Source organism: Neopsephotus bourkii, unplaced genomic scaffold (assembly GCF_033783945.1).
Source record: "Neopsephotus bourkii isolate Nb327-2 ecotype Australia unplaced genomic scaffold, CSIRO-AGI_Nbou_v1 NB_1542, whole genome shotgun sequence".
NCBI classification, from domain to species: domain Eukaryota; kingdom Metazoa; phylum Chordata; class Aves; order Psittaciformes; family Psittacidae; genus Neopsephotus; species Neopsephotus bourkii.
Genome location: NW_026902018.1, coordinates 6,266,766 through 7,326,806, shown reverse-complemented (window position 1 = coordinate 7,326,806; position 1,060,041 = coordinate 6,266,766). Strand labels below are relative to the sequence as shown.

General features: G+C 41.7%; 19 protein-coding genes, 2 long non-coding RNA genes and 1 other non-coding gene across 61 annotated transcripts; 9 read left to right on the top strand and 13 right to left on the bottom strand.

The window, feature by feature from the left end:
• Nucleotides 1-13,351: 13,351 nt before the first annotated feature.
• LOC133221729 (small ribosomal subunit protein eS4) lies at nt 13,352-17,492 on the top strand. Its single transcript, XM_061370889.1, has 6 exons — nt 13,352-13,511; nt 14,048-14,228; nt 14,670-14,767; nt 15,806-15,977; nt 16,606-16,763; nt 17,331-17,492. Exons 1-6 carry the CDS (start codon nt 13,485-13,487, stop codon nt 17,430-17,432), a joined length of 738 nt encoding a protein of 245 aa, XP_061226873.1. The 5' UTR covers nt 13,352-13,484; the 3' UTR covers nt 17,433-17,492.
• A 16,533-nt stretch (nt 17,493-34,025) lies between these two features.
• On the top strand, nt 34,026-57,538 carry CHFR (checkpoint with forkhead and ring finger domains). Its single transcript, XM_061370888.1, has 18 exons — nt 34,026-34,166; nt 34,625-34,769; nt 36,843-36,942; nt 43,486-43,595; nt 44,507-44,566; nt 44,720-44,932; nt 45,893-46,108; nt 46,701-46,857; nt 47,144-47,298; nt 47,850-48,012; nt 48,922-49,064; nt 49,513-49,632; nt 49,897-49,980; nt 50,698-50,768; nt 51,700-51,787; nt 51,957-52,064; nt 53,144-53,216; nt 55,155-57,538. The coding sequence occupies exons 2-18, from the start codon at nt 34,637-34,639 to the stop codon at nt 55,195-55,197; spliced, it is 2,037 nt and encodes a 678-aa protein (XP_061226872.1). The 5' UTR covers nt 34,026-34,166; nt 34,625-34,636; the 3' UTR covers nt 55,198-57,538.
• A 3,914-nt stretch (nt 57,539-61,452) lies between these two features.
• LOC133221727 (uncharacterized) lies at nt 61,453-96,487 on the bottom strand. The gene is made up of 7 exons (XM_061370886.1): nt 96,286-96,487; nt 77,330-78,318; nt 71,388-71,439; nt 71,185-71,287; nt 69,780-69,943; nt 65,016-65,261; nt 61,453-64,392 (listed from the first exon to the last, which is right to left on the bottom strand). The coding sequence occupies exons 1-7, from the start codon at nt 96,361-96,363 to the stop codon at nt 63,658-63,660; spliced, it is 2,367 nt and encodes a 788-aa protein (XP_061226870.1). The 5' UTR covers nt 96,364-96,487; the 3' UTR covers nt 61,453-63,657.
• A 7,106-nt stretch (nt 96,488-103,593) lies between these two features.
• On the top strand, nt 103,594-132,098 carry GOLGA3 (golgin A3). 4 transcript variants are annotated; one of them, XM_061370883.1, is made up of 25 exons: nt 103,594-103,913; nt 105,778-106,130; nt 110,077-110,358; nt 111,232-111,344; nt 111,851-112,542; nt 113,749-113,860; nt 115,051-115,357; nt 115,953-116,155; nt 116,530-116,667; nt 117,645-117,806; nt 118,565-118,933; nt 120,064-120,141; nt 121,140-121,403; nt 121,931-122,025; nt 122,677-122,893; nt 123,658-123,801; nt 124,362-124,559; nt 125,118-125,234; nt 125,688-125,827; nt 126,616-126,748; nt 126,982-127,104; nt 127,576-127,740; nt 128,726-128,889; nt 129,834-130,077; nt 130,761-132,098. In XM_061370883.1, the coding sequence occupies exons 2-24, from the start codon at nt 106,001-106,003 to the stop codon at nt 130,039-130,041; spliced, it is 4,554 nt and encodes a 1,517-aa protein (XP_061226867.1). In that variant the 5' UTR covers nt 103,594-103,913; nt 105,778-106,000; the 3' UTR covers nt 130,042-130,077; nt 130,761-132,098. The 4 variants fall into 4 exon arrangements, with proteins under 4 accessions (XP_061226867.1, XP_061226866.1, XP_061226868.1 ...); XM_061370882.1 differs by having other exon boundaries at nt 129,834-132,098; XM_061370884.1 differs by having other exon boundaries at nt 103,595-103,913; nt 110,077-110,235; nt 129,834-132,098.
• Nucleotides 132,099-135,095: 2,997 nt separating this feature from the next.
• Nucleotides 135,096-154,179, top strand: ANKLE2 (ankyrin repeat and LEM domain containing 2). 3 transcript variants are annotated; one of them, XM_061370879.1, is made up of 13 exons: nt 135,096-135,236; nt 139,325-139,810; nt 140,833-141,024; nt 142,283-142,476; nt 143,288-143,476; nt 143,758-143,880; nt 144,260-144,326; nt 144,983-145,164; nt 146,159-146,265; nt 147,108-147,301; nt 148,198-148,921; nt 149,506-149,637; nt 151,466-154,179. In XM_061370879.1, the coding sequence occupies exons 2-13, from the start codon at nt 139,336-139,338 to the stop codon at nt 151,701-151,703; spliced, it is 2,817 nt and encodes a 938-aa protein (XP_061226863.1). In that variant the 5' UTR covers nt 135,096-135,236; nt 139,325-139,335; the 3' UTR covers nt 151,704-154,179. The 3 variants fall into 3 exon arrangements, with proteins under 3 accessions (XP_061226863.1, XP_061226860.1, XP_061226861.1); XM_061370876.1 differs by lacking the exon at nt 135,096-135,236 and adding an exon at nt 135,243-135,541; XM_061370877.1 differs by lacking the exons at nt 135,096-135,236; nt 146,159-146,265 and adding an exon at nt 135,243-135,541 and having other exon boundaries at nt 147,187-147,301.
• A 967-nt stretch (nt 154,180-155,146) lies between these two features.
• PGAM5 (PGAM family member 5, mitochondrial serine/threonine protein phosphatase) lies at nt 155,147-165,504 on the bottom strand. Of its 2 annotated transcripts, none has more exons than XM_061370881.1 (6): nt 165,148-165,504; nt 160,960-161,138; nt 159,503-159,628; nt 158,919-159,007; nt 158,568-158,698; nt 155,147-156,860 (listed from the first exon to the last, which is right to left on the bottom strand). In XM_061370881.1, exons 1-6 carry the CDS (start codon nt 165,429-165,431, stop codon nt 156,710-156,712), a joined length of 960 nt encoding a protein of 319 aa, XP_061226865.1. In that variant the 5' UTR covers nt 165,432-165,504; the 3' UTR covers nt 155,147-156,709. The 2 variants fall into 2 exon arrangements, with proteins under 2 accessions (XP_061226865.1, XP_061226864.1); XM_061370880.1 differs by having other exon boundaries at nt 158,568-158,701; nt 165,148-165,503.
• Nucleotides 165,505-179,976: 14,472 nt separating this feature from the next.
• ZDHHC8 (zinc finger DHHC-type palmitoyltransferase 8) lies at nt 179,977-297,477 on the bottom strand. 3 transcript variants are annotated; one of them, XM_061370851.1, is made up of 11 exons: nt 297,242-297,477; nt 206,811-206,932; nt 202,473-202,630; nt 199,109-199,281; nt 198,333-198,435; nt 195,047-195,138; nt 193,231-193,363; nt 192,257-192,374; nt 191,448-191,557; nt 187,443-188,479; nt 179,977-184,799 (listed from the first exon to the last, which is right to left on the bottom strand). In XM_061370851.1, exons 1-11 carry the CDS (start codon nt 297,343-297,345, stop codon nt 184,628-184,630), a joined length of 2,322 nt encoding a protein of 773 aa, XP_061226835.1. In that variant the 5' UTR covers nt 297,346-297,477; the 3' UTR covers nt 179,977-184,627. The 3 variants fall into 3 exon arrangements, with proteins under 3 accessions (XP_061226835.1, XP_061226836.1, XP_061226837.1); XM_061370852.1 differs by lacking the exon at nt 297,242-297,477 and adding an exon at nt 211,430-211,520; XM_061370853.1 differs by lacking the exon at nt 297,242-297,477 and adding an exon at nt 203,252-203,519 and having other exon boundaries at nt 206,811-206,910.
• LOC133221722 (uncharacterized) lies at nt 230,258-279,932 on the bottom strand. 3 transcript variants are annotated; one of them, XR_009728054.1, is made up of 3 exons: nt 279,069-279,932; nt 235,092-235,119; nt 230,258-234,563 (listed from the first exon to the last, which is right to left on the bottom strand). It is a non-coding gene; the product is annotated as an uncharacterized LOC133221722 (long non-coding RNA). The 3 variants fall into 3 exon arrangements; XR_009728056.1 differs by lacking the exon at nt 279,069-279,932 and adding an exon at nt 276,166-276,899; XR_009728055.1 differs by lacking the exon at nt 279,069-279,932 and adding an exon at nt 235,209-236,415.
• LOC133221723 (uncharacterized) lies at nt 292,194-297,036 on the top strand. 2 transcript variants are annotated; one of them, XR_009728058.1, is made up of 3 exons: nt 292,194-292,397; nt 294,761-294,871; nt 296,807-297,036. It is a non-coding gene; the product is annotated as an uncharacterized LOC133221723 (long non-coding RNA). The 2 variants fall into 2 exon arrangements; XR_009728057.1 differs by lacking the exon at nt 292,194-292,397 and having other exon boundaries at nt 293,217-294,871.
• A 7,485-nt stretch (nt 297,478-304,962) lies between the features above and the next one.
• RANBP1 (RAN binding protein 1) lies at nt 304,963-387,926 on the bottom strand. 2 transcript variants are annotated; one of them, XM_061370875.1, is made up of 7 exons: nt 387,922-387,926; nt 315,740-315,777; nt 313,609-313,745; nt 311,649-311,806; nt 309,648-309,776; nt 307,680-307,745; nt 304,963-306,783 (listed from the first exon to the last, which is right to left on the bottom strand). In XM_061370875.1, the coding sequence occupies exons 2-7, from the start codon at nt 315,752-315,754 to the stop codon at nt 306,659-306,661; spliced, it is 630 nt and encodes a 209-aa protein (XP_061226859.1). In that variant the 5' UTR covers nt 315,755-315,777; nt 387,922-387,926; the 3' UTR covers nt 304,963-306,658. The 2 variants fall into 2 exon arrangements, with proteins under 2 accessions (XP_061226859.1, XP_061226858.1); XM_061370874.1 differs by lacking the exon at nt 387,922-387,926 and having other exon boundaries at nt 315,740-315,890.
• Nucleotides 307,465-307,597, bottom strand: LOC133221758 (small nucleolar RNA SNORA77). Its single transcript, XR_009728063.1, has one exon. It is a non-coding gene; the product is annotated as a small nucleolar RNA SNORA77 (small nucleolar RNA).
• TRMT2A (tRNA methyltransferase 2 homolog A) lies at nt 316,250-324,084 on the top strand. Its single transcript, XM_061370854.1, has 11 exons — nt 316,250-317,123; nt 317,811-317,919; nt 318,376-318,557; nt 319,430-319,544; nt 319,791-319,906; nt 320,515-320,626; nt 321,632-321,754; nt 322,355-322,430; nt 322,939-323,055; nt 323,282-323,378; nt 323,697-324,084. The coding sequence occupies exons 1-11, from the start codon at nt 316,513-316,515 to the stop codon at nt 323,983-323,985; spliced, it is 1,947 nt and encodes a 648-aa protein (XP_061226838.1). The 5' UTR covers nt 316,250-316,512; the 3' UTR covers nt 323,986-324,084.
• On the bottom strand, nt 325,002-346,193 carry DGCR8 (DGCR8 microprocessor complex subunit). Its single transcript, XM_061370850.1, has 15 exons — nt 346,054-346,193; nt 339,621-340,621; nt 339,014-339,176; nt 337,991-338,133; nt 336,934-337,216; nt 335,138-335,335; nt 334,459-334,560; nt 333,196-333,294; nt 331,916-331,998; nt 331,156-331,256; nt 330,608-330,714; nt 330,267-330,394; nt 329,732-329,845; nt 327,795-329,361; nt 325,002-327,226 (listed from the first exon to the last, which is right to left on the bottom strand). Exons 2-14 carry the CDS (start codon nt 340,341-340,343, stop codon nt 329,278-329,280), a joined length of 2,328 nt encoding a protein of 775 aa, XP_061226834.1. The 5' UTR covers nt 340,344-340,621; nt 346,054-346,193; the 3' UTR covers nt 325,002-327,226; nt 327,795-329,277.
• Nucleotides 351,467-387,645, bottom strand: TANGO2 (transport and golgi organization 2 homolog). Of its 3 annotated transcripts, none has more exons than XM_061370837.1 (9): nt 380,562-380,683; nt 375,630-375,718; nt 373,547-373,666; nt 372,427-372,541; nt 363,352-363,422; nt 361,738-361,891; nt 358,886-358,990; nt 357,009-357,144; nt 351,467-352,771 (listed from the first exon to the last, which is right to left on the bottom strand). In XM_061370837.1, exons 1-8 carry the CDS (start codon nt 380,615-380,617, stop codon nt 357,024-357,026), a joined length of 831 nt encoding a protein of 276 aa, XP_061226821.1. In that variant the 5' UTR covers nt 380,618-380,683; the 3' UTR covers nt 351,467-352,771; nt 357,009-357,023. The 3 variants fall into 3 exon arrangements, with proteins under 3 accessions (XP_061226821.1, XP_061226820.1, XP_061226822.1); XM_061370836.1 differs by lacking the exon at nt 351,467-352,771 and adding an exon at nt 387,583-387,645 and having other exon boundaries at nt 356,528-357,144; XM_061370838.1 differs by lacking the exons at nt 351,467-352,771; nt 361,738-361,891 and having other exon boundaries at nt 356,528-357,144.
• A 27-nt stretch (nt 387,927-387,953) lies between the features above and the next one.
• ARVCF (ARVCF delta catenin family member) lies at nt 387,954-665,885 on the top strand. 10 transcript variants are annotated; one of them, XM_061370839.1, is made up of 24 exons: nt 387,954-388,048; nt 388,502-388,855; nt 409,051-409,117; nt 486,523-486,588; nt 495,205-495,306; nt 500,024-500,268; nt 564,082-564,114; nt 572,428-572,586; nt 581,723-582,330; nt 591,212-591,711; nt 600,328-600,511; nt 614,001-614,118; nt 615,416-615,587; nt 617,822-617,839; nt 622,179-622,250; nt 647,278-647,405; nt 648,320-648,470; nt 649,819-650,011; nt 651,228-651,339; nt 652,025-652,115; nt 653,280-653,333; nt 657,674-657,765; nt 659,135-659,248; nt 660,641-665,885. In XM_061370839.1, exons 6-23 carry the CDS (start codon nt 500,053-500,055, stop codon nt 659,234-659,236), a joined length of 3,003 nt encoding a protein of 1,000 aa, XP_061226823.1. In that variant the 5' UTR covers nt 387,954-388,048; nt 388,502-388,855; nt 409,051-409,117; nt 486,523-486,588; nt 495,205-495,306; nt 500,024-500,052; the 3' UTR covers nt 659,237-659,248; nt 660,641-665,885. The 10 variants fall into 10 exon arrangements, with proteins under 10 accessions (XP_061226823.1, XP_061226825.1, XP_061226829.1 ...); XM_061370841.1 differs by lacking the exon at nt 409,051-409,117; XM_061370840.1 differs by lacking the exons at nt 387,954-388,048; nt 388,502-388,855; nt 409,051-409,117 and adding an exon at nt 391,618-392,245.
• Nucleotides 665,886-669,741: 3,856 nt separating this feature from the next.
• COMT (catechol-O-methyltransferase) lies at nt 669,742-695,325 on the bottom strand. 3 transcript variants are annotated; one of them, XM_061370870.1, is made up of 5 exons: nt 695,194-695,325; nt 676,379-676,661; nt 674,450-674,643; nt 673,367-673,498; nt 669,742-671,011 (listed from the first exon to the last, which is right to left on the bottom strand). In XM_061370870.1, the coding sequence occupies exons 2-5, from the start codon at nt 676,659-676,661 to the stop codon at nt 670,832-670,834; spliced, it is 789 nt and encodes a 262-aa protein (XP_061226854.1). In that variant the 5' UTR covers nt 695,194-695,325; the 3' UTR covers nt 669,742-670,831. The 3 variants fall into 3 exon arrangements, with proteins under 3 accessions (XP_061226854.1, XP_061226856.1, XP_061226857.1); XM_061370872.1 differs by lacking the exon at nt 695,194-695,325 and adding an exon at nt 687,278-687,391; XM_061370873.1 differs by lacking the exon at nt 695,194-695,325 and adding an exon at nt 686,407-686,868.
• On the top strand, nt 694,000-726,477 carry TXNRD2 (thioredoxin reductase 2). Of its 3 annotated transcripts, none has more exons than XM_061370862.1 (17): nt 694,000-694,150; nt 695,249-695,314; nt 696,013-696,069; nt 696,712-696,856; nt 697,167-697,241; nt 697,986-698,064; nt 699,073-699,135; nt 699,646-699,716; nt 703,586-703,605; nt 703,986-704,077; nt 706,483-706,657; nt 715,236-715,372; nt 720,702-720,797; nt 721,044-721,136; nt 722,369-722,440; nt 723,805-723,902; nt 726,157-726,477. In XM_061370862.1, exons 1-17 carry the CDS (start codon nt 694,072-694,074, stop codon nt 726,278-726,280), a joined length of 1,542 nt encoding a protein of 513 aa, XP_061226846.1. In that variant the 5' UTR covers nt 694,000-694,071; the 3' UTR covers nt 726,281-726,477. The 3 variants fall into 3 exon arrangements, with proteins under 3 accessions (XP_061226846.1, XP_061226845.1, XP_061226847.1); XM_061370861.1 differs by having other exon boundaries at nt 697,149-697,241; XM_061370863.1 differs by having other exon boundaries at nt 697,149-697,241; nt 724,872-726,298.
• A 14-nt stretch (nt 726,478-726,491) lies between these two features.
• Nucleotides 726,492-793,580, top strand: GNB1L (G protein subunit beta 1 like). Of its 6 annotated transcripts, none has more exons than XM_061370867.1 (9): nt 726,492-730,106; nt 736,692-736,894; nt 738,626-738,826; nt 776,691-776,818; nt 777,054-777,179; nt 779,187-779,349; nt 783,034-783,132; nt 788,017-788,232; nt 792,769-793,580. In XM_061370867.1, exons 4-9 carry the CDS (start codon nt 776,703-776,705, stop codon nt 793,033-793,035), a joined length of 987 nt encoding a protein of 328 aa, XP_061226851.1. In that variant the 5' UTR covers nt 726,492-730,106; nt 736,692-736,894; nt 738,626-738,826; nt 776,691-776,702; the 3' UTR covers nt 793,036-793,580. The 6 variants fall into 6 exon arrangements, with proteins under 6 accessions (XP_061226851.1, XP_061226850.1, XP_061226852.1 ...); XM_061370866.1 differs by lacking the exon at nt 726,492-730,106 and adding an exon at nt 732,003-732,202; XM_061370868.1 differs by lacking the exon at nt 726,492-730,106 and having other exon boundaries at nt 735,775-736,894; nt 738,702-738,826.
• Nucleotides 793,581-805,120: 11,540 nt separating this feature from the next.
• Nucleotides 805,121-968,663, bottom strand: TBX1 (T-box transcription factor 1). Of its 5 annotated transcripts, XM_061370858.1 has the most exons (10): nt 968,567-968,663; nt 932,736-933,029; nt 816,826-816,954; nt 815,210-815,675; nt 811,840-811,941; nt 810,350-810,521; nt 810,018-810,173; nt 808,750-808,817; nt 808,445-808,545; nt 805,121-807,684 (listed from the first exon to the last, which is right to left on the bottom strand). In XM_061370858.1, exons 3-10 carry the CDS (start codon nt 816,857-816,859, stop codon nt 807,242-807,244), a joined length of 1,542 nt encoding a protein of 513 aa, XP_061226842.1. In that variant the 5' UTR covers nt 816,860-816,954; nt 932,736-933,029; nt 968,567-968,663; the 3' UTR covers nt 805,121-807,241. The 5 variants fall into 5 exon arrangements, with proteins under 5 accessions (XP_061226842.1, XP_061226843.1, XP_061226844.1 ...); XM_061370859.1 differs by lacking the exon at nt 968,567-968,663 and having other exon boundaries at nt 932,736-933,068; XM_061370860.1 differs by lacking the exons at nt 932,736-933,029; nt 968,567-968,663 and adding an exon at nt 818,822-819,261.
• Nucleotides 968,664-969,163: 500 nt separating this feature from the next.
• On the bottom strand, nt 969,164-972,113 carry GP1BB (glycoprotein Ib platelet subunit beta). Its single transcript, XM_061370835.1, has one exon. The coding sequence runs from the start codon at nt 970,674-970,676 to the stop codon at nt 970,065-970,067; it is 612 nt and encodes a 203-aa protein (XP_061226819.1). The 5' UTR covers nt 970,677-972,113; the 3' UTR covers nt 969,164-970,064.
• Nucleotides 972,114-973,247: 1,134 nt separating this feature from the next.
• On the bottom strand, nt 973,248-1,029,182 carry SEPTIN5 (septin 5). Of its 3 annotated transcripts, none has more exons than XM_061370832.1 (11): nt 1,029,085-1,029,182; nt 984,047-984,143; nt 983,452-983,538; nt 982,775-982,898; nt 982,467-982,601; nt 981,687-981,804; nt 981,228-981,329; nt 980,244-980,340; nt 978,861-978,996; nt 976,928-977,030; nt 973,248-976,589 (listed from the first exon to the last, which is right to left on the bottom strand). In XM_061370832.1, exons 1-11 carry the CDS (start codon nt 1,029,115-1,029,117, stop codon nt 976,533-976,535), a joined length of 1,089 nt encoding a protein of 362 aa, XP_061226816.1. In that variant the 5' UTR covers nt 1,029,118-1,029,182; the 3' UTR covers nt 973,248-976,532. The 3 variants fall into 3 exon arrangements, with proteins under 3 accessions (XP_061226816.1, XP_061226814.1, XP_061226815.1); XM_061370830.1 differs by lacking the exon at nt 1,029,085-1,029,182 and adding an exon at nt 988,385-988,703; XM_061370831.1 differs by lacking the exon at nt 1,029,085-1,029,182 and adding an exon at nt 988,254-988,322.
• Nucleotides 1,021,612-1,058,074, bottom strand: LOC133221708 (septin-2). Of its 2 annotated transcripts, none has more exons than XM_061370834.1 (13): nt 1,057,925-1,058,074; nt 1,052,412-1,052,463; nt 1,051,200-1,051,299; nt 1,049,633-1,049,719; nt 1,048,907-1,049,030; nt 1,044,061-1,044,195; nt 1,043,486-1,043,603; nt 1,038,310-1,038,411; nt 1,037,361-1,037,506; nt 1,036,245-1,036,328; nt 1,035,650-1,035,707; nt 1,029,085-1,029,178; nt 1,021,612-1,022,125 (listed from the first exon to the last, which is right to left on the bottom strand). In XM_061370834.1, the coding sequence occupies exons 2-12, from the start codon at nt 1,052,436-1,052,438 to the stop codon at nt 1,029,110-1,029,112; spliced, it is 1,050 nt and encodes a 349-aa protein (XP_061226818.1). In that variant the 5' UTR covers nt 1,052,439-1,052,463; nt 1,057,925-1,058,074; the 3' UTR covers nt 1,021,612-1,022,125; nt 1,029,085-1,029,109. The 2 variants fall into 2 exon arrangements, with proteins under 2 accessions (XP_061226818.1, XP_061226817.1); XM_061370833.1 differs by having other exon boundaries at nt 1,021,612-1,022,128; nt 1,057,925-1,058,073.
• Between the last annotated feature and the right edge of the window lie 1,967 nt (nt 1,058,075-1,060,041).

Genomic DNA, 1,060,041 nt, shown 5'->3' with positions numbered 1-1,060,041 from the left:
CGGAGACTTGCTCAGATGTAAGAATGCAGTGTTTGAGTATCTTCAGTATCTCTCCCTTCTTACTAAAATCATCCAGCAATCTGCAAATTCAACCCAACTTGCCAGTAGTCATCTGACTGTGCATCCACTTTCACATCTATCTACATCAGTCTTACATGGCCCCAGGGAAGACAATTTTTTTTCTCAGTTAATAGCTAGCATACTAGCCTAGCTATTTTTCCAGCTTTCAACTAATAGAAGTGCAGTGAAATCATGAATTCTTTTGATTTTTGTCAGGACTGTGTTTCTGCTGGCAGAAATGTGACAATTAGAAGGAACAAATGCCCGGAACTCTGTGACTGATGCTTCCAGAAGCATTATCGTTTGCTCATTATTGACAGCAGGCTGAGCCTGCTGTGATACAATCCCAGGAAGTTGGTTATCATTCCACATATAACTAGTGTTGAATTGTATCAAAAGCAGAAATCGAATGATAGCATGCTGTATAAAAACATTATTTGTGTTTAGAAAGTTCATGTTGCTGTGGACAGCTTAATGCACTGCTATGCTTTTTCTGTATTTCATTAAAACCCCTCTGGAGTGTCATTGTTTCTTGTTCAGATACGAGTGGAAACTCCAAAACAAGTTTCTGGTTGCATTTGTGTCTTTGAAAGAAAAGACAATTGTTTTTAAGAAAGCCTGAAAGGCTAGAGATGACTGTTGAAGTAGTTACTGTAATGTCATTGCTTAGATCAAAGTGAGAATATTTGGTTACGTAGAATAGTAATGTACCAATTTTTAAAGTACCAGTTCTGTGTAATTCCAGTGCATACATCCCCAAGGAACAATATTTACATACCAAAAGTAGTATTTGTAGGAAAAGTGCAGCACTCCCTTATTTGAGCAACATTTGATGAAATTAGAGAACACTGAGGTTTGCTGTTATCCCTGTGCAACAGTCAATTTCTGTTTTCTAGTACAGTGGTCTAAATTACAGGAGCAAAAGGAGAAACTGGGCGAATGTCACTTTTGAAAACACTAATAGGGTCTAAGTTGGGTTTTGAGTACAAGAAAGACAGCGGAAGTGGGGAATTTGGTGAATTCTGTACCCAACATTGACTTCCCCCCCACCACCACCCTTTTTTCCTCTAAGAGAAACATATCACAAGAATATTAATAGATGCATTCATGACTACGTGGAACCATCATAACTAACTGAGAGGGAAAAGCATATGCCAGTTTACTGAGTACCTTTGTATTTTAATTTCCTGCAATTTGTTTTCTAAATACTGTGATTCTGCACACACACCCTACCCCCTCGAATTACTGCCCTTGGAATCATGTGTTGGTCTGAAAAACTTATCTTTCACTTTGAGGATACAAATGTCACTAGAGAGAGCCTGAAAATACAGCCCCTACTTGGTTTTCTGTTTATTAAAGAAGAAAAACATCTAAAAGCATGTAGCATTCAATTATTAGGATTTCTGTATATTTCTGTTGGCCTTGCTGCTCTTTAAGATACTTCACTCTACCTTACTCTGCAAGTCTGGTCCTATCTGTGAACACTCAGAACAGTTCCTTTTCAGATGAATGTCAGAGTTGGATGCAGAGGCAGAAATTTTCAAAGACCTGCAGGATGTAGGACCTGCAGGAGTACCCACTAGATGACAGACGTTAATGATTCAATAATTGTCTCATAAGCTTTCCCTAGTTAAAAATTATCTGTTCAGAATGTTACTGCTACACAAAGGACTGCATCTTCTATTGCTACCCCCATACAGAGCCCCACTGAGTGCTATGGACTTTTCATTAAACTCTCTCAATTATTTTAAATTTTTTTCATAAATTATGAGCTTTTTGTAGCATATGAAAAATACCTACAGATTTGCAAAATATACAAGATTTTAGAAGGGTTGATGGGTTTATTCTGTTTTTTTTTTAATTATTTTTTAATGTGCAATTCTGAGTTTAGAGCAGCAGGTCTGTAACCTGATCCCAAATGGGAGATATCTATGGTAGTGCTTTAACAAGATGGGTTTTTATGTAGGAGTCTGGGGTGTGTGAAATCTGGCAAATACAGGAGGTGTTCTTTGTCTGTGCATTTTTATGCATGAAAAAGCCATTAATTGCTGCAGTTATCTACCCTGTGTGGAGTGTCCATTTTGTTTTGTACAGGGGAAGAAGAAAAAGCTGTTGGGATATGAATGTTCTCTGTGAAATGTAGGAAACAATGTTTATGTGATTTAAAGGGAAGGAGAAAAATTTAGTAGTCTCTGGCCCTTTGATAGACAATTGATGATTGAACTCAGAATCAATGGGCTGTATTTTTGGTGATGGACATAGCTCTCATACTGTGTTCTGGTTTAAGAGTCTCTGAAATTACAAGCCTGTTAGGCACAGGGCCAAAAGCATAGCACTGGTTAACAGACTGAACTATATACATAATGTATGAAATCATAACAACTTCTTAAGACAAAGTACTAAAACCTCCAGGAAGTCATTTATTAGCCAAGTAACATTTTGTAGAGATTTATTTTAAAATTTTAATAGTTTTTGTAGTGAGTTTATTTCTGTGTGGTAGAAAGGTTCCAAGAATGGGAAGCAGACTGATATAGTTTTAAAATTTTGTTCACCTCTTTGGCACAAGAGACATGTAAGTATTCTCTAGGCAAATTCATGCATGCTTTAAAGTGGGAATATGTTCAAAGATACGTGGAAAGTTGCATTATCGTGCAGTGCATTCCTTGGATGATACATCAAATTTACCTATTGGTATCATAAGCACACCGGTTCAGAAATGGAACACTTTTAATGCTGAGCCATATCACTCAGCAAATAAATTATTTTGACCAAAAAGTCATGTTCTTTCTCAGTCAATGAATCTCATGTTTGCATGTCCTGATAATACAGTTCCAACTTTGCTTCATAGTCTTTCAGCAGGTCATAGGAATTATCCAGAATTGTTGTTTTTCATATCAGATAGTAGCAGGATAGATTTCTTTGTCATTGAGAAAAGCTATTAAAAAGGTCATAACGGTGTTTCTCTAGTAGGTTCATCTGTTTTTTCAGCTCAATTGAGGCTTACCTTTCCTTCCTACATAAGAAAGACGTGTCAGAACTGCAAGACTGACTATTCCACATACACAGCCAAGCAGCATTACTTGTCTGATCTCTGAAAAACAGCAAAGAGAGAAAAAAATCCAAACAAACCTGAGCCAGAAACCCCACCTCAGGAGCACACCAGTACATTTCTTCATCTCTGTTTGAATGTAGTCACGTGACAATTTTTGAAATTGTACATATGCTGTTAGTTTTACTGTTCTTTGTATTTGTGGAAGGAACTGGTAGAGTAGAAATACATAATTCCTACGTTTGACAGTTACAGCAGGTGGCTGCAGCAGCTGTTCTAACAGGGAGGAAGGATGGCTAGTGGTTAATTTGTATTCCATGTCATGAATGTGGGCCTGCAGCTGGTGGTGTTCCCCAGGGGTCAGTACTGGGCCCAGTCTTGTTCAGCTTACTCATCAACAACCCAGGTGAAGAGCCAGAGTGTACCCACGGCAAGTCTGATGGTGGTACAAAGCTGGGAGGAGTAGCTGATAGTCCAGCCTGTGCTGCCATTCAGTGAGGCCTGGCCAGGCTGGAGAGTTGGGCAGAGAGGAGCCCAGTGAATTTCAACAAAGGCAAGTGCAAGATCCTGCACGTGGGGAGGAACAGCCCTGTGCACCAATGGGCTAGGGGCTGACCTGCTGGAAAACAGCTCTGCAGAGGACCTGGGAGTCCTGGTGGACAGCAAGATAACTGTGAGTCAGCAGCTGTCTGTCCCTGTGGCCAGGAAGGCAAATGGCATCCTAGGGTGCATCAGGAAGAGTGTGGCCAGCAGGTCAAGGGAGGTGATTCTCCCTCTCTGCTCCGCCCGTGTGAGGCTCCATTTGGAGCACTGTGTCCAGTTCTGGGCTCCCCAGCTCAAGAAAGACAAGGAACTACTGGAGAGGGTCCAGTGAAGAGTTACGATGATGATTAGGGGACTGGAGCTTTTCTCTTATGAGGAAAGGCTGAGAGAGTTGGACCTGTTTAGCCTGCAGAGGAGATGACTGAGAGGGGATCTTTTCTGGTCCTATCCCCATACAGTTTGACTGCTTTAAAAATGGCCAATATTCTGGAATTAAAATTTTGAAACTGGCTCTGCTGCTTAATGGTTTGCGTAAAAGAGAGCAGAAGTGCCTGTTCTGATGTGGGTACAGTATGAACACACTAAAAAATGTCATTTTAATTCTGCGATTGCATAATGAGGATACGTGAAAGACAGAGAGAAACCAGATAGGAATCAAATTTTGAGTAACAGATCTCTTGTTTTCTTATTCTACTAAAGACATAAACAATACCAGTTCTGTTACTGTCTTACGGATGTAGGTTGGTGCTAGCAAGATGCTGTATGCCTGTTATGAACAATGGAAGGTAAAGGGAGGCAAGTAAATTTTTCATGACACATGAGAGGATTGGTAAAAGTTTAGGAGATGCAGCATCTGGAATGAACTGTCTGGGAGAAACAATGCTTCCTGAATTTTGTATCCTTTAAGGAAATACCTGCTCTGGGGTAGCACCACTGAAGAATTTTAAGTCCTTACGTGAGCAATCTTTGTCCCCAGCTCAGTGTCACAGAGGTAAACAGAAGTGTAGTTCCGCAGCTCTGAGACACTGTAGTATTCTACGTTCAAAGTACATTCAAGGCTCTGCCCTTTTTCTGTGCCTAGTAATAGCACTATATGTATGTATCAGGGAGCATGCAGCCTAATCAGGAATAGGCCAGCAGTGGTGCATCTGAACTTTAATAAATCTGGGCTGCATTCTTGCCAGCCCTTCCTTCCGTCGCTTTGTCATGCCTGCAGGAAGAACTGGCCAAAGGATGTCCTGGCACACTGTGATGGCACAGTGATGTGACAGACACTTCTGTGATCCTAGAATACATAATTGGTTTCTAATTTGGTTTATACCGTGGTTTAAGAAAAGAAGTGGGATACATAAACTGTTTCATAGGCTATGATACTTTGTCCAGTAACTTCTGACCAAAGCTCAAAATCTTATGTTTGGCTTACACACATCTTATATGCAGGTACCCTATCTCTGCTGAGTGATGGGAACCCACCACCGGCTGCGTAGTTTGTTCCAGTGGTGATTTGTTTCTATTATGAAATCCTTGTATTTGATTTATAATAGCAGGTTGTATCTCTTGATTTTACTATGTTCTGCAGCTAATCTCCTGAAAATGATAGACAGACAACTATACCATAATAAGAAGACCTAATGTTTTGTGGTATCCTCATCTGAAAAAAACAGTGCAGAAAACTAATGACATATTAGACAACTTTACGAAAAGAACTATATTTACACAGAGCTTGAGCCTGGAAAAATAAAACCTAAAAATGAGAGGAAAACAAACAAACAAACAAAAAACCCACCAAAAAAACCCAAAACCAAACTCCAACCCAAACAAATAAAAAACCCCCAAACAAACAAACCACCAAAACAACACAATACAAAAGACAAAGCCAGGTGGCACTTAATACCAAAATATTGTCTGTCACAAGAAAACTGTATGTATACATATTGATAAGATTTTATAATTTTTAGCTTCATTTTATTTCTGATTTTACTAGATTCTCCGTTTTGTTTTTGCTGAATGGTTTATTTCTCTTCCTTTGTCTGGTATTTTTTGAAGGCAGGTTGCTGTGGTACTGGCAAGACTTGTAGTGGTATTGTAATTAGAAGCACAACAAAATAATTATTAGCAGAGGATTTCCATGGAAACTTTAATTCTAGGAAGCAAAGCTCAAAAGCAACAATATGTAGGCCCAACAGCTAATTTGTATGTGGAATTTCAAATACAGAAATGGATTTTGCAAAACAAGTGGTGCTCAATTTTCTTATTTTTGTCTGTCTTCCTATCCAGTTTTCACAGTCCTCATACTTTTATTTTAATTGTTCTAGCTTTGGAAAAATAGAACCTTATAGCAACTAAAAAACCTCAGTGATCTGCAATACAGAGGTTGAATTTGGTGTGCCATAAAACTGAAGCAAAAGTAATGGGCACCACAGAGATGTATCCCTGGAAGCTGAGAATCACAGACAGCTGAGCCCTGTGTTCTTGACCAGCATGAAAGAAATAATTTGAAAAAGTGTGTTTTCATAGTTCATGCTGGAGTTAAAAATGGGACCACTAATCACAGTGTCTGGGTCTGTGGTCACCCATTTGGGCGCCAAGAAATTCGGAAGAGCTGTCCATTAAGGTTGTCAGCATTTTCCTGGCATCAAGAAGGCCTTCTGCCCAAGGGCTTGATAAAATGGATGTTGGTCAAAACTGCAGCATGTACTGTGTAAAGAGGAAAATAGTGAAGAAAACTGACTGCAGTCACAACAGATTTTGACAACATTCAGTCCTTTTCTTACACTTACACTGCCATGCAAGGAAAACTGGCACAGGATTTCAGCTGTGTCTAAGTCCAGAGGTGGAAATGTGTTTAGTGGAAAGCAGGTACTAGCTGTCCATGATATAAAAATACTAGAGGTTTAGACATAAGTGAGAGTAACTTTGGACTGTTTTGCCTGTCTTCTCTGGAGAGACTTGAGCCTGTAAGTAAAACAGACTTCTCAGACAGAGTGATATCCAGCAGAATCTCTTACAATGCAAAAGGAGGAACAAAGCTAGGTATAAAAATACTAGAGGTTTAGACATAAGTGAGAGTAACTTTGGACTGTTTTGCCTGTCTTCTCTGGAGAGACTTGAGCCTGTAAATAAAACAAACTTCTCAGACAGTGATATCCATCAGAATCTCTTACAATGCAAAAGGAGGAACAAAGCTAGGTATGAATGCCATTATTAAGGCAGAGAAGTAAAAAAAAATTAAGAACTGCATATGCAATTTGTATTTTATAGTGTGTCAATCAGTAGTCAGTATTATCAGTATCCTGCAGCTGTGGACAGCGTTGTCATACTCCAGCTTCCTGAGGCTGATAAAAATCATCATTTTTGGCTCATACTACAAGTGAATTACAACCCCAGATATCAGATAGTAAGGAAGGGCTTTGGTAAGATCAGATCAATAAAATTCTTTCACACCTTGTTCTTCTTTGCCATTTTTCAGGAAACATGCTGGAAAACACTGTGTTTTTAGTTTGCTTGTCCATAAAGCTGTGGCATGTCTCCATCATTCTGAATTTAGTTAATCGTTGTGTATCTTCCCATTCCTTACCTCCAGTCTCTCAGGGTTGGCTTTTTGCTCCCCTTTCCCTAATTTAAGTGGCAGCATCCAGTTTGCTTCTTGAGACTGACTGGCTTCTATCCAGTATGTATGTGGTTGATGGCAGCAATGGAAAAATATTCTCAGCTTTCAGCGTGGCAAAAAAAAAAAAAAATGTTTTGTCACTGACTTTTAAAGATACTGCCTTACTTTTTAAAGATTTCATTCTTTTCAGACTTTTGTCAGACAATCTATTGTTACTGTGATCTATGAAGCATGCTACATTATTTGCTGAATTTCTGAATCACTCGTATTTTCAGCAGTTAACTAAAGTAGTCCATATGTTCTGCCCTATCATATTAAACAGAAATGTTTTGAAATACCTCTATTTTGTCTGTCCAAAATAGCACCACTACTGAGATTGGCCCCTGTGGAAACAATCAGCTGCATATTGATTACCTGCAGTAGCTGGTGCAAGAAAATGTGTCATAAACACTCATCTATTTAAAATTAAACAACATTCCCTGTTTAGTATGTGCAAGAACAGGGGTGTTTTTTTTTGTTTTTGGTTTTTTTTACATTAAAGCTCACAGTCTGCTGCCCACACTCACTGTGGTTCATCTCACAAATATCACCAAATGTGCAGAACTGCATTGGAAGTAAACGAGTGATTGATGCAGGCCTGCAGAGGCTGATGAAATGTGTCATCATTGCTGATGTCTTATGCACTTTCCACATTTCTTTGGAAGATGCTCAGAATGGAGAATCTGTTGATATGAGTTATTTGGTGAGTACTTTTGGGAACAATTAACTCAGCATTAAAAGTGCTTCAATATGTTATGTGGCTTTGCATCACTGGTGGTTTGAAACTGCCATCTTGAGGACATATGCAGTGTACATAGTATATGAATAAATCAAAGTGGAAACTGTTAGAAAATATTGTGCAGTTTCCTGTAAATCATGGAGACAGCCTAAATCCCAGACTAATTGATAATAGTAGTTGCCCAAGACCATGTCCTGATGGGTTTTTGAGTATTTCCAGGGAGGGAGACTTTAAAGTCTCCTGGGCAACCTGTGAAAAAGTGTTTCCTGATGTTCAGAAGGGGCCTCCTGATGTTTCAGTGTGTGCTCATTGCACTCTCAGCCTTTCCTTATACCAGAACCCTAATAATCTTCATGGCCCTTCTTAGGACTCTATCCAGCATGTCCATGTCTCTCTGGCACTGAGGAATGTGACACTGGGCACAGTACTGCAGGTGTAGCCTCACCTGTGCTGAGCAGAGCAAAAGGGTCACCTCGCTTGTACTGCTGGCACTACTTTCTTTGCTTGATGCAACCTGAGACACCATGAACCTTGTTTGCCTCAAGGGCAAACACTACTAACTCCTGTTCAACTAGGTGCCCACGTGTCCCCTGGGTCCTTTTTGGCAAAGTTTCTCTTAAGGCACTCATTTAATGATGTGTGACTTCAGAAGTGACCCCTCAAGTGGCTCAGTCTAGATAGATATTTGCTTATTAGTTGCAAAGAAAGTTAAAATTTTATTAGTTATGACAGAATGAAGTATAACAAGAAGTGGTTGGGGGCTAACAGTAAATGGTTGGGGTTGTGCCATCATTTATACTTGAAAAATAGCTCAAATTATGTGGATACTGAAGGATTTCAGTAATCTCGAGTTCTCTATGTCTATGAATGTATGCATAGATTATGTATGTATATATATGTATAAAGCTGCTAAAAGAACATTGCATTTACATAAGAAAGTTACCTGAAGATAATGCTGTAAATAAGGATTATTTTTATAGCCTTTGTATTTTCGTGTTATGGAATAATCTTTAGCTAGATACTATGCTTGCTTGTTTTTCTAAGACTTAGTTTGAAATTTTAGGTTGTCCACACAAGAAGCCTACCAGTTCCTTTCAGCCAGTCCTAGAGAAAAGGAAGCGTGTGGCCCTAAACCCTTAGCAAGTGTAGATACATGAAATTAAAAAAACCCCAACAAAACAGAAACCAATGCTAAACCCCACCTGTTATTTAGATTTGAATATTAGTCTTTCCAGAAACCCAGGAATCTCATGTCCAATGTCTTCTCAAGTAAGAAAAGTTACTTGTGTCAAGGGCCGTCATCGTATATCCAGACTACCTTGTTTGTGGTAATTATTTTTTAATGCCAGTTTGTAACATTGAAGAGGAACCAGACCCATTCTCAGGATGCGGCTCAGTGTGTCTCCAGACCATGCCCCTGTTACTTGGCAGATCCTTTCATTTGACCCAGTGAATTTATAGCCCTCATTGCAGATGAGGTAGTTAGTTCCATTCTTTCTTTCATTGTTTGGATGATCTAGCCAGCCACTAGAGATCACTAGTAAAAGAGACATACCTGGTTAAAGTATTTTGGATTTTGATTAGCAAATCTCCATGACAATAATTCAAATGGCATTTTAGTGGCAACTCATAGAAAGAAAAAGGTTTTTAGGCTAACTGAAAGACAATACTACCTGATTTATTTTCTTTTTTAAGTCCAAGTAAGACTGATGAAGCATAGAAAATAAAGATACAGGTTCTACACAGTGGTTTAGTAGTGGAAGAAATGGAAAGAATACATTTTGTGCAAAGGTTTCCTGGTTTATGGACAATTCCCTTCAATAAGAGTGTTTATGGAAGCATGAACCTACAATTGAACAAAGCCTCCTCAAACAGTGTTATCTATTTAGATGCCTGGTAGAAAGAATAGAACTGTAGAGATGGATGCTTTGTGGGAATGTTGTATCACCTGGCTCCCAGTTCTTAACAGCAACTTGTGATTCTGATGAGATAGTCTGGTGGAACTTCCCACTTGAAGGCTTCTCATTGTCAGGACATCAGTCAGAGTCATATAGCAAGACTGTCTCTTTCACCAGAGGATTAGCAGGATCTTTATAAGGAAAGAACATGGGTAGGAAGGAAACCGTGCTTTTCCCCATAGAATAAATTGTTCAGTAAGAACTTAGACACTTTGTGTCTAAGTAAAGAGAGAAGTTCTGTTTTCAACGGCCCCTTGGGAGATGGAGAAAGAGAGATGCATATGTAACATTGCTTACAGACCTGTAGTGCCTTCTGCTGCTTATCTGAGTGCTTAGTTATGTAAACACAGAGCTGGAAGAGATCTGTGAAGTCCTACAGCTTGCCTCCATCTGGTGATTGTTTTCCTTTTCATATGCATCATTTAAACTTAGCAGTAGTGTTTGATCAATTACTTAAAATTAGGTCCAACTAATTATGTAGCTATGATTTCACATAGTTTTAGATGCTTGCTGGCAAAATGGTGACAAAGAAGTACCTCAGAGGGAGCTAGCTAAACCAAACATTACAACCAACACAAATCCTAATCCTTTGTGTCTCTAAATTTATCATGTCTGTGCAGCACTGCTTTTAGTTTTCACTCTGCTAAATCACAAACTTGCTGAAGTAGGAGCAGTGAGGCTTTTCAGTATGATCTGAATCCTGGAGTACAGCTACACTGTGCTTGATACAGAGGTAGGCTGGTAGCCGGTGGGTATTTTGCTTCGTGTTTCTGGCCCATCTCCTAAACCTGATGTCAGGAGGAACACGGACCGATGTAATGTTGTAGGCTAGATACAGCAGCCTAATCACTTTCATTAAATGAAAGCAGCAGTTCTTTTACACACAGCCACACATACACACTCATTTTTTTTTAAAGGACAATTATTCAATTGTGATTTAATGAATTCTTTTTAATTGCTTGCATGATATTTGATGGAAACATTGCTAATATTCTGGAACAAGATAGCTGACCCTGGTTATTGCTATACTTCTGTAACACTGTAGTCTGGTGATGCTGTGTTCAGCTGACCATAGTAGATAAAATTTTGAAAGTGTAGGCTGTGAAACAGGAGTTCTGACTCTTGATGGAACAAAGTGCAGAATGCTCCATTATGGTTCTGTCTTCAATCAACTAGGTACCCAATTGAGTAGAGGAGGATATGCTTCTCTTACTCCCTTCTCTTCCCCTAGTACAGGTTGCTTAGCGCAGACTTCATTTGCTAGTCTGTAAATCGCAAACTGTTTTGAATTTATAAAGAAAATGTAATAGTAAATCAGGGAAATTTCTTACCATTAGCTCCAAACTCAACTGCTGGGGCCTTGCACGAACTAACATGGTGGTTTTATTCTTGAAGGTATACTCACCCTCTGTATTGCCATTCATTACCCCAGAGAGACCCTCTGTGTGATTCATAAACTTCTCTGGGAGCAGAACTGTCAGGGTCAGAAATCCTCCACTTTCCCTTATTTCCACTCCAGACCCAGAAGAGAATGTCACTGTGATGTTCTGATCAGCTGTAGAATGGAGAAAGAGACCTAAAACAATGAAAGGAAGAGGGGAAAAAAATAGCTAATCATCCATAATGAACAGATTGTTGTGCTTATTAATTAGGATTATTTATATTTGAGGGAATTGCTAAGCATATAAGTCACATACATAAAAAAACACAGTTTAAGTCTCCTACCAGTGTAGTATATTGAAAGCAGAATGATTTATGATACAAAAATTCTGGAAATTCTAAATTCTTCATCCCAGTGTAATGTCTGAGCTCGTTCTTGTCCATTTAGTTCTGTGAGTAAGGCCTGGGAAAATCAAATATAATTTCAGAAAGAGCATGACAGAAAAACGAACCAGAATGAACAAAATTTGACCTTCAGAATGAACTGCCCTCGGCCCGGCATCGTCGACTGGACCCGGTGGGCGAGGAAATGCTCGGTTGACAGATGCTGGAGCTTGGCCTTGACGGGTTGGAGGAGCTGCCGGAGCTGTGGCTCGGCCACCGCGAGTTCGACTTCCCCGCGGACCTACCGGCAGGCTGCTGAGGCTGGAGGGCGGCGGGGGCTGCGGCGTCGCCCTTTCCTGGACCCGCAGCCCAGTGCTGCGCAGCGAGGACCCCGGCTGCTGAACGGGGGGCGAGGGCCAGCTCTGCGGGCGGGGCGGGGACCCCTCGGAGCCGGGCAGACGGTGGGAGGTGGCCGCCCTCGGGGCTGGAGGAGAGGTGGGGCGGTGCTGCCCGCCCCCATCTCGGAGCCACCTCCCTGCGCCGGGCAGGTGGAGGGCTCAGGCTGCTGTCCTGTAAAATCCCCGGCTGTGCGCCTTTCTCTCTCCACCTCAGCGCTGGGGCAGGGGCGGGACGACAAGAGGGGACCCTCTGGGAAGCCGCCCAGGGCGTGAGGAGGGTCTGGCCGCCGCACCTCCCATGCCTCCTCCAGGCTTCACGGTTGCTCCGGCTCTGCCACCTGCGCAGTGTCCCCATTGCATGACCTCCGAGGATGGGAACTCTGTCCCGCCTGCCCCTTGCTGCGGGAGCGATGCTGCGGAGACCCGCCGGGGGCCGCCCGGTACGGGGCCCGTCAGCTCTGTTGTCTGTCGGGACGCGGTAGGCTGACGGTGCCCCGGAGACCCAGAGGGGACACGCCAGCCTCCCCGGGGAGCCCAGCTGGGAACCGCTGGCTCCGAGCTGCCTTCGAGAGCGAGTGCTGGGGCCTACAGTCGAATTCGGGAGTGTCGCTGGGCGTCCAAGCTGCACCTAGGGAGGGGACGTTGGGATCCAGGGAGAGCAGTGGCCCGGCATTCACGTGTGCCCCCTTCCCGGGGCAGCCGGAGTACCTGGAGATTCCGAGCCTCCGCCGTCCCGGAGTGGGGGAATGTGCCACCCTCGCACGCTCTGCTAAACGGCAGGGCCACAACGTCACCCTCCCCATATCAACCTCCTCGCCGTGCCCCACGGGCACAGCCACAGACACCCGCCGCCCGGAGCGGAGTGCCGCCGCCGAGGCCGCTTGCAGCGGAGAAGGGACGGAGAAAACTCCACATCACTGGCGGAGCTACCAGTGACCCTGCCTCGCCTCCTGTGGGCAGCTCTAGACCTCCGGGCCGGCAGGGGGCGCACTGCGGTGCTGCTGCTGCTTCCGTGCATATTAGCAGCAGATCGGAAGTGGTAGTTCTTTTCCGTCGGAGCGCAGCCATGGTGAGTACGCGGCGCGGCCGCCTCTTGTCTCCATCCATTGCCATCCACCGCCCGCCGCGGGCTGCCCCCGCCTCCGCAGGGTCGAGAGACGTGGGAGGGAGCCCGATGCAAGGGCCGGGGTGGGGGCGGAAGCTCGGGGGGCCGGGGAAGGGCGGCTGGGGTGGCCTAATCTGATAGCGGCCCATAACGCGTCCCGTCCTGTAGGCTCGCGGCCCCAAGAAGCACCTGAAGCGTGTGGCTGCGCCGAAGCACTGGATGCTGGACAAGCTGACGGGTGTCTTCGTGAGTGCGGGTCGGAGTTGGGGCTGGGTCGCTCTCGGCATCGGTCTTTAGCGCTCTCTGCGGGCCCAGACTTCTTTACAGTTTCGCCAAGGATACGCTCAGGCGCGGTGTTTGGAGGGTGGCGGTTAGCTGGGCAGTTGGGGAGCGCAGGGGAGACGGGGGTGCTTGCTGTTAGGAGCTTTGCAAAGAGCTTTTGTGTTTCTGCCTTTTGCAGGATATGGGGAAGTGGTGCAGTTGGCTACTCTCTTTTTAACCGGCTGATTGTTTTGGTTTTCCTTCACTGGGGTGGGTTAGTAGATGGTTGTACTGTACTGGGGCAGTGTTTACTGAAGCCGGCCAGACCTGGGGGGAGAGGTGCTGTGGATACCAAGGAAGGATGCCTGCAGCCTATCACTGCTTTTTTGGCAGTTAGACTTCAAGCACCTGTCCACAGATGCTGCTGCAAGAGCTGTCAGGACAGTAATATTCTTCCTCATGGGAGCAGTTGATGTTGCTGATGTGCTTGAGCAGCCAGCAGAAAGCTTCTGTTTGTGCAGGCACCCCGTCCATCGACAGGCCCTCACAAGTTGAGGGAGTGCCTTCCACTCATCATCTTCCTGCGGAACAGGCTGAAATATGCTCTGACAGGAGACGAGGTCAAGAAGATCTGCATGCAGAGGTTCATCAAAATAGATGGCAAAGTCCGCACAGACATCACCTACCCTGCAGGCTTCATGGGTGAGCAGGAAGGGCCAGGGAAAGTACCTCAGGCAGCTCTGCTGCACTGGTGAGGGATGTTTTGTTTGGCTGGCACAATATGGGGGGAAAGATGCATTCCTGATGGGATCAAAGAAAAGGTAAGTATAAGCAGTTGTTAATTATTTTGGGGTTGTGCAGTTAATACGCGTGATATCTGTAGCCTGTAAGTGCTTGCTTGCATATGTGTAAATTGCTGTTCAGACTTAAGCATTTGGCAGTTTTTGCTTATTTGCACTCTATTACATGAAAAGATGTGGGATTCTGGTCAAAAGGAGATGGCAACCTCATCATTCCCACCTGAAGCTTTGTTCAGCAGTTCCTAGTTTGTTTTAAACGCGAGCTTAGTGCTGAGTTACAATGTATTGTAAGTCATATTGTAGCTAGTAACAATTGCTATTTTATGTCGTTTTCTCAAATCAGATGTCATCAGCATTGAGAAGACGGGTGAGCATTTTCGCTTGGTGTATGATACCAAGGGCCGGTTTGCTGTTCACCGCATCACAGCTGAAGAGGCCAAGGTGAGGGGTTTCAGCTTGGCATAAATGTTGGCCCAGTTGGGTTTGATTGGGATGGGGTTTCCTTTTTGGCATGTCCTGAATGGGAGGTGCTGGCTTTCTTCTCTGAGAGCTGAGTGTGTATGCCACCCTTGGGAAAATCAGGGCCTTCAGGGTTAGAGTATAAAACCTTTGACAGGGGGAAATATTTTGGTGACATGAAAGCAACTTCAGGTGACTTCAGGTGCACTGTCTGGTGCTTAAAATGGTATCTGTTGGTATGGGTTAGGTTACTTTCACAGGGAGCTTTGGGGTGGCAGTGGCTCTAGTGTGGTGGGCCTTAGCATAGGACTCTGCAAGCTAAGTGTGGTCTGAAACATGGTACTGCCTGTTGTGCAAAAGCCTTGAACTTCTTCCCAGGTCTGTTATGGGAATGTTTGCAAAACCGCCTTTGGCCCTCAGTGTTTGAGGGCAATTCCCACATGTATTTCGTCAACCTAAGTGTGTTGAGGTTCCTGAAGTGCAGGTCTGTGCTCCTCTGCACATGTTCTCCTTAAGGGCAGGCTGTGTAAGCAGAGTGATGCTGGGGTAAGAACTGGCCGTGGGGACTCTACCCACCCCCCTTCCTCCTCATGGAATGTTTTTACCTATGGCTACCACTTTTTGTTGACCCTGGAGTGCCACAGTGGCTGTGAAGGAATCAGGGTGGGGAAGCAGAGGTGCTCTGGAGGAGGGACAAAGATATCTCTTTGATCCTGAAAGAAGGCAGCCTCTGCCACCTAACCACAGGCTTCAGGGCAACCTGGGGGAACTGCCCTGATGGAGGCTTTCCTGGGGAATTGAAGCCATAGCCTGTGGTGAGACTGAGGAGGAGGTGTTCCTTGGCAGGGCTGGAGCACAAGGCACTTCTGTTGCAAGGTTTCTGTTGCAAACCTTGGAGCACCCACGTGTTTTGCTTTAGGTCTGAGGCCTGCCGTGGCTGGCGACTCTGAGGGGCAGGAGTCCCCTGGTCCATGGTTCTGCTTGTCAGCCTAGTTGAGCAGTGTTGGATTTTGTTTGCAGTACAAGCTGTGTAAGGTGAGGAAGATATTTGTAGGCACCAAAGGAATTCCTCATCTGGTCACTCACGATGCCCGCACTATCCGCTATCCGGACCCCCTCATCAAAGTGAATGATACAGTCCAAATTGACCTGGAGACAGGCAAGATCACAGATTTCATCAAGTTTGACACAGGTAGGTCTTGCATCTCATGTAAAACGCTGTATTTTTCCCCACTCTGGAGAGCAGCGTGGAAGTTCAGTATAAATGTCAGCCACCTTTACACTAAAGTAGAAAGGCAGTTGTAGCAGCCTTGGGAAAGGGGTAGTTTCCCTGGAGCATCTCCACCTGGAAGAGAGATTCCTCCTATGTGCTGGCGGTGAGAATTCCTTGGCGTAGGGGCTTGGGAGTGATTCCAAGAGCAAGCAGGCACCAGGTAGAAGCAGCAAGCTGGTGGAGAAGTTGCTTCAGCCTGGCTCTCATGGGGCTGTGAATGGAAATCTCTGGGAAGCTGTAAGGAGATTCCTACTGTGGGAAGTTTCATTTGCGGAGCCATGAGTAGTGCCAGGACAAGTAGTATGGGAATGCTTCTTTGGTGCTGCTGCAGCCTAGAAGGTGGTGGGGAATATTTGGTATGGGCATCAAAGCCAGATTGCTGTTTGGCTTCTCAAGTGCTGCCAGGACTCCTATGGGATGTAGGTGTCACCAGGTGCTCTGATGGCCACTCTGCCCCTGTCGTTTTCCAGCACTGCTCCTCAATGAGCCCAAGTGGAAGGGCATTGCCACGGCACCTGGTACCAGCTCTTGGTTTTGTTCACCCCAGGTAACCTCTGTATGGTGACCGGTGGTGCCAATTTGGGCCGTATTGGGGTGATCACCAACCGGGAGAGACACCCTGGGTCGTTTGATGTGGTTCACGTGAAGGACGCCAATGGCAACAGCTTTGCCACCAGACTATCGAACATCTTCGTTATTGGCAAAGTAAGCCTGCTATGGACGCAAGGCGGGTGGGTTCTCTTCTGTTGTTGGGGGCTGCTGGCTGAAGCAGAGAGGCCTTGAGGTCTTCTGCAGGCAAGTGCCTTCCCATACTGTGACGTTCCCTTTGGTTCTGCCTGCTCTTGGGAAGCATCTGTAAATGCAGGAATGAGGACATTTACAGGAAACAGCTCTGTGGGTTTTTAAACTTTGTGCGAGTTGGGAGCTGAGCAGTGCTCAGATCATCATGTGACCTGGGCAGCCCCTCCAGCTGAGGGTGCCCTCTGCCCCCAGTGCCTCTGCTGTCCTGCCATCCCTGTACAGGTTGGAAGGGCATGGTGATTCTGTTTTGGCTGAAGTGCATTCTTCATGGGTGTGAGTGAAAGCGGATGATGTAGGCCCATACACCTTTGGCATCTTCCTTAAGAGTCTTCTGTTGGGCCAATACCAGAGGCATGTGTATGTGGCCCAGCATGGGCAGAGGCTTCTCCTGCTTTTTCCACTTGGAGGGAGAGCTCTGTTGTCCCTGTCCCAGTTTCTTGAGGTGAGCTGGCTTCTTTTCCTTTCCTGTAGGGCAACAAGCCATGGATCTCCCTGCCCCGTGGAAAGGGCATCCGCCTGACCATTGCTGAAGAGAGAGACAAGAGATTGGCAGCCAAACAGAGCAGCAGCTGAGCTCCAGTTGGGGCTGGCAGTGATCCTTTCACTGTATGAATTAAAGTGTTTACCAACTGGCTGTGTGACTGGTGGGGGAGCATCGCAGGGCTTGGAGGAGCTGTGCTGTGCCAGTGTGGAGCCACGCTCTTGCTCTCTAAAATGGCCTGAGAGACTTGTAGCAGTCAGAGCAACTGCAATAGCCCTTTTCCGGAAAGGCAAGGAGGAACCGTGGGACAACCTCCAGGGTGATCTGTCCTCGGAAGGTGTTGGCTCAAACACTTATGGATGTCATTCCCAGGGGCAAGTGGTGCCAGGCAGACTTGAAGCCGCCTGGGGTTGTCCGTAGGAGTGGGAGTCTGGGGGCGGCCATATTGGTGGGGTGCCATTGGCGCCACGGAGGAGGCGCCATCTTGAGTGCGGCTCCTGGGGGCGGCCATATTGGTGAGGCGCCATTGTGTCCCCGCCATTCCTCCGTATTGAGCCCAGCCCCTCCCTCTTGCCGACTCATGCTCTCACCCCTCATGGCGGCCGCGTTGCCGTAGTAACAGCCGCGCCAGGGTCGCCGACGATGTTCGTTCCAAGACGGCGCTGGCGAGCGTGGTGCAGGCGGAGGCTCAGCTCCCGTCCCGGTCCCTCCTGCCGGAGCTCGCAGCGCCCCGGGACCCGGCCGGGCCCCTCCCCTGGCAACGCCGCCCCCCCTCCTCCGGGAGCTGCCACCGCTGCCACCCGGGCTCGGCATCCACCTCCTGCACGGCACCACCCCCCTGGCCTCCAAGGTAGGAGCGCTGGTGAGCAGAGACACATGGGGACCCATAGAGAGACATTGAGGGGGGCGGGGCTGCGACCCATAGACATTGGGGGGTGTGCTGGAACCCATAGAAACTCCATAGGGACCCCATAGGAGCCCATAAAGAGCTATTTTGGGGCAGCTGGGACCCATAGCCACTGGGGAGGGCTGGGGCACATAGAGACCCTATAGACCCCCATAACCCACCAGAGACGCCCCATAAATTCCCGTATTTCCCCATAACCCTCCATAGACACCCGTAAGCCCCCATTTTTACCAGATAACCATCCATAGACCTCTGTATCTCCTCTAATCCCCCCATAGACCCCCACAGACCCCATTATGGGTCTCCAGACCCTGAAATCCCCCATAGATCCCCCCATATCCCCCCCTATAGGCCTCATAGGATCCCATTTAGGGACTCCAGACTTCCATATCCCTCCATAGACACCCTATATCTCCCCGTATTTCCCCACTGAACCCCATGTAGGGACTCTGGTCCTCCATTTCCCCCCCCATATCCTCCCATATTTCCCCCTAGAACCCCTTGTAGTGGACTCCAGACCCCCAAATCCCTACAAAGAACCCCATAATGGGACTGCAGACATCCATAAACCCCCACACAGGAGCAGGAAAATTTTATCACTGAAAAAATTTATTCTTTCAACAAAATTACTGAATCAGTGAAGAAACGGGGCTGTGGTGGAGACACTTCCACAGGGTGTGGGTAGAACGGGGGGGGGTTGGAGCACCACGGCTCATGCGCGGATCCCGGGCTGCAGTACCGAACTGTGGACACAGGATGGCAGCAGCGAGAGCGCCGGGCGCCGCACCGCCCCCCCAGCCCACCACAGTGTGATCGTTACGGGATCGCTATGGGGTCCGTCTGAGTCTCTACCGACTGCTGTGCATCTCTGCCACAGCTCCTTAATGCAAGGCTGCTTTCATCACGTTGACAACTGCTTCATAAGGAATATCTGAAAGCAAAATTGAAAAATCATTACTGAGTTGCTAAATAACAACTCAATTAATAATCACACAACTTTTTAAAGACTATTGATGAGCCCAGAACTTGTAGGCTCTATCCCAAGAAAATGCAAAAGCTTTGCCTCTAATCATAGTACACTATAGATGCACTATAGATGCACTACAGATGGTCCACCTGGCCCAACTACACAGCACGAGGAGAGCAACTCCAAGGCAAACACACCCAGAAAAGGTTCTGTCAGTTTTTCTTAAGAAAAAAGGGTTTTTCTTAAGAAAGGTCACAAGATTATGGGTAATTAAGATGTCCAGATACAAACTCTCAAAAATGTTATTTTATACTCAGAAAAGGAAGTATTAACCTTTTCTGGGCAGAAAGGCTGCAGAAGACAGCCAGTGTTGGCAGTTCCTGGTGGTGACCAGACTGATGCTTTCCTACCAGTGCTGCATGAAGAACTGAGGGTGTGTTTGGGCACACAACAGCTTGGGCACAAATGTAATGCTGCCACATTGTGATTACTACGGATGAGATTTCCTGTCCTGGATTGTCTCCGATGGATATTGTAGGTCCCAGAAACAAGCAGGTTAGGCTGGGCAGCGATTCCCCATCCACAGGAATATGTGCGGTAGCCAGCTAGTGCTGGCCTCTAGCACTAGCTGCTAGCTGAAGCTTTTATTTCCAGAGATGGATAAAATCCAGTTTGGGAAACAAGACAGTTGTTGGCGACACAGGCCAATGGCAGCCACTGAGGAGCATTTCTTTCCGCATTTTGTCTAGGAGACTGCCTGAGGTCTTGAGAGGGTTATGGGGAGGGATGTTCAGTGATGCTCAGCCTGCCCAGGGGTACCCACGGCCCCGGGCTGCCCGAAGGCTGTCTTCCCACAGCTGCTGAAGACCCACATTGCCATCTAGTGCCGAGGAGCACAAGCACAGGCGCAGGGATTGCATCCGGCTCCAGCACCGGGCCCGGGAGCCGAGCGGGGGCTCCCCGTACAGGTCGTGGGGCCCCGCTCGCTCTAGAACCGGTAATTCCCTTCCCTTCGGATGCTGAAGGCGGGGGAGAAAATCCTACACTGTTCTGCTAAAACCCAGCTTTGCCATAGATCCTGCTTTGCCCCACAGATGCTAAAGGACTGAGGAAACAAGCAAGTAGCTTTGCTTAAGCTCAAAACGTTATAGCTACTAATGACCTCATCCTAAAAATGCTGCAAGTTTCAGCAGTGATTGAATATCTAATACTTATATATTTCCATAGAGGTTTGCACGCTGGTATACCTCCTGCCTACTTAACCTCAGCCTGGCTGCTGAGGCCCTGCTTTGCCTCAGATGCTAAGCAGGTCAGGCTGGGGTGCAGGCTTAGGTGCCCACGGGAGCATCAAGATGCTGCAGAGAGCTTTGGCTATGTATTAATAAACCATGGCAGCTCTGGTGAGAATCGGGGTGTAAACCTTCTCGTCCTGGCCATGCCCAGCTCTGTAGCTCAGCTCTGCCAGCTGTGGTTTGCCTGCAGGGAGAGGGGAAGGGGCAGAAGCAAGGCAGAGCAGGTTGGGTCCTGCCTGTGCTCCTGCTGCAGATGCTGCATGTCAGTCCTGGCAGTGTGCTGCAGCTCCTGTGTGGTCTGGAACAACTGCTGCTTCCCACCCAGAGGTGATCACATTACAGTAGTAAATGCCTACCTCCAAAATAATAGATTGTAATTACAGTATTTTCTGTGGCATCCTTTCATGCCAAGCACGTTTGTATACACAGAGGGATGTATTAAATATTTTTCATGGGACTTCCCACCGTAAGAGATTGAACTGTTAAGTGTTATTATTGCATGCTACAAGAATACCTAGAAGCCTCAGGTGAGACAAGGGCTTCACTGTGCTCAATAGAGTATACACGTTTAATAAAACAAAGTCTTGTCTGTGCAGAGCTGGCAATCTAATTGGGATGAGACAGAGGAGTGAGCAAGCAAAACAATTTCCTCCACATCATAAAGCAGTGCAGTAACTGACCCAGGTGTCCTTAGTTTCAGTTCACCAGCCAGCCTTTTCAATTAAATGTTGTACATGGTGGAGTTAGTTTATTTTTCAGACTGTAGTTATGCCCTTGTAACAAAGGACTCTCAGAAAAAACAGCTCCTTCATGGTTTCATGGACTTATTTATAGAAGAGAGATCCTGGCCACTCACCTTCCCTTCTCATGCCTAAGTGAGAACTTTGCAAAAGAACTTGGCAAAGACACAGAGGTGGATTCATTAGTGGATCCTGGAAATGGTACCAAGCAACTCGATGAGAGAGGGCAGTTGTTAAACTTTGGCAGTGAAGTGGCAATCTATGACCAGCAAGAGCTTGTGGCTTTCCAGCAGTGTAGGTACAACTGAGCTTTGCTATGGCAAAGATGAGGCACAAAGGAAGGTCAGCTTGCTCATGCCACAGGAAAGGTGGCTGGAAGGGGTAAATCTTTGGTCTTCTGCCAAAAGACCTCATAAAGAAAAAGCTACACAGAAACACCAACTGATTGCAATCTGCTCTTCAGCTGTCACTCAACTGTACACGCACTGAAGGTTACTCATCAGGCAATGGGGAGCACATGTGCTGCTTTGGGAGCTGAAAGTTTGCATGTGTTCAGAAGACTGGAAGATCATTTCACCCACAGGCCATTAAACTGCTGCTGCCTGGCACAACCATATCCACTGGATGAAACTGAGGCCCTGTAAGCAGAACAACCTTTTACACAGGCAAGCAAAACTTGAGAGACCCAGTCACTGTAAATCTTGCTTCCCCTAATACCAGTATCTCAGTGAAATCTGTTTATTTTAGGACTACTGTATCATAGCAGATCCCAGAGCTGCATTTTCTCTTGGAAAGAGGCAAGGTTTTATGTAAAAATATTAACTTTTCATGATATTTAGTCTCAATTTCTGTACAAGCTTTTGAACTCTGTCCTTCTGGGGCAGATAGGGACCAGCTTCTCCCTCAGTATAATTCTGCCTAAGACCATGCATTTACACTGGGAGTCAATTTTGTCCATACGGCTTGTGATTCTCAGGCAGAGGCTTATTGACAAGCACTTGCTGAAGATATTTGCATTCAGCAGGCTCATAAGCCACTGAACATCTTTCTCTTGTTAGCAGCCTCCTCAGCGTTTGCCCTGTAGGCAATAAGCTACAGGACAAGTTTCCCAGCACCTACACTACTGTAGGATAATTCTTTAACTAAATGGAGAGCAAAGCCCAAGGCCCTGGGAATTCGCTTTTGTACAAGAATCTTTTGTGTGCATACAGTGGAAACCAGAGGATTATGGAGTCAAATCATGAGAATTCAGGTCAAGTGAGATTCAGGCGGGGAGGGAAAAGATGACAGAAGCACCAGTGGGAAGGTAGTGATCCCAGGGGAAGTAACGTGACGCTTGCAGATAAGCCTGTTCTGCTGTCATGATTTAGTTTTACACATCAGTATTAAAATTTCTGAGCATTGCTAAAGATCAGCTCTCCCTTTACTGGATGAGGTTCTTTTGCATTGGATTTTTTTTTCTCCTCTAGCAGCTGCGTTATATTGGAGTATCCCTGTGTCTCAGGTATTTTTGTGTGCCATGTCTCCCTTTTCTAGCTCTTTATTATTTTTTTGCAATCTGAGAGTTGGTGTATTTAAATCTCCTTCCTCCATTCAGCTCCTGGTTATTTTTCTCATTCTTGCACACTTAGCCTGGATCAAGGATTTCAAAGATCCTCCAGATATACAAAGCAATTCATTTATCTCCCCTGGACATTTGCTTAATGGAAGGAAGGAAATGTCATTAAAGAAAAGCACTATGAAAAATGTGATGCTGCTTTTTTTCTTTCTGGCAAGGGAATGTTCTGGATATCCAGACCAACACCCAGAAACTGTATTCAAATGCCTGCCTGCTCTTCCTACAATGTAGAAAGACCCAGCTGAATCCAATCAGCTGTTTAATGTGACCTTGGCTGATGAAGGCTGCTGGGCAGTGACTGCTGAGGAAATAGTGGAATAGAAGGTGTTAAATTAGACAGGGGTGTAAGCAAAGGAGAAAACAGCATCAAGGAAAATTCATAAGTCTTCTGCAAAACTGAGCAGCTGTACTGCTTACCTGAACATGAGGATTTTCCTTATCTTTTTAAGATGGGCAATATGGCTAAAAGGTTGTGTTTTACCTGTGGCATAAAATCCTGTCTCAATGGCTGTATATGAGACTTGGAACAAAACATCCTCTCTGCTGCCTTTGTGAAATCTAGCATGCTAAGTAAGACAGGACAAAGCCACTGCACAAAGCAGCTCCATTTTCCACTTTGCAGTGGCGGTGGGCACAAGAGTCTGTAGGTATTTAGACCACAAAAGTGCTGCAGTCTGCAAAATGCAGGGTTTGGTTTTGTTTTGTTGGTTTGTTTGCTGTGGGTTTGGGTTGGTTGGGGCTTTTTTTGGTTGGTTGGTTGGGTTTTGTCACAGCATTTTACCACTTCTAGGAAAAGAGTATATGAATCTGCCTGGACAGGAACTCTTCATTTTAAGAGTCACATGTGATTTTAATTATTAATTTGTCTTACTTGGTGTACCATACATTTACTCACTGTCATGTTTTTTCATAGGTGTCATGTCCTAAGTTAGCCCCACACACAGGCTGTGTCACTTAAGAAGAAGAGATAAACATTTAGCTTCCCTGTCATCCTCTGCAAGAGAATATAAACTTGAAGCCTATCACAGGCAAAACCAGAAATTACCTTGTTAGTGCTTGTTTTGGTTGAAAGAATGATCAACTTGTAGTCTAATAAGAAACATATATTATTATCCTGAGGAATGACACAATCTTGATTGTTGCAAAGTCATAGATGTGTGTGGAAAGACCAGAACTAAGGTTGTTCAAGGAATCATAATTCAGTCTTCCTCAGTGTGTGTTACAAAAGCCCTGAGCTGTGTGCCTACATCCTGGTTTTCCTAATACCTTTGAGATATTCTGTGTTCGTGTTCTTTTCCTTTGTGTCACATTTTTAGTTGGTTAGCTCATATGTTCCAGATGAGCACAGACTGCATGGTGGGCTAGGGAGGGGGCAGTTTGGACATCGTATTTTTGAAGTGTGGTACAGAGTACAAATGTTATGGGATGTATTAGCTTGGTCTACAGGGAACTACATCCTGTATTGGATGAAATGGTTTGACCTCTCCTATTGAAATGCTAATGTTTGTCCATTTCCTCCAGCAGAGTGAGTCTCATTATTTCTCACTGTAGCCTACATTTACCCTTCCTCCAGTCTACACCATCCTGGCCTCAGAGTTTCTGCTTTTCAAATACGCACTTAAAATCTGTCTGCTATGTGATCATTTTATAAGGTGATATCATGAAGTATGTGTTCCAGCTGTGTTAGTGACCCTGCCCCTGCCTATAAACCAAGGAGGCTGGCTAAGCACACTCTTGCCCTCCCACTTAATGTGACTCAAGATAAGAAGATGCAGTGATCCAGGGTGCAAAAGTGAAAGAGAGTGAAAAATCCAGATTAGACCCTGGGGAAAAAAAACCACAAATAACCTCTAAGTGAAACTGACTTTTTATCTCCTTGTGTCTTCATGTTGACACTACATTAGGAAGGCTGACATCAGATATCCCCAGAGGCCCAAATCCAATTTTGAATCAAATGTAGAAGACCAGCTTGTAAAGGCCAAGAACCAATTGCTTCTGCCAGAAGAAAAATTAGCACAGGAACAAGCTTATTTTCAGAGAATCTACTGAAATAACTACCTGATGCCTTAATAAGGATTGTCCTTGTCTGATTTTTTTTTTTTCCCCAACTTACTGAAAGTTCAGGCTTTGAAATGACCAATCTGTGTAAGGAACACATCCATCTCCAGATTTGTTGTATACAGTAATCTGTAGTCAAGGTTACTTTAGTTAGCACTGAGATGGGTTGCCCTTTTTATCTTCTGGGCCTGTTTTAACACTAATCCCCAAACAAATACTTACAAAAGCTAAACAGATAGGTGTCTGTCCTACTTGCTTCCATTTACATGTGAGAAGCTGCAGAGATTTTGTGCCTCTTAGCTGTCATGCTATTTCTTAGTGCCAAGTTCTCATATTGCTTCACTTCCAGGCCATTTGCTCTTGCAGAAGATTTAGGTCAGTGGTTTTTCAACCTATTCTGATTTGCGGACCCCTAAAAATTTTTCCAGCAGTAGTGCAGACTCCTTTAGGAATTTCACATATGTCAATTGCTGTCTGGCACATATGAATTTGCTTTTTTCTCAATCACTTTTTGCAGACTCTTCAGAAGTTTTCCATGGGCTTGCCAGGCTCTACAGACCATAAACTGGAAACCAGTGATTTAAGTGAGCTCTTGAACCATTACTCCTCCATGTATACATTGCTGTAAAAGATGAGAATGACATAAAGTGACTAACATCAAGGCCAATGTTTCAGGGTACTACTGACTTTCAGTACTTTAACAGTCTGTCAAACTTGAATGCAGGGTGTTTAAGCAACCAACATTCACATATGAAAAAATACATGGTGATGATATACCAACATGCACGCTGTCCTGCTGTCTTATTGGCTTCGAATGCTGAGCTGTGGGTGTTCCAACACCCCCATAAATCATAATCAGTTGCCTCCAGAGCTTTAGCTATCAAATGCTACATGCTTTTTGGCTTCTCTAAGCCTAGCCCAAATAATGGTCTACAGCATGATTTCTTCAGATTGAGAGCAGGTTTAGGAGGAAATGTGGAATAAAGTCCATTCATAAATCAGCTTTCTCCTGGCACTGTTTTATGCACAATACCATGAGAACTAATACTCCTTTAGAACCCACCAAATCCTCTCTCCTGGCTGACAGAATGGTATTAGTAAGCAACACCATCCCTACCATAGTAGGCTGAGCTTGCTAGCCTTTCTAGCCCTACTATTTATACAGCATCAGAGTACTATATCTTCTCCCACTCATCACTTTGCTATTGGTGAACAACATCCAACAGCTTAGAATTGAGGAAAGAGTGCTGTTAATTATTTACACTGCTTTAGTAGCTGTATGCCCCGGTATTGACCATGTCTCTGCTACATGCCATTCAGCACATGTGAAACAGGAGGAGGGTCTATACGCCAAAGATCACCCAAGTCAAGCATGCAACAGGAGGTAACAAGTGGCTATCAGTGATAGGTGGATGGGACAGTACATAAGATAGTGTACTAGCCTACGGTTTTGGCATGCCATCTAGTCAGTTAGTGATAGGTGATTCGTAGGTATCAGCAGAAAAAAGCTTTGAAGGATGATAATTTCTGTAGCTGTTACAGAACATTTCTATACTGGAGGAATGGCTGTTTTGGGGGAAAAAAGCTTATGGTAGTTGTGATAAAATGTAACAGAGTTGATAAAGACTGGCAATGTGGCTGATTGGAGGTAAGCTCTGACTCCTAAAAGTGAATTTAAGATGATAGGCTGAATGGGCATAAGGTCAAAACAGGTCTTGGAAATGAATCAAATAGCTTTTCCCTTACTGCAATAGAGAATGGTGAGTCAAAGCAGGAATGTACATATAAAGTGATCTGGTCAAAGCAGGGCACTGGCTAGGAAAAAGAATGAGGTGAGACATCAAAGAACAGAAACAGAGGAGAGAATAATGCAGCAGTGGCAATGCAAAGTGAAGAAAACCTAGTTAAGAGTTCCAGCATGGATGGCAAGAAAATATTATGTATCTTTTTTGTCACATGGGAAAAAACTATAATTGTGTACATTTTTTTACCAGGAAGGCCCTGAACAAGGTCCAAGATGAAGATGACATCCGACTTGCATTTCTTCTTTAGTTGGCATCTGTTTTAAACCTACTATTCCCTAGCCTGAGACTGATCTCAAGGTCACTGTTTTGATTCTACTCTTATCCCTCCCGCCAAGAGGTTTATAGAGCTTGGTGATCTTTATAATGAAAGTATAGTGCCCATCAGCTGATACTTCCAGATTTTCAGTTTTCTTTTTGGCCTCCTAAGGCTTTAATATGAAAACTTATATCTCACTGTCCATCAGAGCTACTGCTCCTGAATTATTCCTCTTAATATCCATGGCAGGGATGTTTAATAAATCAAATAAAAAAATAAAAAATGCTGTCCTATACCCCAGAGTTGATGGATCTGAATCCCTGCGAATGATAAGACAGACAAGATGTTATGGGACCTTTTGTTTTTGTACAGGATGTAGAAGACAGCCTCTTCCCTTTCTCAGGAGGCAATAACTAAACCAGGTTAATGAGCAAGCCTGCATCTCCAAAGGTAATGCAAAATAAAAATACCAACATGACTCCAGACTATGCCATTGAGAGAAAACAAGGAACAAGATAAAATATTCCATTAATCCCATTCTCTAGCCATTAGATGATGCAATTTAGGGCATGCTATCATTTACAAAAACAATGACTAGGCTTCTAGGTATGTACTGCAGGTGATATCTAATTCTTATCTACTTGTCTCTGGCTCAGTACCTACATCAATCAATTTAGAGATCATTACACTGTACAATATGTAAAATAAAAATAAACCTCCTTAAACATCTTGACTGTATGTTGCTCAGCCTGCTGCTCTATCCGGCTGTGATTTAAAGACCTACGTACCTCAACAGCTTGGGAGGAGGAACTGTACTCAGCCTGTCATTCCTGTTTCCTTCAGTTTCCTCTTCTGCCTCTACGTTCCCCTTCTCCATATACATCTTGAAAAGGGGATTTGTCCCCCTTGTACCATGGCCAGCACTTCCTGGGGTTGTTGTACAGCAATCACACAATGCATTACAAGGACGTTCACCTGAGAGGGGATCTGCAAGGCAGAGTACCTGGATGGGTGAGCTGCTTATCCCAAACTCCATCAAAGTGTGCTCTCCTTCCCCCAGAAGAGCTGATAACTTTCAGCACCTGCTTCCCAGGAAGAAGACTAGGAAAGCTGTAGCAATTGCTACAGCTCCCTACATATTCACAGAAATCACTTCCAGCATTCAGGCGTTTGGTGCATGAATTCATTGTGCTTCCACTGCAGTACAGAGTTTTGTCTGGTCTAGACAAGTGATCATATTTTCAGCTGATGCAAAGTTGCTTCTCAGTGAGTGCCATGGTACTGCACAGGTACGTGTAGCTGAGAATTTAGTGAGGTGATTTTTTGGTGTAATGAGCATCTCTTCTGCATACAATGTTAACTGACAGCCCCAGATATGAGATTGCTTAATAATGGATTAATACAATATTTAAGGGTTTGGGGTTTTTTTTCCATTCTGAAGATGTCCATGCTTATATGTTTCAGATTAATTATGTTGGTTTTCTCTGCTAGCATTGGCTTTTGATGCTAATCTCAAAGTAAGAAAAGTAAACTTACATTTTCAATTGAGAGGACCATGTAAGTATAAATTAGGGATTTTTGTCTTTTACTATTGGAGCATTATAGAGGTTTTCTACTTAAATAATTATCCAGCAGAGATTTCACTGTCAAGTAGAAGATAACCAGGCACTCTTTCAGTAATATTTCTAATGTGGTAGGTGAAAATCCAGAATAGCTGGACTGTGTGATTATTGTAACTGCTGTGTTGGTATATGAAAAATGTGAGCAGTGAAATGTGGAAAAGGTATATATTTTATTATATTACTTCTCAATGATTCTCTCTTGCTCCTTTGCCTGGAAACAGTGATTAGATTGATTTTTCTCATGTAGCAAATAGACTTTCCTAAGAGTAAAGTGGTCACTTGTTCAGAGCAAGGTGTCTGGTTTAAGTGATGGCTCCCTATTTTCTGAGCCAGTGAAACTTCTCCTCTGCTATACTGACATTTACAGCCATCCTACATGGGGCTGACATTCCCTGCAGACCTGTAGAAAACCTGATGACACTCCTGATCATTTTTCCTTCAGCTTTTCCACATCAATTTAGTTTTGTGCAGGTTTCTGCCCTTATTCATAAGCCAGTTGAAGCTACATAGAGCTGTCACTGCACTTCTAAATTCCTCCCTCCCCAAGGTCTCTTTCTTTCAAAGGCTGAGATGAATGTATGTCTCCACTCAGCCACTCTTAAAGCTCTCTTCCGAGAGATGTGTCCTAGCTGAACTTAGCAGAGAATGTATATGACATCAGTTGTAGGACCAGTCAGTACTGTTCCTAACTGCAAAGAGAGACACTCACAAATGAAGAGCTGAGAAATTTCACTCTAAACACTGGTGCCTTTGGCTCAGGCTGGAGGGGTGCATCACTCAAGGTACAGTGAAATGTACAGTTATGTCCCTGGTGTGGATAATTTATATATTTTTAGTTTCCAGTGCTGTTAATTTGGCACCCCCTGGAGGAAATATGTTTGAAAACACTTACAGGAAGGAAATACTTTAAAAATCCCCTTTGATAAAATTGATTCTTTAACTAGACTGTAAATTTTCCCAGTTATCTATGGAGAAGGGAGTCTGCAGAAATATTCATGTAATTTTTCTGTAGGCAGTTTTTCATCCTGAGATAATACATGCAATTTTTTTCTTCCTCAAACTAAACACGTTAATCTAAGACTGTGACTGAAGAAGTGCTGGAGAATTTCTCGAACATCATGAATTAAAGGATCAAAAAGAAAACTTGGATTGTCACCTATAAATGACAAGAAGAACCATTAAAGGAATCTGTTCGAACCTGGTCCACACCATGTAAGAATCAGTATACATCCTCACTCTCATGGCTAGGGTGGGCTTATGCCAGGTAAAATGTGGGAAGACCTTACTGTAGGGCTGTGCCTAGATCTACAAACCAAACCAGTGTCTTAGAAAACCTAAGGCTATTAGAAATACTTCAATTTGCTAATTAAGTGGAATTGCTTTCTTTGTTAGACAGAAATGGCCATCTGCTGGGCTTGCAAGCTAGCTACAGAGTTTGATGCTCAGAAACTAAAAAATGCCAGTCAAAAATTTAAACCGCTTTGCCCATCCACGTTGCAAGAAAAGAAGGATGTAAATAATGCCAAAATGTGTATTTTAGACAGCTTTAAAATTCTACTTGAATGTAACAAAATAATTCAATGTTAGCGATTTCCAAAAAGAAATGTCAACAGCTGTTTTAATTATTGTCATTTGATAGCTTTCTTTCGGAAATACCTGGCTGCATTTACAATGTGGTTTCAAAGAGAACTGGGCATGTTGTCTGCCAGTGCTGCATCCAGAGAAGCTAACCTGTGAAGTCTCAGTAATAATTGCATTATTTTTGATCTCTGTCAGCTGAGCACAGAGCAATCTCTTCTTTAGTCCTTCTGGCCTAGCCACAAAGCTCAATCGTGGTCCTTGCTGAAAGGAACTTTTTCCTGGGAACTGCTTTGTTTCATTAGCTCCAGCATGCATGCTTTTTGTGCGTTGGTTTTGTTTGTTTTCCCAGAAGGTCCTCTGAATTTCCCAGGAGTCCTTCCTTTTGACCTAAACTCATTGCTGCGTAACCTCGTAACTCATGGGTAATTCAAAGGCTTTGCAGTGGGCTAATATGGAGAGAGAGTCACACCACAAGAACTAGTTTCTTCTAGATCAAAAACTTCCCAGACACTAGCAGTGGTCAGAAATGGATGTCTAGATAAACAACATAAGAAAAAGGACATAAATGATTCTTTTCCTGTTCCCTTCTCATATGGCATCTCTGTCTGTCTTCCTTTCTCTAGGAGATAATAAGGAAGAGATCAGGGGCTGGCTGCTTGACTCAGAAAACCCTTCATGTTAATAGTGCATTCTCACTTACAGCATGGCAGGAACACAGATTATCTGCAGGACTCGGCTAGCAGTTACTTGGAAATGCCTGCCTAAAAGGCTGTCCTTTCTATGTTTTCTTTTACACTACAAAGCTGTTTTTCCTAACCCACAGACAAACAGCCAGGAGTAGGAAACCACAACTGAAGATGGCTGTATGATAACATTACTCTTTCTGGCTTAGGATGATGTCTACATAGTGTATTTTCCATGCAGAACACATAATTATTAGTTTAATCATGAAAGATGCTTTCCATGTTGTGTTTGCCAGATCTGATGTTAAGAATTTAATATTGCTTTCAGCAGAGGGGAAAAAAATTGCAGAGAAAATTAAACAGCATCAGTCTTTCTGAATGTTATCTATCACAGGTCTCCATCACAGGGTGATAGAGAGCTCCAGACATTAAAGCAATACAAATACAAAACAATCAAAACTTTGCAGTAGAATTTGAGTAGCTGCCTGTAGGTCCTTCTCAACTGGACTGATTTCTGTGTTGTTCTTTATCAGTAACTCCAGAATTTCTTTTGCTAGAACCAGTATCAGAAGTGGCAGTTTGTGGCTTGTATCCATCTATGCATCTTGGAGTATTTTGAAACTGCTGGTACGTGCAGTAGTTGGTAGGAAAAATAAATACATAAATAATATTTGTAGATCCCCCCCCCCCCGAATCTAATATATGTATATCTACACAACTGAGAACATGAAAAACTGATTCCATCTAGAATGACCTGGATTCCAGAAAGAAAGACAAGGGGGAGGTATATTACTAAAGAAACATTAACTGATGGAACAGATGGGAAAGATGGCCTTTAGAAAAAGATCCTGTCCATTCTGCCCAGCTCAGGAGGATGACCAGTATAAAATAGGCCTGTTGAGGGATGGCTTATTTGGAATGTCACATAAAACTATCCTGAGCTGGGAGGGAAGTGTCATCAGTGTATACTGAAAGCAGTTACAGCAGTTTGCTGTTCAGCTGCACATAGCAGCAGAGCAGTACATCTCTAATTATTATTTGTCTGTCTGGCTAAGCAGCGCAGCATTTAAAACCTAATTTGTTGTATAATTTAATTTTAATTGAGTCTCCTATCCACACAGGACTTGTTAAGCTAGCTGTATGTTTCACTTGCTGTCTTTTTACATGGATACTATGGGAGAGCTGCAAGAACTGAACCAATCGTTTGCTTGCACTGTGCTATCACCAAGGTGCAGTAATTCCTTGGTGTGATTGCAGAGGGATCTCTTGGCAGGAATATTTGGAAAATAGGTTTTCTCAGTGCCACAATATAACAAAACAACTTCCTCCCTCAGCTAATGTTACTGTTTACACAAAAGATTTGGTTGTTAGGCTTTAAGTTGCCTCCCCCATGTGTTTCTATTTTCCTCTGAGCTCAGAGATAACAAGTCACTGTGAGCAGTAATAAAAATGAAGCACCATGACAATGCTTTTGAGTGATTGTAACTTCCACTGATGTGCCTCTCTTCAGATATGTAAAAGACACTAGTCCTCAGTGAGGACAAAGTTGAAAGCAAGCAGGGTTTTTTACAGACAAATCCTTTTGGAGGAACGCAGAGAGGCCTCAAAGAACCAATTCTTTTCAGTAGCATTATTACAAAGGGAGGAGTTACAGACTAAGGTCAATAATGAAAAGCCCTTAATTATGTGCATCAATTTTGACTTGCATGAGTACCTGCATTTTCTTCTACACCAGGGCACATGCGACTGAGGTATCAGTTTCAACTGGAGATCCAAACCACTTTTGTATTTGATCAATTTTGCTTATATCAGACATCCCATGCAGCTCTCTGGTATTGCTGTTAGGTTCATGTGGCCAAGGGGATCTACAGGGCTTCCAGGAAAGGTTAAGAGAAAAGCTAACTCTGAGAGCTCAAGGCTGTGAACCAAGTAGGAGTATCAAAGCAAAGGATTGCACATGTTTTTGTTTTCAGTGTTCTGTTTCTGTTTTCATTCCTTCTGATTGCCGTGGATTCCATCAAGGGTCAGATCAAGGGAAGGAAGTCTGCCACAAAATAAGTCTTGCAGCAGATCGTGAGGAAGAGACTTGAACTGTTGGGACAGGTCTGGCAGAGGAAAGGCAGCTGCGGCTGGAAACCACCCAGGCCCAGCCGGGCAGGTGGGCAGGAGGGGTGACTGTCAGAGGTCTGGAGGCTGGTGGGTGAAGGCAGCGCAGACACTGTGATGGGAGAGATGGTGCCACCCCATGGGACCTCAGGACCTAAGGTGAGAGCGGGATGTGAGTGAGTGACAGGGTGATTTGTTTTGCATCATTTTAGCTCTCTGAGATGGCTCCCAGTGGGATGGAGAAGGTGGGAAGACAAAGCAGGGACCTGGGGAAATGAGGATGAGCATGATGAGCACTCAGACTGGCTAGAGCGGTGGGGCAGGGAGCATGGGCCCTGCAGGCCCTGCTGGTACAGGGCCACAGGAAGCGTGGCTGCAATTGGGGAATCAATGAGATCTTCCACTTTAGCTTTTATTTAGATGGTTTTGTCGCTGGTTGGGGGTTGGGTGGTTTTTTTTTGTTTGGTGGTTGGTGGTTTTTAGCTAGATTCCACTTACTTTAGAAGAGGAAATGAGGTGGTTGTTGGGGCAACAAAGAGCAAAGGGACAATCTTAAGGTGCAGAAAGCTCCACTTAATGTTTTTGCCCCGTCTGTATCAGGTTTTGGGTTCTAATAGTCTCCTGACTGAAACTGGGGCTGCCCCTCAGGGTGCGAACTGCCATTGACAGGCACTTACCCTGCCTCAGTGTGAACTTTCTTTCTCAAGCATGCCCCTGAAACAGCAGGTATGTTTATTTAGCCGCTGCCAGCAAACTTACGACTCTTCAATATCGAAGTGTTAAACTTCAATTATTTTTCCCTGTATGTGACCAATTAAACGACCCCAGCTGGCTGCCCTTACAACTCTCTGAGGCGCTCGGTCCGCCCGCAACAAAGATGGCGCCGAGCACCTTGCCGCGCTGCCAGCCAGCCCTCACTCAAGATGCCCACTGAGGCGTCTCCGTCGCCCAAGCCCCGCTATAGCCCTTCTCGTCCCTACGCAGGCCTGCACGCCCCGGCCTCGCTGGAAAACCCGGCGCTCTAGCTCGCCGGGCTCGGTGGTTTCCGCCGGAAGGTCCGCCCCTGCCCGCGGTGCGTTCCGAGCGGCCGCTGCGCGCCGCCTCCAATGGCAGGGCTGGCCCTGCCCAGCCCGGATCAGCTGATGGTGGCAATGTCTGTTGACAGGAGCCGCCTCGGCTGCGGGACTGGGTGTAAGGGCTGGCGCCGAGGGGAGGGGGCGCGGGGCTCGAGGGGCGGGCGGAGGCGGCCGGGGAGTGTGTGTGGGGGCGCGGCACCCCCTGCCCTCCCCTCGCCGCCCTGAGAGAAGTGAGAGGGGGCGAGGAAGGGAAGGGGGAGGCCGATCCCCCTCAGGCGGGGAGCGGCCCTGTGGGGTGGGAGCGAAGGGAAGGGGGTGGTCTGGCTGCGGGGGGGCCGAGTGGCCTGGGGGGAGGGCTTTCCTGCGGCACACAAAAGGCAGCGGGCAGGGCAGAGCAGAGCTGGGGGAGCCCCCGGGGGTCTGAGGGGCTGTGAGGCGGTGGCGCTGAGGGCCCGGTCTCCGGCAGGGGGAGGGGGCTGCGGTGCGGCTGCTGGCCCCGAGCGAGCCCTCTCCCCCCCAGCCCGGGTGCTGTGTGACGGTGGGGTTGGGGTTCGCTTTGTTTGTTTTTGTCAGATGTGAATCCAAATGGAGCACTCGGAAGGAAGCGAGCAGAGCCAGCAGCAGCAGCCCTGGGGGAAGCTGATCCGGCTGGGTGCTGATGAGGCAGAGCCGCACGTCTTGCTGCTGAAAAGAGAATGGACAATTGGTCGGAAGAAAGGTGGGACAGGGACACGCTGGTTAGGCGACGTTCGGGGGACGGCAGAGACCTCTCCCCTGGCCTTTCAAGCATCAGAAGGGTTGAAGCTAGTTGGGTTTGGTGCTTTCAGCTGTTGGAGGTGCTTGTCAGGCTGTTTCATAATCCTAATTCATCTCTTGGCTCCGTGTGAAGACAAAGTTTTACACTGACCTTTTCATTTTACCGACTTTGGACGTGTGCACGCTTAAATGCAAGTGTGCCTTCTAGTTTGTCTGTGACAGTCTGTACAGATAAGAAACAGCGATTGTTGATTCAGAAGAGTTTCTGGGTGTCAGTCCTGTTTACGTTCTCATTTTGTTTCTGTGGTTAAAATAAATGGAAACTGCAATGCAAAATGCTTGTGCTTCACAGAAAAGAAAACGCCCACATAAAAGCCCTTAATTCTTCAGGCCATGTGAAGACTGCCAACAAGTACCGAAAGTTTCTCTGAGAGTGAATGCTAAAGCTTTATTCCCAGAGTCCAGGGCTTTTGCTATTTGCCTGCATTTTAAAGTGTTTCATGCTTACTGTATTTTAAACAGTCATTGCAGTGTTTTGATTCTTTTACTCTGCCCTGACAGATTTTTTTTTAGTTTCCTGTTCATCAGTTCAAGCTATTTGACTGACCAGTCACATTTGTATAGTGTTGAACAAACACTAGATGCTGTAGCTGTATGAGAAATACAGATAATTTCTCACACATTATTTCCTAATGTTTCCTAATAATTGTAGAAAAAATGTTTTGCATATTCACATTTGGTAAGGTACGTTTAGTTTGCTTATCATTATCTAAGCTGTAGGTAAATTCTTCAAATTGAGGTGTAGTTGAGGGTTATCTTGCAGGAAACAGATTTTTACATGTTCTATTGCTTCTGTAACTGTTTGCTAATGGATTAATGAGTGGTTACAAGGATACCAACCTTGGGGTCATAAATATTGCTTAGAAAATCTTCAGAAGCTTAGAAAAGCTTCAGGAGCCTGTTGAGAGCACTTTGCCCTTCCTGCTCCCATGTGAAAGTCTAAGTAAGTCTGTAGAATAGAACAGAAATGTTGGCATGCTCCTTAACAAAATTTAGTCTACTCGCTTTCAGTGGGCTTCCTAGCATCACAGGTTGTGTGGCAGCAGTTAACTCTGTAGTTGTTGATTGTTCCTTGAATACTAGGAGTAGACAAGTGATAAACTGTCATCAGCGTGTGCAGTGTTTTCCTTCTGGATACATTCTTGCAGGCTGAGATGGAGTGTACCCACAGTGTGAATAGATGGAAGTAAATCATGTTCTGTTAATTGTAACTTTTGTGTAAGCAAGTACTTCGAGTCATTTGTGCAAGGGGTTGGTGGAGATTCTTGAGCATTGCCTTGAATAGGCAAGTAAGTGAAGTGGAAATACTAGATTTTAAATTGAGTGGTACTCAAGTACCATGAGTTTGTAGTAGTCCTGCAAGGAGCAGGAAGTTGTCATCGCATTTCTGCATCTTAGTCCTGGGTTTTTAGTCTCCCTTCAGCTTTATTAACATTATCTTGCTGTCAACAGTTTTCCTATTTAAAAACAAGCAAAAGAAAAACACTTAACATAGAATAGTGATGTGTTTATCAGCTGTTGGTTCCAACTACTTTCCCACAATATGCGTACCAGAATGAAGCAGAAATTAAATCCAATGAAACAGTCTTAAAATGATGTAGAAAAGAAGCGAGGTGCTCTGTGATGTATGCCTCTAGAATTGAACATTTGAAATATATGTGAATTTGTCCCTGTTCCACTCTAGAACAAAGTAGTTGTGACTTGATTTCCATCTGTAAGGGCTAGCACTGGTGAGAAAAGGGAACTAAACCGTCTTGAAATGGTTGCAATAAGCCTATATCACCTGGGGCTATCTCACTGCTTATATTTATGTATCACATATTACACTGTGTTGCTGCCTATATGCCACTAGAAGTTTTGAACTATTGCAGATGTACATGAGTCAGTTTGCTGTGCATTTATAGCTGTGTAGAATGCTGATCTGCCTGTGTAATGTGTATTTTTAAGCACACTGGAAAATCTGTTTTTTTTTAAGGTTGTGACTTATCTTTTCCTGGCAACAAGTTGGTGTCTGGAGATCACTGTAAAATTGTAGTGGATGAAGAATCTGGTCAAGTGTCATTGGAAGATACAAGGTTGGTTCTTCTGTGAACTTCTGCTCTTATCTTCTTTTTAGTCTATGCAGTAAGATCTTGTGTATTGTTCAAGACATCAATAGTAAATCCTTTTTTGTTTTTTTATTTTTTCCCGACTTTTACATCTAGGTTTGGGGTGTTTTTTTTGTTCTTTCTAAATATATTTTTCTTTACAGAGGAATTCATAGTCTACTGGATGAAAAATACTGCTGATGTGATAGTTCAGTAGCATATTTCTTTAGACTTGTAGACAAAAAATGATGCCAGCTTTCTTAAAAACTAAGCATGAGCGTGCCTCATCTCAGGTTTTTGTGTAGGGAAGAAGATACCTGCAGTGAGGATCTCAAAGCATAAAATAGATGTGGAGTAAAAATCTGTCCTTGTTATACATTCTTCTGGTATTCAAAATATCTGTAGTCTATATAGCGTAAGTACTGTAGCATTCTAGCAGTTGTGGTGGGCATTTTAGATGAAGATTAGAGCCTGTTCAATCTAATTTAATAATAAAAGATGTTTGCTGGGTTTCTACTATTGATATTTCTGGTTTGTTTCTTTTGTTCAACCAGAATGATTATTTTCTTTTCTGGGTGTTTCTGTGTCAAGTTAGGGGTGTGAGAACTAAAGCCCTTAACATGGAAAGATATAAGGACATACTTCACTGAAACTACTGTTAAAAAGCTAAGCTAATTTAGTGAAACTGCTTTTGGTATATAACATCAGTTACATACTTCTTCACATACTGAATTTCAGTGAACTTGCTATACTGGTGAGGCTATTCCCTGTAGCGTTCTAAGGCTACTGTGGGAGTACGAATAGCATTGCAGAGGTTGTGGGTGGTTTCCAATGACTTTTAGCTTGTTTTCTAGTTTTCTTTGTAAAATTTGAGATAGGAGTTTGTATGGAAGCATATTTCTTAGGAGGATAACTTTCAAATTTTTCAAATGTTCATCTGCTTTATTTTTTACAGGATTTTTTTTTTAAGATTGCCAGAAGCTTCTGGTTTATTACATTTCAAGAACTCTGTGACATTCTAAAATGCTTCTGTAAACTGCATTCTTTTTCTGCCAGGTTATTGCAGTCAGTAAAGAAACAAATAATACTTTCTGCCAGCTCCCCCCATTTTTCATGTCTGGAAGGTATTTTACCCAGAGATGAAGATTTCAAAAATATATTGATGTACATACATAAAGAGGAAATTCTCACTTTTGAGGTTTTTAAGGGTATCGTGCTGAATTCCTGTTCCAACTTACCAGAATGCGTTTAAATGTATTGTTCTGGTAGGTCAGGGTTAGTATCCAATACCTGCTGAGCTTTTGACGAAAAGCCCTTCAAGAACCTTTGAACTTGCCTGATTGAATGGCATATGCATTTGGGGAGGCACTGGCAGAATTTATGAGCTTTAGCTGATGGTTTTCTTTCAGCAGAGTTTTTGTTCCTTTTCTTTCTCTTGATCAGTTAGTAGCTATGTTGATATTAAAAAGAGTCTTTTTCAGGGTGAGGAGCTTGCTTCTAGATATTTACATGGGCAATGCATTTCTTTGTATTTTATTTCCTCAAGTAAAACAACATACTGAATCATTCAAGTTAGAAGAGTTCATATACTTGGTTCAAACTCTATCAAAGATGGGCCACCACTGGGTTTGGACAGAGTTGTTTAGGGTTTCCCTAGTCAGGCCTTGAAAACCTCCAAGCACAGAGATTTTGGAGGCTTTCAGGGTCCTTACTGCAGACCTTAGTTATCCTCACAGTGATTTTTTTTTTCCTTTTTTTTTTTTCTTCTTCTTTGCATCCATTTGAATCTTCCTCATTTTAGTTTATGACCTTTATCACCTCAGTAAAGAGCCTGCCTCTGTCTTCTTGGTAGTATTCTCATAGGCACTGGAAAGGCTGCTGTCAGGTCGGTGGCTCACCAAGCCACCTTCTCGCAGGCAAAAACAACCCTAGTTCCCCAAGCACCTTGGGTCACAGGTCTTGTGCTCCTGACCTCTGGTCATGTCAGTGGCTATCTGCTGGATTTGCTCAAGTTTATTAATCTCCCTTGTACTAGGTAGTCCAAAAGTAGATGTAATGTTTTAGATGTGCACTATTGAGTTCCAGTTAAAGAGGAATAATAATCAGTTCACTTGAGTTTCTGACTACACCCCTGTTAATACAGCCAAGTGTGTTGTAGGCCTGCATCACTGCCAGGGCATGCTGCTGACTTAAGCTTAGGCATAAGTCCAAGGTGTATGATCTTATGCTTGGTCATAAAATCCATCAAACCCCCTTGCTGGTTGGTCTCTAGCCTGTACTGTTGCAGGTGGTTATTCCATTCCAGGTGCGGGACTTGGGTTTTTCCTCATTCAATGGTACGATGTTCCTGTCAGCCCACTCCACTAGCCTGCCTAAGTGCCTCTGAATGGCAGCCCAGCTCTGCCCCTGCTTTGATGTCATCCACAAGCTTGATGAGGATGTATTTCTTCTCCACTTCTTGGTTGTAGCTAGAGAAAATAACCAAGTCCCTGGATAGATCCCTTCTGTACTCTCTGAAGCTGTGAGATGGAATGCTAAGTTTTAGGGAAAGGTGTCAGGCCTAGCTACGATGTCTGGGAAATGCCTTATAATTGTCATTCTCCAATGTTATCCCAAATGTCAAGACATTTCTAAATAACAAGTCGGGTCATGTTTGCCTAACACGGCAGTCTCAGAACATAGCTGTGAATTGAAGTTTGAGAAACCATCCCTAGTTTCAGTTGCATGTAGCTGGTAGAATTGTTTTAGATGAATGTCATGATAATACAAGCTAAAGAAACTGTGAATGATGCAGAAACATTACTGTGTTTTTTTTGTAGTTGTTGTTACACCACCCCCTTCCCCTGAGGCAGAAGGTGCAGCCAGAAGAAAAGTAGCAAAACTAAATTAAAGTTAATTTTCTATCTGATAGATTCATGAAAAGGTGGGGCTTATTACAATGTTAGTGTAATGAAAGGCTGCACCTATGGAGTACTACCAGGTAGCTGTTTATGCATGCTACACTTCTGTGTATCTAACAAAAAGGAGTAAGATCCTTTATGTGTCCTGCTTGCCTGTGAGTTGGTATGAAATGTGGCTACCATTTGCTGAATTTAAAGACTAAATGGGTTGATGTGACTACTTGCATAAGGCAAATCTCCTGGGTCTTCCAATTATTTGTGCCAAATATCAGATGAGCTCCAAAAAAAATCAGGCAGGCTGAAATAAGAAGATATTTGAATGTTTGATTTGGCAATGCAGATGCCCAGAATCCCAGGAAAATACTGCAGAGTCAGCGTTTTCTTCTCTGAAGTGGAAAATAATTTGGAAGCATTGCTGTGGTCAAGCTCAGTTTTTTTCTGGTGAAGAGGAATGCATTGAAGGAGGCAGCTAGTGTTGGGACAGTTGAATTGAATGGACTTTGTTTCTGCATTGTAGCTAAACTAAAGAATATAATCAAATACATGTAGACAGCCAACACTGGTTTTTATCTCCCTAGTAGCATAATGAGTTCTTGGATCTACTTTGGAAAGAATTACCATGAATTTGCAGGTGAAAGAAAATGTGTAGAGAACTCTAAATTATTGAGTAAATAGAATCTTGGGAGTAACAAAAGCCAAGAGTTAGCAAATAGTACAATAAAAGATTCAGACTCGCCCTTTTTGGGGAGTGTGTTTCTGCTTTATTTTCCAAACCATGCACTAGTTGCTTTATACTGCTTGAAGGAAAACAGATCATACAAGCTTACTTAACTCAGTTGAGGCAATAGTTGGTTTGCCCTAAGTAAAAGTGTTTGTGAGGTTCTCTGTTTTGAAAAAGAAATATTAAAGGCAATTAAGGTCATTTTTTTAGAGGCCTCCTCTTGTCTTCTGGGATTTATTTTTTAAGGATTCTTAGTATCAAGTGGTGTTTCAGAGCAGGAAACTATACAAGGCTGATACTCATGTGGCAGGCAAGTAGATACTCCTTTCTGTGGGTAAATTGGAGGCTCATCTTCACTTGGTGCTGGTGTCCTTTCTGCTACTCAATTCTCCTCACCCTATCAGTCAGAACTATTTCTGTGAACGCTAAAAGAATGGAGAATGACACAGAAGAAGATTCTGTAGGGATTCTAGATTTAAATAGCAAATAACTATTAAAACTATTAACCCAGAAGCTTTACTGTAAATTATATTTCTTCCTGGATGGGTCTTAGTTATTACTAAGACTGCAATTTTTCTCCAAAGGATACCAAAGGATCTTACAACACACACATCTTTCACGGATGTTAAGAGTAAGTGTGTTCGAGTGAGATGTAGGTGTTCACATCAGTTTGTAGCTGTTCACATCAGTTCTGCCTAACAGTTGGGATTGGGAAGTGAAGGCAATGTATGGTTCATTAATCAAACTGTAGTATCATCAGCTACATTGAAATTGAGTCAAGGCCTGACTTTTTTCTTCCATTCTTTAGAAATTGTGACCTTTCATGACATTGTTTCACAACTCAGTCTATATTTGATAGTACTGGGTTTTTTTTCTCCACTTGCATGGCCAGTTGATATCAATTCAGGTTAAGTCCTAATGAATGGCCGTCATATTTGGGATTCTCATTGTACTTTCTACTTATTTTATGGGGACCTTTCATTAATTTAAAACATCAGAAGAATGTACAAATGTCATAGTTAATCATGTTTTCCAAGGATACTTCACTAGATTTGTCCCTCATAATCATCTTGGAACTTGTCAGTCATGACAGAGCAGCTTCATAAAATACACTGTTGTGACATTTTTTCCCTATGTTAAGTGAAATATTAGGAGTAGGCACTGCTAAGGCTCAGTAAAAGACAGTCCTTGTTACCCGAGTTTAGCTGATTTATGACAAAAGAAGATTTAAACGACAGCAAATGGGAGATGCATGTTACATTTTGCATTCTGGAAAACTAAGGAGGTCAAATTCAGTTTTTCCTAGTTTTCTTAAAGGATCTCAGAGACATTTCAGGAATTGTAAGCTTTTCTGTTTCTTTGACAATTGAAAGAGGTGTGATTTTTGCTTTGACATAATCTTTTTAATATATTAAGTTAAAAATTAGTATAGTTTATAACAGACTAAAATTTTTTTCTTAATTTCCTTAATTGCTGAACTTTGCTTTCTTTTTAGTGATGTGTCTCTTCTGCTGGCTCTTTAGCACTTCTGACTTTCAGACTATTCAACATCTGCGTGACTGATGTAAAAAGGCTGGCTTAAAATAGCTTTCTTGCTTAGAAGAGAAGCTTGAAGTTTCTTAATAGAGCAAATGTCAGTGTGACCCAAAGACGATGTTGTTTGTTTCTTGATGTTTAAAATAGCTTTTTTTTCTTTGTTATTTATGTTCGATTAGTTGATTCAACTGTGTAGATAATAAAAGCAGTTGCAGAGGTAAGAGCAAGAGCTGCTATCTTGATCAAGACTTGCAGTTGTGATTCAAAAGGACTCCTTTTCCTTTTGCCTTTTAACTTTGTGTCCAAAAAGGTCCAAATTTCTAGTTTTCTTTCTGTGTTCCTGTTACTAAACAACAAGAGGTTTTCCAGGTTTCTCTTAAAAGAAAAATAATGGGAAGGGAAAATGCTCATTTCTAAATAATCGTCTCTGTTCTAGAGAGAAACTGGCCTTTTTGAGAAGTCCGTGTTGTGCTCTGGGCACAAGTGGTGGCCTCCAGAAGGTGGCAGCAGAGATTTGCTGTTATTTCGTGCAGCAACTCGCTGTGCTGAGGGAAAGTTGATTTTCTGTTCGTTTATATTTGGTACTAACTGCTGAGATTTTTGAATGACAGAAGTCTGAAATTATACAATGCTGTAGTCCTGAAAGAGGCTTATTGCAACTGAGTTGGAATTATTCAGAACTTTAAAACTTGACTTGATTATAAAACACTAATGGCTTGTGTATAAAACATCACCCTAGTGAAGGAGATACCTCCATTAATCAGAAATGCACTCTCTCCCAATTTAATTTCTTCCATGACTCTTGAAGTTCTTATCGAAATAATTTATTCCAACCCATTTGTTAATTACGTGCAACTGTTTTTCCACCTTATTAACATCGCACATACGAGGTGCAAACAATCTAAGTAACCTCAGAATTTTAAGTTTCTTATATTTTAAGCAAGAGGGGAGAAAAATTAAGGCAATGTGGCATCCCTGACTGCACAGGGAAAGTTCCTTTGCAGAATGTCCTAGGAGATTCCCAGTGTTAACTGGAAAACATAACCTAAAACTCCTGTTGTGCTTTCCTGTTTTATACTTAAAGGGTTGGGATTATTGTACAGAAACAATCATCTAATTATTCTGAGATATTGGCCAAATGTCTAGGATCTTTTATCTGTCAGCTAGCACCTCTTTACCAGTAGCTGCAAATGAGCTTTGAAGTCCTTTCTGTCATTGAGAGCAACTTTTTGTTTCTGGACTTTTCATCCTAGCTCACATTTTGCTTTTCGAGAGCCTGTAGTTTTTCTTCATTAAAAATATCTTGTGTTTTCTCTTCCTTCTAGGTAATTATGAAAACATTTATGCTAAGTTATCTTTTCTTTCTCTTTATAGTACTAATGGAACAGTCATTAATAAACTGAAAGTGGTTAAGAAGCAGACATACCCTTTACAGACTGGAGATGTGATCTATGTTGTTTACAGAAAAAATGAGCCAGAGAACAGTAAGTAAATGATATTTTGGAAATGGCACACTTAGTTTTTTTTTTTTTTTTAGTAATGAGTAAAAGGAAATACCAGTACAAATAAAACAGAATTACTCAATTTTAAGGCAGATAATTTGCTACTATTTAAAAACAACTCTTTCTACAAGAGGTCATGGATGTGCCAGTTTTTACAGAGACAAGTCTGAGCAACTGTCTGAAATTGAAATGTGCCTAGAAGTAGTTTTGGAAGAACTAATGCATGGAATGGAAATTAATGAGGTCCTGATCACATGCCCAATGCTTCTTTTAGAAGTCAAATTGCTGGGGTAGTTAGTGATACTTTATATATTATATTAAAGCAGCTTTGGGCACCAGGAGGAAAGGCTGCAAAAGCTTTTTTGGTTTGTGTTGGGTTTTTTTTGGTTGGTTGTTGGGGTTTTTTTTTGTTGTTGTTCTTTAAGAGGAAAGAGTTAAAATGGGGGCAGGTGGGCATAGCCCTATAGTGAAAGTAGAATTAGTAAACCTGGAAAATATTAATAATAATAATAATATAATTCTTTTAGAAATTCTTTTTAGGATGATGCAATTGAAATAATATAATTGGGTTAAAAAAATAAATTAATGAGGGTCCTTCCGCGAAGGTTTTTCAATAAGCCAAGCTATTGTTGGGCAGAAAATAATGTTCTTTCACATGTTGGTCCCTGACTTCTATTCAGTTAACATTTAGGTATAAGTGCTCAATTTTTGCAATGGAACAAAATTAATAGAAGATTTCATGAAGGCTCAGTGTTGTCGTATGTCTTAAAGATGTTCATCAGTGATTTGCGAAATGAGAACTCTTGAGGCAGCAGAATTTTCATTGGTTATGTGTTATTAAGGTTAGTGAATTTTTGTTTAAAGATTCTGATCAGTATTTTTTAAACTTTCAGATGTTGCTTATCTGTATGAATCCTTAAACACAAAACATGAGGCAACTCAAGAACCAGTAGGTAAGGAAAAGTAATTCAAGATCCATGAAGAGGAGCTATGCTCCGATGACCAATGTCCCCTCTTGAGAGACTTTGATTCCTTGTTATTTTGAAGCCGTGCTGTGGTGACTGGCACACAGATCTTTTTCTTTCCTTTCCCCTTTCCAACTGTAGAAGTTAATATAGAAAACCAATGCCCTGTGACCAAAGATACCTCAAATACAGGAAGAAGTAATGATGAGACCCAAATTACCTCATCACCATCAGCTACTCAGTCTTGCTATGAGGAACCACAGCCATCTACTTCTACATCTAACCTCTTTAATGCTTCTTCTACCTCTCTTAATGAGTCTGCGTCTGTTCAACAGGATAATCCTTCTACATCTGGTAAGGACTGTGTCAAGTATTTAAAGTTTGATATCCCATCAACTGTCACTCCAGTTTTGAATTTTAACAGATTAATGTCTGGCCTATCTGGCTCTTTAGCATTTGCTTTTTAAAGTTCTAGTGAAAATGCTAGCTGGATATGTGCATTTTAACTTTCTATGAGTAGGCAGTGGATGAGTAAGGCAATTGAGAGAATTCCTTATGCTCAGAGAGGCAGAGAATGCACATTAACCCAAACTGTTCTATCTTTATGATTTTGTAGCGGAGCGCTGGTGAAAACTAGGAGGTGTTTGTGGCTCATATAACAAATTAAGTAAATCTGAGTGCTTGTGCTCATGCAGTCATTCTGAGAAACTAACCCAGTTGTCACTGTTACTGCTGGTAGTCACCAGTCCCCTCTCCTTTGCTTAGAGTTCTAGTTCCAAAATATACCAAAGGGATCCCTAGTCTAGTATCTTGTATTATGTTGGCGCGTGGAATACCACAGTGCTGTGCAATGCTTGAAATAGAACTGGAGCAAGAATGGCCATCTAGAAAATGGCATTTGTCAACAGTTCATTGGGACTTTTAGAACATGCTCCTATGAAAAAAAAGCTTTGTCCTCTGTTGTGATCCTGACCTGTTACATATGATCAAAATGGCATAAATCCTCTGCCTGGCATCTTCGTTGGGAAGACCTGGCATGGATAATAGTCTTATGAATAAATACTCTGCAATTTAAAAAGGAGTGGGTATTTTAAGTAGGGTTACAAAACCAGTAGCTTGTTTTCCTCCAGGTCTTTCAGTTAGTGAGATTGGCTCAGGATGCATTTAGAGTAGTTACACAGACATTGCTTTTTTTGCTCCATTTTTTCCTGTTTGGATTGATGTGTGTGCCTCATCAGTGTCTGAGAACCTTTTGCTTTTTCATGTCACGAGTATGTATGCAACTACATTCATGTTTCTGGTTTTGTTTTGCAGGATCACAGTCCTCAGTTTTCACTCCTGTGCCTGCTTTCCCCATGGTAGAATCTGTGTGCCTAAGAGCACTGCATGACAAAGATCAAAAGCTTGATATGAATACTGAAACTTCTGCAGTCAATTCAGAAATCACTGACAAAGAAAAAGCAGATTCAGATTGTCAAAGAACAGGGGAGGAGGAAGGTTTGGAACCTGCTAAGAAGAAACTAAAAGGAGGCTAGTATATTACTCGTATTGCGCAGCCTAACCTGTACTCATTTGTTTTAATGCTGTTGTTGAAAGTTAGGTTAAAAATATTAATCAGGAACTTAAAGCTATGTCCATTTTTCATAGAAGCCCAGTGAAATTAACACAAGCATAAGGATCTGTGCTTATTTTTCTTTATTAATGTGAAATACATTCAAAATGCAAACATACCAAACCTGGAAGGCTTTGAAAGTTTACATTGGTAGGGGATGAGTAACTTTTTTCCTCCTCACAATGTATATTTTGATATTGTATTAAATAAGAAAAGCAAAATTCCCATCTCATTCCGTGTCTGCAGCCCTTTCACTCCCCATCCTGAATTGAGTCAGGTCAGCTGTCATCAGCCCTTCTTTAATTTGTGTTTTGTTTCTTACTGACTTGATTTCTGAGCCAGTAAAAGTAATATCTGCAGTAGCAGAAGCAATTACGTGCAAAGCAAGAACCCTTAGTGGGACCACTGCCAGTGAATAGGGAATCTCTGTATATCTTTCAGGTCTCTTTTTAACACTTAAATAAACTTATAAAAGCTTCCTACGTACTGTGGAATCTTCTGTCTTTGTAGATGAAGATACTTGCCCAAATCTTTCACCAGCAGCTCCAAATGAATGTATAATTAAAATTGGCTCTGAAGATGCAAAAACATCAAATGTGAAACCAGATAAGATGGAAGAAACGTTAACTTGCATTATCTGCCAAGAACTGCTGCATGACTGCGTGAGGTGTGTATGATTGACAAAAGCTGTAATCATGTGGTAATCAAATAAGTTTGGTGATAACTGTTTGAGGAAGCCAGGATATTTAGGGGTTTTCACAAGCCCTTCTGAGTCCTCTTCCTTCCCATCTATCCAAACTGTATAGTCAGTGCTAATCTGGGTGGGTTTTTTTCAGTTGTGTTTTGGTTTTGGGTGTATTTTTGACTGTTGTGAATGTATCTGGAAAAAAAATAATGAAAGATTTGTGTTTTGACTCTGTTTCTTTCATTGTTTTCATGATTGTGTTTTCCAGCTTGCAGCCTTGTATGCATACTTTTTGTGCTGCCTGCTACTCAGGATGGATGGAAAGATCATCTCTGTGTCCAACTTGTCGTTGTCCAGTAGAACGTATTTGTAAAAATCACATACTGAACAACTTGGTTGAAGCTTATCTGATTCAGCATCCAGGCAAGTTGAAGTGTGTGTAGCACACATGAGCTGTGTAACTGGTTTATGCACAGATTGTTGATTAATACATTTCTATGTATGTTTTATTATTCTGCTGTTTTCTCTGATACGGCTGTAAGAAAAGAAGTGCATTTAACGTGACATATTATTTCAAATACTGGGTGAGAATTGACAGGTGATTTAATACTATAATGGAGTATGTGAAGAATCCTGAATTTTGTTTTGGTACTTAAGAAGGATATCAGTTTTTTCAAATAGAGCACACTGACTGATGAGGCTGCCTGAACTCAGATACTTCTGAAAAATCTACTTGAATATGGATTTAATTAACTTTGATCATGACCTCTTGAAACCAAAATCTAAGTTGCCTGCCTGATATTACTCTTGTGTTAACAGAGAGGGGAAATTTAGCTTCTGTAACTTGGTTATTCAAAAGTAAGTTTTATGGAAATGAAAGCACAGTAATCACAACTACGTTAATGAAGTAAAATGGAAATAAGGGATGTGACGTGTTCTTTTCTCTTGAAATTTGTATTTGGTTGTCATGCCAGATAAATGTCGTAATGAAGATGATGTACGTAGCATGGATGCTAGAAACAAAATTACTCAAGACATGTTACAACCTAAGGTGCGGAGATCTTTTTCAGATGAGGAAGGAAGTTCTGAAGATTTACTGGAGTTGTCAGATGTAGATAGTGAATCTTCAGATATCAGGTATGTGTATTTAAGTTGTGCACTGGTTCAGATTTACTTACACTTGAATGCACAAACCCACAAACTGAGCTAGTTTCACAGATGCTGTTATTTCTGATAGTTCTATGATCATTGCCAGAATGAATCTTATTTTTGTTTTCAGCTAAGTTCATTCTTACCAGTAATTATCTGGGCAATTCTATAGGCCATCTTACTGAACCTTAAACAGTCAACAAAAAGTAATTCAATTTAGAACTTCCTACAAGTGCAGCAAGAATCAGTTTATGGTCAACAGTTCTGTGTTGAATTGTACAACAGCTTCATATGAGATACAGGAAATTACCTTTTCCGACTATGAATTGGCTGTTGCTTTAGAAAAAACAGGTTTCTGACTTAAGATCTTGTGAGGAGATAAAGCAGTCCGTGGCCCTGTGAGTGCAGCTGCAATGATTATGCTTTCTTACGTGTTTAAAATGCTGCTTTCACCAGGTGTATGGTACTGAAGCAGCTGATGCCTGACCTAGGGGTTCCCAGACACCAAAATATCTTCTCTTTATCTTCAACAGCAAACATTTTTTGCTGTATCTCTGGAGGGGAGTGGAAGAACTCTTCATGTAGATAATTATTCCAGCTTTCTTCCTCTTTTTTTCTTGTTCATCTCACTTCCAGTCACGTCACTTTTTTTCTTTTTTCTTCTTTTTTTTTTTCCTTACTATTTGGAGAATACTACAAAGCAGAGTTTTTGTCTGTTACAACTTTACAACTACACATCTGTGACGTACTGAGTTACGTAAACTTCCATATGTTACTGGATGAAGAAATTCCAAATTTAAACTTTGAAAGTAGGACCAACCTTGTCTAGCGTAGGGATATGAGTTATATTTGCATTTGTTGGGTGTGATTTCCTATGAGCCTATTTTATTCTTTCAGTCAACCATATATAGTGTGCAGACAGTGCCCAGGGTATCGAAGACACACTGTTCCAACATTGCCTGGTGCAGGCCAAGAGACAGAAGCAGGAGGAACGCAAGCACTGGGAGATGCGCCATCTACGTCTGCCAACTTCCCTGCAGGTTGGAAGGAACCGTTAATCTAGTCCAACTTCCCAGAGCTAAGCAATGAACTAAGTTGTAACAATAAATTATGAACTAAGCAAGCTCACTCTTACAGTACTGCGAGAGTAACACCACTTCACATAGGTATCTTTGTAAATATAGTGAGATTTGACCTTGGCTTTTCTGGGGTTGTCCAAAATAGATTGCTGATCACTGGTAGTTCTTGAACTGTTTTACATATTGAAATATTTTACACACCTATGTAGTTTAGAAGTCTAAATGCCATTTTGCTGCTCTTTCATGCAATCTTTCTAAAAATTATATTGCTCTTTCATGCAATATTTCTAAAAATTATATTGCTTGCCTTTACTTTCAGATTTTTGATGTGGCTGATGCCAAGATTCTTAGCCCAGATTGCTATTGTGTACTTTTTTCAGTCTACCCTTTCTGTTTTAAACTCATCTAGCTGTCCAGGAGTACGTGTGTCCTGCTCAAGGAAGTCATGTAATATGCACCTGCTGCTTTCAGCCAATGCCTGACCGAAGAGCAGAACGTGAACAGAATCCTCATATTGCTCCTCAGCAATGTGTGTACTTTTTATTTTTTAATTATAATTTTGGCTGTAGAACTAAATCCTTATTTTTCATTAAACTTAAATTTACTTTGAAGAGTATTCTTTATTTGAATGTTCTTTATCTGGACTCTTGTACTGACAGCATGAAACAATCTTCCTTTGAAAACTTATTCTGTAGGATGTATTTTAAATGAGAAAGCTGTACTTTTTTAACCATGTTTATGAGGGCTGTTGTGTGCAGATCCTTACATGGGGGTTTTCTTTGTTATTTGACAGGTACAGTTTGTCTTCAACCCTTCTGTCATTTATACTGGGGCTGCACTCGGATGGCATGTTTTGGCTGTTTGGCACCATTCTGTGGTATTGTGGAATAATCTATTTCTTACGAGCGTGCTCACTTTGAAATAATGTCTGTCTGTCTTGAACTTTAGGTAATTTAAGAAACTTAATAAATTAGTTTGAAGCACAACCATGCAAAGGCTGTGTCCTCACGTTACAAACATGAAAGAAACTATTGAGTGGTATGTGTCTTAACTTTGAGAGGATTTAACTTCTTTTCTTCATACCATATTGGGCTTGAAAACTGCATTTGTGGAGCACGGTGCTTTCCAGTATAAAAAAAATCACGGTGCATTTCACCCTAGTAAGAGAACTGTAGAAATCAGTGGAAGAGCACCAAACATCTGATGTTAACTGATTAGAAAAGAGCCTTCTGCTGTTAAACATGCAGCCTTCTGAAACTCAAGGTTTTAAACATTTTCTAAAAATAATTTAGACCAGTTGAAATTCCTTGGCTGCAGTTTGAAGCTAATAGAATATGCCTTAATAGCACTGTTAATTTGTGCAGCTTAGTAGTAGTGTTTGTGGGCTGAAAGTGAAAATGTAAAATCTCAGTGTCTTCTTTTTGCCTCTGGAAGTGATATATCACATGCTCTAGCATATGCTGAATGCAGTCATTTTCTCAGTGCTCACATAAATCTGTGCACATTATTTCAGGAAAAAGAAAACTTCAGAAAAATGGGGGGTAGGAGACATTGGGGAAAGAAATAGTAACTTTTTTCTTTTTGTTTTGATTAGAAATAAATCTTGGTGATAAGTGTTTAGATGGAGTCCTAAATAATAACCACTACGAGTCAGATATCCTAAAGGTATGTTTAAAAATCATTATTTTTGTGCATCATACATAAATGTACAAACTTTAAGATGTACTCACTCACAAATTTTTAGTGATGTGCTGTCTAACAGTTACAGTGGCAGCTTTGTCACTTGCAGCACCTAGTTCTAAAAGGCAAATTTAATGAGCCCCAAATGATCAGCTGGACCAAAGTTATAGTTACTGTGTCTGGGTAGGAAGTACTTTGGGGTGATAATTTGGGTCTTTCAGTCTGTGAAGAGGGCATTGTATTCTAAAGATGCATTCCATTTAGCATGAGTTCTTCTCATACCACCCAAATTAACAACAACAATAATGAAATCACTTTCATGCAATCCTGATGCATGACTTCCCCGATGAGTATGTCTGACAGGTGCCAAGAAGGCAGAAATTCTAAATGTAATTTCAGAATCTGAGTTTAAATGACTGATACACTGTAGAATTCAGATATTGTTGTTGTTAAATCATAAAAGAATTTTATTTGTGTGAAGCATTTGTTAGGGAAGCCAGTTTTGACAGTCTAAAATTAAGCATCCAAAATACTAATTGAGAGAAAAAGTAATTCACTGAAAATACTCCAGGAAAATAAGGCTTGTTAAATATTTTGTCCCAGAAAACTTAAGTTTCATGCTAGGTTGCATAGAAAATGCTTTGCCTGTACAAAACCAAGAGTTACCTAAATTAGGTAAACTGGATAAAATCTTGATTTAAGGTACATGAAAGTGTGACTGAAGTGAATCTATTCGCATTCTTTTGGCAAAAGTGGGGATCTTCTGAAGAAGAAATACTGAATGGAAGAGTTTATTGGTGATCTGAAAGTATCAGACTAATGAAGTTTAAAGATATTTACTTGTAACCATCATCAACCCATGTCAAAAACCTAGTTACAGATTCAGAAATTCACGCACTTCAATTGCTCTTTTCAGGATTACCTGGCATCCAGGGGTTTGACATGGAAAAATATGTTAAATGAAAGTCTCTTAGCTCTTCAGAGAGGAGTTTTTATGTTGTCAGGTATGTTATCTTCATTTTTGTACGTGTGTAACTGTCTATATATAGCTCAGTAATACTATGAAGAGGTTTTAAGTTCTGTGTACATAACCAATGCCATCATGACATTTTCACTAAATCTGTTTTTTCAAGCCTTACACTGACATTATGTACAAATTGGTTTTCTCCTCAGATTACAGAATTACTGGGAACACAGTGCTTTGCTACTGTTGTGGCCTTCGCAGCTTTCGAGAACTTGCCTACCAGTACAGGCAGAATATTCCTGTTGCTGAATTGCCAGGTGGGGATTTCTTTGCTTAGTAATAGGGAAAAGTAATTTAAAGAGTTAAAGTCTGTTTTATCCTTGTATCCTTGGTGTTTTAGCACCTTTGTGTAGCCCAGCACAAATTCCTTTGCAGGGCTAATGTCTTATGCTGATTGCTTTACTTGGCAGCTGCTAAGTTTGCATGTAGTTATTGTCAGACTCCCTAATGGAACCTTTTCTTTCAGTAAGATTTCTCATCTGTAGGATAAAGGTATCTATATAGTGAAAAGAGGAATTCAGTAAAATCCACAATATAGTCAACAGGAACTAGTTGATGTAATTTAATTTATTTTCCTATTTAAATACATAAAATTATGCGCCTCCAGAACAGTTTCACATGTTATCAGCTCTCAACCAGAAACAAGAATGTTTTCATAAATTAATTCTAAATCTGCTCACATTTACAGTTTTAATATAAAATAGCATGCAAGCAACTGTGCCTCCTTCAGTCCTAAATCTGTTGGAAACAGAAGCTCTTCCAACAGTCTACTTTTAAATGTTACTCTTGCCCATGTAGTTCCTTTGTTAGCAACAGCTTCCTTGTCTTTAACTGTTGAGAGCTCTGCTTCTGTGCCTAATGAGAGTCAGTCAGTCTACCTGCTTCTCCTTAGTATTGCTTTTCATTTTAATGTAACAGCCTTCTGGACAGTTGAGAAGTGGGGGAAACCCCAAAACTCTACCCAAATTAATATTTTTTTCTTTTTTATGGAAATGTATCTAGACACATGTCCAGTGTCTTAAACTGTAAAGTTCATCTCTATTAAAATAAATGGTACCATTGCATTTGACAGCACTGAGAACCAAATCCTTTCATCTTAAGTCTGCATGAGCCTAGTATTCAGAATGAGGGTTTTTTTTGTCCTTCATTAAGTGCTTGCTTTGTTTCTAGAAAGGTGAACCAGTATAGTTCACAGTTGTTTCTTGCCAATCTTGTCTTGTTTCTCTACAAAGCCTGCTCTGATGAGTAACTACAATTAGCAATGTCTTAATAATCTACATCACCTTATTTAATGACTTCTGTAATAAATATAGCATTTCATTTGCTCTTTCTGTAGTGACTGTCACATCACGTCCTGATTGCTATTGGGGACGCAATTGTCGAACTCAGGTCAAAGCACATCATGCCATGTAAGTCTGATAATTCAGAAAGTGGCTCTTGGGTTTGTTTCATTTGTAAAAAATAACAAACAATAACAGCAAAAACCCCATAAGCTTTAAAATGCCAGAAGCTGCATGAGTAACACCATTGTAGCATAAGCAAAATTGGGCCAACTTTGGGTTGGGGTTGTTTTTGTCATTTTTAACACAACTTTGAAACAACCCCTTTGCACATGTCAGAAGGGCACTGCTATCACTTTTAAGTTGATATAACCCATTTTTGACACTTCCCGAGTCTTTCCCACCCACAACTCCCCCTTCATTCCCATTCTCCTCCTGCTGAAGCAGCTTCTCATTTGCTTGTGGCTGGGTGCTTCTTAAAAACACTGTGCATACAATGATTAGCCTGGTGTGATTTCCATTTGAAACTATGAGAGACTTCTAGTAAAGTGCAACATACCTTGGAGGTGTAAATTGGTGGGAATAATTTACAACAACAAAAGCAAGAGAAATTTGGAGCATGTAACATTAGAAACCTGGTGTGGCTTAGTAGTTCCTGGTTTTGGAGGATTTTCTAGGTTTTATGCCTCTGACCCAAGCAATATGGTATATGGCAAAGTTGAAACACTGAGCCTGAAAAGAGATTAACCCTCTGCTTTTCATGTGGTTTAGTACATCTAGGGGACATGGACTTCTACTACCTGGTCATTCATGACAAATGTCTATCCAAAATAGACTGTTAAACTTGTTGAGAAACTGCTTTAATGAATAGTATATTCTGCAGTATCTTTCTAACGCTGCAGTGAGCATACATGCTTAGCATACGTCCTTTAATATTGCAGGTACTATGGGTTGAAAATAAACAGTGTGTGCAGCTCAGGCAAGCAGATCATAAGAAGGACTTGTAAAATATTCATCCTCAGCGTCTTACAAAGTCAGATGGTTTTACCAAATACCTTTCAAAAATAATTTGGGATTTAAGTTGCAGATGTAATTCAAAGTGCCACTGTTATATGTAACTTCACATTAGAAGACTCTGTGTTCCCTGAGGTTTTGTTTTGAAATGTTACAGAGTTAATTCATTATCAGAGTACTCACAACTTGTCTTGGGATTGTGGTGAATGATTGCATCTACAGCAGAAATGACTCAGGTTTTCTTCCTAGTTTTTCTTTTTCTTTCTTTCAAGCACTAGCTGTTCCTAGAACACTGCTACTCGTAGTTCCTAAAATCCGTGAAAGCAGATAATCCTGTTGTACCACTGTTTCTAGAGATACTCAATTACCTTTTTTTTTTTTTTTTTTAAATGAACTAAAATGTTATACTACATAGTGGTTATATAAGCAACGTTTCTTCCTTATATTTTATCTAAACCAGCAAGGGGGAGAAAATTCATGGTCTCTTTTACATCATTTCTTCCACATATATGTATATACACACTCAACACGCCAACTCCTGTTTCAGTTATGTATCAGGGGATGCATAATCCAAGTAAGAGAAAAGTAAAGAATGAATAGTGAGATGTTTCTAAGCCAGTGAGAGAACATGTTGAAATATATTACTGGCCTGGTTAGTTCTGGGGCCTAGTGACTTGTGTAATGCTGTCTACTGAAAATTACTGATGTCTCATAGGGCAAAATTAATTCACTGATTCCTGGTTTAATTGCTTCCTGGTTTTGAAGTATGCAGAAATATAGAGGAATGCTTTTAATAACAGGTTTTCTGTGTGTCTAACAAACCTAACAGGGGTTAGGCAGGAGAGATGTTGAAAATCCTGTTACAGATGTCATGGTAGTAGAGTACAATCTAAACAGGCTCTGGAAGACAGGTGTGTTAGTGTGTAAATGTTCTGCTTTAAACTGTTTAACATTTAAAATACTCTGTGAAAGATACTGACTGATTTTTCTTGTTGGCTTCAGAGAACTTTGTTGCATTTTAATACTTTCTTTTTTTTCTTTTCTTTCTCCTAGGAAATTCAATCACATTTGTGAACAAACACGATTCAAGAACTGAATACTGAATACTTGTAGTCTGTAGAGAAGGAACAAAACCCTGTTACACTGCTTGTACAGTTTAAGGTTTCAGGGGATCTTCTCAGTTCCCCCATAGCAGGGAATCAATAACTTTTGCATCAGGTAATCTGGTGTGAACTTTTTCATTTGTAGAATTTTACAGCTGTACATGAATAAGGTAGATTTGGGGTTTTTTACAAGAAAGTCCAGCAAGCATTGCATTCCATCCTCATGAATACAGTGTCACTGTATCACTTCAGTGAAGAACACAAACAGAAATCACACACGCACAAAAAACAGCCATATCTTGGGACAACCTAAGAATAAGGAGTGTATTTGCACTACTTGTGAAGAAACTAAGAAAATTCCTTAGAGTTAAAATAGAAATGTTTTGTAAAAGTATCTGATGGATATTTCAAGAGCCATTAATATTTAAGAAGGAAATTGTGAGTGTATATTTGTAACTGCATTTTGTGGTAGTCTGATATTTTGTCGCTACCCATTGCATTTGTGCTAGAAATCACGTTAATATTCACTTTAAAAGAATATTCATCTGTTAAACAGCTGTTTCAGCTTGAAGCCTCTACCATATGTGCGGTGTTACAGTGGAAGTAGTACAGGGTTTTTTTCTTAGTTTAGCCATATTGATGTTTTTATTCGTATTAAATTACAAAAAATTGCACAAAAATTTGAAAGTCACATTTAAAGTTGGGGTAATACTTGAAGCAGAACAGACTTCTGCTAATATTACTTCTGTAGTGTTTTGTATCAGAAGACCAAACAGTGCTTTTGACATAGATCAGCCAGTAGGACACACTGGTTCTTTTTATTTCTTTTATGTTTGATACCATATGCTGAATATGTACCTCTGCCATGCAGCTGTTCTCTAGCATGCATACACTGGTGAAAATGTAGAGAAAGTTATAGTTTAAAACAGAATATAGCAGCTTTACTGGAAGGAACAATCTTACAAAAAAGAATTCAGTTTGGACAAATTGTAGCAATATGGTGGCATTTCTGGATGGGGATGATGAAGGGGAACACTGGTGTTACTGACAGCAAAAAAAAAAACAAAAGTAGATTTTTATTGCCATGCCTCTACAGAGCTCATTCAGGAGATGTCCCAAGCATCATTTAAATTAAAAATCCCAACACAACCCACCCCACCCCAAATTGATCTGTTTCATCATAACCTGTTAGTAATGGTGACAAACGCAACTGGGACCAACATTTTTTATCATACATAGAAGCGTGAACAGAATGAGAAGAAAGCATACAAAGTTACCTCTGTAGATACCATGTTGTTTTTAACTATGCCTTATTTTATGAGCAGGATTTATACTTTAATGTTAAAAAGTGTACACACAAGATCTTCTGATAGAATGGAGCACAAATGATGCAGCACCTCGTGTCTACTGGTTGCAGTGGATTAAACAACTATTTCCAGTAATGCACATCTTTATATGAATGCTAATTAGAATGATGTATTTCTGTTTAGATTTTTATTTTTCAAAATAGCTGTCACAAGGTTGGGTCTGTTGACCATGCCTGTATGCTATTAAAAATACACTTTGGTGTGGACTTCTCTTCCTAATCTCTGGGCATTTTCTCCTGTGAGTAGGATTAAAATTGGATCTGGAATAATACTTGAAACTTCTTTTAACAACAACAGTGTATTTCTGTCTTTTAGTATTATTAACAATGTTCTGTGGCTTCTGTATTTGTATTTTATGTTTATTTTTTTTAATGCTTATTGTATCTTCTCAGGACAACCATTCTCAACTGGTTTTGATCTCTTTTTCATCTCTGGCTGTGCATGTAGCAAAATGAGTGCAGTTGTGGAGATCAAGCCTTTGCACATTATATGCAGAAATGTGCTTTGTGTTTTCATTCACCACTTACCACACCCCAGATGGGCTTCCAGCACAGACTTGCCACTGTGCTAGTGTTCAGGCCTCTTGTGCTGAAGTTCTTTTGTTGGTCAAGAATAATATGTCTACAGTACTATGTACAACCTCTCTTGCACTTACTCAAGTTGTGTTTGTATAGGGATGTTTTGTGTGACTTTGAGAAAAAAAATTGGGGAAAAACCCCAAGCAAACAACAAAACTCATGTGCTTAACATCTAAACTACCTGTGCAGTAGAGGTTCTTCAGTTCCTTTTTTAAACCCCTCTTCCTTTTCCCTGTTACAGATAATTAATCTGCCTTTCTATGCATATAGGGTTGCGGTAGTGCAATGGAATTGAAGGGATCTTTTTGTCATTTATATTGTACCAGGAGGAGATGAGAAATTAACTTGCAGAGGTGAATAAATCCTGATCTTTATATGCTCTTAAGTAAGTAAGAGTATCTGTCATGGGTATTACATACTCTATACATTAGACCTTTTTAAATGTATGGTTACCAGGTGATAGTTAATGTGATAAATGTATGAACTATGCTTGGCGTAATTGTTTAAATACTGTAAAAGTGCAACATATTTTTAACCTGTCTAAAGCACATCCCCACCTCCTTTATAAGAGATATTTGGAAGCTGAGCATGAAACGTGGTAGAATAGATGTTATGGAAACCAAGGTGATTATGGTAGGGGTTGACATAGTGGTAATCAAGATGTATAGTCTCTGTCTTTGAGGAAGTTCTTTTATAAAGAAGGTGGAGAGTAGTTCTTCCAGTTCTCTTTTGTGATTTATTTTTTTTTTCCTGAACTAAGAAGTTATTAATTAAAAAGAAAAAAAGATATGGAAGTTGTCTGTTTCTGTTTCTTCTGTGGTATATTCTCATCCCACAGAATGGAGGTATGCAACTCTTGCTGATTGCTTTGTCAAGGTATTAGGTATTTGAATGTTGAGATTTTACAACTAAGTATCATCCTTGAACTTGTAGTGACTGAAAATGACATGAGTTCTTGTGTCATTCCAAGAAATTCTCTCAAACTTTCTGAAAAGTGTCAGAGGATATCACAGAGGATCATCAGTATCTCTACAATTTTTATTATGGATAAGTGTGAAACTATTAAATAGATTTCAGTTTTGTCAGTGAGATGGCTTCAAGATGCTAGTATATGAAAAAGTTTCCCACTTTTGAAAAGTAGATACTCTTTTAGTTTCTCACAATACCATAAACACTGAAGTGACAAGCATGTGTATACCACTACTGATTTAACAGCAGGCTACAGAAAGTGATTGTCATATTGTGCTCATCTTTAGAATGATCTAAATTGCATAAATGCTAAGATTTCAAATGGCTTCTGTTAAGAGAACTTTTTCTGAATAGAACTTTTCCCTTGCAGAGTAAATAGGACTTGTCTGCGCCCTGTTCTGAGATGAAAGACATTGATGCCAGAGTCATTAAGCTTCAAATTGCAGTTTAGTATCCCAGGATTTCTGTGCTACCACCATTCCCATACTTGAAGCTGGATATCCTTTAATGCGGTAGCTAATCTATACTGCTGTTCTCAATTAAACAAGTTGTCATTTGTTCTTCAGACTAAATTTAATAGAAATTCAAACTCAGGTTAAGTAGTGTAAAAGTGAAAATGCTGTGTTGTTCTATACGTCGTAAAGACAAGCTGATAGACCTTAAAACTTACCATGGTTTTGGCTTGCCCTGCACTTACATTGGAAGGTTTACGTATTTTAAATTCCATTATGTCAAACAATGACTTGTAACTAATTTAGTTTGAGGAAGCTGCTGATTTTGGATTTGTCTCCTATCAAGTGGCCAGTTCTGTCACAGCATAAGCTCTTTCAAGCACTTCCTGCATAAAGAATAGGGAAATTTGGAACAATTATTGTTAGGAAGAGAATGCAATATATGGCATTATGCAGCTGACCATATACTAATTTCAAGAGTGAGTGTTAATCTGAGAGCCCTCGGTGCATCTCAAGTATTTGAATCAGCAACTGTGTAGGATATATTTTTTTTAAGCTCTGCTACTCTTTTAATAGAAAAATCCTGGTATTTGTCACCCAAAGATAAATCATTCTTCAAACAAAATACATCCATTTTGTATCAATTTCTAGTCTTCAGTAGAACTGTGTAGTGCAAATTCTTAGCCTACAGCAAGAGCTTAGGGAAACAAGTTGACTCAAGTAAAAGGAGTTAGGCATTTGAGAATTCTAAATTATGCTCTGAAAATCAGGTTTCTTATGGCCTCTCAGAAATATCTGCTGGAATGGGGTTTTGTTTTGTACAACCTCTGAAAATAAGCCAACAGTCATTATATTGTAGTCCTTTCCTAGAAGTTAGGAAAAGGATCTCTTTTAAAAAGAATGTGTTGGGATTTTGCATTTTCCCACCTATTTTATGTAACATTCTTTCTGTATGATGTTTGGGAGCTGAAATACCACTTACACAATTCCAAGGAATAACTTCTGAAGGAAACTAATTATACTATTTCCCACAGCAATGCTTAATATGCAAAGATTGCTTCTAAATCTGCTTTTCAGGTCATCCTTCTTTTCTTCACACTTCACCATTTTGACTTTCAATGAGGTAATTTCACCCTTAAGCTCATTAGTTTCCATAGGAAATGAATTATAAAAAATGCTAAGTGTGCCATATGAGGTTTAACATCAAAGACATTTCTAGACAGACCATGAATATATGTTGAAACTATATTTGGTCTCTGTTGGGTATTCTTTTCAATGCTGCTGAGCTTCAGTTTCTTGCTTTTATTAGGTAAGTGTTGGCTTAAGACTTACCTATTTTTCCCAATCCAAATTAATCTTTAATTCTTTAGAATAGAATCTAGTAACTGACTGGACTATTTGAGTCAAATATGTTTTGTCTTGGCTCCATGTGCCCTTCTCATGGGGAGAAAAATCCCTCAGACAGTTATGAGTAGGCTGTTTTGTAACAATTGCTTTTAAAACAAGTTAGATTTCTGAAAGGAATCTGTGTTTCTGCTAAAAAGTTTATAAATGGATTTTTCTTGCTGAGTGCTACTCTGAATCCTCAAAGTTAGGATGTAGCAGCTGCATCTTAAGTCTTTTGGATTGTTTTCCCATTGAGCCTCCATGCTCAACCATTTTGACTACCTGACAGTAAGAAACCTAACACACAGAATTCTTGTCAGCTTGCGTAGCTTCAAGCTTTTATTTTGAAGCTCTGTTTCAACAGTGAAAAAACAGGGGATACCCACATATTTTTGTCCTATTCAGTCTACTTAACACATTGTCTAGAAGGATTGTCTGGTATATTCTAGAATAACTAATTTTAAAAGTTAGCATTATTCAAATCCGGTTTTACTGAAAAGGATACTCCTGTTTGGTAGCACCATAACAGTTTTAGATGCATTTTTCCTATGCATTTGTGACTCGAATTATTTTCCTCCTCTTCAGTGAGTGTTTAGCATGCTTATTCCATTTGCTGCTTAGTTACTGTATGCAAAATAGCCCAGTAAACTGCTGCATTACGCAAAGGTAAAACTGACTCCCAAGCCCATGTATGAGTTATGGGGTTTTCTGTCATTACAGAGTATCAGCATAGCGCTTAGAAGTAACATAGCTGTTAGTATTACTTACAACATTTATTCCTATCTAAAAACTAATCCTAATCAATATTTACAGCTGAGAGTATTAGGGCACTTTATTTCACCTGGAGCTTTCAAAATTGCTTAAATTTGTGCGATGACTCTTTTGAAGAGTAGGGATGGAAACTGTTTCTGTTCCTGGAGGGTGGAATAAAAGAGGAGAGTCTCAAAACAGTTCCTTTAGCTGTAAGGGGAAGAAAATATTTTATAAATTGTTTGAAGGTATGAAATAAAACACAAATATCTCTTTAGCAGTTAATTTGAGTGATTTTTTTGGTTTTGTTTTTTTTTTTTTAGGCAGAAAGTAAGAACTTCAAAAGCCAAGTCAGGAACTTAAGTCTTCCCATGTGTTGTACTCTTGACTCTCTTCAGGGCAGACCAAGAATGAGAAGGTCACCTTTGTGTACCTGCAGCGGTTAGGTGTTGGGCTTCAATACTTTCAAGGGGCAGAAGACCTCACCTTTGAGTAGTTTGGTGTATCAGCCACCTCAATTCTGAGAATAAGCAACAGTGTTCAATATTGTATATCTTTCAAGGGGAGGGTGTCTGTCAACATATATGTGTGTATACTCCATGCTGAACATATGATACTAGATGTCTCATGTATAGTTGCTTATCTGCTGCTGTAGCAGGCAGTGATGGAAGAGTTACATGGTGTTGAGACAAGCCCTGTGACAGGAAATCCAAACTCCGACAGACACCAGCCACTGGCAGGTAGGCTTCACTGAGTTAGAAAAATCTGTTCTTGGTTATGTAGGGGAAGTCAGTGTAAACAACCGCCTCATTACCTCACTAGGTTACTGGGGAGAATCCATACAGGATCTAATCCTTGGGTGTTTGCCGACTGAATACTGCGACAGCTTTTTTGCTCCTTCTTTTGCAGCAACTGCTAGGGATGTTGCTGTGCTGGTGTACCCCATGTGACTACTGGTGCTCACACAACTTAGTCTTTCAGCAAAATAAAAAGAGTGTCATTACATTATAAAAATGAATAGTTAAACATGCTTTTATTGAAAAAGCCACTTTTTCCAGCCCTTCAAATGTAGCTATTGTCAATAACTGAACAAGTACTTTTCAAAAGTTGATTTCAGTACTTCAATCTTTAGAAATTTAAGAAGTAACAGAACATTGACTCTGAATTACAGTATATATGAATTTAATGAAATGGAAGTTCTATTAGAGTACTGAAGACTTCTAAATATTTTCTTCAATCATAAATATATTAACTCTTCCCTTTGAATCAGATAGCATTAATTAAAAAACAACAATGACAAAAAACAATCCAACAACAACAAAAAAACCCAACTTGGAGCCAGACCTTTGTGCTTCAAAACTACTAAACTGTAGTCTGGTAATAACAAATGTAGAGACTTGTTTGCTGTTCATGTTTGAGTTAACTGCTAAAGGGCATATATGTGTTTGCTTCCAGTGCTGCCAGATGAAAAGCTTCTATGTCTACGTAGACATGTAAACACACACTCAAAATATAAGTCAAAACCAACAGTCTTGTGTTGCATATCTCAGACATTAATAGGTAGCAAATGGAAGCTGTACTAGAAGGCAAAATCATAAATAATTCATTTAAATATTTCAGGACTCAGACTTAAATGCCTTCACATAGAAGGATTAAGATAACTCAATGCACACTGTACCTAATATAGGGGAAGATTTGTATGGAAGATATTTCTGACACCTGTTTTATGGCATACTGTTGCTTTAAAACAATGTGCTGTTTCAGCTGCAAAATACAGCTTCATAAGGAATTTCTTTCATTTAAGAAAGCAAAATAATTCTAAGTTGTGGGCTGAACATGCAGGAGTCTCATGCAAAGATAGGAAAACATCACCGGGAGGCAATTAAAATACTGGAAGGGTTACTGAAGGCAATAGGACTAGCATGCTTCCCTTTGGTTCAGCGTTCAATTGAATGCCCTGTATTTGTAACCAGGGAGGCACAACCACTTAGTAGTCCATTTCTAAAGAAAGTGAGCACTCAAAGTTTGCCCCACTTAGTTTTAAGTCCTGCCTCCTAAAGGAAGAGAAATAGTTCTCTAGGCAATGTGCGTTACCAGCAATAAATAGCTGGTGGATATAGGATCAGAGCAGCTGCAAATATCCAAGTGTTGGATGCTGAAAACTATCCCTAGTATTTCAGTGTTTTTATATACATGCTCCTGTTGCCATGAGGAGTCACTTAAAAATGTAGTGGACTAAGGTGGTTTAAGCCTATGTAGATCTAACAAAGATAAAGCTATATCAGACTTCTATAGAACTAGCATCCAGTACTGGGTTGCTCAGCTTGTCTGTATGCTTCTCTAAAGAGGATATGAAATAATCATTGTTTGTAATGTTAGAGATGCTAATGCTTGGTAAACTGTGCTAGAGTGCAGAAGTTATGAAATGCTTAAAATTAAGTTTACAAAACTGTACGGAAACATGCATGATTAAATTCTTACCCTTGGCTTGGCAAGGCTTGGATTGTACAGGCATAGCTATAAACAAAATTTAACTCAGAGCTCCCAACAGAAAGATTCGAGTAATACCACAATGGCAGAGGACTGATTGACATTTCAAATATAAGCCATGGTGTAACCATCTCAGATGACTTTAATTTCTCATTCCAGAAAAGGTTTTCTGCAATCTGAAGTACTTCTTCAGAGGATACTTTCTTGTATAAACCACATTAAAATTCCATGCAGAAGAATAGAGATGAGGTTAGTGAACATACGAAAAGGTTGAATTTGTGCTGTGCTATTGTATGCATCATCACAATCTCAGTCCCAGCAGATGGGAAGCAAACACCGTTTTTAACAAAGTCGCATCCATCTTTGACTACCATGCTCAATTGCTTGGCACAGCTTCCACTCTCATCATGTCCCTGTTGTCTCTGTTTTTGTGAACTGATGTTTCAGTCTTTCTGAGGGCATCACTGGACTGAAGCTTGGCTTAGTGTAGGACCAGCTACGGTATCACAGTTCTGTGAGGTCTCAGTAGTATTAGCATCCTCAGCTGATGAGCTCTGCTGTTCCCTGGAAGAGCTTGGGGCCTTCACATGACCTTTGTATAAACTGGGGGATTTTGCCCAAAGGGGAAGATTTGACATGAAGATGGTAGAACTGTTCCCCTCCACAGTCAGAACCGTTGGCTGTTTATCTGGCACAGCTGGAGCATACACAGCAGTTTGCTCTGGCAGATGATCTCCACATTGACTAAGGTGTTCTGCTAGGACCAGAGGCTGCTGATCATCCCCTTCTTCAGAAATAACAAAAACTGGTTTGGTTTTATCTGTTTCTAACATAAGTTCCTTTGTTTTGGAACCATTGACCAAGTTGATTTTCAGTGGGTTGGAGCTCTCTAGATTTCTGGGGCTTTGGCTGTTAGCTGGAGATGTTGCCCCTAGATGTCTTGATGGATCCAAGGACCTCACATGTTTGCTGTCAGGGGAACTGACTAAAAATCCAAAATAAGGGTTCCCAAACCTGGATTTCTTCAAATTGCAGGAGCTTAGCTTCCGCTGCCTTTGTGCAGACAGAGTGAGGGGGTATGAAGCATTACTGGCAGATGAATCAGAGTAAACGGTCCCTGATGCCCCCTCTATCTCAGTGGCTGAGATTACTTTTCTGGTTGAGGCACCTTGAGATCTTGCAGTTGTAGGAAAACCCTGCACAAAATAATGATAAATTAACAGACAGGGCATGAAAAGCAGCTAACTTTTACCTCAAAGGAACTAAATATTAAGATTCCTGGTTATGTTAAAGGTGAGATGCATTCTTTAGCAAAAACCTATGTTATTACCTTAAGAAAAAGAAGAAACCTCCTCTATTAGCTTTGTAACAAGCTGTTGGTTTGATGACTACAGTCAGCAAAACCTAGATATTCCTCCCACACCTACAGATTCCTTGCAATGCAATAGTAATATATCAATTAGAACAAATTTAAGGCATAGCCAGGGGAAAAAAGGTACATGTCAAAACATTCAATGAGATATTCTAGTCTGAAGGCATTTTTAAATGTTTTTCTGGACTGCGAATCATTTCTTAAACAGGTGCTAACTGCTGGGAAATACAGCTTCTTAGCACTTCAGGAAAGCCTGGATAACTTGCAGTATAGGTAGGCAAAAGAGTTTGCCATACACCAAGCAAGATGGACTGCAGTGTGCATCACATTGCAGGCTGGGGAGGCAAAGCGGTAGACCAAGGGGAAAACATGTCCCATCAGTGAGCAGCGGGGAGTACTGGGGCACAGACCCTAAGCACCATGTTCTCCCTTCCTTGCAAGACTTACGCTGTTGTCAACCAGCTTTGTGAAGGGACTGTTAGTGGTCCAGCTACACCACTTTTTCTGTAGCTGTGGTATTGGAGCCAGGAAGTCGTGGAAAGTGCGGGCACTCCATGTGCGTTGTCTGGGACAGTGATTTTCCAGCTGGGCATTCCCCTTCTCAACAGTGTCTGCTCCTGCAGCCGTGTGATTAGAAGCCAACCAGTCAGACACAGAGGCTGGGCTCGTGACACTTCTTTTTAGATTTTTGTCCTGAAAAGATTAAATAAAGATTGTTTACAGCATCTTTTAACAAAACATTTATCAAAATACTTCAAAAATATGCTGTTAGTGCCAGAGACTTGGTTCTTCAGTGGCTCTGTTCTCAGGACAAGACACGGGAATGCAGCTTCTCCTAGTTGCTTTTGTAGTGTGCTGCCTGGATCAAAGTTTTACCTTGCTTCCCCAGTTTTAGGTTTAACACTAAATTGGGAAATTTCAGTTATGTAAGAAATAAAGTCCTACCACTCTTACTAACCAAACATATCAAATATCTACAGCTTTATTTTACTGGAGTTATGTAATAGATTAGAGTAGTAAACTTCACTCTGTAAAACGTAATTCTTCCACTTTGCTTGGCTCTTGGAAGGCTCCAGTTGTGCCTGTCTGGAGACACAAAACTTCAAGGAGGATGGGGCCTGCATAAAGAAGTCCAGAAGCAAGGAACAAGAGAATCACAAGTCGCAAAAATGCATGACTCAGGAGGGAAGACTGAAGTAAGTGGTGGTTTTTATCAATGTTAGGGAGGAATTAAGAAAAAGAATTAAAAACAAGGAGAAAGGGAATAATTTCTTCTTGGTGTCTGTGGTGAATAGAACAAGAAGCATGAGACAGATTAGAGTCAGAGATTTTCATTTCATATAAGAAATGCTTTTCAAGTGGAAAACGTGCTTTAGCAGTAAAACAAGATATCCAGACAAGGTGTGAAATTGGCATCATTGGAAGATGAAACCACATTAAACCATTGTCACCAACTCTGTGTAGAAGCAAAGTTGATGTGACATGGGAATGAACTTGCATCAAAAGGAGTGTGACCAGCAGGTCGAAGGAGGTGATCCTGCCCCTTTATTCTGCTCTCGTGAGACCTCAGCTGGAGTATTGTGTGCAGTTCTGGTGTCCTCAATATAAAAAGGACATGGAACTGTTGGAACAAGTCCAGAGAAGGCCACGAGAATGATCAGGGGACTGGAGCACCTCCCGTATGAAGATTGGCTGAGAAAGTTGGGGCTGTTCAGCCTGGAGAAGAGAAGGCTGCGTGGAGACCTCATAGCAGCCTTCCAGTATCTGAACGGGGCATATAGGGATGCTGGGGATGGACTCTTCATTACGGACTGTAGTGAGAGGACAAGGGGTAATGGGTTAAAACTTAAACAGGGGAAGTTTAGATTGGATATAAGGAGGAAATTCTTTCCTGTTAGGGTGGTGAGGCACTGGAATAGGTTGTCCAGGGAGGTTGTGAATACTCCATCCCTGGCAGTGTTCAAGGCCAGGTTGGATGAGGCCTTGGGTGATATGGTTTAGTGTGAGGTGTCCCCTGCCCATGGCAGGGGGGTTGGAACTTGATAATCTTAAGGTCCTTTCCAACCCTAACTATTCTATGATTCTATAATTCTATATATTACTTCTAAAGATCTCTTCCATGCTTTATATGTTCTGGTGTTGCATTTAAATGCCCAGCTTTTATCCTTAATATTGATTTGGGTTTAGAGCCAAAAGAGTTAAATAATCCCTGACTGTGCTATGAATCTCGTTTCATTCTTACTAATACTTCACCTGCTATTTATATGAGCCTCCTGTTCCACAACTCTGTATGTATTTTTAATTTTCAGCTGTGCGAATATGGTTGTCATGAGAGGAATGCAAAATCCACATTCCCAAAGTTTACACAGTCCTTAAAGTGGATCTGAAATAAATCCAACAGTGTCCTGGATTTAAAAGTCCTGAGAAACTAGAAACTTGTCGTTTTTTATTTCTGAGAAACTGAACCTCTCAAGTTTCTGCAAATCAAAGAAACTATTTAGTTTAAATGTCATGTTGGGTATGGATGGGCAGAGAAGCAAGAAATTAGCTAGTACAGTAGAAAAAAATCTCAGTAGGAAGCCATGAGAGGCTTCAGGCTCTGGATAAGGTTGTTCAATGTTAAGCTCTTAGTCTCAGACTTGATTAAAGTAACAATCTCTATTTATAAGCCAGCTGTCTTCTCATCAGAAGCCTCTTAAGGCTGTCTTAGGATTTATTATTCTAGTATTATTATAAGTACTTCCAAAGTGGTGTAAAAGCTAGCCACTGGTTTTGAGACAGGATTTATTATTCTAGTATTATTATACGTATTTCCAAAGTGGTGTAAAAGCTAGCCACTGGTTTTGAGATAAAAATAATCTGGAAGGTGAATAGATATACAAAGGTGAAGAATATATTTTCTAGATTTTGGAAAATGTTTTAGCAAAAAAGTATTTCTTAAACCCCCATGATAATACTCTTTACTGAAACCTTTGCATCTGAAACTTGTAATGTCTCAATAGAAGTCAAAGGTTAGAAGTTAGCCAAAGGCTGAACTATGACTTAAACCAAACGGGATGTAGAAAGCCAGGACCATCCTGGAGAACACCTCAGAAGCCATCTGAAAGCCATCTTACACTCCCTTTCCTCATGCTAGACCATAAACAGGTACATGTGTTTGCTGTTCCACCTCTTGCCTCCTAACAGGGGATTGGTTTCTTCAGATGGGTTTTAAAAGCTACAAAGCAAACGAGTTTATCATCTGCTCCTGCCCAGCAGAGCTGAGGCTTACACTTCTTGGGGAACACATGACCAAGTGGCCACAGTCACCATTTCTCAGAAAAACGTTCTGGATTATTTTTTATTGAAAGCTCCTTGTAGCTTGCTTTGCCTAGTCAAGCATTTTGTGTGAGGTGAGTCTGATGAGATTTACCGTACCCTAAAGGCTCAGGATTTCACACATATTTTCACGTGAGGATAACTCCTTAGTTCCTGCTAGGGAAGTGGCTACATACCACTGAATAACTCATCCTGCTTGCCTAGTGCTGGTTTACAAAAACTGCACCATACTGTCTGTGTGGGGCTCAGAGGCTGGCCAGCTGCACTGTACACCCTAAAAATACACATTTAGAAACTAAACTGTAAACATTTATTTCTAACATCCAGTAACCCAGATTATCAAGTGGCCTAAAGAGATCCTATTTGAGTGCAGGTCTGTAATTAGCCTGCTGTGCTCAATTTCCACCCCCCTTGATGAGGATAGTCTTCAGCTGTGGGGAAAAACCAGTACCTTTAAAGAGGCCATTATAGCTTTCCTGGATAGTTTTTCTGTTCCTTAAGGGAATTGACTGAGAGTATTAACTCACCTGAGGGCAGCATGGACATCACTGAGGAGATGGCTCCTGAGCTAAGTATGTGGTAAATTGCTTTAATTCTTTGGGTTGTTTCCACTTAGGACTGTTTTAACCCTTTTATTTTTATATATGTAAATCTCCTCTGATAAGTTGCTTGCAGAAGGAATGGCAAAGTAGAAATGTTTTTTTCTTTAAGTCTGTTTATTCTAACTAGAAAACTAACTAGAGTGTGGAAAAGAGGAAGGAAAATGGGTCTCCTTCCTGTCTAGAAGCTGTATTTGTAAGTGGCTGCCACCAGGTGAAGCTCTCTTCCCTGGAAAGCAGGACCAAGGAATGAAGGTGTTAAAGGGTGGCCAGTTTGGTCAATGATACAGCTCACAGTTTCCTGCCCTAAAGAAAGTAATGTGTTTGGGCAAGGGAAGGCAACAGAGCTATTTTCCTTTCTTTCCCTCTTTCTGTTAACCAGTGTGTCTGATGTGAGTATGTGTCTATGTGTCTTACACTAGCATAGGAAAATCCTGACCAGCCTGGCCTTCTGGCTAATTTCCTAATCAAGTGCAGGGATACAGAATGCTTTTGTTTTGTAAACTGTGACAGAAGTATTACATAGCCTGTCCTGGGGCATGTGAGCTCCTTGGGCTGGTTGTTTCCCCTCTGTGGGAAAGAGAGAGAGGGCACTGGAGAGTATTGACCTGGGAAAGGCTTTAATATAGACTTGTAATGGATGTGCTCTGTCAAGCACTGTGCGTAGGGGTTGAAGAGGTGATAGCTAGACCTGAGAATTCTGAGCTATCGTTTCCTTTCTAAACAAATAATTAACCAGGAGAGAAGGAGAAAGAACTAAAATAAGAGAGAACTTACTGAACTGGTTCAGGTTTCTATGTGTGTGTGTTTGAAAGAACCCTACTGCTTTCACTTGAAGTGCTTGATTATTTGTTTTTGGAGCATACACTGTTAATTTTCACATCAGCCTGGTGAGACAGTTAACCAGCTTTCTGAGGAGCTGAGTAACCTTCCTGATCACTTCGTAGTGGTGTGCAAGAGCAGATCTGACTCCCAGGTCCTTCAGTTGTTGCAGGTGGTGATTTTAAAGTGTTTCTGAGGGCTGGTCCTACTGCCTACTGGCACACCTCTGCATCATTTGCTGTTAGATCCAAGGCAGACTGCTGCATTTGCTCTTATCAAATGTGGGAAGATACCTCTCAGAGGATCACAGCTCTCATCGTTTGATGGCAGTTCAGCTTGAGGGTTAGAACTGCCTGGCTTGGTTGCTACCTTTCGTGTAAAGTGGGCAGTAAGCATAAATGGACAGATTTGACTAGCACTGCCCTAAGGGGGCATCCCGTGGCTTGTTAGAGATGCCAGAGAACATTCCTACCTGTATTCTGTAGGTGGTAAAGCTCAGCCCGCTAGTGCCAGGTCCAGCAGAAATAATAAACACTTCATCGCTCCCAGTCTCGGTGGTCACTGCAGATATGGAGGAGGGCACATCTGGGTCAGTGTCCTGAGGAGACCGTTCTGTGCTGCCTATGCAGGAAGTGACTGAGAAAATAAAATCAGTAACAACTGCTTGTGTGAGTCCAAAACATCTGTTCCCAACTCCTCCGTGACAAACCCCTCCTCCTGCCCCAGACAAGCTTTGGCTGGCTGTCTCACCAGCCAGAATAAAATTCAAGCCAACAGTTTGCTCTCCTGAAACTGCAAGCCCTTAAAAACAAAAGGGGAAGAACACCCTTGGGTCTGCTTTCTAATAAAGACAAACCAAAACTAAAATCCCTTATACTAAATACTCAAGGTTGTGCTGGGTATCAGAAATTGCAGATTTGCTTAACTCATTCTTTATTTGTATTTACTCATCCCTGTTAATATTAGGAGCTATACTTTTTGCTTAAACCCTAGTGATCCTGTTCCTACAGGAGCAGCATTATGCTCTAGGGGCTACCACAGGGGTGGCTGTCTACATGCATCCTTAAGGCCTGTACATCTATGTTGGTTCATGTTAGAACTCTGGCCACAATGTCATCGATGACTTTTCCAAAGAAGGAGATTGGAAACTGTCGTGGTTGGGAGCACAGAATTAGCTTTTTATGAAGATATCCTTGTGTGTATATAAAGGTTGATGGTTTAGTGGGAAACTGATGGTGTCTAGCAACATAACATGAAGAAGCTCCCTGTTGGCCTTCACCACTGGTGCAATTTATGTGTGGTGACTCAAAATTGCAGCAAGTGACATTATCTGCAGCTTGGCTGGAGCTTTCTTCTTTTAGAAACACACTGTGAGCTAAACGTCACCTAAAGCACTGTCATCCATAAAGTCCTTCCAAAAACAGTAGCTCCAGGAGTCAAAGTTGACCAAAACCAATCTAAGCATTGTAAACCCCATCCTTTCTGAACCCCATCCTTTCTGAACAATGTTAGGCACCTGTATGGCAAGTGAAATTCTTCCATAATTTATGGATCTTTCTAAGTTGTTTGTAGCAGCCTGAACCTGACATATTTGCTCTGCTAACCCAGTGTCTCTACAATGCCATGTGCTATGACAGCTTTTGTTGGCAGCGTCTGGAGCTCTGCTTGTGCATGCTCCTTGCCAGGGGAATTACCCTACCAGTGAGGGGGGAGAGCAGCAAGAGATAGCTTCCACAACAAAGGCTTTCTGCTGTGAAGTGGCTCTCCAGCTGTGCATGGGCAAGACAGCAAGGAGGACTGAAAGGAAGAAATGATCTGATTAACTGGCCAGGGCTATGGGGTGCACTGACCTCCTCCCACAGATGCCCTGCACTTACCCGCCTGCTCCCGGCTCACAGAGTGGTTGTTGTTTTCATTCTCCCGGCTTGGCACCACCAGCTGGAGCTCATTGATATCAACAGTGGAGTTCTGGATCCTGTTCTACAACTCAGAACATGCCCCAGTAAACATTGTCAGATAAACTGTGCAACAGCCAATATGAAAAAGAGAAACAGAAATTGCTGAAGCCATTAGCACTAACCTCCTGGTCACTGCATGTGTTGGATGAGCTCCTTTTGGGGCACATTCTCTGTCTGAAAAGAAGAGACAGAAACAACAACAAGCCCACAAGTAAGTTAAAGATGCACAGAAGAGAAGGTCTCACCTGTGCTCATCTTGTGATGAGGACCTAGCAAGTTATGAGCTGTCTTGCCTACAGGAGCATCCAAAACTCAGGACACCAAGGCCTGTAGGCCAGGGGAGAAAATTATATATTCATGTAGTGGAAAGTCAGCTGAAAAAGAGAAGGACCTCTCGTCATCTTCCCAGGATCACTGCAAAAGCAGAAGCAGTTCAGACCTCTGCCAAGTCCTGCCAGGATCCCCCCCAGTCAGCTGCTCTTTTATACCAGTAACTAAATAGCAGGACTGAAATCCTGCCTTTGGTCTGTCTGTTAGACAGAATATTTCATCTGCACAGTCAATATTGTATGCTGGATTATATTTAGCCAGCAGAAAGCATTGGATGTTGTGCATGTGTATGAACATTTTATTAAAAGACAGCACTATGGCAGATGATTACTGGGTAAGCATGCCTCTTGGCTGGAGGGAGACATGGTCTTAACCATTTTTTCCACGTTTTTACTAAAACTGAGGTTATGAAACAACTAGTTTTTCGTCACAAAGAAAGGCTGGCAGTAGTGAACACCATTATGACTGAAGCAACTGTATTTTGTCTTTGTGTACAGCAATTCTCCATGGGGCAGTACAGACACACATGGGAGCATGCTGAACAGATAGAATGTGGCCCATGGTACAGTTTTCCCTACTGTCTGTGCTGCTGGCTGGCATTTTTGCTCTTGTTTGGAGAGTTGATTTGCTTCAAGGCATTTAATCCCCTCCATGAAAGCTTTTTTAGTTGCATGATTTCAAGTTTTTGGTCACCATATTATTATATAAAAAAGAGAAGAGAGAGTTGGCACTTGAGAATTTAATCCAGAAGAGATCAGATGGATAGCTGTTACTCCAGGAGTCACAATGGCATCAGCCAGTTCTTGGGTTTGGGGGAACTTGGGGCTAAAGCAGGGAAGGATCTTCCTTAATGAACAGATTTAGGAAGTGGGGGAAGAGAGAGGCTTTGAAGTAGGAGTGGTGTTGCCTTATCAAGCAAGATAAAACCAAGTAGAAAATACTTCAGAGTGGGAAATGTTTATGTAAATATTCCTCAGGGGCACACCAGAACCATGCCAGCAGGAGTGACCTGGCAAAACATGCCCCAGAACAATGAAATAGTGTGGTGGTCAAGGCATTCAGGTAGATGGTAGAACTACGTGTAATTCCCTGCTTTCTTCACATTGCATTCATTTTTTTTAATCACTTCCCCTCTTCCCAGCTCTTTCCTGCCAAAACCCTTGACAAAAATTTAATCAAATCTGATATATTCCTTTGAAATATTCTTGTTTCAAATAACTTGCATGTTACAAGCAAATTTGTTAAAATATTCCCACCTAGGGATTAAAGAGCACAAAGGAAATGTTCTCCTCTAAGAAAACACAACTTAGCACATATTTCTTCCTCACTGAACATCAGGCATTGGCAACCCAGACGTTTTAGTTATCTGGATGGTCTCACTTCTGGGTTTGCTATTTGAACTTTTAGCATGACTTAACAAACAAAATGTTCAAGTTCTCAGAAATACAAATAAAAATGGGTTCCTTAGATCTTTCTATGCAGCTGTCCCATTTAGAAGATATTCATATTCTCAGGGACAAAGCTGAAAGGATGAAATATCTATTTTAAATTGGCTCAGCAACTGAGAGCAATGATAAACTGTGGATAGACAGGGCAAATTCTGCATTAAGAAACTGAAATACCTTAGATCTATTTGGTGCCTTTCCTTGCCATTCTTTATAAATGTGCTCTACAATATTAATCAGGCACCATAACTACCTTGAAATCCACACTGCAGTTTGGCAGCATAAACCAAAGGGATGGTAAGGTATCTCTGGCAAAGATGTTTTCTATGTGAGTATGGTAGATTAAGGGGGAATAAGAGAAAGAAGAGTCCCGTTCTTCTCAACATTTTCATTAGGATTAGAACATGATAACTGGCTGAAATGTCCCCATTTTAACTTTTTCTTTCCTCATCACACTTTGGGTATTGTGTTTGATTTCCACTGAACTATTTGATTTACTGTTTACAAAACATGCAAAGGGTAAGAGTCTGTAGATTCAGCCAACAGTTTAGGTGGAAACTTGAGATGGGTTGTTGTTTTTTTTCTCTTCAGAGCTGCTGCTGTAGTACCTACTGAGATACGTTAGCTTGCAGGACTGGGGTCTTAGTCTTTCTTTAGCTCATTCTCCAGCTCATTCTCATTGGACTAAACCTCTCATGGCGTGCTGCAGTACCTTGCCAGGGAGATTGGCAACTGTGGTGGTTTAAGCCCATCTGGTTTAAGCTGGTAACTCAGATCAGTGTTCAGCTCATAGATATAAAACATACAACATGCAAATACACCAGTTTCCACCATTTAGAAGAATTTGTAATTATTTGTATAGATGGACAAAAATGGAGGACACAGCTATGATAGGCAGGGAGTGAGTTTTGGGTTGTGCCTAAGACAAGGATGGCAGAAGAAGGGCCTGGTTTTAGTGCAGAAGCGATGAGGATTTTCCATGAGGGCATTATATGACGAAGCAGAATTTCAGCCCCAGGTAATGGTGAGGCTGCATGCAGTGATTGGCAGGGTAGCTTGCATGGAACGAGATGGCAGCGCATGATGACTTGAAATAGCTGAGAGGGGGTGTAATTGGAAACAGGTCATTGGCAGGCTATGCAGATGTAAAATGCAGTTGCAATCCATGAGTTGCAACCATCAAGCAAAAGTCTGACTGCATTGGACAGGATTAAAATTAAATAAGGTGGACATGTCTGTTGTTCTTGGGGCTTGGGAAAGAAAGTAAAAATTACCCCATTACTTGAGCCAGGCCTCTTGGCCAAAAGTAATTAGAATTATTGGCCAACTAACAACTGAAGCTTTCATTCCCTCCCCAAACAGCAAACAAAAGCTGCAGTGTGGCAGAGACTTGGAGTTTCCCCAGAGAGCTTTGCCCTGGCTGAATGCAATGAGCCTGAGCAGACACTGCTGACGACTTGGTGCATTGGATTGGCGATAAGTGCCAAGCCCATCCCAGGCCATTTCTACCCCTGGCAAGGCAGAGCCTGCTACTTTTAGCCTAGCAAGAGCAGCATATAGAAAGGAGGGGGGTGGGGGGGGAAATACAGCTAAACCTGGTACCTTAGGAACAAGTAAAGAACAAAGAGAAAAGAAACTGGAAGGTAAGTTTGCAAGGCCAAAAGCCTTAAGGTTACTATTAGCATCCTTTACAATGTCACGCTCCAGCCAGGACAAGTATTACCATGCCTCAGAGATGTGGTCCCATTTCTGAGCATGCTGCATTGTTAATGTATTTTCATTTCTCCCCTCAGCCCACCCCTTGCCATTCTGACCTCTTCTGCAGTGAGGAGATGCTGTGGCTAATATTCATTTGACACCTGATTTCAAGCCCTATTTAGGGCAAGAAGCATAAAACAGAGCTTAGTGGGCTCAAACTAAAAAAGGTTTAGATGTGCTTAACAGCCTCTGTCATCTTATGTCGAGCCGCATTAAAAACCCACAGCTGGGAAGTATAGGTGAGCTCCGGCCAGTGCCAGCAGTTCTGGGGAAGGGACTGATATCCTTGAAGCAGTTAGCACAGTAAAGGGGAAAAGACAACTCTTCCAGTGCAACATGAGTGAGATCACTCAGCACAGGTCATGGCACCACTTCCACATGTGTCAGATCTTGCTTAAATACTTTAAGTTTGACGAGAAATGAAGTATTGTTATCAAGGCCTCCTTGGAATAGCATGGAGGCAATATAGGCAGCTGGGATAGTAAATGGCCTTTCAAGAAGATAAAGGACTAGGGGTAGTCTCTATATACAGTCAAGAGCTGACTGAGGTGTACCTTCCTTTTAAAACAAGAGACATAGAGCAATGAAAAAGCATAAATGCCAGTGTAAAAAGTGAGTCTAATCCTGGTCCTGCAGCATAGGACCCCAACAGGATGTATTTGCAGTGACCAGAACATGCAAACATTCGTATGAGGAGAAAAAATGCATTCAGTTCTTCTCTGTTGGTCAGCAAGAGCAGAGTATTACTTTTGTAAACATCTGACAAGCAAAAAGCCAAATTGTGAATGTGAGCAGCATGGCCTGACTTTCCAAAGAGGCTACAGAGAGTAAAGTTCAGCCAGTAAAATCTCAGATTGCCAGTGTACTTCTTGGTTTGAATAATACTCTGCTTCATGGATAGTTAGAGTGAAATTAAATAGGGGTAATGGAGCAAGAACAGGCAACTCAACATGTGGATCAGCCCAGACTGCTGCCATGGTGAAGGGAGCATGTTTCTGTCTCTTTTGAAGATTGGAAAGGGTATAAAAATGAAGTGTTTGGTTTCTGGAAGACATTTTCCACCAGACGTTTTCCTTTAGAGCTAGCAAAAAATTGTGGTCTAAATTAGTGTTCTGCAAGTTCTTTGAAAAGGGAAAAGGTTAGTTAGATGTAACATATGCAAGTTTAACTCTTACAACTATGAAAAGCTCAGACTCTGAAAGCAGGAATTTCCATATGCAGAAAGAGAGTATATTTAAGCCTCACCACCTTGCCCACATCCTCTTATACCCAGCATGATGGCCTACATTTTATATTTATTCAGCAAAAGCTACAAAAGCACCCTGCAAAAGGACAAGGAAAGCAAAGTTCCTCTATCAAGCTAACCTCAAGGACTAGGAGTGGCTGGGCAATCCTGACACCTTTTGGGTTGGAGGATGCACAATAGATGAGGCAGGGGATGCAGGAAGAGTGAAGACAGATGAGTTTCATGCTGTCACTGGGAAATCGGTGCTATTACTGATACCCACTCCACCACAGTGGAGCCCCTGTAAGGAACAGTACTTATATCAGTCTACCTGGTGTTTTCATTGAAGTCAAAACGTTCGAAATATGTTTATTTTGACAAAAACCTGGGGAGCTTGGGCTCTGGTTTGAATTTGTTAGAAGGGCAAAAAAAATAAAATCATTGTTTCTACAAAAATGTTTTCACTAGGGAGTTGGAAAAATGCAAACATATACTGAGGTAGAGAAGCTTTCTCCTGAGCAATCTAAGGAAAAGAAACATATAAAATGAAAGCAATTGATTGGAAAGGGATGTTTTTGTCACTGGCTTGTTTTAGCCATTTAACTTGTTAGCATCAGTACCTGAAAATCAGTAACTCAGCCTCACCATCAGCTCACTTGACCATGTCATTTCAGATGACATTTGGGGGACAATGACAGGTACTGCAGCATGCCACTCAGCCCTTCAGCAGTCAAAGGATGTGCAGATGACTGCTTAACACATGAAGTGTATTGCAATTAAAATGTCTGCACAGTCTTTTGGATAAAACATGCTACAGACTGGAAAGTATTTTAAATCTTAATTCTAAGTGGCCATACTTTGTTATTGTGTACCTTTCTGCAGAGCATTGGTGAAGGTTAGAGGCAAACTGGAATCGCTGTGAGAAGATGCTGTGGCTGTCAGGTCAGTCTGCTCAGGAGACTTGAGAAAGAATGATCTTTGTTCTGTATTTGTTAGTGCCCCAGAACCCAGAGATTCAGAGGCAGCACTGCCACCGAAACAAAATAACGCCCAAGAAAGTCATCACCCTTCAGGTATTTCTAGAGGAGAAATAAAATAAATTTGAGGCACAGAAGCTGTAGAACTAGGAAAGGAAACTAAGGCGCCTAGGGCAGGAATAGTGACTGGCATTGATCTCTGATATATCCACACACTACTACATCTAAAGGACAGCAAGCTTAGCAGAGCAAAGGAAACAAAACATTGTTTTCTGGTCCTGTATGGATAATATCACACGCTTCAAAGGCTCAGATATTAATCATCTTACCTGCAAGTTATGCAGAGTGCAAAGAGCAAAGCAAGTGCAAAGAAGGCGATCCCTGTTACAATTGCCAGCATCATCATATTTTCCTTTCTCCCCTGCCTCACAGCATCTACAGTGTTGGGTTCGGTGATGTTCTTGTATTCAAAGAGCATTGCAAAGCCTCGGCCTCGGTCTGTGGTGGTGATCAGTTCCATGATAACCTCAACCATTTCCAGAGATGAACCAAAGACCATAGTCTTGTTTAAAGGTGAATTTGGTCCACAGAAGCGAGAGGAAAATGTGATGAGATCAGAAACGTATAGTACATCATGGGGACATATGTCCACTGCTGGCTGTGGGCTGGAGGATATTTCCACAGGCAATACTGTTGTGGGAAAAGTCTGGCTCTCTACTGTAACTTCATCTCCCTCCCTAGCAGCTAGGTGGGCAAGCAAGATTCTCTCCTTCAACTCTGTTTCCAGGCCACTGGTATTTTGCTTCTGCATTGTGGCAATGCCAGCCGCAGGGAATGGCAGTTCTTCTGTTTGAGCCTTGGTAATTGCTTTAGGTTCCTTCATCTGCTTTGACTGGTTTTCTTCAGATGCTTGTTTGGCTTCATCTTTTTTTGAGGTTGTCCCTGGAAGATCATCCAGGTGACTAGGAAGGTCCTTTGGCTGATCTCCTGTGCTGCTCAGATTCTGAGCCACCTTTGACATCCAGGTCTGGAGGGATGGTTTTGTAGTATGGAGATCAAAGTCCAGGTTTTCCTCAAGAGAAGGAATGTCTCTGTTTCCTGTTTCAGCGGGGGCTGAAAAGCCATCCCAGGGGGTTGGAGTTTCACTAGAGCTCTCAAAAATGTCAAAGTCAAAAATTTCCAAGATAAGATGGGTTCTCATGGGAATGAAAAATTGCCAAACACAGTGTGTCCCCGGGTAGTAGTTGTTTGGAAAACCTGGTGATAAAATCAGGCCTCTTTCCATCGATTCCACCACTGCACCACAGGAATAATACACCTGGGAAAGAAAACAAATAAGCTTACATCTTGCCAAAGATCGTATCCAGGATGCAGTCTGCTAGACCTACTGAAAGTTCTATTCTTTCCCTTCAGGGACTCATATAAGATAGCCTCAAGAAAGGGGAATTCAGTAAGCTCGTACAAGTCTATTTTCTACTTCCCATTTGAAGCATTAATCTAATAGGTCTTGTATGGAAAGCCACTCTTAGAGACTATGGAAGTGTACACTGAATGATCAGCCTCCACAGAAATATAACCCAGATGAGTAATTCACATTATAATCACTTTCTATTACTGATCATAGTAGCATCCATTTCTGCTGCTGGCTAGCGTACAACTTTTTGACCACAGAAATTTGTTGCCCTAAACAGCTGGTTGTGTGATAAAAATCTTGAGAATCTAAAGAAAAACTATGTCACCATAGCATCCTGAACTCTGTTATTTTCATTACAAAACCATTTCTTTAATGTAAAAAACCCAAACCCTTGGGTTGATGATTACCCATGATTCATATGTCTAACTCACCTTCTGTTTCAAAGACATTCAGCCTTATTTAGTTCAGTTAGCAAAAAAATGTGTGTGGTTTTGATTGGGTAAGTTGTCTTTTCTTCAAACACAAATCAAAATAGTGATAGCAGATACTAGCTTTCACTAGTAAAATAGCAATCAACGTGCATTTTATGTAACACAGCAATAGTCCTTTGTGACATTTGCTATTTCTTCTTTCTCCATAAATAGTCTGTGGACTCCAAAGAGGAAGGAAGTCCACAAATGGTGGCACTAACTACCATGCTGCTTCTTCTCTAAAGGTACATATGGCTGCTTTCACACATCATATTTACAACTACCTTCTCCCAGAGACATTCTAAGAGTCTTTATTTCAAGACTCTTTCATAAATTTGGAGAGCACAGATCCCCATCTGCACCTTGGGCAATTGGTTTTGAAATGAGGAGAAATAAATCAGAAGTACTTAGGTCAAAAGTCCTGTCTTGGAGCATGGTTTTACAAGCATTAATTGGAAAAGAAAGGGAATGATTTGGGGTTGGGGGGGGGGGGTATTGGAAATGATTTGTCATCTTGGTCTGTTATCTATTTAAACACAAAGGAAGCTTGGCAGTAGAACAGACAAAGCTTATGAAGTCCATATAAAGCCACAAAGATCAAAATACTCCAGATTTTTTTCTTCTCTTAGTCCCTCCCCTTGGCTCATATTGAAATGGAAAGGGAAAAAAAAAAAAAATAAAATGCAATGCCAAAGGTTAAAAGCCCTTAAATCCCTTAAATGAAAAGAAAAAGCCAGACCTGTTCTGCAAGGCATGACCTTTTTTTTCCAGCAGGTGCTGTTCATATTCTGTGTTATTTCAGGATGGATGACAGTAAAAAAGGACAAAACCAGCAACGTGGGTGGAAATTGTATTCTGTATTCAACTTGGAATACAATCTTTGAGTTTTAAAATTATAATTTAAATCAAAGCTTATGTTAATTATAGTGGAATAAACTACAGGCTTCGCATTTAAGGCACCTGGGCTGAACTATGTCTTGAGGTCTCAAGTGGAAAAGAAACTGCATTCATGTGCCAAATACATATTATTCTCAATCTAATGCCTTAGGAGTTCCACAGCATGTAATACCAAAATAAATTAATAGAAATTTACTGGTCTGTTCCCTAGATGTAAAATTTTTAAGTTTAGTCTGAGTTAGCTAATTCATGATAAAAACGTAGGTGAAAATAGCAAAATTTTATGTCAATTTAGATCCATTTGCTAATTCACATCAGAATTAGTTACATTTGTTGTCCCTTGGATTTTACTAAAAACTAGCTGGTTTCCAGTGAGTATGCTCCTCTTCCCTCAGCAGGAGGATTGCTCCTATACTAGGAAGAAGGAAAGAGGGCTTTACTGAGACTTCTCTCATATTCCTTCCCTATGTCCCAGAATATAGGGAATATAGTTTAGTGGGAGGTGTCCCTGCCCACAGCAGGGGGGTTGGAACTAGATGATCTTAAGGTCCTTTCCAACCCTAACTATTCTATGATTCTAATATCAGTGCAGACTTCACAGAAGCACAGAATGGTTTGGGTTGTAAGGGACCTTAAAGAGATTGAGTTCCAACCCTTCTGGCACAGGCAGGTACACAGACTTGCCTTTGTTCTGGAATATCAGTGCAGAATTACCTTTGTCCCATGATAGTCTTTTGAGCTCACATTTAAATAAGATATTTGTATAGCAAGAAACAGTAAATAATGCCTAACTCTTCAACTAAAATATGTACCCAGTTTTGGAGCCAGAATGTGCACCAGAACTGCTGCTATTGCAGGGTGGTACTCCTGGATGTGGGAGGATTACAGATTGGCCCAAACCCCCTTAAATTAGCAGTGATCGAGGGTTGAGATTTTATTTTGAGGAATATGTGAACTGATCTAGTTGCCTTTTTTCAGACACTGAGAAGGCGCTTGGAGGCGTTCACAGCTCCACCTCTACTACCAGAAGACTTTGTTAACACCCAAAAGCAGCATCCATCAGCTCAGTAGATCATGTGGGATTAATCACCAAAGTGCTGAATGGGTAAGCACACCCCCCATAAATCCCTTGCCCCCGCTCTCAGGATAGGCTCCCTTTCCTGCCTTCATTTTCACTTGAATCTGTCATCATTTGGAAAGAAATATCTTGCAGACTCTCTATATATCCAAGGAGTCTCAGGTTCAGACTCAAATGCCTCTTGTTCCCCTACGAGCCATGTAGCCAGCAGTTGGCTGCAGTATCTAGCTGAATCCCAACAGGTATCCTGCATCACCTGGGCAGGAGGGGATCTGTGCAATATGGCTGAAAGGTCCAGCAGTGGAGGAATTATACATTTGTTATGGCTTGGGAGACTGAAAAGCTTCAAGACTTGCTCTGGGACCAGGAAAAAAAGCCACAAGGGACAGAAAATGCAAGACAGGTCCGAGGGGGGTGGGGAAAGTTTTCTGATTAATTTATAACCCACAACTGAATTCCTGACAAAACTGTTCATTTGAATCATGCATTATGAAGGCTGAGTTTCATCAATTAGATACAGATGTTCCCTTCTGCAGCAAGGCAGAGGCACACAAAAAATTTGGCACGCTTTTAATCTTTGTAAATGACAGGTTGTTGTGCTTTTTAAAAACAACATGATATATGCCCACACCAATTAGGTTAGTTACGAGCAGGGTGGAACAGATTACAAGTCCTGTTCATCTGCTTTTCAGTACTTTACATTCTGTCTGGGAGTCCCAAATGTTTGAAACCTCTGTGTTGAGATGAACCTCCTGCCTACTGTGGTCAGACATACCCTACCTGTCTTCTGAATTAGGGTAACTGGGGAACAGCATTTAGTAGGTTCCAGAGAAGTACTCAAATCTCAGCTATAGCTTGTTGGCCAGAAACTCAATAGTCGGATATTTCAGAACATGCCAAGATGTTGCATTTCCCTTTTTCACACTACACAGCCCACTCGGAAGCTTAAATCTATGCCTGTTACTAAAAAATGCCCCATTGTCATGCATTTACCTCCTCCTGTGCTGACATTTGGACCCTCTAGAAATGAGTAGTTAATACTGGCACCAGCTCTGAGCTACTTAATTAAGATACATATACTTAAGGAGTTATAAAGCCTCTGCACCAGGAAACACGGGGCTAAGGAGTACAAGAAGGACCTTGTGCAGGGCCTCATGGGTGATTCTGTCAGTGGTAGGATGAATGCTCTGCTGCTCTCTGAAGTATAGGTTCGCAACAAACCCATGTGTAATGCAGTTGTAGAGAGCCTGGGAGTTTTTCTTAAGCATAAAACTATGCTGGGTTGGAACAGATGTGGCCACAAGTGACTGCAAGCCATTGTTCATAAATCTCACCACAAGCATCAGTGTCTGCTTCCTGAGGAGCACCATCTCTCAAAGAAAGCAAACCCTTGATAGGTAGAGGTGCAGCACAAAGCCAGGATGTTATTTCTTCAAACTGGACACTATACACCAAAGAGCTCTCAAGAAGCAGGTGGCACTTGTAAAAACAATTATTCCCATGCAGGAAAGGGAGAAAATAATCATTTTTGCCAGATGGGTGTTTATTATGCAGCCCAATCAAGCACAAGAAAGAGTAATCATCATCATCTGAGTAACATAACCCTCAACTCTGCTCTTCATTCGCACATCTACAAATGTATCCCTGGAGCCCCTCTGCATTTTTCCAGTAGGAACTTTGTCAGGGAACCAACATATTCTAATAGAATCCTGCTCACTACAAGAATAATTTAATTAGCACATTTTCTTTAATCACAATTACTGCTGAAGAAGGCACCAGACGAGCTAAATCAGAGGCATGCACATAAGCAAGCTCTTAATTTTGCCAGGACAGGACAAGTTCTTGCAGCACTCTATATGAAAGCCAAGAGACCCTTCCTGGCTGCTTCCACCAGAGCAAAGCCACACTCAAAGCCTTTAGGAGGGTCTTGCAAAAAGCCATGAATGGCAAGTTGTGGCAGCCTTGAGCTGGCCCACAAGCACTCTTCAGTGCTGGGTATCAGCCTCTGCCTGAATCACTAGAAGCAGTCAAGCAAGGCTCAGTTTCTTAAGTTTCTCTGTCCTGCCTCTAAGAAAGAAATGCTTCTGGCATGAGATGATGCAGAGAGACCAGAGGGAAGGTGGAGAGGATGCTGTGATGTGTAGCTGCTAAGAGAAGGTGATATGGCCATGTGCTTTAGCTTGTAAAGACGTAAGTCCTGCTGAAGAGAAGTGGTAACAAAGTGATGCAAGATCCTGGCTAGGGAAACCCTCAGTCTATTTGTATTCAGTATTTGTTGAGGCTCAAAAAGGTGAAGTAGTGAGTTTTCTTTATTCATGTTAATGCTGGTTACAAGAAGCTGCTGTTCGCAGCATCCTGGAGGATGCTGTCTTGCATCCCAAAGACTGTTTATTTTTAAAGTGTATTTATTTCAAGGAAGATGAAAGAAGACATCCTGTCTTGATGTTTGTCATTCCTCTGTGAGTACAATCTCAGATTCTCTGGCTTGAGACCTGTCCAGTGTAGTTTATTTTCTTATATAATGTACTTGCCCAGGAAATGGCAAGTTCTCTTGGTGTGTACCCGGAGTCAGAATGAAAGCCTCAGCAGAGGAAACTGGAACTAAGCCACTGCATTTTCAAGACACCCTCAGGGGCCAAGCCACACACTTCATAATGATACCCAGTTGCAGGCTTGCAAGGAAATGGTGTGCAAAGATCATAACCCATTTTGTCCTTCTCAGCTTCTGTGCATTTCTCACATAGATTTTCAGTTCCAGGCAGACTTAAAAATGTCACTTCCACTTCTTTTTAGAAATGACAGGGAAGGAATAATCCACTATATTCCAAACTGAACATTTAAGAGGTACTGCATTTATTAGCTTTTTCAGGAACAGATGGGTATTATCCCCTTATCCAAGTTAAAGACTTCTTTTTGGTCTTTGCTTGAAGATATGTACTAGATTTAATGCTAGAGTAATGAGTGAAAGTAAGCATAAAAGCCATTTATGCAGGCATTAGGCCCTTTGAAGTGAAAACAGTTAGTTATGATTCTGTACTTTTGACCAAAGAATTATTTTGTTTTGTCCCTTCCTATACAGTGTCCCCCCACATAAGTGATCCTTTACTTATTATTTTTTTTAGTAGGAAAGGGAGAACCCCTCCCGACATACAATTTTTTGCTTCACGTAAAATACAAAATCCACTGCAACTGCCTGTTGCCAGAACAGGACTCCAAACAGTCTATGGCAGTTCTACAGTAACCTTATCTTGTCAGCCTACAGCTGGTTCAATAGCAGCCACAGAGGTAGGCAGTTAGTTTCTGGATGCATTCTTAGAATCCAAGATTGTTCAGTCTGGATGACTAAATTTAGCCATTTGAGCTCACTGTTAGTGTTAGTGGGGTGAAAATCCAGCAAGTTTTATTTACATCCCCCACCCTTCCAAAATCAAAAACATCTTATGTGCACACATGCACGCACATGTGTGTTTCTCTCAAAGAACTGGCAATGCTTTGAAACTACCTCACCAGCTCCTTCACATTTTATTCTGCCCTGGGGACCTCTTTAAAGCTCTGTCTCCATCAATGTCTTTGCGATTGCTCTAAACATGTGGGGTGAGGTACAGTATCTCAGTTACTTCCCCCTTTTTACCTCCAAAGACAGTAGGTTCATTCTGAGATAAAGATTACTTGAACTCATGAGGACATTTGAACAGAGCCAACCACTTGTGATGAAATAACGAAGTGGCCCAAACTTTCAGCCAGAGCAGAAAGATGTTAAACTTACGGTTTTAAAAAGAAAACAAGAAGAAAGAAGGGAAAGTGGTCATTCCACAATCCCAGCTTAAGGAGGAAAACCAAGACAAGTCTTTACTTGCTGACGTGGCTGGAACTAGCTGCAAAGCTACCAGAAACATAATTTTTGTGGTTCCCAGTGAAAGCTCCAAGTTCTCTCACAGTATTTCCAAGTTAGGGAAGTCTGAGCTTTTTGGACGCTCATCAAATACAGGATCTAAGGAAAGTTTATCCCAAGAGTAAGATATAAAACTCCAACTTATTAGTTGAAGAAGTGACCACATTTACTTCACTAGCTGACTGATCTAGAGATCAAAGCTGGTAGGACTTTTTCCAAGTAGAGGACAAAGTTAAATAGAAACTTTATAAAATTAGCGCTCTACTTAATTTTGCATTTTCAGCTCATCTTTGCATGCAAGGTTTATTTTCTTTCATTAGCATGAACTAGATACAGCAGTCGCACATCTAACCTATTTTTCTACCTAGCAGTACAAGAATTCCTGGAAATGCCTTGGAATTACCATTTCCCCCTCTGCCAAATTGCCTTGGCTGTTTAAAGCATGAGACAACAGCAAAAGGAGACTCTCTCATCCCATTTTAGGGCACCTCTTCAAGTACCTCTGGTTGATTGAAGGTAGCAGACCTGGCAGAAGTAGATAAAAACATGGGATTGACAGAGTGTAAGAAAACTTGCCAGTACTTTGCTTAGTTATTAGGAGAGAGTTTTCCCTGTCTCCTTTTTCCAGTCCTTAACTGTGATCTATTTGAGAGTGATCTACGAGAGAGTTCCCATCAGTCATGAGAGTATCTTCTTTGCTGCGAGGTCTCCCTTGACCTCCCAGTAACCCTCCCTCAACACAAACCCATGTACCTGCACACACACTTTACATTCACTCTTTGCTCCATGAGCAAATTCACATGAACAAGCACTGACCAGGGTTCAACTGTGGGACTCTGAAACTGAGCCGAGCATACATTTGCTTTTAATGTTTACGGCAACAAAGCAGTTACACTCATGTTTTTAAACAAGGGTCTAATATTTCTTGAAGTGAGTGCAACCTTCTGGATTTAAGTAAAACGAAAACTGCATTTTTTAACAGATGCTCTGATATTTCAGTGGGGGGTAGCAGCAGTTCCACCATATAAAAGGGATTATGGATGTGACATTTCCACTCTGCGAATCCCATTTTCTCTTGTATTATATATTCCGACTTATATTCCTTCTTGGCATATATCAGACAGCTTCACAGGGCCCTGTTTTCACACCTATCAGCAAGATTCATGTTCGTTTTAGTGGGACATTTGAAGAGAATAAATCTGCAGGTAGGAAGGGGAGGATACTATGAAAGCCTGTTGCTGCAGGAAAGACGGAAAATATTGGTAGAAGAGTAGAGCCGGGAAGCAGGAATTCAGTGCAGCAATTAAAGCAAAGAATGCAAAATCTGAACGAGACTTGGAGGCCCAAATATGCCTCAGACTGTAGGCATGCTATTTTCTCTTATTCTTCCCATATGTGACTTTGCTGCAGCTGAGCCCTGAGCTCAAGCGTCACAACAGGATTGCTTGGAAGGCGCTGCTTTATTTCAACAGAGAACAGATCTCCTCACTTCTTACAAACAAAGAATGATCAGGGAGGGTGGTAATGTTTGCATACCCTTCGAAGACGGTAAATAGGCTCTGTCGGGATGGAAAGAGGCTGGCAGGGCTCAGGATATCCTCACCTGCTCTGGGTCTCCAAGCCCAGCTCCTTGTGCCTGCCCATAGACACAGCAGTTCCTACAGCAGCTTGCCAAACTGTTAGGCAGGCCATTGCCACAACAAATCTTTGTGAATCAAAGCAGCCACAGAAGAAGTGGCAGGAGAAGGTCAGCGATCTCATTAGAGCTGAGAGGCCCTGGCCCCCCAGCCACCGCAAGGTCCCAGCTTCACAGCTGCAGTGTATTTTGATACCTGGCCTCAAACAGATTGCATAATTGCACCATGAGGTCACCATCTATCCCTCCTCCTTGATCCTATCAGAGAACAGGAGGTGGGGAAAAGGAAAATCACAAAAAAAACAAACTCTGATGCTCCAACAACCACCAGTCACAGCGATGCACTCCAGTTTATGTGGAGAACAACAGACCTCATTTAACTCCAGAGATGCAATGACTTTTTCTCCTTACAAAAAAATGCTTGTTCCCAGAGGCACAAATATTGGCTGTTTTCTGAACAATCATCCATGGAACAGCACAGCTTTCCATAGGATGATCAGCAGTATATGCAGTGTGGGCATACATTGTATCTTGACATTTTGTACTTGCCTTCAGAGCAACCAGGGGAAAGACAGCCTAATGCTCTGCTGGTTTTGGGACACTCAGGTGAGAAGCAAAACCAGTTTATCCTTATTAGGCCAGAGTAACTGATGTAAGATTCCTATGAAAGGCAAATAATGATGATGACCCAGCTCTGAGTATGGGGCCTTGCTGGCTAATTTGTCTTGCCTCTCTCCTGCAGAGAGAGATTCAGAGCACGAGTTAGGGATGGTCTTAATGGCCCTCTGAAAGGGTAACTCCCTGTGTCAGCCAGGGTGTGATTTTAGGAGGCTTACTGGCTAACTCAGCTACCTAAAGGTTCATAGCTTAAATCTCAGGAAAGACAATGAAACATTCTTGCTCTTTTCCCCATATCATAAATAGGAAGAAGTTTTAGTGCTCCTCTTTCAGTTCTTTAATTAAGAATGAGTTGGAGTCACCTACAAGGTGTCTTGCAAGTTACAGCTATGTAATTCTGGCTAAGTAGAGTTCTCTCTGCTTACCCAGTTGTTTGATTTAGATTTTTCAGGCTAGAAATTATATGATGAATAGTTTTTCTCTGGGCTTGGCAGGAGCCTGGTAGTCTATGGGTGTATTTGCTACCTCACAATTTCCCAGGTTGAACTTACCACCATAGGAGTAACCCTAGCCTTCACTGATTATTCAGCAATTGGCAAGTAGAAGACACACTTATGAAGGGATAAAATATTGGTAGGAGCATCAAATACAGATAGAAATGCTCTCAAAGAGACCTAGGCCAAGGCATAGGACATTTCCAATTTTTTCTTTAATTTCACTGATATATTTATATCCAGATGATTTTACTAGAAACTAGGTGCCAGATCTTATTCTGAAGTCTTCTTCATCCTTCACTGAAGACCCACATTGCAATATTAATTCCCTCTTCTCATTTTGTTCTGAAAGGGACAAAAGCTAGATTGTTTTCCTATGAAAAATCCATCTAAAACATGCAAATCCGGTTATTGGAAAGACCCACTTGACTGGGCAATGTTCCCCTGGGGGCTATAACTATTACACTCAAAGTAGAACTACATTAAGCAGAAACCTGTCACTAGTATCTCATTTATCATGCTATGTTCATGCAACAGATGCAAGTGAGACATGTCATTATGAGAGCAGCCTGAACATTGGGTTTTCTCTTTCAACCCAGCATTATCTTTTATGGCTAAGAAAACATACAATAGCTTAGATAATATCCACCAGGGAGTGCTAGAATTCACATCAACAGCCAGCTTTTCTTGTGGTCTTTTCAGACTAATCCTTGCAGGGGAAAAATAACCCAAGAGCTAACTCTTGTGACTGGACATGCAACAGACAAACAGAGACTCTCCCAACAAAGAGGCAAATTGCCAGATCAAATATGATCCTACATCTATACAAAGCTGCTATCCCTATTCTAGAGTTTGGAGTTTTGTTGTTTGGTGTTTTTGTTTGTTTTCTTCAGCAAATACACTCATTCAAACATACAAAAAAATGTAAAGCTTTAGAAAGAGAAACAAAGGCATCATTTAGAGTGTCTCCTCAGGCAAATAATCGTGAATATGATGAGACCATACTAAATAAAAGTAACACAGTGTAATGAAGAGTTCAAGATGCCATGGCCATTTGCTTCAGGGTTTTAATAGGTCAACATAGGTCTTTTTTTTTTTCTACTAGAGCAAGTTCTCATTAACGAAGTGTACACAACACAGCGTAGAAGAAATTAACAGTAAACGATAGGGTTGGTGAGAACTAACAGGGCTGATGAGGAAGTTTCCAGAAGATCAATCTGGTTTTCATTTTCTATAAATTGAACAGGCCAAAGCAGCTCAAATTAAAGAGTAGAAAACATGGTCAGACTCTTTGAACTTCTTGGTAACCAGATGAAATATATAACAAAACAAAAGCTACAGCACTGCAGTAAAAGTTTACTTGTAGAGTTCAGTATAAAAGTCCATTGAGCAAGTCATGTCTGTTCACAGGAATCTATAAAACTAGTGTTCCCAAATTAAGTTTATATATATATAACCTCCCAGAGAAGTGGGGGAAATTTAAATAATGAAATCCATATGCAGCTTAGGTGCCTGAAACCGCTTTGTTTTGTTTTGAAAGTACCAGAAACAGAAGAAAAGGGAACTGAAAGGCGATCCCATGCAAAGTCTGCTGGCCACTTCCCAGGAAATAAATTTGGATCTTTAAAGACAAACAAAAACACATATACATGTAAACTGGCCTCGCAAATAAAAGAGAGCTGTTTGTGCTCAGATTTCCAGCTGCATGACCCTATTGTTTCATCCAGACACTTCAGATGTTTCACATGTTGGAAGTCTATTGCAGAAACATGTGGAGAAGGAAACACTCCACACATGAAAGCCAAAACCTGCAAATACTCCTTACTGCCACGAGCATGCTGTGGAGTTGTTGCTGCAACTATTTAGGAACTGGGTTGTTGTTTCACTAAATGTTACTAGCAGGTGAGAGCGCTTATGCAGAAGGCATGGATAGTGATTCTTAAATGGCAAGCAAAGGAAAACCCTCTCCCTTTCATGCAATATTTTTAACTAAGATCCTAAATAAGCCATTGCTATGGGTGAGGGTGGGCATACAGGGCATACAGGTTAAGGCCTGGATGCACATCCTTAGTTTTGGATGGTATACAAACAGCAGCACTTTTCCCCACCTCATTCCAGGATTAGTCTCCCCCTGTGCACTCTGCAAAGGGAAATTTCCAAGACTCCACCTTTGCCAGGATTTCAGAGAGCAGAATGCTTGTAAATCTTACTTTACTGCCTACACATAAGGAGAGACCATGAGGGCACAGCAGGGAGGGTGTGGGAGAAAGCAGAAAAAAGTATCACAGATACTGCAGCCAGAGGTAAAACTAAGCACTGGGTTTGTTGTTACAGGGCCCCAACCAGTGAGCAGTTTATTTTTCCAAATAAATGTGCTTTGCAGACATCCTTTCTTCTTCCTCATTCAAGTTTCAACCAGGAAACCTGTAATAAGTTACTGTTGATTTTAGAGGCAAAACAAAGTGTTCAGCCTGCTAAGCTTGCATTTAAAGTTAGTCTTGATGAACAATTCCTTGGGGCTCTTGTATTCAAATAGTGAGGTCTTGGACTCACCTGAACTGCCCACCCATGCAGATCTATAACACAGACAGAAGGACAAAGGGGTGGGCAGCCTGGGCATCAAGCCCCCATTCTAACAGTAAAGGCTCCACATTTTAAGTCAAATCCAGAAAAAAAAAAAATCCTTTAATAAAAACTTAGAGAAAACTAATTCAAAACAGTGAAATATTTACTAAGCAAGACCAGGGGAGGGCTAGATTTAAGTAGAACAAGTGGATTCAATCCCCTGTTGCTAATCCCAAATGAAGTACAGTACAGAGCAGGCACACCCTCCTTGGAAAGGCTGAGCAACCAGCTATCTGGGATCTGGATCAGGTTGGACTTCGAGAGGCATTGCATCCCAGATCTCTTGTATTCAGGAAGCTGTCCTTATTAGCATCCTTGGCACCTGAGCCCTACTACAGTCCTGCTACTCCTCAACACAATAATGAAGCACTGTGGAAAAAGATCAGTAAGAGATCAGTGAAATTCCAAAACTCCCTTCTTCAGAGCTGACAGTAGGTCTGAATGGAGGTTTGTACCAGCCCATTTTGTTTAGCTGGTTTGATGTTGCAACCTGGCTGCTAATATAAAGAAATGAGAAGAATAAAATACTAGATGAAAATGAGATAGCACAGCAGGTTATGGCTTGCATTCGGCAAATTTGCTTTTGTTTTGCCACTTTGAACACCACCCACCCCTGCTTTATGTTGAAGCATAATGGTACTGCCTGTACTCCCCCAGGACTAAGGATTCCACATAATTTCATAGTTTCTTTAATTAGATATTTGTGAAACTCTGAAATCCTCTGATGAAAGGTGCTGTAAAAGTATTACCAACTCTTCTACCATGAAAGGACTCCACCCAAACCCAAATACAGATGTTGTACTCAATGTACATCATTACTAAAGCAAGCCGGCAGTACTTATGGCCTGATTTATATTCTCCTGAAGTCCCAGATGACTTCTGTGCACTCCAGTAAGGTCTCAAGAATTCTAGAAAGAAAATATAGGCAAATTAGCCTTTTTTCCTCTCAAAAACGGAACCTCCTTTTCATTGCCAATTACATGAGTAAAGATAATCAAGATGAACTATAAGGTCATTTGCTGCTGAGAACCTGTAAGAGGAACAATAATGTTCTTGCATTGAGTTTGAGAACTATGACTGTCATTAAGGCTTTTCCCTACTTCTGTATAATTGTTCCACATATTAATGCAAGACCCCATAGTGCCCTGTCCCTATTCTGCCCTCTTCTTGCTGGGGATTTGTACAAGTAGAAGAGGATTATTTTCCTACTTAGTACTTCCCACACTCAAGGAATTATCTAAACACCAAGTTCAATATTTAATCATTTATTATTATTTATAGACCTGAGATATCTGGTCTGCGTAGACTGACCTTGTCATAATAATAGTGTGTAATGGAATGGATTGCTATACCAGACCTGATCTAACTACACTACTGCTAGGTAAGCATTCTCTGGTACCAAACACGTCACAAGTTCTCTTTTTTTTAAGAAGAAAGATAGTCAGGAAGAAAGAGGCTTGAACCTTTTACCACCATTCCTCATCTGTCATGCAAAGCAGCAGGTGGGAAGAATAGTAATTGTTTGCTGGTTACCACAGGAAAGCTTGTTTGCTGGATCTTTTTAAACCAGTGCAACAGGATTGTTTGCTCAGCCTACTTAGATAGTAAAGAAAAATGACTTCAGCATTTTCATCCCAAGGATGGTTGTCATCTCTAGCGGTTCTGCATTCTTTTAGCTTCTTCTGCATAAAGATTACTGGCATTGTTCCAGAAATCTTCTGCCATTGCTTTACTTCTCTTAACTTGGCTGTTGCTTCCATTGCTGGCTTTGGCAAACAAGAGAATTATGGTTCAGGGGTACAAAGAGAGAGTCCCACGTGCTGGGCAGGACCTGAGGCCAGCCTTGTCCATCTTCTCAGCTTTCAGCTTCTTCAGTACTTCCGTAATTAGAATTATCAGGACTAAAACACTGTGGACATTATTGCTGCTTAGCGTGAAGCTAACAAGTGAGCGCCAGATTTATAACGTTCTGGCCAGACAGAGAATTAAACAAAAGTTACAAATCATTGCCCAGTTCCAGGGATACGTACTCCAGTATCTTATTTCACCAGAGTTCACTCCACGTGAACTTTAGCCTCTAGGAGAAATCTGCCTGTGTTTTTCTAATTGAAATACCAGTCAGACCAGTGGCAGGGTGCAAACTAACATACATGAAAAATAAAGGTTCAATGACCCAAATCAATTATGTTTTAAGGGCACTGCTCTGGAACTCAGTAGAAAATATTTTAAACAGGAAAAAGAACTAAATAGGATCATTCATTGAACTGGCCTGGAAAAGGAGGCAGAAATCTTGTAAACAAGAAGTTCAGTGCTAGCCAGTTTTAGGTACTAACTGTAGTGGATTAAAATAAACAAAACAAAAAATAACCCCAAGCCTAGATATTTCTTAGACTCAAATAATGTTTCAGCTTTCTGGGTACTACAGTGAAAAGTGCAATAAAACAAGGCTATTCCCATGCCTTCCTTGACCACAGGCAGTGTAACAGAGTTTACTTCCAGACATTAAAAAAAGTAGTTTATAGAAATCTTGGAACTGCACCTTTATGAAAATAGAACAACCTGCAGGTTTTCTGTATAAAACAAAAATAGTAATTCAAAGCAAAAACAACTTCTGAAGATCAGAACCAGCTATGAGGGATGGATTTTTAAAGCACATACGCACAAGCTAGGAAGGATCTGCTTTACTGCTTCAGAATATATGAATGTTGCTGCTCCCCAAGCTGGCCAAACACCCAAACTCTCTGTACAGTAAATATCTGCCAAGGTACATTGTAAACACAATAGGATGCAGCTGTGGCAATTAATCAAGATATAAAGAAAATAGGAAAGACCTATATTTCTCCTCTCCTAAAGCACAGAGCACCTTCACAAACAGTGAAAAGATGAATCGGTATCAAGCTCATTGCCAACAAAACTTTCACATTCTTTGAAGGTGCCTTACTTGTCTTGACTGGCTTCATTTCTTGAGACAGAAAGACACCCTGGTGTGCATATACATTTCTTTACAGTGACCTATAAAGCAAAAGCTACCTGGACCTAAAAATCACATTAAAGTGCTACTAAAATAGCCCACACACCTGGCAGCAGCTGGGATTGGAACCAGATGTGCAGGACATCTGGTAAAGAACAGGGCTGCAGCTAGCAGACACTAAGCCACTTGAGGGATGTAATACTTTTTCAGTCCAGCAATTGTCTGGAAATCCTTGATAAAAGTTACATATTTTGCTGCCACTTTTCTTAGGCAGAGGTGGATTTCTAAATAGATCTATTCTGTGTCAACTTAAAACATTGAAGGTTTTCCGTATCCTTCCCCCCTAATCAGAAGTGCATATTTTGCTGCTCCAGTTGCGTAACTTACTGATTCAGCTGCATGCTTGGTTGATCTGGTAGGAGACTAGTACAGTAGTTGAGATTCTGGATACATTGCCAATTGTGCAGTGTGCTTTGTTGGTCAGAGCTGTAGAATTTAATAGCTGAAATTTCATACACTTTACTAATCAGGTCACATTCTTTGCTAATTGAGGTGCATATTTTAGTAGTTGATTTATTTTATTTTTTTTTCCACTCCTTCACTGATCTTGGGAAGGATCATGCTCCCTCTGAAACCAGCAGGAATTTTGCCATATTCTTCACTGGGAGTAGGACTCAGTTTGTCACTGGAAGGTCTAGGATTGTTAAGATTTCTTCTCTTAAAAGAATAAGAAAGGCTTGATTTTTTCCTTAAGCCACCAAGTGAACAGAATAATACTAGATGAAGGATGGCACTGACATAGAGACCTTCTCCATAGGGATTTGCTTAAACAGGTTCTATTTTATGGACATACAGAGACATAATTTTGACTCTTATAATTTCATCAGGCTTACATTCTTCCTTCAGGATAAACAAGCCACTTATCTGCACATCTTGTTCCATCTGATACAGACACACAGGAGGAAACATAACATACCTTATCTTGAAATTTTCTTTCATTTGATCTAGCTCCTATTTTTATACTGCTGTAGTACTCAGTGAAGGATTCCAGAGAGTGCTCTACTTTGCCACAAACCATGTTTCAAACATCTACACAACCTCACAGCATCCCAAAGTTCCTGAGCTCTGAGTGGCAGAGACCACCTTCCTGGATGAAAAGAACAATTCTGTTTCCTGAACCTCAAGGCAGACTTTGCCCTTGCCAAAGGAATTTCTGTTATGGTTTTATATTGTTAACTCTAAGCCAGAAGACAATTCATTTCTTACAGATCTTTGCGTATCTTTTTTGAACTGCTAACTACATTTGAACCACCAACTTTGAGTGGGATGTATATTTTTTTACTAGCATAGCAACACTATCAAAATGTAGCCAAAAAAAAAGGATAAAAATAATGAAGCCTATGCAACATAGTGCAGTCCTTGATGACTGAAGAGCAAGTGCAACTTAAAAAAATAACTTAAAAGAACCTGGGAGGAAGAGATGTACACACATGTCTATTTGCACACAGTTTTCACTGTCATGTTTAGGAAAGAAGCAATAGACAATGCCTGTGTTTCATTCTGCAAAAGAATGTGTCCAGTATGTTAAGAGACTATAGACAACGTGATCTAAAGAGTAATAGACACAAGTCAAGTGTGGGATAGTAGGCAGGAGGCTGCTGCTTCTTCATTACAGAGGCAGTTCATTTTCTATAGTGCTGTTAGTTCAGATACTGCCTGAAGGGAAATCAAACAGTTCTGATTTCAGAGGTAGAGAACAACAGAAGTTGTCTAGGAAACATAGTAAAAAGAAAAATTAAGCAAAATTAATGCAGCTTGCTGATGTCCCACCAATGCCATTCACACCCAAAAGTACATCACACAGCTAATACTTGGTCCATCTAGTGACTGTACAGGCAAACTCAGAACACAACTAGCACAGGAAGGATGTAATAACTGAGGGCAGCAAGCAAGTTATGTATTTTAATAAGAGAAGTATGCAGCTGGATGAGGGTAAGCTTGCAGGTTCCACAATGAAATTCTGAGTTAAAAGAGACACAAAAGACAAAACCCCACAACTATACAATTCAATAGGTTTAAGTGTGCACTTTTGTGAAGTTAATACTCAGTACTTCAGTGCCAGAAATGTGGCTTAATTCAGAAGTTCTTGCTATAGCTATCTTCACTAAGATATCAGAGTGAGATAAACCATGTTCCTTTCAACCACAAAGTCAGTGCTGTGTTCATATGTGCGGTGGCAGGGAGTTGGTGTAGCAGGCAGAATTACAATGCTGTTTTCCACCAGAGAAAACAACCCCCACCTTTGTTGTTCATATATATATATGCACAAAAGAAAAGACATAGATGTATGGAATATTATTTTCTTACACTGTAGTGGCTCATGTTTTATAGATCTGAGAATCTCTACCAGAAGTGCAAATCTTGCTCCTGTCAGGGTCCACAGGAAAAGTCCCACTCACTTCAGCAGGACCAGGACTGTTCACCCTTTCCAAAGCACAGAGCAACGGTTTGCTCTGTGACTGCTCCTAGTTTTGGGGTACTCTGTGCTTCTTTCTCTGCCTTTCCATCACTGCTCTGGTTTCCCCAGTGCTTATCCAGTGGCTCCCAGCCTGTGCCAAGATCGCTGTCAGCTGTAGCTGTCATTTACAGGGTTTACTTTTTCTCCGTATTACAGACAAGGTGCACAAGACTGGAGAGCATGGGGACATTAATACAGGGTGGTTTGTTTGGATCCCTTATGCCAAGCTGCTCCTTGCTAGGGCTGCCTTTGGGCAAGTGCTCCGATTTCCGCTGGAAATGCTGTTCTATCGGTTTCCACGGGGCTTGCACCGGATTTCGGGTACGGCCGTACTGGAGAGGGTGACCAGAGATAGGCTCCCGCAGCGTCGTGTCTCCCGGTGCATTTCGGACTCCGAGGCGAGTAACCGGCCAGCCCTGGAGAGGCTCAGCCAAACCCCGCCGCCGGGCGGGCAGGGGCCGAGGGGAGCAAGGGGGCAGCTCCGCTGCATCCCTCCTCCCGGGAGCCGCGGCGCATCCTTCGTCCCGGCAGCACAGCTGCAACCCCAGTCCCGGGACTCCCGGTGCTTCCCCTCTCCCCGGCGGATCCCCCTCCCGATCCCTGAGCACCCCCTTCCCGTCGAGTTTGCCTCTGTCCGCGCCGCGCTGGGGTGCCCGGTGCCGCGGGGGTTACCTTGCCTCCCGCCCCGCCGAGGCAGAGCGCGGCGGCCGCCGCCAGGACGAGCCCCGCTCCGGGGCAGCTCCGGAGCATGGCGCGGGGCGTTGCGCGGAGCCGAGCCGAGCTGTGCGCTGCCGAGCCGAGCCGAGCCGCGCCGTGCCGAGCCGTGCCCCGAGCCGAGCCGCTGACAGCGACCCCCCGAGCCCGGCCTCCCCGCCCCTCGCCCCCTCCCCCGGCCGCTCCCGGCCCCTGCCCTCCCCCGGGGGGTCACCTGCGGCGCGGAGCTCGGCGGGTCCCGGGCGAGGCGCCGCGGGACTCCCCGGGGTGGTGGGGGGCGGAGGTGCCTGGTCAGAGACCCCCGCTGCGGGCAGGGGCAGAGCGGGGTACCCGGGGCTGCGCCTCCTCCGGACTCGGCAGCCGCCGGGGACAGAGCAGCCCAGCGAGCCCCTGCGGGAAAAGTTGGTCCTGCTGCCTAGCGGGGGGGCGGAGGAGGGGTCGGTGTCTGGCACTAGCGAGGGCAGCTGCCCCGGGCATTGAACCCGGCTGGTGCTCCGATCAACGGCCAGACCCTGGAGCCCAGTCGTGGGAGTGAATTATTAGAGGAATGGGAAACGGGAAAAGGGCTCAGGTCTTTCCAAGGAGGGCAAGAAGCTAAGAAGTCCTGGGGCGCCCAAAGTGAAGGAGCTGCACAAAAATTAGCAGTAAGGGTATAACAGCCACTTAATCTTTCTGGAGATTATGGGAAGGCACACAACACTTTTTGCTGTGGCAGCTTTCTGGTTTTCCGGAAGAATCCCTCTCCTGTACCCCATCCAGTGCAAGGTGTATCAGGCAGTCCTGCGGTCCCCAGCAACCAAAAATGATTCTGTCCTTGCAGGTGGCAGCAAACATCCATTGCTAGCTGCAGTTAATTCTTCTAAAGAGTTACAATATTCTATTTTAAAAGTATGTGATAAAATACTGCAGGTTTACACTTGGAGCTGCTTTTCAGTAGCTCGGTTACCTCCTCACAGTAAGCAGCACAGGGAGCCTTCACAGATCCAGATCTAACTGTCTGACATAGGAAAGGAATCTGCCAAGCAGCAGGTTGCTGCAGGGTTTCTGACACCTTTCCCAGAAAATTCTTGTGCCTGCCACTATTAGAAGGGGCAATGGACCAGCCAGGCTGTTGCGCTGCACTGGCATCCCAGTTCCTGAATTCCTCTTTCCCAAAAAGCGGAGATTAACCTGGTTTTCAGAGGACAAAGTAATCAATAGGAAAAAAAATGGGTAATACCTTCATCTGGTGTCCAAGTGGGTACATATAATAAGCATGAAGTTGGAGGTCTGGTGTTGAAGAAAACCTTTATATATATATATATATATTAAAATGCATGAATATACTTTTTATTTTACTTTCCATATTGTCATTTCATTGTGTATATTGGAAGAAATGTCTTGAATTCATACTTTGTAATGAAAGCAGGAGAGGCTGGGCACAGGCATGGAGGCAGCAGCCTGGTGTTGAATGCATGCTGATGCTGTGTAATGCAGAGCTATTCACCTATTCTGTGGGTTTGATGTCCTGTCTATAGAAACTAAGGCTTGACTCCCAAAGAGGTGAAACAGATAAGATATCCATGTAATCCTTGCAGTGCTTGTGAGGTGAAGCTTCCTGTTATCAATTATTGTAGAAACTGTGGACACCTAGAAAAAAGTAACATGATTAGCCCAAGGCTGAGAGAGAATCAGGGACAAGGCTCCGACTGCTCACTGTCCTCTCGGACCACGCTGTTACTCTGGGAAGTTTGCATTTGCTAATGTAGAAATAGCCTTTCACTGGAAAGACACATAAGGAATATCTTGATAGCTTAATTTGGTTGTTTATTCTTCTTGAACTGAAGGCAGAAGACGCAAACAGTTCTTTGTGCAGCTGATTCTTATTTCACCCTTCTCTTTTCAGGGCAAATTCTGTGTAAATGCTGTTCCTAGGCTATGACCTTGTCAGTTATTTGCTGTGAGTGCTCATGGTCAAATTTACATTTTGCTCCTCCTGGGTAATATTTGTTTGAGTTACCTGTCAACTGAGAAAGCACAGAATATGTAACTACATTATATCTATTCTGAACAAAAACATAACCTGGGACACGTAGCATCTATGGCAGGAGTTCTTTTTTTCTGAGAAGGAAGCGATTTTTCCAAGCAGAACACTCCTGCCTGAAGGGCAGTCTGGTCTGCAGCATAGTGCTGTGGTGCATTGCTTTTCTTAACATTCACAGTTAAATCTCAGGAGGATGTCACCATAAATGTATGTTAAGCTTTGAAAAATCCCTAAACCAAAAAATCTACTTCTTTTGCACAAGGCTCAGTGTGACAGAAGTAAATACAGTGGTTCCATCTGTTGTTTTCTGATGTTAATGCACAGTTGTTGAGGATGTAAGTCAAGGACTAGCTGGCAGGAAAGGGTATTCAGTGATTCTTTCTTCATTTGGACAGATATGGATTAATAATATAAAAATTTCTAAATGAAGGACAGAGAGAGAACATGGCTAGGTCTAGCAATGCAGCTCTTTTTAAGGATCTTACATCCTTGACATTTGGATTCCTTTCCAGGGGTCATCTGAGTGCAGGCACCTGTAATCCTTTCGTAGCAAAGAGGCTGCTGTGTGGGCTGTGCTACTGTTCCAAGCTGTAGACCTTGAGCGCATAGCACAGACATATGTATGCTGATTTCTCATGTTTGTGTTTACTCTGTTCTTGGCCAAGCAAATTCCATCAATACATCTTTGTTCCCTTATCTCAGCATCCCTCTGCTAGCAGGACCTCTCCACACAACACTTCATCACTATGGCTTAGCAATGACTTAGCATCTAGCATTAAGGATCAAGCTCACAGTAGTCTGCTTGTAAGTACTTTCAGCTCAGATTGGTGACACTTTCAAACTGTAGTTTATATGAAGATTATGTTTTATATTTATGAGCTCCCTCTGTGAGCAGGCAGTGGGACGTTGTACAGGGACCAACAACTTCCCACACCAGGCAGTAGGGAAGACTAAGTCCAAAAGGTGTCTAGCTGTCCACTGAAAGCAACAGCCATGAAGCCAGGCTTGCAAGTGGTGCCCTGAGCCTGAAAGCAGGGCTTCTAATGCCCCTTCCAGGGAACATCTAGCTGGTGAGTTGGCTTACCCTGGTGTCTGGCCTGGCTGCCCATTAGACAGCCATGCAAGGCAGCTGGAGGTAGTGATAGATTTACTGGAAGGATCAAGAAAAGACAGAAGGGTAAAAGAGACTTTACTTTCTGCCTACTCTTTATTCCCTTTCTTACACTCTCTACAGCTCCACCTCTCAGACAGTTGACACACACTCCAGATCAGAGTTGTAACCCACTCCTACCATGCATCAGGAAGGGGAGATGCAGTTGGAACTGTGCACATCCCAGAACAGACAAGGCCAAGCCTCTTCCAGTCACTGAGACATCTTTAAGAAGGTAAATGTTCTGTTCTCTCTGTTGGGCTCCCTGTTGAAAAATTCAAGGTTTCCATGCTCTTTTAGCAAAGACTGGCTGATATTACCCACTGTACTGTGCCACTCTGGGGGCTCTTGAAATGCTGAAGTGAACACTACATTTCAGTGGACCAGTGCCATTTATGAAGTTAGTGGATAGGACTAGCATGTGTAATGGCAGCACTTTCTTAACCAGTAGCCCCAGGCTGGGAAAGTAATTTCCAGGGAAAAAAAAAACCCAACCAAAAAATAGAGTAGAAACTTAGTGCTTCCAGGCTGGCAGCAAAAATCATTTATTGTGGGAAAGCTAAGCTTGAAACCACTAAACCCCAGTAATTTCCATCCACTCTCTCTTTCTCACACGCACAGAGGTACATGGAAAGAGATCTTTCCGAATTAATTTTCTTAAATATGTAAGGCATCCTGATACCAAAAGGAGCCCCTTGCACCCAGGGAGACTCTAGTGGAATGTCCCACAGACATGAATGCAGCTCATAGCAGTTTCTGGTTTTCAAAACAGCTGGTGTGACCAAACTGAATCCAGCTTTAAACAGGAGGAGGGCATTGGCAAAATGCTTTCAGTAACGAGGCCTTAAATCTTAGTTTATTCTCTGTACATAAGAGCTCTCATCTGCAAACCTTCTGGTCACACAACATGGCTTTTTATATTTCCCAGCTTTCTTTTATGTAGAGATTGATTAAAGCTATTCTGGGCTACGCTGTTATACCAGACATGCCACAGTTACATCTGAGTGTCCCCTGTTTATAGCAATGAGTCACGAAAGTAACGCTTTAAGTACTTATCCATGCTAGAACAGACATGCTAAAAACTGCTTAGATAGAATGCCATATAAATGTTTCACATATATAAATAACAATTATAAGTAAATAAAATATATAAAATATTAAGACAATTTTTCATAAAGCATGTTTCTGATGACCTGAATTCTAGTTCCATGGTCTGTATTTAACACAAAAGTACTTTTTTTCGTCAGTGGCTGTAAGAGGAGAGCTCGGTGCCTGAGCGTGGTTGCAGTCTGCCAGTAATAGAGCTATTTATATGTGGTTAGCACAGGTTTCTTTTTTAATGAAGTTTTTGCAGACTGAGCGACACCAAATAATAGAAATATGTAAGCAGAAAAACACGCAGTGAGCACAGGGAACTGGAACATGGTGTTTGCAGTGGTTAGAGACCAACTGCTAGAGAGTATTTCTGCTAAGGAAATATTTAGAAAAACATGTTTGTAGCTACAATAGCTGTAACTGGAAAGCACCACACAGTTTTGCACTGTGCAGAGAGTGCCACCCTCTGCTTCTGCAGGGTATGGAGCCTTTCTCTTACCCAACTCTTCCTCTTTTGCTGCTCCAGTTCTTTCTCACACATGGCTTACAGGAATACCCTGCAGGATGGGTAACTCTGCAAATGGTCTGTAATTCCCTGTTAATTTTAATTGTTAGCTCAGCTCTTTAAGTTGGAATTATATGCCTCTTTTTTGTTGTTGTTTTGTCAGAGCAAAATTTGCTTTCCCCTTTTAGGGGCAAGGCCCTGTGGGTTCTTGAAAAAAGACAATTCCTATTAAGGTCTGAGAGAGCTCACTTGGAGAGAAGGCGGCATGAAGCTCCTGCACACAGCCTACTTACAGGGTGAAAGAATGCTGCAGCCAACTGTGGTTAAAGGACTCATTTGTGGTACCCTCTGATTTTTATATCGGAAGAATAAAAGAGTGCTTTGCAAGAGGAACTTGGATAGACTTTGGGATAAGCCATAGGCACATTCTCTGCCAGAGACTGCAGTTTACACAAACAAGTCTCCTATAAATTTACTGGAATCCCTGCACTTAAAGGCCTAATTTGCGTTAGTGTTTGACAAATTTTCTGCGCTTCTAAACAACTACCACCACATTCTGTTGCGCTAAAACTTATGTTACTGATGATAGATATCTTTCAGTATGAAGGATTCTCTTTCTCACTCAGGCAGCCTGTTTAAGCATGTTGCAGCTTTGTGCCATGCTTGGGCAATAGTTCTCAACGAGTGGTTATTCCTGTAGGTGGGGGGCTTGGTTCCATGTGGCAGACTAATAAGTAAAAAGAGACATATTTTGGAGCTTGACCCAAGCAATAAATTGTCCTGGGATGGGATCAAAGTCAAGAAGTAAACATAGACAAGTACTCCAACTTAACAGCTGCATTAGTGACTCAACAGTTCTTGAGCTCTCTGTAAGAGGCTAAACTCCAACTTTTTATGTTCTTAAAAGAACACCAAAGCAACGGATTGAACGAAGATTAAGCATTCAAGTCTTCCTAACCATATGGTCCTTGACATCTTCTGTGGAGGAGTACCCAGCAAAGATCACTACTAAAGAATTTGAAAGACTGATTCATACACGTGAGTTCTCGGGGATTCCATTCAAATCTCATTCTGTTAACGTCCCTTTACTCAGCTCTCTTTTACCCATACAAATCCCACATATGATTTACAAGCTCAGTGCTGAACATGTACATCCAACCAAGGTCAAACTTTAGGCCACATCAGTACTGGGCCACAGCCTAGGATTGCCCACTCATACAGGTATCTGGCTCAGGTGCAGAACATAAGGAGGAGGCTGCTATTCTCTGGATCCAAGTATACTCTCCAGATACTTGTGCAGATCCCTTATTGGACTGTGCTTGTGGATCTGTGAACAGTAAAAGATGTTTCCTTCAGTAGAGCCTCTAAGGAGATTGCACTGAGGCACACACTATGTAGTTCTTCTTGATCAAACTCATTTAATCCCTATCTCTGATCATCGGGCTTGCTAGCTTCTCTCACGTCATGCATCTGCACTTGAAAATAGTCTTCTTCCTTAATTACTTTGTAATGTTCTCTTCCAAATCATGCCTCAAGGGCTACCTCTGCTTAATGTGAGAGGAAAACACCCAGTTACTGTCACCAGCAATGTGCCAGGAGCTCGGTCAACAGGTTTGCAATTTAAACAATTTAGACTTGCTGATGGTTTGGGTTTAACTATCTTCCTGACCTGTTGAACAGCCTCATGTTTTCTAGAGAAACAGCTTCATGGCTTCATATTCATATTAAGGATGATTTGGATAGGTTGATAAGAGACCTGGAAAAGTAAACTAGGTGTGTTTACCTGGCAATTATATTTGGAGTGACAATATGATGACTTTTTTTCTTGATGAAAAGAAAAATGTTCAGTTTTCTGAGCCGGCAGGCATCTATGTCACCTTCCATGTGTCTGGTTCTCCATGCCCATTTACTGAACAACATTCCAGTACAGACTCTAGCAGGGTTAGGAGTAAAATCTACCCAACTGATAAACTCTCAAGCAACCTCCAAATAACCCCAGTGCAACAAAATAAACTACTGTACTAATGGAAGCATCTAGAAAAGCAACATAAGCATAGGAGGAAGTCGTGGTGTGAAATACCACTCAGACCACCAGGTCCCAGTGCCCTGCAGGAATTCCGGGATGCCCCATGCCAGAAAGATACTGAAAACTTTTAATGACCTATTTGAGGAAAGGCCTACCGAGAACACTGTAAGCATCTTAACAGGACGTGCCATTGAACCCCCCTGACTAACCCAGCCAATGGTAACACTAATACAGGAATGTGAATGATCAGACAATGGAGGCTGCGAGGGGCACATCACTGTTATGCACAGGTGTAATTTCTAATATACGCACAGGCTAATTTTAACGTGTGCAAGCCGGCTGCCGCCAGTAAGCGCCCTCGGCTTGGTCCGGGCTCCGCCCCGCAGCGGGATCCCCTCAGCGTACACACGGCCCCACCGCCCCGGCAGCCCCCCGGGCTGAGGGGAGCCCGGCGAGAGCCGGGCGAGGTAAGGCGCTGCCCCTCCCTCCGCTCCCGGAAGGGTCCGTCCGGAAAACCCGCCGTCTCTGCAGCGAGCCCAGCGGCACCGGCCGGCTCCTCGCCTGCATCAGGACGCCAGGGCTCCCCGCCGAGGGGCGTGGGGCCCGGCTGGGCGGTGGCGGCTCGGCCGCGGGGCGGAAGGGTCCGCGCCGGGTCCGGCCCTCGGCAGCGGCGCCCGGCTGGCGGGGGAGAGAGAACCGCGTTGCACCGCCACGCCCTCCCCTCCCCTTCCCGGCGGAGGCAGCGCCACGTCTCGGGCAGGAGCCGGCGCCGGGCGGGCTGCCCCAGGTCTGCGGGGTCTCTCCGGGAAGGGTGGCCGCGGGGCGCGGCGGCGGCTGAGGCGCGGTGCCCGCAGGGGGTGGTCTTGAACGGCCCGGTGCTGCTTCAGGCCCGGGTGGGTGCGTTCGGGGGCCGTTTTCCTTCACTCCCAGCGGCCTGCCGGGGTGTGGGGAGCCGCCGGCCCGACCCGGCTCGGCTCGGCTCTGTGGGCTTCGACCCCGGGCCTTCGGGTGTCTTTGCCGGCGACCCAGAGAGGCACCTGGCCCCTGCCCAGGGACCCCTGGGCCGTGTCTCGCCGGGCGGCTCATCGATCTGTGACTGGGTTCTCTTGATTACTGGTGTTTTAAGCAAAATGAACTGTTTTCGTACAGTTCCTTTTCCTGTGAGGTTGTGGCTCGGTTCCTGTGGCATGCATACATCTGTGTGCTCAGCACAGAGATACACAAGGACTCTGAGGCCAGAGTACTTTGACCTTAATATTTGTGAATGAGTTGTGTAGGAGAAGGCTGTTCTTCGTGACCCTGATTATAAAAAGGTGTTTTATGGCAAAGATAACACACCGTCTGATGTTGGCTGGATTTTGGCAAGGTGTGAGCCGTCCAAATTGTACTTCCTTTGCTCTGTAATAACTCTTTGTGTCTTGTGTAGTATCTACTTGTTGTACAATGGCTGTTCTGTAAGCTGTATTATACTGAAAAGCTTTTAAAATCGATAGCAAATCTCAGTGAAGTTAGCAATCTTTTTGTTTGGCTGAGGCTTCTCTTTTGTAAGCGTGCTCCAGGTTTCTGGCTTCTTTTCAACTCACCTACATAAGGGTCACCTACATAACCATCGAGTCCTGTGTATCCTGAGCTGTTAGCAGCCTTAGTAATGGTTTGGAGATGAGTGGTGATGGTGTTGGGTGACCAGGGTACTTTGGTAAAATAGTTACACAAGTACTTTCTGCAGATACAGAAGGAATGTTGTTAAAAATATTTGTGTTCATGTAAAAACGCAGTTAAAATATTCCTGACTTGACACGCCCCCCTTCCCTCCCCTTTTTTCTTAACTGGGGATTTCTGTTTCGTTAGTAAACAGGAACCATAGCATCTTGTAATCTCAATTAAGCTAGCAGTAACTATTTGAACAAAATTTGAATACTTGAAATAACTGTGTACAACATCTTCTCTCACGTTCTATTAGTTGGCTGGGCTATACCCAAAGGTAACATCTGAATGTCTGGAGAGTCTTTTGCAAAGTCTGCAGGCTGTGTTTGGAAATCCTCCTCTTGACTGGCCGCAGGAGAAGGCAGTATTGAACTGCAGCCCAGGATCTGTTCTGACTGCCAGTACATGCTGGAATCAGTAGAGCAGCTCTGTACTGTGGTACATACTCATTGCTCTGCAGACAAGTAATGATGTAATTTAATTTAAAAAAATAATCTGAATTCCATACTGCATTGTAACTAAGTTATTGAAACTGAAGTTGGAGTAGGTCCTTGAAATAAAATACGTGATGTGAAAGTCCAGACTCTTTAATTTACAGAGCAAAATGCTACTCTGAATACTGGCTCCCTTATTAAAGCGGAGGCCAAAGAGGCATTTCCATTAAAAGAGGCACTGATCTTAAACCAGTTGTCTCACAGAATATTATCTTATTGCATCATTATACTGGTGTATCAATGCTACTTAAGAAAAGTTGTTAAAACAGATCACTCCATCTTCACAAAAGCTAGATACTTGATTGTATTTAATTGTCTCTGTTACTATCCCACGTCCTTGTTCAGTATGTTGAAGTTGGGTTGGTGCGTAATCTGTGAGCATGACTTTCTTTTTAACTCATTATTTTCCAAGCTCAAAGAAATGTTTGTGTATTTACTACATTTTGTTTCTAGAGGATGCAGCTCCTTGGTGATTACAACTTTGGCTGCAAGCTGTTTTCATGATCTCATGGAATTATCAGTTGCCTGCTGCACACCAACAGCTGTGAAGCTCAGAGCTGTGCTCCTGGGTAACATCTTGATGCTGTTGTTGCAGATGGAGAGAAACAGGACTTGGTAGTTCAATCGGAAGCAAATTATTCAGAAGCACTTTCCAGGGATCTGGATCGTTTTTACCATGGACTCATCTGTCCAGCAGGATGTTCATTTGGAGAACAGAAGCAATAATGGGGCCCCTAGCGGCTCTGAAGAACTTTTGGATTGTAAAGCCAAGTCAAATTCTCCAGTTACAGCAGATGAAATTAACAGTAAGTTATGTCATATGTATCAAATAACTTCCTAGTCTTATCTACAGTCATATGTTTTGTTGTTCAGCTGATGCTGAAAGATGTTTTTTTCCTTGGGGTCAGGAATTTCTTGTACAGCACTCTTGAGCAAGTTTGGTGAAGGCTATGGCTCTATCTATGGGAAAACCGTCTTTTGTTTTAAAACTTGATCTTTCAAAACGAAACTGTTAAGTACTGTTGGCTGCCATTTGAGTGTGTGTTGTACAGGGTGTTACTCTGTTTTCTGAGAGTGTTTCCAGGAGCATATACTTGAAATTCTCTAGAACTAACAGTTGTGAAATGGTTGTTATGGAGTAAGCTCATGATTGGAGTACTTTGTTCTGGCAAAAGAAAATTTCCTAATAAACTAAATTGATTAGGCAAAACCCAAAGTGTACTTAAAAAGTCTCCCTAAACTTCCATGTATGGAAGAAAGATGCTGGCAGGTACTCCCCAGATTATCTCAAAATAACTTTTATACGTAGACTAGCTCTGTAATAAAATAATTATGCAGGTATTTACAAAACACTTCAGAGGACACTGATCTGGGTAAATTATACAGCCAGACTTAGGTTGGAAGGGATCTGTGTGGGTTATCTAGTCTAACCTCAGGCACAGAGCAGACCTATTTCGAAGCTGGATGAAGCTGCTCAGGGCTTTGGCCTGTTGAATTCAACAGCCTTTCTATCCATTCCAGTACTTAGTTGCTTTCATTGTGGAAATGTTTTCTTTGCATTGAATTTAGATCTCCATGTCCCCACTTCAGGTATATAAGGATATGGTGGTATATGGGTGGAGGGAGTATTTATGTTGTGGCTGCCTAGATACGCAAAAGTACAGAGGTTCCATATATAAAAGAAGGGGATCATGTGATTAAGTTGTTAGTCCTGCACCCTCCTTTTGTACCACACATTTGTCATCTTGTCACAGGTAAGAAAGTAGAGGCCAAAGACTGTATTTGCATTTCTTACACTGCCCATTATCGGTCTGGCAGTGTGTAATTATATGATGATTCATTCATCTTTTATGAAGTTGGAGATAATTCATTCCTGTTTTCTCCTGTGCTGGACATCATCCAAACACTTGAATTGTGGCTTACAAATAGGTAGTGTGCCTTTTTACTGTTTTCAATCTAATTGCATCTCCTCCTCCACTGTTCTAAAAAGACTGCAGCTGTATTGACACTTCTGCAATTAAATTACTTCAAGGCAGCGTTTAGATTCTGAGTGTCTCATAGCCTGAGGAAGTTGCCAGGAAACCATTTTTCCAGCATTTTGCTCCAGCATCACTTTTCTATATGTACACCACTTACAGTTGTGAAAACAAAAATGTAAATAAAGTATAAACCTGATGCAGTAGTAGCTGCAGCTTCTGAAAGATGGGCAGAAACAATATTTATGAATGTGTGAGGTATCTTCTTATGTTTGGCTTCTTGTGGCTATTCTTAGCACTGATACCTGTTTTTAAATTTACTTTGGCAGTCTTTTGGTTTTAAAATGCCTTAAATTCTGACTTCAGTTAGTTACTAAAAAGACAGGCCTGTCCTCTGTCCTCTGTATCCTTGTTTCACCCATTCCTTCCATTGTGCCTGCAGGTGTTTTTGTGACCACATGGTGAACTAAATCAGAGAACTGATTCGAGCTAAAATGGCCTGAAAATGTTCTCTGCATGACAGATAAGATGCTCAAAAGTGCTTTAATTGAGATCTCAGAGAGCTGATGAGATTTGCCAACGTGAGGCTGGGAACTTTTTATTTTTACCCACATTCAGTTTCCTCGTTCCCTTTTCTCTGAGCTGGTTCACTGAACAGACATCTGTGCTGGCTTAGGGGAGGATGCACTGCAGAGGTGGGAACAAATGGTTAGGAGTGGAAATGTATCTTTTCTTTTTTAAACCACTCTGAAGTGAAATTTGACTGCACTTAAAAGGAAACCTTTTGCTTTCTTCAGTAACAAAAGGGAAGATAATTATGAAGCCCTACCTTCCTCCTGGTACCTTTTTTTCCATACAGCTTATTTAATTCTAGGATGCACTTTAATGTTCTCCACATACATGAAGGTTAATAGCTTTATTTTTTTATTATTCTGCTTTCAGGAGTTTGTAGTGATAAATTGTTATGGAGAGGGGAAAATCTAGTAGCAATATGTTAATGGACTGATCTAAATCAGTAATTGAAATTTTACTGAATTGTAACTGGCTTCCTGGCTACAAAGTATTTCTGCATACGAATCTTAGAAACACTTAGTTTTGGGAGGATTGGAGGCTTAGAGTTTGGGAGCTCCATATCCTGGGTTGCATTAAAAGGACCGTGATCAGCAGGTTGAAGAAGGTGATCCTGTTTGCTCTTGTGAGACCTCGCTTGGAGTATTGTGTACAGTTCTGGTGTCCTCAACATAAAAAGGACATGGAACTGTTGGAACAAGTCCAGAGGAGGGTCACGAGGATGATCAGGGGACGAGCACCTCCTATTTGAAGACAGGCTGAGAAAGTTGGGGCTGTTCAGCCTGGAGAAGAGAAGGCTGTGTGGAGACCTCATAGCAGCCTTCCAGTATATGAGGGGGGGCTATAGGGATGGTGGGGATGGACTATTCATTGGGGGTTGTAGTGACAGGACAAGGGGAATGGGTTAAAACTTAAACAGGGGAATTCTAGACTGGATACAAGACATTCTTTCCTGTTACGGTGGTGAGTCACTGGAATGGGTTGTCCAGGGAAGTTGTGAATGCTCCATCCCTGGCGATTTTCAGGGCCAGGTTGGAGAAAGCCTTGGGTGGCATGGTTTAGTGTGAGGTGTCCCCTGCCCATGGCGGGGGTGTTGGAACTAGATGATGTTAAAGTTCTTTCCAACCCTAACTATTCTATGATTCTGGGATCTGTTTCTCAGTTCTGGTTTGTTGTGGTGTTGGTTTTTTTTTCTGTCCTCCCCGCAACTTCTTTGAGCAGGCCTAAAAAAACCTGAAGTGCTTATTCGAGTCTGTAGCACTGACAGGAGGAAAAAATAGAAGGAGGAAATTTGGTTTTTCCACTTGCAAATACTTTGTGATCATAATGTTAAATATTTTTTATCAACTTTGTGAAACAGTAATGAAATCTTCCGTATTATTCCAACGTGTTCCAGTTACTCCAGTGATACATAGTGTGGGAATGAAAGGCAGTGACTATTTTGGTACTCTGCTTATTTGAGATCTATGATAATGCCTTTAAAGTTAGATACATGGTTTTGTTACAGCAGCAGTTTGTAGTCCCCAGCCAAGTGAAGTAGAAGTGTATGAGAGCTCCAAAATACAACTGGTTTTGAAGATGCATTTTTCCTGATGAAAAATAAAATCAAATATTAGTAAGTGGGGATAAAACTGGCATTAAAGTGGTTCTTTAATTGCCTTTTAATTGCTAGATTTATTGTTTTCCTACCTGAGAGCTTTGCTGCTGTGCTTTTGATCAAGATGCCCTATTTGAAAGCATGCGAACTTTGTTTAAAATTGAGGAACTCTGCTTGGCCCGGTCTGGAAGTGGGATGGTGGATGCTTTTTCCCCAGTGCCCAGTAGCATACCAAATAGCTGAATCATTCGGCAGAGACCCACAGTTGTCTTATTTGTAGTAGGGTGCCACTCAGTGTGACACAGATCACGTTACTTACACTTGGTGTTTCATGCTTCTAAACCTGATAAGATTTAAAAACCTGTGTGAGGTTTTGAAGATACTTTATGATCATTTTTTAGGTTCTGCTTGAAGGTAATGTAGTAAAGCAGATGAATGGTACTCTTGGTCTTTTAAAATGAAGAATAAGAAGTTTTGTGTGAAGTTTCTCCTGCGGTTGCTGTTAACAATTTCCTTATTCTTACAGACTGAAGGCAACAGTGTATTTGGGTGGAGGTGTGCAGATAAATTGAGTAGCTTAAAGTAGCTCAGTGAAACTTTCTTTTCCAGCTACCAGTGTTAACATCAATGAAGTGCCAAATGAAGAGGGAAGTCTGGAGATAAACTGCAAAGTGGATGCCTGCCAGAATGGGCCAGAGTCGCTCTCCCCTGACTCTCCTGTATCTTTTGACCCCACCAGCAGTGCACAGGGTCAAGAGTCATCCCCAGGTGTGACTGGTTTCCATGGCAGCCTAAGGAAGTCTCAGGGAACTAGTGCTGAGGGCATAGTTCTTAGAAAAGAAGCTTTGCAGTCTCTCAAACTAAGTCTTCCCATGCAAGAAACTGAATTGTGTAAGCATCTGTTTATGGTGGTGCCCCTGCTTTCTCTTGCTGCATAAAGCTTTTTACTCTGAGCCTGGCTCTAGACGTCTGTAACATCATTTAAGCTTGGACTAAACTTCGTTTTTGCAGTAAGCTTTCACTTTGAACTAAAGTTCATTTTCTTTCAGTAAACCACCCTCTGCTGCAGCTAAGGCACATGCCCTACTGTTTAAAAACTGTTCTTACGCTGGAGGGGAATTTATGCTTTCTGGGGCTGAAGCTATTCTAATCCTCTTGATTATTAGGAGTGACAAAATAACCAACAATACACACACCATCAGAACCAGGTGGTTTTAAGCTAAGTAATAAAGGAGGGAAGAGAAAAGCAATATAAAGGGGAGAAAAGGGAGAAGCCTTTATATTAAGGTGCCTATTGCTGCAGGAGTTTTCTGAAGTAAGATTTTAAAAGAAGCCTTAACTTCCAGAAAAGTTTAATGTGAGTTATCAAAGAGTAAGAAAATGTATCTAGGGAACATCTTTCTCTGACCTGCAGGGAGTTAGTAGACTGTGTAGGTCTTACTTAGTTTTATAATTTTAGTACTGTCATAAGTGCAGGACAGGTGAGATTAAATGACAGCTGTAGTTACATTCTTGCTGTTTAATCAGCTGTTTAATCACACAGCATTTACAAATGGAGCAAGGGAAACACACAGCCTTCATCAGTGCTTACACAAGAATTTATTAAAAGAGGCCATTCTGAGGTGCATGCTAATGGGCTTTCCTTGCATTCCTTGCTTAAGCATGAAGCATGTTGCTGATGGTAGAAGGGGCTTTTTCCTTTTGTATCAAATTTCCCTGCGTTGGAATTTTCTCTTTTGCTGTAAAGATCCCTTTCACTTACAGGCTCAGTAGAGTCTTCACTCCCATTGGACAAAGAAGAACAAATAAGACTTCAAGCCAGAAGACGGCTAGAAGAGCAGCTCAAACAATACAGAGTGAAGAGACATCAAGAAAGAGTGAGTACCGCAAGGCAGATCTAGATTCAGTATTAGGAAGGTTGAAAATGTTATCATTTCTGTGCTCTAAAGTACTGTTTTCTTTGCTTTAAATACTCAGTGGTTCTCTCAAATGTGAGAAAACATTTTTTTTCCTTCCGGACATGCAACCTCATCAGTAATGTACTGTTTTGCGCTACTTAAAAATGCACAAAACGGTACATTTGTGGAGGTTGAGGGATGAATCAAACCTAAGATTTAGGTAACCCAGATGTTCAATTTTCCTGTCATTTCAGTTAGCCTTTGGCGTCTACCTTGATTGTTTTCAACATGCATATACTGAATCTTGCTTGATTGCTGATGTAATTTACCTTGTTTATGAAATGATGCATGTATGTAATAATGTAAGAATTTACGAAATAAACAGTAATTTAGCGCTTTACATATTTTGCTGTTGAACTTAAGTATTTGATGCTAGTTCAAAGGTTATGTTCTGGAATTTAATACTGACTCTCTGCTTCTTCCAGTCGAATCAGTCTACATCCAGAAACCGGCCCTCCAGCACCCTAGATCCTGAGCTGATGTTAAATCCAGAAATCTTGCCAAGAGCTAGCACTGTAGCAATGACAAAAGAATACTCCTTTTTGCGGACCAGTGTCCCCAGGGGGCCAAAATTGGGTAGCCTGGGACTTCCAGCATCCTCAAAAGAGAGAAGAAGTTCAAAATGTAGGGCCAGTAAGATCCGGTCCTTGGCTGACTACAGAACTGAAGACTCAGGCTCTAGAAACACTATTGGGAATTTTGTGGCTACTGATTTACCTGGTGGCACTCTGAAGCAAAGCAGAAGCGGTCCAGCATCGGTTGTGTCTGAGATTAGTCTACCTTCTGACACAGATGATCGAATAGATAATTCCTCCTTGGCAGAAGACAGTGTTTCAGAGGTTGATGGGAGTGAAGTGGGAATGAGGCTGGATGGAAATGAGAGTGACAGCTCTACCTACAGCAGTGTGTCAGAAAAAGGGCTGTATAACAGTTTAGAGAATGCAGAAGGCAAACAGGGTATTCCATATACAGTAAATGGTCAGAAGATACATCCTGATGCAATGGGGCAATTTCCTTCCATCAGTGAGGTGCTGCAGGCTGCAGCAGTGGAGCATCAAGCCCAAGAGCAAGAAATTAATGGGGAAGTACGGAGTAGGAGAGACAGTATTTCTAGCAGGTAAGAAAGATCACCATACAGTGAGGCCATTGTTAGGCATTATACTCTCTTTAGGCAGCCTGTTACTCTTCTGCTAACTTTGGATCCAGGTTTAACTTACACTCATTGTGATAAAATCTGTTCTTAACTTAGGGATTCTGAAAGAAACTGAAAGGTCACCTCACTTGAGTACCTAAGTATCTTTAGAGAAAAGATCTTTCTGCCACTGACTGTCCTTTAAATGCACTGCTAGCAATTGCTTCTGTCTGCATTTACTTGTGAAGCAGGCATTCATTCACTGTATCCCTGATGTGGCATTGGTGTTTAAAGTCTGATTATGCAGACTTAACTGGCTCGGTGATATGTAATAGCATTCTATTCCTGATCTACACACATCTTTCAGACCTCAAATAGTTACGAAATGCTAAGAGTCTTGTCCTAGATGCTCTTACCTTCTTCAGCATTTAGAATGAGGTGTACTTAGTCTCACGAGCTTTTGTGTAGATGGTGGGTATTAAACTATGATTCAGCAAGCAAGTGGACAACTGCTGAAGCCCTTATCAATTGTCTGTAGCTGCCTGCTTTATACATGCTAATTTTGAAATTACTTTTTTTTTCTGCATTGGAATAAAGCATAATGCCCTGAGATGTTAATGTGAAATCTGTTGTTGACAATTATTCTAGCTTAGACTTAATTCTTACTGTAATGAGAGATCTTTTTCTCTAGATTCCTTGGCTGTACGTCAGGAAAGAACCGTAAGGAATCCCTACCAAATACCTGTTCTTCCTTCATTTGCAGCAGCTGTTGGTATTTCTCAGCCACTTTCACATTAACTCAGCAATTGCAGACAGTAGCTGTGGAGGATTTGTGCCCCTATTATGTCCATTTGTCTGCTTATAATGGGGTGTGCAGTTAGAAAATATAATGAAGTCAACCACTGCACTTCTGTAAAATAACAAGTACGTGGGTGCTACACTAGATTTTAGTTGCTGCAAATGTAAGAAACTAATGTATAAACACTTAGCATGAATATGACTTCTTTATCTTTTTGGATGGTAATCAAGGTTGTTTTGCTGTATTCTGGATCCATCATAGAGCCAGAAAAAAATGTCCTAAATTGTAGGTCACATATAGTGTTTAAGTACCTTTTAATTTCAGCTTCATTTCAAGCAGAAGAGTGTTGTATTCTAACCCTTTAACTGTGTATTTGCTGTCTCTGTCTCCAGTGTTTCTATGGAAAGCTCTGTCACGGGAGCTCATGATGAAATGTTGCAGGTTCTGAAGGAGAAGATGAGACTTGAAGGGCAGCTAGAAGCACTCTCACTAGAAGCTAATCAGGTAGAAAATGAATTTGAATGTATTTAGCAAATTATATCAATATGTTAATTTTCAAGATCCTTGTACTCATTACTTGTGGGGGTTTTGTTTTGTAAAAACGATGTTGAATATGGTACTTTACAAGGACACCGGGTGTCACTAAGGCTGCTGTATTGCTGCCCTCCTTAGCTGGAAAGGGAGAGGAAAAAATATGACAAAAGGCTCATGGGTTCAGATGAGGACAGGGAGATTACTGAGCAATTACTGTCACAGGAAAAACAGACTATACTTGGGGAAACTAATTGAATTTGTTACCAATCAAACCAGAGTAGGATAATGAGAAATAAACTCAAATCTTAAAAACACCTTCTCTCCACCCCTCTCAAGTTCCCTGGGCTCAACTTTGCACCTGATTTGCCCACTTCCTTCCCTCCCCAGCAGTGAAGGGGCATTGTCAGTTCATCATGTTGTTTCTGCTGCTCCTTCATCCTCAGCAAAGAGGACTCCTCACACTCTTCCCATGCTCCAGCATGGACCTCCGTGTGCTGCAGGGGCACAGTCTGCCTCACCATGGGCTGGCAGGGGAATCTCTGCTCCAGAGCCTGGAACAGCTCCTCCTCCTCCTTCACCAACCTTGGTGTCTGCAGAACCCTTCCTCTCACATATTCTCAGTCACCTCTCTGCCACTGTTCTTTTGCAGTTTGGGGTTTTTTTTCCCTTTTCAGCATATGTTATTTCAGGGGCACTACAGTATGCTGATGGGCTCAGCCTGGCCAGCAGCATGTCTGTCTTGGGGCTGGGTGGTGTTGACTCCATCAGATGTAGAAGCTGTGTGTTTTTTTGTTTAAAGTCATGTTAGGAGATGATAAAGCTGGAATAATGGTAGCAGTGTCTATAAAGCTGTATTTTTCTCTTTGCATTGATTGATGTTATATCATGTATAATATATTCTTCCTTACAGTGCAGAAAAGTGTCTTAGTAAAAGTTCTGACATGGTTACTGATGTATAACGGTACATATCTTGTCTGTGCTTTCCTCTGTATTTTCTTTGATTACTTGAAATAGCTGTTAGGTGAGATGTAAAAAAGAATTTTTTATAAGCAAGTGGTCTTTGCCGTAGCAAAGCCATTTTGTAGGGCAGCTTCTTTAATCAGCTGCTATTGTATTTTCTCTTAAGACTTCTGTATTTTGGTTTTTCTGGACACACTCAGGCTCTCAAAGAGAAGACTGAGCTACAAGCCCAACTTGCAGCTCTGAACATGAAGCTTCAAGCACAGATGGAGCACAGCCAAAATAGCCAGCAGAAGCAGGAATCTCTGAGCTCAGAAGTGGCCACATTAAAGCAGTCTTGCTGGGATCTGGAACGAGCTATGGCTGACCTGCAAAATGCCTTGGAAGCAAAGAATGCTAGTTTGGCTTCTTCAAATAATGATTTGCAGTTAGCGGAGGAGCAGTACCAAAGGCTCCTGCTGAAGGTTGAAGATATGCAAAAAAATGTTCTCACCAGAGACAGCACAGGTGGGATGATGTATATGTCAATCTTCAAAAGTTGTTATTCCATAAATAATTTTATTTCGGCATAATTCTGAAGCCCAGGAAGAAGGGATTTTAATCTGTTTCATTGATGTCATACTAATATAATGGTTTGAATTTTAAGATGGGTTTTATTTTGTGTCACAGATCAGTTTGCAAGCTGCCACTGCCAGCTTGGAGAAGGAGTTACAGCTATTTAGTCTAGTAACTGTCTGACAGTGGACTAAGGGGTTTTGGAGAATTGTATACATACTGGCTTATAATGATGGCTGTACATGTCAGGATACCTGCTGCTTCCTGATTTTTCATGAGTTTGTATTTTCTGCCTCTGAGGAGCTATGAATGCTTACAGAAGTGATTCACTTATTCTGCTAATGACTCGATACTTTGGATTCTAGCACTTCACCTCACTTTTGTAGGAAAAGCCAATCCTTATGTAATTAGGCATGTATCTTTGTGTTCAAAAAGGAATGAAAAAAAAAAAAAGAAAAAGCTATGGATGTGGCAATAATCCTTGAAAATGTGTAAAACTACAACAGTGGAGTTTGCAAGTCCAAGTTCCTTATTTTTCTTCTTCCAGTTCATGATCTAAGACAGCAGATGGCTTCCTTACAGAACCAGCTTCAGAAGGTGCAGCTGGAACGGACCACACTGACCAATAAGCTAAAGGCATCTGAAACAGAAATCACATCGCTCCAAAATGTGCGGCAGTGGTACCAGCAGCAGCTTGTACTAGCACAGGAGGCCCGTGTCAGGCTGCAGAGCGAGATGGCCAATATACAGGTATTATGATTTACTTGCATATGGGAGGACTGAGAATCTTTTTATGTTAATTTTAGCCAGAGGACATTGTTTATGAGCTCGGACAAGGGAGCCAGTATCACTTGTATATTCTGCAGCTGGAGAGCAGGGGGAGATGGTGATTTGTTTTCATCATGAGGTGTTAATTCACGTTAATGCTGAGGGATAAATTTGATGAAAGTACTTACCTTCTGTGGATGAAGCTCTTAAGTGCCATGAAAGTGGCACTTGGTGAGATAAAGCACAGGTAGATTCAGTGTAACTTTTCTAAAACTTAAAGTTTTTGGCTAAATTCTGACTGTTCGTATTAATCTGTGATTTTCCATTTTTTATTTTTTTTTTGTTATTCCCTTAAGGCTGGGCAAATGACCCAAGCAGGTATGTTGGAACATCTCAAACTAGAGAATGTGGCACTGTCTCAACAGCTGACTGAAACCCAGCACAGATCCATTAAAGAAAAGGAACGTATTGCAGCACAGCTGCAAAATATTGAGGTATGGTTGTAGGTGGTCTTCAATGATTATATTCTGTCTGGGTTTCATATTTTAGGTTTTGCAAACTCAAGGCTATTCTAGCAAAGTAGCGTAGCATTCTTATAAATTGATTCAAATATTGTATTATACAAACAGTAAACGTTTTGGAGCAAATGAATTTCATGACATTACGAACAGTAAGAAGGAGTAAGGTCATATGTTTCCCATTTCAAGGTGATACTTGCATTTTCAGCTCTGATACATTGTTTTAATTGAAATTTAAAGGTGGATGTAAATATTCTCTTTTGCCCATCCATGAACATTTTCAAGAGAAAACTTAATTGGAAGTTAAGCCAAGTCAGTAAAGTGCTTCTTAAGTGTGTGAAATTGCTCAGTACTTTTTTGAAAGGAAGGTTTGTCCTTCCTACCCTCCAGTAAGGAAAGATGGGTACATTTTGAAATTGAAATTGCAATATACTTACTTTAAAAGCACTTAGAACCTTAAATCCCATTGAATTCCAGTGACATTCCTGCTTTGAAGTCCAAAAGGGCAGTAAAGCAGCAGGTTAATGGAAGCACCCTATTTCTGTGTGCAGTTGCATACATGACAGGAATTGCAATTTCATGGAGTACCTACACCTCCGAGAAATCTCTTTTGTTTCAGAATTTTTCCAAACAGCTTAATTTTAATAAAGATTCTTCTTCTTTACATCTTGTTTCATCTATTGAGAAAGGCCATGGTGTTATTTAAGAAGAATTCTGATTGTCACAAATATACAGGACATTCACTGTTATTCTAAGGTGTCTTAAGTATATGAATGGGTGATGTCAGTAAAGACATACAGGTGAATAAGACGGACATCAGAATTATCTTTGTTTGTGTCTTTTCTCTTAAAATTTTCTTGACAATTTACCACCTCCTTTTGTTTTTTTTTGTCTCTCTGCCCCTCCCTCTCTGTTAACATTTTAGAAGTTGATTCTTTGCTTTTTCTGTGCAGGCTGACATGTTAGATCAGGAAGCTGCCTTCATGCAGATTCAGGAGGCTAAAACCATGGTGGAAGAAGACTTGCAGAGAAAACTAGAGGAGTTTGAGGATGAAAAAGAACAGCTTCAGAAAATGGCTGATTCTGCAGCAACACTGGAGCAAGAATTGGAGCAGGTAGACTGTTGTTAAGCAACTTCTCAAGGGTTTCAAGGGGATTACTTATTTGGCTGAAAAGGCAATAGTAAATAGATAGTGGGCTCTAAAGTTATTTTAAAACCTGAAAGATTGCTGCAGAAATGAAGTCCATATCAAAGTCACTCTGTCCCAGATGAAAAGGCTCTCCTTTTCTTTCAGCTGTCTCAGGAACAGTACTTCTAAATTTCAAAGCTACTGTCTTGTAGATGCTGGTTGTTTGTTTTTTTTTGTAAGTTCAGTATGTGATTAAGTGTAGACAAGAAGCACATATCCATGTTCAAAGTTGTTAGGCAATCAGGCTATCATTATATATACTTACGGTGTAATAAATCTGCACTTTGCTTCTGCTTTAACCTTGTAACATACAAAGGCATGTCAAGGGCTGGAATGAGATAAAGTAAATGATAGTTCAGTATTATATTCCATGTAATTATGGCATTATCATAATAACACTAATTTTACCTTGTATATCTACACATTTCAAATAACAATTTAGAATACTGCGAATCTTCCTTCAGAATATTGTAAGTTTGTCATCCTGGTCATTGCTTAGCCTGTAAAGTTAGAGATGCTGCAGGAGTTAATAGATGTAATTAATAGAGAAATAAAAGAAGTGGCCTAGGAAAGTTCTGATATTTTTTTTCCCTAGAAGCTAAAATACTCTATTTTGATTGGAGTGCATTTGCAAAGATAGCTTTCATTTTGTTTGAATTTAATCTTAAGATACTACTTTTTAGGTCAAGTTGACTTTGCATCAGCGAGATTTGCAGCTTGAATCTTTACAGCAAGAACACTTAGACCTGATGAAGCAATTCACTCTGATCCAAGAGACATTGCACACCAAAGAGCAGTCCCTGGATGACCTGCAAACGCAGTATGATGAACTGAAGGCTAGATTAGAAGAGTTCCAAAGTGATGCTACTTCTAAAGATGACATGATTCAGTATTTACAGAATGAGAAGATTGTCTTGGAAGTAGCTCTGCAGGCAGCAAACGCAAGCAAAGAGCAACTTGATAAAGGAGCGGCACGCCTTGGAGAAGACACAGAAGTAGCATCACAAGTCTTGGAACAAATGAGGCAAGAAATGGCAATCAAGTCAAGCCAGGTAATGAAACCCTAAAAGTAGCTCATTTAAAGTAGCTGTTGCAGGGAAGTATTGCCACCGGCACGTGATAGACCCAGTTACAGGAGAGGAGATTGGTACACGTGTAGTTGAAAGATTCGGCTAGAGGGAATATTTTGATCAATTCTGTCACTTTTGCCTGTTGGCAGACAATCTGGTGTAACTTTACATCCTGTTATGTCATTGGTGAGCTTACAGTTAATATCTCTTGGTATGTATGTGCACTTACATATTTGTGTGGTATGGAAGCTGAGATTAATTGATCTTATTCTGTCTGCTTCCAGGAGCCACCATCTTTCCAGAATCTGCCAGTTTTAAAAAGCAATACCATTTAAGTATTGATCAGTTTTTAAAGTAATTTTTTTTTGTGTGTTGCTTTTCTGTGTACTGTGGGCCAGATATCTCTTTATGCGGTAATTTGGTCATGCATAGTTGTGCCTTTTCTCTTGAAACCATATACTAGGGTTTGCTTTTGCATATTGTATACCAAGACTTTTTTCCTAGTCATGAACTGTTTTACAAGATCAGGCCTAATGCATGTCCTTATTTTTTGTGGCTGCTTTAAGTTATGGTAACTCTCACAACGTAGTTTTATAGGCATGTATGCTCTATCTTTTAGAGCATCGAAGCTCCATAGGAAGAGCTTTCTTATTGATTATTGGTAATGGTGAGTTCCTGGGAATCTTTAGAGATTCTTTTGAATATAATAATGGGACTTGTTAGTAGCACCAATAAAAGTACTAAAGAACTATGGAAGTATATTTAACATAAAGATTGCTTTTCTTTCAAAGAACCTGTATGTGCGAACAGGTTCCATCCAGATGCAACATTTATACTGATGATGCATACTTAAACTTTAATGGCAGGATTAGGGGACTTGTATATTCCTGAGAGTTGACAAGGCTCACTATGCGGTAACCTGTGTGAATATATTTCTATATAAAATGTGTTATCTAACAGTGCCACTGAGATGCCTCACCAGAAAAGAGATTTCTCATTAGATTAAGTAATTGGTATGAGTATAGCAAAAGATATGTCACTGAAGAAGTAATGTAGCATATGACATTTGGCATGTAAACCAACATGCTTGCTTTTTTTCTCCCCTCTGGCAGGTAGAAAATCTACAACAGGAAAATACCAGCCTTAAAAAACAGGTTCAAAAAGTGAAGGAGCAGTTCCTGCAGCAGAAGGTAATCAAAAGCAAACCTTTTCAAAGAAATAAATCCAAGGAATATACTTTTTTTCCTTCTTAATCCAGTGAAGGCGTGTACTTTTGAGGGGTTTGTGAAGACGCTTAAATCCATCTTCTGTGTCAAATAACTTTGTGACATAATTATAGTTTCTATATTTTGTACAGTTTAATTTTTATCTGTAACTAATGTAAAAGCAGATCCAGCAGTGAATTTATGCTTTTGTTGAACTCCAGGGAGTTTGTCAAATGATCCAACATATAAAAATATCTCTCTTTTTTTTTATGAGATTTGATTTTGCAAAAGCATCTATGAAAATCTTGAAGTGCCATTGTTTTCCTACAGCTTTGAAAAAAAAATAGTTGCTTCGGTAATTAGATGGAAAATAAGTGCTTTATTGCAAATTTTACTCTGAATTTACACAGTTCTGAAACAGTAATTTGAAATTGGTATGTCATTAGCATTGCATATATGTGTCTTTTTTTATAGGCTGGCACCATTAATTTATTGCTTGATTGTTTATTAACCTAGTGTGAAAGGCTGTTTTAACTTGCTGGGTTTAAGTTTGGGAAGACTGTTTAAACTGTCATTCACAGTTAAGCTCACTTCTCATGGCAAAAGTTACTACTTATGTACATAGAATAGTTAATTTTTTACAGTTAGTTTAGTTTAAGAGAACAGCACACCAGTTGTGCAGTTCTATAAAGAATGTGAAAAAGAGTATCCCATATTGCTATAAAAACTTTTACTCAGACGTCTGGGGTATTTTTTTGTGAACTACTGATATATAGTGGTATTTTATATCAGAGCTTACATTAAAGGCTTTGAGCCAGAGTAAATATGTTACAGATGATGATGCTGGTTTGTATTCTTTGACATACATCCCACATCCCCTCCAAACTAAAAGAATATCTGTAAATACCTTATAGTAACTTACTCTTAAATTTGTAAAGCTGTAACAGAGGTGACATTGTCCTCTTGAATCTGTTGTGTCCAAGGTAATGGTGGAAGCTTATCGAAGAGATGCAAGTTCTAAGGACCAGCTGATTAGTGAACTGAAAGCTACAAAGAAGCGATTGGACTCAGAAGTGAAAGAGTTAAAACGAGAGCTACTGAAAGTTCAAGTTGAAAAACAGTCACTTGAATCTGAACATTCAAAACTACAGAAGGAAGTATCTCAGGTTCACCAGCAGATGGTGGAAATAGAAAATCAGCTTCAGTCAGTGCAGAAAGAACGAGATGAAATGGAAACACGCCTACAGGTATGGAAGGTGTTAAGCTTTGGACTTTGGGAGTGTTAGATTCAGGAATATAACACATATATGTTGATACTTCTGTTAACTTTGGAAATAAACAGAATGACCATCTGCAAGTTAAGATTCCTGGCTACGTATTTAATACTGTCTACACGTTTGAGCATAAACCTAGCAAAATTCTGTAAATACATGACTGCTTATTAACATCCATGTAAGTAAGTGGGGAGAAGCATGCTACAGGTGTGGCAGACGTGTGATGTGGAAGCAGTTTCCTTGGTCCCAAAGTGAACTCCATTTGAGAGCAAAGACCAAACTAGAACTCTATTCATACATGTTGCGATGATGGCCACAGAGGGAAGAATTAAAAGCAGGAATAAAAGGGAAATAAAAAGGAGATGGAGAACCTTGAAGAAATTTTCGTATTTAGAAATGGAAATAATTCTGAAATTTTATGCTTATTCTTTTCTAATCCAGCATACAGCAAACATGCTTTTGTTTTTACTGTGATGGATGCTTTTTTCCTTCCTATTAAGTCTTTGCAGTTCGATAAGGAACAAATGGCATCTCTTGCTGAGGCAAATCGGGCATTAAAACAACAAGTAGAACAAATGCAAGAAGAAGCAAAAAAGTAAGTGTTCATTTAGCACAGACAAAAGAACTGCATTTGTTTTTCATAGTTACCTTTTTAGCAATCATTCTTTTCCTGTTCCCTAGTTTTTCCTTTTGGGAAATTTAATTAGTCATAGAATCATATCCATTGCAAAGTGTTGGTTGCATGCTGCACAGGAGTTGCGGCTGCTCCTCTGATTTACTTAAGCTTTTAACCAGCAATTTCTGCTGTGCATATTGGAGCTAATCCTAATTACCATTCACTGACTTTTAGCCTTGACTGGCTAGAACGTTGACATTAATAAGAACCATTGGTTTGGTTTTTTTTCCACTGGTGATCACAGGGTTTTAGGATATCTGGTAGGATTCTTACTCTAAATTCTGTTATTTTTAGAGAGAGTAGTACATGTTCCTTCATATTGGAGTTTTAGTAATTATGACAAAACTCTCAATACTCTGTTTTCTTAGAATGTTAGTCTTCAAGGTATGGTGTTGCAGAGGGCCAGATTGTACCTTAGCAACCTAATGGCTTTCTCTGATAAGGTGGGCAACTCTGGGACAAGGGGAGAGAGGTGGATGTTGGTTTTTGTTAGATTATGTGAAGAATTAATCCTTTAGTACTGTTTTCAGGCAGTTTTAACCTGATGTTTTATTTTTCCTTTCACTCTAGGGCCATTACTGAGCAGAAGCAGAAGATGAAGCGTCTAGGGTCAGATCTGACGAGTGCTCAGAAAGAGATGAAAGCAAAACATAAAGCCTATGAGAATGCAGTTGGCATTCTTAGTCGTCGGCTGCAGGAATCTCTGGCTGCAAAGGAATCTGCTGAAGCAGAGCTGAGCAAACTAAAAACACAAATCACTGATGGTGGAAACAACCAGATTGCCCAAGTATGCAGATACCTTTTAACACTTGTTTAGTACAAGGACAGAGCTATCTTGGTATTAAATTAAAGTCTTGAAATATTATTTTACAGTGAAGTGATTGAAAGTATTTGGAATATAAAGCTAGATAAGAATATGGTATCAGTGTTCTGAGCACTGAGCATTTCCTTAACTCTGCCTCTGAGGGAGGTGATTTAGCCTTTGGTTGGTTTGGTGGGGTTTTTTTCCTTACTTTTACTTGCATCTTTCAGGTTACCAATTGTAATCCAAGCTCAAGAGGACGGTCAGCCTTAGTGCTAAATTTCTGGATGAAATTTTATTGTTGGGTTGTTCTTTGGCATGGTTTCTTGTTTTGGAGTTTTGTTGTTCTGGTTTTGGTGTTGTTTTTTTTTTTTTATTTTTATTTTTTTTTTTACTAAAGACTCAGCATCTGAAGATTTTTCCAAAATTCTAACTCTTACTGCTTTTTTTTTTTTTCCTCATTGACAGTTAAAGGCTGTTGAGGGTAATTCATTTAAGTTATGCCTGTGGTTAGAAAATTAATTTACTGGGGGAAGCTCCAATTCCTTGAACCAATGGAGCAAGATATAAAGTGCACTAACAGTAGCAGCTGGATGCAAGGGTGGAAGGCTTTGAGCAAGACCTTTACACTAAGCACTAGCACCTCACTTAGCTTTTCCTAGAGTAGTAGGTTTTTTAACTAAAATGAAATTACTCCTGTAGATGTGTGATATATTCATTAATCACACTTGTGATCCATTTGTCTTTAGGAAAGGATTCAAGCTCTGGAGACAGAATTGCAAGCTGTTAGCAGCAGTAAGTTGATGCTGGAAAAAGAGCTGCAAGAAGTGATTTCACTTACCAGCCAGGAGCTTGAAGAATACAGAGAGAAAGTGCTGGAACTTGAAGATGAGGTGATTGAATTTGCATGGTGGATGGGAAGGTGACAGGAAAAAGTGCCTGAAAGGCAGGGAGAAATTTTAGTACCATAATTCTATTCCAACATTGTAGGAAATCAGAATCTTACATAGGAAACTTGGTGTCAGTGACATTTACTAATTTTGTTGCCCCGTGCTGGTTCTTCATGGTTTTATGAGTCATCGTCATGTAAGGGAAAAGAAGAAGAGAGAGAAAAGTAGTTCCTGTATCAGATACCAGCTGTATCTGGTCATGAGATGGAGAGGATTCATGAATCATTATCTTTTGAAACTATCTGGAGTCATGGATGCTCAATGATTTTGAGGGCAGGGTGGTGGTGTTTAGTTGCACAAAAAAATTGCATGTATCAGCTACTCATGATCTACACCTGAACAGTACTCCTGGATTCTGCTTTCTAGCAAGCATTTTAGTCTTTCAAAAGGAAAAAATAAACTGAACTAACTTTAAAGTGTTCATTTAAAAAAAGCAAAAAAGAAAAAACAACCAAAAATAAATATATATGCTTGATTTGGTTGTTGTTTTTATTTGGCTATAGCTTCAGGAATCTAGAGGCTTCAGGAAGAAGATAAAACGCTTAGAAGAAATTAATAAGAAGTTGGCCCTTGAACTGGAGCATGAACGTGGAAAACTTACAGGTCTTAGTCAGTCCAATGCTGCTTTGCGGGAACACAATAATATCCTTGAAACAGCCCTAGCAAAAAGAGAGGCAGACTTGGTACAGCTGAACCTACAGGTATTTGTTCCTTTGATGTTACATCTTCAGAGGGGAATTAGCTCATATTTCCAATAACAGGATGTAGACATCTTCACTCATTGGATACAAAGATTGTGCATTTTCTCCAGGTCTGGGTATCCCATGTATTGTGTAACAGCAGTAATACAGGGGCTAAACGAAATCAGAAATGAGTATTTGCACTAAACAGAGACGTTTCTTTTGGGGGGGCTAGGGGGAAATCATGCTAAAAACATTTGCAATAGTGAAAGTGTGGCTCATTTAAGTTAGTTGGAACATAAACACTGTTACTTATAGATTCACTGAGATGCATGATATTTATGCCAGTAGTACCCTATTTGTGGCATATAAGCAAATGGAAATATAGGCAATGAGCTACCATTTAACCATAGCTACTTTTAAGCTTGAAGGGTACCATAAGGCAAGTGCTATCAGCAAACAGCAGAGAGGAGTTCTGCAGTCCCTGCATTGGTTTGTGTTTCTATTTCCTGTGCTGGCATTTCTGGTCTTCCAGTGAGCCCACACAAAATATGTGTGTGTTTTTGTGATGTGATACAGGTTCAGGCTGTCTTAAAGCGGAAAGAGGAAGAGGATCAGCAAATGCAACGGCTTATTCAAGCTTTGCAGGCTTCCTTAGAGAAAGAAAAGTTAAAAGTTAAAGATCTTAAGAAGCAGGTAATGTCTTTTATTTTCTTAAAAGATGGTTTAATGTATTCAGAAAGTATCTCGAAACAAAATACATGCTTTATGACATACTGCTTTCTGCAGGGTCTCCCTCATGATAGCCAGTGGCTGATGTCTTTTCTGTTATGCCCTATGTTAAGCACACTCACTGACTATCAGGAAAGTTTCGTTATGACATGTAATGTATGGGACACATCCTGCAGTGATGGTACTTCATCCAGAAATTCACAATGAAGGAGCAGAATGCTTCTTCTGTTACACAGAGTTATTAACTGCCATTGGCATTAGTAAAGATAACAGTAATAATAAGGCTTTTTAAACAAAAAGGAAAGTATTAACAGCTGCACATCTTCCTCCTTGATTAGTTTTGTAGCCCTTTAGTCTAACTCCCTTTATGATTCACCTACAGTGATAAAGCAAAACTGCATCTCTTTTTTGTGGCAGGAAGCAGCAGCAAAAGCAGATGCAGCACATAACCGCCGTCATTACAGAGCTGCTGCGCTTGAGCTCAGTGAAATAAAGAAAGAGCTACACGCCAAAGAACTGCTTGTCCAAGCCCTTCAGGCTGAAGTGGACAAACTGCAGTAAGTAACCGTCCAAGTTCTTAGAGAATAGTAAATAAATTCTCTGAAAAGGCAGAGAAGCTCTGTAAAAACATCTTAGTGAATTTTTGGGTTTGCCACTCTGTAGTGGATTATGCTGAAATGGACCAAGGCTGAGTCTGACCATAAGTTGCATGTTTGGACGTCAAGCAAACACTTGCAGTTGTGTGTCTTCCTAATTCAGTTAGACCTGAAGTGTGCTGTGTTTGAACTTCATCATCTGCTTTTTTCAAAGTTTCAACACAGATTTCTATTTCATGTTACTAGTAAAAATTCACACTTCATATATATATATACTATTACTATTCTCTCTTTCACATCCCTGAGGGACTACATAGAGGATGAATTTGATTGTTGAATATATTCAAATTCAATTTGTTTTTTTGTATAGAAGATAATTTCTTACATTATAAGAAATTACCAAACTTATATGAGCTATTAAGCCTGTTCCTCCCTAAACAAAAGCCAAATTCCTGTCAGATTTTTTTCTGTTGTTACTACATAATCTATTGTTTGTAGCTGGACTCTTACCAGAGCTCGGGGATTGTTTTTTTTTCCACTATTTCATGATATATTCGTGCACCTGTCTTATATAAAACCTTTTTGTGATTTAACTCTTGCTGCGAATGTGTTGGCAAAGCCTTCATTCAAAGCTATAACCAGGTTTCACGCACTGTCATGTCATTTATAGTTACATAGCTAACCCAGTGAAGTACATGTTTTAAAGGACAAATTGAATAACAACTGTGTCTGTTAATCCTACTGCACAGGGTAGAGGATAAAAAACATTCCCAGGAGGTATCACAGTTTCAGGAAGAGCTGGCAGAAGCCAGGTCTCAGCTCCAACTTCTGCAGAAGCAGCTGGATGACAAGCTTAGTGAACAGCCTGTAGTAAGCCAAGAGGTAAAGCCTGCATATTTACTGGGTTTATCCTTCTTTATGATGTACTGTATAACTTCACTTGTCTTTAACTCTGCATATTTTAATGAAGTTTTGCTAGGTTTTCTTAGAACCTGTCATGGTTCATGAGACATAATAATACATTTCAGATTTTGTGGTTGATTGCACCCAAAGATGCTGGTTTATTTTGTTTTGTGTTTTCCTCTTTCCTGCCCTTCCCCCCCACCCCCCGGTAGGTGGAAGACCTCAAGTGGGAAGTAGAACAAAAAGAAAGAGAAATTGAAACACTTAAGCAGCAGTTGGATATGAGTGAACAGCGCAGCCACAAAGAGTTAGAAGGGATACAAGTTGCCTTGCAGGTAATCTTGGTGGAGATTCTGATGCTTAACTGGTATTGCTGTAGGAGGACAATTAAAATAATATTTTTGTTTAAAAGCATTCTATACTGATACTTTTCTGATACTTCTTTTGATAAATATTTATTCAGAAGAACTTAATCACTGTATGTTTTGCTGTCTTTATTCTTCTCAGTTTTACTTTGACTGTGCTGTTAGCTTCTGGCTGGACTTGATGAATCAACCAACCTAGTTGATTCTGTGGTTCTTCTTTCCTTGACCTTATGCTTAAAAAACAGTCTGCTGGCTTTTTTTTAAATCTAACTTCTGGTTTTCTGTCAGGGCAAATTGGTTTCAAATAGCAGTGTTCTGTGCTGTTCCTTTTTCTATTTTTCCCTAGAAACTGGAAAAAATAATACATATGAAAACATTGATTGACTGGAATTTTTATACCATTTCCCTGTGTCACATTGATTCTCTTCTTTTACCATTTAGAATATCAAGACTGAGTTGGAAATGGTGAGGGAAGACCTGTCAGTGACTCGGAAGGATAAGTTTATGCTGCAGGCTAAAGTGACTGAACTGAAGAACAGCATGAAGTCACTGCTGCAGCAGAACCAGCAACTGAAGCTGGACTTGAAGCATGGCAAAATGAAGAAGGTATTTAGGAAGAGTACATTTTGTAGGATACTAGAAAATACTCTGCTAATGCTCTTAAATTTAAGTACTAGAAAATACTCTGTTGCGGGAAGCCTGGTGAAAACTGAACTGAAATGCTTGCCTGTGATAGACTTCCTGATGTTCTCATATCTAAATGATAAATACATGAAGACTTGCAGGCAAAAGTAAATGTACTGATCTTGACTTCCCACCTTTTATTTCAGAAATCTTTGTGTTAGGTGTAGTATTTTACATTTACATTTAGACTTACAAAGCAAAGTAGTTACCACTTAAATAATGACTCATGGGCAAATACGGAGTTAGTATCTTCTTAGTGTTAATGCCTACCTAATGTTTATGTGCCTATCCTCTCCATACAGTCTAGTTTTGTATGCCTCCACAATTTTAGAAACTAGCTACTAGTGGTTTGAGTTTTCTGATTTGCTACTAGTACACAGAAAATCCAGTAATAGGAGCTTCCTTGCTCTTTCCCTCTCTGAAGTAATCCTCTCACATATTGAGACAGAATTTTGTATGGAGCCTCCATTTCATTCGTTTAGACACTGGTTCTGATACCTTATTCTGCAGGTTCCAGAATTTCCAAAAGGATTAATTAAATTGTACTTAACTGATTTTTTAATTATTTTTTTTAATTCTCTTAGCTCTACTGATAGAATGTTATTAAAATAGTTGTGAAGATCCAAGGCATTAACTTTAAAATCTTCCTGGTTTTATATCTTTAGTAGTTCTTGAGTAGGTCCTTCTAAATGCTGTTTGTTTACTTAGGAGCATGGCTAGCAGATGACATCAGTTAGGAACTTTTGCTTGAGACCCATGAGACTTAACATGAATGTGCTTCTGATTTCTGCTTTGTAAGGCATATATGTACCACTAGTGTGATGTGAGACTCTTCATCATGGTAAAAATGACACGGATGAAATAACATGTTTGTATTTTGGGCTGTTCTTTTTTTTCCTTCAACCAGAAGAAGGAACTAAAAGGAGAGAATAACTCTTCAAATCCTGTGACTCCAGTCAAGATTCCTGATTGCCCAGTGCCTGCTGCCTTGCTGGAAGAACTGCTGAAACCATCGACAGCTGTGAGCAAGGAGCCTTTAAAAAATCTGAACAGCTGTCTCCGGCAATTAAAGTATGACCTGTTGTTTTCAACCATATTAAATAATCTTAAAAATGTTTCCAAGAAACCAGCTGCCAGCCTAAAGAAAAAAAGGATTTTGAATTCTTTTCCTCTTATTGGGCCTATATTTGGGACAGTAGGATGTTCTGTCGCTCTAACTGCTTGCTAATATAGTAATGAAATAGAGAAAGAACTCTTTACAGCAAACTAGGCAAAATGTCCGTCCTAAATTATACACAGCGGATCAAATTGGTTGTTCTTGCTGGTGGTGAAGATCGTGTTTCTTCACAGCATCAGAAAGGCTCCTCATGATAGTAGACAGGGAATGTGTTAATAAGAAACTTCTATAGAGGAAGTTTATTCTGCCAAAAATATGCCTTCAGATCTTCCCTTAGAAGGCTGCACATGAGATTCTGAGCAGCTTTCGGAAGATGGGGAGTTCAGGCTTATTAGGAGAACTGAACTGCTATTATCACCTCAGTTTGTTTGAGGGGCGTGAGCCTGTGATAATGTTCTGTGATCCTCTCCTATTAAGCTGGTGTCTGACTAAAGTCATAATGTGTTTACTTATTTTTCAGTGCTGCTTTCCTTATCTCTACCTCATCTGTATGCTTTCATACCTGCAAAAGTACCATGTTCATCAGGTTGCAGTCACTAAGTACCTTTACTGAGGAAACAGTGCTGCATCATCCCTGGCAATGAGTATGTGCAGCAAAGGAGCTGCTGGGTTGTTGGCCCTTAGTTTTGAACTAAGCTTATTGTATTTGTTTTGTTCTTTAACTGAAGACAGACAATTTCTAAGTTTCCTGTAGTCCTCCTTCTCTTATATACAGCTATAGCATAGATAGTCTTGGGGTAGATACCAAGACTCAGAAAAGTAATTTTGTGATTTTGCATTCAGCAGTTAGCTTTCTGCTTGTTAATTTTTGCTTTTTTGTTCTCAATACTTTTAAAAGGCAAGAAATGGACAGCCTTCAGCGTCAGATGGAGGAACACACCATTACAGTACATGAATCAATGTCTTCATGGACTCAGATTGAAGGGCAACTAATGGACTTTATTTCTACCAGTCCTGCAACTGCATCAGACCAGCAGGAGGTTCCTATTGTAGATGAAAAGAAACAGAACTGTAGTGTTAGTGACCAGGAAGCTCTGACAGTATAACCCCCTTATCAGTTGTCTTTCTTCCTATTGCTTTAAGTATGTAAACAAATCTTTATCGAAGTTATTTATTTATTTCATTTTTAAGAACGGTGTTTCAAAGTTGTGCTTTTGCCTGTAGAAGCAAAGGACATGGTTTTGGGAAACTGGTGTAACATTAACTGCAGAACATGCTATTCCAAGGGTTTGTTTCAGATCTTACCATAATAATTCTGTTACGTTGGGGGCTGCCAAGTGGTGAATCTAGCTCATTTTGGTGTTGAGAGATTCAGATGAAGGTTCAAAATGAGGTCAAGAGGAGCACCTGGTTCCAGCTCTGCATTTGTTCAATCTGAGTGAGTTTGTTAAGGAATGACTGTTAATAATGTGGTATCTGGGGTTTGTTGTTTGTTTTGCTTAAATGTGGGGTGTGGGTTTATTCCCTCCATCTTGGGTTGTATCCAAATCATAGGGAAAAATAAGTTCTGCTCATATTCAGCCATTACCAGTGGTTCAGAACTTCCTCTCTCCTCCCTCCTATAATGTCTTATTCTCGAAGCTCGGGTTATAGATACTTTTAGGTAAAGAAAAAAAGTCATTTGAAGCCATTTCTAGTTACAAAGATGACCTCTGACTTACAGCAAAAGAAAAGAAGACTGTAATGACAAGCAATGCAGAGCAGAATGTCCCTTTGACAGATCTGCCTGGGATGTTTTCTGAAGTATGAGTTTTTTCTCTTACAGTGGCAGGCCAGTAGGGAGCTTTGCTTCACTGCACAAACACTTCTTGCACCTTTTTAGTTCAACTTTTGAAGTAGACACCCTTGAAACAAGGTATGTGTGTAAAAATATATATATATAATAAGAAATCATAATTTTTTGACTCTGAATATCTGTTCTAATATGCTTATATACTGTAAGATAAGGCCGACATGAGGGGGTTTTGTTACCTGTCATTTGTTTATTGTTACATTTAAGTTTGCTGGGTTTTGACATACTGTACCAGTGGCTTAGGGAAATTAGCCCCTAAAGCCAGAGCTTTTGGAAATGTAATTATTTTTACTTGAAAAGACAAAATTATAATGCCTATAAAATTATTATTTTTATTAGCTTATCTTCTCCCACACACTTTCCCTGCTTACTGCACCCTCTATTACAAAGTGACCATCATGAATGGAAACATTGGTACTGTGGTAGCCCCTCTGCAGAGCACCTTGACACTTGATTGTTATGAAAGCAGCCCACTTTAGATTCCTTTGCCTTTGGTCCCATTGCTCCCTGTGACTCCTAGTGCAGCAATGAGCCTGTCCTCTCCTTCAAAGATTCTGTGTGGAGTGGGACTTTCAGAAATTCCATCAGTTCTATCCAGTATAGTTTGGATTAAAAAAAAGAAAACAACGGTCTACTATGTATACAAGTAGATTAAGGGGCTGGTGGAGGGAATTCTGGTTTGTGTTATTTTTCCAAAGAGATTGTTGCTGCTTTTAGATGGGTTTGGTTGCTGAGGGGGGATGATTGTAGTTTGCTTAGCAGTAAGGCAAAAAATAAGCAAACAAAACCCCCAATCCCACCCATATTTAATCAGACCTGTAAGTCTGATTTCTTGTAACTACAAATTCAAGCTCCAGTCCAGTTGAAGGCTTTGCACTCAGAAGTGTCTGTATGGACTGACTTCATGCCCCTCAGCTATTTCAACTTATGTTTTGTTGGGATCAAAGTCAAATGATGCTAGAAGTCGAGGTTTTGAATTTGGTGAGGGAAGAAATGCATTGGCATGGCATTAAGTGTATGTCAGACAGAATTACAAACAGTTCAAAGAAAAGTCGAAAGTTTTACAGACTAGCTTAGATATATGTTAATGTCTGCATACTGCTGCAGTCTGTTTTGCAGAGTATATGGTACTGATTATCTCACTGCTGTCATGTTCTGAAAGTTGCCTGTGTATTAAGCTTAAAGAATAAAAAAACCCCAGCGCAGTATTGTTACAAGACAAAGTTAAAAATATGTAATGAATAATATATTCAGCATAAAAAAAGTTTTCAAACGTTCAGGATTTTAAATAAACTTAACTCATATTCAGCATTAATTTTGCTGTTCATTTTAGTGAATACACTGCCTACAGTTAAGAATCCATTATATTTTAATCTCTGAAATTTGGTAACACTTGTATGGACAAATTTTTTATCTGGTATCAAAGAAGCCAGAATTGTTAGAAACCTTCATAGTTCTTCAGAATGTCTACTCTACTCTCCTTGTTGTATAAATCATACTGCATTCTGTTTTCAGTGCAGTGCTGCATTTTCTCATTAGATCCGTAAAGACATCTGAGCTTACACAATCAAATAGCCTTAGGTGCTGTGTGTTTTCCTGTTGAAGATGGAGCAGTTGTGAAGTGCTCAGGTTACCTTTCCACATTGACCCACCTGTCTCTCTCTGAAAATACTTGGACATGAGGTATTTTTGGTTTATATCACCTTGTGTTTTTTCTGCAAACAGAAGCACCATGCTATTTACTTAAATGAAGGACAGATGGTGAGACTTGAGAGTCTAAATGTAGTGAGGTACCAAGTCAAATAAGTTACAGAAGTCACAGGGAAACCTTCTAGAAGGAGCACACAGAATGTGATAAAAGCAAGGTCTTTTATTTGAAGCTCATAAACTGTTTTTTAATTATCATGGGAAGTAGTTGCTGTTTTATTAAAAAGCCTCACTCTGAGGCTGAGCCTGCTCAGGTTACAGAGCTTCAGGTCTCTGCTGTCTAGGCAGTAAGCTTAAACTAATTGTAGGAATGAAAACGGCCTCCCCTCTGCCTGTCACAGCACTGCCAGATCGGAGGAAAATCTGAACCATACTCTCTTAACACTCCCTTCTTTTCCCTTTGCAAGCACTGCAATAGAATGTATTTTGTTTCTTCAGTGGTTGCTACCTACTAAACCAAGTCTTGGTGAAGGAGAAATGTCACTGCAGTGTGAGAGTGTTTCCTAAGTGATGAAAGTAGGTAAATGCTGCGGCATTAATTCTTCAGATACTGCTGGGGCTTGGGGACTCTTGAATAATTTTGCATTTAAAAACCCAAACCAAACAAACCCAAAACATTGCAAAAAAAAAACCAGCAAACTGTACAATGGAAAAAAAACATGTTAGAGTCTCTGGTGTTGCTGAATGCTCCATTCTGTTGTCTTCCAGATTTCTTGGAAGTACTTGTGCGCTGTATTGGGGTCAACACCTACTCATGCAATGGGGGGATCCCCTACTGTTTATTCAGGCAATACCCTAACTGAAATCTATGAGAATCTCACATGTGTAAGGAGTAGAGTAACATCCAGAATAGAAGTTCTGGTGCTTGCATTTTCATGGATTACATATTCCTCCATAGGGGAGTGAACTGCGGTGGCATGGATGTTTTAATGTTAGCTGTGACAACGTGAAAGGTGCACTGGGGACAGATACTATTATCAGTATAAATTTAACTTAAAGATGACACATTCACTACAGGTGATGCAAAAGCTCATGATGTATGTTTTATTGACTTTGCCAGGGAAGTGTGAATAGTTGCATGTGACTTGCTGTGACCAGAGCCTTTAATTATTTTCATGTGAAAGCAATTACTAGTCCAAAGTAATTACTACTGCTCGTCAGCTGTCATCTGATCACTCTTGTCTCCTATACTATTGTGTAACACCAGTCTTGGGCAGTAGGGCAGCCTAATTTCCAATACAGATGCACAGATTTCTAGGGGAGGGAAAGATATTCTGGATATTGTAAATGAAATACTGTTATGTTTTATACATGACAGTGATGTCTGCTTAAGCTGTATTTGTAAAGATAGAAGTTAATAATTTCATGTTCTTGAGTGGGTAACCCAGGGGATGGAGGAGTTACACTATGTACAATTGATATTTATGATCATACAAAGCATGTTGATTGTAAAAATAATGTGCATAGGCATTCCTTTAAAAGTTTTGTGCAATAAACTATTTTTGGTAAAGGGCTCCATGTTGTTTCTACTTTTAAAAAGAAAGTGATGCCATCTTTTGGGGTTTGGACAGTAGTTTTTATGTTCAGCTTTCTGAACATGGTGTGTAGTCTTTCAAAATAAGGTGGGTTTTTTTTCTTAAAGGTGGTTACGTTATTGCAGATTGATTTTTCACACGCCTACAAACAGGTTGTGCTTGTATTTCCATTACATTTACTTTTTCCTCCATTTGCTGAGCGTGTCATGAAAGATACAATGAGTGGATCTCTTGGCCTGCATTTGCCAACGTGCACTTTGCATCTACACAGTGAAATGATGAAGAAATCATCATGAGTCTACTAGCCAACTGCAGTGATGAAGAGAGACATGACTGTACCTTGCTTATACTATTAGCATGAGTTAAATGGATGTTGTCACCTTCTTGAAGGCCTGCCATTTTGTCTCACCATTTAAACCAGTAACTGTGCTACATCTTATGGTACTAGTAGCTGTACCCATAAGGTAGGTGTAATATCACTAACAGGCTGACTAGGTTAGGTCGGTGGAGGGACTTGTTTCCTTTCTCTCCTTCAGTTTTCCACCTCTGCCACATGCTCCACGCATACTGCAGCAGGGTGAGGCTAACGGTTAAAACTGAGCTTTCCTTTTTCAACTTAGTTGTGTCTCCTCACGCCGAGGCTCCTGGAGGCAGCAAGCTGCGTCCGTAGGACTACGTGTAGTCCTAGGTCTTTGAAAGCAGCCCCCCGTGCTGCTGCGGTGCGCAGCTCCGTCCTGCGCTCTGCTGAGCAACCAGCTGTTCGGTGACCGCAGGTTCCTGGGGCTTCTCCTTCGCTGCCCTCGCTGCCGGATAGGTAGCACCAGCCCCACAGCTGCTTCCCCCGACAGCTCACATCCGGGAACAACCGCCGAGAAGAAAACGCGGCCGTTTTAACCGTAAGTCGTGAGGCGGTGGCAACCCCTAGCCGAGAGCTGCAGGGCCGCCCTAAGCCGCAGGGCCCGTGGCAGCCGGTGCGATGGCGGGGCCGTGGGCCAACCGCCTCCCCCGAAGCAAGGCTCGCTCCTCCGCGGCAGGCGCCCCTCACGGCTGTTCGCTGGCCCCGGCTCCGGCAGAGGCGCCACCTTCCCGTCAGGCCCCGCGGCACGGCGGGCCGCCGGAGCGCTGTCTGTCAGGCAGCGGGCAGGGCAGGCCGGCGTCTGCGGGGCGGGGCGCGGCGAGGAGAGGCGGAAGCCGGGAGGCCGCTGAGGTACCGTCCCCGACGGGCTGCAGGCTGTGTCTGCGTGCGGCGGGGCGCGGGCCGGGGAATGGAGCGGTGGGTCGGGGCCGCCGCGGGCTGGGGCTCCCTGTGGGGAACCGGCTGGGGCCGCTGGCCGTGCTGGGAGTTCTTGGCCGCTTGCGCGGTCATCGGTGCCGTGGGCTGGCTGCTGCGGCTGCTGGAGAGGAGGCCGGGCGGCCGCGGGGCGCCGGCGGCGGCCATCTCCTCCGCGGTCCCTCTCTCCTCCGCGGCGCCGCTCTCTGCGCGGAGCCGGCGCTGCAGTGGGAGCCGCCCAGGTGAGAGACTCAGGGAGCTCGGCGGGGGGTGGCGCTGCCTCTCGCTCCGCGGGGAGCCGGCGGGGCCGTGGGCACCGCCCGGGCAGGCCTGCGGCCGCTCGGCCTCGGCGGGCCTTTCCTGCGGGCGCAGCTCAGGGCGCTCGACTGCGGCCGCGGCCCCGCCGCCCGCTCCCTCTTTGTCACGCTCGGATCCCGGCCGCGTCTCCGGCCGCCTCACGGCGACGGGGTCTCTGTCCGCACCGCCCTGCTCCCGATTCCTGCTCTTGCGCGGTGCTCCCAAACCTCTCCCGCGTCGAGCTTGCCGTCCCTTGCTGGGGATAGAAATAGATGTTGGTTTTTCGCTCCTGAGAAGTCGTCTGGACCGCCCCGGCTGCTGCTTGTCCTTCTGGTTGTGGCTTTCCCGTAGTTTATTCCAAGTTTGTTTTGCAGTTCTTCTGCCACGTAGCTCTTAACTGTTGGTTAATTTGGCAGTAGGCAGGATAGACAAGTACCTGACTGCCCGGTCACAATTATTCTGCCATGTGCAGATCCTAGCAGTATAAATATAGCCAGGGACAGGCTCTGGGTCTGCTGTAATTCCTCTGTCAAAAAGAAAAAGCCACCTTGTTTTCTTACATTGCTCGTTTATTGCAGGATTTAATAAGTGGTGGAATAAAACAATATTGCCACCTTAAACATCAGTCGTTCATCCTCACTTGGGGAAATTTCTGGGGGAAGCATTTTGCTGTTTCATACTTGATGGAGTCGGACAAGGGGAATACATTTCTTACTCAGTCTTCCGATTTTGTTTGGTTTGGAAGAAGGTTTGAACATGTGGTTGTTGTTGCAGTAGTGTATTTCTGAGGTTGCAAGTCATGCCGTTTGTTTTGGACAGATCAGAATAGGTGATGTGGTTAAAAGCTTATTGAAGAGAATTCTTTGTGCTGACAGGAAAATCTTAAACCAAAGATTGATTTCTTTACTGTTGGTCTGCTTTGTCATTTTCCTTGTTGATTTAGTTGTGCCTGAGTTGAAATGGGTGCATGAAATAAACGCTTTTTCATACCTAGAATACTTTCTTACATGGATGAGGAAGAAAATTGTGGGTGCTAAGTTCTATCAAAACATAAGACACCAGAGAAGTCATTCCTTCCTGACATTTACTTAACCATAAGCCAAGAGGAAAGATTATGCCTGTGCCTGCATACCCCGTGTGCGTGAATTACACATATGTGAGGGTCTGCTTTTCTGCAGGTTGATTGTGCTGGTTCTGGACCTTAGAAGTAGGAGCATTTCTAAGTCAATTATTTAAGGTGTTACTTTATGCTGACTCTCTTAAATGTTTGAGCTGTTTCTCCAGTAATTTTTCTGGCCTCTTTAAGTTTTCATCTTTACTGTCCTTTTCCAGTTACACAGTCTCAATCCTTAGCATAGCAACTGGCCTTAGGGTTACATTTTATCTCTTGATTAAAGCATAATGGCACCACATTTATTTAAAAAAAATAAAAAATAGAGGATTAAGAACAAAAAAAGCAAGAAGATCTTTCATATCTGTCTTTACAGTGGGCAAGTCAGATAATTCTAACAGGGAGGTTGCTTGGAGGCTCAGGAATCATAAGGGAACTAGAATACTTTGGGGAGGTAGCTCAGCAGCAGCTGTGGCTCTGCCACAGTTGTTTGGTATTTTAGAGCTGAAATACTTTGATTTCCCATGGTCTCATTGAGGTCCCAGTTAATATTTGTGAAGTGTTCAGTGACTGAGGAATGTTCTCTGACCACAAGGTTTTAAAATTGGACATTCAGAAAAAAAAGAACTCCCAAAGGAGATGTCCCTCCAGGAAAACAACACTCAGGCTTACAGCACAGTCAAGTTGTAATGATATTTGAAAACCTGCCTAAAGTTTGGCATGAACATACTTTCTGTAGTATTTCATAGTATTAGAAATGTAATAGTTTTGCAGTCAGGTTCCAGTGAAGATTTTACTTGGCTATACTGAGTATTGACTGAAAGTTGCAAAAACTGCTCTGTGCCTTTGGGTTTGATTTGGGTTTTTTTAAATACCTGAAAAGTGTGCGTTTTTAGTAGCTTAATCCTTGGGTAATTTTGAAAGCAAAATTGCCATGGCTGTCATTGGTGTGTTTTGTGATGCTCCTTTTGGCAATACACATGGAAAAATAAAGGAGTTTGTACTGCGAGTCTGTGATCAAGGTGCAATTTTGGAATTGCTTCTGAGTTTGTACACTTTGACAGAACTAATAATTAACTTGGTAGGAGCCAGTATTTTGGGCGCTGCATCCCTGCTGTTTTAGGGTTCACCACTGTTCAAGCCTCACATTATTTTCCCAGACAAAAGGTACCTGCCCGTTGGAGTGGATGTTCTAGTTCATGTTAAGGACTGCTTGTGCACCCTGTTCATAAAGCCAGAGAGCTCATAAATTGTGAGCATTTCTCATATTGCCATATGCATCCACAAATGCTCTTTTGAGGAGATTTAGTTTAAAATTATAGGTGATACTGACTTCATACCTGGGAGATCACTTTGTCTCTAGTGGAGTAAGATTAGGAGTTGTATTTCTCCAAATATAGCATGACATAAAAATAGAAATAAGTCAAGTGGAAAAGCTGCAGATGCGTGTTCCAGTAGTCTTAAATTTCATAAACTGAGGATGAAACCTGGAATTGAAAATAAAGTACTAAAAATATCATATACATCTCCAAACCAGTACAACCCATGAAGTGGCTAGGCAGCAAAGGAAGGGCTAGTTTAAGAGTCGAGTGAAAGCAAGCTGAAGGAATACAGCAGCCTAATCATTTCTGTCTGGAAGCTGTCCTTCCTAACTAGTGTACAGCCAGAAAAAGTCACAGCCTTTGTGGAGATAGGTGGATTCAGTATCTGATGAAACAACCTGAAAGCTTCCTATGTTCCTGAGGTGTCCAAACCCTGGTTTTCAGTTGTGTTTTTCATAGCAAGAAATTCATAATGGCATCATGTTGGTTTTAGTATCTTCTTGCTGACCATGCAGAAGCTGCATGTACATTATATTGAGGGAAGTGAGCTGGGGGATTTGTAGTATCATATCAGAGAGAAGGATTTTCCTTTGGAAGGGGGCAAATTCTTCCAGCTCTTGCTCTTTGTTGGAGAGGGAAATCCGAAAAGGTCATCAGTTCTCGTTTCTTGGTTTTCTTCTCAAAACCAGGGCTGGGAAACAACATCTTGTGCAAATAGTTCCAGCCTTGCATCATGGCCAGAGGTAGAGAGCCTGCAGAGGCTGCTGCATCGTAATTTATGCTGTATGCTTTTGTCAGCTAGAAATTCTTATGGAAATAACAGAAATGGAGTTGTGCTTTTAGCTGTGGGTGCTGCCTATCCAGAATCTCTTACTGGGGCTCACTACTTACCCTGTTCTTGTATTCCATGACACACAGATATTGTGTCTTCCTTGGCAGGAATCAAAGGTTTCCCAGTCTCTCATAAATCATATAAATATCCTGCCTTGAATTTTCACTCCAAAAGAAATTTGAAAAGAACAAACAGGAATAAAATGTGCGCTGTAAATGCTCTTTCAAGTGGTTGTTAGAGAGGGAAGTAAACTCTTGGGGTAAGTCCAATAGCTTAAAAATGGCTTTAATGTGTTGAGTTGGAAAATATTTTGTCTTCCCTGCAAATGCAATAATCTCTTCAGATCAGATAAATTATCATGAGGCACTTTTATCTTTGGCCTTAATACAGCGTTTAAATAGCAGGAAGACCAGTTGTGATGTTCTTGATAGTTCATCTCCTTTCTCTTCCACTTTTCCTATAGGTGAAATAACAATGGATGCAATATTAGCCCGATTGAAGCAGCTCAGTGCTGATGAGCTTAGACAAGAAATAATAAGAGCAGGGCTGAAGTGTGGGCCCATTACCTCAACCACCAGGTTTATTTTTGAAAAGAAATTGGCTCAGGCATTGTTGGAGCAGCAAGGAGCTCAGGGAGAAAAAGGATCTGCTGCGTCAGGAGAGGCTGCTGGAAACGTCCCATCTGACAGCAGCCAGGCAGAAGCACAGGCGGCTTTGAAAACCACAGCAGTGAATCACAATGGTCATGGAAGTGTTCCTGAAGAGGTGGACTTCGGGTACTGTGTAGGTCTGAACCCTCCAGAAGAAGATGTGATGCATGTGAATGGTTCAGCTCCAGCCTGTGGAGCAGGATGTGTTGATTCACAAATTAGTACTCAGACACCATCCAGAGATCCTCCACTGTTCTATGGTGTTTGTCCTGTTTATGATGACATACTGGCAAGGAATGGTAAATATTAATTTATTTTATTTGCAGTGATAATAATTTTACAATGATGTCTAAATCTTTTTCTATATTATGAGTGATATAGGCACCACTGTATTAGTGCTTTAAGCATTACTTGAGTTATTTTTTGTTTCTGTAAGTAATGTTTATTGGATCTTCTGAGGCACAGGAACAGTTATAAGACATCCCGGGTGTTCTGCTGTAATGGTGGATACACATGACAGTCCTCTACTCCGTGTAGCTCAGATGAAGAAAGCAATTTCCTACTGCTGCTCTCATACCCATTCTGTGCCTGTAATTCCTCTCAAGAATAAAAAGTAATCCTGCAAATAAACAAACCCATATTTATGGTGTCATCAGTTGAAGCTTAAATGATGTAACTGATTTCATATATTCCTTTCTATGTTAATGCCAAATGGTATCTAGAAACATCAGTCTTCACTTTTTATTGATGAATACTGCAATAAGGAATTGCTACATTATGTAGTGGCAGGGTTACAGTAGAGCATAAGGGATTGTTTGAGACAGTAGTATTTCTCTTAAACAGTATGTTCAGAATTCTTAATTTGTACAAATTAATGCAAAAGGAGAGGAGGAAGGGTTTGCTTAATATCTAAGGTTCTGTGTAGAGGTCTTAAAGTTGTGACAGTGGGTCACTTACGTAGTTGATTTTTCTGAACAAGAGAACATGGAAGGCAGTGCAGGGTGAATAAGCTGTGAGTTTGCTTTTCAGTGTGGATGTGAGATACTTGCTTGTTGAAGCTAGCCCATCTGTTTAAAAAAAAGGTCGGATATGGACTGATGTGAACACTGTCCATGTATTACCTGGTCTTAGCTGGAGTGTGTGAAATTCTTCTACTTGGTTTCCAAGAGACAAAAATAAAAAGGACTTTGGATTCGTATGCCACATTTGCTGGAGAAAACAATTGGAGGCCAAGCCGGGAGGGTGGTCTGAGAATTTTGAAATCTGTTTCTAGGAACAAACCCGAGATTATTGAAATAACTTTGATTGTACTTTACTGCAGAGAGAATACATGTTTATGAAGATAAAAAGGAAGCTCTTCAAGCTGTTAAGATGATTAAGGGTTCCCGTTTTAAAGCTTTTTCAAACAGAGAGGATGCTGAGAAATTTGCTAAGGGAATCTGTGATTATTTCCCATCTCCAAGCAAGTCCTCTTCCTGTCTGTCTCCAGTGAAAATGGGATCATTTAGCAGAGGTAAGTGAGGCTGTTTGTGAACAGTAGATGCAATACAGAGTCTGTTATTTTTTTTAAGAAGCAACAACTTAGTACCCAATATACTAATAATAGAAGAAAATTCAAAGGGTGATGCATCTTAATAAATTGAAATCCCTTTAGAGTGGTGGTATTTAAGGTGAGCTGTACAAATGTTAGCTCACAAGTCCAGAGCTTGCTCATTAAATAAAGTTGCTGTCTGACAACCACTGTTTTCATGTTTTGGGTTTTTTTTTCTTTCTGTGAAATAAATTAGAAACAAGCAATAAAAAGCATGTTTTAGTTTTTAAATCAGAATCTGGTTTTAGTTCTGTATAAAGTGATGCTGTCACTGGAGAAGTCATCCTTAAAGTTACCTGATGCTTTTCCAAGAACAGAGCACCAAAGTTTATGTGCAGAAATAAAAAAAAGCAGCAGAGTATGTTGGGAGCTTGTAATTCCTTTTCTGAAGGACTGCCACGGAAGTAGAGCAAAGCCCAGGAATCAATGGAAAGACTGCTTTTTGAGTTTAAAAGCATAAGGTGTAAAAAGCTTTAAAAGCATGTGTGGTTTCTATGGCTTGTTATGATGAAGTAAACTGGGTACTTTTAAAAGCAGTTGTCATTGTTTTGGTTTGCATGGAATTTACACTAAAAAATCTTGCTCCTCTTCTAAAGCTGACATGTTGGTAATGGCCTGTATAGATACGTTGCTTAATAGTCTGTGGTTATATTTGGTAGGATTTGATTTTACTCATGGACATCAGGATTTTCAGGTTTAGTGAGATGCTAATAAAAGTGCTCAGTGTATTAAAACTACTTTATTTTTGAGTAACTTTGTAAGTGCAGAAATAAAAGGGTGAACACGATCTTACTTCCCAGTGTACCTGGTAGCAAGATTGAAAGCACTCAGCAGCCACAGCACTGCAAAAATAATTCTGCTATTCAAAACATTCTTATTTCTTGTTGAATTTTGATTGGGAATTGTAAATGATGGCGTTTATGAGTCCCTCTTAAAATCTGAGACAGTTTTACAGGATGATTGTCATGTTCTGCCTCCCTCCCTATTACTAACTACTAGTATTTTTGAATGTCTTGTCATTGATCTCATTTTTTTTACTCCTGTACATTAAGCTCCTGTCCATTAAAGATGCGAAGTTAATACATATTGTAGATCAAAACCTTGGTTTTGTGGCCTGGTTATGAAAATAGCCATCACTGAAAAGAATGTATCTAGAAACGTGTTACTTGTGTTTTGATAGATGGCTTATGCTCTCCTGAGACCGAAACTGTTAATAAGGAGAGAGCCAACAGCTACAAAAGTCCCCGTACTCAAGATCTTACTGCTAAACTTCGGACAGCTGTTGAGAAGGGAGATACAGCAACATTTTCAGATCTCATTTGGAGTAACCCTCGCTACCTGATTGGGTCAGGAGACAATCCTACAGTTGTACAGGTAAAAAACTAAAGTCAAAAGATGCAAGTTGTGGTTCAGTGATTTAGCCCTAAGGCCTGACGAGCAGAACTGGCAGGAATATTGTTTCCTATTCCTCCTTCAAGATACCTTGTGCAAAGTTTCTCAGTGCTTGTTGATAATAGCTGGAAGCTGAGAGAAACAAGGCAGTTGTCTGTCTTGTGAATGTCCCCCATCACAACTGAGAGTTCGCTTTGCTCCAGAAGAGCTGCAGTAACGTAACTGTGCAGTTCCTCAGGGGAAGAACAGTTTTATCCAGTAGAGAAAGAACAGTCTTGTCTGCATCTTAAATCTATGTACAAGGTGCCATTTAGCTAACACTGTCAGTCTTACTTTAACAAATGACTTCCATCAGACCAGCTTTGTGAAGCTGTTGAACTTTTGTATGTAATAGATTACAGCAAACTGAATTTTATATATATACATACATGGCCCCCATTTTCCTGCTCTTTTTACACACTGAACTTCCTGTCTCTTCTTATTTGATCTCTTGATATACCTCCTTTGCCACGTTTTTGCCTAGATTTAAAGAACTACTGTATTCTTATGCTACAGTTAAGTACAAGAATATTGTTAATTGTAAGAATAATGTGGGTATAAACATGCATAAGTCTTTATCATGTAATTTACTGCAGTTCTGGATGTTTATGTACTGGTCTGTAATCATCTTTTCCTAATAAAATATAAAGAAAGAAAAATTTAACTATAAGACTGTTAAATCAGGTACATGTATGGGCATAAGAAAGCTGTTTAGATCTCAGTTCATTCTAATGTCTGTTGGTTTATTTTTCAGGAAGGGTGTCGATACAATGTCATGCACGTTGCTGCCAAGGAGAATCAAGCTGGTATCTGCCAATTATTACTGGACACTTTGGAAAATCCTGAATTTATGAGGCTTATGTATCCAGATGATAATGATGTCATGCTGAAGAATCGCATCCAGTATATTGTTGATCTTTACCTTAATACACCAGATAAAGTGGTAAGGTTGGAATGTTTGACAGTTTCTTATTATTATGGAAACAACTGGAAGGTGTTGAGGATGTGTAAGGGATAAAATGGAACACTTCTAGCAAATGAGCTATTAATGAGTTTTGCATGTCTTAATAATCATTATTCGATAGTGTGGTGGGAAAAGATGTATTAAGAGCCCTGATAATAAAAGTCATGATATTTATATGCTTATCTAGTCTCAAAGTAAAGTATGTAGGATTGACTTTATCATGTTTACAGATGCATGTGAATTTTCCTGTTTCACTGCAGGGATTTGATACTCCATTGCACTTTGCCTGTAAGTTTGGGAATTTGGATGTTGTTAATGTGCTTACCTCACATCCAGCTATTGTGAAAAATCCAAGGAACAAGTACGATCAAACTCCAGCAGAAGTGAGTCTCTCCTTGTCCACACAAAGCCAAAGATGTTATGCCTGATCGATACTTTTCAAGTTGAGACATTTGCTCACCCTTGTAGATAGAGGCTTGTTGTAAGATACCAATGTCATGATTAGAGTGTAAATATTTGGAACATTAAAAATAGTTTATGTTGATTGTATCTTGGGTGAAGTTCGAGGTTTTATGATTCACTGCCTTTTCTTTGCAGTATCCATTTTATGGATGTGGCTGTATTTAGCGGTTTGTTCTGTTATGGATTAGAAGTCGTGGATGGGTAGAAGCCAGTAATGTGACTATTCAAAAAGAACATGCATTTCAGTTGTTTTGAGATTGATGTCTTCTGCTTTACTAACAAATAAAATTAATTTAACAGGTAGTTTGTGAAAGAAGCAAGAATAAATCTGCGGAATTGAAAGAAAAATTAAGAGAGTACTTGAAAGGTCTGTATGCAGGGTTTTATACTGTATCGGGCATGTGTTCTGGCTCTTTACTCTCTCCTCTTTGCTTTCTGTAGCATTTGTGTTCATAAATGGTGGTAGTGTACAGTGCTGTGAACACCGAAGAGAAACTGACAAGGAACAGAAAACTTTTTGTCTTCCAAATTGCATGGGCAGCACTGTTGCTGTATGGATCACAAGGTTATCCTCAGCTCTGTAACGCAAGCATGGCCCTTCTTTTATTCAGCATGCCTGAAGCAGAAAGTTTAATCTAAAAGCAAACAAAAGGCCTTTGCAGAGCAAGAGATTTGTGTCGTGTTGGGAACTCGTGTAATTTCTTTGACATAGAACTTTTCATTGTTTAGTCACGTGGGTTTAGGCGTTTGCAAAAGCAGGGTGTGAAATTCGGTGAAGATCCTTAGGGAAGGGAGAGATGCATCAAAGCAGGTATTGGTGTATTTGAGAGAGAAGGGAGCCTGTACTAGAATACAATCTGTAAGCAGGCAGTAAGTGTTGAGACAGGGATCTTGACTTACAAGTAGTTTTGCTAATGCAGTCAGTTCAGATGGTTACATATATGGTGTACTGATATTGCAGGAAGAAGCAGCAGGCTGATGTAACACAGGCGTCGTGAGAGAGCTTTGTATTGTTTATTTTAGGCCGATGCTATGTACCGCTCCTGAGAGCAGATGACAATTCCTCAGCTCCTGTAATTGGTGCTCCGTGGTCACCTGATCAGATAGATGACAGCCCCCAGAGAACTTTACCTAACTACATGGGCAGCCCCAAAGATCCAGTGTTGTCCATTAGAGCTTATGCAGGCCCCATGAGTCCCTCAAAGGTAAGGAGAGAACTTCATATGACTCTAATGCCTATTTTTTAACCTTTTCATTCATAAGGAACCAAGTAGTAGGTGTTGGGGTAGTTTTTGAGAAGTATTGATTGTATAGTGAGAAAGCAAAGCCTTTTGTTTTCAGGAGGGATACTTTGATACCAGTTAAGTATATTACAGATATTTCTTAGAGTCATTTGTTTAATGTGAGCATGCTGGAAGTATGACAGCTTTAGAAAGGGTGAATAAATACAACTGAGGACTTTGTTTGATGCTTGAATTCTTCAGGATGGAGTTTTATCAAAATACTTAATGGTTTTTCTTCTAAATACACTGTTGGTCAATTTTCTGCTCACCTGACAGAAATGTAAATTCATTTTATGCTATGAAAAACTTCACCTGGGGTACAAACAGTGCATTGTTTTGACTGCTGATAGATACTTCTTGTGTATGAACGTAAATCTTGGTTGTCGATGATTTTTGCCATATAGTTTGTTAGTTTACAAAAATCTGAAACTTTATTCACTACAGGACTTAAAATTCAAACTTCAGATAGACAATAAGAATATACCCCTAATAATTATAACGTGTCTGTGGAATTAAATATATCCATATGAAAATATCAACTTTGCATGCTAGAAAGTCCACTATAATGACATGGCAAAATAAGGCATTCTGGTTTGTGCTGCACACAAATTAAAACCAGGCAGACTTGGTATCTGTGCAGTTTACTTTAAGATGGTTGTACATTATGATCTTTACTACTTTAATAAGCAGTGATGAGATAAAAGTAGCCAGTAATACCGGGAGGGGTCACTTTAGGTCTGGTATGAGACTCTTCATAACCAGAGCTGAGCAATACTTGTGGTAGAACTTGAGTTGTTTGCATGTAGAGAGAGCAAACAGCTAAAGGCCTTCTAAAGCTAAGGGTAGGCATTCACCCAGCACTGAGGTAGCTTCGTGTCCTGGGGGTAGGATTTATAATGATTTCTGTTTTTTAAAGGCTGAAGAATTTCGCAGGCTTTGGAAGAATCCGCCTCGAGAAAGAGCTGGCTTCTTCCACAATGTCAGGAAATCTGATCTGGAGAGAGGTGTTGAAAGAGTTGGAAGGTATCTAAGAGAGTATCAGTATAAAAAATTAGCAATAGAGCAATTAAAAGCAAAAGACTTGTGCTGAGAGTACGGTTTGTTACTGAACAGTATCTTGGGACAGAAGGGACTGGCAGAAACACTGTGTGGAGTATAAACTGCTTGGATTTTTACTGTATTGTGTAAACAGTGTTGCTAATAATTTCAAAGAAAGATTTTAACTATCACTGAGGTTATCTATAGAATACTTTTCTCAAACATTTACTTGCCTAATTTGTGAAATCTACAGTTAGGCATAGCCTACTCCTGTAAAATGGAGGGACTGTTAAAAAGATAGCAGGGTGAAAACACCCTGATGCAAATGTACTGCGTTATAAAAGCTGTGTGTTGTGGTGTGTGTCCTTGCTGGTAAAATACCTGTATCAGTAATGTATGGAAAAAATATACCGTGGTGAAAGCTAATCAGGTTTCTGCCTTTACAATAACCCCTCACTTCCTCCTGCCTCCCCTAGTCCCAAATAGAAAAGGCTATTGAATGCAGTAGCATTCAGATTATGCTTGCATCAGTGGGGATTCATCTCCATCTGATGTCTGCATAAAGTTGGCATAAAAATAGCAATATTTATGGTGCTAACTGTCAGAATCATACGGTTACATTTGGAAGTGGTTACAGTAGAAAAATGAGATGATGCTGTGTTTGCTGAGGATGTGTGTGTGGCTGTTGCAGACTGTTTGTAGCAGAACCGTGTTGCCTCATTGCGCGTTTGTACTCCTGTTAATAGCTGATAATGTGTTCAGAAAAGTTACTGTCAAACTGCTATTTATGTCTTCACAAATGATTCGTTTTATTTTATTTATTGCAGGGAGTTAGCTCATGAGCTGGGGTTCCCGTGGGTTGAATACTGGGAATTTCTGGGCTGTTTTGTTGATCTGTCTTCCCAGGAGGGGTTGAGAAAATTAGAAGAGTACCTGAGTCATCAGGAAATGAGCGAAAAGGCTCAGCAGGAAACAGGGGAAAATGAAACCTGCAATAGATACAAAACTCCACACCCTTCTGGTAAGAAAAGGGCAAATGCTACGAACAACAGTTTGTACCTAGGGAGGAGAGGGAGAGAAGGGCTTGGTGCCCAGGGGAAGCAGTATTCACCTGTTGTGGTTGCTATTATTAATCTGTTATGCAAACAGTCTGATTACAGCATTGACAAAGTAGCTACCAGGACTGTGAGAGTATGAAAATTGGAGCAGACCTCATTAGATATTCCTTCTGTGTCCTGTGATGTACTTGTATTTGATTGTAGCTCCCAAATGAAATTCCTGTAAGAAAACCTCTCTCTTCAGTTTGTTTTTACTTAGAGCATTTGGGAATTTATCTTGGAGCACAGAGGTTTGTAATCTACAGATACAGAATAAATAACTTTTTAAAATAAAAGTGTAATTCTTTACAGTTAGGGGTGAAAGACAAAGTGAACAACCTGGGAAAGCTTTTATACCTTCTTAGACCACAGTTTGCCATGTGTTCATGAAAGGAGCACATCGGTCCCAAATCTCTGTGCCGCCTTCTCCTCTTCTGTGGGATTACAGATTCAAAGGGGCTCTGGTACTGGAATACACCTGGCCTGACACCCTGAAGGACAGTTGATGGACTAGGCATAAGCTTTTGTGCTTTGGAAGAGATGAAAACTTAAGCAATATTTTCCTACCCTATTCTGCTTTCTCCTGACTTTATCCTTTGTTACTGGTTAATGACTGAAGTAGGAAATGCAGCTCTCAAGTGACTGGGATATAAAAGGTTATTTGCAAAAAAGATTCAGCCATAATGTTGTAATTTTACATTTGTAGCTCAGTTCATGCTGCTGCATAAGTAGAGAAGGCTTCAATCATTAGAGTAAGGCATAAAGATTGCATTCTGTTCAAAGCCTTTTCATGTGTTGCTCTTATTACAATTGTTTGCAGGCAGGAGTAAAAAGTGCTGCAATTCTATTTCTGTTGGAGCGTTTCTGGATGATGATGATGATGATGACATGAGCTTAGAAGAAATTAAAAACAGGCAAAATGCAGCTCGGAATATCAGCCAGCCTCTCATGTCCAAAGAACCCAGCATTGACGCCATTGGAGATGCCGAGTGTGACATCTTGTCCATGGGGCGTACAGTAAACATCATAGAAACATCAGTTCACCCCAGACACTACGAAAACACCGCTTCTTCCAGCAAAAATGGATTTTGTAATCCTGTGTCCAGTGAAAGGATCATCAGTGACAGAAAGCATTTGCATGATGGAGAAGAACGCCTTATAGGGCCTGTTTGCAATTTGATGTCGGAATTTGAAAGCCTGTCATTCCAAGAACAAGGGGTTCCCAGAGAATCAAATAAAATCACTGCAAAAACTCAGAATGAGAGAATTCTGGCTGAAGGAACAAGTCAGATGAGAATATCCAAGGACTATCTGGATAAGGCCTGCCATGCGGTTTCACTGGCAAGTTCTTCTGAGCCAAGCGTTACAGGCAAACCTGGAGAGACCAAGTTAAGGACAGAACACAGAGTACCAGTAGAAAAGGACAGACAGTCCAGGGAATCTGGAATTCAGGCTAATGAGGCACAACGTCAAGAACTTTCTTCCCAGAAATTTCTCTCAAAGACTTCACCCACAAATGACAATTCCAAGATATTCCTGTTTGGGTAAGAATTGTCTTTTCTAACACTGATTTGCCCTTTGGTTATTATGTATTTAGGGTTATTACGTATGCAAAACAAGATGCTTTTTATAATACCACTGACAGCCAGGCTGAGGTGATGTGATACTTAGCAACAGTAGCCGCAGTCAGCCTTGAATGATCTTGACGTGTTTCAATGCCAGTACAGAGCCATGAGGTTTCCTTGCAACTGGAATAGTGTATCTAAAACAGGAGGGAAGAGGAAGAGAAGTCTTTGTTTCCAAGTCAGTTTTGGTTAACTTTGCGCTTTACCATTCATCTGACAAACTTGGGACTTGAGGATGAGCCTGACTTGGATTACCAGAGTGTTTGCTCATCTCTTGGGATGTCCTCAGAGTAAATTTATAAGTTTTATTTTATGGGACTACTGTGTAATAATGGACAGTCAGTTGTGGGGGGGCTGTTGGAGAATTCACAGAGCAACTCTGCGTATAGAGAGTATGCATGATTTGTCTGCTTATATAAAAAAGACATGTTTTGGGATTGGGATGTTTCATTGCCAGAACAAATACATGGTTCCCTTTTCACCCAGTTCTGTTTATATTCCAGGGAGCAGCCCTCGAAGCTGGATAGTGATGTCTTGGCAGCGATAGAAGCAGTGGAGGTTGATCCACAGAAATACCCAACAGTCTACAAATGGAAACATGCAGTGCAGTCATACTCTTCATCTGACAGGCAAAGGTATTTCTGATGAGTTGAAATAAGGTTTTTAGCAGAACAGCTGGAATTTCACAGCTATTTTATATTATAGTTTATATTTTACTAGCTTACTGCTCACAAAAATCTGGTTTAAAATACTCGACTATACTTAGTGTGTTTCTGAAAGTAATCCCCAAGCCTTTTTGGCTGGTGTCTGTTAATAAGGGATATTTGGTGGTGCAAATTCCTTCCATTACCCTGCACTTCCAGATAGCTTCATCACACCTATACAGACAAATCAATTGTGTTTGCTGACTTATACTTGGGTCCTTCATTGGTCTTAATGGTAGTTCTAACGTCAGTTGGTAATTCACCCCTGTTGTGCATGCAGGGCAAGAGGATTGTGTTGCCCTGAGGCACTCAGGGTGTGCAGAGCAATGTTTAACTTAATATCTGCAAGCATCTTTTTATTAGCTTTTATTTTTACTTCTACTTACCCTCTGCTACCCCAGTCCAAAGGACTTGTCAGTGTGAACAGTGGTGTGCGTTAAGCTTTTGTAAAGCGTGTCATGTTTTGCTACACTAAGAACAGAAGCATTTGTTGGGACACCTGAAGACGTTCTACAGCTCCTATGTTTTATTTTGAATGCTGTTGCTTTTGGGGACTCAAAGGGACAGTTTTTGTATAGGTGACTTCATTTGATAATTGCAGTAACATTTATTTCTACTGTGACAGACATTGGTTGATACATTTATTTCTAGTGTGACAGACATTGGTTGATGTGGTGTCCTTGGACCACTTCTCAAAGGCAAATTCTCTCCCAGTTTTTGTGATTATTTTTTGAAAGAAATAGGCTAATTGTCAGGCTTTTTTTCATTCCCATTCTGTTGGCTGAAAGGTCCGGGGTGCTCTTCTAAAGAGCTAAAATTGAACATGAGTTTTTTAGATGTAATCACTGCTCTACTGCATAAGTAAAAATGATTACTGTAATTATTTGACAGTGTCATAGCTTGCTCTGCCACTGCAGAAAGCAGCGCAGTGGCGCACTGGCTCACTTTCTGTTTAGGTGTGTAGGATTTTGCCTGCAGAAATCAGACCAAAGCAGTAGGTCTGTCAGAAGAAAACTGCTTTCAAAAGGTGTGAAGTACGCCCTGGGCAGGCCTCGCTCTTCTTCCAGCAGCGGGGCTGGGTGGGCTGAGGTTCATTTGTTAATTTTATAACCCCTTTTAAAATACCTTTAGCTTATCGCATGTTTTCTGTAGTGGCTCAGCTGAAGAAACAGTCTCACACAGGAAGAACAGCTGCTAGGAAGAATCAACCTTTGGTCATTCTGCTTTGCTTAAGATAAGATTTAGAGGAAAAGGAATGTTTTTTAAAGAAAAGGGGTTTCAGTTTAACAAAGGAAATACTTTGCTTTCAGTGCAATTGTAGATGCTAGTGCTTACTGAGTTAAGAAAATATCTGACCCTTGCTTATATATAAAAATGGTGTGACTGCTGTGGCACCCAAACACAGATTGTTTTTGGAGAGGTGATGGGGAAATCACACTCAACCCCAGCAGCCTCTGCAACACCTACCAAGGTCAGGTCGGCTTTGACCTGGGTGTCCTCTTCTTAAGGGGGCATTGGGCTAGAGCTGCCCACGTGCTCCACAGGCACCATCTTTTGATGCAGAAGACCTCTTACTGATGAGATATGTCCACATGTAATCTATTGTGCTGGTGCTGTTTCTTCTCAGACCTGTCTGACCAGTTATGATTTGTTTCTGCTGGTGCCTTATTTCTAAGCTCTACAAGTGATGCTGAGTAAAGAAAGATGCTACTCTCCTCAATGCAGTTTTCTTAACGAAATGACTTCTTGTTTCTTTCAGTTGGCCAAGTCCAGCACTGAAGGCAAGATTCAAGTCCCAACCTGCCACTGCTGGCCTTCCCGGTGCTTTTGTGTATCCCAATTCAGGAAGAAATAGTCCTGTGACAGGAAGTCCAGGAAAATACAGCAACACGGCCTCATTCTCTCCAGATCCCGGGAGTCCCGGGCGCTACAGTCCGGCCTGTGTCAACCACGCTCTGCTGAAGCTGCGCTACTTTTCAGAGCCTCCTGCCCACTAAAACACGACTCATCTTCCTGGGACTGCAGTTGTATTTTTTGTTAGAGTGGAGGAAATACCACAATGTTACTAAAGTGACATGAGGTTTGTACTTGGCTATTTATTTTTCCTCAATTGAGGACAACTGTTATGTTAAAAAAAAGAAGAATCTATGTCTTTATGCCATATAGGAGATAGATTACTGGTGATGCGCGAGTAGTGACAGTGCAGTTGTCCAGTAGCTGTGAATTAACCCTTGTTGCCAGTGAAGCAGTGCCCAAACCTTCACCTCGAAATGAACCCATCAGCCCTCAGCTGCAGAGCTGCTGCTGGGCTGGACTGGGAGAGGCACAGTCCCAGTGAACACACATCACAGGAGAGCAAAGTGAGGGCAAGAAGTAAAACGTTCTTCCACTTGCAGGGGGATGCTCAAGGAGGAGAGCCTAAAGCAAGGCCTGAGTAAAGAAATGACAACGTTCCAGTGCTGAGTAGGGACGTGAAACCCTGTGCAAGAACAGACAGTGAGTGTTCACAGCCAGGGGTTTGGTGTAGGCAGTTGGACACACACACACACACACACACACTTGTATAGATGGTGTAGCTATGCACAACTTTATGCAGAAAAGTCTTTGCTTGTTCTGAAGCTGTTAAAACCACCGTGATACACCAAGTGCTTTGTCAGCAGGGCACTAGAGATCACTGGTATGCCTTTACATCTTAGCTTGAAGATTAGAAAAATAAATAAAGATTAGCTGTTTTTCCCACAGAAGCTTCTAACATTAGCAGATTTTGATAGCTGTTACACAAAAGCACATCAGCAATAATAACAGCAGATTTACCAGCAAGACACCGTTAACAGTCTAGTTTGTCCTCTCTTGGGGTGATGGCCAGTGGCCCATAAGTTACTTCCCAGCTGTAAAGAGAAATAGGAATAAGGACTAAAAATATTTTTATTGAAATCTAAGCTTTTAGGATGTCTCTGGGCTTGCTGTGGTGATCAGTTTTTGTTACAGCAGTCAGTAGTTCTATTCTTTAGCCTTCTATCAGACTTGTAGCGACAGTGCGGTGCCAAGACTGACAGATGCTTTTCGAAACGGAAGACAATATCCGTTATCATCAGGCTTAATGGTTGTAAGGTTACTTGAAACAGAAAGCTCTAGGTGTTGACAGCTCAAGGTAAAGAAAAAAAGAAACCCTATTGTTACAGTTTAAAGCTGATCAGAAAATTGAAGTCTGCCAAGGCAGTGCTGGTAAAAAGGGAAGGGTTTGGAGTCACTGGTGCCACACAGTAAGTGATGGGAGGCCTTAGGTGGCTGTAAACCAAGGGTAGCACTTAAGAGACAGAATGGGGCAGCACAGAGGGGCTGAGCCCCAACCACCCCAAGGCTGAGGCTGGACATGAGGATGTGAGGCTGGAGCTCAGGCGGTGCGATGCTGGTGCAAACGCTGCCACATGGACACAAGGGCACACCCAGCAGGAAGGTCCCGATTTGGTACAGACCTAAAGAACTGCACTTAACACTCCTGCAAGCTTAATAGTGCCTTTTGTAACATATTTTTTTAATTACACTTTTGTTCTTTTAGAAGCTAAATCAAAAAAAAAAGTGGCATCCACTTACTATGGGCACGTAAAATAGATTTTCTTCTGGGCTTTGTGAACAGAACATGTTTTAATGTCTCTCAGTTGGATTATTTGGTGCGACAGCTCTCCAATGGGGGAGAGTATTCCTTTTAGAAATTACTCTTTAACAGATTTTTTAAAAGCTCTTTATAATGGGTCAAGCCTATTTCCAATGAGCTGGGCATTAGAAAGAGCTACTTGACACAGCTGCCGGTTGGTCAGTGAGATGCCCTACATGGAACTAGGGTGGGAGGGGTGTGTGGGATGTCGTTCTTTAAGAGACATTTTAAAACCCCACAGCCATGTGCTGTTGCACTACCAGGGACATTAACTGACTCTTTCCCCAGGGTTCTTTTCAGTCTGGTTTCTCGCCGCAGTAGGCTCTGTGGTCACAGACAACTTCTACAGGTCACAAATAACTTCTGTAGGTCACAAATTCCTACTGCTTTGGGGAATTTTATTCTAATAATTTAATGGAAATGATGTTTTTGCCATTCTGGAGAAATGAGGCAATTGCCTGATCCCGTTAAAGCCAAATTCCTGGGGTGAGGGGCCACAACCGCTGTCATCCACCCTGCCCCTTCTCCAGCTGTTGCCCTTTTGACAAGCTGGTTACAGAGAGGGATATGAACACTTCTCCCCTTTTGCCTGTATTATGTTTTGATTTTTGTACTATTTAAATGTATATTACTGGTATGTACATGTAGGCACACACCACCCCCTCCCACCTTCCACTTTGTAATTTTGTTCTGGTTTGGTCAAGAGAGTATTTTTTTTACCTGTCTTACTAATGTGCATTAGTCCAGTTGTACTGCATCTTCTGAGGTCATTTTTCTAACAACATCTACTTCAGCTATTAAAATAAATAAATAGCCATCTATGTAGCAATTTGCTTATTCACGATTGTGCTCTTCCACACCAAGTCTGGGGCAACACTTTAAATCAGATTCATAGTGCTTGAGTTGTTTTCTTCCTGGCCAAAAGTTCACTGGAAAAGATGCAAAAGCTTAGTTGTGGGTTTTGGTTTTTAATGAGCCAAATGTCATATTAAAAAGTTACCCCACTTTCTATTAGGAAATATACAAGTAGCTACACCCATCACGCTGTGTTTAGTGTGGGGTGCGGTGCAAGCAGCTGGGCTGATACCACAGGCAGTCATTACTTGGTACTTGCACAACTACATGTGTTGTTTGGGTGTGTGCACAGCACCATAGGATTATGCCACTGAAAACTCACCTAGTCTTAAACTGTTTAAGAGACAGGAAGTCAGAATACTGTGAAAATTATGGTCTTAATTTCACATTTCATACTTCCCTCTCCCCCACCTTTAAGTGCAACTGAAGATATTGACTTCTGTACCTGTGCAATGAGGTGGTGGGTGGCCTCTGGCTGTCCACAGGAGCCCGTTACTGGGGTGTAGAAGGCCAGGTGTGGGAAGGGCTGTGTGCACACACAAATAAAACTGCATAGAGTATTCCACTTACTTGCTCGTGTCACTGCTCCTGTTCCACCCAGTGGGAAGGGACACAGCCCTGTCACTCCCAAGGTGCCAACATCCAGAGGGCTATGCCAGCGATGCAGCCCCCTCTGTAAATGGCAGTGCTTGCATATGTGCTTCTGGGGGCGATGATCATTACCTCTAACAGAGAAGTAATGAGACAGAGCTAAGCTACATTTCGGCTATTTGGAGTTAAAAGGACAAAGCTGGTAATTAATGTTGTTCCCCCAGCAATGTGGGATGCAAAGGCTGCTCCCCTGGCAGGAACACGAGTCCCTGTGAAGCACTCCAGCCGTGCGTTCTACCCACTTTACAGTCACACAGCTTCAACTGAAGAGACAAGAAAGACAGACCAGTTATTTTATTCAAAACTTTTAAAAAGTTAAGACAAAAACTGATAAATTATTCTCATTGCACCAATGAGAGAGACGTCATGATGGTTTCCTCTTGCCCCCCCAGTTTGCATTACACAACTATCATGCTTTGTTCCCTACTAGCCCCCATTTCTTTGAACTCGTACTACTGGATCAAGCAAGCCATTAAACCACATCTTGCTAGGTCTTGCTGGGATGATGCATCATACAGCTCTGACAGGAGCAAGTGTAGGGTCTCGACATCCTTGGTGACAAGAGAACCTGTCAAACAAGTTACTTGGGTTTGCTGTCCTGTAGCGTGTGCGCTAGCACCAAGGCAGACTTATGCATATGGTGAAACTTGACATTCTGGGTATTGCAAAGTGAGACAAGTTACTGCACTGTTTCAGGTGCCCAACGAACATTCTCAAGTTGAAACCCTTCTGAACCCCCCTCAAAACCAAAACCCAGTTCTCAGCCACCTGCACATTCCCTAGAACAAACCCAGCAGGGTTACAACAAAGGAGCCACTTGGAGCATTCTGTCCGCACAACATACATGGCCTAGAAAAGCCACCCCACAGCTAGTCACTATTCTGGCACCAGCAGCTTGCTCCAGTACTGCTGAACCTCTGCCCTGAGCTATCACCATTACCTCAGTGGTGGGATGTCTCTATCCTGAAAGCAAGGGATCAAAAAATGCCAATCAATGGGTGAAAGCACTAAAAAAAGGTGCCAGTACCAGAAATACTTTCAGAAGGTTGCTGCTTTCCTTCCGTCTCGCTGCTACAGACTCATCCCTACAGCCTTGTACAGACCAAGTTTTAGTTAAAGGCTTTATGAAATTGAAAGACATTGTTCAGAATAGCTAAAGTACTTCCTGAGGATGCAGGAACACTTAATTTAAGCAGCAGTTAATTCTAGCACCACAGGTCTGAGGCAAATAATAGGTTTTTATCCTCTTTGCTTTATGCTTGCAACCTCCAGGCACAGTTTTACATGAGCTTGTTGGGGGCAGAGGGGAGCAATGACACAACAAACATACATCTTCAAACACTTATAAAACCTGATGCCTTATCCCTTTGAACAGCTGAATACCCTGTTTGTCACCTCTCCTGCAGGAGCTGAAACAAGCTGGCTCACCCTCAGTTGCAGTAATACAAGGCTGATCTTCCAGTTCCCACACCCACTGCTTTCCTGCACAAGAAAAAAACCCACAGGAGATAGCTGCTTTGGTTATAGAAAGTCACAATGGGGTGTGGGGAAGTCAGTGCTCCTGGAACTACTGAGCAGACATTCAACCTCTGTATTCCACAGCTCAGCTTTGAGGTCTGGGGAATACCTGAGGACTGGAGAGCTCCAGGCTTACAGATAATACCTTCTTTTCTGGACTGGAAGGCAGATACGAGTATGTATAAAGGAGGCAAAGGGCTAAAGGACATTTTAAGACAGCATCACTCCCCAGCATAACAGATCAAAACCTAGTGGTATGGCAGCTGAATGTACTAGTGCAAAGAGGCTAGAGGCTGCTCCTGGAGAGCCATAGGTTCTGCACATTCAGGTGCGAGTGATTTTATCTGGAGGCATGAAACCTGTGTCACCCAGTGTTCGAAGTGCCACTCTTCCATTCGGACGTATCACCAAGTGAGTTATGCTGCCATTGTTAAGAGACATTCGCAGCCAGCCTTCTGGGGGGAACTGCAATGCTCTGTTACAAAACGAATAAAAAACAACATATTACTCATTCATAAACAGTTACATTAACGTGCCCTCACAGCAGCCACAGCCAGCCTTGGACAAGGTATTTTTCTTGTGTGATTGCTGAGAGAATGCAGCACTGAGAACTGGGCCAGTGCCAGCAACGCACTCACACAAGCAGAGTCCAGCAGATGGGTGTGATTACTGTAGACAGGATTAATTCAAATGGACAGAAGGCAGCAGCAATAATGCAGTCAGGTTGCTGGGAGCGCTCTGAGCCACCTCATAACAAGCAGATAGATGGGATTGGTTCAAGCTGGTCACTTGGCCAGCGGAGGATCACAGAATCCTGTGCAGTTCAGGATGGAGTAGGGGAATGCCTCCTCCACAGACTAAAGGCAAACAGCACACTCTCACACACTATTTTACCAACACAGATAGTACATAACAGCCAAGAGGTAGTGAGATAAGGATTCAAACTGCCCACATGTGCACATGGAAGAAATTCACCAGAACTACTTTCCATTATCTATACTGCTCCCCAGAAGTGGCAAGAAAAGTTACCTTGTGCTTTTTGTACAAATACAGTACCACAGCTAGCCTCCAGCTATTCTACAATTCCTAACTGAACAGCCTCAGGACTTCGATCAATTGCAGTAACCAGCTGGAAAAAAACGCGTTGTCTCAAACATGGTTTGCCTCAGACACTGAGAAATAATTTGGTTTTGGCTCTTGTGACTGTCTTGTAGAAAAACTAAGAACTTAAGTAACAGCTACAGTGTATTGTGCTATCAGATAGCCTGAAATAACAGGCACAAAATAGAAGTTAAAAAGAAGAGAGAAGAAATAGCAAAGACATAAAGTACTTCTGAAAGCGCCTAGGTAGCAGCAAGACAATCTTTTTTTGGCACAGGAAAGAATATTCTGTTTACCTGATCAATAATTTTAAGCACAGCAATTTTGAAAAGCTCTAAAGCAGTCCACAGAGCAGACAGGCTAGCATTTAACCAACTCAGCTAAATAGAGCTAACTGAAATTGCTGTAGGTATTGATCAGATTAAAGTTTAATCACACCTGTCCTGCTCAAGAAAAACTATCTAACAGACAGTGCTTTGCTGATAGGGAAGAAGAATAGAACAGTCAGATGACTGGATACAGAGACAGGCTGTCTTCTCCTTCATGAACAACCTTGATGTTAGCGGGAAGACTCACTCTCGCCCTAATGCAATACTGGATGTTACTGCAAAACCACACTAATGCAATTTTAACATAATACAAAAATTTCCGTTATTAAATAATTCTCAAAACTAAATGAATCTTTCGTTATGTAAGATTAAATCTCATCACCTCAAGAAGAGGCAAACAGTCATGCTCTACTTGCTGCCTTTTCCAACAGTCCACACAGGCATTGTCCTTAGTTTTACGGGAAGTAGAGCCATATGGTATTAAAGAGACTATTTGGGTGTGCAGAAAGGGTTTGAGTCTCACCAATTCAGTCATTTCACTTCAGAATTAGAATGAAAGTGTTTTAATTTTTAACCCTGTCCTGTATCTGCAAATGAAGCAGCTGCTCACAATGCAGGCACTGATCTCCAACCTCTTCAAACAAGCCAAATCAAAAAAACATACCCCTAGCTCTGCAGAGCCATAAACCACCACTAATTCAGTAGAACCATGAGCTTTTAAAGAGCAGAGGAACACGCACTACAGCATGTACCTGCACACGATATAGCGGATCACGTTGGCGTGGCAGACAAAGATCTCGTAGCTGTCCTCTTCCTGCTTTACATCAGCTCTATGGATGAAGTTTCGAAAAGCTGCCTCAATTCGAGCTCCGTCTTCATAATACTGCTAATGGCACAGAGGTCAGAATTAAGGATTTTAAGTTATTCATTTTAACTGTTCTCTACACGTACTGGGGAGGAGAAAAGCATGCGGTTATCTAAGGTCTGTGATGAAAAGCATCAGATCAGACTCTGTACCTAATCTCTACTGTCAATATAAAGTATATTAAAAAAAAACCCCAACAAAACAGAACAAGTACAGAAAAGAAAAAGTGAAAAGTTACCACAGCTTCTGGTTTCCAGTGCGAGACTGGAGGGTCTGGTTCTATAGGTGCTCCCTCTCTCAGCAGATCAGTACTAACTTTTTTGACTCCTGAAATATTAAATGCATATTCAGAAAGCAGTTGTTACTCCACATGCCACTGCAAACAGGCCCACAACTCTACAATCAATGCATTTCTCATATTCTTTCTTTGAGGAAGTCTTCCTCTCCATCCTAAAAATCATCTTAGTCTACATGGTTCCTGCTAAAGAGCGTGACTCTCTCCAACACAACTGGTTTGTCATCAACAAGACTTAAGTTTATTCCAACTGAGAACAGCCAAACCAGCTTGGCACAGCAAACTGAGTCTTCCCAGTCTGCTGCATTTTGCAGAACTGCACTTGCAAGGATGTTAATCTAAAGCTGTGTGTCAATTAATGCTTACTGCTAATTGGAGACAAGCAGAATTAGGGTTGTTGCTTTCTTTATAAACACAGACATTCACACAGGGCTGGAAGTTGACTAAACATCTCAACAAGCTCAGAATTCTACTGGAGGTAATTGTAAGGATCAGGAGACAATGAAAAATCAAGGGAAGTCACTTACCTGGGAGATGCTTGCTTATAATTTCAGTTGTCTCAGTTGCTCTAGTCATGGAGGAGTGGATAATCTGATCAAATTTTATTCCCAAGCTTGCCAGCCTTTTTCCAGTAAGCTCGGCCTGCTCTCGACCTTAAAAATTATATTCATTATACAAATTGGTGACACTCAACTAAGTGCCTGACACAAACTACCAAAAGACTTGTCCAGTAGACAAAGGCCTCAATTTCTGTCAAGTTTTTTCTTTTCAAAAAGTAACTGGAAAGCATTTTTACCAGAGGCACCACTTACTCCTATCAAGCCTATCAGCTGATCAATTTCAAGTCCTATTTCATCAGTAGGAAAAATCAGTTGCTTTGGGTTTTTTTTAATAACACAAACAAAATTGCTCAGAGACTTTCACTAAAGTATTCAATCCCTGTCAGCTCCATCCCAAGGGAGACACTTCCAATAAAAGGTAGTGCTGACCCAAGCCATCTGCTATGTTCAGGGAGCACAGAAGATGAGACTGACAAGCAGACATGCTCAGACCTGACAGGGCATTTTTCATAAAGGCAACACCAGTTCCCAGCACTCAAGAACAGCACTTGCATAATCAAGGAAGGCTTTATTCCATCTTCCACATTGGTAGGTGGAAAGACAACAGTTGAAGCAATTTACCCAAGGCACAGGGTAGACAGGACTAAGATATTACCTTGTTACTGGTTTAAGATAGCACCTTAGTCCTGAAATTAGAATTTCACTCCTGTTCACACACTGGTGATAAAGACTTGCAGGGAAAAAAAAGTGTTTATACTGAACATTTGACCCCAGACTTCCACAACCTCAAGCAGCACTGCACGATAATAGTTCTTCCCCCCTCAAAACACTGCTGGCATATACGTGGTCAAGAAAGTGTCCACTGTCACAGATCAATTAATTCAGACAGTCAGAGGTTATCCTCATTTCTTATTGCTGATTAGCAGAATTCCCATAAATGTGCTTAGGAGCAAAAGTGAGAGTTATTTAATCATAAACTCCAACTGAAAGTAAGGGGTAATTTTTTTTTTTAATTAATTAAAAATCAGCAAATTAACTAACAGAAACACAAGCCACCCTTTAAGAGAAATCTATCCCAGTCAGCAACGGAGCAAAGTTTAAACGCCTTGGCCCTCAGGAATTATGCCAGCTGGTATGAAAATCTGCTCAAACAATCTCAAGATAATTTGAAATTTCCTTTACAACTGTGTGTGTTTAGAGCTCTGCAAAGTAGGTTTTATGCTTTGATTTAATGGATCAAAAATGAAAAAGACAAATTTATTCATGACATCCTTCTGTCACAAAGGATCCAGAAAGTGGATTAAGATTTGGCAGCGAGACCCAGAACAGAGCTGAGTTACTGACCTGTACTCATCAGGATGGCACCACATGAAAAACAATATTCATTAAATTCAAAGCACGATGAGCTTCTTAGTTATACATACCAAGTGGGGTCAGAGTTCTGTCTTTATCAGCCCGGCCATCCAAATTATACTGAGAATGACGGATAAGGAATATATGCCTGGTGGCTTTTGCTTTGAAGTGATTTAAGCGTGATGAAAGTTCTTCCTCCCCAGTTTCTTCATTTTTCTTTTTGAGGTTGATAAGAGCCAGTGGTTCACGTCTAAACAAACACATTTAAAACACCATTTTTAGATAGGGGATACTAAAAGGTATAGGAATCTTACAGATGGGTAGTGTTGCCTTATTTCTAGATATAGCTGAAGTACTAAAATTGACTATTTAGCCATCTGTATCTCAAAACAGATTCAAACCATTGAGCAAGAGCTATGAACAAAAGCCTGCATTAAAACAAAGTTGTGTCCTAGGCTAAAAGGTGTAACTGACACAGAAACTTGCTGTTTTGTGACAGCCACCTCTCAATTAATTCTTTAATTGAAAGAAATTAAAGAAAAAAAGGGGGGAAGAAGGCAACAGAAAAGCAAACAGATGGTGTACACTAAAACAGTAAAGCTACAGTCTATCCAGACAAGAAGACGATAAACACTAGCAGAGTTTGCATTTGAATTCTTGTTGATTGGAAAGTTGTTCTTGGGATTTTCACTGATTTGCAGCCACAGGTATAACAGCAGGTTTTTTGACAAGAAAAACTAACCATGAATAATACCCAAGATGTGTTTTCCATAAAAGAAAGAAACTGTTCTGTATCTAAAAGGTCCTTTATCAATCCCACTTACATCAAATGACTAAACCTCCCTATAAAGATTCCAACTTTCTGTAGTGCACACTGAGAATTATTTTGCACCTTAACGTAGGTTACATCATGTTTCTCCAGTAACAGGACTCTATTTTTCATCTGGGAGTGTTTATTTATCCTTTCACCTTTTTCATCTCTCTCCCCTCATGCCACATTAGTCTTTCTTCCATTTTGACACACTGCACATTAATACTTCTTTCTGCATACCATAACCTTCCCCCCTGCACACCACCCAGATAGTTAACCCAGCTCCTGAAGAGGTTACCAGGCAGAGAGGATCTTCTCCTCTCTCCCCAGGTATCACAGATTAGTGCTGCAGATCTCTCACTGCTGACACCAACACTGCACCATCATCATAAACCCTGCCCATATCCTTCACAGATTAGTCTTCTGGTCCCCTCTCTGCACTGATCCTCTATCACACTAGCATAGAATCATAGAACAGTTAGGGTTGGAAAGGACCTTAAGATCATCAAGTTCCAACCCCCCTGCCATGGGCAGGGACATCCTCTAAACCGTATCACCCAAGGCCTCATCCAACCTGGCCTTGAACACTGCCAGGGATGGAGCATTCACAACCTCCTTGGGCAACCCATTCCAGTGCCTCACCACCCTAACAGGAAAGAATTTCCTCCTTACATCCAATCTAAACTTCCCCTGTTTAACTTTTAACCCATTACCCCTTGTCCTATCACTACAGTCCCTAATGAAGAGTCCATCCCCAGCATCCCTATAGGCCCCCTTCAGATACTGGAAGGCTGCTATAAGGTCTCCACACAGCCTTCTCTTCTCCAGGCTTGCTCTCTCTCTCCACCTCAGAGCATAAACCCTTTCCCTTGATCTCCTATCTAAAGAACAGCTATATTTATTTAGTCCACACCGGACCTCACTTCCTCCATTATTGTAATTAAACTTGGGTGGGGGATTTTCTATAGGGTTTTTTTTTATTAGAGAATATAATTTTTATTAAGCTTGAGACAACGAAATTTGCTCACAGAAAACTGCTGCTACACATACCTATTTCTACAGTTCACAGCAAGACCAGCTTTAAAAAGCCTTGCATCCATTTTGCTCTAGTAAAGACATGGTTGCTATTAAACAATGAAGTTCAACACATTCCTTAAGATTGTTAACAAAGTTCAAGGCATTAAAAAAGAAATAATAGTCCAATAACAAGAACTTCCATTGCTATTTCTATTTCTTTTCATTCAGTAGAAATTGTATTGCTGGAAAGATACATTAGGAAAAAGGAAAAATGTCTGAAAAAAATCAACACAGGGATTAACTCATCCTTTGGCAGGAACTCACACAAAGAAATGCCTGAAAGTCCTGCCCTCTCCCCCCCCAGTACCTCTAAAGTTACTTGATGGTAAAATGCACTTTAAAAAGCAACAGATACTCAGTCATGAGAAGATAGACAAGCTTAGCAATATTTTTAGCATAAGCTAGTTTTAGAAAGTTTATGAGCAGGACAACTTATAATACTGCCAAGACTTGATTTAAGTAGGTTCTTTTAGGCCATTAAACCTCAGAAGCTGACAAATACAGTTTTCTGCATTCGCTTCTAAAAGACATTGCCCAAGATTGCAAGTGGACAGAACTTTGCTAAAAAGCAAAGGCAATGTCAGGGACCATCTTTACACCTAACTAAAACAGAAGTACCACTTAATCCACGCCAGTGACCATTCCACCCATTGCACCAGAAAGCCCTGCATGTCACTGAAATGTATCAGTCAGCCTGCTTGAAAACAAGATCCTCGTGTTCTTTTGCTTCAAACTTTAAAAGCCATCAGTTAAGAATATTATAATACCTGTTTTTTCGCTCATGACTTGGCTCTTGTTAGCTATTTTCTGCTCCCGAGAAGAAGTTGTCAGATGCTCTTTGTACTTAAAAGCCATTTAACAACTTTATATGTTTTTCTGCAGGTATCATTCAAAAATCAAAACTACACTTCCAACCACAGTCAAACCCATACCACACCGCGTGGTAGGCACCAAGTAGAAAACTAAAACTTAACCAACTCAGGAAGTGTAGATGGTGTTATAACTGATGTTGTTGTCACAACCGCCTGAACAATTATAGCTTGATAACTCTTAATAGCAGTTACAGATACTGTATTATAACACCATTCATCATAGTGTGCACACAGTGGAAGCATATTGTGTAAATGTCACAGATCAGTTTTAGTTTCAGACTCTGGAAGTACTTTAGAGTCCTTAAAGAAAATAAACCATTGATCAGAACCAGAAAAGCTGGGATCTGCAGTTAAACAAATAGCTTTAGTCCCTCCCTCAACATAACTGTGTAACCAGGTAAAGCCTTATTTATTCAAAGTTTTAGTTTTATAATCAGGGTGCACACAGCCCTATTTATATGAGCATTTGATTTTGCAGCATCTCAAAAAAAAATCAAAACAGGATGGATTATACAATAAAAATCTGTTAGTGCTTAAGTCTGGATTTACTATGATTAAACTGGAGCCTGACATAAGTCTCCCTGGGGAGATAATTCTACCAGACGGAAGCTAAATGAGCCAAAGCTCAATACAGATATTTGCACACTCTAATTAAAGAATCAGGGGAAAAAAAACCCAAAACACAGTGAACCCTTGGATGCCTGAATTTCTGATGAAGAACACAACTAAGTCAGGTTCAAAGCAACATTACAAGGATTTAATATCACAAACTTGCCGTCTGATAGCCAGCAGCAGTAGTAGGCCTAAGACATGCCTAACGTGCAAGCCATTTTCATCTGCAAGGGTGCTGTTATTAAACAGAAATACCTTAGTGCGAACACAAAGCAATACTGAGGTACGATTAACACTGTTAAGAAAAACCAAACAGGCGCATCTACACCGTGCTCACACTGATCACAGCCCTAAGGCTTTCTGATCTTGCTGGATGAAAGCATGAGAATAAAGGGATGTGGACACCTTTACGGAGAGGAAAATCTCTGACCAGTGTAAAACCGAACACAGCGAAGGCAGCCCCCTCCAGAGCGCCCAGGTGCTCCAGAACTGTGAATATTCAAGAACTTCGACTACATTGAACCGCTCATCACCTCAGCTTCCACCTGGAAACGAGTCCCGCGCACCCCTGACTCGGCTCTGGGGTCTGGGCCGCGGGGGGGGACCGGGTCAGCGAGGCCGGCCCAGGGGCTCCTCGGGCGCGCTGAGGCAGCTCCCGAGGGGGATCCCAGGGCCTCCCCTTCCCCCCCGTCCCGTCAGAGGAGCGCCTGCCCCGACCCCGCAGGCACCCGCTCCTCCAACACGGCTCCGACGGGCGGATTTAAGGGCAGCTCCCGCCGTCTCCCCCGCGGCAGGGGTCCCTCCACAAAGCCGCCGCCCGGCAGCGTGGTCTCCAGCCAGTCTGCGGAGAGAAGCCCGCCCCATCATCGCAGCCCCGCCGCTCCTACCTGTCCCAGTTGCTGTCCCAGTAGCCGCTGTTAGCGGCTGGTCTCTCGATCCAGCCGGGGGCCGGCGGGCAGGAGGCGGAGGGCGGCAGCAGCAGCAATCCCGGCGGCGCCGCGGCAGCGGGAGGAGCGGCGGAGGCGGGAGGAATGGTGGCGGAGGAGCTCCCCTGCCGCAGGTCGGTATCGCTGCCGCGGCCTGGCTGCTTGCCCACGACCACGGCAGAGAAGAGGACGGAGCCGCCAGCCAGCCCGCAGGCAGCCAGCGCCAAGGCACGGCGGAACGACATGGTGCGGGCAGCGGGCCGCGTGCCCCCTCAGCCACCGCGCAGAGCGCAGCACAGCGCGCCCCGCCCCGGACGGAGCGCGGCGTGGGGCAAGATTCCTCCGCGAAGCCTGAGGTGCTCGGGTGGGGCCTGAGACGTGGGTCGGCCTCATGGTGGGGGCTTCGGGGTTGGACCTGTGCTGTGGCAGCCCTGGTACAGCCTTACTCAGCGGGACCTGGCCGGGAGGCGACGGGTTCTGCTGGGCAGGGAGATCACCTCCGGCCCTGCCTGGCTTCACCCACCTCACTCAGGTGTGAGCACTCCCTCACCTGAACGGGAGGCTATAGCTTGTATGGGCAAAGTGTGGGTCATCTTCAGTTACTAGTCCAGCACTGACCTACACAGGACTCAGTCGCTTACAGTCAGCGCTGGGATCCTGGTGCTGGACACCATTCCCTGGGTTTTGGGGAATGCAGGTGGTCACCAGTCAGCTGAGCTCATGGGGCTGAGCAGGCTCACATCATGGCTGGGCACTCCTGTCCCCACCTCAGAGCAGCCTTGTGCCCTCTGTGGCCTGAACGCTTCACCAGGAGTCTACATCCAGAAGCAAGTTCAACTCCACCAGCATTGCCTTGTGCAGAAGAACCTATGTCCTAAAGCTGGAACCTTAATGATCTGTCTGCAACCTCACCACAGAGGCCTTGGGCAAGGAGAAGCAGAAAAGAGATCCCTTTTTTTTTCTGAGCTGACATCCAAAATTCAGCAGTGATTTCTACCTGTTAAGTTCAGCACTTTGCCATTGGTGACAGAAATGCCACTGAATGTGGGTCTCAGGATGCTGGCAGCTTTAGCAGATGCCATCATTCAGCCTTCGCATATTTAATTATGCATTCCTACCATTCCCATCCACCTGTTCAGGCTTTCCATACCCCATTCCCCACACTACAAATGGTGTTACTTGTGATATTCCATTAATATGCCAGCTGGGTAGCCAGTTTCCAAGAGTCAGACTTCAATCAGTATGAGTGACTCCAGAACAACTGCACGTGGAGTCTGTTCCCTCACCGAGCACACACAGCTCTGTTCTGCTTAGTCATCAAGCTAAGGGGCTCCTTCATCCTGCGGTTCATACAGCAGAACTACAAAGGCACTGTGCCTGCCCAAACGAAAATGGTCTTCCTGTTACAGAAGTTAAAATCAGCTTTCCAGCTTTCCCAGCCGAGTGTCTTTCCCCTGTCCACCACTTTGTGTCTCTGTCTCACACACATGGTACAGACCAGAGAGAAAAAGATCTGACTCCAGTACAGGTCCTTTGGCTCCTGGACAATTTACAGATCAACAGTGGCCCCCAGGGGTCAGACAAGTGAATCAAACCACGATTAACACCAAACTAGGTGTTTTTTCCTCTCCATTATCCTTCCTGCCTTTCTCGTTCTCAGTATTTAAGGTACTCAATTTTCTGCTTATTTTTATATGTCTTTAAAATTTTAATATTTTTTTTTCTTTAGGTTATTTTGGAAGTGTTAGTACTTACCCTAGAGGCAGGCATGTGTATTTATACTGTGTATATTCTTTCTTATCCAGAGCCCTGAAGGAAAAAGTTTCTTTTCAAAGCTTCACATCCAGTTCCTCAGAAATAGCACAGTTCTTTCCCCCCCCGTTCTCAGTCTCCAAGCTTCCTGCAAATGACTTGTATTTTCCCCCTATGATGTCTTTTGTATTTTATCCCTTGTAACATTCATTCTCCACTCACTGCCCCACTTGAATCCTACCTCTTCTCCTCCAGCCCACCCTCTAAACTGAATCATAGTTACTGTATTTGACCTCCAACAACTCAAAAGAAGGAAAAAACTGCAGCAGATGCCATTGCTCACTTGGGGACAGGCTGAATATGAATGGGACAAATACTACAGTTCCTGATATATCCCTCAGTTGCTTGAATTGCATTCTAAAATCATATGGTTCACTTCGACATTTCAGTGCTATTAAAAGTGCATCAATTGCACAAATAACCTGACATTTTAGGTCAAAATCCCAGTAGAGATACAGGCAAGTGCATGACAGTGCACTAGGCTTCAGTACCTCAGTGGGCGACAACTTACACCAGGGCTGAACTCAGCTCACCTCCAGAAAAGTCTGAGACTGTTGTTAAGCAATAAACAAAAATGTTTCTTCAGCAAAAATGCATTGCTGAACATCTGGGCAATCATCTCATTTTGCTATGAAAATGGGTAATATTGATTGTTTGCCTCTGTGCTGCAGCTTGGATGTCATTCTCCTGTGATAACACTTCACCATCAGAAATCTCCTGTGTATATGCTCACATTCTGCAGTTTATTTTTGCTTGGTTTATGTACTGTTGCGCTTATAAAATCTATGCAAAAGTCTTTTGAGGTTATCTTAGATTTTACTTAGTCCAAAAATACTCTAATGAGATTTAGTTTACCATTTTGCAAAACTTGCAATTCGATTCGGTTAAAAGAACGCTCTAAAAATACTTCTTTGAAAGTTACCATTAGCCTGAATATACAGTCCTGCATGACATTAATAACTACTTAACTTCTTGCTCCTCGTTTTTTATATGTATTTATATTGCTGCTATTGTAATCCAGTTTTATTGTGTTGTATTTCATCGGTGAGCAGAAAATGTATCTAAGAGGATAATAACCTACTGATGATACTTAATGGAATTATTCTGTTAGCTAAAACAGTAAATACCTGTTCTACTGATGCCATAAGTCCAATACTCAGGGGTGATTCCCAGGAGTCATCCCATTTCTGTGGCTAGATGCAGAGATACCTTCAGGCAAGGTGCCCAAGGTTAGGGTGGCCTCTTAACTACCTTGTAACTGCAACACAGCAGAAGAGAAGTCAGAAAGCCAGCATGGTTGGCATAAAAGTCAGTGCAGATGTGGCCTCACAAACAGCGTTTCTTTCCCCTGGCAGGCAGAAAAACCTTCTGGCAACAGCAGGAGCAATGGCAGCACTTGGGGTTAACTTCACTACACTAGGAATATGAAGAACTTCTGTTTTCTGTATGGGACCTGGATCACTACAGCGATGAGTCAGTGTTTGGATGTTTCACCATTAGCTAAAGGGCTGGTCTCTAGCCTGCAGTCGGCAAGCAAAATTTATGAACTTTCAGGCATTATTTTTAAACAAAACAATTAGAGCAATAAAAGGACATTTCAAATGAGGAAAACATGGCTTTGAAAAGCCTTTTCCATGACCCTGAGCACATTTACTCACCATGTATCACCTTCCCAATGTATTTAAAAAGAATCCATAAATTTGTTCTCAAAAGAGACAGAGAGAGGGAAAAGGGAAACATTATGTCATTTGATCCAGATGCATTCAGACATGTACTATGGACTTAGTGCTGGCCTTCTTGAAGGAAATATTGATGTCATCCTGGCCTGCTTCAGACCCAGCGAAATTTAAATCATACACTAGTTTAAACTTTTGGGTTATAGAATGATGCTACTTAAGCTCACTTAATACATATTTTTATAGAGCAAAAGAGAATACTGCCTTTAGGCAACTTTGCTTTTTATGACTTGACCAGTAAAAAAATAAAAGATTTGGTGCAAATACTGGCTTCCTGACCAGATCTGATTGCATTAGTGAAGGGTAAGCACAACAATGCATGTACTGCGTTGGTTAAATACAGCACAAAATTTAGGGAGATTTTGGCATGAAAGAAAGTCTGCATACATATATATGCTAGCAATGATTCAGATCTTGAATTTAATCTAGATTTTATGAATCACCCACTAGAGGATCCTTAAGATCTTTTTGGACAAGAAAAAAAAAATGAGGGAGAAGCTCTTTCAGGATGAAAGACTTGTCCTCTTCCCCAAACACTCCATAAGCATATTTTAAAACTAGGGTTCACCTTATCTCTAGATAGGGTCTTACATCACAAAAGAGGAATCAGTTTCTCACTTTTACACTCACAGTCACCATCTTTCTAACTCAAGTAGACTGAAAGAATTTCTTTAGTTACACTGGGTATCACTGGTAAACTGAAATGTCTCAAATACAGCTATAAGCAGCTTCTTTCCTGTGACTGAAACTCCTTCCTTACTTGTTTAGTAAGGAGTAAATCTCTGTATTACACTGTGACTAAAGTCTTGTTAACACTGAGAATTTAAAAACAACCTCCTTGCAAGGTACTCTACTTCTTAAAACTGTCCCAAAATGGTGGAGCCTGCAGTGTCAGGATAGCTCTAGGATAGACATTTGTCTTCTGCTTATGGGTGTTTTGAAGCCTTGCCTCTGACAGAAAGCAAGAGAGTTGCTACAGAGCACACAATCACATGGGTGCATGCTTTGGATGCTACAGGGTATTGCAGATACATGAAAATGGACATCACCCCATCATCGACAGGGGGTTGTGTTTTCAGCCTTAGGTGTCGAATTAGCAAGAAGTCCTTCTCAGTATCTTACCTTTCAGTCATTTAAAAACAGGTTTCCCTCTACCAAACACAAACATTCAGAGTTACAAACCCAAGACCCAGAGACCCCCATGTTTGTGAAACGAAAGACCTAAAATAAAAAGCAGTTTCTGAACTGCCAAACTGGTTTTATTAACACAGACTCTAGCCCTTTCATTAAGTAAACACATGCGATTCTGCCCCTGAAGTCATACTCATGAAACTAAGGGTTTATAACAGCAATACTAACACTACATTATCTAATGTAATGCTCTAATAAATAATGATGTATCATGCCAGAAGGGTTTAATTTGAAACAGATGGTCTAAGAAATGGAAACATAAGCAAAGTATTTTGCTGTAATCACTATCCAGGAAACAAAGGGGGATTTGATATTACTGCCTCAAGGACTGTACCACACCCCCTACGTTTTTGTTTTAGATAACAGTAAATGTCTCTTTAGCTAAGGAAGCCCAGGTGGGGCAGATAGCTCACAACAATGAAACAGGCATTTTTCCTAATCCTGATTAGCAAGTGAGAATTTGCTTTTGCAGCAGCGTTTGCTGCTTTTGCAAAGTTCAGCTTATCTCGTTTTTCTCCATTTTTTTTTCTGGGTTTTTTTTTCTGTTTTAGAAAGGAACATATATTTGTAGTAGTTATGGACTTGACAGCGTTGCATTCTGTTGCATTTTATAGTCATAGACACTACTAAGAGCTTAATATTTAGGCACAGCAGTCTATGCCCTACACCCAACTCTGCTGTTAGGTGCACTGGCAAAGCATTTAAAGACCTGAGATGCAAAATTCACTTACCAGGAAAGAGAGCACTCTGCTTGCAAAATCATTCGAGGTACTGTGACGTACATAGTTACACAGTTTGGGAGATTTCTAGTTTTAACAATCTGTTTAAAGCAAAATTCTAGCTCCCCAAAATATCCTTTCCTATCTCTTTCTCAGGAGCTGTTTCACATACTTCCTCCTCTACTTCAGAAAAATCACTCAGGGATTAGCTTGACGCAGGCTGTCAAAGCCCCACTGCTCCCCTTTTGGAAACAAGCATTTAAATGCAGTGTTTTCACACACAAACCACATTGAGGCTGTGTAGACAAAACCCGGAATGAAAGAGGATTTGGGGAAGTGATGCTAACTACAGGTCTGGAGAACCTGCAAGATACTCAGCCACGTATGTGACATTCTCTGCAGAAATACCAGCTGCAGCTCAGATTTAGCTAGACGAGCTTTCCAAACACCACCCCCGTTTAGAGAGACCAAGGTCCAGAACAAGGAAAACACTTGCTTAGACTGCACCTACCTTTAAATACAGGAATGATGTTTCTGAAGTCAGTGGACCATGCCTGTACTGTGCCCATATTTAAAAACCCCACACTTTTCAAGAGAAATACTGAGCTTGATGCTTATTTTTGTCTGGTTTGGGGGCTTTGGAGGGGTAGCATTTTTGCATTTTAAGCTTTTCTCTGCGATGCTGAAGACATTTTTTTCCCCCACCTCTAGTGGAAAATACAGAAACTCCCATAAGCAAATGTGTACTCGAGACTTAAGGAGCTCGGGGCCTTAAAAATTCCAAGCATTGTGAAATCATTCCAAATAGTTTGAGAAATAAGAGAATTTAATGGAATATTCAATTGTTTAAGATGTGTGCTTAAATAAGGGTCTCACTACACATTAGTTACACTATGTATGCACTTGGTATAAACCCAGAAGCTAAGAATTCTTTAAAATGAATTGCTATTCTCTTGACTCACTCTGTGACAAACACTTCAGGAAGAAATGTCCTGAGAGCACTGTCCTGAGTGCTCTACAGAGATTGTGTGAGCGCAGGCTCCTTTCAGACCCTGTGTGGATGAATTTCACACTATGTTCTCTGGGTTTATACCTCTAGGGACAATACCAGTGGAAAGATTAATTTGTCCCAATGACAGTATTTCTCAAGAAGAAAGGGTTATAATATACATCTACCTGACTGATGAGACACAGAAATAGCCTTGCCTCTGCTGACAGACAGGATGAGCAGAGCATCAGACTGAGCAGTGCTGTCTCCTGACAGCATGGTCAAAAGACATTGCTTCCAAATAAAAGGAGTTAGTACAGCTCCTGTGTCTGTTCAGGGTTTATTTTTGCCTGAACACAAAATGCAAAGTCAGGACTGAGGAAACAGTCTAATCTCAGTTACAACAATCAGCACCTGGATCCTGTGGAAGTATTCCAAACTTCCATTAGTATAACTGAGACCTGTCCTAAGAACCCCCCAACACACACACTGTCACAGTCTGAATCTCCTGGCTGGAAGTAGCACAGAAGGATGTTATTTCACCTCAAAATTGTTATTATTTCTTCTGATCAACAAGTAGAAAAGCATGGAGAGCCTCTTCGCATATTACATTCTCATTATGACATGTCATCTTTCTGTCTCACACTAATAAGAACAGGACCTGATTATCACCATTTATGAATAACTTACTTCATCTTGTCTGTCCAGCAATGTGCTGGCAGGCATCCTCAGCAGAAGATTCAAAATTATGTCCCTGCCTAAAACCACTGCTGCTGACGAATGACAGCGCACACAATTGAAAGGCTGTAGTTGCTTTTAGAAGTATCTGCACATGAACATATATATGTAAATATATGTGTATGTATATATATATATGTATGTGCGTGTGTGTATAGCAGCTTGGAAACTGCTATATGTATTGAGTAGGCAAAATGGCATCAAAGTCACCAGCTGTAGGACTGAAGTGATGAATTTACTCTTGAGTGTAGAATTAGGCAGGCATGGAGCATTCAAGGAACTAGTAGGCTACAAAAATCAACTAATGTCAACCCTGATTCAAGAGGGCACTGTTTTCACATACCTGTGCAGGGGATTGCTAATAACAGCAGCAGATTCAATGCCATGCTAAAGGATGCCTTTGACGCTTTTCTCTTGGTCCAGTGATAGGGGTTTCACATCAAATTTGGCAATTTAATCTGCTTTATTGAAAAAGTTCTGCCTTGTGCTTTTACTCATTCCTTGTTTACTTCCTTCATGGCATTAATTATGCCATTTATCATTTTTAAACTAACTGGGTTCAAGAGAGAGTTCTTGATGGGAGATGCTCCAGACAGAAACTGTTTGAAGAGAACTGTTTTTTCTATCCTGACTGATTTGCCACTAGCACTTCATCGTCATAATCTGGTGTGATTTACCAGTGTCTTTGCTTCAGAAAAAAGGAATGTATGAAAATTAATCAGCTGAAACGAAGTGCAGGTTCATTAGCTAAAGTAATTGTTGCTATTAGTAGGAATTTATGCCATTTAATTTTAAAATATTAGCAAAATCCACATTCAGCAGCCAATGCTGTAGCAATAGCTGAAATACACAGTATACATTCCATCCAAGCTTTTTGAATCAGTGTTTCAAATCTTCCGTAACATTTTATATCTGCAAAATGAAGAGTAATAAGCAATTTACTGTCGCTCCAGATTGAATTTATGTTTTGTAATGAATTTAATATGTCAAATAAAACATAACTTTGAACTGTAAACTGTCCTGGAAGAAAATTAGAAGTGTTTTCTTCTTGCCAACTTCAACAATCTGGGAAGGGGAATTACTTTTACAATGCTTCACTTTGGCTTTTCTACAATGCATTGGACAGACACATGGCATTGAAAGACTGGTTGCTGCTTAAAATAGAAAAATACATTTTATACTTAAAAGTCTCCCTCCAAGGTAAGTGCACAGGAATGTGGAATTGCCAAAAACTGATGACTATCCTGTGAGGACAGAAATCCATTTGAACCTACCCCTGCCAGCCTGATATCAATTCCCAGCCAAACTGGGAATAAGGCTCTAAAGATTTATGTTATTACTCTGCCTTATTCTCCTGCCCTTGTCAAGGCCCTGCCTACATTATAACATCACATCCTTCTGCAGAATAACGATGTAAATCCATCTGGAGGAGGATGAAGAGACCTTCTGTGTATTTACCACTGCGCACCCTGACCCAGGCAATCCATCCTTCATGCTGACAGAAACCAGTGGAAATTTTTCTTGCCAGCAATAAACCCAAGTGCCCTTTGCTCTCTTTTGTCACTGCCTATTGCTTTTCATGTCAGCCAAAGATACTTCTTTTCCATTTTTCATTACCTCTGTTTACTCTTTGACATGAGCTAGGCTGCCCTCTGAAATCATACACCTTTGTCACAAAGCATAGTGTTCATATGGTCATCACAGAGCCTCTAGCAAGCAATGCCTATTGCCAACAGATTACAGATGTGGCCCCAAGGAATGGCCACAGGACTGCAAGTCACTTAGCAATTTAAATCCAGAGGATTTCAACTTCTGTGTCATGCTGGCATAACAGCTGCCAAGTGTGACCTGATGTTCCCAAGGTCACAGAGTAAGCCAGTGACACATCTGCAGATACAAATCACATCAGCACTTCCCAGCTCTGTGCCTCATCCCCATTGGGGTGGCAAGTAACAGACTCTGATTGCCGACAAGAAAGACCACAGAAGAGCTCACTGCTTAAAACTGCCCAGGGTTTGAGCTAGGAGGGAGCATGGACACACTCTACCTAGGAACATGCTTCACAGGTCTCTGCTTCAGCCAGGCAAAGCATTTCTGAGTGCATGGATTGTGTAATGATTCCATCCAACAGCAGGATGCTCAGATTCCTTCTGGTGATCAATCTCTGTGGGTGTATATATATAAATAAACCAAGAACAAGGGTAGCATGTCCCAAGTCATTTGTATCCAAAAAGGACTCTCTCCATCATTCATGACACAGTGCTGAAATGCAGTTCTGCAGCATCCAGGGCTTTAGATATATGATGAGAATCTGTGTGTAGAGATCTCTAGAATTTGTGTAGATAGAATGCAAGGAAAAAATACTTTCAAAAATAAATGGAAATACTCATACAGAATGATATAAGTTCAGTAAAAAATGAGGGAGAAATACACTAAATGACTGTGGTATATTTTCTTATGAAGGTTTTACAGGTTTTGAAAAATGTAGCTATTCTGTGTTTCAATGCTCCTGGAAACAAATATATTTATTTTGCCTTTACAGCTAAACTCATGCAGCTTCTGTTTCCACATGCACATACCTCATCTTCCTATCCCTTAAAGCAGGATGTGCTTTCCTGTGTTAAAAATCTCAGTGAGTAATTATTTCTAATTATATTCTGCTCCTTTATTAGAAAGGGAGTAAAAGATCATACTAGAAAAGGAATTATTCTGTGCACTAACAGACAACATGATTCCTTCTCTGATAATCTTCATCTGCTATTAATACGGTACTGTAGATTAATAGGTATATATTTCTGTACATTAGGACACAAAAAAGACAGGAATTAATAACAGTTTTCTCATGGCAACACAGCAGCTTAGTCCTTGCTCTCAAGAAAGCCTGTATTTCTCAGCAGCCCACAACATATCAAAGGGTGCAAAACTCATCTCTCACTGTGTTCTGTGCTACAGAAGCATATTGCAGTGCCCCCTCTTTCTGAGGTCAATCCCAACCTACAACTATTTACTGTATTTCTGCACAGTAATTTTAGTTATTATTACATATATGTACAACTATTCCAATAAGCAGTCAGGGAAGAGGGGAATTGCTCAAGGCAATGAAGCATATGGTCTCCTGGAATGAGGGCTGTGCTGTGTGGGTGTTATGCAGAGGGTTTGGATTATAAGGAAATATGCAGGAGGTCAAGGGAAGGATCAAGGCATAAATGCCTTTCATATATTTACTGCAACAGCTTTCCAAAGCCGGTGTGAAAGACCAAGACTACTGTCAGCAGCACCCATCACACAAACATCCAAAACCTTCCTCCCCAAGAACATGACCTGGAATGATGCTTTCATTTGAGGTTAAATATGCCCCAAATCTGCCCTGTTGCTCCCGGACACCTATGGAATGCATCTGCTTGGCTCCAGCTACACAGCTGATCACAGAATGATAAGGTTTGAGCCACTCAAAAACACAACCCGTTTGTGAGGTCAGGAAGTTGTATCCCCATCTGACATGGCATGAAGAGGTATGGAAAGACGTATGAGTCAGCAGTAATTTGTAGTGGAGCCAAGAACTGGTGCTAGAATGCCTGAAGCCCTGTGCTTTAAGTGCAGACCATGTTTCCAGCTGAACATCTTACTGGTACATCTCTTATTGTGAATCATAGCTTAACACTGGGAAACTGCCAACAAGATAGCAGTGCAAAGCACATGCATTTGTGATTTAGAAGATGGTGGCCAACAATAGAGCAGTTTGTCTGCATTATGTTACACTGTGTCTGAAAAATTAGTCATAACCAAACACCACCTATTTATAACTACTTAATTCTCTGGTTTTAAGTCTGTTATTTTTGATATCTGTCATTGAAACAATAAGGGCTGATCCCAAGGCCAGCTGGATTCACAATATCCAGGCTGCAAAAATAGGATCGTGCTGTTACTCACTGAGTTTACTCAGACATTGCAGTTTCTACAAGGTGAGGTTTTCCTAAGTAGCAACTGCATTGGTTTGTATTTATAAAAAACCCCAACAAAACCCCTTTCACCATCTGTTCAAATGACTGTACAAGAGAAAAAGCTGACAGTAAAGCTGTGTTCTGCTTAATCACCTGTGCCAGGACTACAACCAGATTATAATGCCATTTTATGAGCTTCCACAGTCTTCTTTGATCCAAAGATCCCAATGTGCTCTGCACCTACATCACTGAAAGAGGCTTTAAACTTGTATTACTCATGGCAGGGAGGTGTGCTTTCTAACACAGGCACATACAGGAGCTGTCCACTTCATATCCATTGAAGCAGTGAATGCAGGAAGCAACCATTGCCCAGCAGCCACTTACCTGCATACCACATGGAAGGACAAGCCAGAAGGCAGAAGAGCACCATGTTGCAGCTAGAACTAACCCGAATTCCCCCTTGCTGCCTGCCACTCAGAAACGCCTACATGAAAACTACTTAGATAAATTCTCTGTAGTAGGGACAGAAGCACCATTAAAAACAGAGTTGGCCCCAAAAGTGGATGTTTATTAAATTCCACTTTCCCATTTGTCCCCTGTTGTAGGAAAGAGATAAAAGTATTTGATTTGCTCCAAGGTAGAAGCTTGAAGAAGTCCTAACATCACTAACTATAGCAGTGAGCTAATGCCTGTGGGTGCCACTCAAAATGGCATGTCAAGTGTGATGAAGCGCCATTAATATTAAAGCAAAAACTAACATTGACTGCAGGGGAGCTACGATTTCAGTGTGAGCTAGGCATGGAATTCATGAGCTTAATATATTATTGTGCCATGCTGAAAATAGGATTCTCATTTTAGGTGCTCATTTCAAATATTCAAGGCTTGTGATATTGGTGTTGAAAGGCCTAAATTGAATCCTCATTGCTGACTGTATGTAATGACATTGAACTCAAACTCATGGGCATGCTTTGGTTGCAAAACACCACCATCAATTCTTAATTTGTACGAAGGACTATTTTTTTTCCCTTAAAGTGTTCCAGGCACTGCCTTATCTCCAGCTCAACAGACATAGCCTCCCCATCATTTCTTTCAGTTACCAATATGAGTTCAATGGGAGGAAGGGTGCGCACACAGACAACGCTCAAATACATGCTTGAAAATCCTGGTTTTATCCCATATTGAAGAAGCGATGGATAGTACAAGCCCCACGTGGAGGCTGGGAGTCTGAAGGTGTTAAATAAACTTTAGGGGGTAGTGTATGGCCCTCATGGTTTTTTACATGACAGATATTTCACAAAGTCTGCTGAAAATAAGGGTTTTTAATTACTTGTATTGGTAAAAGTGTTTTATTTCAGAAAGGGGATACTTTTTAAAATACAAGACTTACCTGTGGTACCTCTACTACGCTAAAATGCAACTGAACTCCTAGAAAAGCTCATGAACCGGCAGAATCTGCAGCTTAAGTTATTTTATGCACTTCTGTCATATTGTCTGATATAACTACCTTATGCCCATGAAAGCAGAAATTATGTTGGTTAATGAGGAGTGCATAGACAGAGTATGTTAACACAGTCTAGAAATATTGGTAAATATCAGCATTGCCCACAATGCTCAGATTAGCCTTGTATGCTGTCGATCTCAGGCTAGGTATATTCTAGATCTAATTCAATATGGATAGGCTATGATAGTGCTTTCTATTCCTTGCAAATAAATGGCAAAATTACTGTCTGAAAAATCCACACAAGGGATGCGTGTGTAAAAGGTGAACAGGATGACAACACAGCATGAAATAATTTGTAAGGCAAAGGAAACATGAATAATCTTCCTTACAGTCAGGAGATGAAAGTCATTTCCACAGAAGCCACTGTTTTCTTTCTAGGTAAGATCCACTGTCTGAAGCTTTGCAAAAGTCCCTGTTCCATATGTAGCTAGTCACGAGCATTGCATCCCTGTTGGCAGGAAAACAAAACCAAAACCAAAACCAGACACCTTCCCCTGAAAGACAGCCCATCTCCTCCTCCCACATCTCTTCTTCATAGGCCTGAGCACTGGGGTGCTCTCAGGCACCCCTCATGTTCTTATATATTCTCTACCTTCTCCAAGTTTCCATCACTGCTTTCCCTTCTCTCTCAATATCCCTTAAAATGGTGGGTGTACCCACCAGTCTTCCATGGCCTGGAACATAAGCACTGGCAGAAACACTGTGTCCAGTCTATTTTATTTGCTTATGTTTAGTAAGTATTTTTTGTTTTGTATTTCGCTGCTGATACAACCTCTGTTTTTTTTCTTCTACCAACACAGATCAGTTCCATTTAAAATACATCAGATAAGGACACCTGTAACTAGTTTTACTTGAATGTATGTACACAGTTATGTATACATTATATACATATACGCATTATATATACATATATATACACACATATATAAGGCACAGTAAAATGTGCCATCACTTCTCTAGGACTGTTTTTAATCTGAAAAAGTAGATCATATTTCTTCAGTAATTTGAAATGTCTAACCAAGACATTTTTATAATGTTTCAGGGTTACAGAGATATCAGCTGGGAAATAATCCTTACTTTAAAATTCAAGTTATTGTGACAAGATGAACAAAACCTATTTTGACAGTAATTCTAATCTATTTATTATATAACTGTTCCTCTTTTAAAAGATATATTCACCTGTATAGTTTCCTTTGTCTCTCCTTATTATGTTCCAAAATGTGAACTGAAACTTGTCCTGCAGAATAAAAAGTAACAATAATGGAGAACTGAATATGAACTTGGATAATTTATCCATTACTTAGAGAGAGGAAAGCAAAGATGTCTTTAAATAAAATGTATTATTAATACAGATCATGAGTTTACGTAATTCTGTTTGATGTAGGCAACATCAGTGGAGCCTGGTGATTACCAGGGTTTTGGGCATTTTATATATAGGGTAATCTCTGCCACGTGAAGATACGGCAGCACACAAATATGACTTGCATTTATAATGAACATGCTTGAATGGATCCTTGGTTGTTGTAATTAGCCTATGTATGCAAATTATGGCATCAGAAACCCTGCAGCAGCTGCTGTTAGGAGGGCTTGGCAGCTGTGTTACAAGCCAGTCTTACAGATCAGACGGACTTATTTTCAAAGGATAGAAACAGACAGATGAATGCAGATGAAAAATTGACATCTTTGGGGTGTATAAATCTACCCCTATCCTGGGTAGAACATTTCAATAAATACCAAGATAACATTTTTTACACAGTAACTCTATAGCCATGATTCACAATTGTGCTAGACCACAGGATCCCTTTTAACCCCAAAGATTTAATAAAAAAATGGCATAGAAAACTTCATTTAGTGTTGTTTCATGGACGACTTACTGTGGCCTCACAAGCATGACACTCTTTAACAGATGCAGCTTATTTCCTACTCTACCATAAGCACCCTGAAAATGAGACTTAACCTGCAATCACATATTTTAAAACTTTGTCACATGAAGATTTTGCACTGGAACTGGAATTTCCAGTTCTACTGTTTCAGTTCACGTTTTGCACAAGTGGAAGTGAAAAAGGTTTATGGGCTCCATGAACCATCTCAGCAGACGAATGCATCTGAGGCGTAACTCCCCAGGGTAAACCAGACACTTGAAAATACTGAAGTGACTCAAAGGTTTAAAAAATATATATGTATTACGAGAGCCACAAAAAAGGTTACAGACAGAGCTCCACAAAGCCTGCACAGATACATTCCAACAATTCAAGGAGGCAGAACAGGTGAAATACAGACCATAAGAACGGTTTGACATTAACCTTCCAGACTGTCAGAGACAGCAACCTTGACCCCATCTTTCCCACACACAAAAAAATATTGAATATATATATCTCTCTATATCTCTAGTCTGGACCACACATATAGTCCAAAGAAAACCACATTGCAATTTCCACATTAGGCTTATAGGAGAACAGGCATCATCTGAGCAACGTCCATTATAACACCCGTGAGGTGATTATCTTAGGCTGAGTTGACATAACATTATGCTTGGTTAGCGGTTTTAGAACAGCAACACAACACATTTCATCTGCTGCACATGGCTACTCACACATAGCTCTGTGCAACCCTTAGAGCTGATTTTAACCAAACTCAGTAATTACACTTGTTTTGCCTAATTAAAAAAGAAAATGCAAATGTAAGATATTAGGGCAGTTCCTGCTATCACCTTTCTTAAAAGTTCAAGACTTGAAGACTTCTTTGATGTACTTGCTTACAGACACATTTTGAGACTGTATTTATGCTCTTCAGGAAAATACACTACCCTGAGGCTTTTTCCCTTGTTCACTTCATGTTATGTCTGCATCCAGTTTTGACATAGGAGGCCAAATGCTGGTTGTATATCAGTGCAGTATTTGGCCCAGAGTTTCAAAGTCTTTGCTATTCAGACTTTCCTATGAGGTCAACAAACAAAGTAGTAAAAAAAGAAAATATTAAGGCTTCAAGTAAAAATATTTCCTCTCTCTCCCACCCATGTAATAAGGTACATTTAACTTCAGAATACTCAATATATTATACAATTAAAGATACAGAGATCCAACTTTTCAAGGCAGATTGTACTACAATGAAAACCTGGAGGCTAAATGGGAGTGTATGAACAGGGAACGAATGGCTAATAAAATGCAATATGCAATGAAAACGGATGCATAAACTAAACAAAAACTATTGCTGTTTTTTTAAATAAGTAATACAGTCCACAGCTAAAAATAAAAACACATCAAAAAGATTTAAGACTTCTGAAACATGAAATAAACATGACAAAAATTAAAGAAGCTACTTTACAAGATGCGGTAACTTGTGCTGGATTTTCATGGCTGATCCCCACCTACTGTAAATTAGCATCACTTATATGAGCTTTGATGGAGCCACACCAATTTACACCAGCTGAAGATTTGGCTTGCAGTGTCTGTAAAAACTGAGACTGTCTGGGCAGAACCACCTTGCTGCTAAACTGTAAACTACTTGAAGAACTATACTATAACATGGTCTGGATTCTGCTCCAAACTTAGCTTTAATAAATAGGTCCCCAGTCCACCAACAGGAACTATGGAAACACACACATTTATGAGAAAATAGCTGCAGGTTCAGTGCCTTTGATGGAAATGAGACTGGATTTGATGCATGCAATCTCCTGTTAACAGTTCTGCTTGGATTATTCTTTCAGAAGATCTGAATAACTTACTCCAGGCTATGTGCACTGAACTATATGCAAACCTCAAAAGGAAAAAAAAAAGAATACTTTGGTACCATTGTAAACCTATGAACAAGTTGAATGTCTCTCAACTGTGGGCAAAACTACCCATAAAATAAACAATCCTTACAACTGAACCTGTAATGACAGAGTGCACTCGTTCCTCCCCTACCCTTTGTGAACTATGTCAAAATAACCCTGGATATTAGTGCTTTATACACACAATACTGTGTTTAGTCTTACTGAGAAATTCTCTCATGAACTAATGTAGTTAACTTCAAAGGCTCTTTGGCCCTTCAAGTTCCTCAGTAGCTTTGTTTTTCTGTTTACAAATGCAGGAGAAAGAATGATCAAAGTGGAGCATCACTGGGATGCAAATCTCAAATATTGGTGCAAATTTTCAGCCTTGTTTGCATGAATTTCATGTACATATTCAAAGATACATGATAAAATGTGCCCTTGTCTAGCTCCCTTGCCCAAATTCGGTGTGTCACATATCCCCTCTTTTTCAGGGCTTACATATGGCATACATGATACTTCAAAAATAAGTAAGTCTTGTGATACTCTACGCACCAGAGTGAATTCCAGTCCTTAAGGAAGTATTGCATCTTCCTGAGGAGTTAACATTAGGGTAGAGTTGCAGATTAATAACAGTTAGAGATGGAAGAAATCTGTATGGCCATCTGGTCTAGCCCCTTGCTCCTGCAGGCTCACCTTTCAGAAATTCCTTTAATGACTTGTCCAAACACAATTTGACTGTCATAAACTGTTAGTCTCCAATACTCTGCCTTGGAAGACTATTTCACTGCCCCTTCCCCTCTGTCTTTTCTGCCCCCTTCTAAATGTAGACCACTGGTTACCAGTGACAACCGTTTGATTTACCTTTGGTTTTACATCTTTTAAATAATGTATTTGTACATATGATAATCAGTTTCCACTTCACTGCTTAGCCAGTGACATGTTTCTAGCCCTTTAAATCTTCTCATCAGCCAGCTCGTCCAGTCTTTCAATACAAATTGCTCAATCTGTACCTCATCTAGTTTGCCAGCATCTTTCTGGTACCGTGGTGCCTCCAGCTAAAGACAATATTCTACATGCCAGTGAGCAAATCTGCATAGAAAGACCATTGCTTCTCTGCTCTGCAATGTCTCTACAGTAGGCATTTAAAATATCACCAAGGCAATAAAATGCACACTGATTTCTAGTTCACTTTCTCATAACTTTGGCCTGTTGCAGTTGCATTGTTTTCCAGGTTTCTCCCTTCAGGCAACACAGAGCATTACACAGAGAGATGATTAACTTTCCTATGCTATCTTCAACCTTCCTTTTCAAAAATGATGTGATATACAAGGGGCATAATAAGCATATATTGCAGCAGATGACAAGATGTATCAAATCAAAAGATAAATTTTAACCAGGCAAAAGCGAGACCAATATTTGCCTTCTGGAATAATTAATCTCAACATACATGAAAACAAGTAAGTTGTTATCAACACATTCTGAATTGCTACCAAATATCTGGAGACCTCTCCATTATAGTCAAGGACTGAAAAGCATTCAACTCCTTGAAACAAATATCCTGAAAAATGCTGTATTTAGCTCTCTAATCCAAACTATTCACCAGGAGAACCAGGTGGGAGGTCGAGGTTTCATATGCTGACTGGATAAATAATGATTTTTAGTGACTTTGGCAAGTTGTTCAGGATGTTAATAATTGCACATATGATCTGGCTAGTTAGCATTGGTCCAGATCTCAGCACTTTTGACTTCTGAGGTGGTAACTGAATGGGAAGGAAAAGGAGAAAAGAAAAAAAAACCCAACAATTTGTCCCAAAATTAGCTTTGTCAGAGTCCTCATATTTGTGATAAAAGTAATGCACCCCTTGTTTTTTTACAGTAACGTTGTCTTTAAATCCAACAAAGTAAATGTAGTTTTCTGGAGACAGGAAAAGGAAACCTCAAAATGTTAAACAGATTTGATTGGTATTATTTTTAAAAGTTGTTTCCCAAGGGGAAAGCCCAAATGGAAAATCCTTTGTCTAACAGTACTGAAGACCAGAGGGAATGTGCTAGTAATTAGGCAGACGGAAAATTTATATCCTTTAGATGTACGCTTGGCTCAGTTACACACACTGTAAATTCAACAGACCATGATAACCTTGCGGCAGGATTACACAGATGGCACCAGGGCAAGGCAGTAAACCATGTTATTGCCTAAATCCAATAGGTAATAAGAAGGGTGCAGGAAAAGCAGCTGACATTTGAAGTATGTTCCCATCCAAGTATTTCCTATCTACTTGGTTTTGTTTCCGAGTCAGAGAAGCCTTTAAAAACCAGAGGGAGCAGAGGTCAGAGTGGAAGATCCCTACTGGTGTTGCAGTCCTTTTCCACGAGAGACAAACACGCGTACGCGTACACACAGTTTCACACACAGGGAGGCGAACGGCAGACAGTGAGAAGCTGTTGCTATCCTTTCTCCTGCTCGCAGCTGGGACCAGGAAGGCTTTTAAAGACAATATGGTGTTTGTGGCCCACGTGCCCTTGCCTTGCACCTTCCCAGGAGAAGGAACCAAACCTGCAACGCCTGCGGGACACAGTTCTCGCACATGCAGACTGCCCAGCACAGGAAGCCTGCTTTAGGAAAATAGCAGTTGGGCCTCTGACTCCTTTGCTGGTCAGAAGAACTGGGAAGGGGCATGGGGAAAACTGAATGATCCTGGACTGACCGTACTTTTTCACAGCACAACTGGTACACAACAGGTTTATTGGACAGACACACGCACAATGGCTTTAGCGCTCTCTTGCATGAAATAAATCTGCTCTGTGGTTGTTGTGTTAGGTCATAGCCAGCTCCTGCCTGTCGGTTTAGGAAGAGTCTGATGGACTGTACAATTTTATTCCCTCAAGAATAAGGCTGCAGCTGGTTTTTTGGCCAAAAGAGAAAGATGGAAACAGAATAAACCCAAAACAAGAAAAGGAGAGTGGCCGGCTGCTGCTGCTCCTTCTTTGTTGTTGTTTGAGTCTTCACAGTGCTCTTAGCTTCATGGCTGGCTGAGTGGATGGCTCTTTAAGTAATTTTATTTTACACTGAAATTTCATAGGTTGTTCCACCAACTCCAGACACCTTCTTAACATTTGAGTGTCTAGCGGGGCTGACAGGTGTCCCCTGGGAACTTGATGTTGAGCCCAACCTGGATATTCCTTTTGGCTGTCCATTAATTTTATTGTGAGGTGTCTTCAACTGCATTTCATCCCTGCATCAAAAGACATATGGAAAAATACAGTGTTAGTGACCAAAGTGTGACAGCAGAATGACTTCATCCAGGATAAACAATTTTCCCTGGCACCCCGAGTCCCAGTGTCACAAAACATTCAAGCATGGGAGCAACCTGGTTGAAGCCAAGACACTTGATGAAAAGCCACTGAAATGAGAGAATTCATCTGGCCATTAGGTTAAGTAGATGAGACCCCAGTAATGTAAATTTAATTACTTGCTAAAACGCTTTGTTCAACCAAACCAACAGTGTAAGTATCTGTGGGATGCAGGAGGGTTTAACTGTCACCACTGTTGACCTTAAACCAAATTATTTCTTACAATCACAAATAAAATACTCAGAAAAAAACACTTCCCAGTTAAGTATACAGCTAAGCAAAATTGTTGCCCATCTCTGAAAGACGTAAGAGAGGTGAAGCGTTAAAACTACTTAATGACAGAAGGCACAAAGTGAATCAAGTCAGGAAGCACTTTAAGATGCCTGTAATTAAAGACTGTATTCTGGATAGACTCTTTAAAATAACTTCCTTTTTTAAGATCTATTGCCAGGGAGCATGGACAACAGGCTTTCCTCAAAAGATGTTTTAAATCTAGGCCAGTACACACTAAAACGTAATGTGTCTCATCCCCAAGATGTAAACAGCACAAAGTAATTAGATAAAAGCCTACCAAAGAACTCATGTGCGTTCTGGAAGTGCCAGCAAAACTGGGGGTTGCTGTGTTCTCACATCTTACTCCTGCACAGTGGATGTCTGCTTGGGTTTGCCTCAGTTTGAAGTTTACGACTGGCTCATGCCAGCAGCAGTGACCAGGGGCTGCAGATCCTTCCAGAAGGGAACACTTTCTGTCTGCCTGCAAATTGAGGCAGCCTGAGCTATTTCAGACCACCCAACTCTTTCTGGAGGCCAGAGGGTTTGATGGATTAACTATATTCAAAAGCAAATTCTCTCTTTACATGTGTCTGCAAAACAAAACAAATGACCCTGGACTTTTACACAGCTCTTGATAGGTTCAGAATCGTTCCAAAACTAATAGCACTTTTTATGTGGCAACCTGGTCTGACAGCTGTATCCTGGGGCTGGAGCAGCAGACCATCAGCTCACACCAGCTTTTGCTACATGTTTAAGCTGTGCTTGCACTTGAGAATGGAGTCATGGTTATTTGAGCCAGAAAAACACACATACATAAATACATAAAACAATATTGTGTGGTTTCATAAATTGCTGCTGTATCCCCAAACAGCTGAGATATGCAGGGACCAAATTCTATATTTGCCTCACTGAGGTATTATAAAAGCTCTAATTCAGTGCTGAAATTGTCCAGAAGAATAGTCTGCCACCTGAAACAAGTCAGAAAGAAGCTGGGGAGTGTGTTAGGGGAAAAGGGAGAAAGGAAAGTCATTTGTAGTGATACCGACAGAGAAAACCTGCGAGGTTTACAAAGCACACAGTGCTTTTATTAAGCTATTTATTTGTCTAGGTACTTTACTTTAAGAACTTCAGTAAAAACCATGTCAGTTCCACTGCTTCTACATTTTAAACAAGCACAATGTAAAAGCAGTAGGACCAGCAAGCTGACAGCATAACCAAGACTGGTTATGACTTTCAGAGACTAAGCAAAGGCAACTAGCTTTTTATATAAGCGTCTTTCCTACAGTAGCAGCTGAAACATCCAGGTCTCAAACAGAGGGTAGAGAGGCAAAATAAAGTCCACAGTTCTTCTTTCACTGAAATAGACTTGTTTCTTTAATACATATATAGAGGAAAAAATGGCTGTCTACCTCCTGAAAGGTAGATCTTCCACCAGCAGAAAAATCATCTTAACAACTACAGTTCACTTGAAAACACTGAGGAAAAACTTACTGGCATTAACCTTCAGGAGAACAACAATAATGGATCTCCCACATTTCAGTAACTTTCCCTAAAATGTTGGATAATACTGGAGTGAGAAACCTGGGACCTTAACCAGAGGACAGCATAGTGCAGTCAGTGCCAGATGCAAAGAAAAGCTAGGTATTTCTAATGAACCATCCAGGCCCCCAGCTTGCTGAAATACTGCATCCTTTGGATGATGTAGCTCTTTTCAGACTTTCCAAGCCCTACAGTCTCCAGCAGAAAGAAAAAAGCGCATGCAGAAAGGTAAGTGCATACAGAAGTTGCAGCTGAGGATCTTGCTCGGATACCTCCTTGCACAGGGCATACCCTTGCATGTGCAGGGTATGCTTGCACATGCTGTGATCCCAACTTTGCCTCTGTGTCCAAGCAATGGCTGAGTCCAGTCTCCCTTTGAACTGCAAACTAGAACAGCTCCACCCCTTTGTGCATAATGGAAGGGATAATCTGCCTCACATCTTGCAAATAATTATCCAGTTCAGCTAAGGCACTAAATCACTGTGATTTTTACATCTTAACTGACCACCTGCAGTTCAAGTAACAGCAAACGTGCAAATGTTTTGTCATCAAGAGGTTGTCAGGAGGGTGTTACAGAATTAAAGCACACCCACAATCCTCCCACCCTTGCTGGCCTGCAGCAAATGTAATCTGTGTTGTGCCTTCAGTGAAGGGCTCTCCACTTGCATGCAAACAGATTCTCATTGCTAAGCAGCACCTACAGCAGTACATACCTTTGTGCTCCCACTGATTGCACCTCTGTAATTTCCACAGTGTTTACAAATGAGACAGCCTTCGGGCCTCCATAAGAGGGTGACCTAGGCATCCCTGTGGGGGACGATGGGACCTGGTGGCCTGGAGACTTGTAGGAGCCATTGCTCACCCTGCCCTGTAGTGCTTGATGGGACTGGACATTATTATTGGCTAAATCAGCTTGCAGAGAGGTTGTGGAAGTCCTTGGTGCTCTTGTCATTGCACTTGAGAGTGAAGACACTGAGGACTGCAGTATAGGGTTCCTTGTGCTAAAACTGGTAGCAGCCATCAGATTGTCTCTAGATCCATATCTCATTGCCATGCTGCGTGGGTCTTCAGAGAGTGTGCTGACTTGCTGAAGGCTGTAAGAGCTAGGGGTGTCATAGACACCTGAGTCTGCAAACACTGAATCAGGGTGCGAGTGGAGGAGCTTCTCCCTCTCTTCCATCTCTTTCCTCTCCTGGATGGATGCCATAATGGTTTTGGAAAGGTTATCATAGCGGACTGGGGAGGGGTCTCGCTGATGTGGAGCTGGACCCCCCAGCACTGGGCTGAAGCTCTGCGGTGGTTGGCGTTGGAGCTCACTTCCCCTTAGATGGCACATTTTGGCTGATAAATAGGGGGAGTGGTACCCAGCAGAGCTGACAGCAGAATGGGCAATGCACTTCCTTCCCGAGGGTGACATGGGGTTTAGCAAGCTGTCATATGAAAGACTCCCATTTCTGTTTGATAGGGAATTGGGAGAAAAGATGCTTTTGTAAGGAGTGGAAGCCGTCCCTTCAGACTTTATTGGATGAAGGGGCACTTTGTCTGTCCCTCTCCTGCCAGCAGATTTCAGGCTCAGGGATCGTGAATTGATGGCAAAGGAATCTATCTGGAGTGGGGAAGACTGATAGGTCTTGTGGAGGGAACTCTTCCGGTAGCTGGGGATGTCCAAGCTGGGTTCGGACTGGTAATCAAGGCTCCTGCCATCCTCTTCTATCAAAGCCCCTTGACTGTGTCCCTCCTGCATGGTGATCTAAAACAGAGGTAAATATGAGAAACAGAAGCCAATGATAAGTACAGGTTTGCTCTCCATAGTGAGTGGATGGGAAGAAAAGAGCTGGAGGTCTTCCCTCAGACTTTCAGCCCAGCTACAACACAGGCTCATTACAAGGAATCTCCTAACTCCTGTTCAGCATATGGATGAGCATCTTAGAAGCAAGGAGGAATTATTAATAATAAGTGTTAAATAATATTGACAGGAATAGATATGTCAATAAAGGACACTGAAAATACAGAATGAGAGACTTTCTAAGCCGAGACTCAAGTCTCAGTCAAGGTAAATCAGACTGTAATATGATAATACTGCCCTTGGAAAAAGCACTTCCAACTTTTCTACAAATAGCTCTTGAGTTGCAGGATGTCTGGCTTTGCATGCTGAGTCAGAAATACTTTAGGCTTCATTTCAACACACTGGGGACCAGCACACTCTCATCCATCTTGTCCACTTTACTCAGAGCTATGAATATTCAATAATTCTGAATTCCTGGTAATAGGTCTTCAAAATTAAGCACCTAAGCTTAATTAAAGCAGAGAGGCTCCTTCCCACCGTTTAAACAACAAAATGAAGTAATTTTCTCTTTTTAATTGCCTGTGTAGGGGAGAGTAGCCACTTCAGAGAAGAAAACATAGGCCATAATTTATTTATGTGCATTGAAACCAGATAGGACTTTACTTCATTTTACTCTATGAAAGATTGCTTACAGCTCTGCTCATCTGAAATGCCATTCTCTGCTAAAGTGAGTAATATTTGCCCTTATTTTTAAGGAAAAGTTTGACATAATGCACAATAAATGGGCTAAATTAGCTCTGAAAAATGAAGAATTGCTATCAGTCATATTTAGTCAGAGATGCAGTCAATGCAATTTGTTCTCTATCTAATTTCTTTTAAAGGAAAAAATAAAAAAAAATCTGTTTTATTCTGAATTTTTCTTCTTTTTTTTTTCTTTGAACTAGAAGATAGGGAAATATGCAAAACAGCTCCCTGTCTTCTAGAGTGCGGTGCTAAATTTGTCCTTCTCTGGAAAAAGGAGACCGAGTGACAGCCTGTAAGGAGGAGGAAAGAGCAATGATGTAGCTTGTAAGTTTATCTGTGCTACTTATCCTCATGCCCTGATCCCTCTTTCCTAACAGCTTTCACTGCTCAAAAGCAGAATTATATTCACAGGCTGAAGAACTGATACAGAAGAGACAACATGATATTCCTCACACCAGCTAGTCTCTTTCCCTCTATACCTTATATTGAGATGTGGCTTGGCAGACAAATACATGCCATCCTATCTGCTTGCCAAGTGAACTCCTTCTTGTAATATTCCCACTTGACTACTAAAAGTTGTGACTACTACAAAATTGAACAGTCCACAAAGCTGATTGTATGCACCCCAGTCAGCCTATAGTAACAACACCTTTTTAGGTTAGGATTGAAACAGGAACTCTCAGAGTGAAGATGCTGTACCCTGTTATCATTTCATAGCACTACCCAGTCTCCTGGCCTAATGAGAACCTATCCTGCACCTATACTCTGTATCTGTGGCCGTGTACTGAATGAATAGGACAAGCTTGCCTTCCATGGTTCTCCAACTTTTGACATCATGACCAAAACCACTGTGGCCTATACAGCTCAAAAGTGCTGGATGATGCCTGTAAATAGAGTATTTTGAACTGGATGTCAAGCCATTTTTTATGTAATAAAGTGAGGATGATACAATATTAAACTTTTTGGATACAGTGAACACACTCTTCACACTTTCCCTTTCATAAGCCAATCTTTTCTTCATTAAGTGTACAAACCCAGAGGATAAGATCTACAATTACTGCAGTATGACTAAAACAAACTTGGTGATAGCTGGAATTCCATCATCTCTCTCCATCTTTCTTTTCAAACCAAAAAAGACATTGAAAAAGTTTTCTTCACCATCTAAGGAACATGCTGTCTTATTTCAAATATTGCTACAGTCAATTATATACCTCTACCATGTTTTCCTTTCTGTTATGTTACCCCCGTCCTGTTATTGCAGGGGTGACATTGAAGCTCCTGGTGAAAATAACTGTAAGAATACTGCATTGTGTGTGGTATGTGTGTTTTAAGGGTATCATCTCCACTGGTGTGTGAAGATGGATACGTATTACAAGCATACAGTTAGACCAGTGATTTTCAAACTGCTGTTCTCAGGCCCTAGGGGCCAAGGAATATTTGTAATAAATCCATGAGAAATAAGCGAGAAAAACGAGTTTATCAGCAATGGACTTAGTTTTGCACACTGCTTCCAAAGGAAACAGTTGTAAACTGTTTCAAAACTCCTAAGCAAAAACGAAAACAGAATTCCAGGGCAAGTCTCTCTAATTGTCTGGACCTCTATTTTCTTGATAGGAGGAAATGATGCCAAGTGTTAGGAAGTTTTGGGTTTTTTTTTTTTCCGTATAACCTAAATGTTGTCAGAAGGTGCTCAGGAAGGTCAAACATGAGTAATCTTCCATTAATTCTAACTAAAACATCTCTTGGGATGCTTTAAAAGTTGTTTCTGTTTTGCAAGCTGACATCTTAAGGAATCACTGAGCATGTTGCCTGTTGGCTAAAAGCTCTCATCCAGAAAAGCGCTAAGCATGCCCAGCTCCCTCTGAAGTGAATGTGAGTTGGCACCTATGTCTGGAGAAGCCAATGGAAAATGACACTTCTCAGCATCTCAGGATCAGGCCGAGACACTAGTAAAGCAGCAGTGCATGCCTGTCAGCAGGACTGACATGTCAAGCTCAACAGAGGAAAGGTGCAAAAGCAGACATGTTTTCCTAGGGAGCACAGTGCAAATATACACCATTGCACAACAATGCCAAGTGTTGTTATTTACCTTCACACTCTGACATTCACTAGAGCCCTGCAATGAATTTATCCTCAGCTCCATGCTGCCCGGTGTTAGGTGGGATCAGACTCTCCCAGGCTCACTCACCTGCTCAGCCGTAGCATGGTAGTGCACTTTGGGATTGTTGGTGAAAGCTGGTCTGTACTTGTACATGGCAGGCGTAGGAGGGCTGATAAGTTTGGGTGAAAGGCTGCCTTCTGTAAAAGAGGAAAAGAAAAGGGGACTTTCTATTGAAATGTGTGTACAGAAAGCTATCATCCCTAATTCCCTGTTATCCATGGTCTGCTGCAAACAGATCTGTTCTGGAAAGAATAAAACTGGCAGTATTTTTGTGCAGAATTTCACTAAAATCAATGGGGTCCTTGTGGAAATAGCCATACCTTGCTGCCAGATCAACAATCTGGAGCGAAGAAACAAGGTATAATATATTAAGTGGGGTGACATATTTTGGTGAATAGTAATTTTGCCATAACTTGAAATACCAGATTTGAAATATCAGCTAATTTTGTCTGAGAAAAAAATTATAGGTTTTGTCAATACTAATAAAGCTTTAATTTCACATTTCCGTAAAATAAATAATTCAGTTTGCAATACCTAAGCATTTCATGCTAATATTTCTGATTCCTTAGGTCAAAATAAAAATTTTAATTTTAAAATTGATCAAAAATTTTAAAAGGTGGTTAAAAGGGTTTAAAAACTCTGCAAAACTGATGTGAAATATCCAAGCTAGGCTTGAATGAACCACTTCAAGCTACTTTTCTCTCCCTTTACTGCTCTGAACTCCTATAAATGGAAAAAAACCCTTTACCCAGATCCCTCACTGTTTTGAAAGAATACCAGAAGTCTTTTAAAGAGGGTATATTATTGAAAATAAAACACTGATCATGTAACTATACCTTCACTGGTCCCCAGCTGCCCTTTCAGCTCAGAGTACTTGCTTGGATCTCCTTTGGGTGGGAGAGGTGGTTGCACATCTATACTTTTATCCTCCAGACCTTCCAGGCTAATTTTGGACTGAAAATGACCAAAGAGTCAATCATTACTCACAACTTGGTTAAATAACAGCACATGTCAGAGTGCTGGATGTACTTCAGAACAAGAATTACCTATTCTACAATGACAAACATGATTTTGCATCCATTGCAGACGACTGTCATCTGCAAAATTAGCATTGTCATAACAAGCCAGTATAATTTTAAATGCACTATCTTAGTATACTTGGCATGCTAAATAACATTATCATCACGCTAGCTAATATGTGGTAGAAGGCAATGGTGTTTTCTAGTATTTTTCAGCAACTTTCCAGGCAGAGTGTAACAAATAACTGTCCACAAAATCTTTCAAGGTGTCTTCTTCTGAAACCACTGCTCTTTATGTGACTAAACAATTCCTTCTCTCTATTTCATAACAGGAGAAACTGAAAAAGAGAACTCAGCTTCTGAGACAATATTTCTTTCACTGGACCACAAGACTTCCTACAGTCTGGAAGCTCAAAACCTTTGCAGTACAACAGCTGACCTGATGGTACAAGGCTTCCCACAAAGTAGTAGATTCATTGAAATTAATTTGGACACCAAGAGGTGGCAACTCATGGGACAGAAAGTAGATGTTGCAAAGAACAGCCAGATCCAGAAGATGCCCAGAGGTATTCTATTGCAAAGCTGCAAAAACAGCTGGATTAAGAGCTGCTGTTACTGAATCTGTTACTGAATCACAGGAAGAAGTATACAACAAGGACTCAACCTCTATTATTTTCTAAAACAAACAAACAAAAAGCATCATCTCAGAGATTTTCTATTACACACTCTTTCTCAGGCTTCATAATGCTCAATCCATGCTCTTCAAAAGCAGTGCTTGAAGGCTGCCTTACCTTGCTCCGGTTGAGGTTGGCTTGGATCCCGTTGTCACTGATCTTCACTGTGATCTGACGCTCAGATAAGTCAGGTCTGAGGAAAGGAGGCTTCACACTCACAACTTGCTTTTTCTTGGGCTCAACTATGTACCTGATTAATTTTTCAACAGTCAGCATTACAATAAACAATAACCTACGAACAAGGCATAGAAACAAAAAAAAATCTTCCTGCTTTCAGGGTATGATTTAAGAATGAGTCAGAATCTAGGTAAGCAGACTCCATTTCACTGGATGTAATAATTAAAAAGCAATAACAAGAGCTTAACGATCAAAAAGAGAGGATGCATTGAAAATCCCAAGCAATTTCTGCGACTGTGATGGACATGAGTGCAATTCACATGAAGAGAAAGAGAGGCCTACCACCAGTGGAAGTGATGTACTATATCTTACCTAGTTAACATGAAACAGCTTCCCTGTGGTGGAAAACAATGGGTGCGGCAGTAAGACCCAGCACATGGGGAGTTAACATTGCGAATATGATGTGCAGTCAGTTTTAGCTTACCACATGGTCACTTGTGTATGTAGCATGTTTAGTGTTTTCAAATAAAGGGATGTAAAAGAAACAGACAGGTCTATAGGAAGCAACAAATTTAAATGGCAATGGCTGACTTTAGATATCTGATTTCTTTCTAGTTGACTAGAATTCTGTTAAGTGCAAATGGGCAGTGGCTGTACAATGCATAAATATCAATACACACAAAAGATTTCTCTGTTTTATCTAGTGAACGGGACATTCTAGTAGTGATGGCTCAGTGATTTTCAATACACAGGACAATTTGAACTGGTTTTCACAAAACACAAACATTCTGCTTGCTGAAAGTCTGACAATAGCCATGATGATGATAGTACTCACACCCCTCTTAACAGGAGTGTCTCCCAGCTTCTAATATCTAGCTCTCTTAAAGTATCTTGACCTGATTTTCACGTTTCAGTAATTTTGAGAAGCAGCCATTCCAGTGTCTTCACTGTAACACACATAACAGTCTTTTAGGACTTATTTGTTGCACAGCAAAGGGAAGAGGAAAAAAATGGAGGCAAATAATAGTGCCAGGATCTGGAATCGCTCAACACCCTGAAGAGGTTCAAATAAGTCTTCTTGTAGTATGACTATTAACATGTCTACATGCTGGACATCTCCTGCACCTAGGATATTTATACTCCATCTGATCTACTGCATTAAAATCCTGGTTTTAGAATGTGAAATGATAAATCCATTTCCCCCAAAATAGAAAGCCATAAATAAATCCCAAGTTCCATGACACAGACTTCATTGAAAATCTGTTTTATGATAATGAAAGTGCCAGTGAGATTGAAAACCACAGCAGCCTTAAATTAGATTTAAGTCTTCAGGAGAAAGGCTGATTTTAGATTCTTGCCTTTTCTCCAGCAGATTAGAATACCTGGATGATGACTGTACAGTGCAAAAGTCATGTTGGGAATCAGGTAACATATGAAAACTTACCTTGTTACTGAAATCCACTAGGTAAGTTAGTGAAATCAAGGTTATAGCCTTTTGATACAATTTGAGATGCTCATTACAAATAAACATTTCTGGGATGAGGGTTATGAATAACATGAAGAAAGCAACTGCTTGGACAGGTTTGAGCAATGCAACAGTGGAACAGCTATCACAGAGCTCTGCCTTCAAGAATGTTTTGCTTTACTTCCCTGATATTTCATCAGTGGTCCTTGTGAGCCCAACCAAGCACATTTTCTTCCTCTGTCCCAACAACTACTCCATCTCCCTCACTCCCAGCTGAAGCATTTCTCTTACCTGGGAGCCAAGGGGCTGCAGAGAACATGTTCCACATTTCCACAGCATCCCCGGGTAAAGGGATTCACTCCTCCACGAAATTTACCTGTCACCTGCAAACATATTCAGGAGAGTATTCAAACCTCTGGTTACATAAAAATTGTCATCCAACCCTCAGAAAGCCAAGAAGAAGTATGCCTTACTCTGACCCTACTGTCCTTCCCAAACAGATCCCAAACATTCTTTGAATGCTGCACTTCCTCTCTCCTCCTCTAACACACCATCTTCATCAGCTGCTTCTAGCTAGGAAGCACACCAACTAAAGATCCCTTCCCAACAGGGCAGTGTGCTTAATGTGACTGAGTTTCGAAGTGGCAAGGTTCACCTGTCCACGCTGCCCCTGTAATTAGATTTGTGCCTGCTGTCAGCCAAACTTCCTGCTTTGGTCCCTTCCATTGACGTCTTTTCCACTCCTCTGCCTTGGCAAGTCCCCTCCAAACAAACAGGAATGTTAATTCAACATTTATAATGTTGGATGAAAGCAATGTTTCCTTTCTGTCAGCATCCCATCGCTAGCAGCAAATAGTACGAACCCCTGCCTTATGCAGGAGGGTGCCAGGAACTCCCTGGTGATTAGGATGTTTGCTTGGAAATGAGCTAGTTTAATAAAAGCCAAGCCTCATTAGACTGGCGGGATCCATTCAAAGCTTCATAAGCTTTATAAAGGGTTTGTACTCTCTACAGGCAGATACTTGAAAGTAACCATATGGGGATAAATACCAATAAAGCCAGAGAGATTAATAGTGGTTGCCATTAAAAGCATTACTGTTGCTGTTTGCAAGTAATGCATTTTAATAATCTCATAGTTTTGATCTAGCAACAAGTTTACAGAGTACCAGAAATACTTTAATTACTTGCACATAAAATAACAACGATTAAATGATTTTGCAATATATTATGCTGGTCTCTTTGATATAACATAAAACTCTATAAAAGGCCAAGAGAGAAATGTTGGAAGTTACGAAGGCTGGAAGACTAACCTCATGACTAAGCCATGGGCCTGGGACATTTGGCACATGTGCATTTAATCCTGTGCTTAAGCTGATTTGTGCCAGATGCTGGCAAAGCTCTCCCTATCTCTGTGCCCATTTTCTCAAACACAATATGAAAATAAAATTTCTCTAACTCAGATTACAGTACTAATTATATCAATTTGGTTTCTAGAGTAGCTTGAAATGCACTGATAGAAAGCAGTCTAAGAAGGAAGGATATTTATTTACTCTATTCAAAAACTAAAAATACCAGGATATGAGCAGATGTTGGGTTATGGGTTATTTTGAGTCCATAAAAGAATTTCAGAGGCATTTGTAAAGCTCACAAACATCTGAAATCAGCCTCTGTGCACTCCTCAATCACAGTTTGCCTACTATGAATGCTCAAACCCAATGGACTCCAGAATGAACAAATACCAAAAATTTACAATAAAATACCAAAAAAGGTCTGTACCACTGCCTATAAAAGTTACTGGGAAAAAAGGAAAGAGTGTAGCTAAACATACTGTAACTGGAAACCTGAGAGCAGATAATGTTACAGATAGGCAGTACACACGACTGAACAGAAACTAAAACTAGATTATATTTAATCTGCAGAATGGCATAGGAAAATGAATTAATCTTAAGTGGTTTGGTAGCTCAGGAAATCAAAACAAGCTAGGATGCATTTTCCAGTAGTTAATTCAATCAAGTTAAACACAAAATTCTCAACCTTCTTAATGCAGTCACAAACACAGCAAGTTAAAATTTTACCTTTTTCTCAATTTAAATCTTTTCTTTCTCTTCAGTCTAAAACTTTCATGAACAGTTTTCATTATTGCACAAAGACAAGCTTAAAACAGACCATGATTTGGGCTATGAGACCAAAATGCCCTGGGTTTCATGCTACTATTGTAGCATAAACTACTATTGTAGCATGTACTATTGTTAGCACTATCAAACCTTATTCTTCGCCAAAATCAGTTTTACAATTAAGAGCAGTTGATTCCAAGGAGGACAGAAAAAGCATTAGAAGATTTACAGCTATGGTAAGCCTGCTTTGTTCAGAGGCCACATTAGGCAACAATTCAGGATGACTTCAGCTTTTTTGCGTATGTAAACCTCCCACACTATTCTGCATAGAAGTTTGTATTATCCCTTGTGGGAGAGGAGACCATCTTATCCCAGTTCCTGAAGTCCTGGCCTCAGACAGATGTCTTCAACTCTTACAGTCTGCAGAGAAGCCACATAAGACGTAAGCATGGAGCCATCAGCCTGCAGCACAGCCAAAAGCAGACTGCTCAGCATGAGCTTCAGAGCACCCACAGGTGCAAGAGCAGTAGAAATGCATTTGAAAAACAAAAACTGAAAAAGAAGTGTGATGTGAGAAACGTAGTGAAAAAATCCAGGTGTGTGAGGGGCACTTTGAGTGGAGCTAAGACAGGGCAAAGCCCTGGAATGCACACAATTAACATTGGGAAGAAAGCTGAAAATGCTGTATGCTGCTGACTGGCACTTTGTGTGACCCAGTGTCAAGCTTTCTAACTGAGCTACCCCTTACGAACTGCAGGGCCAGCGATCCCATGCCCAGATTGCTATCACCCGTATCATGCTATTGATATGCACAGGCATACTGGTCTGGATCCCTCACACAGGAGCTGTGGGTTATATACATTTGAGTAATTGCAGTGGAACAGTTTTACAGGCTTTTTGGCACAAGATATCATGTTGGCACTTGGTTTGGAGAAGCAAAACAAGTTAAAACCAATAGCCACTCCATGTGTGTGTACATATGCATGAGAACAAGAGACAGACAAAGAGAGTGAGACAAAGAGCTAGTTCAGACCTTAATATGTGCAGTGTGGGTTAGCTGGGGGAGTTCAAAATATCAGGAGACAGGGCAAAAGCATGATTTAATCTTTCCCTTTCTTTCTTTCATTGAAACTTATGGTTTCTTCAGTCTGACTCATAAAGTTTGAACTTCTGGGGTTGATGATACTCCACATAAAATCTATTTCAAGGCCATGAGCAGATTTTAAATGGTAAATAAGCCTGCAATGATCATCTGTGGTTAGAAGGGGAAAATCTTTGCTTGTAGTGCATTCAAGAAAAAAAACTGAGAAAACTAGGCAATCTTCCTTGATCTTCGTGAAAGCTCCAGTAAAAGTGTTACTGCTGAGATTTGGATCATTTTTTGCTTTACCTAAGCTGACTTGCTGACTTTCCCTCTCAACTCAACATCTTAGCCACCAACACAGAGAAAGACTGCTTCTTACCTGTTCATTTGTTGTGCGCCCTCGCGCCACTAGAACAATATGGAAGCCAGTGAGACCAATGACTGGAATAAAGAATAACCCAGCCACACACATGACAGCCATTCTGTATGCAGGAGTTAAAGAAACTGAGGTAAGTGAAGGGAAAAAAGAGGCTATGAAGGAGAGGGAGAGGAAAAGGAGCAAAAAAGTATCTTGGAAATAGGGAGGGTGTCCCTCACCTTTAATTATTTAACAGAATTTAAATGCTCCTAGCCTGGGTCCTTGTAGTTGACATGGCTAAAAATAATGTGAACTCATTGATTTTGACTCTAACCATCTTATAAAGACCATTCTGCACTAATGTATCAACAGATGCAGCACTCCTAAGAGCCAGCGGGTCATGTATTACACTAACATGCAGGGGGGCTGCTTCGAGGGCAAACTCTCTTTTTAAAATACGGTAACTTTTAAATAGAGTTAACAGTACCCAGCAGTTTAGACTCACACCCATTGGAAGTAAAATTCAGGGAGGCAGCACATTCTTCTGCCGGGTTGTCATGGCAAAGATTAAGATCAAAGACCAAAACAAAAGGTCAGAGTTTTGGGAATAACTGATAGCTATACAGGTAAAATGAGTACAGAGGGAAACTTGCACTAAGCATTAACAGGGTAAGAGTAATGGAGGATCAGGAGAAGAGTAGATCTCCACCAGTTCCAGCAATACAAATCTTCAGATTCATTCTTTCACATTTCCCTTAAGGCCACCTTGGGTCTTGAAAGACCAAAAAGAAGGATACGTAATGGTAGTATGAGCTGCTCCCAGCTTCTCCATATGGTTTAGTACGAAGATGAGCCCAAAGGTGAATACTCCAACCATGTGCGTACTTAAGGACAGCAAGAAGAGAAAAAAGTAGCGATAGTTCCTCCGTCCTATGCAATTGTTGACCCATGGGCAGTGATGGTCAAAATCCTTGTAAAGAAAGGGAGAGATAGGGAACAATATCCAAACAATGAAAGGAAATATATTGTCTTGGAAATAAATCTGAGCCATCATCAGTAAAATTACATCAGGCTACTCTGCAGCTTTACAACATGCTAGAATCTCTTTATAGGGCTTATGACCAAGTGGTTTCTGTCTCTGTGGATGGAAAGGTACTGGAGTGTTTATAGGGTTCAAAAAGAGTTACAAAAAATGAAAGGTTATTTATCTGCTAGCAGCAGATGCACTAATTTTTTATCATCACTAGCATAAGTCATCAATAACAGTGACATTGTTATAACCTAGAATGTTCTGAAGATGCAATACTGCTGCGGGATTCTCTGCCCCACATTTTTGTATTTATACTTATCTGGATGAAACCACTTTAAACAATGCACATAATGTAAAGTACTTTTTTACCAAGCAAGTCCCCAAAGAAAAGCAACAGCTGGATAAGACCCAGGCAAAGTTCTGTACAAGATCTTTAACAGTTATGAACCCAAGCCTGAATATTTGTCTCAGTTAAAAGTTCAAAGTCTCTCATAAAGTCAGATCCCTTCTACCAGGAGATTTAATAATGAGGGCAAGCCACAGACACATTCCAAGTGCATTTATACAGTTTCATAAGCACATAAATCCACTGTCTTCAATGGGATTATTCTTGACGTTTGAAGACAGGATCAGGTGCAAGAAATAACCCTTTCTTATTTCTGTATTCTTCAGAACCAATGGCTCACACTCATTACAACAACAAATGAATTGTTTATTCTTTGTTTTGTGGTAATATTATTTTAAAACATTCCTCAATGATGACAAAGGGGTTTTTTGTATTTTTAAGTTTTGCACAATGTATTTACCAAAATTTGCAAAATACAAGAATGTGGATTGAAGCTTTTTCAAAGCACATTAGAAAATGACAGGTCTTTTAATATAGATCATTTCAGGCTATATCTGAAATGCTGACATAGCATATGTTTATTATGCAAATTTGACTGTATGCAGCTCAAAATATCTATGGATAGAAACTGTGTAAGTAATTACTGCAAACACTTCAGTAAAGAAAACAAAAAAATCTGACTACTTTGGTCACAGATTCATTTTTGGGTCCCTCTGGTCACAGCAGGCTTTAGGTTTTAAATGATTTTATTTCTGCAAGTGTTGTCAGCTTTTGTTGTTTGTTCATTTTTATCAAATTAACTCAAAAGTTTTCTACTTGGGAAAGGAATTTTTATTGCACATTCTAGATTGAAAGATGTGAATTACAACCCTGAAAGGGTTCCACATGGAACAACCAGTAGTCACTCCTATCACTGTCTGCAAGCTCTTGTAGAATAGATGAGTGGGAAATAAGCATCACAAGAATCAATAAAACATGCTGTTTAAGACCATGATTTATTGATTCAGAAGTCATTAATGGTTTTTGCCTATATTCCTCCACAGCGGTCATAATTTAATTATACAAACAGAGCTTCTTACTTGCCCACCAGAATAGTAAGGAACATTCAACTGATCTGACCATCAATAAAACTTCTGGAGAGCTAAGCAGAGTCACCTTGCATTCTGCTACTTTATTTCAGTTCCTTTTGGATTTTCTCCCATTGTCACTTCTGCTGCAGAACAGAAATGCCTCCATGGAGGCCTTATGGCAGCATGAAATGGCAAGTGTTTATGCCAGTGAGTTCTGAGCAATCTTCTTCGGAGAAAATTTCATTTGTTCAAAATGAACATTCATGCTGAGCCACTGGGGAGGGCAGAAGAAGGAAATTCCATGGGACAACTGAGAATTTACTATCATCTGAACAATGCTCAAGAGCTTGGATTAGTGAAAACATTTATGTTTTAAAACAAGGAATATGTGACTCAGGTTTTCCACAAAAAATCCAGCTCTATTCAACAGTTCACAACAATCTGAAGAAACTGATGCAACTTACAAATAGCTGTCGCTATTCCTTTCTACCCAGGGATCTTGGCAGCTCCTTACTCTCCAACTTCTCAAATCCTGCATCCTTCTAAAGCCTTCTGCAACAGGACAGCCTTGTCCTATTTATGGATGGTTATTAGGCACAGCACTGCTTCCAGATAATTACAACTTAGATATATATTGCCCTGAAGGAGAAAATGACTGACACAAGATAAATCCAGGCAGCCTTCCTCTCACAAGTAACTGAGCTGCTTTCTTTGGGACTATTCCCTTGCTTAAGGCAAAGAGGATTAGGACAAAGATGGTATACACAGTATTCTAGCTGACGTTGGTACTTTTTTCCTTTTCTGATTAGTAATTCCTTTCATCTTAATGGTACAGCTGAATATATTTTAGACATATTAAAGATTTCATCTTTCTTTGGGAAAAAAAGATAGACCTTGCAGCAGAAATGATCCTTAAGAAGTGAAATTTTTAGCTCAGCAATAAAAAAACACCCCTGGCAATATGCTGCTGTGGATACAGCACTCTGTACTTACAAACCTGGGAGACATTTATAGCCCAAATCACATCTTACTGTTTGGGGTTATTTTTTAAAATCCTGTGCCTCACCAAGACCCTAAAGCTATTAAGAAACATGAAAACCCGTAATTCAGAGCAACCAACGTTAGAGCCATGAATGAGTTCATGCTCTGACCTTGGGTGTTGAAACAAACATGGGGTCCTTCTATTGACTGGAGAACCAGAACCAGAATCCTGAGCTTGGTTTTCCTAAAGCTCATACACCATTCTAGCTTCTCTGTTTGTCCACTAATGTAGGTAACAGTTTGTTCTGAACTGAATGTTGAGTGCTACGCTCATACATGACAAGTTAACAATGGTTCACCCTAAATTTCCTGCTCTCCTGAACTCTGCCTCTACATCAACTCTTTCATTTACCCCTTCTTTGCATTCATGATCCCTTAGTTGTTTCAATGAAAATATAGCCAGCATTATAAATGTTTATTCTAATTATTACTAGCAACAAAGCCAACAAAGAATCATAGAATAGTCAAACATTATTGTGTATTTAACACACATCATAACTGAGGGCTATGTTTCAAATGGTACTGATTAGTAGGAGTCCATCAACAAGGTTACAGCTGAGAACTTTCAAGAACTGAAATACTGGGGGAAGCACCTAACTGCATGTTTTCAGTAGGATATGCAACCCCATCACTGAGGCAAAGCCAAGAGATCACATAATCAACAGAACTCTTACCTCAACGCAGTTGTCACAGACGCTGCAGTGGGAGCAGCGTGGAGGGCGGTAGAAGTGGCAGGTAGCACACCATTTCATCCGTACTTGGATTCCTTTAATCTCCACGTTCTTGTACAGTGGAGCTCGGAAGTCATCATCTTTATCTTCATCTTCATCTGCTGCTCAATGCAAAACTAAAAGTTAGTGGAAATAACAAGGTAAAGATAAAAGAGCTAACTCAGTCAGTGCCTTGGATACAGGGGCACTGTATGTGCTCTTGGGCTTGTCAGACAAATAACAAAGCGGTGGAAGTGATGGACTGTCAGAACTGGTTGTTCAGGCTACAGAACACTCCAGTGTTCAAGGCTCATTTTAGCATCTCCTATGAGAGTGCTGTGCAGCCTTACTTACCAGCCCTGGACAAAGAGAGGTGCCTGAGTCTTATCTTATGAATAAGACGAGCTGCAGACAAGAGTCAAAGGGGAGATGGAAATCACCCAAGCTTTTGTGAGAAGTTCTGTTGCATGCATTTGGGATTAATTCAATGCTAGCCCACCAGCAGATAAAGTGAAAGGAATTACATCAACAAGTATTAGAAGACTGTGCTAGCTCAAACCTCAGAAGGCAACCCAGATGACCCTAAGTGACAATGAAAAGAGTGTCAGTCCACAATCATCCCGAAGACCTGTTACCCAGGAAGTCTGAGTCCACAGTGAGATTTACCATTCTGAAGCTATCTGCGTGCCCATGGAAAGTCCTTGCATCGGTCCTTACTCATTTATAGTGCATCCTGTGCTCACCTCTTCATAGCATATCCAGAACGTTCTTGCTATAGTAGCAGTACATAACTGGGAAGATCTCACCTCTCTCAAAGGCAGAATGGTTTACTGATCTGAGCACAGGACTGGGACTCAGGAAGTCCTGTATTCTAATTTTCCCACTCTGTGGCCTTGAGCTAGTCATTTAGCTTTTCTTTGCCATTAGTAAGATGAGGATGACAATATCGCAGTCATCTTATTAGGGACAATGCAGAGAGCAGATGGTTTATCACCTCAGCTAAGCTCTGCCCTGTTTAAGAAAAGAGGTCATTTAAAAATAAATGCACAAAATAAAAACCACACTATAATAGCAAATACATATTGTGAAGAAAAGGAAAAATATGAGAACGACACTCATAAAAGTTCATCATTTATTCTAGATTCCTGTGATCTTTGTTTCCTTTTGACACAGGAAATCTAAGAAGTTCACAGCTATTTAACACCTGGTTAAACATTATAGTGCAGCTGGCATTGGCTGACTGAATCCAAATTAGGTGGAATTTGATAATATTTCCCCAGTGGGCCGTCAATCACCGTCATTTAGTTCTATATAAATCTTCTCTAAATGTGCTATCACGATACAATCTCCACTGACTTCAGAGGGAGTTTCTTCCTTCACTTAGATGAGCTCGGGATCTGGCTCAGCTACCGTATTTACCTTTCAGGAATATTCTCTGAATTAATGTTTGTGTATGGAAGTAGAGGGCTGTACTGGCATCATTCTCTATATAATTTCCCTTCATGACTAGTCAGTGGGACTCCTAGTGAGAGCTAGACTCTAAATCCCTTAGGCACTTCTATAAATACAATCTTTATATTCTCCAATACTGTTATAAACTAGCCCATGCTGTGTAATTCATGTGGGCATATGAAAACAAGACACTAGAACAATTAAACCATTTAAGCTCTTGTAAAAAACCCTGACTATGCAGACAAAAAGTCTGTACATTATACATATCTACATGCAATTAAACACATTAGTCTTGCAGAACTGACACATACTTGAAGTGTTTGTATAATACAGATTCACATCAAAAATACTGGAAGCCAGTTTGTAGTTGGTATCTGTAATGAGTCAGCAACAAACATTGCCAGTCTCAACCCAGGCTGTAAATCAGATTTGTCAGTGTAGCCCCAATATCAGTGACTTAATAATTCCTTTCCTTCTCATTCATTTTGGTGTGTTACTGGCAATTCACTCACACAGAGCCAAACCTGATTCATACCAGAAACATTCAGAGAGCCAACAAGTTAAAATGAGTCAAAAATGAGTAATGGGTATGGGAGTTTGATTCAGGCCCTCTTCAATACCATATGAGTGAGTTGGGTTTATCTCCCCCATAGCCCAAATTCTATCTGCCAGAGAACCTGTATGTTCATATGACAGAGCTAGAAATGTGTTTATTTTCAGCTTTCAGTGATCTGAGCAGAAGAATACATTGGCAGACGAATGTATCTTACTACACACTTTCTCATACTCTGATGCACTGACACAGGGCAGCCAACTCTACTGTTTTTATAACATATCATATGATTTTTGGTGGCTTCCTTAAACAAATCACGTGATTTCTTTAGAATCTCAGCTTCTATATAGCTTATTTGTTGTTTTGGTTTTGAAGTAAATTTATACCTATCAGAAATGTTCTAAGAAGCTGGAAGATCAAGAAGACAACCTAATTTCAGTAACAGAAAGCAAATAGCTTTATTGTATATTCATTTTACATCACTCCTACAATTGTTGAACTCCTCACACTGTCAGCTCTGCGGGTGGCGTGGGGTGGTGATAGCTTTTTTCACATGTGATCTGAAATAACATCTGCTCCTCTTTCCTCCCAGCACTGGTAATTTCTAATCTTTTCCATCTTTTCCTTATCAGTTTGCTTCCTTCACACATCTAAGCTCCTATTCCATCACCTTCTTCCAGGATGACTTCCATCCCTTTTCCAACTTTTCCCCTTGCTACCAGCCTCTTCTAGACCAAGCACACACATGTCATAGAGATATAAGACCAAGGCCTTATAAATTAAGAGAAAGAGATAGATGAAAGGCGAGCTGTAAGAACTCCTCTTCCTGCTTCGCTCCTGACTCCCTTGTGTTAAGGGAGACGGGAAGGAAGGCAAGGTGATACGAAAGTTTCAGTTTCCATCTGATCTTGCTGCGTGTTTCTCCTTTAAATGCAAAGTCCAAAATAAAGAACTTGTTTGAGAAAGAGAAGTGCAAAGGAAAGTATGAATTTACAATACACTCAGTACTGATCTTCATAGGGCATGCTGAGCACCCAGCTGCAGGCTCCGACCTGAGGGAACTACACTGCACAAAGATACTGGATTTCCAGACTGAGATTTTCAAAACTGAGCAACTCAATTCCAGCTCCCCTCCTACCAAAGGGAATGAGCAGGGTTGCTTTCAGTAACTTCACACCCAAAGCATGTTTAACCACTGCTCTCTCTGCTGAGATGGAGGAACTAAAAAAGCCCAGGATTATAAATCCTAAATGCTTAAGCTCTTTTGAAAATCTCAGTAGCATCTATTTGTACCTTTAAGCCCCTCAACATGTCATCACTTAATCTTGTACAAATGACCAAATCTTGCCTTTGTCTTTACACACAATTATTTCCTTAACTGGAGTGCCGCAACACTTAATTAGGGATTCAAAACCTTCAGCTGAAAGGAATAGCATCAGTTACTCATCATTAAACCCTGCTACCTGGAGAAACCTGGCACTTGCTATTCAGGGAAGTCAGCAGGACAGGTGCCTTGTTCTTGTCAGGTAGCAATTCAAAATAGATACTGATTTCAGTGAATAGAAGTGAGAAAGCACAGCTTGCACAGAGCACAGATCCATTGGTTTAGCAAGAATGCCTACAGCAACCTCTGCTGCAAACTCCATGTGAATAATTATTGGAAGACAGATAAAATGAGGTGATAATTCTCTCATTAGGATGTGTTAAAAGAGATAGCTGCACAGTGGTTCCCATTACAAAAGCTGAGAGATCTTTATCCTAATTTAATCAGCTGTGAATCAGTACTAATTTAAGCAGGCATATCTTTCTAAACATACACATTTTTAGACACTCTCAGGCAAGCCTTATCCATTATCTTTTTTTCAGCGTTCAGTGCTTTTGCATTTGTTTTAAGGCTTTTTGGAAGGTCTCCTTAGAGGAAGCTGTTTTGCCTCTCCCCTCCACCATGCTACCTATTGTGAAGACAGTGACTTAAATCCAATGTGCCAGCATGACACAAGGGATAGCAATCACAATCACATCAGTCAGGAGAGGTACTCAACGAGAACCATTCTATGCAGCCCTGTGCCCTCAACTGCCAGCCTGAGCAAGTGCAAGGACAACTGGCACCTAGCTCAGAATAGAGATGGAAGGTATCCAGCATCTCACTACTATCCTCCTTTACTGCCAGCTGAGCATAATAAATAAAATCTACCAGGAAGAATACCAGGGGAAAAAAAAAAAGGAGATTAGTCAGCAGAGTATACCTACTTTGGCTTGGGTTTTCAAATTCCCTCCCCACAGTCCCATTCTATTACCTCGAGGGAAAACTCCAGGGTCCATGAAAGTTGCCATGCTGAAGTTTGCCAGTACAAACAAGAACACGAGCCCATTGTACACTGGGATGGCTGGGGAGATGGCTTTTGTCAACCAGGGGCACCTGTGGAGAAGAAAAGTTGTAGGTAAAGGCTCCTTGGCTCTAACACCTAGTTTCTTTTCACTCACCAACATCACATAGAGAAGTAGTCTCATCCCCTCCCCACCAGGCATGCAGCAAGGCTGAATATGCAGTTAAACCACAGAAATTTCCACAGAGCCAGTTTCAGTGATCTAAAGTACACTGCAGACAACCTCTGTGAATCTGCTTTGTTCCATAGCACAGAAAGCACCAATTGTTCACTTGGCTCATAGAGCTTTGCAACCCTATTGACTTAATTTGCAACCTGGCATTTTGCTTATCTATCTGTGTAAAAGCCCCATCCCATTGTTGCATTTCTGTTTACTGTCTATGTAGCCTTACTGCAGTTGTTGCTACTTTTAGTTTTCACTGGTGTAAAGCAGAATAGGGTTTTTAAACTACTGGTCTCCACCAACAGGTACAGAGAGAAGCACACTCACTGCTATACTTCCCTGAGTGTTTTTTAACTACAAATAACGCTCAGAACCAACACTACAAAACCCCTCCTTGGGGGAAAGTTTAGTCATACCAAGCATGGACTCTGTGGGTGTCAGGAGAATGTAAAAATGCAATACTGAAAAGAAAGTGGATAGTGTCTGCCATGTGAACACTTTGAGAAACACTGGAAAGGCTTGTTGCCCACCCAGTGAACATAACTGAGAGGAACTGACAATAAAGGGTAAAGGAGAAAAAGTAAGCAACTCTGGAAAGAGGATGTAGAAATGCCTATTAGCTGTAGGAAAATTGTTCTAACTGCAAAGAACACTTCCTGTCAGCACAGGAAGGCAGGACCAAGGCAGAAAATAGACTGTCTTACAGGAAACTTCCCCAATAAAAAGCAGTGTTTATTCACTCAGCCATTTACAGCCTCTCTGAAGATTATCTCTAAACACTAGACCAAACCTGCTTCTCTGTTCTGCACAAGGGGGTTTAAGTCTTACAGGGTTGTTGAGGGGAAAAATCAGATCAATCTCATGAATCTTGCAAATATAAATAAGGAAACACATGGGACAAAGAATCTCTTTGAATAGAGTAAGACCCCTGACTGAGCAGCTCAGATTTTCACCTGCATTGCCAGCCAGGGCCTCCTCCAAGCTGCTAAGGAGAAAGCAATTCAGCAGCAATACCCTGTGCCATTAGCATATATTGTACATTAGCTTACAGATTCTGGATTGTATTTTGCCTGAATTACATCTACAGTTGATTCCAGCTGTCTGCCAGGCTGAAGCCTGCAGGGAGAAAGCAAAAACAACAACAAACAAGCAGCCTTCTCCCAAATCTAATTTGTGCTGGTTTTGCTCACAATATGCTGTTTTGAACAGCTGAGAATGGTGCTAGTGACCTTGAAGAGACACTGTTAAACACGCTCTTGTGGCCAGCATTAGAAGGGCACTGCATTTTCTCCTCCCATTTCTTTGTGAGCAGGCAGGAAGAGATTGTTTTCTGCTCCCCTCCTCTTCACAGCCAGGCTTTTAACATTGCACTGCTGCAAACTGCTTTTAAAAGGGCCTTTCCTTGCATGTGCTTCAATCAGACTGGCCTGGAGTGAGCAAAAGATGGACAAATGCTACCCAGGGTGACTGAACTCTAAATCCAAGAGCGACATATGTCTGTGGCTGTTGCCAAGCCTCCAGGCTGACTAGAGGAGAAGGAAAAACTAAATCTTGTCACTTGAGTAAGGATGCTTTGCTATAGCCCACAGAGGGGGAGCAGAAGCATGGGGTTTCTCCTGCGACTGGTCTTAGCATGGAAAGTCCCAGGAAATTAACACCTATGAGAAGAATAAGAAATGGCTGGGAGTTCAGTGGAGGGGAGATTCATTTCTCTGTGTTTCTCTTACATTTGGGATCTCGTCCATGGTGGTCATGGTGCTGGGGTAAGGGAGCAGGTCTTGTAGAAGAGAATGCTGATAAGAGATGAACTAGCTCAGGCAGACCCGGCTTGACTCCATGAGGTACCCTAAGACCCTTAAGTCTCTCAGGAGGTGGAATTTCAGTGTGCAGCAAGGTCATGCTGACTTGCTGCCATGCTCAGTTTTCCTCAAAGCAGCTGCTGATGACTGAAAACCAACGCAAGGCAGAAGTTTCTCACTTGCCATGAAATGTGCTACAATGACCTTGCCAAGCAAGCTGCAACCCTGTCACTAACAACAGTTTGTGCCAGCTCCTTTGGAGGAAAGCAAAGTTAAGTCCTGAAAGAAGCAGTTACAGAATGAATTCAACCCAGGGAAGAGTTCTTCCCTCTAAATTATAGTAAATGGGCATGACTGGTTTAATTTCTTCCCATGAAGAAATTGCCTACACAGAGAAAGATTATGAAGTTACCCACTGCTTGTCAAGAAGGAGGGAGAGATTTCCTTGGCAGTGAAGTAAGTTGGCAAATCAAGGGACAGGAAACCCTTTCTTTACAGCTAACTAGTTACTCAGAACAAGATTCTGATGAGAGAGACTGTCTCAGATGATTAATGTAAGCATTTGTTAACGTTCTCATTTATGATTTACTTTGTCATGTTCCCAGCAAATACATCAAAATACTTTGAAAAACTTAGCCATAAGCTAAACTGAACAGCTCATTTAACGGGTAAATAGTGGATCTGAAAATACTGCACGGAAGTTGAAATAAAGGATAGAGTGAGTCATTGTACATATTAGCCAGAAGGACTGTTCACAGTCCTTCCATTTTTAATTCCCACAATCTTTATGCAGCATCACAGATTACATAAAATTAGATGGGACAAATGGGGCCTCATTTGTAAACCAGACTGACCAATAAAACCAGATGTGGAGATCAAGTCCTGGCTTGTAACTCTAAAAAGGTCTGAAAAAGAACATAAAATTTCTAGTAGGATTCTCAAAAGATGATGCATCCTCCCTGTCCCCCCTGATGCACACATCATTTTAGGCAAAGTAACAGAAATTCTAATCCAAGTCTGGCAGGTTCCTTTACCACTAATCCATCGTGCAAAAGCCTGGCTTCTGACCCACTGCACTCTCTGCCTGGGGAAGGAAGCTGCAGAAATGCCTGAGGAGGACATGTAGTGAGTTTCTTTTCACTTTATGCACATCCTGTCTCTAAGTAATCTGCTTCCAGCAGCTATATGCCAACCTATGGGACAATCCTAGCTGAACTTTCTTTTTCTAACAGAAGTTGTTAAGAATCTAGATAAATAAAACATGGATTCAAAGCTTTCTTGGGTTGGTGAACCCAAAACTTCAAAAGGCTACAGTCTGGTGTCTTTAGCTCCTCTCACAGTGGAACTATATACCACAAAGGGTACCACAAATTCTATAGGGCCATATAAATTAAGTAGAGCTAACAGCAGTGTATAGTCCCCTAATGGAGCACTACCACCAGATTTTCCTGACAGAGAAACTAAACCCCAAGATTTCTGATGTGTGCTAGCAGCAAAACCACAATGTCCTAACCCAGACCTTTGCATTACAGCTTAATTATTGTCAAAGAAAGCTGCACCCTTTGTGTTTGCTGGAGCATCTGCAGAATCACAGTCACTGTGGAGGTCGAAGGCAATATCCTTGGACCGCTGCAAAGTTAAGTGATGGAACACAGCACCAGCTGTGCTATGACTTGTTTTTTTGCATAAGCACCTACACATGCCTCACCTGCCTATCTACAGCTCCAAAGAGAATCTGTTCCCCATGGCCATTACTCCTCAATGCACAATCAAGTTCAAGGTAGATGTGAAAATAAATGTACAATGGGTGCTCTATTCCAAGTTAGTGTGGATCCCTCACTTGAACCAGGAGACCTGAAGGATAATATTGCTACTGTACCAGCCATGCTACATCAAGAGTTGCTCAGGAAAAGAACTGCTCATCAATGGTTCTGTTTACTGTAGAAATTGAGAGCCAGCACACGCCACAGTGGCACAGTAGGGATAATTATGGATCTCAAGTTCTTCTGAACGAAGCACACAATTACACAGGCAGCATTTTCCTCCTAATTATACTTCTCTAGCACAGAGTGATTCTGCTCATAACTCAGAGGAGAGTAATTCAGGGTGACAGATTTAATCTCATTTATCCTATTTGCTTTTGAAACTCTATCCTAATAAAATGTAAAGTTAAAAAGATTAACAAATAGGATCATACAACTTGCAAGGTGTCAGATAGACTTATGCATGATCAGTTGTGTTCCTTTGCTAAATTAAACAACAAATAATCCTTTCTGCTTTTTTGGCTGGTGCTTTGTAGCAAGACATGTTTGTGTCTTACAGTTCACCTAAAATTAAGTAATTGAATAGGACATTTTTCTTGAATCCTGCTCTAAATTAAGATTTGGTGTTTTTCATTAAAACCTTACACATGCTTAGAGAGGCAGTAGGCCATTGAGGATGGAATTTCAAGAACCATGCTTTAGTCTTGGCTCTGACATTGGCTTGCAGAGTGGCTAAAAGTCGTCTGCTTCCCCCTTCCACGCCAGTCAGGCCTTTTGCAAATGAGGCATGAACTGCTGACAGACCATCTTCCCCACTGCAGGACTGAGAAGCGATCACCTTTGATTTTGTAAATCTCAAAGCATCTCTGTTAGGGGGCCAGGCTGGTGGCTCTGGTGTTTGATCTCCTGCAGCCCAGCTCCAGGCACCCCCTACCCACTCCTGAACTGGGCAGGTGTGAGGCACACTCCTCCTGCTGAGGAGCTGTAGTGTGAGGATGCCTCTGTGATTTCCCCAGTAAACAAGGCTGGTGGTTCACTTTATACTCTGCTTGGAGCACACTAAGTATGTGCATACAGGGTGCCTCAGAATCCCTTGAGTCCAGAGACAAGAAGCAGAGCATGGAGCAGGAGGCTACAACCCTTCTAACAGACAGTGAAATTGGCTTGTGTAGTGCACAGAGAAGATGTGGAAACCTCAAGAGTACAAGCAGGCACCCAAACGTCGGATAGTTTTCCACACCCAATAAGAAGACCCCGAGGATTGCCTATTTGGCTGCTCAGCTGCACCTAATACATGATCTGAAATTACCACATCTTTCCCTCAGTGTCAAACAGATGGCAAATATGCAACACAACAATTTATTTCTTCACAAATCACAAGACAAGGGTTCGTAACACAGAAGAGAAAGCATCTCTTAACTAGAATGAACCTCTTCCACCGTTAGAGTGGTGAAACAGTAATATGAAGTAGCTGATTCAATGCATACATGTAGAAGCAGCTCAGTGAAGTAGGAACTAATGAGATAAGAGGAGTCAATAAGCGAACATAATTTGACTAGAGCACTGGTACTAATCTCACTAAAAACATTCAAACTGTGTCCATAAGCCTGTAGCAGCCTGTCCTGGTTTGATTCCTCTCCAAGTGTTTCTAGTCAAACGCAGACTGTTCAGAACATGTACCAATTTCTGCAGTGTAAGACTCATGTAAACCATTTCTAATCATCACCAGATCTGACCAGATTTAACTTTTCTAACGTTAACCAAATATCCAGGAACTATGGGAGCTGGACCCAGTGTCCTGGGCTGCCTGAAAGCTGCCGGAGTTGTACCTTGAGAGGCACAACAGTCTGGAAGGCTGAGACAGTATGTCAGAGGAGACACAGGTACACACAGAGGTGAAAGTCCTCCTAACCCTGCACTGTACCAGCAGGACCATAAATGAAAGGGCTATCAACCGACTGATTCCCAACACCCACGTTTTAGAAGAATTTGAAGTTAGATGTAAGCCAGGGTGTACACAGGACAGAGAAGGTGCAAGACAGCATTCTGAAGGCTGTCCACAACCCAGTCTGCGGCACAGAGCAAAGAAGGGCAGAGCTTAGTGTTTAGTAAAGAAAATCCAACACATTTCTCACATATCCCAGTTTGGGTGAGATTTTTCCATTTATATGCTCTTTCCTACCCTGAAATCACAGAAAAATACCTTCCTGGAATAGCAACAGAAGAAAAAAAACCACCAAATCCTTTTCCATTTCTTGTCACTACCAAAGATAGCTTGGAGATTATTGTACATCTAAAAATATTTTCCAAGGTGGTAAGACATTTCTAGGTTTAACAAGGCATTGCTGGGAACAGTCAGGAGAGAATGTATCTGAGTGTCATAAGAATGTGAAACAGGATGTCTATTTGTGACGATAGCAGGAGGTTCAGGATAGGCAGGTCCTCTGCTCAGCTCTGCCAGATCAGATTTTGATAAATGAACTAATTTCTGCACCATATCTTACTCACTGGAAAGATTTCAGTTAATATATTGTTGCCATAGCACTACAACCTCACTGTGAGTTCAGCAGTTGTACTGATAGAAAGTGATATCAAAGTATAGGATAACAAATCCAAATGTTACATGAAAATAGGAAAAGAAAAAGTAAATACTGGAGAATTTACTACTAAAAATCACAAAATGATAACAGCTGAATGCCACTTGGAACTGGTCATGCTGGTGATGAGTACGAGATACCAAAATAGCTACCCTGAGTTTCCAGGTACAGTTATCCATCACAGGAGGCAAAACATCAGCCTAAACCTCACCACCAAAACCCTCGTGAATTTCATGAGCCCCTTTGTAATGGAAATACAGCTGAACCCTAGAGATAGAAGTTCAGATCCATCACCTGCTTAACTGTGTTTAATTATTCACAAGAAATGTGCTAGGCTGAAATTCACTCAGGTTTAACAAGAGCTGACGGGGTTTCAGTGAACTTTCCATTACACCGGGGACTCCATCCAAAGGCTAGTGGTTCATGTCTGGCAACATATGGATCAGAGGAACTAAATCAATTCAGAAGTCATCTCAAAATATAATGGTTCTTGGTGAAAAGCCTTATCTGGGCTATATATCACCCCCAAAGTAAAAAGCATTCTACCCTTTCCACAAAGCTGCTTGAAAGCTCTGGAGCATGTTCTCTTCCTCCCTTTTTAAACAGTCTCTGCTGTCCACAGTACCTGTGAAAAGACACCATTGTTATCTGAATTGATGTGGGAGAAATATAGAGAGGGAACAAGAATACCAATAACCAACTCCGAGTGAGACAACCACAGGGGTAAACATATCCATCATCATTCTCAAGTTTAGAAGCCGTCCAGCCATCCCAGACCTATTGCACAGGCACAGATAAACCCTGCAGCCAGCAGGCAGGACACACTCTTCTGAGCTACACACACAATGTGACTTTACATCATGTGCACGGTGAGGAGACAGGACTGGAGTGTGCTGGACTCAACACACAGTGCTTTGCAGAGATTCACTCTGCATTCTCAGTAGCTCTTGGGAGCCCAGAAATCTGGTAGAGCACCTATAAAAATAGCAAAGGCATCAGTTACTGCCAGGATCTGCATTCGATGCTCACAGCAGCAGGGCTGGGCTCATTTGCAAATACAGATTAAACCAGCAAAATACTTCTCTACACAGTGCTTTGAAATTTGTGCTGTCCTCCAGTGAATTAAGGACCTACCCAGAGTCAGTTATCACTTACTGGAATATACAAAAGCCCAGAACAGAGTTTTCGTTTGGATACAGCTGCAAAGAAATATGCCATAATGGTGTAGCATCACTTGAAATGCCCAGCTTTTTATCTTCACCTCAAACTGAAGGCCTTCATTGCACACTGATTCTAGGGTATCTATAGGCTGGATTTCAGAGTACACAGGAACATATTAGGAGAAGGATAATGCTCATATCAAATTGAGACATCAAAGTGAAGGTCTTCACAGCACTTCAAGTGTCTAATGGGCTGCAAGCAGTCACCCAGAGCAGCAGTATACCCTCTGTGGCCTCACAGAAAGGAGTCAGTTGCTAATGCATAGGCAAATCAGAGGGACTCTGGGCACACATATACAGAGTGAGCACTCAGATCCAAAACCCCTTTATGTGAAGGTCCCTGGTTTGCTTTCTCAGCCCTGGACTCTGCAAAGCTTAAAATGCCATGCAAGCCAGAATAGGCAAGGACAAGTGTTACCTAGGGCTTCTGAAACATGCACCAACCTTTCATCAGTACCATGCTGAGCAGTGGGAACAGAACCCCACTTTTTGCAGCAGCTAAAAAGACAGCTGAGTGTATGGGCGTCTTTGGGTCACAACAGAAGGGCAGTAAGGAGTCCCTGCAAAATAACCACAGTGCAAGAGACACAAGTTGCCCTGTCACACTGAAAGTTTTAAATCCATTTGGTTAGGAAAAGAAGGAACTGCTGCCCAGTAACATTCCTTTGCAGTTCTGTCTGCATATGGCTGGCCACCAGCATCGCTGTACTGCAACAGCTCAATGACTTCCAGCTTGTTCCAAAATTCACATAAGGGAATTCTCAAGCCACAGAAACCTTGCTAAATGGGAAATCAGAGAATTACCTCCAAAAGATGCTGTATGAACCAGTAACTCGTAACACAGCCAAGTTCTCAGTGCATGTGGCTGCACTGCCCTCAGTCTGTGCTCCTGCATGCACTGCTTCCAGCAATAATCGTAGCCCAGCTGCCCAGCATGGTGTCCAGGGAGGTCAAAAGATATTTCACAGTGTTTGAAGGGGACACATATGCTACACAAGCTGAGTTTGAGCATTTTTGAAGACAGCACATGGAATGCAAACTTGTGCTTCTAATTTGTAAGCATCAGAATTATTAATGTCACATCTACTGTAGCTAAAAAGAGCCAGGCTCTCACCTTGAGTCCACCAGAGTCCCATTTCCTTGTGTGATGAAAAACAGTTTATTTTGGTTTTATGCCACTAGTGATTCTCATGATCTTTCAGACCTCTCAGCAATCTGCAACCAAAGTTTTTGTTGGATTGATGAAACGGCACTTGCCAGATCCCATGACTCTCTGATGGAAGAAATGAGCAGGATATCTCCTCCCTGACTGAGGATGTTATCCAGTGTTTTCCCTATTGTCCTCATCCTTGTCAACAGATGCATAAATCCACCAGCAATGCAGAAAGGTGAGGTGGTCTGCTCCTACAGAACTGTTTTTCAATTAAGTTCAAATTATCAGTAGCTTAATTCAGATGCACTTGAGGTGATCCCAGCTATTGGTACAGAAGGATTTGTACAGACTTTCCTTACTGTATTCCCCAAGCACATACTGACAAAACATCTAGTACACATTCAGTGTTTGAATTCATGAGACAGTGGTGTAGTGGAAGCAAAGTAGCTCCCTGTAAGTATGCTGTGACGAGAGAAACAGGGAAAGAAATATTATGAGATAAGGAGGGGGTGGTGACATCAGTGATAAGAGACAGTCTATATTACCCTTGTTGAAAAGTTAATTTGACTTTTTAGACATTCCTTTTCCACATGAGCCTAGTAGAAAGAAATTAAATTTCACAAGAAATATCATCCCTTTACAGTGACTGGAGAAATTACTTAACTAAAAGACAGCATCTATTAGTTTAAAGCATGTGCCACTTAAATTAACAATGAGCCAATATGCATAAGACTCATTCAATATGAGCTCTGAACTCTGTGACGATGTCCTTAGGGGAGTAGTAGAGAATGGGGTAACATAATGTGCTTTCCAAGGTGGAGGGCAAAAGAAGAAAAGCAGAAGACACTAGCAGAGAGAGCACAGGTGTCTGAGCTTGCCCTGGACAGCCTAGGTGCCAGGTCTGCATCAGAGAACAAGCTGCCTTGTTTAAGGCTCTGCATCAGAAAGAGCTTCAAGGTCTGCCTGAGATAGCGGGCACTAGCAGGGAATATCTTACTGGAAGACCTTGCCTCTGGCATGTGTGCCACTTGCTTCATGAACCAGCAGTGAGATGCTAGCCAGCGCTGTCAGGGATGTTGCATGGCCTGAGCTGGAAAGACACAAAGAGCATCGAGCTGCAGGCAAGGTCTGACATTGCCACCACAGTTCAGGTGTTTGGGGAGGGCACTCAACCCAATATCCAGCCAGTGCTGACATATCTACCAGCGGCTCTTCACAGTTCTGGGGCAGCTAGAGAGACTTGTCCAAAGGAGGGGAAGGAAAATCCAGTGACAGTGGTGACAGCAGTTACATTTCTTCCATGACTTGAGAGAGCTGTTCAGGAAACCTACAACCAGTTAAGACCAGGGGTTCCTGGAGACATCTGGATCATGTACTGCCTTTGAAATCTGGAAACTACACCTGTCAGTGGCCTGAATAACGCATTTCAGAGCTGCTACACAAGTTCTTTTAACTATGCAATAGCTGTTATGTAGGAAAAGGAAGGCAGTCCTAATCTGGACTCTTGTTGGAAGATTCCTAGACACAATATGCAGCAAAACTAATGCAGTTATTACAAGGTAGAAACCTTGGAATATGTATGAACTGGAAAGATTAGGGACTTCATATTTTACAGAACAGAAGAACAAAACAAAGAGATAGAGGCACCTCAACTGCAGATATAGAAGATAGGGTAGAATGTGTAAACAATCTCATATAGCAAGTACTGGAGCAAGTATATAGTAATAAAACAAAAGCCTCTCTTAGAATTCCATCTTTAGTTTCCCTCTGGGATATGCTCCCAAGGGAGTTTTATGGAAACCTGAACTGGGAACATGACGTATACATACTTTATTCTCACTACACTGGAAAAGAATATTTGCATAGCTGGGCTAAGAGCCCTGATACGGTAATGCATTTAAAGTGGAGGGGGGAAAAAAATCAAAGTTACTTTAGCTGATATTTAAAAAAAGGAAAATGCAAGAGACCTGTTTCATCCTATAAACCAAACTTTGCATTTGGGAAGAACATGGTGCTGTGGCCACCTGCTCTGGACATTTCACCCCTTTTCAAGCCAGCAGCTGGTACCAGCCACCTCTTGAGACAGGACATCACAGAAGAATCATCTGATTCAGCTTGCTTTGGCAACACCTTTGTTTTTGACCTAAACACCACGGCCAAGGCAACAAAACAGAGCAGGACACATCATCATCCAATCCAGCACCTCACTGTCACAGACCCATGGGCACCACCTTGCCCAGCCATGCACTGTTCGCTGTTCAAACCAAACAACACTTTATACATCAGGTCTTTTCTCTGCAGGATAGATGCCAGCAACAGCAGGGCAGAACTGGGGTCCTCCCAAACTAGCTCACAGCTGGTTTCTGCTGGAAGACTGGAGCTGCTATGGGCACAAGGAGACAGCAGAAAAATCCTCGTTTCTTCCAGCAGAGGGTAGTGGGACACACAAGCCAGCAAGGAAACGCAAGCAAGATGTATGCAGTTCAAAACAAAACCAAAGGTGCAATAACAATAATTACACAAAAAGACACTGCGTAGCCCAGTGGAAATGTTACAAACCTAAATTACTTCTGTATTTGCCTTCATCAAATTAAAAAACACATCAAACTTCAGCTTGTTCTCATTATCTCCACCCTTCCCCAGCAATATCACCATCTTCATTCCCCTTTCTGGTTTTGGGAAGGAGCACCCCCAGGCAGCAGCAGGGTCAGAACAGCCTTTTTTCTGACTCTGTACTAGAAACCTGTCTTCTCTTTGCCTCTGTGGAGCTATTTTGCTTTCCTTGAGTCTCCCATAGAAATCACCAAATAGCTTTCAGGCTCTGTTTCCTCTTTTCTCCCTCCTACTGTCCTGGTGCTAAATTAAATGACTGAGCACCAATATACACACGTCTTCATGCAGCAGAAGCACATGATACTATTGCTGCTTTAATTTTCATGTGGGGCTACACAAAGGCATTCTCAGGTGCCTCAATGGGTCTCACAGCCCATGGGCAGATCTGCAGATAGATGTCCCTGGCTCAGAGGCAAAGCTGACACATGCAGAAGATTCATGGCTCTTCCCTCCCATACGCTCTCTCAAGAGATACCAAAAGGAGCTGCTACAGTACAGGCACAGCCACAGCCTTGTCAAACTATTAAATTACTGTGACCCCCTGGCTTAGAATAAGCATTTGCAATTTTAACAGCACAACTCAAGCCCAAGTCCCAAGCCTCCCCTGCCTGCACATCTCTGACTGTAGCATCTCCGCTTGGCATCTAACAGGATTAGGGCAGGCTTCTGGAGGCAGCTTCTCCTGCAAGTAAAATCTTATTACAGGAGCTTTCAAACCCCAAATTGCTTTTGGGGAGCCATAAAAACCTAAAACAATCCACAGTGACTGTCACATTAACAGCAATTTTTTTAATTTAAATGATGAAACATAGCATCTCATCTTAAGCCTAAATGTTTCTGCCAGCTTGAACAAAACATAAAGGAAAGTCTTCCAATATTTGTTTTGGTGCACAGGTATTCAATTCAGGTTGACAGAAAACAAAATTACTTTGCTTAGAAAACATCCTAGGAGAAGATAGCATCTTAATTACAGAGACAGGAAAATGGGATTCAGCCTGCTATACAGATTTGTTTCTTGCCGATTCCACTCTGAAGTGTACCAAGGCAGGGATCTTGCCAGCAGCCATGGAAGTGTCCTTGCTTTACTTGTGTATTATCTGCTCTACCCTAAACCCATCATTTTTAAAGACAAAGGAGTAGCTTGCTTGCTCACATACTGCAGTGGACCTAGGGTAGCTGTTTTCTCTACTAATAGCTCAGTACTCACTAAAAGGCCTTGTGAACTGGGGGCGTGTAAGAACCACAGTCATCAGAAAAGTTACAGTTATGCTCTGGGCCTGATGAACTAAATACCTCCCAACTCTGTTGCCATAATTCAGGAACATGAGCCAGGATTAAAGTTACCTGTTAACAAAGCTTAATACCCTCCAGAGTCAAAATGGGACAATTAGCAGCTCCTGTACCAAAACAGATGACTATGGAAATGGCGTATGTGTCACCATCTGCTAACAATATGCAACAGGCAAACCAATTCAGGGGGAAAAAAAAAAAAAAGGAAAGAAACCATTTCTTGATGAAACTTGCTCCCATTTCCAAGAATCAAAGTGAATATTCAGCTTAAGCATTACACTTTCCAGATTCCCAGCTGGGACCAGAATGAGAAGCGTCAAACATCTTATGATTTAACTGTTGAGAAATTTCCAGGCCAAACTTTCAAGCAAGAGGTTTGGATACAGATCTGAACTGTGGGATGTTTTGTCTATGGAGTTCTCCCATTGCTTCCAATAGCAATAGTTAGCATTAGTATGTGCACTTTTAAAATACCCAGTTGCTCCTGAACTTTGCTGATGACCATAATTCATGCTTTTTTTCCCCTTGATCTAATTTAAAGGGTAGGGACCATCATCATTCTGCTCTTCAGAAGAATCTGACCATTTACTTCTTGCTGAACAGCTGTTAGAGTGTAATGAAAATAATTTACTGTTCCATTTTTCTGAAAGAACCCCTTATCCCTTCTGCCCTTCCTCCCTCAAATATTTCCTGAAAACCATATGCCACAAGCAAACTAGTTTTGGCTTATACCAGCAAACGTCTCAAACTCTGGGATACCTTACTTGCCTTTACATTCCTCTCCAACAACAGTCTACCATCATGGTGAGGGGAAGGGTGAAGAAGAACAGCCACAGAGATATAAGCAAAACTGTGCTTTGGTCTCCTTTGATTTGAAGGGATGATAATAATAATAATAATAATAATATCCCAGTCACTACAGTCTTTTTCTAAAGCTGTTTTAAAGTTATGCTAGATAACACAAACAGCTCCAATCTTCCTGGTTTCATACATATCTCTCAAAATCATTGGTAGGTATTTGGTTTTAACATGCCTACTGGAAAATCCAAACACAGAGCTACAATTTATATCCTCAAGAAAACTTTGAAGGAAACTCAGAACTTCTCAAAATGCTGAACATTGTACCTGACTCCAAAGGGCAATAACATGGTAAAAATGAACCATATTCTGGAAAGTTAAATCCCTGAAGTGCCATTTGGTGAATATGAAAAGCAATTTATTTTTCAGAGCCCAAAAGGTCATTTTTTTCATGTCTTAATTCCAGCATGCACATTCGAATCCTACAAAAATATTTTTTCACTCCCTCGCTGGACTAAAAGAAGTTCCTTTTTTACTTACCTGAAGTACAGTCAAGTAGCAAAAGGCCTGGTCAAGGGTTATTTTTCACCAGTTTGCCCCTATATTCCACAATTCAGCAAGTTTTTTACTCTGGGACCACCTCACTTTTAACATCAACTGCCTCCATCAGCGGTGTTGGGAGGTTTTCCTTTTAAAAGACTACAACAATATGTAAAAAAAAATAATTAATTGAAAGTGTTTTAGTCAGTCTCAAGTCTCAAGTTCACCAGCTAGGGATGGCCAGATGTACTCCAAGAATGGCGGAAATCAGTGATTGTCAGCAACAGACTAGTAAATCTGTAAATTAAGAGATTTACACTGCTGCAGGTCAGGCATGGAGATGCAGATGTGGAGTGGGGCCCACCCTCTTCATCTTGTATCACAGCAGCTCTCCCAAAGCTTCTCACTTGTGATGTTATACCTCATTTTCTGACACGATTACAGGCCTCTCTCCATACACTACAGTTAAGAAAAGTGCCTTTTACATTGTTCCTCAGGCATGTGTGACACTCAATTTATCAGCTCTTCAACACCTGCAGTTTCACATTGAACATAAGTATCATCAGGGGTTTATTTTTTTTTTACAATACTGGATCAATCAAGTAATTGACACATTAACAAATCTGCCTTCTTTTCATGGTGCTTTGCTTTGGGTTTTTGTAATTAAACAGAAGACTGATTGCTCCTTTTTCCCTCAAAATGAAGCACTGCCCATATAGACACTTTAACTCTGTATCTGCTTTCTAAAGCATCCTGTTCTCTCTTCTCCCTCCCCATGACAGCTCAAGGCAAACCGCAGTCACTAGGACATCTGGAGGTTGTGGTCTGTGAATCCCTTCCAGCCACGAACAAAAGCAATCATCTTTGCTGAATTAATAAATACTTGAGACTTGTTAGTATTTCTGAATCGCAAAACTCTGTGCTTGCAAAGCCTATACAGAAAACAGCTGTCCTTCAAAAGGTTATTAAAAAGGAAAGCAAAAGCTCCATGTTGTCTTAACTGTGCAAGATGAGAAAATGCATCTGCCTTGTGTCTTCAGTAATTGATACACAGCAGGTCCGTTAGTATTCCTTGCTTCTCTTGGATTCACATAACCATGGCTTAGTTTTCCAGGGACTTTTTGTGAAAGTTGAGGAGAAAAAAAAAAGACTAGAGATAATGATATGTATATGCTAAAGATACAGTGAACACAGCCAGCAAGAAAATGCAAGTATCTTCATTCTGAATGGTAAGACATGCGAAGACAGAACCCTACCTTGAACTGCAAATGTTTCACATTATTCACAGTTTCTGCCAGCAAGACAGGAAGGGGTTAAAACGAATCCAGAACATCTTAACAGACCTAGAAAAAAGCAAAGTCTGTCCAAAGAGTGTGCTCCCATGGAGCCTGTGTACCACTCCTCCCTCTGGGGTGAGGGCCAGTAGGGCATCTGTGTAGTTAAATCACTGCAACAAAGTTGTGCCCTTCTTAAAAGTGGGTCTGGGTGTGCACTTCTGGCAGAAAGGCTGCCTGGGCAGCAGAGAGGAAGAGCGGGCGAAAGGAGCAGATCTACTTTCTGCCAGGATTCTGTTTCCTACGTGTTCGACTCAACTGTGAATGCTTGCCTGCCTTCACAAACATTGAATTGTTCGAATTATGTATAATCTCATGTTGCTCATTTACAACAGTGCAACTAGTGACAAAGAAAAGAACTTTAAAGTGCTCGTCTCTCTTCAAACAGGAAGAGACCTGTGGTGACAGGCTCCAGAATGCATGACTTGTTTTTCCAGCACCCCATGATGCACACATACCACACAGAGTTCACAAAACTCCAGAAAACTCTGCACACAGGGTCTGAGCAGTCATCTGCAAGAGAATTTTATCTCCAGCTCCCCCTCCCCAGGTCAGGAGTACAAATCACAAAAAGCAGAACCTCTCTGGAACATCTCTCTTGCAAATTGTTGTAATTTCCCATCTGTCTTCAGCTTGGATGGCTTTGCCGGGTCCACAGGGGATGATTTACAGCATTCGTTTTGGATTAAGGGTTCCTGAACTGTGACTCAGGAGACAGAGTAAATACTCTGCAGCTGCCTCACAGAGCCATGTTAAATGGTGAAAGTGCCTGTCCCATGGGGCTCTGCCACTGAGTCCTGAATGAGTCTGAATCCAGCAGCTACGACCTAATCTAAAATTTTGGGGATCAATAAGAGTGTCAAGTTGATTTGCACACTGGTAAAAATGGGCCAGATCTGTTGGGCAACCCGACTGCAAAGAGCATGGTTTGTCCAGGCATCTTTTTTTGAACTAGTCAAGTTGTTGGCTGAACAAACCAACAGTTTTCTCTATTACTGAAATCTATTGTTTGTCATTTGGTTTTGTGTTGGAAGCTACTTCTAACACCACACCTTGCTTTGTGTGTGAACAACATTACAGTAACTGTCAAGCCAAACACAACTGTTTGTAACTGCAGCGTGACTGCACTGAAGTTAGCAAAGGCAAACAGGCAAAATAAGAACTGCATCCTCTGGATCAAAAGGCTCTTCAGCAAGAACACATTCATTTGCTCATTATTTCTCTGGCAGCTTCTGAATTTTGGGAATTTCTGGATTTCACAGTAGGCACAAAGTCCTTTTTCTAGTAAACAGGAAAGTAATGTTTTACATTTGTCTTTTCTGATGCCATTTTCCATATATTCAGTCAAAGGCAACCATACAGCACCATAACAGAATGGTACTTCACCTTCCTTTCCACTTCCAGTTTCTACACTGTCACATTTTAGTCAATGAGTTGTTGCTAAGCTGTCTCCAGTGGTCCATGAACTTTCCAATATCATATCCCTCACAAGTGGGGGCTAGACTAAGAGTCACCTTGAAAGGTTTTGCTGCTTGAGCATCCCCTTTCTGCAGCATGGGTACACCCTTACAGGTGGTGCTGCCAGCCAGTACTGGGTAATTAACTGCAGTCTGGTATAAAAATTGCATTAGCATAGCCCAGCCTCACATTGATCTACCAGAGCAAATCTGCAATGCAGATGCAGAAGCCTATTTAGCCACTTCACTTAAGTATTTTAGGTTCAGTAACTGAAGCAACTCTACTAGTTTGCTGCTCTGCATCTTCCACACTGTGGAAGATTCTCCATAATCTACCATAATTCTTGGTCACTGGGTGGTCTGCACGTAGAAGCACTGTTGTTTTGAAACAGTGAAAGCAGTCGTGCCTGCAGTGTTTGCAGACTTCTGAGATACAACACAGGAACTAAGTAAGCATAAAGAAACACAGAGCTGTTTGTATTATAACCATTTAGTGCTACCTCATCTGCAGTCCTGGCTGAGAGGAAGAGGGTTCAAGTGAGGATACATGCTCAGTGTCAGTTACACGCTCTATAACGTGGCTGCAAACTCCAGCCCTTCAGAGCTTTTGCAACCTAAACCAATTACTGCAACTCCACCATGTAAGGCTCCAGGACCATTTTATATTTATATTTAAGTCAAATCACAACATTTGCAACATGGACTCTGAAATTCATTGATAATATAAAACAGACGAAAAGGCCAACATTTCTACCTAAGCACACAAGGCAGCAGTTTTGCCTGTGGATGAGTGCATCCCTTCCTTCGAATATAGATCTGACCAGAACAGGATTGTAGTACCAAGTGCAGGGAATCAAAAAGCCTACCTGCCAGCAAAGCTGGAATTGAGCACCAGCTGGAGCCAGCTTCTAGAGAAGATGGCCAGCAATACTGTCACCAACATCTTACTATACAAGATGGCCCCTTCTACAGAACAGCACACAGAAAGGGAAGTGTGACTTTAGAGATTTTCCTGCAACATTCAACTGCACCAAGGACTGAACTAGTTAAATCACTGCTCCGTGCCAGCTGATGAATTCTGTTCAGAAACTAAGTAAGTGGTTTGGAAAAGGTTTGATTAGAGCTGCCTGGGGGCCTGGCAAGATGCAGGAAACTTCTGTGACCCAATTATACAGCTGATCAGAAGCCTCTTCCCAGCAGATGGTGGGACGGTGCATGAGAAAAGACAGTGACATTTCAGGGGAAAGCTCTCCACAGAAATACTCTGTAGTTCACTGTCTCCAACTTTCATTACCATCACTATGCACCATCACAACTTTTTTTGGCTCTTGTCTACCACCAAGAACACTAAAGCTTCCTCATGCAGTTCCTCTCACTTTTGCTCTGAACTTGTTTCCTTCATTGGAACATTTCTTTGAATGCTTGTGCACACTATGAACATGTCAGGAACACTCCCTGTGCTGGACTATATTAAAATTGTTCACTTTTGACAAGAAGGAAAGCTCAGAAAGAAGCTCCTGATGGAGCAGAAGTGGTGATGTTAAAGTCCTCCAGCCACGAAAGACAAAAATAATTTAGTTGGATCATCAAGTAGATGCTTGGAACATGTCAAGGCCAGATCAAACCAGCCAGTTGTTGCTGTTATCTACTTAATCTTCTGTTGTGTGGAAAAGGGAGTTAGGAAATTCTTTTCAGCCAATGCGAGTGTCTAAGCCAATGCCCAAGGCACATTATGCTCTAAACAATAAGACATTTTGTCTAACTCTGTAATAAATATTAAATTTGCAAAGACAGCTGTTTGGTTGCAGTCTCCTCTTGCAATTTCCTGTCAATAATTCATATTTACATAAATGCATAACCCTACCTCATCCCCCCCCCCCCTCAAATCTCATCCCCTTCAGAAAACAGATGTGAGGTAGGAAATGGGGACTTTTAATCCTTGAAACAAAAAATTAGGCCACTTCCTTGAGAGCTGCCACATGGTGTCTGTTTAAAAAAGTGACATTCAATAGAGGCACAATAGCACACAAGATCCATTTGTGGATTTTTACTTTCGAGTTATTGAAATCTTTTCACAAGAATATCAATCATAGAACAGTTTCATTGCAGAAACTGTTTCATTGATCTTTTGGCAGCTATATTATTCATACAGTAGATTAACTGATTTTTGTTAGCCCTACCTATTGATTGTGAAAAGCTAATAAAATGCAGCTCTGGCTGGAAATTGTACATCCAAATCTGCACATTTATACTGAAGACACCAGTGAACTGAGTCAAATCCACAAACAGAAGTCTTAAAGGGACATTACCCTCGAGGTACACTTATCTTCCTATATGTTCAGTAAAGTTATATGATCTGTCTTTGGCAGCACAGAACATAAGGAGAGTGACATTCATAGATTACAAGATACACTGTAGAAAGACAGGAGTATATTAAGTTTTACAATATTTAATAACCCTCAAAATGCAGGGTTCTGGAAGCTCACATATGATACTTTGCCAAGCAGAGAGTTATCCATTCTTCCACTCACATGAAACTCTGCTAAATTTCCATTCCAAGACCACTGAAGTTCCTTGAATAAGCACAAATGGGCATGGTTAGTTACAGACAGGAGCAGACAGACTAAGCCTGCCTTTTCCTGCACCACAAGCACTCCTGCCTATGCCCACGTGTCTGCATGATGGCATAGCACACTAGGGATGCTGAACATTCTAAGGACAAAAAAGTTTTGAATCTAGCATCATCCCTCTGAAAAAAATGAAAAAGGTCATTTTTTCCTGTATGATTCAAAGCAAGGCACAACCTCTTGCAGTCATTACGTTCAGCAGGATGAGTGCAAATCTTTAACTTAATTCTTTTAGAACCTAACTTGCATATGGCCACTCTAAGGCTAAAATAAATACATCCTAATATAAACACAGACCATTAATGGTTTGGATGTATAGCCTGAAAACTCGTGTATTTGATATGCTATTGAAACTGCAGATGCTTGAAATGTGCAAGATAAAAGAGAATGTGAGCCCCAATATGGCTCTTATACCCAGGTGCATCTGGCTTCCTCTTCCCTAATTCTTCACTAGGCACATGGCCCATTCATTGACAAGTGTGTTTTCCTAGTTTGGTTTCCTGGGAGTCTCTACTGGCTGCACATCAAGCCAAATGTTCATTTTGCTATCGACATAGCCAGGAGGCTCAGAGATGTTAGCCAACCCTTGTTCAACTAGTGTTACTGCTTTACAACATGTCATGCTTGGTAGCATTGAAAGGAAAAGCCAATAAAAGGAAAAAATTAATCTTGTGATTAGACACGACACTTCGAATTGCTGGCTGCTGACACTGGCACCATGCCAGCCTCTCTGAGGACATAATAGAACCTGTCTGCTGTCTTCACCAACAAAAGGATTTCTACAAAATAAGGGTCTCTTGGTATAAATGATCAAAATGAGCAGCTTGGCAAGGAGACCTGGCCAGTCATCAATTACAGCTTTGTTCTATCCCAACTTAAAGCTGGTATTGTCCAGTTTCAGACTGAGATGATCCAAGTCTGCTCTTACAGAATTTCTGCATACCAAGTAAGTTACAGCTAAATTCACAATATACAGAATTTGTAGCAAATTTGTAAGAGAATAAAAGTTTGAAAATTTATTTCTAAGGTATTTGGATGTGTCAATGCAGAGTACAGAATGTTTTAAAATCTGAATCCTCAGGGCTTGCTAAGCACCTGCTCCCTCAAAAACAGGCTTATGGACTGTTGAAAGATTTGTGCTGATCCTTTGGAAAGGGATTAATTCCTTTTCAACTATGATTATTTGCATAGGCTACTGTGTTAGTTATGCCAAAGTCCTCTTTGATACTTGCACTCATGCATAAACTGTAGGTTTTGTGATCAGTTATACAATGTTCAATTTAATACTGGCAAATGTTAAGTCTGATTTAAACTCTGCTTAGAAGGTATCCCGTAGGGAAACGCAGACATGCAAATGTACTTAGTGAAAACAAGAAAGCCCGTAAGCATGATCAAATTAGAACATACTTTTGAATGACTTATCATCATCATTGTGTTAGAGGAATATGACAGAAACTCCTTATTATAAAGAGCAGGATCTGGCCTCTATGTTACTTGCAAATGGAATGCCCCATTTTCCAGTCCTGCTCTCCCTCTTTTGACACATTCTTTAGTTGACCACAAAACCTCATCACTTTATACATGCAGTATTTTCTTAACGTTTAACAGCAATAAGCACTGGACAGTCCTTCCTGGTCCAAAAAATTATTATCTATGGCAAATCATGTGAATGACCGATATAACACCATCATCACCAAAACCATCAACAAGACCTTCACACAAAAACATTTTAAACACGAAGAAATCCAAACCCAGGACACTAATGCCTCTGATTTCTTATTTCAATGTTTGCTGGTGTTACAGTATACCCACTAGTTTTGGCAGCATCAAGGCCTCTCAGTCTCAGTGTGATGAATGATGCTTCTTATAAAATAGCTTTCTAAAAATCAGTTCCATCCAGCAGCTGTATATGGCTGTCTCCCAAGAAGTGTGATGACATATCTGCTTCCCAGTAATAAATGGTAAAGATATGACTGCTTTCAAAAACCCCTACTATCTTTATGGAAACCTCTCCATTTGTATGTTTCATTACATTCAGCTATTCTAAACTGCACCAAAGGGGATGCTGGGACGTCTCACTAAGAGGGTTGTGAAGACATAAATACTGTGATAAGGAGAAACCTTTGACCAAACCTTTGATGATGAATAGCAAAATAACAGTTTCTGGAATCAATTTCTCAAGCTTTGATGGTTGTGGTAGACAAAAATGGTTCGGAGACATAAATAAACCACAGTCTGAAATGGAGTACAACCTATTTGTTTGTGTGCTTTCCCTGCTGAAGTAACCTTAAGAAACTGTTCTTCAGCTCACCAAGCAAGAAAAACCACGTGTTGATAGAAAAGTCGTATTACATAATGCCGTGAATCTATGAAAGTGATAAATAGCCCTAATATTGATGCAGCCGGTAGGAAGATGCTGTCAGATCATTAAGGTGATTTGTCAGTGATCAAAGATGTTGAATTTTCTATCTTCTCTCTCAGGCTCCTTGCACATGCACATGTCCTCCAAGGCCATCTTTCATTACAGCCTGAAAAATCATATTTTTCCTCCTTTCCTTCCTATTCACCTTAAAAATCTGCCAAGTTTCAAGGGACGATTTTCAGCTCAATCTCTCCTTTCTCAGAGAGACTGGCTTTGTGCACAAGCATTTCTTAACAAAGTTTCGGCTAACACATTGGACTGTGATTATCATGTTCGGTGTTCTTAGGAAATTCTTTGCTGCTGCAGGAGCTGAGTGCAGCCATCCTACATGTGGGGTTTTTCCCCCTCTTGTGATTACAGACAATAAATAATGCTTATGTATGCTTTTTACAGAGCTGCAGATTGGTATGAGATTAATTCTAAAACCTATTTTATCAGATTAGTTTGATTAACTTGGGATTTCAGATCTGTTCTGCGAGACATACTAAAAATCTCATCTCAAACACATCGTAACAGACAAACAAGGGTCCTACTAAAACCCAGAAGTGGTCACTAAGACCATGACAAGCAGAAATAGTAAAAGCACAAAGAAGCACTGGGAAAGCTCCTCCAGCAATACTCCATCAATGACCAATGTGCCTATGCTAAGTAGCACTACAAGATACGATTAAGGTTTTTTACTTACATAAGCAATTCTACTTAGACCAAAATGACTGTGCGTATGAGTAACCTGCCAGGGATGTTTTCAACTATTAGAGTTCATGGTCTAATCCCACAGATACAGGTAAGAAGGTAACTGGAGCATTCGTCACGTTGTACACAAGGTGAATGCTCTTCTGACTTAATCATAATGCTTGAACTGAAATATCTCACAGGAGACAAGAGGAATAGACATAAAGATTATAGTGTGAGAAAGGATCTTCAAAAACACAGTACAGAGAAAGTGGTTTTCACACTTGTGAAACTAGGATAATTTCTACTGGAAAAATCCATTCCTCCTGTACACTAATGCTCTGCATACAGTGAACATAACCCCGAACAAAGTGGTATCAACTAAGCCACACAGAAAAGCAGATACCTTTATGTTCTTAAGCAAAGCTAACTTTTGACCTGCTAGGGCAAGGGTGGAGACACAGCAACCTCATTTTTGTCTCAAGAATCTGCTTTCCTGTATTTCAGCAGCAGTTCTGCACTGCACTGATCTTACTTTGCAAATGCTTCACAACATGGACTGGCTGGGACTCAGGACAGCTGAAAACAACTCCAGCGGAAACTGCCTTTGTGTGCTTGACAACTCGTTTGCAGACCAACTGTCATCTTAGTATTAACAATGCAATGGCAGTTCTACTCTGGAACAAATTCCTCATAAATATGGATTTGCAAAACTGAAATGCCTAGGTAATGAAGACAGCTGAGACACAACCCCACATATTTTAAGACTGGTTGCAAAATGTGACCAGACTGACAGCACGCAACTCTTCTTAACATCTTTATAAAACTCAAATATGAGAAATATGCGTTTAAACAACACAGCAAAGACAAAAGTAGCATTAGAAGACTCAAATGAATCCAAGTCGCAGATATGTAAATGCAGTATTTTATTATTGCAGTACATTTTCAGGCTGCATGAGTAATTGTACATATATTCTGTGGTTGTACTAAGCCATTGTGACAACTATGACTTTATTGTAGCAACAAAATGCCAAGAAATCCCTTAAGATTAAGCAATAATTTCTGACATTGCAATCCTGCAGCTATCTCCACAAACAAATAAATGAAAATGCTGCATGGCCTCCTGCTACATTCTGGAGAGCTGTGTCAGGCAATGCAGCGTGCCCAGGAAAAACATTGAAGATGTATAACCAGTGACTGACAACTGTCAATCAGCAATAACATACTCACTGCCACTTTCTGAAGTGGTTCAGCTAGGCTTGCAAGAGAAATGGTACACTGTATTCCCCTGAAGATGTGAAAATTATCTTCCAGAAAGATTATAATCTTCCTGAAGAGGAAACCTGTATTTTTCATGTGAAAAACAATGCAGTTGTGGAAGAAACCAGGATGGTTTGCACTTTCTATGACAGCCCTTCCGGCCACCCCCACCACATACAGAGAAACTGGGCTGTGCTGCATCGAGCATAGCAGCAGCCACCAAGAATATCCCAAAGGAGAGATACTCAGCTGAGTCCAGTCAGGCACCCAGGTTGTTGCTATCAACTACTTGCTTGGCTGAAGAGCCGGAAGCCTTTCAACTGGCTAAGACATGACAGCGTTGGCATACAAGAAAGCCCTGGGAAGGGAGCAGAAAGGATGTCGATTATTCCCAGGGAGTAAAGGCCGACAAAGAGCAGTTAAAACTGACTGCCTTGCATTAAGTGTGTAAATGAAGAGTAAGTGAAAACAGAGGGAGATATTGAATATAGAAGAAAGAGCAGGAAGGAGAAAGCACAGAGGATAGAAAGGAAAACAAGAGTAAAGGAGGTGCCGGAGTGTTGCAAGAAAACAGTAAGTCCCTTTTCCATGGTGCTATAGTAATGGCATTCTGAAGACAGGAGGAGTGATTTTTATTCCAGCAATGGCTTAAAGGGAGACAATTTTTCCACCTTCCTTCCCACTAGTGTGATTCTTGCTCAATCAGCCCACAATAAAAATCACTGCCTCACAAAGGCTACTGACAACCAACTGAGCCTGTCCTTTGAATCAAGCACGGTGCTGAACATGGGAAGGCTTGGCATCGCACAAGATTGGGCACTGAGAGCTGCTAGGAAGAAATCTAGTACATCCTTGAGCTTAAAGCTACCAAGGATACTTCTAGAGTAAAGCTACTAGCATTTCAGTGGTCAAGGTCAGAATCACAGCTGGGTCTTTGAACCATCAATACAGTCTTTAGCTCTTACAGGTCATTCATACAAAAAAAGATAACAGGTAGTTGGAAATTCAGGCTTTTTTTTTTTTTTTTTCGGTGGGGATGTGTGTGTGTTTGTGCCTGGTTTTGGCTCTTTGTCCAGCTATAGTTGACAGCTACGCTATGTCATTCCTGAGCTGCAACACACAGAGATGCAGCCTGTATGAAGCATCTGTCTGACAGCCTCTTCCTCAGGTTGTTCAGACAGCTACTGTGCCCACCAAAGGGCATGCTATGCGGGAAGCTGACACAGAGGAATTGACTTTAACACATTATTCATGATTTTGTCTGTTTTCATCATGGTTTTCTATTACAAGCAAAATCACTTTCTGAAATTATTAAAGGACCTGGCATCAAATAAAGCAGAGCCTCGAATTCCTGCCTGGAGGGTCTATGCTACAGCATTTATAGAATCAATCAGAAGGCAAAGTTTGCTGACAGACAGCCAGACTTCTAAACTTCATTTGCTCAGGCTGTACCAGAAGCATCCAGCCTAATGCAATTGTAGCAAACATAGCAATCATTTGCCCTGCTTGACAAAGGTCACCAGACATCAGCTTGAATCTCCCACTAAAGCCAGTTTACTGAGTTCGCTTTCAGTGGCAGAACCAGAAACTTACTTCACATTGAGCTGGGCCTCATTTTTTATACTGAGCAGTCAGGAACATTATGCCTTTTGCATACTCTGCAATTTTAAATTTGCAGGGTATAATCCTGAAAACCAGGATTAAATTTAATATGCTTTGAATTCACATCATCTCGTTACAGGATGATTCTAGACAGACTATGCACAAGTTAAATGTACTCAGAAGCCCAGTATGTGACAACTATGCACATAATTTAGCAATTCTGCGTGGAAAGGAGGGTCTGTATAATTTTACTCAAAGAACCTTTTGATTTTAGTCTTAGTCAAAATCTAAGCAGCAAATTCTGAACACTGAAGGAGCCTGCCTCTTAATGGCAACTCCCCTTAAAACTATCAGATTTTATTCTGGGGCAGAAAAAAGATAAATGGTTTTTAAGAACATTAAACCAGCTTCTTATTATAGCAAGGTATCAACTTGCTTTTCCCTTGCAGTAGGATTTGCAAGGTAACAGCAAGTTGATACCTTGTCTAATTCCACACGTGCTCAGGTATGTGGCTGGTGTGTCTAATTTATACACGGGCATTTCCAGCTTTCAAAGGGGAAAATGTGATTTAAGTACAAGACTGTCTGCCAAATTCCTCAAACAATTACAGATGTTTCTTACATGTCTGACCTAAGAGGGCTGACTGCTGAAACCCAGACTTATCCAAACCACTCCAATTTCCTCTACAAGCCATTTGTCTAGAGTAAAAGGACAAGAGGAGATCTAGATTTATGAACCATGACACAAACTTATAAATCTTTGCTCTTAGTTTACAGTTTAAAAAAACATTTAAGTATGGAGTTTGTCAGCTGAAATAGCTTTTGGTCCTTTAATCATGTGTTACCACTGAATGGAGCAGAAGCAGCACTTGTGTTTCCCTGCCTTAATACATGGTTACTGGTTTTATTCAATGCTAGTATTTGCAGCAAGAAAGCATGTAGCCAAATTTGCAGAATACTGGAAATGCAGCTAACTCCACAGCAGGGAACAGTCCAGAGGATGTACCTTTTCCTCCCAGCCTTAAGGCCTTTCAAGCCTGTAGGGCTCCCTGCACTCCAGAAAGCATTGCTGCTGGCACACCAACCATCATCCCTCCTCCAACCTCATAGAGAGAGGTTGCCTGGCATGGCAGGAACAGAATGGTTATTTAGAATCCACCTGTCCAACACACAGTGTCTTCAGCGTATTATCAGTGTCACCCAGAGTAGAAGATGGGGTTTGGTTTTTCAGTTTGTCTTGAGAGGTGTGAAGCAACCCCAGAGCTGGTCTAATGTTCAGTTTCTTATTCTGGATCAAGGTGGCCAAAAATTACTGTTGCCTGACAGTTGCAAGATAAAAAACATATCCTTAGCTTCATGTAATTTACCAAATTTTTATCCATTTTGGGAGACTCCTCTGAACATATAATTTTCAATCTCTATCAAATGAATTTTTCAGCTATTTTCTTTAAAACAGGCAAAACACTTCTTGCCCAATTAAATCCCAGTAACTTAATCTTTGTGATATGAATGGTGATGATGTTTTGGGGCTAAAATTTGGCAGGGTGTTGCCACTGACATTTCTTCAACCCAAAACTTTTAATCATGTATTATCCCAAATTTTTAAATAGCTTTAGCTAGTTCAAAACACCATTTTTTCAGTGAATGAGCTATTCAAAAATCCTAATCAGGGACCCATTTTACTAGGAGCTGTATAAACACAGCTGCTAGGAAGGGTCTGGTACAGACTGTAACATAATGGTTTGAACTCTGTTTGGAGAAGAACCTCACAGTGGCAACTTAAACATGCCAAACATGTGATCTGGTTTGATTAAAAATAAAGTGAAATTTAATAGTCAAATATAAAGAGTGGAAGGTGGAACCAGGGCAACTGTGATTTATGTGTATTTGCACAGAAGAGCAACATCACATGGGTAAGACAGAAAGAAGAGTAGCTGAGGAGGAAAGACTGCTGTGAAGAAAGAGGAGTGAAAACAACCTGAGGGAGAACCAGAGCCAAGGGCACCCCCAGAGACCTGCTGACCAGCACAGTACTAGTCCTGGCCACTGAAGCAACTAAGGAAGCACTAATCCTGAAGGGAGGCTTCCAGGACTTAGCGGTAACATGTGGAGGGCTCTTCAGGTTGTACTCTGCTTCTCTCAGGTAATTTTCCTTCAAAACTATTCACGGCTTTCAGGATCCAGGAGAAATCCAGTTTGGAGCCAAAGGCAGATGGGAAAATGTTTAATAACAAGCAGACTGACTCAGTGTCAGGAGAAAGCCCAAATGCAGTGATTCGGAGACAAGGCACGTGAGGTGGAGAGCACAAAGAGGACTGTTTCAGGTGGTTGCTTCTGCAGGCTTCTCTGGATGCTGCAGAAAAAGATCAGATACTTGTATTATACACTTCTTAGTGATTTTAGTGGAAGGGGTGGGGAACAGGAAGGTTGGCTGGTTTATTTGCTCAATGCTGAAATAACTCAGTTCCAGCTACAGACTGTTATATCCTAGCAATCATTTTATTGTGTCACAGAAAAATGTATTTGAGAGACTTTGGTTCTGATTTATTCAGTATATATAACAGTGGCAAGGAGTTCTCAAAAATGGTTTTTGGTTGAATTGATGGACATGTAATCAGTTTTGGAAGGCAAGATGAACCACTCAAACTAGTGAGGCAATGCAAAAATACGCACTAAATTCTCTCTAGCCAAGGAAGCAAAACAAGAAATTACCACATTCTACATATACTTTAAGATATTACAGGAGAAAGATAAAGAAATTTTTGCAAGAGAACTGACTTCAAAGAATATTTGAATTTCAGATTCATAGGAATTCTAAGGAAAAAAAACTTATCTTTTTGGAATGGATATGGAATCTGTTGTAACTAACTATACAGCATACCTTCTTGCTGGATCTTGCAGTCTCATTCCTAGGAGAGAAGAGGAACATGTCAGTGCTGTATTGCCAGGCTGAAGCTGGGGGGTGCTGTTAAGAGAATCTGCAAGAGTAACTACTTACCTAACTCTGTGCCTCTCAGGTGAAGAGGAAGATCCCTATAAGATTGATTCTTTTGATCATCTTCCAGGAAAAAACAAGCAAGGTGTGTGTATGTAAAAAAAAGAGGACTGCATCTCAGATCGCAAATGGTGGCGATACCAAACTCGAACTATCAGCATTGGCTGCTGCAGTTGAAATTACCCATGGCAAAGTAAATCACACTGCATAGCAATGACTATAATAACAGATGACTTAAATCTATCGTCAGTCCCACCTATACTACACAAAAAGAGGGCAACTTCCATTCAATAACCAGGTCAGGCTGCTTGAGCTTTTCTTTGAGCATTTCTGTTTGTTTTTTAAATTACCAGCTCTGTAGACTGGACAATTTTGCATAGAATAAATAGCTCCTTTCAAAATCCCATTACAGACTATGGATTTTCCCCAAAAAATTCTATTTCCACTAAAATCTGCAGTCTTCTCTTAGACCTTCCCTGCTTATAAGGCAACACATCATTGCCTATTCTTTGAATTGTCCTTGCTTGCTTGCTTATAGGAAGTGGTCTGGCCTTCCTAATAGATTTCACCTGTGAGAGACTTGCCCAAGAAACAAAATCACTCCCAGGGAAATAGTTTCAACCACACTCCCCAGTAATGGTCTCTGGGATGTATTGCTCAGACTGTGGATTTTAGCATGTTGACTGACAAGATCTTTCCATAAAACAGAGCCTTTATTCTCATTATGAGGAACTGTCTTGCTGGGATTGATCTTTGATGTTCCTTTTCTTTATGTAGATTGCTAATTTAGAGAGGGAGATAAGGATAGCAGAGGAGAACACCAGGGGTCAAATCAAGGACAGGAGACAGGCCACTTGGTAGGGTAACTATAGCTCCTCATATTTTGCTGCAGTATTTGATTTGTACATCATGCATTCATTAAGAAATAAGACACAAAAGCCACAAACTATATCGTGTTCAATTCTGGCAACCTATGTGGCCTACAAAGCCCAAGCCCATTAGGAGGAAAGCTATACCCTATGTTTGACATATGTTTGCTCTTATACAGCCTCTCCTTGTAATTTTACCCATACACTCCCATGCTTGACTGTATGGCTCACTTTTGGAGTTCAGTTTTGGAAGGTACTAACAATCCCGACAGAGTTTATCTTATTTCTGTCGAAACCGTTATGCAGATTGTTCAACAGGACACAGGACAAGTTCATTCCAGGCATAAGAAACTATTGATGGATTTGTGATACCTTATTACATCTCTTCCACTGCCACGCGGTTGACATTACTTTGAAGCTTTAAGCAAAGGAAGTTTCAACTGCATTAATAAATATGAACCAATAAATTATTTTTGGTGACCTTAGAGGATTGCTTACATGTCAAGTAAATGTCTATAATTACTCATGAATTCTTATCAGAACTTAATTAAGATTTCTGTTGATTATCTAAAACCTTGGAGACAACTTAGCACAATGTGTTTATTAGACCTACTGACGGAAATCAGTTTCCTTGAGCCTATAATGAAATCTTTCTAGGATAGGCATTGGGTTGGTCAAAAGTGTTCCCTTCACAGTATTGGAAGCTGAGGATTTCTGCCTTCCCTAGTGCAGTAAAATACAGATCTAAGTTCAAGTTTCTATCCATGCTGTGACAATGGATGCTTGTCCTTTTTCTTTAATTTTTCTCACTAGAAGAGTCTTTGCACGCATTCTCTATCCCTGCTGGATTACGCTGCTACCCAATTTAACAGACAACAATAGAAGCAGAATCCACAACAGCTGCTTAGATATGATGAGAGTGCTTTGCCAACAAGATTTTCCAGGAGGATAATGAAGATGTTTGTTCCAGTCTCCACCAGTTAAGAGTTAGTTAAAAGCTTGGAAGCTTCACTGACTCTCAGCTACTGACAACATATCCAAAAGTATTAGTGGTGTATGGGCCTTTACAGTGTGATACCGTAAGTGGAAAAGATAAGACTGTGTGACCACGGTCAAGTGCCTTTTCATTTTCATAAACTGGACAGAATCTAGTTTGATTCTTTAATGAACTCACCTAAGGAATTAGCTAAAAGACTCAGTTATGTTATCTTCTGAAGTCCAAGAATGAAATTACAGTGTGACACAGACCATGTTTTTACTTCTTCCTTCATTTAAATTCTCTTCTCAAATATTAATTATAACATAGTTTACATTGCACTGATCTTTTTTTTTCATAGTATCAGGATTCAAAAATAAATGTAAATCACCTCATAGTTCTTAAACTTATGTTAAGCTAGAGCTTAAAAACTTCTTTCTAATGTACACTGTAACTGAACTTACGTTTTGAGTTATTTTTGAGAAGTAAATACTCATTTCCAAATTAAGGAGAAGAAAAAGGTTGCTACTAAACAAGCTGCTTTTCTCAGTAATCAGATTTTTCTCCATCAAAACTAAAGAGTGACTCGTGAATGAATGACCTCAAGACTCCAGCAATAACCAGAGATAAACTGAGCATTGTCAATGCAGAAAGTGGCAAGTCTCAAGACTTGTCAGATCTGTTTTGCAAATTGCCTCTGCTGCCCCCACTTCCCCTGATTGACTTACCACCCTGCTTCACAAACAGAGAAGGAATGCACTGAGGATTTACTATTAAAATAATTACCAAGTATGAAGGTAATAGGAATAAATCTTGGAATAAATCAACCTTAAAATGGTTGTATACTAGCACCCACAGAAGGGATTTATGTTTTTATGCCAAAGGACCTTGGTTCAAACCCACAAACTCTTCTGGGGTCACTGCATAAGTGCTTTAAGTTTTCAAAGAGAAAGATAAGCAAAAGATTAGGTTTAATAGTCTGTTCTCCTTAATAAATAACAATAATAATCCATGAATCATTCTCTCCTTCTTGAGTCAAAGCTTCCCAGAATCATTCCAAATCTCCCTCCCTTCAGCCTTATTCTAATAGAAATCCCTGGTAAAGTAAAATGAGGAAACTCAGTGCTTGTTTGTAAGAAATAATGCCTCCCACGCAGCAAGTGTTTTTCCACCCTTGGAAAAACACTATCTCCCTAAATAGATATCCCTGCATCTGGATAGACAAAGGCACAAATTCCTCTTGGTTTTGGGGAGGAAGGCAGCCTCCTAGGGTGAGCACAGAGCCTGACACCACAGGTGGAGAAGCTGTCTATTCACAGCTAATAGGTATTCAGTGACAGAAGTGCTGGAACTGTGCAGCCCTCTGTGCAGGCCAATTCCTCACTAAGTGTATAACTACCCTTTTGTAACACTAACAGTGCCAAAATTCCACGTGGCCACTTCGAACTGGAAAAGACACCAAAAACAGGACAGCCGTCCAAAGGGAACACAAAAGCAGATTCCAGCAGCTTTGCTTACGGGCTCCATTCACACTGCTTAATTCTGCACAATGGAGCCTGGCAGCGCCTGTCTGACCAAATTAAAAGCATGTCCCTAATGAGCCTGCCTGACACTTCAGTATGTTGCCATTAACCAGTCGATGAGACTTTCACAGTCCTCCCCAGTGCTGGCCCAGACAATGGCGCTGCCCCTCTCACTGCCAGATTAGTGACCTGCCAGAGAGGCTGGTGATTCTCACAGAATCCCAGACTGGTTTGGGTGGGAAGGGACCTTAAAGATCATCGAGTTCCAATCCCCTGTCAAGGCCAGGGACACCCTTCCACTAGACCAGGTTGTTCAAAGCCCTGTCCAACTTGGGCTTGAATAACCCAGGGATGGGGCAGCCACAGCTTCTCTGGGCACTCTGTGCCAGTGCCTCAGCACCCTCACAAGGAAGAATTATTTCCTAATATCTAATCTAAACCTCCCCTGTCAGTTTAAAGCCATTTCCTTTCTATCTCTTCATGCCCTTGTAAAAGAAACCCTTTCCAGATTTCTTGTCAGCCCCTCTAGGTACTGAAAGGCTACTGTAAGGTCTTTCCTGATCCTTCTTGTCTCCAGGCTGAACAACCACAACTCTCTCAGCCTGTCCTCACAGGAGAGGTGCTCCAGCCTTCTAATTTCCCTTTTTTTATATGGCATTTTCTGGTGAACTACAGCCTTAAGCCAAAAGGCAGGGAAGGGGAATCTTCCCAAATTCTCCTAAATTTGGTAGGATTGCTTCTGTCCAAAGAATTTTGCTTAATAAAAAGGTACAGAAGGGGAATGCCACAGCACTGATCTTGACTCAGACACTGGTCATCTAGCAGCTGTACAGGACTCTGTAGCAACTATACACCACTGTGTCCTGATTCAGGGGTGGAACAACGTTGTCACTTGGTCTGGTATTTTCTGCAAGGACCTTCATGCCTCCAACCACTCCAGTTCCCATCTTGAATGTCGGATACCAAAAATAAGAGCTATGTTACAAGCATTCCCAACAGAAAAGGAAGTAATTGGTAGTTCTGGGCCCTGCTGACCTGGAGCTTTTTCATGGACATGTGATTCAAGATGGGCTCACACTACAGTACTCAACTTAAAATTTGAAGTGTGAAGAGGCTTGGAGAGAGCTGTTCAGTATATTTAATTACAAAGTTTAGTCTCTCCTTAGATGGTACAATAGGGATTCAGAATTCTGTGGTCTATTTCTATTCACCTCTTTCCTCATTAGTGTGTGTTCAAGGGCTCTTACAGGGAATGTTTTCATGAAAACAGAACAACCAAACTAAATGACACTTCAAGATCAACTCTCCTGAATCTCCCTAAATGCGTACAGTGCTTATGCAGCATAGGAAGTTTTCTTCCGTAAATGAGAATTCAGCTGGTTTGACCTCTTTTAGAGGTCAGAGGCAAGAGTATAGCCCTGAGGTATTTACTAGGCTTCATTCTAAAGCTACTTCTTCCACTGAAAGATGAAGTGTTATGATATTGCAGTACAAATTCAAAAGCAGGATACGAGGTATAAGATACATATTTGAAGTGTCTGCAAGAATCAAACATAAAAGACAGTGAGCACATTGCTGCTTTCAGAGATATGAACGATGACGATGATATTTGTTCTATGCTAGATTAAAATCTTCCAATATCAGGTCAGCAGCCAGAAGACTGGTGAAAACTGTAACAACACTTTACTCAGCCTCTACGCTTGGGCTTCCAATTGCCATAGTAAGGAGGCCTTCAACTATCCCAAACTGCAGCCTCTTTAATCTAGATTGGTTTAGCTGCTTTCCAGCCTGTGGTTCTTTTCATGATTTTTCAAGCACAGCTAGAGGGAAGGTGCACACTTTCAAGGAGAATGGAAATGGAAATAGCCCACTGAAATATACCGTACCCTTGATCATCAAAATCCTTCACATCTGCCTGACATAGGCTTCAGTACTCCAAAGCCAAAGTTACCAGCTCTGTGCTCTTAGTTTTCCAAGAAACAGAGTTCATTGATAACAACTGCTCTTCCAAACCACAACTGTCTTTAATTTTCAAATCCGTGTTTCATCTAACAAAGCAAACAGTAGTTAAGGAGACTAGAAGATGTCATGTACAGATAGTTAAGTAGTCTCATGGAGCTATTTTACATTTTAAAAGACAGTTATATTCTTATATGTCTAAATGTTGTGACTTCCATTCAAAAAATAAGTCACTCAACATTTTTATGTTAACTACATTAAAAAAATAATTTCCACATTGGATATTTTTTGTTAATTTCCCATCAGCAAGTTTCCAAATTAACTTCCGGGGGGGTAAATACCAACTAAAAAACATTTCCACATTTCCCCCAACACTAACAAAACTGTGACAACAGCAAAGAATGCTTCTTGCTTTGTCCCAGTGATCTTTCTCTGCAGCTTTTTTGCATACTTACTTAAAATGCTGTAAGGAAGCTGTATAGAAGAAGAATCTCTCAATAAAATCCTAAGTAGTATCAGAAACAAGGTGGAGCTCTTAATAAAAACCCAAAGAAACCCTTCCAGTTTCATACAGCAGCTTTCTAAAAAGAAGGTATTACCAAAGAATCTCACCCCTTATAAATTTATCTGCAGTTAAAGCAGAAGAACAAAAACAAATAAACAACACAAAAGCCCTCTCAAAACACTTCTGTGACCCTCTTGCACTGCTGATTCTGCACAGGTAAGACAGCAAACTAAGGAAATCCATGAAGGCAGTGTATGCATTGGTTTCAACTGGTTTTGAAGTCTTAACTGCTTTTCTACCAAACAATGAAGCACCCTTTCTTTGTTAAGCCAACTACACAATTGTTTTCACACAAGTTCAGATAGCTCACAATAATGTTAATTTGAGTTTTAGTTTTAAAAGTTAATTTCTCATCCTTATTGCTGGGGTTGGGGGGAAAGGCAAAAGGAACCTCCAAAACATAAATAGTAACAAAGATACTGGATTCAGATTTCTCCAAAATTGGCAGAAGTTTATCTGAGGCAGTAACCTAATCTCATTCTTTCTGATTTTACTACATTGCTCAGTCACGTTTTCTTCATCTTGCAGAGCAAGATGATACGGAAGGAGATACAAATTCCTATCCCCCAGTCTCCTACCACAGACTTCAGACGCGAAAGAAGTTCTGTGGGGAGAGACAGACAAGATATACCCAACATGACACAACCCAACACCACACAAAATGAAACCTTCCTTAAGTGGGAAATTCAGATAGAAAGGTTACTGGTTTAGCTCACCTGTTCAGAGCAAAGCTTGCTTTAATTCCTGTCCCTGTTACTTATTATTCCACAGTGTATATCTGTGCCCAGTGTTGCTAATCAGAGTGTGCAAAAAACAGCACCCTCTCCGCAGTTAGAGCCAAATTTAGGTCTGCTGTCCAGTTCATAAAGTTTAGTGTTTCTATGAATAAGCACAATTAAGCCCTGGAGAATATCCAGGCTTCAGGACATAATTCCCAGACAGAGCCTTTGAAGCAAGACTTTCAGCATCTTTCCTCCAGGAGATGAAAGAATTCCAGTGACATGGCATCATTTTATTTTTCCTTTCCATTTAACCTGAGACAGCTTAAAATGGAACATTGTTACTGAGCAGGAACCAGCTCTTCCTCTAGGTATTTTGTGTATAATGCCCTGGAATTTATCCAGATCCAACATAGGAAAACATCCAGAAATAAAACTAGGAAATAAAACTATGAGCAGCCTCAGGCAAAAATGAATAGCACCTTATCCTTGTTTTTTAAAATTCCTCCCATGTACCACGCCAAACTGCTGGAAAACCTCTTCCTTCCCAAGCCCCGACTTCTCCCTCTCATCACAGGTTCCCATTCAAGGCCAGTGACTCAACACCTCAACAGAGAAAACAGTTCAGGCTGAAATTTATATCCAACAGGATGGGAGAATGTTAAGCTCATTGCAAGTAGGAAGGAAGGAAACCCCATTAGTAGCCAGAAAGGAAGCATATTTCAATAAGGCTCTGTCTTTGGAAAAGGGAAAGCAAGCAGAGAAACACATTCTCCCTGCTACAGTTGTGCTTACACAGGCTTTTTACTTTAATTTCTGCAAAAACTACGCAAAAGAAGATAGATGACTAAACTGCTAAAGAAACCTCCTAAATAACAAAAATGCAGATCTGTTCTGGGAAGAGATCTATGTGCACCTCTCAACAATACAGGAGGAGTCAAGGACTGTCGGTGACAGATAAACAATACACACTGACTAACATTTGAAGTGTAGCTCTTGAGCAAGAGTGCATGAGTGGTTGAGCAGACCTGGGACACTGCTTGGCTGCTGGACCCTCTTTTCTATCTCAAGAAGAATGTAAGAAACACCACCCCAGGGCTTCCCAGAGCTTTTTCTGGCTGCCTCTGAGACCCCACTGATTTATAAGACCTCTTCATCATTCAACTGTCCAGTCTAAAATGGAGAATTCAGCAGGGAGACAGGGCAATGAGGTGCTTCTGGAAAGGATATAAGGGTAAGCTCACATGGACCGGTCCCACTGCATACTTCACAAATGTAAGATTTAGGAACATAATGAGCTTTTGATGCATTTCTCTTCTACCACAGCAAGCAGATCCTGGAAACAGGCAACCGTACATCACTGGGAGTCTCTGAAATGGCATCTCCACAAGTAGCATGGGCTGAGAGACCATCCATCCACTGGCACCACGCAGCAGCTCCGTGCAGTACTGGAGCACTGTGCTGATGTCTCTGCTTGCAGCACACAGTGGATAGTTTTCCAGAGAAGATGCAGCACGTTCTGCAGCTGTGCCCGTCCATCTGTTTCCTGCCTTTGACTGAAACTCAGCAGCTCAGCGGGACTAGATTTGAGCCTTAACATGGTTTTTTCTTTCTTTTCCTCTAACCCTCTCCACTGGCAACTAGATGCTTAAGCAAAGCTCTCTCTTAAGGTCACAGAAGACAAGGTACATCTTAGCTCCCTTACATCTGAAAACTCCAAGACTAGGAGCATTATGTACCTATCACTGCCTGCCCCCATTGAACAAAAGCTGCAGTAATTTACTGCTTTCATTCACAAGTTTAAGCCAAGAAGAACGAGTCTAAAGAACCCCTGAGTCAGGCAGTCCTAGACCTCCCGATGGTGGGTGGCATCAGCTCAAGACCAGAGCACCTTTGTGTGCACTGCAGATATGGCTTGGCCACCGTTCACGTCACTGCACATAATGTGCCCTTCAGAAAAGGGCCAAACAATAGAAGATTTGTGAGATAATGTAGTGGAGCAGAGCTGAATACTTAACATTTTGAAAAATGCAAGGGCTTGACGAGCCAAGCAGAGGCACACACTGAACAAAACCTTTTCAGAGGCAGACTGAAGCCTGCCCACATGTTAGCAGCTCCCGGCCTCCACGACAGGCATGAACTGAGGCTTGATTGTGTAACTCAGATCAGAGGCTTTCACCAGAAGTCTGGCAAACTGAAAAGCTCTCTAAGTTTCCAGCAGTGGGGCTGTTAGCAGGAAACACAGTTCGTATGGCCTCCTTGCACCTTCCTTAGGAACAGTAATCTTCAGGAAGAAAAGCAACAGCCTAAAACTGCAATGGAGAGTGGGGATCAGCACTCACGTGATAGCAAAACAGCTCCTAATAACATTTAGTGCCCCTTTGCTTTTCTGAAGAAGGCTTTCCCCCTGCATATTTCAACTCTCCACTTTAGCTGAATAGCTTTTGGCTGCAGAAGGTGGTGTTAACATTTTTAGCCTTAGTACAATAATTATTTACATTAGAGTCCATTCTACTTCATTATGCACAAAACATATTATTGCTTGAGCTCAGAAAAGCAAATTCTCTTCCCAGACCTGCTCCGAGTAGTCAGCTCTGGCGTGGGACTGCCCAGGACGTGCTGATGACAAAGGTGCCACATGCTCACCTGAGCAGACTATCCCCCCCAACCTGGTAAACAACATAGCTTCTCCATCGAGACATCTGGGACTGGATCTACTGACTCCTCTGCACAAGAAGCCAGACACTGGCAGACCTAGACCCACCACTAGCCATACTGCCAGGGCGCTCTCTGCAACATGTTCCATGATCCTTGCTTGACTCTGTGCAAAAGAAGACACCACTGCTGATTTAAGAACACTCTGGACTGCAGTCATAGGAAGCAACGAGAATTTTTTGGCCAAGCATTTCATCTGCCTTATTCTAACACTCCTCTTCAGGCAACTGCTACTGGCTGCAGTCAAAGACAGGATATAGGGCGAGATGGACTCAGTACAGCTGAAGTAATAGTTGCAAGAAAAGCACTGTAAGAGGAAGTACAAATCAACACAGATTAATTTTTTTAGGTGTCATACTGGGAATAATTTGGCCTGCAGAACTTTGGCAACAAGGGTAGAGGCTGAGCATGCTGCGACTTTCAGATCTACATGCCTGACAGAGCTGCTCAGTTGAAAAAGCAATTCCCATCAAGAGCCTCATGAGGCTACAGATTTCTCTCTAGTCATTCAGTATGAAATATTCTGTTCAGAAGGAAAACTATTTTCAAGTTAAAGCAGGGTTTTTTAATTGAAAATTACTTTAAAACCTAATGCTTTTTGGCTTGAAGCTGTAAGTAGGCAAAGTTTCATTTATATTTATAGATCAGGTTACTTTCTTGCCATTCACACATCCATCTGTTTAAAGGGTGCACTTTTTATTTATACTTTGTTAGGAAAAAAAGTCCCACCAAAATAAACTCCAAGCCTTTTAATTTCTCCAAAGCTTTTCAATGACTGTAACTGAAATTAACAGCATCCACTTTTGTATGACTTCATTTCATTGCTTTTTTGGCATATAAGCCTCCATTTTGTGACCACATTAACTTAGATGACAGCAAGAATTTAAGAATTAAACAGAAACCTGAAAAATATGGCTAAACCTGAGGAGGGTTTGGGCCATCTGATTCTGAATGAATGGAAAACTGAGCTCATGCCTGCAACCACTACCTGCCAACATGCTGCCTGTGTGCACATTTCCCACACTCCCACGGCTTCCCTTCTGCCACAGGTTAACACCACATCGCAGGTTGTAAAAACCAAACTACGAAACAAGGAACAGGCCAACGCATTCCTTTACAACATTAGCTTGGATGCAACTACATAGGTAAGTTTTAAGCTCGGGGCTTTTTTAAGTGAAAGCTTGTCATCTGTACACAACAGCCTCAGAGACATACATAGCACAGGAAAGGTTTGGATAGTTCTCTATTCAGGTGTACTCAAACAGGAATGCCATCCAGAAGGACCTCGACACACTTGTGAGGTGTGCTGATACCAACCTCATGAAGTTTAACCATGCCAAGTGCAAGGTCCTACACCTGGGTCAGAGCAATCCCAGGCACAGCTACATGCTGGGCAGAGAAGAGATTCAGAGCAGCCCTGCGGAGAAGGACTTGGGGGCGTTGGTCAATGAGAAAATGAACATGAGCCAGGTTCAGTGTGTGCTTGCAGCCCAGAAAGCAACCGTATCCTGGGCTGCATCACCAGCAGGGCAAAGGAGGTGATCCTGCCCCTTTACTCTGCTCTTGTGAGACCTCAGCTGGATGGAGTATTGTGTGCTGTTCTGGTGTCCTCAACATAAAAAGGACATGGATCTGTTAGAACAAGTCCAGAGGATGCCACGAGGATGATCAGGGGACTGGAGCACCTCCTGTATGAAGACAGGCTGAGAAAGTTGGGGCTGTTCAGCCTGGAGAAGAGAAGGTTGCATGGAGACCTCATAGCAGCCTTCCAGTATCTGAAGGGTGCCTATAGGGATGCTGGGGAGGGACTCTTCATTAGTGACTGTAGTGACAGGACAAGGGGTAACAGGTTAAAACTTAAACAGGGGAAGTTCAGACTGGATATATGGAGGATAGTCTTTCCCATTAGGGTGGTGAGGCACTGGAATAGGTTGCCCAGGGAGGTTGTGGATGCTCCATCCCTGGCAGTGTTCAAGGCCAGGTTGGATGAAGCCTTGGGTGAGATAGTTTAGTGTTAGGTGTCCCTGCCCATGGCAGGGGGGTTGGAACTAGATGATCTTAAGGTCCTTTCCAACCCTAACTATTCTATGATTCTAAGAACAGTCTAACAGCATTTCTTCACACTATCCTTCCCCTTTGCAATTATCTCAAGTTAGCTGTTGATTTTGGAGAAATTCAAACTTCAGTATCTGCTGCTATGCTAAGTAAGAGGGAACCATGTCTGAAATGGAAATGTTGATTTTCAAAACCATTCATGCTTTGGCCCAGATCTGGGAAGTGGCAGTCTGTAAAAACGCTGATCCAAGTGTCCCCCTGCTGCCTCTGTTGCAGCCCTGGAGCATAAACCCTGGTACAGCCACACAGAGCGGAATGGCTGTGTGCTGAACACCCTACAGAAAGCTCTTTACTAAAGCTCCTCCTGCAGCTACTGTTTGTTCCTCCTTACCCAGACAGATTAAAATATAACAACACTGATATAAAGAAAAATATTTACTTAATGCTGTAATCTTCTCAACAAGGATTGTTCTGGAAAGACCAGCAACAACGATGCATTGACCCCTACAAGCAAATAACTCTTCTCCAAAGACAGCCTTGGAATCCCCACCTGGAGCTCTCAGCACACCTGCCAGTGGGCTGCAGATGCTTAGTCACCTCCTCAACAGAGCAAACAACCAGCAGCCATGTCTGTGCCTGCAAGTGATTTCAGCTGCAAAGTTACAGATGTGCCTACTCAAAGGCACACTATAAAGGCAGCTCCTCAGAACATTAAGCCCCTTTACACCTTCTAAATAATTCCAGTTGCCTGTACAGCAGGGATGTTATTTGTTATCCCATCCTTAGGGATTACATTTGAATTACTTTGTTGTATATTATCCTCTACCCAAATATTCAAAAAGAAATCACACTGACTACTTGTCTGTGCAGGAAGTAAGAGTTTTAGCTGTACCAAAGGGGAGGAAAAATCCAAGCTGTGTCTACAGTAAACCTTCTCTAACATCCCTCCCCCAACAGCAAGCTGCACGATCTCAGTGTCAGCACTACTGTAGTTCAGCCAGACTGCCAAAGCCTACTTAAAAACTGAGCAACAGAGATTAGAGATGGAGTGGCTCAAAAAATGAAGTTATGCAAAACCTGAATGCATTTATCATTAAAGGATAGGCTTCATAGTTCATGAGGATATTACTTGGAAAACAATCTGCAACTGCGATGCATTTCCTTCAGCTTCTGCAAGCACAGGTCTGTACAAAACGGGATTAATTCAAAACCTTATCAGCAAAAGTTCTAATGGCCCAATTCAGGGATCCTGCTTTCCAGGGTTAAAATTTAAGGTATCTCATGTACCATGGAGGAAAAAATTGTTTTTATAACCACACTGATGAATCTCTGAGCACAATTCTGCCCTTGAGCAAGTTTGCTGTTTCACTGTTAATAATGAAACCCTAAAGGAAAATCTCAAAGGAACTAAAAGGAAGAAAAAGAAATCTCACACTATTTTTTTATCTGTTCTGCTGACATTCCCTACTCCCCCAAATAAATATTTATTACACTCCATAAGCAAAAGGGGATTTAATCCATGGTTCAATTTTGAGATAATAGTAAGCATACTACGGATTTTAGTTCCATCCTTGTTTTCTAGCAGTACTAGCTGTAGGTGAAAATACCCTGAACAAGTGTTTCTTTTGTTGCTGGTATAGAAAATAAAAGGTTGAGCATCCTGTGGGAATTTTTTCAAGCGCGGTAGGCCACATGCCTATCTCTACAGTGATATGACAGCAACTGCCTCTCCCATCACTCACAGAGCAGATACACTGAAACAGAAGCATGCACATAGGCCATCAACTGCATTAATCCTGCTGTGAGCAGATGGCTCTTCCTCACCCTTACAGCATGGGTGCTTTGATAAAGACATCAGTAATCTATAATTCAAGTTATCAGAAGCTCCATCAGAAGCATGTACGGGGTGTTGCCTGCATACCAGCTGCCTTCAGGAAGTGATTTCCAACATGAGTCTGCACTATTTTGATTTCAGCCAGCCTTTTCCAATTCTGCTGAGGGCTAGCAAGATTAGCAAAGACAGATTGAGATTAGTAAGGACGGATTTATGCAAAACTAAAATAGAACTGATTTTAAACTCCACACGGATCTTCCCTCAGTGTAACAGATACTTTTTTGAAATTACAATTTAGTGATATAAGTTTGAAAAGAGGTAAGCCCTTGAATATTCTGGAGCCTCTTCAGTATTATCTTCCAAGCAGAAAAAGCCATCTCATCTAATCAGTTATGCTGCTTCTCCCAAGCCTTATAGTGTATGATATTAACAGTGAGGTTCCCTTCCCAAGATACTGCATCCTGGGAAGCTGCTGCAACAGCTGCTAAACTTAAGAATCTAAAGCAAGAAATCTGCAGTAGCCCTAGTTTGATTTTTGACTAGGAGGCCAGGCCCGTTTCTCTGCTTGTCAAGGAGTTCAAAGATTTAAGAAATGCATGTTAACTTCAGCTAAGTTATGATGAGCATTCCTGTCTGGAAACATTTAACATCTCTTTCGACTAAAGAAGACACAAGAAGAAACTCGACTTGTGAATCAAAGCACAAACAATGACATCAAGTACAAACACTGTCTTTACCAGAGTTGCTGACCTCCAACCCGTACTTGGAAGACAAAAGCACATTAAAAGAGTCACCAATGTCTTGATGGAAGCCAGCAGTCCATGATCTATTTGAAACACCTTCCTCACACAACACATACTGTGTCATCATCTCCACATTTTCCAGTCAGTTTTTAACAGCATCAACAGATACTCAGCCTGTAATGAGCTCATTTTTAAACCTCCCAGTGCAGGATAAACTGGATGCAATTCTCCATGGTACCCAGAAGAAATGACTGCTAACCTCATGCTCACACTTCAAGTAGAACAGCTTTGGCAACTGTAGCCTTATTTGTCTAAGATCAATGTTGGACAAAAACTAAAAATTTGCATAGGTTTCTTTTAAAGGCCAGGAATGCAACTAATGGCAATTTCAAGGGGTTTATGATACTGATACTCAAACAAACCTGATTTCAGAATTTGAAATCAATGGTTTGGTTACCAGAGTTAGTTGAGTAGTTAAGATTTTCAAGGCATATGACTTATACCACATGGTATTCTGACTAGAAATTTGGCCCGTGTCAATAAAGCACATGTTAAACAAATTAAGGGTTGGCCAACTGACAGACCTCAAAGTAGTTGACAGCATAAAGTCACTGGGGAATGGAACAACTTTAGTTTGGTTTTGCATTAATCAGAGCAAGCCAGATGCTCATCCAGATCCATAAAAATGCTGAAATCTAGATATAACAAATTCCTTGGAGAAAGTGTTCTGCTAACAAATAGATTGGCAGAATGACATAAATAATAAAAAGACAAAGACAACCAAATGCATGCATACATTCAGCTGACACCAGTTAAATCAGGCAATGCCAGAGGCACAGCACACCTCTGCCAACATAGAGCAAAGGCTATAGCAACAGAAGAGATGACAAGGCTTGAATAACTTGAAGAGCATCCTGGCAGGTAAGTAGCTTGTTTGTCACTTCCACAACAAGATGTATACATGACTAACAGCCTTCAGCTATCTCTCACAAGGGAGAAGGAAGTCAGCAAGTGATTCTGTGGCACCAATGCTGTTTGAAATCCAGATCTGGGTACCTAAGTCCTAAAATTTGCCTTGGAAAATTGAAGGTGAAAGAAAAGAAGTCACCAAGAAAAGAATCTTGGTTAAAAACCCAAAACTTCTCTGTAAGGGAACTTAAACATTTCATTCAGAAGAGACAATTATAAACACCAGAAACTATCCCTACAGAGATCCTAAAGGACTCTCTGCCTAGTAGGGAAGGCACAAAAGGGATCAAACCCAGAAACCCTTGCACAGCTCAAGCAAGACAGATTAGAAACATAGTACAAGTTGAGTGGTGAGGCCAACCATTACTGAAACAAAGCTGAAGAAGTGATAACAGCAAATATGTTATTTGGTGTCATTGGATCCAATTAGCTTTTCAGAAAAAACGTACTTTCATCAACAAGATACTGAGTTGCTCATGAGAATAAGGGTAATGCCCATGGGTTACACATGGTGAAACAAGATGACTACCGGTTCCTCTCAACTACAAATTTTTTGCATCTGAGCCTGATCCTACAAACACGCTCAGGTATAGTTATGGGCATGCAGGCCTCTATCCTTCTACTTAGGGTATGGAAATAACAAACATTAAGCTGATTTAAGTTGATACTGAAGTTGACAGTAGAGAGAAAAAAGAAAGTCAATCAAGGCTCAGATGGCGAAAGGGACAGGAGAAACATGAAGTAATTAAATTCATATTGACGCTTTCTAGCCAAAATTAGCACTTGGGAATCAGTGACTCAACGTTATGATCCCCCCCTGAACATTAGAGGAAAAAAAAAAGGATAAATGCTAGTTTGGTATTATGTACATATTCATATAATCCTGCAATCATTCCCTTAAATCCTTATCACACTGAACATTTGAACATGAAGTTAAATAGCTATATGTTTTCCAAATTTTACATGCATTTCAAAAGCTTTCTGTGCCACAGGCTGTTATGATCTTGCTCTATCCATTGTATGCCCACAATTAGGTACTAAAATAAGAAAGAATGAAACAGGAAGGGAAACAAAAGCCACACAAGAGAAACAGCAGAAATACCTGCACTCATTCAAATAACACAGCAAGGCAACTTTTATGCTTAGACTGGCCTCAAATTTCCATTATGAAGTTTCAATTCATAACTCAGGAGCCAATGCAAGTAGTGAGGTTTTGTTTGCAGCTGAGGTAATTCCCAGCTTTTTCTTGGATTAGATCCAAACTCAAAAAAGGGCAAAAAGATCACCCCTAAGAAGGGCAAAAAGACATTTATTCTATGCAGGAGCTTTCAAGATCTGTCAATATTGGAGATTATCGTATGTTCCTTGTACAAGGCCCATCCAACATGATACCTTAAGGAGTAATGGAAAAGTTTAAGGCTCAAGCCTACTAAACTGGAACATTAACAAAGGAAAAAAAGTTGAATTGAGAGATCACTCCACTCGCATCTGCCCTAGATATTCAGATGCAAAACGCCGCTTCCCTCCATTTCCTTATTAAATCAGCAGTGGACTCATCATCCAGTTAAAAACAGATGCACTAAGATTATTTCAAGATTTTTACTGTTCATGAAGCTTTTATGTCAAAAGCTGAAATGACCTTGTATGTATTTCTGTGTGCAAGCATTTCCAGGACCAGGTTTTTTAAATTCATAGATGTTAAAGTCAGGAAACTTTAGAAACTCAAATTAATCAAGAAGGGAGGAACAGCAGCAAACTAATGAAACAGCAAAATCAGAAACTATTTACTGGTGAAAACATTATGATTCACAGCACCAAGCTTAACTTTTTATCTGCGATTTCAAATATTGAAAATTGGACATTTGCACAAGTGAAATCTAGACACCCCCTTAGAAACTTACATATTAGATACATGCTAATTTAATTGTTTACAGTCTTAAACTTTGTACACACGAGTCCTGATCCAGCTTTTTTCCCATCCACTCATGCCCTGCAAATAAAAACCAGAATCTCTGGCTAAGACACTGTTTTGCAAAGTTAAAGATCAGAACAAACATTTTGTTTCAAAGGTGGTGTTACGAACCTCTGATCCATTTTTCTGCACAGTTTCCAGTTCTCATTCAACATTCGAGTATGATTGATTGGCCTCTCACGAGCACAAATATTCTTTGATACATGAGCATGAGAGAGGAAGAAAACAGTTGCCAAAGCTGTTTGCTTGAACAAGCAAGTGATGTGTGGCAGACAATAACGATGTGCCACCATTAGTCTTTGGTAAAGGGAGGCAACATGGATGCTCTGCTTAGAAACTGCAGTCCTCCTCCTCATCTAGGCCACATTACAGCAGTTCAGTCATGCAGGACTCCCTTTCTTGCTCTCCTTTGCTTCAAAGAGAGAGGCTTTTCAAAATTCTTAAGAAAATAACATTTGTATGGTATCAGAGCACAAGTTGAGCAGGCTCAGCCTCCTGTCTCTGACAGTGGCCAACAGCAGATGCTTAGTAAAAAAAAACCCTCTAAGAACTAATCATTCATCACATCGTATCTATTCCAGCATTCCTGCGTCACTGATGGCCAAGCTCAGGAAAGACAGAGCTAGCAAGACCATAACTTAGCACCAGCAATAAAATCTTCCATTCACATTCAAAGCAAGACATCTAAACTATCAGAAATTTGAAGCAGTTCAAGACACAAGATGAAGGGCAGGTACATCTATCAACTGTGCTTTCGGTTGAATGCACCTTTTCCATCAGGCTGGATTTGATGACCCATGAAGTTCCTCTCTGCAATAATATCAAATCACACAGTACTCTGTTTGCTTTGACTTCAAGCAGTCAGTTGAGCCCCAAAGAAAAACAACTCAAGGATCGTTGATATATTTCAGAGGAAATTTGTTTCAAGTCTGAGATAGTCTCTTCTCTTTGTCATTTGACATTCTCAGGTGTATCTTATAGCTCTTCCCAAACATTGTTTTAGAAATGTGTGTATAGCTCATATACAGAAAATACAAATAAAGGCCAAACATTAAAGGGAAAAGATACTGTAAGTTCTACAGTGTGTTAAGGCTGTATGAACTAGAATACTGCTAATGAACCAGTAATCAGTCTTGCAGAGATTAGTCTGTTTATGGGTGGACAGAAGCAAGTTTCCTAGAAGCTGGTTTTGAAAGAAGTGCAAAACAACTTCTGACTCAAAAAGTATATGAAGAATGAAAAATCTTTCCACATGCGCGAGAAGGAGGGTAAGTAGGTTCTGTCAGCAACCTCCTTTCATAATCACGCAGTATTAAATTGCACACAGCAAAACAGAATTTACTCAGGTAATAGGGAAAATAAACCCCACAAATTACTTAACAAGCACAGAAGTAAAGAAGCTTAATTTCCTGCTTGTATTCTTTATCCTCTCACCAAGTCACCCCTTCCTTCCAATAAGCCCACACATCTCTGCAGTAATTCCATAGGCAGAAGGCATTATATGCCACAAGCAGTCAGGAGCTCCGTGGATGTGAACTGACCCCTGATCCATGCTGGCCAATTCAGCTGCTGTCAAATACTATGCAACAGCTTAACGCTGCCTGCATGCTGCTTTCTCCTGAGAAGAAACATTCATTTGTGTCACCCTTCTCTTTCAGAGAGAGCAGTGCTTTTCCAGGCTTCTAGCTCTCTTTTCAAATGTGGTTAAAGCTGACCAATGAATTCAGAAGTTATTCAGCTGACAAGGCAAACACAGAAGCCTAGCATTTCCTTAGGAAGCAGCCTAAAAAGAGTAAATAGCCTTATATAGTATTTGGATTCCATCTGGGCATCTTTGGTTTGAATACCAAAAATAGTAAAAGACAGATAAGAAGTTGCCCAATATAAATGTCTTTTGAAAAGAAACAACTAGGAGTTAAACATTTGCAGATATCTGGGAAGTTGGGAAATACTAACATCTGAATCATTCCAGCAGCATCCAAGCTCTAACCATAACATTTAGTGTTTTTCACTGTTAGACGTCTGGCAGGCTAGTCCTTATTTTCAAATGGTATTTAACTGGGCACAGCTTTCCCTAACATAGCACCAGGCTCGTTTTATTTCAAGGTGAACTTTGGTTCAATCTGTTCTGCAGAGCCAGCCAGTTAGAACTTGCTCAAGAAACATTTTTCAGGTTTCTCAGGCTTGACATACATAAAGCATATGAAAAACCAGAAACCAAAACTAGACTTTCTAAAATAACACCACACAGAATGCCCAGGTATGCATACTGTAGTTTTCACCTCCTAGGCAATTATATAGTCTGCTTTGTATGTTACTAATTAGGCAACTTTATAATTCTATTACATTTTATGTAAGGGACATTTATATAAGGTCTAATCTCACTAAGTGTTAGGACTAAAAGCTCATTATTCTCAGGCAGGAAGGCAATAAAAAGATCACAGCAGACAAGGCAAAGCCCTCCCATGTTAACTGCTAGAGACCACTAACCAAGCACCTCCACATACCTGAAACAATGTACAGCACTCTCCAGAAACGGCTCTCCTCATGAAGGAAACTGGGCAAGGAGTTCACATGCTGATGGCTGCTGCAGGACCTTGGTTTATCACTTCAGCAGATGCTATTTCTATTCTTTTCACTGAGATGAAAGTGACTGATGGAGTCACTGATTAAGCCTAGAAACATTCTGTACTGCACAGTTACTATCACAGGTCATCGGTGTAAGGCTTATGAGACATAAGCAATAATACAGATAGATTGACCAGCTGTATCAAAGAAACAAAACTCATTCTTAGTGAAGCCTGTGATGAAGAAATGCCGATCACTTGCCTAGGACTATGTTCTGCCAATTAAAAAGATGCAGCTTGCTGATACTGTTTTTTCACTTTGAGGATGGTGAGACACTGGAACAGGTTGCGCAGAAGTTGTGGATGCCCCATCCCTGGAAGTCTTCAAGGCCAGGCTAGATGAGGCTTTGAACAACCTGGTCTAGTGGAAGGTGTCTCTGCGTACGGAAGGCGTTTGGAACTAGATCTTTAAGGTTCCTTCCAACTGGAATCATTCTGTGGTTCTATGATTCTATGAATGCCAAATATTTCCACCTTTTTATTTCACAAATACCCATGCTCAGGAGAGAATTAATGTAGGAGGGTGTCAGGCAATCACATTTCACTTCAGCTTACAGCTCAGCAAGCTGGCAGGAAGTTTGAACCCAGATGTTTATTTGTTTAGATATCTCACTGTAATCTACATTTTGACATTGCTAAAGAAATCTCAGAGGTTTCAAATACCCACAGACACAGAGTACTCAAATCTTGCTTTTCACTGCCTTTCCACCAACAGACAAGGCACACAATATGTGACATCCAAAGCTGCTGTTTATCACATCATAGGCATAGTGGAAGTGAGAAGCAGCTGTAAATATTCCATATTTTTACTCCCATTACCAAAAGTGGAGGCACAGCCATCACCCCCTTGAGCATCCCTACTGACAAACAATGGCCTTGGAGGACAATGTCATTCTGTAGACTCAACTAGGAAACAAAATAATCACTGTGTGATGGAACTTTGCATTAAGAATCTTTCCCACCTCCAAATCCACATCTCAAGCACTACCACCAAGCATATTTCAGAACACTCATCAGCTGTTACACAGAGAACTCAGGCTCAGTCTCCTAGCAGCATCACTATTAATAGAATCCATTTAGAATAATCTTCAGTTTCAACCTTACTGAACTCTACGGACTGAATTTCCAAAGCCACTGTTATCCATGACAGATTTCTCCTCCTTTGCATTCTGCCATTGGTATATGTAATGTCAGAATCAGTCCAAAGAACAACATACTCATTAAGTAGTTGATCAGTCCAAAAGACAGGAATATTTTACCTTAATTACAAATTCAGTGGCCAAAAGGGGCTTGTGTTTTTGCCAATGTGCTTGTGCTATGGTAGAGATGTTTAGGGCCTGTCTAGTTCTACAAAGCTGCTTCTAGAATTAAAGCAACTCTCTAACGCTAGTGTGACGCCTTTGAAATTAAAAATACACACATGCTGACATGTTTTCAAACTTGTCAGCTCCCATCTGGAGCAGGATTCACTTATCTCTGCCTTCAGCTTTAAAAAGAGTGCTGTTCCTGGAATCACAAATGGAGAAGCACTGTGTGCACAACCCTGGGCCACACAGACATGGGATGGGATCCATTTGAAAAGTGCAGCAGAGACAGCAATTGCATCTGTATCACACTGAGACCAGCTAACAGAAGTCTAACCTCCTCCTCCTGCCCAGGCTCACAGACAAAACTGTCTTTCAGCTGCACTCTGATGCTCGCAACTCCTAAAACACATGCTCCAAGGTACCTGGGTTTTAGGTCTTTGGGAAGCACATTGCAATTGAGGGTACTACTAATTACAAACAGCCAGTTTTGACTTAATAATTACAACAGCTGTTTCTTTCCCTTCTAGGTTTTTGAGGCACTCAAGCCACTACAAAGTCTTTGTTTCTTACAGACTCTCTAAGTGTCTTTCCACAGTCTTAACCATCTACATATTGCTCAAAATTGTCTGTAACATCCCTTCACTTCAGCTCCTTCCCCTTCAGTCCTACTCCACTTGAAAACCATTTATGGCAGCTAAAAATATACAAAGATCTTACTGTTTTCTGAAACAATCTCCGAGCTGCCTTTTACCTGCAGTCAAGCATGCAGGAGACAATCACAAATCTTGTTTTGGCAGCTGTTCTGCATAATAAGCTACTTTTACTTTTCCTACAAAGAAGGGATTTCTTTCTTCCATTCCCCTGCATCCTGTCTTGTACCCTGTTCCAATATCAGGAGCCTCTGTGTCATGTCACCACTGCTTTTGAGCCCCAAAACAAAGTGTTTTCAGGGACAGGCAGATTTTGATCATCAGTATCTTACAGTGCAAACTGCTTTCATTGCATTGTTTTTTATGCAGATAGATTTTCATGGTATCTACAGTGTTTTGAGTATTTTCAAAACCCACCTATTCCACATATTATATTAATAATGACATTCTCATGCTTTACATCCATTGAGCATCAGACAATTCATCAGGGCAAGGATTATGTATTCCTTAACATATTTTACCTCTTGTAAGGCATGGCATAAATAATGCTTATAAGGGGACATTGTCAAAGTCAGGCACCCAAAAGTTTAGTCCATTTTTAGATTTTCATGGCTACCGATACTTCTTTTGCATTCTTTCACTGGTTTACCCTCTCAATATCAAACCAACATAAACTCACATATTAAAAATTCTCTCCTGTAAACCACCCATTGGGCACTCTAGCTCCTGTAATGCAAACTGTATGAAAATCTTAAGTTCTTTTAGATTGCCATTGGATAACAAATCTAGAAATCTGTTTATAGTACAAGACTTTCTATAAGTCAGTGTTTATGTGAGACATTAAACAAGCTCCCTAAAGACTTTGGACATACCCTTTTAGCTTTTTTGTCAACTTCTTTGGACAATATATGACAAATAGAAGTCATTAAATCCAATATGAATCAATACATATATCTAGCTCTTGCATGTTAGGGGGAAAAGGTTTAGTTCTACAAGACAAACTGTAACTTGACACTAAAATAAAGGTGTTTCTGATCACCCTGCAGCTAAAAGGCTTGACACTGAGAATTTCAGATTAAGCAGGAGCACAAATGACTGGTAGGTTTAAGCACTCTTTACTTGGCTCCCTGTGCTCTTTGGAACCTAGGAAGTTACATGCAATGAACAACTCACATGCCTGGCTGCATTTCACAGGCATAAAGGAAAGATTAGAGAGCAGAAAACCATCCCATTACAATCAATTCACCATGCTCTTCCTATCCATTTATATTTGCATGGCACCACTTTGCTCTGAAGAGGAGGTAAAATAACCACCAGCCACCTATACAGAATCATGCTTCTGCGTTCAATTTGAAGCCCAGGAAATGCAGAGAAAAAGGAACAGTAGTATTTAAGCTGAAGAGTGAATCTCACTCTAGATAAAGCTAATTCATCCTGGCAGGTCTGACTTTTATCTGTAGTTAAAAAGACACTTTCAAGAGAGACTGGTTTGTATTTAAAATGCATCTATTTTGTATTTCAAATGCACCTCAATTCTTACAAAAGACCATGCAAGTCAGGATGTCTCCCAAACTTCTCCACAAGAGACTGCTTTTCTTTACAAATCAAAATGAGGGCTAAACTCAACCTTAGGGTCTGGGTAAATCTTCTTTCCAGACAGTTTTTAGTTTTGCTCATGAGTGTATCACCTCCAGGAAAACTGGGGCAATATTTGCTGTGCTTTCACCAATAAGGGGTTGGGATTTTTTCCTGTAGTGGAGGGAGGAAGGGAAGAAAAAAAACCAAAAACCAGGTGGCAAGTACAGACTGTTCTTACTACTGCTCTGCTGGGTAAGAGAATTTGTTAGCATCTACTGGACTCATGTAAATCTTTTGAAGAGCTTCCAGGTGTTTGCCTCTCATGTTTGCTTCAATTTACTGTATCTATCCTGTAAATTCTGTCCACCCAATTGAACACTGCCTCCCTTTCTGGACCTTTCACTCCTGGTGATTTTATATTGAGCATAACTTACTAGTAAGTAAAGGAATTATTATTTTAGGAATCTTGATTTCTAAAGACTCACTAATTTTCCAATTTTTACCTTTTCAATTAAACATTGCTGTTGCAGCAAGAGACTTGGTGCAGATCTCGTCAGGCTGAAAGCTTTTCACTTTGCTGGCGAATGAGGAATTCGGCCCACCATTGTCCTTACCATGCTTTCCTTGAAAGGAAGCAGCTGGGGTAAGCAGAAGGTAGGCAGACTGCAGCTGATCACAGCTTAAAGTGGATGCTCTTTAAAACCCCAAATTATTGCATTATTTTGTGATTAGGGAAGTAAGGCCTGCACTTGCAAAATGTAGGCCAAGCTTTCAATACTGGAATGCTATATTAAGGTGCTGTGCTCTATATTGGTTCAGGTATAAACTCCAAAAGTAGAATACTCAATTATGTATATGATCGATATTTGGCGTCAGAGAAAGCCCATCGGGTATTCTGTGGGTTTGAGAAACAGATTTACAGTATTTTAGGAATAAAGTCCAGATCCAGATCCTTTCTGGAGAAACTGATGAATGATCCGAGTACTCCAGAAGACTGGAGCACAGGGTTTGGGACTAAGTTTCAGAGTCTGAGATATTAAAGAGGATTTATTTAGCCCTTTTTCAGATTTCAAGTCCAATGAATAGTGAAAGAGGGGGAGAATGTTAAGAAAATGTTTTTTGTTTGTCATCTTCACCCAAATGCACATATAATATTCTGCAGAATCTTGCCCAGTCATCCTGGTATCACTGGAAAATAGTCTAAAAATTCACTATGATCTGCTTTCAAAGTTTAAATAGCTGTATTTGCATATACAGCTAGCTACATAAATGATAAATTTGGAGATACGATTCTAAATGCATTACCTGTTCAGCTCTGCAACACCTGGGATCTCTTACCCTATGGTCTGTGTCTCTGCAGTCAACCAGTGAAGTCAGACCCTTTGGTCTAACACACTGCCTATGGCTGATAGCAATTTACTGTCTGATCAGCTTTTCCCAGAGCTAAGTTGACCATTTGCATTCAAGGAACAGATTGTCTTGCTTGAGATGGTTTACAAAAAGACAAAATAATGGCTGAGCTCTAAAGAAGGCAGAATTACTACAGAGACTCAGAAGCCTATGCAAGATCTTATTTTGTTCAACTGCACTGTAAATCCACCCACTATCCCGCAAAAATAACAGATTGCACTATTCTGTTTCTCGGACGAGATTTTCAAATGTTTTCTAGTTGGCCAAAACATGCTCCAAGACTTTAACTAGCAACTTTAACAGCAGAAAAACCGACACACCTCTGGTAGCATTGAGACCAGTTCCAGTATGAGACGTATAAGAAAGCACTTGGCTTTTCAGCCATCCAGGCAGTTAATGCTAAGCATTGCCAAATAACCATCTTGAATATGTTAGCTAAAAACCCCCTGGCCAGCAAGTAATCTGCATAGTAGATCTGAATGTTAGCATGAAGCTTGCAGATTTAAAAAGTACCCACAGGTATGTTCCAAAGTACTCAATTTCACTAAAAGCCCTTATTTTAAGTATAATACTCCCTGCAGATAAAAGCTTACATTCCTATACTATGTGGTATATTATAAAGTGAATATACAACTTCTATTGTGCTAAATCATAAAGCATACACTTGATTTCCTGAACAGTAAGGTCTGAAACATTGGAAAGCTGGTCAGAGTCCTAAAACAAACCCTCCCCACTAATACACCTTCTTGTGCTCTTCTGCAGAACTTTGTCACCAGAATGAAGACACACTTTCAAAACAGCTCCTTTTTAAACATATCATCTGGAGTGCTAACCCCAGGATAGAGCCATCCTAAACTAAGGGAGTCCCATCTCTCCCTTGAGCTAGTCTTTCAGTGCTATGCAGTGTAAGCTGCAAACTTCTACAGGAATTCTACAGGAATTGGTTGAGGAAGTAACACTACTTGGTATCTAATCAAAACACATATCTATTGAGTCAACTAAGTCTTGAGTTTCTCCTGCTCTAAAGGCAGCTGCTCTTTAGGGACATGGATTTTGTTATGTTTACAGTTGAACTCTTGAAGGTCTTTTCCAACATAAATGATTCTGTGGTCTGTTGACCGAGATTTGTTTCAAACTTCACACACTGCAGCCTCCACAACCTAACACCTTTCTCTCTTCCATTCCACAGTAAGGAGATTAATACAGCATGCAGGGTCTCTGCTAGGTTAGCAAGCTAGGGTAATTACCAGTCATTTACTTCTAATGTCTATACAAACTCTCTGGGTACTGGCACACTGTCAGAACAGGTATTCATTCAACTGCTTTTTTGCTAACCAAAGGCCAGGAAGCCTGCCCTGTTAACAGTGAACAGTTTAAATCCCACTAAAATATAGGGGTCTATTGCATGACAGAGTTATGTGAACCGAAGCAGAAGTTTACAAGAAGCACAAGTATTGCATAGGCATTCCTTTATGCAGTTTTTTTGTCAGGATGTCATCAGCCTTCCAGAGCAATCTAAAAAGCTGAGTACAGAACAAGACCTCTATAACAACTCCCACCTCTAGAAATGAAGACAGCTCAATGCCTTGACTGTATATAGGGATAGTCAGGAAAGAATATATGGAGGTTTTGAGCCATTTCCACTCTATCTGCCTTTTTTCCCCAATAAATCCTGAGAAGTTCAGATTTGCTCAATACCATTTCAGATACTCCTTAAATAAAAACACTCTTCCCAAAGTAGAAAAGCTAAGTCAATCTTGACATTTTTCTTTAGCTATAACTTTTCCTAGTATAACCATTTTTATTGCAGTGCCACCTAAAATTACCACTCATGAAGCAATACCCTTTTTAAGAAGGGCATTCTGCAAGCATATACAGTCTTGAAGTGTTTTAGGACTGAATTATAGCTAAGAGTGATGCTTTTAAAAATTCCATTGCTTACTTGTCCTGCATCATCTTGCATGCATGGACTCTCCTTACAGCCATCAAATGAATTTCATCACCAACAGAATATTGAATATAAGCACAAAGCTAACTACAGCCTGTGAGACAGCCTGAAAGCAACAACAAACTATCCACTGTAAAGTGTTAAGTCTAGTTCGCTAGAGAAGGGGGAGAAGAAACTGAAGCTTTTTTGTACTGCAGACAAAATGCAGTTCATCTGGGTCTACTTTGCTGCCAAGATTTTATCATGGCTTAGTTTGGGTTTTGTTTTTCTCTTCAAAAGATTAGTGTCCAAGCATATGAATACATGGTATTTGTTTTGCTGTCAAAACATAAATACCATGTGTTTCATCCAGCAACACAGTACACTTCAAAGATTCATCCTAAGTAGAAGACATACCATAGGCTAAGCCATTTGTCAAGTAGGCATCAGAGCCTGGGGTAAAGTTCCTAACTTCCAGCTCAATCTCTAAAGATTACTCCACAAGCAAGTACTGATACATTATTTGCTCTGCTGTTGTTTGAGATCCACTCGAAGTCTCCCAGTGCATGTGTTTTCTTTAAAATTTCTTCCCCATCCCTAACTACTTTCTCAAAGGGAAATGTCAACGTGAGGAGGCCCTTATATTTGCTGGATTTATAGCCTTTTATTAGCTCCCTGTGCATGTGATGCCAAAGGCTGGTCTTTGCCAAGTCTCTTCAGTCCCTGCTTAAAGCAGAAGCAGATGCTGTACACTGTCAGCACAGAAACACATGTTCTGATTTAAGCCCCCCTATCCCATTATTTATAGGTAATTTCAATTCTTGCAGAAGCATGAATAGCACTTTCTCATGCATAGGGAAAGAATTGCTTAGGAGTTAAAAATGTCTTGTTCCTAGACTCCCACCTCAGTATGAAATATTCCCTCTACACCTACTGGCAGCCCAGCACCAAGCCTTCCCATTTCAGAGTAGAGCTGGGGACATTCTTCATTGCAGCAGGAAAGGATTTCCCCTACAAGAACAGCACAGACATTGCCTCTTCCTATGTGTGCTGAATGCTTGGCCAAAGCCCTTTCACCAGGTGCTGCACAATTAAATCACAAGGTCATTACATATGCTGATAGATTAGGGAGTATTAAGAGTTAGCTGACAAATAACCAATGACAACACACTAAGGCATGTTCCAGGTGTGCACTTCACTCTTCTACATAGAGAGTTTTTACACTTCCACTACCCGTTCATGTCTGCTAGCATATCTTTCTCCCCCTGCAGAAGTGACTCCTCTATCTTTGTATAGCACAGCCATGACAAACAGCATGTGTCACTTGTCAAGGACACAAAAAAAGCAAGTCCCATTCTTTTCCAAATGCTTCAAAATCCCATTGTTCCAAAAGCCTGCAGCTTCCAAACCAGCAGCATGCAGCTCCTCAATCTGCAGTTAACCAGCTCCCAGCCACTGGTAGAAAGCTTTGTGCACATATAACACTTCATCCATTCCTCAGCCAGACAACAACAGCATATGTCAGCTTGTGTATTGTTAATTATTCCTCCTCCCTCCATATATCCTTCTCCTTCTATGCTCCAATTAGCTCAGCTCTTGAAGAATGAGTAATATGCTGCACAATCCAAAATAAAAACATTAAAATTACTGGCTATGTCCAATAACATCCTGACCCTGTTAGAGCTTTCTTAGCTGAGTTTCTGATCCTGCATATTGTCCAGACATCCACAACTTCTTGCACTCCTTTGGACAGTACAACACATGAGGCCCTGAACACACCTGTAGCACTCTGACATGGCCTCACTTAAAAGATTTTCCATAGGATCAATCACAGTAGTTCCAGTTGCTTTGGCACAAATCTCAAGTACACATGCTTGATGCTTAAATCCAGAAAAACAGACCTCAACCATCAAAATTCACTGTTGAGATTTTATTATTCAGAGAAAGAAAAAACAGTTTCCTTCTCCAAATCAAACAAAATGCTGGAGTGGTTTCAATGCACTAGTCAAACACCCGAAAAGTTCAAAACCCTGTCTCCTGTTTGGACATGGCTTTCAATCACACATCCCTCATACACAAATTATTTAAAAGACCATTTAGGTGCAGCAGGAGAAGGGACCAATGAGCTGTGCTGGGTCAGCTACAGTAATGGAGAGACAAAGAAAGCAGAGAGAAATGCAGGTCCCTGCTTAACAGGTTTATAACTGCATGAGATGAGGAAAAATTAAACTCTTGTGAACAAAGTCTAATTGTCCTAGCTCTGTTATGGGTTTCCTAGTTGTTTATACATACATACATATGTAAAGGGTGAGTGTCAGGATGATGGAGCTAGTTTTTTTTCAGTGATGTCCAGTGATAGGACAAGGGGCAATGGGTGTAAACTGGAGCATAGGAGGTTCCATGTGAACATCAGGAAAAACTGCTTTACTGTGAGAGTGACAGAGCACTGGAACAGGTTGCCCAGGGGGGTTGTGGAGTCTCCTACGCTGGAGATATTTAAGGCCCGCCTGGACAAGTTCCTGTGTGATGTACTCCAGGTTACCCTGCTCTTGCAGGGGGGTTGGACTAGATGATCTTTTGAGGTCCCTTCCAACCCTTGAGATTCTGTGATTCTGTGTGATTCTGCGTGTTTGTGGGGTATGTGTGTATATATATGTTTGTTAGTGCTGCATAAACCATTGCAAATGTTATAGAGAGAAGTTGATTTTCCTGCTTCCCTACCCAGTTACCTTAAACCCTTACTACTGATGTGTCTTACAAGCCCCAGGAAACCAAAAGACACCCAGAAATATATTTTTGTAAGTGTTCTGATTCCAGAAATACTAACAACAGACACTGGGTCCTACTCATAGCCCAGTTAAAGCCCAACCAATGGATCTAGCAATCTTTTTTGTTGTAAGTGCCACAAGAAGAGACAGGATTACTCCTTATTTCTTAGTAATCTTGAGGCTGCCTGGAATTGAGCTCTGCAGCAATGTATTTCAAATGATGCTTTATTGGCACAGCAAGCTATTTAAAGGTTTTGACAGTTACAAATTTTGCAGTAATTTTTCACTGCTGTATTTCTTAATATTTTCTGCATTCCTTCCCCTTCCTTCCCACCTGCCTCCTCCGAGCATCCCAGCAGCTGAACGGCAAGTGTGTCACAGAGCCACATTCATCTTAAACCTACCTAATAGACTCTTGTGCAAGTTACTAAGAACAATGAGTGGCTTAAAAGCAATAACCTTCAGCAATGTAAAGTAGCAGTGTTTATGCAACAGCTTCCCCTTCTAAAAGCATTACATAAACACAGCCTTCACAAGCCCTCTGCATTCAGTGCCTGTCAGAAGAGTGAGGCATCAGAGGCTCTTGACTCTGCCATCCAACAAACCTATAAGCTATTTTGACACCCCAGATTGCTGAAGCCAAAAGTCATAACACAACATATACTAGTGTTCCAGCATTGCCTCTGATACAACTCAAACATTATGAAATTCTAATTTTCACATGCAATTCAAAGGACATGCACAAATTCATCAAACCAACTTGACTGCAAGGAAAGTATTAGGAGTATAAAATGGGCCTAGTTAACCAGGCCTACGCAGATAAGAAAACATTTTCCTAAAACATGTGTCTTAAAAACATACTCCCATTTGCAACATACTTGCATAACAGCCTGATATGAAGAAAAAGGATAATGATAATAAATGATTCCCTTAATGTCCTAACTGGGCAGACAGTTTCATAGTTTTTTTCCAGCAAGGGAGTGAATTGCCAGTTTTGTAGCTACATCTGTGGTGTTCTTTGTTAGAAATGCTCCGCCAGTATCTCAGAAAAACAGCAAATATAAGAAAGAGACAGGAGGCAGATGTTGGCAAAAACAAATTTAAGAAAAACACATCAAAAAATCCAAACCATGCAGTCTGGAAGATCTTATGCTTTATACACTGGTACTTCATCATGCTTGCTCAATGATTGTTCAGGAAGAGGAGAAGGATGGGAGTATGATAAACAATAGAAGCTTGGCCCACAAGGAGTGGAACTGAAGTCTAAAATGAAGAAGTAAGCTACAAGAGAATCCAGATGTTGCTTTGCTAGAAAGAACTGACAGATGTTTAACTATCTATTTGCTAAAAACATGGGCCAAATCCAGAACTCTTAAAGTGACTGGAATCACTCCAACTAAATTCAATAGCCTTTGGATCAGATCTTTAATTGGGCCAAAAGCAAACTCACCATTTCTTGATCAAAACAAAAGCTCAACAAGAGCTTTCAAAATCCATACTTTTCTTGGTAAGGACAATTTCTGAATCTCTTTGGAGTTCCTACCAAAACCACAACAACCAAAGCATATTGTTGGCCATTTCACTGGTGTCCCCTAAATATAGCTTGAGAACACACAAAAAAACCTTTGTGTATCTTTTATTTCAGGGTATTTATTGTACTGCTGTCATTAAATTGAACCAATAAATAATAACTTATTAATACAAATAAAATTTATGAAAACCTAAGTAAAATTGTAAAAATCCTTTTTAATTAGTAGCATATTTGGATTATCCCAATGAAATGTTTCTCCAAGTTGTAACTTAGACAAAAGGCTCCACTTATATATAGTGGGTTTATTTTTATTTGTTCCTAAATTTTTACAACTATGGTCTGTTACAGATCTTGACAAAACAGCCTCCCCATAATGTACCTATTCACTCAAATTTACAGCCCTACCAAAGCAGGGCCTTTTTCTGCAAACACATTCTTTGTGCTCCCATATCTAAGTAATAGGGTATTACTGTAAATAATGCACGCCCTAGGAATAAACTCTTACATTTCTAACACAAAGTGAAGTGCCAAAGACTAGACAAAATATCCTCCCAGAAAAGAAATACTCTTTAGCTTCCCTAAGCACAGTGAACTTTGCACAGTGGGCTGGCTGGCACAGAGGCATGTGTGGGCTCAGTGATACTAAGACAACATCTTCAGTATGAAAATTCAGCTATTCCTTCCAGTGGATATTAAACAGCAAAGTATTGCACCACTTCTAGTCCTTCCCCTAGAGGAAAACAAATAAATGTTGGTGTAAATTTTCTCTCCAGAATATGTTTTTTTAAAGTATACTTTTTTACAGAAATGTGCTGTAAAGCTGTCTTATTTCCACAGCTCTCCAAGAGAAACAGCTCTTGCTATAGAGCTCTTGTTCCCAGGGACAAGATATTCAGACTTACCCGCAAAAAGAGGGAGAGCTTCTTACCTACACAATTTGTGCAGCTGTTAAAACCAGTTCAAAGTTCGCCCATGGACAGATGGAAGGTGAAACAGACCAGAAACTTGATTTGCCATCTATATGAAGCATGTCTAGTTGCAGAAAGCACCTTCAAGAGGATCCTCAAGCCCAAACGGGAGACTGTGCCAGCCTACTTTTGCCAACTTTTGAGGCCATTTCACTAAAATCAGACTGAAAGCCTTTTCACACTTACACTGTTGAATAGCAATGCAAAATATGATGGATCATTCCCTGGCCTTTGCTCGAGCCCTTTAGTAGGGACACACTAGAAAGAAGAAAACAGCATGACATCCCCTTTTTTTTGTGACTAAGGAATTCTTTTGTTGTTTCTCTAGGCAAAAGGGCTACAAAAAAGGGTCCAAAGTTAGTCACATACTTGTATAAAGTTGTCTGCCTCCTAAAAAGGCAAATTCACAAGTGGAGAGAAAAGATGAGCTCTCACAATGCTTTCAGTAACCTAAGGGGAAAAACTTGCATCGGTTAACCTACAGAGCAGAAACAACCTAGAGAAGAAGCCGGGGACTGTAGAGTCTGTAAAGTATAACCCTGCCAATTTCAGCTTTTTCTTAGTTCCAAAATATTCTAGTACTCCACGGATTTCACTAGAATAACTCATTTCAAATGAAGAATAGCATTCTAGCATTTTTATGGTCACACCTGCACACACATTTAGGAGGTCCATTTCCTGCCTTACTGTATACAAGCACAGTGAGGCTCCTGATTTTCTTATTGCTCTCCAGACAATATTTTTACATTGATGAAGAAATAAGATGTACAAAATTATTAAGAAAAGAAAAATAGAGAACTGAAAGTTATAAATTATCCTAAATGCCAGTAGTTCAGGAAATGTCTATGATTTACAGTTAGGTAGCACAAACACTTAGTTTGAAGAGAGCAGTCTTTGCCAAGAGTTAGTTTTATAATCAAACTGCCTGAAGCTTAGGCATTACAGGACCTCCAGCATTAAAAATGTGGCAGCCATCCAAAATACTACACAGCACCCAACAGATCTTCAGATGTATGCAAGCATCTTTTGCTTAATTCCTCCAGCTACTCAAGATTCCTGAAAAGAAAACTGGCCAGGGGAAACACCAGCTGGGAACCTCCGGTGCACTCTCCACCAGAGACTCACACATGGAGAAAGAGATTTCCTTCTTCTGATGGAAGGAGTGCAGCAGAGGAGCTGGACAATGCTTAACGGCTGGAAGAAGGGGAAGGAGATCTTTGCTGCTTCTACATTCTCTTCATAGGAAAAGGGATTTCCCATGGATAGGGACACACAAAACAGCTTGGCAGCTGCAAACAACTAACTGCAAGGTAAAGGGAGACTTCAGAGTGGTGGAGATCACTCCCTCAATGATGCAGGTACACTTTAAGTGCAGAGAAATCAATGCCATATAAATGCTACAGGTCCTCAAAGCAGTTCTACTGTTGCTGCCTCTCTCTGTTTTCTCAGTGCTCCTCCACTCCTAATAAAAATAGTTTTGTAAATACACCAAATGTGCATGGCAAACATGTTTGGCTTCTACATTTCATTTTATAAGCAAAAAATGAGGAAATTGTACTGATCTGTGACATGCAGCAAGGTGGTTCATGTTAGCATTCCCTCCCTCCTGTATAAATTTTTTTGGGAGAGGACAATGCAGGTTTAAGGACTTGGAAACAGATATTCAGCATAGTGTCAACAGAAGCAGATTTTTCACAACAGCAATAAATGAAATGAAAGATCTTCCCATCATCAAAGCTGTCAGCCCCTTCTGAAAAAGGAAATTATTACATAGATATAGAAAATTTCACAGGAAGACCAGTATCACAGCTCCACTTTGTGAGACAGTATCATTCCCTTCTCATTCCTCTTCTAGAAACACAGGACTATCGAGATGATGCTGAGTGAATTCTATTTGACATGCCTCTATCCCTAACCACTATGCTTTAAACTGTTAAATTACTAATCTAGTAAGTTCTATCAAGGGACATCAGCCTCTTTCTGCCCATCCACCCTGCACTGTTCTGGAATCTCAGCACTGACTTATCAGCAAGCAGAGATGAAGCCCACAGTAAAAGACACAGGAAAAACATCCTTCCTGGATGGTTGCACAAATGACAGGAGCATTTTTTCTTGAAATTCTATGATTTCTCATCTTGTTCCATCAGGTTCACAAGACAGTTTTAAAATTAATTTTATGTTCTTTCCTATTACACAGGAAATGCGCACCTCCAGCTGGTTAGTGGTAACCAATTTCCCTAGTTACAACCAAGGGAAATAATTTCAGTAGCATAACTGCATTCACAGTAAGAAATTAGCATGTCTTAACATGATTCATCCCTTATACTATTCTATAAAGGTCTTTCCTCCTATCTTAATTACTTAGAAGTGACTCTAAATCCAGCTCCCTTCAGCAAGCCAGCATTTAAAAATACCTCAGTCTGGTCATTCATGAGCTGCATTTCTAGAGCAGGCAGGGTACAACAGCTTTTTTAACCATTAGATTAGTTCAAGGCTTCTTTTAGAGAAGACAAAAGGAGTTTTGTAAACTGAACTGATGTTCAAGACCCAATTAACACCAACAGTCAGCAGAAATACACATGAACTCTATTTATTCTTACCCTCCAATCTTGCTCTGTGCCCTAACAGCCACCCAGACAAAAAATAAAGTATTTTAACTTCCAAAGCTTGGCAGGTTCCCTTCCGGATTGCCTACAAAGAAGTTCACACAATAAAATAAGCCTTTCTGTATGCCAGAGGGCGAAGAGAAATGTGAGCCCTCTGTTTAGCCATTCTACACAAGACTTGACAAAAATTCACAACCATACAAACCAAGATAATTCTTTTAAAAGACTGAGGGACACTGTTACTCAATGGACAAAGTCATGCAATTCTTTGTATATTTGGTACAAGCTCAATGATTATTCCAGGCCATGAAAATTTTACACTACACATTCCTGGAGCGAGTTCTTTTAGAAGTAGAAAGTTACCACATTTTCCTCTAGAAAAAGTGATGTTTCCTTTAGCTGAACCACTTTATGATCGCAATAAAACACTCTAGGGTGCGGTGACAAACTGTCTAATAATCACCACACCTACATATGAATGAAGTCAGTGTGTCCCAGCACAGTTTAGGTGTGGCCAGATTGGACAACATCATCATATCCTGTTGTGAATTAATACTTAATGAAAAAGGAATATAAAAGGGGGCAGGAAGGCTTGAACAGTGCTGAACTTTAAAACAACTCTACACGTACAGTACACAACATGGAAAGAGAAGGAAGCAGACAGAAGGACCCATCTGCATGCTTGCATTTGCTTGATAATGTACAAAGTTACTCAAAAACTCCTTTCCTGAGTGTAGAATATATAGATTTTTTCTTCCCTTTTCCACTTCTTTCCCTGTCAAAAGGGATTGGAATAAGTCTTCTTTGATGACTCAGTGCTTACTGAACTTTTACATTCCAACAAATATGTTACATTAGAGGGAGGAAAGCAAGCAATAAACACGAGAAACTGTTATAAACCCCCCTGAAGTCATTATAATGATTAGTTTTTATCATGGTGACGTTGACCAAATCTAGTTTTCTTTTTGCTGAAGCAAAACCAGGTTTTAAGTTTATATGAACTTTGTATTAAGACCAAGCTCCAGATACAGAATCGCAAAATCATTTCGGTTGGAAAGGACCTTTGAGATAGAGTCCAACCATTAACCTAATGCTCAGTCCACCACTAAATCTAGCAGTCCAACTGAAAAACCCCACAAGTATCCAAAGTGTGGCTTGCCATCTGACCAGAATACTGTGTTTCATTCTGACAGTTTTCTTTCCAAGAAAATAAAAGCAAATTTTGAAAGCTCCAAAGTTGTCCCATGGTAGAACTGTCCTTCCTGACTGTTCACCCACGTACTCTTCAAACAACCAAAAATTGAACTCTTTACCTGCATTTAAAAAGAAACAGGACCCCAACAAGAGCAAGCATGATTTAAAAGTTGTGACCTTCACAACAGACATGCTTAGTCCCAATGTTCTTTTTCAATATAATAACATTTTTCATATGTTTACACTTGAACTAATGCAATAGTGTCAATTTCAAGTGTCAGCTTTGAGGACTTGCCTAAAGTAATATTTATTTTTCAAAATAAATGGTCCAAACATTTTCTTCTGGCCTTTGGGGAGCTAACAAGCTTCAAGCACATGGTTTGTTGCTCATGCAACTAGGAGACATGGAGGTGACAGCCATCAACACAGACAGAAACGCACAATTCTCATAACACAAACAAAAATAATTGAGATATACAGAAGTCTAAATATCAAACAATTGCATTTCTTGTCTTCCCAAGCTTTTTCTTGCAATAGAATAAAGAAATTTTGATTTAGTGTTCCAGAATGAAACAGTAATCACTTCCCCAGCAGCATGTCCTCCCATTGTACTCCCTTCCCACTACTACCACCAACCTCCATGTGATTCCTTCAGGAAGAAAGTACCTTTGTTAGTCATTTTTAAAGATCAGAATTTCATCAAAAATATAATTTTACAAAATTTTTGACCCATTCAGCATTCTCTCACACCCTACATAGTTTTATTCTAAAAAGCTAAAATCTGAGGAATTACATTTAGGCAAGAAATTATTTATCCTAATCCCCAGAGCCTGAAATTCCTTCCCGCCCCCCTCTCTTTCCCCTTTTCTTCCTAATCCTTAGTTAAAAATACTAGAGGAAAAAAAAAAAGGTATCCTATATCTGGAGTAGGAATTTTAGGACACAATATCCTCCTTGTTTTATTGTGCCACAGAAGCATGGCTATTACCCCCTCCCCCCCTTCCACCAGGGACTGATTTTTTAGTTGATGAATAGCTTTGCATGCAAGAATTTAAAATCCCGGTTATTTCTGTCTCAAATAATTGCTATGCTTGTAATTATTTCAAAGAATAATAATTACTTTCACTCAATCTATTTCAAGTTATAAAATAAATTAAAAAAAAAAATCAATGTTGAACTCAAATCCATAAAACCACAACTTAAAAAGTCATAAAGGATTGCAAAAAGAGTCAGCCTTGTGAAACATTGCACATTCATGGGGAATGCGAGGAGGCCTAAGGTTTTGTTCTTAAAATATAAGACTTAAATTTATGATACTGCTTACTGCTTAATACATCATTCGATCCCCTTTTTTAGAAGTGAGAGATGGAACCATCCAAGTTAGTCTTGCTGAAATGTGACCACAACAAACTGAAACCCTTAATTCTATTTGTAAAAATAGGCTGCGTGCTAAGACTAAAACACTTTACTGTAATTCTAGGGGAAGCAAACATTTTTCCTAATATTTCTGCATGCAGCAACATCTCATACTTACTCTGAGCTCAGTTGTGATGATTTTAACAATAAGGAAGACAACTGGCCAAAACAAACCAGATCAATCCAAAGAAACCCAAACTACTTAATAACCTTGAAGTTTTTCCACTTCATAGATATTAAAATGAGAGATTTCGCCATCTTCAAACTAATAACTGACTGAGAAAAAAACCCGAGCCGTGCACCCAGCTCGTTTTTTTCAGCTTGACACCAAAAGTTCATATTCATTATCATGTTTTTTAAATACATTAGAGTGACATCCATGGCATAAAGGGAAGTGCTCAGAAAACTGGACTCCTGGAACAGAACTGTCCATGAATCTTTAAAGTCACCTGCACGTAACAAGAGGGCCAAATTTAATCTCTTTATTGTCTGTATTCCCTGAAGGGCTTCTGCTACTTCAAGCATGCTCACAGAGCAGGTAGCTGTCAAGTATCACTGTACCCACTCAACGTGTGGCCTCGGGCCATATTTGCTGCATGCTATACACATTCTGTACTCAATATAGAATTGTTCCCCTTCTGGGATGTTCTGTTATAATTAACTTCATATGAACGTTTTGCTAACATTAGCATTTATCATTACAAAGCCCTAGCAGTTGTTATAAACTCTCCATCTCAGTCGGATTTCGCAGATGGGAACACAAAATGTTTGTGTTCCCCAGAACCTGGCTTTTGAGGAACCTTGTCATTTTGCAGTCAGTGAAAGCTGCAAGCCCACATGTTAAGATAAGAACAATTTAATAACTAAAGTAAGGTAAAATATAGTGATAATAGAAAGAATACCAATAATAATAATGGGAAACAGCAAGAGAAAAAATGAAAGCTCAGAAAACACAAGTGATGCACAATACTCGCCACCCACTGACCAATGCCCAGCCCAACCTGAGCAGCAATTGCTCCCCTCTGGGTGATTCCCCCCAGTTTATATACTGGACATGACAAGTTGTGGTATGGAATACCCCTTCAGCTAGTTTGGGTCAGGTGTTCTGTTTCTGCTTCCTCCTGGCTTCTTGTGCCCCTCCTCACTAGCAGAGCATGAGAGACTAGAAAGTCTTTCATCAGAGTAAGCCCTACGTAGCAACAACAAAACACTGGTGTGCTATCAGCACTGTTCTCAGACTTAAGTCAAAACACAGCACTGCACCAGCTACTAGGAAGCAAAATAACTGTTACAGCTGAAACCAGGACACCTAAGCACACACAAATCCCTCAGCGTGAAGCGTATTTCTTGACCCAAATGGCTACTTTCACAGAATTAAAACTAAGGTCTTATAATGGCAGTGCTGGGAATAATTATGTTTAAGGTAGCTTGTCACTGCAACCTGTAATTTAAATGACAAAACAGTGATTTCATGCACAAGGGAGGCTCAGGGCACAGTTTCACAGAAACTTAAAGCCAACACCAGTGGCAACTGCAGAGCGAGCAGTCCAACCCTCTTTGCCACTGTTACATAGCAATCTGAATCAGGGAAACACACCTGGAGGAAAAACATCACCACTTTGCCACAGGTAGACTAATGCTGGCACACAAAAGAAGGGCCACAGCAGGGGAGAAAGTATGGCACCTTTTTGAGAAGCAGCACAAGGTAAGTCAGCTGCTGCTAATCATTAAAACAACATCCCACATGTGTTACAGGTTTTAGTAATCTCAGTCTTTGCTTCTGTCTTCAACACACTCAGGTTGGTATCCATTTTACTGCTTGAAGTCTCATTTTGCCATGTTTTCCTCATATTCACACAGTACCCAAAGTGTCCAGGAAATATCAGAAGAATTAATAGTCTGTGTTTTCTTTGTTCAATTTCCTTACTTTCAGAAGCTTTTCACATGGAAGCAAGGAACATAAATTTAGGAGAGACAGAAAATACTATCAGAGGGCTTGAAAAGCACCTGAAAGTACTTACTTTTAACAGGAATACATTAGAACCGTCTTCCAGCTGTCCAAAGCTGGGCAGCTTTCTACTCTTAATGCAAGCCTCGGTGTCAACATAGAAAGCTTCAATTTGGACAGGTGATCTGCTCTACTCTGACAGAGCAAAACAAACAGGGAAACTACAAACAATAAAAAGAGACATTAAATCATACCTTGGAGCTACTGTCTCCCAGGCTTCTCATCAGTTACAAATGTCAGAGGGAAGGGTTCCGCCTCTGAGAGTATCTATTTAAAAAGTAGTATGTAGAACAAAGAGTGGCTTCCTACAGCTTTAGTCATCCAGTTTCCAGACAAGCTTGCTACTCAAATGGAGGAATGAGCAGCAGAAAACTCAAGTGTCACTTCATGCCACTGTTGTTCCCCAGCCCCAGTTGGAGCTCTGTATTCTGCTCCCCTGTGATAGTGTGCCAGTCCCAGGTGGTGCAGTTTGAGGGCCTGCCAAACAATGCTGCTTTGTAGGGCACACTGGCAACTGATGAAGTCCTACCCAAACCAGTGAGTGAAGAGCCAGGGTTTTACAAAAATGGCCAGCTCTTTAATTAAAAGCATGCAGATCAATAGTCACTCTTGTAGATATACACGGCATGGGCTTAATTAAACTAGCTGGTTCTTTTCTATCCACTGCAATCAATGAAAACCATTTTCATTGATTAACCCAACTCCATCCTGGCTCTTAAAATTTTACTGTCACACTGCAGCACTGAGCAAGCAAGGCAGCATACATGGGAGAAGAAAACCCACATGTCTTCAATCCATGGAGAGCAATTACTTAATCTCAAGACGTATTTGTTTTCTAAACAAGGCCCCATTGAAAATAACTATAGGCCGTAATATTTTTTGTTTTCAAAAGGACTCTTGGCACAAGAGCTTATCAAGGGCAAGTACTTACTTCCTCTCATCACAAAACAGATATAAGAACATACAAACATCCAGCCAAGTAAATTGCATTTTTAAGAACATAACTTTCTGAGGATGAGCATTTTCAGATTTTGTAACTAGAATATAAAAATCACTAAATACACACTAGTGATTGAAGAAGCTGAAAATTTCAACACAGAAATCCCCAGTGCTGGTCTCTATCCATATTAAAACCCACTTAAGAAGATTAGCTGTTCACACAGCTACAGGAGGAGGCTGGTAATCACTGTAGAGCTGTTTATCACTTAAGTTTTCTTTGTTGTACTACAGATGCAAGAAAATAGGCCAAAATTTTTAAAACTCTCATTTGTTCTGTACACATTTGCTGTTCAGTGACAGACCAGGTATTCAAACAAATCTCATCCTGTAACTAAATTAAACATTGTGACAAATTCAGTCCTTTGCAATATTTGCTCATTCAAGACTTTGTAATTATTTCAGGATGACACAAAGAAACACGTTAGTTCTACCAAAATTCCAAATACTCCTTTCCACTACCTTAAATCAACAGAATTGCTTGCTTAGAGAAAAAAACTTAAGTCAGCAACACATGCATGAGAGTCATTTAATTTTTGTAATGAGTTTTAAAATAGCTAATAGAGGAGAGGCTTTTTATATAGCACATATGTCAAAGATGTTTGACATCTTTGTAAGCCTTAGGCTCTGAATTTTGATTAGCCTCTTCTTTCGGACCTCTGACACAGTCCACCTGTCTCTGGTCACTCTGGATCACATTTCCCCCCAGAAACAAAACAGGATACAGCAGGATAGGTGCTCTCCTCTTGCTGCCCAGTGACTTCAGTGAAAGGTCTCTCACAAGTCATTCCTGGGGAGCAAAACCTCCCTGCCAGCCCCTGAGCACCTTTCTGAAATTGCCAATGAAACCCCAGACCACTGACAAAAGCACTCAGATTCACCTTACCTTTCCCTCCTCCTCCCTCCTATGCACATTTGTCCAATAAACCAGCAAAACCAACTAGTGCAAGGAACAGCACTGCTGGTTAGCTCATTAAAAGGGCACAGAATAAACACCCAATGTTCTCTGTGGCTTCTCTAAAAAAAAAAAAAAGTGTACATTTGGGCCTCACCTGCTTAAGCAAAACCTGCTTACATGAACAGCAGAGATAGTCCAGGGTACCCTGGAATGAGACAGCAGCCTTGAGCATTGCCAAGTGCTCAGAAATGGCCAGGAGCCCAAAGTGGAGCTTGGTACACGAGAGTCATGTTTAGCTGCTTCAGGAAGCTGCAATTTCTGCTTAGAATAACTTTAAGGTGTCTATGAGTCATCTCCATACAATACTACCCCCCCTTTCAGCAGGTGATGCACCATACCCAGCCATCTGGCTGTGCCTCAGGAAAGCTGCTGCTCTCTAAGGAACTTCAGCATGTAAAAAAGGAAGTAAGAAGTACGGCAAAGAAGACAAGCCTTTTGCACCATATAGCTAATCACTGTAAAGCCCCAGCCAGATAACGGTGTACTGAAGGCAGTTAGCATGCACACACAAGGCCATTCCTTCCCCAAAAAGTGCTCAATCTTCAACCTGTTACTAAAAACCAGGAATGTTCCTCAAAAGCAAAGCATGATCTTGTTCCAGTAGATTTTTTATGCTTTGCAAGCAAGTTACTGAATGAGCCAACTAGACTCACTACATCAAATTTGGGCTTCGAGTATTCAATATAGTCCTGGCAACAACTCTGCTACATACAGAAAGAGCTACTACTCCAGCAGATATTAGTTCCAGTCGTAATTCAAAAAAGTAGTTTATTAAAATGCTGTCATGGTATGATAACAGTGTTTTCCAAAAAAAAACTCTAAATCACTTAAAATGCCTATATTCTGCTGAAATTCAGGATTTAACTACTACTCATATTAAGTCAAAACACTGACAGAGAAGTTATTCTATAAAGCACATCAATTCTCTTCTCCAGCCAGCCTTAGGAGTTCATTATTATTATTATTAGCTTTTTGACTGCTTGAGATTTAAAAGTGAACATAAGCACTTTTCACAGGCACACTGGAAAACATTGCCATTCAGTTCCTTCTAACATACACTGAAGCAAAATTCACCACACTCTATGCTAGCTGCACCAGCAGAAAACGGCCAACTGCAATAAAGCTTTTCCAGTGGGTTTTTAGATTTGGGAGAGCAAGGGACGAGAATGCCAGCTTTTCATATTATCCCATTTCAGGAAGAAAGAGCTAAGTCCAATGGTCTCAACCTGGAGAGAAAAGGGAGTGACCACCAACTCCTTGTAAGCCATGAATAACTGGGGCAGGAGGATATTCACATGGCCAGGGAGAGCAGGTGCAGGAAATGGGCTTTTTAAACCATTTGGGAACAAACTGTGACTTCAGGCAGCAAGTTTGACCCAAACAACTCCAATCCTGCACTATAAAGATTATCTGTTCAATGTTTAGCATCATTCTTGTTTTTCAAAACAAACTTCTATTTTATTTTATGCCTCAATACCTTTCTCCATGCTGCGGAAGATATTTCTCTCAAAAAGCACAGTTTCCAGAGCTGTCTTCCAGCTAATGAAGTCAGTCATTATGCATCAGGCAAAATGCACTTCCTTTTGGAAAAGAAGCGTGAAGAGATTAAAACTACTATATTTAAGTGGGTACAGAGCTTTGGCAGCATGGTAAAGAGCAGTTTATACTTAGATTTACTCCAGGAACTCACAGCAGAGTTATAACTCCAGTTCAATGTAAATACTATTTTCATATACTTGGGTTTCTTGCATCTAAAACACTAACCAGATCTCTAAGATGACCTGGAATTTGTGCTTCACAGGCAGACAGTAAATTAAAATGGTTTCCCATGAAGTCATCAAGCTTAAATACAGATGACCTAATATAATTGGTGATGTTCACAACACAGATCAGGTGTTGATAATCCTGATTACCACAGAAGTAAATGAACACCACAATAACTAGGATCACTCTGTATCATATGCTTAGCTAAGGTGGCATTAAATAGGCAGTTTCTCATGGCATTAACTGTTAGTTCAAGCCAGAGTCTGACATAAATACATATTTAGAGAGCATCAGCTTTTTCTATCCAGCCATGAGGCACTGGAATCTTAAGAGAGGAGCCTCAGCTCATTAGACTGTGCTATAAACATGTTTCCAGCAGTCTGGATACTGTACCAAAATAAACAGAGGCATTAAAAGCAGTTCTCCGGTATTTTTAAAGGGGCCTAGGAAGGACAGTCAATTGGGTTAACATGCAATGTGTTTTTTCTAATTATACATGAAGGTGATCTGAGAGTTCCTCTATATTAAGATGAAACAACAGATTTCATGAACAGATGAATAAATGCTTTCCATGGATGAGCACCCTGCATCAACCCCACCCTAGCAATCACTGCTCACACTCTTTTATTTTCCTTTGTATATTATGTCTGTATACATATATATCAGTCTCCTCTACATCCTCCTTCAGAATATTATAACTCTGAAGAGGCTCTTTTTCCCACTTTCCCTCACCTTCCCCTGGCAGTCAAACAAGGGAAATCACATTTGAGACCTGGCTGAACAGTTGTCCAATGAGGATGGCAAACTTGGAGACCTGTCCAGATGTAAAGTGTCAAGTTTACATGAAAACTATTGCCTCAGCAGGGAAATAAAACTTTTTTCTTTTTTTCCCTGTGCTCAGACACCATATTTCTTTTATTACCTTAAAGGTTTCAATGCCCCTATTGAACTTGATAGATATGGGTAATAGTTTTAAAAGAGTTCAGAATAGAGTGGATAGATGAACCTCTGAATATCGTTTCTTTAGGGAGGCAAGCTACAAACAGTAAAAGTGTTCAAAAAAAACCAAAAAGTCATAACAAACTTCCTCTAGTTTCCCGACTTACACAGTGTTTGTGAAAAAGAAGTAGGTATCTTCAGCAGGTTTTTAAGCACACAAGGTGAATCTGGCTACAGGCACTAGTTAGATTTAAAAACGTACTAGTGAGTAAAGATAAACGCTGCAGGGCTTAGGACAATAGGTGTTATCTATTTACTTCTGCGTACCTTCAGCGCTGAAAAACAGCTGAATAATTATCACTACACAGATGTTCAGAACAATCCTGGCAACTCCTTCCTCTGTCCAATGCTTGGTCTTTCTTGACACCACAGTGAGCTCATCACAAGCAAGGATCACCTGCTCTCAGTGAACATTCAGCCTGTGCCCACATGCATACCACAGGTTTTACAACCAAGTTTCTCTACTGATAATTAGTTCTGCCTAGGACATTCAAATCAGATGGCTCTGGGTAGCCCCACCAGATCTCCTGGCATTCAAGCAAAAACAGTGCCAAGAAGAGATGCTCATACAACTGTACAAGGAACACAGAAAGCATTTACAACTATGTTATCAGGACAACTAACCAAAGGGGAAACAGTTAAAATATAACTGTTTTCGCATTATGTCTTGCAGATGAAGACAAGTACTATAAGATGGACACATGCCACCTCCATTCTGGCAGGCTAAAACACGTTACTGTCACACCTACCAGGTTTAATATGAGCAAAGGCAATTATGATGGAGTGCTTCAGGGTAGGAAAAAATTGAAGCAGGCTGAAGCTTTAGTATTTCTGCTCTGGAAACTCCATATTTCACAGAGCTTTTGACCCAGTCACTTTTACTGACATTGACAGATTATTATTCCGCTTCATCCCTTCCTGTGTACTCTCTAATAATAGGGTACAGCTGCCAAATTTACCCAGATTTATTCTTGGAATACTGTGGTAAAGGTTTCACTTTTTGTCCCTGTACTACATAGACGCTAGTGTATGCAGTCTCCACATCTCAAAACCTTCTCTTGCCCCAGAGGAGAGACAGCCACTCTCCAGAAAGTTTGCTCTAAAAACCGCACCGATCTGTAATCAAAAAAGCAGCAGTCATCAGGTGTTAAAACCAGAGGAAAACATCGAGTAAACATGGGGTTAGCAAGAGTGAGAAGGCTTTTAAGCAGCCAGTCAGAATTACTGTGAGATTACCGAGTAATACCTGCAGCCAGCCCTGACTGGGGGCAGCTTATGCTTGGTGCAGCCTTTCCACCAAGCAGCTCACAGCCACACAAGAACTGATGCAAGTTTGTGTCTCAAGCCTGCATGAAGCTCTCAGCCTGGACTCTTGACAACCCCCAGACCATGACAGAGGAGCTGTTAAGGAAGCTATGCAAATGGAAGATACTTGAGTTGCATCTGAGGAAGCCACATTAACATGACTCACAGAATCACAATGGAAATTCTGAAGGATTTAATAAACCAGAGTGAGCCATCACAGCACTCTCACTTAGATAATTTTCCTGACGAGTGTTTGTTAAGAGCTGCTAAAAACCAAGTAGTTCATACACAGAAAAAGTTAGGAAAATCCATTTTCCTCCAACTGGTTGGACTGACCTCAGTGGTGCAGCTGGGGACGAAGAAGGTCAAAGAGGCTTTTGTTACTGTTGTCAGTTATCACTGCTCTGTCAGTCTCCTTCTCCTGCATGTGAAGATTCACGTAAGTGTAAAACTGCTACAACGTCTATGTAGAAAGCTCTATTTGGGGCGATTTGGGTTTACCCGCCGAGGCGCTGCCGGCTGAGGCGCTGCAGTGACTGCTGTGAGGAGCGGGCTGGCCTGCCCCGATCCGGACACGGCTGGTTCCCGCCGGTTCCACCACAGGACTCAGCTGAACCCCGCAGCGCGGCTGGTGACGCCTGAGGGAAAACACATCAAAAAAGGGCAAAACCTGCGAGAAAAGTGTGTGCAAAAAGTGTGCGAGTCCCCTGCAGCCTGCGGAGGACCCCATGCTGGAGCAGACCGATACTTCCTGGAAGAACTGTGGCCAGTGGAGCAGGTCTCCTGACAGAACTGCAGCGCATGGCGAGCCCACACTGGAGCAAACGTGAAGAGGAAGGAGTAACACAGGACTCTTACATACTGACCATGATTCCCCATGCCCTGTCCCCTCTCTGCTGCTCAGGGTGGGTAGGAAGAGATAGAAGATTTGGGAATGCACGAAGATCAGCTTGCAAAAAAATGAGACATTGGGGGGAGGGGGGAGGTATTTAATTTTTGTCTTTGTTTCTCACCATCCAAGGCTATTTTAATTGGCAATAAATTAATTTTCCCCAGGTTGAGTCTGATTTGTCCATGATGGTAATGTAATGGGTCTTCTTCTCAACCCGTGAGCTTTTCCATCTTATTTTCTCGATCACCCTGTTGAGGAAAGGGGAGCATGACAGTGGCTGGTAGGTGCCTGGCAGCGACCAGGATTAACCCAGTAGGGCAGGGTGAAGGGAGAGTCTTGAGGGCAGGATGAAGCCCTAACACAGCAACAGCCTGCTTTATACTGATGGCTCCAGCACCTGGCACAATCTACCTGCACACAGTATTTCCAAACTCTGAAACTAGGAAACAAAAACATGAATCATAAGCAAGGGTGCATTTAAATCTGCTGTCATCACTAGCTCTGATCTTTTAAGTTTTCGTCCTGACATTCACTACCCTTGCAATGCAGTGCTGAAGGGATGGATAGAGTAGTGACAAGTCTCACACAAAGCACTGAGGAAACAGCAGTGAAAAAAATAATAAACAGAAAAGGAGAAAGATTATTTCACGAGAAATCAGCCAGCCAGATCTTACTAATCCTGACTGTAATTGCAGCATCTAAAAAGGACTATGGACAAGTGTATTTCCTTAGTTAATTGTTGCCAATCACCTTTAAGCTAGAGACACCACACAGAAAGCAGTTGGGGGGGGGAAGAAGAAAAAAGTGGGAAAAAAATTCAACCTGTTTGCTTTAAATTCATCGAGATGCTGTACTTTTAGGGAATTCAGGGAAAAGAGATATGTACTGGGGGAGGAGGTGAGAAAAAAAGGGCAAAGTGCCAGAATTTATTTTGAAGACTATTTAAAGTATTTGAAATTGTTGTTGACCATAAATTGAACAAAAGTCACAGAAAAAAAGTTATTGCTGGATCTAAGTGCCATGTTCCTATGATAGTATGGAACAGCGTCATATGTTGCATTAAAATGTTTTAGCTGATCATTTCTTGTCTTTTTGGCACTCTGCTTACACGCTTTTTAAAGTGTTAATTAAAAAAAGAATCAAATCAACACTACAAATTGGACAGACTTGTGTCCTACAAACTGTCTCTTCTGACCACTCATTTGTGGAGCTGGGGCTCAGCCAAGTTCCAATGAATCTGTGGAGAGTTTCCAACAAACTGTCATCACAGCAGGATGCAGCTCTTCATAGGGTGATCATACATGGCAAGTGAAGTGACGCTGAACTGTCACTAAACAAGTCTGTTTTATAGTACTGAATCTTCCCCTAAGGCTTATCCAAAAATGGAGATTGGCAGTTTATTTCCAGATACCCATTTATCTAATGCACCTAAAACCTTCTAGTATCTGTATGGAAACATGTTTTTGGATTATTATATTGTGGGAGCATGATGAAGAACACTGAACTAGCAGTACCTCTAGAACACAAAGAGCTTTAGCATTTTTATACTTATAAATAAAATGAGCCATGACAAGAGACCTGAACATGCAGTACCTTCCCTTTAGGCATTCTATTTTTTTTATTATTATTTTTATTTTCTTTAGTTTGAAATCTAAAATTCTTGCTTTCAAATATATTATTGCCTCTCAAGTGTGCCTAGTGCAGCAGCCATCATGAGTTCATTTATTGATTATATTTTTAGAAGGTTATTTCCAAGATTTAGTTAAATAAGCACAAAAGAAAGTTAATATGCAGGTACAGTACTATTGGAAATTCAGTGTAGATCTATTAACTCCTGACAGGTTTCTGCTTTTTGAACATGGACCCGGACAAAGCTATTACAGCACACAGAAAAAATCAGCAGCCTCCCTTACATACCTTTCTTCCAATAACCTTCAGAATATCACAGGCAAAGTCAGGGAAGTGATACTCAAGTGTTTTTATATTCCTGGAGAAAACATAAAATGCCTTCTGCGTTACTTCTGTGGGAACCCAGAAGATTCCTTGCCATTCTGCAGCTTCTTCCTTAGATACACTTCCTTTGTCTAAACATTTAGATGGGGGGAAAGGGAAAGAAATCCTTGCCTTGACACATTAATTCACAATTCTACTCTCCTGTCTTTCCATTCTGCCCCTAGCAATTAAATGAGAGCAGACTTGTGTATTGTCTGAAGTGCCTAAATTATCTAAAGGAGATAATTTTGTTTGAATCACTGTTTTCAGAACTCAGACAAAGAGCAAACACAACCTTTTTAAAACTGTCACCCTATGGAAGCAGCAGATTTAAGAGGACTGACTTTCAGCAGATAGGCTCTGCTGCTTGATAATTAGGAAGTCCAACTTGAAAACTGAGGAGTAAAGAAAGCAGCCACTGGAAAAATCAGTGGGAGTGTGTTCAGATCTGTTGATGGCACTGAGAGTGCACAGGTATACAGCAGTGTTGCAGGGTATTTTCCATTCTAAATCACTTTGCCAAATTAACTGTTAGACTGCAGTCTTTCTGCTAACTCTCCCCTTCAAGCAAAATATTTGTCCCACTTTAAGGTTTTAACCAAAATGATTCAGGCGTTTCCAAGAGGAAGTTGAGGAATGTTACTCTTTTTCTGTTGAAAAATTCATTGCTTCTACATTATGGAACAGGATCTTGTCCTTCGGCAGCAGAGAGTCCTCTTTTAGAATGATAAGGCCCAGGACGTGCTGGCTAATAGAGGCAGATGAAGTATCACAGCACCAACAGCTCTCCAAGGGATTTAAACCAAGCAAGCACCCACTTGAATGCCTAGGAATAATCACTTTGCAGTGAGATTCTAACTGGCATGTCAGGAGATCAGAATCTGGTTCTAGCTTTAGATGTGCTTTTCATCCCATCTGTGTAATTCTTAGACAGCTTCATTGAGTTATGTAAACGGCATGGTAGGAAAGAGTGAGAAAGGAACTAAGGGAAGAAGTCTGAATTAGATGCAGACAGTTTAATTTATCTCAATATAACTGTAAACTCTTATTTATAAAAAAAAAAAAAATACAGTACATCATTCCTTGCTCCAAAGAAACACTTTCCAAAGGAAGAGGCCAAACTGGGAACAAGAGACAGAATGTATATTAAAACCTCACGTTTTCTAACTAAAGAGTTGGCAGGACTTACATGCCCAGGGGAATCAACCCCTCATCAGACATGCAAGCATCCACCCATCATACATGCATAGTTTGCTGGTTTGGAGACATACCACAACATACATAATAGCAGAAGCAGCTCAACAGGAAAGTATTTCTAAGGGAACTGCAAAGAAAACTGGCAAGAAGAGACACTTTTTTTAATGCCAAGTGGATATTACACTCAAAATAGCTTTTCCTTATTTCCACAGCAGTTGATGCAATACAAATAAATAAAAGCCACTCTGAAAGATGCAAACAAAAGCACACAGTGTATCCATCACAAAATTGCAGGATCCAGTGTATCACTCCACTAAACAGGGCTCTCATGTTCAGAAGAGCACAATGCAACTGGAAGATTGCTGGACAACTCCCTGCCTGTTGACCCAACCCAACTCTGCTTACTTTTCTGGACAAGTCAATTCACAGAGAATACTTCTTAATGAGGAATAAGATAGAAAAGCTGGTCAGCCTCTGTGGAAAGGATACCAAATTCAGGTGAGTCACATTAAAGACAGTGACCCACTGAGAGCACTTTCAGCTTCAATACAGACTTTTGCACTAACTCATAAAAGATACCCCAGCCCAACAGACGGGATTAGAGTTTGAGCTGCACCTCGTACCATGAATCCCTTTTCTGTACTGTGGCATTTCAGAAGCTGAACAAGCAGCAGATCACCTTATGCATGTGTATTGGGCAAAAGGCCTTACAGAATCTACCTGAACAGACTGATCGGGAAGGCACCTGTCAAGTGAGAGACTGAGAATAGCAAAAAAATCCAGCAAAGAGCCAGACAAGAGACAGACAGATATCCCAGGAAGACCCAGAGCGACTGTGAAGGCCGCTCAGAAGTCACACAGGAAGTGAAAGAGGTTAGTGCTTAGTCTAGACCCATGTCTCTCCTTGAGATGGAGAGTGGCTGCAACTAGTTACTTATGACACTTAAACCCCCTGTACTTCTCCATTTCTTTCTGCTGTCCAGTGCCTCTGAAAAAGTAAACCACACACTCAGTTTATTCTTAAAGTCAGGGGTGGGTCACTGCAACAGCTTGGCTGCAGCAGCTCCGCAGCCTGGGGTCAACACAAGTCCTGGGGCCAGACACTAGACTGGATACAGAGTCTGAAAGAAATGACGGGTGAAGAATATGTGGGTGTGGCAACCACCTTCTTCAGGAACAGTCTGTGGCCCAAAATTCACAAGCCCCCAACATCCATCAAGGGAGGACTTAAAAAAAAACCCCATCTAGATAGTAAATGAAGAGACAATAGCTGGCTCAGATGTGCATTTATGTTTTATCAGGTATGAATTATAAATCAAACACAGGAGGCTAGAGAAGGAATCATTAATTTTTCAGTTCTTGAACCATAGATACCATGTTCAGTTCTATCTCACTAGCCTTTTCTTGCATTAGCCATGCAAGAAAAATTATTTGGCAGAAGTAATTAGCCATTGTGGAATCACATTCAAATGGAAGTTTAAAAGTCTAAATGTTACCATTAAACTTTTAAAGGCAGACAATGAAGCTTTAGTACTTTTATCTCCATATTCATACATTCATGCAGATTGAAGTGTTAAAAAATCAAATGGTCTTGCTGTATGACTCTCCCTTGCATGGTCCAAACTGACACGAGATGGAGAAGAAACTGTAGAATAAATTGTATCTTCAGGAACCCTCTATGAAAGAATGATCTTTACTGAGTCCTGGGCTGACAGGGCATTAGCCTGGAGTTGGCATATACATGCAAAACCTCCTCAACACCAATACTCCAGTTGTACAGTGACATCCTGCCTCAGTTTCCCTCTTTGAGAAACAGGGATGATAGCACTGATGACCTAATTCACGAGTTATGCTGCTGGAGTCCAGAAGGGACAGGGACTTCAGCACAGGGAGTAGCACAGTTCTGCCCCAGATAACTACCAGTGTAAGAAACAGCCACAGGTAGAAATTTTGCACTTATTGAGAAGGATTAAGCAAGTTGCCAGAGTACAGAAAGCTTTATGCAGGATTAAGACCTGAGCCCAGGCACTAGGCAGCCCTGATAACAGTCTAACCACAAAATCAAATTTAAATACATATACACACCCAAGCATTTTCCCAGCTTTGTGTCTTTTACAGCCTTGCACTCTGACAGAGTAATGGTGTCTCTGGGCATCTCTCAAAGGGGAATCACACCTGTGTAAGTCAGAAAGGGTCCCAGGAAGGCTTACAACCACACTCAAAGTTTCCTACCAGTAACGGCCCAAATGTGACACAAAAGATCACTATGCTATTTTCTATCTAGTCTTCTTCAGCTCAAGCATTACAGAAGGAAAGCAGATGTTTCCCAGCCTGTTGAAAACATTGTTTATCATCATCAGCCAGGACAAATTCAATGTCACGTGTAAGATCTTGTATCTTATTATCATTGCCATCTTTCTGTCAAATGCCATTTTCTGAAAATACACAAAGATGACACAACCAGAACCATCCCATTTCAGGGGACCAACCCTTTCACTATTCTAAACAAAACTCTTTGCGTGTCCTCCTTCACTCTCCCCCAGGTTCTTAAGAACACTTTTCATAGAGATAGACTTTTATTTCAAATTTTAACTTTCAAAATGTATATATTACATGAGATGAGGGTATGTTCTCAGCACAGCTCTGCCGAGACGAGCTGCGGTGGCGCTTGAAGTTTATGTTCTGATACAGTTCTGTGTCTCGACATGGACTAGAAGTTCTGTTCCACAATTTAAAGAAAAACAAAACAACAAATAAAAACAAGTAACAAACCCCTTATTGATTTAATGGCCACACACAGCAAGTCCTGCCACTGTAATCTTGCATTGTCTTTGCACTTTGAAATCTGTGGCAAATACTAATCCCCTTTGCTGCTGCAGATGCTACAACTTCCATATGTGAATTGAAGTTACCTCATCAGATTCAGTGGTTCCATATCTCCTGCTTTTTGACTCGTACTGTGTGTGAGGAAGCAGTCATTTTGTATACCTCTTCCTGCAGAATTATCCAAACTTGGTTATATGAAAAAACATTCCAGTGCCTGTTGATGCTTTTATTGGTTTTGCCATGAAGACTTGTTAGCAATTTACACAAACTGCGGTATGTGCAAAGCCAGCCTACTTGTGCACCCATCAAATTAAAAACAATAGACAGAGGCTGTCACTTTGTACAATGTTATTTTAAAATGCACATAGTATGAAGTCTCTTTTTAGTCCTGCATTACTACACAAGCTTGTACTTGGTTCTTCGCAGAGTAACTAGCATGCAGTGTAAATAGAGTTAAAGAATATGATGAGAAGTAACAACCCTGTGAATTAGGATACTAAATTATAACTATTATATAACTGATATATAACTTCATTGTAACAGGGTTAGTATGCCCTGTTTACTGTTATAGCTCTACCTGTAGCAGTTTTTGCTGGCTTTTGCACACTTCTCCAGCAGTTTTAAGCATTTAACTTGATTCAAGGCCAGCTGCAGAAGTTACAACTGAAGGCAGGCAAGAGACCGAATTGATTTGGAGGTATGGACCAGAATAACTTTGTTACAGTGGTGAGTTCCACTTGTCACCTACATAGCAGATAAGAAAGGAGACAAGATCTTAATGCACATACGCAGGGAAGTCTTGCTAATTTTAACCAAGGCAACATCAGGACTAGATGCCACATAATACCCAAAGAAAGTGAGCCCTGCCAGGCCAAACCCCAGCTCCATCACAGTGACCTCTGTGAGCTACAGATGTAAAGTCTGTACAACCCCCGACTATTAACCTAGATTGCAATTCAAACCACAAAACCTCACTCAATCTACATTCAAGGAGTGACTCATTAGAAAAGAAATTTGCTTCCATGTGGCCAGGTGATAAGGCAAGACTTTCAAACAGAAAACGTAGATGTGAGACTTAAGAACTACACAAGGGAAAAATTAGATGATAATTTAAAGAGGAACCTAGTTACTGGTCAAAGTCACAGGTCTGGCCTCATGAAGACCATACCGACATCCCCAGGCCCCCATTCCACTATTGTGCTTGGAATGTTAAGAGGAAAAGCCACGTTAACAGCAGGGTTCCAGGGGGAAGTCTCTGGGCAGAGGTTCCAGAGCCCGCTGGTGGATACAACTCCCATGGAGGCAGAGCGTGCCCACCCACTCAACTAATGGCTCCTGCTGCTTGGAGCCAAGAAAGTGCATAATCAAAAGCTGGGGTTTGGTAAAACACATGAGGTGGTTCAGCAAGCTGCTGACAGCAGACAAGGGTTAACCACAGTGTTATTAGATCATAACACATCTGGAGAGTCTTACTGCTATGGCAAACATTAATCTTCAGAGAAAGCTAAACATGCAAAATGAGATCTCACTCATGAGAAAAAAATTGAGAGGGAGGTTATACACAGTAAAAATAATCCCAAATAATTTTTGAAACTGAACTGGCTGAAAATGGGGGAGAGGAAGTGTTTTTCCATGAGAAAATACCTGCATCTCCTAGCCAACTGAGATCAGAGTAGGCAGAAAAGTTTTAAGCTGAACTTTTCCATTTTGAAGCATTACTGTGATTGACTCAAGTTTAAATTAAAATGATGCTTGTTTATAAAAACGTCCAAGCTTTCCTTATTCCCAGCACCATACTTAAATTGTGTTGATATAGATATTACATTGGATTATTTCCCTGAAGACATGCAAGAGAGCTAATATAAATGCCAATTTAGTTTTAGGAATCCTGAGAGAGTAAGGTTTTGCATTGCCTTTTACGAAAGTCCTTATATATTTAAGCAGTTTCAAGTTTGCTTTGTTAGGCTCCAACTTAAAAAGTAATTTGTTCATTTAAGACTGTTCTGTGATTAGTTTAGTCTGAGTGCATACAGGGGTTTTCTGGAGAACAGTCATTTCAAAGTGGCACATACAAACCTTATTTCCATGTATTACTGAGTAGCGTGCCCCTGTGAACGTCTCCCTTCATCAAAAAAATGACATCATTCTATATGTGGTTTGACAAGAATCCATATTTCATGTATTTCCATCTTCATATTGCCTGCCCTGCTCCATAGAGCTTGTAGTTTTCCAGCACAAAGGGCAGCATTTCCCAATTATGTGACTTCACACAGCATTAAAGTGCATAACAAAATGGTGCACGTGTGTGCTGGCAGCAGCTGCTTTGGTGTTTAGATCTAAAATTCAAGAGGTCTCTTTCCTGCACCTGGCTCCACTGTCCTCTGTTACTGGATGATCTCAACACAGAGCACTAGAGTACAGATATTTCATAAGGATTTCACATTTTAAGTCCACAGATTCTGTGTTTACACCTTCACAAACAGAAAACCATGGTAACCACTGTGATACCCAAGTATGGGTTACTGGACAGTTTACTCTATAACATCCCTCAAGAGAAAAACAAAGAGTCAAGCACCCACTAATGTCTGTGTAATAGGTTTGGAGCTCAGAATTTGAGGCTCTTTGGACAGCTTTGGAGCAAGTCTAGCTAAACTGCCTTAGTAATTGTGGAAGAACAATCACCGAGTAATTAAATCCTCTTTCTGGGTACAGATTACGGGGTTGCAGATTTACATAGTATACACTGTGCTGTGGTGTACTCATTTGAATTAATTAGACAATCACCAAGCAGGGATCCCCAAAACCACCTCTCCTATGGTAAAATAAGATTTAGGCGGGCTACATTTTTCCAATCTCCACTATTCCTGGCAGAAGAAGAAGGCAGAATTTCCTTTTAAACCTGCAGCATTACTGTTTCAGCCCCCGTGCCTCTTCCTTTCAATTTCATTAGCAGCTCCCACTGACAAATGACCAACTAATAGTAGCTCTCTAACAGTGCAGCCAAATTGAACATTACTCTTGAATTAGTGAGAAAGAGGTCTTGTATCTACTGGCTCAAATCAAAGAGCAGTAAATCAGTATTCTATTTTTGCCCTGGTTACACAAAGGTACTACCAATTCAGCTTTTAAGATACTTTTCCCCACTCCAGTATGCCTCTATTTCATGCTCTAGATTGGCTTACACCACCTTATATTGTATTTCAGACATCTTCTAATGCAAGGTAAACAGAACTTAATGGTTTCCCTTTGTAGGCCTTGAAAGGTTTCCTTGTACACTTAGTAACAGAGAACCTGTTCCAGGTTACCTTTCACAGGTCCCACACATCCCCACACCACAGTGTTCTACATCTGATTTCAGATAAGAAGCACCCACTAACAAAGTAAGTTGTTTACACAAAAACCTTAAGTGTGTAATTAACAACTATCCCAGGTAATGAACCTCAAAAATCAGACCTCTTAAGGACACCACATGTATCTGTCTCTCCAATTTAAGTTTTACTTGTGTTTAGAACACCAGCATCCCTTAGCTTGCATTACCAATAAGCCAATTGAATTCCCATGTTGTTGGAGCAATTTTATAGAGATTGCTTCTATTTATAAAAAGATACATGTGTGGCATTCTTGGGCAAACATGGACAGTATTCCAATTAGTGTTTTGAAAGCGACTTTAAAAAAAAATAGAAAAATGGCTTGTATATTCATGTACAAAGGCTGAGAGGCCCACCCTGATCTAATTGAGACACTCATTCCTGTTTCCATACCTCCTTTATCTCTGCTCATTAGGAAAAATAGGAAGGAGGTTGTTATTGGCATAAATCACACAGTGAACCGCAGCTGTGCATAGCCCATGAACAGGAATAACTTCTATTGCATTAGTTCTTCTGCCTTTAAAACTAGATCTACAGTGAGCATTGACATGCCATTCTGATGGCTGCATGTGGGTAGCTGTGCATCCCCAGCTGAGGATGTCTACCTATGGACTCCCATCAACAAACATGGTTCTCCTTCTCCCTCTCCCAGACTACAGGAAGAAAAAAATATTCCTGTTAATAATAAATATCAATGGGGGTTTTCTAAAGGAATGAATTTCAATAGCTTTCAAAAGTGTCCTGTATTGCCAGCTCTGCTGGCTGCTTGGAAGCAGAGATGATAGAATCAACTAGATAAAAGCAGTAGAACTGAGCTCTCTTCTGGCATATTAAAAGAAACCAACATAACTTTTCACACTTCAGCTTAATGGATTTTCCTGCTGAGATTGCCTTTTTATCTTGCATGACAAGTTTATCTAGATTCTTTTTACAGAAGTTCTATACCAAGATGAAACTGCCACAGCTTAAAAGGACATTTCTTTGTCACAACAAGAATAAATATTTTTCAGAAGCTGACAGACATGACAACTGAGATGACTCAGGTCAGTCTGGCAAGCTTTACCTTTTCTGGATCACAAGAAGAGTGGACAGGAAGAACCTGCTATTAAAGATGCGTTTAAGATGGAAAATGTTAAGATACCTCAGAAGGCTGAAATGCACTACTTGAAATCACCGTTTATTTGTGAAGTCAGTTTTGAAATTCACTGATTAAACCAACACACGCCTTTTTTGCACACTCTTCTTCCTCTATATAGTGTCATTTACTGTCAGTGAATGTCTGCTTTCTGAAGCTGCTCCCTACCAGCTCCAGCAATGTCTTGATTTGGCATGTGAGAAAAAAAGAAATAAAAAATTAAGAAAATCTATCAGAAATCCAGGAATACGTCAAGTACTGAAGTACAGTTTAGAAAGTTCAAGAAGGGGGAATATGTTCTTTTTTTACAGTTAGCATGACCAACATCAAATGAATCTCTAGAATGGCTACAGACAGACAAGGAGGACAAGCTTTGTTTTGCAAAGATTCCAGAATTTCTAGGGTAGCTGGTGTGACTGACAGGTGGTACGAGGAGGAAGCAGAGAAGCAGTGGCAATGTATCCACGTGCTTTCACACACACTACAGCAAACCTTGAACTCCTGGCACCACACATCACAAGCAACAGCCACCAGAGCTACACCACATCTACCAGCAGTCTTCAGCAAGTTACTAGGCAGAGGCCAAACCATAAGATAGAATTCATGCTGTTTAATCTTCATATGCTGGACAACCCGAGCTATTTAATATCTTTACTTTCTCTTTTTTGTGCATCTACATATCAGTATTCAGTTCTATTTCCTCTAGGCTGGTATGAAATGCACCTGTGTTACAGATGAAGCTCCCTAACATCTGCAATATAAATTTTACATAACTTTCTAACATTTGTTCTAACTGAAATCAAAACACTGACCTGGCAGAAGTTCTGAACATCTGGAACTGGAGTTCAGTGAAGTCCTTAAAATACTTTAGGTAAGAGGAACATCTTTGGAGACAAAATTCACTAAAGCAAAGATGATGTTTGTCCTGGGTTTAGCAGTAGCAGTCATTTTTCTCCTTCTTCTATTAGCTTGACCTCTTGCTAGTGACTAAACAAACCCAACTCAAACCCACAGATGATACTTTCCCATTTTTAATCTATGAACATATACAAGTCATGGGAAGATGAGATCTAACAAACAGTCCAAGAATCTAAGGGACACATATAATTATATTTCCATTAACTACCATCTAGAATGGCTACTACAATTTTGAACTTTAAAATGCTATTACATATTTATTTTAGGGCTATTCTAGTGCAGGATCAGATAATGGGGGGTGGGCATGCTTATGCTTTAAGAAGAACATTTGTCATAATAGAAATGTATCTGAATTCATATACTGGTAACCTGGATGTTTTAGCCACTGCTGGAATGCTTAAGTCTTTTTAGTTCATGAAATACAGTAACATGATACACAAATGTGGGGGGAATACCAACTTTTTTTTAAACATTCATGAATAAACCCAAGGCTTTCAATCTTGCTAAGGTAAATCCACCAGCTCTGCTACTGAGTACAGCCATGCTTCCTCCTTCTACCAGCTGAATAGCAGGGTACAGGCTGTTCCTCTTACTTTCTTTCCACCCCTACTGTGACTTCAGCTTCAGTTGCTCTTCTACACCAATTTATGACTCCTCAGTTGTCTCCTGAATGTTATTGGTATTAAATTCCCCTGTGCCACAGACTGCATTAGAGTGCCAATGCATATGTCTGTGGAGTATGCTTATGATTACCTCCCATTTATGACTTCCAAGAACAAAGCTGAAGTCTCATTTTCAGTAGTGACTGAGTGAGTTTTCACCTTATTTGTGCTTTCCCTTAACCCAGAAAATTACCCATTTCATTATCCTGTTGAAGGGAATAATATACAGCAGCATTACTACCATTATATCAAAGAAGTAGTGGCACCTGGACCTTTGATGTGAATTATGTGTTTCTGCTGTGTTTCAAAGATGCTCAAGTGCCTGCATACTACTGAAAGCACAGGCTGAAAAAGGGTATTTTATCAGAAATTTCTAGTCTACAACATTCAGTGAGAGAATCAAGAGCTTTTTTTTTTCCTCCTTACTAAAATAAGCCACAGTTTTTCCTTAAAACCTTATGCTTTTAGCTTGCTGTGTAATCTACAGATACAGGCACTGCAGCTGCTAAGCTTGGAGGCTCTCAGCAATAAAAACTACAGTAAGTAGCACAATTTAAACAAGTGAACTACTAGCTCAAGAAAAACCATGGAATCATTTAGGTTGGAAAAAGCCTTTAAGATTGTTAAGTCCAACAGTTCATTGGATTACATGCTTTACAGCATTATGCTTACTGACAGTTAAGCTGCATTCTCTAGTATTACTGAAGTTAGACAACCTAAAATAAGGCAGGAAGTTCTCAAAACTCAGGTTCTTTGAACGACCATACCATAGCAGCTGCCAGTCCAAGGCGTAAGAGTCCAGACTTCACTGAAATAGGTTAAATTGCTATCTCTAACAAAAAGCCTTATGAGAAACATGAAGAAAAATGGTTTGGGTAGAAAAAAAGTTCATGTCTGCTACAACTGAATCATTCTGGATTCTTGCAATGTTAAGAAAAAATGGTTCTGCCTTCATGATGCCATTTGATTTCAAGTAAATTAATCTAATCGTTATATATTGATACATTCCTTCATAATGCTTGCAGTTAATGCTTGTTTACCTCTCCTACTGTGACAAATTAGACACCTACTCACATGCTTGTATTTATTATTAAAGGAACACACATGGAGAGCTACAAGCCCGTGATAATACAACTGCAATATTTAGCTGCCTTTCCAGGCAATAATCTTGATAGCTAAATAGTTCAGTTCCCCCTCATAAATTCAGAAGGAATATAACACTGATACAGTGAATCCTAAATAGCTAGATGAGGAAAAAAGGAGAATCTATAATGGAATTTACCCAAATTATAGTGTATCACTGATCCACACTACCATGAACTAACAGTGGGTACCATGTATTTCAAACACACTTTACATGCTGCCATTTAGCAAAGCTGTTTGAACAAAAGCTAAAAATAAAAGCTCTACTGCTAAAAACTGACCCTGGCCTTTAAGTTCAAAGGGCTTTTCATCCAGCAGAAGACACTTAACAACATGTGGCTTGAGCCCACAAACACGTTTAGGGAGAAAGCCCAGTCAGAACCTCTGGTTTTCATACCTATCACTCAGAAGTGTTTGCAGCACCCTACAAGGATTGCTTTTTATATTCAGTAAATGGTTTATAAAAAGTTATTATTCAATTTTTCCACATACATTAACCTTCATTAGTCAGTTCCACTGCACTGAAGTTGCTCGTGTCCCTGATAATCCCACTGAGCTGATCTGCACCCAAAATTTGATATCCAAGACCCATCCATCACCAGTTTCACATATTGATGCACAGGTCAGTTCATTAACAGACAAAGCAGCCTTAGGGCTTAATGACAAATAAGGAATTAATAAACATACATGTAAATCTGCTGATAAAGTTCTTGCACCATGAAAGTAAGCATGGATTGATTCAGTAACACTGGTTAGAGCAATTTTAGGCCAGTGCCTCAAATGCTGCATGTCAGAGATCTACCCAACATCAAAAGAGTTGTGCAAATCAACACCCCTGAAAATTCAGGTCTATCTCCTCAGCCTTTAATAACGTATCCCAACAAAAAGATCTTCAGAGACAAACTACTGCCTGTGGAAAAAGAGAAAAATGGGAGATGCTTGAGAAAGGGGAAAATACCCACTGTCACGTAAAAAGACACTGATCCCATGCATAGTACTTGCTTTGATTCCAAGACAAAGATAGATTTTGTTAGAACTGCCCAGGGTAAGAGACAACAGTGATTCCATACGCATTTATCTGAGTATTTTTGAATGGACAGGACTCCACATACTGCCTGACAACAGTTGCTCAATTATGTGTTACTTTTATTACACACGAGACTTGGCAGAAGCAGAGAACGTATGTCTGGGACAGTCCTCAGAAAAAATTACTAACACTTCAAGATGCACAGGCCAAGTTACAATATGGAGAGAGCCTAAAAATACTTCATCTTGCATGTAATTATTCACTGATAACAGAGGGAGCAGAGTTAAGTTGGAGATCTGGTAACAGACTAAAGCAAATTGCTTCTTCCGTACAGTAACAAATCCTAAAACGAACATGTCAGTTGATGTCCTGCTGCCAAAAGGATGTTTCAACAACAACTGTGTTACCCAGAAAGTCTTGTATCGCTAGCAATTTGTAACTCCACATTGGAAGTATCATGTGAAAGCAAACACACAACTTCCAAAACAGCCTGAGCATGCATTCATTTCTCAAGGTGCAGGAAAAACAAATGCTGGCATTAAGATCCCACCTTTATATTATATTTGAAAAACATCCACATCACCCGCATCAACCAAGTTCATCCCAAAAGCCAACTTCAGCCTTGTGTTTGCCCGTGAGTGCCAAACTATAATTAGATGTCCAAATGATGAATGATGGGCTTATATTTATACCAGTTCTTGGGGCTTGTACCAGTTCTTGAAACGGTTCAATATCCTGAAAGGATTTACCAGCACTTTATATCAAATGCATTAAAACCAGGCAATAAGAAATCAAGTCACATTAAGTCAAGAGCATAACTCAAGTGTCAAAATCTGTTCTGATTTAATGAAACTGTTAGACAAAACAACATTTGCATTTTATTCTGGAATCCTACATTCAGATTATTGTACCAGTAATGAGCATTTTGAAACATGAAGAATCACGTCACAGCCAAACCAAGAAGCATAAGGACACGGACACAGACGTACTCCCACTGTTTGATAGCCTTCTGCTTCTAACAGCTTCAGTGGGTTCAGTTAAAAATTAAGGGAAAATTAAAGGGAAACGGTTTCAAAATAAATGAAACAATAAATCTTAATATCCAACAGCGCTGTTTTCTCCTCCCCAGAAAGCGGCTTAGCCAAAGCTCATTTCAGAGTTCTGTAGCATCTCTCTCGAAATACCAACGCCTCTGCAGGGAAGCTGCCGCTGCCCCAGCATAGGGAGGGGAGGCGATCTACATAGCTCAAGTTTATATAAAGGAGGAGAAACAGAAAGCTGAAGCACTACACTGCTCACATACTAATAGAACTACAGGAGATCCACAAGCCGCCCGCCAGAGCTCAATTCTGCATTTAAGGGAGAAAGGAATGAGGGAAGAGGAAACAGGGAGGAGGGGGAAAAAGTTTCCCCCTCCCTCCTTCAAGCAAATCTGAATTTGCCCATTAGATCCTCAGGCTTTTAGGGGCAGTTACATAAAAACACGTAGAATCCGTAACGTTTAGAACAGGATTCCCTCTACTTCGAAAGGCTCTGCCGGATAAGCCCCGAAACACAGCGGAGACCGAAGGAAAGGCCAGCTCGCCCTCCTGAAGCAGAGGTTGGTTCACGCCTGTCGGCACCAGGGCGGCCGCGGCTGCAGATGCATTTCCCTCCCAGACACCAGCGCTGCTTGCACAGACCGGGGGAAGCGGGGGGCTGCCGCTACCGGGAGCCTGTGATGTGCACCGCCGGCAGCTGCAGGAGTCCGGCAGCGTTTGTGTGCCATGAAATGGAGGATCCGACTGTCAGATACGCTTTATGGCACGGAGAGATCATCAGCCTCCGCAATGAGAAGCAAGGAAGGGACAGCAGGCGGCAGGGATGCAGACAGGGAGCGGGACCGGCAGCGGCAGGGCCTGGAGGAGCTGTCAATCCCCGCCGCCTCCCCCCGCCCGGGCCCCCCTCCGCCGGAGCGGTACTTACGTGAAAACAAAAAATAAAGTAGTCGAACCCACTAATAAGGCGGCTGCTGTAGAGACAGGGATGTATTTAGTAGGTTTAAACCTCTTTCCAGTGCTGCTGGGCATCCTGTAGCTTACACATCACTCTGTAAATCCGACCCGAGAGGAGGGAGCCGGCAGGATGCGGGTCCCTCCGGCGCGGGCAGAGCGGGACCCGGGCGCGGGGCGGGGCGGCGGGAGCAGCTGACCTCCGGCACAGGAAATCCCACCCCCCGCCGCACGGATCCCGGCCCCTTAAGGTAGCGCTGCGGGTGGGGACCGGGCTCCGCCCGCTTGCACGGACAGCGAGCGATAAGGCTGCTCAGAGCTCTCCGGACTGCTCCTGGCACGTTAAACCCATGTGAAGAGCGCCCCGGAGCTCGGCTGCCAAATGCCTCGGCCCTGCGCTTGCTGCACTGCCGCAGCCCCCCGGTAGCGGCCGGGCTCCCCGGGTCCCTTCCCGCGGGTCGGGGCCTGCAGCAGATTCACAACTGTTCAGTCGGACACGAATGCAGCTCAGGGCATAAACCCTAAATTCCGTTCAGCTAAACCCGGATTTATAGTAGTAAGAGAACCGCTGCACTCTGCCAAATGTAACCGATTGCAGGATGCACACCTCAGTGCAAACAGAACTGAAATGACACTATGTTCTTTTAAAATCCGTCCCTTAGCATCAAGAGGTGATTTAAGGTAATATCAGAACGCTCACCGAATCGGCTTTCTCGAGAGCACGGTGAGGACGGCTGCTCGGCTCACATCGGGGACACCACCCTGCAGCAACCCCCGGTCAGCAGCAGACCCTCAGGCAGAAGGAAGGGTTCAAGGGCATCTGAAAGTTCAGAAATGAACAGCAGGAGCTGCACCTTGCCCCCTCCCTCCTGCTCTCTTCCCCAGCCGATCCCATTTTCAGCTAACACAGATAAACTAACCACTGTATAAGGCAACAAAAGCCACATTTGCAGCTTGTTGGGTGTTCTCAGAAGTAAGCTTGCCCTAGAAGGTACATACTCCAGCTCTGTTCTGAAAAGATCTAATTTTCCATTTTAAGAGACTAGATGAGCTCCACAGTCCTAAAGGTATTAAGGACAAACCAAGTAAAAGCCAGTAATAAATCAGTTTGCAAAAAAGGCAAGCCCTGGAACAACCAAACAACACAAAAAGTGTTCTCTCCCCCTCTGAGAACAAACGCTGAGTTTTATCCAAAAGGGATGAAAGCCAGAAGGCAACTTAAAATGAACTCCAGGGTTAGGTTTTTGAGGAAAGGGAAGGACAACACCAACTTGTTATTTCTGAATGCCTGGGGGACACTGAATGGTTCCTATGCTTCACTCTCCTTGTCACGCCAGCTTATTGAAATAAATGATTCTTACAATCCTTGTAACTCATCAAAAGGTCAACAGCCTCACACAGAACCCAATTCCGCATACTAATATGGAAGCTGCAGATGCATCTACGCTGGCATATCCAGCTGGTTCAAAAGCACATCTCTCCATCACCGTCACTTACCACAGGCTGATGCACACTAACAAGTGGTCTTAAGTGGCTGAAACTGGATTTCTTTTTGACAAAACTAAGCTAGAAGGAGCACACCTAATGCACTCAAGTCATCAGTTAGTTTAGCACCACTTGCATGACATCAGCGGAGGCTTCATGACTTCCATCAGTTAAAGGCCTTTTCCCTCTTCCCACTCAAGCAACATTCTTGGTGAAAAATTCCAGCTGCAAACAGAACCCTTATTTTTCCACTGATATTTTAAACTGGAAAATGTTACTGTAAGAAGCATTACAGACTGTTTATGAAGTTTGGTTAGCATCCTGTAATGGACAGTAAAGAGTCTTACTCAAATGTATTTCTTAAGGCTTGAAAAGTAGTAAAGAAGTTGTCTCCAAGTGAACAGATCTGCATTTTTAGCATGGATATGCACTTACCCCTTCTAGGTGAGCAAGAGAAGCAGGAGTTTCTAGCAGCAGTTAGGGAGCAATAAGTTCATTTTAAAACAGGTATCTGGAAGTTGGTGTTTTACTTCAAATGTCATTCTTTTAAGGACAAAGCTTTTCTGGGACAATAGCATTCCTTTATGTGAACAGAGGAATAATTCTTAAGGAGACTATTCCTACTCTGCTCTCTGGACCTCATTTACTTTCAGTTATATTTTCCTGTGAGGATTCTCACTGCTCTAGAAAGCCTGCTTCTCAAACACAGCTTTGCAAGTGGGGAGTATTCAGTACACCTGCTCCTTCCACCCTTCAGAGTGGTTTTCCCTGTATCACAGACACACTAATGCCTCTCCCCAGTCCCACTGTAACAGCCCAAACTTCTAAGATCAATTTTCTAAGCCACTCCTGTTCCAAAAGGAAATACTCAGCAGCAAGCGCTTTTTTAAAATCTCCTAGCCATGCAGTGATTCTATAAAGGGACACTAAAGATAACAAACAGCATGAGTACATAGTATCAGGGCACAAAGAACTGTAGCTTTCATAGCAATGAATAAGGCACTTCACCAAACATCAACTGATCTTAAAGATCACTGTGCAAGCTGGCCTGGGCCATCCACAGCCATCCTGTGGATCAAGACTTCTGCTGTGCAACAGTGCAGTGATGCAGAACCAGCATTTCCAAAAGAGGGCTCAGGCATTCCCTGTTGCAAGGCTACAGTGTTAGGCTGAATTGTGTATTCAGGTTCTTTTTTCCTGCTGCACACTGTAGATTACCTACCAGAAAGCTATAAAGTTCTGTAATTTGGTGTCCAACAATTCCCACAGTTCACCTCATTTCCTTCCCACTAATGTTCCAATTCTTGAGAATTGGTCTATTTTCAAGACGGCATAAAGCACTGCCAAGCAACATTCAATCTCACTGTTACAAGGCAAGTATATTTAAAGTCTTGAAAGTCTTGACTTGACCACTGAAACAGTAAAGATGTCTGAGGAGGACTTGACTAAAGCAGAAAAGGCATATCTCAGAGTTGCTCTCTTCAGGAGCATCACCTTTATTTCAAGGACTGTAGTTTCTGGATTCAGGCTACCTTGTTAGTGTGAAGAAGATCTTGGCAGCACCAAAGTCTTTACTTTGGTAAAGTAGCAATGGCAGCACGAATTAGGAAAATACTTAAAGACTACCCAAGGAATAAACACAGCTGCAAAGAACAAACTAAAAATAATCTGGAAGTATGGCCAGTAATCGCAGGTCTGTTTGCAAGATTTTACTCTGAGGTTTTACCCCAGGAGGAAGAGCCAACCACAGCAGCTGTGCCAGAGCCACATGCCAGGGTACCACCCTCAAAGCTGGCAAGATGAAAGTCACGACAGAGCAAGCATCAAGAAATCTTGATTGCCGTCAAATTGTCACACTAAATAACAGCACTAATGTTAGCTGGAATCTTTTCTTGGTCACTGGGCAATTCAGCACCTAACTCATATCAGCTGTTGTCATTAAACAGTGACCAGAATAAATAATTCTACTTTTCTTACTGGATTTGCTTACTACAGTAAATGCATTTGTCAGCTTCTGCAGTACTGGTGACCTGTGAACTGTTCAGGGTCATGGGCAAACCCTGAAGGACCAGCAATGAGGTGTTCAGTAAAAGCTTTTTTTTCCCCTCTCAAACTTGCTGTGCTCTATACGGAGCACATGTGGATTACCCCATGCAGCATGGTGCTGGCAAGGAGTCCAAACAAGGCTAGACAGTTCTGGGTACAAGCCAGGCCTACTATGTTATCCATTGGAACTTTAATATGATGGTTATCATTTAGTTGTTCAAGTTTAATTCTTACTAGATATATCAAAAAATTATTGCCTAATAATGAATTTTCAGTAGCCTAAACAGCAATCCCACAGAATGCTCCAGAATCTTCCAATACATATTTTCCATGGGATTGCATTTGCTTAGAACAGAACTCATGTATTTCCCAACTGCACTGATGAGGCATGTCAAGTCGCATTTATTATGAGACTTCAATTACTTTATTTACAGACTGATTCCTAAACTGTCCCAAGGAACTACTTACATATGAATAATGTAGGCCTCTGAACAGTTCTGAAGATGCATCAATCATCCTGTTTAAAATCATTAAGAAAGGTAATTCTCCACTAGAATGGAGTATCACTCTAAATGATACTGCTGAAACTCAGAGCAAACAGCAATTCATGTACCAGCAAACAAAAAAAGGTATTAAACCTGATAAGCACTATTTGTATGAAACAATGTAACTTTGATTATATCTAGTGGAATAGTATTAAAAATTATCCTCCAAAGGACGCAAATTTTTCAGTCATTTTAATACTCAATCCATCCTTGTTGACATTTTACATAGCTGTAATTGCTTTTAAGGAAAAACAGCATTAGAAAACTATACCCTTTTAGCTACTTGAAATGAGGACAGCCAGCCCAACAGGAATACGTAAGAACTTATCGCATCATTAGTTCCTCTATTAACTCGTAACTAAATTGCACATCTTTGTGAAACAGTCAGTATCTACAATACAGTGGATCAGCTGGTGTAAACTTGTGAAGACTGATTAATAATAGCAGCATCAAAAGCTGGATTTCTCCAGCTTGAAAGTTGAAAATATCTTTAAGACTATGAAGCTCATTAAATACATGCAGTATCAACACCTTCCACAAAATAAAGTTTGCTGTACCATTTTTGCATTTCACTGGGAGATGATAGCAAACTAGTTATATAAACAAGTCTTTCAAATATGAACTGGTGTTAAGTCAGTGACTTATGTCTAATGTGATAGAAGTGGCCAAAGATACCCCATACTTAAATTTGCATATCAGAAAAATACACCAGTGGTCATAAATCTGATGCATAGCTAGAGATACTAATAACTATCCAACTCTTAAAGATAAGGAGGATTTTTTGCTCCTGTGCTTGTCAGTTTTCACAAATTTAAGAGTTATTTCCTTATTATGTAATTGCACAAGCTGCTTACTTGAGAGAGAGCACCTTGTTTCACACAAACTAGTCTGAAAAATCACTTACATGTACAATCCACTCTACAGCTGATTACTTCAAATTTATCTTCATCAAGAAAATTAATCCTAATCTGCTGCAGTTAGTTTTCATTATCTCCTGACTCTGAAAATGATACATTGTCAAAATTTAGTTAAGGACAGCAAAAGACTGGTAATTTCTCTTATTTCCATTTTAAAGAGTAATTCTAGCTAAATCTAATTAGGAAAGCCATTAAAGTAAGTTCTAAATAAACCATTAAAAAAATTCTTTTAGACACACCTCACTTTATTAAATGAGTGCAAGTTTACACAGAGACAAGACCTCATTAATACAAGAGCCCTTTGAAATCAGTTTGGCCAATGGTAAGAGACTAGGGTTCCCACAGACACCTTAGAAAACATAGCTTGCTAGAAACAGATGTTTGGAACAGAAGGGCATAGATTAAGATGGCCTCAGAGACTTGATTAGAGAGGTTTGGGTTTGTTTTGAATAACTGCACCACTGTTTAAGTACTCAGCACTGAAGACTGATGGCAAACTGTACAGATCAGAAAACAGTGAGGCAGTTTATAATGTTATCATCTCCCCCACAATCTCAATTTCTGCACAAATAGTTGCAAATAAACAGGTAACAAGTGGAGTTTTCTGAACTCTGAATCAGGTAAGTCTTGCCTTTAAACTTTTTCATTAAGTTAGGTGACAGAATGCATTGAGATGAAGCAGCACAATGCACAGCCTGTTACGGTAAATCAGAGTTCAGCACAACTCAGGATTAGCCAGAAAGCAGATGCAGCATCCACCTTCTGAACCAGAAAGATTCTCAAACTGGGAAATCCACACTCCAGACTGGTACAGCTGGTTTGGCCAGTAGGTGCTCTTTCAGCATAGATGCTTCAGCATCCTCAGGCTGCAGATGCTTTCTGAACCAAATACCTCCCCAGACATCTACATAAAATACCAAGTGAGAAATGAGGCGGTACACCTGTAAACCTCACTCTCCTCCTCCTCCTCTTCTGCACAGCCGTATCAGTTCTTTCCATGATGAAGATACAAGTACAGATCAATCCCTCATTTTTCAGTTAAAATTGGAAGAACTATTCAGACTTCTATCTTTCCCCTTTACATATAGGTATTTCTTGAGCATGTATCAAGAATACTGATTCACAACATTCTTGTATCTGCATAGTGTTGAGAATTTTAATTTTCTAAGGTTTTGGTATCACAGAGAGTGTGTGTTTGACACAAGCTACCCTATTACACAGGAAATAATAATCATTTACAGTGTTAAAATGCAGCAAATTGGGATGTTTGCAATTTGTTAATATGACATTCACTATTACTAATACAAACGTATTCCTTGAGGAAACCCCAACCTATTAGTGTCATCTTCAAAATAATTAACACAGAACTTAGAAAACTATTCTGGATTTTTTTTTTATAATAAAAACTATTTTTTAAGACCTTAAATATCTCTTAAGACGACACTATTTTGACGTTCATTAAATTTAACTATTTCTAAGTTAAATTTGTTATTCAGATGTCCTCAGACATTCATTCATCCAGTTTTATGCACAGAAAACTTAGTACCAACAAAGGCTGGGTTACTGAGCCTGGCTATACAGCATCTTTCTTTCCCTGAAGCAGGAAGAATTTCTACAAGTTAAACTTTAGCACTTGACAGTGCTTTACTAATCCTACTGTATTTTCTGGTTTTACCGAAAATGGATTAAAACCTCTTAAAAGCACTTTCTGTAAGATTCAGCCATATTCTTAGCAACAATGCTATTGAAGTGAGAAGTGCTTTAAGTGACTTAATTCTCTAGCCAGCTGCATTAACAAAATTATATTCCCCGTTATTTTAGTCAGCAATTAAACATGCCAGAAGTTATCATGCCTTGCTGGGAGTAAAAGGGAACCACAGATTCAGGAACTTCTGCATGACAAGCCAACCTTGTGGTCAAATGGCTATTACAATTTTTGGGCTAAGTTATTATTTTAAGACTCTTTACTGCCCGATAAGATAGGTCAGGTTCTGCCATCTCAATGACCCTGTTAATGGTCAAGATGGTGGGAGAGCAGGAATACCAACTGATCTAGGCAATGAGGACAAGATGACACTACATCAGCTACAACTCTTACTTAGCATACAGAAAGCTACAAAAAACATTTCAAGGACATCTCTATGTCACATATAAGAAAAATTATCATTACAATGACTTAAAAACCACAAAACCTTATTTTACCGAGATCAATTTTAACAATACTTACTGCTTTTTAACTTGTAGAAGAGCACACCTATGGCTTCTAATGTGACCAGAACACTGACTAGCCATCCTTTAGTTTAGAAGACCAAGCCTTCTTCAGCCAAATGCTATTCAGAGAATTATTTTACTTTGTGGTCCCTTATCTCTTGGCTCTGAGACTGCAGACTTGCATTAAGGATGGTTATAATCCATGAACTGTAAACTGGGATCAGTTAACCTAAACAACAATGGAAATGCCTTGAAATCATTTAAGCATGCATGAGTAAATAAAGAGGGGCAGAAGAGAGGGAAATAACATTAAGCAGGCATCATCAATATCTAAGATTAAGACAAATTAAGTCATTCAAGTGTTTCCTCTCCTTTTCTGTATGTTTGATAGCAAAATTAAACTCACCCATTTTGTTGCCTTCATCACTATGCTGCCCCTGCAGGCTAAAAATGCACTCCCAGAAAGAGTTCTTTAAATGAAAAGCAAATCCTTTAAATGAAAATTTAGATTTATTTTGAAACTTTTAAATGGCATTTTATCAATTTAGACACACTGTTTGACATCAGATCAGAGAATTTACAGTGACTCACAGATAGATTTGGCTTTTACATTCAAATGTTAAGTACTTCAGAATAGCTTTGTCTTGTTATTTCCAAACCAGAAACACTAAAGAGCATTTTACTTTACCTTTCAACCATCTTTGTTAATTAACAGACTTTTGACATCTGCTGTACCTGAAGGGGAACATGCACAACACCAAAAGAATTACGTTGTTTGAATGAATGAGTACCTTAGTTACAGCTCCAGATTTCAGACTAATTCACTGTAGCAGCAAAAGGAAGTGCTAAAGTAGAAAGACAAGATTTTAAGAAATACGTTTTCCTCAGGTAGACTGCAGAGCCTCACTTACTTGGAAAGCCTCTTTATGAAGACAGAAGGGTCTTGCTATCCAATGTTGAGATCATACAGTCTTAGTTCAGCAAAGTTTGCCAAGTTTTCATAATTATTGTGGAAACAGTATTACAGAATTCCATCCTATCCTAATGCTATCCTTGTGTTAAGATTAATTGAATTTCACTGTTAACCACCATCAGACTTTAAACTGTGTCAGTTTTATTGCTCACTATAGGGTTTTTTCCTGCTCTCTAGCACTAACTTAAAACTGGATAAACAGAAAACATTTGCAGGGAAGAGATTTGATCAGTTTACCTATTCTGGCAAGGAGAGCATCCTGAAGTATGTACAACGTAACTGTTCCAACACTCATCTTAAAAGTTCAGAACCCCTCTGGTTTGTAAAAACAATGCAAGGTCCAAAGCACTGGAAAAAAGCTATAAAGTATAACTTTTATGATATGATGACACAAGGAATCTCATAGTAAGGTACTCAAACAATTAAGATTCCTTTGTATACACCTTAATATAAGAGGCTGCCACTGCCTTCAGACAGCAAGCAGCACATCATGAAAGATCTGGGACCACAGCATCAACTTTGTGCTAGAGTCAAGCATTTAATGAATTTATGGGACATGAGGTAAACTGAGATTTTGTCTTGTAAGAGGAAAATACTTCAAGTCTCACATAATACATTTGCCCCCTACCTTTATTTTCACTGTCTGACAGAACACCATTAAAGGTGTGGCAGGAATGCTCTATTGCCCAATTCCAGAAGTCTGCTGCACATCAAAAATCAGCCACGTTCCCTGCTCAGGAACACACAGCAGAAAGTGTGAAGGCTCTGTTATATTACAGTTTTAGAAGCCACATATTAAACATGTATATAATCTTAATCTTCCCTGTTAACCTAGTTAATCCACAGGTATGATGATATGTATCTCAACATCCAATGAAACAAGTGTATTCATAAGCTCTTAAAGTACATAGTAAACTCAGTTCTGTCCCCTGATCCCATTTTCAAGTTTGTTTTATTCACTCTTTTGGATGACTATAAATAAGTGTTTCCACTATGGAAAAGAAAGTTAGCACAGTACATTTTCATGACTGGGGAATGGATTTTTCTGAAGACATCTTCAAAAGGACAAAAGCTTAGAAAAAAATAACCTGAATGTTAAATTCAGTTCCTTATAAAGTCCCTTGTAAAAAAAATAAAAAAGAAAAAAAAAGGGGAAAAACAAAAAAAAAAAAAAAAGGACAAAAAAAAGGAAAAACTGCAAGGCCCAGAATGATTTATTGCTTTTCTTCAGTTTTTTCCTTGGTCTCTTTCTTCTCAGATTCTTTGCTCTCTTCCTTTACAGAAAGCTCTTCTAGTTTTTCAGCAACTTTATCAGCGCTATCATTTTTGTCTGTGCCTGCTAAGAGATTGATTAGGAAGAAAGTTACAAACTGGCAGTAATGGATTTTCCTGTTAGAGGGGAAAGTGGAGGGTGAGATGGGTGGGGATACACCGCTGGCATTCAGGGTAATAACAAGAGTAAAGAAATTCTCCACTGATCACTGGAGCAATTAATTCCAGTTCTTTTCCTCTGGTAAGCACCTCAGATGTCACAGTTCAAAAAATACCACTTGAGGGCCTGATCCTACGGACTGAGAAACACATAACATTTGGTCACCTTTGCGCTACCAGTAACAGACTCCATACAGTATCCAGTCAAGACAGTGTCTCAAACCCATGGCTTCTTACGTATCTTAATCAAAAGTCAACCTCCCCAGTTTGAAACTGGGGAAGAGGAAGTTGTTAAGACTGAAAAAATCTGATCTAAATATCTTTATGAATGCTGACTGCAGACCACTCATAATCTGTACTTTAGAAAGATGGAGGTGTTTGTTTTACATGGTGAGCTATCTTGACACAGGCAATTCTACAAGGCAGTGCATTAACAACTATAAAAATTAAGTATTCTACTCGCATGATTATATATTTGTGGAATTTGGGAAGGGGAAGTGGAAAGAGGAAATATCACTGTGGTTGCAGTGTTCACAGTTCATTTGTGCAATATAGACCAGAAATGCTTCCTTAGTAGCCTTTCAAAAAGGGCAATGTCCCAACAGCAACTGTAACAGCCTTCTATAAGAAAGAAGGCAATCGTCACTCCTGTGAAGTATTGCTCTCGCAGACAGAAAAAGCACCTGAACTGAAGACCGCAGTTCAGTACAGAGTGAGTCTGCTGAAACAGCACTCTAGGGTGCTGTAACCACTCAAACACCTGGAAAAAGTAGCATGGTACTACACTTAGACTTGTAACCTTACCTTTTTTTGCTCTCTGGTTTACTTCATTCCTGCATTCTTCAAATTTTGCCTTGAATTTCTGTGCATCTGTTTTAGTACAGAGAAAATATATTTTTTCATTAGTTTTACCTCCTTCCAACACTGAATATTTCCAGTCTTGAGTAAAGATACTTGAGGAAGTTTTGTTCACACAAAATTCGCAGGCACTTATGAAGTAGTCTAGTTTAAAATCTTACAAGATGCTATGTGAAATTCTTGAATCACACCTTGTGCAGAAGCAGTTTATTTTCTTTAGCAAGTCTATTAAAGCACCTGATTTTGCAAGGTATTTAAAACTATGCCAGAAGCAGCTGTTCTATAGTTACTGCAACTCCCAGCTGTTCCTAGCCTACAGGAATAAGAATGTCAGGAACTGCTAATATGACTGTGTCCTAAAGTCTGAAGATCAGCTACTGTCTGACAGCTACACTATACCCTAGAAGACCTCCAGTTCCTTACCATAACTAATGATTCTTAACATCAAGAATGCAAGGTAAAGCCTGTTTCACTAGTACAGCATTCAAATTCCCCAAGGCCCAGACTCAAACTGTTCCTGACTACAATAGCTAAGGAAGCATAACCCTTGTTATGTTTTGGCTTAATCCACCACTTGATTTAACAGTCATTCCAAGCAGTTGATCAAGTTACAATAATGTTTCTATGGAAGCAGTATAAGCAACAGGACACACAAGCAGATCATGCAAGGTACTTTTTAACACCAGAAAGGTAAGAAGGTAATTTGGCATATGCCAACTCGGGCTGACTGACCACATGAGGTCACTGTTCCTCCACAGGAATTCAGAAGGCACTATGAAACTAGTTCAGGAAGTATTTGTATCAATTCCTTTCCAAGCATCACCAAAAGGAAGGATACTTGAAGGGCAAGCTTATGTCTACTCACATCAGCTGCTCAGTCAGTACTGCAAGGATAAACTGCCAAAGAGGACTTCTCCCTCAAGACAAACACTCAATGAGTTGAAAAACTTCTACCAGAAGGAGACTTTTCAAAGAGAAACAAATAGTTACCAAACCCCTTTAATTTCCTGATAAAGGAAGAAGCAGTTGGACCAGAAAGACCTATTTGGTTAAATAACGTGATACTGGAGACTTCAGGATAAGGCAGCAAACAAGATATACTAAGTTCTTCCAGATATAGGGAAATCCATCTAGTTAAAAGAATATACATTAGCCATCCAGCATGTAGGAAGAAGAGGTAGCTAAAACACCAAACTTGTGTGGCAAATGGCAAAGCAGGAAACACATTTTTCCTCTTTCATTTTGCTTTTTTAAAGAAACAAAAAACCACTTCTTTGATTCAATCCTAAGGAGTCGGGAAAGCTACATCAGCATTCAGCCCTAGCTAACTGATCCATCTGTAATCACAGACCTACTTTCTGTTCTGGTAGTCCTGAAAAAGAGCATCAACTACTATGATAGCACTTTCCACTGCACATTTTAAATTCGATCAAAATAAAGAAGATACTCAAAACAATTATAGGAAAATATCAGATGTTCTGCTAATGCAGACAGACCAGCAATTTCAGGTCAGCATTTCCTTGCTTCTAATGCAAACATGTAATCAACTACAATTGAGCACCTGAGATAAATGAGAGCAAGCTCATGTATTAATCTCTACCCCACAGTATTACTGCTTTAAATTTACTCTAATTGGCATTACACTTGCATGACATGGCTTAAGTAAAAAAAAAAAACAGTGCCTGAGGCAGAAAGCTCTACAGCTACTATTGGAAACCTAATGACTACACTGTTTGTCAACACATATGGTTAAGCAATTAACCAACTTCTCTCAGTTGAAGCAGTAATTAGCTAACACCAGCATGCAGTGGTAAGATACAGCACATCTGCAACAGTGGTTTACTGTAGTGTTTAGACATGTAATGTAACTTAACAGTATAGCATCAATGTTAAGTTCAGTGCCAGTCTACTCACTCTCTGCATTTAAAAACCGGATTGCCAGAAGTTCAGGCTTGGGGCTTTCATCTGCAAAGTCAGCATGTGTGTTCCAGACCCACGCCCTGTCACTCCCAGCATTAGGCCTGAGCTCCATTAAAGGTGTGACTGAAAGGAAAACATTGAAAGATGTACAAAGCACAATAGTAAATGTTTTCCACAAGCCTCCATAAGTCTTACTGACAACTGTCTGCAATGCTTATGTAAAACACTTTTACACAGAAATACTTTCAGGTAAATAGAAGATAACGGTGCCCATATATATCTTTTCCTTACGTTGTCAAATAAAAGGCTGAAAGACCATCACTGTATAAAAGAAAGCTAGATTCCCTGTTTTAAGAAACAGAGTTTCATTCAATTGTTGTATAAAAAAAAAGATGACTGTGATGCTAAGAGAGATGCAGTCACTAAGCACAGCTCTGAAGAACAGTCACAGTTTAGGAGGAAAGGGAACCCAAACAAACCACATACATTCTTTTGCACACTGCAAATGCTACATATTACAGAAAAATATTTAAGAAAAGCCTTAGTCCTATAATTAGTCAAACAAGGTTCATTTCTCTCCCATCATCTGCAAACAGGTATTACACAATTCTGCAGTGCTGCAAGATGTGCACAGAATATGTTCAACCCATTTGATCCTTCCCAGTAAATGGAGCTCTTCCCCTCCAAGACATTATAATTACTTTGCTTGACTGAGGAAGTTGGAAATTTACTTGTCAGAGTGCTCTGAGACTTTTTGTGTTACCGACACGCAAAGTTTAAACAAGGCTTTTTTTCCTCCCCACTCCCTGGGTCCTTTCTTTAGTCTGGGAGAAATCTGAAGCTTACTCACTTTCTTGCACGTTTTAAATTTAGAGATCAAATTACATTTTGTTTAATGTTTTGGAAAACACAAAAAACCCTTCTGAGATGAACACTATAAATTCATCAATTCTGTTTTGTGCATGTGCAACATTTATTTTTCTAAACAAAAGGTTTATTCTTGTTGGCTGGTGACTATACCTCTTTTGTATTCAATTGCTAAACAGGAACACCTGTGTCCTCTGAATAGTCTGATTTTCTGAAAAGATCTGCCTACAGAAAACAAGCATTATTGTTTCTGACTTTGGATTTGTATTAAGCTACTTCAAGCAAGTTATTTCAAGTTATCTAAATGTGATTTAACGCCAGAGAATACTATTGTACTCTTCATGTAAAAACCTGAGTATTACCAAAGCAAGCAAGCGACAAAGTATTATCAAATTAGTCTACTTGTTGCTAGTTCTACTGACTTTCAAGTCTGCCTTGCCCTTTCATGTTCATTTTTATTCAGAGGATCAAAGGAACAAACCCCTCCTCTCAGCTCTAACTACACCGTCTTTTTGAAGGATTAGCTGAATATACCATGTTCAATTAGGCAGCCATAGATTAGTCTAGCATCTCAGTATGTTTTCTGATTGTTAAGCAATTGCTTCTATCAAATCAAAGTAGTAAATTGTTACATGATTACTTATTTTCCATTCTTTTATTAAAACAGCCAGCATACATTCGTTATTATTTTCCACACTCTTAACTATTAAAATGAACATGTACACACTGACGGGGATCAATCACATAATACCTGCCTATCCCAGCTAAATTTGAAGTGTCTTTAGGACACTATTGGAGTCTGAAGGGGAACAAAAAAAATCCAAACAAAACCCACCAAACCCAAAATAATAAACCCCAAAAAACTTCTAGTCCCATCCTTGCAGACAATCATCAAAACAAATTAAAGGGTCTTTCCATTAACAAAAATAAGCATTCATTTTTTCTGATGCTTGCAGCCTTGTGTGCATAGCAACAGACAACTGTATCTACAGTCCAATATGAAATTGGCATCTCTTTAAAGACACACAACAGTTTTCTGCCTGCTACTAAAAAGACACTGAGATCTTAATCTACAATGTACACTTTGACAAGCTTATTTTTAAAAACAAGTAGTAAAGTTTAACATACTATAATGGTTTGCACAGATTTTTAGGGTTTTATCCCTCCTCATGAGAAGGCGAATTGTTCCCTTCTCCTTGTGTTTTAGGAGTTTTACATCACCAGTTCCTCGTTCTTTCCATTCTGGAAGGTCATTCTCAGATGCAAATCGAAATAGCTTTGCTCGCCTTGAGGAACAGAGAATTCAAGAAGTTAGCCTGCATGTAGAAACATTTATCAAACAGCAGACTCAACATGATCAGTACAGTTGTTGTTTTAAAAGCCACACACAACAACAAAAAAAATTATTACTTTAGCAAGGTTCCCTGTTCTGCTTCAGCATTCAAACTGAGAAACTGATAAAAGAAACCCATATTTAGTAACAAACTATTAGGAAATATGTAATATTCTAATATTGAACAGATTCTGGACACACTTTGGGGGATGATAAAGGTATTTGGTGTAGGCCACCTTTTAAATTAAGGTAGCTAATTAACACATTTTGCTATAGCTAGAGTTTTTCTATCTATTATGAATACAACTGCTCTATCCAACCAGCAATATTTATTCATTCAAGAAACTGAGCACCTTGAGGCTAAGACTCTTGCATAATTCCAAGCCCAATATTTGATCAACTGTTAACAAAGTGCCTCACCCTCTAGAGTCACTCATTTCCTTTTAACTCCTAAAACTTAGTTGTTGCTTTTCTTAACTCAGAAATAAAGGAATCGCTGTACTGCAGTGCAGCATACCTGCTACCTGCTTCAGAACATCCCTGTTTAATTTCCCAAGATGGTAGTATACCAAAAGAGAAACAGTAGTCTGGTACATTAGCCAAAACTGACCCAAGAGGCTGTCTGAGCTCTGCTAGTGAGAAATTTAAGACTCTGCTACAGAAAAGGAAGCACCTATTCACATGACAGGATATATATATGAAAATGTAAGAGAGCAAGGCATAGGGAATTGTAATAAGGCACGTCCTTCATGAAAAAGATGTTGGGACATGCAACTCTTAATAGATGCTCTGATGTAGAACTACTTGGTTCCAATGCAAGTCCTTCCTTTAAAGTCCAGCTGGGCCCTCAGTAGGAAATAAAAAGGATTCCTTTCCTCCTTCACCCCTTCGTAGACATAATGAACCTACAGAGCACTGGAACATACATTATTATTTTCCCCACTTCCTTCTTAATTAAGAAAATTTCTTCTTTCCATCTGATACTGCATGTCATATGCACAGAGAGGCCTAAGGGTCAGAGACCTCACCATGCTTGTCAAAAACTGACCACTGCTTTAATTTTTACCAGAATTTGTATAAAGAGAACTCAAATCTCTCTTCCTGATGAACAACACCCTGCTGTGATTAAGTAAAAGCAATATTTTCTTAGACCTATTTAAAGCAAACACATCAGGGATCACATTCAAAACACTGCTTAAGCCTTTAGCCTACATGTTTCTTCAGACAGATCATACATCTTAAGCAAGCTACCGTGATTTGAGAGCAAATCCAACCTAAGAATAAAACTACATTTAACACAACAGAAAGGTACTACCACAAATGTCCCCATACTGTACTGCATCTACTGCCTTTATTGTTTCAGCACATCATACATCACCCTTTACAACTGGGGATGCATGGCAGCTAAACTACATACATCTCATTCTTCCCCCCCCCACCCCATTTTATACTGTGATCACACAGCTTCAAACCTCTGATTATTATCCAAGTCAGTGTCTTCCTATATGCTAAACAATATTAAAAGAAGATTCCTGGTATCAGCTCCCTTCTATTTTTCCAGACTTCAGAGTCTCTTTGGGCATTATTATCAATCATTCCCCCACTCAACCTCTGCCATCACAGTAAATAGCTACCAACTTAGGTTAGCGCCTCCTACACAGAGAATCTTAACAAGTTACCTATCTTTTTATAAATACATCCAAATTTAAGCCTAACAAACATTTACATATATTAATTTAGAAATATTCTACTTGCATCTTAAAGAGTTCTTCCTCATCTTCTTCCAGAGTTTTTATTTCTTGCTCAGGAAGGGAAACTATGGGCTCAAACTGAGGATCATGGTTAGAATCATCTGCATTTTCAGTTGAAGTATCATGCTCATCATGCGTTTCCTGGAAAGAGAGGTAAAAACCAAAAACTTGCTATGTACTTAAAATCTGAAGTACTCATATCTGTGCTTAACATTAAAATGTTTATGACTATTCAGCGATTGGATTTTAGTAACTGAAATACCCTGTAATAATAAAGAAAAATTATTATAGGGGAAAATAAAGTTTTAAAATCAACATACACCAAAGAAAAGCAAAAAGGTGCTCTTGCAGTGCCAGATATTTTAGTCCTACCACTCACAAACTGTGCAGAGGCTCAGCTTTGCAGCTCTTCATTATGGAAAAATAATGCCTTCACCTATTTCTCCTATATAATGTGTTTTACTAAAGCACTACTATTTCTTAGTGGCTAATGGCCTACCATTAATGGAAAACAAAACAAAACAAAACCCCACAAACATACTACCAATACAACCACCTAACCCAGCTTAAGTGACACATTACTTGCAGAAGTTCATTATTCCAATCTTATATATTGCAATTACCCACAATCAAAGATTTTTTTGAAGCAGTTTCAACACACATGACTTTTTCTTTTTGCTTTAAGAATTAAAGTTTTTTTCCTTTAAGAGTCTTCATAGAGCTTTACATTATGGGCAAATGGCCAAAATATGACCTCCTATTTAGCTATTTAAGAATGTGCAATAACATTCATTAAGCTTAAGAATTGTCTTCAGTATGTGACTAGTGACTAAAGGATAAAAATCTCCACTACTTCATACATATGCACTGCTAAGGATTCAGTACAGAAGCCTAGAAGGGAAATTCATCTGCAAGTTTAATGAGGCCACAAACAGCTATCTCAGGTCAAGGGAACTGATTTGGGTTTTTTTTTTTGCTGTTGCCTGAATAACAGAAAAAGGAGAAAACCATTTCTACATCAAAGACACTTAAATCTTATTTTTGCTTTCCAGATGAAAGAGTCTACTCTTACATGTTCTACTTAGAATACCTTTTATAAAGCAGGTACTTATCACACATGAATAAAGCAACTGGCATGAAGCACCCAATTTTCACTAAATAGGAAAAAAATAAAGAAGGGCCAAGGAAGAATTAGGTGAGAATGCTTCAAAGTAAGTTTTGGTTATGTCAGCATCACAGCAGCTACCATTGCTTTTCTGTCCCCAGTGATCCAGCACGTAAGAAAAAAATCCAAAAAGGCATTAAGTCACATCAGGTTTTAAGAAAAAAAGAAAAGAAACGTTGGCCAAACTTTTAGATAGTCTCCTCCAGCAGCAAGTAGCACATCCCGTATCGTAATTCATCACCTGTTCCGTGCCTGACCAATTAATTACAGAAGTAGTGAGAAACCCGTAATTCAGAATAGCCACATGTAAGAGAAAGCAGATCCCGTTATCACGATAAGATCCCGTCCTGCCGCTATGTAAGCACGTGGGGCTGCTCCTCTCGCCGGGCCGCGGCACGACGGGTTCAGTCCAGGGACTGGGAGAGGGGGGGAGGGGCTGGAAACGAGGAGAATAAGAAAGGAGAGAAAGGGGAGACGGTTCGCCGAGAAGCGGCCAGGTCGCGGACGGAACCGGCTCCAGCTCCCTCGCTGTCGGGAGGAAACGCGGTCGCTGCAGGGCGCCCACCGGGCGGGCCAGGCACGCACCCTCCCCTGCCAAGGGAGGGCCAGGCCTCAGGAGCCGCACGTGCCCGAGCCGCCAAAAACGGCCGGGCGCCCGCACCGAGCCGAGCCTTGCAGGACGCGGCGGCGCTGCCGCTACCTCCTTCCGGCAAGGCCCAGGACCCGAGTCTCGCTTTACCTCCGGTCCCCCACCAGCCTAAATCCTTCAGCTCCTGTGGGCCGCCCCGCACCCGGCCGGCCCTTGGGCCCTCTCCCTCCAGCCGGGCCCCACCTGTTTCCGTTACTCTCCCTCACCACCGTGGCCCGCGCTACGTCCCCTTTTCCCCCGCCTGCATCCCCCCTCAACGCCAGGCCTTCCCATTAAGGCACCCGGCTCCCCTGCCCGCCGGAGCGCGCCCGCCGCCCTCACCTTGGTGTCCGCCATGGGGCCGGGCTCGCTGAGCTCCGCTCGCCGTTGCCGCCTGGCCACCGAGCTTCCTGCCGCGCGCCCCCGCCCCTCCCGCCTTTACCTCATTCCCGCAGCCCGCGCCGCTGCTGCCGCAAGGCCCGATGGGAAACACCCACTTTCCTTCAGCGCCGCGCTCCTGGCCCGCCCTCGGCGCGCCGACGCTGGTGAGGACCTAGGAGCGGGGAAAGCAGCGGTCGCGCCTGCCCCGGCCTTGCCCTCAGCCCCCTTCGCCGGCGCCGATCCCCGGCCCGGACCCCTCCTGCTCCCGGCGAAGGGATTTTTTTTGTTGTCCCGCTCCTGAGACGCTTCCCATCAGCCCTCGCGGCATGGCGGCGACCACCCTGCGTCCCGACCCAAGATGGCGCCCGCATGCGTGACGGACAGGGCAATACTGTAGTCGCTTTTTAAACACCGGTATTTGTTTTTCAAGCGACGCGGCTAACCCACGCGTGAGCGCCGGCAGCGGTGAGGGCACGCGTTAGAAACGGGAATAAACCCGCTTCTCTCCCGTTCCATTTGTTAATGTCTGTGGGTGACGCCACAGTCCCGCCCCCAGGAGTCCGGCAGGAGGAAGCGTGAGGACTGCGCGGGCCGGGGTTGCCTTGGTGTTGGCGCTGAGGGGAGGCGGCGCGGGGGCGCTGGGCCGCACCGTGGGGCCGAGGTAGACCTGGTGCCGGCTCTGAGGGGAGGCCGGCGTGGGTACTGGGCGGCCGCACCGCGGGGCTGGCGGGAGCATGTCGGAGGACAAGGATCGGTGCGACCCCGACCGCGTCGCGGCTCCTGTCGTGGAGGCTGCAGATGGGGCTGAAGTGGAGGGCAAGGAAGATGGAGGCGGGGATGACCCCGTGGAGAGCCCCGCGGCCTGTCACGACATGTACAGATACATTAAGGGGGACTTGTTCACCTCCGAGATCTATAAATTAGAAATACAGAACCTTCCCAAATACATCGGGTTTAACGATGTGAAAAAGTTCCTTGCCAAATACGGACTCAGTCCTCACAAGATAAAACTTTTTGGGAAACAGACGTTTGCCTTCGTAACGTTCAAGAGTGAGGAGGAGAGGGACCAGGCAATGAAAGTCCTGCATGGGGTGTTGTGGAAGAGCCGGCACCTCAGCGTCAGGCTTGCCAAGCCCAAAGCTGACCCAATCGCCAAGAAGAGGAAAAAGGAAGAGGAGATGGAGCAGGGAGAGGTGAAGCGTCCGGCTCCCTCCAAAGGCAGTGCAGAGGAGCCCCTGAGCAAGCAGATAGCAGATGTCGTGACCCCGTTGTGGAACGTGCCCTATGAAGAGCAGCTGGCCAGAAAGAAGCAGGAATGCGAACAAGTGCTGCAGAAGCTGACAAAGTAATTCCTCTTTGTAAAGCTACTGTCATGTTTACAAGACGTGACTTTATGATGGGATATAGCTAAATTTGCACAAATTGCTATCTCTAAAGTAAGTTAGAGGTAGGTCAAAAAACAAATCCCCAAAGTGAATTAACCTGCAATGCTCAGACCTAAATCTGTGCCAGCTGACAAAGTTTGTTGTTCTTGGTCAGCCTCAGAACATTGCTAAATGAAAGGGCATGCTTTTAAGACCTGTTAAAAGATCTTAATAGGCCTAAGCAGAAGGATGGATGTTTGTGCCCTTGAAAACATTTGGTACTGTCAAGTGGTGTGAGAGGGGATCCGTCAGTAGAGATGGTAAATCGCTATTAGGATTTTCTCTTTAAGTATCCCCTCAAATACTTATGCCTGATCTTTGGAGATCAAAATATCCCTTCTATCCTTTGCCTCGCATAGATAAAGCTGGCATTTTTTCATGCATGGGTACAGTAATAATTCTAGTACATACTTTTACAACTACATTTAAGTTTTCAGGTACAGCTCTTGTAAAGTTGGAGGGGTTTGCGTGTTAAAATCATCTTTATCTGATAATCTCATACTTTTTATGCCCTGTACGAAAAAAAGAGGAAAAGAAAGTCTTGTGCAACTGTTAACCTCAGTTTTTCTAAATGTGTACTTTACAATTTCTGTTTCTGATTTGGGCAGGGAAATAGGAAATAACAACAGAGCTTTATTACCTTGGTTGTTCCTGCAGAAGCAGAAGTATAATAAACTATGTTGCCCAGTAGAGGGAGTGAAAGCATCACCATTACAGGTAATGTAATCCTCGATAAAGTATGAAATGGGATTAATGAGTTTAGGGTTAAATTAAAATTTAAAATTTAAATTTATTTAGCCTTAAAAGAGAGTGGGCAAACTGAATATTTGACTTTATCTTGTAATGATTGATGAATTTCAGATATTGCCTTTCATATATTATGGAAATATTTAGAGGAAGCAGAATAGTTAAAATTAACTGGATATTCTAACTTTAAAATTAATATGCTGTCCCTAGAGGCAATATTTTTTTGTTTAAATAGCAAGATTTACTAATAAGCTTTCATTATTGCTGTTCTCATGTATTAAAAGCCATTAATATCTTCCATATGAACCGAATGTCCTATGTTCACATGCAGATACGTTTAACCATATGAAGGTTGCTTCAGGAAAAACTTGGCATGTACAGTTAAGTGCTATGTAAATATCTTACATAACTTTATTTTAAATCTAGACTGAATATCGCAACAAATGTGAGTTCTTGATTGGGATTGGTGTAAATCAAGAAGACAAAACTGTGGGTTGTCGTCTTGGCAAATATAAGGGTGGTACATGTGCTGTAGTGGAGCCATTTGATACTATTCACATTCCTGCTATTGCCAAAAAAGTAGTAAAAGTTTTCCAAGACTACATAAGGTGAGCACAAGTACAATGATTTCTCTGTAAAGGTTTTGATATCTTACTCAAAAATATCTTTAAGTATTATGACAAGCTTAGTGTTTGCTCTGAGCTTTATGGCCTAAGATATACCAGTCTCAATGTTCAGCAGATCTTTGATGCTTACATCTTGTACTTGCATCACTGGGTGGTTTTCCCTTGCTCATGCTCAGCTCTTCAGAGATGGAGGTACAGGTACCAGCCAAACACAGCCTTAGCTCTAGTAATGAGATCTGTAAGTCTACAATAAAATGTGTCTGTTATTTGAGAACTTCTTCCACTAATTGTAAAGAAATACTCAGAAAAAAGGCTTTTTAAGAGAGTAATTTGGATAACAAACGTCAATTGCTTCCTTGGATGAAGAGAAGAATCAACAAGGAATAAAATGGAAGATGTAAATTTAAGCAACTATTTTTTGGGAAAAGGAGTGGTTTCTTTAAAAAGCAACTAAATCCTCAAAAATGGAAAGCTCAGAAGAACTATGAAGATGGAAAGTCTGAACGTGGTATGAAGCACACAAGCCAATGAAGGCATTATAAAAAACTGGGTCGTCCTCTGAGTGCGGTGAGAAGCTGCCTGTATCCTATCTGTAATTTTGGATGGGTTAAAATGGGCAAGAGAGTAGTGAGAAGCAGGGACAGATTATTTTGCATTAAGAAATACTATTCATCACTCTCTTTTTCTTCTTCATTAAGATGTGGAAGTCATTCTTGACAAATCAGTGTAGCCTCTGTTTATACTTAACATTTTTCATCACTTTGCATAGTGAGCTACTTTGGTTTCAATCAGCTGTTGAATGTTATGCAAAAAAATAGTTCTCTGTTAAGTAACTGAGCTTCTGAAAATTGCAGGTCAACTCCTTACTCAGTTTACAGCCCGGAAACCTATGAAGGTCACTGGAAACAGCTCACTGTCCGTACCAGCAGGAATGGCCACATTATGGCAATTGTTTATTTTAATCCTCAGGTATTTAACTTGATATATAATGTGCAGCCAGACAAATAGCTTTAAAATAACATAAATTTGATTTTATGAATAGTACCTGTGAAAGAGAAATATTACTTGGTGAGTTTACCTTTTATTACTATTCTTCTGTTTAGATGAATCTGATACATGGAAGTGAACAAATAATTAATATAGAATGCATACACTCAATCATATCTTTAAGTCACTAAGATAACTATTCTTCGTTCTTTCAAATGAAACCTTAAGAAATTAAGTAAGGAAGAGCTGGCTGACCTGAAAACCTCTCTGGCAAAGTACTTCACTGAAGGGACTGGAAAGATCAGTGGTGTTACTTCTCTGTACTTTGTGGAAGAAGGACAAAGGTGATTGAGTTGACTTTGCTTTGGGGGGGGGTTTGTTGTTTCCAACAGAAAAGTAGGTGGCGCATCCACACCACTTTTTTGTCTATTTAATGTAGCAGCAGTGTTACTTATTTGGTGAACAGCTGTTTATCTTTTCCACAAGAGAGCCCTAAAATTTCCCATTCTCCTGTAGGGCTCAGGTGGACAAAGGCAGGCAAAAGTTTCAGTGGGTGAACGCACTAGTTGCTGGCTGCCAAGCTGTAGAAGTATTTACTGCAGTAGATGGATATTTATTATTATCATCAAGTCACTTCTGCTCCCTTTCTTCCCTATTTCATGTGATTGTTTGATTGCACTGTCCTCTTCCACAGAGAACAAGGCTCACACTTCATCGAGAGACAGTGTAGGTCCTACTGTTGACATCAGTGGAACAACACTACACTGTCAGAAAAAAAATGGCTGAAAAGCTCATCTCTAAAAGGATACGATAAATGTCAGCCCACTATAAATTACTGCTTAGTATGTAGTACTGCAGTTTTAAAAATGACTAGAGCTTTGGTAAAAATTCTGACAAACGTGTTTGTCTTCTCTTTTTTCTCTTTCGCCTCACTGGGCCTTCCTCCCACCAGGAAGTCTCCCAATCTCGAAGACTTGCCTTTGGAGCACGTGGCTGGTGACAAGTACATATATGAAGAACTTCTTGGCCTAAAATTTAGAATTTCTCCTCATGCATTTTTTCAAGTAAGGACAATACAACTTGCTGATTTGACTGGGTTTGCATTAATGCCCTTAAGCTTGGCTAATGCTGGGTAACAGGATGTTATATAGCTAGAGATCTAATCTTTCAGATATTTGGCATGATTAAATAACTTTGAGTATTGTGTTTGGCTGTAAAAACAGTGAATGAGTGTAAACATGATGGGAGCATGTTGGAGACAACTTTTTGTTGCTTTTTAGTAGTTCAGTACCATTTGCCTCCTGTTGAATGGCAGCCTGTATGTACAAAGGACATACAATAGGGAGTTCGGGAGTCTTTGTAGTACTAATTTTTGATTGGTGTTCTAGAACTTATTTCTACCCTTCTAACACTTCAAAGCCTCAGCAGGTGGCCTGTATCATTGAAATGGAAAGTACTGAAATAGGAAGGCAGCATGTAAATGCTTTGAAGCTAAACTATTTTCTATTATCTGCCACAGATTACAGATTATTTCCCACACACACATAGTGTGCTTTGCTTTTTCTTTAGCACAAAGACACTTGCTCTAGAGGCACTGGTTTAGAAAGCTTATTATACACTACTCCCTTAACCATGATGTGTAACTATAGAATTTACTTCAAAGCAATATTACAACAAGGTTAAAATTGTCTTAGATTCTAATGGTTTTGAATCTTTCCTACTTGCTGTTCAAGGAGAGGAAGAATTTTTAAAGTCCAGACTTCACTTTATTGCTTAGTATTTTGCTTAATTAATTTGCTTGCAGCCTCCTCTAGTTTCCAAACTTGCTTTTTAGGTACTACAGGACAAGTTATGTTTTTACTAGAACAGAGATAACAAAACATTACTTCTCAAGAGAATTGAACGAGACTGTAACAATGGAATGGTGATGTCTTAGCGTGTGCCAGTCTAGATCAGTTACATGGGATTGCAACTTACGTGTCAAGTTGACTTGTTTCTTAGGAACAAGAAAAAATACATGTGCACATTTACTCTTTATGAAGTAGACCTATTGAAGGATAACTTCACAGGTAAACACGCAAGCTGCAGAAGTGTTGTACACTGCCATTAGAGAATGGGCACAACTGAGCCAAGAGAGCACGGTGCTTGACATTTGCTGTGGTACAGGAACCATTGGGATTTCTTTGGCAAAGGTGGGTAATTTCCTGGCTATAAACTACTTCTAGAGATCTACATCTGTTAATTGTGCTTAACTTGATACATTTGAAATGCAACACATTATATCTTAATTTCTTGCAACTAGTTTCTGATTCAACTGCCAGCAGCTGTTTTACTAAACCATGATGTAATGTTGAGCCTTGTGTTCAGCTGTCTAAATGATTTTGAAACCAATAGAGTCAGAGCGAATAATAGTTCTGTAGGATAGCCGAAGTTTACTAGAATCTATCTTAACTGGTTTGGACTATCTCAGAAAGCTTTGGATATGAATAACCAATGTCTATACTTATCTCATTTTTAGAGTAGAGCTTGCTAGACCATGTAATCGAGTCTGTTCCCCAAAAAGGCCAGCATAACTGGAGTCTTACCTGCAGGTTGGGATGACACAATTTCAGTTTTAAAAGTCCCCATTTATTTGCATGGGTATTTCTCAACCTTTTTTCTGGCTGCAAGGCAGTAATTTTCTGGCCAGGTACGAGTCACTGTTCATGTACAGTAGTTAATTAACTGGTGATGCTCTGAATAATGGTTCAATTTACATACCACAGACAGATCTTTTTCCGTTGATTCTATAGCAAGTAAAGAAAGTGATTGGAATTGAACTCTGCCAAGAAGCTGTACAGGACGCCAAAGTGAATGCCCAGATCAATGGTTAGTTAAGCTAAACCACTTAAGATCTTTGTTTGTTAAGAAGTATAGTAGTTGTATTGCTAGCTTCTCTTCACCTTATCTGAGCAGCTTGGAATTACATGTTGTTGATAGTAATCTTGTCCATTTTAAACATTTAATCTCTCTTGAAAACAAATACTGTGTTAGTCTGTGAGATCAGTTTTCCTGTTGACTAACAGCTCTTCTTTTTCTGCAAAAAGAAAACAAAAGATTTTGGTGCAGAAATGAGCTGAAGCCACAGTTACCCTCATAAAGAAAACATTAAAAGTAGCTATTTTTCGTGGGGTTTTGCCTTAGTCCAGATAATGGAAGATACTCAAGTTACTGTTGTTTATGTGATCTGAAGTACCAGCGTTTGTTTTAATTACACTGGTGGCAGGGTTGACTAAACACTTTGTAAAGTATCCCAACTCCATATCCAGTTTGAGGATACTGAAGATGCTTTGACAAGTACCCTGATAACATCTTTTCTTTTTTTTTGTCTTTATAGACCTGACTAATATTGAATTTCATTGTGGGAAGGCTGAAGATATTGTTCCTTCCCTGATTAACATATTAGCTCCTCAGAACCTCATTACCATTGTGGATCCGCCACGAGCAGGACTGCGTAAGTTTATCTTCTCTTACATGTTTAAGTCTGTTCAATGGTGATTAGTGGTGAACTTCAGAAAACACCAGTGGAATAAATCAAGCAGGAGGCTTCAGGGATAGCTTGAAACATCTGGGTATTGCAGTGGTTTTGTTCAGGCTGGAATCTCACCTGGAATTTTTCTGAGTCTGGTGCACACTGAACTATTTGTAGGTAAATGGCTGTCTCGGTTTTGATCATGTAGATTCCAAGGTAATTCTTGCCATTAGAAGAGCTGAACACCTGAAAAAGCTTATCTACGTATCCTGCAATCCCAGAGCTGCAATGAACAACTTTGTGGAGTGAGTATTTCTTGTGTTAAATTGAGTAAGTAAATGTGGTAAGAAAAATACATGCTTCCTGGGGAGGGGGACAGTGTTGGACTTCTAGTTTGAAGCCGCATTCACTGAAGCTTACCACCTTTCAGTTAGAGCTGCTGCACAGCAAGCTGGGACTGGTACTGCCCAGTCAGCAAGTAATAAGGGAGATACTAGGAGTGGTGAATAACTCCATCATGGAATTGCAGCCTGGAGAAGAAAAACTTTTCTTGGAGGAGTAGCAGTTACAAACAGTATACTAAAATGTTAATACAATTCTTCGTTGCCTTTGTTCCCGTCAAGCCTTTGCCGGGCCCCTTCCAACAGGGTGAGAGGAGCCTCCTTCCGCCCCATTAAAGCGCTGGCTGTGGATCTCTTCCCTCAGACCAAGCACTGTGAGCTACTGATACTCTTTGAAAGGGCTGACTATGCAAATGGAAGCTCTGCTGAAACAGCACCTGCTGCTGCTCAAGCCACATTGTCAGGACATGACTCTGAGCACTCAGATGGCACCAACCCACCAAACACTGATCCAAGCCAAGCAACTTGTGTATGTTTAGATCCTGTGCTCAACGAGAAGGAATCAGCTTAACTCTTGAAAGAGACTTGACAGAAACTACTTTTGCTTGTTACCAACTTCAGTACCATTGTTTCTGTAACATCCAGGTAATAAATCTGCACAACAGAGTAATTGCAAGGCTTCCAAGTTATTTTATCGTAACAATCTCAGTTAAGTTTCATCATGTACTTTTAGGCCAAATCCTGCTTTTCTCCTGCCCTCAGGAAGAAAATCAAGCGAGTGAAGTAACAGCTGGTGGTCTTGCTCTTGAAGCACTTGAAACTGCTTCAAATCCAGTATGCCATGACTACATTCAGATACAACTATTTGAAACCTGGGTTGATTCTTAATGCACCACCCCTTCCAGTGCACATATAATACACCACACTGTGTTAGTGAATAGCAGCTGTATATCAGCTAAAAGACTGAGCAGTTAAGGAAGACCCACCAACCGAGGGAACACAGTACTGAATTCCCAAAGCAAGTGATGTAGTCACAGGGACCTGTAACTGCCAGTACTAACTCCTTTCATCTTTCAATCTGTCACAATAGCACCAGGCCTGTTGAGCAAGCCAGTAAAGATGGAGCAATCTGAAACTTCCCTAAATCCTGCACTTGCTGAACCATCATGAGGAAGCAACAAACTCATAGTGTCGTAAAAATGCTACAATGTCCACAGCTGAAATCAGCTTTATTCTAAGACTGTTGTGTCACTGACACTACACTAAAGGCTTTCTTAGATTGTTTCCTAAGACATACAAGTGAAGCCCAGAAGACCTCACTCCAAGCATGCCCTCACCAGTGACAACTGACAGCCAGGTTATCATTTAAGTAAAAATACAAATTCCAAGTAAGCTTTAGTTTCATTTCAGGTGATGTCTGACAATGTAAACATTAAATTCCTTACCAAAAAAAATGAGCAAATCAATACTTCCAGAACCAATGAGCTTTGGATTTAATTTCCATTTGAAAATAGGTATAGGGATCAAGGAATAAAAGTTTCTTTTTCTAAATACGCTTAATCTATCGTAATACTGATCACACTGGAGCAGTTTATAATATCAAACTTTATTGCTCAAAACTAATTGTCTGAAAAATACACATGTAGTACTCAAAGACCAAACACAGAGGATTATATGATTGTGCAGAAAAAAAAGCAAGCAGAGGCTCAGTGACAATGAGGCTTTATAGTTGTACCAATTCAGCACGGGCATCAAGCAGCTGCACCCAGCACGACTCAGACCGCAACCATCATCGCCTACTTGGGCAATAAGAATGAATTCCAGGTTGGTGGTTGTTTCATTTTCTCAGATACGCATCAGAACACTGTAACTGATGATTTTATTTGGTTAACAACAGAATGGCTTTTTGCACTTCACATTTCTTTCCAAGCAGAGCGAGGAGGTTATCCCTCCCTGAATTTTACTCCCAAAGTACAGTCTAGAGAGTTAATAAGATCTTCATGATGCTTTTTAAATACTTGGATATTACATGTAAGTTTTTTATAAAGCCTAACAGCATCACAGGAAAGTGGAAGTTTACATACAACAGTTAAGATTATGCATAATAGTCTTTCCAAACTTCTGAGTACCCAACTACTTCATCAGTTTTGTTTAATAAATATGGAAGAAAGAGCTGGATGCCTGATGTTTAAATAGGTAGCATCTGACTATTAACTGGAAGTCACAGTAAGTTTTCCATCAGTACCATAAAGATTTGAATGCACACTAATCCTTAAAGTCAATATACCACACTTTTGTCAAGAAGCACATAATATGCAAAGCACAAACTGTCCAAGTCCCAAAGAGATGGAATAGTTCTTAAAAATACACTCCATCCCTATAAAAATATCCATCCTCCTCTGGCTATAGAAGGGATAAATAACAAAGATCAGTGACAAAAGCAGCAGTTGTTTTATGCATTCGTACGGTCAAGATCTAAACCTTTACAGCCGATTACCTAGAAAACACACAAGTTACACGACAAGTTCAGGATACATCTTGAATCACACTGTAAGTGTTCATGCAGAAGCTGAAGTTAATGCAATGATCTATCCTCTATCACAGCAGCTCGTGCTTATGTGCAAATGCAAGACTGTTACACTCCAAACAATAGTAAACATTAAAACACAAGAATACTTCACAATGACATAAACAGCAGTTAAGTTGTTTGTTCCAGCAGTTATTGCGCTATTTTCTGGACATCTCTCCAGTTAAAGGCTGCAGCAAGGTCTAATACCATCTTTTTTTTGTTTGTTTTTGTTTAGAATGCATAATATATGTTCTAGGCTTTGGTTCACAATGAAATCTCTGGATGTTTTCATTAAGGGCAATGGTCACCTTGTGATTCTGATAGTGGCAGACTGAGGTAATACAGCAATCCTCTTAAAAAATAATGAAAACAAATTTGTAAGTGAGGCATCTATGTATATTCTGCAGGTGACCTGCAAATATATTGACATTCTGGTACCAGAAAAATAAAGAGATCTACAAGGGTGATTTGTCTTTTACAGTGCCATCCAAGTACAGATTTTTCTGCTGAAAACACATAAGCTGAAGTAAAACCTACCTAAAAGAGTAGTACGGTTAGGCATAGGAGATAGAAGCCCTGTCTTTATTAAAAGAAAACAAAAAACCAAACTAAAACCAGACAAACAGTAATCACTGCTTGTCACTACTGCACCAATATTATATACCCTTCAGAAGATGGAGATATATTAAAGCTATACAAAAAAAAGCAGAGGCAGTGTTTTTTTGCTTTTGTCTTTTTAGATAGGCCACTTCTTTAAATAATAGTTTATGTATAGTCTTCCAACTACCCGTATCCTGTCACAGCAGGATTACAACTTGTGAAACTGAAAAGCTAAATATAATAATATAAAATGGGTGAATTCCTACTTGCAGAGACCTCCAAGCACATCACTCAAACACAGAAATGGGTAAGACTCCAACATTCCTCCTGTTTAGCTTCAAACATTCTATGCGGCATTATCTAATACTACAGCTATAAATTAAAATCTACGTATTTCCAAAACAACAGGTGATAATAAAAGGAGGTCTTACAATACTGATGCCAATATTGTTAAAATCCAGTAGGCACTAAGTTCATACTGCAGCACTCTATGTAACACGGTAAAAACAAAACCAACCAAAACCCCAAACACCCTCCCCTCCAGCCCCCAGATCACTGTCCAGGTACATACCAGAGCTACAGCAGTTGTAACTAACTGAGCAATCCCTCTCCTAAGAGGAGGATGAAATGCAGCAGTACAACCCTTGGCCACCCCCCTGTCGTGGTTTAACCCCAACCAGACAGCTTTCACTCACTCCCCCCCCCACTTCTTGCCCTCCCCCTACTCCTGGAGGGACGGAGAGGAGAATCAAAAAGAATGCAACTCCCACGGGCTGAAATAAGAACAGTTTAGTAACTAAGGTATAACACAAATCACTACTGCTACCAATAATAGTAATGATAAAGGAAATAACAAGGGAAGAGAATACAACACCTCATCACCAGCCGACCGATAACTTTCCCCCCCAGCCCGACCAAGCACCGACCGGTACCTCCTCCAACCCTGCAGTCCACCCAGCCCTTCCAGGTCCCTCTCTGTTACATCCAGGGCATGACGTGCTCTGGTAGGGAATACTTCTTTGGTCCGTTTGGGTCAGGTGTCCTGCCTCTGCTTCCTCCTGGCTTCCCTCCTCCCTGACAGAGCATGAGGCTCACAAAGTCCTTGGCCAAACCACAACATCATTTTTATCAGCTCTGTTCCCAGCCCGAAAGTCAAAACACAGCATTGCACCAGCTACCAAGAAAGAGAAAAATGACTACCACTGTTAAACCCAGGACACCCCCAAAGCCCTACCACCACCCTGGTTTTCACTCTCTTCCTTAGGAACAAAGCAAAGAACCCACAGAAATGATTCCAAGAGAAGACTTACTGCAACCACCCAGTAAAGAAGAACCTCGTAGGAAGAATGAAACCCCCAGCCCAGTGCTTTCACTACAGCCTCAACAATTCCTTCTGTGCTTCACTGAAAGCCTCAGATGACATCGTGAGTACTGCCTGGTTTCCAAGATTGTATGTAATAGTATTTGCATATTTGTGATTTTCTTACTTATCAGTATAACCTGTTATCGTCTCATTCTACTCATTACTCTATATCATAAGCCAAATCTACATTCTAATTTTCATTGCTGAAGTTACACTTCTTTAATAACTAAAAATGTAATTAAAAAAGTAAAACCAAACATTCTTAAAACCCCCTAACTTGCTGCAGTTACTTCAGGTTTCTTAGGGTTGTGGTTTTTTAATGCTTCGCTTTCATGGTGCTAATTAAGACTCAGTTGATCAAGCCTGATGGATTCTGACACCAAACAAACGAGAAGTTATTTTATTGCTGGGAGAAGGAAGCGGAAGGTCTTTAAACACATCATTGGCAAAATATTTTCAGACGTCAACCACAATCAGCTGCGTTTTGGCTCCAAGCTTTGAAAACAGCCTTCCAAATTACAGTTCTTCTTTTCATCAAATAAATAGGGCCATATTTTCCCATCTTTCAACTGATCTGTAAACTAACACAGCTAAACCCCAGTAATTTTGTATATCCAGCCTGTTGCTTTTAACACTACCAGGTATACTTGTTCTGTTCAAGTAATAAAGCCTGCATACTGTGATCTCAGATAACTAAGCCTGGCAGGAGACAAAAAACAAACCAGAAAGAAACAGCGTTACTGGCCTAATCCTATGGCATTAGGAACATTGCTCATCACTGTCATGTATTTGTCACCAAAGTGTCTTATCAGTGCATATTATTATGTGCTGAAATGCAACAAAACTTTTCACAAAAATACTTTTAGGCATGTTCATACAAGAAGGTGTACATATATTTCTTTTATATATACATATATATGAATGTGTGTATATATATATAATATCAGCTTCAATCTGTACATAGATATTCTGAATTTCATCCTTAAAAAACACATCCACTTCAAACAGCATGGATGGCTTTGCAGGAAAAAGTGCTTGATTGATTTCGTCCTGTGTGAACATGCCTGTCCTCTGTGCATTTGCCCAAGTAGAGATCTTTATGATCAATCCTTTAAACGTACGTGTATCAGAGGTATTAAAACAAGGAAAAAAAAAAAGAAAATAAAATAGGAAGAAGTAATATTGCCCTGATGATGCAAAAAGAACAATGCATAACTGAAGCAGCTCGGATTTTAAAAGTTATCTTGCATTCTGCAGCAAACAATTTTTAAATCATTGTTGAAAATCTAGTTCCTCCATTTGTTATTGCTCCCCACTTGTAAGTTTTCTCGTTAGACATCAACAGTACAGAGAGGTTCGCTAGCAGGCTGAGCAGACTCCACTATTGTCATCTTGGGTTTCTTTCGGGTTTCCTCCTAAAAGGTGAAACAAACCCCACCACAGTCATAAAGAGAATATAAGCATAAACTGTTATAAAAGTTTGAGTAATTTTAGCCAAACTTTTCTCAATGGTTGCGAAAGGTTAACTTGTTCTAATGTTAAATATAAATACAATGAAGCAGGTAAAACGAAGTTATAAGGCAGTTTAAAAAGACAGGATGAAAATCTCTCTGGAAGTAGCCCTCCTGCCCCACCCCCCGAAGTTCTGAACAGCTCTATGTGACATACAGTCTACACCAAGCACAAATTCTGATCATCGGCAAGTCTGACCCGTTGCATTCTTCAATAAATACAAAATTAAACGTAAGTATTTCTTCAAGAGCACACAGAAAAGCAAATACTCACTCTCTCTTGGGCCAGTTTTTTCATTTCTTCCTGCAACTTGTTCAGGATGTGCAGATTTGGCTTGTTCTTTTTGGCATACTGCTGAAGCTCTATCACACTTTTATCAGAGGTTTCCTATCCAACAGAACCAAAAGCAGGAACAGGTGAGCTTTTGTGGTGAAAAAAATGAATAAAATAGGTGGAGCAGAAGTTTAATCTGTGATAGCTTTATTTCCTGAAGTAATAACAGGTATTTCCATGAGTTAGTTAAATATTAACTAGGTTACAGAATTCTGACATGGAAGATTCAGGATTAACACAGTTACTGTTGTTGATGACAACACTCATTTTCTGGCAGTAGCAAGGCACGTGAATCAATTCAGAAGGATTGAGACCTGCTCAGATGCATACAGTGCCTTTACCTTGACAGGGAGCAACACTATTATGCCAAAACAGGTACCACTTAAGCTTTATGGTAAGTAAATTTTAAACTGAAAAGTCCAAAAGCAAACCCACAAACTCAAGGTAGGTTACAACCAAACAAAATCATGTTCACCTGTTTAACCATCTTGCTGTTCTCTCTCCCATACATACGCAAGAGAGAGCCCCAATTCTTCACATGTGGATGCAGTAGCTGTAGGATTTTCTGAGAAGCTAGTTGTTTTCCCACTCTCTTGTTTTTGCCTGTAGAAATAATAATGAAAACATGTCAATACCAGCAGATAATCAGGTGCACACCAATATTTACTTGTGTTACTCCAAACTGAGATACCAGAGAAGAGTAAAATAAGCATGTAACAAGCCAGACAGCTGAAAAAGCACTTACGGAATGCACAACAGATGAGAGCAGGAAAAAAGGAAGATATTATCAGAGGTCACACTAAGTAGTGTACTTACACCAGCCTCGCACTGTGTGCTTGCCACAAGTCATGACATATTCACTCTTCTGATTTTTACCAGGAATCACTTCAAACTTTATGGTTGTGTCACCCATTCCGTGGTTTCTTAAGCACAAACAAAACCAGTATCATATACTATGTAAAACTAAACCCAACTGAAGTGGTTGCAGTTGTCTTTGACACGTCATTGCAACAGAATCAGTTACATTAAGAATAAATGTGTAGATTTTAATTAACAGAGTTCAGGTTTACATCAGTAACTTAACTTGAATGGAAAGGCAAGTCTGTATAAACAAACCCCACATATACTTCTGTGCCCCATAACTAAATCCTAATTTCAGAAGATGAGAGGCATAAACAGCAAATGCAAATTAAAGGAAGATACAACATTAACAAGCTCTGCCTACACCATAATCCCTTACAGCCAGTGTGAGGGCAGAGAGCTGGGCCAGCCCACAGACATCCCCACCCACAACAGAGCAAACAATGTGCCCTGACCCAAACGCCTGTACACAGCAGCATTTGCTCCTTACTTTGCAGCCTTACCTTTTAAGGCACTCATGGAGAATCTGATATGGAGACAACAGTCCAGCTTTACTGGTGAGTTCATATACCCGTGAGTCCTCAATACTGATATGGTTAAAATACTACAAAGGAATTGAAAAGGGTTATTGCTCTTTTGCACAGATGACCTTAATACTGTTCTTAACCATTACTTCTCCTTTTCAACACTGAACAAATCCTGTTACTCTCCACTTAATACTTGAAAAAGTATTTCTAAATCCATAATGAAGCTATTTACCAACAACATTAAACCTGACACATTTAAAATATATTTGCAGGCAGAAATTTAAATAATTCCAATTTTACATTCTACAGGATGGGCATATAAATGACAGTCTTAGAAAGCCTTTATCATTTTTCCTTCCTGTCCTCATTTAAACCAGGGCATACCCTGAGGGCATTTTATTTATTTTAGCTAGTTATGAAATTCTACTTACCAAAATGCTGTGGTTTATAATAAAAGAAAACATAAAATACAAAATGTTCCAATGGGTGTTCTTTTCAAGCCATGGGAAAAATTGTCTGTTTTCTTAATGACCATTTCAGTAGTCCAGGACATGCAATACAGCTTTAAAAAAAAGCATTGTCATTGCCACAGATTTTGCTATAAATGAAGAATTTCACGTTTCCACCTGACCGAGAAGACAACATTATGAATTTTCACTATTATTTCTAACATTGAAGGTGTAATGTTTTAAAAACCAGCTCCAGCAATGACAGTCAGCAAGCCAGAGTTCAGTACCTCAAGTTCTTCACTGTCTTTGGGCTTCTCCTCAGAGGTCTGTTTAACAAAGTCAGGAATAAGGATTTCCAGTGTAGCTCGAGCTGCAGAAAGTGATTGAACGTCTTGATTACATTTATTTTAAACCATTAACGGAAAGCGCAACTGCAGAATGAAGCACTCTGCAAGCAATCCTCACATCTCTCCTGGAAATATCCACTTGTGTTAGAAAACAACTTTAACAGGTAAGACAGGCATCTTTTTGTGAGGAGTATATTCACCTGCACTTTATAAGAGGGAAAAAATAAACCTACTCTTTCAAGTTGATAATAAAAGTCTCACAACTAATTAAACCAGGAAACTTCTTTTTGCAAATGCCTATGAAAGGAAAAAAAACTACAATCAAATCTCATTTTAAAAGTGATGTAGAGCCCTAGGAACCCCTAAAAGATGTAGAGGGTTGATATCATCTATTGTTACCGGCAAATCCTAGCACTGTATCACCAAGGCACTCAGAATCCTAGTATTGTACAACAAACACACCCAGAATTTGCCTAAATTTTCACAGCAAAATACCTTTTTCTCGTGCACAAACAATTCTGGCCTGGCTTTGGGTGATTCAGCTACACTGACATTTCATAAGTGCAGAAAGTACCACAGGTATGTTATAGATCTTTACATTTTGAGAAGATATTTTCTCTTGATCCTAAAAAAGACGTTTAAATCTGGAGATCAGTAAGAACTTCTAAAGTGTCAAGACACATTCTCACCTGGACCTTTATTACTTACATATTTATTACAGATTTACACAATTAGAACCGACTAATGAAAGGAAGCACTTGGAAATCAGTAATCACATAGTTCAATGCAGTTGTTTTATTATCAGAAAGACAACCACAACGTCCAAAAGCTTGATGGATTTGTTTGTTTGTTTTTAAAGGACAAAGATTTACATTTTGCTTAAATCCATACACTGGGTGTTTATATTGCAGGCGACAGTATAAATATAGAACTCCCACATGTTCCTATTGGTTTCATCATTAGAGAGAGATGCTCTTATAGCTACATAGCACGCATCAACAGTTTACAAGTAACATCTCAACTGTCTTCATCATTTTTTATCCTAGTAAACTGTTGAACCCAGGGTTGTCAGAAAAGTTTCTGCTACAGTATTTATCCCTTCTACCAGAAGAGACCTTCTTTGACTATGACTCCTACTCGCTATTGCAAATGTGTCATCTGCAAAGCAGAAATGAAAACAGATAATTCAGCAGTTGGTATTAAGAAAGGAAAAACGTTACCAGCTTTATTCTTGGCAAGTTTTTTGCTGCTGGCAGTTCCTGCCCCATAAGTAACTCCATCAATAATCACTGAGGCTCCAAAAGGTTCACTTGGGTTCTCTGGAAATGGAGGAGGAAAGAAAAATAAAGCTTTTCAGAACTCCCAATGTAAAACACTCATCATGAACATGAAATATCATCTCTATCAAGATTAGTTTTCCTTCTTCATTTCAGCTTCAAGAGGAATGGAAATTTTTACTCTTCAGAAAGACAGAAGAATTGCTTACTCCAGTATATGAAAAACAGAGTTTTCCATTAACAGAGACTTGCTGCCATGAATTCATTCTTCCAAGTGAAGCACTTTAACATTTTAAGAGATCATTTGTAATCTGCAGAGTTCAAATGTTAATTCCAAAGTGTTTTGCATCCCAGTGTAAATAAAACAGCTACATATTCTGATATTGAAAATTCAGTTACATTATGCAATGCATAGGAATAGGAATAACATCATTCTGAATAATTACTAAATAATACAAATAATCATCTGGAATAGATTCCACACTGAACTAAAATGCCTGACTTGTAATTCCTTGGATCATCACTACAGGACTTAATCCTTTCAAGCCTATTGCTGAAAAAGGTGTAATTTTTAGCTTTGCTGTATCACCCCCAAACCCCATCAAAAGACAGAATACAAGGAACATGTTCTATACCACTTTGCAAAGCAATCTCAGATGCAGCTAGGTAAGGCAATCTGGCTGGAATTTACAGAAAGAAAATCCAACATTAATTTCATTCCAGTTATATATGCCACATGTATTTAGATTCTTTAATAAGCATCCAGTGCATTCCCCCACAGTAATTATCTAAACTTAAATTCTCCCTCAGTTTTTCTTTTCCTCAGCAATAGTATCACTTACATGGTCTCAGCAGAGCCCAACTGGAACTACCAAACCTCCCGTAGCACGGGATAAAATTAAGGATGTTTAAAACCTACAAATACGCATTCCCCCCGGCATCTCACATGGATCATTTTCACTAAGGCATAAGTTACCCAAGTAAAACCCCATGTTGTTATTTTAAATGTAAGACCACTCTTATCTTTAAGTTACGTAGAAGATACGAAGATGTTTCTGAGCTACAGTCTGAATCACAACAGACTTTCAAGACATTCCCTAGATTGTTAGGTTTGCTTATTTGTTGGCTTGTTTGTGCAAGATACCCAAGCATGAATTAAGCCCTTCCAAACAGCACATGGTCCATAACAAAACTTAACAGACTTACCACATTCAAAGAAATTGTAAACAGGGCGAACCTTTAGGACTCGTTGCATATATTCATGCAGTATGCAAACTTCAGATTTCCCATTGGGATTAATGACAAATTCTACAAAAAAGAAAATAGAGGGAGGGAAAAAGAGCTCAGCACTTCCAGCCTTTAAAAGATAATTTCTATTACAAGTAAGTAAGTAAATAAATCAAAGCTCCAAGGGGTAAGGGCCACTCCTCATGCCACAGGATGCAACTGCACACACAGTTCTTTATCTGTCAGACTGCTTTGAATTTCTATTTCTGATTGTAGGATTTAATCTGGATCAGTCTGGCATTTTAACCAGTCCGTAATGTGGGACCAGTTAAAGCAGGTATAGAACTGAGAAGACAGCAGCACTGAGTGACTAGACAGGAGGATTTTCAGTAACAGCCAACACTAACAAGTAGCTGAAGGTAGTAACCAGTTACCAAGACAGCAACCTTAAATACAACTCCTTTCATTTAGAAATTATTCTCTTTATTAGTAAGTATGTGTTGACAGTATTCTTCCTTTCACTATGTAGTGTCATTTAAGCACACAGAATTCTAGAACAAGAAAGTGGACTAATTACAGGATTTTTCTTTTCAGTCAAGCTTAGAACTACAATTAGTCTTTGATATAGGCTATTTGAAGCACAGGTAAATGAACTAACCTTTCTTAGTAGGTGCATCTTGCACAGACAAGGTAATGAGTTTCTGGTTGGCAGGCAGAATGGGCCGCTCGGATTCTGCCTGTTTCCGCTTCATCTCACGGTTGAATTGCCGTCTCTCAGCCCAGGTTCTGAACTTTTTTACAGTAACTTGTTCAAAGTCAAAACGCTTTTCAAGATAGCGTCTAAAATCTTCCAGATCTAAGAGAAACAAGCAAGTTACTCTCTACTTTACCACTTAGCAAGCATTAAGTTCACTACTTCCACTGTTGTAAACATGTTATCATTACTTTTTTAGACTAGGAGCAAAAGTAATGTACTCAGGGTTCAGAGGCTATCTTATACTAACAGAACTAATTACAAGTTCTCCTGTTACTGGGTCAAGTGCAAAACATTCGTGCAAACTAGAAAATGGGGAGGGGGAACATTTTATTCTGTCACTGGAAGATTTTACTAAGCCATAACTAGTGTACTACTCAGCACAGTTTATAATGAAACAACAGTAACTGCTTTATTTCATCATCTATTCACCTCAGTACCTGAAGCAAGGTGTACAGTGAGCAGTAACAGTAGTAACACTACTGGACTCAGTTTCCTGAAGCCTGACCTGACTACAGCTGCCATGAAACACTACATAATGGCATTCCATGAGGAACCTCTGGCCTCTAAACAGGATTTAGCACATTCATCTTCACATACAGAGTACTAAAACACTGTCGTCCTTCCCCCTGAAGTAAAGCTGCTTCTCCTTTATAGGATATCTTTGCAGATGTAATCAGCAAAAGTAAAGAGCAGCATCCCAAGATGTAAGCAAACAAAAGCAAGCTGCTGGTATTGTTTCCTTCCACAAGGCACTCCACATGCAAGTCACACTTATACTTGAGCACTCAGTATTTTGTTCTCAGTAACACAGAACTGATCCTATTTAGAGAGAGAGACAGACAGATGAACTTCATGTAGAAAATAACTGGGTTTTGCTGCTAAACACTGATTTTTTCTTTTTTTAACCTTTTGGCATGCTTTAGACTGAACAAGGACAGACATAGCAAGTGTTATGTCTGAACACTACAAAGGTAAGTGGCAGACTACAAGCATCAACACTCTGAGCAGCAGTACATTACTTGGATGGCACTCTCAGATATGTAGTAGCTTGTGGTAAGTGGCACATGAGCTTTCTCTCCAAGTTCCTCTGTAAGTTTGGCTGTGATTTCAGCATGACTTCTTTAGGCAGCTTTTTGTGTAAAAGCTATCAGACTTGCATGAACACAATAATGAAGCAACGCACCCCTTTGCATGAGTGCAGTTATATTTACCTAACTTACTCTGGTAGATTTAAACCAAATTTGCTCATTTGCACAACTGCACCATTTACCTTAAGAGATCATACTGAAAATAGATATAATTCAGCCAGTATAGAGACTGCATAGAACAGCCTAAATAAAGAAGTCAAACACTCCTGACAACATCAATTCATATGTAGACATTGTTTTAACTAGTTCTTAAACTGAGATAAAGTCTACAGGACGAAACTTCTTAAATGTTCACATTTTTATGTGCAAACCTTTTGCATGTGGACTGTCAGCAAAAGCATCCCCTGTTTTTCTTGCTGTTAAACTTTATTTCTAATACTGGATCTATTTTTCAAGATCTCTGCATACAAAAAACCATGCAGAAAGACAACTGACCACTTGGTCTCAGGCAAGGTATTATTTAGTTACCAAGTCTGGAATAAAGCATATGCATCCTAAATGCCATTAACTCAGCTCCAGCCAAGAAAAGACTCTACCTTCCATACATACCTACAGATTCATCTTTACATACTTCAACTTTGGCCTTAACTTGTCCTAAGGCTCCTTGTGCTGCATCTCCCCCTGTAGGGTCTTTCTCATCTAAAGGGCCAGAGTCAGCAGCAGTGGAATCTGGTTCTTCTGTTTGGCAGTCCAGTTCTGAAGATTTATCTAGGTGCTTTACTGGTGATACTTCCCCATTTGGGGTTATGTCATTGTTTTGTTCCCTTTCCTCATTTTCCTTCATTTTTTTGTAATGAAAGCAGGGAATGCTAGTAAGGGGAGGATCATGTTTCTGCAAATATAAAACACAGGGGGTTTCAGTACCTCAAGGTCACCAAAAGCAACACTCAAAACCAAAAGATGTTATCAAGATGGAAGTTACTTTTATTTACTCTATGCTCAAGCTTCTCTTTGGTCAGCAACCTTATTCTACTGAAGCTCTGAGTACATCCATTCCTATGATTTCTTGGCACTGTATAACTCTGGTACTAACCTTCAAAGTGTATTTGTTGTTTCAGATCCAAACTATATTCTGTTCAATCACTTGCAAATCATAGAATCACAGAATAGTTCGGGTTGGAAAGGACCTTAAGATCATCTAGTTCCACCCACCCTGCCATGGGCAGGGACACCTTCCTCTAAATACTATATGCTTTCACAAAATCCATTGAGCTAAATCCTGTTTCTGCAAATTCCTTGGGTTCAATGTCACATGCTTACTTCCAGAATCTGGACCATAAGCCACAGCTCAGGTTAGTTTATAGCTACAAATAAATGATCTATTTTGTGCTGGAATAAAACCCACATTTTACAGCCATACACTAGAACGACAAAGGCACCAAACAAGATTATTTTATTCATTTTAACTGCCCAAACTCACTGCAAAAACTGAAAAAGAAAACACTAAGAAAAATCATATTTTCAGAAACAGAGGAGTTTATTTTTCAAATACTTTAATTCTAACACTGGAAAGAAGCCTGCTAAAGTAGAAAAACAGTCATCTGTTTGCAGGAACATGCCTCATCCTTAGCTCTCGGTAAGTATTTAAGTAATTGACAGCTCTCACCCTTATGCTTCCTGTTCCCAAGAAATAAGGTCTAGACCAGGTAACAACTCTAGATTCCCTGTGCAGATATACAGGAATGCCCGAGTTATGGAATGTCATGATCCATCCATCTGGCAAAGGTTCTGTAGGAGGGCGGCCACGACCTTTAAAGCAAAGAACGGCTTTAAACTGGGACAGACTGCTCAGACAAACAGAAAAAGAAGCATTTTTTCTTTTTTATTGCTCTTTCTGTCTCAAAGGATAAAATGACACTGAAACAAGACTAAAACAGGTTTTGGTTTCCTTTAATAAAAAGGCACACGCTTCTGAACCACATTAAATCCTGTGAAATTATAGATTCCATTATGTTTACAACCAAAAAGCGATGGTAGCACTGATTTCTATACAGACTGATTTGTTCATTTCACCAGTGAATTTTCTCTTCTCTTTAGTCTTCTTTATGTATTTATACCATCACAAGTGTCACTGTATTTAATGGAAAAGTCATACTCGCTTTTGAAATAACTGAATTTTCCATTAAGATTTTCTGTACTTGACACTCAAGGATGAATTTGCATTGAGACACCACCAGACCCAAAGAGCCAGCAATGAGTTAGGCTGTAAGCTTGGGCTTTCCTATTATATTTTTCAGCTTAAGCACAATATGAACGAGGATCGAGTTCCTAAGTACCACAAATAATCTTAAGCTGTTTTCACAGCACTGAAGTCAAAATCATCCCAGATCATCCTTGTTCACCTCCCCACCAGAAGTAACACTCTTCAGTTTCTCACAAATCCAGACACTAAAATACATTCTGATTACATACAGCACATGGAGATCAAAACCCTCTCCAGAATCAACTTCACTGCTCAGGAATGTGAAAAACCTTATCCTGTAGTAAGACGCCTTCAAACTATGAAGTTCTGTAACATATTAACAATTTCACAAGAACTGCTATCCTACACTTTGCTTGCTAAGATACTTTCGTTCTACAGATAAGCCACACAAGAAAGAATAATATACGCTAATGAACATTAACTTACTTTTAAGTACAGTTTTAATTTTGGTCATCATTGGCTGCACACTCGTTTCTCCATCAGACTGGTGATCACTTTCACCAGCATATTTCTCATTTTCTAGTCTCCTTGTTTTGGGTGCTCGAAGACCCTCTTCCAGCAGAGCATCCACATCATTATCAAAGTCATCCTGCAAGAGACTTCATCAGACACTATCCTTATGGGTCTACAGCCTCCCTTTCCCCTTGCAAAGAGAGAATATATTTTCACTATGTACTTCCATAGAGAGAGAAACTAGAATTTTCCAATGATTCCAGTAAAAAAGACTGAAAAATAAGAAAATAAGATTTTGTAAGTGAGAACTGGTATTTTTCATGACATAAAGAGCTGCAATTGTCTAAGAAGTGTTTTAAAAGCTATTTTTAAGCAAGACTATAGAAGCTGATACACAACTCGGAAGCTGATCAAGACAATTTACAAAGGTTTTTAGCCAAAGTTCCGTCCCTGAAAATTCCACGTTTGACCCAAGCACTGCACATTTCCAGAAAAGGCTGTTTAACTGGACACCTTTGCATATTTTTCCCCAAGCCACTTGGAAGCCTCTTACCCACCAAAACCCTTTGTCTTTACTTACCTCATAGGAGTAATTCAAGGTTTCTTCATCCACTTTATCTCTTTGAACGATTGCTTTAGATGTGAACCCTCCTCCTTCTTCATCTATTTCCATCAAATTGTCGGTAAAATCTTCTAGCTCATCCAGAACTGCATATTCTACTCTCTTTTCCTGATCAATATCATTTTCATCATCTTTCTTGTCATCATTTTCACCCCCTGTCCCTACAGCTTTACCATTACTACCACCGAAAGGACAAACATGCAAATCCCCATTGACATTATTAATACCAAAATCTGTATCTGCCTTATAATCCTGCTCAATTCCAGTGTACAGAACCTTCCTATCTTTGCTTTTGCAGCTTTCTGTAAAGCTAACGCTAATTTTGACATCTTTAAGTAACTTAAGATCTGGGGTGAACTTTCGAACTGATGGTGCATGACGAGCAGTTCTTGGGCTTTGGTCACTATTGTTAGGGTCTACTATAAGACGACTTTTGTAGCAGGCAGATCCCTTTGTGAGAAGCTGTGTTCTGCAGATACTGTGCGTGTCCCCAGCAGGGGTATCTGACTGTCCATCACCACCAGAGCCAACGTCCATTACCTCTGCGTCACTGGACGTTTGCAGGGGAGGTGGTGGAGGCTGTTCGTTAGGCGGCAGAGGTGGGGGACAAGTGTGATTCTCCACATTCATTTCTCTTGCAGGTTCTTTAGGGAGGGGAGGTACACTTTCATATTTCTCCATTTTTAAAACTACTGTTTTTAAAAAACACAATGCTTTAATAAATGTTTATATCTATATTCCTAACATGCATAAGTCCATCAAGATTGGTTTATCATGTTCTAGTCAATATGCAACACTGATGATTCAGTTAAGCTGACTACATTGTTCTTTTCATTAATGTAGACAGCTTTCAGAATCACTGTCTCAATTATTGGAAATCACAATGCATTCAGCTTAAATAGCTGAAGACTAAGACTGCATCTTCATTGGACAAGCAGCTCTCCCTTTCCTCTTTCAACCTACAAGAAGAAAAAAAAAAGAAGTCTTTGTCACAGAAAAAAAAATGAAAGAAATGAAAATACTGCCCCACCAAAAAGCAAAACTGTCCCTGCCTCGGATGGAAATCACAATTAGAACTAAAAGTGACTTCTTTACAGTGAAAAAAACCAGGGTATGGTGCTTTCTGAATGAGGCTGAAATGAGGTTTGTTTGTACTGCTTGATCTGTGTGCCACCACATGAATTTTCTAACATAGTTACCTGTATAATGACTATCTGCTCGGTTACAGGCAGGGCATTAAGCATGGCTTTTGTAGACAGCAGACTAAAAACTGTGTTTTGGGGGGATTCTCCTATTATTTGGCATAACCTGGTATGGAGCCATACTTACCCATGCAGCAGAAAGGGTAATATACAGTTTAAGACAATCTGCAAAACCAACAAGACTGTAACAAGTATGGTCTCATAAGGCACATGGCATTTTGGAAGTTTAAGTTATTTGGTATTTTGAAATGTCATGGGAAGTTTTAACAAGAAATCTCCTAATTTGCTAAAAACTCACAGAGATTACTCCCTAGATAACCAGATAGTAGACATCTGAACTTCATTTCATACTACTGTGGAACTATGTAATATTTGGGCCCAGACACATGGCATTAAAGCGCAATTCATTCTGGAAGGCACTTAGAAACCACTGTTTCAGGTAACTTAACCAGTAAAAAAATGTATTTGCCCTAAGAAATTTTACAGGGGGCAGGGGTGTGTATTTTGGGTTGTTTGGGGCATTTCTATAATGGCTTCTTCAATTATACTTTTGTGATCTGAGCAGCACTACAACACCTGGGGAAAGGAGGCATAACTTCTTACCTGTTATTTTGGTTTCTCCAAGTCCCACCATGCCCACCCCAAACTGAGCTTAAATATTCCTACCAGCTCCAAATAAAGCAGTGTTCCTCTGCCCAAGGCAGCCAGCTGGCTGAATCTGCTGGCTGCCTTGGACTTGAAGGATTTCAGGTAGTAAAGTCTACCCAAGGACTCCAGAAAGACAAGCTGCAAGCCCTTAGCGTTGCTGTGTGATGTTTGATGGCAACAGGGCTGAACATCTGGGTTGTCATGAGGGACTTACAGAAGCCAAATATAATTCTCTAATGGATCTCTATGCCAGCCCAGACAGAACAAACCAACAGCAATAGCCAAACACCAACTGGGGCAAGGCAGGGAGCTGGGAATTGAGAGTTATAATGGTTAAAAACCCATACATAGCAGCATACAGAAGCTACCTACCTGGAAGCTGGAGGGAAGCAAAATACACAACAGAGCAAACCCTTATTTTAGTGATTTGGAAAGAAAGTAAGTTTTGCTGGTGCAGTAGAACAGCTCTTATTTTGTGGAGGATTTGTTTTTAATAAACTCAAAACTGCAACACATGCAATATACAAGCTTGACATGCACTGTGGAATTACTAAGGAAAAGCCTCCATTTTGATAAAAGCTCTAAAATAATCCCATCTTCTTTGCTACAAACATATTACTTTCTTGAATTAAAAAGAGCTCATTCACCAGTAAGACAAGCAGTTCTATGCATTTAAAACCATTCCATCCTGCAAGATGCTCATACAATCACTCAAGCAGTGATCAATTCCTTCTTTCAACAAGTTCTGAAACACCTTATGTTATACAGAACACTTCTAGAAACTCATTTGTATAAAAACCTTCCCCCTTCCTCATTTTCAGATTAAAAAGAAAGATAAATTATTAAGTTCTTCACAATAAATCATGAGTGTCTTCATTGTTAGTTCTGAACAAAAGAATCAAAATTCACAGTACAAGTTCAGTAACTCCTGGAAAATAAATGCTGAAGTAATCTAATTTTTCCACCTCAGAGTCTTTAGAAGACTCCCAGAAAGAGCAAACACAAGTAATTTACACAGAAATTACATACTGAAATTGGTATTCTAGAATTTGAAAGGGCACCACCTTCTCATATGACCAAGGGGCTGCCTGGTCCAACTAGAAAACCTGGTTTTGACAAGTCTTAAGACATGACTGTGAATGCAGTTTCCACAATCTTGATACACATCCTGCTCCTACGCTAAAGAGTGTTTTAATACCACCCATGTCAAAACACAGGAGATTAATCGTTACCTGCCTAGCTCTGGTAGTTCGCTGATACGACACCTCCGCTCTTTGTGGAAGAGACATCTCATTATTCTATTCAAGCACTATTAACAATTAAATTCTTGTTGTCTTCACTTGCTTGTTGGCCTTGAAAATAATGAATAGCATTCCACATCACTGCCAGGGATTGTCTACTAGTCAGTACATACTGTAGCCAGAAAAAGTACCAGACCACGATGAGTTCCAGCTAGCTTTTGCACTTCTCGCCACAAACCTGCCACATCCCCCGGGTAGGATAACAGAGGCCGGCAGCTCTACAGTTACAGGGGGCTACAATACCTCCCTATGAACTACAAAAAGGGACGGAGAAGCAGAGTAACAAAGGTCCAATTCCCATGTACTTTTTTGCCAACTGATGTTACAATACGCCTTTTACATCAGGGCTGGAAAAAACACAAATGACCAAACCAACGAAGACAATAAGGATTTTCCCTTAGATATCAGGTATTTTAAAAGACAGAAGGTCTACTTATCCTAAAAGGATAAGATGAGCCAAAGAGCCAAAATGGAATTACATCGGGACACAATCACCACATGTAAAACCAGCCTTTGCATACTAGGTCATGTAATATTAGTATACAATGTAAGTTGGTCTGCCTCAATTAACTTGCCCTGAAATAACATTTTATTCTCCAAAGCTCCAAGTTCCATTGAGAGTTTCCATAAGGACTCCTTAAAGACTTGTGGCACACACCATTGACAGCTGCAAGAGCCAATACAAGACACTGACAACATGATACAGAGCTCACGCTCTGCTGGTCACCAGGACATGGAAATTTCACATTTTTAGTTACCTGCTCTTATTTTAGCTGATAATTTGGGTAAGTTCCATGTCACAAAGTAAACTCAGAGAAACAGATACATGGTAAACATCTAGATGTAACACATGTAACTACACAGGTCAAACTACACAGAATCAGTGTCTTGGCTTGGTTATCTTAGAGATTATATTTTTAGGGCAGAAACAAAAAATACACTCTTTGTTAGTAAGTACCACTTCTTATTCCCACAATCAGAACATGAAGGGGGGAAGTACAGAGGAAAGGGTACCTCTTTCCGAGACTCTTAGAATTTGTAACCAGCGCTGGCCCAACTCAAAGAGGAACTCCCTTCACTGGGAAGTCTTACTGGCAGTCTTACTAGGGAGTTCAAGAAAGAACATATTTTCTTTATGCATACCTGTAGCTGCAGTGAGGAACACTGAACAGCAGACCTCAGATCCTCTCTCCCCAAAAATCACTTTTAAAAAGAAACTGGATTCCTTGTCAGAAACTGCTTATTGCAGTCAGTGGATCCCCAAAGGAACAGCATCTCAGAGCAAATTCTCCTTATTCGCTATCCAAATACAAAGGTCACCTCCTCATCCTCTGGCTCCAAACAGCACTTCTGCAGAGCAGGATTCATGAGGCATTGATCACACTTGAAGATCCACTCCACAATTATCTACCTTCTTCTTATCATACCTATACTATTTTATCTTTTTGATGCGTAGTCCCCAAACCAAATTAATCCTATTATCAACTGCTGAAAAAAGGAGGGCTGAATTTGTTTTCTTTAAACCAAACAAGAAGCTTCAGATAAAAAAAGTTCTGTAAGTTAGCTACTACATACCAGAACTTCTTTCTCTCCCCATTATAAGTTCCAGAATAGAAAGATTCTGAAGGAAAGCCACTTTGTGTAAGTCATCAAGACAGTTTCAGAAAATGCAGTTTGGGACCAACCATAATATTATCCGTGGCAAACACAGCCAAGAGTGAAAATACCTCGAGTTCCCAAGACCTCATCCCATTTCAGAACGAACAGAATACCTCATTTTGGAGAGGCACCCTCAGAAACGGCAAAGCAGTTGTTGCATTTATAGCTTGGCCAGCTTTCTGGCAGGATGTAGGGGGTTTCAATTAATTGTGTAAAACAAGAAACGTTTTAAAGAAGTCTGCAAATCAGAGCCTAGGAAAGGGAGAAAAACACTTTCTTCTTTTCACATCACAAACAGCTTCTTACTTGTGAAAAGAAACAACAGGCACAATGAACCCAATTCTCCTCTCATCCTCTCAGAAAGCAGAATAATCCTGAGAGTCAAAAGGAGCTGCCCAAAAGAACCAGTGATCTAACTCCTTACCCAGAATTCAAAATCAGAACCCTTAAGCTTAGTTACCTAGAGAGACAGGAAAAGAGGGTCACTCACAAATAGAAAACTACAGATCTAATTCCAACACCCTGAATGCACAACCTAAAGGAATAAAGACACTGAATGGGTTTACACAGCAAACTCTCAATCCCAGTTTATGAGGGAGTGATGCCTGGATGTTGCAGGGCCCACCTAAGCAAGCAAACGGACTTTACAGATAACCTGAAGCCTAAGGAAAAGGGGCGCAAAAGAGAAAACTCTATTTTTCCAGTCAAAAAGATATACAGAAAGTTAGAAGAACAAACCTTTTAGAGTTAATTTAGACAAACGTGTAACTCTGTGTCATTACTAATTGAAAGAACACAAAAGAATCCTGAGAGTTACAGACGCACCCCGTTATCTTCGCTGCCCCAGTGTACCAGGCCTAACAGAAGCAAACGGGAGGGCTCACACGCGTTGGTGAAGGGCTGCTTTTTCTTCCTAACTTCACACAGCAGACAAGTCACGCTCTACTCCCCCGTACAAACGGATGTGCCCAGCGGAAATCCTCCCCCTCGCCCTCCCTTCACCCCAGACAGACACACACACACACACACACACACACACGCACCGCGAGGCACACCGCGCTGCAGAAACCCCCCAGGGCCGGTACTCCCCATCACCCCGACAAGGTGCGGGGAGGAGAGGACATGGCGTTCAGTTCCCTTCTGCCACCCTGAATACAGCTGGAGGGCGGGAGCGAGGGGGGATGCGGCTGTAGCGGGACAATTCTCCCCTATCAACCTCCCCTCCAAAAAAACCCCAAACCTAGTCTAAAACACCACCAACAAACCGTTCCGAACAAAACAGGCCACCAGCTCTGAGGGAAGGACGCTCCGGCCGCGGGCGGAGGGAAACACCGCCCGGCAGCACCCGCAGGGTAGGGCAGCTCCTCCCTGACCGCAAAGGCGGCAGAGTGCCGCTGCATTCGCTCCGGCTGCTCAGGGAAGGCTCCTCACGGCTCACCCACCCGCGGCGCCAGCGCTGAGGAAAGCGGCGGGCCGGGCGGCCTCCGCAGGCACCGTGGCCTGCGGGGATGGAGGAGCTCCTGCCCGCGCAGGCTCACTCGTGCCCGCTCCCCGCGCCGCCCCGAGGGGCCAAGCACCCACCTGAGCCATCCCCGTGTCCCTGCCGCTGCTCCGCGAGTCAGGGGTGGCGGCGGGCGCGCTCGGCCGCCTCACGAAAAGCCTCCCCCTCCCTGCGCCGCGGCCGCCATCTTTAAACGCCTGCTCGGTGCCGTGCAGTCCCCACAGGCCGGACTCCGCGCTCGCCAAGCCAATTGCGATCCCAGTCTCTTCTGTCACGAATTTGAAATCTCGGCAGCCATTGGTGGACTCTCTGTCATGTTAATCAGCTCTGCCAATAGGAACGCGGAAGGCATACGCCCTCACAGTAAAGGACCAATGAAGGAGGACAGGGCGGGATTTAGCGGCGGGAGGGCGCGGCCAGCCGCGAGGGGCCGAGGGTAGGCTCCTTTGTCTGGTTCGCGCGGAATCCCGGAGGCAGTCGCGGCGCCGCCGCCATGACCCTGTCCCCGGGGCAGCTCAGCCGAGGGCGGGAACCCCCGGCAGCAATGAGCGGTGCCGTTAAAGCCGGGTGCTGAGGGCCCGGGGCGGGCAGAGGCTGAGGCGAACGGCGCATACCCGCCGGGCCTGCGCGGCGCGGCCTCCCTCATAACCCCACCGGGGCTCCTTACCCCGGGTGCAGCGTGCCCGGCCCTCGCCTAAGGCAGAGCCGCTGTTCCCGGAGGGGGTGCCCAAGCTCCGAGCTCGGCGCTTCCTTGCACCGGGGTGGAACGCGTTCAAGGCGGGCAACGGGGTCAAAGCCGGCTGAGGGCGGCAGGGCGAGGAGGAGAAGCAGAGGGCGTTCATGTGTTGTGGTAGTGTGAGGTTCCATAATGTATGGGGCGGCTGATCGTTAATGCCTTTTGTCCGTTCAATTCAGCCGCTCTCATTTTAACTTAAAAACCACAGCAGAAGCAAAGGCTGTAGGAAGGAAATTGCCTTTTATCAGAGATGATGGAAGGACGGCTCAAGGCTTTTAGCCCCTGTGCTAGCCAGCTAAAAAGGAAAAAAATCCAAACCACTTTCTCCTCTGAACGCTGCTGTATAGCTTCAGGCAGCACAGCCCCTTCAAAACTGATAAACAGGATAAACCTAAGTAGGCCGATTCATCTGTCATAGCTTAAGGCCCAAGCAGCACACAGAGTAAACCTCAAATCTGATTGTGGTGGTTAGACGCAATTCCTAAATAACTACATAAAGTCCTAAAAAAATCCTATGTACATTTACTTCTAAAGGGTTAATGAACGTTTGTTGCTCTAATTTGCTCTGATACTCATAATTTGCCCCCCCAATAGAGAACTATATTAGCTTTTATAGCTACACTTCAATTACAGTGTTGCCTCTTCTGTCCTTCACTATCATAACTGATTTGAAAAGAACACCAGACCCAAAATACTATCATTATATTGGTTTGATCACCAACAGTGAAATAGCATTTAACTATGATAAATATTTTTGTTTATCTCCATATGCAATTTCAGGACATGAGAATCTTCTTCTAACGTTTCACTCATGCCCTCGAGGTCCCCAAACACTGTTATGAAAGAGAATAGTAATATTATAAAACAACAGTTGGAAGACCTCTGTTAGGCCTTTCATCTTTGTCTGACTGGACCAACAGATCTAATGATAGGGTGGCAATTTATATGGCCATAAAGTCATGGTACTGTATCAACACATAATGATAAGGTTATTGAAATTGGTTTAAATCTTTGCAAGCTGCCCTCAAACCCAAAGCAGTTTCTAACTTAATTGCTTCATAACAGGCTTCTACACTCAAGCCATTATTTTAGAGCGGTTTTTAAAGTATGACGGCTTTTATGAATGTTCAAACCACTCGGGAACACATTTCAATAAATACCCAGAGTTTTCAAAACACCCATTTACATCATGCTTCGACCTTCACAGCTGAGGAAAAGTCTCATGATTAAGTACAGAACTGGAGTTGCTGTTGGCATTCACTGTAAAGGAGCTGTGTCACGTCACCTCATAAATCGCTAAGTGTGACAGGAGAAGATTGTCCCTTTCAAAGAGTATATGGAACTGCGTCATGACTCATTTGCATCCAACTTACGTGACTGTAACTGAAGTAGTGCACTGAGAGGCTTGCACACTTCAGAAAATAGGTTAATGTTTTTGTATGCACATAAAACAGCATCAGTTCAGAGCACAAGAGGCACAAACAGGTTATTGCACTGAATTGAAAAAATCTAAATGCCTGCAGTGCTTTGCAAATGAAAAAGTAACCAGCATGCTGGTTCTTCTGCTGTGCATCTGCTCTCAGAGAATCATAACACTATGACTTGAAGCGACAATGCAAGAGCTGATTCTTTGAGACATTCACATTACCAGCAGATAAACTTCTCAATTTTATAAACAAAAGGATAACAATCCCATAGCAAAAAAATGGTTTCATCAAAACAACATTAAAATCCTGGTTAAATTCTTAACCCAGAAAGCCTTTGTGACCTCTGGAGAATTAAATCGGATCTGCTGTGTCTGACAAGTTGCAAATTCACCTGGAAATTTTCAGAGGGATGTCTGACAAAGGACATGCCAAACATGCACACATATCTTGCCTTCTGCCCAGCCTTTTGAAGTGTGCAGGTCCAGCTGCAGAACACAGGATTTACAATAGTATACTGACCTACTGTTATAATTAAAAATTCGTAATGACAAGGGGACTTTCACATACAAGATGTAGAAAGGCTGGACAGAAACTATTGCTGGACACAAACTACAGAAAACAACCCTGTAAGGAAAACAACTACGACCTTCCCAATAAAGTTACCAGGCTGCATTCATCGGAATGAAAATTAGGTGGAGCCAGTGTCTTCATATTCTTAGTTACAACCTGAGTAGCTGCAGCACATACTGCACTGTTCCGACCCTGAAAGCTACTGGAAGGCAAATTTTGCTCAGCCCACATGACTTATCTTAGTACAATAATTTGGTTTGCAACTTTTAACATCTTTTGTGGTCCTGGTAAGCTGGTATTTACTCACATTGTGCTTCTGCATCTCACTTTTTGCTGAAATCTGTGCTGCTCAACCTAACCTGGGTCAGTCACCACCTGACAGCCATGGAGAGATGTCAGAAGGACCCCCATGACCAAGCTCACATCAGTCCTCTGATGTCAAAAGAGGCAGCAGATAATCAAAGTAGACACATCCTTTGGCTCAGTGGTACTGCACAATTACTAATCTCACACTTGGCATCCATGCAGATTTAAGGCAAACTAAACTGTGCTGTCTACAGAAGCACAGTGAATTACTGGTTTTGGCTGGAGAAACTTCAGCCACATGGTTACTTCTCTAAAGCTTCAGAATGCGTTTTTCTAAAGTCAGCATTACTTAAAATGGGATCTGATGACCAAGAGGTCGAACAAAAAGTAACTACTATATTTAAGATATTCCAAATTTGGATGTAAAAAAACCCATAGACTCATACAATCGTTTGGGTTGGAAAGGACCTTAGGATCATCCAGTTCTAACCCCCCTGCCATGGGCAGGGACACCTCACACTAAACCATGCCACCCAAGGCTCTGTCCAACCTGGCCTTGAACACCCTGAACACTTTAACTTCCCTGGGCAACCCATTCCAGTGCCTCACCACCCTAACAGTAACATGCTGGTTTTTAAGTAACAAGATGAGCTTCACATTAGAAATCAGACTGCACAAATCACTCATAAGTAACATTCTGCCATTGGTAGATGGACCTGGGTTGATCTGTTGTACAGTGACCGAGGCTGCCCTTGCTTGCTCTTGATACATAGAGCAAACCTGTTCCTAGGGCTGAAAATCCCAAACTCTTAAATACACATTTATCTATGGGAATATTACAGAAAAAATTAACGTTTATGTGGGACAGAATACCAGTCTTCATACTTGGTTTTCTATGAGTCCTTAAATTCAAATAGTTCAGAGTACTTTTCTAGAATAGAGCCTATGTATCTGCTCTTTGTAAAGATAAAAAATAATCCTGAGTCAGCCTTGTGGCTGCTTTCACATCACACACCTTTACCATATGCTACTACTGTTCAGTTGTTAAACCACCTCTGCAAGTCGATCTCAGTTACCTTCCCAGAAGTATAGCAGCAGTCCAATGACTACTGCTACTGTAGACATTCTGGCTTTTCCTAAAGTTCTCCAGCCACTGACAATTTCTCTCCTGAGTCATTATACATCATGATGTTTTAAATTCAAAGCTGTGATAACAAAGTGTCCTTTGTTGTTCCATAAGGCTGCTGTGAGCTACAGCTAAGAAACTGTTGCTCCAATTCCTTAGCTTGGTCTGCTATATTTACTGCTAGTGGCATGCAGACATGAATCAGAAGCATAATCTTTGGCTGCCAAAAATCCAGGTGTAGTTGCACTTATATGAGTAAAGCCATAAATGTCAGTACCTTTGTTTTCCCCAACAGAGGCAAAATAAGTTATGCTTCTGAAAGCCCAGTTGTGCTGGTATGGCTGTTTTTTATGTAACTGCCATTCTGGGATTGCTTTGCCAGTCTAAACACATACATATTATACCAAGAGAGTACTCAGACTTGACTGGCACAATATATTGCTAAAGAAACCAGAAAAATTTGCAACTGCCATACTGCAAGGATACTGATCTAACACATTTATCTCACACTACATCTGTAAATAAAGTAAACCAACTTAAGCAGATTTAGGCCACAAACAATGGGTGCTAAATATTTAATCTCCATGCTATGTGCATTTTGGACAGTTTTACTTCAGGCTAAACCTTGGAGTACCTCTTAGAGTACACTTTGCACATTCCTGAAGTGCATGTATCAGTTCTGCTCCTCTGCAAACACTCTAGTCCCTGTGATCTGAGGTTGCCCTGAAACATGAGCCAAAGCACAGTAAATAGGAACTATCAGAAAAATCATGTAAGGGCACTACTGATCAAACTAAGGTATTAATGTAGACCCCTCTGTAAATGCCAGCCATTCAAGTGAGACATGACAGACATAAGGCAGATAAACGCAGCTCAGTAAGACCTTGCTTGACTCTGGTTACTTCCAGTAGCTATTCACAGCAGAGCTAGTACAGCAAGAGAAAATACACCTTTTCTTGGAAGAAACATTCACCTTTTTCACTGTTCACCTTCTTCTTGGAAGAGCACATTCTTTTAATGAGAGGCAAAAGCCTCAATTATTGAATACTAATTATAATGCTGTACCACAAGAAGAGACACTGCTGGCTCCACATATTCTCCGGTTTATTATTTAATCTATTTTAATTAATGTCTGAAAAGCAATGTGGCTTCCTCCTCTGAGCAAAAGCAATCAATGTGTTTATACAATCTGGTAGGTCACTGACCAAGGCTGGCCCTTTACCTATGGGGGCTGGCGTGCCAGATGAAGTATCCACTGAAGACCCTGCCTCTGGCACCAGGGGGAAGCTTGTAAGGCACCTCACTGCTCGAGTAGACACCAGTGTTCGCAGAGGCCGCAAAAAGAACAAGCTTGTAAGATAAAGCTTCATAAAACCAGCTCAATTCTAGAACATTTGACTAAGCATATTTAAGCATACAATGACTAAGAATGTGCTGAAGTCCCATTAATTAAGAGCAAATTAAATGAGGACTAAATACCCTTCCAAGTGCTCATGTAAAGGCCATCTTACACATTTGTTTAAATTCTTTAAGTTCATATTACATAATAATAATTGCAGAGACCAAGCAGATAGCAGCATCATTACATTGCATACTCATTCTCATAAAGTTATGCTGCATAAATCATTTTCATAACTGCTTCTATGCTATCCAAAAATAATCTAAAGGAACTCAAGTCCCATACCTGTTTAACAGTCATAGCTTCAGTAATAGCTTTATCAGCTGTTGCTGTTATAGTTTGGGGTTTCAGGTTTGGTGTTTTGTTGTTATTTATGATCAGAAGATCACACCAATGTATGCTGCTTTCTGCTCAGACTCTTCAGGAGAGGGATGAAGACTTCATGTGGGCTTTCTAACATTTTAAGAAAAAAAATCAAGGTTTTGCCTGTTGAGACAAATACTTAATAATGTACATACTACAGTTTTAATAAGTAATGTGATCATTCGAGCTGAGAAAGAGACAAAGAAAATAAGATAAATCACGGAATTAGATGGAAATAAAACACACACTGAATGTTCTAGAAGGATATTCAGAATATGGAGGTTATTTTGGTTTACTCACCTGTTAAACCTATACCTCCCCTGAAGTCATTATCAAGTATTTGACTCTGCAGTCCTACTTGCTGTTTATTTTACCTTTACCTTCCAACCACTTTTAAAAGTACACTATCTAGATATACCTTACAGAATTCTCTATGTAGAGAGACCATTCTGGAATGGTTGAATGCAAGTTATATAAGAACAGATATTCCATTCTGGCGATGATTCCAAATTCCCCACCAAGTATATGTAGATATAAGAAGTTTAGGTATAATGTATAAATCTATTATTATTTTACCTATATAAAACAGTAGCTTAATCAGGCCACACAAAACTTCATGTTTAGAATAAAGGTCTCAGAGTGCCTGTAACTATTCCTTTGGTAGCTTGGACATCTTAAAAGCTCCACCATCCATCTTTGTCTCCTTGCAAACTAGCCTTTTCCATCCAAGTTTCTGTTAGATAATCTTCAGAACATCTTTCAAAGTAATGGATTTTCTTCATTATATCTGTTCTCTGCTAAATTAAATATGGCCTTCTCCATGTCTCCAACTTCTGGTCTGGTTTCAGTTTGTATGGTTTTCTCCATCTATCTTTCTAGTACAAAGATAAAAAATTCATGTGAATCAGCAATTACTTTTTCCTCATTCATGTTGTGTATGACTTGGATTTTAATTCTTGCCTACTCCACTTTGTATAAAAGTTTACATTATTTCCCCCCCCCATCTATGATCCTAAAAACAGATTCAGTTCAAAAGATACGGTAAATTTCAGTACTTTAACCTGACACTGCTTTTTTTCTGTCAGTTCCTAAATTCTTGATACAGGCTATTCCAAAAGTAGTTACTTTATGCATTTTATGTATTCAACATTTTCTTCACTCTGTTCACCTTAACTTATATTTCACAGCATAAGCAATACTGATGGGTTATGCAATTCTCAGTTTATTCTATTGCCTTCCCAGCTGATTACAATACAGATTCTATTTTCACCAAGTCAAGACCATTTCCTAAATCCTCAGAAGCTATCAGCAGAAAATTAATCAGAGGAAGAACATTAGCAATATTCTATTACATGAATCTGAATGATATAAAACTAATTCCTAGTAGCTAGCATTCCATATAGAGATGTTTGCTAAGCCACAAACATGCATTATTTAAGTTCAAGCTAAATTTGAAATGTAAGATGCTTTAATTATTTCCTTATTACTGCTTAGAATTTCATCACTTAATTTTGAAATTACTTCCTCATGATATTATGGAAACTGTGCAGGTCTTAGCAGTAGTTTGTCTTAATATTTATTTTGGTATATTCAATGTATAACAATAAATATCAGTTAAGCTTTGAACATACTGAGGACCTCCAAAGGCTTAACTCATTCTCTGGTCTGCTAAGAGTATATTTATTAAAGCTGCTGCTAACAGGGAGACAAGACAATTACATCTCCGCTAGGGTCCAGGTGTGGCACAGAATCAAGACAGCCTCAACTTAGTGTAACATGGCTCTCAGGTTTGTCCAGGATCCAGGCTTCTTCCAGTGACCCTGGATTCTTGCCCTTCAGTAGCATTTTGTGAGGTTCAGGCTTTTCACTAAGGAAGTACTGGGTTTGCTCTTCCCTTCCTATTAGCTGTACTGTATATCTGCTGAAATTATTTTAAGCCTAGATTTCATCTGGGTTGCCACCTTAACAACGACAATACCAGTTGCTTGACTTCTCAAAGTGACTGTCAGTTTGAAAAGGTCATTCCTTGTAAAGCTAGAACTACCTCCAAGACAGCTCTACCATTTTATAGACAAGAATATGCCAGTCCTTCTTCCTTTAACGACTTGCTTGGCACATTCTGGTATTAAGATTTGATGACCCACTCCAGTCTGCAAAGAAGACGGCAGATTCCAAGAGGGATGCTCCAGACACTGGTTTCAGACACTATTTGAGAACCTTCAAGATTTCTACCTGATCTTGCTGTGCTTGGAATATCCAGCTGGGGCTAGTAACAGCTAATAGCTTTTTGGAGGGAAGTGATGGGCACTTTAGTTGTCAGAAGTTGGAGAGCTGATTATGGAATTATTTCTATGACACTTGGTCTGGAAGCATTCCAGTAAATACAATCTCTTTACTAACCTGAAAAGCAAAGCAAAATGCCCCAAACCAGGACTACTAGCTTTAAAGAAACACTTTTCAATTTCTTACCTGGATAAGTATGCAACAGCATGCAATCAAAAAAACCCAACAACTGGCACATGCCAAAACACAAATCCCCCCAACCCACCCCACCACTCTTAAATAAGTACCAGAAATGCACTTAAATCTCTTTCATTGCTAATACCTCATGAAAGATTTTACTTCATCTTATCACACAAAGTTACATAAACCTATGTGCAAAAATGCACAGTTGATTCATGGTGACTGACTGTTCACCAGATACACTTTGTTCTGAGTCTAATTATGAATATAGACATACATATAAACAACAATTATGAAATAATTTAAAGGAAAAATATAAATGAGTTTGTACAGATGTTTTAAAAATTCTTCCACCACCATTTTGACAGAAAAAGACAGGAAACAAAAATCTTGCAAACATAACACATAAAAGATGTTATATATAAGCAAACTTCATAAAAATGACATGCAGTCGTTCCCTATTTACACTTTTTTCCTTCATATCCTTTAAACCTGATATTTGCACTTTCATTGTTAAAAAAATAATTCTATAAAAATACTTTAGCTATAGTTTACTTTTTTCACTGGATTTATTGCAACTCTAATTTGCACACTGTAAATTATGCACTTCATGAATACTCAATATGAGGATTTGCTGCTATCCACACTGCAGTTCTGTTCCTGTTTCCACTGAAGCCAATGACAAAACTCTCATAAGCTTCAAAAGTTAAAACCACACCTCACTTCATTAACTATTCTGACATAATACAAAGTAACATCAGAGGTTTTGGTCCTTTATTTTGTCAGAAAATGCAAATCCCAAATTTAGAGTTTTTTATTTAAGCAAAGCAAAATATGTTATCATTTGGTTTTATATCTAAACGGACTTGCTTTTCTTTTACCTATGTGTAAAAAGATAACAATCTTTTATTATTACAAGACTATTGTAAAAACTAAGGCTTCTAAATGCTCTTAGCATGAAATGCCTTGCAAATAGTATGCTTACCATTTAGGTAATGTCTTCAAAGAGAATGTCTTGTTCAAATACAAACTGGTGATTTTTTTGCTATGCAAACTCCCAGTAAGTGCAAGCCATTGAAGGAGAGTTTTGGTTTTAAATACGCAATTGTCGAATTCAAATTGAAGACAGCTATGGCTATTTCCCTGCATCTAAAAGTTACAATAACTTTTATTTGTACAAATATGTGGTTTAAACAGTCATCAAAAAATACAAGAAGGCTAAGCACTTCTTCCTACAGCTCAGAAAGATAGGCTGGAAAGCTCCAAGTTTGTAACCATGTACAACCCAAGCAGACTATATGGATCATCTTGCAATGAAGGTGGTCAAAAAGCCATTTATATAGCACTGAACCAACAACCTGTAGCTAACCATGCAAGGAGTCCTGGTATCTAGAAGCTATTTAAATATGCAAATACAAAGGAAATAATTGACTAAATGCTGCTTTAGCATCTCCTGGCAATTAGAAATCTGGGAACGGCTTCTCCATTACAGAAACACCCGAGTTTGGATACAGAAGAACAGTTGCACGTCTTTGTGATGGGTGGTAGAAATCTTGCTACTTCGTAATAATTAATCAGAGGCTTGTAAAAAGAATACGTTCAGCCTATGTAGAGAAAAAGACCTGCAGTCATGCATTACTAACTTTACATTCAGCATTCAAAATAAATCATAACAGGATACTAAAGGCAGCAAAATTACTTGGGGCTTTAAAATATCTTGGTATTAGCTAGAATCTTCTACCACCTACACTGGCACTGAATAATTGAAAAAAAAAAAAAAAAAGCATGCATTTAAATAGCCTTTTAATTCACAGATGTCAGAACACATGAAGTGCATCTTAATACCCAACTTTTTCAACAATAGAAGACCATAATAATGTCACCTTACAACAAATAGCTTTTTTTACTAAAAATCTATGAGCAATCACTCCAGGCTTCAACATATTATACCAATAAAAACATGAAGCCAAAACTGCACATACAAAACAGCCAAGATATGTAAACTTCATATTCAGCTTCTGTTTGCTGAATTACTTACCTGTCTGCTGGGGAAGAAGATAAGAAAACTGATATTGCTAATTAGACTATCAGGAAATAAGATGGCACAATACAAACGATTCTACTATGCTCTGCCCTCCCCAGGCACAACATTGCACCATGGCACTGCTGAAAAGTTTGTTATTGAAGCATTTAATGCCATAAAGATAAAATACATTCATTTAACACACACTGGCGTAAGCTACACAATGTTAAAAGTACCCGTTTGATAAAACCTTCAGGTAGAACCATAAAGGCCAGCAAATGTTTCTCCTCCTCAGAACTGAAAAGGTGTTTCAGAATCTAGTTAAAACAGCCTAAAAACCAAAACTGAGAACACCCACAAAAAGCAGTGATGCCATCCTGGGCAGACACGGCCCTGCCTTGGAGGCTAAGAGATACTGAAACAGTTATTTCTGATCGCAAGTTGCTACTTAATGTCAAAACAGTTTCTTCTGGTTTCAACCAAAGGATTTGTGAGCCCTGATAGGGTATGCTACCAATTTATTTAAACCTTTAATTTCCTTGCTATTTTTAGCTTCTGGAGGCTGACACAAAACATTTACTAGAGCTTAATGGCTTGTTCTCTTATTGCTGTTATTACATACCATTCAAATGGAAAGTTAAGTGTACAGCTTGAATTCATAGGTGCTTGTTTTCCACTGGTTGTCTTCTACACTGATCATATTGCGCTCTGTGAAAGTAACCCATCCTTCGGAATCGATGAGAAGGACCGTGTTAGTCCTGAAACAACAGAAGGGTAGAAGCTTAAGTCTTGGGTCCATGATACGCATTTGCAGAGTCCCAGCTCTCATCCCTGAAGGTTTCAGCTCATTTTTTTTCTTGACCATATCACCATCGCACTAGAAGGACAGAAATCATCCTGGCAAGTTCAAACAGGCATTTTCAGTCCCTTCTATCACTCCACTAACTCCAGTTCCCTTCTGCACTTGCAGCAGCTGACACAAAACCTCTCATTTAGAAAGTATGATAAAAGGTTAAACTTCATTTAAGTGTCAAGTGTTCCATTCAGAAGTAGCATAAACCCAAGCTTTTCTTCATAGCCTACATGTTCCCTGATGGGTTATTCATATCAGTGGCACTCTTCCATTCCTTCCTTTCAAATCCATTGTCCATTAATATTTAAACATAATTAATTATTATCACAGGACACTGATACATGATCACAGAGAAACTTTTCTATGTCAAGGAACCTTCCGAAGAAGAAATCTGTTTTCATGAAAAGCAGATTCCATTCATGCATCTATGCCACTCTGTCAGGTATGAGCTGTTGTTTCTCTATGGACACTGCAGTACCCTGCCAGACAGAGACGACTGACAGAAGTAGGAATTTTTCACCATCCTGATGTGGTGGCCTTCCCCAAATCATCTCACAGTTGTTCACTCATGTAAAAACTGTTTAATTTCCTCAGAAGAATACTGTGAGGCCTAACTAACAGCCTCAATTCACTTAGCCATGTTGCTAAGGGAAAGGTAAGTATTAGCATACAATTACAGTAGCAGGGAAGACTTGAAATATAGTGTTAATTCACCAGTAAGAGGTCAGGATTTCTACTGAGTTATCCTTGTTTCCTTTGAAATAGCTAGACTGCAACCTGTGAAGCAAAGGAAGAAAGATGCTGCTTTACCAATTTAAGTCTTCATAAGCCATATTTAAATTGCTCTTTGAATATATTTTACAGAGATAGTTGGTTTTGGCAGTGGTTTCTTTCTCAGAATACCAACTTAAAATACTTGCAGAAGGGAGTGCTCTCGGCTTCACAATTTACATCTCTACAGAGGAAATACTATGGTTGAGTATGCCAGAGACCAATCTGACAAAAATGTTGGCAGACTTTTAGAGGAGGAATTCCCTACCAGCAGCAACAGGGTTCACCTATAATTTGTCCATAAAGGATTAAATGCAATATTCATTACATTATTCTATTCTTGCCGCTTTAGAACAACAGTCTGAGCAGAAAGTAAGAATATCTCAGTAAAAACAGCAGCATCAGTTATGGAAAAGTAGAAATACATGTTGTTTTGGACAACAGTAACAGGCTTCTAATGTATGAAAATGGCAGTTACATATTACAATGACATGCCTAAAGAAACCTCTGAAGATTATATTCTCTCACTCTTGAAAAAGAAATTATGTAATTCTGCAGTATTGTTGGTAAGATCAAAATTAGAGGTGGTCAGATCTGCTGCTACACTGGGGAACTGTATTACCTTGCCTTTGAAAAACTGAAGCTATGTCACACTCCCCACCAAAGGTGAACCATGTGCACTTAAAACGTTCATTAGTAGTAAATCTAAGGCAGCAGAACACTGAGCAACGAAATACTTCATTGAATTATACTTGAGTAATATCTAAATAAATTTAAAGCAATCACTATAGAATTAAAACTTACAGCAGTATAGTATTGATTGGAGATATGCTTTGATCCAGTATACATCTATTTCTGACTGTGAGGTTTCTTACCTTGTTCCATAACCTGGGCAACGAACACAAATAGCTGCATACTCATTCAGTACAGGTTGTATGTAATCCTTCCCTTGCTCTTCAATCGCAGGGTCTGGTAACTGACTGAAAAAAGAAGCAATAAAAATATAATTGAATTTTCCAACATTAACACATTCATCCCTCTTAAAGTGAGCTGTGTTGACTGAGTGATTGATAAATACCAATCACTTTTCAAAAAGTACAAAAGTGTGAATTGTGTCTGAAACTAAGGTATGAGGAAAACCAAGATAAAACAGCTTGTAAGCTCTTTCCCAAAGAGAATTCTTTCAAGCTTTTGAACTTCTGTATCACTTTAAGAAATATTTTTTGTATCTTGACAATTTTCTCACTTTCCTTGTTATTCTTTGTCTTTCTAGTATTTTGGTTTAAATTAAAATATTCATGATCAAATAATTTGAGGTCCATCACATAAATGAGCATCTTTCCAGTTAGACTCTGGGAGCTCTTTTTACGTTGAAGAAAGACCTCTCTGCTTTCTTTGATCTTATCTGGAATACGTGGAATACACCCAGGACAATCCCCAAAATAAAATTCACGAAGATGCATCAGGCAACTAGGTGAGCTTGCAACCATCCAAATTTCTTGACATACATTCCTATCAAAGCTTGAAAGATGTTTAGAAACACAGATTTATTATAAAGCATGTCAAGCTTTGTTTATTGTAATTAAACAAGTATCAGCATCCCATAGAAGATATGTTAAGGTCTCAAAGGTTGCTGCAATAACCCTACACCCACAGCTTTCCACTCACATCACCAGAATATATCCTTAAATGCTAGCCATGAGTACAGCTTCTTATTTCAGTAAAGATTCCAATGTTATTTATCAAATTTATCAATTTAGTACCAGGTTTTTGTGTTTGAGTTTTAAGCTTCTTCCATCCTCCAAGAAATAATCCTATTTCTGCCTCCTAGAACAGACCCATCTATAATTGTACCTATCATACTGTAATAATTCAGCAGCTTATCAGCTGTGCAGTGGATGTTGGGTAAAAGGGCAGAACAGAAAAGACTGATCAATTCAACCTCATTTTCAGAGCTCATCCTGACCTGTAGAGGAGACTGTGCAATTTGTTATACTCTGACTGACCTTTACATCTAACTGCGATCATTTTCTTTGTTGCTGTGGTGGAGAAGAGGACATCTGGGTGTTTCAGGGAAAAGCAAGAATAAGTGTGAACAGAGCAACTAAGCTCTTCTGATGCCTGTGTTGGGCATATGGCTGGAGCATACCATGATGTAACAGAGAAGGCACATAGCAGGACATTCAGCCGCTGAGAGCCATCAGCTTCTATCTCGTACCCCACCACTGACAGCTTCTGTATGAGCACAACGGGCTCTCCAGCTTAATGACCCTAAGCAGTTTTAAAGAGACTAGAAGGAGTGCAGTACATCCCTGAGATCACAGTCAAAGGTGGGGCTAATCAAAGAGAGGGGATAAATGACAAAATCCTGTATCCAGCAGGAAAGAAGGGAATTCTAAGATTAAACCACTTAATTCCTGCAACATACACAAAGGGATCATAAGGTAATATGCAATAAGATATTTTTAAAAAGTTCAAAGCTAGTGCATATCCATGTGTTCAAGATGAAATTATCTTTTCATAACCAATATGAAAAGTGCTTTGGAAGTATTACAAACTTAATTTTAAATAATGCTTTTTGTAAGTATTGCCATTTTATAGTAAGATTATTTCAGATGAGATCCTACTGAATTACTGAACATTAAGATCACTTGGACTGTAATGTATCTTGTACCTTTGTCTTTTTAGAAGTAAAAGGTAAAGTGTAACATTTTTTTAATGAGAAATCTCTTCTTCGCTCTTCATGAAAAACTAAGTTGGCTTAGTAGATTTCCCAATTACTACTCACTGCTCAGATGTCTCATTCTTACATAAACACCTATTTTGAACCACTGAAAAATGCCACGAACATGAACACTGGCATTAAAATTGCCTGATAAAGGTAGGAAACTGGACCTATATACCAGAAACAGCTTGGCTTCAATACAGATCACCCCATAGTCAGGTAAAAGACAGGCAAAACATGACAGATACTAAATGGTGAGCAATGATACAAACTCAGACAACAGCACCTCCTTTACCCTGCTCCATGTCTGGACATTGAAATGGTATCAATTTCCTTTACTTCTAAACACCTAGCTTCAGGCTCAGATTCACTGTGCAGCCAGTCATGAGTGCAAGAACCTTACTTACATACTCAAACTCATCTCTTTGGAATTTCCTGGACCAGAGACCTACAGCAGAATTGTGCAAATACACCCTCAACTCCTTCCCTCAATTAGCCTAAAACAACTGCACTTTGAGGAAGGCAGCTGTTTCTACTCTGAAAATACCTTGCTTCTCCACCCTCTGTCTACACTCTGGGTAGCAACACAGAGTAGCTAGCAGCTGCTGATGCAAACCTGCTCATGTAAACAAGCGTTTACCCTGTGTGCAGTAAGAAACTGAACCTCACCCTGATGTGAGCCTCCACAAAGCTTACAAGCAACTTAGAAATCCCCTATTTTGCACTTATTACCCTTACTAAGAGAAGTGCAATCTTTAAAGAAAAGGGCACAGAGAAATCAGTGTACAGTCTATCAGTACCAAGACTGCAGTAATAATGTTTACCATGCATGCTGCTTAAAAATCAATATTGTTGGAAGTCAGTCTCTTTGGAGAGAAAGAACCTTACCTTTCCTCTTTATTACCTATCTTTAGTCAATTAATTTAAGACTGAAGTTTATTTTCTGTCAAAATAGTTTCTAGATGCAACTTTTAAAATGGTCATATCGCAATATGTCCTTACGGCTGTTGATTATTCATCACTGTGAGAAGCTCCTGCACCAATTCTTCTTTGGTAAGGTCTTGACTTCTCTTGACCACCTCTGTAAAAAGCTGCTTCCCATATTCAAGTTTCTTCCATGGTGTATCCAACAGAGAATTACTCAATCCATATATTCCTATACATAATAAAAAAACATTAACCATTAACTATTTACAGACCAGTCTCTGTGGACCACTTCTAGCTACACAGGATCTACGCACTTACTAAATAATGGTCAGGAAGGTGGTGGTGGAGGAAACCAGTTTAACTGCAAAGGGTATTCTGGTGATTTGCAGTCATCATTACAGATTCCACAAATTTTATTAATGTTTAGGTGATTCCCCAGCTAATCTTTTCCTGCAGGTAAGCTATAAAACACACGCCCCATTCCTAACAGGAGACGACAGCAGGCATGTATCTTGCACTAGGCTGTGCTTAGGCACTTTTCTGTGCTAACATTCAGTACTTTGTTTCACAGTTTTACTCCAATGAGTATTTGCAGCAGCTACTTTTAACCTCTGGTTTGCCAAACTGTGAAAACGCTACAACAGAAGAACTACCTGCATTTTTTGCAGTGGTCTTTTCCAGGTTAGCCACATTAATCAACTTATTTTTGCCTCTGATACTACTCCTGAAAACCACTGCAAAGCAAGAATTGATAACCAGAAGGAGCTTTCCCTTTAGAAGTACCCTACATTTCTCATCACAATTCAAACTAAGCACAAAGATTACCAAACCTCATCTCTTCCTAAAGACAGCCACATACACAGAAAAGAATTCAGCTTTTGAGGCATGGAAACCAGAATTACCTTTGCTACAGTCTACAGATACCTAAAGTCTGTGATTCAGTTTCTAATTACAACAAGCAGCCAGATTGGGGTTTTTAAGTATTTGTATTAAAACCTGTTTTGTGCCTGTAGCTGTACAAAATCTAACAGCTATTTCCAAGAATTTATGCTGTGATTGCAAGAGTAGCTATTTGCCTACTGGTAGCAACATACTGGCCATTAACCTAAGCAGGCAAAATAAGCCATTGTCATTAACTTTTATCAGCCAGCTATGCTGCTCAGAGCCTTTTGTGTGCCCTTGTCCATTTAAATGGGCTTTTTGGTGATGAATTTTGGAGTACTGTTCTCTACAGTCACTAGCAAAGCCCTGGATTTTGAACACACACCTGATAAAACAAATTAAAACCAAAATGCAATTAAGCCAACTCTGTTCCTAAGGGAGCACAGTCACACTCTGCCCTTCACCCTACTGGGTGAAGAGATCTAGGGTCAAATCCCTGAACCTTTGAAAATTCCATTCCTCAAGACAGACTTCTGTCTTTCAGTCTGAGTTACCTAAGGAGCATTCCACCAGCTGTGGATACACCATCATGGATAGAAGCTTTTAACAAACTATTGATTCTTAACTGAAATTTTTTAGTAAAAACGTAAATGAATGTAAGGATTTTTTTTTTCTTTAAAAAAAAAGCAAAGAAAAAGTTAGTGAAGACAATCCTTAAGTAGCTGGGTTACTAGAGTAATACAGCTCCATCCTGATTCCTTTAAAATAACAAAAGGTAATATTCAGACTTTTCTGAAGAAAACCTACCAGCATTTAGGAAAACAGGTTCTGGTTCTCCTTTGTTTCCATAGTAGCAAATTACATCCCCTTTGGTGGTACTGAAAAATATAAATAAGAATTTCTCCTTGAAAAAAACATCAGCTTCTATGTTTGATTATGCTCTAATTTAATGCAATTGTCAAACACAGCAAGATGCTTCTCCCACTGCTACTCCTATGACACCACAGGCCTGAGATTGATGAGTTGTATTACTCTCCTCCTCACAAAACACTGTATTACCTGTATCACTGTCAAAGATTATATTATCATTTTTAATCATAACTATAATAAAATTCAGTAAAATCCCAGAACTGCTGCATGAAAAGCAGCCAAGCCTAATGACAAAAACCGGTATGGTTTTGAATAACTGACGATTTAGTTACTTGGGGAAAGGAGGCATGTTAAAACAAAAGGATGGCATCACAGCAAATAACTTCTCCCCATCATCTCTACTGAATCATTACCACATTTTAAGAGGCTGACTACTCTGGGCCATTTTACCTGACAGAAGCACATTCTGAGGCCCATTTACGGCAGTGTCCTAGGGCATGTCTGGGTCCTTGAAGTGACAGATATGCATTTTCAGGCTGTTGTGAGATAACTTTACTGTTTGTAAACTCCCTTTCTAATTGCAGGTACTGGTTTCAGCACTCACTCTCTTGTGCCCAGTGTAATAGGGCACAGGACTTCACATGACATTCAAAACCAGCTTCCAACACTGGAAGTAACTCTCACTTGGCAGAGGTGAAATCAGCATATCTGAATTGCATAGATTTTTAAGCTGTTGGACTGATATTGACAACACAAATACCAAACCAACTGATAAGAAAAAAAAAATAATCAAGAAAGTCAATAAGCTTTGTGTGCTTGTGGGAAATGGAGCATGGGAAATGGATTGCCATTAGATGGCTCACTCTCAGCATCCCTCAATCCCATCAGCTGACATGAAACAGTGATTCCACAGATTGCTACCAGTTGGTGGGTTTTTTAAATAAATTTGCCAGGACACAGCCATGAAACTATATAATATTGTATTTCCCTCTAGTGATTTACTTGTTCACAGTGGAAAAGTGTCCTATTTAAGTTACTTACAAATACACTCTGAGTATAGTTCAGCTTTTAATGTCCTTCAAGCTCTAGCTCCTTAGAGAGCAGACAGACTTTCTAAATGAAAAACATACAAAAAACAGCCTCAAAACCCAAACACAAAACTTGCAGTTAAGATTGAATTTGGATCAAATAGCATAAAACATAATACAGTAGAGAAGCCATTTCCAGCTCATTTTTTTTCCTAAGATAAAACCACATAACTGTGCCCCAATGCAAATAAGAGTATATAGAATGCAATCTCGTTAACAATGTACTAGAAGTTCAATTGCTCTGTGTAAATTTAGCATCCACTACTCAAACCTTAATAACAAGCAGAACAGCCTTGATTTAGCTGTTTATACTCTTCATAAAAAGCTGTTCTGAAAGATGTTCCATAGCATCCTCTGCAAGACAGCCAAATGAAGAGGGAAATTTAACTTAATTATACAAGTCAGAAGAGGCAAGAGAAGGAATACAAAAAAACCCCATATAAAGTAAAAATAAAACTGTCTTTCCTCCTCTGTGCACTACTCTGTCCCTCCTGCAGACTTGATACTTTCCTGGTGCCTTACAGAAATAACATCCAAGCATTCCAGTATAGTTCAAAGACAGTAATTATAGCAGGTGGTATTTGTGTTTTGTTGCTTCTATTGTTAAATATCATGAAAAGCTCTCAGTCAATTTACAATTTACCTACTTGTTAAAAGAGATGTGGCATTTTCTGAACTTTCCTCTAGTGGCTTAAAAGACATTTATTTTCCTCATCTTTGCTTTTATTTTCAATATTAAGATCCTTGTTCACATTTACCTTATGCTGATCTCAAGACTCTTCATTGACCACCTCAGCTCTCCACAGATGACTGCTCACATCAAAATCATGCTTTAGTTTCATCAGGGCACTGAATACCAATTGTTCCTTTCCTATTCTACCCCTAATTCTTATTCACTAAAGTTTTCTACTAGTCTCTGGTAGAGCTCTCATGGAAATATATTATCTGTGATTCAGTAAAATATTCTTACCCACCAATAAAAGTATATTAGTGCAAACCGTTTGTTTCTTCATCCCATTTTGAGTATTTGCATTGGGAATACCTAGGTAGCCCATAATAAAAGCTGCTGAAACAAAATAGAAGGGAAACACAAGATAGGACCACAATTTCCTTTCCTTAATGTCTCGAGATGCAAATTTCTGTTCCACTATCACATATTAACTTCTGTATGCAACCCATTTATGGAATCTGTTAAAAGTGTTGTATTTTCTTAATTAGAGACAAAAGGGTTTTTTTAAATCATGATCTTTAAACACACTAAGGCAGAGAAATACAGCATTTTTAATGAATATGAGAAAGCGATGCTGAAAAGTACAGGTGGAACTGAAAAAGAATTCTGTTAGGAACAACCTGAACTTCCCTTTTATTTCTTGAGACTCCTTCAGATACAAACAAGTTCTGTATTAAAATTTACATAGAATAAAAGGTATTGTTTGTTCCTGAGCAGGTAAAGTCAGGAATCAGAACAACAGCTGTTTTCACTAGATGGGTAACATTTTCTTTGTTGAATAACCTTAAGTATTAGAAATAAATGACTGGAAGAGTGGGGAAAATCTAATGAAATATTCACCCATTAAGCTGATTCAGCAAACTTTTTGCTAGTAGATGTGTCTACAGAAGTGTTTGTATGAGAAAAATGAGCAAAACTTATATTTCTAAAACCATTTTTATAGTCATGCCATAGGCAATAAGAAGTCTTTGACTCTTTTTCATATTACTAGCTCCTTTAGTTATACAACCAAGATATTTTGCCTTTAAGGTAGATGGAGGTTATTACAAATTGTTTAAAGTTTCAAATATAAGACTCTCGTACACTCTTCCCTTCACTGGATTCTGCCAGTTCTTCAAGGAGAAGGAAAGAAACCTTTAGATAGGCACAGAAATTAAACCATACTTTATTTGGCTGCAAATACTAAGCTACATACCTGAGATGCCTGGGACCTTACAGGAATAAAAAAAGAATGGAGTTCAAACGATCAACAGTTCAAAGGACTGAATCCCCTAACAGCTAAAAAGGACAGCACTGAGCTGAGCTGTCATTAATAGATCAGTCTGACTTCTTGGTCCTAGTCACATGCTAGGATACAGGAAGTTTTATACGCAGCATACACTGGGACACTGCACTTGCCATACACATGGGCAAAGAAAAAGCAATGTGCAAGTAAAGTAGCAATTAGAATAAAATACTTGTAATCTATTTAAACAAATAAAGCAAAATTAAGGTCTTTTTTTTCTTCAGTTAAGACATCAGTAATTACACAGACTATTTTATTGGTGCATTAAATATTATCTTCTCAAATTTTCAAACCTGTAGTTGCTGTAGGTTGTCTACAAAGAGAAAAGATTAAAACAACTGTTATCACTTGAGGGCTGAAAAGATGGAGTTTTAGGTATAGATTTAGGCAAATAGCTCAAGGAAGCCCCTGAACATAGCTATAAGACAAGTTCTGTCATAAACAAGACTGCATGCAGAACAACTAGGCACTACTGACTTGCTTTAGCAACTGCTTTTTATGTTAAAGAGTATTACCTAGCATCTGTGCTGTGCTTCTTGTGACTGACAAATTCACTAAGAAGCTTGCCTGGAGTTGAACAAAAAGATGGGAAACACGTACAAACTGCATGGCCTCTAATTCAGGACACCTGTAACTTATTTTTTCTACATTCCACATTCCTCCAGATGTGTGTTTTCTATTACTTCTAACTTACCTCCACTGCAACACTGCTGCTGTCTTCTGTCAAAAGACTAAAGCTTTCCAAGAGACTTCTAAAATGAAGATACTTCCAAAATTCAGTTCACTGTGCCTGTCAGCTACCCTTTCTTTTAGCATTTGGCTCCACCTTCTCTCTTCCTCTGTTTACAGATACTCAGTACTCAACATCAAGGCAGAAGCCAAGGTGAGAAAAAAATTACTGAAGCTTGATCACAGCAATAGCCTCAAAATCCTTGACTGGGCTCAGACTCCCTTTCCTCCCAGCTTCACATATATAGGTACCCGAATTCAGTGAAGAAGGAGTAAAGGCATAATTAAAGTGATGACAACAGGACCCAGCAGACTTATTTTTTTTTAAATCCCAACCATAGCTGACAGCAGAAAGAGAAAAAACTAAAACTACATAAAAATTATGCTCCTAAATACATAATTCTGTCAAAAAAAAGAGCAATAATAAAAGTTCTAGGAAATTAGAAAATCTAGGAAATAGAAAAGGTTCTAAGGAGTATAAATGTCAGTAGTAACGGATTCTTCACAGCAACACGGAAGTCACACAGAGTTTGACACAATTACTTCCTAATGCAGATGAAATATAAGCAATGTCCTTCTGCACCAATGCGTGCTTCAACTTCAAGGTGGCTGAGTTATGTTCACCAAAAATATAGAAAGGAAAAGAAGAAAAGCAATGAGACAGCAAAGCTCCACAGGGTGTGGTTATCACCAAGGGATCACTCCACTGGGCACTGAGCTCTGATCTTCTAACACGTGGAGTATTTTACAGACAGGGACACTGTATTGTTTAATGAATAATGTGTGCGTGTATTTTTTGTGCAAGGACAAAAGACGAAATTGGCAGCTTGAAATGACGATCAGTCGTTTCAACTGAGCAGTATGGCTCACATATTCTCTTCTCTTCAATGTTCATGGGATAACAGAAAACTCCTTCTGTTCTGAAGCTGAAAACAAACAAGCAAACACCAAACCACCAACTATAAAGCCCAAACATTTTTGTACATATTTCTCCTACCATCAAATAAAATGGTGAAAAGAATACTGCTGGATACTCACAGCAGACAAAGCCTGCTTTGAAGCAGTACTCCGATTTTGTTCTTAGCATCTAAACATTTCTTTGGCGTTGTCCTAATTTTTTGAGCCAGGCAGAAGCTGACACCAGAGGGAAGAGATAAAATAAAGAAGTTTCTCAGAAGTCTTTTTTTCCTTCTCTTGACATTGGACTGTCCATCTCACTAGACTTGCAAATAACTGAGGATCTACGCAGTAGTATTTCAAAGGTGGTAGTACAGAACACATTAGAGAAGTACCTGGACACCTCATTTGCATGAGGAAGTCACAAGCAGCAAGACTGATGTACCACAGAAGTTGGTATTAGGATAGACAATACATGAGAAGAAATGTAAGTGAGCTTACAGAGCACACGATGACTTGCCCATCTACATTCTTTCCACACCAGCAGCCTGACCCTATCTCACTTTGCACTGGTAAGGATCCTAATCTCTGGAGAGCAATCAAATCCCTCCTACACAGTCTCCTACTGATAATCATACTGAGTAAGACAGACCCTGTTTCCAAAACCTGGTCACACTGTTCAGCTGTTTTAATCTTACAAGGCCCTATACTATGAACCATTCATTTAATCTCCAAACACTTTCTTCAGCTTGATTTTATCTCAATGATGCTGCTACATCACTAACCTACTGTAGATTTCCATATTAAAAAAGAAAAAATATACAGCGTCTCATGATATTTAAATATAAACACTTTAAAACATGTATTACATATTGTATATTCGTGCATCTATTCCCCTCCCCATATACACAACCCAACCCCACTGCTTTGGGGGATCTGCAGTTTCAACTGGAACTCAGTCCTAAAACCTATTATTAGCCAAACTTCACTCTCCAGATCAGAACATGAAGGATAAGTTCTGGTACATAATCTCCATTTTCAATACATTACAAAATTAGTCAGTGCAGGTGATCATACAGTTTACTACATTTCCCCTGGAGGGGTTGAAAATTCCCAGTCACAGGAAAGAGCAGAAAAGCTTAAATGAAAGACCTTTTTCTGCACCTCCTCTCACTTGTTTTTGTTAGGGACAATTCATTTAGTCCTCATGGAGAAAGTGATTCACTCCTATTACACAGGGATATTCTTGCACATAAACAGTATGGGCTTTCACTGGCAACTTGTCAGAGACCCTAAACTTGCTGGGAGAGTGACAAGAAGCTGCCACTTCAGTTTGTCTTTCAGGGAAGTCTGTATCACATACTTGGCCATATGGAATACAAGCGAGATGCTGCCACAACAGCCCTAATACAAGTATTGAGACACCCAGGAAAGTCTGAACAACTGTAGCAACTAGATTTCTTGGACATAAACACAGGTTTCCCCAAGAGAAAAGCTTTCCCAATCATTGACAAAACCAGCTCACTATTACTTCAGAAATTATCACAAAGGAAGAAAGAAAACTGCTCTGAATCTTAAGCAGACATTTTTTAAGAGACCAGTCCAGCCTCTGATGAATTTGTTCCTCTCTAATCAGACCAACTGACAGACAAAATTGAAGGAGTAGTGACACTGCCCTCTTAAAAGCTACTTTTGCAGCCACACAAGACTTCAAATAGAGTTTGCCATATGCCACACATTCAACATAAAAGTACATTTAATATAATGCAATAAATATTCATGACTTATACTCAGCAGGTATAGCCAGATGATACACTGAAGAGATGAGAAAAGTACTGAGCATTTTTATCAATACAGTGTTCTTATTAAAACCAGAAAAGAATAGCATTAAAATTGACATCACGAGGTACCACGGAGCAAACAGATCACACTAAAAGTGCCAAAACCCATGCACATTTAAAATAAGTCGCACCAAACTGTGGAAATGAATGCAATTTTACAACCCATATGGTCTTTTTCAGCACTCCTCACATCATTGCACCTGTATCACTTAGCACATTGTCATCATCATAACAGAGAGAAGACACAAATTTCTTTTCCTGAAATGTGTACCTGAAAACACAAACATTGTAAATCTCAATGTGCTGCTTACAGCCATCAGTATCATGTACTAAGATATACTCCTCCCCAACAGTGCTTCCTTTACACTTTCAATTTGAGTTTCCTCTCCATTTTCCCCCACTCTAACAGAGCCAATCACTATTTATTAATACATGTTAAAAGCAGTCTTCAATCTTTACTTTGAACAGCAACATAGTTCAACAAAATAGCATTCACCACAATAACATTTTCTATTTACACAGAGTGTAGCTTCCATTTATATTTCTCACAGGAGTACTTCTAATTTCCTAAAATGACAAGTTAACATCTCTTATAGAATTGCTGTGCATCATTAGCTTGGCAAGAATTTCACTTCATCAGAGTATCCAAGGCTAAGGATGTGTCAAAATGGAGAAGTTAATCAACACATACAGCTTTCAGAGTAATATTCAGCAAGGAATTATGACCTGCATCACCACAGAAAGACTATTCGGTTGAGCATACAATCCCCTATCAGCCCTGCATGGAGAAATAAACAAACAGAAGCAACATATGAATGATTGCCTTAACAAATAATGTCCATTTAACCTATTTTAATAACATTATACTAGCAGCCATTATGACTATTCCATTTACCTATATTAGAACAAAGAAACTCAGATTTACTTACTGCTTGCTATGAATATCAAGTTTGCTTGAAAATATATTAAGGCTATTTCTTCTGTTATCTTTTCAATTATAGACAGCCTTCCACCTCTGGAAGGCTAGCCAGGTAGCAACATGCAGCAGAGAGCAGAGAGTCAAATCCTCTGGCCATGGTAAAAAAAATAATGTAAGCAATAGAAAAAATATTGAGAAGTGTCTGGTGGGATAATGAACTTCATAAAAAAGAGAGTAAAAACAACATAAAAACAGCAAACCCTGTGTTGCCTAACCTGCTTCTGGATTAAACTTCTGGAAACATAACGTATGTTTACTTCTAAGCAGGCATTCCTGGTGCCTTCAGAGGTGGCACATACTTGCCTTTCTGTATTCATCCTTTTAGACTTTGATCACCTACAAGAGTTTCACTTCACTTTCCCATCATAACACAGCAAATTAAAAAAATGAAAACGAATAGCCTGGCAGAATTTGAAATAAAGGACTTCCTTAAAAAAACCACAAAACACTTGTAGGAAAGTGGGAACAAAAAGATGATTAAATAACTGGGAATTCTGAGCCACCAGCTGAAGGTGGTCTAATACAGAAAGTGAAAAATGTAAACACAGGCCAGTCAGTGATTGGGTCCTAGAAATTATTTTCACTGAAAACAGCAAAAACTGGGCCCTTCTGCTTTAAGCATCCGTAGTTTCGCAGAAGCATGCAGAAAAGGTGAACAGGTGAAGGCCTTGCACCGTCAGGTTGTCTACTAAGATAAATGCTTCTGCAGAAAGCGTAGCAAAGCATTAGTGCGCTCTTCACAATTTATACCTGCTTAAGGTCATGAAGAGTGCATCTAACTGAGCACTGATATATAGCCTGGAAATGACTTTAGTCCTGGATTTCCATTCTTCTTGATCAGGCATAATGCAAAGAAAAATCAGTATATGTATTTGTGAGCACACACATGCATGTGCAGTGGAAAGCACTGTGCCAGCCATATTGACTATAATAAAACATCTAAGGTCCTTTCTTCAGCTACAGGAACTTGAAGTTAACATATTTGTTATGTGCTGATTCTTTTTAATGTTTCAGCAAAGATTAATGACACAGCCACTTGACAGGAATAACGGCTTGAAAGCTTTCAGCTATTCTAATCCTGCTGCAGAGCATGCAACCTCTCAGAGGAAAAAAGGAAAAAAAAGAAATCTGAGAAATTATGGAGCCAGGGTTTTGTTTTCTCCAAGACACAAGCCACACAGCCTTCAGGGTAAAGACTGACTATGACCTATTAGGCAGTCACAGGAAGTTTTGAGGGAAGCAATGAATAGAATAAAAGATAGCCTCCAGTGTTTGAAAGATGAAAACAAAAAAGAATTACGAGTAGAGTAACATTAGGATGTCACACACCAATTAGCAAAAAAAGAAGAGTTCTAGCATTAGTCTGTGATGGGTTTCTGTACTGTTATACCTCTGCACTAAGAAAGTCACTGCTATTATCTTTCTGCCTTTGACATTTGACCTGTCATGTTTTGTAGACTTACTTCAAGTCAGCTGCTAATAAATTAAATCCATTGTAAAGATGTCCTTCTACTGAGACTTTCTTCAAGTAAGTGTAGCTGTCCAGATCTCCAGTTAAGAAGTTTGTCACAAGGGTACCTAAGAAAGAGAAGTACATAGAGCAACTTACATGAATGAACTCACTCTTCCGGCAGACTCGGTATAACAAGCAGTAAGACACAAGATTTCTGTTACCAACAGGGTCCAACAGTGGGGAAAAAGCACCTACCAAAAACCCACAACAAACCAACCAACCAGCCTTTAGAAGTCTTACAGCATTGTATCATATTCACATTAAGAGCTTGACTTCTACTCTGAAGAATTCAGTCAAAAGCTCTTGGTTAAAATTTCCACAGAATTCATATTTACTAACTATTCTATACTGCATGGGCTTTTCCTTCCACCTTGCCAAGCTCTTTCTTGTCTTGCTTCATTTCCCCCATAAATGACCCTAAAATGAAATACAAAATGACAGGGTTCATTTGTTTCTCTCTTTCATGTGTGTTACATGTTTTGCCACTGTAATATATGCCCAACACAGTACCGTATGACAAACAGACCTATTTTTATTTTAGAAAACCCCTGCAGACATTCCCTTTCAGAGGAGGGTTTATTTTTACTTCTGCTCCTCCAGTGTATCAATATGTAAGGGAGAAGGGACTACAGTAATCTCAGGCTAACCTCCAGCATAATCCAAGTTGCACTGTTTCCCTGACTTGGGTGTATGAACAACATATACACCTAAAAAAGTCTAATGTAAATCTAGCTCAGTGTTTGTCTAGTTGTTCTGACTGTTAATTAGAATTACTTTCAAGAGAAGACAGTTGGTACTGCATTTCTTGTTTTAATGTAACTTCAGGCTCTAGGCACTACATCTTGTTTTAGTTTTGCCTGCTTGATTAAAGTATCATTATCCAAGTCAAGCTTTGAATACCACACAGGTATTCAAACTCATCCATTCACAGATTCTGTTAATAGCACAATAACCATTTTATTTGTCCATAAAGTGGTGTTAAAAATTTATACTGTAATCATCACTATTTTTCTGGGACACTAGGTCTTGTTTGTCTACTTCCTTCTTTTTCTATTTCTGCTCCTTCATACCTCTTCCTTTTGCATTTTGATCAGTCTTTGGCTGCATATAGTTTGTCAGGGCTGCCAGCTTGCCTTTCTTACTTATTCCCAGCCACGTCCCACCTTCTTTTCCTTCCTCCATATCCAGACCTAATGAAATAAGCAAGAGTTAGGCTATTACATTAAATTACAAGCAAACAAAAAAAAAAAAAAAACCCACAAAACCTTAAGCTTAAATCATAATTTCCTAATGCAAATCCTGAGTCTTGATCAGGCTGGATAAAATGCAGGAGGTCCAAGACTGTCTTTCTCGACAAGTGAGGTCAGCCCTCTTAAATTGTCCACCCTCTAATTCTGCACAAACATTTACCAAGTTACTGCAATAATTCATGAGATAGAATGTGAAAATTAAATATAAAGGCAAAATTATAAGCTTTGCCTATATGCTAAACTACATATAAAACTCACTAGGCTCAGAATGCTTCTTACCTCAGAAGCAAATCTCAGAAGTTTAATGTGATCTGAAAGTTTAAATTCACACAAACAGAAAAATGTAGAGTTAGCTAAGAAACTGATAAAAATCTTCGACTCTGGTAACAGTAATTTACATTGAGAAAGAGGACCCACAAAAGTGTAGGCCACAACAAACTCCTGAAAGAGAGTACAAGTTAAAAAAAACAACAACCAATCAAACCAGTACCTGTTTGTAATGAGCTCATGTTAACCAGAAAGCATTTACTGGAAAACCAAGAACCAGTTCAATATAATATGTATGCTCTCAGAAACCTTTTAAATCCTGAATCATAATTTGAAGATCAAAAGAACAGATTTTGGATACTTATTCAGAAGCTCCTTCATTTCTTCCACATCCAAAACTTCAATATCGAGTTCAGCCATATCCCATCTTTACACAATACTTTTAGTACTGTTTCTCTACCTTAACTGAAAAGCACGCAAAAGGAAACCATAAAGCTTTGTTGACCAATGCCCAGTGATTACATATTCCTCTTTTCTGAAACATCTGTTAAGTGCAAAATATTATTTTTATTTTTAAGTCACACAAATAAGAAATTTGATTTATTTTGCTCCAACTTGCTGCTTTTATTTGAGATAACATTATTAATTCAAAGGCAGTTATATCCCATATATTCGTGGGATCTCCACAGACACACCCCCTGCATGGAGAATATACAGAATATACAGTTTCTCATGCCAAATACAGACAGACCTGACAAGGGTACAAAAGGCAAAATTCAGGACCTTTCAATTTAGGGATAGCTTTTTGTTTGTTTTAAACTGCTACAGAGCAGGGGAAGCAGCATCCAGAATATCTGGCATAAAACAAGCATCAGCCAGAACATCAGAAGCAAAGGAGTCGTAGTGCAGTGGGAGTAATTTATCCTCTCAGGCCTCCCTGCCAATGACAATAACACATAACATCAACAAAGAATATTTGCAAAGTCAAAACCTGGCATTTAAGCAATGCTTTGCCTTCCACAGCTCCATTTCTGTTTCTGAGAAAAGACAGAAGTATTGATTATACTTAAAAATGACTACAGCTTGATTCCCTACAAAGGAGAACCAGACAGCTGAATGACCATACTATCACTTTAGCAAAACGTAGACACCAAAACTAATAAACGGATGGATCAATAACTAAAATTATTCTGAAGCCTATAAATTATTAACCAATAAGAAACGAGAAAGTTTTCACTTTCTTGAGGCTTGGCTTAATGATTTTGAGTCACTATTACAGACAGTGAATCTGTGGAATAACTAATTCCACCTATTTTAATATGTGTTTCAGTATATCTGACAAAGCTAAGCTAATAGTTTCTGATGGACAATTTAACCTGATGTATTTCCACTGCACTGCTCATATTGCAATCAGTTAAAGAATGTAAAACTGGAAAGCGCCTACAAGATATGAAACACAAATAAGATAATAGTAGTACAACTTGTCTTTCAAAGTTATGACGTTTTCCACAGAAGTATAGAGAAGAAGCATATTTCTTATTAGAAGTGAAACACTACCACCCCAAGCCAAAAAATCTAGGCCATAATACCCTTATAAATTGTTGGTTTAAGTGGTTTCCATAAAAGACACACGTACCACTAAGGATCTCATTGCTGCTGTCCCAAAACTCTGCCGATTTGGATGGTCTGTGGTAAAATTCATCTCTATTAGCTGCTAGAATAAGCCTGTAGAACACAAGAGGAAAGAGATACTATTACTTACAAATAGGAATGTCACAGTACAGGCAGGAGCAAAATCCAATTCTTGCCACAGCATAAACTCATTTTAAGTATGAAACCATCCTTTATCCTCACATCTCACTTTTATCATTCAGTGTAAAGGTCAGATGACTTCTGACAGCAGCCTTCTCTCTCATCATCTTGAGACAGTCAGCAAGTCTATCTTGTGTGAATGAGACAGCTAGGATTTTTCAAAGAATAATACATACAACACAAGAGATTGAATAAAGATTGCTTATGCAATTCCTCAGCATGTGAAGTTACAGCTTAATTAAAGAAAACTTGAAGGTAACCCACAGATTTATAGGTAATTCGTATTAAAAAAATTAATCTGAGTGTATCTTTTTACTGGATCATTACTTAGTATCATGTCATCACAGTATTTTTTAATCTAACTTTTACACCTAAAGTTCTATTTATGTGATTCAAAGATACAAGTCAGATGCTTTTGTCTGTAAGTACCCATTACAGAGAGAAATTTGTGATAGTCTCAGAGGTGCAGCCCTACTGAAATTCATTGGCAGTGTTAGCACTGGAAGACTAGAAATAAAATGTAGCCTAATCTGACTGGGCCCATCCATCTTTTGAAAGTTCGCATTTTCTGTTATTCAAAAGCAATGGAAGACAATCAGAAACTAAACTTCATGACTTACTGCAACATCAAATAGATATAGGATATCCAAATAAAAGCTTGAGCTACTTGGGTTACTGGGTTTCTGTCCTGAGAATCAGCCTTCACACTGCCGTTTGCAAACCTGCAGATGAGCTTTTATTTGATGTTGCTTCTCCATCAGTCTTTTTTCAATCTTTTTTTAATTAAAATTATAAAAAAAATGAAGGAAAAAAGTTAAAGGTAAAGAATTTGGCTCACCCAAGTAAAGGGCAGAAGACAATTGTAACCTTAGGCAAGCCATATGCTGGAGACTCAGGACAACAGGTGACTGCAGGCATGCTTGTGGACAACTCCACTACACCATGACATGATCGAACAGCCAGTGCTTCCAAAGTCCTGCTCATTATTACCCATAACATGACTCACCTTTATTTCAGTTGCAAGATTGTGAGCTCTCCTCATTCTCTCCAGCTATGTTGCTTAATATTTAATTTTAATGAAATGTCACCTTTCAGAAACCTGCAGATTTTCTTAACCAATTCCTATAACCTCAGTATCTTCTTCACTGTCAGTTCCTCCTACCAGCTGCATGTCAATTACATTCACACAGCAGAAGCCAAGTTTACTACTGTAAAGTGAAGCTAGACCATACAATTTGCATTCTAATTTTTAAGCCACAACACCAGAATCAATTTTCATGAAGTCTCATTACTTCACTCAGCATTCAAAATGTACTGACATTTTCTGCAGGTTTCTGGACTTTCCTGAAAAATCATCTCTTCATTAATACAATGTTTTAAAACACAATCATGAGGTGTCAGCTGCACATTAGAAACACAGATGGAGAATTATAATTAGGCTAATACTTCAATGGCATCCCTTCTGTAAGAAAGATGCTTAGTATTTTGCCCAACAAAGATAGCATCTGTTGGAAAGCACAGCGTATGTACGTTTTTATCTTTTCAATGCCAAATACTCATAACATTGCTCCTTTCAGACTTGCATTATTTTTCTCCTTCTAGCTGATTCTAGTCTTCACTCTATAGGCTTTCAGCTGGTTTACCAAATCTGTCATCTTGCTTGAATTTCCTCCATTTACAGCAGGCATCTTTCTTTTACAGGCTTTTTTTTTTTTAAATTAGCACATCTACTGTTAAAGACTAGCTTGGTTGAAGTACATTTCGCATTTCCTGAGGCTCCAATTACATTTTGCCTTCAAACATTCTCAACAGAAAACCACAGTTGGTTTATACTATCTAAATACCAAAAATAAGCAAAGTTTTTCTGATGTGACTGAATAGTCTACATCTCAAGTTTAATACACAGACTCCTAAGTTTAGCACAAAGCTCATATACAGGACAGCTATAATCAAAATAGCTTCATTTTGTCTTCTATGAAACATAATCACGCTGTAAGAGAGCAATATTAAGTGACCCTCATCTTCTAATAAATTGCAAAAAGCCTATTGAGCTATTTTTATAACTAAAATAATGCAACTGTATCAGGATTTACGTATTAAGATTTATTTTAATGTTGAGGCAGAGATGAAAACATAAAAAAGCATTCCATTAAAGCAATTTCCTACAATGTAATTCAGCTCCATAAAAGAGACTCTGATTATAGCTTTGAAGCTTGAAATATGTATTTATTTGTAAGGCACACACAGTGTAGTTCACAAAGATGTAAAGGCAGCTTGTTACCTTTGACAATAATAACAGACTACAATAAAGTGCCTGTTACACCGCACTAAACTTTACTACAAATAGGCCTGTACAGAGAAGACAGAGGAAAAAGGAGCAGGTTGCAAGGGTACAGGAAAACAGATTCATTAGCGTATCACAAAGGTGAACTCTGAGCTTTTTGCTTAATTAGGTGCTTATGGAAATTGGCCAATGTACTGTTCTAGAACTCAAAGTCTACCTGGATGGAAAATTCTCTTAAGTGCTATGGAGATCATGTCTTAGCTCAAGAAAGTTTACTGGCTACAAGAAAATGACAATTGATATGCAGTTTGTCTTTTAAACTTTTAATGTCTATTTTAGACACTTTCTTTTAGTTAGAGATGCAAAGAAGAAGAAAGCAAGAAAAGGAGTTGTAGATGCCTGTTTTAATGTGAACAGACAAATTGGTATGCCTGCAGGTATAAGAATGCCCTTTTGTTTGGGAAAACTGTGCCAGGACCTCACAGTGAAATAAACAGAGCTATAGAATAATACAACACACACGAGTTGTCAGGAAAAATTATACTTAGCAAGAGACTATTATAAACAGGTCTAAATTGGTCTAATGGCTGTAATATTGTTCACAGAATTAGGAAAGCTGGGTGTTATTCCAAACTGATATTCAAACCAATGTCCTTCAGAAAGCAGAGGTGAGGGTGAAAAAAACTTAGGAACAATTTAAGAAAGAACTTTTGAATAAATAAAAGCAGGAAGATTTAGTTATGGTGTATTAATGAAAAAAAAGTGAACTAAACTTATGCATCTGATGCTAAAATCAGACACCAAGAACACTATGGCCTGGCACTTACCACCAAAACAGATGGCTCAGAGTAATTTGCCTCTGAGGTATAGAGCAAGACATAACTTAGAGGGTACTGAGAATGTTAAATATAGTTAAATATTCCCAAATTTGAACCAAAACATCTCAAAAGTATTCTCCTGTTTTGCCACTGATAACACATTCTTTTTTCCTGTAAATCAATAACTTCAATCTTTATGCAATTTTTTATAGCAAGCAAACTACTGTAAGTTTTACTTCTGAATATTGATCATGGCAGAAAGTTCACTTGGCAAACAACTACAGTTTACATCCAAAGGATCCTCCCAAGAGGCATCAAACTGATGAATCTGTCTTTTGCTAACGAGCAACAGAAAGTAAGTCAGACCAAATAAATGGATTTATTAATTTAGCATCAGTCACATCATAAATAAAAACTTTTTAAACGAGATTACAGATACAGAAAGGAATGTGCTCCATGGACAACTTGAGTTTTGGTTCTCATTTCCTTTCTTTCTATAGAATGGCATCTGCTTTTCAATATAAAAGGGTAGAAAAACAAGTAAACGAAAACCACAGTGATTTGCTGCACATACTGACTCTGGCAGTTTCTGGATGAATGACAATACTTATTTCCCACAAAGCAACATGGAACCTATACAGTATGTATAAATACAGAAAGCCGTAGAATGCTACAGTCTTCTTACTGGCCTTAAGTGATATTACATGTACTCAAATATACTGATGTTGGATATGAACTTTCAAAATTGAGGACTGTAATGAGAAAAAAATATTACAGGAACTTTAATTAGTTTGGGAAACTCACTGTGTTATATGAACACATCCAGTAAAACTCACCTAGAAGCATGGATGCTTATTTTTGTTTTAAGCTTTTGGCGAAATGTTTCATACACATGACTGTTAGTTAATTACCTAAAATCTGAATTAATTTTACTGAAATAAAATTTCAACATAAAATTTTACTTGCAAGCAGATTTGGAGGAGGGGGAATCATAGCATGGTTTGGGTTGGAAAGAACTTTAAGATCACCTAGTTTCAACCTCTCTGCCATGGGAAGGGACACCTCATGCTAGATAGACCATGTGTGTCATAGTCTACTGTCTCTTGGCTCGCAAGATTGACCAACACAAATTAAGAGAGGATAAAATAATACAAAGTGGTTAATAAATGCAATACTTCTGCTCTACTGCCTGACCATTACTTCCAAATTCAAACTGGATAAATTCAAATTGTTGGTTTCAAACTGAAAGCCGTAAACATATCTACCCTACTACAGAGAAGGGTACAGCTACAGCTGTGATGCCCCAAACACACATGATTCCCCTTGGTTTAAATGATAGAGTAAAAGGCCAGACTTTAAGACTCTGGATTACAATACTTAAAGGAGCTATCCTATATGACATTACAGATCACCATCATGTCTGATATGTCCATGAGTGCAAAGCCCAAGTCTTCTGACACAGTCTAAAAACAAAGGGTTTTCAAAAGGTTATATATAGCAAGTACTCCAATGGAGAAAGTCATGAAGTTAAACATTACAAAACCATAATTGAACACATATACTGACTTGAGTTTGTAATTCAAACTTTGGCTACAAAAATAAATTTCAAAAATAATTATAGAAACAAGTCTGGTTTAACCATAACCATTGTTACCTGTATGCATTTTTTGAAACTGGTCGGGGGTCAAATTTGAACAGAAGGATGCACATTGAAAAACTGATGTTTAAATCTTGCTTCTTCCACAAATGCTTAATGCAGGGTCATTCTGCAATAACCTACAAAGAAAATAAAGATTATCTATTATACTACACATTAAAAAATAAAACCTTGCTTGTAGACTGAAGCTTAAAGATTGCAATGCAATAAAAATAAATAAATAGAGCAGGAGCTCCAAAATAGATTTCAATGAATGCTTTACTACCAAAATTCTTACGGTAGTTGTCTCAAAGTTATGCTTGGCTAATCCAGATTCTTAGGAAAGAAACAAACACCAGGGAAAAGACTGTCAGTCTAGAGTGCTACCAATACATGAAAAAGGATTATTATGTAATTTTCTGCTCATTATCAGGAAAGTACCACTAGCTTTTTCCCCTGTCTTCAGTAAGACTAAATGCTTCTTTTAGAATAAAGGAGAAAATAAGACCCAAACTGTTGCAGAAGCTGGAAAAAAGCCTGATCAAAGACACTCTCAAACCTATAAATAAAGTATACTTCAGGCCAAGCTATTACTAAAGTCCAGGAGAAGAAAGCATTATTGTTTACCAGCAGGTATAAACAAAAATATACTGGACCAGAGCATACATCTGATGAATAGTTTCAAGCACTTGTGGTATGTTTAAAATTCTGGCCATGCTCAGATGGCATGACAAATGCTCTTTCTATTTCAAAACCATAGACCAGCTTTCGAATATTTTGTGTTGCCCAAATGAATTTTTTTTCTGGCAATATAAATGAAGCCTGATCTTTTACTTCTTGTGGCTGCTAAAACAATCATCAGAATGCTACCAACAAACCACACATAACTGTTTTACTGCTAAGAGCTTTTTCCATGCAAGAGCTTTCAAGGGGGGAGGACAGGCAGAATTCAACACCGCAACTCTAAGGTCATCTGAGCATGCCAGTGACTGAAGAAACTTGTGTACAAAAGTAAAATTTTTAACCATACTTTCACATATGTAAGAAGTGTCTCTCCTGCTCCATAATTACCACATAATTTACCTTAAGGGATATCAGGAAATGGATGATCTACACTACAGATCTTATTAGCAAAACCAGAGATACAAGTGCAGCATTTATGCGGATGATTTTTTTTTCTTAATTAACTGATGACAGACACATTGACAATGCCAAAAGGATCTGAATTAGTACTGGGAAAGTCTTTACAAAAGAAGCGGAAGCACAACACTGATCCTATCCGGGTTGCAAAATCTTCCTTGGAAGCCAGCAAAAAAAATGGACATATTGTTTGCTAAAATAAAAGCTGGGTGATCTCAAAGTGGTTTTATTTGTCTGCAAGACATGCAAGAAAAAAAAAATTTAGATTGAGTGATTTCTTGTCTACTTGTTGAGGAACTCGTAAAAATAAGACAGTGACTTACAATTTGTGTTAATAAGTAGATCCATTATAATTACAAATTTGCATGTCCTTTGGAAGGTAAAGGGCAACAACTTCTACTATCATGGATATGTTACCATCTGTCCTTCAGAAATGACCTTATGACCATAAAATACATTAAATAAAATGCATTAATAGAGCCATTCATGGAGCAAGAATTACACCACAAGAACACCGTACACTGTTGTTCACTGGTCCTGCTTTCACAAAGACAGAAATATAGCTTCATTCTTTTCACCTTTTCCTCAGTGTGAGTCGTGTCAGACTATTTCAGAAAAAACACTCTCAGCTCAGAAAAGATCCCCCTTCAAATCTACAGTTGAGAGGCATCAGTTTGCAGCATCAGCATGAATGTGGTGGGTAATCCTTAAAATTTTAGGGTTTGTTTGACAAAGTGCAAAGAAGTACATGTAGTAAAAGCAGAGATATAAAACAACATTTCAATGGGCAACCACCACTGACTACACTTGCTGACTGAGGAGACAGGACTCCCAGTATTCATTAGGTGTTCTGCCAGAAAATTAAATGGATTACTTAATAAAAAATACTGTTGCCAATTAATCACTCATAAGACTACTACTTTAATGAACGGATTTCAGGCTCCATTAGCTCATTTATCAAGTTCCCTTCAAGTAATAAGTTCAGTCCAGCTATTTGTGCAAAGTTACTGGTCAGCATAAAGCTCACATAAAAACTGCCAGTCAGAAAACTGCAGCCTGGAAAAAAATCTTTTGGCAGGAGAGTAAGTTGGCAATACTTGCCTCAATTATTAAGACATACAAATATTTTCAATACTTAGATGCCTTTCTAGAATCCATATGCATTGTTATTAAGTTACACCGCTTTGACAGAAGTGTATTTTTGTCACTCCAGTAACCCTGCTTGATGTCATTACATTGAAGTTGTGCTCTTAGGAACTACAAATATCAAAAACAGTACTATGTATCTTGGACTTCACCTGCCAGCCTCAAAACAAGCATGTTTATGGGTCTTCTCTAAACAGTCCAATATTGGGGTTTTTCTCATTCAAGACAGAAGTGTTTAAGCAACCTAAACCAGAGCTACTCCTTAAAATAGCAGCAATACTTCATTGGCAAAGGAGACAACCTATGTATTTTGGTACCTTCTTCAATCAAAGCTGACATTACATTTGCTAGACATGTTGTGTTTTTATACCCAGGGCTGGATGTTAGCCTTGAAGTTCTTAAATAAAAACTTATCAGAAGTCATACTCAAATTTAGGTATTCTGAAACTTAAGACGATTAAACATTAAAAAGGAAACAAATGAAAAGAGGCTGTTATAGACATGATAAGTGAATAAACATTTCAATAAAAAGTCTTTATACAGGTGTAATTCTTTCAAGCTCATATTCACATAAGAGGGTGCTGCAACTAGGGTATGAGACAAGCACACTGCGCAAAGCAGATGTGCTCAACTCAGCTCCCTCATCATTCAGCTGGAGTCTCTGCAGATCAAGAAGAGAAGATGAAACAGATTAGGTCAGCACTGGCTTACACACTTGCAACTCAATCCTACAAGTCTAAAGCTTGATCAAAAGCTGACTTTCTAGCTCCAGTTCAGCAGAAAATATCTCAGAAGTATCCCAAGAGACACAGGAGGCAACTTAACGTGGAAAAAAAAAAAAAAAGGAAAAATCAAATAAAAAAAGGCTAAGTTGTGGCAGAACACATGCCTTCTGGTTTTCTTTTCTGAAGCCAATACAAGCCAGAATATGCACACTGCAACATGACAAAATTTGCAGTGTATGCTTAGGGGGAATCCCCTTTAAGGTGTAGACAATGAAGACTTACTGCTCTCTGGATAGTGAGTTTTTGCAAAATCTAGTTTGATTATTCCTAGTCAATAAGACAACACTTATCAACGATGACATGATAGCAACAATTTCCCATTTCTGTAATGCTTCTAGCTTGCTGTCTAACTTACATCTGATACACACAAACCGTCTTGACAAGAATTACAAACATCTTGTAATTAAATGTTCTGCTCCAAATGGCATTGCTGATTTGTAAGTGACATTAAAGTAACTAACACTCTTATTCTGTGCTACTGTGCTCTGTTAGACAGTACAGTGGGTTGTTTCACTTGTTTTAAGGATCTGTTAAAAGCTTGTGTGGATACATGCCAGCATAAGGTAGCGTTTAGAAGGCCTATCAAGAGGCTAAAACATGATAGATTGTGTATGTTCTTTTCATAGGGTTCTACCATCATTTGGTTGATTAGAAGCAATCAGTTCACAATTTGGCATAAAACCATTTTACCCTTAAGAACTCCCAGTAGCAGCCTTTGAAAAATGAAGCCATTTGTTATGTATTTTGTTTTCACAAATGAGGCATCATAAATAACATCTGTCAGTTACCACAGTGATCTCAATTGCTTCTCAACTGATCCAAAACTGTTGTTTAGGTGCAGTCTAAGAGACAGCTAAAGATCATTAGTCACAGAATTCTGATGGTTTTATGTATCACAACAATAACTTGTGATCAGCAGAGTCTAAAACTATTTTTAAGCTTCTTTTGAATTTGTCCAAAGGAAATTGAGCATTAGACTCCCCAAATGCCCATAAAAGAATGAAATTGGATGCATTTTCTTTCAGCAGTGGAATGAGGGATTTTTTGTGCTGAACCTTAAAATCATGGAAAATAAGAGACGCTTGACTAGTATTTAGAAGTAAACTACTTTCTCCCCCCACGCAGAAAAGTGCTTCACAGGTGCATTTTCAAAACATTCTACTGGTCTGGTTTTGCACTTCCCTTGGGTAGCATATGCTCCTGTGTAATGTTACTCATCATTAAAGATACAGATGAGATGCAATAGATGGATCCATAATCTAATGCCTTTCAGGCTGCTCCATATAAAGACAATTTATAACTAACATACAGTTTGCAAGCCTGCCAAAAGGAAGACCCATTCTTCATCGCAAGAGACAGAGAACTTCTGAAAACACAAAAAATAAAATGCAAGGCTCATGCCATTCCCAAGTACAATGAATTAATTTTGTTTTCAGCTCCTTAATTCCTCTCTGGCTTCTTACAAGATTATGTCCACTATACAGCTCCCAGGAGAAATGAAGGCTGGTAAACATCAACTTTCACAACACCATACTTTAAAAACATTTGCAAAGGATGAGCAGAACAGCCTTTCCTCCAGTTTTTCAAGAGCTCTAGCTTCTCCTCTGCCACAGATCCACAGACCCTGAGCCTTTTGCTAGACTTCTTCCTCCTTTCAGGCAAAGCCTGTTATTTTTAGCATTCCCAATTTTTTAGGTTTTCTTCAGCAAGAAATCAGCTAGGAACCCTTTTCTGGTGCAAGAAACTCCATTTTCCATTTCTTTTTCATAGAAAGTCTATGCTACAAGTAGCTGGAGGAAATACTACTGAAAGAATCATTTATACTTGCTCTGTTCTTATGCTCTTCCCTAGAGATACTCTTCTATACTCTCACAGAGAAAAAATACCAGTCTATATGAACCTTTGACCTGACCCAGTACAGCTGGTCTCGTATTCTTAAGCTTAACTTCCTGTGACATGAGGGCTGCAATCATCACTTTTGTAAACCAGATTTTATTTCCACTTTTTCTACTGCATCTACAGTAACTCTGAGTTTACTCCCTACCCTGAATAAAACTTAGAGGAGCCATAGCGTGACAGACATCCTACAAACTTGGGGGAAGGAAGGGACCAAAAAGAAAAAATACACAAACAAAAATTCACAGCAGTTAAGTAAATGAAGGAAGTCTTGCAAATATCCTCACTTGAGAAAACACCAGTCATTTCTTCAAAAGAAGAGGATAAAAAAGGAACACCTCAATATGAGAAAAGCTTCAAAACTTACTGCGTTGAGTTCAAAGAACCCTTCTGGGAGACACAGGGCAAGGACAACAGTTTTGTTAGTTCTGCTGTTACTTATTTATTTAATTGTAATTTTTATGTGCTCTTTAAAAATAAGAATGCCCACAATGCATCCTTAGGGCCACAAATATGGTCAGGGTTTTAGAGCATCTCTTTTATGAGGAGAGATTGCAAAAGCTGGGTCTGTTTAGTCTAGAAAAGAGAAGACTGAGAGGGGATCTCAATAATGCATATAAAATATCTCAAAGGCAGGCACTACGATGATGGGGCCAGACTCTTCAGTGGTGCGCAGCAACAGGACAAGGGCCAATGGCCATAAACTAAAACACCAATTTTGCCTCAATGTGAGGAAGAGCTACAATTCAAGGGTGGGAGAGCACTGGAACAGGCTGCCCAGGGAGGTTGTGGAGTCTCCCTCTCTGGAGACGTTCAAAACCCACGTGGATACCTGCCACCCAAACCTGCTCTAGCTGGCCCTGCCTTAGCAGAGGGTTGGACTGGATGATCTCCAGAGGTCCCTTCCAACCTGAAAGATTCTATGATAACAGTAATTTGGCTGCTTGCTATCAGAATTGAGCAGGTGTTGCTCTCACAAGAGCAACACTAGTGTATAAGCCTACCAACTTTACTGCAGGAGTGGTTTATGTCTGCTTGTTTCCATTTTCAAGTAGATAGCTGCTATGATGGCAGATATTACTGAATCTGGAACAAGAGTAAGTAGCTAACAAAGAGAAACACATAACTGAAGCATTGCCAAGCACACCAAAACTATTACAGAGAAAAATACTAGCCCGCTCTTTAGCCACTTAATTTACAATATTAACTGAATATTTATAACTAAAATCAACAGTAAGTTGGCTTCAGCTGGAGCTGAGATACTTGAACCACTACCACAGCCAGGATAAATGCAGTTAAGACTGCAACACATTTCTAAGAACTGTAGGAAGTCTGAAAACAACTCAACCCCCCTCAAGAAGTTACTGAATTTAACTGAAAAAAAAAAAAACACCAACAAACAACCCCCCAAAAGTCGAGTATATGTAACATTTTCACTTCTTAAACCAGCACGATACACAGTGGAGAGAGAGCTTGTAATCAAGTACCTCGGAGCAGACTGTGCCCTGTTTACCTCGTACAATCACAAAATAGGTCTCTCGGGGGGGGGGCCCCCCCCAGTGTTTTCTATACCTACAAACTGAAACATCAGTAGTTTTCAGTACCTTTGTGTGGCTTTTATTGCCAAACTGGCATCAAAGGGTCACCATACGTTAAAACGATTACTTCATCAGATACTTTTATATGGCAAGCTCCAACTACGCACCACCAGCACAAAACCAAAATGCCATCACATAACCACAAGGAAACAAGCTTTGCGTGGCACTTCAACGTGCTCTAAGAGATGTTACTGGATAAATTTAGGACAAAAGCTCCCCGAAATAAAGGTGTTCGGTGCAGAGTCCTCCTTCGCGCCACGGGCTGTGAGGGGAAGGGGCCACCGCCGCCGTAGCGCGGGGCGGGCAGGCAGCACAATCTCTCATGAGCCCCTTCGCTCCCCGCCAGGCCGCGCCGCGAGCTCGGGTTCTCCCTTCTCATGAAGCGACCCCAGGGTGTTCCGGGGCCCGCACCCGAAGTGTCTCCGCCATAGCCGTCCAGCCCCGCGCCCCCTCAGACAGAACAGCCACACTCACCTAGCGCACACGGCGGACACCAACACATCCCCACCGCTTCCGGGAGGGGTTCAAAACAACGCCCGCCCCTATTGGCTTCGGGCGCCTCGCCCCGCCCTTGGCGCTCTATTGGGGGGCGGATCTCCCGCCTCTCCTCCCGAAGCTGCTATTGGCTGTCTTCACACAGGTGCCCGGTGAGCACCGCCCTTTCCATTTCCCCCACTGGGCGGGGCGCCATGAGGGGTCGTGGCTTCCCGCTCCGCGCCTGTACCTGAGGCGCTGCCGGCACGCCGTGAGGAGAGCTGACCCTGCGGTGTTACCAGAGGCGGTACCGGCTGCTGGAGGCACGTCACCTGCGACACAGCCGTTACATGTCAGTCCAGTGGATTGGATCCGTAACAGTGGATTGAATAAGACCCTGGTATTGGATAGTACATGAGCTGCATCTCAGCTGCCTCAGCCTGTTTCCAGTGTATTTTGTTTCAAGGTATGAAATAATAACATCAAAGGCCTGGTCTGAGCTTCAAAAGGCTCATACCTCTGAGGGCTGATACAGTTATGACTGCGTTGTTGACAGTGAGTTCGGGTGTAGCTACGTACTTCTAGAATCAGGTCACTGTGTGGGATGTGTGTTACCTTCAGGAGAGCCTCCACTTCCAGAAAAGCCAGAGTCACTGAGCCCTGAGCTTACAGTGGCATGAACTCAGGCCAGGACAGCTTTCCTGAGCATTGAGGAAAACACAAGTTGAAAAAGTCAATTTGCTCTCAGTTACTAAGCACACCATGACCAGAATTAAATATTTAGTAATTGTACTTAGATCAGCAGATGTAGGCTGGGATTGGATCTGTGCCGCCTTTATGTCCTTTCATGGTGAAATATGAACTTACCTGTGGCTATTTAAAGCAAGATTTCAAACTTTATTTCTGACTTTTTTCACAGGTGCCAATAGAGGACTTCAGTGGAGCCTGTCAATTAACAATGCTTAATGCTGAAGCCTATAAGGGAAGACCAGAAAATCTTTGATTGCTCTTCTAAATTCTAACACTCAATACACACAATATACGGAACACTTAAGGAAAAGAACTCCTAGACATATATGAGCATGTAATGTGACATGGGAGTCTAAACCTTTCATCCTGCATGCAGAAAACCCGGTGTCCGTTGTTAGCTTTATAACTGGCCTGGCATCTGACATTGATCAAGTTCATCTCAATATTTTCTCCAACATCAGCAATGGGCTTGTAGCATTGACCTTCGCAAGGTCTTCTGAGATCTACTGATGAAAATTGCTGGGTAAGTGTATTATCATCATTCTTTGTACTGTTGCTTTTGAAACACAATAATAGATTGCTGTTATTACATACATATATCAACCTTTATACAAATAAACCTAAAATATGTTTATGTTTTCAGGTACAGAGTTATTTAAAACAGTAACAAGCAATTGGATGAGAGCAAATGGCACTAAGTTGTGCCAGGAGAGGTTTATATTGGATATAACAAAAAATTTTTCGTCAAAAGGATTGTCAAGCACTAGAACAGGCTGCCTGGGGAAGTGGTAGATATCCATCCCTGGATGTATTTAAAAGACGTGTACATGTGGCACTTAGGGACATGGTTTAGTGATGGACTTGGCAGTGCTGGGTTAACAGCTGGACTCAATGAAGTCTTTTCGAACCTAAGCGATTCTATGAACCTATACGTAGACAAAATCATACAAATTTTTAAACCCCCATTACATTAAAATTGGTAAAATGCGTGCACATTAAATATAATTTAATGTCCTTTGGTGTCACTCCGTTTCTCAAAGTATAGACTCATCACTGTGACCAAAAATTACTTAGCTTCTATGCTTGATACCCATTAAAAATATTCAGATGATAGGTCTGCATACGTTCATACCTTAGTAGGAGTTACATTCATGGGGAGAAGAAAAGGAAACTGTCCATAGGCTTAAAACTTAATGGTGTTAGTTTTTACTTTTTTATTTGTTTGCATTGGCGTTTGGTGGTTTTGTCTTTTTTTTTTTTTTTTTAATACATCTGGAGAGTTACAATAATTTCAGAATAATTTAAACTTTTTTTTTAGGAAGCTTGACAAAACTCAGCCCATTGGAAGTATTTGTGAATAATGGATTTGGTAGCCATTCAGACTCTTCTATTTCTTGTGTCTACTTTTGTTCTGCCTAAAACAGCTCAGTCACTGTTGTCCTTTCAGACCCTGTCCTAGGAGATCTGTGTATAGCTCCCTTTGTTTGTCAAACTCTAATAGGCTGATGCCAAGTAGGCAGTGATTCTGTACCCACTTCTAGTGCCTTTAATGAAGAGAGTGGTACTGCCTGCCAGAGCACAACATCTGTTGGAGATAACAAGCAGAAGTTTAGTGAAAAGCTTGTAGAATTGTCCTGAGTTAGTCTCAAAAGCAAAAATAGTCCTGTTATTTGTTTAAAACCTTTGTTCTATCTTTTAAGTGCTGGAATGCATGTTGTTTGTAATGCATAAACCACACCTTAACTGGATTAATTACCTTTTTCCTGAGAGCTCTCAAAAAGTGGTTGCTGAAGAGGGGAGGGACACCAGTGACCTGCGTACTAGAGATCAGTTCTTGCTCTGATCCTGTCTCTATCAGTTGTCTAGACGATGTAAGATCTTTACTGGTAAAATCTGCAGCTTCGTAGACAAGTGGACAATTCACATGACTGACTAGTTAGTTACAGCAGCATTTGATGTGCCCAATTAAGTTGCCCTGGTAAAAAAAAAAAAAAAAAGGCATTTTTAATGTCAGAAAATGTGAACAAACACATCTGGAAATAAAGATTGCAGGGATAGGGCTAGCTTGGCCAACAGTACTTCTGAAAATGATTTAGCTGTTACTATATATAAATGTTTCAGCATGACCTCTCAGGGCAATACCGTGCTAAACGTGACTAATGTAATCCTCTAACATATAAAATGTAGAATAGATGGGGGAGAGAGGGGAGTGGTTCTGCCTTTGTCCACAGCGCTGGTGACACTGCACCACTTCTGGCACGCACGATTCGGGATGAGTGGAGAAACACTAGAAATATTTTCAAGGAGAAACATAAAAATAATGAAGGGGATAAATAAGATACAAAATAGGGGTGCAGGTAGCTCAGGAGGCTGAGCGATGACTCCATTACAGTGCACAGACCACCGCAAATGGTGAAAAGGTCAAGTTAGACAAATTCGTAGGGCTCGGGTGCCAGTGTTGCCTGGCTGCACTGCACCTATCTCAGCACTCGGTTCAGACATCAGCTGGGCCCGGAATCTCCCGGTCCACGGCAATGAAAAGTACCATTTAGCATCGCAAGAACAGACAGACCTCTGGCTGTTCTGCACGCCTCAGTGCTGCAGGCCGGTCAGTGCACCCAGCCGCTGAGGTGACAGCACAGCCCCTTCTCCTCCTGCCGACTGCACAGCGGCACTGCGCGGCTCCGGCGGGCGGCAGTGCCTGTCTGGGCTGCCCTAGCCCCACTGTCGCTCCGGGAGCGCTTCTCCCCGGGCTGCACCGGCTCCTTCGCCCGCTCCCGCCCTTCGCTCCACCGCCCCGCACGGACGGGCAGTCTGGCCGGCCAATGCGGCGCGGAGCGGGCCTGTATTGAACCAATGAGGGCTTGGTTGCTGGGCGCGATCGCAGACGGACTACCCAATAGGAAAATTCGTGGCGTGCGAGCAGCGCGCTTGATTGCGTGCTGGCCGCAGACGGGGAGCGCGAGGCAGTGGGCGGTGGGTTCGGTGAGCCCGCAGTTGCCTGGGCTGTGGTGAGGGCACGGGGCGCTCCATGGTGCGCACGCCTCCCGCTGGGCCTTGTCCCCAAGATGTGAGTGTTGAGGAATGATAACCCCCACGTAAAAAAAAAAGAGTTGGAAAGACGGGACCGACATGGTCCGACCGGGAAACGCGTTCCCCTCTCTCGGCGGGCCGGGCCTGAGGGACGCTTCACCGAGCAGTAATTCCGGGAGGGCTCGCAAGGTTCCGCGTTACACTTGGACCTTTATTTAGAGCGGCGTTGAGGGCCGCCGGGAGGACTGCGCTCCCGCGGGGGCGGTGAGCGGCCAGGCTGGGTGCGGGGCGGGATCCGGCAGCAGAGGGTCCGCGTGTTTTGGAGAGAGGAGAGCTCCCCCTGCGTGCGCTAAAAGCGCAGCCGGAGATAGCAGTAGTGAAGGTAAATGCGAGAAAAGGGTTAATGATTGCTTCTCTCCTCCCTCCCGGCTGGATAAAGATGGTCTTGGATACCCTTTGTAACTAGGAATGTAGAGGTGGGAGGGGAAAATCAGTCCGACTTAGTCTACTACGTTGCTTCAGTGGGTAGGGAGGCGGTGGCGAGAGGCTGAGACTGCCGGGGCGCTCTCCCGGGAGGAGGCGCGGAGGGACGGACGCGCCTTCCGCGGGAGCTGGGCACCCGCCGGGCTGTGTCGGAGCGGGGGTAGTGAGTGGCGGGTTGGGAGCTCCGTGGTGGGGCTTCTGCTGCCGGGAACTGGACGCGAGAGCGGAGGACAAGGGGCTGCAGTTGATGTGCTGCCCAGCGGCTGCCGAGTGTTTTATTGAAGAGTTGGTGTTGGGGGTCCCCTCGTCTTTTTTCTGGAGCACTCACCTCCTTGAAGCCGGCAGAAGCAAGGAAAATAAGCTGAGGACAGGGAAATAAGACAAGACGGAGGAGATGGTGAGCAGTCATTGGGTTGGGAGGAATGAATGAGGTTGCTGGGCTATTTTCTGTGAGAGGTTCCTGCAGGGTGTAGTACGTTCGGGATGATTTTGCATCACGATTGCAGGCTAGCCGCCTTTGTCTGCTAAAGACTGCTGGTTAAGGTTTAACAGCGTTCATCACTTTATTGTGAGATACACAACAAGGAGTTGATGTATACGAATGGCTAAAACTGCGTGCTGAAGCCAAGCACAAGTAACCCCTAAACAAACCAGCATTGTGTTAACCCTGCAATATGATGGGCAGCTCTTGTCATGGAGGGAAGTCTTTGCTAAGGTTATTTGTGGCATGCATAGGAGATGAGTCTCTTAGTAGCCAAGACTAAAGAAAACTAACCAATTTCTTCACAAACGTGAAATCCATTACAGACTTAAAAGCAGAAGGTCGGTTTTATTTTTCATTATTGTTCTAGTTTTCCCCGCAGTATCGCTGGTATGATTCAAGTCTAATGTTTGCAAAACTTGATCAACTCTTGCAAATGTTGACTTACAGCATGCAAATAGTAAAGACTGTCCTTTCCCTTTCTCTCGTTTTTTCTAATGTAGACTCTTGTTTATATATGTGGAAGGGGGGATTCTTACAACATGCACTTTGCTTTTCACAGTTTACTGTGATGCCTTAGGTAGGTCACAATACAAAATGTGATCATTAACATGTTAAAAAAATAAACTAAGCATTTTTTTATATCTAGTGAAGACCTGTTTTTATACTAATAGTATCTTAAACTCTAGATACAAGTTTGGGAGGGAAAAAATGCTGGTTTGTATTAATGGGAACCCTTTATAGTAAAAATCATTATTCTAAATGACATAATATTGACATTGGCTGATTGTATCTTCTTGAGGATGAAGTGCTGCAGTCTGTGTTAAGTGCATTAACCCTTTAAGGTTCCATGAATTTAAACATATTTTGTTTACAAATCTGTGCAGGACTGCATGGTGCAGTAGTAAAAACTGGAATTTTAGTGGCTTTAGGAATGTTGTTAATGTACTGCAAAAGAAAAAATGCAGCTTCATCTTAACTCTGCTGTGGAAAAAGACTGATTATAATAAAGTAACACAGGATATAGATGGGGAATAAAGTAACTGAAAGGGCTAGATACTTTGGAGTTTGTACAGAAAAATATAAGTTTTGAGCTATGATCCTCATCATGTGAGATATTTGGATGGATGGCTGTTAAATTTATTTTAAGCAACATCTCTGTAAATGCTTGTCTGAATATTTAAATTATATGCTCCATTAGGCAAATGGGTTTATCATCCCATTGCTTGGCTAAAGGAATCTATCAGGAGGGCAGGGTTTAGAAGAACAATAGTTTGACTGCATAGTTTATCCTCATACATTGTTCAGAGATGCATGGAATGTATTTTATTTGACATTAGTGATCTTTATGGAGTTGGCTTTGCTGAATTTTATTTTTATGTCAACATAAACTGAATTCCAAGTAATGTAACAATAAATGTAACCTACTATTTAGCTAGAATAGATGAAAAATAGTTCCCTTTGATTTTTTCATTTTTCATTCAGAATCTTTGCATTAAATTTCAGTCTCAGCAGTTCCTTAATATTGGAAGAACTGGTAAGAGTTACAAATAGAGGGAGATTCCCATTATATTAAGGCAGTGTACTAGACATGGCAAAATTTTGCTTATACTTTAAATTTGATACAGAATGCAGTTTAGAGAAGATATCCTGAAGACCATCTGCATGCATATTACAGTTATATAAAACTAAGCTTCTGTGTTTGATTTTATGTAATGCAGTGCATTATTTCTGCAGTGCTTTTGGTGGATTTTGGTTAGTGTCAGAATTGATAGGCTGTGAGGAAAACCTGTGAGAAATCGTGTTCTACCAGGTTTATAATTTGTTGCCCTTAATATTTTATTGTGTGAGTATAAATCATTGACACAAACACTGTAAACAAATGCTGTAGCAGCTAAGTGTGAGATTACATGTAGTTTATTTACGTCTTTACAGTTCAACCAGGGTTGTCTAATGTGAGTGCATTGTATTCCAAATAGCCATCGTGGTAATCTTCAAAGCAGAAAGGTTAGGTCAGGTTGTTTTTTTTTTTTTACTTTATTGCCTGTCCCTACAGAAGAAGGGGGAGGAAAAAAGGCCAACTCTAGGATTATACCAATATGGATAGGAAAAGCATGTATCGGACATGTTGCATGCAGTGCCTTGTTGAGACTTCATGTGAGTCACCTGGGAGTTACCACTGAGGTTTCTGTTAAGATTAAAATCCACACAGCTTTAGAAAGTGCTCTTTCCATAATGCAAAACATTTAGAGTATACATATAACTTGGCAGAAAAGACCGTTAGCAATACCATGGATTTAAGCATTACAACAAGAACAAGGAGACTGTGGAGCATTATCTTAAATTCCAGGTAGGATGTGGTATACATATGTGCTGAAGCAAGGATAGACACCTCGACAGCTGAAAAAGTAGCAACTGTCTCACATAATGAAATGGTTTTTATTTCCCTCAGTTAGCCTATGTGAACAAAGCCAAACCTGAAAAACTGTGGTGCAAGGCTTTTGTTTGTCCTTTTTGCTCTTACCCTTGCATTTCACAGACAGTCCAGAGTAAGCTGTAAAGCTGCTTCTGGTTCTATATGCTGAGTTTCTGGAGGTCTAGATTTTCTGCATTATCTTAGGTTACATTCATTTTAAATGGCATGTAAGAGAAATAACTAATTCTAGTGAATCTTATTCTTTTTCCATGTCTGCTTTTCTGCAACCTTTTAAGGAAAGGCAGCTTAATTTGATAGTATCCAGTCATTTGAAAGGCTGACAGTCAACCCTCTGGCAGTCACATTTTCAAGTAGTAGCATTTTTGGTGTGTAAATGGCTAATGATTTAGTAGTAGGTGGACAGCATCTATTATTCATCATTAGTTTATACACACTACATCAAACAGTATCATTTTAGAATCCTGATGAGGCTCATTGATTACCACTGTGTTGCAGGATAGTTTGACATTTTGTTCTACCAAAATACATATCTTTCTTGGAACATCTTGGGGATAAAAAATGTACAAGAGACCCGGGAGAGTGCGTGGCATTCTAAAATATTTTAATCTCTTTTAGAGAATACTTCAATTTAGTTAATGAAGCTCATATCTAGTCACGACAAAGAACATGACTGAATAGATTCATAGCTGTCATTACTGGGAGCATACCACTACTGAAACAAATGGCTTCTCTCTGAAAATAATGCATGTTAACTAAGCAAGGCACTATTATACGCCTGATATTTATCTTTAACTGATTACTATATCAAATTCTGTGAAAGTGTTTATACCCTCATATTTTCCTATGCAATTATATTTTTGCTGTCTAATCTAGATAAAATCGATGGAAATGTCACTGTTTCAAATAAGAGCCATCTAAAGTTGATTCAGAGAGGTTGGCTGCAATGAACCAAGGGATCAGCTTCATCATATCTTTCAATATCAGGCCCTCGGAGGAATTAACCTAGAAAAACAAAATCAGAGGGTACTTCTGTATGTATCTAAAACTGCATTTTCTCATGAGTGGACTTTTTTGTACAAGACAGGAAATGTTTATTAGCAGTAATACACTGAGGAAAGAACCTGTGAGCCTGTGTATGTGCAGTTCTGCATCTCTCCAAGTACTTCTTTGTGAAGACTCTCTTGGTCTGATTTTGCAAGTCTTAATCCTCTGTCATCAGCTGTTATTAATTACCATGAGTCAAGTTGAGTGATTTTTGAATACAGAACATTTAGAAAGAGGAGAATTGTAGTATTTAGTTGACAGATTTGAGGCTGAGTAGTCCAAGAAAGTAATTTTCATCCAACACTTGCCTAATGGTGATAACTGCTGATGCAGTATTACAGGGTACTAAGATCCCTTAAGAACACATGGGTAGAATTGTGCTTCTCTGCTTCACTCTCCAGTTTGTATTGCCCTGGGAAGACCTTTCTGTTTCTGAACTATGTGCAGTATGCTTTATCTCTACAGATCTGATAGACAGTTCAGGATCATTGCTCCATAAAGTCCTTGACTGCAGTGTTAAAATTTTCTGTGCATACTTCAGCTGATGTTATTTATAATTATGCTTTTCCTGCATCATTTTGTTTTGGAAGCTGCAAAAGGGTTTCCATGAGCTACTGTGCAGATACGTGCCAGTGCACCACTGATCTATTAGATTATGGTTTGCAGGTCAGGGAGAAATTGAGATTTTGCTATCTAAGTAATACCATCTCTTTGCTGCTTCAGTGCTTACATGACATCTCAAGTTGGTTGAAGATTAAAAGGAGCTGTCAAGGTATCTTTCACAGTTTCATTTTTATTATTTATTTTGTTTGCTTTATTATTGCTGTCATAAGCCATTGGAATCTTGAAGTCTAGTGCCTTGCCAACAGGCCTTTGTCCTCCAGAACAGTTAGTGTTTAGCTGCTTATGGTTTATTTAAGAGTTGTGAAGCATTTACTGTCTTCTGAAATACATTACCGAAGAGTTACAGCTTAAACATTGCAAGCGAGAGGGTAGAAGTGAGTAAATCAGTTTGGGGCCAGTCCTAGCATTGTGTCATTATGGTAAACTAAAAGTATTTCTTTTTTTCCTTATTTCTTTCAGAATTTAATAATTTGTGAATATAGAATTAGGCATCAGTGCTTCCTTGCACAGTCATCCATGAGAATGACTTTCCAGGGGATTGATATCAAGACCTGCATTCTTCGTTGGATGTATCTTGAATTTTTACCACTGCAGTGGTATTGACTGGGATGCTGAGCAGTAGCTTCATTTGGGGTACTGACCAGGAAAAGATACCTTTACAGGGTCTTACAGGATCTGGGCTTTATTTCTGCTATCATAAAAGCAAAGATCATGGTGGTTTTGTATTGAAAAATGCCAACTTAACTTGTTGCTGTAAGAAAAGCTTTTCTTGATTGATTGACATTTGTTGCAATGTGAAGTTAGTGAAACTAAAGCTACTGTTTCCAGTAATTTAATTGCCTGTTCATCTGCTCTATCAGTGTAATTTCTGCCCATAAGTTGGAAGCGTATCAGCTCAATTCCTCCATGGGACCTTCTCATTACAGTAAACATTCTCTATTTAATTTACATTATGTAGTGATAAAAGTTTAAGTAACTGCTATTCAGAACAGTGACATGCAATCACACAGACTTTTACTGGCTTATTCCTGTGGCTAAGAAACTGTATTGCAATGTTTAATTAATCAACAGTATCTGCATCTACTGGATTCACAGCTTGATGAGAGCTGAATGTATATAGTGATACTGGGTAGACTGTTTTTTGCAGGTTTTAAATGAAAAAGTAATTATCTTTTTTGGCAGTATGCAGAGTAGGAAACGTTGCAAAGGTTCCCCAAAGAAAAGCGAATTGTGGAGTGGCTTCAAATGTAATTCATAAAGTGCGGGCTATCTTTGGGAAGTAGAACCTCTGATGATACTTAAGTTGGGATAGCTACAGTAATTTCAGGCATTTCAGTTAGATGGCTTAGTTAGAAAAGGCAACCACTTCTGGCTGCGAATAAAAGCAATGGATAGAGATGGACTGACTTCCCTGGAGGTTGATTCAGTCTATGAGTTTGAATCAAGTGGTTTAACTGGCACTTGGAAGGAGCCTTTCTTCTCTCTCTGCTGAGTAGCAAATACATATAGTATATGGAGACTAGCTTCCGAAATTAAGCTTGTATGTCAGGTGCTGACAGTGGGACAGCATGAGTATTATTCTTGCTGTGTATACGTGAAAATGTAAGAACTTTTACCTGGTGGTTATTGTAGTTGTTCATTGCTGAGTTGAATTTTTTTGTAGACAGCTGTTCATGCCCCTCACCTATGAGGTTAACTGTAAAAGGTTGAAAGGGAAAAAAAGAATTCTGGTCATTTTTGTGCAGTTGTCTGAACTTCGAAAGAATTCTCTTGACAGCTGGTTGAGTTTCTTGTGGTGTAGCATCACAATCATTACTCTTAGCAGTCTGGTAGACTCCATAAGCTTGCTACTACAAGAGTTTCTGTTTTGCTGTTCCTGAGAAAGAGAGGGAAGCCTTAAATGAGACTGCATATGGAGAGAAGGGTGGGCATGAGCATGACTTAATGGTGTTACCCTGGGGCTTGTCAAGGAGAATCGCTCTGGTGCCAACAAGAGAATCACTGGAAATACAGGTGTCTCACAAAATTAAAATGGTGTGGGGTGGTTTTTTGGTGTGTATGTTGTGGGGTGGGTTTTGGTTTGGGATTTTTTGTTGTTTTTTTGTGTGGGGGTGGGGTTGTTTGTTGTTTGGTTTTTTTTAGGCAGTGCTTCTCTAGAATCTGTATGGAACACTGATTATTGGTGTAGACGCTTGAAACAATATTCTGCTCTTTCCTTTGCTATATAATACTCATATTTTGTTAATCTTCTATAGTGGGTTAAAATGGCAAAAGCTCAGATTGCTGGAATTAGAAAGTCTTTTGTCTCTTGTGTCTGGATCTGTTTCTCTGTTTCGATAGGCCGGTGACTGTGAGTGTTCTGCTATGCATCTACTCTGAAGTATGTGAAAGAAAAATGCTTAGATATGCTAACATTAGGAGTGTTTCGTACAGTTTTGCTAATAACATTATACTTTTTAATACTTCATAAACCTTTGGCTTATGGTTAGTATTCTGCTGTTGTACATTGCTGGCAAGTTGTGATTTAGAAATGAACTCTATTTAAAAAAGTGAAATAATTTCACATTTCTTCTACAAATTTTAATCTGATGCAAGGAAACTTCAGTCATGTTGATCAGTAAAATGACAATAACCATCCATAAAACTTTGATTCAGTTCTGCATAGCAGTATCCTAATAATGGTCTCAAGGTATTGAAAGCATAGTTTTATTGTATGCAGTAGCTATAAATTTAAGATTTTTCCAGTATGTTTAAGACATATATTATTCTGCCTGAATAAATATCACATTTGACTCTATTTTATTAATGTAATGTCAAGTGAAGTCTCAAACATGAATCCTAACTTAAACTGGCAGTGTTCTGCTTTGCACCACAAGCTGGGTCATGCCATTCTGGTATAACTCCTCCATGTATTTTTAGACTGCTTCTTCTTTAATTCAGTGTGACAATACAAGTAGTGAGTTATTGACAGCAGCTAAAGTGAAACCATTATGACTGTAATCAATAACACACCTGCAGAGAATAACAACTACTACCAGGCACATATTTTGTATTGATTCAGAAATTTATGCTGTCTCTACTACACCCAGTCTGCTACTTCCATAATTTATGTAATAAAATTTCTACTTTAGAGAAGCTGTTACTAAGTTAAATACCAAGAAATGATGACATATCAAGATGTAAATTGCATATTGAAGATTTTACTACAAGCAGAAATAGCACTTGCTGAATTCCTGTGGGTTCTGATTCAGGACCAAGGCACTTCCTTACTGCAGGCTGAGAGATAATAGAAGTAAAAAGCCATGTTCCCTCTCCTCAGGCAGTATTTTAGACGTGAAGAGTAAGGTGTTGTTTTTAATGTGATGTGATTGAATAGTATAATCTGTAAATTTGAAACCTTGATAGACTTCATCTGTAACAATCACGCTTGTTCCAGTCGGGTCCTTAAACTCGAATGTAACTTTCTCTTCATATGGATACATCTCCTTATGAGTACCTTCCAGCTTCAGATATTTTGTGATTCTGTAATCTTTCTGTACCCCTCTCTAGCAGAAGAACACATATCCTCTGATTTTCTTTTCCAAGCCTGAAGTCAGTCAAATTGAGGAGAAGGTACAGATTATGACCAAGAATTTGGGAATACCAATGTTGCTTGAAAGTAATACCTAGCTTCCTGGAGATGTGTGTTTATTCCCTTACTTGCTAACTCTGCGTATGTTTTGTTGATCAGATGACTAGCTGTGAGTCCAATGGAAAATTACTATGTATTTATACTGAATAGAATAAAATCTCTTTGTGGGCTTTAAGCATGATAAGAAACCATGAACAGTATATCACAAATAATCTTGGTGTACAAAGCTTCCAATTCAGTTGTTCATGCAGATTCATGCGTACTTTATTAATTCTTGATTTGAATGGCAAATGGAAAACTCAAATGTTCCAGGTATTGCATGCACTGGCTTCCTAGATATACAGCCTTCTATTTCTTGCTATTTTTAATATTCAAGTATACCTACAAATTGTCAATAGGAATAATTTCAGTGTAGTCCAGAGAAATACAAAGTACTTCAAACTTGCTATTCTTCAGGTTATTTAATAAGATTCTAGGTCTTGGTTAACTTCTAGATCTCATTTGTTGCCTGTTCTCTGTTTAGTGACGTTGTATGAAAACTATGTGCTGTAGGAACAACAGCAGTATAAAAGGACTGGTTTGTGCTTCACATGTTCAAGGCTGGGTACCAAGAAGTTAAGCATCAGGCCTGTTTAGTTAGTTAAAAAATGCATTTGCAAATTGATTTTGAGTCCTTAGACTACCAACTGAGAGGAGCTTTTAGCATAAATCTTGATTTTTATTTATTTTTTTTAATGTCAAAATATAAATGTGTATTTGTATACATTTGGAAGACTTGAGGTCATATAGGAAACACAAGAATTCTGTGGCCTTTTTCTCCATGCTTGTTGAAAACTGCACACAGTTTTGAAGGCATTTAGTACGTTCCCAAACCTGAGTAGAGAAAAGCTCAGAGGTACTTACAACTGTGAACAACTTCAAAATCAAAGTTTCCATTTATACTATTGTAAGCTATGCAATTAAGTGCAATTTCCAGTTGAGATTGTATGATGCAGAGAATATTGAACATCCACGCTTGCCTCGGGCTGTCTAGTGGACTGTATTGCCCACAATTAAACAGATGAGCACACAAATAAGGGTAGGCATCCTTCCAAACAGTTCTAGCTATATTTAGCAAATTCTTCTCATTTCCCTGTCTGTAGGACGGTAGTGATGTTGATAACCTGAACATTAGCCAATAGAGCTCTGAGTTGCCTAAGCCCTGTCCTACAAGATGTTTCACTTTCCCATATTATTTTGACCTTGTATTGTCTCCGTTTCTTTTTATGCCCCAAGAGAGAAATTAACTTTACTTTCTCCATCTGAATCTAGAAGTAAGAAGCCAGTTCTCTGTGCCCCAAAGGAATAGGAAGAACTTGAAAATTTCACAAGTTAAATGTTCTGAAATTTATGAATGGTAAAACCAAGGCAGGGACAATACAGAGAAATCTCCTTTTAGTGGAAACTAAAGTGATAGATTCTGCGATTTTTCTACGTCGTTTTAAGTATCAATATCTGAAATACTACCATGCCTCTTGCTAAAATGCAGTAAGCTTTGTGTGTAGCATTACCTTCAGAAAATACTGAATTCACAGTTTTCTTAATTGATACTTGTATTTTTTCCCTTCATAAACTTCTGTATTATCCAAGTATGTGTTCTTGCTGTAGCTGGCAGGCTTGAAAGATGCAGCCAATTGACAGTATAATTGCATCATTTTCCTAAATAAATTACTAACTTCAGCATAAGAAAACATAAATAACAGCTTAATCTCATACTTGCTATGTGGAGGTGCTGTGTTTCAGAAGGGAGACCTTGTAACTATTAGACTTGGAAATTAACTGGTGTGAGTTTTTTCCCCTGCTTCTTTTTTTTTTTTTTTTTTTTTTTTTAATTGGGAAAGAGAAATATTCCTAACTCCCCTGTACCAGAATCCAGGACAAATTGAGCTCTCTCTTCCTTTTCTTCTACTTAAGGAAAATACTGTTTCCTTTTCTTTCAAATATGTATAGATGCCATAATCTCCATCTGCATTCCTACAGCCAAGTGCCTGGTTTTGGTATTTTAGGGGGAATTATGTCTGAAAGGATATCCTCTAAACAGCCAGCATGCTGCATTATTCCTTAGTCATCACGGAAACCTGAGCTGTAGAGTAAGCCAATGATTTCACATTGGAACTTCCACTGAAGTTTAGCTGTGTGGGCTTTCCTTGGAGCATGCACAGCTCTGCTGTTCCGCCTTTTAGAGTCTTCTGCATATTGTGAGCTTTCCAAGAACTGACCCTGCTGATGGTAGAAAATTTCTCCATTCCTCAGTTCATTTATTCATTTAAGTTTATCCAGTTCATATCAGTTTGGTTACTTCCTTTCAGGCTTTGTTTCGTTGGTCTAAATAATCCAAATTCTTCCTTCTCGGCTCAGAAAATGGCAATCCATGCCCAGGTAGTTTCAGTAGTTCATATTTATGCTGAGTCAGTCTTTCTCCAGTATGCATCTCTGGAATACCATAGTGAATTCCAGATGCAGTTCTTCTTTTGTCACATATGCTAGTATTGGCAATTCCTTCCTCCCGCTGAAAGTAGTTCACTGTTAGATCTTAGTGTTACGTTGTCTTCTCTCACATACAGCTCTCCCGGTTCTTATGTAGTTGATTGGTACTTTCTTTTTTTCCTTCTTTCCTGACGAAATCCAGGATAGGTCTGCTGTTTCTAAGCTTACTTGAAAATGTGTACATCTTACAAAAGAAAACTCTGTGGTTCTCAGATGCAATGTAATATAGTGGGGTTTGCTGCTTTTTCCATCAGACTTGATGAATAGGCTTGTGTAAAGAACCAGGCATTAGACATGAAACAATATCCTGGATAAATAGCTAATATCCCAACTAACACTTAACTAAAATAACTGTGCTTTATCTGAGAGGGAGTATACTGCTCTGTCCTTTTATCAGGACAGCTGTGATATTTCTCTTGTAGTGTGTTCAGTTTTAGAGAGGACTCTTGTATCACTAACCGTTTTGAGACACTGTGTCTAGAAAAGGAGAGATTTATGTGAACGGAGAGACTGCACAGGGAATGGTAGAGGATGCTGACATAATAGCCAGGGGACAGGGAGACTGAGGTTGTTTTCTCCATCAGGAGGTGGTCAATAGTTGACCACCTTAGGACTGAGAGAGCTACAATAATTGGCAATAGCCATTTTAAGCATAAATGAGATTGTGCTGCCTTTTTATTGGATTTATCTTCTGTGCTGCAGACTTTTTACCTGTGCAGGAATGAATAAATATTGCTGTATTTTGAAAGTGCTGTTTTACTTTATTAAAACTGGCTACCGATCCTGGTGGTCAAAGAACTTACTCGGTGCCAAATGCAGATGTGTCTGTTGGAGTAATGCAGTTGGGAAAAGGAGGCTGTGAGCTGGAAATGTGTGTGTGATTGTACTGTGTGGTTTCATCAGTGATGCAGAAAGCAAGGCATGTGAGAGAAACCTTTTAGCCCTAGAGAGGCCAAAAAAAAATAATGTAGTTTGTCATGGTACCACAAAAAAAGGGAAAGAGTAGTAAGGGTTAGAGGGGAAAAACACAACTATTTCCTGTGAAAATGGGTTGAAGTCTAGGGGAAAGCAGCTGGGCTCACAAAGGAAAGAGTGATATTTTTTTAATTTTATCTTTCTGTTTTCTTTGAAGCAGTAAACGAACATGTTTTAGTCTCCTGAAAGCTTCAAAACCAGTAATGCAGGTATCTCTGTTAAAGAACAGAGCTAATGTTTCAGACTCAGACAAACTGTGGAGCTGCAATTTGTAGAAGTCCTTATCTTCAGAGAGTTTCTGACTTTGGTTGAATTAATAAGGATAAGTTATGTAGAGTTTCTCAGAAGCTTTACTGTCTCCATAGTAGCTCAATTAAGAAAACTAGAATTCCACGTAGTGTCTGATTTAAATGACCTTTTTACTGTCTGTATTGGTTAGTTTGTGTACATGTACCCACGAGACTGCTATGCAGAACATGTAATTATTTTGTTTGCATTTTGAGATTGATGAGTGGAATCAATACCAGTTACTTTGCTTTTCATTACTGAAGGCATCTGAAATGTTGACCAATCTTATCTTACTTGTGTCAAACAGATCACAAAGTCCTTATATACACATCATTTGACCTTCTAGGACATTCTCCAAAGAGCTGGCAGGCTTAGCATGTCACTTTTTTTCTCACTTGAAGAAATGAAATCTAATTAGGAGGATCTTATGTAGATCAATGTAGATACAGATTAAAGGTGCACACAGTGTGTGGAAAATCCAGAATGAAAATAGCTGTAATGGAGATGGGGGGTGGGGAAGGGATGAATGGACACATGACACACACTCTGAAATAGGCTGACTTATTTTAGAGTACAGGATTGATAATTGAGTGATTTTAGTAGATGCACTAGTAGAAAATACTTAAAGCAAGTTGGAGAATTATAATGGGGGCAAAAAAATCAAGCCTTTTTCTTCTATAGAGTATAAAATGAGAGGAATTATGCACAAATACTATTTCACAATTTTAGCATTGGTGATCAGCTGCCTGATACTCATTTCTCTCTTCATACAGGTGTAATTCGACTGAATACACATGAATTACTTAATGTATTTTAAGAGCATAATCATGAACAGAATTGACTTCTGCTTGGGAAACCTTTGACACTTCATTGCATGTTAACATTGTCCTTCTTGCAGCAAATGTCACTTGAGACTTGTAATAAACAACAAAAAATTATGCTTGTGCATTCTTGTAATTTCACATGAAATCAAATGACTATTTTCTGATAGAAATCTCAAGAGCATTGGGTTTATATAGGTTTCTCTCAGTTTCACCTGAGAATAACTGCTCAGAATAACTGCTTGCATGTATTTTTTTTGAGGCAAGGAACGTTAATAGTAGATTCTTTGCGATAAATTATTCTAAGTGTCTTTGACACTACAAAATTGAAAGAATCTTATTGGGTATGTACAGTAACAAGACAAAACCCAAATGGTTTAAAATAGGTGTAACATTCACGAGTAAAAAATGTGTGCCTGTTTTGTGTGTCCTTGTGAGACTAGGGAATTTGGAGCAGTCATTGGAAGATGAAGGAATCCAGCTCTCTGCATTATTAGACCCAGAGGCCATACTGTGTCATTACTAATGCATGCAGGCATATTCAATAAATTTCATGGTTATACATCTGATTGTCATTTTCAGAGCTCATTGATTTAAGCAGCTCCCACTGATCAAGAATGCTACGACAGGCATCAGAGGCTAATATGCTGATAGGTACAAAGTCAAGAAGTGTTATTTCGGTCAAAAATGGAGGAAAGAAAATGTGCTGTGGGGTGAACTAAACACGGGAGTAAGATGCCCAGAGAGGTTGCAGAGATTTACATTCCTGGAAAATTTAAAAATCTGACTGGAAAAGATCCTGAGCAGCTTGCTCACATTGACCCTGCTTTGAACAGGGGAACTGTACCAGATGGTTTCCAGTGGTCCTTTCCAACCTCAGCCATTCTATGAATCTGTGAAAAAAAGATGGTTAATAATTGAGTATTCTTCAGCTTATTCTGCTTTCCACAAGAACAAGCAAAGTTGCAAGGATCCTAATGGTGGAAATGGCAGAAAGTCCAGAAAGTAGTTTCAGGGATGCAAGGCAATCTCCTTTTATGTTTTGTATCAGTGAGTATAACCTCCCAGCACAGGCGAGTGAGAGCTGTGGGTCAGGCTGGGATGTGGCTGCAGTTCCAAGGGTACCATTAGCAGCTGCATTTATGAAACTCAATTTAGTTGTTTGGTTTTGTTTTTTTTTCTCCTTTAAACCAACCTAGTTGTATTCATGTAAATTAACACTTGAATTCAAACTTCTGCCTTTTGTGACATAAAGAATTTTAAAAGGCTTATTTAAATTTAAGGGCTTCTGCTGTCACTTTATACAGCTGTCTTCAAAGCATATTGAATATAATCTTTTAATGAGTTTTGGCTTTGCCAGTAGATACATGTTTCTTCCATTATCTTGTTTGTTTCTATTTGGTATTTTGTACTTTTTGAGTAATATTTGCAATTATTTTTCTACAATACCATGTTAGTAACAGCAGCAGGAAGGCATAGTTAGCTCAGCTGGAACATTTTGGCCTCAAGACTTCTTGTTATTGTATTCAGAGTAAGAAATAACTGCCTGCTTATCTTTGTTTTATTTTCATTCCCTTCTTCCTCTTATCCCCTTTTCTTGTTCTATATTACTTTATTGTTTAGACTTAAGACAGATGATAGGAATAGTAGGTACAAGTTGATTGTAACAGATACTGTCTTACATTGGTGTGTCTGTAACTAGGAAGATGAAAACAATGAGCAGTAAATATTTTGGACAAGCTGAAAGATGCTGCTAAAATAATTCATAATTGTCTTGCCTGTTAGACTGGATAAACAAAGAGAAAATGATTTCCTTTTGTTTATGCGGATTTTTGAAGAGCCTCAGAATTGCTGTGATGATGCATTGAGCTGTATTGCTGCTCAGTGCTCACTGCTTTCTGTTGACGTAATTAATGTTACCCGTAACTTTCATCAGTGCAATCTTCCTGTTGAGAATGTGGTGCTGTGGCAGAGTCACGGGACTAGGGATCTGTGCTTGGTTTTCACCTTTACAACTGGTTTGCATTAAAGCACCTTGAGGACATATTTGTAATATTAAAATAAAGGTGCTTAGCCTTTGTTTAAAAGGCTTTGTGTTACCTAATGAGCATGTTTTACTCATTTCCTGGGGACAAAACCTGAGCTGTTAAATTTGTGGCAGCAAAACAAAACAATTTTTGAGTCATGTCATCATTTTCAGCATCAATAGAAGGTCATGCCCTTGTCAGCTGACATTGCTTCAACATAAGGTTCCAGTCAGAATTGGCTACAATATGCTTAGAGCAGCTCTTTGAGACCTTCACCCTTTACTATGTTTGGAACTGCTAATATGGTGGGTCTTTTGAATATTTATAAGAGACTTGTTAAGATAGGCCTTACTGAAGTTATTCAGAGTATACGCTCATTAGTTGTCAGTGATTGGTCTGGCAGGAAGAAGTTTGTTCAAGCTCATGATAGACCACTGGATTAAGTGCTGCTCTTCCATTATTTCTTCTGTCTTTAGTGTTGTGTGTTATGCCACGGTGCTTATTTGGCAAGATCAAAATACAATTCCACTTACATTACTTCCGTAGCTTTAGTGTTGGCCTGGTTCCTGAGAAATTCAGACCTTCTGGGACCTGGAGTTTGGCGAGTAAACTTTTTAAACAAGGTTATAAATGAATACTGGAAATCTTGTTCATCTGCCCTGCTCCTTGATTTACCTAGTGCCCTGCTCATCTGTGTTATACCAGGATGTCCAAAATCACATTACATCCATGCCCCTTGCAGTTTTAAGAGTACGTAATTGCAAAAACTTAGGGGTATGTTTTAATAGCAGGTGATTGTTCTCATCAAGAACTGTATTAGTCTGATCTTTTTACAGTGCACGTCTCATACACTTGAACTTCTCTTCCCATGAGCATCTTCAGATGCTGAATAGCAATTAGTTTTTAATCAAATAGATTACCATAACATCAAACATACTTTTTCAGCTCTGTTGTTCAAAAACAGTGGAAGTTATAACAATCATAAATGTAAGTTACAACTTCTTTCTGAACTCTGTGTGCTGCAGGCATGTATAGGTAGCAAAGTAGCCATACTGGCAACTTGACTGACATCTTGATTTACATTGAAAACATAAATTACCACAGCTTGCCATTCAGCTTTTGTTTTTCTTAATCAGTGAAATTCTTAATAGTGATTTTTTAATATTCCATAATTTTCCACATTTTTAAGGTAGGAAATGGCTCACACAGAATTGACATACTTAATTAAAAACAGTTTTAGATGGGTCAGTTTAGGATTTGTTGCAATGCTTCAAAATTAAAGCTACTAATGGCATTTTTTAATCTGTAATATTACCCCACTGATGTCTGCTTAATATTGTTTGTGATTGTTACCACTGTTTGCTTTTCTTTCTGGTTAGGGGGAATCGTGTTCATTTTAATTTTGTTGGAAACAAAATGTAGAAGGGGAAGCAAAGGCAAGATTGTGCTTCTGATTCTGGATTGAATTGTTAATAAGAAAGTGAAACTTTTGAAGGAAGTTCTCGCCTGAGGTTGCATTTGTTCCATTCAACACATTTCTTATGATTCTCCTGTCTCCCTCAGTGCTGCTCTTGGAACACCATGACCCTTATAATGGAATTTTAGTTTGTCACAAACTGAATTTCCGTGTACGTGCTCTACTTGAGAGTATGTTTCATGTTTGTGATGAGGTTTCTCCTTTGTTCTGCAGTCCTTAAAAGCATTTACTTATCAGAGTTGAAGATAAATAATGCATCCTGTTTACTAATTAGATAAGTTTTCATTGTCATCCTAAAGTCATGGGAATTTTTGTATTAAGACATAGTGTTACTTTATAACTTGTAAATTATGAAATGGAACAGAAGATTTACTGTGGAAGGTGAAAGCACACGAGGAGAATACATGATTTCTGTAAGGTGGCCAAATGCTGACAACTGGTTTACAGGGATCGGGGGAGGAACCCAAAGTTTTGGTTTTTTGGTTTTTGTTTTTTTTTTGTGTGTTTGTTTTAGATTTCTGATCTAAAAAGCTATTTTTTCCTGTTGAGTGCACATGCATCTTCTGTGGGTCTGACTGTTAGTCATTATTTGCTGCTATTAGTGGGTTCAGGTTGGGCCTTGTGTGTGGGCACTCTTCATTAAGGACTATAAAAAACCTCCAAGACTATACCTTTGTTATTTGTGTTGTTGATCACTACAATCTCTGCTATTAGAGGATACCTTCTGTGTCAGTGTGACTGTCCTACAGATCTAGTCTGGCCAGCAGTAGAAGCTGTATATAGATTTGTCCTATTACTCAGGTCAACAAGCTATTAGTCACATTAGTCCTAGAGTTTCCATTCAGTTTGATTTGTCTCTTATGTTTTTCAGGGATATCTATAACTGAGTTGTGCTTTATGAACAAGGAAAGGGACTTAACAACTTGCCTGAAAGAGTGGTAAGAGATGTCAGTATTTTCTTACATATATTTTTCTTATACATGTTCATGTCTGTGAAATCTAGCAGGCAAAATTGTTACTAATTTAATCTCTCTTGCTAGTTACTGTTCCAGACAGTCTCACAATTGTCATTCTTTAGCCAACAATGAAGTGATGAAAGACTAAATTCATTTTATTGTAATAGTCTCTAGCAGCTTCTCTCAAACAGTAGGACTATTGAACTGAGTATGGCTAAAATATGCAAGAGTATGAAGTAGTCTTCGAATAGCAAACCACCATATGAAAAGAAATGTCTGTATAATCAAAATAGGGAATAATTAACTGCATATAATGTAACTAATAATAAAGATTCCAGAACTTTATAAATGGACCTTTTCAAAATGTTTTGTTCTGCTGCTGTCCTGCCTTTAGACAAGACATGAACTGGCTTCCTACCTCCTAACTATTAGTTTTGTGTTCAGCTGTGCCATCGGACTTCATTTGAGATTGCTGCATAGAGACCTTGGAGAACACATGAGTGTAACACGGGTATAAATTCAGTGGTTATCTACTTGTGTGTATGGGATGTGTGGCTTCCTGCAGCATATGACCCTTCTGCTAACTTACTGCTTTTAAGTAAAGAGACCTTGTCAGAACGGTAGCGTTAGCACAGTCAAAGACTAAGCAAATTATTAATTTGTATGATTTCTGATGATTTGGGAAGTCCTCCCTCAGAACTAACCAGACAGAAGTTTTCTTACACAGGAAAAGCCATCTATGTTGGGATAAAGGAGTGTAACTTTTAAAAGCTGGCCTTTTAAATGGCTAAAGCCAGAAGACAGCTGTACTTGCTAAAGGAATAAAATTGATTGAATAGTTCAAACTCTTTAAAGCATTGATTTTTCTAATTTAATTTCTTTTAATGGTCTCCAACTTTGTTTTGAAAAGTAGAATTTTGGGTGAAAGATGGGAATGCAGTTTACACAGTACAAGGAAAACAGAAAGTCACCACTTCTTAATAAACTAAACAATGTAGAAGAGGTGGGAGATTTCTTAGGTTTTTCAATGTAACAGTCATCCTGAGGTGAAGTTTGTCCTGTTTAGAGCAAAGGAAAATAACTGTAGGGATGAAATGAAACAAAGTAACAGGGACTAGAAGGTATTATCTCTTATAAAACAGCCTCACTACTTGCTCAAAGTTAGGAAAAAAGTATCAGGCAATCAATGAAATGCTGTTTGTGGGTACATGAGCAGCCTGTTATTATTCTGCAGCGTATCTTTGAAAGAATATACAATTCTGAAAATGTTCCTGCTCTGTCTACACTGAAGAAACCAGTAATTGTGCTGTCGTTGCCGAAGATTTTTTTACAGGGTTAATATCTAAACTGATCTGCTTGTTTCAGTAGTGAAGTGTGCTTTATACTAATTTTAAAGTCTATGTCACCCTTAATCAGGAGTGCCATACATTTTCAGAACGGTGGTGCTGTATATCTTGCTTGTCAGCTCTGAAGAATGCTGGTTAGTTCCTTCAAGTGCAGCTCATTGGTTGAGGCTGCTCACTTACAGAACAATTTTAGGTTTATTTTGGTTGCTTATTAGTTTGTGGGGTTTCATGATAAAATAGAATTGCTTTTTTTTTTCTTGTTTTTGAGATCAGCATCTTGGTGGAAAATCTGAAAAGTCTGGGCCGTTTGGAACTGCTCTTACTCCCACTGAGGTCAGCAGGAAAATTTCTGTGGCTTTCAGTGGGAGTAACACTATACTGTATGAATGTGAAGACTTTCCTTTCAAAAACCAGTCTTAGCAGTGTGCTATAGCTGATGTTACATGAAAAGTGAGTAACTGTTGCACTACTTGATTATGGAAAAATGTGTTTCCCAAGTAGAAGAAAGAAGTTTTAACCATTTCTGCTATGCCAGTGTATTGATTTTTTTTGTTTTTCAATCTCTCCAACTCTGAAAATCATTGCACCGTAAAAACTGGTTATCTGAAATTATTTTGCTGTATGCAGGAGTGGGTCTGAACAGAGTGGCTTCTCACAACCCAAGAAGGAGAATTGCGGGGTGTATACTTACTGGAAAATAGTAGACACAGCCTAAATTTTACAATCACAGATATTACTGGTCATCTGAACAGGGAATCCAGACTAGAGAGAAAGCATCTGATTTTGTGAATAGTTCTATAGTTTTCAAACCTGTGTATTAGTTCTCAACTCTTCTAAAAGCTTAATATAATATTATTAGTGGCACTTTCATGGTTGTCATTTAAGAGAAAGATTAATCATTGTTTTTGTAGGTGAACATTTCAAAAAGTGAGATCCTATATTCCCTTTGCAATAACTTCCAGTAAGAATTTCTGGGTTTTAAAGCCCCTTTAAGAAGATGCTATTACAAGTGAATTTGACCTACAAGCTTCTAGTCAATGGTTGCCTAGATATTATTTGTGAAACGTTAAAAAGAACTGCCTTTTCAGAAAATTGATACTTAATGGATGTCTCCTGAATTGTGGTTGTGTGATTTAAACGGTCAGTTTTGATTGTAATGTGCAAAACAGAGTTGTCTTGATTTGAAACCTATTTGAGGCTGCCAGTTTCAGAGCTATCCAGAACATGTGGTTTTTATCTGTCATAAACATTTTTTCCTTGCAATTAATTTTTTCCCCTAATTCATTGCTGTTAGATTAATGTCAGCATATTTTGGGTTTCTACCGTATTTTCTGGAACACTCAAGAACAATGAATTAATCTTATTTAATTGATGGATTGCTGTACATTAATCAAACTCCTGCTTAAGGTACTTAATTTCTTGCAAGTAAGCTATTTTTAAAAAAAGTCTGTAGTAACTTCTATTATAAAATTAAGCCTTGGTATGCAAGGTTGTCACACCCAGGAAGTGCAAGATATGACCCAAATACTCAAATTACCCATAGACAGCATTTTGGTTTATAAACATTTGCAGCATAAACAAGGCTGAGCCAAGTACTTTTAGAAAGGAAATTCCCTTCCATGTTGTTTATATTAGATGGAGACATTAATTAGTAATTTTTCATATGTAGCTCATGGAAATCATTTTTATGTGGTTTATCTGACACCAAGTTTATTTTGAATTCAAACTTTTGCCATTGTCTCTGCATGACATGGTTTATAAACTCAGTCTGATGGCTTGCTCCATGTTGTATGCCTGAGAATTTACCTCTACATGATTATCTTTAGTTAATGGTCATAGAAGCCTCCAGAATTGCTGGAGTCCTAATTCTGCCTTCATTATTATCCATAGAATTCTAGTGCCTTTGGTGTTGTCAGATGGATTTAGAAAGGAATGTTGTGTTCCTGTGTATAATATGCATGGATTTAATTTCATTTGTCATTGCTTCATAATTCCTAAATAAAATACTTCTGTGAAAGCTTGGGGAGCTTGCCTTGTTGCTGCTTATGGCCTGGCGTGGTTTATTGATGAGCTTGTGGTCCAGGCAGTTGAAAAGCTGAACTCCTTCTTTTAACTTGCATGAGGCCTGGGTTGCAAGCCAGGTTATGCTGGAAGTTGCTGCCCTACATGGTTAGGTCTCCTAACCACAACAACAGTAACAAGGGCAAGCCTGGTACTCTGCTGCAGTGGCACAGCAGGCTGTGGCTGTTTGTGCAGCTACCTATGTACCAACAGAAGATAGGTTGTATTATTGCAAATAATATTTTATGGCTCAATCAGGTACGGTTTAATAAATTATAATTCACTTTAGGGATCATCACGACTGCTGGAATATTGATTATCAAAACCAGGCTTTTTTTAGTAGGGTGTAGTTAATTGTTTTTTTCATACAGCACATATAACCTGATTATTAGGTCCTTTTGCAAGACAATTTGCTATCTGTACAGCTGTCAAAAGGAGTTGCACATGTTTGCTCACATTTGCATTAAAAACAACCATGTAACTTAGGATCCTTAAGATCAAAGGGTGAGAGTTTCCGTTCTGGTTAAACATACAGTCTAACTCCACTGTGGTACCTTTGCTGGCATATTCCCTAAGCCATACTGAATTTCCCTATGTGGATCCAATTGGGAGATTAAAAGTTTAGGATTTAACCTGTACTTCCAAAGCAATACTCATGGTAGGCATTCTTGGTATTCATGAAGTGTTCTTGGAGACATCTCTGGCAATACTGGAGTAATATTGGCATGGTCTATTAAAGCTGCAGTGAATAAAACTTTAAGAACCAGTCTCTTGATTTACATTTCTCACAGCAACATCTAATGAAATCACCAAGGCATAAATGTTAAACAACTTTTCTCCTTTTATTTCGATCCATTAAAACCCCTTCCAAGCAGATAAAGGAAACTTTGATGAAAAGAATTAAACAATATATAAACAATATAAAGCATTATCTTAGAAATACTTTACCATACCTGCTTCTTGGTATGCCTCCCCTAGAAACATATCCTTTTCAATTAACTTTAAATCGTGGAATGGGTACAGATGCAATTGAAATGCAGCTGTTTTCAGCTGCTGCACCACACCATGGTGACTGGTATTGTTTCTTCAGGTGTTTAAAAGTATGCTTTTAAAAAGACGACATGTACCTTTATTTGTCTTTTGATTCATTCTTGATTTCTTGTAATTCCAGTATTATTCTTGCATTGTAATATTTTAAATTAGGCTTTGGAAAAAGCTTTATGGTAAGAGTTGATTAAACATCGCTCTTTTTTTTCCATGCTTAAAGCTGTATATGGTGTATAAATTGGTGCTGTTGCCTTCGGTAGGGATGTTCATGGAATGAGTCTTGCAAAACTGAATTGCCAAGTTTGAGGTAGAAAATTGTTGACAATTTTCAATAAGAATTTAGCTGGACTATTTTCCTGTACAGCTTAAAGGGTCTTAATGTTAAAAACCTGATGACTCTATTAAGTTTTGAGATAGGCTTTTAAAACTTCTACATAGTAATGTCAAGAGTGTCAAACTCTTAATAAAACTGTTGCCTTTGCCTATTAGATTTAAAGCTGAATTTTCCCTCCATCTGGAGGGTTCTGCTTGAACAACTGCGGAGGTGTGCTGTCCCATGGGAGTTCTGTCAGGGATTGTTTCCCTTAAACAGTGTTGTCAGCAGCAGAAGGGAAATATGCCCTGATATGTCTCATAAGCTAAAAGCATCTCTTGTTCCTCCTCTTCTTCCTGACTGGAGTTCCAGTAATTGTTGCAGCTTTAGTATCGCCCACATCAGTAGAAAGGGAGACTTTTTCTTGCAACTGCTACTTAGTATTGCCAGGATTGGGATAGGGCATTTATTGGTTGGGGTTATGAGAGCATGTTTATCTCATTAAAATGATCATTAGCATATTCGTCCATTGATGTTATTTTCAGCACATTCCTTCTGACTGTATGGTAATTCTTTTACTTTCCTGAAGTCTTTCTTCTCCCTAAGATCGCTCTAGAGAAGCACAATTGATCATTACTTCAGAGCTGCGTGACTGAAGATTGAATTCATGATCCTGGAATGGATTGCAGCACTTCTTGTTTTGTGAATTTCTTCTCTTGGCACTGGGCATTTGGAAATATCTGCTGGTATTTTTTTACTACATACACATATGGGATATTATTTTGCACAGAGACGTAATACTTGATTTGTTGACAAAGATAAGATTTTCAGCATTCTTGGAGGAAGTTTGGATTTGGTTTGGGAGCTGCACATCACTCTCAGGATATTTATAGATAGAGGGGGCAGCACAAAGGCTAGATGCTTTCGAATGTGTTAATGTAATAGTATATCTTTCAGGAAGTCTTTTTTGTGGAGCTGAGTTTGGAAATATGTTTGAAAACAGCCTTGTCACACATGTCATCAAGGTCAGAAGGGAGAGAATGCAGATACTTCAACATTTCCACTTGGGTTATGTGAAAGGAGCATAGAATGTTAGTATTTGCTAACTAGTAAACTAGTCTTTTCCTGCCTCTTAAACAGTCCTGCACTAGAGGTGACTCAGTTTCTCCTGTTCCATGAAAGTTTAGCTCACACTGCTGTTGGGACTTGAATATTGAGCTTGCAGGCAGTGTACTTGATAAAACCCACTGCTGATGGATTGTGAATCTGAAGTGTTAAAAGTGGTATCAGATGAAAGCCTGGAGTGCATAGTGTGCAAAAATCCCCAAGTGAGGTTTAGAGTGTGGTGTCTGTACTTGGAATACTTTGCTTGTTGATGTAATGGATAGCAGAGATTAATTCACGCTCTCTTTATACTGTTTATAGACAGTACTGCTTCTTTGACATAGCTGTAGTGCTCTGGAAAGTACCACTTCCAACTGTAGTGTCAACTTTGCTGTGCTTTGCTACAATCAGCTCTGAACAAATGAGAACAGTTGGTTTCATGTCATAGCAATTTGGTGGTATGTGGTGAATACCAGCTTGTTCCTTTGAGTCCTGGCTTAGAACACATTTTAATTTCAAATAAACATCAACTGAAAACCACTTATTTTGCTGAGCATTGGACCTTAGTAACACCATCATAATGTGTTTCTGTGTTTAGTAATTTAAGCTTGTTTGCTGTTTTGGGAAACTGCCATGTGTGTTTGTAGCACTCAGTTGTTAATTAAAAAAAATAAATACATCAGACTAATATTAGGGCCCCTGATGTGGAGGTGTGGAACCTGATCAAAAGCAGACTTTCTATAATAAGTTTTGTGTGCCAGTAACATTGTAGGATAAATGCTGCTTTGTGTTTGGTTTGGTTTTGGGTTTTTTTAGCCAAGAAAAACTCTGCTGCTTTATTGGATTTATTCCAGACTTAAACCACTGTAAAAGAGTACTACTGCTGTGTAAACACTTTCTGCCAGCAGGTGGATACATATATATATGTGTATATATATATGTATATATATGTGTATATATATGTGTGTATATATATGTATATATATGTGTATATATATATGTATATATATGTGTATATATATATGTATATATGCACAACTCATTCATTGACTTAGTTTTGTCTTTGGCTGGCTGATGTCTCTCTTCCAGTCACCAAAGCTGAAGGTTTGTGAAAATCCTATTTAAGATTTGCAACACAATGGATCTTGCTGTGCCAAAATTTGCAAGTTCAGCTCATTTTATGGATGCTGAACTGTTCTTGAACGTGTCAGGTGTTCCATCTCTGTGCATTATCACCAAACCTTCTTCCATAGTCATGTATTAAATAAAAACAGTAATTGTTTCAAATGAGCATAAGCAGTACCTTCCATAGACATAGGAAAGAGGTAATTATTTCTAAGTATTGGAGGCTGATATTTCCCTGTCCAAAATACTTAACAGTCAGTAGTCGTCCTCAACTGAATCAAACGAATAAAATGGAAAATGGAATTGTGCTGTCTAGAACAGGTCGTCATGGGAGGATGATTTTTCATCTGTGTGATGTTAGTAAATTGGAACTGTATATTTAGGCAGATTAGGAAAGGAAGTTACTCTGCAAAGGTGAGACTCATAGCTGCATATGTTCTTTCTTGTTTTCTCCACTATTGTCAATGCAGTTACCATTCTTGGACTTACCTTTAAGTGGGAAGTAGATCCTGAAGGAGGTAGTGCCAAAACCTGAAACTGTTCCTTGGTAATTCTGTGATCATGTATAACCTTCCTTCAAAGAACATGAGGACAAAGCATCTTCTTTTACTAAGGAAAAACAACAATGATAAAGGGAAAGAATTAGGTATACCTATCCAAGCCAATACCAAATTGAGCTCTCAGGTTTGGAAGAGCTTTGCTCGTAGATGTGTCGTGTTAACCAGCTTTGAGACTGAGCAAATTACTGACTGTACCCAATGGGGTGCATAATTTTTCCAGGGTGGAAGGAAAGAGTTACATAGAAATTACAGACTGTGATAAAAGTCTTTCCTCACAGTGGAATTTGTCAAGCAGATACATGTGCCGTGGAATACTGCATCACCTGGTGCATTTGGTGTGTTATAGTGAGAGCTGATCACACCCTGCTTTGCTTGTGAGGACAGCTCATAGTGTAACACTGTTCTCTCTTGGATTTTTTCTTTTTTTTTCCTTCTTTTTTTCCTTGCTTCTTGGTAAATGTTACAGCTATTTGGTTTTTGCCTAACAGAAACACAGAATTATTTCTCTGTGTGCTTCTGATTGAGGGGTACAAAGGGCTTCTTTCCTAGTGTACCACAATTAAATAGGAAAAGGTTATTAGCCTTTCTGAAGAAACTCATTTAAGAAGAAAAGAATAAGAGTATTTCCTGTCATTTTTCTGAATAATAATATGCACAGATTACATTTTGCAGATTGGTCCAATATCCAATCAATTCTTTTTATTTCTCATAATGTAGTTCCGTGGCATTTTGGAGAAGACAGCATTTGAAACCAGCGTGTATGGATTTTTCAGGGTTTTTTTTTCAGAGCAAGTTATTTTGCTGTAGTGAATTAGAAGCCCATTCTCAGTCGGAAACATTTGATCGAATGTGAAATAAATAGCCAGACTATTAAAGTCTGTGACTGAAATTACAAATTTTAATATGATTTATTCAAAACGTTAGGTATAAAAGAGTAGAAACATTTTTTGTTCCACTAAAGTCAAGTTAACTGGAAGGAGGACAGTGCAGGAGAGAGTGACATTTTGTTTTGTCCTATTGTGGCCACAGGCTATTTCAGAATAGCTTGAGTTTGTTAAAAGGCAAATTTTTCTGGAAGGGCTAGATGCAGGATTTGGTTTGTCAATTTACAATAGGAGTGGAATTTCATTACCGCTACTATTCATTTGTGTTGTGGGAGGAAGCGTAAAACAGATTCTCATTGACTTAAAATGTCACTGTCAATTCTAGCTGCTGGAATTCTCTGCAGTTTGTTGGCTGAACATGTGAAAGAAAATAGGACTTTGGGTCAGCCCTGTTCTCTCTAATTAGGATCCGTGGGGTTTTGTGTGGGCTTCTGTGTTCAGGGGTTTTTGTTGTTGTAGTTGTGTAACGTTGTGCTTTTTGTCTGTCTTCTAGCACCCAGAGCTCTTTGCTTTCTGATAGTGCTTCATTTTTGTTTTTGTAACACAAACCATGCTCTCAATTGTAAAAGCATAATTTGTTGTGGCTGGTCTTCATACCTTTCTCTCCCTGATCTCTTCTAAAGTCCTTGACATTCCTTTGCTTGGTAAATCCAACATAATGTTTACATGATTTTCTTAACAACTGCTGACTTTCTTTAGTGTTTCTCTGACTCCTGTTTATTCCCTCCTTCAAAGAGCTGTACAACAAATCTGCATATCCCTTTTCTCTTTTCGTATTCATTCCATCTTCTGCTCTTTCTAAGCTTTGTATCTTGCCACAGATTTCAGTATACTTCTTAACGGGCATCTTTTGAAATCAAAGTCTGCATACTGGCAGAGAGTGTGATTAATTTTTGCTTTGTCTTAAACAGAAGAATTGCCATCTCTGCCAGTTCCAAACGTGTGGAATTGCAAGCTGGCGACTATATTTTGAACTCCTTGGAAAGATGTTTCTTATTCCCACCCCTTGGTAGAGACTACTTTAAATATTTGGTAAAGGTTACTAGAAAATACTGTCCTCCCTGCTCAAAGTGGCAGATTATATTATATTGATTGTGGAATTTTATGCTAGTACTCATGAACAGCCTTTGAATTATGGCTGTCATGAAGTTCTGTATTAGTGTGCAGTGAAGTGATTTTTAAAACAAGGCCAATTAAATTGGAAATACTTCTTCTTAATCTCACATTCAGAAATACCACATCAACTGGAAATCACTTTGCCCTCTTATGGCTTTCTGCCCCTGTAACTTGTGAAGATAAAGTATCATTCCCCTGCCATCGTTTTCTGTATCTTAGAAAAGAAAATTGGATAAAGAAGGCCTTCTATTTGATGACGAGTATTCCCATCAAAAATTGTAGTTGATGTTGTTTTTAAACATGCAGAATAAATGTTTAAATTTCTTCATCCAACCACCCCAGAGGAAATGATATTACCTGGAAAAGATTAATTGCTTGTTATCCACTATTTTTAAGTCAATATTAATAATTAATATTCACTGCAAGTATTGAAGGCATCAGCTTTACCGGTCTTTGGGGAAAAATGAAGCCCATTAAGAACACTTGGGCACTAGTTCCTCCTTGGTTTCAAAGGGAAGAGTTTCATCTCTTTATAGTAGCAGTAATGGTAGTGCTAGTAATGGTAAAAGGCTTTATTTCTTTAATTCCAAAACAGCGTAAGTTAGTCATAAACAATTAAAAATACAAGTATTGTTAATCCCCTACAACTATTTTATAGTAGGTAAAGTCTAGCACTCCCTATTTTAAATATGGCTTTAGTTGAACTGCTTCTCAAAATATTTCCACTTGGCTCTGAAGTCATAATTATGGCGTTCATTGTATTTGAGTATAATTGCTGCACTTTGCATTCTGTTCAAGTCATGGGACTTAAGTAAGGAATTAATATGAGCTATTGCTTTTCATGCCTACTGGAACCTGCATTTTGGACCCTATTTCCTTTGTTTTTGGTCAGTTAGTGTAATGTTTTTAATGAGGCTGTCTCATTGGTGTAGAGTATGACTAAAATGAAAGAGACATTTACAAAATAATAAATACACTGTACATGGTTAGGGGCTTACCTTTATGAGGTGCACAAAGATTTCTAGATACAGTAGCTGCAACAGCTCCACGATAATCCTATTGTAGGCAGATTCTCCTGAATTATTCCACCTCTTCAGAAATTAAATGGTGTAATTTACAAAATGAGAAAAATACCATCTCTACATAACAAGACTTAATTGATACTTGTCAAGTGCTTGAGCTGCTCTGCCTTACAGGATGTGTTGCTGGGCAGTTACAAATATTTATTCAACTGGATGCAGTGTCAGTGAGCTGAAGAGACCAGTAATAAATGCACACATCTTTAACTCATCCTAAAAGAATAAGAAAAGAAGAAATGGGAGTGTTTTAGAGACTTGTCCTCCTGGTAGATGAAGCCCTTATGAAGCATTTTCAAAAACCTGGTAGGTGCAGTAAACTACAGATGTGTTAGCATGGTCACTGTGTACTGTCAATCCCACTGAAATTGGGACAAACTTTGAACTGAAGTAGGACTATGCAATAATATTAGTCTGTGTGCCTCTTTTGGAATATATGACCTCTTGATGAGGAAGAGTTGCACATCTGCATGCTAAATGCATATCCTCAGTTTGGAATTAATTAGAAAAGAGTTGCTAAGCCCTGTCCTTTCCTGTCCCAGCCATGATGCTTTATATATTTAAAGTGTATCAAGCTTTCTTCTAAAAAATAATTAGTGTTCATATTTTGTCTCTTTTTTTATTTGGAGATGCTTTCAGGATGTTGTTCCTCTGATAAGTAGAATTGTTCTGATTTCCACCAAGTAATAGCACAAATAGCTTCCCTTTTCAAAGCAATAGACTAATGACTCCCAGATAAGAACAGCAGTGAGAACTTTAATGGATCCTGATGATACTTGACCTTCTTGTCCCTGGCATCTTTCGCTTCTCTGTTCAAGAAGAGAAATTGAATTTTGAGAGAACTTGCTCGCAATAGCTTCTCTCTTGCTACTTTCCCATATGACCTGAAGTGTTGAGAACACTCCTTTGATGCTGATGAGCCATCTCTGGTGCTCTCTGCTTTACAAAGATATTGTTAATGCACACACTGAAAACAAGTATGTGCAAAACAAAGGCAGGGCAACTGAGGACGTGGCTTGAGACATTCGTGGAGCATTAACAGCTCTCCCCACTAGCTAGCCCAGGGAGAAGACTGGCTTAGCACCTGCTGAGCACGAGCTGCCTTGAGGCTTTCTTCACCCTTTTTTCCTCTTTATCAGTCTTTTGATTGGGGTGTTCTGAAGTTTCTTAGTCCTTGGGAATTATTTCCATCTGCAGCCTTTCTCCTGAACAACTATAGTAATACCAGAGTCCAATTTAACAGTGTTTCTTCAAGAGCTTAGGTCCTTGACTGATGCGTAGAAGACAAATGAAAAGAGCCATTGTAAATGGGTTTCTGTGCAATCAAAGCTTTGAACAGTGTTCCCTCTTGGCTGTGTGTCAGGCTACACCTTAAGAGTGGACAGGTGGGCTATGAACCTTAAAAAGAATTAAATACTTAAGTGCAGGGTCAAGTATTCATATCAGTGGGTCTCTTAAACTGGTCTTGGAATAATCAACAGTAATTATTTTCTGTAATGTTTTTATAGGTGCTAGTTAAGTAGCAAGTGTTTGAGTTCCTACATTTCATCAGCTTTCCCTACAGTTTATTTGTATGATAATTTTGTAATAGAACTTTAGTTTTGTATTGATTTTATAAAGCAGAGGGACAGGTTGTTGTGCTGTGGGAAAACTTATATCTAGTATAGCAATACCTGCACGAAGAACTGGTAAACTAGAGAATGAATCGAGCTGGGAGAGGAGGAGGTTGTTCTTGTTAAGGACTGTTAAAAAGATCTTCTCAAGGAGAGACATTAGCATACAGCTTATTTTCCCTGTGGTTTCTCTTCCCCCCCCCTTTCAGCTATTTTAGGGTATTCCATCAGTGCCTGACACTAATCAAGCAAAAGGGAATTACCAGCTTGTGGACTGTACCCTGTAGTTCCTTGAGGCTGTGCAGCTTCTCTTCCTATACAAATACGTAGACTTCACCTCTTGGAACCCGCAGTTCCAGCATACTGCAGTGCTCACTGCTCTCATCAGTAACAGCTCTGTAGCCCTTGAAGCATTTTCTTTATTCCTCTCTGGCGTGCAGAAACTGGTCAGCTTAAATTGGCTTTGGCAAGAAGCTGTAATAGATGATTGCCAGAGGCTGTCCTCTACTACTACAGAGTAGGGGTTTCCAGATGTGAAATCCATACCCTGATCCCTTGCTTCACCTGCTATTTCAATGACTCTGCTGCAGTTCAGTCTGCCACTGAAGCATATTTGCTTTGTTGTTTACAGTTGGTTCTCCCACCTCAGAATATATATGTAAGCAAAATGATATTATAATAAAGGATCCATATGTTGCCATGGGAATCTATTCCTTGGACGTACCAAGAAGTAGAATTGTTACTGATTTATGACTCAGTGTGGGAATAACTGCCTGGTCTCTTCATTTTTCTAATATTTCACATATGAAAAGGAGTTATTGCCCACTATTAAAGGAGTGGGATTATCAAAGAGAAAAGATAATTACAAATCAGCATTAACGTTCTTCTTTGAGAATAGTTCGTTGTGAGAAACTAGGAGGAGCAGCAGAATGGAAAAGTTTAAGAATTAAGTACCACTGTCTCTGACCTCCTATTAGAACATCAAGCCTGCCTTGTATAATAAAAACTATTTATAAATTGCTCCTCTGTTAAACGTGTACAGAATTTTACGATGCATAGATTGGGAAACCGAGCCAGCAAAGGGACGTAGAGTGATGAATGGGTGGCGGGGTGCAAGACCGAAACTGTTTTATTCATGGATCTTGAGGTCAAGAAAAGCAATTGCTGGGAAGGGCTGGCAGTTGAAGGAGAAGGGAACAGAACCGAAGAATCCAGTAATCTGAGAATTTCCAAGCAACACTGTCATGCTTCTTTTTTGGTAGTTACAACTCCAGGTAGTGGCTTTTAATTTTTACTTTGTTACACTTCCATGAGTATTTTTAGTCTTTCTCCCAGCTCCAGTTGCCCCACTGATGCCAGCCACTTCCAGAGTCACAGCCCTAATCCTGCTAAATCTCAGTAATTTATTCCCTTAGATTTCAAGTAACAGGTAGGAAGAGGTTGGGGTTTTTCCCCTGTTTTGAAACACTCTTGCACCCACCCACACCCAATTATACTGTGGAGAGTGTGATTAAGCAACCAAAATAATAATACTGATTTGGGGCCTAGCTAAAAATCTTGAATCTGTTCAGTTGATTGTTGCTGCTCAAAAGACTGTTAGAGACCTAGAACTCATTAAATTGCCGCTTAATTCTACTGGTCATGCAGATATTCCTCAGCAGAATGCAGTTAATGCAACTTAAGTTAATTCCAAACAGATGAGTTTAAGGTCAGTAGGTTGCAGTTATTCTTTGTAGGATTGTCACAGGATATGTTCAACATATCATACACAACAGGTGTATTATATATCCTCAAATACCACAGAGGAAAACAAAGGAAAACAAAAGAAAATAGAACTCTTTTGGACCAATGAATGAAATCTAATTTCCACTTGTGTTTTATTCTTTTTATAAATTTGTTGTAAGGTTTTCATGTATTTAATTTAAAATTGGCAAATTGTTTGAAGATGCGGTTGCACTTTGAAGTGTAGTTTTTTGTGTTCTGTGTCTTGCATCTGTGAGGATTTCTGCCAAAAAACATTGAAATGGAAATGAAAGAGCCACTCAAGATAATCATTACACAGAGAAGAATTCCTTTACCTGGTAGCAAATGAGAAGACAGATCCTGATTGGTTTTACAATAGCAGTGGCCTTTAGTTTTCTTCTGTTACCCTGTGGGGTATTTCTTAAATAGGTAATGTAAAGGACTTTTGTGCTTGGGGAAACTGCAGCACTTTTTCATGCAGAAATTGCAAGAAATTCACTTTTGCCATCCTTGTTTATAAACAAAAAACCAAAAACCAATCACAAACAACCCCTTAAAAAAGCAGAAAACAAAAAAAAAAAAAATCCAAGCCACCAAACCCAAACAGTAGGAATTAAAAAAAAAAAGGGGGGGAAATATTTTGCTGTGATTCCTTATAAATGAAATGGATGTGACTATTTCTTTAGTAATGCTTTTGGTCTAATTTGTGTGTTGCAGACTAACAGAAAGTATTTGGCCAGATTTCATACTGCTTTTGGCCACCAGTGTTGCTGAGGGCCTCCTCAGAGCATGAAGGAAGTGTATTGAAAGTGGATTCATTCCTCTCAGTAATGGTCTCAGGGAATGGCCTATTGCTACCCAAGCTTGCAGGATTCATCTGATGAGCCCTTAGGTTAGGAATGGGTGAGTGAGAGCCTTAGATCCACAGTTCTTCAGTAGACTTCATGCTGCTTGCTAACCCCTTAGAAGCTCCTGTTCTCTGGAATTGCTTTGCATGCTCACTGATGTACTAAGGAAACTAGCTGTGCTGTATAAGATGCTTTTTTCAGCCCTACCTTTGTCCTTGCAACGATCAAGCAATATAGCATCTATCTTAAGTCTGCTAACTTTACCTACATGTTGAGCCAGAATGTTTACACAATTGTTTAGTGCATCTGACCTCGCTGGTAGAACTAAGGTCCTTCACTGTACAGTGAACATGTTGATTTTTTTGCTATAACAAATGTAATTTGAAGGGGTTATTCAAGTTTGTTTGCATTGTTAATAATACCTTATGCTTAGAAAAACATGAATGTCTGTGTTGCAAATGATTTAGCACATTCCAATGGTGTGCTTGCCTGCACACCAAGCAAAATCCAAGGGGAACATCATGATTGTTTTGTGAATGATTCAAGACCTTAATTTTCAAGTTGGGGAACTGTTAGTTGTATTATTAACTTCATGTCTTTGAAAGAGAAGATCTGTCAACTTGATACTTGTCTTCTAAACTGTCAATGATGTTTCTTAAGGAAGCACTTTTTAGCCAGATATTTATTTTGTATGAGTATTTCATGTATAAATATATATGTATGAAAATTTTATTATGATAATATATGAATCGGAAATGGCTTTGCCATAACTCTAGATGGAATTTAGGTTATCTGTAAGAACCAGTCTTTGCAACATTAAGCAACTTTTGCTTCAGTAATTTGAAGCAGCAAATATGAAATCCCGTGCAATTTTTCACTTTTTACACTTCTCAGAGAACGAAACCATTTTACGGTGGAATAGGACTGTGTTTAGCGTATCTAATAACAGCATCTTCTGAAAGTGCTACAAAGACGGCATTGCTTGTTTCCACATGTCACAGTTGGCTCACTAAGTAGCAGAGTTTCTCTTTAGTGGTTTCACTAAGTAGCATATTTTCTCGTTCATATTTTCCCTGATGTTATTTCCTCCCTGATATATTGGTGGTCAAATCAATCCCTAAAAGTGCATTATTCATGTTGAGAAGCTAAGGGTACACTAGAAAGAAGTTTAGTCTATGTACTGGTGTTGGTTTATACATTAGGTAGCATTGATGTACTGTAGTACTGATGCTGTACTATGACTGGCTCAAATGATGCAGTGAAGATACTTTATTCCTTTAGCATCTGTCACTTCATGCTTTCTGTACATGAAATTTTTATGGAAACTAGAAGAAATGCAGGATTGTGCATGTGAGTTGAAATGTCAGCTAATGTGAGGTGGGAAGGGTAATACATGATGTCTTATGTAGGGCTCTCCTAAGGATGCAAATGACATACCTGCCTGATAAAAGAAGGCTCACTAATATGATGTTTAATGTATTTTCCTGAGAAAGCCATTATATCAATCTATGAAATAAATGCATTACATGTGTCACTTTTGTATACATTGTTTTGCTTTTCTCTGGAATTGGCAAATTATACTTGCTTTGGACCAAAGCCACATAATATATGAGGCAATTTCTTGCCTTGTGAATTATTGAAAAGAATGTTTGGTACATTAAACTTGTATTCAGTTTGCTGGCTCCCCTCCCATCTCTTAATCCCTTTGGGAATCTTGGTTTAAACTATCTTCCAGAGGCTCAACAATTCCTAAAGGCTGGGTAACCATTCCAGTGGAATGGAAGGAATTTCTAAACATGGTTTGCCTTTCCTCTTAAATGTGTCCCTTTCTGGACTGTGGTCTCATTTTTGCTAATTCTGGATAGCAAGTATGCTAGATTGCAAAATATGCTTTGATCGTATCGGTCAACCCTGACACAAAAAATCACTGTCTAAACTTGGGATCAGAGGATGCTCAAGGCAGTCATTTTAATTGTTTTTTCTGTATCTCTGCAATAAATTTATGAAAGATATCATGTTCTGTTTTCTTACTAAAATATGTGTTTGCCTGTTGTTTGTACAGCCTGATAAGTTAGGGTTAGTTATGGGGCAGGACTGCTGGTTTTCTGCTGTGACAGCAGCATAAGGAAGACAGGCAAACAATAAAGCTTTGCATATAATCATATTGTTGGAACTTCTGGTCAAATGTGAGATTTTTATAATAACTTTGGGCTGGATTTTGTTGGACACGTGTCCAATGAATTAAATGAATTTATTGTGAGATGGTTATTTGCAGGGGTGATTTTTAAGAGCACTAAAAATATCTTTTATAAAGGCTTTTTCCAAAGCATTGTGAAGGCTACAAAAAAGTAGTTTGAAATAAATGATTCATGTTATTTTTCAGTGTCACTCAGGTAAATCTTTTTTCCCTCTTTTCAGGGAAAAATAATAAATTGAACTTGTTGATCATATCTTAAGGAGTTAAGGTCCAGATTTTTCTCAATTTGCACAGAATGCTGCATGGAAACACAATAAATCAGCTGGGTATTGTTTATTTAAAAGAACTACAAATTGTATTAAAATGCTTACCATCTAGAAGTGTTTGTGAAGCAGTTTTTGCTTTTCCCTCATATGAAATGATTTGTGTAATTCTTGTTATTGATATGCTGTAGAAAATTTAATAACAGTACAATTTTATTACTGCATAAATCTCTGTTATGGCAACATAAATCTCTTACGACAAACTTGAGACAAAATCATATTAATCGTGGTCTTCTATTGACTTCAGCTGAGTCATGTCCAGATCCTTTGACAAAATAAACTATGAAGAAGTGCAGAGAGGCTGCTTGTCAGTTATATCTATAGATAAAGCTAAAATAACTTAAAATAGGGGGTAACTGCTAATACCTCCCGGAGAAAAGATAGGTGTATAGATATTGATGAGTTTCATTCTTTTATGATTACAAAGTCATCAACCACTCTTCTCATGTAACTAGCTTTAGACTAGAAATAAAAGAATTTGGTATAATATTGACCATGGTAATTGAAATTAATATGTTGTAGCAAGGAATCCTGGCAAGGTAACCTGGAAGGTGGGGGAAAACCAGCGCTTGTTCTGGTAGCATAACCTCATGAAGACAAATGTAGATTTTTCCTCAGAACAGGTTACTGTCTCTAGGGAATGCCATCACACTCTCCTTGTGATGCAAAATGGCAGCCACTAATATGAAGCTTTGGATCAATTGATTCATTTCTGTCTGCAGTTGCTTACCCATGCTGTGCTTTAATGAGCTTATTTTCCATAGTGATTGTATTTAGGTGGGGACAGTGTAGAGAGTAAAAAAAAATAATAAATAAATGGAGGGATTATAAGGAAGGCAAGGGAGGTGATTTAAAATCTTCCATATGGAAAGAGATCCTTAGAGGTGTCTCTTTTTCCTCACGGATTGCATGGATAATTCTCTTAATTTTACTAGCATCTCTAATTCACTAGCTCTGTTTTAATGGCCTTCAATATACATGCAGGGGTTTGCATGAATGTAGGAAACCTTACTCACGAAGAGTAAGATTTGTTTCTGCTTGGTCTAGTTGTTTAAATTCGAATGCTTTAGATTCTAAGGATAACTACCACAGTGTCTGATATGGACTAAAAGCTCATGGGAGAGCTATTTTTAACCATAGTGCTAAAACTTTCATTAAATTATTAATAAATTCAGTATCTAATTTGGCAAAACCTGATATCACTTTCCTTAACTGTTCATAAGCTACATAGTAGGCTGTTGAATGATTTTCTTTAAAAATGATGCAGGGTAGCAATTTATGAAGGAAAACTGCATTCTTTGTTGTCCTGAATGCTGCTGCTGGGGTGTAGATAATCATCTTGAGCATCATGAATACAAATCTGAAACAAGGGTGGAACTGTTTTTAGTTTTAATTTAATAGTTGTTGCTCAACAGAAATAGCTTAGTGGTTTCCATATGCTGTACTGGAAAAAAAGGATCTGTATTAATTGCGAGTTCTTCATAACTTAATTGATTTTAATGGACATGTAATGTACTACAGAGGTTAGATCTTATGACAGGCAGGCAGGTTTTGAATGGAATGTCATAGGGCTGGGATGTGGTGCTCATGGCACCTTAAGAAGAGGATATGTAAAATGCTGCTGACTCCTAGAGCCAGAGACCATCAGCAAGCTCCAGTCTGCATCTTGTTTCCTGGTAATGCATCTCCTAGTTGTGAGTTTCTGCTGGCATGGGTCACTTTATCTTTAGATGTGCAGTCACAATTCAAGAGGCATAGACTGTGACCTTGGATGAATCACTTGGTCTTATGGGAAACAGAGATATTGTTTGAGTAATAAAGTTATTACCTCAAAGTTAGGAGCATTTATATTTTTATATATATACGTATATATGTATAGATATGTATATTTTTATATATATACGTATATATGTATATGTATATATATGTATATATAAATATCCATATTTAACAAGTCAATTCAATAGTATGAGTTAGATGAGGGTTTAGGTATTTTTGTGGAGTAGGTATTCCAAAGTATTTGGCAATAACTTCATGAAATGGGCTTTCTCTTTCTTCTTTTTAATGTTTTCATTCAATGACAGAATAGCTTCAAGAAGTTGTGGGGGAATTCAGAAGACCCATGAAGAAGCTGAAAAAGAACTCTCATGTGTTTGTCTAGACTTCCGGTTTATCAGCTCCTCCCAGAGCTCTGTGTGTTGTTGCCTGGCCTAGCATCCATGCGAAGGCAGGAAGCTTTCAATTACTTTTCTGGTGTTCCAGTTTTATCCTTGTTCCTCCTTCCTCCTCCTTAAGAGAACTGACTTCTGCTTTGTCATTTCTTACTGGAAAATGCAGTGTGTCTTGGAAACACAAGATCTCAGTTTGTAGCTCTCATTTATGTAGACATGGACATTTCATCCGCAAGTAAAATGCTAGGCAAGAATGATGCTTAATATGCAGGATGTTGCTAATACGCAGCAGCAATTCAGGGAAGCTTTTTGGCAAATAGGAAGATTTCTGAAAAATGAAATATCATGGGTTCTGTAACTATTTGCAAAAATTTGAGTGGTTTAAGCTGAGAAAAATACTGAGTTTGCAAACCAGAGAAAATAAGACATCCTTTCCCTCTTATCCAGAAGTGTTCTGATTAGGATACTGCCCAGGATGTGAGAAACCTGATTCAGCACTGAGATTGTAATTCATACCTCTTCCACCTTAGCCAAATGCTTACTGTAGGCTTTCCTGGAACAGGCACTCTGTTTCTTCTGTTGCTATTGTTCCAAGATAATTAAAATGTCCCAGCTTGCTTCAGATCTTCTGTTTGAATTAACTGAAGGCTGGATCTGTGTGGCAGGAAACTGGAGTCCAGAAAGATGTTTTAACTGCTTGCTTCAAAGGTAAGTTTCTTAATTGGAGATGGTTCATTGTGAATACAGCAATCTATCATGGAGGGATCACTTGCTGTAGTTCTAAGCTAACCTAAGAGGTAGCGCTGCCTAAAAGGTCTCTCTTTGCTGTTGCCTGTGTTTCACAGTGGGAGCACAGGAAGAGGGAGGTCAGGATGGCTCCTTGCCCTTCTAGGTAGCTGTTGCATTGGCTTAGCTGTCCTGTAGCATCACAGGGACAAGGGAAGGTGGAGGCACACTGAGCTTTTCTGTAAAAGGAAACTCTTCTTTCTCCTCTCCATTTTGTGAATCTGGCCTTCGTTTCATAGCTTTTGTAACAAGACTGAAATGGAACATGTCATGTCAAAATGAAATTTTGAGAGGGTTGGAGCAAGAGAAGGAGCTGTTTCAAATTCAGCTCGATCTGCCAAACCAAGAAATCAATTATTCACACAGCCTGAGTTAGGACATAAAATGAAATAGTGTATTATCTGCAGTTAACTTTTCTCTCTGTAGTTTTAAGCAGGATATTTGAGCTTAGACATTTGGAGAGGGGGAGGTATGTGCCAGTGGTGTGTTTCAGTTTTGTTGAGTGTTCTTACTGGGTGGGTTTTCCTTTCTGTTGTTTTTGCAGTGAGATCTTTGTTGATTAGGGTATGTGGAGAATGCACTGTCTGGTGTGGATAGCTGCTATTGCCTAGATGGCCCCTGGATTGTCAGGACACCTTAGTTCATATCTGTCCAGCTCTGGTAGGAATCTGAAACCACGGAAGCTGAGTTCTGATGAGGTCATGGTTCAGGATGCAGTGGCTGCAGACACAAATGAGTAGGACATAAATACAAGTGTGCTTTCAGTTATTGATAATCTGTTTCATTATAAGAAAACAGGTCATTGAATAGAAAGAAACATAAAAATGTTAAACTATGTATTTCAGCAGATAGGGCTTTTTACAGACCTAATATTAGGTTCTTTGGTAATGCTGTGAATTATTTTTTTAGCTCCTATTTTTTTTATACTGTCTCTGAAGATATGCATCATGAATGGGTGGTTAATATTAAGACAATGTATTCTGCATGCTTTGACTTGCATCAGGCAATCCATACTCTTAAGGAATATTTGACCTAAGGGAAAAATAGTGTAGCAATTAATTGGAGGCAATATGTGACTAATGGTCCCTTTTAAGATGTTACCGAATGCAAAGATGCTTTAGCAAGTCTTTGCAGCAAGCTGCCTGTCCTGAAGACCCGTCTATATAGAGATGAAATTGTCTTTATTGTCTTCATGCAGTTACCCCAGGCCAGCATGTGTCTCAGGCTCTTGCTGGGATTTAGTCCTGTGGCTTCAAGCTATTTATATTAGTATAGGAGGGAATCAGCTTTTCATAGGTAGACACAACTGGGGAGAGATATAGGGAGGCAGAAATGGCATTTGGATTAGGATCCTTTTGGTAGGCAGTGACTTCATAAGTTTTCAACTCAGAACTCTCTTGTTTGTAACAAACCTTCATTTCCCTGGTGTCACTTCTTCATCTTGCCTAGGATTTGTCATTTCATCATAGATCTCTTTTGTGCCTGTATTTTTGTTCTGTTTTTACTTTGTACTAAGTGTTTTCCCTTTCCATTTCACTCCAGCTTCCTCATTATTTTCTAGAATACCCTTACAGATGCAACTAGGAGATGTAGCTGAACAAGAGAATTTTAGTGTGAGGTGTCCCTGCCCGTGGCAGGGGGGTTGGAACTAGATGATCTTAAGGTCCTTTCCAACCCGAACTATTCTATGATTCTATGAATTGGAAACCTTTCTGTTCTGTTAATTTTATTTCTAGGTTTAAAAATTTCACTAGGAACATCTCACTCATTCATTCAACTGAGTAGGTGTTCTGCAACAATTTCAAACCTTTTTATAGAACTTAATAGAGATGGTATCTGTTTATAGAATTTAAGTTTTAATGGAAAAAGTTCACAAATGTGGTCTTATTCTTTCTTAAATTTTGAATAGTTTTTCCATGAGAGATGTGTGGTTTTCTTTCCCTTTGGTTTTCTACTCTTTATTTTACTAGTCATTGGAATGTGCTAACATTCCTAGCATTAAAGAGATCTAAAAATTGAATCCGAAGCACTGGAAATGGCCTTCTGTCTTCCTTGTGCTTTATCTATTTACATGAAAAAGGCTGGGTTATTGACACTGTATCATATTTATTGTAGGTTCCTGGATCTTGTTGCCATAGTTACATCTGGTAGTCAGAAAGAGTTTTGCTGGGTTCAAAGTTATGCTAATTGACAGTTTCTTAGGGAGAATAATCCTCGAATTTCAGGGAATAATCATTCTTTCTTGCTCTAAAACTTGAGCAAACTCTTTCGTTTTAAACCACAATATCCCCTCCCAGCCCAGTACCATACCAAGACTGTGTGTACTTAATTCTTCTCAAAGAATGTTTTTGTTCTTGAATGCTTTTTGCTATTTGGTCAGTCTTCCTCTTGCTTTTTTCATCTTCCGACATCTCAGAAAACAACAGCCCTTTTCTGATGCTAGCGTAGATTTTCTTGGAGAAGTGACAGTAATACAGTGTCTTAAGTTTTAAGGTCCTGGGTTTTGTGGGTAATGCAAGCTATTGTCCAAAGAAAGATAAGCAAGCTTAAGCACATGGAAAAGTAAAATATTGTTACTGATGCACCATTAATCTTGTTGTTAAAGCAAAAGGAGTTGCTCTCACAGAATAAACAAACAAAACCTCACCAGGACTCCAACATTAGTTTGATCCTGGCTTTCTCTCATTATTATCAAGAAAAGAGGTGCCAGAGTGGAGGAATTCAGCAGAGACTTTGTACTGAAGATTCATTCTAAACAACCCTTGGTATGTCTAATTGGTACCTAACAGGATCTACAAGATTATCACAAATGCACAAGATGGGATAAGCTACAGAATTTGTTAATTTAAGCTGTTTGAAAATACGATCAAGCTGCCTTGCCATTCCAGCTTACAGGAGTGTAAACTGATTTGTGGCTTGGGAGTTGCATCTAGTTTAAGGCAAGGACAAGCTGTGCCTCCTGCAATTTTTGCTACCTCATGCGAGTAGGTAAAATCATCGTATAGAAAAGGCTTTATTGAAGCAAACATTTAGATTTTATAATATTAGTGTGTAACAGTACTTGGGCCTTACAGTTCCATCCTGTGGCAGGCCAGTGAGAAGAGGAACAGCTGATAGTCCAGCTTCCTTGTAATGGGTCAATTACTACTCTCTATTCAAGGTGTAATAAACAGTCTTCTGGAAGATATCCAATGGTTACACAATCAGAGTGAAGAACCTTGGGCCCTTCTAAGTCACCAAAGTTACCAGACGAAGTGCTAAAAGTAGATAAACTTAATTTGTCTCTTTCAGTGAAGTGATTCAGGGGGAATTACTGTAACTGTTAAACTGTTGTGGTAAAATTCTGATTTAAGAGCAGTTAGATGCGAAGGTGGAGTCTTTATTGAGGAGCAATACGGAGTTTTTTGAACATGCCTTCTTAAGCAGCCTGTGTGGGCTGCTTAGCTTTGTGGAGGGTTGGTAGCTTGTGGCTAGAGCCTGGCATAGGATTTAGCAGTGACTGAGAAGAGTTACAAACTGGCTAGGAATCTTGTGCCCCAGGAACTGCTGAGGTTGTTGGTATGGGGAGCTCCCAGAGGCACAGAGGTAGGTGGTAAGGTTTGAGGCAGTGTCTTTAGGAAACGGGGGCTGGGCTGGATAAGTCTGGCTTGATATCTTGGTAAAGCATTAGTCTGTATCTCCGGGGCGGAGGGGAGAGGGGTAGTGTCTGGCTGCATTATACTGATGTGCATTCACTTGCTGTGATTGAACTGCTATCCAGGCATTCTGAGGTTTTGAATTGCCTTGTGTCCAGTCCACCCTTTAACTCCTGTTAAACTTTTGTTCCTAGAGTGTGCCTGTTGGACTGCTTCTGACAGCATCCAAGTGTGCCCTGAAGGAACCTGACTGCCACAGGAACTTACAAATGTTTGGGATTTTCAGTTAAAGCTTAGTGACTGACTAGGAGAACACAATGAAACTTGCTGAAAGCAGAGAAACATGGTCTAGTGAATGAAAGAAATGGTTTAAAGCCAGGAGGGCTGCATTCTATCCCTGGAGCTTTACTATTGATTTGCTGCAGCATTGTGCATTTCATTTATGCTGTATGAGCCTTTAATGACACTTTTTATGAACAGGATAAAAATATGAAGAGGGGTAGCAGTGATGGCTAAATGACTCCTTTAATAATATTTAAAAGGCTTTATGAATTTAAATTTGTAGAATACTGGCAATCCTTGTTTATGGAAGTAGTTGATGGTAAATATGTTTTTATTACAGTTCTCTGTTAGGCCTTGATACAGAGATAGTGATGTTCAGCCAGTTGAGACTGACCAGGTTCAAACTGTACCTTACATGTTCAAAATATACTCCCTGTATAATGTCCTAAAGCTATAGTTCCTTTTTACTGTTGTTTAGCAGCAATTGCGTGCCAGTCTCTCCTCAGAGCTCTGAAAGGCTGCTTTCAAAAGTGGATTAATATTCTTAAATTTAGTACCTTATCTTAACAGTTCAAATTCGTGTTTTGTTGTTTGTTTTTCTTAGTAATAACATGAAATATAAATGTATATCATGTTTTTGCTTTAGGTAGTTTAAACTGTTTTCTGTTAGCATTTGTTTGGAAGGCCAGTTTTTTCTGCCCTTTCAGTGCACTGTGCTGTCCATTTGCTTCAAAGAGCTTGTGACTTAGATGCATGTGTAAGAGACAGTTTTAGCTACAGGATGGTATTAGACTTATTTTGCAGTCTACCAATCTTAACTCAGCTTATAATGCTACCTTTAGAGAGAATAGGACAATTGACAGGATCTTCACATCCTAAAATGAGGCATTTATTTGGATAAGTACAATTTATATTTAGTCACTGAGATATTTAGAAAAAAATAATTTCCTATAATCAGTACAAATCTAAGTTTAACATCCAATTGCTTTATTATTTTGCTTGTTGTATTCACTGCCGACTAAAACTTGTAATCAACTCTCTATTACATGCATTCTAAATTTTCCAGACTTAGTCTTTCTCTTTTTTCCCATGTGTATTCTAGTGCTTAGATTTCTTTGCAAATTTACATTAAAATAAACTCTGAAGGCTTTGAGAAAGGACGATGCTAAGCATATCATGTTCCTGAATGCCTGCTTCTCAGGTCTTAGGTCTATTATCATATTAAAATGGCAGAGAAATTTACTTATAGTAACAGAAGCATGGTATTTTTTGAACACTCTGTTATGCAATGACTTGAAAGTCTTTTGCCAGAGAAGACTTGTCTTTCTTTTTTGCCCAGATAGTGTATTAAATTACTGATTTTTTTCCACTGCTATGAAGCTGTCTGCAGTTAAGAAGATCTTAGAATTAAATCATGTTTAAATCATAAGGCCACTGACCATGCTAAAGCGTCGGGACAGGACTGAAACTTTCCTCAAGTGTAACGGTGTTTGAATTGGGTATTTTAAATCAAGCACATCTCTTGTTCCTATTTCTATTCCTTCGGTGAACTGCAGGCATTTTCAGTTTTATTTTACGCCTCACTTGAACATGCTGTATTTCTTGGGGTGGGCATAAGGGAAGAGAAGAAAATAACTACTGTCTGAATGGTCAAGCATGATACAATAAGCTGTAGAACATTGATTATGAAGAATGTTTACTGACTTTGGATATGTGCTCGGTAGCTTCCTGATTTAAACCCTCCATATCTGCTAGCTGCTTTGCAAAGGTGGATTGTTCTATATACGTATGTATATATCTATCTCTATGTACATCACGGTGCCGATAGAGGGGTGTAAGCTTCAGCTATTGAGACTATTGCCGTTAGTGTAACAGTACATGGAACATAGCTTTGAGAACAGGTTTGATAATTTTTTTTTTTTTTTTTTGTATGGCAATGCTCAGCTTAATTTCTGGAATTTTGTAGCTGTGTATAAATAATGGAATCTATTCAACCTGTAATTAACCTGTTGCTTTTCCCCCTACCTGCTTTATAATTTTCTTTAAGAATGTATGTGTGTGTTTATTACCCTTCACAGGAAAGAAAAGCAAATCAAAACATCAATTTCTCCTATTGAATAAAAAATGTCACCCTGCGGATGTTCTAAATAGAAAATGTTTGTGCATAGCTTACTATCTAGATTTACAGTGCTGGGTTCGTAGTCACCTGCTTCCAAATCACTTTCTGTGTCTGGCTGGTTGTTTTCTAACCCTGTTATGAAGGTCACACTGTCTGCTGGTAGAGGGCACCTGCTGCAGTGCGTAAGTTATGGCCTATGTTTATATTAAGTTATTTTGATGCATGACTCTGTGATTATGCAGTAAGGTACAGTGTGATTCATGAGATCCAGTTCTGTAGTGCCTGTGATGTTATTGAAGCTGGTGCTACGATTATGACTTTGTGTTATCACATTATTTCCAAAACCAATCTTTTTTCCTCTTAAAATATGGCCAGTGAATATTCTTATCCCTGCTGATTATTGAGGATCTGGTCATGCCCTTAAATTGACATTAAAGTTTACATTTTGATGTCTGTGTATTAGATTCTGAAAAGAGAATTCATAAGATGTAAAATTATACTGCAAGCTCATGTTGAGAATAATCCCCTTGATCAATTGCCTGAGTTTTTAATGCATGTATGTTTCATGCTAGTAAGACTCCCAGAAAATAAATGAGCTAACACCATAAATAATCAAGAACATCCTATCACAAAATATTTTTTGGTCTATTTATTTTCACCAGAGTAACTTAATTATTTATGATTCTTTTTTTATGCTGTGGTATTCCATAAAAGTAATGAAGTCTTCATAATATGAGACCTTTCTACAGCTCAATCACTATATCTTTGCTGAGAAGTGTGGTAAAAATGCCAAATTATAAGTAAAAATTTATTATGCTTGAATTTGGTTAATTATATGGCGCTGCTGTATGTCTGTCTGTATTCTGTATAAACTTTAGACCAAAGACCAGTACCACTTCTGGTGTGTAGATATGTAGATGTGGCACTTAGAGGACATTGTTTAGTGGTGGACTTGGCAATGCTGGGTTAATGGTTAGACTCGATGATCTCAAAGGTCTTTTCCAGCCTAAACAGTCCTATGATTCTACCTAGTTTGTGTGTGTCTCATCTCAGAGTTCTAGTGAAACCTCATTGTACAGCTCATAGTACTGTTCATGAGGTGTCTGTTACTACAGATGCTCCTAATATTCATACAGCACTTCTGGAAAGAAAATGCACAAGAATTATATGCAGGTTTTTTTCGGCTGAGACTTGTAAACAGTGAAAGCTGAAAGAATATGTGCTTGCTATAAATATGAGAATCGTATTGCTGCCCACGATATGGATGATAGGATGTGATTACATAATGCAATAGAAGTGCCACCCAAAAAGACTTTGGTGACTTGCCTTGTTCAATACGTGTGACAGGTACATCTGTGGGGAAGAGTTAGGGGTGAAATGAATGACAGCAGTTTGCCAGTTGTTCCCTGCTCTAGAAATTATGGCCATGTAACTTAAATATAAACCCCACACCATTTTCTGCAGCAAATATGGTATATAGTAAATAGACGTGTGTGTGTGTGTGTATATATATATATATATACATATATATATTCTGAACTTTCTTACCTGTACATGTGGTATTTTCACCAAGATGTTTACTTGCAGTCTGCACAGCCTACAGTCAAATTCAGCATTTTTAAATTAATTGGTGTTTAATGGCCAACTCCCATTTGATAGACAGCAACATGTTTTAGGTGAGCACCATAGAAGGATGAGGTTTCTTTGTACTCTACACTTAATATCTTTGCCATGGTGAAAGTGTGTGTGTACCTTACATATATTTTTACATAATTTTTATTTGTAGGCAACTGCCTCACAATGTTTCAGGAGATTCATAAGTAATTTTATGCTAAGATAATTTTTTCTCTAGAATGCATTAATCACATATCCGTACGAGATGTGTATATGAATGTCATAAATGAGATGATCTACGCAGCAGATTTAGAAACTAATTCAAATTAGGCCTAACAAAAAATAGGGAGTGAGGAAAGAGAAGTGGATTTTTACAAACTGATGATAATGTGAATTGCAGTATGTATTTTTACATAAATAGGGATAGAAGATTAAAACCTTCAGCCAAATTTTGCAAATGTCAGGTGTGCAGTTGTGTGGAAGAAATATGCGTAGTACATAGCTAATGTGATTGGGATTTGGGGATTTGTTATGTAAGGGAACTGGGGTTTGTTATGTAATAAATGTAATGCTTTGGATGTGCTCACAACTGCAACAGAGCTGGCAGTTCTAAATAAGACATAGAACTGTACACAGTTTGCAGCTCTTTTGTGTGCTTGTGGTGCTCTTTCCCAAGCAAAATTGTCAACTAGCAATAAAGTGGTGTAAAACTTCTTACAAAGGCTAACTTCATGTATTTCATTTTTGTTGTAATAATTACTTACTTTGGTTAGCAATATCCATATATGATTTCATGGCAAATTAATTTGCAATTTAGTCTGTAATTGTGTAACTACATGTTATGCTGAAACTGAAGGAGCAGGTTATAAAGTTGTTCAGAAACCCACTGGACATGGTTTGCCTCTGTTTAGTACAAATCTGTTATCTGTTTATGATCTAATCCTTTGTGTGCTATCACTGCACCAGACCTAACCCAGAACATCTGCGTCACCCACATCCACATAAACTGCCTGAATAATGATGCTGTATTTGTTGTCTCATGGGCAAGTGAAGGTTTAGGGCTTACTTTCTGGATTTTATTGGAGATGTAAAGCTACGAGAAAGGTCTTGGGTTGCTCTCATCTTAATGGGATTTAGGAGTCTCAGAAGATTTCTTGAACCAGTAAAGATCAGGGTCTGGCTTTTTTTTTAAGACTCTCACCCTTCACAGCATCCAGATTCATTCAGTGATGTGATACAAACTGCATGTGTGAAACTGTTCATCAGTGTTTGAGGCAGCTATAACCCAATGCAGGTATTAGTTTTTTAGTTGTTTTCCATGAAATCTGGTTGAAATAAAATGAATTCCATTTGGCTTTTCTGTAATTGTTCAAGGCAGAAAGTTCCATAATGCTGGAATCCAAAAGCATCTCATCTTGGCTGACCTGAGACTTCGTTCACCTGGGCAATTCTTCATTGTGTTTAGCCATTTAAGCATAAGTGAGAATTTTTTATTTTTAATCCCAAATAAATATGGGAATATTGGAACTACTTACCCACTCCCTGAAAGTCAGTAGAAGGTGGTGTTAATGAGGGAAATGCAGTGTAGAACTGTGATGGAATTCACTGCAGTTTCCCTCAGGGTATTAATTACTTGCTAGACAGGATTTGCTCTTGCCCAGGGCAAGGTGTTAGGAACAAAGCCTGAGGGTGTGTTTGCACCAGCAATTAGGCCCTCTATCCACTCTCAACAGGAACCAAGCCATGCAAATAACTTCACCTTGACAGCACTTCTCTGATGTTTCTTACTGCTGGGACAGTCTATGGGAGGAAGATGTTGGAAGAGCCAGCCTCTAAGGGAGTGTGTCCTTCCTGTGTGCTGGTTAGTAGCTGGGAGATGGTGCTGTGTAGGTGACGCTTTCTGCTCCTCACTTGCAGAAAGTCAAGCAGGTTGTTCTCAGGATCATCAGAGCTGGAAAGGGACGTTGGTCAGGGCCATGGTGCTGTTGGGAGGCTATGCTGGTGCTTGCCAGTTAAGAACAGCAAATGGACCATCTATCTTCCTATCTTCTCTTCTAGTTTCAAATTCAGTGAGGATACATTGGGAGGTAGCAATTAAAAGAGAAAATATTCTGCCTCCTGACATGTTCCTGCCTCTGTCCTAACCGGGCAGCAGAAGGTGGCTGGTATGCTTGCTAGCCCAAGGCGACGTTTGCACTTAGTGTTTGTGTAGTTGTGCTTCATTCTACTGCTATGACCCAAGGTCTAGGGTTAGTGGTTATGGTTAATGTGGTAAGGACTGGTCAACTGTGCAGAGGAATTGCTGCACTGAATGAGCAGGAGGGACTGTTACGTGTTCTAGTCAAAGGGATGAAATCTCTGCTGGAAGTTACAGTAGCAGTGTGGAGATGTTTTGCCAGCAGAGTTATCCAGCCATGTGCTGCAATAGGTCTTCTGGGAGTAATTTACATGTCTTGGTAAGATCTGAGTTCTGAAAATCTGAAAGTTCTATTTTCAGATCTGTGCTTGTGTAAGCATGAGAAGTTATATGAAAAATTAAAGGTGTCATTTTAGAATCCTGTGCTGGTTTACTCAATACAGATGTTGGAAGAGACCCTACCTGAGGAGAGGGTATAAGGGTAGAGGTAAATATTTCAGGTTTGACATTCTTGTGTTTGAATATCCCTTTTCAGTTAAAGTATGTGTCTAACTTCAGGAATGTACTCTAGTTCTACTAACACTAGATGGGATTTAGGTACGCAATTAAGTATCCCGTTGAAACTGCAACAGATAGTTTTGCAGTCTGAAAGTGCATGTTGTTTTTGCTTATATATAATTGCACCATAAATTGCTTTAATATTACATAAGATGATATAATAGTTAGGGTTGGAAAGTACCTTAAGATAGTCTAGTTCCAACCCCCCTGCCATGGGCAGGGACACCTCGCACTAAACAGTGTCACCCAAGGCTTTGTCCAGCCTGGCCTTGAACACTGCCAGGGATGGAGCATTCACAGCTTCTTGGGCAGCCCATTCCAGTGGCTTACCACCCTCATAGTAAAGAACTTCTTCCCTATTGGCATGGCTTCTGTTCTTCCTAGCTAGAAAAAAAAGGCAGGACGTGAAGTATTAATTCATTTTTAATTATGTTTTATAGGATAGGTGATAAGAAAATGAAGTTCTGATTTTACCAAAACACTTAACTTTTCTAGTGGCTAGTGGAAAACAGCTATAGGGTACATATGTTTATATAATAAATGTTCTAAAGTTACCCCAACCTTTAACTTGATACAATAATCTCTCTGTTGTGAATTTTATGTGTATGGTTGTACTTCTGGAAAGAGGCCTTCAGCCACTGAACAGTGAATTACTTTAAAAAAGAATTGAACATGTTTTTATTTAATGTTCAGAACACATTTGATATCATGTACTGTATTTGGAAAATGTGACTGAAAACATCAATTCCAATTTCCTTTCCAAGTAAACGGAGGAATCTAAGGACAAATAAAACAACTCTGTAAATTGTCTTTCATTGTTGTTGTGTACTATAGCCATAATTAGTTAGATGTTTGTGCACCAGGAAAAGTACACAGTAGTATTACTAGAATAAAAATGTTTAGTGTGTTTCCCATTTTGGCTGATGGCTGACAGCCAGCATTGGAAGTGGAATCATTAAACAGTGCTGATGATAGATGAACAGTGTATCTGTGTTGTACTGACATGACTTCATTTTGATTTGTATACAGGGAGCAAGTGTGAGTGTGATAAGGAACTCCAATCCTCTGTGTTCAAACTGTTCGCTTGTCTGTGTCTTCTCATCCTGGAGAAGTAAATTGGTGACTTCTAACCTGGAAACACACAGAATGAGAGGGTAGCAACATTCAGAACGATATTGCTGCAGGTTGCACGGGTTTGTGGGTGGTCAGCTCCAGGATAGTAATGGCAGTGCTAAAATTAACTTTCTTTACTAGAAAATAAGTATTTAGCATATGTTTGATTTTTTTTTTCTTGATACCAGTGGGACCCTGATTTTCCAGCCTCAAATTATTATTCTGAACGTAAACATCATTGCTCAGATGCATTGTTTGAATGACACTAATGAAAATCTTCTGACACTCCACGCTTTCCTTCTTTGGTGTTTTAACAATGGAAAGATACTTAGCAGGTAATACGCAGTCAAGTTACTCAGCTGCTTCAACAGATGGACAGTTATCTTTCTGAAACAGAGAGCTGACCTTTAATACCAGGCTGCATTTGACTTAGAGAAAATAGTTGTTAAGAAGCAGGTAGACAGTACAGGCAGATTTCAGAAGCACCCAGAGTACCAGTAAGGCACATCATACCCATCTGGCAGCCAGAGTTAGGGTTTTTTCTCTTTAACAATCAGCACTGAGTGTACAAGCAGAACATCATTAGAATTCTTAAGTAATGTGTGTGGGTTGTAGATGCTGTAAGTTTACTCTCCGTGTATTCATAAGCTAGTCTAATTTTGGTTGCATCTTGGAAGAGTCCATTAGGTGTCTTGCTTCAGCTCCATCTTTTCTGGCATGCTTATTAATGTGAAGGTGAATTACTTGAGACAGACCCCAGGAACTCTAGTTGGTTTCTTCAAAAGCATTTTCTGCTCCTCAGCAGACATGCTTTATAGCTTATTGTCCTTCTGTTTAGCTCTGCTTAAAGTTTCCCAGTCTGAAGTACAGCTTTATAATGGTTAAAAACTTAAAATTTGCTTTATTACAGCTGTTGCTTTGCTGTTTTACATACTAAAACCAGAATGAGCTTGGGATACTCCTTTATTTTTCTTCGATTTCAGATACAAATGTCCAAAGCCTTTAAGTATTTGTATTGGATGTCCATTTTTTCCCCCACTTGATTTGCATCCCTCTTCCAAGTTCTTCTAAGCATGCATTTAAGAATTATACTATATAACTTCAAAAATACACATATATTTACGATATGCAACTTAGAAAGTCACCTTGTTTCCTAGCACACTATGTATGCCTCTATTTCTTTCCATTTCCGTGTTTCATTATATCAGGTGTCTAAAGCAGTGCTCTGTACTTGCAGTGAGCACACTGCTTACTCTTCCAAAGGGTTTCATTGAATTCAAAAGAAATAGTCGCAGTGGTAAGCAGTGTGCTGAGCTTTTCTTTGTACACAGAAATTGAGATCCACTGCATTGGTTCAACGTCTTTATCTTCTCTGTGGGACATAGCGTGTTGCTTTAGCACCGCGTATGAAGTAATGGTACTATCTTCTGCCTGTGGAGAAGGCTTTATTTAAGATACCTGTGTGTTTTACTCTTATCTGCCTTCAAGGCAATATCACTGGAACATAAAAGTAGGGAATCACATGAATATTAAAATCCCAGCTCTTGATGTGACAGGTACCATAGCTTACGTGCATTGTATAGTACTTACAGAATCTGAAAAACATTTTTAGATGAAAATTAATTTTGACTTTGTCTACTGCTGACAGATAAGGATATTTAAAATGGAGTATTTCTGATTTGTGGCTTTTTTCCATACTAGAATTAACTCCTAAGTTGCCGCAGGAGAGTAAAATAGAAAAGTTTGTTCTGATGCTAAGTTTCAGTGTAAGACTTTGACGCATCGCTGCTAAAAGCTGTTTATATGATGTTGAAGAAACAGTTCACATCTTGTCATGAATATCACAATGGTCTAGATTGCCAGAGGCAAGATGCTTTAATTTCACTGGTAGGATGACAGCACTGTTGGAACCCATCCAGTTGCCCATCCATTTAAGCACAGCTGAGAGCCAGCAATTATGTTTAAATGTATCAATTTGCAGAAACATAGTAAGCTTTGATGAAATCACTCTCTAATTCAGATTTCAAAGGTACTTGCTGAAGGCTTGCTGGCTACTCTGTTGCAAACTTTTAAGATTAGAGATTAAATTCCTGGTTCAAAAGGGATTTCTCCCCCCCAAGACATGTTAGATTATTTTTATTTACCTTGTGACAGCTGTGATGCATTAGGTCCTTTTTGTTCTTGCCTGCTGAGTGTAAATGTTCCGTGATGGTTTCAGGCCAGTTCTGGAGCTACACTCAGGTGAATTAGTGAGTGGAAGTTGGCTAATAACTGTTGCTCTTAATTTAGTGCTATGTTTACTGACATGGCAAAGCTGTTGACATAAAGAAACTTATTTGCAAATTCAGCCATTAGGATTTATTTGGTCAGTCATTACAGAGAATTACTTTTACACAGTAATAGTGCATATTCAGTACCTTAATTGAAAATACAAGCTCATACTTAAGAAACCTGTAGAGTCTTAAAAATCATGTATGAATTCCTTCTTCTAAGGAACTCAAATGAGAAAGCTCTATATGGTAGGTATTACTGATTAAGCCAGATCATACACAGGCTTTAAAATTTTTTAATAGAAGATTTCACATTATATCTAGAGTAAATCCAGCTCTGTTTAGTTTTACTGGACCCTGGAATCATTTTCTTGAATAACGAGTTTCTTAAACTTCCAAATTTTGATGGTTACTCATCTAAGACCAGTGGTTTCTTGCCAGAATCTTGCAAACTGTTCCTTGTCTATAAAACCAAGGTAAATGATCCATGAAACCATCTTAAAATGCTTTCAATAGCATTTTGAATGAAAAGTTTTATGAAGATAGACAGCATTCCACAAGAGATTGGAGAATTTACAGTTGGTCTTTTGATCCAAACTTTAAGGTTACATTATTCATTTGGGTCTGATTAAAATGAAACAAATGCATTTTACAGTGTAAACTGATTTACTTCAAAGATGCATCTACTTGGCTAAGAGAGAGGGGTGTATTGAACAGGAAGAGAAAACTATGCCAAGTCCTTGCCTACTGGGAGGAGAAAATCTATATAGGAATTGTTGAAGGTACAGTCAATGGCTGATGTTAATTTGTTGAAAGTTTAATTCTACACAATGTGTCCCTAGGAGAAATACTGTTTAGATATTTGAGTTTGCTGCTCTGGAGTGTATTTTCCTGTTGGTTTGTGGAGGGAGAAGTGTACCTTTTTCCTCTCAGCAATATGTTTTGTGCAAAACAGTTTACACAGTTGGACTCTCAGCAGGGAGAAAGTCAGAGGGCTGACATGTTATTGTAATAATGGTAAGGTCAGCAGCAAGACCTGTGGTGTAGCACAACTGAAAAATAAATACATGAATCTGTTTTTAACATGAAGCATAAAATAATCTGGCTTTGGCTGTAGAACATGTTAGTAAAGATTGTAAAATTACAGGACGTGGTTATCTGGAAGAGTGATCATATTTAACTGATAAACACATTAAGTTTCATGGAAAATAGCCTCCTCGTTTCATTGTGAGGATTTCAGTCAGGTTAAGTACTCTGTATGCAAATACATTTTAAAAATCAGCTGCCCTTGTACTTAGTGGTCTGTACTCTGTATTTAGGAAGAATGGTCTTAGCTTTTCCTAACTTGTAAAAATATATCATGTCAAATGTAACTAGGTATGGCTGGCCTGTTGTACAGCTGTCGTTAGTATCTTTGTGAGCAGGTATGTTGGATCTGCAAAGTAAGTTACATCTTTACACAGTAATTGAGATTTTTGTTATAAACCCAATAACTATAAAGAAAGCAGTACATTCAAAATTATCAGACCTATGGAAATAACATATTTACTTAGAAAGTTTAAACTTTCTCTCAACAGTACTGTTCCAAATGCCTGTTGATTTAATTTTACAGGTTCATATTTCTTTTTTAAACCCCTCTTGAATTGTACTTACTTGGGGTCAGACTCTGGAAGGTTAATCAACCTTTCAGGAATTCCAGGTTGGTCTTGGCTTTTTCCACTCAGCTAAAAGTGTGTCATGACCTCAGACTCCATTTAGACTGAATTAGGCAAACAAGAACTGATTAACGTAGCTATGCTCTATTGCTTGTCATCTCATCTAGGGTACTGTGTTTGACATAATAACCCAACAGTAGCTTAGGGAGGGGCTAAGAAGTGAGATGCGGAGCTTACCAAAAGCGGTTTTGAGGTAGAAATCTGCAGCTGTTCTTCAGTATTGAAGATTGTCATGCTTTTGTGAAGACAACTGTTAAGACACTTAGGTCAGTCTCCATCTTTCTCTTAACTGATTTTTGTGCTTCAGGTGTATATCAAGTTTTCTTTGATGATGAACCTGGCTCAGGAACCTAGTTCCTGGCCTTTGCTCCTGTGCCACTGTGACCTTGGCTGCATAGAGGGACTGTGTCAGATTGTTAGACCTATCTGTGGTTAGAAAAAAATAAGAAAAATCCTCTTATATGGTGTAGAAACGGTTTGTGGAGAAGTTCTACTTCGAGAGGTGTCGTAAAGGTTAATCAGCCAAGTTAAATAGAAGGGAATGGCTACCGTACACATCTTTATCTTTCTGCTATTGGCTACTGCAGCAGTGATATTCCAGCTACACACCTTCTTCTAAGTGTTAAAATAACAAGTGCATGTTGTTTGCGCTTTGGGTAGGAGAGTTTAAACTATAGCATGATTCAGTAACTGCAGTTGAGCTTGTTAAGTATCACACAAGATCAGTTAGTTTCGTCTCCTCATGAATGTGCAGCAATTGGGTCCGTATCTTGCACGTTTCTGATGCAACACAACTGTCTACTGACCATTCCTCATGTGCTGATGCAGGTAACCAGCTAGACCCATGTCTCATTGATGTGCTGCGTCTGATTTGCAGGGTCAAAAAGAGTAGGAGAGGAGACAAAGTGAATGTGCTGTAACTGGAGTCAGGCTAACCTGTGCAGTTCTACCTACACAGATCAGTGCAGTTGTCTCTGTTTTGGAACTCGACTCAACATAGACCATAAAGTATTTGGCACCTTGAATAGGATGTCAGTTTGTTGTGGTCCTATTCCTTTTTTTCCCAAAACACCATACACAACAGAGCTTACTTGAAAGAGGCATTCTGCTTAGGATAAATTTCTACAGAACTTTTCTCATGGTCCATTCTGTCCTCATAAGAAAGCTAATTTTAAAAATTCAGTTCTGCTAATGTTAACTGTGTTTATCTGCTCACTTTCATAGCTATTGCTAGGGGTATCATTTGATGCCTTCATCGGATCTTGCACTGGAGAGAGAATAAGTGATGGGAATCAGCAGTGTTTGAATTTCTTTTGCTTAAATTTGCACTGAAGAATAGAGGATGAGCAACCTCTGAATTATTAAGCCTGGCTTTATTAGTTTTCTTCAGTCTTATTTAGTTTTACTTGTTTACAATTAAAGAACCATTTTCTCCAGCTGACAAATTCAGTGTGCTCCTAGAAAAAGACTGTGGTTAGTTTTCACCCACTGCTGCTTCCCCTTTCCAGTGCTGTGAGCTGAGCTTAGCAGTTTATGAAATACTGGGAGCTAATAGACTCTATGCTAGTCTCTTTTCATGCTAATAGTTGATTTTGTTCTCTTTGAAACAGTTGTTTCTGTTTCTCTTTTAAATGTTACCAAGTGTACCAAGGAAAAAAACCCTCCAAACCATTTGAGGGGGGTCAAGAATATATGTATATATTTCTTCTCTGTGTATTAGGGGTATTAAAATTGATCATGAGTGTGAGTTCTTATCATTCTTTGTTTTGACATTGGAAAAAAGAACCCTCAAAGACTTCCTTGCCCAGATTCCCACTTGAGGAAGCATATCTGAGAAAAATCTTTGAATAGTTGAAATGAGTGACATGAAATTAGATCAATCGCAGTACTGCTGACATTGATTGAGAGGTGTTAAGTGAGGGTTGGAAAAAACATATCTGATCAAGATTAATACTTTTTTCACCAATGCTCCTGAGAATTGTATAAATAATTTGTTTCCCATAAAGCTGCTTACGGAAAATTTGAAGAGCTAAATCATGGCTTGCAGAAGTTCATATGAATTCTGGACACAAAGTTCTCTGAAGACCACACAAAGGTCTTTAAAGACCTTTAAAACTTCATAAGCTGTGCATCCTTAATTCAGCTGAAACATTACTACAGTTTAAGGTGCTTAAACCATTTAGTATTATGGATGCAGAGCTTTGTCTTCAAAATCCCTTTTTCTCATCCCCCTGGGAAAACTGAAGTGGGAAGTAAACTTGTAAATGCTTTGAAATGATTTGTGTTTTTAACTGGAAACCCACCCACAGTTTTCCCAAGGCGCAGGTCACTGAATCTTAATGCCCCTTTTAAAGAGAGGGGAGCTTCAAAAATTACCCAAGACATGGTTGGAATCTGAGTGGGGAGTTACTTCCTATATTAGCTCTGTGCTGATGAAATTAAATCTGTTGTATTTGATGTGTAGTTGAGAACTTCCAAATACAGTGCTAACGTTTCAAGTTCCCCAAAAGCAGATTTGGTTGCAGAGTTTTTCTGCAACAGCCAGGAAGTCACATGAGACCACTTATGTAAGTCTTGGATAACATGTACCACCCCCAACTCCTGGAAAAAAAATGGTATTAAAGTAATCTTTTGCATTATATAGCACCTCTTTACCTTTTGATCATAGTGTTGCATATAGGGGAAAGAGTAGATTAACCTTGATAATAAAATTGACTTTCTTATTTGTGCATTATGCAAATAGGAGAGGTTTTGCTGACTTTTGCATAAAAATGCTTGAATTCTACAGTTATCTGTATTACTGACTTTCAACAAATACCTAGTTAAAATTGTGGCAAGTCTTTCTTAAAGGATTTTGCATCTGTATTTGTGGGGTTCCTGACATTTGGAAATCCCAAATATGTCCACTGCTCTTACATGCTTCATCTTCTTTCTCAATACCCTTGTTCACGGCTGATGCTAGCAGACAAGTTATAGCAGTAATACGTCTGCAGAAGAGAAGACCAGGTGCTGAGAAGGCTTCTGCTTGTTCCACAACTGTAATGGCAACCATGGGAACTTTATTGGTACCTTAAGTCAAGATAAACTGATTTGTAATTAAAAATCAATGGTGACTTTAAAAGGGCCTTTGCCTAATTTATGGTTAATGTCAACCACCAATTTTACTGTGGCAATACTGCCAGTCTGCACTGTTAAACATTTCATCTAACAGCCATCTGACCTAACTGGAGTAGTTGGGATAACAAATTTGGACATAGGGAGCAGTAGTTGCAAGTAATTGCAATTGGATGATAAGTTAAAAACTTTATTAATTTTGTTATTTTTAAATATATACTGCTAATCTTGAAATTCAGAGCATTTTGAACTTGTGTGAGCTGCACTGCCTCTGTTAAAGGCATATTTCTGGGTGTCATGCTGTAAACATGCTCCACGATATGCTTGTTCTGGACTTCCTTCATAGCAGTATAACTTATGACTTGACACATGTAAAACCGTTACTTTGCAGCAGTGGAACAATAGCTTTGGTACTCCTTTAAAGCTGAAGAAAAAATAATTACTGCCTCTGTATTTCTAGTTAGAGATTTCTTTATTTTGAGCTTGAATTGATGTGTGCTCCACTCTTACCTGTGGTCAGATGTAAAGAAACAGACAAACCAGAAAGTGGAAGTTTCTATCAGAGAAAATTGAGATGTGTCACTCTGGAAACAAGAAATGAATCCATGTGCTTACCAGAATGGGGAGAGCATGCTGTGTAACCTGCTCTCAATTTTTGGTAATAGTTTTTCTTAAGTTGTAGTATCTATAAATGTTTTCAAAGGTAGGTGTAGGTAAGGATTATTATAGTGTATAATTCAGGAGAAGACTGTGTCTGTGGAATGTATATTCTACTCACCTATGAACAGAAGCAGAATAAATGGAATAAAGGAAGAGCCTGTCACAAGAAGCCACTGCTTATGCTTTTAAAACTTTTTGTTTAAAGATTAGACTGTTTCTGTTTATTTTAGTTCTCTGAAATCTGTTGTTTTGCTGTTCTGAGAGGGTTTGTGTTAAGCTTAAATTCCAAGTTAGCACTGACATTTTTGTTGCTAGTTAACTTGCTAATAACTCCTTTTTCTTCTGTGATTAAGGCCCCAGATTAAACATGGGCTTGCAGTATTAGTACTTTATTATTAATTGACTTGACTTGGTCCCTTGCAGTGCAAAATTAATGTTTTTGCCTTCTCTTTTTGCAGTCTTAATTGTAGCACAATTAAAATTAATTAAAAACATTAAAAAATTCCAAAGAAACAAGCTGGGGCAGCATTTGCCCCAGAAAGCTACAGGAGAAAGTCTTTCAGATGTGGGGCTCTATGAAGCGTGCTGCTAACCAAGGTGCAGATGAGAGAGGGGACTTGGGATACTTTTTATTCGAGTCCATAAAGAACAGCTGTGTTCCAGAGCTGGTTCCTGATGGTGTATTGGTAGCTGTACAATACATACTCCTCGTGTAGTGGGAGTATTGTACTTAAATAATTCTGAATTAGTGGCTCTTTAGATTGTTAGAAGAGTGGTTGGTGTGAGCCGGTGGTGCAGCCGCTGTTGGTTGCCTTCCTGTGGAGCTTCGGCTGCTGCTCTCAAACACCCCTTTGATGGAGGGCAGAGAAAAGCTACCTTCTCTTCTCCTGCTGAAGAGGAATGCCTGAGCAAGGCAGCTTCTCCTGGATGCTATGATACGGATCAGGTCAATGACCCTTAAGGGTCTGCTGGGGTTTGTTTTTCTTGGTGTAGTGCTTTATGAGGAATATATGATCGCACAGTGTAACAGAGATACAACCCAGAGAATATTTATAGCAATACTGACACGGAATACTAAGAAACGTGCAATTTCTGTAACATGATCATAGTTAATGGTTACATACCAAATAAAGTCTAAATATTTGAGAAAATTAGCCTGCGAAAGTGGATGTGAAGGAATGAACACATACCAAATTGTTCTGTGGAACAGAAATTACCTTCTGAAGTAATGTGAACTTGGGATGACTTTTTACTCTCTATAATGAGGGGAAAATGGTTCGGTTTTGCTCTTTAACAGATGCTGCCTTTGAATTGTAACAAGAAGGGGGGAAAACAGATAATGATTTCCAGTAAAGTCTAATTTGTTAAAAGGCACAATTAAGCTTTGAGATAAATGGTTTAGCTTTTAAAACACTGAGAGTAAAGGAATTAAACTGAATTCTCAGCCACTGCCTGTAGGGCTGCTTTTTGACTTCTGTAAAAGGGAGCATTGTGCATTCAAAAAAAATTCATTTTTCTGCTTGTGTTCTGTCTCTGAAACTACACATGTGCGCTGACAGCTATTTTGCATCTATTTTAGGGCAGGTGATCTTATTTGATTCTTCTGAGAAGCTAAGCATGTTGCTATAGCTACTGAGCTTGTGGCTCTGGTGAGGGTTTTTCATCAGTTTCTAAATGTAATTGGTAAATAAGGCTGGTGTAAGTCTTGTGACATTCTGCTGTCGGTTCCACTTGAAGATTTTGTCTCCAATTTCTTTAGTTCTAGCATGTACATGGAAACACGTATATACCATTTTTATGTAAATATGTAGAGATGACAAGTGAAAACTGAATGTGCAGGTTTTCTAATCCAAGTGCTTGTTTCAGAAAGCTCTTGTATTCCTCCTCTTCAGCTTGTGGTTGGGTGTGGACTTCTGGTCTCCAGCACATAGTGACAGTATGAGATGCTGCTGAATGTGACGGCTGTGCGAACCATATGCTTGGAACTCCAGTCTCTAAAATGAGCTTTTCTTTCTGGTGTGCTACATCTAAAACAGATGCACTAGTAAAAGTTCTGCTAACGGTATACTGCAGATATTAGGTACAGGTTTTTAACATGTGTAAAGAGCCATTTTAAACAAGATTCAGGCTGTTCTTTAATTTGTGAAGGCTGCTACCCATTCTTGAACCTGCCTACAGCATGTGCTGAATTCTCTGTTCCCTCCAGTTTGGTTCAGCTGTTACACTGTCGCTAATATTGGCTGATGCTACTGGAAAGCTAATATTGGATTTGTTATGGGTGGGTGTGGTTTGGGTTTTTTTTTCCTTTCTTCATCCAAAGTCCACTGGAGATCAAAGTCCTGTATAATCCTTAGGACAGAGTTGATGATGTAATTTTTCATCTACACAGGAGTATGAACATTGTGAAGTTCAACTACAGAAATGAAAGCCTTAGTACAAACCTGTTACAATGAGGGCAGGCAGAGTAGTGGATATTGGATGTTAATGGCTTTTTGTCAGGCAGCACTAACATAGGGTGGAGGGAAAATACCCTGCAAAGTAGCATGATCACTGGGAAGCCAGGCTATAAAAGGATCAGCTGTATTTCCAAGGATATTTAGAGATGGAAAGATACAGGTAGGTATCCAGTGAGACTTTTCAAGCCATTGATGTAAATTAGGATTCTAATGTTCATTGACTTAGAGAATGGGGGGCAGCTCTACATTGGGTCTCCTAATAAATTTGTGTTTGTATTTCTGGGTGCTTTGTTACTGGTACATGTTGTGAGTGCCTGGCAAATTCTTCTGTAGCAGCGATGGATTTAGTAGCTACTAGCTGAACCTGAGTGTCTGGGATGCAGTGCTTCTGAGCCACTTGAGGTAGTGTGAAGTAATTCTTTACACAGGTTTTATTAAGATTAGTGTCCTATTTAGGCTGCAATAGCTAATTCTGTCATAGAATAATTTATTCTGAAGCTCATAACTTTCAGAGAATGATCTATATACAGACATTGTGATTCTTTTGGCTAACAATAGGTATTCTGAGACTAGGAAGAAACTGTACTGAAGAGATTAAAGGACTGGTACTGCAAACTCTTTTAAAGATTAACTTGAAGACAGATTCATAACAACCAAACCGGTATTACATTTTTAGCATCAGTCCACTCACTTTTGTGAAGAAGTATCCCTACTTCAGGAAAATCCCTTAATCATGGAAGCCCTCTTAGACAGTCTTTATGTATGTAAGGCCAGTATGGTACCAGTTACCTGTGGAAAAGATGTGGTATAGGTCTGGTGGCTTGGAACCTCTGCCTGCAAGGTGCTGGACTGGATGTGTGACGTGTCAGTTCCTTGTTCTCTATTTCTGGTGCTGAAATAGTAACTTCATTTTTAGGGGAATCCTGCCAATCCTGTAGACAGGGCCATGGGTTTAACCTGTTAGGACATAATTGTTGGCAGACAACTCTTAAGGTAAGTGGTGGCCATCCCTGTAAGGGTTTGTATTACCTGCATATTTCCTTCAATTTCTTTGTTGCTGCTTTCCTCAGTTCCTTCTTTCTTGCAAAGTCTCCATTGCTTTTACTTATATAACCTAAATTACTTTTTTAGAAAAGAGCTGAGAAATAATTATGCATGTAATCTGGGAAATGAACAAATGAATGCAAATCCTGTGACTTAAGAGACATTTGATAAATTGTAATTGTGAAAATACCTTTTCTGGTAAAGGGTCACCTGATTTCTGACTGCAGCACTTGATTTAACATGAGTAATTATGCAGAATCTTTGAAGGTTGAAATCCTAATTTTGGGTTCATTTAAATATCTGATTGTCAAATCACATAGAAAAAAACAACCCTATTCTTTAAGATTGTCTTGCTGAACTGTTTATGAATGAGAACTATGTAGTGTCTATATTGTGTATGCATACAGGTTAAATTCCGTTACACAGACAAATTCTTGTTTCAGAATCTGAAGTATTTCAGTACCTGTATTTTAAAGGGATTCAAATTCTATCCATCCAATTAATTGCACTAATATCTTCAAAAATAATATGGGCATTTGCAAATGCATATGTATGCATAATCACTTAAGGTGCTTATCCTGTCATTTACTGAGTGACTGTGACCGATGACGTGAGAATTTTTGGCTTATAAAAATCCAGCCTTTATTGACTACTGTAAAAAATAATTGTAATTAGAATTTAATCAACATACAAAACACAGAAATGTTCAAAACCTTCCTTTTGCTTTGTAGCCATCCAGGTGGTGTAGAACTTACTGGAGGGCTGCTGGTAGGTTACATTAACAACATTGCAGGAAACTAGTAATTTCATAGTAAGCAGAATTAAAGGGGGAAATACACCCTTTTATTGGCAAAATTTGGCTGGGGTACTGAGTCGATTTCTGTAATTTTTTTTCCTTCCCCCCCCCCCCCTTTTTTCCCCCCTAAATCCCTGTTCTATTTAAAACATGCAGAGCAATCATTGATCTGCAGCTGAAGTGCAACCAGCTTTAGGTGAAACATGGAAGCTGTTTAACAGCAGGACTGCTCTGTAGCTTAGGGCAAAAAACAAGGATGTTCTTTCCAATTGGAACTACTAGAAGTGTAACATGCTGGTGAAGCCTGACTTGTGATTTCTCAGTTGGCTGATCTGACTATTAGCAAAGAAGAGACTGCTACTAGCTAAAAGAATTGCTCATGTAACTCAACCAGTGCTGGTGCTTTGATGCTGAAGATTAAGGCCCAGTGCCCATTGGCAGTCATTAGGGGTTGACCACCCTCAAGTATATGATGTAGTTGCTATGTAATTATCTATGTTGGGATTTTTTGTGACATTAGGCTTGATATGTTTTCTGTTTCAAAATCTGCTGTAGGATCACTGACTGTAACATAGCTAGCATTTCAGATGGATTGCTGATTATTGCCTTATCCTTTGCTTGCATTTAGAAGAAGCCGTTTCACAGAATGAGGAGTTAGTTTTCTAGTACAAGGTAAATTTCTGGCTCTTATTAGCTTCATTCATACAAGGAGATAAGAATTATTTCACTTGGATAATATACACACTTGAGGTTAAAAAATGTGCTTACCTGCTCTTTTTTTTTTTAATTTTCTTTTAAGCGATTGAATACTGTAGTTAAAATAGATAATATATAGTGATATATAATGCACCTTTGTTACTGCACTAACAGAAATTAATAGTCAGTTCCTCAATTGAAAAAAAGGCATTATCTTTCCGGCATCTGATGTCTTTATATATATTTTATGCAGAAATGCATTAAAAGTCCCAGGTTGGTTTTAAACTCGCAGTACTGAAATGACAGACATGAATTCTCCAAGTAATACAGAGCTGCTCAGAAACACCAGTTATTTTACGGGGGTGGTAAATCTCTTGTGTAGTTGTCTTCCTGATACTATCAGTGACAGTTTTGCATAGAGTGAAGCTGGTATCAGTAGTGGAAACTACTTCATCGCCAAATCAGGTAATGCTAGCTTCCTACAATTACTTTAACAAGACAGTGTCTTCAGTCCTGCTTTTTATAGATCACAAGTTGTTTATATTTGGATCTTCTGGATGAAAATATCTTACAAGTGCAAGAACATTATCATGTTGGACTTAATTTCTGAGAAGGCTTCTGTGTGTGTTGACACCTATTTCCTTGTAGGGTCCCTTGAAACATGGATACTCGGAACCTCTTTGGGGGGCCAAGCCACTGCTTTGTTCTGTCTCTCAGAAGGGCTTGTGATTTCCTGCATTTCCAGTAGGGCTTGAAATTATTTGTATATTGATGTTCTACTGAAACAAGCACGGAAGTCAAAATTAGGATGGCTTTTATTTGTAGCTTGTTTTGTGCACGGTCATGATCTATAACATTAGTAGCACGCTCCTTGCTGCAAAGGCTTCTTCTCTATGCTGTTTTTATGGCAAAGCTAGCTGGGTGTCAGTGGTTCCTCTCTGGAATCTTTGCAGACATGTTTAGCATGACACTGAGCCATGCTAGTGCAACTTCCTGAGTGCAGCTGAACCCAGCCTTTAGTGTGGATTCATAGATACGCCTGTGTGGCTTCCAGGTGGCTTAAGCATGGGCAGAAGCTGCTTCCAGAAAACAGCACTGATGTGAGTGCAGGGGGAATGCAGGGGCTCCATATGTTTGTATGTGCTTTAGATTTACTTTTTTTAATATCTCAGTGGCAAATGTACGCATTGGGTTTATGAGAATAAAATATTTGCAGCAAGATAAAACTTGGAGATTTTGCTCAGAATTTCCTGTCAATGCCTCTTTAAAAATGGAATTAAATGCAAGCCCTCGCGTGTTACAATATAATGGATATGAGAGGTTTTTGCATGTGACAGTTGCATCTATTAGTGCTTGTGTGAATAGGGCTGTATGTACTGAATGGGCAATATAAAAGTATCCTAATTTGAAGAGATCATCTGCTGGAGAGTTGGAGGGGTTCCACTGTGATATTTTTTGAAGATTCAGAACTCGGGGGAAATTCAAGTGGATCTACTGAAAAGTGGAGGGGGCTTAGCAAGAATAAAATAATCCCTAAAAATCTGTGGTCTTTATTATCTGCTTCTGACCATCTCTATCTTCAAGTACCTGGTAATTCACTGCTACTGAGTTCAGAGTCCTACCTGTGTGCACAGCCACCTTGACTGTGTTTCAAGTAAATATATATTCTACAGCTCACATGTAAAAAGGAGTGATTGCATAGAATTAAGTGTAAGCAGAACAGTGACCACTGTGTTGACTACAGATTTGTTTTAATAGGTAGTGCTTTATTCTTTAGTTGGTATGACATTGCTGACAGTGAAATCTGGTACTTCATCTGGCCGTAGCAGGGTTTCAATGACCCTTCTTGATTTATTTTTTTCCCCCTTCCTCTAGCTCAGTGTCTCATAGTAAAAGCTAATGTGAGACAAAGAAAGCTATAGCAATAGATGCTTCTGGGACTTGCATACCAAGCACGTAATTGTTTCTATGCCTCTTTGAAATAGTTGCCTATCTCCAGCTATAATGATGCACCAGAGGAACAAATCAAAACCTGCTCAGCTCAGTACCAGAGATTTTTTGTCTTAATCAAAAGAATATATTCTTGCTGCAGAGCCAGTTGCTAGCTCCAAGAAAAGCTGAAAAGTGCTGCCTGTCCCTCAAGAAGCATTTTCCTGCAGGCACAGTTTTGATGGATATGTGAAGGGAATACCATCTGCCTTAGGGTGGTAGAGGGAGCTGTGTAACACAGGGCTCCTAAGGGATTACAACGCTGTAGGACATTTAGAAGTGTTGAGGACAGAGAAAGGAAGGGCAAAGGGAGTCTCTTGTGCTGAGAATCAGGCTATTCAAGCAAGGTGTGAGTGCAGTTTGTCTTGTGGTCTTTGTATCATCTCAGTAAATCCTGGCTATTGCCTTTCAGGATTTTTACCGGGCTATCTTCTTCCTATCCCCATAAATCATTACTGACTTATGATATAGCACCCTTTACAGCCTCTGCAGGCTTAGCTGTGATTTAGATCACTGTACCAGTACGCTAATTGGCTGCTTCCTCCTATTGTCATTTCCAGGCTCTGTAGGTGTCCTTGCCTTTCCTCATCCTTGAGTTTCATGATTCTACAGTCTTAAAGGGAAATGGTAGAAAGGGCTCTAACATGAATGCATTTTCTTGGTGTATTGATTTCTCGCATAGGTTGTAGAACTGGTCTTTCTGACAGGGTCTACTGAACATTCAGATCTTATGGGATCTCTGTTGGTCGTCATTGGTTTCCTTTGGGATAGTTTAAAAAGGACTTTTGGCTCAGTTTAATGTACTGCTGTTTTACTGGTCCTGCAGCATCTGAAGCTTGAGGTGCCCCTCTCAAGTTGAGCCCAGCTACCTGAGAACACAACTTTATTAATGTTTGAACAAAAATCTGACTTTAATAGAAAACTATATAACCAGAAAAGATGCTGTAGCTAATGTGTAGTAAGCACAAATGTTGTGGAATAACTCACATTGCTCGTGCTGGTAATTTTGTCTTTGTATAACACAAACCCTAAGAATGGGCTGTGTTGCACTATCTGCTGGTCAGGAAGTCACAAGATGTAGTTCCTCCTGTTTGTTGTAGATCTGAAATAGACAAGTGGAGATGGAAGTGATTGTGTTTGGGAAGATTAAAGAATTGCTTATTTGGAAGCATGAAGTCACTACAAGGGTGTTTGAAGATTGTGAAGTAGTGAAGTATCCCTTATTGTTCTCTACAACTGCCTGGCAGGAGGATGGAGCTAGGAGGGGGCTCGTCTCTGCTCCCAAGGAACAAGGGACAGGACAAGAGAAAATGGCCTCAAGCTGCACCAGAGGAGGGTTAGATGGAGATGAGGAACAATTCCTTCCCCAAAGGGTCCTTGGGCCTTGGAACAGGCTGCCCAGGGCAGTGCTGGAGTCATTGCACTGGAAGCATTCACAAACCATGCAGAGGAGGCCCTTGGTGCCGTGTGTTAGTGGTGGCCTTGGCAGTGCTGGGTTTGGACTGAATGATCTTAAAGGTCTTTTCCAACCTGGTTGATTCTATGACTCTGTGATTCATGGGGGGCGTTCTACAGTGAGGTGCTGTCAGAACAGTTTCCTACATCACTATATATAAGCTGTCAACATGGAAGTGGCACAACTTGGTATGGGAGCTTCATAACTAAGCGTTGTACATGTGGGTAGATGTATCTATGGCATCAAGACTAAGAGCAAGTAAGAGCAAGAGTGATATATTGTTCAGTCTTCACCTTTCATGCAGTAGTAGGTGAAATCAACACAAGAACAAACATTTTTGTTTTATATCATAGTTAAGCATAATATATAATTCATGCTGAGATCCTTCAACATTTAAATTTCCTTGTTTCATTACAATGCTTCTTAAGCAGACTTAATAAAAACTTCAATTCCCATGATTACCCCTTCAGAGATGTCACAGCATGTCCCAGCTGCAGAGGAAGCTGCATAGCACTAATTATGCACTGAAAATACAAAAAAAGAAAGCACTTGATGTTTTTCCCAGATCCATATTGTGTTCTTTTACTGTTTGGGGCTTTTTAGCATCATCTTTATTGATTCAAAAACTGGGGTTTGGCTACTTGTTCCAGAACTTGCTTTAGGTGTATAGGATTTCCCCCCCTTTATAGGTATAATCAGAAAAATCTGCTGTCCCTGAAGACTGTCTAGGGGCTGTACCTGAAGGATGGTAACTAAATATGACTGAGCTCATTGTCAATAACTTTGTGCGCTTCCCATCCTGGAAACAGCACCAACAGTAATGTTTTGTTTGTCCATTGATTGCATTATTATTAAATAAGTAAATCAAACACAAGGTTAGAACATTACTATTTCACAGTATGGTCAGAAGGCTATTGGATTTTGTAGTACACTGAGGAGCAAATCATATTTGGGGTCTTGTGCATACACAGAGCTTTAGCACCATTGGTGGCTTGTGGCTTCTTTACTCTTAATTCTTTCAGGAAAGTAGAAAGTACCATATAAAAAAAAATAATTAGCTGCAATAAAAATTGAAGTTTCTAACTGTTTTTACATGGTTGAGACAGATCTCTGAGGGTTGTGGTCTCATTTTATAAGAGAACTAAGGTACAGAAACAAAAATGAAGCCATAAAGGCAATAGCAACAGTGCCAGTGATAAAAAAGAGCATCATCTGGTATGAAGTCCAACCTTCTTCTGCCAACCAGAAGGATTTAGCTGCAGGAAGCTGCACTGTTTTTTCTGTTTAGATTGGAATCTTTACAGAAGCAGAATGGAACTCTTCCATTTATTTTCAAATTCTATTTCTTATGTCAAAACAAATGGAACAATTATAAGTAATGAAGGCAGTTGTTCTCTTAGGTGTTTTGTAACAAATAAAGAACCAACTGTTTCAAAGAAATCAGAGGGAACCATTTAACAATTACCTGTTAGCTCCTCCTCAAGTGCAAGCTTGCTCACACTGGCCACATTAAATCCTGTTCTGAGCAAATAAACAACCCCTAAGTGAGAGCCAGAGATTAACTACGTTCTCCTGTGGAGCTTCCAAAGCTGCAGCATCTTTCATGGGAGCAGTTTGTCTGAGAAGTTGGCAACATACCCTTTGTCTCAATGATGTAGATTCTAGCAAGCCCAGAGAGAGAGGATCCTTTGTTGCCTCTATTAATGCTAGAATTATTTTGAATAGACATTTCCCATCACTGTGTTGGTCTTGATCTCCATCCCTTGTTGTAGGCAGTAGTAACCATGAGGGTATTGTACTGTGACCAGCCTAGAGCAGTATTCACTCTGGATGGAATTTCCATACAGAAATCTGATAAAAGGATGGCAGTGGAAATTGAACTAGAATGTGTTATTTGTGCCTGGTAATTGCAAAAATAGTTTGGACAAGCATAGAGTGCTCTGAGAGTTGCAAACAGATTTCATTTAAGTTAATTACATATTGGCATATCAGTTAAAAGGGATCAGGAAGGGCTTCTCCTTCTGCATGTGTTGTATTAACTATCATACACTGCTGCTGCAGTAAGGTAAGCTAATTTGGAGTGATCAGCTTGAACTTTATGTAGCCTAGGCATGGAATGCTGAAACTGCTTCTTACCTCATTTTGTGTTTACTTATCTGGCTTTAAAATAAAGCTTTGAAACAGCAAATGTTGGGTATTGAAAAGCAGGGGGAGCTCTTCCTATCTTTTACATTTAGAGGGAGCAGCATTTGCGCTAGTTCTGAGTGAAACTGTTCACAGCCTCCTAATAAAACTGTAATTAGTAGGGTGCACTAGCTCTTCTCCATGAAGGTATACAGCTTTGAGATTATCCCATGGTTAGTAACTCTGGGCTTTGTAGGTGGATGGGAAAGTGGAGTGATATCGAGGAAAGCCAATCAGCCTTTAAGAGTGCTTGTCATGTTCCTGTACTCTGATTCTGCTGGTTAGTAGTAAAAGGAAGTGTTGGTTGTAAGGCACACTAATGGGGTGAAAAAAACACGTCTGATTTGGTGACTGAGACTGTGCAGGAACTCATACTGGGGTGGGAGGGATAGGGTAGAAGAAGCTGCACCACAAGTTTCACACCAAAGTCCATCTTCATTTTAGTAGTCACACTACAGTCTCTTAAGTCAAAACCCACTGATGGGGTCAGAGGCTCTGATTTCCATTGACTTCAAAGGAATTGCTAATGCCCCATTTCTGTCAGCATCTGACCTCCTGAAAATTCAGAGAAATAAAGCCTAAAAGTATGGGTCCTTTTTGAAGGCTTTGGAAATCAGAGTGTGTTTTGTCCCAGAATCGCTGAATAATTTATGTTGGAAAGGACTTTTGGAGGTCATCTGGTCCAACCCCCACTCAAAGCAATGTCTTTAAACCTTTTATGACATCCTTGTAAGACTGGGCATATGTGAGCAGTTTGAAGCTTTGTTAGGTTTGTTTCAGTCATAAGCCATAAACTGTGACCCTTTTAGCTTGAGCTAAATAGTGAGGGGAAAAAACATCTTCAAATACTGAGCACTCGCACTCTCCACATCTAACATACAGGGCTAACTTAAATATGATTACCCTTGAAACACAACAGTAATAATTGGTGTGATAGTACAAATGTAAGTTGTGGTTCTTCCCATTGCAGATTGACCAGGCAGGGGCTGTGGCTTTTGGGAACAGCCTTTTCTGTGGAGAGGTTTCATTTCACATGTGCATACAGATATAAATAGGAAGTAAAATCATTGAATCTGGTATAGTGAAACGGTGGGGAGGTTTTCATGGCATGATAGCTAAAAAGTCTTATAAATGTTGAGACGGCCATCTTTTTTCCTTTTAATATAAAAACTTTTATGTCAGGGTCATTAGAAACAACATGCAAGAGTCTGAGAAGTAGAATATCTGTAAAAATAATGTGAAAATTAACTTGAGTAATGATAGATGGAGATGCTAGTTAAATTTAAAAGAAAATGTCAAAGTATGTAAGCTGTTGCATGCAAGTTGCTATGCTAAACCTGACATGCTTTTGAGCATATAACATATTTGGGTTTGCATCTCATGTAGTTGAACCATTTTGTAGTGAATACTTAATACTGATTTCCAAATAGAAGTAATGCAGAAAGATCTTAATTTGTGAAAGATAACTTCCTCTATCCACTGCGTGGTCACCCAGTTCATTCATTCAGACACCAGAATTACTAGTCACTTTGTGCTTTTGCCATAACAGGGAGGCTAGGTTGGGAATAGTGTTTGGTTGAAAGAAGTAGTGATCACAAAACTGTAAAGCAGGGTGCATTCCTCCTTATAGTATGTGTTCTTCCTTATAGCCTGTGGCTAATGTCATATGCTAATCCCACAGATTTCAGGTTTTGGAAGATGTTCTGCTCTGCATTCAAAGTGCCTAAGTTAAGCATTCGATTACCTTTGAACTCTCATATCCAGAGAGATAACCATTTCTTCTAGGTATTCATAACTTACACCAACATAAAAATGGAAACTAGTGGTACTTTTAGATTATTATCTTTGCATAGCATTACTGTCACTTTGTTGTTTCTAGACACAGGTCAGATAGTCCTGTACACACTCATTCAGATTCTGTAGCTGATGGATAATGCATTTGTTTTCTTCAAATTGGCATGCTAAGATGAGAACGTGAGCAGCTAAATAACTGGAGTCAAGAATAAGCGCTTAGCCCTTGCTTGGGTAATCAATCTCCCAGACTCAATAGGAGGCAGGCTGCAGAAATAGCAGGAAGGAGAATATGAAAAGATGTGGGATGATTTCTTTAGTGTAAATGTGCCTTCGTGTCACTTTATTTCCATGACTCACTATATCTAATATAAACAATAAAAGACAGAAGACGACTGGCTTTCTGAGGGTGGAATCAAATCTGAATAAATTTAACATGGATTTAAGCTGTAGAGAGCTAGAGTGGAACTTTTTTGGGTTATGTCTGACAGTTATTCTGTAATTACTGGCTGGAAAACAAATGTTTCAGCCTTTTTATTCAGCAATACTAGCAAGAAAAAAAAGAAGAAAAAAAGAACAAGGGTCATTTTAACCCTCTGTCCCACTATTCATAGTTCATGTAGTTCTTATTTTATGCTATTGCTGGGGTAAGCTAACGCACCTTTTGGAACAAATAATAACTGTAAACTGTATCTCCAGGAAGAGGTAGTAACAGAAGCGGGAGAGAGAATGGAGGAGTAAGCAGTAAAAAGGAGGAGTAAGCAGCTTTATTTTAAAAGTACAATCAAGTCGTGTTTACCACGGTTGCGGTGCTTTATCCTCACATCTTGCAAGCTGCCTACTAAAACTGAGGAATCTTGCGTTGAACATGTCAACTTGCTTGTTTGGAGACTGTGTGCGATAGTGCCTGGAGGCCTGGATTGGGACTAAAACCATACTGTGCTTGGCACAGTACAAATGAGGAAAATTAAGCCAGTCCTTTCCCAAGGGGCTTACTAGAGAAAAACCTCACTGTGATGACTGTTGTGGTTGGGTCTCTGTGGACATACATTAAACTGAAAGAAGTCAGCTCCTGTTATATTAAGAATATGAAGTACAAAATATTCCTATTTCTGTTTTGCAGTTGTCTTTGTATCGATATGCGATAGAAAACAGCAGAGCAATCTACTGCAGAATCTCTATGTACAGAGCATGCTTGTTTTATTTGTCTTGCATATTGATAGTGATTTTAATTGGATTTGGTTTTATTTATCTGGCACATATGACACTCAATTCTGTGAACATGTATTCTGTGGCTTTTTCTGGATGGAGGGACAGGCCTGTCTCTGTTTTTTCTTGTTTCTCTCATATCCTCAGCATTTGGTGGATGAGGGCTTTGCAACTGGAGCATTTTCTGACTGCAGGACTCCATCATTGCAGGCGGGTGGTTTTTTTCCCCCTAAGTAATTCCTCTTTACATTCTGCTCTGAAATCCCAGTGGATTCCTGCTCAGCAGTGCTTTAACTTCTGAATATTGAAACCAGCAGGTACGGTGAGAACAGAATATTTTAAACAGCAGAAGAGATACTTGGCTAATGTATAATATCTCGTCCTCTATACATTGCACTGAAGAGAAAAGCTGTTTGAGAGTCACTTTGGGTACAGCTGTTTATGGAGAAGTGACTAGGACTTACAGGGTATGTGAAAGCTCTGAAGCAGGAGAGTGATGCCAGGTGCTGGGGAAAAAGGAAACAGACATCCTGGATTGGTAATTCTGCTTTTAGGATAAGATGGATGTAAGTCTAAATCAAAAAATTTTGCTTGGCAAGGGTGTAAGGCAAGACACGCTTATCCAAAGGTAGGCATTTATGGGTAAAGCATCTTATATTAGCACCTGTCTGCTGTACAATGTGGAGGTCATGCTCATCCTTTTAGATTAAGTTGATGGCTGTGATACTTTTGGACTTTGTTATGTTCAAAGGCTTTTGTAACCAAGTGTGACTTCCAGTGGAAGAAGCAAAATGTGATAAAAGCTGCATGAGCATGTAAAATAGGTTTGTGTAGGTCAAAGAAGCAGAAAGAAGGGTGATTCTGGGCTAAAATATGATGGCTTCTTGTCAAGTCCCTGAATTAATGCTTTCCTGGCAAGTAGGCATGTGTAGGGGTGTATGGGAAATCGGATTCTTGAGCAAGGTGTTTTTCTTTTTCTTGGATGGAAGAAATAGCTGAGTAGTAACTTTTCTATGAAGGCAAAAAAGGCCACCTTTGACACAAGGTCTCTATGGGGAACAGTTGAGAACATGATAGAGAAAATAACGGGAATGTTTTTTAAGGGGGCTGTTTCTTTTTCTTCGGAGGGCTATTGAAACAGAAAACCTCCCTGAGCATACCAAAAAGCATATTCAATTTAGATGTTACTGATACTTTTTTACTGAACAGCCTTGCTTGGTTGTCTGACAAACAGGAAAAGAAAGGCTAATTCTGCCAGTAAGGTTTTTTCTTTGCTATGCTTAATTTCTTTGCATATTTAATTCACTCTGCACCTTAAAATAGCTTTCTGGTGTTTGTCTTGGTGGCCTCTTCTGGCTTTATTTGCTTTTGAATTGATTTGCAAGCTTTCACTCACTTTTTGAATGAAGATCTGTGATGATAAGGGGATTGTATATCTTCCTCTCTGTCCTCTGTGCCTGTGCTTCCTCTCCAAAACATGTTTCATACAACACTGGGCTCATCAGCTGGGTTTTTTAATACTCCAAATGGAGGAGTTCTATAACAGGAGTTAGGAAGCAATACTGTAATACAGTTGGCCTGTATGACTAATCAGTTAGATAAAGAATTCAGGCTGCAGAATAGCAGAGCCTTCATGCTTGATTGATGATAACAGCAGCCAACTGACTTACTGCCCTTACTGCTAGCATCCCCCACACTATTAGAGAGGATTTCCAGCACAGTACAATAGATTTGTCGTATTAAGCATAATGCTGGGGTTTGTAGTGCATGACATCAAAACCCAAAGAAAAGCAGGTCAAAATGGATGACTCCCTGAATATACTTTGAAAAGCAGGAGTGGAAGAGTCTGGAACCAGTGCTTGCTCATTCCCTACCTGCATACTTCCTACCAAAAGAAGTGGATTAGTCTCTGTATTTAGCACAGCATAAAGAATGTCTCTTATTCCTAACAACCTTTACCATGGAGCTTGTTTTGCTTTGGCAAATCTCCCAGAGCCCAGGCAGGGCTGATTTCTTCGGCTAGTAGAAGCTGTTCTCTTTGAGTCAGGGCTTATGGAACTGTCATTATATGTAAGCGTAGAATATATGGCCTGAAATAAAATATCTTTTATGGAACCCACAAGAAGGAAAAGATACTTGTTTAATATAAATGGATATTAATTTCTTTTGTCTTACAGGCTATAAATACCTCTGAGAAAATCTTCTTTGCTGTGGCTTTTGGGGTTTTTTTTTGGTGTGTCTCTAGTGATGTAAACTTACTGCATTATCCACAAAGCCATCATAAATCATACCGTTGTTTTGAAGCTGCAAAGAACAGGTTGAAGTGGGAGAACTTTCTGTTGCAAAGAAGAAGATGGAGGTTTTCCTGGATGAAATCAAAATCTGTTTATGAATCTCAGGAGAGCAATTCCACTCTCCTGCTTTATAGGTGAGTAAGGAGCCAGGAATATGGATGTTTCTAACACATGCACATAGTAATACATTTTATGGACACTGTGAACTTATCAGCTGTCAGGTGTTAGCAGATTGATTGCATTCTTTGTCATTGCAGAACCGTAGCTATATGGTTTTTCTTTAAAATATCATTATGACCACTGTTCTACTAAAACAGAAGCAAAGGCACCTAAAATAATATCTATAAACTGGGTACTTGGTTTAGATTGATGTAGATGTTTGAAGCAGAACTCCACTCAGTGCATAAACATAAAACATTTCTGTAATCAGACTTAAGTTGCCAGATTGAGGTATGTACTTTAATTTATGATTTATACAAAGCAGTTGCCCAAATTGTAAATAGCTGGTGATGCTCTCTGCCCAGAATTTGAGTTTTGTGTTTGACTTAGTACCTGGTAGAGAAGTATGGAGCTACAGTGGTGGTTTTGATTTGAAATTGAAGCTGAAAATTCATTGTGAAGTTGTTAACAGCAGGGAGCTTCTTTTGTGAAGAACTGAATTAGAGGCTTTCAAATCTTTTAGTACTGATAGGCTAAATGACCTCAGCAAGTGATTAAGTTTTTATTCTATCACTGATTCATCAACAGTTGTCCTTCCTTTCTGGGTCCATTATTCATCACTACAAGATTTCAGTATGAAAGGGAAATTTACCTTTTACAACTTGCCCTCTCTTCCTGCTTGCTTCATTCCCTGCAGCCACAATCTAAGCCATAGAAATACAATTACAATATTGAATGACTGGAATTTATGAGACAATTTAGTTTTGGGAAGTGAAGTTGCCGTTTATGGTGTAGGGACCTGTCTCAGTGGCTGAAAGCTGGATAGTGGTAGCATGAGTGATGATAGACAGCCCTCCATTTGCTAATGGGAGGCTTGCCAGTTGTACTGCGCTGCATGTTACCTGACAGTGGTTACTCCTTAACAGTTTCCCTTTTGATCTAAATGCCACATGAACTTAACATCCAGTGTATCACAGAAAAATCAGGCCCTGTGTGTTAACCTGCAGCTCAATCTAACAACCGTTTTGATTCTGTCATAAACCTACAAATTCTTGTATAGTGTAAAACACACCAGATTGCATCTCATAAACTGTTATGTTAATGTTCTGTATTTATGTATGTGCATTACCTAAAAGATGTGAAGTTCTCAAATGGAAAATGGGCTACAATATCTGCTCTGAAATGCATCTGCACTATCTATTTATAAGTGAAGTTTGAACTGATGAACTTGCCTTATGCTATGCCTCCCAAACAGATGCCAGAGCTAGTAGGTTAGTCCAGTTACAGAGATATCATAAATCTGGTACAGCTTGAGATGATCTATGTTCAGTGTTCACCTAAGTAGTATTCAATGGTGTGTCATGGGGAGGCAGGAAATCCTGGATGGAGCAAGGGATATTCTGGTTATATGACCACTAGGAAGACAGATTTTTAAGCTATTCTGTCCAATGAAAGCAATGACACAATCTATTTAATACTAATTTTTTATGTTTTTCAGGCTAGGCATGTCTTATAAGCAGCTCTGAATGGCAAATTAATTTTTACTTTAGTCTTCTGTGATTGACTTGGTCTCCTGGGTCTATAAATCAAAACAATTGATGTTTAGCTTGTTTAAAGTTCAATCATGCCCAAGATTTTGGCTCTGATGAATATTTTAGCCATAGAGCTGTGTACCAGTGGGAAACAGATGAGTCAGGAAACATGTTGTCATTTTTATTTTTTCTTGGGGAAAATAAGCTAGGGAAAGGATTGTGACCCTCCAGTGATTTCATGAAATGGATGAGTGGTACGGAATGAGAAGTGTCTGGAACGAGCAATCTCCTCTAACCAGAGTGTTACGGAGTTAGTTCTGCTGCCCTATAAGAAAGTAAAGGGAGGAAAAAAGGGACACAGAATTGTGCTGGTTGGAAATAAGCAATAACACTTAAAAAACTCATACTGAAGCATCAGTGTGTGTTAACAGTGGTACTTGCTGTGTGAGCATTCAGCATCTACCAGGAACCAGTTCCTGTCCTACTGATCTGAGAGCAGTATGTACTTCTGCAGGAGTGGATTAATTTCCCATTTGTGTTTACTTGCTGTAATTCCATATGGGGAAATGTGCAAGCATGGGCAACATCTTTGGGAAAACATGGAAAAGATGCAGGAGAAGGGAAGGAGGGACAGAAGTACACTGAGGTTGTTTAGGATCCATTAAGGAACTGTGATTGGTAGACGTCATGTACCTGAAAGAAGAAAATACAGTTTAAAATATTGCGGAGCAGTTCAAGCAATACAGAAATAAATGAATATTTTTCTGTTATTCTTAAAATGTTTATTCGTATTTTGCTATTTCTCTTGTACTTCCACTTGTGGAGATCTTTAAAAATCTTTGCTTGAATCTCTTTGCTGAAGTGTCTGCTTTCATCATCAGAGAAATCTTAGAAACCTCAAAGCCACTCCTTCCTGGTTAGTCCAGACAGAGGTTGTTCTGCCAGCATCCTGCTTCTTGACTCAAGCAAAGGTATCAGTTCTGGGTATTAAGACCTCATTATCAGATTAGAGTAGACTTGCACCATTTTTGGCACTAGAAAGTATTTTATCCAGCCGTATGATCAGGAGACACAAAAGCGTCTGACCTTTGTCTGAGGACTTTAATTCCTTTATTCCTCCTAGGAGGTATCTTCATAGGACTGTCTCTAAGTCCAGTATTTCACAAGCCAGTTTGATCTCTTTGCCTTGGGTATTTCCTAGCAGTGATGGGACAATTACTTTTAATATCAGGTAGCTCTTATTTACCTGTATCAATTTCTCTTTCCTTAGCACCTATTTCTATTCCATAATCACAACCTGTTTTTAATATTCAGGATATAAGCTTAAGGAAGTGGAAATATGAAAACTACTGAGAAAAATTAAAGTGCATTAAAATTCCCATAAAACATTTAGAGGCAATTACCTAAACCTGTTGTAATTATAAGGTTAAAAAACACAGTGCAAGTTCTGCTGACACTCTGTAAGTCCATTTTTCAAAGGAGGGTAGTTTCAAAGCAGCTCTACCCAGATTTACTGGGCTGCTCAGTGGAACCTGCTTCAAGGCACTAATCAATTAAATCTATGCTGTTTAATATTAAACGATGTCCTTTCTGTCCCAACCTGCTTTTTCTTTTCTGTCTGCTCATGAGTGGCAGAATTTTATGGAGAAAGACAGTAATGTGAATGTTATGGAGACAGTCCTGCAGTTGAGCTAAATGGATACTGAATTAAATAATAGAAAGCCTTCCTTTGCTTGTTCAGCATGGTGGGGATATGAACTCCATGGAGTAATGCCCATCATTAACTAAAAATATTAAAACCAAGATGGGGTTTTATATTCTGGGGGCTTTTTCCTCTGTCTTGGTTCTCTAACTGACATCTTGATGACTGAGTCTGGTCTCTCAGATGTCCTTATGTACTCTAAGGCCAGACCTATTTGAAAAATGCCAGGTTATTTGGAGTAAACATGTCCAGTGTATTTTCTGCAGCATTAAGAACAGTTCATCATACATGAATGTTTACTACTACTAAAAGTAATACTAAAAATCCTCTAGTAACGTGCATTGATACTGCTAGTAAAAGGACTAGTTTTAATTCACCCATGCAGGCATCGGCCACCCTGGAATATTGCTTGGATCTGCCAGGAGAGGGCATGTGTCACTCAGAGCAGGCAATGTTTCCCCACTGTTGCCCTGCCTGCCACCATATACTGCTGGGTGATTCCAGAGCTGGGGCAATTTCAGGCCCAAAGAAAGGCTTCACATTCTTCCAGTTTCTAAGGTAGGTTACTTGCTCTTACATGCTGACATTCCTCATGGCAGTTTGCCCAAGAAATGTTAAGTGACCACCATAAAAAGAGAAGCCTTAGATTAGCTACAAGGGGTCTTAAATCTTGATCCTACCGTATCCTAACAGGGTTTCTGGCAGATCTAATTTCATTTGTGTTGTGTGGGGTTAATGGCTTGATAGGTACAACTATATTAATAAATAATTCTTAATTACAAGGTCTATTGAATTGCTGTGAGAGGAGATAATATCTCTATGACAATATTGTGCATAACTCAGCTAGCCTACCAGATGAAAAGGGATAAAATAATAATTTGCACAGTCAGATGTTTTGAAGCCACAGAGGCAGGTAACAAGATTTGAACATCATTGATTCATCTGTGAGCAGAACCGGAGTACAGGCAGTGAGATCAGCAAAATAACCTGCTGGTGGGTCAATTAAATCTCTCTGGTAAACAATCCAAACAAGTGCAATTCTGCTCCAGGCGTTTCCTGCCTGTTTCTATAGCAGTAGCTTATTCACTACTAGACCATTCTAATGGTTAAATGGTATTTGGGGGGTTTGTATCTTCAAGAGTGTGCTGTCTATCAAACAAGATTTCGTAAGGACCATTGCATTAAAATTCTGAATTATCCCAATTTTAAAGAGACGGAATAAACGGTTAGCAAGCAGAGTTTTAAATGACAGGCAAAATGGAACAGAATTTTATAGTTTTCAAGTATTTACCCACTTGGACACTGTGTAAGATAGAATCATAGGATCATAAAATCGCTCGGGTTAGAAAGGACCTTAAGATCATCCAGTTCCAACCCCCCTGCCATGGGCAGGCACACCTCACACTAAACCATGTCATCCAAGGCTCTGTCCAACCTGGCCTTGAACACTGCCAGGGATGGAGCATTCACAACGTCCCTGGGCAAAGATGGACATAAATTACATATATGAAAAAAAAACAGGTGATTTAGCATGCCAAAATAATGATATAATTTTCTTTTTTAATCTCCGTTGAGTCATTTTTAAATGACTGAAAGGTTTTAAAATAGGTACAAAGATTTGAAATTGTTATTGAGTGCCCAAGCTGGGTGAATCTGGGGGGGAGGGGGGGGGGTGTTGTTGTTTGGTTTGGGTTTGTTGGTTTTTTTTATGCAGCACCTCTGATGGCTGCTCATGGGCCAGAACTGCATTTAGGTCTTAAAGACAGGAGTTTATGCCTGACTGTGTTTAGTATTTTGAATTTACCATGAAGGCTGGGAGTTGAGAGCTGAACTTAATCTCTGTGTCAACTTAATTAAACTTGGTTTAATTAAGCAAAAGGAGTCATTTCAGTACAGAAACATATTACAGAGGAGTGCCTTAGATTAACTCCACCTATGGTGAAGCATGTAGTAGTCAGGGATATGTGTAGAAATTTGTTCCTATTGCTTCATGAAAAGTCCCAGGTGATGCCTGAGATTGCAGTGCACTGATTTTTTTCTTGTCTTGGAGAACATCCAGAACAAATTATCAGAAGCTGGTTGCAGGCAAAACAGACTGCCTTGGAAGACCCATCTGAAGTGCAAAATACTGTAAAGATGAGGGCTGTCTTAGCTTGTAAAAAATAAAAATAAGAAGTAGTTTTCGATTACATCACATTAAAATGTAGGACCATATGGCTCAGCTCTGTTCAGCTTACTAAAAATACCGTATACTCCAAAATGTGCCTCAAGTTTCTCTTTGAAAACTCTGTGCTTCTCAGGTTGTCATGGGAGCTTATGACACAATACTGAGAAGATTGAGAAGAAAAAAAGAGGTTTTGGGGTGGTTTTTTTTTTGTATTGGAGCTGAGGAGGGATAAATCCAAAACTTTGCTAGTTTTTCTCCATGAGAAAAGTAGTATAATGCAGTAGAGGGAATATGCAGAAACCTAATACCTTCCATGCTCAGGTGTTCAGAAGCATTCCCCCAAATTTGTAATTTGCAGTCCGTTATGGATTGTGTAATTCCCTCCCTTTCCTTGCAAAACAGGCCTTTTGACTGGAAACGTGGAAACATGGAAATGTTCAGGGATCTAACAGCAAACTCCTGTATTGCACCATGGTGCAAGGAGTTCAGAAATCTCTCCCTGTGCAATTCTATAGTATTTGGGCTGTACTATTGATGCTTCTGCTGTAGCAGAACATACAGATTCATTATCCAGGATGGCAGCCTATGTTCCTTCTGTATGTAACATTAGCCTGAGAAAGTACTACTGTTTGTGCTTCTCCTTGGCATCAGCTATTGGTCACTGTTAGAGAGTAGGATTCCAGAGTACTGGAATAGCTGAAATATTTAAGGCCAGTCTTCTACTCCATGGGACTTGCACTGATGTTGAGTTTGTTCCAGCTTCTACATATTTTTAGATATTGTAGCATGAAATTTCACACCCCCCAAACTGTGGCTTCAGGGCAGTAGCACTCATGGGGCCAGCATTCCCAGCTCCAACAGGACTAATGGCGTGAGTACAGCGTGCAGTTCTGCATCCGTTCTTTCCTCATTATTTAATGGACCACATGAACTGCCATAACTTTGTTCTTCAGAGTAACTTTTTAATAGTTATGCATTTATTTATTTCAAGTACAAAAGGGAATAGCTCTGTGTGTAACAAGAATCTTCGCTAGTACTCGTTGTCCTGGGCAGTAATAAAGAGTGGAGCAATTTAAGTCCAAGGGCTGCTGGTGGTGAGTGATTCTGAGTAAATTGGTATAATAAACTGAAAGGAAACAGGGCACTTAGAATATCATTTTTAGCTTTGTTCATGTGTTTCTGATAAAGAGGATTTTTTTAAATGATCTGGTTTCTTTCTCTATTGGACTCAGAAGAGCAGTTTTACATAGAGGTGGAATAATGTGAAAGTTATGCAATTTTACAATAGGTGTAAAAACAGAGCTATGGCAGGGAATGAAATTGCAGGGTTATGACTGGGTACCGTATATGACTAGATATGATTCAAGATGAGCACTAGCCAGTTTACCTCATTTGATTTAACTGTATCCTCTTTAATGAAATGGAAATATAAAATGAACCTCACTTGGGGATATTTTTCTCTAAATCAAGAAAAAGTATTCCTCTACCACCTAAAATTAGTTGAATGATTTCCATATAACTGTGCTTTTTACAAGTCCCACAGTTTCAGATACAGCTTGACAGTTCTGGTTGCTTTTATTTTGCTCCAACATTCCACTTCTGTAGCTGAAAGTCACTGTGTCTGTGCCTTGAGTAACAACTGCCTGGGTTATGTATGTGGGTTGATGTTTATCGCTGCTGTTGTTTCGTCAAACCCTTATGTGTACACTGGATGCACACACACACAAAAAGGGTCATTTTGAATGAAATGTGTGCAGGATAGTTTTGTAACACGAAGTACTGGTGGTGTATCAGCAGAGGGGAAATACTGTGGCTGACTGACTTGTGTTGAGCAGCACAGCAGGCTGTTCTTCATCCACTGGCTCTATGACGGCTGCAGTGTGTGCTCAGGGTAAGAATGAAACTGCTCTGTCACCCGTTCAAGTCAAACCTCAGACCAAAAAACCCTGAAGAAACGCTGCCCCCCATCCCTAAACAAACCCTGAACTAGCCAACCCTACAACCCAACCCATGTCTGTTTCTATACTGGATAATGTGATGTAGTTATATGCTGCTCTGTTACTTTGTTCCCATAAACAAAATCTTCATCCTTTCCTTCTGTTCGTAGTTTTCCAGAAGTAGCCTGGGTGGTTTCTGCCTGGATAGCTTAATTCTTTTATAACTAATTAGAGTTGTCTGATTTTACAGTGCATGAGCTGATGTGGTCTTTTTCCTTTCTCTGATATGAAAAATCAGTGGGGTTAGTGTATAAATTGAAAAGAATATTCTATACATTGAAGTGAAATTGCTGAATTTAAAGATACAAAGAAACTGCATGAAAAAGCCTGTTCCTTCTCTAAAATTACATAAAATTTCTGCTGCTGTTCCATTATGATTTGAAGCATACTTGAACATACAGGCTTCAACACGTTAATATCTGCTCTAGTTACATGAAAAATGAAGAAGTTAAGCCCTCCAGATTTAGTTTCACTGTTCAGCCATTGCCTGCAGCAAGCTTAGGTAGTGGTTCAGTCTCTTGGCACTTGCTGCATTGAAACTACAGTTCACGAGGAGTATAGTTGCTATATTTTCACAGAGGCTCTGAAAATGACTTCAAAGACGTTTGAATGTAACAGGTTCTGTGTGCAGGAAATCATAAATGCATGTGGAAATACGTATGTCGTGTTATCTACAGGTTTGAATTTTAATGGAATGTTTTCACTTCCCTTTTGAGCTGCTCCATCCTTAGGAGTCAGCATGGTGATCAAAGGGTATGGATATGAAAGTAAAAAATGATTTCTAATCCCAGGTTTTGCTGTGTATTTAGCTTGGATATGTTATGGTGTATCTTCAATAGCAATTGCTGGTGAGAACTTTACTTTCCTTGGAAAACACATTGAAGTCTTAGATTGAAAAAGCTCTATAAATGTAAAATAATTGCACTATGATGTTAATAGTGGTATTTCATTAACTTCTTACTGATTAATGGAATTATAAAAGGTTTCCTTTGCTTTTTGTATATTAAACAGTAGACAGTATTTTGGGTTTTCTTGGGGATTTCAGATTGTAGAGTTGACTTTGCTGACAGCAGCCTTTGCAGGATGGGAAGAGGGCTGTGACAAAGAATTCAGTGAGTAAATTATCTTTCCGAATTGCCAGTTTGGAATGTAGCAAGATGTCAGATCATTTTACTTGGTCTTTTTGCTTCTGGCATATCTGACCGATAGATTTCAGAAAGGGATTAAAAGGGGCTAATGTATTTCATGCTTTTAGTTCAATAAAGCTGAAATCCGGAGATGCTGTTTGCCAGTTTATCAGTCGTCTCTACAGTTTTCCTTCTTCTTTTCCATAACATTTTGGGAGGGGGGTGAATGCTACCCTTTAGACATATCTCCATTGTATCCAGATTACATATGCATATAAATTAATATATTATATATGCTTATTACAACAGGCAGCTCCTGAAACTGAGCTCGCAGTCAGAGTCAGTCTAAATAATTTCCTCTTGCATGATCATGTCATTACAGATATTAAGGACTAAGTATTCTGACAGTTGTGCTCTGAATTACTTAAAAAAGTGTCAGTAACTGGAGGCTATTAAAAAGCTTGGCCTTGGATAGCCAAATCTTTACAGATCTTTACAAATCTTTAGCCAAATCTTGACATGTCTTTGCAGGGCTAAAACATTTGTTTAGGGTTTGAAGGTTCACATGTAATTGCAGCAGACAGACATATAGTCTATGTGTAGTAAGGCACATGGCCTGCCTTTTTGTATGGGCTGCAGGGTGAATATGATAGGTAAGGAACATGACTTCCATAATTTCAGTTGTTGACTAGTATGTGCTCATCAGTTTTTAAACAGCATATGCTCTTTCTGTAATTTATTCACAGTATTAATGAAAAGATCAGATAACCCAGGCAAAGCATAGGTAGCCAAACAGGTGCATAGGTTTGTAAGAAGGGGGAGAATGGCTCAGAGTTCAGGGTGGCAACATCAGAACTCAAAGACCTAGAAAAAAAGAAAGAAGAAAATAGAAAGTTTTAGGAAGACCTATATGGAAGATTATATGCTTCCTGTAAGTGCTCTGTTACTTGGTTTTCTGTTTTACTTCAGATGAGTTAGTTCTAGCTCCTCAGTAATCAATGAGGATTTAGTTACCTAAATAAAGAACCTGGTGAATTTGGGTCTGAGTTTCTCTTCATCTCAAAACAGTGCTGGTAGCATTGCACTGCCTTGGAGTCAGCGCGGATCCTCTCATGGGAACAGCATAATTACAGATCACAAGGCAGATTTTTGAGGAATGGTAGCCAAGTAGGTGGGTTTCTTGACTGGAAAAAGCAATTCTGACCTCAAAGTTGTAACAGCTTTGAAAATCACCTGTCAAAGATATAGATATCACATTAATTGCTATTATAAGAACTGCAGCACTTGTCAAAGCAGTATATTAAGCATGTTAAGCCTTACTTATGTCTTAAATTCTCAATTGACCCAATTAATGTAATCAGTCATGTTTGAGGGTGGACAAAAACATGGGAGTCTTACAGAATTGAAGTATTCTGTGTAACATCCTTTGGGCTTAAATACAATCAGAATAATGCATGTTTACTACAAAGAATTGAAGTATCAAATCCATTTCAAATCTTGGCAGAGCACTGTGTCCAGCAGCTTGGCCATTACTGTGGTTCCATTCAGTTTAATATATGCAAACCAGCCTGTTTCAGTAAATTGCAGCAATAAAACTTTTGTTCCAGCAGCCAAGTTAATCATTTGACTCTTCAGTGGAATGACTCTATGTTTCCATGACAATTGGATGGGTTTATGATTGACACACATACAATTAAAATCTGCCCTTCAAAACTGTAAATTGCAGAGACCTAATGAAAGCTCAGTCATATTCTTAAACAACTTGTCATGAAAATAAGGTTATATTGTGACTTTCCTCAAGAAAGGTACTACAGCTTGTAGGTCTCAATGCCACTGAATGCAGCAGAGTAATAGCAAGATTTATTGTGGCCTTAACCGTAGGTTTTGATCCCACCTTGATGTGGACTTTTACTCTCTTATTGATTTAAACCATTGTGGCTTTAGTGATTTCTTTTAATTAACATCCACAGTGGAATTCTGTAATTCTTGGGTAATCTAATTTCCTATTGCCCGCCTATAGAGCTGTTCATGGCTAACAGAGAAACTGTTAGGGTTTTTTTAATAACAAGGTTATGCATATACCAATCTAAGGAAACATATGCTATAGCTTTACCAAAATTCACAAAAATTTATGGACATTTTTGTGAACACTTAAGTTTCATTTAATAACATAACATTCAATTTATGTTAATAAAACTCTGGTACAATTAATCAATGTAAGTTAATAGCATGGATTCAATCAAGTATATTTGCTTCTGTGCTTTCCTTTAGTACTTGGGTGGCCTCTGGACACATGGAAAACTCCATCTCCCTTTCTATGGGTCCAAAAAAATAAGACTTATATGAGGCCCTGAGGGCCTAACAGCTTGTTTTATTTTATCATGGAGACATGTTTGCATTATATGAGCAGCTTAATATATAGAAGCTTTGCAAATGTTCTTTCAGCCTACTCAGGGCAATTACATATTCTTGATATCAAGTAAAATATTATTTGTTCATTCATTACAATTATTCAAGCAAGTCACAGACAAGTGTATTTCTGTGCAGATTTGCAAGGCTGGTACGGTATCATTATGTCTGATACTATACTTACAGGATCCATTTCACTTCTGGCATATATTTTGAGATCTGAGAAGCACCCATGGCCTGTGACACTGTTGTGACTGTAAATCAAAATTATCTTGCCAGTTTCCAAGGTATTTATATGACATGTATTTTATTTTTCTAATAAATAACTAGTCAAGCTGAGGTTTTTTGAGACCAGCACTTTAGACCTCATCAGTCCTTAGCTGCATTTTTGATGGCATAGAAACCAGAGGCATTACTGAATCATTCGGGAGGAATAATATAATGAGAGAGAAGACTAGCATCTGAACATTCATGGTCTGCCACAGCCTTCTAATGATGGAGTCAGACTGGAAGCTGGCTTGCAAAGTCCCACAGAAGTGTCGTGACAGTATATTTCAGTTGCTTAGCTGCTTACGTTAAAAAGCAGGCATTTAGATTAAAAGAACAGATGTGCAGCCATATTCTGTCTCCTAAGTCTGAAGATTATAAATATTTAAGATGCAAATAGGACTTGGGTGACAGAGTATTTGCTTCTGTATTTCTGACAGTTAGGCTTGTTCATCAGTTTTATCACACTTGCTGCTTGTTAGGAGGGGACTGCCCAGGCTGGCAGAGCTAAAATTAGATCTGCCAGCTTTTTTACCCCGTTGTGTTTTCCCATGTGGCCTTACTCCCCATTCTGCCTATGAGCTTGAGTTGTAATGAGCAGTGTGCTTCGACAACAAGGTTCTGTAAGGCACAATACCTCAACTACATCTGAGACCAAAGAGATCAAGAGTGCGTACATTGTACCCACACTTTCAAATGCTGTGCCACTGTTAGGTTTTGTGACCACTTCTGTTCTCATTTTGTTTCTCTCTGTTTGGGGAGCACAAGGAGAAGAGTTACATAAAAAAAATGATTAAATAGTTACATCAGCTGTATACTGATAAAGATATAAATATTAAAAGCATTGCAGTGTCACACTTACTAATCTTACCAGGCATGTGAGATAATCCTACTATCAACATGAATAGCAGGAGCAATAGCATGGTGCAGATGCATGTGAACTGTTTACCTGTTTAGTTCTTTTCTATTAATCACCTATTTTCTTTCCTGACCTAGTGGTAGCTCTGTAGGACAGACTCAGTGTGTGCTTTTTTCACTGTTAGCCTTATTTTCCTTATTTTCCTGCTTGTGTGTGGGTTTTTTTCCCTGATTGTTTTTCCTCTGCCTTGCCACAAAGAAAATTCTTTGCAGTCACTAAATCAGTCATCAAAAACATTAATATCAATTAGTCCATTGCTACCTAGTACCTTCAAATGTTTATCAAGGCAAGTTATCACAGCAGCCACATGGAACACATACACCAAGAGGGATAGATACAGGGATTCAGGCACTACTGCCAGGGATTCTGACAGTTCTCTGGGTTTAGCTCCACCTGCACCTTGGCACATGCTCATTGCCAGTTCACGCTTGGCACTGCTGCTTCTGTTTAAGGGGGAAACGTGGGGCTCTCGAGCTCTTTTCCTTGCCAGTGTTTCTGTGTTCATCCCACTCACAAAATTTATTTGGTGTCAGCATGTTTTGCTGCTAGGCTTTCTAGTGTGTGCTGTACTCTTCAATACTACCACTGTTGTGTTTGGTTGGTTAATTTGATCTTTCAAAGACATCTTTGGTCTCCTGTTTGTGTCTCTGATAGTAACAAACTGCAGTGTTTGGGACTCTGAGGTCAAGCTGTCACTGAACTGGATTAACCAGTTTACTGTAATCGCCAAATTTCTAGGGATCTAATCTGTAGGTTTGTAAAAATAGGCAAATATTGAAATAAATGTACATTTTTTCCCTTTATTTTAATACTGTCCTGTTGTACTCTCTCAGAATCCTAACAGTCTTTTTTGTTTAGGTTTTTTTCTAGCACATCCCCCTTGATATTTCTTAGAAAAAGCAAGAAGTTGCTTGAAAATAGCAAGAGGTCAGAGTTTTGGGAATATGATTTGAGTTAATCTCCCTTCATTCACCTTCAAGATAAATGTAGAACCATGTGGGTCTAAGAAATTGGTTAGAATTCTTTACAGCAAGGTTGTAATAAATTTTCTATATCAGAAGAGCTTCAATGATACATGAAAAAGGGAAGAGAGCAACACCATAAAAAGGGAAACAGGATGGCAGAGCAACTGATTTTTTCAGAAGTGCCTGAATAACCAAATTCTGACTGCTTTCACCTTTTTAATCTTTTTAAAAGAAGAGGCTGAAGCATTTTTTAGTGTTTAAAGACCAAATTAAGCCCAACAAACTGGTACTATTTAACTATGATCCTTATTAAGCTTATGAACCAAAAGGACTAGGAAACAAGCTAGTTAATATCTGTATTTACTGTGCTTCAATTAATACAAGATTATAGGTACTTCCACAACCTTTTGCGAATGTGGAATCACACACTTCTGGAAGCTGATACTGCATGTTTTAGCTGCTTTTGTTTGTCATGGGAATTGGAAAAACTGCAGGCACGTATTTGAATAAGTTGGTGTATCTTTAAATAGCCTGAGTAGAACAACTGCCCGGTAGCCTGAATGTATTAAAATGAAGCATACAGCTTGTAGGAGTTCTGGGACCTGGAATGCAAATATTCTTTGTATTTCCTTCTTCAGTAAGCTGTCTGCTTTGTGTGTGAATTCCCAGCTTGCCAGGGAAGGTTACTCAGCTCTGATCTGTAACAACTACAAATGATTGATCTCTTCCGTCCTTAGATATTTTTCTTAGCTATCTCTTTTACCCTCATAAAGCAATGAGTTTGGATGCTATTTATACCTTTCCCTGCAATTGTTTTTTTGCTTTAGATTGCTGCAGTGCTTCACCTTTAATTTTCACTTTGCTTTATCAAAGCAACTTGTATTAGTGATCTTAACCTATGCTAATAGAACACTGTTTTGTGTGCATGACTGAGTAGAGATGCTACTTTTTCTTTTAATGTGAACTTCTCCCTTCAGGTCATTCATCGTTAATGAATAGAACTTATTATTTCTCAACAAAGGCAAATGGAAACATTGTTATGCAATTAAGTAGAATACATTTAATTTTTGTGTAAGTCAGACAGACATGCTACACTCTTTCATGATCATCTAGGTACAGATTTCGCATCCTTGCAATTTCTACTAGCCCAAATCTCATTAGTGAAATCAGTGCATCTCTGGAACATAAAACAAATTTTAAAGAATGCCAGCAGATCTGAAATGATCTGACTGCTTGTACCTTTGTTTTCCTAACCATTTGTACGTAGTTTCTTGGTTTGGGAATGCTCATTAGGTTTAGCTGCATACACATGCATCCACTTGATCAGTTTGCTGGGAGATGTGTGCATCTCCTTACCTTCCACAAGAGCACTGTGGGTTCTGCAGGTTGGCTATGGGACTTCCAGTTGATTCAAGCTAGTTTTGTGCTCTTGTTTAAAAAATCCTGCTTCATGTAAATAACTGTAAAAGCTGGAAATGGGACAGAGGCCTCGCTCAGTTGTGTTTCTTCCTGAGGATGAGAGGAAGGCATCACTTCTGTGTTAGTTTTGCAATTCAGGAGATTGGTGTCTCACTCATGGCTCTGACCTTCAGCAAACTGTCATTCTCTCTGCAGTTCCTCAAATCTTACCTGTATTTTACTTCCCTTTCTTTTAACTTTGTTAGCATATTAATAGTAACTTGTCTATTTATATAGCAGAAGGTCTTACGCCAGTTACAGGGTTTAGGTACCATTGTAATGATGACTGCTTAAAGTACTCTAGTTGTCAGCACAGACTAGTAAGACTCCTCAGTACAAATACGGATTTATGGAGAAAATACAGTTTTTAGATTACCCTATAATTTTATTCACCAAATACTAGTTGTTAAGCATTCTTTCAGGCTGGTTTTCTTCTTCCGTTGGGGCACAGAGAGTGTCCTCAGAAAGAACTGGACATTTTTCAAGTACATATTTTCAGTAAGAAATTTCCCAGCTTGACAAAATATCTGGTAACTGCCTTTTGTTCAGAGTTGAGACCTTGCCAGCTTAATTGCCAAGCCAATAGATGTTAGCCACTGGCAGTCAGTGCAGCAGAATTAACATGCTGGAATGATGTCAGATCAACACAGAAACATCTGACAACATTGACTGCAGAGTACTTCTGGTTATTGTAATCGTAATGAAACTGTTACAGCGTTATTCTGGTTTATAGCAGCTAATCTATGTTGTATGAGTACAGCAAGATATTAACTGTAAACAGCAGTTTTCTTTTTTATATTAAAATTGTCAATAAAGATTTCCTTTTTAAAGTTTACTTCTAAAAATTCCAACTTGAGTTGGGAAGTCCTTGCTGAACAAGTTAGTTAACAACTCTTAGCTTTATAGTTTGATTGTACAATAAATGAGTTTAAAACCCAGTGAGGTAGCCATGATATTCCTGTATTAAACTTTCTCCTCTTCACCAAAACATTTTCAAATAGGAACTTGGCTGTTCACCCACAAATTCAACCATTTGCTGCTTTCCTCTTCCTTACTTTTGAGGTTCCTTTTTTCTTATTTGCTTTCCTTTGGTGTCTTCTGCCTTTCCCCCCTGCACAGGGGCAATAGCCCTGAATTAGGAAACCTAGCTGGGAAGCCATTTCTCACCTTCCAGACTGCTCATTGGACTGCCTGATTGAATAGGAAGCTGTGTAATGCTGAAGTCAAGTCTTCAATAAGCAAGGATCATTTCACTATTCGTCATTTTTGTGGCTGGGGATGGATGCACTGAACCACTTTAATGATATTTATATTACTTGGAAACATTGAAATTAAATTTTGTCATGTAAATTCACTCTATTATATAATTTACAGGAATGCAGCTAGTAGTACTAGTAACTAGAAACTGCTGGTTTGTTTAGGAAACAGCTCTTCTGTTTCCTAACAGAAGTTCCTCTGCACTGCCAATCCTTGCACAGTAAAAATGTTGGTCTGGGAGCTGTTACTGAGTGATATTTGTGTCTGATTGGTGATTCAGGTGGGTGATTCGGCCTAGATTAAAAAAATAACCTTGGATTTTATTACAGTCATGGACCTAAAGCTTTGTCTTCAACATAACTCTGTCACCAGTACTTGCTGTACTTGTCCATTATCGCTTTGGTTGGTTTGATACTCTGGAAGGCCCTACTTGCACTGCAAGAATATTGTGGGCCAGAACCTCTCACTTTTGCCCAGGAGGAGTTGAGGTGTATGAACCTAGCTGTAATTCAGGTAAAACCACTGAATCCTGCAGTGGCCCTTCAGAAGATTATAAATATGTGATTTTGGGGTAATCATATACTTAGGCACACACAACTTCCAGGAACAAGAAGCAAAAGCATATTAAAAGGCTCTTGTTGGTCAGTCTGTAACTTCAGTGCTGTTGTCTTGGGGTTTTTAAGCACCAGTTCCAGGCCTAACTGCAATTTCTACCAGGCTGAAGAGTCATGGAAGTGATTACAGAACTGGGTCTGAGTTGCTTTATAAGAATTCTGTTCTTGAAGAATATAACTGGCTGCAACCAGTTTCCCACAATTACTGTGAACTTTGCTGGCATTAATATTGCATTATCACTGACTTTGGGATTTAATTGTTTTTCTTCTTTTTGTCCAAGATTAATTTTCATTATAAATTTTTGGGAGATCACCTTTGCCTCCCATTTAAAATGAATAAATTAATCCTGTTTCTGTAGTACATAGAAGGTGACTTTTGCTACCCCGTGAAAAGCTCCTATATTCCACTGGGTTATCCTTAGGATACTGGAAAACAAAATTAGGTAATTCATCAGCTAAATTAAATGAAACTCCGTAATAGCATGTAATACAACAAAATTCTTTTCAAATTTGCATAAAAGGTGATGAAGTGCTGTGTTTTAATTTGTGTGTGATGAACTCTTATTCTTATGGATATTAGGCTGTGAAGTTTAGAATTAAATTTTTTATAAAAGGTGATCAGTGACAGGGCTTTTTGCTACCTAATTCTTGAAACAGTGTTGTCGTTAAAGTCCCAGTTATTACATATAAGTGCACTGGTGTGGTATTAGATTCTGTGCATACCTGTTTGTTTTTCCATTCCTAGATGTCTGTGTAATGAGGAATATTAGGAAAGTAGTACCAGCAGCTGTCAGTGGGCTCTTGATAGGAAGATTATTGTGCATTAACTTTAAAGAGTTAGGGATGTATAATTCATGGCTACTTGGTGGATTTTGCAAATCTCCCAGTTGTGTACAGTTGCTAATCTGGCTGACATGATGGAAAACAAATCTGGAAAATACTGTCATTTAGGTTTGCAGCAATCAAGCAACTGCAGTTTTAATGCAATTTCTGTTTGATGTTTAGAAGAAAATCCTACTCCTACATTAAAAACACTAAACTCTCTGGGCTTCTTATAAATATTAATTTACTGACACGTCTGTGACATTTCCTTCAGTAGAAGGGATTAGCTTGAATTTTACTTGCCTGTATCATAGCACATTGTGATGAATCACTATACACTGGCTTTTGTAGTTCTGTGTTTCATAAATTTTCTTTTAATATGCCTTGTCTTTGTCAGCACACTAACATAGTTGAGGAAGAAGGTGCATCTCGTTTGCCAATGTTAGTTCAGCTATTGTTGCCTTAATAAATGATTTACACCACTGTTAGCGTGTAATGACTTGAGCAACACTGTTGTACATTCTCAGTCCTGACATTTTAAAAAGCCACGATTCTTATCTATGACATGTCTGTGTATTGATGCATGGGCTCTTTACTGCTTTTGTAATATTTATATAAAATTCATTGGCAGGAACTGCTGTTACCCAGAGCATCTATTTTTGAGAGATCTGTGTAACTACCCATGTTGACAGAGCTGTTCAGAGGGTTTGTAACTTCCTGGGCATTTTGCCACTGCTTCTGTCCAAACTTTGTCCGTGTTTGTATCGGCTGGTTTCATTATTTGTTGCTTACTTGATGTTAACATGCTGATTTACATTATAATTAAGAATGAGTAGGAGTTTATAAAGGAACTCCAAGCTCATAAGTGACACCAAAATAATGCTGCTTTTAAATAAATTTCTCAAGATAATTGAATGTAAATATTAGAATATCAAACAGCTTGTAGCCCGCCTCGTTACGTGGAAAGCCTTGAATGAGTGTACAGTGTTGCTGCTAAGTGCATTGTGTGGTAGCTGTGTTTGTATCACATCTTCAAGTGGAGAGACCTCACTTCCCATGACTGTTTCATATGTGTTGATGCAAGTTGTGACAGAGTATGTGCCCACATACTGAGCTGTATGATGTAGATACCTCATGTTTGCCATCTGATATCTTATATAAAAGCAGAACTACGTTGTCAGTCAGAATATCTTACATTTCTCTGTGAAATGTAGTAGCATTTCAACAAAAAAGGATAAAAGGTGAAGGAAGGAGGAGCTTAGGGAAGAAGAATTCCTTCTCTCACCTCCTTGTCTCTTGGCTAACAGAAGTAAATCACAGCAGATGCAAAATGCAACTCAAAGGGTACTATTCAGTTCAGCCTGTACTTCTGGTGATTTATCTGTGACACAGCTCCGGCCAAGGAAAACATACAATTCAGGGTATGAGCTTCTTGCAGTCAGTACAGACAAAGCACGGACAGACAAATTTAACTTGGGACCAAGTGAGCTCTTTTCCATTGGTCTCTTTTCCTTTGGTGTAACTCAAGTTGTGTTGCCTGTTATACGTTGTTACAAGCAAGAAAACCATTTGTTCTTTAAGGCCGATTTTGGGCTCTACATGTGTGGTGAGGGTTGCAGCTATGAATCTGCAGGTAGATTTTCTGTTACCAAATAAATTACATGACCCAAGTTCTTTATTAGTTATTTTAGTGTCCGAAATGCCCGAAAGAAGTTCATCTGAGTGACAGAAGGAGGGAAAGATACAAGCTTTCTATTCATGCCCTTGGCAAGATTTTGCAATACGTGCTTATGGTAGTATAGGAGCTGAATTGAGAAGTAGTCCGCTTGTCTATCCACACCATTTTATTGTGTCTCTCGCTTAGTTTGGACTTTACTGTTTGCCTCATACTTGGCAACTTTAATTGCACCTATTTCTATGCATGTCACTAACAGGCAGCATAGTGCAGTGTGAAGCAAGGGGCCAGGTAAACCCACCAAACTAAGGGGGTCTGCCAATGCTTCACCTATCCACAGGCTGCTGCTCACACAACCAGCCACGCACTAATCATTCTGGGTACACGTTGAGAAGCTTTTTGAGTAAGGACCCAAGAAGGTGTGATGAGTGCATTACCACCACATCCCAGGTTTAGCAGATGATGCAAAATAAGACATTAGGAAACAAATGGTAAGACAGATTGCTACAGTACTTTACATCATGCTGTTTATGTAAAAATACTGATCTGGACACGTGTGATGGTGCAACGTCAAAATGTTATTGATGCATCAAAAACTTTCCTATGGTCCTATAAGCTACTCAAATTCTCACTGCATTAGGAAGTTTTAATAACTAATTATGTTCACCGAAGTAAGAAAAGAAAGAAGTGATTAGGATGCAATTGTGGAGCTCATTGAATGGCAGGAAATTGTTTGCTGATGGATGCTTTACTTTCCCGTGCATTTTGCAATGTCTGTGTCTTGGTGTTCTGTTAAGTTCCTTATTCTGAAAATATTTATCTTAATTATTATAGCTAGAGACTAATTGTCAAGTTCCATTTTTTTTTGGTTGTTTCTTAGCGAGCGAACATAAAAGCACTTGGAAGCTCTAATAGTGTGAGTGGGGTAATTAGTTACAAGTGAGAGAGAACAAGCAATTTGAAAAGGCATTACAGGTTTTTTCCCACCTTTCTCATCTGAGAGCTGTAAGATGCTTGATTAAAATCAGCAGTAAAAATACATCACTGGAATGAAGCAGCATTCTTGTGGTGAAGTACAGGTGTTTTATTAAATGTCCTGTGGTCCAAGCTGGTGGGTTTTTCCCCCTTCTCCCCTGCACTACAGGTCATGCTACCAAATGGACAGCAGCCATGGCTGCAAAAGGACTTTGCAAGATAGTACGAACCTTAGCAAGCTTCAGGCTTCCCAGGATTTGGGGCTCAAGCTCTCAACTGTATAAACCAGCACTTGGTTTGCCAATGTCAGTTAGACCGCACCCATGGGAATGGGGTGAGAATGGCATGGTCTGTTAGCATTAGCTGATCCAGTTGTTTGTCATAACCCACACAACACATCAGGGACAGTTGCTCACACAACTACACAGAATAGTACCCATCTTGCTAGAAGAGATAGCCTGTGTGGTTTTTAATGTCATAACTGCTGCTGACCCATCTCCTTGTTTTACTTACCATGTGGATGTGTTATTGGCAATGCATCCTGATCAAAAAAAGGTTAAGTAGCTCACAGCCATAGATGAAGGTTATAGTGGATCTGGATCTTACCCAGGATGTTCCAAGTTAAGACAAATGCCTTAGGCTGCTTATCGTCTTGATTCTGAATCAACTGAACCAAAACATACTGTTAGAAAAATACGACTCTAAAATCAAGGGAAGTATTTTTCTAGTAGTTTTTGTCTGTTCCAGGTGACACTAAACATAAATCATGAATTATTTCTGGCTTAAAAATGGGGCATATTTTAATAAAATACATAAAATTAGCCTACTTAGAGGAGGAAGTCATATTCTTGCTGAGACTAAAGCTAAAAGAAGTTAGGCTCACCTTACCTCACAAATGTATAGTCTTGTTTTAGCACCAGTTTGGTTACAGCGCATCTGCAGGGTTGAAGGGTTTTTCCTTACAGACCACTGATACATTTATTTGGCCTTACCGTACCTTCCAGTCAAAGGAGGAGCAGACAGAAAGGGTTTAATGATGAACCTGTGTTGCAGGCTGGATGGGGAAGGGTAGTAGCATGTCTGCTTTATGGGTAAACTTCAGCCTGAGTGGAACTAAGCAAGGATGATCTGCAGGAATCATCTACTTGAAATGTTCCTGGTCTCAGAAAGAGGAGACTGGGAATCTGAGACAATGGATCCTGCTTGTTATCTGTATGAGGAATTTCTAGGATAAGAAATGCTGTAATGAGAATACTACCTGAAGCTCAAACAAAAGAATGAGATGTTGAAAAATGCAGAGTTCTTTCTGGTGACTTTCAGAGGTGAATGTTCCTGCCCTAATTTCTGGTGTTTCTTGCTCCTAGAAGAAAAAATGTCAAATGGGATGAGGAGTATTTGTGTAGCCACAGTTGACATTTCTAGAGTCACTAGATGGTATTTAGACCTGGATGACTAAAAATGCTATGGTGTATGCTTATGAAGGAAACATTTTTGGCTTTTAAATGTATGAATCAATGGGGAATTAAATATGTATCAGATTAAATTCTGAATTTGGAAATGTTTGATGTATGCACATACGGATGGCACTGGAACAGATATTAAGAGGACTGGAACTGCTGGTTAGCCAAACGAGCTCTTCCTATGGAGTTCACTTTCTAGACTCCACAGTTCTGTGGGATTTTCCTGAGGTCTCAGGTGATGGTGGAATAGCTGTTGGAAGTAACCCTTTTTTTTGCACACCAGCATGACTTCAGAAGGGAAGGGGGGATTGAGGAGAGATACAATGAATAGATTTCCACTGTATTATGTTGTCAGTTATTTAAAAATAACCTCTTCCTTCTTTCCTTAGATGGAATATAAATGTCTTTTTTGTTGTGTTTCATTGTTTCTCTGACAGAGTTATCATCGAACCAAGGGACAATTTGTATCTTAAAGCTGCTACAGGAAAGGAACACTATAAAAGGTATTGTTTTCTGCACTTGCCCACCAAGCATTTTGCTGCTTTGTTATTATGTGTGTTCTTAAATCATTGTCCTTTTATTAAATTATCTTTACACCTCCCAGATTTGTTAGCTTGTATGCTATTGAAGGCCTACTAACATTTGCTTTACAATAGGGGTTGAATGGTTGAGAGGCAGAAAGTAGGGAAATACACCCATGAGATCTGAGGCAGTGAGGGTAAAATTCAAGTGCCAGCTGAGGAATACAGGGATGACAGCTTTCTCTTTTGTGACTTCACACTATCTGTTTGACATCTCCCTTCCTTGTTTCCCATAGAAATCCTCATTTCATTTCATTCTACCCCTGACAGAGCAGGGAATGTCTCTTACTGTGAGACTCCTTTCTATGGCTGCATTTACAGCAGGTGGACTCTTCCTGTCCTAAATGGAGCATTCCCTTCCTGTTCTCATCCTGTCCTTTCCTAGAGTGTACCTCTACCTGAACAAGCTTTAATTAAAGGCTATGCTTATGTCTTGCATTCCACCTCCTTCTGCAGTAAGGGTCATGCTCTTAAAGATGTGTTTTCCTCTCTCTATTCTCTCCCTGCCAACTATGTCTTGGCTTTTCTCTGCTTGCTTAAAGGATGACCACAAGCATTTTCAGCTGCTGTGAATTCAGCTCAGTACTTTTGTCTGCCTTTCAAATCTGGAGGCTTGGTGGTGAATAATGGGATTAAATATTAAAGTACTCTGTTTGTTTTCCTGAAATATGACTCCCTTCTGTGTACTGCTTTATTTTTCTCAGTGTAGGTGGATTATAGTTTTAGCCAAGCATTCTTCAAAAATAATCCTCTGAATAACAAGTATCATGTTACTGTTTTTTTATAAAGTTCTTAACATTTTAATTTGATTAGGTTTTTAGATCAAACATTGTCCCTTTTATATCTGTCAAAACCGAAGGTATGTATAGCCCACTTAAAGTTCCAAAGCTGTTTGTAGGGAGGATTCTTAACAGATTACATTGTGTTCACTGTCTAAACTGTTTACTACTTATCTCTGTTACTCATATGGTCTTAATGGAATGGCTTAAAAGTGTTTATTATAGCTGGAATACATTCCTGTTTATACAGTGCAGGATTTTAATTTTGATAGAACAGAGGGGCATTTGTTTTAAGTATTTGCAGTGGTTAAACAGTTAAAGCAAAATTATGACTTTTCCCCACTCAGCACCATTATCAACAGAATGGTTATTAAAAAAAAAGGGATGTTTGAATAGAAAGTTGGTTCTTGGAGCAGATTTTCAGTGATCTGGAAGTATTTCTGCTTCCAATTAACTGTAATTAGGCACTAGTGATAGTGCATTCCTGGAAAGAAGAAGTATTGATGGGTGATCTAAGAAATATTGATGGGTGATCTAACCTAGAAAAAGCATTAAGATTTAGTCAAAGATAGCGAAGTAGGATAGCCTTGAAAGGAATGAGGTCAGTGTCTATCTACAGCTATTTGGAAGAAAATGGTCTGTCCAAAAGACAATTCAAAATGACCCCCTAAATCCAATACTCCCTTGAATTCCTACCGATTTTCAGATCAGTGTCAACCTCAGCACAAAAGACATAGTTTAAATGTGGTATTTGTATAGTTGAAATGGGAACTTATCATAAGGTCAAATCCAGAAGAGGTTTCGCAGGCATGAAAAGCAGGATAGGGAAAAGGTGAATCCCCGGAGGTTCACTATGTGTGTTGGTACATTGCCAGTGCCAAGGTTGTGGGGACCTCTGCCAGCCACCCAGCTGCCTACAGAGCGGAAGGGAAATACGGTACCCCTGTGCTGTGTGAGCAGCTGTAGGGTTGCTGACTCATAGCAAGCTGCTTGACTGTGTCTTCAGAGCCACTGATGGAAGAAACTTGCAGAAGAATCTCCCTAACTGATGTGAAAAACAGTCAAATTATTCTAGCTGAAGTTTTCCTAAAAGGGAAATTCAGCCTGAACAGAAGATCTACCAGGGAAAAATTCAGCCCAAGTTTAAATTTGTATAGAGCTACAAGCCAATGAATAAGAAGCTCTTCTAATAAAGATATGGATCTTAGTTGTGAAAATTGCTATTTGAAGTGATGTAATAAAAATAGTTTTTGATGAGTGCATGAATGTAACACTTTGCAGACAGCACAGCACTGCGTCTCTTTTTCGTGGAAGTGAAGATCTAAATGAGTAAAGAATGCATGAGTCTGGAATAATCAATGGGGTTACTAAGGCATCTTACCCAATTATATGAAAAAGGCATGTCCTGAACATTATTCTCTGAAAGCTGTGCTGTCAGTTTAACCCCAAAGAAGCCGTTATGCTTGGCTAATACAGTAGAAGATGCTTCTGAGTGATAAAGATTTCTGCTTCGAATATTCAGCTATGTCTTGTACCTGGAATCAGAGATGTGAATTTGTCAGTTCTCTTGACGTTGTTTCTGACCCTCAAATGGAAAGCAGTGCTCTGGAGCAGGACATTTTTGAGTGTATAATGAAGAGAGTGTGCAATCTGTTGAGAGACATTGCATGCCAAAATCTATCATATGGAATGATGAAACTGTCCGAAACTGTCACTATAATGTATCTGGTTTTCCTGACTTTATATGTTTATGCGTGAGCTGGGTGATTATTCAAGACATCAGATGAGCTAAGTACTTCTATTTTGCTCAGATATTATTTATTAGTTCTCAAATGCATGTTTGCCTTGTAGCACTAAAAAGCTGTGGTATTAATCAGCACAAACTTGGATTGCATCCTAAATGTACAAGGGTAAAATGAACTTGGATTGCATTTTAAATTTATAGATGCTGAAACAGTGAAGGGTCTATCTCTGCACATACAATTGCAGAAAGCAGATCTATAGTTCAGGTCTGATGGAATAGGTTTACTTAGTGCTCCAGGCTTCTAAATTTAGCTTAGTGAAATAAATACTTGATTTAGAATGAGACAGATGTTACTGGAGAGAATTAGAACTGCTCATGGGCCTCATTCTGTATCTTCCCTCTTTTTTTTTTTTTTTTTATATTGCTTTAATCTCCTCTTCATTGATACTGTTCCTGCTTTAAAGCAATGTGAGGTCAAAATCTGGTTGTTTTTAATGAGAGTGGTTGAAATACGGGAGAGTAATAGGATTGGGAAGCAGCTAATAAAATTCATTTGATTTAGTAGCTTCAAGAATTGGATAGGAATATTGACATTGTTGCTTTCCTCTTTCTGCTCATTTTCAGCTCCCTAGCAGAGCCACAGAGCAGCCACACAATCCACGAGACGTGGCTGCAAGAGTTAAAGACACATACTTAGCAAAAATGGAGAGGGTTTTTGGTTTGGGTTTTCCCCTGAAAGAAGTAACAAAACCACAGGGAAGGTGCTGATCTGAACACTTCAGAGCTGTGATTTTGGTTTTTTCTTTCCCCTAGCAATGCCAGTTTGTTTATTGGCCTAAAATACTGTGGGCGATATCAAGTGTTTCATTCAGATGGGTTAAAAGATCTATTTCCTTTTTGATGCATTTAGTTACATTAATCTTAAAAGTAGTAATTGGAAATGCCCTCATAAACCCTGAGATCGAAGCCCTAGAATTAAGCCCCATTCGTTATTACCCAGGAATGTAGCTATGCAGTTTTATTAGCCTTTCTTCTACTGTAATCTATGGATCTCATTTAGCTGCATGCAGCCCTGTTCTTCTGAAACATAAAAGGAAGGAAATCTCACAATAGCCTGAAATAAATTATCTCTGTGTGTTAATCTACATGTAAAACACTCAAGCCCACTTCTCTAAAGGAAGATAGTTTACTGATAAGCAAAGCTTGACTGTGTGGTTTGGATACAGGAATTAAATGGATTTTAATTTTGGTCTGCAGCGTACTATTTATAGGATCAATTAACTCCTTATAGTTGGGATAAGTCATTTGACACATCTGTTGCTGAGCTTAAACCCTCATTGTTCTGTGGGGTCACAGTTGGATTTTTTCCTCTGATCTCAAACCATGTAGTAAAGTGATGATATCCCAACCAACGGCAGTCAGGTTAAATACAGCTCCTACCAACACCATGACTGGAGCATTTGGAATAGATGAAGGAGGCTGTTGGTCCACCTAAGTGTAGAGCTGACCTGGTCTTTGTTGCTTGCCATTATGTTATTTAGTTCATCTGTTAGAAGATGGTGCAATAGTATCTTTCATAAAAGGATTATTATGATCATCTGCAGCATTTTCCAGCCTTGCTGTAGTATTTCAGTTACTCCATTTTGCCAGTGGTCTGGCTATGGAAATTGCTGCCCACCCGCTGACCCCCTTTTCCCTGCATTTTGTGAAGTGAAGACTTAATGCTTGCAAATACGTTGCTGTTCTCGGCTGTACCCTGATAGAGTTTCAGCCTGCATTCCTGTCAGTAGCTTTTGTCTTAAATTGGAAGCCCTTTTGCCAGTACTCAGAACATCCAGAAGCCAAAAAAAGTAAGGATACTTGTATATTATTTAGTGAAAACTTTTTAAGTATTCTGTGGCAGTAACTACATAAGGTTATAGCAGTTTGTTCATATGATTGGCTTATTTGTGAACAAATTGATTGTATATTAATGAAGCCAAGATTTAAAATGCTAGGGGAGGAACTAAAGAATGAAGTTATGAACTGTGCTGCTTCTGATCTTTATCTTTGTCTCTTTCTCATTGAAATGGCCCTGTTCTAAAAATACATATATTGATTTTTTATGGTTTTGCTTGCAAGGTGGCCTCCACAGTAAGGAAGTATTTCTGTTAAAAATAAGATCAGACCCAATCCATCCAATGCCTAGATGCCTAGAGAGTTAATGTAATGCCCAGTATTACCTAGCAGTCATAGAAGCTTCTTGAGGGTTTTCTCCCTAGCTGCTTGGTTGACAGTATTCTAGTAAAATGGGTATAGTGGCATTTTCTAGTCAATAGAAGTTTGCACAGATTGTCTGCTTCCACGCACAGCGGCTGTAGTGTCTGTTGGTGAGAATCAGGCTGAGGTCAGGGGATGTGCTGAGGCTTGGTACATATATCTTCTGCTAAAAGCAGCTATGGGAGAAGTTAGAAACCTGAATATACATGAATCAGAAAGGGACCACAAAGCGCAATCCATTTTTAAGTAGTATTCCTTATCGATTTCAGTGGGGGAGACCATTGAAAAATCAATGACATGCAGCAGCTTTAGAATGCAATGACATGTGTTCTAGGGTGTTAAAGTGATGGCCTAGAGGAAATCAAGCTGGTAGCAGTTATGTTAGGAAAGTTCCAAGGCAGAAGAAAATGGGTCAGAGGTTTGTGAAGCAGCAAATTTACTATTCATATTCCAAGAGAGATAGCAAAGTATGATCTTACTTGTTCTTCATTCATTTTAACTTCCAATTTGCATTTTATTTCTATAGAAACCCCAAAAATATAAAGGAAAATAGAAACACAGGCCTGTTCAGTATAATGTACAGTATTAAGCACATAGAATTGCTGAAATTATCAAAATATTCTGAATTTTTCCATGAGATTTGTGCACATCATTCAGCTCAGCGGGTTACTTCAGACTTGGCTTCTTGATATAAGGGGGAGGGAAATGCTGTCTTCCAAATGCTGCCTAACTAAAGTAGGTAAATAGAAATTAAGTTGTGCAAACAGTGATTCTCTTCGTGTAGGGAATGAAGTGTGAATGATGCTAATGTTTTCATGGTTGTGGCTGAGCTGACAGAATTAACACTTACTGAGATAGAGCAATAGCAAGGGATTCTGTAACATTCCAATTCAGCAGACACATACTGAAGTCAAAATTCAGCCACCTCTACCTTCATCCTTACCTTTGAGTGTTTAAAAAAACCCTGTTCTACCTAGACACTCATTTCTGAAGGTATGAGGAATGTTTGTTTACACAGAGAATTCACAGTGCACAGCGTGAATTTATAGTGTCTATCACATACCCCATTACACCTTAGTGTGGACACTTAGTAGGTGTTGAGGTAACCTGACACCTCTTTGCTGTGCTGTTTCATGCTTAATTAACACCAACTCTGATGTTTGAAGGAAGTGTGGCATAATGAGTGCTCCCTGACAGAAGAGTTCAGCTTGGTCAGTGTAGGCAACTTCTTAGGTCCTGGAGAGCAGGAGCTCTGCTTCAGAAAGGTGCTGTTAACACTGTTCTGGTCTATGAATGATAAATTTCAAGGAGAAATTAAATTTTTTGACATTGGGTAAAAGTAATCATAGGCTAAAACATTTACTTTCAAAATTGCCCATATAAAAATACTTCAATTTGATGTTTAAAGCGTTACTGAATTATTTGTGCTATTACATGTATGCAGTTGTAGAAAGGTGTTCTGTATTCCTCTAATGTATTTTCCTTTCCATTTGGGAGTACAGTATAGCAATTGAAATGTATCTTATTAGGGAAATAGAGCAGTAGAGCTACAGTATAATTAAAGTTGTGCAGGCACAATGTATCACCAAGCCCTGAAAGCGCTGCATGGGGTTTTGGCAGGAAAACCCCCAAAATTCCCAATAACTGACAGCTGAAGTGAGGAATCATTACCCAAAGGGAAGCTGTAGAAAGATGACTGGCGTCATTTAAATATGCACTGGTTAATCCACAAGAGGGTTGGTGTTAGATATAAGAAAATGCTGTGTTCTTATTTTGCTAAGAACTGTATCTTTTGCAAGGAAATACGATTGCAGTGTAATTAACTTAGAAGTTAATTAAAGTATTAATTTTTAAATGGACTGGGAGCCATTATGGTTAGATGGGAGATGCTGTGGCACTACTGACCAGAGCCTGTTCTGTAGCGAAATACTCCAGCTGCATTGCGCATACAAAGATGTGTGTGTGCCTGGATTCTTTTCTTGTGGTTGCCAAACCCAGATCATAGTAGGATATTCTGCCAATTTATTTGCAGCATTTATTTCTACTAAACGATTCCTGCAGGATATCAGATGAAATTTCCTACTGATGTAAAACCTTAAATATTACACATTGACATTTCTTCTGCAATAATAGAACTGGTGAGCTGCTCGGTTATTGCTGTGTCCTTAAGATCCAAAGTTCCTTCTCAAGGAGTTTTCCTGTTAGCATTTCCTCTGCCCTTGTTCCTTGCCTAGTTTAAGCCTTGTTTCACAGACTGCTTCTGTCCAAAGCAACAAAAAAACCCTGACCAGGGTTTTTTTTTTTTGTTTCCTTTGACACCAGCACAGTATGTCTGTCTGTGCCTATGAGAGAACTACATTGAAATAGCTTTCTTTGTGAATTCCTCATTGCTATTCATTGGTGGAGATTGTCACGTAAGGGTCAAATTAGAACTCAGTCAACCAGAGCAGCAAGGAGAGGAGCCAGGCTCAAGATAGATTTCACCATAAGGTCTGAGAAGCAGTTTTATTTTAATTTGCTACATGTAATATATAGATACTTTATTTTATTTTGCAGTGTGTTGCTCTTTTGTCTGTAGAAACTGAATTACGCTTAATTTATTCTCTGTGGTCATTTACTTGACAACTAGTCTTTCATTCTGCCTCCTGACTTTCATCTTTGGGCATATCTTTGCATGGTTTTGTTATATGTAGCAAGTTTTAAGCATAGAATTTACTTCTATTAGTTTAAGAAAGAACAAGTTTTCTCGCATGGTGGTTCCATGCCCTTTGAGATTGGAGCCATGCAAAGAAAGGCTCATATTTCTGGTAGTTTGGCTGGAACACAGGAAACTGTGTTTATGCTGGCTTCAGGAAGGCAGACAGTACCTGGTCAAGCATAAGATCTGCTAGGGCAAAATTACTCTCTAAAAATGTTCTATTATATTTGAACCAGCAAAGTGAGTTTGTACTGGCTCTGCATTTCATACCATGTGGTTGCAGCATTTATGATGTGGTAGTAGCTTAAAACTGGATGTACTGCTTCATAGAACCACAACTTTGCGAAATGGATTCTGTTCTGTATGCTCTCCAGCAAAAACAGGTACTAAATTTGCATTCACTGACCCAGAGATGTTTGGGTGCTAAATGTTTTAAGATAAAACAGATCAGAGACTTAGAGCTACACAGATGACCTCATATCCAAAAACTTACTTTCACTTGGGTTTCAGATAGGATTAGATTACAGACAGGTAGAGCAAATAAAAGGGTATTAAGCTATTGTGCAGTGTGCTGCTTTTAGAAATGAATGTTCTCTTTGCCAGCTATCCATGAAATGTTTTTTGAGCCATTTGGGGGCTCATACACCAGACATGGGGCCTAAAATTGCATGCCTAAATAATTCTCATTTCTGAGATCACCATGTTAGGTTTCTGTGTTTTAAAATGTTTGGCTACAATATCCAGTTTTGTAACATTCAAAATCCTCGCTCCAGTCCTGAGTTTTCCTTGATTGAGGACATTAAGTCTCACAGGAGCATGCAAGTATTGACCACTGATAACAAATCAGATTAACCAGTTGTTTGTGGGGGTTTTATTTCCTCAGGAGTCTCAGGATTGGCTTCTCTAAATATTACTTCTTTTTCCTCCAGCTTAGGAGGAAAATGGCATAATAAATTATTTATGCAACATAATGAGGAGAACCTGGCAGATGTCTGTGTACAGAAGAGCCTGTAATACCTTATTAACTAACTCTGTCTTCTCTTTCCTCTCTCTTGCAGCTGATTCTGCTTCAGGCTGCTCTCCTGCTCTGTCTATACTTCCCTAGTCTTAGTGGGTGATGTGACAGCAGCTCTAACACTCAGACCCCAGTAATCCAATAGGTGTGTATTGCTTGGTTTTCTCTGCATGCTTTCTGAAACTGCATGGGGGATAACAGTCATTTTGTGCTACTCATCTCTTACGGCACTTCAGGGTGAAAATATAATTAGCATGCGTTACACTTCAGTTCCACAGATTATTTAAGCCCCAGTTTTGCTCTTTTTCTGATGGGTTTTATTCTGTGTAGAAGCACATTGCAGCTGTTTCCATGCATGCTCACAGGCCTTCATGCTTGCTCCTACAGCTGCTGATTTGCTGTATGTACAAGCTTCTTGTTGCTCATCATGTACTGTCTCTCACCAGCAGGACCCAGTAGACTTGATTTGGGCTGGGAGAGAGCAATAGGGGGAGAGCTGTGCTCAGTATTCAGACTGTTGGACCTGAGAAATCTCCCGTGTGCCCCAAGAGCCACTTTCCCTCCTACTGAGAGAAGCATCTGTGATGTTCTGTAGCTGACTGGTGGACATTGCTCCCTTCAAACACAGCTCACTCAAGTACCTGATTGTCTTAGGCAGGCAGAATACTTTGAAAAGTGCGGGGGATTTCAGGTTCTCCATGACTGTTAGGATTTAGGTGCTCAAATCTCACAGAACTTGACCCCTCTTAATCAAAAGGGCTCTTTAAAAACTCTTGACCAGCAGCTACATCCTATATTCACAAAATTAGTGCGCAGAGTTAACTCACTTCTTGCACAAGTGCCATGACTCTAGGCATGTCAGTGTTTCCAAGAGACTTTAAACATCCTTGGGCATCAGCTGGGTTATCAGTAGGGTGTAGGACCCCCACCTTGCCTCTTTGCACAGGCGTGATTTTCATCCCTATTGAGCATTTAAGCTGTATTGACTTGTAAGAAGCCTTTTGATGCATTAGTTCTTCATAGGAACAGTCAGAAAAAAACGGATCCTCTTACTTTGCTCTAACTCCAGTGCAACACCAATATATTTAGAGTCATGTAGGCAGGAGAGAGATTTGCTGCTGTCAGCATAGCCTTTGACATTCTGTAGGCAAGTGTTTGCTGTGTTTAGAAATGCAGCCTAAGGAATAATCTTTACCTGGCTGCTATAGGTCTCATATTTTCATTTATTTATACCCTTTTCAATGCACTTCAATTTATTTACAAATGGTAGCAAATTGCAAGTGGCAGCCTGAGTAACTAACTTGTGAGTCAGTACTTTTATTTTTCACCTCTAGTCTAGACTGCTGATAATGTGGATTGTTGAAACCCTGGGTAAATAATTGGGAGTGTGATCAGCAGCAAGCAAGTATTTATCTGCTAATAAAGCATTTAAAATGCAGAAGTCTTTGCCCAACAGTTCTTAAAAGGCAGTTATTGGTCCTGCTGCTGTTCCTGCACAGCAGTTAGGGGTTTTATGGTTACTAATTGTACATCTGAAAATTTAGTTTATTTTCTGCCTGTGTTTTTCTTTGCACAGAGAAAAGCAGCACAATATTTATGGTTGTAAGGAGGTTAGCATATTTTCTGCATGGAGATCTCTGTAGCTCTCTAGAGATTTGTACCATTTATAGAACCCCAAACTCCTAGGTTCTCTCATGTGTGACACCAAAGGCTTATAGCTCATTAAGGATTTCCTGAATGGGATTGTTTTGAAAGTTACATACCAGCTCAGTCATCGACTGTAACTTTTATTATTAAAGCTGTTACTGCTTCAGAATGTGTATTAGGGGGAGGTGTTTCTTGAATTTTCATGTGCTATTGGTAATGCTTTGCCTTAGAACAGAAACTTGCATTATATATTCTAGAGAGCCTGATTTTTTTAGATTTACTTTGATTTACATCTTACAATCTTCCTACATCTCTCCTTGATTCTCCTACTGAAATTGGTCCATAGGAGTACCCAGCCTCTTGGGCCCCAAGAAGGTAACATCAGTTGTGTGTGAGGAGGAGCTGTTTTTAGCTGCAGTGAATGGCCTGAAAGCTGGACCCCTGCAGGGAGCGATTGAGGAAACTTGAGATCCTGCTCAGCAGAACCTCTGAGGGGCCTGTCTCCACTCATTAATCCCTGACCCATCCAGATTCTTTACTGTTTCTTGGGCCTGGAGCAGCTCCTCATCTGAAGTGTATTTGTATCTGTGTGTCAGTCAGGCTGTTCCTCTGCTCTAGCATAAGGGCAGTGACAGTAACCAGGTAGCTGTCTTTATGAATTTACAGTTAGAAATGCCCCTCCACCTTAACACCCATGTATGCTTTTCCCAACACTTGGCTAGTGCCTGGGTCTGTGAAGTCCCACTTCTTTCACACTCCCTCTGAGGAATTTCTGAGCATGTCTGCGCTACTGGGAAGAAAGACAACAAACAGAGCTGTCTCCATCTGTGCAAAGCAGCACAGAAGCACAAAAGCAGAAGCATGCAAGTTGGCTGCGCATGAGCCAGCTTGTGTCCAGAAAGTCTGGCTGTGTTTATGTGTAGCTGTGCCAGGGCTAAATCATGCTGAGACACAGCAGGTGAGTCACGCAGTCCTGTCCTGTATTACACAGGCTGCCCATGAGTCTCACTGTCCTTTGAGATGGTTGTGATTCTCCTTTGCAGAAACCAGTGTACTCTCTGAAGCTTTTATAGACTTTTTATAATCTAGCAAAACAAGATTGAGTGTGGAAGGTCTGTGAGTTGACAGCTAGGTCTATATTTGACTAGTTTGTGGCACCCAGAAAACCCTTTGGTGGTTTTTGGTTTTCTCTCAGACACTCAATAGAGATTAAATCAATGCATGAATGAGAAAAGGCACTTCTGCTTACTGGTCTGAAAACAGGAAAGCCTCGATCATGGCTATATATAAACATTATGAGATTAATACATGGTAATCCTTATGATGTTTCCAACATTATTTCATAATAATTAGATTGAATATAAGGAGGAAATTCTTTCCTGTTAGGGTGATGAGGCACTGGAATGGGTTGCCCAAGGAGGTTGTGAATGCTCCATCCCTGGCAGTGTTCAAGGCCAGGTTGGACAAGGCCTTGGGTGATATGGTTTAGAGCGAGGTCTCCCTGCCCATGGCAGGGGGGTTGGAACTTGATAATCTTAAAGTGCTTTCCAACCCTAACTATTCTATGATTCTATGATTCATATTGCCCTGATTCCTTTCAACAGTACCTAGGCATTAACAATGAACCACAGAGCTATTGGCAGGTTATTTGCTTTGAAACCTAGGTGTGTGCCATTGGATTTGGGTCTGTTACTTCTGCTCCAGTGTCTTTTGGGCCTGTTTGATAATTTCAACTATGTATGACAAAAGAAGGGAGACCTTGAGCCTAAATAGGAGCTTCCAACAAACTAAGCATGCAGCTTATTATCTACTAATTTCCCTCTTTTGGGAACGTAACAATATGTGACCACATCATCATTAGCTACCAGAGAATCAGTGCAAGGGAGAGACCTGGTAAATGTAATAGTCATGGAAAACTCATCAGTCGAGAGAGTGTGCATCATCTAAAGGCACTGAAGGATGAAATGCAAAGCTTCTGGAAAACCAGGGTTTGGTACTATCAGTGCTCATGGAAATCCTTGCTGAAAAGCAAAGAATCTCTGACAGTAGGAAGAATCACTCCCAATTTGCACATCAAAGGACAATTTCTAGGGACTTAAAACTAGCACAGGGTATGAACTCTTGAATTGCAGGAGCTAGAGCAAATTCTGCCTCTGTGCTCATCTCAGAGGTGCTCCAAGTAATTTGGTAGCAAATGGTAGTAAACCAGTTACTTGTTTAGCTTTAGTGAAAGGGTTCTGTTGAAGCCACCATTTAAGCTTATATTGTGTTGCTGATTTTATGTTCTTATGAAAACATTTTAAATGATGTTCACATAGGTCTGTGGAGTTAGTGGGGAGTTTTGCTGCATGCACCATGCAGATGGAGATAGGGTTTTAAATGGAATACTTCATAACCCTGCTAGAGAAGACATAAGGAGAAAGATACATCCCATCTATCTGGTTTCGGAGTTCTTTATCCTGTGTTGAGAGACAAGCAGCCCTGTGTGTTTTCCATGGAAGCTGTTTGATTTTGGCTTTTTCATTTGCATTATTAGTGAACAGCTGCATGAAGGACTGTTCCATTGGCTGCCACGCTGAAATCATCAAGCCCATTTCAACTGCAATTGTACTGTCTGCATTTAAAAATATTTTCCGTGTTACAGTGTACTTTAGAAATGAAAACTATTTTTAGCTACTGTCTGCTCAGCTGGGGGTGTGGGTGTCCATTCACTTGGAAAAAATGGACACCACTGTTTTCTTGTATCATGAAGTTTCTGTCTTTAAAAATGTTAAACTTCTCACTTATGCTGTTCAAGACAGATTCCAGTTGTCTGTAGTGAGAAGGATTGTGTTCCTCATTCCCTCCAAAGCCATATCTGTATTTTTTTGTGTTTAAGTACGTTACTGTTTGCACAGTGAAATTAGCTTTGCAGGAGGGATGAAAACCCTTGTCAGAGGATTTTAGCAAAAAGATGAAAGGAATTCAATATCAATTCTCTCCAAGGTGAGCATGGGTTTTTTTTCTTTCTTGAACAGAGAAGCCTTGGATATTTACTTTTAAGTTAAAATCAGATCGATGGATGGGAAGGCAGGCTTTTCAAAGAGCACTGCAGTTTGCTTCTTAGAGAGAGCAGTATTTTAGTAAGGTGACTAACGATGTGCATTTTTATTTCTAACCTCTGACCTGTGCCCTCCCTATCCCTTTACCTAACCCTTTCCATTTGCCCTGGTCAGTTAACAGGCAGGAGCATTTGAAAGCAGTCATGGATGACTATGATATCAGGTCTGCTGCCAGCATTTTAGCATCTGTTAAAGAGCAAGAAGCTCGTTTCGAGCGGCTGACCCGTGCACTTGAGGAAGAGCGGCGCAATGTCTCCTTGCAACTTGAGCGTGCCAATCAGCCAGCAGACCGAATGAGCATGTGCAACATTGGCAATGGTCAGCCACTGGCAACGGCCTGGCAGCAGCTTGTCCTGCAGGTAACAGCCTGCTCCTTTTACCTGTTGCTAGAGTTCACCTATACCAGAATTTCCCATTCCAGAAAGTCAAGTGCATCCTATTTGTTGTCAGCATTTCATTCTGTGGCTTGTCTCCTGATACCCTAGAGTTGCTGTGTGTCATTGATTGATTTGTTAACTCAGACCTCAGAGCCTTGGCTTAGAAGTTGCTCTAAAGCTCTAGACCTCTAGAGCTAAAGCTCATGGGATACTTTTAAACACGTATGAATCCTTGAGTATTGGACCCTAAAGAGACATCTTCACACCCTCCTCTAAACCTATGCATTTGCTGTGTGTATGGTGCTGTGCTGGTGATTGAAAAAGAAGGTTGAATCATAATCTCCATAGAGCACAAAATTTCCATTAGAAATAGCTGGAGTTTGAATAGAGGGAGCAGCATAAAAAGCAGGGATTTCCCTCCTGTGAAGTCTTATTGTTTGTGGAGGAAAGACTTCATAATTTTTTCTCATGTTTTTTGAATTAATGGACTTTATTTTAATGATGCAAACTGGCTTTGCGGTAGCCACAGATTTCCAAATATGGTTTTGCTTGATACGTGTTCTTTAACTGTGTAAATGTGTAATGATAAACTACTTACAGCTCTAAATTACTTAAGCTCGCAAGTCGCTCTGACATGCAAGGTAAGTCATGCAGAAGCAATAGTACCATTTGTGAAGGTCTGCTTCCTAAGAAAACATTGTTCAATTCAGAGAGAAACTCTGGGCTGTGGGGATTCTAAAAGTTGTTTCCCAATTACACCAGACTGTTTTACAATTATACTTGCACTAAGCTGTATTCAGGCAAACTCTACGTTATGTTAGCACAGCTCTTCTATTAAGAGCTGCCATGTTTCTGTATGTGTAGATGTTTGAATATGGGACTTCATGTGAAAGGAGTAGCCTGCACTTGTTAGGCTGAAAGCCTGACAGTAGCTGGTAGGAGTTTTAGGTTGTTATCCTCTGGTTAGCAGCTGGACTAGGGAGAGGGGAGATGTGCTTACATAGTATTTTTCACAGGGAAAGGACAAGTTCACCTTCAATTTTTCTGAATGACTTTGTGCAAAGTGCTTGATTAATAGCTCCAGAATGAAATTCCTTATCCACAAAACTGATGAAGCATGAATTTTCTGCAGTGTTATGGCTTAAGGTCTAACCACTTCCAAGAAAACTTAATAAAAGAGTTTTAAGTTACTGGGGTCTACGTGACTCTTATGGAGAAACACCCCTGTAAGTGACCCCACACTGAATCTCTGTACACTCAGCTCACTGCCACTGTGCAAGGGGAACTTTAGTTCCTAAATAATTAATGCTGAGGTATTTACAGTAGCTTGCATATGAAATAAAATGGTTGAATAGCTAAATATGTACAGTTAAGAATTAATGTAAGGTTATTTGTGTGAATTTTCATTAAATGAATTGAAGGCCAAATTCCTCCTTGAATTACTAGAATTAATTAAATTCTGTTTAAACGAAGGATGAACGCTGTACATTCACTCTTATGCAAAATATATTGTGATTTCATCTTCATTATTTTATATCGCATTTCCTTGTTAAGAGTGCACAAAGCAAAAGGCACTCTATACTCTGCTGTTTGTAAGAATTGCTCATGCACTACAGTGAAATGCAACTATGTGAAGCTGTATTTCAGTGAGGACTGACTGATTTCTGCTGTTTCTGCTGTACTGCTGCCCTATTCAACCTTTTGTTGCAAGTAATATTACAAAATAACTCAAGTGGCAGCTTTCCCATTTGGAAGTCACATAGGTGTTTGTGTATGATCTAGTTATTCTGAGCAGAATTTAGGGGAAAAAAATGAGGGTTAACTTCTTTTTATGAGAATGCCAAATACCTTTAACAATCCCCACAACCAGGCATCAGTGTTCTGTGTTGTTTGTCAAAGTGGAAGCTGTCAGAGAGATCTGTTAGAGAAGTGTGTATAGTCAGGGCTTTGTTAAGAGCCTCTCTCAGTACTTTTCTTGCAATAAATGCTCCCAAACTTGCTCCCTTCTTAGAAAAGAAAATTAAACTTTTTTCTTTAATTTTAGAAAAGGAAAAATAGTGTATAGGCAATGTATATAGGCAATGTGCCAGAAGTGTAGCAGCTTCATAAAGTCCTCAAAACAAAATCAAGGTCTTATGCAAATATTGATTCTAATTAATTCCATAACAATGGCTCCTTGTCCTAGGCAACCCTTTTAGCCACTTCCTTCAGTTCCTTGACTGGTGAGTTCTGCCTGTTCAGTGTGAATTTAGAGTACTCCAGCAGAACATGTGAGCTGTGGTGTACTTGTTGATGTCTGCTGGGAGTGCATAAGGCATTGTGTCTTTTGGCCCCTGACAAGAAGTATCAGGTATACAAATGAGCTCACGGATGTGCTGGGATTGCCAAAAGACACGTGCATGGATTTCTTAATGTTACATTGAGAAAGTGTGGAGGGTTTTAATGGGTGAAGTTGATTAATTGGGCACATTAAACAAATCATTAATGGTTTGTTCAGATACTAATTAGAAATAGCTGAGATGATTGGTTAGATCTTGATGATCTTAAGGTCCTGATGGTTGTAAGGTCCTTTCCAACCCTAACTATTCTATGATTCTTGACTAGGACTTCTTCTCAGAGGAGGGGTTTCTGGGAAATCCTGTCCTCAGGATAAGAAGTCCTGAATATTCATAGAGGTCCTAGACATTGCTGAAATGTCTCCCATTAGTATTAGTGATAGGCTTTTATTGAGGCAGTGGCCAAAGCATTATCTCAGCCCACTGTAGAAGGTAGTGCCTGCCAAACCTTCTGGCCATGCAGAGGTTTTGGACCTGTCTCTCCTTCCTGGAAGAGGCAATAACCAGCTACTGTCACAGAGACAGGTAGCTTTAACCAGCACTGTTTCTGGAGAATGGGGACACAAGTGCTGTGAATGGTTAATAAGTGGGCAAATACAACTTCTGCCTTGTATGGCTTCCCCAGTCTTAAAGGCTGCCTTCATTTAGAGCTTGTTGCTGAGTGTAGCATCAGTGACATGACTTAAGGTGTTTTAACTCTAGAACTTTTGGAAGATATGGAACATTACACACACATTACTGAGGATTTTGAAGTAGTCAAACAAAGTGTTCTTCCAGATTAAGAACCTGTTAGACAAAAGGTCATTAGTTTAATCAGTTGAAACCTTTGCATTATTCTAAAAAAAAAGGGTATAATTTAATGAGATTATAATCATAAACCTTTTATCTAGTTAATAAAAATCTCCTAAAAATCCTTCCAGTTTTTAAGGATGATTCTGTTCCATATTTTGGCTTTGAGCTGTGGGAGCCACATGGCTGGCTATTGCTGTTTGTTCTGAAAGTGCAAATCTGGTTGTACAAAAAGAGCAGAGCTGTCTGTTAATGTGTATTGGTGTTTACCTCTTTAATTTTTTCAGTAAAGAATGTAGAATAGTATTGTTTTGGTTGTTCCAGTATCCCCACCTGTGGGAGTCTTGGCAGTCTTTGTCTTTTTATCAGTTACAAATGCAGGCGTAGTCCAATAGGCATCTAAGTCAGTGGTGAGTAGCACTGATCATGTATCTTCTACTTGTTAAAGAACCTGGTTTCTAATGTTTTTTATGAGCTTGATAAGTCTTAATACTCTTCATGTGTAAGGTAGTTTAATCTACCTGCTTCTATTTCACTTCTTTTCAAATCAGCCTTCTGCTGCTCTTCACAGCAGGAGTTGAAGTTGGACAGGGAGAAGGTAGGCAAGTGCATGTGTAGGTTATGTACTGTAGTGGGCTGAACGCACAAAGCTGCAGTGTTATCACTGGCTAGGCAACCATTCAAAGCATAACTTTTTAATAATAAAGAATATTCTCTTTTTTTTCTTTGTTTTACTTTTATTAAAACATCAGACATGTGAAACTTACTAAACACAAGGCTATATCCTGAGTTGGTTTAAACTGGCATGGTTCCATGGGTATCAGAGAAGCTCTGACAAGTCTGATCAGCTGGGAGCTGAACAATGTTTGCATTCAAAGATCCTTTCCCCATTGGTGCACATTGGTAATCTCCATTCCTCTTAATGTTCATAACCAAAATAAAGTACAGCATTCAATAAACCTCTTTTGCCAACAAATACACTGTAACAATACGTTGACTTCAGTAACTTTGCAGTGACCTATAGGGATTTGAGAGGGGTTCCTGTTATAAAACAGGTAGATGTTATTCCTCTTCCTAGACGTAGGAAAGCTGTGGGAGTTGCCAAATCTCACATAGTATAAATAACAGAGATCAGCCCCTTGCGTGCTCGTGAGTCTTACCAGATCAACTCTTACGGCTGTAAGAAGTAACATAAATTGATCTGAGAAGTCTTTGCATTGACAAAATCATCCAATAATTAAAAACTTGCTGCATTTGCCTGTTATTTGTATTCTTTCAGGCTCCCTGTGGTGGGTTTGTTGGGGTGTTTTTATGTTTGCTTTTTTTAGATATATCATCCAGTACATTTGGCTAAGATTAAACCCCAAATCTATATCGTATATGCATATGAGCTCAGGGATGCACAGAGATTGTGTGTATGCATATATGTTAGTATAATATGGATATTCCCCCATGCTTTTTACAAAGCCTTTATTTAAAAAGCCTATCGGCATAAATTCACTGGTGTACATGTCTTTTCTTAAAATGATATTTTTATTTAAAGCCTGGTGGTATTAAATTGTTAGTCTTGCTGCAAGTTTTATATAAATCTGCTTTACTTTATGGAATACTTTTTATACATCAAACAGTAGTTCCCATAAGAAGTAAGCTCCATTGCACTTCTGATGCCACAGAACTGGCAAAGGCTCCTGAAGGGTAAATAGTGACTGAGCAGTGGCTATCGGGTTTGTGGTGTGCTTTCTAGAGGTCTGTCAGTCAACAGCAGGTGCCAAGGGACCTGTGACTGCAACTCTAAGTTAAAAAATCAGGTTTAGTGACTACTTTCTTCCCCTTAAAGCAGTGATGAAATAGCTCCTTTTGTTTCCAAAAAGAGATTACAAGTTTTGGATCCTGTTTTGACTTTAAACTTCAATCCAGGCAGCTTCACTGACAAGTTTTTGACTTGGTGTTAGGCCAGCAGCTTCAAAGGTTTCATCCTGTCAATCTGTTGCGCTTTTTCACACCATGTAAGAATTAGGCTTGCTGAAATGCTTCATGGTAAAGTGTGCAAGTACAGTGTATGCGGTGGAATGTCTAATAATCAGCATGCTGTGATACCGATGAATATAGCTTAATATCTCATATTTATGTAACTATTACACCTAGCAATATACATTATTATACAGGCTGCTCACTTGTCACTTGTAAAGCCAGCCTTGTGCATGACTGTGCAATTGCTGTAGATTTAACATGGCATAAATATGGTGTTGCAGGCAGAACTGAGCTTGTTTGTACCTTTTGTAATACTGTGCACAATAATTTGGTCCCTTAGATGTGACTGAGTCAGACTTCTCTGAAATAGGGCTTGTGATTGTGCCATTTATAAAGGCTTATGAATGATTCACTGAAGTCTGCCCTAGAGTCGTTTTGTACTGGCTTAACTCTTTCACTGCACATCTGGAGGTTTTCATTTTTCCTCTCTGTTCTTTAAACTGGAGGAATATCATTTGTGTGATGCCCAGTATGGTAGATTACACTGTAACAAATATGTCTTGTGTAAATCCTATCTGTGGGTTGTTCCCCTTTATACATGGGCATCTTCCAAGTGGAGGAGTTAAAGCAATGCAAAGTGGTTGCGTCTGAACTAAGGAAATACACACAATAATAAACTGTTTAAATGCAAATCAGGAAAAAACAACTTAATGTAAGTGATGAGCCTTTTGAGTCAGTCTTCTATCACCGAGGTCATTATTAATTTGCTAAGAAGTATAGTAATAAGCACAGGCTCAAAGTTTATTGTTCAATTGTTTAACTAGTGTCTTACGTTTAGAATTGGTAAGAACTTTTTTCATGTGTTTCTCCAGGTCTGACATATGCTGGACCATGTGTTTTGATAAATTGATGTACAATTCTGGTGCAAATCTACCCTAGCTTTGTGTTTAACCAGGATACTAACAAAACAGTTGAAAGGAAGGCAGACATGTATGTGGAAATGAAGAAACTTAAAAGGAATCACACACTGTTGCTTGGGTTTGGGTTTTTTCCTATTAACACCTTTGCCAAAAAAGACCTGCAAATCCCCCACCACCAAATGATAGCCCAAACGGCCATCTTGAAATGTCAGTCACCAACAGAGTTATTAAAATCTTATTTTTCTTCATTTTGCAAATGTGATTGTAGCTGCTCAAGGAAAATCAGTAATGGAAAAAAGCTGCAGAATATTCTTATGCTTACAGTTGGGATCACTTAATTTCAAGTCATGTTCCAGAAAAATAACACCTGTTTAAAAACTAACACAGACATTTTCCTTTTTTTCATTCTTCTAGGCAGGTATTTTGTAACCCTAATTAAGCACCGATAATCGTCTCTGGTCTTTATGTTAACCTGGGAAACCTGTGACTCCTGCCAAAAAAGGCCATTTTTTGAATGGAGGGTCAGTTTCAAGTGAAAAGTGAACTTTAAAGCTCACCAGAAAACATGGAGAGAATTCAAAAAAATACAATAAGATTATCTCAATTTGCTTTTCTAAGAAACACCATCAAGTTCACCTGACTTACAGCTTGGGCTGAAATAGCTCTTCTGTCTGTATTTCATTGCTTTCATTTAAGATTCTCTGCTTCACACGGACATAGTGCAGGCTGTTAGAATATAGAAACTGTTTCCAGAGCTTTGATAGTAAGAACATGGGTGCATTCATATTGTATACATTGTATATATATCTTTGAACATAGGGAGTGAAGAAGCAGAAATGGGTTCTGAGCTGCACTGAGTTATTGGCTTACCTTTTTTCCTTCACCCCGTCTCATACAGAGCACAGTTCCATCTTTGTGTGTAAAGTTTTATGTAATCAGTTCTAGTTTGTAGTGCCTCTTGCTTCCTTTGTTATATAAGGTATTTCTGCTCATATCAAGGGACTGACAGCGTGGAAAATTGGGGGGTTTTTTTGCCTTACAGGTAAGGTCAGGTACAGACAATAGTGCTGTCGGTTCATGACAGCTCCCAGTGTTACAGTACTTTTTCCTGTTCCGGTGCCAAATACCCAGAAAAAACCTCATTGGTATTTAACCCATGCATATGCTGCTAATACTGAGCAGGTTGCAAAATGTGAAAGCATTTGTAGGGGTAGTCTTAATTCCTTTATAAAACCAACTAAAACAATAGAGATGCAAGTTCTGATTGAGTGGTACAGTATGGTTGGGTGTTGGTCATGTCATTCCCCCTGCTCTCAGCTCCCCAGCACTGTAATTCAGCTCTTGTGTTCTGCTGCACAGATCACTGTGTGGTTGGTTATACACACACTCGCTATGCCATCAGCCTGGTCCTGTAAATTCAGTACCTAAGAGAAGTCTTACTGAATTTCTAGGAATGAGCTGGGTCCGGTTTCAGCTTCTGCTTCAGAGGTTCCAGGGGATAAGGAGGGGGATGATTTGGGAATATGATTCCCATGGGAAAATGAGTTCTTAGATCAGAATTCAGTGTGAGCTGAGAGATATTTGCAGTACCTGTGAGTCCCAGCACAGTTAGGAACTGGACCAGAAGCTGTTACTCAGCTACTTTTCAGGGTGATGTGTTCCCCATGCATGAGGTGTGATCCTGTCCCTGGCTTCTGTTGTGCTGGAGATTGTAGCAGTTGAGTTTAGCTTGGAGCTGCCTTTTTTAGCCTTTGCTGCCTTTTTTTATGGACATTGTCCCATCTCCTGGTTTACAGTGAGAGTCGGGATCTTTTGCTGATACCTCAGCAACAGTGGAAACTGGAAGCAAGGAACTGATGTTCAGGGCCAAAGTACTGTGCATGGTCTGAGACGCAGTGACCAAGCCAGCCTGCACCTTACAGGGATTAGCCAGGGCAGTAGCTCTCTCGGAATTACTGCAAGTGTTTCAATTAGAGATTTTCCAAAGTGACAGTATGGCATGTTGCACCACTGTGAGCTCAGGGAGCTTCTCTGTTTGCCTCTGTGCTGGGATTACCCAGATTCCAAAAGGAATCCTAGAACCTGCTTCTTGTGCTGCAGGAGGAATGAGATAACAGAAGGCTAGCAAAAAAAGTCTCTGTAACAGACATCATGGTCTATCATATGAGAGCCTCTGCAAGGTGGACAGCAAGTATTCCTGTGAGAATTTGTTTCCTGGTTCTTGTATTTCTTGTTACAGCTTCTCCCCTATGATTAATCTTCAGTCTTCACTTAAGGCCTTACATGGTAAAAAGATGGATAGAAAAGTGAATGGGAATATTAGCATTAATTTGAGGAGCAACTAAGTTTTGACCAGCTGCATCAGAAACTGTGCAGTGCTTTCCAGAAGGGATTTATTTGATACACAAAGCACCTAAGCCCCCGTTATTAGAGTTATTTGGGGCCCAGATCTGTTGGCATGAAGCAGAATTCACTCAATCTGGTGCCTTATCGGAGAAAACTGTTGTGTAAAATGTTATCAGCAAATCTAGCTCAAAATTTAGATCCCAAAGGATTCATTAAAAAAAAAAAACAAAAAAGACAACCCATCTACTGAGAAACTGCCCCTCTGCCTGGTAAGGGAATGTTTTATTCCTTCCAACACAATGATTTCTTATTTCAAAATCTAATTACCCACTATTCTATAGTATACATGTGCAGGTTGAAATACATCTTTTAGCTCAAAGACACATGCCTTTGCAGAAATCTCGCTTTTCTCTCTATCATCAACAATACCTCACTTTTGTGTCTCACACTTCATCTCTGAAGTATGTGCTCTGCAACTCTATATGGTTACTGCTAAATTCCAAAGTGCCATCTAATGTTTGTCAGCAGGACAGCAACTGCTTCATGCTAAGGATTATAACAGTGCAAAGCAAGGACCACATTTACCCTGAGCATCTCAGAAATATTTTTGCAGTTTCATTTGCCTTGAAAGTCTCAACTTCTTTTGTTTTCTGTGAACTTCTATTGAGTGAGGTTTTGGAAGCAAATGAAAGGCAAGATCTTTGCCAAGATTTTGGAAGAGTAATTTTCCAAAAGTGTTATCCTTTCTGGCTTGGAGCCCTGCCAGGTTTAAGTTAAAATTATTTAATTTAATGACAAATTTACAGTTTCATCATATTTTTTTCCATGATTTTATATTGCTTTACTAATAGAACTGTGTTTCCTTCGAGAAGTACGTATAAGAGAAATACATTAGAAATAAACTCTACTTGCTGTGTATACCTTAAATAAAGGGGTGTCTAGGTTGTTCTTTGAATGATGTCTCTGAGTGTTGCAAGATCAGTAACAGCAAGTAACAATTAAAAACGTCTGGAAACACGAGCATTCAAATGCAAACATTAAAGAGTTGTATCAGGTTTAACAGGAGTTTTTAAAGCAGCAGCTTTCTAGTCACATTCACCACTTTGCCTCTTGATAATTAACATGAAAACATCTTGTGTTTTAAAGCTGTGATTTATCTTTCATGTTCTGCTCCTTGTTTATTTATCAGCTGAGATCGCAGCAGATCAGGATTAATTGTACTGGCTTTTTAAGAGTTTTAATACTCCTATATTTGAATTCCCAAGCACACTCTGGTTCATGTGGGATCTTCAGGAAGAGAGATTTTAAACCTTCACAAAACCTTTTTGCACTGTATCGCTCAATTTTATGAAACAATTTGTCAGTAATACAGGCCTTGATCCATACGCGTACACACGAGGCAGACCTTTATCCCTACAAGGCATTGCACAGGAGCCAGTTGATCTTTGTAAGCCTCTACACTTGCAGATCCACATGTGGCCACAAGAATGCTTTGCAGAAGCTTTAAAACCAGACAATTTCCTCTTCCCTGAAGCCCTCTGAGCTTTGGACTTGAAGGGTTCAACCTGGCTATTAAACCCAGAAATTTTTAGCTATTCCCTTTCAGCTGTCTCCAGGATCTGTAAGCTCTCATGAACCAACACTGGAAAAGCCCAAAATGAGTTTTGTGTTGTGATGACATTGGTAAATGACTGAGCCTTTCACTAGTTTAGGCCGTCTTGTTAGTGGTTCACATTGTCTCTAGCTGGCTTTGTCACAGTGTGGAGTAATTCACTGAAGTCATCAGTGTGACTGAGAACAGAATGGCCAAAGATGGCCATGGGCAGCCTGAGGCTGAGCTCTAATTAAAGCCTTTGATTTAAATAAACGTCACAATTTACTCTTTATAGATACATATATTAAAACCAAAAAACCCAAACAAAACCCCAAACTGCTTCCGTTTTTAAGCTACCAAATTACAAGCTGAAGAGAGTATTTTTTTAACTATAGTTGTGGTGACTGGGAAATGCTACAGAATACTGTCAGAGTTCATTTTAGGGACTTGATCTAAAATGTATCCTTAGCTGCTGGCAGAGTGGCATTTTCAGACTACTGTAGTTAAAGGTTGAAAAGAACTAGAGTCTCCGTGTCTCTAACCCATCTTGATTAGATCTTCCTTTTTGCAGCCTTATTTTAGATGTATTTCAAATACAGGAAACGTGCCCTGGAATAAAATTTCATATACAGGCTCCTTAATTCTCTCTTCAGAAGAAAATCCAAAACAGCTTCAGGTTTTGGTTTGAGGAAGATAGTCATTACCATAAGAATGGGTTGATGGTACAGCCAGCCATCAGTCCAGCACAGAACGGCAAGCCACATCTTTGCCCTTTGGATGAGAGAATGACATGTTAAGCTGGTATCTTCTGAGCAAGTGATTGTAATGTGCAGCTTGAAATACAGCACAAATGATGTGGAAAATCCCAAAACCACAACAAAATCTAAGAAATGAAAAATGGTTGATGCTGGGTCTTTCTCTCCTGTGTTTGAGTGTCTTTGTTTCCTTTCTAATAACTGCCGCATGAAATTACAGTCACGGTACCAACCTTAAGTTTGATTTGTTTCCCTTGCTGTTGTCATTCTGTTATAAATGTAATGCTATTTTGATTTATTTTCTTAAACTGAGGGAGATTTTTCTATTTTTATCCCTGTAAAAATGTGTTGATTCTTATCTAAATGAAGCTGCTGGGAAGAAACATAGGTCATTCATTCAGCTACGACCTATATGCAGTGACATGCAGCTTCCTCTGTCCTTTATTTCTAATGTAAGCAGTGCTGTCACCAGATTGTCCTTGTTCTCATCCTGTCATATGACATCTTGGATGAAATGCAGTTGACTGATAATTAGATGTAGCAAGATGGAAGCTGTGTTTGTATATAAATGAAAATCCCCTGAACTTACTGAAATGCCTGAAGGTGTCCCTCTACAGAAAGCGTCTGCTTCCTCTTTGCCATATTGTTCTTCAGCCTTGTGATCCTTTAGACCTCTTCTTTAATACTGGATTCTTACACAAGGATGACACACAAAATCATCCTCCATTTATACACAGCCGCTCCCTGATTGAGGCAATCTGGCTTCCTCTCCATTTCTAACCTTGCAGTATGAAAGCCAAATATTGCTCAAACCATGTTGACTACTAGAGTCACGCAGTCATTTTGGAGCAAGAATGAATGTTTTGAAAGGGCTCATGTAACTTTTCAGATACATTAAAAAATGATGGAAATACAAACTGGAAAATATTTCAAAAGGTATCTTGGTCTGTTCCGTTTTCATTTGTCTGTATTAAAATCATGACAGTAGGGCACACTGACACATCATGGTGTACTGCTCCCTAGATCTCTAACTTGTTTATCTGATACATGAAATCGATGGACCAACATCCTTGGTGTGGAAGCACCTATGTGAATACAGGGTGACCTGTGTGGATGCTGAGACCTGCCATGGGTGATCCTTAGGGCTTTCACCTGTATGGTTAGCTGGGATTCTTGATTCATCTTGTGGCTTCTTGCTCTGGTGGGTTTATGGAAGTTACATATCACTGAAGCCATATGTTATGTTTCCAGGCAGAGCTGTAAACCATTTCATTTTTACTGCCTCTGAGAGCAGATCAATCTATAGTGCAGCACTAGTGAGGGAGAATTTTTAAAGGTAATGGGAGAAAATAAAAGAGAGAGCTTGGCCCAGATACTGTACTGTTCTGTTCCATCTTCCACAGAATTAAATCCTTTCCTGTTTGTACATTCTTAATTTCTCAGTAAGAAGAAAGAAGGTTTTCACCCTGCTTTTGCAGCTGGAAAAATGTGACAGATTAAGAAATTAAGGTTCATGTAAAAAAAGAGGGGGGAGAAGGGGAGGTAGTGATACAGTCAGCAGTCTGATACTAATGGATAGAGCGTTCGTTGCCAGAATCTGGAAGTTCAGCATAACCTTAGGGATCTAATCCATAACTCTTATTTAGGTAATTAGTTCTTTTACTTCAGCATTGCCAAATCTCAGCATTCAGCATTCTATCAGCTGGTAAAATATTGCAAGTGGCTGAGAAATAAGAGGAGAAATCAGGGGACTTGAGATGTATTTTTTTAATCTTTGGCTTTGAGTCAAAATATTCTCGAGCCAGCAGGCCCACAAGCATCTATTGTATTTTTGAAAGGAAAATGATGTTTTTAAATAACAACCTGACTTCAGAAGGTGGAACTTCAGAATTCAACAACGCTGATCTTGCACAAATACCTGTGGGTTTACAACTTGAGAGACTTTCTTGTGTGTGTAAGAGTTGGCAAATCCACCCAGGAAGGTTTCAGTTGTGTTGTTTCACATGCAGGAGTAGCTACTTTGGTGCCCTATGGATATAGACTTTATAGTGTCTTTTTCTTTGACAGTGTATAAAGGTCTGGCACACATCCATGTGCATGCCTAAACTGAATGGTACTTTTCTATGCCAGCATGGCCTCAACAAAAGTTGAGCTATTTTAGTTTGTTAACTGAAGAAAAGCTGGACAAGGAGAAAGGGGGGAAGGCTGCTGTACAAAAGTACGGGAGACTCATACAAAATGTGTTCCTTTTGCTTTGCTCTGCCCTTTAAGTATGTAACAACAGCCACTACCAGTTGCCTCTAAATTATTCCACTATAGATAAAGCATGTATTTTCTCTCCAGTGAAACAACTAACTTTGCTTCAGCTAAACCTTGTGGAGCATCTACCATTGCCTTTGTTAACTTTTATAGCATTTATTTTTAAACGAATTGGGATCAGAGTTGGGTAACATAGTTCTGCCCCGTTCTCTCCCCCTAAAATACAAAGGCTTAGCTGCGATACTGAGCTGAGATGCTGAAATTGGCAGTAGGAAGGCTGAAACTAGAATTAAATAGGTCTGAAACATTCCTTCTGGTCTTTAATGTTAGTATAGGAGATGGGACCTTTTCATGTTGATCTTGTAGGACTGATACTAATCACCATGTTAATCACTTTGATACTGGAAGCATGTTTTAGAATTTTCAGGGAACCTGAAGCTGAGATGAAAAGGCGCTTTTGTGCAAAGGCACCTATTCTGATAATTAAAGAAGATTAAATAGGAATGCACCTTCCTTGCTGCTTTCTAGACTATCTCACTGTCTCTGACTATCCCTGTTTTTCAGGGGTAGCCTCTAATTTGATGGCAGTAGCTTTCAGTCCCTAATTGCCATTGTTCAGCCACCAGCTGTTACAGTGGTGGATTTATTTATTGCTTTGGTTTGCTGCAGGAGCCTAGTACAGAAGAGGAAAAACAACCATTCCCCCTTGGCTGGTGACTGCAAGCAGTGCTGGTTATTAGCACTGGGGGGAGGATGCAGCTGGCTGCCTCTCAGACCTGGGTAACTGCTTCCATCTGAAGGGCAAGGTTGTAGTTCCAATGCTGGGTAAGCATCTCCTCCTGCCCCGTGGTGGGTCCAGAGGGAGAAGTCTTCAGATTTAGTTAAGCTTGGATTACACCTGCCTACCTCAGTTCGTTTCTACATAGATTGGATGTCTTAATATATTTATTAATTACATACCCTTTCTGCAGTTTCTTGGGAAGGGCAGGAAGAAGGGTCAAATCCTAGAATAAGAAGGGCGGGAGGCTCTCCTTCCCAGGGGTTACATAGAGGTTTGCAGCCTGGCTCCCCGTTCAAAGAGTGAACGGGAAATCTGGGCACTTCCACTTTACTGGCAATAAATGGATGTGAAAACCATGCTGTATCATGCTGTGAAGTCCTAGGTTCTGCTGCAGTGTGGTGGAAGCAAGGTGTAGCACATCTGGCATTCATTCTGGTAATGAGTAATGTATGAAGACAATCTTATAATGAATGTGAGGCAGGTTTGTAGGCAGGTGAATGGCTTTAAAAAACGAGGTCAGGTGCACTTTGGGCCATAAGCTTGGCTGCATCTGTGTAAGATGGGAAAGGGAGGAGGCTGTGATGGAAGATGGGCTTTCTCTCTCTGGTGCTGGTGCGTTAGGGATGGCATTAATCTCGAAGTGAAGTACAAAAAGTAAGCGAGAGAGAGGCTCTCCGTTCCTGGGCTTTCCTGCTCGACCTCCCTATCCCTGCCGAGGCAACTGCGCTCCCAGTGCGGGCGGTACCTGAAGCGCTTTCTGCCTCCGTGGCAGTAGCAGGTTAGCGTGTGGAGAGAGGCTGGCAGCAGTCACGTTCTCCCTCTTTGTCTCCGGGATCCAGCGGGGCGGGCGGGGAAGCGCGGGCACCCCCGGGCGCGGGGCTGGCACGGGCAGAGGGTTCCTGGCCGTAGGACTCCACTTGGGGTCCGGCTCCGTGCCCCGGTCCCTCCGCTGCCCTCCGGCGGGAAGCGGAGCCCGCCGGGGCTCCCGGGGCGCCGGGCGTGGCCGCGGCCCAGCCCGCTGCGGCTGCCCGTCAGTTCCGCCCCCCGGGCCGGAGCCGCCCGGCGCCGGGGCAGTGCGGGGGGAGCCGGTGCAAAGGGACGCGGCCCCGCGGGAGCCGCTGGTGGTGGCTGTGCTGCTCTCGGAGCGCCGTCGGCCTGTTGGGCTGTGCTCCCTGGATGGGCTCTGTCCGTGGGGAGGCAGCTGCGGGGCTCTCGGGCGGCGGGGCTGCTGACCGGGGTACAAAAGGAGCGAGCTTCGCGGAGGAAGCGGGCTCTGGGGGCTGCCGGAGCAGAAGGCTGGGTCCGCGCAGGTTTCGCAGGAAGCTGGAGGTGTTCGCTGCTAGGGACTGTAGGACTGGCACCTTGCATAGATGCCTGCGGAACTCAAACAGGTTAGTGCTGAACTTGGGTCCTTCCCTTCGGCTCTGGCGGTCCTGCGCGTCCGCGTGTGCCGTGGTCACAGCGGTGCGGGAGGAAGGGTGTCAGGGGCTAGAAACGTTTGTTTACTTGTGTGTTGGGGTTGTGGCTGGGAACTAAGAGCAAAAGCTGAGCTGCTCTTTCTAACAGAGCATTCGAGAGAGCTTTTGCTTTTGTCCCCGTTGTGCTAACTGGTGAAACACCCGAAAAAGCAAGCCGTGGTTTTTCTTTGACCTTCTCATCCTGCTCAGTGAATCTGGGGAACTCTGTGACATGAACAGCTAGAAACAGTGCTTTGAGAAAACGAAAGCTTCGCTATTGTGCTTGTGTTAAATGTTTGCTTTTCCCATACGGTGCTCCCTTGCTTTCTCTTTGATTTCATTGTGGAACATACCAGAGAAATAACTTCAGTTTTCCACTGTAAATGTTATCTTAAGCAAAGAGCCCTCTTGCCTGTGATCTTAGTAATGATAATGGACCAGAAGCTTTTGTGCAAAATTTTCAAATATTATTCTTTACCCTGGAGTGTCATTGGGCGTTACAGAGTACAGCTTTTGCAGACTTGATTTAAATAAATAGAAATCACTTAGATTCCTGTAATTTATAGGTGCTTACCTTGTTAACCTCTTTCATCTGCCTTGGAAGCCTCAGAAAAACCCTATAAATTCAGGTGGTGGCAGGATAGAGCCGCCTCTCAAACTAGGATGGGATGTTATCTTTTTCTTAACCCTCCTTTTTCTTTTCTACCTTTTAAATTTAAACCAGAACATTTTAGAATAAGCAAGTGCAATGATAATCCAGCATTGATAATCCACCTATGAATTTGCAAGGTTCAGTGCACTGGAATTATTAGAGGTGCTTCAGTTTGGTTTAGTTGTGCTGTGTTCCACTTGTCCATCTTGGTAACAGAAGGCTGAATCATGTCTTGATGCAAAGAGCATGTTGGTTCCCTTGAGGGGCAAGTAGCCTGCTCAGCTGGGCCCTAGAGTGAGCGTGTCTTTGTCTGTGGGCAGGCCCTGTGCTCTCTGCCCTGCCTGCAGGAGGTGACCTGGTGGTGTGTGGTGCCTGTGTCATGCTACCTGTGGGCTTTTTAGAGCGGGAGGATTGCATTTGTGTCTGTGGTCGTGTTCATACCATCTGACCCAAAGTTACTGTACCTGTTGATCTTTAGGTCAATATTGTTAGTAGCTCGTTGGGACTTTTTTTTGGAACCTGGTTTGTTGGTGAGTTTTTTCTTGTTTTTTTTCTTTCTCAAACTGTGAAGAAAAAACCTGGAGGTAAGACTCAGGATGGTACCTGTGAAAAGGAGGTGTATAATTTCTTTTGATCTGTGCAACAGAACAGTATTCTTGTCTTCTGGGTTTTCGATTTTGGTAGGAGGAAAAGCTAGAGTGAGAGTGGAAGATTATAGTTAATCACTTCAGGTCATACATTTCAGTCCTGAATTCTTCCATATCAAAACAACAACAAAAAAACCCCAAACCTCATGGCTTTAATTTTCATGCTGCCTGTCATAGTTGAGGATCAGACAGATATTTTCTCTTTTCTGATGGAGCAAGGATTCTTGATTCATTCCAAGGCCCTTTTGCAAGTCTGATACCACAGCAGAGTATTAGAGAATGCTTTGCTTAATGAAAGGCAGTAGTTTTAAACCACGAGTTGTCAGAGAAATTTATTGTGCAGTTACAGAGCCTCTAGAAAGTAATTTTTTAGCTTTAATGATCACAATTAAGTAAAACCAAGCCAAATGGATAAATGACTTAGAGGTGAATGGTAAGTCTATACGATTAATACAGAAAATAATGGGAGAGATGCTAGAATGGACTTCTGCCACCTGAACTAGAGACCTGGTGTGTTTAGGTAAAGACAGATACGACATTGTATCTAATTAAAAAGAACCAAGAGTAACTTCTAACTAAGATTTTGGCTCCTACTGGGAATAGCCATGCTTCCTGAACTTCTGGGCCATGAAAGCAGCATTGCAACTGAGAAGTAGGTGCAATGTACTCCAGAAGGAAGTCTGAAAACCTATTATTGGGGCCATGAGGGTGCAGGGCAGCTGGCACCTTCTTGGCGTTCTCCCTTGGCCATTCTTGTTCCTCCTGATGAGAGATGAAAGCTGCTGAAGTTTGTGCTGCGTATCGGCAGTCTGATGTTCTGCAGTGGCCTAAAAGTAAGTACAAAGTATAGAGTTGGGAAATTCAGAAGGATCTTGAAGTCTGGAACTGTTAAAATATGTTTGGTCAGTGTATGACATAGAGCTTTGATCTGGCTTGCCTCAGGGCCGCGAAGTTGTAAAGGAGAAAAGAGTTGCTTAAACTGACTTTAGCCAAAATCTCTTCAGTTCTGTGTAATTCCTGCTTCAGAAAATACTTTGCTAACATTCCTAATTCCTACTAATGCTAACATTCCTTAGGCACCAACCTAAGTAAGGCTGCCCTTTCTTAGTACTTGGTCCCTGAAGCGTTTTCCTAGAGATGCAATTGTGAGAGAGTATGAAGTCTTAGATCTGGCAGGATGAAAAAGTGGTTCATGCATTGCTGACATATTTGATACGGGTCTGTACCAGTGATGGAAGTCTTGTGGAAGAAATGTTAATGGAGTGCAGCATGGGAAAGTATCATCATTTTCCGAACAGTTGTGCAAGTCATACTAAAAAGAACAAGTAAGAAGGGAGCTTTACCTTTGACATGAATCTATATATAGATTCACCCATGGATTCTCACATATAATAGCTCTGAAACAGAGGTTGGAGGTACTCTACTACTTTGGAGTCAAGAGGTATAGCAGTCTACAATATTGACACCTCCCTGCTCCCTGAAGTAAACGCTTTGCCAGCAGTTGTGATCTCTGTAGAAGAGCTGGGCAAAGGGAATGTGTTTTGGGACTCAGTTGCTGAGATGCTAAACTATTTACTAGAGCAGCTGAGTGGAGGCACACATTCCCTTCTTTAGCTCGTCCACAGAGGCAGCAATTCCCTACAGGAAGGTGGGCATGATAACTCTTCAGGCCATTCATGCTTAACTCTGGTGCAGGAACTCAGGTGTGGGGATGATACCTCTTGACAGAGGGGTTGTGCAGTGTGACTATGACTACAGTGCTCTAGAGCTGCAGCAGGATGCGACATGTAGGGTATGAGAATGGAAATACTCTGTTTCTGAAAATGCAGTTGCAAGAACTGTGCTCTTTTAAGAGTGTCATTGGAGGTATTGGGATTTGAGGGTGTACAATGTCCAGTTTGAATGCCTGCCTGTGTGCACACAGCTTTGTAACAGCAACAGGCATACCAAGCAAAGCATTCCAGTGATTCTGCTTCCCGAGGCTGTGTTGCTTAACCACCTGTCCCAAGGGTCGTGAGGTGAGCTGGTCTACAGGCAAAACCAGGCTGGCTGCATTTTGTGCTTATGTTACACTGCAGTTACTAAAAATAAAAGTGGCATTAAGCCCCCCCAATGTATGTACATTCAGTGTCTTTCATGCATTCAGTGTCTTTCATAATGTAGAAATGCTCATTATGAAAGATAAAATGGGGGGGAAAGCCTCAACATTTAATCAGTAGCATTTGAAGCTGCACTGACTGGACATTCCTAACAAAGTTGTTTGCAGGTATTTGGTCTTGCTCTAATTCATTTCTACCCTTAAATTAAGGTTTTGATACTGACTTCAGTAGGGGTAGGGTCAGGGCCACTGCAGGAAAGTATTTGTGTGTCTGTTTTTGGGTCTTAAATAATACAGCATTTCTCTGAATATGAGGATTTTAGCATGTTCTCAGTGTGTCTTTACTAGTTCCTGCATCTGCTTCTCAGTTTCTCAAAGTTAATTTCCTCTGTGATTGCAGACTGTACAACTATATGCTGCAGGGAAGCTTGTGAGAAGCTCCTGTTTCATTTGGAGTATGCCATCAAGGTATAGGGAGCATACTGTAATATATTTCGCTTACTGCTTCTTCTCACCCCCAAACTCCTGAAATGCCTACACTAATTTAAGGAGGTGTTACTCCCTTCCCTCACCTCCCAAGATACCACTCTGAGACACAGAATTAATACTTCTAAGATAATACGGATTTAATTAAGGAAAATAAAGCTTCAGATTCCACCACTGCTTGTTCTCTGTTCTGGAAATATTTGTGGTTATGGCTGTGTGAGGTGGGAGCTGGAGCTTCGTGGGGTTAGGGACATCCATCCCATCCTTTGCTGCTGCTGCCTTCTGGTTTCATAATTTATGCAACAGGCTGCCCTCTCCATTGTGTAAATTCACGTTTTTGGGACTATTCTGTGGTCAAGGCCAGTGAATTGATCCAGCTTAAAGAGGAATGGCATCTTGAACCAGTCTGTTTAAAGCCCTTGGAGGATCTGTAACTTCCTCCTGGGGATGAAACTGGGAGGAGAAGCGGCTCTGTGTTATCTAGGCTAGTGGGAGAAGGAAAAGGGCAAGGAATGAACAGAAGCATGCATGTAGGATCTCGTGTAACTGCTCTTGCTGGTGAAACAAAGCGGTACAGGGGTTTCCTATCTTAAATGAGCTTCAGAGCTCTGCATACATCTAGTTCAGTCAGATCTTCCTGAGGACAGAGCAGAGCATTACAGAGACCCCATTCTTCATGTTTTAGAGGGTGCTACTGAAACAACAGTAGTTTTCAATGTGACTGATGTTGTCCAGCAAAGCTCAGCCGGGTCCAACAATGAATTTGTGGAGAAAGGCCAGGAAAAAGTGAAGGTGGAGTATGTGGATTGATGGTGGATGGGAACTTTCTTTTATTTAACTCTGTCTTCCAAGAAGTTTTTGTTAATGGGAATCTTCCTTTCATACAGGTGATTTAATACTTCTGTATTTTTCATAATATTGCACAGAGTTGTTTATGCTGCAGGAGGTAAGAAAAAGAAATTAATATTGCAGTAGCTTTACTAGTTGTGAGGCTAGGATAGCAGAGGTGATGCTTAGTTTATGTTGAAAGGGTTTGCTTCTAGTGAGAAATGGAACATAGAATTTTTCTAGTAGATTTCCTTTGGGGTTTTTTTTCCCTTTAAGGATGTGGGAGACCTGATGCTTTCTCTCTGTGATCCAACCATAGAATAAATAGTAAGAGGAGGGGTTTAAGGGTGAAAGTTGCTCCTGAAATAAATGTTGAGAGTAGAGAGAGCGTATTTCAAGTTCTTGGCTAAAAGGAAAACTGAAACTCAGACTTTGGTACTTTCAGATTTCACAGTGTCCTTTGTGTCTCATGGATCTCATTAGGTTGCAGCCAGGCTTTGGGATTTTTTTGTTCATTCGTCTGCATGCCTAAGCAGTGAACAGCTGTAACTGTACCTGAGAGAAGCCTGATGAGCACGCAGAGGCTAAAATCTTCACTTTCTCCAGGGAGTTGTAATCTTTTGTATCTACAAATGGGCGGGCAAGACGATTTCTCTCTTATTAAGGGGTTGTGAATCCATGGACTCAGTGCTCCCTGTATACTGCAGTAATGTGAAAATTCATTAATTTCAGTGGTGTTCTCTGCCTCTTTGATGAATCAAGCCCACACCTGCTTACAGCAGGAAATTGAAATGCCTGAGTTTTCCCTTTTGGCTCATCCCACACATCTATCCTTAGCATCACAACACTTCTCTCTGGCATTCAAAAAATAAAGTGAAAACTGTTCTAAGTCAACCTGGAGTCATTTTGAGCTTTGGAGTTTCTGCCTCCGCAAGTTAAATCACTTGGCACAGCTCTGAACTTTTATTTTTAGTGAAACTTTCACAGCCAGGCTATTGTAATGTTCAGAGAAAGAGATGTTCCTGAAAGCCTGAAATGAAACCAGAATGAGAGGGCTTATTTTTATCCTCTAGAGAATGTATTTTGGTGTGTGTTTGTACATACGTGTATTTTGAGAAACAGAGGGAAGAGATGAGAAGATGATTTAAGTAACATTACTCTGGATGTGTGTAGTATAGCACTGATCAGAATCATCTGGAATGTTCAGAAGACTTTTCAACTTGCAAACCTCTTATTCATTAAAGGGCTGATAAAAGATACGCAGCATGAATTGTTCAGAGCTGGAAGAGCCCTGAGATATGGATGGTTCCTGTGTGCGTGATCAGGATTATTCTGTTGTTTGAATTGTAAACTTTTCCATATTCTTTTAGCAAGTTTTGCATCTGAAGCTATTTCATCCCTCTGTTTTGAAGATACGATTGTGTTACAGGAATAAATGCCCTTTTGGCTTCTGGGCATCGCAGCATGTGGGCCTTGCTGGCTGGTCTTGTGATGCCTTTAGCAAATTCATAAACCAGTGTTTATACCAGCACACTATGCACAGATGAGAGCTTTCTGCCTTTGGATGAGATAGTTACTTGATTAAGGAGTTAAATACAGGCTATTGAAAGTATGTTAAATTCCAAGTAGCCGTGGAGAAAGGATTGGTAAGGAAGCCAGTATATAAGACTAAATCTTGTACTTCACACTGTACTGTGTTATAATAATGCAAAACAAATATTGTTTGAATGAGAAAGATTACTTAGTTATGGAAGAAATCATGGAGGGTAACTGGGTTTCTTCATCAGTACCTCCCTGAATCTTGATAATCATTGGTAAATCAGACCCTAATCTTTTAAATTAGAATGGTGGAGAGAAGCTCTTTCATGGCACCACTGTCTCAGGGTGCCGTAAATTCTGCAGAGCAGCTGCTCTGGTTCTGCATCAGATCATGCTGATGTTCTCCCAAGTACATTATTTAATCCCAGTCACCTTCCTGACATCTGTTAGTGGTTTGTTCTTAAACCTTCCTTCTGATGGTAGCAGTGGTGACCAGAATAATTGTCTGTTATTCATACACATTAAATTAGGAGGAATGTTTTACCATTTAAACTTAATCCAACAGATGCTTTATGGTCCTGGCCTTAATTACATTGGTTATCAGCTCATTTGTAAAACCAGCAATATGTTTTGGGACACCAGTGTTGCCCAGCTGGGCTGTCTTGGTGATCTCTGCCATTTTAAGTCTCTGAATCCTAGATAGTTTTTCACAAGCTTAAGAGAGCAATTCCTTATAGATAATTTTTCAGCATGCTCTAATGAGAGAACAGTTATAAATACTCTTTTCCTGGGTTGTAAAAGATTTCAACTGAAACACCAGATGCTGTGAATGCAAAGAGTGACTCTGTAATTTGTAGATTTTATTTATAAACTATGTGTTGATGCTGCTTACTATTGTAAAACTCTCACTGCTTTCACAGTATCTGCCTGTGAATTGCTGGCAGGCTTTCTTTAAGAGTAACTAATGATATTAAGAGTTGCCTTTAATGAAAAGGGAATGATTATTTCTGTGCTGGTACCTTTGAAAGCAGTATGGTTTCATTACTTCCCCTAAATGCCACTTGGCTTGTATATTATCATGCCTTAGTTGTTTTCTCTTGAGTTGGTATTTTTGTTGTGCTGCAAAAGAAATTCTTTACTGTCTAGTTGCTTATTCCTTTTTTTTTTTTTGCTACAAGGTCTTATAAATGCAGTCATATCTCAGTATTTTGAGAAGTGGTCTTCATATCATATGAGAGTTATGGGATTCACTCTTCATGGAAGAGGTGGTTGGATTTCATGGGTGAGGTGTTTATCGTTCTCAGTTGTTGCTCCTTTGGGTAGACTGAGCAGTTGAAAACATCTCCTAAAGCAGCACTAGAGTACTCTGCCCCTGACCTACCTGAGACTGTAACCTTACTGCAGCATCAAAAAAGAATTAAACATGCATAATGCCTTAGTTTACATGTGCATTGAAACCTATATAGCTGTGATAATGGTTTCAAAGTGCTTTGCATAGTTTATGTGATGTTATTTATCAGCTGTTACAGGTTTGCAAATAGGAGGTGAGAAGTCCTGTTTTCCTCCCCAAGACAGGAGGCAGCAAGCTGTGAGGATGGGGAGTGGATGCCTGCTAAGGCTGGTGGCTGGGTGAAGTTAAGCACACAGTTTTCTGGATGAAATTTCAGCGGTCAGTTCTGTGTCAGTCCTGTCCTTGCCTTCCAGCAATGGCAGGCAAGTTAGTGTTTAATAAAACACATGCAGACTTTGTTAATTCTGCGAGTTATGGCATTGATTCACTTCTGCAGAGTGATTGTGTCCTAGCAAGAAGAGTGTTGGAACCTGCCTCCCATTTTTATTTCCCCCCCCTATGCTTTTTAATAAGCTTATTGTTCTTTCTGGTTCCTCATTCTCTTCTTCACCCAAAAGGAACAGACTGCTAAGATTTTAAAAACTTGTATTTCTCACATTAGCATATATAAATGTGAGTACATGTGCACTAGATGAGGAACGTTTTACAGTTGTCCTTAGCAATTTCATCTCGTCTGGGTTGTTCGTTCCTTTCTTGCCATGACATGATGTTTTATTACCTGAGGTTAGAATTCATCTTGGTCACGGCGACACATTTATCTTGTATTTTATGATGCGATCTTATCACATCCCATTTCTTTTCCCTTTCCTATTCAGCTTTTCATCTGTCAGTGACAGTCACGACACTGGCTAATGGCACAGTAATACCAGGGCTATGTATTAGTGCATACTGTTGGCAATTTTTAAGGTTAATACTTTGCTTCTAAGGTAAAATATTCTTTTCAGCAGGTTATTTCTGGAGGGAAGAGCCATTTGTAATTACATCAAAAACAGCAGCCATCAGTCATTTTAGATGTAGGAGATAGCAAAAAGGGCTTCCTTGGATAACATGCAGCAAATATGAAGCAAACAGAAGGTGACACTACACCCTTCTCTCTTGACTGCAGCACTATGAGGAGGTACAAAGAAGTGCTAATTCATTATCTGTGTAATAGTGACAGAGAGCCCTTTGTATTTGCAGTTACAGCTTCTCTGCTTTAACATGCAAAACCAAGTATTTTCCATCAACTCTATGCAAATGTGAAGTGAGAATTGTTCAGTGCCATTGTTGAAAGTGTTATGGCCCTTTTTAGTATGTTGGAGTTAAAAATGCATTCTTCCCTACCATTTCTTCAAGGGCTGAATCTTTAAAGAGAAAACTGCTCCTGTATGGGCAACCAGAAGTGAGGGGCAGACTTGACCTTTCAATCTGGCATACACCAAGTCCAGCTATGATTAGAGATCAATTAGAGAGTGCTGCATCAGTCCACTGAGCAACTCTGAAAATCTGTCAGCTGGTTTCGGTGTGTAAATAGGAATGGATACATCTGCCTGCAAGTTGCTTTACACGGAGTGTGACACACTGTTAATCCAGTCAGTTTTTCTGCTTCTTGGATTTTGAGACTCCAGTCAAAACCATCTTTGTGTTTCATTTACATGGGATCGGTTTATTTTTATTTCTCTTTCTTTCACAAAGCTGACACTAAAATTTCAGCCTAACAGTGCCAATGCAAACTTTTCAATCCTCAAATAAAATGCAATTTTCTTCCTTTGCTGCCTCTACCAAGAGGCATAGCAAATGCCATTTTACATCCCAAGCTTGGCTGGATTCCAGAGACTTCCAGAAAAAGCGATACTGGTAACATCAGCATCTGCACTGTGCATCAAGACAGTGAAGGAAGAGTTGTGTCCACAGCAGCTGAAGTGCTGTGTATGCTTGTATAAATATACTGCAAATATGTGGGTGTGCTTCATGAATTGTTGCCTTTTAAATTTTCTTGTTCAAGGAAACTTGGCCCAAGGAACATTGTGTGGATACTGTTTTGGCAACTGGAGTCACAAAAATATTTACAAAGTCTGTTGGGTTCATCCCACATGCTCTTATCCCTCCTTCCTGTATTTAAAATTCCCTTAAGTGTGGTGGTCTATTCTTCTAAGAAATCCATGGTTTTCTTTTAAAGGGACAGGGCAAATTAGCTTTCTTCTGGCTGTAAATTCTAGTTAAATGCGTTTAAAGATGTCTTTAGAGTTTAAGGTAATGATGGAAACGCACCACTTAATCCATGTTGATTCTTAATGTTTCTTGTGGACTACAAGGAGTACATTTTTGGGTGGCTACAAATAGGGAAAAGGTACTTTTGAGGTACTCTTAAAATTGAGTTCCATGCTTTCTTGAGGAGAAATGTCAAGATGGCCTTGTTGGGCACTTCACGCAGTATACCTCAAGTAGCAATTCTGTTCTGTGGTTCTGCTGTGTTGTATTTTCCATGAGATGGTGGGGATGCATTATGGATGCAGGCTGTGAACTTTGCTGTGTTTGTTTTCATGTCTCATTAATTCTGGTAGTACTGTCATAGTCTGGACTTTAGGCTTTAGGCAGGTACAGGTCTCTCTGAAATGCCTTTGGATTTAGTTGGGAAATGTGAAGGAAAGAAGACTGTCATAAGCTGATCAATTGCATTGGAAATGAAAGAGTTAAGAATGGGGATCTGATTGTGCAGCTGAAATCTCCATTTGAACTTGTGGTCTCTTGAGAGAAAATGCCATTCAGCACCGTTGCACAGAGTTACTTCATTCTTAATTTTAATTGACATGTCCCAGAATGCAACCTTCCCTTAAGGATCCATGCAGTGCGGAGACGTTTGTGAGTCAGTGTGTCTCCATGTAGGCGATTTCTGTGTTTTAAATTGAGGTCATCATTAATTTCCCTTTTGATACCAGCATCCTTTCTGCCGTATTCACTCACTGGGTTTATGAAATTTGAATGAATCTTTCCCTAAATGAGATGTTGGTCACCTCCTGGGATTTCAGCGCAGTGACCTGACCTTGCACCAGTTTTCCTCTCTCTCTTCCTTTCTGTCTTTCCCTCACCCTCCAGATGCCCATTGAGAGGTAGAAGTGGTGCTTCCATGGGAGTGTTAACCCCTTGCCTTGGTGATGGGGGTGTTTCATCTTCACTGGGAGTTGGAAGGACCTCAAGAAAAAAGTTTTTCTGGTGTGACATTAACTGTTCATTCCTCTACTGGATTTATTTCTGATTAGTTGTTTATAAAGCCAGTAGCAGCATCAGAATTGCTTATCCCCATCTTGAGAGAGATCTGTCTAATGTATTTTTTAATATTGTATATCTCATTACTGATTGCATTTTCCAACTAAACTGTATAACTGCCTACTTTTGGGATTAGTTCAGAACTTCATTAACTTTCTTACAGCTTCTGTTTCTGTTTTGTGTCGTGGGCACCAGTTCAGAGAAACACTTTGCAAATGGCACAAAGCCTAACTCCATCCAATAGTCACAAATGTGGTGAAAAACTTGTGTTTTAGCGTATCAACTCATCTTTAACTTGGTTTTAATCTTTACATAAATAGATAAAAACAACTGCAGGCGTACCTGGAACATGGAAAGTTTCATTGCAGTGTAGGCTTTGACCACCACTTCAGCTTAAAATGGGTAGGGTTTGTGTTACTGGTCTAAATGCCTTGAAAATATCAATTTCCAGAGTAGAATCTGTTTCTAGTTAATGTTTTCTGTTATGTATCTTTGTCTCATAGTTGGTTTATCTGGTACAGTGTTTTGCTCTAGGTGTTTTTGGAGAACAGCCTTCATTACCTCTTGCATTTTTGCGTAACATCAAATACATTACAGAAACCATGTAGTAGTTTGGTTGTTTGGATGATGATGATGATGATCAGACTTCATCTGTGGAAGAATGTTTCCGTTTATGAAGAGTCTGTTTCAATGTTAAGACAGTAACTGAAGTCCTCTCAAGGCTTTGGCTTTTTTAGGTCATAGCCACTGTTCACCTTTTCGAGAAAAATTGATCAGTGGTGTAATGTAGGTAGACAGTATAAGAGAAAGGGCATGATATGGTGTGTTCTTCATCGAGTGTTTATTTTTCCTGAGCATAAATAGGATGTGGTGTGTTTTAACATAGGAAGTAAGTGGTTTTGTATTGTTACTACTTTATCAAGGGTGAAGTAAGCTGTTGGGAGTTACCCTTCCTGAGCGCTGCTCTTCATGTAGAGTTCCTCACGTACCGCAAGAAATCGGTAGTGTGTTTTATGGCTGTTTTCTGGTAAGATTTGAGTGCCCCTAGATAAAAGGAAACAAAAGTCCCTGTTTTTACCTTTGTGCCTGATGGCCGAGCTGTAACACAGAAATGGTACAGTTCAGTACAGTGTCCAAAGCGATGGCATGGGTCGCTGCCACCTTTCCTGCTTCCTACTTAGGAAATGCCTGCCCCTAGGCTAACAGGAATGTCATGAACTCATAGCTAGAGCCTATAGCCTCCGTCACATCTTCCCATGAATCTTGATTTGTGATATACCTGGAATATTTCCTGGATGGGAGATTTCCAGTGCTCTCTGGATGGTAAGCAAGTGCATTTTACTGCTTGTGTGCTGTAGGAGGTCCTGGAGAATTTGCTTTTGCCTGATTTCGGTCTGTTTAAGTGTAACAGCAAGGCATGCAAATAATGATCAGCTCTGACTTGTGTTTCTTAGTAGGAATTGTCACTGCTGGCTTAGTTCTTCTGGGGGTTTTCTGGGCTGGGGTTTGGAGGAGGAAGGGAGCTCACCCCTGGGCTTTGCCTGTGGGTCATTTTATGAATCACTATCTGAGGAAGTGTGTGATTCAGAAGAAGCTAAATTTAGTTGTGTTACCTGCTCCTCTTTTGGTAGTCTACTCTGTTTTGAAAAAGCAACAAAAAACCCACAAAAAACATGTCCTTGTTTGAATTTTAAGCAAGGTGAATTAAAAATACTGTAATCCTGTGTGTTTATGCTCTTGTACAGCTGACTGGCTGCCTTAGCTGGGGTGGGGGCTCAATCAATTATTAAAGCATGGACTTGCTTGGTTTTGTCCAGCTTCAGTGCAGAACATCGCCTGCTGACGTTGCCGAGTGGAGGTAAGTATCAGGGCTTGTTCTCACCATTGTGCCTCTTGTGTATGTTCCCTCAAAAACCTAAAGTTTCAGAATCTGTTAGTGTATACGTATGTCTGTGTGTGATGCTGCAAATACACTTTACAGGTGCTGTACATAAGAATTTGTAATGTGTCCCTGTGTATGTGGTTTGATTTCCTCTAAATCTTTCTTTCCTCCATCTGGCACAGATACCCATAGACTAAAGGTCTGGGGAAAAAAAAGTTGTTTACGTGCTGCCTATTGTTCAGTCGAAGTGCATGTTATTGATGGTCACGTGCTTTGCTTAAATATTTTATAAGATCAGTGTATAGTACACCAGCCCTGCTTTCTTTCTGTTGTTTGGTTGTGTTTCCACTTACACCTGGTTACTAATGTATACAGGATTTAAATGTGTAATCTCTTAGTGGATACTTGATTTCAGACATGCTTTGTTCTGAAAGTTCCCCTTTGTTGTGCTAGAATGACAGTTTTGAGTAGTAAGAATTTTTTTCCCCTCCATATCCTGATTGTACAGTGCTGAAATAACCTTATATCTGTAAAGAATGGTGTCTCCTGTCCCCTTATGCCTCCAGTGTGAGGCGGAAGCCATACAGGTTCATGCCAGAGGATAAAATACGGCAACAGGTTTTAGACACTGCTTCAACTTGCGTCCTGTTGCAGGTGGTTGAGGAGTACATCCTGTGAAAGGACTATGCAGCAATCAGGGCCTGGTACTAATGTTTTGGGCAGACAACCACAGAACTGAACTCCAACACTCAACAATAACAAAACACTCCAAAAGAAACATAAGAAACCAGATAGGGGAGCTGAGCTCGATTGCACTTGCAGTTTGAATAGCACAGATCTAGCAGTGAGCACCTTTGTAACACCACACAGAGGTGGGTGTTCCACTGAACAGGGGAGCTTTGTTCCCTTTGCTGTGCACAGGGAACAAAGTGCAGGTGCTGCTCACCTCCTTTTAAAGACAGTGGTTTCTATTCCATTAAATGGTTTTACTACAACTGCTGTTCTCAGCAAAACAGTTTTGACAGTACTGAGCTTGGACAACTCCCTTGCTTTGTTCCTGGTTGTTCAGAGCACTGCCCCTTCTAGGATCAGGCCACAGAGCAGGAGAAAAAAGAAGAAATGCCAATGAAAAGAAAAAAGAAAAGAGCTGTTGCAATGAATCTTTTCCTGGCCCCGGGTGGAGGGAGGTCTGTGTGCTTGCTTCTGCCTGCTCCCGAGTGCAACACCATGGAGCTGCAACTGCGCTTTTCGTACTTCTAGTCTGACAGAAGGAGGTACTTGATCTCTGCAGAGGGTCTGCTTTCCATTTTTTCTCCTAAAGGTTCCAATCGGGTGTTACAGAAATGTGCAGGAGCTTTGTCACAAAATGGACCATCAGCAGGCTCAGTAGATGTTAAGAATCCTGAGTACAGATCCATAGTGGCTGAACTTGAGAGCAATAGTGATTATCCCTGATAATTATTTTGTTGCTGTTGTTTCATTCTTATTTGGGCAGAACTACTTGTTACTGTGTTAGGGTCATTACCCTGAGGACAAGTGAAAGCAGCTTATTGATTGAGTTCAAGCTCTGGAGTTTCACTGTCTGGAAGCATTGGTTTCTGCCTCCTACCCATCTAGGCAGATACAGTGGAACGGATTTTTCATTCTTTGCTTAGTCAAAGTTCTTTTCAGAGCATTGTTATCTTTGAAGGCAATTTAATTTACAGGAAACATATTCAGCTTCTTGGAGTGCATGTATCTAGAAAATTAGGTAATTAATCTGAGGAACTGGAAATTAATTGGGAGGGAAATGGTTGTTTTAAAGATGTGCTAATAATCACCATTTTACTATATTTAGTTGTCTATTGAAGTAATACAAGATCTAGAGAAGTAAACCTCTGTAGCCTAGTAGTCCTTGTTTTTAGGGACAATACAATACAAAGAGTCAAATGTTTCTTCCTTCAGCTCACTGGACTTCTGTTAAATGCAGAAAGATGTCAGCTGTCAAGAAAAATTGGGATCTATTGGGTTCCTGGCTTGTTGTAATAGGCTTTTGGAAATTTCAGCTTGCTTTGTAGTTTTCCAGAGCTGGAAGTCATCCACATGAGTACTCCATAGCACCGGGCCTGGAGGCTCTGCTGTTCCTTGGGGTTCAGTGATGGCACCCTTCAGGTGCAACTATGCCTCCTCCTGAGATATCTGTGGAAAGCAACCAGAGCAGTAGCAGTAGCTACATCTGGGCTATCTCTTAAGGGGTAAAACAGAATGATGAAGCATTTGAAGAGTTTCCTTAGTTTTCTGTTGGACTTAGCAATAGATACTCAGTGGTAAGCACCACCATTTGGCATGCTTTGAAATCACTACTAAGTGGAAAAGGTGACATTGGAAGCAGGCTAAGGACATAGTAATGATGTTTAGGGTGCTTTGTGGAATGAGAATTCCACAAAAATGAGAAAATTCCCTTTTGCTTGACATTGCATTATCTTTACACTCTAAAAACTCTTGTAGGGGGCTTAAATGCTGGAAACTAGCATGTCAGACTAGATCCAGGCTCCGTGTTAATGTCAGGGTTTTTGGCTTTGGGGGCCAGTGAGTTGCTATTAAAAAAAGAGTAGGAGGCTTTTAAAAGAAGGGTGCTGATGGCACAGCAGGTTATTTTTGATGGTGCTGAGTTGAACTTTCAGCCATCTGGTGATAATGGTGCCACTCTTGAGTTCAGTCTTTACTTGCTAGAGAAGTTTAATTGAAATGTGATGAATGAAGATTGTGTGCAATTTATCAGTTGCATTTTTGTGTCTGACAATAACAAGGATCAATTCAGTGAGCAGCACATTAGAGCATACTATGGCTACTGATTTAGAATCTAATTGAGGACCTGCTCTCTCATGAAGTGGCTGTAAATGTCAACATATAATAATACAGTGCGATGTGTCAATACCATGGAGACAGCCTGTTAGAAATTATATGGAATTAATTCTAGACAACAATAGTGTAAAGGTTAAAGAAACCCAGAAATGTGACAGCAGATATTTGTATAGTATTAAGAATATATTGCAGATGTAAAGAACGTACATGAGAATGTATCTCTTAACCTGCAGCTGGGACTGTTTGATTAAAGGCCTCTGATTTAAGGAGGCTGATTTGCAGGATGGGAACCTCAGAAACCTGTTATCTAAATAAGTCAGGTCACATAGTCAGAAACCAGAGAGGGTTTATAATGATGATTGATGATGAGCTGGATTTTAAGGAGCTTTTCAAAAGAGAGATTGTGGAGTGTATGTTTGTATGGTTTGGCTTCTTAAAGCAATCATGTTAGCAAGATCACAGCAGTCTGAAGGTGTGCAAAGGCAGCTTTGCTAGGCCATCTGATACAGCTGGGGAGATGAGAAAGACTGGGCAGGCTTTAAGAACATCTCTGTTTTGACATCTCTGCTTTTCTGGTCAGCTAAAGATAATTTTGAAAGATCCTTTGGCAGTTTTACCCAAGGGAATGATTTCTTGAGGGACTGTCAACACTTTGTTATTGAGATAAAGGTAAGCGTATTACAGTTCCTGGATGTTGTGCTCTGCAATGAAGAAATAAGGGAATTTAACTTTGGGGTTATCTGAGTGAAAAACCTCAGTACTTCTGATGTTTGAGAAGTCTGACTTCTAGACCATACCTGAAAGTTTGTCGAAAGAGTAGAGATATGCTCTGAACTGTTCAGAGCAGGTATTAAGTGAATTTCTTGTTTAGATCTGCATCACTTCAAATTATGACATATAAATGAAATTATTTGGGCGTGTTGTGAATTGAGTAGATATCTGGAAGACAAACTATGCTGAAGTGTTCTACTCTTATTTTTATATCCGTATTTGCTTGTCTGATAAGCAGCAGGAAACTCGCGGTCTTCTGTGTCATGGTAAGAAAGCAGTGCTGACTGGAGGCTGTTTATTTAGCCCCAGGTTAAGATGATCTTTACTATGCATGCAGTTATAGCTGCTGCAGACTTGTATGTGGGGGAAGCAATTCAGAAAGGCTTTGAGGTTGTTTTTTTCATTCCTGTTGGCTTGCTTTATGTGGGGAATGTCTAGAGAAGAACTGGGATGCACATTTATAATTTCAAAACACTGGGATGTGTTTTAGTGGCTAAAATGGACCAACAAAATTGCCAAGTGGTTATGGTTGAAAGGGACCTCTGGAGGTCACCTGGCCCAACCTGACTTCTCCAGCAGGACCACCTAGAGTTGGTTGCCCAGGAACAGGTTCAGATGGCTTTTGATTATCTCCGAGGATGGAGACTCTGCAGCCTCCCTGGGTATCTATGCCAGTGCTCAGCTGCCCTTGCAGTGGAAAGGTGTTTGCCGATGTTCAGGCAGAACCTTCTGTGTTTCATTTTTTGCCCATTGCCTCTCCTTCTGTCACTGCGCACCACTAGAAGGAACCTGGCTTCATTGTGCCTCCACCCTCCCTTCAGGTATTTTTTCATCTTGATAAGATCCCCCCTGCACCTTCTCTTGTAGTCCATTTGGTGTCCACCAGGGCCCCACATCCTTTTCTGCCAAGCCACTTTCCAGCTGGATAGCCCACTGTGTCCTGGTGCTGTGCCTTCCCGGGTGCAGGATTTTGCATTTCCCCTTGGTGAATTGAAAGTGAAACCTGAAGTGGAACTTGGTGAAGTGAAAACACTTTGGCATATCAATAGATACTGGTTTTAAGCAGTAACCTTTGGTCTGAAATCTTGGGAGATGACCGTGTGAGCAGTCCCAAATGCGGAAACATTCCAGGTATAACCTATTTGAATAAATAAAAGATCTGGTGCATACCTAAAGCTCAGTTGTTGCTGTTAAAACCACTCAGCTGCATTACAGGGGCTTGTGTTTGTTTCATGCAGCTTGGAGCAAAGAGAATACTGATTTTGATGGTATCTGGTTTGTTTCCAGAAACCCTCTGTTCAGGCGACCAGCTCAAAGGAAGTAAGTTGCAATGTATATCCTGTTCAGCTTTCAGGAGATGTTATAGTTCACTGCTCCCTGTTGTCTTTTCAAGAAAGCTGCTTATGGCTTCTGCTTGAATGCTGTTTGTTCAGAGAAATCTAATGTAAATAATTTGATTGTGAAATATGCTTAGGTTTTGTTCTGTAGTTCCTGATGCAGTTACAAGGATCTTCAAGGATCACCGTACTTTGAGGATCCTGAGAATGCCTTCATTTTGGAATGTCTTCAGTTACAGAAAAGGACCAAAACTTTGAACACTGTATAAAAAGAAATATAGATGAGTGGGGCTTGAACCACTGAACTCAGAATTTCTGGTAGGTAGGTGTGTGTCTGTTTGGAAGCCTTGAGGGGCTTCCTAGTTAGCAAAAAGGAGTAAGCCCCTCCAGGATCTAATTAATCTCTCTCTTCTGAGGCTTTGTGCATCCTGAGGGCTTGCCATTGCTGGAAGTGGCTGCCATTGCTGGAAGTGGCTGCCTGTGCTGCTCATCTCTTGCAGCCCCACGAGGCGCAACAGCCCTGGTGTTGCTGCTTTTTGTTTTTCTTCCCTGCATGCTACGAATGGGGAGAGAACATGACTAATTCAGGGGCATGTGAAACTTCAGTTGCTGTTTGTGGGTACAGGGAAGAGCAGCAAGGTAGGAAGACTAAATTCCTAAATTGGAAACACTATTGGAGATACGTTTTCAATTCTAGTTTCTTGCAGGACATTGGCAATTATTTCTAGTCCAGCAGAATAAGAAACAGATGCTTTGAACACTTTGGACTTCCAGAGAGAAGGTGTGAAATGGAGACATCCTTCTCACATGTCGCTTTTTCATCTAGTTGAATTTAAAACAAAACTGCATACTTGATAAGGTTTATTCTTCACTCTTGGTCATTAAGTCTAATCATTGGGTGACTTCTATGAAGGTGGATGTCATCAGTGCCTTAAAGTCTAATGTGACCTTTTTTCTTCTTTGAATATGCATAACCAGCATGTGCCCACGTGAGGATTCCTCCCCTGCCAAATTTAAATTGAACATTTTACATATTCTTTCAGGAATTATAAAAAGATTTGTGAATCTGGATTCACTTGTATGAAAGCAGAGTGGAAAACACAGTTGTGAGGTGCAGTTGGAAGCAAAGACAGAAAATTCAAGCTAAGTGCTACTTTTAGTAACAGTAAGAATTAAGGAGATCCGTCTTGAGTTTTCAGGTCTGAAGCAGTGTTACTGACATGAGGAGTTTGATTCAGATCTGTAAGTGCGATGATTTAAGGCCAAATGCTGGTTCAGTTTATTCTTGTACAGTGGCAGCGTATCCTCATCATAGGATAAAACATTGCATTGTACCTGCCTGGTAGGATATCTGTCAGGCTTTGAGTGAGAAGGGGATGGTGGTTGTTTTAAGCAGGAAGTTCCCAAGTCACATTTTTTGTTGCATCTCTAATGGTTTTGGGCATCTATCATGTTGAGCTTGTTTTGTCCTCACCAGGCTGTTCCCTGGCCCATCTCCTCAGTGGGCTTTAATGAGTTCTCACTGAAGTTTAGGGCCATGCCAGGCCTACCAGTAGGAGTTCTGGCTGGAAACCCTTAACTCTGTGTGAATGATCAGTCTTCCTCTCTGCCCAGAAATGTCTCAAATTAACTAAAGCTGAAATTGGATCAGAATTGCTGTAAGCTGACAGAGGTGGGATGCAGTTCTCTTGTCATTAGTACTTTTACTTAGCTGTTACTGTGGAAGTTGGAAAGGAATAGCAGCAAGATCTTTTTAAATAACCTGAAACTGTGATAAGGATAAAATACAAGCATTCAGTAATAGCACAAAAATGGAAGACATCTGCTGTAGTGGGTGCACTGTCTGTTCTAGCTGCATAGCTTAATACCTAGAACTCTTTGACTTTTCCCATTTGCCTGTTTTTTCTTCTGTTCTTCCCAGAATAGGTGTTTGTGTGAGCCTCATGAGCCATAAGTCAGAGCAGTGGTTTGTAGGGCACTGTAGAGAAGGCTGGACATAGTTGTGTACCATTATTTTGCTGTACATGGTCAAAGTGGTGGATGCAAGTTCTGTGTGTGGGTCTCGGAGTTACCCATTTCGGCATTTTTATGCTGTAAATTTCATTGAAGATGAAGCCTCAGTTGATAGCAGTTGATAGTAATGTCTGCTCTAGCAGGTCTGAGATGAAGGCAGGATGCAGTTGTATCAGGAGGACATAAATTAAGTTCCTAGGATCTAATTTTAGTCGATAAGTGACAAATGGAGTGATAGGAGAGCCTTGAAAACAGGTTTTAAAAGCTTTTACAAGTAAGAGAGGTCAGTTGATTGTACTACGTCTAGAAAAACTTTGCTGTTTTGGTTCAGAAAGTGGCAAGTTTAGTTGTAACTGTTGTAAACTTTCAAAGCTGGCTGTTGCCAATGGAGAATGCAGTGCTGGAGGGGCATATTTGCAGAGGGAGTTGTTGTACAGTAATTGCAGGACAAACATTTAGTAGTTCAGCAGTGTGGTTGAGTACATGCCAGCTTTTAATTGTGGTATGTGGATCCTGCTGGTGTTTCCAGAGGCATTTGGAATGGCAGCAAACTACTTAGCCAAGTGCAGGAGAATCATTGTTGGGGAAACACTCCCTATGAAATGTCCAAGTTTTAAGGGAATGGAAAGGGTATCTTTTTTTTGTCTTCCTTTAAATGTGACACATGGCAATCAGGTGGAGAAATGCTGAGACTTTCTTTGCCTTTTCCTAGAATTGATGTGAGATTTCTATTCCAGTGGTTTTGGGCGATTCCAACTCCCTTGTTTCTCATCTGCCATGAAGCGGATATTGCAAGATGTTGTAGCAGTGAGATATGCTCACTGCTGGTGTGTAGCTGTACCATGGCTTTTGGAACTGGCATTGTTACTGCATGGATAAATGTCTTTGCTTTTCCTTCTTGCGCTTGGAAGGTCTACAAAGAACATTTAGAATGTCCTGTGCCATAAGGCTCCCTGGTTTTATTTATTTTTCTAGGGAAAGAATCTGAAGAAAGGACCCTTGGCTGGCTGAGCTGTTCTCCCTCTCTCTGCCTTCCATGTTCTATGCCTTGTTTTTATTAAATAGAAGAAATGGTGAAAAAGCCCATACACACTTACGGGTAGAGCTCTGTTAGCTGCTGAGAGTCAGTACAAGCTCTAAGAGCCTGTCGTCAGGCTGAGGAAAGGTTTGGTACTGGCTCTTGCCTTGGAAAACTTGATCCTGTGTGTTACTTGCACACAGAAAAGCCTGTTAGCGCGGCTGTGGGGAACTAATTTGGCTGATGTTGAGGTACCTTGTCCCTGGAGCCTTGTGTGTTTCTTGACTGCCTTTGTGAGAAGAGAATATCAGGAAAAAGTTATTCCCTGAAGTTTGGGATAAGTTAACCAAAACCTGCTCTTCTTTCCCAGTGTGAGTGACGTGATTTTTCAAGACTTCTGTGTGCAAAATCTGAACTGATGCAAGTACTGAGTCTGCAGATTTGTATCCTAGATAACATCCTAGAAATCTTAGGTCATAAAGTAGCAATATGAACAGAAAAGGTGTATTTGGACATTGTGTTATGCCTTTCCCCATTCAGGGTCTAGTCTGGGAGAGGTGTGCCCCCTATTCATTCCCCCTTTGTGTTATCTCTAAAGACTCTTGTTATTTGCTTCTGCTGGAATCTCTTCAGCTGGGCACATTCTTCCCAGAGCAGAGAGGACAAGAAGCTATAGGAGTTTCTTGTTCTTTCCTTATAATGATTAATTTCTGTTCCCTTCCCTGTAGGGAGGCAAGTGGACAGTCTGTGGGCAGGCTAAAGTGCCTGAACATTTTGCCAAAGTAAAGAATACCTGCCCTGTGTAGGCTTAGATGAAAGCAGGTGATGTTCCAGGGAGCATGCATGGCTCTAAGGCTGCAGATTGGACCTTTAGCTTTATCTTTGTTGTCAGTTACAATGATGCTTCCAGATGCTTATCCATGTGTATTCACTAGGTGGTAAGAGACATGGCAAGTGAAACATATGCAGGAAACATTGCCCATAAAATACAGATGTAAAGAGTTTTTGCATGTACGTAGGATGTCTAACCTTGTTCTACTGGGTAGTAAAAATGAAATGTTTCAGTGCAGCAGGGTCTCTTACCTGCTTTCTCCAAATCTACGTCTCCTTGGCACATTAAAAAATAAATAAATAAAATCCCCTGCTCATCTTCTCCCAGTCATCAGGCTTTCCTTGTATCCCTCAGAATTCTTCCTGTCTTTTGGCTTTTCCTTATTCTGCTCCTTCATCTGTTCTTCCCTTAGACTTCTGCTTCTTTCCTCAGGTTGCCTTTGTATATGCTGGATCTCGGGCCTTGCTTGTGTCTTTGGCCAGTCACATCTGGTTACTGTTCCTGGCTTTCTTTCTCCTTCCTCCCAGGGCATAAGAAGGCTCCATGATTCCTTGCTGAATTAAGGAGAGGGCAAATCCTTGGTTACTTGAAGGGTACAGGTTGAAACTGTGGGCAGAGATGTGAATGCTGTAGAAATTGCTGGTAAGCAAGCTAACCCTACAAACAGATCCTGACAGTTCCTCTTTGCTTGTCAGGGAGCTTTTGCAGGCAACTTCCTCTGTTCCCAGGCTGATGTTGAGGCACCTTTTCCCTGGAGCCTTGTCAGGGTCTTTTATGGGTCTCAGCCTTCTTCCTCTGCTAACTGTTGGGAGGAAACCTTGACCACCTATATTACTTGTGGAGGGAACTGGTTTGTAGAGGGGGTGGGAATGGAGAAGTTACTCATCTGGTATGGATTCTTTGTCACTAAAAACCTGTTAGTAGCCCCTTATGAAAGAGGATAATTTGTTCTATCTGCAAGACACTGGGGGGAACATGACTGTGTCAAGGTTGTATGATGGAGTAGTGTCTCTGAAAGTCTGACAAAGGTAGAGTTATTTGACTAGAAACTCTATAAATCTTTTTAATTTACATTAACCTTACTGATCAGTGCATTTCAAGTTTGCATTGCTCTTCTTTATGTACCTGGTGTTCCAAAAAGTGAAGATAAAAAAGTGTGTGTTTAGGCTGAATTTGACTGCTCACCAGCAAATCTGGGCTACGTCCTATTCATTTCTTAGTGGTGCTGAGAGAGTGGTCGCACCAAGAAGGGAGTCATTGCTCACCTACAAATCTCTTCTAAAATTGATTTGTTAGCTTATAAAAAGAGAGGGAGGGGAGGAGAGAGAAACACTTACTGAACACCCTCAGCTTGCTGCAAACAGAAAGCATTATTTACCTCATATAACCCCTTTTCTGTTTATTGCATAATTTGTCATAATGTCTATTTGTTTATTAAAAGAAAAAAGGGGTGTGTGTGCAAAAGTAACTTTAAAAGAAGGTGGCATTAGTGAATAATTTTCTCCCAGTGATGGTATTCTAGATTACTCCAAAGATGTGTCTTCAATATTGAATCTTGGGTCTGTGTAATAAACTTTATTGATTGTTTGAAATGGATTGGTTCGGGTGCTGTTCTCTGGGTAATGGCATGTCAGCGTGGTACATATCCGAATGCTCTTGGCTAGGACTGAATGGAAGTTACCCGAGTGAGAATTTCCCAATGACACTAGAGCCTGAAAATTGGCATTGTGCGATATTGTGTGGTTACAATGCATCAGCTTTACTGGAATATAACAAAAGGACTGTGTTCTTCTCAGTCGAAAGAAGAAAAGGGGAAAAAAAGGAGGCAGATTTGATTTTTTGGCAGATTTTACATAGGTGATTCAGAAACTTGAGGATTTTTACAGAAAGGCTATAGAAGTAAGCTTTTGAAATCCTTGTAATGAGTAATTCTTACATTGCATTAATAGTTATCCCAGTGAGCACACAAAAACATTCCTGGAACAATGCTATTTCCGCAGCGATGAGAAAGCCTGGGACAGGCCTCATCTGTACAAAAGATAAATGGCTACCAAAGAAAAAGTTGGGAAGAACTTTTAATAAGATCAAGACACAGGAAGAAAAGATTAAAAGATTTGTAGAAAAGAGTTTTTTCTGTTTTGTAATCAAAACCATGTAGGATATAGCCGGAAGAAGCAAATCAGGTTCCCAAGACAGTGCAACAGTTGGAGTGGAGTGTTTCAAGGAGAAAAAAATGGAAACAAGTGGGAATTCCTTATGGGGGATAAATCCAGTGAGTATAAACTATTACTTCTCCATCTAACCTGAGGGCCGAGAGATGTAATTCAATAACCAGCGTCTGGTACAGGGCACCTGGCAGCCAATTATGAAGTCCAAGTCTGAGCTCCTGTTAATTGACTCTCAAGTTTTGCTGGCTTTTACCATTATTACATGCTCTCGAGAAATACTTGCCTCCTTCATTGCCTTTTAGATACCTTTCGCATTATCATTGTTTGCAGACCTTAAATAACTTAGATATGTACTTTAAGTCTAAAGACATAAAGTCATTATTCCCAGAAAGACTTAGTGACTCTAAAAAGAAACTGGGAAGCTTTCTCCTCCATCAAGATGGTCAGCTATTTAGAACACTCAGCATTCTTTTGTCACATCATTTCCATATGCATATGTTTTCTATACATAAAAATAAAAAGCAACCCCAGACTGTAGTTGAGAGATATCCTGGGAATTTTGGGACAGCATTTTTGTCATTCTGTGAGATGGTGACAACACCAGCCCTTGCTCTTCTGCAAGGAGAAGCAGAAAACCAGAACAGGCAAAGTATCTGAACCTAGCCTGTGTTTGAGCAGGCTTTGCTATTGCCTTACATCTGCTTACATCTCTGGAAGTCAGGTATCTGTGTTTATATAGTTAACTGTAGCATTTGTACCTCTTTAGGATCACTTTGAGTAGATAGAAATGACCATTCCAGGAGCAGTAATGGTGAGAATTGGGAAAAGTCTGGAAGGATCTTTGTGCATGATAGTTTCTCACAAGTGATAAGAAGAAAACATTAAAACCTTCTGAAAGTTCAAGTGCTTACTGGCTGTCAGTGCTTGTGTTCTGGTTTTAATCTTCTGTTTCAGAATTAGTTGGTATGTGGAATCCTGTCATTTACTCAGGTTAAAATGCTTTGATTGTACCTATACATTTATTGTAATCTTTAAAGAAGAAAAAAGCCATAAACAACTTGAGATTTATTTTGAAGTATACCTATCTAGTTTGCAAGGGAACTGCTGTTTGGGAGCAGTAGTAAAGCATGTTACAAAGGAGTGAAATATTGACAGGTTTGGGAGTTTCTTTCTTAATTACATTTTTTTTAATGGAGTGAGAGCTGTGTGGTTTTGGCTTCAGTCAGTTAGTGCCAAGCTCTTCACATTTCTGATTATATTGATTCTTTTAATGTATGTCTTAATTTGCTTTTGCCATGCTGTTTGATTCCTGCGTTTTCCTGCAACCAGCGCTGATTACTGAGTAGGCACAAATGACAGTGGGATTCCCTGCTGTCAAGAGGCTTTCTTGTAACAAGCTGCTTTTTTTTTGGAGCAAATGCCTCTTCTTTACTAGATCAGGAAAGGTTTTGCAGTACCTGTTCTGATACTTCATGACCAACCACTTCTGCTGCTGAAACCTGGAAACCAGCCTCTGATGACATGAGCATCACACGGTGTTTTCAGTAATTAAATGCCACTATGAAGTTGATGATGGTGATGCTTGAAAAATAAGGGAAATGATGGATGTTCCATCATTAGGGAAGGCCTGATGGTTTGATATTTGCCTTTCTCAGAGACTAGCTCTGTTCTGGTTCTCTTTGTCCATTCGGAGTCACTCTGGTTTGGGCTGGTAAAACAAAGTCCTGCGTTTTGTAAGTTCTGGAAGACTGTCTCTGAAAACAGCTTTTCGTTCCACTGGACTGTGGGAGAAATTCCTCTGACAGTTCTGTTAGAGATGGAAAACTTCCAGGGGAAAAACATGTATTTAGTTCCAAACACATGGTTGGTATCCCTAGGGTTGAAGCGATGTATCCCTTTCTGTTGGAGCAGCAGAAGGGTTATCACCCTTGTACTAGTATTAGAGAGACAAGACTGTCTCGCACATGGCAGTGCCTGTGTGGTACAACTTTCCTTAGCAGGCAGCTTACAGAAATACTTCCTCCCTCCCTGCTTCCGAGGCTTCTCATAAATGGATAGGACCCACTTCCCTTAAGCTCCTTAACTTTTAAACATGTTTCTATTCCCCCTTGCCTTCTGTCTTCCTTCCCCAGAGGGTAACCCAAGTGTTTTAGAAACAACAGTCAACTGGAGCTCATTGAATAATTCAACTGTTGCCTGAAGTAATAGTAAAAAGAGGGTGACCCATTTAATAAATCAACCAGAGCTAAAAGCTCTGTGGTTTGTGAAAATGTTCATCTGCCCTCCCTTTGAACTACCAGACTTTCTCTTCTATAACATGTTTTTTTCTCTTCTCAGTTGGATTTTCCCTGCTCTGGAAGGGTGCCTGGTCTACCTGAGGTTATTCTTGCAAGTTTTAACTGGATCTTTTCCAGAGAATACTGGAGGTGATGCTTCAGCAACTTGCGATGTTGCGAACCATTCTATCCATCCCCATGGTGCTCCTGGCTAGCTGTCCTCTCCCTTGGTTACTTCTTAGTATTTTGTAAGGGCTTCTGAGATACAAAGGTATTTTGGGGGCTACTGAAATAGGTCACTTTTCATTGCTTCAGAAGGCATATCTTATTCATGTCTGCTTTTGCTTTTCTTTACACATAAATTCCCTAAGTGCTCTTTCCTTCATATTCTTACATTGTGCTTCTGCTATCTAAACCAGATCTAAATGCAAAATACTGTCTCTAAGGGACATTGCACAGAAATATGACTGTCTAGGGAAGTTCATAAACCTTCTGCTAAAGACATTCTTCTGTCTGCAGTCTGTGTCAGACTTTTACTTAATCCCATTGGACAAGCGCTTGCCAGTACATCACTGTGTTACTGTATAAATTGCTTTTTCATTGTTGCTGTAATTGTAAAATAATCCCTCTATTATACCCACCCAGTGATCACTGCATTATCTTTCTGCTGAGCTGCAGCATTTCTTGGTGCCTGGTGGTGTTCTGCTTGTTGAAATGAGAGGTATTTATTAAATTGGCTTTTCAGTTGTGGCTCAGATGAAAAGCTGGCACAGTGATCAGTTGGAGAGACCAGCTACATGCCTTTAATCATCGTCATCTCCCTTGTAGTCTATTGCTTTTTCTCTTTCTTTCTTTTTTAATGGGCCTTACTTTAATCTATGCATCTAGGCTTATCCTAACCGCATTAGGTTACTGAGGTTTGTGTTTCAGATGCTGCTGGGGATGAATGTGTGAAAACCACTGTGTATAAATAAATGATTGTAGGTTTAAAATCAAGGTCTGGGGAGAGATGATCCATTTGCTTCTCTTGCCTGTTTTGGCTGGAGAGTTGAATTAGCAGCTAAAACGTGTGCTGTGGTGTGGTAAACAGCACTGAATAGGAGGCTACAAAGGTAATCCTCTGGGGGCAGGCTGCTGAGGTTGGTACCTTTCAGCACTGAACCCAAGCAGGCTTCGCTGTTGTGTTGTCAGTGCTGGGGTGGTGGCTTTTCAATAAATTTCTGTACCCTTTGAAGCATCCCAAACCTCTTCTTTAATCAAGAGGTGGGGTGCAAGGAGACCCTCTGCTTGATGGTTTTCAGGAGCTTTTGGCAGTTCATGTTCTCTGCTCTGTGTTTATTTTTTTTGTGAGTGGTTGGGTTGCTTTTTCTCTAGCTCTAAGGCAGAAAGATTCTCACTGCAACAGGAGGCTTCTTCCCCAGCCCTTTCTTGCAAGTATATTCAAAACTAAATAAAAACAAAAGGCCACTGGGTGTTCTAGTTTGTTTCTCTTGAAACATGATCAGATTTAGATGAATTACTCCAGACACAGAGTAATTGAGAGACTAGAACAATGTGTCTGGGTTTTCTTGTGTACCCTTATCTTCTCTCTAGGTTGGGGTCTGTTTGTGTGTTGTGGGTGGTGTGCTGTGGTCGTGACCTGGAGGTTCAGAAATGCCTCGGGTCCAGAAAAGAAGTTGACCTAAGTTTGAAGGGTTAAAAGAGCACAAAGGAAGTGAAACATCTCACGTCCCTTAATATACTTTCTGTAGTTGAGCTTTGAGAGAACTTATGTTTTAGTATTTGAAGCTCATCTGCAGATCCACCGGAGTTACAACTCATTGAAGTGAGTACTGGCCTCCCCTTAGAGGTGTGGAGAATTTTTCAGTGGCAGCTAGTGACATGGTCCCTTGCCATCATTGCAGAAGTTGTGGTGAGAAAGTTGCCAGCATCCTGGCTGTGTGACAGAGGACTGGGGAAAGGTGAATTGTTGCATAATGGAAAGCCAAAGATCATGTATCCATGATTTTCAAGCTCTTCTTGGCTTAAACCACCCCACCCCCCTTAGTATATTAATATCTTCATCCCCGTCCTCAGACAAAATACTGGGCCTTTTTCAAGAGGAAGGTAATGAATGAGGCAGAGTCCAACTGACATAGGAAGCACAGGAAATACCAGGTTTCTTTCAATAGGTAGTTCTGAAACAAAGCTTCTCCCGTAAATGAAGCTTCCACTGGCTGTGTTGAACTGTAGGAGGAAAGGACAAGGCACTAGCGCTGAAGTGCTCAATCTCGCGTCTACCATCAGGAGTAGTTTGGAGGACATTTCTTGTTCAAGTAAGTACTTCAGAACAAATGTGGTTAATTTGGAGGAGTGTTTTCCAGAGAGAGGCCAGAGACTTTTTGTTCTGGTCTGGGTTTAAGCTCCATTTAAAAGTAAGTCTGCCAGTTTCCACAGATCAGCTTGAATTTTAGTTTCCTCACTTGCCATACCAGCAGCAAGACACGTTACCAAATGTATGACCAGGCCAAGTCAGTAAATTCTAAATGCATCCCAAATTATTTTCTCTCTGCCTGGTGCACTTTATGAGGTTGTGTAAGGGCTCACTTGAGCACCTTTAGATAAGCAAGGGAAATTAAACTGGTTTGCCCTTTCCTGCCTCTTCTCTCACCACGATAGACTGATAAGCTTTGGCTTGAAACTGCAAGATGTCCTTTAAAGGTGTCTGAAATAGGCAACATAATTGGTCTCAACTGCCCTTTTTCAAAGGAATATGTGTAAATGCTTTTTTTTTTTTCTTCCCCTCTTCAGAAACTTAAAAACATCTTTCCCTTGAAATTTTACTCTGCTACTGAAAAATCATCCTTGTCCTATTGGAAAATACTTTGTTACTGTAGGACAAAACATCCAGGAACACGATTTTCATATTGCATCATCTTGATGCAACCATGTTCATGTAATTGTCCTCTGTGCTATTTTTACATTGCCATATTGAAGAATCTGGCCCCTACAGGCTTGAGAGCATCAAAAGGTTATTACGTTTTAGTGAGTGCTGGTGGATGTGTTTGTACAGAAGCTGGCTGAAGCATGAGCCATTCTCACAGTCACGCTGCTGGGTGCCAGGCACGTGTTTGCTTGTGCATACAAGTCACTGTATGCTGCTGGTTCCAAAATGCTTAGCTTCATCTTTTATCACCTCCTCAGACCATGGTTCCCCTATTCATGCTTTCCTGTGCATAGGAGATGAAATCTCTTGTTACTGTAATGCTTCTTTGTTTGCTTATTACAAGCAAAATGATGTTTTTGTGCTGTAGATGATTGTCCTCTTCCCAGAAGTGCATCTGCTTGCACTGGTGGGACAAATATTGGGTATCAGCAGAGCTCAGGTGCTTTTGAAAATGTCCAATAAGCCAAAAAGAAAAATTTTAAGCTTGTGAAAACTCAAGCCAGTAAAGCTAGGGCTGCCTAGTGACTTATTTAATCTGCATCAAATCAAAAATGTTTTATAGGTATCATTCAACCCACTGCATAAATAACTTACTTATAACGCCACCCTTTTGAGCAACAAAATGGCTTTTTGCTGTAGACAACTGGTACTGGGCTGTTAGTGCATCAGACTGATCACTGTTCTGTGCTTGGCTTTCTGACAACACAGGCAAATATTTGCGTAGGTTTCTGTAGGTAACCCCTGACATCCTTCAAATGCAAACCCATTTTGTTTCAAAGCTTGTGATATATCTTCATGCTAGGGCAGTAGAGTGATTTGGATGGCTCCGTTGTTGAACAGTTGCTCTGTTTCTGTGAGAGAAGGATGTGGTATTTTTAACAGAGAAGGATGATGATGATGTTAGGCCAGCAGCTTTTTGGCTGCCTGCCTTGCAGCCTGCCAGCAGATCCTGTTGCACAAGCCAGCCTCACCAGCGCAGCAGATGGCAAGACCAGTGCCATGGCGAGCTGCGTAGTAACGAGGAATGATTTTTTTTCTAGCGAGCCGCATCTATTGATTAATTAACCCAGAAATCAGCAGCAGGGATGCAAACAAGAAAAAATAGTTTTCCCTGGAGGGATCACTGTAAGGTAAAGGCAGGAGTGAGCTGGGGAGCTACAAAAAGAACTAAAGAGACTTCAGAGAGGAGTGTGTAAGTAAGCGTATGTACAACAGACAGTCAAAATTGGCTGTAAGACTAAAAGAATCTACAAAGTGATGCTGTGTTTTCCAGCTGTTCATCTAAGCAGGACTCACGTTCACATGACTGGGAGAGTTTCTTAGGCTTTGTACTTGTTACCAGAGCCACGCTTTTCATGTCACTGTAAAGAAATTGCAGGGTCTGAGATTTTATTGATGGATCTGTGTAGAGCTGGCTTCAGTTTGGAGACCAGAGAACTTTCTACTTTGCTGAGAAGAAGGCTTTAAAAACTCATGTGGATGATATGCAAAAAAAAGAAAATACCTGAGAAGTTAATATTAGTGTTGAAATGGACCTGTAGGATTTTAATCCTCTCACTATGTAGGAATTGGAAATGTGGGACAGAGTGTTTCTGGAATGCTTGATTTACCTCTGTAGGTACAGAGTTTTAGCTTGTTTGCCAGCTACAAGAACTTCTCTAAGCTGGATTGTTGTCTCCTTTGTTGTTTGCTTTTTGCCATACTTTGTTGTTAGCCCATATTAAAAAATCTCAGAGATGATTGTGTTGATGTTTCCCAGGAGGAAAAAAGCTGCTATAAATAGAACAACTTCAGGAAAAATTGAGGTTAGGCTTTGTGGAATTGGAGCTGGGACTTTAGAAATAACCTGAAGTTGAACACTTAAAGGCCATAAAGCTTCTAGTGAAGAAGATAAACATATCTATTTGTCTCTGCTGATGGATACAATTGAGTTAGTTGCCATACATCCCTGTTCCCCAGGCTCTTCATTATGCCACTGGTGGAGTCTCGGGTCCCACCTCAGCATCCTGTTCCTTATACTTGTCTTAAAATGAGCAATCCCTGGAAGACAGTGTAAAGTAGACCCAGGTATGCAAAGAATGGACAGACAGCAGGTGGTGGGACTAATAAATGAGATGGTTTCTTCTGGCCTTTGATTGAAGGGGGCTGGCAATAAAAACTCCGAGGCAGAGCTCTTGTGAATTGTATTTGATGGTTGTAAAAGGTTGTTGTGAAAGGGGAGGAAGAAATGGCTCATGCTGATGTATTGGTTGAAAAGCTGGCTTTTCAGAGTTACTAAATGGGAGGCTGAGTGCTTTAGGCATGTACTGAGGGAGATGGATGTTGGGCATCAGATGCTAAGGTGGGATGGGCAATAAAGCAGCAGAGAGAGAATGTGGTTTGAAAACACTGAAAGAGATTAGAGCAGCTACAGAAATGGTACCTGGTGTTCAGAGTTTAAGAAAATTTACTAGATCCTGAGGACAGCAAGTGCTTTTGGCATGGGGAACGCTGAGGAAAAGTTTAGCAAACCCAGCTGAATTGTAGCTGAATGGAAAGAAAAAGAAGTATGAAGCGAAGAGGACAAAATGAGGAAAGGCTTCAGGGCCCTATGCAGACAAATCATGCCAGTGAACTTCGGAGAACTGCAGTGGTTTTTGCCTTGTTTCACTGTTTAGTGGTGGTATATTCTCAGTGCCATGAGAGGGAATTGCTGTCAGTATTCAGGGGAGTTCTGCAGTTTAATGTCCTGTGGAGTTAATCCTTCATATTTGAGTCCAGCAGCATTTTGCATTTTAGCGGGAGCCTACAGTGATACGCAACATCTGTGTGGAGCATAGCTGAAATTCCTGATAAATGAGTTCCAGAGGCAGCCTTCCATTTGTGGGACTTTTCTCAAAATCTGCTACACAAAAAGAGTAACTCTATCAGCCTAACTCTTCACTGGGCTGAAAACCTAAAGAACTGGAGTCTACTTTTTGATGGGAGAGTCCAGAGTCTGTTAGACACTGATGCACTTGAGACTTACTTGCTAGCAACTATTGTGTTGCACAAGCACAGCATCCCTGGAGGCACTGAAACACAGGGGGGATAATCTGTCAATGGTCTGTGCTTCAGTTTCTTCTTCTATAAAATAAGTAGCCTTTAAAATTAATGCTGGTTTTGAACTTTTCAGGATAGAAAGGTGGTGATTGTGGGTTGTAAAGTGTTTGTGGAAGGTGGTTTAATTATTACAAGTTACACAGTATGAATGAAAACAGAGCCTTTGTTTGCTTGAGATATCTCCTGCAGTATTGGAGAGACGTTGCTGTCCCTGCTTTGTAGCAAGGTTACTCCTGTCAATACCATCCAGATGTGTATCCTCGGGGTTTGTCTAAACACGGTTTTCACTGCGTGGTGTTAATAGCTCTTACGCTGGCTCCCAGCAGGGTCCCATCCTTGTGCTTTCACCTCTGTGTTTATGCACTTCTGCTCCCCTCCCACTGCTGTCTTTTTTCCTATACAGCTGCCTTGACTGAACAGTTTAGGGGGTGTGGGGGGAAATCTTGCCTCATTTATTTGTATGGGAGAGAAAAATGGAGGGAAAAAATTAATATGTATGTATATATATAAAAAAGGAGGGGCTGGAAAACCCATTACAGGGAAATGGTGGGTAGGAAGAGACTTGAAAATCATTACCCCTTGACTTTTTCTAGCAACAGAGAATTCTAGAGTAGGTAAACCAGTGCAGGGTTAACCATTCTGGAAGTCATCTTCTGTTTAGATACCTGTGGTATTCAAAATAGATTGATTTAAATGGAGAGAAGCAGGAAGCTTGAGGCTCCAATCATGTTCAGCACTTGCTGTAACACAGGTGGCAATACCTGCATGGACACACTTGGGTGCTGCAGGAGAGGAGCTTCAAGTGTCTGCTGTAAGAGGGCATTTGTCTGCTCTGCTTGTGCTTCTGTTGGCAGGTATCAGGTGATCTTTAGTTAAGCTCAGAAAAAGGTTATGAGAGGTTTTTCCTCTTTACTGGTGGGTGAAGAAAGAACACTGTGGGTGTGTGAAAATGAAGGGATGAAACCAAGCACATCCTCTTCAAAATGGGGAACATGATAGTGTCATTGCTCAAGGCATTTAGTACCGAAGCTTGTGTAGGAGATAACTGCTGCAAGCCAGCGTGGCCATAATCCAATCCAAACTTCATTTTTTGCCTGATAGTGTTGGCCTGAGCAAGTCAAATGTTACCCAATTTTCTGACCCAGTTCTGTTTTGTGCCTCCAGGATAAACTCTGTTGTATGCTTCTGTCTTTTCAAATACATGTGTTTTAATGTGTTTGTGGGAGTTCCTGAGACACTTCAGAGGTGGGGGAGAGTAGTGTAATAGTCAAGAAAAAAATCACAAAGGCTTCCAGTTGGATTTGGGGTTGGTGTTTTTCCTCTGCCTTTTGTTTTCTTCTGATGTTACTTCTGCTAGGATAAAGCCATGTTCCTTTATTTGTGCTGCTGTGATGACATGGATTTAGCAGAGCTGTGCCTGAGACACACCAGTATGGGTGACAGCCAAATGAGCTTTCCTCAGGAAAGGTGTCTTGCATCTCTAAGCTTCCTGTTCAGGTTGGGCTTTTCATTTTGGGGTAGCTGCTGTGGTATTGGCCTGAATTGGGCTGTTTGAGGTTGCTAAAAGATCTTTTAAATGAGATGTTAAGAAATAAACTGAAGGTAAATCACACAAATTTGTGAAAAAAAAAAAAAAAATAGGTTTGGAAAGGTAAGAATGGTTCCTGGGATACAGGAGTGGGTCAATAGGGAAGAGCTTGACTGTAATCACTGCTGCTGGTGTAGCATTCAGTGTGCAGCTGCCCATCTGCAGATGGGAATTGATTGCAATTTTTCTCAGTTTTGTGAAATAGCTGAGAATCTATGGGCTGACTCTGATGGAGTTGTAATTCAGAGATGCCCCTTGTTGCACTGGTTTATTTATCCTAGTTTATAACATTCAATTGAGAAATTTATCTTCCTTCCAACATTTTGCTCGCCTGGTACTTAATTGTGCATTGGCTGCATGAGCCAGACTTGGCTCTCAACTCGAAGCCACATTCATTTAATAGAGTTCTGCTGGAGATGAATTTTCCTCTCGGTGCTAAATCTGGGACACTAGTCAAGTAGGTTCGGCTGGCCTAAACATACGCTAAGTCCTTCACTGCAAGGTCAGAGGTCTGCATAGAATTGTGTGTGTACATAAGAGCTGATTTTTTAATAACACAGCTGCTCTAAATAATGTGTCTACACAGCAGCTGGGAGGCAAAAATTTACAGATCAAGATGGTTAGCTTGCATTTAATGTTTTTAATTGGCATTTGGTGTGCTGTGTGAATTTGCCCTGGTTGTCTTAACAGTATTTGACTAGATTTAAGTGGGTTTGCTCCCTCACACCCAAATTACTGTAATTTCTAAGAGTATATGGTTTCCTATGAAGCTTGCATACTTTGTACAGTTATATCTTTGTGGCAATATTACAATATCGGGTTTTGTCACCTTTGTTAAATCTGCAGGTTAGCATCTCTAGTGCCTGCTGGAAGTTATGATCTGCATCAGTTGACGTGCTTGGTAAACAGTCAAGAGTAACCCCTTTGGCAGTTGTATACTATTGCTAAATGGAAAATCTGTTTTTCTGCTTTTTTAGTAATTTCATTATTAGCTAAGAAGCTTTTATTTCAGAGATAAAGATTGGTGTGAGTTACTGTGCTATAACTGCAGTAAGGGTGGTACATTTGCACCCCTTCTCAGAGCACAAGTGATTCAGTGGCTAAGAACTGCAGTGTGAGGAAGGGCAATTAAAAGGAGTTATTTAAATAAACAGTTTGTACTGAAGGCTTTGACTCCCCAGACCCACCCACACTGGCCGCTGTTTGGGAATACTTGAGGAAAACACCACTCCCTTAGTAGGAACTCAGGCATGGCTGGGGCTTTGTTTTGATTTGTTCCATTGTGTTTTGCCACTTGGAGTGTAGCTGTCATGGGCTTGTCCACCCAATAAAAGGCTTGTAGTTACTGCTCTGTTTTTGTCTTTCTCCAAGGCTCCAGCTATTGCACTCTACCTGAAGATTAGATCATTCTTCAGGAGTGGGCGAGAACAGTGTTTGAACTGCTAATAGACCCTTCTTAGGCCAGTACGTGTGCTAACTTCAATTACCATCTCCTGGAAAGGTGAAAGATCCCCTATTTAAGGTGCACTTAATCATATGTTAAAATTGCCAGAAAAGGTATAATTACTTTCTAAGCTATATAAATGCCAAGCTGAAATGAAGCATAGAAAAGTGAAATGCACTTTGTATTTTTCTTAAAGAAATCACATGTACTGTGCCTTTTTTGAAAGGGCGTGGATGGAGGGTAGAATTGAGGGCATGTGGGAGGTGCAGATGCAGTTCCTCATGCCCTCTCAAAGGTGTGCTGCCCTTGTTTCCCAAGTGAGCTCTGCTATGTGTTTATGGAAATCCCAGTTTTCAGATTAACAGTTGTTGTTGCAGCTGTATGCAAAATGACTTCAGAAGCAACAGGTAAGGAACAGGAAAGTGGATGAATAACAGCAGTTCACATGGTTTCTGCCTTGGGGAATGTTGTCCTTGTTGATGCGGGAAGGTGACCTTTTTTCCTGAAACCAAATGGGAAAATTGGAGGTAACCATCCCAGAAATCCACACAAAGGCTATAGAGGGACTGATGTTAGAGATGGAAGAAGCTTTCACAAAGCTGTGCTGTATTGAGCTGTGGAATAATTGAGCAGTCTCAAGGGGGCTAGAAACCCAATAAAACTGCTGGGTGAGGCTGCAGGGGCCAGAACTCAAAAGAGCAGAAGGTTAGGCAGTCTGAGTGGGTGTCTTCAATGTCTCTGATCTCAGCTTATGCTGAATAAGCTTATTATTTAGATGCTCATAATGAATTAGTTAAACAGTGAAATAATTAACAAAGTAGGCACTTAAATGGTTATTGCAAGTTTTAGAGCTGACTTTATTTAGATCAATGAGGTAGTTCATTCTACCATTAGCTGCACCCTAGCAAGAAGGATTTTTTTGTGTTCGAATAAACATGAACAGAAACAGTGTGGCTTTCACTGGAAAGACAGCAGAGTGGTTTGCTTCCTTTAGAGGGAGAACATCAGAGACTGACATGCAACTTCTGAAAATACTTTCTTGGTTTTCTTAAATGTCAGAAAATTCTCAGGCTCTTTGATACGGTAGTAGAGATCATCAGTTCATCAAGTGTTGATATATGACTTACTCATTAGATAATGTCTAACACAGTATGCCAGGTACTATTAGAATACACACAGAAGCTGGTCTGCATTTTTGTTGTTCTCTGAGCTGCCCTTTCTCTTCCTTCAACTAGTTTTTAGGCCTGAGTTGTCACCCAGCAGAGTTGCTTGAACTAGAATACTCATTGGTTCTTCTTGTAACCTCTGGTCAATTGTAGGACTCCAAATACTTCACACCTGGTGACTGGATCCTAAACTGGAAATGTTTCTGGGCCTTCTGGCAGTATTCTGATGTCTCTTCCTGATCAGTATAGATTGGCTTAACCTAGTCTAATAGTCTCTTGATATGTTGGTGGCTTTTATGCTTCTTACTCAGTACAGATAATTTAACAAGACTTGCAAGCTGTTTGCTTTAGCTTTCATTCTTTTACACACACGACATGTAGCCCACTGCCTCTCCCAGTGAAAAAGAATAGCAGTTACCAGTGATGTAAACCCCTGACCTCAATTCTGCAGGTTTTCTCTTTATCTGTTGCAATAGAGCAGCCTATCTGGGCAAGACTCTTGTATTTTGTAAGAAAATGCAAGGGGATTCAGAGGAGAGATTCAGATTACTGCAGAAGCTGACTACATTTCTGATACTTTTAAGGTATGTCACAGATAAGATCTTTTCCCCTTATTTTTTCCTTTAAAGAACAAAGGGAAGAAGGCTGGGGAAGTTGACTGTCCAGAACAGTACAGGGTGTGGATGCCTTGTATATACTCTGTGTGGTTTGATTTTCTTTTGAAAGGTGTTATCAGAGAGACAAAACCCAGCTGCCATACAAAGCCTATCCTGAGAGAAGGTTATCAGTAAATCCCTAGCTGTGAATTGTTTTTCAGCAACGATAAATCAGATTGCTCAAGGCAATTTCATTTCCTAGTCTTATTTTGCGTGGTATGTGTGAGTGTTCATCTGGCCTTTGCTTACTAAAACAGTCCAGCCATTGGTACTTCACATTCCCTGGTCATCCAGCTATTTTTGCTAAGACTGTTGCTTCCCACTGTTCCCGGAACGTCTCAGAGATCTGGAATCGTAACTGGATGAGAAAAACACTTTGGCCATTTGTCATTGTGGATTGCTCCATCAGGAGGCAAATTTCAGACAGGAAACAAAGAATTTAAGTACAGTGTATAAAGCTGCTTCCTGATTTATTTTTTCCCCTTTGACATTTTGTTGTTCTGTATATGAAATTGTCAAGGATTTTCCAGAATATTCTCCTGAATTACTATTGCAAGCCTTAATATAAAGGAAAGAATCCTATGAATTTGGGTAAATATGTTAGGATAGCTGTGCAGGTCTCTGTAGTCTGTTGCAGTATGAATTTTCTATATTACAGTTGACCTTGCGTGGATTTTGTTATTATTAAAAGTGGCTTCACACCAGAGTAATTGCTCTGCTTTACCAAGGGTTTAATTTTATTTCAAAAGAGCATTGTTTTTCCTTCAGGACAAAGTATTTGCACTGGGTACACTGAGAAGCTGTAGCTCTGTCTTTCCTGTACTCAGCCTCCAGGTAATGTACAACTACAAAAGACATTGAGAATTCATCTGACAGCCTCAACTATGAAAGCAAAAGTTGGAGTCAGAAACTTTTTGAGAGTTTTGGGTATATTTATATCTCACACAAGAAGTCACTGGCACTTTTGGTCTGGGGAGATCTTTCCAGGAAGTTCTTTTAACTCTGCCTTGAAAAGCCTGAGCGGTATTTTCCTTTTCAAGAGACTGATGGGTGAAGTGAATCTAAATCGAATGGCTTAGTTCCACTGACTACACAGACCATGGATTTATAGATAAATTAAAATGTAGCTGTGGCTTTTTTCCCTTTTCACCAGTCCCTAATTGGTGTTTCCCCCGCTCCCTTTGTCAGATGCTTTCATGTTGTGGCAGTTGAGATGCATTAGCTTCTCGTGGCCTCCTTGAGTTAGCTTCTCTGACATACCTCTAGAGCAAGAGCTGTCTGTAAGGGTCTGAACTGGTGCTTAATGAAGTGAGAGTGTGTTGCTGCTGTTGTCGGTTGCCTTTTGGGCTATGTTTAACTGTTCCCCTGAGCAGCACTGCAGACATGAGAGAACGAATATGACATCTTTCAAAGGACTGGGCGGGGAGTTGGTGGTGGATGTGCGCCTTTCACCACCAACTGAATTGTCTCTGCATGCAGAGCTTCTTTCAGCATGGATCTCGGTGTCTGTGCTCCTAGGGCTGAAGCTGGCAGTACAAATCACATCTTCACATCTTTTCACCTAGTCTGGTTTATATAAAATCCAATTAAATAATGTTTTCAAATTAGTCCGCTGTATAATGGTTGCCTCTTGTGACAGAAGACAACATTTGATCTGGCATGCACTTCATGTGCTCAAAATAATTTCTTCTAATCCCTGGGATTTTTTTTTTATTAAAACCTTGGACACCCCAGCTTTTGTGCTGAGACTGAAAAATACTGCAATTTTTTAATATCTCTAGTTGAATTTTACATGAGGTTTCTTCTTCTCAAAGCAAGTGGTAGAGAAACAGGAAATCCCAAGAGCTGTCTGTATTTGAGTTGCTTGGAAATTATTCATTAATGTCTTCCAGGTGGACAGCAAATGTGTTGTGAAGTCTTCCATATCTGCATGCAGGGTAATGAACCACAACAAGTGCATGGAAAAGATCCCCTCAAGCCTGAATCCTTGAAGAGCAAAGAGGTGCCTCTAGGAGCATCTCAGTCTGTACATAAGGGTGTTACTGTGACAAGATGTTGTGGGTACTGTGGTTACAGCTTCTTCAAATCCTTTTTGTAGGCTTATACTTTATCAGAGTGGTTGGAAACTGAACATTTATCATTTTTGTTGTTGCTTGCTTTTTACTAGCCTGTGGAAGAGAAATACCTCCTCCTGGATGAAATGTCAAAGGGTTTAATGATTGGATGGGGCAGATACTCTGAATTTAAAGATATTTGCTATCTCTCAGAAAGATGAAGTGCTTTACCTAGCTCCATGTGGCATGTTGCAGATTTTTCAGTAACAAGTGTCCTTTACAGGAGGAGTCTTCCCACCTTTTTTCATTTGCTGTGTTCATAATCACTACGTTGTGCACTAATGTTCTATATGGATCACTTCACAAGTCTTGCTTGTCACATGCCGAGTATAAAATGAGAGTATGTTTGCCAGTCAGGTAGTGCAGGTTCTGCTGGCTCTCATTTGCAGCCTGCTTCACACCAAATACTGTTCTCTGAAGGCAGCTTTCACTTTTGTTCTCGTTATTATGTACTTGTCAAGAAATTATTATTAGCAAGGCCTCTGAATTAGGAATGTGATTTTAAGCCTCTACAGCCTCTTCTGTTTCCTGCCAGACTGCCCCTGTGGCATCATCCTCCCTAGGAGCCTGGGTTTGGACACATTACAATCACAGCTGTGTATATTGATAAATGTTTCATTTGTGGGGTCCTTCAGCCATTTCCTCAGTGGAACTGTCTTGTTGAAGCTCTACAGCTAGGCTGTTTCCAGCTTCATTTTCTTCAGGTCTTGAGTGTGGTGTTATGACTGCCCTCAAGACCTTTCTGGGGTTGCTGGAACAGTTTCTGTCTAAACAGTGGTCAAAGGACCAGGCCTCGGGCTTGTTCAGCTTGCAGTAGGCCATGTGGTGTTGTATTGGTAGTAAAACTTGGAACATAGCATTGTAATTTAGTTGCAGCAGTATTTTTCTACAGTAGATGTTGTTTTTTACAGTATTTCTGAAAGGGAACTGGGGCAGCCATCTTTGCCTCATGGATGAAGGGAGGTGAGGCAGCCATCTTTGTTTGCCTCATGGATGGAGGGAGCTGATGTAGCCATCTTTGTTTGCCTCATGGATGAAGGGAGCTGGGGCAGGCATCTTTGCCTGCCTCACAGATGCTGTTGCTGGAGTCTGAGTTTACCACTGAGTGTGGTAATTACAGTTGTTGATGTTCAAGTTTCTGAATTGGACTAAGTGGGTATTGTGCACATGAAGGAATGCTGCAATTGGAGACCTGGACTACCTTTGAATCTGCTAGAGAGCCTGCCATGATGGGTGCTCATCCTCCCTTAGTCTGCCAAAGAGATTTGATGGCCTGTGCTCCATGTTGGGGCATCCGGGAGATGTGGGAGAGGTGGCATTGCAGTGGAGGAGGAACTGGTAAGTAATTTTTCCTCACAGATGAGAATGCATAACCTGTGCTAGCACTTGTTTTACATGGGGATGGTTGTAGGGTAGGACTACTCTCCATCCTGCTGCTACAGCATGGGCTTAGACAGGCAGGTGAAGGATGAGTCCTCATACCAGGAATGATCAGAGTTGCAGACCCTGCCAGCTAACACTGACGTGTGATGATTAAAGTCTCTCAGTGAGATTGATAACATTGGAAAAATGAGGTCACTCTACAGAGTTGTGCCAGATGTAGTCAGAATCCAAAAATACCTCTCCTGCACCGATGAAAGGGAGTAGGAGGAGAGGAGATGGTGGATTTAAAGATTAGTTTGGTAGTAGTGGCCACGAGCTACTAGGAATAGTAGCCAACCCTGGTGTAAGGAGTATAACAGTAATTGTGAAAGGAGCACCTAGATTACTGCAGGTAATGGGCCAGTTGATGAGTCGATGGCCTCAGATCAGCATCTTCCTTCTATTTTTCTGCTGTATGCCATGCTTGTGTGTGAAGTAAGAGCATGTGTTGGGGTTTTTTTTAAGTGATTTTGGATTAGAGATTTAAAATGCATTTTCTGTGATTTCTACGTAGATGGACACACTTTGAATTTGTTAAAAAGAAAAACATGGATTATTGTTTTTGATCGACTGAAGTGTCCTGGTGGACATTCTGGGCAATCACCACACCTGACACCTTTCAGAAGTATTGGTAAGAGCTGCAGTCTTAGAAGCACAGCAGAGATTATGGGGAACCAATTAATTCAGTAGATACTAATTAATAAACAGTTTTCCTCTGGGGAAAACCTTTTAGTACATTCACTGTTTGGCCCAAGACTGCGTGCATGCATGAGCAGACGGTGCATATGCTTTCTTGAATTGTCACTTGTTATTTCTCTTGGTAGGCTGGGGGCTGCTTCCTCAAGACTGCTGCTGCCAGGCTTTCAGAAAAGCAGACTGCAGTTAATGCTTAAGCTGTCTCTCAGCCACCAGTGTTCTTACATATAACTGATGTCAGCACATGCTGGTTTTCACCATTGCCCTGTGGTCTGCTCAGTTGAGTCCAGCCAGCTCCCAGCAGTCTGTGGTTTTTGTTTTGAGCACATTTCACTGGGGGTGTGCATGTGGAATAACTGGCTCTGAATATAGCTGGTGTATGTATTGAAGCATATATGTACATTTGCAGTAAGGGGCTGCTGCATGAATGAGTGGTGTATTGCCAGTGCTTTCCTCTTAATATGAAACAGCTTCATTTGCATCTGTATGCAGTACTGCACAGACTTGAGCATTGTAGGCTGGATAGTTAATAGACAGTGCAGGGTAATTCAGCTGAATTACAAGCCTCCATTCAATTTATCTTTTTTTTTTTTTTTTTAAATAGGCCACTGGTCTGTCATCAAAATCATATAGTTCTAAGAGAGAGAACAGTGAACCACTGCTTGTGTTGTATGGTGGTTGACATTCAACATCTTAAAGTCTCCCTACCTGATTCTGACAATAAATTAGTTCCCTTCTGAGACTTTTATAGTCATAACAAGATAGAAATGGCTTAAAAAAACTTTGCTACTGACCATTTGAACTTACTTGAGTGCTGAAACTGCAAAATCATGCTTAATGCTATAAGCAGTGGATTTCACTGGTGTTTTCTTCTGCTGTGGTGTTGCTGCAGGTGTGAAGGTAAGGTTGAAGCAATTCACTCAGTGATTTGTTCTGAAGGGTTGGTTTTTTTTTAGCTGTGTAAAATTCCATTAGACTAATTATGTGGATTTGTATTGATATTTGGTTTACTTCCTGCTGAGTATAAAGATAGAAGCCTATTACTGGAATGCAAATAACCTATGATAGAAAATCACCTTCATAGCAAAATGTGGCAGCACTTCAGAGTTGTCAGTGTTCCAAGATGTGACCTTATTGGTAGAGGACTGAACCAGAAATGCTTAAGTTAGCTTCCCATTATTTTGGGGTTCTTCTTATTGCATGAAGTGTTCTCCATTAAAAAATGATCTTATTTCTTGTGGTATGTGTGCATCTGTGAAAAATGGAGAAATTTCATCATGAAAGTCTGCAGACAGTAGAGGCTTATCTGATCTTGCCTACTCTTGGAGAAGTTATGGATATAAAATGCATTTATGATGACAAAGCCATTTTATTAAATGCAGTCTTTAAAATGCAGTAAAACGTCTTTAAAATGCAGTAAAAATTCCAAAAGATTTGAGATTTAAATATCCTAATTGAACTTCACAGAAGAAATAGTGAAGTGCCTCTTCAGTGCTTCTTCACCATATGTATTTATATGGCTTTTGCTGTCAGCTTGTCTTTGGGGATTTTCCATACATCATGATGATGAGACAGCTTGACCTTCTCTTGCAGATAAAGTTAGTTGTGAATTTGACTATTTTCCTCTTTTGTAAATGACTGGCAGAATCAATGGAGGATGGACACAAATACTGTATGAGGAGGTCTGTTCCTCAGTAGTAGCTTTGTGTTTTGACTTCCCCAGCAGAGTGTACCTTCAGAGTTGTGCCACTTTGGTACAGTCACAGCTGCTCACGATAGGTTGGAGAAAGAGTTTAAATGTCTTCTAAAGAGCAGGAGTATCTGGGTTACAGAAGGACTTACTTCAGCAGCTTGTCAGAAAGTTTCAGTTTTTTGAAATGGATTAGTTGAGAATAAAGAATCTTTTATTAATATCTCTGGTCATATATAAGCTAGGATAATAGAACAGCTGCTGTGTGTTGTTTCCCTTTCTCAAGGAAAGCTCTGAAAACACCTATAAAAAAGTGAGTAGTCAATAAATAAGGAATTACTTTGCTATTTCAGAACATGATTTGGTGCTTTAGGTAGTGCTGTGCAGTATTTGGTCACTTCTGGGTTGTTCATGTACTTTCCATTTTTTTTGTGAAGGACCATCTCTTTCATTAGTAGAATCTGTTTAATGTCTGAACTGGTATAGTCCAATATCACCTATAAAAACCAGTTGTTTTCAGACACGTGTATAGCCTTTTCTACTTAGTACTTGCAGCCTATATCCTTAGCAGGGAAAGTTATTAATCCCTGATGAATGCAACTGAAATGATACATTGAAGTCAGCAGAAATATTTCTACCCAGTGAGCTGGTGGCGTGTGTTTATAAGCCAGCGAACTGCAGTGCTTTGCAAAATATTACGGATCCAAAAGCACAGTGGATTAAGTCTACAAAGTTTACAAAGCTAGGATTAAGAATAGCTGTAACCTCTACTGCTGAGGTTATACAGAGCACGTTATCACCGGTATCTTTTCTGGGTTTCCAAACATGTTTTAGATGTATACTAGGAGCCTGTTACGTTTGTTGACTTTTGTTAAGTGAATGCTACAGTTATCCTTAGGTTTCATTTAATTTTCTAAATGGAGCTGTGCTCACTTTAAACTGCTTGGCAAAAATATTTCCCTGGGTTTGGTGGTTTGTGGTTTTTTGGTTGGTTTTTTTTTTTTAGTGATCAGAGTTGCTGATGATTCCGTATTCAGAAATTGATGTAATTTCTTCATGTGTGAACTGATAAATGAGGGAAGCTGTAAATAGTGGTGTGTTTGGCCACTGTTGACATGGATAATTGAATTAAGTGTAGAATCAGGCTAGTTTTCTGCCTGTGGGGTGTGAAGCGTTCACTGGTGTTTGACAGAATTTGACGTTTAGATGGATATCTTTGTCTTCCATCCAGATAGCTAGATTGGTACATTTGCTCTTCTTGACATGCAAACTCTTATCCCTTGTAAGCAAGATTTATTAAGTTGGCTTCATCCTTGTGTTGTTCCTGCACTTCCCCAGTATTTGTGGCTTAGGGCAGTACTCCCCAGTCTGCAGCTCATGTGTCAGGTGCTGGGAGGCTGGATGTGGTGTGGCTGGCACTTGAGTTCATGCTGTGGGACATGGGTTGTGATACATCTGGAGTTGTGCTCTCTGGGAAGGTCTCAAGAAATCCTTCCTCTTCTTTCCTAAATGAGTCACTCTCACGCTGCTATGGAGCAGTTTGGGAAAAATCAGTTCATCTTGAAGATACATAGAAGTATCACTGGGTCACAAGCAAGACATTGTACTGTTGCTTGTGAGTGTTCACTTGTGTAAAATCAAATGCTGGGCTTCTGTTCAGGTTTCTTGCATTTTAGAATCTCTTCCCTATCGGTAAGTACTAGTACAAGATACGGAGCTAATGAGAGCTTATCGACAAAAAACATAGTCTAGGCAAAGCACATAAAAAGCCAAAGAATGACACTGTATTGTTTGGAAAGCCTTAAAAAAGAACCTTAATATACTGCCATGCACGAAGAGAGCTACTATCCATCAAAAGATTTATATGGTGAATTAAAGCAGTGTTAACAGGATGAAATATTTCTCTCATACTTCCCCCCTCCTTCCCCTTTCCTACCACACTTACTCTTCCCCTTTATGGATTCTGTCTTTTCTCATTTTTAACTCCCCATCCCCTTTCCATGCCATGCTTTATTGCTTTGTCTTTCCCCTCCCTGGATAGAGTTCGTGCATTTTATAATGCATTTCTCTTCTGCCCATCTTTTTCTTGTGTGCTCCTGGCTCCCAGCGTTGCTTTTCCAACTTTATGCCAAAGTGATTATCTTCCGTGCTTACGTTTTATGTGGTGGTAACTGCTGTACTCTGATTTAACAAGTAGAGCTTTGGGGTGTTAACGGATTTCTGTTGTAAAGAATATAATGAATGATGCGTTAGTCCTGATCAGCAAACCTGACTCATAGGCTGAGCAGCACCTTTTTGCAGATATTTTTGTGCTGCTGGGGTCTCTGGGAAGGGATTAAAAGGCACTGTTCTCTCAGCAACAGGGTGAACCCAAAAACTGAAACCCAAAGAAAAGTTAACCCTGCTAGTGTGTGTTTCTGAGGATGTTCCCAGTGCTGTGCTCAGGGTACAAATCTTGCTGCTGCTACATTTGTACTTACTGAGTCTGTCCAACTGTTCAGACGAAGGTGGGTGGGATGACTGGCTGTTGATTCTTTGTAAGGAGCTGGAAGAAAAATAAAGCGGCTTCATTTGAACTCTGAGAAAGACAGCTGTGTGTGTATAGATGATACAAGGGCTGCTAATGCTTTACAGAGAACTTTGTTCCTCTAATGCTCTTAAGGAGCTTCATGGTAAGAAGCAGTTTATTTCTGCCAAAATTTCAGTAGTGGAAGTGGGTCTTACGGAGGCTGTTCCTTTCATATAAAGGAGAGAAGGCTGACTACCTGGATGCCACGTGTTCTGCTAGAACAGATGAAAATGGTATATCCTGCACATAACAAAGGAAGTCTAGCACAGGAGGCTGGTCTGCATGAAAGCAAGGTGGTCACTGTTGCCAGTGTGCATGTAGGGAATTCCAGGGACTTTGAAGAGTTCTGGCTAGGATGTAAGTAAGCTGGCTAGAGGCTTACTGACACACCAGTTCCTATTTTCAGCCTCAGCTTGGCAGGGCTCTTTTGGAAAAATTAAAGATTCCCTTTTCTGGCAGAAAACCACAACGAGGAAAGGGAGTAAAACACAGCTGTCCTATCTCTGGGTTGAAACAGCAATCTTGCAGCTTGCCTTGCCAGCTGTAGGGAAGTACAACATTCAGAGCATGAAGCTAGTTTTCTGACTGATGCTCATTAATACGAAGCCCTTAATTTCACCCTGTATCATCTCTTGTTGTTATCTCTGTGTGTTTAATTGGGAAATGGCTCTCTGGAAAGCCCTCTGAGAACCTGTTTGTAAGTGACTTAGGTTGCTGGCTCTAGGCCTGTGTCTTGTCTTAATCTTTATCATATTTGAATTCCATTATGAAGTGCCAAACAAAAGCACATCAGAAATAATAATAAAAAAGATACTATGTAAATAATTGGCTGGTTGACAAGTGCAGTTGGATTTTACAATTCAAATGCTTAATCCAGAAGTGCTGACTGCATATGCGGTGCCAATAGGAATGGTAACAGTAAGATGGATATTTCCAGCAAGCACTTAGCCAGAGCTGATGTAAAATGAAAAACAGCCAGGCACACATTTAACTGAGAAATTGAGAGCTATTTTACTTTACTAGTGAAGATATTTACCTCTGGGCAAGCAACTTCCACCTTAGCTTAAATGACTTTTCCTTTCTGAGATTCATGCTCATCGTGCTGTAATAGCAGTCCTTGCTAAATGGCCTGACTGTTGATATTTAGCATTCTTATTATACACTAAATGGACCCAGTGGTTTCCCATAAATTTTCCAGGTGACAGTGCCTGGATAAATGGCTTGAGGTACTGCTGGCCCAGTTGAGAAGGGGATTCGCCATTGCTCACTGGTGTGAGGCGAGGGGACTCCTTAAGCCAAAACCAGTGCTGAGCAGGGAACTTTCATTAGCCCCTTTCCTGGCTGGCAAAAATCTCTTTATTATATTGAAGTATAATTTGCTGGGGGAGCCCTTTACAAGTTTAAAATTATTTGTTCTTAGACTGAAACATCCTTGGGGTATTGAAGCAGTCAAGTAGGAATAGTTGTGTGCATGCACACAAGCACATCTCTGTTTTAAGGTTTCTGGTGAAATAGGAACATGTTTCTTAAAAAAAAACAAAACAAACAAAAAAGCCCAAGTAACAAAACAACAAAACCAGGTCCAACCTGTTAAGTGGTCAGCAAAATTTTTAGCATGTAAGTTTTTTCTACTTGCGTCACTCACAATTGATACTTGATTAAAGTTAAACTAAAATGTGTGTGTGTTGTGTCAGCCCTCAGCTTTCTGACATTGGGAATTGTTAAATCTTTGTCTGTGAGGCTGAAGGGTTTTCTCTCAGCTTTCTTTTACACCTTTAGGCACTTGGTTTGTAATCAAATCGCCCCTTGATCTTCTCTTAATAGCTTGGACCTTAGGGCTGGATAAGAGACCTTTCTGATCCTTATCCTCAGCTGTTTTGTTGGCTGTACTCTGAGCCCACTGCAGTGTATCCACATCCTTCCACACCTGTGGTTAGGAGAGCTGAACAGTTGTCCCATGGTAGTGACCATCCAGATGCTAAATAGAGATGATGAAATGTTCTCACTCAGCATTTTCCAACATATTCAAGCGTTCTCTTTCCTTTTTTTTCTCCTTCTCTTTCTACTGTTTATTGCTAGTTTGCTGGCTTAGCAAGTCTACCTGCTGTCTGTCAAGTCTGTGAGGACTGTCCATGTACAAGTAGGGGTTGTAAGCTCAGTGTCAGGAAATAAACAGAGAATGTGTGAAGTAAACAGACTACTGGGGAAAAAAAAGGCATTTGTGAAGCCTCTTGAGTAGCTGAAATAACATGGTAACTGCATCGCGCTTGGGGAAAATTGTCTTTCTGCTGGAATCTCTTCCATTTGGAAGATTTACAGCAAATGAAGCGGCCTCTGACTTTTTTGGCTTCTTTGTGCCTTTTGGTGTTCAAATGGTCTTGCAGTCATCCAAAGACCTCCCGTGCAGTTTTTTTCCTGCTGTCACATTTTTGGTCTCTGGGCTTACATAATACTAAGAGCTGGGCGTCTTTTAAAAGCTGCTCACACATTTCCTGCTACATGTTGTTTAGATGGTGGCTCCTGATGTGGAGATTGCATGGGAGGGAAGGGGGCAAAAACACCAATGGAAAAGTAGAATGTGATTTAAGCTGGGTGATCTCCTGGGGAGTCATTTGGACTGAAGCAGTCTTGCTCTTTTGGTGCCAAGCAAACCTGCTTTGGTGCTTAATAGTGAGAGACATTGGCAAGCACATTCCTCATGAGATGGGTGATTAGATTTATTGACAATCACTTTGTATTCCCTAGAATGAGAAATAATTTATTAAAGAAACAGCTTTCTTGGAATGAAGGCTTAAAAATTCATCAGTGATCCATTTGTTCCATTTCCTTTGAGATTATAAAAAAATTTTGTTGTTTCTTTTTGTGTTGTCGTGGTATATTTTGCAATAGAAAGCATTTTTGTTGTGTAGTTCAGATCTAAAAGCAAGATTGTGTGTGGGTGAGGAGATTAGTTAATTTAACACTGATTTGATATGGCTGCTAGGACACCCAAATAGTGTTCTACTCTTGGTCATAGTTCTAAGTATTCAGAGATGGTTTACATCTGCCTTGAAGTTAAAAAGCAATTCTCTAAGATAGTTTTGTAGCAGCACAAGTAGACGTGCATGTATTAGCCTAGAACTGACAGACTGGGTCTGGCAGGTTTGGGTTTAACACAGTAGTGGTGTAAGTGGCTGGGAGAGAGTGTGGGACACACGGACTGCACAAAGAAACTTGCCAAACTGACGGCTCTTTTTTTTTGTTTTAGATGAAGGACCTAGCTTCTGACTCCTATGTGCATGTAAGTGTGGGGGCTTGATATCTAGTAATACATGCATCAGTTTAATTTATGATCCAAACCCTGTGGGGCCAAGAAGATTTGAAAGCTAGATGTCTGTCTTGCAGAAAGGAGCATACAAATGAGTCATCCTACACCACCCTTAATTACCAGCATTGTAGAGAGAGCAGGTGGAGATGAAGGAAAGAGCTTGCTGGAAAATTGTAATCCATGATGTAACTTCAGCCCACTGCAAATCTCCCTTACTTAGCCTTGGTTAGTTCATCTGAAAGAGTCCAGAGAGGAAACAAGTCAGATCTGTTCTGGGTTTGGTCATAGATTAGGCATGCAGATTTGCATTGTTTTTGCCTTTGGGAGGTAGCTTGGCAAATTGCAATCAACTCTGTGCAAATCTTGGTGAGAAACAGTCATTTCCTGCTCATTTAGTATGGTTTCCTAGCGGGCAAACTTTCCAGATAAATAATAGCCATGTTGTTGATAGCTAAGAGAAACAGGGCTAGTCCTAACACTCTGTGTGCCAGGAATCCTTTCTCTTCTGCCTATATCATTTTGATATTAAAAATAATGGATTGAGTTTCTATTTTACTACTTGATCTTGCTTAACCACTGGGTGAGAAAAACAGCTGGTCACTAAGGGACTGAATGATGAATTATGATACCCTGGTCCAGTTCTAGGTTCTGTCACAGGCTTCTTACATCGGGGCCCTGAGGCCTGGGTTCATCCCCCAGCTTTTGTGCTTTCTTGAAGTGATGCTATTTCCCTGCAGAATCGGTGGCAAGAGCTGGATGTGCCCAGGGAAGTGATTTGGTCTGTGCAAAATCTGAACTATCTCCTGAAGCTCCTGTCCTTTTTGACTAAAGAGGAAGTATTAAGTTATTGTACATTTAGATACCTTGCTAAGGTGCCTAAAGATAGGTGCTGTGAATACAAATCTATTATACATCCATTTCCGTACCTAGAAGATGTGTGTCCTTACTCAGATTTAAGTACGTATTATCACATCTGTTGAAGTTGACTGAGGTGTAATGTCCTGGCATCTTTAGTTAACACTCAGTCAATCTGAAAAGCAGGGCAAGGCAATACAGAGCCCTGAGAGATGCCTTGTCAAAGTGACAAATTGCCTTTTCTGATTCAAAGGACCAGCTTGCATGGCAGAGCTAAGTAGCTAGTGGAGAAAGGGGAGGAGAGCATGGGAAAAATACCTTATTTGTTTAGGCCTTCCCATGTATTTTTTGTTGTTTGTTGGTCTGAGTTGAAGTCCTTTGTTTTCTTTTGTCTGAAACAGCAGCAGGTTGAGAGGAGTAAAGCCTCTGGGATTCTGCCTCTCGCACTTCTTGTTCTTATAAACTGTTTACAATCTCCTTCAGTTTTCTAGCTTTGTATGGAAAAGTTCAGTGGGTCAGCTTTCCCTTTAGCTTCATCCATCATTCCAGTCAATTAGAAATAGTTGAGGGCCAATTGCCCGGTCTTCCATTAACTGAGACACTTCAGATTGTTTAAAATAGCATAAAAGCCCTCTTTGTTGGCCATTGGGCAAGCACTGTAGATTTCCCTGTTGATGGGCAGTTACCGCGTGGCTGAACAGAACCCCAGTATGTCCTGCAGTACTTGAGAGATGAATATTACTACTACAGGCCTTGTCTGGGTTTTGATTCCTTCTCCTTCACCTCCGCCTCTTGCTCCCCCTGAAAGGTGTGATGCCTTCAGATGGTGAATTACCATGCCTGCTTGCAAAAAAACCCTGCTCTTTGTGGCTTTTCAAGACTTCTGTAGTTGAGGAGTTTTTTTTTGGTTGCTGAAATGTTCCTTTTAACCTTGGTGCTTTAAAAGATCTTGGCATAATTTGTTAGTTGCTTGTCGTGTGTGTTTCTAAAGGACAAAGGAAGTGTGTAAGTGTTCAGGAAACAGTTAGTGCATTGTGGTGTGTGGCTGAGTTCATTCTGGTGTCCCATGCCAGAACTGCCTGCTTTCATTGAGGGCTAACATTTCCCTTATGTTCTGAACTGACCAGCCTTAGTGTAGAGCTTGTGGGAGAGCTCCAACAGAGAGCTTGAAGCTTCTTATAGGTTAATGTGTTCGGGTTCACACTGATGTGAGCTGAATCCATTGTATGTATACATGTAAATATATATTTATATTTTAAAAAACATTTTGTTTAACGTGATGTTTAAACCAGGGAAGTAGGCTCACTAAGTGGAAATCAGTTTATCTACAGCAAAGTATGTATTTATGTATTCCCATCTTAAAATCATTGTCTATCTTAGAAACTCTCCTTTCAGTGCTGTGTCCTGCCTAGGTTTCAGGATGAGCTGGTCTCTGTGGTTTTCATTGTTTTGGAGCCATTTTGCATGGTTGTGCCAGTGTTTGATCCCAGTTGTGCAGCAGTGGTTCCTCTGGTTATGAAGAGTTTGGTTAAGTGTGACACCACCTGTGCTTGGTACTGAAGACCAGGACCTTGCTGCACTTTTTGAACTGGAGGAGTGCAGCGGTCTTTGAACATAAGGCCTCTGTGTTCTTCCAGAACGTGCCCTGCCTTGCAGTAATGCAAGCAGGGCTGCCTGTGAGTGCTTGCCTGTTTCTGTGTTCCTGAAACATGCTCTAAAAACAGGCAATGTCCTGTACAGATGCCCTTCAGATGATACAGGCTCATGTGCTGGCTAACTTAGATTCCAGCTGTTGCGCTAGTGAGGTGCACAGAAAGTTCTCTGGGCAAATCCAGGGCAGAGAGCACAAAAGGGATCTTCAGGCTGTGCTAAAAGAAGGGGACTCGGAAAAGGCATAAGGACGTGATAGCAGCCGGATTTGAGAGCCTTCAGATGCTGGGGAGCTGGATCTTTTACTGGGGAAAGATCTGCAAATACACCAAGTTCAACAAATTTCACTAGTGACTTTGTTCCTCCTTTATGTCCTATTGGGATAAGAATCTGGTGCAGATCTCTATGTAGACTGTTTTGGTGTTTTCTTGGAAGACTTGCCTTTTTTATCTTCCTTTCTTCTCCACTTGCCTACAGCAAGTAACAGCTTGAGGACATGACTGAACTGGAAGTGCAGACCTAAGCTGGAAGACCAGGGGGTAGAACATCAGCAGAGAACTTGACTCTGACAAAACCAATGTTTGACTGTTTTTCACTTACAAATATCTCATGCTTTTCAGAGGCTGAAGCTTTAATAAGTAATTTAAACAAAGAGTAGTAGGAGGAGATTCCACATGTAATTCAATTAGCATTGTTGTCCAGTGCCATTAATTATATCCAGACTTGTAGTATGTGTTCACAGGAGTTGATACACTTGAGCTTGTCTGCACTGGGGTGGGCTGAGGACAAATGTGTCCATTGGTATAGAATCCAGCCTTTGTGTTTTGCAAAAACCTTCAACTTTGGTATCTGACAGTAGCCTGGAGTAAGCAGTAGCACTGAATAGCCTTCATTGCAATCTACTGAACAAAGGCTAACTCTGGGAGAATGATGATTTCATGTACATGATTTTAGTGTCTTTGAAGAGGGACTGTTTTAGTGGAAGTAATAATCTCCTCTGATTTTATATTGTTTCCAGACTATTTTAAATTATTTCATAGACAGAGAATAAAGAACTTTGTTTACCGTCTTAAAGCAGGATGTCTGATCCTCCTGGGGGAGGTTATTCTTTAATTTAAAAAGATATAAAATAGCTACTTTGATGGAAATGTAACTCTAGGAATTGAAATGGTGGTGATTATAGAAGCTGTAGTTTTCTAATGCAAAATAAGCCCTGGGAGATGAGCCCTAAATGGTATATTACTTTTGTTTTTTTAACAAAACAAGAATTACTGTTACTTTATTATTCTTGCTTATTTTACAAGGTTTGTAGCTGTTTCATCTGCACTTAACTTTTACAGGCTGAGGATAAATTGTTGTTTTGGATTTTAAATGTGTGTTGATATGCAAGCACAGAGCAATAGGATAGGATTCATTTGGTACTCAAAAAAGCAGGGAGAAAAGCCACAGCTACTGACACTGTATGCAGTACCTGGATTGGAATCTGTTCTCATAATTTGATGGTGTTTTGCAAGGAGCCAAAGGTTGTTACTTGAAAGAGACCTCATGGGTAATACTTATTAATGAGGGGGGGGGTATCACCTTGAAATGTGTGTGCTTATTGCAGGAGAACTCCTGCTGCCCTTTTGGGAGGGCTGTGGGGCCCTGGGGGCATTAACAGACCTCAGTGGCCCTGACCAGCTTAACAGGGGCCTTCTGATGAGAGACCTGAGAGCTCTATTTAAGATCAGCCCTGGCCCTCAGTCCACGCGTATGCGGTTCTGGAGTACTGGTCTCCAGCCAAGCTACATTGATCCAGACTCCGGCCTGCAGACTTGACTTCCCTGATCCTATCCTGACCTAAGCCTTTTGCTTCCCAGGTTGACCTTGAGCCTTCCTCGTCACTGTGAGATTGCCTCCTGGTTGGACCTGGCTGCCATCTCGGGTCTGCCCTGATCACCTTGCCCGGGTGCTCTAGAAGTGGGTCCCAGATAGTGAGGCCCCTTCCTCGCCATCCAGAGGACCCCCCTCAGCACCATGTCCCCCAGGGAGCTGCAGACCCTTGATGCTCTCTGTGACACAGTTGCTCTAGTTTGGCTGTTGTGCCCTGAATGTTTCAAAGGGAGGGTCCATGAATGAGGGGGGAGCCTACCTGCAGGAACTCAAGGATCCTGACTGTCTCCCATTGAAAAGGAATGGAAAGAAGCTCCCTTTAGAGTTGGTCTTCCCAGATGCTCAGATGATGAACAGTGATTGCTGTGGCATGGCAGATCCCTCTTGTGCTGGGGAACACTCTCTTGTTTGACAGTAGGAGAAAGGACCACAGGGTCTTGGGCAGTGTGGTAACAAAAGAGGAATTGTATGGTTGCTTTTACTTTGAAAGACCCAGCAAGGCAAATGAATTAGTATGTGTTCTAAACTGGAATTACCTACCTCTGTAAGGCAGGGAACTGCTGGTAGGGTTATTCATTAGGGTATCATATTCCAGCTCTATCTGGCAACTTGTGTTCTACTTTGAATAATTACGCTTACCTGCCATATGTTTGGCATCTGAGATGCTGAGATGTATTTAGCAAAAGAGCGTCCTAAATACTGACTTAAAAGCTGAACACAGAGAAGGTGCTTGAAAGGTGCAGTGTGTCCCACTTTCTGTAATTTGTGATGACCTAAAATCCTTAATGATGGAAACTAAAAACAGATAACAAAACCTTTGCATCTTTTCTACATTAGTGTTAGCTCATGACAACTCTTAGGTTAGAGATGTGGAGAAAGTACTGGCTTTAGAGATCAAAGCAACACGTTCTTAAGCTAATTCAGGGAGTAAACTGGGTGATACGCTGCCTTCTTTGCTCACTGCATTCCTCACTCAGTAGCTCACATAATAATAAGAAGGAAGACATAAGATGCAGTATGGTTAGTTGTCAGTGGTGGAATATCTACCTTGAACTTTGCAAACTTGTATTCTTTCTGATGGTTAGGAGAGTCTCTTGCTAACAGTAGTTTTCTCTTGTAGGAATGCAGATATGTATCTGCTTGAATCTTCATTTTAGAAGCACCCGGAGGATAAAATCTAGCACAGTGCTCATTTAAAGTCAATATGCTCTAGTTTGCAATTTGCTCATGTTTAAGTGCCCAGCTTCTAAGGTTTCCTTTGCCCACAGGCAGTCTGAATAGAAAGGGAGGCGCTTTTTTTTTTTTTTGTTTCCTTTCTTTCTTTCTTTCTTTCGTAAAGAAAAAAGTTTTGCAAAAGCTTAAAGAGCAAAATATTTCTTTCCACCTTCCATCTCCTCAGGTTTATTATCACAAAGCAGACTTTGCTGCTGAAGAATCTAGAGGGGAATGAAGAGATGTAAATTCATGCAAGATGCAGCTGGAAATGAGGATGATGGATGAGATATGTGTGTATGTACATACATGTGTGGGAGGAGTGAGAAGGTCCCACCTTGAAGCAGTTCTGGCATTCCGTGCCTTGGATATGAAAAGGAAGTTTACAGGGATAAGGTCTAATGGAAAAATAATCTCTACAAGTAACTGGTTACTTTGCTATTGGAGAGGCTGGGGTTGCATGAATGTAAATAGAAGCTCTGAGTCTTTACTGTATTGTAATATTGTGTAAATTCTTCTGTTTAAAGGGAAGTTTTACTGTGGGGTGGGGAGAAGGGAGTTGGAGTTAAAATAAGTATCTTCAAGAACAATGTGAAGGGACTAATATATTTGTCCCAGGAACTAGTTTCACTTCTGAAGCTGTGGGCAGAAGACACAATGTGACATATGAACACTACCATAAAGGATTCAGTGTGTATGGGAAGTTATTTGCCATAATGATTAAATACTGCACACTGAAGGAGTGTTTTTCATTAGGATTTCAGAAGCCTTTTTTTCATTGATTGATTCCGTAGCCTGTTACTTTGTGGTTTCAGTAGAAATTGAAGAAGCGCCTGTTTATATCACCTCTGGTGGTCCAGTATGTGTTGTCTTTGAAGGCTGTCCGTGATCCATTTTGACTGCGATGATTGCCTGAGGCTTATTGTCATAGTCTTGGTTAATATTAGCCCTTACCTGAAAATGAAAGTGCCTTCTTTATTGAAATTTAAGTTCCAGAATGTCAGAATACAGCTGTAAGTAAAGGAAACTGAACGGGCATCTCGGCTTCTTTCAGAAGAAACTGTAGATCACACAAGGATTAAATGACACTTTTCATTGCGGAGCTTAATGAGTACTCTGCTCCTGCTCAGCAGCGTAAGGTCACTGGGAAGGAATCTTTAGAGCGAGGTGTCCCTGCCCATGGCAGTGGGGTTGGAACTTGATGATCTTAAGGTCCTTTCCAACCCTGACTATTCTATGATTCTATGAATCTGTTCTTCAGGGCTTGTAGAAAACATGGCAGAGCAAAAGGGGCAATCCAATGTTCAGCATTGGGATGAAATGCAATTTTTCTAAATAAAATGTTACAAAGTAAAATGTTTTAGTTCCTTGGTGATGAAGCTGCTCACAGGTAAAGAATATTTAAACCTATATATAGTTAGATTCAACACCTGCATGGCAACAGTTTCATCCGAATAATTTTGTTTTCCTATGATGTTAAAAAGTAAAGTGAATTGTCCACAGCGTCTTCTTTCCGGAAAGTGTGTTCACTTTGCAATTTAGGGCTCTGTAATTCTTTTTTCTTTTTCATAATACGGGGGGAGCAGGGGAAGTCGTGGCTCTGTGTGTGTATTTGTGCATGTATATTTGTGTATATGCTTAATAAAGGATGTTCTTAGTCTCCCATTTGACAAGGTGTGCAAATAGAAGCCCTACTTTGGCTTTGAGGTCTGTGTAGCCCCATATCTTCAGGGCTTATAATGACATGAGCAGCCAGTCATTTCATTTTAAGTAGCTGAGGATTCATAATGCTGGGGAAAAGTCTTATTTCTCGGTATGTAAGCTGGTTCTTTATTGGCCACTTGCTGTGAAACTTCTGAAATACATTCATCTACCAAAGGGAGCTTCTCTGATTTCTGTGCTGAGACGCACAATTGTGTGAGGAAAAGGAATGTTCAGACATTGGTGCTGGCTAGAAGCAGAAGGCTCTCTTCGGGCAGCATCCCTGCAAGAACCAGCCTTTGATGTACTTTCTTTTTTTTTAGTGTTACTTTATATTGTCTACCTGTTGTAAATTTTAAATAAGCATATAGCCAGTGAGATCTTACAGACCTCGTGAAGGGAAGGTGTCAGAAGGCATTTCACATAATTCAGCTATTAATCTCTAGCTATCCATTTTTTTTAAATTATCATTGCTCTGGACAGTTTGACAAAGGTGTCAGTTTAATAGTAGGTCTGGATGGTTTATAGCCTTCTGCAGTCTGCAGCTGAGTGTATTTTATCAAATGGAAAGAAACTTTTAATGGTGCATAAGATTAACCACTCTGAAAGCAAATGGTCCTGTTCACTGCAGAACTGAATGAATGTTTTTACAAACAAAAATTCCACTCATCCTGTGCTGGGCATTGAAGGGAAAGCTCAAAGCAGGTTTAAATACAAGGCAGTAGTTTGTTAGTCTATGATAGGTTGCCTATAAATATGATGAAGTCCTGGACAGATGCTTCACATGATTTCCTTTTACTAAACTGAGGCCAGTCATACCAGCATAGTTTTGCAGCATGCTTTTTTGAGATGTGAAATACTTCTTTCTCTGACTCTCTACTTGCATGTTGCTGGATAAAGTGTGTTTTTCAGTTGAGAAAGCTGAAATAAATGGAATAGTTATGCCATGATGGTGGAAGTTAAATATTAATTTTTATTTCTTACCTGCTTCTATAGGAACAAAGCCCCAGTAACCAGACGTCAATAGCAATGATGCAAGAGCCTCAAGAAATGGTGGAAGAGACAGTTACTGTGGAGGAAGACCCAGGCACTCCCACTTCACATGTGTCCATTGTCACTTCTGAAGATGGAACTACAAGGAGAACTGAAACCAAGGTGAGAGGTTGATAACCAATGAGGAAAATGGCAAAATATTATCTGATCACAAAGTGAAAATAGCAGGGAGTAGCCTTAGTGATGACAACCGAGCTGATGTAATCCTCAGTGATTCTGAATGTTCTGTTTGCCAGCAAAGCTGAGTTAAGGGCTTCTTCAGTTTCACCTCTACATCTAGTTTGCTCCCTATCAGCTGTGCTACCACAGCTGTTGATTGAGCTGAACAGTAGAAAATATCAAAAACACTAGAACCCCTTCCCAGAATGTTTATTCTTTTAAGGTTCACTTTATTTTACTGAAGCAGTTCACAGCATTGCCCTGCAAACCCATGTAGTGGTACAAGTATTAGATGAGTTGTTAGGGTTTGGAGTAAATTACTTTCGTAGCCAAGGAAAATGTGTTTGGAAATATGTCTTCAAATTAGTTACAATGTCTAATAACAATATGAGATTATGCCTTTTTCCTTTACAGCAATAAACATTTAACACTATAGCATTGAAATTCTGCAACAGTCTTTTGAATGGCATTTTACTCCTGATGCATGGGAAAAGCTGGGTGTGTTCTCAAATGACCTGTACCTCAGGTTCAGCTGGATTACAAGTGTTACCTATTTTCTGAGTTTCCTGATGTCTTTTTCTTCTCTAAGATAATTTTGAAGCCTTGTTGAGCAGTTGCTGCATGCTCTCCAATGCCACTAGAACATTAATATACCTTACCAATTTGAGTCTTGGAAGTTGAGCTGTAACCCATATTAGAGTTTGGTCTTGTGAAAGCTGAAGGGCGATTCCCTTTTTAAAAACTTCTAAACAGCACAGATTTAAAAAAAAAAAAATACTGTCCAGCTGCTTTGTGTGTGAAAAGGCACCGAACAGAGGTCCTTGCAGAAATTGCTGTTTATTTTGACTGACATTCCAGAATTGAGGTCCTCTAAGGTGCTCAGGACATTACATCCTCAGGCTGGAGTAAATGAGCATTGATTTCCTGAGGTCAGTGGACCTGCACACTATACTATAAACTGAGTATCTGGTTTTATATTTGTTGCAATTAGTTACAAGATAAATATTACTGGCCTGTTACCTCGTTGTTGGAAGAAGATGAAGGTCTTAAAAATCAGACAGACAAACACACACACCCCCATTTTGATTAACTCTTCAAAAAAATCTGTATTTAGTCTGTGACTTACTTGAAAGAAATGCTGTTTTCTTTCTAGTGGCAGCAACAATAGCTGGTATTTACAGGAAGGAAGTGATTAAAATCATGGTGATGGACACATTTTTATGTGCACTGATAGTAGCTCAAAGTTTTAGGAGACTGGAAGTGCAGCTATGCAAGTGAATAAAATGAGATCTGTGACTGTAAAAATAGAGTAGAGGCCAAGCAGTGGTCCCTAGATAACAGCACCACATGGAATGAAATAGTTTGTCTGAAATAGTTGTGCCACTGATAAAGGTGCATGTTTGTCGTAACCTAAAAGGTGCAATTTTTCTCCTCTGTGTGGTCTAGCTGCTATTTTTCCATCTTCCCCAAGAAAAGGACAGTTGCAGCTCCACGACAGGAATTGTATCTGCATATTGGAAAAGAACACTGAAAAAATGGCAACCCAAGAGCTACTGTTCCATTTCAAAGAGCTGAGCTTTCGTCTGTTGTTCATTCCAAGCAGTGGTGTGTGCAGAAAAAGGGAAGAGTGCATAGATATCTTGCTCTGCATTTGATTCAAATAATGCCACTGACTTCAACTCACTATCTGGATATGGTTCCTCATATTTTATTGCTAAAAGACCATATCTTGAAAAAATAATTAAAAGAAAAGAAGAAAAATCCAGTTGTTCAGAAGTGATTCCGAAATGTCGAAACACAGATTTATTTAGCTTGGCCCTATCTCTGTCAGAAGAGCTGCTGTGAGTTTACTTAGGTGGTAGTTGTCTCTGAAACTGTTTTGTTGGGATTTTTCATTGCTGTGATAATATGTCATAGATCTTATAGCTCATAACAATGAATTTGAGGTCAGATTTTATAATTATTTTTAATTACACTGGTCTTCAACTTGCTTTTGGTTTTGATGGGAAATGTGTAAATGAGAAGTATTGTCACTGGGATTTAGGAGCATCAGTTAAGTGTCCAGGAGCTAATTAGTATTCGCTTACTATCACTTCTAATAGGTATTGTCATAGTGTTTTCATAGGTCATGCTGCTGTATGCAAGAGCTTTACAGATAAAATTAAGTTTGCTGGTACCTGTGTGCAGCGACAAAATTCTGACCTTGCTGCTCAGATGAGGACAGCAAAGGAAAGCATTTCGCTGGGATGAGAGATGCAAACACATGTCCATTTGGATGCACTGTGTAGTAGTGTAGAATCTTTGTTGAGCCCAGAAATTGCTGTTCTGTGTCCTTCCAGATTATAACAGAAAAGGGAGGGGGAAAGAACAGCCTCCAAGCCCCATGCAAATCTGGCCTTGTTTTTAGTGTGCAGGTACTTTTTATCCTTTTCAAGGACCACCATTTCCTGTTGTGGAAATCCTCATATCTATCTTCAGTAATACCTAATCTGTTGCTTACTGAGGGTAATATTTAAACTTGATATTGTCATGCTGCGTTCATTCAGTATAATTGGGGATAGCTTTATGCTCAGCCCTTTTATTTGTTCTCCTTTGATCAGTTAAGGTAGTCAGGACAACGTACAAATAAAGGCTTTAAAGCTCTGCATTGCTGTGCTTGCTCAAGGCCTTTTTGAGGAAGGGTTTAGAACCTATTTGTGCTATTTCTGTAGCTAGAAGGCTCCACAGTGCTAGTCTCAATCTCCAGCATATTTGTTCTGCAAATAAATCGGCAGCACAAGATGCTTCCTCCGACAGAGAGACCAGAGATGTTTTTCCAGTATGTGTCACAGAGTGGTTGGAGTTGAAAGAGACCTCTGGAGATCTAGTCCAGCCTTCCCAGCTAAAGCAGGTTCAACTGGGGCAGGTTGCACAGAAACGCGTCCAGGCGCATTTTGAATGTCTCCAGAGAAGGAGACTCCACAACCCTTTGACAGCCTGCCCTGTGCTCTGTCACCCTCCAAGAAGTCTTTCCTCATAATCAGATGAAACTTCCTCTCTTTCAGTTTGTTCCTGTTGCCCCTTATCCTGTCACTGGGCACCACTGAAAAGAGGGATGCTGCAGTCCACTAACCATCTTCATAGCCTTCCTCTGCACCCTCTCCAGTAGTTCCTTGTCTGTTTTGAACTGGAGAGCTCAAAATTTGACACAGTACTTAATGCCATTTAGTATGCACTTTTTGATTCTTCAGAAGGAAATTGTCATTTATGCTAAATGCTGTGAATCTTTACCTTGCTGGAGTGTAATGCCTCTAAAATTCCAGCTCTTGAAATGAAGCAGAGCAAAGGCTACAGATGTGAAAGCTCCTGAATGCTGCTGTTTCTTTGTTCCCCTTCCCCCATTGTTTGAAAACTGTAATTTATAGAGGTTATTCTCTCCAGTAGTATAGTAAGTAAACAACCTTATTCTAGAAGCATTGACAGTTTTTCTATGCTTTTCCTTGCATCTCTGAAGATGCCTGTAGCAGTGAGGCAGGAAGAAAGGCATAATGGAATTTAATATTTGACATATTTTAAATGGAGAACATCTGCCTTTTCAAAATGAGATACCTCTGAGTAATTTTCCCCAAACTGTTATTCTCTTAGTGCTGTATTAAGTCCCTACATAATGTTCACTGCACAAAAGATGTAGCAGATAATGCTTCATTTCAACTTTATAAGCTCTCTGGAAGCCAAAGACCTATCATGCTACAACAGTGAAAGTCACCTTGGGGAGAGACTACCACTTCTTGCCCGTCAGCTGGAACACTGCCATGTGTTAAAGAGAGCCTGTTTGTAAGTGGCTCAAGAGAACTCAGAAAAGCAGATTAGGTGTGTGTTTTGCTTGTGTTAGTTTGCTTTTTTTGCTTTCTTCAGGCACCTTTTATTTTTATCTTTCAAATGCTAAAAGATTGGAGAGATTTAGGTCACTTTTATTCATTGAAAATGGTGGTTTATGGAACAAACTGCAAGATCAATCTGCATACAAAGTTGTTTGATTTGTAGTCCATCCGTTTGTGCTTTCTAATACTCAGTAAGACCAGATCTTTCCCAACAGTGATTGACTGCTGCTCCCACTTCCTAGTACCAGTGATGCTTGTGACCGAAACTCTTCAGTTGTGGTGGTGCCAGGTACCCCAAGCTGCAGTTCTGAAACTTCGCAGAAAATTTAAGTGAATTAGGTCATAGAGCAGGAATGGATCTCAAGCGAAGTCAAAGGCCTTTTCAAATATGAAACCTTAAGCTTAAAATTGAAGGGGAGAAATTTGAGCTGTTGTTTTGAAAACCTATGGGGTGAGTTCTTACACAGCATTTAATAGAAAGGTAATAGCTTCAACCTGCTTGGTCTGATAATTTTTACAGTCCGTAGCTCAAAACTGAGCTCTCAGAAATGACAGACTGCTTTATCCTCGTGCATTCCTTCTCATCTGTTTTCTATTTTATGCCATAGTTTCAACAATTATTTTTTTTTCTCTGTCAGCTTTTGTAATGTACTTAATTTATATTTAAAAAGGGGGGGGGAGGCAAAACAAAACCAACCTCAATAACAAAATGGAAGGCAGAATTATAGGTACTCGTTAAGATGATCGCCTTTGACTGTGATGGCCCACTTCAGCTGAAATCTCAGTACTCTGTCCTCTTCTTGTCTGAGCACTGTACACTTTGAGACATCTACTAGAACCATCTGCACATGCATTCAGTAAGTCAAATCATTGGGTATTTTCATGTTTGGTCTCCCATTCTTCAAGACAAGTAAAAAGATGAGGGACAGAAAAATACAGGTGCGTACATCTTTACTTTGTGTTCCATTGACAAAGGTATTTCCAGAAATAGGATTGGTAAAAACCATTGTCGTGGATCCTGCGGGAGGATCGTTTAACAGAATAATTACTATCTGGGGGAAGAGAACCATGGGTAGGTCCATAAACCTGAAATGTCCTTATATTCTGGAGTGGGAGAGCAACAATGAAAGCACTACTCTGAAGTCTCATAGGAGTTTGTTTGCAGAGGGCCTGAATAAGTTGATATGTTGGCACTTCTTTTTTTACTGTGGCCTTGACCTTAATATAGTTTACAGGGAGTAAAGAATTGCAAATATATTTTAAGCATACTCGAACAGCTTTTTCATAGGGAAGTAAACTGAAGCTTCTGTGTGATTCTCTGTAGTATTGATACCATTGAACAACACCTTTGGTTTGTAATTGGGCTAAAAGACCTCTTTAAACAGGTTTTCTTTAAAGATGGAAAGTAAACAGAGGAAGTCAGATTAGACTTTCTCAGAGTAACTTGTATCTAAATTTTTCATTAGAGCATATCTGTAGTGAGGGGAGTTCATGTTAATAAATCTGTCTCAAGATTGGATGCATGTGGAGGATCAGGTGTCTCTCAGACAAGACAGTCTGCTGGGACTCCCATTTGGAATAGCTTCCTTCTTTCTGGCTAATGCATCCGTATTAAGCAAACCACAAAAATGCTGGGAGAGGAGATTACTGTGTTGTCAGCTGCTCAAGACTGCTCTGTTCTTTTAAGAAATATAAGTGAAACATTCCCTTGAGCTGGATTTCCTGAAATAAAGATGCTTGGTTTGTTGGGTTGTTTTTATTTTTACTGCTTGGAAACCTAATAAATGGCCCTTCCTCTGTGTGCTGGCTAATTGCTTCCAAAAAGCTTCCCTTTATTGTCCTGCAGGCAACAAAGTCTGTTTATCGCATGATAAATCTTGTATCTCGATGCCTACCCCTGACAAATGATGCATGAGTTACAAATAACTCCCTCTCTTTCTCAAAATACAAGACTTGGTTTGATTGCCCCACCATAACACCTTTAGCATTAGTGAATGCTTTTATGCTATGAGAAATGTGTTAATGCTTCAGTGAAATGTTCCTTTTTATGTGACTGACGGGGGTTTTGGATTGCCCTGATTCTTTCTACTCGTTAATAGGCACAGCATTCAGAAAATAATAAAGGTGAAGCTGTGCTAACATTGCAGACTTGTTCCTACATGTGCTAGCTGATGCTAAGTGTATCTTTTTGACTAGCCATAGCCATTGAAAACTTGTCTGTGCTAGTCTTGAAGGCAGAAAAATAAGACAAATTGGGGAGAACGTTGCAAATGAATCTGCTGCATTCAACCATTCTGTGTTGTCATATAAAAAAAGTAATCTCTGTAAATACTCTCTAGAGAGGATGGTGAAAAACGCAGTAAGGGAACTGGTCATTATCCAGGAATTGATTTGCAAGTGTTCCGAAATTCTGCCTTTTTTTTTTTTTGTGTGTGTGTACACATACTGAATATTGGTAGACAAATGTCCTTGCCATAGAATTTCTGGGTTGTGTTTCCTCGTTCTGTTTAACAATAACTATGATTCTAAAAGAAAACCAACAGTCAAAGCTGAGCAAGCATCCAGAATTGGCAGTAGGCTGCTGGGTGAAGACATGCAGCAACAATGTCTCTTCTGCAAAGCCTTTGTCCAAGGATGCTGCAGGTGAAATCTTGTTCCTCTTTTCTGCTACTGCTGCAGCCAGACATGGCGTATGTGGCAGTAGGCATTTTGCATTGTCTGATCTTGACAAGTTTATGGAAAATTACACATGACAAACCATGTGTGCATGGCAATGTAGGCCTTGAAAAGCAAACCTCAGAATTACATTTAAAATACCTGACTCCTGTGGAATAGTGCTGAAAGAAAGGGCTTTGAGCTCATGTGAGTGCTTTTCCTGGCGTCTAGAAAGCTGCCTCTTTGTTCCTTCCTGAGCAAAAGTGTCAATTTCTGATTCATCAGATTGTTGAAGCACTACATTACTTCCTGTTATTCCTGTTACTTGTTCCCAAATTCAAGAACACAAAGGCCCAGTACTTTGCATCCAGTTTTGTTGTTGCTTTGCAAAACTCTCAGGCCTGGGAAATGCTGTTTTTCTTACTGTTACAAGATCACTTATGAGCATACTGTTTTGAATAAAATTACTGTTTCATACTTCAGTAGGAGAATACTGAGCTGTGTTGCCTTCTGTATGTCCACCTCACAAAGCGCTACTGTAAGTTATGCCAGCTCTCTCTTTTCTCTAAATTCTGTATAGTTCTATAAATGCCATGACAGTGGTCATGCTGATAACTTGAGTGGAAAGTACAAGTACTGTGTGCAGGTAATAAGCAAAAGCAGCTGTTGAATTTTCTATCATGAAATAAATGTTTAGTTTCTACTTTCCTTCCTTCTAGTTATAGAAATGTGTGCTTTTAAAACAAGGGAGAAAAGAAGGTTTGGAGGCATGGAAACTAACATCTTTCCTGAGGTTTACCTGCTAAGGAAACCCCTTTGGGTTTAAGAGGCAATTTCTTTGGCTCTGGCCCAAATTAGCTATGAAGGTTGTGTTGGTACCTGGCTATGCTTTATTCAGCATCATGATGCTGTTTAATTACTCTGATGGTGGAGAGCCATTTGTGCTGCTTTCAGTCTTGCAGGATTTCATTACTCTATTAGGCTGAAGTATCATTTTCTCACAGATGCCTTTAGGAAAAGAAATGCTGTTTGGGTGAATTTTTGCTGTTTGGTGTTTCTGTGTGAAAACATCTGGTTGGAGGACATATCTGGAGCCGCTTCAAGAGATGCACTCATTATTTTGTTTTAGCAGCAGCTTGGCTAATCTGGTGCCAATCTAAATGTTTAAATCAGAGGCTATAGGTCAAAGTATCTATTTGGACTACACTAAGCAATCCAGGCATACATGTTATAGTTACTATTTCTCTTGATGTATGCAGTTCAATATGTGCTTACATGAAGAAATGTGTCATTTACCTTTAATACTTTAGGAACCCAAAATGTCTCTTAACAATATTGTTTTGTGTTGCTCCCCTCTCTTCATATAATGCTCTCCGGTGGATTGATTCTGTCTCTCATCCTTGTGTTGTTTTGTTGCTTGGTTGTCCTGTTGGTTGTTTTTTGTTGGTCGTGGTTTTAGTGGTGTTTGTTTGTTTTACGAAGTCAGCATTTACTAGGGTTAGGGTAAGTTTTTGTAGGTTAAAGTAACTTTATTAGGGTTAGGGTAACCAAGGGTAGCTTGGTCTCTGCTGGGTTTGTATTCTCTCCAAAAGAGAGTGCTGGTCACTCTGGAAAACAGCACAGAAGATGATGGACTCCACATACCAACCAATACAGAAAGTCCTTTGCTAGCTTGTAAATAGTGGCTTTTGTCCAACACTGTTTTACGCAGATCATCAGACCTTTTCCCATGAAACCAGAACACTATTGAAAGCTCTTGAGGAGTCTTTGTGCTTACCCTTTAGCAAAACACCCTGAACATAAGGGCCTTCTGGACACTAAACATTTCCAGTTTTCATCATTTCTGGGAAATAGACTAATTTTGTGTTGAAATTAAATGTGATTTATAGGAAGAAAAGATAAAGATGTATTTGCAGACTTTTTTAATATTTTAAACAAGTTTGTCTGGTCCAGTATGTTTAGGGTAGTTGCAGTTGCAAAAGCCCTGTGGTATTAGTGTTTGTTACTGCAAATTTGTTAGTCACCCAAAATTGGAATGACAGCTACCTGTTAGGCTTGTATGGTGATGATTGGATGTAAGCATATGTTTAAGTAGTTGTGCTGTCTAAAAGCTTGAACTCCAAAATTTTTCTGTTTGAGGTCATGGTTTCCTAAGTATTACTGCCAAATTTGAGCAAGCTACACATCAGTACAAATTATCCAAATCAGGCAGGGACATGTAACTGTATTTCTGTCAAACTAGAGGTGGTGATGTGGTATTTGCACTGATTGTGAGAGGACAGGCTGTGGCTTCTCAACATTTTGAAGTTTGCTCTAGGAAAGATGCCTCCTGAAAATCTTTTGGGCAAATATGAACTGGTGAGATGACTTTGCACTACTTGCACAATCTGTCACATGGCTGCAATGGTTTTGATTTGCAGGAGTTCCAGAGTGCCCTCAACTCTGGCTCTGTGACCTGTCTTTTATGCTTTGTGATTCTCCCTGTTTTACTGTTCCAGTTCACTGTGTGTCTCAGCGTGTTGTGCAGCAAGGAGAAAATTAACCTGTTTGCTGTTTCTTCACAGGTTACCAAAATGGTCAAAACAGTCACCACCAGAACAGTGCGTCAGGTGCCACTTGGGCCTGATGGCCTGCCATCAATGGACGGCTCCTCTCCCATGGGCAGCTACACAGATTCAATAGACAGAAGGTACATGAAGAATGGGGAGCGGTACATTACACCACAAGCATCATCCACGTTAAACAGATCTTACAACAGCTACAACGATTCGTACCCTGAGAGTCACGAGGGTCAGTATCGCCCTTATATTGGTCATGATGGTTATGGAGATCTATCTGATAACTATGGCAGCTTGTCTCGTGGTGTCAACTACCGTCCTCGCTATGCCTACATGGCAGGAAACAGTTACAGGCCAGATGATGGTAGCTTCACTTTGCCAAGCAGAAGGGATAACTATGGTCCAGTTGCCCAGCCTCAGGTGCCAGTGGGTAGCAATGTTGACTTGAACCGCTCCCAGCCAGAACGCTTCCAGCCAGAGCCCTATGGACTGGAAGATGATAACCGCAGCCTTGGAGTTGATGATGAAGGATATGAACTGGACCCTGATTATTCCACTGTGAACCGGAGGACATCTGCAGGTGTGCCAGAGAGAGGAAGACCTCACAAAGGAAGGTAAAATCCATTTATTTTTTATAATGCAGCTCTTTTTTGCTTATTTGAACTCTTAATGGTCTGGTAAGTTCTGGAATTACTTGAAAAAAAAACCAGGTAGAACCTGTAGTTTTGTTACCCATAAAGGACTGTAAAATGCACATGAAATTCAGAAGGGAGTGAGAGTAGTGATGAGGAACCTTTGCACTGTGTCTCTGGGCTCATTAGTTTAGGTTGAATTTACAAAGAAAGAGATGATCTTGTAGGAGAGGGCCAAGTTACATTTTTCCTTTCTTCTGAGGAACAGGTGAGACTACATTGTATTGTCCTGAAGACATCCCACACTAGCAAGGTGAAAAGAGAGATTTGTAATCTGTAAGACTTCTGACAGGTCTGGTTATGTGCACATCTGCCAAACAAATTCTGAACAGCTGGTTGGGGTTCCAGAGGAGCTGATACCTGGTGTTGAAGGGAGGCCTTGTTGGATAAAAGCTGTCTTGTGAGGTATTTGACAGCCTCAGCTCCTGATCCTGTGCTAACCGCACACCCTCAGCTGCAGGTTGTGCAGTACAACCATTTCAGTCCAGGTTGTGCTGAACCTGACTGGAGTATTTAAACATTTTGTAAGACCAGATAATTATTTTGTCTTGTGCCTACATGAAGAGGAGATAAAAGCATCTGTTTTGCACTTAACGTAACTTCATTTGTGACCAGTCACAAATTAGTTCTGGTTCAGTCCCCTTTCCAAGGGATGTTCTATTTTATGATTTTAGTTGTTTATGCTGGGCTTGCAGCTGTCGGCTTTTGCTCTCTTCTTGGGAAGAGAGGCTTATTACTCAGCTGGAAGTCATCTTCTGAATATGAACCTGAAAAACTTGTATATTTTGTTCTCGAAGCAGTGTACAAACTTTTGTGTGTATACATGAAGTCATGTCCTCATGATTCATGTTTTGCTGTGGAATTAGTTCTCATTATTTTCCTTTTAATTTAGTTTCCAGAGCTGTAAAGAGTCTGTCACCTATCTGCCCCTGTGTGTGTAGATGTTCTTTGGATTTAACACTTCTGACTGAAGCCTTCACTTCATCAGCAGTAATTCTTGGGATTTGGGTAGGCCCTTTTGCTCTTGTCCAAGTAGGAGCTCTCCAAAACATGTTAGTTTTTCATGATTCCTTCCTTGCTTTCCTAGATCTGTCTCCCTTCACATTTCTGGAAGTTCAGTGGAACCGGGCACCTGCTAATTGTCATCTACTTTGAAAGAAAAAAAAAAGGAGAGAGAAAAGGTATCATAGAATGAATCGTAGAATAGTTTAGATTGGAAGGGACATTAAAGCTCATCTAGTTCCTAACCCCTGCCACAGGCAGGGATGCCTTCCACTACACCAGGTTGCTGAAGCCCCATCCAACCTGGCCTTGAACACTGCTAGGGGTGGAGTATCAAGGCATAACTCCCAGAACATCATTTTAAGTCCCTTGTTACATCTTTGATCTTACAAGCTTGCCAACTAGTGGAACCACATCACATTACATAAACATATTAGTGTTTTATGGGGCAAAAGGGAATACCTGCAGCCAGTAGGTGCCAAAATACCTCTCAGTCTATTAGACCCTGTTTGCTGTTCCCCTGCATCTATGCAAGTTTACAGTTCTTGTTAAAAGCAGTCAGGCAGCAGTGCTTTTAAATGTTTATTAATGTTTTTCAAACTAGGCATGATGAATAATTAAATGTATTCTTAGAACCTACCCATTTGCATTTTTAAGGTTTTGTTTGGTTTAATCATGCCTTTGATTTATCCTTCCTTGCAGTTTGGATAGGACCAATTCACAATTTTTGGTTTAGGTTTCTTTTACTGTGGGGTTTTTTTCAATATTAAATACGATCAAGAAGCTTTGAAAAGTAATTAGCCTGACTGTGGCAGCAAAATTCAGCTGGTGAGAACATAAGAAGATTGTGTGAGGGGCTTCTTCATAAGTAGTTAATTTTTGACATTTCAAAGAAATACTTGAACAATTCAAAAAAACCTGCATTTCAGATGTACTACTGATCTGCAAGGAACTGAAGACTACAAATAGTGCTTTGTACTAGGTGAGGGTAATTACTACTTAATTATTCCTTTCTAGGTTTTTTTAAATAAGTTTTTCCTTGTGAAAATGACTAAATGAGTGTGATAAATTGATAACACCTTTGATTTCAAAAAGTTTGTATGTGTAGAGTGAGTATAACAACACTGTTAGAAGCTTTTCTACATCACACGTCTTTCAGCTTGGACATCTTCATCATGCCACAGACTTCTCTTGGCTTTCTGCAAAAACTGCAGTTATTCTCCCGTTTTCTTCCCAGTAAGTGCTGCCCTCATTTGTTAATAGTTTAAAGGTAGAATAAGGATCCTGGCTGTTGGTTCCTAGTTTTGAGGCTGTTCTGTCTGAGGGGACTGAATGGAGGCTTCTTATCTGAATCTGTGGTAGTGCATCTCACCCCATGTGATAAAGAGGCCACCCAGCTGGGTCTGGAGGGGATCCTGGTCAAGGGGGTTTCTAGTAAGATTATTCATTCAATCCCTTGCATGTTCCATTTGATCACAGAAATAAATAGGTATTGTGCTTTCCTTCTGTCATCACCAGCTTCATTTTAAGCTACTTATATTTCATTTTCAATTGTGGAAGAATGTGCCTCCTCACAAACATCTACAGATCCAGATATCTGCACAAAGGCAGATATTCTCAGTTGGCTCCCCAGTGCTTGTGGCTGGGTTTGTTCTTCTTTTCTTTTATACTCAGTTACTGATGTAAGATACATTATTTTCTGTAGCAATACCTGGCACTTGATGTTTTGTTCTTCAGCATGTTGCTCTGGTTTGGTTTATGTTAGATTGCATAATAAATTGGAGTGAGAGACATTTCAATAATAGTTATTTCATATTACTCCCATTAACTTGTGAAGGTATTTAAACATCTTTAATTGAGTTTATGCCCTTTTTTCTTCAAATGGTAGGTTGCCTTTATTAAATCAGGAGGTTTTTTATTATAGTCTTTAAAAATACATAGTCTTATGGTGTTGCAAGGTGGTTTATATACAGTCCTTTTTGAAAGAGAATTAGGAAGTACAGACTATGTTTCATGCACAAATCCCATCCCTAATATTATTTAAATATTTTTAGTCATTAAATTGGAGTTAACACAGATCAGGAAAAAATAGCAAGTCATAATTCATCTTACTTTTAAAATTTATCTTCTGTTCAACTTCTTATTTCTTGCCTCTGTGACAGTTTATTTCCTGAGTGGATCACTAGGGCTTGCACTTGTACTGGCATTCATGGGACTTTTCTCCTTTTTTTTTTTTTTTTTTAACCCATGAAAGGCCTGGAGCAGCTATTGCCAGTGTTACTGTTCCAGACTAGACAGGATATGCATTTTTAGTGGTGACTAAATCAACAACAAAACAGTTTTCTGCTGTTAAATTTTCAATGGCAGAAGCCTGATCTCAGAGGCTGAGACTATATTTGGTTGTTACTTGATGGTCCAAATTATTATTACCAGGAAACAAGCCAAATTTATGATTAAGTAACAGTAGGTCTCTTGCTTCTGTTATGTATAGACAGAATTCTGTTATGTATAGACATTGCTATCACATATGTATTAGTCACATTTTACTTCTGGTGTATTTTTTCAGTCTAGAATATAAAGGTTTACATTTGTAAATGTACTTTCAGTCAGCACTTCTGGCCTAACTTCACCCGTTCCAAGAGTGGCCTCACCGCAACACCCATCCTTAGGTCTGTCTGTAGACAGACGTCTTGTTTAACGCCCAATCATTAAGTGTAATACTAGGATATAGTCAACACTGGGATGTTGTCTGTGTTGGGGCAGGAGTGTATGGACATGCCTGGGCAGAACAGGGTAAAGCAAAATAAAAATGCAGTCAGTTTAGAAAAGGTGCTTTTTTTTGAGGCTTCTCCTTAAGATCTCAGTTTGTTGAGCTGGTAGCAGAAGACTGGCATGTGGTTGTTTCATGTGGCAGGAGGTAACATAAGTCAGCTCATCCATTAGGAGCTTTCAAGGGAATTTTGGTGGTTACCCATACAGCCCATAACTCAGACTTGTCTCAGCAAAGGATTCAGTCCAGTTTTGAAATCCTGTTGCGTGCCCTCCTGTCAGGGAATAGAGGCTGGCAAAAGTAGGACCTCATTCTGCAAAGTCTTTAGATTTCCTCTTCAGTTTCTGGCACAAGGTTCCCTTCTGAAATCCCAAGCCTTTCTGGTCTTTTATCCTAAGCAGACACCAGCTGCAAACTGTGATGAATGTAACACTTATATAAGTTGTTGAAGATTAAATGTGTAAATCCTTCACCTGTTCACTTAAATTTGCCTATGTTGAAGCCACGAGGAAGATAATAAATCTATAGCTCTCTTCCAGTTTTTATCTATGCTAGAATGTGTTTTTATCAGTTCCCTAAGACAGGTGATTAGTGAGACCCATGGCATTCTGAAACTCAGCTGCCTTGCTACAAACAGATGGAAGGCAAGATGTTTGTAGTCAGCAACTCTGGCATACTACCAGATCTTTTCAGTCCCGAGCGTAAAGAGCTCTTGGCCGCCTCAGCACAGATGACTGTATCTGCTGAAGCTCTCATTAGTCGTTCTGAATCAAGTGCCTTTCCCTTCCAGTGTAGCTGCTTTGCTGGTATGAAGGGAAAAAAATGCATTTGGCCTCCACCAGTCCGGTTCAGGATGATTCCTTTACCCTCTCTCTGTGTAAATGTGTTGCTGATTTTACTCCTTTTACTTCAGAAACTGTGTTTAACTCCCAAATAGATGCATGCCTTTGATTTCTTTGCTCTTTGCATAGCCTGTGCTTCCCTGTTCCCAAGCCCTCTGTTAAATGAGGGGAGCTGGGACCTGATTTGGGCCAGACCATCTTCATTCACATGGAGAGAGGGGATCTGTCTGCCAAGGCCACCAAAGGCCTTGTGGTAGTTCGGCATTGCACTGTCTGGTCACGTATTTTGCTCCTTTGCAGATGATCTGTTTTGTTAAACTGCCTCCCTTCAGTGCTGTTAAGCAATGGTAAAGCTGGTATTCAGAGCTTTCCTTCTCCAGATTTGATCACTGTATTGAGTCATGTGAACCCTAATTGGTGTGATGAGATACTTGCCTTCGCTGAGCTTTCATGTACAGCTCATGAGTTCACACCAGGATCTCAGAGTTTCTAGATAATTATTGAGGATCTTGAAGGGTCAAGTGTTCAGGTGTTGCGTTTGCTGCCAGGTAAACAATGGGGTTTGTTACTGGTGCATTATCCAGTGCTCTTGACATTGTTTCATCTTACCAGGGTATGTTGGATCTGACCTGTGTGGGCTTATTTCAGCAATAGTGCTTCTTGTGCTCATCGTTTCTCTACAGATACTTAAGAGACACTCTTGTTTCAAAGTACATGTCTTTGTGTACCAAACAGTTGTGTTGTGTAATCCTGTTTTTTCCACTAAGGAGATGGTCCAGCAGAATGAGGTTGAGATTGGTGGGAACAGAGTTATAAGTGAATGGTTCATGTAAGAATGGAACTGTACAAAAATGCCAGCAGTTGTTAAAAGTCAGTTATGGTTCAGGGTTTGTTTCCTTGAGGATGCTTTACTTCTGCTGTGGGGATGGGGCCAGCAGTACGTGCTGTGGACAGCACTTCACCACGGAACAGTAGCTGGTGGGTTCTGAGTAGGGCTGCCTTCCCCACCACCACCTTCATATTCATCCTAAACCGTCCTAAATGCAGCTGTCTGTACCTACAGCATGCAGCATTGCAACCTCTTCCCTGCAGCAGGAAGCTCTCAGCATCTTCCCATATCTTCTTCTACCCCAGCTCCATGTCCTGGGGATTACACCAGAGAGCTATCGTTACAGGCAAGTGTCATCAAAGCCTGTTGGCTGTCCTTGATACATCAGTATTGGAATAACAGAAGAAACAACTCTCTTTCTTAACAAAAAGAAATTATTAGAATAAGTAGCAAGTTGGGATGTGATTTTTTTTCTTTTTTTTTGTAACTGATTATTCAGATATTCCCACCTACATATAATAACTAGGGTAGACAATTAAAAGTTACTGTTGTTGGTACTAGAGTTATGTAGTACTCTCTCCTGTCATGAGTGCTGCAGTTTAATGTCCTAACAAGTTTCATTTTAGGAAAATGTAATGAAACCAAGGAGCTTTGTGTGGCTCAGAGGAGACGAATCAACATGAGGAAGATGGACTCATCTGTGTGGTTCTGTTTGAAAGGCTTCATGGTAATAGTGCAAACAAGCTGCATCCCAAGGCAGTAATTATCTTTGTGTATTTGCATGGCCAAGGAGAGAGAAACTTAATTGTGCAGGTGTAACTGAGGTGGTGTACAGTTTCTTGTGAGCAGCTCAGAGGGCTGAGGCGTGTTGAACTGCCAGTTAGCAAGTCAAGCAAGCAAGAGCTGTGCAGGTGGTGGTTATTGAAATTAATCTTCTGTTACTTTTATGCAGTCAGTAAGAATTTAGCTTGAAAGAATTTAACATCAGGATGAGCTTGAGAACAGAGTTTTTGTTGTAGTTTTAAAGCTGGTTTTCCCAAATTTATATATGTAAACCCAGAATTTTGTTTGAGGAGTAGTTAAGGGGTTTTGTTATTACCTCTGCCCTGGGTATATGCTCAAGAGTAAATGTTTTCAGTGTTGTTACTTTCTTCTTGGAGTGATGGAAACAGCTTTGTTCTGTAAGGGAAAATAAAACAGCTGTCCAGACATTGTAAATTACTGTGTACTGAATTATACATACACAAATAACTGCATCGATAAAAGGATTTCTTCAGATTCATTCTGAGTTTTGGATACTGGCCCATTTTTTTCCTTTCATTCAGCTTATGGTTTAGAACAGCAATTAAAGCAACTTAAAGTCAGCAGAGGCACTTTTAACATTAAAAGCATTAATTGTACAAGATTCAGTTCAGTCTCCACCTCCAGTTGCTCCTCTCCCCAGAGTCTCGTTTAATTAGCAGTCCCTTCAGAATAACAGCAAGCTTCATTTTCTTTCTGAGTTCTAATGGTCTATACTTCCTTCAAAATGACATCAGAAATTGTTCAGTCAATGATTAAAATGAAAGCTTAGAAGAATCGTTTTGTAGCAATTAAAACTCCTTGCTTGACTGAGATTAGCTACTATCTTAGTATTGTAGTTACCTGTCCAGGAAAAGAAGAGTAAGGCAAAAAGTTGCTGCTGTTTATATATATGAATGATGTCAGTTTATGTTAAAATCAGTTAAGAGTAGTGTTAGAGAGAAAGGATGAAGAAGAAAATTCTTCCAAACTGACGTTTAAAACAGTGGGATTAATTAGAAATTTGATTCAGCTCCCCAGTGGGTCTCTTCAGCTCTTCATCCCCCTCACTCAGCCAGGTTAGCAAGCTGGTGTGAACCTTTGGGGCAGAGCCTGAGAGAGAATTGACTGCAAGGTTGAAAGTGTTTGGGAGTTGGTAACTATGAGGTGCAAGTTGCCTTATTGCCCTGGGGGTTTATTCACATATAAAACTGAAGAGTTTGTGACCAGTAGTTCACTGTGCACAAGCTTCTGATTTCCTTTCGTACTTCTAAGGACTTGCGTGTTATCTCACTGCACGTGCACTGAAGCTCCTCTGCAAGAGCTCTGCATGTTCTGAAGGATGAAAGGTGTCACTTTGAATAAAGGATGAAGTGTATCAGTGAATCTCAAAAACAAATGTTGAAGCTGTAAATGCCTTTCCTTACAAATCTCCTGCAGAAATGTTCTTCTGTTGTAGGAAGTGATCAGAGGGGGTGGGGATATTTTTCTGAAGGTTGCAGATTATAGTTGAAGAGGTGGTTGCTAAAGAAAAAGAAATATTTGTCAAATACTGGTTTAGTTATTTATTTTTAAGAATATGAATGTTTATCCTGTGAGAATGTACTGTGTTGGTGTATTTTCAACTGTCTTGATTGTAACTTTGCCCTTTGTGTGAACTAGGACAGTAATACCTAAGTGTGTGTTAGCCGGTTGTGACTGATCTTACTTCAGTTACACACAGTGAATTATGGCACAACAAGATGGATGCCATTCATTCTAATGCTGTAAATGATCTTAAGAGTATTAGGTTCTGAAGATCATTTACTTCAGCGATCCAGGTTAGTTGCTGATTTGGGGAGGAAAGCTCAGAGTACTGGACTTGGTTTGCATGTACAGCGAATTACTTTGAAGTTAAAAGTTGGATATGGGCCTCTTGACCAACAGTCTTGTACATATATTCTGAATTCTGTACAGGATAGACTTTTATTACATGCTTGGATTCAGAACTTAAGTTTTACATCACCTTTGACACTGTTATATGTATATTGATGAGTTCAGTATGCTTGCGTGAGCATCAACGTTGAAATGTAGTGGAACTTTTCAGACTTGCTGAAAAGTGACTGTGGTCTCTGCCCAGGCCTTGAATGCCTTTAATTACAGCTTTAGTTGGTTGCAGAAGTAGCGGCAATAGTCAAGCTCAATGTTTCCTACTAAATGTAATCCAGCTCTATCATAATTGTTTTGCTAAGTGACCAAAATGGAAGCAATCTGTTTGATGACTTGCAGTTCCTGTCATCATTTCATTGCCAGCCAGACAAACCCTGTGCCCATTGCTGTCCCATCACTACTTCATTCTCAGTTATGGTTAGTTTTCAAGTTACTACAAATAAATTACTTGAAAGTGTAAATATGCTGCCTGTAATGATGATTGTGATATTAAAAGAGTTGCTGATAACTGAAATCTCCATACATAAAATCATGGAATGGTTTGGGTTGGAAGGGACCTTAAAGATCATCTACAGACTCAGAGGTACAGAGTGTTTAAATGTGCTTTCCCTCCCCCCCCCTTCTTTCTCTTGGGACTGTTGCTTCCTACAGGGGCTACGATGACCCCATCGAGACAGAGATGGTTGAAGAGAGAATACCTTATCTCCATGGTGGCTACGCAGCACCCCTGGCACAGCCAGAGAGAGGAAGCATGGCTAGTATTGATCGCCTGGGGAAGCGTTCCCCCTCTATTGACAGCATTCGTAAAGACCCCAGGTGGAGGGACCCTGACCTTCCTGAAGTGATTGCCATGCTCAGCCACCCTATTGATCCAGTCAAGTCTAACGCCGCAGCCTATTTGCAGCACTTATGCTACGAGAATGATAAAATCAAAAAGGACGTGAGGCACCTCAAAGGGATACCTATCTTGGTGGGTCTCCTTGATCATCCAAAGCCAGAGGTCCATCGTAAAGCCTGTGGGGCTCTCAGAAACATCTCCTATGGAAAGGATAATGAAAACAAGGTGGCTATAAAGAACTGCGATGGGATCCCCGCATTGATCAGACTATTGCGAAAAACAAATGACATGGAAGTCAGAGAGCTAATTACAGGTCAGTGTCTGTAGTTTCTTTAATGAATTATTCTTTAGAGGGGTTCTTTCAGCTTCAGGAACAAGAATTTCTGGAGATAAGAGCACTGGAAGAAAATGTGGATCCCTGGCTGCAGCTGTTTCTTTAGCTGCACAATGTTCGTGGTGTCAGAAAGCCTAAAGCAAATGTGCCCTTCAGGAGGAAATCAAGATCGTCTGTGTAGGTAGCACACTTGGGTTTCCCTAGCTGCTGAGAGATGGATGGTGCATCTTGGATGTAGCATGCAAATGCATGTGGCTGAGTTACTGAGGCTTAAATGAGTTATAGCAACTTCATTGACAGGTAATTTATAGTGCACTTGCCCCCGGTGTGTTATAATCATAGGGTAAGTTATGCTAATCTAAAACTTCCCATTAATCTCTTATAAAACAGTCCTGCTGCCATGTCCCACTAGTTTGTATTGATGGAATGGTCAGTCTCATCAGGAACCCTTCCAGCTCCGGTGCTGTGGACTTTGAAGCTGTACATAAAGTTGCAGCACTTCTGAGTTGGAAAACTCAGATTTTAAGGAGCAGAGTCTGCTGTTAGATGCTCTGGGCACAGGGTTGGTTGGTTGCAGTAATTGTAAAAGGGAAAATTACTTTTCGAAGTTACTGAGTTCGTGCACACTTTGCAGAGAGTTTTCAATTACTTATAACTCCATTATTCAACCTGTTTTTTATTTGAACTTAGTTTTGGACATCAGCCAAAGAGAGTAATAAAGTATATGCCAAGTTTCCAAGTTCAGCCATTAAATGGAATAGGATGAAAAAGTATGTCAGTTCTTAAACTAAGGAGAAATATATTGTTCTTCAGTCTCCCATAACTCATGAGGATTGAAATGGATTTCCTTTTCTCTTCTCAGAAGCTACAAGGGATGTTTGGATGGAGACCAGGGCAGTTGCAATGAATTTCAGTGCCAGAACAGAATTTTTCAGAAAGTTTTCTGAGTGTGAAAATGAGTCCAGGGCTGAAACTATTCAGCTGCCTGATATTACCAGTGTTGGATTCTTCAGCAGATCCTACCGCAAACACGGATTAAGCCATTAGAAGTAAACGTCATAATTCTGTAATTGCCTCAAAAAATTATAGCAAGCTTTTACTGGTAATCATAATTCTTTGAGGTAAACAGTGGCCTTGGGTGTTCCAGCTGTTCTTCCCCAGCCATTATAGGAGATTTAGCAAACTAGGTCTAAATATACAGTGTAGAAATCAGTAGGGGTGTTTCACCAGCTCATTAGAAAAGTCTGTTTTGTCAAAGAGCCTCTAAGTAGTGCGTGTTGGTTCGGCTCTGGTTGCTGTCTGTGCTTTGTCTTTTAACATGGAAACTCTGTAGGCAGTAGTTATATTCCATTTGTTGCACTCATTTAGTATGATGGCTGACTTAAAGGTTTTATTTAAAGAAAAATTATCTGTTTATCTACTGTTGTGGTTTACTCAAAACTTGTTTCTGGAGTGCTGGGAATGAATAAATTTATTTTTTTTAGATTCAAGAAAGGAGAAACCGATCTATAATTTACTCTGAAGGAATATCATTGTAACGCTAAGTGGTAATCAGTCACTTGAGATGGGCAAAACCAAACTGGATGTTTTTCCTTTTCACACTAAATGGTGATTGCTTGGATTTCTATTTGATTGATTAGTTTTACAGTTCAAATGCATTTTATTTGATAGTAGTTTCTGCTAATTAAGTGTAGTATTTTTATTCTAATATGTTTTTTGTTATTTAAAGCTCTTCATTTCCCCTTACTAAGAAACACCAGGAATACTAAGGGTATTAACCTAAACAGATGTCCAGCAACAGATGACGTGCATTTAATCTCTGCCTAACCAGCAATACTTTCATTCCACTTCTAAAATGATACCATACAGATCCGGTGTGAGACATTCAAGTGTCAATATAGAATAGTATTCCAGCAGTCTCTCTGTAGCTGGGGCTGGTGTACTTGCAGTCAGTGTTCAAAGCCTCAGCTGATAATGTGGAATTGTCCATTTGAAAAATGAGCTGCAGAAGAAAACAAGAGAAACAAGAGCCAACTTGAAGTACAAAGAAAATGTCCAGCCAGGACTGATACAAAAGGACTGTGTTTTGCAGCCTCAGAAAATTCAGATCTCAATTCTGGTGTTCTCATGGTAGAAATCTTGACTTCCTACCTGGGTACTTTTCCCTAGTGATAAACCAAAGTCTGCCTTTGCCATGAAAGTTCTATATTCTGCCTGGAGTGAAATCTGTGAGGAGGCAAGTAAAACAACAGCATACTGGGTTTGCTTGTTTATTTCTTTTAACAGGCTGCAAATTCAAGTTTGGTATGCACTGACTTTTATGTAGTTTAATATTTCTGTAACTCAGTACTAGCTGCTGTTGGAAAGCTGAATTGTAATCATCAACTGATCATTCTAGATGTGGATGAATGATAAAATAATCCTACTTTCCAAAGAGATTTAAGTACTTTAAAGAGATTTAAATACTTCAGATGTTGAAATTGAAGAACATTTCCAGTCTTGAAGTTTTGCTTCTCTGCGTGTTGGACACTGCCTGCCTGCCAAATGGGGTACAGTGGAGCATTACAAGACATTATTTGCAGCTGGAGAGGGTGCTTCCTGGCAAAAGAAAGCATCAGTCTCATCTAATTTGAGAGTCAAAGCTTTGGATTTAATACTGCTCCATGGCTTCTCATTTGCTTGGTAATCTGACACAGCAGCCACAGCTGTCTAGAACAGTATGAGTCAGGCCAGCCAGCTGGGCCTGGTCAGTGGGTTAATGGAGTGGGAAAACAGCCACATCAACATGTTAAAAATGCATAAGAGGTAGATGGCAGTGGCAGTGGAGCATGAGGTGAGGAATCAGGTTTGTGCTGCTCAGTGCTGGATGAGTGAGACTTGATGTGTCAGAAATGCGTTCACTTGACTGCTTCCCAGGATATGTTTGGAAAACACAAAGTAGACACGCATTGACATGCAATTTTGGAAGCATGCTGAGTATACCAATATGCCACTACTACCAGATTAAGCAAGTCTGTAGCTTCTTCTTTTCAGATAGCGCTGGATTTAGCAGAATTTGAGAAACTTCTCTGGGTTAATGCCATCTCTGTTTTACCGGATGTTCTCGATGTATTTGCAGATGGCACTAAAACATGATGTCCCTCAAGGTAAGGCAGATACATGAGGCATGTAAAAATACCTTCAAAACTCAAGATACATTCATAAAATAACACAGATCTCATTTTAATTTCCTTTTAAAGTGTAGAGTTAAAAAAATGTTTCCCATCCACTGCACTGAGAAAAGCATTATTTAGCTGTTAGAGTGTTCATAAGTAAATAATGAGTAAAGTTGTGATGATAAATACTCCACAAAGTTCTTCATTGCATCCTTTTCTAGTCTTGGAAATGTACTGCTGGATTTTCAGTGGATCAAGTTCTGAAGAAGCAGAGAGAAATGAGGATTAAGCTGATAAAGAATTAAATCTGTTCTGATTACAAAAGCTGCAAAAATTTTATCTTGAGTGATAAGGATTTATTTTTTTTTTTGCGCAGGAAATGTTCCAGTCAGATATGCAAGACCAAAATTCTATTACATTCTTTGAAAAGCAATCAGAAGTTGGGAGCTTTGATGAATAATTCTGTTCTTCATGAGAACATTGAAAGTAATTTTGTTGTTTAACGACATTGCACTGATTTTTGAGTAGCATAGAACGTGATTTTCCTGATGTTGCATGTTGCAAACTGGTTTTAATTTAAAAATGATTGGCCTTCAACATGCTCTGCAGAGGAAATACTTTGATTTAATACAGTACTAGAAACTTACAAATTGGTGACCTTACTCAGAATTCATACCTGGGCATCTGTGTGTCAGCTGATTGGACACTAACTGCTCTTTGAAGTGCCATGCTGTCTTGAACTTTCTGATCACACATGAGCTTACTCCTTCCATTTTCTAATAGAAGGCTTGTCAGGAGAAGGTTCCTTTTCATGGTGTATTCTGTGACAGAGTAGTTCATGTTGAGGTTCCTGACCAGTAAACTTGAAGAAACACAGCTGCAATCTTCAGGACTTAGAGTGATACAAACAAGTCTGTCAAACAGATCCATACAGGAGCAACACGCGACAAGAAGTCCTCGATGGATATTATGCAGAGCGCTTTATTTTTTCCCAAATGATAAACCATTTGTGTGGACCATAGATAAAAAATTTAACAGCTTCTGATTTCTTGGTGACATTGGATTTTTGCAAGTAAGCAAGCGCAGCAGGAAAAAAATCTCCCTTGGATTTCAGAAGATAATAGCATATATGTTGTTCTGTCATCATGTCTTCAGAGAAATCTTTCCACAGCTCCAAGGAGGTGGAAATTTAGGAAGTTATGGCTGTGGCCTGAATAGCTTTCAGTATTACATAAATCATCTAGCTATGTTTGTAGCTTATAGTAATTTTTAATGCATTTTTACAATGATCAGTACTTTTGAAAAAAAAAACAAAAACAACTTGTAGCTATTGTCCCTGCTTAATATGCTGAAAGAGTAGAGCTCATAGTTGTAGTTAGAAATAGGTAAGTCTATTGCAAATAGTATTTATGAATCAAAGAATGGTAAAAAATGTGATCATCTTCTGAAAAGTAATAGTTAATCTTTTTTCTCTAGTCCTAAAATTCATGCAGTCTGCTGTCAAAAGGTCAGTACTTGTCGTGAAAGGATGTAGAAAATTTAGCTAACTTCATTTCTCTTATTCTGCTGTGTCAGTGACTTGATTTCTTTTGAGTGCTATTCACTTGAATTGATTAAACTTGGGGTTTTCAAAACAGTGTTTCCAGCTTGTTAGATCATTAATGTGTAATGCTAATAGAGACAGAGAATGATATTTAAAGATTGATATCAAATGTATAGGGCTTTTAAGTTATTTTTTTAACTCAGATTTTCTGAGTAAAACCTACAGTCTGAGCTGAATTTGTTCACTGGGTTTTTGGATTAGTGTCTTTTCCCATTGAATTTGTTTTCTCAAGAGCTGAAAGAATGTTGGGGCTTAGACCTCTTTGTTTCATAATTTTGAATAAGAAAAATGTTTTATCACTGTTTATTTTCTGAATCCTTTCTTGTGGAATATTTTCCCAAAGAAGTCAATTTGAATGATTTATTATTTTTTTTTACTCTGTCTTTGGAACCACAAGATTTCCTCATCCCTACTTCTCTTCGGCTACCTTTCTGTTAAGTGCTGCACATTTTCCTTCACTGAGTGCTGTTCAACAGAGGGATTCTTTTGGTTTTCCTCATGCAACCATCAAGAAGAATATTATGAATTTAAGTGGTTTGTCATTCTTTGAATAATATGTAGAGTTTGTGCCTTTTTTTTTTTCCTTCTTTTTCTTCTCCACAGTTTGTTGCCGTCTTCTATGAAATGCTTGAGAGATGGGAAGCAGATGAGAAATTGAAAAGCTTGTAAACTGCTGGGGGGTTTTGATTTGAAGAAGGAGGAAGGGCATTCTGTTTAACTGCAGTCTCTGTTGCCTGGTAGCCACTCATTGAGATTGACAGTCAAAATGTGTTTGCCCTAAATGGTTTATTGCAGTCAGCCTCTTAATAAAAATTCTGTGTATGGACAAGAGATCCTTTTGTAGGGCAGGTAGTTCTCTTGGTCTGGATGGGGTTACGAGCGTCAGTGAAGATGGCTTGGTTGTGGAAGGTTGTCAGGTTAGTGCTGTTTTCAGTGTTGCAGTCTAGCTGCAATACTGATGAAGCCCAGTTACATTTAGTCTCTTGAAATAACTGCTGGTGAATGAGAATATAGAAGAGAGAGTTTGGAGGTGACGATTTTATTTTACATTGTGGAGTTGAAGGTATTGAAATCTACACACAGATCTTCAAGTTTTAAAGCAAGCAAAAGATTTGATTATTGACAAACTTCTTTAGAATCCAGTAATGTTGGAGCTTTTGGAAATTTTATAGTCTTTTTAGCCTTTTAATTATAAGTCTGCCTTATTCTTAAGCTGTAAAACTTGCCTTTGTAGTTTCACTATACAGATAACAGATTATGTCACTCCTCTAGGAAAGGGGAAGAGGCAGACTCTCATTTCAGGTGCAGAAGTAGTATGTGCATTTAAGGAAAAAGTTCTTAAAACTGAAGGTCTGTCAGATTTTGAAACTTAGCTTTTCCATATGCAGATAATTTTGAATCTTCACATTGTTCCCTATTGCAATATTTTGCAGTTTTAAAGGAACAGAAATCCAGGATCCTAACAAACACTGTACTAGGTTCCTCAGTTGTTGCCACCTTTTCCTAATAGTATGGGGTTTGACCAAGGCAAGTACCAAATGCTCCAAGGGGACTCTGAAATAACCCTCCAGAACCAGGGTATTCTTCACCCACTGTTCTCAATTTGAATCCAAGTTTGCTGCAGAGATGATTATCCTGTGTAATGTCCTGGGACTTACTCAGTGCTGGATGTTTGGATTTTGCATTTAGGTTTTGAAGTACTGAGCCAGCAATGCATTTATGGATTTAATTGTAATTACTATCTTTATATCAGCGAATCTGATATGCTTAAAGAATTGGTGTGCAGTAACTCAAGAAAGACTGTTTAGTGAAGTATTTAAAATAAATTGGGTAGCTTATATGACAGGTTTTATAATCTTGTTGTAAATATTTACTTGCATTTATTTATGATGTATATTTTGGAGCCAATTTGTTACAAGAAGTAAAGGCTTTCTGCTACAACCAAATGGGGCCAGTTAGCACTTCCTGCATGGTTTGAGGGTTGTCTATTTTCTTATTCTCATTGCATGGTGTTTTGTAATAACAAAGGGCGAATTACTGTAATGCGTACAAAGAGCAAATTAATTCATATTTTACATATGTTGTCTTGTTTGAAAGCTGAAAAGGTAGGTTATAAAAATCTCATCTGGTGTGTTGTCTGTGAATATCAAGGGCAATAGGCCAAAAAAGTGCAGTATTTTTTTGTGGTTTTAGAAAAAGACTGAAAGAAACATTATGGTGTTCACTCTATCTGCCTCAGAGTTTCGTTATTAATTAATATGGTCTCTGAAGTCTGAGCCTGGATTTTGTACACATCACTTTGAATAGGAAACACCAGAGCATTTGACTCCTGAAGCTCTGTTAATCATCAGCCTTTGAGGTTATCGTGTAAGTGCCAGTTGCTACTCAAATGGAGATAAAATTCCTGTCCTGACCTTATACGGATATAATACTCTGATATTAAAATAGGCAATTGGCATTTGACACTTCTGAGTTGCAGCAGCAAAAGCCTGAGTGTGAAGTAGAGTTCCCACGCGATAGCGGCCTGTGGTCGAGGTGGTGTCTGGGCAGTTCTCCAGCACATCAGATCATTGCTGAGCTGCAGACACCCTCACTATGACCTGCTTTCCTTTGGCTGAAAGGTCCAGCAAATACATGTTTGTTAAATTGCGTGACAGAAGTTATAGATCCGGATCTTTTTCCAGTCACTTTAAAGTTGGAAAATGTAGGGTTTAAAACTTAGTGTGACTGAAAGAAACTGAAACAAAAGGTTGCACCTTTGTTGTTCCTTTGTGTTTTGCTTTAGATGTGTTTAAGAGGTGAGTATTTACAATTTGCACTACAATATGCACAAGTTCACAGTTGTAATAACATAGGGAGACTCAGTTTAATATTGTGTCCATTCGCTTAGGAAGGATTTCCTGTGTGTTCTGGGGAATCTAGCTTTTCCATTCTCTCTGAAATATGCTGTCTTCACACTTTTCCTTGGAGCTCCAAAGTGTGCATCCAGCCCCCTCCAAGTGCTGGTACTGATAACTGTCAAGTGTAACCAGGCTGGGCCTATGCAAAAATTATCTCTGAAGTGAATGTCCTGTTTTAGTCCGAACCTAATGAGCAGTAAGTGTCAGGACAGTGATACAGGTCTGCTGGGAAGTTGTATCACTTATCTGGGGGTATTTTTACAGTTGTAAGGCTGTTCTGTTATGTTGTTTTGATGTTTGACTTCTGTCTAGTTTGGTTTATAACTGAGGTAAAATGGGAAAGACAGAGGAGTTCTGGTTCTCAGCTTCTTCAAGGAATTGTATGCCTGTGGCACCAGGTGATTTGAACATTGATATTGCCCGTGACAGGAAAATGTGAAAGGAAATAAGAGAGGAGTCTTGAATGAAACACAGTATTGTGCAAGGAGAAGTGTAAGATGAATGATCCTCCATAAATTCATCCCTATTATAAAGACTTACTCAATATTCTTGTCTGCTGCGCTGAATGGATTTTTACTTTTTCAGACATAGCTGGACTTAGAACTGTATCAGAATTTGTACACAGCATAAAAATCCTGTCACTATCCAATAGCACATCCCATTTCTGTATTTTGTTGTAGGACTTGATGACTTCAAAGATATCTGTATCTTGATAAAAGTACTTCCATGCTTTTGGAAATGTTTCTGTTGTAGTGACTGGAATTTTCCCTACGCTGTGTGATATCTGATGGCTCATCCAAGTGGTTTTGCCCTTTTGTTTAGTTTTTCAATTTAACCATCTAGCGAGTCTCTGCAAATCTAGTGATTCTGTTTAATCTGGAGATTTTTAACTAGTAGTTATTCTCTTGTTATTTAATAATCACTGTTTCTCCTGCAGGCACCCTATGGAATTTATCCTCCTATGAGCCCTTGAAGATGGTCATCATCAACCATGGTCTGCAGACGCTTACCAATGAGGTGATTATACCCCATTCCGGTTGGGAGAGCGAGCCAAATGAGGACTCTAAGCCTCGTGATGCTGAGTGGACAACTGTCTTCAAGAACACTTCTGGTTGCTTACGGTAAGGCAGAGCTGTGGAGTGTTATTCTGTTCACCACCTTGCATGTTTAGGATCAATTTTATTTTAAAAGTGTGTTTTCAAATAACTCCCTTCTTGGGTTTAGGCCTTCTCCTATGAGGAGGCATTTTCTTGCAGATGCTGAGGAACTGGTTTAATGGAGTTATGCTGAGCCTGAAACATTGATGCAGTTTTAGCCACAAACACTTGTGCACATACTCCTATTTTAAGCTAAAGTGACTAAGGACCTATGGGAAATTATTTAAGAAACTGAACTACTGACTGTTTAGGAACACATTTGTTATATTCCTCTCAAAGGAGCCTTTTCCGATTAGAAACTGTATTTCTGAGAGCACCTTGAGAGTAGGATAGTACATGCTAGAAGCTGGGGTCAGGAAGAGGCCTAATGCAGGGCAAAAAACCTGAAGAACCAATGTTCTCTAAACTGTCTTTCATTTTGCTTTTCTTTGAGATAAAATAGTGGAGATGCCCTGTTAGATTCTTCAGCTTTATGAAGAAGTCAATTAGTTTGAACAAAACGAATAGGTTTGGCATTATATGTTCTGTTACTCTGAAGTGTACTTCTATCAGATTTCTACTGATTAATGCATCTTCAGAAGTTGTTTCATTTCTGTTTCTTGGGCTTGTGGTCTCCAAATTGCAATAACTATTCCCCTAAGTAACTTCACAAACGAAGAAAGTAATGAAAAGTGTTCTGAAAGCACCCATTACTGAAATTATTTGCAGTCCCACTGGAAACTAAGGTCTTTTAAGTAGGCTCCAGACATCATAAGTTTTTACTTACTAGTGTCTCATTTTCTAATGGAGTTCTGCAAGAGGAAATTAGTCATGTTGGGGGATAAAAGGATTAACTGAATGAATATGAGATTTTCCAGGAAGTGTAGATAATAAATTGATCATTAGTGGACTAACCTAATCCATATCATAAATTTTTATTAGTATGGTATCCACTGAAACTTCTACATTCCAGGATAGCTGAGGGTGGGGGGGGGTTGGTTGGTTAGGGTTTTTTTTAAGGTACTGGTTTTATGCAAAAGCTTGTGCCACTTTGGACATTGTATTCTTCAGGCTAATAAGAGGAGTGTAGAGATACATTAGAGAATTCGAACTGTTGGTGATTAAAAGTGGTCTTGATGCACTTCAAATGCATCAGGACAGCAGCCAGTGAATGGTGACTGATTCTGTTGCTGAAAGGGGGAAATATATTTCATTCCTAGTCTCTGCTGTCATAATCATGTGGAACTATATGCTTCCTTGTGGAAAACTTGAAGCTTCAGTTGAGATGTGGGACAAGGTTGATTTCATGCTTGAAAGTAGTTGCTTAAGGTAAATGGAGACATGATGGCAGGTTAGCAGGGAAAGGTAATCTGAGAAAGGTAGTTTGTCCATGTGTCTCTGTTGTGCCATGGAGAGAGCAACCTTTTGCACAGGAAGGAGTAACAACTGTCTTGCTATCTTCTTACTTCTTGCAGTGAGATAAAGTGAGTCCAGGACAACAGACAATGCAGGAGTAGGTGAGATAAGAGCTGTCTTTTCAGTTGATCATACTTCCAGTGTTGGTGATATTACCATTTGTAGAACACTTCCAGATCTAGGGATCTAGGGATAAAAATGGGCATATCAAAAGTATTTATCATTACTACTGTTGGAAATAATTTTGCATTGTTTGTTGAAATCTTCTGCAGCTCATCCTTAAAAGCACCAGCAAAATAAGATAGTTAACACCAGCAGAGAAAAAACTTGCAGCCATCTGTCTCACAGATGTCAGTGTTTAAAACCCCCTTTGCCTACTCTTCTCTTGTTGACACAGGCACTTTTCCTAGAAATTGAATTTTCCATGAATGGAGCTTATTGCAGACTACAAACTGTTTACCAATTTGAGACTTAATTGGGAGGTTAGTCCTGATGCTGTGCCAGCCTCCCGTGTCCCCTTTGAAAGTGCACCTCAGGTGTGCTATGTTGTCTTCCAAAACGACTGAGAGCATCTTTGAACTTCTGAGGTGTCAGATGTCTTTGCAGTCTAGCTCTCTAAGCAGAAGGCAGGTGTTATGCATGTGGGACACGTTCATTTCAGTATCATTTTTTTCAGTTAATGAAGTTTATCAACAGATGTGGGTGAGTTTGTCTCAAACTCCATAATTCACAGCATGAACTGCCAGTTAATTATTTGCCTGCCTTTCTTTTTTTTTTTTTTGACACTGCTTTCTCATCTTTACTTTGTTCTTAATCTGGGTCTCTCCTTTGATAATGTGGAGCCTTGGAAACACTTATTTCAAAATAATTGAAAACAAGTAATTAAAAAAAAAGCCACCTATTTGCCTTTACCTCTTCTTCAAATCTTGATCCATCTCATTTTCCTGTCCTGTCCACAATATGTTTTTCCCTTGTGTAATTTGTATGTCTCTCTCCTTCCTCACTTTGGGAGTTCAGGTGCTGGTGCGTATCCAGGTCTGAGGACGGCAGGGTGAATTGTATCCTATGTAGTCAACTTGGGCTGTGTGAGCCTAAGGGCGTATTAGTATCTTGTATTAGCAGCACATATAATGTAGTGCTGCCAGTGCATGTGGGATGGAAGGATGCTTTAGCAGAAGAGTCAGTAGTTGAAGCCAAAATCTTAGCAGACATCTCTACCTATACCAGTATTGCTTTACTTGGGTATTAATTTTGCTAGATAAGCGGCATGATCCATGCACTCTTTTGTCCCTTACCCAAAGTTAAGGAAGTTTATTGGCTTTGTGTATAGTCCCGATTTCTACCCACTTTATGAAATAACAAAAATCTATCTGTGATTCTTGGTGTTGACTTTAGTCTTAACCAAAGAACCTGTGCTCCAGAGTGGATCTGTCTGAGCTGCTATTTGAGAGAGGCCTGAGTATGATACCGAGCAATGTTCGACCTGGTCATTTACAAGCTGGAAATCGGATAAACTCTGCAAAGTTTATCATAAAGAAAGCCATTCAAACACTACTTACAAAAAACCTATGTGAAACAACTTTGGGATTACCTGTGATATTTTGTGATGTCCATACCAAACCACCATACCTAACTGGCAATGCCCACGTAGCCAGTAAGAATCAGAGGAAGAAAAAGACTAAGGTTTATGTTGACTTTGAGAGCAGTGTTTATTTTAAGGGCTGCTTCTGAAGTCAAGTCTTCTCCCACGACTGTGGCCATTGTACGGATCTCTTTAATCCTGATATCATCTGAAACGTGACAAGTGGGTTCTGTGTCCTATCCTTCTGTGTACTTGCCAGAAACTCTCTTCAAACAAATGTTTTGGGAATCTTATATTCCCCTTTGCAAAATAAAGACTTGGCAGCACAGCCAATTTGCAAACAATGATCTGATAATGAAATTTATTGCATCCTTTTTATGTGTTTACCAAGAAACACTGAAGTTTTCAGAAACTAGTGCAGGTGATGATAATTTTGTTTCCATTCTTACCCTGAGATCAGGAAAAAGATGTTTCCTCTTACATTGCTGTGTCTTGATTCTAGGGGCTGACCCAATATGATAAATGGATCTACAATATGAGTAATAATTTTACAACTTCAAATGGTTACAAGTCTTGTGATAGATATTACCTTGGGTATAGTTCTATAAATAAGGTATTCTATTATGTCGAACCTGTTGAGACAAATAAGTATGGTGGAAATCCAGAAAGGAACAGCAAAAAAAACAAAGGTTGATTTATCAAAATTCAGTGGTTTCTTGGCTATTAAAAAGTAGAACTGGGGAAGAAGTAAGGAATACATCTGCTACGAAAATCATTAAATATGCACAGATGCTCATTCATTTCATTTGGAGTACAAGTTTCATGTCTTTGCATTGTATTTTATTCTTTTAGGTATGTGGATAATCTCATCTAGTTACTGCCTTTCCCTCCCCCCTGTCTTTAAAGGCTTAAGTCTCTACTGGGGTTTGCAATCCAGAAACATTCATTTTCAACTTGTTCTCCAGTTTAAATAATGTAATAATTTTGTGCATCTTAAGAAGGCCATTTCATGATCCTTCCTACAACTTTGACCCAGATATTGAGGTGTTTTAGGAAAAGAGTACATGTTGAATTGCTTGCTGGGTGATGGAGCCAAGGCTGGCTCACGTGCATGCAGGCAGCACCAGAGACCTTCACTGTGTCTCTGGGTTTCTCTGCTTTAGAGGGGAAGTGCTGTATCTGTGTTTCAGAAAGCTCTGCTACAGTCACATTATATGTTCTGTTTTCTGTGTAGGTATCCACCATGATTTCTAGTTCTCTGGAAGCAGCAAGGATTTTAATGGTTTTAAAATGAAATTCATTCTGGGCTTAATTGCTGTTTTCTGCCTAATTACTTTTAATTCTCCCTTGGAATTTTTACTTCTAAGAGGACAGAGTAGAACTTAGTTTCTAAATTGCCAACTTTCTAGCCTGATTCCTGTGCTAAACTGACCTGCTGTTAACAAATGTTAAATGAATTAATTTGCATAGCAAACAGATGCAAAGTGCTCCTTTTTCCAGCGTACCATCTGTAGTTGCAGTGTTTCTTGTCAATTCTCCAAGTACACAGGAATTCACATTCCCAAATAGCCTTAGGGTTCAGAGACCTGGCTGTGGGTGTACAAACACAAACAAAACTGCACCCACTTGACTTCCACTAAAAACATGCATTCTTTAGCTCAAAATTGCACATAACAGCTTGTTAAACATCAGCTCCTGAGTAGGGGCAACCTGGTGGCTAGAGCTGTTGCAAGAGACTTCAGAAGTATGGACTTAATTGATGTTCTCCTCTATTCTGACATAATTGCAGGCAAGATTAATGGTGTCAACCTTTTTGTGGTCTAATTTTTAATAGCCCTATCTCCTTCTGGTTTTGTGAGATTCAAGTTAGTAAGTGCCTGGCCAGATCTGGACTTTGGTCACTGATCTTCACGTTGCTGTCTTTAATGAAGGATTGGCACCTCTGTCCTTACCTTCCCCTGAAGTTGGTAAATGCTGGTAGTTCAATGATTTTGAAGTGGTTGATCCTTGCGACAACAACTGGGAAGAAGCACTTCCTGTAGGAATAAATTAAGAATTCAGTCCGATTGAATCAGAACCTAAGAGTTATGATAAGTATGAGGTACAGTGTTTGAAGGCATAAGATAAGGACTCAGTAGATTCAGAGCTAAAAACATACTCCACTGGGATGAGAAATGATGTAAAGGTATCTGCAAGCCTCTGTTACTTTTAAATACTTCAGAGGAAAGAGGACTGCAAGGAGTTGATGGTAAATCATTAATACTTAGGATGTGCCAAATAGAGGTTTTGGATGAGAATGTTTTAAGCCTTTTTCTGAGGATGTCAGAGCATTAAGGTACATGCATGTACATCTTGTGTCCTGCAGATGTAACTTCAGAGTGCTTCAGTCATACGTAACATTGCTTAATGGTACTGGACTCATTCCTCAAGTCCTAATGTCTTTTATATACTTGTGCATATATATATATGCTTATGAATATTGTAGCATGGATGTGTGAGGCATGTGGAGGTTAAAGAAAGTTAGTCAAATGGAATGTGTGGTCTTGTTTTGGCAGAAAAATTCTCTTTGTTCACTGGAAACATCTGTATGAGTGTAGGAGTTATAATGGTTTGTCCTTTTTTTTCTCTCATATTTGCATGCTGTATTTGAAGATAGGCTGTCAAAGCCAGGTGCTTATGCCCTCCTTTCTTATTAATGATTAATGTATGGCTTTTCTCTGAAGAAGAAAAGTGCTTGGGAATTTGAGTTTTCAAAGTGAATTACCTTCAAGCTTTATCCATCTTTAAATCCTGCAGGCATGATAATAGTATGTGGTGACAGTCAAATAATATTTGTCCTACCTGCACTCTTATGTACTTGAGGCAGTCTTCATCTCCCATAAACTGAAGTAAGAAGGCACTTAAGTGCAAATCTTTGACCTGGAAGAGCTCTCTAGTGAAGAGTAGAGCACAGGAGGTGAAGCTCAGGTGATGCTGCTACAGTGCTGCTAGCCAAGCTGTCGTTGGTGTCAGGGGAGCTTTGATTATCGAAGCATGACAAGACAGAGAAGATATGAAAACCTGAGTTTTCAGGGGCCAGCTTACATTTTCTCTGGCTTTTTTATCAGCAGCAAAGTGGTATTTGAGCTTCACAAGACAAACATTAGTACAGAACTCTCCCTGCAGCAGCTACATTTCTCCATAGCTTCAAAAAGGTTTTTTGACAAATTTGTGTGACTTTTAATCCATGTTCAAGAAGTCTTTCAGTGTGTGTTCATAGGGCAGTTGTTTAACCAAGGAGGTCCAGACAGGATTTCTTGCAGAGCTTAGCACATTCCTGTCCCACCCAGAGGAGGTGAGGGCAGGTACTGGCATGTCTCTGTCCACCCATCCACTGTACTTGGAGGTTGGTTTTCTCATACCATTTTCATACTGGGCACAGACTTTGGAAGACTGCTGCTTGAGAAACTGCAGCTAATGATACTGCCAGAGTTTTGTTGTGCAAAAGGTACTTTTGAACTGGACTTTTAGCAAACGAATCATTTTTGAAAGAGACAACAACTGAACAGAAATTTGCTTGTGAATCTTCACTTTAGAGGCAGAAACAGCACAGAAAAGGGAGAAGCTTATCTGCCCAACCCAGGCTGGAAAAACACCAACTCAAATTAAAAACCTACACAACAGAGAGGAGAGAGCAAAGGCAGTTTCTTAATTAGCTTACTGATACTGTGCAGGATCACAGCATATGGCTGTCCTGGGGCTTATATGATGAGCAGAGCGTTTAATTCGTGCTAGTAAGGAGCTGTTAGGGTTCCTCCTGACAGTTCTGATGTTTAGCTTGTAATATAAATAAATTATGCATAGATTTTAGCAGCAGAGACATAACCTAGTTACATGCAACCTTAATGCTTTGCAGTCAAATCTGAAGTATAAATGTAAAGTTTTGCACTTGCTTATTGCCTTCTGTCATTATTTAGGAATGAATCTAGGTCCCTTCTCCCTGGGCTGTCACTGAGAGGAATCTACAAAAAATGTCACTGTGGTGGCATGAAGAGCAAGACAGAAATAAAGCTCACTGCAGGCGCTGTAACGGACATAGTTTGCTTTGGAAGGCATGGAAGCCATGATCCTTATTAGATAATGCCACCTTGGTTTTGTATTTTTGAGTTTCTTCTCATATTTCAGCAAGCATATGTGTTACAGCAAGCAGAGCCTCTTTGCCTTTCCTCCAAGCAGAGACTGGAATAATTTGGAAGCTAAGTAGCTGCTGGGCATCATGGAATTCTTGTGTAATGCATTTCTGCATCATTTTGCATTACAGGGGAACAAGCTAAGGCCCTCCAAGTAGGTCATGCAGGAGGTAACCAGTCAGCATTTTACTGAAAAGGTATTACACGATGTTTTGGATATAGAAAGCTACAAATAACAAAAGATAGACTTGACATCTGTACCTTGTTAAACTGTACTGCTGACTGCTGAGCTCCTGCTTATTGCAGGGCGCTCTTGCAGACAGCGCTGCCATGAGTATGAGACCTGTAGTAGGGTGCTTTGTAGGTTTCTTGCTCTGTGCCAGTGTCTCTGGGGCACAGACTAAGCATCTGAAGGCATTTTTGGGGTGGCTTTTGGTATGTCCTCTTGAGCATTTGATCAACTAAACAAAACCAATCTCTTTATTCACATAGGAGGAAGGGTTTTACATGCAAGGCAACCAGGCTGCACTGCTGCTGTTCTCTTGGGCTTAGCTGGTGAATGGATGCCTAAGTGGAGCAGAAATCTCTAGTGGGATCTCCTGCCTGGATCTGGAACACTTTTTCTCAGTTTAACAGATGCTCCCTACCTGACATCAGTATCAGTAGAGCTCCCCTGTCTTTCTGTTGACTTCATTTGGACTTTGACTTCTTCCTGTTTTCTTTACCATGTTCTCTCCTTGATTTCCAAATCAGCTGTCTGCTGCCAGACTCCACTGTGTTGTACAGAGCTGTTTGACCAGTGCTGCCTGGGTCAGTCTGTGTCACAGGCAGCTTCTTTCTTTTCCTCTTATTTTTACAGAACAATGAATTTAATACCAGTTAAACTTTCTGGTATTTCATGTGAACTGAAGTATGGAACTCATTTTCTTTTTGAGTGAAATGATGGAATGATTTTAAAATGCTGTATGTTCCTCCTTTGAGGTATTCAGTACCTAGAAATACGCTCAGAAATACAGTGCATTTACTGCAACTGTTATTTATCAAGTTTCCTTTGGCTGACATCCAGATACAAATTTCTTAATAGTGAAGCAAAGAGTGGGTGTCTAAGGGTGGTTTTATAGTAAAGGTTCTGACTGTCAGCGTAGGTGGATAGAACAACTAATATATTTAAATCAGATTCATGAGAACCTTGTAGATTTTCTCACCTGAAGTATATAAAACTCAATGTGTGGACAGTGATGGTGTTAGGGTCTAGCAAGGTATGCATACTTCCTGTCAGCTTGGCTACAGCATTGCCCTAACTCAGCCCTCTTGTGCAGTGCCACACACTAAGCCCACCAGGAAACCCCAGTCACTTGTAGCACTCCAGTTTGTAATGATCACAGGTATCCTCAACTTATTCAACAGTGCTGAGACAGACTGTATAGGAGCAAATACTACTTTTTAGCCCAGCAGTACAAAAATAGCTATTGTTGTTTACACTAGTAAAAAGTAGGATTCATTTGGATAATCTGAGACTGCAGTGTACACAATGAGACTGTTGAAAAGAACCCATTGCTGTATCAGATTCAGTTCTCAGCCACATTTCTTCCAGAGAAAGGTGGAAATGTTACTAGGAGGATGTCTTGAAAATTTCCAGTTCACTTATTTACACAAAAACTGAAGTCCCCAGCCTGTGGTCTTTGTCCCCAATTTGGTCTCCAAGCATAGTGCTTTTTAAACCCACTGAACTGAAATTTTATATAAGTGTTAGTAATACTCTATCTTCTGGCTGTCAGCTTCATCTGCAGCACTGTGGGATAACAACTGATGGCCCTTTCCAGCCAGGTGGCAGGCACAGCAATAGTCTTGGAAATAGTAGTTTTAATGTTCAAAGAAAAAAATGTGTCTCTTTGCTTGTAATTTCAGGTTTCTCTTTGTTATTAAAAAAACCTACAACCATACAAAAGGTTTCCACATCTGTCTTTCACATTGTTAGGGAGAGCACAGTGGGGACATTGCTACATGATTTGCATTGAAATACTGCAGATTGAGTGCTGTGCATTTAATTACTTTTAAGGCTTTTTCTCTTGAGAATAATTTTGGTGCATGGCACGGACAGTAGTAACAGCTCACCTATCCTAGAGCTAATGAGTACCAAGTATGTTCTGCAGATGTAAATGCTACCTTCAGACTTCAATATTATTAAGACAATTATTTGGTGATAATGATAACCTTATCTAAAGCATGAACAGATTTCTCAGCACATTCCCATATATTTTCTGAAGTCTTTAATACCTACAGGCTGGATTCCTGCCTGATGTGTTTCTATGCTGGTAGGTATTTACTTTTATTTAACATTTACTTAGTGCTCCTCTGTTTTGTTTTCCCAGCCAAAGCATATATTTTAACATCATTACAAATCCTTTTTCACTAGTCATGTCTACAGTCTGGATTCCAAGAATTTGAGGAAGAATCCAGGTCACTCTTTACAGTTGATTTCCTTCCTATGTACTTTGAGTAACATGGAAAGTAATTTCATGTCTTGCTCCTAGAATTGTTCTTTTGAGTGTGTTGTGTATATTTACAGTAAGCACCTGTGAAGCTTTCTGTAAATCCTTTGCAGTGTAATGTAAGAAAGTTTCTATTGTTGGTTTTAAAATGCATTTTAATGGACTCTTGGAATGAAAATTGGGAAAGTCAAGGAGAGCAGCAGAGGAAGTTGTCTCTTCAAGTCTTCTTCAGTTGAAGAGACAAGGCAAAGGAGGCAGACCATACAAACACCAGAGATGAATGACAGTTACTATACAACTGTTTTGTGTAAAAGTAGTTTGGGTTGTTCTTCCTCCCTATTCCCACCCATTTGACTTTATTTTCATTTGTAACAGGATTTTGTCCATCATTAGTGCCTCAAAAGCCCTGCAGAGTTCCTGTTTTGAGTTGGTCAGACTTAAAAAGTATCTTTACCTTCATCTCTAGAGGTTCTTGATATTAAATTGTCCCAGTAAGCAAGTCACTGAGATAATGTGTTTCATTCCAAAATGTTTGGGTCATTCCAGTTGTTGCATGACAGTCTTGCTCCTAAGTAACAGTTAACAAACACCTCAGCTTTAGGGTTTCAGCTTTCTTTTCTATTCAGTGTCTTGTGACAAACACTCCATCCACTGAAGAATTGATTTTCTTCTGATATAAAATAATGCTTGTCTAATGTGTAGAGAAGTTCAATGAAAAACAAAATCCTACCCAGATCTGGATGTTGTGTTGCATATCTGTCTGTGGCATGAGTTTCAGGAAGTTTCTGTCCTGGGTGAGGCTTTGCATTCCTTCTGTGGGGTGTCACCCAGTGCAAGATGACTACAAATCCTGTGTTAATGTCTGATCTTTCACCTATTTGTTGATTTTCATCACTCTTAAAAGAAGAGTGTTCAGAAATTTTGTTCTGAAAGCTTCCTTTGGAACATGACTTAGTTACATCATTTTTGTATAATAGATCTGTAAGATCCAGAACAATTCCAGTACAGGTGTGAAATTGGAAGGGATTTTTCCTTACTCCTGCTGTTCCATCGCAGTTTCTGTCCTTTTTAATGACCAATACAAGCACTAGCTCTCTTGTCCACTTTTGTCTCCACAGTCCCATGACTACCAGGTGATGTTTTTCAAAGAGGTAGATGGTATAGAGTCTGAACACTCCAAGGCAGAAATGCAACCTGGCATTTTCCTGGGTTGTAGGAGTCTTTCAAGGTTGCTCCAGATGATGGAAACCAACACTGGGAGTACTTCTGGGATTGACAGATGAGAACTCACTCTCAAGGCATACTGTCTTTATTTTCACCATCCCCACATGGCTTTGTTGTTCCATGTCAGATGAATCCCATGGCCTGCAGGAATTGCATTACGTGGGGAGGGAGGACTAGCAGAATCCCAAGAGTGTTGGTATCTATAGAGCAGATGTTTCTGCATGAGATGCTTATAAGGATACATTTCCTGATGTGTTAGTTACAGCATGACAACTGCGAAGTTCAATGGCTGGATAACTTATTTGTAGCATTAATTAGATACTAATTTGATCCTGCAGAGTTTTTATGGTTATTTGTGTGATATATGTGGGAATTTTTTCTTGAGGCATTAATTTTTTGTAAATTATTGTGTAGCTGAAGAAACAGCAAGTGATACTGGCAAACCACTGATACACTTTTATAGCGTCAATTCTAACCTTATCATTGTCCACCTTTAATCATAACACAGATCAAGAAGTAAGAAAGCAGCATGCAAAATACTGTGATGCTGTTAGTAACTAAAGCAGTGTAAAAAAATAATGCTACAAGTGTGATAGCACAAATGGACCATTGAAAAATCATATAAATGGCCATGAGCAAGAAATGTGTGAAGGATTTTTTCTGGCAAAGTTTGATTTATTTATTTATTGAAGTCTGCAAGTGTTCCTGTTGTATTTTAGCTCTCTATTTCTAAAATTTAATGAGGGAATAAGAAATGTGATTCACGGCTCCAGGTAAGACCATTTTTAGTGCATTTCTGTCACCCTCAAGCTTAATAAGTAACATTTCACTTTAATAGATGTGCTTGGAGGTTGAGTTGCTATCGTTTATTGTTATAATTCCTGAATGGTATCACAGAGGATTTGAATTCTAATTTCAGTTTCATAAAGACTTTACATTAAAATTCACATTTGAGCTTTTAATACAAAAGTATTACTACAACTGGAGGTGGAAGAAGAGCATATAGAATTCTCTCCTCCGTATATCGTGTGGAATCATGTTTCAATATCCACTTTCCCTGTCTTTTATCAGCTATTGCTAGAGGTGAGGTTGTGTGTTAGGATTTGGGGAAAGGATTTATTTATCTGTGCACTTGTGTTCTTAATTAAAAGTTAATGTGCTGTTACAGCAACCAGCTCACACTTAAATCTCTTCAGATTTTGAGAGGTCTCTGAGAAAATGTGGTGTTTTTTCCTAGTCACCCAGTTAACACACCACCCTGCCTGGGTGATGGGGAGCCATGGGAGTGGACCATGGTTGATTTGTTAATTACTTAGAGATTGGCAGTTCCTCTGGTTAGTTTAAAAGAAACATTAGCTGCATGATCCTGATGGCAGAAGGTAAGGATTGTGTCCTGAGCTTTGAAAGCTCAACTTTACACGAGTCTGTAGAAGACAGACACCCAGAAGGGTTGGCTGTGGTGGTGTTGAAATTAGTTCATTTCAGCTTTGGGAAAACTTTCCATAGAGGTTTTGCCAGCAAGTACTTATTTTGCCACTCCATTTCCCACCAAAAAATTAAAGATAAAAGATAAGAAAGCGGGGTGGGGGTGTTGGGGAGAGGGGGTGGAAACACAGCATTTGGAAAATAGACTTGAATTTTATTTATTTATTGAGCAATAGCAGATTGATGCTTGTGTAAGGCTGGGGTTTCAGTACATAGTGTGCACGCTCACTGGACAAGTGAGGCTAAGTTCTCCCTCTAACAGTTTCTGTACTCAAAGATGCATGCAACTTTAACAACCCCAACTACCTTTCACTGCTCTGTCTCACATCTTCTACCTGTGCCATTCTCTTGTGCAATATTTGGAGAAATGTAAAGCCATATAAACATACTGACTATTGTCTTTTAGCTTCTAAATGTGACTGATTCAGGCTTTGTACTGATTCTGCTGTACACAGTGTGAAAGGTGGGCTCTAAATGTCAAACTGTGGGATTTAAACCAGGTGCAGTATTTTCCAGTCAGAAAGCTGGGGATACAGAATGGACTTGGAGAACTTTGTGCAGTCAAGGAGACACCAGTTGTACATGGTGACACCCATCTGACTTCTTTGGAGCAGATGGGGGCCAAAGTGAAGAACAATTTTATATACAGATTAATTAATTAAAATAGTTTATTGTACACCTGGTTTTATTCAGCTTTTGTGGCCATGAATTCCACTGAGTAGTCCTGTGATTTTGCATGTTTATTAAGGTGGTGAAAGTATTTTTCAGATTAAAATTTCAGGCTTTGAAATAAAATTTTGGGTTTGCATACTGTTTGCTCTGACAAATCTTGTCCAGTTTAAGATTTATCACTGGACTCACTAACAGTGCAGAAGAATAGGCTTATAGGCACCTCTGTGACTGTTCCCCTTTTTGTTTAGATTCAGGGAGTTGCAGATGTGCATTGCCATATTTTGCTCAGATTTAACAGGTTTGTCAGACGACTTTGCCTCCGAATTGTTCATCCAAGATACTGAGTTATTCGTAATTTTAGTACAAATCTACACACCTTCTAACTTTATGGTGAAGACTAGAAGGCTAAATTTTCCTTTAAATCTCTCTGTTAGGAATGTAAGTTCAGATGGAGCAGAAGCACGCAGAAGATTAAGAGAGTGCGATGGCTTGGTGGATGCCCTCCTTCATGCTCTACAGTCTGCAGTTGGCAAGAAGGATACAGACAATAAGGTGAATTTCAGTATTAAAACTTAATGGATGTTTCCATTAATTTAGACTGACATGTTGCACTGGGGTTGACTTTGTTTGCTAGTAACAGAAATGGATTATGGTTGCCTCAGAAAAGACAGTAATTATCTTCCTCTCTGTCATGGTAATCTCTGGTTCTGTCATGATAGTCTGTGGTACTGTCATGATCAGGCTGTGGTAACAGCGTGATGCTACTATGTTACTTTGTGTGGCCGATGACATGAGCAAAGGCAAGTGGTTGTGATAGGTGGGGAGGGTAGTCGTTTATCATCATCAGTGATTTTATTGCTGTTATTCTGCATTACTTAATTAACATTTTAAGTGCAATCTCCAAATCGGAATTCTGTCACATTGTATTGTGCTTTGCACAATGCCAGCAAAGGAGTCAGTTCCCACATTAAAGACCTTTTTCAGCAGCACCTCTAAGAATTTTAGCACTTGGAAATTGAGAGAGTATCTTCAGACATGCAGCAGTTCCGTTGTGGCTGGTTTTTTTAGGTGCCGGATTTGATTAATCTATTCTTTATTATCATCTCATCTTGTAGTGGTTAAGAGCATATTTATATGCATAAGGAATATCATAAATTTAACCTGCTTAAAAAAGAAAGAGCATGCTATTGCTTTTTAACACCAATAAAGCTTATAAAGCATCGTTACTTTATTCTTTTTGAGTCGCACCATGTGATGGACTGTACAAGGGAATTATAAAGCCCTGTCACTTAATCAGATAATTTTGGAAGTGGATTTTGTAACCACCTGGTGGTTTCCATTGCAACCTACAGAGCATTGCTCTTGTCAGAATCTGACGTGCTGTGGATTAGCTATTACAGGACATGTGAGGAATTCAATGAGAACACAAGACGAAGGTTTTGACCAGAGAAAATTTAATAAAATGGGCTCCTTGGGGATTTAAAGTTTGAAAGAATGAGAGAGAGGTTTGTATTAAAATAAGATCCTTGTATGATCATTTTCCACTGTGTTTGATCTTTTGGTGAATTGTATTCTTTATGTAAGATCAGGTAGTATTTTCAATTAGGGAGTTTTCATTTTGAATGGGTGCTATTTATGAAGCACTTCACTTCTGGAAAATAAAATCGATTTTAGAACAAGAATGAACTTTAATTGGAGGGATTTTGACTAAATCTTCCTTGAAAGCTACATTCTTTTTCTGGGGCAGGTGGGCTTTTTTTAAATTCCTCCAAATGCTCCACTGTATAAACTAATGGTTTGTAACTAAGAGGGTGCAGTACTACGTATAACACACATTTCTCTGTAACAGTCTGTGGAGAACTGCGTGTGCATCATGCGGAACCTTTCCTATCATGTCCACAAAGAGGTCCCTGGAGCTGATAAGTACCAAGAACTGGATGCTAGTCAGACTGCAAGTGTGGGAGGCTCTCAGAAGAAGAAGAAAGATGATGCTGGTTGCTTTGGTGGGAAAAAAGCTAAAGGTATGTGTTGCAGAGAGCTTGGCACTGGAAATTGATTTGGGGGTAAATTTTGCTTTGTAGGCAAAATCGTGACTTTGACTGCGTGTTCGTAGTGTCATGGCATGTGTTCATCTCCCTTGTTGCATTACTACTAAATGTTTGGGAATTTTTTCCACAATCACCACAGTTTTGTTTGGCTGTAAACAGGAGTGGTGCATGCTGACAGATGACACTGCTGTTGGACAGAGGCAGATGTGCTCTGCCTCGCCTCTTCTCTGCAGTGCTGTGTTCTTGCATTTGTCAAATCTTTGCTCAGTCTACTTGCTTGGCTGGATCTTGGCTGCATAGCATGTGCCGCGGCCTCTGGAAGCTAGGCCAGCATGCATTTATCCCCTGCATGGTAGTCCTGTGTGTGTATCTTCCACACCTACAGTCCCTCACATCTGAAAAACTAACAGCCTACCTTCCCACTCACAACCCAAACATACAACCTCCTAATTCAGTCACTCTTCCAATAATTTAAATTGCAAACGTGATTATGTAGCTTTTAATTGTCAGTCACTTTTAGACCTGTTCTCTCCTCTGGGGCATGAGTGTTGCAAATGAGTTTCATTACAAGAGAGGATTAATAGTCTCAGTAACTCTCCTTCTATCTTTCATTTAGAAAAAGGCACTCAAATTACATCAGTTTTCTCTGTTGTTTTGGAGAAATTACTATTCTAGGCTGAATTCAGAGATAATGAACTCTGTTTTCTGTCTAGGCTCTGTTCTCCTCATTCATGTGTACTCACATCCTGGCTTACTATTTATAACCAGGTCTGAGGAAGGTTTTGGCCTGAACTAGCTGATACGGAATTGTTTGAACTTGACAGACTGTGCTGCATGTTATTCTTGCTTTGATCTGACCTATACATGTTATTAAAATATTACATGTTTCCATATGTGTTAGGGAAGTCATCACAGTGTGAACTTGCTTTTCCAGACTAGTCTGTCACCAGCTAGATATAAACTGTGTTAAAATAAAAAATTATGTGCATCTTTGAATTGATGGGGGAAGCACTGAAGAAAGAGTTTTACCTGCCTGGCCAGCCAGTTCTCACACTGCGTGACTGAAACTTCAGTGTGATGTCCTTTAATATCACCTTGAACATGTGCTGACTCGAGCTTGTTCCCTGCCACTTGCAGTCCCTGTTGTTTTGCTGCTTGAGAGCAACACAGTCAGTTAAAAACATTTTTAGACATAAAAGCTATGAGCGTGCACTGTGGGAGGAGGGGAGTGTGCTGATTGAGAACTGTCATCCTCCTCTTGATGACCGTGAAAAGAGAGCGCTCTTGGGTGGCTGTCCTCTGTCAAGTGTCTGCCTGCTTCCTCTGGGGCCCACCTTTATATATCTCCTGTGTCTGTACTCCCTGATAGTTTCTGTTTATCAACCAAAGCTGCTGATTACATCTTTCTGGACAAATTGGTCTCAAAATCGTCTGACACCGAGTTTGAACCCTTGGATTTCAGTAAGCAGTGCAGGCAGTCAGTGACAGCTTGGGCTTTGTTATGTATGTACAGCAGGAAATGACAATTTCTGACGTATGTTTTAACATATTCTTTCCCCTCTTTTTAAAGTGTGCTATTCTCTAGAGGGAAATCAACTGGTAGTAATGCTGAGCTCGCAGCTGGTAGTATGTAGATCAGAAGGATAGAGTGGGACAGGCAACTGTTGTGTAAAAAAATATGAATTAAGACCCATTAATAAATGTGCTTCTGAAATTATAAAGGGAAGCTTCCTTTTCTCACTGTTAAATGCATGTGAATCGCTGGTCTGAACCTGCCTTAATTTTCTCAGTCTAGGACTGTAAATGTATCAATTCTCTCCCCCTCTTGTTCACTTGATCTTGCAGAGTTTCCATGTTTCTTTTACTTCATGGTCATTGATCATAGCATTTCAAACACCTCTGCAAAGGGCTGCGCATCCTTCTGTCCCCTCAATTCTGTAGGAACTTTTTCGTTTAATGAAAAGAGGAATCAAAAACAAGCTGTGCAGAGAAAGATTTTTATTTTTTCCCAGCAGGAACCAAAGGGAAAAAGTAGAATATCTTGTTTTGGTTTGGTTTTTTTTAATTGGTTAAACTTCTGTAGTATTTTTGTAATACTCAGGCTTTAAACCTTTTCTGTGAAATTCTGGCTCTTTATGACTGTTCCTTTGTATTTTCTTCCTTCCTGTAAATTTTTGTTTTTCTTCTGCTGCTTTTCTGGTAATTAGAGGAGTGGTTCAATCAAGGTGAGTTGTTGCAATACTTTCTTTTCATCATCACCATAATATGCTTTGTTCAGCTTTCACATGCAACACTTAGAGCTGATATGAAGGTCTTGCTCATATCACCTTCTCCACTGCACCCCCAGAGCATCCTCCTGTTCATTCCAGTAGGCATGGAAATCCTCTAATTGAGTGAGCATTTGCAGGTTGGTCTTCCCACACTGAGAATACTAAAAACAAGGTTTTATTCATTCATGGTGTAAGTGCAGTGAGGTAATTGATTTGCAACTGGCCTGGTAACCCTGTGAGAGAGGGAGCACCTACGTGTGCACATTGTCATACCAAAGTACAGCTTTGCTAGCAGTGTGGGTAGCAGTAGGCAGCTTGGATGTGTATTCTCAGGGATCCTTGGTATTTTGTCTGCTTGGGCACGAATGCCTGGGCTGCTGCATCTTTATTACTGGCACTCAGACTAGGTAGATGAAGCTACCTACCCCAGTAAATGCCTCGAGGGATATGCCCTTTAGTTTCTGATCCCAGCACAAGTAAAATTGCAGTCGGAATACACAAGGCTGAGGCTGAAGTTTGCCTCCCTTGATTGTCGGCTGGGAAGTTGTTAGGCTGTGAGTGCCCTGGAGACTTCCACTGTTACTGAGACTGATTCTGGGGTAAGGGCAGGGTCATTTCCAGTTTGTGACTCTTGCTTCAGATCAATGGGCTCTGGAGGGCTGAGCCAAAGGAGGAATGTTGGGAAAACAAAACCAAAGCTAACTGCACCACCCAACAAATGCTGCTCAGTAGTGTTGTGAGAGACACTGATTGCAGATGTGGCTGGTGAGCCTGCAGAGGATGGGCGTCTTGGGAAGACAGAGCTCAGCCCTTGCTTTCTGACCTTCTGCTGCAGTCTGGGTCAGTGGGTTTATTAACAAGCACAGTACTGACTGCTGGGGGGTTGTTATGCAAATCTCTCTTCAACTTTTTAACCAGAAAGAAGGCTTTTGGTGATTAATACATCAGCAGAAATGGTCCAACTGAATAGCTGTGTAGATTATGTGGCAAAGCAAAATGACATTTGAGGAAAGTCACCAACACTAGTGGTTAATAACACTGTGTCGTATTTCAAAGTGTGTACTGAGTTTCTGACAGATTGAAAATGCCCAAGATCATGTTTTGGTTATTTCTTACATAATGAAGGGGGAGGGGGGAAAAGAATTAATCCCTCTGTTTTCAGAGACTGTAAATTGCATCTTGCACAAGCAAGTCTCATGTCAGGCAGTTTTCCCAAACCACAGTGCTATGCCAGTTCCTACAGCCAGGTCTCATAAAACAGACCTGTCAGCAGGCATGTTTAAAGCTGTCTGTCTCTTGGCAAAGTTTAGAGCTATGCTTCTCATCCAAGAGCATCCTCTTTCCTCTGGCATACCTCAGGCTGGAAAATTTGGAGAGCAGGGAAATGTATAGAAGGGCAGAAAAAGGATGTTGTATGTCTTTTCTACTGCTAGTGTGGTCATTCCAGCATCCCTGTGCACTAGAATTACTGACAGGCTTGAGTGGCAGAGGGGGTGTTCAAAGCTATAGAAGCTGGTTTTCTCATGATCTGGGTCAGGCCAGGGGAGGTTTGCAATTGGTAGGTTCTTAAACTAATTGCTAAATTTGGTCACCTTTTTTAGAAACTCCAAACCAGTATTTGTGGGTCCTGTGGAAATCAAATGGGAAAAATACCAGCTGGGCCACAAATTGAAAACTTTCACTTCTAGGTGGATTTCTTTTGGAGCATTCTTACAGTTTGGTCACATCCTCTCTATAGGAAAGCTGTGGAAAATGTAGGAGCTTTGGGTATTTTTGAATCTGGCCCTTGCTGAATTTGATGAAGCAAGTAATTTGTAGAGTTGAAATCCTCTTGGTCAGAGCTCTGTGTTCTGAATTGCTTCCATTTGTAAACAGCTGGCAGCTTCTGGATTGAACAGATGCAGTTTTGCCTACAAGGTGGGCTAGTTTCTCAGAGGGCTGAGAGTCAAGCTAGCAGAGGCTTCATAGGAGATAGCCACTATTTGCAGTCTGGCCCAGAAATTGTGAGATGGTGACTGAAGATCACAGAGCACAGGTGGAGTGAGCTGTCTTAATGAAAGATTGTTTAGGAAATCGGCAGCTGCTTCTGCATTGCCAGCTCAAAAGATGTAGCAGCCAACAATGCTCTCCTGCACAATCTCTTCCATAAAAAGTTATGCAAAATACATACTGCTTACTAAACACTGTGCTAGAAAGAAGGGAACTCTTACAGTACCATCACAGTGCTTCAGGGCTAATGGAAGTACCAAATCCCAACCTTTAAATTAGAGTGAACCTCTGAAATGAATGAGTAGTTGTGTTGAATAAGGTCCAGTTCTCCAGGTAAGTGTTCTGAGGTTTAAACTAGCTAATGTCAAAGACATGAGACTTGGGGTCATGTGAAAAAACAGTTTGTCCTACTTGTAGGTAAGATGGAGTAACACTTATTGGTCTAAGTCTGTAATCTTTCCTACACTGACTTCCTTCCTTCTGTGTCTTCCCCCCCCCTCCCCCTACCTTTGCCCTGCTTTTTCTTGTCAATGCTCTAAGTGTCAACAAGGGTTTGCAGCCAGTAACTGGGTTCAGCTGCCATTATGAAATGTAACATCCTTTGGTGATGCACAGCATTTTTTATTTCTGGCATTTGGTTTCCCAAGCAATGTGTTTCTCATTCTTTCATGGAGCAAAAACTTGATTGAGGGCTGCAAAGTGCAGCTAATTCCTATCTCTTCCTTTAGGAAAGATGGCTTCCAAAGGAGTGTCATGGTACCTGGCTGCATGACTTTTTGGCAGCTTAGATGGTCTTTTTCATACTTTAATGAAACAAATTGCTTCAGATGAACAGAACTTCTGGGTGCATGTTTTGTTTTGCACAGTAGTAAAGTTGGCTGATATTCTGTGCTGGCATTTCAAACCCAAAGTGTGTGATATTTACAAAGAAGGGGAGAGGGTGGAATACCACCGTAAGGTGCTTCCCTCTCTTGATGCTATTTCTAAACGTTCATACTGGTATTTAAAGGCTCCGTTTTGTCTCTGTAGTAGTGTGTGTGTGTTTATCCTTTTGTCAAGAAGAGAGGCAAAGTGGCCATTGAATTCACTGCACAGAAGCTGTACCAGCTCCTAGCTATAACAGGGCTTGGATTGACCTTTTGTGTGTCATGCCCTATTCCCAGAAAAGAATCAGACTAATTTCCACATTGCCTTTTCAAGGACCATTTTCCTGTTTGCTTTTAATCATCCTGACTGGTGGAACTTTCAGCCCTTCCTGTAAACCTCCATTAACAGCCTGGTAGAGTCCCTGTGCAGAAGCCACCTTTGGCTGCTTCAGTTGTGGTGTTCTGAATCCATCCCATCATACCTGCCGTCCCTGCTCTTGAGGGAGAGGGACTGAATAACTTGATTCGCTTCCCCAGAAAAATAATTTGGGAAAGCAAAATCGTGCATTACTGTCCTCAGAGTCAATACTGATTCTTGTGCTTCCTTCCAAATCTCCCTCTGCTGTCAGTACTTTTCTGGTGGCAAGGTGCCTGCTTATCCCACAGCATCCATGCTGCTTACCCAAGGCTGTATGTCTCCCTGGGGAGAGAAGAAGGGACAAAAATTAACCTTTTCTTCCCCAGCTGTTTACGTAACTTTGAATTCCCACCTAACTAAAACTGAAGTCCAGGTTTTGTTCTGCTTTCTGTGAAGGATTATGTGAAGTAAAACTGATGTAATGGTTTGAAACTGTCTCTCAGTAAATGTGTGGAATTCTTTCCACTGGTTTCTAATAAATAGTCAAAATGGCACTTTATTGATTGAAGGGCAATTAAAGGTTAAGTTGTTGGCTGCTGGCTGTACAACATATTGAATCTAGGTCTTTCTGTCTGATAGTGACAACAAGAATAGAGGCTGCAAAGCAAACCCGTTGGTTTTCACTCTACTTTAGCTAAGCTTCAGATCAAAATTTCTTGATGAAAATAACAAGTAAATACTGGACTTCTGAGGAAGGTGAGAATTAACTTTGCCAACAAGGCAAATGGCACAATTTTCAAAGATTTTAAGCACTCTTAGCACCCACTGAAATGCTCGTGCTGAGCATGTTTGCAGATGAACCTGCAAGTAGCACGGATGTTTTCCCAAAGTTGCTCCTGCTAAAACCACAGCGATGCAGCTGGATTGCAGCTAGGTTGCAAGTCAAATATGTACAAATATGAGTAATAGTCTGTGATTTATATTCTCTTACCTTCTCTCATCTTGCAGATGCACATGACAGTATCTTACCTGTCAGTATGCTGACAGCCCTTTCCATCTGTTGTCTTATTTTTTTGCACAGGAAAGAAGAATGGAGATTTGGACAGGAATTTTGATACACTTGATTTGCCTAAGCGGTCTGAAGCAGCAAAAGGTAATGCTAATGTTTGTGCTTTTGGAAATAACAAGTAGCATGGGAGCAGGAGGCTTTTAAAGGGGCTTGAGACATGAGCATATCAGGCTGATCTCTTTCTTTTGTATTCAGTTAATTGAAATAATGGATGTGTCAGTGCTTGCTGTTATCTAGTATTCAATATTCAAAGGCTGGATATAACCAGCTTTTATATAAAGCTGCTGAATGGGTGGAATCTTGTAGAAGCCCATCTGATTTGGTGTTAGGTGATTGTAACTCCATAGAGGGATGAGTTCATGTTCTTTTCCTTTCCTTTACAACTCCATTTGCAAATTGCCTGCGCTACATGTGAATGTGAGTTCTGAAATGCATTAGGTGAGTGTACATACCACTAAGGTTTTCCCTTCACTGGCATCTCTGTAGTTCTTCAGTGCTACAGTGAATTGGAGAGTGACAGCAGGGAATGAGTTCAAATCTTTTGTCTTTACTGGCAGTCTTCTCCTGAGTACAGTATTTCCCCCTGTCTGCAGTGAGCAGTACTTATAGTTTTCCAAAATCAGGTTGACAGAAAAATTTTTCTGCATTGCGCTATTGTATTTCAGCTCTGGCAGAGGTGAAATCTTTCACAAACAAGCTACATTCCCTTCCTGTAGGCATGGTACTCTTTTGTTAATTGGAGATTAGGAGATGATTTAGGATCTCATCAGACTTCTTACAGCACTAGACGGTGTTTTGAGACTTGCACAGATTTTCATTTGAGTGTGTGCAATGTCATCACAAAAGATTCAGCCATTGTCATGGCAACTGCTGCGGTGCCACCCTGTCAGCGCAGCTCTGCACGAAATGCTCTCCCACAGCACCTTCACCTTAGTGATCTGTGAATATCTGCAACTACCTGAGCATTCCTCAGAAAGAAAATCTTAAACTCTTCCTGCGTTACTTGTGCAATTTTAGAGTATAAAGAGACAGTGTGACTCAGTGGAGATTGTTGGACTTGGGATAGCGGAAGTATGCTGTTTAGCTACCTTTATCAAATCAACTGATTTGTGCTTCAATTTCCTTACTGTTAACTGAGGGTGGCAGCAGCAGAGGCCCTGTCTAGCATCCTTAGAGACGTACTAGTAGTCATTAATGGCATAATGATTACACGTGTGAAGTGTTGCATTCACTTAAATTCGTGGGCAGTGAAGCTCTGATATGCAAACTAATCCTAATACATGGATGGATCTAATCTATTTACAGGCACCTTTTTACAGTGGTACAGTTTCTAGGCTAATGCCTACACACTAATGTTAATGCACCTCTTAGAAGCTGCAATGCCATCCTGCTTGGAGAGCTCCAGGAAGCTTCTTAGTTCAAGGCTGGGCTTTGATTACATTGCAGAGCAAGGAAACATCCTAAGGATGGAGGAGAGGAATGCAAAATACAGCAGGGGCTTCAGCACTTTCATTCCTTTCTAAATGTGACTGGAATATAGGTGCCCCTAAAAGGAAAAGATGAAAATCTAAGATTTCTGTAAAGAATTGGATGTGCAAATTTCTTTAAGACAAAAATCTTTCAGGTGGCTTTGTCAATGGCAGAAGTTTTGTGGCATATCTGATGGGAGATATATCTGTCTCTCTGAGCTTACACAGCTCTACCATACTCAGTTGCTAGAAATCACACACTCCCAAAGAGTTTTTGTTTGACAATTTCAAGATACCCCTATTTAATGTAAGACAAATAGACTCTCATGCTAGGTAGATTAGGTCAGGAGATTATTCCCACAGCATTTTGAAAGAAGACCTTTGACATGGAAAAAGGCTTGAGAAACTACTTGCTTGTGTGCCAAGGCAAAAAATAAATTCAGTGATGCATATTTTGTTTCCTGCTAAGCATCTTGTTTACACAAGAGCTCCTGGATATTAAGGGTCTAACAAGTTTGCTGGAACTTTGAATTGTTGGTAAGAGAAGGAAAACAAAATTGCAGTTTTAAAACCCTTAAAAGCTCTGGTCAGATCTGTGCCATAGAGTATAATTGGCTCTGATGAGATCGGCTCTCAGCTGAAGCAGAACCTCGTTACCAAGATTGAAAAATCATACAAGTTTTAATGATCAAAAGCACTCAGTTTGAGTGACACAATGAAGTGCTATTTCAAAAATCAACAATTATAGATTAATCTCTTTCATGTATTATTAAAGCCATATTAAAGTTGAGTTTTCAGCTGGAATCTCTGTGGGCAAATGAAACTGCAGTACTAGGATTTGTTCATGCAATGCAGCAAATGAACACTGTAGTAGTTAACAAATACTGGGATGCAGATGCTTATCTGGTGTATCTAAAGATGAGGTTTCAAGAACTTGACATATACTCTTAAGTATGATAACTGAGATTAATTGATAATGTGCCTGTGGTTGCTTGAGAAAAGGTGGACTGGAAGCAGTGAAGTAGTTTCAGACCTATTCTCTATCATCTCTGGGAACTGCACTTGGTTTCCAGATGACTTTAGTTGTGGGAACCCCTGCGTGTCCTGTAGCTGAACATCATAAACCCATAAACTTGTAGTTTCCAGTTGGGATGTTGGGGCTGGTTAGTGTCTGTGTGGGAGACAGCTCAGGAGCACGTTCGTATCCTGAACAGTTCAGATGGGCTCATGAATTATTATTACCTTGTTTAAGTGCTATTAGTTTGGATTTTTTTCCTGAAGTGTGTTTGTCCTGGACAGAAATGAATGGATGAAGGTAATTCTTGTTTTTTTCAGAGTGATAAACTAGTCTCCTTTTCTTCTGATTGCATTTGGTTTTTTAATGGAAATCAGATTTTGCTGCAGCACAGCATTTGAGCAGCCCTGAAACCATTTCTAAGCCTTTAATAATTTTATGTGCTAGTCATTCTGGCAGGGGAAAGCTTCCAGTTCAGGGTTGTTATCTGTGGTAAACTGGATAATGTCAGATGGGAGAACTTGCAGTGCTTTCAGGAGCTGTCTCATCTTGATATTAAAAAATATATATATATATGTGCTGGCAGTGTCCAGAGTAGTGCTGTCCTCCTGAGGAGAGATTGTGGAAGAGACGCTTCTTGTTTCTTCCTTTGTTGAAAGGAGCATATTTTTTCTGATATTCAAAGAGAGAGAAGATAAATTTTGGAGGTAAGCGATAAGAGCTTGCACAGAGCCATATGAGAGGGAGCAGCACTGACAAGAAATTATGAATGTTGTCCTCTGGACCTTGCTAAATTTAGTACTTTCAAAAAATGCTGCTTCTCTGGAGGGGGGAAAAGTTGTCTTGCTGAAATCCCTTCCCCAATATAAAGTAGGTCACTGATGGTAGCGTTAGCTGTCTCCTCTGCAGCATGTCCTCTTCTGCGCTACCACAGTGCGAATGCTCATTTCTCCTGTGTACATATTAAATATATAGGATAGTGCAATCCCTTTGCTTGGCTCACAGAGTCCTTATTTCTGAGCAGGAATAGTGACAGGAGGCTCACGCATTGGGGGAGATCAGGATTAATCATATCTGTGCAGTGGAAAGCATGCCTCAGATGGCAGGCTGTGAGATAAGGTTTTCTGAAAAGAATCGAGATTGATATGTGTCAGCCCTCTGAAGATGTTATAAAGATTGTAACATTTAATCTTCCTGATGTGAAGGTGTTGGATTGTCTGCCCCTGTTCATCAGTGCTGGAACATGGGAGGAGGATGTCCAGAAGAGCAAACCAGCTTTTTACATGGACTCAGTGGATTATTCCTAATTAAATCTAGACTTATGTGCTGTTTGGTTTAAGCAAATGCTCTGGCTTCTTGTTTATGCACACATATAATGGCATAAAAGTAGATGTTCTGAGGTGTTAAGTTCAGCTATGTTTTCAGTCTAACTTATTAGGGAGTCAAGTGTTCAGCCAGAAGGAGATATGTGCAGGTGCATTTCAGCCTGATCAGTAGGCTAACTCATTCTTTCATTTAAATCAGTTTTTATTTATCTTTTCCATGTTGATTATTTAAACTTACTTCCATCCTCATGGGAACATAAGCTTAGGAGGAGTCAAGCAGAAATACTGAACAAGTGCTAAAGCTGCTTATAGTTGAACAAGTCTATTTTGTTGTAGCAGGGACCTCACAGAAAAGGTGAATTCATTTGAAAGTTCAGCTTTGTGTGTATGTACACTTACCCTGGTCAGCAGCCTATGTAGGCAGGGAATGAGATTTTGGCTGAACTTGTCAGCAGGTGAATTTCTTCTTTCTCCGTTATCTGTCGCTTTCCATGTAGCCTGATGCTGATGATAGATTTTTCTGTCCCAGAAGGTGAGTGTTTAAATTCACTTATAAATCTTTGTATTACTGCTCCAGGAAATTAGACTTCCTGGTACTGTCAGGGTAATGACTTCAACTTAGTAGATTACAAAAATGCCAGCAATTTGTCTTCACTAACATGTAGTGGGGGGAGAGAGGAGCTTCACTGAAGCTTTCCTCTGACTTCAGGTTTGTAATTAAGATTAGCTGCTGTTCTCATTTCACTGCTGTTTTAATTTGCTTTCTTTAAATCTTTACAAGTTGACTCAAGCACTCACCTGCCCTTTCCAGCTCCCTTCAATCATTAATTTTGATTGTCGTATTGTGAATAAGTGAGTAGAACTGATTGATTAATAGCACCATCCACACCTCTCCTGTGTCTGCTAGTGGAAATTGAGGTACTGGGAAGATCTCCTCTGTGAGAGCAAGTAACATGTTCTAGTATTAGTATCTTTTATGTATTTCATGCACATTATTGAGAATTGCCATCAGAATTTTTAAGTATCTCTTATTTCTGTTGCTTTACCAAGCAGAGGATTCATTTTGGCCCAGTGTGTTTTTCATATTTTACAAAGCAGTGAAAGATTTCTCATCTGTCCTCCAGTGCTTTGAGTCAGAGAAAATTTATTGCCTTGAATAGGAAAATTCCCATATGGAACCTGCCTTTGCCAAACTTTCTTCATTCCAGTACCTGTAAATTCTCATTCTTTTTCCCAACACCTGCAAGGAATTCAGAACAGGCACCTGTGATTTTTCTTTCTTTGCATACACACTGTTTCCATAGCAGACTGCTAATTGTTCTGGTGTACTCCACTTTTATTGTCATCATCTTCTGCAATTCTTATGTTGAGCCACTTGTTTGTTCAAAGCTGGGTTGAAACGTGACAGTTGCTTCCCCTGGCCTGCTGAGCTCTGCTCTGCAGGTGGAAACTCCTTATTTGTGGTCTTTATGGATCTGTTAAACTTAATATTGTAGAACATAAATTTTAAGTTTAGGGATGAAACTGAAGGATTTGAAAATCTTACAGGGAGATGCCTCTGGAATGTGAATTGGAGGTCTGGGAGTACTATTATGTCTTTTGTCTTTTTTTCTGCCCTAACGTATCTTCTTCCAATTAAACGAATGAAATAGCTTCTTGTTTTCTTAACATGATAACTCAAGCAATTCAAACTGGTATCAAGTGTATTATTATGGAACAATGATTATTTTTGTTTTAAGTAGAGTGGCCTAAGCCTGTGAGAGTTGTAGTCTATACTGACATACTGTGCCACCTTTTGTGTTCTAATGATGTGTGCACTTCTTGCATGAAGCAGATACGGAGAGTGTTACTCATTTAGCATCCTGTCACCAATAGTTAATTTGATAAAACTTCGTTAAAACAGAAAATCATTCAGGTAGGAGTGTTGCTCTTTTTACATAGGTTGTGTTTTTAGAGAGTCTCTGTAAACTCTAGATGAGGGAAGCAGTGATGGGTGATAGTGACTTACCTACAGAGATGAGGTGTTTTTCTTTACTTCTGACCCAATCCTATTCCCAGTACATACTCCAGGGTACCAATAAGGAAACTTGCTGTAGGATTGTACCTGATAAAAAAAAATGTTTTGCAGTTCTTGCTTGAGAAGTTTTATGTTGACCATCAAGGCAGGAGAAGGAACGAGTGGAAGATCTATCTTGCTTTTCAGAGACAGCTTTGGACACTGAATAAACGCTGCTTATTTGTCATGATGCTTCCTGTCACTAGCGAGTCTCAGTACTTGCTGCCTGTTGCCAGGATCAGTTGGTTCTTTATGGTATGTTTGTGTCAGACCCATGCAGAGCTGCTGGACTGCATTGCTAAAACAGTCCTTGTAGTTAGTGATTCACAGTCTTGTCTTGTGATAAGCTCACTGTGCTGTACAGATGTTGCATAAAATAAATCATTAGCACAACTCTTGAGGATTGTTCCTTCCTTGTTGCATTAGGGCAGGTAGTAAGCCTTGAACAGCTTGGCCTTTGAAGGATGTTGTCCATGGAATGACCTCTGTTTCCTTCTACATAACTCATAGCATAAGGTTTTAAAAAAAAACCTAAAATAATCCCTGCCTTTGTGGAGCAGGTATTGAACTGGCTTTGAACTAGCTGAGCAGTTAATGCAGCAGATTTTCACCACATAGTGTGGTTTACCTGGCAGGTACCCATGGTGAGAGATTGTCATGCATGTCATTAAACACCAGCAACTAGACAAAAATCTTTCAGGCTTTTATCTTGGTGCATGCTGCAACAGGACTTTGACAAACCTGTAAAGAGCACAGTTATGGTTTTGTATTGTGTTAAAATGCTAGAATCTGGATTTAATAAAACAAAGTGCACTGTTGCGTATGAGTCAGCAAACCTTTTTGGTGGGAACTAAGTTATATCACTGAGCATCCAAGGTTCTCTTATTGCCTGCTTGTTTTGTTATGTTACTATTAATTTCTAGGCCAATTAGGGTTTTCAAGTGCTACATCCTTTGAGCTCTCTCTTGACACACAGGTGACTTCACTGCTGTTTGTAGTTCAGCAGTTTACCTAGGTATGGCAAGGTTTGTCAACCACTACAATCATTTGTTATCCACTGGTCTATGCAGGCATTGTCTTAGATCAGCACTGTACTGAGGTGAAAGATAAAGGTCTGCCTTCTCTGTAGTTTGCTGTCATTGGTGGGTTTGATCACTTTCATTCGTGTAGACATTTAATATTGTATATTTGTGGTAAGTTTTGCAGGAATATTCAGATATCAATAAGGACCACAGCTCAACCTTGCTTTTCTCAAGTGTGTATGACCTTTCTGAATTCTGCCACCAATTCTTTTCACTTACTAATATGATTCTGTCCTACAACACTCTTTCTTTGGAGACTGTGAGGAAACACATATTGCTCTGGGAGAAATACTAATGATATGACTGAACCCTACACAGTAACTGTACAGTAGTGCTGCTGGGACTCTCGCAGCTCTGCTCTTTGTGGTTTAGTCATTCCACCAAATCATGTGAAAGGAATTTGAGACTGTTACAGGACCAGCTCTCACTCTGGTATTATCTGTCAGTTCAGGAATGTGAAGAGTAATTTTGGCTTTGCTTTCTGGTAATTGCTACCATGTTTGTCAAATTGTTGTTCTCTTGCTTCTGAGAATGCCTCGATGTTGCAGCTCTGATCTGTGTTTCCCAGTCTCTGGCTTTGTTCATGGGGGTTTCCAAGAAAAAATTGTATTTACAGGTGGGACAGGTTAGACTCCTGGTAAGGTGAAATGGCATTTGTGGAACAGAAAATATCTTGCAGCTGTAGCAAGGGGAAGCACAATATTTGTGTGGCCTGACTATCCTATAAATTGCCCAGTTAAGAGATGTACTTTTGTGTCAGGAAGATTTGAGTTAAGAACTTGAAGCGTGCTGCTGTGTGGAGGACATATGCAGCCAGTGTAAACTGGGGAAGAAATTTTTGAACTGTGATAATTAAATGTCACTAATGCCTTCTCCACCTCCAATATGGACACTTCATAATGTGAATGGCTTTTTCAGTTTTAGGTTATGTAGCTTTGATGTTTAAGCCCGAGGGAGCAGTGGAAAACAGCTGCTGGGATAGGGAGGGCAGGAGGAATTATTGCAGTGATATGAAGATCTCTTTCAGCTCTACATTTGTACGGATTTGAGAACATGAAGCTTTTCATGAAGTCATAAGGTGGTTGTTCTTGTCCATCACTTCTTGGCTCTGTTGTAATTTGTTTGCCTGTTGATCTCCTCTTTTTCCTTTTGTCTTCTAACTCTATCTTAACAGCTAGAGGTCACATGCAAGGTGAGTTAGGAGGGCCGCTTTCTTTCTGACTTGTTTTGAATTCTTCCCTCTGAATGAGAAAAATCTGACTCACCTCTAAGGTGAATCAACAGCCACAACTATTGCTCCTCTTTATTCTTTTCTTGCATTCTTTCATGTTCAATGTTCCTCATTGGAGAGGAAGAGCTGGCAGAAGACAAGACTCTCCCACTCCACCTTTACACGTTTTTTTTCACCTGTGATTCTCATGGGACTAGAAAATAACTCCAGTAGTCAGCTTCTAGCTCCTTCTTGCCTGAGGCTGATAACCAAGAATATAGATCTGTTATAATAACTAGCAGCATCTTCAAAAGGCAGGAGTCCCAGGTGGTAAATTCCCTTTCCAACTTGATGTGAATTTGTGGCCAAGTTATGAATGCACAGAAAATGAGACTTATGCATGTGGTTATAACATCTTAAACTAGAACAACCTATATATACTTGCACAATAAAGTAGCCTATGAAAAACTAAACAGCAGGAACTCCACTTAAGCACATGGAAATTACAGCAGCTACTGAGAAGATGGAATGATCTGGAGCTTCAGCAAAAGACAGAGCTGAAAGTAAGAAAGTCTCATTTTTGCAATCCAGCATTGCTGCTGTCTTGCTGAGTGGCCTTAGGCAAGTTAATTGCATTCAGATCCGGGGCTATAGTGAACTCGTTTGCAAAGTGTCTTCTACTGCCTCTGCCTTCACTAAAATAATTACTGATAGTTTCACTGCTGCTGTGATAACCAGTGCAAATGGAGTGTGCATGATCCAGTTGTAAAAACAGCAGAATTTTGCCAAAGTCTTGTGTGTCACAACTGTTGTTAGCACCACAGTGACAAAAAAATCAAATAAAACCAGAATTTCTGTTAAAGGGGTGGATGGTAGTGCCTTGCTCCAGTGGGATGTTCTGTGAATGGACTGAGGAGCTCATATTAGAGTATTTCAAAAATATCTAATACTATGACTTGCTTTGTATTCTTACTATGCACATTACACTTAGTGTGCATTTTAATGGAGAAGTTCAACTGTATTATTTATGATGCTTGTATAGATAGGCACATACAGAAACCAACACGTAACTCAAGATCTTGGCAAGTTTTACAGCCCAGCTACAACATTTGCTTTAGTTATAGCAATGTGCGCTCTCTGACAATGCAGGATCTTAACCCTTCAACCGCTGACTGGATTCTCATATCCATTATACTTGGGTAACATTTCTGATGATAAAATAGTTAATGTTGGAAAGTGATAGATGTCATATCTTTTCCTTTTTACAGCCTTCCCTGTACTGTTTGCCTGAGCCAAGAATGGTTAATACTAGTTTTTTCCCTGTTTTAGTTTGTGCATGTTTTTGCCTGTCTCATTTAGCATTTCTGTTCTACAAGCAATTCTGATTGTTACTCTAAAATAGAATGCCTGTTATTACAGAGCATAGCTCATTCTATGGATGCTGCTCACGGACTGTTTATAAAATGACAGTGTGCCACAAAAGTCTGCCAGGAATAAAAGCAGCAGTTGGTGGGGATGTGTTTACCCCACATAACTGCCTCAGTCTTGGGACTTAGTCACTGCAGTGAAAAACTCCATCCATCACTGTTGCATTATGTCAGATTTTCTGCCATGCCATACTCCGTTTCAGTTAAGAGATAACAATGAAAGCCCAGAGACTTCCCCATTCCCCTTGCCCTCCTTTTAGCATGAGCGTAAAAAATTAGATGATAATTTGAAGAGGGGTACGGATGGGAAAGTTCTCCTGGTTGCCTCGCCATTGTTACTGTGAAGTGCAAGGAAGAGGAGCACAGCTTCTGTTGGAATTTAGAGATGAAATTTCCTGTCAAAATCAATTACAAAAACCTTGTTGCACAAAGTTACGGTTGTCTCTAGTGTCCATCAAAAGTACGGCAGCAAAGTTCTGCTGACGAAGCCACTTGACAAGTTAAGAGAACAGCAGAAAGTTTCAGAACAGCTGAGGCAGAAAAATAGTGTAATGTCGATTTAAATCCCTTGCCAGATTTCCCAAAATAGTGTGTGCATAAGTAAAGGAAGTAGTTATGGCTCCAGGTGAGTCTTAAAAAGGCTGTGCCTTGAGGAGTAATAGCAATGTGGATAAATTTCTCACAGGCCTGCTTGACTCAGATGCTGTCAGAACTCAACACTAGACAGGCATCTCTTAAATCTTCCTTAAAGTGTCTGTCAGGGGTGCTCCGGCTGTCCCGTCTGGTATTCTTTTGCCCACAAAAATGCAGACTGGTGCCCTGTAATTAAGCGTTGAAACAGGTTCCTCAGGGAGGTTTTGAAGGGTTCTCTATCATTGAAGGATTTCAAGACCTGACTGGACACTGGCATAAATAACTTGGTCTAAATTCAGCCCTGAGCCTGCATTGAGCAGGAAGCTGGCCCAGGTGACTGTAATTGTTCTGTGTGACTCTTGTTAAGTGATTACAAAGTCAGCCAAAAAAGTCTGTCTGCAAAAAACCAACAACATGGGGTTTGTTAGAATCCATTTTTTTCCAAAACAACTTAATCTGTGACATCTAGCCAGGTGAATCAGGTGGGAAGAAGAATGAGAAAGCTGATTTGCCAGTGGAACCTGGGAAAGGAGCATATATGCAAAATATATCTTAATAGGTGGATCTCAGTTTGATTTTATAATGCATACTTTCTCTGGTGCCAGCACAGTAAACCATGGACTTCTCAACACTATGTTAATCAGTCTCTGAGGGTCTGCTTACAATGGCTAATGATGGGGGAGAGAAAGGGGAATAAAAATGAAATAGTTGTGCAATTCTGAATTAATTGCTAATTGAGGTACTAGAGACCAGGCAAAGAGGCCTTCCTTATAATGCAGCCGGGACAGGGGAGGTACATAGCAGTAAGGAGGCCAGCATTTTTTCCACTTTTGCTTGAACAGTATTTATTATACTTAATGGGGAGCTTTAATCATGGAGTTAATCTAAAAATTAAAATAAACTGGACTGTCAAATAACCTGTGCATTCTAAATTGCAGAAGTCACTGATGCTCATTAGTCAGACTGAAGCTGCAGTCGTGTTTTGCACAAAAGCAAATAAAAAGAATCACAAAATTAAGACCTCTGTTTTCTCAGCATTAATTTCTAGTGTGGTTACCTGCACAGCTGCTGCAGTCCTATTATCTGACTCATTACTTTATAAACCACTTTCAGTGATGTTGAATGTGAAAGCTGCTATATAAAGTCTTATTTATTTTGATAACCCTGAGTGCTCTGCACAGGCTTAAAAGCTCCCCCCTTCTCTAACATGACAGGGGAATCATATGACTTAATGTGCCATGTACCTATAACCGTGGATTGTAGGAAAGTGACCTTGAACTGAGAGGCAGGCATTTTACGTTATAAAGCAGACACTTAAATTTACCTGTCAGTCGGAGGCGGGGGAATCTTACATCTGCATGGTTTAGAAAGCAGTGTCAGTCCAACTGTTCATTGCTCTGAACCCACTGAGGGTTTGATTGCTGACCAGGCATTTTAAGGTGATCAGTGTGAATGTTGATCAGTGTGTGATAGAAAGAAGAGCATTTTTGTTTCAACCCTGAATTTTCTGTGTCTTGGTCATAGGGAAATTTGGAATTCTGTAATAGCATGACACATCCTCTGTCTCTTTAGGAACAGACCGTGATTCAGGCTTCTGTGGAAGGAGGATATGTGATGAGCAGTCCTTCTACCTCATGTCTGGTTTGGTCATGTTTTCCGTGCTTTGGGGTCTCCGTACTTTACTGAATATATTGTTGCTTTTGTAGGAGACATTTAGAGCAACGTCGCATTCTCTTTCACCGGTAGCCTCAGTAAAGTGTAAGTACCAAACACACTGTGACAGTCTACTGAAATAGGCTGAGTCTAGATAGGCAAGATAGAAAGAGTGTGGGAGGGGAAAGGGGGACACAGACCGCTGAAGTGAGAGTGCAGTTACATGGCATTTCAGTGGCAGATTTGGGAACAGGGAGGAGGTTTTCTGATTTCTAAAGCAATGTCTTTCTTGCTGGCTCATGCTAACAAGCCACCTAGAAAGCCCATTCCATTTGGACATGTCATATCTTCTTATCCCTCACATACAAAACCAGGAACAATATTTAATGAGTTCTGTTTTGAGACCTCTAAAATCATGAAGAGCACATCTGTAATCATGATTATTGCATCTTGCCCTGCTGAGAGCTTAAAAATGATGAGCAAGAAAGGCATCTCCTAAGACTCATTTAAAATATGAGCAGGCAAGAATAAGATCTAGAGAAAGGATTTGCCTTAACGGGAGCATCCCCAGTGACCTTTAAACACTTAGAAAATCGAAAGTCTGCATTCTTTTCATATGCAGGTTTCCTACTTCCCTTTTTGGGATGCTTTGTGCATTGAGTCATAAAACGTCCTAGTGATCACTACAGAGCACAAAGGCAACTTGCAGATGTGTAAGAGGAGAGATGCGAAACGTTGAGGATGACTGAGCTGTTAGTTGCATTACAGCATGCTTGGGATTTCTGAAGGAATGAGAAAGTGCGTGTTAGGAGCATGAGACCTAATCCCATTTATACAATTAAATGAGCACTGCTTTCAGGAGAGTATTTACCTTCAGGTTAGTGCTAGTGTCTAAAATTAAAGACTTGATAAAGGCATGTGTGACTTAGATTTGGGTGATTCTTCAAGGTCTTGGTTAATAGATAAATCTTGACAAGCAGGTCCTTGCCAAATCCTACATACCTGCTTGTTGAAAGCAATGCTGAGATTAAACCCACTGAAATTAAACGTCATTGGCAATTCTCTATGTGGATGGATCCCAGTTTCCCTGAAACACTTAAAATTTGGTGCCACTCCTCTCACTGCAGCCTGGACACTTCTTTCTAGATCTAGCTATGGACACAGATGGCCCATGAGAAGCCATCAGGGCATTCATAACACTGCCTTGCATATGTGAGTGGTTAGAAATAGGTATAGATAGTAACATGATAGAAATTTTGATACTCTTGAGGAAGTACTTCACCTTATTTACACTTACACTGACCTTTTCAGAGTTTTCTATAGGCATGAACAACCTCCACAGTAAATGTCAGCTTCTGCTTAGAATCTTTTATGAGTAGTCTTAAGCTTAATTTTTCATTGCATAGTATTCCTGTAAGAAAGCTGCGTTGAAATTGAAAACTCTCCTAAAAAAAGTGGCTATTGGGTGAGAAATCTTTTCACTATTTTAGCAGTGATGAAGAGTTTTCAAAGAAGCTGTCAGAGTTGTTTGAGGTAGTTTCTGTTGTGGCTTTTTAAAATTTCTCCTATGACTTTCTGGTGGTTTGTGAATATGGACCATTCTGGAGGGTGGTAAAGATGGAACAGGCTTCACTTGGATGCTGTGTAATGTTCCCCTGTTGCCTCTTGAAAAGTGTGCTTCCTGTTTTTGTTTCAGCCAAGCATCTCACTCAGTGCTGCACGCTGAGGCCCCAATTCTTTTTCTGTTTCTTTTTCCTTTATTTTTTTAACTTGCAAGTGAATTTATTTGTGGTTATAAAATAGCTAAGGACTCAGAGAGCTATTTTTCTCCAGGTAATGTTGTCTTATCTCACATTCTGGTCTGAATTTAAGGCTTATAGCAAGGTCCGTGTTGTTAGGAAAACTATAATTCTATGGGCAGAGCTGGTTTTGTGTCAGTTCTGTGTGTGATTATCAGCTATTGAGACAGTGCATCAAACAGCAGATACGTTTACATCTAGTAGAAGCTCTCCTTATTTTCTAATAAGCAGAAAGGAGAGTACCCCTTCACTCCATACCTCGAGGTGGTACGTCCCAGTGCATTCCAGTTCAAATGAAGGAGGAGCAGTAACATCTCTTGCTTCTCACCATCTGTCCCTGCCTGGATACAGTGCTTTGAGGATGGGTAGAAAATCTTTGTTCTTCAGGGCATTAAGGTTTCTGTCCTGTGCTGAAATCCATGGAAATTAAGCACCCAGATATTGTACCTTGAAAACCTGGGCTGCCAGGTCTATTTTTTGTTAGAGAAGTTGAAGAAAATCTTCTGTTCATGCTGCTTCTGCTCTGGCCTGACATTTATTTGACATTGAATAGATCATACTCTTTTTCTTGGGTGCTTGGGAGATACTTAAATTGCCTGACAGCAGCATCGTGACTGTAATTGAGACAGATTAGATGCACTGGGCTGCCTTTGGGTGTGTGTGGCAGCTTTCATGAAATGGCAAGAGGAATTGAAACCCACTTTTGACTTTGGAAGCTGTAGCAGGAACTAATTAACAATTTCGGGACACAAACAGGATTGGAGGAAGTGTTTGGGTTGGTGTATAATAAATTATTTAATAACATGAGGGAGTCTTTCCATATGGCACTTACAAAATGCCTATAAAGGCAAGATTGCAGAACTGTGCTTGTAATGAACCAAACAGGCTTCCATTATCAGTCCTGGTGATTGGGAATAGCTGACCTTTCATTTCTCTGGGCTAAGAATGGACCTGCTAGCTTCTCAGCTTGGGTTCTGATAACCTTTCCCCCAAAAGGTTAGTTGTTTATATCCTAATGTTTCTTTCCTAGTGGGAAGTGTTTGATGTTTCAGTGAGGGTAGGTCCACTGGAGAACAGACAGATTTATTCTTCATCTTTGAGGAATTCAAGCTGTGGAGCTCTGCCTTCACTGCATTAAGCAGACAGCCTCTAACAAGCAACTGCATTGATATGAATAACCAAATACCTCTGTAATGGCTTATGACCATTTAAAGACTTTATATAAAAATCATGATGAGTAGTGGAAGTATAAGTAAACTTGGTGAAGCTTGAGTAACCCAGAAGGAAGCTTTCAAATTGGCTTCCAAGCATAGTTCAGCATGCATGAGCTCTGAAAGATTTGTTTTTTTTCTTAAGTTGTTTTTCCCTTGGCACTGAAGATAAAAATGAGACAGGCTGTGAAGGGGAGAACCTGACAGGTGCCAGCCCAAGTGGAAATACTGTCTGTCGATCCTCGTCTGTCGCAGCTCTAAGCAGTGCCCATAGATGATACATCCAAATGCTTGTCAGGAGCTCGTGAGCTTTCAAACCAGAGCAGAAAGTCCCTCAGCAGCAGGGCAATGTTTTGAAGCTCAGCCAGTGGAAACCCCCATAGTCCCATACCTGACAAAGCAGTCCTGTTTGTGTAAATTCCCAAGTGATGGAGCATTTGGGTTTGCCTTGCTGGTTAAGATTCAGTGCCAGCATCCCAGCATATAAAGCCAGAGAAAGGCTGATCACACCTAGGCTGTAGGTCCCTCATGCCCTGACTCATCACAGGCCTGGTGGAAAGAAATTGTATCCATGGAGGTCTGGAGGAACGTGGCTGCTGCTTCCAGGCAAAGCAGTGCCCACATGCTGCAGGTCACCCCCCAGCACCAGCCAGGCTGCCAGGACCACTGGCAGCTGCCTTCTTGTGGCTGCCAGCTCTGCAGTACCACCACGCGGGTGGGCAAGTACAGTGCTCCCCAGTCAGACAGTGGGGTCCCACCTGATGCTGGAACTTATGGCTTTGGTCTGTAAAGCACTGCGGCCTCTGTTTCACTCCACAGCCCCTCATGAGCTTTGATTTACCTGCCTACTATGTCAGATATAGGTCATGTAGCAGTGGGGAAGGCATTTAGTGGGACCATACACAGCCTCATGATCCAGTAAATTTCATAGAGCCTCTCTTGGAGACAGGAAAGAAGATACTTACAAGGAAGAGTTTTCTGTGCTTTTTCCACCTTTCTGACATAACTTGGTACTTAATGGTACTTAGTGTGGATATTTCAAGTAAGTAAGTGCTGCCATGTAGGGTTTTTCATGTTGCCATGCAGCTGCCTGCCATAGTGGGTTTTTTTCCCCCTTTTCTGTGCTTCCCTACTTGCTGAGGCTTTCTGGCAGTAAGTTTTATAAAGCTGTTCACCATCTAAACCATTCTGAATCATGTCAGAATCTTTAATAAAATAAATTTACTTAAGTGGCATGTGGAGCCATGGCTCCTTTTGCAGTAAGCTTTTCTCTGCAGACAGGTTTCAATGACTGAGCTGGGAGGAAGCTAAAAGCTCATTAGCTTCCTAGAGTCAGAGCAGCTGATTGGCATCTGGAACTGCAAAGCTGAGTTTTACAGGGGCTTGAGGCCAAAAAAGAGCAATTTGGAACACATGATCCTTAGTTAAACACACACCAAAGACCAGAGGAAAGAAAATGGTAGGTCCAGGCAGCCACAAGTCAAGGGAAGGAGTCCCTTAACAGTGCTGTTGATTTTCAGTGATGACTCTAGTTCTGAGACATTTTTGTGTTACGAGGCTCTTGTACTTGTTAAGATACTAACAGCAACACATTGTGGTTTATGACTAGACATAGCTGTGGTGTGATTTTTTTCTTTTTTTTTTTTTTTGATCATTTTTAATGGGCTTTCCTTCAGGGAATCACTGAGTGTATCCCTCTTTAATAAACACACTTGATGCAGTAAGCCTTCTGATGGTCGGGCTGGACATTGAAGCCTCTGTGCAAGTAATGGCATTGCAAAGATTCCGTCTCAGACCTGTTCAGCTGCACCACGTAGCAGCTGTGATCAGGAAAGCAGTAGAATGTTTTACTGAGCTGGATATGGATTTTTTTTTTTACCTGATTTTGATTTCTTTAGTTTAAGAAAAAGTCCCTCAAAACACACATATTCTGACACGTATCCATGAATGTACAGTTGCAAAAAACACATTTGTTTATATAATGTGAAAAGTATTAATTTTCTTCAAGTTCCCAATCCTCATTAGCTTTGCCAGCTGTTTCTCTATTTCTTTTGTTCCTTTGGGAAAGCTTAGTTAAATGGAAAAGGCTTGCAATACGGCCCAAAAGCAGTGAATTCAAGCCCTACTAAGGCAAAGAGGAAGCAAGTTCCAGCCTGGAGACTCCTCCATTTAAAAGCTTTCCCCATTAAGAAGAGAGGTCCATTTTTTTCACACCTCTTGTATCAAGTGAGACTTTCTGTAGCATCACTTTGTTACTGCATCTTTTCAGAGTTTCAAATAGGGAATGGTCTTTGGCTGTGCTATGGGTTTATATTGCTGTGGTGTCCGCATATGTTCTTGGCATGTGCTTGCAGCTCTGAGGACAGTCAGTTGACACTTCCCTGAGCTTCCACATCATCTACTGGTGTAACTGGCACAAATGCCAGAAGCCAGACAAGCCAGAGGGGCACAGTGTTCTCATTTCTAGTGTGGATTGTGCAGTCCTTGCTATTGCTCTCTGTGGCTGAAAAGGAGGGGTGGCAAAATAGAGCTGATGGGTGCCATGAACAAGGAGACATCCCTCAGGGCACATGAGCCGTCACCAAGTGCTACCATCTGGGTCCTTTCAGGGAAGAGAAGGAAAACAAGTCAGTCGTGTAATTCTGGGCTCTCGCAGAGACAGGAACAGACATGTCAGAAGCACCCGTGGTCAGTAGTAGCAGCAGCAGCACTGAAACCTAAACGGATAAGCATGGACATTTGGCCTTGTCTGCTGTTGTTCTAGTATTTCTGTTACATAGCAGATAGCAGGGAAACATGATAAGTGACATGCTTAGTATTGATCTTGTGTGCAAGGGCCAGGCTGCTGTCTGTTTAAGACGTCCCTATTGCAATTCACATTGTTCCTGTGCCTGCTGTCCTTTTGGCTGTTAGGAGGTATGAGACCTACCTGAAAGCTTCAGGAAGACACTTCCCTGGAGGCAGCAGGCAAGACTGTCCATATCTAGGAGCATTTGCATTGCTGCTCTCCTGGCATATTGATCCACCATTAGCAAGATCACAAGCCTGCTAAACCTCATCTGTCTTCTTTCTTAAAATAGAGACAAGGGTAGAGCAACCCCTAAGACTACCAAAGACAGGATTTCTCCTGATTTCTCATGGTAAGGCAAGAGAGTCTTCGTGCCCTAGTTTAGTCTCAGGTGTGCCTGTGCTACGAGCAGTACAGGACCCTTGCACTGTATCAGTGTCAACAGCGTCACACTGTGAAACCCTGCAGAGCTGGCAGAACTTTGATGCCAATTAGTTTGCTATTCACTTGTGTATGTGAGCCAGGATTTGGAACCAAATCCCATCCTGAGATTTTGCAGTGGGGATGCAGGGCCTGGGCAGCATACTGGGAGCTTGCGAACACTGTGGTGATCTGGTTATGGGAAAAGGGGAACCTGTACTTCCAAACATATCATATTTTATATGTAGGTCACAAAGCAGAGACTCCAGTGTATGTTTTGTGTATGTAAGAGAGGGTGAAAATGTTATTTAATGTTTGATTCTTAGATATAAATTGCATTTCAAAACAGACTTTGGTTTTGCAGTAACATGATTGTCCTATTCCTTTAAAAGAAAATGCATTAAATTATCACTGTGAAGTAAAGAAAAATAACTTTGGATCAGAGAAACTGGCAAGAGAGCAAGTGTTAACATTTTGTGTACTGTACTTGGTGTCTCCAAGGTCAGATGCAATTCTTCTAGGACTGGGGTAAGGAAAGCTATTTACATGAGCCATCCATTTTAATCATGCAGCCGAAAGGATTAATGTTAACTTTGGGTCCAAGGCATTGTTGCTTATAGCAATGGTGTTTCTCAAAACCAAGCAAAACCATTGCCAAAGGTGACCTACAAATGCTTAAATGTGCTGCAGTTCACCCAGGTGCCTCCTGTGCCTTTTGGTGGAAACATTTAGCACCTCTCTTTTCTCCTGCATCAGCCTGGCTGCTAGGTATGCCCTGCCCTTCAGTAACAGCACGTTCCCCTTTTGAACTAGTAGCTTGGATAGTGCTCTAGTTAGCAGCAGCAGCTTTCAGATCCTTATTAAGTATTGGTCCTCCAGAGCCTTCACTGCTGATTAGTGACGGAGGAGAGAAGGTTGTTAATGGAACATCTGCAGTTGCCAAGAGACTTAGCTACATATGCTTGAAAAAAGGCTTTGTTATTGGGCAGGGTGTCAGATGCTGTTGGGAGAAATGCTGCTTGCAGGTCCTTTGGAAAGGGAAAGCTGTATTAGCTTTAAAATGTCTGCTCACAGCAAACAGAAGTGCTGGAACTCAGACAAGGTCAGAATGGGTTTTATTTAATTGAACCCTCTCTGTTGAATTGTGTATTCTTTGAATATGAAGTGGAATATAACCAACCTCTTACAAAGCACTTGCTGTTAGAGAAGTTACTTTGACAACTCGTGGAGCTTGGGAAATATAAAGAATAATAGAATAGGAAAAAAGGGTTTGCTTTCCCAGATATCCTTATATCTCCTGCTCTGCCTTGCCCCCCCCATTTCTTTTCCCTGCTGCCTTTCAGTCTTCCGTGCAGTCAGCTCAGCTCCTTGTATTGGTTTTCTGCATACCTCCACACTTGGTAGTGCTGCTAACAGTCCTGTTACATCCTTTGGGGCAGGGGATTGCTTGCTCCCCTTTGTAACTAGCGTGCCATTGTTGCTTTCATTGTGGGAGTACATGGTAAGCTGGGAAGAGTATGTAATTTTAGAACTTGTGTGTGACTTAGTAGATTAGTTGGAAAGGTCACACATTGTGGTGTTCATTTTCTGACTAGAAAAACTCCTCTTAAACATTCCCTCAAGCCTGATTTGAGTCTCATGTGTCCCATATTATTCTGGTTGTTCTTTTCAATACTTTTCAAAGGCTGGTCTGTCTGTCTGTCTTTAGAGTTCCTGCACAGCGGTGGATGCTGCATTCATGATTGCATCCCTGCAGTAAGTGTAATACCTGTCCTGACTTGTGCTGTACCTTGAAGTGAAAGCTATAGGGACTACTCAGAACTTTCCACCTCTTATTTCTTCTTCATTCGTTGCAGAAATTTGCTATGCCTCTGTGATACGACATTCAGTACTCTACATGTATCTGCATTGAGCTGCATTCTCCATCAGTTATTCCAAGCATTTGGCGCTGTTGGAGCTGGCTGCATTTTCGCTACTGTTAAGCCTTTCAATTAGAAGAATCTTGCAAGTTTGTGTTGGCATTCAAGCTGCTGTGTGCCCGGGTGCTGCAGCACAGCATACAGATGGAATGGAGCTGATGGGCTGGGTTTTTTTAAGGATTTGATTACTGTTTTTATAAAAGTAACCAGTTGCCTCCCCCCAGTCTTCTGTAAATCCATACTGCAGGGAGAAGAGTTACTGGAAGGGGAGGGTTGATCTGCAGCACTGGTTTCTTGCTTACGTGTTCTGAAAACATTTCTATAATAAATTATTCTGAGCTCTGGTTTACAACTGTTTAACTTGCAAACAATGAACTACACAGGCTGTAATGAAGTTACCAACCTGCTGTTGGCAGAGGGCAGGAGGGCAAGATCTGTGGAGCTTTTCTTTCTTGCAGAATCACATTGTTCATTTCTTTTACTTACGTGAGCCTTTACTTTTTGGTTTTCTTCTTTTTTACCGTTGTTTTTTTCTTTTGGCTCCTAGTCGCTCAGGGTGCTGCTTGCTTATCCTACAAAGTCTGTTAGTAGATGACCTTGCGGAGAAGCTGCAGTTTGGGCTCCTCTCGCTCCATCTGCCGGCGGCTGTCGCATCCTGCGCTCGGATGCAGCGGAGAGCAAGCAGATCAGCCTTTCAGGTTCCATTCCTGGTCAGCACACCCTTGGTGTGGTCCTGGACTGCGTCTCTTGGTTTAGTGTCACCCCAGAGAGAGTCCAGATGGTGCTGCAGCTTCCCTGTGTTGTGAACCAAAGCACAATAAGTGGGAGATTGCCTTCAAAAGTGGTCTGAATCAAAGCACTGATGTAAACATGCCTGTGGACACTGCATGGATGAGTAGCTCTCTGAATTCATATTAGTGATCTTTTATTTTCTTTCCTAGGGATAGGGATTTTTAATTTTTCCTGCAGTGTTGCCAGTGTCTTTCCAGCTTCATATGAAATTTGCCTCTTTAAACAGCAACCCAGATTTTTTGTGTGGATAAAAAATGAAGCAGCACATTTCTGCTGCAGCAATAGACCTCTCATCTGACCAGCATCCACATGTGTGTAATTTCCAATGCCTGCAGCAGGAGAATAAATCATAAGTGGGTTGGATGGTGAAGGGGAATAGGTCTGGCAGCTTTGCTCCAAAGAGTTGTCTGAGTTTGGGATTAAGCTGGTGTATCAGAGATAGGCACCTGGTGCACTATTTTATGTTACTGCCAGGGTGCAGCTAAGTATAGGCACAGAATTGGCATTGCCGAGATGAAAGCAAATAGGTTTGTGGAGGAGATAATCCAGGAACTGCTGCATCATTCTTAGCACAGGGACTAAAGTGGATGGATCAAGGTGGCTGATCAGTCCCAGTTAATTCCTCAGGTGTTTTCTGTTCAGGATTGAAATTGCTGTCTGTGCTGTCACTGTTCTTTGGGCAAATAAAGGATAATCCACTTGGCATCTCCTAGTAGCATGAACTTCACGCAGAACTAATCCATTTGCCAAGTTTGAGCAACTCTGCTGCAAAGAAGCGCATCTTCCTTTTTTTCAGGAAGATGAGTCTAATGTTGAAGCTCCTCCTTTGTTATACACATTCATGCCATTAGCTGGGGGGAATGTGTAGATGCAGTAAAATGTATGGTATTTACAATGACATCAGTGTCTGAAGGGTTTTCTGTTTCTCTAAAAGGCAAAAGCTAATATGGTAAACTTACTTATTTTGCTTTCTGCAATAAATGACTTATCCCCATGCCTTTCCAGGAGGAAACAGTGCAGATTGCAACTCAGCACAAATCTGTAACTGATGGGAAAAGTCTCATTTATTCCAGGAGAAATTATCTTTTTAAGGGCAGTGCTGAATCTGAGCTATAATTAAAATAGCTTTTTAAAGAAAAATAGTGGATGTTTTTTCGTTTGATGTATTACCCATCACTAATGACCCTCTTCTCTCATTTCCATTTAAAAAAGTGGGTTTAAGCAGTTACCCATATATTGCACAAAAGTAGCATTACCTGAAAAAATAATTAAGATGATCTGGAAATTAAGGAAATCAGTTTTGAAGAGAAGCAGGTGCTTAATGGAGGTGAGACCAGCTGTGCCTCCCAGGAATGTGCTTCAAGTGCTGCATGGAAAAGTGTGCGAGGCCTCCACGCAGCACTGGAAGGAAATTTGTAATAATTCAGACAAATTGCATCCTATAAATAGCAGAGCTGGATTCATTAGGACAGGAGGCAGATGGAGAAAATATAAAACTTGTTTGTTTCTTTTTAAGGGACTATAATGCTTATGAAAAGTGTCAGCTTGCTGTCAATAAGGGAAAAACCCTCCGGTGCAGCAGTAACTTTCTCGCTATTAGGTTCTCATCTCTGCTAATGAGCAGCCATCCATGCAGAGCATTCATAATACTTTGTTTTAGCAACTCCTGCCAACCTTTCTCTGGCATAACCAGGCCGAAACAGAAGTTCTGCAGTACTGGAAGCCTGCAACAGATGAGGATCAGGAGAGACCCAAGGGAGGAAGGAGTTTCGTGTTAGCACTTGCTAACTCCGCTTAAAGCAATTGCTAACAGGGCAGGGGCATAAATGTAGTTGGGAAGTGGGGATGTGTAGAATGTGGTGGGAATCATGCACCAAACTGGCTAAGGGGTTAGCTCCAAAGCAGGAATGTACTGGTAATTGGTAGAGGAAATGCTGTGCGTTACTGAAGAGAGAAGGTGAAGACATTTTTGAGATGCTCTTACATTAGTTAGTAGGAAAAGAACAGGCTTTCATGCATGAAGAGAAGTAATGACAAAAAGCGGGTGAGAGGTGCATGACTGGAATGCAGCTCTGTCCACAGGAGGTAAGCAGAGGTGAGAGGGTTGTTGCATCTCAATATTCATACACAGTGAGGTGGTACAAAGAAGGAATAGTGTCCAATCAAAAAAAGGAATTTATCTGACAGAAAGGACACATTGTAGACAGCACTTAAATAACAGGAGAGGGTGAACATATGGGGCTGTTCCCAATGTGCCAAAATTATAACTAGGCACTTTAAAACAAAGCCATCAGAGAAGACTAGCTGAACAGTTCCATACTGTTCAACCACAAGTCTGAGCTCCAGTATAGCAGTCATAAATGTTCTGTATGAATATTATCTGTTAATGAATGTGCCTTAACTCTTTTGCTGGTTTGATTTATATTTCAGCAAAGCTTTCTTAAAAGATAACACAGTGCCAGAATTCCAGTTAGCTATCCTAAGAGATTTTTTTAAGGACTAACGTTCAGGAAAGGAATACTGCCTGCTTATCAGTGTTTTTTCTGGAGGATTCTTAGATTGCCAATTCACCTTGTGAAGTGGCAGAGGAAAAAGGTGATATGAAGGTCATATTGGAGTCAGATAATCACAAACTTATTATAGGAATGATGAAAAGCTATACAACTGTTCATGCTTCATGTGTTAAGTAACTACAGTTTTTCTCAGCGTTCAATATAAAGGGCAATGATCCCAGAGCAAGAAGAGGACATTGGAGAAGAGGAAAGTAAGTGGTATGGATTGGCAGGATGCCTTTGGGGATTGCCATCTGTCGTGACTTGTGCATATCTGTAGGGTGTCATGTAGCGAGCAAGTGGTGGCATTAAAACCAGTCACAGACACAGAGCAGGTTAGCTATCCAGTCCTTGGAGAAGCATGCAAGCGTGCTGGGAGGCATGTGAGAAGCTGAGCAGGGAAGTAGGAGCCAGCACATAGGAGCTCATTAATCCTCATGCATAGATCAGTTTTCTGGTATGGAGCAAAGAAACCCTTGTCTAATTAAGTGTGTTTTCTTGTTTTCAATGGGATAAAAAGCCCTGTAGATCCAGGGGCTTAACATGGCCTGTGTTTATGGATAGTGTTGTACAAGGTTTAAAGTATTGAGTTCTGAGATCTTGACTCACATAGCCCCACAGCAGTAGTAGTAGATTTGAAATGTAAGGCTTTAATTTCATAAAGCCTTTAGCAACAGGCTAAAAATAATCAGTGGGGTTTCCACTGGCCAGAATAACATTGTCCAGTCTTCTTGCTCCTAGGCTTGATCCAAGATGTCTGAAATACCATAATCTGTGATATGTGCTGGAAAGTATGCATGTGAGACATGGGTGATTTTGAAGAGAAACTACCAAAGAGGTGATCTGTGTTTGTCGGTTCCCTGCCTTGCACATAGAGAAGAAAGACAGTCTTCCAAAAAGTCCTTCAAAACATACAATGACTTGGAATGATGGAGTTGTTGCCTAATACCCCCTTTTAATGTGGGTAGATGGATAAATCCTAATCCTATGGATGAGGAAGTCAAGACACGGATGGTACTGTCAATTACTCAGCACCATGAAAGGAAATCCATGACAGAGCTGGGAATAGTTCTCATTCCTGTTGTGCTTAAACTGCAAAGCTGATAGAGCAATTCTGGGGATATTTAGTTAATGTGTCTGTTGCTGTCTCCCAGTGTGGTACAGTGCTGGTGTGTTTCTTTACCTGATACTTGAACTGAAGTCAGCATTTCTCCCTTCCCCTACCAACTGGGGCTTCTTTGATATCTTGCATCTTTTGTCATCTCTGCGTGCAAAGGAGGTGGTTGATACAGCTGTGTAGCTTGGTCTCATTGGGCCTGTTGTTTGTGTGTGTAAATGTACTGAGAGATGTAAATGCTAACAGGAGCGCAAGGATTGGAACCCAATCTAGAAATGCAAAGAAAGAATTGTGGCTGACCAAAGTTGTCTCTTGTCATCTTGTTATTACATGCATAGGCTCAGCCTGCAGGGCACTGTGTAGCTCATAATTTGGAAAACAGCGGAGATTTGGGAAAAAAATTGCTAACCTGGAGACAAGGAAAGGGACCTTCAGCCCAGGTGAATGTCCTGGGCATGATTTCCTGTGTGCACCGTTTTCAGCAGCTGTGGGTAGAATGCCCTGGATATGGCAGAAGCCCTTCCTTCTGTGATGTAGCTCTCTTTTACCTGTTCTCTTCCATGATTAAATAAATATGTTATACGTTTATTCACACATTGCCTTCTCTGCTTCCCTTGCTTCTGTTCTCTTCCCCCACCTGTAGGCTTTGAATTGCTGTACCAGCCAGATGTGGTCCGGCTGTACCTGTCCATCCTCACTGAAAGTCAGAACTTCAACACTCTGGAAGCTGCAGCAGGGGCTTTGCAGAATCTCAGTGCTGGCAACTGGACGGTGAGTGTAGTTTTCTCTTTAGTCTTTATTTTCTGCTGTGTACGTAAAGAATGAAGTGTGTCCTATTATAAGTGTGCTGTTATTTTGTGCATTTACATTTTTAAAAGGAAGGAGGTGGGCACTTCAGAGAAATTATTTACATCTTATTTGCCCACTTAAGATATTTTTCATTTTCTGGAAAGATGGTGTTCACATAGTGGAAGTGTCACTAAGCTCGTGAAGATTTAACCATGGGCAGCTTTTACTACTTAAACCACTTAACTATTGCTTCATCTATTCAGAAAAGTGTGTTGTTAGATGATTAAGTGTCCTGAATACTTAATTCATTGGGTTGTCAGACTGCTCAGGAAACTGCACTCCAAAGTGTCCTCTAAGATCCTGTCTGAAGCATCACCAGTACTAATGAGGCAGTTATAGGTATGTCTGATCACTTTGAGAACCACATGGCAGTCTGAGGATTAGTGGGGTGGTTTTACAGCTGTGTTGAATGCAGTTTATTTTAAAATCAATCGGGAAACAGAAGAAAACCATGAACTTGGAGGTGGGGGAAGATAATAGATGCTTTGGATACTTTACTGTTCCCTCCAAATGACCTCTTTTTTTCCTAGTGCAGAGGGATGTGTTCTCACACTGAGGTGTGTGCAGAACAGATGGTGGCAGATAATGCTCCTTCTATTTCTGTCCTCTTTTCCCAGCAGCTTACTACACTGTAGAATGAACTTCTACATCCTTTCTTCCTTGGTGCTTGGTGAACTTGTGATGCATTAAGTGATGCATCACACAACCTGACTAGTCTTTGGAGGGGGAAGAAAATGACTTACAGCAGTGAAATAAATGCCTGGGGCAACAAAAGGGCAGGTATATGAACTCACAGTACTTTGTGTTGTTTCTTTTCCCTTGTGTGTTCTAATCAGTGGTCAACATACATCCGTGCAACAGTGCGGAAGGAGAGAGGCTTACCAGTGCTTGTGGAGCTTCTCCAGTCTGACTCTGACAAGGTTGTGAGGGCTGTATCCATTGCCCTGAGAAACCTTTCCATGGATCGTCGCAATAAAGATCTTATAGGTATCTTCTGACTTTTTCTAACCAGTCTGGGATCTTGGATACCCTTGAAATAACTCGCATTTTCTGTCACATGTGATGGGGTTCATTTTGTATGGAGTTTCCGTCCACATTATCTAAGGTTACTCTATAGCCACCAAGTGGAGAGCTGTAATCTCAGAGTGTAATAATCCCTGCCAAGTGGAGAGCTGTCATCTCAGAATGTAATCTCTGCCCATTTAAACAAAGTGGGCTTGGAGGGAAATACCTAACTGGAGAGTAAAAACAGATGTAGATTTTTGCAGGAGAGGGAGGAGCGTGTGTAGATGGCTCAGTGGGTTAAGAGGTACCTTGTCTCTTCCTTAGCTCTGGCTGATATGGCACGTGCGCTCCTAGTTGCACATGGTAGTTAGAGACATTAGGCCTGCTGTTTAGATTAGAGTGGGAGTCTTGTCGCCTAAATCTGGGCTCTAAAGTTGTCCCCTTCTTCTTGCTTCCTCCTTCCCTTCTCATCCTTTTGTGTGGTAGATACTTAATATAAGCTAGACATCAAATAACTTACTCTTCTTCAAGTTACTTCTTCAGCAGTGCTCCCTAACTCCTATCCAAGGGAGTAAATAAGCATTCCCCTGCCCATAAGCAGGAATCTAGAAAGATCCAGGTGTGAGTTGTTTTCCTCTGGTTGCCTCTATATTTAACTGATATATTTGTTTAAACCACAACCTGGTCAGGCCAGGAAGTATTAGTCGCATGTTTAGGGCCATCATCAAAGTTGATGCTGACAAAGAGCAAGGTAGGATTCCACCTTATACATCAGGTCCTTTCTTTAATAATTCAGAGGTGTAGCTAGGCAAATGGTACAGACACCTGGGAGTGATAAATTCTGGGCTCCTGTTTTTATTTCAGTACTATGAACTGAGAAGGCTAACTGCACCCAGGAGGAAGTACTCTAACTTTTGATGGGGGAAGGTTAATAAATGCATGGCTGCACACCTTGCCCCAGAAGGCCTATTACAAGACTAAGTTGAATAAGCCATGTTCGTGTATTAGCATGAATATGTGGCATTAGCAACAGCTACTGGATGCTTTTTGCCTCAGACATTGCAAACTATGATAGATGCTAGCTGTAATATTCTTAGTTTCTTTTTTTTTTCCCCCAAATACCTTTTAGCATTCACGATGAAGGACTTTTTCTTAGGTATCAACTCGCAATCACCTTGAAATAATATATGCTAAGTACACTGTTGAGTTACAGTCTTGAGGTTCAAAACATGTGCATTGTAAAGTTTTTTGACGTATCAGACACCTTGACAGGATGGGAAGCTGAAATAATTATTAGGGCTGACTAATGGTATCTCATCCCCTTATCTAGGTAGTTACGCCATGGGTGAGTTGGTAAGAAATTTGCCCAGCAGGCAGCAGAGATCTGCAAAGAACCTGGAAGAGGATACAGTGGTTGCGGTGTTGAATACCATCCATGAAATCATTACTGACAGCTCAGAAAATGCAAGGTCTCTGATCCAGACACAGGGCATTCAGAAGCTGGTAGCTATCAGCAAGTCAAGGTAAGTGACAGTTGAAAGCAAAATGCGTAAGAGCTCTCAGCAAACAAGAAAATGTCACTATGAACAGCAGCTTTTGCTTTTCAAAAGTATTCAAGCACCCTAACCTTTCAGAGGCTTTAATTTCAGAGTAGTTAATATATATGCAGTAGAAACAGGCAACACCTTTAATAGGTTTACTTGATTGAAAAGTAAATTGAGTAGTCACTTCAGGCATGTTAAGACATTCTGGGTCCTTGTCAGATACATTGTAGCACGTGTATGCATTTAGCAGACATCTGCCATGAAACCCGGGTCTTTATTTTTAGTGTGGGAGGCCTTTTTCCTGTGGCAGCATTCCATTCCTGGAATGCCAGTGATGAAATCTGTTTCTTTTAAGTAAAATGGTTACTGATGTGCAGTAATTGTTCTGGCTGAAAGGTGCTGGTGGTAATTTGAAGTGACAAATTTTCACTCTCCAGTTCTGTTGAAAACTCTTCTGACTGCTTTAGACACAGTTTTGTTCCATATAGTTCAAACAGACATTATAGATGTTTTAGACATTAGACTTTATAGATAGTTTTCAGCAAGCTTTTGGGGGAGTAGCTGAAGACTTCGTTGGGTTGTACTGTTAGGAAATGTGAGGGCCCACCAAGGATCGAGCCCAGTGTTACTTTATTGAGAGTGCTTGTGTACTGACTTAGGAAAGAATGGATAAAATTTAATTTTCTCTTTAAAAATCACTTGCTTTTTGCTGACTCAGATTGCTTCATAAGGTAATTTAAACCATGAAGCCACTTCAATGAATTGTGAGGAATATATGTAAGTTAGAGGGAAGGTTTGAGAAGTGGCATGGAACTTTTTGGTTTTGTTTCCCAGTAAAGTGGGTTTTTTTTGTTTGGTTGGGCTTTTTCTAAATAAATCCAGGCAGGATGGATCTGTCTGGTTTTTATTAATAACAGCTACAGGACAGAAGGTCACCCTGGCCTCAGTGCTTGCCCAGCAGTACCTGGGAAAACCCAGAAATCTGCACAGTTTGCAGCTTTTGGATTTTTCTTTTTTTTTGTCAGCAAATACCTGTACGTATGACAAAATCACTGAATGATTTCACATATATCTTACAGCTTAGAGGTATGGAATACTAGCTATTTCCTGGATGTTGTTTTGGTGCAAAGAGGTCAACATATGAATAGTCTTACACTGCTTGATACTTAAGCTCTAATTTTATCTTGCAAATCAGCCAGTCTCCCAGGGAAACAAAAGCAGCATCTCACATTCTTCAGATGATCTGGAGCTATAAAGAGCTACGAAATGCCCTGCAGAAGGATGGGTGGAATAAATCACACTTCCAGGTAAAGATGCTGGGTCTTAGATTTCTTTATGGAAATGCCTGTGTGAAATATGTCATAACTTAGTCTAATATTAGAGTCTGATAGATTGCGAGGTTTGATTCTGTTCTTCTAGGTGATAGAACGATGTATTGTGTTCTGTTTGGTGAAATGTCTGTGCCCATGGTGGGGGGGTTGGAACTAGATGATCTTAAGGTCCTTTCCGACTCTACCTGTCCTGTCATTCTATGATTCAGTCGCAGCATCATGCATATACTTGCCTGGTATGCTTTTCAGTGGTCTGTGAAATGTAGCTCTAGGTTTTGGAAGTTTGGCACCTCATATAGACCAAATGCCCATGCTTTACTGGAGGAAGAATTAATGTGTCTTTTCTTAATTGTTTCATTTGAAACATTCCATGTAGCACCTAGGGTAGCCACATGTTCTTGTCAACCAGCCTCCTGATCCTCGCTTATGAAAAGCTTTTTTACTCCTTTTACAGGCCAACAGTGGTTGGCCATTTAGATAAAAAAAAAAACATCACCAACAAATCTATATGAGTATAAAAAATACTCCAGTGCCATATTCTCAGTAGATGAGGGGCTCAACAGCATTCCTTAATCTCTCTCCATACTTTTGGTTTGTTTGGTTTTTCTTGTTCAGTTTCCCTGAGTAGCAATTTCATATTTATGTGATTTTTGTCTCCTAGTCTGTTTCTGCACCACCAAAAGGTTCCAAAGGTACTGCAGGCAGGTCTGGCTATGATGACAGCACTTTGCCTCTGGTGGATAAAAGTCAAGGTCAGTTCTGCTCTTCATCACTTTTTCTGTTGTACTTTGCTTCTTTTCTGGATTTGCCACATCTGTGTTGTTGCGTGAGGGGGTAAAAGCGTGTCCACTGTACCAAAGCGTGGGGTCCTGTTCAGCTGGATATGGGTAGTATTCCTTCCCTTGTGAGATGTACACTACCGATATTGGTTTCTCAACTTGAATGTAACAAAAACAGTTAAATCTTCGTGGGAGAATTTGGGATGAACATGAGTTGGCACTTTGAAAGGGGAGAACAGCCTTGTTTGCCAGTGTTTTATATTAATAAATCTCATCTCAGCCAGGCCTTGGCCTTACCCCTGCCTAGTACTGAGTCTTCTTATTTCTGAACAAACATGTCTATTTTGGCAGTGCTTCTTCCTCTCCTGAGCAGGTTTTTCATTGGAAAAGGGTTTATCCAAACTCCAGCTAAACCTGTCTGTGCTTTTCCATGAGGCCTCACACATCCATGGTGTAGCTCCAGCTTTAATTTCATTATGATTGCCTTTTCTCTGAGTCTGCTTCTAGTTTCTAATGCTCAGATGTCAAAATTTCTTCTCGGAAATGTTCTGTGTACTTCAGCAGAACTTGCCATGTTGCGTTTTACTTGGTTTAACTGCAGATTACTGCAGAAAACACAGCTCCACACTGACCTGCCTGTTTCCACCTTCCCTTCCTTTGATCAAATCTAGCAGATAATGCAGAAAGAGGATGACGGGTCCATTTGCTGATCTGACACTAGACTTCTTGTTTTCTTTATGGGTTAGCTTTTCTGTTGGCTCAGCAGGCTGCCAGAATGAATTGTGTGCAATGTGAAGCTGCACCTTTACGTATTTTCATTTTCTTCTATTCTGGAGAGAGGCTGTTAATGGTGGAAGGTAGTCCAAAACAGAACTGCGCTTTCTGTTATTGCTTGGAGAGACGGAGTTCTATATTACAGTGCCAAAGCAGAAAATAGAAGGATTACATGAGCTCTCTGGAGAGCTTAAATCAAACTTTCTGAATGGGTAACAATTGAATAGTTTGGTGGGTTTTTTTTATAATAGTCTCTGCATTCAGTACCTTATGGACCTTTCTGGTTCTGTAACTACTGTGAAACTACCAGGTTTTGAGAAAAGCAAATGTAACTCAAGTCGTTTCAACATTTCTGTTTTATAGATAACGAGAAGACTGGGAGTCGTGATATGATACCTATGGATGAACTTGGCCCAGGTGAATTCAGCCATAGATCAAACTCTGTCTGTTTCGATAGAGCACACTGTCACTCACAGGAAAGTTCAGCTATTTCCCTAGGAGATATTATTTCAGATGGATAAAGCTGACATTTAAAAGCAGGACATTACCTTACAGAAGCTTGGTTGTCATCTTCCTCCTCCCCTATTTTTTTTTCCTCTTAAATACCTGTAGAGCAGACACACCAATTTCTCCATTACTTTAATCATATATTGAGATGTGCTGACCTAGGTTTTGTTCTAGTCTCTGGCCATTGAGGCAGCTGGATTACAGATCTGGAAGCCTGACAATTCAGAAGGATAAGAGTTGAAAATCTACTTCAATGTAATGCTTGTGTTTAAATCCATTCTACCTTTGTTTCCTGTAGATAATGCCATAAGAAGTTATTGTGTATGATATTCCTGGCTCCACTTTTCATTTACCTGCATCTAGCCAAGCCTGGCTTTTCCTGTAGACAGAGAACAGCCACCTACTGTCACTGAAGTGCTTTGAGATTAATAAGCTCTGTAGTTTAAGACTGGTACAGGTAGGGGTTTTTTTGTTTACCGAGGTAGGTAAAGGGCTTGTGTGGTCTCTTGAGAATTTGCTTCACTTCTTCCAGCTGACGATATTTTTATTTAAATACCTGTATTAATGCCTCCAAACAAACCCATTTGATACCCTCCTGTTGTGATGGTAGCTGAAAAAAATAGCAAGTTAGAATCAAGACTGAAAGCCAGGCATGTTCTGAAGTTAAAATGACAGGTATCTGTTACCTTTTGTATTCTTAGAAGAATGAGATGCCACCTGCCATGAATCAACTGTCCATATGAGTTTTGCCTAAGGGAACACTGAAACATTTGTTCTGACAATGGAAGAAAATAACTTGCAAGAAAATTGCCTGGCAGGATAGCTGTGTGCTCACAGGTGCTGCAGTTTGGGCAGTGCTGGAGGTTTATTGGTTCAGTATTAATTGTTGCCTTATGCTTTCAGGAGTTACTGGTACAGCTCTGAGTACAAGATGAAATGCAAATTAACAGTGTGTGTACAACATCGGGCAGATTCTCTGGGCTGTTCTGTTCTCCCGTTGTTTTATCACTATTAGAAGATGAAATCTGTCAAGTTTTCCTAACTGCAGCTCTTGAGTGTCTTTCAACTCCAATAGGACTATAACTTTGTGCTCAGAGGTCAACTGAGAAGGGATTAAATTATCCAGGAACTGGAATAACAACTTCAGGCTCCTCTAAAAGCTGTATGTTTTTTGTTTCATGGGCATACTTACAATACTAGACTGTATTTTCTGATTTTAACTTCATTGTGGTCTTCTGTTCTGGAGGTTTTGTTCTCTTTTTTTCTGCTCCTGAAGGATGGAAGAAAACATTGTATTAGAGTTACTGTGGGATGCCCTGGACAGCCTAGTGCAGAGACAGTGCAGGTCTGTCAGACTTTATCAGCTCCCAAGAAGGGACTTCTCACCCAAGTAATCTGAAAATCATCAATGTTTATTGTCAGGGTGCTGCCTGAGGGTGGCTGTGACCCTGGGCTGCCTATAGAAGCAGCAGAACTGTGATCTCCAGGCTGTGTGCCAAATCTGAGGGTTCTCTAAAACTGTATGTGTGCCTCAGTTAACCTCCAGTCAGAGAAGAGCATCTAACAGCTGAAAATTGTTCGGACCAGACATGTAGTTCAGATGCCACTGTCCTGCATGCCCATCTTTAGGCGTAACTTTTCTCCTCCTCCTCGCTTTTGATGGGGCCAGAGGTTTGATCTCTGTAAATTAAGAGCTGTGTCAGGGCACAGATGGACTGACACTGAGCAGGCATTCAGTCTTGTAATTTGTGATGACATAAAAATGTTGCTGCAGAGTGGAAGGGAGATAGTGAAACAATACAGAAGACAACAAGCAGAAAGTTGAGAAAGAGGAATAAACAAGCCAAGAATGGGGTGTGCCTCTATTGACCAATATAACTTTTGTTTATGCATTCAGTTGTATTAACTCAGAATAGTGCTCTAAGTTATCATTCATGTGACTGAAACAGTTAATTCTGATCACTTCTTAGAATGAATCTGAAACATAGAAGAAGTATTGCCTAATTACTTTGGAGAGCTGTGGTCCTTGGGGCACTGGAGTATTACTCCTCTGATGCAGCCTCCTTGAAGATACTTGTCATTTTATTAGGTCAGGTCATGAACTTACCATCTCCACTGCTGCTTATCTTGACAGAATCACAGCACAGTGTGTGGGTTTTAGAAACACATGATCCCTTAGTGCTGATGTGTGTGGCACTCTTGGCATGCAGACCACACAACAGTGGGCTGGCAGTGTGAACTGTGAAGTATCTTGGAACTTAGATATGAAGAGCGAAGTTTTTGACCAGTCTTTGTTGATAGAATACTGTCACTGTGCTTGATCTTCCTGCTGCTGCTGTCCTGCCTAAGCTTGGGGGGTTAATTTTTTTTTAGTGGTATTAAAGATCTGTTTTGCTTTCAATTTTTTTGTGATTGCAATTCTAACTTCTGACCTTGCTCCCTGGGAAGTATCACAACTGCCAGACTTCACTTAGTAGCTGTTTCCTTCCGGGGGCAGGTTAAAGGTTTCCTTTGTATCATGGCAATTCATTTAAATTGTTTGTGGATCTCCCACGATGATGGCACCACAAAAAGGCAAAGTGATCTGTTACATCATTGGGAGTATGGTTAACACTAGATTGTCAAAAGATACCATTCAGTTATGGTCAGCTTGATTTCTCTGGGGAGTCAGCATGTTTCCCTTGTTTAAATACACATCTGTGTGAACTAGTTCCTCATAAATAAATGGTGAATCTTTAGATTAGGATATGACTTACCAGCAGTATTCATGTCTGTCATTTGAAGGAGAATTAATGGTCATGCATTCCTCCACAACTGCTGGCTGGGTAGCTGGCTGCAGCTGGGAGCCTTTGGGTTTTCTCTTTTTTGGTTGAAAGGAATAGCCAAGAATGTTAGGCATCTTCATTGTCAGCAAGTAATTGTTAGTAAAGCTCTATGTAGCAATCATTTTCATGCTTTAAGATCTGTGTACTACATGTGTAACTAAAATTTTTCAGTTATTTTTAGGCAGTGCAGTTAAATAATCTGTTACTATCCATACATACATAAATAGATGCTACTTCAGGTGCTTGCTGCAGGTCTGTGTGCACTTGGATTCATGAGGTGCATAGGAAAATTACAGCCCTTTTAAAACTAACCTGGCCATGGCCAGCATAAGCATCATTTAGGTAGGGTCCCGCTCTGCGGCTGCGTTTGGTCCCAGTTGATCTTGGCTGTGTGTGTCGTGTGCAAACAGTGCCTCTGCCATGGCAAACCCACAAAAAACGTAACTTACTTTTTCTTAATGACCTGTTGTAGGCAAGAAATAAACTGAGAGGAGCATTTTGAGTTTACGTAAAACCTTTTTGTGGTATTCTAAGAACCCAGTTTGTCAGGAGATGAAAACGTTAATGATCCCTCAGTTATATAGGGGAAGACAAAAGCCTGCAGGGAACTACAAATTTGAGCATCATTTACTCCAGATTACAAAGCTGTCAAAGCAGAGCTCAAGAGGATCTGTTTGTCACTGATAATAAGGGAAATGTGGTGCATCAGGAAAATAAAGATCTGCATTGGCTGACAATGATTCAAAACAAAGGTTCTGAAATAATTAGAGCCATTGCTTCATAAAACCCTCTCACGCTTTTCTTCGTGTTCTTCATGCTTTCAGATTGTTTGTTAGTTGCCAGGAGAAAAAGCACCAACAGGTGCCACTTCGTAATGAAAGACAGTCCAAGCACAGCAGGGTTTGCATCAAGATTTCTTCCAACTCAACAGGCCCTTTTTCTCAGGGTTCTGAAGGGGACTCTTCTCAATCATTGTCATGTCCTGTGTGTAGTGGTCAGGCTCAGGAAGAGTGGGAACATGCTGCAGAGCATTCAAAGAATGAGCACAGCCAATTAATCAGGCTGCTAAGCAAGGAGCACAAGATTTGGGCTGCATTTGGAGCTCATTAGCCACAGGGCATAAAGATGGAAACTTACTGCTTTCCTTGGGTGAACTAAAAAGTGCAGCAGGCTGGGATGAAGACAGGGCTACTTGCTTATGAATGTCAGCATCTGGCAGTGCTATATAAAAAAGGTTTTTTTCTGTTTTGTTTTTAGCTGGTAAAAATGCTATTTCAGAGCTGCAGTTCATGTGAAAAGCAGGCTGCCAGCATCTTTGGGTTGTGGTGGTTTATTTTCCTGCTTCTTTGCTGAAGAATTCTGCTTGCATCAGTTATGTTTCTGCTCTTATTTGTGCTTCATGCCTGTCATGTTATTTCTCCTCAGATGGGTACTCCACCATCGATCACCGGGACAAGGAGCGCAAATACAAGACCAGTGATAACACAGGAGATGCCTCAGAGAAAGAACCTTTAAAAGTGAGCTTCCTCTTACTGCTGAATGCTAGTTAGTGTCTGTAAGAGAAAGGAAGCCTGGTGTCCTCAGCAAGAAATGCAGGGTAGTTACTCACCAGGGGGCTGTAAAGGGGCTTTGGAGTTTATTTTGTAACTCAACCCTTGGCTAACTAGAAACAAAACAAAAACGCTGCTTTCCAGTGTGGGAGCAAATGCAGGCAATCACTGTATTCTTGTAAAAATAGAAGGTGTTTGTTCTGTCACCCTTGACCAGACAGCATTCCCTAGTCCTAAAGTGTGTAACTGTGCTCAGACTTTGTTCTGAGAATAGTCACTTCACATTGTCACACTGCTTCATTGTTTTCACCAAGGGAGCTAGGTGTGATCTTGGGTGTCTTTGTGTACAGCAGGGTGGTGAACAGTAGTCTTCAGCACTCATTCACAGTTCTGATGGGCAGGGGCAAAGGAGATGGAAAGAGAGAGACATGCATAGTCATGTGTGGCCTTCTAAAACAAACTTGGGCAACTTTCTAATTAAAAGAATCTTACTCCACAAAGCTCTGTCCTGTGCGTTGTGTGCAGTTGTGGCTTAGTAGGCTCTGTGTAATTTCTGTTGCATTGATATAGCTTTCCAGTAGACCTTTTAAAGAGAGTTTATTAATGCTGTGGCCATCAGTTCTCCCTGGCCTCAAAACAAGCTTGTGTTTTCCTCTGGGGAAGTAATTTCAAGGAGAAAGAGGAGGATTCGTTGAAAACAAGAGTCAGTAGTAGGAAACACTATTGTTAGTCTGTAAAAGGCTGTCCTTAATAACTTTCAGCATGTTGCTGATAAGATCAGAAAATCCAAGTGATTCATGTTGAGTGAAAACAAGCTTCAATAAATTGAAAGGAAAACCCACTGTTATTAGGGACAAGGGAAGTAAAGATGTGATTTGGAGAAAAATATTTCTATATATAATGAATTACGAAGGTATCCTGCTGCATCTGACTGCCTATATTAACTTGCCTGGTAGTAAGGCCAGAGTTTGGCCTGTGGACACACCAGGGATATGGGCTGCCATGCTGTCGACTGGGTAGAACTGAGTAGCAGCTACTCATACTTTTCCCTGTGCTGTGAAACAGAAATGTGTCTGTGGGGTCCTCTGGCTTGTGAGCTGTTGGATAACTGTGGCTCTGAGGCTCAAGAGAGGCTAAGAATCATGGATACTGATAGCAGGGAGGTTCAGCCTTTGGCTGTTGCAGATGCTTTTGTCAGTATTGTGCCTTTGCTGATCTTGTTTCTTCCTTTACCGCTAATTTTCCCTTGTGCTTCTTTACAAGCTGACTTGTTTGGTGGTTTTGTTTTGATTAATCTGCTCTGTTTTGCCTTTTAACTCCTCACCCTGTGCTGCAGAATGACACAAATAGGAAAAACATTAACAGGAGTAACAGGGCTTCGGTGAATCTGGTGGATGCCCGTGACATTAAACCCCAGCCTGTTGACTCCTGGGTCTAATTTGCATGCATGGTAGGTCCTTTTAATGGTAATTGGTGCTAGTGATTAACTTGTCTCGTGCATGATCTGTATCGCTGTGGAGGCTCAAGGCTAACTGCTAACTGGGTCCTTTCAGACAATTGAAAATGCAGTTAAAAAAAGCGGTGTTTGTATTATTCAGTGTATCTTTAATGAAATGCAATCAAACACCACTGTTTGATTAAAAAATAACCTGTCAAATAACCAGGCAGAAAATTAATATTATGAATGATCGGTTGTCAGCTGAAATGTGAAAGATTTCTGCTGTTAGGCCAAGGGAATGAATTTTTTAATACTGTGTTCTGCTTCCAGCCATGTTTTTTCCACTCTACACTCATTATAAGGATTAGCCTGACACTTAAGGAAAAGCATATCCTTGACTATTTATGGAAGTCCCTTGAGGTTCTCATGAATTGCACAGCCCTGCCCAACTGCAGGAAAGCTGCTGGCTCTACACAAGTTGCTTTGCAAGGAGAGATGATTTTGATCACACAATAAACAATGACCCACAACTCCCACTTCTCAATTCTGTATTTTATTTTTCCTGTCACTAAAGAAAGGTGCCTTTTTGTTGCTTTCTTGTTCTCTGCCTTTGCCGCATGCCAAGTTCCTCAGTATTGTCCCTGGCCTTTCTTCACTCCTGCCACTGTTAATCTGTCTCCTGCTGTCTTGCTAGACAGCCCTCTTCCCTGGTTATACCTTCTGGCACTCCATCAGATGTGATGCTATGCTTGGAACAGCAGGTTTTGTGCCCGTGGCTATGGCTGAAGGAAAATCTTAGTGACTGTCAGGAAGGCACTGGGCAGGTTTCCCATCAGAGTAGACAATAGGCCTTTAAAGGCCCAAATTCCAAAACATGGAGCATCATCCACCCCTGTAAATTTTACATGGAAATCATTTGTGTTAGTGGGAAAGAAAACTCCTGTGGTTTGGGTCATAGTGGTGGATTTTACACACCTCCCCCCTCTTTCTTCTAAGAGTCTGGTGTAATTGTGTTTACAGATTGTTTCTGCTCTGGGTTGGAAGCATTGCCCAGAGCAGTCTTTCAGCGTTGCCAGGTGCTCTTACATAGCCATGGAGCAGACCTGGCACTGTTGGCTTCCCATAGCTAGTCAGTACTGCATAGGCAGCCTGGTTGGCTTAGCCAAAGAGCTGCGATAAGTGTATGTGAGTAGTGCCTGTGTGCTTCACTCCTGCACTCCTCCTCTGAACAGTGAAGGCTTAAAGGTGGGGTACAGACGCTGTGCTCATTTTTTTCACAGTCATACCCTTTAAGGAGCCCATGTATTGGGGATAGGATGGCATTTCCAGTTGCTGTCATACCACAGGAGATCACCAAGGTCATGTTACGTGCTGGTATTAATCGGTTTTGGCTTTATTTTGCAGGGCTAAAGTCCAACCACGTTTTGTTTTTTTTTAATTGAGGGGGAGAAACAAGCATTGAATTGACACAGAGGATCTCATCAGTCACCACTGCCATTCAGATTTGGAGGGCACTGCATCACTGACCAGGCTGCAGGTTCTGGGGGGATGCGGGGAGAAAACACAATGACTTGACAACATTGCCAACCCCGGAGCACCATGCCTTACAGCGAGACAATTTGCTTTTTAACTCAGTTACATTCCCACCCGAAATAGCCACCACCTCCCTCTCCCTCCCACTCCTGCAAGAAGAAAGCAAGCAAGAAAAGAGAACCCAAGCTTCCATCTCATGGGCTGCGTTCTTAGGTGACTCTTGGTGTGGATGGTGCCAAGTATGAGAAGTGAAGGTCATGTGGCAGCAAAGAAGACAGCTTCTCAAGTGAAGGAGAGACTGAAATAATATCGTAGGTGTAGCCATGAAGATAATAGCACTTTTCTGGTTTGGGGGTCATTGTTTTGGTTTTTGTTCGGGGGGATTTCTTTTGAACTGTGAAGCTAACATTTTTAAAAGCTTTTGGAAAAATGTTTAGGTTTTCTGTTATTGTTTCCACAGAAAGTGCAGGAATGTTGAGTGGGTTTATTGGATTTCAATAAAGGGAGAAAATGCAGAACAAAAACTATTAAACGCTGGTCAGATGAACTGGAGAGTGGACGGCAAAACTGATGCAAGCTGTATAATCTGCTTTTAGAGTAAGCTATATCATTCACAGTGCTATATTATCATTATAATCTGGTGTACAGTACTTCTGCCTTTTGAATTCTGTAATGGCTCTGTTTTTATTTCCACATACTGAAAAGCAGTTTATTGAAGGTTTCAGTGTCCCTGGTTCAGAAATCTCTGCTGAGAATGGAGTTGGCTGGCTTTTTATTTTCATGTTCTCAAAGGTTGAAGTAAGGAGCTTTTACATTTTAAATGTACCAGTTTTGCATTCATGATGATTAACAATTTCTTTTGCCATAGCTGTTAACACAGTGGAAGGAAATAGGAGCTTTTTTGTAGGGTGTCTCATTTTGAACACACTATAAATTTTAGATGGGTCTGTCACTTATATTTGATAGTAAATTTGTCACTGGTGGATCTATGATTGCTGTGGGCTGTAGATCCTGATGAAGAATAGCCACAAAGGGAACTGGTTTGGCAGTTTTTTATATCATCATTATTTCTGTGTCCCTTTGGTTTTGTTTTGACGTTTTATGTTTTGTTTGATGTCAAAACCACCCATGTGCAATGGCTCTCCTAAAAGATGCCAAGGCCTGTTTTGTGTGAGGGGGAATTTTTCCCTTATGAGAACATATTCTGCATGTATGATACCTGGTAACACCATGAACTAAATGACTTCAGATCACTGATTTTCTCCAGGCATTGGTCAAGGGAGGGCAGCAGATGAGAAGAGGAAGCAAATGCCTCACTAATAGCATTAGAAGACTTTTGCTGATTTTATTTGGTTGCGACTGTTCTGTGATTGCCACATTTAGTTTTAAACAGGCTCCTAAAAAACGGTGTGACTGGAAAGCACAGTTTTGAATCTAGCAGACATCACTTGCGGTTTTCAGTGCCTGCCGTTTCCTTTGTAATTAAAAAGGGGAAATACCCGACAACCTCATCTCCCCCCAGATAAACTGTAATAGCAAACACCTAAAATTTTTGTAAAAAAAAATCTTAAAAACTAAAAAAAAAAAAAAAAGCAAGTACCAAGAGCTTTGTATCTTCTTGAGTATATTAAAAATTTGACATGAATACATATATATAAATAAAAAAAATCTATATATCTATATATATATATTGTTGTGCAGAGGATAGGTTAACAAAACCATGTAAAGTAGTTTGCAAGAGAGGGAAGCATATGTTGATTCAGGGAAAAAGACTGATGCCAGAAGCTGTCAGTGATTTGGATGACTTGTGTGCTCCTTCACACCCTCCCTTTTTGACCCTCATCTTCCAGGTACGCTGCAGTGGTCACTTCTGGATCCTGGGAAGGTGAAGTTGCTTGGAGCAAATTAAGGTAGCAAAGATTTGGTTTTTTCAGCTGCATGAGAGTCCTATTGGGCCAAAGATGCTCAGCAGATCATGGGAAGCAAAGAGATACATCTGTGATGATCTCGTGTCGGGGCAGTGTCTCTATGTGTAGACATGAAGTGTGGCAGTGAAACCAGATAAGTAGTCTGACTGTATACTATATCAATGGTGCTCTTTTCATACTTGTTCTGCCAATACGCGGAGACCCTTTTAACCAAGCTACACAGAAGAGTTTTATATCACTTTTGGTTATGTACTTGGTGTATTCTTTTTGTATATGAAAGGATTTTTTTAAAAATGTTCAGTAATTAGCAATGGAACCTGCTTTGTAGCTGACTAGAACAGTGTAAGAGAAGGGCCGTGCTGTCAGTCTGTCCCTGATCTACTTCAAACCATATATTTACCAAAGGAGTCTGAGCAAAAGTTCACTTAAAATAAAGACCTGACTGCTGAAAGGAGTCTCTGCTAAGACGTTGTGATTTAGTTATTGTACAGATACTTCAGAGCCAGCAAGAGGTTAACAGGGAAAATTGCAGGGAAGAGGAAGGGAAGTGACTGGGGCCAATTATGTCCATTACATCCTATCCCAGATATCACATGGCTCTCAGTGGGGCACTCAAAATCTGGATTGGAATCTGCCATTAGGGGCTTAAAACACTGAGGAGTATCTGAGAGGCAAATTCAGACCCTATCCCACTTGCCCCCAGAAATCCATTCTATATTTATACTGAGTCCTGTGACAGGCAAAGTTCCCTGTCAGGTTACATGGGCTGCCCAGGGTCATTGTAGCAAACTGTTCTTTGTTTTCCTGGGGGTGAGTGTTCATGGCAGCCAGCGTGGTTATGAGCTGACAACATGGCTTGTTGCAGAAAAGCAAAGGATGCAGGAAGTCAAATACCAAGTCTGTGGGCCAAGACTTCCCCTGGGAATCATACATCTTATCCCCATCCTTCCCATGCCTTACAAAAACAACTAATTGCCCAGTATGTAGCAATAACCCATCATTTACGTTACTGTGGCTTTTTTTCTTCTCAACAAACTGTTCGGATGTTGAGGAAGGAGACTGGATTGGGGGGTGATTTGCATGTGACACTATCACCTTGTCTTAACAGCCCACCAGCTGAAGTCCAGAGCAAGATACTTTGAAGCAGGGCTGGTGATTTAATGCCCTTGATTTAATGCCACAAGCTCGGTGGTGGGATGTGTGCCCACCCCTACCCTTAACCTCTCCCCTTGTTGGTGAAAGTGTTTGACTGTTTGAGCTGGGATGTTCTGGGATGTGGGTGGATGAACCTGTAATTGTTGTATTTTGGCAGTAGGGACTGTATGTAAAGAAGGGAAAGTGGCAGTGTGTGTGACTAAAGCTGCAGTAGGGTCTAGAGTATCCTGCTAAAAGGCAGGCAGTGCTTTTTAGGGCTCAGGTGTGTGACCTCCTCTTTTCCTGTTGGATCCACTGTGAAAACTGGAGGGAACCTGCCTGCAAATGGCTGGGGAAGAAGAGATTTCTACCTGCAGAAATTCTAGTGGGAGGGATGGTTGTGAAAGGAAGCAGTGCTGTTGAAAGCCTCCTGCTAAAGAGGAGGGGGATATTTGATGGCCCAGTTGAGGGCTGAGATAACACAGGGGAGAGGGAAACTCCTGACGGTGTGCAATTACTGCAGAACTTTCTTCTCGGGAAGGTTTGCACATCTCCCAGCATCCTCGCTGAGCTGTAAGGGTTTTGAAAAACACTGTGTCTCAAGATTCCCCTGGAGAAGCATCAAGTTTGGTTGTTGAGTGCATGAGCAATTGTACTTGTGCTTACAGCTTCCCGGGTTGGTCTGTCTGTCTGCAGAACCCAGGAGGAGAGAGGAAAGGCAAGGCTTAAGGACATTTTGTTTCTGTCACGGTGTTAAGTAGCAATTTAGCCATCAGTGTAACTTGACAACTCAAGATGTGTTGCCAGCTTGAAATGCTCCCTAGAGAACAGCTTGGGCAGCCACAGGTCCTGATCTTCAGTGTCTTGTGGGCAAAATACCTGACTGTGATAGTTCTACCTTTGTGCACTCAGACACCGATTCTGAATGCAGTTGTATCAGGAAAGCAAATCTTGTCTCTGTTGCCAAAACATCACAAAAGGGACTGACTCGGGGACTAGGAACTGCCTCACTTGTGACACATCAGGGGTGGCATGTTTGTAACAGCAGATTGGTGAGTTCTTGACAGCTCTGAGTACTTTTCAGTAGTGCTTTCTAGCATGCAAGCCTTGTGCTAGCAAAGCAGTTTTCACTCCTTGAGCAGTTCCATGAGGTTGAAGGTGGTGAGTTACCTTGTTGCTTGCCTTAAAGTTGAGCATGTCGGCTCAGCTGCCTGTGGGTGGTGCACGTTAAACCCTGTGAGTAAGCAAAGCTGCAGAAGCCAAATGGGTGCATTAGAGTGGTTAAAGCCTCTGCTGCTGTGTGACTGCCTGCTCAGTGACAACTGGTGTGCCAATAACTTCAGCCAGCAGTTTTGTGCTGGGATGGAGTTGTGCTTTCACAGGTTTTGAAGGTGTTTATATAGGTGTAGTTCCTTGCAAAATTTCTTGTTTTGATACCCCTAAAATCTGGTGTTTCCTTATCTTTGACAGAGAAATTCTCTGGTTTATTGGTACAGTAACTAATCTAGTGCATTTAAGGGGAAGCTGTTACGAACCTTTTTTTTTTCTGTCTTAAGTTTTACATCAGGGTAGGATGTTCTGAAGTCCAAGGTGAGGAGGAAGCTAGTGCAGGTACTACAAGGCCTGCCAATCTGGTTCTTACTGTTCAGAAAAACAAAATAACTAGACTAAGAAGCTTACTGGTAATTAGTAGCTAATGTGTTTGTAACTATCATGTGCCTTAAAATTTTCATGGTAGGAGAATAAAAAGAAAATCAACAATGTGTTTTCTGTAATACTGCTCAACATTCTCTCTGTAGTTTAGACTGGTGGGATTTTGCATTGTATTTACACTGTACTATAAACTGAAACACTTAGAATGGTTTGATTTTACAAGTATGGAGAGGAAAAATAAAAAAGGTGGATTATGCTTTTCATAGAACAAATGTTACCGTGACAGAATGTATTATTATTATAGGATCTTTCCATAATGCAGACAAGTAGAATGCTTGTTAGAAACCAGGTATGTAGGATAACAATTTGGTGTGTTTTCAATAAACCATGCCTGGAAAGAATACATGTGCCATTGGTTATCTTTTTGTTACGTCAGGTACCTCAAATGTTCTTTGGCTTTGGAACAGCAGAGTTCTGTGGCAGGGGTTTATTGAACCCTAGTTCAGTTCAGTGTACTCAGTGTTAGTAAAAGGTCAGTGGTAGTGAGGGCAATTGCAATATCCTCCAAACTTACTATAGCTGAAAATATTTTGATTCATTGCCATATGCTGGAGTTGCAGCATGACCCTGAACTGTTGATCATGGTGGTTTTGTCCTTTTTAATATACACCTGTATTCCTGGGGGAAAGACATCTGCATCACCATTCAAAAGCCTGCGCATTTGGGACTACAAGCCTAACTTGCTGATGGCTTTTCCATTTGGGAAGTTAGTAACCTTTCCTAATCTGGTCATAAAATCCATGTAACCTTGCAAAGATTTCCCATTTCTGAAATATGTGTAAGTATTCTCATAAATGTAAGAATAACAGAAAATCTTTATTGCATTGATGTGTGCCGTTTGGTTGACATAAGAAATGGTTATTTTGGGAGTGTGCCAAATAATTTACATTTGTTGCTATGTGGGGGAGAAAAATCCTGATACTGAGAAGTCAACCATGTGTTTGAAGTAACAGCTGGTTACTGACAAATCTGAATTCTTTTTCAGACTGCCTTCCCCTGGCACATTCATCTCTGTTGGTAAGATCAGTAGGGAGGCTGCACCTAAACACATCACAGTGACCGCCATGCCTACATGAAGCGTGGCAAACCCCAGTAAATCTTGACATAGCATCTGTCTCACAAGTAGAGTGGAGGTCAGGTTTTCTGTGAGTGGAAAGCTAGTGACAAAATGTGCCACGTGTTCAATTCCTGATTGTACCATCCACAGCACTGATGTAAGGTTCCATTTACTCACAAATGCTTGCAAACAGCACTTGAAAGGTCATCTCAGGCTTGCCTTCCTTCTTTATTTCAGATGTCCTGAATGCATCCTCAGCAGTTCTGTAAAATCACCTCCAGGTTCTGTTCTTGCAGCTGCAGGATTTTGTTTCACAAGTGCTCCGGTAAGATGGGGGCTTCTGGGCTTAGCATCGTGCTCCTCGGTGTTGTCAGTGTTCTGCTGCAATGAAGAATCTGTTTATTTCTTTACTGATACACTAATACAGCAATGAAAAACAGATGCTGTAGGTAAGGTACTGAGCTAAAACAAATATGCTGTTTCTACAACTGACCTTTTGTAGCTGTCAAAGTGATTTCATTTCCAGCTTATCACAGGTTGGGCACATGGAAGCAGTGAGTTCTGCAGGTGAAAGGTTAACCTGGTAACAACGGGTAAGAAATATCACAGCCCTCATCTGTTCCAGGTTTCAGCACTGTCTTGGGGGAATATTCTGTCCGCAGAGGTCTCTTCCCCGGTGTTTTACTGTGAAGGTCTCTGTGCAGCTGAAGCACAGCAATGGCAGAATCTCAATTCTGGTACAAGTTGACAGAGGCGTTTTTTGCAGTGGGAAGTTGTTTTGTAATGGGATTGTTACCTGTAGATCCAGAGGCAAAGACAATCTTTTACTGTTTAATGTACATGCACAGCAAATATAACTAGCTGTTATTCATAAGATACCTTATAACTAATTCCTAATCGATTGACTACTCAACCAAGTAAGCATGCATCACTGCATTATGTATATTTTGAAAGACAAAACCATGTCCCTCTGAGGTAACAAAGAGGCTCTTGCAGAAACCAGGCCTCTCTTTCAGGTGTTGACTGAGTCATGAACCTAGAGAGTAGCTGTCATTCAGATCTGAATAGATCTGAATTACCAGTATTTGGTGGGATCAACCGTTTGTGATGAGTTGTGAGAATTTGCTGAAGGCAATGTGGTGTTTTAAGGGAGTTCTTTCCATTGGGATCTTTCTATTTGCGGTACCCTCTCAGTGGGTGCTCTTTAAACACATGCTTCCAGATGCACAGTTGCACACCCGATTTGTGAAAGAACAGGTTGTGTCTTCTAATTGCAGTAGGCTGATATTGCAGTAACACACAGCAAGTTTTTAGGATGTATTTGAATTGGAAGATCCAGTGCCCACCTTTTGGTTCTGCCAGAATTCAAAGCATTACTTTATTCTGAAAAGTGACTCTTCTCCCAGGGAGGTTTCACATTTATGTGTCAGTGACTCCAGATCATATTTGCTCAACTGACCAAAAGCCTTTTTTCTAGTTGTCAGTCATGCAAACTGAGTCAGGCTTTTTCCTTTTCATCCCTTGCCACCAATAATTAAGGGCATTTCAGAAGTGTGGTCAAGTGGAAAAAATGTTCTTGGTGTGGAATTTGGGAAATAATCCGATGATACACACACTGTGGTTATTTTCACAGTTTGCCATGTGGGAGATACTTTCTAATGAATTAAAATACCTCTTTTATATTAAAAGTTGGCTGTTATATTTGCACATATATTATACATGCATTATTCACTAATGCATCTCTTTAAATATCCATGCTAATTTGACAGGTTCCCTGCTTCCCTTATTTTCTTGATTTGTCTCTTGGACATTAATTTTGGCCATTAACTAGCAGTAGGAATGTATTTTTTTGATCCTCCCTTATAAAGCGGAAAACATTCTACCCATTTACTCTTTTCACATCCTTCATGTATCTGAGACTTTGGTTTGTTCATCAGTAGGTGTGAAGTGCCCTGCTATGGCAGGAGTGTCTGTTTAGGTGCAAAGGTGTTTAAAGCTAGAAACAAAAGAGGATTCTTTGGAGCCATGACCTTAGGTGTACATAAAAGGATGCCCGTCAACAGTATGTATCCTGATTTCCCAGTATCATAGAATCATAGAATAGTTAGGGTTCGAAAGGACCTTAAGATCGTCCAGTTCCTACCCCTGCCATGGGCAGAGACACCTCCCACTAAACCAAGCCACAAGGCTTCATCCAACCTGGCCTTGAACACCGCCAGGGATGGAGCATTCACAACCTCCCTGGGCAACCCATTCCAGTGCCTCACCACCCTTACAGGAAAGAATTTCTTCCTTATATCCAGTCTAAACTTCCCCTGTTTAAGTTTTAACCTGTTACCCCCTTGTCCTGTCACTACAGTCCCTAATGAAGAGTCCATCCCCACCATCCCTATAGCCCCCCTTCAGATACTGGAAGTTTCCAGTATGCTCTGGAAACTTGTGCATGTCAGTCTGCTTGATGGTTACTTTCTTTTGCAAGTTTTGCACAAACTCCTTGGAACCTCCTGAAGGACTTTGGCCCAGTGACTTTGAGTTAAGCCTGGAACTAAGAGGACATGGTGCTGAGCAAGCTTACAGAATAAATCGACTTACAGTGTGAGATGGAAGTGTTGGAGCTCAGAGTTTGCTCCTACACAGGACAGCACAACGGAGTCACAAGGGGCTGCCTCTGCATAATCTAATCCAGTATAGTAAATCTTGTTTTTCTCAGTGTGACAAAGTTTAAATTGTTGAAGAAGCTCTCATAATGTGGCCTCATGTTGCTGTGAAATGCACACAGTGCAAGCTGGCTGGGTCACCATGCTTTGCTTCGTCCATTTCTAAACTGCCTGTCACCTGAGTCTGTTCTAGTTTTCCTTTATAGTGTGGGGCAGTCCTCTGCTAGGCGTATGATTGGTGTCTTAGAGGTGGATTTTCTGTACCACATAGGCCAGGAGAGACACCACTTCAGTAAGGTGGGCAGTAAAAGGAAGAAGCTGATAACAGGTCTGAAAGAATCCATAATAGGAAAATGAGAATGGTTCTCCCTGGTTTTTCACTCTCATTTTCAATTGTTAGATTTTTCTGTGGCTGTTGCAAGGCTAGAAATCCCAACTGCAGTACAGAATTCATGGGAAACAAAAGAAGTCACGTGGCAGCTCTATTGTTTTTTAGGGTTTATTTATAAATGCGACCATTGCCTCATTGTATAATCACAGCAGGACATGCCAAAATGCCAGTGGGTGTCTGCACTGTTCAGGTGAGTGAGAGACTTCAGATTTGGGATGTTGTCTTCTCAGGGACAGCCCTCACTGTTCACATAGTGTTACCAGCACTGAGATTAACCAGGGTGTGCAGCACCCACCTGGTAAAACCCGTTCTCTCTGGTCTTTATTTTTACACGGCATCTTAAACATACACAGCACTTCAGAGTAAGCAGCTTGCCCTGTTCCTAAAAAGCACATACAATGTCTATAAAATGTAATGAGAGGATAAGTAAATATAAGGGGATAAACAGCATTTTCTTAAGGTCAAACATTATGTAGTTTCGGAGGTTTTGGTGTTCCCTTGGAAGGAGCATGCTCCCTTTTTTCTCTGTCTGTTCCAGTTTTAACCTATTTACTATTCCAGTTTTCCCTACCTCTGCATGGACAGATTAATGACTTTGTCTTCTGCAAAATTCTGTTCTATTTTCTCACTGCATGGGTCTGTTGTCTTTCAGTCCATGCCCTTCTCTCTCACATAGCAGTGGTTAACTTTTGCAGTAATGATGCAGAAATGCATCTCAGTGCAATAGGAACCTTCATTGCATTAAGTAGCATTCTGGTAATTTAGCAAAACCAGGGCTCCTGAAATGGTCTTCTCACAACACACATGCTTTTTTTCCACTCCTGATAATGATTACTCAGGTCAGCTTGGAGACACATATCTTCAGAAGTTGTGGCAACTTTCTCCACCTCACCCGAAGCCCAAATCAAGTTTGAGTTCAAAATAACAGACTGTGTTGTTTGATGACCTGTTGGTCAATGCAATGTGCAACACCTTGGGTTTGCTGAATTATGTGAAACAATGGAACAGACCTTTGAGCAGTTACCCTGCTTCTGATTTTGTTTTCTGCCTGGTCTGAAGTGATCTCCACTAGCACTTTCTTTAATTACAGGCTCCAAAATACAAAAAACACCCCAAAATATAAAGCATGGAAAAATTAACTTGTGCGGTTGCTTTTACATGGTTGAGTATTAATGGCCCTCTTTATCCCAAAAACACAGCCTTTTCCATAGCATCATCAGCTTTCATATATTCCAGATGAGATGGGTAGTTAGTGCATTGGAAATGAGAGTTGTTGCGGACATAGTTAAGGAATTCTGGAGCTCCTGGGATGATGACATTGTCGGCCAGAAGAACCGATCCCTTCCTCAGCAAGTTGCATTCCTAGAAAGAAGAGAAATTGCTTCATGGTGGCTATTAAGCAGACATTGGCTTGAATGTAATGTGCTTTCATGTTAAACCATGTCATACTCAAGTGCCTGCATCCAGAACCCCACTGTACTACGGGTATGGAGGGAAAAAAAGACATGGGAGAAGCTGAGTAACTCTAATCCTTTGTGGGCATGTTTAATATGCTAACTTTTAAACAATTTCATTAGAGGTACCGATGACATGTTGGATCATTCGGGTCCTGAAACAGCAAATCAAGTGCAGTGGTGGTGTGCAGTTTGCTGCTCAGATCATTTCCAACTATGTCTACATGACCAGAAAGATGGTTTTGTTTTGGCTCTCATGCTTAAGTTTGAAAACTTTAATACAGCATTAAAATCCTGTAGTAGTTTTTAAGAGACTGGCATGGACCAGTCTGCTTGGCCAGTCTCAGCAAAACTCCATCTAAATGAGTAAGATTTTCTGTGCTTGTTTTCCTTTCACCCTGTACATTCTGCCACTTTGTTCAGGAGCTGGGCATGAAGCAGGGTTTTTGCACAATGAAGATCGCTGACACATTTCCACGAGGCATAATTAACTTGTAATACTCACTTCAAGTACAATGTTTATCCTCAGTTAACCTACAAACCTAATTTTTCTTGCTGTTTTTGTCTAGCAGTAGTTGCTTATCTGAGCTTACCAGCTGTTTTAAAACAGTCTGTAGTTAATCAGGCCGGTTGTTATCCTGTGGTTACAGGCAGCAGTTGTAGCCAAAACGGGGGGCGTGGGGGCAGGTGTTGCTCCCAATACATTAGAGAAGTTCTGTTGATGAGAGTGCTGCGGATAATGTTCAGCTTTCTGCTGTTGTCTCTGGTGAGCCCATACTGGTCAGCATAGAAGAAGCAATTTTAGAGACAGCAAATACCCTCTGGTCCATTTCTATTGCAGAGCTTATAGAAGCCTACAAGTGACTATATGCTGTATATTCCACTGGTCACTAGGATTTCGGATGCTTTTTGTGTCAGGAATGCTGTCTGGGCCACTTTCAGTGTATATTTCACCTGAGTATTTTACATTTCCTGTTGGATATTCATATTGCAATACATGCCAAAATTGCATGTTAGAAGGTCTGTAACAGCTAAGAAAATGTGATTATCTTTTCTTCATAATTCTCCTCTTAATTTCATAAGGGATTTTTGCAACTTTGTATCACAGTTGCATCAGACTGACCACTATGATGGAACTCAACTACCTGTTTGTTTTGGCTTGTTGTGTTGTGAAGATTAAGCTCTGATAAGGAAACACCAGCTCTTCCCAGTGGAAAGAGCTCAGTCATCCTTACACAGCCAGTTTAAAAGAAAGCATTCTCTGGGCACAAAATAACTGTAGGGAGGGAACAATTTGTAAATTCAATACTGGCTGTCCATAACACCAAACAGATTTTCTTTTCAAACGGCTATCTGGAGGACAGGCCTGAAATGAAAAACCAGGGGAGCCTGGATGAGGAAATAATGTGGATTTATTTGTGAAGAAAACAATTGAAAAGTTACACTTCCATACATACAGGCAGTATAGACAATCTTATCAGCCTGCAGCTCAAAACTAGGAGAGTGTATGTGCTGTGTTGACAGATACAGATGTTGTCAATATCAGTTACTTAACACCTGAAAATTCTTTCCTATCCAGAAATCTTCTGGGAGTTGCTTCATCTGTCATTGCCTACTGCTGTTACACGTTTTGTAATGCTTATAGTAATAGTTAAGGCAGGTTGGGAAGAATTGAATGTAATTTTTCCATAGTCAGGACTGGAGACAGTTGGACAGCACTTCCCAACAAGTGCCTGACTGGGGCAGTCTGCACTCCTCCAAAGGTTGTTTTGCCACCAATTAGGTGGAGCAAAGGCTCAGAAAGGTGATACCCAGCTGTGCTACCAAAATAGCGTTTCATTCAAAGGCTCTGCTGGCACAACAGACAAAGGTACTGAGGAAATTAGGGAAGTGAAGATGAGATATGCAGGTCCTGAGTCTCACCTGCTCCCCAGATCAGGATGGTTTGGGGTCAAATCTTCCAGTTAGTGACCATGTAGACACTCCTTCTAGGGAGCTTAGGACCCAGACCATGCACTCCTTGAGCTAGGGTTGTTGAAGAAACACAATGGTACAACAGTATTTGCTAAGTTCTGAGCTATGTAGTGTCAGCAGCTGTCCCTAACAAGAGTTTAGGATGCTTTCCCCAGAATCCTATTTTCCTGTAAGGTTTCTATTTTGGCTGCCATTCTTCATTTTACAGAGGATTTAGTCCTTCACAAAGAATATAGGCTTCACAGGCATTTGCTACTTTACTTCTAAGACTGAAATTGTGCAAACTGACCTGAAGCAAGATGGTGTCTGGTTTGTATCTGTCTTTCCAGTGGTCCAGGAAGACAAAATCCAGAGTATCCACTTCATATTTTTTCTTCAGCTGGGGAATAATTTCCTCTGAAGGGCCTTCTAGGAGTCTTACCTGAAATGCAAATCCATCTGATCAACTGAGAACCATTAAGAAAAAGCATGTGCCTCTAGCTCATTTTAAACTGTGGCCAGACTGAAAGAAGCTGCTGCACATTGATTTGTCAAGCAAGAGACATATTCTGTGTGTGGAAGGAAAAAGTAAGGAAATCTGTCTGGTTTATGACTCATGGCTGATCGGGAAATTAAATCAGATGGGGAAAATGCAATTTTAGATGTTGCTAGTGCTTCAGGTTCTCTCCAAGAAGTCAAGAAATGCATTAGAAGATCTCATGATGGGATTTATTTCCTCTGGTTTTATCACCCGAAGTGATTTGTCTAGTCAAACAGACAGGCACTTCTTCGGCATGAATCCCCCTGACCTGCTGTAGATTTCAGCCTTGGGCTGAGCTGGATTATAGACTGGAAATAATTGCATCCTAACCAACTGCACAGAGTCAAGACACCTCAGATTGCACAAAATTTATATATACATATACATACATACATATATATATATAGTGACCAAGTAGATTTGGGTAAGTACATCTCATCTGAAGTCCACCGCACATAATGCACCTCTTTTTTGTAAGCTGTCTCACATAACAAAGAACTTTGGAGAACATCCCTGATTATTTTGGTCACACACACACCCACACCCTTGACTTCCCTGACTCTGAGCTGGGTCTGTGTCATACTCGGGCCCCTGACTAATGCTATCAAATGTAGTTTGCTTGTGCTGTGTATACAAAAACACAGATGACCTCGGTCCTTTTTGTGGGCACTGGTAGCCTTTCCCTATGATCGAGCCTGATGGTTGAACTCTACACATTCCCAAGCACTTAGGGTGTTACACTTGCTTGCCAAGTAAAAAACAAATGTAAACTTATTCATGTTGTTTCTATAGGTAAAATCCCAATCTCCATGTATTGCTTCCTCATACGAGTTGGAGACAAGTGGTATTCACCTTATCTTGAACTCCAGCAAACTCAAACATCTGTTTGGCTATAGCAGCAAATTCTGGGTTGAACTCCACAGTGAGAAGACGAGCGCCTGCCTTCAGCAGCCGAGCAATCCTAACTCCTGAGTAGCCACAGTATGTTCCCAGCTCCAGTGCAACTGATGGACTGACCTCTTCCACTGTCTTGTCTAGAATTACACCTGCATAGAATGGAAATATGTTAACTTCTTACAAAATCAATCTAGATCACATACAGAAGAGCAAGTTAGTGACGAGAAACTTACAAAGTATAGTCAGTTGCTAAACGCATTAAAAAATTAAGGGTTGATGTCAAATGATATGCTATATCCTTTGCAAACCGACCTATCTGTGATCAAGCTGATCATGGAAATTCTAAGTTTTGAAATGCAAACTTTCAACTAGAAAAAATCTTGCTTAGTTTCACAATATAAACATTTTTGAGTGAGGAAGTGCCTGAATTAACTAAAATATTTATAGTGTTACAAGGGTAAAATGCAGTGGGTTTGTCTAAGAATTTATTGCAGAAACTAGCCATGTCCTGAATTTTGATTGTTCATATTTGTTGCAAATGGTACACGCAGTATAGCAAGTTTTTTATCCTATCTTTGCATGATACAAAGTTTCTTATCCTAAATGGAGAATAGAAAAATGTAGTTATGAAGTTGCAAAACATTTGGATTCACTGGATGAATTTGAGGGACGGAAAACATCAGTTAACAACAAAATGTTACCAAAGTAAGTGGTAAAACACAGGGCTATAGTCAGTCCTTCTGAAGAAAATAATTTACTTGTGAGAAAACTCTTTACTTATGTGGCTGGAAACTAGATACCTACTACTGAAAAAGTATTTGAAGGGATCTTACAGAGAGCCATGGTATTTTTCAGTGTACATAGATATTTCATTATCTGGTACTTTCCCGGACGTCATTTGTTTATGAATAGATGATGATTGCTTCTTGGCATGGTGTGATCACTCCCAAAATCTTTGAGACTAAAGACGCGTTAATGATGACTCTGATCAGAGGAAAGGTCATCTTGTCGGAGCAAAACTGGACTGAAATCGTTAAGAATACAAGCCCAGTTGATCAAGGTTTAGAGCTCCAAGAATTTCCACCCAGCCACCACCCACTGCTCTGTTGCCCTCGGCACCCAGCCTGGTATGCAGTTTCAAAAACTGTACCCATGACAGAGAAGCTGTCACAATGCTTACTGTTGTATTTCATTAGCTGTGTTAATCCCAGGCTAAGCAACTCTCCCCTGCAATTCCCCAGCAAGAGGTACTTTTGTGTCTAATTCATAACACGTTAACATTTTGCCGTTACAGTTTTTTTAAAAGATTGTCACTTTCCTGCAGCTAATTAAAAAACATGCTTTGTCCACGGATTTTCCTTTAGGAGGCAAGAACAAGAAGATTTACTTGCTAAGTAGCAGCAGTGTCTGAGCACTGCTTCTGTGTATTACATGGGTAGGATTTTTCCCTTCAATGCTGATTTGTTACTTATGCTTGCATACATAACATAGTTTAAAATGCTCCACGCTCCCATCCCCCCTATTTACTGTCTTTCAGTTAAGGATCAGAAAGTATTTCACATAATGAATTATGCCTTAAGGGCACCTTGTATAAGAACTGAGGTATAACCCAACCTAGATTTTCCTGGTAAACTGTCACTCTCTACTTACACAATTGCAGTGTACACAACATGCAAACCAAGACTGGGTCCTGTGACTTCCTGGATTACTCACTGGATACACACAAGGCTGTCGTGGGGTTTTGAGGGGGAGGGGGGAGGTTGGTTTTTGGGTTTGTTTTTATGTTTTCTCAGCAGATAGAAGTTACCATGTGAAGACAATAACATGTCCTGTAATGCACTAGTCTTCAAGTATTGTTCAAGGGCTGATCCCTGCTGCAATTACCTTTCTCATTGCCCACGTTCATGGCCCACTCTTTCTGGGAGCAGTACTTATCTATAGCATCCAGCACACTACAGGGGTCTCCTCGGACTGCATTCTGCAGCACAAAATTTAAAATCCTCTGTTCCTTGCTCTTATTCATGATTAAATTGGTTATTTTCTCCCGGATTATTTCATTCCAGAGAAGGGAAGCAGTGGGGTTTCTCCTGATGAGTACCACAACAAGCAGCAAAATGAAAAGCAGGAGGAAGACAATGAACAAAAGGACTGAAGAGCTCTCCACCATCTGGAAGGAAAAAGAAAAACAGCCCAGGGTTAAGGTGGCACGGGAGAGAGCTATCCTTTTTGTAAATACTAAGTTGAATAACCCACAGTCAACCATACTTGAACAGCAACACACAGAGTTTAATTATGGTATTTTCTAGAGTAGCTGAAAACTGCTCTCTGTCACTTAGTAATGGATGGTGCTCTGTAGCACTCCCTTTAGAAGCCAATTTTACAGGCAGTCAACAAGTAGCTTTATTTAATGCTCTGGTCCCTTCCCCCACACAGCTGCTCAGTCCTGGCTTCATGCATGCCACTGCACAAGGAGCCTCCCAGCATCAAATCTGTTCTCTTTTTTCAAAGGATTTAAAACCTTAAATCAGAGCCTGCATGTGATCCCTCTTTCCTATATTTTTGAGCACTGGGAAACTTCTAAGCTGGCCTTGGTGAGAAAATATGGAACATCTCACCCTTTAATTTTGAGCACGGTTATCAGCAGAAACTGGCCGCTGTCAAGTAACGTTCTGTTTCAAGCCGGTCTGCAGGTTGTGAGTTACTACCCTGCATGCAGAGCTGTATGCCACCACCTGCCCTTCTTGCATGCTGCGCAGAGAAGCTGAGGTTGATGTTTCAGTAGGACTCCACCTGCCCCTTCCTTTCAGAGCCTGCAGCAGAGGGACCCAGGTGGAATGTTTTTCAGAAAATAGAAGCATTTTTCCTGCTTATAACACCCTTGACACAAGAGGTTAATCTGAGAACCAAAAATGCATTTCCTTTTATAAAGTAGGGATGTTTTCTCACTGGTTTAAAAAATACGAACTGAATCCCTGAACCAGAGAAGAGCTCAAACTCATGAAATTGAAGAGATGTACAAAAGGACATGTTGTACTTCTCTGATCGGCCAGCTCAAATCATCTGATGGGATTGTGCCTGTTCTGACTCTGAAATTCAGTGTAACAGCTGCAGGTGCCTGTGTGTGTGCAGCATGGGCTGTGTGTGTTTTTTAGTTTAGGGCATCTGAACATAAAGTTCAGCAGATGAGATGCATGTCACCCTGTACAGATCAAGCAGTAAATCCCATCAAAGCCATTTAGTCTGATGGATTTCAGATAAGCTAGTACACAGGGAGGTGCATTTACCTCCTTGCAGGAGCCACAGCACAAAGGATCTCATAAAGAAAGGGTTCTTAATAGTAGGCAATTGATTTAGCCTTTGACAGGGTGCCAAACTAAGAGTTTTGATTTGCCTGAGGACTCTATGCATGTGAAGTTCCTCTTGTACAACTCAAAACACATCTCATTTCTGATGATGCAGCTTATACCACCTCCGCTTTTCCCTCTGCTTCCCACAAGCAGAGATGACAGTTGCATGCTGGGAGGACAGCACAGTTTGGAATGTGCTGCAGTTAGTTTTAGGATGAATGATTGCCGAGTTCATTTGTTCTTTAAGTTTAATTAAGTATTTGACCACAAGTCTAAAGGATTCAGAACCTGTTTCTGAACCTCAGCAGGCTGGATTAAGTTGCACTTCAAAAAAAACAACTTACAGAACATGACACAACTCTTTCTAGTCTCTGATCCTTTTTATGAAGTCTCTTCCAGCTTGCTAAAAATGGTGAACACCCTCACTTGTATTGCACTCCACCAACCTTCGGCAAAACCAATCCTCTTAATAGGAGCTACAACATTGTCAAAATGTTGGCCTAAGTTGCCCAAAACCAGAGGTAAAGGGGCTATATGGTTAGCCAAATATTCCCCAGGTCTCTTCCTACTTGTTCCTGTTTCTCTTTTTTTCCCAGAATTGCCCCAAGAACACTGTAAATGTATGTGTTGTCAGACCTCCGTTCTGCAGTAGGAGTTGGCACATACACGTTACACACGGGAAAAATCTATCCCACTGCTTTGAATTTTTAATCATCATGCAGAACAGACTTTGAGTTTAGAAGATAACTGAGTTTCCATGGAGATATGCTCACAGTGGTGTTTGTTCACCCATCCACTTATCTTAGTTGCACAGCAAGTACGATTTGTTTGGAGCAGTCAAAAGTCTATTTATTTTGCTTTTAAGTAGTAACCACTGTTAATGCTTACCTTAAATGCTTTTCTTGCAAAGTCTGACCTGAGATATTTCCTTTCAGGGCTTGTCAGCATCATTAGCACAGAAAAATCCTGCTTCTTGAACTTCATGAACTTTATTTCCTAGCTAATAAAAATCTGCTGCTCTATGTCAACAGGATCATCAAGGCCTGGATGTCAATTTAGCTTCTTTCCTTCTATGTACTAGTAGCCCCACTGATCAGGCTTAATTGTCCTACACCTTCCAGGTGGGACTTGTGCTCTTTCTAGTTCTACATGAAGATGTTCGACATTATCTGTCCACCAAGAACTGGGTTGGGCCTTAGTTGATTGCATGGTCATTGTTGATGGATTTGGATTACTGACATAGTTGAGAGATAATTATCCTGAACTATGGTGAATGGATGGAGCCCAGAAGCTATTTACTGATGCCAGCAGGTATCTAACCCTTCCTGCCTCTGCACAAGGGAAACTCCATGAGCCCTGCTTTCCAGTGACTCACTTGGTGGCAGTTCAACTGTATTCAGGTCCCTGTAGAACTGAAGACTGTTGGTGTTCAGAATTATTTCATACTGCTGCCAGACATAATCCTCTGGTTACAAAGGATACGTTGGCATCCTCTGAGTACAACTTGCCACAGGCTGTTGCTTTGACACTGTGAGATTCTGCCAGTGTGTTTAGGGCTGCCTTCAAGATCTGCTGGAGAGAAAGAACGGATGATGTCTACAGGTGGTGTATTTTTTGAAGAACAGCTTTCCCCTGTTGCTTAGTGTAGATATGAGACCATTTGCTGAGATTTCTCAAAGCAGTGAGAGAGAGCATCTGTAGGCTATCTCAGGCCCACTCAGGAATGCTGAGATTTCTTTTACAGATGGGGAATAGATTGTGAAGGCTTATTTTTATACCTTAACAAAAAGAAGCAGGCTCTTCTCAGTGGCAAACAATGAAAGGACAAGGGGTAATGGGTACAAATTGGAGCACAAGAGGGTCCACTTAAACCTGAGAAGAAACTTCTTCTCAGTGAGGGTGACGGAACACTGGAACAGGCTGCCCAGGGAGGTTGTGGAATCTCCTTGTTTGGAGACATTCAAAACCCGCCTGGACACGTTCCTGTGTAACCTTATCTAGGTGTTCCTGCTCCGGCAGGGGGATTGGACTAGATGATCTTTTGAGGTCCCTTCCAATCTCTAACATACTGTGATACTGTGATACTATGACAGTAAAATCCTACCCCTCCATTTTCAGACTGTTACCCAGGCATGGAAGGGTATGTCAGCAAACCAGATTTCTATTGTCTTATTTTCTTCACGCTACTACGTGCTCTATATACCAAAATTACAAGACATCACATGCTCAGAAGCCCACATAATAAGGAAGGACAGTTATCTTCCTTATCTGCAGCCTGTGAAATGCTATTTCTTAACACATCTCTGTTAGCCAGAGCAGAGCAAAGCCCTCAAGTTTGCTGATGTTGAACAAACACTTCACCCTTCTCCTTACTTGGACAGCAGGATCCTTTTAAAGATTTTGTTGTTTTAAAAGAGTGCACTTCATACAGATGAAAGACTCCTTGTTTGAGATGTACATGCCCTAACTTTTCAAATGCGTATTGCATTTAGGCTGCTGCAACCCACAGGTGTAGTGTGATATCCTCATACTAAGATGCAACTAGCTTAACAAAAAGGTGTAAATAGGGATATGCTTCTGAACCGTAGAGATAGCCAAAGCCACCTATTTCTTCTAGCTGTTCCTTATGAGCAGCCCTTTAGCTTCTCTGGAAGGGCAACAACTGATACTTCTCTTGGGCCACCTGGAAAAAAATTTTGCATCTTCACCTTTGAAATCTTACTACTTCAAGTTCACCCAAGAATCCCCTCTGAAGGCAAAACACTGACCTGCATTTCTCTTCTTATCTAGACTGCTGAGTGGCTGTTAACACTGGTTTGTTTACATGTTTTGTGTAACGTATTTGTTAACAAGACAAGAAAAGCTATACATGAAAGCTCAAACATACATGATAAGGGGATGGTCTTGGATCTAAAACTTAATCAAGGATGTAATTCAGCTTGGCTATTCCTACGATTAAGTGCTCAGAGGGATCCATTTCTTACTGTGCCTTCAGTTAGATCTTTGCACTTCTGAGTCCTACATGAGTGCCACCTCATATAGCAGCAGAGCCTCCCTGTCTCCCACAGATCCTTAGAGGTTGCTCACAGATAGCAACAACCTGTATCGCACATGCTGGGTTTTTTCCATATCCTAGACAAGGTCTGGTTTTGCCGTATTAAGGAATGTTTTTCAGCTGTTGGGGGGGACCATTTATGCTTATTAGTGCTGTCTAACACCTCAGTGCCTTCATAAACTGTCGTTATGGATTGTTCATAGCAGAGCTCCTTTAGGAGACAATTATCCTGAAAACCAGTTCCAGAGAAAATAACTTTTAAAAGGAACAAACCACAAATACCTTGGGTTTCCCTTCTTTTTTTTTCTTTTTTCTTTTAAACGCTGTTTCATTTTCAGAGTTTGTCCTTCTTAATCTCTGTCTTCTCTAGATGTGAGAATAAATTTTGTGATAGCAGGAGACTGCAAAAGCAGCCTGCCAAGGGTGAGATGCATCAGTGATGGTCATGTACCCAGAGGGAAAAAAATCTGTACCAAAATAGGTAATTGCTTTCCTATTCTTAGCTGAAAAATATTTGATATGAGAATTAAGTGTGTAATTCAGCCAGTTTCAAACTACCACTACCTAAGAGACAGTCATGTTATGACAGCTTTAGAAAATGCAACTGTAATTTTAGCTTTAATATGGATTCACGAGATTCATTAACTATGCAATAAAACTGAACTTGCACATAGTCAAGTTTCCCATAACCACTAATTACAAGGCAGTTGCGCTTATTATTTAGTGCTTGTTCTGAGGTTCCAAATACGCAGCTTAGCACTGCAACCTCTTCTGTGCATTAGAAACACCATGGTAAAGTAAGCCTTCTCTTTGAAAACTAAAATTTGAAGTGGAAAATAGTAGGCAAAATGAAAAATTCAGCAAGGGAATAAAGAGAAAACTGGAGGGATAACATTATGAAAAGGAATGAATAACATCTATCGCTAAATCTGGTTTTGAGAAGACAGAGTTTAAAAGAAAACATATTAAAATTTCATGCCCAAACCTGTCAAAGTACTGACGAGTCTTTCTAAAGCACTGGGTTATTTTTTTATGCATCTAATCTTACTCATTTTGGCAGGTTTCATAAGACCAAATCATCACAGTGCAGTTCAGCAGTTTTCCCCTGTTGCAAACCATAACCAAAGTTGAATGGGAGCACCTCTGCTTCAGCTTACAGAGATTTAAAACAACACTTTCAAAGAAAGAAGCAAACAGGAATTGTGGGTATCTGCTGCCCCAATTTATCTGCCCTTAAAAATGAAATCCCTAAGTCATTCCAATGGCCATAAACAAAACCTCAAGAGACTGGCTCAGTCCTGGGGATCTATTATTATGCCAGTAGTTGTTTAAGTTAGGAGATTCACTACCCCCTTACTATTACAGGAGCTCCAGTTTTCCTAAAAACATAAAAATGCCCATGTGGCAGAGCACAGAACAAGACATCCTGTTCTTTATTAGTGTATAGGTGACTCCAGCCATTTCACCACAGGTTACAATAAGGGTCTTTCAGTACTGTTATTTATCAGTACTTTTGGTAATTTTTTTTCCGAGTACTGTTAAAAAATCACTGGTCTTAGAAGTCCCTGAAGTGAAAGAATAAAGATTATAAGAATTGGAAACATCAATGTTTAACTCCAAGTCACCAGATGAATTCAAATCAAGATTTTTCTCAGTGCTTCATAAAAACTGTATGAAGTTTTTGTAACACTGTTAGAGGAAAGTGTATGGAGATTTGGCCTGAACTACTGACTGCTACTGTTTCTCTCTCAGATTCCAGAACAACCTCCCTCTGCTAAAAGCTGGTATTTACAGAGAAGAAAAAAAAAGGCATGTTGAAAGTAAGCACCTTTAAATGCTCTGAGTTTTAATGAGGACATATGACTTAGTGAGTTTCACACTTAGTGGATTATAAAAGTATTAAATTTGAATATTTAACTATTCTGAAGCTTAGTTTGTTATAAGTAACAAGGCATTATTTCCTACAGATGCAAAAACAAGATGACAGGTATTAAAATACTTGGGAGGCTGGAAACTGTTGGATTGGAAAAAATATTCTATCTAGTTGAATCCTTATAAACCTCATTACAGAAACTCTCATTACAGTTTTAGCTTGGAACTGATACTGTTCTGCTTTATACTAAAAATGAAGTCCTAAACATAACCACCCACAAAAAACCCTCTTTTACAAAACCAGCATGTACATAATTCTGCTGTTCCCCAGGACTGGAATAAGAGTAACTTTGTGATCCTGAGTCAGGGGGCTTGGGGTTGAGTCTCATCTTGGCAATGTTTTTCTGATTTGATCTTGGGTGAGCTGTCTTACCTATGTCTTTGTTGCCAGAAGAGCAAGTTTAAGTTAGCGCTAACTTTCAAGGTGCTGCAAAGCTAATTATTTTTTGTCAGAAAAATGCCTGCTGTGGATATGAGGTTTAAGTTCAAACTTTTTAAAAGCTTCTGCTGAAATTATGCCTTTAAGTATCTTACACACTAAAGCATGCAAAGGATTTGGATATAAGTAGGGACATGTTAACTCTTTCAGAAGCAATGCAAAACAATGCAGAAGAGTCAGCACATTTCTGCGTTTATTTTAACAATATTTGTTGCTCTGCACTAGGAGATCTGTGCCATCCCTGACTGGGACTGGAGTCCCTGGCTCTCTGTCCTGTGCTGTCTTGAGTGAGACAATCTCTCTTTTGTGGCATTTTGCTTTTCTTGATCTTTTCCCAGAGCAAAAAAGGCAGAGTATTTTGGACAGAAAGCCTGAACTAACTTCTGCCAAACACATTGTATCCTGTTGCTGTAGGCAACACAATTCAACAGCTTCATAATTTAGTACTTTTAAAGGTCAAAAAAATATCTTTTTACCTCCTATTCTTTCATTATTGTTTATGTATTTTCAAATGAGTGCAATGCTGTGAAGAATAATCATCATATTGCCAAATGTGAATAGCTTGTATTTCAATGGAAACTTACTCTGGGAATTCGACATTCAGATTTTCCACTGACATCATAAAAACAAGCTGAACAGACTTTATATAATTTTTCACTAAGTATTTCTTGTATGAAATCTAAACTTCCATTTTCCTAGGTTTTTTCAGATTACTATAATTTAGCTTCACTACCATGACTACAAAAATTCTGACTTCTATAAATGCAAAGTTCTGATCATTACTTTTTTCCCCTCAGGCCTTTTGTCTTGTCCTTTTTCCTCTTGTTGAAAGGAAACAAATACAGATTTCTTCTTTCTGAATAAAAGGAAAAGAACAGAGAAGTGCCTACTGCCTACTTGGAAGCTCATCAGCTAAGCTTCATAAGGGTGTTTATATCCATTCTCTTAATTTCAATTCAGGTAATTGTTACCAACTTAGAACACCTTTCACAATAGCCATTGTCTAAGTGGTCTTCAGTGCTGTCACCCAAAGGAAAAGGTTTATATAATGGCTATGTGCCCCATACAGAAGTGCAGGGTTTAGAATAAACTGGCCACGAAGAGAGGCCTCATCTCCATGTAACAAGCAGGTCCGTGTCGATCTGTGATCCAGTCTGGCCTAATCACACTGCATGATTTAAAGTCATAGTTTGGGGTGAGAGAATTCTTCAGGGATAAGAAATGTACTTTACCAGGCTTTGAGCAAAGACAGCTCTTCAGGAATAAGATGTTTTCAGGTACCCCTTGGAAGCATTTTCTCCTAGTAGTTGTTATTCCCACTCCAGAACATTAGATGCATTTGTATTATTTGTACTAGTGTTTGAGGCTGGTGGTTGTCCTAGATCAGCTGAACTGTACAAACCCCACCTGGGAAGCAGTGGACTGCTAAAAGCAGAAAGTGCTCTGCCCTGGCAGCACACTACAAGCTGGTCTGTAAAAAGTTTTCTTAGCTGAGACTTTACGTGCCCCATTGTGTAAAGCTACCTCCTACTGACTGATTTTGCCCCAACTAGAGATTTTGAGATTTGGGAGAAAGGACTGGCAGAGGAAAGACCAAAATGGCTAGTTATCCTCAGCATGATCACCTGCAAGACTTATTTCACATTCTCTCTTTATACCACAAAGATCAAGTGCTGAATCCTCAATGTCTTAAATCCCCACTGCGTGCTCCTGCCCTGCTTCCAAGGCTACCAGCTAATCTAGCGTCAATCTGTCTCCAGCACAGCTTTCTGCTCCCCACAAGCTGCTCTTCAGGCCAGGGGGAGTGCACAACAAACCTGGTGATGAAACACTCATGGAAGGACCTGAAAGAGTAGGAAGGAAATAGCTGCTGAGATAATGGTTTATCTCTATGGAAATGAAGAGCTCTAACAGGCCAGGCAAGGTGGGATCACCACAGCACAGCAGGTAACCAAAACACTGTGTGGGAAGAGGCAGCGTAACTGAGACAAGCTCAGGGCATGAAACCTTAGCCTCAAATCCTGAGAGAATGCCCTTCCCAGAAAACTAGCTGGAGTGGCAATAGAATGTCTCTTACTTTACTTAGAAACTGCTTTCTGAGAAATCTCTTCTAAGAGAGATCAAGCTAAACTGGTATGGAATGCCTCACACATTAAGATCTGGTTTCAACGACTGCTGCCAAAATTATGTTTTTTCAGAAAATTCCAAATCAGTTATAATTCCAGTGATCCTGAAGGATTGCTGAAAGACAACAGTGTGAGACTGGCAGAGATAAACCTGATACCAGCTGCTAAAAAATACTGCTCAACTTGAGTGACAAGTAAATTGTTTGCAGGGTTAATATGGTTAAACTCTTCTTCCACTGATGCAAACTAAAGCTGTATGTTGGCAAACTTTTCTTTTGCATTTAAATACTGCAGTGTTGTGCAAATGCATGATAGCCTGAATGTGGTGGCTTTCTGAGATGAGCCCACAGCTGAGTAAGCAGAAAAAAAGCAAGGGTAAATGCAGCTATGAAGTAAAGGTTGTTTATGGAGATCATCGGTAGGACATGTGCTTGACAGTATTGGTAAATATGAGGGGTTTTATAGAAGACAGAAGGTAAAGAATGTCCATAAAGGGCATCAGAAAACTACTTCATGAGCTGCAACTCTGCTAGTAAGCAAAAGTACAAGCTTTTTGTCTGTTCTTCACAGACATTTTGCTGTAGCAGAACTCCCTCTTGAGAATGAAAACTCCCATAAAATACAGCTGCAGCAACACATTTATAAAAGCAGCTATTCAGTCAAATATGACTGAACTGAAGCTTGACTCGCATCCAGCTTTTTGTTGAATACAAATGAGCACCAAATTCCAGTATACTTATAGCTGTAAATTACATTTTCAATTTAGCTGGGGTTATCTCATTTCTTTCAACTGTCAAGGTTTACAATACAGTGTAAATGCATTACAAACAAATAAGTCCTACTCTTTCTCTGTGAAAGCTGTTGCTGCCCACGGACTGGCTTCCTGACAAAGAGTACCAGTCAAAATGTGGAAAACACCGCTTCTTTCATACTCACCACTGTTTAAAACAGTGACAGTATCTACGACGGCAAATTGTGTCAAGCCTGAGAAGTAAGAAAATATAAATAGGTACCTTTCTCAGTACAGCAGAAGCTGTTCCCTCCGATCTTTTCCTGTGCTGCTCTGCTGTGGATTTTATAGAATAAGAGTCCAAGAGCCTGCAGTATTCAGTCACGTTCGATCACATCACAGGAATAGCTTATCAGTCCTGTTACACAGACTCTAAAAGGAGCGGTGTCCTTTTCTCCAACTCCTCCTTTCACGGGCTTCTGCGCTCCTTAAAGGTGCTCAGTGCTCTAACAACCCTAGAGAAAGCTGTTCATCTGTCCCCTAATGACAGTGTTCTTGTTACTTAGTTACAGCACAGTGAATGCTGACAAAGTCAGGTATGAGCCAAATCTGCGCTCAGTGTAAACGCATTGTGTTCAATCAAGCAACTCCAGGAATGAATTTGGCCCAAGGGATTCAGTTCTTTTTTGAGCTCAGATGTGGCATGCCTCAGCCAGTGCAGAATTTGTAGAAACAAGACCTAGGCATGTGGGTTAAATACAGAGTGCTGCTGGAGGGAGGAGCAGTATGTATACCAAATTGCTTAACAGCAACTACAGAAGGAAGTGCAATCAATACATTATAAATAGTACATTTGCATTTGTGGAGCTTCTAGGTGGAAAAATATTCTGCTACAAATAGCTCTAAAAGTATTATTCTAATAAGCCTTGTCGTGGGTTTGACTGTCTATATTGTTTCCTTCGAGGCAAAAACAATATAACCAAGCTGCAATTAAATTGCACTGTAAGAGAAAACATTAAGAAAAAAAAACAAAACCCAAACAACGTGGTGGAAGTTCTCTGCTGTAATCTCACTACAAAACTCAAACCTAGTTAGTAAGTGTTTGAAAAGCTCTAGCCTAGACACTTTTAAAAGATTTTAAGAGTTTGTATTACATGTGACAGAAACAAGAACTGAAGATCTGAAAACAGGCTTTGTCACATGATGGGGGAAGTCCTTGAAAGAACGAGGAACTACCTGAGAGCCCTTTAAGTGGATGAATTGAATAAAGTATTGTGGGAAAATGAGGTAAGTGAAGATCAAAGTGTTTTAGTAAGTTAATAAAACATACCTAAGACCCTGCATTATAGTACAGTACTTAATAGAGAATAACTTTGAAGTATCCCTCCCATGTATAACAGAGATTTAGTTCAACAAATAATTTTCTTGTAACCTAGACATCAAGAACAAAGAGTGAACTAAGCAATACTGCACTCCAGCTTCACTGACAGTAGTTTCCTACCTGGTCAAAAGCTGGTTCTGAAAGCATGACAGGTTAAAGCATGATCCCTGATGCCACCCACAGTTAATATTAACTAAGAATTTCTTTTACTGCTGCTCTGTGGAGAAAAGAGCTTAAACCAGCCAAACTTATTCTATGCACTGACCTGATTTCTGTAAGCTATTCTTTGGAGCTGTCCTAGCAGTTAACTATAGCTAGCTGTGAACTGGTGGGTGGTATCAGCCCAGCTTATACTTAGGAGCAGAAATCTGTACCAAGACTTAGCAGATTGAGCAGTGTCCTCTGACAACACTTTTAAAAGATTTTGAACCTTGAGCTGCATCATATTGTTCAGGCTAAAAGCATGGGAGGAGCAAACTTGCTTCTGCGTGCCCACAACTGTTTACTTGGATGATAAAGGCTGTGCCTGCAGAGTAACCCTTTATGTTGTCTAGATATTTAATCAGCTAAGTAAAAATGGGTGAATGGCAATAACTACAAATTAGATAAAGGCAGAGGTTCAGTTAGTTAAACCACACAAACTGTGAGATAATGTCCATAAGTTGCTTCCAAGTTAATAGAGAGTTGAACGTTTGTAATACATTATTATGGGATTATTTTATTTTCTCCAAGGGAAGTTTCTTTGGTAGGATGTTAAACATTGGCTTATGCCTTTATTTAAATCACCTTTTTGCCCAAGGCAGTGCCTATATATGTATGGATTTTTTGTAAGTTTCTATTAACAATGCTACAAGCTCCAGATGTATAAATTTATACCATGTTCACATGACTTATACTTATCTAGATGGTAAAAATTTACTCTGACAGTAATACATCCAGGTCAGAGAACTGTGGACAGCTATAAATATATCAGTTTTTTATAAATTTTTACATTTTACAAATACAATTTTTATTTGGGGACAAGATCTTAAAAGATGGATTTGATACTGCAGAACATCAGGATCCTGCATTCACAGGGCACATGTATGGGAAGATGTAGACCCAGGATGTCTTAACTTGGGAGCAACATCACGCGAATGATGCCAGGTCAGAATAACTGGCTAGTTCACACTGAATAGCTCTGACAGTTGACAGAGTTCAGCTCAGATCTGTTTGTACAAACTTGAGTAGACACTGCTAATGTACAGAGCTCCCAGTCTCAAATGGAGGCTACCCAGCTGCCATCACGTGATGCAGTGTGGCTGTGCTATCCCCACTTGCTGTGCATAGCACGGAGCTACAGCCTTCCCAGTAAATCCATGCCTGGCATAACAACAAATGGCATTCCCTTCTTCTAACAATCCTGACCAAAGACTGTTTTTTAAAAGGCTAAACAAAGGGAGAAAGGAGAGCTAGCACATTATCATAAACCCCACAGATCATGTGAAACAATGAGGGGAAGAAAATTCTTTTGAGCTTGCATTTTCAGAATAGCAGGAGGGATTTTCTTTTATGTGAATTTGCTGTTTTCCACAGTCAAATTGGTTTCTCAGAACATGTAAAAGATTAATTTTGAGAAAGGAAGCATCACTCTTGTATGAATCAGGAAACTGCCTGAAGATATCTAAAATAGGAAGTAGCTAAAAGAGAAAGAAGTTGGCCAGCAAAACTGTACTCTAAATTTTAACAAATAATACAAGTAATTAGACTGGCTTGTTTTTATTGTGTATCATAAAAGTTATCATGTAGGCTGAAAAAAAACACCCCTTCCTGCTTTCAAAGACTCCTTATGAAAACTCTGAAGCTCAGTTAAACCTACCATATTTCTGTCTTTTCTCCCCTCACTTTTTTGGTGACATATGTTGAAGCATGTGAACAAAGTTAAAATTTTAACTTGTGTTACTTGAAGCTTCATCTCTTTCTGCAGTTTTTTGCCCTCACTTGCAATCGATTAGTTGTTTAGGAAAAACTATGAACAGAAGATCCTGTGTTAAGGAAGAAAGGAATAAAATAGCATAGATTAAATTCTGAATAACAATGAGTCCTACTCTCAGACAAATTTCTGACAATAAAAAAAAAAAAGCAAGCAAACCAAGGGGGGAATAGCAACAAAGCTGAAATGTTAAACTATTGCTGTTGGTTTATGAACCTCTGCACAAAATGTTTCCAGCACAGGAAACACTGTTAGCTGAAGTATGTATTATTTGTAATATGATGTCCTTCTGGGCACGTAGCTTATATTAGAATGGTTGGTTTTCTCTTAGAACTACATTTTAAAATGGAATTTAAATTATTACCTCATGTAATTCTGTCATGTGTGTAGCTTTTCTTAGGTTACTCAATGTAGTTGGTTTAGATACATTTACAGACCTTACATTAAAATTTATTAGTTACTGGCATATGATATTTGTCCCATCCTAACAAAATGTTGTAAACTCTGTAGACTTTACATGGAAATCTGATTACCACCTTGATCTCATGAACCAGCATTAGTCACCATCTTCCTTTATCAGATTGACTGAACTCTCCCTAAATGATGATTTGTCAAAGCTCTTCAAAGCAGTTATCAAAAATACAGTGCAGTTGGATTGTTAAGTAAACAGCCAAAGATTTCTTTGTGCTAATGAAAAGCAATACCCAATAAAATGTAATATTGGAAAATTCTTGCTATACAAGTCAGTTAAGAAGCCTTAAATAAAAGTGATAAACATGCTCCTGTTTACTCAGGATCTGTGTCTTTAAATAAAGATCCTCACTTGCCAGCATAACCCCCACATTTGAATGCTATCCACGTATTTTGCAATTTGAATCATTACAAGTTTTTACCTTACTTTGAAAAAGGTCTAAGGACTGGTGCCCGCCCCTCCCCTGCTACCATTTGTTCTGCCCTTTTTGTAGCTCTGGGATATGGTTCTCACAGTTGCCAGCAACTATGTCACTGTTTCCACTTTTGTATTCATCATTTGACCTGCCTTTCTTCCACATGCTTTTTCTCTCCATCCTCTTTGCTCCTTAATACTATAAAGACACCATGCTACACACTAGTGGAGGAATAACATGAGAAAAAGAAAAAAAGGGGGTAAAATCAATCACAAGAGAGCTGGTAAGAACCCAAAAAGTCATACCTCATGTACAGATCTTAGTTCTATCAGTGATCCAGTACAGTTCACTGACAGTCATGTAAACTGGTCATTAAGTCATGCCACAAAATGCAACTTCTGATATAAACTATTTTCCACCCCACCCACTAAAAAAGAAGCAATGTGATGACATCCTAAGATAGTATCTACTTGACAGCTCTCTTCTATCCCCCACTCTGCCAGGCTGCTAATCTAAGAACATAACACATAAAGCAAACCATGCCAGAAACATAAGAAAGACAAGAAGATGTATTTGAAAAGTAAAACTTTCTAAAATGTTAGATGGAAAAGGCATTTGGTCCTGGTTGTCTTCATGAGGAAGAATTTGAGTAAGCCATTGATAAATGTAACAAAAGGTATTTCATATGAAGGAAAAAAGTACAGAATTCCAAGCTGTCCTTAGACTAAATTAAAAAAGAAACAGTCTGCCTGTTAACAAAACCAATTCATGCCTTACAAAACCCCCATTTTTGTTGAATGGGTTTACATACATACACAGTGGTGTTTCCTTTGCACTTTTAATACCACACTGTTTAAAGTACATTGAATAAACATCTCCCCTTGGACATAAACCAAACCACATCTAATGTACTAAGTTAATTTATGACTTCAAATATGAGTAGCTACAACTGACAAAATTCTGTGGAAATGTGATGTTAAGTCTGATAGCTATCTTGTAAGAAGGTTTTTTAATCCCAAGCTCTGAAAAAATATGCTTTCACTGCAGAAATGCAATGCTTCATGTAAATGATTCCTGATACTAAAATGCATTTTCCACTAAAGTACTTAATGCTTGCTTTCTTAAAATAAATTAAGATATATATAATTTATTTATGTAAAAAAGTTATTTCACTAATTACTCTGATCAGCTTAATGCTAACCACAAAAGAATTAAAATAAGAGAGTAGAAAGCTATAGGAGCTGAGCCAAAGACACATTAGAAACCACACCTGATAACCAGAATCTGCCTCTGATCCCTGAGACAGGTTTTCAAGTGCAGCACAGACACACCTGCTCAGTGCTGACTGCAGCAAATGTCAGCGGCTACTCCTTTTTTTGATACTGTCACCATCAGCAAAACCTATTCCTTGTTGCTGATATCTGCCTCCATCAGTCTCAGTGATGAAGCTTGCGAGAATGTGCAAGAACAAGCAGGGTGATGTTACACAGGTTTTGTACTTTCCTCTGAAGATGACAGTTGTGATGGGAACGCCTTAGCCTGTGGAACTGCACAGTGCTTCATCCTGAGCTGTGAGATACAGCCAGAGGGCTGGTGACACCCCAGCTTCACATGGTCTGGCAGTGGCACAGAGGCACCTAGTGATAGTTCCAATTCCCAGATGACTTAAGGATGCCAAGGGAACACAACTGTCTCACTTTCAGGTTAGAAAAGAGAGGGGGTGTGCTGATGTATTTAGGAACACACAGACATCTAAAAGAAGCTACAATCTTGACACTGCTGCATAGGCTGTGGTTCACAGACTCCAAGTGCTGGAGAAAAGATGATCAGTAATGTTATCGTGCAATGTGGTTGTTACAATGGATACTTGGCCAAGTTCCTATCCTTAAAAGAGTTCAGAAGCATTACTCCAAATTTATCAATTCTTTCCTAAACTGCCACTGTAGGTAGTGTTTAAAGGTAACTTTTTCTATCTACGTTTAAGGCCTTTTCTTATTAGCAAAATACAGCAATTCTGCAGGGACATTTGTTTACATAAACTTGTTTTTTGTTTGGGGAGATTTAATTCTACCCTTAATCCTACATGTCTGAACTAAATGCTGTGTGAAGAGCACATGTTCAACACTGCCTGATTCAATTCAAAGTAGTGGCTAAAATGAATAGCTACGACAACTTTGCATGTAAGTACCTGAAAAGCATAAAAGATTACTATCCAAATAAGCTGGAGGTTTCTTTAATTCAAAGGCCTCTCAGTATACTCTAGTCACGTCTGTCCACTGCTCCTGCAGTGGGTAAGAGCATTTTTACTTATTTATTGATTAGTGCTGCAGGAGGCAACAGAGAGGAAGTTTGCCTTTTTTTGTTTACCAGCAGTGACACTGGACAAGTCATCAATTCATTTACTAAAGTGACAGTAATTTCTGTTTCGTGTATTTTCAGACATTAATGAAGAAAAAACAATCAGACCTACGCTGGAGGTGATGTTAGTTCTACAAGACCTGGAGTATATGAATTTCCTGCCATTTCTCCTCAGCTACGGACCAGGTGATGGTTTCTGAAACAATGGTTGGATGCTGCCACCTTGTGAGTCAGACCCTTGCTAGGAACCAGCTGAACCAGGACTGCCCGAAACTTTTTTCTGCCGCCTGCCCTCTCTCACTAAGTGGCAGATTCCTTGTCCCAGACTCCAATCTGGCTATTTATCACGTACGAGTCTACATACAGCTGCAAGGTGGGTCACCACCCCACTTCTTTAAAGGCCAACAGCCAGTAAATCTGAACGAGAAAGACCTTGATCCCTGTTCCATTGCTCTGACCAATGCCTACTTTGAGGTCTTTCACCTTAGGCTGCCACAGTGCATACAAGCATTAATAACTCAGCACTGCCCTTGTTTAATCAACATCTGGCATGTGCACAAGGAAAGGAGACGCTGATGACGGCTGTAAAGCATCAGCAGTGCTCTGACAGGTCATCCACTGCAGATACCACTGCAGTTAAACCCTGTGTTATAGCTGGTTGTGCTGGTCTGGTTCACTGACCTGTGTAACACGGCCTGCTCCATTTCGCTTGAGGAAGTTCCCTCAGACCCGAGTCCCTGCTGTCTGCTTTCAACCCCGAACAGATCTTAGCCACAGGAATAAAAACTACATCATGTGTTGTCTGTAATACGTCATGGAAGGGAGAGGCTTTTAACTTTCAGGCTGCATCTGAGGAAGGAGTGGTGTTACAGTGGGTTATGTAGTTCCAGAGGGGAAACAAACAAAGCTCTGAATATTGGTAAAGGTTCTATGCAGTTGCCGTCTTCGTCTTATTTCCCATAACGCCCTCCCTGAACCCCTTTTGCAGCAGCATCTCGGACGGAACCCAGTCAAGCAAAATGTGGGGTTTTTTTCCCTTCCAAACGTCTGATTTTAACGCAAATGAGCTTGTCCAACGCTAGACTCTGCCTGCCTCTGAACAGGCCTCCGGCAGCTCTGCAGCGGCTCCAGAAGCCGCAGCCCAAGCCCAGGTCGAGCGGTTCCGCCGGTCGGGAAGCGGCCGCCTCTCCTTAGCGCGACCCTCGCGCTCCCCTCACACCCTCCCGCCCTCCGCCGCCCTCACCGCCCCGGCGACGCCGCCCTCCACTCAGGCGCTGCTCGGGCACCTCGCAGGGGTCCTGGCTCGGCGCAGGGGCCCTGGCTCGGCGCAGGGGCCCTTTGCCGTACAGCATGGCGACGCTGTGGCGGAGGCGGGAGCGTCTCCTAGGAGTGTCAGGACGGCTGTGCCGTACAGTGCGAGCCCTCTCAGGTACGGGGTGCCCGCTGGGCTCAGGGCGGGCAGAGGCCGCGCCTCCGCCTTTCCTCACGGGGAGCCCTCTCCTTCTGACGCTGAAAGCCCACTAGAGGGGTTCCCCAGAGCTCTTCCCACCCGCTGCACGGCGGGAAGCGGCCCGCAGACGCTCTGCTTGAGCCGCCACTGAGGGGACCGGAGGCCAGCTCCCTTCCTGGAGGCGGCACTCTCCTGCCTCAGCGGCCGAGGCGGTGAGGGTGGCCAAGGGCTTTCAGCCGTAATGGCTTTCGGAGCGCGCCCCTCGGTCCCTCCATTGCTGAGGGAGTCCCGGGCCGCAGGTGGCTGTGAAGTGGGCGAGGCCTCCTGCGCCCCTCGGTGAGGTTTTCTGGAGATGTAGTGGGGCAGCCCAAAAGTCAGCCAAACCTTTCCCTCGGGCTTACCTCCAGCATCAGCCTTCCCAGTCCAGTGTCCACTTGAACTGCCAAGAAAAGTCCCCCAGCCCTGTGCTGGCACAGCTGGTACTGTATGCTGCGGGCTTCATCTGTGCCCCCTCACAGCTCTGAAAGCAGGGGTTGTCCTGGTATCCTTGCTAAAAACTGCGTTACCGCCCTCCTGCCGCTTCAGAACATCTCTGGGAGAGTGAGCTGCTCCGGGGGAAGGCTGAGGTGCCAGACGTGCCAGCTTCCCTCTGAGCCACACACCACACCCTTGCGAGTTTTACACTGCAGCTGAGGCTTTGTTAGTCTGATAAAGTGACCCTGATGAAACATCTTTGTGTAGAACTTGCCGTAATACAGACGCAAGACCTGTACTGGATGTCAGTTGCCACTGTCTAATCATGCAGAAGGAGCTTCTTGGGCCATTGTGTAAAAATCTAATCTGTTTTCTCACTTCTTTTGGGTTGCTTTATTTCTATTATTTCATTCATAAATCCAGACTGCAGAGCTTAATGAGTTTTTTTGAGAATGCTTTGGGACACTGAAAAAATACAGTGCTCTAGTAAAGAAAACCTAAATCAGCAATAATCAATTGTAAACAATAGTGTACTTTTTGATATTTACTTTTTACCATCTCCTTTGCCTGTTCCTTTTCCTTCATTTTTCACTTTTTTCACAGGAAAGAATGAGTATGACCTTCTGGTAATTGGTGGAGGGTCTGGAGGCCTTGCTTGTGCAAAAGAAGGTTTGTATGTGTAAATAACAAAGAATTTAGTTTTAGCTTAAGTAGTGGTTACGGAGCCTAAGAGAAGTGTCAGTGGTAATGCTAAGCTTTTTAATAAACACATTATACTTCAGTCCCTGCACATTAATCATTAACTGAGCTCCATAGTTAATCTACAAATGAATTCACACCCTTGGGTGGGTTGATCTTGTTTGGGTTTCCTGTCAACCTTTAAAAAGTATTACTTTTGTCATGGGAAGGTGTGATAAGCTTTTATTTCACTGTTATTGTAAAATACTCTGAGTGCCTCCATAGGTGCTGTATTTTTTAACTATACTGTTTCTTATTTATGGGTTAAAACAACAGTCCCTTCAGACTGTTTCCAGGAGCTGTTTAACTGCTGTAGAGAACCTTGCCCCTTTGCTACTCAGTGTAATGCGCCCAAGAACCCACAAGTGCCTTAACCATCTCATTTGGGGTCAGATTGCATTTTAGGGGTTGGTGAAAGCTGGAGGCTCTAGTCTAGGTTATTAAGTGCCTTCTGGAGAATTTGTTGACTACATAGGCAGCTGGATTCCTAATCTGGCATCTTGAGTTAGACAGCAAAACCCACCAGCTGTCATCTCCTATACTCTATCTTCATACCTGTGCTACTAAAATATCTAGGTTTGTGTGTTTTTTCCCTCCTCTTAAATACCTTACCTTTTTTTTTTTTAAAGCTGCTCAGTTTGGAAGGAAAGTGGCTGTTTTGGATTATGTGGAACCTTCTCCACAAGGTATGGAAGAGAAATGCTAGGAGAATATTTGGAAATGTGTATAAGATGATTGCCTAGGTGAGCACATTGCTCCAGGTAGCATAGTGGCCAAACCCAGCCTGTTCAATTTGCTTTTAGTAAAAGTACTTAAGCGTAGCTTGTTGTTCTGCTCCTTCCTTCTAGTGATGTCCCAGCTCTGCCTGCATCCCCTGCACATAAAGGTTGTTAGCAGTGTTTGACATTACCACTTGTGGTAGGCTTTGGACTTAAACATGTGAGAATATTCTGTCAAAGTGTCATTTATGATTTCTAAAAATTATAAATTTTGTCATGTTGAAGCTGTTCATGTACAATATGTAAAATAAGATCTGCAAATGCAGATAAGCAAATGTGTAGTAACTGGATCTTCAGAGCTCTGAAAAACATCTTGAGACGCTTTGAATTTTAGAAGAAAAATACATAGAAGTGTGTTTTATTAAAACAAATGAGCATAAGCAGAGTTAGAAACTGATCTGTAGGAGACAGTGAAGTGTGTGTTATTTCAGGACTTTTTAACTAATTGCATGAACAACCTAATTCTGTAAGTAACCTAACTACATTAAGTTACACTAACCTGATGCATTTACTTTTCCTTTCTTTTTTTTTTTTTTTTTTATTTCCAAGGAACCAAATGGGGACTTGGTGGAACTTGTGTGAATGTTGGCTGTATTCCTAAAAAGCTTATGCATCAAGCAGCCCTTTTAGGCAGTGCCCTTAAAGATGCCCAACACTATGGCTGGAATATAGCCCAACCTGTTCATCATACCTGGTAAAGATTATTGCCCATATCCACTCCTATGTGCTGCAAATGCGTAACAGGTTTTCCCAGTTGGTGTTTATCTAGGGACCGTTAGGGAAATTAATATTGCATGATGATTTTTAGACTGCTTGTTTAAAACACAGGTCTGTATTTACTGGTTTATCAGGGCAGATACGTTGGTTTGGATTTGATAATTTACTTTTGTAACAAAAAGTACTGTGGAGCATTTTTAGTGTCTAGCAACTGCCTGTATCTTTGAGTAACATAATCTGAATTCGTAACACCATGACTTCATGTTCAGTTTCTTGTTTTGTGATAGGTCTGTGATGGCACAAGCTGTTCAGAATTATGTGAAATCCTTGAACTGGGGACACAGAGTGCAACTACAAGACAAGTAAATAAAACTTTACAGTTCATCTTTCTTCTCACAGTCAAGAAGCTGCTCTTCTCTTTGTAGAATTGCTAAATTGCCTTTGGAGTTTCTTATTAGAGCTAGTATTTTTTTCTGGGAAATAGTAGTTGGAAGTGACCATGAAGCTTTCTAACAGTTTAGTGATCACAGAATGCTCTCTTGAATCTGAAGAGGTTTTGCATTAATGTGAAGTAGTCAGGACTTTTTCAAGGTAATTTCAAGCTTGTCCACGAAAACTTGTATGTCATACAAGCCCACAGATAACACTGTACCAGAATGGCTGGGGTTCTTGCTTTCAGTGCAGAAAGATTTTCAGCAAAAAGAGAAGTTATTAATTTAATAATATATTAATTTGACAGGTACTAGTCTTGTGATTCCTGCTGAGTCACTACTGTGTGCTCTCAAATGTGCATTGTCTTAGTAATGTTATAGATAGCAATGCTATCGATTGTGGAAAATATATCATTTGAAGAGGTCAGTAACCTGATCCCAAAGCATGTTAGGGTTAGGTACTCTGCTGCGTAGAGGAGTTAACTGCTGTACAAGAATTAAGTGACAAATTATGTGACAGAGCTGCAAAGATGAAATATGATGTTTGCTTCCTTTTACTTTTCTTGTCTGTTTGATGTCCTTCTGAGCACTTCAGATATGGAAAAAGTAGCTGATTGTGTTTCCTTTATATTCATTGTTAAGTGTGCATTTATGTTGCTGTTTTCTTCTAAACAGGAAGGTGAAATATTTCAACATGAAAGGAAGTTTTTCTGATCCACATACAATCCGTGGTTTAACGAAAACAGGTAAAGAGGTGAGCTGCTGTGCTGTGAACATGTATCATTCACTTCAAATAGTTCAGGTCTTCATGTGTTGATTTTCAGGCCAATGGGGAGCTAGACTGTACTTGTGCAAGTTGTTTTAGGTATTGAATATTACTTTGGTGAGGGAGATGGATGTTTTCCACCAAGAGAAGATGTTCATGAACTTGACTGTTGCCTACTGAGTCCTTAGCCTCTAACCTGTCAGATGCCATTGCTTTTTCACTGCAGGTGGAAATACTGAGACAAAATATTATTTTTTTTTGGTCAGAGGCATACTGTTTTGGTAGATGCTTACAGAGATGTGAATAGGAGCATCATAATCTAATGGCTCTGAGCATTAGATCAGTCTGAGATGTTTTCTCCCTTCAGCTGAATTATAAGCTTTCTAATACAAAACTGTGTGGGGGAGGCAATTATATCGAATGCCCAGCTTCAACCAACTGGGTCACATAACAGAATGGTGGCTATTTCTGCATATCTAACAAGAGACTGAATATGCATTTTAACACCTTTTTGAGGGAAATTGTATAATGTTACTGGTTAATACTGGCTTGAGAGAGCAGAAGGTTTTTGAGGTAGATGCCTAGCATTTTCTAAAAACATGCCACTTTTGAAGTAACTTAACTCCAGGCCCTAGAGGCAGAATTCACTTGCTGTGATCTCTGTGTGTATTGTCCTAAGCAAAAATGATTTTAAAAAGCTGCCATTTATCCACCACAGCTGTTGCTTCCAAGTAGTCATCAGAATCTTACCCGGTGTAGGAACAATTGTAAGCTGATGTTAAAACAAAAACTGATAAAGAATGTGCAGGGAAGCACCTGTATGTGTTAGTCTATTTTATCTCCATCTTTTTTTAGTGTATTGCTTGATTATTATGTTATATAAATAGGATGCGGTAGTGCCAGCTTTCCGTTTATCACTCTTGTACATACATAAAATATAAAAACAGGTGAAAGTATTTCAAATGTTTGATTTTTAGTTTGTATGTTTGTTCATAGACTGTTGTTACTGCAGAAAATATTGTCATTGCTACTGGAGGAAGACCAAAGTTTCCTACACATGTAAGTTACACTTGCCATGTAACAACTCCAGTGGTTTTACTGGTTTTGTGCAGATGATAATGAATATTTGGAGGATAAAGATTGTAAATATAAAGTAAAACATGAGAGATTTTTGAACTTGTGTGAAAAATTGTCTTCTCTGTAAAGCACAGGCTTTTCAGAAAAACATTTCCACAGAAAACAATTTGCAAGAGTGTGAGTATATTAATCACGCTTAACGATAATTCAGGTTGGAAGGGATCTGTAGAGGTCATCTACTTCAGCCTCCTGCTCAAGGAGATTGGGGTCAGCTATTGAGTGATCTGTGAGGTCAGATCGTGTTGCATAGGACTTTTTGCAGTCAGGTTTTGAAAATTTCCAAAGATGAAGACTGGATGTCTGGACTGTCATCCCCAGATATATTCCCCTTGGTCTACTGGCTATACTTCATCTAATCAGTCCAAGTTGCTGTTATCTTTATTTGCTGCCAGGACATATTGTTGATTCAAAATCTTACCTGTGTGATCACAGATTGCAGGTGCACTGGAGTATGGAATCACAAGTGATGATCTGTTCTGGTTAAAAGAATCTCCTGGAAAAACGTGAGTTAGCTTACCATGGCTTTTATAGATGCTGGTATTTGTACCCTTTCTTCATGGCAAGGTGAAAAATGTTCAAAATTGCCTTTTATACACCAGTTTTTCTGTCCTTTTGTTTTCCTTATGAGAATTTGTTTTGCTATGCATCAACATCATACTACCAAACTTCATTAGTAACTAATAATTGGCCACAGCCCTCACCACGGAAATTCCCTTCTAAAATCAAATTAAATACGAGCTTTCACCAGTTTGTGTTAAGGGAACTTGTTTGCTGTAGCAATTATACCTGGAAGTCACAAGAGGGCAGCATAAACTTAGACGAAGGGTGTACTGTGCCTGTTCTTTGATACGGGTCTGTATGAAATCGCTCTTCAATTAGGAAAGAAACTCCAGCACTCTTAAGTGGTGCCAGTTCTGATAACAAAAGAAAATGCAACGAAACAATTGGGTTACTTTTGCCTTTTCTTATGCCTTGGGAGCTACTTTTTAACTGACATACTAAAAAATTGTCTTTAATGCAAATACTAAAGTGCCATATTCTTTGTTTCTCACAGCACATAGTGCAGTAAGATTCCGAGTTAACTTTGCACTACAGGACAATTTCCTGATCCAAATAATTGTGATAGAAAATACACATTTGCTAGGATGTGAGTCAGATAATACTTTTTTTTCTCTTTTCTCTATTGAGCAATTCTAGAAAAAACAAAGTCTATAAAAGAAAACTGAAACTATAATGCTGGTGTTCTGAATGAAAACAGAGCTACCATTCATGGCTGTGACTTTCTAATATAAAAAATGCACTGTGTTAAGCTAAACATCAAATAGACAAACAAGGCTCCTTGGTACAGTTTGAAAAGGAAAGTAGTTTTGCTGTTGTTTGTAGTATATCAGTCACCTCTTGAATTTTGAGAGTGTGATTTATGTGAGGAATTTAAAAAAAACAAAACCAAAACACAAAACACCCCCCCCCGAAAAACTAAACATAAGATTTATCCCTGTAAGATGTTTCTGTGAAAATGTGGCTTTTGTCCAGTAACTGCTAATGCAAGTTGTAACAGTGTAATGTGGGAGTCGAGTGTTTATATGTTGCATTCCTGAGATTTAGTCAAAATAAGCCTGCAGGGGCTACAGTAGCATTTCTGTGCTTTATCAGGCTGTGTCCTAGCAAATGAAGGAGGGAGTTGTTGAAGGTTTGTTTCTGTCGGATTTGTTTCTATTATAAATATTCCCAAGGTTCAGTTTAACACCTTTTGTTTTTAGTCTGAGATGTGTTGTACTTACTCTTTCTTTTCTTCCTTTCCAAATGTACATATCTCAGCTACAAATTACATGCCTGGGGGTTATAGAACTGTCAGTCCTGCAGTTATTCATATTAAAAAGAAAGCAAACCGTTAACCAACTTAAAAGTCCCTTAGATACACAAATAGTATGAAGAAATTCTCGCTACTGAGATGAAGGCTTTTGGCAGAGTGAATTAGAAAAGATGCCTTGAAATATGTTCAGAATGAATGAGAGATTGAGCAGGTGTGAAGGAGGTTAGGTTCTGCTTTCTTAACTTTTCTGTTAGATACTGACAATGCCCAGGAACCCTCTACTATGTAGAAGAAATTGTGAATAATGTGGGGCTGATATTATGAATAAGTGCCAGCTGGCATCCTGTTTTCATCTAATGAGAAAGAAGAGCAAACATATGCCCACATTACAGATATTCTCATTCTACTTTCTATTAATCTCCAATAGATAGTTCTTTATGGGCACCATGTGGCCTTTTGCAGCACTTCACAGGAGCTACATACTTAGAGGGTGATCATCCATTCGCAGATAGATCAGATGCCCTAATGCTGGTGGAAAAATTTATTTCCTCCTATGTTAAATTGCTTGCCAAATGTAAAACCCAGACTAGCAGATTTTAATCTCTTTAGTTCAACTTGTTCTCTGTACACCTTCAGAAATCGTATGTTTTTATTATAGGATAGATAGATGTTATCTAGCGTCTTTTGTGAGAAAACGTGTTATACTGACTGCAATCCCTGGGGCTTATGAAGCAGCAGCCCCCGTGTCTGCACTGCACTTCTCAGAAGTTTAAAAGCACCTCTGTTATAACTTGGAAATGGTGCAGGTTCGTTTAGGGTAGGATATAGACCACAGGCCAGTGTTTCATGTATTATTTTTGCTCTGCTGTCAGCACAGTATAGACTGTGTATAAAGAGATTTGTAAGTATTTGACTTGTTTCTCTCTTGCACTATTTTGAAGGAATAACTTTCCTAGGGATGTGTGGCTAGTCAGTGGCAGGGCCAAAACAAAAAGCCAAATTTGCTGTCTATAGAGCTCCACCATGCCTCTAACATTTGTTTTTAGTTGCCATACATGTTCACATATACAATATTTTAATCTTCAAAAGTTCTTGATGTTCTTCCATGAAATAGATTTCTGTCTTTGTAAGCATGTATACCAATACTTTCCCTGATAGCAGGACGGGGGGAGGATCATTGCTTTTTAAGTTTGAGTTAAAACTGGTGAATGACACCTCTTTATAAAGGGACTGCAATGAATGAACCACTTTGTGTTAGCCTCCAGTTTGTGTGTGTTTTTCCATGGATTTAAGGGTTTATATTTATTTTGTGAAGCACCACACTAGTGTATGCTACTTCAGCCATGAATCAAGCAAAACACAGAATACAAAACAGTGTGGGATGTGTAGGCCATGGGATGATACTTCACGTTTGTTCCTCTTGTGATTTTGAGTTTGTATTTTGATATTTCAATAAATTTCAAAATTCAGGTAAATTCTAGCTTTCCAAAACACAGTTAAGCAAACTACTTGTTCCATACCCCAAAATCCAAAGTTCTTTTTTTAACTTTTGAATATGGCTTTTAGAGAGACCTGCTTAAAAAAAAAAAAATGCCCAAAATAAGTGGAAAAAAAATGTGCCAAATATTCAGGTGGATACTGCATCTTGTGGTGGTTTTAGTTGCTGTTTTTTGATGAAAAGTTCTTAATAAAGCAGGGGGATGAAAGTTCTTTATAAAACATGCATTTCCATAGATGAAAATCATAGTCAGAAAGAGCCTAATGTTCCACACTGTTCTCATAGTAACTAGAAATTTTGATTCCTAATGATGCTTTTTTCCTAATTCAAAAACTTAACAAAAGACTTTGTTGTAAGTGGAAATATTATGTGGAATGCATCTCCAAACTGTGAGATTTTAGTAAGTCTGCATAACGCATGAACAGCAAAGGAATGTGAGTGCAGCCTGTCTGGCAGCTGAGTGTCTGTTTTCTTAAAAATAATTAAAAATATGTCTTTAATAAATATGATACCTCTAGAAATTTTGAGATACAGTGAAGTCTGACAAGATGGTTGTACATCTCTATGTTTATATGTCGCCCATTGTCTCGGAGGCAGTGGTGCTGAGATGCTGTAAAGATGAGGTATCAGCAGCAATAGGCACTGTGGGAAAAACCTGTCAGTGTCCACTCCAGATGTTTCCAACAGAGGTGTTTCATAGAAAGCAATTGAAATATTTGTGATATCTCTTCACGTTGCTGGTTTTTCTTGAGTTGTTAATGGCTTTTTTCACTTTGTCTTTCAGAGTATGTGTTTAAATATCTTTACAATATAAACCCAATTCTTTATGTCTTACAAGCCTATTCTTTTTTTTATTCTGTTAAAATAAGCCCACATGCTGATAATACCTCTGTCTGTGGAAGTGGACAAGCCCTGTTCTTTCTTTCTAACACCCCCACCAGATCCACCCCTCAAACCTGTAGTTTTGTAACTATACATACTTCAGAAAATTATTTTTGGTGTGCGGGGATATGCACAAACTCATTTCACTGCTTTATTCTTTTTTTCTGTTTATGTAACAGGTTGGTTGTTGGAGCCAGCTGTATCCTTTGAAAAAGCTGTGTTGATTTATGATTATAAGCAGCGTAGCTGTCTTTCCTGTGAAAGCTCAGGTTTCAGAATTCCTTTGCTCACGCCACATAGATGAGTTGGTAATAGAATAGTAATAGTTTTCTGTGCAGTAACATCATGGGAATTAAGGTCAGCTGAGGATAAATTCTCAGGATCTTAAAACCGATGTGATCTATGAGGAAAATATTCTAAGGCTTTGGAGTTTTATTCTATGCAACAAAAGCAAGCTGAAGATATCTGAGAGAGGAGAACTTCCTATGCCTAGGTAAAAAGCCCACTTAGTATACCACCCTTTTATATTGCATTGATATGAAATTACTGTTTCTGTTTCCTTAACTGATGTTTCACTAGATGTTTCACTTGAGTGCGCTGGATTTTTAACGGGCATTGGATTGGACACTACAGTCATGATGCGAAGTATCCCACTTCGTGGATTTGATCAGGTGAGTAAGGAATATCTTACATCTCCTTATAAAGCAAATATATTAAAAAGTGTATTTGATTTTTTTTTCCTGAAGAAAATGTGTCTCCAAACATGTCCTAGTGTGTGCTTTCTGAAGAGAAACTATATAGATATTAGCTCTTTTTTTTTCTGTACTCTCCTGCCTAATTGAAAGCAAGATTGAAAAGGTTGGGAAGCAAGGGAGGGATTTATGCCACTACTAAAAAACATTGGACAATCCCTTTAAAATAATTTTAAATTTCTAAGAGTTACAGGTATTTAAAACATAGTTCAATGTGGAGTTCATTATTATGAATATAAATAAATCACTAAGTGAAAGTTTGTAATGACATAGGAATTGAAAATCTTGACCACTTTTAAAACAGTGGCAGTTATAACAGGTAAAACAAGTATATAGTGATCTCAGTGAAACTATCAACCCTAAGCTGGAGAATATTAAAAGCAGAAACTTTCAGGCAGGGAAATTAAAAAAGAAAAAAGTGTTTCACATTTAGGAAAGATTTTAAGGAATTTTATTTAAAAGTATAAATGGTCATGGTTGTGCTGACAAAACAGAAAACAGTTTTGGCCACAAATCCATTCCTGTATAAAGAGAATAAAAGCAATTACAAATAACAACAAGAAAAGGCAACAGCTTAAAGAAGGAAAAGAAGGTAATATAGCAGGTTTACTGGATCCAGTAAAGGTGTTACTTGGATGCAAGATTTTAGCCCCTGTTCATAGGTTAGAGGATGTCTTTGATGGCCTGCAAGTCCTTCTGGTCCCTCAATCTGTAGGGAGAGTATGTTAAAGGTGACTGTGGATCTTCTGTCCCTGCAAGATTTGATGTTAACACTACTTTGAAAGAAATGTTTCTGTAGGGTTCTTAAAATGAAGAGAGTTCTGAGGTTTCACTTGCATATGGAGTGAACTTTTTCTATGAAGGTTGCAATTTTTATTGCAGACAACTTTGGCAGATGGCAGCCTCAAGAATGAAGACTGCATCCTGTTAATCACTTGGAAATAGTGTTTTCAGAATGGAATTGAATGTATGTTAACTTAATTATTCCTGGTATTATAAATCAGGACTTTTTGTAATACTTAATTGCAATAGTGCAGAACATTTACAGGTTGAAGTTGGTGAAAGTGTGATAGAACCATGGCCTTGTTTTTAAGAACTTCTTTGCACACAGAGTGTGTAGGAAAATCGTTTTCATATGTAGCAGCACAGTTTTTGAGGAGGGTATATTGCTGTTAGAAGCAGCAGTGACAGCTACCTCTGCAGGTAGGTAGTGACAGCTCCTGCTTGCATGCCAGCCACTCCCACTTTGAATTAGCTTCCTTGAAACTAGTAGTAAGTGTACAGGAGCTTGCAAAAGATTGTGTAAGAATGTGTCGGGATTTGCACTCATCATTGAGGAAATCCACACCTCTAACAGCATGAGATCTGAGCAAACAGGGAATGGTGTTAAGAGTGTGTGTGTGGCGCTTCATAAAACACAGTAGGGCTGTCTCTGAGAACTCAATCCTTTGTAGACAGGGAGAGCACAATGAAAATTTCAAGGTTAAGAAAGCATTAATGGAGATAAAACAAGTGTGTTCAGTCTGTAGTCACATTGAGTCTGACAGAAACTGGTTAGCAATCACTGGATAATGAGCTGTTGTGTTTCTGAGGAGATAGAATCCTGCTGTTGTCTTCAAGTCAATAAGTTAACATCGGCTTCAAAAATAAAGTTTTGTAAACTGAGAGCTTGCATGTAGCTGTTATGTGTGAGTGGTTTTGTGATAATATCCTTTAAGTAATAAACACATCCTTTGACAAAGTGCAACCTGAATTACTGCAGTCAAGAGCAATGACATCTTTGGATAAAGCTGTCAGTGTACTACTTCACTACTTGACTGTGGTGTGGCATTATTTCAAACAGGCTCTTAGGACAAAAGTATTATTTCCTTTTTGCAGTAGAACTTTCCAGGAAACCTTAGTGATTCATAGTCACTGCAGAGAAATGACAGGTGTCATGGCAAAGGGAAATATTTTTCTTCCGTAGCTTTATGAAAGTATTGAATTCTCATTGAGCTGCCAGAAAATGGTAATTATGGTAATGTTAAACTGAATATACTCTAGATGCCTTTTTGCATAAGCAACAAATTAATTAAAAGCAACTTTTTTATTCATGTATTTTCCTTTTTTATATCAATTTGAATATTTGGGTGTAGGTGCCTCTTGAAATGGAGTTGCAGGTCATAGTGTAAATTATTGTGTTGGCAATGCATAGTAACTAAGTGACAAAGAATGTTGAAATGCACAGTGTATTTGCTGTATTTTCATGAAGACAGCTGAAGGAATGTTTTACATTATAAAGATTGTGTATCTAAGAATAATTTTCTTTTTTCCCCTATCAACAGCAAATGGCATCTTTAGTAACTGAGCACATGGAATGTTATGGCACAAAATTTTTAAAGAGATGTTTCCCAGCCAAAGTTGAAAAATTGGAGAGCAACAGATTGCAGGTGACCTGGAAAAATACTGACCTGGGCACAGAAGAAACTGATTGCTTTGACACAGTGATGTGGGCAGTAGGTAAACTTGATTATCTTAATTTATTTGCAATGCTTTCCATTCTGAAAATTAAGTCCCCTCATCATTGTATGGGGCCTCCTGTTTTCTGTATGTATTAAGTATTTAGTGACATAAACATTGATAGTCTTTTAATTCTTTTCTTGCATGCCTGACTTGTTCACTTACAGTCTAAAAACACATGAAAGTTACAGTGAATGGAAGAAATCTGTGGTAACTACTTTTGCATGAGCTGCAATAAATGGAAGACCATTTAGCCTTCCCCACATTTACTAGAGGGTGAGAGCTTGGATTCCAGCAGCCTCTGTGGTGCAGATAGTGTTCTCTAAGTCCATACTCTTAATTTTTTTCATGAAGCTATTTGCTGTAATTTCCTGTTTAACCTGTTCAAGAGGCTTCCATTTCTTCTACGATTTTTTCTGAACTGTGCTGCTTGTATTTATTAAGGCAGCCATTATCTAATTCAGAGAAAGAGAAGTAATTGTCCCTAAAAATCTGAGTTCATTGCAGGAAACCTTGGGACTTTAAGACTTTTTAAACCTGGTTAGGAAGTTTCACATATCAGACCCCTCAGAACTGATATATGATGCCTAAGTTAATCAGTTTTAAAGAATTTTTGTGACAAATGGCTATGAGCATAGTCATAAGAAATAGGAGCTAAATCAGTTTTTTGCCTCCTTTGAGTCAAATGCTACTTCTTGTGAGGCTTGACATAGTAAATGATGTATGGTAGAAGGCTTCAGCCCACAGGAGCAAAAATACTCTCTGTATTGCCTCTCTAAACTACTTGTTTATTGCTGTTACAAGTTGGCCTTCAGTTCCTATAATGGTTCAGATGGACAGCAAGCCTGCCAGAACAGGAGACCTTTTGTCTTCTGTGCTTATAAAGCTTTGGAATATCTGGAATTCTAGGTGAATAAAGGATGGCTACAGGTAATAGTGATATTCAGCAAGCAGATGATATGTTGTGGACAAAGTAAATAGGCTTAAACTTACTGCCCAAGAAATCTGTTCTGATGCAGAACAATCAGTTCTACTAGCAGCTTTAGTAATTCCTTTAACTGCTTCATTTTTATGCTGCTCTTTTTATCTGACACTACTGGTTTAGAGTAGTGGCAATAACAGATAAATACTTACTGCTTGTAGAATAGATCCATTACAGGAAACAGGAACAGATCATTTACAGCTTTTTTATTTTGCCCAGTGGTCTAAATCTGTTGTCCCCTTCCCCTAGTTAAGTCAGCTTTATGTCTTCCTAATACCCCAAGGAGAAAGCAGGTTGTGTTTTGTGACAAACATTTGCTTACTGTAATTACTATTTGCTTAGAAATTCAATGGGCTTCTATAAATTGTGGAAAAAGCCTATAATAATGGCTTATGCTCACCAGAACCTGTTAAAGACACTAGTGCTTACCAAGAGCAAAAAAGATCATGCTATGTAGAGATATGACAACCTTGAAAACTGTAGAATAATATTCATGAGCTGAGATGAAAATGGTTCCAAAAAGTGGTTTTCTAAATGCGTATTTGATTTTTCTCAAGCTTTCTGGCAGAAGTACACTGAGATGGAGTCACACCTGTGAAATGTCAAGTCAATTTGTTTGCTTTTGTCAAAGATGAAAAAAAGGGCTATTAAATTGAAATAATAAGAATATAATCTTGGTTTAGTATTAATTATAATGAGATAAGGTTGCGTGATATACTAATGCAACTCAATTGTAATGCGACTCCACTCACTATTTTGATAGGGAGCACTACATATATAGTAATTTTTGTAACAGATTTGAATTACAATGGATTTAGAAGCTGCTAAATTAATAGTTTGAGGATTTGGGGGTTTTGTGTTGATTTCTTTTTTCCAGTCTTCAAATTGGCACTCTACTTTTAAGGATTATACACTTTAACAGTTAAAGCTGGTTAATTGATGTGCAGTTGATATGATTCATTGTTTTGCTCTGTATCAACACACCCACACCAGGTGTCTCAGATAATAGGCTGGGAAACTTGGTAGTGTTGAGGATTTCCTGTCTGCAGATGTGCCAGTTACAATACTGATTGAAGAGAGTCAGCTTGGAGAGTTAGTTAAAAGCAGCCACTATTGTTAACTAATTGTAGCCTGAATTATAGTAGATGTTTCCTTAACTTTTGTAAAGCACATCATGGAATTTTAGTGGGATTTTATGAATAATGGTAAAAATATTTACTGACAGTGGCACATAGTTTGCGTTTTGTGAGCCTCAGTATTCTCTCCTAATGTAGGCCCTTGGAAAAAAAATTATATTGCGTTTCTATGAAGAGTTTTGTTTCTCTTCTGGAATGTGTGATTTTCTGCTTGTCTGAATAAGCCAATAAAAGCAGGCACAGTGCTCTCTTTGCTCTTCCAGTAGCTTCTTTGAACCAGTCAAAATATTTGAGGGGAAAAAAATTTAAAAAAAAAATCTCATTTTGATACCTTTTAATGTAGTTTAAAGGTTTCAATCCAAAGCTTTTGTAGATATCTCTTATAGGCCTGTTACCTTACTGAGTGACTATACTGTTATATTGCAGATCAGTGGAACAGCTCTTTCTTGACCTATATCTGATTCTGCCTGTTTAGTCCTGTAATATCCTTCTGTCTTTTACTACTGCTCTCTTCTGCTTTTGTGAGAATTCTCTTCAAATGATAAGTTTTTGAGATTTTTTTTTTTTCATCCAATATGGAACCAATAAACTTTTAATTTTACATAGTATTGCCCCTGCTCTTAAGGACACATTTATGTGTTAGGTGCCTGATATACACTAGCTGCAAAGCAGTGGTAAGGGTGTGGCATGTACAGACTGCACAGGGTCTTCATCCAGAGAAAAGGGTAGAGACTGGCACCTTTATAAACATACGCAAAGAGTTGCAAAGGACAAAGTTGCAAGAGAACAAAGTTTGTAGAATGGGTTTGTTCCAGCTATTGGGGGACTGAAACCTGTGAACTGAATGCTGCAGTTGTAACACAGCTAATATATAAAAGGAATTGGTGAGTAGTATTTCCATTTGAATTTCCAATAGGTGGCAAAAGATCACTGCTGTAATCAGAATTTGAGTATTCACAAAGTCCATAGAAAAGATGCTAACGAGGTCTTACTGTGCAGAGGAGCAACACTGAGTTGATGATTAAAATAAGTAGGTGTTCACAAAATATCCTAGAATTAGTTTGACAGAGAAAGTGAAGTACAATGCTAGCAAAACACCGTAGTAGTGTAATATGCTACTAAAACAGAAAGAGCAATGATCAGCAGCAGATTTAAAGTTTAGCTTTACAAAAAGAGATTTTCCCTGATGAGAGCAGCAGAACAACCATTTTCAAGTTCCATTGCACTCAAAAGCTTAGAGGAACACCACTGTGTCTTTGAAATAGTATCATCTTTGCCATGAAAAAGAATTATAACTTTAGCTGAATGGGTATCAGGTGTTGCACATCATGGGCTATCACGTATGTTGTCCTTCGTGTCAGACTGGCTGCTTGGCAGATTTATTTTCTAGTGCAGTAAAATAAGATAATCACTGTTCAGTATCAAGAAAGGCTTAAGTACATAACTTTTTTTTTAATAGCAGTTTTCTTCAAGTCTTACAACCAAATCAGTTTGGATTAACTAAGAAAACAGAAAATTTGTTTGGAGATTTTCTTTGAAAAGTCCCATATAATAAAATATCGCTGTGATCTATGGGCATCTCTCTGCCAACCCCTATAGAAAAGGGGATGGGCCTTAGATTTGCAAACAAAGGTCTTCTACCTTTGAACCATTCAGTGAAAAATAATGCACCTTGGTTGATCTCAGAGAGCTGTTAATGCTAAAGTGATGTGGTTTGCTGAAGCTCTGGGTCTTTGTTCTGAACTTCCCATGTCTCTTTCTCATTACTTTTAAAACCTTACTGTCTTGGCAAGATGTGTTTTCTGTAGTCCTAATGAAAACTGTCATTCCCATTACATCAGCCAGTGCTTTTAGGTTGTTTCCCAATATCTAGTTTTAATGACATTCAATCAGACTTTATTCAACAGGGCAATTTTTAATGTTCTAGTAATTTGTTTGCATTGAAAAAGGACTGGATGTAACTCTTATGCTACTTACTTTACTAGCTTGTAACTATAAAAGTCGCTTCTTCCTGCTAGGAAAAGTTCAGATGCCTGGCTGTGCCTCTAATCTGTGTGTGAATGTTCTGGATTCAAACCTATTTTCAGAGTTGATAGGTCATGGCTAGCCTTTATCTGAATGGTGGTATACATAAATAAAAATAATGGTGGAAAATGCTCCAAAGTAATTTCATGAAACCAGTATAATTACTATGATACTTTCTACAGAATGCAGATATTGTTCACACATAAACATCCAGGAGATTGATGCCAGTGACCTCACTTGGGAATGGTTGTTGGGTACTATTTTGAGACTACAGAGCCATCAGTAAGGCTATACAAAACCTCTGGTTAAAGCAAGCTTAGTGTGGGAATACTAATGTGAAGGTGAACTGTAGCTTTCTTCTCAAAAACTGTTTCCAGGCCACTTTACTTTGTACAGGACCTTGAGAACAAAAAAACAGAATTGTTAGAAACCTGTTGCATGCTATAAGATGTTCATTTGGTTACATGTCACTTGGAGTTGCTTTTCTTGTTCTTGTTTGGGTAGGACCAAAGTGACGTGTCTCCAGATGCAAGTAACTTCAGATGTACAGTGGATGGTGATGGCTACATGTTTACTGAGACCACCATGGCTGCCACAAGCTTTCTGCTGAGATGACACCTCTGTGTAATAAGTTTTACTAGTCAATGCTAGAAGAGTTAGTACAGCTTAGCAGACTTGGCAAAGAACCAGTTACTGCCCTAACACTGACTAAGGGTCAGGTTTTTTTCACAGTGAAGGTTTATCAGCCGTGAATGAAATACTCAAAAATGTCCTTGTAAAAATTGGTGCATGCTATTATCAATGTGGTATGGGCTCTGAACTTCTTTTTTACCTTAGTTAATCTTACTGTAGTCAATATTTTCTTGTAGTCTGGACATTAGTTACATGGAATGGGTCTTTATTAGTCATTATCATCTGGCTATGTTTTAGTGAATGATTTGTGGGTTTTAAGGAGGGGTTTAAAGGTGAAAAGGGTAGTGGACTTGAAACTGATTTGGGGAGCGTGTCAGGCACCTACAACAGTATGGGAGAGAGTACGAAAATTGGGAACATGGGTGAGATTTTTATTCAGGGCAAACTGAGGTCAGACTGGGTAAAGTTATGAAGTTATGCATCAAAATGCCAGTATAGGTAAGAAGTGGAGAAGACTATTGGGCTATTTATTCCAGGAGAACCATCCTGTCACCCTGCAGTATGCTCACACTGGCCACCTGCAGTATCATGCCTGATAATGAAATGCTTGTTTGGCTCCAGTTTGGATTTTTGAAACGCTGGGGGGCAAGCAGACATTCCAGCTTCTGTGGTTAAGAAGCTGCAGAAGACCCATTATAAAATTCTGCTGTCTGCTGCACCTTTATCACCCTGGGAAACCTGTATGCAAGAGTATGCTATCACTCATCACTGCTGCTACTTATTTGACTATGGCTATTCTTATGGTTTCTTCTCAGTTTAGCTGCTTCAGTGTCCTCTGTTGAAGGCTCTGCACCTGAAGGTTACAGCAGCCTGATGCTGCCTTCACCTTAATCTGTGTGCAGGTGTGATTACCAGCCAGAGCCCATCAGCAGGTGATAGGACAGAAAGGCCATGTCACAGTATAACCAGCCTAGCACGTGTCAGAGATGGGTGCTTTAAGCAGTCTCTTGTCGCTCTCATTAGCTAAACTGGCTGGTAGCCCCTTCAAAATGTTGTTAGATTTTACAAAAACAGATCAAAAAGGTGTTTTTTCTTTTAAAGTGAAAAGTGAATGGGGGCAGGCCCTGAAGGCAGGGGTCTGTGTGGTTTTCACAGCTATGTGCTTATTGTATTTGTTTATTGAAGATGAGATTGTTTATTGTTTATTTTGTTATTTTGTTTTATATTGTTATTAATTTGTTTATTGGAGATGAGATCGTGGTGGGGTATTAAAAGCGCAGGAGGCAGGTAGCATTTTTAAGGGTCAGATTAGAATGGCACTTTTCTTCTAGATGTCTGACATAACATCTTGCTGTTTGGAACAAAAGCTAGATCTGGTCTTGTGTCTTATACAGTCATACAGTCCTTGTTCTATAGCAGTTTCAGGGCAGTGGACATCTTCAAATTAAAACCTTGTGTGCTGGCTTTAGTGGGAGGGAGGCAGGAGGCCATCTCTGTGTTAGGTGTCTGGTATGATTTGGCAAAGTTTTGTGCTGCCTTCTTGATTTTTCAAGTAAGCTGTAAAGTCATGCTTTCTTGAAGCTGTAAATGTAAAATATTGAGAAGTTATGGGTATAAAAAAAAAATGTTCTTCTGAGCCAATACTGCTGAGAAATTGTGGGAACTGATTCTATAATACAAGTAAGTGAATGTTGGGAAATACCAGAATTTCCTGAAGTTGACATTAAAACTTACCAAGACACATTGGATAATCATGAACTTAAACTACTGAATCTGAGGTGAAGCAAGATCACTAAGTGTAATTCTGGCTTATGGAGGTGAGCCAGCATGGGGCTGAAGGCCAATAAAGCTTCAGTTCAATTTATTAAAGTTTGGTTTTTGCTTTCAGAAATAATATTTAGGCAGTAAACTTGAGAGAGAAATTTCACTATAAGTAGCACCACAGTTTTTGTAACTCCTAGCTATTAATACCAAGCTGTACATATGTTAAAATAGACTGGAATTGAAAGGTTAAGTGTTATCCTGCAGATTTGATAAACTCGGCTGTTGTTGTCACAGGTCTTTAAGTGACTCTATTGACAGTTTTTGCTTTTTTCCTCTTTCAATGCCTGCCATTGCGTGCTAAGCTTTCTCTTGGCTCTGCCTGGCAGGAAAAAGGGGAAACTAGAAAACCCCATTAGTTGTCCATTTGCAGAATATCCAAGCTTTACTCTCAATACACAAAGAAATACAACAGTAGGAAGTTGTTTCACATCCGAGCCAAGATAAGGTCCTGGAGGTTTATTATTTTTGTTGCCTGATAGCATCAGGACTGGGGAGCAGGGGGCAGAGAAGGAACAGCAGATCAACATCCCATGGGGACAACAGAAGGGAAGACAGACAGATAGCCAAGTGCCGACAGCTTCAGTCAGTACTCCCAGAGGAAGTGTTGGTTTCAGCAGATGAAATTAATACACAGAAGTCTTTACAGAGGCATTCAGATGTGACATTGTTTGAGGGGCCTGGCTATATGGCAGATGTATAAAGCAGTGAATCATATGTTTACATATAATTATGTCTGTATTGACAAGCCAGGTTTTCCTTTTGTTTAATAATTTCCTACATTAACATCAAAGAGCTTGTTTTTATAATGAAAACACATTTCCCTTTTAGTTTTGCTTTGCTATAGCTCTGTATTAACATCAAACACAAAATCATGACTCACGCAAAGGAGACCTGTAGATGTAGATAAATCCATGTTCATTTATAGCCTCTAAAAAATAGATGCAATGTTATAAAATGTCCTTTATTTGGATATATTCAGGTAATCTTTTCTATGTGATCCTTTGTGTCCCTACAAATTTGGGGAGTACCTGATAATTTCACTGTGCTTATTAACTTTCAAATACATTTGAAAAATTGGATGGGATTTAAGATTCCAATTTCTGGGTCAGGATTTGCTTTGTTAGATACCCTATAGAAAGTTCAGTGTAATGTTAAGACTTTGGTGGTCTAAGTGGTAACTCTATGCAGAAAACACACCAAAATATTTTTTTAAACGTGATAATTTGAAGTCGTAGGAAGAGGAAGCTGAAATAAAATCTAAGCTTGGTGTAATTTGCCTCATTTGTTTTTAAATCCGTCTAAGAGAGTGTTTCTAAATGCTAGGAATAGAGTTTCTAAAGTCTGCAGAAACAGCTCAGATGCAGAGTTTGAGCTAAATAACACAGCATTAAGGACTTGAGAGCAAAGTTGGTAAACTTTTTCATCCAAGCTGAGGGAAATAAAAATGCTTTAAGAGAAGTGTATCAGATAATGAGAAAAGAGGATTTCAGGAATGTTTAACATTGAACAGCAGTATTAATTTTTACCCACAAGTGTGCGCAACGGACTGTTTGTAAGTACTGAGTGCCATTCAGTTAATGTTTATGGGACATTTTCAGTGTAGAAGTTGCTTAGTTATTATATGTATATTCATGTTCCATTAGGAAACTGAATTTAGAATGTGCATCAAATATTAAAGTATCAAAGCATTGCACTTTTTGCAGTGGTTGTTGTCCTGCGCATTTTAAAAGGATAGCTTTCTCTGAAATAGTCTGAGCAAAGGCAATAGTAATAATGCTCCTTTCACAAAGAAATTCATATCCAAACTTTCCACCCTTACAGCTTTTTAGTATGAGATCAGTTTTGTCATGTTTCTGCCTGGACGGTCAAATAGCACAAAATTCTAGGAAAGCTACAGTGGAGGATCCCAGATTTCTCGATTAAGACTGCTGAAGTTTTACAACAGTTTTTACCTTTTTTCTTTTTTTCCCCTCTTAAGGCCGAGCCCCTGATGTTAAAACTCTCAACTTGGATGCAGTTGGAGTGAAAACTAATTCTGAAACTGGAAAGATCATTGTTGATGCCAGTGAAGCTACTTCTGTTCCTCACATTTATGCAATTGGAGATATAACAGAGGTACCGAGTCTACATAAACTATTTTACAATAACAGGAAGCCAACTTTGTTCCTGACTAATAACTAGTCCCCAGACATCGTCATGCTCTAGCATATATCTTCATGTTTTGCTCTTTTCATTTTGCAGAGCTGTAGTGTTTATGCCAGCCACCTGGGTCAGTAATTTCCTTCATATGGATCTTGTGAAGTATTTCAGCATTACTTATTATTACTGATGTTTATCAGGGAATGCATTATTGGTCAGAGGCTAAGAATAATGTCTTTATCGCTTCAATTATCTTTCTAATAATGTTTTTATCACTTCAGATGTATGACTTCATAATGCCTGTGACTGCTGAGTGAAAGCAGCTTTTACCTTCTGAAGCGGAATACACTTACTTGGAATGACCATGACAAGTTCCTCTTCTAGTATTTTGGAGGCTAATTGACACTAGTCCCAAGACAGCATTTCTGCTGCCTGACACAAAATGCTTCTGACTGTAAAGTGTCTTCCTCTAGAATAAGAAAAACTAATTGCTGCAAATACTAAATGCATTTTACTTCTGTTCATGATTTATGAATTATTATAACAAGTAAACGTGAGGTGTGGTGTTTTGGTTTGGGTTTTTTTGTTTATTTGTTGTCCTTTGATGGTTTGGGTTTTTTCCTAAAGGAAGGTACATTATAACAAGAGCAAAATTATTTACTTACTATAGGTGCAAAGCCAGAATTATGTGGCCTTAATCCAGTGCTGTTGATAATCTACAGTTGTTTGTGACAACAGTTCCTTGTCCTGATCAAAGTGCACTTAAATACTTCTAAATCCCCCAACTTTAAGTTTACAGAAGAACTCTGAGTATCTACTGTAAGCTGGGGCATCTTCAAACGTTGTCTTCATAAATAGTGTTTGTCTGGATTCCAAACTGCACTGTTACAGGAGGATGTTTTCATCAGGTGCCTGCTGTTCCTGAAAAATCAGGGCAATATGTAGAATCTAGAAAGTGGACATTGCAAAATACAGAATTCTTTCACCTGTTTTTGAACTTAGTGGAATTAAGCACATGCCTTCCTATCAAGACTGGTTTTGGTATAGTGAAGGCATCTGTTTTGAAAGTCTGGTAAATCTAAATACTGTAGTGATATCCAGACACCATATATAGTATAATTTGAGAGATCCTTTAAAGATTTCTCATTCTGCAATGTTTAAAATCTTTTAAAGGTCTCTCACCAAACCCTACAGGTGCTCTGAGTTTTTGAAGAGATGCAACAGGTTACATAATGTCTTGGGAATAGTGCTGCACATTTCTGACTGAACTCTGGAACTGCCATCTCATAAATCTGATGACCTCTTCCCCTCTGTGTAGACATGTGTTTCTTCCTGTCTGTCTCCATCTTCATGCGAATGACTTGCCATTTCCTTTTAAACTGAATTAAAACTTTTTCCTGCTCAGCTATTTCTCCATTTTGTTTTTACTCTCCACAGCTTCTCTGTCCAGTCCAGCCACTCAGAGCTTTGGGATTATGTGCAGTTCCTCTCCTTTCTTTTCACTTAACATGCAGGTTCCCTCTGCTGTACTTGTCACTTCTTGCTCTGGCTTATTTCCTGAAGCCCTCTTTCTGCTCACAGTGACCTCCTACACCTACTTGTCCCTGATACATGCCTTGGTTAGGCCTCCTGCTTTTCAAACTTTTCTTTTTAATTTAATCCAAGAAGCAGTTATTAGAGGCAGTGCTGGCAGGGCCTTGGATGCTGATGCTGATTTTGCTGCCAATCTGCAGTGTTATTTTGGGCAAGTCATTTCCTTTTCGGTGCTTTTTGTTTTCTGCCATTTGAGGATTTAGTTAAGTAAGAAATATAAAGTTGGAAGCAGGATGCTCTTCTCTTTCCTACTCTGGATCTAAAAAATCAGGTCTTCATTTATTTGTCATTTTCATTTTGTTGTTAAAATTTGGATTTCCTTTTCCTGCTTTTGCCCTTTTTAGTGCAGATTTGAATGTAAGTTGTTTAATAGGCACTTCAAAATGTAAGTGTTTAAAACAGCAACATAGTTTTATACTGAGTGACAGTGAACTGGGGAAAACTGCAGTTAAATCAGTGCTCTGGAGAAGTATTTTCTTATGCTTTTATCTGCATATGGGCTTAATGCAGGGAATTTAAGAAATCACAATGCATTAATAGAGCTTAAAGATAGAAGAAATTATTGCTGTTATCTGACTCCAGTACAGTGTAAGCCACGAATTCCACTTGCTAAGCAATAAAGTTTGTTTTAATTCTTTAATTTTTTTTAGCAGAATTAATTTAGATAGTTAATTTCATTGATATGGGGACCAGCAGTGAAAGAAAGTTCTGTACTGGTGCGTATCTCAAAGAAAATACACAATAGAATCAAGTGTGCTAAGAACCACAAAGCTGTAGAGCTTGGTATATGATACTTTCTAGGTGAGACCTATCAAAAGAGATCAGGAAGGCGAATCTTGTTTCCTGTGTATGAGCTTCTTAATATTCTTAATATTGATTATAAGAGTAAGATTTTTTTTTTCCCAGCAGTGTTCTTGTTCAAGATTTCTCTTTGCTCTGCTCTCTCCCTGTTAGATTCTCTTTGGTACCATGAAGTGCTATTGCTCATACCTTTGCAAATACTTCTCAAGCCCTTCTCCTCCCTCCTTTACCATGTCACATGAATAGGCACCATACTGCTACCAAATAGCAAGAAGTCCTTTTTTTTTGTTTTAATTGAGTGCCCTGGCTGGAAAGGGAGTGTGAGAGGAGAAAGGTGAATGCTCAGAATGACTGTTTTCATTTGCGAGTCATACCCATCTGGTACAAGTGGGAAACTATGTGTGCATGGGTGTCCTGTTGCACCCTTGTATGGCAAATGGAATCCTAATGTTATCCAAGCTGTTCATTTGGAGAAAAGGGGGGAAAAAACCCCATTCCAGAGGTCAGTTGCTTTGTCTCAAAAAAGTTTTTCAAGCTGTGGTAAAATATTATTTTCAATTAACAGGTGAAATTGCATGTAGACATTTTCATCTTCTGTGATCAGGATGAGGAAGATCAAGCTGGAATTTTAGTTTTAATTTTTTTTCAGTGCTGATATAAATGCTTTGTGTTAAAATTCTTTCTCCAGTAGTATTCTTGTTGAAAAGCATAGCACAAAACTATAGAGAAGTTCTCAGAAGGGGGTTTATCATATGGTCATGCCACTATACATCTGTCATATTTCAAAGGGTGTTATAACAAAGATGTGTAGAGAAGGTGGAATGTACAGTATGTTGCTTTGAATAGAAATGAGACCAAAAAAAAAGTTGTGTTAGAACAAATACACATTACTTCAAAGCTTTTTAAACTCTCTTAGGAGTCATCTCGTTTAAATGTATAATACATTGGAGGGTTCTTAGGAACAACTCATACCCATAATAATCAGCAGAGTAGTTCTACACATGACTGCAAAGTGAATGTTCATTTCAAATATTTACCAAGGAAGGTCTTTAAGTCATTGTTTATGAGAAATTGGGCTTTATCTGCATGGATGTTTTAGTAATTAGTTGGGTTTTATGGAATGCATGGCAGTGCTTTCACAGTTTTATCTCTCGTTCCAATCTTCTATTCATTTCTGGAATGCCAAAACAACATCTGTATTTCCTGCTACAGAAATGATTGGCAGCCATGTTTCGGGCAAATGTGGATAAGAAAAAACAAATGGCAAATTTCATCTGGTAAATGACATTTACAGACTTGAAAGTCAGAATGTTGGATTTGAAAAAACATAACTTGATGGATCTAAAGGTGAAAAAAGGGATAGATTTGCAGTGTTGTGGTTTGTCATAAACTGTGGGGAAAAACAGGTTAGTCTTCATTAACAATTAGAATTGTAGTTTCTGTTATGGGGTTAGACATAATGTTTCAGTTTGGTTTTTTGCAAAGGAATTTTTAAATTAAGTGGTTATTAATACATATAAAAAACCATAAATGCACATTAATATGTATGGTACATGACATACATGGTAGCTAATACCATGTACAGAATCTACGTAGCAACATAAAGAAAAAGGTAAGCTGGGAAAGAGGAATGGATTCCAGTAAACACTAAAAACCTTCAGGATAATGAAAAAAAATGGTTGAAAAACTTGAATGTGTGTGCTGGGGGAATCCTTACTTTAGTTTTTGCTGGAGACTATTTTTGAGGGCTTATTGGATTACTTACTGGGGAGGATTTATAGGATTACTACTTCCAGATGCAAGAGAGTGATGAGCTTTGTGTCTAGATAGCACCTGTATGAATCAATACTTCACACATTTTACACAGCATTCTATGTTGTCCCACAAAGATCTTTCTCAGTTACAATTGTCTTATGTTTCTACATCATTCCTTCTAGATTTGCAACTTCTTTCATCATCTCAGACAAGCATCTTAATGATGTGTCATAGATGAATTCTTGAATAATGCTTTTTACAAGACTTATAAAATCTGTTATGTCTTACTAATTTGCATGGACTGCTCTTCCTTGGACTACAAAACATTCCTATGAAAATGCCTATTTGAATTAGCAAAAACTTCCAGCATCCTTAGGTTTAGCACTGGAGTTCTGATGCTCCAATGGTATTGTGCCAGCACTCAAAATAAGGGTTCTGGCACACTGCATAGTTTTCTTTAGATATAAAAGGTAGGTAGGACTCAAGGCTTGAACTGGACCATGTCCTGATCATATCCTGTTATCATTCCATTTCTCACTTACAGAAAGTTAGCATTTGCCAGTAGCAGTCCAAGCCTCTCTTTAATACCAGAGCCTGAGACTGGGACAAACTCAACTTATAGTTGCAGTGCTAAGAGAGTAGTGTTCCATTTCTCTAATCCAGGACCAACATAGGAAGTCAGTCATAATACCTACAAATAGCTAATTTTTGAGCCTCTGTTCTGGAAAAATGTGTCAGACAACTTTTTTAAGAGGTCTGATGTTATAAAACCACTGTTGCTTTATTCTAGGTTTTTCCTGCTTTAAAAAGACCATCTGAAAAATTTCTTGATGGCTTACTATGAAAAGAAAGGGGGAATTGAATGGTTAGCATATGAATATCCTCTGCTTTTCCAGAGGTGACATGATAAGATACAAGGTTTTGACACATTCATGGCATTTGTTTCCCCCCACACACTTCCCCATTAAGACAGATACTGAACTTGGAGACTTAAAAGCATGTTTGGACAGAAATTATTACTTCCTTCTCTGTTTGGAGCCCTGGCTACCAGGCTGAAATTCCAAAGATTTGGCCTTCTTCTGACTATTGTCCCAGGAGAAATCCTTGGATGTTACTTCTCTCTTAGTTAAAACAAAGCTTTGTGCTCTCTTCTTAGGGCCGTCCTGAATTAACACCCACAGCAATAACCGCAGGAAAACTGCTGGCTCGGCGTCTTTTTGGCCAGTCTTCAGAATTGATGGACTATGACAATGTGAGTTGTTTTCTTCTTTTCAATAATAAAAGCCAAACCTAAATTTATTTTTTTTTTACTACTTTTTTTTTTTTTAATTTATGCATCTTTAAAGAAATTACATTTTGTCCTCTGGAATCTGGGATCTAGCTTTTACAGTAGCCAAAGTAGACGTGTGTGATAGAGCTACACTTCTCAGACATGCAGAAGTTTCCCTTTTTGCATGCTTCATATGGTTCAACAGTAACACTGTTTCCTCTTAAATAGGTACCTACCACAGTTTTCACTCCCTTGGAATATGGTTGTGTTGGATTGTCAGAAGAAGCAGCTGTGCAGTCTTATGGATCAGATAATATTGAGGTATGAAAGCATTTTTAATTGTATAACTGGTATCAGAAGTTTCATTGTTGTGTCAGGCAAAGTATTATGTTTGCAGTTAAGGAGTTGGTGTCTTCAGAAACGCTCAGGTCTTTGAAAGTATTGCAGCAGGTCACAATGGAAGCTGTTACCTAGTGAGCTTAAAATTGGTAGGGTGTGACAGTTTTAAACTCGCTGACATTTTAGTAAGTTATATTTGCAGCATCATTAAATATTGGTTATGTTCCTTTTAATTGTCAGAATTGCTGGTCACATTCTTTAGTCTAAATCTGTGGGATGTCACCAGAAATATTCACACAAGCTGCTAAGTGTCTTCATGGCTATGATGTCTTGATAGAATATGCCTGAGTGTTGCATATTGAGGAAGAAATCCATTATGGCATATATTCACACCCAGCCCTCTGATGTGAAGAATGAGATTGTGATACTTGTGATGAAGAAATTCACAAGCATTATATAGTAAGGCAAAATTCAAACAAGTCAGCCTTGAAAAACTATGTTGTATTACCTTTATTCACTCATCAAAAAGACTGTCAGCAAATGACTCGGTTAGCTTTGGAAATACAATATGCAACAGTTTAGTTCCTGTCCAGTCAGTTATTAGTTTTGTCTTTTATGATTCTGAAATACAGTTTATACTTAAAAGATCTGTCCCAGAACTCTTATCTTGGTTTGTTCTCAGTTGATTAAGGCAGGTAATCAATGTGTGTGTGTCATAAGGTGCTCCTGTTATGTATATATTGGAAAGCAATTTCAGCTGATGGATTTAGCTTGGAGCCCCAGGCAAAGCATTTAATATAAAAATAAGTATTTAGTATTCAGAATGCAAAACTTACAGTTCAGGTTGTCTTGTCACATACATTATTATAGATATGGTAAGTTTCTTGGCTTGCATTATTTTCAGTAAGCAAAGTATTAAATTTTTGGGAAAAGGAGCAAACTAACACTTCTAATTTGGGACACTGGTTTGAGTAACATGATTATTTGTGAACTTTTTTTCAGTTTGTTTTTAATCTAATGGTTCTGTGAGAAAGTTTTGTGTTAAACTTCTGTGTTTTCCACATTTTTCCTTAAAATAATGAACAGGTTGTAAATAAATCATTTTTTTCTACAACATTATAGATGTGTCATAATAATAGTCATTATAATACTAAATAGCAGTTTTTTACATAATAGTACTCTCTAACACAAAATGTTATTGTTTTCCCTACCAGGTATACCATGCGTATTATAAACCTTTGGAGTTTACAGTGGCTGAAAGAGATGCAACTCAATGCTATATAAAAGTGAGTGTTGTGAGCTTTAACTTGCTTTTAACTGAAAACAAGAGATATGGTAGAGCCATCTTTGAGGAGGACTGTTTGGCAAAAAAACCCCCACTCAAGATGGATGAAATATTTTCTTGGTGCAACCTGTCTCTTTTGTCAAACTTCATGTGTTTAATATTCATTACATATCCTTCTGCATATTAAAATTGCTTTACAAGTATTAGAATCTTTCAGAGCTGACATTCTGTTGATTGATACCATCTTTGAACTGCTTTTAAGATGTTAATAAATATTCCAGTTTTTCTAATTATATTTTTTCACATGTGATTTATGTAAATGCCTTAGTAGCTTGCCTTAACTGTCCCAAGTACCAGTGCAACTAAAGTGATGCTACTTTTTAGCTATTCCCTTTAAATTATGCCAATTAAATTAAATATTTGAGGGTAAAGTAGTAATAGCATAAAAATTGGTGGATGATACTGAATATAGTCCTTACTAAACTCCCAAAACACATGAACAGACATTAAACTTGAGAGTTTCAAACTCTATTGCAAGAGGGTTTTATCTTTTAAACTCCTTGATATTTAAAGAACCATGTCAAGATTGCTGCTGTTCCTGGGATTTCTAATGAAAGAACCCAAGCCCTTACTGAACAACAGAACCTATTAGATTAGCGATGATTTAGTGCTTGATGAGTGGACAAAGGGAGAGACTGACTTTCTTTTCATAATTATAAAGATGGTGTACTTAAAAGAACTAACCAGTTTTCATTAAGTTCTCTAATAAAAGTGAATGAGGCCCTCCCAGATACTTATTAACTCACCTTCATCTGTGGCTGCTTCCAAGCCTTGACTCCTTTTTAGGTTATGTGGCTGATGTGGTGAATGTATCTCACCAAACATCCTGCTGTGTTTACTGACTGAATCAAAAAGGCACAAAATATTCTATAATTGGTAGTGGTCATCTTTGGAAATACAGTTGGTTAGCTAGTGAGAGTAAGTGCACGGGCTTGGAGAATTGCTAAGGTAGCCACTCAGTGTCAAAATAACACTAGTCTGGTTACTAGACTACAGAAGGTATTTTGAGGATTTCATACAAATGACAGACAACAAAATATGCAATTTACCACAAATTGTCATTGTCAGTGGCTCCCAGAAGTCTGAAAGAAATACATCAATAAAGCTTTGATTCAGGAAAGTGCTTAACGACAAGCATAAAACCTATTGAAGTCAGTAAGTCTTAAGCAAGTGCGTAAGTTCTTGGCACACTGGAGTAAACAGCTGTACTAGGATCTCAGGGCACTTCAGTTCCATTTAATTCAACTTTATGCCTTATCTTTAAATGTTCTAAGAAAAGATCTCTATGTAATGTATTGTTTTCAGATGGTGTGCTTACGAGAGAGAGAGCAACGAATACTTGGCCTTCATTTCATTGGACCAAATGCAGGCGAAGTTATTCAAGGATTTGCTCTTGGAATCAAGTAAGTACAAAAGAATGTCTCTAACTTCTAAAGCCTGCTTTTTAAGTTATTGTAAGATTATAAAAGATAGCTGCCTAGTTTTGGCAACACTATAAAGAATCCATGATTTTTGTTACTTTTATGTAGAATTGCACATATTTTCACTAAAAATACTGCAGTTCTTCATTAAGTTGTACTGGATTTAGTTACTGTAATACTGGATATAGTTAAGGAGCAACTGAGGAAAATATATTGTTGGCTTATATAGTTAAAGCAAAAAATAAAACTGTGCATTAACTTACTAATATAAGTTTTCTCAGAGTGTAGCTTCTTTTGCATTCTGTGTGCAGGATAGGAAATCACCATATAGTTTTGCAAGTCACTTCTTTAAAAGGATATTTTTGCTCTTCAAAAAAACCCTTTCTTTATTCCTGCCAATCATTTTCTTTCTTAATCTCATCTTTAAACGTGCACAGCCATTGCTCATCAAAAGCTCAGCAAGGACTTGCATGAATTTTTATATTTTTGGGGTTATAAGCTAACAGTAACGTGGTAAGGTAAGAAAGAAACCTCTGTAGGCTGATAGAAGAGGAGAGATGCTTTTGTCTGGAGCTATCTGGTAATTGCAGTAACAAGCTTACCCAAGTAGATGAACCTTTGTGACTTGACCTTGTTTGATATTACTCAAATATTAACATGAAAGTTCTCCCTTTGAAGGAATAAGGAATGATTCTGGGTCCTGTCTGGTTAAATAGAGAATTCCTACTATGCTTCTTGTGTGCTACAATTACTTCTTATTTGTTTTTATATTTCCCTTCTTAATGCTGATTCACATCTTCAGAAATGTTGATTTGTATATTTATGTTACTAAATTATAGTTTTTAACTCCTCTTTGAAGAAAGTACGCTGGGACACAAGAAATCAACCCTAATTGTGGTGTACGTTCATTTTCCTAAATATCATCATTTTATTGCAGTTTTAGTCTTACAGTTGTGAGTGACTAGCATAAATGAAAAGCAGAAAGGATTAAGAAGGCAGGACCGCAAGTATCATGTGAGAAGTATCTTGGAAATCACTGATTGCAGTGTGCCCTCAGTACACATTTTCAACATGTGTTTGTAGTCCATTAATTGCCAGTGGTATAGATTCTAGAACTACATTTTTTAGGATGTCATTGTTTTGAAGTTTTATCCAAAATAACCAGTGAAAAGGAAGCACATGAAACTGGAGTGCTTTTCTGCCTTGCCTGAGGGAAATTAAAACTTTAGCCACAGTAAGAGGTTTTCAGCAGGTCAGATTCTTGTATTGGTTTCTATTGTATTTCACAAATCCAGGGTTTTCAATGTGGAACACCCACTATAAGAGCTGCTGTTTTCCTTTGTCAAATGTTAGGTCTTACTTCAGCCTCTCCAAAGGATGACTTTCCATCTCCCCTCCCCACTTAGCACTCCAGTAATGTGTGCTTAGCAGCAATTTTTTGCTTGTTGGTGCTTTTCTGGATGTAGGAGGAGAAGACATCTATGAAGACAGAACCCTTCTCTGTATTTTGTAGAAGGAGAGAACATTATTCTATAGAGAGCTTGAAACTATTCTTAAGTTTAGGGCCATTTTAGCTATTCTTACAGTATGACCTGCCAGGAATAGCAGCTTGAAGGAAAGTCATGAAGTCTAAGAATGTTATTGGACACGTAAAGGAATTAAGCTAGCGGAATTTTAGCTCCAGGTTTTTTGGTGGGATTTTGTTTTGTTTTTTTCAAAGAAAGACTTTTTCCTTCTACTTATGTTATTGATAATTTCAGTTTAAGCACCAGACTTTCTCTAAGATCATGGAAGAATATTCTGGTATTACTTCCTTCAGCAGATTCTTTCCAGCAGTCCTAATTATGATTTTCTTCCTCTGTGTGTATATGTGTGTTTTTCCATCTGGAGTCGGAGTTAGTGAAACACACATGTATGTACAAGAAAAGCTGAAGGCTGCTGTTGTATCACATGCTTTTGCCATAGGCTCAGTTGTGACTTGGGATAAATTGCTTAATTCTCTCTGTCTCAACTCTTACGACAGTTCTTCCCTACCTAACAGTGTTGTGAAGCTGGGTGTTTAAATGTTGTGTAAGTGCCTGAGAAATAACAGACAGCATTGTTTGAAGAATAAATGAACTCCTCTTCTGATAAAATGGATAAGAGCAGAATTACTTTGATGTCTTAGGACATTCTAGCTGCTTCAGGTGAATAGTGTTTGACTTTGTGAATCTTTGGTTTGTTTTTTATTTTGTAGATGTGGTGCTACATATCCTCAGCTAATGAAGACAGTTGGCATTCACCCTACCTGTGCTGAAGAAGTTACCAAGTTGCACATTACAAAGCGTTCTGGCTTGGATGCAACAGTTACAGGCTGCTGAGGTTAAAAATGCCATCTCTGGAAAGAAGGAAAAAAAGCACAAAATATATTTGTAAAGAAAAGGGGCACTTAGAGTTAGGAACAGTTTTAATGGTTCAAGTTCCAGGAATCTTTTCTTGTTCTCCCTGTAAACAGCTTTCTTTTTCAGCTAGATTGTCCTCACACCATCACAGTTCTAAAACCAATTCAGTCCTGCTGTAACAAATTCTTTCTGGAGCCAGGAATAATCGCAGGTTTATATATGTAAATATAACTGAAGCCATTGACATCTGAGGCCATCTACAAATGAAGCCTTTGTCATTTGAGTTTCTGTTGGCATGGCTGACTGCCAACAGAAGCATCTCACGTAATATTCATACAGATCCTAGGAGCTTGACAGGGCCTCCCTTAGAATTTTGGCCATGAGACTTTCTCCTGAGTGCTTGGATAGTTCATTACTCCTAATCTTGAACACTGAGATGCTGTACTCAGTAGTAGGAACAAGTTCCCAGACTATGTAACAGTGGGCTAGCAATCATCTTTGGGATTTTCTTTAAAACGTAGTATGTATATTTAATAGAAAATCACTTAACACTGAAGCTATGCTGCTACTGGATGAATCCCAATGGATTAATCAGTGGCAGCCTGATCATAACATTATGGTGATGGCTGAGAATGAATAAGCTCAGAGGTGTTAAAGAAAAAAGTTGAATTTTATGGTGACTTCTCTGCCTACTTTTGAAGTTTCTAATTCAGTTCACATTGACACATCTCACAAATTATTGCTTGAACACCATATTTTAAGCAATGCTGACAAGTAGAATCAAAACAGCCAATAATCCAATTCATGCCACATATTATGTTTTATAGGATGTGGGAATCTGGCCGACACAGTGATATATTTGTTGGTTGGTTTTTAAGATTTTCTCACTGATGAGGTGGATGCTGATTCCGAATGGATTTAGATCAGGCTTTAATAGAACATGTTACTGAAGGGAACTATGTTAAACAATGATCTAGAAAAGAAATAGTCCTGCTCAGAATAAAGACAGAAAATAAATAGCTGCAAACTTGTTTTTTTAAGTATTGGCCAGAATAAGAAAGCACTGATCTGTTGCAAATTTCTGCTTATGTTCCTGTTATCCAGAAGGGGGAGATGCTGGCTAATATGTAGCAATGAAGAAACAGAAATCTGATGGTGAAGCTTCTTTTGCAGAACTCGGTTAAAAAGTAGCCTGACAAAGGCAAACACAAACTAAACTGCAGTAAATTTTCAGTCCAAGTTGCAGCTGTCAACATTTTATATGCATAGTCATATATTTCTTGCACCCTTTACAGTAGTAAAAGATCAGTTTGAGGTGAAACAAATGTATCCTTTTTGCAGTTAATTCATATCGGTGTTTTTGTGTGTGGAATTTGATAGTTCCATAGCTATCCTGCTTGTTGCACAGTTTAGAAGAAAAGTCTGATGGCTGTGTATATATTTGCTAATTTTAATTTGATTGCCATTTCACTGCTGCAGCATGCAACACAGACAAATGGTTGGTTTCTTTCAAGGGTGGTATCTTTTTTACTATGATAAAGAAATCATAGTAAAACTGAGAAGCTGTTAGACAAATAGTGATCAGAACTTCCTTCTAAAATGTGATGTAACAGCATTTGTCACACTGTCACTGATAATAGAATACTGCTTTTCTAAAGATTTGTTCTGACTTAACAACAAAAGAAATCTTAAATGCTTTCTTTAGAAAGTTTCCTGATTTGTGGTCCGTATTTCTGGTCCATAAAACAGGAAGAAGTGATACAATTTGACTGCAGATGGCATTCCCTATGAGGTCTGCTGATGCTATTTTTCATCTGTGAAGTTATCCATAAGGTTGTAGTTGAATAAAGAAGCCTTTTGAGTGGAAGTGTTGTTGAAACACTGCCTGAATATTGCAATTGCCATTAGAAGAAATGATGAAAAATTTATATCTTATACAGTTAAAAATGTGTGCATACCTGTGCATTCAGAAGTTAATTTCCCTTATTAAAGACCTTCTGAGTATGTTGCTGCTAAAAAAAAACCCTACTAGCTTTTCCAGCTGTTTATATATAAATATTTTTTTAAAGTTCATAGTAAATTGAGCTTTTTTAAAACTTAATATTTCAAAACTTTGAGATTCTGAGCATTGCAGCCTACAGAGACAGAAACATCCCACTTCTGACTTAACTGTAATGTGTATGCATGCAAGATTATTTTTTTCCTAGTGATTGCCTATTACAATTCCTTTTGTACCCCTAATTGGTGTTTACTGTGTGTCAGCTGCTTGTCTTCTCTGTCTTACCAGTGCATCCAACAGACTGAAGAGTCTGCTGCTACAGACAAATCAATGGAAAGACGAGTTAACTTAATTCATCATAAAGTTCCAAATAGTGATTTGGGAGAACAAGTAAAGAGATCTCAAGGAAACATACCCTCAGTGTATGTGGGGTGTGAAACTAAGGCATGTCATCATTCTCAGGAGTAATAGAACTGTATTCATTTTAGAACTGCTGAGTGGTCTGCATGAAAATTGATCCTGGATCTTGAACAGCAGCCTAGTTCTGTTACTCATTTAGTGGAAAAAATTGTTGCCCCCAGTGTAAAACTAAACATACATTCACACTTATACAACCCTAATGTCAGCATCAACATCAAGACAGAATAATGACAATTACTGTGATTGTGCTTTTTTTCCTGAATGATTCACTAGGGATGGTCCTTAAGAATTGTTTTTTTAAAGCCTGACAGATACCAGTTGAAATGGCTGATGTGCAGTGCAAATTACTGACTACATGTGAGCACGTTAAAAAAGAAATCCGAAAATTTAGTCAGGCTTCTTCTCAGGATGCCAGCCGATGAGGGCTTGTTTGTCAAACCACCCCGTGGTGCAAACAAGTCTGAGTGTTACTGGGTCCCTCATATGTACAATCTCAATATTTATTGTGTTGTGAATTAATGAATTAATAAAGATATCTTTTTCTAGTAAGTGCTTGAATGTATTTATTAGATTTTGTTTATATGACTTATGCTGGCAAAAGATTTCCTTTTTGATCTTAACACTGTTTCTCTTGGTTGAAATATTTGTTAAGGAAACGAAGTAGATAGACCTTTTAATAAGGAGATGTTGATAACTCTCTGATGTGTAAACTGAATAGCCATGAAGATTATTTCAGGCTGGATGACCTTATTTTAAATTTCAACTAAGAGAATCTCTAGGCTTGGTAAGTGTGGTTTCAAATACTCTCCTGTTTATTCCTGCTAATGAGGTCTAACAGGTATTTTCACAGTCCATATGTGCTGACATGCTTCTTGAAGATTTGGCAAGATAAACTCCTTTGAAATACTGTGCAGTCAGGATATTGCACAGGACTATATACTGTATTGGACAGTACCTATTCACTTTCAGTTTTAAACTAGAACATGTAGTGGAAAGAAAGCATTGCAGCACAGCTAATTAATAGCTATGGGTACTGCTATGAAAAAGTGTTGGAAAATGAATTGGGAAATGCCTAGCAAAATGTATTTTAAAACACTGGGAAACTTCTCTGTCAGAAAAGAAAGGGACTACATTGTTTGAATTCATGTCAATTTTATTTCTTTAAATCAACTTATTTTAATGAGAAGTTCCCATTAAGTCTGGTGATGCTGAGCTTCTGAAACAGGCTAATTTAATATTACCTCAGTATATGCCTCGGATTTCATGCTGAGAAGGAATATTGACTTTATTATATTTAAAGGCATTTTTACTTTTGCATTTTTAATCTCTTTTAATTTTCTGGAATATTTCATTGCAGGTTCTATCTTATTAGGATAGCTAGAAACAGTGCCTAAAAAGGTAAGCATAAGTCCTAATTTTTGTTATTATTCCTTATTTTCATGTACTGCTTAATCGTAGATTCATAGAATGGTTTGGGATAGAAGGGGCATAAAGCTCATCTAGTTACAACCGCCTGCCACAGGCAGGGACACCTCCCACTAGACCACGTTGCTCCAAGCCCCGGCCAACCTGGCCTCAAATACTGCCAGGGATGGGGCAGCCACAGCTTCTCTCGGCACCCTGTGCGAGCGCCTCAGCACCCTCCTAGTAAAGAACTTCTGAAATCTAATCTAAATCTACCCTCTTTCAGTTTAAAGCCATTTCCCCTTCTCCTAGCACTACATGCTCTTGTAAAGAGTCCCTCTCCAGCATTCTTTGTAAGTTCCCTTTTTGTACTGGAAGTCTGCTATAATGTGCACCCTCTTCACGAGCTTGAACAACCTCAGCTCTTACGAGCACCTCATAGGAGAGGTGTTTCAGCCATCTGATCATCTTCATGGCCCTTCTCTGGAGCTGAATATACTGCACTATTTACATTATACTTAACGGTAGCTTGTTCTCGATGCTGAAGTGTTATGTACAATTAAGTTTTGCTTTTTCCCATCTATGCACGCACTATATGTCATTATAACTACGGAAAATGTTTCTGCAGTTTAGATCATTCCAGACCAGGGGCTGGAAAAGATATTTCAGTACAGCAGATACACTTTTGTTTGTTTGCTTGCTAGCACAGTTATTCAGATAAAAACATAGGTGCTATAGTGCAGTGTATTTCTAATGAGAACAGTTGCATGTACAGACTTCTGAGTTTGAAGGCTTTTCTTCAGAGGCTCATGCCTGTCCAACAAAGTAGGCAATTTTTTGCCCATACAAATTGCCATTTGTCTAAATCCCAGTGAAATCAATGTATTCAAAGTTAACGTTACCCATTAATTTCAGTGGGATGCAAGTATGTCTTAAGTGCTTTGTTAAAGGGGAATCAATAGAAGCATATGCCAAAATGTCTTTCATTATTACAGTTGGGGAGCAGACTGCAATTATGATTCAAAACATAAAAGGTACAATAGACATCTATGATTAGGCAATGAAATATGCCTTTAATAAGCATAGTGCAGACAGTTTGTTTTGCAGTAAGTAAACTTGTATAAAATTCATTGACTTTTTCATTCTTTCAGATCTGTGTGCTCACTTTTAAGAGAGGTTTTTTAGTTTTATGCACGAAGTTTTCCTGATGTTCTTCCAGAAGAAAGGCTGGGTTTGCAAGCATTTATTCTACTGCCAAGCTTGAATTTTAGTGGCAAAAGAGGAAGGAGCAGAACAGACTTTCCCCTCCCCCCACCCAGGACAACATGCAACAGATACTAATTTAAAAAAAAATGGTGTATTTCTGTCCACTACATGTCCAAGGGCTAATTATGTTTCTGTTGTGGCACTCAAAGTCAGTATTGTCAACTCGTCTTAGTTCTAATCCTCTACATTGAGTTTTGATGAGCCAGGTGAAATATCCCCTTCAGCACCTTACTGCAATTCTTGTCAATCATCTTGCCATGAAAAACATGCATATTACAAAGGCTGTGGCAACACTGCATCTGATTTCAGTCTTTAATCTTATATGTACCTTAAGAAAACACCATTCCAACTACTGACATTCTGTCTGGGACATGAATGGGAACTTATTTGCTGTGGGAAACAAAAGAAAATTATCTAATCTTTAATGGACATAGTGGAGCTCTTTGGCCATTGCAGTATAAAGACTTAGTACTAAACCACTGATCTAGGAAGTAAGCAATTAGTACAGTGAACCAGTGTAGAAATGAAGCAGAATATCTCATGTGAATAAGTAAGAAAATGCATATTTACTTATTCATCCTGTAATTATAAAATACCTCATTTCAAGCACTGGTGGAGTTAGGAGAGTGTCTTTTTTTGTTACCCCTGGGCTTTCTTTGCAAGGACTGCTGTTCACTGAAGTCCATTTTTAAGCATGGTACTATATGTGTCTTTTGTTGTTGTTGTTTTCAAAATTAGCACATCTAAACTCTTCTGGTCCTACAATGGAAAATTAACATCATCTCTAAGAAACTGGAATATAAACTAATAAGGTAGGTTTCCAGAATCTGATTGCATCAGTCAGAAAGATATAGTATGAAGAGAAAAGTGGATATTCCCTGGGGGGTAGTGTGGAATGGAGACCAGTCTTGTTTGAACAAGGTGCTTTGCATTGTTACTTAGGTAGAGGTTTTGGGAGTTGCAGCCTGTCAGAACCAGCATCTTCAAGGAGGGGGTGGGGGAAGTTTTTTCCAAGTAAAAGTCTCAGCAGTTTGTGGTATGTCCAATGTACTAGTACAAGAATTTAAGGAAACCCTTTTAAACTCATGAAAGATGAACAATAAAGATATGCTTTCTGCACCTCCTCCTCTGTTTTTCTTCAGATCCTTCAGAAAGACTGTTGGATTTTTTTCCGTCTTCTTTCCCTTTAAAGCAACATGGAAATCAGGCTTGGTTTTCCTTGTTTCGGCATAAAACTGAACATCACGACCCCTCTTCGTAAGTCTTTCACGAGGAGGCTTCTTTTTCTCAAGGCTGTGTGAAGAGTTAGAATTAGCTAGTTGGTAACAGAGCTAGAACAAATCTAAACCAAAAGGACTATACATACCTGATCAGGCTTTGTCTATTAGAATATTATGTAACTCCAGTAAAATAAAATTCCAAGGGAAAGAAAACAGTGAAAACAGACAGCTTTCAGGTTTTAAACAAAGAATCAAGAAAATAAATAAATGTTCCCTTCTTTGCAGGCTCCCTGTGAGACAAGACCCAAATACATTATTCCATGGCATGCTCCTGATAAAACAGAATTGAAAGCTTGTTTTATTTTTATCTCTTACTAATGTGTGAATGAACCATAATGCAGCCAACCAATATTCTATTCACACTGTGTCAGAGCAACAGGTTATGTATCAGCTTTTAGCTTTATGCAGGAGGATGAGCTGTTGTACATGACGCCTTAGTTTGTAACGCAATCAGTAATGCACAGCAATTTTTACTTAAACACCTTTGTTCAACTGGGACAACGGACTGAGCTGGGGCATTTTTATTTTATTTTTATAACCTTCCTTTTCGTCTCTCTCAAAGGATCAAGAGGAAGTGCATTAATTTTCAACTTCACACAAAGGGAATTTGTACAAACATAGCTGAAAACATCAGGAAACTCGGGCATTTTACTAGAGAAATGGAGTCAGCTGATGTTCTGCTGGCAAGAGACTCCTGAATAATTGGGAAGAAGCTGGTTAGGCACAGTAGTTTGAGCAGTAGGGTGATCATATCATATTCTGATAGCACTGTTCAATTTGGCTAGCTTAGATAAATGATTCCCATAATGTAGAAAGCAACAATTATTAACCATATAACAGGAAGCAATTTAAAGAATACAGGCTGCTTTGGAGACTCAAGAAGTGGGTCTCAGAGTGTCAAAGGAAGGGTTTTTTTGACTCATCTAATTTACACCAGACTGGGATCTAATTGAATCATGGGAATGCTTTTGATTTTTGCCTCTTTAATTAACATTCAGTTTATTTCTTAGACATATTTCAAACACAGGCAAAATAAGGAGAAGTTCTCTTGACACTTCAGACTTTGCTTGCATTGATTTCTGGCCTTATTCATTCTACGTATGTCATGATACCTTGAAATTTCAGGTCAGGACTTTGGTTCTTATCCTTAATTAGGGATTTAATTGTATTATTCCTTGCTCCTTGAATTTTTCTTGTTCTGTTTTTTTGTGAGATGCTCATTCTGTTTTACTTAGCTACTTTTACCCCTGTTTAGGTGTTAATACATGAATTCACTTTGGATAGGGTAAGAGCCCAGTGTATTTGTAAGAGGGCATTTCAGGATTTTCTGCTTGCATCTTTCTTGAACTCCCTTGTACTTTCCAAATCTGGAAATGCTTTAACTCTAGAGGAGGTAGTTCTAAATATGTCTGGTCCTTAGCTGTGGTATAATCCCAGTTGAAGAATAAGAGACCAACCGTTTGCGTTTACAGCTGGACCTTCTGAAAGGCAACATCTTTCTTTAATGACAAAACGCATCAGATTCACAAGCTGTGACAACGGTGCCTCTGGGTTTCCATGACAGTGGCAAAATGGAACATCTGAAGAAATCTGCTTGTGAAATGCAAGGCCACCTCCTCTGTCACTGTGGTTACTGAGAGCTCTATGGTCTTGCATTTTTGTATGGAGTAGCAAATTCTCAAAGTGCAGAAGGTTACCCTAGAATGATGGGATTGTCCCATGTGTGCGGCTTAAACATCCTTGTGAGGCCACTGCAGTGTCTTATGCTCTAGATCTGAAAGTCCTAATATTTTCCAAGTTCACAAGTTGGGCAAACATTTCCTTTAAGCTATTGAGTTGATGCCTAAGAACAGTGGAGGGGGTGTTCACTTAGATCTACATTATTAATTGAAGCACTCTCCCTCACTGTATTTCAGTGAAGTGTAGCCAAGAACAACAAGATAAGAATTAATGTGACAAGGGAGTTTCTCAGACTGTGCCGGTGCGCATTAGCTTGGCTGAAGAGAAAAAGGAGCTGATACTTGAGTCTTTTGAGTTGCGAAGGGTCTGGTCAGTCCTTGAAGGGGAAGCACATGAATGGCCCAGTTGTCATCGCATTTTATTTTTCCTCCAGCTTTGACTAATGGTGCATTTCCTCTGGCCTCCCACGGGCTGTCCGTGGCTGACTTGCTTTGTCACTCTTCACATCTAGTCGCTGCCTTTACTGTCCACGCTGTTCCCATGGCAGGAACCCGGTGTCCTCTACAAAAACGCACAGGCACAAACCATCTGTCATTCTTCCCACTCCTCTTTCAAGCGACCACTTCCCATATTGTGTGGCCTTGCAGGCTGAAAGCAGCCTGCCTCCCCCCACCTCCCTTCGCATGCCTGGAGTACATGCCAACTCCCTGCTTGATAAGGGACCTCCCTACATTCTGCCTGTAAAAATACTAATGGGCATCTCCCTGTTGATAACCAGCTCTGCCTTTTTATTGTGTTCATGGGGTGATAAGTTGTCTGGATCAACAAGGAGTAGTCCTTTTTGCAGGCAAAGTAATTAGGGTCAAATTAGGTGTGAGTTGTGAAATTAATCATTGCAACCACCAATAATTTGTAGTGTGCTGTGGACAAAGGAAAAAAAAAGGAGGCTGGAGAACAGAAGGAGAAATTATTGTAGGGCACAAAGAACCAAAGCGATCAGGAAGAAGGGAGGAGAGAATGGCTGGCTATGCTGTAGGCTCTGCTGGATTTGGTCTCCAGCACCTGTGAACTGTGAAATCATAGAACAAGGTAATTCTTTAACATCATTTGAGAGTATAATTAATCCATGCCTGGGGTGTATTAAGGAGAGGAAGAGACCTGACTTTGCCCGAGAAATAGTTCATTTGTGCGTATATTGATGGTATTGCTTGCACATCACGTTGTTTGAGATGCCGTCTCCCCAGAAGCATGCTCACGGGACTTGTAATATTTAGATGCTCTAGGAAAACCTGCAGCTATAGCCATTGATGCAAACTAAGCTGTGCCTAAACCACATCTGTCAAATGGGCAACACTGACAGTATAGTTAGATATGCTTTAATCTATAAAAAAATAACCATACAAGCACCTTCTCTGTATGTTTAGTAAAAAAAAGTGCAATTTTGTTTCTTTATGTCAAGTACTGGCTTGTGGAAGATGTCATAATCTGAATCTATAACATGAATTATATAGATCTAGTCTCTGCTGGAAATTAAGTCCAACAGATCTAAATTATACCTGAAATTTCTAAGCTGAAAATCCATTCCCATCCTTCTGAGGCAGCACTTGACAATAAACGTATGACCCATGTCTAGAAATTATGTTCTCTGAATCTTGCCTTTTCCTACATCATAGCTTAGATTCACTGCCTGGGGATACAGCTTCTTGGATCAGTTGTTGCCAGAGCTGCATTACAGTGCTTTTGAGATGATTAGAAGAAAGCAGTGTAGATAAACCTTCAGTTTATGTATATAAACAGTGTAACTGGCATGAGTATGTTTTTCCAGGACCATTAACCAAGTCTGGGAGAAGGCAGATGCAACTCAGAGGTCAAACCTACAAAAGCAAAGCCACTTTGACACACCAAGACCTCTCTGAATTTGTTCTAACTTCAGAAACTGGGGAGCTTCAAGCAGAGAATGAGATTGGAAGATAGTACAACACCTGCTGAAAAGCTTCAGTTTTGTTTTCTGGGGTGAAGAGCCTGAATTTTGTGCCTAAAATGCAAAGCTGAAGGTGTGCTGAATTTGCTTGGAAATGCTGCAAAGCATTTCATTTCCTGTAACTATTGCAAGGTTGGCCTTTTTCCATGGCTAAGTCCCAGTTCTTCACTAGCCAGAATGAAGTGGCAGGGGAAACTCACTTTCTCTTTCATCTTACAGTGTATCTAGGAGGCAAGAACCAAGACTTTGAACCATTAATTCCTAAGTCTGTGGCTTGATTCGCTGCAGTAGAAACTGTGCTTTAAGGGTTTTGTCTTCTCATACCAAAGGTAATTGTTAATTGCATCTTCTTTTCTCTAGCCACTGCCACAAGGAATGACTTGGCTTCTGTGCTGTTGACAGATCTGCCCCTCTGTTATCAGACACTTCTCTTTTGCCATCTCAGCTTCAAAACAATTGCCTCTGCCTGGGAGCCAGTGGAGCAGCCATGTTGGGCCAAGCAGTTCTCCAAGGAGAATGATGGATGATGGAGTGATTCCCTTCAACATGTCTGGGACACTGAGGTGGTGTTAATTTTTTATCTCCCCTGGTATTTCCCCTTTCCCTGCTCTGAATTCTGAAAATTATTCATGGTGTTCTTCATGGACAACACACAGAGGGAATACTATAGTAACTTGAAAAAAACATTTTATGGCACTGCTGTGTATCTCTTTTGTCAAAATTGTAAGGAAAGAGATAATTACTACAGGTGAGAGGCTGATGGATGACCATCAGAGGGTACATAGGGAATAAATTTGATTGGCTCAGCCAAGTTTCTAGTGTTTATGCCAGCAATACTGCTTCCTTTTCTCTCACTACTGTCATATATGTCATTTTGCTGCAGTTTACATACTGGCCTCCCTCCTGTGCTTGAGGAAGAAGCAGGTATGAGTGATACAGTTATATTGGCACAAAACTCTGGAGATGTTGCACCAGCACAAATCAAAGTTTGTTTTGAAGCAGCTTACTCTGAAAAGTGTCTGCAAGCAGTCAGATGTCCACGTGGAGATGGGTTCCTAAGACTGGATCTTGGCTGTACTAAAAATTAGCTTTGTATTCACATGTTCCCTGAAATATTCTCTAATAGCTGATTTGAACAGTCTTTAGCAGAGATTATATTTCTAGTTTGGGATTCCCATTATACATCTTTCATTAATGCAGGGATTCTCTGCAATCAGAGACCAGCACCGCAAAACAGCTGGATCTATTTTGGCTTGACAAGGGGCATGGGCATTTTTTTATATATATTTATGGCTCTCATGAACATTCAGAATGCTTTTTATAAATATTAAAAATAATCAAGGGTTCTGGAAAGAATTCATCCTGCATTGCCATCATCTGCAGGAGTTCTTCCATCTTCCTCTAGAATATGGATTACTAGCTGACACTATGAACTAACTGGTCCAGTCTGGGAATTTCTAGCTACAACTAGAGGAAAGGGGAGGCTGTGAAGGGAATTGGTATCTCTTGATCATCAGAGAGAGCAAATATTACGCAGGCGGCAGCCTGGCTGCCCGTGCAGCAAGTCAGAAGCAAGAAGCTTGCAAGCAGGCACCTCAGAAAGCTCCCCTGAGTTTTGCTCTGCCTTCTGCACCCGCTGTGGTTACTTGGTAGGTTACTTGCCCTGCTTGTCTTGAGGTAGCTAGAGTTGAAGCATATGTTTTCCATTTAGAGCTTGGAGGATGCCCAGGTCCAACTTGGCATGCTGTCTGCACTGGGCATCAGCAGTACAGATGTGGAAACCACAAACCCGATTAATATGAGCCTAGAGTAAAAACTCAAATAAGCTTATAAATAAAACCAGACTTGCAGATTATTTGTTTCCATATTAGTCTATAATAGACCCTACTCAATATGTTTGTTTTATTTGGTTTGGTGACCGACATAGGTATTTATATTTCCAATAAAAATTGAAATCAGAATACAACAGACGAAGTAAGCTTAAATTATTTGTGCAGAAGATAATTGCAACTGTCTGAAGCATGTAATTCCTTACATGAAATGTTAGCCTGCTTTGAACAGAGATGTGACAAACTCCTCAGTATTTAACTTGCCATTCCTTCATAGCTCTAAATCGTGCATTTATATATTAAAATGGACTCCTAAATGCACTCTAATCCTCAATGAAAAATTCAGAGGTGTTGGATAGCTTGGTGGGTCCAATTCTTGGTGTAAGCATCATCTGTGATCTTAGGTGTGTCCCTCAATGATCCCCATGTCTTAGCTTAATCCCCATGTCTTTTTTCCTGTGCCAGTCTCCTGCTGAGCTCTGGGCATGCTTGAGGACATCCAGTGCTCCTTTCCAATGCAACTTCAGCTGCTCCAGTGCAGGTAACAAAACCATCCAGAGAAGAGAACTCCAAAGAACTCTCCAAGAAGTTTCTTTAACGGTGCTGAGAAATGTTTTACTCAATGGAGGAGATCTCTTCCTGAGAGCTGCAGACCCTTTATCCAAGGTGAGATCACTTTGATTCAGCTCCATTTAAGCACAACTGTACTAGAAAAATCTATGGTTGGCAGCAGTAGGGCATCTAGTTTATTTTGCCTGTACTATGACACTTGGGATAGGACACCTGCGCAAAGCCTGACAAGTCTTTGAAGTGATACTTACTTTACTGATGCCTTATCTGTGGTAGGTAGTATCTGCAAATGATTGACTAAGCCTACCTAGCTTTCAGACCATCCCAAGGTGATGTAACTGGAATTGTGCTTCTCTCTCCTAGACCTACTAAACCGACAGTAGAGGGAAATAAGCAATTCCACATGCTGGTTTGGATCTGTCCATAGGCTGTCAAGGGAACATGCAGTTCTTGCATCCCAGTGGGACAAACCTGAGCATTGGATAAGTATTTTCAGTGACTTTCTGGTGCTAGTGGGCCTCTTAAGACAAATGAATAAAGAAACAGTGCTCTCTTCCCATCTTTGCCTTGCAAAAACATAAGGGGAAAACTCTTACACCCTTTGTTAGGACGTCAGTGCCAGAGGAAAGACACCAGCAGTTATTCCATTCAAATGTCCAGGTTTTCTTTCTGATTGTTTCTCTGGGTTCCCTTTTTTCCCCTCCCCTCTTCAGCTGGTTGAGCAAAGGCCTTTTCCTATGAAACAAGTTTTCAGCTTCACAATGGTCCTGACTTCTCATTGTTTGAAAGGCGAGAGGGTCACTCAAAGTAAACTCTTTTGGGCTAGTTGGTGTTTTCTACATGGAGATGTTGGAAGGCCACTTTGTGCTGTCAGCCCAGAAAGGCCAGAAGATGCCTTCAGACTCCCCAGGTGCCTTTGTGTTTGTTTTCTAATGCTATTGCACATACAATATCATCAATATTATGTCCTAGCCTGTCTTTTTAAACAGAGTCAACACATCTAACATATTAGTCAGCCACAGGGAAAAAGGATGAAGTCAACACTGTAAGGAATTAACCCTTTACATTGCCCAGAGAAGAAATAAAAGATATGACCTCCTTAAATTGCAAAGAGGACTTTATTGTTTACTCTCACAAACTAGTGGAAATAATTATTCTCACTTTTGCACTCAGATGTGGAATGCAACAGCTTGTGTCCTGCAGAAATCAGGAAAGACTGGTGACTTGCAAGACATCATTCTCTTTTCATGGTACATGCCATTGAAGGGCAGGAAATTTGCCTCCAACTCACCTTTTTCTTTTTTTTGAATCTCTCTTTTCCTGTGGGCTGCCTCAGGTACTGGGCTAGGCTTGGCATGTAGACACAATTAGAAATATAGGCGAGACTGCATGGAGCACAGTGTCCAAGTGCTGAGTGAGTGCCCAATGGGCCGTAGCAAAATGCACAACCAAGTCAAAGAAAAATGGAAAATATTTCATAAAATTCATCTTTGCATCCCTTTTTCCTCTCTTGATATATGGCCTCTTATTCACAGCTGCCCGGGCCCTGGCCCACATATAAATATGTCAGTGCAGCAATGAGTCGGAACACGGTCACAGAAATGCCGGCGGCTGTTCCCAGATAAAACGCTGAGCTGGAGCCGAGGCGTTTATTGTAAATAAAGATCAAGGCAAAGCAGCAACATTTCTGTTCAGCACAAGCCTGCCAAGGTTGCTAGTCCAGCTCCTTTCAAGACTACCATATGTCCACATGGATTTCCCCTTCCAGAAAGTGACGTGTTACCCTTCTGACAGCTCTGTAGCCATTGCAAGTTCCTCAATACTTTGCATGTGGTGCTTTACAATAACTTGGAAGCACTGGTGGCAGATGAGGCAGTGGGAGCATGTGTGGGCATGGCGGGGAGAGGTAAGGTAGACTTCCAACTGTTCAGGTCTAATGCTGCTTGTACCTTAACTTTGCAGGGCGCAAGACACATTAATGCTTTTTTTGGTTCTGCTCAGTAGAGGGCACTGGATCCTATAAATAGGAACTGATACAGTGAAGCACAAAGGGCCTGATAGCTTTAGCAGATGAGCTAATTTTTTTTCTTCTGGATACTGATGGTGTGTAAGAGAAGTATGTGACTCTGTCTGCTGCATGCCTATTGACCAAGGGACAATCATAGCATGTGTTAGCAAGTGATATAAACTTGTCTTTTACATATATATATATTTATTTTAATGAAAGTGGTAGCTACAAAAATCAGTTATCTGGAAATCAGGTTGGCCAATGTACTAGCCATCTGGCATCCTTCTGAACAGCAACACCAGCTGACACAACTTGGGGGAGATGCAAGCACCTACAAACTAGAGCCTGAACAGCCAGGCTGGGATGGAAACTGGTTGAATTGTGCGGGCTTGACTCTGCAGTCCACAGGGGAACTATAGGAGTGGTCTGAGGGGAGTTGGTTGAGTTGGGGCGTTTAAGCCTTCTTTGTAGCTCTTGGTCCAAAATTCCTACAATTTCACTACAAAGTTATAATTTTTTTTTTCCAATTAGTTCATCTTGTTCTCAGCAACAGCCACAGACAATGCACTGTCAATCTGTTCCACTCTCCCTATTTCATCACTGAGTTCCCTTTGCTATGTGCTGTATTTTGTGTTTTCCTCACTGATGGTTGAGATGAGCCGTAAACCAAAGGGACTAACAAAAAATTGTGAGGAATCTAGTTTTTTTCAGATGATTTTTTTTAAGTTTAGATGGCTCTTATGCATGTATGTTGTAACATCATTCTTTTAATAATGGAAGTTTTAGTGCTAATAAGTAACATTAAAAAAACTTTCTAAGCCTTCATCTGGCACTAGTCTAATATGTTGAAGATTTGGCACAATTCACATAATTCAAGAATAAGCTGAAAATTATTCATTCTCCACACCAATAGATGCTGACCTTGAGCTTGACCTAGGATGCTTCACTTTATATGACAGTGACAAATAGAAACAAATATAATATGCTTTAGCTCTGCTTAGCTTTAGGTCTGCTGAAGAAAACTGGAAGGTGATGTTTTCCAAAAAGCAGCTAGTTAGTTATTGAGAGTTTTATACTTCTATAGCAACACATCTCACCACACCCTAGCAATTGCCAGGCCCAACCTAGAGGTTGAATGTGCTGGAAAACATGGCAGTAGCTTCCAGCATTTGCTGATTCCTGAGCTTAGGGACTCAGGCATGCCTGCCTTGCATAGCAGCAAAATAAGTTTCAGAGCTTAGAGAGAGGAGCTGCTTTTCTTTCACACACCCTCTCCCTCACAAGTCTGAGCTCCTGCCTTTGCCTTGGCAATATAACATATGGTTTGAGAGCTGCCCATGCGCCACAGGTGGCTGGCCCTTGGCGTGTAGTGCCATGCCACTGTTCCCATTTAAATCAGATAGAAGCCATGATTACTAAGGGTTGTGGGTTTGGTTCTTTTATTAATAAATAGGTCAGCAGGCCCTAACAGTTGGCAGCCATCTCCAATCTGGGAGCTGTGTGATGAAAGGCTATATTATGGCAGGCTCCAGTGTATCTTTTTATCTGTCCTACTTGGTACAGCATGTTCCAGGTGGAGACTGGCAGGATGATAGTGCTAAACCCTGCCCTACCGCCATTCCCTAGTGACAGCAGCAGTATCCTGGCTCTTCATCCCATGTTCAGATCTCAGCTCCCTTTGACTGCTCTGAAAACTACTGCTCCCATCACAGTTCTTTGATATGTGGAAACTTGCTGACTTGGGCACATTATTCTGGGAAGGGGATCAATCCCTTTTAAGTTCTTTGCAGACAAATGTTCTCTTGACGTGGTTTTTATAGTCTGCAGTAGGCTAAACCAGCTCTGCATTTTGTAACCACCTTCCACTGCAGAAGCCTGATACTGTACCTTCATTTCTGGTACTATAAATCATTATCCCCTAACCTCACTCAGGAGAGAAGTAGGTAGATGATAAACATGGCCATAAGTTGGTTCAGTAGCAATTTCCCTTTGCAGTTTTAAAGTGTGATTTTTTAAAATAGATTTAACAGATCCTTGGCAGGTTAATGGGGACAGGAGACTTCCGCTTTATCCCCTGGAGCCCTGACAATTTGAGATGTTGCCTGGCTCAGCTCCTAGATGTGAGAGGAAGGAATAACTTGCACATCTCTCCAGTGATTTCCTGATGTTCACTGGTGGAGAATAGACATGATTCACCCCAGAAGGTATGGCTGAGTGCTCCCAGGGATCTTTCTGCTAAGCAAGGTTGGTAGCATCAGCTCCCACAAAGCTCCCCTGAAGAGAAGCTGGTGTCAGCCTCAGCTAACTCAGATGCCTGACACCAAAGTGTGTAGTTTTGTTAGAAGCTGACTGAAAATGTGGTGCTGTTATTATCTGACACTGGCTGAAACAAAAGCCAAATGTTGATGAATGTCTGATTCCAAAAGTAAACAGTTTGATTTTTTTTTAGTTCTTTGCAAGTCAGGGGCCCTCTAGGGTTTTATCTGATTTTGGCAATCTCCTGCACATTTTGGGGCCTGGAGCATGGTTTTAATTGTTACATCACAAAAGTTGCCAAATAACGTTGAATGCTCCTTAAAAACTCTCTCAATTTTATGGAACTTCTCAACAGCTTGCCTAATACAATAATTACTGGAACTCGGCTATGTTGCCTAGTGGCAAATGGAATTTTTTCATAATGATCCTGTCTGTCATTAATAGCAGGATTTGTTCTTTCTCTCAGCGGGAGAGAGGCCAGAAAGCCATGGTATCTGTCTTTCTTAATGACAGCCAACAGCAAACGGATAAAATAATCAATTATATCTACAGATAGGTAGATAAAGTATAATTTATCATGTCAAAAACAAAAATGTTTTTAATTGGGCTGTTAATCATTTTGTAATTTTAACTAAAGAGATGGGGGCTCCACTTTGTGCTCAGACATCACCAGTATTTCATACAGCATTAGCTGATCTTATTATAGCTTTAATAATAGTATTTATTACTAACTGCCAAAATATATAATGTGATTTCTGCTCTCATTAGCTGAAGCCTTTGCAGTGATAAAGGGGTGCCCTTTTATTTTGATCCTTCTAGAAAGATCCAGCAAAAAAGGGAGTGTGAAGGGTGTTCAGGTGACTAATCAACTGTTCAGATTTTCTAGCATATGCTGATCTTTCTGTTCAATTAGGAGCACTAGTTTACAGTACATGTTGCTGAAATGATTTTTTAACAGCAAAGCACATAAGCAGATTAGTATAACACAGCAAAGATTGGAAGTTGGGAGTTTTGATTTCTAGCCACACCTGTGTTGTTTTGTGGGAAGCTGAGCATTTAATCCCTACTAACTTGTTTTCCCTGTCTCTAATGTAGGTATTAGATAGCTACCTCATCTGGCGGCTGTAGAGTGTGTAAGTGTTGTAAGATTCCTGAATATTTGTGATAAAGATGGCAAACATCTGGATGGATGGCTGCAATAGCAGCCTCTCTGACAGCTAGCTCTTTCAGGAAAAAAATGGAAGTTTATGGCTGGACCTAAATCCTCCCCATATTATAACTGAAAATGTCTGCTTCATTTCAGGATCAATGAGGAATCATCTAGCAGTAAAATCTCACAGCACTGGGGTGCTTTAGCTGTCTGCTCTTTTGCTATTACTCGTATCAGTGCCATGAGCAGATATCCTGTGTGGGACCAGATCTCTATTTTACTTAAAAACTCTACATTAAAAAAATGTCAGACATGCCAGAAAAAGAGATGTTGTGATTCTTGAGCACCCCTTTGCTTCAGGTACACTGGAATTATGTCCCTGCCCCTTTGCAGAGGCAAATTAATCTTCATGCCACTTAACTTGGTTTCCTTCTGGAAGGTTCTACCTACCTTTAATCAAAAGCCAGCCTCTAGAGTACCTGTCTGGAAGCAGAAAATGCACTTAACACTGTTTGGCAAGGGCAGATTTCACTTTCACTTAATTTGGCTGTGGGTTTAATTTTATGTCTGTAGCATCTCCTGGTGATGCATGTTACAGAGAGGGGCAGGACTGACCTCCCTGTAACTGGATCCTTCCCAGGAGTGGGGGAAATGTAGTGGCTTGAGTGGGGTTTTTACAGGTCTAATGGCAGGATTGGGGCTGTATTCATACTGGGAAACAGGGAGGAGAGGCTCTGGGGCTGGCTTGCCCAAGCAAAAATAAATTGAAGGTGCATGAACATTCAAAAAATTCCCAGAGAGTCACATTGCACAACTTAATGGGCCTGGTGCCTTCACCTGTGCCAGTTTTATGTGACTCTTAGCTCTGGCGCTAAATAAAAACGAGACTTGCCCTAATGACATCAACAGCCTGCAGTGAAGAAAATACGCTGCTACTTTGATACAGATCCCCTTTTAAGAAGGACACAGTAGACAGCCAAGGCTCATTTTCCCATCTGTTAGGTGAATGTTACAATTCCCTGCTCAGAAGAGTGCTCTGAGCAACACTCCTTTGCTTTCAACATGGCACTAAATGATTTTTAATAAGAATATGGTTATCTGCTGCCCCTGGTTTTGCCACCTTGACTTTACTCTCCTTCTCCATTACATGAAAGGTTGGAAAAGTGGGACATGAGTTGGCTGGGGGAGGGGAGCAAATAGCATGGCGAGGGTGTTAAATGAACCAGCTGCTCTGTGTGAAGTATCTGCTTTCTAATTGCTTCTGTTGGAATTCAGGGGGGAAAGGCACTGGCTACACTTAATTAATAAGGCAGGACTCACATAAACTCCAGCTGTGAGCACAGGACTGGTCTTTAAAGCATAAGCTCAGGAGGTGGGGTAGAGAGTTTGATTTCCTTGCACTAAATCCTATCACATGCTGCTGTTGGTGTGTGTGTCCACTTAAGCCTTTAGGTTGGTCTGTCTGAACCAGACATGAGGTATCTGTTGCTGTCCACGTGCTCTACCCCAAGAAAAATGACCTGTCCTGAGAAATCAAAGGTGTGAGGCTGTGTTTCAAGCTAGGGTGTAAATCGCTGTGTTTTCACTTGAGTTTGGAATCCCTAAAAAGTGGGGATATTTGGATCAAAGGGTTTTGTTAGGACTTAACAGAAGCATGGGCTTTTGCGGCTGGACCCAGATACAGTTTTGCCCCTTGGTCCTCTTCTGCCTTGTTCCAGAGGGTTTAGATTTGGCATCCTGTCAGCATCTCCCTTTCATCTGAGCTCTGCCTCAAGAGCTTTACTCCAAGGGTAGCACTGGTAGAGAGGTTGCGCAGCCGATGCCTCCAGACCATGTCCCCATCTTCCAATGGTCCTTTTGAAGAGAACAATGAGATTTTTTTTTTTGAGAAGGACTTAAAAATTCTTAGGAATTTCCCTGAGTTATAGACAGTGCCACTAGAACCTACATGAAAATGTGAATGCCAGTGTTTCCCTGCATGGCCCTGCTTCAGGTCTCGCTGCCATAGGATGCCCCTCATCACCAGTGCAAGGTGTCCCCATTCAGAGCACAGCAGTACTGGTGTCTGTGCTGAGACCAAAGTCATCTTCCACTTCCCATGGGATGACATCTCTGGATTTCAAAGCTGCTTGTTTAAGTGTGTTATGCTAGGAAACAGTGGAATCAGAAGGAAAAAAAAAAAAAGAAAAAAGGTGGATGGGATGTTCCCATGTAGTTAAAACTGTTTTTCCTCACTAGCTGTGGAGGGAAATGAGCTTCCTGCTTAAGGTGAGGTGTCATTTGCTGGATGGAAACCTTTGTGTCCCAGCTGGCCTGCTCCTTTTGGTGCCACTGCTCAGGGCAGGTCTCTTCCAGTGTGACCGGTCTCTCTCCCAGGCCCTCTCCTTTCCTGGCACCATGCTCCTGCCTTGCATCAGTCCTGACGCTCCTCAGATGAGTGCTAGGGTCAGCACAAGGGAGGGAACATGGCCGTATAGCTGCAAATAGGTTGGGAAAGGAGGACTGCTCATTTTGGCACAGTGCACCCAGCTGTTTGTTCTCACCCCACCCTTCCTCCCCGGGCTGGAGCTGAGCAAGTCTCTGACTTTTCATGTCTCCTTTCCCCTCTTGCTGCTTGGCATCACCCACCACCTTCCATGAACTCTGAAAATGCAAGAACCCTTCAGATTTCTGGTCAGAGCCCTTTGTTGTTTTGAAAGTTGAAATAATCCAAGGCTTAAGTATCCAGGAGGATTTTTGTATTTCAATGCTCTTGATTTCAGTGACAGCTAGGCCTGATGTGGCACTAAACACACAGATACATCAATAGCCCCAGTCTCTTGAGGTTGTTGCGTGGAGCTGGACTTCCCACCCAGAGAGAAAAACAATTCTCGGGTGTTACAGCATGTTGCCAAGCCAGCAAGGTGGGGCCTCACTTTGCAGAGCTCTATAAACAGCAGTTCTTTGTCTCCTCCATTTCTTTTCACCCTGAACATGTTGCTATTTTCAAAGGCTGATTTCAAAGTGCTGATTCACAGCCACCAGCCCTATTGTTTTAGGTGAGGAGATTAGGGCTGAGAATGTTGTGGTTTTGTCATGAAAAGACTTCATTGGGAATAGCAGCATATTTGACATGAGACTGTTATTTATGCTCAAAGAACCATCTCGTTTAGGCATGAGAAGTCTTTTTTTTTTTTTCATCTTTTGAAGTATAGATCAATCATGTATGAAGACAAACTCCCACTCAGCCTCCCTTTGCCCCTAATACTTCTATTTAATTCTTCTGTTCATTATGATTTTGTCCTTGACTGGAACATTTCTCTCTTGTTCTTCCTTACATGCACCATTAAAGAAGAAAAGAACTTACATTTAAAGCTCAAGCCTTGTGTATCTCTTATGCCATAAATAATGTTTTATACAGTTTCTAAGATTATTAAATCCTTCTAGTTACCCTCCCTCTTATTTTTACAGCTCATCTGATTAGAGGGGACATACTCTTCTGAAACTTAACTATTTGTTTCACTTTTGCAAGCAGACATGAGAAGATAGGATCTGACTGTATGCAAGGCTGATTGGAAGACTTGCAATAGGAATGCAATTTTGCCTGCAAGAGAACTGATTGTTGGCACGGAAAAAAAAATCTCCAGAGGAAGCCCTGTAATTCTGAGATCTAGCTGACTTTCTAAATACAGGCAAGTCTACAACTGGAATTGAAATCTATCTGGGGAGAGGAATGCATCCAAAATATATTTTTCAGGGTGGGGGGGTGATGAGCTGGCAGGCACATAATCAGTGAAGGGAAAGCTTTGGTATAGGGATATAGTTGTGCTCAGGTAGTAACTGATTTTGGAGAGCAGTAGGAACTAAGCCATTGAGATCTGTGCACTGCCTCCCCATAACTACATATCTGGCTTCTTTTGATACCAAGACCAGGCTTCTGAAGCCCAACTTTTCCCTACAAATGCAGCCAAACCAGCTGCCACAGCTTGCAGAGATCTGAGACTACAGCACAGAGGTGCTCTTCATGATGCTTGATTAAATCTGCTCAGCTCAGACAGTACCTTAGGGTTAGTCAGGCCTTGCCAGTATTACAAACCATGGAGCTGATCACGGAGAGAAAACTAGTGAAAAGTGCTGAAAAGGCTTACAGTAGACAGCCTACACTACAAAACTATCTCCTTCAATTAGTCCATGTTCATCAATGAGGCAAATGTGTCTGCCTCCTGGGGCAGACAGGGTGGTGTTTTAATAATAGGCATAAATCTATTGTGCTTTTCTCCCTGTGACCTAGCGTATTCTGTCAGGGCAATGCATACCCCAGAGAAGGGAGTAGAATTTATGTGTACAATAAAACAATAGAGCTTCAGTGATATCAGCTGTTTGATGAACTTTAATATACATTTGCTATAAAACAGGCAGCAATTACCAGAATGTGATACCCAAATAAAAATCCGTGATCCATTTGTGCAACAGATCTTCAATTTACTCACATTCATGTGAAAGAGACACATAAAAATGATACCCATGCTTAAAAACACTTAGAAGCAGTCTTTAAGACCCCACAGTTGCAAGTGATACTGCAGTACTTAGCTAATACTCATGTTTCGATGGCTTTGCCTTCATGAGTCTTCCAGTGGTTCCTTTATGTTTTCTGGTATTTTGCCAAACACCTGTGAATCAGTGCACAACAAATATTCCTGCCATTTAATTTAGCCTTGCACAGAAAGGCTATATTAGGCCTGATGCAGACGTAATCCCAAACCTCTAAAGAGGTTTAAGGCACTCTTGTTTCACCTAATCCCGAAACCTAAACCAGAATCATTGAAAACCTCCATAACACCACAGGAATGGGCAAATAAAGGGTTTCCACTATGAAATTATTAGAAGGACACAGTGTATCTTTTGGATTTGAGAGCTAAGGTTTTACCTAAGGAGCTTGGACTGTCCACAATAAAAGTGTTTACTTTGAAGACAGGAGGTTGAAAGGTTTATTTGACTACAGGGCTGGTTTTACCCCTCCTACCCAAAAAAAGAAGGGTGATCCCCTAGAAGAGTGAAAAATGGGGAAGGGGATGAACAAGTAACAAGGCAGGGGTAGCCCAGCAAAGCAGCTAAAGAAAATGAATCACAGGTTTCTGTTTAAGGCTCAGTCATGGCCCACTGTGAGAAAAAGCTAGGCTCCTGGTTGCTGAAGTTCCTCACAGCAAACATGTATGGAAAGAGCTATTTGTGATATAATAACATTGCTGCTGTTCAAAATGGAGAATGTGCTCTCTTGAGATCTCTTACTGATAGGAGATAACAAGTAAAAATGTGCACTGTACTGGAACTTCCAGTTACAAATTGCATCCAACTGCAATAAATTTGATCTTGCATTAATTCGTGTTAAATTAGTTGGATGCTGTCGTTCCTGAATTCTGGTAACCACCTTATCTTGCCATATAACTCATAATCTTTGTGTCGTGAAAGGGGTATTTAAATTTCAAGGCAACTGTAGGGAATATTAATTGTACCATAGTTTAATAAACATTTAGCTCCTAACAAATTAAAGACAAAGTATACTGCACATGTGGTTTCATTATGCATAGCATTTTATAGCAATGATCTGCTGCTCTAAATCCCTTAAATCATTTCAGCAAAACATGTAGGGAAATACAGGGATATATTTGTGCATTACACAATACTGAAGGTATTTATCTGTGCTTAGGACATTCCTGATAATGAGCCTCCGCAGTGTACTGACTTTTTTACATCCACTGAATGCCATTTAAGAGCCCTTTAGAGCAAGGATTTAAGAATCACCATTCCTACTGATGAGAGGTTTGACATAATTTGCATAGAAAAGCAAACCCCAGATTTACCTCCACAATCTCACAAATAGAAATGGAACAGAATAGCACTTATTTAACAGCATTGTGGTACTCTAGGTGTAATTTACCTTGAAAGACTCTGGCTCCATGGGCAAAAAATGGTAGAAAACCCAAAAAGCATTAGTTCTATCAGGTACCAATCTTTCCAGCTGGAATTACAGCAGTATAGCCTTCTGAGAAGCTACATAAATGACAAAGCTTTTATCTCCTAGGCAGGTGACACAAGCAAAACATGGTTTATTTGCTTTCCTTAAGCAAGGCTTGGTGTAGCTAGAGAGCAACAGGGGGCTCTTAAGAGGGGAAGACTACACCTTTCTGCAGTGCAGTCACGTGTACATGCCTGCACTGAGCTTGCCCTCACCTGTCGGAGGAGGGTGGATGGGTATGTCAGCAGGGCACAATTCCCATTAATGTAGCAGCATTTTTATTCTAGTAGCAACAATACATACTGGTTGATTTAGTGCAGTTACGATACCTAACCATTAACTGCCATTTGGACCCATGTCAGGGGGCAACTTTCTTATCTAAAGAAGCTCTCCTGCAGAACAGCATCTGGAAAACTAAGCGTTGCTTTGTCACACTGATAAATTCAGGTGTGTTTATCCCAGAAAAAGTCCAGATTGGCACTGGCTGTCAGAAGAGGCAAATGAACTCAGGAGCACGGTAACCCTGGGCTCAGCAGTGTAAGAGAGCCTGAAACAGGCAAAGCACAGCGCAGCCCCGGCCAAGGCCTTCCCGGCTGGTTCGGGCACTCCTCACGGTGCCGCAGCTCTCCGCTCCTTCATACACCCAGTTCTCCTGTCTGCCCGTACAGAGCAGCGACACGTGTCAAGCTCTTCACTCCCGGTGAAAACCACGTGCCCCGGGTTACAAAGCGGGAAGCCCCTCTCCGCCCCAGGGCCCGCAGAGAGACTGCTGCCCGGCTGCTACCGGCACCACCGGCCGCCCGTACAGCCCACATGCTCCGCAGTTAACCCGGGCAGCGCCGGGCGCGGACAGCGCATGCGCGCTTCCCCGTGACGTCAGGAGCTGCCTGCTGGCATCACGCCGGTGCTCGGCGCTCCTCTGTCTGTGCCTGGTTCCCGCTTAGGTACGGCGGAGGATCGCCGATTCATCGCTGTCACGCTTCCTCCCCCGCCAGGCGGAGCGGCGCTCGGTGAGAGAGGCGGGGGGAGAGGGGCGGGTGGAAGGCCCCCACAGCCCAGCCGACACGGGGGGGCTCTGGCTCTGGCTCTGGCTCGGCCGATGAGGAGCCGTGAGCAACGCCCGGAGGTGGCGGCGGCTCTGCCGGGAGCCCGCCCCCTGTCACCGGCGCTGCACTGCGCTGCAGGGAAGGGGGGGAGAGACGGGACAAGGAGGGGGTTATGTGCGCGTGCGCGGTGGCGTTGCCGTGGCAACGGCGGAGCAGCAGCGCTGGGCCTCGGCCTGCCGCGTGCGGGGCGCGCGCCGTGGTGGACCGTTACTGCCCCGCCTCGCGCCCCCTCACACAGGCGGCAGCGCCCGCGCTTGGGCTGCCCCGCCCCTGTACCCCTGCGGTCACCGGCCCCCACCGGGCGGGTGGAGCGTGTGCCGGTCCGAGCAGCGTGTCCCGAGACGGGGGGAATGCTTGAGGGAAATTCAGCGTCGGCGGCTAACGTGAGGCCTCTGCTAGGGAAAAGTAAGGTCTGCGCCTATTTTATTGTGGTTAAGCCACTCTGAAGCGTTTTGCCTGGAGAGGCTCCATGAAAGGTCTCCTGTGGCAGCTGGAGCGCTAATGCCTGGTGCTTTGAGTTCAGAATACACCCCATCAAATGTTTTAATATCAGTGAGCCATAAATACCAAACCTAGTTGTAATGGAGCTCACAATTCTAATGTATTGAATTTTACAACTCTTCCATAATCCAGTGCTTTTCTTTTATGACCAACAGAAATGAGTGTTTTCAAGGTATTTAAAAGTAACCGATAGTGAACAAGCTTACGCAAACACTGCTTGAGCAGATCGAGGGGAGGCAAGGAACCGCATCTGCTGAATGTTGAACCTAGTTCTGCCCATGGAAAGCACGGCCTCAGCTGGCTGGTTGCTTCTCTGTGCTTCCCACTGCCATCTGTAAAGTTGAAGTGGCAGTCCTCAGGAAGGCTTTAAAGTGCTTTCATACCTCTCTGTTGAGAGCAGTTAGAAAAGTAAAACATGCATATTGTTAATAAGACATATAGTAATATGAAAAACAGTATTGTATTTATCATATGGATAGAGCTCCGATCAACCTGGTCTGGTCTCATAGCTGACCCTGCTTTGAGCTGGATATTGACCTGCAGACCTCCCGAGGTCCCCTCCATCCAGAGTGATTCTGTGACTGCGTAATTAATACACCATGATTTCATAATGCAAACTTCAGATATAGCTTACAGCAATCTACAAAACTAGTCTCATTTCAACAGATTACTCAAATCCCTAGAGTTTTACTTCTGATTACTATAAGAAAATGGAGGAAATATTGATTTAATGGATTTTGCATAGATTGATTCATTGGTGGGGGAAAGAAAAAGATCAAGACCGCTCATCTATCTTCACGCAGTACACACCCGGATGTGCTGCTCCTCATTCACGAGCGGCAGCACTGGTGTTTTCAGGGAGTGGGGTTTTGGTTTTGCTCCCTCTACTGGCGTTCTGATCCTGCAGCGAAGTATTGCACAGTTACCGAGTATGTGAGACGCAGTCTGTGGTACAGATATTCTACGTGGGCACTTTGTTTGCTGTGTTGCATTTTATAGATCTAGCCGGTGTTCTGAATGTAATCTTGCAGTGTTTGGGTGACATCTGCATACCGATATCTGACATTTGTATTCTTTTACTATTTTTCTTCTCAACAGTACTGGTTGGTTGAGATGAAGAAAATGCCTTATACAGCTCCTTTATATTTCCGTTTACAGTATAAATTAATCTAATGGCTACATTCAGTAGCTTCATTTTGAAATGAACAAGGTATAAAAACAGGCATAGTGTTTTTATAGTGGAAAAAACAGAGAACATGAGAGCTGGAAATCCGTGTTTAGATTTTACTCTTTCTCTCGGAACCGTTTTGAAGAGCACTTCATGCTTTCGGCGCACTCTCTTTGTGACCTGTCATTCTTCCAAAGCTCCTTCCACCAACCCCCAATTTTAGTAGCATTTCTGTGAGGCTTCTAGGGAGGGCTTCATGACCAGGAAGCATTTTGCTAACAATTTGTCCTGTCTGCATAAGTTATATGGACTACAAAGGACACTTTATTTATTTTTAACAAAATTACTACATTTTAAAGAAACTACTGGAGTAATTTCTTGTTTTTTTAATGATTCCCAGTAACATCTTTATTGATTTACAGGTAAACTAGTTTTTTCTTGTTGTAAGAATGTCCTGTGATCATGAAATCTAATTCTGTTTGTTCTGGCTTGGATGTGTCATTATCAGTTATAAAGATTCTGCAGATGGAAATTATGTTGGTGCATGCACAGGAATACATGCCAGTTTCTAATATCAGATAGTCTGGGTTTGGTTAATTGGTCTACAGACTTATTTTACAGTATTAGAATTACAATATTAGAGTTGTAATGTATTAGGCAGCTGATCTATTGACTGAGTACGTTACATCTTTGCTGATCCCGTTGACCACTTTAGAATGTCGTGAGTTTCTTTTTGCAAAGAAAGGCAAACTCCTGACCTGTATGTGTTCTTACATTATAAATATACAAGTGTTTTGGCTATCATGTAATACATTGGACTATATTGTATTTTATGTTTGCATGCCTTTTGGTTTTGCATACTATTTCTCTACAAGCTCAGCCTAACAACATACCACTTCATTGGAACAGTTAGAGCTGTAAACCAGCTGTCGCTAATTACTTTATGTGGGAGATTCAATGCTGAATATTCTGTTTTGCCAAAATCGCGTTCTATGAAGCACTGTATTCGTTGTGGAAAATTGCTACTTGGACTACTCTTCTATAATAAATTATTTTGTTGTAGCTACATTGGATTATAGATCTGATTTTAGTCAGTGAGATTCTGGGATTGTGAAGACAAACTTAGTAATGATTAAAATAAAAGGTTGAACTTTCCTTTTTGGACACCTCTTATGAGTTATAGTGCTGATACATTACTTTTGCGTAGACTTCAAATATATTTGGTAGTACAAATGAAGGTTTCAAATTAGTAATAACTTGAAAACTACCTTAGCTACTAGTTTGGTTTTGGTTTTTGGTGTTTTTTTTTTTTGGAGGGGTGTTTGTGTTCGGAGTTTTTTTGTTTGTTGTTTTTGGTGGGGGGGGGGCTTGTTTTGTTTTCCCAAATTACTGGTCTCTGTGGAGCAGTAAAAGTGATCACAAATCAATGAGAAAGAAATTGTACAGAAAAACCTGCACAATTTTTGCCCAAGCAAGCCAGCTTCCGTTTAAGATCTGTACTGGCACAGTTGTACAATGAAAAGTGGATTTTTTTTCTGTTCATAAGCAATAAAAATAATTTCACAACTGTAATGAATATACTTCCTATGGTACATTTTAGTTAGATGCAGGTAATGATGGCATAGCTCGTCATTCCAAAATTGTTTCAGTAGCATTTATGGCTTGGGGTAAATGCTCATATGTCATAGGATTATTTGAAAGAACTGGAACTTTGTGTCATGTCAGGTTTGCCATGTTGAGAAAAGTGGCTTATTAAACAGTAAGTGGTAGTTATCAAGAGTAGATTGTAGTGTATGTTTGGGCTAGAAATATTAGATTGTAAACCAACAGATTTACTTTAAAAAACAGGTATTACTGGATGTCATTTTAAAAAGGCATATATTAGTCTTAAAGGTTTCCAGACCACTAAACTGGAGAATCCAGGCTATGTCATGATTTAGAAGCATTTAAAATATGATTCAGTCTCTTCTGCATCTCAAAAGTGAAAGTTATTGGGAAACCACCTTTTCTATAAACGCCTTTACCAGCACAGATCTTTAGAATTGTAACATCATACCGTAAGCAAATTAGGAGTCTTAAGAGCAAAGATTCTTTTAGTCAGCAAATTTTCTCTTTCATGATTTATTTTTAAAGGTCAGAAGGTGACCGTTACAGTCAAAAAATAGTAATTTGTACAGGAAAACCTTCCCAGATGAGATGCAACCCTGTCCTAAACCTCTGTGTTTGCAGGCTGAGTTTCCCAGAGCTGCTTGGTGACTGTTGGTTATAACCTAAAGGGAAGCAAGAACTATTTGGACAGAAACCTAGACTAATGCTTTGGTTTGGTTGTTTTTGGTTTTGTTTTGTTTTTTTTGTTGTTGTTTGTTTGGTTTTTAATTATTCGATGTTTTTTCAGTAGATGCTAAATTTCTTTGATTTAAGGGAGGGAAGGAAGGATTCTGCCTTAAAACGTACCAGATAGGAAACTTAGGACAGACTTTTTGCACTCAGACAGCTGGAGCAGCTGTAGATTCCCCACTGAAATGAAAATGCTACAATTCAAGATTTAGAAAGACAAAAAGTGTGACCAGAGCATTAAATAGAAGGGTCATATGATACCAAAATTAAGCTCTGTGTTTATTATAAAGAAAATCCTAGTTGTAGAAGGGAAAAAAATGAACTTGTTCCACCACTTTTTTCCTCAGGAGAGAACACCGAATATATCCTAGGTAATAAATCTGGTTTATGGCTCACATGAGAAAGGGTGGAGAAACTCCTATTATTTTCTTCCCAGAAATTGAAATACACATGAGCTAACATGGGAGACACTGGGATTTTCATCCAACGAATGCACAGCTGGCTTCTGCTTTTGTTATTTTCTTAAGTCTAATAATTTTTCATTTGATTAGCTGGTGGCTGACAAAACTATCACTTGCTTAGTGCTTTGTATATTTAGTAGAGTAGATGTGATGCAAAAAAGATCTTGTGATACGTACCCAGAAGCATACCCCAACTTGTTCAGTTGATGAGAAATTTCTACATGCCTCTCCTTAAAATGCAAGTTTCTGTCATCAGGATTTGAGTTTGAATATCAAGAAAGTAACATCTTGAGAACTAGAAACAGGAGAATTGTGTGAGCATTTGAGGATTTGGGGTTTTTAATTCACATTGTAGAACTGCATGATGCTCTACACATATAAATAAATTGCCAGGAGTAAGTTGACAGTCTTCAGTGCCAATATTGCCATGAGAAAGTGAGGAGACTATCTGGGGAAAAAGTCCTAGTTAGTGCTAGGAGGTGGGAGAGGTAGACCTGCAAACAAGATATATCGAAGATTCTGAGTGTACCCAGGGTGAGTTGTGGAGAAGACACATGGACACACTTAACGTGGGTTGGTTTTGTTTGGCGCTTTTTTTTTTTCCCCCCAAAAATAATCAGATAAAGTGAGCACAGCCATAAATGTGGGAGAATAGGAGCCATTTAGGAATGAGGTAGCTCAGAGCTATGTCTTTGCAGACCTCTGTAAAGCTGTGGATTCTTAATTCAAAATTAAGAGGGAGAAGGACCTATCACAGAGCTTCTTTGTGTGCCTTCTGCACAATAAAGAAAATGTATTCAACAACCCAATATCGTGGTCTGTTTTGCATTGGCCATTAATACCAGGGGCAAAGCAGACTGATTTCTTCTGTATTCACTCTCCTGGTGTGTAGAGTACTGAGCTGTGATGCTGCCTTTGTTATTCTGCACAAAGCAATGCTATTATTTTCATTAAGTCAGCAGCAGAGGAAGAAAAATACAGTTTTATCACACATCAGTAGGTCTCTATTGTCCAAGCATTTAGTGGGATTCTTATTGTTACTATCAAAAATTCCAACTTAACTTGTCGTGTTCTGTAGGCTGCCTGCTTCCACTTGGATATCATGTGATGTCTTCTCTGGTTTTAATTTGTATTAATTTATAAATGTTAGATGTTCTAAGCCATGTAAAAAATCTAAGTGAAATGACCTTGAAGCTACAGGTTCATTACAAAGCTAAACCTCTACCTAATTTCACATTGGTTTTATCTCCTTTTATACGGTGGCTAGCTGAGGAAGGAAGGATTTTGTGAAGATTTGTAGAATCTACGCACTATGTGTCTATGTTCTGACCTAACTCCATTGCACTGACTGAATAATTCTTGGCAAGTTCAATCTCTATAACTAGAAGGTTATGACTTTACTAAATGCCATAAGCCAATATATTTTCACGGGTAAGGAAAATGACCTTAATAGAAAAATATGAGACTACTGAAGTGGTAATAGATCATCACTGTCTTTTGGTTGTATCTCTTTTCAAGACTTTCTGTCTGCTAGGATCAGAACACTTGGTGTATGGGACTGTTGCTTGGGACATGGAAGCATATGAGTCTGTATCAGTGATAGCTTGCAGGATGTTGCCCGGTGCAAGGGCCCATGTAGCAGTCTCTCCAGAAGAGGTATAATCAGTGCACCCAGCTTCAGTCTGCCTCCTTTTTCCTTCATCTGCCTTGTTACAATTTGCGTGTCTGGCCTGCCAGTATTTGGATGTTTGCTCTAATAAATTTTCTCTTCTGTGATGGGCCTGTTTGACCTTCTGAAGCTATACTTTGAGTTCTTGCACCTTCATTAGACCCTTTGGTTATTTTGTCCCCTGACATATGCGATGATGCCACATTGGTTCCCAGCTGGGTGAACGTGTTACTGTGTGACTGGACGGGATGGGCTGGGAGTGTGCTGGTTAGTCGGAGCCCTTGGCTTACCATGGTGGAACATGCTTTTCCTGCAGCACAGCACCATGGCCTTTCTTTTGCACTCTGATCCCCTTCCCGAGGTGCAGAGGGCCCACCAAACAACTTGCAGTAAGTTTCAGAGAGCAAGAGAGCCCATAGTGCTGTACCAGGTAAACAGGTGGTACGCACTCTAGCCTGGTACTGTTACACAGCGTTTACACTCTTTGCATGGGGATTTGCCATGTCTGCTCTTGGGAACAGTTTGACCTTATCGAACAAGGCTCTCAAATTTGAGAGTAATTTGGAACATGTGAAACGCTCAAGAGTTTTTAATTTTTACTTTTTTCTTTTCTCCTTTTTTTTTCTCTAGTTGTGTGTTTAGGCCCCCCACCTTTCACTTCAACAATTGAGGGTGTTGGTTACTTCCTCCTGTGTTTGTGTAAGAAAAGCTTTTTATAGTCCGTTTTTCCAGTTGGAGTATGTACTTCCTCCATTGCAGCTTAACACATCATTCTTCCCACTCCCTCCCAACAACTGAAGCTAATGGAAGACCTTTGGGTTTTTTTTTTTACTTAAAATAAAAATGAAGCTGTGGTGTTGGGAATGGTCATTATTCTTGCTTTGAAATGTGTTCTTCGACAAGTTATGTTTTGCTCTTGGTGAAGGAGAAGCATGTAAGAAAGCAAAGAATCTGCATTTAGTTTATAGGACATTTAATTTGTAATGGGCATTTCCAGCTCAGGTTTTGGTTAGCTGAAAACCTACCTAGAAAAACAAAAGTTTGTCAGAAAAAAAAATAAATCCAGGTAATGCCAAATGTGAAGAATATTTCAGTGTTGTCCATCCTGACTTCTGCAAGCTCCACAGCTGAGCAGTCTAGGAGCCCAGCTCCTTCAGTGGAGAGGCATGTACCGACACCGCCTCTGTGGACTGAACTATCTCACTGCTTCAGATCTTGAATATTTTTAGTCTGTATATAAGCTTTTATTTTTTCCAAGTGATGCGTTTTAAGGTGACATGGTAACTCTAAGGCAGTCAAGGCAGGAATTCACACTGCTCTTTTCTCATACACTAGCTCTACTGTAAGTTTGCAGCGAAAAAAGTGGATCTGAGGGTTGCAGATTGGAATTGTGACACTGGGCCTAAGAATCCTCGTGCCTTAAATCTCTTGTCTCACCATGGGATGGTTAAGGTCCTAACAGGTCATTTTTTATTTCCTTTTGTATTCTGTGATTACCCGATGAAAATAACATTTTAAAGGCACTTGCTTACTTTATTGCTCCACTACTAAATAATTGACATCAGCACTTAGAGTTTAATTATAGTGATTTTATACCATGAGCATTCTTTAGTGCCTGATGGTGTAATTGGGCATTTTTATAATAACCCCTTATTTTTTTAAATTTTTGAAATTTGTTCCTTCCTGCTTGTGCCCATTAAATATGGTTATCATTATCTAGTGACGACGTGTGTTCTTCCTAACTAAGATTCTCTTTTGCATGCTGATACTATCTCCATGCTAGATTATTCCTGTCCCTAGCAGCACCTCGGGGCAGGAGTGGGAAGTAAATGTGTCCCATATGGCTGCTTTAGACAGCAGGTTTGGGTGTGGGGAGATGGGAAAGAAGAGACAATGGGGTGGAGCATCAATGGGGTCTTCATGCCTAATCCTTCCTGTTATGTAAGTAGGGCAAGCAGAGGGGGAGCAAGGCCATGGCTTTCTTGTACCATCAAGGTAGTTAGGAGTAACGTGGGATTCCATTGCATTCGGGTCAGGGTGAAATTATTTGTTCTCCCATGTGAGAGGAAGGGAGCCAGGGAGGAACTGTGACTGAGTCACCCACTCTTCCTGGAGCGCCTCCTGGGGTGGTGCCACTACATGCAGCCCAATACAAGACTGAGCCTGAAGGCTTGAGGAGCTGATTGCAAATATTTTACAGAAGTCTTATTTTCTGGTAATTACTTTAATATGATTCAGTGTTTTCTCTTTTGTCTGATCTTGTTGATGAGCCTTCATGCCTGATCCTTCCCCCGCTGTCGTGGGAGCAGGGCAAGCATTCCCACACCATCTGTGCTGTTCCTGCTGTTTTCCCTCTTGGTTTCAGTGGCTGTGAGTAGGTGCATTTTGAAGTATTGTCGCTGTTGAATACAGCAGACCTAGAGTGTGTCCGTACAGAAAAATGGTTGATCCTGGACCTGATCTTGTGAACCCTTTGAAACTACTAAACTGATTCAGATTAGTGGGAATAGGGCAGTTTGGAAAACTGGGGTCCAGGTACTGTTTGCCAGTTCACATTTGTAGTGATTCCCGAAATTAGAGCTGCTATGGAAACCTGGAACTTTGTTTCTGAGGCAAGTGTTGTATATGAACTGAGTCCAAAGCACCCAGTGCTCAACAGATATATGAAGAATGGGCAGGATTTAGGTTCCAGTGGGTCACGGACACTATTTACTAGAGACTTGTAATAACAGTGAACAGACTCATTCTGTTCCCAGATCTCTAGGGTTTTAAAAATCCAGCAGAACCAGCAAAATACATAAAGCCCAGCCACTGAAATCCAGCCAAGTTTTGTAAAGATTACAATGGTAGCTTCAATTAAATATAAATTGTAAACTTTAAATGTACAATTTATTCAAAAGGATTTATTTTGCCAAACCATAAATGTACCACTAACTAAACCAAGATATAACAGATTAAGAAATCTGAGTTTATACAGTTTAGAAAAAACCTTTCAGATATTTTTAATGCTTTTGCTTAACCATGTGATTCATATTTAATCCTGGTTAGACCAAAGTCATACATACATATCTTTGTAGCCGGCTGTACATTTCTGATAAGCAATTGACTGGTCTGTGTTATCATATATGTTCAATACAGATGGCGGAGAGAGGTGTAAAATGCAACTCACTTGCATAATCTTTTGCATGTAGTAGAAAAAAAAAATCTGTTTCATACCTACAAGAAATACATAGGTGCTCATAATTCATATTATCTCATAAAATTTAGAAGAGCATTCAGAGACTGCAAATGCAGGTAATTTATGTATAAAACCTCATCCATGAAGAATTTATTGCCATAGCAGGTATAATGTACTTTGGCACAGAGTTATTCCCTGAAACTAGTACTTGCAAATTTGAAAAGGGAACGTACCAAAGACCTTGCAGGTTAAACTATAATCTGGTTTTATACAAAACACATCATTATGAGGACTTTTGTGTTTGAGAGAGCTGAAGCCAGTTGCTAAATTAATGTTCCATGGCTACTGCAGATGTGTGCAAATATCTTCTCTATGTGAGTAGTCTCTTTAAAATCAGTGCCAGTTTAGTGGTGCTACCTTTGTGTAATTATTGATGTATCTAAGTATTTTGGACCTTAGTGGGAACTGAGGAAACTGCAGAAACTTTTATATAAAACATTCTGATGAGTAGTATCTAAAAATTAGCATCTGCTTTGCAGAGGTAGTTTGATAGCAGCTTCATGAAATCCAGATCTTATTTCCTCCTGCAAAGACTGCACTGGGAACATGGGGCCTTATCTTTCTCTCCACACTTGGATAAAACTGCCCGATTAGGGCCATGGGATCCATCCATCTTGTTGCCTTTTCAAGACAGGCATTTCTGGGTGACCACAGGGAGTGGTGGCTCTTGTGTCCTGGGAGATTCATGCTGCTAGACTTCGGCATGTGGTGGCATAAGCAAGGCTATGACAGGGCTGTGGCTACATTGCAGAGAAATGCGCAGTCTTCTGGAGATTTCAGTTCTGTCTCCTCAGTGCTTGGGTGGCTCATGCAGCTGGAAGAAAGATACATTTCCTTTTATTCTTCCTGCAGGGGTCTGATTTCTTGTTTTCTTTTGAGATTATATTGTGCACATATGCTTTTATAATTGTTGCCTCTTTTGACCCACTTTTACTTCCATGAAAGTTAATGACATGAAATGAAGGCAACCCATTGCCACTCCCAACATTTCTTCATAGTACAAAGTAGCCTTAAAATGGGGAAGGTTCTCATTTACTGTAAAATATACCACTTAAATGCATGTAGCTGGGAATGGAAAGAAACAGCTGCTGGCATGATGTATTAGAGGGATTTTGGGCCAGGACAACAGGAGAAGCTACAGGGCTTATTACTATAAAAATGGACCAGAGCTCTCAAGCATTGATGTAGAACAGATAGAACCTTTAAAATTCTTCCTCAAAAGATACACATCGGTTTAGGGAAGCAGTTTGCTAGGCTTGGATGGACAGAGAACATTATCGATTCCTTTGGGATTTTAACAAGTAATTCCAGGAAGTCTAGGAGTTTCAGGAAGTGCTATTAAAATATTATGCTATTTCTTCCGGATATAGATCCTTGGACAGTACACTTATACTTACGCCTTTTCTGTTGGCTTGCCCTGCAGCTGAAATCCTCAACCATTGAGAGCAAAGATAACTTCCTTTGCCAGGTGTATTAGCTGGAATTATATCTGTTGCAGAAAGAAGTAACTTCTCTCTTGAGAGTGACCTTTGATTTTTGAGGTCACTGAAGATTTAACTCATTGAGCATGTCATTTTGCTACTAAGGAAAACCTCACTGGGCTCATATATGAAATGCTACTTTCAGTTCTCTGCTTTTCCAGATGAAGCTAGTGGAGTTAGAGATGGTACAGAAAATGGCAGCTGGAATGATAGAGGGAAATGGATTAACTGTCACAGGAGAAGTTGAACAGGCTGATACTCTTTAGTTTAGAAAAAGACAAATACTTATCAGTGAGATTTACAAAATCATGAGAGTAATGAAAAGGTTGAATATGAATGCGTTGCCCTCCAAATCCTACAATGCAAGAACCAGAGGGCACTCAGTGACTGTAGTAGGAAATCAGGTTTAAAACAAATAAAGGAAAAAAACTTCATTTTCTGAAACTTCAAATAGAGATTTTTAATTTTTTTTTATTTTTATTTTTTTGCCACAGGAGTATTTGCAGTGGTATCAGCAGGTTCCAAAAGCACCAGACAATTTCATAGACTGCAGGACTACAAATGGACAGTGAAATTATGTGCCCTGTTACATCACTAACACAGCGATTGTGCAAGGAGGACTATGGGGGGAATGGACTGCAAAAGCAGTCAAGCTTCTTCTGTCTTTTCTCTGAATAGCATCTCCAAATAGCATGCCACTGTTGCATTCAGGATACTAGGTTAGATGGACCAGTCGTCAGACCCTGCAGGACAATTTTTTCTGCAGTACTAGAACCATACAGTGTTTTTTGTTGAAAGACTCCTGTTAGTTGAATTCTCATAGGATAATCAAGAAAAACATGGTAGCAAGTGTGTGAATATTGCATTGTTGATACCTGAAATATTAATGTATTTTAAAGTCTGATCCATTGATAGCCAAATAGCCTGCCTGTTACTGTACATGTTACTAACATGGCATTTACTTGGAAAACGTACAACTTAGAAAATGAATTTTAAGTTTGTGTGTTTATTTTTTTTGGCAGTGAGTTTTAGTTATCTCTGAAGTGAAAAGCTATCCAGGTGCAGTGAAGCTGTATGGTGCCATGAGTACTTCAGCAGGATGGTATGCAGGACAAGTATGTAGGAAGCTGGATTGGAGTAGTTTCTTCGTGCTCCAGTACTGTGTGCTACTGCGATGTCTTTGTGCTAGTTCCAAGTAGGCTAAGTTGAGAGAGTAAGACGGAAGAAGGACTTTGGGCTGACCGTATCTGCAGATCAGGGGCCCAGAATCTGGGATGTGATCTCTGTTCCAGGCTCTGGGCTTTAGTGACATTGCAGAGCTGCAATGACATCCCTGCAGGTTGGGTCATCCTCCCCGTGCACACTGTTCAGTGCCTGCCCAACTCCTGATCAGACCCTAAATATTTAGGCTACTGCTTCTTCTACAGTATCCAGCAATTTTATTCTTTATTTTAAAAATCTATTTATTTTTTGTTATTAACATCTGCAGCCTTTAGAGCAGACCTGAAAAGAAGAAAAAAAGAAACAACCAACTCACTAATTCACTTTAATATAGGACATGAAAAGTTCTTTAAAATGTTGGGGGCTTTTTTGTGGTAGAAAATAATTGTCTTTTGTGTGCTTTATTTTTTTTTAACCTTAACCGTATCAACAACAACTTTGTTTTAGTTAGAAGATGTGGGCTTTGTTAACATGGAGACTTTGAATATTTGTGTATCTTCTCTGCTCTGGGCACAAGCTTTTAGTTGAGATACTTACACTAGCCATAAACTACCAGCGCAGCTCAGGTCGGCTCATGGTATCTGAGGAAACTGGTAGCACTCTGCTGTTGATGAGAAATCCAGTGTAAACAAATCCTCACTAGTAGTCTCAGATGTGCTGTTGGGAAACATGTTTGGCTTTTAATCAAAAGAAATGGAGTGTTTTGTTCTTAAGAGTATCTGTTTTATTCTGTTGTGTCAGTTAAATGAATGTTAACACAAATGAAGAGCTTAAAACTGACTAAAGCCTTAGCTAATTGAGCTTTGGTTCCGTGAGAGTTTTGATGTCATCCTCATTTTTGTTTTCCTGTTTTCTGGGGAAGTACTTCAGCTATAGGGCAAAAATAAACAAAATAAACCTTTCAGGTCTTCTTCACACTTAAATATATTTGTGCATATTCTTAGTTACTGTTTACTTCTTGCAAATTTATCTCAATCTGAAAAAAATTCAGTTGTATTGTTTTCTTAACAAAGATTTGACCTTCGTCTTTATAGACACAGTTTCACTATTTTTCCTCTCAGCATTTAGTTCAAAGGAGCACTTCTAAGCACACAGGCAAAACCGAGTTCTATTGTATAAAATAGAGATGTGTGTTTTATATCACAGGAGTTTAGAGAACAATGCAAAGGTCAATTGTGTTGCTTGCTCTCCTGTCACATGATGTGGGTGTGTATATGAATGCATCCCTGGAATTCCACTGTGGGATCTGCATCTTTGAAGCTGATGCTAAAATTACTGCCGAGGCTCTTCCAAAGGCGGATACTGATGAAGATTCAATGAAATCGAAGGTCGCCAGTCTGGTAGGCGTTGAAAGGTACCTGGCTATGATACTATTTCTGATTTAATAATGCGAATGGGAGGCTAGCCCTTTGTAATAATTAGGACTAATTACTGAAGAGGTGTTGACAGATGGGCTAAGAGGAAACAAACTGCCTTTATCCAGTGGCTTAGAGTCAGATTACTAGTCTTGTGTTATCTGTTTCTCAGAAAGTAGAAGCTTCAATCATTCACTAAGTCTTCAAAGGGGAAAGGGATCCTAACAATATACAGGATTTGGGATGAAGCTATGAAATAAGGCTTTGACTCAAAATGGCTAAATTAATCTCCTTTCCGTACATTATCATACTTTTAAAGTTTGAGTTACAGATGGAGAATCTGATTGTAGTACTGAAAAATACGTGAAATCAATATTGATGACTGGCCTGTTGTTATTTGTTGTCACTGCTCCTGCTCATGGATTAGTTTAAACTCAGTTCCTTGCTGTTACTTATATTAATATGAATTCTTTGATTCCCTCTTATGCCATGTGTGATACCTGCCTGAAATGGAAACAAGGGAAAATATTCAGTACTCTTATGTTGTTTGTTTTATGCAGATGTTGTATCTTCTCAAAAATCAGAAAATACATCTGCCTGGCTTAATTATGGTTATTTACCTTTTTAGGAGGCAAGATCATTCATATTTTAGGTAGAAACCAAATTACAATATAGTGGCATTCAGTCATTTACTGAGAAATTCCTCATTGAAGTGGCATTTCCTTAAAAGGTATTTCTTCTCTCCTTTTGGATGTACATCCACATGAAGTAGATACGATTGTCCAATGTAAATGCAATTAGCAAAGACATTTAGGGGCTAATGCTTTGTCACTAGAATGAGACTCAGTGTGACTTACTTTAGGCAAATGATTTAAAAGTCCAGCAACCCTCCATCTTCTCAAATGACTGCTTTTAAGTGCATTTCTTCCTACTCCACCATATATTGGTCCTGTTTTTTCTGAAAAGCATGAGACAAATATGGTTGTGTTTGTAAGAAGAGGTAGCCTTCAATTATTTATTTACTTTTAACAAAAGAGGCCTTTTAATTAGTGTTTAAATATTTATAACAGTTTTATTGTGCTGTAAAATCGGTTATACTTTGATCTAGATTTTCTGGTTTGAGATAATAGGGTTGGTAAAAGTTTTCCTAATGAATTTGGTCAGAACATGACATAATCTGATTATCTGATGAAAGATTGACACTTCAGTTCCTGCCAGCATAGAAGTGTGGTACAATAGGGGGCTATTCAACACACATTCAAAGATGGGAGTTCAAGTTCAGCTACTGCAGAATTGGTCAAAGTTTCAAATTAAGGCAGTAAAACAGTTTTGCATTTTTAAATACGTTTTAGTCAGGAGTAGTTTGTTGTGGATGAGAGGAATGAAGCCTCTTGTTACATGTGTAAACTATGTAACTCTGGTTTGTAACTGGTTTTATTTCTTTCCAGTTGCTAAACAGTTGTTTCGCTTACTCCTTAAAACACAGAGAAAGTAACTGACCAGAAGATTGCAGACATAGAAAACAGTGCTAGGAACTGGGAATCAAGCATCAGTCGACTGCTGTTAAATGTAGGACCAGCCTTTTATTAATATGCCTCATGTTACAACAATTTATTTAACAAATTGTTACTTTTATCTCAGAGCCTTGGAGATGAGCATATTTAACTAACGTATTCTACGTGTCTATGCAAAGTGAACATAGATTTATCAAACTGGCATGAAAGAACAATTGTGGGGCTGTATCTGAAGTGTAAGCTTAGTCTAAACTGTTAAAATAAACATATTTTTATTATTATTATATATTCAGGTAGTATTTGCCTTGTAAATGTCATTCCTGTTTGCACTGGAATTATAGTGATCCTTATTAGATTTCTTGGACTAATTTGCTCTCCAGTAACTTGGCTTATCCAAATGCTTATGCTCTATTGGATGGGAATCCGGATAGACAAAAGACACATACTGTTCATGATTAAGCTTAAATTTTGGGGGATATTTCATAGCATAAAAATACTCCATAATCTGTATCTTTGAGTCATATATTTCCAAGTTGTATACATAACGCTAAGTCTTCCCTTTTTTAAATGCTGAAGGAGTTCTTACAGGAAGTAAAATGTATGTGCCAAATGGTACGTTCTTTACTGAAATGCAGTTGCTTCTGACATTGAGAGTTCATTGAAGGATTTAAAGTTTTAGCCTAATCATAGACTCATAGAATGGTTTGGGCTAGAAGGAACCTTCAAAGGTCAATGAATTGATGCAGATTAAAATACTGTCCACATTGCTTTGTTTCTTAAAATACTATGTGGCATGTGAATCTCACTGGCTGTGGAAGGGCACTGTCTGTGCCTGGAGTCAGTGAGTAGAGTCCTAACCCCACTTCTAGTGACTGCCACCTTAGGAGGTCACTTACTGTCCCTGCATCAGTTTATCTACAAAGAACGACCCATAGTAATGCTGGCCTCAGAGACAGACTGTAGTTTACACAGAAGCAGAAACCTTCCAAAGAGAAAATGCTATATGAAGTACTGGTGTAAAGACTGAATCCTGCAAACCCTCCCTTGTGTAAGACACCTTACGAATATCATCATCTAGCAGATTGGACACGTTAGATCGGATCCAAAATCTGGAATTTGAAACATGAGCAGGGTACAAATAGGAATTACCTTTGGTTATTTAATACTCCTCTGTTTACGTTAATTTATCTCATGTATCATTTGCAATTTCAAAGTATATTTTTTAACTGTTAGGAAACAAATGTTGAGAATATAAGTATGGGGTAGGAAAGGGGTACAATACTTTGATATAAACGTATATCCCGCTCTGGCAATGCTGGTAAAGTACTTACCCTTTTGAGTCAAGTGCAGAATCTTATTTTCCCTTTTTTAATGAACATGTATTTTGTGAAGGTCTTTTGTACTTGTCTTAATTCCATCAAATGTAAACTGCATGATTAAAGTAAAGGAAGTATTTTGGAAAGCACTGTCAGAGTTCAATTTGCAGTGCATTTTAATTTAATTGCCTACCTCTGCAAGGCATCTCACTCTTGGTAAGGCATATACAATAGGGGGTTATTTCATAAGTGGAAGAAAGCATACAGCCAGAAACGCGAGCAGGAGTTTTAAAAGTACATGTAAAGTAGGTTGCTTCATTGTGTCTTCCTAAGAGTCACTACTCAGTATCTCCTCCCACCAAAGAAGATACTTCTCCTCTTTGGAGAACTCTCTCTTTGCAGGAACTGTGAATTTCAGGGTCAATCCATATTCAAAGAAATTTGAGGGCATCTGACTTTTAAACGATAGTCATATTTACTTTGAGTATGCCCAAAGCAAAATAAAATACATTACTAAATCCATGTGTAATAAAATATTAATATATATATCTTTTATCAGAGTTTAATCCAAATATAATATTTATAGAGTAGAAAAATAACTTACATACTTTTGTTCTAGTTGAATCTAAGATAATGATGCAAATTTAAAATACAGTCTTGTAAAATTTACTGACATACTGAAATGAATGTAATTTTTAGGTAAGTATAGAAATGGTTTTTGATCTATTCTCTCTTATTGCTCACTGTATCATGCTAGATCCCAAGCAGAGCTCAATGTCAATGGAAATAACTCTATTTCTAGCAACGCTGGATATGATCCTGTCCATCAGGAACCAATTGATAAATCATTGTGTGATTTAGAAGCATGTTAATTTACTATAGATTATATTTTAATTATGTAATATCACATTACATACACATTTCCTTAATACAAGAAACTCTTAAGTTATATTTCACACTTTGAAGAAAAAAGGATAGTAGTAAAAATTTCATGTGATTTGTGCTGTGTTTCATGTTCCTATGCCCTGTGGGAGAAAAAGAAAAGTAATAGAACAGACAAATAAATAAATGTGGTGTTGAAACTGGCATGACAGTTTCTACTCTTGCGCAACGGAACTGCAATCAATTTATTGTCTTCATTGGTCAAATGCCAGAATAACAGTATAATATTATACAAGAGTAGATTAATTAAAGTGTAATTAAAATGGAATAAATTAAATAATCATAAAAGTTTGTCATGGGAAAAATATGTGTTTAGAATTAATTAGTTTTCAAATAAAGTGATATTTTAATTGCTCATAGTTACAGAATCCTTAATTGCAGACATATAATTCTGGCCCAAATAACGTCAGTTGCTGTAACAACTTGATGCATTTCTCCTCTGTCAATTCTTTTTAATAGTTTGTTACTAAACAAAATTATTGCAGGAATGTCTGCTAAAATGTCTGGAAGATGTTTAATTAAGCCCATGCTATCTGAGGACATTATTAGCTCTTGGAACCAAAAGATTTGTAGCTGATGCTGCACTATGCAACACCCCTAATTAAGGAGGATGGGCAGACAGGGCCCCGTGGCTGACAGATTGCTATGCTCCGCTGAACTGGAGGCTACTCAAAGCAATCATTTGATGGTCCTTGGCTTATCAATTTTCTACTAGATTACAATGATTTAGCAAGTGTACCAACTTAAATTCATTTGGGACCTAGTGGTATGATATATAGAGACAGTCGCATAGATACTTCTTTTCATTTATATTGTGCATTTCCATATTCTTCAAGTTTTCAAAGTGTTTAGGCATTTGTTGTCTTTGTTTGTTTGCATTAATTTTATGGAGAGTGTGTTGCAAAGTTGAACTATTGTGAGCTTTTATGCCTGCTTGCTTTCTCCAGACAAGGCTGGCTGTAGTTATATCATCGCACTTTACCAAGCAATTAATGGTTTCAGAATGTAAACAAGATGGATGCCTTTTCCCTCATCTACAAAAGGAACCCGTTTATTAAACACTAGAATTTCATCTGATACTGCTGCATTTCATGCTAAATTTTAGACTCCCCTATTAAAAGCTAGTGCAGTGACATGTGAGGCAGTGGCTCTCATGTTTTCCGACACCATATTTTTGGCGTAAATGTATCCATGATATTTGGCTGTCTCCAAAATGTTTACTTCAATAAGATTTGCAATGCCCAAAATGTTTAACTGTGCTAACAAAGTTCAGCCAGCTGATAGCTGAGGGCGAATATGTCAGAATGAAAGACTGAAAAAAAATTATCAGTCCAACACAGTGGGAGTATTAGAATGATTAATGTTTATGTTAATTTATGGCTTTTACATATTGATTAATAGCTTTTTGTTTCAGTGACCAAAATGTGGAAGTGGCAATGAGATCCATATGCTGACTCGGTGTCTTTCAAATAATTACAGTAATTCTTAGGTTTGTTCCCAGGCTGAATTTATGTTTTCATATAGAATATAATCATTGTACAGTGACTTTTTAAAACATCTGCAGATGGAGGACCCAGCCTGGGTTTGGTGTTCCTGAAGGTGAAACACTGACGTCCATATACATTTTCCTTGTATGCTTCATTATTTAAATTCATAATATATTGTGGCTTACCCTCATTCAGTTGGCAGATGTTTGGAGACAAAAAAAGGTGTTAACAATGTGAGGAGCCATTATCTGAGTGGAAGTCATTAAGAAGTTGTTGCATTGCGTGATCATTATTAGTCATTTTCTGTTTCCATCAGATTTCTTGGCATATCACCAATTGCTGATAAGCCGTTTTGTTTGCTATCTGTCCATTGACTATTACAATTAAAATGTGGAAACTTCCATAATTCATTGTCTAAATGTTAGGAGTGAAGGTAATTTTTCGGGAGCTCCTGAGAGAGGATGAACTCCTAACTTCCCCTGAAGTCCCAGGGGAAATGGAGGTTCTCAGCACTTCTCAAAGTGAGACTTCTGAAGTGTTCTTCTGAGCAGGCAGTCACTGTTAGTCACTGGAAATTATTTGGTGACTAGTTAGAATGAAAGCTCTGATGGAATTTAGTGTTCCCAGCTCTAAAAGGAAAGGCTCTTGTCAGCTATAATGTTGGCTGTGTGGCAACAGGTTTATGATATCAACTAATAAAGGATCGTGTGGCTCCATCATATCCATGCATTCTCTTTGACATTGATTTGTCTCTAACTAGCAAGATTTGCAAGTAAGTGAATTCCATCTAGAAATCTGAATGCAGCATCTAGATACTGTACTTTCCAGTGGAAACACAGGCTTAGGAATGCTCCCATGAATACATGAGTCCACCACTGTGATTTTTTTCTTTTGTATGAAATATGTACTTCACTGTGCCTAATCTTTACTTTGGTAGTCATAGGTAGGTGGTAATATGGAAAATAATGAATTTAAGAGAAAGGATTTTGTTTTCCTTACTTGAAAATTAAGAGTTCTTTATTAGTGTATTCTACTGGTTAAATCAGAAATTTCTGCTAATTCTAATTTCTGCTTGAAATCAGTTTCTAGATTTTAAGATTTCTACTGATTTCTAATTCCCACTTGAAATTTATTTTTACTTAGCTTTGAAGAAATCCTAGAAGTATAACACCATTTGTAATTCAGTTTAGCACCAAAGATAGCAAAGGGAGCTTTAAACTAAAAGCTGCACTGTTACTTGGCTAAATTTTCATATATTGTGGATCTGTGACCTTTGCAGTTTTTTGTGTAGCATTCCTCCATCTCTTAATCTGTGCAGTTGCTATACAACCTCCTACCGATTTTACTTTTACTAGTGCATATTTCTCTCTTTGCACACAACAGATATGGTGCGTTTCGGGGAACTGGGGTACAAACACAAAGAGCAGGCTGCCTGTCTTTATACTTTGGAATTTATCCAAAGTGGCTGTTTCATTCTTCCTAAAGTGTTTTGTATGTGTTAGCTTGTTACAGGACACAGAAGGGTATTTCTTTGTATAGTCAGTTACTTTTCACCTCAGGTGTAAAGAGATTTCTTCAGATGATGGTCTTGCGACATCCCTTTCTATTGCTGACTTCCCTGTTTCAGTGCGTTCTGTCATTTTTTTGATTTGTACATGCAGAATGAGAAGCTGGGCTTAAAAAGTCTGTCACAACATGCCTGAAGAATTGTTTCCCAAACCATATGCCTGCTTTCAGACCTTTTTATAGTCAATAACCTATAAAACTTAACTTTTGTTGTCAAGTGAAGTGAACTTGAACTCATTGTCCGGCACCTCTTTTAATTATGTATGGAAATGCTACTCATAAATGGGTTCTTGTTCTCCACTTCTTGTAAGTGCCATGTAACCAGGCAGCATTCTGTGTGAACTGGGGATGTCTAAGGTGGTTCCAAGTCCTGCTGAGTTCTGGCATAATTCAGTGAGATGAATTGGGTGCTGTTTGGGACCCTCCTGATCTGTCTTTGCTAAGGCAACTAACACACCAGCTAGGCATAGCTTTTCTGCACAAGGAAGGGCCACGGTATTCACAGGCAGCCATGTTTTAAGGGTGTTTCTTGGGCAGAGGATATTTCCCTTTCACCGCTGTGAAACCCGGTTGTCTGCAGTGGCTGGACATGTGAAAACTGGGTTTGGAAAGCTCATACTGCAAGGGCTGCCTGCTGTGTTTTAATGCTGGAGATTGTGAATGAAATGGAATAAACAAATTTGTTTGTACTGCACTAATAATTTGAGGTATTTTTTTATTTCCACCGGCTTCCTCTGCAGTTGAAGCTAGTGACCCACTTCAAAACACTCATGCTCTAGAGATATGCTATGCAGCGTGGAAGAGTGTCACAAAACTTGAGTGCAGGTAGGCACAGAAGTGCAGGCTGAAAAAGGCCTTTTGTATGAATGAAAAGGGGGAAGAATAATTCATTCACATCTTTCTCTCTCATTCTTTGCTCTGATTTTTCCTTTGGGAGGGTGGCACCTGGTAGACTAGGAATTTTCAAAAAATAACAGGGATTTCTTATATCTATTTGTGAGCACACCTGGATGTGTTGAATATTTTGCAGTAGTAATTATGTCTGCACACCTGCTGGTTTCAGTCCCAAATCAGTTTGCCAGACATGCCTAGAGAGATTTATTTCTCCTATACCTGAAAAAGCTCTTTTACCACTGAGTTTTTACTACTCTAAATAAGCCTAAAGAAAAAAAGAAGAGGATTTTTTTCTTGTCTTTGCTTGAGCCATTGGTATCTCAAACTGAATTGTGGCGTTTGTAGGGGGAGGCAAGTGTTTGTATGATATTTTAATAGCAATTTGGTTTTGCTTCGATGTGTGATAGAAATACAAATGACAGGAGTGGGAACAGGAGAGTTGCTGAATTCTGCTGGAATTTTTCCTGTGGGAATCTGTTAATGTTTTTAATTCTCTGAGAGATTTTCCTAAGGTAATCCATTTGACATTTACATATTTGAAATGACTCTCATTAAGTAAAAGCTTACATCAAATGCTGAAGTGATGATACTGGAATACCACTGCATAGAAATTCAAACAGTTTGAAGATTATCCTGATTGCAGCCTAAACAAAGTAGGTTTTGTGAGGGATATTAATAATGAACAGTACCTTAAAATAACATAATTTTGAAGGAAATTCAGTTGTTCTGGCATTTAGTAGAAACATTTTTTATTTCCTGGAAAAGCCCTTTTTGGTACCTATGTGTGCTGTGCATAGCTGTTTGCTAACTGAAACACTGATCTGAGCAGCTGGGGTTTCCACTCCTTACTCACACAGCAAATATAATCTATGCAGGAGCCCAGGGGTTTGTAGTGCACCCTGTGGAAAGTATTTCTAGTAGCCTGTAGCATATGGGAGTGTAGCACAGCCCCTGAAGGAGGATGCTGTTACCAGCACAGGGAAGGCTGGAAGAAATGAAACATTACAAGAGCATGATGATGAGGTGTTGCATCTCTTACTGGTGATACCCTCTTGCAAACAAACAATGCTGTAAGCAAAATGATTCATATTTTTTAACATACTTCCACAGAGGCAGGAGTCATAGCATGAGGATATCTCAGGTAGTAGTCTGGCCCTGAGACTCTTAAATAAAGTTTCTTGTATAGGTTGGTCTTTGCTTGTGCAAGCCCTTGAGCCAGACTGTGCTCTCAGACCAGCCTATATACTAAGCAAATTCACTTAATTAAATTTGCTGCAGATATCCTCACTTAGCAGGAACAGATTGGTCCCCCTGAGGCGAGATGGAGTTAACAAGAAAATAAGTGTTGTGCTAATTACAGAACTCATTTTCAAACACCTGGGGTGAAACTTTTAAAAGTCCTAGAGATTTAGGATTGAAAATTCATCTGAAAATGAGTCTTAGGCTTCTAAATCACTTAGGCACTTCTGAAAAATATACCCAGGGGCTTTATCCATCCCACAGTCATCATATTTAGCATGTTTGTAGCTGCCTGCTTAGCAAAGCATGGTATAGCCATTGTCTATTAGTATCAGCATACCACAATGTACTTCATTATTCCTGTAAGTAAAGATAGTGAGCTACCTGGTGAGTTCAAGGTAGGCTAAATGTCATTTTTGTGAGGATGCTGAAGTGTCAGCAGCAACAGAGGGATACTTCCCTGGAGTTTTTAAGGCACCAGTGCACCAAATTGCCATCTGTTTGTGATTCATGGGACTGCCTCTTGATTTAGGTACATAAGAACTTTTAATTAAATCTTGGTCTTAAGTGATTTGTCCATGCACATGGATAAAGAAAATAGCACAGATGCAGTTTTATAGTTCAGCCCTTGCTGGAAGAAAAATGAGATGCTTAATACTGTCACACTGCCATTCATCTCCTGAGTCACAATAGGAATTTAATAAGGAATCATCTCATAACCCCGATAAAAAGTGACATAAGTTCAATATTAAGCCCAGTTTCCAGATTCACGTCTGATTAGCAAAAAAGCAAGCAAAGAACCAGGCTCCAAGGAGCAAAACGTCACTTCATGTGCTTACAGCTTGCAAGTGTGTTGTCAGTAGTCATGTTTTGTTCCTGTATCCAGCCTGAGAATTTTTCTGAAATATCATCCTTGTAAAGACATGCATCAGTAGCGTCTGTTTCTTGCCAGGTAAAACCCTTCCCACAGCCACGCACACACTTGCTGTCTGTCAGCAAAAACTTGTGTGTCAGTAATTAGAAAAATGCTATTAAAAACCTGCCTTGTAATCCCAGATAGCCTCTGGGTTGACTCAGTTCTATTTTGTCTTCCTTGCTCAGTGTAGTAACCCACGATCGTTGCACTGTGAAGAGGGACCCCACTCCTCTGACAAGCTGCCCGGCTGCTGTTATATTTGCATGGTTCTACAGAGTGACATTTTGAGGGCAATAGCATACTGCTGTAGTGTCCCAAAGAGGTGGCCTTCAGTGACAAAATCCTTAGTCTGACAGGTTTATAACAGAAGTGAAACATGTTACAGACGGGCAGTCAGGAGCTGGATCTCACCATGGGGGAGAACTTGTACATCGTGTAATCACCTGAAAATTTACTCCAGCCTGTCAAGATGCTAGATCGTCAGACAACATCATAAACCAAATGAGTCAGGGCACTAAAACAAGGAGGATATCCACTGATCTCATTATTTTCATACCTAATTATACAGTGCTGTTGAGGGAGAACTGAGCATTATGCTGAAGAATCCCATTTCATCACCTGTCCTAAAAGATAATTGTGTTTAATTAGGACTTTCAGATACCATGGTGATTGCTGATCTATAAACACCCAGGGTAGACCTGCAAATGAGGTGCCATAGCAAGTGCATCCATTAAACAAAATTCAAAAGCTGATACTAAAGTGAGATGACAAAAGTTGAGTTGTTTTAATTTGCCATTTGACTTTTAGCTCTAGCACTTTGCTGCAATTCCTCTGCTGTGAACCAGCAGGCAGAGAAACAGCTGCTGATCATCCCTAACTGAATTTAGAAACCTTTTTCTTTAATCCAGTGTTACATATGCATGAATGGGAAAGAGTGGTGACATCTATAGTGGTAAAAGCTGTCTTTTCTGTAGGGGGTCAGGTCAGCAAGAAAGAAGCAGAAATACAAGCACGGCTAGTCACAGATAAAACAGTAAAAACTTTTCATGGTGAAAATATTTCTTGTAATGCATGTTACAATGCATTTTCCAATGAATTGCACACTGTACTTACAAAGAAGCTGCTGGTTACCTTGTCTGGTACAGGTCTGGAGGGGCACTGGCAGCAGGTCAGGACACAGGAAAGTCACCCTTGTCCTTTGGTGTTTGTGCACCTGCAAACTGTGCCTGTGCTAATGTGAGTGGGAATACTTGGCAAAAGGGCCAGATCAGTAAGAGTGTACTTACCTGTGTCACACCAACTGTCCCTGTGAGTTTATGATCAATTGTCCTTCACATTTTCCATCGTAGACAGGGCACCATGATTTCCTGCACACTTGCCCTGTTCTGTGCTGACTCAGATCACAGCTGAACTAATCACATAAAGCTGAAAGCATCCATCTCTCTTTATTGATCTTTTGGGGAATACAAACCCCTTGGAATAAAGTGTTTAACACAATAGTCATGAAGTTAGTGTGAATTACGGAGGGATTTTTTTTTCAGGTAACCACACTTGGAACAAAAAACTCAAGCATTTGGAAGTGATGGGATTCTTTGTATAAAAATGATCATTAACTAATCTCACCTGAAATGCTTTTCAGTTGATATGTTCACTGCAGTGCTTCTCTGTAAATGGTTGTGAGTGGAAAATGCAGAAATAGTACTTTTATGGAGAGGAAGGGGAAAGACTTGCCAAGGGGCTAAGTGGAATGATAAATTGCTTGCCTGCTCAAATTATGGGTATCCAGTTTCTTGCATTTTGCAGCTCTTCCTTTTTGTGGCAGGGAAAAGAGCTGAACAATTTAGTATTTCCAAGTGTGTGCGAGGTGTGTGCACATGGCTAGCTCAGCACTTAACTTGCTTAAAAAGGAATGCAGCAAAAAGCAGATTTGACAGCTGCTTGATGAGTCAATGTTAAGAGGAAATACCTCTTTATTACACTGCACTGCGTGGCAAATAGAAATAGCATCCAATAATGATAACTGAGAGAGGGAAGTGACTAGGAAAACCAAATGTCCTGATCAGTATATATTTAAAGTTGTCATTTCAGTTTAGACTGACTTACCCTGTGTGACATCTGTGTCATCTTCTCACTCCCCCAGCTTATCACTCAGATGGCTCTGCCACCTCCAGATCCACAGTTTGTTCTCAGAGGTACCAGTGCTGCAGTCCACACTCTGCATTTCTCCTGTGGAGGCCAGGAGCCAGATGTCCCTATTCTTTTCTCTGGGTAAGTAAACCTGGATTTCTGGCCGAGTTGAACATCATATGGACATTTCTGTTTAAACCACAATTTATCTAGATAATACATTGTATCTGGAGAAAACAACCAGATGCCTGGTTTGTGACTGAGGAGGGTATTACCTTTGTACATACAGCTTCAGCTTTGGAAAAAAAGTGTCAGAAAGTATCAGACTGCCTTATCAGACAGAGGCCTCACTGAAAGCATCTGTTCTTACTGCCAGGTCTGAGAATGGGCTTATCCATGTCTGGAACCTGAAAACACGCAGAGTGGACACAGCACTGGATGGCCATGGGAGAAAATCTGTCTACTGCGTGGAGACAATGGGTGGTAAAAACAGGCTCCTCAGGTTAGCAAAGCAAAGCAGACAAACCTGGTGAAAATACTCTTGGCTCTGTGCTGTATGTGATTGAAGGGGGGGGTGGGGGTGGAAAGGAGGAAAAAAAAGAGTCTTTTATTTGTGGAGTCAGTGAAAGTCTCTCCAGTGCTTAAGGAAATGTAGAAAAGTACAAAAATACAGAGAAAACTGTAGAACAAAGAGTGGCAAAAAAATGATGTGATTAATTTCTTTGTGATGTATATGTGATGACATCATGACAATTGGGGTCCATAGTGGCTTTATTACTGCTCTGGGATCAGGTGAGGTCTCTGGGTAAAGGAAATACAATTGGATTTGAAGTTGACAGGTGCTTCACAACTGGTTCTCAGGGAAGATCAAAATTTATATACAGAGGTTATAAATAGAGGGAAGAGGGAGAAAAGGTAAGGAAGAGAAGAATCAGAGATGGAGTATGGAAGACTGAAAATGAGCAAGAATGCTGAATTGTATGCCTTTGCTTTGTTGCAAAATATCTTCTGTTCTTGTTTAGCAAGGGAAGGAGAAGATTTGTGTACTTTGGATTAGACAGGTGATCTAGAATAGATGCCAAAGTGTCTGTATGACTAGGAGGTGTTCTGACATGTTTATCTGGAGACGACATCTCTTATAATATATAGTGGAACTCATTAGCATTTATATTTGTTATCTGCTTAAGTACAATTATCAACACTCTCCCCCATAAAATCATACTGAATGAGCATTGTTTGTATAATTATAGAGTTTTTCCATACCTCTATTTTTGCTGTATATTTATAACAGATCACATAGCAGTGCAATTTTAGGACAGCATTTGTCTGTGCTTTTTCTGTTCAAAAGCTGAATCACAACAGTTCCTTGCAGTACCCCATTTTTTGTATGCCCAGTGCTATAGATATTTGGACAGTTTGTCACTCAGCTGAACATCAGGTGGGAGTTCCTGTATTGTTGTTGAAGAAGTCTCAACAGTCTGTAGATTTGCATCTACCTCTGTTTTGGTTTCATACTTCCACAAGGTGATACTGCTAATTAAAACAAGAAATGGATAAGGGATTTTTCATGACTCCTTGTCCCAGGTGATGACATAAGGACACGTATCCTGTGCTACTATAGGTTGTGGACTGGAAGCTTTGTTTCAGGGACAGTGGGATCATGTAAATCTGTAGCAATTAATGCTGTGCCCTTTGGTTTTACTGTCTGGGAGCAGTACACAGACTTTTGGGTGGGACAGAGAGGTGTGCAGAGGAGTCTGTGAGCTGCTGTGGTGAGGCAGTGATGCAGATGCTGGTTCTCTGCTTTTGAATATTTTAACCATGGTGTTTCATAGTTTAATTCCTGCTACTCACTCACCAGCAGTCCCTCTCTTGTTATGTCACCACACACACAGAGCTGTAAGCCTTCTGTGCCCTCCCTGTGGCTGTGGGAAGCTGACCGTTGTGTAACTGTAGCCTTTTATTTGTCTTTGATGCAGTCTTTGTTGTCTTGCTATTTGTCTTTCAGATGTCGACATACCTGACATTTCTACTTCATTGCTAGGGTGAAAGTGTTGAATGTGTTACTCTCTGGATATTTTTGTTTCCTTTAGATTAGCTCTAATAAAAATACTTACACTTTACCATTTATGGTGACTATGCTCAAATAGTCATGAAACTTCAGAAATACATACACACATATAAATAGCATAACTGTGTTTGATCAGGTCCCTTTTCACAAGGAAACATGGCTAGCTGTGACTGCAGGGTACCTGACTCCCGCTCAGGCCCTTCCTCCTCCCAGGAACTTTTGAACCTACTGTTCAGTTGTGCAGCCAGCAGAAGGGTGGCTGTCTTGGTGGTTCCCAGTTCCCACATGTTTCATGAAAGACCCTGTCAATACCCTACAGAAGCTGTACAAAGCTCACTCCTTTGCTGCATGTTAAAGACCCTACTTTGAGATGCTGGCCTGCAGGAGCCAGGCTTTCTCAGACCTGCTGCTCATGGATAACTTGTTTTACTGTAACAGTCAGGGTCGTGACCAGAGGATCTGCTTGTGGGATTTGGAAGAAGGACGGACTGCAGTGACCGATTCTGTCTTTACTGAGAATGTGGGATTCTGCAGATGCTCTTTGTTAATGGTGGCACAGGGACGCTGGCTAATGGCCATGGCAGCCAAAGCCCTGGAGGAGGTAGGAAGTATCTTTTTTTTCTGAGAGATTGCTTTTGGTTTTGAAAGGAGATAGTTGAGAAGGGGAAACTTCACTACTCTCAAGTTCTCTGCTTGAGAGAGGGCAGAGCAAGGAGCCTTTGGGGGTCCTAATCACTAATTTACCTTGCCAAAAAGATGACTGAATTCTATAACTCAAGCCCTGATAACAAGGATACCACCCCAAGATTGTCTAACGTGTAAGTATTTGCAGCTGCTGCTGATCTTTCACGTGCAGGAGTTTTTAAAACTCTTCTGGTGCTGCTCAATACTGTTGAAGGGGAACAAAAGTCCTTGTGGAAACTAATGGTCAGAAAGTCTGTCATCAGGTGGAGGTACTCATCCTCCATCTGAAGCTGAAAGTCGTGTTTGGTGAGAGGAGGGGAGGTGTAGGTGATTTGTAATGCAATACGTGGTCTTTCACCCCAGGCTAATTCTTTAACTGGTACTTTGGCTGGAAATAGTTGAATCACTATTAGCAGCCAGAGGTTTGCTCAGTATGAGATAATTGTAGGGTCCCTTTCAGTTCCTACTGGGTAAGTCCACATCTAAAAGCCATTATCACAGAATCACTGACTGACAGCTTTGTTGTCAGTTTCCTCTTCTGCTTTGGAGAAATTATATTTTTGTTTTCTTTGAAGGATTATTTGAGGACATCACACAAAAATTAATTATTTCAAATACTTGACATCAAAATACCAAAAATATGAAAAAATGAAAAAGTGGCATAAATATGAAAAGAAATATTGTTGCTAATTGCAAGGTCAGATGCTTTTCTGGCCTATGGGATATGTATCTTGAAACTGAAAGTTGCATATTTCATAGATGAAGTAATAAGTGGGAATGGTGCCTGTATTGTAAGAAAATGTGCATATTTTATTATTCAGAAGTTAAGCACATATTTAAGTACTTTGTTGGCTAACAGCCAGAATGTTCTGCCTTTTACAGAACTGACCAAGGCTGTAGACACAACCACTGTACTAGTAAATACAACCATTCCCGTACCTTGTTCTGACCAAACAAAGGCCTCTCTCCGTTTTACAGCAGTGCTCAGTAATACTTCAGTTAAAAAAAAACACCTACACATACAAGTGTGTTCTTGTGTCAGCCAGAGAAGAGGTTTTGTGTCAGGCAGAGAGTACAAACACACACATTCTGGTAATGAACAACTGAATAATCACCTGATCCAAAGAGAAGGTGTTCACCCCAAAGTCTCTTACAACTCATCTCTGTTTTATTTTCATTTCTGTCCTTGGGCCCTGCAAACTGATAGTGATTTGCTGTCTCCTGAGGTAAGAGTTCCACTCTGTGTATGAACCTTTACATTAGAACTGTGTCGGGTTTCAAGACATTCACATAAGCTCCTATAATATATAGTGCTTCCAAATAGGCAGCACTGTGTGAAACGCAGTACATTTGCAGCTTATGATTAAAATTAAGACTTAATAAGTGTTTATGCTTGGCTGGTGCCCAAAAAAAGAGTAATTTTGTCTTAAAGCAGGTTCAGTCCATAAATAATGAGATCTGAACAGGCATTTATTTGTTCATGATTGCATTTAAATCACCAATTATGAGTTACATGCACTTTTCTTGCCAATTTGCCAGAAACATGTTAAAAGCTTTATTAATGTGAAAAAAAAAAGGGTGTGTTTCCTTGTGGCCAGTTTTAGCCACCCAGGAACACTATTAACCTCAGGCAAAGGCAAATCTTTCTCCTATTAAGCAAAACCAATATAAACACAGAACTTCAAGTTTTAGGTTACAGTTGTCAAAATATATGAAATAGTATTTATTTCTAAGGCTCAGTTGTCTCTAATGCAGACAGTCTCTGGAACTGTCAATCTAACACAGGCAGCTCATGCCTGCTGGCCTTCTGCAGAAAGCTTTTCTCATCTTTGTGCTTTTCTTTGTCCTTTGCAAGCCCAGCTGAAGCCCTTGTACCAGTTTGTCCATTTTTAATCCAGGTAAAGTGAAGGAGATGGGATTTTTTTCTTTTAACCCACAGAATTGTGTTTATCAGAGAACACTTATCCTTCATTATTACGTAAAAGTTACAGTTTGAGTGTTGTCTTTAAGGCAATGCCCTTTGGAGAGCCAGTGATGAAAGATGCAAGATGGGAACAGGTCACCATATTTATAGTCCATTTCCTGCAATAGCTAACTTGGTCATTATGTTGATAGCAAGAAGGTTGCCAAGAGAAAAGCATCTTTTGTTAAGAGTGTAGCTCCGAAGAACCAGAATTCTCAGATGATTAAACTTTGGTCTGTTCGTGGTTTTGGTCTACATCTTCGCTGCAGCCTCCATTCCTCAGTGTGGAGGATAGTTCCCTGCCCCATCGCTAAGTGGCTTTAGGAAGTGTATATTGTGTTTATCAACTTGCACTCCTAGAGTGCAGCTGGCTTTTGGCAGGCTAGCTGACAACCCCTAGAAATAGGAAGATGTTCTGGCAAGCTTTGAACTAAAGGTATGGGATTGGAAAGCCATCGCAGCTGCCGTGGTCCTGACTGATGGCTCCCAGAGGAGCCATATTTGTCTAATACCTCATCTCAGATGCTTAAGGAAATTCGCGTGACTGGGGCTGTCCAACAGCACTGTTGGGCTTTTGCACATTCTGAAATAGCACAGAATGGCTGGTGGTGCTGGGTTTATAAAATGTTTTAAGTCCTTTAATTTTATGAGATAATGTAGGCCATTGTTTATTTAACTAAAATAAAAGATCACCTTAGTGATTAAGTATGCATGTGAGAAATGGCAATGCTCCTGGCAGCAAGCTTTTGATACCTAAGAACTTCTATTTCTCCATAGTTTGAGGCTGGAGAATCAGCCCATAGTGAGACACTGCTGTGTCAATCAAGAGGCTCAAAACCTTCCTGTGCCAAATTGCAAGGGCAGACTCCCCTGATCTTGCCTGCTGCCGTCCTGGGGTGGAAATGAGCTACTTCCTTGGCAGGGGAAAGACATGCCCAATGCTAAAAAAAGAAAAAAGATGATCCATAATTCATTACCATCAGTGCAAGTAACAGTGGAAGCTGCTGAGTAGACAGAAAGCAGGTGTTTAACACAACATTGTCTGACCCTATTCAAAGCAGGGTCAGACAGTGTTGTGCTGAACATACGTGTGTGCCATCCCTGCTCCAGCCTGCATTAGCAAATTCCGGTTTACATTAGTTAGCACAGTCAGCTAGTAAATAAAAAATCCACCTTTGATATATACATAGTGCCCATGCAAGCTCTGGGCAGAACAGAGGAGCCAGTGCAAGTGTCCACGAGCAAACATAACAAAAAATTATCCACAGAGATGGAAAAAGGGGCAAGGGAAAGGAATCGGGGAGGTATTTTCAGATGAAGCAGTCTGCAGTATCATCTACTGTATGCACAATATCATCTACTGTACAGAAAGAACACTAACACAAATTAACTAGAAGGGGGAAAGAAGAGGATGTGTTCATTCCAGCAGTTTTGTCTGGTCTTTCCTAAAACAATGACTGTATTTAGATAGCTGTAGATTCCCCTACAGTTCCAACTTAGCATACATTCCTGTTTCCTCCAGACAGTTTTTGCTGGAAGAGCTTAATACTAACCTTAATCACCTTAAAAGACTTGTGTTTTTAACAGCAGAATTTTGACCTGGAGCTGGACCAAATACTCTTGTTTTCCTGATGTCAGGTTCAGGTTTTGGAGCTGCCATCCAAGACGTCAGTCTGTACCTTGAAGCCAGAGGCGGGTGCCAAGCTGGGCATGCCCATGTGTCTGAAGTTATGGCAGGTAAGGCAAGAGCGCCTGCTAATTGTGAAATGTTTTCCCTGTGATTCATTTTATATGAAGCACATGAATCTTTCTTCACTTGGATTTTGATTTATTATCAAACCAATCAAGTAATTATACTATTAAAGGGGGGAAAGATTTGTGAACATCCTTAATGTAACTTTCAGAGCTTTCCAAGCTTTAATGGAAGATTTGCAAATGCTCAAGAAAAGCTTTGTATCCTTAGGATAGATACGGTTTTTGCATCAATCAGGAGGAAAATGAGTGACTTACCAAAGCTAGTTGTTTGATATGGTTTCTCACTGCATTAAGAACGATGAGAAATGATTGGGTTACTTAAAAACAGCGATTTTAATGGCAGGTTACATTCACTTCAATGCCCTCAGGACAAGGAAGCACTCTATGAACATTTCTATTCCAGGCATACAATAGGAACAATATTCATGGTGGTTTTGGCTTTGGACAAAAAGGTAAATAAAAGCAGTTAGTGAAAAAAAATAAAACCCTAAACATATTTGCAGAGAATCATCCCATCATGTTTAGGGGGTGCCTACAATGAAAGCCACGTAATACAAAAAGGTGGCAGTAGAGGGAGGAAGGAGCTTAGGTGATTGGCTCTGAACCTCGAGAGAATTGGTGGCAAAGCTGATTCCCAGTTTAATCAGTTGGCTGATTCCCAACCACATACTGTTACAGGACTGCACTGCCATCCGAGCTGATACCAGGTATGTTGTTCCTGCAGGTTCGTCTGAACATTTATGTTGGTTTCAGTTGAAAAAGTTATCAGTCAGTTGTGAATTTGAGGCCTTAGTGTCCTCGCATAGGGTCCTGCAGTGACTGAAGTCTAGAGGAATTCAGACAAAACTAGGAGAGGCCACAGTTCAAGTCCCTGTAATGCTGTAATTAAAAACTAGGAAAGAAAATGAAATAGACTGATTAGGCTTTTATTAAACAGAAAGTTTCTCCTAAAAGTGCAGTCGGTGTTCAGTGCTCAATGAAATGAATGGGGCTTTCTGTCTCCTGGACATTTTTTAATAAGGTGAAGATAACTGAGGAAATGATCAGTGTTGAAAATTTTGTTGCCTTTATAAGAAGTCCTCTGTCTTGCCATGTTTTCTACATGCGCTAATACTGCTATTCCTCTAGGAAGCAGAGCAGGTGCAGAACCTTAATTTTATGTAGGTTTTAATTTTGTTGCCAGTGGGGATAAAGCAGAGAACTGGGAAGAGGTAAATTATTCCATGCAAATTCTGGCTTGGGAAAGTCACCACAACTTCCTAGACCGCAGCAGGCCAGGGTAGATAATCCCTCACAGTCTCACAGCAGGGCATGCTCTTTTACAAATGAGTGCAACGTGGTTTAAAAGTGTGGGGGAGGAGAATACTCTTAAGGGCAAATAATTGCTTGTGGTGTACCAGAGTGATGCTCTGCATTCTGTTCTGTGGTTTCACTGGAAGCGGCACACTGAGTAACCCTATAACCATAAAGGCAGAGGAATACGAGCTAACCCAGCTGAAGCCCTTCCTGTATAGAGGCCGTCCAGGATTCCTTTGTGCATTAATGTATTGGGCAATATAGACATACCCAGGAGATGAGCTCTCCCCAACCCATCGCCTATGGGCAACGTGTTGCCTAAGAGATTATTTGATGTTGCTTATGGCACAGTAAATTAACAAGTTGAAACAGAAGCTGACATGGAGAGAGCCACATAATGATCTGAAGAAGTATGCTTGTGGTTGTTGTCCAGCAAGAATCTGGGGGCTATGGCCATGTATCATTGTTCTGCGTGCCAATAAACAAAGATCCATGTACCAGGGAAGCTGCACCTTACCAGCAGCACAATGAATTAGAAACGTTACTATAGAGCAGGAGAAAATTGAGGCTTAGGTTAGGCTTGTAGATTAAGCCTCACCAGCTTAACCTAAGCAGTTAAAAAGCTTGTGGCTGTTTATTTTGTTGTTTTGAAGCTTTTCCCCCTTATTTTACTAGGTCTATCCTTAAATGTATGTTTGTACAACAGGTTTTGGCCTTGTGAATGTTCATATTCCCAAATATGTTGTGCCTTTAGCTTCACACCTTCCTGCTGTTACTAACCGGGTGGAGCACGATTTGCAGGAGTAAGAATAGGCTTCCCTTACATTTTTTGTGCTCCTTGGGGAAGGCATCATGTTGCGTAATGGTGCAAAAAAAAATGCAAGAGGAATAATACATGTAGAAACTGGAAATGCAGAGTTATTACTTTATATAAACTACAGCAATTATTGCTGTTGAGCTGACAGCACATCACCTCTTCTTCCTTCCTTGACAGGTATCCAAATGCAACAACAAAGTGTTCTGCTTAGGAAGAACAATGATTTATATTTTAATTTTTCCATTGAAACAGAACATGAATGAAGACGACTTCACCAGAAGTGTCTGTTACTAGGAACTGAAGTAAACAGGCTGTTGTGAAACCACTGCCGGGTGAATCCAGGCATCAGCTTGAGAGGTTCCCTGATCTTGCAGTGGCCTTTGTTGTTTAAGTACATGTACTTATCAAAATACTACACTTCATACAGTTAGGAGAAGTTGGGAAGAAGTAGCGAGGAGACCTTCAGTTCGTAGAAAACAATTCTTTGCTTTCAAAATAGGCCGATCTTAAATCTCACTTGCAAGTTACTGGGTTTCAAATCTAAGCTAAGATACTCACAGCACCAAAAAACCCAACAACAACAAAAGGGTTTGCTTCACTTTTCCCATAATGCTGAGCACTCACTCTTGTCTTAATGAGGGTTATGAGCACCTATGAAAATCTGATGTCTGGTGCTGAGTAAGGCAGAGGAGCTGACCCTGCCCACCCATATCTTGTGTTGTTGGCTAATGGAAGCTCTATCTGCTGCAGAGCCCCAGGGCTCCGGAGTCCTGTGCTCATAGAAGAGCAGTACAAATAAGGGAGGGTGGACTGGGTATGACTTCGTTTTGCTTTGAAGGTTTTACCCTTTACTGAACATAAATTAAACCTGGAATGTTTGTATCATTCAGATTTCTTTTTTTAACTTCAAAACCCAGGTACTCTTCATCCAAAATCATAGGTTAGGGTTGGAAAGGACCTTAAGATCATCCAGCTCCAACTCCCCTGCCATGGGCAGGGACACCTCCCACTAAACCATGCCACCCTAGGCTTTGTCCAGCCTGGTCTTGAGCACTGCCAGGGATGGAGCATTCACAACCTCCCTGGGCAGCCCATTCCAGTGCCTCACCAGCCTTACAGGAAAGAATTTCTTCCTTATATCCAGTCTAAGCTTCCCCTGTTCAAGTTTTAACCCTGACGGTTTAACATCAATTCATATGTATTGACATACATTCATTGCTCTCATGTTTTATTATTTTAGCAAATCAAAAATGTGACAGAGGAATCATGCACAGTTCTGGGCACTGCAGGAGACCTTCTCTGTGGGCCTTCCTACCCAGAGTGTGTTCCCGACCTTCTCAAAAGAAAAGGGATCTTAAAGCAAAGAATGAGGCTCCTGCAGGATCCCAGTTCAGAAAGGTGATAGAGGGAATTTCCCTTTGCTTTCCTTCTTCTAAGAGGCAGTTTTCTTCTCCACACAGTGAGATCCATTCCTCATTTAAACACTTCTTAAGGCTGAATAAATCTGAGGAAAGAACATGAGGCTTTTACTCAGCAGTCCTGTTACCCAGACCACCCATCTCTTGTCAGTTTAACTACCCCTAGAACAAATAGTAACCTGTGGAAGAATTGTCTGTAGAAGCATTGAGCCTTTGGCCACTGCAGGTTGGTATCCTGCCATTGACAGCCAGCAGGTTTGAAGAACTTCATTCAGTAATGCAATACCAGTAAAAGGCAAGTCTTTATAAATGTCCTTACACTTAATTTTGAATTGAATACGAAGTAAACATCCTGAAGGATCTAAGAGTGTTTGGAAAGAGCTGAATAACCTGGATACATTTTTTAGACGTGCCTGCATGAGGTGGTTGTAATCCCAATGTTTGTTTTTGGTGTTTCGTCTCGTACCGAAGAAATAGCTGGCATTAGCAGATGCCTGTTTTGTAGTTGCTTTGCATTAGGGATTTGCATCTTCACTCACATACCCAGTTACTGCTTAGTCTTTAGTCTTTTGGCTGGAGCAATGATGAATATTTTTGTTAAGTGTGACATGTAATCCAGTAATGTTCCCTTCTTTGAGTTATTTCAGAGGCTTAAATAAATTAGGTGTCTGCCCAGGGTGCCATGGCCCTTGGCCTGTGACATCATTAATCAAAATAGCTCTCAATTGGTTACAGTGGGACTCGGGCGCCTGTTAACCCCTTGGTGACTCACCCAGAGATTCCTTTCGGGAGGCTCAGTGTTTACCTTGAAGCACTGGGTAATTGATCCCTATGTGTAACCCTACACTTGGCAGCGTGAAACTGGAATCTTTGGGCATGGCACTTCTTTCAGTGTGCATGTGGGTTTCTATAGCGTGATAGTAACTCACTTGCTCTAGGAATTTTTTTTAAGGAGCACAAACTTCAGGCCATGAAGGAAAGCTTCTGGAAGCTTCAGGCAGCCTTTCTTCAGGTGCTGTAAATGTCAACAGTTTGGATTTTCAGAGAGACGTTTTCTGTGTGTGTGTATATATGTCCACGTTAGATACATATATATATGTGTATATATATACATAGACTTTCTGTGTAGATATAAAAATAGGTGCACGTCAGCAGTTAGTAACACTTTGTGTAAATGGATGGACTATGAAGCTTTGACATTCAGACTTGTAAATCTTTCACTTGTTCACCAGTCAGCATTTCCATTGATTTTCTTGGTGCTTGGACTGAAAGGGGATGATCATTTTCCTAACAGACTATTTACTTTTCAAACAATTTTACTTTTCCCTTGATCAGCTCAGCGGTGATTCACAACCTTTGCTTCTGGCTGGCTATGAAGATGGATCAGTGGTCCTTTGGAATTTATCAATGGGAAAAGCATTGAGCCAACTTGCTTGCCACCAGGAGCCAGTGATGAGCCTTGACTTTGACTCGGAGAAGGCCAAGGGGATCTCGGGCTCATCTGAAAAGGTGCTTAGCATCTGGAGCCTCAATGAGCAACAGAACCTCCAGGTCAGGATCACTGGCCCTCTAGTGTCATTTATCCCACTTTGCACTAACAGTTTGATAGACTAAAAAAATATTTAGTCATGAAGAAGAGTTGTTGCAGATCTCCAGCTAATTAATCACAGACTGGTTAGAATGTCTGTGCTATGTGACTGGGCTTAGCACAAGATGGTGAGGATTTAAAAAAAAAGCAAAAAAACCCTGTCTCACATGTTTCTGGTTTTACCAAAGTTGCAACAGGCACACAAGCCCAGCATTACTCAAGCCATTGCCTCTGTATCTTCATTTATCACGTTACTAGTATTCAGCTCTCAGAATGTCCTAAACATTATAAATGAGTTACAAAAATGAGAAACAAAGGATTGATTTTCCAAAGGTTCTGCTTGAATGGTTAGAGCTTTATTTCCAATGTGGGAAAGACAGAAATATTCCATGACATATTTCACTAACAAAAAGAGTAGGCTAGCACAGCTAGCACTGTGAGGTTTAGCAGCCAGCCTCCTTTGGCACCTTCAGAGCCTCAGCTGGAGACAGAGAAAATCAGTTCATTGGATATATTGGTGTGTGTTTGAGCCCTGCATACCTGGAATGGCTGGTTTAGAGGTCTCACGCTCACCAGCTCAGTCTATGCTAGTGAATGGCAATAAACGTTGCTTAATCTAGACAACATTAGTGAGTGTTCCAACAGTGCCAGGGGGTTAAGTAGGTTTTAACTAGGTGTGGAAATGAAATTAGTGCTCATGAAAATTAAAATGGCCCATGCATAGCCTCTCCACTGCTGCGTGCTTTACCCTTTAAGTGGCAGTTGTCCCTTGAACATACAATGCAGAGTACCCTGTATGCCCCATACCATCCTTGAGAGGACAACTGCTGGATACACCAATCCATGAAAGAACAGTAGTTACTCTTGCAGCTTTTTTTTGGACATTTTTTAGGCCGTGTGGCAAGTTAACGCTGTTTCCAAATGGTGCTACGGGAAGAAAAGCAAGTGCTTGGGCAGCCAATGATGACTTGTTACCTTGGGGCTGTGGCGAAGGCGTATAATCTGCTGGGCTTCACCACAGCCTAAACGAGCATATATGGAGTGGTAGGGCATTAAAATCTCAGTATATGTAATGTAAATGCATCCAAGTGAGGTGAAGTTTGGAGGACACAGCACTCACAAGGAGAATGTCTGAATTTTAATAAGCAATACAACATGTAGTAAAAGAGGCACACTAGATGCCGAGTAAGTAGCAAAGGTATTCCAAGCCAATGTGATAGAGTTTCAACAAGTCTGATACACAACTGTCATGGTTTTGGGGTGTTTTTTTGTTATGTTTTCCCTCCCCCTGCCCTAGCCTTTCTGTCACTACTGGCACACATCTGCACCGGGTGTCCTTAGCTCAAGGAAGCAGAAGAAAGGTGAGCAGGTAAGTCCCAGTAAGAAACTTGGTACTGAGACTAGTCTTCTAAAGCCAAGGTGTCAGAAACCTGACATCATGACAGACTTCTTAAAGCTTCGCATACTCTGGTGTTAATATATTCCTTCATAGTAATTATACCAAAGCTTTTTCCCAAATTCAAAGAAAATACTGTTCTCCACAGCACATTTGTTATGAGTTACCCATAATGCAGGGCTACAGGTGTGACTCATGGGGAAAATAAACAGGTTTTCACCTGAAATATTCCAGGTATTGTTTTCCACAGGGTATTCACATTCCCAGGAGATGTCAGATTAGTTACATCTTCAGTACATCACACTCTGTGATAGTAGCTGTTCTCAGAATAAATTTAAATGCCAAGTATTATAAACTGTAAGTGATGTTTCTGTGCTTCACACGGAATATGAATGCCCTAATAAAATGCATCTTTCATATGAGCACTAGAGATTGTCAAGGACATAGATTAAGGGTTTTTTTCCACTATTGCATTAATAATATAAACCAGATGGGGATTTTTTTCCCTGACATTCCAGGTACCTGAGGTAATGGTAGATGTTGGAAAGCCACTCAGTGGCACATTATTTTTATTCTAAAGGTTTTAATAAGTAACTGTGGTGCAGAGCTATCTGCTGGTGGAGAAATAATGACGCAATGATGGTACTTCAGCTCTGTTTTAAGTGGCAATGTTCCAGTTTGTCAATGAATAGATGACGAAGGTAACTTCATAGTTTATTGCTATGGGGAAAGTTTGGTGTATTGTCTTCTACAAGAAAGTTGCTGAAATCATCTCTGTCAACAAATGACTGGATTTGTTATGAGCCTTCTAATTTGGACAAGGTAGTGTAGTTATGTGATGATGTTTGCGGTATAATGTAGGAGGTAAACAGCTCCTGCAGGTGAATAAACAAAGCAGAACTGAGAAATCTGATAATCACAGGAGTTCCTTTGTACGTGACAAGAAAAAAACTATAAGCGGCAATGTAAGTAAGTGTACAAGTTTTGGTGGATTCGTTGCTGAGGCTTTTCCTTCAAATGCTGAAGCTGAGGCTGCTGCTATCTTGGCTATTCTTCCTAATAAGAACAGGGCTTAAAGACATGGTTTGGGTATAGGAGAGGGAAGTTTAGGATTAAAAAGAAAAAGAAAAGAAAAATCTTGGCTAGCCTGTGTTAAGGAGGGGACGGAGGTGGGTTTCTGTCGGCCTCAGCATGTCAAAATACCTCAGTGCATCTGCTAGTAGATGCAAGTATCCTTGGTCATGACTGGCTTAAAGTAGCTCACCTGTTTTTACCTCTTTGTTTTCTTAATTACAAGCTGGTTTTCTGGTTAGGAAATCGTGTAGGTTTGCATTTGACTACAGTAGTTGCCCATAAGTGACTGGATGGCACCAGTCCTGGCACTAGGATTTCACCTGGGTGCATATACCTTGAGCAAGCTGTTCTGCTTTGTTTTGTTTTTCTCTCTCACCTCTTGTATTTGCAGATCATGCACAAATGCCCACTGTTCCCTTATGTTCCATAGCCAAAAGGCATCACCATTATAGGCTTCACTTTCAAGCCGTAGCTTGCTGATGACATGCAGTTTCTCCCAGTCGCCCTGATTTTGCTGTATGGCTCTTTCCCACATAATGACAGTAATGATGGGAAGCACCACACCCGGGATTGGTTATAGCCATTAGCTAATAATCTGTTACACAGTAAGGCCCAATTTACGTGTGCCAGGCTGGTGATGTGAGTAAGAAATCCATCCCTTGCCAATACACATACACCAACAATTATCCTTCTGAAGCCACACTGCAGTAGCCTAATGGGGGAGCATACATACCAGCAAAAAGTACAGGTTTTGCAGTAGCAGCCCCACAAAAAGGCCCAAATACAGCCTCCTACTGCTCATCAGCATTATAGTTTAAATGATCTGTAATGAATATATCCTCTTTAACCCTGTGCCAACTATGCATCATGGACTGTCCTTTGAGAAGGAAAGCTACTTAGCTGTGAAACATACTTGTCAATTCCTTCCCACCTCAGAAAAACAGCAAATACCACACAGCTTATTAAAACGTGTGCTGAATTATATTAGGCTTTGGTACAAGATAGCTACAGATTCAGTCTGAAATAGATGATGGCATTAACATGTCATTTCCAGTTGTGCTTATAAATAACAGCACTTCAAGGTCCATATGCTCCAAAGGTGTCTTCCACACTGGGACAAAAGCTGGGCTATTTCAACACAGACGCACGCATGGGTGCACGCACACTGGTGTCCACACTGCCTGTGCTTCGCCAGCAGACTGCTGACTAATACAAGTTACAAAAGGTGATCACAGTAGAAGTGCATTACATAGGGCTTCAGGAGAAACTTATGTCAGTGAAGTGGAAACTTTTCCTTCTAAGGGCTAAGTCTTGTGCAGCCCCTGTGCCTCCTGAAAGAAGCTAAAGGCCTTCCAATTTCATTGTGCCCCTCATAAACTTGTGGCCCAGTAGTCCCTAAACAGTAACAAAAGGCTTCCAAGATTGAAATCAATAACCTGGTCATAATCCCCTTCTTGGAATTTGGTGTAAATAGAAGTCTCTTGGGAGGGAGTACCAGAAATACAGATTTCCTGACACTGTAACCTAATTCCTGGAAGCATTCCATTCTCAAGACTGTGGTAAATGCTACCACAGCTTATTGGTGGTTTTGTGAGGGGCCACAGTAGTAGAAACAAGTAGCAGGTAGTTTAACATCAGCTCAGCATGGGAAACACTGCAAAGGCAGGGAAAATATCTGGCCATAGCACTGAACATTGCAGCTCATGCAAGAGTAGCTTGAAAAGCAAAGCTGTGTAGTCTGGTTTTCAAACCTTGACTCTAAGCTTCACTTGTGACAGAATATAAATACCTTCAAATGCAGTATAAACTAAAAACACACACGATGCTATTATTTTTAGAGAATGTTGCTGGAGATAGATAGGATCAAATTAATGTCTATAATGTTTCATCTGCTATGTGGTGAAAAGCTCCCTGCTACCTGTGTGATAGCAATGTATATTGCTGGTCACTCTACCTTCTAAAATCCCCACAGGTTCCTTTTTCTTCTGTTTTAAACAGTTAGAGCTCACCTCTTAACTTTCTCACACAGGTTTACAAAACACACAACCTTGTCAACGCTGGCATATCCGATATCACCATCCGTCCAGACAAGAAGATTGTAGCAACAGCAGGGTGGGATCATCGCATCAGGATCTTTGGCTGGAAAAAAATGAAGCCCTTAGCGGTGCTGGACTATCACACAGCAACTGTCCATTGTGTGTCCTTCTCCAACCACAGAAACCCCAGGGAGAGACTACTGGCAGCTGGCTCGAAAGATCACCGCATCAGTATCTGGTCAATATATACTCAAACGTGATGTGTTCTGCACTTTCAGAGACTAGGAAAACAAGATTGGGGAAGGATTCTTTACACTGTAATTCAAACCTGGATGTGGAGAAGTGGTAGAACGTATTTCCAGGCTGAAGTGAGAGTCCTGGGTTAATTCTTATGCTGCTTGTTCAAGCTGCAAGTTTAGTTTTCCAGAGAGGAAATGGATTTTTAAAATCTGTAACATGCAGAGCAAAGCCAGTCACAAATGAAGACACGGAACAAGTCACTTTGAGTTCTGCTACAGGCTTTAAAACAGCTTGTCTTCAGCAGGTTGCTGAAATAACTTGTGCCAGTATCTTCTTTTGTGAAAAAGGACTGGAATCCCTCAGACTGCCATGAGGGCACAATATAGAGCACAGGATCACAGAAGGGTTGGGGTTGGAAGAGAGCTTCAAACATCATCTAGTCCACACCCCCTGCCATAGGCAGGGAAGTCTGTTTGTAAGGCATTTATGTATCCAAAAATCTGAATCATTGTAAAATGTCACTCGTTCTTGAAAATTGATACCCATTAAACAACCTCCAGTGGTTTCTCATTGTCAGTTACTTTTTATTCCTCATAACTGAAAGGCTAGCAGAACAACCTTGATTTGTTCACACTTCTGTCAGTTTCTAACTTAAACCAACAGCCAGGAATGTGACTAGGGACGGCCTTTGGCATTTATGAATTTCATTATGTCTCCTGTCACCTCGACCTTCACAATTAATCACAAGAAAGAAAGGGGTAAAAAAAATATCTTCCCCTGCACTGCACTGCAAAGCTATGTAAAGCCTTTCAGAGCCAGTGCTAAATCCTTTCCATAGACTGACTAGCTGAAGGATTTAAACTCAGCAATCCAATTAGCGCCCTTCTCCTTGGAGAGTTAGGGGTAGGTTTCAGCATGGCAAGGCTGGGATTCAGCTACACAACTCCTATTAACATTTAGGGGAATTGCATGGATAAATCCTTATCCACACAGGGCGAATGGCTCCATTAACTTGCCAGCTCTATAATCATGGAAGCTGAAATTCATCGAATGAAGTGGGATTTTTGAATCATGAAACAACATTTGCATTCTTTTAAACTGTACACCATACTCTTAGCAACAGACATACACAAGTGTTCATGGACATCTCACCGTTGTATTCCCTGACAAAGCTGCAGTTACAACTGCAGTTAGCAAGGGTTGGTTTGTTGAAAAGGAGATGGCCTGGAAACTAGAACTCGGCTTTACAGCCTGCAGTGTTCTGTGTCCAGGCTGTGCACTGTTGATACTTCACTGGAAATACTTGTTTCTGCCTCTGTACAGAGCTAACACCAAAGAAAAAGTCACCAGAATTGTAGTGAACAGCAACGTGAAAAGACTTTAGAAATTATTTCAGGGAAAACATAGAAGCAAATTAAGGTCTGGGTCTGCTACCCAGCTGTGCTCTACAGGCAGAGAATACTGTTGGACTAGAAGTCTTAAGCATCAAGCCCGATGTTCTTTCCATTAGACACAGAAACAGGATACTATTCCCAGGCTTGCAGGAATAAAACTTGGCCTTACACATTTTGGAGTGTGATGACACTTTAAATAATGCATTTCTTTGATTATTTCTTTACTGTTCAGTAGCTGCATGGAGGATCACATTGCAGTTGAAAGTTAAAGCCTAATTTTGAGTGATCCCGAGTCAAGGGGAGGTGCTGGTGTTCATTACATCTACCAGACAGAGTTGCATAGATGGTAAGTGCGTGCTCCATCATCCACCCCCCACCCAGGAGCCACCTACACTGGACACGAGGCTCCAGCCAGCAGCCTTATGGAGTGAGGCAGGGGCCTTATCCACAACCTGCTCCTGAAATAAACCTTTTTTTCCCCATTTCCTAAAGTATGTCAGAACTGATATAGATAAATAAGGAAATAAATATGGAAAACATTGTCGTGTGTGGTCCAGGGACCCATCATAGAGAGTTTGCAAAGGGATTTCCTTTTGGCTGTCCTATCTCATCCTACACCACACATTAAGCCTGTCAGGCAGCCTTGAGATTGGTGTGTCCTTTCTGCGTGGGCCTCTTGAAGCAGAACTGAGTGAAATTGTGCTGTATGAGAACAACCTCACAATCAATTTTTAAAGGCCCCAACCCAGTGGACACATGCTGGGACTTTAGTCTCTTCTCCACTTAGATTATAAATAAATCAGTTAAATATTTAATTAACTAAGTCTCCATTTCTCAGGAGAATGCCCTGCCCCATGCGTTAACCTGTGCAATCACTACACCTTCTGAATCAACAGCCTTGAAGTGAGAGCTGATGATGGCCTATGGCCTAAAAAGCTTTGTCAAGCTGATGGTTGGGCACTGACCTGGAAGGCTGGAAAAACCAAACCCAGCTCTGCATCTCCTCAAGCACTGATCTAGGTGTCCTTTACCCCCGGCTTCAAATCTGAGGTACAGGGTTAGAGGCACAGCTGCTATTGGGATTTTGCATGGATCAAAGCCAGGAACACCTTGAGACTCTTGGTACAACAGGTGTGGGACTGCTCAGGGCTGGAACCAAAGGTGCCTTTGGCCTAGCTGAACAATGTCGCTTCTGAGCATCACTGCAATTGCCACAGCTTAGCACAATAACAACAAATCAACCAAAACACAACAAAACCAAGCAAAAAAAACCCAAAACCACACACACACACAAAAAACACACAAAAAAAAAAAAGCCAAAAAAGCTCACAAAAAAAAAAATCCCAAACCAACCAACAAACTCACAAACTCCCCACACACACAAAGAAATCCCAACCATCAACGCATGGTCACTCCCTGTGTTGTGAACCCACACTCCGTCTCCTCTCTCAGCTGCGCATCCCAGCTATTAAAAGTTCCTTCTTCCCTCTTTTCCTAACGGATTGAGAGCTGCTCTGCAGTGACCCCGGAGGTAGGTGGCTAGCCTGGAGCATGCCAGTATTCCCATTCTCCATGGCAGCAAATGGCAGCCTACACTATGGGGCAATTTCCACAGAATGGAGCTATAGGCTTAATGCTCCTCCAGCAGAAAAGCAAAAGGAACACAGAGCTTACCCATCTTGGGCAAATGGTTACTGTAGGAAATGAGCCAAGCCTGGTCCCATCAGAGAAGTAATCACTCTTACCTCTTATCCTCCTGACAGATAAAGGCAGCTGTGCCATCAGAGAATGGTGTAAGAGGTGAGAAGCCAGTTTTAAGACTGGAGTGAGGACTGAGGTGCAAACCTCTCCAGCATTTTGGAGCAGCTCCATGCTCAGCACACCCCTTGGTTCTGAATGCCAGTTATGAGCACCCAACACCCCAGGGAGATGATGAAGCTCCAAGGCATTGATGCAGCCTGGCTTCTGCTCCTGGCAAGGTGGCTGGGGGCTGGCTCACAGCCACCCCACGCGGTTCTAGACCTTGCATCCCAAAGCAGTACACAAAATGCATCTTTAGTGAAGGCCTGTGCATCGTACATCTGCTGTGGGAAACTTTTGATGGAAATACTATGATACTGGCACAGTGGCAGATCACTAGGAAGAACGGATTAATATCCCTTGTCTCAATAAGAGTACTATTAGATCAGAGCCTGAAAGTCAGGAACTCCCGAGTTTATTATTTTATCTGAAATATTTCTTTTACTGTCAACGTTGGTGTCTGAAGTAACGACGGAGACTCACAGATTTCTAATGGGATTTTTGGATGAAGATTACAACGTGCCTTCACATCCAACTACCGCCCTTTGCTGGGGTTAAATATTTATGTTTGTCTGACTAGGTAGATTTAAAAATAAACTTAGTCATGCAAGCATAAATTGAAAATGAGGGCACGAACTGCAGCTGGAATCCTACTAGCAGGCAGGCACAGAGGGAAAGAGTTTCATCAGCTTCAAGAGGAAGGACCCATGTTGCAGAGCTGCTTCCTATACTTAGGAATACTTCCTATATTTAGGAATTCCTACACTTATATGTGGCATCCTCTACTTATTTACTTCCCATTACCAAAGCACTACCCATGTGAAACTTGCACATTGCAATAATCAGTCCATTAACACTTTACATCACCACTGATTTGATTTAAACACTCTGTGATGTTTTTTTCACTTTATAGTTTCCTTGAAATTAGCAACGAGACAACATTAATTTGATCTAGAGTTGAGCCTAAATGCTGTAGTTTGAATGGGAATTACAATGTCTTCTAAAAGTTTATTTGCTTAAGGAACTGACCTGAACTTCCCCAAAGTAGAATGATTTCCAACAGTAAGGACAGTCAATACAGACTCTTGACATCTCTACAGCTGTAAAATACAGTTGGTTTTGTCTGATTGCACCTGCAAAATCAACAATTCTTTTTTCTAGGGTAAAAAAAAAACAAGAAAAAAGCTCTTTGCAATTGCACCGTGAGCATGGTTATCACTTGAGGTTGCAGCTGAGTTGATAGCAGGAAGGTTGGGAGTGAAGAGCCACCTTAAGCTGCTGAAGTGAGCTCTGGAATCTCGCCCGCCAGAAAGGGACAGGGCTAGCCTGTACCTGGCCTAAAGGAGTCAGAAGTGAAGGTGATGACAGCTAAATTATTACAAAAGGCTTCCTCCCTAGAATCACCATCTTTGGCACTGTGAGAGGGAGGAAAGCAACCAGCATTCGTAAACTAACAGAAATAAATCCCAAACACTAGCATTTGTGCAGCAATTACATGGAATATTTATCACCACTGCAATGAATGGTGATCTCTGACCCTCCAACATGTTTTGCAAATGAATCCATTAGTTCCAACCGCTTTCTCTGATCAGTACATGAGCCATAACGCATTGCAGACCTGGATGTAGATGAGCAAGGGAAGAAGAGATTAATTGTGTTTGTAGTAATGAGTGAAAAAGGAAGTGAGCCGAGGGCCTGCAATGAGAGTTGTTTAATTTAGCCCTATACAATATAACTGCTTTAGTAAGCCAATAAATTACTCTGCAGCTTGACTTGGAATGTTGCAAAGGTTTGAGTTTTAAAGAGCAGATTTTTATAGTTAAGTCAATACTGGCTTCTGGACTGCTTTGGGTTTTAACACATTTAAGATGCATCTACAAAGCCAACTTACAAATTAATAAATCTTTCCCTTAATTCGGTCTGCCAAGAACAAAGATAGAACACTGACTGCTGCAGGAGCCATGTTAGTGATGTAAACCAAAGGACTGGGGATTAAACAAGGATTACCGAGCACTAAATCAATGTGTTTGGTTTTCTGGCTGTGTGTCTGTGGTGTGAAAGTGTGGATCATTACATCAAACATGGTACATGACTGCCTGGATTAATAGTAGACAATGTTGCAGCAATGCAGAGACACAGAGTTTGATGCTTAAGCATGACCAGTGTGCTACCAAGAAGGCAATGTTGATGACTACAGAACGGGGTTTCTGTTGGTTGTAATCTGAAATTCCGGCCTGGGCCCCCCTACTAGAGTAATTTTTCCAAGGAAACCTGGCTGTGTTTAATCCATGCCCTGCTCTCCTGGGGCACTTTTACAATGCAAAGAAAATGATCATGAATTAAGATCACACTGGGGGGCTTTTGGCAATTCATTTAAGGATCTCACAGCACAGAATTAAACTCAGAAAAGAAATTAAAATTCTGCATTATCAGATACAGCAGATAAGTTCCATTTCTACAACAGACTTAAAGCGTATCAATTATGAAACTTGACAACAACAGCAAAGTAAGTGTGGAGCAAGTAGCCATATTTAAATACCAAATTGTTTGCCCCCTGACCTCATCCCTTTTGGTCAAGACAAGACCAGCAGCCAGGGTCCAGGTTAGTCACAGCTGCCCTGGTGTCTGGTTGTATTTACCACCACCCCTTCTCAAACCCCACGAAGTAAGAGGTCTGTCTGACTTGAGCCATCTTCTCCCCTCTGCATTTTAAAGCTATCATCAGCTGCATTTATGCTGCCTATTAAGAATTTTGTTCCAGAGTAGGGATACACACCCTCAAATACACTCACTGCTCATGTCGGGGGGGGGGCCCCCCCCCCGGGATTTTGTTTTAGCTATTGGTGTTTATTTCCTTTCAATACAGTCCATCACAAAAACTTCAACACTGTAATGTATTATTAAAACACATAATTGGGACCACAGCAATGTAATCCCTCAGTTGTGAATGTTTTGCTCATCTGACTGATAGTATGAAATGTATCTGTATGTTCTATAAGCATTACTGTGTACTCCTTTATTCTGGCTTATCTCAGAGGAATTTGATTTGATAAAAGAGGGTAAGAGAAAAGGGGGCAAGGGGGGGGATCAAAACAAAGAAGTGCCTCTGTAAATTAGGTGATCTAAAGATTTTGGAAAGCACAAAGGTCCTTGAAGCAGAACACCTCCAGCAAGACACCACATTCTTACGGGAAAAGGATGAAGGTGACAGGGAGGAAAAGTTCTTAGAGTTAGCACACAGTGAAAGGTTTGTCTTTCTAAACCTGTACACCAGCTCATTTCAGTTTCAGATATTGAAATTTGCTGTTACCTCCCCAGCACCCTTTTGTAAAGGTGTTGGAACACTAGGAAATCCCATAAACCGCAGCCTACGCTTCTAAATGCACCTCTGTGCTCACCCAGAGGAGTGGGTATTTATTTCCCTACTATGAACAGTCACAATGCCAGATGTTACAGTGCCGTGGGAGATAGCAGTGGGAGGGACTGGGGTCTGGAAACAGCCACATGCACTGCATTAGAACCATCCCAGAACAATACTGTCTCCTTACAGGACAGTGACACGGCAGTGAAACAATACTAATTCTATCAGTTTTCTGTTACAATTTGAAGTTTTGATTTAGAAAAGGAAAATTTCAAAAAGGGAAAGAAAAATAAAACGCTGCTGCATGAGGATTGCTGTTACAGCTGGGTGCTGTTTCCTCCTAGGTTTTACTCACAGTATATGTAAATTGGGACAGCACCAAATACAGAAATCCTTCAGCACTTTCTGAACAGAAACAATGTCTCCTTCCTACCAGCTGCAGGGTTGATTGATCCTGATTATGACCAGATCAGGGAGTCTAGGGAGGATGTTAAACTGCTGAGCCATCACTCTGCTCTATAGCTCTGGCACCTCATGCATGCAAAGGTACATTTTCCAGGCACCTATGGCACCACTTGCTATAAACATGTTCTGACACAGGTAGAAGGAAGGTTGGTGCATTGGGCTCACACAGTAATTTTGAACATGGCAGAGAAGGTGGACATGGCATGAGTCTTGATGGTAATTAAAAAATGCTGATAGAAAATCTCAGTGATTCATGGATACATTGTCTGTGCACACAAAAGCATCTAGGCTTGCATATAACATAAGGCTTATGCTAAGTACTGTGTTTTCAGATTTTTTTGCCTCAAATATTTTGATGGCATGCAGACTTGGCATCACACTAAATAGAGACATTGAGTCTTTATGGTTTTATCTCTTGAGCCCATCTGGTTTGAAGCAGTTGACAACAGGCAGGAAAGGGAATAAAATGAAAGACTCACTTCATGTTTGCTGAAATAAAAGAAATGTGTAAGGCAGTGCTCAAATAAAATCAGCAGGGTTGGAGGGCTGCTGGATTCCCTGCTCAGCACCCCTCCTCTGCCCTGCTAAGATGATTGGAATGGAACAGCTTTGCTCACAACCCCTTCACTCAGTGTGAGCTCTCCCTGCCCACCCTTGGTGCTCAGCCCCCCAAAAAGGCAGCTGAAGCAGCCAGGCTGGAGCACCAAGGGAGAAGGGGAACTGTTTGCAAGCAGAGTAAAAGAGCAAACACAAAGCCCTTGTCCATCAGCCAAGCTAAAAACACTGAGAAAACTAATAGCACAAACACCTCACATGAAGGAGCTTCTCTAAGTTTTATGTGTTGTTCATTCCATCTTTATGTGTTGTTCATTCCTTTTGCAATTCACATGTACAGCCCTAGGACTGCAGTCTGAGTACGTGGGCACTTGGGCAATTCCCCTATTTCAGGCAGGTACAGAACACAGCACTAGCACCAGAGGTGTCCTGCCCTACTCAGTGAAGCTACCAGTGCTTAGTTACCAGAACCAGCTACAGTGAGAGTATATGTGGATGTAGGAAAATATGTTTTCCTTCTCCATCAACCAGTGACCACCAGGAGCTGTTCATCCAGGAGTTACAAAACACTAACTGGAGCTCAGGCTAGCACAGATGTTCCGGGGCACTTGCTTTCTCAGTGAAGCACACTGTACAAAATGTTTGTTGTCTCCTGGAGGTGGTGAGAGGCCATCCTTTATCAGCTGCAGAATCACTCCAGGAACACGAGACGGAAGTTGCTGTGTAAGTCTGCATGATTTTACACTATGTAGCAGCTTGCCTGGAAAATGTGTGTGCTCCATTCCCCTCCATACTGCACCATCTCTTTAAAGAATTAGATCCTAAATGTGACTTCTCTGGCTTTTGTTCTTAATCACTTTGTTACTAGTTCAAATTTATAATTTAACCTAAATAAGAGTGATTTATTATAATTATTTTGTATAGGCTGCTCTTCATAAACTTTTTTTTTTTTTTAATCTGGAAAAACATTTAATTTCCCATATGGAAAGAACACATTTATCATACTTTACTCAGATATACTTGGCCAAGTATTGCACATATATGCAAAACATATGTGACATATTCAAGGCTGAATTTCATAAAACAAAAATGCTATGAAATGTGATATAATAAATACATTACACAAACATATGCGGCCAATTTATGAAACTATGGTATCTTTGGTAAATTTATAATAGGTCATTTCTATTAATGGGGGGGAATAAGGGCATTTTTCTGGCATATGCAACACATACAGTACTTTACATAGACTTCCTGAAGGGAGGTAGACCTTTGCAAAGCAGATTTATACACGTAAATACACAGCGTATATGGGACATCTCCACACCTTTCAAACTTAGTGTATATCTCTAAAACCAGCCCTCGCTTTTTGCATTGATCAGGTGTACAATGGGCAGGGGGAAAAAAAAGAAAAAAGAATGAAACAATGTTCTTGGAAATGAGAAAGCCTCTGATACACTTACTAGATTCCCACGGATAATGGGGATGTTTTGGTTTAACTTAAGAACACTTGATAAACACACACAGTGCTCATGGTAATGGCCAGTAATAGAAACCTTTGGGTGCAGTCCCTTTCATCTGGTTGCTTCACACACTCCTGTAAATTAAATATCTGACTGATCAGGTCAGTCAGAATACTTATGTGAAGAAAAAACCTGATACATTTAGAAAAAAGTTACATACCTACACACATACATATATATGCCTCTGCACTAGCAGTCTGCACTTCCAGAACACCAGTTTATAGCAACAACTGAATTACCACTGGCTGATTATCCTCAAATTCTAACTCACAGATTACTGCCTTTCCCTGTTCACGCCTGTGTGCTTCAAAGATCAGACCTTTGTTTTATAAAACAAATCTCTATTTTTTCTCTCAGATTGAGTATTTGCAAGCACTGTCTACAGTTCCGTAAGGGTTCACTTTCCGTGTGTGCACGACCTAACCCGTGCGATGCGCAGCTCTTCCCTCTGGAGGGAGCCGGCTCTTCAGGCACGCCGAAGGCGCAGCATCGCGTCCGCTGGAGCCGGGGTGCAGCGGTACCCGCGTACCCCCAAAGCCCACCCACTCCACCCTCCCCGGGGTGACACGGCCTCTCCCGGCTACACAGAGTGTAGCTCTCCCGGCTACACAAGTGACGGGTCAGCCCATTGCACCCACCGGCTCAGCACTCTGCCAGCATAAACGGGTTTGTCTTCAACCCATCATGAAAATGAACAACAGAAGGAAAAGCAACAAGAACCTGCACATGTATGTGCACACTCACACCCTTCCTGCACCCTCCACTCCAGCCATGCTCAACAGGCTCACAGCAACTTTTTTAACTCCTTGGGCAAAGGTGCCAAAACCTGCTTTGCAAGTACTGCTGCGTTGGCTCTCCCAGAGCTGCTCCAGGCAGCAGGGCTTAGCTTCTGCCCCCAGACCTAACCTGTGGGCACCTAACTTGTTTCCAGTGGTTAGAGGGATCCCTTTACATCGGCAGAATGTTGCACAGCGTGAGTGAACCAGCTTGTCTTGTTCCTCTCACGACAGATCCTTTGGCCAGCAATCCAGGCATCACAAGATGAAACCCTCTTGCTATAGAGGATTCAGTCTATTTGGCAAGGGGAGGACCCTGTGCCAGCTGAGGTGGCTCTGGGCCATGCAGCATCACTAGCCATGGCTCTTTGCAGGGATGCACTAGGAAGCTGCTAGACCCTGGGAGACCCCAGTGACCTGGTGCCTGCACAACGCCTTTTTATGCTTACTGATTACTTTGGGTCATTCTCCACCCTGCAAGCTACTGTTACAACAGACTAGCGCGAAGGAAGCCAGAGTACTTGCTCCCCTGTCAATGGCCATGCATATGCATGCTTGAGGTTGACTCAAGAGATGCCAACGCCCCAGGATGCATCTACTGGGGATCACCTTCACTGTCCCACCCAAAGCAGTTCTAGTGTCTCCCTGAAGAGGAGGAAAAATTATAAAGAACATCCATGAAGTGAGTAAATGGTGCACACGAACCCACAAGCATACAGAAGTCTCACCCCCGTAGCCCCTGTCCTACATGTGGAAGACACATACTACATGTCCTGACCTAGTAATCAGGTCCACCAGCAAGGGAAAAATAAAACCACCAGCAGCAAAAGAGCATTCCTGAAAACCTGAGCTATCACAGTGTTTAGGGTAAGTGATCAAGCAAAGACCTGCCTTGTTTCACCTGTGAGTGCCTAATCCTGTATTTATCCACTGAGGTGAGGTTTTCAGACCTTTGGAGCAATCAGTAAATTCATCCTGTGCTTCTGGAAAATGGAACCACATGGCTAATTTATTCTCTAGCCCTGTTTGGAAGAGACAAAGGGTGCTTGTAACCTCTGTGCTCGGGCGTGTTTTACCAGCAGCTTTCAAATACACAGTGTTATATGTGACCTGAGGTGACCATAAGTGGAAGTATTGTCTGGAAATGCTGCAGCTTTCTTTCCAAGTGTGTACCATGGACCTTAGTGACAGCATGTACTGAGAGAAGCTTAAACATCCATGTAATTATACAAAGTCATTTTCCAAATAAAACTGCAATACATAGATAAGGCATGGCCTATACATGACATATCATGACTGACTGGCTGACAGGTAATATGAAATTAAAGAGTTACATATTTGCTGTGGTTTTCAAAAGGTTTCTACTGGTCAATACACAGTGATATGGGGGTGTTTGTTTGTTTGAACTGGATTTTTTTTGCGATACAAAACCAACCCTATTTGCTTTCCATCCAGTGAGACAGACATGGCCATACAAGGAGAAAACAGCAGTCAAAGCCCTGAGGAAGCTTGATTTAAGTACTAAAACATGACATGAAATTGACTGCTACCATGCTTAACAACAAGCACCTTGCATGTTGGTGTCCTAAAAGCAAGGTTAGAAATACCATTTTCTTAGTCCAGACTAAAGCTTTGACACCACTGCATGGCATCTTCTTCTCATTCAGACACAGGAGTTCTGCAGTGGTTGTTCTATAGCACAGAGAACAGACTAGGACTGAACAACCTGAGGGTCCATAGCCATAGTGTTAAGTTCTGTGCTTTCCTAACAGAGCTAAACTGAAAATCCTACTGTCAAGGCAAGGGCCTTGAGCCACTTTCTGTAAGAGCACAGTTTAGTCCTGGTGTCCTGGGTCACGCAGTCCTCTCGTCTCTTGCAGTGAAGTATGTTTGGAAAGGTGTGTGACCATTCTGCACTTCTTGCAGCACACTGTGTATGTTTAAAGAAAGCAAGTATTTACCAACACAAATGTATGGTATCCATTCTGACCTGGGACCCCAACCCTGACAAGTGGGGCACAATGACAGATCACAACCATGGGCAGCTCTGGCAACCAGGGAGAGGGAAGAGGGGAAGCAATCACCAATGGAAATTCACTCTTTGCTCGGACTTCACAACGCCAGCTTAGTATCCCTCCTTATTTAAATAACATCATTTTGTAAGGGAGGTTTAGACTTCAGAGCTGCCAAACTGACAAATATACCAAAATAATCTAACAAGAAATGAAAGAAAGAAAGAAAGAAGAGGAAAAACATTTATAAATGTCACTGTCCAATGTCTTTTCAATTTAAATGAAATAAGATTATCTACATATATCTACAGGTATCTACATGTATCTACACTGTTTGCAGATATGATTCTTTGGTTGCTTTCACTTTTTTCCTACACTGCAGCTATCAAGAACAAAAAAAAAAGTGTTTGTATAATCTTTGAAAGAAATAATAAATATAACAACTTCATTAAACTTTTGACCAAAGCTTTGGCACTAATCAGTTTACAGATAACAAATCATACTGAAAACTCTGAAGTAACAGCGGCAAAGCAACAGAGCACATCCAAGAGCCATTTCCCACTGACTAATAATAAGCACAAGGCTATTTTACATCAACCTTTCTGAGAACATTAATTATGGTTTAGTCAGACACTAAGAATCTCACAATTCACTGCAAATGTCAAATAAAATACATATTTCTTGCACAAGTCTTTTCATCGGATCCAAATATATGGGGTTTTTATAACAGAAAAAAAAAATACATAAAATACTCATGTTAGCCTGTATCCCTTCTTAAACCCTTCCAAAAAGTTTTGGAAGCCCAAAGCCCACTGCCCAAAACAGAATAAACATTGCTATTAACACTGCCACCTGCTCACGGGAAAGGTTATGTTTTAAAAGGTTTATAGTGGAAATGCACAAACATGGATGAATAGAGAACTTTCAAAAAGACAACCCCCTCCTTGTCATAGACTAGTGGAAGAATGAGAAGTGTTCATAATACTGTATTCCAACACAGCTGAGGGGCTGCTCAATACCTTTTCTGAACATAAAGGGACTGCCACTTAGTGAGCATCTGACAAAGAACAGAAGCCAACTGTCCAAAACACATCACCAGAGAAGCTGTGATGAGCAGGCCCATCCTTTCAACAATACGGAAAGACTACTGCTGAAGGAAGATATTAAAGGGAAAAAAGAAAAAAGTACTTACCAGCTTTAAGAGGGAAGATGCAGCAAGCAGGTAGGTGCAGAATAGGTGCTTTGGGACTACTGCAGTTTGGGTCAGCCAAATACAAAGGGTGAGGCATTTGGGGGGAAAAACCCTTTAGTTCCTCTAAAAGGCACCTCTCAATGGGAGATCAAGAGCTCGGGAAAGGATGTAGAAAGGCAGTACTGTGAGGCTGCTTGGGAGGCAGCCAGTTCATAAACTATTGCTGAGAATACGCAGCCTAAACTCTGAGTATTCCCTCACCCCAGGCTGGTTTCTAAACCTTAGCATCCACTGTTGTAAAAAACAGAAGACGTACACAGCATGCTCTTGGCCATGGGCTCAACAGCTCCAGAAAATGCTGATGTGGTTAAGCCGCCCCAAAGAACCCCAAAACTCACAGGCAGGTCGGGACTGGAGGAGAAGCGGGCAATTAGCTTTGACAGTGAAGATTCAAAGTGTTCCCTTAAGCTAAACTGTGCCTCCTCTGACAGTCCTCACAGAACCACCTGAGCCTCCTGCAAACGAGACCAAGCATCCCCCACCAGCCGAGACTCACACCGACCCGTGCAGAATTACACCCTACCGCGGAGCCCGGTGCCCACGGCCAGCCCCACAGCCCTCCCTGTCCGGTGCTAACCGTACACACCCCCCTGGGCTGGGAAACACTTTTGGCACCGCCAAAACTGGCGGCAACACCAAACCTCCATCGAAAGAGCCGGCAGGTGAGGGAGACGGGGGCGAGTTACCTCACCGCTGCTGCTCCCCGTGCTCCCACCGCTTCCAGCGGTCCTCGGTGCCCGGCGCGCTCGGGGGCACCGCATAACGGAGGCGCGGGGGTAGGGTGAAGATACAGAACGACATATGGCTTCATTTATCAAAGTGCAGCTGCGGGTCACACCGCGGCGGGCAACACCCCGCCCGCCCCGGCCCCTCACCACACACCGCCTCGCGGCCCGCCGACGGGTGGGGAGCGGGACGGCGGCGCCGGCTTCCTGCGATTGGTCTCTGCGGGTGTCGATGAGGACAGGCTGGCCTATCAGCTCACTCGTGAGGCGGGGAGAGAGGGAAAGGCGGGAAGGGGGGGAAAGGACGGTAACGGTCGCGGCACGCGCGGCCGCTGCCAGTCTCTCGCGCCGCCGGCGGCCCCGTTATCTGGGCCCGTAGTCGTAGCTGGCGGGCGCGCCGGACGAGGAGTACATGTTGGCAGCCGCCGCCGCCGCGGCCGCCGCGTTCATGTGGTGGTGATGATGATGGTGGTGATGGTAGCTGTGCCCGCGGATGCTGGGGAGGGGGTAGGGCGCGGGCCGGCTCTTCGCCCCCAGGTAGTGGTCGTAGGCGGCGGCCGCCGCCGGCGGGTACTTGTAGGGATGGTGGTGGAGCGGCTCCGAGGCGGCGGGCTCCAGGCGCAGTTCGTGGTGGGGAGGGCTGGGCCGGCCGCCGCCCGCACCGCCCAGGGGCACCAGGCCGCCGCCGCCGCCCGGCAGCGCGGGGCTGAGCACGCGGGACATGAGCTGCTGGTGCGCGGCCTCGGCGTGCAGCGCCGTCCCGCCGGCCGCCTCCCGCTCGAACTCCCGCCGGCTCTCGGCAGCATCTGCGGGAGCACACAGCGTCAGCGCCACCGCGCAGCGGCTCGCTTCAATACACGGAAAAGCGGTGCGCGACCGTTAAAAGCGAGGCTTGCAATGAGCGGAGTGCGCAGCGGCATGCAGCAGGAACCGGGGCTTGTGGGACAGGACCTTCTGACTGAGATAAATGGAGCTGAATTGACTGACAAGCTGGTACACGCCTGAAATTTTTGCAATTGTGTAACACTAAACAAATACAGACTTCCCTTTATTTTGCAGGCCTGGAGTGTGCTGGAAGAAAGGCCCTTGGTTGTCTCTGCAGTTGTTTGCTCTGTGTAATGGAAAAGGAGTCAATGGGCAGAGGTGCTGTTCGACCTGACTGAAGCTCCTGAATGGGAAAGGGTCGGTCCTGAATGTGCTGCTGGGGCACATCAAAAGGGCATTGTGAGGAGAGCCAGTGGCCATCACTGTATCCCTGCCTGAAAAGCTGAGCTTGCTGCCAAAAAGTCAAAAGAGAGACACTAAAGGAAGAGGGTGGTGTGTTTTAAAGCAGCAAAGCTGCTTACACACAACAGCTGTGAGTCTTTTAGACTTAGGGCGAATGAATCAGGCTATGAAGGTGGCTATTTTTGTTAAATAAAGTAGGTGGTGCTGCAAAGCTCATTAGCACTGTAGCTGTGCCCGCTGCAGGCAGCAGTACACCGGCATGGTAAGCAGGGCTGGCCCCGAGCATGCACGCGCTGTGGTCCCGGGTGTCAGGCTGGCCAGACCACTGCGGGCTCTCACCTTTCTCTGTCCCATTCTGGTGTGCCGGGGAAGAGACTGGATTCCGGGATCTGGCAAAAGCACTCATGAGAGGCAGGGCCCCTGGCCTGTGATTCCTGGGCCTGGAAGAATAAAGGGAGAAGTGATACCAATGGTGCAACAGAATGAGACTTGGAGTGCTGCTGCTGTGAGCTGCAGCTGGCAAATGAGGCACTGCATCGCCTGAGCTTCCACACAAGCCTTATACAGATGTGAGCTGGGCAGGTGCATGTGGAACTGGGGCTGAGTGTGGGGTGTAGTGACAGCCAATAAAGACAAAGCCTTACCAGTCCTCAGGGTCACAGTCTCTGAATCCCTTGGCGAAAGGGTTGCTGGCGATCTTCAGCTGTGTGATCTGTAGGGAGAAGCAGGGAAATGTCTCAAAGTGGCATACACGGGGCCCCTGGTCAGACAACAAGCATGCTCCTGAGCTGTGTTTAGGAGCTGGACATGCTTTGCCAGAGAGCACAAGCATGTGCTTTCCCTCTGTTAGAAAACGCTGGCTAGGACACTATTTAATAGGAGTTCAAGGTGAAGGGAGAGGCGGCTGCATTGGCTGCAAGGGCTGTGTAAATGCACTTGTAAGAAAATGCTGCATTATATGGGTCACCACTGGAGCAGCTAAGACAAATTACTGGATAAATCATACTTATGTATTTATTTAATTCGACTGGAGAAGGCAGGACTTTTTCTATATTTAAGCAAATCCATGGATAAAGTAAGTGATTGTGAGTTTCCGGAATGGGTTGAAAAACAAACTTTAAGCCCCTCAGTGACAGTTCCAGCCTTAGAGGTCAAACTGATAGAAAGCAGGAGAGAAAGAGCAGCTGTCCGGAGCCATCAGCAAATGCCAGCCGGGAGGGACTCCGAAGCCCCTTAAAGGCACAGCCGTGCTCTGGCCCCGGCAGGGACCCCGGGGGATCCCGGGACGATGCGCAGGAGCCGCGGCAGAGGGTGGCACCACCGGTGGCCCCAGAGCGGAGCGATACTGCTCAGAGCAGCACTGAAAAGCCCCTGCTTTGGATCCGTATTTTCTCTCGCGGCTGGGATTTCTGCTCTTTACGTTACACTGATGCGATTTAAAGAAGCAATTGGATTAACTGCTGCCCAGAAATCCGCATCAAATTAGGGGGGGTGGGTTGTTTTGTTTCGTTTCGTTTTTTAAACATGTAATTGTATTCTAGGGAGGAATTGACCGCTACGAGCTTAGAGAAGTAAAATCGCACATTTATCCTAACAAATTGAGAGTGACATTTCGCAGCGGGAAGCCTGTAGTTTCCCAACTAGCTCCAGCCTTGGGTAATGAGCTCCCCTCTGGCGGGGGGGAGCTGGCCGTGGGGCTGCAGCTCACATCACTTCCTCGGTGTGCAGCTACGCAGAGCTCAGCTCAGCTCCCCGGCTATCCGAATAGGGTTTAGCAGACGGGGAGGAGGCGGCGGGAATCCCGCCCCGCCGTACTCCCTCAGCCCGGAGCAGGGCGCGCCTGCACCAGCGGTATCTCCGCGGCGACCCCAACCCCTGTTTTCGGTTGCCCCGAGCCCCGATGCCTCCTCACTCGGTGGTTCTGGTAGGCGGTCACGGCTGTGAAGCGCGTCTCCTCGAAGACGAAGGTTTTGAAGTTCTCCTCCGCGTATTTCTCGCTGTCTTTCCGGGGGTCCACGTAGACCACGTGAAAACGCGGCTGGTATCTGTGCATGGAGTTCAAAATGATCTGAATGATAAAACGAGCAAGGAGACAATAACTGATTCAGGCGGAGTATGAAGAGAGGAGAGTGCAGTCCCCGGCCCCGCCGGCTACCCTACCCGGGGGGTGGGGGGTGCGGGCAGGGGCACCCCACGGGAACCACGGCACGGGGCGTCTGTGCAACCTCGCCCGGCAATACTTACATGCCCGTTGTCATCCAGCAAATTGTTGGTCAGTTTGAGCTTATCGAAGGAAACGATCTGCTTCATCCACTGCGCTCCTTTCGCCGGGGAGTCGGGGTGGTAGTGCACCCTCCCGGGGGTGGCGGGGTCGGCTTTGCCGGCCACCAGCCAGGAGGAGCTGTGGAAGGCGTACCTGCCGGGGGGAGAAAGCACCCTCAGAAACGATCCAGCGGCTCCCACCCAGCACGCCGCGGTCGAGCAGGATCTGGCCGTGGGGGGGTCCCATTCCAGTCCCCCCTGTCCCTTTGTGTCCTACAGCAGCGAGTGAGCTCTTCTCCACAGCCAGAGTCGTTGACGGGAGAATTAATAGTTTAGCAGGTCGCTAGTGGAACTGGCAGGAGAAAAATCTGCAGGATGGAGGAAATTTACAGCTACCTGCACAGATTTGGAAGAGAAGCCACAAAAGCTCCCCCTTTCTCTAAAAAAAAAATTTAAAGGGTGAAAGGGAGCCCTCTATACAGTAATATTCTGGCTTTAAGTGAAGACTGGAAAGTTATGTGTAGATAAATAGCAGGTCCAGAGTTTAGCAGCCTTGTTTCATTCTTTCAAAGTACATATTAAACAGTAACATTTAAAACAGAGAAACCAATCTTCTATACACGTGTTTACTTTAAAAGCCAGTGTTTGCACAGGGGGAATTAGACACCATTGGACTTGAGCAGAAACATTACTTTTTAAAGATATACTCAATTGGATGTTATATATCCCACTTCCCTTGACAAGCAAACATTTCTAGAACGCCCTGAGAATTTGGATATCTGTCTAAATATTTATATATCGGACCCTGCGATTCCTACACGGCTGCCTGCTCGGCGTCCTGATCTGAAGCTAAAAACATAATGCGCCTTTCACTGTCTTCAAATGAAAGGGGTGCCAAACCAGACCCCATCGCTGCCCTGCGAGTCGCCAGCTTCAAGGCCTTCCCACACTGACGATGGAAACAAGGGCCAGGGTTTTGTGGTTCAGATGGCCCGTGCCCTTTGCACAAACCCTACTCTCTTCACCCAAGCACCCAGCGAGCTCCCTGGCAGGCACTGTACAGCCCTGCCAAGCCACCGGCCCCAGCCAAAAGGCTGCAGCACTCGAGAACCACCGAGGAATATTCGTTAGGGAGCAAGGGGCTTTTGCCGGATGGAGACGGGGAGCAGCAGGACTGGGAGGGCTTTTCTGAGAAACACAAGGCAGTTCCTGCCCGGTCCGGCCGCGGGCATTGTGAGAAAGCCAAGGAGGCCCCACGGGTCTCCCAGTGCATCCGAGTCCCTCCAGGTCCCAAACTCGTGATGGTGTGAAACAGACCCGGGGCAGCCACATCCCACGTCTTCTCCTCAACTCACACCGACATGTGTCGGGTCCAGAAGCGGATCCACGAGCCCCGAGGGTACAGGAAAAGAGCAGCGACCCTCCAGCTCCCATAGCGCTAAGAGCCACGGAATGGGCAGCTTGCTACTTACCGGTATCGCTTGTCGTCCACAGGGACGAAATCCATGAGGAGCATGTAGTCAGCCATAGGGTCCATCCCGAATATCTTCACCTGGAAGGTGGGGAACATGCGCCTGGCACAGAGGGGAGAGAGAGCAGAACTGAGATGACGGGCAATGGGAGCCCTGAGGGGCTGATGCAGATACTCGCACCCTCCCTGACCGGGAGCACCGTGAACGGAAGCCCCACAACCTCCCGAGTCCTCCCACCTCCTGCTGCCCTGGTTCCTGCCCGGTTGCAATGTTCGACCACGCCGCAGGAACCGCTGGCCAGAATGGGAGAAAAAGACAGATGCTCCCGGGCAGCGTGGAGAGTGAGGCTGCCGTGTCCCCTGGCCCTCGGCAGCATCCCACAGGACGAGCCGGGCCCTACTCTCCTCCAGGACCATTTATGTTGGACACCCAAAGTGTCCCACCGGAGAAGGGTAAACAAGTACCACCACAGTCTTTGTCATGGGGAGACACAAGTGAAAAGAATTTCCTCCCCTGTTTCCTCATCCTTTTTCCAGCTGACCTGATTTGAGGCAGATGCAAGGCATTACCCCGTCTCCGGACACACTATGCTGAGCCGCTGGCAGAGGAGGCAGCCCGAGGGGCATTTCTAGAACCTCCTGCAGGCGATGTGAAGGTTCCCACTTCTGCAACTTCTCCCCCAGATCTGTGCCCGTTTTAAAGCAGCAGTTACAGCAGCACTGTGGTCGCTGGGGCCAGCAGGAGTCCTCCCCAGCCCGAAGGGCAAACACACCCCGCGGCAGGCAGGGACTAGAGGGCAATGGGGATCCCCAGCGAACCCGCTCTCGGCTCCGCTTCGTTGTCAGAGCCCGGTCGAGCTCCCTGTCCACGCACCTTTACGGAACAAAATGAGAGAGCGAAGGTGCCCGGGGCTCCCGGGTAGGGCAGTTCGCCCCCGCAGGGCAGTCCCCGCTGCTCAGTCTGCGCAGGCCCCTGGAGACCCCAGGCTATAGCCGGGGGCGCGGGTCCCACGCTCAGGGAGGGCACGATCCCTTCGCGGGGCTGTGGGGAAAATGCGATCGGGGGTGGGCTAAGGGATGGGATCGGGCAACCTCACCTCCCTCTGCACACTCCGGGGACAGGGCCTGGCCCTCGGCTCTCTGGCGGGATTCGCCCTCTCATTTGCCCTCGTTACGGCTTCGGTTTTGTTTGCTGCACTTCTTGTCCCGAGTAGGAAACGAAGCGAGCAGCAGCGGGCGGCATTTCGGGAAGGTGATTTGCAGCCGTTGAAAAACCAAACTCGCAACACTCCCAGTAAAAACAACCCGGATCAAACCCGGACACGGAGCCTCCCCCGGGCTCATTCTCGGGGCGCACGGGCGGACCCGCCATGCCTCTTCCCGGAGCTTTTTTGGTTGTGTGCCGTTGCTCTACGCCGAGGACAGGCTGCCTGCCAGGGCGATGGGCAGTGGGCTCTGGCCCCGCAGCACCTTCAAGCCCAGGCCCGGCACTGCCTGGCAGCATCGGGACCGGGCACTGCGCCTCCCTCTCTGCAACGCTTTAACAAACTCTGACGGACATTTTCAATTGCTCCCTTTGTTACTATTATTTTTTAAAGGTGTAAAAGCCCCCATTAGCTCCAGTTCCGGTGTTTCTTGTTTTAAAACTTAGTTTTAAAACAAACAACCCCAGATGATAAGACCCACCTAGACAAACAGCAGGGCCAGGCCAGAGGAGCTGGGAGAGAACAGGCTGCGCAGCGTTTTCGCTGAGCCCTTCTTTTTCTGCTGGTTTTACCCCCGTTTCCCCTGGTTTTACCCCCCCTGTCTGGGTATCTGTCAGTGTCAGAAAATAAGCGAAGAGGAGCGAGAAAAAGCCTCTCATTCAAATCGAGCTGGTTCATTTCCGAGCCCTTTTGGAATGGGGTATTTGCAATGATTTCACTGTCCCGGGAGAGCCAAGAAAGCCAGATCGAAGAGCTCCTGTTTGCAAAGAGCCTCTGCCTGGAGCCTCAACGACCGTTTCCGCTAAGGAAAGCAGCGCCGATCCCGGCCGCGGCCGGAGACAGCGGGCTGCGCAACCCGGCGCCGGGGCAGGCACCGGCTGAGGGAAATCACGCCCGAGGTCCCGTACCGCCTCGCCAGCCCCTCCGCCCGGTACGGCGGGGACTTTAGTAAATTGCTAATTAAAACCCAAACCAAACAGCCCCCCCACCCTGCGTATATACAGAAACATTTCATTTCTTGCACCTTCGGGACCCTCAAAACTGCTGGAGGAAAAGCGGGAGCGCACTGCGGCGGTCACCGCTTGCGCTGGGCCCTTTCGGAGGGGAGCCCAACCGGCAGCGCTGCGCCCTTCTCCCCGGCGGCGGACCTCGGACCTGCAGCAGCGCCCGGGTCTCCCACTGCTGCCAGCCCTGCGGCTCAGTGCGAGCCGGCACCGCGGGGTTTGATAGTTTGTTTGGTTTTCTTTTCTTTCCCCCTCGCCGGATCATTTTAAACCAAGGGAAGACCCGAGCCCGAGCAATGCGCTTGCTCCCCCCTAAGGCAGCGTTTGCCCGGAGCCCGCGCGGGGAAAGCTCCGCAGCTTTTCCCAAGCAGGCGCGGCCACGGTGCTTCCCGGAGACTGCAGCTAAATGCAGTAATAAACAACCGTGATTGGGACTTCTCCTCTCCCCCACAAGTTTTGCTGGTTTCTAACGCGATCGCATCGACCGCTCCCTTTGTTCCCTGGCCGGGAGCGGGGTCCCGGCCCGCAGAGCCGAGCGTCCGGAGCAGGGCCGAGGAGAGCCGAGCACAGCCGGGCTCGTTACGGAAGAGCTGGGAAATGCAACAGTCCTGGAAGACGTTTCAAGGTGCAGAATGAGGGTCTGTTTGCTTCCCCGCCGGCGGGAAAAGCTCTGCCCGTGCTAAAAAATTTAAGTTACAGGTACCGCACGGGTTGGTTTGTTGACTTTTCCTCCCCGCCCCGTGCCGTCGCTTTCCGCCCCGGGAGCACAGCGTTCTCCGCAAACACGGATCTAAGTCCCGTGTGGGGTAACCGAAAGCTCCCGGAGGAGCACAGCGCCCTTTCCAGCGGATGTGAAAGTCAGCGGCGGAGCTCACGCCGCGGCTCCCCGAACCGGGCTGCCTCACGCACACCTTCGCCTCCAGCCTGCAGGAGCCGCGCGTTCCTCCCCGCAGCACCCAAGGCCTTCGGGCCGCAAGAGCTCGCAGATTTCGCCCCGGGAGAAGCGCTAGGATAAAATGACTGCAACCGCCGGGCCGCAGCTCGCCCTTGTCCAGCCTCGATTTTCCCCCGAACCGCGAATTCAACCGCCCCGGCGTGCCAGGGTGCCCGGGGCCGGAGGGAGCGGGGGGAGAACCGGGCTGCTCAGAGGCTCCGCACTGACCTGCCGGCCTTGGTGACGATCATCTCGGTGCCCAGTTGGTTGAACTCGTCCCACAGCGCCTTCATCTCCAACTGGACGCTCACGTTGGCCACCTTCGGGTTCTTCTTCACCGGCGCCTTGGCTGCGGCGGCCGACCCCGCGGAGCAGCCCGAGACGGCGGCTGGCCCCGCGGCGGCTCCCCCGGCGCCCTCGGGCGGCTCGGGGCCTGGGGGCGGCGGATTGGCCCCCGCTGCCGCCGCCGCCGCCCCGCCGAAAGGGTAGCCGTGCTGGGGCTGTGGCGGCGGGTGCGGATGCTGCTGAGCCGTGCAGGGTTCGTAGTGCGGCGGCTCATGCTGTCCGTACGGGTCCCCCGGGGAAGGGGAGAGGTGGTACCCCCCGGAGGCGTTCAGGCTGCTCAGGCTGTTGGCCGTGAAAGCTGCAACATCGCAAAAATGGGACAGCTGGGTGAGCCAGGGGCTGGAGATAGCTGAAATCATTCCAAAAACAGGCGGTCAGGGCTCCGCTCCGGCTCCCGCTTCCCCCCCCCAGCTCCGCGCAGCTCCGTGCGGCCTCCGCCTCCGGCCGGCTCCGCGGGGTGCCCTCCGCCTCCTCTCCTGCCCCGCGCCCAGCCCAGCGGGGCGCCTCCCCCTTTCCGCTTTGCTTGGCCCCAGCCCCGCTCCCCCCGGGGCAGGCGGGGAGCTCACTGCTCCCGCTGCCTGCCTCGGCTCTTCTTTTTTTTTTTTCTTCTTTTTTCCCCTTTGCAAACCCCAGGGATCTGCCAAGAGCCGCGGCGGTGCAGAGCCCGTGCGATCTCTGCAGAAGGCCTCCCTTGCTGCACACGGTTTGGGACAAAGCAAACTTCCCCGGACACGGCTTCTCCCCTAACATCCTCCCCCCCGCCAAAAAAAAAAAAAAAAAACAAAAAAGAGGAGGAGGGGGGAACTCAAAGACAGAAACCGGTTCTTATTTCCTTGTAGCTGCCGTGCTGAAGGTAACGTCCCTCGCTCTGGGGCCACGGCTGACAGGGAACAGGTAGACCTCGAGTGGCAATTCCCCCCCTTATTTCCATCCCCGGGCGAGAGAGGGGGAACAGTCGGGGACCAGAGCAAAGCTCCGGGTCCGCGTTAAGGGGCGCCGGAACGGCCCCAGCCGAGCAGCCCTTGGGCTCCTGCTCGAGCGGGCCCTGCGGCGCATGACAGGCCGTCCCGGGGATCGGACGGTTCCTTCGGATCCCCTCCGATGCTGAAGGGCTTCTCGAGGTCCTGGGGGTCTCTCGAGTTATTTCCGCTGAAGTTCCCAGGTCAGACAGCGGCTACAGAGCCGGCGGAAGCCGAGCCCCGGGCCGCCGCTGCCCTGGGCACGGCCGGCACAGTCGGGAGATGCTCCAGAACCTCCAAGGAGACGCGGATCCAAGCGGCAGAGCCGTCGGAAGCCACCACTGGGGTACGGGCAGAGCCTCTTTCTCCATAGGAAGGCTGAGGGGGCCCGGCAAAACCCCCCTGGCCGGCTTCGCGGACAGGCCGCGCTCTGTGCATTCCCCTTGGCCCGGCCGCGGGGCCGGGACGCGTAGAAACACCCCGGGACGCAGTGGCTGGGATCCCGACCCACGGCCATGGGGGGCCGAGCGCAGCGCTCACCTTCCATGTCCCTGGTGACGGTGCTGAAGTGCATCTTCTGCGGGCGGCAGCCGGGGCGGGCGGGCGCGCTGCGGCCGCCGCGCCGCTCCTCCAGCGCTCCCTTCCCTGCTTGCTCGGCGGCGGCGGCGACTGAAATCAGAGAGGCGATACTGAAAGCATTTGCCTTGGGAGACAGAGGGCTGTTTTCGTCCATAGGGGAGACACCAATGCAGGAGCAGCAGCCGCGACAGCCTCCCACCACGAGCCCCCCCTCCCACCACCTCACTCCCCTCCTTTCTACCACACCATCCAGGGAGGTGCGAGAGAGACCCCCCTCCTTCCAGACGAGGGGGGAGGGAACCTTAAAAAAAACCCAAAACAACCAAAAACCCACACCAGAAAACAACCTAAAGCCTCAGTGTCCCCCCCCGTGAAGGGCGTTGGGAAGCAAGAAACTTCCCCGGGCCCCTTTGCAGCCAGCACCGAGCACCGCAACGGCGGGATCGATCCCTGTCAGGGAGAGGGGTCCGGGTAGGGGGGTGAATAAATAAATATCCCCACGAATTTCTTCCCCAGGGTCCCGATTTCTCTCCCCTCAACTTCGTTCCCTGCGATTTATTAATTTATTTTTCTATTTTTCCTTCTCCCTAGCCACAGCCTCCTGCTTCTGCCCCCCCGTCCCCTCCTTTTCTCCAGCACGTAGGGAAAGTGTCTCCCTTATAGGCGCTTTCCCCCATTCAGTGGCTGGGAGGCGTCACATGGAAGCCGGGGGTGTTTGCCTGCAGAAGCGGCGGCGGCAGCGGCGAAAGCGAAGTGAAACTCCTGCCGAGACGGTGTCAAAGGGCTGGGGAGGCCCTTCCCCGCCTCCCGGGCACGGCGAGCTGCCGGCGGGGAGGGATGGGATGTGCTTCGGGGCGGGCGGAGGGGTCGGTGGTGTCAATCACGGCACCGGGAATCGGCCGACGGGAAGGGAAGAGCCGAGCCCAGCCGATCCGATCCGAGCCCGGAGTCACGCTGCAGATGTCCGGCACCGAGAGGGAGGATTGCTCCCTTCCTCCAGCCCTTATGCACCACCGTGCCGCAGGCTGCCCCGGCTCGGCCCTGGGACTCGCAGTGCGAGCGGCCGCAGCGCCGGGCACGTCGGGGCGCGCTGCGGGCGCAGGTGCCGTCTCGCCGGGGCAGGATGTGACCCTCCAGTCCCGAGCCACCAAACCACCAAAGCACCCGCGGGCGTTCGAGCATTTTCTTCGCCAAAAAAAGCGGAGAAAACGGAAAGCAACGGCGGGGCGGCCGGCGAGGGTTTGCCCGGCCCGGCGTGAGAGCCCTCTCTGCCGGCAGCACCTGCACGGCCCGCCTGGACCGGGGGCCGCTCTCCCCTGGCTACCGTGTACGGCTTTCCCTGTTCCCCGCCCTGTCCTGGCGAGGGTGAGGTGCTACTCACCGCCCGGCACCGACCCTTCGGAGCGCTGCGGCGTCCAGCGGGCCCTTCCTCCACATCGGCGCTGGGCGAGCCCTGCCGGGCCGGGCCGGCCCCGGTCCCAGTCCCGGTGCCGGTCCCAGTCCCGGTGCCGGTCCCAGTCCCGATGCCGGTCCCTCCGGGCAGGGAGCTACACCGAGGTCCCGGGGGATATGCCCCGATGGGGCGGGCGGAGCCGTGGGGCGCGCCGGTGGCTACCGCCGCGATGGGGGTTGCATAACCCGAGCGATGCGCGGAGAGCCGGAGTGAGCAAGCGGGTTATATATAGCTGCCCTGTCTGTAGCCTGCGGGGCTTGATTCTTCTGTTGAAATATTATCTTTGGATGTGGTAAAAATATTTGCAGAGAAAAATCTAGACTACTCTTACATATTTGAGCATATGTTCTTGCAGCTAACGGCATAAGGGCAGAGCGTGACACGATCGGTGTTTTGTTTCTCTGCTGTTGCTGGCAGCGGGGTTCCCGGCCGGGGCATTTTCTACCCTGAGCTCAGGGACATGCCAAACAGAAGAGTGTCCCAGTGATGACCTACGCTGCTTACCTGGGGGCAATATAGGGAGGAGGGGAAGGGATTTCGTTAGGAGACCTCGGGGCAATATCGGAGGAAAGCGAAGAGCCGCTGGCGCGAGTTGCAAGCCGCCTCAGGGAGTTCAAGGGCTAATGAGAACAGGCACCAGCCCCTTCCCAGAGTTGTGCCCGGTTCTGGGCAGCCTCTGCCCCAGGAGGAAACAAAATTTCCCCTTCCTTGAAAATTAAGAAAAAACCCCGAATGCAGCACCCCAGCAGAGTCGAGGTTGTAGCCCTTCACTTTCTTGCCCGCACCGTTTCCTAGCTTTATCCCTTTCTCCTTCCCTGCTCCTTAGGCAAAGCCCCAGCTGGAAACAGCACTACGTCGAGGACAGCCCGGGCACGGACGAGCCCCTTGGCCTGGCCAGCGGGGTCGCGACTTAGTGGTCTCCGGGAATCGTTGCCAGCCGGCCCTCGGGCCCCATGACCCCTGAGACCCCGCCGGCCCGCTCCCGCATCCCCACGAGTGAGCAGCGCCAAACAGACGACAGGAGAGCGAAACCAGCCCTGGCTCCCCCGCGACGGGGGAACCCGACAGCGGCAGAGCAAAGCCGAGGGAGCGGGTGGCACGGCGCAGTGCTGTAAACGGCGTTATCCCCTCTCCTGCACGCCAAAAGGGCCAAAAACCAGAGGCCGCCTTTGCCAGGCGTCTCGTCCAGCGGGCACTGTCTCCTTCCCCGTTCGTTCAGCATCGCCGGAGCCCTGCAAAGCGCATCCAGCCTCGATGAGGGGCTGCTAACCCCGCCGTTAGCGAGGGTCTGTCCAGGGCTCTGCAGCCGTCCCGGGGCCCTGGAGGGAAATTGATAGAGCCCGGCAACTGTAGGAAGGGCACCAGGGAGAGGGCAAGGGGGGCGTTCTGCTCCCCCGGGGTGCTCCTCACACCTCGGCCGAGCAGGTGAGAGGGAAGGTCGAGGTTGCCCCGCCGCTTCTCCGCTGGGAACGGCTCTGCTCTGCGGAAACTCCAAGAGCTCGACAGGGAAGAAGGGCAGGACCCCTCCTCCCCTCTCTGCGGACACACAACTGCTTCACCCCGAAACGCTCAGACGCCGGTGGTGCAAAAGCCTGTGGCGGCAGCAGAAAAAGCAACGTGTTGCAATGCCGCCCACTCCCCGACGGCAGCCCCCAGCCCCTGGAGCCCTAGCAACGCCTCTGCCCTGCCGCTCCACTACCTCCCCCGACCCCGGCGAGGCTTCGCCACGCAGCAGGTATCTGCTGCCGCCCCCTCCTCTCTTTGGGCTCCGCACCTTGCAATCCCCCAGACCTTTCAGGCGAGGCGGACCCCGTGGGCTGCTGCCTTCGTCCTCCCTCTCAGGGGCTTCCCCGCCGGCACCTCTCCCCACGGGCCGGGACAGGTGCCCCCAGGCGCTGACGGTCGCGTTTCCACTGAGCCACGTTTTTTTTTTTGCTGCGGAGGTGCCCAGGCCCCCCAGGCCCGGTTCCCCCGCCACCCTGCGCTCGGGCTATACTGCAGATGCGCCGCGGCCCCGACGGGCTGGCGCCGCGGCCCCGGGGACCGGCTGGCACACGGCCCCACCGCCCGCCGCCTTCTCCCTCTCTGCCCTTCACACTCACCCCTCCGCCCGCATCTCTCCTCTACGTTCCTCCCGCGATCCCTCCTTTCTGCCCGCTCCCCCGTCCCTCCCGCCCCCCAACCCCTGCGACCCGACGGGCCCCCGGCGAGCCCGGCTTGCGGGGGGGTAGGGAGGTGGGCGCGGACTCTGCAGGGGAAAGGGGGGCGGCCCCTCACGGCCTGGCTCGGGCTTGGCACGGCAACCCCAGCTCCCCGCTGAGCCGCGGGGGGACAGCGGCAGCGAGCCGGGGCTGGGGCCACGCAGCGTCGGGGCAGCGGCACCGCACGCGTCCGCACATTATCATTTCTCCGCACTCCTCCCAGATGAGCAGCCCGGCGGCGGGGCTCCCCGAGTCTCCCGGCTTCCCTGCCCGACGCGGCAGCACCGCCCGTGCGCTGCGAGTGATATCAAAGAACGGTACGGGAAAAGCTGGCGCTGCCGGTAGCGGTGCTGCAGGCTAAGCAGTAACAAATCGAAGAGGTTTCGCTAACGGGAGTCGCAGATATTTACGAATTCGTTGTAGGCGGGGAGATAAAGAGGAGACAGGAACATCTCGGCAGGTGAAAAAAAAAAAAAAGCCTGTAATTCCCGCGGGTCCCGGGAAAAAACGGGGATTTTCTGGCGTTTAATTTGAAACCGTTATCAGTGACTAGTGTTATTAGAATTACAGTCATGATCGTTATTACCACGACTACAGCGACTATTAGTATTATTTTCAACTGGAGTTTGAACTATAGGAACTGAAATTAACGAATCCATCTAACAAATCCTCAAGTCAAATGTGTTAACCAAGTATCACCCAGAAAGACAGAAAGCAAGGCAAGATAGACAGAAAGATAGAAGAAACAAAGAAAGAAACAAAAATAAAGAAACAGAGCGAAAGACAGGGAAGAAAAGTAAGAAAGAAAGGAAAGAGAAAAAAGATTAGGAAAAATGGAAATAAAAAGAAGGAAAATAATGGAAAGAGGAAGAAAGAAAAAAGACAAAGATATAAAGAGAAAGCAAAAAGAAAAAGAGAGTTAGGAAAAGGCATCGCAAAGACGGGCACACCGATAAGGACCCACATACGAAAAGCAGATCGAGGAGAGCGGCGCGGGGCACTGCGTTCGGCCAGAGTCGCTTTGCCCACCCGCATCCCCGCACCGGGAGCGGTCTGGCCGGGGGTGCTGTCACCATGGCTCGGTGCCATCCGGCGGCCCTGCGCGGGGCCCCGCGGGTCCCACCGGCGCTCCCCGGGGCTCGCTCGCCCCTGCAGCTCGCTGCTTTCCCCGGGGCGCCCCAGCTCCACTCGCCCCCGTTGCACATTCTCCAGAACCCCCGCGGCCGCCCCGAGCCGCTCCCCTCCGACCGCCGGGACGGCCGAGAGACGGCCGCCGGTGGCACTGCCCCGGACCGGCCCCGCCGCCGCTGCTGCGCGGGATCTGAGCCGTCCCGTCCGGCGCCGGAGAGGCAGGTGCGCGGCCCCCGTGGCACGGCTCGTCCCCCTGCGGCGGCGGGAGCGACACAGGGTGGCCGGGACGTGGGACCCGAGGCCGCGCTGGGAGCGACTGAGGCCCTGGCCGCCGCTGACGAGGTCCGCGACACCGCAAGGCAGCCGCTCTGTGCTCCGCCGGTGAGCGCGTTTGGGGTTCGCGGCAGGGAAAGGAGGGAATGTTAGGGGGGAGAGAGATAAAGAATAAAGGAGAGGAGAGGAGAGGAGAGGAGAGGAGAGGAGAGGAGAGGAGAGGAGAGGAGAGGAGAGGAGAGGAGAGGAGAGGAGAGGAGAGGAGAGGAGAGGAGAGGAGAGGAGAGGAGAGGAGAGGAGAGGAGAGGAGAGGAGAGGAGAGGAGAGGAGAGGAGAGGAGAGGAGAGAAGAGAAGAGAAGAGAAGAGAAGAGAAGAGAAGAGAAGAGAAGAGAAGAGAAGAGAAGAGAAGAGAAGAGAAGAGAAGAGAAGAGAAGAGAAGAGAAGAGAAGAGAAGAGAAGAGAAGAGGGAAATAAATGCATAAATAAAGAGTAAGAGTGAAAGAGAGAGGGAACAAAAGAACAAAAGAGAGATAAAGAAAGTGAACGAATGAAAGAAGAGAGTTAGACACCCTGAGGAAGGAAGCATCCAATGATAAGTAATTATTACTCCAACCAGCACAACCCTCATGAACAACAATTGTTTCCTCGCTAACAGGCAGTGAGGCACTTGGGGTGGGAATGCTGGAGCTTGTGGGGCTCTGTGGGCTGCCTGACCCCGCAGAGGGGAGCCCGCGGCTGTACGTAGGACTCCACGGGGACAGGGGAGCAGGACTGGGCTCCTGCACCCATCGCACCCCCACTGGCTCCCGCTTGCCAGCCTTGGCTCACGTTATTTGCCATGGGGATTTCAGGCTGGTTTTATGGGGTCACTTGCCTGCAGATCCCAATGTGGAGATCACGCACAGGGAAATTCTCAGAAATAAAACTGTCAGCCATTCTCCCCCAGCACACAGCCGGTGGGGTTCTCTCTTTCTCCCTCTTTTTAACCTTTTTTCTCATTTTTTAACTTCCCCCCCCCCCCCCACCATGGCAACTGCTCATGAGTCTGCAGTGAGGAGTCTGTGCTCTCCTGCAGTGCAGCTGCACTGTGTGGCCCTCGGTTTGGGGCTGCGAGGTTTCTGGGACCCCCACCCAGCCCCAGAGCACAGAGCTCCCTTGGCAGTTCTGGGGTAGCCTGGGCAAAGGGACAGTTTGGGTCATTACCCCAGGAGCCTACCGGAGCTCATCTGGTTTTGAGTCCATCAGAAGCCACTTCTAAAACCAGTCACTCTCTGTCACTCCCTGTCACTCCTGTCCTCATTAATGTTCATTAATGCTGTCAAAAAGCTCTGTACAGGGGTGCTGCTCTGCTGCCTGGGGCTGACCACAGTTCTGATGCTTACTATGTGAGAGGGAATTTGTGCCTGTTCCCTCTGGCCTTGCCCTTTCCTTACACGCACCCCAGCTCCAAAGAGGAGAGGGAAACTCTTGCTCGGCTGCCTGTTCTCCCTGAGCGCACAATGAGATGGGACTGCAGCTACGGGGGAATGAGGCGCTTTTAGTTTGAAAGACGGATCCCCCCCAGCCAGTGCTCAGGTGCCAAAACCGGCTCAGTTGAAGCGTGTTTCCGTATCGCAGCACGAGCCTGGGAAAGAGCGGTGAGGAGCACTGCAGAGCGCAGGACATTGCCGCTGCGCTGCATCCAAAAGGAAAGCCTTGCTGCTTCTTGCTAGATCCTTTCTGTGAAGCGAGAGTCGTTTTCAAGCCATTCACTTGCAACCGAGTAGCTAGATGGAAGGGGAGGCATTTCTCCATGACTCCGTTGTGGTTGTTGCATTGAAGGTTTATATTCTCTTGGTCCCGCAGCAGCATCCTGTGCAGACATTTATTTTGGCTACAGGCACCCTGGTTCTCGTTTGGATGCAGTCACTGAGGCCTGACCCATACAGGCGCTGTGTGCTTGTGGAGCTGCTGCGGCCATGCAGGTTGGCTCCGGGGGTTCACTCCCATATAGGGGAGCCCAGATGGTGCCACCCTGCACGGAGATGAGTTAGATGAGCACAGTCCTTGCATAGAGGGGCATTAGGGAACTCAGTCACTGTCAGAAGATGAGGTGTCCTCCAAAGCTCCCTGCCTGCATTTGCTTTAGACTGGCCTGTATGAGGTTTTTCTTTTAAAGGACTTTTTTCCTTTTCTGTTAGGCCAATAATATACCCCTGACATTCCTTGTTGTTCTGCCTTGTCCCCTCTCACAGCAAAGAAGAGATCAAAATCACTTGTTCTGGAGCTCATATTTTTCATGGGATTTCGGTGTGGTAAATGATGTCGTGTATTAATCACCAACACCATACAGTATGTCAGCACAAACAAATTAACAAAACAATAAACCACAGGGCTCAGCACGCTAATGAGAGGCTGCACAGTCTACAGGGCTCCTACTGGGATAAATCCTCTCACTGAGTTGCTGGCTATTTCATTGGACATGTTGCAAACTTAACCCAAGCACTAAAAGGAACAGATGCTTCAGCTGATGTCAGCTGCTTCTTCAAAGCCAATCCAGCATAAAAACAGACTAACTCCATCCTGGAGACTTTTCTTCTTGCGTCAGTACTGGAGCTCTACCCTCTGGAATGCATCCAGCTGAGAGGCAGCGGGATCTGCACTGTCACCAAGGACAGATCGCTCATGTTAACGTCATATGGGAGAGTGCAGTCTCTGAGAGCAGAGACCAGACCTGAAGATTAGCTCTGGATCCTTCCTGAAGCCCATGCTTGCCTGCAGAAAAGCAATGTTGATTCTGCTGGCCTGCTCTGCTCCTTTCTCTCCTCCTTCTCCTTCTTCTTCTCCTTCTCCTTCTCTTTCTCACTATAGCCACTTGTGGATGTGCCTGTTCTCAGGTGATTTTGTGACCTACAGGTTGTTGTCAGCTGCATTTGCTATTTCTTTTTACCCTGGGAAACACCCTGCCCCTTTTTCTAGTGTTAGTTGCACCCCAGTATCTTTCTGTGCAAGCAACAGTGATGGTGTTTAGTCACCTTGGGAAAACTGTTTGGCATTGAAAAGGATCCAGGATAATCTTGTCTTAGGTTTTTGTATAATTCATTTATTGTATTTTTAGGTATTGATGTATAAAATGTATAAAACCTTTATAATTCTTCTCTGATGACATCTTAGTTAGCTCTTGTGCTTTCTACTCATTAATTCAATTTCCCTCTTTTTAGTTGAAATGTCAGGCTGGAACTGATCAGGAAACCAAATTCCCATGATTTATTTTTATGTTTCTTGTGATTCTAAATAATAATTATTAATGGAAAAGGGTGTTTGAATCTAACCTGTTGGCACACATGTAGCTGATGGATGAGGAACATCCTCCTTGTTCTACTGGTCTCAGAGACAGGGTTTAGAAGAGATGTGAAGGCACGCAGTCAGATTCCCCAGAGATGAGAAGAAGCACAGCTGTTTCCTTCCTCACAGCTTTTGCTGGAGAAAACTTGGCCCTGGTGAAGTCAGTAGCAGGACCGCTGTCATCTGGGGAAGGCACATGTGTATGGGGACCCATAACACGTGGGGCTTGAGCTGTGCTGGCCACTTGCTCCCTGGAGGCCCTGGCTGCCACTGGCCATGGAAGTGGCTGAGGGATCTCTGTCTCTGGCAAGCATACCTCAGTGCAGTTCATGGGTGCTTGACATGGGCCTTGGCCTGGGAAACACCACACCATCATCCCTGTAAATAGCATGAACCAACTGGCACTGAGGGGTGGTTCAGTTTCGGGAACTGCCGATGCTCATGCCTTCCTCTGCGGAATTAGCACAAGGACAGATTAAAGAAAGCCGATTTCCTTTCTCATCAAATCAATTCCTTCTGGAGCAAACAAAGCCACGAGCACAGTGCTCTTGTCCTCCCGTGATCTTGTGGTTTGCTCTGGCTGGAAGAGGCAGCTTTGGAAAACCCAAGCCCATTTCCTGCTCTGCGTGCTGCAGTGTATATCCTCGCCTCAGCCCTGGAAATGCTTTGATGGATATTATTAGGCACGGAAAGCATTTGGAGCTCCTTTCTTCCGTACGAGCTGACCAAACTGCTATGGGATGAAAGAGGGGCAAATTGGAAGGGTCTGTGGATGTTGCGGGCAGGCTGCCTTGCTTACGGAGCCCAAGTTGCACTGCTGCCTGTGATAGGGACCACAGCAAAGCAGCGACAGGCCAGGGTCGCTGCTAGCCCCTGGGGACCAGGGACACCTCTTTCATACCCTCCTGCCAAGGGGCAGAGCTCTGATGCGGCTCCACCAAGCCAATGCCGGTGAAGCCTGACTCCTGCCTGCATCTAGCCCACTTCCAAGTCACCTTGGCCTCTTTTTATATCCAGGTCCAGCAGATCCCATCCCCTTCCCAATCCACCCTCATTGTATCCTGCAAGTAAGGGGAACCAGCCTTTTGCCCCTCTTGCAACAGCCATTGTCCACCCGGGTCTTTGTGCCACCACCCTTGCTCAGACCTCCAGCCATTGGGAGCAGGAGTCTCTCACTGCTTTGAACAGGAAAGTGGCTGAAAAGCAAAGCCAAGCAAAACCTTTCCTTTGTGAGGGACTGGAGCTCTGATGGGTGTTTTGCTGCTAACACAATCGAGAAATGACAGTGTGGAAATCTTGGGGAGTGAACAGCACTTGTGGTTATTGGTGAAATCCCATATTAGTAGAAAGGTCTGGTAAATGGAAGCAGGAGTCGCTCTGACTACAGCATCTGTTGGATGTGGAGAGTGGTTATGACTCTCTCCAAATACAATGCACATGTACTAGGGAAAATGACTGCTACAATAACAGGAATAAATCTTAATAGAGACTTGGGTGATAACAGACACCATAGGGGAGTTATCAAAATGAAAACCATATGGCAGCGTCTCTGCCAGACCTGTGTGGAAACCCCTTGGAAGGACTAGCAGACCTTGTACCTGAAAATGACTGAAGAGCAGGGGGAACACTGACAGGGGAATGGGGCTGGGGGAACAAGATAAATGCCATCATCATGCCCTGCTGAGAAGCCAGAGCAACAGGGCTTTGGTGTCAGCGTTCTGCTGTGTGTCTCCCTTCTGCACAAGCCTGGGTCTGAAAGCTGCCTGGTTTGACAGCCTTCCCCACTTCTCTCAGCTTTGGCAAGCCAAAGGGCTGCAAGTCAGGCTGGACAGGGGCCAATTTTGACTGTGTTCAAACAAGATCTTGACCTGGATTACTTATTAGGATGAGATCCCATTTTCTCTGCCTTTGAGCAAGTAAGCAGGGGCAAGACTGGAAGAGGAGGAATAGTGGAGGAGGAAACTCAGGGCCCAGGGAAGTTCAGGCAGAGCCCAGGGCCTGAATGGGTTTGTTTTCCTGCAGTTATAGGAGCCACGAACTGAGCCCAGACTTCACGGTATGGCAAAGAACAAGCAAACGGGAAGCTCGGCTGGAACTGACAGTTTCTTGGCAGGAAGCAGCAAGAGACAGGACAGAGCGACGTTAAATGAAATTGCACCTTCTCCCAAGCACTTAAATGTCTTCAGCAGAGGAGAAACCACAGATTAGCCAGAGTGCAGAAACCCAGCTTTGCTTTGCTCTGCTTGAGAGCAGCCTGGCAGGTGACGGATAAACATGAGTACAACAGATACAGAGCAGGTCTGTGCGAGATGAGGGTATTGTTTGTCCCTTGGGTTTGTAGGAGGGGAGCAGGAGGCATGAAGAGCATCCCCAGGATCCCTGGGGCCAGAGGAAGTGTCCAGCCTCTGCTTGATCAGACCCCGAACTTTGGGAGTTACCAGGGAGGTTCTCCACCACCATGGGGATCAGCCATTCCTGCCTGATTCTGTTCAAAGGCTGGCCCCACACCAAAACCTGACTGATGTACAGTACCAGGGCAGAGCCCAGGGCAGGAGAATCTCAAGCAGGGACCATCACCTCCTCCTTCACTCCCAGAGGTGACTGTGCAGGCTACCATTATCCAATCCAGGCCAACTTGACAACTGAGAATTAAATAGTGGAAAATTCAAAAGACAGCTGAGGAAGAGGCTTATATTAATGAAGCTGCTTAGCATGCTAGTGTTAGATGACCAGTGACACCAGCAGTAAATAGAGATGTTGTTATGGTAATGAAGACAAGGCTGGAGGGAGGACCACAGAGAAGACCCTAAGTGCTTAGTGCCTCTAAGTTGCCAGGGACTTTGCCCCTGGCTGTCACTATTTTAACTGCATCCTCAATCTGCAGCTTCTGGTTGTGGCAGGTGTCTGAGGACATAGGATGCATCAGCTCTGGTGCCTGTCACAGCCAAAACTGTCCTGAAGAGAGTCAGATGTGATCTTGGCTACACCGATCATCAGCATTGATATAATCCAGGGCTAATAATCCAAACTCACTTGTTTGCTTACAGTCAAAACCAATCCCTGTCCTGGGGATCAGCAAGGAGGAGCCTGAAGCTTTGAGCTGGTCTATTCCAGAAGCAGAGAGGCAGATCTCTCCCTTGCTTCCCCAGGCTGAGACTCGCTCATGCCCATGGCTGGGATAGTCACTGGGATGGGACTATCCCAGGGACAGGCAGGCGCTGCATGATCCCAGTCGGGCTGCAGATTCCTGATTTTGGCTCAAGCTAATGTACACCAGGCAAAAGAATTTGGAGATCAAACAGCATCTTTAAGCCAGACCTGGCCAGAAGGTTTGTTTTATTGTGTGCTTAGTCACAATAAACTAGCCAATAAAGTAGTCATAAATGGTCGCCAAAAATTATTTCAGAGTCAATAAAACAAAAAAAGAGTTTAACAAGATGAAATGAATTGTTAACACTCCTCCTCTTCCCTGTTCTATAAAACATGTCAGGTTTTATAGGTGACGGGTGAATACAAAGCTCTTTTCGTCTTGCAGGACGGGCAGCATGACCATTGCTGCCTTTTGCCATGAGTGAAGTGACAACCCCAGTCTCCCATTGTCAGCACAGCCCCAATTCCTGCTTCTGCTGCTGACTGGGGACCCGTCCATGAGGCTGTGGACACCCCATGCTTGTGGGATGTGACCCATACCCCGTGTTTCACCCTCATTGGTGATGGGAGCACTGCGGTGACAGCCTTTCCCTGCAGCAGTCACAGCGCTGTCAGGAGGCAGACAGTAAAACCACAGGGCACTGAGCTGAGCTCTCGCACTGAGAAAACAGCCTTTCTAAAGGTTTACAGGACCACCTTCATGCACAGAATGACCCCCCATGTTTAAACCAAACAATCTTGACCTCTCTATGAGTTTTAACCACATAAAAGCTCACCTCTTGGACTCTCCATTAGGTTTTATGATGTGCTTCCATATTTAAATGGACATGACTCACACCAGGGTTTCTGCGTGCATGTGAAGGGAAGAAAAGATGAATGCCAGATGTTTTGTATGCATTACTTCAGGGAGAAAAAAAGGGAGAGTAAAGGAAATTAAATGCTGGGCTGGGCTTTCACAGCTTCCCCTGCTCAGGTGAGCATCAGGCTGGTGTTTGAATTTGCTCTAAAAGTGCAGGCTCCCCACGCCAGCTGCAACCCTGGTTGTCCTGCAGACACACACAGCTCCCTCCCTCCCTGCAGCGGGGGCTTCAGTTTGCTGTCAAAAGTCTTCTGGCCAAACCTGGCAGCTGTCACCACCTCCCTGTTTATTTGTGGAGCAGGAAGGGGCTGGAAGGGGTTGAGGGCAGCCCCTCTTTGGGGTGATGTGTTTCCGCACCCAGAAGACAGCAGGTACAGCAGGCAGGATGGCCGTGTGATGCAGGTGAGCTGCATAGGCAGGGTTCAGGGTGCAGGTCCTAGTCACTGCAATACCTGACAAGCTGCTAGCCATCCCCACCATCTTACAGCTGCTTTTATTTGGGCTCCAGTAGCGTGGGGAGGTAGGAAGGGTTCAGCAGCAGAGCACTTTGCAGCCTTGCTCCTGCCTGTCCTGTTACTCTCCAAAAGGGCCATCTGTGCCTGCACATAACCCCTGGATGTCATCACCTCAACTGCTCCACTCCAGCAATGCCCACACTAAAGCTGTGGGCAACAGGTCTTGCTCTCAGAGCCAGCAAGAGAGCACAGGTTCTACAGAAACTCTCAGCACAACCCATGGTGAAAGAGGGATCACTCCTCCCATTGCATCTTTTCCAGTATGGGCAGATATAATCTTAAAAACTTGACCAGCTATTTGTGCTCAGCCCTTCTCAGGAGTCTCATCCTGGGAGGGCCCGATGCTCCACGTGGCCTCTCCTCCCTGCAGCTGGCCAGGGGACTGACATGTCAACATGAAAGGGGTCCTGCTGCTCCCAGCCCAGGCAGGCTGTCCCGCTGCAGACAGATGAGGCTGAAACTCCACACTAAGCATGTGTAAGGACATTAAGCTGTTGGAACTAAAGGATAATATGAAAAGTATTTTTCTTAATACTGGCATTAGGTTTCCCCAGATTTGCAGTTGGTAAAGAGAAAAAGAATGTCCTTACTAAGGGAAAGCAAGTGAAAGCTGAACTGGGGAGGAATTAGGGAGTGGTGGATGCTCGGAGCTGGGTCCCCTTGCTCGGCTCAGGGCTCTGCTCATGCTTTGGGCAAGAAAAAGGCCTGTTCCCAGCACAGACCCTGCTCGAACACCCTAGGGGTCACTGGTTTTCTTTCACTGGCAAGCTGCAACATGGCAAGACAGAACCAATGTGGCCACACACGATCTCATGTGAGCAAGAGCATCCATGACGCACCCTGCCTGCACCGAGGGTAGGGCAGCACTCCCATTGAGGCCCTGAAAACATTCAGGTTAGGCAAAACCTCTGTTTTTCCAGAATTGATGAACTGAAAGATTTTTCATCTTCATATCATACAGAAAGTCCCTTTGGGTATCTGCTGAACTTTGCAACTTCTTTATACGGCTGCTGAATGACCCGGTCATTAATAGAGAGCACAAAACACTGCAGTTTTTGATTTCCTTCAGATTTTTAGACCTCTCTCCTTAGCTCGGTAAATCAGTGCAGTCAGTGAGATCAGAGCTGCAGTTACTGCAGCTGCAAGTGGCCTCTGGTGAGTTATGTTAGTTCTCAGCACTATCCCGTTACCTCATCCCACAGGGATGGGAGCCTTTCCTGACGCATTGGGGCTGGCCAGCCGTGGCCCTATGGTGCAGCCTCTCTGCTGCCTCTCTGCATCCCCACCTTTGCCCCTGCAAATGTCCTGGCACCACAGGCTTTGCTCTTGCCTCTGTTTCCACTCCCTGTCTCTGCCACCATGGGCCAGGGCAGTGGGTGGGGTGCAGGCCCAGTGCTGCATCCCAAGCTCCTGAGTGCAGGAAATTGATAAGTTGGTGGCTCAGGGGGCATGGGGAGGCATGGTGCTGGTGGCGGGGCATCAGAAGAGCCTATGTCCTTCATAGAGGAATTCCTGTGCCCTTGCAAAATGCCTGTGTGAACGGAGGCAGGAAAATTAGCTGCAATATGGCTTTTTGTGATCGCAGAGAAATTGCGAAAGGAAGGAAAATAAAAAAAAGGTTCAGTTTTCCTCTCGCTCCCCTTCCCCACAACGCTGGAAAGTCTCAGGAAGTACCCAGCCACCAGGAACAATGTGAAAAAACCCGGTACCATTTTCCCTGGTGAACCTGGCAGGATTCCAATAAGGGACCGTAAAATCCAGCAGAATTGGGGCTCCCTCGTGCCCCTCATGGGGAAACAAGGGATAGGCTTCCTCCTATCATTTTCCTCCTCTCCCTTTGTTGAGCCCTGCTGTCATGTCCCCAGCACAAGAAGGAGGGATGTCTTGCCTGGGCACACTGGGGGCATGTACAGCAACAAGGGCTGGTATGGAGGTCCTGATGAGCTCCCCATGTCTGGCCCAAGGGGGAAGCAGTGGCATGCAGAAGGACACATGCGATATCACTCAATCAACCTCTTGAACTTCCTATCTCACCCCCAAGATATCTTTTGGTTGAGCGTTAAAGCTGCCCAAAAGCTGTCTCATCCTGAACTGCTCATGTCGATACAGACACTCTGGCTGTGACAATGGGCGGGACATATCCCTGAATACATTCATCAAATCTTGCAAGAGCGGCAAACACAACAGTGTCTGGGCAGAACCGAATTTACCTCAAGCCACACTTCTTCCCTGCCTGCCCTGCCTGTCTGGCACAGCTTGGTGAAGAGGAAAGGCAGGACCTGATTCCTGGTGTCACAGCCCTGGTGCACCCCTCGCAGTGGGGTGAGGGGTGGTTTGCAGACAGGCTGGTCCCGCTGCATCCCTATGTTGGGTGTGGGGAGGACCCAGGTTGGTGAGGAGCCTCCATGCTTCCAGGCAGCATGCCACCAGGAACAGGCACCACAGCCCGGCCTCTTCCATGGACCTGCGCATCTCCATGGCTTGTGTGTAAATGTTATGCTTCCCCAAATAGATGCTTTTCTGGGAACATCCCATGGCCCCACGGAGGCTTGGCTGGTTGGCATCGGATGACCAAAGCTGTTGCGTGCTCCCATTGTTCCCCAAGGTGGTTATTAATAGAGCACCGTAATAACAGGGGATATTTATAAAACACCTCCGTGCCTGGGAATCCAGAGCAATCCACAAACCTATGCAGGTCCATCTGTCAGCCTTGACCTGCTCTGGTGATCGACACAAAGGGAAAACGAACCCTATACCCCACTGAATGGTATGAGAAATGTGTGGGCTGGAGGGGCCGCTGCAAAGGTCTGGTGACGTGAGCACCAGCACTATGGCTCTGCAATGACACAGGGGCAGGAACACCCCAGCCCTGGTCACCTCCCTGCCAGCAGAGTGAAACAGGGAAAGGTCATAAATGCTCTTCCCCTCGTCCCAGGTTCAGCCTAGTGCTTGGAAGGAAGAGCAATGCCATTAAGAAAACAAAGCTGGCATGGTCCATGGAAGCCTGACCATGCCTAGGCTCCCCAGGACTATTTATGGAGCCAGGGCACAGCTGGCAAGGGAGGCTGCACTGTCACCATTGCCTTTTGTGCAGGGTTTGGCTAGAAGGACCCATTTTCTGCCCTCCCATCACATCTGGACCATGGGATCCAGGACCAAGCTCTGGGACAGCCTGAGGATCTGCACAGGTAGCCTTGCTGTTGGGCTGTTCCATCAGGATCATAAAACCAAACCAAATCCAGCTCTTCCCCCCAGCCTCACTTGAGGAATTAGAGAAATGAGGCCATTTACATCTTCACACGGGCGACTGAGCCTGGCAATGACCTTTGGTCACTTCGGAGCGGGGCTGGATTTGAAATGTGAACCAGAGACCAGGAGGTGAAAACCTCCGTATCCCATTACAAATCCCTGGGGATGCCCAAGGGTTGTCAAGTCACAGTGCTTTGCTGCTTATTTATTACTGTTTGTCTATGACTGTAGCCACTGCCAGGGCTTGCGTTACTGCTGGGGCAGTGGTCAGCTGCTGAGTGGCCTCCAGGGCCAGCTTGCCTCCCAGCAAGACCAGAGGCTGGGACTCTGTGGTGTTGATTCTTGATGCTGGGAAAACACATTGGTCCTTTCCTGGCTGCAAGCAGGAGCATCATGGTGGGAGACATGGTCCCCAGCCATGAGGAGATGTATTCACCCTTTAACATAATGAAGTATACAGCCCTATACAGTAAGGGATCCAGCTAAAATATCTCTGAGCCATATTATAGCGAAATGAATTCTACATAGTGTACATGCAATATTGTATACTGGCTTATTCACAACCAGACAGCACTTGCTGTTGGATTATTAATGCTTTAAGACAGAAAAGTCCTCTGTCTGGCTTGAGATTGTCCTCTGAAATAACTGCAGAAGCCCTGCATTTATTCAGCAAGTGGTTTGACTGACTGTCCAAGGATACTTCTAACCCATCAGGTAACAGTGGCTTCATGAGAACAGCAAGTTGGAGACAGTGTGGATTTCTTTAAAAAAAGTCTGTATATATCTCTATAAACAGAAAATTCCCTTTCATCCCTTTTAACCTGTTTCACCCCAGTCCTTCCCACTAATCATCTTATTTCTCCTTTCCTGGGCGAGTCTCCCCAGAGGGGCTTTGCTGGATCTGCCCTCTAAACAGAGGGGCAGCTTCCAATAGCTGAACAGTAGTGTTTGCAAGAAGATGTTTTATAGAAGAAGTTTTAGCACCCCTGTGTGGCATCACTCTGCTATGTGAGAGCTGAGCAGCGCACGGAAACTCTGCCTGAAGCTTTGGGGACTCGGCAGCAGCCTGTGTCTGCTGATGGAAATGTGAGTCTGCCGGGAGGCCAAGCCCAGGAGGTTTCCCCACTAACAGCTCAGCCCCTGGGAAAGCCACAAACCTGCCTCAGGGCGGGGATGAACACCGCAGGGCTCTCTGAGCTGAGGTTTCTTGAGCTACAGCAAGATCTCTTGAGACAGGAGAGAAAACCGTATGTAGAGAGCATGTGGTGATAAATTTACATAGATCCATGTGTCTGTGACATTAAACGCTTTACAGCAGAAATGAAGATAATTTTCTTATGATGTGGGACAGCTGATGGAGGATGCTGAGCTATTAAGAGTCAGTGATTTCCATGTAGATGCATGGGCTCTGCTGCGTGCAGATGGATGGGCTCGGTAAAGTGCTGGGTTACTTCCCAACAGGACTGTGGTGATTTAGGAGATGAAGCCCCATCTTCAAAGGTGAGAAAGTACTTAAGTGCATGTGTGCTGACGCCCCACAAGTTTGCCATCTGAAGGTATCCAGACACTGGTCAGTGATGAAGAGAGAACCAAGACCAGTGAGGATGAATAAACCAGACCAATACTGGTTCTGACCTCCTGACTGTTTTATTAGCTTCACTAGGCACTAGCTGCATTAAATAGGAACACTTACACACTTCTGCAGATGTGATGCAGCCTGTCAGAATCCTTGCAGTGCTTTGCAAATACCATCCCAAGTCTCACTACCTCTCAGTGGGATTTATGCAGTTAAGCCAGTTCTGGAAACACCAGCCAAGTAGTGTTCATTTCTTCAGGGTCCATTTGAAGTGCACCTCCAGGTGCTGGTAGAAGTGTGAAAAGCAGCTCTAGCAGTGAGCTAACCTGTGTGATGGTGGAGCCAGATCCCATGTCTTCTCAGCCTTTTCTGACTACAAGGCTCCTGCTTGGTGCTGCAGAACATCCTTTTAACAGTCCCATTATTTCTGAGCAGTTCTCTAATTCCCCCCCACCAGTAGAAGAAACCTATGGGAGGTGAAACAGTGCTGAGTGCCTGCTGCTCAACAGACCAAATATATTCTGACAGCTGTTCATCAAGAGTATAACTACAGAAAGCAAAGTATGGGACTGTAAGAAAGTACAGCACAGGTCTAGTGCCTGAATAATGGAAATTCCCAATGGGGCTTAGTGGCTCTTCATTCACAAAGTTAATCCAATAAAGAGAGTTGTCTTGTGCAACCTTTCCAGTGCAGCAGCCGATACATGGAATAGGATTAACTTTGGGCTCAGAGTGAGTACACACAACCTTTGTATCCAATGCTGAATTATTCTGCCTCGGTGCACTGTTGGAGTCTGAATTTCTTATTTCCCATTTGCTTTCATTAGCCGAAACATAATTGTGGCCAACTTGAAATAACCACCTTGGTGAACACACAACAGAAACTTCTGGGTTTCAGTGAAACACAAGTTAGTCAACTATAAATGATGATTATGCTGTTTAGGATCCTAAAACTGAGACTGGATTCTAGTTAAAATTACCTATCTGTTCCAAGTGTTTGTTTTTGTTACTTGTGTCAAGAATAGAGTCCAAAATAGCCAGGATTACATAACAGCTTTGGGAATATCACATTTTCATCCTAGTGGCTGGGTTGTGCTGTATTGATTTTAGACTTCTTGAAAACATGGACAAAGAATAAACTGGCTCAACAGAAAAAGAAAATCAAATGTAAAATCTCTTTGAAACAATTAAAGTATGAAGCTGTTGCACAATAAGCCACAGAAACTGCTTTTCTTGGTGTTGCTGCGCTGAGAGCTTCTGTTTCAATGCCAGGTTTTAGCAATTCCCACCTTATTTCATGCTCTAACAAACCTACAAAAGTTTTGTCTGGTCCAAGGTGCCAGAGGAGCCAAGCAGCTCTGAGGATGAGTGGAGGCAGGAAAACACAGCTTTCAGTGCAGCACTCGCTCTTGTTGCACACAGAGGGAGATCTTGGCACAGGACATCTTTTCTGTAGTTACTCCATGCCCAAAGGCTTGTACAAATCTCCCCTTTGGCCTGAGTCAGCTTTGGGCTCCTTTACTAAAAATCTGCTCCTTGCAAAATATTTGTCCAAGGCACATGGTCACCACCCCTAGTGCTGCCTCTGGGTCCCCATGTCAGCCTGGGCACCAGCCTGCCTTCCCCAAATTTGTGGAGCAAGTGAGGCTTTAGCAGATGTCCAAACTGATGCTATCAAGTCAAAGTATCAAATTCCCAGGGGAACAGCCTGCCCTGGCAAGGGAGGCAGGCTGGGCCGGGTGCTGCTGGTGCTGAGGGAGGGTTTTTGGCTTAGCAAGTTCGGCAGGCATCTGGCAGGTATTCCCAGGGTCAGTGGGGGGCTGATCAACACAAATTTGACCTCCAGCATATACAGAACATCAAGCAAAAGCCTTTTTTTACTGCCATATCCTGTAAGAAAAGCTTAGCAGTTTTGGGGGGCAGATCCTGCCTTGCCCCAAGAGCAATGTGCTGTGCTCCTGCAAGCAGGGGTCTGGCAGTGAGGGCACAACAAAGAGCTGCTCAGCTGATCCCAGCTTTACCTAAAGACCTTTCTAATCAAGGGAAATCCAGAGGACAAATGCCCAAGCAAAACCAGTGGTAGCTGTGACTGAAGAAAACAAGAGTTTGTGGGAGTTATTTGGGAGCCAAACTGAGGTGCCTCATGATGGTTTTGCAGGTCCCTCTGCAGCCCCTATGGTGCTTTCCCCATGAGTCCCTCTCTGCAGAAGATGGGAGAATGACAACCTGGGGCAATGATATATTTTCAGTGTGTTTCTGAAAGTCTTGATTTAACTTCTTCTGTCTTGAATTATCAGGGCATCACTGGATACAGGACTCTTCACCTCAAGTGCTTGCCCTTCCTCCAATGGGCAGGGGAGATGTCCTGGTGAAGGAGTGCTAATACAGAGCATGATGGGTGCTCACCACAAACAGAGACATCAGATGTCATCTCAAGGCCAAATCTAAGTGTGGGTAATTACATTTCCCCATTTAAACTGCTGGCCAGTCTCAGCTGGATAAAATGTTCCCTTCCTAGCCTGAAGTGTTGCCATATCCTAGGAAACAGCTGCTGTGACGAAGCTAGAGGGCAGTTCTGTCTGGAGAGGACTGGCATACTTGTGGCACCCGACTGCCCAAACCCAGGTACCTGGTGGCAGGAGGCAGCTCTGCTGAGGGCTCACTCATATGCTGAGAGCCCCAAGAGACTTTCTGGGCTCTGGGATAGCTTGAACCAGTGCCTGGCTGGGGAGGGAGCAGTGGGATAGAGAAGAGCTCAAAGCCAAGTGCCAAGTAAGAAGCCATTGTTGCCCAGAGCACTGCCTGCAGTGGAGTGCTTGGTTTGGGACAGGGCCAGAGGCCTCTACCCATCTGGGTGCCCATGCTCCTTGCAGACCATGCTGCCCCAACTACACAATTCTGGTGTGGCTAAGTCTGCAAATGAGAAGAAGTCCAAAGACATCTGACTCAAAGACAAGCTGAGCCAATGGGCCAGGTTAGTGAAAGCTGGTGAAATACAGACTCTGCCCTCTTCCTTCCTTGCAGCCCTGGTGAACTGCACGGTCTCTCAAGTAGGTCTTTATAAATGATCAAAGCGTCTCTGTGGCTTTTCAGGGGGTTGAGCTTCCACTCACAACCCAAGGTCCAGTTTAATAATGTAGCTTGTTAAATAAACAAGTGGCTATGCAGAGCCCCAGCACTGTGACGATGGAGAAGATCCGGTGTTCTCTTCCCACTCCAGCGCCAGCTGTTGATGGACATCTGTCTGTAAAACATTGGGCCTTTTATTGTTTTTAATGCAAGAAATGCCTTTTCCTGGAGACCACCACTGAATACTGCTTTGCTAGAAAGGCTCCTTCACAATCCAAACAGAGAGCAAGTGAGCATAGAGGATCCATTACCCAAAAACTCAACAAAATCTTCCTCACCCATGAAAAGTGTATGCACAGCGGAGGACGATCTTGGGGATGGGGCTTGGAGGCGGGGGGAGCTGTTCCTGGAGGGCGGTGTTCTGGGACCCACCAGAGGAAAATACTTCAATTTTTCTAACCGATAAGTCTACTGCCTGGCTAACAAAAATAATCCCTTATTAAAGATAACAGGAATCGGGCTTGTATAATGCATTCATAGAGATTGATGTGCTTCCAGTTTTCAGAGTTCTATACCCTCAGAGAGACTAAAAGCCACAATATTGATATGGTGAGGGGGACAAGCTCTCTTGCAGACACAGTTTAGGTTCATGTTTTTGCATGTGCATTTGAATTATTGGTTTAAATCTGATCTCATCCACTAAAATAGTTGTCAAAGTCTTAACCTGCATGAAGAGGTGGCTCATTTAGCCTTGCATACACTGGGGAGTCAAGGTGTGTGTGTATATAACAACCTCTTCTTACTGAAGCCATGAAGCCACACTACTTTAATTCTCATCCTTTTATTAGACAGAGATTTGTTTTACTAAGAAAATATGGAAAATGCAAATGCCAGTAATATGTTCCTTTAACTGAGCCAAATTCCACATACTTCTATGCTCTCAGATACCTTCACCAGCAGCATTCTTTTATCTAGTGTGCAAAAAGCACAGCAGGCTCTTAGAACAAGAAAGCTTGGCAGAACCACTGCTACCATCCCTGAGGCGGGCTGTGCCAGAGTCCCTTGCTGTGGGACAGAGGCAGCCAGAGGGCTACTAAAGCACTGCACTGCCACAGGTCATCTATAGTCACCTTAACACTGGCATACATGCCTTGCATCTGTTTTGTGTGGGAAGAGGTGATTTCAGCCTGACAGGTAAAATCAGTTCTTACAGATTGGTCCTGGAGGAGACATCAGTGGTAAGATAGATGCTAATTGCTAATGAGAAATGATCCATTGGAACTGGCAATGGCCCCGGCTCTGAGGTGGTAAATAACCCCAGTGTTTTTTTGGCAGTAAAGCAGAAATCTGTTTTTGTGCAGTGGTCAGCAGAGAACTCAACCAGAGCAACCTGGGGTATGCAGGAGGGTCTCAGGCAGAGGGTTAATCCAGGGGTTGTTTTATTGCCTCACAGGCTTTATGATCCATTTTTGTGTCCGGAAAAGGTTTACTTCAGTATAGGAAAGTTCCGCCCGTCTCAGAATAGCTTTGGTTTTCCGAAAACAATTTGATGTCCTGCCTCCTAGCAGGTGAAATTGCAGCTGAGTGACATTCTCACGTTATGCCGGGACAAGCATGGCCGAAAATCCTCTCATTGAGGAGCGCTAAGTTGCAGGGTCACCTTGTCACCAAGGCAAGGAGATCCCCATTTAGCTCCCACCGAAGGCAGGTTTGAGAGGTGGCTCAACCCATATGGCTCCTTCCTGGGACTCTGCTCTCTCACACTGAGCTCCCTTAGCAATGGCATGACCATGAAAGCGCAGAGCCCGGATGTCCATCTCCCAGCAACTTTCATTCCTGTTTTTCACAGATGAAAAGCGTGATTTCCTCCTGGTAACACCCAGGAGCTGGCAAGTTTCAGCCTGGAGTGATTTCTGTTTTTTTTTTTTTTCTCTCTAAAGAGCTGTGATAAAAATAACCACCAGGAAAAAAGAAATCAAGCACTCAAAGGCTTGAAGGCCTGACACAACCTTCATTCACAGGAGCCCAAAGAGCGACAATACCATAATAAAGATCTGAGGTATCACCAAGAAAAATAGGAAGCAGCCACAGAAATAAAAGGTCACCGCAAGCTCGCTGTAAACACCCTTGCTTTGCACATACCCTAGCTCTGCTGGGTTGATTGCTAACAGGCTGGAGTGTGACGCTGCATTTTCGGTACTACAGGTATTTATTTTACACTCTGGCTCCGAGTCTGAGCGTCCGAATGTAAAAACAATCAGAAGGCTGAAGTGTAAATTCTCCCTGCTGATTTATTTACTGTTGTGTTTTTATAGCACCACATGGCTCTAAGTTTGCACTGGGCCCATTCAACCAAAACCCATGTCATACACTTCCAGAGAAATGAATGACTTTATAAATTCTCTACAATAATAATCCCACATACAGGAATGCATGCAGAGAACACCCAGACGGGGCTGGAATGTTTTAAGAATATAATATTGTGCTTTTTTGGTCAGGGAAACACATTTCTCTCAGGGATATGTGGTGTGGCCCAGGCTCCAGCCCTGTCTGCCTACCACCTGTAATAAGCCCTTTGGGAGATTTTAGTTCAGGCCACCCAAACTGTGAGCTGGGCAAAGAGACATCAGCACTACGAAGTTAACAGCCTTAATGAAGCCCGGCCCAGAGGAGACTCAAAACATCCACAGTGGGGGGAAAAAAAGGGAAGAAAGAAAAGAAAAGGCTTTGATAGGAAAAACATCTGATCCGTGTTCTCTAATCTTTGCTTTGTTAGTTAAAGCATCTTTAAAGGGCTTAGTACCCCTGGAACAGGGACCTCTTTCTCTCCCTTCAGAAACACCAATTAGAAAAGCAGGAAACTGCTTCCAGAAAGGGGGACTCTTTAAAAGAAAATTTAGCTTTAGCTCAAGGGATCTGATTGCCTCTTTTTCACAAGCTATTATTTTTCCCCGTTGTGTGGCTGAGTGACCATTTTCTCCAGGGTGAGAAAGCAGCTCCTTGTGCTGATCCTGCTGACAGAATGCCAACACAGTGAGGCAAGGAGAAGGGAGATTCATGGAATAAAGGGATGACTGTGCGCCATGCTTGCCCCTTCCAGGGGAAGCAGAGATGCCACTGCAGCCCACGGGGTCTAGGTGGAGTAGCAATCACCTGGCCATTGGTGACTGCTGCTGGGCGTTCCTGCAGCAGGGTTGGACCACCAATGGCTGTCCTGCCTGATGGCCACCCTGCCTCGAGGCTGCCCTTCATCCCAGGCCATATCGCAGCCCTGCTCTACTCACAGCTGTTACGGATGATAAACCCTCTCATCTCCACAGACCCTGTTAACCCAGAGCCTAGAAGGGAAACATCTGAACAAGCTCCTGGCTCTGTTCATGAAATTCCTGGACATAGTCCATGCTAAGATCTTTTTCTCTCTAGCAGAGTATTTTCCTTTAGACCTCAGGGATGTTACAACAGCTGTTTGTAAACAGTTTTCATCCAAAGTTAGCAGAGGGGTGAGCGGAGGAATCACGTATCAACTTTGTCCCCTTGAACATCTAAAAAATGTTGCAGCTACATTGGCACTGCCGTGGCAGATTTAAGGAGCCATCTGAAAAGGCCAGTGGCCATCAGGCAGCTGCCCATGCCTGCCTCTGTCTGTGGACACACAGCCAGGCTGGAGTGGGACTGGGGGATGCAGCACTGCTGGAGGCATATGGTGCCTCTACTTGGGTTGAAACTCGTGTCAGAGCCTGTGGCCAGGTAAAGACCAGGAGAAGGAGGCTTTCTGGGGAAGAAAAGAGGCAGAGGCTGGTATAAAGCTGGGTTTGAACCCAAGCCCTGACCCCCCTCACCCCATTCTGGAACCCCTTGCAGTATCCAGCATTGAAAACCACATACATAGCCTGGGTCCCTCCCTGTCCTCTCCATCACAAGTCTCTGTTCAGAGCCAGCTGAGCATAAACATCCTGCACCATAATGAAGGATAAAATCTTGTCATTGCTGCATAATGGATTTCTGGAATTTAGAAAGGTTTTGGGTCCCTATGCAGCCTGAAATGGTCTGGCTCCTGTGGGAGCTCAGTCCCATTGTGTGAAGCTGTTGCAATGGTGATACCTGGAGACACCTGAGCTGGGGCAGAAAGGGGGGGATCTGCGACAGTGTGTGGCCCTGACCCAAGACCTCAAATGAAGGGCAGCAGGAGTTTGTCACCCTCAGGAAGAGCCACAAGGGCCACAGCAGAGGGCAAAACAGGGCTGGGGGCATCTGCAGGCCATCTGTGTTGGCAAAGATTTTTCTATCTCTTTCCAGTGTGTCCCTGAGATTGTGTTACCTGTCATCACTTCTGCAAACAAGTGGAATTTAAGGTATCTTTAAAACTGTGTCCAGCAACAGCTCCCGTCGTGCATCACCCAGAGTGCATCTGAATAAATGAGAACACAGCTTTTTTCAGGGCAGTGTTTGCTCTCTTAGGCTCTTCTGTCTGGAGATACCTCAAGCTGCCTGACTTTTCCTGCTGTCACAGGTGGCACAATGCCTCCTCACCCCTCCCTGCTGGCCCTGACTGACCAGCACTCTGTGCTGGCCCAGCCCAGCCATACTGACAGTTCCCTGAGTGTTTTTCTGAACATAATGGATTGGCACTTGGCACAGGCCATCAACAGAACCCAGAATTTTTCTCTCCATCCTTTTCTGGCAGTCATTCAGCTGATGCTAGGAGGACCTTACTTGCTTTCTTCTTCAACTAACACTTTCCCTTGGCATTAAAAATATCAGCAATGGTGCTGACACTGGCAACAAGTCTAGAATATTTTTTCTGGCTCCAGTGAAAAGGTGAGTTATGACTCACAGTGGCCAGCCTGACACCAAGTAATTCTGGGTGTAGATGTGTGTAAGGTTTGGAAGCGTTTTGTGTGCATCTGCTGAAGCTGCTGCTCATTTTCTGATGCTACTCAAGGCCACCCAAACCAAAACACAGAAAGATGAAGTCCATGACCTCTGCAGACTTCTGGCAGACAATCATCAGCAGGAATTACCCGAGATGGGACAAGGAGCTTTGTGGAATCCTGCTTTGGTGCTAGATTAGCACCAAGCGTTACCATGGAGGGTCACTGCAGTTTTCTCCAGAGTACCAGATGCCTAGCCAAGGATTAAGCCACATGGTCCCAGGTATAGCCCTGGTACAGTCCTGGATGCTGAGGCTAGGTTAGGACATAGGATGTTAGAATGTGCAGAGATGTTTATGGATGTTGCACCCCAAAGCAAACTGACCAAAATGTACATTGAAATAATTGCTTAGTAAGAGAGGAGAACTAGAACGTGGAACTGGCCCTTGGGCTTTCCCATAGCATGAGGCAGAGGCAGGGAATTGTTTTTATTTGCTGCCAACCATGTCCACTTCCTGCTTTCTCCTCTTGCAGCCATAGACTTCGCTCGATACCAGACACATTCCCTTCACTGCTTGCTGCCACTCAGATACTGCCTTACTTTTGCTGCCTGACCCATCACACTGAAACAATACAGGACATGTTTTACAAGGTACTTCTGTAGTGGTGAGGGAGAATTTGTAATTTTATGGAGCTTGCAAATTGAACTTGTAAAGTCCTTTAAAGCCCATAGCTTGGGCATTTCAAACTATTGATGCTTAGGGATAAAGGCCAGCAAGGGCAGAGGTGAAAGGAGCCAAATTCATTGCTGATAGAACTGTAGGCACTGGAGCTTACACGAATAATGAGTTTGGGTTTGTTTAATCATTAGCTTTACCAAATTAGCCTACCTGGTCTCCCTTGCAGCTTTCGAGAGTCTCCCAGAGCTAGTTACATCCTCGTGTGGATATGTGAGTGTGAAGGATCCAAGCTGGCACAGCTGAGGCACTGAAAGGACCTGAATGAAATGCTTTTGGCTTGCACTTCACCAAATACAGTGGCATCCATGAGATAACTTACACCTCTGGCAAGCTTTGTTTATATGCCTCAAAGGTTGGGGTGAACACCCCTGGACTGTGACACCACAGGAATGTAAGGTACCTCCTGAAGCAGCCCCCACAAGGAATAAATAGCCATCTATTGTAAGTCACCAACCATGAATGTAATTGAAGGCAAATGATAATAATGGCGAGTATTACAGCGAGGCTTCTAATAAAGCCTGCTCTGTGTCCTGAGCCAAGTGCTTTACCTGCCACTGTGAGCTCTGCAAGGTAATTATTCCATGGGCAGCTGGGATGATTGATGGAGATATTCATTAAACACAGACCTGACACTTTGCTCTCTAAGCTCAAATAATCCAACCAGGCTGTCTCTGAATAGGGCACCCTCCCCTCGGCACGTTTTTAATGGGGGGTTTCAAACTAAAACCAGCAGTCAAGTACCAAAGCCCAGACCCAACGGGGGGATCCCGGCTCGCTTCTGAGGGCTGAGGGCAGGTGCTCAGGCCAGAGCCAGCTGTGCACACACGGACCCTAAGCAGAGAGTATTAGGCTGTGACAGCTGCAGCTGGCTCTGAAATAAGCACCAAGCATGAAGAGATTATGATAGATTTTACTTGTATTATGAAACTGATTTTACATCATATACGAGGCAAAAAATGTCTGTCCCTCAAAGGGATGGAAATCCTCTTGCAGGGCCAGAGCCGCCAACAAAGCCAAGCTCAGGGCTGCTGGCAGGGGTCAGGCTAATGGAGCATCTTCTCTGCACAGCGCTGATCTGCAGCGTATGGCACAGAAAAGAATATCTGTATCCAATAGTCTGGCTTTGATTTGAGGGAGAAATAAACTGTCTTTGATTCTTTATCTTATCTTGTCTTCATAAAAACAGTTTTCAAATTTCTTTGCTGTTTTTGACAGAGAACCAGACTGCTTTGATCCAGCTGTTTTTGCCTGTAGAGTCAAAAATAGGGGATAAGGTAAGAAGGTCTCCTTTCCTCCTCATCATCATCAGCAAGGCATATCATTCACATCAGGGATGATCATGTTGTGTTTGCTGCACTTCTAGGATGGGGCTCTACTACAGGGCTCTGGGCTGCTGGCAGGACCTGCCTGTCTGTATTAAGTGTCTCTGCTTTAAGTAGGTTTGGAAAGAAATGGTCTCAGAGCAGAGGGGAGGCTGAAGTGGTGGGATCTCCAGCACAGCGCAGTGCAGCCCAGCCTGGGGCTCTTTCTGTCACTGTTCCACAAGCAGGGGGGTTTGGTCTGTAGTCAGCAATTCCATGTGCCATACAGACATAAGTGTTAATTCATGAAGAGATCAATCTTACAGTGCTGAATAATAGTAATGGCATATCTAGTACCACCTCATTAGTCCTCTAGTACCTGCCCCTCAGGAGACCCCTCGGCGTTTAAGAGAATAACAAAATCCAACTTATAAAAAATGCTCTCTTAACTTTTTTACTAGTATCTCTGCACCTATTAAAATGTCACAGTTGCTAGTAAAGAGCTTCTGTTACTGGTAAGATGCTGTCCAGCTGGCTGTGGATTTTTATGAGTATATTGAACTATGTGATTTGGGACCAAAAGGGACATGGACTCATTTCTGAAGCAGACCATTTTTGTGTGACTGAAATAGTGCCTAATTCTCCTTTAGTTAACACCACAAAACAACATCCGTGTTAGAACTGAAGAAAAGCTTAATCATAAGATTAAAGCACCAGATTATAACTTCAGATGTTCTAAAACCTTGGCTGACATGTCTTAATAAAAGGAAGTACTAATTCTGGACACCATAAAGTCCCTGCAAAAATGCTGTCAATGTTTGCTGCCATCACCTGAAATTAGATATATATTTTTTAATAACTCTTCTGGGAACTGGCAACAAGCATGTCTTGGGTAGTGAGCAGGTCCCAGGATAGCTCTCTAAGCAGGAAAAGGCTCTCCACGAGAAAGGAAACTGTGGGGTCTCAGTGGAGCAAATAGCAGGTTTGTCTAAGGATGGAAGGTGCAAGTCACAGAACTGGAAAATGGGTTAGAAAATGATGACTTAAACACATGATACAGAGGAACATGTCAAGTGGAGATGCCTTGAAGGGCCATGAGGTTTATCTGAATTCTTAGAAAGCTTTAAGGGGGTTAGTCTTTCCAGATGATCCATCAAGCAACTCTGCTGCAAGAGCAAGGAGTCTGCCACAGGCAGCTGGCCCTAGTGCAGCCCTTAACTGCTCCACATTCTTGCCCTGCCCAGGGCTCATGATGCTGTGATACAATTGAGTGTGGCTGAAGAGAACAGAGCTGCAATTCCTTGCTCTCAAAATGCTGGAAAAACCAAGTAGGGTAATAAGACTGAGAAATAAGAGCTTGTAAATTCCCTGCTGGATATAGGCAGGTATTTTAAGCCTTGCCTGCCACCTGAGTGATTCCGCTTGGACCAACTCTGGCTAGGACTGTGGCAACAATCTTGCTCCTAAAATGATGTGGATGTGAAGGACCAGCTTTCCTTGTAGTCATCTTCATTTTCCATAGTAAAAACTCCTTTCCCTTTACCCATGATCAGGAAGTGGGGGTTCCTTCTGCAAGACTTATCCAGGGCACAGCAATCCCCAAAAGTCTGAGCAGCCCTTCAGATAATTCAAGTGGAAACCCCACAGTTTACACAAAGATAACGTCTGGGTCAGGAATTTGGAGTGACCTGAGCCACAAACTGATGAACAATAAGAGTGTTTCTTGTGCAGACTTGCCTTGCTGTTCCCCAGGCATTGGCCACTGTTGGAGACAAGAGATAGGCAAAGTGGAGCTGCGGTTGGACCCAGTGCTGCCTCTTGCAAGGCCCTGATTAGCAAAGGCAATGGTGGAAACCAGGGTGCCCAGGCCATGTTGCAGGGCAAACACTCCCAAAGCTGGATATTTTTACTTGCTCTTGACTCCCTTTCAAAGCCAGTAAAAGGCTTGTGGTTCCCAGGGCACGTCCGACCCCTCTGGGATGGTCCCTCACTTCCTGCATTAACCAGGTGTTGGCTGCACTGCCTGGGGAAATCTGACTGGGGAAGCAGGAAGCATCACAGCTTCAGGCTCCCCTCACGGCACTATTTAGTCATTGGGGTTATGGGAAATAGCCTGAGCTATCCAGGAACTGACAGTGGGACCCCATCCTGTTATCATGCTCTATGATGGCCCATCAGGAAATGACATAAATACCCTCATTACTCTGTGTTGTATTTTTCATCATTGGGAAGCACCTTTTTGTTTTGTTTCTGCTGGCGGCAGGTGACCAATCACAGTGCCCTGGCTCCCCACATCCTGCTGGGCAAGGTCTGCCTCTGTCCCTCTGAGAATCAGGCAAAGGATGTGCCTGTTTGCCAGTGTTTTTTCTTGCTGCCCCAGTGATGTTGCCTGGGTCAGGAAATAAACCTATTTGGAACATGGCAGGAAGGCAGGCTTCTATTAAGTTGTTTGTGTTGGATGTCTGCGTCAAGATGGGCACTGCATCAGTGGGGACAAATGCTGTGAGAATCTGTGTTCACACAAATCTGGCTGTTTTGATGCAGATTGACTCCAGGTCACTGACTCCCAGCAACTGACCCCTTCCCTCTTGGAAACCTGCATCTGCCTGGAGTGACCTTCACCACAGCATTTTTAATTGAACAGTCACACTTTGTATCCTGCTCATCCTGAGGGAGAAGCTCCCTTTCTTTGCATCTTTGGAAATACATTAAATAGTACTGCAAGTTAATTGCCTTCTGAGAGTTATACACCAAGCTGCTAGGCAGGAGAAAAGCAGCCTGCACAGTGAATACAGGAAAGACATTCACCAGATGGATGCTGTTGTCTTTCCTTGCTGTGGTCACAAGCTCTCTGAGGACTACAAGATGGATAACATGGGTCCAAACCAGCAGCGTGCACAAAGCAAGGCCAGCCTGAGACCTAGGAGAGGAGCCCTCTTGCTTTTCTCTGCTTGTCCCGATCCGAACAACCCAATGCATAAAGAGTCCCAGAGAACTGTCAGAGGGTGATTTTCTGATTTACAGTGGGGCTGTGGTAAAGTATTTCTAACACAGTTAACAGCTGTTTTGTTAGCTCCTAATTTCTCCCATAATCTGTATATTTTTGGCCTAGCTGGGCATGATCTGTGATATATGATGGAGAGCTTTGCCATTTATCATGTGCAAGTGAAAATATAAACTGGTTTTATTAGTTTTCAGAGTGCCAGGTCACATAAAGTAACTGGAGCATGTGTTTAATGTGTCCTGAGCAGTGTCTCCTACCTTTTCTGGTAAGACAACACATCACACCACACAGGAACTTGCTTTATCTGGGTCAGCAGCAGGACCTCAGACTCTCTCATGCTACTGTTGGAGTGACTTTTGCCTGCACTGTCACACTGGGGTTTGGCTGGGCAGTGAGATGGGCACCCTGAATGTGGAGATATTCAGGCACTGTGGGACAGGACCAAGGCATAGGGAAAGGACCGCTGAGTGACTGTTCACACTGGGACATGCACTGGTGGGGCCAGGGTACCATCAGTACCATCACTGCTGGGACCCTGGAACAATGTGTTCGAGGTCCATGGCAAGGGACAGATGCCACAGAAAGACTTCAGATGCCTGGGTGGTATTTGCATGCCACTTTAGCAAGTGACTTGCAATGTCAGTGTTGACAGCCGGGCCCTCTTTGCTGTAGGACTCCCCTTCCTCCTAGCTCTCACCAGCCTCTGTGTGGATGAGCAGTCCTCACCATACAGCTAGCTTGGACATGACCTCACTCACCCAGGGCTGCAGGAACAAGAAGATGCTAGCAAAGCTCAACAGAAATGACATGCGCAATCTTGGGAGCAAGTTCTACTAATGGGGACAATCTTATAAACCCCAGCCCTAACAGGAAGCCAGGAAACTGTTAAGTCTCAGCACCCTCCTATTCGCAGCTGGGGACTGTGTGGTGGCACATGTGATGAGGTTGGCATGGGTAATATATCTTGATGCCATCCCAGGGCCACATGTCATTTTTAGCTATACTTTTCCTAAACAAATAAAAGGGGAGGCAGATGTAAATGGTGTCCTGCTCTTGTGTTTCTTAAGCACTGACTTTCCTAAAACTTCAAGAATCAAAAATTGTCTCCATTTTAGTTGCAATAGCATTACTGGGACTGTACTGGCACTACATGCTATATTGGCATTTAGGATGGTCTACCTACCCTTGGGAAAGGTTTTTTTTCCATTACTAGAGATTATAGATAGGGGAAACTAAGTCAAAGCAGTTGACTTAGGAGTTGACAGGAGCCCAGCCTTTACCTTTTGAGTGAGACGTGAGGGATGTGTGAGACCAGGGAAAGCTGAAATAATTTCACTGCAACCCGGCATGCTCCTGCATCTGAAACTCAGCTGTTTAGGGCAAAGCTGTGCTATGAAAGAAATAGTGACTCAGCCCTTTATGGGTTCCACTGCATTTACGTTTCCTATGGGTGAGCATCCCTTAATCTTTTTTGGAAGGAAAGGGTGTAACCAATTCATTACTGACCCTGGCATCCCTGATCTGCATAGGATGCTTTTGCTCTGTAACTCTAGAATAACGGTGGTGATTATAAACACATGACAGAGATGGGTGAAGGCGGTGAAAACCATTGTAATCACACATGGGGCGATGTGCTGATGGATGGCCTATACTTGCAGGATCCCAGGCTCTGGGCAGCCTGCTGAGCTCCTACACGCCACAGGAAAGCCCCAAAGTGGCTCTGCAGCTTTCCCTGCAGGAATTCAGCTGCCCCCACACGGGTCCTCCCAACATGGAGCCATTGCTATTGGGCTACAAAGAAAATGTAATATCACTTCTATGAAATGTTGTCATCCAACTCCCAGGTCAGAGCCTGTGATCCTGCATGTGCAGTCTAGACAGCCTGTGTCTCGGTCCTGCAGCTCTCAGCCTGTGGCTCAGGGAAGCCAGGGCAGCTGGAGCACAAAGTGACTGGATTGTTTTTGTGTAGCCCTGGCCCTCAAAGGATGGGCAGAGACTGCTCAGGTTCTGGCACAGACTGCAGCCACCTTTGGGCTGATCTAACCTGTGCTAGCTGTCAAGCCTCTGAGCTTGATCTAGTATTATAAGTGGGCCCATGTTCTCTCCTAACCTTAAATATCCTCTCTTGATTGTATTTGGATATCCAAGCTTTGCTCAAAACAACTTCCATTCTTCATAATGCCATCAGAAGAACCTCGGCATGAGAACCAGATGTGGTTCTCCTGTCACCCACTCACACATACACAGACTATTAATCTGTGCAGAGATGTGTTATAAATGGTTTGATATGTATGTAAATCCCAGAGCTAGTGTTGTTCTTGGCAGCCTCGTTCACAAGGCGATGTGTAAAACTCTTTTCTTTGAAGTCTGCAAATAGTTTGCTGGATCTCAGCACCTTCCGTATGAACTCATGGGGACTCAGTGTCAGAGAGATGGGCAACACCAGACTAACTTGCCCCTTGTTTTGGGAGGTATCAGATCTTTCTCCTCCCTCATTCTAGATGAAGGCAGTTTTCTGGCTTGCCCCAGTTGCCCCAGTGTTTGCGAAACAGCTGCAGGTAAGACTCCAGTGACTTCATTGTCTTGCTCTTTTGAGGAGTTTTCACCATGATTTTTCTATTAATCCTTCATTTTATTTTACATTTGTCTTCTGATTGCACTTGCTTAAACAAGCAAAGTGAGAGGAGGTGTATATAGCTTTGAGGGAAGAGAATCTGGTCTGAAGCTCTAGGCTTGGTACATTTGGATTTTTCTCTGTTTTTCTCTTTTAACTGAAAGCTTGCAGATACAGAAATAATTTACATTTGGATTATTTATGCCCAAAGCATCAGCAGGGAAAAAAAAACCCCAAACTTGGATATTTCAGCCAAGCCAGCACTTACTTAGTATGAATTAGACCATTGTCTAATTGAGTATTTTACTTTTTATGCACACTAGGACCTGCACATTAAGGGAGAAGCAAGGATCCTTTTCTGGTATTAAAAAATAAAGAACTAAATCATTCATACTGAAAGGAAGATGTTTTTCCTAACACCGGCAATCATCAGTTCACTTCTATGCTTTGATGCATAAGTGTTTCTAGCACACATTCATCTATTCTGTCTATTCATCTCTGCCCTAACTCAATAAATATCACTATTCTTTTTATACATGAAAATGTTTGTGTTCTTGATATAAAATGGCCATTTATTATCCTATAGCCCTCTGGTCACCAGTGGATCTTTGGGGAGTTATTTCCATGATCTAGTTGCCACAACAGAAAAAGATTTGTTCTTATCATGTCCTCCTTCCTTTTGCCAATGGAAATAACTGAACTCTCACATGCTTAAAATGTCTCACATAGGTTCTTTGGTAACTTCCACTGGTTTGGGAATTATTCTTGCAATTCCCTAGCAAATGACTTGGAGCTGCTGGATATTTTTCTGTTGCAGAAAAGAGGAGGGGGAGTGTGTGTTCTCCTTACTGCAGGTAGAAAGGTCTGAAGAGCCTTTTGAATAGTTACTTGATATTTGCTCCAGTGCTTAAAACACACTCTTGCTTCCAGCCCAGACCCTATTTTTCTTATAAAAACATTCCCTGATTTGTTACCTATCTGGCTGGATTTTTGTTGGCTATGCCCTGAGGTGGCACCATGGACTATGTGAGGATTTTCTCCTTACCTCGAAAAGACCTTTAACTTTCCAGAGCCAGAAACCCCATGAGCATGGGCTGCTGGTCAGACTTGTTTTCATGTATAGACGAAAGGGGATGCTGCAGATTGGCTGTTGCTGGAGGTTTATGCTTGGCTGTGCTCTGGCAGGTGCCTGGGTTGAGATCATGCTGGGGAACTTAAACTGCGGCCAAGTTGGTGTAAGAAAGGATAATCTAATTTTCCCTTTTTCCACCCAGCTCTTTTCTGGGATCTGTCAGGTGTGTGTTCTATCAGGCCTATCTCTCTGGCTCCCACATCAGTGCTCTAAGCACCTCAAACACATCCCAGATACAACCATCCCATGTGGGAGGTTCACATTTTAATTTTCACAAAGTGATGTGTCTACTAGGACTTTTCTCAAGTTTTTGGTCCATTTATGACTAAGCTAGACTATCTCAAGGTCCTTTCCAATCCTAACTGTTGTATGATTCTATGATTCTATGGTTTAAGCTAAAAAACACCTTAAGCCTCTCTCAGGACTTATTTTGTGTCTGTCCTGGTCTTAAGTCTGGGCATGGGGTGACTGCTTTGTGCTAGCTCTCCTAGTGATCATCCTGGCTGCCACAGTACCATTTTACCTCTGGAGGGTAGCTTGCATTTCTGTTAACTTCTCTTGTCCTTCCATACATCAGGCCAGCAGGTATAGTCAGCAAAGAACAGTCTGTCAGTTTGCACCAGGCTTTACAGGAGCTGCACATCCAGTTGCTGGGAACCCAGATGTGTCTATGTTAAAAATTAGAGCTGAATCTCCCCTGCTCAGTATTGTGATGATGCACGCAAATTCCCTATGAGGTCTAGACAAGAAACACTGATATGTCATGTTAAAACTGTTCCCAAACCTGGAAACCCAATGAAGACATCGTCTCCCTCTAGGAAGGATGCTCGTACATGGAAGTGTGACATCCAATGAAAAAGAGATTACCAGACAAAGAGCTCTGTTAGCTTCTTGCTTTTCAGTAGTTATGGATCATGTGTTTAACAGGTTTCTACTCTATTGTACTATAATTCCCCTCAGTAGAGAGACTTATTTTAACCAAATGGACCACATTTTTACTTGTTTTTCTAAGAGCAAACCATGTGTGCACCAGGGAAGTTTTTATGGGTTATGAAGGAACACTTATAGGTGCAAAGTATCAACATTCCTGTAAAATTAAATTAATTACCTGTTGGGAACAAGGATTTCTTTTTTCCTTGTTTAACTCAAATTCCTAGCTCTGCCCTCCAGTTCCCTTCGAAACTGGGAACTCGATCAGATTAATCAAGGCTAAAGGCATTTCCGCTTGCTATTCAAAACATTGCAACTCCCCTTTGTCCTTATCATAGTGCTGTTCAATCACTCACTGCCATAGTGGAATGGGCTTGGCTGGGGGACGGGGACAATGTGTGTGCTTCCTTTGACTCAGATCTACTTTCCTTCTCTTTACAGTCCCTGTAGCACCTTCCATTGCTCAGAGCCCAGAAGTAAAACCTCCTCCACAGGTTGGTCAGAGCTGACAAATGGATTTAGGAAGGAATCTACACTGTAATTTCACTCAGGCTCATCTGTCCTAAGAGGTCTCTGCCTCATTTTTACCCTGCTTCTCTGAGAAAGATGCATGATTTTGCTATCCTTCTTTTATATTTCAGGTGGCATCAGCTATAGAACATGGGCTGCTATCACATCCTTTCCTTTTATTCCAAAGGAGTCCTTACCCTATGCCAGCAGACAGCTTCACTTTGTCAGGAATATGCTCAGAATTCAGTGATGAAGCGTAAAGTATACTGGATATAATGATCTGGAAGGAAGGAAAGAAGGCATACAAAGAGAGATGGAGCTCTACAGGAAAATGCATAAATCCAAGAAGTTCCTTCATGTTAGAGCTGGGGAAAACTCTCTTTACAAATACCAACCAGTTCCTCAGAATATGTACTTTCAGTTCCTCAGGACATATACACTGTCACTTGTAATGGCAATACAGACTCAAGAGCTGACTGCCCACTTGTCATTTGTACTCCTGAGAGCTATTTGAAAATCGAGGGATTTCAGAAACTCATCAGTCAATTAGTTTAATCATTTAACCGTAAATATATAGAAAGCACAATCAAAATGGTGGAATCCCTAGCAAAAACCTTCCCAGTTGTTAAACTTGGCCAATATAGCTTATATGGTCTCCCACATAGCAGTCATCTGATCACAGCCTTCATAAACAACTCTAGAAAACATGCATGTGAGAACACAAACTGCAAAGGTGGGCTGACAGCAGCTATGCACCATGTCCCCAGGATGACACACTCTTCTGTACTGCAGGCTAAGTCACCCTCTGTGTCTTTGCAGCAGTTGCAAGTTACAGCCATTAGAAACAGATGGAGCTAGAAGTTATTTTTTCTTACAGTTGGCTCTGGAGTCTTTATGTAGTTGATTCAGGAGGTCACCTGCATTAGAGATGGAGAAGACTCCATGTGTGTTCCCTCAAGCCCCCTAGAACAGAACCCTTCCTTACAGTCCTGTGTGCAATTGGCACCTGCAGTTTTAAATATCCTGCATAAGTGGTTTCTCTCACTTCTCTTGGAAAATGATTAGAACTCATCAGCTGGATGTCCTTTAGTTTCAGCTTATTATTTAGCTTGAACATACTCATAGTGTTAGTACAAGCCTAGAGCCAGGTATATACATGGATCTGAGTGGGCCCAGCAGGAATCCCCTGCTGAGATGGTCTCACTGGGGACTAGACAGTGCATATTGGCGTGCAGGAACTTGGCACCTTTAAGACAATTCTGTGGCCCTGTTCCTGCAGAAGGAGGAGTTTCCCCCTTCCTTTTTGTCCATGTGACACACACTGAAGGATCCCTGAAATATTAAAATAAACAGAAAGCTTGACTTGCAGAACCTGTCTGCTAAGCCAGGAATCACATTTCTTGCTGCAGTTTCAAACTGTCATCCAGAGACTTGTAAAACATTGACAAAACCCCCTTTGCCCCCAGAGCTTTCAACAAAAACAACAGCCCAGTACTTGCACCCATCCCTGAAAGAACAAATATATTAGTCTGTTCCTGCTTCACTCTCCCTGCTTTTACCCTTACAAAAGGAGGAGCTCTGAGCATATTCTCCTTTGTATTTCAATTCCTTTTCCATTCTTTCTATTATAGCTGATTTAAGGATTAGAAGGCCCCAACATGCCAGATGTGGGGGAAGCAAGCTTAATGGATGTAGCAAAAGAAATGTAAGGAAACCCCTGATCTAAAGGCCCATTTCCTGCTAACTCTCATCCCTGCCTGCTTTCAATGAGGAATGCATAATCTCTTGTTCAACAGAGCACTGCTAGCTTGTAAAGTGGGACTGCTCTGAGGCTAGCTTAGTACTACAAGGTGTAGTAAAGCACAGGATTCCTATGAGATGAAGACCTCTAACTAGATTATAGATGGATCTGAGCAAATATTACATATATGCAGGCTATGTAAGCTCCCTTCCTCAGTGACCTGCAATAGCCACCACATACACACACAAGGCTAGGATGGGGTGTCTGTGGACCTGGGAGGTCGTGGCACAGCCAGGAACTGAATCCAGGTCTGAAGGATGACTGTTTCTGGTCTGCACAACAGACATGCCTGTTTCTTCACCTTCATTTTAATAAGATGCCTGCTCCATTTCTATTGTGAAAAGATAGGGATTTCCCTAGATGACTTTGTTTGAAAAAATCCGAGTGAATGGAAATATTGAAAAATATCCATGGCTGGGATGTGAGCTTCATAGTAACTGAAGCATTTTCTTATCCGCTAACACTTCTTGGTACTAAACAGATATTAAGAAGGATGCTGGAAACATCTTGTTTGACTGAGACTCTTGTGAGTTTATGTAGGGTTTTTCAGGTGATGATGTTTGATGGAATATATCCCAGAGCCTTCTGTCGTCATGTTTGAAAGGAAGGTTCAGCTTATCTGCCACCCACAGGAGCGATCAACTCTTAGGGCAAAAAAAAGGTTGTCATTTCCAAAGGAGCTTGGTGTTCTCTTCTACGCTTTGCCCCTCAGCAATCTGAAGTAGCAGGATTTGAGAAGGTGTTTGATATGAAAGAGCAATTTAATTCTACAACCAAGCAAGCCAGGAGACACTATCTCATCCCTAGGACCAATAAATTTTACAGCAGCTGCTCACAGAGTACCCCAGGTTAGATGCTCAGTGCTTTTAGCAATTCGCAATCAACAGCTAGTTTTAAAACAGGGGTTTGTTGGTGAAGAAATACTAATCATACACAAACAGATGGGTTCTTTCCTCCTCTGATTTTCTCAGGGAATGCTCTGTCAGGTCTTTGAACATGCAGATCTTGCTCATCTCAGAGGAAGGTCAGAGGGTGTATAGAGCAATCTTCTCTTGCCTACCCAATCAGCAGGACCCAGCTGGGGCTGTTGAACCCCTTTGCTTAGCAGGAGCATTATAAGATCTCTCCATATTGCCAGTCTAGAAGAACCTTGAGAGCTGAATTGGAAAGCTGGATACACCAGATGAGATCCGCAGTCCTTTTGGTGAAAGGAAAGACAGAAAGGTGCCAGACAAGAGAGAAAGCCTTTCTAAAGCAGCAGAGGGAGAGGGCAGTTGGCTGGACTGTGGTGCCCTAAGTTGGGTGGTTGACACCAGCCTGGGGATTTGTTCTTTGGGATTTCTGCCTGCATCTGCAGAATACTGTGCTGTACACAGCAGATGCTGAGACCAAGCATAAGAGCTTTACTACCAATGAGTTCAGTGGATGACTTCAGGAACTAACCTGGTTTTGGCAATAGTTATAAACCAAACATGGTCTTGAAACCATCTTAAAGTGAAGAGTGAGAACAACTGCTTTTGCCACTTTGGGGAGAAGTATTTACATTGGTCAAAATAGTATAAACAGTCTCTACTTCAGTGATAGGACCAACAAAAGATGAGAACTGGGCTGGATTTTATCAGTAGAGCTGTTGTAATCTCCCGAATAGGAAACCTTTTGCCCTGGGGATGTTCAGTTCAGTATAAGAGTGGACTGCCCATACAAGCCCCAACTACTGAAGATGCCAGAAAAGCACAGACTTACAGAGGAGGTGATAGAGAGATGATGGGACAGAGGAAGGCATAAAATTGTAGGCTTTTATTAGGTGTGGATGATAACAAATGTGTTAGGCAATTGCTGTGTGTTTGGCATCCCAGGAAAACTGACTACAGAGCCAGCACCCAGGGAAATGAGCTCTCCAAACTAGCTTTGCTAAGAATGTAAGTCAGCTCTTTCTTTATCAAATGATGCAGGAGATCAAGTGAGAGAATTTGTTTCAACTGAACCATCAAATCATTGCTAAGTCATTGCCTGGGATCATCTATACACATAGCAAAAGCATCTGTCTGGCTCACTGGACTCCCTAAGTGCTGGCTCAGTGGTTTGCAGCAATTCAGCCACAAGTGTTGGAAGCAAGGTGTGAGATGCTGCAATGAAATTGCCAGCTGACAACTTCCAGGAGAGCTCGGGAAGCTCCATGCAGCCTGTTCCCTCTCACACTCTTTGACTTCCACGACCTCTCCACAGATGTGTAAATGGCACCTGAGAGGCCTGTGTGCAGAGCTGGTAATTTGTCCTCACCCAGTCTATCCCCCACCGGTACGCAGAAACATGCTTGGTGTGAGAAATGTGTCCTTGGCACAAAGCCAGGGCCCAAACAGACAAAGAAATAATGTTTACCCCCAGGGCCTTTCTGACAAACAATAAAAAAGCAATAGAGTCAAGATAGATTATGCGTCAGCTAAAATACTACCTCTTCCTGCCAATTCTTATAAAAGGAGGCAAGCTGCTCTTCATGCTGAACTAAAACTTCTGTTAAAATACTCAAGGAAAACAATCATTTAGACAGCATCTTTTTTTCTGGCCAATGACAATAATATTCTTGTTAAACCTTTATTGCAACAGTTCGCTTTATAGGATGCAGCAGGCAGTTTGCTTGCTTTGAATATGGTTGCACAAAGGAGTAGAAGACTTAACAGCCCAAGATGAAGAGTCTGGTGATAGCATCTTTACAAGCAGAGGAATGGACTAAATCCACCTCTGGCAGGTATAGTAAGCAGCTTTAGGTTAGCCTTTGGCTTCTTTCTGCCCTGTGAATACACTGGCAAAGGCATCAAGTAAACCATGGCCACTCGGGCATCAGTTTGATAAGTGGGAACCCCAGGCCGCCTTCACCTGAGCCAGCAAACAGCATGCCAGCTACTAACTGGATGCCTGTGCTCACCTGAATGGGTCCTAACCACAAGGAGATGAATAGGCACCGTGTGAATATTTTATTCAATAAACTTGGCTCTGCTGCTGTGTGAAGGGTGAGGCATGTGATTTATTACTTACAAAAATTTGGACAGCCCCTGGCTTAATGTGAAAATACTGGCAAGTGTCAGGAAATCCATGAACTTTACACATATGATTATCAATTACTTTTATTAGCAAACAATTCTGGATATCCTCCCTTTTGAAACAATGCCACTGGCCAAGCAGAGCAAAACACTTATATGGGACTAAGGTGGCAAATCACACCCTACATTTGCAAATAACCCATAGTTGCAGATTTGTCTGGGTAATATCAGTGAGAGGCAACGGTTCTGCTTAGGAACAGATTAAGAAAAGGGCTTGCAGTTCTGCAAAGCCTGGGTAAGTTTTCAACAGGCACCAACTACAGCAGTGTACATCACAAACACAAAGTGACATCGAGCCCTAACTCACTCCACTTGCTTTGATGAGCATTGCTCAGAGTCTCTGTGCATGTCTATGCCATGGCATGATCTGATAGAAGAGAATCATGCCATTTTCAGTGAAGAATATGACCAGACAGATGAGATAAGCTCGAGATAGCTTCCTTGGCTTGGCAAACCCGAAACTTCCTGTTACAGAAAACTACCCTCTGCACTCAACAGATCCCAATTTTAAATACTGAGCTTCTATATTACTTATCAGATGAAAATTAATGTTTTTGTGAGTCAGTCAGATCCTATTTACACCCCTCCATACTTGCCTAAACCCACAGATCTGGCAGGAAGACAAAATATTTACTCACAAGCATCTGTACCTGAAATGAAGAGTTCAAAGTGATAATATAAATTAAGTATTTACTAGATTAAGTAGGATCCATTTCAACAAAGGCAACTGAAGCATGGAGTCCTGGCTTTCCCAAAGCCCAGGGATGAAGTTTGTACACTGGAGATCCAGTCACATTGTGCACCGACACTGGCTATTAAATTCTGCATAAAAGACTCACTCGTTCTGCATGAGAGTTCAACACTTGATGGTGCCTTGTTTTAAGAGGATGTTCAGATCTTAATAAAGCACTTAAACATATATGTAATCAAAGCTGTTCAAGAACAAACCGCAATGGAAACTAAGCCCCTTCAGCTTAATGCAGCAGAAAAGTACAGTTATCTGGGGTTATTAACATAACCACTCTTACCCGGGGTGAGAGAGAAAATAGAAACTGCCTTTCAAAGTAAGAATAGCAATGGAAAACTAAGAAACATACCCAGAAGTAACAGACCCCATTACACCCATGTATGACCAGTTCCTTAGTTCAGGAAGCACTTATAAACACCTATTTCTGTTCAGAATTTGAAAAGAAAGAAAAGTGCTGTATTTGAATCTCTCAGTGATAATGACATCCTCTCTGGTCCATCAGGAACTGGGGAGAACTTTCAACAGGAAGCAGTCAAGTGCTTTCAGGCCAGCAGCAGGGGGAGCGGTATGGCCTGTTACTGTTGGGTTTAAGGAAATTTTAACGTGAGGGAAATTCCACGAGACTGAAAAGAATTGCAGCTTGTGCCAACGTTTGAACAGGGTTAAACGGGAAAGCCCAGGTGGTATTAAGTCAGTTAATCTGATATTGATTCTGGGTTCCGTTGTGGCTGATATTGGATACAACCACTGAAGAATTTAAAGGCAGCATATTTCATGCCAGTCAACACAGTTCTGTGGAAAACAGGTTTTGGCAAACTAACATTATATTGGGGTTTTTTTAACGGAATTACAAGCTTCATTAACAAAAGTGCTTGAGTTGATACAATATAAAGAGTTTTTTGTAAGGCACAAGGTTTGTCTGCAAGATATTCTGATAAAAATCATAAGCACCTTACAAAGCAGTGCAGCATTTCTTAAGTTGATTACAATTTGGGAACTGATAGAATACAAAATCGATGTAAATGAGGAATTGTGATGAAATGGGGCTGTTCCTGGTACTGTCCTAGTGGGCACTGCTCTAGACCAAATAGTTTTTCCTAAGGATATTGAACCAAATGCAAATTTAAGCAGGGATAGTGCCTAGAACTGGCTCAACAAGTGAATGTGGTAGGTGGCAACCAGGATGAAGAGCAGCTCTATAGACCGCTGTGGAGCTCTGGCTCATTTGAGCAATATCCACTTGAGTTTGACCAAATGAAAAAAAACAAACAGCCAGTGTAAAAACTGGAGGTCCCATGCCTAAGATGTGAGACCCTAAAAGCATTAGAAGAGACCTGGGGAGCAGAAGAACATCAGTGCAAAACTATGGCTAAAAGCATGTGAACTCAAGAGGCTGTCAGGGAGAGGTGAAAATGATATTACTGTTGCCTGAGGAATTAGGGAGACCACTGCAAGAATATTCTGTCCTGCTCTTGGATCTACCCTTCAAAGGGATGTGTTAAAAATTGGGATGCACTCAAAAAAGTATAACTAAATGAGACAAGGTTTGTAAACTCTGCCAGTTAATGAAAGGCTTACAGAAATTAATCTGTGTAGTTCATTGAGGAGAAGCTGAGAACAAGACTGTGAGGAAGGCTGCAACATTTTCTATACTCATTTACACTTGGAGTGAAAACAAGTTTTAAAACCTGACATCCTTCATGAAATGGATCTCCTCCTCCCTGAGCTGTTCTCATCACAGTGATCCTAAACTCTAACGAATCCTATGCCAAGGGTAACACGGAGCTGAATTTTAACTGGAGATCGATTACATTTCTTTCTAGGCAAATCATTTGCTGGTGCGTGCAGCTACAGAATTACACACCCTGATGTCATGAACAATTTCTCCTTGCACCCAGAGGCCATGTGGCTGAGAAGCAGTTAGAGAAAGGCGAGGACTAAACTGTGAGCATCCTGGGCTCTAATCCCACCTAAGCCCCTGCCCGATATTTTGAACCTGAGCAAGTCATTTAACCCCCTCAGCCCCCAGCCCAGCTGTAGCACTGTGCAATAGCCAAGATCTTGCTGAAAAACAGATGTTGCATCTCAGCTGAGCTTTACATTTCCAAAAAGCAGCTCAATGAAAAGACCTGCTGGGGAATGCAGGCAAGCGGATGAATGGAGACTGTTGCAAATACTGTAAATTCACACTATTTACATGGATTCTTAGGGATAAAGGGGGAGAGGCTTTTCCCTGGTGATCAGTTTATCCCAATAGCATCCTCAGCATTAAATTCACAGCGATAGCACATCCAGTGCTGCCAGCAGCCACACTGTAATGTTGTTCATTGACAGCCTGGGCAGTCCCTCTGCCTCAAGCAGGGGTGGCTGGTGAAAGGTGCTTTCTTGCTACCAGCTGGTTTGGGGCAGAGCAGCAAGCCCTGCCACTGGAGAGCCCTCTGTTTCAGTTCGTGTTTGTCTTGTATGTCAACATTAAGTCACTGCTGTGAAAACAGCAACACACGTGCAAAGGGAGAAGTAAAAAAGCAAAAACATGATGGGGTAAAGAATAGAAAACAGTATTTTAAGACACAACTAATTTGACTGGTTTTGCCCATTTGACTCAGGAATGTGAGTTTGTTTTGCCATATGCCTCCAAAGGGAAACAGGAATTGAGAAGGGAAGTGGTACCAAACTGTTTACTTGAAATTGTGGGCAAGAGTGGGGGCCAGAACTTCTGGGAATCCCATCAGGCATCCTCTGTGTGCGCACAGCTCCCTAGAATTGCTGCCTGGGGACAATGCCGCAGCAGAGCTGTTGTGTTTTCAACTACCTTCCCTTCTTCTTGGGGCTTATGGTAGCCTCACGTCTTCTTGGAGGAGTTCCCTTCGTAATGCTAGTGCTGTGGGCAGGCCACACCAGAGCTGAGGGTAGGCAACAAGGATCAGAGACATATGCAGGAATCTGAAGCTCACTGGGTTGGATGTGGATGAATACAGCACCTCCCACCCATAGATACAGCTCCTCTACTTTCAGGTAGGTGATATCTGCAGGGTCAAACTGGTGTAATGCAAAGACTTCTAAGATGAGATGCTGGAGGCCAATACAGAGGAGCTCTGACCGTTAACATCAGCTTATGTGTCTGCCCTGTACATGAATTTTGTGGGCTGCACATCTCAAACCATGTAACTGAGTGTTGCTGCAGGATCTCTCCATCCATCGTTCATATGCAACTTCAATTGAGAAAGCAGTGATATAAAAAAGATAATACTCAAAAGACTTTTGCTTATGAGACCTATTATACACTGGTTACAAACGAAGTTTCAGTGAGTGATATAAATATTTTTTAAACTTCATTTAAATTCCTGCTGATGATATGTACCTGCTGCATAATAAAACCTAAATGACATTGGGAAAATACTGATTTTTAATTAGGACATAGAAAAACACCTTAAGTTTTAAATTTGAGTTATATCCAATTTTGGAAAACAAAACAAAACGTGGTGACTGTGATCTCCAATGTGTATTATTTGCTTCATATATACCAACAAATTAGGGGAAGCTTCCTGTGTTTCTGTTGTTTAAAGTAGAAGAGGAATATCTAGCTGTGATTTGGAGGAAGAGCCATCAAATACAGTGAAGAGTAATTATTATCTGTTGCACTTGGCAATGGGTACATCCTGAATAAAGATACAGAGATGTGCATGCAGAGACCTGAGGAAAAGTCTAACCTGAAAGAAAGGTCAGCTTGTGCTGCCAGTTAGGGCTGCAGGGTTTGTTCTGCTCAGGCTCTACTCTTTCAGTATGACATTACCCTTTGTCAAAAAATGCCGAGTCTCGGTGAAACCCTGGAGAAAGGGGAGACTGCAACACCCACAAGGCCTTGGCAATAGATAGAGAAAATTTGTGTGTGTTTAGATCCTTGATTGCAAAAGAAAAATGGCATTAAGTTGGCACAGGAAAGGAATTTTATACCTGTCAGTTTTTGCACAGGTCTGTAAATAGCAGAAACTTTCAACTTCTGCCAGAAAAGCATCAGGGGTCCCAGATACAAAGCCAGAGAAATTATATATCTAGACCAAATACAAGAATTTGGTTTTGATTTCAATACAGTCAGTCTGGATATAAGAGCTGAGTAAGTTTGCAGAGACTTGATGTAACTAAAATGGAAATAATTCTTGATATGGAGGGTCACATATTACATTTCTGCATGCAGATCACCCTGTGGCTGATAAGCACCAACATAAACCTCTTTAAGAGACATATTAAAAGCTACACTGGCTTACAGTAACCAAAGTTTGGAAAAAGTCTAAGGAGCAAGAATGTTGGAATTGGAGACCAAGCATCATTAAGCAGAAGACAAAGATGACCTGAAGTTTTGTCCTCCCCATGCAAGTGCTCTCCAGGTTCATGTGATGGTATTTGGGCCAAGTGGGGGTTGCAAACCCCAGTCATCACCAAACTGGCCTGTTGGCTCCAGCTCAGCAGTGCACAGGGACTTTGAAGTAAGGTCTTGAAGTGACCTAACACCAAGGAGGAAGACACAAAACTGCCCTGCAGCAGATGTGTGGTGGGATGGCCTTTACATGGGTCTCATTGTGAATCCTGATTAACTCGTGATCTTCAAGTCCTTCCACAATTCAACAATTAAAGACAATTAAAGATAATCTTTACACAGGTGTCAAGCCACTTGTAGGTCTTTCTACCATTCAAACTAGTGCTGCTGGGTCCCAGGTGTAAGGAGATGTGTGGGTCAGGCTCTAGGCAGGTATCTAGGGTTGCCAGTCACCTTGTCTGCTCTTCCCTGTGGCTCTCCAATTTCCATTAAGAAACTGTAAAAGGAGCTTTTTGGTTTCTGTGCCATGTGAAATCCTTTCTTGGAGAGGGTGTGTAACTTGTGCCAGGCCTGCACTGTGAATGCTGAGTGCATGTAGTCCCTTTTGAATCACAGGAAGTATGTAAGCTTTGGAGATTATCAGCCCATTATTAACATTTCAGAAAAATATAAAGTGGTTTCCGCTTTATCTGTTTACTCTGTGGCTGATAAAATACTAACATTTTTCAACCTCCACTGTATAATCCCTGGTCCCCATATTCCCAGACAATATGGTGTGTGGCTTAAACGGATCACCCCAAACGGAGCTGTTTCTCTTGGCCAGTGTCATACAGGAAGCTGGTGAGAAAAAGGTTGTTTGCACAGGATTTAAGCATTTAAAAAAAAAATATGAAAATGTGATGCTGAGGAAAACATCAGGCAAGCAGTAAAAGTGCTTTGCATGTGCGCAGCTGTTTCCTGGACATTTCTTTCTATTGCAGGGGCACTTGGTTTACAGGAAATTCCAGTTCACACACAATGCCAGTCTCCCCAGAAAACGGGCTCTGGGCTCAGCTGTATTGATCTGCTTTGTGCAACTGGTGGTGCCGGCGATTTCACCACCTGCACGCCCACAGGCAGCGCGGACTGGTTTGATGTGATCCTAACTGGTTTGTAGGAAATAGTAGTAAATTTGCTTCCATCTGTTTTATAGCTGGGCTGTTGTTTCTCATGGTTAGGTTTAGACCTGCCCAGATTAGATATCGGTCCAGGTATAATTTAGCACCTAAACTCTCAGGGCATGTGGCTGGCTCTGGGCTTGTGCTGCACATGACATAGAGTTGTGCTTATTGTGGGAGTTCCACTGGAAGGAAGCAGAACTGCAAAGCCACAAGCTGATGCACTGGCACAGGCTGAGGGTCTCACAGCAGCCTTCTCTGTACATCCAGAACTTGTAACAAGTTGAGGGGTCCTGAGAAATTCATTGTTTCTACCAGCTAAATTTTCCATGCTAGTTTTCCAGTTCTAGAATAGTGACAACAGGAGATGAGTACAGACACCGGCAAGCCTGGATAAACTACAAGTTTCACATTTTCTGTTGGATAAAAACCCTAACATGCTCCAAACACTGGTATGGCTCATCACATGGCAGACCCAGCCACATTCAGTTCTCATCCGGAGATGCTGGGAGCAAGACAAGTGTGAGCAGGGTTAGCTGGAGTTCCCATTCTGCTGAGTTGGCAGAAAGCCTTGTAGTTGCAGATGCAGAAGGACTGGGATGATAAATGGACTTTGGAAAGCAACCCAAACATGTACATACAAATTAGTATTTAACATACAGTTGCTATTTGCAAATTATCCCCTTGTGATTTAGCTCTTGAATGAAAGCGACTGTGTTAGCTGTATAAACAGTAGCAGAGGGAGCTGCAAGAATGCACCTATACTCCCACCCACAGCTGTACCCTGGAGAGTCCCTATGCCAACCCTGTACATACATTCACAAGGCACACAGACCCCTTCCCAACTGTGCTGCGAGAACCATCAGCCATGCTCTCTTCTCCCAGTCTATCAGGCACTGTAAGCCATGCGAGCCACCCTTGTAAGTCACTAGCCCCTAAGTCAGGGGACTGTGAAAAAGTGGCTGATGGCAAGTTGCACTGTCAGCACACAGGTTGCTGGTGAAAGGGAGACAGGCAGCTGGGTGTTTTGCCAGATGGTTTGGTGGAAGACAAGCTGGGTCACTAGCTCAGGTTTTTAATGGGAAATGATGTCATGGCAACACATGCATCATAAATAATTTGACACCAAAAGGAACAAGCCATGGTGGCCGAACATCTGAGCACCCGCCTTGACATCCGGAGTGACGCAGTGCGCTTGACGCAGCAGACCAAGCACTGACGTGTGTTGTGAGCCCTCCAAAACCCCAGAACTCCTCCAGATCTCAACTATCAAAAGGAGACCCTCCAGCCTGTGCTGAGCGCTTGCACTGCCCTGGGCCTCTGGAAGGGAATGGGGCAGAGGCAAGGCAATCAAGGCTGGGCAGTACAGTGAGCATCCTCCACACATGGTGAAGCCAGCTAGCTAGCCTGCAAGGCACTGGGACAGCATGCTCCAGCTGAGGAGCCTGCTTACATTCAGCAGATGTGAAGAGCTGGTGAATAGCTGCCTCCTGCCATTGCTCCTGGCATGGCATGCTCAGGACCGTGCAGGGCAGGCTGAGCACCCAGATGAATTCTGCATGGACTGTGCTCCACAGGGACCTACCAGGAGCAGCACAACTCACCATCCTCTCCCTGACCCCACGGCAGGGCTGGAGTTACGAGGTACCAAAAGGTGGTTGTTACTCAGTGGCCTACATTTTGCAGGTCAGGTTTTTCACAGCCAAAAAAAGAGGAAAAGGATTATATTTCAAAATATTTTCCCTTCTCTTTGCAGGAAGAATCAGAGGTAGAGCCAAGAAGCTGCTACTATGCATGATTTAAGGAGATAAGAAGCAGCAGCAAGAGGTAGAGATTGGGATTTATAGTATCAACCCTAAAAATAGCTGTTTAGAGAAAGCCTAAGCCTGGCAAAGTCTCACTGGGAGTTGCCTCATACACAATGGCTTAGCTCAGCAGATGGAGTCCAGGTGGGGAGGATTTAATTTTGAGGAGTTTGTCCACCATCCCCACTTTAACCTAAGGTACCACTCTACACCTGAAGTCAAAGCGGCTCAACCCCTTGTGTGGATGTCCCTGGGAGACAGGTCACACTGAAATACTCTGAAACAGCTGTCAACACAGCAGCTTACACTAGTTTATAAAAAGAAAGTTCATCTGAAGCCAATACAACTTCCTCTTCAAGCATCTCTGAGCAGGGAAATGACTTGCCCAAGCAGGTTGGTGGCAGACAAGAGCATGGAGAGGGGCTCTCCAGGCTGCGTTTACAGCCAAACCCGAATGACATGCCCAAGTTGGCAACCAGGCCTGGAAAGATCGTCTGCATGTTGAGTCTAGTCCTCTGCAATCGCAGACAACCATGTCATATAAAACCATTTAACTTTGCTAACTATGCCACTCATCCCTTCAAACCTACTAGGAGTGTTTTTAGACCCTCTCTTGTCTGCTGGCGTCTTCTTTGCTTTCCTTGCCAAAATGCAAGTCCCTAGGGCAGTGGGACCAATAAATACACATTCCACATCCGAGCAGGAAAACCCATCTGCTCTGAGAAAAGAAATACAATAACAAACCCCAGCGAAAGTGAGATCAATACACATCAGTAAGCTGTCAGCTCTTCTGTTGAAGATGAGCTTTCTACTTGCATTTGCATTGCATGTCACCCCCACTGTTGCACTGTTGCTGTTGCACTGGTATGTGTTGTGTGTTCTGTACTGTAAGGAAAAATGCAGCTTTATAAAGTATCTGGTTTAGAAGTTGGTTAGAAGTTGATTTGCTGCTCAAGAAAAAAATACTTTTCTGCTTCCTTTAAAGTCTTTTCTTAATTAGAAAAACCTCAACCTTGTTTCTTTATAGTGATAGGAGAGGAGCAGATACTTTCTAAGGGAAATTCTGATGGTAAAAAAAAAAAGGAAAAAAAAAAAGATGTTTCTTCTGGGGATTTCCAGGTAAAGGGAAAAAAGTTATTTTCCCCTAAAGGAACATGAAGGTAAACTGATCCATCCTGTGTTTGCTTGCCTCTCCGTCCCCATTCACTCATGATGCTGAGCATCATGCAATGCCAGTCTATGCCCTGAACTGGCTGGCTCTGAAGCTGTGTCCTGCCAGGCTCAGCCAGTGGCTGTGTGATGTACCAGGCCTGGCTGCACACCTTGTCTTCCTGCCAGCAGTGGCAGAGGCGTGCTCATGATGCTGGTTTTGCTCAGACTGTCCACATGCTGTTTCTAATAAAATCTGATCTCGTTCCTTTTGACACAGACGACAGGAACTGGTCCTGGTTTAAGTCACCCTGCCGGAGAGTGCACACTGCAACCAGCCTACGATAACACTGTGGAACTGGAGAGAGGGACTCAGGAAGCAATAAATCAACTCTGCTGAGTTATGACATTGGTGACAAAGGAATGGTTTCTCCTCCATCAAGCCTTCCTGAAGGTACTTGGTCTTTGAAGGCATGGCAGGGGCTGGGCTTGCAGACCCTGGAGTGGAGTAAAGGGTGTTTATTTGTCCTATATGTACTCTGGAAACAACCAGTGCTGCTGTGACTGGTTTACATACAAGCCTAATAAATAACATCAATAACACTGAAAAACTCATTAATTTGGTAACACTTTGAGGCCCCACTGAAAGTCTGTATGTCACTAGACTGGGATTATACAGCCTCCTAATAGGAACTAGTTCACCCCTCAACAGGGAAGATGGATGAAAAGTAAGGGAGACAGCCAGGGCAGAGAGCAGTGGAAAGATGTTCAAGGTCACACACCAGCTTGTCGCTTCAGCAGTCCTGGTTCTGTGTGTTACTCACTGCTTCCCACACTAATCCCTCTATCATTATTCACACTATGAAAGTACTTGGGTTTGAAGCTTCTTATGTGTTACTTGACTATTAAATTCCATGATGGAGCAGAGACAGGAAGGGTGAGACACAGGGAAGCCAGAACCAGTGTCCTGCAAATCTACAGCTGTCAGAATCAGCCCCTCTTGCAGACGTATTCCCAGAGGAGCCACAAGACTGGTGCTTGGCTGGTGCATCATCTGAGCTCTGAGTACACTTTGAGGAACCACATCTAACAAGCATAATTTTTAGCCCCACAGTACTTCCATGAAGGAAGCATTGTGACCGCAGTAACTTGTTACCCATAGGTGAGCTAGGGAAACAAACTAGGAGTCCAGGTTGCCAGGGGTAACTTGTACCTAACAAATTACCGTTGTATTGCAAACAAATAACAAGATGCCCACATAGTGCTACATGGCATCAGAGACTAACAGGGTCTGCAACCAGAATAAGGAACCTGGGTGGAAAATCTGGAGCAGGGAGTGAAGGCAGACAGGCTCGTTTGCCTGCACACAGAAACAGAGCTCTGTGGCTTTTAGCAGCAAAGCTCAGGGTGATTTCCTCTGTGCTGCCCTTACTGAAAAGCTGAAGGGTCTAGACCGATGTAACACAAGCGCTGAACCCACACACCCCGGGACAGGCTGTACAGAGCATGGCTCCCTCCAGGGGCAAAGGCTGGGGTAATACACCATTTGTCTAGCTTGTCTATGGATGCCAAAGCAAATAACTAAGCATGCATCTTGAACTCAGCTTGTAAAAATGTCATGTCCCCTTTTTACAAGAGTTTTCTTTGTGATATTTGCTCAGACAGAAGATAAAGTCACACCAGCGGAGCAAACAAGAGAAGTCACACAAAGCAGTGAAGATTAAGGAGAATCGAGGCTGTCGGATGCAATCATGCCACTTCTATGCAAATCTATGCACAGTACATCAGGGCTGGGACAGCCCTGTGTGCAGCAGGCTACTGAGCAGATCCCAAAGAAATTGTTTTCCTTCTCCCAGAGCAAAAGGAAAGTCACTGAATTGAATTCAGGATGAAAATGACACAGAAGTATATGAGAGCTGGGCAGGGGCTTTCCTCTTCGAAGCTTGTGCAGCAGCACCCATGTCACTGGGAGTGGGCACAAACTAAATATGAGTCTCAAATCCAATGCATTTGGGTCAGCCAACATCATCACAAGACACAGTGCAACACAGGCACAGAGTAGGCCCTGTGCAAGCACAGCAAGTGCTGTGCTTTAACAGTCCTACTTTCCTCAGAGCACCAAATTCCCAATGCTCCATTTAACCCAGCTCTGTTCATGAGGTCTGAACTGCTCAGGCCTACAGATCCCCTTGAAATGAACCTTACTTTCTATCTCCACCTACACATGCGACTGATCCTATTAGGGTCTCAGTAACCATCTGTAATATTATGTGCTACATAGGAAAAGTGGATCCATCAGTTCAGGAACTTGTTTATAAATAATTTTAAAAATAAGCACATGGGCAGGCAGAGAAGTAGAAGAGGCATCCCTATCCCTAGGGAACTTCTGGCTGCTGTCCATGGGATTTTCACAGAGCACTTTTATGTCATTAACATGCTGTTTTTTCATAAGCCATGAAGTTATTTTCCATGCATGGAAAAGATTCATAGTGCTCTCAGCTCTGAGCAAAGCAACAAACTGAGTATGGCCCCAGACAGAAAAAAGGGAATGAGAACAAAGCTACCAACGCTGTGGTACCCTCAAGCGAGATACTAGAAACATCAGCCTCAACAGCAGGATTCGGGGTCACCAGGCAGGCATCACAGCTCCCAGCTCTGGCTGACACCAAATCTGAGGAGCAGAAGCTTGTTTTCCACAAGGGGAACCCCTTGCTTGCCTTGCACTTGATCAGCATTTTGGGGTGAGTTTCTTGAGGAGGGAGCACATCCAGCCACACCGCTCAGCAGGGTGAGAGCTCATCTCCCTCTTTGGCTCCACCCAGCACCTGGCTTTGAGCCTTCTGTGTGTCCCCTTAGACTGGGGTCAGGCAGTGCTGGACACAACCTAGGGCAGAGGGAGCTGCCCCATACTCAAAGCTTCTCTCGGTCCCTTCCATTGCGGAGCCTCCTTTGCAGTACCCTGGAGCTGCAAAGCTCTCAGGGCAGAGCTATGGACTGCTCTTCAGCTGCTGGGGCTCCAGAAGTCTTCTTTGGAGGAAAAGTCTAAATACTGCTTATTTGGAGAAGGCAGAGGCTGGAGGAGTGCCTCTTCCCTAACCCCTACTCAAAAGGAGGATGCTGATGCTTGCTTGCCAGGCCCCTGCAGGCTGCAGGTCGCAGAACTTGTCAGTCCTCCTCCAGTCCCTTGTCAGCAAGTTGGTCCATCACTCAGTCCTCAGCACCCTGCCACCTTCCTCAAGCTGTGTGTTTTCACACCCACAGAACTCCCAGCAAAATATTTGAACAGCTCCTTCTCAAAACACCAGGAGATTAATATGAGGCACGTGGAGACATCTCTCCTAACACAAGATGAGGAAGGTGTAATGAGTCTCAGACTGCTAGTAGGTGCCTCTTTATTCTTCCTGGCAGCTATGGCCAGAGCATATCTCTGTGCTACCACTCAGGAGATCTTAATATTGCATAAACACATCAGCTGTATTGGACCTGTGCATCAGCCTAGGATCTTGACACTCTGTCTTTATAGGTTCAGACAGGATCAGTCCCCAGTAGGTGATGGAAAGGCTCTTCAGCCCAGCTGGTCTGTGCTGCATGCACCCTTATCTGTGGCCACGCTGTCACCCTTCCAGCTATTTCCTCCCTCCTTGTGTCTTTTCCTTTCTGAGGGTGTTGATGTTGGATCAAGAAATACTTCTGATCAGCTTGTAATAAATGAAGCACAGTATTTTAGCTCCAAGAAACTTTGGAGAGACTCACGCAAGGATAGATTTTGGCTTTTATTCCGAAAGCCAGGCTGCAGAAAACCCCCCTTTGAGATCACTTTACTATTACCTAGGTTACTTCTTCCCACCCTTTGGCAGGAGGCTACAGCGCCAAAAAGTGTCAATTTACTCTCGCTATTGGGCCAAGAATATCCCTGGTACAAATTTATTACTTTTAATAGGGTTGGGCCTTTAATTCCTAGTGCATACTTGTGAAGAATTTTGGCTTGTCACTGAGGAGCAGGAATTATTTTCCCCTCTACAGGTAGAGGCAGGTCCTCCTTTGGCTGAGGGCTCTGCACATCCCGAGAGCAGCATTACTGCAGTGCTCCCATAAAGGGGATTTGAAAAGCCCATGCGCACCTGCCTGTGCTGAAAGCCAGAAGCAGAATGGCTGTTTAGCACACAAGGGTTTTTTTCTTATTTCTTCTCCCTTTTTTATTGCTCTGCTACTAGTTGAAGTGCTACTGTGGGATCAAATCTGCCCTCAGTCCCTTGGGGAATTAGACAAAGGAGTAAAGGGCTCCTATTAATGAAGACAGGGCACATTTGTCATCAAAGTCACAAACAGCTGAAGCTGGGACTAAGGTTTCACAGCAGATTTTATGACTTCTTCCCATTTGTGAAGGGATCTGGTTTAAGTGCTCATCAGGCTCAGATGGCTGGGGATTCTGCCATGCTTCTATGCACACACTGCTGATGTTCTCACTGCTGTAAAAGCTGATGCTGGTGGCTCACAGTTACTGATCAGGCAAGTGGCCACCAATAATGGCAGCCCATTAAATGTTATTCTGAGAGAGGCTTGCTGGCAACTGGAAGGAATCTGCCTCCTGTTCTCCAGCTATCTCAGTGTCTGTAGGACAAATCTGAGCTGAACACAGATCTTCTCAGATCACAAAACCATCTGCTCCACATGTAGCAAAAATCAGTCAAAATGAAACCAAAGAGCAGAGACGAGCATGAGCCAAAAATCCACCAGCCTGCTGATGTGTCACCTGCCACCCACTGCAGTGTTCCCAGCAGTGCAGCCTGTGAGAGGTGAAGACACGGCTCTGATGAAATGCCCTTCTGCAGCCCTGTGGGCACACCCAGGCTGACAAGGTTAGCAGCTCTGCTCATGGCTCTAAGATAAAGCCCCAAAGGCTGAGCACAAACAACAGTACTGACTTTGCAAAGTCAGGAGAAAGCAGGAATTTTGTTCCAGTTTTTCACATTACTGAAAAGTGAACAAGAGAAGCCGTTACTTTTCTTCTGCAAGGAACAAAAACCAGACTTGATCAAAAATCCTCTTTGGATTTTAGATAACAGGTGCCCCAGCCTCATCAGATCTACAAAGGAGGATTTGTGACACTTGGAAAAGCCCAAGTAATAACATATGGAGAATGAAAAATGATGAAAATTCAAATCTCTGCCTTTGCCTCCCTATCAAACTCCTCTGGGCTCAGTCATTATGGAACTTTTGTAGATAAGCGTAATAAACAGGGTCTCTATTCTTACAAAAGCACATGATGCTTACAGAGGTCCTGTCTTCCCAGAATGAGAGCTTGGCAGATCTGTTCCATTCTCTACAAAACCATTTCTGCTTTTTATGTCTTTGTGTGTCTCATGATGTTGTGTGCACATTTGAGAGTGTGCCCAGACACTCAACAAACCATTCACTTGAGACCCTCGTTTCATGGATACTACGTGAACTGGTCTCCAGATGGATAAAACTGCAAGGGTTAAATAGCTAGTTATAGTACATAAAGTCTACATCCACTGTGCCTACAGGAAGCTTTTCCTTTGTTTTAAGTGCCTTTCTTCTCTTTCTGAAGAAGGGAAAGATAACTGCATTCACATCCCAGCTTTATGATACAATCCTAGTTTAATGGTAATACTATACAAAATCCTTTCTATTTTACAGATAACTGCATGTACTTCACTGCTGCAGCAGTGAGAGATGCTGGTCAGCATGCAAGGGAGATTCAGTGCCTGTGCCTGGACAACCTGTTTGTCCTAGCACTCTGCCACTTGGACTTTGAATAGTTGATTAAAATAATTATCAGCTGCCATTGAAAATGATTTTATTTTCTGGTTCATCAGATGCAAGATTCTAAAACCATGGTGAGTGATGGTGATAACAGAGCTTCCATGACTTCTGCGAATGCAGGGATCTGGTGTAAGGGACTTAATCCCTGCCCCACAGGGGAAAGGCAGGCAGTACTCCGTTGTTGAATGGGCATGGCCTACCAAGCTAACCCAGCACGTGCTGCTGCCTGCCCCATTGAGGCTCATGGAGGACACAGGGAAAGTTGCAGTTATTACAGTGCATTTGTGTGAGAGTTAGAGGACAAAACCACAAATGTGAAGCAAGATCAGAGAATAAAATCATAGAATAATTTGCTAGTGATTCTTTATTCCTTGTTGTTACAGAATATCAGAACTAGACCACAATTTTCTACCCTATATTCTCTGAAAAATCCTCACTGCATTTTTTTTTATAGTTTATCCCTAATGGAAAGAACTCCTAGAACTGTAACTTGGAAAGGAGTGAACATCCCTTACAAAGTGAACTGCCTTTCAAAACTGACCTTGTCTTTGTACATTTAGAATAATAATGTTTCTCTCTCAAAATCTAAGGTTGTGTGCCCCAGGCCTTCCTGCGGAAAGGTGCAGTGCTGTACGATGCAAGGCATATTAGGTTCAGCTCATGGGTTGGTACAAAGCTGGACAGACAAACAGAAATAGCACAACTTTCATCCTAGAAAACTCCACTTTTGTTCCTCTTAACAGAGGACTTAATATGACATCATGGTCTTCATTAGCCCAGGAAACATGTAGATCTCCCCAGCACCCTTCAGCATTGAACTCCCTCTTTAAGCTACCAGACTTCTTTGCTTTAAAGGAACTGACTGAGCATAAGAGTCAATATATGGTGCCTTAACTACATCCTCAATTAGGAAGAGGGGATAAAGATCAGCTCTGGGTTGAGATAAGAGTAATAAACCTGCTAGCTGACAACAGCAAAGGGTAGCAGGGATGCCATGCTAACTTCTGCAATGTTAGTTCTGTAAAAGTTTCTAACATACTAATGATCACAGTCAAACCCACTCATGCCCTGAACACTGGTCAACATGAACTAAACTCGGCTGTTAGCCCAGAAAAGGCCAGGCAGGTCTCTCTTTCCTCTTTTCATTTCTAAGCCGATTTCTGTTTTTCAACAGAACATGAACAAAAAGGAACAGAGCAACACACTTCACACTGAGGTATTTGTAGCTCAATCTGAAGCGAGGGGTAACAGAAACCTACCATCCTTCTGGGACCTATAATCCAGTCTGAGGACTCAGGAGACACAGAAAAAGGGGACGGGTCAGATAAGTTTAGCATTTACTATGGTTATTTCCAGCCTTTTGCTCTGCATCACGAATAATTTACTTCTATTCAAGTGATTACAGTTAAAGGATTTTAGCATTGTCATGTAAGTCAGCACTGCTTGTTTGCTAAAAATACAGCAGTTATTTTCTTTACTCGCTTTTCTTTAAGCAGTTCTGAGGTACTTAGACAAAGATCTAAAGTCAAACTTTGGAAAAGGAGATAGATCATGTGAAATGTAGCATGTTGGAAAACCCATGGTAGTTAAGTGGTTGCCTTAGAGACACATGCTCAGAAGATAAAGGAGCTTAAAGCTAAAAAGTTCATGGAAGTTATATAATGAATTGTTTTCATCTGAGTCTTTTGCCTCCATGTGCATGTGCGTGTGTCCTTTTCTGCTGGAGCAGGAGGAACTGTTCCAAGATCTGACCTCCACTCTGACACCAGACAGATTTTTCATCGTTTTCAAAGAGCAAACAAAACAATTTTTCTTAAAAATGGACACCAGAACCTGCAGCAGCCTCAGGACAGACCGACCACCTCCCTGGCTCAGCTCACTGGGGAAAACAGCTTTGAGTCTTTTCCACACAGCAAACTACTGCTGGGACAATCCACAAGAGCTTGGGAGAATGGAAGACATAAAACTCTGCAAACCTGAGCTGGCCATGCCTGCAAGGTTGGGCCAGAAATCCCTTTGGAATTTCTGGAACTAACAGATTTTTGGAACTACCCAGCCCATCATGGCTGTTTCTGCAGAAGCTACTGGATGTGTCTTTGCAAGGCAGAGTATTAGCAACGAGTGATATTGTTGTGTCTCTGTAGCTCAAGCAAAGAGGAAAAGCTCTGGCTTTACTAAAAGAAAATCATTATTTAAGAGTGTCTTCAATGTACAGATGGCTCTTTATCAAAATACAAGGTCATAGCTCCTTGTTCCAAAGCCACAGAGACGTGTTATAATGTCAGTAGGTAATAACATGAACATGGGACAGACATTAAAAATGAGTGCATCCTGTAATTCCTGTGGCATCATACTGTATCATTTCTTTCTCCTCCCTTTTCACTGTGGAGGACCGATCAGTCAAGAACAGGGACAAAATTGCTCCTATCATGCAAAAAGAGGAAGAAGCTGAAGGTTTGGGAGGCTTCACTCTGGGCTGGGCCTAGATGGCTCTGCCAGACATAAAGGGCAGCAGCAATGAAAACGCATTGAGACATCCCTATGGTATGCCTTCTTTCCACTGCCAGCTTTAAAAATGACACTGATATAATGATGTGAGCAGTCATGGCAGGGGGTGTAAGGCTCAGTTGATGTTGTGGGTTGAATTTCTTCGATGAAAACTCCTCTGATTATTATTATGGCTGGGAAAAGGGGTGTTTAAGAAATTAGGTCTGGAGGAGAAGCACATTTGTCTAGAAAGTGGGCTTTGAATCTTACAAAAAAGGTACGATTTGTGAAAGCTCATGGCCTAAGGCCAGTAGGTGCTTCTGAAAGGATCCAGAAAGCAAGAGGAATGAGAATGAGAGCTGGCAGTCTTATATTTCAGGCTTCTAGAGAGATGAGCTAGACTAGATGCAGTGGAGATCCAGAATCTGTCCCAAGAAAGTGAGTTCTGCAAGTAATTTCCTTTCTTTCATCAAATGTATATAGCAAGAAGGTCCCTTCCTGCTGTGACCTAGCTTTCTACCACATTTCATAGTGAATGTGTTCGGAAGCTTCTGCACTTGACACTTGGTTACCCATTTCATTTCCTAAAGTGAAGAATAGTTCCAAAGGTGAAGAAAATACTATTGCCAGGCCCTGATGGAGCTACACAGTCACAGGCAGTTAAGTGCCATCATTTCTTCCTGCACTATGGAAATGCGTCTCTTTAGTGCCAGATGGGTACATCCCAGGAGGAACAATTCCTACAGGGGCTTACTAGTTTGGTGACTTGCTCCTACCCACCACCTTGTCCTTATTTGCTCTAGTGCAGAAAGTGAGGAATTTTTAAATGACTCCTGAAATAAGCAGATCTAATCTGAGGAGCAAACAACTGAATCTGGACTGTCCTACTCACCATTTTCAGCCATCTCCTCCATGAAAAGTCTTTTTCTGGCTAATGTTGTGCCCTGCAACAGGCATTTCTCAGAGCACTGGCTATGCTCTGGACCATGGCACACTCTTGTCTGTAAATAAATGTGAGGAAGCAAAGAATTGTGAGGCAGGAAATAGCCACTTGGCCCAATGAGCCTGGCCCTTTAAGTTTATCTCAAATGCACCTCCTTGCTTTGTCTTTGCATCTGCAAATCTCCTTCTCCTCATAAAAATGTCTAGCTGTCTCTTAAACCCGTTCAAAGTATTTGCTTAAATGACCTAACTTGGCAGCAACTTGCCAATGTTTGGGCTGGCCTGAGTGACTTAATGCTACTAGAATCCCCTGTTTATTTTTCATGTTGCCTGCAATCCTGCCATGCTGGGCTGGGCTGTGGCAGATAAACAAGTCCTGCTCAGCCCACAGGAACCATCCACAGAAAACCCAGGGCTGCCAGAAGTGGCAGTGCTGACTCAACATCTAAAACACTTCCCATGAAGTATCCCTGGACCCTGCTCTCTGGAGCTTGGGTAATGGTGCTTGTGGAAGAGCCATCTCTAAGTGGACTTCTGAATTGGCTTTAACGTGTTTTCAAGGTCAGATGGGGAGAGTTTCTGCCACCATCTTAACTGCTCTTTGCTAAGCACATTGAGGAATCTAGTTCTAATTTGGCTGCTAGCTGATTTTAAAGAGAGTTACGCTTAAATAGCAAAGATTTTGTGATGATTAGCTGGCTTTTGTGCTCCTTGTAAGTTTTTGTAGGAGAGACATCCACTTGCTTGTTCTAACCTTAAACTAGTACTGCCATTTGGCTCATTTACCATGGTTCCTTCCTCCCTGGTGAAACATCAGCTTCACACATCTGCTCAGTCCTAATGTAACTCTGCCTCCCACTGGAGTTTACAGTGAATAATTCATTTTTCTCTATCTACTCTTGAATTGCTCTTATTGATGCTGCTGAACACACACTATGCCAAGAGGGTTGTAATCACATTTTCCTAGCTACCTTACCTTTCTTGCATCCTGGGGATAAAACTTCATCAGAGGATGTAGAGCCTCATCTCTACGCACCACTACCTGTGTACCAATGGTTATACATAATGTGTAAGGCCTTAAAGTCACTAAAATAAATACTTCAACATCCAGCCTTTTGTCTTTTGTTGCAATTCATATTCTTGAACACACTGTGAACAGCCAGCGCTGTTCTCCTCTATACCTGCAACCACAACCTCTCCACATACACTACATTCTTAGGTTCCAAAATAATCCTGAATGTTCTTATAGCCTCACTAAGGCAAAGTGATCACTGATATGAAAACCTGCCTGAAATATTAGGATCTCTTCAGTTCTGGTTATTTCAAGATCCTGTAAATGGCTGGCACATAGAAAAATCCTTTTGCTGCTTATATAAATCCCATTCTCATAAACACTTGAAAATGCTATTATTCCAGTTTTGCAAATAAGAAGACATTTAAAGCATGTAGAAACAGAATCAGTTTTTTAATGAGTCTTTTGCCCCCTCTAGTTACTTTTTGTAGCATTATAAATGACAGGATTCCTGATGCAGGATTCAACAATCACTGAAAGACTATTGCTATTTGAGGTTTTTAGTTTCATCTATCTTGAGCATTGCTGATGTATTTTATGCTATCCACCTATAAGCATGTGCCAATCTGTTTTTTCATCTTGTTCTTGGATGCACCCATGCTTTGTGAGAGAGGAGACCAGATCCTGCTCTCCCTGGAAAGCTTAGCTCTAGCTCATTTCATTTGATCTATAATAAGACTTGCTTTCCATTTTCCCATTTGACTCCTCTTACTGGGAAAGGTCCCTGTGTGTACTAGGTTGTGCGGACTAAAGCTACTTCTTCATCATCAGTCTGTGTACAGAATATTGTGTATTCAGAGAGATGCCTGCAATGCTGCAAAACACATTTTCCTGTTGAAGAGTAAATCCCAGTCTGTGAAAGCCTGGATGAGTATTTGCCATAGCCTTAAGCCATTTCCCAGAAACCGCCTTTCATTTCATCCTGCATTTGGATTCCACATTCACTTTGCCCAGCCTGGCAAACAGGCTGGTATCAACTAATGCTACATCAAAGAAAGTCTAAACCTCATTTAACTGTGCACAGGGGAATATGAAGGCTCTCAAGAAGACTAACAATACATAGCAGCTAGTCCCAAGATTCCCTGTTCACTGCCATGAGCTTGCATAGCCTCACCCTCCCCACACATCTTTCCCACAGTTGGAGAGCTGCAGCTGGTGCCACCCTTCCTACACAGTCCAGTTATCCCAGGATGCGTTTGTGGCTGCTCCCTGGTGTGCAGCTGTAGCTGCTAAGCCAACGGGCACCCAACTGAGGCTCCTACACTCATTTAGCTCATTAGACTCAGACAGCTGTAGATTACACAGAGAACAACAGACAGACAAACCTAGCAGGGAAAACTGAAGAGAAGGCCCCAAGGATGGCTGTGTTGTAGTATTGCTTCTCCTGTTTCCACACCACCATTTTTGGCTTGCTCCTCTGTGTCCAAGTATTTCCAAGCAGAAATCTGATCTGCACATTTGGGTTCAAAACAGGCCAAGTTCCTGTTATAGCACTGCATGTGTTTGGCATCCAGCTCTGCATGGGAAGGAAGCTGGCTTCCACAGCAGGGGATCTAAATACCTCTAGTAGATTTAAACATCTTGGCCTTCATCATGGAGACCTGACTGTGGCTTCACATCCTGCACAACCCAACTGCAACAGGCTCCCAAAAGCAGGAGGGAGGCTGGGAGAAAGGAAAGAAGGGAATAGCTCGCATAGAAGAGAAGGAAAATAAGAAAGGCAGAGTGTGCCTGGTTGGTACATGGTTTTTTCTACTCATGATGGCAGATAAATTACTGACCTCCCTCATGTCCCCATAGCAGGTGTGTACAAAGCAGCTGCTCTTTAGGCTCTGTTGCCCGTAATGGCACGTGTACGTTCTACCTACACCCCTGTCACAGCTGTTATGAAATAAATCTCTTAACCCACTGGAAGGTGAATTCCCCCATCATGTCACGGGGAGAGGTATTTTCATGGGAAGAGGAATGTGAGGATGGGAGGAAACAGGGCTTTGCAGAAAGCAATGTGCAGAACAAGTCACAGTCTTGTCTCAGCATCCAGATGTTTCTAGAGACACCCAACCAGTGCATACCAAACTCAGGGCTTCTCATTCCCACCAGACAGGCACTGCATGAGGAAAGGATATGTGCAGTGTTTAACCTCATTTATTCCTTAGCAACCAAAAGCTCCCTGTATTTTCCCATCTTGGGGGCTTATGTGCGATCCCCCTTCAGTGACATTCTCCTACCATGAATGATTAAGAAATCTGAATCTTTAAAAATTGCCAGATCCCATTTCTATTCCTAAATACAGCCCTAGAGAGAGAGGTAAGCCCGGGAGGCCAAGAGATTTTAGTTAATGATCCCTTTTTATGGGGCCAAGAAGCAGTGTTATGAAAAGGAGATCTAGGGCTATTTCATCCCGCCATGCCTGTGCTTTGCAGATATATAAAACATTTTCCATGTTTTACCTGGCTGCCTGTGTTCACTAGGAAAGCCCACTGGGCTTTTGCCCTGGGATGTATCAAACAGCAGGATGTCAGGTCTTAGAAGATATGTTCAGCACTGGCCAGTGCTAATGGGAAGAGAGGATTAACATCGTAATTGCTGGGTGTAGCTGTGCCAGCAGTGACATCCTAGCAAAGACAAGGGGCAACTACCTCAAGGTGGAATTAAATATAAGGCTAGTTTGAACAGGCTCCTCCTGAGAGACCTGCCCATTTCATTGTCTTCCTATTTTGGGAATGAATGGGAATTTGCCTCTCATTCATTAGTAACATACTTTTATCCTAATGAGGGCAAAGTGTGGAGGGTTAACAGTTTAGCAAGATCAGTGCTGTGCAGGACTTTCAGAGCTCTCAAGAACAGATTTGAGTGGATTACTTCATTTACCTGCAGTATTTTCCTTCCTGCACAGGGCTGAATGTACCTATTTAGATTTATAACTCAGGGCCAACTTGGTGATCAGTCCACTACAAATAATATAGATGAGATTCACTGTCTCATTATCTGGGAGGAGGAGGTGGGGTTACAAACCATGAGGCAGGAGAAAACAGCCATGGAACATGGAATGTCCTTACAAGCGCTGCTTGACCTTAAAGCCTGCAGGCTTAGGGAAAGGAGAGCGCAACCAGCAGCTGGAATTCAACTGCCCCAGCAGGAACTGGAAACAAATGAACAGACTAACTGAAATATACCTTCCCTGATCTCTCTGAATCAACAGCATGCTGTTTACAGTAGTGTATAATAATATTGAATCAAGATTTGCATGGGACAATTTCTATTCCGCAGCACAAGATAACTTTCCAATAACTTCTTTTTTTTTGAGATACAAAAACATTTACTTTAATGATAATGAAAATAAAGTCAGTAAAATCCCTTTGTCCTGTCGTTTCAATCAGATAAACTGTATCTACCAACTGTTAGAAGGAGGATTAACTTGGGTTGACATTTTTTTTAATGTACTATGAGAAAAGCCCTGGGGCCAAAACATTTACAGGCCAGGTTTTAGTGTATGTTGATCTAATAGTTTCTCTGAAGAAAATGTCTTTAGACCTGGCAGGTGTGTATTGGTTTTCATTACTTCAAGTGTCTACTAGCAAAGTTTTAATTAACGGCGTTGTACGCAAAATATTTCCAGTGTTGCAAGAGTGAGGAACGCAGGAGCAGGACTCCCGGGTTCTCTTGCCAGCTGCTGAACAGGTCATGGTAGATAGGACTGTGGTAATCTTGCCTGACAAGCCCATGGCACTTCAGTTGGTGGGACACAATCTCCTCTGCTACCCAAGTGTTCCTTTGATTTGCAAGAACCCAGTCCTGTCCTGTCAGGTGCTGCAGAAACCGTCTCTGCTATGGACTAAAGGGAAATACAGGTGCAAGGAGATGGACAGACTTGGCTGAAGTCACCTAGCAGGTCTGGGACAGACCCAGGGACAGGCTCTCAGGTGACCTATTGATCCTGAGCTGCCTGTCCACCTCTCCCCATTCCTATCGGGGAGATGCCCACTTTTGAGGTCTGTGGTAGAACAGGGAACAAGCTCAGCAAACTGCTTGCCTACTGCAAACATAAGAGGAGAAAACACTGCTTTGAGTTTGCTTTGCCTTTTATCAGAGACGTTAGACCACAAGAGATAAGGTTATTAGCAAAAACATAATGCTGGTGCTCCAGTCAGATAGTGGAGGAGATAGACTGCTTATCTTATCAGCTCTTTTATGAAGGCTACCTCACTGTTACTATAATTTTCTGATAATATTATATACAGAATTGATAGCATTTTATTTTTCCTGGGCAGGTTCTTTTCACTTGCCCTTTTCTAAATGTGTTGAGGTTTTTTTCCTCTTTCAGTGAGCGAATTTTCCCTCTGAAGTCCTCAGTCTGGCTGCTCCATTTTCTCTTTTAGAACCACTTAATCCCAGTTTCAGGTTGTTATGACTGTATTTTTTTATAGTCCTTCTGTTGTCCCTATTTCAAAAGAGATGCTGGTTTAAGGAATAGGTTTTCAACTTTGACAGCAGCAAATGGGATAATTTGCACTTCATCCAAAACTTCATTCTTTATCTGATAAGCATTTATTTAACATGGATCACATAGTCCTTTTGTGTACTTGTGAAAGACCAACTTCACAATTTAATTCATGTGCATTTCCACCAGATGATTCCCTCAGGAGAGGAGGGTGTGCGCCTGCTCTGCAGGTACATGGCTAGACAGAGCTCTCCTTCCTTTGTCATTTCTGTGATGTCTCAGAGAGCTGGGCAGAGAACTGGGCCTGGAGTCCAGGACTGTGCCAGCCCAGCTGCTAGGCAGCCTGACTGTGATTTCCTCTGGGTTGAGAGATCCATATGCCTTCTGCATGTAGAATGGTTCCCTCAGATTCCTTCTTTCTCATCAGTATCCCTGTTCTTGAATGCAAATATCACCATACCCAGCTCAGAGCTGTGCTGCTTGCTCCCTGCGACACTGGAATACAGTTCCTCCATGCAAGGTGCCCTGTTTAAGCCAGAACCACATCACGCTGTACTTTGTCTCTCTGCAGGACTCTGAAGGTTAACTAGAAGTTTGCTTTTATTAAATTACATAAAATTAAAAGCATCAGTGAGCATCAAAAACCTCTCTGGTGACCTGCTTGCAAAGGCAAGCTCCTTGAAAAGTCCCTGCTGTAGGGCTCTAGTTCTTTTTAATGACATTAGAGTTCATGACTTTGAGAATGTAAAAGCACCTTTATGCAAACAAAAATTAGGCTCTAAATTATGAAGTGCTGATCCTGTACCACTAAAATTAGTGAGAGATTAGTCACTAGTTTCAAAGGGCACAGGGTCAGGCTATACCAGCAAAACACAGTCACCCTCGATTTATTGTGCACATTTTCATGGGACAGCTTTGAGATCAGTGAGGGTCTCAATATGGCCAAATTAAACGGTATGTAGAACCCCTGCTTTAGACCATCTGTATTCTCCTTATCGTGCCATGCACGTCAAGCTGAAAATTTGGGTTGTTACCATGCAGATTATTACTAATTTCATACATATGATTTTGAAAGAGATCACTTTACAGGGCCTTTGCACAGGGATTACTCACAATCCTCCTTGAGGGGTGATCTCAAAAGTTTTTTCTCAGTATGATAGATGTTTTTTCTGTTGGCCATTCCAAATGATTAAAGCAGAGATCTTGACAGGTCCTCCTAGGAAGGGTCAAGTCCTACTCCTGGAAAGATGGGAGTTGGCATCTGGTAGTCTGAAACTGGGAAAGGCATTTTCAAATCCAAACACTTGGCCATGGCATTAATTCAAACTGTCTGGATGGGACTGTGTTTGTCTGCCTGTGTGGTTCTCATATGCACTATTTCCAGGAGTTGTCCTTCACAGAACAACATAAATCTCTGAGTGATGCTGTTTGGCTGCCCTCAGAGTACCTCAGCTGGAGTAGGCCATGTTGTCTTAAATCATTTTTAATTCCTTCCCTTCCATGGTGTGTAATGCCTTGTGTACACTACTCTGGCAGTCTGACCTCTGGACTTACACCCTGGCAAGAGGCTGGGTTGTTGTGCTCATGAGGTATCTAACAGCTTGGTACACTGCTGTATTTTCCTGAATTTCCATCAGTATATGCTCTCCTGATTTTTTCCCTGTGATATCCAGATACATCAGAGAGCATGTGTGAGTTCTGTGCCTTTGGCAAACCAAACATTCACTGAAAAATGTAGAACAAACTATTTTTTCCTGAGCAACTGAGTTTCTCACTTAAAAACCAAAAAAGGTCAGGCCTTCCCCAGAAGCAGAGCTGGGCTATGAAGGTTCAAAGGCTGGCAGTGCCCAACCACTGTGCTGTGCCATCCAGCCTGCTTCCTTCTTCAGTCCAGAAAAACCATGCAGTCCTCAAAAGCTTGCCTTTGTCAGTGGATGTGATTTCTCCATAAAGACTGGGTTGGTTTGTGATGCTGTAATACTGAATCAATTTGGCTGTTTCTAACAAATCTCCCATTTACAAATGACTTCTAAAGAGAGTGCAAATACTTCAACCCATGAATTTTATACATATAAATGAGATATATTATGAATGGTTATGACTAGATGAGGTGAAATTGTCACAGAGTGTTTTGGAGGACCTTTTTTATGTTATAGCAATCACTAACGATCAACTGCCCTATGTGTCCTTTAGTAACAACTTAAATCATAAGTGGAAAATACAACCACATTTTCTTTTTGGTGACAGTATTGCAGTTTGAGAAATCCTCTATTCTAACTTGCTTGCCTCAAAGACCCCAAGACACGCAGGTAGAAGCAGTAGCTCTGATCCATTTCGCTTTCACAGCCAAAATCACAACCATGAAGCAAATGAACTCTGACACAATGAGCAGTTTGGGGGCCTTTTTCAGCCACTGCCAAAAGTTCAGGCAACCTGGAATACGTAGTTCAAAATAGACTTGCTAACATTTACAGAGAGGTCTGAGACATTCGTTCATTTCCTGGTTTGAAGTGTAAGATGACTGTGCAGGGGACATTTCTTCATGTGTCCTTTAGCTGTTAAGTAAGGTCAGAAGTACTCATTTACCTGATAGTGATGCAACACAACAATTTCTTAATGTAAACTGAACTCCAAATCCCTTTTCACTGAACAAAATGGTGGGAGAGGGGAGCAAAGCAGCACTACTTGTAGAAGAAGAGCCCAGCAGTAATGGGTGCTCAGGTACACCAGCTGCCTGCCCTATGGGGCAAAGAAACTGTAAGTCATGGTTTGAACACACACCACACAAACCCTGTGGTCCAGTCTGTGGTATTTTGGTCTCCAGTGAAAGCAGAATCATTTTGACTCAGCTGCAGAAGCACTTAGGAGTTGTGTGGGAGTCCCTCAGAACACATAACAAATCATGGAGTAACAAAGGGAATTAAAAGGTGGTAATACGATACATGATTTAAGAACGTGGATTAAATATCAAATTAAGCTCTACTCCCCATTCAGCCTGCAGTCAGTCCCTTCTCTGCTAGAATATGGCACCAGGGGCCAAATTCTGCTCCTGTATTAATGGGAATGAGGAGGAATTGTAACGCAGTTATGTCAGAACAAGCCTGGGATGGTGAGAGGAGCCTGAAGCCAGGGCAGCAATGTGGTCAGGGCATGCCCAGGAGGGAATGGGGTGAGCAGCTCTCCTGACACAGTTGTCAGTGTAGGCAGACAGGCCCTAATTGGGCTGATCTGATTACTTTTTCCAAAAGCTTTGAACTTTGCACAGGATGCCTTGGGCCTGCAGGAGCCGCTGCTATGGTGGGGAATTAGCACAATGGCTGGGCTGACCTCCCCCCCCCCCCCAACTGAATTTCATTATCTAACAGGCAATGGTGGTGATGAATGACTGACAGGTGTGATCAGCTGATGGGAATGGCTGGGGATGGTACACATACACTGCAATTTTGCCAGACCATAATGTATTCTGCAGTAGGCAAAGGATAAAGCTTGTAAAACATTTGTTTTAAGTCTTAAAATATCAAATTCCTCATAACTATGGGCTTCCTAAAACTGGCCCTGGTAATTACAAGTGTTGAGCCATGAATAATTTCATGCTAGGAGGTGCATTAATTTTAAACTCCTCCCGCCTCCCCCAGACATTGTGAAAGCACATTACCAGTGAGGACAAGTTTATGATCTTATCCAGGACAACTGGTGCAATAATATGAAATGAAAACCAAGACAAAAATGTCATTGTCTGCACACTCTGTACAAAGGGATCCTGCAGAAAGCTCCCTTTGCAGCCTGAGACCAGGAGGAGCACTCCGAAGGTGCGAGCAAGATTTATGGAGCCTTTCCAAGCACATGGCTCAGACCATGCCAGATCCGGCTGTCGGCAGCCTGGTGTCTAGGGACTGTTTCAAGGAACAGGGAGGAGTTTTGACATTGTTGTCCCTATGATGGTTTGCATTTAACCATACTGTCACAAAAAATCCACTGAGACCTGGGACCAGGTTGATTCACACATTGCGTGGTTGATCCCAAAAGAATTACCCTGCAGTCTGGGGTACTCCAGTTTATAACCTCACTGTCATTAAGCTCAAGGAAGTGCCATGAGGATCTATTTGGCAAGTTCTCCCTGTTTAACATCTGCATGTTTCAGTCTGCTCACATTTACGGCAGCAACCCCATACTTTCAGAGCTCACTCAGAAGTTACACCTCAGTCAGAGAGGAAACAGGCAAGTCTGGCTGGAGGAAAGATCTGAGATTTCTATCTTGGGCAGGGCACCCCACAGAGTATTTACCATTCAGGCTGTGTCAGAGGCTGCACTGTCAACACCATTCTCAAGGAGGATGTATAATACAGATGTTAAACACCAATTATCCCACTACAGATCAGGTACAGTTAAATAATGGCAAGGGTGTGATGCTTAACACTGAACAAATTAGGCATGATATTCTTTCGCTAACGTTCTCAGATGCCCCTGTGGTAGCTCTCCCTCACCTTGTACTACATCAGACTGTTTGTGCTGTTACAGCAATGCATGCTGCAAAGTAAAAAATTGCCTTGACATAGCATTTGGAAGCTTTGGGGTTTGCTTCACAGCCTCGGTGCTAACATGCTGACAATGTCATTCTCAGTTGCTTCTCAGTCCCTTTGGACTGAGTTAAACACCTTGAGCTAAATATGTAGGCAGTCCTGGTTTATATCAAGACATGGCAATTCAGAAGTCATTAAAGCTGTTGGGCTGCACAAGGTAGAATTGAGTTTCCATGTCTTATTTATGACCCTGAAAAACAAAATCTTTGTGCACATTTATGACTGTGCTCTATTTGTCCTTTGTAACAGTATAACAACACCGAAGCCACCACAAGTTATTTTATTGACATATTTCATGCTTCCTTTTTATGCTTTAAGAAAAAAGTATCAGTCTGCTACTATCACTAGGATGAAATTCTCCCCTAGAAATCAAAGCATAATGAAAACTCTTTATCAGTTTCCCTGTTCTCTTCAGAAATCTGTGGTAGCAGATGCTTTAAACTCTCTCGTGGGTGAAGGGGAAAGGTTGGATTACTGAAAAAACAAGGCAGGCTTCAGAGTGTGGAGGAGGCATTAGGGACTGCTTAGGATCTCAAACCTGCAACACCTTGAACCCATCACCAGCGAGAACCGTGATGGATGGGAGAGGATAAAGGGCAGTCTAGCTGACCCATGATGCCTTCCAGTGCCCTCCAAGAAACAAGAAGAAAAGAGATTCTTATCACTCTGTGAAAGAACAGAGGGGGAAATTATCATTAAAATGCCTTCCTAATAAAACTAACAAACAGGGTGTTTTTTTTCTTTCAAACTCCATTCTCTTATCCCTTCTCTACAAGCCTCAAGATGGCCATGACTTGAAGAATTTTAGTCTTTGGATGAACCTTTCCTAAGGAGAGGTCACATCCTTCTGCCTAGACTTTAGTTGTTAGACAGTCTTCTTTGACAGCTTCAAGAAAATCAATAATTTGGGGTTTACCTTTATAGCTATTAGCGCACAGAATTGCTGTGTAGAATTGTGCTAATACACAGAATTAATATATGCAATACAATTTCTGTATTTGTGAATCTGAATTCACATCCCACATCACCTGATGGAGAATCGCTGATGAAACATAAATGAGTCACTTTATTTCTCTGTTTGCTTTAGGTCTGGGAATTTTGCTATCTCCTTGGTACAGTGCTCTAGGATGACGTCAAGTAGTGAAGAAGTTAGGTGTGTTATGGAAATCCAGGCAATTACAGACCTTGCAGCAAAGCATTTATTATAAAGCTGGCCACTGAAAGCCTGTGGTTGTTTTTCCTATAGATATTTGCAGCCTGGCACTCACATCCCACTGAAACCTGTCCATTTTCCCCTCCAACTCTTCCACACCCAGCTTTTCCTTTGCCTCTACTCAGCATCATCCTGCACTCCAGAAAGCCAACTGCCTCCTTGTACTCCAAATGTCTCCCAGGCTCTCTCCTGTTTGTAGCTCTCAGGGGAGAACAGAATTCTCTCTCTCTCTTCTCTGTTCCCACAGTCCATCCTTCTTAACCTCTCCCTCTCTGCTCCCAGGGCACCGTCCCTCTCAATTTCCTCAGGCAGTCTTTGAACTAGTACAAATGAGTTCAAAAGCCAAAAAGCAGGAATTTCTGCGGATATGCAAGTGCATTATAAGCTGGTATCTGTGGTTCTCTAACATCTGGCACCCTGTAATGCAAAGTCTTATGAAGCATTCTGGCTCAAATTCCACCTGTGCAATAGGCTGCTCATTAGGCAGACACCATAACTCCATGAAAAACAAGCTCTAGGAACTGAACCCCAAAGCCAAGAAATTCACCATCCAGCTGTCCTACTCTTTGGTCACTTTAAAACATTTGGGGTTTTGGTTCTTTGAAACAAACCCTTCACCTCAATATTGGTCTTAGGTTGTTACCTACACGCTAATCCCAATCAACCTTTGAAATTTGTTCTGCAAGTCAGTGACTGTGTCCAAGGTGTCTGGTGGGAAAAGCCAGGGCAGATAAATAAATTCACAGCAAAAGAAATCCCCACTGTTCTGCAGCTGAGCTACCATTTGTGAAGGGGTCCTCAAACTCCTAATACAAGGAACAAAGCCTCTTCCTTAGAGACCCCCACCATCATGCTGCCCAGGCTCTCTCTTGTGTGTTGCCTGGGCACTGTCCCTCTCAATTTTATTAGGCACTCTTTGAAATGAGTACAAGTATTGCCTGAAATGGATCTCATTCTGGTGGGAAATCAGAGCTCGACCTCCTAGGAATCCCACCTAATTCTACAGGAAAAAAGGAATACACCCACCTTTGCTAAACACACTCATATCTAGAAACCAGGTAGAACCTGCTCTCTGCTTCTGTCTCAGAACTGACACGCAATTCTGACCAAGCAATCTCTACTCTTTTGAATTGCAAAGTTCTTCCCCCTCATCCTGCTAATCCTTCTCCTTCCTTTTCACACTCTTCAAACCAAGGTTCAAGGGGTACTTTCAAAGAAAAAAACAGTCTTGCTACACAGCTTCTCCATGGGAGCACAGTCCTGTGCCCCACGCAGCACTGCCATGCTTGTGCCTCTTCTCCCAGCCAGCCAAAGACATTTGCAGAATAGAGACATTATACTGCAAATGTGCTTTTGCATAATGATGTTACAGTGGACTTCCCCATAGACCCCTTTTACATAATTATCTTCCTGGTGGTCTCATGGGCTGTTAGGACAAGGCTGCAAAGCTGAGTGGATCTCAGATCACTCTGTTCAATCATAGAATCATAGAATAGTTAGGGTTGGAAAGGACCTCAAGATCATCAAGTTCCAACCCCCATGTCCAGCTACAGGACATCTTACAGGGTTTGAAGTTCTGGATAACTGGAATGAAGAAGTAGCACATGGCAATCCGTCTGTTACAACCCAACAACCTACCCATGTGCTCTGCAACAGACAGCTAGGGGCTAAAATGCATCCAAGTCTCTTTCCCTGTTCCCTAAAAGCTGTATGTGTGATCTGGAGCTGCAGGGCTTTAAAACTCCTTTTTTTTGCTTGTTTTTTTTTTTTTTTTTCAAGTTAATTTACTTGGGTTCTGGGTGTTTTGGGGAGTCAAATATATCTCTGATCCTCTTTAGAATCCTTTGGCACCAGTACTGTCTCAAGGCTAGGAACTGCTGAACAGCCAGTGCTGAAATAGTGTCATGCAGTGGGGAAGTTATCACAGACACTGTGATCTTTCTTTTAGCTATGGAGCTGGAAACGTTTCCCAAAAGCTGCTGTGATGTGGTGTCCCAGACTTTGCCTACCACAGGACATCACAATAGCACCGAGGAACTGGGTTTGGATGTGGGAAAAAAAAACCCTCAGGTCTCACAAATGCTGGCAAAAGACTTATTTTAAATGCAGCGAAACCATTAGAAAAAAGGTCTTTTGCCTCTGTGCTGTCCATCATCCAGCACCTCAGTCCAGGCATGAAAGCCCCTCTAGCTGGGAGGGCTGCTCCAGTGAGCCAGGGCAGAAAGACTAACATCAGGTGTGATTTAATGAGGTCCACCACACCACTCGGGCCTTTAGAACAGCCTCACTGCTGAGTGCCCACATACTGAACTGCCCCAGATCACTTGTAAATCTTGGCTCTTCTCCTCCAGAGCCTGGCAAGTTCCCATGATCACCGAATGGGGGGTAGTTTGTAACCTTTCTCCATTAAGGGTTTATTCCTAATCCTGTTGGTTCCTATCTCACAATGACATAGCTTGGATCCCCCAAACATTCCAGTAATTCCTCCCTTCTGAGCCGGCAGACGTGTGCTTCCTTGGCAAGCAGGCGTCCTGCATTCCTGGACTCGCTTCCCAAGCTGTCTTGCCCACTCCTCAGGAATGGCTCCCTGCAGGGACTTATTTCCTTAAGGATGAGGTGTTTTCATACCCTGGCAAGTTTCCCAATCCCTATCATCACACGTATCATGTGCAAAGAGGGAGCAGAGAAGTGCAGGTTTCTTCTCAGTTGTTTTGAGTGCCCAGATACCTCAGGATGACAAGCATGTGTTTGCAGAGAGTGTGGTCCTTTTCCAACCTGGGACACACCTGGAGGGTCACTTGGGGCCTTGGGACACACTCTGCCTGAGGCATGACAAACTACAGGGAGGTGAGAGCCTTTCAGAAGTGACACACTTAACAACTTGTGAAAGGTGTTCCCAGGTTATGGCAGAGACAGATTCCCAGCAGTTAGTAGCACTAATAAAGATGGTGCAGACTCATGCAGCCTCACATGCATGAGTTCAGCTGCTACAGGAAGATATCACCATTTCTAAGCATCTTTCTAGATCAACCTTAAGGGAGAGTGAGCATTAAGCTTTCCTCCAGAGCAGTTGCCAAGATGTATCAGGGCTGAATGCACAATCCTGTGTGTTGTGTTCTTTTACCTTGGTGTGGATTTGCACAGTCCAGAACAGGAGCAATTCACATCTCATCATCTTCCCTGGCCCTGCTGGGATCCCACAGTGACAACCAGTGCGTAGCCTCCAATGCAGACTGACCATCTGTCCCCAACTGCCCAGGATGCTGCTGCCATCTTCTCACTCATGAAGCCCCTCTTCTCTCCCTAGAGAGCTGAGACCTGTGAAATTCCCTCTTGCTGTGGCTCTGGCCACCACTCTCTTATAAGCTAGAGACGTTTTTACCAACATGAGGTGCACAAAGGTGAATAGAGGCTAATCACAGAATGCTGGGCTGGTTATTACAGGTCATCAGTCAAGGAGCCTTGTGGTTTAATTTCTGTCTCCAAATGCTGTTAGCTGCTTGTTTTCTCATTTGCTTTCCATCATTAGGCTCCCAGGCGTGCTACCAGCACTTAAATATATTTCTGTATGAATTCCAGTTTATTTAGGAAAGAAAGAAACTCACTTCCCATTGCTGAGAGGTCCGGTATGAAGACGGAAGGCGAGCTCAGCTTCACTCCTACCAACCTAAAGCTACAGGAACTATTTCAGATGACACCGTCTTGTCCTGCCCGTTCTACGCGAAGTCACTGCGCAGCCAGCAGCCTCCCGCACAGCTCCAGCTTCAGCTTTGTCCCCACCAGGAGCCAGTGCCATGGCTGTTGCGCAGCGCAAGGAGACATCTAGTGGGGACAGCGCGGGACGGCGCGGCACGCACAGTACCGTCAAACGCGCGGCCCAGCGCTCCCGCTTTGCTCCCGCCGTGCCCACGGCTCTCCCATGGGCACACGCTCACAGGACACACGGGCAGACCTCCTCCTGTGTCCTTCCGAGTGCCGGGAAGGTCGTTTGCGCAGAGCTGCTGCCAGTAGCGGGGGTTTTCCCACTCCTGCAGATCTGGTTTCAGCTCCCTTGCCATCTTGTACTGCTTCAAACACAACCTTTAATTACTTCTGTCAGAATTTTAAAGCAATTATAGAGGAAGATCATGTAAAAAGCATTACAATTTTCACAGTATCTCTGCTGAGGAAGAACTTGGCAGCTGTGACTGCACAGTGTGCCAGATTCCCTCTCCCTGTCCAGCCCCGCTGGTCCCAAGAGTCATTCTCCAGGCACAAAAGTAAGCAGCACTGGACCCAACATCTTAAAGTTCAAAAGGCCAAAGCTGTTAATCCTTGCAATGCAGTGGGTGAGTGTGCGCACTCTCTGCAGGAGCACCCAAAGCCCAGCAGCAGCACAGCGAAGCTGGGCAAAAGGCCAAGGGCAGGAAGATGCTCAAGTCTGCTGGCCAAAGCAGATGCTGTAGAGTCAGTGTGTTCAAGAAGCTGTCAGTGCTGTAGAGCTCAGATGACCCTGGGAACAGCCTTCTGTTCTACACAGGCGGTGTACACCACACCGTCATCACTCACTGTGTGGCTGAGGAGAGAGCATGTTTGCTGCCCATGCTGGCTGGATGTACACCTCAGCACCATAGATTGGTCTACTCTGGCACTTTGGTTTCCTTGACTTGAAAACAAGGTAATAATATATGACATGCAAGGGGTCATCTTTAAGATCCCTGGAAGAGAAGTGCTAGAGAAATGCAACCTATTAAAAATGCAGTTTTCTCCTTGCCAATTCTATTCTGCTTCAAGGAAAGGGGCTTTTACAATGACAGCTGGGATGAGCTGGTTTTGACAAGCCAGAGTATGCAGATTTTGATGGAAGATTTAAATGAAACATGACTACGTGGAGGACAGTGCTTTTGCCTCCCATGCCGAAATGCTTTCACCTTTCCTTGAAACAGCCAAGGCAGGGTTCACTGAATTGTCAGGGAACCCATGCTGTATTTCAGCAAGGCATCAGCAGCTTGAGGAGAGAATGGGCAATATGTTTGCTCAGATAAATTCTCCAGCATATTCTCCCACTGGGCTTCTTGCTGGACCAGCCTGGAATTGAGCTGACCGAGCCCAGGCTGATAATCTCAGCTCCTGTAACTTGCTGTAGTTTTCAGGTAGTGGACTTCTTACAAGGCAGATTCTCACACACTTGCCTTTTTTGAGAATTAGGGGTTTTTGCAGCTAAAAATTCTCTTGCTTTTGTTTTAATTTTGCGCTAAGGGTGGGATTTTCCTCCAAGTTTGACTCCCGCACTCACGCTTCCATGGGAGCTGCACAAAGTCACCCAGGGCCAGCTGAAAGCCCATCCTTCCCTGCTCCACATGTAGGTCTTGGTCACAGCCAAGAGCCTGGTTTACAATATGGCACTTAAAATAAAAAACTGTGCCCACTAATCCTGGGACTCAAAGCAAACCCAGGCTCTTGGGTGCATGCAGGTAAATAGCAACAAATTGGTCTGAAAGGGACAAGGGTGTTGAATTGAAAATCTTTTTCTTGGAAGCTTATCTGACTCACCCATGCAGGGACCAAAGTCTGCACCTAAAGACAAGAACCAGCAAGGTGGATGTGTGCTTCCCAACTGCCCCAGCAGGCTGTGGGCAAAGCTGTGTACACAGATTTTCCCTGCAGTGCCCTGGGGAATGCTACTCAGAGTGGGGGCTTGGATGGGCTCTGCCTCATGGACCAGAGGAAAGAGCTGGGAGGGTGCTGAGTGCACTGGTCCCGATGTGCTGTGAAAAGCTACACTGGATGCACCAGTGGGCCTCAGGGCTCCGCTGACAAGTGTGGGTGTGCATGTCAGCCTCCTCACGCACAGGGGTAACCAGTCAAAGGTTCTCCTGACTTCATAGCATTAGCTGACATCTGGGGACACAACCTGCTCCAGTGGAGTTATGGCAGAAGAGAAAGGAGATTTTGCCAATATGTTAACTTTTAATTAAACCTTAATGCCTTAATTAAAGCAAGGAGGGCTTCATTAAGGACTTAGCTAAAATTTAATACTTTAATGGGACTAAAGACTTTAATTTATCACTGAGCTGAAAAAGAAAAAACAGCATGAGACGCACATCCACACACCAGCTAATTATGAAGGAATCCCAGGGTGTCAGGTTCATCAGTCAGTGTGCTGCACACAAGGGGAATCTGTTCTCATTACCATGTCACCTGCCTAAACGTAAGCATAGCTTGAGATCAGTGCATTAAAAGGTACATGGTACCTTTGCCGCTTCCCAAAGGAAATGTTCTGAGCTGAAGAAAGCCTGCTTCTGGGCCAAAGGATGAGTCTGGAGGTGTCCTGGTCCACCTGCAGATGCCCCCCGGCTCTGAGCCCGCGAGCTGGTATTTTGGGGTGGTGTGACTGAAGATACCCCATCACTAGACACATGGCCCACAGCTCCCAGAGGACCAGACAGCCCTGCCGAGTGTCACTGCAGCAACAGGAATGCTGTGAGGCATGTGGCTGGCTTTTAAAGGCCAAGCTTTCATGGGGCTCAGAGCTCAGCACCTCCCATCTTCCTCAGACGGGATGTTTATCTACTTCTTGGTATTTCTTGTGGCTGGGAAATATGAACCCAAGACACTGAATCTCACTTTCAGCTTTTCAAGTATGCTACAATTACATAGCGATGTTTGTGCCACAAATAATAGACCTTTAAGGCACTTCTGACTACAGATTCTGAAAGAGTCTCCACATGCACTGATCTTTCAGAGGAATAATCTTCAATCATTTGACATCTCAAAGCTCATAATCCAGTGCACCAGTTAATGTAGTTACCTAAAAAGGAGTCAGGACTATTGACAAGCACGAATAGATTTACCCTTTTACATTGTGGTTTTGCCCTGTAGTATTTTCTGTAATGGATCTTGAAGATCTTCTGAAAGGTCAACAGATATTATTGCAATTTTACCAGTGTAGAAATTGAGGTATGGATGGGGCAGTAAATGACTAATCCAAGATCAGACAGTGACCTCACAGATATTTTGAAGATGCTTCCCCACCAGGCAGTGTGCAGCTGCACTCCTTTGAAGGGGACTGGAACTTAAAAAGAGCCTTAGGTTCAGAAAACTCAGCCCTTCTCCTGGGTGTAATGTGATCCTATATGGGGCTTGGCATTTTGGTTAGACTGTCATTTCTTCAAACAGAAATCTGCCCAGCCTATGGAGAAAGGACACATATGTTTCCTATAACAAGACTGTATGTTATTTTTTATATACATAATAAAGACTATAATATCTGAGAAGATTCATTACTTCATATCCATTCATATCTGCAATTCTCTGTGGAGTCACATAGGCCTAATATGTTAGCTACAACAGACACACGGAGAGACAAAGCTTCATCTCTGTCCAAGAAGCACTGAGCACAGCAGAGCGCACAACCAAGACCAGTCTCTGTTTCTCTGCCCACTTTCATCAGGAGCAGAGCTGTCCCTCAGCAACCTCAGCAATGCTTTAGGCAGATATTCACCGGCAGAGGTGAGAATGAGGCAGTGCAGTGAGGGCTACCTGCCCAAACACATTCACTTTGCTGGTTTGCTACAGGGACACCAACGCCCAGGAGCCTTCAGGAGTTTTGGGTGACTTTGCTACGCCCAGATGTGCATAACCATGTGCAAAGCAGAGACAGTGTTTGGGAGATGCAAACATCAAAATGTTTCCCCAAACCATGTTAGCAATTTCTCCCATAAATCAAGAAGCTGTGGTGGGTTCTGCCTGCCAGCACTCCTCTCCAGGATGCGAGGAGAACTGCTCTCCTAGCACACCTTGCTTGCTGAGTCTGCATGCTCAGCCTGTGGAGGCACCCTGGGGGTGAGGGGCTGGGGACTTGTCCTGTGCATTAGCAGCAATTATTCCAGCTTGATTCTTGCTCATCTCTGGCCCATGAAATCAAGGCCAAACTCTGGAGCATGGGGGGGGGGGGGGGGGATTGGGGGGTGAGGAGATGGAAGCTGGGCCCAAACCGCCTTAACTGGTTCAACAGAGTTGCTGCTTTATGCAGTGAGCAAGCCAGAACAATGTCATCTCAATACCCCGTGCTAATCTGGGGGAAACTGAGCGTGACCGACTTCACGCATGACAGCCTGGAAGCCAAGCATGGGAGGTCAGCACCAGCCTCTCTCCAAGCTCCCTCATGTGAAGCCAGCTTGGAGAGATGAGGCACATGGAGAGCCGTGACCCATCCCAGTGCCCTGTCACTCTCAGCATCCACTGCCACTGTGCTTGCTCATCATGCTGAGACCCCAGTGCCCATGCTGACAGCCCAGCCAGACTTGCAGGGTCCCAGCTACCCACCAACAAGGCAGGCTGGTGCACATTTCAGGCATGCTGTCATTAACAAATGAGGCACAGTGCTTGATTAATTCCACAGGTTTCTTCCATTAGGAGCCACTACATCATTGCTACACGAGAGCCTTCCTCCCCTCAATGCTGACCTTCCTCCCACAGCTCGCCCATTTCCCTCGGCTGTGGAAGTTATTACAGACTGGTTATTTGAAAGACCTGGAAACCAGGGCAGCCGCTGCTTCCTTTCATCTCCAGCTCTGCTGCTCCTCACTCCTTGGCAGTTTGGAAGGATGGTGGAAGTAATTAATGGCTGGGGAGGGGAGGAGGAGGTGCTCCTAAGAGGGGAGTCAAAAATTCCTCTTGACAATGACCACATGTCTGAGGCTTGGCTACTAGTTCACCTGACAGCAATAAGGGTCTAATAGTCATTAGTCACCACTGCAGACACGCTCTGTGCACTTCTCCATGCTCCCCCGATGAAGGCTGAAAATAAAACAGTGTCAGCCACCCCGGTGCTTTCAACTACCTTTTGTCTTCTTCCAGGGAAAACATGTAGGAAAACTGAAGGCACAGAGAGCTTTGTCAGCAATCTGACCAAAGGTGGGGAAGGATCTTCAAGCAGAGAAGTAGAGCAGATAAAAAAAAAGATTTTAAAACTCCAGTTAAAATGCACCAGGAAAGGAGACAGCTGGGAATGGAGGGAGAATACCCATAAGGAATTCAGGCTGATCGATACAGAAATCTTGTGGGACCTGATCCCATGTGGCCTGCAGCTCCCAGTTTACTCATTCTGTAAGAGACCCTCTGTCTCTCTTCTTCAGCAGCCTCTCCTATGTTTAACTTTTCCCTGCACTCATATTCAGTTATTGAAGGGCTTACTTTCAGAGAACTCTCCTTCTGGGATGCAAGCTACAGCATAACAATACAATGGTCATACCATGGCCCAAAACCAAGTGGAGAGCTTGGCTCTGCAGCATCGTTTTCAGGGCAGTGGGGAGCAAGGGTTAGACGCCAGCCCTGGGTGAGAGGCTGAGGCCAGACAGCCTGCTTGCTGCTCTCCCTGCTGATTTTCCCACCCACTCACACATGATAACATCTGAGGTTTTGGCTAAGAGTTACCTGTAATTAGAACAAAACTGGCAACTTTCTGAGGCTAAACTCCAGATAAAATTGGTTGTGAATTAAAAAAATTAAAGAGAATGAGTGCTATAAAGTGGAAATGATTATATCTGAGAGCCGATCAGGATCTAGAAGAGCAGTGCAAGAATACTAATGCTCCTCCGTGGAGGATTTGGGTATTACATTTTGGACTCAGTGCAAAACCAAAACATTTTGGAGCGGGCAGGAAGGGCGTGCGGCTCTTAAACTTGGCAGCTAGTCTGCTTGCCAACGTGTCCTGCAGTCACAAGCCACTGAGAACCCCTGGGGCACTGGGCCTGTCCTACTGACTCTTGCGGGGCCAGTGGCTAAGGCACAAACCTGGCATCTGAGCCTTGTCACTTGGAATTTTCACCCAGGTGTGCTGGCAAGGAGCAGGCGGGCCCGCTGGAAGGGCATCATTGAGATCCACGCCTGGGACCTCCCAGCCTTCCTTGTCATGGGTCTGATTCCTTGTGTTAGCTGGATTCTGGACTCTCAAAAGTCTTCTAGAGCAGAGGCTGCAGCTTGGCTTTTCTAAGAACTCCTCAGTTTTTCTGTTTTATAACCCAGCACCCTGGATCACCTATCCCCCCAGTACCTCTGCCAGACAAATTAATCCTGCTGTCCCTGTTTTTCAGCAGGAAAACAGGGGCATAACAAATCACAGCAGCCGGCCCAGGGCCAGACAGATTTGACCTATTGAATCCAGGTCATGCAGTTCCTCAACCAGGGTCTTAATTGCTGGATCATCCATTCCTCCATCCACAGCTGTCCAGGACACGAGTTTTCCCCCCAGAAAAGAGGGTGAAAGACTCACTGGGCCCAGCTGCATCTCATAAGTGTCTTTGCCAAGCTTTTCTGCCCCATTTAAGAGGGCCCAGGCGTGCTTTATAAAGTATCAGATGGAGAGCTCTGAGATAAAGCCATTTTGTTTTGTACTGCTCAGTACAGTACGTGATTTGGCTGCAGAGAAGAAGCATTGCTTCTTTGTGAGAGTTCTATCTGTCTGACCTAGACATCACTCATTATAAGTAATTGTTGTATTAGTGAGAACAGAGTGGATCCTTTCGCCGGCGGAGGAAAACTGCCCTCTCCAAGGAAAGCCATGACCAGCTTGATTGGCGCCTGGCTGCCATGCAGAAGTTGAACCAGATGAGCTGTGTCAGCCCAGTGGAAGGCAAATGCATGGTAGCTGCTCCGAAAGCCTCTCTTCCCCTAGATTTGTCACTGACTGCATTGTTATCTGCAAAGGGGCAGAATGTAATCAGAAACACATTTTTGAGTGAAGGACTGACCTCTGCAGAATCACCAGGAATTTCTGAGGCTGTACAGCTGTGCATGTGCCTTCCCATCTCTGCGAGGCAGAGTTGTGCCCGCTTTCATTTCAATGCTCTGAGCTCTCATGTGGTGCTGAGCAGCATTCACCTTAAATCCATGCACTGTGTTTGAAACACGACTGTGGAACACTGAGATGTGTCAGAAGATGACAATTTTATATAGCCAGAGAGAATCAGAGGCTCCAATCTGAGCCCTTCCTACCGCAGCATTTCACCTAAGGATTTCTACGTAGTGTTCAATTCTGTGTGTTTGGCCACTCACTGCTTGTCTACCAGAAAAGCCCCTCCTCTTGATCTGAAGAAACAAGAAACACACAAACGTACAGATCACCTTGTTCTGATGATTAATTATTCTCACTGGTGAAAAGAAAAAAATGTGCTTAATTTTACATTTACTTGGCTTCAGCTTTCAGCACTAATTCTTGTTCTGCCTTTTCGCTCTAGATTAAACAGCCTTTAGTACCTGGTATTTCCCTTCTGAGAAGCTGCTCATTTACTGTAATGAAGTCACCTCTCAGTCTTCATTTTGGTGAGCCAGATGGACTGAGCTGCTTAAATATTTCACACTGTTCAGCTTGGAAAAATGTTTGTAATCTTCTTTGCACCCTGCCCTTCACCACCTCCATTTTTGAAAGTGTGGAGCTAAACCCAAATATGGATCAACCATCAGGTCCTAGCATCAGTCCCACCAGTGTAACACAATGCCAGAGCCCCCTCCTGACTGTTCCAGGCTGATCCCTTTTCATCGCCTGAGGGAAACCATAAGGCCAGCCCAGGACACAGTTCCCACTCCAAATCTATTCCTGTCACAGCAAAAACTCACTTTGGGGTCAGGTATACAAAAGCTCTGGAGACTCCAGCCTTGCTCTCCAATGGGAGCAATAGAGGAAATTCTACAGAAGCTACTAACAGTCTTAAAATGTAATTCATTTCCTGCAGAGTATTTTATTAATATCCCTTAAACAGCCACATTCACAGAAATGTGCAGTACCCCCACTGCTCAGCACTGAAAACCTCTCAAAACCTGGCCCCAGGGCTCAGTCTGGCGGGTGCTGAGCATCTTCACATCTCATTGAGGCACCCAGCTCTGATGTGCTCAGCACCTCCAAGGCTGTGGGCCTTAGCTGTCAGTCAGGGAGAAAATCCCTCATGAAGCTAAACATGCAATGGGCTGTGCCTGGAGGCAACATTTGCGTGCAGAGGTGATGTGCTCAGCACGCCTGCTCCTGGCAACAAGCTGCTCCTGCTTCTAATGTTTCTGGGCAAAGCAGGCTCTCTGAAAAGCTCCTGTTGGCTCTTTGGGAGGGAAACATGTCTTGCAGCCTTCCCAAATGCATCAGCCTTAGGCTTGAGATGGAAACTCTGGGAAGGATTTGCTGGCATCTGATGACAGGAGCTCTACTATGGCAATTGCTGATAAAACTTCACAAAATACAAACTATGCTTTGTTGGCATATAAAGTGCAAAACTTCTTCATACTATAACTGTAAGGATAATAACATAGCCAGAAAGGGAATAAAAACACTCAGTCAATGCTTTGTTTCCTTATTTTGTTCCAATTTACTTGATCTTTCCCTAAACCTACTCTCACAAACTGATTTCACTTTATGAGAAAGGGTGGATCAGTAGTTTTTATGAACATGTTCATTTTCCAGTGATATGAGGTCACTTTACTATCAGTGAGCAGGTGAGCTGAACATATGGTTTCTCTTCTCATTTTGCAAGTAAGGGCAGGCCTAACAATTCTCTTGCATACATAAATCCCATAACTGCCTATGCACCTCGTATACAGGATTAAAACCTTTTCAAGGTGAGAAGTTGTAGCCACAATGCTGTGGTTGGAAAGCTGAGTCTTCACCTGGCATTGGGACAGCTTATTCATGAGTTCCTGCTTTTGACAGCTGGCACTGCACTCTGCTAAAACGAAAGGGGTCTATTTTCTAAAGCACCCCCAAAAGTTAAACCTGCTATTTTCCTATCCAAAATAAGAAACATTTCTCCCAAAACACTTGTCACCTCGCAGTGCCCCTTTGAAAATCTCCAAAGTTCTGTGCTTTTTCTTCATAGCATCTGGCAACTTTCTGTCATGCCCAGCTGCTGGGGAACAACCACTGTGAGCTTTTAGCAGCTATCGCTCTATTGTCTTGTTCCTCCCCCAAGGCTCAGCTGCTGTGTTGGAGACCCTGAGCAGAACACCTTGCTGCTCTTCATGATAACTGGGAAACACCTAAAAATGCAAAACAAACATACCCTAAAGGCTCAGATGCCAAAAGGGAGATTATATTTTTAAACTCTTGATTTTTTTGGCCTGCTGCATACACTTTCATTGCTGGGGGTTTTGCAATTATGCAAATGGCTGAAGAGCCCTCTGAAGATGTGACTGAGCTGAGCACAGACCGGTATCTGCAATAAAATCCAGTGATGACTTAGGAGTGCCACTCCAGGCAAATACCCCTTTCCAAGATAAAGAGCAATACACTACAGCAATAAGCTGGGTTCTTCTCATTCTTTCACCTTCCCAATGTCTGGCACAAGTCCAAATCCTCTCTGTTCTCCACCCACCCATCAGACATATTCTACTAAATATCCTGTCCTCTCGTCGTTTTGGCAAAAAATAAACTATGCACGAGAAAGAATTATGCCTGTGAGGCTCTCATAAAAAAATTCCTGTGAACAATAAATCAAAACAAAATAATAATTATCACCTCACCAGCCACAGGACCACATTTATATTTCTCATATTTTCCTCTTACTTTTCGTAGATTATCAAGTCTACACAAGAGTGAGAACTAGATTTTCCTAAAGATATTGATACACTGGTAAACTCCAACTCTGAAACCAAAGCTTTCCTTGTCTACAAGGGTCTTCTCTATACTATTTACACAGAGGGTTAACATTTTCTCTTAGAATTAGAAATGGTACATTTCTGGCCTGGAAACAAGATGCCTTGTTTTTTCCTATGGTTTCATAAATCTTCTACAGTCCCTGACCTGCCTTTAATAAATAATGAGTACTTATAAAGTGATTTTTCTTCGTAGACTCTCAAAGGCATTGACACATACACACATACTTTGTAGATGGGGAAACTGAGTCCAAAGGGACTTGTGCAAATTCCCAGCAGCCTCCCATAGGCCTGCTCTCCACTGAGCAGCTCTGGCACAGCAAATCCAGATTAGGCGATGGAACATTTTCCCCTGGGACCATTGAGCACAGGGAGCATTCACCACTGCAGGAATAGGGTGGATGCCTGGAACAGAAGTGTTCTCCAGCCATGCTGGGGCAATGTTGAGGGAATCAACATGGTTCAGTCTGGAAAAGCAAAGGAAAAGCTCTACTGTTTTTCCTAGTTTTGCAAAGTACTAATGGCTTGCAGCATCTGAAGCAATTCAGAGCTGTAACAATTAGCACACAGAGCTAAGGCGTAACCTCACCTTTCTTTCCTCAGCAGCCTCAGAACTTGAACAGAGCCAAATCCTCTAAAAACCCTGAGAGCAGCTGGAATGAATGCATGAAATACTACCAAAATAAATGCATATGGGACTTTCCCTAACACCTCACAGGAGCTCAGCCAGCCATCAGCCTTTGCAGCCACTCCAGTGGGCAGCAGGAGCCTCGGTGCTTACAACAGCAGTGAAGCTCACTAGAGAGCAATGAACGCTTGGAATTATCAGCCAAATTCAGAAGATTCTGTAAAATTAGTTTGAAAATGCATTCCCCCATAGGAAAAAAATACCTATAAATGATCCTACACTTGTGCTGGATTGCAACATTTCTGGAATTTAACTGCACCTTTTGCTATGTAAAAAAGGAAAAAAAAAAAAAAAGAAAAGAAAGAACCATTTGTAGTTGCTAACCAAATCCCCTGACAAGGGGCACTGAAATAATCATTTTTTATGAGCTCTTACTGTCAGGATTAAGTAGGAAATGATGGCAATGCTTTTATGTTAATACCTCAACTTTTGTGTCAATACATTAGCTATGCTAGTGTCAAAGAAAGTCCTGATTACAAACTGATGTAACATGAACATGGTGCAAGCCCAGCCAAGATTCACCACAGTGTGAGCATTACCGCTGGTGAAGCATAAAGATGAACCTCACTCCCCACACAAGCCAAAGTAACTCATGTGTAGCAATACAGTTAATGAAAGGTAATTCAAAGCACTAGAGATTTACAGAGAGAAACAGCACACATCTGAACTGTGGCTAGCATCCTCTGGTGTGTTTGCCCTGTAAAATGGAGCATAGTACAAACACTGGAGACCACAGAGACACAAGCTGTAAGTTCAGGTTCAGCACAGACCAGCACCTTCAGTGCCATGAAATGCTATTTGTGTGAACTAAGCACTGCATATAAGCTAATAAACCCTGAGCTTTATCAGACCTATGCAATCAGAATGCATCCAAATCTAAGCTGGTTTACATTTAACCACTTCAGGTATCCCCACAGTGTGCTCTCCACTCTCCTATTCATCTGGTCTGCAGCTACCATGGTTTTGTTCCTAAAATCTTATTTATGCTCAGTGTCTATTGAAAAGAGGTGCTGAGGAGAAAACCAAGCACTGTGAAAGCATTCATGGAGGATGGCCAATCACAGGACAAGGGGTAATGGGTTAAAACTTAAACAGGGGAAGTTTAGACTGGATATAAGGAGGAAATACTTTATTGTAAGGGTGGTGAGGCACTGGAATAGGTTGCCCAGGGAAGTTGTGAATGCTCCATCCCTGGCAGTGTTCAAGGTCAGGTTGGACGAGGCCTTGGGTGATATGGTTTAGAGCGAGGTGTCCCGGCCCATGGCAGGGGGGTTGGAACTAGATGACCTTAAGGTCCTTTCCAACCCGAACTATTCTATGATTCTATAATTCTGTGTAGCAGGGTGACTTGTTCCAAGAGAAGGAGCTGAAGGAGGTAACGTGTTACTCAGATCTTTGATGGCCCAAAAGTTTTAGCATCTGATAGGTTTTTGATGGCGTGATGTTTGGGAGAAAGGACCCAAAGGGATGACCCATTAGCAAGAGACAATTATCCATGAATAGCTTCCTCTTACAGAAGTCTGTTCTGAGTAAGCCCAGGATATTCATGCTCTGTCACCTCCTGGCTATGTACCTGGCTTTGCAGAGGTTTCTGGAGAGCTTGTTTTCTCCCTTGCTGCTCTCTCTGCTGGCAGTAGCTCATCCCCAGTCAGCTGATGCAGAAGAAACTTCATAGCTGAAATTTCAATGTGCTCTGATGCCATAAGTTTTCTGTGTAAGTTGTGGCTAAATGCTGATTGTATGAGTTAACCCAAGCACTTCAAAGAGGAAAAACACTGAGGTGGAATAAACAAGTGAACTGCAGATTTGGAAGTCTCTTTTCCGTTAATAGCTTTGTAGGCCAGTATGGTGTCTGCACAAATGTACAGTGCTAACATGGGACCACAGATGGTCCATATAGCTATTTTATGGACTATCCTAAACTACTTCTTCCCCATTAAATTTTTTGTCATTAAAAAGGGAAGATGGTGCTGCTGTAACAAGCAGGGCTGTAGAGAAAAACAATAAAACCAAGCCATAATACTCTTCCCTCTAAAATTACCAGGAATACAGTGCAACAGAGAACAAACCCAGGAATATTGACTAGTGTAAGCTATACAAATGAATACCCTGCGACTTGTGGACACCTCTGCAGCAGAAGAGGCAGTGGGTCACTGAACTGGGATCCAAATGTTATCACTGGAGATAATGTGATACCGCTTGGCAGGACAGAGTGAGCAGGGTCAAAATACATTTGAGGGTCGCAGACTTTAAGGCCAGGGTAACATCTTATTTTGCTTGGGCCAAAGAGCTCATCCTGTAATCCATGGCAGGGTGTTAGGGGGAAGACTGTGAAACACTTGTACATGGTAAGCCTATTAGTTTTATTTTCATAACTACAGTCTCCCAAATATAAAAGCCAAACAAGCACAACACAGGCCTGGCAACATGAGCCACAATCTTGGAATGTGACTGCATGTAATGTTGAGGGCAAGTTTCTAAACACTCCCCACCCTTCCCTGAGAAATGCAAAGACACAGGCTATTAAATAATCTCTTCATTTTAGTAATTTAGTTGCTGTTTGTACAGCGCTTTGAACGTGCACGGTGCCACAGCACAGAAATGCTAAGTACTGTGTTATTTAGCTGCAAAGCCTGTGATAATCCCTCATTATGAAATAATAATTAATCATCATCATTTTATTCAAGAGCTCCTCACCCCCACCCCCACCAACCCCTGCAGGCACTGACCAAACTCTCTCCCGGAGCACGTCTGGACAGGACAAGTTGGCTATGGATGCAAAGCTCAGGTATGAACTTTCCCAAAGTTCAGGGCTGTGCCTACCTGTGTCTTACCCAGCCTGGCAGAGGGACAACGCTTCCTAATCTCCAGCGGAGGATCAAAGCTTCAGATCCACCCAGCCCAACCATTCCCATCATTCTGACTAGTCCACAGAGGGAAATTGAGACATTCAAAGGCCAACTGAGGACTTCAGGAGGTTACACCTAAAGGAAATCTCTTTTTCCATGAGGGAGAGAGTTCCTGACTCAGCCATCTCTATTGTATGTTTAAAGATGGGGCAGATCTTCTGGGCCTATTTCCCTGGGGAAAAGTCCTGTTCTTAATGACTGCCCAGACCAAGGCGAAGAGCACTGGGAGGCTGTTTGGTTTCAGACCTATCTTCACTGAAAGTAATTTAACATTTAGAATATCACAAAATATCACAAAAACACAGTCATGACTGTTACAGGCAGAAGAGAGAACAGAGCCTACACATGTGAGAAACCAGAGGGGCTGTGCTACAGCAATTCTGGGACATTGAACTGGTGCCCAGCCATTTCCACCAGCTGTAAAGCCTCAGTGAACTTAGCCTGCGTGACCACCCATGAAATGAAGAGGCAACAGGCAGGTCTTAGTCACCAAAGAGAAAGATTAAGGTCTCTCCTCCTGGTTGGGACCCTAAGCTCTCCCCATCAGTTAGAAGTGCAGATGGTAAATGCCTGTCATGAGTATGAGACTTCTTTCCCTCCCCATGCCACCTCTTCAAAGACCCATGATTCTTGCCAGACATGGGGAACTTCTGTGGGAGCTGCTCTGCTTTGGACATTATGTTGTTTCACAGCAGATGTAGATGTTCATGTACCAGCATTCCTACATGTGTTTGGAGATTTGGGCCTAAGTGTCCTGCATTACTTCTAACTTGCACAACACAATGCCCACAGCAACTCAGGCATCCTTACGGCCAGCAGGTCTCCCACCAACCCTGGTCATCCTTGGAAAATCTGCTCTCAGCCTTCTTCCAAAGCTTTAGCAAAGAGCTGTCTGCAGCTGCTCCTATCTACTTTAAAGCACTTTAAAAAAACTAAAGTGAAAAATATTGTGAGCTGATTCATATCCCATCTTGCTATCTGGGGTGAACACAGAATTAATCTCCTAGATACCAAAACAAGGACAAGCTTAAGGTGAGCAAAGCTATTTCTAAATGCCAAACAAACGTAGCACTCACCAAAGATCCTAGTTTAGCAATCTGTCATTAAATTGACCAGTAAAAAGAAATGGCTACTAGTAAGGGTCATTTAGACACAACACTCCTTGTAATCCTTTGGTATGAGAAAAGCATGAGAGTATCCAAAACCTTGGTCTGCTCTAAGGTACAGTGCCCCGGAGGTGGAGCTCTGTGCTGATTTTGGCTCTTCACCTGTGACAGGTACACTAAGTCACAGGTACACTGTGCCACTGCTGGGGTGCAGGTATGTTTTAAGAATTAGTTTTCTTAGTTAAGCTTTTCTTTTCTAACTGTGCTTCCAACTTTGTAATCAAGCAGCTGAACTCTTTTATGTAATTAACTATATTGTATTTTTAGGCAAACTTAATATTTAATGTGGAACCACTCCACCTTCTTGGAGGCAGCAAACCTAAATAAATCAGAACTGCTGACATGCCCCTTTCAGCTTCTGCAGCCATGCTAGGAATGGTGTGAGCATTGGTATCAGGCAGTGCCAGGTAAAAGGAGACCCCTTAGCAGATGTCACGTAACACTTTCTGGCATGAAGGAAACAACAGCGGGGCAACAGATACAATCAGCACCTCTACTTCTATGAAGCATTACAGTGATATTATGAGCAAAAATAAAGCTAACAAAAATCTGTTCAGGATGCATTTAATAGCCTGAAACCACTTGAAAGAATATAAGAAGAATTTTTAAGAGGGAGGGATCTGGGGAGATTTTGGACATATCCCGGACAGATGGATTCTTGTGCTTTTGGCTCAAGAAGCTTTTCAATATTCTTTTTCAATAGCCTGGAAGAAAATGTAATACCAGTATTGAAAAAAAAAAATAATCCAGAAAACACTGATAACAAGTTGGATTGGTTTTTCAGTCTTGCAGGAGAAAGCATCCTGAAATTTAGGATAGTTGAGCTCCAAGTAGATCAATTAATGTGAGAAATAAGACATTCATTTCTAGTTTTGAGTGGTATTCAAAACTGGAACAGAGGTGCCTTCTCCATCACTCACACTGTTAAAATGTAGAAGGGGAAACCTTTCTGCACTAGAGCAGGTGAGCTGTTACATGTCCATAGATACTGCTGGATTTCTTGCCAAAGCTGAAGACCTTTGCTCTGCAGTTACAAAGCAGGTCTCTTCTTGCCCCTAAATCCAATTAAATTAGACCAGGGCCAGATCTTTTTCAGAGTTACACTGGATTTAATCCAGAGAAAATCCAGGAATCTGTTCAATATACCCTTGGTTTACACCAGCATTAGGAAAAATACACTTTTGAGCCTTCACATTTAGATTTTGACTCTCACAGGAAAAAGGACACCACAAAACCAGTCAGACAGCTTTCTTTTCAAGGAGCGGATGACTGTTGGTGAGATACTTTCTAGGTTGTCTCTGCTATGCAACCAGCTCACAAACTGGGACTCTTGCTCTGTCTTTTTCTTTGCTCTTTTTCAGGTTTCTGTTCAAAACAGGTTGTTTGCCTCTTGGCCATAGATATTTTTGTGAAGAGCAACTTTCAAATGGGCTGACATTTCCAAAGTGCTTGGAGGGACAAGTCTGACCAAGCTGTTTTGTAGCCATGACACAGTATCAGATCCTGACCCAGAGGGAAGGTTTTTCTGCTGAAAAAGGAGTTAGATTTTTTCAATTATGTCACAGCTTCTTGACAGTAAAAGATGAAGAAGTGGGATACAGAGGAACACTGGGGAAGAATGGTTTCACTGCAGAGCTTGCCTCCAGCCAAGGCTGGCAGTGGGTTCAATAAGGAAAAGCAAACGGTTTCCAAAGTACATAGCCCTGGTTTTGTCCTGCAATGGCAGCAAAACTGGCTCTAGCTGGGAATACTGTAGGAGAATGATGACCTGGATTGTGCCTCTGACTGAGCAGTTGTGTGATCCCAGACAGGTCATGACAAACATCTCAGCCTCATTACCCTCATCTAAGAAAAGGTGCAATGACAGTTTGGCATGTCTCTTAAGATAGATTTCAAACGGACATATTTGTAACAATATTAAAAGTATGAAGTATGATCAGCAAGAGATGAGATGTTCCATCCCTTCTCCTTACACCAGCCAGGTTTGACAACCCAAAGGGCAAGAGACAAGATGGCACAAACCAACCAGAGAAGCTGAATCAAGACTTACCCACTGTGACTTGACTTTGCTCTTGCTACATGGATACAAAACACACATGGCAATGGAATCACAACATTTCAGGGCACAAGTACAGCACAGTTTTCATTTTTTGAAAGATTATTGGTACTTAGAAGTGTTTTAGAGATTTTCTTCTTTGTTACAATATTTTGTTTTGAAAGATTATGGTCCTGTTACGCCGAGATCATTAACGAACTTCAGGGCTTCATATGACATAATGAAATCCTAATCATAGCTTTTTGCCCTTACAAACCCACTGAGTGAAGAGCCGCTCTCCAAAGCTCTCTGGTGATTACACCATTTCATTGGCATCCAGCCTTTCAAAAACACTCGAGAAAATAAAATAGAAATTGTGCTGTAAGCTTCTTCCCATCAGAAACCATGGGGATCTTAAGCTGCAGGAAGAAAAAAAGCCTTCCCTAGTGCCTGACAGCAAGTTGCATTCTTTGCCGAATGGGAGGTCAAGAGGTGACCTTACCCCTGCCCAGCTTCCTGATCCTCCCCGGCTGCCAGCGCTGGGCCGGGGAGCCCTGCGCTGCTCTGGGCTTCCTCGCAGTGCAACTGCTCAGCACAGCCGGCACCAAAATGGCCTGACAAGGCTGGAGGGAAAAGGAAGCCGCTCCTATTCCCACAGCCTGCTGTTTGTTTTTAATGGTAAATGGCAACTCCATCACTGCATCCCACAGGTCCCAGGGAGCAGAGGCTGTGCAGGGACTGCAGGCTGACGAGCTGCGCGGGTGCCACCACAGCTGCGGCTCTGCACGGCTGTTCCCACTGCAATGGGAACGATGGGGCATCAGCCCTCTGCTCTTACCCCAAGACTGTTTTGCTGGGTACATGACTTTTTAATTTCTTTTCTTTTACTTCCTAGCCTCTTAAAAAAGAGGTAACATGTGGTATCAGATACATCAGGGCTCATTTTTGTCTTAGTAAATAATTAAGTGAAGGTTCCTGGAGATAAAAAGTATAAAGCACAATCATGACAGAAATAAAAAACTGAGTACGTGATAACAGATAGATCTATGTGAACAGGTAAGTCTATGTGTATAAGTTGACAATTGGAAGACTCATCAAAGCAGCCGTGCAATAATCTGAATGAGAAAATCATTGAAAAGGCCACAAAAAAGTCCAATTTAATGCCCACTTGAAGAAAGCATCCCTACCCAACAAAGAAGCCTAAATGTCTGTATTAGGAAGTTACACAAAAATTACAGTTCATTCATAGGAAGAAGTATTTTCAGTTACATTTCACTGCAGGGCCAGAGACAGACAGCACCTTCACGCTTAGGACTGTAGCTGTTTCAGGGTTTTGTTTGGGCCTGAACTGAGAACTCCTGCCAGATGGGATACTGCAAAGTCTTCATGAAATGGGAGCTCTATGGAAGAAGCACATCACTGGCACGATGCACAAATCCAAGCTCTTTTTTCTAGCTGCAACGCACCACAGAGTGGAGGCAGTGGCTGATCAATGCACTGTACTGTATTACAGTGGCCCTCGTGGCCATCTTGTTCCTTCAAGCCATAGCAACACAGGAAGAGTCAACCTCCATCACAAATGTTTTTGTCTGAGCCACCAGGAGCACAGACAGTTCCTTTTGCTTCCAAGGAAACGTCTGTGAGGACATGCAAGGGAGATATGCAGGAAGCTCAGCGCCAGATCCAACTTGTCTTTCTCATGTTAATCACTTGTCTGTCATAACACAACAGGTAAATCTCATTGTACAAGCAGGCACTCGGAAGACAAAGGCAACCAGCTGTATGTGAGGCTTAAATTGACTGGCAAGTGCAGAAAACCATCCTACCTGAGACAGTTATGTGCTAGTCTGTGAGTTAGCTTGGGGTTCCCTTTCTGAGAACCTGGCCTTCAGAAGCATTGCAGACATGCAGCATTTCTTTTGAAAAAGCAAATGTATTTTGCTGAACAAACTTGTGCTGGCCTAGCTGTACCATCAGTTCCTGGAGCTTGAAGTTCTTTAATACTCACTGGCTTTAGAGGAGCTAGTGGTTTGTGCATAGGGCTGTAGTATTGCTACTGTCTCATCTAACATACAGCTTCTTGGGAGAACAAACATGCTCTTTTCCCGGGTGACTTCTGAAAATGAAACTTGGATGAGTTTGGCACCAGAGGTTTCCAGCACACACAGCAGTATGGAGGCTACAGCCTTCTCAGTTTATCCAAATCATCATTTGCTTTCAGAAGAAAGGAAGAAGCTGTGAGTACCATAACACTCCAGCTTCTTGCAAGGCTGCCTGCCTCTGTGCTTCTCTGCAAAGCTTCATTTCCCCAGGTCTGTCAAAGCTTTAGCTAATGCCACGCAGTAACAAGACATGAACATAGGCACTCACAAGAAAAGTCTATTTTATGGCCACAAACCACACTGGCACCAATTGCACTTTATATGGGTTATACCCACATCCCGTGGCAAAAGCTATTATACACCCCCTCATGGCTATTGCTATGTGATTCTGCTCCATATAGCTATTGTACCCTTAGGATTTAAATTGTCAAGCAAAGAGCCTGCTCTCTATTTTCTTTGCTCTTGTTCTGTGTCTGCTTTACATACTGATGGAGGATTACCCTGGTCTTACGTGCTTGTCAGGCAGCTATTCCACTAAGTACTAACTGTATTGTTCTAAATCTCTCACATTTCTTGACTAAAATTCAATTTACTTTTTTGTCACAAGAACCACATGTCTGATTGTCCTGAGCTCATTCTCTTTCTCTGGTTTTCCTTGTCTTTTCAAAATGAAAAGCTTGCAGAAAAGCTTTAACTGAGCTAATGGAAGGGGAGATTGTTGTTTTTAAGGCAGATGTGTGTCTAAGAGCATTTTGGCACAGCAGAAGGAAAAAATATATAGCTGAAGCAAAGGCTTCAAAGAAAGTCAGACTGCTGTCTTTATTCTGCATGCTAGACAGCAGTTGGTGTTTCACAATGGCTGTGGAGCACAGTGACCACATATAATCTTTCTCTGTGCACCTATTACACACACACACCTCACCCTCAATAGCTCTTTATGTTCCCTTTACCAATATACCCCCTCTTCTGTTGCAGAGTCGTCCCTGGGCACCCCAGCTCTTGGTGAATGAGGATGGGAAGAGACCCAAAGAGCACTCAAGACAATTCTGGATCATGTGCCATACAAAAGGAATGGCTTGTTAATGGGGAATGATGTCAAGGAGAGAGGAAATCTGGGGCCAACTTCTTAGCCAGGGTTGAAGCAGAAGTAGGTGGGCTGCAAAGCAGCAAGGGGACATGGAGAGGAAGGGTGCCCAGCCAGGGCTCAGTAACATAAGGGGCTGGAGAGGGGCACTCATCCAGCCTGCTCCTGTGCTTTGCAGCTGCCACTGCCAGCTTAGGGTTGCTGTGCTATAAAGCACTCGGCCTGGGGGGAAGGGGGAAGGATGGTGTGGAGGCAACTGCCAGGGCAAAGGGGAGACGAATATTTAATTTGTTCCGGGGCCTGAAATAGCTCTTAGCAGCCTCGAGTGCAAGAGTCACGTTGCAGGACGGGGGGAGAAGGTGGGTGCCAATTTGTCAGCAAAGCTGCTTCAGAGTTATACCAAAGATTTATGAGTGTCTGGATGGTCCTTCCAGCAACCAAACGCTGCTCAGGGCAGGTGAACCTCAAGCTCTGGAAGAATAACTGAGTTCAGACAAGTTTACTCAGTTTGGCCTGGCTGGAGAGCACCGTTATGTGCACACTTTCAAGGCTAAGGAGCAGGAGTTGAAGGCTGCCCTGGGGAGTCACTGCTCCTGGGATGTTTAGTTGCAGTTGGTTGTTATGAAATGTCAGCCAGGGGGTTAAGGGACAGACCATAGTGTGATAACAGATCCAGGGCAGAGCCAAGGCAAGAATGTGACCGTGGACTTTAGAGACACAACACACTGGGCTCACACAAAGATACAGCTGTGAGAGGCTATCCTCCACATTTCTGATTCACACTGGTGGTTCAATATAAAACACAAGGTTCATTTAATCAGTTTTCATGTGTGTCCTAATGAAGGAACAAAGCACCAACCCACAAGATAGAAGTCCTAGAATTTGGTCCTGAACCCCTCTTGTTTCCAGATCAGAAAGACAAAACTGAAATGAACAAACCAGCACTCTTATTTGACCTCCCTATAAATCCTGACAGCTACCAAAGCCCCAACCCAAACTCCACAGGCACACACTAGCCTCCCTTGTCCCACCCAGCATACTCAGCTCCTCGGTGTCCCTGATGGAGCCCAGCCCCTGAGAGTGTATCTGGAGCTTTGGACAACAGCAAAAGAGTTTGCTTGTCCTCCTGTACAGGCTGGTACCAGCCCAGATTACACAAACAGCTCTGAAATCTGCATGAGTGAGATGCTTTATCACCCAAGGAGACACTGTACTTGCTCACTTCAGCTCTGCAGAACTCAGAACAAGTCTGCTGTGCTGCAGATGGGAGTTCACTGAGTGCATTTAATAAGCTTAGCTAAAATCAGATTGGTTTTAAGACATTTTAAACTGATTAAACTTGGCCATGTGACACAGTTATGCCTTCAGGTTATGCCTCAAATGATTATTTTGCCTCTTAACTCAGAGCCCTGAGGAGGAAAAAGCTAAGTTCCCAAGCTGTGATGGCCAAACTCCTTCAAGAACCTAGAAAGCACTGATGTGAAAACACTTTACCCACTACTTGGGGCCAAAGCCCTTCAGAGAGCAAGGATGTGGAGGGGGAGCAATGCAGAATCTGACACTGGGATGCCTGGTGGCACCATTGCTTTTCAAGCAACTGTATGGTGCTCTGGGAAACTACAGGCTCTGATGCCAGGTTTTTGGGATGTAAGGGAAGTCAGTATCAGGCAGTCTATCAGCAGGGTAAACTCAAGCACCTGACCCTCAGCAGCTCTAATGCACAGAAGCAGGCACACGCTATGGGCTTGGCTCTATGGTATTCTTCTTCGGTTCACTGTAGGAACTGGGCGTGTGTTTATACATGTGTGCAGTTTATAAACATATATAGCTTCCTCAGTTAATGCAAAGTGAGGAATAAGACTGTGGTGGGAGCCCAAAGAGTTTTTAATGACATGTGGGCCTATGCAAAAGACTAAAAGGCTGTAACTTCCTGGCTTGATAAACCTGGTTGGCACCACAACATAACCTTGTGGTGTGGTGAACCGTTTCCTCTGAGGTCTCTGCCAACAGCCTCTATTATAGTCCCAGCAACGACCACCACAAGGTTTAGGTGACAAATTGCAGCCATGGGGACACAAAGCTGGTGGCTGAGGGGTCATTCTTCTACACTGAAAGATGTTTTGGCAGGTGTTAGGCCATTCTATCTCTGTATCTCTACAGTGCTAGCAGTCTTCCAGCAACATTTCCAATCCACCTCATTTTGTATTGTATCTTGTAGAAATGAGCAGGGGAAAGGCAACTCAAGCTGATAAAGACATAAAAAATCATGCTCTGTGGGGAACTATGCAATAAAAATTAAACTTCATCTGTGAGTCAGGTCCTTGCATTCTTTTGTCTTCAGCAATGCATCTTGATAGATGGGAAAGCACTAAGCATGAAACTGAGTAATGTGTAAGCTAAGGCTCTACAGCTTTCAGCTTAGTTTTAATAAAATATGTATTGCATATTAAAAAAAAAGACAAATTGATTGTTAAAAACACATTTCCAGCTTTACTGCTGGGCCATGCGTAAGTGCAGATGTATGAGTGTTACAAATAATCGCCATAATCATCCAAATCTTTTAATCTAAACACTGCTTAAATAGTCTCATGGAATGTATTTCATTTTCTTGTTATTAAATACAAATCAGAGACATGCCTGTGAATCTTAATACTGATAGTTCCCTAAAGCAGGAGCTCCTCTGTATGGGGGGAGGGTGTGGATGGCTCTTTGCAGACTAATGCCAGGGAGCTATCTTTACCGGAAGCTCCACCATGAACCTGGGCATCCTACTGATTCAGGGAAAAAAGTAGATAGAAAAGGATCTCATCTTCCTTTAAAATTCCTGATCAAATCTATCCAGGAACCAAAATTTCCAGGTCCTGCTCCTTCTGCTACATCAATTATCACTGGAATAAGCCTGGAATATGCTTTGAAAACAACTTCTTTTAAGAGAAATACTCCTGGAATTCAGATTCAAGGTGGCATTCAGGCTGCAGGCTGGATTTCCCAGTTACAGCTTGAGCTATGTGGGATTAATCGAGCTGAAGTCAGCCAGAGGAAAGGCAAGAAACACTGTCTGGGTGCAGGGCAATTCAGGGAAAGGGGCACAGGCAGGGCCCCTGTCAGGAATATTTCATGAATGAGAAGCAGACACAAATATTTTTATGACATCATAAAAATCCTGCTCCCTCCTGTAAAGACTTTGAAACACTGAAACTTTTTCTTAGCTTGATCATATCAGTTAGAAGAGGAGAGAGGGGAACGATGTGCCCTTGGATGTGTTTCAGTGCATCACTGGAGTGAAGGTGAAGAGCACTCCAGCAGGGCCTGTGCTCTGGGGTGCCTTGTTCTCAGGATTTTCTCCTTCCACAGGCTGGATGCTGACCTGGGAGAGTGTATCTTTCCCCTGACAGCACCTTCCTCTTCACCACCTGGTGCTGAAGCAGAGGGTCAAAGCATGCTCATCCAGCAAAATAAACTGACACAAACAGCACCACCCCATCCTGAAACCCCAAAATCATTATCTTTTAGGAACAGCCAACCCTCAGGCTGCAAAGAGGAGGGGGTGAGGGACCCACAACCCTGCACAGCTCTCACTGCAAATTTACTGGCCTCCTGTCTCATTTTAACAGAGTGAGGTTGGGGGAGAGAAATACCACACATAAATTCGCACCATCAGTCATACAGGGGGAGAGAAAAAAACCACAGTCGTCTCCAAGATTTACGAGCCCCCCTGAGCTACAGCACAGAAAAAACAAAGACACACACACACATACACACAAGGAGTGAAGGGAAACGTGATCCCACTTGCAGCTTTATTCCTTTATCACATTCTCTGACAGCAACCTGGACCTGGGCTGTACGAAGAGGAAGCACACAGAAGGTGTGGCTGCAAACAGCAGAGCAACAGCCCCCGATTAGTAATGTTACAGTTGCTTGGCACTTTTGCTTCTGGATGATCGCAAAGCTCTACAGAAATCCCCCAGCCCCCCCTCTGACCTCAGTTAAACTGGAATTAACTGAGTCCTGCCACCCTAGTCAACAGAGTTGCTGCAAACTCACCTGGCATAAACTGGGACTGTGTTCAATCCCATCATTGCTTACATCTTCCCTGTTCCCTAGGATGTGCCCATACGGACACATTTGTCTGTGCTTCTTATTTTACTTGGCAGTTTTCCCACAGTTTTTAGAAAAGCTGTGCTTTAACATGAAGGAGATCTGTGGACCCGCATATGTCTTGCTATTTTGGACAACTTGGTACCTGTAGACATATCCCTTTTAACTTTCTCAGTTTGACCATTCAAAAATGAAGGCACTAAACAACATCACCTTTTAAAACAGCACAACTTGCTTGTGGAATCTCCTGTCTCTCTCTCACAGAGACAGTAAATGGTACATCGGTAAATGATACACTTAAAACAGTCTAAATCAAGTGAACATGACAAGAGCTTATCATCAATGATCAATCACACTGCTTGTTGCTACATTCCACCTAGCTCCCTACAATATTATATCATCCACGTAGACTGCACGGTGACAGGAACATTCCCCTCTTACATGTGTGTACAACACCTAACACACACCTCCAGAGTCAGTCCTGTGCTCTGACCACTGGGTATTGCTGCCTCTGCTCAGCTGCTTTTAGGAGTTCAGGAAAGGAACCTATTCGTGCACATTAATAAATTTGATTAGGATTTTCCTTGTTCCCAGGGTCTGCAAAGATCTAGTGAACACTATGTCCCTGAAGTTAGGGAGACTTTGTCTTCAGCAAAATCAAAGGAAAGAAGAGTGGCCAAACCCCTTATAAGGTCTGTAGCAGAACAGCAGAATCTGCATCTCCTCAGTGTCAGCTGAAGGATCTGACAAATGTCCATCTACAGTGTTAATTTACTACATGGTAATTAAAATGTTAACTAAAGTCCTTCCACCACTTTTGCACCTCTTTCCTGCTGCTTTCAGACCAGGTTCAAAATCATAGATTTCACTCTTCTAAACATCAGGAATGCTCAAAATAATCTCAGAATCAGATCGCAGTAGCCTGTTTTAAAATCTTCCTCTTGTAAGTTTACCTTTAACAAATTCCAGCTGACAGACAGTTGGATAAAATTCATCTAATCATATAAGCAAAGGTGTGGTGCAAAAAAGCAGCCCAAAAGCCCTGCAAGTCTTCTCACCACTGGTCCTGACTCCAGCTCAGAAATGACTGGTTTACATCTATTTTCCCATTAATGTGTATGAGCAGTTTAATCTGCAACCTGCCCTACTACGAAGTCTTCACAGCCAGTAATTCCTTCTCTTTTCAATCTGATGACCATGTCCAGCAGATACGTTTGAGCAGCTCTCCCCCTCTCACAGGGTATTTGAAGGGTTATTTGGGTATGTTCCAGTTCAGGTGCTTTTTCTGAAGTCACTCTATGACTTTTTCTTTAGTAGCTCTGCTGCTGACTTGGGGACATGAGCTGTAAAAGTCTTTGTAAAAGTCACTGACGAATTTTGGACTCTCCCTAAAGCCTTGGCCCCTGAAAGCTGAATTATGGCAAATGGGTGCAGACTGACCCCAGGAGCATGAAGCTTCAAAGAACCTGGTTGCATCTGGAGGCAGGAGCTGGAGTTTCAGCATAAATCAAATTGGTCCTTAATGACCAATGCTAAAGCCTAGCAATTAAAATGATCCTTTTTCTGTACTGACAAATATATGCTAAATTTATGTTCCATCTTTATGATATAAAACCTGTGGTGCATGAGGCATTCGGGATTCATTCATTGCAGCATAGGTGAGGCTAAGGGGCAGGAAGCAATGGTTTGACACAGCTGGAGACATGTAGCTCAGCCTCCTTTGAGAAATGGATCTGTGTGCAAGCATGCAGGAACGGCGCACCAGCCCATGGGATGGTTTTGCTTGCTCTGTAACAGATACTGCCTCAAACAGGATTTCTTCAGTGGGATGAGGCAGGCTGGAAGAGGACTAATGAAGTGCCACAGTGGCTGTGGGATGATGTATTTGTGCCTTACCATCACACCTGTTATGGAGCTGAAATGCACTTTGGCAAAAGAAGCCCAAACCTCACTCCAACTAGATCTCATGCATTCCAAATCCTCCACTCTCCTACCTCCCAGAGCTTTTGTGCTGCACTTTCAGTGCAATTACAAGCTAAATATCTGTCTGTCAATATGCTGGATCCCCTCAATTTGTATGACACGCTTTAACGCAGGCCTAGCCAAGCCTAATGGAATGACAGCTATGCCCTCCAACCATAGACCAAGTGCTGCTGGGAGAGTTTGCCCAGCTCTGCTAGGAGCAGGGGAGGGGGAGGACAGAGGAAAACCAAATGCCACTAATGAGCTGCCACACTGGACCCCCTACCTCAGAGAAGGGACTGCCATCATCTTGGTGGTTGACTCTTGATGAAAACTCAGAGAGGGAATACCACTTTGTGCACATTACCTTGCCCAGACAGACACACAGCCTCTGCTGTGGGTGGTTTGCCAGCAGGTGTAAACCTGGCTAGCTTGTAGTGAACTTCACTGGGCAATGCTGGTTTACAGCAGCCGAGGATTAGAGCCCTCAGTCTTTGCACTGATTCCGTATCATGGGTGTGTTAGTCATGCACACCAGGAAAGAGTCAAACTAGAAGAAAAAAGGGTTTTTTTTGAAAGAAATCCTTAAACCCCCAGTCTAATCTTCCATAATATCAATGAATCTCTCCAAGCTTGTTTTTGTCTTCATGTCCAAAACAGCTGGGAAGTTCCTTAGAAATTACCAAATCCATCATCCTCTGTAGGAAATGACAAAAAAGGGCCAGAGAAAACTGCTTAACAACCAGAGAGAATTCTATTTGTTCAAAACCTGATACAAGGGGAGGGGGAAGATAAAATGTATCCCAACTGCACGTTGTCAGAAGGAGAACGAAAACCTACTAGAGGGACAAGGCACTAAAAATAATGATTTTTCAGCCAGCAGCCAGACAGCCATCTAATCCCTTATGAATAGAGACATCACTTGAATAGCACCCATCAATGTGACTGCTGATGCTGATTCCAGCTGGTTTCACACAGCCCAATAAACATACCACAATCCTATGCTTCACTTAAACCTTTTTTTTTTCTTTTTAACTGCTTTCTTTCCTCCACTCTTATTGTCTCTACTGTAACCTAGTTTTATTTTCTTAAGTTATAATCAAAAGTTAAATGAAATTATTAACCTTGGCATTTCAAAGGACTGAACTGGCATTTGGCTGCAAAGGTGTTTTTGTAGCTGGGCTGTGGGACTGTTCCTTTATGTAATGTTTTACAACTTCCATGGTACAACATCACTTTTTTACAGATTGTTGGTAATTTCCTTCTTACCATCAGAAGTGTTTAATAAACACCTCCGTAAACCAGGTACCTATTCCTTCACCTAGAATAACAGCTCTGGGCACAGATTTAGCCAGTCTGAATTTCCCACTCAGTAGGGAAAGTTTATTTGTTTTAAATCAATGCAAGAATTTCTTAACTTACATTTATGGAAGTATAAATCAAATGGGTACAAGCCAATTCCTGCCTTCTGGTAGGAGCTGTCAACTGAAGCTCCCAGCCTTTCTCTTAGCTCTTCCTCTCCTTGCAGGATCCATTGGGCCTTGTGAACCATAGGCTACTGTATGGCTGCAGCCCAGATACATTACAGATACAATAGCTCTGGGGTTCCTGCTCTGCAATGGCTCTACAAGCAACACAAACACTGTGCTGGTGGTGCTAAACCAAGATTGTGTGCAGCAACAAGCAGCGTACAGCTGGACTTGCACTTATTCCTCTGTATATGCCAGGCCTGGTCAGTCTTGCAAGGGTTGCTCCTCATTTCAAGACTCTCTTCATCCAGGCTTAATGTCCTGTCAAGCAGCTGAAAGGCTTTGGTGCATATTTTAGCAATAACTGAAACTACAATTCACCTGAGAGAATGAAGGTTATGGGAGAGGATATAGATCTCACATCCAACACATTTTGATACCTGGTCAATCTTTGACATAGTCTCTAAGGGTAGGAAATGAAGAAAATCCAGACTAAAATGTCCCCAGATTAAACCACTCCAAAAATCAACTTCAAACATAGCTCAAAACTGCTGAGCAGCCTGCTTTTTGTAGAGGACAGAAATTAAATTCTAGGTTTAGGTTTTCCCTGCAACATCCTAAATTTGGATCCACGGCACCACTCTGTATTTTAAGCACATCTATTGAAATGTAGAAAACACCTTTGCTGTTTATGAGTTCAAATGTACTAAATGATTCGGAACTAATACCTGAAGTAATGTCAGCAGAGCCAGACATTCAGCATTTGTAAAAGTTAGTACAAAACAACTCAGTCCAGACTTTCCAAATTTTCAGAAGCAAAACATCCCAAACTATTTTCAAACACACTGAAGTCAGAACTCCTTGGTGAGGTCTGTGGAAAGATTTTTATTTTAAAGTCAGCTTCATGTTCTGCTTTTTGGGGTTTTTTTTCAGGCCTGAATAATGATGCAAATCTGATGAGAATTAAGACAGTAAAAGAGCTCACAAAATCCTTTGGCTACACAGCAACAGAAAGGGGGTCTCCAGAGAAGGAAATTTCATCCGGCTGCTTTGCTGACAGGAGAAGGCTCAGCATGATAAAAGAGATCCTGTCATTTGCTCTGAGAAACCCCAGCAAAACTCAGCACTGATACATCTCTGCTGACACCTGCTCCAGCTGGTCCTTTGCAATCTGACAGGGCTGGAGGGCTGACGGCTAAAGAGGAGGTGGGCCAGGTCCTGAGAACAAGCATAACATTTCATGTGTCTGATGTGGCTCTTTGCTCTTGCAAAAGCTGAAATTAAAAATCCCCAGATCTTGGGTGACCATTCTCTCCTGCTGCCAAGGGAGAGCATGCCTCCAATACATTCTCCAGCATATCACCCAAGCTAGTTTTTGCTTTCCCCATTTCCATTTGCATGTACCTTGCTTTATGAACATGTCCTGCTATGCAAGCTAAAACTTCCTCCTTGAGAATTTCCCCCATGTATCCTCCTGTGTTACGCTATGCAACTTACTCTCCTCTGATGCTTCCCTCCTACTCTAAGTTCATTTCTCAATAAGCATTTCTCAAAATTTTATTTTGCCTTGTTAACTTTTTATCTTACAAATCAATCCTTTCAGCTCCTTATTCCTTATGCTCCTTGAACTTGTATTTGCAATGTTTATCCCTCTCTAGTCCCCTGGGGACTTTGCTGATATCTTTGCCTTGAGACTATGAGCATATTAACTGTCGCTGGCTGCAGTGCACAGCCAAAAAGCCTTGAAGGGTGCAGAGACCCGATGCAATGTTCCGGATGTGTAACACATCTTTCTCAATTTACATGAAACATTCACTTGCAAATATTGACAACCCATAAACTCCTGATAAACTACATGCCACACATTACAGAACATATACACGTGTCATAGCATGACAACGTAAGCTAATGGATCTATTAGGAAGTCTCAGAGAAGGGTTTTCTGTCACAACTCTGGCTTTGTAGCTGTCTATCTCCAGGGCTTTTCTGTGAAATTATTGTTCGAGACTATTACGTATCTCAGTTATTGACTGGGAGGAGAACATTATAATCATCTTAACCTCATTGGAAGGCTAATTTCTCAATCACACATACTGGCACTGTTTTCTTTCTGGAGTGAAGGAGTGTTTAGTCTATTTAGCTTTTGTAATTAAGGAAACAATAAATAAACAGGCACTGACTGTGATGTTCTTTCCTCCCCTTATAAATACATCACCCTGATACATGTTACCTGCTGCAAACACCCAACCAATTTGCTCTTTCCTTTAAAGATAAGATGAAGCATCTTTTTTTCTGTGCAGATGAATAACTGAGTGGGACCTCTTTACCTGGAGTCAGGTTGCAGGTGCCTACCTGCCCGCTTCCCCTGCTGCTGTGGGCAGCCTTTCTGCTGAGCTGCTCCAGCTACTTCAAAGCAAGCTGTGGGGTGCAGCTCAATGTAGTATTTCCACTCACTGAAAGCATAAACCTTGCACAGCAGTGGTTCCTTTGTGCCCCTTTTCCTGAAGGATGAGCCTGTGGTTGGCCTTAAAGCTGATGCATAAGCACAGTTTTATTCCCCAGTAGTGGTGTGGTATTTCCCCATGTTATAACCCAGTTCCCATAAAGCGGTGCTCTTGCAGCAACAGAATATGTTACCTTCATTTCATTCCCCTTCGGTCCATCAGGGTTTACAGTGAATCCTGTAACCAGAGAGCTAAAGTTTCCTCTGGTAAGAAAGCAGTAAGAACAAAAATAAGGAAGGATTACACATCAGCTAAAAACTAGTTTAAAAACCCACTCTGATGGTATTTCTTAAACACTGTGCCAGATGGAAGACTTTCAACTGAGAGAAACTTGGAAAAGTCCCATCTCTTTTGGCTGAATGACTGTAACTGTAAGTTCCATCTCACTGACACAAAAGGCAGTAAGAGACAGTTCATAAATTACACTCTGCTGCTATCGGGCATGAGTTAGTTACCAGCTTGTGATTTTGTAGAGATTACTCCAAAGCCATGGGCAGTATATCAGTTTGTCCTCAGCTCTCGAAAATGACCAAAGCTTTGTATTTACCTGAGCTTTCTTCTCCTCCTCAGCTGGCAGCAGGCTTGTATTTTGCTTTAGATCACAGTAACACCACACAGTACATTTTTCTGAATGCCCTCTGCACTGAGCTAGGATAGCATCAGTCTGAGTGGCACAAGTAAGCTATTATGCATATCCTAGGGTCCTGACAGCAGTGGTGTAGGGGGAAGACAGCATCAGCAAACATGGAACTGCTCCCTGGATTTCACGGGGATCCTAGGGAAACTGCAAATCCTATGGTTGTATGAATCACAGCCCGTCCATCCTCACTGTTTAGGTGGTACAGAGCACTCTGCACTGAATTCTCTTCCTGAAGGAGGGAGGGAGCTGGTGTCAGGTGAGGATTTCAGGGTCTGGCTCATCAAATTCCAGCAAAATGACCACCCTCATAACCCAAAACAGCTGCTGTGTTTATAGTAAACATAAATGATAACTGGGTGGCCTTTGAAGCCACCATGTCCATTGCTGGTAATTATGAACAAGTGGATACAGCACTGATGATCCAGAGCATTCATTTAATGTTCAGACATAATTATGGCCATTATCAAATTTCTGTCCCTTCAGCAAAAAGGGGGAATGGGGCCACTCATCCAATATCACAGACAGAAAGGGCAAAGGAGGGGGTTCTTCTGTGAGTAACTCACACTGGATAAAATTCCTCTGTGCCACCTGGTGCAGCGGACGCCTTCACTCCAATGGAGGCAGGTGATGATGGAAGGGCCCTTGGGCACATCAGCCAAATGGATTCAATACCAGGGCCTCCCACAGAGCTGTCCCAGCCCCTGTTCCTTGGGTCTGGGAGACAGGGTAGTTCAAACGCCAAATACATGCCTTGGAATGTCACTTGGAGTGAGGGGAGAGGGCAGTGATGGCATTACTAATTGCAAGGAGGTATTGCTTGTGTGCATTAGGAAGTCTTACCCCCCACAGAGATACCCTCATTCCCAACCCATGCTCACTAGTTTGTGAAGGATGCACTCTTCTCTTCTTCAAACACTCTAGCTTTATAGCAGAGGGAAATACCTAGTTTGCACAGGGTTATTCCAAACACGAGAGTTGATGACAAGGTAACTGCACAAGGCCTTTATGGTGGGAAACTGAAATGAACCATAGTGAGAATTATCAAACAAAATCCAACCAAGTATGTCAGTGAGAAAGGCTGGAAGGATAGCGGGATAAATGTTACCATTTCAAAGTTGGCAACCTAATGTTATGATCCATGGAGCATGTTTATTCCCTAACTAAAATCACTTGATTACAAAGCATCTAAAAATTCTTGAGAAGCTGACAGAAGCTGCAAATGCACAGACTCTGTCAGAACCACACCATAGCTACATGGTTGTCTCACTCCACATACTAGTATGAAAACATCATCTATTCTGCACTTCAGAGAGGTGGAAAGCACTATCCACAAACATCTGGGCATCACAAAGGCCTTTTCTATTGTGCTCCCACAGGATTACCTTTTTTCTGCTCTTCAGAGGGAGATGACTGAAGATAGGAAAGGAAAAGGTGGAGTGAAACCTCTAAGTGTGTTGCCTGGCCTGGAAAACTTGAAGCAACATCCCTATGCAGCTGCCCTGCACAGCCACAGCCTCATCATGGCTGTGAGACCATGCAACACAATGCAGAGTTACAGGGCAGATCATCATCCATTTCCTCATTTGCAGGACTCCCTGGCACAGACTCAAAATCCAAGCAGCACTCCTTACTCCATCCAAAGGGATGCAGCTCCAGTGGGATGGAAGGGCTGGAGGGATGCGGTAGCTGCTCTCTTGGGAGCTGGTCGCTGAGGTCAGGGCTGGGGCACAGTGCTGGAAGAACACCAGGAATGCTTACAGCTCTCTGTTCAGAGGATAAACAAAGGGCTGAAATCTCTGGGGTTGTTAATCTGTCACCTTTCCCCAGCACTGAATTAATTTTTTAGCGTGTTTTTAAAAGGAAAATAAATAAAAAGAAAAATATAGAAGAGATGATAAATGAGTCCCCTCCTATTCCCATCATCATTGGGCAATACCACCCAGGCATCTGGTGGAGACAAAATAGAAAAAGATTTCCCTGCCTTGTCAGCCCCAAGCTCCATTTGGATTGACAGAAGCGCTAAAAATCTGAGTATTCCAGATTTACTCTGCTCTTCCTGGAGCTATGGGGCTGCAATGAAGTGGCCCTGGTGGGCTTTCATGAAATTCTAGATTGCGTGAACAGTGCTGCTCCAGTAGAAAGCTGATTTAACACCATGCTAAGCTGCTCCAAAAAGATCCTGAGTTTCCATTGTGCTACCTTGATTTTCCTACTAAGAAGCTGGAAGAAAGCATCTCATAACCTGAATCTATTCTGCGCAGTCTGCAGCTGTTAAAACAGCAAACTATTTCCCAGAGAGTGCCTGTACTTGATGTAGAACAGAGTGTGTGAGACAGTTCAGCAGCATCTGCACTGGGGGGGCAGCAGCATCTGCACTGGGGGGCAGCGACATCTGCACTGGGCCTGCTGCACTGGCCTGGGACCCATGAGAAGCAGAGGCTGGGCCAACTCTGACCTGCTGCGTGACCTTGACCATGTTACTTCACCTCTGCCTTTGTTCCCTTCACACTACTTTACCTGGCCTCCCTGTTTACCCTGTCTGGTATTGTTGCTGGATATATTTGCTAGAGCCTAGTACAGATGACACAGGCAGAGGCTGATACCTCTCGTCATAATATTATCATTTGCTAGACAGTTTTTGCACAACTCTTCACAATGAAGTGAGGATTGCCTTTCCACAGTAGACAGTGAAACCTAGTAAGAGCAAGTACAGACACTGCCATCACCCACAAACACAGACTGCACGACACACAAGTCCTGCCAACTGTTGCCATCTTATCTCTAAGAATCACTGCTTCCACCTCAGGGAAGGCTTTCTTCTGGAGCCCAGTGCCTCTGCAGCCAACTATTGTTGGCCTCTTAGACGAGAAATGCGTTAGGAAGCATATTGCCACAGTGAAAACTTCCAGAGTTTCCCTCATTCTATTTCTCTTTCCAGAAATTGTAAGTAAAGTAAAGCAAGCAATTGGCAGCAAGTGGCAGGAGAGGAATATGCTCCGGAGAGTACAGGAGTGCACAGAGTCCTGGTGACACCAGTGGTCTTTGGAGTACAGGCCAACTGAGCTGGATCATCTGCTTGCTTCCTAACACAGCTGCCTTTAACCAGGCTGGAGTAAAAGATAAACAGCACTTCAACCCCTGCAAAGAGTACCTCCATATGTGCACCATCTCTCCAATTAACAGAGCCCAATGTTTACTCGAGGCTTGAGCCAATTACTGCTGAAGACACACCACCAAGAGCTGGTTCAGCAGGAGACATGCAAATGCATACTGGAGTACGGGGTTCACATGACGCGAAGGCTGCCGCCCGTGCGGGCTCCTCTGAACACAGCTGTAATTGTCTCTAGCCCAATATTTACCTTCCTGAAGAGAGCAGCCACCCAGCAGCACCTGGCTGCTGTACAAAGCCCCAGCAGAGCTGCTTCCTCTCTGGTTTGTTGTGAAAGAGGAAGGGGGACAGCTAATCATTCTTCCTCTCTATCTGTATCACACAAGTAATCAAACAATTGTTGAAAGTTGGGAAGGTGTTAGGGCAGGAGGGGGGAAAAGGACCTTATGTTAACCTATATGATAAGCTTTGCCCAGCCACAACTCAGCCTGCCTCGCAGGTGGGGTGATGGGCAGGAGGGGTTTGTTCCTAGCAGTTCACCTGCTGCTGGCTTTCAGCACTTTTTATTCAGTTATTTTGTTTATCTTGGAGGCCTATTGTCATCACCTCCCTGCACCAGGGCAGGCTTCAGGTGTGGAGCGGTGCACAGGGGCTGGAGGTACAGCCACGCTGGGCAGCAGCTCCCTGCTCCTGCTGTTTATGAAAATTGCTTCCTTTGCTGATAGTGATAAAACCAGGCAAACAAACACTGCTCAGGCTATTGAGCTTGTCTTTCTCCTCGGGACTTGAATCGTGTGGAGCTTTCAAAGCGGTATAAATAGACCTCATTTCCAGTAATGAAGCTGCAGTAGACACCAGCAGGTTTGAGTACCACTTGATGACAGGTCCTGTTGTGGGATTACTGGATGAATGGAGGTGCTAAGCACAGGCATTGTTTGCAAGTTAAGTTTCAAAAAGACTGCTTCCCATCTTTTGAACTCCCATTTTCAGATGTAAAAATCCCACCCAATTAAGACCTATGCATCTTCATAGCATTTTGGACCACTGTCCCAGTAAGTACAAAACACAGAGGCTCAAGGCACAGGGGAAGGCATCCTCCCTAACTCTGTTTTGCAAATTTTCTGCAGAATGGGGGAGAGCAAGGGAGTAACTGAGCAGAATCTGTGGATGTGCCACATTTTTACAGAAGGTGAAAACAAAACATACAAGGGACTGCCTGTCACTCACTTGTGTGTCTTTAAGGCTTTCATACTACAAAGCAGTCTTTTAGTGTGAATACATCACCCGCTTCCCTGGTACTTACTCCCAGTGTTACTAGCAGAGCAGAGCCACAGCCCCCTCTTATTTGTTCTGCTACTCAAGCCAAATTTTGTACATAAACCAGAATATTTTCCTGATCATTTCAGAGAGCCTTTTCTGTACCTCCTCCTGTCTGAATCCACCTCTTGTGGGTGTGGGAATAAAAGTTGCCCATCTCACTGCTGTTTTTCACACCATGCATGACTCAGATTCTTTCTGGATTGTGACCACTGCAGCAGCTCAAATCAAGAGACCGTTGCATGGGCAGGGTGGGTCATACCAGGATGGTTCATCTCATAATCGGCAAAGAGAGGCAGTTGCACAACCAAGCACAGGCCTTCAGCGATCCAGCCCTAACCAGTAGCCCTAATGGTACCTCCATCACCATTTCAGCTGTTCTCCCCTCTGCCTGAAGAACTTTGTTCTCTCTGCTCTTGAATGCAGCACAAGAGTGGCTAGCTCTCAGGCCTTCTGTTAGATTCACAATCCTGCAGCCAGCCTCAACCACAGCTGCTCAGCCATCGCTCAGGGAGGGCAGTGTGCAGCTGCCAAGCATCACAGGCAGCCTCTGAGAGCCCTGCCATGGATTTCAGTGGGATTTACTGCAATGAAAAGCAGAAAATTTTGTTTCCTTTAGGATTAGTCCCTTCATTTGCACATACAGTAGTGCATGCTGCCTGGGTCTGCTTCCCTGCACAGGGTGCGCAGTCCTTCAGCTACCTTCACCAGGGCTTCTTGCCTGCTGGACACCCACAGTTTGAATTCCTTGTATCAGCTAAGCAATTTCCAGTGCTAATAGAGCAAAGACCATCAGCAATTTTATCACAGTCAACCTAACTTGGATTAATTTGCACTGAGCACAAATGATCCCAGGTCTTCCAATACAGACTAGTGCTGCTGTACAGGATTTTTATAGTGCTCTTTGAAATAAAAAGCCACTATTTCACTAGAGATGTTCTAAGTTTCCATTATAAATAGCAAATAACAAGGCTGACACAAGGCATGTTGAGGAAAGGCTGCCTAAGCAGGAGCAATGCAGCCACCAGAGCCTCCTCAGGGAGCACAGCTGCAGTTCAGGCTTGCATCCCACAAGAATAACAGATAAACAGGCGCACTTCACAAGCCACTGGGCACTATATTTCTTCTGATGAGAACCATCCATTATTCTTCCATCCTCCTCTGTGTCACATTAGCGAGAGGTTTTACAAAGCAAGTCAGGGGACAGGTTTATTTACTCCCAACTGCACAGCATGGCACACAAGTCCATTGGTATTGGTTACAAATGACCCCAGGTCTTCCATTATGGGCTAATGTCTGCAGCCCTCTGACCTCCGGAAGTGCTTAAGGAAGAGCTGCAGTAAATCAGAGCAGCACTTAGTTGAGGAGGAAGAAAGTCCCCCCTTATCAATCTGCCAGTGGGAGAGGAAGGACTCTGGCTGCGCTGCTGGGGGGTAATGTGCTCTCAGCTGCTCGAAAAACTCTACAGACAGCAGTGGCCTTTGCATCTGTACTTTGCCACTAAGGGCTGTTACAGCTGAAGCCAGGAGGAGATAAGCCTAGTTGCATTTCTCTTTCAGCCTAGGCTGGTAGGGGAAATCACAACCACTCACTTCATAAGGTGAGTCCTGTGTGCACAGATCAACTTCTGTAGTCAACCAGTGCAAACATGGGCTACATTAAACACAGCTCAGCTAGAACCAGCATATGTTCCTCTGCTTTTGATTTAAATTTTGCTAGTGCCAGCTCAACTACACTGGCCTGAAGAGAGCTGCAGAAGCTGCTGGGTTTGCAGTATGGATGACAAGGTCTAAGGGCTTGCTCAGGCTGCTGTTAGAAGTGGTTTTCAGGATTTCACCAGAGGACCAGTCTTCATCATGGTGAGAATGGCCAATGTGGTGACTGTCCTAGATAGAAGTTCCCTTTGGAGAGTCAACGAGTGGAGAACTGAGAATCTGCGCTTCTAAACCAGGTTAGGTCAGCTGTTAGCCCACTCAGGAGATGTCTATGCAGGCCACTACTTGGCACAGATACTCTTCTACTGCTTTCACCTGGGGGATGCCTGGGCTCACACTGACTCTACCGTAAAGTGAAGGCTGTATTTAAGGAGCCTGCACTAAGAGCTATAATCTATCTCTACAACTCGGCTTCTTACCTGGTGATATGAGCAGTCTGTGCGGTCTGAGTAAATTTGCCATTGTGGAGTCAACCTGAGGATGCTATTAAACCCCCTGTGTGCCAGAGCATGTGGAATTACAGGAGGAAGCAATAATCTAACCACAAACCACCACACTTGCAAATCATCTTAACTACAAGCAGAGAGTGGAAACAAGAAAATTTGCCACATCCTCTGTGCTGACAAGTTGAGCCCATAAAGAGGGCACAGAGTGGGGAGAGTGTTACTGACCAATGCTCCTACCTCTGCAGTCAGCAGGGGATTTCCAAACTAGTAACAAGCAGCTCTTAGGGAGGGCCAAAGAGCACTGGGAGCGGACCAGGTGCTTCCCTGCTCTGGACAGGCAAAGAAGAGGAGAGGATTAAATACAATAAATAATAAAAAGTAATAATAATTAAAAACTCTGCTGTCCTAGAAACAAATGAAAACAGCTGATCAGCTTGCCCAGTTCTGGAGAAGGCTTGAAGGTCCAACATCCCATCTACATTCTTCATCACAGAGCAAGACCACCACCCAACATGAAAAGCAAGGGAAGAAAAGGGAACACAAGGATTTTTAATGTAATCAAAAGTGCCATGTGCCTAAAAGGTATTCTGCTTTATCATATACATGTATACATAGATTGCTTTATATGTGTTTTTCACTTCCGCCAGTCTCCAGAACAAACACTGCAATTTTACTCTCCCATAACTGTTTCTTGGCTCCTTCTACACATTCCAGTACAGCAGCATCACAGATTCACTACAGAAAGGACTTACTTGCTCAGCTGATCTAGTTTCCTGCCAAACTAGCATTGTTCTCTATTGTATGAGGGCTAAGTCTTTGGGAAAGATGGGATGTAACATCTAGCAAAAGGAGAGGCTCTGTCCTTCAAGATATAGGAAATACTACCAGAAATAATACTTTTTTTTCTGGCAGAGCTTAAGTCCAAGCCATACAAGAACCAGGGCCAAAGGTGCAGAATGAACTCCTCATGACAATTGGCTAGGTCACCCAGAGAGGCTTTTTGTGGCTTAAGTGCTTTGGGGGTTTCATATTCTATTGTGAAAGGAAGTTTAAAGAGGGGAGGTTTTTGTTCAGCTACAGTTAGAGAGGCCAAGACCAAAACCTTGTAATTACAGAATCCCAGACCTTTGAAATGTCCACAGATGTATTCACCCTTCACAGTTCAGACCCAACTTTCCACTACATCAGGAACAGTAATTGTTTTTTTAACATGCAAATATTAAGCTCAGCCAACCACACAAACACAGTGACTGCAGAACGTGCACTGTGTTTCTATATGTGTGATGCAGACAAATGTTTTTTAGAAGAGTCGGCAGCATCCACTGGGAGCCTGCATTCTGAAGTCAGCCTGAAAACAGCAAATGGGACACTCCATTCCTCCACATCTCGAAGTGCTTGTTTGCTGTTTACTTTGTGTTAAAGAAGTACCACAAGATCCAGTCCTGCCAATTCTGCCACTTTTGACATGACAACTGTCCCTCTTCCACATAGTGATAACAACTTTGAAATTCATTTGGCATTTCAGTTTCCTTCCTGCTTCTTTCAACAGCTACACAAATGATGTCAACACATACAGAACAATAGTGTATCATGAGCTGATAAGCACAGAGTGAACAGGAGCCTGTTCCACAGGGTGATTCCCAAAAAGAGACCTGCATACATTTAAAAGTTATAGAATCAATAATTCTCACAGAAACAAGGGAGCCAGAATGTATTGCTCTGTTCTTTTGTGTTGTAGGTCCCAGATGCTGGGATCGCTGGTTTGAAATGATGCAGACAGATCTTGCAAAGCAGAAAGCTAAGCTGGGCAGACCTGAGCTTTCTAAGAGGGAAAACTGAGCTGTCCCACAGCTGTGTCTCAGTCCTCACAGTCACCAGGGGTTTTACCTTCTGCTATGCCTGAAGGAAGGAACAGGACCACAGCCCAGCTCACCACACTGAATGCACATACACATATGACATTCACGCTTCAAGCCAGAGGACTTCCCATACAAATCCATGGCAGGATAAATCACAGCAAAATATCACGTTCTTAAGAGGTTTCCTGGTTTATCTTCCTCAGTGCAAAAGTGGATTCAAACATTTCTCTAACAACAACAACAACAGAAAAGAATAGCAAAATAAAGCACAACTACAAGCTCAATGTTAGGTTTTGTAGTGGAGACATTTAATGCCAGTTTCGTATTCTGGCAGCTCAAAATCCTGGGACTGTCCATTAGGATACTCTCTAAAATGAAATAAAAATTGCAAGTCTGTATCCAAAGAAAAGTATCAATGAGGCAATGAACTCATGGCACATGGTCTCTGGCAGCAGAGATACTTTTGCCTTTCACTGCTTCATCTGTTGCCAGAGCACTATTGTAAGAGTGTTGGTTTAAATCAGGATCATTCAGTGACAAGATTTCTAACAAAAGCAGGTTGGGAGAGGGAAGCAGAGGGAAAATACATGCACTGCTAACACTGAGCCACCACGCTCGTGCCTAGCAAGGGAACCCAGCCAACAGTACCCTGGGGAGACCTTTTAAAATACAGCATGTAGAAGAAAGATGCCAAGGGGCTCTCCAGTCCCACTCTATAAGCACTCCTTTAAGCCTCCCCCCCCCTCCTCCTTTTCTTGAACAAGCAGTTTGCTTTCATGAGCATACCCACCCATCAGCTGTTTAATAGCAAAATGTGGACAGTTTTAATATGGGCACTTCAAACACCAGGGGCATGTCAGCTCATGATAGGATTTTAAGTCTCTAAAACAGGAGTCAATGTAATTTAAGTGTGCAAAGTAACTTTTCTATAAATATGAATACGTTGAATTTGAGAGCTCTGAAAACTTGATACCGCAAGTGAAATCCTGCTACTATGAAGACACCCAGTCTTTGCTCCCTCCCATATGAAATCATTTTAAAACCTGTTTGCTGACTGGTTTTACAGTTACTGTAAAGTGAGAAAACTTCCAAATTCACACTTCCCCTACTACTTTTGCCACAGAGAATCTTATTGCAATTAGTCTGGTTTGTAATGGAAAACAGATGAAAGTAGAAATTAAATCAAAACCTTGCCACATATCTAAGGTGTTTTTATGCCATGCATCCCAAGAAGTATTCCCAAAACCAACAACATTAAATTAAAAGCTCAAATATTTCTACCAGACCCAACAAATGCAGATTAAGCTTAAATTTAAACAGGAAGTGAAAAGATTTTTCCTTCTCCTCACCTGCCAAGTCTTCAAAGTTCAGGGTTCTGTGTTTCTCTTTCAACACTTAGCAGCAGAAACACCTAGGGTTGAGTGGAGAGATTTCCTCCTCACACTGGCATTATTCATTATTTCTGAAGTGTCGACAAATGTCTTCAACACTATACAACACACACAAACAGAGAGTCCCTGCCCCAACGAATTTACAGTCTGAGGCTGTTATCTTTGTTCTGCTTTGGTATATCATCACAGATTTCAACAGGGCACCAGATGAGCCCAATCCAGCTTCTACCAGCAGTTTTCCACTGTTCTTAATAGGAGCTGGACCAGCCCCAGTCAGACCTAGCTATAGAATTAGCTGTTGCAGGAGAAAGTGGAGTTCTTGGCAATGCCTGCCAACAGCTAAAAAAAAATAAAAAATATATATATAAAAATATTCTCAACAGTTTTGGTTTAAATTAAGTGTATATTTGAATGTTTTCACACATAATACATTTTGAGAGCTTAAAGAGCTACCTTTCACTGTATCTTTCAACCACAGCAGTGCTACAGATCAGCCAGCAGTAGGCAGTTTCTGAACCAAGGCAGACTGGCAGCTACACTAACAGCTCCAGCTGGTGGAAGTTGGTGAAAGTTTTGTTTTCTGGAATTTTGTGCTAAGCTTTCTGCCAGGACATTTCACACACTGGAAGTGTGTATTTTCTCTGACATTTTGAGAGCCTCCAAGTGTTCCTGCAAATAGCTTAAGAAATTTATTCCAAATTCAACTGCCACAATTTCTGCACATCCAAAATTCTGCACTGAGTTGCAAGACATGATTTTGCCCCAGCTGTATCTCGTGGAAGAGAGAACACAGTCACAGTCCTGTGCACTACCACACCCAAAAGGTCATATGAGGATAGTACCAACTGGAGATATTACCTTTCTGGCTTATGAACTAGCACGGGACTTTGTCAACATTCATATGGAAGCCAGACTTGATCTTAAACCTGGTAATAATCACTTATTGCAGTTCAAACAGCATTCAGATCCACAAGTGAAACACATTCCAGCTAAAAGCAGAATGGACTTTACTGCTATGACCAGGGAAAGAAGCATCTTAAAGCTACAACTTGTCCTAAATCCTACTGATTCATACCACGCCAAACCCCAGCATCAGTACATCCAAATGCCACAGCTTACAACAGAATTAGCTCATCCCTCCATAAATCAGATTAAATTCGGACAAAGACCATGTGAAATGACTGAGAAAACTCTCCAGTTCACAGAGCATCTTCAAAATTACAAGCCAGTGATGTCCCCACCCAAAGCCCTTCCCAGCCTACCTGGTGCCGTCTTCAGTTACTGATGGATCCATAAAGGCTTTCTTGCTTATTGAAATTTGCGGATCTGCTCTCTCTTCCAGGTAAGACATGGCCATTAACTACTGTTAACATCCAGGTAAGCTGCTAGGTGTTCCTCTCCTCTGTCCTCCAGCTTAGAACTGCTTCTTACAGTTATCTCTGGTTGCAAGTAGTATTTTCCTGAATTGCTCAGAGATGCTCTCCCCTTGGAGAGACACGAAGTCCAAGTGGCTTCCATTCTCTTCCTCAAGCACTTGGCTCAGTCACTCAGCCACTCTGGAAAGCAAAAATCAAGATCATGGGACTTCTATGCAACAGAACAGCCAATCAGTTTACCGTAGAACACGAAAGTACACTGCGAAAGTTTGCTATGGCAACTTTTATGTTCAACACAAGGAAATTGCTGCCTGATCCTTTTTAATGGCTTTTTTTTTTCCCTATTTCATTGATATTTTCAAAACTGAGGCAATAAATAGCTTTCATTAGAAAGCATCCAGTCTGGAAACACTGCTTGGGGATTTAATAGGGTAACTGTTTTTCTACAGTGTTTCAAAATACCTCACTAGTTTCCTGAACAAAGTTTTAGCTTGTACTTAACTCCCTTGTTTTTGAAAAGCAGAACCTCAGATGCTTTCTCTCCTGTAGCATCATCCCACTGATTGCACACTCCATGCAGAGTTGAAAGGACCAGACACAATGCTCAGCTGTGTGCAGTGTATAATGCAAGATAATCTTTTTTCCATCCTGAAATGCTCTGTTTATTGTGGAACCCCTCTGGGATACAAGCCTAGTATTGGACTGGTTATCTGGATAAGAAAGGGGTTTTTGGCCACATCTTTCAGAAGGGAATGCAGTGTTCCAAGGTGCATTAGATTTAGGTTATTGTGAAAATGGGACACACTATGAAGGTCATAGACAAGCTTAGTTTCTGAGTGCTTATAAAATTTTGGATACCCAGGCTCAGAGTAGTACCCAGGTCCAAGTTCTATACAGAAGCTGCCTTCAGCTTGAAGGAAATAAGCAGTCCTGGAGAACCTAAGACTAGCTGATTTTCTTTATAAACCTTTTGGGGAAGAGAGACTTACATGGTCTACACTTTCACCATCTAGAAATAACCTCCTCTCACTCTATGCTTCCATTTCACTGTCTCCTACCTCCCACTCACCCATTTCCCATAAAAGATATTTCCAGACACAAGTGATTTGAAAACTCAAGATTATTCTGTTAAAATTGCTGACTTTGGACTTGGGACCCCTAGCCAGATTGGGACAATCCCCTCAGGTCCTTTCTTCTGCTAATTTATAGCAATTTTTGTTGAGACAAGGAGTTATGGTCTGTAAAAGCCTTGCTGTCGGCCTCTCATAAAAACCCAGCACCCTGTCAGAGGAGAGATGGAGCCTGGGAAGAAAGTTTGAGCAGTGATCAGCTGGTTTCCAGATGGGTGGCCTTCTACACACTGTCCAATCCCATGGGTCCAATAAACCAGCCCTGATTTTGCACTTTAAAAAAACAAAGACACAAACCCTCCTCTACTCTCAGTCAGGGTTTTGTAAACACGCTCCCAGCCTCTGTGTCAAATTTATTAAAAAGAAACTCATTCTGCTGTCTCTCCCTTTCTCTTAGCATGCATGTGGCAGCCCTTTTTTGCTCCAGTTTCTTACTTTACATGGTGTGCAGAGCCTTGCATCATGATTTACATCCTTCTGGGTTGTTTTCCCATCAGAAATAAAGAAAGGGGCAAACAAGTCAGAAAGTTGAGGGATTGGCCTCCAAGGTATGAAACCACCCACATGAGGCAATGCTTGTTGTCAGTCTGGCATAAATTGTCTTCTTGTTCTGTCCTCTCTATCTTAACAAACCAAAAGACCACATGATTAAAGATGTAGAAGGTTTGTCAGCTACACTGGTTGTCAGAAAATGACATACTTCTGAGTAAGTGAGGCTGCTGCCTCTGGAACAGCACTGCCACAGAATCAATGCGCTACTGCTCAGAGGACACGGCTCTGCCTCAGAGCAGAACGCGAACTTACCTACATACCTTGACTTCAGGTCTCTTCTAAATAGGGAAATTTCTATCAGCCTCTAGACAGCTATTCATTCAGCTAACATGTCTACCTGTCTATACTGTGACATGTTATACTTTCCCTTTATTTACCCAAATACCCCTTTTACTTTCAGCTCATTACTCTTGCCGATACTACCTTCAGCACTGCAAGGATTTCACAGCTGGCATTATCCTGAGGGGAACCAGAGATGGCTGTTGTGGCTTCTGTGCCTGGCAGATGTCTCAGAGTGAATATTCAGGCTTTGCACTTCCCTTATAAAGCTGCAACTTTGAAGCCAATTCTGTTCTTCTCTTAAGTGAGTCTATAAGCATTACTACTTCTACATAGGAATGATTAGGACTGGTCTCTCAAGCGTCCCATTAAGATGATGATGCTGATTATGCAAAAAGTGCAAAAATAGAAAGCACAATTGCAGGGGGACACCAATCCTCTTCACAAAGAGTGGGAAGAAGTCAGATTTCATTAAGATCTAGAACTAAATTTGTGGGCATCATAAATGTTGGCTCACTAAAAGACATAGTTATGGGCGATCCTGGAACTTGAGTACTTATACTTCTTTTTACTGAGGAAATGAGTGGAAAATATGCTAAGGAACAGACTTACTGCATGAGTAAATATAGGATAATGGTACAACTGATCCCTTAGAGCTCTCGAAGGATTTGCTGTGTATATGGGTAAGGATGATCTAGCTGATGTTGTTTAAATGTTTGGGGCTTCTTCAAAGAAAAACTTTCAAGAAGGTCCCTTACCAAAGATTCCCGATGTGTCATGGTGGGAGAAGGAACAATCTCTTGTAGATTTTGTTAAAAGAAAGGAAATCCATTTATTACAGCAGAACAGGATTGCTAAGCCTGTTCCAAAGGCCTGTCCTGACATCTCTCATGTGCAACTCATCCATAACAGTGCGGGAAAGGGATGATTAATAAAATGACATTCGCAGTTGATTCCAAATCACTTAAGATTGTCAAATCTGAAACTGAGGGTGATGCAGTATAGTGAGATCACAAACAACTAAGTATGGAAGTACCAGATTGAATTACATTTCAATTACTACAAAGTAACGTACGTGTGGAGGAACTCCATAAACCCTTTGATATGTCTGGGCTAGGTATTACCACTGACTTTTAACAAGAGATTCAGAAATCCCTGGGCGTGGTGCACTGAAGACATCAACTCAGTATTTGTCCCTGGTTAAAAAAACCCCACAAAACCAATAATGTTAGAAATTGATAGGAAATGAACAGAGAACAGAACAGACATGAGCCTTGACCACTGCCCTGTGCTGTTCATTCCTTCTAAAGGGGTACAAGAGACCCAGGAAACGTACAGCAAATGCCAGTAAGGATGAACAGAAAATAGCTTCCACATAAGGCAAGACTAAAGAAAGAGGACTGTTCACCTGGAAAGCAGACAAGGACAGGGGGATACAGTAGAGGTCTGTAACAAATTGGCAAATGTGACTTCCCAGTTGACCAGGCAAAGTTGGGGGACCATTCCTGAGCTTAAACTAAATGTGTGCTTAAGTATGTGGCTCAGGCAAGGCTCAAGCTCTGCCTGTTGTACCTCAATCCCCCTTTCCCAACTTCATATTTTGGGTTTTACTCAGCTCAGGAAAATGATAACACAGGAACCCCCTTTCATGCAGTGGTTCTTGTGTGGTAGCACAATGCAGAAATGAACTGGTGACTAACACTGCCTGGGAGCAGTGCCATGCACATTAATATATTTCATTGAAAAGGTATATATGCGAAGGCAGAGATGCCAATACGTTGCTAGATCCCTTGTGGTACTAAATGATTGGTGGCCTAAAATACTTGAAAAGCTGCTTTCAAATTCCAAATCCATAGGCTCAAAAGAAAAAATATTTCCCTCCTTATTTCCCCCCTATATAACACTCTATGGCAAAGCAATTTACACACCAGAGGCACGCTTTTGCAAACAATCCCACATGTAATATTTTCTCATGGGAACAGATCTGCAGATTTTGATGCATTTTGCTAGTGGCAACTGCAGCATTCAGTGTCTCAAAACTGCATTTTTTATGCAAGTTAAAAAAAACCCTTTGCAAAACAGTGAGACCTCTGCCCACGTGAAGACAGAACAAGGTCTTTGGGAGGAACCCTGAAATGCAGTCACTCCTGGGAGACAGATTACAACCAACTGGCAATGATCAAGACCAAATCACCCAAGTAATGAACTTGAGATCTCCATAATGCAAGGCTGCTCTGCAGTAGCCACACCACATCTTCTGCGGGAGACAATTCACAGTTTCCCATCATTTCTCTGATATATCCATTAGAAAAATCCAGATTTGCTTGCCATGACTTGCAGCCCCCTTAAAGACTGTGACCAATTTCCCATGGCCAGGATTTCACTCTCAGCTATAACCAAGCCTTTAAATAAAAACATGTCCCACTAATAATTACAGCATTTTCCATCAACACAAAATTCATCAACCTCAGCACTGACAACCTTTATTAGAACAATGACTTTTCAGTGGAAGCCTATAGGAACTTCCGGGTGTAGGACTAGGGTTAGTACTATCTTTTTGGAGGTACAAAATACCCTTACTTAGGTGCACTGAAAACTAGAGCTCCTTCACAGAGGATTAATGCTTCATATCAGCTATTAATAATCTTTCACTGCTGAGGTTCAGGATAGCCACAAATTGCTCTTATCAATCCTTCCTGTGCAGATCTCCCTATCTGCAGTATTTGGCACCGATTTTTAAGTACAGTAGACTCAAGTTTTCCAGGGAGCAGCCATCACTCCTGTGCTCCCTCTGGAGTGACTACTGGAAGCCAAAAGCATTTAGGCAAAGCTAGATAAAATCAGCAGCGCCCAATGTGGGTTCTTTCTGGTTTCCTGCAAGTAAACAGACATGTTTACAAGGGGCTGTACATTCACATCAATCATAAGGTGACTTTGTTTACAGTAGAGGAATTTCCTGCAGGCTTTTGCTGTCCTGGTTTCTTTCTCTTTCTATTTACTTTTGTTCAAATGCAATTTAAAAAAAAGCCATAGGTACTCCAGCTCAATTCAAACTGTGACACGCTGAAATCTGAGGCAGGCTATAATTCATGCCCAGATTTAGTTGTTCTTTTTCTTGTTTGTTTGTTTAAGCTAACACACGCCTCTGCATTAAAAAGCCACTTTTCTCTACCCATCCAATTCATCTACACCTGGCAAGAAAGAAGCTTTGATTTGTTTCCCCATAAAGAACTGCTTTTCTCAGCAAGTCCACAAAACAGGAGAAGCCCACCTAACGCAGGGATTGGGCTTTTACTTCAGGCATCTGAGAGACAGATACCTCAAAGGAATTAAAGTCAAAATGTTAGTGAATGCACTGAAAGACTGGCATTAATACCAGCTGAGCAGCCGGGATTAAGATGTTCTGCTGCCACGAATCAGAGTAAAGCATTTCTCCACCCCTTGACTGGGTAAAAATTTACTTCAGTAGGGATTTAATTTGAAGAATCACTGCAGAATATGGCTGCAAAATTCAGAATTTGGACAGGGAATTGTGTCTTAATATCAAGGTCCTGATTTCTATGAAAGAAGTAACAGAGACCAAACATCTCTGCTGGAGCTTTTTATCTATATTCACCCAGAAATTAATATAGCCAAAATCTGAACTGAAGTAGCTGCATGAACACTTCTGCATAGCAGAGCTAATGTGCTGCAGTGAGCCATAGGACAGGAGGGAAGTTGCAATCCTCTTGTCTTCATTTTCCTCTCTGATTTCTACCTAAAACCCCAGCTGTGCCCAGAGAAGCAGACCTGCTATGCCTGGTGCACAGACATGAGTGAGGTACACAGCAACAAGAAGCTATATGGTTCCTGTCTGCAGTGAGCTTAGGCTTTAGGAATTTCTTTCCAGCAGTCTTCAATGCACAAGCCATGATTCGTATAAAAAAAATCAGCTTAGTACAGGCTGTCTTTGTTAGCATCTGTTAGCAAGAATGTCAGCTAATCAATAAATTTTTATTGCCAGATACCTACAGGGCTGGAATAGACACTATTGCTGACACTATTTTCAGTGTTTTCCTTACAACTCATTCCTGGAAGCAGTTTTCCTTCATCTTGTGTGGCATCGTTACTCATCTTCACCGATGCTTATCTAGCTCCATAAATCTGCAAATGCCCTTCCAGAGAGCAGCATCCTTCTGGACAGACTGTGGAGATCACAGACCTATGTCTCTCCATCCCATCACCTCATCCTGCCAGGCTGTCACCCACAGGTGGGTCAGGATTCAACGCTTCATGGTGGTGAGGACCCCCGTAGTTGACTCCACTGTCCCCACAGAGCAGTTTCCCTGCTGCAGGCAATGAGAAGGAACAGCCAGGACTTGGCAATGCACAACAAACAAATCTTCCCAATCCTGTAATCCAGTTTACAAAGTAGCACCTCGTACCACGTTTGTGCATCACAGGTGAATAGAGCCATAAGCCACATCTGTTAGCAGCCCTTCCTGCAACCATAGACCTCTGCAGAGCTATTTGGCACATTGGAGAATACTTGTTAGCAAGCCCGGAACTGCCTCCTGGAAACTTCCCAGCCTTCTTGCTTCTTCAGACACCTCTTCTCCCTTCCCAGGTATCTGTGTGTTTTTCCCTCCCATACACTGGCAGAACCCTGGGTTCCTCAGTGCACTGTGCTTTTGAGGAATCCCAGCTGCACACACACAGGGCAGAGATTAACTGGCAAGTGGTGCTAAGCCCCAGGTGATTTTTGTACCACAAACGCTGCTTCCCAGGAGGATGTGTAAAATGGTGCATCAGGCACTCTCAACCAACCAGGGAGACTTGTAATCTCCCCCTGCCCCTGACCTCTTGCCTTTAGCAAGTCATTCATCTGTCAGGATCCTGTCCTGCACCTCAGCTATTGACCTACTGAAACAGCATGGTTAAGGCACAAGCTCCAAGCTTATGTCTCAGCTCTGCTTTTCAGACTTCCTTTGAGATTATAACCAAATCAGTCTTTCTGAAGCCGTGTCCAACCTGGACATGGCAATTCCACCTTCTGCATGGAAAAGCATGTGGTGTCATAACACCAGAGTGGGAGCAGGAGGAAGCAGCCCCAGAATGTTTTCAAAGATGTCCATCTCCAGTTACAAGCTAGAGGGCAAGGTCTGTCTCCTTCCACACACTGGTAAAACCAAGGATCCACTGTGACATGTTACTTTGCATTCATGCATTAATGCATTAATGCTCTGCACTCCAAAAATAATAACGTATTGGTGTATGGGGCAGGGTAAATCCAAACTTGCAAAACATACTGAGCAGAATAAGTACCAATTTTATAGGATATACTACCTCTGAAGGGAATAAAATTAAGATAAAATTAATCTACTCACATTTCCAATCAACTGAATAAGGCAATATCATTTGAAGAAGGGGACACACAGTACCACGCACGTTTTGGGAAACACGTCAATATCAACAGTATCTTGGAATAACATATTTAAGAGAATTAATTTAATTCTGAATACTGTCTTGCCTCAGGACCAGTTTCTATTTGTCCCAGGACATGTTGAAACAATAAAGAACATTTTCTTACCAAGCCCCTGCAAAAAATTTTCTCTTAAGGCTTTGAAAAATTGGCAAAAAGCCTTCTGCAACAGAACTGGAAATCCTCCTTGTCGCATAATCATCCCACTGCCTCAGAAATCCAAACGGGATTTGGCAACTTAGAGAAACTTACATGTTTGAAATTAGGTCCTTTTCTCATAAAGACAACTGACCACTCTCCCTTTAACTGAGTGACAATGCTGAGCAAATCTTCTGACAGTACCTTCTCAAGAGTAATAAGCAAACAGGTGATTTCTGTAAGCACTTGGACACTATACACTGATGAAGCATGTGCTGTACTTGACAGGTAGGTTGTGATACATTTGTTTAGCTGCAGGGCAACTAGATTCTGGGGCTAACACAACCCATGGGATCACCAGGTATTTTGAAGGTTCAGAAATAACCAGGACATCATAATAAATATCCAAGTGTTTGGCATTTGCCTTACATTAACCAGCCCAACAGATCGTCTAAATATACCTGAATGTACATAAAACTCTGGTGATCTGATCAAAATGGGGAAGCTGGTGAAAATGAAGGGTTACTGAATCATGTCTGGCTGCAGCTCTGAATTCTTTGAAGGAAAGTGGCAGAAGTGTAAGAGACCTACTTCTTTTGTGAACCTCTTTAGAGCAGTATCTGCCACACAGAGATACTGAGGGAGAAGAAACACATGGCGCTCCACATGCCCTGATATTCTGGATGGAAACACTAGGTGGTAGCCCGACATTCATCAGACGGCAGAAGGAAACACATGCACCCCAGCAAGTTCTTTTTTAAATTACTGGTTTGCTGAGAAGACCATAATGCGTGTTTAGCAAGATGCAGGGGCATTAAGGAGTAGTATAGGATAAAAAGACTTTTGATAGATCTCTCTGGTAGTGTCTGCACAGCTAGCTAAGAGGCAACCAGCAGCAGGAAGAGGAATAAAGTGAATTTCAGTGCACTGGAATTACTGCCATCCTGAGGCATCATGGATACCTCAGAGTAGACTCACTGAAGGAAAAGAAAAAGCAGCAGAGTGCAATGACTCCTCTCATATATGTACTAAAGACCTACACAGAAAATGCATCAAAAGCACCTGCATGGTTTGCAGCCTCCTGGAGGCACACTGCATGCAAAGAGGAGGTAGTTTAATGTATCCTGTAGACATATACAATGTGCACTAGGGATCAGGGTAATAGAGAAGAAAAATGATCGAACCCAAAGCAACACAGTTGCTGGGAATGTCTTCTTCATCTTTGTCCCTCCCTTTCCTTATAAGTAACCTAGTGAGCTTCAGTTACTTATTTCATTAGAGAAATTCTCAGGCCAGGAAGATAAATGAGCTAAGGTTGGTTGGCATGTTTAAAGCACAGTGGGCAGCAGTAGACAACTAAGCACTTCGATCTTTCTCATCCCTGTAAGAAAAGGGTTTCTACAACTTTTTAAGAGAAGCAGAAAGATCCTCAGTGTTCCAGTCTCCTGACATTGTTCACGGTGAATATTTTCATAGCAAATCCTGCCTATCTGAAATTTCCTTACCCAGACTATGTGCATGCTCACTCCTGACAGCAGTTCTGCTGTATTTGCTGCCATAGAGATTGCTTGGCAAACATTGGAGATACAGCAGCAAACTCGGCTATCATTCTGTTAGGAATCTAATCAATTCACACATTTTTACTTAAGCTAATGTAAAAAATATTCAAGTGTTCTTCCTTTCCCCACCCTGTTACTGATTAAAGTTTATGAAAAGCTTCACAGACTTCCCATCCCTGCCCATCTACTAAAACCATTTTTCTAATGCACTGGTGCATGTGGTACAACCATTTTGCTATCCTTTGGCATCAGTTCAGAAAAGTGCTTCAGCACATGATGTCCCTCTGAGGACAATGCCAAAGCTAAGCTCATGCCCAAACACACTGCTGTGCTGTACCAGTGAATGAAGTTTTTTAGCTGTCAGGTTTGAATGATCTTGAGCCCCTGCACCAATGGCAGTCTTCTGCCTCAGAGTTTGGTGACTGTTGCAGCTTTAGTTTACAGGTAATTCAGGGCTGTTGCAAGACTGAAGTGGAGCTGGGAATAACTGGTCCAGGGCTCTTCTAACCTTTATGTTTGGGTTGTCAGCTGCTACATAGGCAAGCTCATGTGGCACAGAGGTGCAACAGAATGCAATACAGAGGCAGTGTTGGACTCCTGGGGGGTACTGGTTACCCCAGGAGAGAAGAGGGTCACTGTGCTGTCTGCCAGTTCTGGGATCCCCCCTCTCCCAGCTCTGCTTGTCTTGTCAGACTAAGCAACTGTAGCATTTGAATGGTGTGTCTGGTCATTACGCACAGTTCTCTCTGTGCCTGGTGGCATGCCCTAGCAAGAGCACATGCCTGCAAATACACTCCCCCAGGTGGCAAACAGGAAAGAGGATCTCCACTACAAAAGTGAAAAACCTCCTTATGTCAAGCTGTGGCTGAAGAGGGATTCTCTTCATGCATAGCCAACTGCCTTCCAAAACCAACCCAACTGTCCTTCATTTTGATCTTTACCAGGAATTATTAGTATCCCTCCAGGAGAAAATCCACCTCCTGTATTCTGTTTCCAGCTGGCTCAAATTCACTCATGTTCTGAATATCCCACTGGATTCTTCTAACATTTTATAAGGTGGCAGCTTAAATTCCTATAATCCATGACCCCAACTATGGCTATTAGCATACAATATGAAAAACAATATTTGGGGACTGGGGAGCCAAACTATGAAAGAAGCAGCCTCTAAATATCACTGCAGCTTCACAAATGAGAGTTTGCAAATGTCCAGAGATCTGGCCGCTCTCATGTAAAAGCTCCTGGATCTGAGATTTTCAAGCTTCACATCTGTTGAAGCTTGAAAGAGGTAGGGAGAAGGGGAACATGCACAGCTATGCAAAGCCTTCATTTGCAACACTGCCAGTGTACATTTACCACCTTGAATATATCTCAAGCAGGAGAAAAATCTAATGGAATGTTCTATGTCTGCTCTGCTCAGGAAACTGTAAAACGCAGCACAATTTCTCTCTAAAATCCAGATTAATGAGTTTTTTGGGTTGTTTTTTTTTTTTTTTTTCCCAAGAAAATGGAGAGTTCCCTGCTCTGCAGATGCTGGTTTCTAAAAGTAATTGGTCAGCTGAAAGATGGGGGCTGATGTAATCAGTCCGTCTTTATACTGGGGGAGCTGAGCTGGGCAGCTGGCTGGTGACTTACCACTCTCCTCCTTAAGCATCCTCACAAATGGGTTTTTAAACAGCTCTAGGTTAACCAACTAACAAACATCGTCTTAATTCATTATCTCTCCAAATTGGAGAAGAGGTGGAAACTTTAAGTCTGGATGAAGATACACATTTTCAATAATACAACAGAACTGAGTGAAGAACTAGATAAAGCTAATAATGAAATAATAACTAATAACAAATCTGTCATACCCTTAGCAACAACATATCATCTGCCAGCAACATGTTTTAAATGCCATCGATATAAACCTCTGCAGTGTGTTAGATTTTGATTTCTTCACTATTCAAACACAGTTGTCCCTGAGACTATCTTGTCCCAGACAAAACCGCAATTTTAAAGTGCAAGTCATGAATATCCTCATGGATATAATGATTCTCAGCAGCATTTGGCATTACAGCCAAGGTCATTTTTTCACTAGCTAGTAGGGGATCCTGAGTGACCTGTAAGTACAAGTCTATTACAAACCTGTAGGTCTTAAATGAGCTAACAGCACATACCGTCTCCAACCTTTTAGGGCGAGTGTAAAGATGCCTCTTAGATCAGTTCCTCAAGATAGCCTCGGGATACTGATGCATTCAACTTTGGAATTCATGCCAAAACAACTCCAAATAAAAATGCTGTGGAAAAAAAGCAGCAAACCAAACCAACAACAACAACAAAAAAGACAGTCTCTGAGTGCCTGCTTGGGAATGAGAGTGCCAGAATCAGTGGAGTTATTTTGCTGGGAACACAGCTTTTAGAAATCACAGGCTCATTTAAGGGGTTCATGTGGGTCTCAATCGAAATACTCTTAATTATCAAAGAGCTGAGAACTGGCAAATGCTTCATGTAAGATGAACTGAGAACAAATCTCCAATTTAATATTTTTGTTATTGTGAGTAACATGATATCGTGATCTTAAGGGACACATTTCCCATAAGTATCCTGGGTTGTACCTTCATACTCTAGTGCATGGTTATTGCATAAGCGGTATTGTATGTGCAGCTCTACCATCTAGGTGCAAAATCTGCACTTGCTATATTTGGAGGCAGAGTAAAAAGCCAGTTGGCATCTCCCCTCCTTCCCCCCTCAAGATGCCCCTTTATAGCCCAGCAATCACCAAGTACTAGACCATACTTTTAAGCAGTCACTCATCTTGACTCAAGTGTTCGTAAGGGTTCCCATTAGTCCATTTTCCTGTGTTTCACACTGCCAGCATTTGAGCTCCCATTAAACTGAACCAAGGAGACATTCAAACATTACAGATCATGTCAGGATACTTTATATTTAGAAATCAGCCTCAGGCTACAACAGTGCCTGAGATGCCTAGCTCCCTTCAGACCAAAGTATATAATGTATCCCCCACAAATCACTTGAATTACAAATTAATATTGCATAGTCCCCAAAAGCTACACAGAAGAATGAGGCTTCCAATGAGCCAAAAAAAAAATATGTCAGGAAACAGAAGACAAGGGCCTAACCACATGTAAAATCCAATCACAGAGCTGTTCTGGTCATTGGAAAGTTGGTTTTACAAATTATTAGATCACTTTCCTTTACACTTTATAATTAGTTGCTTGCCTTTATTTCACAAAATACTTTTCTCATGCTCTGGCTTAAAGGTTACCCTGAGCTGGTAAAAGATAAACCTGATCTGCCTACAAGATAAATCTGGAGAGGAACACAGTCCATAGTAAAATCCTCCATTGCATCTGTTCACTTCATGTGAACAACTGCTGCAGCCTGGTATTTCTGTTCCAACATATTTATGTGTTTCATATGCCAGTGGTTAGTGATTAGGCAAAGCAGGCTCTGCAAAGAGCTCACCAGCTGAACTGTGTGTGTGTGGGACGATCAGCTGCCAGTCTGAACCCGCATGGATTTTGTTACCTGTTGCCCCTGTGCAACACAGTAATCAATATCAAGGGATTACACTCTAAGAACATGAGTGGGGTTCAGTTTTCTCTAAGTGACCCTAGCACATGCTGAACGTGTTTGCATGAGGAGATCAAGTGAAAAATCCATTAGACAATAAAGCAGCACAAGCCCACGTTCCTGTGGGCTGAAATCAAGGGCACATTTTCAAGCTCTGAGGAGGCTAAAGAAACCTGATGCCATCTGAAACAGCCCTCAGTCAGTGTGTGCTGGCTGGACAGAAACTTATCATTATCTTCTTAACCTGCTTTATACCTTGCTGGGTTTTTGCAGTGTCTCAATAATAAAACAGCTCAGTAGCATCCCACAAAGAGAAATTGAAGTGCCACATAATGTGTTCTTTATGAAGTGCTTTGTGTATTTGCTTCCAACAGCTTTTTCACAGAAGCTAAGGATATTTATGGGGAGAAGCACAGCAAAATCAGTCTGTGTCTGGAAAAGCTGATATGCTCCTTACTTGTTGTAACCTGAAGCCATTGCCTTCTTTTCTCCCTTTTTACTTTTTTTTTTTTTTAATTACTGATACATATTTGAGACCTGAGCCAAAATGACATTAGAAGGAATCCTGCTGTGTATTTGCTGCTTCTTTGAGCAGGTCCTTTGACAACAATAAGCACCCTTTGCCTTATACAAAAGTATAAGGCCATTATTTGCCTTATACAAAAGTATATACAGATGAGTGCTGAAAAAAAATACCTAAGTGCAAGTGGTGATCTACTACTACAGTGTAACACCAGGTGCTCTGGTAACTCCTTCTGGTCAAGGAGGTTAGAGTGCTTTAAAAGCACTCATGAGCTAAACACTGCAGCATCCCATGGAAGCATGGAGATATCCTTCACTCCACACCACAGTCTGGAAGAGAGCTGATGCCTGTTCCCACCCCTGTGGGGTTAGGGACTGTGATCCCAGCAGGACCACAGGATGCTTATCCAGGAAGCCATTGACAGCACTGGGGCTAAACCTGTAACTCCCAGGCTTTTCCCTAAGCAGGAACACAGTCCTTCCTCCAAAATGAAGGAAGAAAACAGCCAAAGCTATGCTGATAGGCTAATCTGAGGATAAATGCTGTGTTACGCTTCCACATTAGACAGTTCCATTACTAGACTAAATAATTTCTATATTGAATGCACAAGAAGGTTAATACTGCATTTTATTTTAAGAAATATTTAAAACACAGTCATATAGTCTCAAACCCAAGCACTCAATTGGATGAGTTAGTCCCCCAAACCATGAAATTGGTATGACGATAGCATAGCTTTTTGGGTTGTTGTTTTCTTTTAAATTTGCCTTGTAATTTCTGAGCCTTCAGTCCTGCTTTCCAGATTACTTTTTTTCTGTGACGAGGAGGGTTAGAAGCTGCCTTGGTTTCTGAAAGCTGAGATTCTCCCTTAATTACATACATGGCTCTAGGAAATACACCAAATAATCACATAACTTGGCATCCTGAACGTGTTTCATGTTCAAAGTACTTTGCAAACCTCAGTTAATGAATCCTGCTAGTACTGCCGTACTTGGAGGCAGGCAAAATGATTGTTCTGAGCAGGACCTGGGACCCTGTCACGGCTCACTGGAGGATCAGACCCTCAGCAAGCTGTCTCAGGGTCACTGAAGGACTCATAACTGGGATTACAGCTTTGGATTCCTTCTGGGCTGAAAGCACACTTATATTAAAGTCACTAGCACTCAAACAGAGCCTCATCCACTCTGCAGCATCTGTTTACGCGGTCCAGGTAATTTTTACTTACTTATGTTACTGAGCTGCCCTTCTAGCCAATCCTCCAACAGTAAAGCAGCATACAACATCAATAAAAACAATGCACAATATAGATTTTTAAACTGAAATAACACAAACCTCTAAGACCTGGGAAACATCAAAGCACAAAATGGTAGTTTGTGTTTCCACACCTGCTTTTCTTCCTCATCAACCCACCCAAAATTTTAACAGAAGTGTTTATTTGGAGAAAGAAAAATTAAAAGCTAATAGATAAGAGACACACACTGGGGATTCAGAGGGCTCTGGTCAAGGGACAGGGAAGGTCTCATTATACCTAGAGAGCCCTTTTTCCTTTCACTGCTAAATCCCACTCTTGGGCATCCCTTCTGGAAGGCTTTCTGAGGTTGGCAATGTTTGCACTGCTTTGAAATGCAAGTCTCCCCCGCTTTGTTTGTTTTTAAAATGGTTTGAAAGGGAGGAGCAGACGTCCTTGGCTACTAAAGCTGAGCTTTCCCAAAACACAAGCTGCTGCTCTTTGTTTGCTTCTCGTTAATTAGCTGTGTGTCTAATTAGTGACAGGTTCCCTTTGGCTTTCCTGAAACCAAAGCCACTCCATGTCAGTAGAGGTCCATTAGGGGACTTGTCAGTGCCTGGAATGGTTTCCAGCTGCTCTGTGGCCCTCCACACAAGCGCACGTGCATGCACACTAACACTTACCCACTTCAGCCCTGTTAATGGAAATACGAGTCACTTTATCTGCACTGAACCCCTAATTTCAGCCAGGTCCAATCTGCAATATCTTAATTCACGTCCCATTATAATTCACTGTAAAGACAGATTCACAGCAAGATAAAAAACAGGGCCTCAGCTGCTAACCCTCTGCTCTAGTTCACTTTCTCTTCCCAGTGTTTTGCTCTGACACTCTGGTCCAGATTCATCTCTCGGTTATTGTAGTCCAATAACACTAATTTCACCCAAGGGTGAAAACTATTTTTCAGCTATTCAGAGCATCACTCAGCTCTCAGGGCATACACCGTAGGATAGTTATTGCAGTTTGTTTATTTAAACTGAGGTGAGCTTGGCCTGTTACCAGCTTTAAATTCACCTTTTGGGGGACTCATTGAAAAATCCCTTCAGCTGTACATGCTGCTGTGAGAAAGAGGAAGGACATAGACTTGCACCATCCCAGGGGACAATTGAGACTGTTCCTCCCCCACGCACACACTTCCTGCTCTTCTCTGCTCACTTCCCCCCTACGGGTTTCCATCAGCAGGTCCCTAAAGAGAGAGGAGTTTATTTAATTCCCTACTGATGTCAGATCCTGTTGGTGCCAGAATGATTGATGGGCAAGCCCCATGACTGACAGGAAGATGCACTTTCAATTAGCTGTGTGGGCTGTTTCCCTCTCTCTGCCCTCGCTCCCCACAATCCCACTGGGGCAGTGCCCTCATTGCAGGGTTTCTCTTTGTACCAGCTTTCTGTATCCTCTACCCCCTCATGTATCAGCACGTCTACTCTAAACAAATATGGCTTATTTTAAACTAGACAAAGCTGAACTTGGAAGTGTGTTGGGCATAAACCAAGCCCAAACCCAATCAACCCTGGGTCACCAGTGAAGACATTTCTCCCAAGAAAGCCACAAGGTTCACACCATTTGATTAAAACCTCTCTGAACCCCAGGGTCTGTAGTACCTGGCAGATCACAGCTCCAGGGAGTCACTGGAGCAGGAGAAAAAGCATAATTCTTCCATGGTTTTGACTACTATCTTGAAATAACCAGACTAAGACTGAACTACACACTCAGACTGGGATTATCCCAAAGAAACACTTAGGAGTGTGAAGAAGATGAGAATTCATCCTTTTCGGTTTCTTGTTTCTGCAAAACATATAATATCTTAGCTCTTGCTCTCATTCCTGTGTAAGAAATCCAACCTCTGGCACAGACAAGATGGCATGAGAACAGCAACAGAGCATTTTCACTACCTCCTCTTGGCACTAACTTGAGCCCACCAAATTAAAACACCCAAACCAAAAAGCTTTTACAACTGTAATGAAATCAAGACAATCCTTAGAATTTAAAATTATGATGATTAAAAAAAGAAAATCATCCTTTGACTTTTCTATATGGTCTTGCAGTAAAAGCTCACTCACAGGATCCCGTAGAGATTTAAACCATGTATTAGTGAATTCAAGTCTCTTCCATAGCAAATGTCCAAAGGACAATCTGCTTTAATATCATTATGTCCTGGGAAGTATTTACCTTGTAATAAGACTTCTATAGCAGAATCCAACTCCCACTTAGGAGAGAAACACAACTTTCACAAAGGTAATATATTGGTGTTTCTTTCCAGGTTGCACTAGAAGTAACACAGTTTCCTCGGAAATATTTTCCTGCGCCAACATTTTCCATGAAGAAAAAACAGTACAATCTAAACATTGACTCCAGCCCAGAAGACTGAAACCACTTTCCTGTGTCAGAGTCTTAGCAATAGCCAGATGTGGATGAACAGCAGGTGCCAACAGAAAACATCAGCTCTGAGCTCACATGCTCTTCATCGGCCAAATCCAAAGCATGAAGCAAGGTTATTATTTAACTTTCCACAGTACAGGCGATCTAGTCAGTGACAACTGCGTGAAATGAAAGAAATCAGGGCAGTAATGAAGAACTGCACTGTTCTGGGACAACAGGCTCCAGAAACATAACCAGCAAGCTAAGAATTGAAGAGACATATAGACAGACTTTGCCAGTGCCATACTGAAGATATGAATATGTAAGACCTGATCTCCTGATCAAAGCAAGATGTTTTGAGGGCCTTATATGAAATTAAATCATGGCAAGAGAAACTTACCTTAACCGAAATCACCTGTGATTGGTTCTCTGTGCCACATCCCTTCAGCTGCAAACACATTTCTGGCTTGATTCACATCCAGTAGATCTATACAGACCACATTTCAAAGCTCACTGCTCTAACCCACCAGCTCTATATATTTCCAGAAGCACTATTGTCTTCTGGAGTTTACAGAAACATCTCTAATGCAATTCTGGAAAAGTACTTTTATAGATGCCCAGCATTTATATGTAGTCAATGAATTTGAGATAAACACTTCTGTACTGACTGGTAGAAAGATTCCTTGCTTACATAAATTAAATGGTGTGCCAATATCAATAGTGGTTAAATACAGTTACAAATTCATCTGTCATTTTGGACACTGAGCCAAATCTTCCTTGTTTTAGTCAGACAGCATAACTCAAAGTCAGTTATATAATGCTTGTACTGCTTGAGGAAGAACACTTCAGAAGACTAGAAAGAAAAAGGCTCTAATAGAGTGCCTTTCCCACATTTCCATATGGAAAAAGAAACCTCTGAGAAATGGCTTTATTGTAGCCTCCCAGCCTCTATTGCTTTTCTAGTTCAAGTTGCTGGCTGAGGTTAAACCACAATGCACAGTAAATAGAAATGAATGAAAAAAAGAAATCAAGACAGATCTGGTTTGGGATTTAGGTGACACATATGAGAAGGTGCATGAGACTTTCCTCTATGACTCATTGCTCATCCTTGATCAGCTACACTTAGGAAAGCAACAGATGGAATTAAAATGGAACAGAAAACCATGGAGGAACAAAAGCTGAGACATCAGTCAGCCTGACCCCAACCTCAGTTACAGAACATAAACCTGGAATAAGTCTGTTAAAATTGCTGCCATTCTTCCAGACTAACATACATGAAACAGAGTTTAGAAGGTAGATGTGACGATAACTTAGTAAAATATCGTCACTAGTTCCACTGCAGCTGGTGTCCTGAAGCATGCCTCTCTGACAGGGACATTCTGGAAACAACTGAAGCCTGCCAAAACTGGTTTGAACGCTTAAGGTTGGACTGCTTCACTTGGATCACACTGAAGGATGGCAAGGTTGTCTACATACCACTTGCCAAGCAGTTTGAAATGAAAAGGGAATCTGGCTTCACTCTCCACTGTTCTGCTGTTGGGGAAATAATTTACAGTAAAAAAGAGAAAACTTACTTCTTTTTAACTTTTTATCAACATCTCCTGCAATTACATGTTTTAGATCTAGTGAAAAGGAGGAACCAGAGAAAAGGGAAATAGGTTTGTCTTTGCAGCAGCTTAATTACATGTAATGTGGAGTCAGACCCTGCATTAAAAAGGCCATACAACAAGATGTTCAGCAGGCCATGAGGGAAGTAGGAGTCTGAGATGTAACAAAAACAAGGCAAAAGGAATGTTTTCTCAGATACCACATACCTTTAAAACCAGGGCAAGAAGGCTATAAGGAATGTCATTAGTGCCAGTCAGTGCAGCATGTCTGGCCTCAAAGCTGCCCTTGCAGCACTGCCTGTGTTTTTTCATCTGTGCCTGCAGAAAACAGTAAACAGTTCTAGCAGAGCTGTGATGGTCAGATCTGGGATCGGCTCTGAAAAAGCCAACCAAAGGTTAAGTAGGAAGTGCTCATACAGCCAGTGCTAACTCTTAAATTGCCTGTTCAGATCTAAAGGAAGTTCACATAGGGAAATGCAGAAGAGTTGCACCCTGATCCAGGAATGAGCTCCCTGAAAAAAATTTCCAGACTACCTGAAGCATGAAGTACAGCAAAGGCAGAAGGATCCAATTCACCCACTGACCCTGTCAACATTTGCTTCAGACACCAGCAGCAAAGATGAGCAGGGCAGAGTCTGCACGCACAAGCCCCAGTGGGCAGGCAATGGGATTCAGAGAATCCTTTTTGTGGGAACAGCCCCTGGAGCCATTCCCCCAGACTGGCTGACTGTAGTAAGCAACTGGAGGGAAGATCCAGCTGGGAGACGTTTCTATCCAAATGTCAGTGAAATCTGCTCCAGAGTAGGACGTCTCTTTTTCCTCGCCTGCTCGGCCCTGGAAGCAGCAGAGCAAGTGCACCTCAACGACTCCATCCAGGTTACTGGTGCCCTCTGCCGACCAGCGGGAGGAAAATTAGCTTGATCGGAGCAGAGAGGGGAAGACTCCAAACCTGCTAGCCTGTGTCAGAAGACCTCAAACGCAATGCACAGACCATCCCTTGGCGTAGGAAACGCCTTTCCTTTTTTTCCCCCGCCTGATCGGGTACCCTACACAACCACACATCTGCAAAGGGATGACACGGTCACCATAAAATCATGCACATGGGATGGCTGTGAGTGCTGTTCTGAACCTCAGCATCCCTGTCACTCCCAGCCCCTCTCCAGCCAGCAAAAGCAGAGCTGAGCAGAGGTATGTAAAAAATCACTAGCATCTTTGGGTTTGTCTTCAATGAGCAGACCCCTCAGCACATACTGAAGTGTATCACCCCTGTATTGCTGCACTACAATAGGGCAGGGGAAGAGCAGTGCAGCCCAGGAGCACTCTGTTTGTTCAGAGTGAAAGAGGCGATTATCTGACTGGGGCTAAACAAGGGCCCTGAAAGTTCAAGCAATGTGCAGAGACAGATGAAAACAAGCTATACTGTGGCCACTCTGATGACATTAGATAAAGGGGCTGATGGCTTGAAGAAAAGGGCTCATTGCACAGGAGAAATGAAAGGTAAATTGTTCTTTTTATTTCCTGCTCATGGCAGCTGGTGATAAATTAGGAACATGGATCCTCGATGAAGAACTCCAATGGGTTGACCAGCAGGCTGAGAATCTGGGAGGTTCAGATCCATCAGGGATGATGGGGCTGCCTTGTCCAGCAGCACCCTGCTGCAGCCTTCTTCAGGGTGAGGTTTTCACTGCAGGTTGGGTGGAGAAGCAGGGGCTGCCTGGGGACTGCTGCTATGCCTGGGTGGCAGCTTCCCCCATGAGGCTGATGAAGGGGATGAGAAGAGAGGAAGAGGGCTCTCTGCTAATGGTGTGACAGCCTTTGAACTCTGGACCTTTCCTATGGAGCAGGGAAAGGGCCAGTGCAGCAATATGCCAAGATCAACATGCTCTGCTCACTCTGGCCTGGCTGATCTCAACATTTCTTTTCACCATTCAGAAAAAATTTAAGTTATGAGATTGATTCTTATTTACAGCAAGTCCTCTTTCTAAAGGGGCTCCTCCAAAAAGCAGTGCAAAGTAGTTGAAAGCAAACAAACATGGCACAACTTTAACACAGAGCAAATACAGCTAGGACTCAAAGAACAAGAGGCACTTGCAAGATGTGACTTCTTGCAAAGGGTGTTTGATCTACAGATCTCAGTACCAAGCTTATGCAAGACAAAGAAAGTAATCACCAAACTATAACTCTGAGGCCCAGAAATGAGATCATATATCCTACAGATGGAAAAGCTTATTGAGATTGTACTCAGATTTTAAGAAGGGTTCATGCATCCAAAGCTTTTCTGCTTTTCCTGGCTGTATCAGTTTATCTGAAAAAGGATATTGCTTCTCCCTAGAAACCCAGCCTTCCTTACCAAACTTTAGCATAGCATTATGTGGAAGGAGAGACGTGGACTAGGTGATCCCTTTTAGTAACATAAACTAAGGACTTGGGGATATTCATCATTCAACAAGTTCAGCTTCTTTTGGTTCCATACCTGCAGCATATAGCTGCTCCATCCCATTCAGCTGGAATTTACTGAACCAGCCATCCAAGGAGTGGCTGGGCACTAGAAACGAAGACATGCTCCACGCAAGCCTAGGAAGGGAAGAAAGCCTCACAGTTCATCTGACAGCATCTTACTCCCTTTGCCCTCCCTGGCACAAACCAGGCTAAAAAGGCTTTCCCAGGGAAAGGAAGGGTCTCCCTGTGAAGAACATAATGGATGGATAGTACTATTTATGATACACAAACACTGTAAATAGCTGAAAGGAAAAAGTGTGGCATATGTGTTCGTGTCAGAGCCAGCCTGGCAAGAGAAGGTGCTGCCACTAAGCCCCTGGCCTATCAGGGGTGTTACAGGATAGAAACACTGCTCTCTTAGCACAGCTTCTGGGGGCACAGCACATGGTGTTCATAACCCACTAGGTCAGAAGAACAAGCACAGATGTTGGAATCCCTTCGGGTCCAGCCTGTTCCATACCTAACTTCTCAGGAGCACCTACACTATGGGGTTGTGCAAACCCCAGAGCCACAACACTGTTTCCCACGCAGAAAAGTGTGAACCAGCCCTTCTAGATCAATATGTCACCCTCCAGCTTACAACAGGCTTAGCCCTTGGCCACCCACAGCACTGTTATTTTCTCTTTCTTTGTTGGAGTGGCATTGGGCTGAAGAAACCCTTTCCCAGACCTGTTTGGAGCCAGCTGACCTGGGTAAGAGCTCTGCTCCTTGGCATCTGCTCTGCAGGCCCAGGAGGTGTGCACAGAAAGGTAACTGCTTTCAGGCTATGGGAACTTCCCTATGAGGTCTCCATTAGAGAAGGTGATGACAGTCCCACTTATACAGGTGACTAGGTTTCATCCATAAGAGACAGGCAGGAGGATGCTTGAATGAAGGGCACACGAAAAAGCAGCACCTTCTCTTGGTTAACCTCTGCCCCTTGGTCCTTGCCACCCACAGTGAGCTAAGGGTGTTCCTTGAGGCAGAACAACCTGTTCTGGTGGCAAGAGCTTGGCTTGCTGTCATAGAGCAACAAATTGTGCTTTATAAAAGTATCTTCCTGGGTGTTTTCCCTCTGGTGGCACTGGAGCACCTCCCCTTCCCAGATGCCCTTTCCTGGACTAGACCTCAATTAACTCACAGCCTCAGGCTATAAATCAAGCCAATAAAAGGGGCAGTAAAATAAACACAATCAGGTCTTCCCCTTTCCATTCAAATGTACTGAAGTGGCAAAGACTTTTTCCAAGCAGAGCTTAGACACCCTGCGTTCCACTGGCCTCACAAGAGGGAATCACAATGTGCTCAGATATTAATACAGGTGACCTGGTCACTGGGATGCACCTAGCATTAAGAAGTGCCCCCATGGCTTAGAGGTCAGCCTCAGGTCACTTCTGCAGTTTCCAAGGGAAGGACAGGTCTAATTTACAGCTCATAAGCAGTGTTTGAGATGGAGGTTAAATAAGCAATGTCATTTTTTGTTAACGCCTGGCCTTCCAGGACATAAGGGCATACATTTCATCCAGCAGACATACCTGACACCTCAAATAAGGAAGAATAGTAGATCTTCATGCTCTGAGCCAAAATCTGCTCCTGGGTCAGTAACACCGAAGTATCAGTAACTACCCAAATCTTTGCACTACCACACCCTTTGGAAATCTTCCATCTCCCTTGCAGCTCATAATCCAGCCTCAGGGATTGTCTAACTCATTAGCAGACTGTTTCCTAGGAGCTAAATCCTCAGTATATTACCATGAAGGAATGGATGAGGCAACTGCAGTCTATTTTTCAGCAGAGGGTCCAAAGCCTGTTCAGAACTGAGCTGCTCCTTACAAGAGGGAGCACACCTGCACACATCTGTAGAGGAACAAGAAGGGTTAAAATCCTTGAGTCTGTCCTTTTGTGGCCACTGTTTCTGTGCTGATTGTAGGTTTGCAAATAAGTGCTCATTCAGAGAAGCAGGTGAGACATCTTTAGAGTCATGAGATGGAGCAGAAGATACAGGAAAAAAAAAAGGGTTCAGGAGAGGAGGAAAAAAGCTGAAAGGGACTGAACTCTTCCTTCGAGTCTTTGTCCCTCCTCTGCCAATGGGGAGCTATGACAAAGCTCCTGTAGTTTGTCCAGTTAATTATAGAACAATACGTAGAGGAGAGCTTTGATGGATTGGTGATTTACCAGATAGGGATGCGAGAGCTGGAGAATGGTAATTACACGAGCGCTTCCACATGCCCATACAACTGACTGTTTGACTAAGGAAAAGAATCCCTCGTATCTGCCTTCCCCTTGCAGATAAAAGCCAAATGCCACACAGGCCTGAGTAAACAGCACAGTTTGGTTCCACTCAATCTCAAGGGGATGCCTGTTGTCCTTCCCTCCACCCCACTCCTGGAGAAGCACCCAAGGAGAAGGTGCAGCACTGGCAACTGCTCACCTTCGCTACAGGGAGTGGATGCCCAGGGTAGAGATAAGAATCACCGAAGCAAGGCCACAGGCAAGGGGACAATGATGAGGCTTGGACCACAAAGCCATCCATCACATGGGAAACAAAGCTGTTGTCAGCAGGGACGGCTGCATCCTCCAGGCATGTCAGTTGTCGAGTGAGTTGGATGACAGGTCGTCAAGGACTGACAAGGCCTCCAGGGAGATGCCAAGAGGAGAAGAAAGGCCATACAGTGACTGTCCTTATCCCACATGGTGCCAGGTGAAGAAAGACTGAATATCTTGATACCAAGGTTGATTTTCCTTAATTGAAAGATTTCTGTAGTAGCTGAGGATGCAGGGCTTTGCTTGGCATAAAGAAGTGTTGCACCTGCACAAATTAAAGCCCTTTACACATTCTGACCAAAGAAACACAGGCTTAAAATATTCAGGTAATATTTCCCCCCACACCTTTCCTCAATGGTGTGAGCTTCCCCTAGTTTGAATGTTGTGACACTGGGGACACATACAAGAAATCCCACATACCTTACAGCTCAGCCTGCATCTTCCAGCTCTGTGATCAGCAGCTAAGCGATGCAAGCTCTGTTCCAGTTACTCCATTACAAAATGGACAAACATAGTAGGGTGTAACATTTCCACAGAAGGCTTGCAAGGGAAGGGAGCTGTAAGATGGTACACATGTCACTCTTCACTCTTCTTCACACTTTTTGGGCATCCCACCCCATTAGTTGAGGCTTGCCTCAGGAATAGCATTTCTGATGAGCCCTTCAGACTAACGTAGCCCAGTTTGACTTCCTGACTCACTCTAACCTAATTACCTCAAGTAGACAAGCCTTTGCGTGAGCAGCTTCTTATAGTTCTACAAAATCATTCACCTTGAGGAATCAAGCAAATTTCCAAAGGTCTGGCTTCCACATGAAAGTAATACAAGAACAGCCTTTCTGAATTCAGTACCGGCCAGAAAACAGGAATGAAACACATGTTTCTGATAATTTCAGAAGCTCCAAAAGAAGCCTGATTCAGAGAATGGGCAAGAGTTTGAAGGGGAAGAGGGGAAACACGTGTCCTATTTGAAGTGTAAGGTCTCACTTTTTTATTAAGCCATCTTAACCACTCTTAACACATGCACATGAAGTGTCAGCCCAGGGCAATGTGCAAAGTAGCTCATGATGCAGATATTAGAAGTTAAGACATCTCAGAGCCTGGAAACTGCTGAATCCAGCAACATGGTTTGAGCTCACTATAAAGAAAGATTAAAATGGAGATGAGGGTCTGAACTCAGACTCACAAATACTAAGGCTTAGAGTGGGGTACATCTTGAATTAAAGCTACTCTCTCCTTTCTTTCTTCTTATTGCAGCTCCTGGGACTTTCCTTCTCTGTGTCATGTTTGGTGACTTTTTGCTTATTTTTCTGCAGTCGGGAGAGATGCCACAAACCTGGAGCTGGGCCCTTCCACCCATTAATCAAAAGCTACAAGTGCTCTGCAGGGAGACAAAACCTCTGTGTGTTTTCTCTGATATTTCTGGAGCACAGCATAGAGGGCAGGGGGGCTGGGCCAAGGACCCCTAGTTAGATTAACATTTTATTCAGAGACCTATTAATCAAAGTCAGAAGTGGCGTGAAGCGGCACCAAGGGAGAAAAATAGCTGGACAATCAAGGCTCTTTAAAAAACAACCAACCCACACACAAAAAAACCCTCTCAGCTTCCCCTGATTTACTGCAACTCACTCACAGTACTAGATGGGAAAGGGGGGATTTGTAGCCTCTATCCAAATAGGAGCAGACCGTGCAGGTAAATTCTGGCTTTTTTCACATTAAGCAAACAACCTTCTGTATCCTGCCCCCAGCACCACTCAAAAAGGTCCCTATCTTTTTTTCTCCAAAGCATAACGTGCTTTCATGCAAGCTTATATTTTTTAATTATTATTTTTGGAAGACAGCACTATTAGACTTCTTTTTCTTACAAGGAAAGACAGGCTCAGTTAACAGGAACAGGTCTGGCCAGCATTCTGCTTGACTAGGGTGTTTTGGAAGGGAGCATTTTGCCCCACAGAGGAGGAGATAAATGGCCTTATACAGCATGATACCAGAGGGAGTCAGGCATGTGTATGTTGGGAGACCAAACAACCCAGTGTTTGTTCCCTCTGGCACCAGCACTATCCCATACTGAGATGAAGCACAGTGACACAGGTGGTACTAGCCTGAAAACACACAGATGCACTGGGGATAGTGAAAAAGGGGTGTTTTGTTTTAAGATAAAGATCAACCAGGGAAGAATTCAACACTCATCTCTATAGTTTTCCCCAAGAACTCAACCACTGGATCCCAGAATATTTCAGTGAGAGTCCAGTCAATCCCTGACTTTTCTCTCCGCAGTCTGTTTGGAGAACAGTATCTAAAGGACCTCAAGGCACAGAAGGGAATTGGGCCCCATGACTAAAAAGGGTAACAGAATGAAGAACATAATTCTGTAGGGATTTGACCACTAGTACCATATGAATTAAACAGAGCCCAGAGGAGAATCTTGTGCTTTCCTCTGAAAGTGGAGCAGGCCTGATAGAAGAGAGAGAACAGGGGCTAAACTGGAGAGCAACATTATGACAAGACTTGCCAAGCAGTTTCTAGGAAATTGTAGCAGCTGCCATATACAAAACCAGCTCAAACGAAGGAGGGACTTTGCTCTTTCTCAGAGATGAGGAAAACTGCACTGTGTGCATCCTCTGCCTAGGAAGAGCCGAGGCATCTCCAGCAGCTTTAGAATCGTTTTCTCCCATGGCAAGTTCCTGGCAGCAGCTGACAGCAGGAAGACTTGGGGAACTCAGTCCCCTCTCTCTTCACAAAGCTTATGCTCCTCCAATCCTAAAATATACGTGTATGGAGGAAGAAATGGATTTTTCCTGTACACGAGGCACCAGGCAAAGAGCAGCTTGTGGAATGCACAGCCCAATGGATCTAATTTCCCAGAAAGACTGGCCTGGCCTTAGCAAAAGGTTAATTAACTCTGGCAGCTCAGGGCTGGAAAATGTCCACTTCATGCACTGGAGTGCCTGTCCACGGGTGAAGAGGGGGACAGGCAAACCATAGGGGCAAAGGTCCATCTGCAGACATGTATGAAAAGCTTGGCTGGGCTTGTGCCTGGGTCCTGCGGGAGGAACACAAGAAAGATTTAGCCAATTGGCTATAGCCAGACCAGGGTCTTGTGGGTGCAAGGGGAGAACAACAAAACCACAAAAGAGCTAGAAAAACACAGCCATGCCAGGCGTAGGTGGAGACACATTATCTTATGGGGCAGGCATGCACTCTGCCTTCCCTTCTCCGAGCATCACAAGTGCCTTTGAGTAGCAGCCTCCAGGAAAAATGGATGAGGGCTTAAAGACACATCCTTCAGTGGGTGTTGTGGTTCACAAGTAGGGGAGCCAAGTCCACCCCTGCAGCAGAGCAGAGAGAAATGAAGTTACTCCAAGTACAAAGACCTGATAAAAGCAAGATCTGGCTTCCCTTGAACACTGAAAAAGGGACACTGTCCCACATCCCTCTGCACACTTGAGGGAAGTGTGTTTGGGACTGGACACCTCTGTTCCCACTGTTAATTCTGTACCTTGCCAGACTGCAGGATACACACATTTCATGCTCAACAAGACCTAAGTTAGAGATTGCTTCCCAATATACCAGCTCCCAACTGCACCACACATCAAAAAGTGCCCTTGCTCCCTGTCATTCCTGTAACACCCAGGATTTAGATATTTTTGAAAAGACTCACAGCAGCATTTTATAAGCAACTTCTGTGAGGTGGCAGAAGCTGCCCATTGAAGCACAGGGCCTGGAAACAGACAGTGCCCTCAAGACTCTGGTATCAGCAGTAACACCAACTCTTCCAGGCTCAGACATACTGAAATCTAGAAAGAACTTGCTGATTAACTGAACCATGAGGAACAGGGAACACAGTCCCTCTTCTGCAGTGTGCAAATTAATTGAGAAGAAAGTGAGGAAAAGTTACATGCAAGATAGACACCTTGAGGCACCTTTCTTCCTGCTTCCCAGGAAGCTGGTGTGAGGTGCAGGGGTGTTCAATCCCAGATCTGCTGCTAACATGCTCTGTGAGAGCAGGCACATCCCAAAACTCTCACTGTTTCAGTTTCTCCATCTTTGCAGTAGATGCAGCAACTGATATCCAGCTTGGCAATGCCCTTTGAGATCTGATGATGAGAAGTCTCCAAGACAGATATTCTAATTTTTACTAAGTATGTTTCCCACACTTCCTAAACCAGCAGGTTCACCACAAGATAGGTGAAAGGATGAACAATGCGTGGTGCTTTTTAAAGATGTCTCCATCAAGGAGGTAACAGACCAAATCCTCTATGCTGTGTTAGGATGGAATAAGCAGCAGCTGGGGAGCTACAGATCTGCTCCAGGAAGCCTGTGTATCAAATGGAGAGTGAAACATTAGCACAGAATTTCTGTGATTCCTTGGCTTGCTACTCAAGATAAGTATCGTAGCCTTAAATACTTGAGGGAAATGCTAAACCTAAACAAAGTAAAGTAAGGTTCAAACTGAATTGTTTGTGAAGAATAGGGAAAGAAAAGAGATGAAATAGAGTCCAGGAGGCATCGGGTAAGCCAAGGAAAACATTTTGAGAACGCCATACCACTTAGTGCAGTCAAATGTATTTCAAAAGCAAAGAAATAGTTTTCCAGAAGTTTTTGCATAGCCAAGCTATAGGCAGGAGGTATACCCTTGCCCCTGCTTTGAACCACAGATACATCCTCTCCTTTTGCCTAGGAGTTTTTACTCACAAATCTCAAAATGCTTACAGATGTTCAAATTTTGCATACTTCCGAGATTAACTTTCTAGATTCGGTTCCTTGATAACCCTACTCAATAAAACAGACTTCAGCTTTCACCTTCTGCTCAAAGTCTCTCAAAAGCTGCTTTGCTGAGAAGCTACAGGGTGTCTTATGGCAGCCCGCAGATTCTGCTGCTTTTCTCTCCATTGCAAGCTGGAGTGCAGCAGCTCCAATATATTTTATGTTTTATTTTATACACATCTTGGCACACACTGACTTGGGTGCAGCAACTCCAACAGAAGAGCCTCCCTTTCCTGCAGTGCTGGACTCTGAACCAAGGCCGGATTAGCCAGAAAGGTAGGAGGGCAGGGCAGGAGGAGCAGAAAGCCAGTGCCAAGACAGGCAAGGAAATTCTGGCATTCCTCTCCGAGCATGTAACTGGATCCTCCCTCCTCTATTATTCTTGCCACTCATCCCCCATCTGTAGGAATGGCTGAAGATACAACTAGGCCAAGTCAGTAGGCAATAACTTTTTCAGCATTTGTAAATACTCAGTAATCAGCCCAGATCAAGCTCCTTTTGCCAGGAAACTGCCCATCAGGTCTAGCCCTTTTTTCTGCTCCTGATACCTTGGTCATATGCACAGACTTAATCCTGTGTGATGTTTGCTGACAGCTTGCTTTGACCATTGGTAGCACTGATGCTATATAAACTCTGCAGTGAGGTTGTTCCTCCCTACCTGAGCAAGGAAACTTTTCCAGGCAGTTCACAGCAGCAAATATACGGTTAGCAATGAATGCTCTCACGCACACACAAGGGAGCAATTCATCTTTGTAGCATTCAGCTCAGACCTTCCTTGCTCTGACAAGACCAGAGGATGGGTTAGTGTTGGCCACCCTGGGCAGATAGTGAGGATAGCCCAGCCACAATGCCCTCCAGCAGCCCTGGTTAACTCTCCTTGGCATCAGTCCAACCCTGCAACTGCCAGGTGGAGAACAGCCTGTCTCATTCAGTATGGGAAACACTGGTGAATCCACTCATGGCCTAAGCATTCAGGAAAAGTGCTCCAGAGAAGGATACAAAATAGCACCCCATACTGTAGTAAGTTGTCTCTCCTAATCAGTAGTCATTAAAGCCATGACACAAATTACACAAGGCTCCTGCTGACTAACAGGAAGGAGAGCAGTTCCACGACCTCTCAGCTTTACATACTTGTCCTAGACAAATACGTCCAGCTCCATACCAGCCCACTTCAGTACTGAGTTCCCTTACACCTTGCTGGTGCCAAAGAAGGCAGGGAACTGGCAGGGTGCAGCTGTTAAGTGTGCAGCACTGGAGTTCAGCATCACATCCCACCTGCTTCTCCCACCAGCCACCACACCACAGCCCTAGGAGATGTCACCCCAGCACCTCTGGGGCTGCAGCCTGCTCGCAGTGGGCTGAAAGTCAATGGCTCTTGACTGCACTAATGCCAGGCCATCTCTGTGCTGTATCAGCCATCAGGATCACTGCCTGCTCCCTTCCATCCAAGAGACTGCCTCCTTCCCTGCCCTTCTACCCCAGCAAAAGGTCCTGTTTGATATGCACTCCAGCTGCTTCCCAACTGAGATGTTCCCTCTCTGATTGACATTTCCTTTGAAATAAGAGAAACACAGCAGCCGCTGGACTCCCAGTATGTCAACACATGCAGCTCAGCACCTCCAGGGGTCCTGGGAGTCCTTCCAAGGCCTGCTGGATGGTTGTGGTTAATAAACTCTCAGCCTCTGAGTAACAAAAGTCTTCTGCTGGAGAAACCCCAAATGTTGTCATGTACTGCACAGCTTCCATCAGGTGAATCCACTTGCACAGCAAAGCAAAACTAAAGCTCTATCTTAGACAGGACCCAGCCTCTTTCAGGAAGATTGATGCCACAGAAGCTTGGCTCCAGGTAGGACCATAAGCCACTTCTCAAAAGCAGCAGTCCACTAGGCCACAAGGTCATTGGTAGTCCTGCAGTCATAGATCATTTACCCTATCCTCCTCTTCCTGTTCCTCTGTTGTCTCACTACATGCAATGAAAGACACTTCAGCAGACAGACCCTCTTCACTGTGCAAGATACAAAGCTGGTAGAAACCATTCAGCAAATTATTATTTTGATATGAACCCCCCAACTTGGCAAGACCAAAGAACAGTTGGTATAAGCATCTGTCTTTAAAATATGGATTTAAAAAATGTATCTATAAATCAGTGGACTTGTTTAGATGCCTACTTTCAGCCTCACAAATACTGAAGCTCCAATTTTCAATTAGAGTAATTTTTCATTTAGAAAGTCAAGTGGGTTGCTGGTAGGCAGGAGGGTGATCATGAAGATGAATGCACCAGCTGTATGCCCTGGGTTTCAGCTGAATTTTTTCCAAGATAGACTTTTTTCCCCTGTCTAAGATTGGAAACATCTGAGATAATTTCCCATCCCACGTGGATTTCACAATTTCCCATCCCTGGGAACGTAGAGTGCCTAGCACATGGGGCCCCACAGACAACTACAGATAAAGGCAAAGCAAGGTAGGAATGTTGGAAACTCAGAGACAAACAGGGATTGAAATTACATGCTATTTTTTTCACAGCTAATTAACCACTGGAACAGGTTTAGGGGATACAGTGCCCAACTTTCATCTCAATTTCCTCTCATTTTCTTCAGGCCAAGAACCAGCAACGGACAGATATAAAACACTCTACCTGAAGCACCGTAGGGAACTGCAGGGGAATTTGCACACTGAAATTCGGGCACAGCACTGGCAGGTAGCTGCCTTCATTCAGGGGTAGGCAGTACCACAGAAATGACAACACTGCTTCTTGCACTCAAGTCTCAGGAAAAGAGGAGAGGCAGCTAAGGGATCATTAAAACGCCATTCTTGATGGATAGTGGCGGGGGGGGTGAGAGGAGAGGAAGTGACCAAGAACACCAGTGTCTCACTTTCAAAGCCTGCTGTACTGGACCATCAGATTAATCAGTTTGGTGGTTATGGTGCAGCATGGCCGGCAAAAGACCAAACACGGGAAAGTGGCAAGCTGTGTTTTATGTACAACTTGAGAAATGCTGATAGCACTCTGAGGGGTGGGAAAGAACAAGTACCAACAGAATAGGCAGCAGCTCACAGCAGAGCTGAGAATGAGGCAAGAAGATGCCAGTTTTGGTCTGAACTGAACAGCCAGCTCAGGGCAGTCTTTGGACTGGACTCGAAGTGTTACAAGACAGAAAAACATGTGCAGCTGCATAGGGAAACTTCCCTCTGCTTCACAGGCTTTAACGTGGACAATCTCACTGCAGCACATGGGGATTTATGGAAACTAAATATGAAGCCCAAATTCCACTCACTGTCGTATTGTCTCATGTCCCCATGGAACAAAGATTTTATGCTTTACTTCCCTTCTTTCTCCCTGCAGGAATCCAGGCAGCTGATCTAACAAGAAGATTCACCTGAGAAAGGTACAAAACAGCCCGGGGAAAAGCCTTCATTTTACCAGCAGCCTCATTCACAGAGATCATGACACAGCACATAAGGGGAGCATTGTTTCTGGAATAAAATCTGCGTTTGAGCTCTCTTCTTTGGCCATGATCAATGGGAGGGAATTAAAGCCTCATCCTGGGAAAAAAATTAGCTTGCTAAAACTGTGTTGAAAGATCAGGTAATGGAGATGCAGAGCAAGCATGGGCACCCACATCATCTCTTGGTGAGCTTAAGAATGCTGGAGGTAAAAGCCCCTGCTGAAAAAAGCTCCCCAAACACAGGGACAGACATATTGTATCCCACGAGAGACAACCAATTTAAGGGCTATGATTTATAACAGGAGATGTCAGTGTTTCACAGTATTTCAATCCAGACTTCAGCTCCTCACAGCTCCTTCCAGTGCAGGGGCATTTATATTCCCTGGGTGCTTCCATGTTTGCCTGTTTAGCCTCTGCATTTTCTGTTCCATGGATGCACAGAACCAACCCCAATAACTCTGAGCTGTTCTTGCACCTCTATCTTACCTAGCCCTGGGGTATTCTCAGAGCACGTACCTTCAACCCATCCTCCAGACACCTTCCCATCTCCAGCAGGCATGCCAGCAGAAACCCACTGCTCTCACCACTCAGTGACAATGGGCAAGGTTCCACCACCTACCAAGAGGTAGGTTTCATCCCTCCAAAGCTCATCAGACTAAACACCCCACAGAGAACCAACACTATTTCCATTATGCACATAGCAAGACAATGCCCACCTTCCTTCCCTCTTTGTTTCAGTCTGATGTTTTGGAATGCCAACATGAAATTGACTGTGTAAACTAGTAATTACAGGTTAAAAAAAGCTATGTCTGCTGGTTGGGCAACTAAGTTCAGAGATTCATTTAGTCTCTTTGGGCAAACACACATCACACTTGCCTTTGTCCTTCCCCACGCCCACATCTCGCGTTGATTTTCCCAGTAAAAGCCAACAGGAGATGAAAAGGTACTTGCTGCCCTCTTCCGAGCAAACCCAAATTACATGTCAATATGGGTAACGGCTCCCGAGACCCATGAGCTCTGATGAGCAATGAGCTCTGTTTTCATGCAATATGAATGACACTGATATGGCATCAAAGCACTGAGACAGGGGAGGTTAGAAGTGATTATCAGCTCTTACAGAGGAGGACCGTAGATCAATGCTACAGCCTAAACCATTAGGTATCCATAGAGGGCATTCTTTACAGTTTGGTTTCATAACTGTCAGGTTAATCCTCCCCTGTGAAAACATAAAGCAACACTCCCAGCATATTCTGTTCTCAATAGTCACAAACACTTCAGAGCAGAAAAAGATCATGGAACACATAAAGAAATAGGAAAAAAGTTACTTGTAGATTTAAGAGGGTGATTTTATTTATTTTTTTTTAATAAAACCATTTAAATCTTTTATGTCCTCCAGCAGTGCTCTAACCTGTCCTTCCAGGGAACATATGGAACATATACCTTTATCCAGACATACAGTATCTTCAGAACAAACTGCACATACTATCTTCAGAATAAACCTTAACACTGTAACCTGCTGCTTTCAAGACATTTCAAGACATATATCCAAGATAACTAATCATTTGTGGAAACCTGTTAAGTTATGCTGTGTGCTCTCCATTTAAAGCCCTCTGAAATCAGGCTTAGGAACCTGAGGAAGCCCCAGTTTTCATATGCAAATATATATATTTAAAAAAAAAGTAAATCCCATTTATAAATATTTGTCACATAGTTCTTCTCCCATGCACCCTAGGACAGACAAGATGTCCCATGATGTGGCATTAGCACTGCTTTCCTTAGCACTCTCTGGAGTGTCCTGTATACTTCAATCCTGAACTGTATACTTCAATCCTGAAGGGAAATTAGGGGTTTGAAGGAGGCCAGGTAGCCTCACATAAATCACCATGAAAAATGTCTTTTTCAATTTGTAAGCAATGCAACAAATCCCAAATCAGGCTGCCACCAGTACATCCATTTAACATTCCCGCCTGAGCACATGCACAGCATACAGCTGTGACTGTGTGTGACAGGGATATGCCATGCTTCTCCAGGACTTTCCTCCATATGATCTCTAAGCAGTGCTTAATCTCCACCTGTTGCATAGAATGAGCCTGTCTCAGTGACCAAGCCCTACAGTGGATAAGTTATTCTGTATGTGTAAAAACGTGATCTTTTCGTCCTACCTATGAGGGGTCTGAAACTATGAAAGTCTGTTTAAAACAACAGGAGCAGGTTCCCAGGTGTCAATAATACATAATCTAAACAAGCACCTGCAGCAAACCTGAAGCAAAACATAACCACTATCGCCATAAGGTATTGAGACTGAAAAACTGGTTCTCTGTGGGATTCTAGGTTAAAATTCTCAAAGCTTCAAAACCAGCTTGCTTTGCTTTCAAGACTTCTTTTACTGTGCAAAGCATGCAAGCATCACCGCATGGTGAAAAAGTGGGTATTTAAAAGAAGGAAGAATCAGCGTGCCTTCCCCAGTGTCATCTACCAACCATTTCATCCTTCACTTAAAAAGTGCTGACCTGCTTTTCAGACACCTCAGGTTTGGAGCTCTGCATCAGTGGAGGCTGCAAACACACACTGGTTTGGTTTCCAGTGTCTTCCAGAGACAAGAGCTGTTTGGAAGCACCGTGAATCTTTGGCAATGTAGCAGCCTGCCTGGCAGGCCTGGCAGCCCAATTCTGCATGCCCAGGTGTTGGATTGGCCTTGATACTATTAAGTTATTTGTAAAGCATCTTAATGGTTGGCATTTATCTTTGCCATATTTCACTGCTGCGTCCCTTTTGAAGAAACTGTGAAGCCTTGGACAGTCCCTCCCTTCAGAAAGGAAGCCAGTTCTGCCTTCAGCAGTACAGCAGATCCTCCACAGGCCAGGGGAGCAAGAAAGCATCTGTGACGCACAGCTTTCCAAGCCAGGAGAAGCCAAGACATGCAGGCTCTAGATTTATGGATTAGACATGCTGCCATGGCATACAAATCACTCTGCACTCAGTGCAATTCATTATCACATTGCTATGGCTGGTCACATTCTTCACAGGTGCAAATGATGCCAAAAAGGCTTTTTAGCTTTCATGTGCCAAGACTTAATGATGCAGAGTCAGGACCCCTCCTGCCTCCCCAGGGAGATGAAACCACGGTCAGCAGTTGTTCTGCTGTGGGCACACCAAGTACTGAAGGTTTTCCAGCACCCCACGGCAGTGGTGACAGGCAGGCAGCTCACCAGTCACAGGGCTGGGACTGTGCCCAGTCCAGCCTCTCCTAGTACCTGAGCCTGTGCCTGCAGCACTGTCAGTACCTGCCCATGCGCACCAGCAACATCCTCCAGCCCAGGCAAATTCAGCTAAAAACCTGCAGAAAACTCAGGGATTCATTCTGCCACACCAGCACATCTTGGGAAACCAAACAGCCTTTTACATTATTTGCATGTAACAGTAAAGGAAAGGGACTTACCAACAGGCATAAACCAGCTAAAATAGCAGCATAATTGATGTAATGAAACTAGAAAGAAGGTGTGAAGGGGAGACAGCACTACCTCCTTACACATATGCATCTGGATTCTGGGAAAAGGATACTGGGTAAAAAACAAGCCAGAAAACAGGATTTCTACTTCTGGGGAAAAGCTGTTCCTTGGAGGGGCAGGGGGGGAATATCAATACAACAGCAGTAATACCACAGTACCTGAAAGTCAAGAGATTTGAATGTCAGGTGCCTCATGGAGCATCACTTTGGGCATCTCCACAGAGCAGGCTCCTCAGTGGAGCTGTGTCCCCCTTTAGAGGCCACGGTTACTGCTGATATCGCAGAGGACACTGCAGCACCAAACAAGAGGTGCACTGACCACAACATCGAGCAAGATTCCATCTACAGGAGAACAAACCAACCAACCAAATAAATCTGAGCTGGAACTCCATTTCCTTGGTTGCTACATTGCAACACCCAATCAGGCAAACACCACAGTGAACCAGTGCTGGAGGGACATAGGGCAGAAAGAGAGAACAGAGGAAAGTGCCCACCGAGCAGAGCCATGTATCACTCACCTCAGCCAGGCTGGCCCAGGCGGACACAACATGGCGAACGGTCCTCACAGCCTTCGACGCCAGCCCGCCCTCGGCAGGGTGAGGCGGCCTCATGTTGCACACAGGACTCCACCTTCGCACCTCAGCATCCATCGCACAGCACCAGAGCACAGACCCCTCCTTATGCTCTCCGGTCAGCAGGGGCTCCCCTCAGCAGCAGGTGAGGGCGGTCAGCGCCGATCGAGACCACCAGGTGGCGGTTAACGACCGTTAACGGCCGCCGGCGACCGTTACTCTGAGGGCTCAGGGCCGTGCCCCACCCACGGGTTTGCACCAGGTGTCACCCCCCTTTACAGGCCCACCAGTAGCACACAGTAAGCAGCAGCACACAGTAAGCAGCAGCTCAGGAGCCACAGCAGAAACCCCGCAGGACCTGCCCGCTGTGAAAGGCAGAAGCTGTCACGGTTAACCCTGTGGTGCGCCTCTGGCAACACCTCCACCTGCCTTCGGTTCGTGCTCTGCTCTGCTCAGCACGGATGGGTGTACGGGAGCCTAAGAAAATGCCCGGGGTGCAACAGAGTGCAACATTCCCAGTGTAGGATGCAAAAAAATAAGCCATTTACATCAACAAGCATCATTATTTTATTTCAATCTTGCTTCATTCCAGAAACAGAGGGACAACATAACCGGCAGTAGGCACGTCAGTGGGCTGTGCAGTTTGAGTCTCTAAACAAGACCAGATCTCCTGTGCCAGGTGCCATATAAACACACTTGGAGGCAGCCTCCGGGTTCAACACCACTTGGCTCCAGGTGAATGTCTCACAAACACTCAGGTCCCCAGTCTGACACAGCGTATGTTGGAATTGGTATAGAAACTATACATACATTAAAAGGAATGAAGATAGGGGGAAAAGGGTAGGCTTCTAAACAATTCCCCCCTCCTCCAGAAGAGCATTGGGAAAGATGTATTAAGCAAGAAGAAGCATCCTTTCCCTTTTACTGATGGGAAACTGAGGCAGAAGACTCAGTCACTTTGTCAAAGTTTACTAAAGGCAATGTGGTAGCACCAAGGAAACCGTATTTCTCCATTGTCCTAGTCCAGTACCTCAACTGTTCACTGTCCACCTCTATTCTCACCTGATCAAGTGCAACCGGAATCATTGTGAAAATATTGCTGAAATACGCTAGCACAGGAAGGATCAAGCACTACAGGCCCTACAGTTATGAGCAGTTTGTGTCAGTTCTGGTTGCTGTCATCAATGATTTCCTTAAGTCTATCAAACCAGAACCACCCCGAGCTCATCAAAGCAGTAAAGATCATGCTAAAGAATTTAAAGCAGTAAAAAAACCACAAGATCAGGTCTTTGGAAATACATCAAGTGTCTGATCAGTTCCAGTCCTGTTCTGGACTGCAGTCAGGGTCAGATGCTGCACCGAATTGCTCCCTCTGGACATCACAAACCACATGACCTTAGCACAGCATCACCCAAGGGGGAGGAGGGTCTTCATTCTTGTGATGTTATTCACCATTGTAAGGGCTTCTTGAAGATGCCCATGTGTCTACATGCTGGTGTAGATCTTGGGTGGTGCTCTGAGCTTCAGCAGTCATTCTCCGAAATTTCTGAAGGTAGACAATGATGAAGATAATAAAGATACCCTGGAGGAAAAGGAGGATGAAAAGACAGAGCTGAGAGAGGAGAGCCAGGATGCAGTACCAGTACTGGCACGTGGCAATGATCTCGTCTTCTGTCAGATAGGCAATGATTCGGCCCTGCAGGTGAGCTGGGGAGCTGCATCTCACATCCCTGTATAAGGTCCGGTTGTGCTGCCACTGGAGCCAGGAGCGCAAGTAGAGGATGTCACAGTTACATTCCCAAGGGTTGCCCTGCAGGTAGACAACCTGAAGGCTCTTTAGGTTGTCAAAGAGCCCATTGGGAATAGAGGTGAGCTTGTTGTAACCAAGGTGGATAATTTCAGCTGAAGGGCGGAAAGCAATCGGTAGTTTTGCTACAGTTAGGCCTTTTGAAGTGCAGTCAATAATGGTGGTGGTACACTTGCATGGCACAGGGCATGTAGGTATCACAAGTGGGAGGAACCCAAGGAAAGGCAACAGGAGAATTCCACTGTTCATCTTCACCTGGAAACACTCCCCTGGTGAGACGGGATGAGGTGGAGACCAGGCAAGTAGACACCACACACTCTAGGATGACAGCAGGTCTTTTGTTGGTTTGTTCTGAGAATGAGTTTCTAAAGTTGGATCAATTTGGTGTCCTTCACAGGTGATGCGAGAGCTCTGAAAAGAACAGAGTTAAAAGAGACATGCAAATTCTTGGTCTCTTATTACAGAAGAAATGTTCCTGGTCTTCTAACCCTGGATTTGAGGAGGGATATGAACAGATGGCTACTGGGAGGCATAGCTGCAGCCATCAAATTTATTTTAACTAGTCCTCACAAGTGTACAAGAGCTGCTTATATTTTCAGCATTACTGGAGGCGCAGAAAATTTATGTGAAGGAATCAAAAATTAGAATATGAAACTGCCCATGCCTTATCACAGCTCTGAATCACAACTGTAAGCAAAGCTTTGTTCATGCAAACTACAAGAGGAGATTCAGAAATAAATGTACTGTTACCACGAGTAAAAAATAGTCTTTCCAGTTTTTAAAAGAAGTGATAAACAGTCCTTGGCCAGCAGAGAGGCTACCAAGGGTGGAGGTCAGTGGAGTTTTCCATGCCAGATATTGCTCCACCAGGTGAATAATCTCCTACTGGAGCTGTGGGCATACCATACTGGGAGACACAGGTCAATGAGCTGTCTGTGTTGCAGTCTTACACCACTGACCACATGAGCTGCAATAACTTCTTTAGCAGAAGAACTACAGATACCTACAAGGCAGTGCTTTTCTGTGCAAATAAAAATAAAACATAAAATAAAATGAACAATTAAAGTTACCAGAGGTAACTCTGTTGACTTACCAAAGTAGTTCAATCCTTGCTTTCTTGCTGGCTTTACAAGACAAGAGGAAGGTCCTAAGGCAGTCCAGCCAGCACAAGAGTGTTTGCAGCTGCATAGCTGAGCTCCCGGATAATCCCCTTGCAGCTGGCTGGCAAGATAAGGGTCAGGCTCATCCCAGGGACACCTCCCACATGAGGCCTTCCTGCAAGTTTGCTGCATGTCACCGGAAGTTGAGGCTTCATTGAGCAAGTATTCCAAGAAATGGGAACTGACACTGCTCACAAGAACATGTTTGCCAGGAGAGATGCTGACAGTACTGATAACTGTGATTCTGGGCCCACAGGCTGGGTCTGACAGAAACATCACAAAGGCTCAATTGCAAAGTAGTAACTCACAATGCATTTCAACCTGGAAGGTGACATTACTGATCTGTACCACACTTCCTGAGTACTGCAGCCTTTGGTTTCTCCATCTCATCAGGAAGACTATATTTGGCAGAGTGGGGAGACCTAGCATTTTGCAGTGTGCTGACCCTGAGGTTTCCCTTGAAGCAGTGACACAAATCTACCCCTAATTAGCAGGGGAAGAAAATGGACTTCCAGTGACCACAGTAGTGTCCATAGTTGAGCCAAGGAGTAAGACCAGCCAGGCACCTGCACCCTCTCATGATAGTTACAGCCATTTCACTGTCTATATCAAAACAAACCTGTTAGATTCACAGGAAGGATAACAGACCGGGAAAAATAGTGCTCTGAGGACTGCTCTTTAGGTAACCAAGGGAGTCAACACCTCTTAACAAGTGCAGCTTGAAGTTACTGATAAAAGACTGACTACATCCTTTATTCAGAAGTTACATTATACAAATACACTTGAACAGCTACTGCCAAGTGTCAAAATTAACTTTAGGTAGAATCTTGTCAAGGCCATCACACCTTCACAGATATTTTTCTGCATTCAAAGCACTGTCTATGCTCCTTAGGATAAGGCCACCAGAATTACATTGTGAAACTATTGCTGTATTGGGCACAACTCTCCATTACCTTGGACTGTGCACATCATACAGAGCAGAAACGATGAACACCCTGAATGTGCTGATGTTAAAAGAATTTAGGATGTAAACAGCAGCAGAATTTGGCACTAACCAAGGGAAAATCTCCAATGCCCTGAACAAAACAAACCTTAAATTTCTAGAAAGTTGGAGCAGATCACTCCAGTTGTTTCACTGATAGGCAGAGCAGGAAAGAGGTTAACAAATGAACCCAGCTTGTCCTGCAGGGCCTGGTTTCCACTTGGGAACAGCTTGACTACTTCCTACTACTAAGCTACTACTACTAAGTTTGCTCAGCAAACTTACCTTGTCTCATGCATTTGGTGCTGCATTTACTCACGATCAACTGAATGGCAGAGAGCTGATCAGGAGCCAGATCCACTGTGGCTCTGCATGCAGCACAGACTTAGCAGTGCTCCTCTGGCTCCTTAAAACTGGATTTCCCAGGACTGGATCCTGCTCAGCTTCCCATTGCTGACTTGGACACTGCTCCTAGGGGAAGCTTAAAGATAGAAGATCTTCAAGTTTATCTCGTCTAGCTTCTGACATCAACAGGCTAGGAATCGCATCAAGAAGCCATGCCTGAAGCCTTCTCTGACAGAATCAGACAAAAGGAGAAACAGTGTCAGTTTTGCTCTCTCCTACCCATAATGTATCACCAATACTGCTCAAGGGAACTGAAAATTAAACAGAAAGAGGTTGTTGGTTTTGAATGTATTTATTTCACTGATCAATTCAGGTAGTAAACATTAATAATAATAATAATCATTTAATAAAATGGATATGGTTTAAAAGGTTTTGTTTTTCTTTTTTCACAATGACAAAATGTTCAAACAGAAATTTACAAAAAAATATATATTATAATAACCCAACAGATGGACAGGAAACAAACAGCCTAGGAATGGAGCAAGGGGTGGGGAAAATGCGTGGCAGGAGCAAGCCAGAGTTAAAGCACAGCAAGAGTTTGTGAGGAGGAGCAGGGAATACCATTGCAAAGCAGGAAGAGTGGGACCCCCTCCTTCTCTGGGGGGAGGCATGCGGGAAGGCAGCAAAGACTGCACAGGCAGGACACAGGCAGCGGCGCACAAGGAGTTCATGCCATGGCTCCATTCCCAGCCAGGCACAAGGTCTGAGATGTTGTACCGACAGCCTCAGCTGCAGCCTGGGATAGGTCTGTAGAGCAGGACACCAGCCCTGCAGGGACTCACTCAGCAGGGCAAAGCTTGGCAGAGACATGGGAATGTGCCTGGAGGTACAAGGGTCGCATATGAGGCTGTGGAGGGTTGTGTGAGGGGAGGTGTTAAATATCTTTCCTATCCACACTTCTCACTGCCAGAGCCAAATGGCCAAGCTACATTTGTTCAGGAGTCTCTTCTCCACTTACTGTGCAGCTCAATGCTGTAGTACAAAACACTCCTTTACTAAAGAGATGCCACATTTTAGGCCAGAGTTGGAGGCCCTGGTACCCCCAAAGTCAGTCTCTAATCCTGTTCCAGGCAGCCCCCAAAGTGGTGCTCTGTGCAGGGAACCTCCTGCACGGAGACATGATTTCACTGCCTCTCTGCAGAAGCCATCTCTAGTGCCTCACTCCTGGGCATTCTGTGGACAAGTTGAACAACCTTTATCAGCTGGTAGCCAAAGGCTTCAGCTCGCTGTAGGGGACTGACTTGTGTCTACTGACTTGACGTAGGAGCCATGTGCACTGAGCTGATGGAGACTTCCTCACCCGGAGGGACAGACCCTCAGCAATCCTGCCTGCCTATGACCAGTGTACCCAGTGCTCTCACCAGCATACAGCACTTCTGCACACAGCCCAGCATAAAAGCTGTCAGCTCCTCTACTCCAGAAGGTAAAGGTCTCCTTTGTTTTCTAGGAACAAATCTGTTTGAAAGAGGAACTTGGAGGCAGCTCCTCTTTCAGGCTACTCCCCTGCTCAAGTAAGAACATTGCATAAAGAAAGGGTGTATTTCCTCCTTAAGCACCTTGGTCCTGCATGTTACTGACGACAAGCTGAACCCTTCCCCTCTCCTAGGCTGGCACTGCCACTGTTGCTTATGAGCCAAGTATAGGGGAAAATGAAAGAAAAAACAATAATTGTTGGACACTGCTCTTGCCCAGCTTGTACATTTCTGCTAAGGGGCTTCCACCCTTGCTTTGTCCTTCCACCCTGTGCCAGGGCCTCTGCCCTGCTGCTACAGCCCATGTTCAGGCTAAGCAGGGGCTCTGTACAGTGAATAACTGGAACCAGCCAAACTACTCACCACCTGGACAAGCCCTGCAATGCCTAATAACGTAACTCAGGGTCTAGCCATTCCTGGCCAACACTGTGTTTCCTACCCAGGTAGATCTACTGGGGAGTCAGCGGTGGAGGAACAGGTAGAAAAGGGGAAAGGAGACAGAGGAATCAGGCTGGGAGCCAGAGGAGCCGAAGGGCCCAGCCCATGGTAGCTCTCCCTGGAGTTGGAGAGAAGAGCCAAGTGTATTTCTCTCCCTGACTCCCTGCAAGCGCAGCAGTGTGAGACCTGCCCTGTCAGCCCCATCACACTCCAGCGCTCTGCTCTGGCTGGACTAAAGTTAAAAATACTGCAGGAAGCAAGAACAGGACAGAAGCTGCTGGCCAACAAGTGCTCTTATCTCTGCCCAGCAGATCCACCAGCCTTCCCAGCACTGAGACAGGAAGAGCCTCGGATGAGGGAGGGGGAGAAAGGCTGAAACCCAGGGGAAGGGCAGGGGAGCAAGTGCCAAGTCTGCTGGGCTGTGCTCAGCCCCATGCAGTGACACTCCTGCACATGCTGACCCCACACCTGCCTGGGCAGGCAGCTTGCAGATCTCTGGAACAAGTCTACAAAAACTGGTCCTTTTCTCAGCAGCAGCTCCAGGCCAGCAATGCACTTCTAGGACAGCAAAGCCTGCAGCCAGGGTGCTCTGCATTCAGGGATGGATTTCAGCCCTAGGGTTTCTATCCCTTCCGAAGCAGTCCCAACCAAGTGTTGTGGCTGCCACAGTGCTTTTCAGAACAGATACTCCAGACAACTGCAGCTGGATGACCAGAGCTAAACCTCACCCAGCTATCAACTGGAGGACTCTGGGGTTCCCCTCTACTAACACCTCCAGCCTGCCATGAGAGGAAACCATGGCTGGGAAAGTGCTCATTCACATCATCTCCTCCTTGCAGGCAGCAATCAACAACTCATCCTCTCTGCCAGAAAAGACAAAACTGAGAGCAATAGAAAATGTTTTCTTCTAACTGATGTCAAGAGACTCAGTCCCTCACCACTCAGTGCAAAGATCCCAGAGTTTTTTGATAGGAAAACTAAACCCAACCAACTAAACAAAAAACCCAGGCAGGAAACCAGGCAACCATCAGGACCCCTGAGCAGGTCAGTGCACAGAGAAACCCCCAGCCCCAGCTCCCTTGGGCCACAGCTGGCCTCAGGCTGAGGAGCCCAATCAGCACAGGTCAAACTCACAAGAGGGTATGGCTGCCTTTACAATGCTTGTGCTGGCCCCACACAAGGGGAATGGGGAAGGGGGCACAGCACCTCAGTTGGGAGTAAACATTTACGTGCATTGACACAGATAGTCAAGTTCGTACACCAGAGAAACCAGGACTTTAAATACCAGAGCATTCCCAAACAAGAGATTAGTACATGGGAAAGGGACATCTTTTTCTTTTCTTTTTTTCTTATTTAGGATGTCTTAGAGACTTCCCAGGCTATTTTCTTTAAAAATAAAAAATTAAAAAAAAAAAGAAGAAAGAATAATTATTAAAAAAGAAATATGCATCAGTAAACTGTTAAGTGAACAGCCTCCTCCACAATCCAGCTGACCGCAAAGCCAGCACTGCTGCTAATAAATTAGAGGGTGCGGGTGCAGCTCTTGCCCACAAGTCTCTATACAACAGGAAACCTTTTCTAAACGTCCACAGCTCTTGCCAGGCCTCAGATGGTCACTGGGGAATTCCCTCTGCCCTCCGAGTGCCTCTCATTGATCCTGCATCTGCTGCTGCATCTTCTGCAGCATCTCTTGCATCCGCCGTAACTGCATGAGACACAAAAGAGATAGTCAAAAAGGGATCTGCTGTGGCCTGAAGACAGTCATCTGCACTGGGCACAGTCGCTTGGAGCTGAAAAAGGGGTCGCTCAGGTAGTATTAACTCCTGCCTGAGCACAGAGGCATCTGTATCTGGGGTGGAATGGAGCCATGTTTCCCTGACAGAGGAAGCCACAGCTTTCACACCCTGTCCTCCACACCAGGAGCCCATGGTGGTGGGAGGCAGGAGTGGGAAGCTCCAGGACAGCCTCCATGGGGAAATCCTGGAAAAAGTCCTCATATTCCAACTCCAACACCAAGGAGACCAAGGCAGAAATGGCTCTCACCTCCTCATCCTTCATTTTGATCAGCTTCTCTGTCTCAGTGTCTGGTGTAGGGAGAGGCAGGATAGGAATCGGGCTTTCTATCCTGTTGTCCTGAGTCAGCTTGCTAGAGAGATGGAGAGAAGGGAGAAACGCAGTCAGTTATGGTTCAGGCTGGCTGGCTTTGGTATCCCCACATGATGGCTGTCACTCATGATAGCAGCACGCACCCAGCCAAGTGGAGGGGCACAATCTAGCCCAGAGGTGTGGGATGCACTCAGACGCACGAGACCAAAGCCAGTGAAAGTTTTCAAAATGAAGCTTGTGGGTAGCTAACAGGGAAAATCCAAACCAGGCTCACAATGAGAGCAAACACAGAAAGGGCTGATGGTGCTGACCACCTTTTGTAGCTGCACTGGCGAGCTCAGCAGAGACATTTACAGACAATTTAACTGGTCTCCTTTAGCTCATATGTGCAGTGCCTATGCAGCATCGATTCATACTACCAGCATCCCTAAGGCACGACATGCTCACCATGGTACTTTTCTTTCCAGGACAATAAAACCAGAGGAGCAGTTTAATTGCTGTAAGTCTTGATAACAAAGCCTGTCCTCACATTCAGGAGGCGGTAGACATGAGACACAACAGGAATGGCACAGCAGCATTGTGATGAGGGCTGGGTCGCCCATCAGTGCAGGCTGGGAACAGAGGAAGGAGGTGACTTGCTTACAAAAGTCAGAGGACAGAGTGGTAATGACCAAAGATGCCTGCGCTGAAACTGAGAATTCAAAATGCCACTTGCAGGCGTTCACCACTTGGAGTCACCGTTGGCGCATTATTGGGTGAATTCCAGTCCTAGAGCTAGGGATCTCCTCCCACATGTCTCTAGAGGACCCTTAACCCACTGGTAGAAATGGCCACGGTCTGATTTTACGAGACCTGTTCACTGTCAAGGAACTAGCCATGCAGTGAGAAATGGCACCAAACAACCTTTTCTTAAGCTGAGTAACTGCTTTTTCATCATGATCTTCTTTTAATAGATAACAGCCTACCTAAATAGCAGCTGTGACACTTCTCTCAGATCTCTAACATTTAACACAGTTATTTTGGGACTCCCTACTCTCAATGTTGAAAAAGACAGGCTCCTCTGCTATGCAAAAGTACTGAGAATGTGCCAACCCACATGTTTGCACGCATGCAGGACTGCTCCTTGGTGAAGTGCAGCCGTGTCTGCAACGTGGCAGCACAGAGCTACCCAGTCAGTTCAAGCAGGAAGTGAAAGGGATGGTTTGCAACGAATGGGCCAAGACCTACTAAACCTAAAATGTGTCACCAGTGTTGCAGTCATGGAGGGAAGAAGGATAAAGAATTAAGATATTTCAAATTAGAAGCCTGTGAGTGTTCTCTATTTCCTGATCATTGTGGCTGAAACCACAGAGAATCAAATGCAATGGGAAGACAATGCAGAGACATCTTTGGAGATGTGTTAAGAGTCTTGCTAATTGCCTGGACTCTGTTGTCTCAGAAACAACAGTATCCCAAGGGTCATGCTGTGATTTGGATACAACCACACACTGCAGAATGCCTTTCTCTCTGGCAATGCATGCAGCTATCACCCACCAGAGAAACAATTTATCCCCTGTTTCATTAGGCTGGATTTATTTCACCCAGAGCTAGGAACAGCTCTTCAAAATAATCTCCAGGCCTGTTTCTCAAGATCTACATGGGAAATCCTCGGACACGAACATGGACTCTCAGAAGCATCCCCACCATGGGTTCAGGCTGTGACAAACATGCTTGGATTTGCTATTTTAGCCCCTAGTGCCAATCCCCAGACTGCAGCCCGGCATGTCCCCAGCAGACACAGAGCCTCCTGATGAGCAAGCACTTGTGAGAGCAACCCCAGCTCTGGAGTGAGACACCCCTGCCACCTCTGGATGAAGCCATGGGGACTCACCTGGTCATTTGCTGGATGCACTGAGCTCGGTAGTTCTCATAGTGGACATCGCAAGTGACGTCCTTCAGGTCATGCATGTGTGTCCGGATCAGCATGTTCCGCAGCTTCACAAAGTCGCAGTGTGCCTGGTTTTCCACTGCGGAAGCAACAATGGGAGAGTGCTTGGGTGTCACACCTCAGCAGCCCTTTCCAGGGAGACTCTTCCCACTTCCCAGCACCCAGGCTGGACTAAAACTCCCCATAAGGCTTGTTCCTTATCCTCCACCACTGCCTGGGGCTCTCCCCTGGCCCTGCCTCCAGCCTTGATGATGCTCTGAGCTTCTCAATGCTGAGGCCAGGCTGCTCAAGTCGCTGTGTTCCCAGGACTTTTTCTGGGCAAGAGTATTAATCAAGCATGCACAGAAGAGCCCTGAAGGAGGATGCTGCTCCCAGGTACATGGGATGTCACTGTTATAACCACAATGAGCACAGCCAGTGCTGGTGGCAAACTGCTCATCTCCTCAGACTTTTGGACTGACTGAAAGGCCCCTGTAGGCTCCAGGCAGCACTGCAGGACTCCACAGGGCAGTGCTGTGCTCAGTAGCTGCGTGCCTGCTGTGGTGATCTCCATTTAGCTCTCTGCAGGGCTAGGGGAAGCCGCTGTGTCAGGCCCAGGTTCTCACAAAGTTGATCCCCCTGCCAAATGCCAGCACTGCTACAGGCACAGCCCCCTCTGGAGCCAGTGAGAGAGCAGAGCCAGCAGCTGGGCAGCCCAAGCGGTGGGCACCAGCCCACGAGGGCACACACAAGCTTTTGGGATCTAAAGCTGCAAGAGCTTAACACAATGCACCAGCATGGGGGAGTCAGCAACAGCAGCAAAAGCCATTCCAGGGTTATTCTGCCTATAAGCCTTATGAAATCTCTTTAGAGAGGAAGAAAGTTAGAGACAAACACACTGCACAAGCACAGCCTCCAGCCCAGCAACTCCGGCACATACAGGACCAGCAGCAAAGGACGGACTGCAGGAAGGTTTCTGATTCAGTTTGACTGAGGGCAGTGGCTTCTCCCCAGAAACTACACTGGCAATGCCCAGTCACCCCCCTTGATAAGAAGCCCTATCCTACTGCATTAAAGCCCAGGCATTCTCCCATTCACACTGGAGCCTCTCTTCTTCAGTCTGTCATGGCTTCGGAGGCAGGGCAACTGCTGCACCCCCAGTAACAGACCTCCTGAGCCAGTCCCAGTGCCTCTGTCACTACCATGCCTTGTCCCCTGCCATGTGCCAAAGGTGTCACAGCCAGTCACGGCTGGGTAGAGATAAGCTCTCCCCTGCCATCCATTACAAGTGCCTGCCTGTCCTTCCACCGCCCCTGCCTGCCCCTCTCCCAGGCACCACATGCTTACCTTCCACAATGCCCCAAGGGTACAGCCGTCCACGGACCCGCTGGCCTTTCGCCTCCACCACAGTGTTACTGCCGATGACGGCAAAGGGAGCGCTCTCCTGGAATGAGAGGCACTGCTGAGCCCAGCTCAGCCCAGGCCTGCCTGCACATCCCTCCTCCAAGGATTTAAACTCAGGAGTAAGGAGGCAGGTGCTGGAAAGGCCTACCCCTACAGGGACATCCACACATGCCACAGTACAGGACACCACAACCCACTTGCAGAGAAAAGCCTATGCCATTGAGATCTCCGAGCCTGACCTCTTCTCAGCTATCCTGAGGGAAGCTGTGTCTCTGCTGGTGCCTGCATCCCTTCTTTCCTCTACAAGGAAGCCAGAGTAGAGAGGCTGGGACACCAAACAAATATGACAATGTAGGCCGAGAGCTTGTCCAGGCAGGGAGGTACAGGCTTGCTCCTCTCTGCTCAGGAGAAAGCCAAAGCCCGTTGCACCTCTGACAGGAGAAACAAGGCCATAATGCATGCACACACAGGGCTGGCTCAGCCTGGGAGAGGCTCAGGCCTGGGCTGCTGGGTCCTCCAGACAGGTCTGTATGATCACATTGTCTCCCCCCATGTAACTAATGTGTCACAGTGGTGCCTCATCACTCACAAATCACTCCTCCTTTCTCAAGGAATCACTCAGGAATAGGTGTTTGCAAATACTGTACAACACAGCCTTCATCTTAAATATAGACTGAGGTAAACTAAGGAAAGACTGACGCTGGCTGGTGGGAGAGCAGAACTGCCAGGTCTTCATGCCACTCTTGACTTCACAGCAAGGACATCAGCACCTTCTTCAGACTATCTACCATGTGAGCCAACGTAGGCTGTCCCTTGGGTATCGGTAGCACAAGGCTTTGGCACACATGAGGCAGCTCTGGCTCCTTCTGGAGCAACCTACATACCCATGAGCCTGACTTCCCAGACCCTGCTGAGCAGGTTCCTTACCTTCAGCTCTCTGTCTTGCTGTTTGAACTCCTCATCTTCATCAGAGTCACACTCAGGAAACTGGTACACTTTAATGCCAAATTTGTCAATCTCTTCCCGGATCTGTGTCCGTGCAAGACAAAACCAAAAGGACACAACACTGAGCAATACAGAAATGCTGAGTTTATTCCCTGTTTGTGCTACCATGGTTTTCCTGTAGCCTACAGATGGTGACAGGATTTGATGTTTATACAGAGCTGGTCTTTCTGAAGACACCAGTTCCCTTCTCACAGCAGAGCACTGCTACAGATTTACAGGTATTGTGTGTGTAAATACATATGCGCACACACACTATACATATATATGTGTACATATACATATATACATACATATATATATATATATATATATATATATATATGTCCCCTCCCTCCTCAGCCCATCCCTACCACCACATTAGGTAGAGAAAGAGCATCTCACCCTCTCTTTTAGCTTCCGGATCTCGGAGGGGATCAGGCAGTCAGCTTTGGCAATCAGGGGCACAATGTTGACCTTCTCATGCAGAGCCTTCATGAACTCAACATCCACAGGCCTCAATCTGCAGCAGAGATGAGGAGGCCACTATTAGCAAGGACACACTAAGCAGCTTCCCCTCCAGCCTCTCCCACCCATCCAGCATGAAGGGAAAAGGACAGCACTGCCACAAGAGCCTGCAGCAGCACAGGAACAGCCCTCAGCTAGAACTGTATCCTCAGGAGAGCTGTCTCAGATTTTAGCCACTGAATGTCTCACACAGACACAGGCTAGGTATTTGCTCTGTTCCAAGCTAAATACTGCTCAGGCCACAGCCTAGAGCCTCCTTCCTGCTGCCCTGTGCTGCAGGGAGCCAACATGGCCCCCCCCTCCAGCCGCTCCAGGCTGGCACACGAGCCAGCAAGGGGAAGGGACTGAAGGCAGCTTAAAATTCCCTTTCCCACCCATCAGTCAGGCTTAGCTAGATAGGAAGGTACATCTGTGTGCCGTTATTTCTAAAACAGGCTGTAAGGCCTGGGGGAGATCTGCTCTGCCTGATCACAGGCAGTCTGTCATGCCAGCAACAGGGAGGGAGGTGGTGTGATGCTCAGCTAAGGGAGAGCATGCAGACAACTGCTCTGTACCAACAGCCCTACCAATATACAAGCTGCTATAGAGCAATCCTAGGGCACAAGGGTCTTCCCCCTGGGCTCAGTTACACCCTGGCCCTGAAGTGGGTGCTCTCACCCGTGCCCAAAGGGCGAGATGAAGTAAAGGCAGCAATGCACTCGGTTGTCCTGGATGTTCTTGCGGTTCAGGCCACTCTCATCACGGAAATACTGCTCAAACTGCTGGTCAATGTAGTCGGTGATGGGCTTCCAGCTGGGATGGGCAATTCAATCAAAACAAAATCATGTGTTTAACAGGACAGTGTCTCCTAGGAGCTATAAGACAGCATCATCCCCTTTCTGCTGCCAGACCCCCCTTCCTGTGAAGCACCCACAGAAAACAGACATGACCAAGGACTAGGAGGAAGGCAGCGATGGCCTGCTCACCACTCAGTGTTGTTAACAGCATCTCCAAAGCCTGGTGTGTCCACTATGGTCAGCTTCAGCTTGACACCCTTCTCCTCAATGTCCACTGTGTGCTTGACGATCTCCACCGTCTGGCTGATTCTCTCTTTGAACAGGAATATGCGAGTTAAAGCCAGGCAGTAATGCTGGGGATCCCCACTCACACAACAATCCAGCTCCTTCCTTATCACTGAGCACACAGTAACATGGGTTTCACCCTGATCATCCTTCTAAGGAGCCTCAAGGGACTGGCACTATGGGAAGCCAGCAGCAGGCAGACAGACTGTGAAGATACACACAGCTCTGAAGTGCTTGTAGCCCAGCTGTTCTGAACACCTTGTCCAGTCACTTGGGAAGGGGAATCCCTACCACACTCCAGCACCCAAGAAAAGAAGACAAATCTCAACACCTCAACCCAAAAGGCTAACGCTGCTCTGCAGCCTCATCTTCCCTGTACAGGACAGAAGGGCCCTACAGCCAAACCCCTTTTACTCAAATACTAGTGCCCCTGTAGCCACTAAAGGAGAGCAGGGCAGCAACAAACAACAGGGCTGAAATCCAGCCAAGCCTGTAGCTGCTACAGGAACCAAAGTACTAATCCTTAAGACAGTCCAGATCTCTAGGCACAGGAACATTCACCCCATTTGTCCCCAACCTACCTTCAGCATTGAGGAGCTTTCTGTCTTTGTAGAGGTCTGTCAGGAACAGGCTATTCACCAGCGTGGATTTGCCCAGACCCGACTCTCCTAATTGACAGAGTGCAAAGGGAAGGAGGGAGAAGCAAGCGACATGACCCACTAATTGACTTACAAATCAAACTCTGAGCAAGGCTTTGAATCCTGAGCCAGAGGAAGTGAGAGATGAGCTGTCACAAGCTGTTTATCAGCATTAAATTTTTCAAGCAGTGGGAGGACTTTTGCTGCAAGATGTCTCAATCCTTGTACAAACGTCATCTCCCAGATCCTCCATCCTCTCCCCCCACCCCTTCCTCTCCCTTGGACCCTGGCTGACTCTGCCTTCGCCACCCAGATCAGCCACTCTATTGGAGAAGCTTGCTTGAGTGGGTCAGGACGGGGCCATCCCTCCTGGGGGAACTGCAACAAAGGCTGGGGAGCAAAGCAAGGTCTGAGACAAGGACCAGAACAGAAACAGGGGAGGATCCAGGTGCTAGGGGAGTACCTAAGGGAAGTGAGGAGAGCTGGTCATCTCCATGCATCCACCACGTGGCTCAGCCATGTCCACGCGCAATCTTACCTGCAACCATCAGGGTGAAGTCGAAACCTTTCTTCACAGATTTCCGGTGGACCTGGTTTGGCAGGGTGGCAAAGCCCACATACTGCTTCTCATGGTCCTGCAGGGCAGAGGTGGATGGGAGTAGGTCAGGGTGTGCCACTCCTCCTGCTCGAGCCTCACACAGCAACAGGGAGCTGGACTCAGAGCCAAGGGCTGGAGGAGAGGTTGGTCCCTGCCCTGGCAGCGGTGCAGGGCAGGGCACACACCTCCCCTATGCTCAGGGACTTCTGCCTTTCCTACACATAGACATGGAGGGCCATCTCCTCCCAGCCACAGTCCTGCTTGGCTGCTCTCACCTCCAACACAGCAGTTCACAGCAGCCTCCCAGCACACAGAGCACAAGAGAAAAGGCACATCCCACCATTCCAACCAGAGAACACATCTGGGGCTGCTACTGACATCCAGCCCTCCTAACTCTCTGCTCCTCCTGCACAGTCACAGGCTCCCTTCACAGCAGGGTCACCAAGGGTCACTTATCCCCAGGTCTTTCAGAGTCAATTTTGTATCCCTCCCTCCAGAGGTGCGTGCAGTACATGATGGAGAGCTCTCTGTAATTAGCACTCCAGGGCTTGTGGTGTCCTGAGCCGTGTCTGGAGCCACGGTGGCTTGGCTTCAGCTTGACCTGAAAGGGGATTATTTCTTGCTGTGTCACAGCCACTCCTGGCTGAGTAAGAGGAAATCCTGAATAATCTTTAGTGTTATTTCTGAAGAGAAGGAGCAGAGGAAGTGGGAAGATGAAGTACTGATAACACAGGTGAGATCCTTTTGTTGAGGGTATTACATACAGTATTACTGGAACATTACCTGCTGCCTAATCACTCCCCAAAACACAGCCACCTGTCACTGAGCACTGTGACACCATAACAGCCATAGCCACCCCACAAGAGTGGCACACACTGTGTACAAGCACGCTGAGTGCACACAAGGAGTGACATGACCAAAGGTGTGTTTCACAAGCACATGGCATGCATCCCACAGCCAGGAGCACACACAGCCTGGGCTGTGCCCTAGGGTACGCATGTCCTAGGCTCATGCAGGGTACATCCTGAAAGGTGAACACACCTCATCTGTGGATTCACAGATCTGCTCCAGGTACTGCCCTCGGCGTTGGCTCAGCACACAGCTCAGGTGGATGTGGATAACCATGGACCCATCCATCCACCTGAGCACCCCTGGTCCTGGTCTTTCACAGCCCGCACCCCCACTGCAGTGCATTCCCTCCGCAGGCCCTGTTGCAGAGGGAGGTGCACACCTACCCTGGCAAACACTTCCCTTCTCATATACTTTCCAAACTAGGCCCAAGGGGAAGCAGCCGTTCACAAATGCCTGAGCTTTGGACATCACAGACCGCTTTCCAGCACCACTGACAATAAACATACCCCTGGGGTCCATGCTACAGGCAAACCCACAGAGCCAGGAGCTCCTCACAACCAGCCTCAGCCACCACCTGGCCATGGATACCTTCAAGCACACGGCTGTCCTCACCCCACACTCTCTGGCACTGGCTCTCGAGGCACACACAGCAGGGAAGACCTCTGTTTCTCTGTTTATCTCCATTCCTGGGGCACGCACTCGAAACACAAATCACAGTGCAGCATGTCGAGCTTGAGGCACCTATTTCCATACTGCAGGTGGGCAATGCAGCTCCTGAGGAGCCCTCTACAGCCTCTGGCTGCATGTCCACACCTGTGAGCATCCTTGGGCATCCTCAGCCATGCAAACTGCAAAGTCCCAGTGGGGACATTCAGCAGGGAGGACACAGTCTCCTCCTTCCAATTTATGGCTGCTCTGGATCTGCCCACTCAGACAGGACAGACATGGCTGATGGCCATCACGGCCCAAGGACTCTGGCAACCTAAAGCAGCAGTGCAGCGAGCAGTGGTGAGACCCCAAGGCGAAAGTGATGGCAGCTCTGATGAGCTGCCTGCAGCAAAGCAATGCCTGCCTAAAGGACACTGTGAACTGCTACCCAAAAGGCTCAGTAAAGAGTAAACATGAGGTGAGAAATGTAGTAACAGCAGGGTCAAGAAGAGAAAAAGATTGTTTCTAGCCTGGTGAAGCACATCCATGGATGCGACCAACGTGTACCTGTAACAGCCTGCGCCTCGCACTGCAAGGACTAGTGCTGCCCAGTGAGTGACACAAATATACAACATCCTTCCCCTTGCGCTTCACATACAGCCAAGCTTTAGGCAGAGCAGGAAGTGACCTGCCACATACTACACCAGGTACTGGAAAGGTAATGATCACCCGCTCTATCCAGTGACTTAACACAGGGAATAGTACTAGTAAACTGTAACTGGGGCTTGGGGTGTGTTTCTCTTACTTTCTTTGTTTTCTAACCTGGATGACTACGGGCTGACAATGGACACACTGGGGAACTGAGCTCTGGTGCAACCTTGCTTACTTCAGCCAAGTGTAACTGGCTGAACCTGATCTCTCATTTCTGTTCAGCCCCACCAAGAAAGCATGGATTTACTGTACCTCTGGGTACCTCCCCATAGCTTGGTGGAATCCCATCTGAAATGAGCAAATCCCGGCTGGGGCAGGACCCTGCCCTCTACCCATGACTCATGCGGTCACTTCCCTTCCCAGTAAAGAAGGTCAGTGCTGGGTGCAAGAAGAGCTTCCCTCACAGTGGGAGGTACCAGAGTCACTGATCCTGGCCCTGTCCCCAGCCATGGACCTGCTGCAGAGCCATGCTGTGAGGGTTGCTGAAGGAGACAGGAGGCTTTCTGGGTTGTGAAAGCTAAAGTACATTCAAATACATTAGCTACATGATGAGAGACTTGTACTGAGGGAGTTCCTGGGGACACCACAGCCCCCTCCTCATGCTCCTGACCCTAACGAGCCAGCTCCATCAAGCCGACACAGGCTTGGACAGCCGGTCTCTGCACTGTGCTTCCCTTGCCAGCCCCAGCTGTCAGCCAAGCCAGCAGCTCTGGCACAAGGAGCCCCTCTCCCCACTGCCTCCTCCACGTGCTGTCTTTGTTCCCACTCGTGTGCTGCTCCTGTTCCCCTGGGAACATGCCCCATGCACCACAGCAGCGCCTAGCAAGAGATGCGGCCAACCTTTGGGGCCCTGTCACAAACCAAAGCACCCCAGGACAAGCAAAACACATCTCTACCCTCTGGTTGCACATGCTTGTTGGTCCAGTGGACATCACAGCAACACATCATGTCCTTGCATCCTTTGATACCCAGCTGAGGTGGCCAAGGCTCCCTGGGAGGCAGTGCTCTCCCTGGGAGTCCAAGCCAAGGACCAAAGCACAGGTGGGTTCACATTCTTTTCCTATTGAGTATAGAAATATTTGGGATCTGTTGCACAAAGAAGAAGCCATCCCTGGTACTGAGGTGTCTACAGGGCTGTCTGTACCTCCAAGGTAGGGTACACAGCACAGCCTCCATTGCTCCTGTCTTTCCCAATTCCCTCCTCAGCTCTCTCACGAATGTGTTGGTTAAACCCATCCAGATCTTGTGTGACTGCATCATTCAGCCTGCGGATAAATGGGGCCTTGCTGGGTATATTCAAAAGGGCTAAAATTAAACACCATGGGACCACAGAAAATTTAAAGAACAAGGCCCTTCCCCAGGTCTGGAGCAAAGCCCAGAAATGATGGGGCTTGTGCTGGGATCCTTTGGGGGGAAGCCCTCTCAAATGTCACAGCCTCCAGCACAAGCTGTCCAGCTCCCTCCCAGCCGGCCCTTCCTCCAGCTGTTCTCTCTGGCCAGGCACAGCCGCCACATCCGCATCTGCACGAACCAGCACAGCCCCAGAGAACAGGCAGAGCCTTCACTTCCTCTCACTGCCAGAAAGCTGCTTAAATGCACAACACAAGGAGGCCGTGGGGCATGTCTGGCGTCCATCTGCTACCTCGCGCCTGGGCTGAGCACAGGAGGATCAGCAAAGCCACTCGTCCACCAGCATAGGAAACCAGCTAGCAAAGCACAACACGATAATGCAAACCAGCCTGCGTTTGGGCACACACATGCAGCACTAACTCCTGCCTTGACCCCCCCGTCCCCCAGCACACAGACAAGGAATCACGGTATCAGATAATATGACACACAAAACTATGCCGCACATCTCCCAGCTGTCCAACACCCCCTCTGCCCTGCTCCCGCAGGGACTGCTCCCCTCCTTTCTGCCCCACCACCTCTCCCTTACCAGCGTTTTCCTGCTCCTCTGCTCCTCAGAGGTCTCATCTTGTGCTGCACACATCTTTTCGGGCACTATCCTCCCCCCTCCCGTCCCTGCTGCTCCCTGGCTCACACAGTGCTATAAATACATCCCTGTACCTTCAGCTTGGCTGGGTGGCTTCGCTGTGCCTGCGTCCGGGGAGAAAGCAGCCGCTCCACTAACCGCTCCTGAATAATGATCGAATCCATGCCCGCGGCCGGCAGGACGGACAGCCACCGGCAGCCAAGGGAAAAAAACCCAACCCATGTGTTCCCTCCCAGCCTTCCCTATATCCATGCGGCAGCCCCCCCGCCTGCGCCTGCACACACACGCCGGGCTGGCTCAGCTCGCCTCGGCGCGGCGGCCCAGCGAGGCCAGGAGCAGAGCAGAGCCGAGGCGAAGCCCGGAGAGGAGAGCGGACTCCCACGGCAGCTGCCCGGGATTTCCTGCCTCCGCCTGTGCTGCGGGAGGAGCCTGCCAGCGAGGACAGGACAAAAGCCACCGGCCGCAGGCCAGAGCCAATGCTTCGGCACGTACCGGATGCTGTCGCAGCCATTAGCCTGACTCCTTCTGTCAGATGGGCCGATGCAGCTGGAGGAGGTCTCGGATGTCCTGATACAGGACAAAGGTTTGCTGCAAAGAAACCTGCTCTCAGCACAAACGTGCTGCTTCCAGCTCCATGGAAGGGTCTGAAGGGTCCAGAAGCTCCAAAAAAACAGAGTCCAAACTGAGTTCCCAGATCCCAGTCTTGGTTGACACGGATCTGCCTCCACATGGCGCTGGGCCATCTGTTGTCTACTCCAGGCTCTATTGCAGCCTCATCTCTAAATCCAATTGGAGTAGCAGGTGATGTGTTCTGAACCTTAGAGCAACCATTTAAGCTTTGAAGGCATTTCAAACTAACTATCTCTGTATTTGTTAAGCATAAGAACGCAGCCCAGCATGCACAGAAAAGTCATTCAAATCACAAGCCTGGGTTCTGAACCTACATGCAAGACCTGCTTTCCACCTTTTCTATGCAGCCACAGAGACTGAACAGGAATTTATTTGGAACACACAACAGCTGATTACTCCATATTATCATATGATTCCAGGACCTGGGGGGTTACTATCACAGCACCTAGAATAAAGCCACATAAGATGACAAGACTGGTGGTGCTGGAGGAACCTGACACTTGCCACACGGGTTCCTGAGCAGCTTTCTGCTCACGGATGAGGAAGGATGCAGATCACAGCCACGCTTCTGCCTCACTTTCAGAGCTCCCCCTGCTTCTCTAGGAAGCACAGGTCTCCAGCAGTGGCTCCACAGAGCAGCTGACCAGCAGGGCCTGTGCTGGTCACCCTTGGGCCACGACCAAGCACCCCAAGCATGGCTGACAGCAGGTTCTGCTATAAGGTACCAAGTTATTGCAAGGTCTCCAATGGCCTGAAGTGTGTTGGGAGCTGCGAGAGTGGAAAAGGCTTAGAAACACACCACATGCTGGAAAAAAAACAACAAAGTAAAACAAAGGAAAAAGAACAGTGTTTTACCAGCACTGCAAGTCGAGGGAAGGGGACCTCAGAACCTGCAGACATAAGGTCATAAAGACTGAGAAAAGCAAATGTAGGAGAACTGGAAAACACTCCCAGGGCAGGAATACTCCTGCCATACAGCAGCTGTCACATTGCATGCAAGCAGCCCTTTTCCAAACCACCCTGCTCTGCCAGCAGCATCCTTTAAATTACACCCACTGGGTTTTGTTCCCAACTGTTTCTGCATGTGACAGCCAACCAGCAGGCCTGGGCTGACAGCCAGGTGGCAGGAATTGCCACCTCTCAGAACATGTCCATGTTTGTCAGCTCTGCCCCTGCTTTGCAGCATTGCTCCATTCCTTAGGGAGCCAATAACCCTACATCAGCCTCCCAGCCCAGTGGCAGGTCAGACCATGCTCATGACACTGTTCTTCTTTTTCCTAGGTGCAAAATACCTAATTCTTGCTTTCCTGACTGGAGGACTCCACTGCTTGGGTCTGCAGCTTGTGCATGGCTGCAGTGGGCAGTAAGAGCAATGGCTTGCGGCACACCAAAGATACATCCAGACTTACTTGAGGTAACAGAGAGGTTTCACCAGACCTTCCATGCCACAAACCACAATGGCTGCAAGCAAACTGCCCTCTCCACACGCGGCCCCCCCCCCCGAATCCACATGGCTTGGTAAACCCTTGTCTGAAGACCACAGGCCACATTGCCACCAACCACGAGCATCTTCCAAGGGCACATGGAAACATGTTGTGACCCCATGAACCCACTATACTAAATCAGAGCATTCTTCTGAGCTGGGATCACAGATGAAGTCAACAACAATTTGGTTGTGACAAAACCACAGTGTTGTTTATGGCCACAGGAGCCATGCTGACAGTGCAGAGAGAACAAGGAGCTCCTCTCAGACTCGGCCTTCTCTGTCTCTCCCAACGATGCTCATCTTAGCTCTCCTCCTACCTAGAGTCACCCAACCAGAAACCCAGGTAGGCCAAGGAGGGGACAGATGTGTCCCTCAGACGCATGCTGCATGGCATCCCAGAGCTGTTGGCTCAGGCTGGTCTGTGTGTGAACTTCTGAAAGACAGCCAAGCCAATCTTATTTTGGTCCTATTCTTTCTAACTGCCCCCTCCAGTTTCCATGCAGCCTCTGGAAAGGCTAAGTGTAAACCCTCCAGCAAGAGAACTGATGTATGATATGCTTATAAAAGGAAAAGTAACACACAGGATACCTCGCGTGTTGTGCAGCACAGCTCAGCAGGGAAATACACATCTTTGCCCTTTCAGGATCTAGAGCAAATCTAAAGGGTTTTCTTCCTTGGGCTTGTGGGCCATGTGCACCTCCAACCTCATCTCCAGGCGGGTGCCAGCTGCAGCAGCTCAGGGGTTAAGCTGGCAGCAGAATCCAAGTTTCTGATTGTCAGAGCCTGGGCCCAATCTGCCTAGGGCTCAGCAAGGGAAATGCAAGCCTTTGGGTGCACCAAACCCATCCCACCTCATGGAGCAGCTCTTCTTTGTCAAACTGTGATAGAAGAGAAAGACAAAAAAGTAATCAACAAGCGCTGTCTGGGTCCTCCATGGTGCTGCCATGTTGAGCACTTGCTCACTAACAACGGGGCCATGGCAGAGCTAAGCCATGCACCCACCGTTCTGCAACATCCCTCTCCTTTAGCTCCTTGAAGCCATCAGCGACAAGCACAGCCACAGGGCTGCTCAGGGCAGGGGCTGCAACACATGTAGGTAGAGCTGTGGCTGTGCGCAAGCAGCACAAAGCAATGTCCTACTTTTCCCTTTATTAGAGAGGATTTCTAGCCTGCAGTATTGAAGATGGTTCTAAGAAGAGGAAAGAAAACACTTTGTGGGTTTAGATGTAAACCCACAGAAGGCAAAATTCACCCCTGGGCTGGAGTGTTAAAATGCTTCCTGAGAGCAGCACATCAGCCTTGTGAGAACAGGGGGGACAAACCCCCATGCTCACTCCACATGCCAGCCCAGGGAATAAAGAACAAGGAGCTGTACTTCAGCAGCAGCACTAATTGAAGGCAGACACAGGGCTGTGCTATTGCACAGTCATTGGAGCTGGAAGCAATACACCCAGTTAAGGAAAACACCCAGTGCTTAGGACCTGGCAGCAGGGATGGGCAGAGATCAGCCACAGGGAGCTCAGCACGGTGGGGAGATGTGGCTGCTAACTTGACATATGAGGACCAAAACCAACACAAGGATGAGCACGGAGAGATCAGCACAGATCAGGGATGGGGCCAGAGGAAATTCTGTCCTTGGCTAAAATTACAACATCCTGGCCAGGCTCTAGCCACAACAACCACAGCCCTCCGTTACCATCAAAGGGGCTTTCACCTCAGCAGCTTCCACACTCACCCTTTGGCATGCCCTTAGCCAAGATGCTCAGCCTCCTGGGATGTCCAGAGGGATACAGGCTGAGTGTCACTGATGCAGCTGAGGCATCCATCAGACAGGGGCATGGACACATCTTTTGGCCTCCGAAATACATTGCCAGTACTGATGGTAATGTGAGCTCACTGTAAGCCCAAGCCACTTGGCTCTTCCACTCTAGTGCTATAAGCAGCAGTATGAATGGAAATTAGATCCAGGTCCAGGTGTGAAAAGCTCTCCCCTCACATCAACCAGGGCATCCGGGGGAAGGGGAGTGAGGTGAAACAGCACAGTGGAGGGAGACAGACCCCAGCCAGCTCAGAGGAGAGGTCACCCACCTGCAGGGAAGCCATTTTCTGGCAGAGATGCTATGTCCCAAAGACTGCAGTGCTCAGGCTCCATCCTTGGTGAACAACCGGAAGTGTGTCATGGAAGGAAAGTCTTTGGCCTGATCCATTCATTCTTGAGGAGCACAGAGTCAGGAAATAGGGTCCCATCAGGGATGCACCCAACCAGCCTGGCCTGCACAGACGACTGGTGAAGCTCTGTGCATCCATGGCTCAGCAGGGTCAGCACCGTCACATAACAGCATTTATGGTCTTTTCCTCTGAAGCATACAAAGCTATTTTCAGAATTCCCTATTGAAGGGATATTTGGTTCCTATCTGTTTTCTACCAGGATGGGAAACACAGTTCCAGTTGCTCAAGTCAGATAGGAGCTGCAGCAGACAGTAAATACACCCCCAGCTTGGACCATGGCAATGGAGGCTGAGGAGCTGCAGGTGTCTTCCTTGTGGATCCCCAGCCGGGACCCTTCATGGCTCAGTTCCCACCTTCTCTTCCTGCTGCTTCCTCTCCCACTCCATGGAAAGTCACTGCTGACTTCAGACAGAGGAATCTCATGGGTATCACAAGGTTTTGACTTTGCTGCTTCATCACCAGTAAAGCTGCACGCTCACCCTCAGGTTCCTGCGGAGCTGACCCAAGGGAAAATGCCTTGCTGATCTGAACTCTGATTATTAGTTTAACCTTGAGCTTACAAGCAAGGCTCTCTGTAAGTGGTTATGGGGAGCACCAAAGCCCTGACACTTTATCCAGGCTTCATCCTTTGATGCCCAGATAAAAGCAAGATACCAGAGCATAAACACAGCAAACCCAAAGCACTGAATTAATCTCCTGTATGTACAGTGCCACAAAGCACAATCGGCAACCAGATCTCCTGGTTTTGCTTTTACCTACCCCACAGGTCAGGCTTTAATTTCCGTTCTAGGATCACTGCTGCTTTGTCACATAATCCCTCCAAAAACCCAGCAAATTCCATTTTAAAGGTATTTGTGCTCCCTGCTTCCACTTGAAGTACCTCATGCTTCCCTCAAGCACTGAGCAACCCACGTGATGCCTCCACTTCCAGCTCTGAAAAAGGACCAAGGACCATAAATTGCCTTTTGCTTTTAAACTCCCTCTGGAGCAAGTTCACGGCTCTTGTCACACCCAGCGCCTCCGCACAGCGTTTAGGAGCATCTGCAAAATGTAACCAAGTGGGCAGCCATGGGGCTGGCTGGAGCCATAAAGCGCCTGGCTGCTCCCCTCTCCAGAGCAGCGACTTCCAGCCAGCCCTTCCCTGCTGCGGTACCGACTCGGTCCACGCGAGGGAGAAGCTGCCCGCAGAAGACCGAGAACAGGGACAGGAGCTCCCACGGCGGCTTCCCTTGACCAGGGCCAGAGAGAGATCAATTCGTAGATCAAACCTGCAGCCCTTGGTGCTGCTGCCTCACACAGGGTCACAGGCAGCGGCACCTCCAACTGCAAACGCATTCGAAACCTTAGCAAAGGACAGAGGTTTCCAAATTTAGCCTGTTCAGACAGGAGGAGAAGTCAGGCGGTGCAGGAAGGTCTGCACTGCTCATAATTCCTTCTGCTTCATCCTCCTGCTTTGCAGCACAAATCAGGCTTAAACAGATTCGCTGCCTCTCATCTCAAAGCCACAGCTGGGAAAACCAGAGAGGCAGGGCACAGCCCTGCCAGTCTCGAGAAGCCAGAACAGGAATGACTGGGACACAAACAGGCACATACTGCTTCATGGCACGGACACTGGCTGGACTGGGAGCCACTTGGTGGGACAGGGTGGAAAACAATGGTGAAATGGAAGAGCACTGTTTCTCCAGCTCTCAGGTTCTCCATCCAAATGACAAGAGCATCAGCAGTTTTGGAAGCTCCTGATACACATTAACATAAATGAACAAAGAGGTTGGAGACAGGATCCTACAGAAGGTCCACTTTAAAGTTATAGGTAGTGGTCCCAGTCCTGCAATCCTTACTCACCGAGTAGTCCCTTTGAAATAGAGACAACTGCTCATGTGAGTAAGGGATGCAGGATCAGGCCTGTCTACCACAGAGGATGAATCCTGAACTGGAAGGACATCATGGCCTCTGAGCATTGTGAAACACTCACGCCTGGTCCAAGGGTTTTGCAGGGAGACAGTCCAGGCTGGGGCACCACATCTGCAAACAGTGCACCAAGCACAGATCATGAGTAGCAAGGCAGTGGACAAAGCTGGACAAGGGATGCTCCACCCAAACAGGGATGCTCTTAGTTCATCCTCAGCATGCCATCTCACAGATACTCCCACCTCTGTGAGGAGGTTTCTCTTAACCCTGCTGTGCTCCCAGCAGGCTCCTGAAAACAATGTTGGGGGAAGGAAAGCCAACAGTCTTGGGCCAGCTCCCAACCTCTGTCTGAGTCTCCCAGCTACAATTAACATAACTTTAGGAGTAGCTGATGCCCACAAGAGAGAAGAATAAGCCCACTCTTAGCTCACCAGATCATTTTTAATACCACTGGTTAAGGGGAAAAACAGCCTCCAGCCCTGGGAGGCACCCAAGGAGTGGGAAGCCAGTCTGTGCGAGGAATAAGCTCTGAAGACTGCACCCTTCAAGGCCAGACAGACTGCTGCTTTCCATGACAAGGAGGTAGAGGCACCTCTTCCTTCCTAGGGGTGTCCTGCACGTCTCCATCCAGCGCTCAGACCCCCAGGCTCCAGTCTGTTACCCTTCCTCCCTGCTCTCAGCTGATCTGGCACTGACACTGCTGTCACACTGCAGTACCACTAAGCACAGTGGTACCAGCTGAGTATGACACACGTGCACAGGGACTTCCACCTTCCTTCCCTTGCCCTTGGGCTTGCACTGACTGAGAGGAGCCTGATGCATTTACCCTCCTCCCTTTGTATCTGCACAGCTCTGCCCATGCTCCACCAAGACAGGACCCAGCCATACCCAGCTGCAAAGTGCTGCCCCTTGGAGCCCAGCACAGGGCAGAGTCCCTGGTAAACACAGCTACGTAGCTTCCAGCCTCACCCAGCTCCCCATGATGAGCACTCAACCATATTCTATCCCAAAGGGGACCCCTGGGAGCCTGTTTCCCAACCCTGCCATACAACCAGGTCTGTGTAAACCTCCCTGCCCACGTCAGTCTGCCCAGGGCTGGGCCCTGCATCAGGACTAGTGTCTGTCTTTGCAGATGGATAATTAAATTGCCTTTCCATTTCCTTTTTCCTCCTGATGGTTTCTGTGGCTGGCAGCTCCCCCGCAGCCCTGCACAATCCAGCAACATTAGTCAGGCAAATTCTGCTCCCTTCCTTGCCTGGATGTTGCTCTTGGTTCAATATAAACAGCAGAGTGAACTGTGCAACAGTTGGAGCTGCAGAAGCATTTGCCCTTTTCAGGCTGGCAAACACACCTGCACCCTGCACCTTCTCCCCAAGTAACACGGCTGATGTATGTGATCAAAATGAGTGCTATGTTCCTGGCAATTGGAAGCAATTAGCTAATGATCAGGAATATGCAATCAGCTGGACTGGGGTTGCAGCACACCTCGATTTATGAGCCCTGGTGCAAAACACTCCTTGAGGGTAGGGGCTAAAAAAGCCTATCAGCAATGGTGTGAGATGCTCTTAGAAAAAGACTACAGCACTCTCCTGCAGGACACCTGAGGAAGAGATGGAGCAATGATGAAACTGAGGTAAATCAAGGAGCTGTCTCTCAGAGCTCCCACAAAAGGGAAAGAGCGTGTGCCCAGATGAAGTATCCACACAGATCCCCACTGACCATACAAGATGTCTGTCCTTCTCCCTGCCACTAAGCAGTGGCTTTCTTGGAAGCAGTCTGGTACCTGAACCCTTTGATGGTGGCAAAAGCATCCCCAGGACCTGCAAAGACACACACACACCATCTCCACCTGACAAAGGCAGCAGAGGAGGAGTTATCCTGCTGGGATTTACAGCTCCCCTACAGATACCCCTCACAAATGTTCAGACTGAGGTTTTCAGAGATGATCTGTCAATTCAGATCTCTTGTACCCTGTAACACCCTGTGTTCTCCACAGGCAATGTCCTGAGCCCGGGCAGAGCACTGCAGGTCTCACAGCCCTCCGTCAAGACCTCCAGCAGCTCCACATCACAGCCTGAGCTGTGTAGTTTGACTCTCCACATGGCTGTAAAACCCAGCCTGCCGCCTGCCCCAAGCAGACGGGACTTTGAAAAGACTTCTGGAAGATTTTATGAGCTTGCTGCTGGCTCTCTCTGCTCCCAGATCCGTGTCAGCCCACTGCTGGCTGCCCACCAAGCACTGGATGGAGCTTCTTACTGGCTCCTTGTACCCTGTCAGTGCAGGCACCAAGGCCATGGCTGGGGAGGATGCCATCAGAATGATCAAAAAGGCAATCAAGAGATGCTCTCCAATGCCTTTCTCTCCCATTTTACCTCATCTACTTGCTCCAGCAAACACCAAGCCTGGTTACACCTCTGCTGCACAACTCACCGCTTCCCTATGCCCTGCAGCGTGACTGGAGATTCACATTTTGTTAAATGCTGTGATGATGGGAGAAAACTTGAAGTCACAGGATATCTAAATCAAATGGTGCTGTCAAAAGGAATTTAAACAACATTTCTTCCAAGCTGAAGAGTAATAGTCAGAAACTGCTGAATGGTGCTTCTCCTTATCAGAGATGCTGACCGGTAGAGAAAAAATTAGAATAGTCAGTCTGAATTTATAGTGAAACACAACAAAAGATCTTCTTGGGTTGAGAAATATCTGGTTCAGTCTTAACAGAGATTGTGCTGGATACCAGAGAGCTACCCATGCCCTTCCACAATGCAGATGTGAAATGCAAGGTCTGGAACACACAGCAAGGAGTGATTAAAAATACAGATTATTTACCAAGATGGGTGGACACTGACAGGCCCTAATGGTCCTCTGGTACCCAGATGAACACCCTGCCTGAGGCTGCTACAGGTAACACCACAGCTTGCTGACCTGGGAGGCTGGCTCTGCAATTGCAGTGCTCTTGCAACAGCGAGGCAGTAAGAGGCAGCCCAGCAGAGCCAGCACACCCCACTAATGCCACAGCCTTGGGGTGCTTCAGTCCAGTCCCAAACTTCATTAGCAGTTTTGCAGCAGTGAGAGATTCCTACTAACCACTGAGATGATGCCATCTGTTTCCGCTTCCATGCTGGCTTACAGGAGCAGCTACAGAGCAAAGGACTCCAGAGAGACTTTGCTCTCCTGAGCATGCAAGGACTGAACAGCAGCTGCTGGGACAGACGCAGCCTGAATTCACCTCCCCAAAGCAGCCTAGTACTTCCCTTCTGTGCAAAGTACACACCTGGGAGGCAGAGCGGCCCTCCCACTTTGGTTTTGCTATCAAGCTCCATCATACACCCATCCACAGGCCACTTCCCTACAGGCACAGAGAACTTGCTCCCAACAGACATCCCAAGTTCACTGACTTACTGCTCTGCATAGCACCACAGCAGAGGAAGGGTTGACTAAGCTGTTCCCACATCTCTTGGTCTGTCCTCTACAAAGCCAAAAGGAATTTGCCAGTGATAAGCCAGGACCCCAAAATTAACATCTACCAGGCTTTCTTTCCTTCCTTTTTACTTTCTTTCTTTCTATATCAGGGTCCGGTAGAGATCACACTGTGCAGAGAAATCCTTATCTAGACACCTTTTTCATGTATTCATTTTTATGTACACACTGCTTGGGGCAACCACATACCCACCTGCCCCCCAAAAGGGGCAGTGCCTGCACAGTCCTAGCCTGCACAAGAGTACGGAGCAGACACTGGACATCAAAACGGCAGCATGGGAGTGTCCAGGTGGCTTCTGAAAACAGCAGCAGGAGGAAAGGGATAAGGAATGGGGGACACCTCTGGTGGGGAGGGCTAAGGAAGTATTGGCCCTGCCTGGCAGCTGAGCTGCAGGAGGACTCTACCGCCTTGTTTTACAGGTCATACCTGCCTTGGGAGGGAGAGCAGTCCTCTTGCTCAACAGGAGGTTTCATGGCCTGAAACAGATTGCTTAATCTTTGGCAGTTTGAGTTCGGCAACTACCCTTTTCCTGTGGTTGCTGCTTCCTCTCTGAGCGCACTGTTTTCAGAGCCAGAAGAGACATTATGCTCCTCCCAGCCTGCTCCCTGGGCCCTGCAATTCCCCTCAACAGCTCCCTTCGGAAGAGTTGGTGCCTATGGTGGATTCACAACCACAGCAGAGCGGCAGAAGACGCACTAAGTTCTCCTTTCCTTCCCAACAAAATAGTCTTGCTTGGAGAGAGCTGAACTGCATTTTCCTGTAGAGCAGCGCTCTTCAGTGAGAAAGGATGAAATATCAGGACATACCATGAACAAGATGCAGCAGCACACTGTGATACTGCAGTAGTAACAATCAGCCGGACAGAACTGACACAAAATCAAAAGCCTACAGCATCCTACAGAGCTTCACAGAGGATTCCCAACATGATCCTATCCTACTGTCTCAATCCCATTACCAGCTCCTCAGCCTGTCTGTGGTTTTGCTTGCCCCACCACCAGGCACAATGCCTGGAGACGGCAGCTCTGAATCACTCATCAGGCACCTCCCGAAGCACAGCCACGCTCGGCTCCACACCACCACGGCACAGATGCTGCAACCAGAGATGGGAGAGTGACCAGACCTCAAGTCCATTCTCAAATGCCAGAAAAGAGAGCTTTCTCTACAGTGTATCACCCTGTAACAGGCGTATCTAGTGTAACAGTGCAAGCATAGGAGCTGCCCTCACTTCTCCAGTTTGCCTTTGCTTTGCTGTTCTATAGTGACAAGCAGTCCTACTCAGCTCTGAACTTCTCTCAGGAGACACTTCTCTTCAGAGCCCCAGTTACAGTGACACTGCTATCCTGGTCCATTACAGCCCTGTCCCAGGCACCCTGAGGCACTCCTGCATACACATTGCAGGGCACACACACAGCCGGTACACACACAGCTTCAGGCTGCGCACACTGCACAGAGCAGCTTGGCTGCTGAACACTGGGACTTGAGAGGCCAGGAGAGTCCTGCCTCCTGCAGCCCACTGGGCACAGCCATGCTCAGGCAAGCAGGACCTGGGGCAAAGACCTCCCACAGCAAAGGAAGAACCAGCACCTCTGCCACCAGCCTGCTGGTTAGCTCTGAACTGGGGGGAGCCCCCCGGAGCAGTGCAGTGGAGCTGGGCACAGCACCCCACATTAGTATCCCAGCTCCAGAGCTGACAAACCTCCCACCGAAGGCAGCACCCGGCACAAAGGCTCCTTTGTTCCCAACACACGAGCCCTTTCCAGGCTGCTGCCCGGACACATCATCTTTATTGTGCCCTCCTGACTTGAGCAACAGGCAGGGCTCAATAGCCCCTTTCTGGGATGATGCTGGAGCTCACACACAGGAGGCTGCAAATGGCAGGGGACTGCCAAGGTCTTGAGCCCTGCCAAGTAGTGAGCACTGGCACTGCATGTTCTTCACTACTGACAGCAACACAACCTTCTCTTGGGGCTTCAATGACCTAAACCCCTTCTCAGACATGGCAGAGCTCCTGCATCACCCAACCAGTCACAGTCACCTGCCACTGACTCCACTGTTGTGGGCAAAGCTGTGGGATGCTGAGCAGAAAGGACAGAAGACACATTTCTGTGCAAAATCCCTGCTTGTCCATGCACTTTCAGATTGTCCCATTATGTACCAGTATGGAGACAACTCTGAAACAGGAAGGAGGAAAATGGGAGTGTAAACTCTTGTTCTTATTGTGACACCGACATGGTGGGATCTGTTTGCAGTCCCTGCTCCCAGTAGAATAAGGAAGAAGGGCAGCAGGGCTGGGGGAACTCTTTCTAGATCCCATGAATGGTTAAACTCTCTCCCTATTTAACAGTGGTGGAAGGGAATTTATCTTCAAGCAGGTCTTGATACCACCTGTGATGAGGCCAAGAGACAAGCACATTCCTCCAGTGAACTTATCCCCTCCTATACTGCCTACCAGCTACAGAGCTCCTCCACAGCCATACGGCCATGAGAAAACACTGCTTTTATTTTCCCACCCATAGCTTGCCACAACCCAGCATCTCTTCAGCTTGAGCTCAAGCCAGAAGACAACTAGGTTTAAGGCAAAGTGGCTGGACTTCCCAATAAGGCTTGTGAGACAGCACTTGGAAACTGTCCTTACTGGAGCACACAGGCATTTACTCAAGTCCAGAGCTTGGCAAAGCAGTTCCAGCAGCCAGGGGGACCAGAAGAGTCCAAGGACTCCAGGCTCCAATGGTGCCAGAGAAAATCTTGGCCACCTCAGCAGCAGACATCAAGGCAGGAAGGAGAAAAGGTCTCTGCCACATCAGGAAGGAGAATTCTCCAGCAGTTTCAGGTCTCTCAACCTCCTCGCCATGCCTGGGACCTGGAGCTGACTCCCCAGCTGGCTCCCACCCCATGTTCCCAATGCTCAGTGCTCCTACTGACATCTCTGCTTCTAGAAAGCAAAGCCTTCCAGAAGGGCCCTGATCCCCTTTTCCACTGATCCACAGGGCCCTCAGATACAAAGACGACAGCAGGGACTCTTCACATCCATTCACATACCTTCAGCACCTTCCTGCACCCACACATGGTTGCACTGAGCACGCCTTCCAGCCAGCCACGGCCCAGCACCCTGCAGGACAGGCCGAAACTTTTCATCAGGAAACTGCGCCAATATGTACCATTTCCAGGCCTTTTATCCAGCTGTGTTTTTTGGACTCTATTCTGTCTTCTTCCTACTCCCCACCCCACTCTGCATGAGCATGTAGAAGGATGAGAACAGATAAAAACCTCCACAGCCATCCCCACTTGCACAGCCACGCCACCTGGCAGCAGGGTGCTGCCCCTCAGTTGTGGGGCTGGGGAGCACCATGCTACAGCCCACAACACTCACTTCCTTAAGCAGACACATGGGGCTGGTTCCCAGCAGTGATGCTGCTCCTCTATGGAGCTTTTCCCTCCACCAGCACAAAAGGGGACGCATCACACCCCTGATCCCACCCTGCAAAGGTCACAACCATTGGAGAGAGCAGCACAAGCAGCCTTAAAGTCCTGGTAGTTAGGACAAGATACCAGGACCTCTCGGTTAGAGCTGCATCTTACCAGTACCCACACTCAGGGGGCTGGCAGGCTGCAGGGGGCCCTGGGGTGAGATCCTACCCCATACACACCAAGAGCCCTCTGCTGAGCTTGAAGCACAGGGCTCTCCCAGCAGCCTCATGCCTCGCCTCTGCCATTCAGCATGGCTTAAGCTGTGGCCATGGCTCCAAATGCTGCTCCACCTCAGAGCTGGAAAGGGATGAGGTCATCTCCAGTCTGAAATCACTTCCGTTCTCAAGCTGCTCTCAAGACTGTGCCACAGATTAAAGAGTGGGATGGGTGGGGAGGGGAACCCAAATCAGTGGAGCATGTTCCCCATTAAGAGCTCAACACTTCATTAATCTCTGCCTCCCAGTAAACTGCCATCCGAACCCCCCACCCTCCCTTCTTCCCCCCCGCAAGAACAAACCTGGCAGGGACTGCCTGGAGTTAATAGCAGGGTATGGCACAAGCTGCACAGGATTACACTCAGCCCCCAGCTCCCCAGAGCCAACCCAAGCAGAGCAGTGGGGAGAAATCACAGCTTGGTGCTGTCAGACTAGCTCAGCCACACCACTCCACCTTGTGCCCAGCTCCAGCTGCTGGCCTCCAAATGCCTGCACTGCAGCAGCTCAGCTTTCCCCCCACGCACACAGTGTTTGAAATGGTTTGTACTGGCAGCTGATCCTGTCCATGAAGCACTGAGAACCAACACCACAAACCTGTGGCCTCTACAACAGCCCCATTCTCCACTGGCCAAGTAGCCACACTGGCCAAGGCAGCAGCAGGATTTTCCTACCTGGATGAGGCAGTACTTAACCCAATGCCTGAAGAACCAGGCTGAGCAAGAAGGATGGAAATCCAGGTCACCAGCGCAGGGGAGTCCTAAGGAAAAGAGCCTTGCAGTGGTCACATTTGGCCAGAAAAAAACAGACCGACAGTTCAGTAGCATAATTGTAAAAACACATTGACCACAGATGAATCAGTGTCTCGTTCTTGGAAGCACTAAACCAACCACAGCACCCAACAGTGCCTCAAGCAGTAACGGCCAAGACACATCACTGTCACACAGCACCCTTCTACATGGTCGTGGGGTTTTTCCCCTCACCACAGGTTTTGCTCTACACAGGAAGGCACTGAGCTTTTGTGGGTCTCTTCCAGAATTCCCAGTCTCACTGCACTGGCAGCCATTGGATGGGACCATTTTGTCAGCAATTACAGCTGCTGTGATCCATACACTTGGACCAAGTCCAACTGCAGCCCATGCACATGGCCTTGGCCTCACTTGTGCCACAGCAGCAACTGGCCAAAGCAATCCTGGGCATGGTACCTTCTCAGTACCATGGGGTAAAGGGAGATACTGCAAAAGCAACAGATAGAGAAGAAAGGGACAGAGTATTCTCAAGGGACAGAGCATGCTCAAGTGTGCAGCTATGGATCACATGCTGCATACTTCTAGAACTTCCTCAACCACATGGAAGACTGGAACTCAGGATTATGTACACTGCCAATCCTGTGCTAGTTTCTCTGGATCACATGCCACCCCTAGGGCTGAACAGCAGCAGTACAGCGTGACTGCTTCTCCAGAGAGCACTTTGCTCTCCTGAGCCTCTTTCCAGACACCAGTCCTGGATACCAAACAGCAAAACCTCAATGAAAGCAAAAGCTTCAGCCCTTCTAGAAGCAGTGAGCTCCAGGGGAAGGAACTTCTCAGATCCAAGCATCAGGCGCAGACCTGGGCTGTACAGGTGGCTCCTCTTCAGCACAGGCTAGGAATAAACAGCTGTAGGACAGACAATTTTCAGTAGGGGAAGCAGCAGGCTGTTCCCACCTGGCTGCATGCCACCCATTCTGGCTTCCCACCTGTACGTTGGTAAGACGCCAGCAGAAGTCAGTAACAAAGTGAGGACTCAGTGAGGAAACAAATGTCCCACAAGCAGGTTACCTTGTCAGAGAGATGAGGAGACACAGACCTACAGGCCAGCACCTGCTAGCTCTCAACAGGAGAGCTCCAACAGCAATGAGCTGAGTAGGGTGTGCTGCGCTCCACTGCCTGAGAAACACCAATCACGACATGGAAGGAACAGTCTGAAGCTGAACATTTGGGCTAAGGGGATTCCTGAGGCTCAAATGCCTCTGGGAAACTTCACTTGTGGTGTGACTGACTCACAGAGGAGTGGAGCCGCTCCTTCATCAAAGTAGCTGCTATGTATCCTTAAAAATCACAGCCTCCAGACAGAAATGCATCTATACAGAGGTGTTATGTCCTGGGCTTCAGTTTTAAAGCAGCAACGAGGAGAACTGAACACCTCTAAAACAGCAGTGAGGAGAACTTCACTATGAACATCCACGCCTGGCCTGGCTGGGCCAGTGATGCCTGCCAAGTCCATAAGGACCCTGGGCTAGAATGCACTGAAGAAGGGTTGTGCTCTTCACCCTGCACCCAGACACCCTGGAGAGCTCTGAGCCACGCTCTTTGTCTCAGTAAAAACCCCCATCAACACTGTCTGTAGGACACTCTTGTTCACAAATAGCTTCACACTTTTCCAGTACTCAGCTGCTCCTTGTGTGCAGGAAAGGACAGCTATTTTATCTGCAAACCACTGGACATGCATAATCCTGCAAGTGAGAGCAGGCATGCACTAACACTCCCAGTTTTCCTAAATGTTGTTGTTGATTTGCTTACGTTTGTTTTTGGTTTTAATTGCTCAATTTACTAGTAAAAGCCATTTAGACTGAAGGCAAAGGCTTCTGTCAGGGCAGCTTAATAAGAATCAGACTGTACTGAATTTAAGGAACACACAGGTATGATACAGATAAAGACACAAACCCACACCCTATGTTTTCTAAAACACAGATCCACCAAGCGATCACTGAACATTCTGAACAGCAAGTTTGGAGGATACAGAAGGGATGCTATGAAATCATTAATGTATTAAGAACAACAGAAAGAAACCCAGTTCAAAAATCCCCTCTTCCCAGGCAAACTAGGCTTTCTCTATTCAAAGAAATTCCACAGACACAAGGACATTAGTGCCCTGGCAGAGTTAGAGATGACGAAGGTTGTATTTTCCTTTTCCAGTAATACTTGGATTTAACTATATAAACTGTTCCCCTGGGAGCAGATCCTATTTCACTGTTTATGCAAGAGCCTCAGAATTGGATTTTAAAGGTGCAAGTACCCACTCCCAGACTGCAGGAGCGCAGTTAATACAGATGTTCATCTTGCTATAGCAAACAGCTTCTTCATTGCACTGCTCAAATTCCTTGCCCTGTCACCAACTGCCACATCCAGAAAAAGCAGGACACAGGAGTTCACCCAGGCAAGGATGGCCTTGATTATCAACACTGCAAAGGTAAGAAGGGATGTGCAGTAGCAAAGCCTGAATGAACTTTTCATGCTGTGACAAGCCTGGGTGAAGCAGAGACAGGCACATGGGATGCAGAAGCATCCAGCCTCAGGGTAAAGCACTGCCTAGCTCTCCAGCCCTGGATTTGTCATTCAGGGCATGGATTGCAACCAGCTCCCTGAGAGCACATCCCCATGTGCAGGGCGCTGAAGTGGAGCACAAAAGCAATCCCACCCTAGAAGAAAACAGGGTGCATAGATCAGTCAGAAAGCAGCACAGCTAGTGGGCTGAACAGTGACTGCCCACTAGCTAGCTGCTGCCAAGTACACACAGGAGGAGTTTATCCACCTCCAGAGGACATTCTCAAAAGCAGCAAGGTGGGATGAGATGTTAGGAACACTAATCCACAATGGAGCATCTCTGCCAAGTAGGGTCCCTAAAAAAGAAGCAGCATTGTAGAAATTTCAGTTCCAGTAAAGAAACCAAAGTGTTGAATGGGTCTATCACTCCTGAGCACGGCCATGAGCCTCTCAAAGCCATTTCCACAGAGCTACGGTTCTCACTGATTTTTTTGAGACAAAGATGAAAGGGCCATTCAGAGCAGCCTGGCACCTACCTCCTACAGTATCTTCCCAGTTATTTTCCTTTGCCAATCCCTTTCCTGGACCTAATCCATGGACCACAGCACATGAAAGGCAACTGTAAGCCTGGCATCAGGTGTGTAAATTCCTCTGCAGAGCCTGTTCATGGGAGATGGCAAGAGCTCTTGCTACACAGCAATTTGTATCAGCCAAAGTGATGGCAGGGGGAGAACAGTGGCAAGGCTGCTCACCAGAGCTAAATGTATAAAAACACAGGATGTGCTCAGCTCCTCTCAGTTTCAAAGCACTTGGGCACTTTAATCTGTATTTAAAGAAAGCTGGGCCTTGGTTCATATTATTTCAAACTGCCTAAAAAATTTGCCTTTAAAACAACCCTATTGTACAATGGCCTTTGTGGAAAAGCTGATGTTTCATCCTACTGCCTTTCATCTCCACACCACCAGTCCCGACCAGAGGAATGTGTCAGCTCCTTGGTTAATCCAGATTATGCCAACAAACTCAGAGGCACTGCAAGCAGGATCCATTCATTTGGGGCAGGAACACCCTACAGTTCTGGGCTGGCACAAGGTGAAACTGCAGGTCTGTGGCTCAGGGAGGGCTTCACAGACACCATCATCATGCAGACACTCAATAACCCTGCCACCGTGCCACAAGGCCCCATTGAACTTAGCTCTAGGAACAAGAACATCAGAGCTGCTGTCAGGACCTTTCCATAAGGGCACAGGGTTTACAACCCCACTCTGCCATTTTGGCAAATTTCATCAGTGATAATTCAGTAAGGAATACTGCAGCCAGACCAGGCAACCCACTTCGACCAGGACACACCTGCAGTACTAATACTGTCCTGACAAAGTCTCAGAAATAGTGTTTTCTACCAGATTCAAGAGTGCCATTTTTCTCTCTCCTCATCAAAAATCACAGCCTTAGAAACAAACCTTAGCGTTCAACTGCACTGCTGAAAACAGAGACCAAAGCCCTAAACACTGCAGAGGGTCATTAAAAGGCACCCATTCTAAATCATATTGCCCACTCCTCAACAAATCCTTTCCACCTTAAGATAATTTTTCCTCTGAAAAATTGAGTGAGAAAGCAACCACAACAGATTAGCGCCCCAAGCTGAATAAGTGATGTCAGTGCATCAGGGACACAGCTCAATCACACTGAACAAATTGCATTCAATACTTCAATGGAACAATAATTTCAATTCAACAATTCAATTCAACAATAACTTCTGTTCTTTGCAGATAACATTGCTGTGACACTGGGTTTGCTGCCATTTCAGCATTGATTTCCACTATAAAGTTTATCAAATCAGAGTCATCAATATAATCTCTACTTGCCCTGTAACAAAATTGTTAACAGCGACTCATAAACACAGTCCTGATCTAAAGGAACAGGTAGTTGTAAACTCCTCTCTCTTGTAGTTTTTTTTCAGTGGTATTGCTGATTTCATGTTTCTCCCTGGGTTCCACCCAAACATAACAAGAATAGCAAAGTGCATGAGGTAGAAGGTGGGAGATGTTAACACAGCAGGCATTGAAAGAACAGACTTTGTGAAAATGTCTCCTTTGAAATGATTATAATGGATTTTGGAAGTCAGAGCACTGAAACTGTCCTAAAGAAGGTATTAGACAAGACAAAGTAATTTGACTATAAACGCTGTGGTTGTTGGACACACAAGGAGCAGCAGTACCTAATGTTGGAAAGAACCTGGAAGCAATGGAGTGGAAAAATGACATTTGATGGATTGTGTTTTCCTTAAAGTCAACCCAAAGGAAATGGAAACAGCCACACAGGTAAGATGGAAAAGCAAGACGGACAAGGAACACTCAGCTCAGTCAATAGGTTAGGAGGTAGCCAGCACCCTCATGCAGTGTCAGCTCAAGTGACAGCCACAGCAGGTCAAGAGTAACTTGTCATTCACAGCCCTTTAACAAGAACAGAGTGCAAAATCAGATTAGATACCCCTGAACAGCTCTTGGGACTTGCAGTACAGCATCAAGTCAAACCTTTGTATTTTTTAAGAATCCAAGGATAACCATCTCCAAGCAAAGCCCAGAACCAACGTCACATGCAGAACAGGAAGGGATTTTCTTGGGCTCACAGCCTGGGCTCTGACGTGCCAGCCCAAACATCTCTGGGTGTTTATTTTCTGAGATTTATTCTCTAGTCATGCTTTGCTGTGGGATCTCACCCCACTGCCCCTCACAAGGCCTGTCAGAAACATGCCATCCCCTCACAGACATGCTAAATGTCACACTGTACTGGCCAGACACGGCAGACTCGGAGTCCCCAAGCCTGAATGAAGCAGCTTAACCCAGAGATGTGGTTCTGTCCCTGATGTGGCTGTCCCGCAGCTCTTCATAGCCCCATGTGCCCTCAGACCGCATGAGGTCAAGTTCTTTTCCTTCTTATCTCCAGGCTCAAGAGAGTCATAAGGATTTCTAACCCCCAGTGCCAGGATGGCAGAGGTCTGGTTTTATGTGCATGAAAGGAACATGCTCCCTCGGCTGCACACCTCTAGAACACACTGCTTCCACTGTAGATGATCAAATCAACAATGTCAGGGCAAATTCATGGCCCAGCCTTAAGAAATTTTGATGGGACTCCTTCCTGATGTAATGTTGCCATAAGTGGGGAAATCAGTTTTTCTTTTCAGTCTCATTTCTAAACCACTGCCTTACAAATATGAAGCAGAATCTGCTTTTCACTGGAGAAAACACATGCTGGCCTATTACAGCAGGATGCCAGCCAAGAGGTGGGTGGATGCCCTAATAGTTTAACTTCTTGATAAATAAGAAAGATAGTTATTTGTCATGAAGGAAAAGCCTTAAACCCCCAAGGGACAAGCTCTAGGTGCCTAGGAATACACATGAATTCACTGGAGCAACAAATTAGCTTATCCCTTGGGAATACACAGGGTGTCTGAGGAAGCAAAAGAAGTGGTTTCATCCCCCCTCCCCACCCCCCCGACATTTCTTGTTCACTGTCACTAATGCCATGATAGGTAGAATCAAAGTCCTCCAAAATGCCCACATTTGTGCCGTGAGCTCTACCTCACAGAGATACTCTTTAGTACCACACCCGCCTGAGTGCAAGACACAGCATAGGAACAAAACACATGAAGAAGTCTCCACACACTTTGCAAAGAAACAGAACATGGTTCATTAAGCTTGCAGAGTAACAAGCCCCATTATATCCCTTGTTAGCAACCCCATGCACTCACTGCGCTGCTGCTACATGAAGAACAGCTCCAATAACACCATCACTTGTTTACCAGAAGAACAACAAATCTGCTATTGGCCAACACCTGCCCATGACAATGTGACCACAGGAGGAGCAGGGAGATGTTCAGATGACACTGGCCATTGAAACTAGGCAGCAAAGCTCCTGGCACTGGCCGGAACCTCTGAGCAGCTGCTGAAGACCAGCCCTACCACCTCAAACAGAAAGGCTTTCACTGACATTAATGAGAGCCACTGAAAATAATGCCATCACACAGCTATGAGATGGCATGAAGCCTTTCTGTTTGAGGACCAGCAGGCTGAACAGAGCAGCCACTGAGGAAGAAGAACGCTGGGCTCCATCGAGTCACTTCTGGTTTATTTAAATTGCTGTGAAGTCAAATGCTGTGAACACAGTGTGAGCTGAGTGTGGTGGGGCAGGGCAGGAGAGGCTTATCCAAGTGACAAGAGGGGACACTCCTGCTGCAGGGTGATTGTTAGCAGGATCCCAAAACAGATCAGTCTGACAGTACTGGGGTGTACACAGAAAACATGCCTCTAACTTTCTCACCTCTGTGTGCTTGGTCTGAGCTTCTGAAGTGTCAGCCCCAGGGCTGCCCACAGACTAGAGCGGATCCAGTGTTCGGCCGCGCAGTGGACCTGGAGTCCTTCCCAAGCATGTGCCTAGATTAACTTCCCAGTAAAAGCCCCAGGTCCTGTTAAATAACTGTCCTCCCTGATATCCACTTCCTTCATAAATACACCCTCTGCCAAGGGCTCCTTTCAAGGGGAGGAGAGCTCTTGAAAGTAAGCAGACAAACAGCAAAGGCATTAATCTCAGGGGTGAGACATGAGCGGCTTCCCTTCTGCGTGCTCCAGTGAAGGGCTTCAGGGCGCTGCTCCGCAGAAACCATCTACACAGTCAGGACTGTGAGCACAACTGCTGGGAGATGAGAGATCACCTCAGACAGCAGCTCCCCTGCTGTCCTCATGACACACTCACAGCGCAATCACAGCAGCAAGGCTTTGCTGCAAGCCAACTGCATCACTTGAAGTTTAACCCCTGCTGCCTTCATTCAGCCCACTGCAAATACCAGCTCCTGAAGGCTGTGATGCTTCTTCCATTACTGTCTGATCCCAGCTGGCACCAACTCCACTGAGCAGCAGGAACCTCTGAGAATCTATAGGATCCTAAAAGCCATAAAGCTCCTTGACATTTTTTATGGCTGGTCTTGGGCAGAGGGAAATTACTATTGGTCCAGATGGGCATTTCCAATACTGCCTCTACATTTCCAGGACTTCACATCACTTAATATCCAATGCTGAGACTCAGGGGAGCTTTAAACTATAAAGAAAGCACAGCCAAGGGGACCATGTATGTAGGGCAGGCAGATAGCAGATGCCTTGGTGACTCATATTTCACCTGAATATATAATTAATGTAGTATGTAATTTATTAAAAAACAGAAGTGGATGTAAGACTGCAGGATCTAAAGAGACTTCATGTGTGTACATATCACAGCAAGAATGAGCTCAGTGCGGCAGGCAGGATTAGAATAGTTCCCACACTGAGGAAACAGCCAGGAGAGATTACAAAGGCCAAAAGCAAAGTGACTAGCCTGGGAGGTGATCTTAACAGTAATTGCAATACAAACTAAAGCAGTAAAAGGCCTGGCCTGCACTCTCGTGTGTGTTCACACAGCTCCCAGCACCAGGGGTCTTCAAGGAAAAATGAAACAGAGTCACTGGAGCCCTGACCACATCTGTACCGCCATGGGCTTTGCCTTGCAGACAGCAGAAGGAAGACATTAAGCCATTGGAGCCTTTTTTCCCACAAGCTGAGTGGATCTTTCTTTCCCCCCGTCCCTTGCTTCTGCACTGAGAATGTCCAGAGGTCAGTGGGACGGGCTCGCTCCCCATGGCCAGCCTCCAGGAGCTAATGCTCATGATGCTGTGGTATATTTGCTCAGCCCATGCTCCAGCTCCCGGTTCCCTGCCAGGAGTCATTCTGGGAGAATAGTACCGGCTGCTCCGGGTGGGGTCAGGCAGAGACCATCCCAGCTCCATACACACACCCTGGACACACTTGATAACAAGCTTCAGAACAAACAGGGCACTCCCAAAGTTCCCAGGAAGAGCAAAGAGCTGAGCTGAACAAAGCTGGCAAATGCAGGACCTCAGCTCTCCTGCTCCTTGGCTCCGAGCAGTCGCTCAGTACAGCCACCAGTGGCACACAGGGACAGATCTGTCACTGTGCTGCTCCTCTCCCTCCATCAGATAACTTCAGGGTGAACACTCAAGTCCTGGCAATGGCTGTTCCTTCTGTCAGCTAGTGCCACTGTGCAGAAAATAGCCAAAATTTTAAGAGGTGAGTGAAAAAAATGGAGCTAATTCCATTAACTTAGAGGGTTTCCCACCTCTGACTGACTTTACAACTGCACTGGCTCACACCCCCCCCCCCCGCCCCAGCACCATCCTGAGCTAGCATGAACCACGCAGCCTGAGATCCTCCTGCACACTGCCCTTCTAAGCTTCCCTCAAGCCTCACTGCCATGGCATGCCATCAGGCTGGTGCAATTTGAAGGCCACACTGCTGTATTCAGAGAGGTTTCTGCCATCTTGAGCATCCCTGCACTGTACTGCCCTGCACAGCATAGCTACATCCCTCTTCTGGAGCTGAACTTCAGCCTCAACTTCTCTCTGTTATTTCTTTTTCTTTTGACTTCAGGAGTGAACAGCTGTACCAAAGCCAGAAACTATTCTGCTCCCCCTCTTGGCATTACATCCTCCCAGATGCTTGTGCAGGGTTTCACTTCCTCTTCAGCTCCTGGTCAACACTTAGCCAGGCTTTTCTCGTTAGCAAGCCTGTCCCTGCAGCCCTCCAGTATGCTCTTCTCACAGCCACCTCCAGCACATGGAGGTGATACACATGGGATGGGGCCAGGACTGACAGACCAAGGGAGGGCACAGCAGTCTAGAGTGGAATGTTAACAGGCTGTAATACATTAATTTCAATTAATGCACAGGAAGTACACTCACACAGGAGAGAAGGAATTAAGAGTATTAACCCATTCAGCCTGCAAAACACAAAGGACTTGTACATCAGATGGGAACAACTATCTCTCACACTTTGTGCAGCCCAGCCCCTATGGGTAGCATTGCACATACAAACCCCTCTTTTCTGCACACTCAGTGCCACCTTCCGCTATTCACTTTAAACAGTATTCCTGGGATTCCTAGTGGTGGATGAGCAGCACATACTGGTGAGGAACATGCATTCTGGGATCTGATCCCAGCTTTTCTGATGCTTCACACACTAATGCAGCTCCTGAACACTCTCGTGGGAACAAGATGACTGCAAACCTCTTCACAGCTCCAGGGACAGTTCTCTGGGAGAAAAGGAATGTGTAACAGCAGACAAACATTTTTCCCTGTGCTTCGTGGCTAACCACACTGTAGACATACACGCGCACACACACAGACCAAATCCAGCCCGTATGGGAGTTACTCCAGGATGCTGTGAAACAACTTGCAAATGCTTCACAAAAATCTGAAGTCACACAATGTATTGAAAATGCCGCATGTTTCTTTCATGAGTATTAGGGGATTTTCTATGTGGTTTCACTGTCCCAGGGAAATCTCTGCCTTGAGGGGACAGAGTCTTAGTATTGGTGAGGCAGAAAGCTCTGAAGGTAAGCAAAGAAGGTGCCTTCCAGTTCATGGTCTGCTCTCCAGGGAAAAAGTAACAGAGAAGCCACTTGAAACAACGTGAGAGGAACGCTCTTGGCTTATCAAAGAGATAATCTCAGCAAGAAGTGCCTGAAGTATTGAAGATGGAACAGAGCTCTCCAGACTTAGATTGTGCACATATGAGCAGTAGCTCCAGCATTACTGCTGTAGGCAGTGGGGTATTCTAAAACTGCTAGGGAAACCCTTTGGACTGAACATTTAAAACTAACTTGGCAAAGCTCTAAAGATACACAGCAGAAACCCAACGTGGTCTGGCACAGGAAGCAACCAGTTGGCTGAAGGTGGACTGTCCCCCCTGGATTTCCAGGATGTCCATTTAATGGGTATTTAATGAACAGCAACTTAGACTGAAACTGAGGTTAGGCAATATGGGCTCTAGAAGGCACTGAACCCTAGCAGTTGTTTCTCTCTCTAGACTTGCCTTTCCTCAGCTTTTGCAGGGACCTGTCATACCCCCTTAGTTTGTTGCTAAAACAGTCGACTGAAGAATAGCATCATCATGAAGTCAGAATCACTTTTGAGAGTGTTAAGCAGTTGTAAGAGACTTCTTGACTTTGGAGACTGAAAACATTTAGTGACCGAGTTTCTCCTTCATTCAGATGACAGCAACACTGTCACCTCTGCAACTGTGAGCTGCCTTTTGTAATGCCCCAGCTGCTGCAACCCAGCAGCTGAGCAAGTGTCACAAGCATCTCTCAGGGTTAAATAAAACTTGCTCCCACTTCATTAGCATTAGCAAGGATCAGGCCGCATTTCACACTCACACACTTGGCCAATGTGCCCAAAACTGCCCTGTGCCATTCCTGCAAAAGCAGTGGAATTTTGGACTCATACGTAAGTAGCTAAGCAGTTCATGGAAATTCAAGGGACAGAAATCCCTGTGCAGGAAACACTTACTTCCCCCTTTTCATAAACTGCAGATTTCTACTTGCACTGAGAGGGCTGAACCCCTGCCCTGTGCTAATAACCATTTATCCATTTGGAGCATAAATAATTGAAGAGAGCAGCAGCAGCAGCAGGAGGCAGATTCTGCGCCCAGCTCTCCAGCAGTTCTGTTTCACCATGCAGTTCATGTGCTAACCTCTTTTTACAGTCCTTTTCCAAGAAGCCAAACAGACAAAGAAGTGGGGGGGGGGGGGGAAGAAGTCAAAGTGCCCAGGAGGGACTTCACTCCCCAGCCCAGAACAGCCCATTTGTGGGACACACTGGCCTCCTGCAGCAGGACTGTTTAGACAGATGCATAGCAGGACAGGCAGGACTGAACCTCCTGACCCGCTGAAGTTCCACCCAGCTCCTGACACTGTTCTGAGCACTGAGCCTTTGCCCAGTGTGGAGGGTGAAAGACCAACGTTTGTCTTTTGAAACAGGCCAAAAAAAATTAATGAACCACACAAAGCTTTTTACAGAGAAGTAAAAGCTTCCACTCCTGTGCTGCATCTGGCCAAGATACACTGGGACATCAGAAAGACAAACAGAGATGTGCTGCTGTAAGAGTATTTCCAGTATTTACCTCCAGAGTCTGTGACTAATTTGCTACTCCCTTTCTGGCAGGCGCATCTTGGTAGTCAGGATGTAAGACCAGGGTTGGAAAACAGAGGTTGGAAGAGATATTAACATGGGGAGTCAAAGAGAAACAGCCTCGCCAGGGCGGTCTGTGACACAGTGAGAGACTATCCAGCTGTGGTGAAATATCCCACTCGCCAGCTGCAAACATCATTTTGTTTTCTCTGAGCAAAAACCACCCTGTCTGCACTGATACAGAGCACGGCAGACAGCACAGGAAAACAGTTCCACATTGCCACTCCCAAGGATTCAAAGAATCACAACTATAAAATAAATGGTTTAACTCAGAGAATTAAGAGTCAGTGGTACTCTGCTCACCTGCCAAGTTCCATGCTTTTCTTCTTCCTTGTGAAGAACTTTCCTCCAATCACAAGATTGCAAGAGTTGCTATTGTAAAGAACATGCTTACATGAAAGATGGCAATACCACAAACATGTAAGGGAGGCATGCTGCTCCAGCACAAACTGTGAGGGGATTCTGTAAGGCCAAGCTCTGCTTCTGGTCTTTGTTGTACAATTGCTGTACAAGGGAACCTCAAATTCACATGATACTTCTCATCACATTTCACAAAACTAAGCTAACCAATTTTCACCACATAGGTATCTACACAGAAATCAAAGGCAATGTTAAGGTCATCCTCAACCAGCTCAAGACACAGGAATCACCACTCCTCTCTCCTCTTAATCTGCTCATTGTCATCAGCAACTACCTGCACTGGAGCTGTCCTCAGTGTGTTAAGGGCTGCACTATGCAAAGCATAGCTTTTTCAGGGGTCATACTTTCTCCCATCTGGGCTCATCTCTCCATAAGCACAGTAGAGAAAAGGAGAAGGTGGTTCAGCACACACTGACAGGGAACTGGGTTATTTCCATCAGCCAATGTCCTCTGCAAGGCAAGGCCATGGTTGAAGGTTGACCTTAAAATGATGCACTATGTTGGTATGGTTGCTATTTTAGATGGAAGACATCTCTGCTGTTGTGATATCTACTTTTCCAGGACCAGTGGAAATCTCTGCTTCTCTCTTTTTTCCTAAGAAAAAAGCAATGGAGTGTGAATATAATTTTTGAAGATATAAACCCCAGATTCTCAAAACGTGAAACACAAAAGCAATGAATTCAGGAATTCTCAGTGCCTCCAAATGACTCGCACTGAAACCATTCCTCCAGTCAAATTACCTTCTGCACAGCATCTTCTCTATACGCAGTACGCCTATATATATTTTTAATGGCAAGCAGACCACTTCAAAATATGCTTAAGTAGAAAAAAGGACCAAGCTAAATGCAAAAGGCACAGCCCTGTAATTTCAGACCCACTGAAAGAACTGGATTCACCAGATAGTCTCTGCTCCCACACCCAAACAACTTTGCAAGTTGATGGGGTGGGGAGAGATCAACCTGGGAAGGAGAGGTTCCCATCCTCCTGATTTAAAAAGAAACAATGACTTCAAAGCACATTAGAGACACAGGCCTGAATGAGCAGGAGGGAGCTTCAGAAAAGCAGCAAGGTAACACCCCAAACAAACACACGCCAACAACATGAGCTAGGAGGCATGTTCTGCAGGAGTGTGCCAGGAGACTCCAGTTTAACTGGGTATTTGGGAGGTTTCACCTGTACTCCTCCCACAGCAACACCTCGGGCTTTGGCAGAGAGTCCATCCGCTGCACTTGTCCTGTTTGGTTCTCAAGTGCTCTTTTGACAAATTGCTCGGTTTCTCTTACACGGGGCCTGCTCTTCTGCACATGGAACATTAGTTGCTGTTTCATTTGCCTACCCAGTTTTGCCACGAGAATCCCTCTCAGCGCTCCAGCGGTATATAAATTGCCAGGAGAGAAACCATCCCTCTGAGAGGTGCTGAACCAAAGTATAATGAGGTTGAGGAGCTTGGTCTTACCAGGCAACCTGCAATAGAGCTACAGATCAAACTGTTCCTCCCAAGTCCAGGGTCTCAAACTACAACCCTTCCTCTTGGAAAGCTAGATTCTGTGTGCAGAGACCAGCATCAAGCCTCCACTAACATCAACGGCATGAGTTCAGTAACAAATACACCAGTTAAGAGGCCATTCGTTGGAAACCAGAGAGGGGGAGAATCCACCATTATTTTTTCTTCAATAAATCGTAGCAATTACAAGTCCAACCTGCAAAAGAGAGTCCTCTGGAACTAGGCAAATGCATCAGCTCTGACTATACTACAGGGGAAGTTAAAGACACATTCTTAAGACACCACATTGTTCTATTTTTGGACTCAGTTAAGTCCAAATTAAGATTTTACTGAAGGCTGACCTGCTCACATGCACTCTATTGTACTGCCCTCTCAGAAGATCACTTCATTTCCCAACTGCTTATAAAAAACAGCTTTTATAATAAATTTTGAAAAAGCAGTTCAGGCAAGAATCACAGCTTAAGCAAGCCTCTGGAACTGTTACCTGCTGCCAAACGTGAGGGAACTGGAAAAAGGTGGCACAAGAAAAGTCCTGCTCTCAAAGGATGCTAAAGAAAAATCATTTGTGGTTTTGTGTGTTCACTTTAATTTTAACAGATTGCTTGGTATTCGCAGCGTGGTTTCCCTCCACCATCCATGGCTGGCACAAATTCATAATGCACCGTGCTCTGTCACGCAAGACCCATTCTACGCTCTAGGTGTAAGGCACATGCACACACCCGCATGCTTGAGGAGAGAACTCCTCTGCCCCAGGAGAACCCTCTCCTGCAGACACAAACTCTTTCGGGTACTGAGTCCAGCCCACTCTTGCCTATGCAGTGTGACAAAGGCCCTCAGGAATTATGATAATATCTACAACACAGTACTCTGATCTCTGCCTCACTTCTTCCCCTGGGGAATGAGCAGAAAGGAGCCTTATACATAGCCTGCTCCCCTCTTTATTTAAAAACAAATTAACTAAAGAACAGCATGTGGTTTTGTTGGGCTTTTTTGGGGGCGTGAGAGGGTCATAAAGCTCCCCTCTAGTTCACAGCTTGCACTGAATTTACTACAATTTCAGAAGTCATTCTGGATTGTTTTCATCCAGAAATAACAAGAATTAACAGCACCACTTACAAATAGCTACCAAATACAAATAACAACAAAATGCTACCAAAACTTTAAGTAGCTTGGGAAAAATGCACCCAATGACCCAATTCTCCTATTACCCCTGGATTTACTTTGTTCAGCTCACCACTGCAATCAGCAGCTCACAAAATACCCCGATGTCTTTTCTCAGTGCCCAAGTCTGTATTATATAGGGAAACACCATCTCCTGCACTAACCAGGTGAATGCCCAAGCTGCTACAACACCAGTTTGCCTTTCTGTGGTCCAGAATGGCTGTGTAGTACCACCGTTTTGGTAAGTGTCTGCTGCATATGGAATTAGAGCCTCAAGAGAAAGGCTGGACTCAAAGGCAAGTTCAAGCTAGCTGGGAATGGATGGGTGGACTTCTCCCCGCTGCAGGGACTTGATGCATTGCCCTGCTGTGTTAACCACCATCTCCATCCCCACCTTTGTGAGGCAGAAAAGCTCTTCCACACACAGCAGACATTGCCTACATCATGGTGATGGTGCTAAGGAACACATGGGACTCTGCTAGTAACCCCTTACCTAGACATTCAAGCTCAGGAAGAGAAGGATTCCTCTTCCTCTCAAACACCCTAAATCCCTACAAACACCAAATAAAGGACAAAAAAAAAAACCAAAACCCTGTCGATGTCATCTGATTGCATCACTCCTCTCTCTCTCCAGAACTCAAAGGCAAATAGCTATTTGCTTTGCAAAGCAAAACAGATGTGTACTAACGCCCAAATCCCGGCTGCCTGCGAGGTGATGGTCTGCTACACCACCCAGGAGAGGAGAGCAGCAGGACCGGGTCTGTCTGCGCATCTGTGCTGCGGAGGGAAGAGGTTGTGATGGGGCGACGTGCTCCTAATGCTGAAATGCCTCTGCCAGCCCCTGCGCTGCCTTTCTCCATCCGAACCTACTAGACACACCCAAAGCACCACAAAAAAAGAAACCCGACCCAAAACGCAGGGAGATGGAGCAGGCAAAGCACTCATTTCCCGGATGAACCCAGCTAAAACAGGGCCACCATGCCCAGCGCCAGGCGGGAAGGCTGCCGTGCCCAGGTAGCAGAACACCACCCGCTGCTGCAGCAAGGCGGGCGAGCTCAGCCCCTGCTGCACCGCGCCGCGGACCCACCACCTACCTGCTTCTCCTCTGCAGGGCACAGCGAGGAGGGCGGGATGCCCGCGGCAGGAGCCGGCACCGGGGAGAGAAAAGAAGAAAGAGTGAGGCGTGAGGGATGCGACGGACCGCGGGGCGGAGCGGCCGCGCGTCCCCAGCGCCTCACCTGGGTTCACCAGCTTGTTCTTGTACCGCATGCCGGTGCTCATGGTGCCGCCGCCGGCCCTGCCTGCCCCTGCCCCAGCCCGCAGCAGCGCCCGGCTTGCCCGCGAGTGTGTGCGCGGCCGGGGCCGCCCCAGCGCCGCCGCGGAAGGGCCGGGGCCGGGCCGGGGCTGCCAATCCCGGGAGCCCGCCCCACCCCGCGCCCGCCCCGGCCCCGCCTCCTCCGGGCCCACGGCTGGGAGTGTGACCCCGGCCGGAGCATCACCGCCGAGGGCTCCTGGGCAGCGCCTCCCGGCCCCCAAGACGTCCAGAGCCGGCGGTACTAATGGAGAAACCCCCCGAGCGGTGCCAGCGACCACCGGGCTGGAGGCTGAAACACGACAGAAGGAAGCACAGCCTACTCTCGAGCAGAAACACAGCATTCAGCAGGAATACACCCATTGAAAAACCCAAAACACAAACAGAATAAGTAGGAAATGCATTTCCAGATTTAGCATCTCGAAATACAGTGGGAAGTCCTGATTCACAGTGCAGCCGTACTGTACAAAGTAGGAATGCATGCTTTGTTTCCATTAAAACATTTTAAAGAGGTGATACGGAAAGTTATTTTAGGTAAAGGCTGTCAGCATAACTTTGTAAGAAAAGGCAGGAGAGAACTCAAATGAATTTTAAACACTCCAGAGGCAGTAGTGGCACATGATTTAAGAACAGCTCATAGGAACCTCAACTCAACTCTAAAGAAGCAGGGAGAGTGGGATGCGAAAGCTGAGGACAAGCAGATTGTTCCCTCAACTTCCACAGCTGCAGGGAAAAGTCACATCTTCCACATTTCAAGGACAAAGTAAATAGTCAGACTTGAAACTCGTCTGAATACAGGACAGGATGTGCTTGGCATGGTGATGACTGCACAAGTGCATGGACCCTCTCCTGCCCTCTAACAAAGCTGACACCGATGCCACAGTACTAACTTTCCAAATCCTTGTAGTCATCACAGTCTGAAGTCTTCCACCTTCTCATTTAGAACATCCTTCATATCAAAATAAAGGAGACACTTTTAAGACCAGAGACTGGCAATCCCAGGCACATACATTTTGAAACCGCATTAACTCATCCCGAGTTCACTTTCAGACACTGATTCAAAGCATCGGAAAAAATTAAATCAGGTAGTTGTCAGTGTATCTGCTTGTTTGTAAATGTCAGAGTGCCACAGACCATTAGAGACTCTACACCGCAATTAAAGAAACCAACAAGCCCATCAACCTTTCAGGAGTTGTTTCATAGTCTACCACAGTGGTTTAAATCTAATGAAGACTGAAAGGACTGCAATCCTGTGCTCCTTGATCCTGCTGAACTGTCATTAAAGGAGTTATATGTGGGCACTTTGTCCCAGAGCTGGGAAGTGTCAGCCTGGAAAGGGATAGGCTGGAATTCAGGGAAAGGTTTCTGCATCTTCCATGGCCCTGGCACTGCCCAGACCACTGGGAGTAGAAATGCAAGGTCAGAAATCAGGCTCTAGCCAGAGATCTTCACAGTAACAAAGACTTGGCTTAACAACTGTGTTATCCCATCATAGTGTGAAGTATTTAACAAAACCAAGTTCAAATGTAACTGAAGATTAACATCAGGCAACATCAAAAGGCACAAAAATAAAGCCTATGTTGAAAGGAAACTAGTTGCTCATGGTACCAGCAGTACTGCAAGCTCTTTTTGGACAATTCTTAAAATAAACCTCAGGTTTTGAGCCAGAATGCTCCAACTGGAATCCAGAAGCCTGAAGAAGGCAGAGGCTATCAAGTAATAATCAGCATCCACTAGTAAAAATCTGCTCACTGAAGCTTCCCACACAAGTTATGACAGTGACTTTAGGTGCCTTGCTTTCAAAAGAGGGAGGAAAAAGCTCTGGTTTAAATAAAAATCAAAAGTCTGCTTCCCTATTGTCCTGGTTTGCTTTGAAAGAACAACCTTTCATGTTACCTTTGTTCAGAGAGCTAATCCAGTGTGCAACTAATGTATGTAACTAAAGTCTTGGCTTCTCAGCAGGGGTGTGGCTGTCCTGGCTTTCACGAGCACAAATGGACAGCACATCATCTTAAGAAGGTTGCAAAATATGATGCAAAATTCTGCAAGAAAAACAAGAACAGCACATATAATGGCACACAACTCATAAGAAAATGCTTGTGTTAAGCCTCTCACCTTGGCCCTCTCAACAGACACACAATTCAAATCTCCATAAAACCTGAAGACGCTTTGTATGAACACAAATCCATCACTCTATTTCTTCTTTCAACTTCATTATAGCAGCCACCGAAATAAGAGTGTAGCATCCATTTTATGCAGTTCAACTCCAAGCACAAGCCAAATATGCATCCCTGTGATACAAATCGTTCGTTAATCCTATCCTGAGTAAACACTAATTGCTAGACAGTAAGATTAGGGCTAATTACATGAAAGACACTCCAATTTAGTACTGAAGACAAAGTGTCTCAATCCCATACTTGCAAAATAATTTATGCTTATGCATATGTAATACACACAAGACTACAAAGCATGCAGAAGAGAGTAGCAACAAAGAAACCAGCAACATTCTTATGAAGTAAGGTGTGCAATCGGATTTTCTAAGGTATTTACCCACCTTAAAGGTGTTAGCAGGTGCCTACTGAACTACGGGGAAAAAAAGGATGCAAAGTCTTGCTACCTAACTTCCAGTTAAACACTATTAAAGTTGTTCTGAAATGAAATCAAAGCAGTTTTTATGCAAACTCTAGAAAATGCCTTCATTCCCCAGGGGAAATATCACAATCCCTTTGAGTACGCACTGTGCACAACGCCACTACAGCATTTCATAATTCACTGGGAAAAGCCAAAATAATAATAATAACACCAACAATAAAAACCACCCCAAAATTCAACATTTTCCACATTCATACAATTTATTACAAAACTTCAATGAAAATTAGTGTTATGGTATATATAAAAAAAATAATCAGAACATGCTCTCACTCATCTGACAGATAAAAATGCCTGTGACAAATTCTTGTAACCAAGACTTGAGACCTGAAGGCCAATCTTCAGAGGCATCCCCAGAAGTTCTTGGCATGTGTAGTGTTTACGGTACATTAAGGCACGATGATTTAGAAAAGTCAGCTTCTTTGCATCACTGGCGAATCATCAGTGGTTTGTACATTTTCTCATACATCACACAAATATAAATCACCAGAGATGAAGCTTCAAAAGTAACCAAAGCACAGAGAAAGTTATGAAAAACTGGTAAGATACACAGTGACTTAAAATGGCAAGTGAGTTATGATACTGTGCAAGCACACATGCATTTACTGTGAACAGGCCACAAAGTCTTTCAGTATTAACCACAAAACTGTTCAGAATAACCTAGCAGATACGCAACTAACTCCTTAAAGCCACCATAATGACTAGTCCAAACAGCATAGTCTATCAGTTTCTGTATAAAAAGATATAGGAAGGATAGTAAAACTACATAATAAGTATGAAGACAGTATTACCAAAAGAATCAAAAAAGATACACTATAACTTGATTAACATTGAATATATAAAAGAAGCCATTTTACAACATGATCTTCAGACTTTGTTTTAACGCAGGTCTTGATCTGCGGCATCCAGCTTTTGCATTTGAACGTTACCATTCGGGCAAAGAAAACAGAGCACCCATCCACTTAGAGAACTGAATACTGCTGCAAACAGAAGTGGAAAACAAAGAGCATTAGAAAGGACAAACTCTCAGCACTGTCAGAGCGTTTGGGGCAGCCTGAGCGCCTCTGAGCAAAGCATCATAAACCAAGACCAGGACACTCCAGTTTCTGTGTCACAGGGACCTGCATTAGAACTACACTGGCTGAGGCAGATGCAGTTTGGTCCCAAATATTTACCACAAATGTCTAATAAGAGCATATAAATGAGAATTTATTTTTAGTTGCATACCTTCTTAAGCACCCACACCCCCTCCATCTGCAAGAACTGCGTAACAGCTCATCTCACCAGTAACACACGCAAGACACCAACCTCAGCCTGCTATGTGAGGTATTACTTCTGCTGGGGAAAACAAAACAGGGCTAGAAGTAAGCAGCAAACTGCTTACTTTTACTTGATGTCACTCACAAACACTCTTATGACACTGCTTAAGTGAAACAGCAAAGCAAATAGAGTTTTCCAAGCATTCATAGAGCAGTATTCATACAGTTGAAAGAAGGCTGTTACAAAGAAAGCACAATTCCAGTTTTCCCTGCTTAAGACGCTGTGCCAGGTTTGGGATTCAAGTGACACCTCAGATTCTCCAGTCACAAAAATACTCATTTCAAATAGGAAAAAATATCCTTAAATATTCATGTGGATGGAAGAAAGAAATATCCTGGAAAACACTGTTCTGTCAACTCACTTGTAAAGTACAGTGCAACACTCACTGAGATTACAGTAGCTGCCTACTGGTGGGATATGGAGCAAGAAAAGCTGGTATCAGGGTCTTTTGCTCTTTGCCATTCTCAAAGTGGGAATTCTGATCAATACACAGTTACTTAACATTTTAAAGAGGCCATCACTTCCCATACAAACCAGAACAAGCAAGCCAGCAGTAAGGCTTTAAAGCCAAAGTCCACGCATTGCTAACTAAATTCACAGTTCAAATTCAAAATTAATCTGTTGTGCTACACTGTATGAAAAAGAAACTACATTTCTGTCACTGCCTGCCTAACTCTAATCTGTTACAGAAAACACCTCAAGAGGAAACCATAACTGAGGTTTCAGACTCACAAAAAGACTGGAATTTCCAATAAACATAAAGGTTCAGTTTATAAGCACAGCTGTGCACTGATGTTACCACCATTAGCAACATGATATTCACATTTTATATGCTTGTAGAACACACTTGGGCAAAGTCATGTTTGTGTATTTTCACTGTGGATTCATTCCACTGCTGTTTCTTCCTAATCTTCTTATAAGACAATATTTTATGATACATTAGCTTGATACTGTTCTTCACAAATTTGATTTCCAGTTTTATTACACTAACCGCACAGGCCCCCATACTCCTTTCACCAACACATAGCTTTACTAAATGCCTGCAACATGAATTCATACCATTATTTAAGAAAGATAATATGTTTCTGCAGTATACCATTAAAGCAAAACTTTTGGGTAGCACTAGCACTACATAAACCTGCACCCTGATGCACATGGTCAGACAGCTCGGAATCCTACATCTGTAAAGGTTTTGAACGCCTTAGGAAGGAATGGGTTTGCCTCTCAGCTGCTTCCAGGGCAACTTGACATCTCTCCATGTACACTTCTGAATTCTCAATGAGAGAAATTTGCTTTATAAGCAGTTACATTTTCTCTCTGACCTAATTTTTTCTTCAAATAGGACCCATTTTATGTTGTAGCTTTGAGTGGCCAATCATTAACAACAATTTTGACAAATGGCATCTTTGCAAAAGGAAGAAGCGTACTGGATGACACCAATGTCCTGTTGTTAGTTTTGACTCATTCTGTCACTCACACATGTAATATTTTGTATTCCTGATACTTCAGTCATCCTTTCATGACTTTGGTACTTCAAGGTTGCTCCTTTTCCTTTCGCTAGTCTGTAGCAACACCTTATACTTCTCTATAGCAAAAGTCATCAGCCAAGACAGATAAATATCCAAGCAAGATTCTTTAAGAGACAGAAGACAGGATATTTAGGTACAGGAGGTTTACAAACTTGAGTAATACTTCAGATTTATTTATCATATTAATGCTACACATTTTTCTTCTGTACAACACTTTGAAGATCACAGTTTTAACAAAGTGCTATTTTCTGTCAAAGGCCAGAGAGATGCTGTGGAACTGCCAAGGTCACAATCCAAGTACAACATAATCTTTTATTATGCTTTACTTACAGTCCACGAACATAACTGCTTCACCAACTGAGAGCAGTATGGACTAACAGGGAGATGCAAGGTATTATTTTTACAAGAACAAACTCAAATTAAAGCATTATTGGTCTCTACATCAAGGATTAAAAGCCATAACATAACTGTCACCTGAAGCCTGCCTTGCTCTCTGCACACTATACACAAGAGCAGGTGGGCACAAGAGACAAGGTAGCTGGGTCTTGAAGGACCCTGCTAAGATCTTTCTATACAGGTTAACTTCAAGGACCTATGGAGCCACACAGGTTCAGTACTTCAGTTGTACAGTAGCAGAGGAAAATGACAATTTCTATCAGAAATCTGCTCTCAAAAGGGAACAAAAACTTGTGCCAGGCCATCAGTGAAGGGGTAGCTGAACAGCTCCACAGTTAGAAGAGCTGAAAAGAGCTGGAGAGCAATGGCACTCTTCTAATCTAGTTTCTAGCCAAAGAAACATCCACTGGCAGTGTCAGGCAGTTGTTCCAAATACTACAAATTTGCCCAAGCTTCCCATTCTCCAGGCTCTCAATTTCAGCTGCCAAAAGCTACAACACAATCTTTGCTTCCTCAAATGACATTTTTCATCAGATCAATTCAGCATTCAGCAGCATCGTTTTAGAGGGCTGGTTGCTATGACAATACTTTGTGTTGTTCTGTTAAATGATGTCAATTCATTGGTAGAAAGAACTAGCTGTTTGATGCCTTTAGCACTGCTCTTACCAAGAATCAGAACAGTGTTGGTGAGCTCAGAGGCTTTAATGTATTTGTAGAAATCATGAGCTATACTAAAGGAATTTTCAACATCCTACAGATATTTTAAGTGCAAGATGCTTGGTTTGGTTTGGTTTTTTTCTGCACACATTTCCCTAACCATAAATACATTTCCAGCTGGCTATATTTGTTTTTCATAGCCTGGCTTCTGTTACTGATTTGTCCCAGTATGATCTTGAAGCTGAGTAGAAGACAGACAATTCAGACTTGTAAAAATAACAGGACAAAAACAGACTGCAAAGAGACAGGTTTTCAGAAACAGAGAAGGAAAGGGAAGAAACACCCATCAATAAGCATTTCATTTGAAAAAATAATGCCAGGTTTTCATAATAATGGCTCATTTGAGATGGACAAGTCCAGAAAATTGTAAATATGCTGCTGGAATTACTGCAGACTAGTTTCAAAAGCATTTCATATTAGAGTATCCAAATAAAACTAAATCTGTTTTAGTTTTTGGTAACTTACTCCACCCCTCCATCTCCTTCCTCTCCAATCCTTCATTTGAACTGTCAAATGTAAGAAGCCATAAGCTCCTACACTCTTGCAGCAGTGTCTTGTATTTTAAAGGCAAAAAGTCTGAAAAAATAAGCTTGCCTTGAAGTCTTTACTATGCCTCACATGGACTTGTAAGATTAGTATATCAAAAGTAGGGTGAAGAATTGTTCCTGTTTATTCCAAGAGTATTCTGGTATCTAGCTGTGCCCTCACTGCCTGCTACAAACACCCCCACATGCCCTGTTTGTACACAGAAACTATGAAATATAGAGAGGAAATAGACAAAAATGTAGATGAACACACCTAGGTTAGGGCTGCTCTCAGTCACCACCATCTTGGAGAGTAAGTCTGTACTTACAGGCTTTTGTCAAAACCTGCAGTTGGCACACTGGTCACTGCTGTTTCCAAAATCATCTTCCTTTTCTACCCCTGTCCTAGTTTCCACCACTGCTGCCTTTCATTCCCTTTCAGATTTCTACTTGTCTGCAGTAATAAATCTGTCCATTCTCTTTGGAAGCTTTGAACATATTCCCTACATAGAATCTCTGCCTTTGTCACTTGCCTTATGCTTCTCTTACTCTAGTCTTGAAAGTAAAGGAAACTGCTTGAAGTAAATTCTCTCTTTGCTCTTTCCATAACACCTTTCAAGATGCCCCTATTCAAAAGGGATCAGGCAAACCAGACCTTCCAGTCATCCCATCTGTGTAGCACCTTATGAAAATACTGACTCCTCAGTCTTTTTGGCAAGGATTTGAGTTTAGCACTTCTTAATCATTATGCAATGCCAGACTCCTTCCAGAAAACCCCAAAGCATTCAGCAATCTTCTCCCCGCCCTAAAATATATCTGAAACCAGAAGCGGGTATTTCACATATTTGGATATTACCACATTTCATTATCTTACTGTTTACTCTCCAGCTCTTATCTATGGAGGTATTTACACCACACTTCCCTTTTCACAAAATATCTTTGCTTTAAGAAGGTGCTTTTGAATATTTATCTAAAGAGAAGTGAACATGTTAATTTTTACATGAATTATCTGTAAAGTTACATGGTTTTCTCAGCAGAAAGATAAGGAGGTGCAAAAGAGCAATTGGAGGAGAGAATGTTTTCAGTAGCAGAGCTGATTCTTTAAAGTTCTTGTAAAACTAGAACCTGAGAGATGCTGAAGGGTAAACTGTGATAGAACAAAAAGATTGATATCAAGTATATTTAAATTTGCAGGTAGTTTGCTTCTGGTAACTACTGTTTTAATTACAACTTTCCTGGTTTCTCTGGACATAATGAGTTCAATAAAACACAGCAAATAAATTTGATGGGAATGCTGGAGGTTGAAATCATCCTTCCTCCTAAACTGCAAAGCCGTTTAACATGGATGAGAGAAACTTCCCTAAGGCTAAATTCTAGGTGAGGATTCACTTCAGCGTGCTAACAGGATCATACATCAACACTGTGGTTTAGCAGGACTGCAATTGCAGTTCTGACTGTACATATTAGCCAACAAATTATGCTAGAAGTCTGTCTGTCTATCTGTCTATCTATCTATCTGTCTATCTATCTATCTATCAGTAACTGAAGGGTAACAAAAAAAGTTCAAAAGTCTTTCCTACAGGTAATCTGTCAAACAAAATTATTTCCATAGCAGCTGTGGAAATGTAGTTTAACAGATTGCAAATAAAGAGCAGGACCTCTGCATCAAATCCTTCTCAAATTTGTTCACATTCAGTATTTTAGACCAACTAATTTTCTGAAGATTCAGTTCAAACTAAATCACAACAGGATCATGAGGACATTCAGTTAAATCTGCAAAGCTCTCCTGCTTAACACATGTAGTGGTCCAAGACGTGTTCCAGATTAGCAATGTAAAGTATCCACAAAATAACATTTCACATGGACGTGGATGACATACTCAGAGCTCTGTTTACTTATGTAGCCCTGGCTGCAAATTCATGCTCCAATTCATTTTTATAAACATCATATCCAGTATTGCCAGAAGCTGTGAAATGCAGCGAATCTGGTGCCATTTCTGGCTATCTATTAGTGGGAAATACTACAACCTAATAGCCCTCAGATAGCGATTTCACAGCAAATCCAGTATCTAGGAATGGAAGAAAGAGCTCCAAGTACATCTGCACCATTTGCCACCTTGTACTTTGTAAGCAACAACTATGGACACGCCTCTTACATTTAGAGCACAGGTTTTTCTCACCAAGTAGCAGTTTAAAAAATGCCATGCGATTAGGATTTGTACATTGCCAAAGAACTGAGCTCCTTTGCAAGAATCAGTAATAATCGTTTACACTACATAAGGTTTCCTGCATCAAGCAGCCATTTTCACAATGGTCAGAGTTTGGCCATATGATAGCAACCTCACCATGGGAACTTGGGACCTCCAGTTCAGACTAAAATATTTAACAGGCTGCTTAATTACCAGCTCCTGTCTGAGGAAGCTAGAGCTTTATGTCAGACACTGCTATCACATACACTGCACGGCCAGCCACAAAGTTATCCTCAGCATTTAGATTTCCAGCTCTGGGAAAATACATCTTGGTATGGAAGTTAGAAGTCATGATGTGAAGACTCCTCTATCTGCAAGACTTGGAATTGTGACAGTAAGAAACCTGAGTCTGAATTTACTTTTTTACCCTTAACTACTTCACTCAAAGATAACAGTGCACATACCAGTAAAACCATCAACTTCTGCTTAAATAAGAATCCAATGAATAAGTTTATTCCTTAGGAGACTTTTTTTTTCTTCTTTTTTTTTTTTAATATAAACAGGAAGACCAAAGGTTCAAATAAAGGCAACAAAAAATCTCCTTATTTTAGGCTTGGAATGTTGGCAGCTGCCACAGGGTCATAAGGGATAATATAATCCATTTTATTCAAGCTTTACATTCCAGAAGACCAGCAATCACAACTGGAGTATTAAACTGAAGTATTAAGCAACAGGATTCCTCATATCCTTCTATTTTTTTTTAGTTCTTACATTTAAAAGAAGAATTATACCAGAAGAGCTGCATTCTGAAGAAAGCATGAATATTTGGTACAAGGATTTTTTTCCTTCCTCACTTTGATCCCACTAATAGATATATATAACATGAAGGGAGTCTGTATTCAGTACAGATAACCAGTCTGTCTAAAATTCTGTTGGGTTCTTTGGAAAAAATGATATAAATTCAGAGCTTACATACCCCAAAACACACTCACTTTTGTTTGGATATAGTCAATTTTCTGAACAGATTGTGCTAACAAACAAAACCAGATGATCCAAAAATAAGGCACTGAAGATAAGCTTTTATAGAACTTAAAAACAGCTGGAAGGGTAACATTTGCATAGATATTATTTTCTAGTCTATCCAGGACATCACTCATTTTTTTTTCCTAAGTAGTGTAGAACCAAGTCCAAAGTGCCAAAATTAACACTGATCATTGGGAAAATCTTCTAAAAGAGGAGTAAAAAAGTCAGAAACATAATACCTGATGCATCCAGATGTCAAGCATCTTAATCATCACCGGGCTTCATCCTCATTTGGGCTTGCATCTGTGCAATCATCTCCTGCATGCGGCGCAGCTGTAAGAGAAAAACACCCACATGTTTAAAACAATTTCATGAGGAGGCCAAAATCCAGGAAATTTCTCATTTTTTTCTATAGTAGAACACAAGTCCCATTGGAAAAGTTCAATTAATTTACACAATTGAACACCTCGGTTTTCCCATCCTTAATTCCTTAGTGCATTACATCTAACATTCACAAAAGATTTACAGATTTGTAAGGATACTTAAAATGAAAATTGAGCAATAAAATACAAATCTTTTGAAGCCAGCTATGCTTGCAGACCTGGGAATCAACATTTAACCTACAATGAAGAAAACGTGCCCTTCAGGTGTGTACAAGAGTTACAGTGTTGGAGTGAGCTTGATACAAGTGCTCTTTTGTTCCAATACAAGTGCTCAAAGCATGTCATGTATGAATACTCATCTTGCGGCTAACCAGAGAGCTCTGCAAATTTGTAACAACAGTAACAGCCAAACATGTAGACAGAATTTAAAAACTACTTCTGAAAAGAAATTGAAAGATGTTTACAAAATTTGGAAAGGCAGACTAAACACACTAAGCACCAATATTTCTACATCTAAACAATGACTTTTCCTGGAAACAACTGTTTTCTTAAGGCATTTTCTTATGACACTTGTTAATTTTCATCTCATAAAAGGACAGTTATTATATAATGCTTTTTTCCCCCCAAACATCCCCCCATTAATTCAAATAAATGTTCCCAAGTATAAGAAACACTAATACAGATATTCAAAATGCATATGCAAATACATCTAATTTGATTTACAAATTAGTATTTCCTTCCAGATGCACGTGGGGAAGCTCCACAGACACAACTGCAAGTGCCCTATCTTACAGGCTGGAAAAGAAAAAGGCTGTGATTTCCATACACATTGTATAAAACATGAGTCCATCTCAAACTGGAGATCACGCAATGATCTGAGCCTTGTATGGCAAATTTTCATTATTCTTAGCATGATTGGGTAGATTTCAATATATCCAGCTTTTCTTTCATTTATTTTTGGATGGTAGAGGGAAACTCTTCAACTCTAAAAGCACTGTGTTAAGCAATTGTACTGTATTTTCATCCAGTCAATGACACTAACTATTGCAATACTAGTTACTCCATCAGATTCAATACAAACATATCTACAATAAATGCTTGGCTACACGTATGTGGTGCTGAGCTATTTTTTATTAAACAGAAATAAACATCACAGAACAGGGAAGAAGTAATTGCAAATGCCAGTATCACTTTTTCTTGCCTGGTCTCAGACACAGATTTGTGAAAGAGTAAGAAACTGAAGAGTAACTAAGCAGTTAAAAACCACAGCATAGCCAAAGATAATAGAGCTTGCCTAAAACTAGCTGGCTTATATACTGGTACTCATTCTCTTGCTGCAGCAACACAGGGTTCAGTAGAGGCTAATTGAGGTTCCTGTAACTGCAGCATGGATGCACTCTGAGAAAAGGAGGTTAACGTCGGGAAAGCATGAGATACAGCTAAGTCTGCAATGATTATTGTAGACCCATCTACGTCTTTCTGCTAACCACTTAAAAAAAAGGCTTCTGATCAGAAAGATGGCATAATGCTGCAGGAAGGAGGAGGGGAAAAAAAAAAAAAAGCAGAAATTCTCAGAAATGAGAGTTGCTTTGATTCCACACTCCAAAAAAGGAGAAAAGTTTCAAGGATCAGCTTGTAAAAATGCAAGACACCTGGTCTTTTGAACTGCCTCTCTGCAGATTTGCCATCAGAATAAAACTAGCTTTTTGGAAGCTCGCCTGCTTGAGCTTTCTCAAGAGCACTCCAAGCTGAGCCATGAAACATTCCCAAAATAGAAACCATTCAGCAATCACAGGGGAAGATGCTGCTGCATATGTATTATGGTGATTGCTCAAATGCAGAATTCTGCTAATAGCCAACATCATATTTTAAGACTTAAATACAGCATTGAGTATTGCATTTTCTTAACCTTAATTGATAAAAAATATGCCCACACCATGAAAGAAAACAGATGGTGGATACGACTGAAACGTAAGGCAGGACAAAAGCACTAGGAGACCTAGTCCACTCTTAACACTGAGGTTGTAGGAAGATTTTCCATTTCCACATGGTGTTTTTGAGAGCTACTGATGAAGTGTTAGTCTTATCCATTAGCTAAATAATGGCAAGTTTCTAAAGCTATTTTAGCTAATTCAGTAGAAAAACTTACAAGTACAAAGCCTGCTAAAGAACCTAAGCACATTGATGTCTCCTATGGCCATTAGTAAGCAAGAAGTCACTGAAGTTTCCTTTTCATGAGGAAAGTTGGCAAAAAAATAAAATGAGAGGTTCTCAAGCACACTTATCTTTCACTGCATCCTGGGCTGCATCAGCATTTTGTTGTCGTTTTTGTTGAACATCTGATACGTTCAGACAAACAAGCCAGAATGGTTATTTTCTGCTGTAACACTGGCTTCTCAAGAGCTCTAATCAAACTCACAACTATCAGTTTCGTAACAGTATTCTTAGCAGATAACCTGTAAGTAATGATAGATACCACAAACTAAAACCTGGCTGCATAACCACAGGGCTAAAGTCAGAGGTAATAACTTAGAGAGAATGCACACAAATATCCTGGAGAGGAAATGGTTTGCACAGCAGGAATCCTGACAGCTCCAGTGTTAAATTAAAATTAAAAAAACCCAAGACTTATGCTGTATTGTCCTCAAAGTGGTCACCACATCAGTCTCTTCCATAATTCCTCTTCAAGTGGAGGACTGGACAGAAGAACCATTCTGACATGTTACAATACAGGCTAAAACCAACACATCCTCACCTTACGAGACCTACTGCATAGACAGACCTTTACTCTTAATAAAGGTGAATGTAAAAGATCACACAGAAGACCAAATTGATGTCATGTCAACATCTGTGTTCCCTTCACTGTTGGTGACTGCAAGCATCAAAGGCATAAAATGACTTTGATCTTGCTCAGCAGCAAACCCTCTCCCTTGTAAGAGCAGCATTAGTATATTCTGCAGGAACTTGCATTCATCCCCTAAAGAATGGATACCACAACATGACAGCATACAGCTGATGCACATGATGAGGAAGTTAGGAAACAATGTTTGGAAATCTGTTAAAACAAGTAATTCCTGTGACTTCCCAGATAACAGAAGTCAGAGGGTAAATTTAACCTTGGTATAAAACTCCACTTAGTTTGCTTATGTCAGGACCAAAATGTAGTTCACATAACTACTGGCTAGTGACAGCACATAACTACAGTAGCAACACGGAAAAGAAACAAACACTTAAAATGAGATTAAGGTTACAGTGTTAGAAGTGAACCATACAGCTTCTTAATGGCTTTTGGACACATAGCCCTTGCTTTTCACCTGTAGTATATTTTGCCCAGAATACCAACAAGTACTGCTCTTGTCTGAATAAGTGGCTTTTCCATGGCAACTCAACACATTCCACAGGAAAATAAATGTTAAAAACCAAACAATACCTACTTCCCACTGAGATGCTTCCCCTCCCCATACCAAGTATGATTATTTCTGCCCATGCCTTTATATAAGAAAGTTCATAACAGAAGAAGCTGCAAGAATAGGGCAAGATGGAAAACTGCAGTGGATTTTCTAGTAAATCAGGAAGTTCCCATCATAGCTGCTGTTGGTTAAAAATACTCCCAATACCAAAAAAGTCAACTAGTCTTGTTAACTTCAGACAGGAGCGATACTCCTAACAAATTTACTGTATGGGAAAAGGGGCTAACATTGAGACAAATGTTTTTCATAGAACGTATTGACATTGTAAATAGCACAAGTCACTATGGCCACAGCCATCACACTGCATGGGCAGCAAGCATTGCTCCTTCCAAGGACAACTCAAAACTGCAAAATAAAAGCCATTATCCCCCTAGAAAAGACAACCAAAGCAAACCCCACCAAATAAAGGAACATTGTTCTTCATTGCAGCTCCTCTAAGGGGTTCCCATTCACAATCGATTACCAATTTCTTCTCGTTATGCTCTCCTAGGACTAACACTAGATCACTTTATGGAGGAAGGCTGAAGCATTCTGCCTCTCTATATTGGGCAGTAACAGCCCACAAACATATATTTTCAGAATAGGAATAGGCCCAACACTACAAACTTTAAGGTTGTGCCCATTTATGCTACAACACCAAAATAATCTGACCTACAGCATACGTGCAGCCAGGAACATGGATACCTTTATTTTTATTTTCACTTCCCAGTTCAGGAAAACAGGTTATCACTTGCAAATGAGCAAGAAGCCCAACCACACTGAGCAGTAAATCCAAAATGACAGATTAGCAATTCCAAACTGTTGAACTGTGGACCACATCCTTTGGCATAATAAAAGATCATTTAGCAAAAGTGATGTCTTGATAAAGATGATCCTGGCACTAGCCCAAGCATTCATTCCTTCCAAGGTTATATAAACCTCACAAAACTGTAAATAGAACTTCAAGCACCGTTGCTGATGGGAATGCAAAACAGGAGGGGAAATGGATATTTGTTTTCTCTGAAAAGGCCATGGAATGCAAGCCCATTTCCTCTGTGCCTCTTTCCTCCCCAGACCTTTCCCAGTCTGAACCTTAGGGATGATATGGAGATGAAGGGACTTCATAGTGGTTTATCTACAGAAGATTCAGCAAAGCCTCTTGATCTCTTTGGGACAGCAGAATGAAAAATTAAAAAATCTATTTGGGTTTTTTTTCAAGTTCTAACCTAATCCTCTGCAACTTCAGCAGCAGTTATTCAGAGGTGATTCACCCCAGAGGAAACTTCCAGAGACTGCCCCCTCCAAGAAATTCAAGATGCCCTTTAAGCCATGTTGTATAAAAAATACATTACATACATATATACTAAATACTGTATATACACTTTCCCAGAGTGGCCAGAATATAATAATGTGCCTGACAAGGGAACATCTCCCCCAGTTTCCAGCGGAAATGGTTATAGGAGATTTATAAAGATGCAAGACTGAAGACAAACTGTCCTACAAGGATATCCCAGTTTCTACTTAACTACTTGACATATGAAATTTGCATAGTTCAAATAACACGAGAAACAGCTATGACTTAAATTCTCAAAGTCTACTGCCTGAATCTTGGAATCATTAAGAAAGTAAAGGAAAAAAAACCAAAAACCAAACATGAAACATTCTTTAAAAATGCTCTTGACATTTCCAAAGCATCTGGTATTGCTGGTGCCAGCTGATGGTGTGCTGTAGATTTGCACTCACATCAGTAACTGGGAGGCAGTTTGTGTACAGAACGCTTGCAAAGTTCCACTCTCTTAAGTGCATGACCAACAAGTGTGCTCATGTTCCTGAAATAAAGTTATACAGTGATAAAGATGCAGTCTATTTAACCACCAGCAATTCCTATTAGTAACTACTAGTTATGGTGATAATCTGCTGCTGCTGCATTTTGTTTTAGGAAAATTTTTTGCTATTTAAGTCAACATGCCAGGGTTAGCCAGTAGCCAACCAGGGTTGGCTATTTTTAAATATGGATGTTATAAAGGAAAAAGGAAAAGCACAGACTGAAGTAACTATATTTCAAAAATTTCCATGTATGGGAGTCAATCTTCCAACTCAGAAACACACAAAAATGCTTGTAGTTTATTTCTTACTCCAAATCACTGCATATATGCATTGATCTTTTAAGTCATGCCTTCTTGCGTTTATGGACTTGGATCCAAGCTGAACTGGATAAAAGCATGAACAGAAAAAACACTCTTCCAACTGGCAGCAAGTCTTAAGTTTTCACAATGCAAGCAGTCATAAGCATTGGCAGTGTACTACTTGAATTTAAATACTAGGCTAAAAATTCTGAGTCTTTAGAACTTTAGCATTAAAATGTTACATTAAAAGGCCCAGTAATAGCTTGAAACCAGCACAAGAAATAAAAGATTGAAAACACGAAATCCATAAGTTCACTGGTACAACAGAAATACTACAAATTTTGCTGCAAGTCAAAATTAAGGTTAAAAATCCCATGATATAATTAATGTGTGTGGTTTTTTCACACTCAACAACCTTTTCCTACTCCATAGCCACAAGATATAAGAAATTTACTGGTAACATGCTGATAGTAAGCCATGCACATCTGAAATGACATTAGAATATCAGCCTACCCTAACACACTGTTCAAAGCAGCATATGTAGATGACAAACAAATTGATTTCAATACTTAAAAAATAGCAACTATCCTTCTGGAAAATTAGCATACAAACTGGAAGTGATAAATACCCTGCCCACAACCAAGAGACCACATGCTACCTACCATCCACAGTATGCAAGTGACTATAAACAAAACACTTTTTATGGGCAACTTGTACGTTCAGATTAGGTCTGTCATCCTTCACAGCTCCAATCTTGCGCTCTGTAGGCAGTAGCTGACGTAAATACTGAAGTTGGAACATAGCATGCTACGTGAAAGAACAACAGTTCTAGAAGCTCCCTCTTACCTCAGCCTCTTTCTGCTGGAGGATTCTATCCTTGTCTACCACTTCTTCCTCAACAGGCCTGTTGAACAAAAGAGCGCATCGATGGTATAAAATACAAAAGTAAATATCTTAAAGAACAGATTCAAGCCTCATATTTCAGCTAATGTAACAACAATGAAAAGGCCTACATGATTCCACACAGAGGAAATTCAGACATATGATTCTTAAACGTGTGTATCCTTTTAGTAATAAGGTATCTTTATCTCATACTCTTGTTATTCATTCTCCATTACTAAAAATTGGACTTCTTCACTGCTACAGTTTTTTTTTGCTGCTTACGCTAATCAAGAGATTTCCTTCACTATCCATGGTACAAAAGTAAATCATTAAAAGAGCTGTGTAGGCTATTTCCTTCCTCCTTTATGATCAGAATGGTTGGCCAAGTACTTGTATTCTTGGGTACAAGAATAAGTCACTATCAAAAAAGATGCGGCACAGATAGATGAGAAATAACTATTTACAGGTGGGATTAGTTAAGAGGAAGAGCAAGGCCAATGTCACAGTGTCAAAATAAGAGATTGCAACCAGCAGAGCCCAGAGGCACACACATACTTACTTTCCAGTTCGTTTTAGTCTCTCCGAACGGAAGTTTTCATAGTGCAGGTCTTGGGTTACCTCCTGCAGGTCCTGCATGTGCGTTCTGGAAGATGCAAAGGGCCATTGAACACTTTGGCCTTCTTGCCAAAAGGAAGAAAAACACCCTTTTATCTTCTATTTTTGTTTTATATAATGGATGTATCTACTGGGAAAAGAATCCTTACAGACCATGCCTGCCATAAAGCTAGCCAGGGTTCTGCTTTCATGTTATTGGTCTTTAAATTATACTTCAGTGCCTCCCACCAGTATTCTTCAAAGACTGAAAGGATGTTGTCCTCCTCTTGCTCACCGGTTACTTTGTAGGAATTATTTATACCAGTCTTTGCAGCATTAAAAGACTTGGGGAAAAATATTCAGAAAGATTCTTTAATTCCTAAAGTATTTCTTGACTTTTAAGTATTCTTAAGTATAACTTGTCACTGAGAACTAGGTGGAGCTCCTCGACTCATGTAACATTTGACATTGCCTAACAATTTCCAATTGCCAAATGAGGAAAAAAAATGCTTGCTGCCAATGACCAGCAGAGGGCAATCCCTGCCCAAGAGAGACTGAAATCAAATCCGCAACAGAATTCAATTTCCAACAATAGCGAGACATTGTTAAAACAAAGAAAAAAAAAATCAGTTATAACCATCTACACAGGCAGAATATATGTATCAGCTAAAATCATAAAGGGGCAGAGTATCATATTCAATAGATTTCCTATATTGCCAAGAAAAATGAGCTTTGCCTTTAGAATACTCTTCACAGTTCAATCAATCGCTTTGAGAGGTATTTTAAAAGCCTCTCTCCCCCACTCAGTGCACTGTAAAAAAAATCAGTTTATACATAAACCCATCAAATCAGTTCCCATAAGGCATAAAAACTGTCATGCATCTCTGGCAGTGTAAAACACAGAAAGTTATTTTCCCAAGTCAGAGAATTACAGCAGCAAAACAAGCTGCAGGGGGCTCAGAAGCCGCTTACAGAGCCACCAGAGCTCGTTCAGATTTAAGGAGTTGATGGTTTTATACATCTCCAGTCATTGTGACAGTTACATCACCACAGGAGATGGGATAATTTTGCCATTACTCACACAAGCATTGTGCGCAGTTTAAGGAAATCATTGTGCTCTGGATTTTCAACTTCAACAACTCCCCAGGGATACAGACGGCCTCTGATTTTCTTCCCTTTCACCTCAATAAGTTGATTGGATCCAATAACAGCAAAGGGAATGCTCGCCTAGTTGAGACAGAGCAAAACATGTTATTGTTTTCATTTTTAACTGGTTACTTTGTTTGTGATTTGTTTTCTTTTAAGGAAAGCACAAAAAGTTTTAACAGACAGGGGAAGGGGGAAAAAATGCTGACAAAGGCACTCTACTAAAATCCTTCCACATCTGACAAATCCTATTCTAGGCAATGCAACCTCTCATTCTTAACACCTGTAGTTCTGTTAGGATCAGTTTGTCTTAGCAGAGGCACAAAAGGAAATGACACTTTGCTTTAGGAACACTTGACTCTTGTTGAAGTACAGTTTGGGCATAATGTGTCATCTGACATAACATCATGCATGGAAAAGAGCCAACAAAAACATACTTCAGATACAGATTAAAGTAGCTGGAGAGAGAATTTCAGATACATTCTTCAAGCACCTTTGCCAGTATCACAGCACAAAGAGGAAATTACTTCAGTAAAACCTTTATTATCTGCTCTAACACGAGGAAAGTTGTTAATCAGTATAGTAACCATAACACACGGACATTTGCTTGCTTGGTAAAAGGTTTGAGACAGAAAACAGACAGCAAACCACAGTTCTTGGTGAAGAATCGCTTACATTTAAAAGAGAAAAGAAAAAAAAAATCACAATATGCTACATTTGGAACTGTGAAGAAGCAGAGACTGGAATCAAAAGGATTATAATTCAGTCAACATCCAAAGAAAATTTAAATTTTCAACACAGTTTCAAGGAATAATGTATCTTTAAGCATACTGTAGGCTTGAAGAACTACTACAGCAAAACAATAAGTTAAGAGCAAAACTTGCCTTTAGAACTCTGGTTTGTTCTTTAAACTCCTCATCTTCATCAGAATCTGCATCAGGGAGCTGATAAATCCTAATGCCATGCTCAGAAATCTCATCCAGAACCTGAAGTTTACAAAGAAGGAAGAATAATAAATTCTTATTTCATCACAGAGGTGTTTTAAGTTTAAAATACATATATTCTATTTACTAGTTTGTCACAGCTAGAAAAGTCAGGATGCTTTTCTGCTTTAAGTAGCATGCCTAGAAATAATCATGAGCAGCAATACAGTTTTAGAAAACATAGCAAGTAAATCATAAAAAACTCCCCAAAATGGACTTACATGGAGCATAATACAGAAGCAGACAAAACCAATGTTAAGTTAATATGAAAAAATAAGTAAAAACAATGAATTTAGAGGTGTCAATTAGTTATGGCATCAAAACCATACAGCCCATGTCAAAGTATATTTTAGTGTATTTGTTAGGCACAGTGCCTCTTGAATCAAAAACCACAAAAGCTTGAACCAGAGAAAGTTATTCAAAATCCACTAAGAGAAAAACCATCCAAACACAGTGTTCTTTATTGCCACTGATGTCTGAGATTAACATAAAAAAATGTACTATGCTGTATTCCTGTATACATTCTTTTCCTAATGAAATCACTGCAGGGGTAAGCAGCTAGCATAATTCCAAGCCTTTGGCAATTTCAAAAGGTGGTACGAGTCAATTCTTTCCTCAAAACTGAAGAGAATGCTTCTGCTGCCATACTATTCAAAATATTTAAGTCAGAAATCCCATCAAATGCACTGACAAGATTTTCTTTCTCTGCAGAAAGTGTGGTGGTATGAGGAGAGCATGAAGAATGCTGAGATTCCACAATAACTCTCTTCAAAGGGATCTTGACTATCTCAGCAGAAGGTTAACGCTGCAGACTTCCTAGATGAGTATTCCCTAACGAGTTGTAACTGTAATCCCACAGCCAGCACCTGAACCAAGCAGCAGCACTACTGCAGCAATGAACTCCTACAGTAGATAAAGTCTGAGCAAAATCAGGATGGAGGTTGAGGTCATCAAAAACATGCAGGAAAGCCTATGTAAGAACTTGTGCTGTCATTGCTACATATATTACTGGACACTAACTGGATAACAGAAGTCTTAATGAGCCTTGTCCAGAGCATTGCAGGGTTCCTTGATCCTTTGTTGTGATGGCAACTGATAGCTACAGTATAAATAAAACTTATCCAATCAGAGCTTGGTTATCAAACAGCTGTTTACAATAAAACAATCCTTCAGGCCACTGGAAGAGGAATGACCATGTATGAACCACAGCTATTCCCATGACAATATTTTCCTGCCAGGTATATAAACATCCCACGCACTCACACACGCGCACACACAGAATAAAGTATTATGAGCCCCCACCTACACAGAGAGCAATACTTTTAGAAGAAAAAAGAAATTTGGGGATAAGTGTTGCCAAGAAACAATCAACAGTTACATTCACCCAATTACATCTAAATCAGTGCAGGTTGTTCTGTTTAGCAAAATGGAAGACAGCTGAATTATCACCAAATGATAACAGAAGATGCACAGCTGGGATAGGTGGAGCAGGGCTGCAGTGCGATGCCTTTAAGCAGCTGCAGAAAGCAAGAAAGCACATTTAACCTGGCTGAGATCTTAAAGATAAAATGCAAGTGAAACAATAACGGGAAAGCCAACAGCAAGGGGTGCTGGAATAATATATTACAGCTGTTAAACCTAGTGCTTTCCTGAAAGGAAAAAGAATTGCAATAAAAACAAACTGTATTTTATGCTTCTAACAATGTAGCAGCATTTTGCTTCTTCAAATCTGAATTTTATTGGCCTCAGAGGGTTCTGTGTTCCTAAAGATTAGCCTTCCCATGGGAAATGAAAAAAAGAGTCAAAATATTAGTTCCCCTCTCATGAAGTCATTCTTTTGAGCAGGTTTCCTTAGCAGCCGTGCATGGCACAGCCTGTGAAACTGCCTTGCATTTCTTCCCACTCAAGAGTTTTAAAAAAATAACTTTGAATTCCAGAAAGACCAAACAGGAATTACTCCAAGCTGCGTTTCCTTTGCAAGCACCACAAACTGATCTTGCTGCAAGCAGCAAAACAAAAACATTTTACTTTAGATTGATGGCCAAATGGCTGAAACATCTGAAAAAAATAAGACTTCAAGCTGCGTCAGCAGAGCAGGATTTTGATTCTTACTCTTGATTAGAGCTTCTGTCAGCCAAGATGCTTTGAGTTAGAACAATATACAGGAGCTAGACTTTCAAAGCTTTGGAACCACATTATACATTTGACTTAATATAAACTCAGTTTGCAGAGTGACCTCTGCCAGAAGCACAAAAATAATGAAGATGTGTTTACCTGTTCCCTAACCACTCCCTCAGAAGTGCCATCCGTCTCACTGTACTTAGCCAGTGCACAGATGTGGTGCCCACCTATGTAAGTCCAGACTGTTCTGAAGACTAGTTAGTTAAAAGTAACTTTGCTCGAACTAGGAAGAACTAGACATGGATTAGCACTGAGTATGGTCAAGAGAAGTTGCCTTTAAATTAACCTGTTCATCACAGGATATGTAAATTAGGATTCATCTCAATCTTCCGTAATAAAACCTACATCATAAACCCTCAATCTAACATCACTTTCAGAATTGTGCTAAAACCAAGCAATTCCAAATCCACACTGGGAAACACATTCACTTGAGCTACTGCCCTGTTTCAGTTAAAATTCAGCAACACCACATAGAAGTAAATGTCAAAAGCAGGTGCACTATGGTATGCTTGACCCTAAGACCCCAACATCAAACAGCAGATAAAAGCACAAAACAAATACAGCAAGTATTGAAACCTGGTAATAATATGTTGTTCTTCATTTCACCTAGGAATTGATTTTGTGAAAGATGGCTGTAGCTAGAAGCTATTTCTATCAGTTTATGTATTTGAAATGACACAGCAGAACATTCAGATTCCCAGAGAATTACATTGTAAAATAATGAACATTATGCTTAAATGCCTGCTTCAAATCTGTCAACATCATTCTGCTATCAAATGCTGAAAAAAAAATAAGTACCTATGAAAACTGAGCCTGATGTACACTGCTGAAAGATCAAATACAGTTTCTTTATAAAAAGTAGCAGCTCCACAAACAGTATTACCATTAGATAAAAATCTTTCACCAAGTCAATTACAGCCACTGAAAAAGAGAAGCAATAAAACCAGCAGAAACAGCCACATCTCTGGTTTGTTGTTTCCCTGAGCTCTTTCAATTTGCTCACAGTACCTGTCATCTCCTCAGTATTTGTGGAACAACAAAATAAAAGCTAAAAAGCCTGAACAGAATTATTCCCTGGAAGATCTAGAGGTCTTTTTTAAACCAATGAATGACCTTTTTTCCTTCCTCTTTTCACCTTTTTTTTCATCAAAAAGCTGGTCACTTTTGTATAAACAGCTCTTGCCGCCTTCAGTGAATGTCTACACTGCAGACAAGGTTCATCCAGTCACAACTGCCCTTACTTTAAACTTCCTCAGCTACAGAGGATTTATTCCATTTCTCAGGACAAGTTTTCTTTACATCACTGTGCTTTATATAAACACAACAGCAATGCCAGCAGTACCTCACCTTGCCAAATTGCAATTGTTTACATGCCTGCACAAACAACAGTCACACCTTTGTGACACTGATCCACCAAAAAAAAACACCAAACAAATCCTCTGAGTTTAGGTTGAGATCAGCTAAGTGCTGGTCTGTAAGTATGATTTTAACTATACTATTTTCCCAGTTAAATAAAGCTGTACTCCCTGAAACAAAACAAAAACACACCCTCACACAAAAGCCCTTGGAATAAAGATTCAATACCCATTCTAAAGAACTACTGAAAGCCAGAGGGTCATAATCAAAATGTCTGTCATGCCCTCAGTGACAAATCAAAAAGTGGTAGTATAAAATGATATGAAGATATAACATAAAAGCTATCATCTTACCATGAAAAAAAAAGTTTGCAGAGTCTGGCACAAAGTATAGGCTGCATTTTAGAAGTACTAATTATCTCTATACTACTTGAGACATAAGTTATTAAACTTGTAAAAATTCACAGGCTTTGTAGGGTTCAACTCTGTTAGACTTTACAACTAAATGTACTGGAGGCAACAGAACCTTACTTGTGGTCTCAAATTTTACTAAGCTACCTCTCAGCATAATAGAGTCTCACCATTCCTTTATTTAACAAGGTGCATGAAGTCAGTCTGAATCAAAGAGGATAAACAAGGGAAGATTAAATATTTACATTCCTTAGATAAATTATTCTATAATGAGATTAAACAGGAATTAGATTTAAGGTAAAAAACTTGTATAGCCACAGATTTGTAATTTATTTCTGGAGAATTCACTACAATGTCTTATTTGGCAGAGGCTGGGCTGCCTTGGAAAAGTTTGAGAAAAAAAGCCCTTCAAGACAGCAAGTAAACCTTCCAATGCAAAAAGATTTAGTACCACTGTCTGGAAAGACTTTCTTCAGTGCAATCCAGAGTACGTCCTTGTATTTCACATGAACAGACAACTTAGTAGGAAAAACGGATACAAGACATAAATTTTTCCAGAACAACAGAGCTACAGAAAGCATCCTGCTAATATATTAGCCCAACTATCGTGCCTTTACATTAGGGTTATAGTTTGTATCATGGGTGCACTTATGAAGCAAGTTTCCAATCACCTCGACTTAACCATATCTTGCTACAAACCACACAGCACAGATAGAGCACACAAACCAAGTTTCTTTTGGATGAAACTAAAGATACTATCTCAGAACCTATCTAATGCACTTCCATGAATAATGGGCATTCAGTGGACTGGACTAAACAAGAGCTAGTCTGAAACATCTCCATTACATGCACTTCAGGATGACCTGAACCCTCATTAAACAGTTTTGCTCAAAAACTGCTCTATTAGGGCACGCTGCTTGCTAAGACAGATGAAGCCAAGAATGGTCACGTTCTCAGCAAGTGTCACTGGTAAAGCACATCACTCTGCAGTGAAGATTTCCCACCTCACACTTCCTGAAGATTAGGTGTTTGGCCAATACCACTCACCCCTCTTCAGTTTGAATTTACTTTATATTTGGCTTTAACATTTTATGGGTTGCACTGCTCCCATGACCAAGTGTTAGACCTACTCTTCTCTTCAGCCTTTCTCTCTCCTTCAGAGTCAGCGTGTCAGCCTTGGCAATCACAGGGACAATGTTGACTTTTCCATGAAGAGCCTTCATGAATTCTACATCTAGTGGTTTCAGCCTGGATAAAAAAAGAGGGGTGGGGGGTTTGTGGGGTTTTGTTTGGGTTTATTTATTTTAATTTTTAACAAATAAAATGTATTAAAAATTATTTCAAGTATCGACAGAAATAGTTTTTCCAGAATAAATTCAGTAAGAGCACTTGCTTATCAGCTTGATTTTGTAAAGGTTGAATTGAAATTAAAATTATCACTGTAAGATAAATAGGATATTACAAGCTCTCTGTTTCTGAGTGATAAACAATGTAATACTGAGTGCTTCAAAACAATACTGAATGCCAAAAAGGGGACAAAGCAGAGGAGAGCATTAATCCCCAGAAACCATTTTAATTGCATTGGCTAACCGATAGTGTGGGAAGTTTCTCAACATTAAAGTCAAGTTTCCAGTTCAAGTAATGAACGACCTTATGAACAAGATATAATGCCCTAAAACACAAGAGCTCAGGATCTTTTACTTACCCATGCCCAAAGGGAGATATGAAGTAAAAACAGCAATGGACTCTGTTGTCTATAATGTGGCGCCTGTTTAGACCGCTCTCATCATGAAGGTATCTTTCAAACTGGTTGTCAATGTACTGGATAATTGTTTTGAAGCTGTGATATGGAGGGAGGGGGAAGAGAAAGAGAAGCATCATAGATCAGCTTTGAAATAATAAAGAAAAATTATGAAAAGTTAAGAACAGGAGAGAATCATACTTTTATTAAGAACAGTTGTTACAAAAATTAAACTTCTAGCACTATATCTGTACTGAAAGTATTTTGATAATGCAAAAAGATACTCTGACAGCAACCACTGAGTGTTTATTCATGCCTAGAGCTACTTTAAAGTGTTACTAAGTCCACTGGATAAAAAGTTCAAGGGCAAGCTCAGAAAAAAAGCAGTCAGAGATGAGACAACACAGGCAGGAACAGAAGATTGATATTTTTTTCTGGTTTTGGGGGGCAGGGGATGAGGAATTGTTTTTAAACCAACTGACAAATGACATATCCAGGATATCCTCTTGATTTACAGCCCTGACCTAGAGCTAAATTTCTATAGTTACCTATGAAAATTCTGGTATTCTAGTCTGCTTGAATTACACACAAATACATTTGTAAGTCATGCATGCAACAATGACATGATTTATTAAGCTATTTTTGTTACCTTATAGACTCCTACTCTGTTGGCAAAGAAAAATAACTCCTGCTTAGTTCAAGGCAATTTGAAATATGCCCTACAAAGATGTAAAGGAACACAAAATTTGAACACGTAGATGAATCAGACACAAAGAGCTGTGTCTAGAAAGAGAAAACGCAATGCATTACTAAGAAGATTGCTATAAGATATTCCAGAGCATGAAGACATCTGCAAACAACATTAATATAGAAGGACACTTCATATTAAGTGCTGCTGGAAAAGGGAAATGAACACACTGATGAAGATAAGATTAGGCAGATGATTGTGTGTCATGGACATATCTTAAACTACTTGAGGAAAAACTGAGCCAAAAACCTAGCTTGAAAAATAGTATTTCTGTTGTTGAGAAAGTGCAAATCTGACCGGAGAAATTTCAGGAGGAAACATACAAGAGAACACAACACAAATACTAGAATTAGTAATCTGGAAAATGAACACAGAGAATGATGGCAAATACTGCGACAGCAAAGTTCAGCCCTGGGCTGCATGGCTATAATGAGGATAATGAAAGGAAGCAACACAAATGATGGAAGAGATCTTGGAGGGAATTTGATTTTCCAAAGTTGAGCAAGCTTTTGAGTCTAGGAGGAATAAATACATACGTACACAAATGTATTTGCAAGATTTCTAGGTCATACCACGTAAGACAATGCAGCAAAGCATGTATTAATACTGAGTTTTGACCTTAGTGCTGCTCAAGTCTTTAAGAACCAGCATCTAAACAGATAAATATGTTGAAAAAGGACAACAGGGTTTATGCTCCTGTTGACCTTTGCTATTCTCCTCTTAGCTGGTGAAAGGTAACAAGACTGAAGACGTACAGATATTAGGACAGAAACCAAGAACGAACAATGGGAAAGCAACTATCACACATTTCTCTGGCAATGTAATCAGTTTACGTGCAGTTTTCTAGCTCTAACTGCTATAATTTTCCCTATTAATATGGCCTTAGTGTCCTGTACCTCCTGACTTCCGGGAAACACCTGGCTTATACCACTGTGCTACCATTACTTAGGAGATAGCACATCCTGTATTGTAACAGCAAACAACACAACCTTTGCATTTAAGCCCACTGGGAGAAAATGAGCATTACCAAGCTGCCAAAACCCACAAAATCAAATTAACATAAGCCACTAAAAAAAAAAAGAAAGCTTGCAGCAGGCAGAAAGGAGTTAAAGAATGACCTGTGGCACTGCGACCAAGATGAAATGATGCCTATGATCTGCAATACCTAACAAGTCAATATGTAGACTGGTTTTGCCACCCATCCTTTTGAGACCAGATTTGATTCAAATCTGTGCATAAAGCAAACTTTTGTTTCCCTTCCTCTCCTTAGATCCTTTCTTATCTGACTTACGAAAGATACTACTTTAAGCACACACTTCTCTCACGACCCACTTGTCCACATGCAAGGAACAGCCATCCTATGCTTCAAACCTCCTACCATAAAGAATTTTGCTATTCTCCAAGCACATGCATAAACAGATACAAAGATCATTAGCAGGTATGGTTTGATTCTAGATTACAGAACTCAAGCTAGCATGAAAGCTTCACACAGAATCTAAAATATGATCACTATATTTAACTGCAGTTAACATTCACCTTTCCTTATGGGCTGTTTTAAGTTCAATAGCATTCAGAAAGCAAAAAATAATCTACTTTAGAGAATTCACTGTACTAAATCTAGAACTCTTTTCCCATTCCAACACTGTTATTCTTCTAATCCAGGAGGCCTATTGGACAAACTCCTGACAACATATAATCCTTGCTAGCACTACTTCTGTGTACATAAGTACATAAAAAATTGACCCCAGCTCCCATCCTTGAAAGTCAAACTCTAAAATTAAGCTCTTTTATCAGTGCAAAGCCAGAAACCAAAAGCCATAAGAAAACCTACTCAGAAGAAAGATACTTGAAACGCTCTCAGCAATTGCTGCCTCCTAACAGACATTGTACCAGTTTAATTTACCCCTGTTCAAAAATAACTTTAGTAGAATTCATCACCCTGAAGAACAATTGGTCTGCACAAATAACAGCTGCCCCAAATAAGTGCTTTATAAAACTTGGATTGAGATCAGCACCATCTACTGGTTAACCTCAACTGCAGTGAACACAAACATGAATTCAAAAACACAAATTTGCTGCTTCCTCTGAACCAACAAGGAAGGAAGGTAGCTGTACTGGGTCAGTCTTGACTACAGTTTGAAACAAAGAGTCCATCCATCCATCCAAGTCCCTATGATATCCTGTAAAGACTTTGTCAAAATTACATTCATCAAGGGCACAGACAAGGTCTTTTCATGCGAAACAGGACTAGAAAGACATAACTAAAACAAACTGTATCTTTTTATTCTTTAGTATATAGGTACTATTTGTTCCCATAATATATTTTTATGTTTAAGATTTGTCACAGAAACTACATATAAACCAGTAAATGGTTCTACTGGGTCTGAATCATCATGGAATAACTCTGTTTAGTAAGCCTTCAGAAAAGATAGGGGAAAAATCTGAACACGTAGGTTTCTATGAAACATCTTAACAGAATAAACAAAGGGCATTAGAACACAATCAACAGGAAGAGCTCTATGTAACACAATACACAGGCTGCAGAGCTCTTAGCTCCAGCGGAAGGAAGCTCTAGTCAACAGTGCACAAAATAAGCAAGGCCATGCTGCAGCCCAGAGAGATGCCTTCATATTACTCTGAGAGAGCCTTTTTTTTTTTTTTCAACTTAATGAAGTAGGAAAAGTGGGAGGAAAATAAAAATCCCACTCCAACTTCACTTCCAAACTTTCATTTAGTATATTATATAACTTCATTGCCTTCACTTCTGCTGTTTCTACAGTACACCACTGAAAGAAAAGAAAATCCATGTCTGATAAGAGCGTTTTTCAGAATGCTCCAGATAACACAGCATTCTGTCCAGAAAAGATCACAAAACTTTCTATTGGCATTATAGACGTTTATTTTATCAGCTATTTGCCTCCTTCCTGCTCCTTACCTTACAGAACTCAAATCAAACAGTGTTAGCTTTATGCTCCCTTTCTCTGCGCAGTGACACTTTGTTTTCCTTAGGGCTACCCCACACACACCACAAAGAATTGCCAACAAAACTAAAGGATAAGCAAAATAAATATTGTTAGCACTTCTTAAAAGACAGGCACGTAAAAAAAAAATAATCAAAGTTTAGCTCCTAGTTGCACTGGAATAATTCAGGCATCCTATCAGCACATGAACATACCTCATCTTTATTTGGAAAAAAGTTATCTCAAGATCAGTTCTCCACAATTAAAGGGAAGTGCATCATGATGATGATTTGGAAATTACATTTATGAACAAACTTCCTATTTTACCAATTTCTTTCTTCCTGATCTTTATTCTAAAGCAATTGTCTATGTTGTGTGTACCTGCAGACAATTACTTCAGCTGTTAAAGACTAACAGCAATATTTAGGCCAGAGACAGCTAAGTACTAGCTACATCATTAAAAAAACAATTCTACCCAAATTGCTAGTACTACACATAAAGGACATGGAATTAAAGGTACCATATTAAAAACTTGGAAACTGAGTGAGTCAGAGATACAGAAAGACAAACAAAAAAATTCCCTTCTCTCAGAGGCAGCTATAGAGATAAAAAGTTGACTGCAGCTGCCACAGAGAACCTTACTGGAGAGAAAGCCATTAATTTTGAGGGAGAATCATAGACAGCCTAGAGAACACTAACCAAACATTTTAAAGGGTTTGAAAGTTGTTAGAAACCATGAGGTTGTACAAAGTAACACAGTTTTACTTGGGATGTGTATTTCAGGTAACAAAAAATGTATGAGAAGCTTGATTTTAAAGCTCACACAAATGAAACGTCATGTCACTGATGATATGAAGATGAGCACCCAGAATGCAGAAGTGCTCAGAAAATTGTGCTTAACTGCAAGGACTCAGAAAATACCCTCTACTATGAATTCAAGATAACATCCCATTAATGTTAAGAATAATGAATCTGTTGCTTCCTTTTAGTACGTCAAAATTATCCAAAGACCACCAGCCAGATCACTTAAGTTCAGAGAGACAGACACACCAGTGTTTTGTAAGATACAAACTATCAAGCAAAGCAGTATTTGCACACATACCAGTCCTGGCTGTTAATGGCATCTCCATATCCTGGTGTGTCAACTACTGTTAAACGCAGTTTCACCCCTCGCTCCTCTATCTCTACTGTAGAAGCTTCGATTTGAACCGTTCTCTCTATTTTCTCTAAAATAAAGGAACATTTTGATTGTTATTATGCCTATCAGTTGCTGCAGAAATCCCTCCAGGAGAGAGCAACAGAGCAGGAAATTAATCTGAAGTGTAATCGTAGCCAGTGTGACCTAAAATATTTTAAAGGAGAAAACAAGTTAGCTAGTCAAAATTTAACACCATGTTTTCGTAAATAAACTAGAAGCAATGAACTAAAAAGGGGGGATTTACTCATGACTGCATGAAAAGAAAATTAAAATACTCAGAAGCATGCTGAATTCTTTGTCAAACTGTATTTACACCTCTTAGCAGGATTTATGGCTTTATAGGCCAAAAGCATTAGAGGAAATGGGGATTAGAGTGAAACCACAGTTAGGTATATTGTCAGTTTGGGAGGCTTGGGGTGGGGGCAAGGGAAGTGTTGGTTATTTTAATAACAATTGATAAACAGCAAAAGCTGAGAAATAACATGAAAAAATCATAGCTCAAAAATACAATGTGAAAGATTAAAATACATCTAGAAAGGGTCTCATGGGTGAAGGTCTCATCAGAATGAAGCAATGATAATGTAGTATTTCATAGGGTATATGCTAAAGGAACTGCAAAACCATGTTTACCTGCAGCTCCAGGAATGTAACGTTCTGGATAAAGATCAGTCAGGAACAGACTGTTAATTAAAGTAGATTTTCCCAAGCCAGACTCACCTACAAACAAAATAATTCAGGTTATTAAGCACATACACCTCTTATTCCAAAGCACCTCCTCTTTCTCCAAGCCCGCATTACAGAGGAAAAGTAATCTGTTCATCAGGATCCACCCTAGCTTTTGATATAAAAACATCAAAGGTTCAGCAAAGTACTTTTAAAACCACAGGAAAAACAAGCCTCTAGTGTTTTTATAAATGTTACATGAAAATCCTAAGTTCACTGTACTAGATTTCATAGTAAAAGCGGAAAGGTCATACAGCACTTGACTATACATCTACAGTCTTGTTACTTCAGGGAAAGAAAAGCTTTCTTTTTTCATTTAAACTTACAAAATCAGGAGCTGTAACTCTCCTGTTGAAAAATTCGGAGATCTTTAAGGTTTTCCTAAGCTAGAAATTGAATCTGGAACACTGTTAGGAGGGAGAATGAAGAAAGCAATCCCAAATTAAGAATGAAGCTTTGCACCCTTATAGTCAGGCTACATATGTCCTATGAAAAATGAAGCAGAAAATAGAAAGAAAATTATTCAAAATTAACCTGAGAAGTTCCAGTCAATATAAATTCTGTCCTACAAAGCAATGAAGTTAAACCTGTGCAAGCAGTTACTAAATGTGAATTTCAAAAAGTCCCTTTTTTCCTAACCCAAGGGAGTCAGTACTTAGAACAATTGGCCATGTTATTTTAGAGGCTACTAACACCAAATCTTAGAGATGGAAAAGTTATCTGTATTTATCATCCCAAACTACATGAAATCAGAATCTCTACACTTATCACAAAGTGCCTGGTTATTTCACAGACATTGCTGAATGTTCTGTCACCAAATAATCCCAAAAGGAGCTACAGAGCAACGAATTCTAAGGAAGTGTTATGCATTTCTCATTTTCATTTTTCAATAACATGTCATTCCAAAGTAACCACTACAAAAAGGCGATAGTACTGTGGACTCCCTTTGCACTTGTATAACATTAAGCTGATTCAACGCAAGTCTAATTCAACACATCACTTAAAACAGCTTTGTGCCTAAGGGACTTTCCAGCAGACTCCTACAGGTGCTCCTTCACAGAATAGGCAAATTACACGTTTAGCGATAATATCAGCATGAGTCAGTATGGAACAGCAGAAAACACAATAGCAGCATCACCACTCCAACAGCAAGATATCACCATGTGCATTCATGCCTTCTGATGGGGAAATAGGAATCAAAGGAAGATTAATCAACTATCCCTACCATCTGATGATGAGTCAGGATTACAAGAATGTCCTGTTGGCTCAAAGTCATCATCTTTAATAGCTACAAATACTCATTCCTACCAAACATGACAACATATGAAGAGCTCTAATTAGAAAGTGCATAGAGATCCAAAACCTTTTCTTCTGTACAAAAGCCAACTGCTACGTAGGAAGACACACATGTCTTTGGGAAAGAAATTTTGTTGTTGCTGTATAACAGTCACAAAGACTTAAACAAGGCACTTACCAACCACCATCAGTGTGAATTCAAAGCCCTTCTTCACGGATTTCCTGTGAACCTGGTTGGGCAGATTTGCGAATCCCACATAACCTGCTGAGTCGGAAAACTGACAAGAGAACAAAAGTTGAGTATAAATGAGATCCCTTTCCTCCTAAAAAGTTGAAAAGAGTTCAGTTGATTCTATACAATAAAGTGCAGAGGTACATAAAACACATTGAAAAATAGAGAATTCAACCATTTTTTTCCTGCTATAGCAAGACAGACCTTGAAGCAGGCCTGTTTACCAAGCAGCCTGATACAAACGGGAATCTGGTAAGTACCTTGGGTTACACATAAACAAAAGTCTCTTCCCAAATAAAGAATCTGCAAGCTTGCAAGGACACACTATTATTATTAAACTGCAACCATGGCTAAAAATCCCCCAGATTTTAAGCAAGAGAACAAAAATATCTGTTCAAATTCAGTACCTGCTGCTACTACCTTTTATAAAAATACATAATGCATACACTCATGTGTAGAAAACCAAGAACACTGTATAGTAATACAGAGATTACCAACACACAACCACACAGAGATCTATCTTCCGCTTGTTAAGCTGTTCACCTATCTTCACAATGGTTAACTTCTAACACAAAAGCAGGAAAAAGAAACATGTCTGAGAAACCTATCAAAGAGATCTGGGCTATAAAAAGGGCAGTGTGCTTCACCATCTGTTATCAATTGACTGAAAAACTAATAAGAGCCTAAATAAGAAGTGCAGCCACTTGATTTAGGGACCTACGAGTTAGCTGGAACCAAACCGTCTTTACAGATGAGTTTATGACGAGAACAGTTTTTATACCATGCTGTACTTCCAGTGGTGCTGGGGAGATACAGGGGAAATCACTTAAAAGGCAATAATTAGTAGCTAACAATCCTTTTATAACCCACTCAGATGGGGCAATACATGAGAAATGAAGGTTCAAAAATTAACTTTCCTTAGATAAAGGCACCAATCCAAATATGTAAGCAAACACTGAATGTCCAGCAATCACCCAAAAGCCTATTTCTAGAAATACATGCAAGCTCTGTTTCTACTAAGCAGATCCTTTTGAGAACTGCATATGAAGCAATAAGGTATCATGTATTCACCGTTTTACCACTTCAATAAAATCACGAGCATTTTCAGAAGTTCAATAGATTCTAAACAAAGTTTTGGCCATGCAGCCATCTCTTTACCTTTACTTTTTCACCTGACTGAGACATGTTTCTTCACTCCAAGGTTCAGACACTGGAAAATAAAATCCATAGTGCAAGTTAGCTGACTTGAGGGTTATATTAATTTTAAGTTTTAATTGATCAATTGCATATAATCACATTTTATTCTAGCAGAACAAAATGTCACATACTCAAAGATTAGAAGAAAAAAACAAGCCATAATCCATATAGTGGTTTATGTGAAGTTCTTCAGAGGAAAGAAATTACACAGGATTATCAAACTCAGAATAGTTCACTTAAATACTTAAAAGTTATGAAACAGATTACTTTAAAACTCAAAGCATTAAAATTCAGTATCCTTAAAGATCTCTCATCCTTCCTGTCTTTAAAGAAGGAGAAATATCTACCAGAAGCTAATGCTGAGTATTCATGGTATTCCTGATGTAATTCTGTTGAAAGTTCTGATTCTGTAGTTAGCTAATAAACCCCAAAATTCAAATATTCTCTGTTCCCAACCCCCTGTACAGAACAGCATAAGGAAATCCTTTTTCCTTCCATTTTTACACTTTCCACTTTGGAATTATATTTTTCTTAAAGATGGTTTGACATAGGTAAATGTAGTGTAAGTGTTCTCCAAAACACAACATTTGAGAATCATTACTATATAAAATAATTATCCTGAGAACAAGATAAATCTGGGATTTCCAGATAAAGGTTATAACATTATTTTCAATCATTTCAAAGTACTATCACTGAACATGAACACTACACCAAACACTGGCAGTTGGCTAACCCACACTGGACATGAAATTTCACCCTGATCTGAAGGACTATCAGAAAGATGTGTTCTTTAGTTTCAGGCACAGAACAGCTGGGGTTTGGCAAGCCCTTATCTTTTTGCTCAAGGATGTTAGTTGTGCTATAGATTAGCTATCACAGCAATAGCAAGGCCCTTTTATTTAGAGCAGCCACAGCACTGACAGGAAATGTGGAAGTGGCAGAAGCACTTCACAGCTTGGTTTGTTGACAACAGCTCTTGGCCTGGGGAAGCGGGGAAGTGACCTATGCAGGCACCTGTGTGTTCAGACAGAAATGCTTTCCTGTTGGTTAGCTGTAGTCATTCTAGCAGGATACAGTCCAGTTTCTGACACTGGCAGTCTGACAGTCAAATCCTAGCAGAGACACACTAAGCTTTGGACTGAAAGAAAAGCTGAAGTTAATTGCAACTTGGAGTTTTAAAGAAAACACGTCTTCAGCTCACATGGCATTTCTTTTGCCCTGAAGCAGGCATTTTACATCCTGGCAGCTGTGCAGACACCAGCCACCCTGTAAGCAAGGAAAATTGTTTGGCTTTGTTTATTCCTCCAACTTTCCCCCATATGCTTGCTAATGAAAGCCTAATACATCCATTGCCTATAAAATGAGGAGGTCCTGATCCTAATCATCTTCTGATCACCTTCAGCTGGGAATTCCTCAAAACAGCCTGGGAAACATCCCTTCAGAATGGTTTTGAAAAAGCCATTCACAGCCTCACTGAGGGACGTAACTCATTGCTCTGTTCACATCTTGTTTCTACATTTAGAAACCTCTGTGTTACAAGTAACATAATTCAAGAGTTTAGCAAAGTTCCTAAGTAGTCACTGAGTGTTAATGTAGCTTCATCTTCTTGGCCCATTTCCCACAGTAAGGCCAGATGAGAAGCCACCCAGAGCAGCTGTTACAGTTAAACCTGAGAAAGGGGAGCAATTCAGATCTAAATATGTATGGTAAATTCTCAGATGACTCCTGCTTTAAACCAGCAGTATAGTCACATCCACTGTAGTATTACCCAAGATACTGGATTAAAAAGCAGAAGTGTCACAATTCTTGTCAACTGAGTACGATTCATCTGGCTTCAAAATTAGCCTGTCATCTCATAAAAAGCTAAATTTACATTAAGTTGTCCCACAAATAGAACTTACAAAGCCCGTTTCCTACCAGGCAAACCACACTCACCTTGTGTCTTACTCTGACCAAAAAGCCTCTGTAGCCAAAGCTGCAAACAGCTTCTCTGATCATACCATGACTGCTCAAATGTACGTGTACAGCAAGCATCCAGTTAGTTATTTCTCACTGTGTTTTGTTAAACTAGAAATACTCTAACTAAAAATTAGCTAAGCAACAACAACAAAAAAAAAAACACCACCACCCAAATGAATGATCCCACTGTTCCACAGCACCTAATCAAGGCACTGAGGTTCAAAATGAAGCATTATCCAGCCTCAACACATTTTGCAATTCATAATACTGCCCTCATGAGGTTTCCTAGAAAATTATTCCACCAACCATACTCCCCAGATGACCTGGGCAATCTTCCTGAAGCTTTACCGTACCATTGCAAATCAAAACTTTAGAATTTGCAAAATAACTGGATATTACATTGTCACATCTTTTTACAGCACTAAATAACCACAGTGCTTAGAAGCAACATGTCAATGGACCAGACTACTCAGAGCATCGATGATTGCTGAACTCCTGAATCTGTCTACATGCAACTGAGTCAAACATTAAAATACTGTGAAGTTGAGCATCTGACAACACCCTGAATAGTCCCACATCTGGAAATTGTAGTTTCATTATTATGGAAAATTCATTAAAAATTAAAAACAAACAACAAAGGCAAAGCTGAGCAAGCTGTCACTGTTCTGTTTGCCTTAGATTTTCAATGAACTATTGCAATCATTATGAAATAAGCAAAGCAGCACATGCAAAATATTTCAAAGATAAACGAATAGATAAGATACAGTTGGATTAACTTGCAAAAAAGCAGTGATACTACTTGTAATTTTGAGTCCCATTTAGCAGGTCTAGCAGAAAAAAAAGGGACACTATGCTATAGCATAAGAATGTCCAAATCAGGTTTTGAACAGTGGGAAAGTTTCATTTTGGATCCCAACAAATTCCTGCCCTATACAATTTGCTGTTCAGTAATCGAAGGGAACAGATTACTACTAAATTCAGTTAAAACTGCCTCCTGTACAAATACAGAGCCCTGGAACATGCAATCCTACCATCTTCTGCTAAGAACAGTGTTCTAGTGAAAGAGAGGGGAAGGAAAATGGGTCATTTCCTTTGTTCCTGTCAGGATGCAAGAAGTAAACTGCTAGGAACAGGCAAACTGGGAGCTTCTTAATAGGAACTAGCAAAAAGAAAACTCTATGAAAAATGTACAAAGCGTGTTTCCATATAAGGATATTAAGCAACACTTTAAAAGAATGACTTCAGAGTGACCTTAACAATCATCTCCACAAGCAGAGCAGAGCAGCCCCTGAGCTATCTATCACATGGGACCTCATCTGAGATAGGTAACTCTGATACTTCTGAAGAAGTATTTAAGGACCTAATAAGGAACCACAGAAAAACAGTAAAGGCTTAGGTAGGTTTCCAAGTGCTGGAAATAGTCTCAACAACATTAGCATTCTCAGGTCACATTTTCAGACTTAAAGCAGACAGTGAAAAACACCAGGAAAGTGTCAGTGAAACATCAATATTTGTGGTTTCTCACAAAAAGAACTACAAAACCCCACAAAGAAATGGCAGTCAAGTACTGAGGCACATAAAAAATTAAAAAAAAAATAAAAAAATTATAACTTCCCCAAGTATCTTACATACAGAAAATCAAGGGAATCATGTGAAAATTAAAGATCTCACTATATTCCAACCTGGATATAGAGGTAGTCAAATACAAAGGAGTTCACTTTTTTTTTTTTTTTTTTTTGCTAGTTTATATTTAGGTTGGATGAAGCCTTGGGTGAGATGGTTTAGTGTGAGGTGTCCCTGCCCATGGCAGGGGGGTTGGAACTGGATGATCTTAAGGTCCTTTCCAACCCCAACTATACTATGATTCTATGCTATCGAAGTCGTATGAATCACCCCACTCTGTCAAACAACAGCAGAGCTGTTCTCTATGTCAGGCTTTGTTCCCACCACAACCTCATCTCTGCGTCTGAAAAACTCCTCCCAGAACTTCCAAGGAGCGTCCCTCCCGGTGATTCAACTTTCCCCATTAGAACCAATGTTACCAACTGAAGGAAACATCTTTTACACATGAACAACTGAATATACTTCTGTATCACACTTATTCTGGAAAGTAACTGTATACCTCTTGCAGGACATACAAAATGTAACAGCAAATGCAACAAACCAGGACTGCCCCTTGCAGGTACACCATGTTGAGTGTATGCCACTGCTCTGTATTTGGATTAGTATCCAAAAGTTTTACAGACTTCATTCTGATAATGCATTTGAACCAGTGACACACCTTATAGATTATGACTGGGAATGCACTGCTGTTCATCAAAACTTGTAACATTTCTGTGACTTAACAGCACATGTATGCACAGCAAAGGGAGGAGAGGACCTAGCACTGAATCATGTGTGAGCACTGCTGTTAAAAGGTCTAGAAAAAAAGCTGTGCATAAATCCAGAGCTCTAATCTTAAATATTGTATTTAAAGGCCCATTTCAATGTTAACATACTGCTCCAGACAACTTCCTTTCCTAGTTATTTCAGTGAATACAGTCATTTAAAAAGCACAAAGGTGGCAATGATACAGTCCACATTAATAATCAGTGTTAGTGATTATGTGCTTCCTACGCAAGCAGCTTTTGACACGATTCTCCCAGAGTTACTCTATCAGTGGAAAACATTGTGAAGCAGACTTGTTTTACAACTCTGCAGGAGCTTTTCTTAAAAAGCTAAACATATTAGCCACAATCACTTATCAGAACACAGGCAGCTCTGCCTCATACCACAAAGCTTAAGTATAACTGTGTGTATACTGGCAAAGCACAGGAAAAAGTGATAAGTTAGTATTTTAAGTCACTTTCAAATCATGCCCAAGTCCCATGATACCACACAGCCTCCAGCCTGCAAGTAACCAATTTAAGACCTTAAAAAAGACCCCAGAAAAGGTAAAGCACTCTGTTGCCAACCCTGGACCACGTTGCTCTGTGTACTGGTGGGTTACATTGCTCCTGCAACATCCCCCTGTCCCTGGTACTCGGCCACTTTTGGTGTTGCCATTTTTAAAACATCCGAGGAATGCCAATGGAGACAGAACTTCCGGCTCCGTCCTCGCCCCGCATCTGCGGCTACATCCTGCCGGGCAGAGCCCGGCACCAGAGGAGCCTCTCCACATCCCCAAAGTAACGCACGCCCTGCTTTAAAATAAATTACAGTGAGCCTAAACCAGTCCAAGACCCTGATACGCCCTTCCCCTCATCATCCACTAACTCCAAAAGCCTCGTCCCGGGCAGAGGGAGGCCGAAGCCAGGCCGCTGGGCCGCACACGGAGCACTCAGCACCGCGGGCGAGCTGCGGGCACCGAGCCGGGGCAGAGCCCGTAGGGCTGGCGGCTCGGCAGAGAGGGGCAGAGCCCGGCGGGGTTGAGCGGTGTGCAGGGAGCGGGCACGGGACAGAAGGAGCGGAGCGGTGTGCGGGACACAAATACCCACCCGCCGGCTGGAGGGCGCGACCTGGCCCCTGCTGCTTACCTGAGCCCTCAGCCTCTTCCGCCAGTGCCTGTCCTCCAGGCCGCGATCCGGATACCTCCCCCGCACAGTCCTCCGGCATCCCACATGCCACCGCGGCCGAGCGCCTGCCTGCCTGCCTTCCGCGTAACTCTATGGTAGGAGCTGCTTCCCAGGATAACAACAAAGCCCGGCTCCGGAATGAGCGAGAGGAGGGATAGACTGTCTCCTCGCCCGGCCCGCTTGCCTGGGTGGCAGCGAGGGGGCGGTCCACGTTGCCGTGGTGACCTCCTCGCTCAGGGGCCGCCGGCCCGGCCGCCGTGGGGGGCGCGGTGTGAGAGCCAGGACACAGCGAGGGTCCGGCTGCGGGAGCGGCTCAGCGACGGGTGCTTTTTGCAGGGACATCCCGTAACTAACAGCTAACATGGTCCCGCTGGGACGGGCCCGCAACCCGCCCTGCGGGATGGGCGAGCGGCTGCAGCTCCCCCCCGCCGGGGACACTGGGTCCCCAGCCGTTGCTACTCGATTCCCTACAGCTCTTCAGGGGGGGAGCGGTGCCGCCGTACCGCTGATGCCCGTGGGGAGCCTGCAGCGAAGCAGGTCTGTTCCTACTATGGCCCTGAGTGCCTTGCTCCAAAATACTGAGCGTCTCCTGCTGCTGCTGGCTTCACAAAGTAAAAAACATGGGTGAAAGGCTCATCTGACAGAGCCACCCCTCACGGAGGTCACTGCACCCCGACTATAACACACGATAGCCGGTGCTACGGTGGTAACAGCTTTGAAATGACATGAGTCTGTCTTCCTACCCCAATTTTGCTTCCTGCCAGCAGCACACTTGGACATCTATCTGTCTTGTGCAAACAGCCTGGGTCTAAAGTGACATACATGAGTTAACGTTCAAGAATGAAACACAGTCAGACCCCATTCTGCTTAAAATTACTCTGTCTCAAATCGTTTGATTCCTATTTCCTACGCAAATATCTTTGAGGTTTTAGTGATACTCCTTACAGCGTAAAACCTTTTGGTACAGTAGGTGTGATAGCCAGAGAGAGCTAACAGCACCTTAAGCTCTGTGCTGTTTGGCTGTAATGCAGTATGTAATACAAGCCTATTTGGTTTTCAACTGCTCATCCACGTGTGAAGCAAATTTCTCTCCCAAACATCATGCAAAAACCCCAATGTACTCGTTTTACCTATACCACGGCCACCTTCTCTTTCATCAGAGCAGCCCCTCTAGTTAAGTGAGGGCCATCCTGGTCGGTATCATTGCTGAAAGGGTGAGTGGAATTCTCGTCAGCAAGGCTTCTGAGACTCCAGCAGACATAAACCTGCAGTGTAAAGGACACCTGCAATCAGATTACAGAACCAGATCACTTTCTCCTGGTGAAACAGTGTTACACAGCTCAAACACTCAATACAAAGTTGCCAAGGTATCAACAGTTCAAGGAAGACTTTCAAGCCATTCTAGGTTCAAGAACTGTGTTCAGGAGGGCTCCTAGCAATCCGTCTGGACATTTTGCAGAGGGTTTGTATGTGCAAGCTCACAGCAAATCTTTTGACTTACAATTTTGAATACAAAGAAGCACATTTCTGTTTTTTTTTCTGTGTTTCCATCCATTAAACAAATAGGGTTGCAGCTCCCAACAGGAAAATGTGGAAGTGAAAAAATGTGGCTGCAGGCAGACTGGCATTATTTATTAATTCACATTGTGCTCATATTATCAGCTGAGCATTGATGTGATCTGAGTAAGAATAAGATAAAAGCCAATGAAAGGGCAACCAAGTTCCGTTTCCTGGGACAAAGTGTAATGTTATAACACAAAGTAGTGTTACACACTACCTTCTTGGAGGAACTAAAAGTTGGCATTTCAGATTTCTTTAGAAATTAAGGTCTTATTTTAAATTATTCCCTGGACACCCATATGAGTGTTTTGTACCATCACCAAAGGAACAACAGTGGCAAATTTTCTTTCACTAAATTAGAATATGGTGATACGCACAGTATTTCACACACATAAACTGCTATTACACATAACTATTTGTACATGAAGAAATTACAAGAGATTAGTGTGGACAATGCCATACTACAAACTGGCATCCACACAAAGCCTGCTGAAAGTTCTTGTTTTCCCATAATTGTC

What these genes read in the sequence shown, in the direction of transcription:
- LOC133221729 (XM_061370889.1), top strand. Translation starts at nt 13,485, where the DNA reads ATGCTGGACAAGCTGACGGGTGTCTTC. An exon ending in TTTCATCAAGTTTGACACAG is followed by an intron (nt 15,978 to 16,605) that starts GTAGGTCTTGCA and finishes TGTTCACCCCAG; the next exon opens with GTAACCTCTGTATGGTGACC. An exon ending in ACATCTTCGTTATTGGCAAA is followed by an intron (nt 16,764 to 17,330) that starts GTAAGCCTGCTA and finishes CCTTTCCTGTAG; the next exon opens with GGCAACAAGCCATGGATCTC.
- CHFR (XM_061370888.1), top strand. Translation starts at nt 34,637, where the DNA reads ATGGAGCACTCGGAAGGAAGCGAGCAGAGCCAGCAGCAGCAGCCCTGG. An exon ending in GACAATTGGTCGGAAGAAAG is followed by an intron (nt 34,770 to 36,842) that starts GTGGGACAGGGA and finishes TTTTTTTTTAAG; the next exon opens with GTTGTGACTTATCTTTTCCT. An exon ending in CTGTTTGGCACCATTCTGTG is followed by an intron (nt 49,981 to 50,697) that starts GTATTGTGGAAT and finishes TGTTTTGATTAG; the next exon opens with AAATAAATCTTGGTGATAAG.
- LOC133221727 (XM_061370886.1), bottom strand. Translation starts at nt 96,363, where the DNA reads ATGCTCCGGAGCTGCCCCGGAGCGGGGCTCGTCCTGGCGGCGGCCGCC. An exon ending in TCGGCGGGGCGGGAGGCAAG is followed by an intron (nt 78,319 to 96,285) that starts GTAACCCCCGCG and finishes TTTCTTTCCCAG; the next exon opens with GTGTATTATTCCTGTGGTGC. An exon ending in TGTGAGCCGGGAGCAGGCGG is followed by an intron (nt 69,944 to 71,184) that starts GTAAGTGCAGGG and finishes TTATTTTCTCAG; the next exon opens with TCACTTCCTGCATAGGCAGC.
- GOLGA3 (XM_061370883.1), top strand. Translation starts at nt 106,001, where the DNA reads ATGGACTCATCTGTCCAGCAGGATGTTCATTTGGAGAACAGAAGCAAT. An exon ending in TCTCACTAGAAGCTAATCAG is followed by an intron (nt 113,861 to 115,050) that starts GTAGAAAATGAA and finishes GGACACACTCAG; the next exon opens with GCTCTCAAAGAGAAGACTGA. An exon ending in AAATGGAAACACGCCTACAG is followed by an intron (nt 121,404 to 121,930) that starts GTATGGAAGGTG and finishes CTTCCTATTAAG; the next exon opens with TCTTTGCAGTTCGATAAGGA.
- ANKLE2 (XM_061370876.1), top strand. Translation starts at nt 135,295, where the DNA reads ATGGAGCGGTGGGTCGGGGCCGCCGCGGGCTGGGGCTCCCTGTGGGGA. An exon ending in CTGCAGTGGGAGCCGCCCAG is followed by an intron (nt 135,542 to 139,324) that starts GTGAGAGACTCA and finishes CTTTTCCTATAG; the next exon opens with GTGAAATAACAATGGATGCA. An exon ending in ACAATCCTACAGTTGTACAG is followed by an intron (nt 142,477 to 143,287) that starts GTAAAAAACTAA and finishes TTTATTTTTCAG; the next exon opens with GAAGGGTGTCGATACAATGT.
- PGAM5 (XM_061370880.1), bottom strand. Translation starts at nt 165,431, where the DNA reads ATGTCGTTCCGCCGTGCCTTGGCGCTGGCTGCCTGCGGGCTGGCTGGC. An exon ending in TGGGACAGCAACTGGGACAG is followed by an intron (nt 161,139 to 165,147) that starts GTAGGAGCGGCG and finishes GTGTTTGTTTAG; the next exon opens with ACGTGAACCACTGGCTCTTA. An exon ending in ACTGGAAACCAGAAGCTGTG is followed by an intron (nt 158,702 to 158,918) that starts GTAACTTTTCAC and finishes CTGTGCCATTAG; the next exon opens with CAGTATTATGAAGACGGAGC.
- ZDHHC8 (XM_061370851.1), bottom strand. Translation starts at nt 297,345, where the DNA reads ATGCCCAGCAGCACTGGAAAGAGGTTTAAACCTACTAAATACATCCCT. An exon ending in TGCAGCCCCTTGGCTCCCAG is followed by an intron (nt 193,364 to 195,046) that starts GTAAGAGAAATG and finishes AAAATTAATCAG; the next exon opens with GTACATAGTTGAGCCCAAGA. An exon ending in CCAACCTCAACCGGAGCAAG is followed by an intron (nt 192,375 to 193,230) that starts GTAAGGCAGCCT and finishes GGTCATTTTCAG; the next exon opens with TCCAAAATTAGCCTGGAAGG.
- RANBP1 (XM_061370875.1), bottom strand. An exon ending in GAGGAAGAACTCTTTAAGAT is followed by an intron (nt 311,807 to 313,608) that starts GCAAGTAGAATA and finishes CTGTTCCTCAAG; the next exon opens with GCGAGCAAAGCTATTTCGAT. An exon ending in AAACCAGAGAGCAAAAAAAG is followed by an intron (nt 306,784 to 307,679) that starts GTAAGGTTACAA and finishes TCAATCTCTTAG; the next exon opens with CAGGCACAGACAAAAATGAT.
- TRMT2A (XM_061370854.1), top strand. Translation starts at nt 316,513, where the DNA reads ATGTCGGAGGACAAGGATCGGTGCGACCCCGACCGCGTCGCGGCTCCT. An exon ending in GTTTTCCAAGACTACATAAG is followed by an intron (nt 318,558 to 319,429) that starts GTGAGCACAAGT and finishes TGAAAATTGCAG; the next exon opens with GTCAACTCCTTACTCAGTTT. An exon ending in TTGTTTATTTTAATCCTCAG is followed by an intron (nt 319,545 to 319,790) that starts GTATTTAACTTG and finishes TGAAACCTTAAG; the next exon opens with AAATTAAGTAAGGAAGAGCT.
- DGCR8 (XM_061370850.1), bottom strand. Translation starts at nt 340,343, where the DNA reads ATGGAGAAATATGAAAGTGTACCTCCCCTCCCTAAAGAACCTGCAAGA. An exon ending in ATGTAAAGATGAATCTGTAG is followed by an intron (nt 335,336 to 336,933) that starts GTATGTATGGAA and finishes TGTTTCTCTTAG; the next exon opens with ATCTGGAAGATTTTAGACGC. An exon ending in TTACAATTTCTTTGAATGTG is followed by an intron (nt 333,295 to 334,458) that starts GTAAGTCTGTTA and finishes CTCCATTTCCAG; the next exon opens with AGAACCCAAGTGAACCTTTT.
- TANGO2 (XM_061370836.1), bottom strand. Translation starts at nt 380,617, where the DNA reads ATGTGCATCCTTCTGTTCAAATTTGACCCCCGACCAGTTTCAAAAAAT. An exon ending in GTTTCAAAAAATGCATACAG is followed by an intron (nt 375,719 to 380,561) that starts GTAACAATGGTT and finishes TGTGTTCTACAG; the next exon opens with GCTTATTCTAGCAGCTAATA. An exon ending in TGCCCAGGTTATGGAACAAG is followed by an intron (nt 357,145 to 358,885) that starts GTAAGAAACCTC and finishes CTGTTGTTTCAG; the next exon opens with GACTAACACGGTCCTTCTCA.
- ARVCF (XM_061370841.1), top strand. Translation starts at nt 500,053, where the DNA reads ATGGATGACTATGATATCAGGTCTGCTGCCAGCATTTTAGCATCTGTT. An exon ending in AACACTTCTGGTTGCTTACG is followed by an intron (nt 600,512 to 614,000) that starts GTAAGGCAGAGC and finishes TCTCTCTGTTAG; the next exon opens with GAATGTAAGTTCAGATGGAG. An exon ending in GTAGCTATCAGCAAGTCAAG is followed by an intron (nt 650,012 to 651,227) that starts GTAAGTGACAGT and finishes CTTGCAAATCAG; the next exon opens with CCAGTCTCCCAGGGAAACAA.
- COMT (XM_061370870.1), bottom strand. Translation starts at nt 676,661, where the DNA reads ATGGTGGAGAGCTCTTCAGTCCTTTTGTTCATTGTCTTCCTCCTGCTT. An exon ending in TTGCTGGAGTTCAAGATAAG is followed by an intron (nt 673,499 to 674,449) that starts GTGAATACCACT and finishes TTTGCATTTCAG; the next exon opens with GTAAGACTCCTAGAAGGCCC. An exon ending in CAGACACCATCTTGCTTCAG is followed by an intron (nt 671,012 to 673,366) that starts GTCAGTTTGCAC and finishes TCTTCTTTCTAG; the next exon opens with GAATGCAACTTGCTGAGGAA.
- TXNRD2 (XM_061370861.1), top strand. Translation starts at nt 694,072, where the DNA reads ATGGCGACGCTGTGGCGGAGGCGGGAGCGTCTCCTAGGAGTGTCAGGA. An exon ending in CACTTCGTGGATTTGATCAG is followed by an intron (nt 704,078 to 706,482) that starts GTGAGTAAGGAA and finishes CCCTATCAACAG; the next exon opens with CAAATGGCATCTTTAGTAAC. An exon ending in AATTGATGGACTATGACAAT is followed by an intron (nt 720,798 to 721,043) that starts GTGAGTTGTTTT and finishes CCTCTTAAATAG; the next exon opens with GTACCTACCACAGTTTTCAC.
- GNB1L (XM_061370864.1), top strand. Translation starts at nt 751,596, where the DNA reads ATGCTTGAGGGAAATTCAGCGTCGGCGGCTAAC. An exon ending in GTCCCTATTCTTTTCTCTGG is followed by an intron (nt 776,819 to 777,053) that starts GTAAGTAAACCT and finishes TCTTACTGCCAG; the next exon opens with GTCTGAGAATGGGCTTATCC. An exon ending in ATGAGCAACAGAACCTCCAG is followed by an intron (nt 788,233 to 792,768) that starts GTCAGGATCACT and finishes TTTCTCACACAG; the next exon opens with GTTTACAAAACACACAACCT.
- TBX1 (XM_061370855.1), bottom strand. Translation starts at nt 817,018, where the DNA reads ATGGACGAAAACAGCCCTCTGTCTCCCAAGGCAAATGCTTTCAGTATC. An exon ending in CGTCACCAGGGACATGGAAG is followed by an intron (nt 815,676 to 816,825) that starts GTGAGCGCTGCG and finishes GAATGATTTCAG; the next exon opens with CTATCTCCAGCCCCTGGCTC. An exon ending in CCAGAATGGGACAGAGAAAG is followed by an intron (nt 807,685 to 808,444) that starts GTGAGAGCCCGC and finishes GTGCTCCCGCAG; the next exon opens with ATGCTGCCGAGAGCCGGCGG.
- GP1BB (XM_061370835.1), bottom strand. Translation starts at nt 970,676, where the DNA reads ATGAACAGTGGAATTCTCCTGTTGCCTTTCCTTGGGTTCCTCCCACTT.
- SEPTIN5 (XM_061370830.1), bottom strand. Translation starts at nt 988,474, where the DNA reads ATGGATTCGATCATTATTCAGGAGCGGTTAGTGGAGCGGCTGCTTTCT. An exon ending in GCCACCCAGCCAAGCTGAAG is followed by an intron (nt 984,144 to 988,384) that starts GTACAGGGATGT and finishes TCTGCCCTGCAG; the next exon opens with GACCATGAGAAGCAGTATGT. An exon ending in CTTCACCCTGATGGTTGCAG is followed by an intron (nt 983,539 to 984,046) that starts GTAAGATTGCGC and finishes TCTGTCAATTAG; the next exon opens with GAGAGTCGGGTCTGGGCAAA.
- LOC133221708 (XM_061370834.1), bottom strand. Translation starts at nt 1,052,438, where the DNA reads ATGTCTCAGTCAGGTGAAAAAGTAAAG. An exon ending in AGTCAGGTGAAAAAGTAAAG is followed by an intron (nt 1,051,300 to 1,052,411) that starts GTAAAGAGATGG and finishes TTCTCTTGTCAG; the next exon opens with TTTTCCGACTCAGCAGGTTA. An exon ending in GCCATTAACAGCCAGGACTG is followed by an intron (nt 1,044,196 to 1,048,906) that starts GTATGTGTGCAA and finishes TCCATATCACAG; the next exon opens with CTTCAAAACAATTATCCAGT.